The sequence below is a fragment of the Saccopteryx bilineata genome, chromosome 5, assembly GCF_036850765.1.
Source record: "Saccopteryx bilineata isolate mSacBil1 chromosome 5, mSacBil1_pri_phased_curated, whole genome shotgun sequence".
In the NCBI taxonomy this organism is placed as follows: domain Eukaryota; kingdom Metazoa; phylum Chordata; class Mammalia; order Chiroptera; family Emballonuridae; genus Saccopteryx; species Saccopteryx bilineata.
In genome coordinates this window covers 220,133,736-221,287,168 of record NC_089494.1, presented here as the reverse complement: position 1 = coordinate 221,287,168, position 1,153,433 = coordinate 220,133,736, and the positions used below count along the sequence as shown (strand labels likewise).

General features: G+C 35.6%; 1 protein-coding gene, 1 non-coding gene and 1 pseudogene across 6 annotated transcripts; 1 reads left to right on the top strand and 2 right to left on the bottom strand.

Annotated features, from left to right (window-relative positions):
- Positions 1-118,283: 118,283 nt before the first annotated feature.
- On the bottom strand, positions 118,284-119,536 carry LOC136306651 (small ribosomal subunit protein uS2-like; annotated as a pseudogene).
- A 34,300-nt stretch (positions 119,537-153,836) lies between these two features.
- On the bottom strand, positions 153,837-154,002 carry LOC136306974 (U1 spliceosomal RNA). The gene has a single exon (XR_010725730.1). It is a non-coding gene; the product is annotated as a U1 spliceosomal RNA (small nuclear RNA).
- An 87,896-nt stretch (positions 154,003-241,898) lies between these two features.
- On the top strand, positions 241,899-1,112,077 carry ADGRL3 (adhesion G protein-coupled receptor L3). 5 transcript variants are annotated; one of them, XM_066233203.1, is made up of 27 exons: positions 241,899-243,316; positions 442,321-442,389; positions 558,171-558,399; positions 581,669-581,872; positions 672,149-672,362; positions 759,127-759,236; positions 813,133-813,933; positions 874,108-874,188; positions 947,134-947,436; positions 949,935-950,038; positions 962,316-962,501; positions 965,480-965,518; positions 992,720-992,903; positions 993,812-993,934; positions 1,000,866-1,001,074; positions 1,002,145-1,002,321; positions 1,019,471-1,019,680; positions 1,022,305-1,022,525; positions 1,036,243-1,036,309; positions 1,038,589-1,038,680; positions 1,061,478-1,061,504; positions 1,064,104-1,064,272; positions 1,071,461-1,071,586; positions 1,078,186-1,078,282; positions 1,096,890-1,097,018; positions 1,101,994-1,102,011; positions 1,103,916-1,112,077. In XM_066233203.1, the coding sequence occupies exons 3-27, from the start codon at positions 558,345-558,347 to the stop codon at positions 1,104,713-1,104,715; spliced, it is 4,746 nt and encodes a 1,581-aa protein (XP_066089300.1). In that variant the 5' UTR covers positions 241,899-243,316; positions 442,321-442,389; positions 558,171-558,344; the 3' UTR covers positions 1,104,716-1,112,077. The 5 variants fall into 5 exon arrangements, with proteins under 5 accessions (XP_066089300.1, XP_066089302.1, XP_066089301.1 ...); XM_066233205.1 differs by lacking the exons at positions 1,061,478-1,061,504; positions 1,096,890-1,097,018; positions 1,101,994-1,102,011 and having other exon boundaries at positions 947,149-947,436; XM_066233204.1 differs by lacking the exons at positions 1,061,478-1,061,504; positions 1,096,890-1,097,018; positions 1,101,994-1,102,011.
- Positions 1,112,078-1,153,433: the final 41,356 nt, after the last annotated feature.

The following is a 1,153,433-nucleotide window of genomic DNA, read 5'->3' as shown; positions in this document are numbered from 1 at the left end:
TTTATAAATGAATTATTCATTACCAAAAACAAATCACCCATGAATACAAGCAAGTAGTAATAATGAAGAAATAATTAAGGTCATGAAGCTGTCATTGTAAAAATCTAAAGACCAAAAAGAAGAAAATGTAAAAATTTAAAATGCAATTAGCTGAATGATGGACAAAAAAAACCCTACATATCTTTTCTTTTCTTTTCTTTTCTTTTCTTTTTTTTTTTTTTTTTTTTTGGTGACAGAGACAGAGAGGGAGCTGGATAGGGACAGAAGACAGGAAGGGAGAGAGATGAGAAGCATCAATTCTTTGTTGTGGCTCCTTAGTCTTCTTAGTTGTTCATTGATTGCTTTCTCATATGTGTCTTGACCAGAGAGCTACAGCAGAGCAAGTGACCCCTTGCTCAAGCCGGTGATCTTGGGCTTAAGCCAGTGACCCTGAGCTCAATCTGATGACCCTGCACTCAAGCCAGATAAGTCCACACTTAAGCTGGCGATCTCGGGGCTTTGAACCTGGGTCCACTGCATCCCCAGTCTGACGCTCTATCTACTGTGCCACTGCCTGGTCAGGCAAAACTTACATATCTTGAATTCTTCCTCAGCAATCATATATAAGTCATGACATCTCAGAAATTCCTAAGGATTTTAATTCTTATTCTACCACTAAAACTATGTGGCCATTTTATTAACAATTACCTCAGCCTTCCTCAACCTTCAGAACTAAATTCTACTTTCTTATGCCTTAGTTTGAATTAAATAGAATTGTAATATATGTTTTCTACAAAGCAAATTCTTTCTAACCAAGAAGGCAAACAATAGTTTAAAATATATTGGTTACTAGTTATTTGAATACTCTTATTCAAATTAAATAAGAATACTACATTTTTAAGTAGCTGAACAGTTTCAAACACTAATCAAAGACACTCTGGGCCATACTGTTTTTATTTGGAGCCAGGGTATGATGATGATGGTGATGAAGATGATGATGATGACAATGATGATGATGGTGATGGTGATGGCGGTGGTGGTGGTGGTGGTGATGATGATTACAACCACAAAGAAGCAAGCCATGAAAAGCCTGCATGTATTTTTTTCTCATGTAAGACCTATGAGATAAGTATTATTATGCATTCTTTTCCTTTGAGAAAACAGTAGCTCAAAGAAAATATGTAAGTTGTTTATTATAACACCATCAGTGTGAGATTGATTCAGTACTTAAACTAAGATTTGTTTGACTAAAAGTAATATTATTTTTTATTTTATGACCTACTTTTAAGGGGCTATAGTGTAAGATTAAACATGGTAGATTAAATAATTATATTTATCTTTGCTCCCTCTAAAATTCTACCACAATTACAATAAAGAAAAAAAATAGCATAAACTCAAGAAGACAGAGCAAAGAGGAAAGGGGGAGATAATATACAAAAGAAGTAAATATTTGAAAAATGAAAAGCAGACAGAGGGTAACTGACATGGCAACTAAGAAAAAGTAAATTCCTGTTGGAAAACTCAGAAAAGATAAAGGCCAAAAAATGGGTCAGGTTTTAAAAAAGATAATTGATTACAAATCTTGAAAAGGTTGAAACTTTTAAAATTTCCCCCTTAAATCCCTTTATCTACATTTCCCATTCAGGAAATCACTCTGTCAACTGAACAGATGACTCCAGTTTTAGAGAAATTGAACCTGAAAAAAATCTAATCTTGAGAACACTGGCAAAATTTGGAGTGGAATAAAGATGCTACCCTGAAAAAAGAAGATAGAGAATTCATATCCAAAATCATGACACCCTTCTCTGGTGCAGCTGCCCGCAGCCTCTCAGAATGTTAGCTAGGAAACTTAGATCACACCAACACCATCAAACCTGTATCCACTTTGCCACAGATACAAACTTGAATATTTCTCTCTTGAATAACTGACCAGTGCTGGAAGAAGCCATTCAGTTACTGCAAATTGGTTCTTCAGGAAAACAGTAGTCTGTAGTCATTCACTTTGATAATATCTAACTTTTGATTTTTTTATTTAATTAATATATATTTAATTTTGTTATCAATATAGTTAGATTTATGGCTGCTATTTTACATTTTTTTCTATATGATTCATATCATTTTTCTTCCTCCTTTACTGCCCTCTTTGTATGAAATGGATCTTTTCTAGTAACATTTTAATTGTTTTAATAATTTTTAATTATATTTTAAAATTATTTTCTTAGTAATTGCTCTAGGATCATATATATATATATATTAACTTCCAAAATCAAGTTATAGTGACTTGAGTCCTTTAAAATATAAAGGATCCACTGCTATATAGCTGCACCTTTCCCCATTTTTGTGCTCTTTTTGTAATACATACTATTTTATATATCTTACAAACCTTAAAATACATTGCCATAATTAATACATTTTATATAATATTATGTCTTTTAAAGATAAGAGAAAAAAGATATCAAGTATATATTTATAGATTTTATAATATTAATATTCCTGTTTATAATTTCTTTTACTCTTCGTACTTTTTCTTGTGAATTCAAGCTACCATATGATGTCATTTTCATATTTGAATAAAGCTTTATTCACACTCACCTGTTTTTGCTGTTTTTGTCAATACATTACATTACTATATGTTATAACTTCAACAATATAATATATTCATATTGTTTTATACAGATACTTTTTAAATGAGGTTTTTAATAGAATAAACATGCACTTATATTGTCATGTATTATTGCCTACATAACTGCCTTTACCGACACTTTCTACATGTGTGTGTGGATTTGAATCACTGTCTGGCGTCACTCACTTTCAGTCTGAAGTACTGTTTTAGCATTTTTTTAAGGTAGAATTGCTAGCAAGTAATTCTCTCAGGTTTTTCTATTTGAGAATATCTTTATTTGACCTTAATTTTTAAAAGATAGTTTTGCTAAATATAAAATTCTTGGATGACAGATTGGTTTTTTACTTTCATCACTTTGACTATATTAAATGTGCTGTGCCACTGTCTTCTGGCCACCAAAATCTTTACATTTTTTCTATATGATTCATATCATTTTTCTTCCTCTTTTACTGCCCTCTTTGTATGAAGTGGATCTTTTCTAGTTAACTGTTAATTATATTGTGGTTAGCTTATACGAACTGAGTCATTTTTCTCTTTATAATTTTAAGCTTTTCTTTCTTTCAGTATTTTGACTATGCTGTATCTGGGTTGATTATCTTTGTATTTATCCTACTTGTAATTAGTTAAGCTTCTTAGATGTGTTGATTATTGTTTTCAGCAAATTTATGAAATATAAAGAGACAGATAGTATCAGGGGTGCTATTTTTTTAAAGATGGTAAAGAAAGGAAAATTTTTGGATATAAAGTTTGACCAGAGTCATGAATTAAGTGATAGTAATTTTAGCCTGCTCATGAATTTAGAGCTTCTAATCTGCTTTGTGGTGTTTCTCTCTTAAATAGGAAAAGACAAAGCATGAACTCCAGATATATTAGTGTTCTATTTTTGTGTGAAATATTACCAGAAATTTAGCAGCTTAAAACAACATCCATTTATTAGTTCATTCACAGTTCACTAGGCCAGAAGACTAGAAATGGCTCAACTGAATTCTCTGCTCATTGTTTCAAAAGACTGAACCAGTGTCTCAGGATGTCAGTGAGGCTGTATCTTCTTCTACAGCTTAAGAAAGAATTCACTACTAAGATCATTAATGTGATTGTCCAGATTCTATTTCTTATGCTTATACAACTGAGGTCCTTTTTCCCCGTTGACTTTTAGTTGAAGGCCAGTCTCAGCTATGTGGACTATCCCCTGCTTATAACCTCTGGTCCTTTTCATGCAGGGAAGTTTGCTTCTTCAGCACTAACATAAGACTTTCTCTCTTATCTGCCAAGATGGAGTCTTTTAAAACATAATTTCGTCAGTGACTACCCTACCACCTTTGCCATATTATGTATACTAATCAAAGAAGTGACAATCCTATCATACTGAGAAGTCTCAACACACCCAAGAAGAGAAGATTATAAAGGCATATATATCAGGTACAAGAATATTGGGGCCATCTTAAAATTCTGCCTATAACACAATATATTTGCAGGTATTTGAAACAAAAATAAAAACCTTATAATAAATTTAGATAAAAAGAAAACTTCATAAGAAATATCTCTGTTTAATATCTTAAGAGAGATGAGAGAAAACCTTGACCTCAGGAAACAGGAATAGGCAATGATAAATAATAAATAATTATGAAATCCTCAGTCAGGGCACATGTAAGAAGCAATCAATGAATGCACAACTAAGTGGAACAACAAATGAATATTTCTCTCTCTCTTTCCTTTCTTTTTCTATCTCTCTAAAATTAACGAATAAAAAGTTTTAATTAAAAAAAGTAATACCTATGGTCAATATCCTGAGAGAAATGAGAGAAAACTTTGACCTCAAGAAAAGAGAATAAGAAATGATACATAATAAATAAAAAGAGAATAAAGAGAGCTTAAAAACTAAAATTATAATTGAAGATTTCTTTAAATTTATATAAAGTTTTAAAAGTAAAGCTAAAGACAAATTCCAGAAGTATGAAAAAAAAGAGAAAAAAATAAGAAGATTAAAGGCACAATTCAGAAGCTTCAACACCTAAATACTGTAATTTCTATGAGGAAAATTTAAAAAATAAGAAAAAAATTTAGAAACAAAATAATATAATAATATTTCCTAGAATGAAGAAAGATGTTTCCAGATGCAAAAGACCAGTTAAATAAGAGAAACTCTATTCGCAACATGTCATATCATTGTATAAATTCTGAGACTACATAGAACACCCAAATAAAAATTTAAAAAAAGCAATGTCATATGAAATATCTGGTATCAGAATGCCATATAACATACCAGCTACACTGGAGATAGAAGACAGTGGATCAGTATCTTTAACCTTCTTTGAGAAAAATATTTGCAATATAAAATCCTATATTTACCAGAAATATTAGTCACAAAAGAATAGAATAAAAAACAGATTAGACATTTATAATCTAAAAAGTTGTAACTCTCACTCACCACTTATCGAAAAGTTACTAAGAGGTATACTTCACTAAAAGGGGGGAGTGAGCTGAAAGAGGAAGAAATAGTACTAGGAATCATGAAATTCAAAACTAGAAAAAAGAGATTTCCCAAAATTAAGGCAGAGGGAGATCCCAAAACAGCTTCTGTATTTCAGCCTAGAGAGAAATCTATATTTTATAGTAAAAATTCTAGGAGCAATGTCTCCAAGAAAAATTGGATGACCTAATGTGAATAAATGTATTGACAAGAAGACCATTATAGGTTTTCCAGAAATTTTGGAGTATATTAGTAACATGTACATAAAAGTTTTGCCTCCAAAAAATTAACCAAGTGTAGATGTACAAGGTGGCCACAAGTCATTTTATTAAAAAGTAATATAATCATAGTTAACTATATAGCTCTGCTTGAAAATGAATACTAACATAGAGTGCACTCCTTAAAGAAAAACTTTTCTGTTTCCTAGGAATGGAATTCATCATCAGTTTTTGAAAAACCCAATGCCGTTTATCCTACATGCTAAAACAAGATCATTAATAAAACCCTGTTATAAAAAATGCATTGATGAAATGATGGTGTCCTTCCTCTCTTCCTAAATTCTATATTAGATTGTGTTCTTCTTTATTTTATGGTTTTGTTTTGTTTTGTTTTGTGACAGAGAAAAGAACAGATAGGGACAGACAGACGGGAAGGGAGAGAGATGAGAAGTATCAAGTCTTCATTGCAGCACCTTAGTTGTCCATTGATTGTTTTCTCATATGTGCCTTGATGGGGGGGGCGGGGGGAAGGGCTACAGCAGACTAAGTGACCCCTTGCTCAAGCCAGTGACCTTGAGTTCAAACTGGTGAGCTGTGCTCAAACCAGATGAGCACTCACTCAAGCCAGTGACCCTGTGTAAAGGCAGTGTCTAAGGCCAGGGTCACTATCACAGCCGCCTGGTCCATGCAGGTTCACACTGGATTCGGACAGTTGGTAAAGAAACAACGGAGCCAAAAACTGATAGGCCATTATCTTTAATCCTAGCTTGCACCCAGCAGGCAAGTAAAAGCACACACTGGGCTCCAAAACCCACTCACATTCAGTGCTCACAAAGCTACTGACTTATCCGAGTTTCCTAGAATCAAAGGTTTCTAGCTCACCAGACTTATTCACCTCTGTTCCCCATCTCCTTCCTTCTCCCTGCACAAACTCTGCACTAACTGGCTTCTCACTCAACACTCCGTCATCTTGGCTGCTTCTCCTGGCCTCCTCCACATGGCCTTTCTCTGCTCTTCTCTCTGCTCTCTCCTGTCTAATGCTAAGCTCAGGAACTAAGAGAGCAAACTCCCGTTCTGCCCCCATTTTATAGTGTAGAAAACCAAAAACCCTTCAATCCAATATACAAAACAGGGAAGTCTCTAATACAAAGTCACCTATCAGAGACATGATGGGATCGTACCACCCCACATCAAAAGGGTGGGAAAGGCTTAATCCCAAAACCAAGCCTCAGGCTGCAAGGATTCTGCCTGCCCACAGCTCTCAGAGACACAAATTAATATCACCTGGGTGACGGCCTTCAGGTGGGCAGTGCCATCTTTAACAAAGTGAGCATAATACATTTTATCTGCCCAACACCCTGTGACCTCGGGGTTGCAAACCAGGGTCCTCTGGGTCCCAGTCTGACACTCTATTCACTGCACCACTGCCTGGTCAGGCTCATTTTTTCCTTTTTTTAAGTGAGAGGAGGAGAGACAGAGACAGACTTCCTCATATGTCTGGACAGCATCCACCCAGAAATCCCCATCTGGGACCATGCTCAGAACCGAACTATTTATAGCAGTGGTCCCCAACCTTTTTTGGTCCCCAACCACAGACCAGTTTAATGTCAGAAAATATATTCATGGACTCGCCTTTAGGGTGGGATGGATAAATGTATCATGTGACCGAGACAAGCATCAAGAGTGAGTCTTAGACAGATGTAACAGAAGGAATCTGGTCATTTTTTAAAAATAAAACATTGTTCAGACTTAAATATAAATAAATCAGAAATAATGTAAGTTGTTTATTCTTTCTCTGTGGACCGGAACCGAACGGCCCACGTACCGGTACAGGTCTGCGGCCCAGGGGTTGAGGACCATTGATTTATAGCACCTGGGGCAGAGGTTCAGCCATCCTCAGTGCCTGAAGCCAACTTACTGGAACTCATCGAGCCATGGCTACAGAAGAGTAAGAGATAGAGAGAGAGAAAAGAGGGAGGGGTAGAGAAGCAGATGGTCACCTCTCCTGTGTGCCCTGGGACATCCACAAACTGGGCCAATACTCTATCACTGAGCCAACTGGCCACGGCCAAGATTGTATTCTTATGTGTTATATTAGATTGTGTTATATGCTTAAATCCCTGAGTGGCTTCTCTTAATTTTTAAAAACTATTTGAAACTCTGAGATTTTTTTCTCTACCTATTTTTCAAGGCTCACTATACTCTCTTCTTTCTGCCCCATACGCTCTCATCACCAGTCATACAGTGAGATACTCATGATGTTTAATATCTCTGCACAATGGCACATGCCAATCATTCTGCTAAAAACATTGTCATTAACTCTGCTTCTCTATATATATAATTTTCACCCTATCTTTAAGTCTCTACCCAAAATTCACACATCATAGATAATTCTTGAATATTGAGCAAACAGCTCCTTCTTTCACCTTTGCAAATGCTTTCTAACTCAATAAGCAATGCTAAAGTCCAATTTTCCAAATTCTAAGACTAAATCTTTTTTTTTTTCTTTTTTTTTGTATTTTTCTGAAGCTGGAAACCGGGAGAGACAGTCAGACAGACTCCCGCATGTGCCCGACCGGGATCCACCCGGCACGCCCACCAGGGGCGACGCTCTGCCCACCAGGGGGCGATGCTCTGCCCCTCCAGGGCGTTGCTCTGCCGTGACCAGAGCCACTCTAGCACCTGGGGCAGAGGCCAGGGAGCCATCCCCAGCGCCCAGGCCATCTTTGCTCCAATGGAGCCTCGGCTGCGGGAGGGGAAGAGAGAGACAGAGAGGAAGGAGGGGAGGGGGTGAAGAAGCAAATGGGCGCTTCTCCTATGTGCCCTGGCTGGGAATCAAACCCAGGTCCCCCGCACACCAGGCCGATGCTCTACCGCTGAGCCAACCGGCCAGGGCCTAAGACTAAATCTTACTCAAGATTTTTTTTTTCTCTCCTCTATGCCCCTCATAAAATCAGGGATTAAATTCCATTAATTCTACTGAACATCTCACCAGATAGATTCTCTTTTTTTCCTATCTCAATTGCCTATCTCAGTCTCAATTAAAAACAGTATTATTTCTCCTGTAAAATATTACAGCATCCTGTGTCTGGACTTCCTGTCTTGCTTCTTATTCCAATCAATCACCCATAACAAAGCTACAGTGTTAAAGGGATTATATGTTTACTATCACCCCAGTTCAGAGCAAAATGTCAAACTAATTACATCTTGTCCTATACACTGGATATTAAGAAAGGCATTTCTTTCATTTTTCCACCACCACTGTTGTCCAAATCTTCACTTTCTGTTCTACTAGAGGTCCCGATTAAACCTGTAAAGCTATATGTTTTAACTTCTTTACAAATAATAGGATAATGAAGCTGAGGAGAAGCAAAAGTTGTGAGACAAATGCCATTTTGAATTGATGGGTTTTGGTCAAATAAGTTTGCAAATATGATATATATGTTTGCTAGCTTATTGCTTGCATTGGGTGTGGGGGAGAGGCTGTAAGCAGGCAAGGTCATTATAGCCTAAGGCTTAGTTTTAAGCCTAAGACTTTCTCACTCTTTTAATACTAAGATCTTTTCAAAACTAACCTTTTCCCCACACCCTTGACTGTTGCATGAAGAGGGGTGGTGCACTCGCATGAGGAATCTCATAATGCCTCAGATAAGTGACTTTGTATCAGAGACTTTTTTGTTGGTATATTGGATTAAAGGTTTTGATTTCTACATTATAAAATGGGGCAGAGGAGCCCATGTTGGAGGAGAGCAGAGAAAGGCCATGTGGAAGAGAGGAGAAGCAGCCAAGATGGTAGAGTGCTGAAGGAGAAGCCAGTTTGTGCAGAGTTTGTGCAGAGAGAAGGAGATGGGGAACAGAGGTGAATAAGGTTGGTGTAAAGCCAGGAGCCTCCATCATGGCCATTCACATGCAGATTCACATTGGATTCGGACAGACGGTAATGAAATAATGGAGCCAAGAGCTGGTGGGCCATCATCTTTAATCCTAGCTTGTACCCAGCGGGCAAGTAAAAACACATGCTGGGCTCCAAAACCCACTCATTCAGTGCTCACAAAGCTACTGACTTTATCTGAGTTTCCTAAAATCAAAGGTTTCTAGCTCACCAGACTTATTTACCTCTGTTCCCCATCTCCTTCCTTCTCCCTGTACAAACTCTGCACAAACTGGCTTCTCCCTCAGAACTCCACCATCTTGGCTACTTCTCTTGGTCTCCTCCACGTGGCCTTCTCTGCTCTCCTCTCTAATGCTAATCTTAGGAACCAAGAAAGCAAGCTCCTGGTCTGCCCCACTTTATAGTGCAGAAATCAAAACCTTTAATCCAATATACAAAATAGGGAAGTCACTTATCTGAGGCATGATGGGATTGTACCACCCCACATCAAAAAAGAGTGGGAAAGGCTTAGTCCTAAAACCAAGCCCCAGGCTACAAGGATCATTGCCTGCCCACAGCCTGCCCCCAAAACACATTAATATCACCTAGGTGATGGGCATCCACATGGGCAGCACCATCTTTAACAAAGTGAAAACAATATATTTTATGTGCCCTACGTGAGGTAGAAAGCTTTGATTCTAGGAAACTTAGATAGATAAGTCAGTGGCTTTGGGAGCCCTGAATGGAAAGGGAAGTGTTTTTCCACTGTGTGTATTTCTTGCCCACCAGGTACAAGGTAGGATTAAAGCTAATGGCCCACCAGTTCTTGGCTCTGTTGTTTCAATACCGTCTGTCTGAATCAAGTGTGAACCTGCATGGACCAGGCAGTTGTGATGGTGTCTGAGGCTACTGGTCATACAATGGCCAATGGGGTGATCATTGAAGATTTTAATTTTCCTTGGACAGTGTTGGGTGGATAAAATGTATTATGCTCACTTTGTTAAAGATGGCACTGCCCACGTGGAGGCCATTGCCCAGGTGATATTAATATGTGTTGGGGGCAGGCTGTGGACAGGCAGAATCCTTGTAGCCTGGGGCTTGGTTTTGGGACTAAGCCTTTCCCACCCTTTTTGATGTGGGGTGGTACAACCCCATCATGCCCCAGATAAGTGACTTTGTATTAGAGACTTCCCTATTTTGTATATTGGATTAAAGGTTTGGATTTCTACACTATAAAATAGGGACAGAACGGGAGCTTGCTCTCTCTTGGTTCCTGAGATTAATATTAGAGGAGAGAGCAGAGAGGAGAGCAGAAAGAGGCCATGTGGCCAGGAGAAGCAGCCAAGATGGCAGAGTGTTGAGTGAGAGGTCAGTTAGAGTTTGTGTAGAGAGAAGGAAGGAGATGGGGAACAGAGGCGAATAAGTCTGGTGAGCTAGAAACCTTTGAATCTAGAAAACTCAATAAGTCAGTAGCTTTGTGAGCACTGAATGTGAGTGGGTTTTGGAGCCCAGTGTGTGTTTTTACTTGCTCGCCGGGTGCAAGCTAGAATTAAAGATGACAGCCCATCAGTTTTTGGCTCCGTTGTTTCTTTACCGACTATCCGAATCCAATGCGAACCTGCATGGGCAGGGCTGCTGTGACAGTGGCCTTGAATACTGGCTTTACAGACAGTTACACGAATTGTTGGTCAAGGAGTCAACTTCCAAGTAGCTCCTTAGTATTTGATATACTTGTAACTCAAAGTGGGGTCATAGACCACTAAGAATTTCATCTCCTGGTACCTTAGAAGAAATGCATACTAGGTTTCATTCCAAACGTACTCAATGAAAATATGTGTTTGAACAGTATATCTGGTGATTCTCTCTAAAGAAAACTCCTTTCACTAAAGGAAAAGTTTTCTACTAATGGACTCTGCCCCGTGCTGCCCCTCTTCCAGAATTAAATGACATTCCTTCTTTTTCAAATGTCATGACTTCTTCCTCTGGTCTCAATCTGAATCTTATCTAGTATCTAAATGTAGAAAAACTTGTTCTTCTAGCATGCATCTAAATGTTCTTGTCTGGAAATTCAGCCAGAATCTTCTTTCAAGTCCCAGCCTCTGGCTTCCAGAATCTTTGAGTCATACTCATCAGAGCGATATGGCAATGGAAAAGCCCTCAAGCAGCTGGTGAAAGAATTTTGAATGCTGCGAGGTGGAGAAACAGATGGGAAACAATAGTTTGAAATTTTGAAATGAATCCTGACACTTGAATATATTAAAATACAAACATAAACTTGCCAGTCCACACCATAAAACACCTTCAGTGGCAAACTGATGTTCTCAGGAGACAATACATTCTCTTCAACATGTCTTGCAAAGCTATGTTGGACATTTACTACTTTATGGTCCATTTCCTCTCCTTATTTTTCTCGGAGTGACCATATGTCTTTCATCCTTAATCCATGTGTTTCAGTTGAAGCAGTTTCCATCTTTAATTCCAGGGGTGGGCATGAAACCTAAACCTAGCCAATCTAAACATGACCAGCATAACTAGAGAAAAAAAGGGCATATATCCCAAGCCAACTCAGTTAGATTCAGAGATAATCATAGGTCTTTCACTTAAGAAAGGGTGTTGGCCAGATGGCAAATAGTTTAGGCTCTGAGGATCCAGCGGTACAGTGTCTCAATTACATATTTATCTTTGTTTGTTTACAACCTTTAACAGGGATAAAAACAGCATTCTTAGCTGGTTACCTTCATTAGTTCAGGATGCTTAGAACACTATAGATTGGGTGGTTTAGAAACACAGGTATTTATTTCTTGCAGTTCTGGAGTCCCCGAATCTAAGGTGAGAATGCAAGAGGTCAGGTTCTGGTGAAGATCCTCTTCCAGGTTACAGATGGTTGTTTTCTTGTATAGCCTCTCATGGTTGAAAAGGCAAGAGAGGTGTCTGGGGTTTCTTTTATAAGCAGTAATCCCATTCATGAGAACTCCACCCTCATGAGTTAATGATCTCCAAATGCCCCATCTCCTAGTACCATCACACTGGAGATTAAGGCATTAATTAATGAATTTGGGGGAAATGTAAACATTCAGACCATTATCACTGGCCTTAAAATAAAATGCTTTGGAATGGATCTGGCCCTCAGGCTGTGCTTTGTCTTGTTTGGGTCACCTGTTATTTTAATACTGCTGCTGCTGCTTTTTCTAGATCTTTCTCCTTTTAGCTTCTTCTTTATGTTCTTAATAATAGAGGGTAATATTATGATCATCATATGCTACAATCAATTTCAGTGCATTAAGAATTTAATTTTCAGAACAATCTTAGAAAGAACATTTTTTTTCCTATTTATAGACAAGAAAACTGAGGCATAGAGATTAAATAACTTACCTCCAGTCACACAGATGGTTGATGGAGAACTCAGACTTGATTGAACTGATGAAGCTACTTCAACTATGAAAGTATCCTGTTCTTAATTTTATTATAATTATTTGCCACAGGGCCTGGAACAAAGAAGTACTCAGTATATACCACCACATGAATCCTGTATGTATTTTAATCATAGAACTTTCAAACTGTATTATAGGAAATTATGTGTTAAGCCTAATCCGGAGGGACCTGAAACATTGAAGACACGAACAAAGTCCGTCGATTACACATCAAAGTTTTAGTGTCTAGCTTGGCCAAGTGGCGGCAACTCTGAGGGAGAGCGTGCACCGGCCCTTTGTTCTACTTAGTTTTTATAGTTTTGTAAGTGGGAAGTACAGAAGCAAAAATTGCAATTAGGAGCCCCTTACCACTATTGGTTATAGTCGTATGTCCTTTAACATGATAGGACCACGTTCAATTTGCAAACCATACATCATTTTGGAGAAAACAAAGTTTACAAGCCAACACAATGGTAGAAATATGTCTCTTTACATATTAAAAGGCATTCCTATATTATCTAGTGTTTATCTGCTATCTCTCTGTTCAGAGTCACACGTGTTAACCACACGCATTTACATAGGAGAGGTAGTTTCCATGGGAACAAATGCCCGCAAATGGTTCATTGCTATAAGAAAAGGTTTATTTTGGCTTTTCTCTCCCTGTACCTGGCTAGCCATTCACCCCTTTCCCCACAGGCATGGTGGAATGTCTGGGAATCCATGTTTTCCTCCCCTTTGCTTTGCATTTACAATACATTGCCAATCACATAGTACAGAGACTATTCTCACAATTTCTCTGCACACCTTAACCCAAATTAATAAAATGTCCTTCAAGCCTCTTAAAATATTAATATTAATTCTGTAGTTTTTGGTACCTTAAAACACTTGCTGGTGAAGTGGCTCAGTGGCTCCTCATTATGTATATATTTTCTCCATTTCCAGAGTTGCTAGTTCTATAAGAAGAGGTAGCCTGACCAGGCCGTGGCACAGTAGATACAGTGTCGGACTGGGACCTGGAATACCCAGGTTCAAAACCCCAATGTCACCAGTTTGAGCATGGGCTCATCTGGCAAGGCTCACCAGCTTGAGCCAAAGGTCACTGGCTTGAGCAAGGAGTCACTTGGTCTGATGTAGCCTCCCAGTCAAGGCACATATGAGAAAGCAATCAATGAACAACTAAGGCACTGCAACAAAGAATTGATGTTTTTCATCTCTCTCCCTTCCTGTCTGTCTGTCCCTCTCTCTGTCTCTCTCTGTCTGTGTCATATATACACACACACAAAAAAATAAAATAAAAAAAGAAGAAGAAGAACAGGCAGCTACTCATATGAGTCTAGAAATTCTTAATATTTAACCCAGTTCTTAAAAATGTATTAGGTGTTTAATGAAAATATTGCTAAATTTTTTGTTACTATCCATTTGGTAACTATTTAGTTCTGCTTACAGTGAAGAATTTAATCATTGGTAAGCCAATGATGATCAGGATAAAACATTGCTTTAAATCAGTGGAATACATTTGGTAAATACAACATATTTTTTAATACAATTATAAGATGTTTTCTTTGCTTTGAAATTTAGATACTGGGGTGTAAACACACATATTCCAAGTGTTCACCAACCGTAAGATTATATGTGTCATTATTTTGTAAAAATCACTTTCAATGTTTATGGATTGCTAAAGTGACCCAATTAAGGGATTAGCAGGCAGTTTCCACTCCATGATACTCACAAACAGAATTAGTTAAATCTCACTTTTGAATGATACATAATTTCAAAACAAAACATTAGCAAGCCAGATTTTGTAGTGTATTAACTGAAAAGGTAATAATTATTTTTTAAACCTTTTCACACTGCAGGGAAAAGACGCACGATGAGATTACTGCTAAGGATAGACATTAATTTAAATAAAAATGTAAGAATAAAACAGGAACAGACCCACAGCCAGGCTTGGAATAGCCCAGAACTATAACTGTGGGGTTCATGATTGGAAACTGGGCTGACGTGTGTGCTCAGGTTCACTCCTGAGTTCTCCCTGTGCTATCCTCCCCTGGCAGCCAGATCCTCCACTCTCCTCTCCACTGTGCTTTCACTTAATTGACTCAGCTTCTACTCTTCCTATGCCCTTGACTCTGCCTTTCTTCTTATGGTTTCCACTTACCATACATAGTATTTGTTGCCCATAACTTTTAATAACAAAAATAAAGTTTTTTAAACTGGGCCACATTACATATATCATATGCCTGGATGGTGATTACATGTTTTAAAGACATTAATTCCTACCAGATTTATTAATAAATGTAATACAGTTGTAATAAAAACACATTTTCTATGGTTCAATGCAAACCTGGTGATTTTTTGTTCCATTTCTTTAACAAACTATATTAGAACCTCACCAGGCAGTGGCACAGTAGATAGAGCATTAGAGTGGGACACGGGGGACACATATTTGAAAACCCAAGGTTGCCAGCTTGAGTGTAGGCTAATTCGCCTTGAGCATGGGCTCACCAGCTTGAGATCAGGGTCAGTGACTTGAGCATGGGATCAAAGATATGACCCCATGGTTGCTGGCTTGAGCCCAAAGGTCACTGGCTTGAAGCCCAAGGTCACTGGCTTGAGCCCAAGGTTGCTGGCTTGAGCAAGAGCAAGGGGTCACTCATTCTGTTGTAGCCTCCTCCCTACTCCCATCAAGACACATCATAAACAACTAAGGTGCCTCAACAAAGAATTGATGCTTCTCATCTCTCCCTGTCTGTCTGTTCCTATTTTTTCCTACCTCTAACTCTCTATCTCTGTCAGAAAAAAAAAAAAAATGACATTAGAATTTTGATGAGAATTGCATTAAATCTGTATATTGCTTTGGGTAATATGGCAATTTTAACTATATTGATTCTTCCAGTCCATAAACATGAAATATTTTTCTGTTTCATTGTGTTCTTTTCCATTTCCTTTAATAAAGCTATATAGTTTTCATTATATAGATTCTTTACATTCTTTGTTAACTTCATTTCTAGATACTTTTGTTGTTATGTTGCAATTGTAAAAAGAATTACTTTTTTTTTTTAGTTCATTTTCCAAAGTTTCGCTTTTGGCATATATGTAAGCAATAGACTTTTATATATTGATTTTGTATCCTGTGACCTTACTATATTGGTTTGTTGATTCTACAAGTCTTTCTGTGGAGTCTTTGGGGTTTTCTATATACAGGATTTTGGCATCTGCAAAATGTGAATCCTTTACTTCTTTTTCAATCTTAATATCTTTTATTTCTTTCTCTTGTCTGATTGATTTGGCTAGAACTTCCAGCACTAAGTTGAATAAGAGTGGAGAGAGTGCACAGCTTTTTCTTGTTCCTGATTTTAGAGGAAAAGCTTTCAGTTTTCACTATTTAGTATGATATTTACTGATGATTTGTCATATGTGGCCTTTATTATGTTGAGATATTTTTCTTCCATATCCATTTTATTGAGTGTTTTCAACATACAGGGATGTTGTATTTTATCAAATGCTCTCTATGCATCCACTGATAAGATCATATGATTTTTGTTCTTTGTTTTGTTGATATGTTGTATAACATTAATCGATTTACATATGTTGAATCATCCTTGTGCTCCTGGAATGAATCCCAGTTAATCATGATGTATTATTTTTTAAGGTGTTATTGTATTCATTTGCTAATATTTTGTTTAGGATTTTTGTATCTGTATTAGAGATATTGGCCCATAGTTTTCTTTTTTTGTAATGTCCTTGCCAGGTTTTGGTATGAGGGTTATGTTGACCTCACAAAATATGCTAGGAAGTATTTCTTCTTCTTCTTCTTCTATTTTCTGGAAGATTTTGAGACAAATAGAAACCAACTCTTCTATGAATATTTGGTAGAATTCACTAGTGTAGCTGTCTGGTCCTGGACTTTTATTTCTGAGGAGTTTCTTTATAGTTGTTTCTATTTACTCCCTGCTTATGTGTCTACTTAGCTTTTCCACTTCTTCATGACTCAGTCTAAGAAGATTGTAGAGTTCTAGGAATTTATTCATTTCTTCTACATTGTTGAATTTGATGGCATATAGTTTTCATAGTATTCTACAATGATCCTTTGTATATCTCTGATATCTGTGGTAATTTATTCTCTTTCATTTCGGGCTTTTTTTATATGAGTCTTTTTTCTTCTTCCCTTAGTGAGTCTAGCCAGGGGTTTGTTATTTTTACTGATCTTTTCAAAGAATCAGCTCTTTGTTGTATTAATTTTTTCTATAGTTCTTTTTGTTCTCTGTTTCATTTATTTCTGCTCAGCAAAGCATTCCTGACAATAAAGAGCAAAACTGGAGGTATTACAATACTTGAATTCAAATTATAATACAGAGCCATGATAATCAAAACACCACAGTACTGGCAGAAAAATAGACACATAGATCATTGGAATAAAATTGAGAGCCTAAAATTAAACCACATAAATATGGACAAATCATCTTAAACAAAGGAGCCAAAAACACAATGGAGGGAAAAAAACCCTTTAATAAATGATGTTGGGGAAATTAGAAAGCTACATGCAAAAGAATAAAATTTGACTATTGTTTATCCTCCTACACAAAATTCAATTTAAAATGGATCAAAGACCTAAACATAAGATCTGAAACAATGTTACATAGAAGAAAAGATAGTCGTTAAACTCATGGACCTTGGCTTTAGAGAAGAACTTATGAATTTGACCCCAAAGGTAAGGGAAGTAAAGGCAAAAATAAATGAATGGGAGTATATCAAATTATAAAGCTTCTGTACAGCAAAAGAAACTGACAACAACAAACAAATAGGCAGCCAACTAAATAGAAGATAAAATATACAAAAAACAGCTACAATAAGGGGTTAATATCCAAAATACATAAAGAACTCACAAAGCTCAGCAACAAACAAGCAAGCAATCCAATTAAAAATTGGGGACAGGACCTAAACAGGCACCTTTCTCAAGAGGACATACAAATGGCCAACAGATAGATGAAAAAATGCTTATCTTCACTAGCTATTTGAGAAATGCAAATCAAAACTGCAATGAGATACCACCTCAAACCTGTTAGATTGGCTATTATCAACAAGACAGGTAATAACAAGTGTTGGAGGGACTGTGGAGAAAAAGAAATCCTCGTTTGCTGCTGCTGACAATGCAAATTAGTACAAACATTATGGAAGAAAGTATGGTGGCTCCTCAAAAATTAAGAATAGAACTACTTACCATATGACCCAGCAATCTCTCTACTGGGTATCTACCCTAAAAACTTGAAAACTTTGGCACATAAAGACACATGCAGCCCCAAGTTCATAACAACATTGTTCACAGTGGCCATACATGTAAACAACCTAAGGTCCTTTTATAGATACTGGATAAAAAATATGTGTTATATATATACTCCTTAGCTATAAGAGATGATGACATAGTGTCACTAACAACTATACAGATGGACCTTGAGAACATTATACTGAGTGAAATAAGTAAGTCAGAAAAAGCTAAAAACTATGATTTCACACATAGATGGGATATAAAACCAAGACTCATGATTGTAGAAAAGAGTGCAGTGGTTACCAGGGGTTGGGAGATATAAGGGGGGTGAGAATGAGAGAAAAGTGTTAAGAGGGACAAATATAAGGTGATGGAGAATGATTTTACTTATGTGATGATATACAACATAATCGACTATTCAAATAATGCAGTGATGTTTACCTGAAATCTATGTATACTTGTTGATCAATGTCGTCTTCTTAAATTTAATTTTCTAAATTAAAAAAAATATATTGTCTTTAAAAAGATGCTTACATGTGTGCTTGTGTATCCTAAAGTGAATCTAAAAGAATACAGTGAGAATAACAATCTTAATTTAGAAAATATTAATAAAAATAAAAGAACTCTATCATGAGCTATTAAAACATATTTTAAAGTTTTAATCATGAACACAGAGTGGTTTTACGGGAAAATAGTTAGTGAGTTATTATGGTCTCTGGAAGTATAGTCTAGTAATAAGTAAAAAAAATACATATTATAAGTGAAGTATTACAAATTAATAAGGAAACAATGCTGAGAAACAAATAATGTTAGAAAAATTTGCTAGCAAGTAGGAAAAACTCTCAAACAGGTGTTTACTTTCCTCATACAACAAAATAAATCCCAGATAGATTAAGTTGGTAAATGTAAATATCCATATAAAACCAAATGTTTACCTTCAATGTAGTTAAATAGATGTAAATTAAAACAAAAAATAAATGCAATTTTTTTTACTACTCAAACTAGTAAATATTCATAAAGAATGTACTTTTTATTGCTTAAATACTGCTGGAAACAGATACAATGAAATACTCTCCAATGATAAAGTTATTACTAGTTACAATTTTTTAGAAAATAATTTTTCACTATGAAGAAAGAGGTTCAAAAAAGTTTATACCCTTTAACCAAAAACTTGCCTTAGTAAAAACCAGAAATATGTACAAATATGTTCAGTTTTATAATATAAAATATATTTTTAAAAATAGGAAGTCCAAATATCAAATACAAAAAAAAATCACTTACAAGAAGATTACAATACTTTTATTAGGACAAAAGTATTAAAATCATATATTTATTTGAATATTTAAATACCTCTTAAAATGTTTATATATTTAAGTCATGCACAACTAAAATACCATACATTCAGAGAATGATAATTTTATATAGTTTACTAGAAGAGTTTGAGCTTCTAGCTACACCATTTACTAGTTTGGGGGCATTATACATAGCATTTATGCTTTCTGGGGTCTAGTCTAGTAATAAGGAGGCAGGGGAGACCTTAACACTATAGTAGATTTAAAGATTATATAAGATGGTTATAGTAGATGTTTAATAATTTTTAGCTCTCTTCATATCCTCCTCCTGATGTTTTCTCTAGAGTTGTATCTAATAAAAATAGGCGCATGTATGTGCTTTCCAGTTAAATTATATTATACTTACAAAGCATCAAATAAATAGAGAAACCCAGTTTTACTTAGGAGACAATTGAAACCAATAGTTGTCTGTGTTCACACAAACACAAAGCCGCAGAACAGCGATGAGGATCCAGGTCTTCTGGCTGACAGTTTACTGCCACCAAGCACCCATGAAATATCAATGCTATTATTGAGGTAGCCTGTGAAGACCTGAATGCCTAAAGGACATCCTCCCACATCTGAACAATTACCTTCTTGTTTCTGGTATCTCTAAGGCTTCCGACTTGGATGTGCCCTAACTTATTATCTTGGTTCTGTTTCAAATTTAGCACGTATTCAAATGCTGGCAATAATAAGACTATCTGACATTTGAAATGCAAGAGTGGGCTTTTCTTGACCATCTAGATTGGGTAACTTTATAAGGAGGAGAATAATGGTAATGGAGAACTTATGCAAAAAAGACCTAGCATTTATTTAAAAAACAGTGAGTGAATTGATCCTCATCCACTAAACTGATTTAGTTTTAGAGACTCAGTAACCCTAGGGATATATTTGCTGAATATTTTAAAAGATCTTTTTTGACCATAAAGATTATTACAGCATCACTATCTTTGTATCTGCCTACTCACCTTTGGAAAACAGGGATATAAAACTGAAATAGATTGTGCTTCATTCTGCATGATTGTTTCGAGATGTGTGGGAGAACTGTGTGTTCTTTCTTGCGTATCTTTGTAAAAATACATTACAGTGATCTCGCCGGCCTGAGGTGTGGTAGTGCAGTGCCGTGTGGAGTTAGTGTATCGTGGGAAGAAAAGCTGTAGGAGGCTGGTGTTATGTGTCGGGAACACACATCAGTTATGAGTTAAGGATGAGTCAAGTGTGTACCTAGCAGGCAGTATAATCTTTCACGCAAGTGGGGCAAAATTTATTCTCAGTATACTTTGAATTCGATTTGAGCCCACCTATTGAAAAAATCTAGGGAATTGCTTCCAATATTACCCTCAGAGTTAAATATAAAGCAAAGGTAGCCATGGTAGCACAGGAGGAACCAATTTTCAAAGGTATGGAAACACTGCACTTCCATTACCACCATGGAATAAAAGCTAACTTCCTAATTTACCTCTAACTTAGAAGCAGTGCTGGGTTTTAATATGCTGGGCACAATAGAACTTAAATTAAAAAAAATAGAGTATATAAACAGGTGTCACATTATAATGTTGCATACTTGAACCTTATATATAAAAAATTGATTATATAGGACAAACTCAGAAATTAGTATAGAATTGTGTCCATTTTAAATATTTAAAATTGGTTCTTAAAATTATGTCATGTGACAAATAGATCAATAGAAAATATACTTTTAATTGTTCATTACTACTAATAATGTTGCTCAGAATTTATTAATCAATACATTACACATTGAGAGCCTATTCAATGGTATAAAGTATACAGATTAAATAACATATTCTTCTAGTACCACAGTCTACTCTAAACAAAATACATTTTTAGTTGTTTTTTTTTTACACTGCAGCCAATGGTCATCTTATGCAAATATATCACCAAAATTATTAAAATTTTGTTTTCATCTGTTTCCACAATTAAATTGCAAATTTGTAAGAGGAGGAATGTTAATTATATTTTTGTTTATATGCTAATCTTGGTATAATATGTAATGCAAAGCAGGCTCTCAATAAATACTGATAAATTGAGTTCAAATAAAATAAACATGTAATAACTGAGGTATGAACTATAAAATACCATGATTATAAACAAATGAAATAGGGAGACAAGAAATCATCTAAATCTTAGAAACTTGAGCCCTGATGGGTGAAGAACAGTTTGTAATACAAATGTTGCACCTCATTTGTCTTCTTGAAGCACTATCGCATTAATTTGTACATGAATCCTCAAAACATCATACTCCTATCTATAGAAAGAAGGTATCTGGTAGTAGGCCTTGATGGCTCCACTGTGGAGATGATTTTCTGTCTGGCAGTGTGTAACACTGAGTCAACCTTTAAGAATAATGCAAAAAAAAAAAAAAAAGCCAAACTGACTTTTAGCCATCAGCCACATCCAAGGGATATTTTAAATGAAATAAAATAAAATAAAAAATATTCTAAACATTGATATCCTAAACAATAATGTTTTACCTTGTTCATTCATTCATTCACTTATTTATTTCTTCATTCACTCCATTCATTCATTCATTTGGCAAAATGAATTATGCACCTACCATGTAACAGGCACTATTCAAGGTTGGCGAGCAGGGAGACTGTCCGTTTCGAACTCCTTTTATTACTTTCTATGGGCAGAGACTGTCTGGGAACAGCCTCATTCAGAACATAAAAGAGGACACATTTCTCCAAGTTTTCAGAAGAAGCATTTCAAATGAACAAAAATAATTTCAAAACAAAGATAAGCCTAGAGAAAATTGTAGATGTTACAATTGTTATTTCCTCTTCCAAATTATTTAATTGAACTTGGGGAAGAAGGAGGAGATCTTCAGATCCTGTTTAACCAATTATGATCCGTAGTTATTCTACTCTGTTTTCTCTTAAAAAAAAGTTGTAACTTTGAGTGTCAGAAAATTGCTGAACCCACAGGAATATCTCCCCAAGGTCATCCCATAACTAGCCTTTATTTACAAGGACTCTTCACAGTGAAAATTCAATGAGCATATCCATAAGTGAACTCCCAAATGACATACATGAGGATTGCCTGTATAAAGTGGTGTCAACTCAAATCGTATAGTGAAATATTCTAATGACATCATTTTGAAACTTGTATGCAATCAATCCCTGTATAGATCTAAGGTCTGAATAAGTCATACTGAATTCTACCACATGATTGACACTCAGACAACCATTTCAAGTGAATTTCATGAATTATGCCTAGAACTTTTTGTCCTGGATTGCCTTTTGGCAGTTCAGCAAGTCTCTCACTTCTGTGCTCATCCCTGTATCTCAGGGTCTGAAAGCCTGAGGACTATGTTTTCCAGAATCTCTGGTTTAATTCCCATGCCCACACACAAGAGGCTTCCGTAGGAGATTTGGAAGGAAGAAGGAAAGTAGAATAGATTTTTCAGAATCTTTCTGCGAATCACTCATCTCAGTTCTGGCTGTGATCATCAGTAGTTTACTACACTTTTAAAACTTCTGTAGCAACCCAAAAATAATGGATTAATTTTTTTTTTAAAGAAAGAGCCATTGATTAAGAAAGATTTCTTGAGTATTTCTTATATAAACAAGGTACTGACCAGCAAAGCTTTGTTGATACAAACGCAAATAACCATTTCCCTGCCATGAAGGAGCTTATTTTTTTTTATTATTATTATATAGACAATTAAATTTAACAGTGACACTGGTCAACCAGAGTACATAGATTTAGAGAAAACATCTCCATATCATTTGGACAGTCGATTATGCTGTATACCCATCACCCAAAATCAAATCATCATTGGTCCACCCCATATTTGTTTCTCTTTATGCCCCTCCCCCTTCCCCCAAAACCTTCCCTTTTCTACTTTCCCCTCCCCCTAGTTACCACTACACTCTTATCTATATGAATTTTTATAACTATATGACTACAACAAAAGACTAAAATGTACAGAGAATTATTTTCTCTCATTTACAGATGGGGAGGAGAGGCATGCTAGTTTCCCTTCAACTGAATACTGACTGCAGGAACTTGACCCTGTCAACTTGCCGAGACAATGCAGAAATCTGTGACAGCATATGGGGTAGACAGAAACTCACATATATAGACACAATAATTTTATAAGCCTCCTTTATAAGATACCAAACTAAAAGTAAAAGATATCATCAAGACTACATTTTATCACATTAAAATAGCCTAATTTGTTAGGCTCTGGAGGATTGATTCCGAACCACTTCTGGCAGTCAGGAATGTGATCTAAATGTATAAATATTAGAAGATGAAGTTTCTTACCTCATGCATTTCAGAGTCTCCTCATTTGAATAGTATTACAGTATAAACAACTGAATAAAAGTGTTTATCACATTCTTCATTCCTACATTACTTAATGGATACCTACTTCCTCATATCAGATTAAAGAAAACTATAATGAGGAAATGATGAATAAATCATTTAAGTCAATTACCTTTCTATATATAACTTAAGACATGATTTTAAAACTAAAGTGCTTATAATCCTAACATTCTTTGGGATGCATTTAGGATGTCAATTCTACATTAAATTCAACTAAAAAACACAGAGTTGTTTTATATAAGAGATGAACTGATTTGGCACTAAACTTTTGATGTTGTCTTTTTATTGAAATCAGTGAAGAAGCCAAAAAGGAAACAGATTAATTTGTTTTTCATATTGTATTTTAGTTTGCACATTTCTGTTAACAAAATGTATTTTTCTTAAACCCTTTTGACACTACTCTAGCATGAATATTATATATGAAATAATTCATTAGGTTAACCAATGGATTAACAAAATATATTCAGAAGCACTTAATGTTAAAAAACAAACAAAAGAAAAAAAAGGGGGCTCAAAATAATCTCAGCCAATATAAGTCATTGACCTTTTCCAAACTTAAACTTTTTCTATTATGACTTCATGGATTCTCCAGAGCTTTGTTCTAGCAAAAACCCTGCATTTTCCTTCTTTAACTTATTGAAAGAACCCAAACAATAACCTTTTTATTTAAAATGTAAAGCCATATATACTAGAAATCTGAAATATGTCAACGTGAAAATAAGTCATTAATAATAAATTAGAAGCCCTGGCCAGTTCGCTCAGTGGTAGAGCATTGGCCTGGCATGCAGGAGTCCCAGGTTTGATTCCTGGCCAAGGCACACAGGAGAAGTGCCCATCTGCTTCTCCACCCCTCCCCCTCTCCTTCCTCTCTGTCCCTCTCTTCCCCTCCTGCAGCCAAGGCTCCATTGGAGCAAAGATGGCCCGGGCACTGAGGATGGCTCCATGGCCTCTGTCTCAGGCGCTAGAATGGCTCTCTGGTCACAACAGAGCAACGCCCCAGATGGGCAGAGCATCGCCCTCTGGTGGGCATGCCGGGTGGATCCCGGTCGGGCGCATGCGGGAGTCTGACTGCCTCCCTGTTTCCAACTTCAGAAAAATACAAAAAATAAATAAATAAATAAATAAAAATAAATAAATAAATAAATAAATAAGAGAACATATCCAGGGCAAAAAGGAAAGTTTATTTTATATTATCTTAAAATAAAACCTAATATTTTGAAACATAATATTGTTAGGATGTGATTTCAGTGAAAATATAACCACCAAGCACAGCAATATAAGAACAAATGAAGTGCACTTTATGGCCACAGTACAGTTCAGGGTAATACCACCATATCTCATGTCACAAGGTTGGTAATTGGAATATTAATCAATGCAATGCCATGATGCTTCCAAAGAAGGCACTGTCTCTAATTTGATCTCCAAATGGAAAGTGACATTGCTTACTATTGTGTCTAAAATAGTAATGATAAATGAATGAATAAATGAATGAATGATGAGTAGATTAGTGAATGAATGATTATAATCCTGATTAGTCCAAGAGCATGTGAGATACAGAAAATAACAAATACAGAACAGCATTCTCTAACTAGAAAGAAAGCCATTCTCAAGTTAAATAACCATAGGCACTTTGCAGGAAACATCTCAGGAAATAAATGCCAATAAAAATCAGTGCTTGAGATGAAATATTAGCAAAAATTTAATTTAAAAAATGTTGAAAACTAAAAATAAGAATCCTAAAATAATAGCATGGTTAATTCACAAAGCACCCTTAGAATGGCTGATTAATGCCCTGCTTCTCATCCTCCGGTTTCATCAAATGCCTAGAGATGATCTTTTCAAAAATATAGATTTATTAAACTGACAGGTGTATTTTGAAAAAAAAAAAAAAAGAAGTGTGCAGATGATTTATCTGTGACCTCATCACGGAAAAACTAGATGTTCATATCACAACCAACAAATTATCTTTATTGTTGTTAAATATTTGTATGCTTCAGCTAATACATCATAAAATACATAATAATCTTATTCCAGAGAGAAGATTCAGATAGATTTTAAAATTTGTTCAAATGCTTAGGCTAAAATCTATTTCAATTATTGTTTTTAAGAAGTCTCTGGTAGGATACAACTTAACCTGACAATTTCAGTTAAAATTCTCACATTTATAGTGGTCAAAATGATCTAAGCACCACGTCCTGAAGAGTGCTGTCTTAGTCTGATTCCTAGCTAGGTGTGATATGTTACTAAAGAAAAAATGTTTTCCCCTAGGCTTTTAAAATAATTCTTTTAGATACAAACCCATGTATTCATATTTAATTTTTGTAGACAATATAATAATTACAATATATTTTAGGTTATTTTGACAGAGAGATACAAAAATAAGTAGAGGCTTGATTCTCTTTTAAGTAATAGCCTAAAATATAAGCTTGTACACTGATTCAGAGGCTCTGTGGTATCTGGTACCCAGGCTTCTTTTGCCCAAAACTGCATAGGTGGTAAGCCTTCCTCTGTGTATTAAAGATGGCTCACTACCATCTAGTGAAGGAAGTAAGGGGAAAAACATGACATGATGTTCCTAACATTTAAACAACAATCAGGAAAGTGCAACCAAATTTCTATGCATCTATTCAACAAAGAGTGGTTACATGATATATTTTTATATAACCAATATATGGTTGCAAAGAGGGCAGAGGAATCTAGTTTTTATTATAAAAAGCCATGATCCAGACAAAATTCAAGGTTTCTATTCTATGAGAGAGTAGATAAGAATAGATATTGTTTCCTTGTTTTGGTTTCCCCCTCAAAATAAATGCTGATACAGGAGGTGATTTTAGATATTAATCTCAGAGAGCAAAAACAAGGAAATGGGTAAAATTTAGAAGAAAACCTCAAAATAATAAAGCATCAGTAAGCAGTTTATTTCTATGGGTCATAAGGTTCTAGTCCTCTGGGTAGACTTGGAGAGACGATATGAAGCATGTATCAGAATCATCCCATCTGAGGAAAAGAGGCCGAAGCATCCTCCCCACTGGATGAGGTTTCCTCTATAGATGTTCATTACCTCATGTGCCCTTATGCCATAGAACAAGCTTGTGCCATGTCAGAGAAAACCCTCAGGCAAAGAGAAAAAGAATTACATATAATTGAGGTAGAGAGCCAGCAGCACACCGGGAATTTTACTGCGTTTGTAAGTAATCCCAGGTGAGTTATAAAGGTATGGGACTCCAACAATATTTACAACAGGCAAAAACTAGCATTCTTTGGGTTTCATTAATATGACTTTTTCAACTTAGAAAAGTTTGTCACTTGTTAATAACAAGCTTACAATGGCAATATCACCAAATATTCCCTGTAAAAGATACATTTCATATGTGTTCATATTTATAAGTAAATCTAAAAATACTGTCAAAATATTATAATTTTAGGACATATTTATATGATTGGCTTGAGTATCTTTTATGTGAGGACCATAATTATATACTGTTCTGGTTAGACAAAAGCAACTATATCTGGCATTTATTTAAATTTTTTTTTATTGATTGATTTTAGAGAGAGAGAAAAAAAGGCAGAGAGAAACATCAGTTTGTTTTTACACTTACGCATGCATTCATTAGTTGATTCTTGTATGTACCCAGACCAGGGATAGAACCCACAACCTTGTGTGTCAGGACAATACTTTAATCAAATGAGCTACTTGGTCAGAGCTTGAGAGTCATTTTTTCAGTGCAGAAATTACACACTCTAATAGTTTTGAAAATATAAGGTAAGTATGGCTTTTTCAGAGGTAATATTAAATATCATGCCTTTACTATCATACTCCAAGCATTCTGAACTATACATATTAATACTGTGTTGTATCATCTATCATTATAAAAATATTTGAAGACAAGATATTTGTTGCATTACCTTTCTAATTCTCTTGGAAATATACTTATGCATTGTTCTGAATTACTACTTAAGTAGTAATTAAACTGAAAACTATCCTCATTTTAACTTCGCTCACAAAGAATAATGAATAAAGACATAAATCTCTACCCTGCAAATAGAAGTCACTGAAAGAGTATAATAATAATATAGTGAATAAAATACTATTACTTGTACTAGTAATATAAGAACAGAGAAAATACTTTGAAAGAAAGCTTCTCCTGCTGAGTTCTATCATTCAGATCCTACCCTAAAATTAGGTCCTGGATGGGATTTGGTTTACATATGGAAATGATTTTCTTGGCCACTTCTGGAGAAAAGAATGCAAGTCATTATCCTCAAGCAAAGACCAAAGAAGTAAATTAATATTTAATTGAAATAAATTAGTTGTATTAGAAATTTACATATCTTCTACAGAATGTAATAATATCTAAATCAGGATAATACAAAGAAAATATTTTCCATGATGAATCTAATCACAGGTAGGCCCACCTGGAGCTCTATTCAAATTTCTTAGCTAAAATAGCAAATTTAATTTGCTAAAATAGTGCATTATGGACCTTAAACAATACCATATTTAAGCTACAGTACCTATAATATCATTTCTTTTATATTTTTTTCTGTTTTTAAATTGAACATTTTTAACACTATGTTTTTAACTAAACTCACATCTGATTAAGAAATATTCTGTGCTTTATTAACAATATGACTCTGGGCTAGAAGGTAGTGAAATATATAGACTGGTCTCATATTAGCAGAAAAATAACGATGACAGATTATACAAGGTCTACTGGAAAGTTCTGTCCGTCTCTATCACAAGTTTCAACATGTAAGCACATGTTTATTTGGCACATGTGTGCCTCTCTATTTTTATCACTTAATGTATACATACTGACATAGCAAATTAACTAAAACAAAGTTGATTCACGTTAGTCTTATGTGTGAAGCGATAGTGTACCCATGGCTACTGATAAAGTTCATTTACGCCACTGTATTGTATACGAATTTCAACAAGGAAGAAATGCTACAGAAGCATGTAGAAATTTATTGAAAGTGTTTGTTGAAGGTACAGTTTCTGATAGGACATGCAGAAGATGGTTCGAAAAATTCAAAACAGGTGATTTCGACCTTTCTGATAAGCCACGTTCTGGGCGACCATTTTCGATCGATGACGATGTTGTTAAGACCATGTTGGAGCAAGATCCTTTTCTGACAACATCAGAGATCGCAGAAAGGCTTAATTCAACTCAGCAAACCATTTCAGACCATATTCAGAAGATAGGATTGGTGTGGAAATATATTATTTAATAAAGTTTATTGACGGTAAGAAAAATTTGTATTTTGTTTTATTCCAAAAACAGACAGAACTTTCCAGTAGACCTTATATAATCTATGATAGTTATAGAAGTGGGTTTCAGCCACACTCTATATTGGAATCGTGTAAGGCAATTTTCAAAAGTATCTTCATGTCTGGTCCCCATCCACAACCAAAAGAATTAGAATCTCTCAGGCAGGAGCATAGTATTTTTTTCTAAAGACTTCCCAGGTTATTCCAATGTTGCAGGGAAGGTTGAAAACTATCAAATTGGATAGAAAAAAAAACCATATTGTTAAAGTAACATTATATTTTATCTATTACATTGTCAAATCATAAGGACACTACAGTATTAAATAAAATAATATTAAAGATGAAAATTTAGAATGCAAAGTATCCTATGAAAATGTAAAATATGGAATGAAATAGTCTATTTCTTAAATAGTAAATCTTTAATTTTCTGATTATTTTCCTTGTGTTATCTGTTATCAGATAAATTGAATGATAGTAACTAACTTCCCCAGAGGGCTCTCAACGGTTAAGAGGAGCTGCACCATCAAACTAGATGAGGAAATAGTTTTTACTGAGTAGGTTTCAGAAGTAATAAAGTAAATTCAATTACACATATTCTTTCTTCTCCCTCTTTTTAAATAATACTCAAATTTTACTTAATCTTAAAATGAGAAGGCAAAATTACAGATGAAAATCTTAACATTTATTTTGTAGATATTTTCTTCCTTAAAAACCAATAATTATATTGTTTTAAATATTAAAAGTTACATATAATCATCTTTTATTTTAAAAGTATATTTATTGTTTCTGTATAACTCAACTAAAATACATGTATTTTACATGTTTTTCAGTTAATTATAACTCCTCATCTAATATATATAGCAATAAATTATATTAGGACTAAAAAGCAACTTCAGGTTTACTCCTTATTTATTTATTTTTTTTGTGTGTGTGAAAGAGACCCAGAGAGAGAGATAGAGAGAGAGATAGAGAGAGGAACAGACAGGAAAGGAGATGATGAGAAGCATCAATTAATTCTTTGTTTTGGCACCTTAGTTGTTCATTGATTGTTTTCTCATATGTGCCTTGACCGAGGGGCTACATCAGACCAAGTGACCCCTTGCTCAAGCCAATGATTTTGGGTTCCAGGTGGTGAGTCTTGCTCAAACCAGATGAGCCTGCACTCAAGCTGGCGACTTCAGGATTTCGAACCTGGGTCCTCCGCATTCCAGTCCAACACTATCCACTGTGCTACTGCCTGATCAGGCAGGTTTACTCCTTATTTTAAGTTAAGGGAAACGTCAAGGGTCAAAATAACTTCCTCCAGATTACATAGAATAGGAATCCTCGACAAGGAATCTCAATACACTGCTGTCATTAGTTTTGAACCATATTGCAAGAAAAGTGTAATTAATAATAATAAAATATAAATTTTTTAATGAGTTTCAGTTTTCTATAGCAAAGAATTTGTAAGTTTATATATGCATTTATATATTTTCTTCTCCCCGAATGTCAATATGCTATTTTGAGTAGGGGCAAAAGTATTAGATTTATGATCAGGATATTAAAAAATTACATGTGAAAATTTATCACATAAGTAATTTTTTTTCTGTGTATATTTTGTCATGACAAGTAAAAATGTTGAAAATCTCTAATATAAATATAAAGAACTTATAGAATTAAGCTAAAAAACTTCAGGTTTTTAAGCTTATCTACTCAGTAATCTTTCTACTTTGACCAGTAATAATCCATGTCTTAGTGGAGCATCTTAAATGTATCCTTGTCAAAAAATGTTAAAATGGAAGCTTTTGCTAAGACTCCAAGAAAAGAATTGTCAAATATCAAAGTAAGATGTCCATCTAAATTCAAATCTTAAAGTACTTGATGAAGAACCAGTTGGGCCTGATGTTGGTACAGTGGATAGAGCCTTGGACTGGGTTACAGAGTTCCTGGGTTTGAAACCCTGAGGTCACCGGCTTGAGTGCAGACTCATCCAGCTTGAGTGCGGGTTCATCAGTTTGAGCATGAGGTTGCTAGCTTAAGCATAGGATCATAGACATGACCTCATGGTCACTGGCTTGAGCCCAAAGGTCGCTAGTTTGAAGTTCAAGGTCACTGGCTTGAACCTAAGGTCTCTGGCTTGAGCAAGAGGTCATTCACTCTGCTGTAGCCCCCCGGTCAAGGCACTTATGAGAACAATCAATGAACAACTAAGGTGTCACAATGAAGAAGAATGGATGCTTCTCATCTCTCTCTCCTTTCTTGTCTGTCTTTCCTTATCTGTCCCTCTCTCTGTCTCTCTCTCTGTCTCCGTCACACACACACACACACAAAAAGAATCAGTTTGATGATTTGCTGACAAAAAATATATAAAAGGGTTAGATATAGACAAAAGTGAAGTGGTTACCAGGGAGAGGGGGGAGGGTAGAGAGGAGTAATGAGGGACAAATATATCCTACATAGGTGGGATATAAAACTGAGACTCAGGGACATAGATAAAAGTGAAATGGTTACTGGGGAGCAGGGGGAGTAAAGAGGGACAAATATATTGTGACAGAAAATAATTTGACCTTTTGTGATGGGCATGCAATACAGTCAACAACTCAAAAGCTGTGGAGATGTCACCTAAAACCTACGTATTCTTATTGATCAATGTCACCCCATTAAATTTAATTTCTAAATAAGTAAATAAATAAAATTTGCTACTCATAAAGAAAAAAAATATATAGAAGGGTTTTGTATGCAAAGGAAAAGGGTCTTATTAAACATAAATTTAAAAAGAACTTTTGGGTTACTCTGAGTCAAAAAGTCCTGGAAGTTTTCCTTTGGCATAGATTTTAACTATAAACTCATCACATGTTCACAATCTGTTATTTAGGTGGTGATAAATAATCTGCCACTGGGGTTCTCCTCACCTATCCCAAAATAAACTTTGAACTTGGATTTCCCATGTGGAATTGAGCATCTGAAGGAAGGCTCTTGTCCCTTCCTCAAGATGAACTAAGTTGAGTCAATTGGAAATCTCCCTGTGAGCAGAGACAGCACTTTGCATAGCACCACAATATACCCCTATTGAATTCTTCTGCTTGATTGTCCTATTAGATAATAAAGAATATTCTAGTGACCATTTACTCCAGCTTTATATAATATGTAATTTTGATATTTATATTATCTAGGATATTAATCATTATTTTGAACAGCACAGGGCTGAGGTCACAGTTGTGTGGCATAATGTTAAATGCATTAAAGATTCCTCCCAAGCTGGTCTTGACATCTTAATCATATCCTCCATAGAAAGCTTTTCAACTATTATATGTCACTAAGGCCTATATTTTTTCACATCTTAACATATCCAAAATCAGAACAGTGGCTGGCTCATAATTATATTCAGTGATCAGTGATGTCATTTCATTGCTAACTCTTATACTAACTTTAAAATGAGCAACATCCTTTGTCAAATATTAATTGTCCATAAAGGTGTGGGTTTATTTCTGGGTTCTCTGTTCTGTTCCATTGATCTGTATATCTGTGCTTATGCCAGTACCAAGCTGTTTTGAGTACGATGGCCTTGTAGTATAGCTTAGTATCAGGAAGTGTAATACCCCCCACTTTAAATGGAAAAAGATAGTCTCTTTAACAAATGGTGTTGGGAAAATTGGACAGCTACCTGCAAAAAAATGAAACTGGATCACCAACTTACACCATTCACAAAAGTAAACTCAAAATGGATTAAAGACTTAAATTAAATGTAAGTCATGAAACCATAAACATCTTGGAAGAAAACATAGGCAGTAAACTCTCCAATATCTCTTGTAGCAATATTTTTGCTGATTTATCTCCATGGGCAAGTGAAATAAAGGACAGGATGAACAAATGGGACTATATGAAACGAAAAAGCTTTTGCACAGCAAAAGACACCATTAACAAAATAAAAAGACAACCCACACAATGGTCGAATATATTTGCCAATATGTCTGATAAGGGGTTAATAACCAAAAACATTTTTTTCCCCTTTGGAACAGGTAAGTTTTATTTGGAAATCCAACTTGTTTGGAGGGCTCAGGGGCCCCCACCTCCCCTCCGCATTCACCCTTCCCCATTTCTGTTCCCTGGGGGAACATGCAAGGTCCAATGCCATGTGTCTCTGGAGTCCTGGGCCCCTTTCCTGCCTGACACACCCCTTTCCTCCTCTGCACTGAGGAGGAGAGGAGGCATGTGAGGAGGTGGGGGCCTGGAAGAGTTGGATCATGATGGTAACATGCACTGACAACAGCATCCACTGCTGCCTGCCCAGGGCTGAGGCCCAGGAGAGGCTGGCAGTGGAGGGGGGGACTCATTGTGAGTGGCAGGCTCTTGCTATAGGAAGCTCCCCTCTTCAGCCCTGGGACCCCCTGGCCTCCTGCTTACCCATCCTTCTGAGCGTATGACTCTGAGGTAGATTTCACAGAGGGAAATGTGGGTCACTGGGCTGTGGGAAGGGGGTTAGCTCTTTTGAATTTGATCTCCACAGCACCCTGTAAAACTTAGCAGCAGGAAGATAAACAATCCAATCAAAAAATGGGCAAAACGAATGAATAGACACTTTTCCATAGAGGATATACAGATGGCCAATAGGTATATAAAAAAATGTTCAACCTCACTAATTATTAAAGAAATGCAATTTAAAACCACAATGACATACCTCATATCTATTATTAACAAAACAACACATAATAAGTGCTGGAAGGTGTGGAAAAAAGGGAACCCTCCTGTACCGCTGGTGGAAATGCAAACTAGTGCAGTCACTGCTGTGGAAAACAGTATGGAGATTCCCCAAAAAATTAAAAATGGAACTGCCCTTTGACCCAGCTATCCCACTTTTAGAAATATTTCCTATGAATACCAAATCACTGATTCAAAAGAAGAAATGCACCCCTATGTTTATTGTAGCCTTGATTACAATAGCCAAGATCTGGAAACAGCCCAAGTGTCCGTTAGTGAACAAGTGGATTAAAAGCAATGGTACATATACAATGGAATACTATGCAGCCATGAGGAAGAAGGAAATCTTACTTTTTGTGACAACATGGATGAACCTGGAAACTATCATGCTAAGTGAAATAATCTAGGCAGAGAAAGAAACATATCATATGACCTCACTCATTTGAGGAATTCAATGAACAATGTAAACTGAGCAACAGAACAGAGGCAGAGGTGGGATCAAAGGGACTAGAGGGAAAGTGGTCAGAGGGAAAGTAGAAGAGAAGATGGGGTCAGAGAAGGGAAAGAGATTAATGAAATTATATATACATAACACAGCATTATAGAGAACAGGACAGCAAATCCTGAAGGGAAGGGGGGAAGGCATAGGGTGGAGGGCATATAGGAGGATCTTAGGGGAATAAGGAGGTGGGGGGAGATACATTCATTGGGACACTTGAATCTATGTAAACACAAATTTTTAAAATTTTGGATGGCAAGATGGCGATGAAGTAGTCGGACGTACCAACTTCCACCTCCCAGAACCAAAGTGAAAAAAAATTATGTCAAAAATTAGACTAAAACAGCTTTTTCAGTAAATATAATGTATCATTTCTATGGAATTAGAAAGTACTATATTGATTGAAAATGCTTTATTTTTTTTTCTTTGCATTACAGGATAATAAAAGCTACAAATAATGACATCTTAAATTCATAACAGATTTATAATATAAACCATTGTATATTATTTTATTATTTATTTACATGTAATATATAATTATATATAAATAAAATATATTACAGTAAGTATGTTAACATAAGTAATTGGTAAATCATATTATTACTTACATTATAGGAAGTCTTTGCAAATTCTGTGGACAATGCCCACATTGTTCTGCAGACTGACAATGTCCAGATTGCTGCTGATAACTTCAGAGTCAAATGTAAGCTGGAGCTGGAGATGCAACATTGTGTGGAGAATGACATCGTTGGGCTCCATAAGGTCACTGATGACACCAATATCACTTAGCTGCAGCTGGAGACAGAGATTGAGACTCTCAAGGAAGAGCTGCTCTTCATGAAGAAAAGCCACAAGAAGGAAGTAAATGGCCCACAAAAACAGATTGCTAACTCCAGGTTGACCATGAAGCTGGATTCCTCCAAATCTCAGGATCTCAGAAAGATCATAGCGGACATCCTGGCCCATTATAACAAGCTGGCTCAGAAGAACTAAGAGGATCTAGACAAGTACTTGTTTGTTCCAACAGATTGAGGAAAGCACCACAGTGGCCACCTCACAGACCAATGAGTTAGCAACTGCCAAGATGACACTCTCAGAGCTGAGACATACACTCTTAAAGATCAACTTGGACTGAATGAGAAATCTGAAAGCCAGTTTAGAGAACAGCCTGAGGGTGGTGAAGACACGCTATGCCATGCAGATATAACACTTAATAGGATTGTGTTGCATCTAGAGTCTGAGCTACCCCAGACCTAGGCAGAGGGGCAGCACCGGGCTCAGGAATAGAGGCCCTGCTCAACATCAAGGTCAAGATAGAGGCTGAGATTGCCACCTTCTTCCACCTGCTGGAAGAAGGAGAAGACTTAGAGCTTGGTGAGGCCCTACACACCAGCAACTCCATACAATCTGAATTCAAAAGACCACCACCCATAAACTGGATGGGCAAAGTGGTGTCTGAGGTCAATGATACCAAAGTTTGGAGGCATTAAGGTAGCAGAAGTGAGGCACTCCTTTAGGGGCAGGAGGCCAATAAAAAAGTTCAGAGATCACTTAACAGAAAGAACGAAAAAAAGATAGAAAGAGAGAGGAGGGAGGAAAAGAAAGAAAATAGCAAGTATTGGCATAGATGTAGATAAACTGGAATACTTGTGCACTGTTTGTGGGAATATAAAATGGTATAGCTCTTCTGGAAAACTATATCGAGATTCCTTAAAAAATTAAAAATAGGACTACTATGTAATCCAGCAGTTCCACTTCTGAATATATAGTCAAAATAATTGAAAATATTCCCCATGAGACATTGCACTCACGTTTCATTGCAGCATTATTCACAACAGTCAAGAATTGAAAAATACCTGAATGCCTATCAACAGATGAATGGATAAAGAAAATGCGGTATATATGTACAATACAATATTATTCAGCCTTTTTTATAAGGAGGTAACCCTGCCATATGCTACAACATGGGTGAACCTTGAGGAAAAATAAGCCACTCAAAAATAGATAAGTACTACAAGATTTCACTTATATAAAGTATCTAAAGTAGTCAAACTCATAGAAACAGAAAGTAGAATGGTTCTTGTCAGGGGCTGGGGAATGAGGTGTGTGGAAATAGAGATCTGCTATTCAGTAAATACAGAATTTCAGTAAAAAATGGTGCAAACATCATATAAATAAATGTACTATTAATGCTTAATAAATATTGATAATTTTTGAGAAACAATTATAAAGTGTTGGCCCTGGCTGGTTAGCTCAGTGGTAGAGTGCTGACCAGGCATGTGAATGGCCCAGTTTCAATTCTCCATCAGGGCACATAGGACAAGTGCCCATCTGCTTCACCACCCCTACCCCTCTTGCTTCTCTCTCTCTCTCTCTCTCTCTTTCTCTCTCTCTCTCTCTCTCTTTCCCTTCCAGAGTCATGGCTCAATTGGTTCAAGAGAGTTAGCCTCTGGCACAGAGGATGGCTCCATTGCCTCCACCTCAGGCACTAAAAAAAAGGCTCAGTTGCTGAGCAACAGAGCAATGGCCCTAGATGGGCAGAGCATCATCCTCTAGGGGCTTGCTGGGTGGATCCTGGTCAGGGTGCATGTAGTAGTCTGTCTCTCTGCCTCCCCTCCTCTCAATAAAAGATAAAAATAAATATAAAAAATTTTTAAAACAATTATAAAGTGTCAAAGATGTCAATAAAGCAAGTAATTGAGCCAAGAACAAGCAATTAATTACCTATTAATTAAACAACATTAAAATTCCTTAGTGGGCAGTTTTTCTTGAAGGTTGCATGATGATATTTTGATAGCCTACTTCTCTATTGTCTTGTTAATCTTTGCTGAAAGCAGCTGGTAAAAGATCTATTACTATTTCTTATTATTTTGTCATATACTAACATTCAATTAATGCTGTTTTTATACCTAATACCAATATTCTTAATAATATCAATAGCAAACTGAATATATTAATATTATGCAACTGTGTAGCAGTAACTGAGATTATGCATAGGTACTAAAAACATGACCAAGAACACTTGAATCCTAGTATAAATTTCGCCTCTTAGTTATGTGACCTTAGGCAAAATACTTAACATTCTCTGGATTCACTTCTCTTTCTGCAAGGGTGAGAATTAAAAACTGAGGTGCCTTCCTGTACCAGCGTTTTTTCTTCAGTAACCTGAATACAACTGGGCCTTCTTGCTTCTGCCTTATGGCATATTTCCAAATACCATCTCATTCAACTGATAAAAGGCCCACATTACAAATGCACTACAATGTATTTTTATTCAACTTTCTTAAATTGATCAGACCTACATTGCAGGACACAGAACAATATGTTCTAAAATTCTTCTTTGCTACTTTTTGTTCCCAAATAGATACAATAGTTTGCCTAGAAAATCTCTCTTCCCAAATGTATTTTTATTCAAGTTTCTTAAAATGGACAGAGACATACATTGCATGACACAGAGCTCTCGAATTTTTCTTTGTGCTACTTTTTGTTCCCAAATATCCACAATGGTTTGCTTCAAAATATCTTGCTTCTCTCTGACCCTATATAGTACTCGATTTCCAAAAATCTTTCCTTGCAAAACTCCCTTAAGTTCTTCAGCATGGGCATTTATTGTTATAAGCTCTCTCACCCCTCCACACTTAGCTGTATGTTATGTAGATCAGTTTAGCCTTTTTAGATTTCAATCAATTCTTTTTTACCCATTATTCCAATCAGCCCCACAGAGCAAAGTAGGCAAACACTTATAACTTAATTCTCTTCCTTTTATTTGTGTAAAATTTTCGAATGTTGCCAAAAATTCACCGTGTCCTAATTCTGATCCAATCATGCATAACATTGAATAGAATCCCTAGGAATATCCTTGTAAAGAGACTCACAGCTTTGGCAGTACCAACAGTAGCGTTACTGCCAGACACAAGACGTAATTAAAATGGATGACACAATGGTTTTTCTCTTAGGCAAAATGTTGGTTGTTGAGAGAGTACATTGCAGAGCCCAGATCTTGGCTAAGAAATACAATATAATAAGCGAGTTAGAGTTATACTTTCTTCTGTTTTGCAGGGGATTCTTCAACTGTGTTTTGGGCTCAAAATAAGATGCAATCTTCTTAACCAAATTGCTTTTAGAAATCAGCTGCAAAATATTACATTAAACAAATTACCAATACTTTATAAATGAATCTTCCTCAAAATAGATATGAAGATATAAAGTAAACCATAAGAAACATAATCAATAAAAGTGTAATGACTATGCATGGTACCAGATGGGTACTGAAAATATCAGGGGGAATATTACATAAAGTACAGATTGTCTAACCACTACTCTGTACAAAAGAAACAAATACAATATAATATAAAATGTTTAAATTATATACTTTTGATTGAATTAAGAAAATATTTTAATAAAAATGTAAGAAAAACTCAAAACAATCTTCTTATCATTTGGCTTTTTATTTTTATCTACCTAAGTGATCATCAGAAAATAAACTATTTATTATTACCTGTACTAAGAGATATAGTCTTTAAAAAAGAAATCCCAATGATATGGAAAAACTAAACTGCTAAGGATTATTAATCATATTTCACAGAGAAAGACACTGACATAAACTATCTAAAGTGTATGTTGAATAGCTAGTCCTTCACATTTCACCTTCACTGGCTAATCTGGTTTAAAAAAAAACACTACTAGGTTTAAAATAAATTTCAAAGATATTTTCAAGACTTTTGACATTTTTAGGCATTATTAATACTAGCTTTTGTTGAATCCAAAAATTTACCAAAATTACTTCTCAATTATCATAAAACCAAATGGTAAAAACCTACTTTTTAATCAATTAAGTTATTCAAGCCAGACCAGGCGGTGGCTCAGTGGATAGAGCATTGGACTGAGAAGCAGAAGACCCAGGTTTAAAACCCTGAGGTTGCTGGGTTGAGCACAGGCGCATCCAGCTTGAGCACAGGCTCACCAACTTGAGTGCGTGGTTGCTGGCTTGCGCCCAAGTTCACTGGCTTGAGCAAGGGGTCGCTCACTCTGCTGCAGCCCCCAGTCAAGGAACATATGGGAAAGCAATCAATGAACAACTAAGGAGACTAAGGAGCCACAATGAAGACTTGATGCTTCTTATCTATCTCCTTCCTGTCTGTCTGTCCTTCACTCTGTCTCTCTCACACACACACAAAAAGTTATTCAATACTTCATTTTTTAGCAAATTGGGGAGGCATTTTAAACTTTCCTCAACTAAATACTATTTTCTATCCTATGCCTGGAATTTCAGACTTCTGAAACTACAACACATGCTTTTCTTCTGTAGTATTGTTTAAAAAGCAAAAACACACACACACAATCACACAGTTCCTGTTTCCTCTTATTCCATGGAAGCATGTCTATTTTACTCTCAATTCTTCTCTTTTTGGTTTCTTAGAAGTATGTACCAATCAATCAAAGAGAAGAAAATGCCACTTCGCTGTACCAGCATGCCAGTTCTGGTGTCCGATACTCCCATGGCTCTGTTTACGTGAAACCATTCTTCTCATAGCTCCTGATGAAGGGGTAGCCCAAGATGGCCTTAACTGATACAATTTGCCTTAGCTCCCTTGAGGCTGAACCAGGAACAGATACTTAATTCAAGTTCAACAATAATCAATATGCTCTTCAGCAATACATGAGGTTGCTGCTATTGAAGATAAGGTCAATTAAGTTGATTTTCTCTAGCATGTCAGCTTGGAGCAAACTGAGCGATTGATGGAATGACCCAAAGATGAACACTTGCTTACAGCTGATCAAGAAGGTATAATCAGGGCTTAGAGATAGGGAAGTTGAATCTCAACTGAGCATCACAGAAAGCCAAATTCATGAGTGGAGAAAAAGAAATGAAACCTTAATCAAATGCAGGAAAATAAAAATAAATAAACAACAGGAATAAGGAGAATGAATGATTAGATAGAAGATAGCTAATTAATAACTAGATATAAGATATATACCCTTTCCTATTTGGATTACTGCAATAGCAACCTAACTGTAGCCCTGTTGCTATGCTTGCCCATTAGGGTCCATCCATTCTCCATAAAACAGTCAGCATAATCTTTTAAGTCCTGGATGCTACCATTTGAGTCCAGTGCTTGAAATCTCCAAAAACTTCCCATGGTATCAAGTATAAAATCTAAGATCCCACATGAACTACTCAGTTCTTACTGCTTCAACCCATCTTGCACCACACTTCCTTCCTGCTCACTTAGCAATTGTACCTGAAATTTTTTGTCTCCAGATCTTTTCTTCATGGAGAGCTCTAATCACATGTCAGCTCTTCTGAAAGGATTTCCCTGGCCATCTACTCTAAAGTCACTCTCAGTATCTTTCAACCCCTCTCATAGTCATTCACCCATCATCTTTCTCTATTTTCTTTTGAGCACGTATCACAAACTGCAGTTCTCCTATTTGTTAACTGGTTAAGGTCTGTCATCTTTTTGGAACACAAGAATGTAAGGAGAAACCTTGCCTGCATCCCCAGTGCTTAGAACATGGTAGGAAATCAATAAAATAGTAAAGAAATTGAATGATGAAAAAATAAAGAGTGGAGGGAAGAAGAAGGGAAGGAAGGCAAGTGTGAAGAAGAAGCAAAGATTTCTCTTACAGAAATCCCCAGTGCTGCTTTGATTTTAAAAGGAGCCTTTTTTTTTTTTTTTAGATTCTGCATTTCCTCCAAGAGTCTTTGGGTTTCTTATAGTTCTATAATTCTTGCTTTGTATGTGATATAATCGTTCCTATTTTCCTGTGATATAATCATTCCTATTTTCCTGGTTGTCTCATTCATGAACACAAAGCTTTCTAATAAATACTGATATGAAGCAACTTGTACAAATTTCAGTTCCTTATTAATAAAAGAAGAAAAATCCTTATAGTCATAGCAGTAATGGCAGAGAAAAGCTGATCACTTAAGAATAAAAAGAAAAATTCAAATTATATTTGTTTTTAGTTTCTATTACCCTATCACAAATTATTTCATCTAATTAAGGTTCCTCTTAATATAAAATGTGTTCATGTTAAAGTATAGAAAAACACTAAGTAAAAACCTACCATAATCTCACAAACCCATGATCACTGGTAATGTTTTTGTATGCATTTTAAATAAAAGTGAACTTGTCACTTCAGAATTATTTGTAATGTGATCTTTCACTTATTAACATATCTATACATAATTTTGCCTTAGGATAAATTTAAAGATTTATTTCTGTTATGTATTATTTTGTCTTCTGGGTCACAATCATTCAATTATAAAAGACAAAAATTTAACAATCAAATTAAGATCAGTTACACTTATTGTTTAAAAAAATTTAAGGGAGAGGGTATATTTGTAGACATAATGAAACAGCTAGCTTTTTTCTTTTTAACACTATTGCAGAATGGTACAGATACAATGATCAAGTTAGATATCAGAGAAGAAAGATACTGCCTCAAAATATGCACACAGGAAATATTAGCAGGACCCAAACGAGCATTTTTAACTTACCTGGGTTTTTTTAAAATCTGCTGTAAAGAATGAAATATAAATTTGCCAATCAGATGACATATTGGCAAAATTCCTGTTTACAATCATAGATGCATTTAGGGTTTGCCCATCAACATATATATATAAACAGTTTTTAAAAAACAAATGCTGAACCTTTCCACTGGCCTCAGATCTGTGTCTGTGTTTCTTTAAGCGAGACAAACTGGAGGAAAGAAACAGGAGGATAGATGGGGAAAGAAGCTGTCTTTTCCATACATTTTTCAAAGAAGCTCCAGGTTTGAAATCCACTGGATGAAGAACTGCCTCACATGCTGAGAAGAGGATAGCCTCTCCTTAATCAGAGATGACACAAAATCAAGACTTTTCAGAGCACTACCTGCAGTAAAGGGTAAGTATTCTGACAATGTCAGTGTCTGCAAACATCTCCTAATGCCACCAGGTAAAAAATAATCACCATCAGCAGTATCTAATGCTTATTCAGCTACTCATGGACCTAAATGACCCTTACTTAGATTTCTGTTGCAAGATATACAGAGGTAAAGAAGCTGAAATTCAACTAAAAAAGAAAAGTCACCAAAATAGAAAAATATCAAAGTAGGATATGTGATCACCAATAATCAGTAGTGTCCAAACTGCCAAATAGCAGGCAGTAGATAATGATCTTCTATTTACCGTTTCAGATCTTATTACGTGTCATGAAAAATAGTCTTTACATATATGAATAAAGTATATATAGACATATCTATATTTATATGTAAATAGATATAGATGATATAGATATAGATTAGATATAGATATAGATATGGTAGTGTGCTAAAGTCAGCATAACAAATGATATTGGTTATCTCTTACTAATTCTGCTTCTTTAGTTATATCACATTAGTAGCTGGGAATTGTCAATGGCAGGAGTTTGTAAATGGTTATTTCTCCTTTTCCTTTTTCCCATAATGCCAGTTATTAACTTACCAGCAAACTCCTGGAAATTAATTATATTTTTGTGAATTAGATATTTACATATATACATTCTTCTGATGGATAAAATAAGGTATAAAACAATAAGTGCAGGCTATGCTGGCTAATGAGGTCAATATTGGGCCCAGAAATCAAATTTTTAATACAGACCATTTAATATGAGCAAAAAGGAACTTGATTTTTGCTTATCTACATTTACACTATCTTTCTTTCCCATACAGGGCCTACTCTAGCATCAGACTTCTTTCTTTTCTGAGAAAGGTATTCCTTTGTATGATAGATTGAAGTTGCTCATTTTTTATTGAAGGACATTTGGGTTATTTCAGGTCTAAGGCTTCCATGAATAAAGCTGCCATAAACTTTCTGTCTACATTCATTTGAGAACACATGCTGTCATTCTCATAGATAAATAACCAAATGAAATTGTTGAGTCGAAAAGTAGAAGATGTTTGACTCCATAAAAAATGACCACACACTCTTCTATAGCAGTTGTACATTTTTATAGGTGTGGAGGAACAGTATATAAAAAATATATGAATTTGAATCAGTTGAACATGAACTTTATAAAAGGGTCTGTCTCTCTCTCTCTTTCTCTCTCTCTCTCTCACACACACACACACACACACACACACACACCAATGGTTACAGGAATGACTGAATCATTTACTCAGGGCAGGCTAAGATGTCCTGCTGCAGGTTCCTCTGAAGAGAGGATGTTCTTTTCTCTTGACTGCTGGCCTAGTTACCATATATTTCACTCCATAAGATGCACCTTTTTTCCCCTAAAAGTGGAGGGGAACATGCCCATGCATCTAATGGAGTGAATATTTTTTAGCTGCTGCGGTGCGTTGCACAGGTAAGCGTATGTAGAATGAGCACCAGCAGGAGCAAAATCATACCTGCCATGTCAGCATGTACAATAGAACTCCGGCATCTGCTGAGTGATCTCTTGGTTCTGATTTCCACAGTTGCGTGCAGCGCAGGAGGAAAGGCGAGTGATGTTGTGTGCGCGAATTCATCTGGCATGGTCCAGGGCAGACGTGAGAGGTGTGCTGCAGCAGTGGAGGGCTGCACTACAGCTGCTGGAGCTCTGTGAGAAGTGCTGACGTACTTGCCGCCCTATTGGTGCTTGACCAGTTTAGAGCTCATATTACCAAAACCACCAACAAAAAAATCTTTAAAGAAGTGAAAAACTCATCTAGCTGTAATTCCTGGGGGGTTTTACCAGCCAGTTGCAACCTCTCAACGTTTCCATCAACAAACAGTTTAAAGTCTTTATGAGAGAAGAGTGGAACAAATGGCTGGCTGCTGGTAATCATGATCTGAGACCAACTGGACGAATGAAGAGACCCCATCACTCAAGTTTGTGAATGGGTGGAAGCATCATGGCAGTCTGACAAATGAAACTGTAGTACAGTCATTCAAAAACAATGCCTTAGACGGCATTGAAGATGGCATCATATATGAAAATAGCGAAGAAAGTGATACCAGTGACTGTGAGCAACTGAGCTTCTTAAATTCTGACACTAGCGATGATGAATTCCTGGGGTTCCTGGGCAACTAGAGGAGTATTTGAACATTAAAGTCTCTTCTCATTTGTTAGTTACAGTGCTAATGGTTGTTAATACTGCTGTTGAGTTTACATTGTTGAAATATTATTGTGGTATGTTTTATTAAATATTTTAACACCCCATTGGTTCAGAACATTTTTTTCTTATTTTCCTACTTAAATCCCTAGGTGCATCTTATGGTCAGGTGCGTCTTAGAAAGCAAAAAATATGGTAATTATTTCAGAATGTGGTGCTCTTTCTTTGTTCCTAGAGGTTATGCACGAAAAGCCATCATGTAATAGTCTCCAGCCAAAATTTTCCCTTAAAATAGGTAGGGTCTAAGACTGCCCCTGAAGCTCTAGAGAACTCTTCCTCATCGATGTGCACAGTAGGTGGCCAACTTTGGAGCCCAGGCTGAGGCTTCCCAGTCTGGTGAGATTTGTACTTATTTATAACTCTCTTTTTCTTAGTCTATTGCTTTAACTAGCTATTATTTGATAACCCAGGCTGATGTTTTTTCATCTGGTGATGTTGTATAGCTCATCGTTGCATTGATTCTTTTTCTTTATCCTACTTTAGGTTACATAAGTTCAAACCCTTTTTGATTTTTGCCTTCATTAATATTTTTTTAATTTTATTTATTCATTTCAGAGAGGAGAGGAGAGAGAGAGAGAAGATGGGGGGAGCAGGAAGCATCACCTCCCATATGTGCCTTGACCAGGCAAGCCCAGGGTTTCAAACTGGCAACCTCAGCATTCCAGATTGAAGCTTTATCCACTGTGCCACCACAGGTCAGGCTTGCCTTCATTATTTTTATTGTTATTAATCATAATAAATTTCCTCCTGTAATCCATCCATGAGTAATTTCAACTCTGTACCATGCCTCAGGCACAACACAGAATGGGTCCCAGAAATATGTGAGTATAGACCCCAGAAGTATGTTCCATGCCCTCACAAATATTTGTTGTTGTCAGTCTTTAAATTTTATCTAAAAAAATGTGAAGTGTTATCTCTTTGTGGTTTATTTAACAATTCCCCAATGAGAAATTATTTTGAGCATCTATTTATGCTTATTTGCCATTTTTGTACTTTATTTTATAATGAGCTGCTCAAATTTTTCTGATCCTTTTATTGATGTGGTTTTCTCTCTCTCTCTCTCTCTCTCTCTCTCTCTCTCTCATTAAGAGAGAGAAAGACAGACATACAGCCTTTCTATCTGTTTATGTTTCTCTGAGAGATGAGAAAGCATCAACTTGTAGTTGCAGCACTTTAGTTGTTCATTGATGGCTTTCTTATACATACCTCGGATGGCTCCAACTGAACCAAGACCCCTTGCTCAAGCCAGTGACCTTGGAATCAAGCCAGCAACTTTGGGCTTCAAGCCAGCAACCTTTGGGCTCAAGCAAGTGACCATGTGTCATGCCTGTGGTTCCACCCTTAAGCTAGTGACCCCGCACTCAAGACTGCGACCTTTGGTTTAGAACCTAGGTCCTCAGCATCCCAGGTCAATGCTCCATTCACAGCACCACCACCTGCTAAGGCTGGTTTCTCTTTATTAATGACTTGTAGAAATTCTTTATGAACCCTCATAAAAGTCCTTTGTCATATATATAGGTTGTTTTGATTTTTGTTTTTGTTTGTAAAAGTGTCTTTTGTTTAGATAAGTTTTTAATTTTAATTAAATATACTTATTTTTTATTTAACTTTTCTAAGAAATATTTGCTTAATATAAGGCCTGAAACTTTTTAATGTTTTAGCTTAAAATGATTAGGCCTATGATCTGTCTTTAATTACATTTTGAGAATGGCATTCAAGTCACCTTTTTTCCTCCCTCCCTCCCTCCCTCCTTTCTTTCTTTCTCTCTCTCTCTCTCTCTCTCTCTCTCTCTCTTTCATCTTTCTTTCTTTCTTTCTTTTTTTATAGTTATCCTGATGTTACAGAAACATTTGTTTTAAAAGCTTTTTTTCCCTTTTGGATTATACAGGCACATTTTTAAAAATAACTTGATCTTATATTGTGAATCCATTTTTGTACTTCTACAATAGTCCACTGATCTAGTTGTCTACGCTAATGCCAATATCACACTATCCTGATTATTGCAGCTTTAAAGTAAACTAAGAATTAGGTAACATAAAGTCCTCTCACTTGTTTTTCTAAGATTTTTTTTTCTTCTGGGATTTTTATATACTTCTATCCATATTAGTATTGGTTTATCCTTCTCTAAAGAAAAAAATCTCTTACTAGAAGTATGTAAGGTTTTCATTAAAACTATAGCTAAATTAGAGATAATTTTATGACATATATTTAGTCGTTTTAAAGTAAATTTAGTACATCTTTCCACTTATTTAGCTATCATTTATTCTTTCTCGGTAATGTACTGTAATATTATATAATATAGACTATGCAATGCAGCAGTGTACTGTTGCTGGTATATAGAAATGCAATTATTTGTTATAAATTGATTTTATATCATGGGATGATGCTACATCTAATCTTTATGCTCTTCATTTTTTTTTTTTGAATTATTGAACTAGCAGGACTTTCAGAACAATATTGAATGCAATAATAAAAGCAGATATCCTTGCCTTTTCCTGATCTTAAGAAAATAAATTCAAACCTTTACCATTATGAATGATGCAGACTGCAGCCCTGGCTGGTTGGCTTAGTGGTAAAGTGTCAGCCCAGTGTATGAATATCCCAGGTTTGATTACCGACCAGGGCACACAGGAGAAGTGCCCATCTGCTTCTCCACCTTTCCCCCTCTCCTTTTTCTCTCTCTCTCTCTCTCTTCCCCTCCTGCAGCCAAGGCTCCATTGGAGCAAAGTTGGCCTGGGCGCTGGGGATGGCTCCATGGCCGGGGGCTAGAATGACTTGGGTTGCAGAGGAGTAATGCCCCAGAGAGGCTGAGTATTGCCCCCCCCATGGGCATACCGGTGGATCCTGGTTGGGCACACAAGAGAGTCTGTCTGTCCCCATTTCTCACTTAGGAAAAATATAAAAAAAAATGCAGACTGCAAATTATGATAGATGGGTTTTAGAATATTGAGGACATTTCATTCTATTTTTAAATTGCTGAGAATTTTTATTATTAAAAATAGTGAATTTTATTAAATCTGTTTTGTTTTTAAATAGTTCTGTTTTTTGTTTTGGTTTTTATATAATATTTGGTTTTGTTTTATTTTGCATCTACTACAATGACTATATGATTTTTCTTCTTTATTTTGTAAATGTGGAAAATTACATTATATGAATAAAGCTCTGAGATATAATCTAGTTTTTAAAAAACTACAATATTAAGTGTGCAATTCAATTAGTTTGATCAAATATACACAAAAGGTCATGTAGCAGTCACCACAATCATAATCTAGAACATTTCCACAAACCCAAAACTTAACTCATGCTCCTCTCCCCTCCCATCAAACATGGCCCTCATTTCAGGCTCTGATAATCATTGACTGGGCTAGGATTTTGTATGGAAACATTGTATGGAAACATACAATATCAAATTTTGTGTGTTTAGAGTCTTTTATTAAAATAATGCTTTTGAGAAACGACTTCTTTATTGAATTGAATTGGCACATTTATCAAAAATCAATTAACTATATATGTGTGGGCCTATTCTTTTCCATTTATCCATGGTATCCTTACACCAGTGCCAAATAGCCTAGATCAGTGGTCCCCAACCTTTTTTGGGCCACGGACCAGTTTAATGTCAGAAAATATTTTCATTGACCAGCCTTTAGGGTGGGACGGATAAATGTATCACGTGACTGAGACAAGCGTCAAGAGTGAGTCTTAGACGGATATAACAGAGGGAATCTGGCCATTTTTAAAAAATAAAACATCATGCAGACTTAAATATGAATAAAATGGAAATAATGTAAGTTATTTATTCTTTCTCTGCAGACCGGTACCAGTCTGCAGCCCAGGGGTTGAGGAACACTGGCCTAGATGACTATCATTTTATTCATTTCTTTTCTTTTTTTTATTTTAGAATTAATTTTAGAATTATGTAGTTTAAGTCTTCTGGCTTTGTTTTTCCTTCAAAAATTATTTTGCAAAGTCTAAACCTTTTGCTTTTTCACAAAAATTTTAGCATCCCCTATACACTTCTCATAGTCTACCTTTAAATAATACTATACTTCTTGAAATGCAGTGTAAGAATCTTACATTTTCTTCTAGCCTTTGGCTTATATTTTCATACATTATACTTCTGTATATGTTATAATCCCCACAATATTTTTTTATCTTTGCTTTAAATAGTCAACTGCTGTGTGACCAGGCAGTGCACAGTGGTTAGAGTGTCATCCTGGGATGCTGAGGACCCAGGTTTGAAATCCTGAGGTTACTGGATTAAACACAAGTTCATTCGGCTTGAACACAGGGCCACTGGCTTGGCTGGAGCCCCCCAGTCGAGGCACATATGAGAAAGCAATCAACAAGTGGTGCTGCAACTATGCGTTGATGCTTCTCATTTCTCTCCCTTTCTGTCTGTCTATCTGATTATCTCTCACTAAAAAAAAAGAAAAGAAAAAGAAAAAGAAAAATAGTCAACTGCCTTTTAATTTTTATATATATTTTTTCAATATTATTCATTTTTTCTGTAGATTCAATTTTTCTTTCTGACCGTTTTGTTTTCAGATTGATAAACATTTTTTGAAATGCACTTCTAATCTTCAGATTTTATTTATCTTAAATGTTGTTATTTTGCCTTCACTTGAATAAGATGAAAGTTCAGCTTACATAGTTTTTTATTTGAGCACTGTAAAGATGTCATTCAGTTGTATTCTGGCTTCCATTTCCTTTTTTATTTGGCAAATTAAACATGATTCTTTCCATTGTTTCATGGTAATGTGTCCTTTATTTCTTGGGCTACTTTCCAGTGTTTCTCTATACCTTTGGTCTTCAGCCTATGTGAATATGACATTTCTATATGTACCTTTCTATTTATCCAACTTGAGTTTGGCTGAACTTTTTGAATATTTGTAAATTGTTTGGCAATTTAAAAATAGTTTTCTTCATTGGCTGGTTGACTCAGTTAAGAGTATCATCTGAAACAACAAGGTAGTGGGTTGGATTCCTGGTCAGGGCACACACGGGAAGCAACCAAATGAATGCACGACTGAATGGAACAAATAAATGGTTCCTTGCCCCCTCCCCTCTCTCTCCCTTCTTCTTTCTGTCTTTAAAATAATATTAATAGTAATAATAATAATAAAAGTCCTGGCCAGAAAGCTTGGTTGGTTGGAGCACTGTCCTGGAGCAGTTTGATCCCAGGTCAGGGCACATACAGGAACAGCTTAATGTTCTTGTCCCTTTCTCCCTGCTTCTCTGAAAAAGAAATTCTGCCTCATTTTTCTTTTCTCTCTTTTTAAAATTCTGAGTACATATATTTTTGACCACTTGTTATCATCCCACTGGTTACACAGGCACAGTTCATTATTTTAAATACATTTTTCTGTATGTTTGAATTTAAATAACAATACAACTTATGTGTGTATTTATATATGCTTTTTACTATATACATGGATCTATAATTTATATATAAATACTATACCTAATGAATTATATACTGTAATATAATTGTATTAGCCAGTGTTCAAGCTTACTGATTCTTTCTGTTGCAGAGATGTTTTCTCTGTAAAGGTAATTGAAATTGATACGATATCATTTAACGAGAAATAATATTTACAAAACATTGAATGCGACCCTTATGATGTGCATCTTCTACTTGATTATTGGTATTTCTTTTTTAACCTGTGAAATGGGTTCAAATACTTCCTTCAAAACATATTACTCTACGTACCTCTGTTGACCTCACATTACCTTTCCCAAAACAATTCACTTTTCCTTCCCTCTTTTGTGTCACTGCTCCTTTTTCTCTGGTCTTGATTGTAGCAGTATGTTTTTCATTATCACAGATGGAGACAGGATGCCTGGAAAACTGGCAAGTCCTGGATTTTGTTTTATCCCCTAGGTACGTGATGCAACTGATTTCTTTTCTGCTGCCCAGAGTCACTGAAATGGGAGACCTACTGCTATATGCTCTTCTTGAAGCATATTGACTGTCAACACCTCTGGGAATCCCCTACTGCATCTAGGGAATTCTGTATTTCATACTGAAAAAGTGTTCTTTTTCTTAATGATAAAGTGGTTCCCTCCAAAATACAATTGAAAGATCATTGCCACTAGCTACTTCTCTTCTCAGGAAAGGATGCTCTCCTTTTAGCAGGATATTGACTGATGTAGATAAATAAGCTTGTTTTATCATTCAAAGACTCCATTGGGCTTGCAAGCTTTTCTTTATCCAGAATGATAGAAATTGTTAAGTTAATGAATATTCTGGTTGATGAGGATATAAAGTCATTCTATTCAACTCAACAAGTATTTATGAAGTATCTAGAACACGTTCTGAATTGTGTTAAAGTAGAAGTATTCATAATGCCAAAACTGTTAAGGTCCTGGAGTCATTCTTCGAATATCTGAAATTTAACATGTTCCTTTAATACATGTATAATATAGGCAGCTTCCTAAACCCCAAATCTGTAAATAGAAATAATAATTTACCTAGTTCAGAGAAGTAATATATACTTTACATAGATATTATAATTATTATCACTTAAAATATTTTTTAATATTAGAGAACTGTATAAAATTATTCCTGCTCTCAGGAAGTTTGAATTAAGCAAGAAATTATAATAAAATATATTATATATATTTATTATATTTATTAAAATTGCCAGGCCCATATAATTTTATAAATTATAGCACTATTAATATGTGTAATAAAATCAGAGAAATTGTCATTTCCTAGAGCTTTATGAGCAACTCTTAAAAAAAGATAACAATAGCCCTGGCCAGTTGGCTCAGCGGTAGAGCGTCGGCCTGGAGTGCGGGGGAGCCGGGTTCGATTCCCGGCCAGGGCACATAGGAGAAGTGCCCATTTGCTTATCCACCACCCCCCTCCTTCCTCTCTGTCTCTCTCTTCCCCTCCCGCAGCCAAGGCTCCATTGGAGCAAAGATGGCCCGGGCGCTGGGGATGGCTCCTTGGCCGCTGCCCCAGGCGCTAGAGTGGCTCTGATCATGGCAGAGCGACCCGTCCCCCGGAGGGGCAGAGCATTGCCCCTTGGTGGGCAGAGCGTCACCCCTGGTGGGCGTGCCGGGTGGATCCCGGTAGGGCGCATGCGGGAGTCTGTCTGACTGTCTCTCCCCGTTTCCAGCTTCAGAAAAATACAAAAAAAAAAAAAGATAACAATATAGATAGATACAAATTAAGTATATAAATAAAATTGGGATACACAAAAAGAATTTAAAATTTTAAATATTTTTTTACATCCAAAAAATTCTGGATTTTTATAAGAATATATATGTATTAATTCAAAAGAGAAAGAAATAGCTTATCATCTATCAACTCATGAACCCTAAAATTTTTTTCTTTGCAATATAATTCAAGAAAAAAATGCCAATGTAAGAAAGTCTTGTTTCCTGTTTCTTTAATAAAGTAGTGTCACTTCCTGGTAGCAGAACTAAACCCTTTGTGTAGATGGGCAATGTAAAAGTACAATAAATTATATGTGAGATAGATGCTTGCAAAAAGCCTTTGCTGAACAATTATTTATGCTCTAGTGATCTAGCAATGTGTTTTGTGTTATTTTGTTTTATTTTTATGAACCATACCAGGAATCTCTTCCATCTGAACCAATTACACTAAAACTGTCTGTTCTATACTTCCCTGAAGTTTGGAGAATAGAAAGTTCCCTGCCTAATTGTGGACAATTATAAACTAAAGGAAAATTACAAGATATGATTCATTTTCCTTGCTAGTGAAATTGCATCTTTCCTAATGACTTATTGGTATCTGCTGGTGATGTTCAGTGACCTTGGAAATACTATAACATGTACTTGGAAAGATGCCAGTTCAGAAGCAGTTCTGTCAACCTGATGCCTTTCTGGGGTATAGTTTCCTTGTGGAAACAACCACACCTTCTTTCACACAATTTAGGTGGGACAGTCATACTCCCTTGGACAAACACTGGCATATGATCTAAACCAGGCTACTCAGAATTTCTCTCCAGGTGTTTGTGTCTTGAGCAGAATAGCCTGAATTAAAAAACACAGTGAAAGTTGCCACTTTTCTCTGCCACTAAGTCATGTGCAGTTGACTCTGTTATTCACTACATCTTCTCACAAAACCTTCAGGAACTAGAAATCACTGTACATAAAATAAAAACATAACCATCTCATTTCCCAATGGATTCAGATGAAGTAGTATTAAAATTACACATAACAAAAAGCTGAGATGTTGGAAAAGAACCAAGTTGTGTATATAAGGAATTATACATAAATGGCACACATATTTATGTCTTATTAAGGCCACTAGCATCTTACCATAACAAGCTGAAAAGGTCATCACTTTATGGACAGTTGGACATGTTTAACTGAGAAAATAATGATTTTTCTCTTTGTTTCTATGCTTCTGTACTAGTAGACTGGTTTGGTAATATGTGAGACCTATTACGCATGTGTGTGGAGGTAGGGGGAGCAAACAATTGAGGCTGCTCTAAGGAAAGGGGCTTAAGGAGACTTTTCTGAGACTTGAAGCTGCCCTAGCTACTCTTCTTCCCACAGCTCGGGTCTTCAAGTCTTCATGTCAATTTTGTGAGCTTCTCTATGTATTTTCAAGGAACTAGTCTTTTACATAAATTAGATGAGTCGATTTCAATTTTTAGCAACCAAAGAGCCCTAAGTGATATACAACCATACAAAGAATGTTTCCAGTTGACAGCAGAATGTAAAAGAAAGCATTCAGAAAATTTAAAAAATAACGTCAAATAAAATGCAACAGGACAGCCAAAAAATGAATAGTTCCTTTTTTAGCTAAAAATATTTCATTGTATAGATACACCACTTTTTGTTTGTCTATAAATTAGTTGACAAACATTTGGGTTGTTTCTAGTTTTTGACTGTTAGCATAATACTGCCCAGGAATCTTCATATTCAGGATTTTGTGTGGGCCTGCTTCTGGTGCTCTTGAACACATATCTAGAAGATAAATGGATGTGTCGTATTGGTAACTCTATTTGTAATTTTCTGAGGAGCGACCAAACTGTCTTCCAATGTGTCTCTCGGGTTAATCTGAGTGGACAAATCGGTCTCTGAAATGACGCTTGCAAATGCTAGCATGTCAAACACTCCATGATATATCTGACCCTAAAGGATTCACAGATGACAGCTGTAGTGTCGCTACAGTAGCTTGGTTCCTTTTTCCGCACCTGTCAGGAGAGGCCTTTCTAATGAGAGACTGTTAAACTCTGTGATTGATCAAGTTCTCAAAAACAATTTTCTCTTCTTCCTGTTATTGGTAGTTCTGAACGTTAGATATCATTTCTCTCCTCACATAATCAAAAAGTACCTAAGTATACATAATTGCAAGTAGAAAAATTGGGGAAAGAAATCGGGCACTGGCAGTTTATTCATTTTCATTTGTTTGTGAATTATTAATATAAATGCATGCACATAGGCATTAATGCAAGTCAAAATGTTTTTGCTTTACAGAACTGCTGTAAAGCAGTTCAGCTTTACAATGAGTATAAATAAAGAGGTTAATTTTTCTGGACAATGACAGCATTTAATTTTTTTTAAGTCAAGTAAATTTTATATTGGTAGCAATTAAATAATGTTTATAGCATCTTTATCATATAGTAGATTCCATCCATTCACTGTACTTTTTTAACTGAGTTGTTCTACATATAAGTACATGTTTGTAATGTTGTCTGCCTTCTGTGCTATTCTTGTAAGTTGGCTGTTAAAATATATTTAACTACAAAAAGAGAAGTCAGCCTTGTGATTTTTTTTTATGTTTTAACATCATGCATTTAAGTAAGCAGAAAATTAAATTATAAATTATAATTATATAGTTCATCTACATTTTTATGATAGACAACTTTACTGAATGACATATAATATTTTTCCTAACTTTAAGAGACAACATACTTTTCCAACTTTGAGTATAAATTCATGTACAAGGAGGTAACTCCTGTAAGCATCTTATTACTAGATATTTTTACAGGTATATCACATCCAAATAAACTCTAAACTCCTTGGTTATGGAGGATACAAAGCTAAGAGGTAATACAATTAAGGGAGCACAGAGCTGGGTAGAGGGCTCTAGAATATGAATCCAGAGTCTGTTTCTTATGACCACAATAAATGTGGAGACGCTCATTTACTGATCCTCAAATTGTCCAATGATATAAAATATGTAATGATACCAGCCTCAAAGGAATGTTGGAAAATTAAATAAAACACTATGTAAAAATAAATATCTTGCATGACACAAAAAAGTGTGAGTTCTTTCCTTTTTTTTTTTTTTTTTTTTTTTTTTTTTTTTGGTGAACCTCAGGCCTTAGGGAAGACCCTTGCATGGTAAGTACTCAATACAAAATGTTTAGAGGATGATGTCATATTTCTTTATAAATTTTGATCTCACAAGGTAAATCATCACTAGTTCTTTAATAATTATTTTCTAAGCTATCTTCAAAGATAAGGTAAATATTTTTAATGTGTCTTTTGGAAATTATTGATGATTAAAGTCAGTAACCCATTGCCAAAAATATACTATTTTTTGAGAAACAAAAAAATATTTATTTTCTCATCAAAATCTACCATATAACTTTGGTTGTCCTTAGTGTGGGCCCTGATATTTTTGATTCCCCTCTAGAGAACATGGTAGAATTATACTTCTCTGCCTCCTGTCCATTAAATGTGGCCATGCTTTGGCCAACCAAGTATAAGTGGAGGTGGTATGAATCACTTTATGGTAAAACCTCAAGGGACAAGGTGCAGTTCGTCCCGTGCTCTCTCCCTCTACCCTGACAACCAGCAGCATTTTGGAGAGCAGTGGTTCTCAAGCATGGCTTGTGCCATCTCAGAGGTTGTTTGACAATGCGTGAAGACATTTTTGGTTGGCATGACTGGGCTACTTGTATCTAGTGATTGAAGCCAGGTCTGATCTAAATATTCTGCAATGCAGAGTACAACTCTGACTCCTTCTACCTTGGGGCAATAAAAACTTACCCAGCCCATACATCAACAGTATCACTGCTGAGAAACCCTGGCTGGGAATAAGGAAGGTATGGAAAGTAGTCGCTAGCTGTCCATAAACAGACACAGATCATAAGCAAGAAATAAACCTTGGCTATTCTGGACCATTAAGAGTTTTAGATTGTGTGCTATCACAGCATAGCCTAGCTTTTCCTGACTGACACATTTATTTTTGTAATTTGAGTAAAATTAGAACACAATGTACTTCCCTTCGTAATCTTAAAATAATTTAGTTCTGAAATTACGGTTTTAGTACCCATTGAATACATGATTGCTGGGATTAAAATTGAGGTTGAAATACATTTAAAATTGAAAATAAATTGATCAATTCAGATTTAAAGATAGTAGACTGTCTTTAGAGTGAAACGATTGTTCATGAGAAGAATTTGATGTCCTTACTCTAAGATATGCAGCAATCCACTCAAATGCTTGAGGAAAAAAAATTATAAAGTTTGCTTTTGAAAATTAAATGGCAGATTACAAATTCACTGAAAAAATAACTATATATCACTTTAGTTAAATATTTTAATGGTAAAATAAATTTTGCCATAAATTATTTTAGTATACATAATAATCACTAGGAGGATCTTTATATTTATATTTTATGGAAGAAAAAGATAGAAAAATAAGGAGAAAGTTATAGTGGCAAGAGTTTTTTTTTTCTATAAAATGTAATTCAATTGATAAAAAAATATTAGTTGTGATATCATGCAGAGATAAAACAAGTGCATTTTTCCTTTTAATTTAATTTATGAGGGTGATACTGGTTAACAAAATTATACAAATTTCAGGTGCATAACTCACCACTCCAAGTAAAGTTTCTATCTATCACCATTTATTTATGATATACTCCTTTACCTCCTCCCTTCTTCCCAGGCTATTACCCACATCTATAAGTTTTTCCTCTCTCTCTTTTTTCCTTTGCTGCTCAACCCCTCTACCTACCTCACCGAGCCCTCACCCCCTAATAGCTGTCAGACTGCTTTCCATCTGTGAGTCTGTCTCTATTTTGCTTGTTAGTTCATTTTGTTCATTAGATTACACATATGAGTGAAATCGTATGGTACTCGTCTTTCTCTGACTGGCTTATTCCACTTAACGTAAGCCTGCTTTCCCTTTTAACAAGATTGCTCCCTATCCAAAAAGAGGATATAATGAAATACTACTTAGCCATAAAAAGAAAGAAATCTTACCCTTTGCAACACTTATACAATTTTAATTTGTTTTTAAAGTCACATATTTTCTTTTCTAAAAATAGTCAATTTAATTTAATATTTTATTTATTACTTTAAATAGTTAACATAGTCACATCACTTCAACAAATTAAGAAATACAAAAAGAAAAATAGAAAAATGTTATTCTCCCAAAGTCTCCACCTATAACCACATGGATTATGCATGATGTAACACTGTTTATGAATGGCACCACTGGAGTGGGCCATGCTGTCATAGTATATCCAATTTAATCACACTAACCTCATTCACAGTAACCCTGTTATAGTACCATAGGGTTATGCAAATATCCACTCCCTTATGCATTCATATGCACATATAATATATTCATAGGCATATGTAATATATGCATGTAAATATATTTAAACACATATATATAGATACACACATCCATATGCATATAGAAAATAATGTGAATTGAAAATTTCCCCCATTTTACCCTTTTCCTTACAATAAACATATCAGTAGGCTAGAACATAATTTTCTACATTCATCTCCAAGAAAATGTTCTCAAAATGAATACCTGACTCTTCTACATGCCTTACATACATAAACTTTAATAACAGTCAAAGTTATTATTTAGTTAAATGTGAAGTGCATATAGTTTATGCTCTGTACTTGACAACATCTCATTGCAGCACCTGTGGTCCTTCTCTTTACACACACTTCCTCAGATAATCTGTGTCTCCTGTTATTCATAGGTTCTCATTTTCAAGTCTGCCACACCTTATTGTGTTTGCCCACACAACCTACCCTGCTGATATTATTAACCACACATACTTCCTATGTCCCCAATGTTATACATCTAATGATCTAATGCCTAAAATGTATTGATGATGACAAGTCTTTAATTGTTACCCTTCAAAAAGAAAACATACTGCACTTTTTTTTTTAATTCTCATATGTGAAGTTAAGTTTTTAAATGTTTAAAATATATGTATTGCTGGACTACTCTCATTTTTAAAAGATTTTTTTAAATGTTGTGTTTGGTTGACTTTGAAATCAGAGTATGTATATCTCCCCTTCTCAAAATCAATGGAAATGGCTTTCAAAATATTAAAATAAGGGGAAATGTGATTAACCTTAAAAATTAAAAGTGTACCATCCATATACTAAAAGATCAAGGTATTTATGAAATATGCAATGCAGTTAGGCCCAGATTAGGAGCCACAGAGGAACAAATGATCAACAATGTCTTATAAAAGAGCTATGTGCCAAGGACATATATGAATAAGGCCATGAGGTTATGTCAAATAAACAAAATTTTGCACAGCCAAAGAAATTCAGCAAGATAAAATGGCAATCTCTGAAATGGAAGAAAACATTTGCAAATTATATATCTGAGAGAGATTAATATCCAAAATATAAGAAACTTCTACAACTCAACTGAATTGAAAAAATAGGCAAAGAAATTCAGTAGACATTTTTTCCAAAGAAGACATACAAATGACCAATAGGTGAATGAAAAATGCTCAACATCACTAATTATCAGAGAAATACAAATCAAAAGCACAATGAGATATCACATCACAGCTGCTAGAATGGTTGCTATCAAAAAGACAAGAGATAACAAGTGTTGCAGAGCATATGGAATAAAGAAAACCCTATTTTAGTGGAAATGTAAATTGGTTGAGCCACTATGGAAAACACTATGGAGGTCCTTTAAAAGTAAAAATAGAACTAGCGTATGATTCAGCAATTTCACGTTTATGTATATATCCAAAGGAAATGAAGTCACTATCTCAAAGAGATATCTGCATCACCATGTTTATTGCTTCATTATTTACATCAGCCCATATATAAAAACAATATGTCCATTATGTCCATCAATGGATGAATGGATAAAAAAAAATGTGATTAGAGATAATATAGATACAGATATAGATACAGACATACACACACAAGGAAATATTATTTGGTCATAAAAATGAAAATTCTGCCTTTGCAACAACGTAGATGGACATTAAGTCCATTAAGTTTAGTGAAATAAGTCAGACAGTAAAAGGAAAATGCTGTACGTTCTCACTCACATATGAAATCTAAAAAAGCCAAACTCATAGAGTAGAATGGTGTTACGAGGAGCTGGGGGTGAGGGAGACAAGGGAATTGGGGATCAAAAGGTACAAACTTTCAGCTACAAGCCACATAAGTTCTGTTGAAGAGTGTACAGCAAAGTGACTGTAATTAACAATACCATACTATATAATTTGAAATTATTAAGAGAGTAAATTTTAAATGTGAACCCCACAAAAATGATAATTATGTGAGGGGATTACCTTACTGTGGTTATATTTTGTCAGTATACAACAAATCCTCAAATAACATTGCTTGATCCTAATATTGTTGAGAAAAATATTGATTCCAAGCTAGGGACACTGTGTGGAGTTTGCACATTCTCCCCATGTCTGCATGGGTTTTCTCCAAGGAATTCCCTTTCCTCTTCCATCCTAAACTGTGTAGCTGAGGTAAGTGAAATGATCCCTGGGACTCAAGGGCGTCCTGCTAGGGTAAGCTCCTTCCCTGTACCCTAAGCTGCTGGGAGAGGTTCAGACCACCCAGGACTCTCAACTGAAATTATCTTACTTGTTTGCATTAATATTTCTTAAATGTATGTATGGCTCCCATTTATTTCAATGTTTAATATTAGAAGTGCTTTGGGGTCCTTATTTAAAAGTTTGGTGATGTTTTTGTGACCAGAAATATGATGGAGAAAGTTAACTCTTGTGTATTATCAATTAACCTGTGGTAAATTGGTTTCATTATGTGTTGTTTCACTTAAAGTTGCAGTCTCCAAGAACCTAACAATGATGTTAAATGAGGGCTTACTCTACACATATATCAAATTATTCCATTGTGTGTTTGAAACTTATATATGGCATATGTTAACAATATCTCAATAGGCTGGGCCAGGGTAAGAGGGCCCTGAAAATAATACCATAGTATCCTCTAACTAAACAGGTGAGAGCTTTGATTTGTGGTCAAAATAAACACTAAGCTACCGATACCTCACTACAAAGAAAACCACAGAAGCAATGAAATGATACCACAATGAGAAACCAAAAGCCCACCCTAAAGAATAAATTCTTAAAACTTTCACTACCTAATAAATTTTCTACCAGAAATTATCATGTCAGAAAAAAATGTTGATTATTCATTCTAGGAAGGTTGAAAATATATGCCACAGCAAAGTGTGATTAAAAAAAATGTTTTACTTTCCAACTTAATGGTGATTATTTCTGTCTGTTTAACAGGGCATGCACACTTTATCCTTAAGATGATACATTTCAGACATAGATAATGTAACCTAAATGAGGCAATGAGATTTTTATCTCCAGGTAATTTGAATTTTGATCAGGTCTGGAGAGAATAAACACAGTTGCAGCTGAAACATTTGATGACAGATTTCGATGACAAAGTTCTTGGTTTGCTTAATGGTTTAGCTTGCCTTTCATTTTCCTGAATTAACCCATTATCTTTCCAATGAGTCCCACTTTTGCTCATTGGGCTCAGTGTTTTAGTTGCTAAAACAACAAATAAGCTTCACTGAATTTTTATATGATCGAAATCAAAACACATCTTGATATTAGAGTAAGTAATCATGAGAAATAGAAAACAATATGAGATCTGGAAATTTTTACAACAAAAAATATGAGGTCAAAAGTTATGTAAGCTCTGGAAATCTATTAAGTAAAAATGAAAGACTATTAGAATGCACCCACAAGTCTGAGGATCATAAAGGTATAAAAATAAGTGATTGCTATGAACTGAATGCTTCTAACTCCCCTTACTTCCCAATTTCTTTGTTGACAATATAATGCCTGGTGTGGCTACCTTTGACAACGGGGCTTCTAAGAAAGTAAATAAGGTAAAATGAGGTTATAAGGATGGGGTCCTGATTCCTTAGGATTAGTGTCATTTTAAGAAGAGAAATGAAAGAGAACTCTTTCTTTACCTCTGTCCTTGTTCCCATATGCCAAGAAATAAATATGTGAAGATGTGGTTAGAAAGCCACCATCTGGAGCCAGGAAGAGAGCCTTAAGTAGAAACTAAATCTGCCAGAACCTTGATTTGGGGCTAGCATCAGTACTGTGAAAAAATAAATTTTTGTTCTTTAAGGCACTCAGTTTGTTGTCTTTTGTTATGGCAGCCTGAGCAGACTGATAAGCAATGATGAAAAGAAAAGAAAATAGGTCCAGAAAATTCTATCTACAGAAGGAAAAAAGAGCTTAAGAATTTATGATACTATAAAGCAAACAGATTCAAAATAATAAGCAAAGAAATAATGAGAAACTTTCTTATGCTGAAAATAAACATCAAATGAACATTTAAAGGGTTTAGGAAATGCCAAACATACATAAAAATAACTATTTTAATGAATAAAGAACAATTTGCAAATATTAAAAATGTTACCTACAAAGAAAAAACTAAAACTGGCCTGACCAGGCAGTGGTGCAGTGGATAGAGCACTGGCCTGGGACTCAGAGGACCCAGGTTCAAAACCCCAACGTCACCAGCTTAAGCACGAGATCATAGATATGACCCCATGGTCGCTGGCTTGAACCCAAAGTTGCTGGCGTGAGCCCAAGGTTGCTAGCTTGAGCAACAGGTCACTGACTTGATTAAAGCCCCCCCCCCCACCTCCCGTCAAGGCACATTTGAGAAAATAATCAATGAACAACAAAAAATTTATGCTTCTCATCTCTCTCCCTTCCTGTCTGTCTGCCCCTGTCTCTCTCTCTCTCTCTTTTGCTAATAAATAAATAAATATAACTGAATTTAAGTGTCTACTATTCAATAATAAATGATAATAAAAATAAGTTAATGTCTGAAGTATTCTGAAGAAAAGTTATTAGTACTTAAAAATGCTATATCACATTTCCTAATGTTTTTGGTAGGACAATGTATGTAGTAATTAAGTTGGTCTTAATGTTATAATTAAACACTTCAACATACTAGTGAATTTACATTAAAGATTTATTTCTCACTCAAGTCAGAAAGGGGGCTCACTTTCTGTTACATGCAATTATTAAGGACACAGTTTCCTTCCAAGGTTAGCACAGTAGAGATATTCCCCCATAGTCCATGAACATGAACTTTTGACATGGCCAGGCCTCAATGTAAGGGACTGGAAAATTCATTTAGCAACATGATGAGGTAAATGAAACAAGTTTGATAAACATCTAACCAGCACTATGCAATAGAACTTTCTGTAGTAATGGAAATGTTCTATTTCACTGTCTAACATGGTAGAAACTAGCCAGTTTGGCTATTTAGCACTTCAAATGTGACTATTGTGACAAAAAAAAAAAAAAGAAAAGAATGTTTACTTTTAATGAATTTAAATGTAAATAGCTATATGTAAGTGGTGACTTTCCTGTTGGAGAATACAGACCACACACCTAGGGAAATAGGATATTTGTTCAAGAATATTTGTTAGTCATTATTGGTAATAATAGAAATTTGGAAACAAAACAAATGACCAGCTTGGTAATTTGCCTTCTGACCCCTCAGCAAACGGTTAAGTATCATCCGTTGAACATTGCTACTTAGATTCTGAGCCTGTGGAGGCTAGAAATTTAGGAGACTTGGTAAGAAATGTAAGTATCAGAGTACATTGACTGGTCTAAAACCTCAGTAAGGTCCCACAAAAGCACCATACTTTGGGGTAAGGCAGTAGTCCCCAAAGTGTGGTCTGGATCCGTTCCTATCAGCATCACCTGGGAACTTGTTGGAAAAGGAAATTCTCCAGCCCCACCTCAGAGTCAGAAATTCTGGGGGTGGGACCAAGCAGTCAGTATTTAATAAGCCCTCCTGGTGATACCGACACAGGCTGAAGTTTGAGAACCGCTGATCCAAGACAGTAGTTCTCAGCCCGGGTTGCTCATTAGAATTACCAAGGGAACTATAAAAAGTAAGGTTGCCATGGCTCCATCCTCAGAGAGTTTTAGTTAATTGTTATGTGGAAGGGGCAAGTATTTTTAAAAGCCCCCCAGGTGATTTACATGTACAAACAGAACGGAGAACCAAAACTGAGACAACCCAGTCTGAAAGCAGAAATAAAAACAGAATGGAACTTCACCACCAAAGACTTTTTTTTCCCTTTGGTCTGTGGTCCCCAGCACGAAACTGCTGATGGTCAATAGTGACTTCGGATGATTACGGTAGTTTGATTCTCGGTACCATTTCAAATTCATGTGAGCAAGAACAAGGAAGTAGGAACTCAAATAGAAATGAGGACTGGGCCCTTGATGGTACCAGGAAAATGAAATGTCTGCAGCTCCAGCCCAGACCGCTGCACAAGCCTCCTTGAGATGTATCCTGGGATGTCCTTCCTTAGACTCCCCTCGCAGCTCAGCATCGCTCACTATTCTCTGCGCTGAGGAACAAGCCAGGGCAGAGTGCTGCAAGAGTGTCATGTGCACAGACTGAGGAGCCCTGAGGCCTCAGCTGAATTCGAATTCTACCTTTATTTTAGCCATGGAATTTGGGGAAGTAAGAAACTCTTTCATGCCTTACTTTTCTATTCTAAAATGGGGATAACACTATGTTATCTACCCCAAAGGGATACTGAGAAGCAAGAATGAATGAATGTACAACACTTAAAACAGTGCTTGACACTTATTTTTAGACTTAGAAATAAGATTAAAAACAGAGCCTGTGATAGTTTGTTGCTTAAAAACCAAACAGGTAGGTCAACATTAAATGATCATGATTCAGGCATTGGTTACTAGCTATAAAAAATGTAATTTATACATACATTATATAATACCTAAAATTACATGTACTATGTGTTATAATTCTGTCTTATAATACAGGTAATTATAAATATGAATATGTATGGATGAATGGATAGATAAAATATTTCTGACATCTTTTTAGAAAACAGCAATGCACAAAATAGAAAAAGCCTAAATATGAAAGAGGTCACATTCTAGAATTTTAGTGGGGTTACAGAATAATATATAATATCAGGAAAATATAAGCACTATGAAAAAACAATACAACATAAAAAATAGAAGGTAGCATTTGAGGAGCAACTTGAAAGAAATAAGGAAAGTCATGTTCACAGATGGAGCCAGACAGAGTCAGGAAACAGCAACACGAAAGCTGGGGGCATGATGACCTTGAAGTGGTCTTTGATGAACAACAAGAATACCAGTGTGTGGGGGAATGGGCGGAGCAAGGTGAAGCCCATCAGAGCATGGAGTTTCAGAGACGGTCATGGCCTAGACATATAGAGCCTTATAGGGTATAGTCAGGTTTTCTAATTTTACTTTAAAATAATTAGAAGGCAGTCATGTTTGGACAGGGAAGTTTTCTTAATCTGATAGGGATGTTAAAACAAAATCTGTGTTAGCTGCTGTTTAGTAAAACTACAATACTACATCAGGAGCAGAGGTGGGAGGCTAGTTATAAAGCTTTTACATATGAACTTTTAATCCAGGCAAAAACCTATACCAGATTGAACCAGGCAGTGAAAGTGGTTATAAGTAGTCAGATTCAGAATAACCTTGGAAGTATGGATATGATTTATGAGAATGATAAGCCTGAATCACAGAGCCAGATTTTAGGGTGTGTGTAAAGACCCACTGTTTTGGCCTTCTTAAATTTAAACTTCTAGTGTGGAGGATGTAAGGAGTTTGAAATGCAAGTCTGTTGCCCAGAGGAAACGTGTGTGCTCAAGTTATTAGCCGAGTTCAATCCATGCAAATATGCAGTGTCACCTAGAAAGTAAGTGTAGATGGAGGGAAAAAATTCAATTGCTTGGCAACCAACCAGTTCTCTTAGTGAGGTATTCGCCACAAAGCTTTACTATTAAAGTCCTTTGACTACTTAATCCCCAAGAGCAATTCCAAGGTTTTTCAAATGTATAAATAGGAAAAGGACTTCTAAAGCAGTATAGTCTACAGATTTGAATCCTCACAATATCCCTATGAGAAGTCTTCATGGGAGACATTGGGCTAGGTGCACTCTAACCATTTTCATTCCTAGGAAATATGGCTGCTCCATTGTAGAACTCACTCTTCTCCCAGGGGAAAAACAATTTAGTGATTTTTATCTACTACAATAAAATCTGTATTCTGGAACTCTGATCATCACATATGGCTTTCCATCTATCCTATTTCTAAAAAGGAGGTCTTATTGTGTTTGTCTTCTTGCTTTTACCTTGAAATGAATATGTTGAGGTGATTTTATTTATCACTTTTTTCATCAAGGGCCAGATCATGAAGTAGTGCATCCAGTCCTAATTAAGGAAATTTAACATCATCCAGAGATTCTAAACTCAGTAACTCAGCATGATTTTATGTGGTGTCCAAGGGAAGAGAGTAAATGTGTTTTCAGTTACATACGAACTAATTACCTTATCTCAGGTATGCAGTATCACCTAGATATTTGCATATTTGCAAATATATGTATTGGTAAAAAGATGTAAATGTGTCTATTTTTATTTAGCAGTTTAGAAACTCTTCCGCTGCTCTTTCTGTCTCATTCCACTCCTTTTCTTTTGGAAACTACTCCTTCAATTCGAAGGAACTCAATGACCCACCTTCAGAATTTAAAAGGTGGGCATATGATCCAGATCTAGATTCACTGTGTCAATTCCCTTGTCCAGAGTGATTGGTCCAGGCCGTTTTATCACCTATCAGTCCAAACAGATTTCTTTCCTGAGGTTTTTTCTTTTTTTAATATAAGAGAAAAGGGTCTTTCCACTTGAGGACTTGGGGTTTGAAGAATGTGAATAGAGAGCTACTGGCATTCATTGTCTTTCTCTCCATATAGGACAAAACTATCTGAAATAAGTGAAAATGCAGCAAAATAGAGGCAACCCCAGATGAGACGAGGTTGGACAGAGCCCTAAGCATGTCAGGCTGCTGGTTCGGGAGTCTGACATACCCAGATTTCATCAGCTGATAAATAGCCTTGCAGAAACAAATTTGAGTTGCTTTTATGAAACTTATAACTAAGAATTTTAACTAATACAGCTTAGTTCATCTTAATTCTATATGTCAATCTATTCAACTAACCTTAATTCTATATTGTTAATATCAAATATATATATAATATAAATATATACTATTATATTATACACACACACACATTGAGAAAAATTAGTACAGAAACCTGCAGTGATTGTATTCATGTTGGAAATTTTTATATAAAGATGCTATATAATTCATATGCCCATGGATTACAGCGACTGGAAAGGCAAATTACATTACAAAGATAGACTGTGACCTTGATTTAGGATATAAATACCCTGATTTTATACTAAACTAGTATTTCCCAGCTAGTCATCCCAATATCGGTGGCTTATATGAGATTATACAATGTGTTACCAAAAATTATTTATTGGTCATTTAGGTCTGAAAAACAAAGCTGAACCAAGTTTGAACAAAGAAACATTTCCCCCACTGACATTTATTTCAAAGCTTCTAATTGCATTAGAATTCTTTGCTGTGGTGTAGAACAACCACAGTGCCATCTATTCAAAGACAACCGTATCACTTATTCACATCTCCACAGAACACTGTTTGGGAAATACTGGGCAAGCCTTATGTTGCAGATAGGGAAAGCTGTCCTTAGGAATATTATTCTTATCTTATTTGTTCTGATTTAAAATCTTAGAAAGAAAGAAGAATGGGGCCAAAAGGAAAGTACCATTTTTCCCCTGTGCAAAGCACTCCCAGATAAGAGCACAAGCAAATTCAGCCTCAATGCCCAACATCCAGGTTGTTAAATTGAATCACAGAGAAGCAAAGCCCTAAGCCAAATAACAAATCTCTAGTGATGGAGCCCTCGTGAGTTTGAGAGGCAAATCTGGAAGTATATAAAAAGAAATTTCCTAGTTTTTAAAATGACTGATATGCCTTGATTCAGCAGTCTGTAGGTCCTAACTGATAAACATCAACACTCTGATAGAAATATATCCAAGCTGTTTTAGGTGTTAAGGATCTCCTGATTGCTATATAGTTATGGACTGATAGTGATTTTGAGAGAATTATGGTTATCTTCAGCTTCTATATTAATCTTAAAATATAAAGTAATGATTTTTAGTTTAAAGATAAACTAAAAAGAGATTAAATCCTAGGCTCTCAACCATTAGGTTTAGTACTGACTTGAAAGTATGAAGATAGACTAACAGCCTTGAAAAGCCTTGTGATCAGTCTTCTAAGATAAAATGCACTGGTATTTTGCTAGTGATTGATACTTAGGTCATTATTTCAGCTCTGCCCAGTTTTTTAAAGGTATAGGTGAAATTTGAGAAGGGGGAAAAGTGAGTTGTACACTTAGAACTTGTAATTGCAGAAATTAAGTTTGCTCTTATATTCCAATGATAAAATTCATACAAAATAAATGTCAGCAGCTTTGGTGGAAATAAACTTGTAGTAAATTGTCCATCTGCATATCATTGATGTGTATAGAAATATCAAAAGAAAAAACCTATGTCAAGTTAACCTAAGTGATATCTCAGAGAAGTTGAACTATCATTTTTAAGTTTCATAAGTGGGAATCAAATAAAATATTTATAAAAAGATTTGATGAAGAGAAATGTAATAGCAGAATATAATAAAATTATTCCAAAACAAGACTCAAGTTTGCATTGTTTAAAACTATTATGCAGGTAAATCACAAAATTGGGTAGATATCACTCATCAGAGTTAACAGTGGCCCAGAAGAAATATACTTCAAAATCATTTACTCTATTAGTTCTGACTCTATGCATAATAAACCATTTTTGGATTATCACAATGACTTCCCACATATACCAGAAGTGTGATAATCTCAATAGATTAGAAGCAACCCAGTGACTGGAAATGCCTGTTTTATATGGTAATGTAACACCTTTCTCAGGCTCTCAAGTCCTGGATATAAAATGGAGACATATCAGCAGTAAATTTTATTTATTTTTGTTCTGACCTGCAGTTTCACCAATTCTTGACAGCTTTTTTCCCCAGTTATATTGGGAATGCCCCAATGGCTGTCTTCATGTGCTCACAAAAAATTTTCCTCAGTAACCACATGACAACACCTTTGTACGTTATTTGTATTGTTATTTGTTTGGTATGTATTGGTTTGCCTCCAATCATGACTATAGTTAACACCTCTTTTCCTGCTGAAAGGCAAGAAGGCATTTGACCACTCTCAGGTTGTGCTCCAAAGCAGCAGAACCTGAACTGAAGATACTTTCTGAGTGGTGTTTTGGGAGAGTGCCTTGATGAGAAGTGGAGTAAAAAAAGCAGGACACAGCATTGGGAAAAATTAAGCAAGGATGTGTCTCAGCTGGAGGCTAGCTTCCTTCTGATCCCACAGTGAAGTTCTGAAGTTTGAAGTGCACCGCAGAGATAGCCCTACCTTAATGCAAGAAATTGCCCTTTTGAACACCCATGTTTCACAGCCATTAGCTGAGTCTGCTTGTAAGGGGTTGGGAGGTGGCTTTTATTTGGACAATAATGACCCCTGGAAGAAAGGGAGAGCTCTGGGTTATCATGAGCCAAGGTCCAGAGCAGCAGGAAGTGAGGTATATGTGACAGCAGAGGGAACTGTGTGAAGCAACAGCAACACCCACTCCTTTCCAATCCACTTATCACATTAAATGTACTCCATCTGGGCATAGCTTCTCTGGGATCCTGGTTAGGCTCATTTCCTGGGAAACCTTATAAAAGGTTAATGAGATGAAATGTCTGTCTACCCTGCTGCTTTAGCTGGTCTTGAACCCATAACTGAATCATCCCACTCTTCCATCACCCTTTCTAGATTCTCTTGTTTGTCAGCATCTCCAGTTAGCCATGTGATGAAGCTGACTACCACTCCTGAGGGTTCTGAGAACCTTGGTTATCATGCATTATTAAGATCATGGTTACTTTATTTGTCCATTTTCAGTTACAGCTATAGAGATGCCCAGTGCTTAATAGCAACTAGGCCTCCATGTAATGAGGATCAATTATCCCTGCTAGTATGATATGTCACTTCATTTCTTTGTTTACTAATATATTGGCTTGAAGTATATGAAAAGACTTAGTAGTATCTGTAGTAGAAATGATACTGTGTCCTGTAGTACAGTGGTGTTCAGCCTTTTTTACACTTGGAGACCTAGACACCTGGAAACAGAAACACTCAACAAATAAAGTTTTTAATCTTAACCGCACATAACAGTGCAACACAGTACAAGCTAGTGCTTGATTTCTGAACTCCACATGTAAGATGCATTCAGTGCTACATAAGTTTGTCTGGATGCTTTTTGTCTATTGAGCATGATTTGTAAATACTCTGAATGGTGCAAAAGGTTGTTCCAATGAGCCTACAAGTTCCTAAGATATCTAAGACAACCTCAATAGTATTTTCTTCAGTGATGCAGGCTGATAAGTGGCAATCACTCTGAGTATAACCAAATTTGACTAAGATCATTGAGTATATAATATTCATACATCATCAGGGTATTTAACTCTTTCACTAACTGGCACAAAATTTCTGGTGGACTGGCACTTGAAAAACACTGCTCTGGTAGAAAAGAGCCCCTCTGCATACCAGAATCTCAAGATCTGTGGAGCCTGAAGTTGCAGGGATGAAAATCTCAAATCCCTAAATAAGTCAGCAGTAGAAAAGATAGACAGTCTCTCTGTATTCTTTCTGGGGGGCATTAAAAATTATATAAGGATGCTCACTCTTTGTGCCTACTCATAGGGTTCCATCCAAGTGCCTCTTCCCCAGATCTTTTTGTCCCTAAATTTCCAATCTTGCTCTTCCAACCCACTGATCACAAGCAATTTCAGACTGCTCAGGCATCTGTATATATGCTTTCCTCAAGCCATTTCTCTCTTCACAAAGAGTGGGTGGGCTACAATTCTTCAAGATCTAGTATATACTTTCAACCAATGGCAGTTATGTGCTGATGTGTCCCTAGCAATTAGAATTTGTATAGGTCTGGGAACCATGAGATAGAAGTTGCAGTGACCCAAATAGGGAATTTGCTGCCATAAAACAAAAAAGGAATTACCATACAGACAACAATTGACTGTGATTGTGCTCTACTGCTCATCTTCAGCTATATCCAGAAAGGTGAGGAATTTGTTTGGCTGAGGGCAGTTCTACAGGTAAAGGAGTATCTGTGAGTTGAAATTCAATAACACTTAGCAACTGGGAGATGAGAATCCTAACAAGTAAACAGGAGCTGAGAAAACCACCAACAGCACCTGTACCACCACTGCTTCCCACGGTTAGAAAAAAACTGACTGCCACCTGTTTAAATACTTCTGCCTGGTACACACTCTTCCACTAGCATTGTTACCCTTTTGAGTGCACACTACCATCATGCTTCTTGTAGGTAATGCTCCCGCCTCTGTTATATCACCACTTTCACAGTTCACTGCCCCATCTGGGACCATCTGCACCTTTTCCTCTGGATTCTATACAATCACCTCACCCAAACACTGGTGCTTCTTCATTACATACCATCAATTTTTAAGGAATAACTGATTCTTCTAGCACGTATTGCTGCTCCTCCCTCCCTATACTGTTGTCGCATGGCAGTTCTTGAGAAGCCAAAGCTCTATCGCAATCTTTGTCTGCAAGGGATGAATGTCTCTTCCCTTTTTGTTTCACACCCTCTTAGAGGAGAATTTAAATAGCACAGCTATATCACCAATAGTTTGCATTTCTTAATCAGAGCTCTCTTGACCTAAGATTAAGACATGAGTTCATTCTCATCGCCCTTATCTCTTAGGACATGTTTTTTGTTGTTGTTTTTGTTTTGGTATTTGTTTTCCCTAAAAGATTTCTGTATCTCTCATACAAATAGGTTTCTGGAAGCCCTGCCTGCCCCATCTCTGATTGAAATTTCCAGATATATCTGAATCCCAAGAGGGAATATTGCTGAGGCTTAAACCGAGATGGTATATACAACCCTTTGGCAGATATTGTGTACACTGCAGTGTCTTAAAAGTCTAATTGCTTCATCTGATCTCCTCAAGCCTGGTCAGAGACCCAGTGAAGACTGTTTACATCCAGAACCTTCATGAATTCGCCAAGGCAGTGCCATCTCACAAGGTCTTTCTGGAGGCGACAATCAAAAGTTCTTCTCAAGACACCCCAGCTTCATTAATGTCCCATTTCCTTCCTTAAACAGATACATTTCTTCCTTATTTTTTCTTTCTTTTCAGTCTATTCATATAAACTACATTTTATCATTTTTTATTTGATTTTATAACAGGTACAGATTATAAAGAGAAGCAATGATTCAGAAGCTCCTGAAAACAAAATCCGCCTGACCTGTGGTGGCGCAGTGGATAAAGCGTCAACCTGGAAATGCTGAGGTCGCCGGTTCGAAACCCTGGGCTTGCCTGGTCAAGGCACATATGGGAGTTGATACTTCCAGCTCCTCCCCCTTCTCTCTCTCTGTTTCTCTCTCTAACTCTCTCTCTCTCCTTTCTAAAAATGAATAAATAAAAAAAGAAAAATCCAAAGTTTATAAAACACAGGTTGAAAATGCTTTGTAAATATTTTTATTATACAATTGTCTCTTGGAATAACTAAAATGTTTTTTATTGTTGTTTTGTTTGGTTTTTTTGTTTTTTATTTATCTAAAGTGAGAAGCAGGAAGACAGAGAGACAGACTCCTGCATGTGCCTGACCAGGATCCACCCGGCAAGCCCAACAGGAGGCGATGCTCCATTGCAAACTGAGACATTCTAGCAACGAGGCAGAGGCCATGGAGCTATCAACAGTGTCCCAGCCAACTTTGCTCCAGTGGAGCCGTGGCTGTGGGAGGGAAAGAGAGAGATAGAAACGAGAGGGGGAAGAGTAGAGAAGCAGATGGGCGCTTCACCTGCGTGCCCTGACAGGGAATCAAGTCTGGGACATCCACACGCTGGGCCAATGCTCTACCACTGAGCCAGCCAGCCAGGGCCTGGAATGTTTTAAAGTGTTTGAAGTTGATAGAATTCAATAGACTCAAATTTATTTTTTATTGTGCTTTTCAAATGTCAGATTTACCATTACCTTTTCTTTTTATGTATGTAATCTTTGATAAAAATTAGAGCAATAAAGTAAACCAAGTAATAAATATATACACTCACTGGAAAAGAGATATAATTTGCCTAGGTATAAGACTTCCAGTAATTTATTTTCAAATGCAAACTAGTATACTTTAGTAAGCAACAAAAGAAGCATATTTCCTCCTTTCAAATCTTTGGATTATAACTTCATAACATATAATATTCCTGTGGCCAAAAAATTACAGTGGTACCTTGAGATATATGAGTTTAATTTCTTCTGTAACCGAGCTCGTAAGTCAGTCAACTCATATATCAAACAAATTTCTTCCATTTAAAATAACTAAAATAGTTTTAATCCATTTCAGCACTGTGAAACATTTCCAAACCATCCTAAATTATGAAAAAAGACATGTTTTTAATTAAGAAACACACATGTATACTTTACCATTGCATAATAAAATATATGAAATAAAAGAAAAAAAGTGTTATTTAATACTGTATTCTTACCTTGGAGACAGACGAGTGCGGCTAATGGAGGTGAATGGCAGAGGAGGAGGAAGAGAGGAAGGGATGCAGGCACTATAGACATGAAAAATAAAAATGCACTTTCTTAACACTAAATGTAAACTAAAACTGCATTTTCTTTACTTTAAACAAAACTAAAACTACACTTTCTTTACTTAAAATAAAACCACAAGAATTTAATTGTAAAAAAAATGCAATTTCTTAACTTTTAACTTAACCTAAGCTTAACATTACGTATTTTTTATTTAATCATCACCTGTTTTTGCCTCTTAGGCTGTACTTTCAGCACTTTCACTTGCAGGACTTTTGAATAAAAATCTATCAAAGAGGTTTGCTTTTGCCTGCCTTTAAAAATGTTATGGAAATGTGACAAACAAGTGTCATTAGAAAGTGCTGAAGCACGACCAGTTGAAATTTTTCTGGATGTTTCTTTTCAATGAAATTTGAAAGCTTCTCCCACATTGCAAGCATGTCTTTAATTTCACTTGTAAAAATCACTTCATCCGACTCTACCTCCTCCTCACTACTATCCCTTGCAGAAGCTCCGTATGTTGCATCATCTGTAGCTCCTTTGACTCCTCAGTTGAGAATTCCTTCTCATGTTCCTCAACGAGCTCATTTACATCACCCTCATCTACCTCCAGACCCATTGACTTTCCAAGGGACACAATCTCCTCCAACGCTTCTACCTCGGTCTCAGTCTCTGGTTTGAATCTTTTGAAGTCCCTGTCTGCAACAACATCAGGCCATAACTTTTTCCATGCCAAATTCAGGATTCTTCTTGTAACCTCTTGCCATGCCAAGTCAATAATGTGTAAAGATATCATGATGTTGTAGTGATCTTTCCAAAACACTCGAAGGGTTAGAATTGTATTCTCAGTCACCACAAAGGAGCGGCAGAACAAGTGCTTTGTGTAAAGCTTTTTAAATTTGGAAATGACCTGCTGATCCATAGATTATAAGATTGAAGTCTTGCTGGGTGGGAGGTAGAAGACTTTCATGAATTTGAACTCATCAAGAATGTCATCTTCAAGACCAGGTGGGTGGGCTGGAGCATTTTCAAGGATTAGTGATGCTTTTATCTGGAGTTTATTCTCTTGAAGATATTTCTTTACTGCAGGACCAAAGACGAGATTTACCCATTCAATAAAAAACTGCCGGGTGACGTCAAGAAAATGGCGCCATGAGAAGCGCGTCTGACAGCTCTCCCCTAAATCACAACAAATTTATCAACTAGAAACAGAAAAATTTATCCTCGGAGCATTCCGGAGTTCCACACAAACTGAAAGCAAAAGGACTGTTATCACTTGAATCTGAGAGACGAGGGTGTGGAGGAAGCTACCGCAGCGACGCTCATTCAAGCCACGAGGGAGTGCGCCTGCGGTGAGTCAGCCCATATACTTGGGAACCGCGAGCCACCGCGAGTGGCCGACGCGAGCCAGCACCGCGAGCCGCCGATATCCCCAGCGAGCCGCCGCGAGCGACCGCTGCGAACTGCCACCGCAAGCGGCCACCACGAGCCGCCGCCGCGAGCCGCAGCGAGCAGCCGCGCATGCGCCTGGTCTGGTTGAGCACCGCTGACGTTCCCAGCGGCCGGCACACGGCGAGTGGGGGTCGCTGGCCACCGGTGCCCGGAGCGCCCCATTCGCGCGCGTGCCTTGGGCATTCCACGCGCCCAGGGCGTCCTGCTGGCCCGCACACCCAGGGGGCTCCATTATCCTGCACCTGGTGCAGTCCAGCCGCCAGCGGCGGGGCGAGCGGGAGAGGCTTGGGAGATTCTCTCCGTGGGCGGGGCACCTCACCCAGCCATTCAAGCTAACAATCAAGCGTTGGGGGAGGGGCGCGCGCAGGCAGCCTAAAATACCTTCGGAAGCACAGCTGCGACCCAATCACTGAAATTAGCTTAACCCATAAAATCTGCGCACCCTCGGTTCTAATTGATAAGATCTCTCTCAGTTCAGCCATCCAAGACAAGAGGCGTGATATTTTTTAGTGCCTCTCGCTAAAGGGGCAGGGGCAACTTCTGATTGATAGAGCCTCCATATTCAGGGATAAACGCTAACAAGAAGGACTTGGCAGATAATAAGGTCTATACTACACTAGTCGTAAGCAGAGACTAGTGCCTCTTCTTCCCTGTAAAAACAGGCTACAAAGTGTGAAAAGCCTGGGTTGAGAGGTCCAACTAAATGATAGGCGCTGAACAGTCACCTTGACAACAATTGACTCCCACCCCCGCCTGATTACATTGGAGGCCCTGACTCTCAGAGCCTTTCCCAAAGCCTTGCACTGAGTGGGGATAGAGTGGGGATTTCCCAGCTCTTTGAGCCTCTTACTCCCCAGGCAGAAGCAGTTGCAGCCTTATAGCTGGATCACCAGGCTGCTAATTCAGAAAGGGGGGACTAGGAGAGAGAATCCAGGAAAGCAAACTCTCTCATCGTTGGACCCTGCAAACGCCAACAAGCCTTTACTTCCAGCAAGACTAAAGCCAATTATATGACATTGCCATAGAATCCCATCAACTGCAAATCCCTACCTAAGAGTGACACAGGGGCAGAGCCTGGGGTAGAGAGTCACCGACTAGGAAGAGGGAGAGAAAAGAAAAAGGAAGAAGTTAACCTCTCAAAATCAAGAAAAACCCACAGACTTTACAACTTGATCCACTAATTTTTTGTTGTTGTTGTTATTTGTTTCTTCTATCTTTTTGCCTTTATTTCCTCCACCTTGGTCCTTCTATTCTCTGCCCATCTTATGCTTCCCCTTTCTTGAACTACACTACCCATGAGTGTTGCATTTTATTTTTCTTCTTCATCCTCACCCTCCTTTAAGGTTATACTCCAAAACACTTAACTCTCACTCTCTCCTCTTTTGTTTTTTTTTTGTTTTGTTTTTTTGTCTTGCTTTATTTTGTTTTTTTCTCCTCCTATTTTATTTCTTCCTTTGTTTTTCTCTTTTTCTTATTTTTTCCTTTCTATTCGTTTTTTCTTTTCTCATTTTACTTTCCTCCCATATAATCCTCAATCACGAACAAATTAGTTAATTTGGGACTCAAGGCTTTTTTTTTGGCTTTATTTCTCTTTTTTGCTTTTGTTTTTATTTTTTTTTCTCTTGTTTTTTTATTTTTGTGGCATTTTGGGTCCTCCCAACCCAAGGTCTCCATTGTATTTAGTCTTCGCTCCACTTAATACAACAGATTTTTACTTATTATTTTTATTTTTTCTTCTTTATTATTCTTTTTTGGTCCTTTTTTCTGATTCCCTCTTATCCCTCTCATTATATCTCTTAGTGGACCATCACTTACAAGCAAATCATCTTATGCTTGTCTAAGATTTTCTTCCTTTTTTTTTTTTTTTTTTGCATTTAGTAGGTCCCTACTCCCTTTTTTTTGGCCCTTGAACTCTTCACCCCAAATCAGGCCCTCCATTATAGGCACGATATTTCCCTGAGGAGGGGAGAGGAGGGAAAGAGAAGAGAGAAAAAAAAGGGGAAATAATAAATTATTACTGTTTTTTTTTTTTGTGGGGTGTTTTACCCTTTTTTTTTTTTCTTTTTACTCTTTATTAATTTTAATTAGTGCTATCAATAAGACCACCCTCAGATGCCGATAAGAAAGAGGAAATCGAATATTATGGATACAAAAGAAAGAGAGGTAACACAAATAGATGTGGAAAAATCTATGGAGAAAAGACTTAACATATTGGAAGCCTTGGAGCTAAATGACAGAGAATTTAAAATAGAAATCTTAAAAATACTCAGAGATATACAAGAAAACACAGAAAGGCAATATAGGGAGATCAGAAAACAACTCAATGAACACAAAGAATATATTACCAAGGAAATTGAAACTATAAAAACAAATCAAACAGAAATGAAAAACTCAATTCACGAGCTGAAAAACGAGGTAACAAGCTTAGCTAACAGAACAGCCCAGATTGAAGATAGGATTAGTGAAATAGAAGACAAACAACTTGAGGCACAACAGAGAGAAGAAGAAAGAGACTCAAAAATAATAAAAAACAAGAAAGCCCTACAGGAATTGTCTGACTCCATCAGAAAGAATAACATAAGAATAATAGGTATATCAGAGGGAGAAGAGAAAGAAAATGGAATGGAGAATATACTCAAACAAATAATAGATGAGAACTTCCCAAGCCTGTGGAAGGAACTAAAGCCTCAAATTCAAGAAGCAAACAGAACACCAAGTTTTCTTAACCCCAACAAACCCACTCCAAGGCACATCATAATAAAGATGACACAAACCAATGACAAAGAAAAAATTCTCAAGGCAGCCAGGGAAAAGAAGAGTACAACATATAAAGGAAGGCCTATTAGATTATCATCAGATTTCTCAGCAGAAACTCTACAAGCTAGAAGAGAGTGGACCCCAATATTTAAAGCCCTGAAAGAGAGGAACTTTCAGCCAAGAATACTATACCCATCAAAGCTATCCTTCAAGTATGAAGGAGATATAAAAACATTCACAAATACAGAAAAGATGAGAGAATTTATCAACAGAAAGCCCCCACTCCAGGAAATACTAAGGGGGGTTTTCCAACCAGATTCAAAGAACAAAAGAAAACAACACCACAAGTAACAGCTCCACCAAGAACACAATAAAACCAAACTTAAACTGTGACAACAAAGGAAAAAAAGGGGGGAGAGGATGGAGATTAACAGTAGCAAAGGATGATGAAGTGCAGAAATACTTATAAGATAGGGTACTACAATGAATATGGTAGGTACCCTTTTCATTACTTAATGGTAACCACCCTTAAAAAAACCACCACAAAAACACTTGACTTAAAAAAGGTAGCAACAGAGGAAAGAAGTATGGAACACAAACAAACAAAAACAAATGATAGAAAAACAAAAGAGAAGCATCAAACTAGATACAAAACTAACAGAAAGCAATTTATAAAATGGCAATAGGGAACCCAAAAGTGTCAATAATTACACTAAATGTAAATGGATTAAACTTACCAATAAAAAGACACAGAGTAGCAGAATGGATTAAAAAAGAAAATCCAACTATATGCTGCCTACAAGAAACACATCTAAGCAACAAGGATAAAAACAAATTCAAAGTGAAAGGCTGGAAAACAATAATCCAAGCAAACAACACCCAAAAAAAAAGCAGGCGTAGCAATACTCATATCTAATAATGCTGACTACAAGACAGAAAAAGTACTCAGAGACAAAAATGGTCATTTCATAATGATTAAGGGGAAGTTGAATCAAGAAGACATAACAATCCTTAATATATATGCACCAAACCAAGGAGCACCAAAATATATAAGACAGCTACTTATTGACCTTAAAACAAAAACTAACAAAAATACAATCATACTTGGAGACCTCAATACACCGCTGATGGCTCTAGATCGGTCATCCAAACAGAGAATCAATAAAGATATAGTGGCCTTAAACGAAATACTAGAACACCTGGATATGATAGACATCTACAGGACACTTCATCCCAAAGCGACAGAGTATACATTTTTCTCTAGTGTACATGGAACATTCTCAAGAATTGACCATATGTTGGGCCACAAAGACAATATCAGCAAATTTAGAAAAATTGAAGTTGTACCAAGCATATTTTCTGATCATAAAGCCTTGAAACTAGAATTCAACTGCAAAAAAGAGGGGGAAAAACCCACAAAAATTTGGAAACTAAACAACATACTTCTAAAAAATGAATGGGTCAAAGAAGAAATAAGCACAGAAATCAAAAGATATATACAGACAAATGAAAATGAAAATACGACATATCAGAATCTCTGGGATGCAGCAAAAGCAGTAATAAGAGGAAAGTTCATATCACTTCAGGCCTATATGAACAAACAAGAGAGAGCCGAAGTAAACCACTTAACTTCACACCTTAAGGAACTAGAAAAAGAAGAACAAAGACAACCCAAAACCAGCCGAAGAAAGGAGATAATAAAAATCAGAGCAGAAATAAATGAAATAGAGAACAGAAAAACTATAGAAAAAATCAATAAAACAAGGAGCTGGTTCTTTGAAAAGATCAACAAAATTGACAAACCCTTGGCAAGACTCACCAAGGAAAAAAGACACAGGACTCAAATAAATAAAATCCAAAATGAAAGAGGAGAGATCACCACAGACATCATAGAAATACAAAGAATTATTGTAGAATACTATGAAAAATTATATGCCACCAAATACAACAATCTAGAAGAAATGGATAAATTCCTAGAACAATACAACCTTCCTAGACTGAGTCATGAAGAAGCAGAAAGCCTAAACAGACCAATCAGCAGGGAGGAAATAGAAAAAAACTATTAAAAATCTCCCCAAAAATAAAAGTCCAGGCCCAGACGGTTATACTAGTGAATTCTATCAAACATTCAAAGAAGACTTGGTTCCTATTCTACTCAAAGTCTTCCAAAAAATTGAAGAAGAAGCAATACTTCCAAACACATTTTATGAGGCCAACATAACCCTCATACCAAAACCTGGCAAGGATGGCACAAAGAAAGAAAACTACAGACCAATATCTCTAATGAATACAGATGCTTAAATACTAAACAAAATACTGGCAAACCGAATACAACAACATATTAAAAAAATAATACATCATGATCAAGTGGGATTCATCCCAGAATCTCAAGGATGGTTCAACATACGCAAAACGGTTAACGTAATACACCATATCAACAAAACAAAGAACAAAAACCACATGATCTTATCAATAGATGCAGAAAAGGCTTTTGATAAAATACAACACAATTTTATGTTTAAGACTCTCAACAAAATGGGTATAGAAGGAAAATATCTCAACATGATAAAGGCCATATATGATAAACCATCAGCCAACATCCTATTAAACGGCATAAAACTGAGGACTTTCTACCTTAAATCAGGAACAAGACAGGGTTGTCCACTCTCTCCACTCTTATTCAATGTGGTGCTAGAAGTTCTGGCCAGAGCAATCAGACAAGACAAAGAAATAAAAGGCATCCATATCGGAAAAGAAGAAGTAAAGGTATCACTTTTTGCTGATGATATGATCCTATACATCGAAAACCCGAAGGACTCCACAAAAAGATTATTAGAAACAATAAACCAATACAGTAAGGTCGCAGGATACAAAATTAACATACAAAAGTCCATAGCCTTTCTATATGCCAACAATGAAATATTAGAAAACGAACTCAAAAAAATAATCCCCTTCATGATTGCAACAAAAAAAATAAAATACCTAGGAATAAACATAACAAAGAACGTAAAGGACCTATATAATGAAAATTACAAAGCATTGTTAAGGGAAATCGAAAAAGATACAATGAGATGGAAAAATATTCCTTGTTCTTGGATAGGAAGAATAAATATAATCAAAATGGCCGTATTACCCAAAGCAATATACAAATTTAATGCAATTCCCATCAAAATCCCTATGAGATTTCTTAAAGAAATGGAACAAAAAATCATCAGATTTATATGCAACTATAAAAAACCCCGAATAGCCAAAACAATCCTAAGGAAAAAGAATGAAGCTGGGGGCATTACAATACCTGACTTTAAACTATATTATAGGGCCATGATAATCAAAACAGCATGGTATTGGCAAAAAAATAGACACTCAGACCAATGGAACAGAATAGAAAGCCCAGAAATAAAACCACATATATATGGTCAAATAATCTTTGATAAATGGGCCAACAACACACAATGGAGAAAAGAAAGCCTCTTCAACAAATGGTGTTGGGAAAACTGGAAAGCCACATGCAAAAGAATGAAACTCGACTACAGCCTGTCCCCGTGTACTAAAATTAATTCAAAATGGATCAAAGACCTAAATATAAGACCTGAAACAATAAAGTACATAGAAGAAGACATAGGTACTAAAATCATGGACCTGGGTTTTAAAGAACATTTTATGAACTTGACTCCAATGGCAAGAGAAGTGAAGGCAAAGATAAATGAATGGGACTACATCAGAATTAAAAGTTTTTGCTCAGCAAGAGAAACTGATATCAAAATAGACAGCCAACTATATGGGAACTGATATTTTCAAACGACAGCTCAGATAAGGGCCTAATATCCAAAATTTACAAAGAACTCATAAAACTCAACAACAAACAAACAAACAATCCAATAAAAAAATGGGAAGAGGACATGAACAGACACTTCTCCCAGGAAGAGATACAAATGGCCAACAGATATATGAAAAGATGCTCAGCTTCATTAGTTATTAGAGAAATGCAAATCAAAACTACAATGAGATACCACCTCACTCCTGTTAGATTAGCTATTATCAACAAGACGGGTAATAGCAAATGTTGGAGAGGCTGTGGAGAAAAAGGAACCCTCATTCACTGTTGGTGGGACTGTAAAGTAGTACAACCATTATGGAGGAAAGTATGGTGGTTCCTCAAAAAACTGAAAATAGAACTACCTTATGACCCAGCAATACCTCTACTGGGTATATACCCTAAAACCTCAGAAACATTGATACGTGAAGACACATGTAGCCCCATGTTCATTGCAGCACTGTTCACAGTGGCCAAGACATGGAAACAACCAAAAAGCCCTTCAATAGAAGACTGGATAAAGAAGATGTGGCACATATACACTATGGAATACTACTCAGCCATAAGAAATGATGACATCGGATCATTTACAGCAAAATGGTGGGATCTTGATAACATTATAAGGAGTGAAATAAGTAAATCAGAAAAAAACAAGAACTACATGATTCCATACATTGGTGGAACATAAAAATGAGACTAAGAGACATGGACAAGAGTGTGGTGGTTACCAAGGGTGGGGGGGGAGGGAGGACATGGGAAGGAGGGAGGGAGAGAGTTAGGGGGAGGGGGAGGGGCACAGAGAACTAGATAGAGGGTGACGGAGGACAATCTGACTTTGGGCGAGGGGTTTGCAACATAATTTGATGACAAAATAACCTAGACATGTTTTCTTTGAATATATGTACCCTGATTTATTAATGTCATCCCATTACCATTAATAAAAATTTATTAAAAAAAAAACAAAAAAACTGCCACATAACCCATGCCCTAGCATTGGCACACCACATAACCTACAGTTTTTCTTTAAGAATTTGTGAGTCTTAAAGGCTCGAGGATTTTTGGGATGATACACTAGCAGTGGCTTTACTTTACAGTCACCGCTAGCATTTGCACAAAATGCAAGGATCCGATGGTCCTTCATGGGTTTATGTCCTGGCGGCTTCTTCTCCTCTGCAGTGATGAAAGTCCTCCGGGGCATTTTTTTTTTCTAAAACAATCCTGTATCATCACAGTTGAACACTTGTTGGGGGATATAGCCTTCTTTTGTGATAAGCACAACAAAACGTGTGATGTACTCCTCAGCTGCCTTAACATTAGCACTCACAGCTTCACCATACCTCACCACTGAGTGGATACTAGATCTCTTCTTGAAGTTTTCAAACCAGCCGTGACTTGTCTTAAAGGTATCTTCTGCTGCCTATTTTGAGGTTGATGGTTCTTTCTTTTTCAAGTCACCGTAAATAATATGTGCCTTTTCACATGTTACAGTCTCCGTCACTGTATCTCCTGCCAGCTCTTTCTCTTTCACCCACACCAGCAGAAGCTTCTCCATTTCTTTATGGGTATTTGTCTTTAATTGGGACAGAATTGTAGTTCCTTTTGCTGGATTTGTGCTTTTGATGGTATCCTTTTTTTTAAGGATGGTACAAATTGTAGATGTATTACGATTGTATAGCCTTGCTTTTTCAATCACTTGTACACCACCATCATGTTTTTCTATTATTTCTTGCTTTACTTCTATCAACATCATTCTCTTCTTCTTCTCACCCCTGTCCTTTACACTCACTTTCTTCGACCCCATGATAGCACACAAAAAAAGTTAGTAAAAAATGCAAAAATGATGCAAGAATGAGTACAGCGCACAAGATTCAACTTGATTCTGCGGGTAACACGTGAGAAAGAACGAGATGCTGGTGTTGTGCTGCCAATACTGGACCCATATGCCAACACGCCAACTAGCGGCAGCTTCCTGAATCATGACTCATATCTTGAAATTTTGCTCTGATCTTGAAAAAAATATGGACTGAGTCGCAGCTTATATCTTAAAAAATTCATATGTTGGTCTTCTCATATCTCAAGGTACCACTGTATTATGTTTATAAAAAGGAAAGAGAGTATAAGGTTAAATAATTTGGATTCACATTTCATCTTTCAAGTTCATTTGTAAAAATCAGAATGTTTTCCTATAGAAGAATGTCCTGAATATTGCTGTCTACAAATAGATGATAAGAGTGATCATGCTATTTTAGCATTTGTTTGAAGTCAGGAAACCTGAGTTCTATTTACAGCTCTGATTGACATTATCAGCTAAGGCCAAACATTTCACCTATTCTTCCTGCAGTTTCTATATTTGTACTATCAAATAATAATTACTGTGCTTATTGCATAGTGACAAATGGTTACTAGAGCTAGTGTTGTGATCATATCCAATGGTATATAAATGTTGAATCACAATGTTGTACACATTAAAAAAATATAATACTGTATGCTAACTATACTTTAATAAACATTTTTAAAAATAATTACTGTGCTTAATTTAAAAAGTAACAGAATGTTCTTAAAGTAATTTTGGTACATCAGAAATAAGGTATGTATTTCTAAAGACTGTAGCATTGTGATATCGAGCAGATATTTCTCATTTTGATTGTCTAAATTCAAATAACAGTCCCTACTGTAAAACTTTGAGTGAGTTATCATTTTCTGCCTCAGTTTCTTCATTTGAAAAATAGGATAATATTAGTACTGATCATAAATGGTGGTTTTAAGGATTCGAGTTGATAATATCTCTATACCTTTAGAGTAGCAATTGACTCATAATAAATATGTTTGTTACTGAATATCATTTGGGTAACTATCAGAAAATTTAACACAGTTTAATCTGTATACATGTTGGGAGAGGGAGTCTTAAGACAATAAAAACAAATCACTATCCTTTAAAACAATACATAAAATGACATTGATCAATAGCAAATATAAACAAAAAAAACCATGTTATTTTGTCAGCTGCAAAGCAATCAGATATAGTGTTTCTATTGGTGCAATAGAAAGAACACTGTACCCAAAGTTTGTGATTTGTCTTAGATTTTCAAATGATGGTCAAAATAATGAAAATCAAATCTATACATCTTGTTTCACAGGTTATCAATTTAACTTTTAAAACACCATAGAATTCTTAAAGTTTCTCAAATAATTTCAAAGACATAATTGAAAACTCCAGAATTTTACAGATGCAATAGACTTGTTTCCCTGGCTGTATTGCATAGTGTTTAGATGTTAACCTTCCTGCCTCTTTAGTGCCTCAGTAGTCAATTGATATCTAAGCATGAGTGTTATATAAGATTCTAAGATGCCTGCTTAAAGAGACTTTTTCCCCTTTCTTACTTCTGAAAAGGAGACATGATGGTGGGAGCTCCAGCACCCATTTTTATCTTGAGGCAGCCTTGTGAATGGAGGCCTTATGCTGAGGACAGTAGAACAGAAAGTCAGAAGCTGACTGGGGTCCTGATAACTGTGGAACCTCAACATCGCCTTGAAAATCACCTAGGTCATATTTTTCATTTTAAGAGAGTATACAGCCAGTAGTCACAGCTGTCATGGCCAGGCATGTGCAAGTTCACATTAGATTTGGGCAGATGGTAGAGCAACAGCGGAGCCAAAACCTGGTGAGCTATACATTTATTCTAGCCTTGCAACTGGCTGGTGAGTAAACACAAACACACGGGGCACCAAAACCCACTCAAATGTTCTCAGGTTCCATAACCAGGATAATCTTTCTGTTTTTTTCCTAGAATCAAAGGGCACACTAGCCTCAGTCACCTCTTTTTCCCTATCTGTGCACCTTCTCCCTTATCTTTGTACAAACTAGTTTCTCTTTCAGCACCCCGCCATCTTGGCTGCCTCCTCTGCAAAAACATGGCCTCCTTCTTCTTAAAACTTTTTGGTGCGAAAACCCCTCCTCCAGCACACATTAGCATAACAAAGCCCCTTCCCAAACAGGAAGGTAATTAGCCATTTCATGTGGGCAGTGGCCATTTTTAACAATAAAAGTAAGCAAAATCAAATAACACAAAATTTCCCACTTATTTGCCCAACAGAGAGATAAAATTTTATATTATTTAAACACCATTATTTCTGTGCTCTTTTTATGCAAACAAATTTAGTCTTAAATGAGACCTCCCAATGAAGGAAAGATAAGCTGAGTTACCTCTTTCCTTTACCAACCGAAATGAGGGAAGATCTAAGACCCATGTTATATGGAAAGAATGGGGGAGTGGAAGCGAAATAAATTGTTATCCCATTACTTTGTTCTGAAAATATTAACCTTAGTAAAAAGAAGTGTTCTAGTGATTCAGTTTCAGTTAACTAATTCCCTGCATTGGAATTTAAGACAAAATCAAATTAGAAATTATTTTCCATCTTTTTATTATTATTATTTCATTTCATCCTGGGGATGGGCAGCAGGATTTGATATTCCTGGGCTCCTTGTATATAAGGTCAATTAATATGCTAGAAGCCTCATTTCCTCTCTATAGCCACAGTTTCACCAGAACTCCTTACCTGAAGCTCATTAGAGTTGGCACCTAGTGAACAGGGAGTGTCTCTGACAATGCTCACACAATAAAGACACTGTAGCCCCCTTTAGTCGTAATAAGTGGTCAAAAATATTCCTTGTGGATGCCAATCTGTTATCAAAAACAGAAGCTATATTTTAAACATATTTAGAGTAAAACAGTTCAGAATTAAGCAAGAAAGTTGAGGACATTTGTCTAATTTTATTTCCTTTTTATATTATGCATAATACTTTGCCACCTAATAGACTCTAGATCTCAAAGAGCTGGTGATTATAACAAGTAGTTATTTCCTAAATAACCAGACTTTGCTAATTTTTTCCACTAAACAAGATTCACCTTGGGTATGTGTTCCAGATAAATAATTTCCATAACCTTGCATGGTAATTATAATCTAATCAAAATGAAAGACAGCATTAGGTGAGAATATCTGGAACAAATATAAAGCTTGTCCATTCTCTAAAAACATTAACTTTAAATACTGCCAATACTAAGGACTCATTTGTAGTACAATTGTCCAATCCCATATCAGAAACATTTCTTATCATTAGCAATAACTAACCTCAGGGGATTCAGAAAGAAAATATCAATGTATGAATCTTCTGTTACATAGAAGACTGATTTTGTTTTTATTTTTGTTTTTCCTAGAGAAAGAAGTGGTAGAATCTGAAGAGATATTATTTGAAAAACATGGAAAAGATGATCCCTAATAGAGACTGCCATATTCATATAATGAGACTAAATTAATCACTCTGTGTTCATAATTCAATTGGTTATATATATAAATATCCACTGGGCTTAACGGCATGTTTAAGTAACCCTTCCTGAGGAATAATCTGTAAAAGGTAGGGCACACACTGGGGGGAAACTTAAATTCTAATACAAATGACCAGGAGATAGTCTCAAGGGAGGATAACTAAACTCATTTCCATGTCTAAAGCTGAGAGAAGAATGTGCTAACCCCAGGGAGATGGTCTGCATAGTGTAAAAAGGCCAACCCAAAGAAAGAAAAGTTGGCATATTTATGCAGTGTTTCCTAGGGAAAATGGAAACTAGATCTGACTAGAGAAAAACAGTTCATTCTAGTCAATAATATGCAAGCTCAAAAACAGTTTCCACCCTATTTTATTTAAAACTCAGTACCCAAAGAGCTACTGAGTTAGTATTACTAAAATAAAGAGGTGGGTGAGAGAAATGCAATCTTTAATTTTATCTAAAGGCAACACCACTGCTTTGAACTCTACAGCTGAAAGAGTCATCCATATTAAAAGAAACTATGAGCAAAGTAATGACTAGAAACCAAAAATGAGTTTGGCAGCAGGGGACTGAGAAGTGTCTGACCACAAAATAAGCAGGAACTGAAGATGGAAAACAGTATATTTTCAATACAGTTTTATCAGCATCTGTATTTACCAAATTCTATTCCCATTATCTGGAAGGAGGGGAAAGATTTAACTCAAAGAACTATGAATAGTGTTTTGTATATAAAAATATCTACTCACCCTCAAACACTCTGGTCTAAATTTATGTGTTTTCCAACCACCGATCTTTGGACCAGTCTGCCAGCAATTTCCTGCTGGTCTGTGAAAGTGTTAAGCACCCTGATGTTGTATAAATATTATAGTCCCAGCCTGACCAGGCAGTGGCACAGTGGATAGAGCGTCAGACTGGGACACAGAGGACTCGGGTTTGAAACCCCGATGTCACCTGCTTGACTGTGGGCTCATCAGCTTGAGCACAGGCTCAACAGCCTGACCACAAGATGATAGACATGACTTCATAGTTGCTGACTTGAGCCCAAAGGTTGCTAGTTTAAACCCCAAGGTCACTGGCTTGAGCAAAGGGTCACTGGCTTGGCTTAGATTAGGTAGAATGGGACCCATGTTAACTAGAAGTCATTGAAAGACAGAATCTGAATCTCATTCCATCTTCAGTTTCCAGCTGCGGTAGGGTAGGCAGAATAATGGTTGGAACCTATGAATGTTCTTTTACATAGCAAAAGGGACTTTACAGATGTAATTATATTGGATTAAGTGAGCAGGTCCTAAAAAATGGAGAACTTTCCCAGGCTCAGAAAATTGCCATAGAAAGAGATACTCAAAAATAGGAAGAAGCCAATGAATGTAGGAGTATTCTAGAAGCTGAGAATAGACCTCAAATGACAGAAAGCAAAAAATGGCAATCTCATACCTATAACTGCAAGGACTGAATTCTTCCAACAACTGAAATGAACAAGGGAATATTTTCCCCAACACTTTTAGCAAGTAAGGCAACACTGCCAACCCCTTGGTTTCCATGTAAGGAGACCCATGTCAGTTTTCTGGACTACAGAACTGTATGATAATAAATTTGTATTGCTTTAAACCTCTAAGTATATTTTAATTTATTATGCCAGCAGTAGAAAACTAATACACGAGTATTTAACATTTTGTCTGGCATATCAAAAACATAAAAATAGAAGACAAGATGGTGATGGAGTAGGTGGACGTACCAACTCCCACCTCCCAGAACCAAAGTGAATTACAAACTAATTTTAAGAACTATCATCTGGAAAAACCAACTTTGGACTAAACTAAGAGGACTCTTCAACCAAGGAACACTGAAGAAGCCACACTGAGACTAGTAGGAAAAGCAGAAATGCAGAGAGGGCTGCCCAGCTCCCTGGAGTGAACAGCAGCTGGGAAAGACTCGTGTGGCAGGAAGTGAATTTAGCAGAGAGGGGAGGGTCCTGAATCCCAGGAACAAAGCCCCAGCCTGAATCCTCAGGGCCCACAAGAGGCGTTAAGGACAGTATTTAGCTGGAAACAAGTCAGGATACTGTTTGTGAGAAAGAGTCTGATTTCTCAGACCCAGGAGTCTTCTTAAAGGGACCGTGCACCTATCTCACAACCTCTCTCACAACCTCTCACCCAGGACTCCGGGGGATGGGGAGAGAGGAGAGTACCGGACTAGCAGGAAGAGGGTATAATCTAGGAGGCAGAGGGAGAAACATTTTGGGAGACAGCCACCCTAACCCCTGGGATGAGTCACTCTCCAAATCTGAAGTAAATACTTCCCCTGGAAACAGCAATACCAGTAAAGGGAAGCAGAACACCAGCCAAACAAGCTCTCCCGCGGCACTCAGAGCAGAGTCGCTTAGAAGGAGGGAGCTTTCGGGACTACAGTAGTGAGTGTTAGGGTCTGAGCTGCAGTGCCTGCACCCACTGAGCTGAGGGCAGGCCGCGGCGGAACGCATAAGCACAGTTCTGTCAGCAAGGGCAGTTCTGTCGTCAAGGGCAGGAGCCGGGTGGCCACCATTGGGCCCAGGTGTGAGCTCAGTCTTGCCCAGTTGGGGAGGAGTAGGCGTAAAAAGAGGTCAAGCTCAGCTCTGGGCCACCTGTAATCCAGCCTGCAGGAGAAGGGTGGGAACCCCGGAAGGAGTGGAGACCTGCCCTTGAGCAAGGGCGCAGGAGCACAGCCTTGCCCCACTTGCAGAACCAAGGCTTGTGGCCTGACTTGGAAGCTGGCTACTCCCACAGGGATGAAACCAAAAACCCAGGACAGGCAGGGTCCCGCTACTAAGCATGGGCATGCAGTCCCACCTGGCCTGTGGAGCCAAGGTTTGCAGCTGTCCCATGAGCGGGCTCCTCCTGCAAGGGCGAGGCAGAAGCCCAGAAACAGGTGGAGACCCGCAGCTGAGCAAAGGTGCTCGCCACTGCCCTCAGGGCTGAGCATAATGCCACCCACGGGGGCGGGTAGAAGGCCAAGGCCATCAAGGCTTGTACACCCCAGCAAGTGATCACAGCCACTCCTGTGAAGGAGAGGCAGAAACCACAGCAACAGCCCCAGTGGGCAGGCACCAGCAACACCCAAATCCAAAAGCCCTAGGCAGCAACAGCAGAGGGGGTGGTGGGCCTGCAGACATACCATTCCTAGGGAACAGAGGCCACACCCAGTGGACTCCAGTGGCCAAGGCCTTCTTTTACACAAAGATGAGAAGGCAGAGAAATCCAACACAAATGAATCAAGAGAAATCCCCAGAAAAGGACCTGAATGAATCAGGTATAACCAAATTACCAGATGCAGAGTTTAAAATAATGATTGTTAGGATGCTCAAAGATATTAGAACAACAATAGATGGTCATTACGAACACCTAAATAAAGATGAACCTTGATAACATTATACTGAGCAAAATAAGTAAATCAGAAAAAACTAAGTACTATATGATTCCATACATAGGTGGGACATAAAAATGAGACTCAGAGACATGGACAAGAGTTTGGGGGTTATGGGTGGGGAGGAAGAGAGGGAGGGGGTTGGGGGAGGGGAAAGGCACAAAGAAAACCAGTTAGAAGTTGACGGAAGACAATTGGACTTTGGGTGATGGGAATGCAGCATAAGCAAATGTCAAAATAACCTAGAGCTGTTTTCTCTGAACATATGTATCCTGATTTATCAATGTCAACCCATTAAAATTAATAAAAAATTTAGAAAACATAAAAATAAACTTTAATTAAATGAGGTATTCATTAAAAATATAAGAAAATCTACTCTAGTCCCTTTAGCTCCTAAACCTAATAAATATAGTATTTACTAAATTGGTATTTTTCAGAACACCAGAACCAATGGATATTCTGTGGTGATGGGGGAGGATTGCAAAGTATATTGAGCAAAAGAAAATTCTTATTTGATTATTCATAGTTTACACTAACATAGTAAAAACTCAAAGAAATTCTGCAAAAGTAAACTTTATAAACTCTATTTCATTTCATGTTTCTAAAAATTATTTAAGCTCAGAAGCTCTTACCCCCGCCCCATTAAAATTTTTATTTTTTAACTAGGCTTTCCAATAAAATATGGTCCTATCATCTTAAGCAAAACACTGTCTTTTGTCTAGCTTGAGTCTCTTTCCTTCATATTCTAAAGAATCAGTAAACCTTCTTAGTAAAAAAAAATCATCAAGTGATCAATATATTAGCAATTCTAAAGGCCATATGGTTACTAATAATGCCAAAAGGATAATGTTCTAAAAGAGCAGACTATAACATGGCAGGTGCATTTGTTCTTTATGAATATCAAACCAAAAAAATTTATCTTTAACCTTTCCTTGGTGACAATTTTCTATTTCTTTAAACATGTGCAGAAATATTATAATATCAATAAGTTAAGCACTTATAAAAATCCATGTCCTTGATCTCATGATCCTTGTAACTAAAGTATTTAATTTTAAAGGTTGAGAATTTTATAACATCTCAAAAATGATAATACTTAGCCAAAAGCAACAGAAAATATTTTTATATTTTTCCTATTTTCATCTCTTCCAACATACATGACAATTTCTATAAGGAAAGAAGAGTTATGAATAATATAAACTCAAATATATATATATATGGCGAGAGACAGAGACACGGACATACAGAGAGGACAGGACAGACAAGAAGGAAGTGAAATGAGAAGTATCAATTCATACTTGCAGCACTCTATTTATTCATTAATATCTCATCATACGTGCCTTGAGTGGGGGCTCCAGCCGAGCCAGTGAACCCTTGCTAAAGCTAGCGACCTTCGGCTTCAAGCTAGCAAGCTTTGGGCACAAGCCAGCAACCATGGAATCATGCCTATAATCCCATGCTCAAGCAGCGACTGTGGCAGCGACTCTGTGCTCAAACTGGTAAGCCTGCTCTCAAACTGGCGACTTTGGGGTTTTGAACTTGGGTCCTCAGCATCCCAGGTCAACACTCTCTCTACTGTGCCACTCAAGCTATACCATTTTTAATAATTAAAACTTCAGTTTGTTTTTACTCTAACATTCATTCAATGAGTAGGGTTTAATTTGAACTAAGTAAAACAATAAATCAATGTGGTCTATTCATTATTAAATGTTATTATTTTTAATTTATAAAGTAACTTGAGGTCCAATGAATCAAACCAGAAATCATAAAAATAAAATTTAGTCTATTCTATGATATGCTCCTTTATAGTAGCCTTGCCTTCTTCTAAAGGAGATGAAAATAATGTAAAAACAAAACTTCCAACTATAACTTTTTCCTGCCACTGGACTCATTTGGATTGATTATAAAAACTTTTTAACATTTATTATATTGATTTTAGGAAGCAAGGAAGGGAGAAAGAAAGACATGGGATTATCAATCTGTTCCTGTATGCTCCCTGTATGCGGGGATGGAACCAGCAACCTCTGTGCTACAAGACGATGTTCTAAGCGAGCCATCTGGCCAGGGTTACTTTATAATTCTAGATTGCAAAAAAACAAAACACACAAAAAAACACATTTATTGTTCCAAAACTCAAAAATTCACTTTGACTAGTGTATTGCAAATGTTCTATCTATATGAAAATTATATTGAGGTCATTATTGTCAAAATCCAAGAATTCCAGCATTTTAATGCTCTGAAAATAGCATTGAAAATAGTTCCAGAAAACAAAACAAGTATCAAAAATAAAATTTAAAATAAAAGACAAGATATTACATAATATGTAGTACTATATTCCAACTGAAATGTGACAACAGAAAAAAAAGCAGTAATTTTTAAGTTGAAATTTTTCATTGTTATTGCTTAAATTTTACCTTAGCCCAGAATGACTGCCCATCTTCTGTTCACATCATTTAAACTCTTGTCTTTACATATGAAATATATGAATTATGACACAATCAATTCATTATTTCAGTCAGCATAATAGCTGATATCAACCACTGACAGGCTGACGTAACCTACACCAATCATGACAATAGCTAAAATAAATGGTTTTACCAGGACATGGTGTCATGATCAGCAGCTAGTGAAAGACATGGCTGATTCTGGAGACCGGACTGATCTAAGTACTCACTGATGCCTCTAGCCATGTATAAACGGGAATTAATTAAACTGTGGCAAGGAGTAGATTTGGGAGATTTTAAAGGGACAGTTATTTTAAACACCTCAAAATATATTCTTGAGATTGTAATGAATTTATATGAAAATTATTAGTCTAAGAATCACCTTTAATTCTTGTTTTATACAATCTTGATTAAGATGAAAAATATGGAAATGTTATTATAATGACCATTTAAAAAATAAAATTCTCCTCTCTCTTAGGAACTTTATATTTCAAACACACAATCTGAATCACATATGTGTCTGAGTCATTACAAACACTAAAGTTGAAAATGACCATTAGACCTGTCCTTCCATCTCCAACTTTCTGCTCTACATAAACAAGGCTGCACTTCCATGTGACCTAGCTTTGTAACCTCAGATATTATTTTCTGTTTTTCTTACTCACATGAAAAGTAGGAATTACACTGCCTGTTCAGCTTCAGGCAGGACTCCCAGAGCCCCATGGAAACTGGCTTCAGCTGGGTGCTTAAATCAATTAATCCTGGTAGAATGTTCAGGTGGGCTACCAAGAAACTGCTCTGTTCTCAGGATTTTTGAACACACCCTCCTTGGTTACAACGAGAGAGAGTCTGATGCTCCCTCCTCAGTAGTGATAGAATAGGGCTGAAAACCAGGGTTTGCCATTTGTTGATGTTGCTGCATCCCAGCTCCTGATTATGCTTGCCATGGGAGGGACTCGTGATCTCCTAATCATGATGTTTGACAAGCCCTCAAGTCAGACATCTGGCAATAACAGATCTGGTTTGCAGTCCTTGAAGTTGATGGTCAACAGCAGACCACTATGCCTCTGGTTTCTGTGAGTTTCCTCACAAAATAAAAACACTTTCGAAAAGCCAATTGTCTGTATGCTAGCTCACCATTCACCTTGTGTACCTGACTTGCCCCAACACCTGAAGTACCCTAAGACTGCTTTGGTTTGTGGCAAGCTGAAAGTGCACAACTTGGATATTATTTTACATAGTTCAAACAGAACTACATTTCTAGATATTTTTTATGAAACTATAGCTCCTGCCAAGAAATAAACATTGGCAACAAAGGAAAAAGAGATTAAAAATTTTCTGACAAAGTTTAATTTTAAGAACCTAATATTTCTCTGGAGAAATGTTTAATATTTCTGGTCTTTCACCAGAAAACAGTACATAACCTTTTTTACAAGTAGGAGGCAAAATAATATAGTCAAAAGATTTCTGGATTAGAAGTCAATAAACATAGATTCTAAATAAGGCTCTGAAAACAAATCAACTGTATTACCTGGAGCAAGTCATTTAATCTTTATGAAATTGTTGAAGAACAAGAATTGACACGGCAAATGAAAAGTATCTAATCATAGTCATATGTATTCTATGGCTTGAAGCTTTGAGCCAGTTGAGAATATATATCAATATTAAATAGTCCTAATATGTTCAAAGAGGGACACCCAAATATTTGCATTTTGAAAGACCTACCAATTCACACATATAATAAAATCATTTACTTTAGCATCAATGTCTATTTATCTAACACTGAATGAGAAAGCAGATAAGTACTATGTTATAACCCTTTCCAACATATGAGTATATCTAGAAACTTGACACAATAAAATTGCCTTAGGATAAATAAAATTAGTACATTTTGAAAGCATAAAGGCAAATGCAACAAATAGTCACTGCCTCTCCAGTTGTAACCTAACACTTTGAGAAAATATTTAGATGCAAAGAACTCTTAAAATGTGTTCACTCACACTGTAGTTACACATTAAGCTCAAATGCCACTTTGTTTTTTGGAAGAACTCAGAAGTGCTTAGCATTCATTCATTTCAAAACTTTTATTTTCAAAAAAGAAAGAAAGACATCCAGATATAAAATAGTTATGTTCATGAAAAAGTATCAACCACAGGTGGTTTTAAGAAAGAAACTCTCTGGAATACCAATCTTAGTTTGAGAATTTTTGTTTAAGACTTTTATTTTTTCACCTGCTCTTTGTTGGATTTTTTCTTTGAAGAAAACAATTTTCATCTTATTTATTTTTCAAGTCCATTACTTGTTCATAGAAGTTAACATTTTAAAATTTTTAATTAATAAAAGCAAGTATTAATTTGTTTTTGTTTTATTTTAAATTAGAAGATTGTTCAGTGTTTTACTGATATCCAGGATTTCCTCATACTCTTTGTCTATTTTTTTTAAACCAAACAATTGGAGTGTGGAATGTAGACAATGGAAGCGGCGATAACCACCATGGAGTGAGATGGGAGGATGCCAGATGTATGTGTGTGCTCTTGCAGAGCTTTGTAGCTGCTAGTTGTCATCTCCTTTCTTTCTCAGTTTCCTTTATCCAAGTCCCATCTCTCTACCAGTCCTGGCAAGGTCACAGATGCTTCACAGACTCAAAAACATTGGGAAACAGTGGTACAGAGAAACAGTAGTTTGAAGAAAAACAAAAACACACCCTGAGGAGGAGGACTACTATCTTGTCTTGACAAGATGGTGGCAGCACAAATTGGTTCTGTGTACCTTAAAGAACAACTCTATCAGTGTTGCAGAATGGTGCTCTGTCTCTGTATTGTATCAGCGTATTATTTGCTGACAGTATCCAGGTTGGTCTTCCCATACTGTAATAAAGTCCATTACTTGGAGTCCTTAGAAGTTAATGTTTTTAAAGTTTCATGATTAATAATAGCAAGTACTAAGTTGCTTTTGTTTTGTTTTAAATTAGAAGTTCTATATTAGCTTAACAAATTATACAATATTCCAAAACCTTATAAAAATTGTGAAATGTATTTCCATATGTATTAAACTGAGCAGCACTTCTACAGTGTTTTGTTTTAGGTAACTTTTTGTTTTATTTCAAGCGTGATCATTCTATATTGTTGTCTCTTTAACAGGAACAATATTTTATCCAAGGAAGACAACTAAAAATGAATCAGTCTTTTATTTTGAAAGCTATGAAAGGCATTCTAAATTCCTAATTCTGTACAATAAAGTTAGAGAGCCAAAAAATATTTACCTCTTTAGAAGCCTGAATTACTACCAAGTGATATATAAAGTTTTATAAAACCCAGAGTGCTTTCAGAACACAATAATTTATTTAAACTGAAAGCCTCTTCTCCCTATTTTTGTATCAGTCGATTCATTGGTTCATTATAAGAAACACTAGAGTAACATCAGAGAAATGCACCGTGAGGGGTGCAACCAATATCTCTCCTTGAAATTTCAATAAATTCAATAACTAAAGACAAAGAAAAAATCTCAGGAGCACCTGAAATATACACACACCAGACAAAGGTATGATTGGGCCAAAAGGTAGCTGAATATATAATCCACTCTGAAAGAAATAAGATGGAGAACAAAGTATTTCGCTTTCCTCACTGATCTGAGGAAGGGCCGCTTTCATCTGGAACCAAGAGAAATGAAGGATCTGGGGCAGAGGAAAGAAGATGGGTTAGGGTGGATGATCAAGCAGAGGAGAGAGCATGCCAACACGGCCTGAGATTGTGGATGCAGGGCAAGCACAGGTGGCAGGCTCCTACAGAGGTTGCTGGTGTGAGGTGCCCGTGGAGCCCAGCGCTGGCACCAGTGCTTTTGTGTGCTCCAGGGTTCGCTATTGCAGGGGTGTGCAGTGGTTCCACCTGGCACTTCTAGCATGGGCACACGCACTCACAGACTGGAGGGCTTAGCCGGAGATTATCAGTGGTGGACATCTGTGTGGGCTGTGGCCAGCATTTTTGGGTGGTCCCGGGTCACCAACCAACAGCACGGGAAGTGTGAAAGGGCCATGATCCCTAGACATGGACCTGTCCTGGTGGGGCGCCTCTGCAAGCCCATACAGGTTTCAAAGTTCATTCCTGCATTCTGGACTCTGACTGAGATCACAGGTGCTATGCAGCTAAGTGGGTAGGAGCAGACCTCCATGTACACTGTGGAAATCATGGGGGCTGGGCACACACATGGTGTGCTGCAGGCTACCAAATAGGACACAAGGGAGAAGCCTGTGGAGATTAGACCCGTGGAGCACTGAGGCGTACTAGACATGCCCGGGGGCCCTTAGAAAGACGCATGATCTGCAATTGGCTCCCAGCCCTTCTTGCTCTCACTGGCTACTCTGGTTGTCACAGCCTTATCCAGAACTGTGCTTTGAGCAGCACTGGAGATTTGACCTGGCTGCTCTTAAAGCCTCTTGCTCTGCATGCAGTGACTGGGGAGAACCTCACAACTAAGTACCCAGGCTGTTAATTCAGGTGGGAGAAACGTGGGGAGAGGCACCTGAAAACAAAATGAGACTCCCATTGTCATAGCCTCTAAGCCCTAAAAAGCCTCACCTTTCAACGGGACTGAGGCCCAGCCTATATGATTGCCATAGCAACACAACAGCAAACCCCTGCTCAAGAGCCCCATAGGGGCAAAACCTGTAGTACAGGCACCACCTGTCAAAAAAAAAAAAAGTTACCTCTCAAAACAAGTAAAAAAAATACATTTCTTATAACTTTTTTTTCCCACTTTGGTCATTTTATCTTCTTTTCTTTTTATTCTTTCTTTTTCCTTTTGAACTTCATTATTCGTAGTTGTTACATTTTTCATTCTTGTTTTTTTTTATGAGGGTTACATTTCAAAAACCTTAACTTTGTTTCTCTTTTTTTTTCTTTTTCTTTTTCTCTCATTCAATTGTCATTTATTAACAAATTATTTTATTTTGGATTCATATTTTTCTTTGTGGCATTTTCTGTGTTTTTTACTTCATTTTTATCTCTTTGTCATTTTCCCTCAGTTCCAGCTCCCTGTTTTCTGTTGGTTCCACTTCTCATTATAAAATTTTCATTTTTTCACTATATCTTTTCAATTATTATTTTATTTTTTTAATTATCTCTTATTAGTGTTATTAACAATACCACTCTCAAATGCCATTAAGAAAAAAGAAATCAAATATCATGGATATAAAAGACAGAGATGTAGCTTGGATAGATAAAAAAAATCTCTAGAAAAAAATGCCAATTGCTAAGAAACCTTGGAGTTAAATGACAGAGAATTAAGAATTGAAGTTCTAAAAATACTCAGGGAAATACAAGAAAGCACAGAAAAGCACTTTAGAGAGGTCAAAACAATTCAATAACCAAAAAGAATATATCAAGGAAACTAAAACTAAAAAAAGAAACAAAACAGATATGAAAAACTCAATGCATGAACTGAAAAATTAGGTAATAAGCTTAGCTAATAAAAGGCCAGATAGAGGAGAGAATTAGTGACATTGAAGACAGGCAACTAGAGATACTACAGAGAGAAGAAGGAGAGAATCACGAATTAAAGAATTGAGAAAGCCCTGGCCAGTTGGCTCAGCGGTAGAGTGTCAGCCTGGCGATTGGGGGACCCGGTTTCGATTCCTGGCCAGGGCACATAGGAGAAGTGCCCATTTGCTTCTCTACCCCCCCTTCCTCTCTGTCTCTCTCTTCCCATCCCGCAGCCAAGGCTCCATTGGAGCAAAGATGGCCCGGGCGCTGGGGATGGCTCCTTGGCCTCTGCCCCAGGTGCTAGAGTGGCTCTGGTTGCGGCAGAGTGATGCCCTGGAGGGGCAGAGCATCGCCCCCTGGTGGGCAGAGCGTCACCCCTGGTGGGCGTGCTGGGTGGATCCCGGTCGGGTGCATGCGGGAGTCTGTCTGACTGTCTTTCCCCGTTTCCAGCTTCAGAAAAATACAAAAAAAAAAAGAATTGAGAAAGCCCTACAGGAATTGTCTCACTCCATCAGAAAGAGCAACATAAGTATAATAGGTATATCAGAAGGAGAATAGAGAGAAAATGGAAAGGAGAACATATTCAAACAAATAAGAGATGAGAACTTCCCAAACCTGTGGAAAGAATTAGAGCCTCAAATCCAAAAAGCAATCAGAACATCAAGTTACCTTAACCCAAACAGATCTACTCCAAGGCACATTGTAATAAAATTATCACAAACGATGACAAAAAAAAAAATTTTTTTTCAAGGCAGCCAGGAAAAAGAAGAATACAACATATAAAGGAAGGCCCATTAGACTATCATCAGATTTCTCAGCATAAACTCTACAAGCCAGAAGAGAGTGAACTGCAATATTTAAAGTACTGAAAGAGAGGAACTTCCACCCAAGAATACTATATCCATCAAAGCTATCTTTCAAACACAAAAGCGAAATAAAAACATTCACATATATAGAAAAAAATGAGGGAATTTATCACCAGAAAACCCTTACTTCAGAAAATATTAAAGGTGTTATCCAACCAGATACAAAGAAAATAACAAAATCACAAGTAAAAGCTCCAATCATAGTAAAAACATGATTAATCTGTGACAACAAAAACAAAAAAAAGGGAGAGGACAAAGATTAACAGTAGCAAAGGAGATGGAGTGCAGAAGCATTCATGAGATAATGTATTATAATTCATATGATATATATCCCTTTTTATTACCTAATGGTAACCCCCCCCTGAAAAAAACCACTACAGAAACACATGGCTTATAAGAAGAATAAATAGAGGAAAGAAGTATGGAATACAACAACAAAAAAAGAAATGACAGAAATACAAAAGAGAAGAACCAAATAAGATACAGAACTATCAGAAAGCAATATATAAAATGGCAATAGGAAACCCTCATGTGTCAATAATTACATTAAATGTAAATGGACTGAACTCACCAATAAAAAGACATAGAGTAGCAGATTGGATCAAAAAAGAAAATCCAACTGTATGCTGCCTTCAAGAAACACATCTAAGCTTCAAGGCTAAAAACAAATTCAAAGTGAAAGGTTGGAAAACAATTCTCTAAGCAAATAATATCCAAAGAAAAGCAGGTGTAGCCATACTCATATCTAACAATGCTGACTACAAGACAGCAAAGGTAATCAGAGACAAAGATGGTCATTTAATAATGATAAAGGGGACACTGAATCAAGAAGACATAATACTTCTTAATATATAAGCACCAAAACAAGAAGCACCAAAGTATATAAGATATCTACTAACAGATCTAAAAATAAAAATTGACAAAAATACAATCATACTTGGAGACCTCAATACACTGCTGATGGCTCTAGATCGTTTATCCAAACAGAAAATCAATAAAGAAATATGGGCCCTTTTCAACAGATGACTGGATAAAGAATATTTGATGCATATATACTATAGAATACTACTCAGCCATAAGAAATGATGACATCAGATCATTTATAACAACATGGATGGACCTTGATAACATTATACTAAGTGAAATAAGTAAATCAGAAAAAACTAAGAACTATATGATTCCATACATAGGTGGGACATACTCAGGAACATGGACAAGAGTGTGGTGATTACCATGGGGGGGAGGGAGGAGAAGAAAAGGGTGGGAGGAGGGGCGGGGCACAAAGAAAACCAGATAGAAGGTGACGGAAGACAATTTGACTTTGGGTGATGGGTATGCAACATAATCAAATGTCAAAATAACCTGGAGATGTTTTCTCTGAACCTATGTACTCTGATTGATCAATGTCACCCCATTAAAATTAATAATAAAAAATATATATGAGCCTTAAAAAAAACACTAGAACAATTAGATATGATAGACATCTACAGGACTTTCATCCCCACATGCCAGAGTATACATTTTTCTCCAGTGTACAGAGAACATTCTCAAGAACTGACCATATGTTGGGCCATAAAACTAACATCAACAAATTTAGAAAGATTGAAATTATACTAAGCATATTCTCTGATCATAAAGCTTTGAAGCTAAAATTCAACAGCAAAAAAGAAGTAAACAAACCCACAAAAAATTGGAAATTAAACAACATACTTCTAAGAAATGACTGGGTCAAAGAAGAAATAAAAGCAGAGATCAAAAGATACTTAGAGACAAACAAAAATGACAATATACCATATCCGAATGTGTGGGATGCAGCAAAAGCAGTAATAAGAGGGATGTTCACATCATTACAGGTTTATATGAACAAACAAGAAAGAGCTCAAGTAAACAACTTAACATCACATCTTAAGGACTTAGAAAAAAAGAACAAAGGCAACCCAAACACAGCAGAAGAAAGAAAATAATAAAAATCATAGCATAAATAAAAGAAATAGAGAACAGAAGAACCATAGAAAAAATAAATATAACAAGGAGCTGGTTCTTTGAAAAGATCAACAAAATTGACACACCCTTGGCAAGACTCACTAAGAAAAAAAGAGAAAGGACTCATATAAACAAAATCCAGAATGAAAGAAAAGAAAACACCATAGATATCATAGATATACAAAGAATTATTGTAGATTATAAAAAACTATATGTTACCAAATTTAACGTTCTAGAAGAAATGGATAAATTCCTAAAAATATAATCTTCATAGACTGAGTCACAAAGAAGCAAATAGCATATCTAGACCCACTATCAGAAAGGAAATAGAAACAACTATCAAAAACATACCCAAAAATTAAAGTCCAGGGCCAGATGGCTACACTAGTGAATTCTATCAAACATTCAAAGATTTTTTTCCTATCCTACTCAAAATCTTCCAAAAAATTGAGGAAGAAGCAATACTTCCAAACACATTTTATGAGGTCAACATAACCCTCATACCAAAACCTGGTAAGGACAACACAAAAAAGAAAACTGCAGACCAATATCTCTAATGAATACAAATGCAAAAATCCTAAACAAAGTACTAGCAAACTGAATACAATAACTCATTAAAAAAAATAATTCACCATGATCAAGTGAGATTCATCCCAGAATCACAAGAATGGTTCAACATAGGTAAAACAGTTCACGTAATAGACCATATCAACAAAACAAAACAAAAATTATATGATTCTATCAATAGAGGCAGAAAAGGCACTCGATAAAATACATGATTTTCTCTTTAGAAAATTCAACAAAATGGGTATAAAAGGAAAATATCTCAACATAATAAAAACCATTTATGACAAACCATCAGCTAATATCATATTAAGGGGCAAAAACCTGAAAACTTTTCCTCTAAAATCAGGAACAAGACAAGGTAGCCCACTCTCTCCACTCCTATTCAACATAGTGCTGGAAGTTCTAGACAGAGCAATTAGAGAAGAGAAAGAAATAAAAGGCATTCATACTAGGAAAGAAGTAAAAGTTTCACTTTTTGCAGATGATATGATCCTATACATCAAAAACCCCAAAGACTCCAAAACAAGACTATTAGAAACAATAAACCAATACGGCAAGGTAGTAGGATACAAAATTAATATACAGAAATCTACTGCCTTCCTATATGTCAACAATGAAACATCAGAAAATAAACTCAAAATAATAATCCCTTTTATGGTTGCAACAAAAAAATAAAATACCGAGGAATAAACATAACAAAGAATGTAAAGGAGCTATATAATAAAAACTACAAAGCATTGTTAAGAGAAATCGAAAAAGATACAATGAAATAAAAATATATTTCTTGTTCTTGGATAGGAAGAATAAATATAGTCAAAATGACCATACTACCCAAAGCAATATACAAATTTAATGCAATTTCCATCTAAATTCCAATGTTGTTTTTTAAAGAAATGGAACAAAAATCATCAGGTTTATATGGAACAATAAAAAAAAAACCCAATTAAAAAAAAAACCCGACTAGCCAAAGTAGTCCTAAGGAAAAAGAAGGAAGCTGGGAAATTACAATATCTGACTTCAAATTATATTTTAGAGCCACAATAATCAAAATAGCATGGTATTGGCAGAAAAAAAAAAAAAAAAGACACTCAGACCAATGGAACAGAATAGAGAGCCCAGAAATAAAACCACATATAGATGGTCAAATCATCTTTGATAAAGGAGCCAAAAATATATAATGGAGAAAAGAAAGCCTTGTCAATAAATGGTGCTGGGAAAACTGGATAGCCATGTGCAAAAGAATGAAACTCAACTAGAGTTTGTCCCCTTGTACCAAAATTAATTCAAAGTGGATCAAAGACCTAAATATAAGACCTGAAACAATAAATTATGTAAAAGAAAACATAGGTACTAAACTCATGGACATTCGCCATAAAAAGCATTTCATGAATTTGATTCCAAAGGCAAGGGAAGTAAAGGAAAGATAAATGAATGGGACTACATCAGACTAAGAAGCTTTTGCACAGCAAAAGAAATTGACAACAAAACAGACAGCCAACTGAATGGGAGATGATATTTTCAAACAACAGCTCAGATAAGGGACTAATATCCAAAATATACAAAGAACTCACAAAACTCAACAACAAACAAGCAAACAATCCAATAAAAAAATGGGAAGAGGACATAAACAGACACTTCTCCCAGGAAGAAATACAAATGGCCAACAGATATATGAAAAGATGCTCATCTTCACCAGCTATTAGAGAAATGCAAATCAAAACTACGAGAGACCACCTCACACCTGTAAGATTAGCTATTATCAGTAAGACAGGTAATAACAAGTGTTGGAGAGGCTGTGGAGAAAAAGGAACCCTCATTCACTGTTGGTGGAAATGTAAAGTAATACAACCATTATGGAAGTAAGTATGGTGGTTCCTCAAAAAGTTTAGAATAGAACGACCATATGACCCAGCAATTCCTCTATTACTATTGGGTATATACCTTCAAAACTCAAAAACATTGGTACATAAAAACACATACACCCCCATGTTCATCACAGCATTGTTCACAGTGGCCAGGACATGGAAACAACCAAAAGCCCTTCAATAGATGATTAGATAAAGAAGATGTGGTACATATATACTATAGAATACTACTCAGCCATAAGAAATGATGACATAGGATCATTTACAACAACATGGATGGACCTTGATAACATAATACTGAGTGAAATAATTAAATCAGGAAAAATTAAGAGCTGATTCCATACATAGGTGGGCCACAAAATTGAGACTCATGCACATGGACAAGAGTGTAGTGGTTACCAAGGGGAAGGAAAGGGAGGAGAAGGAGGGGATAGGAGGTGAGGAGACGCATAAAGACAATCAAATAAAAGGTGACGGAGGACAATTTGACTTTGGGTGATGGGTATACAACTTAATCAAATGTCAAAATGATCTAGAGCTGTTTTTTTCTGATTCTATGTACTCTAATTGATCAATATCACTCCATTTAAATTAATTGTCTCAAAAAAATAAAAAGAGATACTGAGCACATTTGTTCGTATGAAGAACTGTATTTGATGTCAAAAGTAAGAAACAGACTCTAGCTTTCATAAAAGTTCAGTCTCCTAGGAAAAAGACAATAACACAGGTAACCATAACATAGATAGAATATGAATGCAGACACTAAAAACATGTTCTTAAATGATAAAGAAAATGAATCATTTTTTATGATTCATCCAAAATACATCCATTTAGGTAGAATCAGGAAAAACTAACTGAAATGGGTCTGGAAGTAAATATAATTATGGTAGCTAGAAATAAATGATAGAAAAAATTCCAAAAAGAGGACTGAAAAATGTTTGGAAACAATAAAGGGCCAATCATGCTTATTCTACTGTGGCCAGAGACTAGACTTTGCACTAGCAATAAAATGATGAATGTTAAGGAGTTTCTAGGCCCTGGCTAGTTGGCTCAGTGGAAGAGTGTCGGCCTGTTGTGTGGAAGTACCGGGTTTGATTTCCGGCCAGGGCACACAGGAGAAGCACCCATCTGCTTCTCCACCTTTCCCCCTCTTCTTTTTCTCTATCTATCTCTTTCCATCCCACGGCCAAGGCTCCATTGAAACAAAGTTGACCCTGGCCGGTTTGCTCAGTGGTAGAGCATTGGCCTGGCGTGCAGAAGTCCCGGGTTTGATTCCCGGCCAGGGAACACAGGAGAAGCACCCATCTGCTTCTCCACCCCTCCCCCTCTCCTTCCTTTCTGTCTCTCTCTTCCCCTCCCGCAGCCGAGGCTCCATTGGAGCAAAGATGGCCCAGGCGCTGGGGATGGCTCCTTGGCCTCTGCCCCAGGCGCTAGAGTGGCTCTGGTCTTGACAGAGCGACGCCCTGGAGGGGCAGAGCATTGCCCTCTGGTGGGCAGAGTGTCGCCCTCTGGTGGGCATGCCGGGTGGATCCCGGTCGGGCGCATGTGGGAGTCTGTCTGACTGTCTCTCCCGGTTTCCAGCTTCAGAAAAATACAAAAAAAAAAAAAAAAAGAAGAAACAAAGTTGGCATGGTCAGTGAGGATGGCTCCATGACCTCTTTTTCAGGTGCTAGAATGGCTGCGGTTGCAATGGAGCAATTGCCCAGATGGGCAAAGCTTTGTACCCTAGTGGGCATGCCTGGTGGATCCCGTCAGGCACATGTGGGAGTCTGTCTCTCTGCTTCCTTGCTTCTCACTTCAGAAAAAACAAAACAAAAAACAAAACAAAACCAAATTTAAAAAAAGGAGTTTCTACGTTATAGAGTTCAGAGTCTGGTAACAATCTAAAAAGAACAAGTAGAGAAGTTTTGCCAACAAGGCCAGTACCACTTAATGAAAAGGAAGCTATTCAGTGAAATCCTAAGGTGTGGGTGTGCAAGCACTTGTGCATATGCACACAAGAGCACTTTAAGCAAGTGAAAGGCATAATCATATTTGTGATTTATAGAGATTAATTTGGTAGATATAAATAATGTGAAGTTGGTAGAATTAAATTAATGAGATCAGGAAGGTGTTTAGTTTTGTATCTCAAATTTACTTTTTCTTTTAAGGTTTTATATTTTATCTCTGTTCTCTTTAATCTTCATTTTCTTAAATTTATTTTTGGTTTTTGGTTTTTAATGGAAGATGAACAAAAGTGAACAGGGTCTCTTGCCTTTTCTTCACTTGCCACCTGATTGGGTTTCTCTTATCATATATCTTACATGGGATGCCTGCTGCTTCTCACTGTTTTTTCCTGCACTTGTTCTTTTTCTGTAATCTACTTTGTCCCTGATGCCAATCCCCAGCACTCAAGAAACTGGTTGAATATATTACTGCCCACTTTCAAACTCTGCTCTTTAAGTTCTTATATGGATATATGCTTCATTCAGGTTGGCAGTTCCATTTATAATAAGCAGAACTTATACTGACAGAATCATATATTCAAGTCTTTTTATTAAAAAAAAGAATATATATATATATATGAAAAGAAATTCTGGTGCCTCAGATAAAAGGGCTGCCTAATTACAAGGTGAAATAGGACCAGATGTATGAGTGTGGAGAAAAGGGATTAAGGAATCATAGTAGATAAGATGACAATGGGTCACCAGTGTGGGATTGTAGTTAAGAAAGGAAAAATGATAGTGGGATACATGAGTAGGATCATAAAATGTAAGAACCAGAAGGTACTCAGCATTAATCAGCCCCAACAGATCTGGGCTTAGTATCAAAAGTAGTATGATGACAGGGCCTGCCTAAGGCACAATTGCGAGGTAAGTGAATTTGGCTTCAGCAGCTGCTGACCAAACTTTTCCACACCCAGCTTATCCCCACTGATGCCTATCTTTCCGGATAGGTAGCACTCAGTACTGCCACATGTGGCCCACCACCCTGGCACTGTCCCATATTGCAACAAACATCACTCGGCTCTCTGGCTTTCTTTGAACTTTCCTCAGAACTGGAGGTTGGGATCTCAAAATTCTAATAAACTACTTCAGAAAGAGAAATAAGTTGTGTTTTCAATAGAGCGATTAGAATAAGAAGACTTAAATACAATGCAATGGAACTGCAATGTTGCGATTTCAAACAGCATAGCACACCATATAGAGATACAATGGGATGAAGTGATGTAGTAAGAAAGGGTATATGTTTTCTTGTTTTATAAAAAGTATTTAAATCCACACTACATTACACATGTAACTAGCTACCATAATACATAAATCTGACATAAAATATTTTAGAATGGCTTTAGGCTACTAAATGGGTAAAAAGATAATATAATACTTTTAATCCTAAAATATATTGCTCTCCACTTTCTTTGGCTGAATTTTAATGTTTCTGACCAGTTCTTCAAGATAACAAGGATAATACAAATAATATAAATAAATTTATATACATTTAAAATATTTTTAAATATACACTATTTGAAAGTTAATATATAAATATATAAATGACTATATATTATATATACATATATATGTGTGTATATATAAATATATATATATATAGAGAGAGAGAGAGAGAATTCATATAGTATTCATAGAGTATTAATGTATTTTTCAGTTTTAAAACCAGGTCATTCACTAAAATATTTTAAAACATTAAACCAAATAAAAAAGCAGATGGTCTCATTCCTTTTTACTAAACTGCAAAATAGGACTGTATATATGAAGATTCAAAGCCAAATCTCTCAAAACTTTTCTATATATCTCAGAATACATAAATGTCTTCAGAACTATATTTTGGAAGTTTTACTCAATATGATGATTCCCAACACATCAAAAGAAAACAACTAAGATTTCCTTCTAAATCTATGATCATTACAGGGGTTTCCAATGCTAACCACAACAAACTGAGTTTGTTGTGCTTTTATTATGTTTTCTTACTAGTTATTTAAACCTACCCTTTAAATATGCACATTCATTCACCAAATTTTTGTGTAATGTTTCTATATCACTGTATAAACAAGAGCAACAAAGCTTTCTCTTTCACAAAATTCAAATTCTGGTTGAAGGAGAAAGAAAATTAATAAAATACAATAATAAACATCATATGAGGATGGATGCTCAGAAGAAAATGTAACACAGTGACAAAACACTGAGTTGTTGATGAGCTGACACTTCAGGTGGGAGCGGGCAGCAAGGCCACTTTAGGTGACCTTTGAGTGGAGACCTGAATTTCATCAAGAATCAAGCCATACTAGGATCTGAAGAAGGACCATTCCAGGATCAAGAAGGAGCAAATTCCAAGTCCTTAAAGCAGGAATAAGCTTAGAAAATTTGAATGAGAAATTTGATGTGTTCATGTTATAGTGATGGAAGAGGAGAGATAAAAGGTGAGGAATGAGAATGTGCCAAATAATGTAGAGCTTTTAGGTCCTGGGAAAAAACTCAGATTTGATTCTGAGTTAAAAGCAGAAACTAGTGGAGAGTGTTAAGCTGGAGAGTGAGATGACAGTTAAAGAAAAGAAGCCCTGGCCGGTTGGCTCAGCGGTAGAGCATCGGCCTGGTGTGCGGGGGACCCGGGTTTGATTCCCAGCCAGGGCACATAGGAGAAGCGCCCATTTGCTTCTCTACCCCCCCCACCCCCTCCTTCCTCTCTGTCTCTCTCTTCCCCTCCCGCAGCCAAGGCTCCATTGGAGCAAAGATGGCCTGGGCGCTGGGGATGGCTCCTTGGCCTCTGCCCCAGGCACTAGAGTGGCTCTGGTCGCGGCAGAGCGATGCCCCGGAGGGGCAGAACATCGCCCCCTGGTGGGCAGAGCGTCGCCCCTGGTGGGCGTGCCGGGTGGATCCGGTCAGGCGCATGCGGGAGTCTGTCTCACTGTCTCTCCCTGTTTCCAGCTTCAAAAAAAAAAAAAGAAAAAAAAGAAAAAGGTGATTCTACTTGCTATGTGAGGGATAAATTGCAGAACAGGAGTGCAGTAATAGGGACCAATGGGAAGGCTGTTGCAGTTTTCAGGGAAAGTATTAAGTTGGGTCAGATTAAGGTAGTAGGACTTATTTTGGGATAGAGAAAAATAAAAAATTCAGGCATATTTTGGTGGTAGAGCTAACAGAACTTGTTTTGCATTAGATGGGGGAGGGAATAGGATGACATTTACCTCTAAATCCCAGTCAAACATGGATTTTATTTATCTGTGGGGGAAAAAATTAAATAAAAAAAACCTAGATGCATATTAAAGTCACTTTTTAAAACTAAATGTGTTAGAATAAAAAACTTTTAATTTTAATATAGTAAAATTAAATTCAAAAATATGTTATGAGCCTACTATGTGCAAAATACTTTGATAAGCCTTACAGATAATACAAAAGATGTCATTTGTGTTCTCAGTAACCACAAAAAAAGGAGACATATAATTAACTAGAGAATTAGCTTTTAGATGCTTTCAAATCAAGTAAAACATTTATTGAATGCCTACTGTGAGCATGCACTGCTAAGAATAAAAAGGGTTACATACAGATAAACAAAATGTGCCATTGGCAGCAAGAATTTGAAATCTAAATGAAAAACATGATTTCTCCTGGAATTAGCTACCAGAGATTATAAAAAACGCATCTATCCATTCATTCTATCTTCAATAAGTTGGGAATTATCATGCCATCACTTTTCAAATCCATCTCTTTACTTGCCCAATAATAACTCATAATCATATACTTCTCCACTTTTTTATCATGGCTCAGCAAAATATGCTGAAGGGACTAGAGCAATCAGCACATTGTTTTTCTTATAGTCAGTTTGCTTGGTTCATGCTGTTTTACGTAGAGAAGCTGCACTGCTAAATTAAAAGGCTATGTACTCACAGCAAGTGGATTCTGATGACCTAAATGGTTGGAAAGAGAATAATTTGCTACGCCATCTGAACACTGAGTGTGCAGAGCGGACTCACGCATGGGGCACAGCTCCGTGCTTTTCTGTGCACTCATGCGTCAGGATTTCTTATTCCACATAATTGGTAACTTTATATTAAAATAATTAATAAGAAAGGGCTTTAGTATATTACATGTTGCCAGTCGTGTCTTGCCACTGGCATAAAAATGCTTCAAATATATCTGAAATGTGAAAGTGTCCAGCATTTTCAGGGCTAGGAGCAAGAATAGCAACAAAGGGTTTGGGTTTTTCACAACTGAAGTTATTTCATCTGCTACTTATAATTGTAGGTGTTAAATGTCAATAGTCTGTTTTCATTTTGAAGGGAAGTTTTGTATTATGTCAAAGCCAGTGGTATGTTTATATTCATGAGATTTATGGCAGAGGTTGGTAGAAATGCTTAAGGAGAGTAATTTTTACATATGGAAGCAATTGAAGGGCAAACCCAGACTCAGTATAAGACGAATCTACTTTCAGGGATTCTGAGTATAGCTGACTTCTCTCTGAGTTCAGATGAGTACCTAGAGGCTGGATCTGGCCCTCACAGTGATAAAAAGAACATGTTCTCACATTTATGATGATAGACACCTGTTATTTAGACAATTTCTACCAACAGCAATAAAAAAGAGTGAATTTTTCATTGCTAGCACTTCCCTGCTCACAGCTGCTTCTTCTCCACACTAATCACAGCAAAGCAGACACACATCTCAAAATTGACCAGAGAATGCAAATAAAATTCTTCAGTTTCACATCTGAATATGATAACCGTCTGGCAATAGTGTTTAGGACAAAAGAAAACTTTTTTAAAAAAGCAAACTGAAATAGACCCAGAAAAAGATAAATTTTAACATAGTACAAATTGGTAGCCCGTATATAGATTTAAGTGTCCTACCCATGTACAAAGCTAAAGACATCTGAGCAGATATGTCTGTTTATCTTTTACAACATGACATTAATTTATAAACTTAACATTCAGAGTGCCTGCCTATCATGGGAAAAGAGGAATTATTTCTTTTTGTTAGATCAGAATGTGGAAATAATGGCATTTGTCCTGGGTCATAACGAAGAAACCAACTTCTTTGTGTAGGAGAAAGATGGAAGACAATAATGTTAAACTAACAGCTTTTTCAATACTGTGGACAAGTAAAATGACCCTTTTTTTGGTGACTGCCTCAAACACTACTGGGAAAGCAACCGTCTAGACTCAAGTTCAGCCCTTTCTCCCAGAGAGCTGATCCTGACATGCATTGGCCAATTTTCCAGCTGCATTTGCTTCTGAGTTATCCACAGCTTGCCTTGTGGTTCAAGAGTGTGCAACTCAGAATTCCATCAACATTTTCTCCTGCCTCTTCTCAAACTATCCTAACTGAATTTAGAAGAAAACAGGTGCTCAAATAGTCTGCTGTATGCCACTTTTCATATGCTTCATCCAGCCTAGGAGGATTACAAACATTGTGGTTTCAGTGATCACAATGCCAAGTTGTTGTTTGCATCAATCTTGTCTTATCACTTGCTATTCACCAAATTGTAAAGTACCAGATGTCATAGAAACACAAATGATAAGAGAAAAGGACTACTTTGTAGATGTTTTGTTTAATATGGAATTTACTAAATATTAGTAAAGGTAACTTGCACACTTAAAAAAAATTATACAAATGTAAGAGTAGTTGCAGTAATGTTATGGTGCTGCTGAACTTCCAAAGGACACGCCTACTTGAGTCAATTTCCTCTCTGTGTTTCAGTGACAGCATTATTAAACAATACACATATCTATACATGGTGTTCATTTGATTTATACCTAAACCCTGCCTGCCATGGGTGGAGTTTGGTGGCTGCAACTTCAAAGCACATTTGACTCACTGAGAACTAATTAAGGTAGTTAATAATATCAGCATAGATGCTATCTGAACTAGGCCTCTCTCTAACATCAGTGAAGGGAAAAAGGGCTATGTATTAATTTCAGTCACAAGCTCTGTTATGTTGAAGGGACTTGACAGACCACCTGGCTGGCAGGTCCCAACATGAGACTTACATAGCTACACAAATTTTCTAAAAATTATGTGAGAAATTGGACTTTTTCCATAAAATAATACTACTCATTAACACAAAAATATGTTTCTTTGTTTTTATTTAGAATTACAGAGATATATGAAAAAAGAAAATAAAAAATGAAACTTTGGGAATGTGGCCCATTATTAACTAATTTAATAATTGCTTTTAAAACAAATCAACTTACTAATTTAAAAAAAGTATCCTGCTTATCTCTTGTTTTATCTTATTCCTAATCCATCCTCTGAGCCGCTAACATGACATTTCCAAAAAAAATCAAACCTGATCAAGAGCTTCCTTATTTAGAGATCCCATTAAAGATTCTTATTTGCCTAAGGGATAAAGTCCAAACTCCTTATCAGAGCTTGCAAGACATTCAGTGTCCAAGCCCCAGCCTACCTTTCAGCTACATTTCTCATCTAGCTTCTCATTTCCTTCCACCCACTCATCCACCTACTCTTCTCAATCTCAAACCATACAAAACTGCATGACTTGCAGTTCCTCAAAAATGCCAGGCTATTTCATGCTGCCTTGCCTTTGCATACACTGCTTCTTCTGCCAGGAGTGCTCTTTCCATCTTTGTTTGCCTAGCAAACAAACACCTACTCATCTTTTAAAACTCAGCTGTGCATTATCTTTCTGATGAAGAGTTTCCAGATCTCTCCTCCCAGTGGAATTATCATTCTCCCATTTACAGTGTTCATATCATCATGTTACATTTAGCACAGAGCACACATCCTCATGTATAAGTCTGCTCTTGCACTCTCACTCCATGACAACCCTCTTCCCCCCTCGGTCTTTGTTGTTTTAAGGTCAGGAAATGTATCATAATTATCTTAAGGTCCCAGTACTAACACCCTGCCATTCAGTGTTTATGGAAAGAAAAAGAGAGGGAAAGATAAAAAAGCAAAGACTGAAAAAAACATATCAATTCTACTCAAAAATATATTTCACACTATCAACACTTGGGCTTCTCAGTGGCTAGCACCCTCACCATAGCCACTCTTACCTGGACCTTGGAAATAGCCTCTTTCTCTGGTCTTTTTGCTTCTCCTTTTGCCTTGTTTCGTCCATCCCACATACAGTTACCAGAGTAACCTTTCTAAAAAGCAAATAAGATCATATTGCCTCTGTAATAAAACTTTCCAAGGCTTCTTATTACAAAAAAAAAAAAAAAAGAGATCTTCACATGCTATCTTGCCCTTTCAATAGCATCTCACAGGGGACTTCACCTACTTTGGCACCATTCAGCCACACTGTCTTATTCCTTTCTCACCAAGGCACCAAAGTTTTTCTGTTTCAGGGCCTTTGTATTTAATGTGTTAAGTATATTCTTCCCCAGATCCTCATATGACTGCTTCCTTCACATGACTCAGAGAGAAGTTCAAATATAACTTTCTAAAATAAGTCCTTCCAGACCATTCTGGCATAGCCTGTATTCCATTTGAAAAACTATAATTGTCTAAATGGAACTGATCACTATCTAAGGTTATTGTTTATTGTTCACGTGTTTATTGCCTATATTGCCTATGTCCCCCACTGGTAGAATAAAAAGAGCTTTGTGTTGTTCAACACTTGATTCAAGCCTTAACAGCTATGTTTTCCAATGCAATCAGGGCCTAAGTTCTACTTTACGAAAAAAATATATTTCAGACTTATCCTATTTACCCTTCAATGTGCTTGAAAGCCATGGTACCAATAGATCATGTTATACAGCTAGTAGTGTTTTTCAAGTCTAAGAAGATAAAAGGTGATCTATCGAGGTGCTGAGCCTAACAATTATTCTGAAAACTGATCAATTTGAAATAGCAGTTCTTCATGAAGCCTAGGGCTTTCCATACAGAATACAGTTAAAAGCTGTCCTTGATTTCTATTACTAATAAATAAAATAAAGACTAGAATGCTCCAACTGAAGAGCCTGGTCATTATCTGGTTCAACTTCCTCCACAACTTGAACTCAGGGTACTAGCTCGCAATCCAGGGCTATTCTCATTATTCTACCTTGCCTCTTCTTATGTGCATGTACAAGGATTAGAAATGCAGGCTGTTGTTAACTGAGGAGAAGCTTGTGTTTGTGTACAATGCAGCTGTGAATAAACTGCACATTTTCTCCTGGGAAATAGAATATTGCACCTCTAGGCAAGCAAGTCAATATATGTATTTTACCAAGAACTCAGTCGAAGTGCAATATTAACAGTAGTACAGCACCTAATCACCATTTGTAAAAGTACCACTGTGGGAAACAGTTCCTAAGATTTTAATTCATTGAACTGAAAACAGTTCAGTGCCAGCGCTGCAAACAAGAAAAACCCAAAAATGTTTCGGCTGTTTCTCCACAGTGAAGGTACACTACATACAACAACATAGTTCCAAGAGTAGAAAGTGCAGCACTTAGTCAGTGCTGGGAAAATATATTTGAATAGGCTTTATGTTAAGGTATTATCACTAAAAAACTAAAAATCAATTGTTTTCATACTTACAGTTTTAAGGTATTATTAAAATAAATGCCAAGATTCTCCTCAATCAGTGATAATGAGTACATAATACACTCATTCACTACTTTTCATATTAGACTCATTTTTTTCTCTATTTCAGCTTTTGCGCATATGGTAGGCAGAATATATTCCCCAACTCCCATATGTCCCCGTTTTAGTCTGTGGAACTTGTGAATTTGTTGCTTTTCATGGCAAAAGAGACTTTGCAGAGGTGACTAAGGTTAAGAACCTTAAGAGGATAGATCACCCAGGATTATTTAAATGGGCCCATTATAATCACATCAGTTTTTAAAAGCTGAGACCTATTCCCAGCCCAAGAAGGAGACAAGCCTATGCAAATAGGATCAGAAAGTTGCAAAATAAAAAGGTCTCAACCCATTAATGCTGGTTTTAAAGATGTTGGAAGGGGGCCACCAGCCAAGGAATGTAGTTGGCCTCTAGAAGCTGAAAAGGGCAAGGAAACAAACTGATCCCGAGCCTCCAGAAAGGAACCAAGTGTCGCAGTCCAGCCACAACAAGTATATATTGGGGTCCTGAACGGGAAAAGGTATGGAATTGAAATAAATGATAGACAGGGACTTAAAGATATATACACACAGATGGGTTCAGGAGGACGCCACGGCAAACAGTCTCTACTGTTCCTTAGCCATGATGTCTGTACTCCCAGAAGCACATCCACTTTTATTCATGGAAAAAATGTGATCCATCAGCAATTCAATTAAGTTTCCAAGGCAACTCAAAGACAACCCCCACTGTACCATCCAAATCTACTTTACACTAATAAGAAACTAGCTTCCAGCCTCCTTCAGAGAACATGGGTGAGACGAATGAGATTCAGTGGTAGCTCTTTGTTAACTAGGCAAATGAGGTGGGGTTTGGGCCCAGCACCTCTGTCCAGATTGCAAAAATACCCTGTTTATTTATTCGGTCCCCAACAACCAAGCCTTGCTGATCCTTTGGTTTTAGTCCAAAGAGACACATGTCAGACTTCTGAACTATGGAACTGTAAGTAATAAATTTGTTTTGCTTTAAGCCACTAAATATGTAGTAATTTGTTACAGTAATGACAGAAAACAAATACAATATTTATTAGAAGTTTTTTGGGGTTTTTTTGCTAACTAGAAACCAGATATCAACTGGTTTTTCCTGCCTCTCACAATCAAGATCATAAATGCAGATCTCCAGTCCCCTGAGTGTAAGAGCCAGGCTTTCCTAAGGGTGCTTCTCATGGTCATCTCTATCTCCGCCTATTAAAACAATTCAGTCTAGGAAACATGTCATCACTTCTCTCATATGTCCTCTTTCTACATCACTGGCCCAAGTAGAATGACTTGTCCTGTATTTCCACTAAAATATTTTATATACAATTTTGCAGAAGACAGAAAATTTATGCTACAGAAGCACAAACCAAATAAAATTAAATGTTCTTCAAGAAGAAATTCCTTTATCTTTTCTTCAACTGAAATTTCATAATCTAATCCTGTTCCTCTTCTATCATATCCTATTCCAGAGTAGAATGCAGCCTTCTGTCCTACTGAATATCCAAAGCCTCAGCTTTGGGCTCTCTTAGCCCTACCTAACAGCTCATTAAGAGCTTTCTCTAAAATGTTTTTCCACATCAAAGTAAATCATCAACAAAATAAAAAGATAACCCACTGAATAGTATACTATATATGCCAAATATACATTTAAGAGGAGGATAATATCCAAGATTTATAACTCAACACCAAAAAACAAACAATTCAATTAAAAAATTACCAGAGGACCTGAACAGACACTTCTCCAAAGAGGACATACAGATGGCTAACAGACATATGAAAAAATACTCAATGTCAACTAATCATCAGAGGAATGTACCTGTCAGAATGGCTGTCATCAATGATACAACAAACAAGTGCTGGTGAGGACATGGACAAATAGAAACCCTTCTACACTGTTGGTGGGAATGCAAATTGGTGCAGCCACTTTAGAAAACAATAGGAAAGTTTCTCAAAAAATTAAAAATAAAGTTGCCTTATGACACAGCATTTCCATTTCTGGGTGTGTATGCATAGAAACTCAAATGATAATTTAGAAGAGTATATGAACCCTATGCTTATTGCATGCAGTGTTATTCACAATAGCCAAGCTATGAAAGCAACCAAAATGCCCATCAATAGACTAGTACAGTGGTCGGCAAACTCATTAGTCAACAGAGTCAAATATCAACAGTACAATTAAAATTTCTTTTGAGAGACAATTTTTTTAAACTTAAACTATATAAGTAGGTACATTCCTTATCGAGGTAGTGCCCGCACATGGTATTTTGTGGAAGAGCCACACTCAAGGGGCCAAAAAGCCACATGTTGCTTGCGAGCTGTGGTTTGACGACCTCTGGACTAGTAGATAAAAAAAAAGTGGTGTTGGCCCTGGCCGGTTGGCTCAGTGGTAGAGCATCGGCCTGGCATGCAGAAGTCTCAGGTTCGATTCCCAGCCAGGCCACACAGGAGAGGCGCCCATCTACTTCTCCACCCCTCCCCCTCTCCTTCCTCTCTGTCTCTCTCTTCCCCTCCCCCAGTCGAGGCTCCATTGGAGCAAAGACTGCCCGGGTGCTGGGGATGGCTCCTGGGCCTCTGCCCCAGGCGCTAGAGTGGCTCTGGTCGCAACAGAGCGACGCCCCCAGAGGAGAAGAGCATCACCCTCTGGTGGGCAGAGCGTCACCCCTGGTGGGCGTGCTGGGTGGATCCTGGTCGGGCGCATGCGGGAGTCTGTCTGACTGTCTCTCCCCGTTTCCAGCTTCGGAAAAATACAAAAAAAAAAAAAAAGTGGTGGTGATACATATAGTATACAGTGACCCCTCATCTATCACAGGGGTTAGGTTCCAGAACCCCCCACCCCACTGAGAGGCAATAATCCATTAAGTAGTGACCTTATATTTATTTTATTATTTATATATTTTAAAGCTTTATAAACCCTCCCCACACTCTTATAAGCATTTTCAATTTTTTTAGGCTAGAAAATGCTTATTTTACCACAAAACAATTAAAATAAAAAATATATGAAAATACTTATATACTGCAAAATCCAACAATATAGCAAAAAATCCACGATACAAAATTAAATATATACAATTTAAAAATTTGTGACCCAGTGAGACCATGAAAAGTGAACTGCAATATGATGAGGGTTGACTGTAGAATGGAATATTACTTAGCCATGAAGAAAAACAAAATCTTACCATTTGCAAGAACATGATCAGACCTCGAGGGGCTTGTGCTAAGTGAATAAGTCAGTCAGAGAAAGACAAATACCATATGATTTCACTTAAGTGGAATCTAAAGAAATTAAATGAACAAACAAAATAGAAACAGACACAGAGATACAGAGAAGAGACTGATGGTTGCCAGAAAGAGTGGGGTTGGAGTACTGGGTAAAAAAGGTAAAGGGTTTGAAAAATACAGGTGGGTGGTTACAAAACAGTCATGGGGATGTAAAATACAGTATGGGAAATATAGTCAATAATATTTTGATAATTACATAGGGTGCCAGTTAGGTTCTAAAAATAGCAGGAGGAACACTTTGTAAAGTATATGACAGTGTAAACACTATGCTATACACCTGAAACTTATATAAAATAATTTTGAATGTAACTATAATTGCAAAAAAAAAGAAAAAAATGGATAAATGTTATATAACAGAAGAATAAGAAATAAGAGTTCTCTCTAACAAAACGTTTATTTCCTTAAAAGTTGCAACTAAGTTTATTTATTTTTCATTCTTCTACATAAACTTTGACTATTTAATATATCCCCTTCTATAATATATCTAAGGAATATTCTTTTGTCTTCACTGTTCCCCACTTGTATATAATAATAAGGCAAATATTTCATGGCCATTGATTAAACTAGAAAATGATTAAATTCTAATAGTATCATGACTACCTTTCTCATAAAACAATGAAAAATATAAAATAACATATTTATGCTTTTCATTAAATTGATTTCCTATTGTTTTAATTTCACATAAAGAAAAATGTTATCCATCCTGATCTCCAATATAAAATTATATACCATTTGATCTATAAAGCAACTTATTACTGATTTATAAGAAAAAGCATTATTTTTACTGACTATTATGTGCCAAGTACAGTACTTTTTAGTTATCATTTAATGCAATCAACACAATTTTTAAAAATTGTCAAATAGTAATTGATTCTACAAACCAACACAGCAACTTTTTTTCTTAGAGAGAGAGGAAGGGAGAGAGATGAGAAGGATCAATTTGTAGTTGTGTCACTTTAGTTGTTCATTGATTGCTGAGAAGCGGGGAGAGCACAAGTCAAGCCAGTGATCTTAGGCTTCAAGCCAGTAACCTTTGGGCTGGAGCCAGCAACCTTGGAATCATGTTGCTGATCCCGTGCTCAAGCCAGCAAGTCTGCACTCAAGCCAGATGAGCCCTTACTCAAGCCAGTGACCTCATGGGTCCAACCTGGGACCTCAGCATTTCAAGTTGGTATCTATCCACTGTGCCACCAGTGGTCAAGCTGTATTTTCTTTTTTATTAATAATTCCACATGGTCAATACTAATATTCCCATAATATGAATAAATAATGTAAGGAATAGAAAGGTTAAGTCATTTCGCAGTGACAAAAAAAGTGATGAAGCCAAGATTTGTGTCCTGGCAAACTTGACTGAGAGCTAATCCCTCTATTCTGTAGGCAAGTGGTTTTCAACCTTTTTACACATGAAGACAAGTGGAAATAAAATTATTTCAGTGACTGTTAAGGCAGAAATCACCCTATGCATAAGTGAATTTGACTAAGATCACTGAGTCTATAATCTTCATACAACGTCAAATGGTTAACTTTTTTGTGGATTGTCAAGAAATTTCTGGCAGACTGGTCCACAGGCCCATGGTTGAAAAACACTGCTGTAGGCTTTAGATTGCACAATCAAGTTGCAGAAAAGCAAAGTGAAGTTCCAAGAATTTAAACAGTGTTTCTAAAGCCCCACAACTAATGGACCAAGGACTTGCTTTCCAAAGTCAGTCCATGCAGTACACCAAATTTCATGTACTACTTACTATTTTCATAATCTGCACAGATTAAGCACTTGCAATCCCAAGAAGACAAATTTTGACTGAAAGATAATCACATTTTTTCCTCCTCAGTTTTGATGTTATGATATCTAAAACCAACATGATATAAAGTAGTATTTTGAGAACTGTTTCATAGAAAGAGTACAAACTTTGTAGTGGAGAAGTCCTGGTGTCACATTTGGCACTTACATAAAGTATCTGCAGAAGGTGTGCAAGAAAAGATGTTGGAGTCTAAAAAAACAGAAAACACATGGGTGTCTGAAGGATTAGGGTATAAAAGACATATTCAGTATATCAGTTTATAGTTTTAGAATTTTCTATAATAGATCAATGTATTAATTACTGAAAGTTAATTTTGAGGCCTTGGCCAGTGGGCTCAGTGGTAGAATGTCGGCTGGCATGTGAATGTCCCATGTTCGATTCCTGGCCAGGGCACACAGGAGAAGCGTCCATCTGCTTCTCCACCCTTCCCCTTCTCCATTCTCTCTCTCTTTTCCCCTCCCACAGCCAAGGCTCCATTGGAGCAAAGTTGTCCCGGGAGCTGAGGATGGCTTCATGGCCTCTGCCTCAGGCACTAGAATGGCTCCAGTTGCAACGGAGCAACGCCCCAGATGGGCCAAGTATTGTCCCCTGGTGGGCATGCCGGGTGGATCCTGGTCGGGCATATGTGGGAGTCTGTCTCTCTGCCTCCCCCTTCTCTCTTCAGAAAAATACAAAAAAAAAGTGAATTTTGAAGATATATTTAATGTAAACTACCTAGCATTGTAAATGGCACAGAGTAGGCACTTAATAAATGGTCTTTCCCTTTTCATTTTCTTTGAAACTTTATTTTCCATTAACCTTACTTCTATTTTTGTTGTTGTTTTTTAAGAGTTTGTGGAAAAACAGCTTAAAACCACTCAGTGGTTGTTCCTACCCATTCAGTGGCTGGAGCAGGGTGAGCTGAGAATCAGTCTTCTGTAGCAGGATGAGCACTCCCGGCTTCAGTCGGGAACAGCTGGATAGGCAGGAGGGCATCTGCACACAGACCTTCAGACCTGTCTGCAACCTCAGGTTGAGTAGCGATTAATTTGGGTACTGGTGCAGTCCATTTACCTGAAATTCCTTCTTGGTCACAGCCTTTTCATTAGCAGTCTACCTTGTTTTCAATCTCTTTAGGATCTGTGCAGTAGTAGAAATCAGGTGGGTTCTCCCTCAGGGGCTCATATGGGAGATGTTGCTGCACCTTCATGCTGAACTTGCTGGCTCAGTATCGACCTCATCAGACCCACTGAGAGAGCTCCCTCATTGTTGAAAGTGAAGGCAAACATACAGCACAGAGGAGAGTCTGTGTTACACAGAGCAATAGTAGGCAGGTAAACATAAGCCGCCTGCATGAGAGGTTGGTGCTCAGCCCTGGGAGCAGTAACCACCAAAGTATCAGCTCCCGGAAGGCTGCCTGAATCTGGTTAGGGAAGGTTCCAGGAGCGACGTGCCCAGCAATACCTGTGGCTCCAGCGGAAGCGAAAAACTCCAGCACAGCTTGCTGGATGAGATGAATTCCTGGATGATGTGATATTGACATGAGCTGGGTTTTCTTTCTTTTCTTTTTTTTTTTCCTGAACCTGGAAACAGGGAGGCAGACAGACTCACGCATGCGCCCGACCGGGATCCACCCGGCATGCCCACCAAGGGGCGATGCTCTGCCCGTCTTGGGGCGTGGCTCTGCCGCAATCACAGCCATTCTAGTGCCTGAGGCAGAGGCCACAGAGCCATCCTCAGCACCCGGTCAAACTTTGCTCCAGTGGAGCCTTGGCTGCGGGAGGGGAAGAGAGAGACAGAGAGGAAGGAGAGGGGGAGGGGTGGAGAAGCAGATGGGCGCTTCTCCTGTGTGCCCCGGCTGGGAATTGAATCCCAGACTCCCGCACACCAGGCTGATGCTCTACCACTGAGCCAACCGGTCAGGGCCGAGCTGGGTTTTCAGTGGCAACAATGACACCAGGTGCCAGCAGGAACTTCTCCCAGGTTCTCTTCATTACTTTTCCTTTAGCAGATGTATTGTTTCATTTGGAAGTCAAGGTTGGTGTCACTTAACTGGGTTCCTGCTGCAGGGAATTTGAGGACATCCTCCTCCTTTATTTGCTGGACAAGATCTCTGGACATTGTGAAAGTCTCCCTTTAAGTTCCAAGGGGAATCCAGGACAGTGTTACACCCCTGGCTGGTTAAGGCAGATCACTCTTTTTACTCAAAAATGGGAATTATTTCCAATATCAACAGGATACAAAACTCCAGAAAAAGAATTGTTTTAGAGCCAAATAATGCCTCACTCTACAAAGACTGATGCTCAATAGAAGTTTAGTCTTTGATAGTTTTCTTTCCATACTTTTTAAAAAAGATGATTTTTTAGAAATAGAGGTAAGACTGTAAAAGATGAACTGTATTTAAGAAGCCATGCTAAAAAGAGAGAAAAGGATGCAGGTTTATTATACCTAATTATCACCAGATTTTTTCACATACACATAATGAAAAATTTCTGTTATTGTCAGGATATTTATGAGACATTTGCTGAATTGCTTAGTTCTTAGAACAGATTTTCTCTGATCTAGTAGGGAAGAATGGTGAAGGTAGAAAAACAGGTCAATAGGGTATTACGGTATTTAGCTCATTAAAAAGAAAAATCACTGCTCTGCTTAACTGAATGTCTTAAGTTAAGACATTTCAGAAAGAAAACAGGAAAGATAAAGTATGCTTTAATTTGAAAAAACTTTTAGAGAATGCATGTTTATAAAGTTCTTGCAAAAATATAAAGAAAAGTGAAGAGTTTAATATTATTTAATAGTCATAGAGCATGTGGCCAATCACCCTAATTATGAAATAATCAATCCATGTTGATTCCTAAAGTGACAATTTTTTCCAAGACTAGGCAGCATCTAGTGTTTATTTCATAGTCAACAAATGTTTGTCCAATATTTTTTTAAGTTAGAAGAGGGGTGATAGAGAGACAGACTCCTGCATGTGGCCAGACCAGATTCCATTTTGCAACCCCCTTCTGGTGCCAATGACTAAATCAACCTTACTATCCTCAGCACCTGAGACCAATGTTCAGTCCAGCTGAGCCACTGGCTGCAAGAGGCAAAGAGAGAGATAAGGGGAGAGGGAGCAGAAGAGAAGCAGATGGTCACTTCTCATGTGTGCTCTGACCGGGAATCAAACCCAGGATGTCCACAAACCAGCCACAACTGAGCCCACAGGCCAAGACCCAGCACTGTCTAAGTATAAGGTATTATATATACTAAGAGTGCTTTGAGTGAGTTATAATACACCATATCTAGTCCCTGACCACAATCATCAAAAAAATCAGAATAGGGCATTATTTCTGCTGAAATATAACTTAAAACCTAGTAGGGCAGATAAGAGATATAAAATAATTATAATAAAAGGCAGTATTTGAGAAGTGTCTAATGACTACAATAAATAGACTTCAATAGATGCTCAAAAGAAGAATGTAGCTAGATCAACAGAGAAAGCTTAATGGAGAATAAGATATGAAGCAAAGCATCAATCCTGCCATAACCTTCATCAGCATTCTCTTCTGTAAAGCTGGTAGTTGAGGTCAGGCTGGTTCCCATTGAATTCGGGCAGACGGTAGAGGAACTGTGGATCTGGAAAATGTAGGGCCATTCCTGTTTATTGGAAGCTCACAAATGAAGGGCAATCCAAATGGAAAACCACCCCTCACAGTGGCTGGAAAGTGATCTGGGAGAATCACCCCTGAGGGAAAGCACCCTCAGCCTTGCACACACCACATACAGGTGGCACTGCCCCGCACCCACACACCAATCAGGCAAAGGGCTTGCAGCTGGTAAACCAGCAAGCAACCCTAACTCGGCTGTTTTCCCTACACCCTCTTTGTGATATGACCTAAAATTTTGGGTTTCAGAGTATGACCTGACTAGGTTTGAATGCTGGTTCTGTTACTACTACCTATGCAAGTTGGACAAATTTTTTTATCCTTTTTTGAAACCACTTTCTTATTTATAAAATGTAGTTAAATAATATTCACATGCCTTTTTAAAGTGTCTTTTAGGGATATAACCTAATTCTCTTGATTATTTCTTAGCCCTTAGCAGTGTAGTTTCATCCCACTTTTGATCACTGGAATCAGCACTGTAATAAGCACCCTTTAATTATTACTTTACAATCATTAAATCCATCTGTGGTTTTTTTACCATTATCTTTGTTTCTCTGCTTCTTTGACTCCTTTGATTAATCGCTCCTTAAAACTCTTTCATCCAGGTCTTAATGACACTACACTTGCAACTACTTTCCTCTGTAAAAGTATTTTTTTTAAATCATTTTTATAATTTTTCAATTATGGTTGACATACATTATTATATATGTTTCAGGCATATACCCTAGTGACTAGACATCTCATAACTCACTAAGTGATCATCCCAATAAATCTTGCACTCATCTGACACCATACAGAGTTGTTAGACTATTACAGTATTAACTATATCCCGTATGCTGTATTTTACAGCCCCATGACTGCTCTATAACAACCAATTTGTACTTCTTAATCCTTTTACCACCCATCCTCCCAACCCCACTTCCATCTGGCAACTGTCATAATGTTCTCTGTATATGAGCCTATTTCTGTTTTGCTTGTTTATTTGTTTTTCAGATTCAGTTGTTGATAGATATGTATTTATTGCCATTTTATTGTTTAAAATTTTTTTCTTCATTTTAGAGAAGACCTTTTAACATTTCATACAATACTGACTTGGTGATGGTGAACTCGTTTAGCTTTTCTTGTCTAGGAAGCTCATTATCTGTCCTTTGACTCTAAATAATAGTTTTGCTGGTTAGAGGAATACTGATTTTGGGTTTTTGCTTTTCATGATTTTGAATATTTCTTGCCAATTTCTTTTGATTTGCAAAGTTTCTGTTGAGAAATCAGCTGATAGTCTTATGGGAAATCCCTTGTAGGTGACTAACTACTTTTTTCTTGCTGCTTTTAACATTCTCTCTTTTTCTTTAACATTTTGCATTTTAATTATGATGTGTCTCAGTGTAGGTTTTGGATTCCTCTTGTTTGAGACTCTGCACTTCCTAAGCTTGTATGTATATTTTCTTCACCAGGTTAGGAAAGTTTTCTACTATTATTTCAAATAAGTTTTAAATTACTTGTTCTCTCTCTTCTCCTTCCAGCACCCTCTGATGCAAATGTTGGTATGTTTGAAATTGTCTCAGAGGCTCCTTACACTATTCTCATTTTCTTAGATTTCTCTTTCTTTTCACTGTTCTGATTGGTTGTTTTTTGATTCTTTATATTCCAAATCACTGATTTGATTTTTGGCTTCATCTACTTTACTGTTGATTCCCTATAATTTATTCTTCATTTCAATTAATATATTCTTTATTTCTTACTGGTTCTTTTTTATGTTTTCTAGTTCTGTTTTTGTGTTTCTTATCTTTTGATTGAAGTTCTCACTAAATTTATCTACTCTTTCCCTAAATTCATCAAACATCCTTATAACTAGTGTTTTGAACTCTGTCTTTGGAAGATTCTTTGCCTCCATTTTGTTTAGTTTTCTTGAACTATTTTCTGCTCCTTTATGTGGGACATTTTTCTTTGTCTTCTCATTTTGGCTGCTTCTCTGTGTTTGTTTCTATGTTTTAAGTAGAGCTGCTACATCTCCAGGGCTTGGTAAAGTCTGTGTGAACTGTGTCCACCCTCCTGTTGTACTTGAGCCTATATAGCTGTTGGGATGTCAGTGAGAGGGGATTACTGACAGTTCAATCAGCTGCAGAGACTGGCTATGACCACTTACCACCATGGAGGATCAACTGTTCAGAGGTCCAAACTGAAGAATAGGACTTACTTCCATGGGGAATTCTGGTGCCCACTGAGTGCTCCCTTTGAATGTATCACTTGTGTAGATGGTTGAGAGGTGGTACTCTGACACGGTTTAAAGTTGTCCACTGGGTGCTCTGGCTCTTGGGGTCTCCTGGGAGGTGTAGGTCAAGGTCAGTCACCACTAGTGTTCTGCCTGGGGCCACTTGACATGAGCTACAAAGAGATCTTCAGATGGCTGCTAATTATGTTGGGCTTTGAGGTACCCAGGTGAGACCAACCTGCAAACCAAGACCAGCTGCTGCTAGTGCCAGGCCTGGAACCACTTAATGAGAAGTATGGGGCATGCTGAGGCCAGATAATGCCTGTTTGAGAGACTTTAGGAAAATATGAAGCATGATCCAAGATAGGCCTTTCTTATAGAATAGCTGCTAGAAACAGTCTGAAATTTGAGAAAGGCGAATCTCAGGGAATTAGGAATGTAGGGCCAACAGTGTTAACCAGGTTGATGGATTCACAGTTATGGTGCCCACCTGCCAGCTCTGTTGGAGGAGGGCTCATCAAAGCAAAAATTGCCTCTGTCAGCACTTCTGTGTATGAGAAGACTGCCTTTCCAGGTCTTGCCTTCATGACAGACAATTCAGTCTTTGGTGCGTTTTAAGCTGTTGCCTCAGTGCTGGAGCTCAGAGGGAGTAAGTCTGAATAAGTCCATGCAAAGGCCCTTTAAAAGAAACTGCCTGGGACTCCAGCAGTCCTCTGTGTTCCTCAGCCTCAATACCTGCTGGTTTTTACACCCAGTTTATAGAGACTTCTCTTCCTGGCATTAGGGGGCCTAATGTAGTGTTGGGACCTCTTGCTCCTCAAGGTGAACCTCTGCAGCCAATATATTCCTCCTGGTTTTTATCTGCCACACATGGGTGTGGGACTAGCTTGTTCCCTGTCTCTTTAACTTCTACCAGTCTCAATGTCACTTCTTCCAATTCCCTAAGTATAGGACTTCCATTCAGACATATTTCAAGCACTTTTCATTGATGCTTATTTTGTAATTCAGTTGTGATATTGATGTGATTGTCAGAAAATGGGGATATTGTGTTTACCCATACCACCATCTTGACTGAAAGGGTAGAAGTATTTTTCAAACTGTGGCTGTAAAGCCAGTAGCTGTGGCCACCAACACAGCCGCCTGGCCTGTGCAGGTTCGCATTTGATTCAGACAGATGGTAATAAGACAATGGAGCCAAAAACTAATGAGCCATCACCTTCAATCCTAGCTTGCACCCGATGGACAAGAAATACACATAGTGGGAAAACACTTCTCTTTCCATTCAGGACTCCCAAATCCACTGACTTATCTGAGTTTCCTAGAATCAAAGGTTTCTACCTCATCAGTCTTATTTACCTCTGTTCCCCATCTCCTTCTTTCTGCACAAACTCTGCACAAACTGGCTTCTCCTTCAGCATTCTGCCATCTTGGCTGCTTCTCCTGGCCTCCTCCACATAGCAGAGCCTTTCTCTGCTCTCCTCTCTGCTCTCCTCTCTAATGCTAATCTCAGGAACTGAGAGAGGGCAAACTCCCGGTCTGCCCCATTTTATAATGTAGAAATCAAACCTTTAATCCAATATACAAACATGAAGTCTCTGATACAAAGTCACTTATCTGAGGCATAATGGGATTCCTCATGAGAGTGCACCACCCCCAGTCATGCAACAGTCAAGGGTGTGGGGAAAAGCTTTGTCTTAAAACTAAGCCTTAGACTATAATGACCCTGCCTGCTTACAGCCTGTCCCCCACACCTAATGCAAACTATAAGCAAGCAAACAGATATATCATATTTACAAACTTATTTGACCAACATGTGGGTCAAAACTTATAGTGAACTCAATTAGTGGATCACCAATAAGTTGTCCTAGAAGCTCTTTACACTACCCTCATTTTCCTGGATTCCTTTTTTCTTTTTGTTGCTGTGATTGGGTGTTTTTTGCTTGCTTATATTCCAAATTGCCGATTTGATTCTTGGCTTCATCTACTCTACCATTGATTCCCTATAATATATTCTTCATTTCAGTTCATGTACTCTTCATTTCTGACTGGTTCTTTATATTTTCTAGTTCCACTTTTATGTTTCTTTTCTTTTTGTTGAAATTCTTACTAAGTTCATCTACCTTTTCCCTAAGTTCAATGAGCATCATTATAACCAGTGTTTTGAACTCTGCATCTGGTGGATTCCTTGCATCCTTTGTTTAGTTTTTTTTTCAGCAACTCTTCTAATGAAATGAAATAGAATTAACTTGAATACATCAGTTGTATTACACTAGTGGCTTTTAACCACCAGTTTGTGCCAATCCAAGAAAGAGTAAACCACCCTGACATTGTATGAAGATTATAGAGTCTATAATCATTGAATCTGTAGCCATTTTACAGTATTATGGTGGCTAACTCTTTTGTGGAATAATTGGAAATGTCTGGTTGACCAGCAGTGGTCCACAGACCATAAAACCAATATATTATGCTAATTATAATAAGGATTGTTTGTTGATGTATTTGTTTCAGGTGTGTGTGTGTGTGTGTGTGCACATATGTGTTTGTGTATAGATGGGTTACTGAGTGTTTGTATAAACCTGACCAAAATATATATTATTCACTCCTAGTCACGGTGAAAATTCTGCAAGGAATGGTTCTGGAGCTATTTTTTCTCAATTTAATTTGCTAGCTCCTATTCTTAAAACCATTTCTTTGATATTGATTTTATTCTTCTTTTCTAACTATCTATAACCCCTAATTATCTCTTTGGCAGCTCTCTCTCTTGAACTTCACAACCAACTTTTCAATACCGCCATCTGGTTTTTTCATAAATACCCAAACTCATTATATATTATTGATCATTTCAATTGAGTGACATGAAGAAAGTGATATGTTAGTTTGCTTACTCTGACAACAGTATGAAAGATAGGTTTGAAGAAAAGAGACTGGAAGCAGGAAGATCAGTTAGAAACTTATTAGAGTGATTAGAATATAATCTAATGACAAATTCAATACCAACTCTAAAATTGGGAAGGTTAGATTATTTTTCAGTTTTAAAACTAAAAATGAAAGCAATTTCAATAATAATAATTAGCAGTGATAACATCATGTTTATTTTATTGATAACTTAACGCCACTAGCAAGATACCTAAGCAGATAAAAGGTTAAAATAAATCAAAACTTAAGTTTAATCTATAACTTAGTTCAATAGAAACTTTGGTTTAATAAATACGCTGTATCTCTAGTTAGATTTAACTTTGCACAGAGTTAGTCAAAATAAATTGATATTCAACAAAAGTAACTCCTCTGAAATTCTAGTGCTAGCTGAACCCTTATATCTATATTTGTTCCGTAAGCCATTATATAAATAAATAAGTCATAAATTTTTAATTTTTCCAATAGTTTTTTGCTCTGTAAAAAATTGAGGATAAAAGGGAAATTTAAACTACTACTTGGATTTTTAAGCTCTAGTTTATGTGTAAAGATTGTTTTTCCCAGTGGGATCTCCTTTACTTAACACTGAAATGTTTCTTGCTCTTTCCTAGAAATGGTTTAACTTTCAAATTATGTGTCAACAAAGAAATCTGTGATACTGTTATGTCAGATAATTAATTCCTCATTTTCTTCTCCTCTTTAACTAAACTTCATAAAATGCCCTCTAACCATTCTTTAACAGGGTGATGACAATTTAATTAGATCAAGACCTCTGCAAAGAAAAATCATGATGGAATTGAAGACAGTTATGGATTACAGTTTGAGGTTTGCCGCCATCCTTCAATGAGTCCAGCAGCTACATAAAATGACTACCTAAAAATCAATGAATGCTTATAAATTCATGTTTTTACTTTCCCACCAATAAAGGAATCAAAGAGAAAATACCTATCTATTTATGCACAATGTCATTAAAAGAGAATTGGACTTGAAATCAGAAGAACTTTTTAAAAATATGAGTTTATATTTTGTTAGTAATTTGGCCTTGGGGAAGTCACTTAAAATTCTTGGAAGCTCTTTTTTTTTTTTCATTTGTTAAAAAAATTAATGCATTTTACAATCTAACATGTACTGACACATAAAAAACCTAAGTCACGATATTTCTCCATGTTTTTTGCCATAATATTTTATAAAAAAGCCTTAGGAAAAGAAGACAGACAAGCAGCTAAGTAACCAGTTATAAGAAAGAAAGGACGGAAAGAAGGTAAGATTCAGAGAAGTTTACTTAAGAGTGGTTCCTTGTGATAAAGGCAAGGGGACCATAGTTTACACAACAGCTCAAGGTACCCAAGACCAATAAATAAGATAGGTTTGAAAAAAGAAAGAAAGAAAAAGGAGGAATGGAGTTCACAAAGATTCTTATATTGTAATAACAGGAAGCTGCATGCAACAATGCATAGCAAGCACATGAGAATATAATTGGTTTCACAAATGAGTGTTCCCCATAGCATTGTTTCAATGTGAACATGTACTATGTAGCTTATTTAGAATCCTTTAGAAAACATGAGATTATCCATTAAATGTAGGTAGACACCAAATAGGAATGCTGTTGCTATGTTTGTATCCAAGAAGAATATTACAATAATGCTATTTGAATATTGTGAAAGACTCATAGAAAATTGAATTTATGGCTTGGTTTCTTATACTTCAGGTATGTATTAAGAAATGAAGTGTGGAGAATGAACTGGAGCATAAAACATCCCATTCTTATAAGATCTTATATAGCACAAAACAGCAAAAACTGCTCAGAAAGGAAGTAAATACAGATTTGCATCATGCTCTCAAAAATAGACATATACCAGCACTAACTAGGTCCATCATACTACTGAAACACTTGTCTAGAGAGAGAGATACTTTCTGGTGGCCAGGGTGTTCAAAGGAATCTTTTTTTGTTTTTCCTGAATATATATCATTAAATATCTCATTCCACAAATGATGTGAGGTTGCGAAGCCATTGGGAATTCTTACAGGGGTTACTTCTACCAGTCTGTCTATGATTTAAGAACACCTATCCTTCCTATGGAAGCAGATACCTCTTATCATGCATGGTATCTCTGGGAAATATAACTCAAAGCTTCTTTTTACTACATGTTGAATGAATTTATCGTCAAGGTAAGCATGATGAACAAGAAGCAGGACCAGTGAAGAGTAGGAAAAAAGACCATAAAGGAAAGAGATAATTGGAAGAAAAAAAAAAGCCTGACATTTTCATAGGGCAGAGCTCTGAAGAAGTACCCACAAAAAATTGTGCCCAAAGAGGATATAGTTAGTACCAATAACTGCCAAAGACTAAAGGACTCCAACCAGGCAAATGGGAACACAGCAAAAGTTCAAAGAAGCATGCCAAGACTTGAAATCAGGTCTATAACAGGGTTCTGGTGTTAGGCAATCTAGCTATTCAAAAGATAACAAATGGATAATGTCTATACCAGAAACAAAATATAGCTTCTTATGCTATGTCAGTTCCAAAAGCTAATCAAAGTGTTAGAGCTCTTTTTAGGTAAGCAGTTTGGGACAAACCTCTGGTTAAAAAAAAAAAAAAATTAGTACTCATCTGTATATGGAGGCAGAATTGAGCCAAATGATGAGACCCTTATGAAAGATATTGAGTAGACAGGTAGATCCAATAAATTACTTTCAGATGTATACAATCCTGAATGAATACCCTCAAAATATTTCTAGATGCTACCACATTGGTGGGGTCAAAATGACACACGTGCTGCTGGTATTAATCACCATGAGTCCAGGACCAAAGCAAAGATGCATCTTCACATAAAGAGCAGGGAAGAATGTAGCTGAGCGAGAATGGGAGAGGCAGAAATTGCCCCTAGCCCACATATACAACAAAACCATTCCTTATTCTAGGTTAACAAGATCCTTCTTATCACATAAAGCTACATCTAAAGGAAGAAAGAAAGTGAAAAATAAAAAAATTTAAGTTGTCCATCTTTTCTATATATTTCCCACTAGAGAACATTTTTCTACATGAATTAAGTTTAGCCATTTAGTTTATGTCCCTGAATTTATCAAGATTAGTCCAGATTTTTACAAGTAAGGTTTCTAAGTTATATTGTTTCTCTTTCTCTTGTTAATAGACTGTTTTTTATTCAGAAATGTTTATAATCAACTATTTAGACTTTCAATGATAAATGTACAGTATTTACACTAAATTGAGCAGCATAATTCTCTTCAAAGTACAAATGAAATTAAATATTATTTTCATTTTGTAATTCAGAAAGTTAAATCATGAAAAAGGTTAAGAAACTGGGGACAATCTCTGGCTCTTAAGCCCTTAACAACAAAACCTAGTTAGCTGGACCCACTTGTCCTCTAAGGGAGAGTTTCCATTGTCAGTTGTCATCTTTCTGAATACTTCTCACTTTAATGCTATTCTTCCTAATTTTTCATCTCTGTTTTATTTTACTTCTATTATTTTATTTCTGCCCCTTAAATTTAGGTATTTGCTCTCCACATTTTGACTCATCAAGGATTTTAACAAAGATTCTCGGTTCATTCTTTTCCTACATGGCTTATTTAAAGATGCTATGGATTGAATGTGTGTGTTCTCCTCCCCATAGTTCATATTTTGAAGTTTTATACTCCAGAATGGCTGTATTTGAAGAAAACAGTATGAGGTTTAATAAGGTCATAAGGATGGGACCCTGATCCAACAGGATCAGTGTCCTTTTAGGAAGAGACAAGAGAGAGCTCTCTCTCTGCCCACATACAGAGGAAATGACACGTGAGCACAAAATGGCTGTTTCCAAACCAGAAATGGAGTTTTCACCAGAAACTGACCCTGTCAGAGCTTAATCTGGTACTTTTATCCTCCAGAACTGTGAGGAAATGAATTCTTAGTGTTTATGCCACCCAGTCTATGATATTTTGTAATGGATGCCTGATCCAACTAAGACAGCCCTGGATCTGAAACATCACACCTAGATTTCTCACTACCACACGACAATTTCCCCGATAGGGTCCCCTAAGGCTAAGGATGCAGATAGGGGTGGGAGGGCTTAGAGACAAATCACAACTCATAATAATCAGAAACCATCAAATAACATGTATTTTCTCTTTATTTATTTATTAATTTATTGAGGCACATGTATTTTCTTTACAAAAGGATGCCAGTACTTCGGTAGAAAGCAATGAGAAGAAGTATAATTAAAAAGTGAGAGTTTGCCCTCCTTCAATATTGCAGTCAGGAGTTACACTATCAATAGTGTGATGTTTATCATTCTTTTTATATATATATTTCTTAGAGAGAAGCAGAGAGAGAGAGTCAAAGAGACTTGGAACATCAAGCTATTACTGTATGTGCCCAAACTGGGGATCTGATCAGCAACCTTTGTGATTCAGGACGATGCTCCAACCAACCAAACTATCCAATCAGGGCTGATGTTTGTCTTTCTAGACATAAAATTGAAAGTCAGGAATTAAGAAGTCAAGTGATTTTTAAGAGTTTTCTATTTCTTACATTTGTGAGAATCAACAAGGATGGTGTTTTACAAAATAGATTGTTATCATTTACCTTCAGAAATTCTAAATTCAGTAGACCTGGGATGTGATCTAGGAGCCTGTATTTCAACTATCCAGTAGTTCTGATGATTGACCACAAAACAAAATTTGATCAAGCATTAATTAAAATGTTCTAACTATGGGTTCTGTTTTTATTAATATTACCACATGTTTTCATATTGTTCAGTTACTGCATTTTCACCATTTCTCAAAAATGAATTCATTTATGAGTTTTATAATATATTATTTGTGTAACAGTCTCTAAACATTTATGATTCCCTTCAGGAAAAACAGAAAATCATATTTTAATTGAGCTGTGAACTTGGATGCAGGCCTATTAGAACTCATAGAAAAAGGTGTTTCTCTGTTTTATTTTCCTTTTTATTAGTTTACAGTCACCAATTACCCATTTATTCCCACATTTTATGGTTGAACTAATTTGATCCCATAATCTCAAAGCATTCATAAAGACAGAGAGAGTAGGCAAATAAAAGACAACCAAATGTGCCTTTTTCCCGCCTCTGATGAAATTTAAACTAGAGCAACTGAAGTTTATTGTAAGCTGCCAGTATTAAAGAAAAAAAAATCCACTGGAAATTCATTTTATTAAGAAGAAATGGATAAATAAAAAGCACTCTGCTCCCTTGTAGTCACCATTAATACTTTTAAAGCAATTAAAAAATAGTTAATTAATGACTGCAGGTGATTTGTAATGTGAGTTGAACACTGTTGTCACTGAGGTCAGTCAAGATAGATTTTCATTCAATTACCTATGCATCTTACCTCCCCAAGGATACTTGAAGGAGTCATCTGTACCAAACTCTTCAGTGATTTTTTTACTTGAAGTTCATTAGCTCAATGGCAGATTGATGTATTGCACTTAAATTACACTCAAATGTCATCTTTTTAAAAATCTACTAACACAGACTTACACTATGGAGTTAAATTCAATCATTCAATTTAGCTTTTGGTTCTTTGGAGAAATTATTTTCCTTTATCAAATTCAAGCTGCAAGGCTGCCAGAAAGGTGTTAATCATGTCATTTGCTACCATTAATGTAAGCTTTGTTTTTATTCAGTTCTCTGCTGAGCTTTCTTTTGCGTCAGATTTTTTTTCGTGAGTCTTCCACTGTATAATTACTTCCAAAGAGTAATTTACTTGCATTAGGAAGCATATTAAACAATCAATAAATATTTGTTAAATATCTACCATGTTCCTGAAAGAAGATCTGTACCTTTCATTCAAATAATTTACATCTTATTGGCAAAATATGACTTACATACATGAAATGATTATAGACTCATAAAATAAAGTGTTAAATAGTGTGATTCAAAGAATTATATGCTGCATGAGTTCAATGATAAAAAGGAGGTCAGAGGATTTAAGCTGGGCTCAAAAAAATGAGCAAGGTTTTGGAGGAAGAAGATAAAAGTAAGAACCATTACAGAAAGGCTGAAAATGGTATGAGTTCAGAAGCAAGAAGTCTGGCCAATGTGACACAGAGAGAGAAGCCAGCCTGCCTGGACTAGAAGCTCATGTCAGAAAGAGTAGTAAAGTCAGACTGGCCAAAACAAAAATAACACTTACAAGACTGTCCTGCTCTAAGACAAACAGAAGATGAAAGACTATCTCTGATCTCTAAAAGGATGCAATCCTCGGAGAAAGAAAATATTTTATGAAAGATATTCTATCCTTGCTTCTTCAAGGTATTCACATACTGATTTTTTTCCCCCTATACTTAAATTTGATTCATTTTCCACCATCACTTGATTGGCAAACTACCAGAGAAGAATTTAAACTCAACATTGTTTAATCTTATCTCCTCCTTTTCTTTTTAGGGTAAGAAGTGATAGAGTCAACTCAATATACTCAATCACTGACTGGGCATTACAATAGCCAGGTATTTATTTGTTAGGATCCAAATCTGCATTGTTTTGAATATAAAATAACTTTCTGTGAGAATTATGAACTGAGACTTCTAATACAGAGAAATTTAATTGAGATATTTCAAGCAAACTGTAGATGAATTTAAAAGGCAAAGTGCCCTGGCTGGTTGGCTCAGCGGTAGAGCGTAAGCCTGGCTTCTGGGGGACCCGGGTTCGATTCCCGGCCAGGGCACATAGGAGAAGCGCCCATTTGCTTCTCCACCACCCCCCCCTTCCTCTCTGTCTCTCTCTTCCCCTCCTGCAGCCAAGGCTCCATTGGAGCAAAGACGGCCTCGGGCGCTGGGGATGGCTCCTTGGCCTCTGCCCCAGGCGCTGGAATGGCTCTGGTGGAGGCAGAGCGACGCCCTGGAGGGGCAGAGCATTGCCCCCTGGTGGGCAGAGCTTCGCCCCTGGTGGGCGTGCCGGGTGGATCCCGGTCGGCGCATGCCGGAGTCTGTCTGACTGTCTCTCCCCGTTTCCAGCTTCAGAAGAAAAAAAAAAAAGGCAAAAGTATAATAATTTTAAATTTTGGATATCAATTCCTTCTCACCTGGGAAGTTGGAAAACCTCTTTCCTCCAATATTTTTTTTTCACTGTCTTCTTTCTAAAAGTAAGACTTGTTTTATTGTTCTTAGCTTCTCTGTTTTTCTATTTTCTTTCTTGGTGCCATGTAGGATGCTTACAGAGACCTTTGACAGTGATGGGTAGTCTAGTTAATCCTGACATTTGGGCTTTGTGACCTCCTTGAGAACCCCAGTGACCCTCATTCTCACTCTCTTTCTCACTGTCCCTTGTATTGTTCTCATTATGTGTAGTGTTAGGTAAAAGTGTTGGTTGCCAATTTACACCATTTATTGTTTTCACTGCTTCAGCAGCTGCTGGATTTCTGCACGTAATCTGCCAATAACTTCCATGCAGTGCATGCTCACTGCAGTTTTCATCCCAGATGCCAGTTGCTGAACTCTTTGTTCACATTCTCCCTTCATTGTGTTACCCCCTTCATGCTGTTTCTGGCCTCTGCCCTGACTGCTGGATTTTCCAGGATGGAGAGGTTCAGCAATTCTCTTTACAAAGTCTCTGCATAGTGGGAGGTGCTATTTATTTTACTTTATTTGGGGAAATTGGCTATTCCTCCAGGAAATCAAACAAAACCCCTGTCTTTTATACTTCCTCATTTTCTCACTCTGACTAAAGTCAAAAGGTATTTCACCCATGGGCTATGAACATAACAGGAACTTTTTTTTTTGTTTATTTCATTTAAACTCCAGCCTTTCCACTAAATGTGGGTATAAAATCTAACTTGATGGAGTTTAGAGCTAGCTAATAGCTAATGTTGCCTGAGCACCTAAATGTCAAATGATATGCTAATGATTCACATGATTTATTTCAGTTAATTTCTACACAAAATCTATGAAATAGGTACTATTATCCCTTTTATTTAGATAAGTACACTAAAGTTTTAAAAGTTAAAAAAAATTTCCAAGTTAACAAAATGTGACATTTAAATATAGGTAAGTACAGTTAGTAAAGAAACTACGAGGGCCCTGGTCAGTTGGCTCAGTGGTAGATAGAGTGTTACCCATCATGTAGAATTCCTGGGTTCAATTTTGGTCAGGGCACACAGGAGAAGTGACCATCTGCTTCTCCACCCCTCCCCCTTATCTCTCTCTCTTTCTCTCTTTTCCTCTCCTGTAGCCATGGATCAATTGATTCAAGTAAGTTGGCTCAGGCACTAAGGATGGCTCCATAGCCTTTTCTCAGGTGCTAAAATAGCTCAGTTGCTGAGCAATAGAGCAGTGGTTCCAGATGGACAGAGCATTGCCCGGTAGGATCCCTATCAGGGCGTATGTGAAAATCTATATCTCTGCCTCTGCACCTCTCACAGAAAGAAAGAAAGAAAGAAAGAAAGAAAGAAAGAAAGAAAGAAAGAAAGAAAGAAAGGAGGGAGGGAGAGAGGGAGGGAGGGAGGGAGGGAGGGAGGGAGGGAGGGAAGGAAGGAAGGAAGGAAGGAAGGAAGGAAGGAAGGAAGGAAGGAAGGAAGGAAAGAGGAAGGGAGGAAGAAAGGAAAAGGAAGGGAGAGAAAGAAAGAAGAAAGAAAGAGAAAGAAAGAAAGAAAAAGGGAAGGAAAGAAGGAAGGAAGGAAGGAAGGAAGGAAGGAAGGAAGGAAGGAAGGAAGGAAGGAAGGAAGGAAGGAAGGAAGGAAGGAGGGAGAGGAGGAAGGAGGGAGAGAGAGGAGGAAGGAGGGAGGGAGGGAGGGAAGGGGGAAACTACCAGATGACAATTTCTTTATTTCTATCTTACCTTGTCTCTTAGACCATCAATGACACTGAGAAAAGAATCAATTTACAATGAGATTATGACCTCACTGTCCTGCACCATTATTAAAAGAAGAAGAAAAAAAGGCAACTCTACGAATGCCTAGGGACAAGAAAAAATTATGTACTTTATTTCATGCATATGTATTAATTAAAACAGGTAAAACTAGCCTGACCTGTGGTGTCACAGTGGATAAAGTGTTGACCTGGAATGCTGAGATTACCGATTTGATACCCTGGCTTCCCTGGTCAAGGAACATATGAGAGTTGACGCTTCTTGCTCCTCCTCACTCTTCTCTCTCTTTCCTCTCTAAAATGAATAAATAAAATCTTTTAAAAAAACAGTTAAAACTAGAATCAAGTTATTGTTACAAATAAAACCAGGCTTATACACAGTACGAGTTCATTACGCATTCACTTAAGAGTCCAGAGAGAAACATTTCATTCAGCAGGGTACATATCCTCATTGCTCTTACTCAGGGACCCAGACCAATAGGGTTTAGTCATTTATAACACAGGGCTTTCAATATCTCTCTAGTCACTTTTGATTATCATCATTCCACAACAAAAATGAGAAAGAACATGAGGGACATGTCCAGAAGTTTTTATAGCCAAACTTGGAAATGACACACATCATTTCTACTCATATAGAAGAATAGTGGAACCATGGAAAAAGCATACTCTCATGACTAAACCTAAATGAAAGTTAGAAAACACTGTGCATCTAGTTAACTATATATCCAGGCAATCAATTACAATGGAAGAAAAGGAAAGTAGATTCTCAAGGGCAGATAGCCAACTTCACACAGTCTACCTTTCTGACAATCAAATATCTCTAGTAGATCAAATAGACTCATTCCTTTCCCAAGGAGACAATCCAGTGTTGTATCCAGTTGTTGCATTCAAAGTTCTGCATTTCTGGAATGTGAACTCTCTCCAGCAAGACCAGATTCCCCCCACCCCCTAGTACAGAGACCAAAATGAAGGTATTCAGCTTGAGCCAGTCATTATATGCTGATGAAGCAGGATAACCACACTAAAAATTCCTGCTAAAAAAGAGAAGAATGTATAGGGAAACAGAAACACTCTTCATTACTAGTAGGAATGCAAAGTTGTAAAACCATTTTTGGGAGAGCGTTTGGCAGTTTCTTACAAAAGTAAACATATTCTTACCACACAGTCCAGCAAATGAATTGAAATCTTAGGTCTGCATAAAAACTGCACATGAATAATTCATAATTACCAAAACCTGGAAGTAACTAACTAAGATGTTCTTCAAAAGTTGAATGGATAACAAACTGTGGTACATCTATACAATACAAGATTATCTAGTGATTTTTTAAAAAGAACTAGAAAGTCATGAAAAGATATTAAAACACCTCAAATGTAGATTGCTAATTAAAAGAAGACAATCTGAAAAGGCTACGTGTTGTATGACTACAAGTATATGACATTAAATTGTAACTATGGTTACAATTTAAAAATTAGTGTTTACCAGGATCTATGGTAGAGCAAGAGGGTAGATAGTGGTTTGAGGAAAAATGGAGCAGTGAATAAGTGAAGTGTGGGGAATTATTATTGCTGTGAAACTATTCTATATTATATTATAATGAAGGATATAGGTCATCATAGATTTGTCAAAACCCATAGAATGTACAACACAAAGAGCAAGCCCTATTGCAAATTATGGAATCTAGTTAATAATGTATCTATATAGATTCTTTAATTGTAAAAAACTGTACCACAGGCTAGTGGAAGATATTAAAAATAAGGAGAATTGTGAGTTTTGGAGTTGGGGTGAGGGGGTATTTGGAACTCTGTACTTTCCACTCAATTTTTTTGTAAACCTAAAACTGCTCAAAAAAGAAAATAATTTTTTTTAAAGGGAAGACTAGTGAAAATACAGTAATCATAACTTGAAACAAGGCAGTCCTTCTGGGTAGGCATTGCATAATACCCTGCCCTGGTCAGAGAGGAGGTTCCCATACTGGCATGATTCTAATATCTGGGAGAAGTTTCCATGTCCACCAGGCTCAGAGGCCCCTGGATTTGCTCGTCTAAGAGGTCCCTCCTATTTTGCCATCCTCCATGGCACTTCTGTAATGAACATTGAGTGTATGCCCTTCTTATAAGTCAAAGAGTCAAAAGCTTTCTCAGGTGAGACTTATTGTTTCTTTGGCAGTACAATTCCCTCAAAAACTAAGTTTTTGGACTATTTATTTTCTGTCCCTTCCATGTCCCTAATGGTCACACTCAAAGTAATTTTTTAGACATAATTCTTTAGTCTGCTCTTTTTCTAACTATCCTGAAGAGTGTGTGATGTGTGTGTCTATTTGTACACATGCGTGCACACACACATCTATGTATAAACTTAATGACAGCAGCTACTACCCTGAGTACATCTAAAACATTGCATGGAAAGAAATCAGATTTTTGCTGCAAGGTTAAGTACCTTAATATAACTTAGACATCTTATTGGGCCTTTGCATTTGAAGCCTTTTTAAGTCTTATTTCCTGTTTGGGTTTCAGAAGCAGTTAGCTTTTCAGTCCTGGAAAGCCTGTGAATTCTCTCTCTCCCCTTCAATCTCTTTGCACAAACCAGCCAATTCTTGTAATACAGTACCTTACTTGAAGCAATGAATAGCAGCCAAAATGTATAAACATTCCAGCTCTTTTCCAATCACTACACCTAAAACTATATGAGCATGTGGTCTGCATTCCAAGTTATAGTTGGAGATAGTTTTAATAAATGTCGGTGTTTTGCCATGATATCATGTATTTCTCCAACTTTTCAGCCTGTGACACCACTGCCCAAACATTAATTTCTGGATTGGTTACAACAAGGAAATTGGTTGAAACAAACACCAAACATTTAGTGGTTTAAAACTATGTCTTTCCCACATAAAAGGCGTTCCAGGCCAACTCTGGTTTTTCTCCATGCAGCCATTTGGGCATTCATCTGATGGCAACTCTGCCATGTAAATCACATGCAAGTTCCAGTCTCTCTGGTTAGCATCATGCTAGTTAGGCAGAAGGGCAAAGAGTGTGGCAAAAGGCTCACGAGGCTGATAGGCCAGACCTGTGAGTGGGACACATCACTTCTATTCACATTCCAGCAGAGATAACTCAGGAAGGTAACATCTAACTGCAAAAAATGCTGGCAGTTGTAGTGTATTGGTGCAACCATTTTCCCAACACTTCAATTCCAATGGAAAAAGGGAGAAAGTATTTTAATAGGCAGCAATATTTCCCAATCACAATAGGCCTTAGTCTCATCACAGCTGAATTCCATGGAATAGTGGCGGATATATACCCACTACCACACAAGAGGGTGCCAACCCATCTTTACGTCTAGACAACACATAGCTCTTTAGTAAGAGAAAAAAAAAAGAAAGAAAAAGAAAAGAAATTTTTCTTCCACTTTACTTAAAAGCTCACTAACTAATTTCTGTCCCAGAATGTTCTATTCAAGATAGTTGTGAGTGGGGGGTCAATTCAAGAAAAACTCCCATCCAGGAATAGACTAACACATCAGAGCATTGTAGTGCATATTACTGTATCCATGGTGTGCAGAATAATCACATGTAGAATCAACAGCCAATTCCATGTTGTATTTGCAACCCTATACTTTATACATGATCTTCCTGCAAGCAGCAAGGGTCTGACTTGGATTGTGTCCTGCTAGCTCCTTTCCAAAGTGCCCACATCTCCAGGAAGAAGAAAAAAAATTCATTTACTGGCACAGTGCAGGCTCAATCCAAAGAAATAAAATACTTACTTTTAAAAGCCATGCTATTCTAGTACATCATCATCTCTAATACTAAGTCACTTACTAGATGTGAGACATGATTCAAAGACATTTACCAGTATTATTTTAATCTTCCTAAGTATTATTGTTCCCATTCTACTGAAGAGGAGACTGAGGCTAAGAGAGGTTCACTAAGCACAGGCTGAGACAAAATCATACATTGGCAAGGAGAGCACATAGCTTCACAGTCCAAAATGTTTTCATTTGGGTGAACAATTACATCACATTTCTCTCCAAGAACAATGTATAATTCATAAGTGATTTTTGCTTTACATTTGTGCAATGAAAAACCCATTCAGGAGGTTTTCCCAGAATGAACAGTCAGCTTCAAAGGAGTATTCAAGTCTTTTCCCATTACGGAAGCTGCCTGTAGCTTTTACATGACAGTTTTTACAGCTCCTACCTACCCAGATTTCAGAACACACTGTTAGGAAAACTTGCAAGTGTAAAGAGTTGTTCAGAAGCAATCTTAGCCTCACCCACTTAATATTTGAGTCATCTAAAGCTACTTGTTCTAATTTTACAATTACAAAGTCACCTTCTGATCATGAATTGGTTTCCCATGTGGTTCTGCAGCACAAAGAAAAATGTGGCAATCAAAAGGATTTAGAGTATTTAAAGTTTCAGTGACAATAGTTCCTTATGCAAAATTAGTAAGTGGCTTAGATTATAGAATGACTTCCCATGCCAATCACCAAGAGGGAAAACTGCAACGATTGTGCAAACCTAGGTGTTCTCACCAAGTAATAATTCAATTTGTTATTGAAAATTATAATGATAATCAGGGATCTAGGAAAGAGGATTGAACACAGAAACCAGAAGCCTTTACTGGCCATTTTGTTTGGTTTAAAGGTACCAGACTAACGGTAAAATATGAAAAGACAGGGAAGGAAAAGCAATGAAAACATTGGAAATTAAACTATTCAGAATTTAATTTTATTCAGATATTGATAAGGGGTAACTATAGAATTTTATGGAAGTTGGAGACTTGGTCAAACTAAGAAAGTATATTTTATAATTTTATAGCACAGAAAATAATCTATCATTTAGAAGATAATCCATAAAAAATTAATTTGAAACTTTCTGCATGATATTATTCAGACTCCGGCTCTAAGAAGAATAAAGAAATTGAATTCATCTGAAATCAATGCAAGGTTGGGGGAAAATCAAGAAGCAAAGACTAATACAAGATTTAATGTTTGAGAACTATGGAAAATGGGGATGCTTCTAACAGTGATGAAAAAGTCAAGTGGAAAAAGAAAGTTTTTGTTTTCTGACAAGTTGTGTCTCCCTCTGTTAAGATATGGATAGAATTAATTCTGACAGGTGACTGATGAACACCCATATAAGTCCAGTGCTGTATTGGGTGCTGGAAAAAAAATATAAGAGAAAAAAAAATTAATGCTTACAGTTTAAATGAAATTGAAATATTATTGAATAAATCTGCTCACAAAAATTAGGGGATATTTTATCGCTTCATATTCATTTTTGAAATATCCGCTAATTTTTGTGAGCAGTATATATAAATAGTTTCGTAAAAAGACTGTAAAAATGTGTGATAAAGATTGCAAGAGCGGCTCTGTCTGGCCCGTTCTCACAGCCACTGCAGTACACTGAGCTCCATAAAGACAGCGTTGGGCACGTGCCAGCCGGCAGCACTGGGGACTGTGCTCACTGAGGAAAAGAATTAAACACGGGCAAAGAGAGCCTAAGAAACCGAGAGGCAAATGCCATCATGTGCTTTCTGTGTGCAGACTTGCCAGGGGGAGCTCAAGAAGTCCCCAGATGAGAAAACCTCTCAGTTTTCTGTGACGTGCTTAGAGCATGTCCACTAAAGGGAAAGGGAAATTTGAAGACATGGCAAAGGCGGACAAGGGCCGTTATGAAAGAGAAACAGAAGCTTATATTCCCCCTGAAGGGGAAACAAGAGAGAAATTCAACGATCCCAGTGTACCCAGGAGGCCTCCTTGGCCTTTTCCTTGTTCTGTTCTGAGTATCTCCCCCCAAATCAGAGAGCGTCTCAGCCTGGCTGGGAGTCACGCTGCTGCTGCGGGTGAGAGCAGCCTAAGGGAGAAGTTGGGGGACCTGAGGGAGAAGTTGGGCAAGGAGGTGGCTGCACACCGCGCTAAAGGAAAGCCTGAGGCGGCAGGAAAGGGAGTCCGCAAGACTGGAAAGAGCAAGAAAAAGAAGGAAGAGGAGGGAGACAAAGGGGAAGGAAAGGAGGTGGAAGAGGGGGAAAGGGGAGGGGCAGGTGGAGGGGGAGAGGGAAGAAGATGAAAAGATGATGATGAATCAGTTGGTTTTAGCGCAGGTTTTTTTTTTTCTTGTTTACAAAGCATTTAACACCCCTGTACACAGCTCACTCCTTTGAAAGAAAAAAAAAAAAAAAACACCTGAAACACATGGGTGTATAAGAATTGTTTTTAAACTGTACAGTGACTTTTTAAAATAGTTAGCACACTACCAAATGTGTCTTTAGATAGCTCTGTCCTGGTAGAATTTTCAATAGCCAGTAACCTTGCCTGGTACAGTGTTGGGGTTGTGAATTGACATGGGAATTTAAAGTAGGTTCTTGTTGGTGCCCGGCACAAATAAGTTATATGTGGGGATGCTAGTTCTTTTCATCCTCAGTTGTGTCTGATGCAGCTAAGATGAAATAATTGTTGTTCTGTTAACTAAATACCAATCTATAATTGCAAAAATAATAATAAATTGCTGCAGCTATTTTGTTAGCATTCTGCATGCTTCCAAATAAATACAACTTTTTTATTAAAAAAAGAAGATTGCTAGCTCAATGGATATTTAGAAGAGAGTGATAACAATACAAACAGAAGTTGGAAGAAAAATTTTTGAAGGAAAGAACATTGGCTATGAGGACTTCAAGAAAGCTTTTAAGCATGGGGATCACAAGACACAAAAAGACAGCCAAATCATGTAGCAGCTGCAGGAGAAAGCTTTAAACCATTAGGGCCTGTCCTCCTCCCTCAAATATTATGTATACATAATTTTATAAAAGTCTTATATTTATCATATAAATTTACACACAGGTGTGACAAAAGTAGGTTTATTGTTGTGAGTATATAAAAGTGTTCCAGATTACTATTTACTAATTATTGTATTATTTTCCATATGAACAACTGTCCACTTACTTTTTCACCACCCTGTATATAAACTTTTACTTATGTAGATATAAATCTTCTCAAAATTATTATGAATCAAAAATAAGAAGCAGGGACATGTGACTGGAGACTCCAATAGATATGCTCTGGTGACCATCAATTATTAAAAGTTTGAGGTTGGTTATACTGGGTGCCAAATTTGCTAAAACACACACACAACCCTTTAGAAAATCAAATTGAGCACAGGCAGCACAATATCAGTCCTCCTCAGTATATTTCAATTGTCTGCTAAGATGGGACCAACAAAATCATTTAACATTTTTAATTGGTTTTATCTAAAAATCAGAATGTATTAACTAAAATTTCAGGTTCCCAGCTTGCATATTTAAAAAAATCTGAAATCTGAAAACACTGTGTCTGCATTCCCACAGATAACCCATTTATCTTTTCATTTATCAAATATTCACAGAGCTCTGACTATGAGCCCGGCACTGTTCTAGTTCCTGGGGATAGATCAGAGAACAGCAGGGATGAAAAGGGATAAAGGAAAGATTCCCTAATTTCACAGAGGCTGTTTCAGTAGACTCTGTCTACTTGAGCTAAGTAGCAGCTGCCCATTTTAAACAGATCTGCAACCTCCAGGGCTTTGCAACTTCCATGGCTTCTAATTGGAGGTGGAGAGACAAAGAGTATGTAGAAAAATTCAATAATAATAATAATAATAACTCATTCCTCTAATTATAAAATAAAATGTTGAGATTCTCTTCTGTTTTAAGGTTCCACATTTATATTTCTTGTCTGGTTCATGAGACCTCTAATTTAGGGAACTGTAAGAGTCACTGATTTAAGTCAAGATCTCTTAAATCTCAGAGATTTAGCAAAATTTGGATCTGAACCTCAATTTTTTTTAGCTTGTCACAGTTTAAAAGCTTTCCAACAATTTCTGCTAGTTCCTGCAAATTATTTAGTCATGCTTTTCTCCTTCCTCCACCATGTTGCAGCCTTGAAGGGCCATACTTTTTCCTTGAGATACCCTAGACACAATTCAATCTCTTAACCAATTTCCACATAATATCCCCTAACATTAAGCATATCATGATTTCAGGAGACTTCATTCATTATTTGGAGGAGAGGGCAAATATTCGAGGAAATCTGTAGTTGCTGGCATCAGGGACCATACCCTGCTTTCCATGGGCACGCTTCTGAAGACTAGATGAAGTGAGAAGAAGAAATCTTAAATGAATGGGGAAAGGGCTTCCATGAATCCCTCAGCTTCCCCATCAACCTTGTCCTCCAGGTGGAGTACTCTGAGAGTTTTGAAGAAGGCCTCCACCGGGGTGGATTCCATAGCAGCTAACAGACTTAGCAAAGCATCTTCTATTAGTGATGCATTCTCCGATCTCATCTCCCTAATTCGTCACATTGGACAACTAAAATCACTTCCCAGTAACTACTTACACCCAAGGTTGTGTCTCAGGTTTTTGTGTTTTCCGTTTTCATTCTTCTTTTTGTTTGCTTTTTGTCTGTATGTTTGTTGTTGTTGTTGTTGTTAGGGTGGGGTACTGACAAGTCTCACAAGTAGAGGTTATATTGGCAGGACTCATGACTGTGACTTTGAAGGAAAGAACATTGGCTTTGAAGGAAAGAACCAGTGACTTTGCAGAAGCTCACTGATTCTTCTTTCCTTCTTTTGCTCCTCCTGCCTTCTCTGGGCAACAAACACATCCTTTCTCCTCTAATTTGTCAATCAGTCTCCTCATATCTTGCATTTTCAGACTGCTGTTCTACTCATAAATGTTTGTTTGGTTTTTCCCAAATAATATAGTCTTTCCTAAGAAAGATTTAGATGTCAACTTTAATTACTATTCTCATTTTACTACAAATAGTAATTGTATGAATATAGAAACAAACAAAAAATATATACAGCTTGAAGCTGGCATTAAAGGCTTGAAATTCAGAAAAGATAAGTTTTAAACTAGAAAATATTGTGGATGATGCAGCAGGGGTAAGGGGAGACAAGTCTGATTTCAAAGACTTTATTGGGACTCAAACTGCAAGAATAGTTACTTGAACACCGACCATAAAGTAGAAAACAACTTAGTTCAGCCTTTCACTAGATAGAAGTGAGGCATACACAAATGATTGTCTGGCTGAAATTACAGAATAAACTGACCTGAGGAGAAAAATAAAGGAAAGCCTGAAAGATACTATACTGTGCTCATTGAATGAAGTCAGATAATATAGGCTTGATTTACCAGTCTCTCTCTCTTCAGCATCTGTGACTGGAGCTCCAGATTCTTCACTGTGGTGTAAAATAATAGCTTGTTCATTTCAATGGCAGATATTACTGGGAGGAAGGGAATTCCTATAGGAACAAAAGTAAAAGGAAGTTATGATTTCTCCTATAACCTCACCTATGTCACCTGCCCCACTCCCATTCTTTTCTGGATGGCAAGAGAACAATAGTGTTCAAACAAGAGATGGCTAAATTGTTGTTTTTCCTGAGTGCTGTGATGCAGTTTATTTTTTATTGGGGAGGTGTAGACATAGTGTATAGTAAACAAAGAAAAAGGAGCGACTTTTAAAGACAGGACCCACCCACAGAGGTCAAGATCATTAAGTAATAAGATCCTCAACGCAGTTTATTTGCTCTGAGAACACTTTTAATAATTACTTGACAAGCAACCTTCTGAATTTTATTATATGCAGTAAAAATACAATAAAAATAATGGATAAGATTTGCTTTCCATATATGGAAAGATTATTAAGCTTCAGTTCAGATAAACAGCCAGTTACTTGATGAAAAAAAAAAAAAGATCAAGTCATTGTGTGCCGGGACTAATATACTTTTTTTGGCTGTTTATGAATTTACTGTGTATGTAAATTCTTGTGCAAACATTTTCTCTTACGATTCCTATCTTCTAACATTCCAATAATCTGAATGGAGTTTTCCTGAAAACAAGGACATGAACCCTCACTCTTTTTCTTGTTTATTTGTTTTTATTGAATTTATTGAGGTGACACTGGTTAACAAAATTATACAGATTTCAGGTCCTAATTATTTCAGAGTAAGGCAAGTGGAAGAATTAGACCAAAAATAAAAAAAGAAGAAAAAACTAATGGAAATGGACAACAACGAGGTGACTGCTGGGGAGAGAGGAATAGAGAGAGATGGAGAAGGGAAGAGGAGGGATAAATGGTGATGAACTAATCTACTAATACAGCTTAAAGGTAAATTTGGAAACTCCCTGAGTATAAGCTACTTAAGAATTTCTCATATATTATGCTAATAATACAGGGACATTTAAAAAATTTGTCAAAACAAAATAAAGTTAAAGACTGCTTTTACATTATTGGTGTAGATATTCCCAGGTTTGTTCCCATGAAAAGCATAGAAGCCCAGTCCTTTCCCAGGGCCACATCTCAATGATAATACAACAAAGAAACCATTTATACAAGACAAAACATTGTGCTTTTGTGGAAGCAATCTTGTGTATCTCTTTCTTCCCTATAAAATTCAACTCTACATTCTGTCAATTTACTGCCTGAGAAATCTCTTTATTTCTGTCCATATCCCCAGCAACCAACCCTTTCCAAGTTTTTGCCATCTCCTACCTGAAATAGTATAATAGTTCTCTAATTTCTAATTTTTTTGAACTACAATTTTACCCGTTAATTACACCTTCACTTAAATAAGAGCAATCTTTTAATAATATCAATCTGATCATTTTATTTCTTAATTAAAAATATTTAATGGTTTTCCAATGCTATATCATATTGGAGACAAAATTTCTCAGGAGAGCCTACAAGACTTTGTGAAAGCCGTCTCCTAAATATGACCCTAGCCACATCTGAAATTGAATTCTCTTTTGCTTACTACCTGCAGCTACACTGGAGGTAACTTTCAGTAGAAGAATGTGCCATCCAAACTCCAACCAGATTCAGACACTCTTTGCTCTAAAGTGTCTCCTTTTTATTATAATCTTAATTGTGATATTTGAGAGTGAAATTGAGGAAATCTTCAATTTATAATAGTTCAATGATTTATGTTCAATGATCCTTCTGAGATTAATTAGGTTCAAGGCATTTGATCAAGACAGATTCATCTAATATATTAGAAATATTCTATTTTTATCTAAGGATAAAGAAGCCTAAAATGACTGGTACTCAAATCAAAATCACAGAATCTTAGAAATTATTCCTTTTTCTTGATAAATGTTTTGTATCTGTAATAAATAAACTTAAACATATAACTAATTTTAAGGTAATAAGAAATAGTAAAAAGCCATAAAACAGTGTAGCTTACAATAAATTTAAAAACATTTCAAACTCCCATTTTCTTCAATCAAAATAAAATATTATCATCAATGAAACAATGTTAAGGCAGGTAAAAATTTTAAAAGACTAAACACCTTAAAGTCGTATCCTAAAAATGCTAACATTCTGACTAGAAATGAAACCAAGGTTAAAACACAAAGCAAAACACAACCTGAATGTTCTTGGAGAAAAATAAAATGTCTTTTGAAATTTGAATTTGCACACGAAGACAAGCAATCATATGCAATATTGGAAAATCAAAGCTATCAAGCAAGAAAAAAAAGCTTTCTATCCAGAAAATAATGCTTCAGAATGTAACAGACTTTAAAAGAACACTTTCAAGGTTGTCAGGCCATTTCTGTGTCCTCTCAAAAGAGTTGTTATATTGTGAGACTCTTTCCCAGAGAAATACAGGTATTTTATTCCCAATTTATCCTTCCTCTAGTAAAAGAACAGGTAGGGAAGAAAAGTAAGATTGTCCTGCAATTTTTTTTTTCCAGAAACACACCATTACACTTGTGCTCTAGTTCCTCTTAACAAAAGAAAGATCTGACAGGTAAGCTGCTATTCGTTTTAAGTCTAAAAGTATTCTGAATGGTGAGTTCTTGCAACAAAACTGAATTAGATGAAGGAAAGAATTATCAGTGAACTTACAAAACTCAAAGTAATATATTTATCAGTGTTTTGGGGCAATTTTTGTTCAGTGTAAATAACAAGATCACATATTACCATATGTTAATGATGAATTAGATACATGAAATAAAGTGCAATATGTTATGAAACAGAACATGAACAATGTAAGTTGAAGAAATAATGTTCTACTAAATAATGACACCACATTTTCAGGCATGGTTAACCTAAAAATTGTTTGTATGACAGGAACAAAGAAATAATATTCCCCAAGGAGGTGTGCAAACTCAATTCAGAGTTAGAAACACTTTAGTGCTCGTCCTGGATCAGCTTCTCACTCACTGTTTAAAACCCTTACACTGTGAATCTTGGATGTCTAACCCCACAAATTAACCCCACAAATGATGAACTCTGATAAAATCATATGATAATATAATACTATAATATTTTGTTAAGGTCATTTTTATAGGTGTCCAGAGCTTTAAATGTCTTAAAAACTAATTGGGAAAACTAGAAATTTAAAAATATTTATTACTAAAAAGAGAACCTATAACACTGGAAAACTTCATAAAGGAATGTTTGTAGTTGTGTTTTTGACTCATTTGGAATAAAACATATATATTTGAGGATAAACAAAATTTCTTTCTTTAGTATAAAGATATAAGTAAAACACAGAGTTTATTTGTTTGGTTTTTGTTTGCTTTTATTTTACTATTCAAACTTATTTAGCTATTCTGACAAAGAACTAACTAGTTACACCTTTCTGTTACAAGCTTCACCAGGAAAGGTATAGCTTTGTGGCCCCTACCACAGTTATTCTTGTTGCTTAAATTTTATTTTTCATTAATACATATAAGTCAGAAAGTAATGAGGTCATTTTTTCCTTAAAAAGTAATGAAGGTATACCAAACAGTAGACACTATGTCTTGTAGTTCCAAAAACCTTATATGAAATATTTACCAATCATATGAATTTGTGGCGATAATTTGTTTTTCACTGATAGATAAATAGTAACGTTACAATGTGAGGAAATCAAAGCTATATGTCTTTCATTCAGACAGTGTAGCACAATCAATGCTTTGTGTAACCTAGACTTTTAAGATTGATGATTCCTTTTCTTCTTTTAGCAGAACAATTTGGTCTAGCATAAAGCATCCTAACACTAGGCCAAGATAGATAACTCATGGGTAAGAAAGAATCTCAAGGCCCTGTTAAAACGTTTTTACTGCCCTGGCCGGTTGGCTCAGCGGTAGAGCGTCGGCCTAGCGTGCGGAGGACCCGGGTTCGATTCCCGGCCAGGGCACACAGGAGAAGCGCCCATTTGCTTCTCCACCCCTCCGCTGTGCTTTCCTCTCTGTCTCTCTCTTCCCCTCCCGCAGCCAAGGCTCCATTGGAGCAAAAGATGGCCCGGGCGCTGGGGATGGCTCTGTGGCCTCTGCCTCAGGCGCTAGAGTGGCTCTGGTCGCAACATGGCGATGCCCAGGATGGGCAGAGCATCGCCCCCTGGTGGGCAGAGCGTCGCCCCTGGTGGGCGTGCCGAGTGGATCCTAGTCGGGCGCATGCGGGAGTCTGTCTGACTGTCTCTCCCTGTTTCCAGCTTCAGAAAAATTAAAAAAAAAAAAAAACGTTTTTACTTACTGTGACAGTAAGCCTTTAAGATGACCCCAAAGCATCCCTACGTTCTGACGTTCATGTCCTTGTATGGCTCCTGCCACACCAAATACAGCTGATATACTCATCCAGTAGGTATTAGGAATATAACAGTATGAATGTTGGTACAAGCTGATAAAAGATATAGTGGCTTCTGCCTTACATCTCTCTCTGATTGCTTACTCTGTGAAAGGCCAGTAGCCATGTTGTGAAGATACACGTGCAGCCTTATGAAAAGATCTATATTGAAAATAGTGAAGCATCCATAAACAGCCAATAAAGAACAAGTGAGGAACTAAGATTTTCAGACAGCAGTTGTATTAAATGAATCATCTTGGAGGTGGATCCTTCAGTCTTCAGATGGACACAACGCCAGCTGACATCTTGACTTGTCAGCAACCTCCTGACAGACTCATTGCCAGGGCCACCCAACTAAACTACCCCCAGATACCTGACCCTCAGAACTCTGTGACATAATAAATGTTTATAATTTTAATTAGCTAATTTAAGGGATAATTTTTTAGGCAGCAATAGGTAACTAATATAATACTAAGAACCTTTGATCTTTTATTTTTAAGAAAAGCATCTTGTCATTACAATCTCATCATATACATACACCCTCCTAATACACACACAAAGTACTCAGGCACATTTGTACATATACAAATGGAAAACATATTCTAAAAATAATTTTTCTACTACAAATATACTCAGAAAATAGCCACGCCCTGGCCGGTTGACTCAGTGGATAAAGCATAGGCCTGGTATATGGATATTCTGGTTAAATTCCCAGTCAGGGCACACAAGAAAAGCAACCATCTGCTTCTCTCCCTTCACTCTCCCCATTCTCTCCTTCTTCCCCTCCCATAGCCAGTGGCTTGATTGGTTTGAGCATCAGTCCCAGGCACTGTGGATAGCTTGGTTGGTCTGAGCGGGTCTTCTTCAGTCACTAACAATAGCTCTGTTGATTCAAGCATCAGCTCCAAATGGGGGTTGCTGGGTGGATACCGGTCAGGGTATATGAAGGAGTCTGTCTCACTATCTCTCCTTCTCTCACATAAATAAAAATAATAATAAATACAAATTTTAAAAAAGAAAATATTTACCTTCTCTAATGTCCTCTTAGTTACTTTTAGTACACATTAAAAATTGGTATACCTTTAAGATATCTTAACACTATTATATTTTTAAAGACAGTAATTAATTTTACTATTTTAATATTTATATATTATACCAAAGTAAATGTCATAGTTAGCAACTACATACCAAGAATAAGAAGCCTGAACTTTATTACAGAAGCATATCATTAAAATATAAACCATTTTCACTCTCTCAAACATTAGGGTTCCCATGACTCAGAGAGTTTATGCTACCAACAGAGACTTTCTTAATCTGACATATATAAAGGTAGTCTCAGGAACCACAAAAAACTTTGCACCTGGCAATAAACATGTAAGTAAGTTTGCCATCAACACATAATGCCTCTTGGCTAAGGCTTTACCATAATAAATAAACAAATTTATAAGAGTAGTTTGTTTTTCCTGCTTTGGCTGGTTTGCCTGCTTGCCACAAAGAACTCCAAAGTGGAACATCTCAAAGACATTCCTTATATTTAACACCATAGGAAACACTTTTGCACTTCCAACTTGTTGTGATTTTTTTTTGAAGTGGGGGCACTACAGATTAAAAAGGCATGCAAGGGTTGTTTGTTTCCCACAAACTGTCCAACTTGCTGTGAATAAAGAGAAGCTCCCACCACAAGCTTGTACAGAAGTGCACTGATTAGCACTCTGCTGACTCGTTGAGCTGAAGCACAGCCAGCAGAAGCCTGATTGTAATTATTCTTGTTCCTGCTCTCTGTGTACGCATCAGGTGCAGCAGGGCTCTCAGGGATGTGCTGTTTAGTATCAAAGCCCAACAGAGTTAGAGAGTTCTCCTCACTCATTCACTGGTAGGAAAGAAGCACATTTAACAATTTAACATGGCTAAGTTGTTTGCAAGCCAAGTCAAACATAGCAGTGCTCATGATCGGAGCCTAGCCAAGTGCTCAAGGTGGGTGGTCAAGGCACATTTGTCTGATTTAATTGAATGATCACAGAGAGCTATAAACTAAACTGGAACTTTTAAAAAGTTTCCATTATAACCCCAGCTCTTAACATTAAAATATGGTGGCATATTTTGATTACATTCTCAGAATGTGATTACCAGAGTCTTTCTGGAAACTTCCTGTAGTGTAGGCTATAATTAGTATATGTGACCAGTGTAGTCACAATGGAATTGTCCCTCCATGGTGTTCTAGAGCTCATAGACAGTTATAAACTCTCCAGTACCCTTTCAATGAGCCATTCTCTTTTTCAATTATCCAGAGCTCTTTCTGTTTCTTAGCAGTGAGAATTTTGACTGATAAAGAAGTCCGTTAACAAATACATTCCAGAATTTTAAACTTTCAAGCCACTAAAGAGGAGAAAATAGAAATTTGTGGAATCAATGTAGAGCTGGCAAACATTTCATGATATTTAAATATGATATTTCAATGTAATATTATTGTATAGGAATATTATAATACTTAAATAAGAAATTGAATTAGGTATTTATTTACATTTATGATATTTAGCTTCATGACAAAAATAACAATTTTATAGTGAAAATAGTGCTTTACAAGCATTTGAAAAAAACTGCTCTAGAACATTCAGCCAAAAGTATATCCCTAACAACCCCTCCACATGCCAATGGTAAGCTGTCATTTTTATATTATCCCCAAAAAGTGGTCTCCTTTCATTCTTATGTAATGAAATTATAATGTACTTGAAAAGTTTATCATTCTAGGGGATAAACAAGGTCAGCAAAAGATCCCAAAACTTATCTATAGAGGCAATACAACTTCTATCAACACTCCACTAGCTTTTCTTGGTAGAGTTTGACAAGCTGATCCTAAAATGCAAAAAGAAATGTGAGGCCCTGGCTGGTTGGCTCAGCAGTAGAGTGTCAGCCCAGCGTGTGGAAGTCCCAGTCAGGGCACACAGGAAAAGTGCCCATGTGCTTTGCTTCTCTACCCTTCCCCCTCTCCTTCCTCTGTATCTCTCTCCTCTCTTCTGGCAGCCAAGGTTCCATTGGAGCAAAGTTGGCCTGGGCACTAAGGACAGCTCCATGGCCTCCGCCTCAGGTGATGGAATGGCTCTAGCCACAATGGTGCAACACCTCAGATGGGCAGAGCATCGCCCCCTGGTGGGCATGCCAGGTGGATCCCAGTTGGGTGCATGCGGGAGTCTGTCTGACTGCCTCCTCACTTCTAACTTTGGCGAAAAAAAAGAAATGTGAGGAACCCAGCATACTCACCCCCCACCCCTGCAAAATCTGAAAGAGCAAAGTTGGAAGATTTAGACTTCTCAATTTTTTTTTTTTTTTTTTTTGCATTTTCTTTTCTGAAGCTGGAAACAGGGAGAGACAGTCAGACAGACTCCCGCATGCGCCCGACCGGGATCCACCCGGCACGCCCACCATGGGGCGACGCTCTGCCCACCAGGGGGCGATGCTCTGCCCATCCTGGGTGTCGCCATGTTGCGACCATCCTGGGCGTCGTCATATTGCGACCAGAGCCACTCTAGCGCCTGGGGCAGAGGCCACAGAGCCATCCCCAGCACCCAGGCCATCTTTGCTCCAATGGAGCCTTGGCTGCGGGAGGGGAAGAGAGAGACAGAGAGGAAGGCGCGGCGGAGGAGTGGAGAAGCAAATGGGCGCTTCTCCTGTGTGCCCTGGCCGGGAATCGAACCCGGGTCCTCCGCACGCTAGGCCGACGCTCTACCGCTGAGCCAACTGGCCAGGGCAGACTTCTCAATTTTAAACTTAGTACAAAGCTATAGTAAACAATACGATGTGCTACTTACCTAAGTATATACATACAGATTAATAAAATAAAATTGACAGTCTAGAAATCGACTCATACATTTGCCATTAATTGATTTTGACAAGGCAATTCAAAAGGAAAAGAAATAGTTATTTTTTCAACAAATGATACTAAGACAACTACATAACCATGTTCAAAAGAATGAATTTGGACACGTATCTCACACCATATATAAAACTTAACTCAGAGACCTAAAAGTAAGAACTAAAACTATAACACTCTTAGAAAAAAACAAGTATAAATCTGTGTGAGCTTGGATTAGATAATAATAATTAGGTATAGCACCAGAATCAAATAAATAATTGATAAATAAGATTTTATCAAAACTTTCATGCTTCAAAGATACTATCATGAAAGTAAAATGGCAACACATAGATAGGGGGTGGGGGACCTTTGTAAATTATATATATGACAATGGTCTATTATCTAGGACAAGAACTGACCAGCATTCCACATATATGGTTTCATTATCACTTCTGTTTTCAAAGCCTTTGCAGTGCTATTTGGATCTGTCCTGTAACAAGGGAATCCAAATGGAAGCAGGAGAATAGAAGAGATAACTGAACAATTTTCTTTATGATTATTTCCTACCATTATTTAAAACCATGTGTATAACAATTGTCAAAAGGCATCCCTATTAATTTTCTTTTTTTAAAAAAGACTATTAACTATAAGAACAAAGACTTTAAAAGATGACACTTCCACACTCTCTTGGCCTAAAATGTGTCTGTCCTGAAGAAACCTTCAACAAAGGTGAGTTCCATCCTACAGCTATATGGCCCTTGCTATAAATGAAAAAGTGAGTTTCCGTAATATAAAAAAAAAGGAAACATGTAACAACACTTGAGTAATGTATTAAAAAGGAAACTGCCCTTTAGAGATAATGAATCTATTCTCTACTCTATGCATGAATGCAACTCTCATTAACACTAATGGAAGTTGCACATAAGCATCAAGAAAATATACCTGGTATAATGATTTTCAAAATAGGTAATGGCTTCTAATCTGTTCCTGGCATAGTTGTGTCTTTATGTAGCCAAACAAATGTACTACTGAAATTTGGGGGTAGAGATAAGCATTTCAGTAAAGTAGTTAAGTACTAAGTAACTCTGAGAACACAGCAGTATCTTTGTATTTTTCTTCCCTCTTAAAATACTCCCACCAATCACTTTGATTAAGCCATCCAATGGGTTTTCAAAGCAATGATCTAGCATAATCAATCAAATAAGATAATTTATTACCACAATGCTGGAGAGGAAATCAGTGCTCAGAAAAGTTTTGTTGTTTACTCAATTTTATTTAGATATTCTTCATAGAAAATTGTCATGTATTAGCTATCAATAATCCAGAAATCATTTTTCTCTGAATTCAAACATTCTTTTTCTTTTCTTTTCCTTTTCTTTTTATAACAGAGAGCATTAATGCAATCCCTTACCACCACAAATTATGCAGTCGAGTTTCCCACATCTGGGGAAATCACCAGGGTAAGCACACCCAGAGTGCAATGGATAAGCCTCACCCTGGGAAAACCACCTGCGTGATCATGGTGTCTCTCCCCTGCCAGGTAAGTATTGAATTCAAACATTCTTGATTATAGATTATCTGTTGGTGTTTTGGTAGCCTAAGTTAACTGCTTGAAGTCTTCTAACTGTAGAATTTTTAAAATCCAGATAATCAAACATTCAAGCAAATGAAAAATTTTTATTAGCAAATTAGAGATATAATTTATCTAATTTATTTAAAATAGTCAAGTTAGATATTAACATAATATTCCAGTAAACAACAAAATATATGTTAAAATCAGGAAAGTTCTGTTACCCCTTCACCTAAATATCTTCTATAATTTCTGTCCAGATGTAATGTCAGAATTGAACATCAGTCCTCACATTCAAAAATATTCCAAACAGCCTCCCTATATAACTGGTCTGTGTCCAATCATATGACAGGAAAGAACTAATTGTTTTAAAATAAGCTACTTCACAGTTCACAATCTTGGTTTTTGTCTAAGAAATTACCCAAATGAGGAGTTTTTAACCATTATATGTATTGCTATTTCTTTGATCGTTCTTCTGCAATATTTTCCTACTGAAATTAAGCCTCAGAAGCTTTCCAGCCACATTTTATTCTTCTTGTTGAATAATGAGAGCTGCTCTTGGTCAACATGTAGAGCTATCTCTCTATCTCTTTCTCCCTCCATGTCTCCATTTCCATCTCCACCATTTCCATCTCTCTCTGTATCCCCATTTCCATCTTCATCTTATGTTTGTCTTTGCTTTACTCTTTGTCAGCTCTACATATGGAGTAAGCTAATTTCTCCTTTTCTCCCATCTAACATGTTGGAGTAAGTTGATTCTATTGAAGTTTTCAAGAATAGAGTACAAGATAGAAACCAAACTGGCTTAACGCCAATAGAAACATCTTGGTATTTTTTTTATTATAATCACACATATAAATACATTGTTGAAATGTTTAAGAAAGATTGAAGCCATGCCTTGTGAGATTAAGAAAAATTAAGAAAGAAGGGGAAAAAAACAGTTCTGACATAGATATTTGAAACAACAAAGATCAAACAAGTTAGTGAAGGGAGATGACAAGCTAGATATAGTATGATTGAAAATTTCTTATTTGCCTATCACTTTAAATATTAACTATTACTGCCATACAGTTAGCATTATTCAAAGGCCTGAACTCAGAGAAATTTAGTAAATTTCTTTAAAGACACACATGTTGCAAATAGTATATATATAAATTTAACTCCAAATCTCCTGAATTTTACACAGCTAAACTGGCTACCTCATTATTAAAATTAAATTATTTAGCTAACACTCTCTTTCTCCTGAGTTAATCATCCAGGCCACCAAATTAAAAAGCTTTTTGTTGCTTATAAAACTTCCAATTATATATATCCCAAACCACAGGATCTGCACACTAGAAAACAATACATTCTAATTTTTAGAAGTCTAAAGTGGCCAAATTATTTCATATTTCTTCGTGTATGTACATTGCTCTAAATTCCAGATATTATTTCTTTGCAAGGGCACCATTTTCCTTTTTTATTACTTTTTTAGATTTTTTTTATTTTTCAGAGAGAGAGAAAGTGAGAGAGAGGAATGGGGAGGAGCAGGAAGCATAAACGCCCATACGGGCCTTGACCAGGCAAGCCCAGGTTTTTGAACCAGCAATCTCAGTGTTTCATGTCAATACTTTATCCACTGCACCACCACAGGTCAGGCAAGGGGCACCTTTTTTTTAACCTTATTAATAAGAACACTACTTGTTCCCTAATTTATTCATATAATATAAAGATAACCTGCCCCTCAACTGCACACAATTGTTGAAGGATAAAATTTAGGCAAAATAGTCTTGTTTGTTAGGGTGAGCTATTCTGCCATTTTTCTGTCCATGACCTAAAATAATGCTTTGAGCAAAATTGCTCTAAATAAATATTGAATGATGACCTCTTAGTTCTAAATATAGCTCCAAAGAATAAACAACATATAAGCCATTATATATTTGGAGGGGAGGGAAGGAATCCCCATATGTACATATGTAATTAAATTTGGTTATTGCCTTCTGTTATTCTATCTCAAATCAATTTAATCTTTAGGCCAATTAGAATAACTAATAGAGGAAAGAGGAAGAATATTCCCCTCTCCCATACATTATTATATTACAATTCAAAGAATCCAGTTTTTGTGTTCTAAAAACAACTTGCTTTAGGACTGGTAACTAGCATTCTTTTTACCATTTTCTTCATTTACATTTGTTAATTTTGCATTTCAACAGGCAATGTGGCATAATAGAAAAAGCACAAAAAATCTCAATAATGCTTATTTAAATCCATAAAAATACTTGTTATAATGTTTATGATCTTCACAAAAGGATTTAATAACTTGTTTTGTTCCACACTGTACTGCTGCAAAGTTGGAGCTGAATGTTTTACCCTACTGATTCATTAAGATGAAAAGACACTGTACCTGTTACATATTCAACACAAAATAAATTATTGTTACCTTACTATTATCACCATCAATGGTATTCAAGTCAATACATGGAGGTTAAAACGAACAACTTCATAATCTAATATTTATATGCACAATTTACTGAAATGTATTTTTCATTTTGTGAACAATACACACTAATTAATGGGCATTAAATTAATTAGTATATATAAACAAAGCAATAATGGCAGGGAACAAAAAAGATCTCCTAGTACAACAGCCTCACAAAATAAAGAATGACTGTGATATCATCTATTAAAATGTATGAGTTCTACCAGCATACCACTACACTTTTATTTTCTACAAAATTTAAATTGGTATAATTCAGTGATAAATTTATGCCCTTGGAAGCTTAAACTAACCAAAAACTTTTCTCTTTCCTCTATGCTTTCTAATTCTTTTTTACTTTTTTATTTCCAAAATTTAAAAGTCATTTAATATTTTTTAAAAATAAAACAATTTGCTGACTTTCTCTCATTATTTCACTGTTTTTTTCTTCCATCCTTCCCCCTCCCCAAAATTTTTTAATTCTTTTAATTCCCAGAAAATTACAAAAAACTCATTCACTATCACACAATAAAAGAAAGACATGATAAAAATTATAGTATTGTTTGTGGGAAGGAGAATGATGTTATTTTAGATTAGTTTAAATCCAAGGACTAAATAATAAAGCAAGTATTTTCAAGTATAAAAATTTTGCCCCCCAAAATCTGATCAAGTCTTAGTGGTCTCTTTGCTGAATTTTCATAGCCACATCCCTACAAAGTGCCAAAATATTAACTCAAGACTCAGAGGGAAAAATATAGCTAATGAAAGCAAAATGGGCATTAAATTTATTAGTATAAACAAAGCAATAATGGCAGGAAACAAAAAAGATCCCCTAGCACAACAGCCTCACAAAATAAAGAATGACTGTGATATCATCTATTATAATGTATAGTTCTACCAGCATACCACTACACTTTTTTTTCTACAACATTTAAATTTGTATAATTCAGTGATAAATTTATGCCCTTGGAAGCTTAAACTAACCAAAAACTTTTCTCTTCCCTCTATGCTTTCTAATTTACAAGCTATATAACTTGTAAAGTACACATTATGAGTTTATTACAAACTCTTCATCAAAGTAGAATATTGAATAGCTTTGTACCGATTAAATAACAAGTATAAAGACCCTAAATTCTACTTGTGGAAAGATCTACCACAACCATATCCAATAATATTTCTGTCCCATTCCCAACATTTTCTCTTTGTTCATGTTTTACCTATGTGTCATAAAAATAAGAAAAACATTAGCTTTATCTGCTTAGGAGTCAGAATGGAAAATATTCATCTTCCTTCTTGGTACATTTTTTTTTAATGTATTACACTTCCATATATGCCATATGTCCCCTCATCTCTGATTAGTGTAATGGAATTCTAAGTAAGCCTTGTAGAACTGCCTCCTAATCTATTTTGACCCACCTTATACTAAACCATGTTTCTTTTAAATTTGAATAACTAAACCTTGAATTTGATGAATTAAAGCAGTGCTTTTTTTTATTAAAAGCATATTCTGAGAAAAACTTAAGAAAGAATAAAGATTGACTTTCAAAACTGGAACACATAAAGCTCAAAACACAAAAGAGAGTGGCGTTACATTAAAATAAGTATAATTTAAAAGTCAAATTTAAATACATGCAGAAAGCATATGAAATTATGTGTATTTTAGCCATCAAGAACAGACAATATTATTTGCCTCAAAATTCTTAAGTTTCATTAATGAAATAATATACTGTTTAAAATATTGGGAAACCCACTATAAAAACTGAGTGGTGTTCCTATGGCAACAAAACCATTTAACAAGTCTTAGGCTATGAAAAGTGAAAATGGATTCTTGCTCCATGAAAAATAATATTAAAGAAGGATACACGACATAGTAGTTACACTTTGACTTCCTAAATATTCCAGTAATAATTAAAAGCACATTTCTTTTAGAAACACTATGTTCTGAGTTTTTGGAATTTTTTTTTTTAAATAAAGAAATCATAGCTTTAATTCTAAAGACAAAATTGATGTTTCTTGAGATAAAGATGGTACATCAAAAGAACTTAATTTTTTGCTTCATTTAACATATATTTGTTAGACTTCCTCTGTTTTTGTACTGTGACAGCTATTGTGAATAAAAAGTGAACAGAACAACACAATGCCTTTTATCTTGAAAAGAAAAATAAAGTAGGAAAAAAGACACTAATAATTTAATCATATAATTATATATTACCATAAAATCTTTGCATATGTTTTTCCTGCTGATTGAAAGAGAAACAGGAAAATAATTTTTGATATATAGAGAAAGTACTATAAATTCTAAAAACTATTAACAAAAATCCAATAGGGGCCAAATATATAGGATCCTGTAGACCAGTAGAGTTTGTTCTTTAATGTAAAGCAGCAATTTTTAACTGCTGTGCCTCAAGAGGCACAATGGTGTAATGCAAGAATTTTTAAAACATACAATGCCTGACTATTTAGTCAGGGACACTGATCTCTTCTCCCTTAGATTGTCAAATAAAACAATGACAACAGCCAACACAACAATAGCCATCCAGTGTGAATAAATCAAAATTACACCTATTTTTTTGTCAGATCGACAAAAAAAAATTTTTTTTTGGTGTGCCACAAAATTTTAGTAATTAGCTATTGTGCTATAAGATGAAAAAGATTGAAAATTGCTGGTCTAAAGGCAGTAGAAACTATTGCAAAGGTAATTATAAAAATTAAATACTCATTTTCACCTCAGAAAAAAGGGAATTTCAGAATACAGTGCTCAGTTATGTTGTGAAAATAAACATAAAATCTTATAAAACAACAAAAGTTTGTATGTGAATAGCTACTGATCAGTTGTCACTCAGTTCTAATTGTTGGCTGCAGAACTTCTGCCCCCCAAGATTTTTTCATTTTCAGATGGGACTAACGGAGTACCTCCAATTTAGGACTTGCTCTTCCCATAGCACATCCAAAATAGCTCCCAGCAGCCCACAATGTTCAGAAAAGTCTCTGTCTAAAAGTGAAACAAGATCTTTTTTGTTCTGATTCCATTGGCTCCCACAAGTCACACAGCCTAGAAGAGTCAAGTCTCAGAAAATGAACTTAACCAAATGAGAGGTATACGAGGTATAGGGGGGCAATATGTACTCCTTCAGAAGAGAAGGGTGAGAATAGTTAGGAATAATAAAGTGATTTACCACACAGAATTTTTTAGCATGCCATTATTTAAATCCACGTTTGTGACTCTAATAAGTTAAAGCATCAGATTATATCACAAGGTTATATCATTCTTCAATTCACCTTTTTTGTTATTTAGGTATGAGGATATGGGTGGTAGATTTATCATGAATTAAGCATTTGAAAGAGCTATTCAGGGATGACTACTCCAAGCAATCATTTAAAGGCATATTACAAATTCATGAAGTGTGCATCCTTCAATAAAAAAAAAAGAAAATTTTAAAAATATTTTCAGCAAGTGGATTTCAAAGCCTGCATTTATGACTCATATGTATGTATAATTTTATTCCATCTACATCAAATGATTTAGTTTGAAATATTTTATGACCAGAATATTTGGGCTTATCTTTAGTTATTTTTTTCCCATACATAGAAAAAATATACACTGCACTTGTTCATGTAAATAAACATTAAAACTTAGCCAACCACTTCTAATAAAATAAATGTAGTTAATTCAAACATGGTAAGAGTAATCATTTGGCACTTAAAACATGAATCATATTTTATTTAAGAATTTATAATTTAACTTCAGAGATAGATAATAAAAATCAGTGTACTGATTAGGTAATTAATAATTTTTTCACACTTTGTACTTTTTAATGATGAGAGAATTTCTAAACCCATATACAATTATCCTTTGCCATTGAAAAATCTGCTTAGTATCTGTCTTCCTGGGAATTTTACCAGTCTGTCTAGAAATTTAAATATATCCTCCTCAATCTCAGTGTCCCAAGCACAAAAATTGTAATGTTTCTTTAAAAAAACTTAATCATACTAACAAGTTCTAATCTTTGTCAGTTTTATTCCATGACAATTTGTTTTCATTAAGTATGCCCTTTTAAAAATAATCCATTTTCACTGTAATCACTTTCTATTGCTATATAACATATTAGTACAAATTTTGCTATTCACGTCCATACATATTTAGTGTCTCGCATTTTCCTTGGGTCAGGAATCTAAGGAAAGATTAGCTGGCACCTCTGCTTAGAGTCTCACTAAGCCAAAATTAAGGTGGCAGCCAGGACTGCAATCTCATTTTAGGCTCAGGGTCATTCCAACTGTTGTTGTTGGCAGAATTCAATCCCTTGAGGCTGTAGGGACATTTTCTTGCTAGCTGTATGTCAGAATGCTCTCCAATCCCAGAGGCCACCCTCAAGACTTTGCCTCATGCCCCCACCCTGTAGGCGGCTATGCAGTTCATAGCATTCTAGTTTGCTTCCTCAGGGACAGCAAGAGAAGCTACTGTTTGACTGACTTCTTTTAAGGGCTCAACTGATCGTATCAGGATCACTCAGGAAAATCTCTCTTTGATTAGCTCAAAGTTAACTGATTAGAAACCTTTTTTATACCTGCAGTATCTCTTGCCATATAAGGTCATATAATCACAACAACGATGTCCTATCACTCTCACTGGTCCTTTCCACACTCAAAGGAAAGGGATGAAATCTTCAGAAGCCATCTTAGAACTCTGCTGTGGTTCATTGTTTCTTTACAATTGGCCTGCTGACTCACTTAACATTCTAAAAGCATAAAAATACAAATTCAACTCAACACAATTAAAATGCAATTTGACAAATGATATGCCAGAAAGACACTTGAAAAAAAAATTCACAATATATACCATGTTGAGAAACCATCTACAATAAAAAACCCCTTTCATATAAACATATATTTAAATTTAAAAGAATTGTACTGTGTAAACAGTGAGGGAAAAAAACAGATCCAAAAAAGAACTAATATTGGTTCTTGGTCATTCCACTCCCACAATTTCCTCCAGTTTACTCCTGTCCTTTCACTAACTACTTTTCTTCCAGAGATGATCCTGCATGAACACCAACATGGCGAATGTCTAATAGCAACCTCAAAAGACATGAAATTAGTGAAAATGATCATCCCAGGACACCCTGGATTTCTGAAAATCGCGAGCAAAATTTTCATCTAACAAGCAGACAAATCAATAAAAGAGGGAGAAAAAGAATGTTGGCTAGCATTTCTAATCTTATTCCAACCATTGTAAATCCTGAAGCTTGTGTTTTGATCTGAACGCTCTGCAAATTCCAAAGTTATATTTATTTTCTTTTGTTTTATATTCTTAGGGCAGCTTTATATATTCACAAATATGTATGTAGCTGAACCAGTTTGTTTTCTTTCATCAGGAGTTTGTAACACTCTGAATCTGAGGTAAAAACTGGTAAGTGTTAAGTGATAAAGAAAATCATTACCTTTTAAAAAAGTAGAAAAGTTCTAAGGCAGATAAGAAATAAAAATCTAGACACAGTTGGAGTTGCCATGTATGACTAAACAATCATCTAATTTCAGCATGGTATAAATTGCAGTATAAATATTTAATTGTTTATCAAAACTATTCAAGGGAGAGATGGGCTTTTAGGACATTCTGCAGGCAGGCATTAAGAAGTGCTGAATTATCCAATTCAATTAGAACTTGAAAGGTGTATACTTTGAGATTCACTGCCCACGTGAGTGGATGAACATTTACCTTATTTTTCTGTGATACTTTTATTGCATATAAGCTCCCTTGACTTTTATATATTTTATTCTAATATGAAAAATAAGAAACAGATTTTCAAATATAGAGATATAAGGTTGAAACTATCATTTTACAAAGCTAAAAAAACACACAAAACAAACCTAGCTGTACAAGAATAGAGAGATTAATCAAAGCATAACAAAAATATAAGAACATTCTAGCCTGACCAGGTGGTGGTGCAGTGCATAGAGCACCAGCCTGGGATGCTGAGGACCCAGATTCGAAACCCTGAGGTCACCAGCTTGAGTGCAGGCTCACCAGCTTGAGTGCAGCGTCACTCACTTGAGCATGGATCATAGACATGACACCACGGTCACTGGCTTAAGCCCAAAGGTTGCTGGCCTGAGCAAGGGGTCACTTGCTCTGCTGTAGCCCCCATATCAATGCACATATGAGAAAGCAATCAATGAACAACTAAGGTGCCGCAGTGGAGAATTGGTGCTTCTCATATTGTTTTCCCTTCTTGTCTGTCTGTCCCTGTCTGTCCCTCTTGCTCTCTCTCTCATTAAAAAAAAAACAAAAAAAAAAAACATTCTACCCTCCATAGTGAGCAATATTATGAAAAGTAGATGAATAAATGAAAAATATATTGAAGTCTTACTATAATGCTGAGAATCCACAGAAGAAAAAAATCACAATTTTGCATTTTACCAAAGAAGTTGGAATGTAAAGATAGGAAAACAATCTGAATTCTAAGGTGATTGTTTGCTCTGATCCCTCAAGGCCTGTGTAACAGGAAGATTTCACAACATCCTTTTAGTCATCAATAAAATGAACAGATACTTAAATATTCAGGGATTTATTCATACTTCTGAAAATATTTTATCAGCCCTTCCTAAATCATTTAACATGATTTTGCCACTTAAAATAAGAAAAATATTTAAGACGGTACTAAAAATCACATCATATTTTTAAACATTTTTTTTTAACTGTGCAAATATACTTCGGGAAAGTTAACCCCTATTGGTTTTATTTTAAGAAATTGTAACACACATAGATATTTGAGTAACCATCATAGCAATCAGAGTTCAGAATAGTTCCATTACTTCTCAAAAACCTCCTTAGAGCTTTCTTTTGTAGTCATATCATGCCCCAACCCCTAGCAGATATGTGTTCTCCTCACTATAGCTTTGTCCTTTCCAGAATGTCACACAAGTAAAATGCATGGTATGTTACCTTTATGTGCAGATACTGTATGTTGGTACAAACAAGAATAACTAAAAGCAAAACAAAAAGAAACCTTAATAAATTATGTAGAATTTATTAAAGTAATTTTTTTTGTCATTTTCTGAAGTGAGAAGTGGGGAGGAAGAGAGACAGACTCCCGCATGCGCCCAACCAGGATATACCTGGCATGACCATTAAGGAATGATGTTCTGCCCATCTGGGGCATTGCTCCATTGCAACTGGAGCCATTTTAGCACCTGAGGAGGAGACCATGGAGCCATTTTTATGGGCCAACTTTGCTCCAGTGGAGCCTAGGCTGTGGGAGGGGAAGAGAGAGATAAAGAGAAACGAGATAGGGAAGAGCAGAATAGCCAGTGGGTACTTCTCTTGTATGTTCTGGCTGGGAATTAAACCCAGGACTTCCACACACTGGGTCAACACTTTACTACTGAGCCAACCTGCCAGGACTGTTTGTGGAAATATGGCTTAGATGTCTGTCCATAGGCTTGGAACTGAAAATAAAACTAGTTCTATAATACGTGAGGTCAGAATGCAAGAACAGAAGAGAAGTGCATCTGTCACCACACTAAGACAAGAAAATGTAAAACTGTCCCCATATTCACCTCTCAGTAGTTCTTGTCTTTTAGATATGTTCCATAACTTTAGAATTTATTTTGAACTGGCTATGCCCTTTTCTCCCTTTGGCGGATGGGGCTATATAATAACATTCACATATTCAGGTCAATTAATTTGTGAAAAAGCTCCAACAGCTTTGAGCAAAAGCTCCTTTCTATTTATTAAGGCATCAGAGAGCTGCCATATGTTAATTGCTAATCCATTTCTCACTTAGAATAGTGAGACAACAAAAAGGCATAATTTATACAGCATATTAAAGTATTGTTCTTTTAAAATACAAATAAATATTTCTATGATGAGGGTAAGCTTTTCCCTAAGAATGTATTCTTTGTTTGTGAATGTGTTTTCTCTAGTCCAGTTTTTGAGAGAAAAAAAATATGGACAGAGGATAAAAGGACTTTCAAATTTTTAAAAATTTATCTTTATAAATGGATTGAAAATCATGGGTATACTAATTTATAATACAGGACAACTCCATAAAATTAGATTATGATAGAAAAGGCATAACATTATACTAATTAAGAGATTGTCTTGGCCTGACCTGTGGTGGCGCAGTGGATAAAGCGTTGACCTGGAAATGCTGAGGTCACCAGTTCGAAACCCTGGGCTTGCCTGGTCAAGGCACATATGAGAGTTGATGCTTCCAGCTCCCCCCCTTCTCTCTCTCTGTCTCTCCTTCTCTTCTCTAAAATGAATAAATAAATAAATAAAAAGAGATTGTCTTGTTGGTTGAGCCTTTCAGATAGTACCTTGATGGAGTAGAAAAACTAAAATTATTGCAACTTGGTGGAACTGTCACATCTAGAAAGCAATAAAGGTTTCACAGTCTCATTTGAATTTATGTTATTTTATTGGTTGAATGGTTTGAATGACCACTTTGCATCTCTAAGCATAAGAAAAGTTAATGAGAAAACTTCCAAAGTGTTTGCTGGAGATAAGGACCCTTATCAATATAAGATGTGTGTTTTAAAAAATCAGGGATTAAAAGGAATCAAAATTTCAATTTATGCTTTTATTATCTATCAGTTTCTTTTTCCTGATAAAATAATATAAAACTGTAAGATCTATCAGTAAGTCATCATAGTATTTACAAATTGGTGAGAATATACTGATTCACATATACTCACTACCCTGAAAGGTTGTGAAGTATTAACAGTGAAAGTTGCTCTCATATATAATAGCAAAGCCTTGTCCTGAAATATTGTGTTTTGATCTTTGCAGATTAGAGAACTGTCACAAAATTACAAAGGCTAAAATCTGGCCCACAATCTGCAATGCCTTGGGAAATAGCTATTTTCCAAATAAATCTCAAAATAATATTTTTATTTTGTTCTTGTGTACTGTGCACTCATGCTACAGCTGGTCCATTTCTCCACTAAGGACAATTAGACAATTCATGTACTTTCCTCTATTGGACCTTTTATTCCAAAAGCTACTTAAGAAGTCATTGGCCTTGATTAACAACAATAAACATTTACTGAGCCTCAACTATGTGTCAGGTACTTTATTAGTCACACTTTTAAAAGAAGAGAATCACTCTAAAGTCAACATACCCAGTTAGATTCCATGCTTCCAATCCCTCTGAGGACTGTATCTATCCAGCTACTTAGAACATTCATTTATGTGAAACAGAAACTGTACCTGCTCACTTGATGAATTGTGTACTCCTGAAAATAGGATATAGAACATTCATTATTGCATCTGCAGAGCAATCAATGATTAGTTAGCTGGGTGGGCATCAAGAAGAGGTCAGGAGTAAGTTTTCTGGCAGGATGCTTAAGGTCAGAGAGGTAACCTTGGAATGGAATAAAAATATAACAAAAGGGGGACTGGATTTGATCTGGTGGGGAAGAAAGAAAGATCAATACCATGCAAAAGCCTGATGTGGTGCATAGCTAGTGTCTGCCATTCCATGCTGCATTTTCTTTGGCACCATGGAAACAATGGTTCTGTTTTACTCACTTCATATAACTAATGTTTCTCTATCCACCCCTAAGAAGGGATTTATTCTTGAGAAGGATATAGCCTCTCCTTCCCTTTAAAGTGTAAAATAAAAATCTTCAAATTCTACCCCATTTGTCAATCAAACTCTGGAGAAAAATCACCGTATCATGTAAACAGCACGCTCTGATCCTGCCACCTCCGGTCTGATTGCCCTTGACTTCAAGAGAAAAGTATTTAACCAAACTCCGGGTATCCTGTTCTTCAGGAAATCTGGAATCCTTAGAAGAGGAAAGAAACAACAGCCAGGGAAAAATAGGAGGGAGCAAAATTTTAGACCTTTATTTATTCTTCTCTGGTGATTTCTATGTTATCCCTGACTTATTTTTGGTGTTTGGCCCTGTGAAGCTAACTTTGCCTCAAGTGACTGTAAGCTCATAAAAGCATATGCAGGTCCTGTGGCCCTAAGCCCACCTTCCAGCCCACCTAATCTCACCAGCTCCTGGTTCCAAATTCTTGATTCCTAATATAGGCCTGCGATCTTCATCCCTCTTGCTCTGGTTTGCTGATAGACTAGCATTTTGGACCCTGATGATTCTCTTCTGCTTTCTGAGTTATTCGTGAGCAACAAAGAGTTAACTCAGTGGGTCTAACTTACTCAAACCCTAAACATTTCAATGAAGGGCCTGTCTTCTGGACAGACCCTTGGCTGACTCTTGCAAAAGAATCTCTGAGCCCCTTCCTCCAAAAAAAAAAGAGGTGGTTTTGTTAAATGAAGAAAATTGTGATGGGTAGACCAAAAATAAATATCCATAATAGAGTAATATTTAAAGTTTTACAGTCAAATCTATGCTTAGTTTTTGTCCTGTGTCCCACAAATTCTTGCTTCCCACCCAACTTTGTATCCATCCTTAGAAGCAAAAGCTGACAATTGTACAGGCACAGACGGCCATGCCTCTGTGTCTCTGACCATGCTATTACCTGCGTTTAGAAAATCTTTCCTCCTTTTTTTCTTAACATTTGAAATTTTATTTGTCCTTCAAAACTCATTTAAAATATGTTTTTTTATGACACCTGTCATAATTCAACCATCAGAATTACTTGTTCACTTTGTTCTATTTTAGTCATCAGTTTACACTTTAATTGTGAATTCACAATCTTAGAGTTAGTTGTGTGTATCTGTGTTGTTTACCAGCAGATTAAAGAACAGGAAAAAAAGGTGTTTTAATACTTTTTATATTCTCTGATTTGTAGCAGTTCCCATACGTAGCTGGGATTGTAGCCCCTACCATAATTTTTTCACTGCTCTCCATTCTTACCCTCTTAATTTATAATCTAAGTAAAAAGCAAAACTGTTACTCAGAAGCACAATCAAGACAAGGCATCCAACATCAGCTTCCCACCAGACTGCAACCAGTAAGCACAATCCAGGTGGATATTCTAGAATTACTTCTAATTCTAATGCTTTTTGACATAATAAAGAGGAAATATTTGAATTGAATTTGTTTGAAGCAAAAAGCTACCCAGTTTCACTTAAAATATTCTCATTGACCCACAAGTAATCATCCTATTAGTTAGATCAGTGGTCGCCAACCTTTTTTGGGCCTTGGACCGGTTTAATGTCAGAAAATATTTTCACGGACCGGCCTTTAGGGTCTGACAGATAAATACACAAAATAAAATTATGCGACCGGCATAAAAACTGTGGTATTTTAAAATATAATTGTCGAACTACAAGACAAGCGTCAAGAGTGAGTCTTAGACAAATGTAACAGAGGGAATCTGGTCATTTTTTAAAAATAAAACATCGTTCAGACTTAAATATAAATAAAATGGAAATAATGTAAGTTATTTATTCTTTCTCTGCGGATTGGTACTGGTCCATGGCCCAGGGGTTGGGGACCACTGAGTTAGATGACAAGTTGCTAAAATTTAAGGTTTTAAATACCAAGTGTCCACTCAAGAATTTAGGATGAGAGTATATAGAAGTAGATTTACTTTTGATATATAAAATACAGAATTATTTTATATGCACATCTAAATGGCAGAAAGCATTTATCATTACTTATGAATAAATGGATTATATATTATACACAAAGATATGACAAAGGTCACTTTTATAAAAACAACACATTCATAATCAGCATAATCATTCCTGTGAACATACCTATTGCTGTCTTTTTACAGAACTGTGACTACCAGATCACAACCAAATTTGTCAGCTGAATTCTGCCTGCAGAATTCATGTTTCTCATTTCTATATGAGAGGGAGAAGGACACAGCCTTATTTCTAAGCCTTCAGTTGAGACCACACCGTCAGCTGAAATATGATAAACTTTAACTTTTAAATAAGTTTCTTTTATGTGGAAACTATTTAGAAGAAATAAAACTAGTGATAGTGAATTTTTTGATACATTTCAGATGTCAGCCAAAGCTAGAAAGAAAAACTGTAATGAAACAGAAAATTTTTTTCCTGACTATGAACATGCATATAGCCATTTAAATAATCTTACTGGTGTAATACATATTATACAGTTACAGATTCTCACAATATATTCAAAATAAAGCAAAATATGATCACAGCAGAAGTTTAAATTTAGTTATTTAAATCATCTATTTTTGCCTTTACTTTCATATTTTTTTTCCAAAAACTGGAATTTATCCTATGATGTAGAAAAAATTTAACAAATGTACAATGCCGATATTATTTTATTTTTACATTTAGATTCAGTCCTAGAATTGAAGACCTTTTCTGTGTTTTCTACACTTGCTTATCTTTTTTGAATTTTGGTTTTTAAAAATTAAACAATAATAATGTTGAATTTCTAAGCATGTAAATACAAAATATGGCAATTAAGGTCTTCCATAGCTAAACTTTTCTCTACTGTTCTGCAGTAATAGGATGACTCAGTTATAATGACCTTTCCAGATTACTGAATAGTCCATTGATAATGTCTTTCACTCATGCACTAGTCACAGCACCAAATATTGTATATACTCTAATGAAAACCAGCATATTAGAACGGTTTAGACATACACATATTTGAGTTCAAATACCATCAGTTAGTAGTTATGTAACCATGGCAAGCTACTCAAACCTCTTTGTGCCTTCGTTTCTTCTTGTATGATTTGGTGATAATAGTAATTAGCTCCCAGAGTTTTTATGAACATGAAATTAGTTAATCTATGAAAATTGCTACACAACTTACAAGGATTCAAAGATTGTTAATTGGTGTTTTAGTCTTAACTTTGTCATTAAATAATGTGGAACATCAGGCAAGTCATTTACTCCCTTGTAAAATGAAAATAATAGCGCCTTCCTTAACTAGATACTAAGGTTGCCTTCAGCGCAAGATTTACACATTTTTGTAATTTACATATTTAATTAAACAATCTTTTTAATATAAATGATCAGTCTTAAAGAAAGTAGAATAAGTAGAGTTAAAATTTGTTAAAAGTGGTCATAAATGGTAAGAGAAAAAATAAGATAAACAAAAAAATTGTTTATTCCTGAGACAGTAATTCTATAAACACTGAACACAGTGTGACATGTACAGACCAAAACCAATGTTAATAAAATATAGAAACCAGGAAAATACTATAAACTTGTGATAGAGCAATTGTTTTAGGAAATACAGCATGTTAAGTACTCAATAAATACTCATTATTTTGAATATACACTTTTAAATCTTACATTATGTGTATTTTAATCTCTAATTTACTAATTGGAAAACAGAAGTTTAGAAAGTGTAAGTAAATTACCCATGTTCCACAGAACTAATACAATGTCGTAGATGGGCTTCAAACTCAAGTCCTCTGCCAATAAAGCTTGTGTTTTTTCTAAGATAATAAAATGCCTCTCAGTTCCATGAAATAACATCACATAAGTATTCTGAGGCAATGGTAGAAACCTAGGCTGACTAGCCAACACATCTTGCCAACCACTTTAGAAAGACTGTGTTTCTTTTCCATTAAAAAGTAGTGGAACATATGGTTCAGGTGCCCAGACAAATTTAAGTGGCAATGGTTTCACCGATATCCTAAAGGAAGAAGTTGAATAATAAATTGCTACTAGAAAACCCTTAATAATGCAAGCGTGAGAAGAATTTACATAATCTTCTATAGGTTTATATGAGGTCAACTATGTATACTATATTTTATATTGTACTGTGTTATATATATTAGATTATACAAGGAATTTTAAGGATAGTTTTGCCAGGTGCAATTTTAACTTCTCATATTGGCTTTAGAACCTAACATTACACTTCCCATCCACTAGTAAGAAGCAAATTTAATCTGTTCTCCTTCTATGACAATCTGTTTCTTATATTCGCTGTATTTTTGAAAGTAGGCTAACTGCATAGTTTACAAATGTCAAATTTTCAGTAGCTTACCACAGTGAACATTAATTTCTAGTTCAAAATGCCTCAAGTTGGTTTTCCTAATTAATGAGCGGCTCTTTCTCAGGCTGTGATCCAGGGACTTAGGCCTCCTCCTTATTGTAAATGCGATCTTTCATCTTTATCACTTGGCTTCTGAGATCTATGGACCATCTGCAACAAGGTGAACAGCAGGAAAAAATATCATAAATATGAGGTTTTATATACCTGACCTGGCAGTCTGCAGACTTTATAACATTTCTACTATACAAAATACATCCCTTTAACTAGAAGTTAGTCACATGGTTACACCTATAGACAAAAAAGGATGAAAAAAGCAATCCAGCTCAGAACAAGAAGATCCAGTATTATGCTAAGTATAAGAAGTAAATCAGGAAAAGCTAAGACTTATATGATTTCACACATAGGTGGAATGTAAAACTGAGATTCATGGACCTAGATAAAAGTGAAGTGGTTAACAGAGGGAGGGGAGTGGGAGGGAGGGAAATAAAGAGAGCCAAATATATGGTGACAGAAAATTATTTGACTTTGGGTGATGAGCACACAACACAATAAACAGTTCAAATGTTACAGAGATGTTGGTCTGAAATCTATGTGTTCTTGTGGACCAATGTCACCCCTTTAAATTTAATTTCTAAGTAAAAAAAGTGAAGAAGAAAAAAAAGATCTAGGAACAAATTTGCCAGCCTGGAATAATAGTCTCTCTACTTGAAAATAACGTCTCATTCTGGATTTCCACATATCCATGTTTTGAGGACCTTTCCAAATGCAACTTTCTAAAGTAGCTTTCTGAGCTTCCACAACACAGATATGATTTCTGCCATATGAGAACCATTAAACAAATTTGTGAGGAGGTAGTTTAGTTTTGTTTTTACGTTGCTTTTAAGGAATTTACCCTAAAGGCAAAAAGAGAGGCTAAATATGTGATTCAGGAACCAACATCACAAGTTCAAACTCTAGCAGGTTTACTTATTAACTTCATGACCTTGGAATTTTCCTTTAACTTTCTGTGACTTAGTTTCCTTATCCATAACACAAAGTTTGTACTTGTATAAAAGGTTCAGTTGGAGAGATATACAGATATATCTTAGAAGAGTGCCTGCCTGGCCTAGGGTGAATACTCAATAAGTGTTATCAATTATCTTAAATCTGCCATTTATTATCCATTTATTTATCTCATTACTTTTACTAAGTCATAAACCTCCTGAGGGCCATTACCATGTCTTTCACATTTTTTTTATTATTCTTTTTATAATACCTTAGGAATATACTAGGCAATCAAATATTTGTTGAATCAAGAAAATATTTTTTTCTTAGCTTCTTTAATAAAATATTTATATGTTCTGTCATTGTGCATAATGAAAAAGATAATACATCAGAACGAAATAAATAATGATGCTTCATATTGAGTTGCAAAATATTAAAATACATTCATAATTTTTCCTATTACTTCACACAGCTTAGTACATAAATGTCCACCTAAATGTTTAGGGTAGTATTTATGATTGCGTTTTACCCCTATCTGCTCTTTATATTAATGTAAACTCTTGAACAGTGACCAAAAATCATTACAGCTTGATATCCTTTCTGCAGCCAGTACAAAATGAATTGGTCTCAGTCCAATTCCTAGTGGACAAGTGTCTAAATCAAAACACACCACCACAATTAGCATTACTTTAGTTAATAGTTTTAACCACTGAGGTCAAGGATAAAATGAATAATAAAGTTTGAACTAACCTTGCAATGCAAGTTGTAACTCCTTCCAAAATAATTGTTGGATGAGCTTAAAGGGATATCTGCTAATTAATTAATTCACAGAATAAAAAGAAGAAAGGCTAACTAAGAAGCTATATAGTTTTATCAAACTAATTTTCCATAATAATAATTTCTTTTAACAAATAGCCTTTTCAAAGTATGTTCTCAAGAAAAATTAAAATTTTATTTGAGTATTGAAAATATCAGAGGGAACACTTTGCAAAGTATATGATTGTCTAACCACTATGAGGTACACCTGAAACTAATGTAAAATAATAGTGAATGTAAACTATAACTAAAAAAATTTAAATAAAATTAGTTTTACATTTTTAATTTAAAAATCTATTTAAAAATTAAAGTCCTATCCAGTCTAGCAAGAATTTCAACTTGCTATTAATTTTGAAAATAAAGTGGAGAATTTTAATACAAGCATATTTATTTTATTCCTAAGTCATCATATAGTAGACTACCTGGTTAATTTCTAAAAACTAAGAGTAACGCAAATATGACCTAGGGTCTTTATAGAAAATTAGAAGAAACTACATCTCTGGATCCAAAGAACTTTATCAAGGATTTTAAAGTAGAAAAGCTAAAAGGTTTTTTTGGTAACATAAAGGTAAAACTTGAATATTTCCCTCTTCACAGAGTGATGGGATGAGAGTCCAGGCATTTCATTTTTACATATGAGACATAGATTTTCATAAACTGAGTTGACTTACCCAGGGTTACACATTGATCTCCACAGTTTGTGTAGTACTTAGTATCTATCTTAAAAGATAATGCATGAGCCTGACTAGGCGGTGGCACAGTGGATAGTGCATCAAACTGGGATGTGGATGACCCAGGTTCAAGACCCCAAGGTCGCCAGCTTGAGTGCAGGCTCATCTGGTTTGAGCAAGGCTCCTCAGCTTGAGCCCAAGGTTGCTGGCTCAAGCACGGGGTCACTCAGATTGCTATAGCCCCCAGGTCAAGGCACATATGCGAAATCAATCAATGAACAACTAAGGAGCCGCAATAAAAGAACTGAAGTTTCTCATCTCTCTCCTTTCCTGTCTGTCCCTATCTGTCCCTCTCTCTGACTCTCTCTGTCTCTGCCACAAAAAAAGATAATGCATGAATAAAAATTTTAATTTATGCATAAATGTATGCATGTATGTGTTTAATATTGTTCAAAGAACTGAGAAAAACGTTATCGAACAAAACAGGCAAAACTCCCTGTCTTCATGAAATTTAAATTACTGTGATAGAGAAAAATAAATAAATAAGAAATATATTTAACAATACAATACTATGAGGTCAGAGAAATTAGTTTTTGTGGTGATGTATTAGTTTTCTAGGGCTGCCATAAAGAGTGCCACAAACTGGTAGCCTAAACCAATAGAAATTTATGTATTTTCTTACAGTTATATAACCTGGGAGTCCAAGATGACAGTGTTGGCAGGGTGGATTTCATTGAGGGCCATGAAGGAAAGATCTGTTCCTTGACCTATAAATCACCATCTACTCTCTGTGTCTTCACATCATTTTCCATCTTTGTATGCATCTGTGTCCAAATATTCTCTTCTTATAATAAAGACAACAGTCATATTGGATTAGGGCCCACCCTAGTGACCTCACTTTAAATTAATTACCCCTTTGATAATCCTATCTCCAAATTCAGTCACATTCCATAATACCAGGGAACAGAATTTACATAAATATTGATGGACTCACAATTCAGTGCATAAAGTAATATTTGAATTTAATGGAATGATCAAGTTGGGGGTTAGTGAAAAGGTAATGTTTGGGATGCAGGGATGAAGGAGATAATTTAGAAAACAAATTAAGTTGCAACTTTGTGATAAAGACCACCAAATTTGAAATTAATAAGGACCAATTAAATCTAATTAAGGGGAGAATAAAGTGGAATGTCACAACACTCAGGAAAAGGCCTTAGGCCAGCTCTAGGAAGGCCCTCAAATCGGAAGCCAGAAAGCCTCCAGAATGGAGGCGCACTGTGTCTCACCATCGCTCCTCTGCTTCTCTCTGCTCACCTGCTTTATTGTCTTCCTGTAGACCTCTCCCCACATAGTTGACAAAGGCTTTCTACAATTCACAGTTAATACCTAATCTATTTCCAGCTGTTTGTAGAGATTTACTAGCTATTCCTAAGTGCTAATTCCAAATTCCCAGGAAAGGGAATCCAATTGACCTAGCTGACTATGGGCAAGACATCGGACCATGTAGAACAAGGATAGCTGCCCAGAGAAGATGCCCAGAGAAGATCCTTCTCTGTGAAAGAAAGATGAAGGCATGACTTGTGAGATAAGTAAATGCTTTCATGTGTTCTGTGACAGACAGTGAATGTGTCTTCTTTGGCTGTTAGATGGCACATATTTTTAGAAACTTCATTGTTTCAGTCCTTTTTCCTATAATCACTTTTCACATTTACTTTATTAAAATTTACCAATTCTCTGTCAAATTACTCTGAGCAATTCTTCTCTGATGTGGAGAGGTAGAAAAAGCACAGAAAGGAGAACCATAAAATTAGGTGAAATCTTAAATTTCACATTACATACCCCTATGATCTTGAGCATGCTATTTTAAATCTTTCATTTAGAAAACGCATATATTAAAGCTTTTATTTCACTGTAGCATAATTGTTTATTTGAATCCCCAACTACTTATTCAAACTTCATTAAAAATATATTAACTTTATAAAAATTAAAAATATGTTTATTATATATAAAATATATACGCAAAATATTTATAAATTATAATAAATAAATAATAATTTATTTGTTTCTCACCATGTGCCCAGCACACTGATAAGACAGAGTATCCAAAGGTGGGGAGAAGGAAAGGGACCTGACACATTATAAGCCCTTAGGAGTTGCTATAGGTTGAATGTGTCCCCTAAAACTCAGAGCTCTCAATTAATAGTATTAGTAAGTGGGTTTTTTGAAAGGTGATTAGGTCATAAGAGAAGAGCCTTCATATGGAATTAGTGCCCTTATAAAGGAGGCCAAGAAAGCTCACCCACTTCTATAATGTCAGCTTACAATGAAAAGAGGGCTGTGAATGAGGAAGCAGGCTCTCAGCAGACACTGAACCTGCCAGCACCCTGATCTTGGACTTCCCAGCCACCAAAACTGTGAGAAACAAATGTTTATAAGTCATTCTGTTATGGTATCTTTGTTATATCAACTTGAATTGACAAAGTCAGTAATAATTATTACTTGCAACTTAAAATTCCAATCTGCTTTATGATAACCCTTACTTATTTCAGTAATGTTTGTGGCAAGATCTTCCCATGAGAGTAAAACAAAGGAGGTGGAGATTGAAACTGTATGTTTTTAAAGTACAGGAATTTACACATTTTTAAAAAACTAAATAGTGATCATTTGTAGACCATGTGCCCTGTTGGGCAAATAGGTTTGTAAAATCTAGTTTTGCTCACTTTTTTTTTTTTTTTTACAGAGACAGAAAGAGTCAGAGAGAGGGATAAATAGGGATAGACAGACAGGAACGGAGAGAGATGAGAAGCATCAATCATCAGTTTTTCCTTGTGGCACCTTAGTTGTTCATTGATTGCTTTCTCATATGTGCCTTGACTGTCAGGCTACAACAGACCAAGTAACCAGTTGCTCAAGCCAGCGACCTTGGGTCCAAACTGGTGAGCTTTGCTCAAACCAGATGAGCCCATGCTCAAGCTGGAGACCTCGGGGTCTCAAACCTGGGTCCTTCGCATCCCAATCCAATGCTGTATCCACTGCGCCACCGCCTGGTCAGGCTAGTTTTGCTCACTTTTACTGTTAAAAATGGCACTGCCCACATGAGTGGCTGTCACCCAGGTGATATAGTTAATTACCTTCAAGCTTGGGAAGGTGCTTGGTTATGCTAATGTATGCTGGAGGAGGGATTTTCACACTGAAAAGTTTTAAAAGGAGGAGCTAGGAGGCCATTTTGGTAGGAGACCACATTGTTGCAGGGTGAAGAGGCCACGTGGTTGCAGAGAGAGTAGGCAGCCAAGATGGAGGCATGCAGATAGGGATGACTGAGACTAGTGAGGTCTTTGATTCTAGGAAAACTCGGAAAAGATTCTCCTGGTTGTGGTACTGGAGAATGCATGAATGGGTTTTGGTGCCCATGTGTTTGTTTTTACTCACTGGCCGAGTGTGAGGCTAGAAATAAAGAAAATGGCCCACCAGTTCTTGGCTCCACAGTTTCATTACAATCTATCTGAATCAAATGTGAACCTGCATGTGCCAGTCAGCTGTGACGGCCGCAGGCTACTGGCTTTACATACCCCATTCTCCTATCTTGCACTTACAAGCAATATTTAAGGAAGTAAATTTCTTGATAGATGCATAACAAGGGGAGGCTAGTGAAGGATAAACTAATATGAAGACAGGACTGTGAGATAACTGCTAAATAAAAGCATTTTTGTTGTCACTTACTATTTGTATCATAAAATCTTTTAAAATCTTAGATGTTCAGTTTTCTTTTACCTCTACATGTATTACCAAAAATTTCTTATATGCTGATGGTTTTGTTTTATTTTACCACTGATTAAGGACTCTAACTTTAACATTCATATCTCCCAAATGTAAGCAATCCATGAATAGCTACATAATTTAGGGTTATTAATTAGAATAAAGTTGGCAGTTTGACTGCAAAGTTCAGCCTGTTTTCTTGTGATTCTTTAATGCAGTTGACTGCCTGCAAACATTTAAATGATTCCCCTGCCACTTGTCTATGTATTTAAGCAAATAGACTATTACAAGAACAAAGACCTACTTGGTTTTTCTAATTTGATGGAGGATAAAAGACTTTCGCAGCTCTCTTTTATTTCTATACTCATTTAGCACCAAGTGCATATCCACTTCGACTTATTTGGAACAGGTTCATTATGAAAATTGTCTAATGACAAGTACTTGGACCTAGAGATTTTATACATTCCCTAAATGAGCCCAAGCTTGTTTCTTATCATTTCTTTGTTTTATAATTATGTTATATTTCAGCTTATTCTGAGGTCTCCTTTGAACATACTTTCTTTGGTACTGTGTTTTCTTTGATTGTGAACATTCATTAAATGTAGTAATTTCTGTTATAGGTCTAATTAAAAAAATTCATCAACTGATCTCTACCCAAATATCTCTACTTTTCTTAAATAACTCATTGACAATTTATAATATAGGTGGCATGCTCAAAATTATACTACCTGTATTAGGAAAATATAAGTAAATAAGCCATTAAATGTTTTAAAAAAACAGGATAAAATATAAATGTTTTACAACTCTGATGTTAAACTTTGTTCAAGCCAAAGGCTTGCTTGCAGATTATTTGTTGGTAATGTGACTCTAGGAAGCAGATCTGAGCGGCAGGGACAGGAAACCGTGGAAGGGGGGGGGGGGGGAATAATGTAAGATTGCAGAAATTTAATGACTAAGGATTAGGGCACCATCTCCTCTACTTCTATGTAAGTGGGACATTTTTTGTGGTGTCCTACAATTATCTTTTATGGGCTCTCAAGTAATGACTGTTAATTTAAAGGAAGTTTGCAAGTTGGTTTTCAAATCATTAGTAGTTTGAATTTGTTCATGGTAATAAGCAAACACTTCCCATCAGGGCATTTTTTTTTCCCCCTTCAGTAATACCACTCATGCATTTTTTTTTCTGTTCTATCTGGATTTACAGACTACAGTGGCATTTTTGTAATAAAGTTTTATTCGAACACTGCCACACTATTCGAATGTCTTACCTATTACTGCTTTCTCACCACGAAGTCAGATTTGATTTGTGTAGTTGGGACACAAATTTTATGACCTACAAAACCTAAAATGTTTACAATATAGCTTTTTACAAAACAAGTTTGGTAATCCCTGTGTTAAACCAAGCATAGTGAATTTTCTGCCTTGGTAATACAAAACCCTATGATTCGTTTACATCTTCACTTTGTTTATCCGTATGATAAGAGAGGCTACCCTTACTCTCCCCTGAGTAAGGTTCATGCACATCTATCCAATCTTATGTTTGGCTCCCATTTCTTGGTTTCCTAAATTTATCTGGCAGTTACAGAAAGATTTTAAACAGCAACAAATATTAAGCTCCCGGACTCTGGCATAATTATATCCCAGAAAAACAGTGTAACACAATAGTCCATTTTGTGGTTTCCGCCTCTTTTTTTTCCTCTAGCAGTATGTGTGTGTGTGTGTGTGTGTGTGTATAATAAATATTATATATAATATATTATATAAACATATATTTCTCCTTTGTGTAGCTGCTAGCCTAACCTATTTTGGCCTTCAGTTTTACATGATCCAAGGCCCCCACTACTTTATCCATTGTGTTCAGTTTATCTCTGATCCCAGAGAGCCATGGGGCAACTTAGATCTTTCTGGCAGTGATTTTAAGCCTTTGCTTCTTCATTTGTTTTCTAGGTCTTTGTTGAACTCCATTTACTTTCTGTTTCTTAGCTCTATTTTTCCACCATGAAAATAAAATAAGCTCAGCTCATACAGACCTAAAGCAATATAAAAATCTTTTTGTTGATTCTTAAGCTTTTTCTACATTTCATAACTCTCAAGAAATTTTTTGAAATGTCATTTAGTTTCGTATTTGCCTACCTATATTTATTTTCAAAGTACCACTGCTCTTTTTCACATTTAAATATTTCATTCATTAGCTGCTAATCTCAATACTAATCAAAAAAGCTGATTAGAATTTAACAATATTTAAAAAACATGAGAAAACCCTTAAAGAATTAGATACCAATATAACTTATGCAGTGAATAAAATCCATTACAGTTTTTCAAATATATTTTGAAATTACATTAATCCAAAATACAGCCATAGAGACCAAAACTGAAAACACATTTTTTAAATGTTCTTTTCTGAGGCTCTAAATGGAGGAGTGCCTCCTCCTTATAACTATATAAAAAGAAAAAGAAGTGAGTTAGTTCTGCTTTCATCATCAAAGCAGTTTTAGCTGTTGCAGTTGTCAATAATCTTTCAATGAATAAGATTCAGCTTAAACTAAGTGAAGCAAAGTGGAAATAAGTACAGCAATGAAAGTTGACTATATTTGCCTCAATCCAGTTTCTCCTTATATCTGTCTCTCTATCTGTATGTTTATCTCTGTCTCTATCTGTATTTCTATCTCTTGTCTCTGCTTTCCCCACTATTGGCTTTAATCTCAGACAGATGCTCTATATGTAACAAAAATGACATGCTATAACAGTTTAAGCTTACATATGACCTATTAAGCATCAAAGAGTAAGAAAGCCTCTTTACCAATAGCTCAAGAAAATGTGTCCCAGAGGAAGTTTGATTGTCCCAGCTAAAAGACATACTGTATTTGTCTCTTCTTGACCCAATCAATGTGACTGTAGAAAATGATACATTGTGATTGGCTGGGGCTGGACCATATGATCTTCTCTGTGGTATTTGAGAGACCACCACATATAACCCTCAAATAATAATGAATTCTGTTAAAAAAAAAAACATAAACAACAGGAGAAGGGAAATAAAGGTCATTGTACCTCCAAATGTCTTCTATGTAGACCATAAAAAAGCTGCTTGTTTCTAGTGTGAAAATTCCTTCTATGATGAAGAAGGTCTGTACTGACATGAAATATAACTAAAATTTGGGCAGTGTTGTTCCTCTCTAAAAGGGCTTACTGCATTTCCGATGAAAGAATAATGAATAAGTGAAAGAATGAATGAATGAATGAATGAATGAATGAATGATAGAGCATGACTCATCTTCTCTGTCCAGGGTAATTCTTACATACAAGAACTTCAAGGTCAAAACAAACAAACAAAAAAACCATTTGTCAATATTAAAATAGGGTAATCTGCTGAGAGTGGAAGTTACCATCTGTCCAGTCCTGCGTCCACACCCTGGAACAGACCCAGATCGAGAGAAGCCGACAGAGATAGATTAAGGCTGGGGAAGAGGCCAGGTTTGAACTCAACAGCAAAGTTTTCAAGAACATGAACTTTAAGTTTTTCTTCAAATATCTCTTTAAAAGAACAAGAAAGTCATTATCTGATTCATCTGATGGGTCCCTTGTAACTTGTGAATTTCTGGGTTTTTTAACTTGTCTCATTTTTCAATGACTTAAAATCCCAATCACAATAATTTTTTTTTTTTGTATTTTTCCAAAGCTGGAAATGAGGAGGCAATCAGACAGACTCCCGCAGGTGCCCAACCAGGATCCACCCGGCATGCCCGCCAGGGGGGCGATGTTCTACCCATCTTGGGGCGTGGCTCTGCTGCAATCAGAGCCATTCTAGCGCCTGAGGCAGAGGCCACAGAGCCATCCTCAGTGCCCGGGCAAACTTTGCTCCAGTGGAGCCTTGGCTGCGGGAGGGGAAGAGAGAGACAGAGAGGAAGGAGAGGGTGAGGAGTGGAGAAGCAGATGGGCGCTTCTCCTGTGTGCCCTGGCCTGGAATCGGACCCAGGACTCCTGCACACCAGGCCAATGCTCTACCACTGAGCCAACCAGCCAGGGCCACAATAGATTTTTAACAATAAAATTCCTTATTATTTAATTTAATCAGTGCAGAACATTCAATCACTGACTCATTTATCCACTTTTTTGCCATGTTGTTTTAAGCACATCATCATTCAGCTCTATTTTGAAGTATTCTCTCTCCCTACATCTAACGGTCAGGGGTCTCAAACTCAACTCAGCATGTGGGCCGCAGAGCAAGATCACAGCTGTTCGGCAAGCCACACTAGGTCTACAAAAGGCAACTGTTACGCAACACTTTTCAGTGTCACAAAATGACCAGAAACTGTAGTTCGTGGATTAGTCTGCGGGCCGCACAAAATTGTTCGGCGGGGTGCGTGCGGCCCGCGGGCCGCAAGTTTGAGACCTCTGTAACCCTTCCCTTTCTTCCTACACCCTCAAAATTCCATACAAAACAGTTTGAACTGAATTTACCTATTTATCTGATAAAAATAGCACTTGAATCTAGCATTTATTTTTATCATTTTATAAATATATATGTATGTGTGTGAATTTTCTTTATTAGATGGTAAATGCGTTGAGAGCATAGATTCACTTATAATTATATCCCTAATTCCAAGAAGATAAGAAATTATAGTAAAATAACTCTTTATTTCCAATTTTTCAAATAAAAGTACTTGTGTGTGGTGATTGGCATAAAATAATTTTTAATTTAAAATGAATAAGATGGCTTCACTTCACAAAGATTCTAGGTGAGATTTCTTAGTATTTTCAAGGGCCCTAGAAATTATTTGCCATGATTTCAAATTCACAATATTAAGACTTTTCTTTCACTAATATAGGTAAGAAACCATTTTCTCATCTTCTGTCACTAAAACATAAAGAAATATAGTATATCCTGAGAATAAAGGGAAGAGTAGAAAACGAGTCAGAGCTGCTTAAATGAATCATATATGCAAATATTTTTGTTTGATGGATGTTTTCATATTATCATTTTGCAGTCAATCAGATTCCATGTGAAGCAAAAAGAAAATATATTGTTATCTTTACTTAAGAAACAGAAACTAGAACATTAGAAAGTTAAGGAACTTAGGGCAAGTTTATGAATCAAGATAATATTGAGTGCAGCCTATTATTTGGAGCGGGATTATAATTACAGTAAAGTTTTCTAATCTCTTTCATTTATTATTATGTTACATTTTACCATAAATATCACCCCTTTTAGCATATTTTTTCATAATTTTGAAGTAAGGATTAAATAGCACCCACCTATTAAAATCACAGTGAGAAAAAGAAAAGAATTCATGGAAAGCACCGCTCCATACAGTGTTTGTTCTGTGTCCCCTCGGGCAGCTCTCTCTTACTTCACCATGTCAACGTGCTTCATTTAAGAACAATGTTTGCCTAACATAGTAAGTGCACAGTGAACATTAATTGTTCATTTTCATTGGAGGCAAATTCACATTGGACCTCTCTCTTTCAGGCAGATTTATGAGAGACCTTTAGTTTGATCTGAAGGTCGATTCTACTTTACCGTAGAGCTTTAGAAATGTTGACTTAAAATAAAAATTTAATTTGGTGTACTTGGACGAGTAGTTTGTGGACTGGTTTTAAAACAAAATGCTATATCGATTTCCTTTTCCTAAATTATTTTATGTTTCTAGCAGATTGCCATAAATAAATTGGGTGTCATATTTGTAGGCTAGGAACTGACAAACCATGAAGATTTTCTATGCTATTTAAATATAAAATCAAAACCATGAGATTTGTAAACATCCCCATATTGATTTTTGTTATCAGAAGTGAATGCTGTAAGAAACCACAAAAGCTACTTTCTCAACCTTTACTGGACTAGAGACTTCTTTTGGAGAACTATTAGTTTTGTCTTGTAATAAATAACATTTGATATATTAAATACTCATTTGAATGGGTGTTCTCTAAAGCAAATGAAGCCAACGTAGTCCCTTTGTTTCTATGAGCCTTAATCTCATCTATTATTATTGTACAGTAAGGTAGGGTTATCTTTCCCCCTTTCGATTCAGACTGAATTTTCAGTAATGTTTTCTGAAGTCAACCTAACTTAATACTATAAATGACACTAATAAATTACATCTCCTTATGCTCAAATAAAGACAGGCATCTTCCTGTAGTCCACCTGTCAACCCCTTCCTGGTCAAGCATCAGAGCTGAGTTTGTGACCATCTAGAATCACAATGAAAGAATCCATTTTCATGTAGAATGGTTGTGGAGTTCCAGTCTAAAACAACTATGAGGAGGTTGCAGAAAAAGTGTTAACAGCAGGCCTGAAACTGCCATCCTTAAAAAAGCCTGCATGCAAAGTTGATCATTGCCTATTACCTAGGAACTTGGATTTGGGGAGAGTGTTTTTCACCATTCTCTAACTCATTAGAGTATCTCACTCTTCTAAATGGTTTGCACTGAGTACTCTCTTTCTTTCTGGGAGTCTGTAATTTGGGTTTTGGTACATGCTAGGCAAAGAGTGGCCACGTGACCAACCCACAGTACAAACTATAGGCTGACTGGCCAATGAGCTTCCCTTAGAAACCAGCATTTTATATGTGTTGTTACAGCTTGATGCTGAAGAAATTAAGTGCATCCTCTGTGACTTCTTGGAAATATGCTCTTAGTGTCTTATGGACTTTGATCCATGCTCCTTTTCCCTTTGCTGATTTTGCTTTGTGTACTTCATGGTAATCAAGCTTAACTGTGAGTATGATTTAAAAAGAAAAAAGAAAATGTTTGCCTAGAAAACGCAGAGCAAAAGCAGAAAATAACCATATGTTAAAATTGCTAAGATAATAAGAAAAAAAAATCACTAGAGAAATCTGTCTGACAATTCAGCCTACAGACCAACAAGATGTGGTAGTGGTTAAGAATGTATTGATTGACATTGAAGAAATTGACTTACGGCTAAAGATGGTGAAGTAGCTTCAGGGTAAGATGGTCAGGAAGAGAAGGTTTGAATATTGAATTCCATTTCTCCCTGAGGCACTTGCAAAGAGGATGATTGAAAAGTAGTTATGGCCCATACTGGCCAATATAAGGAAACATTTGCAGCCTCATAAAAATTTTCTATATTGAAATGCTAGTATTTTTTAAAATTTTTATTTACTAATTTTTAGAGATAGGAAGGGGGAGAGAGAGAGAACATCCATCTATTCCTGTATGTGCCCTGACTGGGGACTGAACTGGCAACCTCTGCATTTTAGGACAAAGCTCTAACCAACCGAATTATTCAGCCAGGCCTGAAATGTTAGTTTTAAGAACTAAAACACTGAAGCACAAATTATACAAAATAAAATTCTGGTGATATTGGTGTACTTTTAACAGGCAATAGCTTATATTTACAGACATTTAATACTTTAAACCAAAAAGTTCCTGGAGACACATATTAGCATAGGTATGAGGAGAAACTATGGAAACTAAGCATTGTGAGGTCTGAGCTCACAATTTAGATAACTTTTTAGAGTCCTCCAGTCTTATAAGTGTTACAACTTTCCATATCATTTAATATTCAGTGAATAAGAACTTTAGACTCATCCTAGTTCTCATGAATTAACACTTCTTCCATTTTTAAAGGACAACACTGACATTTCCATTGTTTTTTAAGGTTTTAAGATTCACATGATGGTCTTGCTGAAACTAGAAAAAATTTAATAGGGTAAGTAAAACAATCATTCTAATGTTTGCGGTTATTTTTGTTGTAGTTTGTTTTTGTGAAAGAGATAGAGAGAGGGACAGATAGGGACAGACAGACAGGAAGGGAGAGAGATGAGAAGCATCAATTCTTTGTTGCAGAACCTTAGTTGTTTATCGATTGCTTTCTCAAAGGTGCCTTGACTGGGAAGCTACAGCAGAGTAAGCAACCCCTTACTCAAGCCTGTAACCTTGGGGTCATTTCTATGAACCCACGCTCAAGCCAGCTCCAGCTGGTGAACCTGTACTCAAGCCAACATGCTTGGGGTTTCGAACCTGGGTCCTCTGCATCCCAGTCCAACTCTCTATCCACTGCGTCACCACTTAGTTAAGCCTAATGTTTGCATTTTGATAGCAAGTAAACAAGTTATTTACCTGAATAAGAGTATGTACTTCTGAACTGATAAGTAAGAGGTAATTTCTCAAAATGTTTCTTAAAATTAAAGATAGTCTTTTGGGAGGAAATGTAAATAAAGACAGAAACAGTTATTTATGATCTGATATTATTATTATTAGAAGCTGTTGGTTTTCTCTTCCTTTAATTCTTGACTTTGTAATGAATCCTAAAAATAATATACAAATAGTTTAGCATCTTGTACATATCCAGGTCCCATTTATCATAAATAATATTGTATAATGCGGCTCTTTTGAGCTGTAGAATGTCACTCTGTGCGGGGGGGTGGGGAATGCAGGTTTATAGTTGGCAGTATGTGAAACATAGAGTTTATTCTTGTATTATTATTTATAAATTATTGCATTATTTTTCATACAAACATCTGTAAACTTACTATTGCCCCACCCTGTATAATGAAACTGAAAGAAAAAGCAGAAGAGAGAGGAGGGGGAAAGTCATATGGGCTAGAGTAGCATGAAGACAAAGGAATATCTTTTAATGACTGATGGTGAAGGTAACTAAAACCCAGAGTGAAAATGGCTTATAGCTATATATTGATTTTTTTTTTTAATTTGAGAAAGCTTTATCATCCCAACATTGGAATCCTCTGGATACATGGGTCCAAGAATCAAAAGTGATTCATTTGAAAGGCTCATCTAAGATTTTGAGCTAATCCTGAGATAAAAATCAGAACTTCTGAAGATTTAGACATGATACAATCAAATTTCTCTGAATTAGCTTAACCAGGTGGTGGCACAGTAGATAGAGCATCAAACAGGGACATTGAGGATAAGGTTCAAAACTCGAAGGTTGCAGGCTTGACACGGGATCATAGACATGACCCAGTGGTCACTGGCTTCAGCCCAAAGGTCTCTGGCTTGAAGCCTAAGGTCACTGGCTTGAGCCCAAGTCGCGGGCTTGAGCAAGTGATCACTGGTTGGGCTGGAGCCTTCCAGTCAAGACATATATGACAAAGCAATCAATGAACAACTAAAGTGCTACAACTATGAGTTGGTGTTTCTTATCTCTCTCCCCTTCCTGTTTGTCTGCCACTTCCTTTCTCATTAAAAAAAAAAAAGTTTGAAATAGAATATATTGTCTGGGCCTGCCCACTGACATACACTTCAACACTTTGAATTTCTTAAGAAATTGTAGTCCTTATTAGAAGAAGAGTTCCCCATTGTATGGATAAATGTGTACATCTTCCCATATTTCTATAGTCAAAATCAAATCTTTAGAGTTGGGAGTGTTGGTGTTAACAGGGAATATAGAATTAAAATAAATTTTTAGTTTTCTGGGCAATTTATTTGCTAAAAGAATTGGGAAACAGATAGGAACTAGTATTTTACCAAATGAGTAAGATGCTGGGCCATAACTAGAATTTATCACTAACATTGAATAGAATGTAAAAGATTACAAGTTGAGAAAATCCATTGTTTTTAATTAGTTTACAAAACTTGCATTGGGACTTAAATCTGTAAAGAATTATATATTCATATGTGCCTGACCTGTGGTGGCGCAGTGGATAACGCGTCGACCTGGAAATGCAGAGGTCGCCAGTTTGAAACCTGGGCTTGCCTGGTCAAGGCACATATGGGAGTTGATGCTTCCAGCTCCTCCCCCCTTCTCTCTCTCTGTCTCTCTCTCTCTCTCCCTCTCTCTCTCCTCTCTAAAAATGAATAAAGAAAAAAAGAAAAAAAAAGAATTATATATTCATAAAAGTATTCACTCAATGCAGTTGAACTGGAGTAGGCTAAATCTAGCCCCTACATGTTCTCTTATCATTTATAAAAATGGTTCTCATTTTTTAAGTGGTTGGAAAAAAATAAAAAAAGAATTATATTTGGTGACATGTGAAAATTATTTGAAATTCAAATTTCAGTGTCTGTAGTAAATTTTGTGACATCGTCACACTTGTTCATTTACAAATTGTCTGTGGCTACTTTTGCACTACAGACCAGAGTTGAGAATTTGGAACAGAGACTATATATGGCCTGTAAAGCCAAAAATTTTTACTTTCTGGCACTTTATAGAAAAAGTTTGCCAACCAGTGTGTTAGAACAAGAATATCACAGAAGATCCCTCTGCCTCAGGAAATTTTACAGACACACATGAAAACCAGGGGAAATATATTCAGACTCATGGATAGGCTATATAACTTTAGTGGACATTTCTACAAACGACAGTAGAGCAAGACATGGAGGCTCAGAATTAAGATAAGATGGAAGTCATTCAGAGTAAAGAATTCATGCGCTAGATTGAAATCCATAGTTCTTTCAAAATCTCTTAGATTCTTGCTGTTGGTGAAACCAGAGCAGAAGAGGAAAATGAAAACAAATACGAAGCTATCAGGAAATTCAGTCCACTAAAGACATTCAAACTGAGATACTGGGAAGAATCTGATACACCAAAAGTGTTATAAGCTTGTCTTTGCCTTTAAAGAATGAAAGATTTGCCCTGGCCAGTTGGCTCAGTGAATAGAGCTTCAGCCTTATGTATGAATGTGCTGGGTTTGATTCCTATTCAGGACACACAGGAGAAGTGACCACTGGCTTCTCCCACCCTTTCTTTCCATCTTCCCCTCCTAGTGACTTGATTGGACCATTGGCACCAGATGGAGGTTGCCAGGTAGGACCCAGTAGGGCACATTTGGGAGTCTGTCTCAATATTTCCCCTCCTCTCACAAGAAAGAAAGAAAGAGAGAAAGAGAGAGAAAGAGAGAGACAAAGGGATGGAGGGAGTAAGGGAAAGGGAAGGGCAGGGAAGGGGAGGGAAGGGAAGGGAAGGGGAGGGAAGGGAAGGGAAGGGAAGGGAAGGGAAGGGAAGGGAAGGGAAGGCAAGGGAAGGGAAGGGAAGGGAAGGGAAGGGAAGGGAAGGGAAGGGAAGGGAAGGCAAGGGAAGGCAAGGGAAGGGAAGGGAAGGCAAGGGAAGGGAAGGGAAGGGAAGGGAAGGGAAGGCAAGGGAAGGGAAGGGATGGGAAGGGAAGGGATGGGAAAGGAAGGGATGGGAAAGGAAGGGAAGGGAAAGGAAGGGAAGGGAAGGGAAGGGAAGGGAAGGGAAGGGAAGGGAAGGGAAGGGAAGGGAAAGGAAGGAAGGGAGATCCTAGAGTGCTGAAATAAACAGGTTCCCTAGTCAAAATCAGTGAACTGCACTAGTTATAGGTTAGAATTAGACTTAAAAAGAACCACACGCTTGCCTTGCTGTCCATTCAGAACTCAGCTGGGGCAGAATTGGTTATGCATTTGCTCTGGTTTTGGCAAAGAACAGCTTTGGTGTTGTTATAACTAAATAAAAAAATTGTCAAATTACTGTTCAGTGACACCTGGAAGTGAGAAAAGTAAATGGTCAGTCCTCCTACCCCCAGCTTAAAGTTAAAAGGGTGGGAGTGTGAGAGACCCAATAAAGCTCTGCTTGACAGGTTTCAGGAGATTTTCCAGATGAACTACACAGCCCTCACTAAGCCTTCCTCCTGCTCAGCCCCTAGTAAAAAAATGAAAAGAAGGCAAGTCAGTGTGTCATAGTTTGTCAATAAAAGGACCATCAGGAATAGAAGCATAGGTGGGATCAAAGGGACCAGGAGGAAATCAGACAGAGGGAAAGGAGATGAGAGAATGGGACCAGAGAAGGGAAAGAGATTGGTGAAATTATATATACATAATACAGCCTTATAGAGAGCAGGAAAGCAAATCCTGGAGGAAAGGGGGAAGAGCATTGGGGGACGGATGGGCAAGGGGAATGTTGAGGGAACACAGGAATGGGGGATGTCTCACTATTATTAATCCATAGCTATTAATCCATGGCTCTTTCAAAATCTCTTAGATTCTTACTAGTCAGTGGGACACTTCAATCTATGTAAACACAATAAATTTAAATCAATAAAATAGAAAGAAAGTCCTATTTAAATATTGGATTTGCCTGTGGAGGCATCTGTAAGATTGACCAGGGTAAATGTATTAAAGGGGTAAAAATTTTAACTCATGAATTTTCCAGTCCCTTTAACCTCATTAAAGAGAATTTACACTTTCTCTATTTAGTTTTCTCCCTGCCTTTTACTCTTTTACAAAGTATGTGTCAGTCAGAATATCATGATGCAGAATTAGAATAATAGGCAGAAAGAAGAAAGAAGTAGATGGAGTACTTATATGTAACACTAAGATTACTTACAAAAGTAATTAGAGATTGGGAAAAAAATCTGCATTGATTGGAAGATATTGGAAAAAAAAGAGTATATTGCCATCTATTTTTTTTAATTTTTATTTATTTATTCATTTTTAGAAAGGAGAGAGAGAGACAGAGAGAGAGAGAAGGGGGGAGGAGCTGGAAGCATCAACTCCCATATGTGCCTTGACCAGGCAAGCCCAGAGTTTAGAACCAGTGACCTCAGCATTTCCAGGTCGACGCTTTATCCACTGCGCCACTACAGGTCAGGCATATTGCCATTTATTTACACTCATATATTTTGAGACATTAAGAGAAAGACTTCTAAGTAACATCAAGTAGAAGAGAGTTGGAGAGAAGAGAAAATGAGAAAAGTTCCAGTGTTCAAATATCAAAAATAATCATTGCATTTAGGTGTCTGAATACTTATTTGAATATGAATATGAATAGATGGGATCAGAAATTTTAAGAATCATGAAGGGTATCATATACAGCACATATTAATTAGAACATGTGCTGCATTAGATCCTTTACTTGGGATAGCACTACATTCACAGGAATGAATTAGATTCACAACCTAGGTGAGTGTTCAGAGAATTTTACCGCACACTGAACATTTGTGGTTGACCCCTTTGGCATGCTATCTTGAGCATCCCATTGTTTTCTATATTAGTGGTGACAAAGCAAACTATTTTTCTATAACTTTTCCCTCTGCTTTATAAACATGTAGCTCTAAATCCTCATTTTTTAGGGGATATGATGACTATTCACTTTTCTGGAAAAAACAGTAGAGTCTATTTTCTGTACTTTTGAGAATATCTTGACAGCATATTTGCCTTTTAGGCTCTAAAGGATGGCAAATGTAATCAATGCACAGTGAAATATTTATGTGCACAATTCCATTTCTAATGCATTATCAAAATATCTGTTAGCTCCACTTAAATAAAAGTTTAAAGCATTGTGTTTCCCTAATCAGACCAGGAGTATGCCACAAAAGCTTTAAAATGCAAAAGACGAGCTCGTTTGGGCTGGCATTTTAATATGCTAGGGTAGCAGCCTGACAAATCACCTCCAATTAGACCACCCACAAGTGAGGAGATAATTTACTCTCAAAGATAAAACAGTTTCTATTTTTCCAAGTTGAAAAATACTCTTTTTAAAAAATGTCTTTCAGAGGTATCCTGCTACTACTAAATAGTAAGGGATAATATAAGTGAAGAGCAAACATAAAGCAGATTAACTTCTGATGACTGGCAATTAGAAGTATTACATCAAAGAAGCAGTAAACCAGGATCCGTGTGCATGCGTTCAATTCATCTACTGAATGTCTTCTTTACGAAAGGCTATGTAGCATGTATTGGGATGCAAAGATGAGAAAACCACAGGCTAATGTAAAGTTAATATGTCAGCTTTTCCGTAGACTGCCACATGTGCTATAGAGCAATAGTGTGCTGCTGGAAAGGGAGAAAACTTATGCTGACTGTAGAATTGAGGAAAACTCCATGGCACCTGGGGGTTTAAGCTAAGACTTTTAAGAATTTTAACTACAGGGGGCCCTTGGGTTACAACAGTCTCGACATAGGACGTTTCAAGTTTACAACACTCACTCCCATAAAAACTTAAAAAAAATGAGACATGAGTGTTTCATCTTACACTGTTAGCGTTGTACTTTCAGACTATGGGTGAACTAGTTTGGTTGGGAATGGTCGAAAAATACACAGTAACGCAGCCTATGAATGAGGGAGTTGGCATCCCCCAGTATGCTTTCCTACGCCATTTTGGACTGTTCAAAGTGCCAGTGTTCCGTTTGTCTTAGGATAGGGTGTGTTTCAACTTACAACAAATTTGAGCTATGTCCCTGTCGTAGGAACAGAACTGTGTTGTAACCCGAGGACTCCCAATAGTTGTGACATGGAGGGAAGTAGAAAAAATACTCAACATAAATAGGAAAGATCATAGGGTAAGAGGTAGAGAATATAAGTGTGACTAGAGTAACTAATTCCAAAGACACTTCAGAGGTTGAATTAATAAGGCATACAACAGAAGATTTGGGTAAAAGAGTTAATACATCTTCCTGCAAGTTATGTCCTTAAGTGATACTGAAAATTCAAAACAAAAGGCAGCCCTGGCCGGTTGACTCAGTGGTAGAGCGTCGGCCTGGCTTGTGGAAGTCCCGGGTTTGATTCCCCGCCAGGGCACACAGGAGAAACGCCCATCTGCTCCTCCACCCCTCCCCCTCTCCTTCCTCTGTCTCTCTCTTCCCCTCCACTGGAGCAAAGATGGCCTGGGCGCTGGGAATGGCTCTATAGCCTCTGCCTCAGGTGCTAGAATGGCTCTGGTTGCAACAGAGCAACGCCCCAGATGGGGCAGAGCATTGCCCCCTGGTGGGCATGCCGGGTGGATCCCGGTCTGGTGCATGAGGGAGTCTGACTGCCTCCCTGTTTTCAGCTTCAGAAAAATACAAAAAAAAAAAAAAAAGGCAGATTTTCAGGATAAGGAAATCAATTCTGTTTGAACATATTATATTTGAGATGACTATAGTACATCCAACCAGTAATAGCCAGCAAGCAGTTTAAAATCCTATTCTCTGGAACACTTTAATCAATTATTCATGCTTGAATAGATTTTGAGTACCTATACTATAGAAGGGACTGTAGTGGAAACAGAAAGTATAAAAATTCATCAACATGACCCCACTCTTTGAAGTCTTTCAATCTAATGGTGAAGTTAGACCTGTAAACACATAACTACAAATCGATGTGAACTGATTCCCTTAAAAAAAAAAAAAAGAGTTATGTACAAACGGCATGGGAAGGTATGGGCAACTCAACCTGAAAAGAAGGAAAGGCTGGTTTTAGAATTAAGGCAGATCTAAATCTTAAAAGAGGTTGACCTTTTCATCTCATTCTTCTTCACCAGCAGTCCTCTTTATAGACCTGGTTACATCTTGCTAAGAATTTGCACAGTGGTACCACTCCAAGGTAAAGCTTCTGCTCTGAATGTGTGTCTATACACATCTTTACCTGAACATCTGTACCTACCATTTGCAATGAAAAGTTTTCTCATAAAAACTAAGGTAGGTAACAGTATATTAATAGTTTTTTCCTCTTGAACTCCAAATTGAACATATAACTGCCCATTTGTTATCTTTACTTGGTTTCAAACTTATGATATTCAAAACAAATTTGCTGGTAGATCTTTCCTTCCATGTTATATAGCCATTTGTTTCTCAAGGTTCTTAATCTCAGTAAATGACACCTTTGTTTTTCTGGTTGCTCAACCAAAAAAAAAAAAAGTTAAAATCTTATTTTCTCACATCCCCATATCCCAAATGGTCTCACTGGTTTTTTTGTGGCTCCCAGGGCAACAGAGTGGTGTGTGTGTGTGTGTGTGTGTGTGTGTGTGTGTGTGTGTGTGTATATATATAATCCAATCTAGTTATTCCTCAGTTTGAGCTTTCCAACGCTATATAGTAAAAGCCAAAATCTTCACAACAATCATGGCTGTCCTAACACCCTCTCTGATCCCTCTTTCTTGAATCATTCCAGACAGACATTCACACTTCCCTGCTACATCTCAGCTGCAACGGGCATGTTCCTACCTCAGGGCCTTTGTACTTGTTGTTTCCTCTGTAGTAAATGAAATTTTCCTAGTTATTCCTATACTTACTCTCCCACTTCATTCAAGCTTTTACTTAAGATTCCTGTTTTCAGTGAGCCTACTAAAGCCATACTATCTAAAATTTTATTCTCCTTCCTCACACATGACATACATGTTCTCTGCTTTATTTTTGTTTTGTATAACATTTTAATCCTCTCCACTAGAGTGTAATTTAGCTTAAGTCAAGGATTTTGTCTATGCTTTTTTCATAATTATATATTTCTGTGCCTAAAACAGTGTAGGAAAAACACAGAAAGTGACCAATAAATATGTCAAATGACTACATTAAAGCTGAATAAAATAACCCTTAAATAATTACTAAATATATTCCTTTAATAAAAAAGGAAGGCGGGAAGGAGGGAGGGAGGGAGGGAGGGAGGGAGGGAGGGAGGGAGGGAGGGAGGGAGGGAGGGAGGGAAGAAGAGAGAAATGGAAGAAAGGAAGGAGGAAAGGAGGAAGGGAAAGAACTAAGAGAGGAAAATGGGCATTGTATTTTCCAAGGCAATTTATAGAGTATCCATGCTCACATTAGGAGAGTTTAACTCTCAAATCTTCCTGTCAGAGCTTAAACAAAATATAAGACTGAAGTATAAAAATACTGAAATTAAAGAGAAAGTGTATATATGATTAAACAAAAATTCCGAGAGGCATATTTTGCTTAAAATCAATAACCTCCTCTGTAACATTGGACTTTACTCAGTTACCAAATTAAAAGTAATCACTCTCTTTTCTGTATTTCTAATGTTATTTTGTATATAAGCCCCTTATAGTAGTTCCAGAAGCCAGAACAACAAATTACATACTTCCAATTGTTCCAATCTGACTGTTAAATAAAGAGGGCAATGATAGTGGCCCAATTCTCTTCCTCACCCACCATCATTTTTTCAAAGTACTTACCACATAGTAAATCCTCAATAAACGTTTACTGAATTTAATTGCATGGACAAAAAAGATGTATAAAAAGCAACGTTAGAAACACAAACAAGCCCTGGCCGTTTGACTCAGGGGTAGAGCATCATCCAAGCCCCATGTTTGTTTCCCAGCCAGGGCACACAGGTGAAGTGCCCATCTGCTTCTCCACCCTTCCCTCTCTCCTTTCTCTCTATGTCTCTCTTCTCTTCCCTCAGCCAAGGCTCCATGGGAGCAAAGTTGACCCAGACACTGAGGACGGCTCTATGGCTTCCACCTCAGGCACTAGAATGGCTCCTATTGCAGTGAAGCAACACCCCAGCTAGGCCAAACATTGCCCTCTGGTGGGCATGCCGGGTGGATCCCCATCTGTCTGCCTGCCCCCCTTCTCACTTTGGAAAAATAAAAAATATATATATACAAATATACTCAGATTTAACTTTAGTAGAAGTCTCTAGCCTTCCTTTCTTGTTTTATACTTTGGTATGGACAGACTTAAGTGAGTGATAAAATAAAAATATAAAAGTATACATATATACATATACATACATATATATACACATAGTCTTTGTATATATGACCTTGTATATATGACCATGACCTTAGGTTCTCAGTCTTCCAAAACAAGGAAGAGAATTGGCCACCAAATATATATATATTTTTTACAGGGACAGAGAGAGAGTCAGAGAGAGGGATAGCTAGGGACAGACAAACAGGAATGGAGAGAGATGAGAAGCATCAATCATCAGTTTTTCGTAGCGACACCCTAGTTGTTCATTGATTGCTTTCTCATATGTGCTTTGACCGTGGGCCTTCCGCAGACTGAGTAACCATTTGCTCAAGCCAGCAACCTTGGATCCAAGCTGGTGAGTTTTTTGCTCAAGCCAGATGAGCCTGCACTCAAGCTGGCGACCTTGGGGTCTCGAACCTGGGTCCTCAGCATCCCAGTTCATTGCTCTATCCACTGCGCCACCGCCTGATCAGGCTTGGCCACCAAAAATTTATAACATATCTTTAGAGGAATTGAGAGTCCAGAAATATGAGTTCAATCTCAAAACAATGTATTAAATAACATGATATAAACAGAGCAATTAAAATTATGATTGTGTAAGTACAGTGGGACTATTAATAAATATCTTCAGCGATTCAGGAACTCATTCTTGTTTCTGTAATCACTGCAGTGAGATACCTTAAGCAATATATAAAAATAAAAAACTTTTCTGATACTTTTGTTTTATATATATATATATCTGATTTTCAAAAAAAAATGAATGGTTTTAATTTTAAATTTGAACCACAATTGTTTTCTCAAAATGGTCTTTACCAAATCTTTCAATTAAGTAATAATTGCTTTGGGTTATATGTTGAGGATGTATGCATATAGTTTCAGCCAGCTACTTTACTTAAATGTATTTGAATGTTCACAGCCCTCCAAAGTGAGTCTTACTTTCCTATTTTTACTAACAAGCACAGATGAAAAACAGATTCCATGGTCCCGCAGATCAGGCTCTTGGTTCACTGTATTACACTGCTTCGAAGATAGCAAATATAATCAACTTTTTACACCTCTGATCCATTCAATACTGAACAATCCCATAAAGTCAAGAATACCACAAAGTATGAGCTGGAGGTAATTATTACAGTGAAAATATTACTGTGACTATATGAGACATCTGTATTATTATCACGTTATTGTGACTATGAGATATTTATATAATTCAGCAATATTTTCCTTGCCTTCAACATTGTGCTTATATATATTTAATAGCCAAATAAAAGCTAAAACTTTTTCTAATTATATTATCTAAATAGTCTCTTGCCTATTCTTTTAAAAAATATTTAAAAATATATTTTAACACTTATAAAACATAATATCTATACATTTTCTCAAATAAATTTAAAATATAATCTGCATACATGAGGATAATTGTTATTGCAGTTTTACTAAAATCAAAGGTCTTTCCTTATTCCTGCAAAGATTTTTGTGGAGAGAGGGGAAAAAAATAGGGTATTTTGAAGTTTTAACATTACCATGGTCATCCACACAGTTAAGATTAAGAACCTCTGTAAGACAAAATTCAAAATGAAATCCTCTTGAGATCCAAAGCGAAGAAAATATTATTTGTCTTAAGAAGAGATTGTCTGCCTGACCAGGCAGTGGCGCAGTGGATAGAGTGTTGGACTGGAATGCGGAGGACCCAGGTTCGAGACCTGAGGTCTCTAGCTTGAGCGAGGGCTCATCTGGTTTGAGCAAAGCTCACCAGCTTGGACCCAAGGTCGCTGGCTTGAGCAAGGGGTTACTCAGTCTGCTGAAGGCCCACGGTCAAGGCACATATGAAAAAGCAATCAATGAACAACTAAGGTGTCACAACGAAAAACTGATGATTGATGCTTCTCATCTCTCTCCGTTCCTGTCTGTCCGTATCTATCCCTCTCGCTGACTCTCTTTCTGTCTCTGAAAAAAAAAAAAAAGAAGAGATTGTCTAAAATACTTACCAGACTAGTATGTCCAGGTGGCACTAAATAAATACTATTTTGATACCATAATTTGCAATGTATTTAAATGAAGCTTGCTATAAAATATGGGAAATTTGCACATATACCTGCTTAAGGTATTTTTATTTAGATAACTTACTTTAAGATTTATAATACATCTTCACAGAATTTTTTTTCATACTGAATAAGTATTGTTTCTATAGTGTATTCCAGTACTAACAAGATTGAATTATTTACCTTTTTTTTTTTTTTTTTTTTTACAGAGACAGAGAGAGAGTCAGAGAGAGCAATAGACAGGGACAGACAGGCAGGAACGGAGAGAGATGAGAAGCATCCATCATCAATCTCTCGCCGCTACATCCTAGTTGCTCATTGATTGCTCTCTCATATGTGCCTTGACTGTGGGCCTTCAGCAGACCGAGTAACTCCTTTCTCGAGCCAGTGACCTTGGGTCCAAGCTGGTGAGCCTTGATCGAACCAGATGAGCCTGTGCTCAAGCTGGTGACCTCAGAGTCTCGAACCTGGGTCCTCTACATCCCAGTCTGATGTTCTATTTACTGCGCCACAGACTGGTCAGGCTACTGATTTTTTTTTTAAACTGTCTATATTGGGGGTTGGGAACCTATGGCTCTCAAGCCAGATGTGGCTTTTTTGATGGCTGCATCTGGCTCACAGACAAATCTTTAATAAAAAAATAATAACATTAAAAATATAAAACATTCTCATGTATTACAATCCATTCATTTCCTACCACTCATTTTCATAGTTGTGAGTGGCGGGAGCCAATCACAGCTGTCCTCCGGGACAACACCAAATTTTTATTGGATAATGTGTAACATACATGAGTCGTTGTATAGCTCTCATGGAATTACATTTTAAAATATGTGGTGTTCATGCCTCTCTCAGCCAAAAAAGGTTCTCGACCCTGGTTTATATGCATGTAAGCATTTGGCATATATCTTTATGAATAGTTAAATGCAGTATAAAAATCAGGTATTTAACCAGCTATCCCACTTTTAGGTATATATCTTGAGAATCCCAAAACACTAATTTAAAAGAAAATATGCACCCCCTTGTTCACTACAGTATTATTTACAATGTCTAAGATCTAGAAACAGCTTAAGTATCCATCAATGGGTAAGTGGATAAAAAAGCTGTGGTACATTTACACAATACAGTACTACACAGTGGTAAAAAAGAAAGAAATCATACCTTTTGCAATGGCACAAATGGACCTGGAGATTATTATGCTAAATGAAATAAGCCAGGCAGAGAAAGACAAATGCCATAGGATCTCACTTATATGTGGAATCTAATGAACACAACAACTGAAGAACAAAATAGAAACAGAGGCAGGGTCACAGGGAACAGATGGTTAGCTCTCAGAGGGAAGGGGAAGTGGGACTGGACCAAAGAAGGTGAAGAGATTAGCCAAGAAACATATACATATAACATATAGATAGATACAGACCACACAGTGGCAATGGGCAGAAGAAAAGGGGGTGGAGATAGGGGGAGGAGGACAAAGGTGGGGGAAATGGGGTGAAAAGATACTTTATTTGGGGTGGGTAGAAGGTATGATATGGGGTGTAGATAGCATTATATTGAGTTGTACACTTGAAAAATGTAAAGTCTGGGCCTGACCAGGCAGTGGCACAGTGGATAGAGCATCATCTTGAGACACTGAGAACCTAGGTTAACAGCCTCGAGGTCATCAACTTGAGCGCAGGCTCATCCAGCTTGAGCACGGGGTCGCTGGCTTGAGTATGGGGTCACTGGCTCAACTAGAGCCCCTCTCCCCTATCAAGGCACATATGAGAAGCAATCAATGAACAACTAAGGTGCCACAACTATGAGTTGATGCTTCTCATCTCTCTCCCTTCCTGTCTGTCTTGCTCACTCACTCACTAAAAAAAGAAAGAAAAAGAAAAGAAAAAATTATAGTTTGGTGAACCATATCAACCCCAAAATTTTAAAAATTAAAAAAGTTTTAAAAATCAAATATTTACATAAGATATACTTAATTCAATTGAGCTAGGAAAGAAATTTAGTTTAAAAAATTTTTTCAAATTTACTCTCAAATTAATTAGATGTATTTGGGGTGAAATAATGTGGTAACTTGCTTAGAACTAACTACTTTAAAATAAGGCCAAAAGATCCTAAATTTCTAGATAATAAATGTTACATGCTGCAACAGAAGAACTAAAGTTACCTTCCACAAAACTTGGGGAAATATAAGAGAAAAATTAACATTTTCTTACTCTACTGTAACTGCAGGATTTTGCACATTTCTTAAAAGCATATTAATTATCCTATTGACTAAGTTTGTTAAGAGAATTCACTTATATCAGTGCCTACTCATCTTTTTAAAATAGTTGTTTGCTTTCTAAATAAAATTAGAGATATTTTTATTATTAATAAAAGCCTTCCATTTATTTTGTTAAAACTAATTTTGTTTCAAATCCCAAAGTCTCAAAATTCCAACATCATTTTATACATCTGTTTGTGATTACAAATATTCATTTCTAAATATTATAAATTTATATAAATTATAAATAAATAAAGCCCAATACAACCATACCTGACAAAACCAACATTCCAGTATGATGTTATCCATTGCAAATTACCAAGCGAAGTAATTAAGAGATATCTTTGCAAATTGCTTTTTGTTAGTGAATTGTGAGATTATGCACATACAGAGTTAAATCACTGTTCACTGATATCATGGTAATCAGAAATTTATATCACAAGGACTTAAAAAACTTAGTAGGAATGTCTGCTTTGAAGTGGAATGGAAGGACTTGCCACAGATCAGTGTCCCCTTCAACTAGAACTATCAAAGAGCTAGAAAACGCAGGACGTTCAGAAAGCCATTTAGGCCATGAGAATCAGAGAGGCTAACCTCCAGAAAGAGAAGCTTGACAAGGTTTAAATTCAAGTTTACTTCAACAGCCATTTTTAGTCTGCAGTACTTGCAATTCCTGAACATGGGAGGGATCTTGACTATGAAAGATACCACTCCTGTGACTAAGTTATTTATATGGCACAATTGGCTTTAAGAAGGGGAGAATATGCTTATGGGTGGGATCCAGCCATGTGAGCCCTGGAAAAGGATGGGGCTGTTCCTGGTGAGAGAATCCAGATGTAAGAGGTAATGAGGAAGGTTCTCCTTTGCTGGGCTTAAAAATAGGGGGCCAGCTGGCAATCTCTAAATACTAAGAGTAACTCTTGGCCAATATACAAGGCAAAAAAGTTAGAGAACTAAGACTCAACAGCTGCAAGGAACTAGATTCTTCCAACAGCCTGAATGAACCTGAAAGCTGATCCATCTTTAGTGAACCCTCCAGAGGAGCACCCAGCCGGCAGTCTCCTCAACATTAGGCTGGTGAAACTGAGCACAGAACTGCCACGTCATGGTCGACATCTGACTACAGGAATACAACCTAATAAGTGGGTGCTGTTTTCTGCTAAATTTGTAATAATTTGTTATGTAGAAATTCTAAGCAACAACAGAAGCCTGAGAATCTGATATTTATGTTGATAAAAGGCCATTGCACCGAAAAACCAAGAAGTTTTTGGTAGAGCCTTCTTTTTTTTTTTTTTTAGACTTTTTTTTTTTAAACAGGGACAGAGAGTCAGAGAGAGGAATAGATAGGAACTGAGAAGCATCAATCATCAGTTTTTCCTTGCAACACCTTAGTTGTTCATTGATTGTTTCTCATATGTGCCTTGTCCGTGGGCCTTCAGCAGACCGAGTAACCCCTTGCTCGAGCCAGCGACCTTGGGTCCAATCTGGTGAGCATTTTGCTCAAACCAGATGAGCCCGCGCTTAAGCTGGCAACCTCAGGGTCTCGAACCTGGGTCCTCGCATCCCAGTCCAATGCTCTATCCACTGCGCCACTGCCTGGTCAGGCAAGCCTTCTTAGACTTTTTAAATGTGTAGCCGTTTTCTGTGTGAGATAGGGTACTAAAAATTAAGCAGTAAGTAAAACAGAGATAAGGACCAAGAGAACTAACTGGATTCTCAGTTAAAAATCCTGGACAGACAGGGGTGAACCAGAAACCAATGGAATCCTATAAGAGCTACACCCCACTTCTACTCATAAAATTCCTGATTAATTAAGGGACCACTCTCTTCGACTCATGGAAAGGGTAGACACTCTTTAGAGAAAAATATCTGGAATCTGTACAAAAGCCAACAATCTATCGGACATAACTAGCCACACCAAAAGTCAAGACCACTTTATTGAAAAGAATAGAAAAATAATAGACAATAAAAAAGATCCACCAGTGATACATATATTAATTAATCAAAAATTTTAATGTACCTGTTAATATATTTTAAAAAATAAATGAAAAAAATAAAGTGAAGAATTTTACTAGAGAATTAAACTATAAAAAATATAACCATGTAGGTTTTGAACTTGAAAAAAATATGCCTGACCTGTGGTGGCGCAGTGGATAAAGCGTCAACCTGGAAATGCTGAGGTTGCCGGTTTGAAACCCTGGGATTGCCTGGTCAAGGCACATATGGGAATTGATGCTTCCAGCTCCTCTTCGTTTCTCTCTCTCTCTCCTCTCTAAAAATGAATAAATAAATAAAAAATTAAAAAAAACTTTTTAAAAAAAAGAAAAAAAATATAACTAAAATAATGCATTATAACTGGTCTTCTGTTACCTATGAGAAAATTTATGTCAGAGCTTCTAAAACGAATGAAAATGACCAAATAGTCATTATTCAGCTAGACTGACTATGTCACTTTAAATTAAAAGGTATAACGTGATTTTACAAAATCCCCCTAAGAACCAATTTCCAAATTCCTTACGGTAAGAGGATCAGCATTGGTTTTTAGTTATCTAAAGAAATTATATCCAACTCCTCACATGGGGAAAGTTTAAATTTGTGTTCTTCGCTACTGGAAAATAAAATTTCAATTAACCAAGAGAATACCCAACCCTTGCCACTAAAGTTACAGGAACACTGGAGGCACAAGAACTTACAGCTTAGTAAAGTTTAAGAAGTCCCATAAATCTAAAGCTAAACTTCTCTGAAGACTTCAGGTTAAAAATAAATTAAAGATTCAATAGTTACCTTGAGAGATTCTCCTAACTTTTTTTCAAATTCATAAAGCCTGTCACAAGTGTCCTATTCTGGGATTTTTTTTTATTTCATTTCCCTCAGAAATGTGAGAAACTAGTTCAAAGATTAATGCCTGTTCATAAAGGAATTCAGAAAATGCTTAACAATAAATAAGCAGCTCCATAAATATTACGGTAATTGTACTTAATCCAAGAAAACACAGATTCATTTACCTATAAATTCCATCCACTTATGCACTGATTTTCATTGTTCTTAAACAAAACATTAAAGTTTCTTTAACATGTTAACTGGCTAAAATGTTTTACATAAGGATTACAAGGCAAGTACACACTAGACTCTTTCTTTAATTTCTACTTCATTTTACAAACCCAAAATGGTCAACTTTCTTTTGAAAGATTGGTTTTTATAAGTAAAAATCTACTTCTTGAAGGATTCTTGAGATAGTGTGCTAATAAGGGATATTAACTACTATTATTATTTCAGGCTTAATATTATTAATGTCCAAATAAAAATAAATTTGAGCAGAAATTTATTGACATTCAGTAATCAGAGGACGATAATTTTGTTCTTCTCAACAAACAAAATATATGTGTAATTAAAGTAAACTATATTCCACAACATTTTAAAACATATTTTACCTAAAACAAAATTGCAAAAGATATCACAATAATCAAGTTGAAATCAAATATAAAATCATTTAGGAAATCATAAAAAATATAATGTTTATAGTAGCAAATTGTTATGAAATAATTAGATTACAGATTTGTTCATATATATGAATTATAAGCCTTTACCCTTAAAACAAGCCAATATATTCTCCCTTCAGCTATTTTTGAATATACAAATAAGTCTTTTGAAATGTGGTTGAATGAACTCTTCCTGCCAATGCTATTTTTTTAGTAATAGTCATTAAAATGAAAGAAACCTGTAAAACATTTAAGATCTGAGCTTTCAACATCATTATGAATTACCTTTTCTGAATTTTGGACGCTCTATAATTCAACTTTATATTTACTTCAGTCTTGGTCAGTGTAAAATTTCACATGAGCATGTGAATGGGTTTTATTTCTGAACTAGATCTTTTTTTTTAAAATAAATTTTTATTAATGTTAATGGGATGACATTAATAAATCAGGGTACATATATTCAAAGAAAACATGTCTAGGTTATCTTGTGATTAAATTATGTTGCATACCCCTCGCCCAGAGTCAGATTGTCCTCCATCACCCTCTATCTAGTTTTCTCTGTGCCCCTCCCCCTCCCCCTAACTCTCTCCCTCCCTCCCTCCTGCATCCTCCCTCCCCCCACCCCTGGTAACCACCACACTCTTGTCCATGTCTCTTAGTCTCGTTTTTATGTTCCACCAATGTATGGAATCATGTAGTTCTTGTTTTTTTCTGATTTCCTTATTTCACTCCGTATAATGTTATCAAGATCCCACCATTTTGCTGTAAATGATCTGATGTCATCATTTCTTATGGCTGAGTAGTATTCCATAGTGTATATGTGCCACATCTTCTTTATCCAGTCTTCTATTGAAGGGCTTTTTGGTTGTTTCCATGTCTTGGCCACTGTGAACAGTGCTGTATGAACATGGGGCTACATGTGTCTTTACGTATCAATGTTTCTGAGGTTTTGGGGTATATACCCAGTAGAGGGATTGCTGGGTCATAAGGTAGTTCTATTTGCAGTTTTTTGAGGAACCACCATACTTTCCTCCATAATGGTTGTACTACTTTACAGTTCCACCAACAGTGGATGAGAGTTCCCTTTTCTCCGCAGCCTCTCCAACATTTGCTATTACCCGTCTTGTTGATAATAGCTAATCTAACAGGGGTGAGTGAGGTGGTATCTTATTGTAGTTTTGATTTGCATTTCTCTAATAACTAATGAAGCTGAGCATCTTTTCATATATCTGTTGGCCATTTGTATTTCTTCCTGGGAGAAGTGTCTGTTCATGTCCTCTTCCCATTTTTTTATTGGATTGTTTGTTTGTTTGTTGTTGAGTTTTATGAGTTCTTTGTAAATTTTGGATATTAGGCCCTTATCTGAGCTGTTGTTTGAAAATATCATTTCCCATTTAGTTGGCTGTCTGTTTATTTTGATATCAGTTTCTCTTGCTGAGCAAAAACTTTTTATTCTGATGTAGTCCTATTCATTTATCTTTGCCTTCACTTCTCTTGCCATTGGAGTCAGGTTCATAAAATGTTCTTTAAAACCCAGGTCCATGAGTTTAGTACCTATGTCTTTTTCTATGTACTTTATTGTTTCAGGTCTTATATTTAGGTCTTTGATCCATTTTGAATTAATTTTAGTACACGGGGACAGGCTGTAGTCGAGTTTCATTCTTTTGCATGTGGCTTTCCAGTTTTCCCAACACCATTTGTTGAAGAGGCTTTCTTTTCTCCACTGTGTGTTGTTGGCCCCTTTATCAAAGATTATTTGACTATATATATGTGGTTTTATTTCTGGGCTTTCTATTCTGTTCCATTGGTCTGAGTGTCTATTTTTCTGCCAATACCATGCTGTTTTGATTATCGTGGCCCTATAATAGAGTTTAAAGTCTGGTATTGTAATGCCCCCAGCTTCATTCTTTTTCCTTAGGATTGCTTTGGCTATTCGGGGTTTTTTATGTTCCATATTAATCTGATGATTTTTTGTTCCATTTCTTTAAAAAATGTCATAGGAATTTTGATGGGAATTGCATTAAATTTATATATTGCTGTGGGTAATATGGCCATTTTAATTATATTTATTCTTCCTATCCAAGAACAAGGAATATTTTTCCATCTCATTGTGTCTTTTTCTATTTCTCTTAACAATGCCTTTTAGTTTTCGTTATATAGGTCCTTTACATTCTTTGTTATGTTTATTCCTAGGTATTTTATTTTTTTGTTGCAATCATGAAGGGGATTATTTTTTTGAGTTCGTTTTCTAATATTTCATTGTTGGCATATAGAAAGGCTATGGACTTTTGTATGTTAATTTTGTATCCTGCGACCTTACTGTATTGGTTTATTGTTTCTAGTAATCTTTTTGTGGAGTCCTTCGGGTTTCAATGTATAGGATCATATCATAAGCAAAAAGTGATAAATTGTGTACCATAGGTGTATGCTAAAAATGACTGGGCAAACAAATACTATTGAGGTTTTAGAGCTTTGCAGATTCTAATTGCTAGGCTGAAGAATGACTAATAAACACTAAATAAATGGAAGAATATCCAAGAAATATATTACTCATATTTATCATGATTAAATATAGTTTATGGCTAATGTAACTTTTCTGTCTGAGATGCCTGGGGCTTGCACTCTATTTTACAATAGCAATGTGAATAAAAAAAAAAGAGGTTTTGGTTAGCCTGAGCCCCTTTCAACACTTAGAAAAAAATGTATTTCCTTAGATTCATCTTAATACAGATGAAAGAGGATGAGTTTTGGAACTGATGGATCCTTGTTCCTTTCCTGCTCCTGCCCCTGCCCTTTGTTAACTTTTGGAAGTTAAATAACACAGAAAGAGAGAGAGAGAGGGACAGATAGGGACAGACAGACAGGAAGGGAGGAGATGAGAAGCATCATTTCTTCATTGTGGCACCTTCGTTGTTCACTGATTGCTTTCCCATATGTGCCTTGACCCAGGGGAGGGGGGGACTACAGCAGACTGAGTGACCCCTTGCTCAAGCCAGTGACCTTGGGCTCAAGCTGGTGAGCCTTGATTAAACCAGATGAGCCTGCACTCAAGTGAGCGACCTTGGGGTTTCGAACCTGAGTCCTCCACATCCCTGTCCGACACTCTATCCACTGTGCCACTACCTGGTCAGGCAACAAGTTAATTTATTTTTACCTGAGTTTCTTTGTTGGTGAAATGATATGCATATACATATTCCTGCCTATATAGGAATATAAATAAAATGTTTAAAGTTCTTGACCTTTAGTAGGTAATCAATAGATAGTAGATCTTCCTGGATGTCCTGGCAAGTATTCTATTCAGCGGTTCAGAGAGTGACGTCAGAGAAACGGCACCATGAGGAGCGCTCCTGATACCTCTCCCCAAAATTTCAACATGTTCTACAACCAGAGACAGAAAATTCTCTCCCTGGAGCGTTTGGAAGTTTGACACACTGAACAAGAAGTCAATACAGGTTACAAAGAGCAAAAAGCCTGGGGAGAGTGGTTCCACAGAGTGCTGAGGCATACTGGATACTCCTGGAGGCTCATAGAAAGACACCTTGAGAGCAATCGGCTCCCAGTCCTGCCTGATTACACTGGCGTCTCTGACTGACAGAACCTTACCCAGAGCCCTGTGCTGAGTGGGGATAGAGTGGGGATTTGCCAGCTCTTTGAGCCTCTTACTCTCCAGGCAGAGGCAGAGGCAGCGGCAGTGGCAACCTCATAGCTGGATCATCAGGCTGCTAATTCAGGAAGAAGAGACTAGGAGAGAGGCTCCGGGAAAACAAATTCTCCCATTGTTGGAGCCTGCAAATGCTATTCAGTGGTTCAAAAGAGTTAATTAACAGAAAACAACTTAATCAATGATAAATCTGAGGTATGTGTAAAATGACTAAACCTAAAATTTATGGTATGCTCTGCCTCTTAGAATGAAATCACACAGTGAACATCTCTCATCTTGCTAATATCCAAGTGTTGTGATGAATTTCTCAACAATTGCTTTCAAAGTAAGCCCTGCCAGGTCTTACCTGGATAAGACTCTTGCCTGGAGCACATTTCAGCCTTAAATTAAGGAAGCCTCTTTTTTTTTCCTCATAATGTTGCTAGATACTTTGGTTTTTTCCATCTTGCTCATGAAAATTGGAAAATGTGATGCATGTCTTTACCTTCCATCATTGTTTTCCTCAACACTTTTCTGACATACTTTGTCGTGTACATTACTTTATTTCTGTCATGTTTTTTTATCTCCTACTGGGAGTTCATTTTACAGATTGAGGATCCATACAAAACACAAAATTTCTAGGGAACATAATGAGTGAACTAATGAAATTACAAAAAAATATATATGTTATTGCTAAATCTGACTCACTGAGATTCAAAGTTCAACTCAAACATATGTTTCCTTAATCAGCCCAGCCCGCCTCTGAACTCCAATAGCAATTTATAACACTCTCCGTTCGTATCATACTTGGCCTCACATCTCAGTTTTGTATATGAATGGTTTCAGGTTTGTTGTTATTGCTTTGACAAGCATCTGGGAACAGAATGAGGGAGAAAAAAGAGAATGGACATTGTCACACGAACTCAGGTTGAAATTCCAGGCCGACAGTTTAATAAGCATGTCACCTTAATCTTAATCTTGGCTCAGTTGTTTACTTACAGTATGACATCTAACCTCTCTGTTTCCTGATCTCCTTAACTACAAAATGGAGATAATAATAGTTTTTTTTAATTAACACAGAAGTGTTGTGATGAATAACTCATACATTTCTTATTGTGTTTAGAACAGCTACTTATATATGGTGAAGTGGGTTAAAAAATTAACTATTATAGTGATAATAGCAATAATAATCATATTATAAAAGTATTAATATTAAGCTTTCTAAATTCTCACTTTTACTGTATGTATGATGATAATTCTTTTTAGGGTTATTGTATAAGTGTGATATTTTATTAAAAAAATACCTAAAGTAATTTCTGAAACTTAATATGTATTTTGTGAGTACTGGTCTATTTTGTACCTCAAGCTCCAATTAAAATCTATTTTTCTTCAGTCCAGAAAAAATATTCTACTCATTTTTAAAATTCCCAAGTACTCTTGTACATAATGGAATTACATTTTTTTCTATGTGCCACATTTTAATTATATCTTCATTATTTTTTTCATAACAGTATTTCAATACATGTTTGTTGAATCATGTTAAATCAAATAGATTTGAACAGCATTCTACTAAATAAAAAGTTTTTTTGGTTAAGTTTCTTTTTCCAACATTCTTTAGTGATTTATTATTTCCAATAAAAAGAACTTGAAGATTATGAAAAACAGTCATAACATTCACTAGCCACATTTAAAAAATTTGGAGATTTCTTCTTTTACTCCAGACATCTGTAAAATTTTATCTTATTCTTAAATTTAAATAGGTAGTTATGACTAATCACTAATGTTGTCTACCTAAAACTAACATAATGTATGTCAGTTATAATTTTTAAATGAATAAATATTTTTAAAAGAAATTATTATTTTATATGTTTAATAGGTAATAGTATTTCAAGTGAAATATTTAACATGTAACTCAATGACTACAATATGAAGGAACAATTGTTTCATAAGGTAGACATAGAATGACATATGAGTTCTGAAAATAAGAGTATTTCTAGCCTGACCAGGCAGTGGCACATTGGATAGAGCATTGGACTGGGACATGGAGGACCCAGGTTCAAGACTCTGAGGTCCTCAGCTTGATCACTGGCTCATCTTGTTTGAGCAAGGCTCACCAGCTTGAGACCAAGGTTGCTGGCTGGAGCAAGGGGTCACTAGGTCTGCGGGAGCCCCCTTCTCACCGCCCTGGTCAAAGCACATATGAGAAAGCAATCAATGAACAACTAAGGTGCCACAACATAGAATTGATGCTTCTCATCTCTCTCCCTTCCGTCTGTCTCTGTCCCTATCTGTCCCTCTCTCTGATTCTCAGTCTCCATCACAGGAAAAAAAGAGTATTTCTAGCTTAAAAAATAAGAAAAGATTAAAACAAGATAGTACCTGAGTTACATCTTAAAGCAGGTATAAATGTGTTGCTATGTCAAGATGGAGAGAAGAGTATCATGAAACTCTCCAAAGTAAAGATGGTCTTAGTGTCTTGAATTATGTCCCAAAAGAAGATATGTTTAAGTCTTAACCTCTGGTACCTGTGAATGTGACCTTATTTGTAAATAGAATTTTTTCAGGTATAATCAACTTAAGATGAAGTCATATTAGAACATTATGAGTCTTATATCCAATGGCTGGTGCCTTTATAAGAGAAAAAATTGGAGACACACAGACACACAGAGGGAAGAGAGCATGTGACTCTAGAGGCAAAGGTTGGAGTGATGACACTACAAACCAAAGATCCCCAAGAATAACCTGCAGCCCAAGCAGTGATGGTGGCATGATAATTAATAAACTAGATAGACAGACTTTAAAATATGCTTTTTATATTTACTTAAGATTTCAGAGGTCTAGGATGTACCTGTGAATTTCAAGAATCTTGAAAATTCAAGATTTTGTTTGAAAAATATAAACAAGATACTAAATAAATCAGATTTTTCCTTTCTTTTTCTTTCTTTCTTTCTTTTTTTTTTTTGCATGATTACAAGTGATACACTTGACTCCAAACACTGTGTTTAATTGATAATGGTTAATAGTTACAGGATGCAATTAAATAAACAATATGTTATTTTGTAGATCTGGATCAGCAATATGTTGTCATTATATTAAATATATTAGCTATTGATACATTTCCTGGTACTGTGTACAATCACATACTTCCTGGTTTGTTCACTTTTTATAAATGAAAGGTAAATAATACCACATGCTTTGTCCATGCTTTTTAAAAAGAGAGTTAGGAGGTATATATGGTAGTGTGCCAGGTGATGCCTGATAGCTCCACTGGATAAATATTGCATACATTCTTATGGTCTAAATTTTAGGGATACTAAAAGGGAAATTAAAGGTGTAATATCAAGCAAGCACAGCAATGAACTAATAGCTAACAGCACTGGTTCTGAAGCCACAGATCCTCAGTTTCTTTCACGTGGGCAATCATTAGCTTTGTGAACTTGGACAAGTTTCTTAACTCATGGGTATCTCAATTTTCCTCATCTATCAATGGGAGTGCTCATTAATATAATAGCATAACATTTAATATAATTTTTAATTAAGCTAACACATGTAAACCACTTAAAAGAATAGTGCCTGACACTAGAATTGGATTTACCATGAAGCTATAAATCTTAACATTAGGTACTTTCTCATATATTGTGCATTCCCAGTCCTGGGAGGCACGTTACAATGTTTTCACAGGCTCACATCCTTTTGTAAATATGCAAAAAAAAAAAAAGGGAAGAAAAAGAAGAGAAAAGAAGCTATCTATAACTACTCCTTAGCAGTAGAAGTTTCTCTTTTCTTCCAATACCCTCTTACTCAGCTTCTTTCATGTCAAGTGACTTGGAGTGACTCTGGGCATTTGTAATCAGCTAAGATTGAGCTGAGTTGGGGAGATATTGAATTTAGATTTAGTGGGATACCCTGCATGTTTAGTTAAGATATTACTATATTTACTAGTTTACTGCACCACGTACAGGGCAAGAGGATAACTTTGACCTGTAGCATCTAACAGTGAAAGTATCTGGGTAGTGAAGAAATAAGGTATGAGCCTGACCAGGTGGTGGCGCAGTGGATAGAGCATCAGACTGGGATGCAGGGAAGACCCAGGTTCGAGACCCCAAGGTCACCAGTTTGAACGTGGGCTCATCTGGTTTGAGCAAAAGCTCACCAGCTTGGACCCAAGGTCGCTGGCTCAAGCAAGGGGTTACTCAGTCTGCTGAAGGCCCGCAGTCAAGGCACATATGAGAAAGCAATCAATGAACAACTAAGGTGTCACAACGAAAAACTGATAATTGATGCTTCTCATCTTTCTCTGTTCCTGTCTGTCTGTCCCTATCTATCCCTCCCTCTGGCTCTCTCTCTGTCTCTGTAAAAAAAAAAAAAAAGGTATGAAATGTATATAGATAGAAACTAGTTTCTAGAAAAATCTTCCACGTCTTGTAAGTGTATACATGAAATACAGTTAATAAAAGTTTTCCTGGCCCTGGCTGGTTGGCTTAGTGGTAGAGGATCAGGCCAGTGAGTCAATATCCCAAGTTCAATTCCTGGTCAGGGTACACAGAAGTGTCCATCTGCTTCTCCACCCCTCCCCTTCTTGTCTCTCTCTCTCTCTCTCTCTCTCTCAGAAGTGTCCAACTGCTTCTCCACCCCTCCCCCTCTTGCTTCTCTCTCTCTCGCTCTCTTTTTCTCTTCCCCTCCTGCAGGTATGGCTCAATTGGAACCAGTTGGCCCCAGGTACTGAGAAATGCTCCATGGCTTCTGCCTCAAGGGGTAAGAAGAGCTTGGTTGCTGAGCAACAGAGCAATGCCCCAGATGGGCGGAGCATCAACCCCTAGTGGGCTAGCTGGGTAGATCACCAATCAGGGTGCATGCAGGAGTCTGTCTCTCTGCCTCCCCTTCTCTCACTGAATAAAAAAAAAAAACGTTTTTCCAAATGTGAAAACAGTCTAAAAAGTTTACATGGTGTGATAAATAATGAGTTGTGACACTAAATAAAGTTTTTCTAATTTCAGTATTATTTTAAAAAATAATAACCAATCAGTTATGCTAGAGGGAAAACTAAATTATCTTTATAGCCTCTCCGTAGAAAATTATTTGTGTAATTCTTGTCACATGAAGAGGTCATCCAGGATTATGTAGACAAAGGAAAAAAGTAATACAGAGGCATGTTATGCATTTAATTAATAAAAATGTTTTATCTTCTCTGTATTTTATGATCCTGTGGTATGTGTTGTGATTTTTGTTCTCAGTCTAAATAAATGTTTACTTACATACTTATTTTTTTAATTACAGTTGATATTCAATATTATTTTTATTAGTTTCAGGTGTACAGCATAGTGGTGAGACATTTATATAATTTACAAAGTGATCTCCCCCAATAAACCTAGTAACCACCTGGCACCATACATAATTATTGCAATTTGGTTAACCACATCCCCTATGCTATACTTTATAGCTATGTGACTATTTTGTAACTACCAATTTGTACTTCTTAACCCTTCACCTGTTTTTCACCAAGCACCATAACACCCCTCCTCTGTGGAAACCATCAGTTTGTTCTCTGTATTTGTAACTGTTTCTGTTCTATTAGTTTATTTTGTTCTTTAGACTCCACATATAAGTGAAATCATATGGTATTCTATTTATATATATAATTTCATATTTATTGTTTTAATAAGCAAACAAAATTTTATAAGCTTCAGGATTTACAAAACCTGGATCAACCCTAGCCTGATTTATATTAAGTATTAATCATAGAGCCATTAAAATATTTATGTACTATATATAAATATAAATAAATAGATATTTAAATATGTACAAATGTTAAAAATACTTAACTTTTAAATGTACGCATATGAGTCTAAAGAAATTTACAGCTCACAGAGAGATCAGACTTTACCACGGACATGTATAAAAGGTTTGCTCTTCCATCATTCAGCAGACATTTACTGAGCTCCCACAAAGTGCTGATGGAAATACAAACTGAACACCTCACTATCTTCATTTTCAAAGAGCAGAATATCTAAAGAGAAAGTTGTTGTAAGACAAATGAAGGACAATTATGAAAGACAAAGAAAGAGAGAGAGAGAGAGGGAGAGTAGGAGGGAGGAAAGGAAAGGGATAAAAGGAAAGGAAATGAAGGGAAGGGAAAGAAAGAAAAAAAAAGGAAGGAAACCAAAGGAATGGGAGAGAAGCAAAAAAAAAAAGAAGAGGAAAGCAACTCTTTTACCTTATTTTGTATACTTGAGGCCTCGAATTTTACAATACCTCCCTGTTATTTTCTGTGTGCTAGTCATCCTCACATCATTCCAATAAAAATTCATTCAGAAGAGCAAGCATGAGCATTATATAGATTCAGTAAATAACAAATAACAATGTAGACCTTTGCTGATATTATTAAGTCAAAAGAGTGTTTCAGCAATGATGTATGAGAAGAAAAATATTGGCTCAGAAGAAAACAGTGAAATGAGAAAAATGGACAAAGTTGTTTTCTCTTTTATATAACTGATATTATCCTGGAAGTTCAAATCCAATTTTTATAAAGTCCCTGTGAGCTATTCCTCAATGTAATATAGAAAATCCTTATTTTTTAAAAAAATATTTTATTTATTGATTTTAAAGAGAGAAGAGATAGAGAGAAAGGTGGGGGAGAAGGGAGCAGGAAGCATAAATTCATTGTTGCTTTTCATATGTGCCTTGATCAGGCAAGCCCAAGGTTTCAAAACAGCAAATTCAGTGTTTCAGGTCAAGACTTTATCCACTGTGCCATCATCACAGGTCAGTCAGAGATTAACCTTATTTAACATGAAGATTTATTTTAATTATTCTGGAAGTAAGCTAAAAAATAGCCAAGTGACAAAAGTAGAAAGTCAGACTGAAAACATGGAAGCAAAGGTAGTAAATTACATAGAAAATCTTTGTCAAATTAACGTAAAGAAAAAGAATAGCATAGGAATTGATTTTAACATCTTATTGGGTCCTTCATCAGTTAATGAGTTAAATAATATCTTTTGACACATTCACTTTATATTTTCATGAGAGTTTTCATTTTATACCGTTAAAAATTATCCACCAAGATGCCCAATGGTTTCACATGAAAGAGACAAAGTAGAAGGGGTTGCCAACAATTACACATCTAATGACTAGCAAAAACCCAGGAATATATTTTCTTAAACTTTCAGAGGTGAGTCACAAGCATCACTAGATCTTTTCTATTCTTTAGTTATTTTCTCTGCTTATTTTGCATCCTATTTAGTTTTTGTTTTGCTCAAAGAGGATAAATTATTACCCATTGGGGGCAGCAAAGATTGAGAGTTTGGTTTTATGGTCTGATCATTTCTGAAAATGGATTAATAGATTATAGAGATTGATTCTCTGTTGGGTGAGAGCTGACAGAGAATTGAGATTATCTATTTTTATTTGTCTGTGCTTAGGTCAAATAAGAATTTTATGTATAGCAAAAAGGATAACAACTCTTCATATATGAATTTCTGAGGTGTTGTGTTTTGTGTTTCCTGTGTCTCTTTATCTGCAGATAAAATTGGAGGTTTAATGCTATAAAAGGTCTCTGCCTATCTATGTCTGAAATTCAAAGGCCTTTATTTCTTGTGTGATATATTTTTTTCTATTTTAAGAGATTATAAATAACTAGATTATTAATTACTTAATTGAGCTCTGCTATGATTGGTCTATCGAGATAAAAGAAATGAATATACAAATTAAATATTCCTAAAATTCTAGAGTAAGAAAATTAACTTCTAATGTTTTAAATGTGCTAGACTTAACAAAATAGGTCTTTATACAGAAACTAGCTTATACATGTTTTAAGAATCCAAGTTCAGGCCCTGGCCAGTTGGCTCAGTGGTAGAGCATCGGCCTGGCATGCAGGAGTCCCGGGTTTGATTCCTGGCTAGGGCACACAGGAGAAGCACCCATCTGCTTCTCCACCCCTCTCCCTCTCCTTCCTCTCTGTCTCTCTCTTCCCCTCCTGCAGCCAAGGCTCCATTGGAGCAAAGTTGGCCCGGGCGCTGAGGATGGCTCCATGGCCTCTGCCTCAGGTGCTAGAATGGCTCTGGTTGCAACAGAGCAATGCCCCAGATGGGCAGAGCATCGCTGCCTGGTGGGCATGCTGGGTGGATCCCAGTCCGGCACATGCGGGAGTCTGTCTGACTACCTCCCCGTTTCCAACTTCAGAAAAATAAAAAAATAAAAAAAAAAACAAACAAAGAAACAACAACTAAGAATCCAAGTTCAAGGTTGACTTAAAGTATATGACCTTGGTAAAGTTAAGGTAATCTCTGGCAAGCAAGACCAGTATAATAATTCTGGTTTAAGGAAAACAACTATGTCTTTTCTCTGTCATAGTTTTCAAGATTTTTCTGTTTTAAGTATAATGCAAGAATACATTTTATTTCAGTTGGGCTTGCTTTTCCTAATCAAATTTTCTTTTTAAACCTTGATCAAATAAGCTAACTTTATTCCTACATATTGTTTTAAATTATTTATATTAAAATGTAAATTTGTGTTCAACTAAATTAAATTGTTACTCTAACACTTTTGATTTCAACAGTAGTTATATTTTGTAATATGTCAACTTGAAGATAGTTTCCAAAATCATTTAAGGTAACTTAAAACTTTAGATTGGCCCTGGCTGGTTGTCCCAATGAATACGGCAAGGGCCTGCTATGTAGAAGTCCCAGGTTTGATCCCAGGGCACACATACAAGAAACAACCATCTGCTTCTCTTCCTCTATCTCTCTCTCTCTTCTCTCTCTTTTCTCTTCTCACAGCCAATGGCTCAGTTGATTCAAGCATTGGCCTCAGGTGCTAAGGATAGCTAGGTAGATTTGAGCATTGGCCCTAATGGGGGGTTGGTGGGTGGATCTCAGTCTGGGCACATGCAGGAGTCTGTCTCTCTGTCTCCCCTCCTTTCACTTAAAAAAACAAGCAAAAACACCCTACTATAACCTTAGATTGATATTGCATTGAGTTCATTATGAATATCCATTGGCTACCTAATTATTTCTAAGGTAGACTATTGAAACATCTAAGCCACTGATCTGCACTCATGACTAAAAGTTTATATGTTTTACCTATTTTTGTATGCCCTACAGAGGCTATATCTTGGGGTGATACTAACAGATGTTTAATTTTTCTACTTTATGAAAATGTAAAAGAGATGTGTAACTATTAAAATCTTTATTATGTATTTATTTTCACAAACTACAAATCTGTTAATATGCTTGTGCAAGACAGACAGCTCTCTATTTTCCTCTCTCTAATCTACTTTATTTTCTCTGTGAAAGAGAAGTTAGTTTCTTTTGTTAAAAATTATAATTAAAATGAGGAGTTAAGACAATACTACAATTGAAACCAAGAATTCAACTTTTTTGTTTGTAATGAAAAAGTAATTTGTCCCAAAGTAGAGGTTTCTCAAACTTTGTTTGATGAGTTGCATGGGAACAATTGCCAAATCAGAAAAGACACTAAGCTTTCTTTAGGTTAAATTAATACTGGGAGAATATTATTAATAAAAATATTTTAGAAATATAATTAGGGGAAGTCTTTGGGTATTTGTTAAGGCCCTTGTTTTCAATAAGTTTTTAATCTCAGAGAAAACATTAATCAAAACTTGAAAGAAACAGGTATTACAAGTTTTTGTATATTTGTCCGAGTCTTGGTGGTTCTTTATCTAATAATATTAATCAACAACAATATCATGTTATCAGTCATAGTTTCAGTTATTACTTAAAATGTCCATCACCCATCATCTTACTTCTTTAACTTGAATCTAGCATCTTCTAGGCCAGTGGTTTTCAAGGGTGATGCACATAAGGCTAATCTATGGTGTTTTAGAAAAACGCCGAAGCGTAGGTCCTCCACAGTTCACTTGATAGTTTTGGTATATTCTTGAATGCTATGTTTCAAGATGATTATATGTTATGTCTCAAAGTTTTTCTCTTCTATAAAAAGTCTATTCATTTCTTAAAAATCAGATAGGAAAGTCACTGACTTCTTTAAAAACAAACAAAAAAAGATCAGTCTCCTTCAACAAAGAACAGTCTCAAATGCTTGTAGAAAAGGACAGTACTAGGTACTTCATGCTATTGATACTTCTAAAAACAGAATGTTGGGAACATGCTTCTGACCTGACATTGTTTAGATCACTTTTAGACTTTACCCTGTGGACTATTAAGATTCCCAGAATTCTTTTTAGTTGAGAAGCAAATGGCTTCATGAAAACGCTGACCCAACATCCAACAGAATAAGAATTAATTACACAGGATTGAATGAACTGATAAGGAAAATTTTAATGGAGTTTTTTGGGGGGCAGGGTGATTATTATTAATGTTGCTTTAATTTCTTACTGAGTATATAAGAAAATCTTTTCTTTTTGTTTAGCTGTCTAAAACCCAGAACAAGTGAGTCAACTCTGCTTAATTAAAATAAAATATTTTAAATCATACCTATTCTCACTGACCACCAAATTCTGAAAATCTTCCTACTTCTCCTTTTTTTGTATGCAATATTTGTTTGCCAAGCTTTGTTAAGAAAGAGCTTAATTTTTAGCAGGATATAATAGAACAAAATGATTTTACAATCATGGCTTTACCTCAAATGTCATTTATCTCAAGAACAATGCTCTTATAATCATTTATGACAAACTGCTTTTCAGAAACAAAAGCTGGCTTTATTATGAAGACAAGGCCTACAAAAGCCTTTCAGAAAACTGCCTCATACCTTGTTTGCAGGGTCCAGCCTTACAGGTACTAAGGAAGGCTCCTTCTTGCTAGGTCAAGAATGCTAGAAAATTTGGATACTATAAGAAGAGACAAAATATCACCCGAAGTTAGTTACTGCAGGTAAAATACTCTGAGGGGAATATCTTGGGCTTGTATAAGAACTTTTGTAAGTTAAATCTAAAATTACTGATAACAATTCATAGACAAAAGTTAACCTTGTTTTGTTTGTAACTCTTAAATATTATATGGATCTTTATTAGCAACAAGTTTAAGGCCTATATGCTTAATACTCTTACAACACCTATATAAATAATCAGACCAAACCTAGTGAAACCAGCTTTATTTTGTAATCAAGAAAACCTTTCTTTGTGATTATTACAATTACAAGGTAAGAGAAGATATGTAAAAGAATTTGAAAAGTACCAAAAAAAAAATTACTAGGTATCCTCAATGGAAAACTATGTATTGTCTATAGTATTGGTGTGCAACATTTTACATTTAAGAACTGGTGAAAATAAGACAATTATTCTGGGGACCACTAAGGCAGAAATCACCCTGAGCATAAGCAAATTTGACTAAGATCACTTGGTCTATAATCTTCATACAACATCAGGGTGGTTAACTCTTTTGTAGACCAGCATGAAATGTCTGGCACACTGGTCCACTGCCTTGCAGTTGAAAAACACTAGATAGTTCACCCTTCTGGGTATCGACTCATTGTATTTGACCTGCAGTATTCCCTCCTTATCAGCAGGGAATATTGTCTAGTAGTCAGCCAAGACCCCAGTGGCTGCCTAAAACCACAGATAATATCAAATCCTTTACATACTATGTTTTTTCCTATACACACGCACATACCTATAATAATGTTTAATTTAAAATTAGATGCAGTAAGAGGTCACACAATAACTAATAATAAACTAGAAAAAATATAACAATCTACTATGATAAAAGTTATGTACATTTGGTCTCTCTCTCTCTCTCTCTCTCTCTCTCTCAAAATATACTATTGTACTGGTACTGCACTCACCTTTTTCATTTGAAGGGAGCACTTCACATCTCTGCCACACCAGAACTGCCAGCATCGACGCTCTTGCACTTTGAGGCATTATTAAGTAAAATAAGAATAATTTGAACACAGACACTCTGATGCCAAGACAATGGATCTGATAACCCTCTATCACATAATGGACAAGGAGCATGTTGGATGTTGGATGATGGGATGATATAGCTGACCAGTTGAGACAGCGCAACATTTCATCACACTATGTAAAGTGGCACACAATTTAAAACCTATGTAATGTTTTTTTTTTCTTTTTTTTTTTGGCATCCCTCCAAAGCTGGAAACGGGGAGGCAGTCAGACAGACTCCCGCGTGCGCCCGACCGGGATCCACCCGGCACGCCCACCAGGGGGCAATGCTCTGCCCATCCGAGGCATCGCTCTGTTGTGACCAGAGCCACTCTAGTGCCTGGGGCAGAGGCCACGGAGTCATCCCCAGCGCCCGGGCCATCTTCTGCTCCAATGGAGCAGGAAAGGAAGAGAGAGAGAGAGAGAGAGAAAGAGGAAGGAGAGGGGGAGGGGTGGAGAAGCAGATGGGTGCCTCTCCTGTGTGCCCTGACTGGAAATCGAACCCAGGACTTCTGCACGCTCGGCGGACGCTCTACCACTGAGCCAATCAGCCAGGGCCTGTAATGTTTCTTTCTGTAATTTTCCACTTACTATTTTTGGAATGTGGCTGACTACAGGTAACAAACCCAGAAAAGTGACACTGAATAAAGAAGGACACCCATATTTTATCATTTTAAAAATTGTAGAAAATCAAAATAATGAGTATGATTCTTGACTATGGAGGTGCAAATTAATTAAGTTTTGTGGATGAAACCAATTATTGCTCTGTGGATATTGACCAATTTTGCCAATTTTTCATCTATTGAGCACATTTATTTGAACATTCATTATGGATGAATTTTTGGATTCTCCTGCAAACTGGTTTTACAATCCTACTGGACCCCTTATTACTTAATAAATTACATAGCATTTTTGGCATGTGTTTATTTAAAATATAAGTAGGTATGATAAGTAGCATATTTGAATAAGTGGAAAGGGAATAAATATGCTTTAATAAGCAGGAAGAGGATTAATATAGCTTTACAGGTTCAAGATAAAGAATCTTAAATTTAAATATCAAATGTATAATTAAGTCTTCATTTTGATCTCACCAATGCTATGAAGACAGAAGCCATTTTTAAAAAGCTTAGATTTTAAAGCTTTATGTCACCACAGTTCATATATCTTTATTTTCTATAACATTGGTTGGCCCATCTCTCAGAACTATTTTTAAGAGCTCTGTTTAGTCACATAGTTTTATTGATTTAAATTTGGTAAAAAACACAAGGATGGCATTTCTGAAGCAAAGTTCTGTCGCCTAAAAAAATTTCTGAAATGAGAAAACCAAACTCCATATATTGAGTATAGCACACTTGATACATTTCTAAAACCTGACAATTTTTATCAGCCCATAAAATTTCATATTCCTGCTCTTGCTTATCAGTGTCATGACAATAAGCTCCCAATGTAGAGACCATGTATGGTCTAAAGAAAACTTACGCTAACACTCCATCTATCAAAGTATTACAAGAAACATCACATTTAAAGAATACTTCACACAAAAGAAATTCAATGTCAATAATACTGGAAAAGAAGATTCTCAATAAAAATTAAAATATTAGAAGTTAATACTCTATTATATATTATATGTTAATACTCTAAATATATTTTTAATATGTCTATTATTAAAAATCCTACTTGTGGGAACGCATGAGGGTACAGAGAGAAGGTGGGCATCTGCCACCAAGAAGAGGTGGTGAACCTTGATCTTGGATGTTCCAGCCTCCAGAACTGTGAGAAACAAATGCCTGGTGTTTGACCTACTCAATCTGTGACATTATTTTGTTATAACAGCCCAGACTGATAACAAAGAGAGGAACTAGGCAGCAAGATGGCAATGGAGTAGGTGGACGTACCAACTTCCAACTCCCAGAACCAAAGTGGATTACAACCTAATTTTAAGAATCAACATCTGAAAAACCAACTTTGAAATAAATTAAGAGGACTCTTCAACCAAGGAACACTGAAGAAGCCACATTCAGACTTGTAGAAAAAGCAGAATCACAAAGAGGGTTGCCCAGCTCCCCAGAGCGAATGGCAGCCCAGAACGGCAGCCCGGAGAGACTTGCGTGGTGGGAAGAGAGTTTAGTGGAGAGAGGAGGGACCTGGGCCACAGAAACAAAGCCCCAGCCTGCAGCTCCAGAGCCTAGAAGAGGCATATGGACAGTGTGTAGCTGCAGAACAGGTCAGGATACTGTTTGTGAGAAAGAGACAGATTTCTCAGACCCAGGATTCTTCTTACAGTGACCTCGCAGAAAACCTCTCTCACACCTACCCACCCTGGGCTATGGGGGATGGGAGAGAGGAGAGGACTGGAGTAGCAGGAAGAGAGTGTAATCAAGGAGGCACAGGGAGAAACACTTCCAGGGATAGCCACCTTAACCCCTGGGCTGAGTCACTCCCCAAATCTGAAGGGAATATTTCCCCTGGAACCAGCAATACCAGCAAAGGGCAGCAAGACACCAGCCAAACAAGCTCTCCCATGGCACTCAGAGCAGAGCCGCTTAGAAGTAGGGAGCTTTCAGGACTACAGTATGGAGTGTTAGGGCCTGAGCTGCAGCACCCCCACCCACACAGCTGAGGGCTTGCTAGAGAGTGGGAGCCGGCAGAATGAAAGTGTGGTTCTGTTGGAGGGGGTGGAAGCCAGGCTGGCCACGCCTGAGGCCTGCTGTGAGCTCAGTCTAGCACAGTGGGGGCAAAGAGGACATGCAAAAGTGCCCGGCTGCAGACCCACCTGCACTCTGCCTGGGGGGGGGGAGGCGGGAGCTCAGGAACTGGTGGAGATCCACCTCTGAGCAAGGGTGTGTGGGCACACAGCCTCGCCAAAACTGCAGAGCCAAGGCTTGTAGCCTGACACACAAGCCAGCTCTGAGTGGGGGGTGGGGCAGGGCGGAAGCCAGGGAATAAGTGGAGACCTCCAGCAGAGCAAAGGTGCTCACCCCTGCACTTGATACTGAGCCTTGTGGCCCGTGTGTGGTGCACAACCCCAACCATGGGGTAAGAGTGAAGGCCGAGACTGGCTGAGGCTTGTATAGCCAGGCCCATGAACACAACCCCTACTGTGGAGGAGAGGCAGAAACCGCAGGGACAGGCACAGCAGACTGGAGCCAGAAACACCCATACCCCAACAGCCTAGGCAGCAGTGGCAGAGGGGGTGGCGGGTCTGCAGACAGACCACACCTAGGGAACACAGAGGCAACACCCATTGGACTCCAGTGGCCAAACCCTTCTTATACACAGACAAAATGGGCAGGCAGAGAAATGCAAGCCAAATGAATCAAGACAAATCCCGAGAGAAGGATCTGAATGAGTCAGATATAACCAAATTACCAGATGCAGAGTTTAAAGTAATGATTGTTAGGATGTTCAAAGAGCTTAGAACAACAATAGATGGTAATTACAAACACCTAAATAAAGAAATAGCAAATATAAAAAGGAAATTGAAATAATAAAAAAGAATCAGTCAGAAATGACAAACACAGTATCAGAATTGAAGACCACAATAGAAGAAATTAAAAACAGGATGGATGAAGCTGAGGATTGAATCAGCAATTTAGAGGACAAGTTAAACAAAGGCACAGAAGCAAAGCAGAAAAAAGAAAAGAGACTCAAAAAGTCTGAGGAAACTCTAAGAGAGCTCTGTGACAACATGAAGAGAAATAACATCCACATCATAGGTGTTCTTAAAAAAGAAGAGAAAGAACAAGGGATTGAAACTTTGTTCAATCAAATCATAGCTGAAAACTTTCCTAAATTGAGGCAGGAAAAAGTTTCACATGTTCAAGAAGCACAGAGAACTCCATTAAAGAGAAACCCAAAGAAATCAACAAGACACATCATAATTAAAATACCAAAGTTAAGTGATAAAGAGAAAATATTAAAAGCTGCTAGAGAGAAAAAAGGCTATCACCTACAAAGGAGCCCCCATAAGGATGACATCTGACTTCTCAACAGAAACACTTGAGGCCAGAAGGGAATGGCAAAATATATTCAAAGTAATGTAGAACCAGAACTTAAAACCAAGACTACTATATCCAGCAAGGCTATCCTTTAAAATTGAAAGAGAAATAAAAAGCTTCCTAGTAAAAAAAAAAACTTCAAGGAATTCACTACAACCAAACCAATGCTGCAAGAAATGCTAAGAGGCCTGTTGTAAATAGATCAAAGGGGAAAAATAATATAGCAAAAGAGGAATACAGCTTTAAAGAATAAAATGGCAATAAACAACTACATATAAATAATAACCTTAAATGTAAATAGATTAAATGATCCAATCAAAAGACAAAGGGTAGCTGCATGGATAAGAAAACAGGACCCTTCCATACGCTTTCTGCAACAGACACACCTTAAAACAAAAGATGCACATAGACTGAAGGTAAAGGGTAGAAAAAAATATTTCATGCAAATGGAAATGAATAAAAAGCTGGGGTAGCAATACTTATATCAGACTAAATGGACTTTAAAACAAAGGCTAAGAGATAAAGAAGGCACTACAAAATGATAAAGGGAGCAATCCAACAGAAAGATATAACCATTATAAATATCTACACACCGAATATAGGAGCACCTGAATATATAAAGCAGACTTTGATAAATATAAAGGGCGAGATCACAGCAATACTATAATAGTAGGGGATTTCAATATTCCACTATCATCACTAGATAGATCCTCAAGAAAGAAAATTAACAAAGAAACAGAAGACTCAAAGGACACACTAGATCAACTTGATTTAATAGATATCTTCAGAACTTTTCATCCTAAAGCAGCAGAATATACATTCTTTTCATGTGCTCATAGTACATTCTCTAGGATATACTACATGTTAGGGGACAAAAGCAGTCTCAACAAATTTAAGAAGATTGAAATTATATCAAACATTTTCTCTGATCACAATGGCATGAAACTGGAAATCAATCACAACAGAAAAACTGAAAAATACTCAAACACTTGCAAACTAAATAGCATGTTATTAAATCACAAATAGGTTAACAATGAGATCAAAGAAGAAATAAAAAAATCCTAGAAAATTAAAAGCAATCCCCTTAAGATCAGGAACAAGGCAGGGGTGCCCCCCTTTTATCACTCTTATTAAACATAGCTCTGGAAGTCCTAGCCATGACAATCAGACAAGAAGAAAAAATAAAAGGCATACAAGTTGGAAAAGAAGAAGTAAAACTATCATTATTTGCAGATGATATAATATTGTATATAGAAAACCCTAAAGTCTCAGTCAAAAAACTACTGGACCTGATGAATGAATTCAGCAAGGTGGCAGGATATAAAATTAATAATCAGAAATCAGAAGCATTTTTAAACACCAACAATGAACTGTCAGAAAGAGAAATTAAGGAAACAATCCCCTTCACTATTGCAACCAAAAAAATAAAATACCTAGGAGTAAATTTAATCAAGGAGATTAAAGACTTGTACTTGGAAAATTATAAAACATTAATAAAATAAATCAAGAAAGAAATAAACAAGTGGAAGCATATACCATGATCATGGTTAGGAAGAATAAACATCATTAAAATGTCTATATTATCCAAAGCAATTTTTAATTCAATGCAATACCAATTAAAATACCAATGACATACTTCAAATATATAGAACATATATTCCAAAAATTTATATGGAACCAAAAAAGAACACAAATAGCCTCAGCAATCTTGAAAAGGAAGAATAAAATGGGAGGTATCACATTTCCTGATACCAAGTGATACTACAAGACCATTGTACTCAAACCAGCCTGGTACTGGCATAAGAACAGGCATATAGATCAATGGAACAAAACAGAGAACCCAGAAATAAACCCACAGCTCTATGGACAACTAATATTTGACAAAGGAGGTAAGAGCATACAATGTAGTAAAGACACCCTCTTTAATAAACGGTGTTGGGAAAATTGGACATCTACCTGCAAAAAAATGAAACTAGACCACCAACTTACACCATTCCCAAAAATAAACTCAAATTGGATAAAAGACTTAAATATAAGCTGTGAAACCATAAGGATCTTAGAAGAAAACATAGGCAGTAAGCTCTCCGACATCTCTCGCAGCAATATATAAATATTTGCTAATTTATCTCCACAGGCAAGTGAAATAAACGATAGGATAAACAAATGGGACTATATAAAACCAAAAAGCTTTTGCACAGCTAATAAAATAAGAACAAAATAAAAAGACAAACTACACAATGGGAGAACATATTCGACAATACGTCTGATAAGGGGTTAATAACCAAAATTTATAAAGAACTTGTAAAACTCAACTCCAGGTAGACAAACAATTCAATCAAAAAATGGGCAAAAAAAAAAAAATGAATAGACACTTTTCCAAAGAGGACATACAGATGGCCAATAGGCATATGAAAAAATGCTTAACATCATTAATCATTAGAGAAATGCAAATTAAAACCACAATGAGATATCACCTCACACCAGTCAGAATGGCGCTCATCAACAAAACAATACAGAATAAGTGCTGGTGAGGATGTGGAGAAAAGGGAACCCTCCTGCACTGCTGGTGGGAATGCAGACTGGTGCAGCCTCTGTAGAAAACAGTATGGAGATTCCTCAAAAAATTAAAAATAGAACTGCCTTTTGACCCAGCTATCCCACTTTTAGGAATACACCCTGAGAACACCATAGCACTGTTCCAAAAGGAGAAATGCACCCCCATGTTTGTGGCAGCATTGTTCACAATAGCAAAGATCTGGAAACAGCCCAAGTGTCCGTCAGTGGACGAGTGGATTAAAAAGCTTTGGTACATATATACTATGGAATACTACTCAGCCATAAGAAATGATGACATTGGATCATTTACAACAACATGGATGGACCTTGATAACATTATACTGAGTGAAATAAGTATATCAGAAAAAACTAAGACCTTTATGATTCCATACATAGATGGGACATAAAAATGAGACTCAGAGACATGGACCAGAGTGTGGTGGTGATGGGGGGGTCTGGCAAGGTAAGGAGGGGAGGGGCACAAAGAAAACCAGCTAGAAGGTGACAGAAGACAATTTGACTTTGGGTTATGGGTATGGTATGCAACATAATCAAATATTAAAATATCCTGGAGATGTTTTCTCTGAACATATGTACCCTGATTGATCAATGTCACCCCATTAAAATTAATAATAAAAAAGTATTTTTAAAAATTCTACTTTGAAACTTTAAGACAATAGTGTTTGAAATAAATGCAATCGTTTTCCTCCACAGATACCTATTAATATAGCACATGCAATAATGTTCCCCTGAACAATGGGTTAGGGTATGCTATACTATGTTATGACATGAATCATATTTTGGATTGTAATAAATATAGGTGAGAACATGTGGACATTTAAATCACATGTCATCTTGTTTTTAACACTTTGTCATTTTGTACATATCACTTTCGTTATTATAAAAGAAAATAATACTGCTTGTTGTTTTCTATAGCCTCTATTTTTTATTATATGTATTACAAACATATTTTTAGGCTGTTAAATATTCTAAACCACAATTTTCAGTGGCTCTGTGATATATTTATGAACATATCATTATTTTTTAAAACTAATCTTATCACTAGGAATTTAAGTTGGTTTCAGTTTTTCACTACCATCAATTTTGCCATGGCTACTCATATGGCTTTAGCCTGGGTTCATCTATGATTACTTCTTTAAGAGAAATGTCTACTCCACACAGAGTGAATCAAAGAGTATGTAAAATTCTAATGCTTTTGAGTTGTATAAGTGTTGTACTTTCAACCTCAGTTGCGTCCTCCAAGATGCAGACCTCTATTATGCTTGTATTTTATTATCAAGTCCCTTTCTAGTTGTTGAAGATGTTTAAAATCTTGAACACTTATTCAAATTTTTTATTATATTTAGCCTCAGTCAACTGACCCTGTATTCTTTGGAAAGAAAATAGAATATACCACCAAAGAATTATCTAATTTTTTTTTTTTACCTAAAACCATTCTATATCTTATTTGTATCATCATGTAGCCTTTCCACTTTCCCTCAGATTCAAACGCAAGCTTTTGTCCTGTATATTGGATTCCACTCTTTTGGGTTTCTCAGACCTTCAAGTTCATGCATTTACCTGTTCTGTTTTCTCCATCACCAGAGGCTCCTTCTCTCCTGATTTCTTCACAACATATTCCCCCAAATGAAAAACTCAGCGCCACAAGGCATGCCAGCTACTTCCTTAGGCTTCTCCCTGCTCTGCCAAACTACTTCAAGACGTTGTCTCTACTCACTGCCTTCTTGTCTCGCCTCCACTTAGGATTCATTGCACTAGTCTGACCCACTTCTCACCTTCACTACTGTGAAGGTCATGATTTTACTGATAATTCTGATAATTAGAAACTTGCCACTATATCCTTCTCTGCAACATTTAACAGTCTTTGTTGCTATCCCTTTGAAACATTCACTTTTCTTGGTTTCACAAAAACATACTCTTCTATATTTCCTCTTACTTTTCTGAGTCCCTGAAATTTGAATTTCAGACTGCCCTGATTTCTGAACTTCTAATTCTCTCTCTCTCCCTTTTCCTCCTTCTCCTTCTTTCCTTTCTCTCTCCTTCACTCAAGGGGAAGCAAGCTGCCATGTCTTAAAAGTTCAACTAGACTCACAAATGGCAAGGAACTGATACTTCTTAACACATCATTAAGCATATCGCATTTGTTTACATTTTAACAAAAGACTTCTAGTGACACACTTTGTCACATTCATAGGTTTGGGTAAATGATGAAAGCATAGTAGAAAGCCTGACAAATCCTTAATCACTGCTTTAACACACACACACATTTCTTTCATCTCTACATAAAGCCAGTCCAGAGGTCAGCATTTCTCAGCAGATACCCTGGCATCTAGCTGCTGCAGAAGAGCATAGATCTGTGTTAACATCCTGTGCGGTGTGATCAGGATAAAAGGGGCCATTCTGAGGTATCTACTGACTTCTTCCTATAGCACCTTAGCTTATATTTCCTTAAGCTTTATGAGATCTGGAAAACACATGGTCATAATGTCCTTATTAAGTTCAGAGAATAATATAGGAGTCAGAAAATGATTAGAAACCTAAGACTCCGCATATGCAGAATTCTGGTATTTGTCTTAACTTCCAGACTCAAGAATCAGTAGAATCTGAAATTAAGCATCAGTTAAAATTAACTGGGACATCTCTGCATTGAGCAAAATTACCAGATACATTTACTATATTCTATTCTGTACCTTGAAACAAAACATTAAATATATATGACATATATTACATTTCAAGATTATAATATTTTTGCCACCTTGATGCCTGGATGATACAAGAAAATGTACACTTTTTATTACCAATAAACATAAAAATATATTGAATATACTGAATTAAATAATCTCTCAAATATGCTATTATAATTACATAAAATATTACTATAATATACTCTATATTGTGTATGTAAATATGTTACTACAGTTTGACCAATATGACCATTTTTTAAATTTAATCTTTATGAAATAGAAACTTGTTTGTCTTGTATACCACTGTATCCCCTAGAATAGCTTTGTGACAGGCATGGACATTATATGTACTCATTTATTTAATAAATACATATGACTACATACAAGGAAATGAGTTACAGAAAAGCTAAGTAACTCACTCAGGTTCACATAGCTAGTATACACCGGTTTGAAGTCAAGATCATTCCTAAAACAATCCACTACCATCACTAAGTAGGAAGAAAAAAATCACAGTGACAGCTAGTGTTCCGGAACTCACACAAATCCCCAGGTCTGCCTGAGGAATGTGCCACTAGGAAACATTTTCTGTCACAGAACTTTAATCCTTGTCAAAATCCATATCTCTATCTGCTCATATTATAGATATTTTTGTCTCCAGCATAGATTATGACTCAATAAAGAATAGAATAGAGTAGAATTCATATTTGTTCAATGGAGCTAGTATAGTGCCTTATACTCAGTAGAGTCCCAGTAAAGTTTTGATGACTTGAATCAGAGAAGAATAATATGTGAATGGCGTAACTAATTTCTAGAAATAAATAGCATTTTTACTGGACAAGGCAGAATAAAAATATATACATATAAACATATGTATGCATTACATACAGTTTCATCTAATCTACTATCAATATAGCCCCCAACTCCAAACTAAACTAAAGGACTATACAGCAATGTTTCTTTCTAACATTTATAGTGATAAAACAATTTAAAACCAAACCAGATTATCTAGCAACAAGAGAATACCTGCCGTGGGTAAAAGTTGGCAATAATAGTCATGGATCTTGAACTAGACATAGATGCTAAATTGTAAAATGCACCTTGCAAGGACAATAGTAAGAAAAAGTCAACCAAACATTTGGGACAGGTAACAGAAACAGAGTAGGTAAATGGTTATAATGAATATAAATACACACCAACACTCTTACTGTACTTTCTTAATACCATTGGTACTCTTGTTTGTGAAAAAATGTGTGTATATACAGGTGTGTTCATACATATAGCAGCGGACAGATGGAAAGAGGGGTTATAGGTTTAGAATTGGGGTATCTGCCCAATGGTAACAAGATCCTACCTATGGACATGACATTCAGAAGGAGGGTTCCAATCCTGGAAGAAGAGAGGCTGAAGAAAAAGTTTGTCAAACAGAATAGTAGTTACTAGAAAGGTAAGGGATGGGGGGGGGAGGGTGAATTAAGTAAGGGTGGTCAAATATGTGATAACAAATTTAACTAGACTTTGGAGCATACAATAGTTTTTCCTGATTTATTCTATTACTTAGAAGATTTTTCAATATTATGGTTTATCTTAAAGTACCAACAATATTTTTATAATTGTTTAAGGAAGTTATTTTAAAATAAAAAAGTTTTTTACATTTATACGTAAAACAAATTATAATGTTGTACACCAGAAATTTTATAATGTTAATTCATGTTGCCTCAATAAAGATACATTTTTTAAAAAGTACTCCATCTTGTGGGAAATGATATATAAAGACATGTTGTTACTCACCAAAGAGTAAAGCAGCTATCCTAGCTACTCCAAGTTGAATACAGAGCAAGATTTTGTTCACTGAATCAAGACAGAAATCATTAAGGGCCTGACTGGTGATGGCACCGTGGAGAGAGTGTCGATCTGGGATGCTGAGATCTCAGGTTTGAAACCCTGAAGTCACTGGCTTAAGCTCAGGCTCACAACCTGTAGTGTGGGGTTGATAACTTGAGTGTGGATCACTAACATGATCTGGCTTGAGTTCAAGGTTGTTGGCTTGAGCAAGGGGTCCCTGGCTCAGCTGGAGCCCCCCAGTCAACTAAGGAGATAAGGAGATGCAACTAAGGTTTGATGCTTCTCATCTCTCTCCCTTCCTGTTTCTTTTTCTTTCTAAAAAAAAAAAAAAAAGACAGAAATCATTAAGATAAACTGAAGCAAACAGGGCAGAACCAGACCTGAAGCAAAACTAATGAAATGTTTAATTTTCCCACTTTTTTCTCTTTCAGTCTCTCATTTTTTTTTCTTTCTCTTTCTCACCTTCAATGAAAAAAGGAGATATCTCATAAATTAAGATCACGCATGACAGAACCGTAACACCATTTAAACAATGACAATAGATAAGTAAGGATGAGAACAGTAATCATCCCAGACAATGAAATCTAGAAAAACATTTTCTACTGTGCACAAAACCTTATGCTTATCTTTTAGGCTTTCAAAGTAAAAGGGGAACATAATAGGATACAATGCTCTCAATAGCTAATAAGGCAGGAAACCAAATTATCAGGAAAGAGTTATTTCCCCAGCTCTGAAATCTGAGAAGAAACACTGGGTCAACAACGGGACTTTTTGAAATACACAGATAGCGTTATAACAAGGTCTTTTAGGAGAACCCCAAAACAGAGAAGATATAAAAAAAGTTTGGAGATATAAAAAATTCATAGAAATATGATAGAAAAAACTCATCAAAGCAAATGAAGATGAGACTTATAAGATTAAAGGAGACAGGTGAAAATTATTACAAAAGGTGAAGAAACTCACAGAAGATAAAAGTGGTAGAATCAAGCCCAGGCTTATTAGTCAATACAGCTGGTCTTGATATCAGCCATGGTGTCACTTGTCTGGTTTTGTTGCTTTTCTGGGCCTGGAGCTGTAATGCTGGTGGTTGAAGCCAGGCAGGTCCACATTGGATTCTGGCAGATGGTAGAGAACCTGCAGAGCCTGAAAACACTGGGCCATTCCCATTTAATAGAGTCACGTAAACAGCGGTCAAGCAAACAGGCAGGGGAAAACTGCTCCTCAGGCTCAGTGGTAGAGCGTCAGCTCAACATGTGAATGTCCCAGGTTGGATTCCCAGTCAGGGCAAACAAGGGAAGCACCCATCTGCTTTTTCACCCTTTCCCCTCTCCTTTCTATCTCTCTTCCCCTCCTGCAGCCAAGGCTTCATTAGAGCAAAGTTGGCCATGGCCTCCATCTCAGGCGCTAGAATGGCTCCTGTTGCAATGGAGCAACACCACAGATGGGCAGAGCATCGCCCCCTAGTGGGCACGCCAGGTGGATCCCGGTCGGGCACATGCAGAAGTCTGTCTCTCTGCCTCCTCGCTTCTCACTTCTGAAAAATACACACACACACACACACACACACACACACACAAAAGTAGTAGAATCATTTTCACAATCTGCCGGAACATGACAAAATACTGATGTAAAAATGAGGTAAAAGTCCATGTACTACTGTCACTGTAATGTCTATATTTTCCCTAAAAATGAATTCATAATTTTCATATAGGTCGCTCTGACAATCGTTATGGCTCAGAATTCTTGTTTTAATATAGTAAATACTGAGTTAAAATTTTAAGCTATTTTATAAAAATTCATTATGTTATCTTTCAATATCTTGCTTCAATCTTAAATGTCACATTACTTTGTAGAGTTGATCTTTTGCTGATGTGAAGATGTAAGAGAAAGAATTAAGTTTTGGAATTGGATCTGTGTTTGAATTTAGCTCTTCATCTTATTGGCTATTTGACCTTGAGCAAATTATTCAGCCCTTGTTTTCTTTTTGTTTGTTCATTTTGGGTTTTTTGGGATGTGTGTGTGTGTGTGTGTGTGTGTGTGTGTTTAACTTACATTGTGGAATAAATGACTCATATCTCTGAATTGTTATTATTAAGCAAGATCATATATTCAATGTCCTCAGCAAATTTTTAGGTAAGTAGTAGAATAAATAATGAGTCTATCTTCTGCTCTGATTAAGATACAGATTAGGACTCCATATCTTAAATAGGTAAATGAAATATATACATATCAATTGTAAAAAAAAAAATCTTCAGAAAAAGAATTTCCTAAATATGTATACAATGCAAACAACCTTAAGAAAATAACTCTATGTCTATAGTTTTAAATTGTTTCACATTCAACAGTTTTTCACTGAATATTCGATATGAAAAGCATCATTCTGGGTAATATATGTACTAAAATAATTTGTAGATGCTTCTCCAACAGTCAAATGAAGGACAGACATATGTAACTAAATACTGATTGTTAGTGAAGTTCTGAGGAAAACATGAGACTGTTGAAGGCAGAACAAATAGCAAATTCCACAGCAGCTCCAGAAAGGGTAAGAAAATAACCATAAAGTTATATGGTATGATGTTTGCCTCCCATAAGATTACATTTTCTCTAGAAAGAGTTTCAATGGTCACATTTTATCCTAAGAAATTCCTAAATACTACGATTCTTCAGTACAAAATAAGCAATATTTATACCCCTGCAAGTTTCATTTCAGTTTTCCCAAATCAAATTGAAGGTCTGATCTTGCCTTTTCTAATAAATACAAATCAAATTTAGTCCTTCTCTTATCCTTGTTCTACCACCTGAGACCCACCAACTTTCATAGAGTTTAACATTTTTTTTCATTAAAAAAATATTCTGTAATGTGGCAACCACACTAGTTTAGTTCCATAAAAGTATTTTAAGGTGATTTTCTAATTTATTTTGTTACTTAGAAGTATTTCAATATTATGCTTTATCTCAAAATATTAGCAACATTTTTTCTTATAATTGTTTAAGAAAGTATTTTTTAATTAAAAAACAATGTTTCTCATAATATTTGTAATAACTTCCTGTCCAATCATAGAACTTTCCAGGGTGTCGAGGTGGGCTACAGAAAAGCAGTTCCTCTAGCTCACTTACCACCAGTTTATTATAAGCTTGGGAACCATGCTTCCCAAGAGTTGTGCATGGCTGGAGTCCTACGGTTAGTTCAAAGGTTGGTTAATCTATTACAAAATTACTCTTAAAGTTTTAAGTGTTGAAATGGAAATGACAGAGCATTTTAGGCCATACAAACCTGTTTTATTAAGAGATAAAATTCCAATGAAAAATTAAAATTATTTTTCAGCCATTCCTGTGTTCAACAAATATTTATTGAACATTACTATATGCCAGGCTCTATTTACTTGCTGAAGAAATATCAATGAACAAAAAAGACAAAAGTCCTTTTCCTGCAAGAGCCTACATTCTGCTGGGGAGACAGTTATGAACCAGGTGCAACTTATTATTATGCATAAGGCCTAAGATCCACAATACTTCTAGGGGCCTACAGAAATGTTTTAATTTTTTTTTAAACCTGAAGAAAAATATGAACTTTATAGTAATGAATCTATCTGAATTATGTTTTTCTCTATGCAAACGCAACCATAAAAATATCATTTTAAATATTTTTTTAATGGAAGAAGAGGCCCATGAAGGCAAAAGTACCTTGCGATCACAGAAGCCATATTGTAGATCTGTAATAAACACAATGAATAAGGAAATTATATGGTTTATTGGAAGGTGATAAGTTCCGTAGAGAAAAAAAAAAAAAAAAGGAAGTGCGATAGAGTGTGAGATAAGATTGTTTGTGATTTTAAACAGTGTTAGAGAAAGCATCACTGAGAAGCAAAATTTGTGCATAAAATGGGGTGTTAGGCAAAGAGCCATGTGGGTCTCTAGGTGAAGAGTGTTCTAGGGGCAAAGCTAAGCAAATGCAAAGCCTGGGATAGGGGAGTGACTGGCATGAGGCAGGAAAAGCAAGGGGGATATTATGACTGCAGCAAAGTGATCTGGAGGAGAGGAGCTGAATATCAGGCCATGGAGCTGTCGGGTAGATTGTAGAGTGCTTTGCAGGACTCTTCAGGTTTACTCTGAGTGATGTAAGGAGCAGCTGGAGGATTTGGGGTAGGGTCATTGTTATGAGTTGAATTGTGTACTCCAAGAGTTATGTTGCTGTCCTAACCCCATGAACCTACAAATATGACCTTATTTAGAAATAGGGTCTTTGTAAATATAATCAAGTTAAGTTGGGGTTATTAGGGTGGGTCCTAATCCAATATGTCCAATGTCCTTATAAGAAAAGAGACACACAGGAGAATGCCACTGATGGCAGAGGCTGAATTCGGAGTGATGTAGTTGCAAACTGATGATTGACAGCCACCATCGGAAACTAAGGAGAGGCAAGGAAGGATTCTATTCAAAGTCGCAGAGGAGGCATAACTCTTCTGACATCCTGATTTCCAACTACTAGCACAACTGTGAGAAAATAGATCTCTGCTGTTTTAAGCCACCCAGTTTGTGGTACTTTGTTACAGTAGCTCTAAAAATTAAACACAGTCACTTTGTTCTAACAACATTTTTCTGGCTGAGTGCTGGAAATAAATTCTGGCAGGGTCATGAGTAGAAACTAGGAGGCCGTTAAGGCAGATTTCAAGGCAGATAATTGTAAATAGGTTTATCCCAGAGTGTTCTCAGGAACAACACAGGTGGGCATGAGGAGGTGGGGAAATGAGGGACTCAGACCTGAGGAAAAGTAGAGAAATGAAAGTGAAGCAGAGCCCTCAGGCAATCCAGAGGGGGCTCACTGAACCTAGGCATGTCCTTCAGGGTCATCCAGAAGGAGATGGACCTACTGTCAGTACCTTGTGATCACAGGTATTGAATGTGGGCTGACTCCCAGGGAGGGTGCCTAATCTTGAGTAAGAAGACTCCTTCAGCAGAGGGAGGGAAATACTTGAGGAACTCATCTGTGAGCAGTTTACATTCCTTAAGCAATGGAAATGAATACTTTGGTCCTGGCGAGAAGTAATTTGCAAGGTCCTTCACAGCATCCCTAAAAGAAGATACTATATTTATAGAGGAGAAATTCAGTGTGGGATAACATGGGAATTAGAGTATAACACATGGAATTATGTGTGTGTAAAAGGTGTAGTTGTGTGGGTGTATGTCCTAACAAGGATTTTCATTTGAAAAGCACCCTAAATTTATAATATACTTAATTTAGTGGCTACAATAAATTTCTCACGTAGGAAGGGCAGATATTTTACCATGTTAAATTCACTGATGGGGAAAATAAAGACTAGAAATATCAAGTGACTTGCCCAAAACACAATATAATTTAATGATAAGGACAAGACTGAATATATGGTCTTCTGAATTCATGTCCTGAGCTCTTCGTATCACATCACAGAGCCTAAATATTATTTCAATTATGTGGCAGGATTGGGCTACACACTTCTGTATATTCTTTCATACTTCATTACCTCTGAACCACCAAGAGAGTATGTTTGTTTATAAAATTCACATCAGTTACTTCCTGGACCCAGATCTATACTACATTGCCAGCCTCCTTTATAGTTAAGTATGGCTGTATGACTGAGTTCTTATGAATGGAATCTGAGGGGAAGTAGAAGAACCTCATAGGTCCATAAAATGCTAAGAAATCATCCCTTTTCTCTGTTCCCCATGGTATGCCCAGTGAACCCTTGAAAGCCCTGTGTTTTATAAAGATAGAGGAATCTTTATTAGTCTGAAAGGAACAAATACCAATATACCAGCTCTCCCAACTCCAGTCCAGAGTCCTGATCTGGGATTATCCTAACCATTAAAGAATTAGAAGCACAATATGAATTCCTTAGTATAAGTTGTGTAGTCTAAAGTTGCACATTCATTTCATGACACTTCACATATGTATTACCAATATATCTTATTTGTATCTAGTATTGATAAATTAAAATACACAAAGCTGTGTGTATGTATATGTTTAATCACCATTTTGTGAGATGATTTGGGAGAATATTATTCTATTTTTCTGTATGTTAAATCCCTGAAAGACAGTTTGGAAATAAATACCTACATATATACTTCAGATTCACACCATTCCCAATTGAAAACACACTAGAATAGGTGGGAAAATATCTATATGCCAATGTTCATATAAAAAATATTGCAGGAAATAAGTCTGACTAGCTTGGCTTAATTTATCTGGCCACCTATATAAAACACATCACTGGGGCAAAGCTGGTTACTCTATTTAATTTGGGCGGCATCATTCCCCTTCCCTATGTGGGTTGGACACTACCACTATGGATAGATCATTATCGATATATATAGTGAAGACAAAAAGGACATCTGATGAGAAGGCCTGCCTTTTCCAGATGTAGGAAGAGATAAATGACCAGACAAACCCTATTGATAACTACTACAAAGTCATCCTGGCTTCCTCAAAAAGGAGAATGCCCTGTAACACCAGGGCTGTTTTACAGAAAGTAAGCACAGAAATGTAGTTGGATCTCAGGAAAGAAACAGAACCGAGGTCCAAAAAGCCACCCAAAATATCTCTCTGTATTTCATCAAGGCTCTTGTCTGTGCATGTATTTTATGCTTCTTTCCTCAGCTTAGCATTCTGTTCACGTCTGTTTGCTAGCTCAAAGCAAATTTTACTGATGATAGAATAGTCTATGCCTCCCATCTGGAGTAAACTTCCTCTGATTCTTGAGTTAATATAGCAGGGGAAGAGGGCCATACCACAGCTTTCTTGGGAGTTTAGGTATAAATGCAAAAGAAAAGAGTTTTCTGATGAAGGCTAGTAGTGTTTTTAAAATCTGATTGCATTTTTCAGTAAAACATTGCACCAAGTCAGGTTTCGATAGTCTCATGTGGCAGAAAATCTGGCCATGAATAGCTACTGAGCTTCTTCCACCACCAGGATGTAAGGAGAGCTTTTGCATAGTATAGTCTGAAAAATACTGGGGAAGGATTCTGATTAGCCAACTTTGGGTCAACTACCCTTACCTGGGCCAATCAACCACAGCCAAGGGCAAGGCCAAAGAGAACAAAGCTGTCTCATACATGTGTGTTTAGGAACCAGTCTCAGAAAAGGGGAAGTAATTATGAGTCAGGTATCACTCTTCTATCAGTATCTGTGTGGGGTTTTTTTTTATTTCTTTGTTCGTTTGTTTGTTTTTGAGAGGGGGAAGGAGAGGGAAAGACAGACAGGAAAGGAGAGAGGTGAGAAGCATCAATTCATAGTTGTGGCATGGGGTCATCATGTCTATGATTCCATGCTCAAGCCAAATGAGCCTGTGCTCAAGCCTGCAACCTCGGGGTTTGGAACCTGGAACCTTAGTGTCCCAAGCCAATGGTCTATTCACTGCTCGATCCACTGCACCACTACTTGGTTAGGTTGGTATCTTGTATAGTCTTAAAGGAGAGCGGGACTGAGGAGCAGAGCCCAGCAGAATGACAATAATTTACAGAGGAAAATATAGTCTATTTCCTTCTTTTCCAATCTATAACAGTCATTATTGACTATCTCTAACTGACCATAATATTTTCACTTGTAAAGTATAAGCACATTTGCCGTTATAAGAGGGAAACTTGAAGAAAAGTGTTGGGTTTTTTAAAATTTTCATATTTATAGAGACTAGAATCTAGACACTGTGATGTGATGCTTGTAAGTCCACTATGTCTACATGAGTGCTGAGTACTTTTGTAAAAGCCCATGTCCATTCACTAGCGTTTATAGTAAGTGGCTGAAAGCATTTGGTGCTCAACTTAATTTTGAGTTATACAAGGTAATTTAATTGTGGATCTGAGACAAAACTGGAAAAGTTGCTGGGAAAAAAGAAAGAAGATGAAGCTTGTTCTTTTCACAGTCATCCAGAACTGCCATCATATATACAAACATTAGAGACATTAGGATAAAAAGTTTAAGAGAGACTCTTCCATTGGGCAGAAAAATGTCAGGTGAGGAAAGTTAATCACTTAGTTAGGAGAAGCTGTTTTAAAACATATATATACACACACACACACACACACACACACACACACACACACACACCTAGATTCACCTTATCAAGATCTATAGATAAGCTTCCAGGCCATTAAGAATACGGAATAGCCTGATCAGGTGGTGGCGCAGTGGATAGAGAGTCAGACTGGGATGCAGAGGACCCAGGTTCGAGACCCCGAGGTCACCAGCTTGATTGCAGGCTCATCTGGTTTGAGCAAGGCTCACCAGCTTGAGCCCAAGAGCTCTGGCTTGAGCAAGGGGTCACTTGGTCTGCTGTAGCCCCCTGGTCAAGGCACATATGAGAAAGCAATCAATGAACAACTAAGGAGCCACAACAAAGAATTGATGCTTCTCATCTCTCTACCTTTCTGTCTGTCTATCTCTATCTGTCCCTCTCTCTTCTCTTTCTGTCACACACACACACACAAACACACACACACATACACGAATACAGAATAGACAGATCCTCTTTTGGATTGAAAAAGAATTAAGGGTGAATTGCTTGAAGCAAGGAAGCAATAGGCAATAACAGATTAGCGAGGGTAATATCTGGATAACATTTTACAATCTTTGTAAATGGTCCTTGAGGTATATTCTGGGTAATTCTTAGAAATAAGCTATTCCGTAGGGAGGTCAAATATGTTCTGATAGTCTATATAATCTATATTTGAGTCATTATTCTAGTGAACCCAAGACCCTTTAGAATTCTAATTATGCTATGGCATAGTGGATTCTTTACTTTTTTATTTTTTTAAGTGAGAGGAGAAGAGATAGTGAGACAGATTCCTGCATGCACCCCAACTGGGATTCACCCTGCAACCGTGTCTGGGGCCGATGCTCCAATTAATCAAGCTGATGCCTCAGACCCACCCAGACATCCTCAGCGCCCATCTTCAGCGCCCAGGGCAGACATGGAACCAATCAAGTCACTGGCTGAGAGAGGGGAAGAAGGAGAGAAGCAGAAGGAGAAGCATACTGGGTTCTGAGTACTGTTTTTTACTGCCTGCTTTGCAGATGTGACTTAATCCTTATTACCTTGATTTGTCAGCCCAGTAGCATTAAAGATAACTGTCTGCTGATACTCGATTGGGTATGGAGAGTATTTTTCTTGATGAAAAAAGCTCAGTAATTAGAAATCTTGTGAACATTTACATCTGACTAAAGGTCATTTCATGAGGAGATGGCAATGACTAGTGTTTGCATTAGCTATTATTTGGGTACTGAAAACCTAACATATGCAAGCTCAGTGCAAGGTGATACATGATATTAAGTCATGGGCTGAGAAAGAGCTAAACCATAAAAACAAATTCTGATTTTGTTTTGGACACATGACTTCCTGTAATAGTCAAACTTTCCCATTAACCTTGTAGCTGAGTGTTACCATCTCACTGTTTCTGAGGATGAGTGAGAGGGGAAATGGGATGTGCAACATTAGAAAACTGTCCTTGTGCCTGACAAGGCAGGAGCACAACGGATACAACATCAGCCTGGGATGCTGAGGACCTAGGTTCTAAACCCTGAGGTTGCTAGCTTGAGTGTGGTCACCTCAGCTTGAGTGAGGGATCACCGGCTTGCGCGTGGGATCATAGACATGACTCTGTGGTCTCTGGCTTGAGCCTAAAAGGTCACTGGCTTGAGTCCAAGGTTGCTGGCTTGAGCAAGGGATCACTGGCTCAGCTGGAGCTCCCTGCCCCCAAAGCACATATGAAAAACATATCAATGAACAACATGCTGCAAGTATGAGTTGAAGTTTCTCATTTCTCTTTCTTTCTGTCTGTCTGTCCCTCTCTCTCTCTCTCTCTCTCTCTCTCTCTCTCTGCCTCTCTCACTTTAAAAATAAAAAAAAGAAAGAAAAATATCCTCGTATGTGAGAATGCCTTTCTCTTCCTCCTTTGCATCTTTTGCTCTGCAGTGTAGTTATGGTTGCTAGAAATGGAATTGAGAATCAAAGCCATACGAAGCTGAGCCAGAAGATAAAGAAGGTGTCCCTTTCACTTTGGGGTGTTTTGGAGGGCCTCAATAGCCCTGGATCACCAGTTGCTAGATTTCGCTTGAAAAAGAGATAAACTTCTTTTTTAGGTTATCATTATTTTGTGTTTCTGTTGCTTGAGGCCAAAATAAATCCTAGTTAATATTGAATGTTTGAGTCACTTAAAAAAATTTTTTTTGCCTTAACCAACTTTTTTCCCATTAACTGAATAACTACCAATTCCTATTAGATAAGAAGGCTTTTACTGAGTTGGAAAAAACAAGATCACTATGAATATCTACATACCTTACATACTCACTCCTGTTACATAAGTTATGACTGAGATGTACATCATTGTACAAAACCCTTGTCCAGTCCTCTGTTGTTGTTGTTGTTTTAATGTAGAAGTGGTAGCTGTAAATAGAAACACTGAATTAATGACATATATATTCTATAAGGCAGTTGATACATGTTGTCGATTTTTTTTTTCAGAAGAAAGTGTGTCACTGTGGCATACCTTTCTCAACATACTTACGTTAGAGTTAATTACTAGGGCACTGTTACTTTTAGCTAATTTCATGGGTGAAATATGAAATGTGATGAATCTGGCGATTGTATATCTTTTTATGTATTGGACTTGTATAGGCAGAACATATTTCCTTACATTTATCAGACATTTGTATTTACTTTGTGACTAGGCGATCTATGCTCCTATTCTTTCACACCGTTGGAGGTTTTAGTGTATTTCTTCTAATTTGAAAAGAGTCCTTTGCAAGAGTGTGGTGGTTACCATGGGTGGGGGGGGGGAGGGAGGACATGGGAGGGAGGGAGGGAGAGAGTTAGGGGGAGAGGGAGGGGCACAGAGAACTAGATAGAGGGTGACGGAGGACAATCTGACTTTGGGCGAGGGGTTTGCAACATAATTTGATGACAAAATAACCTAGACATGTTTTCTTTGAATATATGTACCCTGATTTATTAATGTCATCCCATTACCATTAATAAAAATTTATTAAAAAAAAAAAAAAAAAAAGAGTCCTTTGGTTAGAAAATTTTGATAGCTATTAAAACATTTAAAGTTTGGTAATCCTATTTGATTGCAAATTCAGTTTTGTTTTGTTTTTTAATTTGGGGGAGTTCGTTCCCATTTGGCAGATAATAATTTTCTTTTTCAGTTTTAATGGAGTTAAAGCCAGCAGAGTCACCTTTTTCAAAACCACTCTCATTGACAAAGCTCTCAAGCACAATAGCATCTATGCTCAAATATCTGTAATGCTATCTTGTCCCTGAGAAAAAAGGTGTTAATTATAGTTTTGTAGCAAAGAGTGCACAGTATTTACTTGAATTTATTTCCGTGGAAGGTTCACTTTAGGAAAATATTGGCAAGAGAATTTACAGGTAATAAATTGGGCTACTTTCTATCTTAATTATCAAAGACTGTGGTCATCAGATTAAAAACTACTTGAAAGAATGAAATTTGAGGCGCAAATACAAATAGCTGCTGTAAAAATTGCTATCTTAATATTTGATTAAATCACATAGACAACCCATTTTTTTTCTTTCCTTGCTGTTCTTTAATCATCAATTTTTTTTTTGCCCCCACCCACTCATCTTTTTTTTTTTCTTCTTATTTGTGGTTAACTCTTCTTCGGTGAGTACTTTCAATTACTTATTTAACTTAAATTCTATATTTCTTTATTTTACTTAATATGATTAGTTTTCAGTTAGTATGTTAGTTTTATAAGTATATTAATTCCATTTTGAACTTTCATTCCTTTTCCATATCCTTCCAGCCCTGTCAAGTTGTGATAAGGTTGACCCTAAAAGTGGGCATCTGGGTACTGGTTATATTTCAGTTGCTACCTGTAATAACATTTACTATCTATATAGTTAGTACCTTTAATTCTACATTCTATTATTTTGTGATTTTCTTCATATATCCATTTGGGAGATGAATTCAGTTGTTTCCATTGTGCCTCCTTTATAAATAAGAGCCTCTTGTCACATTGGCTAGAGTCCCCTCTTTCCAAAATTATTAAGGCAACAAGGGACTCCAGATGTCAGTTTGTATTTTCTTTAAGTACTCAGGAGAGTTCGTGGATCCTCTATATTAGGCAAATTCAAATACTCTAATTCGAGCCTGTGAAAATCTAGTTGGTCAGAATTCAACAACATCATTAACTCCACTCCCACTATTTAAAACAGGAATAGCAATGTGCAAAGCACTGTGGATACAGAGTAAAATGATGTTACAGCAATGATTTGCACTTGAAAGTTGCATTCAGGGAAGATCTTATAATCTGAGGAGGCATATAAATAATCAATTACTAAAAAAAGAAAGAAAGAAAGAAAAATGGTAGAATGAAATACCTGTAGATGTTATTATAGAGATAGCACCAAAGTTCTGTGGACTACTAAGGAAGGAGTGATTATATTGATTGGGGTTGGCGAGAAAGGCTTCTCGGAGGACTTGGCACTGGAATTGAGCTCCGAAGAATGAATGAGATTTTGATAGTCATTTGTATTGGGTATGGTCTGTTAATTCTAATGAGGTTTTGGGTTCTTCAGATATGCTGAAGTTGAAGTTACCTCCCTAAGAGCTCTGGAAGGGTATTAGATCATTTTGAATATATACATCAATACAATTTGGATACAATGTGCTTGTTGGATGCATATAATAAATTTTAGTTTTTCTCATAACCATAACTAGAGTTTACTGATATAGAAAGTAACACCTTAGCCATTTCAATCCATGAAATTGTAGAGCAGGAAAAGGATTTAGAAATTACCGATTTCACCCTCTCACTTACAAAGAAGGCCAGAGGGGTTCAGTGATACACCAAGGTCGCTCAATTAACTTGAGCAGACTTTTCTTCTATCAGAAGGCATTACTTCGAAGCCGACACCTTTCTATATGCATTATGATAATTTTTACTTATGTTGTGAAAGAAAATCATGAAGTCCCTACATCTGATTATCAGATAAAGATACTAAAGTCTGCTATGAATTTGTACATTGGGATAAATTTTTGGAATGTAAAGTGGACCAAAGGCAGAAAACGCATGAGGGACTCATACCTGCATAATGAAAAAAATGGAATAATTTGCACCTGGAAAAAGAGACACTGGCAGGACTTTTAATCTGATTCAGTTTACTCACCTGGGGTGGAATGGAAGAGGAAGAGAGAGTGGGAGAAGGCGAGGAAGATGAGGAGAGAAAGACATGGGGGAGGAGGAAGAAAGAAAAAGAAAGAGAGACAGAGGGAGAGAGCGAGAGCGAGAGCGAGAGCGAGAGCGAGAGCGAGAGAGAGAGAGAGAGAGAGAGAGAGAAAGAGATGCCTCAAAGCTGCCAGGAGGGGTACCCTTTGTTTGATAAACCCTGAAAGGGAAGCCTCTTGTAGCAGCAGCCCTCTCCTTTTCCCACCTCCAACCGTTTGCCGAGCTGCTAGGTGGAGCCCGTGCGGCGGAGCCCGAGTTTACTCCAGATCCGGGTTTTGCCTGCCACCCCTTTCCCCGGCGCGAGCCCCCTCCCCGGCTCCAGGCGCTCGCGGAGCTCGCCCGCCCGCGGTTCATTCTGGCCTTGGCTCCGGCCCCGGCTGCACTCGCCGAGCGCTGGCTGCACGGCCCCGGCGCGCCCGCGCCCGGACCGGCTTTCGGAGCGTCGCCCGGTCGCCGGCTTGTCCGGCAACGCTTGCCCCAGTTCCCAGGAGCGGGGATGCAGATACTGCCGCTGGTCCGGGTGGGCGCCCCCGCCGCTGCTGGCTTTTCCCGGACTGCTGCTTGTTGCCTCCGCTCCCGCAGCTGCTGCTGCTGCCGCCTGTGACTCGCCCCCTCCCCTTTCTTTCTTCCCTTTTTGCCTCCGTCCTCCTTCTCCGGTGTGCGCGCGCGCGGGTTGCACGGTTTGCTTTGGCAGGAGCTCTCTCGTGTGTGCGCGTGTGTGAGTGTGCGTGTCTGGAGAGCGCCAGAGCCTGGCTCGTTCTCGGCTAGTCCAAGAAGAGAAAGAACAGAAGAGGCGGCGGCGCGGAGCCCGGGGCCGCGCAATGAAGCACCCACATGCCCGCAGCTGCCCGGCCCGGCGGGCGAGCTAATCAGCTAACCCCCGGACTCGAGGCTCCGCGGCCCCCGGGACGCAGCCCTCGTCGGCTGGGCGCCCGCTCCGCCCGCGCGCCCCCCCTGTGCACCCGGGAAGGAGTTTGCGTGGCTCTCGCTCCGGCTCTTGGCGCAGGTTGCGCGAGCGAAAAGCGACCCTCGGCGGGGAGAGAACCTCGAGTGGAGAAGGAGAAGGAGGAGGAGGAGGGTTTGGCGAAGAAGCCACCCCTGGCCCTCGCGGTTCCCCCTACCTATTCCATCGCTCCCGCTCCCAGACCGAAAAGGGAGGACGACGAAGAAGAAGAAAAAGAAAGAGAAGGGGGTGGGGTGGGAGAACTGGATATAAAGATCGGCTGGGGGGGGATGGTGGAAGATTTTTGGTCTCTTCAGCAGCGTCTTTTCATAAGCGGCAGCAGCAGCAGGAGGAGAAGCAGCCTCGGCTATGACTGCCGCATGTTAATAGCTGCCGCTGGGGTCCCTCGGCTGCTGCTGGAGACAGAGCTTGACTCCGAAGTTGTGCAACTGTGGACTGGGAGAGACATTTGAACCCTCCTCTCTCTTGGCTCCGATTTTACCCCCTCGGTGTGTGTGAAGCCAAGGAACGTAAAGGAAGACAAGCATTTGGTTCTTTTTATTTTTACCCCCTTTCTCGCCTTTCTCCATGGCTTTGTAAGCAGAAGAAAGGGGAAAGGAGAGACTTTTTGTTGCTTCCTTGGCTGGGGTTTTTACCCTCCTGCTGCCTTCTTCTGCGCTTTGGTTATCATTCTATGCCGAGTGTGGCGGGGGTGTCTGCTGGGGCCGGTTAGTCCTTTGCCCGGGGCTCCATGGCTGGATTGTGGAAACTGCACCCGGCTGCAGGTTGTTGAGCAACTGATGGGACGATCTCAGGGACCGGCGCTTACGAAAGGTAATGTATTCTTCTTACTTCCTAATAGTGGTGGCCGGCGTCCGCGGGGCGGGCAGCCGGGGAGGGGGAAGGGTGCGGATCCACTCGCACTCGCCCTTCCACTCACACAGTCGCCCGCACACGCACTCATCCGGTTGCGATGCGGGGAGGGAAGGGAGCCTCTTGGCTGGTGGGCGCCGGGGGTTGGCACCGGGTGGAGGTTTTTCCAGTTCTTGGGCGATTTGGCGGCCGAGCGGGATGAGGGGAGAGCAGACCCGGTGCATTCGCAGTCCAGCACGCTGGGGTGTAGGAACGGTTTCCATCCCGGGAATTTTCCCTCCCCTCTCACCCCAGTGTCATCCTCCGGAGGGGGCTGAAAGCAGACCAGGGGGCGCCTTCTCTTCTCCTGCCCCGAGCCGGTGCCGCTGGCGGCGGGAGCAGGCTGGAGGACCGATAGACATCGGGTGAGGAGCCGGGCTCCTGGGTGATGGGGACGAGGGGTGGCGAGCCTACCGCGATCTTCCGCAGACACTTGCCTGGACCGTCTGCGGTGGCCCCGTGTGCCCAGGTTGCGCCCCTGAGTCGTGGAGCCGGGCTGCTTCCCTGCACCCCGCGCGTTGTGTCCCCTTCACGGCAGTTTGCTTTATACCTGCTTGCTCAGGCTTTGTTAGGCGGTTTGATTGGAGAAAGGTGCCACTTTCTTGGGTGGCCCACGGCGGCGCGGTGTTGGGAGCGGGCACGGGTTGGATGGGTTTGGAGGTGGCTGTTGCAGGAATTCGGGTGGCCGGGGCGCAGGAGCGAGGCGGGCAGAGTACTGCTGGCCGCGGTCTGCTGAGTTACAGGTAGGAGGGCGGGCGCTCCGGAGCTTCTCGCGGGAGAAGGGGAAGCTCCAGGCTGCCTCGGATAGAGGGTGCCACTGCGCCCCCCGCCCCTGAAGCGGGGGAGCTATGCTTGCCAGCCCCCCCAGCAGTACTGGTGGGAGGGTGTGTATGGGGGGCGCAACTCACCCCACCCGGGTGAGTTGGCAGCGGTGCGGCGTGTGCGTGCCTGTGTGTGCGTGTTCGTGCGCTCTGGGGACGGCCGGGAGGTATTTGCGGGGACGGCAGATCTGGTGCTACTTGAGCGGAGCTTGCTTATCGAAGTCGCCTGGGATCCGCTTAACTGGAAAATCTGGTTTGAGGAGGCCGGGGGAGGGGACATAGGTTTTATGGGAAGCCTCACAGTGTCCCCTTTCCCCAGCGAGGAGCACCTCTACGGGATGCGTGCGGCGCGTGAGAGTCTCTGGCGCAGCGCCGGTCGCACCCCAGATTGGCCCTGATGAGGACCGAGGAAGGGATAGTGTAGTCATCTCTCCAGCAGATTGAAATAACCGGGTGAAGCCAGCCTAACCCCTGGTCCCTGGAATTTTCTGGCCACTGCCCTCACTCGGATAGAAACATGCGCTGCTTTATTTATGGCCAGAGATATCATAGCAATTGGGCGAACTGGAGGCATGCGAGCCACCTCTGGGTGTCTCCTCCGCGTGTCTGTGTGTGATCCTGCCTGCGGTAGTTAGAGCACGTTGTAAACAGCGGTGTAAGCAGCCCTGCCACAGTCTCCTTCACACCCGAACCTAGTGCTGTCTGTTGTGTTTACTTTCCTGGGTGGATTAACCATTAGGAAGTATAAGCCTTCTCGCACCTCTGATTTTACATCCTTCCAGCCAGATGCTGGGGAAATGAGGAGACGCATAGACCCTGGCAGGAAGGAAAAATTGCCTTCTGTGTTTTGCTTTGAAGCAAATAGGCGCTCTGCTAATTTAGTGTCATATGGGCTAGAAACCTAGTTAAAGAATGCCATTTTAAAATCTACAAAGAATCATTTCTTTGGTAATGTTTTGTTTGGAGGATGTTCTTTATTTCCCTATGAGATTAAACAGTATTTAGCCAGATTTCTCTGGTACATATTTCAGCTGTAATGGTACTAAATGACCTGGAGTTCCCAGTGTCCCGTTTGTCTATATGTGGATGACAGATAGAATTGTCAGTTCTTTTATAGTTATTATGAAAAGAGGTTTTCAGATAATTTGTGTAGAAGTTAAAAGGATATTTGCATTGAAAATCTCTTAGCTTCGTTCCACTATCATTTTTTTTAAAAGCCAAAAGCAAAGGTTAAAAACGTACAAAGATAAATAGTTGTGAAAAGTTGAAACTGCTTTTTAGTTTCAATAATTAAAAGATTAAATTCCTTAGTTGTAGATTAGCTATGACTGCTTTGGTGTTTGTTATAAGTGGCTATGTTCTGTTTCCTTTTAAAACTATAGTACTGTAAATATAAAAGGGTACTCTGTTTCTAGCTACTGTGATTTCCAGATTTCTTCCTTTTTGAGATCTTGACTTCTTGAAAAAGCTTAGGTAGCAAAGAAAAAAAAAGGGAATACAGAATCATTGATGCCAGATTTTGATTGTTATATTTTATGCGATATGGCGAGTGGTGGTCATCTGAAAAGGAAATTTAGAGAATTGAGATTTAACTCCTGAAAATCCAGCTTCCTATCTTTGTTTCATTTCTAGAGGGTACGTGTTAAAGTCTTTACACTTGCAAATATTTCTGAAGATTAAAGAATACTTGTTCTCTCATTTTAGATCTAATCGCCATGATTCCAAAACCTTCCATTAGAAGATCTGCTCAGATCTGTTCTTTGTTTCCTAGCAGCATGTTTCCTAGCAGTCATACATTCCACAGGTCCTGATGTCATTAGAACTGTGTCTGTCAGGGTATTGTGCTGTCTTGAGCTGAAGGTGAACGTGTCAGAGTGCTTGAATGCCATTCCATAGCACTTCTTTATCACTGACTAGCCAGTAACCTGCTCCATTGGTGTATAGGGTTAACTGGACTGTTTCTATGAACTTGGAGTACAAGGAATGATTAGTATAGAGATTTATGTAAACTATTTAAATTCTTCAGATAGATATGCTAGGTTGCATCAGGCATCCCTGGCCTGAAGAGTGATAAGCCAACATGTGATTTGCCTGATGGGTAAATGCTTTTGATGTCTCATTTTAAGTTGCTTGGTCTGATTATCCTTCAGATTGAGAGCTCTCTTCAAAACATGAATGAGCGATCTTTTAGACATGATTATTAAAATAATGATCTTCTTACATTTTGGGAGATTTAAATATTCCTTTTCACAGAAATAATAGTATGAGATGTACTGGCTCCAGCTACTGTGCCTGACATTGTTTCTGGTAATTAGTAAAGGCAAAATTTTGATGAACTTGATTTACCTTTGATTTCTTGGTGAACCATAGTCAAGGAAATCCTAAATAGGAAATTTTGAAAAGGTTTTAAAGTCAAAAGGATTGAAGTTAGTCAAATAACAGACATAACGCTAAATTGAATTGTTTTTCAGATTCGTTTGGACCACTTTAACTGCTGGTTGATACTGTCTTTTAAAAGGGCTGCCAAGTAGGAGTGACAGTTACTGTTAGAAGCGGGGGCATTTTTGCCTAGAATTCAGGAAAACTGGTTGTGATTTTTGTATGTAAGAACGAAGCGTGAGTTTGAGAAATGCTATGCAGTCTTCATTTAGCAGGGTATGAATGGCTAGCAAAGTTGGACCTAGAGGGAGATGCTCTTTCCTTAAATTTTGCAAATAATTATTTTCCCTTTGATTCTGAGATTTGCATTACATTCAAAATATGTACTTGCTCACATAGACATAAGTTGTATTGTAATTTAGCATTTGTTTGCCTTGAAGGACATATTTATGCTTAGATTACTATTGCATTTATGTCTTGTCTTTTATGCAAATGCATTTCCTTACAGAATACCCTATTTTATAATAAAATGTGAAACATTCAAATATGAGCAAGGTCTCTGTGAAATTTCCCTTTTGTTATCTGTGTGTTTATGTGTGGGTGTGTGGGTATGTGGTTAGGAAGTTGTTCATCAGTGGGGAGAAAAATCCAGATTTTTTGTTCATTCTGATTTTGATATTGGTGTTTGTTGGTCAGTTTGAGAAAGTAGGTAAGTATGCCTCGTGATAGCAATTATGAGGCCTAAAATGTGTATATTTCCCCAACCATTTAATGGCATTTCCCTGGTGTGAGTATCCATGTGGTCCAATTAAATTAAATCTATTGCATAAGTAGCCAGGTGTAATTTTTTCCCTTAAAATTGTGAAGTGTTTTTCATGTATTTACAAATAACTGCTCACAAAAATTAGGGGATTTCTTATCGCTTCATATTCATTTTGAAAGATCCCCTAATTTTTGTGAGCAGTATATAAAATATATTTTAAAACCTAGCTGTCTTACTCTGGATTAATCGAACTTCTTTACTGTATTAGGGAGTGGGTAAAAGGGGAGACGTCTTCCTATATTTGTTCCTGACAGATTCTCTGGATCTTAGTAATTTGTTTTGTTCATACCGCAAACAAGAATGCAAATGTCTTTATAAGAGTGACTATGTATAGTAGAAGATGTTAATATTTGGTCCATGTTTTTCAATAATTTAAATGGAATATTGTTGGTGGTTATCTTAGTTATCGTGAACGTTTTCTATGGGATGGAAAAATAAATTAGCCAATTGAATATTTCTGTCTGGTAAAACTTCTGTTTTCTGTCAGTTACTTTGTAGAGCAGACTGTCTCTCTCCTCAGTTTGGGTTCTGGGGAAACCTGTGGGTTCTTCAGATCTTTTCAGGTCTGTTAAGAGAAAACATTGTCATAATAACACTATGTTGTTATTTGCTGTTCATTCTCATACTTTAACAAGTGTGCAGTGGCGTTTTCCAGAAGGTACTTGATATGTGATGACATCATTGTTCTGATGGCATATGGCACGTGTGGTTGTGTTTAAATTTTTCCCAGTTTAACTATGAACACATAAATATTGATAGTTATTACCAACAGAATCCAAAGTTGCTTTAGGTAATCAATTTTTTAAACATGTGAATAGGTCTGAGGTCCAGAGAATCTGAGAACTGCTGATACTGACTTGTTAAAGATCCGCCTCCTTCACTCCCAAGTCTTACCCATTTAACCATATAAGGAGCCGCCTAGGATGGGAAAACAAGTGGATTGTTCAGTTTTCAAAAGATACAGTCGGGCTGGAAATTTAATTACTTATTTGATACTTTTATTATTTTCGTTGCAATGCAGAAACCATGTCTTTAACTGTTTTAGTCTCCAGTTAGTGAAACTGAAGCTTTGAAACTACTGGGTCTCTAGCCTGAACCCTGACAGTAGCAAAGGAGCTAACGGGGAAAATGAAAATCTGGGCCCAGGTCTTGACATTTTGCTATCTGGAGAAGCAGAATGGCGTGGTGGTGGAGAGAATGGACTTGGCGATGTGTTTGCCTAGGTTTGGTAAATTATATGACTTTGGGCAAGATACCAGATCTCTCTATGCCTCAATTTCCTGATGTGTTTTAATGGGTATAACAGTTGCACCTAATTCATAGGTTGTTGTGAAGATTTTATGGGAAAATACATGCAAAATGCTTGAACGAGTTCTAGACACATAATACATATGCAACTGTTTGTTGCTGTCATTATTATAATTTACTAAGTCTCATGAGGGCCCCAGGAAACATTAATCTACTCCCCATATGACTCAGATATGTGGTGGTTTCACCTCATTGCTTTAGGTCTTAAAACACTATTAAATTTGAAAATGTCATGTAAAAGATAATCTTGTCTTTATTTTACCCTCCCAATTTAAAACACACGAAGAGTTTTGGGGTTGTTTTTAATACTATAAATTAATAAAATAATCTTTCTTAGCTTGGGCTAAGTTATCAGTTGGGTAAAGTATGAATGCCCAATTAAAACTAGATTTCAAAGACCCTAATTGAATATTTATATGTCTTGGGGATTATTAGGGAGGAAATCACTTTTCTGAGGTGATATCAAGAGGACTCACTAAACTCTTAGTCAGTTAATCACTAGCTAAGCATCACAACAGATTATTTTTAGGGAAAAGGATCCATGGGGTAATTACATACCCTAGTTCAGTTTGTTTGTGAATAGTTATATGCCTAATGAGTAACAGAAGCTCCCACTTTAGGATTTGCTTTATTAGATACTTAACTTTAAAGATGAACTGTAATACTTTTGAATGGCACTTTAGCGTCTATTTAAAAACTAAATAAATATATTTATAAATTTTATACATATATGTATGTATGTATTTCCATGGCTAAATACTTCACTTATACCTGTCATAATGAAATTAGTACCACAGCACTTAATCTATTCCAGCACTGTGGTTAATCCTAATTTACAGTTGTAAAAACAAAATTAAACTCTTCAGAAGGATGTAACTGGGTGCTGTTCCTAATTATGAACTTCTCAGAAATGGCCTTCAGAATGAGAGGAACTTGATATAATACCACTTCCATAACTCTCTAGCTCAGTCATCTCTATCTGTAAAATAACGGTAATGGTATCTACATTGCTGGTTTGGAGTGAGGAATAGGAAGTAAATAGAAAAGTACCTGAAAGACTGAGCATTTAATGAATTGGACCTGTCCTTACTGGTCATAGTAGTATTAAAGATGTCCTTCATTGTGATTATTAAGAAAACTTAGCTAATCAAATATTTTCTTAATTGAAGAGTTTTTAATGAGCTATGAAAATTAATAGCATTTTCTTAAGCAGTTGAGAAATGTTTCATGTCTTTTGTCTTTCTTATGCTTTTCCTTTTCTCTTTTTTTAATCTTTTGTTAAGTACCTATTTCTAGGCTCTTAATCTTAATCTTAAAATGTTATGCTCTGTTACTAATTCCCTACCAAAAATCATAATACTGACAGGAAGATATTTTTGACAGCCACCAAGTGCCATGTCTGAAGATTGACTTTAAATCAAGTATAAAATGGAAGTAGCAAATTAATGTAAGCCTTTTAAATTAAACTTCCGATCATCTCTTCACATGGCATCAGCGGCTCCTTCAGTTTTAACTGCATCAGAATTTTCTATGATGTCATCGCCAAATCATTATAAACTTTTAAGATTTAAGGATTCCAATACTTTTAAAAGATTTATAATCCCAAAATTTATGTCTTTATAAGAATGTTATAAGTGCAGATGAACTCTTAAAACTCAGAACCCAAAGTTGCTTTTAAGACTACAGGTGGGGAAAGGGTCATAAATAAGACCTAATATTAGAATTAACAATGTGTCTTTCAGTAACAATTGCCCATAAGAGAAGTTACTAAAATGCATGACTTGTCCCTATTGTTATCCAACATTTATGTTAAAATGGAAAGAGGAAAAGAGTGTACAACATGGTAGGTGGTAAGAAGAAATAAAAAAATAAGCTGCTCATTGGACAACTGACTTACTAAATTGTACCAGACTTAAGTGTTTTTAAAGTATGATTCAAAAAAACGAAAGTCAAGTAGAAAGGACACCCCCTTCTGTTTGATCAGTTTGTGTTGATGTTTATGTGTCCCACAGAGGCAGAGTGTGTTACTATTCAAGACAGCCCCAGCAACTCCACAGTAGCCTGAGCCTGTGAGAATAGGGGAGAGACTCAAGCCCAGTTTTTGATGTTCTGCATGGGTGGGTAACCTGAATACTAAAATACATTCCATTGACAGCTGACCCTGTAAGAGACTTTCAACAGTCTCTTGTTTTGTTTTGGTTTGTTTTTTCCCTCTTTTCCTTTCCTCAAACCTCTTCCAAATTCTTTTGAGTAAGAGGAATTAGTCCTAATGGTCATCTTTTGTATGAGATTTTATTTCTGTCAAGAATGGAAGGGCTCAACTGGTTTATATTTTTATCTATTTGTTTTTTCTTCCTTCCAATTTTCAGTGTTCTTGATTTGCCAATGGCTGATGGTGGTTGTCTGAACCTTGAATCAGAATACTGATCGTGACTTCAGTGAGTGGACAAATAGTCTATTGAGAAATAGTTTTGTGTTAACTTGAGGCATGTGTATATCTAGACTTGATTCTTTATATTGACTTTAACTGTTGAATTTATTGAGTTTTAATCATATTACTAACTGTAGTTGACTTTGGAAGAAGACCTAAAACAACCATTTTCTTTTATAATACTATACATCATTTTTGGAATGTTAGACATTTTCAGTTAAATTTCATTTTAAGTTTATATAATTTTTATGTATGACAGTAAATATTATTTTACAGTCATTCCAGAATGCTGCATCATCTTATTTGTCATATGGACTTAAATTTACCTTACAAGATTTAGTAGATTGGGGGTAATTCTTTATTTAAAAAAAAATTCCAACTAGGATTAGGCCAAATGATTACTTTATTTTTCTTACCTAAACAATCTTGGTGAAGGATACAGGTTTACCTAGGCACCAGAAAAAAAAATAGCACCTTGAATACCACTAGGATTCTTCTCCAGTTGCATGTCCCTACACACTTTTCCTTCTCTGTGGATGCTTTCCCTTTCATCACAATTGGAATTAGGTACCCAGTTTTAGTTCAATCTATTATCGCAGCGTAGAGGAGTCATAAAGGATATTGCAGTTCCTCTGTGGATGGACAGATAACTTGAAGGGAAGACTCAGTTAAAGAGGGGATCTTGTCCACAGAAAAAGGCAGAGGAATTGATAAAACCTGAGTGTCCACTACAATGATCCTTTGTAATGGAGACATACCAGGCATTGAGAGAATTGGTTAGGAAAAAACATTAAAAATGAGTTTACTCTTTTCCTTTATGCAGCCAAAGTGATTTTGGAAAATGGTTTCTTACTCACTTGATTCAGAAAACTTATCAGAAACATACACATCAAGAGATTCAGATCTTCAGATTCCAAAGCACCTATGAAACTGTCTGTTATCAAAGAGGCTGTGCATATCTGAAAAGCCACCAGATATCTAAAAGATGTCATTTACGTAAGCAACACTTGCATTCCATCACACAATGATGGAGTTGCTATTATTGCACAATGCCAAACGGGCACCGGACAAAGGATGGGTGGCACACAGATGGGTGGCTGAGTTTTTGCTACTCATGCTTAAAAATGCAGAGATGAATGCTGATCATACAGGTTTAAATGTGGACTTTTTAGACATTGAGTGAACAAAACCCCCAAGATATATCACTGGCCATAAAATAGAGCTCATGTTTGAATTAAATCATGAGAGAGCTCCACCAGCCACATTTTGATGGTCCTTACTGAAAAGGAATAAATTGTTCCTAAACCAGGAATGGATGTTGCACATAAGAAAAAGTTATCCCAGAAGAAACTAAAGAAACAGAAACTTAGAAGAATAAGTACAGCACAAAATGAATGCAAATAGTAGTAAAAGCAGAAAAAAAATGTGTTTGTAGATATGAATCTATCTAGATTATTACAAAATCTAGAGTCTGGGTAGTGTTTTATTCTGACACTCTTATCAGCTGAAATAAACTGGTGCTTTAGGGGTATTATCTGTATAATTTGGGAAACCTCCAGAATTTATTGTTTTTTTATTTTCCTGTATTCAAAACAGAAAAGAGCATTGTTGTTGTTTCTTTAAGTATCAACGCAATATAAATAGTAACACACAAGGTAATTTGGTGCATTTTTAAAGGTTAGAAGAATTCTTAATTAGAAGAGCTCCCATGTACCTTCCTTATTATTGAAAATTTTTGAAAAATAAAAAGCACTAAAAATTAGTAGGCTGTCAACAATCTATTTTTATGTTTGACATTATTAAGCAAACTTTGCGAGTATTTCTTTTTTAGGGGCATTTGATTAAATGTGTGATCTTATCATGGTGAAACAGCCCGCTGGGCTGCCGACAGTAGTGTTCAGAAATGAAATTTGCTTAGAGCCTCTGAGCAGACATTTATTCAATGAGACCTTTCTTGAATAATGGATGATAGTGAGATTACAGTGGTACGTATGTGTATTTTCTTCCTTGAATATAGGAGTGTTGAGATAGAACAACAACAAAAATGTAATGGGGTATGAAGGGAAACATTAGATTTATAAATGTGAACTTAACCTACTTTATTACAAATGAATGAACTATCTGTATGAGGGACTCATAGTATCATTGTCAAAGGATAGCATGCTGGTCCATGTGCTTTGTGTTACTAATCTTTCTGTTTTATTTCCTTTCTTGCTCTACTGTCTTTTAGGCTTGTAGATGTTATCCTGGAATTTCTGCTATTATCCTAATATGTATCAGTTATGCATGTTCTTTGATTCTAATTGAATGCTACTAATCACTGAATTTTGATTCCCATTCATTCTCTTCTGTGCAGCTTGTTCTGCATTTGAATGATCATAATTTAATAGTTTTTTATGATTGTAGTATGTGTTCCTATTGAATAATTGTGAAATATAGATATACACTTACCAAAACAGAAATCATCCAATATATCATAATAAAGTGGTACCTTGCATTGTTCACAGAAATGAGTTCATACATATTTTTTAATTGGTTCTACATGGCCTGACCAGGCGGTGGCACAGAGGATAGAGCATCAGACTGGGGTATGGAAGGACCCAGGTTGGAGACACCGAGGTCGCCAGCTTGAGCGCGGGCTCATGTGGTTTGAGCAAAAAGCTCACCAACTTGGACCCAAGGTCGCTGGCTCAAGCAAGGGGTTACTCGGTCTGCTGAAGGCCCACCGTCAAGGCACATATGAGAAAGCAATTAATGAACAACTAAGGTGTTGCAACGAAAAACTGATGATTGATACTTCTCATCTCTCTTCGTTCCTGTCTGTTTATCCCTCTCTCTGACTCTCTTTCTGTCCCTGTTTAAAAAAAAAATGGTTATACATGTATTTTACCCATGTATTTTATGTTCTTGTGTTTGTTTTTGTGGTAATGAGGTTAAAATTTTACTATGCCATTTTTTTGAAAGCATTTTTTAATATTGTAAACTATTTTATCGTGTGGATATACTATGATTTACTTAACCTTTTTTTATTCACGTGACTTGTCATATTTTGCAAGGATGAGTAATGTACAGTTTGGTCCATCCTCTGGTGATTTCTGTAGCACAGATTCCTTGAAGTGCAGTTACTGGGACAAGAGTAAATAATTAGTTTGACTTTAACTACTTGGTTACAGTGATTCATGCACATTATTGTCCTCTGTGTATAACTGGTTCTCCTAACTTCTTGGAAAATTTTAAGAATTCTAACTCTCCATTAAGTTTAATTAATAAAAATTAATAACTTACTAATGGTTTAGTAATTCTTAAGAATTCTAACATATATAAATATATAAAAGCTGAAACAGTAAAATAGTAATAAAAAATGAAATTTAAATGGGACGTTGCCTAATGTCTTTGAGTTTGCCATAATATTAAAACAAAACAGTACAATGAAACTGACCTGTGAAGAATCAAGAAGTCTACCATCCACTTTAGGTCCCCATAAACTTTCATATTTTAGGTTTCTGCTCTGAATGAGCCTCTTATCTCATAAGTTCATCTAAATCATGAACTTAAAGTTCTTTATTTAAGCTCTTATGGAACAAGAAAATCAGTGGGCTTTGTTTGGGCAGTTATGAAATTTAAGTATAAAAGGTAAAATGGAGTATGTCAAATGGAGAATTTGTCTAGTAAGGTGTCTTGTAAGTCAAATGGAGAAAAAAAAACTGTAGGTGTATAATGTGACTTTTATCATTTTTACAGTAATGCAGTACCTACTGAATTTGATTTCATTAGTTGTTTCTTTTTGCTGGAGAGACTTAACAATTCTATTTTAAACAGCATCTTTGTGACTTCTGCTTCCAAATATGAAGACATATATTTAAGGTATATTTCCAGCATTCAGAATAGAAGCCTAGTCTTACTTCCAGGTCTATATTTTCTTTAAATCTGCATCAGAACATATTTATAGGACAGTTTAATGCTTGATTAATAAAGAGTCTATAACTGAATAAATGTGCTTTATGGACATAGAAGAAACAATTGAATGAGAAAGCAGTTTTTGCAGTTAGTGTTGCAAGATAAATTCAAGTGACATTGAAGATTGTTCTGTACCTGCGTGTGGAATAATCAAGTCATTGAAGGCATCTTAAAAGGCACACATTTAAACTCTTAAAAATATTTAAAAATTTTTCCACTTGCGGCCCTGGCCAGTTGGCTCAGCGGTAGAGCGTCGGCCTAGCGTGCGGAGGACCCGGGTTTGATTCCCGGCCAGGGCACATAGGAGAAGCGCCCATTTGCTTCTCCACCCCTCCGCCGCGCCTTCCTCTCTGTCTCTCTCTTCCCCTCCCGCAGCCAAGGCTCCATTGGAGCAAAGATGGCCCGGGCGCTGGGGATGGCTCTGTGGCCTCTGCCCCAGGCGCTAGAGTGGCTCTGGTCGCAACATGGCGACGCCCAGGATGGGCAGAGCATCGCCCCCTGGTGGGCAGAGCGTCGCCCCCTGGTGGGCGTGCCGGGTGGATCCCGGTCGGGCGCATGCGGGAGTCTGTCTGACTGTCTCTCCCTGTTTCCAGCTTCAGAAAAATGCAAAAAAAAAAAAAAAAAAAAAAATTTTTCCACTTGCTAATCAAGGGATGTAAAGTTTCATTAATGCAAGATTAGTACTTTCTAGAAATCTGCTGTATAATACTGTTCCAGTAGTTACCAGTATTATATTGTACACTTGTAACTCTGTTAAGATAAGAAGGTAAATCTCATGTTAAGTTTTCTTACCATAATAATAATAAAAGTACAATTAAGTTCTCAAGAACTGTGGTAACTTGCCCAAAGTGACATGACTGGTTTATAGCCTCTGCTGCCTTCTTTAGAGGAATTTCTGTCTTTTCCTTAAGGGTTCCCATTTCTGATTTCAGGCATGGCATTGCCACTATGTAGCTATATCACATTTATCATACAGCTTCTTTAGTTTGTTTTGTAAATAGGGCATAGAACTGGGGTGCTTTCTCTCTAAAACAGCCATGAGAGAAAATGAAATGGTAAAGCTCACTATCATAGAATGTTTCTGCTTGGAAGTTTATCTTTTCAAGAATCTTAACCTAATGGATAGCTGATAATATAAAAAAAATTTTTGTTACATTCTTCTTAAAGAGCTCTTACACAGTACTGAATATGGTAATAGCATATTTAAACAGGATCAAACAGGCTAGCCTTATTTTTGTGAGGGTTTAGAAAGAAATTGACATCAAGTTATTTTACATTCTTTAAAAAACATTAAGATTCTAATAAACTTTGTCATTATTCTCTACATTATATTTCTCTGCTATTAAGGGTACTGATGAGGTTTTTCTTTTTTTTTGAGGATACATGATTATAGGATTTTATATATATAGTTTCTTATTTCAGCTTTCTTTTCCTTATGTTTAGAGATCAAGTAAATTTTATACCCAGAGTTTTGGGTCCATGGTACAGTTATCTTAGATTAAGACAATTATAGTTTCTCTTCATTTATCAAATATATGTGTATACATTGAATATCAAACACTCACTGTTTCCCATTTTGTTCATGATTGAATTTACTTACATAAAATTATTACATAGTATTTTTTTTGTGTGTATTTTTCTGAAGTAGGAAACGGGGAGGCAGTCAGACAGACTCCTGTATGCGCCTGACCGGGATCCACCGGCATGCCCACTAGGGTGCGATGCTCTGCCCATCTGGGGTGTTGCTCTGTTGCAACCAGAGCCATTCTAGCACCTGAGGCAGAGGCCACAGAGCCATCCTCAGCGCCCGGGCCAACTTTGCTCCAATGGAGTCTTGGCTGTGGGAGGGGAAGAGAGAGACAGGAAGGAGAGGACGGGTGGATAAGCAGATGGGCACTTCTCCTGTGTTCCCTGGCCGGGGATTGAACCCAGGACTCCTGCTGCCAGGCCGACACTCTACCACTGAGCCAACCGGCCAGGGCATATTACATAGTATTTTAAGGTTTAAGGACTAACTTGTATTTAGTTTTACATTAAATGATTTTTATTGAAAGCAACTAGTGTGCATGAAAAGAAATACAAGACGCTGAATAAAATGTATATTGTTGAGAAGCAAAAAGTACCATAAAAAGGGAGCATAAGTTTGAGATTCAGCAATGCATGGTTTCCAGCCCTCTCTCTGTATGACCCTTGGGAAGGTACTTAGCCTCTCCATGCCTCAGTTTCCTTGTATATAAAATGGGAAGGTAAGTAATACCTTTCAGAGTTATTATGAGGATTATATGAGATAATATATATAAAACATGTAGCACACTGATCTGATAGCTTTTATTGTTTTATTAATTTTTGATCTGTTGTTGAAACTCTCCTCAAAGGGCCTCTAAATTGTTCTGCTTTTTTCCTGCAGTTCTCTAAAGACCAGCTTCATCAAGTCATTGATTTTTTCATACACTGTGTATTTTGTAGCACCAAATGTCTCCAGGACGCTGGGGATATGGAACATAGCATGGCAGAAAGAACCCCAGTTTTTAAAGCACTTGCAAAATCATGGCAATAAAGAATTATTAAGCAATGTATCTATTGTTAATTATTTAGTTAAAATTGTGGTAAGTGCTACAAAGGTCAAGTATGGAATGCCGTGCAAGTTATAGTTTATAGCAGCAGGATCAGACCTGGTCTGAGTTGGGGGGTGAGTGGGATATGGAAATACATCCCAGATGAAATGACATTTGAACTGAGATCAGAAGGTTGAGTAGGCAGCCCTAGAGAATGTGCTGGTTCACTGCTCCCTTCAAATTCTGTCATCAGAAGAGCTGATCTCAGTTACAAGCATGTTCTAGTGAAGGAGGTTAAGGGAGCTGAGTAAAGAGAAGAAATTTGAGCATAGCTGCCTTGATTTGGCAATAGGGACAAACACACCTTATGTTTTCATTTTACAGAGAAAGTAAATTAACATAGAGAATGTCCTGCCTGTAATATTAAATTTCAGAATGTCATAAAATAAACTACCTATTGACCATAAAGAATGATTAGGCATTGTAGATAAGAGATGAGAAGAATTCCTAAGATCTATATAGATACAGAAACCAAGATTTCTTGCTTACCTTTGGAGATATATATCTGTGTGTTTGCGACTGGAAGGGAGTTTTACTCCAGAAGGTTGGTGTCTTTTTTCTTTTCTGTTTTTAAAAGATTTTATTTATTGATTTTAGAGAGAGGAGAGAGAGAGAGAGAGAGAGAGAGAGAGAGAGAGAGAGAAAAGGCAGGGGAGGAGCAGGAAGCATTGACTAATTGTAGTTGCTCCTTGTATGTGCCATGACCAGGCAAGCCTGGGGTCTTGAACCAGTGACCTCAGCATTCCAGGTCAATGTTTTATCCACTGCACCACCACAGGTTGGGAAGAAGGTTGGTTCCTATTCATCCTTATTCTAACTTTCCCCCTTGCCTTTAGCTTATTAAATGTCTGGAGTCTTTTGGTCCTGAAGAACTCTGTAGAAGTGGAGGAAGTCTTTAGAAAAAATGGTGCTAAAATTTGGCATTGCTATGGTTATTACTCTTTACTTGTCAAAAGGCAGTAATAAAATACCAATTTGGAAAACAATTGTTAAGAGAAATGTAGTAGTTTCATTTAGTAGAGATAGTAGAATTAAGCTTATTTAAATTTGGGGGAGGCTTTCTGCATGTCATGATAAAGCAGATTCATTATTGTTAGAACAAATCATTTAATATTAATAAAATAATGGTAAATTATGTTTTGAAAAGAGATGGTATTTAAGAGTTTAAATAAAATGATGTGTGGTTTAAGACAATTGTCTTACTGGATGGAATAAAATTTTTAATGCAGGAAAATATATACTGTAGTAAGAAGATAGTAAATTTAGAATTATTAATCTTTTTCATTTGTTTATCAACAAATAGTCATTGCATGCTTCCTATGTGAAAAATTTAAAGCAATTGTGATGGTTATTAGAAAAGGGAAGTACTGGATTTTTTTTTAATTTTTTATTTATTTATTCATTTTAGAGAGGAGAGGGAGAGAAAGAGAGAGAGAGAGAGAGAGAAAGAAAGAGAAAGAGGGGAGAAGCTAGAAGCATCAACTCCCATATGTGCCTTGACCAGGCAAGCCCAGGGTTTCAAACCAGCAACCTCAGCATTTCCAGGTCGACACTTTATCCACTGCGCCACCACAGGTCAGGCAAAGTACTGGATTTTATGAGAACATTTGACTCGGAGATATCAGGTGTTACAGATAAGAGGTTTTCTCATCTTGCCAGGCTGTGGAAGGTAGGTAGGAATTAGCCAAGTGGACAGAAGAGAACTCCTGTCTCCAGGCCTAGAGGAAGAATGAGCTTGGTTCATGTGAGAAACTGAGAGAAGGTCCTAGGACTTAGAATGAAAGGATTAAGAGAGGAAGTGATATGAAATCTGGCTAGGGAAGTCAGTGGGAGTCCAGAATTTGTAGTTTTTTGGTTTTTTTAACTTAATTATTTTGGACTTTATCTTAGGAGTAATGGGAAGTCATTAAAGGTTTTAAACAGGGCAACAGTAAGATCAGATTTTCATTTTACAAAGATCATGTTAGCTGTTCCCTGTAGACGTCATTGGAGGAGGCACCCACTGGGAATGAGGAGAGACGTTAGAGGAGTGGCCGTGCTTCCGCCATGCCTTTCTCAGCTAGGATGTGTAGGACAGGCTTGTCTCTTTCTGGCCTCAGCTGATTCATGTATCAAGAAAGGGTTGGTACTAAATGATACTCTCTTCGACTCTGATATTCTATAACCTAATTACATTATAAAGATGTAGAGGAGCTACATGACAATGATTATTATTTAAATGATCTTATCTGAACTTATTAATTTTTATTGGTCTACCTATTGATATACTGCTTTAATGCCATATCCAGTTGATTAATCAGATTTATTTTTTTACCTGAAATTTAAAATCCATTCTTTAAAGACCTAGAGTACATATAACTAGAGTTTATTATATGTTTTTATTTTTAATACTGAATACAAATCAGACTGTCAGATGTTGGAACTACATGTAATTAAGTTAAGAAGGTTCAAAAAACATAGTTCTTTTCTCTTGGGCAAAGTGACTTATTTATAAATTTTCATTATTTAAGTTATTTAAGCAGTTCCTATTTTAACAATATCTGAAAACAGAGTACTGCATGTTTCTTGAAACACTATAGTGGTCATATAGTAAATAAAAGTGACAAATGCAAACATTGACTGTATGTAATTTAAGACATTTTAAGACATTTTATTTTTATATCTTTCATTAACAATTTAAATATTTTATTCTCCTCTTGTATTCTGTACTTATGACATTTTACGATGACTCTTGATTATTGCTCTTGTTTTTTACCTCTATGGAAGTGTAAGTCATTGAGGCCTGGGACTGTTTATAGTCTTTGTAACCCAGAGTACCTGATTATGTAAATGAGGTTTGTATTTTATGTTGATAGGTGTTTTTTTATTTATTTTTTTTATTTTTATTTTTTTTAATTTTTTTTACTCATTTTAGAAAGGAGAGAGAGAGAGGAGAAAGAGAGAGAGAGAGAAGGGGGGAGGAGCAGGAAGCATCAACTCCCATATGTGCCTTGACCAGGCAAGCCCAGGGTTTTGAACCGGCGACCTCAGCATTTCCAGGTCGACGCTTTATCCACTGCGCCACCACAGGTCAGGCGATAGGTGTTTTTTTAAAAGGTGGGGTGTAATACATTAGAAAATCATTGTACATAAAATCCATCTTCTATGGTTGAAAAGTTAATAGCTAATAACTTGGCTGTGTCTATGAGACAGTAACTTAGAACATGAGCTTTAGGGTCAGATAAACTTGAGCCTGAACCTTGGAACCACTATGTAACACTTATGCGACTTTTGGTCATTTTCAGAGCCTCAGTTTACTCTCTCTATCATTGGGTTAATGGTATCTATTTCATGACCTTTTCATGATAAGTTGCCTTAATCAACTATTTTTAGAATTCGAAGAAAATAGCTTATTTTAAAAGAGACAATTATGCCTGACCAGGCAGTGGCACCATGAATAGAGAGTAAGGCTGGGATGCAGAGGACTCAGTTTCAAAACCCTGAGGTCGCTAGTTTGAGTGTGAGCTCATCCGGCTTGAGCATGGGCTCACCAGCTTGAACAAGGGGTCATGATCGCTGGCTTGAAACCCAAGGGGTCATGATCGCTGGCTTGAAGCCCAAGGTTGTTGGCTTGAGCGTAAGTTTGCTGGCTAGAACAAGGGGTCACTTGCTCTGCTGTAGCCTCCTCCCTGGTCAAGGCACATATGAGAAAGCAATCAATAAACAACTAAGGAGGTGCAACAAAGTATTGATGCTTCTCATCTCTCTCCCTTCCTGTCTGTCCCTATCTGTCCCTCTCTCTCTCACTCTGTCTCTGTCAAAAAAAATACTATTACTAGTATTTATAGTAAATACTATTACTATCACAAAAAAAATTATGTTACAAAGGATAGGATATCATCTCAGAGTCCTTTATCTTGAATACATTTATCTCTTGTTGAATGGAGTTCAGTTTTATAAACACAGGACACAATGAGAAATAATAAGTATTAGCCAATTTTTGAGGAAAAAAAATCTACCACTAGCATGCATAATAAAAATAGTATAGTTTTCAAAACTGTTTTGAAGCCAGGTGTTCTGAAAGCATTTTCAAATGTGTATAAACTAGGACTTGCTGCCCTTTGTACTTGGCCTGTGAGAACTTGCTCTTCAAACGTGCTCTTGTAATATGATGTCAATATTTGTGTCCTCTTGAAGAACTGCTATTTCAGTATAAGATATTCTCTGTTCTCTAATTATAGTATGTAGAAGAGATACAATTTTAAACCTCTTTTGACAGCTGAAAGGACTTTTTGAAAGAACATAGAAACCTTTAAATTATTGTTCTGGTTAACCAAACTTTACTTATAATCCTAACTTCTCTAAAAGTGAATTAGTAATTTTTCCATGAGTTTTTGAGTCTCTTATGGGAATTAACACTTCCTTCCATAATTAAATTATTTTATTATTTATTGTTTTCCAAACATTTGATTAAAAAGAACTGTTAAATGCAGGATGACATAGTTAAACCTATTTAAAGAAACTTATTTTGAATAAAATTGGGTAATAGTAGCATACCAGATGTTGCTAAGTTTTTAATTAGACATAAAAATATTCGTAATATAGTTTTGTCTAGCTGTCAGTTTAGATCAATGAATTCATTTCAATCAGCATGCTCACAGTAAAAAAAGAGGGGATATAATAACATTTTTTCAGCTACATTTGTTGAAAATAAATATTAATCTTCTATGTGGTTAAAACCACACTGTGCCAATTCCATCATAACTATAATTGTAGAGAAGCTTTTTAGATTTTTTTACCCTTATGAATTTTACTTGTTTTTATCCATCTGGAGGCATTGAATGAGATTCTACTTTTCATTTAGATGATAGGTCCATGTAGGTTTGTGCTAATCTTACAGTGCCCTGAAGCTACTTGTTAAGGCACTACTGAGTAGTTTATTCTCCAAACATGACGTTGTGCATGGTCAAGATCCTTCTTTCCTCCCAAAGCCAAACCACTTATCTTTTACATTTCTTTTAAATCCATTGCCATTCATGAGAGAATTTTAAACAATAATATTCTATATGTTCCTTGTTCTGTTTTCTTCTATAGTGTTAGTTAAGACTGACTGTTTCCAAAACTGTGCTTACTTGTCAGAAAATGGTGCATAAGCTAAAACACAAAAGGAAAACAAAACCCAGATTAACAAAACAAAACAAAATAAGGCATAAGGCAAAATAAATGTTAATTTTAAGCTCCATTAGAAATGCCAGTGAATGGAAATGCTGAGGTCGCCGGTTCGAAACCCTGGGCTTGCCTGGTCAAGGCACATATGGGAGTTGATGCTTCCAGCTCCTCCCCCCTTCTATCTCTCCATCTCTCCTCTCTCTCTCTCTCTCTCTCTGTCTCTCCCTCTCCTTTCTAAAATGAATAAATAATAAAAAAAAAAGAAATGCCAGTGAGAAGAATGGCAGAAAAGCGTGATAGGTGCAGAGGCCAAATTGTGAAGGAATGAGTTTACGTGTTCTAGTCCTCTTACTGTGCTGTCAAGAGAGGTGGAATGGAAACCTTGGACTATAAAGTAATTTCCTTAAATACAATTTTTTCTACCAATAATAGTTTTGAATTTAAATTTATATTCTTAAGAGCTTCTAATAATGTTATATATAAAGAGTGTTGTCCGGTGTCTCATGTTATGGGTATAATTGTTGTTTTTCTGTCTAGTATCTGGCAAGCTTGTAGAGAAAATTGGTAGCATAGCAGAAAACCTCTGTGAGCTGTAATAATTACCAGAGCTAATTGATTGTTCCAGTTTATGTAGATGTTTGTCCAGGGTATTTATTGAGGAAATGCAAGAAATAAAGATTGAAGTCAGAATTTCATTTCCACCTTTAAGAATAATTCTTAAGGCTGAGTCTCAGATTTATTATTATTATTTTTTAAGTCAGATTCTTTCTCTCATCTCAGTCTTTCTTCATGGTCTTTTCAGAAAGCAAGTTTTGAAAGGGTTCTTTTTAATTGGTGGATCGAAAATTGGTTGGAAGAATTTCACAAAATTCTCTTTGAAGAGAAATTAGAATGACAAGAAAAGAGGAGAAATCATAGCTGTAGTTTTACCTCCTCTTGATTTTACCGTGGTTTTGAGGAAAAAAGTAGAAAGTGTATTTGATTGGCTCTCTGCCAATCAAATGGATGCTACCTGCAACACTAGCAGTGAGCAAAGAGTGATGCAAAATTGTCCTTTTATGGATTCCTCATTGGCCTTCTTGCCTCAGCGACTTGATGAATTAAAAATAAAACAATACTCCTCGCTTCTCCTGAGACACAGTGGTTTTGAATGTAGGAGGAGAACCAGACTGGTTAGCAGTGATGTCAGTCAAATGCACACTTGTGTTTAAGATTTGTATGTCAAACTTGTAGGTGTTTTGCCCACACACTATGGGGTAACAACACGTATTTGAGTTTATTTTTTTTCTTAGTATTGAGGGTGTGTGTCTTAGTGCTTGTGACAGTGATTATCTGCACAGAAGAGGTAGGTAGTTTTGAGTTACCTTGTCATTCCTACCTTGTTTAGTTTCTGTCTGCCTCCCTGTGCCTTGTGAAGAAACCACAGTTTAGAAAGAAAGCAATCAGTTTCCAAGGGCAAAATGCAAACAGATCCCAGACTTTAAATGAATGATTTGTGGAAGTGGCAAAGTATTACATTCAGAAATGTGTGTTCACAAAATACTAGGTAAGTGTCTTTAAATTTATTCACCTTTCATTTTAATTTCTTGATGCATTGCCTACTTGGTCAACATTTTTCTATATTTGTAAGTGAGAACTTATTTTTGGGATAACTTTTTAAAGGTATATTTTTATTTCCAAAGTTAATATACCTAGGTAGGTCTTAAAGACAGATTTGCTGGAAATTTTATGTCTAATAAGCTACCTTGATTATTATTCTTCCAGCTTTCAGAAAACTTTAAATGCATTTGTTTTTGATAGTTAAAAATTTGGGGGTAGACAAATATCTAAACTTTGTTTATATGCCTTTATTTGGGTCTTTGTCAACTCTAAAAAGTATGCCACATGAATGTGGGAACTACTCTTATTCTTTAAAAGCGTATCATAATTTTGATATGGTAGTGACTAGCAACTTTAAATGTAAGAGTTTATTTTGGTCCACAAATGAAAACTTTTCAAATTACAGATTTATTGCTTACTAAAGCATCATATATTTGCATTTTTTTTAACTGAAGGAGGAAAAAATGTACTGGATCTTTCAGATTTTCTCTGGGCTAAATAAAGGAGAGTTGTGTTGTAAACCTTATATATTTTTAAGGCCAGTACATGCCTTGCAAATGAGAGTGTTTAAAATGCATGAGTAGAGGTTACAAATTCATAGTGGTCACTTTGAGGTGCAGAAATGAACATACAACTATTCATTGAGGGTACCTCCTTGACCTCTGTGGACCTGGTCCAGGGTCAACAAACAGCCTGGCTAACTTCTGTGCCACCTTAGGCTTATAGTCATTTAGGAACCCTGACAGGGCACTGCATGGGGAATGGTGTACTCCAAAAGTCTGCAAACACTCTGACAGCAATTTCCGATGCTTTCCGTAAGGCCGTAGAGCTTGGGACAGTCTGTATACAGTCCTCCTTTTTATTCAACTCCACCTTCTACACGCACTGCCAGCCCTCCCTGCCTTGCATGAATCCCCCACCATTGTGGAGACTGAGGACAGCCAAGTACCTCTTTCATGCTCCTTTTACTCTGTTCTCCAGACCTCTCACTTTTAGCCCAGAATCTGCTTTGTATTTTATTCTTTGGCCTAGAAAGGGGAAAAATCAGTTTATCATTTTACCCCCAGGTTGTAACTCATTCCTGGAATTTAGCAATTTGCACTCTGGTGCAATAGCATACCTGAGTGATCCCAGGGAATGGGAACAGCCACATTCTTTTGGTATCAGATTGTGCCCCGACATTTTCAGGGCTGGTAATGTGGGCTAGTGAGTTTCCCACCAAACCCTGCTGTCCTGGAGGTGATAGCTACCAGTGAAAGGCCAGTGTATGTGTGGCCTTTCCTTTCTCTCCTTCTTATCTCTATACTGATAAAGACATTTATCTTTCCATCTTACCCACCTCATCCTCAGTGCTGTCCTGTGGAAACAAACACAGTATCATTTAACTATCAAGTAGTATTTATTTTGTAAGATGCGTAGAAATCAGTACCAATACCATAGTCAAAATTTATCTGTGCAGGTAATTACAAATACCACATTGCATTCAAATCAGCCAAATATGTTACTATATTTTTACAGGCATTTGTGTAATAGGCATCTCTATTTTTACTTCCTTCTGCTCTTTGCTTGATATCCAGTTTACTCCCAGGGCTAAGCTGACTTCATTCCTAGAGAGGCAAGGTCACCGGTCAAAATTGTTCTTTGAGTGACAACCCTCGTGAATCAAGTCCTTTGGATATGGTCTTCTGTTTTTTTTCCTGGCCCATGATCAGAGTGAAGATCCAGTGACTATTTCCCTAGTCTTCCGTAATATATTTTCCATCACATCTTTAAAAAATTTTTGTTCTCTGAATCCTTTTCATAGAAGCTCTCAAGTTCTCATTTTTCCATAACAGCCTCTCAGAGTGTGCCTCACCCCCAGTCCCTGTCTTTGCAAAAATCACCATTTAACATTTATGAAGTCTGTTCTTGGGTTAGGGGTGAGTCACTTTTGCCAAGCTTAGATTTAGCTTTCTATTATGCTTTCAGTTTAAATATCATCATAAACATTATATTTCTAAACCCAATTACCACTATCCTGGTTCCCATCAGACATTAGCATAGCTGTTCCTCTAAGGTTGGTGAGGATTGTCTTAAGAATCTATACTTACCCACTTGGCTGAGATTAATGACTACTTTTTTAAAAGAAAACACCAGTTATTTTAGTTGTAACCAGATAATCTTTCAAATTTGTAAGAGCGAATAAATCATTTCATTTTAAAGTCTTTGAGACAATAATAATCTTTTTTTCCCCTAGATGTCTCATTGCTTTCCACAATGTCAGAAGTCTTTTCTTTTATTTTTCTGTGTATGTGTGATTATTTTAACTTTAGGGTCATTAATAGCAGCAGTGAGATTTAGTGAGTGTAGAGCAGAACAGTTATTTTTTGAGACTCTCTTCAGATTCTTGGCTTTAGGTGAAATACATGTAAGACTACTGAAGTGAATACTCTCTTAACTATAAAACAGAATATATTTAACCTTTGTTTATTGGCCTTTATGTGAAGATGGAAGGGGTGAAAACCCTGAGAGCTTTTCTACTTCTTCTTCAAATTGCCTAATGGACAACTTGAGGGACAGCTTAGGTGGGAATGTGACATGAAGTTGTAATTTCACCCCACTCTGGAGATATTTAGGTGTTAGTTAGAGATTTATAAAAAAAAAAACGACAAAAACTAATGGAAAAGCCAAAAACTACAAAATCTAACTCTTCCCTGCTATTCCCAGAATAAATAAAAGTATATAAAAGTGAAACCTCACTATCTTTATAAACAGGTATTTAAACTATCAATGAAGGAGCAATGCAAAAGATTATCCTACTGAGAACTCATATTTGACTTCTTTTAGACATTTAGAACAAACTAATTCTAGTAATTGTGTTTTAGGAGTAATTGATATACCTTAATGATCATAAAATATTTTAATTTTAATTTTTTTTTCTGGAGGTTCACAGGAACTCCAGGTTCTAACACATAATGCATGCTTTACAAATGCATGTTGCCTTCACACAAATGTCTGTGTAAGATGACTTGGGGAATTTTTGCCTTTTCTTCTGGCAACACATTTTCCCATAAAGTGTTTCTTATCTTTCAGAATTATATTACAGTCATAATGGAAAAGAATGATCCATTTTTTCATTCTTCCCTTGACTGAGCTGTGCTTTGGAATTTTATAACTAGTGAAATACAGTGTTTCTCTTCTCAAGTTCAAATGTAGATTTTAATTTTTTATTCATGCATCTATCTTTGTAAAACTACTCTTTTGTCAAAAATCAAAGGTTAATAAGCCCTAATTGTTAAACACAGTGAGTAGAAGCGGTGATATGCTGATATTCTAAAGCTCTGAATGTTTTAAATGGTCATCATTTGGTGTTCTGTATCATCTGGACTGCTCAGCACTCTAAAATTTTATGTTAAAATAATTTTTTGAGAGAGAGAGAGAGACAGACAGACAGACAAAGGAGGTAGATAAGAAGCATCAATTTATAGTTATAGCACTCTTTTTTTTTTTTTTAGTTGTTCATTGATTGCTTCTCATATGTGCCTTGACTGGGAAGGTGGGGACTCCAGTGACCCCTTGCTCAAGCCTGCAACCTGGTGCTTCAAGCCAGCCACGTTTGGGCTCCAGCCGGCAACCATGGGATCATGTCTATAATCCTACGTTCAAACTGGAGATACCTCACTCAAGCTGGTGAGCCCCTGCTCAAGCTGGCAACCTCGGGGTTTTGAATATGAATCCTCAGGCTCCCAGATCTACACTCTATCCATTGAACCACCATCTGGTCAGGCAGAACTTTTTTTTAAATGTTATTTTGAATCAATTTTTAACTTAGAGAAAAGTAAAATTAGTAAAGAGTTCCCATAGACTCCATCAGCTCTGCTTAATGTTATCATTTGCATAACTGTTATGGTCTGAAAGTGTCTCTCCAATATTCATATGCTGAAATCCGAAGACCCTAGGTGATGTTATTGGGAAGTGGAGCTTTTGGGATGGGTTTAAATCTTGAGGGCGGAACCCTTGTGAATGGGATCTATGCTCTTTTCAAGGAGACTGCCCAGAGCTCTTCCCCTCTGCCTTAGAAGGACACTGAAGAGACAGGCAGTTCATGAACCAGAAAGCCCTGTCCAACACTGAATTTATGTCACATGATCTTGGACTTTCACAGCTGTGAGAAATACATTTCTGTTGTTTATAAGCTCCTTGTGCCTGGTATTTTGTTAAAACAGCCTCAACAGGCTAGTAATTATAATTCAGGGATCAAAATCTGAAAAGTAACATTGGTTCAACAACATTAACTAAATTCTGAATTACAGATCTTGTTCAGAATTTGCCTGTTTCTCTACTAATGTACTAGGGATGCTTTTAAATGTGGAGTTGCTTATAGGTAAAGTTTGTAAGATTGAATTTGCGGTATTATTTACTTTGTTACAATCGTATTGACCGAACTTAGACATGCCTCTTGTATGATGCTATGAGAACGGTATTCCTTTTTTTCTTATCCTGAAATACATATTTGGATGCCAGCATATAAGAAAAGGAATATCATTACTATTTTAGGAAATGTTTAAATATTGCTGATATTAACATTTTACTTGTATTCCCATGAAATGATCTTTTTGATAGCATGGTAAATTTAGTATTTCAAAGTGTCTGTGAATATAGAATCCAGGTAAAGATTCTGTTCTAGTTTGATGTTTCAATCTGTAAGACTGTAACAGATAACATATTTTAGTAATTTTATCAAGCAAAATAACCACTATTCTTACGATAGAAGACAGTAAATGGTAAAGTGTAAATTTTTCAGAAATTAATAAGACTGAAAAGAACTTTATGCATAGTAAACCCTGATTGATGAAAATTTGTATCATTTTTAAAAGGCCTTCCTTCGTTCTTAACATGTTTACAACGTGTTTTGTGGAGAAATTTGTCTCTATGCCTAATTGTATGCTGCAGCATAAATTAAATCCCTCCTATTTTGTCAACAGCAGTTAATAGATTGTCAGCTCAATGAGGGAAGCTTTATTTCCTATTTATCTTTACGTGTGGTAGCTGAGTGTGGTATCTGGCACCTGTACAGACACAATAAATGTCTGTTTTCTTGAGGGAAATGGTGATGTAGAGGCCTGCTCTGTTTTCTTCTATCCTGTAGACCCAGTCCCTGGCAATTTTAAGGTGATTTCCAGAATATTTCTCACCACTTCTCAGTGATATACTACAAGCTATTTGCTCAGTGTGCTAAGCATTTCATGAGCTTGGGTCTTTGCTTATGTGGCCACAATAAGTCTAGTTTATCAGCTTATGAATAATGAACAATTATAAAATGGCCTATGCTAAGTGAGTTGTATGGATATTAGTAGTTATTAATAAGACAATGAAAAGAATTACTCTGATAGTTCGATCTGGACTTTATTAGCTTCATACTATTATTTTGAGAAACCTTGATTTTTGGCAAGCAAGGATTTTTTAGGTTTGAATTTAATTTATTTATTTAAAAATTTATTTATTGATTTAAGAAAGGGAGAGAGAGAGAAAGAGAAAGAGAGAAAGAAACAATTGATTTTTTTGGTTTCACTTATAACGTATTCATTAGTTGATTCCTGTGTGTCCTGACTGGGGATTGAACCTGCAACCTTGACATATCGGGAAGATGCTGTAACCAACTGATCTAGCTGGCCAGGGCAGATATGAATTGTAAATAAAATACTTTTTTTATCTTAGCAAGAGAGAGAGAGAGAGAGAGAGAGAGAGATATGAAGAGAGAGAGATAGGGACAGATAGACAGGAATGGAGATGAGAAGCATCAATTCTTCACCGTTGCTCCTTAGTTGTTTATAGATTGATTCCTCATTTTTGCCTTGACTGGGGGTCTCCAGCTGAGCCAGTGACCCCATGCTTTCACCAGTGACCTTGGGCTTCAAGCCTGTGACAATGGGGTCATATCTACTATCCCAGGCTCAAGCCAAATGAGCCTGCGCTCAAGCCGGTGACCTCAGGGTTTCAAATCCACGTCCTCTGCGTCCGAGGTTGATGCTCTATCCAGAGTGTCACTGCCTGGTCAGGCTAAATAAAATACTGCTTAATTTTCAGATTAACACTGAAAGTATTTCTTTCTCTTACTTAATTTTTTCTTTTAATTGTATATGTAATTTAATTTTGTAAATGTATGAAGTAAAGTTAGGCTAACATGAAATGTCTTTATGAGTAAAATTCTGGAATGTACTTTAAAAAAAAAACTTATTTAAGTGTCGGATCTTTAAATGTTTCTAACCATGAAGGCTTAATAATGTCTGGAAGTCAGTATGCCCTGAGTTTATATTGTGGCTGTAGCAAATATTATCTGTGTGACATTGGCATGCTTCTGAGTCTTTTGAAAAGTGGGGACACTAAATAGTACTTCCATCAGTAGTGTTAAGACTAGTAAGATAATATATGTAAAGCACATAGCACAGTGTTTGGTCTACAACAAGAACTTAATAATTATTAATTTTTACAATTCTTTAAAGAAGATTTTATTTTAGGATTTTAAATAAATCCTATTTAAATTCAAAATACTATGATAGTGTTTTGAAAGACTATTGAGGACAAATTAGCAGTGGTGTCATTGCTGGGAAATTAGAAGTTACATTATTAAAATTCATATTACTTAATATGTTTATTTTCATTTTAAGCAGAGGTTTATTAATTAACTGTTGAATGAATTTAGAGATTATCATAATATGCTAATGCTTTATAAATTATGGTCAAGAATGGATAGATAATCAGGCAATCACACCTGTGTTAGGAAGTAGTAGGAGAAGTAGAGAAATGTTATAAATTGGGTGTATATGACAATAAGACATAGTGATAAAATAATGTCAAGTTTAATAAAATTTCCCCTTACTACCATAGTAGTAAAAATACTACCATAGAGGCATTTTTATTTTATTAGGCTCCTGTAGAGTAAGAATATTGCCAAGTCCAACCAACTAAAATCAAGAAGAGGTAATGTATGCAAACGTGCCTAAAAATTGATCAAATAGAGCTTTAATTTTTTCATGCAATAATTAAACCCAGGGGTGAATAGGCCAAAACTAGCTTAGCAGGTTTATAACGATATTCAGACTAGAAGCTCCATTTACTTCCAAATCCATAAGCCTTATCATGTTGCTCTTCTACTATATGTGTCCTCTTGGTTACGACATGGGTGCTTCCCTTTCAGCCCCTCACAATCCAGGCATTCTTACTAGCCATGTGAAGGAAGAGAAAATACTGCTAGGAAAATTTTCCTAGGACAACCCCTCATTACAGAGGTGACTTTGGAAGCAGTAATTTTTAACAAAGCACATTTCTACCCTGAACATAGTTGAGATGCGGTTACTTAGAAAAATGGAGATGAGTGATGAGAGACCAGTACTGTCCATAAAAACACAGTTTTCCACACATAGTAAATCCTTCAGGTCATCATTCTACTATTATTATTGTTACTGTTTTGCACTTGAGTTTTTTAGATCATTAAGAATAGTCCCTGTTTGATAACAATGAAACAGTACTTAGTAGAACTCTCAAATATTGTAAATGTTCTAAATGTTGTAGCCTTTATCATTTCCGAATTTGTAATGTGAAATTAATTACATAAGTTATTAAGAAATTGTAGAGACTTTTCCCTAGTTTCTTTAAACCTTCATCCTTCATGTGTTTCTTTTATTTGCATGTTGTTTACCAAAAAATACATATTATTGTTATTCCAACCAGCTGCTGCGATACATGTTTTACAATAGTATAGTTTTACTTATCTATTCAATCAAATATACATATTTATGTGCATTAATTAGAAGTTGGTCATCTGATATGCCTAATAATATTTTGAGGCTTATCAAACTTGCAAATCAGCCTCCTAGATTTTCACCTTAGATAAAAGGGCACGGCCTGCTGGGGCAAACGCTGACAAGAACTAGGCAGGGCGTTTTGGGCCCAGGAAGGCCAGGCTTTTGTTCCATGTAGGCATGTAGTCCACACAGGTGTTTACTGTGCAAAGATGGAAATGGAAACATATGGAGGATCAAGAGAAAGATGTCTAGGAGGAGATGGTCACAGCAGTCCTCAGGGCTGGACCCAGGGAAGCCCTGTGGCACTAACACTTAAATCCATGTGACTCCAGTTGTTGTTCTACTTGTATTCATCACTTGCAATTGGGTGGGGCAGAAACCAAAGTTGGAAGACATCCTATAATTCTAGGTGAGAGAGTCTGAAGAATGAAGAGACCAGAGCTCAATTAGGGCTTCACACAGAGAAGTAATGTGTGGAGGTTGTTGGGAGTGTGAAGAACCAAAACAAACAACAACAAAAACAAACAAACAAAAAAACCCTAATTATGTCAGTGTTGGATCATCCTTTTCTTTCTTTGGGAATACTAGAATTTCCTTCAGTCTCTTCATCTTTGGCTGTTCAGCTGGCTATTTTAGTCTTATTCTTTAGGTCTCAGGTTAGATGTTGCCTTCTCAAATCTGAATAACATTGTCTTTCTATATTTTCTTAGGAACTGCCATAGCACTTATCAGGGCTATGTAATCACCTAGATATTTGTTTTATTTCTCAGAAACAGTATCCATTTTCATATTTTTATCCTCTGGGTCTAGCCTACTGCCTGGTGCATGCTAACTACAAATTAATCAAAGGTATCCATCGTCTCATATAATCTGCATTGTAGTTGATAGTACCTGGGTGGGAATCTATTTGAGCATATAATACCGAGGAAATTAATTATATATCTATATATATCTATATCTATATATTATGGCATGATATTACAATACCAGAATGAGACCAGTATTCCGGTCATCCATCATTAGGAATAATTGGAATAAGGGAATGAAGGGAACACTGTTTGAGAGAAGCACTGCTAGATGAGGAAAATTGTAGAGATATGACTTTGGGCAGGTATTTAACCTCCCAGAGCCCCAGTTTCCCAGTGTGAAAAAGTGGAGAGAATGGTATCTCCTGCATGGAATTGGTGTTGTGATGTAGGTGGCCGAGGCCAGGCACGTTCACATGGAGTTCGGGCAGATGGTAGAGAGACTGAGGAGCTGGAAACCATTGGGCCAAGTCCTGTTTATTAGATTCTTGCAATGGTGAGTGAGCAAACAGGCTGGGGAAAACCGCTTCTCGTGTTGATGGGCAAGCAAACAGGAAAACCACTCCCTCGTAGTGACAGGCAAGCAGTACACACTGAGGGAAAGCACCTGTAGCCTTATGTAGGCTACACACATGTGGCTCTGCCATGTGCTCATGCACTAATCATGCAAAGTGCAATTGGCAAACCGAACACAGCTGTTTTCCCTATAGGTGTTAAGGTTTAAATGTGACAATATATATGAAACACCTAGAATTATGCTTATTATAGAGTAAGCAATCAAGTATTTTTATACATGTCATATCACACTATATTACTTATCCTTATCTGGATTTATAGAGATAGGATATTGATTCTGGAGCCTGTTTGCTTAGGTTTGAATTCTAGTTCTACCAGTTATGCTCTAGCAATGTCACTTTGGACAATAATTTTATCTTTCTTTAAATTTGGGTTAATGATAGTAGCTGTCTCAAAGGCATATTATAAGGACTAAATTGCTTAGTACATGTAAGGTGTTCAGTACAGTGCCTGGCATCTAGAAAATGTTCTATAAGCTGCTTAGTTACTATTCTCGGTAAACAGTTACAATAATTACATTTGAGATGAGCCCTCAGCTTTCCTCAGGGCACCTACCAGAACACAACGGAAAGAGGCTATGCTGTGTTGTGGAACGAGCACCACGTCTTACTCACAGTTGTAATCAATCAAGATGACTTTGTTACCTCCATGCCAGCTTGAATGTGGATAGTGACAGTGCCTCAGAAGTTCATTAATGTAGCTCTGTTGCATAATAATGTGATCGAGTGTTTATTATAGACCTTTAAAACAAATTTATTTTTAAAACTTATTTAAATTAAAAAAACTTTTTATAGATAGTACTAACGTTCATTGTGGAAAAAAAGCCATTATCTAGTTTATTTAACATTATTGATAATGTCAATATGCTTAATAGTAATAAAATCTTATATATAACATATTAAATTTAGATTTTATTTTCGTGCTTCTATGCATATTCTTCTACTTAAAACTCTGCCAACTATTGAGGAAGTTGTGAGTTATTGAAGTCATGTGTGTTAAATTTCAGACTGCTTTCTTTTTAATTCTGTTGTTCTCCCCAACTCTTTAATTTTTTGTCAGCAAGAGAGAGAGAGAGAGAGAGAGAGAGAGAGAGAGAGAGAGAGAGAGGAACAGACAGACAGGAACTGACAGGCAGGAAGGTAGAGAGATGAGAAGCATCAAGTCATAGTTGCAGCACTTTAGTTGTTTATTGATTGCTTTCTCAGATGTGCCTTGATGAGGGTGGAGGGTGATTCAGCCAAGCCAGTGACTTCTTGTTCAAGCCAGTGACCTTGGGCTCAAGACAGCAACCTTGGGTGCATGTCTATGATCCCACACTCAAGCCCATGACTCCACGCTCAAACTGGTGAGCCTGTGCTCAAGCTGGCGACCTCAGGGTTTTCTACCTGGGTCCACAGTTCCCCAGGTTGATGCTTTATCCACTTTGCCACCACATGATTAGTCTAAATTTTTTAAAATTTCAGAAAGAGAGGATGGGGAAGGAGAGATAGAGAGAGAGGGAAAGAGAAACATCAGTCTGTTTTTGTATGTACAGTACCCAGACCTGGGATTGAACCAGCACCTACCACATATGGAGATGATGCTCTAACCATCCGAGCTATCTGGACAGGGCTCCCCCACTCTTTATATACTACTTTTATATTTTTTCTCTTCATCTCTTTAATTTCAAGAATGTTAGCTGTTCTTTCCAGGTTACTTTGCTAAATTTTTTTTGAGCTGGATAAAATATTGTATTTACCAATCAAATCCTTCATTTTACAGATCAAGAAGTTGAAGTTATTGAAAGGTTAAAATAAAACAACTTATCAGAAACAAAGGAACAAACAACAATACAGTTAACATGAGAGACAGTTGTCTGCTGGTTTAATTGAGTAGCCCCTGTAGAAGCCAGAACATTGTTAAAATGTAGCTCATGAACCCCAGAGAAGCAGATTAAGGAGTATTCTAGGGGTAGTCCAGATAATATAAGATAATATATTGAGATTGGTTGCTATGGTGTTCACCATGGGAATGTTCCAGTGTTAAAAGTATCACATTCATCATAGATTTCTATATGCGTATTAATGAGTGAATAAGAAGTAAACAGGTGAATTAAAATTATGTAGTCCATATTTAACTAATACTTATTTGACTACCTATTCAAAACCAAGCATTGGTTTGGTTAGATTGTATCATCAATGAATGACAGACAAAGGTCCTGTCCTCCTGGAATATTTTTTTAGAAGGGAAATTATATATTAGAAAACAGTACAGCAGAATAGAAAATTGGAGTGATAATTTGGGGGAATGGAAGACAGGTTGTCATTTAATAGGATGTCAGGGTGGGCTTCCTGGAGAAGGTCACATTTGAACAAAGACTTGAAATATTTCAGAAGCTATAAGGAAGTTTAAATCAGCCTTTTTTCTTTTTCTTTTTTTAAGTGAGAGGACTCTCACATGTGCCCTAACTGAAATCTTGAATCCACCTGGCAACCCCTGTCTGGGGCTGATGCTCGATTTAATCAAGCTGTTTTAGCACCTGAGGCTAACACACTCAGACTATCCTAGCTATCCTCAGCACCTGGGGTCAATGCTCAAACCAATCAAGCCACTGGCTGTGGGAGGAAAAGATGAAGAGAAGGGGGAGAGGGAGAGAAGTGGATGGTTGCTTCTCTTGTGTGCCCTGACCGGGAATCAAACCTGGGATGTCATATGCTGGGCTAATGCTGTATCAATTTAGCCAAGCAGCCAGGGCCAAATTTAGCTTTCCATACAGCTTTTAATTGCATAGATGCTAGAAAATAAATAAGGAAATGAAAATTTATTACTTATTTCTACTTTTTGGGAATTGTGATACATAATTTCTAGTTATAACTATGAACACTGTCTGTAGGTAAATAGTATAATTTCAAGGACATTTGTTAAGATAAACTTCCATTTAGTCATAAAAAGGAAGGTACATTTACTGATATAATACGAATGGTATATATAAATGACCTGTTTAGGTTAAGAATTTTAGCATCCTCTTTAATTATACAATGAGTACAGTCTCTTTGAGAAGAAAAGGTTTTTCTTATTTTGAAAAATTAAATTTTCATTAGTTTTATAGTAAGTTTATTATATCTTAAAGTGTGTTTGGTATAATAGTTACTAAATATATTTAATTCTATTTTCATCAATTTAGGTATCCAGTTTATGAAAGTGTTATCTATGTGAATGTAAGGGTTTAGCACCACATTTAAATTGTTTTCCTTGACCCTGGAAGTTATAAAATGTCAGAACTATTTGCTAATAACTCTGAACTATATAGCCACATACTCTGTATTCCCAACTTAAGTAATGTTACCAGCATATTGCTAGAGCAGGTGTTTATTATTATTATGGTGAGCTAAAACTGCTCAGTAAAGCAGAAATCCTGGTTTGGAAAAGATGTTGATAGAAAAGTTCTAGGAGAGAAGGGGAGGGGCATGAAGAGAAACAAATATGGGGTGATGGAGAATGATTTGACTTTGGGTGATGGGTATACAGCATAGTTGACTGTCCAGATGATGTGGAGATGTTTTCCCTAAACCTGTGTACTCTGGTTGACCAATGTCACTATGTTAAATTTGTCTAAATAAAAAAAAAAAAAACAAGAAAAAAAGAAAAGTTCTTAATTTGTGACAGAAAATTATTGTAATACTACACTTTGTTCAAAATTCTTGTTATGGTGGATGCTGTGGTTTGGGAGTTGTTTGGCCCAGTTAATTTGCAAAGTGAAAATTACCTGTTGACACTTGACTGGGTAGCAATTTCTGCAGTTTTAATAATTGTACTCTGGTTTTACAACATATTGTGAGTCATATCTGTCAAAAAAGAAGGTGAAATGGGTTTCCTAAGACTACATTTGTTGATGGATCAATGTGACACTGAGCTGATTATTGTGCAATACGGTATGGCACAAATAGTATGAACTTTTGAATAAACTTGAAATGTATTGGTGTGATTGGTAGGAGGAGTCAGAAGGAATTCTGGGGATTAAAACCAGAGAGGTAGGAATGAGCCAGATCCTGGGCCTTGACACCAGTAAAAAGTTTGCACTTTCTGCAGTTAGGGGGTATAGGGTATGGATGGAGAGCTTTTGTCCCAGAAGTGAGACTGCTTAGATGCCTTTTGAGAGATGTTAAGGACTGAATCAGGTAGTACCCATGGGAATGGTAAGAAGTGTACTGATATATAAGGAAGTGAAATATTCTGGAGTTGATGATTAAATTAGATGTGGGCAGTAAAGGAGAAGTCAAGATTGATTGACATAGTATTTAATCAGGGTATAAGAAGATGGTGGTGTCATTTTATGGTCTTACAAAATCATGAAAAAATTGGTGGGAAAGATACAGCATTCAGGACAAGACTCTTTCCTTTATGTGCAGGTAAGGGCTGGATACAGATCTCTGGAGCTAAGGGGAGGATTTGAGCTAGAGAAACAAATTTTGGCATTTTTGATTGGAGGTTGAGGCCAAGGTTATGGAATGAATTACTAAGAGGAGGCATAAAGTGTGTGCATAGAATTTAGCCAAGAATAAGTCCATGGGGAACTCTAACACTGATGGATAGAAAATATTAAAGGGAAACACAAAAAAATGGTCAAAGAGCTTGAAGGAGAAAGACTTCAATTTACTAACATAAGCAAAGAGAAGGTTTCAGGGGTTCTCACTGAAATGTAATTAGTGACCTTTTCCAGAGCAGTTTTAGTGAAAAGTGGTGTTGCCCGAGAGATGATTACTGTGGTTTGGTGATTGTATGAAGTATAAGAACGGACAGCAAATATAAATTATTTCCCCATTTGTTGGGAGGGAAAAGAGAAATTTTGGCTGTGTTCAAAGGAAAATTATAGACAGTAGTGAGGATTGATTTTTATTTGTTTACTGCCTTGCTCACTTGTACTTTCAAGATGTAAGAGACTGGAACATGATTGAATTGTAGAAGTCAGAAGTGAAAATGCAAGTGGAAGAACTAACAACAGAGTAAGGTCCCAGAAGAGATGGAAGGAGAGCTTTAGCTTGCTCTGCTGCATGTGGTGATTTCAGAAACTGTTATATGGCTGTAAGGAATTAATGAGAGAATACGTTCTTGTGTATCTAGTTAATGCCTAGTTGTAAGAGGCACTCAATAAATGTTAGGTTCATTCAGCCTCCAAATCCTCACTCCAGATATGCACCTTGCTGATCTCTAGTTTGAGATCAGCACTTAATATTGAAAGTATTCAACTGTATTATATGTTTACTTACCTTATATTTATGATAGTTGTAAAAGGGTTGAACTATTTATAATTCTTAATTTGCAGTCCAAACCTTTGATTTGGCTAAATTTTTTTAAACCAAATCTTTTCTGAGTATATCACTGATTGCATAAAGCTTTACTAATACAATACTTATGGTCAGAATAATAGTGCTGGCCCTGGCCAGTTGGCTCAGTGGTAGAGTATCAGCCTGGTGTGTGAATGTCCTGGGTTTGATTCTGGGTCAGGGCACACAGGAGAAGTGACCATCTGCTTCTCTACCTCTCCCCCTCCTCCTTCTCTTTCTCTGTTTCTCTCTTTCCTTCCTGCAGTCATGCCTTGATTGGTTCGAGTGAGTTGGTCTGGGTGTTGAAGATGGTTCTGTGGCCCTAGCCTCAGGCACTAAAAATAGCTCAATTGCCAAGCAACAGAGTAACAGCCCCAGATGGGCAGAGCATTGCTCCATAGGGGGCTTGCCAGGTGGATCCTGGTCAGGGAGCATGTGGGAGTCTGTATCTTTGCCCCCCCCATCCTCTCACTTAATAATAATAATAACAATAAATGATAGTGCCATGTGTTAGAGCTGTGAACCAAAGTGCTGCTTAAAGAAGTCACAGTGAAGGAAAATAATTCTTCAAACAATGAAAGAGCACTTAATGAAAAAGGCATAGGTGTGTAAAGCTATCTCAAAGTAACCGAACTGCTTCCTGGACTTAAGCTTTTTAGGACTGGGTTGAATTATTACTAGATCTGATGAAATAATGTGTCAGTCAGAACAGCTGGTTAACTGTAGATATATAGAAAACAAATTCTGCTCCCATTGGTCAGACTATCACTTTTTGTGAGATAGATCATTTGACTATCAAATATTGACCATCATATACTTTAAATACTTGAGTCAACTCATTGCTCTTGTTTTGATTCCTTATTTATTTGACTTCCCCTGAATTCTGCCTTTGGGGAGAGAATGGACTGACGCATGTGACCTCTAGTATTGTGGTCTCTGAGAAGGTTATATCTCCTTGTAAATTAGTAAACTAGCATTCTGTTTATGTGTATCCATCTCTTCAAAATAGTGAGTCTGCTCTTGAGAGATTGTTTTTTCCTCTTTCTACATATGCAATCTTCATCAGTGTTTTTAAGCACGTGAGAATGCTTCTCTCTGGAATGTGGTCAATGAAGAGACATGGGTAGCTTCTTCTTTGGTGAACACATCAACCATTTTTCTGCTGTATGTAACATGAAGATAAGAATTTACATTATTCAATGCTCGTTTTATTTCTTTGGTATTATATGAAAAAAACTTTACTACATATGAATGTTATTCTAATCAAGCTTTTTAGGAGTTATATATATGAAATATATTTTATGGGCATGCATCAATATGCCATAAAAATAGCAAACTATTTTTAGTGATTTTTAGTCTATAACTGGAGGTCAGTGTAAGATACATGGGTTCATGTCTTCTGTCTTAAGTTTAAGAAAAACATGGTAAATTCTAGTAATAATTCCTTTAACTTCAATTATCACATGAAGTTGTTTTGGGAAAAGTACTATTTATTTTAAAACTCAGTAAAATGAATTAGAGCTAAGTTTCCTCAGTGTAGTATATATCAAAACTCTTGGTCTACCCGATGAAATCATTACTGTAAATCTGTCCAAGCCTGCATTCTTTATATCTTTTTACATAAACAAGACTATTAATTTGAATTTCTATTTCATATATTACTGTGTTAATATCTTTTGTTTTATATGTGAATTTACATATATGTTTTTATTCATTTATTTTTCAAGATGAGAGGAAACTTTATGTCCTCACTTATAGTTATAGTCCATCTGAATTCATAGTTTTGTATTTTATTTGATTGTTTTTTTATTTATTTTATTTTTTTCTTCTTTTTCCAAGTGAGAGAAGAAGACATAGAGAGACAGACTCTTGCATGTACCCTGACCTAGATCTACCTGGCAATCCCTGTCTGGGGTTGGTGCTCTCCCATCTGGGGCCATGCTCACAACTGAGCCTTTTTTTTTTTAATAATTTTATTTTTTTTAATGGGGTGACATCAATAAATCAGGATACATATATTCAAATATAACAAGTCCAGGTTATCTTGTCGTTCAATTATGTTGCATACCCACCACCCAAAGTCAGATTGTCCTCTGTCACCTTCTATCTTGTTTTCTTTGTGCCCCTCCCCACCCCCTATCCCTCTCCCATTCCCCCCTCTCCCCTGTAACCACCACACTCTTATCAATGTCTCTTAGTTTCACTATTATGTCCCACCTACGTATGGAATAATACAGTTCCTGTTTTTTTCTGATTTACTTATTTCACTTCGTATCATGTTATCAAGATCCCACCATTTTGCTGTAAATGTTCCGATGTCATCATTTCTTATGGCTGAGTAGTATTCCATAGTGTATATGTGCCACATCTTCTTTATCCAGTCATCTATTGATGGGCTTTTTGGTTGTTTCCATGTCCTGGCCACTGTGAACAATGCTGCAATAAACATGGGGCTACATGTGTCTTTACATATCAATGTTTCTGAGTTTTTGGGATATATACCCAGTAGAGGGATTGCTGGGTCATAAGGTAGTTCTATTTTCAGTTTTTTGAGGAACCACCATAATTTCTTTCATAATGGTTGTACTACTTTACATTCCCACCAACAGTGTATGAGGGTTCTTTTTTCTCCACAGCCTCTCCAACATTTGCTATTACCTGACTTGCTAATAACAGCTAATCGAGCAGGTGTGAGGTGGTATCTCATTGCAGTTTTGATTTGCATTTCTCTAATAGCTAAAGAAGATGAGCATCTTTTCATATATCTGTTGGCCATTTGTAATTCTTCCTGGGAGAAGTGTCTATTCATATCCTCTTCCCATTTTTTTTATTGGATTGTTTGTTTGTTTGTTGTTGAGTTTTATGAGTTCTTTGTATATTTTGGATATTAGGCCCTTATCTGAGCTGTTGTTTGAAAAAATCATTTCCCATTTTTGGCTTTCTGTTTATTTTGTTATCAGTTTCTCTTGCTGAGCAAAAACTTCTTAGTCTGATGTAGTCCCATTCATTAATTTTTGCCTTCACTTCTCTTGCCATTGGAGTCAAATTCATAAAATGCTCTTTAAAACCTAGGTCCATGAGTTGAGTACCTATGTCTTCTTCTATGTACTTAATTGTTTCAGGTCTTATGTTTAGATCTTTGATCCATTTTGAGTTAATTTTTGTACAGGGAGAGAGACTGTAGTCCAGTTTCATTCTTTTGCATGTGGCTTTCCAGTTTTCCCAGCACCATTTATTGAAGAGGCTTTCTTTTCTCCATTGTGTGTTGTTGGCCCCTTTATCAAAAATTATTTGACTATATATATGTGGTTTTATTTCTGGACTTTCTATTCTGTTCCATTGGTCTGAGTGTCTATTTTTCTGCCAATACCATGCTGTTTTGATTGTCGTGGCCCTATAATATAGTTTGAAGTCAGGTGTTGTAATGCCCCCAGCTTCATTCTTTTTCTTTAGGATTGCTTTGGCTATTCGGGGTTTTTTATAGTTCCATATAAATCTGATGATTTTTTGCTCTATTTCTTTAAAAAACGTCATTGGAAGTTTGATGGGAATTGCATTAAATTTGTATATTGCTTTGGGTAATATAGCCATCTTGATTATATTTATTCTTCCTAGCCAAGAACAAGGTATATTCTTCCATCTCATTATATCTTTTTCGATTTCCCTTAACAATGGTTTATAGTTTTCATTATATAAGTCCTTTACATTCTTTGTTATGTTTATTCCTAAGTATTTTATTTTTTTTGTTGCAATCGTGAAGGGGATTATTCTTTTGAGTTCCTTCTCAGTTGTTTCATTGTTGGCATATAGAAAGGCTATTGACTTCTGTATGTTAATTTTGTATCCTGCGACCTTACTGTATTGGCTTATTGTTTCTAGTAGTCTTTTTGTGGATTCTTTGGGGTTTTCGATGTATAGGATCATATCATCTGCAAAAAGTGATACCTTTACTTCTTCTTTTCCGATATGGATGCCTTTTATTTCTTTGTCTTGTCTGATTGCTCTGGCTAGAACCTCTAGTACCACATTAAATAAGAGTGGAGAGAGTGGACAACCCTGTCTTGTTCCTGATTTAAGGGGGAAAGCCTTCAGTTTAGTGCCATTTAATATGATGTTAGCTGATGGTTTATCATATATGGCCTTTATCATGTTGAGATATTTTCCTTCTATACCCATTTTGTTGAGAGTCTTAAACATAAAATTGTGTTGTATTTTATCGAAAGCCTTTTCTGCATCTATTGATAAGATCATGTGGTTTTTGTTCTTTGTTTTGTTGATATGGCGTATTACATTAACCGTTTTACGTATGTTGAACCATCCTTGAGATTCTGGGATGAATCCCACTTGATCATGATGTATTATTTTTTTAATATGTTGTTGTATTCGATTTGCTAGTATTTTGTTTAGTATTTTAGCATCTGTATTCATTAGAGATATTGGTCTGTAGTTTTCTTTTTTTGTGCCATCCTTGCCTGGTTTTGGTATGAGGGTTATGTTGGCCTCATAAAATGTGTTTGGAAGTATTGCTTCTTCTTCAATTTTTTGGAAGACTTTGAGTAGAATAGGAACCAAGTCTTCTTTGAATGTTTGATAAAATTCGCTGGTATAGCCGTCAGGGCCTGGACTTTTATTTTTGGGGAGGTTTTTAATGGTTTTTTTCTATTTCTTCTCTACTGATAGGTCTGTTTAGGCTTTCTGCTTCTTCTTGACTCAGTCTAGGAAGGTTGTATTGTTCTAGGAATTTATCCATTTCTTCTAGGTTGTTGAATTTAGTGGCATAAAGTTTTTCATAGTATTCTACAATAATTCTTTGTATATCTATGGTGTCCGTGGTGATTTCTCCTCTTTCATTTTGGATTTTGTTTATATGAGTTCTTTCTCTTTTTTCCTTGGTAAGTCTTGCCAAGGGTTTGTCAATTTTGTTGATCTTTTCAAAGAACCAGCTCCTTGTTCTATTAATTTTTTCTATAGTTTTTCTGTTCTCTAATTCATTTATTTCTGCTCTGATTTTTATTATCTCCTTTCTTCGGCTGGTTTTGGGTTGTCTTTGTTCTTCTTTTTCTAGTTCCTTAAGGTGGAAAGTTAAGTGGTTCACTTGGGCTCTCTCTTGTTTGTTCATATATGCCTGAAGTGATATGAACTTCCCTCTTATCACTGCTTTTGCTGCATCCCATAGATTCTGATATGTCATATTGTCATTTTCATTAGTCTGTATATATCTTTTGATCTCTGCACTTATTTCTTCTTTGACCCATTCATTTTTTAAAAGTATGTTGTTCAGTTTCCACATTTTTGTGGGATTTTTTCCTCTTTTTTGCAGTTGAATTCTAGTTTCAAGGCTTTATGATCAGAAAATATGCTTGGTACAATTTCAATTTTTCTGAATTTGCTGATGTTGTTTTTGTGGCCCAACATATGGTCAATTCTTGAGAATGATCCATGTACACTGGAGAAAAATGTATACTCAGTCACTTTGGGATGAAATGTCCTGTAGATGTCTATCATATCCAGGTGCTCTAGCGTTTTGTTTAAGGCCACTATGTCTTTGTTGATTCTCTGTTTGGATGACCGATCTAGAGCCGTCAGCGGTGTATTGAGGTCTCCAAGTATGATTGTATTTTTGTCAGTTTTTGTTTTAAGATCGATAAGTAGCTGTCTTATATATTTTGGTGCTCCTTGGTTTGGTGCATATATATTAAGAATTGTTATGTCTTCTTGATTCAGTGTCCCCTTAGCCATTATGAAATGGCCATTTTTATCTCTGAGTACTTTTCCTGTCTTGTAGTCAGCATTATCCGATACGAGTATTGCTACACCTGCTTTTTTTTGGATGTTATTTGCTTGGAGTATTGTTTTCCAGCCTTTCACTTTGAATTTGTTTTTATCCTTGTTACTTAGATGAGTTTCCTGTAGGCTGCATACAGTTGGATTTTCTTTTTAAATCCATTCTGCTACTCTGTGCCTTTTTATTGGTGAGTTTAATCCGTTTACATTTAGTGTAATTATTGATACTTGTGAGTTCCTTATTGCCATTTTATATCTTGCTTTCTGTTAGTTTTGTGTCTTGTTTGATCCTTCTCTTTCGTTTTTCTATCTTTTGTTTTTATTTGGTTGTATTCCATACATCTTTCCTCTGTTGCTATCTTTTTTATCTCATGTGCTTCTGTGGTGGTTTTTTCTATGGTGGTTACCTTTAAGTAATGAAAAGGGTCCCTACCCTGTTCATTGTAGCGAACTATTTTGTCAGTACTTTTGCACTCCATCGTCCTTTGCTACTGTTAATCTCCGTCTTCTCCCCCTCTTTCTTTTTGTTGTTGTCACAGTTTAAATTTGGTTTTATTGTGTTCTTCTTGGAGCTTTTACTTGTGGCTCTGTTTTTTTTTGTTCTTTGTATCTGATTGGAGAACCCCCTTTAGTAATTCCTGGAGTGGGGGTTTTCTGATGATAAATTCCCTCATCTTTTCTGTATCTGTGAATGTTTTTATTTCTCCTTCATATTTGAAGGATAGCTTTGATGGGTATAGTATTCATGGGTGAAAGTTCCTCTCTTTCAGGACTTTAAATATTGGGGTCCACTCTCTTCTAGCTTGTAGAGTTTCTGCTGAGAAATCTGATGATAATCTAATGGGCCTTCCTTTATATGTTGTGTTCTTCTTTTCCCTGGCTGCCTTGAGAATTTTTTCTTTGCTGTTGGTTTGTGTCAATTTCATTATGATATGCCTTGGAGTAGGTTTGTTGGGGTTAAGAAAACTTGGAGTTCTGTTTGCTTCTTGAACTTGAGGCTTTAGTTCTTTCCACAGGCTTGGGAAGTTCTCATCTATTATTTGTTTGAGTATGTTCTCCATTCCATTTTCTCTCTCTTCTCCCTCTGATATACCTATTATTCTTATGTTATTCTTTTTGATGGAGTCAGATAATTCTTGTAGGGCTATCTCATTTTTTTTAATTTTTGAGTCTCTTTCTTCTTCTCTCTGTTGTGCCTCAAGTTGCTTGTCTTCTATTTCACTAATCCTCTCTTCTATCTGACCTGTTCTATTAGCTAAGCTTGTTACTTCGTTTTTCAGCTCATGAATTGAGTTTTTCATCTCTGTTTGATTTGTTTTTATAGTTTCAGTTTCCTTGGACATATATTCTTTGTGTTCATTGAGTTGTTTTCTGAGCTCCCTAAATTGCCTTTCTGTGTTTTCTTGTATATCTCAGAGGATTTTTAGTATTTCTATCTTGAATTCTCTGTCATTTAGCTCCAAGGTTTCCAATATATTAAATTTTTTCTCCATAGATTTTTCCTCATCTAGCTGTGTTACCTCTCTTTCTTTTGTATCCATGATATTCGATTTTCTCTTCCTTAATGGCATCTGAGGGTGGTTTTGTTGATAATATTTATGAGATTTAATAAAGAATAAAAAGTTTAAAAAAATAATAAAAAAATAAAAAATCAAAAAGAGTTGTTTTTTTAAAAAAAATTAATAATGAAATAAAGAAAAATAAAATAAAATAAAATTTTTTTTAAAAAAAGGAAATTATTCCCCCCTCCTTTTTTCCTCTCCTCTCCTCTCCCCTCTTTCTTGAGAAAATTTTGTGGTGGACTGTGAATTATAACAAACAATGCCTGTGATGGAGGGCCTGAATTGGGGAAAAGTAATAAAGGGGGAAAAAAAAAAAAAGAAAAGAAAAGAAAAAAGAAAAAAAAGAGCATATGGACCCACAAAAAGCAAATAAGGAAAAAATTTGGGTCAAGAATAAAATGATTTGCTTTTAGGTCTTGGTTGTCTAAGAGTTATTAGAGGAATAAGAGGAAAACGAAAAAATGGGGGGACAAATTAAAAAATTACTATTGTATTTAGTGGAACAAGAACTAGATAATATGGAGAGCCAGGGATGGGAGCACTGCTAGTGAGTTAAAAAGGTGAAGTAAAAACCCCCCAAAATGCCAGAAACATAAGTTTGAGTCCCAGATAAGATAATTTGTTTGTTATTGAGGTTTGAATGAGAGGAGATGTAAAGGAGAAAGGAAGAAACTAATATAGAGGGAGAAAAGAAAGAGAGAGAGAGAAAAAAAGAGGGAACTACTAAAAGAAGAAAAAAGAAAGGAGAGAGAGAGAGAGTTAAGGGTTTTAGAGTGCAACCCTCATAGAGAGAAAGGAAGAGAAGAGAAAAGATAATGGGAGATGTAACACTTATGGGTAGTGTAGTTCAAGGAGAGGAGAGAGTAAGACCGGTAGAGAGTTAATCGGCCAAATTGGAGGAGGAAAAAAAGTATCAAGAATGAAGATAAGAGAAACAAATGAACAAATATAATAAAATGGGATAGGTTATAAGTCTGCAGATTATTCTTGATTTTGAGGGGTTATCTTCTTGCTTTTTCTTTTCTCTCCCTCTTCCTGGTCGGTGACTCTGTACCCCGGGTTCTGCCCCTTTGGCACGCTCAGGTAGAGGTTTGCAGCTGATAAGTCTCTATGGCAATGTCATGTATTGTGCTTTAGTCTCGTTGGCATTCGAAGCTCATTAGCATTTATAGGCTCTGACAGTGAGAGAGTCCGTGTTCCTGGAGCCTTTCTCCTAGTCTTTCCTTCCTCAATTAGTAGCCTGATAATCCAGGTATGGGGTTGCTGCTGCCTCTGCCTGGATAATAAGAGGCTCAAATTGCTGGCAACTCCCCACTCTATTTCCACTCAGCACAGGGCTCTGGGTAAGGCTCAGTCAGTCAGAGCTGCTAGCATAATCAGGCGGGCTTTCCGCCCACTCAAAGACCTCTGGCTCTGCCACTCTGTCCGGTAACACAAGCGGGCGCCCACTTCCGGGGCGCTTGGAGGAAACTCTCACTCACTGTCTGCGACCAGGATATCCGGCCAGCAGTCTCATGCTCTGAGTGAAACCCCCAACCGCAGGGAAAAGTTGCAGCATTGGAATTGAGTCTTGCTCCGTCCCCGTGCGCGGCTTTTGCAAGGCGCTGGGGCGGCCCGAGATTCTGATTTGGCCCACACAAAGGCCCCTGACTCTGCCCCTCTGTGCGATAACATGGGCGCGCACTGCCGAGGCACTCGGAGGAATCGCTCACTTCTTATCTGCGCGCGCAAATCAGGACATGAGGCCGGCCGCGTTTCCCTCTGAGTGAAACACCCTCCAGCACGGAAAATCTCCACCGTTGGAATTAGTTCTCACTCCCTCCTGTGCGTGGCTTTCCCAGGGCGCTGGGGCTGCCCAGAGACTCTGCCCTCGACCCATAGAAAGGCCTCTGACCCTGTCTCTCTGTGGGGCAACATGGGCACCCACTCTCGGGTCCTAGGAAGAAATTCTCGCCCACTAACTGCGCACCGACCAGGAGACCGGGTAAAATGGCCGCTCTGCTTGTCTTTCTTTGTTTGGGTTTGGCACGAGTGTTAGCTTGTATTGCCCGGCTTGCCACATGATCAGATTTTCCTCGGCTTGGATCTCCGTGCCACAGCCTGGTTCAGCCGTTTGTGTCGCGGTCTGGATCTATTCACCCCCTTTGCCCGCCTCAGTTTCTATATTCACAGTTACCAGAGAAAGCTGCCCTGTTTAGGTTAGTGAGGAAGGCGGAGCATTTCTTACTCCCTATTTCCTTCGGGGTTTGGTTATATATTTAGCCAATTTTTCACTCAATTATACCTTTGGGTGTATTGCGAAGCATCTGGAAGCTCCAAGTATAGGTTTTTCTGTTTCTGGTTGAAGATCTCGTTGAGTTTTGGGGGAGATTTATCGGTATCGCTTCCTACCCCACCATTACTCTGACGTCTCGAGCTATTTTTAGCACCTGAGATGGAAGCTCCACAGAGCCATCCTCAGTCCCCAGGGTGATGCACTTGAACTCTCGAGCCCTGCCTGTGGGTGGGGTGTGTGTGTGTGTGGGGGGGAATAGAGAGAGAGAGAGAGAAAGAGAGACGTGGAAGGGGTAGGGATGGAGAAGCAAGCAGATGGTCACTTCTCCTGTGTGCCCTGACTGGGAATCAATCCTTGGACATCCAAATACAGGGCAGATGCTCTACCACTTAGCCAAACAGCCAGGGCTGATTGTTTTTTCTGACTAGCTAAAAGTTACTTAAGTTTATTTATTTTCTTTTAATTAATGAACTATAAGATTCTGAAAATGTTAGGAAACCTTACTTTTTCCAAGTGTACATTCATTGAAATGGTAGAAATATCATGTATATTGAAGTTTTCAAATTTAAAAAATTGAAAGAATTATATAAAATTTTTTGTTTCTTGCCACCTCTTATCTATACATACATATACGTCACAATTTTTTGTTCTGTAGGATGAGTATATGTTGGGCAAATGAGTTTGTAAAATCTGTGTTTTCTGGTTTTGCTCACTTTTATTGTTAAAAATGGTTCTGCCTATGTGAATGACCATGGCCCCGTGGCCCAGGTGATATGGTTAATTACATTCATGCTTGGGAAGGTGCTTGGTTATGCTAATGTATGCTGGAGGAGGGATTTTCGTGCTGAAAAGTTTTAAAAGGAGGAGCTAGGAGGCCATTTTGGGAGGAGACCACATTGTTGCAGGGTGAAGAGGCCACGTGGTTGCAGAGAGAGTAGGCAGCCAGGATGAAGGCGTGCAGATAGGGATGACTGAGACTAGTGGGGCCTTTGATTCTAGGAAATGGAAAAGATTCTCCTGGTTGTGGTACCAGAGAATGTGTGAATGGGTTTTGGTGCCTGTGTGTTTGTTTTTACTCACCAGCCAAGTGCGAAGCTAGAAATAAAGAAAATGGCCTACCATTTTTGGTTCTGTTGTTCCTCTGTGATCTATCAGAATCTAATGTGAACCTGCATGAGCCAGGTGGCTGTGACGACCGCCGCGGCGACTAGCCTTACAGTATCCATTGGCAATTTAAATATAGCTTAGTTGCATGTTGCTCCACAGAGAAAGAAAGTTCCTGTTAATCTTTGTTCTCTGACACAAGCAGGAGTAACTAATGAGACAGAACAGGTCAACACTAACAAAAGTCAAGAGTCTTTTGTATGTGACAACTTCATGAGTGAAGCTGAGTAACCTACTTTTTTCTCTAACCCCAATCTATACTTTAGGTGTTCTGAATATTGATAAAAATTGTTTAAAAAAAATAGACCTATCGGTATCGATTAGTTAAAAAAAAGCCCCCCACTCCCCAAAAAAGGGGCTGTATAATAATTTGCACAGCAATACTTTTCAGCAAGTCTTACTGTTCTGGAAAAATCTCTTTAAGTTGTATTTGCTTTTTGAAACCTTTACACCAGTATTTTTAAAATTTGATCAGTGATCACATCTGTAGTACATTAAGTGTAAAACAAGATTTCTCTCAGAGCCAGATAATATTGTGTAATATTGTGATGTTGCATCTAACAGCATTATGCAGTGAGTGAATGATTACGGTGACATAGGGAAACATAATCAAGTACAGTTTGGAAGTAACTTGTAACAGTGGGAATCTGTGTTGCTGAGGCATATGTGTTGATAGCTCTTTTGCACTTCTGAGTTTGCTCTAAAGGCCAGCAAGTTTCTCTTTCAACTGATTGATTTTGAGTTTTTCAGACTGATTAATGTTTTCATTTGAATGGTAATGCTGACTTTGCAGAAGATGTGATCTTTTAATTAGCAGATGCTGAGATTAGCATTAGGGCTGAACAGTAATTAGCATTTGTTCTTATAGTGCAGAAGCACCAACTAAGTACTGCAGCAAATAGAGCTACTGTGTCTCTTGCATTGACTCATAAGCTTTTTCTTTGTGACAGAGGTTAAAAATTATTGAAATACTTCATCCCTGTGGCACTAAAAGCATTTTAACAAATGGAATATTCACATAAAAGAAAAATATTTTCAACTCCTTTATACTATCTATATATGTAGGATTCTGTTTTCAAAAGTTTACTAAGTGTTTCATAATGGAATTTAAACATTTTCCTGAAAGAGTGTGTCATTATCTGAAAAAATCCAAAATTTTGTTTTCCAGATTGTACACTTATTTCAGTAACATTAAGGTTCTTTCCAAAGCTATCAAAAGAATCACCCTAGAAACTGTGAACCCCAACTAGATACATTAGATTGATTGAAGGGGTTAAGAATTGGAGTTTGGGTTCAAGTAAACCAGAATTCACATCCATACTATGCTACTTCCTAGGGTACATTATTTGATGGTTTAGTTCTCAGTAACATTAAAATTGTAATAGAATTATTGTGAAGATTAAAACTGGTATTTTATGTAAAGCACATAGACTACATTAAATAACTATTACTGTTTTTAAGAACCTGCTATGTATATTAAGTAATTATAACCATTATAAACTACATTTGAAGAAATATAGAGAACTGATTTAGTTCAGTTAAGCTCAACTATTTAAATGTATTATTATTAAATTATCATCTTATTATTAAATAAGATAATTATTATTAAATACCTGTACAGTGACTAAATCCCCTTAACATAAATATATTCACAAGGTTTCTTTCATTTTGTTTTGTTTTTAACCTGAACCCTTCTGAAGTTTTAATAAAATGTCTTTTTATATTTCATAATACATGTAAATTTTAAAAAATGATTAAACTTAGTAGAGTATGTGGCATATTTAGATTGTCAGAATATGCCTTGCTAACCTCTATTACCTACCCCCTCCTCCTTTCCTTTGGTAACAGCTATGACTTTATTTGGTTGATTGTTGATTATCTGTTCAATGTGTAACTCTTTGCACCAAATGTAACCTCACTGAGGATGGGGATTGTGTCTATTATGTTGCACTGCTGTACTTCCAAATCCCTGCAGAGGGCCTGGTATTTAGTTGCTGTTCAGTAAATACCTGTTAAATGAGATGAATGAATGTTTTCCAGACCAATGAAGTTGTGCTTCAATGTTTTGTAAACACACAGGATTGTTAATTACCACAAGGAAGCTTGTGAATGGCTATATTAGAGTGTTTCTGCAGTTTTCCTTTCTTTTTTCTATTATCACATAATTTGATTTATATTTGAATCAAAGGATATTAGCGTTATTTTCAACATTAAGACTCTTATCTATACATAAGCTTAAAATTAAAACTGATATCTGAAATCCCAAGAAAAGACCAGGGCCTGGGTTTATCAGTGAGGATCTTCTCAGTGAAACAGTTGCATGCATTTTTCATGAACATTAGATCTAGCAGTGCAGCAAATACATAGAAATTCCCAGAGCCCAAGTTATCATTGCCTGAAGGTTGTTGGCTAACAGTTTCTCCTAAACTGTTTAGAAATGTGCTCTTTATTTGTTGGGTAAACAGGGTATATGGAATGACTTTATTTTGGCAGTGTCATACTCTTCATGCTTCATAAACATAGTCTTCAATTTTAATATTGTAACACTGAGGAATATATGAATTTTAGAGTTTAACAAATTATTATTGAACGTCCTATGCAAAGCCTTGTTTAAACGGCATACCACTAATTGACTCAAACTTTTTTTTTTTAACAGAGACAGAGAGAGAGTCAGAGAGAGGGATAGATAGGGACAGACAGACAGGAACGGAGAGAGATAAGAAGCATCAATCATCAGTTTTCCATTGCAACACCTTAGTTGTTCATTGACTGCTTTCTCATATGTGCTTTGACCGTGGGCCTTCAGCAGACCGAGTAACCCCTTGCTCGAGCCAGCGACCTTGCACTCAAGCTAGTGAGCTTTTTTCAAACCAGATGAGCCAGCGCCCAAGCTGGCAACCTCGGGGTCTCGAACCTGGGTCCTCCACATCCCAGTCCGACGCTCTATCCACTGCGCCACTGCCTGGTCAGGCTAATTGTCTCAGACTTTAAGGAGTTTATTTGTGTAAGCCGGTAAGGAAAGAAGCAAAGTGCTATAAGCAAATTAAACAGTGCCATCGGAACATTTAGGAGAAATAATTTCTATAATCATGTGTTCATTGAAATAAGTGATATTAGATATGAACATTTGCCTGACCAGGCGTTGGCACAGTGGATAGAGCATCGAACTGGGATGCGGAAGACCCAGGTTGAGACTCTGAGGTCACCAGCTTGAGCGCGAGCTCATCTGGCTTGAGCAAAAAAAAGCTCACCAGCTTGGACTCAAGGTTGCTGGCTTGAGCAAGGTGATACTCTGTCTGCTGAAGGCCCACAGTCAAGGCACATATGAGAAAGCAATCAATAAACAACTAACGTGTCAAAACAAATAACCGATGATTGATGCTTCTCATCTCTCTCCGTTCCTGTCTGTCTGTCCCTATCTATCCCTCTCTCTGACTCTCTGTCTCTGTAAAATAATAATAATAATAATAATAATAATAATAATAAATAGATATGAACATTTAAAGGTGTTCTTCTACCTTCAGGAGGTGGATTGGTACAAACACCTTGAACCCATTGTGTGTTTGATGTAGGGAGTTGAATTTTAAACCAAGTAGGAATTGCACATAAGCATTAGATAGACATCAAGCTGTCTAGTTTATTATTGATAGATCTCAATAGTACACCATTGTCTAGACCTGCAGCCAAATGATTTTTCCAAAAACTTCTCCCCTAGAGTCAAACTTCAGCCAGAGCAAGAGAGAGAAGAGACCCAGGGCAAACTGATTCTTTATACTTTTCTCTTGCTCAAGTGAATGTAGCTGTCAGTGTCAGACTCACAAAGTCTTACCTAACCTGTGATCTCTGCTTCTCTCTTGGCCAGCAGTGACTTGAGAGAGAGATCCTCAAGTAGGTTTTTCTCTTGGAAGCAGAAGTTTTTACATGACAGAGAAGATTAGCGTTCCCCCTAACTGTATAAATCTTAATAGAAACTGACTTACATTTTAAATAATATGTACTTAAAATATTTAAATAAGACCTTTTTAGTTCTAATATTGGCTTTAAAAAAAGCTATCATTTTGTTTTGAAGAAAACTATTCCTTCCAAGACTTTTAAAGGAAAATCAGGGATGTATTAGTGGCAATCTTGGGCAAATCATATTAAAAGGCTTTTGTGTCTGATTTGTGAATGAAGCCCAAGGATGATATTAATATTGTCATCAGGTCCTGGCCAGGTAGCTTAGTTGGTTAGAGCATCATCCCCATACACCAAGGTTGGGGGTTCTGTCCTCGGCTGGGACATGTACAAGAATCAACCAATAAATGCATAAATAAATGGAACAACAAATTGATATCTCTCTCTCTCACACACACTCTTTCTCTTCCCTCCATCCCTCTTCTTTTCCTTCCTTCCTTCCCCCCCTCCATTTCTCTCTCTCTAAAACCAATAAATTAAAAAAAATTAATATCGACATCATAAAATAAGCTAAAGGACATTACTTCACAGCACAATATAATTAAGCTAACCACACTGTTAATATTCATATAAATTCAACTTTAGTACTAAAATAATTTAATGAAATGCTAGGCTTAAGGTTAGTTCCCCCCCCCCCATAATAAATACAGATAAATTTGTATTGGGCATTTGAAATAGAATTCACTGATGGAATGCTTAGATTAGGATCATTTGTTGCCATCCAGATCTATCACAATTTCCCAACCTGTCATACTTTATAGAGCAAATATTTGTGGCTTGTAGACTTCAGTGTGAGACCTTTGGCTGAAAGTTTATTAGCTGTCTCCAGTTACACTGATTTATGTAGTAGTAAATATGATGAAAGGGAGGGATTGTGTTTTACTTATCAGAAAACCGATTGGGAATTAAACATATTTCAGGTCATCTACTCTCTGAGGAATATTTTCCTTATAAAAATATTTTAATGCTGTAAATGCCTATATGATAGACTAGAAATAACAGTCCCTTCAATGGTATTACAGAAGATTTGCTGAACTTGTTTATTTCTTCGTGAGGCTTAAAACTGGTACAAGTAATAAACATAAAACTGGTATTTCTTTCTCTCAGATGTATGCATGTGTTAACTATATAACAATGGTGTGTTCTAGTATGTGAGTTTAAATCCATAATATTGAGAAAATAAAACTAGCATTTAATCTTTAGGATTATTGTGCAATATCAGAATAAACTTATAAAATATAGCCAAATAAAGCCCATTCTTTGGATTTCTTGGTATGGAGTGGATGTATCCTAGTCGGTAATTGTGAACACACAGGTGGAATCCTCCCCATAAAAATAAGTTTCAAAGTTGTGGACTCTAGCAGAGATAGAATGATTTGGCTGGAGAGGTAGGCAGCCTGATAATCTTTACTCAGTATTTGCACTTCACTTTGTAATATGGCATCCCTGGGTCATCCGTTCGATCAGTCTGCTTTTCTCCTCTTTTTTTTTTTTTTTTTTCATTTTTCTGAAGCTGGAAACAGGGAGAGACAGTCAGACAGACTCCCGCATGCGCCCGACCGGGATCCACCCGGCACGCCCACCAGGGGGCGACGCTCTGCCCACCAGGGGGCGATGCTCTGCCCATCCTGGGCGTCGCCATGTTGCGACCCTCCTGGGTGTCGCCATGTTGCGACCAGAGCCACTCTAGCGCCTGGGGCAGAGGCCACAGAGCCATCCCCAGCACCCGGGCCATCTTTTGCTCCAATGGAGCCTTGGCTGCGGGAGGGGAAGAGAGAGACAGAGAGGAAGGCGCGCTGGAGGGGTGGAGAAGCAAATGGGCGCTTCTCCTATGTGCCCTGGCCGGGAATCGAACCCAGGTCCTCCGCACGCTAGGCCTACGCTCTACCGCTGAGCCAACCGGCCAGGGCAGCTTTTCTCCTCTTATTTCCCTTACTAATCTTTGCTTGCTATACCATATACTGTTGTTGTTTTTTTTAAATGAAAAGCATTTGTCTAGAGAAGGAAAGGGTTTACTAAAAGGGGCTGTCTTCACACGTCCTCTTCCTGCTGTCGTGCTGATGGCGGCACAGAGAGCTGGGCTGCAAACCCGTGAGTGGGTTAGGTGACGGGACACGGAGAGCCAGCAGCCTGGTCATTTTTCCTCTTTCTTTCTCGCCGTCTTCTCTCTAAAGCACATTCAATTTTGCTGTCCTTACTTCAGCTCTCTGTGCCAGACTATCAAGGACAGCTGAAGAAAAATCAAATAGACTGGAGGATCAGTGCTATTACACATGTACGGTTTCCAGCCCCCGCCGAACCTTGAGCACTGCTCAGCAAATCCCTTTCACTTGTCTCGAGTCTGCTCCCTTTCCCATCTATCACGGTCTTTATATTTGCATGTGCTATTCTTTCCCTGAAATACCTTTTTTTTTTTTTTACAAGTTCCTCTATAGATAAACCCTAGTCATCCTTCAAGACCAGCTGGAATGTTACAGTAATTTAGGAAGCCTTCGGCCTGCCCTTTCCTCCTGCTCATTTTCTCCAAGTCTTGACCCCAGCAGAATGACTCTCCTTCTTTTGTGTGCTCTCTCTTAGTATATCACACATAATGTTGCAAGTGTTTCTGCTCTTCCCTCCCACATACGGTCCCTGGAGGCCACGTCCGTGCCTCATCAGTTTTTGTCTAGCCTGGTCTGTGGCACATAGTTGACATCAGCATAGGTCTGCCGAGTAAATTCATGCCTGTGCCGTGTTGTTGTCAGTCTCAAAATGCAGTCTGCCGGAGAAGCCGGAGTCATCGTCATCTTAACATTTGCCACCAATACTTTCCTGTCTATAACTAGTATGCTTTATTTTAAACACATTATGCCACAGTGATATCATTGAGTGGAAGGGCGAGGAAATTGTTCAAAAGATAATCCAGTTTTTCTGACTCCAGATAGGGCAATACCATACCTTCAGGCAGATACCTCTTTGTGTGTGTGTGTGTGTGTGTTTGTTCTTAAACAAGGTTTCCCTGGTTGTAGGCTCCCATAATTTCTCTAAGTAGTTCCTGCCACAGTTTGTTAGCATCCCTGTGCTACCTCCTACTTTAGTTTTCTCTTTCTCTGTTACCCTCATCACTTCTTTTGGCTACTCTCTGTTGCCTCCTAACTAGTATATCTCTCTTCTACATAAAATCTGCAACTATTTTCAGATCTCATTTTCATCAGCCACCTGCCAGCTGTGGAGGGAGCAGCTGATTTTTGTTGCATAGTGAAGGATGCGGCCCTTGGTTCAGAGCTGCCGGCCTTCTGGTGCTTTTCCCTCACCACCTTGAAAACTCAAGTTCCTTATTATGTAAAATTGCCCAGCTGCTATCTGTCTTGTAACAGGTGACCAGGGAAGAGTTTTTGCAGGATGATTAATAGTGGGACTGGTTCTGGGGAAGCTAGGTGGTGTCCAACAGAACTTGTATCAAGCAACAGTATCAAGAGTAAGTTGGGTTACTACACTGCTGTAATTTGAGACTCTTAAAGGTATGATTTTATGGAAAAATTCACAAACCTTTAGGACCTGATTATTTGTGTGTGCCCAAAGTTGAATTTCTCCATACAGTTAAACTTAAATATGTTACTTAGGTTGGATTTAGGAATATTGGCTTTTGAAGATGTTCCAGTTTGATGTAAATTTTACTTGTTTTTATTTGTTTATCTTATCTTTGTTAGGTTATTTATTTGAATTTTGTTTTGTTCAGAACAAATAAGGATTCACTATACCCTAAATCAGGGGTCCCCAAACTATGGCCCGCGGGCCGCATGCAGCCCCCTGAGGCCATTTATCCGGTCCCCGTTGCACTTCCGGAAGGGGAATCTCTGTCATTGGTGATCAGTGAGAGGAGCACAATGACCATCTCATTAGCCAAAAGCAGGTCCATAGTTCCTATTGAAATACTGGTCAGTTTGTTAATTTAAATTTACTTGTTCTTTATTTTAAATATTGTATTTGTCCCCGTTTGGTTTTTTTACTTTAAAATAAGATATGTGCAGTGTGCATAGGGATTTGTTCATAGTTTTGTTTTGTTTTGTTTATAGTTTGGCCCTCCAACAGTCTGAGGGACAGTGAACTGGCCCCCTGTGTAAAAAGTTTGGGGACCTCTGCCCTAAATAATAGATTTATAAAACCAAAATGAGGTTTCCAAATACTTTTTTTGTAATGGGTCAAAATTGGGATAAATTCTTTTTACTAGGATTCCCCATTGTGTGGCATCCAATTTTCTCATGTGATTATAGGAAAGATACTCAATTTACAATATATAACACAACAAATTGAATGTTACTACTAGTAGATTATTTTTTAAGCAAACACTCTATGTAACAATATAGCAATGTGAGATTGAGATTTTTTTTTTTAAATTAATACCTATGGTCATGAGCATATTGGTTTTCAAAATGTGATGAAAAACACTCACTTTTAGTTTTAGCTCTATTCATTTAGCCATTTATTTTAAATATATTTATTGAGTTCTTATGTTTCAGATACTGAGCTGTATATCTTGGGGATAGAGAATTGAGTACAACACACAAAGAGCCTTCTTTATATTCTTTTGCAATTCAAGTGTGCATTTATAAATAGAAATCTTGCTTATATACTTTCTCCTATGTGCAGACTTAAATGTATATGGCAGATTTTGTGTTTTAAATTCTATAAAATATTTAGTTCACAGGACATTCACTTTTAGATAGTACAAATTTATTAAACTTAGATAGGTTTCTAAATACCTTATAGTTTATGATGGGAGTTAAAACATTAAAAAGGGCTTATTTTTCTCCTTATTTTCCACCTATTGCCATAAATCACAGTTGTTCCTTTATCTACTAAGCATGGTGTTTACACGTTGACTCTTTTCTGGCATATTTCAGTCAGTTGCAGGTGTTTCTAGTTGAATAATAAAATAATAATTCTGCCATCATTTACATTTTATAGAGTTTTATATTATAAATGTATTTTCACTTAAAAAAAAATCTGATTGCCTCCTCCCAACCTCCCTGTAATTTAAGTATACCAGAAAGAATTCTTCTTTCTTAGATAATAAAATAATACTCAAAGATGGCAATCATAGTAGTAGTAATAGTAATAGTAGTAGTAGTAATAGTAATAGTAGTAGTAATAGTAATAGTAGTAGTAATAGTAATAGTAGTAGTAATAGTAATAGTAATAGTAATCGCTGTCTTTTATAGATCAGGGACAAATGTCTGTCAGGAACAGTACCAGGAACTATACATTTTAATAACCATGGAAATGATGTATTATTAAGTTATTTTTACAGTTGAGAAAACTGAAGTTCAAGCATGGTAAATGTCTTTCCTGTTGCTCTGCTGTATTAGAATTTGACTCCAGATCTACCTCTAAAACTTGCTTGGAGTGTTTTTCTGCCATGCATAACATTGTGTCCCTCTCCTGTGAATTAACCAAAGTCATTCAGCCAGTTATTATCAGAGCTGGAATTTATAGTCTGTGGAACATAATCTGGTGCATGATTCCTGACTCATTATTCATTCAGAAATTATGTACTGCATGCTAACTCTTCCCATGATTGTTTTCTTTCTAATTGAGTTAATAGCAAGGAAACCAATTTGGATTTTTAATTTATTAATAATGCTTTAAAAAAACATAAAATTATTTAAACAAAATTAGTTTACTTTATGTTTAGAGTTATTCTGTTTACTCCAGATGTCCCCCACACAGAGAGTGTTGTAATTTAGTTTGAGCACCATTTGAAAGTTTGAGGGGCAGACTGCTGTATGTGGGAAAAGCCGTGTTGACTCACTGAGTTGAAATGTACTCATTCAGTTGCCTTTGCTTCTTGAGCAGTTAGATCAAGCGCTGCTGTAAATTTGTTTTGTCATTCTTATAGATTTTCAGATTATCTTCTAAAGCAGACCCATGGTGAGTTGTTGAAATGGTTCATTTCAGAAAGTTATATATGACTAGGCATGCTGTAAATTGAAAAGTTAAATTAAATTACTACTTACGTAACATTTCTTTCCAAGTATTGAGTTTGATTTCCATTACTTACCAAGCAACTCATCAGTGATTTTATTTTCACTGCCTTAGTCCATTTATTGTTTGTTTAAAGTACCTTAAAAAAACAACTGTTATTTTATAATAAGCTGACTAAATGGTAAACACTGGGTTAATATAAAAATATTGATTGTTTTACCTTTGGTAAACAATTTGATCTGTGTTAAAACCTGACATGATTTGTTTGTGGATTGGTGACACATGGGCAGAAATGATTAAGAGCTAAAACATCTAAAATTATCTATCTTATATTTATCTACAATACTCTTTGAAACATCAACCAATTTTTCTTTTAATAGCACATCTAATCAATTTCAAAGTGAAGAAAAATAAAGCCTGAGCCAGTTTTGAAAATTATTCCTCTTTGAAATGTTCTGAGTGATGGGATTTATTTTACAGTTCCAGCTAAGCAGGCTTCTAGACTGAAAAGAAGGGATGAATAGTGTCTAAATCTGCTTTAGGAAAGAGTTTGTTTATCGAACTACACCTCATTTTCCTCTTATCTGTCACTGCGTAAATAATAGGTAGAATTTCTTGGTTGGTTGTATTCTACGTGCACAGCATAAGGCTTATAGTCAACTAACTGTAGCATTTCTGGTTCTTTCTTAAGCTCTCTTGTTTCTTGCCAAGCTCCCTTCCCCATCTAAAATTCCTGCCTACAATATGATCCAAACAGAATTATGCAGTTCAGGCAATTATAGTCTTCAGTGTCTATCTTGAAATGTGTACATTCAGTCTTGAAATGAAGTATAGGTCCTTTGCAGGATGAAATAGAAATTACAGTGAAGTAGACTTATTATGTATAAATTGATTTTTTTTTAAAAGAGCTTTCGACATTTGGTTTGGCAACATTTTTCTGTAAAGGTAAGACATTAGGAAGGATTAGCTGTGTCTTAGAGCATTTATTAGAGAATACAACATTTTGGGGCATAAACAGTACAGAAAGTAAAAGAAGGTTATCAGTAGGCAACACATGCCTCTACGTTGTCTCCATGATTTTCTGAGGCCAAGGCACCTGCCTCCTGTCACAGTATTTCAACTCTGGATTTCTTTCTCGTAATCACCTCATGCTACAAGATGGCTTCTGGAGCCATAGCTATCTCATCTGCATTCCATATTGCAGAAAGGAATGAAGCAAAGCAAAGAGGACAAAAGGAATACATTTTTCAACTGAATCAACAGGCTTCCAAAAGATTCTGTACAACACTAAAATATATAATTAGACTAAACGTCATAACGTGGCTATACTAGCTGGAAGAGTAGCTGGGGCTCTAGTCTTTAACTGGGTGCATTGTCCCCTTGAAGAAAGAAAAAAAGGGGGAATGGGTCTTTTGTGCAACTAGTAGGTACTGTCACTATTTACATATGTGATCGGTTACTTCTCCAGTTTTCAGTTTATCTGTAAGATGGGCAAAAGAGTATCTTACTCATGGTATTTGTATGAGGTTTAAGGGGATACTGCATTTATGAAACTTAGTCTTGTAACACAGTAAACATAACTGTGGTTGCTTTTGTAATTCTCATTTCCTTTATAATTATTGGAACAGTAGAGCAGCGGGAAGTCTGAAGCTTTGTGGAGTCTTAGGATATGATGACCCACATTAACTTGTAAATTATTTCACTTTGGGGACTGATATGTGCTTTGTTTGTAGTTGGTGGCTCCTTCTATTGTCTTTTTTCTATATTCCTTACCACACATGGGAACATTCCATCTTCCTACCCTGCATATAACTGACAACTGGGAAACAGTTACTCTTCGAAGTGAGAAAGATGAACCACAGCAGCAATTAAGCTATTCTGATATTTTGGGGATTACACAGTTCACTGAAACAGTCTACCTAAAGATGCAGACTGCTCAGTAGCAACAGGTACTGAGTGGGAGTCAGAAAAGGAGGGCTGCTCTGGGCAAGTCATAGTGCTTTTCTCCTTGTCAAAGGACGATTGAATTGGCTGGTCCCTGACATCCCTCTTACCTCTTAAGTGAAGTAATTGGAGAAATCCCATTCTCTTCTGATACTGGAAGACCGTGTGCTGTTTGCTACCACTTAGATGAAGATGGACAGTGAAGGGCTGATCTGGTGTGCTTTTAAGGAGTCCTTATAATTTTACATGTTTGAGTTTTATTGCCTGAAATACTGACTTGATTTTATCTCTTGAGTTTTAAGAATTATAGACTATTCAGATTTGAACTACTCTAAATAACTATTTTTGAGAATGAACTAGTTTATTGATATGTACAGTAATACTTTTTTTTTTTGTTTTAAAAGAGCCATAGGATTATGCATTATTGTTCTTTATGTTAATACATTTCAACATGCACTTTTATGAAAGGAACTAGACCATTTTTCTTCCCAAATGAGCAATGAATTACAAATAACTGAGTTCTCCCAAATAATTCCAGGTAAATACAGCTTTGATATTTATTAGTTCTCTCTCTCTGGGAGAGTCCTTATACTCGCAAAGACTAGTTTTCTCAGCTATAAAATTGGGGATATTTATTATACTTAAGTTTTGTTAGTCTATGAAGGGGGAGTTAAATAAAATCATGAATGTGAAGTATTAACAATATATTTAGAGCAGGAGACTATTACAGTTATTATTTTATCACAGGTGCTCCTACTTCTACTGTTATGGAAATGGACTTAGCTAGCTAGCTAGCTAGCTAATTTAACTAGAATGACATCCATTTATCTATCACTACATAAAAAACTATCCTAAATCTAATGGCATAAAACAACAACCATTTTATTATGCAAACAAATTATGTGCACAGAATTCTGAACAGGGCACAGAGGTGACAGCTTGACTTTGCTCTACAGTTGTCTAGGGCCTCGGTGAGGAAGACCCTGGGGGGTGGGGGTTTCAGGCCTGAGGCCTGGCTCACCTGGAAGCTCCTTCACACAGGGGCCTGGTTTCTGGGCTGTGACAACCTGAGGCTGTGGCCTGTTGGACTGTTGACTGGAGACCCTACACAGGACCTCTCCATATGGCTTGAACTTCTCCCAGCATACAACTGTATTTAAACGGGGAACATTCAGAAATAAATTGTCCCAAGTGACCAAGGGGAAACAATGTCATTTTATGACCTTATTTCCGTAGGCACATAGCATCACTTCTGCCACCTTCTCTATTTAAGGCATTCATAAGCTTTCTCAGATTTGAGGGGAAGGGAACATAGACCTTATATGTTTATTTTTTAATTTTTTTAAAGGCTTTATTTACTTTAGAGAAGAGGAGAGGGAGAAAGGAAGAGAGAGAGAGAAAGAGAGAAAGAGAGAAGCGGGGAGGAGCAGGAAGCATCAACTCCCATATGTGCCTTGACCTAGTAAGCCCAGGGTTTTGAACCAGTGACCTCAGCATTTCAGGTCGATGCTTTATCCACTGTACCACCACAGGTCAGGCTAGACCTTATATTTTATCAGAAAGAGTGTCAAAGAACTTGGGGCCATCTGCAGTGCCCCACTGCTGTCTGTGGAAGGATAAAAGGTGACAAGGAATAAACATGATTTGGTTTGAAAATGTTTTTTTTTTTCCTGTTAATTGTTCTCAAAAGTAATGTATTAACTCTAATCTGTCACCATTTAATATGAGCAAGTAGTTAAAGGTTTTTATGAAAGGCCTAAAATCCTTGTCAATATAATCCTGGTTTTTGATCCTGCTAATCTAGGACACTTAAACTCTCTATTCCAGACAAATCTTTTTTTTTTTTGAAAAGTTTAAAAGTAATAGTGGTTCTCAGGCAGGCATACTTTATTTTTTCATATATGTGTGTGTGTGTGTGTGTGTATGTCTATGTATATATATGTGTGTGTGTGGATATATATATATATATATATGTTTTCTCTTTCTAACATTTTTATGAGATTAAATTGCCTATTTTTAAAATGCTTAGAACAGTACCAGTTATCCCATTGATCCAATGTAAATGTTTAATATATATATATATATATATATATATAAATTCCTTTTAAAATATAAGGACTAATAGGAAGTAAATTATTCTTAAATTAATATAATATTTACCAATACTGTTCCATTAAGAATATCACTAAAGCCTGGCCTGTGGTGGCACAGTAGATAAAAGTGTTGGCCTGGAACACTGAGGTCGCCAGTTCAAAACCCTAGGCTTACCTGGTCAGGGCACATGTGGGAGTTGATGCTTTCTGCCCATTCTCTGTCTCTCTCTCTCCTCTCTAAAATGAATAAATAAAATAAAAAAAAGAATATCACTAAAATATTTTGTCAAAAGGTCTGAAAAAAGAAGTTTTGATAAATATGTATAAAGGTCACAATTTATTTTCAACTAAGTGATTCTTTTTTTTATTTAATGACAGTAGTAAATATTCTTTCTAAGGCTGTATTTACAGTTATATTTTGGATGCGAGTATCCCGTTAGTTCGGAAGCAAGAGTATATCATCAAACGCAGTTCATTGCTCAATTGTTTGGATTGTTATATTTTGGATCATTTCTTTGTGTTTTACTTGTCTCAAATTAAATGAACTATTTTTTTTTAAAGAGACCTGATAGCTTATTTCAAAACCTGAGATTATAGCACCCAGTGGTTAATGATCCTATTTTAAACTATTAAAGAGGAAAATATATTTACATCTAAATGACCATATATATTCTCTTCTGCTCACTATCCAACCTGCTATTTTGTTTTTATTTATACTGACCTCATAGTAAGAGCACCTTGCATGAGTAGGTTTGATTTGAATAGCCGGGGCAAATGTGCCTGTTCTTGATGCTGCTACCATCTGAGTGCGCTGAGGACACTGAGGTTAGAGGGTGTCATGCTGCTTTTTTAGTGACTCATTCTCAGTCTAAGCCAGTTATATGAGCAGCACTGACAGTTAACCTTGTAAATCATTCATGTATCTGACTGCTTTCTCAAAACATACCTGGGCCTTTAGGCAGGACTCCACAGGCGATTGCCCCTGGATGTTTGCCTGAAGATGATTTAGAAAATTGGTTGGAAGCTTTGCTCTTCCCCAGCTATCAAAAACTAACCTGCCAGAAATGTGCAGACACAGCAATGTTATGTTAATGATTCTGACTCATGCACAAGACTTTTTTTTTTTAAGCTAGCTATTCCAAATTCTGAAGATTCAGCATTTATTATTTGGTAATTTACTTTTGTATTTGTGCTGTGAATAAGACATTCATTATCAGCCTTCTTGACTGCTTCAAATCTCTAGGGTGTTGAGTTCGTATAGTATTTATTGGAGGCAGGTAACCAGTGTTCTCTTACTCTAGAGGTGAACATAGTTCTCATTTGCTGGGAAAACAGAGAGGAAAATCTTTGAGCCGAAGACTTAACTCCAAGGACTGTTGTCTGATTTCCAAACAGGCCAGGGAATACACTGTGCTGCAGGGTGCCCTCGGGTATTCATTAAAACATCCCCGACTCGGTCACAGGGGCCGGAGCGGAAAGAGCTGAGAGAAGCCTGGTTTGTGGCATGGATACAACTTCCTTTATATGTTCAGTTTCTCTCATATTTGTATATGTGTTTGTCATTTCGTATATAATCAGCCTTTTTCTAAATTTCTAAATTGAAGTTTATTTCTAGAATTATTATGTACTTTATATAAAGCTTTAAATGCTTTGATATTTTACATGTAAGTTATTTAATTCTAACACTGTCAGGATCGGACCAGATGGTCTCCAAAGGCTTTTGCAGTTCTAAATTCTTATGATTCTGTGTTCCTGATTCTTTTTCCACATTTAAACCTTTAATTTTATTTATTTTTACCGTTGCTTAGTGCAAACATTATCCTGATCAAAGGGCTGCGTAATCAAGTGGCATTACCAATATTAACGGCTGAGAAAAGAAAAACTTTCTACCTTTAACTTATTTTATTCTAACCACTTCTCAACCTTAGTGTGCATTTTTTTCTTTCCAGTTACAGGCGTTCATTTTCATTCAGAATCTTTGGATTTAGTCAGAGTGCGTAAAAGATGGTCACAGTTCAGTGTCCCTTTCGTACCCATCATGGTGACGTGAGGTTCAGCTCTTTGGAAGTTTGAAGCTTGAAGGGCAAGCAGGTGTCATTAATGAGTTAGGGCATATATTGTATAAATGTTGCCAGATCCTCAGACTCTTTTTCAAAAAACCAGACACCCAGATTTTTATTGTTAAATTTCTCTCCTCCTTACTGCTGTTTGAAATTATTTTACAACTCTGAGTAAAAAATAAAAAAAAAAGAATGAAAATGACATGACTCTGCAAGACCAAGTCTACTTCTTGTTTCGCCTTACTTTATAACCGGGAATGCTCTTCAGTTCTTTGCTGATAAAGTGTTGTGAATGGTTCTCCCAAGTAGCCCTCCCCTTGGGAATCTCTACTCCGCACTGCTGTGTTGTACAAGCGTGAACTTGCCTGGAACCTATAATTACCCCGGATCTTTACAGAAGGCTCTCTTTAACGTAGTTACCACGTTTATAAAGTTCCTGGACAAATTTCTATCTCTTGAACATCAGGTTCACAGGCATCCCGGCTTCATGCTGATCCTTTAGTTAACCCATGCACTTGCTCATTTTGCTGGTCACTTTTCTAACTTGTCGGTCAGCGCAGAATTTTGTTCATGTTTCCTGATTCATTCTTTATCTTTCAGAGTCGCCTTGCTTTTGACTCAGTGCACATCTGCAGCACCAGCGGTTTCCTTCATTCTTACTTATCTTTTCATTTCTGTCATAAGATGCCCCTTCTTATCACTTTTAATAGTCTGGCACTTTTTTTTTTTTTTGCATTAATGGAAAGCATGGGATGGATAATGCACCCAGAGTAATTCAAACTGTAGCATAGATATAGTGACCACACATCAGATTAATGAACAATGCTACAGGCTGGTACCGGAATGACATTGCCTGGTTGCTAAATCCATTTGTTGTTCGCAGCAGGGTGGACGTCCTTTAGTTCATGAGCACAGACTTGCTCATTTCTTTGAAATTTTAAAGTGGAAAGTTCTCAAGGAAGGAGCTTCTGTTCTGAAGTAGCTCTATGACACTAAAGTTATAGTATGCACATACTGGTGCACTGGAGTTCCTGAAATGACTCAACTGACTCTTTTATGAAATGGTTTCTCTTACTAATGATTAGTTTGGTTTTATTTTTATATTTATATTTCCCATTATATGAATAAGACTGTCATGAGTGATCTTGCCAATCACCTTGTAGAAACCAGTTACAAACCCTTCTGCTTTTCCCTGCCATACATGTTTGATATGTTTTGAAAGGATGATATGATAGTTGGAGACACCATTCTGGAATATTTTCTATAAGAGAGACTTCCATTATTATCTAATGTTTTCCTGAGGATTTATTAAATGTATGTATTTTTCATAACAATGTTATGACGTGGTGCTATTAGTACTTTTTGATAGAGAGTAACCGAGATAGAAGGAGTGGAAACAACTTGCCCATATTACACAGGTGGTAAACTAGTCTTGAGAGATTGAACACAGAGCTCTCACTGTTAACCATTCCACTGTAGTGTGTGTCTCTCATTTCTTCAGTTCAGATGATACATGTTTAGTGTAGCCAGGGTATCCGCTGGTAAAAAATAAATCCTTTTCTAGCACCATACATATCAATTCCTAATAAGTTGTTAAGGAAGGTTTTTAAAAAATAATGTAAAACTCTTCTGCCGATATTTTGAAAAATTTACTGTTCTCTTTCTAAGCTGAAAATGCATTTGTTTGTCTGCCTGTAGCCTTCTGGTCCCTCTCCAATCCTAAATTTCTTCACAGATTACTGCAGTTGTAGGATCTATTTTGCAAGTCCTCTAAAAAAAATCAAGTCCTTAGTCAAATGGTTCAGGAGATTGCAATACTTTTCTATCAACCAAGTGTTTCTTTAAAATACATTTTCTTACCTGTAGCATCATTTTCCTCTGACCTGTTTTGTGTCTGCTTTCTTGAGGCAATTAGTCATTTTCTTTGACAGAGAATTCTGAGACAAAATGAACATTAGATATTTGGCTATATATTAATTATATTTTGCCTTTTAGACCATTAATCTCAAAATATGTACCTTATTTTCTTCCTTGTTTATGGGTATTTTTATTTTAAATTATTGCAACTTTTTTTGATGTTAAGCTGTTAAAATATTTAAAAGTAAATCAGAAGTAATAATTTCTATAAATCTTAGAAGATTTTACAAAAATTTCAATTACTGGTACCAGTAATTCCCAATATTTTCTTTTTCTCAGCATGAGCCAGTGAAAGGACTTGACATTTTTAAGAAACATCATTTATATCTTTTAAGGTAAATCTCCAGAAGTTAGCCTCTTTTGTTTATTTGTTTAATAGGGAGAAGTATTGTGAGTTAATAAACACCAAGTTATACACAGGAAGCATATTTTTGCTTTACCAATGATTTACTTTATGTTAATTTTTACCTTTCATCAAATATAATATAGAAACATGCCTGACCAGGCAGTGGCTCAGTGGATAGAGCATCGGCCTGGGACACTGAGGACCCAGGGTTGAAACCCTAAGGTTGCCGGCTTGAGCACGGGCTCATGCAGCTTGAGCATGAGCTCACCAGCTTAATTGTGGGACCATAGATATGACCCTAAGCCGCTGGCTTGAGCCAAGTCGCTAGTTTGAGCAAGAGGTCCCTGACTTGGCTGGAGCCCCCTGATCAAGGCACATATGAGAAAGCAATAAATGAACAACTACTGTGCTGCAACTATGAGTTGATGCTTCTCATCTCCCTTCTTGTCTGTCTGCCTGTCCGTCTGTCTCTCACTCTCAAAAAAAAAAAGTATAATAGAAACAGAGTTTCTAACTCTAAAGATAACTGAGAACATTCAGGATAAAATCACATTGTTAACATTCAAACCTGGTTAAATTTGTAGTGCATTTGACATTCTGTAGTCTCATATCCTGTCATTTGTCTTCATGAAAAATCTATACCTTTGAAAACCTGAATTTAATATTTCTCCTATTGAAAAATCTTAACATTTTTGTGATTACCTTTTTTATTTCTTATGTTTCAGATCTTTTATACACATAAGGACATACAAACACACACACCACACAATATCAAATTTTAGCCTTAATCAAAATATGAAAAGTATAAATAAAATTAAAAATTTACTTATTGTTTTCTTCTAGAGAGAGAAAAAGGAAGGAGGGAGAGAGAGAGAGAGAGAATACATTGATTTGTTCATCATATTTATTCATTGACTGGTTGATTTTTGTGTGTGCATGATTAGGGATCACACCCCCAACTTTGGCATATTGGGACAATACTCTAACCAACTGAGCTACCCAGCTAGGGATGATACATGATAATTATAAAGCAGTATTTCCCAGCTGAGCACAAAAGCATACTGATAAACTGTTAATATATATTCCACAAAGTTGATGATAAATCTTGGCCCTAGTTCTTAGAATCAGTTTCATTGTAAAATATATTAAGTACTTTACTTCACCTTCTAATATCTTGAATTTCTCGGGAATAAAATGAAGTATTTTACTAGACCTATATTCCCAAGTCTATACCTGACATATTTGCCCTCCTATGAATAATATCATTAATTGTCTGTGATAGATCACAATGTCAAGAAACTGATCTTGGTCCAATTTTTAACTCTGTTGGATGAAATAAAAAATTTTTCTTCTAGATTTTGGAGTGAAGATTAAAAACAGTCATTTAAAACAACAGTTTTGATATCTTTTTAAGCTTTCTAATTAATGCTATTTATTATTACTATTTTTAAAATCATAATCCTTTTTAAGCAAGTTTGTACAGTGTAGGCCTGTAAACCTATTTGTTTAAGTTCATAGAGCAGATGTGTATTTAAAAAGAACAGTGCTTTTTGAATTGGACATACTAATAAGGATATCCCATGAACACTTTGAGTATTGCGAGTGTCATTTAAAAAAGAGGGTGAGAAATAGCAAATATTAAGACCCAACTGACCCTGGCCAGTTGCCTCAGCAATAGAGTGTCAGCCCCGCATGTGGAAGTTCCTGGTTCAATTCCTGGTCAGGGCATACAGGAGAAGCGCCCATCTGCTTCTCCACCCCTCCCCCTCTTCTTTCTCTCCATCTCTCTAGTCTTCTCCCACAGCCAAGGCTCCATTGGAGCAAGGTTGGCTTGGGCACTGGGAACGGCTCCATGGCCTCCTTCTCAGGCGCTAGAATGGCTCTGGTTGCAGCAGAGCAACACCCCAGCTGGGCAGAGCATTGCCCACCTAGTGGGCATGCCGGATGGATCCCAGTCAGGTGCATGTGGGAGTTTGTCTGCCTCTCTGCTTCTAACTTTGAAAAAATACAAAAAAAAAAAAAAAAAAAAAAGACCCAACTGATAAACCTCATTATTGATATAGTTTGATATGCTAATTAATAGTCTTGAACTAAAAAATAAACTTTCTAAAGTTGTTATATTATCATGGGTGTTCTGTAATCAGTTTTTATGAACTTACTAAAGATTATTCCACTTTAAACCTTTCTGGATCCATTTGGCTTGAGGTAGAGGGGTGTGTGTAGGGGGGCAGAGGCACAGCAGTTTGTGGGAGAAATGTATATGTAGTTCTCACTGCCTCTTTTTTCTTTTGTCTGAGAGTAAGAAGAGGTGGGTAGGTATAAGTTAGGGTCCCTAGAGGTCTTCATTTTAGCTACCACCACTCTGTTTGCCCAGAACTAAAATTTTTGTGTATACTTTAGCCTAGGTTTTAACATTTCAACCTCCCAAGACGAAATCCTGGTAATCCAAGGAATATTGCTTGTTAGCACCGAATGGACTCACAGACCTGGTCCCTTGATAAATTATAGTCTGGGTTCCAGTATAAAAGGCCTTCTTCCAACAGGGAAGTCTTACAGGAGAGAATCCCCAAGTGAGAGCATACTGCTCTGCAAGCCACCATGGTTTAGGTAGTGATGATTACTTTTCAATCTGTACTAGATTCCTCTCTACATATTGTTCTGGAAATATTTAGGACCCACCAAGACCTCCTGCACAGCGTAAGCATGTAGCATATATTATATCATCATAATGTGGTTTATGGGACTTTCAGACTAGGTTTTGATCTACTACTCTGGGATGTGTAACCTTGAGAATGTTACTTTACTTACTTGAACTCCTTCCTTCCTTGTTGAAAGATGATACAAATTAGACTGGACTCCTGATTGTCCTGTTATGTTAAATAACACATTGCACACGAAGTGCTTAGTTCTGTTTCAGGCACACAGTAAGTGGTCAGTCAATGTTATTGAAATCAGTTAATTGTCATCCACACTCATGAGGTGTCTGACTTGGGAGCAAGTAAACCTAGAGTACTATTGATACTCATGCCTTGTTGCTCCTAAAACTATAGCATCAAGGTGTCTATAAACAAATTTAACTACCTCAACAATAACAGCATATTTGTATATAGCATAAAAGTAAAGTAACTCAGCTTCGGAAGTATAATTAGATGATATTGAGTATTTCAAGTACAATAACCATAGTCGTCATCTACAGCACTTCTTTAAATCCCATCTGTAAGATAAAAAGAAACCGATTTGGCCTTTCCTCTCCTTCCATGATTGTCAAGTATTCCCATATCTGCCTCATTAGATCTTAATATCACTTCATGATGACTTCTCCATCAATTGAGTTTCTCTCAAAACTAACTTATGATGTATTCCAATAAAGTCTTTCACTAGCATCTTCTTACTTTCACAATACTTTTTTCTTTTTAAGCCAGACAAATGGCGTGACAATCTAATAGAAGACATCACTACTCAGAATTGGCCAGGCTTTTTCCTCAATCCTGAAATGAAGCAAAGCAATTTTCCCACAGCTGAGAGACTGGGCGGTTTATCCTCACAGTGTTTGTATTCCTCGAAGTCACATTGACATGGTGAGAGAAATGGGAGAACAGCAGTGTTGGCTAATACATCTTTCACTTGTACTTTTTCTTTGAACATGTTTATATTCTAAAATATTTACTTTCATTGGAAATCTATGAGATTCTATTATAAAGTGATATAAATCAATGCAGACTCAAATAGGTACCAAGATATATGCCAGTGACATATTAGATTTCTTATTTTCTACAATTTTTTTTTAAATCATTATTTTATGATTCAATTCAGGAAACGTTTGAATAAGTTCTTGGTGTCTAACACTGTGCCAGAGGCTTCAGGGATTCCTCAAGAAGTATAAAAATGTTTCCTGCAACCAAGGAGCTTCAGATTTTATTGGTGTTTATGAGATATGTATAATTAAATGTCAAAATATATGGCAAGCATACTAGATATTAATGCCATACAAAGTCAGAGTTGGAAGACATTAGAATGATTCAGATATCTGCAGATGGTTTCATTGAATATTGACCTATAAAGATAAAATACTTTTAAAGGGTATTTGGAACCTAATAATATATATTTAAAACATTTTATTAATTTTTAGAGAGAAAGTGGGAGAGGCAGAAACATCAATCATTTCCTGTATGTGCCCCAAACAGCAATAGAATCTGCGAGCTTTGCATCCTTGGACGATGCTCTGATCAACCCAGCTATCCAGCCAGGGTGGGCTGGTATTTTTATACTATGTGGTTGAGAGATAGAATACAAATTTAAATGTACTGTATGAATTTTTGTATCTTCTGTCAGAGCAGTTAGCCAACAGCTGCTTAAAAGAACAAAAGTAAGTATTTCTGTTGATTTACTTATTAATAAACAATAAAATGACTAGATACAGTGTAGTGTAGTATACAGCCTATGTCAGAAGTAGAGTATAAGGGTGAGAACAAAAGCTTTGATGTAGACAATGTGGTTTTGAATTTCATTTTTGATATCTACTATCTTTCTGATTTTGGAAAAGTAATATCACTGAGTCTCTTTTTTAATCCATAAATATGTATTACAGAGAAGTTATAAAAAATAATGTAAGTAAAAAATGCTTAGCAGAATTTTTGGTGTAGAATACACCTCAACACATACAAATTAAACTTTGACTTGAACTGGGGACTTCTTTAGGTCCTTTGTAATCTTATGCAACTGAATCAGTTTCTTCATCTGTATTAAGAGAAAAATAGCCATTTACCATGGTCCTTTTTTAAGGATTTAAATGATTGGTATTTTGAATTGACCATGGTGTGTGTGTGGCAGTGGAAGGAAATATTTGCCATAAAAAATGACCAACATTATGAATCAGGGGTCTTTATTTTTTCAAGAGCTGGTTTATAAGTCCAGTGTAAAATAAAAGAGAAAAATGGTTGAGGAATATCAGTAAAGTGTGATACAAAGCATAATACAGTGTTTCAATGTAGTATCTGCAAGGACATTGGAACCAGCCAGGAAGGTCAAGGACAGCATCTCCTTGGAAAAGAAGAAACATCTAAATTGAGTTCTGAAAGACTGTGGTATTTGCCGAGCAAAGTGAGAGGACAAACATTTTTTGTGGCAGAAGGAAACGTGTAGTGGTCCAAAGCTAAGAGAGAATTGTTCTTTCAAACAACCGAGTTAGTTTGGTGGGGCTAGATCTTAGATTCTGTGGGTGGTAGAGCTATAAAGAAAGATGAAATCATAGAGGTATAACAGATCAGGGAAGGGCTCAGTAAGCCAGGATTAGAAGGTCCGACCTTCCAATATTACTCCACATTGAAGGAATCTATGGTCATTCTTAGCCATCTGTGTATTTGTGGTGTGGTCATTCAGCTTTCTACAACTACACAATGATAATACTTTATCTATTTATGTATTGTGTTTATTATTTTTAAATAAAGGCCTTTGTGAAATTCAGTATGCTGAGTATCTGAATTCTGCCTGATAACAGTAGCTCTTTGTAAAATTAGAAAATAAAATTAGTTTGGAATAGCTTTCCTGGGAATTATCCTTTCTTCTGTAACTGCTAATTCTTTTTTATAGCTGTTCCATTTTTACCAGAAAGAAATATTAATCTCATTTTTGTATTATTTCTAGACTCTACTACTTTGAAGAACTCTTGCAATGTGTTTTTTTTTTTTTTCTCTCTGAACAGTATATTAGTAATCACTATTGTCAGATCTCTGACTAACCTGGATACTTCTTGCTGGGGCCAGCAGCCCGATCTTAAAGTACCTTTCTTGATTTCTTCTTATCTTTATTTTGTGCTCTTCATTCCTATCAGACTTGTAATATCATAGTGAATATTTGCCTTGATTGAGAAAAGAGAAGGAAAATAGGAGTTGAGGAGTTCCTGTCTCTTCTCTCTAATGCTGTTCTACTTTATACAATGTTATCTACTCACGAAGAATCATAGACTTCTTACCTTCTTTATTGTGAATGAATAGGAACTAGTTCATTATTTTCATCCTGTGATGTACTACCATCAGTCTTAAAACCTGCTGTAACTTAACCACAAAAGGATATGTCTTTTAAAGTATTTCTTGATGAACTACCAGCACCTCAAGTCTCAAGAAGTGAAAGGGAAGATTTATAAATAGTGCACAGATGTATAAGGAACTGGGTATATATGGATTAGTTTAGACTCCAGTGCAAAGATAAAGTGTCACCTTTGAGATATCTGAAAAATATTGAATGAATATAGTCATTAAAAGGATAATGAACAGCTATATTAAAAAATTAGACAAACTAAAATAATTGCAGAAACATTTTATTAATTTGCTCTATGCTGTATTATTTCCTAAATATAGTGTATATCATTTCATTAACATTATTAAATAAAAGTAATTGAGTTGAGATTTACAATATATAAAATATTAAACAGGAATAGATGTTTTTATTTGTAGTTTTTGGTGACAGAGACAAAGAGACAGAGAAAGGGACAGATAGGGACAGACAGACAGGAAGGGAGAGAGATGAAAAGCATTGATTCTTCATAGTAGCTTCTTAGTTGTTCATCAATTGCTTTCTCATATGATCCTTGACTGGGGTCTACAGTAGAGTGAGTGATTTCTTGCTCAAGCCAGCAACCTTGGGCTTCAAGCCAGCAACCTTTGGGCTCAAGCCAGTGACCATGGGATCATGTCTATGATCCCATGCTCACGCTAGGGACCCCTTGCTCAAACTGGTGAGCCTGCGCTCAAGCCAGTGACCTTGGAGATTCAAACCTGGGTCATCTACATCCCAGGACAATGCTGTATCCACTGCACCACCACCTGGTCAGGTAGGAATCGAAGTTTGTAGTAAAGATAGACTTGATTTTCCCAGAAAGAAGGCATTTAAAATAAATAATTCACTGGCTTTTTTTTTAACAAGCTATTTTTGAAGGGAGGAAACTGCTGATTGGTTTGATCCTTATATATACTAGTAGCTGTAATTGAATATAAGTCAGTAAGCAGGTGTCCTTATATATAGTACATTTAAAAAGACAATAGAAATGTCTGTTCTCTATGAATTTTTATGTATAATTTTAGCCCTTCATTTCACAGGAAGAATAAATAATTCCAAATCCTATTCCATTTGGATGGAGTGTCTGTATACTGTAAAGTGCTAGAAAAGGACTTAAATGATGTGTGTGATGTGCTTCTTGTCATCTAATGAGGCATTCAGTGCAACATGATTATGAGTATGCTACTGGTCATTTCAAGTTCTGTCCATCAAAACTGCGGGCACTTGTTTCTCAAATAAATTTTAAAAATGTCCAGGTCCAGGAAGACCTAAGTACTGAAACAGTGAGGAACAAACTTTCTATTAAATACAAGTAACTGGCCAACAGAAAGTGTTATGTGGAGAGCTTCATCATTGTGGATAAAATAGATTTTGTTGATTTATTCATTCAGGGTAAATTTTTAAAAAATTGTTCCAGATTAATTTAGACTTTTGTTTAAAATAAATGGAAACTACTTTGGGATAGACGTGGTATCCTGGATCATGTGGTGTCTGCAGGGAAAAAGAAGAAACAAGTAGATTTCAGGAAGTTTCTATAATAGTTGCAGACGCAAATGTCAAATATGGTGAATTACTGCTCTATAAATAATTGTGGTTGGTTTCTAACTTTGATTTTATTCAGTCTAATAACAAGTATTGCTCTATAGATAATTGTTGACGGTTGCAGGCACTGATTTCATTCAATTAAGCTGGTAACCTTTTTAAGAAATTGCCTGGGAGAAAGCCAAGAATTCCAGTCAACTGATTTCTAGGGGAACTGAATTGAATTTGTCTTAGCCTAGAAAATGTTCCTAGTAGGCTACAGCTGTGTTAATTAACCTTTTCCTTAAACAACCCTCTCTACACAGAACTCCAAAGGGGCAACATAGCAAAAGATCTTGTTATCTGGATTCGGATTTTGCTCAGAGTAATTATAAACTTGGAAAGACTTTATGAAATATGTTTGAGACATACAGTGAGAGTATGAAGGAGGTTGTCTTTCTAAATCACATTAAAATTCAGATCCTTTCTCCCTTTCTTTCCTAAAGTCAGTATTGTGTGTATTCAACAAAGATAAAACCAATGTGTATTATACAAAGGTTTGCTTTCTTTAGGCCAAATTATAAACCAATAAATGCTAAATATTGAGCTTGCAATATATTTAGAAACTTGGTCATACATAGTTTTCCCTAATGTTATGGCTTTTCCTAATGAAATGGATATTATCAGAGTAGAATCACTACTAAAATTTTGTTGTTTATCTTTTGAGCTTTCGAGAATGAGGAACAAGTAAAATACATGTTCAAGGTATATATTATGTCTGGGAAAAAAATGTTTTCTTTAAAAATCAAAACTCTCCCAGTAAGTAACTGATGCAAACTAGGAAGGCCAAGGTTATACTCATGTGTGTCAATAAAGGGCATCTAGGTATCATGGCTAGAACCTGTCATTGGTAAAGTTGTATATTTGATCATGCTAGTAAGGAGCAAGAAAGGATTAGTGGAATTTCGCCACCATCCATCTCTACTGGGGTAAGAAAGAAAGGCAAAGTGATAAACTCTTCAAAACATGCTCATTTGAATGAAAAGTAGTATATATTATCTTTATATACAGAATATTTGAGCTAATTTTTATTAATTGTATCAACCTTATTAATATTTCTATAATCTGTGAAATAAGGATCTATCAAAGAATAACTTGCTGAAAAACATTTGTGACATTGCTACAGAGACTGGGTATTATTAGTAAGTGAAGCTTCGTGATCTGCTGATGATCTTTATTCATCATGTTTACAATGCCAAGGACCATTTCCAAGGTGGTTTTGACTGACTGACTTTTCCCAGCCCCATGGCAGATTTGGCATATAGCGGAGGATTCCAGGCTGTACCTTCTGGTTTTATGTTTACTTCATGATAGCAGCATTTATTTCCTATCTTCTCATGCTAAACAGAATGAGGTGGTGTTGAACAGTGGCAAATGAGTGTAGCAGGTGTATCTGGTGTTGTAAATAATGTCTTCACTCTGTGGACAAAAGCTCGGACTAATACAAGATGAAAAAGGTATAACATCAGGGTTATACTTTGTTAGGGAGGAAAAAGTGAGATAATTGGCTAAAATGGAAAAGTTTTTAGAATTTACTAGCCTTGAATAATGATGAGAAGTGCTGAATCAAACTGGCTTTTGAATCAAAGCAATGTAACAGACTGCGGAGGTCAGTTCCATTAACTGGAAGTTCCTGACACACACGGTAAGATAATAGCAAAAAATTAGTGTCAACCTAAGACTTTTGACCTTCAATACAATTTCATTTAGAGTTAAGAGAGATTAACTTAAAACATTTTGATCTTCAAAATTTGCCTTTTGAAAATTATCTTTTCCTGAGTATTTGCAAAAACATACATCAATACACACAGGTATTTTGGGAAATTTATCCACAGTGGTGTCAATTTAATAAGGAATTCTGACCTGTTAACTTTTGACATTTACATCTTTTAGTCTTGATATATTCCAGAATTTTTATTAAGGCAGTGCAATTTGATAACAAACTCTATAGTAATTTGTGCCATGTTGGGTTAGATTTTTATTTTTATACTGAGTCTAAAATGATTCTATTTTCACAGAGGTTCTCAGGAAATCCTGCTTCGGCAGACATTGCACAGCTGTACCGTAGAGTCTTTCTGATCCTGAACTTGGTTCTTCAATTGATGCTCTTTCTTGCTTAAGACTACTTTAGACAGAACTGCATTTTCTAGGTTTTTTTTTTTTTCTGTGCATTATTACTATATTACCTCTTGAATGCATTTAGTGATAGCATACCCTTCATAAGGCAATATATAGATCTGATTCTTTTATTGGGGGATACTTTTTTAGAGAGTAAGGATTCTAGACTCTCACATACATACCATTGAATTTGAAGATTAGAAATAATTTTCCCGTTATTTCTTTGGGAAAAAGATACTTGTCAAATATTGCTTTTATTCTCTAAATTCTTATTGGATATTTTTGGACAATTTGTAGACAGGAGATTTTCTATAGTCTCCCATATATTAAGAATCATAGTATCAATACATACATTTTTTTATGGACTATTATTAAAAAAAATAAAGGTAAGAAATTTCAGGAAGTAATTTTTCTGAAGTCATTTAGAATTGAATGCTTATTCTTATAAAATGAAAAGTTTTATATGTAGGAAAATCTCATCATTCCAAAAATATCTTATGCCTGACTCAAAAATTATTTTGGTCCAAATTAGTGTAGTCCAGTAATTAAAGTAAGCCATGGACTAATGTCAGTGCCTTTGTTATTTAAAAATAAATTCACAAGAACATAACTGAAGTGGAGAGTTAGTGTTCAGAATTGTATTTTCAGTAAGGAAATTGTGCTGGACTATGACTAATAAATGAATTTCAGTTTAGTAATGAATAGAATTCTTACAAATATTTTGAATTTGGGGGTATTATGCTTGTAATATTATAATACTAAGCCTCATAATAATTTTAATGCACTGAATACCATATTTTAAAATATTTAAGAGATTTAAGCAGACTTCCAACAAGTTGCATAAGTGAATGCAGTTACAATTCTAGTTGGAAAATGACGCCGTGGAATATATTTATTAATAACTTTTTATAAAAATGAAATATATAATAAAATTACTTGCAGGTGATATTTAAGATGCATCAATCAGCAGTTTTTAAAATTTGCAGGGAAGAGTCACACAGCTGCAACATAGCATGAATAAAAGTCTCTGTCGCCTGGTTCCTCCCACCCCCCAGGAGTTATGATTTAGGTGCGAGTTACACAGAGAGGGTACTTAGAGCACTGGGGTGGCATCATTGATCTCAGAGATTGGGCAGCCTGTAGACACCTGCACATTTTCCACTGCTACATCAGCAGTGGAGAACTGAGAGGCCCAGATTTTTTTTTATTGATTTATTGATTTAAATTTATTGTGTTTACATAGATTCAAGTGTCCCACCAAATACATCCTCCCGCACCCCCAAATTCCCCTCAACATCCTTCTTGCCCCCTCCCCCAAACCCTCCCTGCTTTCCTCCAGGATTTGCTCTTCTACTCTCTATAATGCTGTTATGTATATATAATTTTACCAAGCTCTTTCCCTCCTCTGATCTCATCCTCTCATCTCCTTTCCCTCTGTCTGCTTTCCCACTGGTTCCTTTGATCCTTCCTCTGACTCTATTCTGTTCCTCAGTTCGCATTGTTCATTGGATTCCTCATATGAATGAAGTCATATGATATTTTTATTTCTTGCCTGGCTTGTGTCACTTAACATAAGTTTCCAGGTCCATCCATGTTGTTGCAAAAGGTAGTATTTCCCTCTTTTTCATGGCCCCATAGTATTCCACGTGTATATGTAGTACAGCTTTTTAAGCCACTCGTCCACTGAAGGACACTTGGGCTGTATCCAGATCTTCATTAATGTAAACAATGCTGCCATAAACATGGAGGTGCATTTCTACGGCCATACCACCCTGAACGCGCCCGATCTTGTCTGATCTCGGAAGCTAAGCAGGGTCGGGCCTGGTTAGTACTTGTTTGGGAGATGGGAGAGAGGCCCAGATTTGATTAATTTGCACCTAGTGTCAGTTTTCTCATCATTGTTTTGATTTCAGCTTATCTAAAAAGCTACCTGACTTTTCCAGCACACACTTGAAAGAACACAGCCTGAGTGGATACTATAAGCTTGATTAATAAAGTTGCTATTCTTCTCTTAATATCATGGTTTAATAAGTATTAAGAAAAAGGTGCCTTCTTTTCTCTTTCCTTTTCTCGTGTACTGGCTCATGAAAACTTTCTGCCACTCAATTAAAAGGCAGGCTGTGCATGCATTGAATCTATTTCAGAGAAGGCAACATCTCTCTCAGATTAGAATAGGGTATAGAATATTTTAGTTGTCTTCAGTTTTTTTATGTCAATATTTTGATTAAAATATTGTAATTATACAGTAAAGTAGTACAAATGTATGTACAAGGAGGTGTTGAAATGCTTTTAAAAACACAAAATCCTAATCAAGTAAATTTTGTGAAAGTATGTGAACATGCTTTTAGTCCAAAATCTTGGTAAGGAAAAATTGATGACTTACCTTAAAATTTATGAATATGTATAATTATTAGGTTGGCCAACATGCCAGTTTTTGTGATCGCATGTAAATGTATGATTAATTTTCTAAAACATGTAGATTCATGTTATTTATTTATTTATTTATTTATTTATTTATTTTTAAGTGAGGGGAGGGGAGATAGTGAGACAGACTTACATGCACCCAGACTGGGATCTACCAGGTAAATCTTAACTGCAGCCGGTACTCAAATCATTTGAGCTATTTTTATCACCTTAGACTAATATGATTGGATCAAGTGAGCTATCCACAGTGCCCAAGGACAACACTCGAACCAGTCAATTCACTGGCTGTGGGAGGGGAGAAAGGAGAGAAGGGGCAAGGAAGGGGGAGAGAAGCAGATGGTCAATTCTCTCGTGTGCCCAGACCAGAAATTGAACCCAGGATGGCTATACGCTGGGCCAAAGTTTATCCACTGAGTCAACTAGCCATGGCTGGATTCACTTTTCAGAGAGTCCATAAATGTGTTTTGCTTTTATTATGAGTTCAATTTATGAACTGATCAAAGTGAAAAAGAAAAGTATAGTTTAGGGGAAAAAAATGTGTCTCAGTAAGTTAATGTTTCTTAAGTTCTTTTGAAAGTTATTTATACCCTGAGTGGGCAAAGTCACATTCTTAGTGTAAAAGTCACAGGCTTATTATTCCAATTTGAAAAATTACTGAATTAATTTTTTTTCCCTCTATGTCAATGCAGGAGATAAAACTTCATCTCAAAATGAAATTATCTCCTTACTTGCTGATTAATCTGACCAAATCTACATCTTCTTACTATGAATTATGTTTTGGCCTTGGATCTAATGAAATGTATAAGACTTTATTGGACTCAGGTTTTTGTTTTTTTTTTAGGTAAGTTCTGTGGTTTAAGAATGATACTCATGTATCTTATAACCTCCTCTAAAGAGAAAGAAATGGCTTTCCTTTTCATTTTATTTCAGTTGTGTGTGATATATTAAAACATGGCATGTATTTGGACAAAGAGATTATGTAAAATTAAATGTTAAACCTTTAATACATCATTTATTAACTCTTAATACATCAAAAAATTATCTCAAAATAATTTCTTGAGAAACACTGATACTATGCCTATAGTCAATATAGGATTGAGCTTTTCACATAGCACACCTATATTAATTCTTTAATATATACTAAGAACATTTGTTTGGAGCGCTATCTTGGGAAAAATGAATAATTTTCTCAAGTCATTCATTATTTTCCCTGTATACTTAGAACTTTAAGAAGTGAATGGTAAGTGGTAGTATATCCACTGTTTTTTGGGCATTCAGATAGTAACTTGTTCAATTAAAAATTCTTGTTAGGTCAGACTTAATGGATTCTTGTTGTTACTTTAGTATTTATTCAATGAAAGGGATCAATATTTTTGGTCCCAAGGGAGCTACACAGATAAGAGACTGCAGTACGTCTCTCTGTTCATTATAAACTTCTGGCTGGCAGGTGCAGTGTCTGCTGTATGACTAATTTTAATTATAACATCAATGTGGAATGAGAGCTCAGACATCCTTTTCTCCTTTTTTAATAGCACATATGCTTTGATAGTGTGTTTTACGTTCTCTTCTCTCATGTGTGCCCCTTTTAGAAGGGATTTCTAAAAGAGATTTTGAGAACAATAGGTCCAATTTTGAGAAATTTCACTATCATGTGCTTGAACTTTGTAGAAAGCGCATTTGCTTCCCATTTGAATAGATTACATCTTATCTTGGTGGTGTACGGACTGTTTGTACCAGATAGATAGAGAAATAGTCCTTCTGCCTTATCATGGTCACCTTTGCCAAGCATTAGATGTATCTGTGTTTAAATTTAATGAAACTGATTTGTGATTTTTCTGAAGCGTGGCATTAAATAAAGCCATAATAAAATCTATTCTGCTTTGCTACTACAAGCACTTTCCAAATATGGCTTGATGCTGTATTCAAGTAATAATGTCATTTTCAGAACAAGCTGTCAGATCTTCCTTGCTCTAAATTTGGCTTGAGTCATTATTTTAAAAATTAAACCAATGCAAATCCTTGTCATTCCCCAGAAAAAACTTACTTAGACCATCACATTTAATCTAATAGATGATTTATTAACTTGCCATTTAATTCATCTAAGTAAAAGATTTAAGTGAGAGCATCGATTTGAGAACTGGCAGGAACCTTTAAAAATTATTTTGTTTTGTTCCCTTGTCTTATAGACAGAGAAACTGAGACAAAGAGAAATTAAGAGGCAAGCACAAGTGTAAGAATCAAAATGTTGCCAGAAAAACCAGTCCCTCTAACTTTCAGTTTTCTTTTCCAAACCATCTTGTCAAAGAGATTTGCAACTGTTTGTAAGAAACAGTAATTGTTTAAAATTTATGCAAACCAATTTATTTTCAGACCCAAATTTACTTAGAATTATCGGAGTGGAAATAATTTAGACCTGTGGAGCTTGCAGGAACAATCACATACAAAAGTCAGAGTATATAAAGGTTAAATGTTAGAAGCCCAGAAATAACAGTTCAAACCTCTAAGCCTATACTTAAAATTGAATGCTTCTGATTGCACAGACCCTGTTTACTTCCTATTTTTTTTTCTTTTTTTTTTTTTTGGGTGGCGGGAGAGAAAAACCTTAAAGTTTAAAGTACTACAGAATATTGTAGTGTGGGGGACTGAATTTCCTAGGAGGGGTAGAACTTTGAGAGATTTTTACATGGGGCTGTCACCAACATTTCCCACTCTGGTGTTGAATTGTTTGTTCTACTTTTCAGTTAATATTGTTAATGAGAGAAAAAAAAAAACTGTTTACCTGAGATTAGACGTTCCTGGAGGCATTTATCTGCCTAATCATGAGGGTCGTAAGCATCTTAGGAGAGTGGAAGAGTGGCAGTTACAGTCGGTTAGACGATGTCTAAAACACTGCATCAAAGGAAAGGAGTATAAAATAGGAGGGCAATTGGAGAGGTTGTCGCGAAATCAGTGTTATCAGAAGTGTATTGTTATTATTGCTTCAAATCGGCAGATGAAATGTAAGAATGGCCAAGAAATGCAGACTGTCCTAAACACCTGCTATTTATAACAGCTAATACATAGAGTAAGAAAGCAAGCATTTCCTTAAATGTGGAATCCAGCTGTTGCTATACCAGAAACTTCTGATTTTATCATTTTCTGATCATTTGCTTCACAGACCATCGTTATGTCAAGACTTAATTTGGAAGACTTGATGCTGGTGATTTCTAAATTCTTTCTATATCTGCATATAGGAAACGGTAATATTTCTGTGGTACATTTCTTCTTAGGAATCTCTGTTTCATAGTAAACTGAGGAAACCGGTGGTTGAAGGCAACAACAGAAAAGCAATGATAGTAATCGAGTGCCTCGGGATGAGAAGAATAAGAGACTTCCTAGAGCTTGGTGGCTCAGTATAAGAATCTTGTTCAAGTTTTTAAAGTATTTTTAGATCTTAAATTAAATGGAAAAAAATTTACAAAACAAAATCTGTCTTATATGCATAGCAGTTTTATCTACACATTAGTGTGAAGTAGGTCTTTTATAAGTTTGATTTTGTGACATTTAAAGAAAAAAACAAAACAAAACAAATGACTAAAGGCTGAAATAGATAAGGAAACAAGAGCAGCCTGCTCCTCCTCTGACCTCTTCACGCAAGACAGCCGGGTCCCTGAGCTCACGGATTTACTGAGTACTTTTCACTGCTTTTGAGGTTCAGATGATTCCGAAGCAGTATTCATGGCCAGCCCAGAATGAATGTGTAAGTGACCTTTATCAGAAACGGGACAGAGGAAAACGTCAGTTATCATTAGCAGAGGTAGATTTTTAGATGTCGTGAACGTCCCTTACTTTTATTTGAGCTAAATGGTAGAAGGGTTTCCTTTTCATAGATGTTCATTCTCATTAAAGGATGAATGGGTGATATATAGTTCCATCTCATTCTAGATTCTTACTGTTCATTTGTGTGATGTTTAATACAAAGCAAGAGGAGAGAAAAGGATGTGTCCGTTTAACAAAGAACCCTTCAGTATATATTAAATTGACCATTAGAGGTGAATATACATTGCTTGCTAAGTGCTTTATCTTGATGAGGTCTTCAGATACCAGGATTAATTCACAGTTAATTCTATGTAATTTGGCTATTTGGGAATTATTTAGAACATCTGATTTATCTAAGTAATAGTGTCTCATAGGACACTAAAACATTGTACTGTAGTATATAAATACGTTGTTATGCTGAAGCAGGGCTACAGAGTTTTTTTAAAAAAAATAACAGGTTTTTGATAATGAGTTTTTAAGTTTTGCATGTCCATTATTTTGGATTTTAGTGAAAGAGTTTTTTAAAAATGTTAATGAAGAAATTATCTTCTGAAATAGTATGCTCACAAGTCATGTTTTAAAAAAGAGCAAAAAAAAGTGGCTCAGAAAAAGGGAGAGATAGGGTAATAGCTTACATTTTCAAGTGAAATTAAAGTTAATTTTAGTGGTAAAAAGAGCATTGCATTCACTTGTATAAATCAAGTAGCTGTGTAAACCCTGCATTCTATATAATGAAGACTATAGGGTAGATTTTACTTTTGGAATATATTTTTAAATTAAAGAAAAAATGCAGTCGTGGTATTTCATTAAGTGGAAATGCTCTATTGTGATATTTCCTCAGCTCAGGATAGACTGCTGGTGAGACTACTGCAGGTCTCTGCAGGGACACCAGAACGGGATGCTGACGACATCCAGTACTAACGTCTGCTGTTTTATTGGCACATGTAATATTTAGAGTGAAAAACAGGTTTTGCCTAACCATATTGTCAACAATATTTAGTGTAGTTTGATAATTTGTGAAAAGAGACTCTTCATTTAAAGTAAAAGTTTTGGAGATTTCTGTGTAATCACATGCCCGTTGAAGAGCATCCGATTGCAGTAAGATGCATATTCTATACAGATAGTAATTGAAGATAAATCAGTCTGCTTTCAACTGTGATGTGGGATTCTGGAGGGGTGTAGTGTGTTATAGTATGGTACATAATTCTGATGTCAGAGGGCCTGGGTTTGCTTCCTTTTTCTAGTTCTTAGCTGTATGTCTTGGGGTAAGTTTGTTACACTTTCTAGGTCTGGATATCTTCATCAGTAAACGGGGAAATGATGATACCTACTTATTTTTGTTCTCTGTGTTCTGTCTGTTTGTTTGTTTTGGGTATGGAATGAGAAGCTATCTGTAAATGCTTAATATAGTGTCAGCCTTAAGTGTTAGCTCACTTATTTTTGTTGTTGCTGATGTTTATAACAGAGAGAAAGGACATATATTGACTCACACAGGGCACAGATTTTAGTTTACCTTGTGGAATTTATTTGATTTGGAAAGGACAATAAATACTTAAGTGGGAGCACTGTTATTAGTCTGAAGCTCTCTTTTCCTAAGTCTGTTATTTGAAGGAAATTGTCCGATATATTGCTTTCTGCAGTTGGCGGAGACAAGACACTGCCAGTTCTGGATATGGAGAAAGCTGGCCTAATGCCTTTGACTTCATGTGAGTGCTTGTCACCACTCTTTCCAAATGAGCCCATCCGCACAGCCATTTCTGCAGAGTTGTACAGTGGTGTCCTGCACTTGATGAAAAAACAGGCTTATAGGGAAAGGCCTTGTGGCATAGTTTGTGGCATTGAATTGTTACCATCTGTTTCTTAGCCAATGTTGAAAGACAAAGAAAAAACAGAGAAGTGGCATTAGAAAATGGGAGGATCGTTTTATAAAAACTGTGGTGAAAGGTTTGTTTATAACCTCCAACTCAACCCTCCAATATGTGGCATGTGAGAGGAGAATGGCTTCTACCCTATTTCAAATTTACCAATTCACAGCTGCGTATTATAAAAACATTTAACAGTTTTAACAAATACTTTCTTTGTTAACTAATGTCTGTCCCCACAAATGGAATTTGTGGTACAAACTTTGATGACACTGAGAATTACCTAATATGTATTTTGCTATGTATTTAAAAAATATTTCTACCTACCATTTTATCTATTTTGGGACCTGAAGAATGCTGTTTTAAGAGAAATTGACATAATACATATTAAAAATGTGAAAATTATGAAAATTCTAACTATTTAATCAATCTATTGTTTTCTTTAATCTTTGTTACCATAAAGGATACCTAAATGACCTTCTTTTCTTAAAAGGTGAACCTTGATGCAACATAACAAATGAGCACAGAGTTAAGATTCTTTGAAGTGCACGTGTAGCAGTATTAGAGGAAGGAGCTGCTGCAATTTGAATAGCTTTGGCAAGAAGAAGCTAAAGTGTGGAAGATGAGAAATATTTGATGACAGAGTACTGGCATAAGTAGTTTTTTTCCTACCTTTCAACATGAAGAATCCCCAGGAGTTTAATGAACAAATATAAAAATGATAAATGTTAACATTATTACATAAACCAGGGGAGTGACTGCCGTCTTCAGTATGAAACTCAGGAGTTCCAAATTGTATCCCATTAGTGAGGACAAGAAGAGAAGAATGTTATGAGCTTTAAACTCTGTTGGCCCTAGATTGCAAACATCTAACTGACACTGAATTTCCCCATGACACTGAATTTTCCTGAGGGCAGAACTGTTTATGCTTTATTTAGCAACTTATACCCTTAGTGTCTAGCCTAGAATTACTTAGTAAATACCTTGAATGGAGACTATATTTATCAGAGTGATAGATTAAAAAAAACACACCATGTTTCAGATTCATAATATATTTACTCTGTAAATTTCTCTGATTATCAAAGATAGAGTGCTGGCCCATGAAGAAAAAGTACCTGGACATGTGGAAAGCTGCTCCTGGCTTTGCCACTAACTAGTTTTGTGACCTTGGGCAAGTCACCTTCTTTTTCTGGGCTTCAGTCTCCTTTTTGGAAGACAGTGGTCTAGGATGGAAACAACGTACTTTGAGTCTAAAACTTGATGGAGGGGGTAGATGCAAGCTGCTCTGCTGTTCCCAGACAGCACTTACTGCCCACAGAGCTGGGACAAATGAATAATTCTCCGCGGTCAGCATCGCCTGCTGTACTACTTAGACCTTTACTTCTCTTCCTGTATCACCAGATAACTATCTCCTCCATTACACTGTACCTTTATCTGAGGGTCGGATCCTGCCGTTATCAGCTTAGAATGGTGTCTGTCATAGTGCTTTTTATACCTGACAAAAACACTTTCTTTAGTAACAACAGAAAAGTACCTTTTTATTAATAACTAAGTTTCTAAGTGTACCTGCCTGCTGTGGTAGCTGAAGGGTATTTGTATCTATTCTGATAGGATGCATGTTTATGAGCTCATGCTAATAGGGAGGGAGTTTACTGCCCTGATACTCTGTTTTCCAAGGGGAAGCACAAGACCTCTGGTTCCATTTACTCCAGGCATCTCAGTATCCTGCCCGATCTGTCTAGTCCTCGAAGTTTGTCTCTCTGGCAGCTGCACAGATTTGAATTAGATCACTTTAAAGGAGGAGCATGCATGTGGTGATATACCATAGCTCTCACCATTGCTTCTCCCCAGCCACTTGACTCATTTACTTAACCTGCCTGGTTCCTGCCGGCCCTTCAGTGTGAACCATATCCACACAGGTCAGACTGGGCATTTGGTTACTTACATTACTGAAATAAAAGTGATACCTCTTGGCCTCAGTGGAAACCCTGTTGCATCTATTTATTCTTTTAAAAATAGAAGTAGAAAACCAAATAAAGGTTAAAGAAGTTGACATTTGTTACTCTACATTTTTTGTTGTTGAAGGATTAGATCTGAGACTGTTACACAGGCCAGGTAACAGGTGTTAGACAGGTGTTAGGGAGAAGACAAGAAACTGGCCTCAGAGGTCATGATATAAGAGCGTAGGCCAAAAGCAGAAAGATGGGAGATTCATTCTGGCAAAATGAGGAGTAGGTACCTGAGTACAAAGATTGTTAGACAAAAGAAGTTGATTTTCCTGTTTAGCAAACCAGTGCATTTAAATAAAGGTCATGCTGCTGGGCAGGAAAAAAAACAACTATATTTTTCTCAGTATCAGCATCTTGAAAATGCTGCTTTTTTATTTATAACAAAGAGGTCTCTTCATCATCATAACTCCAGAGCTCCCCTGACTAACCCCACTAAAGCCATGTCACCCATATGTATAGTTGCTTTTAAGCCACTTATGTTTTTGATCTTTATAACTTATTGGGTTCATATATGAAATGATAGTAGTAAATGGTGGCTATTGCTTTATCTTGATAAATGCAGATACCATGTACAGTACCTAGCATAGGACATGATCCACATAGACACACAACAATGTCAGTTCCATTTCCCCCTTTTCATTAAGTTATAGTATGTATATTGTCCTTAAATACTGTGTTTTTTTGGTCAGAGTTTCAGTTGCTCGGGTAGAGTCAACATCTTGGCATAGAACTGACTAGAAGCTCAAATCTAAGAGCACAGGGATATAGTGGAAAGAATGTCTGAAAAGGAGTCTCAAAATCTAAATTCCAATCCCAGAGCTACACCTTGCCAGCTGTGTTTTTCAGAACAATTCCTTTAACTTTCCTGAAATCCACCAGTCATTTATAAAAACAGAATAGTAATATCTATCCTATAAACCAGCAAAGACTGCTGTGAGGAACAAATACATTCATACATGTCAAAATGTATCTTAAGCTTTTTTTGCACTGTAAAAATAAACAATGCTATTGTTCCTATTAAGCAAAGCAATATAAATATTAGGAGGGAACCCTTGGGGAGAGATAGATACACCTTCAAATCTGTAGAAGAAACAGTAATGGCCTAAGCCCCTGTGGGAACACAGCCAAGAATTCATACCTGCTGGGTAAATTCTCGGTTGTAAGGCTTTGGGATGGTGAGCAGTCAACAATTTCCAAAGGACTGGTCAGGAAATTAAGAGAACAGATTAAAGTAAAATTGGGTAATGTTTCCCCTGAAATCTTTATACTTGAAAAATTTCCACTGAGACACAGCTGGTCTTTTCTTTTTCATTTTTTTTAACTATTGTAACAGATTTTGGCTGCCTATAGTTATGGCATAAATCATGTTTATATTCTGAAAAGATGGTCTGTTTCATCTGCCCTTTCTCTTGCTCTCGGACATGCAGCAAAGACCAAACTTTTTAAATTTTTTCCTCAAAGATATTTTCTCTTTAGATCAAAACTCTTGAGTTCTGAGCAAACATATTAATGAGGAAGTAACAAGTTTAATTTTCACTTTTCTAAGACTATTAAAATATTTCTTATGATATTTCTGGTAGTCTTTGGATTAAAAATCAGAACGCTGCCATCAAATTGCAACATATATTATGAAACAATGAAGTGATGTGTCCAAGGAAAAACACTGTAGAGACAGTTTCGAGCACATATTTGGAAAGGAGTAAATATGAGCACAGTACGGTATCAAAATTCAATTTATACCACAGGTTTTGTATGTCTTAAATACAGATGACCCAGTTGTAGTTCACATTGAACAAAACTCCTTTAATAATAAAGTCCTTATGTGGCTACAATGTAGTGCCTTAAACATTGTTTCTCCGTGTCTGTTCATGATCATAAAAGAAAAATATTTCAGTCTCCAGCAGATTGTGTCTGTCTAGACTGGTCTTAAAAAGGATATTGCATTATTTGATAATGGAAATTGTAATATTTCAGCTTAGAGGGCAGCTCTTTTTAACACACAATTTTATTTGCACTGGATCTTGAAGCCAAAAAAAGGTACAATATCACTTTTGTAACTTTACTTGTGTGTAAATAGCTGAGTGACTGTCTTCTCCTTCATCCACTTTGAATACATATACCGAGCACCTTAAACAGCAATATAACTAGAGACTGTTTCAAGTGTGATGGAGAAAAGTGTCTTTAAATTGATGATATTTAAGTCAGACCTAAAACATTAGAGCTAGGCTTTCACTGTGTTAGGCTGGACTTTATTTTTTATTTATTGATTGATTTTTAGAGGGGTGGGGGAGAGAGAGAGAGAGAGAGAGAGAGAGAGAGAGAGAGAGAGAGAGAGAAAGGGGAGGAGCAGGAAGCATCAACTCCCATATGTGCCTTGACCGGGCAAGCCCAAGGTTTTGAACCGGCAACCTCAGCATTCCAGGTCGACACTTTATCCTGATTGCGCCACCACAGGTCAGGCTAGGCTGAACTTTATGATATGAAAGGTCACAACTATGATTCCATGTGTGCATGAGTAATATGATCTCATGTGGCTGGCTTTACCATGTTTGTTCATGGCTTTTTAGCCAAGCTACTTAACCTCTTTTGGCCAATGTTTCCTTATCTGTAAAATGAGGATAATTTAAGAAATGAGGACCATTTAAGAAATGGTCCAGATTCTTTTCTCAGTTCTACAAATTCAGTAGAAATCAGATTTTTTTTTAAGTGAGAGAGGGAAGGAGGAATAGAGATGAGAAGCATCTACTCATAGTTGTGACACCTTAGTTTTTATTGATTGCTATCTCTTATGTGCCTTGATGGGAGTGGGGGGAGCTCCAGGTGAGTCTGTGAGCCCTTGCTCAAGCCAGTGACCTTGGGCTCAAGCCAGCAACCTTGGGCTCAATCCAGCCACCTTGGGCTCAAACCAGCAACCTTGGGCTCAAGCCAGCGGCCTTGGGCTCAAGCCAGCAACCTTAGGTTCAAGCCAGCGACCTTGGGCTCAAGCTAGTGACCTTTGGGCTCAAACTGGCAACTCTACACTCAAGCTGGTAACCTCAGGGTTTTGAACCTGGGTCCTCAGCATCCCAGGCCAATGCTCTATCCACTGTGCCACCACCTGGTCAGTCAAGAGAACAGATTCTGATGGTTTAGATTCCTCTGATTAAGTTCAAGGATAACAAAGGGAAAAAAATAACATGGTAATTTATAAATGTTAAGGGAATCTAAGATTCTAAAGGACTAAGTTTATTTACCGGATGTTCTAGCTCTTAGCTGTTTCATAATATCTAGGACCGCTTACTCTCTACCAAGTGGTGTACTTCCTTTTTTTTTTTAATTTATTTTACTGATTGTAGAGAGGGGAAGGATGAGAGAGAGAGAGAGAGAGAGAGAGAGAGAGAGAGAGAGAGAGAGAGAAACACCCATCTGTTTTGATATGTGCCCTGGCTGGGAATTGAACCAGCAAACTTTACATTTCAGGTTGATGCTTTTGTCCAACTGAGCTATCCAGCCAGGGCCCAAGTAGTGTACTTCTAAGCACCTCACTGCTTCTGTCTTATGGCCCAAATTAGAGAAGGCCATGATGAGTCCTTACTCTTTCCTCATGTTGAAATGATTTATAGTGTTAAGTTTTCATACTCCAGAGCATCCTTTTCCATGGAGTCTCACAACTGTATAATTATACTTGCTTGTATCCAGAATCACAAGGTGGGGTCTGGTTCACAATATATACTGGAAACCAGTACATTCTGGGTTGCCTGTCCTTGATAAAATAACCTGCCTATTTCAATATATTTCCATGGTCTCTTATGAGAAATGATGCTTACGGTCTTATTTCCAGATTTTGTGCAAAGACTTGCTCAAACAAACAATAATTTTCAGTCACAGAGCATTCTCCAGAAATAATAGTTCACCATAACATTATGACACATTTATAGAGTATTCACTCATTGAATAGGTACAGCCAACTTGCTTAACTACTGAGACTACTCGTTCTCCTTCTGAAATATCTGCTTCAGGTTAGTCCACAGCTTTTACGTCTTAAAGAATGGGCAGTTGTTTGCTTCCTATTAACCTAACCTAAATAATAGGGCCACAGTTTTCACCCACTGGTGCAGAAAATTGTATGGCAAGTTTAAATCAAAGCTTAGTGCCTACTCTTTCCCAAAGCATCTACCAAGAAATCATTGATGAGCTAGCTGCATATGGAGGTTAGGCATGCAGAGTTTTAAAACTTATTAATCAGTATTTTTGACTACTAAAGAATTTGGGTGTTCCTATTTAAAAAATATATTTTTTAATATGAAAATTTTAGAAATTCAATCTTAATGCTCTTAACTGAACTTTAGATAGATGTCAAAATAATTGGAGCGATTTCCCCAAAATTTTTAGCATTGGTCCATTCATTCATGTATTGTGTAATGGAAGACTTCATTCTTGAAAAAAAAAGTCCTTTCCTTAAAACACCTGAAGAAATGATGAAATTGCATCGTCTTGAGGTGGAACAAGGAGGGAATTCAAAGTAGAAGAAATATCGGTGTATGTGAATTGACAAAGATTTTATTTATTCTTCCCTTTTGTTTTTCTTTCTCTTCCTCTCATTCAAGTTATTTTTCCTTTCTCTTAGTTCTCTTTATTTATTTATTTTTATATTATATCCATGGCTTTCTTTAATATTTCTATAACAACTTGATGATTTAATGTCCAAAAATATATATGTGTGAGATGATTGGCTACAGGAAATTGTGTATGGTTTTTGGTAATGAAAGAAAACCTACTTAATCTATAGAGAAAGAAAGAAATATATGACCCTGGCTTTATTTATTATTGATATAATGTATTAACCACATGTAACAAGACCACTTTGGTTGTTAATTACAATAAAAAGTTTACAGTTGGCTCAGCGGTAAAGTGTTGGCCCAGTGTGTGGAAGTCCGGAGTTCGACTCCTGGCCAGGGGATGCAGGAGAAGCATCCATCTGTTTTTCCACCCTTTCTCCTCTCCTTTCTATCTCTCTCTTCCTTACCGAAGCCAAGGCTCCATTGGAGCAAAGTTGGCCCCGGTACTGAGGACGGCTCCATGACCTCCACCTCAGGTGCTAGAATGGCTCTGGTTGCAACAGAGCAACAGCCCAGATGGCAGAGCATTGCCCCTTGGTGGGCATGCCAGGTGGATCCTGGTCAGACACATGCAGGAGTCAGTTTCTCTGCCTCCTTGCTTCTCACTTCAGAAAATATATATATATATATATATATATATAAAAGGAAAAGTTTACCACCTGTACTAGCTCAACCAACCTTTAAAAAATAAATTATAAATTTATCTTATTAAGTAAAAATACAGAATATTTATCAACAAATGGGAGAGCAGACACATGGTTTTATTTCTCATCTCTGGGATACTACTGAGTTTCACGTCATTTGTATGTTAGAAAGAGGCAAATTGAGGGGTAGATGTGTACATTATTTTTTGATGGTGGGTAGACGTAGTTTAGTTATTTTATTGTTCTTAAACTTAATATTCATTTTTTAAACTTAAGTATATTTTTTAATGTATAAAATGTTGATCAACAATTCTTTTATTTTCCTTGAAAATGACTATGCATGCTCCTAGGTTGCTAGTCCATTGACCTGGTCCTTAATGTATTTAAGTTTTCATTGAGTAACATTGTCCCACAGTCACACTTTGCAAATCCCAATGTCAGTATCTCACTCAGCACTGTTGTGTGCCACTTGGTATATTGTGTTCCGATGGTAATAAAGCAGGACACTAATTCATTGTTGTCAACAAAGGAAAACCATGTGTTTTCTAACCTCACTTTTAACCTATTCTTGCATTACTTAGTGGTTTAAAAGAACCCCATTTTGAACCTGATATTATGCTAGAGACCATTACACTCTTTGTAACATGCTTAGTCCTATTGGTGCTCTCCTTACGTTCCAGTAGACTTGAATTCATAACATAGTACCAAGTAAGCATAGAGAGGAGACGAGTCCTAAATAGGAAACAGACAAAAAATTTGCTTACTTTTTACCTGATAACTTTGACTTAGGCTTCCTCTTTATCCTTCCTTTTCCTTTTTTTTCCCCCCTCCAATTTGTGCAGAAGAGATCTACTGGAGTGTTTAATTCCCTCAGAATCCTTTAAAAGAATGACACTACATCTTAAATATATTAAAATACTTTGATTTATTCTGCTGTAAAATTAATCCTCTTTGTGGTCAACTATTTCACAGTATCTTGGCATAGGGATATATAATGTATTTTTTAAAATATACTTACTTGAAACTTGATTTATATTTTGGCTCAAATAGTTGAGCCCATAGAATACCTCATATATACTCCAATGCCAAATTCATGTCAACCTCAGAAAACAATAAAGTTCATTTTTTTGGTTAGAGTATGGAGTCACTTGTTTATTTTTTTCCAACAATAAAGATTTGTACTTAGTCATGAAAGCTAGCTGACATCAACAATAAAATTTTATAGGAATGTTTGATTTTTGACAGTCATTTATTTTCTGAAGTAAATTTTAATTTTTTACTTATTTTAGGGCATTTAAAAGATGAGTGAGTGAAGTCATTAAATAAGAAAGGGAAAATTCAGTCTGACACTTTAAGACAGCACGATATCTATGTAACTAAAGCATATTGGTGACCTAATTACCCAGTGAATTGAGAAACTCTGGAAGTAGTTAAATATAATATTTCAGTCTGACATGAATTTTTCCCATCTTTTGTGTATGTAGAGGACAAAAAACCTTGTGGATGATTGTAAATTCTTATGTAAATTCATTATGTTTTTTGAATTTTTTAAAACTATATTGTTTTTCTAGAGGTCCCAATTTGCATAAGGTAAGAAAAGGGGAGAATAACCTAAAACTACACACACACACACACACACACACACACACACACACACACTTTTAAATTTTATTTTTCAATTACAGTTTACATTTAATATTATTTTATATTAGTTTCAGGTATACAGGATAGTTATTAGATAATCATATACTTTACAAAGTGTTCCCCTTGATATTTTCAGTACCTATCTGGCACAGTACATAATTATTACAGTATTATTGAATATGGTCTCTATGCTATACTATACATCTCCTTGACTAAATTGTAACTACCAGTTTGTACTTCTTAATCTCTTCATCTCTTTCACCCTATCCTCAACAGTTCTCCCCTCTGGCTACCATCAGTCTCTTCTCTGTATCTATGAGTCTGTTTCAATTTTGTTTGTTCACAAATTCTCTTATTTAGATTTCACATATAAGTGAAATCATGTGGTATATCTCTTTCTTTAACTGACATATTTCATCAGCTTTATACCTTCTAGGTCAAGTTTATCTATTGCTGTTGCAAATGGTAAGACTGTATTATTTTTTATGTCTAATCTTACTTTATATATATAATTACAAGCTTTTTTTAATTTAATTTTTTATTTTTTGTATTTTTCCGAAGCTGGAAACGGGGAAGCAGTCAGACAGACTCCCGCATGCGCCCGGCCGGGATCAACCCGGCATGCCCACCAGGGGGCGATGCTCTGCCCCTCTGGGGCGTTGCTCTGTTGCATCCAGAGCCATTCTAGCACCTGAGGCAGAGGCCAAGGAGCCATCCCCAGCGCCCGGGCCATCTTTGCTCCAATGGAGCCTCGGCTGCGGGAGGGGAAGAGAGAGACAGAGAGGAAGGAGAGGGGGAGGGGTGGAGAAGCAGATGGGCGCTTCTCCTGTGTGCCCTGGCCGGGAACCGAACCTGGGACTCCTGCACGCCAGGCTGACGCTTCACCACTGAGCCAACCGGCCAGGGCTAATTACAAGCTTTTTTTATCCACTTGTCTATTGATGTTTACCTGGGCTGCTATCATAGCTTGCCTATTGTAATTAATGCTGTGATGGACATAGGGGTGCATATATTCTTTTGAGTTAGTATTTCACTTTTTTTTAATTTTTTTTAAAGATTTTATTCATTTTATAGGGGGGTGGAGGAGAGAGAGAGAGAGAGAGAGAGAGAGAGAGATAAAGAGAAAGGCATGGGGAGGAGCAGAAACTCCCATATGTGCCTTGACCAGGAAAGCCTGGGGTTTCAAACTGGCAACCTCAGGGTTCCAGGTTGACGCTTTATCCACTGCTCCACCACAGGTCAGGCTCATGTCTCTTTGTACAAATTCCCAGAAGTGTAATTCCTGGGTCATAGGGAAGTTCCATTTTTAATTTTTTTATTAACCTCCATACTGTCTTCTGTAGTGGCTGCACCAATCTGCATTCTCACCAACAATGCACAAAGGTTCTCTCTTTACATTCTTGCCAACACTTGTTTGTGGATTTGTTGATGATAGCCATTCAGACATGTATGAGTTGATATCTCATTGTGATTTTAATTTGCATTTTTCTGATGGATAGTGATGATGAGCTTCTTTTCGTGTCTGTTGGTGATCAGTATGTCCTCTTTGGAGAAGTATCTATGCAACACCTCTGCTCATTTTTAATTGAATTGTTGTATGTGTGTGTGCATGCGTGCGTGTGTGTGTGAGTTGAGTTGTATGAGTTCCTTATAAATTTTGTGTATTAACCCCTTAACAGATGCGTCATTAGTGAATATGTTCTCAATGGTTTTCTTCGTTGTGCAATAACTTTTCAGTTTGATGTAGTCTTATTTATTTGTTTGCTTGTTTGTTTATTTCTGTTTCCCTTGCCTGAGAAGATATGTCAGGAAAAATATTTCTTTAAAAATTATTAAATCCATAATTTTTTTCTTTCTAAGCAGAGGTCACTAGTTTTATGCATATTTCCTTTTACAAGTTTTATCCTCTTATTTTTAGTAAACAAGATGTATATATTTTCTAGTAATTATAAAAGTCAAAGGCCTCTTAATTTATTAGAACAAACATAGTATCCAATTTTACTTTTACTGATTCATGTTTAATGAATCAATCTCACCAACAAACATGGGGTTCTCTCTAGTGGGGATCTTTGGTATGCAGAAAAGACCTTATCCTCTGTATTTGAGTGGAAAATATTTCAAAATACTTGGGTAGAAACCACACAAGTACCAAATATGTATAAGTATTAAAGTCATATTACAGAAGTGTGGAGGTTGTATTTTGAAGATCATTTGCCCCTTGAACATCTTAGGACTTTAATAAAGACAGCTCCAAAAAAAGAAGAAAGAAAAAAAAAGAAAGAAAGCTACAATGCAGTCTTCTTCTATGCTGTGGTCTGGCCTCCAAGAGTATAAATATGTTTGATGATGTGGTTTAGCTGACACATTCTGTTCCAATGTATTAAAATTTTTATTTAAATACAAATTTGTCTGGTGAGGATAACTTTAATGTGCTCTTGAAACATTTAAAACAGTACCTAAATATGGGAAAAAAAATTGTTCACTTTAAGGTGTTAAAGGAAATGTAATTTATTACTTTTTTCTGCATTGTAGGAAAAGAATTGTTTGAATAAATGTTAGTGTAGTATGTACATGAACTAAACTATAAGTGAATTTTGGGAGCAACTTTCTGAATGATATTTAGGAGAAAAATTATGGCTGTGATTGATCTGACATTTTTTTAAAGGTATTGTTTATAGCTCTACCTTTTTAATGAAATTGATAACACAGAATTATGGATTCAGATTTTTGTTAACTTGAGAAACTTTGTCTTCTTGAGGAATATTACCTGTTTTTTTTGTTTTGTTTTGATATATTAGTTTAGTAAGCTAGAAGAAATTGTTTACTATTTGTTAAATGGTTAAGTTTGGAAATATATACCTTAGTTGAATAAGTGATGATGACTTTAAAGACAAAAATCAGACCCAGATGACTTAATAAAATACATGATTGTATTGATTTTACCTAATGAATTACAAAGGTATATCTGGCTTTAATAACAGCTTTAAACAATATTCGAAAGGTCAGGTCAGGAGTAGATTTCTCTTTTTCCATTTCTTGGTCCTGTTCCTTTAGTGTTGACTCTTCTCCAGTTATACAAGGTGGCTGTCACAAATGCCAAGACTATAAGTTTTCTCTTTAAATTCTGATAAGTAGGAGAAAAGTTTGCTTCCCATATTGTTTTATAAATCCTGGGATTAATGACCTTGACTAAGACTAGCTTGATTTGAAGAGTAAATCTACCCTAATCCGTCAAAAGGACAATGAGGATGGCATGTAGTAATTGACTGATGTCTAGATGGTGTTAGTCCAATTTACCATTGCTAGGATATTTGCTTACTGTTTAGAAAAATTAAGAGATGCAGGGGTGGCATTCAATAGGTGTTTACTGTAGTAGTGTGTTTCATTTTTGGAACTCATGGACCATGAGACTACTGATGGATTGAGAGTGATGATTTAAAGATTTTATCCTTTGAGACACCGATTCATCCCCTCCACCTTATTTTTTAGATCTTTTCCTTAATGTTGATGTACTCATACAGTGTATTGGTAAAAGTGGAATGAGACATTATAACTTGAGCAGAATATAACATCATTCTTTTAGTCCTCTTCCTAACCTGGAGTTTTTTGGTGTGGGTGGAGTGCAGAGCACATTCCTAGCAGCTGTGGCTGATGCAGTGCTGTGACAATACTCCAGCTCCCAGGAGCCTCCTGGGCATACCCAGGAAGGAAGCTCGCCAGCTATAAGGAAGTGACTTAGCGCCAACCATGCAGCTCCCTGATCTTTTCAGCCATTGTCTATGAAGGACACGTTGTAACATCCTATTGGTTGAACCCATATATATATAAGCTAGCTTACTTCCTGAATAAAGTGGATCGGCATCCCTGAACCTGAGGCTGACATGGTTGGACCAACCAAGCTATCCTCAGTGCCCAGGGCCATGCTGGATCCACTTGAGTCACTGGTTTCTGGAGGGGAAGATGGACAGAAAGGGGAAAGGGAAGGGGAGAGAAGCTGATAGCTTCTCCTGTGTGCCCTGACCAGGAATCAAACCTGGGACATCCATACACTGTACAGATGCTTTATCCACTGAGCCACAGGCTGGGACTCAAATATTTTTCTGAAGTCACCCAGCAAACCCCCTTATATCTCATTAGCTAGACTAGGACACATACTAATTCTTAGCTGTAAGACAGATTGGTAAATAAATGTCAGGGTTTCAATACCTATAGTAGGAACTGTGCCAGGTTAAAAAAAATTTTCTTTTTGTATTTTTCTGAAGTGAGAAGCAGGGAGGCAGAGAGACAGACTCCTGCATGCACTCAACTGGGATCCACCCAGCATGCCCACCAGGGGGTGATGCTCTGCTCATCTGGGGCGTTGTTCCCTTGCAATCGGAGTCATTCTAGCACCTGAAGTGGAGGCCATGGAGCCATCCTCAGCACCTGGGCCAACTTTGCTCCAATGGAGCCTTGGCTGCTGGAGAAGAAAAGAGAGATATAGAGAAAGGAGAGGGAGAAGGGTGGAGAGGCAGATGTTTGCCCTGACTGGAAATCGAACCTTAGACTTTCACATGCTGGGTCAATGTTCAACTGCTGAGGTAGCCAGCCAGGGCCGCCAGGTAAAATTTTAATTAGAATAGTTATGTTGCCAGTGTCCTCCACAACTCCTTAAATTAAATCAGAGACATCTTCTGTTTGGTGGAGAAGAATTCAAGGAAGAAGCCAGGCCCGTGTTAGAACTCTTTGTATTGAGATCCACATTCTCTGTTCTTAATTCTTGTACCTTTTAAAAATGATTTTGAATTTTTATGATAGTGTCATTTTAGTAAAATATTTCATCTACAGTAGCTAGCTATGCTAAAGTTATCTTTGCACACTTCTTCAACAAGGGCACTGGTAGTAAAAACAGGATGGGTCAAAATAAATAATACAATTAGAATTATACATATATTTACATATATACACATAATATGATAGTATATATATTTAGATGCATGTACATGCTACCATGCATTGTGAAGGTATAAATTTTCATGATGTAGCACAACTAACGATTTCTAGTAATTTAAAATAACCTCATTGTATTTTTTTTTCATTTTCTGATTTCCAAGCTTTTCTCCTTTCATAACTTCAAAAAAGTAACACTTGCTATCTTTTCATTTGAACTGTGTGAATACTGTAGTCTATTAGCGTTAGATATATTTTCACCCATAGAAAGTATTAACGTCTTCTCAGAGAAATGCTTGCTTTTTATATGTTGCACCACCCTTTCCTTTTGCACACTTTATCTCTGACTAATGAGATACTTATCATTGTACCAGAATTAAATAATTATGACATAAATAATTTGTTTCACTGATCATTTCCAACATTAGAAGTCTATTAGCATGCTGCATAGTAAATTATAGGGTTATACATTATAGCAATAATTATCTTTATGGCATAGTCATAATTTGTATTATAGTGAAGCACCCATTTATAAGTTCTAACATAATAGTATTTTTTTTCCTTATACAGCGAGAATCAGAACTTCCAATTTTTTCAAATTGTGACCTAAGCAAATATTTGGACATTGATAAACCAAAGATTTTCTTCATGATTGTTATCTTTGTTTAGGTTGGATAAATTTTTTAAAAGCAATAATGTCAAATTTAATGATTCCAATATAATTTAGGAAGATAATAATAGGAGACAGAAGACAGAATATCTAGGCTGATAACAGCTTACCACTCATAAGGTCTGTGAGCTTGGGTCATTTACTTGAACTCTTTGTTCCTTGGTCTTTTCTATAAAATGACTATTATAAAGATTAAATGAAATTATCTATGTAAGTATTTAGAATAGTATTTAAAATATGGTAAATATTTAGAAACTGTTAGCACTTGTCACCATTTACTTTTGGCTTGTTAAAAATACACTACATTTCTTTGTGGGAAGCATCAATTTTAAGCTCTGGTGTGAAAGAAATGGCAGTTTTAGTCATCATTAATTTTTAAATCATGCATCTAAGAGGGGAGGAGCAAATACTGCTACCATTAAAGGTGAAGGAAATGATTTTTCTTCATTTTCAGTTGACTTGTATGAGTTTTGTAGTCCAAAGTATAAAGTCACATTTAATACTGAAGTCAGCATGCACCTCAGTAAATAAACAGCTACAATTTATACACAGAGGTCAAAATTTGACATATAGTCACTTTTCATTATACCTGAAGTATAACATTATTTGGTTAAAGAATGTATATTTAATCTAGTTTGCTTTTCTTTTTTTTCTAGTTTATTTCAATGATAAATTTTTAAAATTTGATGAAAAGTAGTATCACAACAAAATAGTTTCTGGTAGTTTTGTGGTCATAGTTATAGGAATAGTAATGTTTAATACAGCTTATCTAGAAGGCTCTGGTAGTGGTATGGAAATGAGATCATTTTTACATTAATAGGGAACTTGTACATATTTGTACTTATCCTTTGTTTATATAAAAACATTTGCATGTTTATCTGTAACTGTATATCCATAACTTACACTTTCATTTTTCAAAATAGCTGTTTTTAACATTGCCTACAACATAGGCTATTTTTGACAATGTTATACCTCCAGTGCATGGTGGTATTGGAGAGAATAATGCAAACGCAGAGGGTTTGCCTGGGGCTTTTCTTTGTTAACACCAAAGTTAGGGACCAGGCATTAAATAGAAAAAAATTTAGATCCGGGGGAGGAGCTTGCTGTAAGGCAGGGGACATTCTAGTTTACAGAGTTGGAGAGTTTTCAAAGCTTTTCTCTACATAGAGAAGCCTATTCTCAAAATGCTCTTCTTTCTTCAGATTCCGCCACAGGAAAGGGAAATAGAATCTTGTCTCCTTGACCGACAAAGTAAGAATCATTTTAATAAAAGGCGTACCTGAATGGCTTGACTAGATTTTCTGATCTGTAATTTCTTAAAATCACATCTGTCCAATTTGAGGCCGCAAAGGGGCAATTTGGAGGGATTTCACAAGACAACGTGCGCATGAAACCTCTTCTTTCCTTCCTCTGCTCAGTCCCATAGACAGCTAGTTGTTAGAACACTTGCCTCAGAAGAGCAGGGATGACCAGGAAATGGTTAAACTGCTGAGAGACATTGGCTAGCAGATGGAGGTTTTGGGACATTGAGGACACCAAGCTCAAGCTCAAGTGCTGGTTGTGTTGTGAGGAAAGAACCACTGAGCTGACAGCAGAAGAAAGAGTGGAGTTACCTGGAGCATTGTTAAAGGACTTGGCATAATACACAATTTCAGCTATGTTTCTAGTGAGTCTATTGAATAAAGTCTTGATTTTACCAGCAAACCATATGATTTAAAGCAGTTGCTCAGACATTTCTAAAATGGATTTATTTTCATTTCCTCACAATGATATCAAAACTCTACCTTTTCCTGTAAATGAAAATATACACATAGCTGAGGTACTCAGAATTCAGATTTATGACTTATTTTGCTTGTTATGATATACACATTTGTGCTGAGTATAATCTTAGCAAACAACTTACTTATATGTTCCACATCATGACTTCATTCATTAATCAGAAATTATGAGTGTTCTGATTAATGCTATGATATATTGATTGATAATAGTGACCAAATAAAGAAGCACATTTTATTGGTCCAAATGTATGTTTGCTCAGTTTTTAATAAGCAAGTCTAATTTCAAGTCTGTTAATAAGAATTACAATCCAGCAAGACGTAAGCATTGAGGAGAGGTCAAACAATGTGGGATTACTTTAAAATCCTACTTCTGATTACCCAGTTATGTTACTAGAACAAGTAACTACAGTAAATCTCATTTGACCAGTTTCTCCACTTCATAGATATGTGAGTTGAAAAATATAGATATATTTTTTTCCACTTCTCATAGGTATATGAACAGCTCTCTTGTAGTTTTTAAGGATGAAATCAGTTATAATGAACTTAAAACTTTCACACAGTGTGTGAACATACTGTAATTTATTCTTTCCAAGTTTTATATTATTTACATATTTTAACATATTTGAAATTGGATACATCATAATAATTAATAGTCTATTCATTTAAATAACAGCATACTTTTTCCCTTAATGGCACACGAAATTATGTTTGGCCTTATAATCAGAAGTATCTTATACTTGTCAAAATATGATTCATAAGATGACTAATAAAATAATATTTACCTTTAATCAGAAGTGTTTTAATGTCATATGATTATGGGAATATGTGTTCTCTGTTAATTTCCTTTTCTTTTTCTGTAGAGCTATTATTTGGTGTTGTTAGCCATTACCAATGGCTATGTAAGACTCAATCTAGGCTCCTTTAGTTTTCAAGTTAAATAAACATATATATGTATATATTTATAAATTATTATTATTTTATTTATTTATTTATTTTTTACAGAGACCGAGAGAGGGATAGATAGGAACAGACAGACAGGAAGAGAGAGAGATGAGAAGCATCAATCATTAGTTTTTTGTTTTGACAACTTAGTTGTTCATTGATTGCTTTCTCATCTGTGCCTTGACCGTAGGGCTACAGCAGACCGAGTAACCCCTTGCTTGAGCCAGCGACCTTGGGTCCAAGCTGGTGAGCTTTGCTCAAACCAGATGAGCCCAAGCTCAAGCTGGCGACCTCGGGGTCTCGAACCTGGGTCCTCCTCATCCCAGTCCGATGCTCTATCCACTGCACCACCACCTGGTCAGGCTAAATTATCATTATTTTAGATTTTATATATTGACTTTTAGAAAGAGAGAATGAGCGAGAGAGAGAAGAGAATCAGAAAGCATCAAGCCATAGTTGCTTCCTGTATGTGCCTTCCCCCAGCAAGCCCAGGGCTTTGAACATGTGATCTCAGCATTCCTGTTTGAGATCTATCTACTGTGCTACCACAAGTCAAGCCTATAAATTATTTTTGATGAACAAAATATAGACCTCACAAATATAAAGCAATCGATTTAAGTACTGATACTTCAGTAACTGAACATCAAAATTGCTACAATTTTGCTAAATCTATTTTTACATCTCACCAAGTTTCCTATAAATTGGTTAATACGCATAGGGGTTTTAAAAAAATAAAGACTCCAGTATTTTGTTTTGCTTTGGGAGGGGAGTTGGTATTTTTCTGAAGCTGGAGACAGGGAGGCAGTCAGACTCCTGCATGCGCCCGACAGGGATCCACCCGGCACGCCTACCAGGGGGCGATGCTCTGCCGATCCCGGGCTTGGCTCTGTCGCGACCAGAGCCACTCTAGTGCCTGGGGCATAGGCCAACGAGCCATCCCCAGCGCCGGGCCCATCTTTTGCTCCAATGGAGCCTCGGCTGTGGGAGGGGAAGAGAGAGACAGAGAGGAAGGAGAGGGGGAGGTGTGGAGAGGCAGATGGACACCTCTCCTTTGTGCCCTGGCCGGGAATCGAACCTGGGACTTCCGCACTCCAGGCTGACGCTCTACCACTGAGCCAACCGACCAGGGCCTCCAGTGTTTTTAAAAGGGTATTTTCTGTAGTTTCTCACATAAGGCAAATCAGTTTCTGTGGCTGAATGATATGAATGTGTATAATTTATATATGCGGTATCAAAAGGATAGTGTAAATAGTGGCTATTTAATATCTCTGATAAGAAACAAAAGCAAAGGTAGCTTAATAGCATTTTTTTTTCTGTTGTTTTGGCAAATTATGTAATGAGGGAGACTTGTGTCAGAGTGCAGCGATGAAAAATCAGAACCAGAACATGACATGTTGAGAGGCACAGGAAATGAAACACAAGCTAAAGTGACTCTTTACTCAGAACAAATCTCTCAGGTTAACTGAAAGTCTGGGCCTGGGAACAAAGGCAAACTCAGTGCCCTTTCATGGTAAATGTCTGCAAACCTAGTTATGAAGGAGCTTTTGATGCTCTGCTGTGCCTTCAGCAGATTTGTAAATTCAATAGATCTATGAAATAAAATTCAGCAGTTGGAAGTCAGTTCCTTGCTTTATAGTCTGATAGATAAATTGCATAAGGATTTACAATCCATCCGCAGTAAGGATAATACACACTGAATTAGAATTAAGGGATTTATTTGGTCTTCTTTTTCCAGAAAACCAAAATTGCTTAGTGTCAAAACAGTGTCTTAAGAAAGTGTAAATAGCAAATGCCTTTACTTGAAACTTCATTTGGAAATGAAGACTCTCATATTTCCAAAATATATTATCATTAAAAGATATGATTTTGTGTACTTTTGTTTCTGAAAGTTAAGTAGGCTTGCTTTCCACAAAGCAGAACTTGTTGAATTATGTCTATAAAATATTACTTTGTGAAAGCAGTAGGCTCAAGTAGGTAATTTATGCCTGTTGGACTCATTAATTTAAATCAGTGAGCCTATTTTTGAGTGTGATATTGTCTGTTGTGCATTTCGATTGTAGAAGTAATAGTTTATTTTAAAACAGTTCTGTTTTATTATTTAGATAAAAAGGTTGATGTTGATATCTGAGTGGCAACACTGAAAACCGTTACTGAAGAGATTCCAGAATGTTTTTTGGTGTTCCGTTGTTGCATTGAGTAGACTGCCGAACAGTCTGTACATGGTTTTGTCCCTATGCTTATCGACGCTAAATTACAATTTTCAAGCCTTTGTCAGTGGAAGTGGGATATTTGTATATACTTTGAAAAATTGGGAAAATAAAAAACACCAAGAGTTAATTTCTAACTCATTAATAGTTATGACAAAATTTTGCCACATTTTTAGTTTCTGCCTTGAACTTTCACACAGCTGTTGGGCGTAGTACTTAACTCCTGAGAAATATTTTTTTCTTCTGACTTTTATATAAGTCTTATCTATTTAATTGAAAGTGCAGAGTATCCGGGGGGGAAAAGGAGGGCTTTTGAGTGAAAAGTCACTCAATTTCCACTTATTCTTTGACCTTAGTCGTAGTACCTTATTCTATCATTTTTGATGTGAAATGCAAGGGTGGAAAAATAAATTATCTTCTACCCTTCCGAGTTCTCAGCTGAGACCCTGATATAAAAGACAGATTAAGAAGAAAAAAAAAAACCAAACAGAAGTTTATTAAGATCTATATATAATGTACACATGGAAAAATGAGTAAGTTCCCAAGATAACTAAGAATTTAGTATTAAATATCATCTTTTATATATATATATATATATATATATATATATATATTTGTATTTTTCTGAAGCTGGAAACGAGGAGAGATAGTCAGACAGACTCCCGCATGTGCCCGACCGGGATCCACCTGGCATGCCCACCAGGGGTGACGCTCTGCCCACCAGGGGGTGATGCTCTGCCCCTCCGGGGCGTCGCTCTGCCGGGACCAGAGCCACTCTAGCGCCTGGGGCAGAGGCCAAGGAGCCATCCCCAGCGCCCGGGCCATCTTTGCTCCAATGGAGCCTTGGCTGCAGGAGGGGAAGAGAGAGACAGAGAGGAAGGAGGGGGGGTGGGGTGGAGAAGCAAATGGGCACTTCTCCTATGTGCCCTGGCCGGGAATCGAATAAATATCATCTTAATAGTGGAAAAAGGGTAGAGGGATGCAGGCCTCTCAGGGGAGAGTAAATGATTTTTAGAAAAGATGAACAGAGGATAAACCAGTGTTTTCTTTTCTTTTAATTTATTGGGTGTATATAGATTCTAGTGTCCCCCGACATGCCCCCCCAAGCATTGTAGTTACCTCTCCTGTGGTATCCATCTTCCTTGGCTGATAAAATTCCCAAGGAGGGGATTAGGACAGTTCAGTTCCCTCTGGAGGCTTGTCTTTAGGCAGATACAGGGAGTTGAGAGAAAGCCTCTCCCTGCACTTGCTACTGTATGTGTGCTCAAAATAATCAGTATTCCAAAGCTGTGTATTTCGGGATGGCATATTTTGCTACCCTTGGATGGTTTGTTTTTAATTGTCTTAGGAATTTCTTCTGAGGGTTAAATAAGATATACTTTGGGATGGTATTTAGTACTGCTATCACTATTAATACAACCACAACTGCTGCTGTCCAATACAGAATAATTATCATTTGCTAGACGTGTTATGTGTTTTACTTGTAGAATCTTGTATAATCCTTCAAATAGTCATTTTACATGTATGTAAACTGAGTTATAAAGAATCAGCTCTTTAAGCTTATATAAGTATTATATATATTAGCTAAAGATTCTAGCTAGTGCTTAAATCAGTCTGTTTAATGATTTATGCCACTTTATTTGCAAACTATTTTGAATATATATTTTAATCGATTTTTTTTTTTAGTTATACAGGAGGCGGGGAAGTAGAGACAGACTCCTGCATGTGCCCTACTGGGATCTACCCAGCAAGCCCACTAGGGGGTAATGCTCTGCCCATCTGGGGCCACTGCTTTGTAGCTTGCATGGAGTCACCCTCAGCGCCTGGGGCCAACTTGCTCAAATGATTGAGCCATGGCTGTGGGGGATAGGGAAGAAACAGAGAAAAAAAGGGGGTAGGGTGGAGAAGCAGATAGTCACTTCTCCTGTGTGCCCTGACCAGGAGTCAAACCTGGGACTTCCATATGTCTGGTTGACACTCTACTGCTGAGCTAGTTGGCCAGGGCCAATTATTAAATACTCTTAAATTACTATTAACCTGTTCATATAAAACATACTTAAATGGTTTTTATTTCTATGTGCTCGTCTTTTATCCTTTCCCCCCCCCTGAAAAAAAAAGCATGAAAAGATCAAGAAAACTGTTATGAGAATATAATAACATTAAGGGGAGTATTATCAGATTAAGTCCATTTATACTACATTAACCAGCCTGCATTTATGATCCGTCTTCTTGGGCAGAGGAGCTGCTTGCTAAATGGTGCTGGTAGAGATAGCTGTAGTTTCTCTGTGTCCTCTTTTTTAATAATTACATTAAACAAAGCCTTTCGGTCTTCTTTTGTTGCATAGAACAAATGGTTAGATTTTAGGAAGTGTAGCTACTTTTGTTATTCACAAATTCCAGAGCCTTTCAAAATTTATCATTCACATTCTCTGCTCTACACACAATCAGTCATTATGTCAGCAGCTGCCCTGGGAGCCTCACTTCAATTCATTCAGCCAAAGAATAACCATCAGGACAACCATGGCTACATTAAAAATAATAATAAAATCAACATCCTTAAATAGCAGAGTTCCTTACTTCTGAAGTCAAACATTAATTACTTACATTCAGTAGAAATGCCATTGTGCATTTTTGACAGGTAAGGGGAAAACAATATCTATGTTGAAAATTAAATGGATTAGATTGATATGTTTTAATAACAGAAAAGGTTATAAAGGGTTCCATTTCCAAATAAATGACTTCAAATGATTTATTGCAGGCTACCATAACTTAATCAGATGTCAGCTTTTGTTTTTGTAGGTCAGTGAGTGAGCAATCAAAAATCTCTAACCATTTGAATAATTATACATTTGGAAATAACTTGGATACACACAAATATCACAAGTCCACTTTTCTACATTAGAGATAATAAGCACATCACAGGTTGAATATTTAGCTTGCTTTTGAATATGTGATATATGTGTGATGAAATTAGAATATGATTACTTTGAATTACAGCTTGAGTGCTCCCTCTGTCCTTCTGCCCTGTGCAACTCTCCTGCCTTTCCCCCCTCTTTTCTGTGGTGTGTCAGTTCTGGGATTCCATGGCAATATTCAGAACATTGAAATAAGGCTTCATATATTACAATCAAAGTGCAAATATACATATGAATATATGCAGCATCATTTCGAGGTTGTGTCAGGAAAACTTTCATAGAATTTATTTGTGGAATGTCAAGGTCCCAGTATTTTAAATGTCCTTGGTCATGTTCTTCTATGCTATGTGTCTTAAGGGAAAACCCATGTTTTTGCAGCATCCCCCCTTAATTTCCTTATTATTCTAAAAATAAAGGAAAAATGAGATCTAAATGCCGACTCTTGATTGTCATTTTGCTGGCAATTTGCTTTTACGTCACATATGGAACGGGAAGCATTCATCTATGCATAGTATAGCCACATTCTGCTGAACACTTGACATCTTAGAGAAGAGCTGTCTTAGTTATGAAGTCAGTAGTATCAACTTGAACAAGTGAGGGGCTTTATTGTGAATTTAAATTGTGTTTGATGCCTGACCTGTGGTGGCGCAGTGGATATAGCGTTGACCTGGAAATGCTGAGGTCGCCGGTTCGAAACCCTGGGCTTGCCTGGTCAAGGCACATATGGGAGTTGATGCTTCTAGCTCCTCCCCTTGTCTCTCTCTCTCTCTCTCTCTCTCTCTCTCCCTCTCTTTCTCTCTCTCTCTCCCTCCCTCTCTCTCTCTCCTCTCTAAAATGAATAAATTAAAAAAATAAAATAAAAATAAAATAAAAAAAATAAATTGTGTTTGAATTATATAAAGTTTATATATATAAACTTAATTTTATATAACTTATAGTTATATAAGTTTATATATATATAAATAAATTGTGTTTGAGTTATATAAAGTGTGTGTGTGTGTGTGTATGTATGTGTATATACATGGCATATGTCAGCTGACCTGAACACTTGTTTTCTTTTTCTGTGATGTATGTGAGGGCTATTGGTAAGAGTCTGTATAACTCTGCTTAAAGATTTATGTCGTATATTTTCTCAATTATTGGCAAGAGCTTAATAATTAGTAGTTAGTTGTTCATTAGCAAATTCAAAGCAATAGGGATGACTTCCTAAAAGGTTACCAAGAAAATTTTGTTGTTTATATTTAAAAAAAGGCATATGGCATCTATTATATTATTATTATTATTATTATTATTATTTCCTCTCAAGTCTTCACCTATTTCTTTTATTTATCATCAAAAACCCTGGAAGGGTCCAGGGTTCTTTTTGTAGACAAAAGTAGCAGCATGCTGATGAGTGGATTTAGTTTAGGTTTAAGAATCTATTTCTTAAACTTATTAATAATGGATAATTCTCAGAATTTTCTTATTTATTTTAATGAAAGAAAAAACTTAAAGTTGCAATTTAACATTTTAGAAGTCCATGTTCACTAAGTAACACAGCCTCATGTATAATGCCAAGATTTTATTTCCATATAATCCCAGTTTATTGGTGTCATAGCCTTCATTCATTGTTTCGATGCAAATGTTTCTAAAGGGTTACTATGATTTTGTAAATACTTTAAAATCTGCCAAACGACTATACATGCTCTAAATGCATAAATCTTCCAAACAAATCTGATGCAGGAATAATGTGAAACTGGAATGGGCCAGCCTAATGAATTCCAAGCTTAATGTACAATCTATTTTCTTAATAAATCATACAAGAAAATTGCAGAGTGTATAAATTACATAGCCATAATAAATCAATATTCTTTAGACTGCTCTGCCTTAGATAAAGGGTAGCGCTGTAGAGGCCATGACATACTTGAAGTGAATGAGAGCAAAGCAGTTAAAATGAGAGAGGAATACCCATTAAGGAAAAGAAATGCTCAGAAAATTATTATAAAAGTTGAGTACCCAAATGACACGTCTCTGGGCAGTGCTTATCTGATGTAGAGTGCATGGATGAGTGAGGTGGCTCATGCTGGTTTTCACTATGTGACTGTTGCAGAACTGAGTTACAATGTGGCAACTGTTCCTGCAGATGTGCCCTAATGCTTAAGAAAGTGTTCTCTAAATTATAGCATCTTAATGTAGTTTCTTTTAATAAAGATTTTGAGCTCATTGATAAAGCTGCTGATCAAAGTCTGTTCTAATCTCAGTGTGGTATAAGGAAATGAACTTTCATGAAGGATACTGGTAATCTCTTAAACATATTTCACTATGGACTGTACACTCATTTTTAATAAAAAAAAAAATACCCTGCCATTTACTTTTACATTTGTATTGACTAAATGAAGAAAAAGATTACCCAGTAATAAATAAGATTGTGGGGTTTTGTTTGTTTGTTTGTTTTTGTTTGTTTATTTTTAATATGATCTATACTGGTAAAAACAAATTTTGTGAAGAAATGTGAACATTTTTTTAAGCCTTTTCACAGGATTATATTAACTGCCAGGAAGTTTTGCCAAACAGATTTTAAAGGGAAAATTGGGCTATCCTCACTGTCCAAATGTTTTCTCACGTTTCAAACAAGCAGCTGCTGAGAGTTCCTGCCAGGAGTAAACCTTTTAGGCAGAATGTGAGCAGCTGCCAATCTTGTGTCAATATTTTAAATTCACTTGTAACCATCTTAACTGGTGTAAAATTTTCTTTTTTCCCCAAAAGGCCAACAGACAACTCTTTTTTGAAGCTTTGTTACCCTTTACTCCCCTAGTAGTGAAATAGCCTAATAAACACTTTTGGTAGAGAAAGGTTTTTTGGATATTAAGAGTAAGAATAAATGTCAGTTTGATGAAGAGGACAAATTAGAAATAGAAAAAACATTAATAACCATAAGAAAAATGTAAAATGATATATAACCTATAGGTAATTCAGCAAATATTTATGTAGTGTATTATTTAGTGCTTATTGCTATAGCATTTTTTTTAAAGAAGTGAAGTCCAAAATTTGTCTTTGAGGAACTTAGAAATCAAGATTGGCAAGGTCAGCCTGGTCAGGTGGTGGCACAGTGGATAGAACGTTGGCCTGGGATGCAGAGGACCCAGGTTTGAAACCCCAAAGTTTCCGGCTTGAGCGTGGGTTCTTCTGGCATGAGCACATACTCACCACCTTGAGTGTGGCGTCACTGGCTTGATCGTGGGGTCTTAGACATGACCTTTTGGTTGCTGGTTTGAGCCCAAGTGTCGCTGGCTTGAAGCCTAAGGTTGCTGGCTTGAGTCCAATGTCACTGGCTTGAGCCTCTCACCAAAGGCACATATGAGAAAGCAATCAATGAATAACTAAGGTGCCACAACAAAAAAATTGATGCTTCTCATTTCTTTCCCTTCCTGTCTGTCTGTCCTTGTTGTGCATGCGTGCTTTCACTCTCACTTAAAAAAAATGACAAGGGCAAGAACTACATGCTTAGAAATTAGTTTGAAGGTATCTATATTAACCTTCAACACTAGGTCATATTTACCTGCTTGACTCTTAGATTACAACATAAAGATCACATCATAATCTGTGATCTGAAGGAGTTTTCTTTAAAGTACAGTAGATAACAATCATAAAATATATGGTATTATTACACATGTAAATTGAGAGGAAAATATTGGCAGAAGGTTGTGCTTGAAGTGAGATTGGGTATAACTTTGTTTCCTAAACTAGGAGGGTTTCACTGAAAGGGTGATGAAGGGTAATATTAGAGTGAGGATGATGAGGGAAGAGGTGAAAGCACAGTAAGATGAGGGTGATGTATAAGTGGTTACTTGTTTGCTTGAAGAATGAGAATTTATCCAGAGCTAAAGATGGTAAAATAAAGGCTACCCATGGACATGTTGAAGCAAGTGGTTGAAAATCCATCCAGTCTGTGTATTTTTATCTAACAAATAAAATTGTTAGATACAAAAATTGTTGGGGCTTTTTTAAAGTTAAACAATTTGTGAAACTGCATTGTTTACTTGAATAATTTTACCTTTCTTTTTCTCTTTTCTCCTTCTTCTCTTCCTTCTTCTTCTCCTTCTGCTCCTGCTTCTTCTTCTTTCTTCTTTCTTCTCTTTTCTCCTCTTCTTCCTCCCCCTTCTCCTCCTTCTTTTTTCTTTCTCCTCCTTCTTTTCACAGCACGGAGGAAAGTCCTAGTGATGGTTAGGTTTTAAAAGATTTGATTTCACCTCTTAAGTTTTGTAAATTCTTATTATTCTGGCTCAAATACGAATAACATATATCATTATACATATTAGTAATGTTTAAATAATATTCACACAATAAAATCTTAACTTGTTATTACAGTTAGGTTATGGATTTAATTACACGGTAATGTGATTTTAAAAACCAAACTTCCAGAATTAATAAGATTAATGCAAAATAGGTACTCTTTTAATGTAATCATTTTGGAAAATTATACACTTATTCTAGTGATAAAGATAAGAGATTGCTGAATCATTTTAAAAACTTCTCATTGGAATTGTCTTTATAACCATTGACAGATCAGAAAGTTCCACTGTTTTACACAAAACTATATGAAGTATATCTTTTTCTGTCACACAGCTTAGCACAAAATATATTTTGACTTTTCAAAAAATGAAATTCACTCCTAAAAGGTAGTTATATAATATTAAATGTAATATGGACTTCATTGCTACCACCACTGATGTTTTGATTAATGAATATGAAAATAAATTTTTACAGAGGTGCTAAATTCAAAGAAGAGTCTCAGTATATATTTTTTAAATTAGTGGAATTTTTGCTATATTATTTTGCATTAAATTTAAGGTGACTTGAGGAGTCCCATTTCTTATTATTTATAAATTATAATAAACATTATAAAAGTAAGATAGATTATTTTCTATTATCAACTCATGTAACTATACAAATTTATATATTTTTTCTTATGGAGTTAACATACCAAACTAAGGTACACTTCTCAGAAGAGTACCTTAGGTACTAATTGTGTAGTGGTTTGACTCTGAGAGTGTGGAAAACACAATCAATGACTATTTTGAAAGCCTGGATTCAGCCTTTACTAGCTTCATGATCTTAGTGGAAAAATCACTTCATTTTTGTGTACCTCAGTTTCCTCATCTTAAATTGGGAAGAGTAACAATGTCTCCCTTACAAGTTGTTTTAAAGATTAATAAATTAATGTATGTAAAGTGGTTAAAATGAGGCTCTGAAGATAAGAAATGTTATTTAAATGTTGATAGCTATTAAGGTGTTTCCAGTCTTTTTTTTTCCTTACTAGCAAATATAATATTAAATAATCCTATTTGCAATTTTCCCCCATGATAGGAACTTTCTGGAAAAGTACTGTAATATGACTAAATCTGTGATTTTCTTTGGTTGATTGTTTGGAGTCCTATACTTTTATGATAAAGACTAATTGATTAGATGTTTATACATTTAACACAGCAAATGGCAGCATTAGGTGTCTGAAATGTGGGATTTTTAAGGTTAGTACAGCTTTCTTAGGGTCTTAAGATTAGGTTATTTTTGTGTACTTAAGTGTCAATATGGTCTGATTTTTGTCATTTAATAAATACTAAAGAACATACACCAAGTTTTGGATGGTCACATAAAACAGAGATTAATAGAAAAAGATATATTAAACCTGTGAAAAATCACAGTTTAAAGAAAAATATTTAAACAACACAGAATCTCTGCTCCATTCACAGGGCATCATGTTCAGTATGAGCAAATGATAATAGATAGCTTGTTTTTTCAAGGGCGTGAAGGCATTCACTCTCTGCCTTGGGTAGCAGCTGCAGCTGCTGTGCACAGATGTAACAGACTCCAGGTAAACGAGAGCTACAGTGTTATTTGTGTAGCCTCTGCTGATAATTGTTAAATATTTGTGCAGCCGCCCTCCTACCTTGCTCTTCTGCTGCATTCATGAGGGTAAAGACTTCATTGTGGGATTGGTTTTGCCTTCAGGTAATTGATTCAATCCTTGTTTCTCATTTTGTAGTGAAATGCATTTGATTTTAATCCAATAGTTGTGTAACTCTCAAGGGAATACCCACTGTACTAGTGTAGATGAAATTCTCTGTGTGCTTCAGGTCCTGCGGCTTCCCGCTTGTTTGTTTATAATATTGGGTAAAGTGATTAAATACCCTACTCCACCTTTGGGTTTTGCTACTGAAAAATAAACTTCTGAATGGCAATAGGCAGTGAAGAGGCATTTAAAAAAGTTTTCTTTTAACTCTGTACTTGAAGTTTTTTACTTTGTAAATTCTTTTTTTTTTTTTTTTTGTATTTTTCTGAAGCTGGAAATGGGGAGAGACAGTCAGACAGACTCCCGCATGCGACCGACCGGGATCCACCAGGCACGCCCACCAGGGGCGAAGTTCTGCCCACCAGAGGGCGATGCTCTACCCCTCTGGGGCGTCGCTCTGCCGCGACCAGAGCCACTCTAGCGCCTGGGGCAGAGGCCAAGGAGCCATCCCCAGCGCCCAGGCCATCTTTGCTCCAATGGAGCCTTGGCTGCTGGAGGGGAAGAGAGAGACAGAGAGGAAGGAGGGGGGGGATGGAGAAGCAAATGGGCGCTTCTCCTATGTGCCCTGGCTGGGAATCGAACCTGGGTCCCCCGCACGCCAGGTTGACGCTCTACCGCTGAGCCAACCGGCCAGGGCTATTACTTTGTAAATTCTCACAGTTAATATTATATGGATGTTTTTTGGCTTTCGTATGCTTATTATTTCTTTTCTATTCTTGTGTTGGTTGTAATATTCAGATTTTTATTTTAGAAATGTGTGTGTGTATGTGTTTGTGTGTCTTAGTAATAACATGCTTCCGTGGTTTTGTTTTAACAAGCCCCAAAGGGTATTGGAGTAACTTCTCTTGGATGTCTTCTCATTGACTTAAAACCTCATAAATGAGTATTATTACTATAGTGAATGCTTACAAAAATCCTAGAGCATCGCAAACCTTTGCTAGGAAGGTTCTTTGCATCTTATAGTAAGAATCACGTGGAAGCACCCTGTTTAGGCAGTGCAGCACTGTTGCCTGCAAGGAAATCTTATGGCTTGGAGACTACAGCTCAAGTTGCAGGCAAAGAAAGCAGAGTATCAGGGCATATTATATCTCATTAAACTATGAGCAGGATTGAAAAATTAGATTTTGAAGACATTGTATTCAAAATCATACAATTAGTGTTTGCTGTCAATCATAAACTTTGTGCCTTGCATCAACCATTTGCAGGAATGATTTGAAACACTTAACTCTTTGGAACAGCAAATTTGCAAATAATTTTTTTCCAAAATATCATGATTTTTTATTATTTTTCTTTCTTCTTTTCCAAGTGAGAGGAGGGGAGCTAGAGAGACAACTCCCGCATGCACCCCAACTGGTATCCACCTAGTGACCCCCGTCTGGGGCTGATGCTCTGCCCATCTGGGGCCATGCTCACAACAGAGCTATTTTTAGCTCCTGAAGCAGAAGGTCCAAGGAGCCCTCCTCAGCACCCAGGGCCAATGTGCTGGAACCAATCCAGCCATGCTTGCAGGATGCAGGGAGAGGGAGAGAAAAAAAGAAGGAGGGGAGGGGTGGAGAAGACGATGGGTGCTTCTCCTGTGTGCCCTAACTGGAAATCGAACCCAGGACATCCACATGCTGGGCCAATGAACTACCAATAAGCTAATCAGCCAGGGCCATGCAAATAATTTTTATTCAGTGATTTCACTTCAAGTTTATAATCAATGAGATGTATAACACTTCAGCTGTGAATAGCTTCTTTAGAAAAATAAGTTTTATTCTATATTTGGGCTTTCAGTAGCAGCACCCATGTATCAGAACTTCTTCATTTTATATTGTTACAGAACTTGTAGAGCATCTTGTTCCTCTTCTGAGGAGAGTTCAAGGTTCAAGTACCAAAACAACTAAATTACATACAGTGTTGTAGAATGGATCACAGTATCAGTAGAGGCGGATGTAATGGCGGTTGCACCAGGCACGTGCCCTGGGCCCCGACTTCTGAAGGGCCCTGCAAAACCACACCTTTACACTTTTTTCTAATGACAAGTTTGGTTTCATATGTGCAATTTTAACATTAATAGCATGTAATATTTTTTATATTATTTAAAAATATGGCTAATACGTATTTTTATTTTCTCCGTCTCTCTTTCTTTTAAGGGATCCAATATATTCTTTTGCACCTGGGGCCTCAACCAACCTTAATCCTCCTCTGAGTATCAGTGAGGCTTTGTGCATAAGTGTGTTAGGTGTAGGAGAAACGTAGGAGACACTAGAGTTGGTAAGGTCCAGTGCAAACTCTTTCTGAAAGGTTAGCTTTTATACAGTTTTAGTGATTTCTTCCTTGAGGATAGGTGGATTTCCTCTTCCCAGATCATCTGATTTTTATAAGATAGGAGGACATCGAGCTATTTATGTGAACTTTCCTCCTAAGTCAAACTTTTTTTTCTATATTTATTTAATAATAAATGATTCATAGAAAAATAAAAAGTACAGAATCATTTCATAAAGCCGTTTGTTTTTCTACCTTTCAGATCAGTCTGAATTTTAAAAGATTGAGACATAATTAAATAAAATAATATGCACACCTCTTACGGGTTTGATGATTTTTAAAAATATTGTAGTGGAGTGACCCTGGTTAACCTAATTATACAGATTTCAGATGCCCAATTCCCCTATACGTCTCTGTATACTGTATCGTGTGTTCACCCCCCAAATCAAGTCCTCCAGTGCCCGCGCCCTGCCCCTGGCACTCTCCATACTGTTATCCGTGCTCATTAGCTTTTTTGGGGTCTTTTTTTGCCCTACCCCTCCACATCCATCACTAACTCCCCGCCTGAAAGCTGTCAGCCTGCTCCCTCTGTATGAGTCTATTCCTACTTTGGATGTTAGTTCAGTTTGTTCTTTTAATCCCACATATGAGTGAGTTCATGTTGTTCTTTTCTTTCTCTGACTGGCTTATTTCACTTAGCATAATGCTTTCCAGGTTCATTCATGCTATCACAAAAGGTAAGATTTCTTTCTTTTTTATGGCTGCACAATATTCTATTGTGTAAATGTACAGTAACTCTTTTATCCACTCATCTACTGGTGGAGACTTTGGTTGTTTTTAGATCTTGCCCGAAATCTTTGGGGTTCTCTAAATATAGATAGTATCATGTTATCTGCAAATAATGACTGTTTTACATCTTCCTTTTCAATTTGGATGCCTTTTATTACTTCTTCTGGTCTGATTGCTGTGGCTAGGACTTCTAGTACTGTATTGAATAAGAGTAGTGATAGTGGACATCCCTGTCTTGTTTCTGATTATAAGGGAAAAGCTTATAATTTTTGCCCATTGAGTATGATGTTGGCTGTGGGTTTATTATTTATAGTCTTTATTACATTGGAGTATGTACTTCTTATTCCCACTTTGCAGAGATTTTTTTTCATGTAAACAGGTGCTGAACTTTATCTATTGATATGATCATGTGATTTTTATTCTTCATTTTTGTTATGTGCTGTATCACATTTATTGATCTGCAGATATTGTATTATCCTTGTATCCATGGAATAAATTCCATTTGATTATGGTGTATGATCTTTTTAATGTATTGCTGGGTCTGGATTGCTTATATTTTGTTGAGGATTTTAGCATCCGTGTTCATCAGGGATATTGGCTTATAATTTTCTTTCTTTGTAGTATCTTTAACTGGTTGTAGAATTAGGATAACGCTGGATTCATGAAATGAATTTGGGAGTTGTCCCTCCTCATAATTATTTTGGAATAGGTTGTGAAGAATAGATGTTAATTCTTCTTTGAATGTTTAGTAAAATTCACCTGTGAAGCCAATTGGTCCAGGACATTTTTTTGGGGGGGGGAGTTTTTTGATACAGCCAGTGAAACTGGCTGTAATCTGTCTATTCAGATTATCTGATTCTTCCAGAGTCAGTTTTGAAAAAGTATATGTTTCCAGCTATTTTGTCCAGTTTGTTTGCATATAGCTGTTTGTAATATTTTCTAATAATGCTTTGTATTTCTTTGGTGTCTGTAGTTACTTCTCTTTCATTTCTGAATTTATTTATTTGGATCCTCCTCTTTTTCTTGATGAGTCTGGTTAACTGTTTGTCAATCTGATTTATCTTTTCAAAGAATCAGCTCTTGGTTGCATTGGTCATTTTTTTTCTCTACTTCATTTATTTCTGCTCTGATCTTTTTTTTTTAGAATTTTTTTTTAAATTTTATTTATTCATTTTTAGAGGAGAGAGAGAGAAAGACAGAGAGGGAGAGAGAGAGAGAGAAGGTGGGGAGGAGCTGGAAGGATCAACTCCCATATGTGCCTTGACCAGGCAAGCCCAGGGTTTCAAACCGGTGACCACAGCATTTCCAGGTCGACGCTTTATCCACTGCGCCACCACAGGTCAGGCCTACTCTGATCTTTATTACTTCTTTCTTCTATTCACTTTGGGCCATGTTGTTGTTCTTCTTCAAGTTCCTTTAAATGGAAAGTTAGATTATTAATTTGAAATTTTTCTTGTGTTTTGAGGTAGGCCTATAATGCTATAAATTTCCCACTTGGGACTGCTTTTGCTGTGTTTCATAGATTTTGCATTATTGTGTTCAAGTGTTAGATGTGTTTGGACTCTTCTATACAACTGTGTAACCACCACCTAAAACAATATTTAGGACATTCTCATCTTCCCAGAGTATTCCCTGCTGACTCTTCCCAGTCAATCTCTCATCCTCTACTTGTGTAACCATTTTCTAGACCTTTATTTTAAAGGGCAAAGACATTCTGTTTTTATGCCAGATGAAGCCCAAGGGCTGCAGCTATCATTGCTATCACCTGCTATAAGGAAAACAGAAGGAACCCATGCTTTTGATAAAAGAAAGGAGGGAAGGGAAATAATGTTTAGTGCTTACTCTGTGCTACTTTATTTCCATTATTGAATACCTGTGTGTAAAAATTTTGTAGTTTTTTTAAGCATTATCTTCTAGATGCGAGGACTAAGGTTCATAATTGAAAGGTGACTTTCCTTTTGTCAAACAATTATCAGACAAAGTGATAAAGAAAAGCCAGAACCATAGTTTCAAAAATTGTTTTTCTGCCTGACCTGTGGTGGTGCAGTGTTATGATAAAGAATTGACCTGAAACACTGAGGTCGCTGGTTCGAAACCTGGTCAAGGCACATATGGGAGTTGATGCTTCCTGCTCCTCCCCCCTTTCTCTCTTTCTCTTTCTCTCTCTCTCTCTCTTTCTCGCCTGACTTTCTAAAAAATGAATAAATAAAATAAAAAAAATGTTTCTCTGTTAACCTGGAAATATATTTCTGAAAATCATATAATTATACAAAATGGTTACATATGATCAGATTACCACTTAATAATGATAATATCTAAAATAACTCAATAATTTATGAATTGCCTGACACCATTGTAAAACACCATTTCCAACTTTACATTCAGATTAATGTGGTTGTATTTTTATTTTTATTTCACAGATTAGGAAGATAGGTATTAGAGCTATTTAGTACCTTGACCAATTTCACATATCAAATAAGTTATGGAGCTGAAATTTAAACAGGGGTCTTTAAAGTTAAAGACTTTTCTATGAAATTATTTCATTGTTATATTTTAATATCACTGATTTTGTTTTGGAAAAAAAACTGTTCTTAATGAGTTACACATCCTGTGACAAATGTTCATAAATTATAGATATCAATTAATGAATAAGAGATATGAAAGTTTATAAACAATATATTTCCAAAAGTATTGAAACCATATGGATAAAAAATAATATATTTTGTATATAACATAATATTTAAAAAGACTATTTAAAGTGCAATTAAGGAATATAGAGTATTGTTCTGAAAGATGACTTCTGTAGTCCACACATTGGATGATTAACAATTTAAGTTTTGGTTGGGGGTTGAAAAGTACAAAGTAATGACACCCTTTCTTTGATCTCATTTTTTAATCAATTGGGAAATTAAGATCAAACTGTTTAGAATTGTCAAGTCTAACTTAGAGAATATAGCTTGGCTGAAAAAGTGGGGTACCTACTACATCCCTTTGAAATAGTGTCACTTCCCAATTTTTAGAAGATGGGAAATCAACATCTTCTGATGCACAAGCACAAGACTTGCCCTAGAGACTTCCTAGTGGGAAGAAAAAGATTCAGTGGTCATGCAGGTCTGTGCAAAAGTGAAAGGGCCCAGAAAGGTTCCCACATTGTAATAATGACCTTGACACATTAATGCTTCTTAGTTGAATATGACTCATTGAAAGCTAGCTTTTTAGAATTTTTTATTTTCTTTAGGGGAAAATGAGGGATGAAGAGGGAACATGATCCTCCATTCAAACGCTGTGCCTGAAATGGAAAGGTGGTGGGAGAACACTAGCACCTCCCTGGACGGGTGACAGTGAGAAGTGGAGGAGGAAAGGGTCCCATCTATATTGGTTTACTGCTCATTGTATTCATACACTTTGAGGTTTCAGTGTAAATGACAATAAAATATTTGTGTATTCATACTTTAGGGTTCTTCAGACTTTGTTAGAGGACACTTAATTGTGCTTAACCTGAACATTCATTTGAGTCTCCTGCTAGTGTGTTGTTAATTTATCCTGGTACCATAACTGCATTTGAAATTCACAATAAAATAAAAACCATTAGTGAATTCATCATTTATTAATAAAAAATAAGGTCTGCAAATCTTGTACTTTAATTAAAATGTAGGGGCTATTGAAAATGAAAGTTTAATGAAGTCATAAAGTAAAAAAAAAATAAAATGCATGTGTAAAACCAAGTGGTATAATCATTCTGAAGATTATCCTTTTCTTAGAGGGGTCTGTGAAACTTTCTTGTCAACAATAAACTGAGATTCAGAAGGTTATGAGGCCAACAAAAAAAGAATTTGCATAATCAACATTACTGAATGGATGATAGGGTATTACACAGTATACTGTTTTATTTACATATATAGTACAGTGAAAAAAACTTTTGTTTTTCATTTTATGTTTTTTCTTTACAATAAAGTAAAATATATGTCTTTCAAATTCTTTAATTACAGTTTTTGCTGCCCCTGTAGACAAGAAAAGTCATTCAAATTGTTTAGCTTCAGGATAAATTTCAAAGATCACAATGTATTTTGAGTCATAAAAATATAAAGCTTTATTATTATTATTATTATTATTATTTATATGAGAAGAGGGGAGATAGAGAGACAGATTCTTGCATGTGTTCTGACTGGGATCCACCCAGCAACCCCTGTCTGGGGCTGATGCTTGAATCAACCATATGAGGCTGACACCCAGACCAACAATACTATCATTAGTGCCCGGGCTCCCCCCCCCCCCTTCCAAACCAAGTGAGCCACTGGCTGCAAGAGGAAAAGAGAGAGTGAAGGGGCAGGTGGGGAAGAGAAGCAAATAGCTTCTCATATGTGCCCTGACTTGGGATAGAACCTGGACGTCCACATGCCTGGCTGATGCTCTATTGACTGAGCAAACTGGCCATGGCCAAAAATGTAAAACTTTAAACATTGCTTATTCTAATTAATTTTCTAGAAGGGAGAAATATGTGAAGGAAGAAAGGAATTCATATATATCAATTACTTTCCTGAAAATCTCTTTGAATTCAGTAAATTAAGATATGGCTTGGTCTACTATGTTCAGTATCTGAAGTTAAGACATCTGATATCCTAATTTCACTCTGCCATGTATAGTGGGGATTTGGGTCAAATTGCTTGGATATTCTCCTTCTCCTCTTTTATCTCTTCCTTCTCCTCCTCTTTTTTTTTCCTTCTCCTCCTCTTTCTCTCTTTATTCTTCTTTTGCTTCCTCTCCCTCCTCCTCCTCCTTCTCCTCCACCTCTTTCTCTTCTTTGTTCTTCTCTACCAAGCCTCCATAAATGGAAAGGCAAGAGGGTAACCACCCTTTTCTACTCACTGTCTGTGTGGGAAAATTAGCAAGATAATACTTCCACCATAATACTTTCTTGTTACTATGTAGCAAGGGTCATTTTATCTATAGTGGTCCCTCATCTATCCTGAGGGTTAGTTTCCAGAACCTCCTGCAATAGGCAAAAATCCATGAAGTAGTGACCTTATATATATTTTACTATTTATATATATTTTAAGGCTTTATAAACCCTCCACACACTCTTATAAACCTTTCCCACACTTATTTTGCTTATTTTTACTGCAAAAATAATTAAAATAATAAATATATAAAAATACCTATATATCGCAAAATCCCGCGATATAGTGACAATTTCGTGATAGAAAATTAGATATATACAATTTAAAGATCTGCGATACAGTGAGATCATGAAAAGTGAACCATGATATGGCAAGGGATGACTGTACACTAAAATATCTATCTTTATATACACAGCTCTTCTAATAAATTATGTATAGCATAGCAATATTTTCAGATAAGAATAACCACTCATGCTTTAAAGAGATTAGAAGGAAAAGCAAGGTGATTGCTGATGTTTCATTTGTCCAGGGTATTCATTTTTAATTGTTTTCACCAGTAGACCTACAATAGATGGACATTCTCCACAAAAACCTCACTACCACAATTTCACACCCAAATACAATGGAAGATAGAATTTGGTTGTCCTATAAATCATCTTTCCAAGAAAGCATGCTGTTCTTGCAATAGGATGGCAGATGGAGCAGCTTTTTACCAGTAGGGGGTTTTGTTCTTTGCTGCCAAAGATATTGAGGAAAGAAGGAATTATGCTAATTTATCTGTTTTTCTTCTTTTCTAAGCAATTTTGCATGTAAGGCACTCATTTTGGGATTTAAGTTATTATTTTTTGATACTTTGTACATAGCACAAACTGTGTGCTGAATATATGTGCACTGTTCAATCTTTAAATATTAGATATAAATGTAGTTTCTGTTAAAGGGTCTTCTGCTTGTTGAATTTCAAAAAGTCATGGGATAGTTAAAGTCTAGAAAATATTCCAGGGAGTCTCTTGCTTCTTAGTTTCTAAGGTCATGTGCAGAATATGAGAACTGTTAAGAAAGCAGATTTTTTCCCCTGGTTAAAAATCTAGTAAATAAAAACATATATAAATTGGATGGGTTCTTATTCTGATTATCCATTCAATGATTTGTTTATTAAATGACCAGGGTTATAGAAAAATACAGTAAGTGCTTAGGCTCTTGGTGAATTGTACCTACTATGCTACTGTGCTGGCTTCTGATATGAGTACAACAGTTTTTTTCTGTCTCCTGACTTTACACAATAACTGCTTAAATGCAGAGTCTATTTTGTTTTTCCATGTGAAGAACAGTACTGATTTTCCATGCTTTGCCAAGGGCATCGGTTATTCCAGGGTGTAGTCAAGTGATCAATCCATGGGGACTACCGGTTATATCCTGCTCTTTGGAACCTCAAAGAGAATACTTTAGGAGTATTATTAGTTTTCTCAAGCGGACACACGTGTATTGAAATTGCAAGATCAAATTCAAAATCTTTGAGCTTTTTGGGAATAAAGATGCTTATGAAAATGCTGAGCATCCTCATTACAATTACAACTTTCTAAGATAGCCTTTTTCCATACCCTCTAAGATCAGCTTCTTATTTATTTTTTCGAATTCCTTTGTTCCTTTTTCTTTCATCTGATGCTTTTTACTCATCCCACTTCAGGGAAAGATAATTGAATCACCTCAGGCTGAGTGCTTGTGGACTTTACAAATGTAATCCCTCCAAATAAATTATGCATGTTATATAGGAGTTAGAAAGTGGAATGGGTATATTCCATTATAGGTTGTAATCACAGATGAGTAGGAAATAACTTGGGTATCTTGTATTATCTTGATATGAAAGGATTAAAAAATAGATATCCAGATCCTAGGCAAGGACATTCTGCTTTGGCCAAATTTCAACTTTAGGTAAAATAAGTCTGTTTTCTGAGTTCTTATCTTGAGTGCTGGATGGTGCTGATAAACACCAAAAACAAAATCCAGCCTACTATTTTTAGTGTGTTATTCAGGAATATAGTATAGGCTATGTTGCAGTGACAAATAAATGATTGGAACATTAAAGGTTTGTTTCTTGAGTGCATACAGTGCATATCAGATGATTTTCTTGGGCACGTCTTTAAATCATGATGTGTAGACCCAGGTTGCCTTCATTTTGTTGTTATTCCTTCTAGAATATATTGCTTCTAAGGTCACTGTAGTAATTTACTCAAGCCCAGGAGTTCTACTTGGGGACAATTTTGCCCTCCAAGAAACATTTGGCAATGTCTTGAAACATTTTTTGGTTATCACAATTGAGGGTGTGTGTGTGTGTGTGTGTGTGTGTGTGTGTGTGAATAGAGGTCAGCGATGCTGATAAACATTTTATAATATGCAGGACAGCCTCCCACAACAAAGACATACTCATTTCCAAATATCAGTAGTAATATGTTTAAGAAATTCTATTTAGTCTTACCATTTTTTTTTCTTGCTTTGTTGAAAATGGAATACATTTTCTAATCATTTCCATACTCATTAATTGAGTCGCTGGATACTTACTGAATAACTACTATTATAAGAAAGTCTAATTAATGTTTTAAGCAGGAGCACATATATGGGGACTTTAGATAACCTGGGGTATTAGGGTTGTCTACCTAAGGAAGGGGTATTTTAGTTGAGATTTGAAGGACACAGGATAAAGCTGTAAGAGTGGCGTGGTGTGGTGAGGGAACAGTGTTCCCAGATAACACTCCCTGAGACTGAAAATCAGGTCAAACTTCTAAAGAGGAGAACCTGCTTGTTCTTGACCAAGAGTTTAACTCACAGGTGCCTTTGTGCCTGAATCCCCTCCCTTACTTCTGATCTGATATCTATCCCCATGGTTGGCCATGAACAGTAAGTGCTTGATTTTCTACTCCAATTCTAAGACACAATTAAGGACTGTGCTTCATAGGTTCCCCTAAACCACTCAAAGGAATTGTTAGGAAGTTCTGATATCCAACCCAGATTAGCTACAAATACCTTGGTGATAAGCCTTAGGCTGTTAGGCAAGGGCTCTGTATGAGGTCAGGAACTGTGCCTCAAGTGACAGTGTTAAAAAGTGTAGTTCAGGTGATCTTAAAGAAGGGGCTCTGGGCACAAGTGACCAGTTGAGGTTGATTCTAAAGTCTGGGATATCCAGATTTAATAGGACTTTCTCTTACCAGCAACTTTTGGAAGCCTTGAAAGGAGGTTAGGACCAGAGATGTGACAGGATCCAGACTTCTTTGGCTGTTGTAGGGTTTTGACTGCTGTATTCCAAACTGTCAGAAAACCATTTTCAGGTCTACCTCAGTCTTAGAAAAGAGCATTCAAGATGCTCTTGAATGCTTCTTAGTAGCAAGCTAAACAGCAAATGAATTAACAGAATAACTGTCTCATCTTCTCCCCATTTTCCAGGTATGTATCATGTATATAAATACAGTTCCAGCATATCATAATTTAACCTTACACACATACAAAGTTATTGAAATACTGGGATATAACAATAGATGAAAGTTTATGACTGCTCTCTGAAATTTAATTCTACTTGAGGGAAGCAGACTATGATAAAATAATAAATAACTTCCTGAATAAAATAATTCCAGATAATGTTAAATCTACTTAAAATACTACAAGGTAAAGTTATGTAGAGTGATCTGGGTATAAGCCTCACCTAGATTCCATTAAGGCATAAGATTTGGAGAAAACTAAAATAATAAGAAAGGGGAAGGCTCTTGAGGATCTGAGGAAAGAGCAAATGCAAGAGCCCTGAAACAACAGTATTTTTCTTATTTCGGGGACCGAAAAGTCCATTCTGGCTGGCAGTTAGTGTGGTAGGCCGAGTTGAATAAAATATAATGTTAGAAAGATAGGGTCTAAATTATGTAAGGTCTCAAAATGCCATAGTAAGACATTTGAACTGTCTTCTACTTCCTTGCAGATCATTTTGGAGAGTTATAAAAAGGAAGATGACATCTGCTTTACACTCTAGAAGGTCATTCTTATTACTGGGTGGATAATGAACTGGGGTGAGTTAGGGTAAGAGTACAAGGCAGGATATCAGTTTTCTAGGTGAGAGATTGTGATAAGTTGCTAGAACTAAACTATGAAAAGAGGTAATGTGATTAAAGAAGAGATTTGGAATTCCTCCAGTCAATTCTGTGTCATTTTAATGTTTTTTAGGATTATTTAACTTGGGATCATTTTGAATATTTGAGGAAACTTTTTTCCCAACATGTTAAGCGTCTGATAAATAATGTTGATTCTCCTCTTTCTCACTCTCTTCTCTCCCCGTCTTCATATTTCTGGGAACTATGTAAAGGGAATTAGAGAACATTAAGCCACTTTTCTATAATGTCTCTTTTTCAAGATACGCTTTCTTAAAGAAAGTAGTAAAATTTTTGATAATTCAGAAATTGAACAATGTAAATTGATTTCTTTTGAAGTTTGTTCTTCAGGCTTTGAAATTTTTAAGCTTTCACCGAGGATTTAACCTTTTGTGGGTATTTATTTAGTTTTTTTATCTGGAAATGTAATGTATAAGAGAGACATAAACCCGGAAACTTGTAGATTAAAGCACTATTGATTTCTAAATTCCCTTACAGCTCTGAAAACTTTGGTCACTTTCTGATTGTGTGATTGTTTGGTTGTAAACCATAAGTCTGAATTATAAGTTCAAGCACTTTAGTGTGTTTGTTAGAGTTACATCTGGGAGAGGATCTGGCAGACTACTATTCCAACTACTGGTGCTTGCTAGAGTAGCAGCAATTATTTTAACTTTGTAAAATATAAAGCAGATTTTTTGGTGGAATCATTTGCAAGTATCCTAGTATATTATAAAGCACTTTTGAGCCAAAGATTAATAGGATCCTTACAAAGGCGCTGCACCATGTCATAATTCAAGGAGTAGTTAGAGTACATTCATTATGTACTGCCAGCAAGCATCCTTAAGGGGTTTACAGAAGGGCTGGAAATGGATCTCCCTACATCCAAAGCTATTAACTTGTTTTTTTCCTTCTTGCACAAAGCATACGTTAACAGCCCTTTCTTTATGTATTGGTTTTGGTACTTTTTTGAAGGCCACAGTAAGAATAAAATGTGAATGTAGATTAGTAGAGAATGAAGTAGATGTTTCCGAATCACTTTTTTTTTTGATTGAGGAAAGTAATGGCCAAAGTGAAGACTGTCCCCTATGGAGTGACGAGGAATTATTTTAGCCTTCCAAACTGCCATACTCACAGTTCTAATAGCAAAATATTGTATGTTAAATATTTTTTTTCTTCTTCTCCATCCTGATGGAATACTTCAAAGGAAGTTATTATTTCTGTGTATTAAAAAAGAAATCAAATGTTATCATAAAGAAATTATTTTTTTCTTTCAAATTTCATCTACTTAATTTGTAAGAAGAATGTTAGAAGTAACACCAGACAAGGAGACTCAAAAAAGGGATTTTGGCTCTGGTTTTGCTAATGAACCCAAAGGTATTGCCAGGAGCTGCCACCATTAAGGCAGTGCAGATGCAGGGTCTCATAGAATTTGGGCTGATGGTAAAGACACAGTGGAGCCAAAAAATGCTGGGCCACTCCTTTATTAAAGTCTTGCACTGACTGACGAGCAAACACACAGGGAGAACACTTTCTTTTCACTCATTCAGAGTTCCCAAAGCCCTGATAAATTCTCCAATTCAATAACCAGGAAAATCTTCTCTGGTTTCCTCCTAGAATCAAAGGCCTCACCAGTCTTAGCACAGCTCACAAAGCCCCTCAGCTCTGGTTCCCATCTGCATGCTGTCTCTATCCCTGCCAACATGGCTTCTCCTTCAGACCCTGCATTCTCTCTGCTCTCTCTGCAAACATGGCTTCTTGCTGCCTCTTCTCCTTCTTCTCTCTCTTTTCAAAACTTTCTCACACGAAAACCTCTTCTCCAGCAAATGTTAGAAAAACAATGGCCCTTCCCAAGCAGGAAGGTAATTTGCAATTTCATAGATCCACATATACTTGCGCTGCCCAGCCTCTAATGCAAACTGTAAGCGAGCAAACATAAAAGTCATATTTTACAAACTTATTTGACCAAAAGTAACTTTCTCAGAACTCCAGTTCCCTCAGCAGTAAAAGCTGCCATAGCATTTGACTGCCTTTATATCAAGATTGTTTTGAGGATCAGATTAGGTACTACTTGGAAAAGTTTGCACATTGTGAAGTATGGAATGCCATTATAGTTCTCATGATTTGAATCATAACTCCTTCTCAGAACTACACATACTATGTGCTGAAGTCTTCTCACTGTTGTATGCAGTTAGCTCATGTTAGCCTACAGAGTGGCGAAGACACTGTAACTAGAGTCTCTGGATCAACATCATCAAGGTACCTAATCACTGAGTACACTACAACTACAAGTGTACTGCATACAATGATTCCACCCAATTACAAACTCTGTAAGGTGTTAAAAATATGAGAACTCTCTCAGTTGAAATTTTTGTGTTTTGGGGAGGCAAAGCTAGTATTTCAGACAAATTAAAAAATATATATATATATATATATTAACTAGAGAGAGAGAGAGACAGACAGGGACAGATAGATAGGAAGGGAGAGAGAGAGACAGACAGACAGGGACAGATAGATAGGAAGGGAGAGAGATCAGAAGCATCAACTCATAGTTGTGACACCTTAGCTGTTCATTAATTGCTTTCTTATATGTGCCTGGCCAAGGGGGCTCTAGCTGAGCCAGTGACCCCTTGTTCAAGCCAGTGACCTTGGGCTTTAGCCAGCAACCTTGGGCTTCAAGCCAGTGACTTTTGAGCTCAAGCCACTGACAATGGGGTCATGTCTATGATCCCACGCTCAAGCCAGTGACCATGCACTCAAGCCCAGTGAGCCCATGCTCAAGGAAGATGAGCCTGCGCTCAATCCTGCTAACGTGGAGTTTTGAACCTGGTTCCTCAGCATCCCAGGCTAATTCTCTATCCACTGTGCTACCACCTGGTCAGGTAGATGTTAAAATATTATATGTAGACTTATGCTGACAGTCACTAATTAAATTTCATCTTTATTTAGCAATTATTTGTTGTCAGATATTTATCAAGTTCTATAAATTAATTCTCTAATTCAATCTTTACAGCAGGCATACATTATTATGTCCATCTTAGTTTAAACAACAAACAAACTGTGAATCAGAGATACTAAGGAATTTGTCCAAGTGACAACAGATTTGTAAATGGTGTAATTAAGAGTCAGACTTCCCTGTTTTAAAAGTTACATTGAAATAGTACATTGTACTACCTTCCAGGGTCATTTTTTTGTTGAAGAACCTAAGAAAAATTTAAGGTCGAAATGTAACATTTTCTGAAACTCAAGTAACACCACACAGGGAAAATACATGGCAATCTTTCACTTCATTGCATTCTGGGGAAAGAGCAATTCAGCTCTCTTTATAACCACTTGGAATCAATTACTAAGTGATTGATAGAAATCTTTACATCAGTAATATTTCTGTTCTCTATGTCCAGGATATTTAAAGTTTTTCTTTATCTCTTATTGTTAAAAACGCTGGGTGTATTTTACATGTTTATATTGAATGCTTTTTGTGCATTTTTCTGTCCTGGCGCTTACAATTCCTGTTTATAAAATATACTGTGAATGTTGTATTTACATTGGTATAAATAAAGAGAAGGTAAATTTTAACCAAACACATGGTTAATATAATTTATTAAATCATACATGAAATAGAATGTTCCATTTTAAAGTCTTAAGTAATAACCTTATATCATAGTGATAATAGAGATAATTGTGATTTTACAGATTACTGAGTGCATTACTTAAAAGTAGTGTATACACATTTTATAACAGATTTAGTATTGTCTTTATGCTGTAACACAGTATTTAAATATTAACATAGGCTCATATACGAAGGCAAAAGTAGTACTACTGAAATATGGGTAGAAAAATCTTTTTCAATAGCTCAACAGAAAACTATCACTTTGGAAGTTGCATGTGAATTCTCATTTAACAAGCTTTACATTTTTTCTTATTTTACAAATATTTTTTGAGCATATTTCAATACTAATTCTAAGTGCTGAGGACAGGTTAACAAATAAGGAAAGTTTCTGTCCCTATGCATGTTATAGTCTAGCTCTGTTTTTTCTTCTCTAACATGACAATATTTTTATCTTTCCTGGCAATTTTAAGGTAGTTTTTTTTATTACTGGATATAAGAAATATGAAATAAATTTAAGGACTAAATGCATATTTAATATCATAAGTTTTTATGTAAAAATTTAATTTTAAACTAACAGGATTAAATGCTTTACTGTGAAATAGGAAGCAAAGGGGGTCATTGAGTGAGTAAAAGGTTATTGATTACTTACATATTGCAGAGCATAATGTCCCCTTAGGAATATGAGAACCTATTACATTGAAAAGCTTAACGTCCATATAGGAAACTAAGAAATAGGGAAACTGGAACCCGGAGAATTAAATTGTTTCCCTGTGGTTATGCAGGTGAGGAAGTAGGGCCCCCTACTGAGACTGGAAACTTGGTGTTTCATTCCAACTTAAGTACTCTTAACCCAAATGAATCCTGACCACTTGGTTGTAAGTTACTGGTTCTCTTGCATAAAATGCTTCTAATATCTGTATTCTGAGTATGTGAAGTCTCTTTGGCCACGCCATTTGTATGTATCACTACACAGAAGGAGTCCTCTGACCTCAGAACGATTATAACCTATTGGAATCCACATGCAGGTAAGAAAACAGACTTGTATGTATGTCAATGGGATATAGTAATGTAGGACTGATTATTATTATTTTTAAGACTATATAGCTCTATAATTAAATTTTAAGTCTTCCTTTAGAAAATTAAAAGAAAAATTAGATTAGATTATAAAATTGAATTCAGGCATAGATTTTTTGTTTGTAATTTTATTGTTGGAAATGAGAAGCATTCTGCCAAATATTTCACCTGTTAAGATGTGGGAGCTCAATAGGAAAATATGGAAGCAGCAAAGATAATATATCTTCTTATATTGAATTTGAGAATATTTGTGGAACATTTGATATGCATTTTTAAATTTAAGATTTTGACAGGCTTCAAATATGTACTTAAATATTTGAGTTTGGTATAGGAAAACAAATATTTATTAATTGATTAAAAATATTTATTACTTGTTTTTTAGTCAAGAAATCTAGTTATGAATGTTTGTAAGCCTAAAATTATTTTCTCTAGTTGAAATATATTCATAACTTTTTCTACCGTAATTTTCACAAACATGGGAAAAAATTTGTCATTATAAAAATCATTTATTTTGTTAACCTAAGAGATGTTGTGTATTAAACAAGATTTTACACTAATCACTTTTTGAGTAGTTACTATTTATTATGTGCTGGATGTGAAAAGCTGAATTTACCAATCTCTATCTTCAGGAGCTAAATATTTAAAAATATATTCACTTGCTATATTTTATTAGCTATTTTCAATAGAGAAGTTATTTATAATTATAACTTCATTTAATTTATTTAAAATCTAGAGAAATTATTTATAATTATAACTTCATTTTATTTATTTTGAAACCATTATAAAAGACACCATAAAATAAAAATAGACAGCAAACTAATATTGCATCAAATATAGCTACAATGAATGGCTTAATGTGGCAAAATCCATGAACTTTTTAAAGTAGGTTTTATTTAGAACAATGTAATTTTAAATACAAATTGCTTTAGCAGTATTACTGATATTCAGCTAACCAATTACCCAGTTAAAAAATGTAATTAAAAAGAAGAGAATGCATAGTTTGATATGGGAATTTATCTATTCAAGAATTGTCTAAGGATGAGTATTATCTGAGAATGGTATTTTTTGCTAACTTATTTTTTTATATAATAAGCTCTAACTTCAAAAAAGAATTTATATTCATATGAGCCAAAACTTTGAAAAATATGTAAGACAAGTTTGAAGATATAAGGCACAAAAGCATTTTTAGTACTCTTTTTGTACTGAAGGTTATCAACAGTCAACAGACAGCCTCATTTAAAAGCATATTTTGTAAGCACAAGACTATTAAGCTATCTAACAGCGCATTATTTTCAGTGAAATCTTAAAAATATTTGGAAGAGTTTCACTATGAGGTTAATATTAATGGGTAACAAAGCCATCATTATTAAAATTTAGCACTACGCTATTTCATTTTTGCTTTGAAGATAAAACATCTAGTTTTAGGGGAAAGAATACCATTTATCTTACGAGTTTAAGAATGGTGAATAGGGACTTATACCGAAAGGCTAGATTTGTGTGGGAAATTTAAAATTTCCTTTCTTTTGGGGAGCTTTTGCTCAGCTGCTTTGGGGTAAATTTTCAACGCAGTGTGTGTTAAGATTGAACCATGAAACTCTCATTGAAGTTAATGGGAATCTCTGGGCTAAATCTGCTCATGCTGTGTTGAAAATGTACTCCCTAACGTTTGAGAAGTTTTTTGGCTATCATGAATGCTAAAATAGAGTTATTATGGTCCACAGTGTAAATGTATACTTAGATAGTTTTAAAAATATTTATTTGATATAGTGTTATATGAATTGTTATATAGGGCTCAAATCTAATACTCTTAATACCTTTTAATACTGGTAACTGTGAACTAAACTACACATTTTACTTCAAACAAGACAGAGACACTATTCTTCATTTTGACTTCATTTTACTCCTTGCTATATGATTCTGAAAAGAAGTTGCTACTACTCAAAATCAGAGCACCCAATGGATTTGTTAATGTAATGCCATATGTTAGGAGTATTCTTTGAGCTTACCTTTTTTCCCCCATTGTCCTTATTATTTTTCATCTAAGTAAATCTAAGATTTCAAACATATTCTATCTAGTGTAAGCCCCACATTGAGTTTCATTCTTTTTTTTTCTCCTTCATTTTGCTGGTTGAGGAATTGTGTGTGTGTGTGTGTGTGTGTGTGTGTGTGTGTGTGTGTGTATATATATATATATATATATATATATATATATCCTGTGATTTGTGCTCCTGGCTTGTTTTCTTTTACTATTTTAATACAAGTAGATGTTTATCAATAAAATGCTTTGCCATTGCTTCTTTTTTCAAATGCTTGATTTAGAGAAATTCAAACCTATTGTAAAGCTAATTTATAAGATATTTACTATGTTATATGTTGTTTTTAGATGATCTTGTATAGTTAGGAAACTTTTTGACTTTATAATCAGCGCAATATTATTTTCTGATCATTGATGGATCAATGATGATAGAACATTTCTAGTTTAGTACTTTCTGGTTAACAGAGTCCAAGAAAGAAACATTCTAAGTTTTGCTTTGAATTTATAGTGTTTTATATGTGTTTGAAGAAAGTTTGGTATAGGAAGTTTCAGAATAAATGCAAGAAGAAAATATAATCTGAAAATGTATATTAAATATGATAGGATGTCATGTAATACAGCATATTTAAAATAAGAAAAAGGAAATGGATATTTTTGAAGGTGTTATATTGATCTCAGTAAAGGAATTATAGAATAATTCTATAATAGACTTAATTTACAAAATTTACCTTTCCCTATTCCAAGAAAACTTTCATTCACAAATGATGTTATTGAATATTACTATGTAACGGCTAAATCACCATTACACGCAGTACATTTTTAGAAACAGTAATAAAGTACTTGGAATTAGAGAGATATTACACATTTAAGAGTGATGCAGACAGGTTTGGGCTTCTTGAGCTCTAAATGCCTCTGTAGGCCTAAAGAAGTATCTCTCTTCAGACTAAAATTAGAAGTCTGTTGTTTTTAGAAGTCAGTTCATGGGACAGATTTGGGAGTCATCAGCACAGAAGTGGTCATTGAAACTTTAGGACTCAAGTAGATCACTACAAAAGAGCAAGTGGAATAAGAGGTGGGAAGCCTGGAAAACTAACACAAATAAGAGCAAGGATACAAAGAGAGTTTAGATTTAGGAAGATAGTGTGAAAATGATGATATACAGGGAAGAAACAAACAATACTACGAAAGATGAAGTGATCAGATAGTCTTCTAGTGTTATTGACATATCAACCGAGAAAAGAAATTTTAATTTATTAATTCATGAATATGTTTAATAGTTTGAAAGAGATAGACCTTGAGCTCTAAAATATTGAGGTATGAATGGAATATGAAGAAATGGAAACTATCATTAAGACTCTCGAAAGTTATATCAAGCAATTGGCCATGAGAATAGGAATCCAGTACATTGGAACCATGATAGAGAGCAGAAGTCAAAGGAGAACATTATTTTGTTGATTTTTTTTTGTATGGGCAAGATTTGTATACATTTTTAATAAGAAAATGTGTTACTTTATAGTCCAAACTTGGTCACCTCTGACAATGAAAAGGGGCTGTTAGTATATACTTATTTCAGGACAATAAGCATGCACTGAAACTGTGGCCAGCGAACTAGGATACGATAGGAACCCTATTCATAGTTATGGGGTATTAAGCCTAGTAATTTTTAATTCTAATCCACTGGGTGGATAGCCTGGGGTGTAATAGAAAGCTTTTAGAATTTTGTATGATATAGAGACTAGAAAGATTGTGACATTTATTCCTGAGATAATTGGATCCGGTGACACTTTCCCAATGATTCATCATAATGTAGAGGCAAAACTTATAAGGCCTATGCCAACAGTTTTATTAAATATTAAAGAGTCTCTGTCTTACAATGAAAGGGAAAGACGGAAACACAGCATGTGACAATGTAAACAACTTTTACATAGGCATGCATTCACAACATGTAAAGGGATATGACAAAAAGAATAACATACAAGTGAAAATCACCATTGCAGATTTTTTGTTCAGTTTTTTTTATTTTTTGGAGTTACAGTTAATTTTTTTTTCAGATATAATCTGGACTCAGATTAATTTAAGATTTAGCTAAAACTTCATTTTCCTATTTGAAGTTCCTTTTTTTTTTTCCCTGTAAAGTAGAATATTTTCCTGAAAAATATGGTCAGAATGTTAGGTGATATGATTGGCCTCTTTTTGTACTAAGAGGGTCTCATTTGGTTTAGTTTGTTACACTGTTGAATTCTTCTGGTCCTCCTCCTGCCTTATTGTGTAATGTTTTCCATAGTCCCTGAAAATTGATCTCCCGTCAATAATGTGCAGTGGTTCGACCTGCTCCGTAGTCAGCCCTGCTCTTTGAATGAAAATCACTGTGGGAGAGTTGATTACTATCTCTCTTAGGACTGACCTGGTTGAAAGGGCTGTCAAGCTGCCTGAAATTGGGATGCTTTGTGAGTTTGCCATAAGGAATTCTTTGCTCACTGAAAGATCTAAATTGAGCAGAAATGAAGGACTGGTGTTTATTGATTTCTTTTCCCCCCTTGCTTCTGAACAGCTAGAGGACAGGATACAAATTTAAAAGCTATCCTTTTAGTATTTAAGTAAAATGCTCCTCTACTCTCACAAGTCTTGCTGATGTGATTTTACATCACTTTATAAAATAAATCAAGTTTTATAATTGAAAAAGAGACATAATTACCTAGCCAAATAAATTTTTTATCTTATTTGTCATTGCTTGTATCTGTAGTTTCCTTCCTATAGGGATCAAACCATCCTTTGTTAGAAATTAAGTCATTCCTTTGATGTTTCACTGAGGTTTTTTATTTCCTCTTGCTTTTTTGTTGTTGTTGTTGCTTTTTTAATTTGTTTTAAATGTAGAAATTAAATATTCTCCTGATTTAGAAAAATGATAGATGCTCAATAAAATGCCAGCAAATACAGAAAATTATAAAGAATAAAATCACCTTATGGTTCTACAAAAATATATTTTGTTAAATTTAGTCACCAACCTTTTAGATATCTCTTTGTGCTCATATGGTGAATTGATGGTGTTTTATAAGCTGCTTTTCTATATTCAACAGTATGTCATTATCACTTTCTGAGGCAGTAATGTCTCGTTTCTCTTTATATGACTGCACAGGATTCAGTTATTTAACTGATTTTCTAATGATGGCATATGAAGGTATTTCTAGTTTTTTTTTTTATATTATAAACAAGGCAGAAGAATAACTTTGTCTTATTTATTGTGCTAGGAGATAGATATTCAAGATGTCTGAGCACATGGGATGTGTAAACGGAGGACAGACCCCCACCTTAGGCGACTTAAGGATAACCAGTAGAATTGAACTTCTTTAGCACTTGATATCAAGAAATAAATTAGGGTCACTTTTGAGCACATCTTGTCCTCATAGCTTTTCTTTGCTATCAACCAGCAGTCTTTGCATCTGGGTATTTCATAGAAAATGCTGCTTCACTACTACATGTCCTCACAATTTAAGGTTGATTAAATCTTCATTTTATTTCCAAATGCCAAGGATAGAAACAGTTATTTGGTTCAACTTGGGTCAAGTGGCTCTTCCTTTTGTAATCAGTTAGGTTTCAGGGTAACAAAGCCAGCACACTTAGCAGGGACAATGGAGATACTATGTCTATTTTCTAAACAGAAGGTGTGACGATAGAATACTTTAGCATGTATGTAATTTGGTGCTCATCTGATTATAACACTAGAATAAATAGCTACAAGTAAAATTTCAAGAAAAAAGGTATATATTGCAAATTTTAACATATCTAGCCCAATTGATAATTGGACAGGATTTCCCAGTAAACAGACACTCCTTCCATTAGTACCTGAAATGCTTTTTTTTCTTGATGCTTACTTATTTTATTTTTTTATTAAGTCAGAAGTGGGGAAACTGAGAGATAGACTCCCATATATGCCCTGAACAGGATCTACCCAGCAAGCCCAGTAGGGGGCAATGCTCTGCCCATCTGGAGCCACTGCTCTGTTGCTTGGCAACTGAGCTATTTCAGCTCCTGCGGTGAGGCCATGGAGCCATCCTCAGTGCTCAGGGCCAACTTGCTCGAATCATTTGAGTCATGGCTGCAGCAGGGTAAGAGAGAAAGAGAGAGAGATAAGAAGCAGAGGTAGAAAAGCAGATGGTCACCTCTCCTGTGAGCCCTGACAGGGAATCAAACCCAGGACTTCCACATGCTGGGCTGACGCTCTATTGCTGAGCCAACCAGCCAGGGCTCCTTGATGCTTATTTACACAAACAATACTTAGTTGTTAGTTTTTTAACTTGGAACCTATAGTAGCCAAAATTAATGACTAACCATGTATTTTTGTTTTTGTTTTAGTTTTTTTGTGACAGAGAGTCAGAGAGAGGGACAGACAAGCAAGAATGGAGAGAGATGAAAAACATCAATTCTTTGTGCAGCTCCTTAGTTGTTCATGGATTTGTTTCTCATATGTGCCTTGACCGGGGGGCTACAGCAGAATGAGTGACCCCTTGCTTAAGCCAGCAACCTAGGGCTTCAAGCAAGTGACCTTGAGCTTAAACCCAGCAACATTTGGGCTCAAGCCAGTGACTATTGGGTCATGTCTATGATCCTATGCTCAAGCCAGGGACCCCTCACTCAAGCTGGTGAGCTGGCAACCAACACAAGCCAAATGAGCCCACACTCAAGCCGAAGACCTTGGGGTTTCGAACCTGGGTCCTCCATGTCCTAGTCTGATGCTCTGTTCACTGTGCCACTGCCTAGTCAGGCCTAATTATGTTTCAATAAAATTTATTTAAAAGTGAAGTTAAAAATATTTTATATAGCCTTGGACAGATAGGTCATTTAGTTAAGAGTGCTGTCCTGTTATGCAAAGGTTGCAAGTTTGAACCCTAGTCAGAGCACATACAGGAACAAATTAATGTTTCTGTCTCTCCCTTCTTCTCTCTCCAAAATCAATAAATAATTAAAAAATATATTTTGCATGTATTTCCCAGTGTTTTTTCCATCTATTTAAATTTTTATAAACTATATTTTATATCCTTTTATTCAATTCATAAGAACTTTTTCTAATATTAGATTATTCATAGTTCTTATATAATTAATGTTTAATGTTTTTTCTCACTTAGACTTTCTACCTTGTTTATCATATTTCTACTACACAGACATTATTTCTTTTGTCAATTATTAAGCATTTGGACATTTTGGGTTTGAGAAATATATGTACTCTTGGCTAACTTAAGCTTTAAATAATAGTATCTGATGTTGCTAGGTATAAATTGCTAGTACAAATATAAAAATATTACTTCCAGAGTTTAGTTATTTTTCAGACATGAATGTGTTGAAATTTTAGCTCAGTCTTTTCCTTCCAGATTTGGGGTGTTAGGAGCACTTTGAATCCGTCTTGTGTGACTGTTAATAAAAAAGGCGCCTTCACTTTTTCATTGGAGTAGCAAAGTCTCTTAGATATTATGGCTTCATTTCATTTACAGTAAAACAAACATTTAGAACTGTATTTTTATAAATGTGTATTGAACATATGTAATTTACCAGACTGTTTGCACGTTCTTTTTATTTATTCATTATTTTAAACCTGTGCAATAGGTATTGTGTGCTTTTTATGTGTTGAGAATCTGAGGTTCAGATAAATGAAGTAAGTTTTATTATTATATTATAGTTATTATGTGATTGAACTGAAATGTGAATTTAGTTCTTTCAAAGTTAAAAGCTCCTCATTGCTCTGATTATATCATATATATATATAAAATATAATATATATTTTAAATATTATATACATACATACATACACACATAAATGTGATACAGGCCATGTCCTCTGAAAACTTGGTTTCTAATTGGAGAGAACTTGTATTTAATGGATATTTGCCATGCAGACCAATGATTCATTGCTAGAATGGCATCACCCCTAGAGCATTTGAAAATGTACAAGAACATTTTCATTTGTCACATTACTAGGAGCTGCCACCGTCATTTAGTGATCAGGGTACAGAAATGTTAAACATTTTGCAATGACTATTTGAGGCCCCTGGATCAAAGAACTTTTGCTCACAGTTTTCCATTGGCACCCTGTTGGTCAAATAAGTTTGTAAACATGATATACAATATATGTTTGCTCACTTATAGTTTGCATTGGATATGGGGGACAGGCTGTAAGCAGGCAGGGTCGTGATAGCCTAAGGCTTAGTTTTAAGACTAAGCCAGGGGTCCCCAAACTTTTTATACAGGGGGCCAGTTCACTGTCCCTCAGACTGTTGGAGGGCTGGACTATAAAAAATACTATGAACAAATCCCTATGCACACTGCACATATTTTAAAGTAAAAAAACAAAACGGGAACAAATACAATATTTAAAATAAAGAACAAGTAAATTTAAATCAACACACTGACCAGTATTTCAATGGGAACTATGCTCCTCTCACTGACCACCAATGAAAGAGGTGCCCCTTCTGGAAGTGCGATGGGGGCCGGATAAACGGCCTCAGGGGGCCACGTGCGGCCTGCGGGCCGTAGTTTGGGGACCCCTGGACTAAGCCTTTCTCACCCTTTTAATACTAAGATCTTTTCAAAAGCTTTTCCCCACACCCTTGACTGTTTCATGATGTAGGGTGATACACTCTCATGAGGAATCCCATTATGCCTCAGATAAGTGACTTTGTATCAGAAACTTCTTTGTTTGTATATTGGATTAAAGGTTTTGATTTCTACACTATAATATGGGACAGAGGAGCCCATGCTGAAGGAAAGCAGAGAAAGGCCAAGATGGCAGAGTGCTAAAGGAGAAGCCAGTTTGTGCGGAGAGAAGGAGATGGGAAACAAAGGTGAATAAGGCTGGTGAGATAGAAACTTTTGATTCTAGGAAACTCGGATAAGTCAGTGGCTTTGGGAGCCATGAATGGAAAGAGAAGTGTTTTCCCACTGTGTGTATTTCTTGCCTGACAGGTACAAGCTAGGATTCAATGTAATGACCCACCAGTTGTTGGCTCCATTGTTTCATTACCATCTGTCTGAATCAAATGTGAACCTGCATGGGCCAGGTGTGGCTGTGGCTACTGGCTTTACACACCTCCATTGAAAAACACAATTTCCCTGTGATATCAATGAGAGATGTGCCTCTTGTTGTATTATTCCTTCATATTGGAATATACGATCCCTTTTAGCTTTAGTCTTTTAATATATGTACTGAAAACTTCCTAAAGTTGTAGCCACACGCATAGGAGCAGCCATACAAATGGTACAGCAGCCAATTACTACCAGAGTTTCAATACGAGGCACATTTGTTTACTAAGAGTATATCCAAAGCCTCCATGGTGTTATAGATTGTACATCAAAATCTGCTCATCTGATCTGACTTTCTTCTTGTCAGAATATTTCACCGATTACTTATTTCCCAACACTTACGTTCTGTTAATAGTTAACTACCGAAGGAACCCTCCGCCCACGCTCTTTCATGTTACTCTCTTGGGTCATGTTCTTTTCTCTACTAGCAATGTCGTTCCCGTATTTCTTTACCTCAGTACATCTAACCTGCTTTATAATATTGAGTTCAGTACATTCTCCTCTTGGAAGTCTTCCCTGAAGGCTGAGGTGGAGGGTTAAGTGTTCCTCCTGTGCAATTCCAGAGCATCCTGTTCCTCTTGCTTTGAAGGCATTTACCACTGTGATTATATGTCAGTTTTCTGGTCTTGTTTTCCCCTTTCTCCTGTAAGATCCTTGAAGATACAGGACAATGTTTATTTTAGTAGATGAAAGGTTAGAGTACTTCCTTATAATTGGAATTAAATGAATGTTTGAACTATTCTGGATGATTATACCATCAAGGTAAGAAAGAACCTTGAGAGTGATTTTGCAGCAAGCTATCTCTTCCAGCAATTCAAACTACCTGAACAGTGGGTTATTTCTTGGCATTCTTTAAATGAAAGGAACCTTGTGAAATTTTAATGTATGTCCTTATCACAAAAGAGGTATTTATATATCTTTAAATCTATTACAGATTTTTAAATCTATTATCAAATTTGGCAGTATACACATTTTATGGATTAATAAGGCTAATTTTTTGTTAGAATTTACTCTGCAAAGGCTTTTTTTCTAAAACAGTTCTGTAATTTGTTCTAAATAAGCAATTTAATCAAAGTAGAAAGCAATCAAACATACTTTGTAAGTAAAGTAGGAATAAGAATTAATACCCATAAACAGAAGAGAACACTTGGAAATTTGTTAGGGACTTTTATTTCTAGCTTGCACTACAATAATTGGCCTTTGCAAAGTATACCTTGATTAAATCTCAAAGAGAAAACTTTAGTGGGCCTGGGCTACCACTATAAAGAAGGCAAACATTTGAAATTTAGAAATACAAGAAGTCACTAATAAATGCCATTTGGGATAATTAAGATTTTTAAGGTTCAAATTGATAAAGTGTGAAGTAGTTACCTCAGTTTTTCAATTGTATTTTGTATACTTCTGAAGTGCTTTAGCACCTTCATTTAGATAGAAGTAGGTCATTATAAATATCATATCTCTTCTTAATATATGATCTTATAGTGCTAGAGAATCATTTTTGAAATATGAAGTTTCTAACTGTAACTGGGGGTTATGAATGAAATTATATATCATATCTTCTGAGTCCAGAAGCTACTGTAGACAATAGTGTTTTAACAATAATTTATAATATTTTTTGTTTTATTTATTTGTTAAAAACTATATCTAATAAAACAAGTTTAATTTTTTAATTGGGGTTTTGTTGATAATTAATGTTTTATATTTTTGTGAAATATAAGCTCTTTTGCTAATCAGTGCTAAAGACCAAAATGAACTCTGGGATATTTGTTCAAATAAGTAAATGGTTAGAGGTTGACAGAATAAATAAAAATGTCACTTAAATTAGTGAAATGATCTTTTCTATTATATATTTTTCAGCTTGCTTTTGGCTTATAATGGTAGTGAGGAAAATCAAACTACATGTATGCTATTATATTCTACTTTTTATAGAATTTACTTTAGTTGAAAAATTTAACTAAGCATCATTTAAAAAAAGAAAACCCTGTCACTTTACACTTGAGATTTTGTCTTGAGAAAACCCTCTTAGATCAAGGTTAAATAATTTATTGTCTTTGAAGGCTCTGACAATTGAGTTGCTGGCATGGTGAAAGAATCTGTATTCTGTTAATAAATCAAATTCTCACCCATGGAATAAATAGTATACTGTTCAAATATTTGAAATGCTGAGATTTATTTCTCTGCTGCAGGAAAATGAGGCAAGGTGCATATGGTAGTTTGACTTATACAGCTGTCTCATTACACATAAAATGGCTTGTTTGAATCCAGATCCTAAGCACATCACGATATTTTTTGAAACTTTATTTTTCTTGAAATATTTTTTAAATGAAATGAGAAAGAATATATCACAAACTTTTAACTCTAGTGTACGAAATACTAATATTGCTGACCGAACTAATACCTTCATGATCAACTAACTATGTTACATAAGGTTTTACCATATAGAGCTCTGATGACTCAGGGGACATTATTTGAACTCTAACTTTTGAATTCTTATAATTATGAATTAATAGGACTTTACTTTAAAGTGTTCTATTGTTCAGGTACAACTAAAACATTACCACACATATACATACATTATATATAGAACAGTATCCTGGGAATGCACTAAATCAGAAGCTACCTTAATTTATTTAAGAGTGTCATTTCTATGTTATTTCCTCTATTATGGATATGTTCAGTTCTTATTTAAACTTTCAATTTTATTGAACTTCCTGATCTTTGTATTACCAAAACATCCTTCAATATAAAACTTTATTTGCAAAAATACTTTAAAAATGTTGCCACAGTTTGCAGGTAATATAAATGTATTTGTTTATTTCAGGATTAGAATAGCTTTTCTGGAACATTAGGGAGGAGGGAAAGAAGTTCCACCCTTGGAACTTGTTATAAAATTGTTTTCTTGCCTCTGGTCTAATCAGAAAAGAAATTGTAAAGAGTACTGTGTGATAGAGACATTAATTACTTGTAGGGGAGTTTAAAAGGGAATACTTGGCATGAGGTAAAAATTAAAAAAAAGTATTTTAGAATTTAGATTAGATACTCAATGCTTTCAAAGAAAGAGTCTGAGTGGTTAGTATCAAGAGTGCCATCACGAAATGTTTAGGGCAACCTTCTTTTCCTCATACAAACTGATCAGTTTCCACAGGTCTAAAAACGTGGCTGAGAAGCCAGATTTCTCCAGCAAATTTTAGGACGTTGGGAAGACTTCTGCAGATGTCACCAACTGGGTTTTACCGTGTTAATCTCAAACATGACTAGATTGTTTTATAATACAGATTTCTCAAAGACTCTTTTTTTTTTGAAATAGTTTTTTTGTTGTTGTTTTTTTGTTTTTTTAAATTTTTATTTTATTTATTCATTTTAGAGAGGGAGAGAGAAAGAGAGAGAGAGAGAAGAGAGAGACAGGGGGGAGGAGCTGGAAGCATCAACTCCCATATGTGCCTTGACCAGGCAAGCCCAGGTTTCGAACCGGCGACCTCAGCATTTCCAGGTCGACGCTTTATCCACTGAGCCACCACAGGTCAGGCCAAGACTCTTATATAAGACTATAAAATGTGTATTTTGAATTCAGTTGAATTAGGTTTGTGAGAAAGCTTTGGTAAGATTTTTCTATTTATCAATTGGATCTAGAATGAGAGCTGTCATCCTAATAGGTTAAATGAAGGAAATACCCAATCTTAAATTGTATTCTACCGTAATATTGAATAAAATTTTCAAAATGTGTACAGTTGACACAATATTGACAATATTTGCTTTCTCATTAAACATAAAAGGATGACTACTATATATTAATATATATATGACTTGAATTCATAACTTTGTTTTAAAAACTAATTAATAAGCTATTTTTATGAAGAGAAATATAATGATTTCTGCTTTTCTTAGAAGAGCCTGCTTAGAATAATAAACTAGTTTATTAAAAACTAATAAAATGGTGAGTTATCTATTTTTTGTTTGAAGGAAAGACATTTAAACAAAACGTTTTAATGAAGAATTCATATTGGGTTATGAAAATCAGATTGTCCTTCCAATATGGGGGATACTTAGAAAAGCAGTACGGAATGCATAGATTCCTTTTCCTTCTGTTTTAATCTTTATATCATTCAGCTTTCACCAAATAGAATTACTGTTTAACATTATACACCTGTACTGAGAAATCACAGCATGCATCTTAAAAAATGGTTGTACTTCATATTTTCTCATTCACTCTCTGGTATAATGGATGAGCACAAACTATGGCTATTCAGGTCAAATCATCTTTTCAGGACTGATGTTCCAGTAGTTCAGTTTTTCCATCTATTAACATCCCGAAAGGTCAAAAGCTTCATTTTTTAAAGAATAGAATGTTGCTTTCATTTTTACTTAGAGTAATTTACCCAGCAAAAAAGTAAGAGGTTTGATAGTTGCAAAGACATTAGAGCCAAGTCTGGCTGAAGATTGGAGGAAATAGGAGTAAATGTTCAAATATGTATCAGGGCACGCACAGTTTTATTTTTTGTTTTTTTCTGTGTGTGTGTGTGTGTGTGTGTGTGTGTGTCACAGAGACAGAGAGAGGGACAGATAGGTACAGAAAGACAGGAAGGGAAAGAAATGAAAAGCATTAATTCTTAGTTGTGGCACCTTAGTTGTTCATTGATTGCTTTTTCATAAGTGCCTTGACTGGGGAGCTACTGCGGACCAATTGACCCTATGCTCAAGCCAGCAACCTTGGTCTCAAGCTGGTGAGCCTTGCTCAAACTAGATGAGCCCACACTCAAGCCAGTGACCTTGGGGTTTTGAACCTGGGTCCTCCATATCCCAGTCTAATGCTCTATCCACTGTGCCACCACCTGGTCAGGCAGGACACTCACAGTTTTTTTATTTTAGGACAATGCATGAGCTAAAATAGGCACAATTCAGAATGATTTGTGTGTGTGTAAAGAAAAAAAAAGCTACATCTGATTCCTAAATTTCAGGTTTTGAAAAATATTTCTTTATTCTAGTTAACTGTTTATATCAAACTCTTAGGTGACTTTTATACTGCAACGCAGTGTATTGAAAGAAGTCTTTAGATGTATTATTTACATGTAAATATTTATAATTGTAATTGAATGCTTTTCATTGATAATTATAATTTCATTTACTGTAAGCATATTAACAATGTGAAAACCAAGAATATCATATATATGTGGAAAAAATGTTGGCTAGAGAACAAAGATTACATTTATTAATGATAATGTAGATATAGGAGGTATTCTATAAGTACTTAATTGTAACATATAAAATGCATTACACACCTACAACATTGAAATTGCTTTAAAATACTGTATATATGAATGTCCTAACTTAATTGTAGTAATCATTTCACACTATGTACATAATATTAAGTTATCACATTGCACACCTTAAAAAAATTTTTTTTAATACTGTATGTATTATTCAGCAGTGAAAAACTACACAAGATGCAGTTTTCAAGTTGGCAGTCAAATCCAGATAAGCTTTCTATCAAATCTCTCTTTTCGTAAGAGAATGATTTGAGGTATTTTTTTTTTTCCATTTCAAAAATGAATTGGACCCGAAGAATGATGCAGTTGTCCATCACACTCCGTGTGGATTGAAAATACGCCCACATGCCCATGCTGTGAGACTCTCATGAGTTTGTGCTGTCCGCTAGGATCAGCAAAGCTGAGCCTCTGCTGCTTTCTTTAATTCCCATTCTCTGGGTAAAACTGGGCAGTCCTGAGAAGGTCTATCTGTTTAGAGTTTCCCCTCCAAAAGCAAAGTAAGGGGCATGGAGAGGAGCCAGTTACTTTGGTGGCTTGTTTTCCTCAGGGTGTAAGTGCGTGGGGAGGTGTGAGGGTGGAAATCAGGCTCATTATGCCTTTCATTTTATTCGTTTGTTGGTCCCTTGTCAGGGTGCCAGCCCTCGCGGTGGGATAACTGCTCTTTGTATAATAATCTGCCAACATTCATGGTGGTTGCTTTCACTGTACCCATTCTGCTGTGGAACTCTATTACAACTGGGGTTTGAATGCAAAGCTTCGTGATATCTGGGTATAAACAGTGTGCTGAGCCACAAAGGCTTCCTTTGTATTTTTTAGTCTTCTTATAATCCCCTCCTTAAAAAAAATCTACACAAACTAACTTTGAAGAGGGGATTTTCTAGAAATAGGAAGGGAAATATATCCAGCCCCACTCTCTGCTATACTTTCATATTGTGTTGTTTGGGGAGGGGGAGAACTTTCTAATTTTAAAACCTGATTTGTTCTTAGGCTAAAGTGGGCTACTTAAGAGGCTAATTTTCTACCTTTGGAGGTGTGGGTGAATTGTTCTTTGTTTTCTTGCAGTTACCTTGCGTGGCAGGTGGCCACATTGATTATTCTTGCCATGTGCTTTAGAAGTGCCTCTCTGATCCTTGTAAGCTCCTGCTTTGTTCAGAGCACTCCTGTAAAATTCTTAACCCTGAACTCTCTTCTCAAATTGAGATGTGCCTCCTGACCTCTTTATGGTTGCCTCTTCTGTGGCTCTTTTGTTTATTCTCTCTTGTTTGAGAGTGTGCGAGGTAGTTTTGAGAATAAAAAATGACAGAATCTTCAATCAGCCAACAAGTGACAATTACAAATTAAATAGGAGAGAGTTGTTTTCCTCCCCTTCACACCCCGACCCATTACTTTCGAGACAGAATTAAAGCCCCAGTTACAAAGAAGAGCAGCACAATTGAAATATACTAAAGCAAGAGAAGGGGAATGTTCTGCCTCTAATTTTTGTCCTTCCCTGCCCTCCCAGGGAACTTGCAGAGGTTTTTGAAGGTTAAGGTACTCTCTTCTTCTTTTCCCCTTTCTTTATTTTGTTTTATTGGAATATTGAATTTGAGGGAAATGATATTTCCACTTTTTTTTTGTATATGAAAAATGACTGTAAACTGATACTTTGATAATCACATTATAGTATTAAGCATTTGTTGAGTAGCCTGCTTCATCTGTTTTCTCTTTTAACTGAACTGATTATCTATGACTGTGAGTGTTGGTGCTTCTTTTGGAGACCCTTTGTTTTTAGAGATATATGCCTGTTTATAGTATTGAACCATGGTTCTTTGGGCAGAGCATTGACCTACCTAAATTTTTATTTATACTCATCCACACACACATGCCTGCATGCATACCCTCTAAAGATAGCAATATCTAGTAATATCTTAATAAGAACGGGTGGATACGAGGCAGGTCCTCGTTCTCTCATTTTTATATCTATGTATTTAACTATTGTATAGATAGCACCGTATATTGGTTTCCATTGTCATTCAAAAACTGTTGAATGACTACTAAGTGGAAGTGCATAAATCACAATGGATATATTATATGATTGTTTATTATTATAGTCTAACAAATTTAAGGTAGACTAAACGAATATAACAGTAACTATTTATGGTAGTTACAAAATAGTCATAGAGATATAAAGTTACAGCATAGGGATTAGAGTCAATATAATTGTAATTACTTTGTATGGTGTCAGGTAGGTACTAGAAATATCAGGGGGACAATTTTGTAAAGTATATGATGTCTAACCACTATGCTGTATACCTGAAACTAATACAAAATAATATTGAATGTAAACTCTAATTGAAAAATTAAAATTAAAAAAATAAGTTTTCCCTAAAGGAATATAATGGTATTATGAAAATATATTTTATAGAGCTTATCAAATACTACCATGTCTTTGTGTCCCCAAACTTGACTCATAATCATTCCATTTTACAAGTCTGCAGTAATTCCTAACCCACACCCTGCTCTCATTAATTAGTACTGACAGTGGTATTGGGGAGATTTCAAAATTGTCTTCATAGGGCCACCGATACAATATTTAAGTGCTGTCCAATCAGACTGACTCTAGCAGTGATTGATTCAAGCTCATTCTTTTCTCGTGTTTGCTCAGGATATAAACTTCTCAGTACTTCCTATTAAACAATTATAAGAATATCCCTAAGTCGTAGGTTTATTTTTAGGCTTGATGAAAATATATATGCACAAGCCCATAGCACAATGCTTCACACATACTAAACCTTTCAGAAATGATGAATTAGGTGGTCAAGAGTGTCAAGAAACCACATAAATCTACAGATCTGTTGATGGTAGGTACCAGCACAGTTTTGCTTTATTTAGATGTTAGTTAACCTCAGTAATGCAGTTGAATTTAGTTTATTTTATACTAAAAGAGATCTGAGAAATTTTTAAGTAATCACCTATGCCACCATCTTTTATTTTAGACACCAAGGAAAATGTATACAGAATAATGAGTGAGTTGGCATTAGGTTTGGTTTATTTAATCCTGAGATGGAATACCCATCTTCAAGCCTCACTATAATTTTGAATGATAAAGTATGGTGCCTTAATTCACGGAGGTCGAGGACATTGTCAACAGATCACCCCCCATTGGATAATCATTGACACTGTGCAAGAGTCTTTATGTGTATTTTAAATATTGGGAGGGATATGAAATTTTTTTGTACTTAATTTTCAAAATATTTTTTTTCTTTTGAGTTTGTGCTAGTAACAAACAGAGATACTTAAAAAGCCTTGTCACTAAAATAGTCTTGCCCTTTGTATATTAATATAAATTGGCAAAGATGGTTCTATAGTTTGGCAGTAGTTCTGCATGATGATGAAGCCCAGGGGGACAATCTAACATATCCTGGTCCTTGGGTTTGTGGAGCTTGGGTGTTATGGAGCTTGTCTGCTGCCAGCTGGCTTTCACTCAGAGGAGATCCTCTGGCAGTAACAGTTCAAGAAGATAGGAGTCTGTTTGGTCAAAATAACTGAAAACAACATTATTGGAAACCCCATTTGGGATGATTCCTTTTCAACTGGCCCTGGTTGCCTAGTAAGGAGGAGTCCAGAGGTGGGGAGGGTATATGTGCTTGCCTATACTTCCTAAGGTACTCTGTCTGAGGACACAGTGCTTTATTTGGGCAGCTGTGATATGGTGATTAGGCTTGTATTTTAGACGGGACATGCATCAGAGTTATCCTCTGTCAGATTCAAACTAAATTGGACATTCTGCTCCAGGGAATAATTCTGCTCTACTCACATCTGATTGCTTGCTGCTTACCAGTGGGTGGCCTGATTAGCCCTATTAATCCTCATTTTAAAATCCAGCCCAAAATATTGCCTTCTCAGCGAGTCCTTTCTCACCTTTCTCTCTTTTGTCATATCTATCTTCCTTACTTCTCTTGATTATTGCAGTTAGTGATTTCTATTTTTTGCGTCTTACTTTTGGAGGGCAAGGAGAGTGAGATGAGTATTTGCGTACTGTGTCTTTCTGTACAGCTTTATTTTTTTTTTTCAAATCTCCAGTGTAATGTCAGGGACTCATACTAAGTGCTTAATAAAAGTGGATTGAATGAGTGTGTCATTTGGATCCCTGCTGGTAAGGGGGACTTCAATATGGCAGCACTGGCCTTGAGTGAACAATGCTGCTATGCCATTGTATACATTTACTACATTAAGTAAGTGTAATTGTATCAGACCACCTCTCTTCAACTCTTGTTCTTGCTCTGAAATAGTATTATTGATGAAATATCATCTGGAAAGTTTTGCTCAGCTTTCACCTTTAAAGACCCCTTTTTACAGCTGTTTTTACTAGTATGTAGCAACAACAGAAATAACATTTTGTTGGGAGCTAAACGTCCTTTAGTGTTTTTTTTTTCTTTAATTTTTCTATTGATTGTTTTCAGAGAGAAAGGAAGGGGGGAGAGAGAGAGAGACAGAGACATTGAGTGGTTGTTCCACTTACTTATGCATTCATTAGTTTATTAATGAGTGTGCCCTGGCCAGGGATCTTTCTCTCACCTTTGAATTGTATTTGTGTGCATGGGGGGTTGGCTGGTCTCTGCAAGGAGGGCAGTTATATTAGTTTGAAAAACCATAGTAGCTTTTAAGGGAAAGATGGATTTAATAACAATTCTTTTAAAATAATTTGCATTATATGAACTCTCTTAGATGCCATTGTGTCAAAATAACATTGAGGTTTTAAAAATATATTTATGTTTTGTCTTATGTTTCGTTTAATGAATTCTGTGTGGAGTAATTATGTACTTTTTAAAATTGTAAAACTTTTTTTAAAAGTATAATCTATTGAAATCAATATAATTTTGAGGAATGACTGTGTCTCCAAAACTATTAATCTGTGAAGAAATTTGTTGACATGAGGATATTAATTGATAGTTTCCTTTGGGTAAATTTTATTTTAATATTTTATAAGAAAAGTAATTTATGAATAGTTAGGAAATAATTAAAGAGTACAGGGCCATATCAAGTTAAAAATAGAAAACTTCAGCTTCTACCTTTGCCCATAAGTAAATATAGTAAATGATTTAATGTATCTTTTTAGACTTTTCTCTGTTTAAATGAAGTCATATATAGGATACTGTATTTATATATGCATTATATGTATATGCATATCTTTAGTATATATACTATTTCATTTTAAAATAAAAATATAGCAGTTATATAGAGTGTTCTTTCAGATTTCTTTTGGTTACTTTAAAATTTGTCTTTGATATCTCCCAATTTTACCTTCTGATTTTCTTATTTGACATTATAACAGGCATTTATACCTGTATCATTAGAGACATTGAAATACCCGCATAGAGATTACCTAATAGTTTATTATATTGCTCTAGCATTATTTTTTAAATATGTCTATATTTTATTTTAATATTTAACATCTTCATTTTTGGCAATTATAAATAATAAGGCAAGAAGTATCTTTCTTGTAAAGCTTTCTCTAAATTACATATTAGGACATATTAAAAGCTATAGACATAGGTTATACAGTACTTATATAATCATGGATTTTGATCCCTTTGTGAAATCATTACCCACAAAATTGTACCAATTACAGTCCCTCCTTTAGGATTAGAATATGCTGTTTCAGCATTCCCATGCTGCTGCTGAAGTTCTTTTACGATACTTGAAGGACTACAATTCATTTTATTCTTTGAGTCCCAGAGTATTATTTCCTATTTGCTACAGGCACTTCTTTGTAGTTTTGGCCTAAACTTACAATTTGGGTTAAATCTCTGGAGCTGCTAGTTGGCTAAAATTTTTAGAGTTTGTGAGTATTTACTTACTGTGTATTTTTATGTGCATCGTGGGGAGTACCAATGGCTAACTATTGAATTATATATACTTAATAGTGATAATGAAAACCTAGGCTTTCTCCAGAGAAATTCCATAGATATAATATTAGTTCTATTATGTATATTTCCGGGTGAACCCTGAGAAATTTTCTGCATTCGTTCCTCAGACACCCCATGTATTTTCTGGTGGGACTAGAGGGTCAGTGTCTTCTTGGGTTGCTATTTCCTCTTCCATATTTATCTCTTTTTTTGTGACAGTCTGTATTCTTTTGAGACTTTTGCCCACTGGTTATTACCACCTTTTTTTTTTATTGCTGACATGACTGATCTTGTCTTTTTTTCAGTCGGGAAACTTTCTAGGGTCAGTCTCATAGCTTACAACTCTCCAAACTCTCATCTTTGTTTTCAGTCATTTCAAACAGCCGTTCTTTTAACACATCTTAGTTTTAAGGCCTAACCATCACATTACTTTATCCATCTGTCATTATTATCCTAAATCATATGAGCACCAGAGATTTCAGCTTTTGAAACCACACAAATTAGATCTACCTCTCTGACTACATACAGTCTCCTATTCTTTCAACATACTTTCTCGGATACCCTCATGGTGTCAGTGCCACTAATGCACTTTTACCTTATCCGTGTGAAGCCCCTGGATCATCATTTTTCTTACAGCTTTGCAAATACTCTCAAAAGCCTTACTCCTTTTTCTCATCCCATCCCACAAGCCTGTGTCAAAAGTGATATGTTGGAAGAACCCAGTCTAGCCTCTAGGTATGGCTCTAGTCCTTGATTTCTTGCTGGCTGTGAGTATTATCTTGGCAAGTTGCTTCACTAATCTAAGCTATATCAATTGTGGTATTTGGACTAGACTAGATCATTATTTTCTAAAACATAATAGACCGTAGACCCAGATGTTACATGAAAAAGTTTAATTCCAAAGTCAGATAAATCTGGCAAACAGTATATTATTTCCTTTTACAATTTACAGTCATAATAATACCTTAAAGGCTCTAAGATTCCATATATATACATATATATGTATATATATCAGTTCGACATTATTTAACCTAGTGTTACTCGACCTATTTTATTAGAGAGACTTGCACATTAATTTCATATCTACAGAACTTGAGTTTAATTGAACACACTTTGGGAAATGCTGGGCCAGATTATCCTTGGCATTATTTACTTTTGGTCTTATAATTTTATGATTCTATAATTCACTTTATGTGCTTGTTTTGTCACTAAGAATATCTAGGATAGATATACTTTGCATCTTCACAATTGAGTGAGGCATATTTATGTTACATATCACCCAAAAATAAAATAGTGCTTTGACATTGTTCCTTCTCTAAGAAGCATTCTTTTGAGAACAGAAGTATTTTATATGCTATATCAGAGAGATAGAGAGAGAGAGAGAGAGAGAGAGAGAGAGAAATAATTTGTATGATTTATTAACTACAGAGTGGCAAGTAATCTCTTATTCCACAGTCATCACTCAGTATACATGAAGGTTTCTTTAAGACCTTACTTCAAAGTCACTTAAATGAAAAAGTGGACACTTTTTTGAGGGAAGGGGTAAAGGTAATGTGTATATCTAAGAATTACCAATAATTACTATGCATAATCTACTGATTCTGAAAAGTTGCTTGAGTATGTACAAGTTAAACAGACACATGTGAGTACAGGATTGTAAAGTTCAAAGGAAAAGCAAACTCGATTAACAAAAGTCACTGTCAGAGACTAATTGTAATTCTGAACCATATGAATCCTTGAATAATGTCCCCTAAAAGGTCAGCCAAAGTCCTGCTTCTGTCTACTCTTCCCTTGAGAAGAATTTTCAAATGTAGGTATTTCCTGGCATTGTAGAAGTCAAGAGAGTTATAAAACATTCATTTTCTTTCTTTCACAAGTTAAAGAAACATGAGAATGGTGAGAATAATTGTTGAGCTCTTTCTGGTCTAGTCATAAAGAGATTTAGCTTTTAATAAAATTAACTATATTACATGTGAATCAGAGCTCTATATATTGTATATATTTCTCCTTTACTTTCCTTCCTAATTTTGCTCTTAAATTTATTTTTGATAAAATATTTCTAAATTTGAAATTTTTTATTTACTAAGTTAGCACATTAAAATTCATGCCAATGTCATTAGTTATGCATTTTAAAATAATTATGTTGGTTTTATTATAAATATGGGAATATAGTTTCCCAAGAGCATAGCAGAAATAATGAATTAGTACTTAGACATTTTTTGTAGCTCTAATGATTAAATGATTATTTCAATGGTGTAATTTTTCAACTCTACATAATTAATGACTCTGAATAAGCAATTAAATTATGTTTAATTTTGATAACTGTTATGATTAAATAATTACATATTTTGTTTTTTCTAAAAATTAGGTTTTTTATTGGCTGTGATGTTGATTGAGTTCTCACTCACTTAATTTATTGATTTTTGTTTTATAGGAAACATTTCCTAAGTCAAACAAAAAGCTCATTTTGATAACGTGGCAAAAAATCTCTATGTGTTTTACATGGATAAGAATAAAAATTGTGGCCCAACTACAAGGTCAGTTACATTAATAACTGATTCAAAAACTATCCCTGGAGGATAGTCAGTGTTGATATTTTCTGAAGGGAAATATGACACAGTCTTTTGTCCTCGTATAAAATGTTCAACATTCCATGAATGACTTGAAGAAAGTCAACAAAGGAAATTTTTCCATATTTGCAGAGTACACTTATTTGGTAGCCAAATATTACTTTTCAGAAATAAATTTCAAAATTGGTCTATTCAGGTTATAAAATTCACATGAGTTGAAGGAGAGGTTTATAGTATCTTAGGTACTTTCATTCAATACCATCTGAGCAATTACTGTATTATAATCAAGTAAGTTAGGAGCTGTTAGATGTAAGACTGAGGGGTTTTTGTTCATTTATCACACCTGATTGAGGGTTTCCTGCATGCTAAGCTCAGCTGCTCCTGTGCCCTCAAGGAACTTCGAGTAACAACATAGGTATACCCAATCAGGCATCCCCAAACTACGGCCCGCGGGCTGCATGTGGCCACCTGAAACCATTTATACAGCTCCCGCTGCACTTCCGGAAAGGGGCACCTCTTTCACTGGTGGCCAGTGAGAGGAGCACTGTATGTGGCGGCCCCCCAACGGTCTGAGGGACAGTGAACTGGCCCCCTGTGTAAAAAGTTTGGGGACCCCTGGTAGATGCTCTGTCAGAAGTAGACTGTTCTTTATAGGAACATAAATAAAGTCACTTTAATCCTGGGGCATTTCTTATCACAATTTAACATTGTGGTGGTGTTAATGACAAATAATACTCACTAGAATCAGGAAGTTATATTTCTATCAAACAGAAAGAAACATACAAAATAGTCATTACTTATGAAAAATTATTATGGTGAAGAAATTCCAGACCATGATATATAACAAAATACTGAGAGACTTTTTAGCCTAAGAAAGAGAATACTTTAGGTATGGCAGCTTTGTATAGGTGTCTGCAGATGCCATAATCTATGCTTTTACTATTCTATGCCCTTCTTTAAATTTCCAAGGTGTAAGAGTTAATGTCACTTCAGAGCATCCTAAGTTACATGCAGTGAATATATAAGGAAGCTTAAATGTCTTCTTTGGTATGTACAACTTTTCTAGATTGGTAATGAAGAGAACTGTTTTACTCTTTCTGTGTTTTTCATTTACTCCCAAATGAAACTTTCCAGCTTCAGGAAGAAAAAAACTTTTTTTTTTTCTTTTTTGCTACAAGTAGGAAGGTATATTAAATTTAGTTTCTGGTAATTAAGTAGTCACTTCCTACAGTACTGGAAAAATGCATTAGCTCTTTAAGGCCAGCAGATATCATTTAATGCATTCTTGAAATAATAGGGCCACTGTATTGTTAATATATAATTCTGATTTTCAGTATATAACTCACAATTACTTGGAATCGTGTTTTGAACTATGTCCTACAGTATGATGTGTGAATTCACCAAAATGAAGAAAGTCAATGCAATGTCTGCTTTTGTTAAGCCCACTGATTCCCAATTTACCATTCCAAGGAAAGTAATAACTTTATTCAAGTGAAAAGATATGTTTTAATTTTGTTAAATACTAGAAAATCTTACGTATTCTCTGAGGAAAAAAACTGAAGTTTTGTTCTGTTTCCATAACTAAAATGAAAAGTGAAGGATTCACCAGTTTGATCCATTGTATCTTTTTTTCATTAACCAATATTTTGGGCAAATTATATATGGAGAAGTTGCATTCATTTTATATAAAGTGTCAGACTGAGATACTTGTTAAAATATTAGAAAATATATCTTCGTTCTTTCTCTATCTTTCTAACAGGCTATATCAGGCTCCTTTTTAAAAAATTAAATTTAATGCAGTGACATTGATAAATCAGGGTACATATGTTGAGAGAAAACATCTCCAGATTATTTTGATGTTTGATTATGCTGCATACCCCTCACCCAAAGTCAAATTGTCTTCTGCCACCTTCTATCTGGTTTTCTTTGTGCCCCTCCCCTCCCCCACCCCCTCTCTTTCCTTCCTCGCCCCATCCCCCCCACGCCCACCCTGTTACCATCACATTCTTGTCCATGTCTCTGAGTCTCATTTTTATGTCCCATCTATGTAATGGATTCTTATTGTTCTTAGTTTTTTCTCATTTACTTATTTTACTCCGTATAATGTTATCAAGGTCCATCCATGTTATTGTAAATGATCCGATGTCATCATTTCTTATGGCTGAGTAGTATTCCGTAGTATATATGTACCAAAGCTTTTTAATCCACTCAGGCTCCTTTTTTCTTGTTTCCTAAAGCAAAATCTGTTAGTGAACATTTCTATTCCTAATGAATCATTTCTTGTCTATTATTTATTAAAACCAGACAAGCTGGTTGTTAATGTTTCCTTATCATCTAAACCCGCATTAGAACACCCAAATAATTTTGTCATTTTTAATAAGCTTGTAGTAAAAGCAAATACTATTGAAAATACAGGAAACATGGATTACAAACAAGAAGAAACCAAATAAAGTTAAACCCCAAACCCAGAGACACATCTTAATTCCATACACATATATGAATGTTTTTAAACAAAATGATATAGTGATTTTGTTTATCAAATTGTTTATCAATATTTTCCTAGTGATTCTTTATTTTGAATATATTTGTGTCATAATTGAAAATTGTTACAAGGGTAATTTCTTCAAACTATATCAAGAAATTGTTAATTTTTTTCTTTTTATTTATTTAAAATAGTCACATCTTTCTTTTTTTAACATTCTGTAATTATTCCTTCTTTGGTAATACTTAGAGATCATGAAATACATAATCTTTATTATTACAAAGCAGAGCTATGAGGAAAGAAACATGGTATATTCAAATGATGTCCTAGAAATATTGCCAGAATAAATGTATATTCTTAAAAAACATTAACAAAACTTATAGTCTTTGAAATGTGGAAGCATAATTCTCGAATTAAACTTTTACAAGTCAGAATTAAGGCTATTTAATGGATAAAAATAAATTTCTATAATATATAAAGCTTAAACTTGAGAAGAGGACTAGTCAAATTGTAAAATATGGTTCATATAATAATGAATTTAAAAACCTCAGTAAATCATGAGTGCCATTTTATTAGACATTGTTTCATAAATTGGAAGGCCTGGCAATCTGATAAATCTGCCTTTTAATATTCAGTGTTTAATTCCTAAATAAATTATCCCTTTGTCTTCCACTGCAGTAGTTAACTATATGTGTCTTAAGGAATGTGGAAATCTGCTGTCTTGGCAAAGTAATAATATAAATGTAAGTACAAAATTTTGGACTTAAAAAAGTAAGCCTATTATTTTACCCATATTTCTCAAGATAAATTTGAAGTGAAGGTGGAGAGATTGGGAGGGTAGTTATTTAAGATATATACATTTATAAAAACGAGACTAAGAGACATGGACAAGAGTGTGGTGGTTATGGTGGGGGAGGATAGGGAGGAAAGGGGGGAGTGGGTGGGGCAAAAAGAAAACCAGATAGAAGGTGACAGAGGACAATCTGACTTTGGGTGATGGTTATGCAACATAACTGAATGACATGTTATGTCATTGGACTGGAGATGTTTTCTTTGAATATATGTACCCTGATTTATTGATGTCACCCCTTTAAAATTAATAAAAAAAGAAGCACAGGAAAAAAGATATATACATTTAATTTAACAGTCTTAAAATAGTTACCTTATAGTTATCTCTCACCATATTGCGGTTCACTTTTCGTTGTCTCACTGTATTGTGGAGTTTTAAATTGTATATATCCAATTCTGTATCCCGGATTTTTAAATTGTATATATCTAATTTTGCATCATGGATTTTGTGGTATATAGGTATTTTTATGTATTATTTTAATTTTTGCAGTAAAATAAACATTTTCTAAAGTGTAGAAAATGTTTAAGAACATAGGAATTGTTTACAGGAATGTTGGAAAGATTAATAACGGTGTAGGAAAGGTTTATAAGAGTGTGAAATATTGTGGACAAGTCCTGCCGGGGGTGAGGACGACAGAGACATAAAGACCCGACTCCAGGGACCAGGTTCAGTGATACAGATCCACTTTATTCAGGAAATAAGTTAGCTTATATACGTGGGTTCAGCCTATAGGGTGTTACAGCATGTCCTTCATAGCCAATGGTTGAAAAGATCAGGGAGCTGTGTGGTTGGCACTAAGTCACCTCCTTATAGCAGGCGAGTATCCTTCCTGGGTATGCCCAGGGGCTTCTGGGAGCTGGAGTATTCTCACAGCATTGCATCAGCCACAGCTGTTAGGAATGTGCTCTGCGCTCCACCCACATCTCCCCCTTCTCTTTTAATTAAGGCCAATTAGACTTGAATGACAGCTTGCTGTTGTTGTAGCTTCTGAATGCTACATATTATGCAATGGAACCCTAGTAGAACTAAAACAACTAAATACCTATTATACCATATCTGAATTAAATAATGAGGCAAGCTTCTATAATGTTTGACTAGTTAGGAAATAGAATATGGGTCTTAAACAGGGGATTCCTCCTAGGGGTCGGGATGTCATTTCCCTCCCATTGTGTTACAGAGACCTTCTAGGTACCACTGAACACAGTTCCATTTTGATTGTAAAAAATGGACAGAGGTTCATGCATGCCCCCTTCCACAAAGGTCCCAGCAGCTAAACATGAAATGGATGGCTTGCCATGGGTTGCATACTAAATACGGTTGCAAGGCACATTACACATATTACAACAACATGACAAACCATACAATTTCAACAATTACAAAGGTACATTTCACTAGTCTCTGAGCACTTTGCCAAAAGCACAAAATGTCTTCGGCCTTCTGTCTAGCTATGGGAAAAGCTTCCCAGGGCAGGGGAAGGGCCTCCAGCAATGCTGCTTTCCTACCCCCATCAGGGTATTTCACATTGTCCAAAATCCTTAAGTCCATCCAACAAAGAAGCCATGCTCACTTGGGTCAGAGTCCAGGAAATCAGTCCATGCACAGGAGGCCTCAGCCACCTCCCTCATCCCTGCCATCCTGGCAGGTCTTACACTGTCCCAAAGAGGAGCATGAGGCAATGGCAGTCAGCATTTCCATCTCTGCTCTGGAGAGCATATGGCAACCACCCCTATGTCCCAAAATGTCAGTGAACCCACCATGGCTTAGCAGGCACTCCCTGCCATTTCAGTGGCCACTCGGTGATGCAAGCCTGGCTTCCGTTCATCCTCCCATCGCAGCTGCCATGGTTTACCTTCTGGAGTCTGCAAATCGCAACTCTGGCCCAATTCTCCTCATCATCCAAAGATGAAGTGAAAACACCAGCTCGGGCTACCAGACTCGATTCTCGGGCTGCCGCCACCTGCGTCTGGGAGTCAGCGGTCACTATAGCACACATAAGCAAGAACAGAGCACCAGGTCCTGAGGGCCCGTCAGGGGCAATTCTCTGGGCCTGGCCTGCCAAAGCCTCCACATCCCCCCAGGTGATGGGGCGCACGCTGGCTGCGAGGTCTTCTTCTGGAGCTCTGAGGACCTCTTCCCCTCAGGCGTAGTCAGTGTGGAGAAGGCCAGGGCTGTGGCTTTGCATGGGTGAAGACGGAACCACTTAGTGGGTGCCCAAGAAACCCTGTCAAGCAGGTTGGTGGGTTCCTGGGATCCAAATTGGCTGAAAAACACAAGCATAACCTCTCCCTTGTGTTAGAAGAGGGCGTGTTCCCCGACACTGTGCAGTGACTGAGTCCTTTCAGCTTCATTTCAGGAAGATGGGCCAGAGAGAGAGAGTGAGAGAAACAGAAAAATAGACAAGACAGACAGACAGAAAGAAAAAAGATACATGGGGGCATATAGGCTGGCCCATGGGTCTGCAGCAGGAACACATGTTGAAGAAAATGGCATCTGAGAGGCTGGGGTGGGGCACTGAGCCCTGGCAGGGAATGCGGAAGTAGCGACTTCGGCTTCTCCCAGCGGCAGAGCTGATGGCGCAGTTAGCAATTCGGTTGGTTTCGTTTCTGTGTGCTCAGCCGTGATTTTGTCAAACTCGGAGGCTAAACTGCTTTCCTCCTCAGTGGAGGGGGATGAATAGGGAGGTAGGGACTCCACTGAAAGAGGAGTAGCCTGTAGGACCTTAGGGACCGGCTGAGGTTCCCCAGCAGGAGCACCCGTCAAGCAGGCGTGTATTGCCAATAAGGCAGGAGTGAGGCCGAGAGGGAACGTTCGCTGCCCATACGCCTCGGCCGAAGGAACAGCATCGGAGAGCTCGGCCCCAAGTGTCCCAGTCCTAGAGCAGCATGTCCCTAATCCAGAGATTGAGACCAGAGAGAATCTCCCAGTAAGTACAAAGATCCTTTTCACAAACTTTAACTCGCCTACTCTGCAATGGGGCGTGCGGGGCTTGAGGCTGTGGGGCTCGGGAGTGAGGGAGAAGGTTTCCCATTGCAGAGGGTCACTCACCTGTCCCTTGGATGCCGGTTAGGTCTCTGCCCCATGTTGGGTGCCAGTTGTGGACAAGTCCTGCCGATGGTGAGGACGACAGAGACGCAAAGACCCGACTCCGACTCCTGGACCAGGTTCAGTGACACAGATCCACTTTATTCAGGAAGTAAGCTAGCTTATATACACAGGTTCAGCCTATAGGGTGTTACAGCATGTTCCTCAAAGCCAATGGCTGAAAAGATCAGGGAGCTGCGTGGTTGGCGCTGAGTCACTTCCTTATAGCGGGTGAGCTTCCTTCCTGGGTGTGCCCAGGAGGCTTCTGGGAGCTGGAGTATTCTCACAGCATTGCATCAGCCACATCTGCTGGGAATGCGCTCTGTGCTCCATATATATATATATATAAATAAAATAAATATAAGGTCGCTACTTGTGGATTTTCGCCTATCGCGGGGTATTCTGGAACCTAACCCCCATGAGAGACGAGGGATCACTGTATTTCTATATATACTGATTATGGTTGAGTGATGCTTTTTTTATGCTCTTACTAGTTATCATCTGTAAAATGGCAACACCATTTTAAAAAATAACAAAATAGGCCTTACCTGTGATGGCGCAGTGGATAAAGAGTCAACCTGGAAACAGTGAGGTTGCTGGTTCAAAACCCTGGCTTGCCTGGTTAAGGCACATATGGGAGTTGATGCTGCCTGCTCCTTCCCCTTCTCTCTCTATCTCTCTCTCTATCCCCCCTTCTCTCCTCTCTAAAAAGTGAATAAATAAAAAAAAATTTAAAATAAAAAATAACAAAATATTTTGAATCTTATGAAGTAGTGAAACTTGATAATAAACAGGCTTTTATTTTGATATTTAGAGATGCATTCCATCAATATGTGGATTAAGCAAAGAAAAGAAAATTTACAGGCCCTCGCTGGTTGGTTAAGTGGTAAAGTGTTGGCCTGGTTTGTGGATGTCCCAAGTGTGATTCCTAGTCAGGGCACACAGGAGAAGTGACCATCTGCTTCTTTATCCCTCTCTGTCCCCCTTCTGTCTCTCTCTTCCCCTCCCACAGCCATGGCTCGATTGGTTTAAGAGCATTGACCCTGGCTGGATGCTGAGGGTGGCTCCATGGAGCCTCTGTTTCTGACACTAATAATGGCTCAATTGCAAGCATGGCTCCAGATGGGCAGAGCTTCAGTGCCAGGGGGTGGCTGCCAGGTGGATCCTGGTCAGGGCACTTGCAGGAGTCTGTCTTTGTATATCCCCTCCTCTCACCTGGAAAAGAAGAAAAAAAGAATGAAAACTTACAGACACAGACAAAAGTCTGGGGATTGCAGGAGAGAAAGGGAAGTGGTAGGAGCTGAAGGAGGGTAGAGAGGGGATAGATAGTGATGGAGGGACACTGGATTTGGGGTGAATATACAGGTGATGTATTATAGAATTGTAACCCTGAGACCTGTCTATTTTATTAACCAATGTCACCCCAATATATTCAATAAAAATTAAAAGATAAAAAAATTATTTTACTTTTTCTTTTTTTTTTTAAAGCATTATTTTTTTATTATTTTTATTTTATTTATTAATTTTAGAAAGGAGAGAGGGAGGGAGAGAGAGAGAGAGAGAGAAACAGAGAGAGAGAAGGGGAGGAGCAGGAAGCATCAACTCCCATATGTGCCTTGACCAGGCAAGCCCAGGGTTTTGAACCGGCGACCTCAGCATTTCCAGGTCGACGCTTTATCCATTGCGCCACCACAGGTCAGGCAATTATTTTACTTTTTCTAAATGTGTTTGTGGCCTATTGTCTGAAATAGCTGAGTATGATGTTATGTAAATAACAGTGAAGTAAAGAGAACTGATAATGTAAAAACAATAGTTTTGCATTTTTTTCATTCCACTGAGAGCCATGTATGTTTTTATTTTAAATATTTGGTTACTGTTTTTCTGTGAGTAGCTATAGAAAATATTATTCAGTAATAATAATTTATGGTTATTTTAACCATAAGTTTCTGCTTCCAAAATGTTTTATCAGAATTCTCTATAGTATTATATATACAAGGCTCACCATAGTGTAAAACAGTGCCATTTTATAAACTTTGATCAGTTCCAAACTCCTAGTTGCATCACATGCAAGGCTATGCCTGCTTACCTATTTCATTTAATTCTTACTACATCCTAAACAGTAAATAAAACAGTAGTGAGGATTACATGAAATACAAATTAACAAATAGTATCTTTATAAAATAAGCACTGAAAAGATTTTAGATGTCATTTTTTTCTATTCTACTGGGGGCTAATATGGCTTTGCTCATGGCTCTTAATATTTACTCATGGATCTTAAAATTGTGCCTTGCTAATAGTTAATATTTGTTAAATCAATCATTAAATGATTGACTGAATGAATAAATCATTCATGGGTGGTATTTTCACACTAAATCTTTTTCCCATTCATTTTTAAGTTAGTCATTTAAAACATAAACATGCATTACTTTTTATATTTATTCTACATATATTTATTTAACAATCACTCTGAACCAGGTAATCCTCTTATGTTGTCAGTAGGTTAGAATATATTTAGTTATTTAAAAAGTTTATTAGTTAAACAGATATATATGCACTACTTAATATGCATGGGCCAGGTGTTGTAGAAAATGTTTCATAAGGGGATCAGATTGAAAGAAGGAGGAAAAGTTCAAACACAATGCTGATAGCAATTAGAGAAAATTATTTTGAGTCCTGGCACCATGCAACATGACCCATATGTGTAATATTTTCAGTTACATTAACAGTCATTGTTGTCCTTTTTGGATTTTTAATTCTATAATGAAGGATAAATATCAAGTAGAGAGTGTAATTTTATGAAAAGGTATGCCTATTCTCAAATACGCTGATGGAGTATATTCTTTTTGCCTAGGCAAATCTAGACCTTTGTAACAACTACCTTGTCAGAAGTATAAAATTAAAGAGCCGTGGTACAGTACTCTTTCTGTTATTCCTAATTCTTACTTTAGTACATTCAGGCACCCAATTATTTAAATAAGTCATGAATTGAAAATATTCAATGCCCAATAGTTTCCAGACTTTCAGCCTAATGTGACTAGAAAGGAACTGAGTCCCATCTATTTGACCCTGGTTCAAATATCCCAAGAGAGGAATCTTTAGTCTAGTTTAGAGAGAAAGGTCCTTGAACTTCCCAGGAGGAGGAGAGATTTTCAGACAGAATAATCAAAGTGGCCTAAGTTTTTATTTAATTGAGTGCTGTTTTGAATAAAGTAAGTCTATATTTTTATATACAGTTGATCCTTGAACAATGGGAGGATTAGGTATGCTGACCCATGTGGAGTTAAACATCTGTGTATAACCGTTGACTCCTTAAAATCTTAACCACAGTGAACCTTTCACATCTGAGGATTCAACCAACCACAGATCAAAAAGAGTGTTTTTGATACTTAGTTAGGAATCCACAGCTGGGATTGTAAAAATACTCTTTTCCACCCACATCTTATTGAAAGTGTGAGTGCAGAACCCGCAGATAAAAAGGGCCAATTGTATTTATTGTACAAAATCCGCTTATAACGTGGAGGTGTGCAGTTCATAGCTATGTTATTTAAATGTATATATCTATTTATATGTATGTGCATATGTATATATGTGTATATATGAGATATGTGGATAGCATATCTACATACATATATATCTGTAAATATATTACATTGTGTAGGGTTGCACCATTTCTATTTTGAATGCATTTAAATTTATTTATGGGTGTTTCCATGGAGGACATAGTAAAAATCCCATTTAGTTATTTAGACTTGTGTAGGCATGGATAAAATATGTAAAATAGCCATTATTAGTTCTCACATTTATCTCAAGGAGGTGTCTTAATAGGTTGCTTTATCTTTCAAAACCATTTTCATATCAATGTCTATATTATTTTCCTGTACATTTTTAAAATAGGTATATATACTGTTTTGTTTTTTAAGTGAGAGGAGGGGAGATAGTGAGACAGACTCCTGCATGCACCTGACTGGGATCCACCCAGCAATCCTAATCAGGGCCAATGTTTGAATCTACTGAACTATTGATATTTTTAGTGTCTGAGTCCATGTTCAGACCAACCGAGCTATCTTCAGCACCCAGGCTGACTCTTGAACCAACTGAACCCCTGCCTATGGGAAGGAAAGAGGGATAAAAAGGAGAGAAGCAGATGGTAACTCTTCTTGTGTGCCCTAACTGGGAATTGAGCCTGGGATGTCCATTTGCCAACTTGATGCTCTATCTACTGAGCCAAACAGCCAGGGACTACTTTTTTTAAGTTAATGACTTACAACTTAGAGGACAAGAGCCAAGTAGCTAATTTTGTTTTCTCATATATCATCTAAATGTTTATATGTAGGTTTTGATATCAAACTTGTTAAAGGATAACAGACAAAAAAGGAATTTGATATGTGATATTACAGTATATAATTAGTTTAAAATTTAAGTATAGGTAGAACTACTAAACTTTGTGTCATGGTACTGTCTTAAGAAATTGTGGGGGTTTTCTGACAGGTGTATTAAAAAATATTTAAAGTTGGAAAAAATATTGAAATAGTTATGATTAGATCTGCAAAGAAGCCTGATCAAAATATTTTGTGGTTCAAAAATTCCAATTGGTGGTTGTGATACGTTAACAAATGAGTTGCAGCAGAGGAAATGGCAAGAGTAAGGGTAGGGTGAGGTAAAATCTTGATTAGAGAGAAAGTAGGTAAAACAGGGCTCCTCACCTTACACAAACCCTTTTCCCCCTTTCATATTTCCCAACCTAAATCTGTTAGAAGCTAAGAAGAACAAATTAAAAAGACTAATTGACTCATTAATGGTGTGTGAAGATTCCTTTAATGAGAAAGGAAGGGACAGATGCCTGTTTATCACACTGAGCATGTGATCAGTAAACAGCGTTGGTGGAGTGACCGGAGTATCCGAGAATTCCTGTGTGTCCTGTAAGAACAGATAGATTACCTAACCTTGGAGAAAACAATACATTTTTTCACTTGCACTAATGAATCCATTTCTGTAAATGCAAACCAAACCACAGTGAGATATCATCACTTTGCGCCTGTTAGAATGGCTATCATCAAAAAGAAAAGAAATAACAAGTGTTGGTGAGGATGTAGAGTAAAAGAAGCCCTTGTGCACTACTGGTGGGAAGTAAGCTATTGCAGCCACTATGGAAAACAATATGGAGGTTTCTCAAAAAATTAAGAATAAAGAATTTTACTATGGTTTGACTTCTGATTTTTTGACTCTACAATGGTGTGAAAGCAATAATTACTCAGTAGAAAACATACTTTGAGTTTGGTCATTTCCTGGGCTAACAATATGCAGTCCGTTACTATCTTGTGATGCTGGGTAGGGGCAGTGAGATGATTTTGCCCAACTAGGCTAATGGAAGTGTTCAGTACATTTTAAGTAAGGCTACGCTAAGTGATATAATATTTGGTACATTTAGGTGTATTAAGTGTATTTTTGACTCATGATATATATATATTTTTGTTATAAAGTTAACCAGTATGGTTTTCCACCTGTGTTTCTGATAACACAAATAGATTTAAGTCTCATTTTCATTTCTATTTTTTTTATGTAGAACATATATGCAGCCGTGCTTCATATTTGTCTCTCTTTCTGTTTTCAGAAACATTTAATATATAAATAATAACTATAATACCAAATAGTTATTGGTCATTTATTATGTGCCATGAGTGGTCTAAGTGATTAACTTATGTTAACTCTTTTTGTTTTTTAATTTTTATTTTAAATTCATTGTTTTGACATGGTTTCAAGTGTCCCACTCAATATAGCACCCTCTACCCATTGCACTGTACCCCCCATGCCTCATACAAAATCTCTGTCCACCCTTTCTTCCTTTGCCCCTTTCCCCCTACCTCTATCCCCCTTTTTCTTCTGGAAATTGCTACCCCGTTGACTGTATTATTTGTTATGTAAATATAGTTTCACTAATCCCTTTACCTTCTTTGATCCTGTCCCCTCTTCCCCCTTCCCTCTCACAGCTGTCCATCTGTTCCCTGTGACCCTGCGTCTGTTTTATTTTGTTCCTCAGTTTATTGTGTTCATTAGATTCCACCAATAAGGTAGGTCATATGGGATTTGTTTTTAGTGCCTGGTTTATTTCACTTATTATAATAATCTCTAGGTCTATCCATGCCATCCAAAAGGTAAGATTTGTTTCTTTTTCATGGCCATGTAATATTCCATCATGAAAATATATCACAGCTTTTTATCCACTTGTCCACTCACAGACACTTGGGCTGTTTTCAGATCTTGGCTATTGTAAACAATGCTGCAATGAACATGGGGGTTCATTTCTTCTTTTGAATTATTGTTTTTGGATTCTTATGTTATATGCATAGAAGTGTAATAGCTGGGTCATAAGGAAGTCCTATTTTTAATTTTTTAGGGAGATGCTATACTGTTTTCCACAGTGGCTGCAAGAGTCTACATTCCTATCAGCAGTGCAGGAGAGTTCCCTTTTCTCCACAACCTTGCCAGCACTTGTTTGTTGATTTGTTAATGAAAGCCATTATGGCAGGTGCGATGTGATCTCATTTTGGTTTTAATTTGCATTTCTCTAATGATTAGTGATGTTGAGCATTTTTTTATATGACTATTGGCTATCTGTATGTCCTTTTTCAAGAAGTGTCTTTTCAGGTCCTTTGCCCATTTTTTAAAATTGGATTATCTTCCTGGTGTTGAGTTTTATAAGTTTTTTTTAATAAATTATTGTTAATAACCCCTTATTATATATATCAGAAAATATGTTATCCCATTGAGTGGGTTGTCTTTTTATTTTGTTAATGTTGTTTTTTACTGTGCAAAAACTTTTTAATTTGATATTGAAAAAAATCTGGGAAGTAGACGCATATACTGTGTTCATAGATAGGAAGAATTAACATTATTAAAATGTCCATACTGCCCAAAGTAATCTACAGATTCAATGCAAGTCCTGTTAAAATACAAATAACATACTTCATAGGTCTAGAACAAATATTTTAAAAATGTATACGGAACAAAGAAAGAACCCAAATAGCCTCAGCAATCTTGAAAATGAAGAACAAGTGGGAGGTATCACACTTTATGATATCAAGCTATAATATAAGGGCATTGTAATCAAAACAGCCTTTCATAAGAACAGCATACAGATTAATGGAGCAGAACAGAAAACCCAGAAATAAATGCACACCTTTATACTCAACTAATACTTCTTGACAAAGGAAGCAAAATATACAATGGAGTAAAGACAGTTTCTATAATTAATGGTGTTGGGAAAATTGGACAGGTATGTACAAAAAAAAATGAAACTAGACCACCAACTTACACCATTCACAAAAATAAACTCAGAATGGATAAAAGAAAATATAAGTTGCACACCCATAAAAGTGTAGAAAAAACATAGGCAGTAGACTCTCAGACTTCTCTTTAAGTAATATTTTTACCAATATACCTCCGGCAAGTGAGATAAAGGAGTTGTGTTAACTCTTTTTTTTTTTTTTTTAATAATTTTATTTTTAATGGGGCGACATCAATAAATCAGGATACATATATTCAAAGATAACAACTCCAGGTTATCTTGTCGTTCACTTATGTTGCATACCCATCACCCAAAGTCAGATTGTCCTCTGTCACCTATCTAGTTTTCTTTGTGCCCCTCCCCCTCCTCCTTTCCCTCTTCCTCTCCCTCCTCCCCCCGTAACCACCACAGTGTTAACTCTTAATGCTTACAGTACCCCTATAATATAGGTAGTGATATATTCTCTTTTCATAAGGGAACAAACAGATTTAGAGAAATTCAGTGGCTTCTCTTAGTAGTTGGAGGGTCAGGAATGGGATCCTAGGCTGTGTCGCTACGTTGCTCATGCTGTTATCACCAAGCTGTGCTGCTTCTGTAAAACAGTTTGTTGCAAATAGCTGGAAGTTCCAAGTAAACTACATGACAATATTAAATAGACTTTCAAAAAACAAAATTGTTTAAGAGAACATTATGTTAAAGATAATACAAATAATTACAGGAATGAAGGAAGGGTTAACTTGAGAACAAATTTTAATGACTGTAGTTGTTTATTTGACAAATAGACACAAAAGCTTATATTCCATACTTCATATAAAGTCTCCCATTACCCAGAAAAGATAAGATTATTTTTTTTGATGCTGCAGTGACCCAAATAAAATATGGACTTTGAACTCTGACTCAATAAGCTATTTTAAGATATATAAAATTTTCAAAATTATTAATCAGGAATGTAAATGATCTGACTATTACCTCTGGGTTTAGAGAGGCCAGGACAGTGGGTTCTGAGGAAATTAGCATGATTTATTAGTAGTTCTGAATCGTATTCATTTCAATTTATCAGAATGACCTTGCTAAGACTCTTTAAAAAGCCTCTAGCATTCACCTTGAGTTTCTGATCTTCCTTGGTTTGAACAGTGGGGTAGTTTATGGCCTCTATTCTCTTCTCAGTTTGTACTTGCTGGAGCGGGTCAGTCTCTGCTTTCAACTTTGCCTACAGTCACAGTCTCAACTGATCGGAATATTTAAGGTCAATGAACTAGAGTAATTTGATTTTGGACCTTTATGGAGGTCCTTAAAAGTCAAAATATAAGGACTAGATTCATTTTATGAATATGGAAGTATAGAGACATTTTTTAATATCAATGCTTTAACTGCCTGGTGGGTAATATTAAATGAGACATAACTAAGGTCCAGTATTATCTTAAAATTTGGTAAAATAAAATCTAACCGGTTTACTGTCCAGAAATATAGTAAGGATCAAGTAAGATAAAATATTTTTATCAGTGATAAACAGGTCCCATGTCTGTGTGCATTATAATTAATTTTGTTAATTTTCTTGCACTAACGTTAAGCCTCTTCTAAAAAAACTTTCTCACAGAGAAATGTATTTTACTTTTAAAATAATCTGTAACTCATATATTTTGATAATTTTTCAATTCTTAAATAGTAAAAATGTGTTATTTGCTCCACAAAAATTGAGTTGATTCCTATTTTGTATAAGCACAACATTTTTAAGTTCTCAGGTGAAGAAAGTATATATCAAATTATGGAAATCTCCCTTTAACCTATCTTTCTACAATTGATGATTAGAAAATTAAATTGAGTTTTTTAATTTGTGGAGAATATGCTACTTTGTCTCTATTTATACAAAATATGCATTGGCAGTCACAGCAGACTTTGAACTGCTCTCTTCTTAAAATATATATGTTTAGATGTAGTATTTAGTTTTTGACCTTTTCACCTCTCAGCACAGCTGTGCTAACCTTCCTATGGGAGTTATGTATCTAGCAGCGAAGAAAAGAAATGGCAGTTTTCATTAAATGTTGGTTAAGTGAATAAAGAATAAATTTATATTTTAAAGATAGTCTTTTGACTTCAGCGATGTTATTGTAATTGTTGTTTTGAAGCGTAATCCCAAATACATTAGTTAATGTGGTAAAATTGGGTTCTTTTCTTCAACTTAAAATATAATAATAGGCCCTGGTCACTTGGCTTAATGGCAGAGTGTCGGCCTGGTGTGTGGAAGTTCCAGGTTTGATTCCTGGTCAAGGTGTCCAGGAGAAGCAACAATCTGCCTCTTCACCCCCCTCCCCTTTTCTCTCTTCCCCTCCTTCACCTCTCTTGTAGCCCTGTGACTCTAATGGTTTAAACAGTTTGGCCCTGGGCTCTGAGGATGGCTCTATGGTGTTGCTTCAGGTGTTGAAATATCTGGTTGCTGAGCAATGGAGCAGCAGCCCCAAATGGGCAGAGTACCACCCTGTAGGGGACTTGCCAGGTGGATACTGGTCAGGGCACATGCGGGAGTCTCTCTGCCTCTCTGCTCCCCCCACAACTCTCTCTAAATAAAATAAAATACAATAAGCTAAAGTAATAATAATTTATTAATTTCTTAATTATTGGCTCACACAAATATGTATGTGGATGCTGTTTCCACACTTCAATTTTGACACTAGATTTTTATATGTAAAATGGATTAGAAGAGATTATACAAATTTGAACCCAATTTTGTTTTCTTTCATCTGAGATAAAATCCTTTTTTCCCACAAAGGTAGAAGAACATAAAAGTTTTGCCACTTCTTACACAGATCACTAACCTACAAATATTCTCATTGGTATCTAGGTAAGGTTATAGATTTCTGCATTCCAAAACAATGATGTCAGAAAAAACGCATTTATGCCTCAAGAAATAAATAGGGTAGGATTCTGCATAACACTTAGGGCTATATCAAATGCACTGTCTTTGGTGCTTCATTAGAGAAATGGAACATTGTTTCTCTTAATGCAATAAAAATGATTCCACATATTAAGTTGAAGAATTCAATATTATTTTCCTCAAAGAAGAAAAAATTCAGTTATGTAACTAATGACCGTGTACAATAGCTTTTGTTCATTTCCATAATGCTAATCATAGTTTTTATTTCATTTTTGTAAGCATTTGTAATACTCTAGTGAAGCAAACACAATTCATTCCATGGAATATTTGACAAGGTCATTGCACTAAATAGCTTCTTCAGTTTTTGCTTAATTTTCTTTGCTTGGTCTCATTTTAAATTAAAAACAAACATTAAAAATTTTTTTGCAGTTTTTTTCAAAAAGAGAATGGCTTGCAAATATATTTGATCATTTATCAATAAGCAGGAAAAGATAAGTGTACAAAAATAGCCAATTAAAATACCATTACTGCAAAGTCCTGGCCTGAATCTTCCTTTTTTTTTTTCTGTTTGACATATTGGGCACTTTTCCTCACTGAACACTTTCAAGATGTATCTCAGCTTAAGCATTGTATTTGGTAATTTGCTGATATTATCCACTGACTAAATATGGTGTTTTATATATATATTTTAATAAAATGTTGGCCCGATTATTTTTGCAAAAATGGTTAAATTAAATTAGTCAATTGAAGTGGCAGTAATTTTAAGTCCTGTCATTTCAAATTCAGTTCAATATTCATTAACATTAGGAAAGTTTAATGTTTATTTTATTGTGTTGATTTGGGGACTGCTATGACCCAGAGTGTTGTTTTATCAGATAGTTATATGTTCTGATTTTACAATTAGAGGGTACTAAAATAATTCCTTAGTAAACTATATATACATTTCAGTTTTATATATGACATTAATTAAAATAGTATGGAATAAAAAGCCTTTTTAAGAGTATGGATTTCATTATATTGAATTAGAGAGGTACCTTGAGATACGAGTTTAATTTGTTCTGTAACTGAGCTCGTAAGTCAGTCAACTCATATATCAAACAAATTTTACCCTATTTGAAATAGATTTAGTCCGTTCCAGCCCTCTGAAACATCCCAAACCATCCTAAATTATGAAAAAGACATGTTTTTAATTAAGAAACACACATGTATACTTTACGAATGGATGACAAAATATGTGAAATAAAATAGTGTTATTTAATACTGTATTCTTACCTTGGAGACAGACGAGTGCAGGTAACGGATGGGAATGGCGGAGGAGGGAGGGAGGAAGGGCTGCAGGCACTGTAGACATGTGAATTATAACTGCACTTTCTTAACACTAAATGTAAATTAAAACTGCATTTTCTTTACTCTAAACAAAACTAAAACTGCACTTTCTTAAGATGAAACCACAAACACTTAATTGTAAAAAAAATGCATTTTCTTAACTTTAAACTTAACCTACAACCATTTTTTTATTATTCATTTTAGAAAGGAGAGAGAGAGGGGGAGAGAGAGAGAGGAGAGAGAGAGAGAGAGAAGGGGGGAGGAGCAGAAAGCATCAACTCCCATATGTGCCTTGACCAGGCAAGCCCAAGGTTTCGAACCGGCAACCTCAGCATTTCCAGGTCGACGCTTTATCCACTGCACCACCACAGGTCAAGCCTTTTTTTTTTTTTCTTTTCTTTTTTTTCTGAAGCTAGAAACGGGGAGAGACAGTCAGACAGACTCCCGCATGCACCTGACGGAGATCCACCCAGCATGCCCACCAGGGGTGATGCTCTGCCCACCAGGGGGCGATGCTCTACCCCTCTGGGGCGTCGCTTTGCCGCGCGAGAGCCACTCCAGCGCCTGGGGCAGAGGCCAAGGAGCCATCCCCAGCGCCCGGGCCATCCTTGCTCCAATGGAGCCTCGGCTGCGGGAGGGGAAGAGAGAGACAGAGAGGAAGGAGGGGGGGTGGAGAAGCAAATGGGCGCCTCTCCTATGTGCCCTGGCCGGGAATTGAACCCGGGTACCCCGCACGCCAGGCCGACGCTCTACCGCTGAGCCAACCGGCCAGGGCCCAAGCCTTAACCTAAGCTTAACATTACGTATTTTTCATTTAATCATCACCTGTTTTTGCCTTTTTTGTTGCACTTTCACATGCAGGACTTATAATAAAAATCTATCCAAAGAGGTTTGTTTTTTCCTGCCTTTTAAAATGTTATGGAAATGTGACAAACAAGTGTCATTAAAAAGTGCTGAAGCAGATCAGTTGAAATTTTTTCAGGGTGTTTCTTTTCAATGAAACTTGAAAGCTTCTCCCACATTACCAGCATGTTTTTAATTTCACTTGTAGAAATCACTTTCTCCGACTCTACTTCCTCCTCACTACTAATCTCTTGCAGAAGCTCCGTATGTTGCATCATCTGTAGCTCCTTCAACTCCTCAGTTGAGAGTTCCTCCTCATGTTCCTTGACGAGCTCATTTACATCACCCTCATCTACTTCCAGACCCGTGGACTTTCCGAGGGACACAATCTCCTCCAACGCTTCTACCTCGGTCTCGGTCTCTGGTTTGAATATTTCGAAGTCCCTGTCTGCAACATCAGGCCATAACTTTTTCCATGTCAAGTTCAAGGTTCTTCTTGTAACCTCTTGCCATGCCAAGTCAATAATGTGTAAACATATCATGATGTTGTAGTGATCTTTCCAAAACTCTCGAAGGGTTAGAATTGTATTCTCAGTCACCTCAAAGCAGCAGTGGAACAAGTGCTTTGTGTAAAGCTTTTTAAAGTTAGAAATGACCTGCTGAACCATAGGTTGCAAGATTGAAGTTGTGTTGGGTGGGAGGTAGAGGACTTTCATGAATTTGAACTCATCAAGAATGTCATCTTGAAGACCAGGTGGGTGGGCTGGAGCATTTTCAAGGATTATTTCAAGGAGCATTTCAAGTAATGCTTTCATTGGGAGTTTATTTTCTTGAAGATATTTCTTCACTGCAGTACCAAAGACAAGATTTACCCATTCAATAAAAAACTGCCACGTAACCCATGTCCTAGCACTGGCACGCCACATAACCTGCAGCTTTTCTTTAAGAATCTTGTGAGTCTTAAAGGCTCAAGGATTTTCATAATGATACACTAGCAGTGGCTTTACTTTACAGTTACCCCTAGCATTTGCACACAATGCAAGGGTCAGATGGTCCTTCATGGGTTTATGTCCTGGCAGCTTCTTCTCCTCTGCGGTGATGAATGTTCTCTGGGGCATTTTTCTAAAACAATCCTGTTTCATCACAGTTGAACACTTGTTGGGGGATGTAGCCTTCCTTTGCGATAAGCACAGGAAAACGTGCGATGTACTCCTCAGCTGCCTTAACGTCAGCACTCGCAGCTTCACCATACCTCACCACCGAGTGGATGTCAGATCTCTTCTTGAAATATTCAAACCAGCCATTACTTGCTTTAAACGTATCTTCTGCTGCCACTTTTGAGATGAATGGTTCTTTTTTTTCTTCAAGTCCCCGTAAATAATACGTGCCTTTTCGCATGTTATAGTCTCTGTCATTGTATCTCCTGCCAGCTCTTTCTCTTTCACCCACACCAGCAGAAGCTTCTCCATTTCTTCATGGATATTTGTCCTTTTGATGGCATGCTTTTGTTTAATATGGTACAAATTGTAGATGTATTGTGGTCGTACAGCCTTGCCAGTTCAATCACTCGTACACCACGCTCATGTTTTTCCTATTATTTCTTGCTTTACTTCTATTGACACCATTTTCCTTCTCACCACTGTCCTTTACACTCACTTTTTTCGGCCCCATGATAGCACACAAAAAAGTTAGTAAAAAATGCAAAATAATGCAGAACGAGTACAGTGCATGAGATTCGACTTGACTCTGTGGGTAACATGTGAGAATGAACAAGATTCTGGTGTTGTCCTGCCAATACTGGACCCATGCACCAATACGCCAACTAGCAGCAGCTTCCTGAATCACGACTCGTATCTCAGAATTTCGCTCGGATCTTGAACAAAAATATGGACTGAGTTGCAGCTTGTATTTTAAAAAATTTGTATGTTGGTCTGCTCGTATCTCAAGGTACCACTGTATAGTTATTTAAAATATATAATCATAAGATTACATATATCTACTTTGGTTTCCTGCTTCTTTAGTTCACATTGTACTATAAGTATTTTTAATAGTATTTTACATTTTTCATATCGAGTGGTTTTAATTAGGCATCAAAAGCCATATTTTCTGTGTCAATTTGGCATTAATCACTGGTCAGCCTCTTGATTAAAATATACAAAGATAACACATTTATGATACAAAGTTGTTTAAAATTAATAAACATTTTTATCTGTTTGGAAAAAACAATTATCAATAAATAAAACAAGGAACTAATATTTAATATATACAAAATGGAGCATTTCACTTATATATGATACGTGGAGGAAACTACAGTATTGCAGAGAATAGGAAACATACCTTAGAACCAGAATTAATTATGAGCCATTTATTTAGCTTCTGTTGTCTGTTAAAGAGTTATTCATAGTTAGTAGCATAAAAAAGTAATGATAGAATTTTCCTCCTTTCATTCTCTTTTAACAGTTGTTAACTCTCAGGCTTCATTCTTGACCAGTTGACCCAAATTGTTCTTTTAGTGATTAGGTTAAGAAATCAAGAGATGAATTTTCAGTTTTCACATCTTATGTGATCTTTCAGCAGCTGATAGTTCTTCTCTCCTTAAAACACTTTTGTTCATCAGTCTTCAGGTCACCCTGCTTTCCTAGTTTTCCTTAATATTTTTTTCTGGCATATTCCTTAGTTTTCTTTAGGAATTTCTGTTAATTTTACACAATCTATAAAACTGAGGGGTTTTCAGAGCTCAGATTTTTGCTTCTTTTCTGTTTTCTGCCACATTTACTTCCTTGGTGATCTCTTCCAGTTTAGTATTTAATGTTATGTAAATAATGTTTATTCCCAAATTTTATGTCTAGACTAAGCATTTACACCAACTCTAGCCTCATGTGTGTACCAAGTTTCTCAACCACAGCCACTAGGTTTTGTACTAGATGCTTCCAATAAAATGTGCCCAAAACTAGTACACATTTTATGTACTAGTGGGGGGGGGGGTTTGACAAGCTGTCATTGGAAATATCTTAAGTAACAGTTTTATTGTTTTTTCTCAGGCATTATTTAATATTTTTTTCATTAATATTATAAAACTCTTATAATCCAGTTTTGTGTTCCTCTTTTACTGTTCTTATTTAAGTATTAAATACATGAAATAAATTACCTTTCAGTATATCATTTTTTTATACTAAAAACGGTCATAAGGGCAGAGAACCGGTTGTTAAATTATTTGAACCCACCCCTGGATTTAGCCCCCTGATAGCTGTCTCACCCCTACCATTCTGTCCCTCTCACCCTCTGCTGCAGCCTGCTGGCCTCCTTGCTGCAGTCTAAAGGCCCTTTTCACCTCTTGCCTGGGGCCTCTGCCTGGCATGCTTTTGCTATAGATACCCACATAGCTTGCTACCTTTGTTCCTTCAGGTTCTTACTCAGAGATCACCTTCTCAGTGAAAGATTCTTTTGTCATGCTCTAAAATTTTTTTTTTCCTTCATTTTTCTGAAGCTGGAAACAGGGAGAGACAGTCAGACAGACTCCCGCATGCGACCGACCGGGATCCACCCGGCACGCCCACCAGGGGCGATGCTCTGCCCACCAGGGGGCGATGCTCTGCCCATCCTGGGCGTCGCCATGTTGCGACCAGAGCCACTCTAGCGCCTGGGGCAGATGCCACAGAGCCATCCCCAGCGCCCGGGCCATCTTTGCTCCAATGGAGCTTTGGCTGCGGGAGGGGAAGAGAGAGACAGAGAGGGAAAGCGCGGTGGAGGGGTGGAGAAGCAAATGGGTGCTTCTCCTGTGTGCCCTTAACATAGTATCTGTATTCATCTAAGTTCTTTGAAAGTTGAGGAATATTTGTTTTGTTCATTGCTTTATTCCCAGGACCAAGAAAAAAGGCTTAGCACACAGAAGAAACTAAATAAAATTTTTAGATTAATTAAATATTTATTGAATTAATACATTTTAATTGATTTCGTGCATATTCAGTTCATAATTTGGACTACAACAATGTTAATGTTTTAATTAATAGACATAGTGTTACATGTAGTACTGACTAGACTTTATATGCAGTATTAGTTTTATGTCTTTATTACATTTCTATGGGAGAAGTATCTCCTATGTTACCTCCCCGATACCCTTTTATCAGTGGAGAGAGGCAAGGAAGTGAGGGTATATTTTTATTTCTTTCAACAAAACGTATGAAATGTATGAACCTACAAAGATCCCTGAGAGGACTGTCAGAAGGAAATAGTCTAGGATTCAGGTGGACTTGGGAGCTATATAGTTCCATGTTGTGATTTTAAAGATTAAATATATAAATATAAAAAATATAAATATATACAGTGACAGAGATAGAGAGAGGGACCGATAGGGACAGACAGATAGGAAGGGAGAGAGATGAGAAGCATCAATTCTTTGTTGCGGCACCTTAGTTGTTCATTGACTGCTTTCTCATATGTGCCTTGACCGTGGGCCTTCAGCAGACCGAGTAACCCCTTGCTCGAGCCAGCGACCTTGGGTCCAAGCTGGTGAGCTTTGCTCAAACCAGATGAGCCTGTGCTCAAGCTGGCGACCTCAGGGTCTCGAACCTGGGTCCTCTGCATCCCAGTCTGGAGTTCTATTCACTGTGCCAATGCCTTGTCAGGCAAGATTAAAAATATTTTAAAGATACCTTTGAATACAGTTTATAATATTTAATCTAATGTAAAAGAAGCTATTTATTAGAGTTAGGAGTATAAAAGTAACTAAAATAATTAGAAAAGCTTATATATATGTAATTTTTTATGAAATTAAGATGATTCCGCCTGAAGAAAATAAGAGAAATGGCAAGCTTTAAGTATATGACAATGGACATTGACCAAGTAATTTCTGTATATACCAAACATAGAACAAAATAAACTAAGATCTTTGGTTCAAACTGTAAAATTTTTTACAAGTTAGAGTTCTGAAATGCGAGGCTATGTTATTAATAAAAGTATTTTTTATATTTGCATGGTAGTTATTTTTTTAAAAGCTGTTTCCTGGTATCTATAAAGTAACTCTTAAGAGGAATTTGGTTTGAGTTGTATAAAAATAGTTGGTTGGTATGACATATTTCAGTGGGGCTTTTCTGTCTTACTGTAGCAAATGGCATACATAGGCTAGAATCCTTTACACATTTAATGAACATCTTTTTATTGCACAGTAAATACTAGAGATTCATTGTTGAGTATATGATTACTTTCAAATAGCTCTTCCTAGAAGATGAAAGTGTCATATAATAGTAGTAATAATAATAATAACAGCTAAATTTTAAGTTTTTTTTGTGAACACATGCCTGTATCATCTTTTTTACTTCTCCAAACAATACTACAAGGTAGATTTTATTTTTACTTTCATATAACCAGTGAAGAAACAGAGATTAGGTGGTGCTGCAACCCACCAACTGCCATAAATCTAAGAGTTGGAGACCCAAAAAGAAGTTCAGTGCTCCTAAATCCATTCTATTCTTTCTAATCAGAAATAAAATGGTAACCGGCCTGCAGGATATGGGAGCACAGCTGCTTGGTTTGAGTCCTTTACCAGCCCTGTGACTTCCGATGACTTTTAAAAATAACTTTGACCTTCATTTCTTGTATTTATCAAATGGAGATAATTATATTACCTATATCATTGGTGAGGTGAGTCATATATGGAAACTGCACCTAGCATATAGGGAACACTCAGCAAGGATCAGAGAAGAAGAGCTATATATTAAGAGAAGAGAGGAGAGGGAAGCTCTGTTTTGACTGATTATATAGTTGCCAATAGCTTTATTGAAATATCTGCTTTTGCTTTAGGCTTGAAGTATAAATAGCTTTAAAGCAGTCAAGGGAAGTAAAGAACAAAATGAAGTGATTAAGAACATAGGCTATGGGGTTGAATGGGCTTGATTTCTTGTTGCCCTGTCAATTACTAATAAATTTCTGGGTCTTCATTGTTACATCTTAAAATCAGGACAGTAATGACAGCTGCTTCCATAATGTTGTGAAGAGTGGATGAGTCACTGTATGCAAAAGGCTTAGAACAGGGCCTATTTGCATACAGTATTATGCATATTACCTGTTTTATTATAAATTGACCTGTATTTTAGAACAGATACTCTGGAAACAATAAACCGTTTGAATTGGAAGAAAGAGAATAGGAAATATAAAATATTATGATAGACACTTGTAAATTAAAATTAGCAAAAAAAAAGATATAATGATACTAAGAATACCAAAGAATTCAGTATTATTTTTAAAAATAAGCATGCATTTTGAACATATATATTCCATTATAAAATTGAAGAAAAATATTCAAAACAATTAAAGGAATTATGAAGTCAACTATGTGTGAACTAAGTAGAGGAATGATGGGTTTCTTTTATGATACAACTATATATTTGAAAATGCTATTTTTTCTATATATATATATATATATATATATATATATAATAGATATGTGAGAAAAAAAATGGTTATTTCCTAGATACTTCCGCTGTAACATACCCCAATGTCTATCATTATTGTCTATTTTCTAAAGCTTTGCATAACCATTTACCAATGAAAATCTCATCCTGCTGTATTTTAATTAGAATATAACCTATTGACACCATCGTCCCATGGCTAGCCCTTAATTACCTTTGCCCTGAGTTTAAATTCTATATTGTTGATACAACCGTGTAGTTTAACGAATTGAAAATATCTCTATTCGAACCCTACTGAATACCTGTGTACTAGAATGGCAGTTCTCTATTTATATGGTTTGTTATTATGAGTAGCATTTGTTCAATTATAGTTGTTTTAGAGGGGATACTGTGATAATCATCATGTGAGCCTAGTGGCACTTTCAGAGATGTCCTGGCTTCCTGCTCCTCTGAAGGGAAATTTTTTGTTTCAATTGCTGAAATGATTATTGTATTTCAGAAATTACTGTATTGTATTGCTGAAAAAAATCTTGTAGTAATTTTTTTCTAAGGCTGTCAGAGGTTATTGGCATAAATCTAACTAATGAACTAATACAATTAACAAATTAATTAAATGATTAATATGAACTAGATAGGAAACAGAAACAAGTACATATTTTATGTAAATTGCCTTGCATTCTTCTCCCTAAATTTTATTTGATAGTCATATTCTGAAAGACTTGAAAATGTAAACTTTTAATATTTTATGAGAATAATATACAATATCATCAAAATTATTTAAATAATGGTCTTTTTTGTTTATTAATCAACACTACACCAATATCTAAACTTCAGTTTGTTAGAATTCCTGAGACAAAAGGTCCAATTTTTAAAAATCAATTGAATTAAAGATAGTTATGTGTAGTCACTTAGAACTTATTTTAAGTTTAAAAATAATTTTTTATTTATTTTTTACTCTGCCAACATTTTTTCTGGTAATGATACTCCCTTAGCTCTTGAAAGGGTTGTGAGCATATAGGTTTTCAGGCCCAGAATAAGATGACATTTACTTCTGTCATTTTTTTAATATTGTAGATAACTATTATCTTATGAGCCTGCCATTTAGTGCCTCTCTCAGGTTGCAAATGTTTTACAGTCTCTGTGCTGCAGATTCATCGTCTTTTGAATGGTGATACTGTTATTTACTTTATAAGTTATGATTTAAAAAAAACCATATGAATAATAAACATCCAGTGTGACATGGATGGCGTCAATTGCTGCCGCCCTGAGATTCTGTGCCTGTTATGTGCTAGAGACAGTTCTGGGTCTTCCACATGGGTCGTGTCTTGACTCTTTTCAGTGATATGTTAAGATAGCTCCTAGTTTCAGTTGTACAGATAAGCAAATGGAGACACAGTTTAAGTCATTTAAGTTCATACAGCTAATGTCAGGAGTTAGAAGTTGTATAATTTGTGATAAGTAACTGTGGCAGTGGTCAAAGCATTTAATACATGTTAGATCCTATCTTCTCCTGGTTTATCATGTGGTGGATGTTAACACAAAATGTGAAATATTGACTCTGCAAGGCAACATAATGTTATGTTTGTTTCCTGTGAAAACCAATTGTGCATCTCCAGGGCATTCAGTTCTCTTGTTTGAAAAACAGAATATGTACCTCACAGTTTATGAATATTTATTTACTCAACTGTTTTCTCCACAGAATATTAAGCTTCTTAGAAAGCAAGGCTCTCATATTGTTGTTGTTATTATTGTTATTTTAGCGCATGCAAGAGAGAGATAGACAGGAAGGAAGAGAGATGAGAAACATCAACTTGTAGTTGCGGCATTTTAGTTGTTCATTGATTGCTTCTCATATGTGCCTTGACTGGGAGGTTCCAGTCAAGCCAATGAACCCCTTGGGCTTAAGCTAGCAACCTTGGGCTCAAGCCAGCGACCTTTGGGATCAAGCCCATGACCATGGATCATGTCTATGATCCCATGCTCAAGTTGGTGATTCTGCACTCAAGTTGGTGAGCCCACACTCAATACAGATGAGCCCGTGCTCAAGCCAGCAACCTTGGGGATTAGAACCAGGGTCTTCAATATTCCAGGCCAACACTCTGTCTACTGCGCCACCACCTTGTTAGGGTCTCATGTTATTTTTGTATCATACATATAAGAGTAAGTGTCTAGAGCCCATCAGGTTTTTAATAAATATAGGATGAATGAACAAATAAATAAAGCCATTAACATAGATGGAGAATCAGAAGTGGACTTGGTAAATTTGAGACACCATATGTACACAGTTTGAAGTTAGATATGAGGACAGGGTATTTGAGAGATCAACAAAATTCAATAATAGTAGTGGTTACTATCATGTGTGACTTTCAGTGGTCTTTTCAATAGTAACCATTATTAAATCTCATCAAGTTTTGAACAGCTGTTTTGTGCATGGTATTTTTTTTTTTTTTTTATAATTTTATTTTTTTAATGGGGTGACATCAATAAATCAGGATACATATATTCAAAGATAACAAGTCCAGGTTATCTTGTCGTTCAATTATGTTGCATACCCACCACCCAAAGTCAGATTGTCCTCTGTCACCTTCTATCTTGTTTTCTTTGTGCCCCTCCCCACCCCCTATCCCTCTCCCATTCCCCCCTCCCCCCCGTAACCACCACACTCTTGTCAATGTCTCTTAGTTTCAGTATTATGTCCCACCTACGTATGGAATAATACAGTTCCTGGTTTTTTCTGATTTACTTATTTCGCTTCGTATCATGTTATCAAGATCCCACCATTTTGCTGTAAATGTTCCGATGTCATCATTTCTTATGGCTGAGTAGTATTCCATAGTGTATATGTGCCACATCTTCTTTATCCAGTCATCTATTGATGGGCTTTTTGGTTGTTTCCATGTCCTGGCCACTGTGAACAATGCTGCAATAAACATGGGGCTGCATGTGTCTTTACGTATCAATGTTTCTGAGTTTTGGGGATATATACCCAGTAGAGGGATTGCTGGGTCATAAGGTAGTTCTATTTTCAGTTTTTTGAGGAACCACCATACTTTCTTCCATAATGGTTGTACTACTTTACATTCCCACCAACAGTGTATGAGGGTTCCTTTTTCTCCACAGCCTCTCCAACATTTGCTATTACCTGACTTGCTAATAACAGCTAATCGAACAGGTGTGAGGTGGTATCTCATTGCCGTTTTGATTTGCATTTCTCTAATAGCTAAAGAAGATGAGCATCTTTTCATATATCTGTTGGCCATTTGTATTTCTTCCTGGGAGAAGTGTCTATTCATATCCTCTTCCCATTTTTTTATTGGATTGTTTGTTTGTTTGTTGTTGAGTTTTATGAGTTCTTTGTATATTTTGGATATTAGGCCCTTATCTGAGCTGTTGTTTGAAAAAATCATTTCCCATTTAGTTGGCTTTCTGTTTATTTTGTTATCAGTTTCTCTTGCTGAGCAAAAACTTCTTAGTCTGATGTAGTCCCATTCATTAATTTTTGCCTTCACTTCTCTTGCCATTGGAGTCAAATTCATAAAATGCTCTTTAAAACCCAGGTCCATGAGTTGAGTACCTATGTCTTCTTCTATGTACTTAATTGTTTCAGGTCTTATGTTTAGATCTTTGATCCATTTTGAGTTAATTTTTGTACAGGGAGAGAGACTGTAGTCCAGTTTCATTCTTTTGCATGTGGCTTTCCAGTTTTCCCAGCACCATTTATTGAAGAGGCTTTCTTTTCTCCATTGTGTGTTGTTGGCCCCTTTATCAAAAATTATTTGACTATATATATGTGGTTTTATTTCTGGACTTTCTATTCTGTTCCATTGGTCTGAGTGTCTATTTTTCTGCCAATACCATGCTGTTTTGATTGTCGTGGCCCTATAATAGAGTTTGAAGTCAGGTATTGTTATGCCCCCAGCTTCATTCTTTTTCTTTAGGATTGCTTTGGCTATTCGGGGTTTTTTATAGTTCCATATAAATCTGATGATTTTTTGCTCTATTTCTTTAAAAAACGTCATTGGAAGTTTGATGGGAATTGCATTAAATTTGTATATTGCTTTGGGTAATATAGCCATCTTGATTATATTTATTCTTCCTAGCCAAGAACAAGGTATATTCTTCCATCTCATTATATCTTTTTCGATTTCCCTTAACAATGGTTTATAGTTTTCATTATATAAGTCCTTTACATTCTTTGTTATGTTTATTCCTAAGTATTTTATTTTTTTTGTTGCAATCGTGAAGGGGATTATTCTTTTGAGTTCCTTCTCAGTTGTTTCATTGTTGGCATATAGAAAGGCTATTGACTTCTGTATGTTAATTTTGTATCCTGCGACCTTACTGTATTGGCTTATTGTTTCTAGTAGTCTTTTTGTGGATTCTTTGGGGTTTTCGATGTATAGGATCATATCATCTGCAAAAAGTGATACCTTTACTTCTTCTTTTCTGATATGGATGCCTTTTATTTCTTTGTCTTGTCTGATTGCTGTGGCGAGAACCTCTAGTACCACATTAAATAAGAGTGGAGAGAGTGGACAACCCTGTCTTGTTCCTGATTTAAGGGGGAAAGCCTTCAGTTTAGTGCCATTTAATATGATGTTAGCTGATGGTTTATCATATATGGCCTTTATCATGTTGAGATATTTTCCTTCTATACCCATTTTGTTGAGAGTCTTAAACATAAAATTGTGTTGTATTTTATCGAAAGCCTTTTCTGCATCTATTGATAAGATCATGTGGTTTTTGTTCTTTGTTTTGTTGATATGGTGTATTACGTTAACCGTTTTACGTATGTTGAACCATCCTTGAGATTCTGGGATGAATCCCACTTGATCATGATGTATTATTTTTTTAATATGTTGTTGTATTCGATTTGCTAGTATTTTGTTTAGTATTTTAGCATCTGTATTCATTAGAGATATTGGTCTGTAGTTTTCTTTTTTTGTGCCATCCTTGCCTGGTTTTGGGATGAGGGTTATGTTGGCCTCATAAAATGTGTTTGGAAGTATTGCTTCTTCTTCAATTTTTTGGAAGACTTTGAGTAGAATAGGAACCAAGTCTTCTTTGAATGTTTGATAAAATTCGCTGGTATAGCCGTCAGGGCCTGGACTTTTATTTTTGGGGAGGTTTTTAATGGTTTTTTCTATTTCTTCTCTACTGATAGGTCTGTTTAGGCTTTCTGCTTCTTCTTGACTTAGTCTAGGAAGGTTGTATTTTTCTAGGAATTTATCCATTTCTTCTAAGTTGTTGAATTTAGTGGCATAAAGTTTTTCATAGTATTCTACAATAATTCTTTGTATATCTACGGTGTCCGTGGTGATTTCTCCTTTTTCATTTTGGATTTTGTTTATATGAGTTCTTTCTCTTTTTTCCTTGGTAAGTCTTGCCAAGGGTTTGTCAATTTTGTTGATCTTTTCAAAGAACCAGCTCCTTGTTCTATTAATTTTTTCTATAGTTTTTCTGTTCTCTAATTCATTTATTTCTGCTCTGATTTTTATTATTTCCTTTCTTCGGCTGGTTTTGGGTTGTCTTTGTTCTTCTTTTTCTAGTTCCTTAAGGTGGGAAGTTAAGTGGTTCACTTGGGCTCTCTCTTGTTTGTTCATATATGCCTGAAGCGATATGAACTTCCCTCTTATCACTGCTTTTGCTGCATCCCATAGATTCTGATATGTCGTATTGTCATTTTCATTAGTCTGTATATATCTTTTGATCTCTGCACTTATTTCTTCTTTGACCCATTCATTTTTTAAAAGTATGTTGTTTAGTTTCCACATTTTTGTGGGATTTTTTTCCTCTTTTTTGCAGTTGAATTCTAGTTTCAAGGCTTTATGATCAGAAAATATGCTTGGTACAACTTCAATTTTTCTGAATTTGCTGATGTTGTTTTTGTGGCCCAACATATGGTCAATTCTTGAGAATGATCCATGTACACTGGAGAAAAATGTATACTCAGTCACTTTGGGATGAAATGTCCTGTAGATGTCTATCATATCCAGGTGCTCTAGTGTTTTGTTTAAGGCCACTATGTCTTTGTTGATTCTCTGTTTGGATGACCGATCTAGAGCCGTCAGCGGTGTATTGAGGTCTCCAAGTATGATTGTATTTTTGTCAGTTTTTGTTTTAAGATCAATAAGTAGCTGTCTTATATATTTTGGTGCTCCTTGGTTTGGTGCATATATATTAAGAATTGTTATGTCTTCTTGATTCAGTGTCCCCTTAGCCATTATGAAATGGCCATTTTTGTCTCTGAGTACTTTTCCTGTCTTGTAGTCAGCATTATCCGATATGAGTATTGCTACACCTGCTTTTTTTTGGATGTTATTTGCTTGGAGTATTGTTTTCCAGCCTTTCACTTTGAATTTGTTTTTATCCTTGTTACTTAGATGAGTTTCCTGTAGGCAGCATACAGTTGGATTTTCTTTTTTAATCCATTCTGCTACTCTGTGCCTTTTTATTGGTGAGTTTAATCCGTTTACATTTAGTGTAATTATTGATACTTGTGAGTTCCCTATTGCCATTTTATATCTTGCTTTCTGTTAGTTTCGTGTCTTGTTTGATCCTTCTCTTTCGTTTTTCTATCTTTTGTTTTTATTTGGTTGTATTCCATACATCTTTCCTCTGTTGCTATCTTTTTAATCTCATGTGCTTCTGTGGTGGTTTTTTCAATGGTGGTTACCTTTGAGTAATGAAAAGGGTCCCTACCCTGTTCATTGTAGCGAACTATTTTGTGAGTACTTTTGCACTCCATCGTCCTTTGCTACTGTTAATCTCCGTCTTCTCCCCCTCTTTCTTTTTGTTGTTGTCACAGTTTAAATTTGGTTTTATTGTGTTCTTCTTGGAGCTTTTACTTGTGGCTCTGTTTTTTTTTGTTCTTTGTATCTGATTGGAGAACCCCCTTTAGTATTTCCTGGAGTGGGGGTTTTCTCATGATAAATTCCCTCATCTTTTCTGTATCTGTGAATGTTTTTATTTCTCCTTCATATTTGAAGGATAGCTTTGATGGGTATAGTATTTGTGGCTGAAAGTTCCTCTCTTTCAGGACTTTAAATATTGGGGTCCACTCTCTTCTAGCTTGTAGAGTTTCTGCTGAGAAATCTGATGATAATCTAATGGGCCTTCCTTTATATGTTGTATTCTTCTTTTCCCTGGCTGCCTTGAGAATTTTTTCTTTGCTGTTGGTTTGTGTCAATTTCATTATGATATGCCTTGGAGTAGGTTTGTTGGGGTTAAGAAAACTTGGAGTTCTGTTTGCTTCTTGAACTTGAGGCTTTAGTTCTTTCCACAGGCTTGGGAAGTTCTCATCTATTATTTGTTTGAGTATGTTTTCCATTCCATTTTCTCTCTCTTCTCCCTCTGATATACCTATTATTCTTATGTTATTCTTTTTGATGGAGTCAGATAATTCTTGTAGGGCTATCTCATTTTTTTTTAATTTTTGAGTCTCTTTCTTCTTCTCTCTGTTGTGCCTCAAGTTGCTTGTCTTCTATTTCACTAATCCTCTCTTCTATCTGACCTGTTCTATTAGCTAAGCTTGTTACTTCGTTTTTCAGCTCGTGAATTGAGTTTTTCATCTCCGTTTGATTTGTTTTTATAGTTTCAATTTCCTTGGACATATATTCTTTGTGTTCATTGAGTTGTTTTCTGAGCTCCCTATATTGCCTTTCTGTGTTTTCTTGTATATCTCGGAGGATTTTTAGGATTTCTATCTTGAATTCTCTGTCATTTAGCTCCAAGGTTTCCAATATATTAAATTTTTTCCCCATAGATTTTTCCTCATCTAGCTGTGTTACCTCTCTTTCTTTTGTATCCATGATATTCGATTTTCTCTTCCTTAATGGCATCTGAGGGTGGTTTTGTTGATAGTATTAATGAGATTTAATAAAGAATAAAAAGTTAAAAAAATAAAAAATAAATAAAAAATCGAAAAGAGTTGTTTTTTTTTTAAAAAAAATTAATAATGAAATAAAGAAAAATAAAATAAAATAAAAATTTTTAAAAAAAGGAAATTATTCCCCCCTCCTTTTTTCCTCTCCTCTCCTCTCCCCTCTTTCTTGAGAAAATCTTGTGGTGGACTGTGAGTTATAACAAACAATGCCTGTGATGGAGGGCCTGAATTGGGGAAAAGTAATAAAGGGGCAAAAAAGAAAAAAAGAAAAAAAAAAAAAAAAGGAAAAAAGAAAGAAAAAAAAAGAGCGTATGGACCCACAAAAAGCAAATAAGGAAAAAATTTGGGTCAAGAATAATATAATTTGCTTTTAGGTGTTGGTTGTCTAAGAGTTATGATGAGAGGAATAAGAGGCAAACGGAAAAATGGGGGGACAAATTAAAAACTTACTATTGTATTTAGTGGAACAAGAACTAGATAATATGGAGAGCCAGGGATGGGAGCACTGCTAGTGAGTTAAAAAGGTGAAGTAAAAACCCCCCAAAATGCCACAAACATAGGTTTGAGTCCCAGATAAGATAATTTGTTTGTTATTGAGGTTTGAATGAGAGGAGATGTAAAGGAGAAAGGAAGAAACTAATATAGAGGGAGAAAAGAAAGAGAGAGAGAGAAAAAAAAGAGGGAACCACTAAAAGAAGAAAAAAGAAAGGAGAGAGAGAGAGAGAGTTAAGGGTTTTGGAGTGCAACCCTCATAGAGAGAAAGGAAGAGAAGAGAAAAGATAATGGGAGATGTAACACTTATGGGTAGTGTAGTTCAAGGAGAGGAGAGAGTAAGACCAGTAGAGAGTTAATCGGCCAAATTGGAGGAAGAAAAAAAAAGTATCAAGAATGAAGATAAGAGAAACAAATGAACAAATATAATAAAATGGGATAGGTTATAAAGTCTGCAGATTATTCTTGATTTTGAGAGGTTATCTTCTTGCTTTTTCTTTTCTCTCCCTCTTCCTGGTCGGTGACTCTGTACCCCGGGTTCTGCCCCTTTGGCACGCTCAGGTAGAGGCTTGCAGTTGATAAGTCTCTATGGCAATGTCATGTATTGTGCTTTAGTCTCGTGGGAGTCGAGGCTCATTAGCATTTATAGGCTCCGACAGTGATAGAGTCCGTGTTCCTGGAGCCTTTCTCCTAATCTTTCCTTCCTCAATTAGTCGCCTGAGAATCCAGCTATGGGGTTGCTGCTGCCTCTGCCTGGATAGTAAGAGGCTCAAAGAGCTGGCAACTCCCCACTCTATTTCCACTCAGCACAGGGCTCTGGGTAAGGCTCAGTCAGTCAGAGCTGCTAGCATAATCAGGCGGGCTTTCCGCCCACTCAAAGACCACTGGCTCTGCCACTCTGTCCGGTAAAAAGCGGGTGCCCACTTCTGGGGGGCGCTTGGAGGAAACTCTCACTCACTGTCTGCGACCAGGATATCCAGCCAGCAGTCTCACGCTCTGAGTGAAACCCCCAACCGCAGGGAAAAGTTGCAGCGTTGGAATTGAGTCTCGCTCCGTCCCCGTGCGCGGCTTTTGCAAGGCGCTGGGGCGGCTCGAGATTCCGCTTTGGCCCACACAAAGGCCCCTGACTCTGCCCCTCTCTGCGATAACACGGGCGCGCACTGCGGAGGCACTCGGAGGAATCGCTCACTCCTTATCTGCGCGCGCACACCAGGATATGAGGCCGGCCGCAGTTCCCTCTGAGTGAAACCCTCACCAGCACGGAAAATCTCCACCGTTGGAATTAGTTCTCACTCCCTCCCGTGCGTGGCTTTCCCAGGGCGCTGGGGCTGCCCAGAGACTCTGTCCTCGGCCCACAGAAAGGCCTCTGACCCTGCCTCTCCGTGGGGCAACACGGGCACCCACTCTCGGGGCCTAGGAAGAAATTCTCGCCCACTAACTGCGCACCGACCAGGAGACCGGGTAAAATGGCCGCTCCGCTTGTCTTTCTTTGTTTGGGTTTGGCGTGAGTGTTAGCTTGTATTGCCCGGGTTGCCACAGCATCAGATTTTCCTCGGCTTGGATCTGTGTGCCACAGCCTGGTTCGGCCGTTTGTGCCGCAGCGGCCTGGATCTATTCACCCCCTTTGCCCGCCTCAGTTTCTATATTCACAGTTACCAGAGAAAGCTGCCCTGTTTAGGTTAGTGAGGAAGGCGGAGCATTTCTTACTCCCTTTTTCCTTCGGGGTTTGGTTATATATTTAGCCAATTTTTCACTCAATCATACCTTTGGGTGTATTGCGAAGCATCTGGAAGCTCCAAGTATAGGTTTTTCTGTTTCTGGTTGAAGATCTTGTTGAGTTTTGGGGGAGATTTATCGGTATCGCTTCCTACCCCGCCATTACTCTGACGTCTGTGCATGGTATTTTAATAGATGCAGTACAGAAGAATTCTGCTCTGACATTCTTAAAACTGTTGTAGCAATTGTGAAAAATCTTACTCTATCCTTGGGTTGAATTTCTAGAGGGAATATTAAACAGTAGGATACTGTCTAAATGAACCCCACAAAAAAATGCTTATCAGGTAAAGGGAATGGAAGATGAGATGGGTATTGTAGACTAATGTCATTATGCTCAAGCCGTAAGACAGTGGTAATGACATTATGATTAACATGCAGATGCTACTGCCTAGGCATCCCCCTAACCAAAACTGTTTGCTATAAACAGAAAAACAGACAAAAAAAGAAATAAAAGGGAAACTGCTACTGTTGAATTTACTTGACTTTGGAGATCACATCAAGACAAAATTTCAAAAAATATTTTTAATACAATCTGCCATTCAGATGTTAAAATGATTTCTCAAAAATGTAAAACCTAATTTTGTTTAAGCTCTACAAAGACTGCTAATGGGACCAATATTTTGGTACATGAAACAGGCATAGAGGAGACTCAGCAAACAGACTACTTGATGTTCAAGATCATTAGGGCTAAACTATCTCAAACAAAAGTATGATCCATACATTGGAGGCAAGGGGAACACATTTCCATGGTACAGTGTTGAGTAGTTCTGGTGGAGTTTGCAGTGGTGCAATTGTGTATCAGGACCTCTCAGTTTTGGGATCAGCAGAAGCTTTGAAGGGATATTTCATGGCAGCAAATTCAAAGTTGCTTCTGCTTCAAAACTATAAGCAATCCATGGAATTCCTTGGGCTCTACAGCTCCATATTTTCTTGCCTAAAACATAAAGAACTTGTAGAACACTAGTCAGTATCTTCAAAAGCTGAAAATATTAACCAAAACAAAACAAACCCCACCCCCAATTTTTTTAAATTTCTTTCTCTCATGCTCTCTCTCAACAGAAGAAAAAGAGTATTTCCGTCTTATGTATTTAGAATTCTATTTAATGTTTGCAACATTTTCAATATACAGTGATTGCAAATTGATTAGAATAATGATGAAAGCAGAAAAGATGATATTTATAGGGTTTAGAAAAACAATTATCTTAATTCTGTTGTGAAGCTCATTCATTTTCTCAATAAATTAGATGACTTATAGATAACTGATTTGAGGTAGGGCTTACAATTTATAGTTTAATGATATGCTAGCTGCTTTTCCTGAAATAAAGGGCGGTGGTTTTAGAGGGAAAATGAAGACATTGTATTTATTTATTTTTTAAATAATGGTACTTATTTGCATTTTAAAACACCTCTTCCTCCAATATGTCTCTAAAGAAACTGAAGAGGTTCTAGACTTCTATGAAGCCACATTTTATCAGACACTGCAGATACAATAATTTGGCTAGTTTTACCATCAGTAGCAGGAACACCAATGTCCAGTGACACCTTATAAATGCACAAGTAGAATGCATCCTGGCATGCTGATATGTACGCTGAACTATCCTAGTGCATCTGTATCATTTTTCTTAGTTGAAAATAACAGAATGTCACCTTGTAATTTTGTACTACTGTGTAATAAAATGTAGCCTAATGAATAGCAGCTAAGTAAATAAAGCAGATTTGGAATGAATCCATTTAACCTTCATCACTTGGCATAGCTCAAGCTTTTAAGTAGTTGTGTATCCTAAATTGGCTTAATTTAATCAAGTTGCATTTGACTTGGACTGCAGTGCAGTAGAGAAGGATTGTATTCTTATTTGCTATTTAACATTTAGGTAATATTTTCAGTGTGTTACCTTTGTATTCCGTTGTACTATATAACACAGTGTGTTCAGATTATAATCTAAATTGTACTTGGATTGAGTTAGCTGACTTGTAAACTATTATTTTTATGTAAGCTATTATTGCTATTGTTTAGTTATCATTACTATGGTTCTTCATACCTTAGTGCTGTTAATTAAATAGTTTCAAACCACAAGTGTTGCACCTTGTTAAGAATTTTCACATTTGGCTGTTAGTGTTCTGGGAGCAGGAATAATGTTTTGTGTATGAAAATGACTTAAACTGATATATACATGATATATAAAAGTATATAATATACTTACAATAATATCCACAAAAAGGATGGGTTAAATACACATTTGTAATTACCCTGTAATCTTCAGCAAGGGTGTTAACTTTTAATTGTCTAATATACTGGTATAATTTGAGTTTCCTGGTTATAATGTGTTTGCATTGCATCTGAATAAAACTTCAGTTATATAGGATCTTGTTTAAGTGGGGTTTTCTTAGGGTAGAGAAAATTATCTGGAAATTTGAGTCAAACAGTATTAAAGTGGCAACTCTCCAGGTGTTTGGCAGTTTGAATAAAACTATTACTAGAGTTCCTTCTAGGTAGGCTTCAGTTTTCCTCAGAGCTGTAGCTATTTGAGGTGCCTGCTAATCTGTCGGTATGCTTCCTCTGCTGCTTCTGAATTCCATTTGCCAGAACTCTACAGAAAAGAATGACTGAGTCTTGACTGAAGGTCTCTCCATGAGTCAAGTTCATTTTGTTTCAGTAAAGTCTGACGTTTTGTAAAACGTATTTCCCAATTTAGGACTGTCTGTTAGATTGGTCTGATGTCCAGATGTCAGTGTCTGGGATAAAGGAATTGTTAGTGTGGAATATAAGACACACCATTTTAAAGATCTCGGCACTAAAGGTTTTCTGCCTGAAATCTTATACAAAATGAAAACTAAAGCTTAATGCAGTGAACTCCAGGCAGTGTAAGAATGGGACAGAAAAAAAGAGGAGAAAAGAGAGTAGCAGCGCAGTAGAAATCTGATATTTGATATGTAAACTAATCCCGTTGAGTCCTCCAGGCAGATTTTTTTACTGTGCAAAAGTGTTTCTTTATTTTCTTCTTTCTACTGTTTGATCCCACTGCCCCCTACACAGTTGGAACATCCCCAAAAGGTTTTGGCATAGGTCTTAACTCAGAAGCTTTTTAAACTTTAGTTAGAATACATTTATTGCTTTAAAAAAATTTAATGACCAAAGGAATGAGGATTTTTGGAAAAAGCTCCAGTGTCTAGCTTGGCAATCCGAACTCTTTTCTACAAAAAAGAGAACGCTTCATTAAACACCAGGTTCTCATTGTCAGTGAAATTTAGGATTCTGGCATATTGGATTTTCCTTGGTTTGTTATCAGCTGACAGTTTGATGTTTTAGAGTCAGGAGATAAAAATCACTTTCTGGAACCAAGAGTCAGAAACTACATAAGTTTTTAAAAATTTAGTAACTTTTTATTATTATTTATATATATATATATATATTAAAGATTTTATTTATTCAATTTTCAGAGAGGAGAGAGAGAGAGAGAGAAAGAGAGAGAGAGAGAGAAAGGGGAGGAGCAGGAAGCATCAACTCCCATATGCGCCTTGACCAGGCAAGCCCAGGGTATCGAACAAATTATTAATTAATTAACTAATTAATTTTTATTCAGTGATAGGAGGGGAGGCAGAGACATATGCCCGTGTATGCCCCAACCAGGATCCACCCGACAAGCCCACTAGGGGGTGATGCTCCACCCACCTGGGGCGTTGCTATATTGCTCAATAATGGAGCTCTTCTTAATCGCCTGAGGTGAAGGCCATGAAACCATCCTCAGTGCCTGGGGCAAACTTGCTCCTATTGAGCCATGGTTGAAGGAGGGGAGGAGAGAGAGAAGGAAAGAGAGAAGGAGAGAGAATTGAGAGGGGGAAGTGTGGAGAAGCAGATGGTACTTCTTCTGTGTGCCCTACTAGTAATCAAACCTGGGACATCCACACGCTGGGCTGATGCTCTACCACTGAGCAAATAGGCCAGGGCCAACAATTATTATTTTATGATATGAGTTATAGGATAGATTTCAGTGTCTTCTACCAGAAAATGCATATTTAATGTTTCTGGCCTCAGCCATTAATCCACCTTGACAAAACGAATCTTCACTATGCAATGAGCTGTTCTGTAGGTATTGGTTCTAGCCTTCAGTAGTTAAATCTCTTGCACATTTTGTCATCCTTTCTCTCATCATAGGTAGCATCTCATTTTCCTGTGTATGGCAGAATACTTGAATTCCTTCTGATGGCATATGATTCACAACAGGTCACATTTTCTCTCTTATTATGTCATAGGCAATAGCTGCATAAATACCGGCATAGGAAGCTACAGCATCTGTGAATCAGTACTAGTCCAGACTCAGAGAGAGTAGTACTTGCGGGATGAAAGCTTTGAGTCGTTCCGTGTCCTTGGAGAAAGTAATTCCTTTGCCTTTTCCTGTTTTTATCAAGACTTAAAGAGTATAGCAGAAGCAGAACTTTGGATAAATTAACTACTTGTATAATATCTTAGCTAAATACCTGCTGGAATGAGAATTTTGGTGTTATATATGACATAAATATCTGATTAATTAAAACGATAGTACTTCTGTGGTGGCAGAAACTTATCTTTGTAATTGAATTGCAAACTAAAGGAAATAAGAACAGGGCCAAGTCTTTGGTTTTGATTTTAATAAATAAGTGTTTTTCTCATAAGGACAAGATCTTTGTATATACTATTCCAATCCTCATTATTACATACTGGCTGGGTATATAGTGAACACTAATTAAAGGATCTTTTGTTCCCTTCACCTTCCCTGTCCCATCTCATCCCATCCTTTGCATGCAGGCCAGCAAACTGTCACCATAATGTATTTCTTCTTTTGTATTAATTCTAACTTATTTTGATATTTATCCATATCAAATGTAAAAAGTTCAGCCTTTTATAAATAAAATGTTGGATAATACACTCATTATTATTTAAGGATTATTACCTGTAGTTCTTTTTGTTTAATAATTAATATGAGTTTTTCCTGTATTGTATATTATTTATGTCCTTTATAGATCTGTTGACTGTTTCAAAATACATTTTTTCAGTGAAAGAAAGTTATGAATAATTTACTCTAATTGTTATGTTAGAACAGGTAAGGATTTTCATAGTGTAAATAAGTAATGGGAGTGTTTTCATTTTAACATTCATCTTCTGATCAACATTCCATTTTGTTTCCTTTATTATTCCTATCCTTTTGCTTACTTCGAATTTACTTTGCTATTCTTTTTTTAATTACTTACAGTGGCACCGTTGGTTACTGACTTGAGAACTCTCTTTTCTAATATGGAAGTTTAAAGCTATAAATTTTCCTTTAAACACTGCTTTAGTTGCATTCAGTTTAAAATATTTTTTAATTTCTTTTGTGACTTCTTTATTTTCTTGACAGAGACAGAGAGAGAGACATAAAGAAGGACAGACAGACAGGAAGAGAGAGAGTTGAGAAGTATCAATTCTTTGTTGTGGCTCTTTTTCCTCCTTAGTTGTTCCTTGATTGCTCTCCCATATATGCCTTGACCAGGGTCTACAGCAGAGTGAGTGACCCCTTGCTCAAGCCAATGTCCTTGGGCTTCATGCCAGTGACCTTTGGGCTCAAGCCAGTGACCATGGGGTCATGTCTATGATCTCATGCTCAAGCCAGTGACCCCGCACTCAAGCTGGTGAACCCATGGCTCAAGCAAGATTAGCCGGCACTCAAGCAGGTGACCTAGGGTATTTGAACCTGGGTCTTCTGTGTCCCAGTTTGATGCTCCATCCACTGCACCACCACCTGGTCAGGCTTTTCTGTCACTTCTTAATGCATGGGATATTTTGCAGTTTGTATTTAAATTTCCGTACCTTTAGGGAATTTTAAGTGTTATTATTTGTTTATCTTGAATTTCATTTTGTTTGTTTATATAACTCACTTTATATAGTTTTAATTCTTTTAAATTTTTCAATATTTTTATTAGACTCAATAAAAAATATTTTTTTTTTTTTTTACGATTTAAAAGTTTAGCAAGGAATGGGGAGAAAGATGGGAAAATTTCCAGGAAGAAATTCTACAGGATCCTCACTGTTATTACCAGAAATAAAATAATTTTTCTGAAATAAATACTTATTAATTTATTGCATAACTGGTCAGTTTCCATTGTCTTAAAAATGTCGGTTTTGATAGTTTTGTCATAAATTTAAAAGTTCTGTCCCAAGGCACTCTCCTTTTTTTTATTATATAATGACTTACATATTGGGGTTTTGTAAAATATTACATGTGGAAAATGTGTTGCATTTGGGATTACAATTTGTACTCCCAACTTAAAATGCACCAGGAGTTTAGAATTGTGATTGCATTCAAAGTATAGAGGCTAATTTCGTGGGAGGATAATACCTTTGTTTTGTACTATCATGGTGCTCAATGTGTAAGTGTGGATAAGTCTAGAGAGCATTCTTAGTACAGAAGATTGCATTAACAAGCCACTATGTCTGTTATAATCTGTTTGAGGAGCCAGTCATCAGTCCAAACTGGCTAATGTAGATATTCTTTTGGGTGTAGTAAAGCAGTGTCCAAAAATTGTTTGCATTAGGAAAGAATATTCATCCTAAAGAAAGCTCTGTGGATGAGAATATTCATCCTAAAGAAGGCTCTGAAAAGTAGACTCTGTGGATAACCATAAGGTGTATTTGTGGATTGCTGAGCAGAAAACAATCATGAGAAACATGAGGTCTCAGATTACCCTGTAAACAATTGCCAGAATAGATTTGAGAGGGGATAGAGTAAGGCGATGAGAATACCTTTGCAATATGCCGGGTATGGGGGCCTGTGGTGACGGCTGTAGAGACAGGAGGCTGAACATAAAGGAAGATGCCTTTGAATCTTGTTTTGGCACTATCAGTTGATAACTATGATAATCTTTATAAATTGTAGCATTCTAAACAGTAAAATAGAATATATTTCATCTCTGCCTACACTATAAGGCTCTAAGGATCATGGCTTTGAAAAAGAGATGAAAAACAAATTCGAACACTTCACTCAGAATGTATGGTAGTGCGTGATAATGACTACCAGTGAGAAAGGAAAGGAGATGATATTTGAAGATAACCCATAGACTAAGTAGATAGAGAGACTGAAAAAAGATAGTTGGAAAAATGATTTGAAAGGCAGGAGCAAAAAGCTTTATTTCGATAATAATCTCAGTTTTTACTGAGCTTTTAAAAATTATCACTGTCATCTTAGGCTGCAAACCATCTATCTATTAACTGACACCAAAATAATCTTTTAAAAATATAGATATTTGTACATATCACTTCTTCATTGTTTCAAGAACCCTTATGGAGTGGTTAGTAGGAGATGTCACATAATTTTGTAATTAATGTCATAAAAATACAATAAAACATCTTTTTAACTCAATTCCAGACAAATTTTTATTGGATTTTTTTGAAATCTCATTTAAATACCAGAATTTGAAGGTGCATTTTCATAGTATTTAGTGTTATGAAATTCAGGTGATTATTTTTGAAAAATCCTTTTCAGAAAGCTTATTTTTGCTTTATTTGTAACAATTATCTTATCAAATATTCTTATTATTACTTATACAGAGTAATAATCAATATGGTGCTTTTTGAGAAGCCTGAGCGTATAGACTCTGAATTTTGGATACTTTTGTGCAAGTCTGTCTTTACCGCTCTGTCTCAGAATATTTATTTGTAATATAAAAAAGAAAATCTTCATATTAACCTCAAACATTTTTTGTAAAGGCCAAATGAGAATATATAGTTGAAGAATATTTTTCCCCTTCTGTGTTGTTATGAATAACATTTTAATACATTTGTTTCAATATGCCATGCTGATTTTAATGTTCTTTTTTTTTCTGTATTTTTCTGAAGCGGGAAACGGGGAGAGACAGTCAGACAGACTCCCGCATGCGCCCGACCGGGATCCACCCAGCACGCCCACCAGGGGGCAATGCTCTGCCCCTCCGGGGGGGGGGGGGGGTCGCTCTGTTGCCACCAGAGCCACTCTAGCGCCTGGGGCAGAGGTCGAGGAGCCATCCCCAGTGCCTGGGCCATCTTTGCTCCAGTGGAGCCTCGGCTGAGGGAGGGGAAGAGAGAGACAGAGAGGAAGGAGAGGGGGAGGGGTGGAGAAGCAGATGGGCGCTTCTCCTGTGTGCCCTGGCCGGGAATCGAACCTGGGATTTCTGCACGCCAGGCCGATGCTCTACCATTGAGCCAGTCGGCCAGGGCCTGATTTTAATCTTTTAAAATTAAATTTATTGGGGTAACATTGTTTTATAACATTATATAATTTTAGGTGTACAGGAGTCCTTAGGTTACGACACAGTTCCTTTCCTATGACAGTGACATAACCCGAATTTTGGTGTAAGTCGATACACACCCTAGCCCAGGTATGGCCAACATATGGCCCGCGGGCCAGATCCGTTAATGAGTTTATGTGACCCGCAATTAAATTTTTAATATTCTCCGCACGAAGCGTTGTGGAAATGAAATAAGTGGTACTTTTAAATTGTTATACATAAACTACAATATCTTCAGTAATCTTCAGCTCAACTTATATTTGTGAACAAACTTTAATGAATCTAAATAAAAGTACAAGATCAGGATTGAATGATTTACATTTGGAGGCTGTGTTAAGAATAGCTACTACAAGTATAGAGCTAGATATTAAAAAAATAATAGGCAATGCAAAGCGCCTCAACAGGTCACATTATTTTTTTTGTTAATTTGTTGTACTAAATTACTTACATTTATTCATAAACAAATTACATAATAATATTTTGTTTACTTAAGCAAATCATTTTTGCATTTCACATTTTTTAAATTTTAATATTTTGTCCGGCCTGTGAAAAAAGTTTTCTTTCTAATCTGACCCGGGGGCAAAAACTGTTGGCCATGACTGCCCTAGCCTAAATCACTTCCCTATCCTAATACAGTTGTAAAATCATAATCTTAGTTGTGTAAAAACACAACTGAGCCACAGAAAAAGAAAAAGGACATAAATATACTGTATTGTATTGTAGTAACAGAAAGAATGACAAAAAGTGAGTGACGCTGATGCCCTCACTCATGCCACATTACTGCATATTCTTCTGCGCTCAGCCAAAATAGTTTGCCCACGTAATCCGTAAGTATACAAGTATACGCTAACAGCATAAACTGAAATATTCATGTCTCAATATTTTAAAGTTTTCATGACAGTGAGCATTGTTCACGCTAAACGTTATATGTCGAGACTGTTGTAACCTGAAGACCTCCTGTATGAGATTATAATTCAACATCTGCGTACTCTATTTAAAGTGCTCCTCACACAAAGTGTAATTTCCTTCCATTACTATATATGTGACTCCTTTACCTACTTCCCCCCCACACACTGTTTTTCCTCTGTGAATCACTATTCTGCTGTCTGTATCTATAAGTTTGTTTTTGTTTTGTTTTGATTAATAATTTTTGTTTTATATTAGACATGAGAGAAATTATCTAGTTTTTGTCCTTTCCCATCTGATTTATTTCACTTAGCATAATAATCTCCAAGATCCATTTATTTCATTGCAAAAGACAATATTTCTCCGTTTTTAATGGCTGGGTTGTATTTACTGTGTATGCATGTATACATAATGTCATCTTCTTTATTCAATCATCCATCAGTACATACTTAGATTGTTTCCGTGTCTTAGATATTGCATGTAACACTGTAGCTGAAGGACAGTGTAAAATCCTGGTTTCATCTTTGACAGCCTGGTTGTCTTCATACAGCCAACTACAAACTGAGTTAGCTGGACACAGGTTCTCTTAGATGAAGGCCTGGGCAACCTCAAATGAGGTTTGCTCAGAGCCAAGAGCCTGAGCACAGCAAGCTGCAGTGACAGCCTGAGGCTTTGCTCCAGAAGGTGAGCAAACCACCACCAGTGTGAGTGCACATGGGAGGGCCCTAAAAATATTTTTTAAGTGAAGAATATTAAGTCTCTCTGTATCTGTTACTATCTATCTATAATATTATCTATCCACCTGTCAGTCTATCTATCTATCTATCTAATCTATCTATCTATCAATCTTTCTCTCATATTCTATTCTTACACCTCACCAAGAAAGTAAACACTCCGAGTGTTACTTTTGTTTGTTTAGTTCACCTCTGAATCCACAGCACCTAGCCCAGTGCCTGGTAACTGAACGTGTATTTGATGTATGAATGAATGCATGAGTAATGAATGGAGTTGCTCTACTATTTTGTAAACTTGCTGTCTCAGTATTAGAAAATTTACCTTAAACACTTCTCCTTATTAGCATTCATTTTTTAAACAGTGATTCAAATCTTTTATTTTTTTGGTGCTTTTTTTTAAATTGAATTTTATTGGGGTGACTGGTTAACTGAAGTATACAGGTTTCAGGTGCCCAATTCTTTATTATGCCTTTGTACATCATATGGTATGTTCAGCACCCCAAGTCAAGTCTGTGTCCATCACCATTTATCACCCCATACCCTCCTCCACCAACCCCTCCCAGCATTCATCACAATGTTTTCTGTGTCCATGAGTTTTTTCCTTTATTTTCATCCTTCTTTGCTCTTATTTTATTTTTTAATTTTGATGTGTTTATTATTAAAGTTTTTATTTAAAACTTGGATTAATTAATTAAAGCAGTCTATTCATTACCAAAGTATTATATTTTTATATAATTTTAAAGACCTAGAGTAAATTATAATACTCTTTGATAGGGGATTGCTTTTTATATCATTTTTTATTTTCATTTTTAATTTATTGTAGTAATGTGGTTTCAAGTGTCCCACTCAATATACTGCCCTCTATCCTCTGCATCATACCCCCCATGCCACATGCAGTCTCTTTGCATTCCCATTTAGGTTTTTTATGTCATTTTGAACTTTGAACATTAATAAAAATATATTTGTATGGATTATTTTTTTTCAAAACACATCAAATTTTTATATGCTCTATTAAGTGCTTTTCTTTGAAGTAGTCACATTGCCCCCCCCCAAATTTTAGTAGCTCCTTTTTACTAACTCTTGTAGATCAAGTTTAGTAATTAGAAATTTACCTTATTATTTCATACTGATAGTATCATTTGATATGATACCTTCTCCTGCCTGTTTGGTTCTGTTTCTCTTCCTGTCTATCTTCTTCATCCTGTCCTGCGTTTTACCTCCTACCTTGCCTACTTCCTCTTGGGGGCTAAGTCACCCTGTGTAAGCTTGCTCTTTTCTCTGAGCCTTCTACTAACTCGTAAGTGCCTTAAGTGGAAATAATCAAGTGAATGAATCACCGAGATTCTAAATAGTCAAACTGTAAATTGAAGAGTCTCTGTTCTTCTGTACAAAAAGAAAAAGGACCTATAAAGAAGCTATACAAACAAATTAAGACACATAATGGTGCATTTTTGTTCTTGGTTTCAATTTATGTGAGGTCACTATGGGAAGTTTTCAGTAACTAATATTTTTAACCAAAAATTCAAAATGTTTTGTTTACCCAGTTATTTTTCAGGCCCTCTTTAGTGCTTAGCTCTTTAAAAAAGAGTAATGCAAATTGAAAAACTAGTCATAGTCCCTGTTCTTAAGCAATTCACTTTACAGTGCAATGTTCAATGATTTATAAATCCTGGTTATATAGTTAATATATATAAATCACTGAATATATATATATACACACACACACACACACATATATATGAAGAGGTATGGGATCATCAGAGAAGATCTGATTGGTTCTGTCTGTGGTGAAGTGGGTCTGTTGATATCAGGAAAACTGTGGGAATAATGTTTGGACTTCAGAATGTATTCCTTTAAAAGGGAGAACAAAGGTCTCTGGGTGAGGATATTTGTAGTAGAGTCTCTGCTGTCATTACCCATGGTAGTTCAGTTATAAAGAGATATGCTTTGTCTTCAAAAACCAGAAAAAAATACCTTATGGAAATAGCCAATATTTGTTGAGTATGCTCCATTAGATAAAAACTGATTTTGCAGGGAAATACAAGAAGTTGACTAATTGCTTTTAGTTACCTGTTTAAGTAGCAGGTGTGCCATTAAAATATGAATTTAGATTGCTCTTGTGGTAAAATAAAACCTCACAAATTGACTAAATAAGGGTGGATATTCACTAGAAAATAATTCAGTGATTTTCACTGCTATAATATTTTAAAATTCTCAAACTAAATATAATACTTTAATTAGTGAATATTTTCCTCTAATTTTTGTGTGTATGTAATGGTAATCACTAGTGATTCTGTAAAAGAGAACTCCATTTTAGCTTTGTGTTTATCACTATCTGACCATATCTAATTCCTTATCCATTTGGGGATGACTCTTGAATAGATAATGAACTGTCATTTTTTTATACATATGGTTAATTAACCTCCTGCTACTAGCATCATAATAATAGCATAATACTAAAATAGCATAAGAAATACTATCATAATAATTAACTATGTAGCTGATGCTTGTATGAAGCACTTGACTCACTAGAAAGTTCAAAACTTGAGATAACCAGTTACAGACCACTAGAAAACATTGAAATTCCAAAGAAAATACTTTGAAGGACATTATACCTTTTCTTGTGAAATGTCTGACATGTTTATTATTACTTTAATAATAAAATAAATTAGAAAATACTGTGGCAATTTGAAGAAAATAAAGATATACCTCTTGTAAATCTACCATTTACTCAAACTCTTATATTTTTGTTCATTACTTTCCAATATTGTTAAAATCTATTATAATGTTAGTCTCAGGGCACGTGTGCATTAGTATACAGAGAGTATGTATATAGGTATGTGTCTGTATGTATGTATGATTACGTAGCCAAATATACTAAGGAGTCCCCACCACCACCACCACCACCACCACAACTGCAGCAGTTCTATCTCAGGTAAAAAGATTACATGCATCCTAAAATCTTAGCTTGAAGTGCCTGTTGCAAGAAAGCAAAAAATTTAATGGAAATCATGGGATATATTTAAAAAATTATTGTGTTCTTTTAATTAGTAAAATATTTAAATTTCTTACATACCAAATTCATTACCTTTCCTCAGTGATCATTATAATAAATGAGATCCTGGAGAAATATGTGTCACATGCAAATTTAATTTGATTTTGGACCACGGTTTTTCTGTTTTGCCTTCAGCGTTGTGGGAAAAAATACACTGGCAAGCAATAAGATTTACTCAAGTAGTTATACAACTATAACCATAAAATAAAGTATTTTTTCAGTATTAATTAAATGTCTTTTTTGTTTGTTTTTACAGAAATGTTTAAATGTTCAATAAATTGGAGGAAAAAAGCATGGATATTTAACAACTGAAAACCACATTAAGGTAATTGGTAGATATTGTTTCCAATCCATTTGTCAATAATTTCCAGGTGTATTTATATACAAGTTAGTATATTCTTTAATGAGTATCATATTGAAAGTTATATTTTTAATGAGTTACTAGAATTTTGTACGTTTTTGGAAAATTACTTGACATTTCCTGTGAACAAATATGTAATATAGTTCAAAGTATTTTCTGTTGCGTAGAAATATACTCCAGCTATATTAAATATAAATGAGCTACTAAAAATAAATAATTTTATTGGATCTCTACTTCTTTGGAAAGGCAAATAGCTGTATTACCTTTTTAAATGTCTAATATCAAAGAACTATTAATGTTTTTTAAATCAGTGCATATATACCCACACAATCAGTTAGAGTCATTTCCCTTTAATTTACCCCCTTTGTTCTCAATTACATATTCATGGCAGTACATGTGAATATTAGGAAATAAAGTGTATTTGCTTTATAACACCAAGCTGTTTAATATAGAAGAAAGTATTTTCAGAAGTAATGTCTTTATTTATCACAAATGTATTGATAGAGTACAACATAAAAGACTTCTGCAGAACATAACCTTAGGCCAGCACACATGTGCATCTTCTTTAGCAGATCATTTGAAGACAAGACAGGCCTTTATTATAATCACTCAACAGTAATGTTGGAATTTCCTTTCCTTTTGAAGTTACTGAAGTTAATTTCTGTAGATTGTTTTTGTAATGTCTACAATGGAAATTATTGTAATTATACAGACTAAAATAAGAAATACCAACTTTATTATTTTTCTTTATATTAAAAAATTTTTTTTCACTTTGGTTTACTATAATAATTGCTATGTATTATAAGTTATCAATCTATTTCAAAGAGTTTTTTTTTTCTTTTACTCTAAGGTATTAAGTGACTTAGACTATAAAAATACTGCACTCACCTTTGTAGTAACTTAAATTTCCAATTTTTATTTCTTCTTATAATATTTTAACCTTAATTTGTTACCACTGGTTTCTTTTTCACATTCATTCACAGTACAGTTAATATTATTCCTATTTTTCAGAGTAGATATGATTGAATCTTATTTTATTTGTATTTATATATTAACTTACTTATATAATTAACCTAAATTTTTAGACATTCTGTTATTGACTTGAATATAAAATGTTTGTTTGGTACTTAGTGAAATAAATAAGTTAAACCAAAAACAAGCTGATTTAATCACTTAAGGAAAAAGAGTCAAGCAAGACTTAAATCTGAGCGGCTTGCTCTAGAAAAAATGCATGCTTGTGGGAATTGAAACTTTATGAAAATCATTTTATATATATATATATATATATATATATATATATATATCTTAAAAGAGTCAATAACAAACTGTAAGAAAACAAAAAGTTGGCAGCAGGGTCACTTTTAGCAGGAGGCACTTGAATCTTTCATGGATACTGAAATTCATGGAGGGGTTGTTAAGGCAGGGAAAGGGAGGTCAACATTACATGCCAGTAGAGTAGCTTGTGAAAGTGCACACAGAGGAGAAAGGGATGGCCAATGAAGGATTGATATTTCTAGTATGGCTAAAGAATTAACTATGTGTGGTTGGACAAGGTTAAGAGATGAGTCTGGAAAAGTAGGTTTGCAATAGTCCCTGAAATATCAGGTTTGCCCTATGAAAGCTTAAATGTCCAGCCTCATCTCTAGAGTGTTCAATGGTATCCATAGAGTGGTAAGAAGAAAATTTCAGAACCTCTCTTGATGTTCATTTTCATTAGTAAAGTAAGAAAGAGTAAGACCTTATGGCATTTCATATAAATATAATGACTGCTACGGACCCCAAAATATGAAGTTTCTGGAAGAATCATAGGGATTTTTACAGTGTTGAATTTTTTTTTAAATTAAGGTATAATTCATATATCAAAAATTCACCATTTTAAAGTGTATATTTCAGTGTTTTTTTTCTATTTCACGAAGTTGTACGACCATAACTACTGTATCAATCAAAACATTTTTATCATTCCTAAAAGAGACCTTGTACCTATGAGCAGTTACTTCCCTTCCCTCTGCCCTCCTCTGACAACTAACATATTTTCTGCTTCTATGGATTGAGCATGTAAATGGAATCATACAATACATAGCTTTTTATATCTGTTCCTTCATTTAATGTAACATTTTCAAGTTCCACCCTTGTATGAATTAGTACTTAATTTCTTTTTATGGCTGAATAACATTTGTTATATAGATCTATCACATTTTGTTTATCCACTCATTACTTGATAGACTTAAGTTTTTTACATTCTTTGGCTATTAGGAATAATGCTGCTATAAATATTTGTATACAAGTTCTTGTGTAGTTATATACATTCATTTTTTTTTTTTTGGACATTATACCTGGGATAGAATTGCTGGGTTATTTGGTAACTATGTTTTATCGTTTGAGGAATTTCACAACTACTTTACAAGGTTGGCTGCACCATTTTATATTCTCAACAGAAATGGATGAGTGTTCCAGTTTTGATATATTCTTGCCAAAAGTTATTATTTTCTGTCATTTTGATTATAGCCATCCAAATGATGACAAGTGGTATCTCACTGGATTTAGATGGCAATGTTTATTTTTAAGAATATTTTAGTGTACTAATGATGCATGTGTTTGGATAAGTACGTTAATAGAGTTATTGTTATTTTTAACTAGACTACTCTTTATAGACAATTGTTTTTATGAAGTGTTAAATAAAAATTACAAAATCAAGATTATTTTGTTAATACCAGCCCAAATCAAAAAATTTTTTAAAAATGACAAAACTGACTTTGTTTTTACTACTATTACAAGACATTATTGAGATTCATTATATGATATAAACATTGATATCTTCAGATTTATTAATGAGCTAGCTAAAACCTTAAAATCATCAAGAAGACTATGAAATAGGGCTTTATTGTTTATAAGTAGTTAAACTTGTCTTAAGGTGTAAGTTAATGATAGTATACAGCAACAGGAATAGCAAGACTGAAAAACTGTCCATCTGCAACACAAATGCCAACCTCTCTGGCATTTCTATCAATTTTTAAAGTCATGTTCAATTCAGTCTTCTACATATTTCCACTAAACTTTATAAGTGTTTCGAAGTCTTATCTGAGATTTCCTTCAGGGAAGGAATAAAACCACTGGAGAAGCTCTAGTTCCTCCTGCCGTGGTCAACGTGGCCGAAACCATGTGAGAACAATTATATGCCAACAAATAAAAATGAATTACTTTGTCTAAAAGCACTGTTGGAAGATGACATGAATAATATCGCTTTAATCAGGAAAAACATGTATTAGAATAAATTATGTAGTATGAGACATTCACTGTACATATGGAAAAAGTATATTAATTTCCAGCAATTTATGATATTTGCTAGATTATATTTTAATCATGTTTACTGATGTATAATATGTATACAATTTTTTTTTGAGAGAGTGAGAGATAAAAATGGAGGGAGAGAGAGAAAAAGAAGCACTGAATCATTGTTCTACTTAGTTGTGTCCTTGATTGCTTCTCATATGCACCCTGACCGAGGCTTAGAGTGGTTGTGAGATGTTGGGGTCCAGCACGCACCTTCATGATCAAGCTGGAGCCCTGGCATTGAGCCAGTGACCTCAGCATTGTAATCCCAGGATTGAGTTTGTGACCCCCGGCTCAAGCTGGCAATCCTGGAATCAAACTGGCCACCTTGGTGCTATGGAATGACGTTCCATCTACTGTGCCACCAGCAAGGGCAGTAAAACTTTTTTTTTTTTTTGGTATTTTTTTAGGAAGGGGTATTTTTTTTCCAAAGTGAGAAGTAGGGGAGAGGGAGACATACAGACTCCCGCATGCACCGGACCGGGATCCACCCAGCATGCCCACCAGGGGTCGATGCTCGGCCCAGCTGTGGTGTTGTTCTGCTGCAATTGGAGCCATTCTAGAGCCTGAGGCAGAGGCTGTGGAGCCGTACTTTGGGCCCAGTCCAACTTTGCTTCAATGAAGCCTTGACTGTGGGAGGGGAGGGGAGGGGAGAGATAGAGAGAAAGGAGAGGGGGAGGGGTGAAGAAGCAAATGGGAGCTTCTCCTGTTTGCCCTGGCCGGGAATCGAACCTGTGATATCCACATGCCTGGCCTATACTCTACCGCTGAGCCAACCAGCCAGGGCCAAGTAACCTTTCTTTTTAATGCACTTTTTTTTCCCCTAAACAAATCAAATTGTATAAGTTACCACCAAAATCAAGATATAAAAACATATTTATCACTCCCAAAAGTTCTTTTATGACCCTTTGTAGTCATCCCCTACAACCAATATTAGCCTTGAGAACCTCAAAGTCTATTTTAATAATAAGATAGAAAAGAAATTCTGAAAGGAAGCCAAGTAAAGAGGTCAAGGTTCAAAGACAGATTCTATATATAAATTTAGAGGTGTTACTTATCCTCTGCTTCAATTTCCTCATCTGTAATATGGAGTTGACATAATTACCATATAGCATTTGAAATAGAGTTTGGCATTTCTAAGCATTATGTGTTTCTATAATAATTTCTTGACCCTCAAAGGGAAGATGTGCTGGAGAAAGATTTTCTACAGTAAATGACCTCTCTGAATATATTTAACCACAGTGTCAAACTAGTTTTCAAAATTACAAAGCCTTTTCAGAAACATCACTCTCAATAAAGGTTTTGGTTAATGGCTCATTCTTATGATTCCTTAGGCCTAAATCGTTGGGCTAATTATTGAATTTTCTTTGGCACGTATTGCACATACCTCTGAGCACCTTGTTGGCTACTACCTTGGTCCATATCACAATACCTTCTTGCCTGGGGAATTACAACAGTTCTCCTCTACTGTTTTTACTGTACCTCACGCAGAGACCTGATCTGTCTTCAGTCTGCTCACCACTCCAGCTGCCCTGGCTACATTGCCGTTTGCTGAACGCACAAAGCCACTTTACCTCAGCTCATTGTTCCCTCTACCAATTACATTCTCCCTTGCTATTGCCATGGCTTATTCCCTGGGCTTCAAATATTCTCTTTTTCTGACAGCTATCTCTGAACATCCTATTTAAAACTGAAGCAGCCAGGGGACCCCCTCTGCCCTCTTCTCCTGTTTGTTTTTCTCCAGCTCACTTATGACCACATTACACATAATTCTGTTTATTGTCTCATCCCATTAATTAATGTATTCTAAACATTCCCCCTTATAATATTTTTGCAATTTCTAATTTTATGGGGTTTTTTTATTGCCTTTGCTCATGGATTTGGATATTCGAATTATAACTCTGGAGGTACATGGGTAGTGACCACCATAACTTTGGGATGCAACCAGAGCTCCTTTAGTTTTCTCATCTTGAAAATGCCTGAACTGTGTCCCTAGACGCAGCAGGATCTTCTGGGAAGTATTTGCAATAACTCAGGTGAGGTATAATAAAGCTATGGATTAAGGCAACAACATTGGGAATTGAGAGGAGGAGGTGTAGCACATTTGAGATTATTCAGAAGATAAAATTGAGAGGTTTCAGTGACTAATTGCATTTGAAGTGTGAGAGTTGAGGTCTCAGTGGAATGAGGTTTGAAACTGGCACCCTGATGGCTGGTTGCACAATTTACTGACGTTTAAGGAGCAGAGTTCTGTGTGTGTGTGTGTGAGTGTGTGTGTGTGTGTGTGTTTTGCAAAGTAGTAATGTCTTTACAGAAGTAATAATGCATGATTTTTACAGAAATAATATCCAGAGCTAGATGTTAATATTTATATCTAGGTTGGCGTGATCTCTACGAATATTGTATAACACTTTTAACTGAAGGTATCTTGCTTTTTTATTTAGTGTGTACAGAAAATTAAAAAAATAAGTTTTGGCTTCCTCTGAAATTACATTTTCTAACTAATTTCAAAAATTCAGTCAGAAAGTGGAGGATGTAAAAACTGGCCATGGGCTGAGTTAAAGCACATTAATTATTTGGACAGTTATTCTTGCTTATTCCATTCTTGGAGATATAGTGACTGTCAGAATCTGTCAGCTGTATAGTTAGTGCCCTTCAGAATTTACATGCATAAATGGTGACCTTTTGGAAAATTTGCATAAAGATAAGTTTGGCATTCGAATGATAGCTGCCATTCAGCGGAGCAGAGCCAACATTCTCAGCCACGGTTTATGCTGCAGAATTGGCCACAAAGCAGTGAACATTCAAAACAACAATACTTTTTTCACCAAAACAAAAATACAACTTATTTTTAATAGTTTTACAACAGCTAAAGTAGTATAACCAAATACTGAATATCCTTAGGTCAGTATTTTTGGTGCATATAACTTTTCTCACTGTACATTTTTTTTAAAAAAATTATGTTTTAAAATGATTAAATTTTGCCCTGGCTGGTTGTCTCAGCGGTAGAGCATCAGCCCGGCATGTGGAAGTCCTGGGTTCAATTCCTGGCCAGAGCACACAGGAGAAGTGCCCGTCTGTTTCTCCACCTTCCCCCTCTTCTTTCTATCTTTCTCCTCCCTTCCCACAGCCAAGGCTCCATTGGAACAAAGTTGGTTGGCCTGGGTGCTGAGGATGAACTCCATGGCCTCCACCTCAGGCGCTAGAATGGCTCTGGTTGCAAGGAAACAGTGCCCCAGATGGGCAGAGCATCGCCACCTGGTAGGCACATTGTGGAGTCTGACTCTCTGCCTCCCCGCTTCTCACTTCAGAAAAAAAAAGACATTAAAATGACTAAATTTTAGCCTGACCTGTGGTGGCGCAGTGGATAAAGCGTCAACCTAGAAACACTGAGGTTGCCGGTTCAAAACCCTGGGCTTGCCTGGTCAAGGCACATATGGGAGTTGATGCTTCCTGCTCCTCCCCCTTCTCTCTCTCTCTCTCTCTCTCTCAATCTCTCTCTCTCTCTATCTATCTCCCCCCTCCTCTCTAAAATGAATAAATAAATAAAAATTAAAAAAAAAAAAGATTCACAGATAAGGAAAATGAGTTATTTAAAAAAAAAAAAACAACAACAACAACAAAAAAGACTAAATTTTATAATCTAATCATTTGAGCATAGCTGTTTAGTATTATATTAGATATTTAAAATAATTTTGTGTAGCCTGACCTGTGGTAGCACAGTGGATAAAGCATCAACCTGGAAATGCTGAGGTCTCTGGTTTGAAACCCTGGGCTTGCCTGGTCAAGGCACATATGGGAGTTGATACTTCCAGCTCCTCCCCCCTTCTCTCTTTCTCTATCCTCTCTCTCTCTCTCTCTCTCTCTCTCTCTCTGTCTCTCCCTCTCATCTCTAAAATGAATAAATAAAAAAATAAAAATAATAATTTTGTGCTCATTATAGAAAATTTAGTAAATGTTGCAATGAGAAAATATTCATGTTATTCATAATTCTGCGCCCAAAGATAACCATGATTAATGATTCAGTGTAAATTCTTAGTTATCTTTAAAATAAATTAATAAAGATAAACATATCTATTGCCTCACGGTATATGCAAGTACCTGTTTACTAGCATTATACTACATTTTACTCGTAGATACTACTGAGCTAGGAATATATTTATATCTTTTGATATGTAAGTGATTATTTTCTGGAATAGCTGTTTATAGCAGTAGAGTTATTGGGTCCAAGTGTATGACTTTTCATTATTTATTTATTTTTATTTAGAAAATTATATTTAACAGGGTGACTTTTTACAGCCTCTGATACATGTAAAATTTTCACTTCAGGTTTCACTTCCATAAACTGTCAGTTTCCCTGAATCCTCACCTTATTTTATAAATAATTTTTGTGTGTTGTATTTTAAATATCTGATAAAAGCTTGTCAGTTAGGAAATATCTTATTAAAACTAAAGCAGAAAAATTATTTTCAATTTAAAGATCTCTCTTCTGTTATGATTATAAATTTTAATTTCCTTGTATAGTAATGTTCCCTATCACTTACTGCAGCCATCAGCCTAACCTAAAACATTAATGTTTCATTGTGAACAGTGCTGAATAAATAAAATGAAAGCAAAAAATATAAAAATAGAATCTAAAAACTTTGAGCATTCAAACTAATTATACATAAATAGTGTGTGAGATAGACATTCAGTGCAAAGTTCGTTCCTCGTCTACTGTCACCCCCTCCCCCCATAGGTATAGGTATTTTCTTTTCTTTCTTTTTTTTTTTGTACTTTTCTGAAGCTGGAAACGGGGAGGCAGTCAGACAGACTCCCGCATGTGCCCGACCGGGATCCACCCGGCACGCCCACCAGGGGGCGATGCTCTGCCTATCTGGGGCATCACTCTGTTGCGACCAGAGCCAGTCTAGAGCCTGAGGCAGAGGCCATGGAGCTATCCCCAGTGCCCGGGCCATCTTTGCTCCAATAGAGCCTCGGCTGTGGGAGGGGAAGAGAGAGACAGAGAGGAAGGAGAGGGGGAGGGGTGGAGAAGCAGATGGGCGCCTCTCCTGTGTGCCCTGGCCGGGATCGAACCCCGGGACTTCCACATGCCAAGCCGATGCTCTACCACTGAGCCAACCGGCCAGGGCCTAGCTATAGGTATTTTAAACATCTATGTATCTTCCTGCTTTGGCAAACAGGGTAGTAACCACCATAATTTTGGGATGCAACCAGAGCTCCTTTAGTTTTTTCATCTTAAAAATACCTGAACATGTCATTTAAGTCAGTACTTTAAAAATAAAACAAAAAGAATAGTTGAGCATAAACACTGTGAGTGAATAAACAACTTTTTTACTGATAAAACAGGAAAAACTGAGTTTCGGAGATAGGAAGTCAAACCTCCAAGATGACTACAGTGTTCACTTTGCATTTTTTTGTGTGTTTTTATGAGTAAATCCTGAACTAGCAGTGACGCAGAGAGAAGAACCTTTGTCCTCATTCTTGGGCTCAACCAGATGTCCTTTATCTCAAACTGTCCTCTGTAGCCTCGAAGCCATAGTATTAGAAATTTTTATTAGGTTCAAAAAAGGCTCTTCATTTTCACCTGAATCAGGGATGCTATGTTGAATAGAGGGAGAGCTGCTCTATGCTATAAATATTTATAGATTGGGGATTTTGTGTCACAGTTAAAAAGGTAAAAATAATTTATTATTGGCATTTTTTTTGGAGGGCAGGGATTTGTTCATGATTTTTTAAATTGAATGTCTACACGTAAAACTTTTTATTGAGCAAATTTAAAAAAATACTCACTGTAAATGTTTGAGGAATTTTAGCATACTTATATACCCATGTAGCTGAGACTGTAATTTGTCTGTATGTCTGTCTATCTACCTGGCTCTCTATCTGTACTTGTAGTTTTATTGTTTGTTTGTTTGTCTTGTTTTCTATGTATCATTCTGAGACGTAAGACTTGATAGAACTGTGTTTTCCTCATTAATAAGGTATAATGAGTTTTTATCACCTAAAAATCCCCTCATGTTGCCCCTTTGTAGTTATTCCCTGCCTCGATCTCTAACCCCAGCAACCACTTATCTGTTCTTCATTCCTTTATTTTTGGCTTTCTGAGAATGTCTTATAAATTAATCACATGATTTGTTAGCCTTTTGAGACTAACTTCTTACACTCATCTCAATGCCTTTGAGATTCATCCTTGTTTTTGAGTATGTCAGTAATTCACTGGTTCTTTATTGCTGGGCAGCACTCCATTTTGTAGCTGTCTCATAGTTCCGTTATCCATCCACCTGTTGAACAGCATCTGGATTGTTTCTAATTTTTGGTGATACTAAAGTTTCTCGAATCGTTCCTGTGCTGCATGCATGTGCATGTACATGTTTGTATACACATATATTTTTATTTCTCTAGGGTAAATATTGTACTTAAGAGTTAGATTGAATCATGTGGTAACTATATTAATTGATTTTTAAACTTATTTCTATGTTTTTTTCCTCTTACCAGATTTTTTTCTGTTTCTATTTTATTTTATTTTAAGTGCTGCTATTGTTATAAAAATTGAAATTGTGCAGAAGCTTTAAACTTCAAGTGCTGAGTTAAATTTTGATTTTTTAAAAACTGGCCTGACTATAGAAAGGTTTGCTTTTATTGGTGTCTGAATTGAGGTAGGAAAAATTACATCATCCAAGTGGAAAAAGCAGCTTTTATGATTTTTACTTTCTTGATACTCTTTTTTTTTTACACAAGTGTGTGTTGATTTCTTTAGTGAATGATCCCAAAGCAGCTAACCACAGGAACTGCAGTTTAACTGTTTCTACACTGGATGTAATATTTAGCTGTTTTATTCTAACTAATGCTCATTTGCTTTTTACATAGAACGGGCCCTCACTGAAAACTACTTTATAAGATATTCTAACAAATATGCTTAACTAGCATCTAAGACTCAGGATTATTAAAAAATACAGAAATACTCAAACTAAAAATGAACCTGATATATATTAAGGATATGGGACCAAATAACCATTAAAATCATAAAAATTTAGAAATTATAGCAAGCAAGAAGTATTATATATCAGAACAAAACATCCTTATGTATCTAAGAGGCTCTGAGTAATATATATTTTGGAAATGTGGTGGTGTTATTTTTTTTAGGAAAAATGCCGGATCAAGTTACCTTCACTCAAGGCCTTGTCTTGCCATTAACTTGCTGTGAGACTCAGGACACATCATATAATCTCTCTGGATTGTAGAATTCTCATTTGTCCAATTAGTGAGGACAGCACTAGATTATCCATAAAGAACATTCTTGCTCTTAAAAAAATAGGATGATGCAATTTTGTGATGAACTTGGGTCATTGAGAAGAAAAGTTAGTGTATGTGTTTAATATAATGTGTTAGAAGAGACGGATGTATACAACACATTCTGAGAAACTTTAAATAATACCTGTAATTTTAAAAACAAGTTTTTGTGCTGGGGTAAAAAAAGCCACTAAATATTCCAGAAAGCTTAAATATAATAAAATCATTAACTTCCCTACTCTTTATCAATAGTTAAACAATTCTGGGTCTTGTTTTTTATTAAGTACATACAGAGTAAATGTAAAATTTATCCCCATTTGTTAGTATGATAGGATTTTATTGAGAATTGTACTTAAATTTTTAAAGAATTTTAATATCAATAAAAAATTAATGCCACTCCTTAATTTTGAAACAGGTTTCATAATGAACTCTCTCTTTTTTTTTTCAGAATAGACATGCATTTCCTGTAAATAATTTTAAGCTTACAGGAATAGGAAACAGATTTAAAACATCATTTTGGGTTACATTTACTTAATGCAGAATAATCACTGTTTTATTAAGTGGCATATTTCAAAGGCTTAGGGATGTCATCAAAAATCTTGATGAGAAAGAAGGTTACAGCACAATTTAATGTAAAAATGTATTTACATATATAAATATTATATCGGTGTCCAGTGTGCATAAGACCTCTGCTATATTTTAGAATGATAATACTGTTCTGACCTGGAGAAAATCAAATCTAGTTGGAAGGACATAGCCATGTATAACTGGCTATATTATAATATGTTGAGTACTATAATAGAATTATGAGAAAAAGGGAGTAATTAATTTAGAGTAGAAAGCCTTAGGAAAACTTTACGGAAGTGGTAACATATGAGAAGGACTTTACTGTTAGAGAAGAGAGAACATACATTTTAAGAGAATGGCCTTGGCAAGGCCGGGGTCTGAGAGAATAATGAATAATCTGTTCTAAAGGAATATACTTTTTCTGAGTGATAATTAAGTAAAGATAATTAAGAAAAAAATTAAGGATGTATTAAGACACCCTTTTATGTTATTATGCTATAATTTTATAGGTATTAATGTGATGCTGTTATTTTGAAGAACCTTATCTCTGGATATGTGAAAGATGCATTGCATTTAAGATGGATCAGACAATCAGATAAAAACCATGAAGAAGAAGCCTGGAACTAATAGCTATAGTATCCTGTGAACTGTTCACAAGCATCCCTGCCCTCAGCACTACATGTTACCTAAACTTTTGAAATATGTACTCTTAGAACTTATTTGTCCTGGAAGGACTACATTTTCTTCTTTAAAACATTATTAATTTTATACTTAAATAAAAGTTTCTTTTATATCTTTTCAATCTATTATATAACATGCATTTTTTCCCCTTTGGGTTCAAAAATGTGTTAGTGGAAGGGACTTTAATTGCTTAAGAAAAAAAAATAAAGAAATTGGATTTTTTGCTTTGGCTTAATATAGCCCTCAATATTCTGAGAACAATAATGCAATTAACTAAAATGTTTATCCACAAAATTTAATTCCTGGGGAGTATCTTCTCAGATTGCCTCTTACAATTGTAATAGAAGCAAGTAATTGTTTGCTGGCTTTGTTGCCAAAAATTGTGAATGACTAGATTTTTGTAAAACTTGGTGGTAATGCATGTGTAATCATGTAATCTCTCCATTATAAATTTCAGTGAAGAAATGGACTGTTGTGGACAAATACTTTTTGTTATATTGCATCTCAGTGTTCTCAGCCAGGAGTGAAGACATCCTTTGTGTTATTAATTATTCCACAAATGAAGTTTTTAATAGATTTTTCTTCATTTCAATTTAATTTCATCCCTCATTAAATATACTGGATTAGCAGTATTTTTGGTTTGTCAGTTTATGGATAATCTAGTGATAAGTAGTTGAAAAGAAAGTTTATTGTTTATTGTCAGCATATAAAAATATTCAAAGAAAAGGATACTTTTGGTCATTACACTTTTGTTAGTAAATATTGTTGTAATTCCCTCTGATACCACATTTGAAAAGAATTGCTAATAGTAAAAGAGAAGAGAAAGCCTATTAAAAACCTTTGCTATAGATACAGTTTTGGAAAGTTATCCCTGGGCAAAAGGCTTTATAGACCATTTCTAATACCTTAGCTATACTGTGCTATGTTATTTCAGGTGTTTTTAATCTCAACTGGTCTGTTTCCTCACTGCAGTTAAAACATATTATTAGAGCCTGCACAGGTGTTGGTGCAGTGGATAGAGAATCAGACTGGGATGTAGAGGAGTCTAGTTCAAAACCCGAGGTTGCTGGTTTGAGCTCGGGATCGTCCAGCTGAGCATGGGCTCACCAGCTTGAGTGCAAGGTCACTGGCTTGAGTGTGGAATCATAGACATAACCCCATGGTTGCTGGCTTAAGGCCAATGGTTGCTGGCTTGAAGCCCAAGGTCACTGGCTTGAGCAAGGGGTCACTCATTCTGCTGTAGTCCCCCCCTCCCCCGTCAAGGCACATATGAGAAAGCAATCAATGAACAACTAAGTAGCTGCAATGAAGAATTGATGCTTCTCATCTCTCTCCCTTCCTGTCTGTGTGTCTTTGTCTGTCCCTCTCTCTGACTCTCTCTGTCTCTGTCAAAAAAACCAAACCAAAAATAAACCATATTATTAAGTTAAGCCTATATAATAAATATAATAAAAATATGAGGGTTATAAAATGTTATTGAATTCATTCAGTAAAATATCACAAGAACATTTTTATAAAAAAAAATAGCCAATTGTAACCCATGGGAAATAGGTAAGAAAATTAAAAGATAGCTGAAAAGGTTTTAACTGGCATGGGCCAAATAGGAATGACAAAGGAATACGTTTAATGTAAAACAATTTGAAAAACATTGGTTTAGAGGAGAGTAGGTCAACTGGTACTTTAGAAAGAGAAACACTAACAGATTTTTTTTTGTCCCAACTTCCGAGAGGGAGCACATTGTGCTAATGTCAAGACAAATGAGATATGACGAACTAATGGTTTTCACCGAACTATATTCACCATAAATTGAAGGTCACATCTTCAATGATTTGAGATCATTTTATTATATTAAATTTTTTATTGGATTTATTCTGGTAATATTGGTTAATATAATTATATAGGTTTCAAGTGTACAATTCTATACTACACCATCTGTGTATTGTATTGTGTGTTAGGCACTCCAAATCAAGTCTCCTTCCATCACCATTTCTCCTCTTCTGCTTCCCCCACTCCCCTCTCCCTTTTGTAATCCCCATACTGTGTCTGTGTCTATAAGATTTATTTTCTTTGCCTATTCCCTTTTTCACTTACAATAGCCTATTTTTAGCTGAGGAGGGGGAGGGTTTATTTGTGAAGTGCTATCTACAGTATGCCTTTCACCTAAATACTATTCATATTTTATATAGACGTGATATCCAGTGACAGAATTCCTTTAGCTTTGGCTCTAACATAAAGTGAACTGTTAACAAACTTTATAAATAATAATAAAAAAGAAGGTTTTGTCTCCTTATATATGTATTCATGTTTGAAAATTTAGCATGCAAACTCAGTCATAATGCTGGCCCATTTCTGCCATTAAAGATGATCAAATCTTTAAAATAAGAAAAAAATTATTTCTATATGTTATATTAATAATACCAGATCAACCAACATTGAATATGTTTTAATTTTTATGGGAGTGAACATGTATCAAAGCCACTTACTATGTTAACATAGAAGGAGAAAATTTCATTTGACTTATAGATGGCGATTTTGCCAACTTCAGTCAGTCAAACTAAGTTCTTGTGCATTTTATTATTTTAGGGGCTTTGATCTCTGAAAATATTGGATAGAACAGGTAGAATTTAAAAGGGACCAACACTTCTTCTGTGCAGTCACTGATGTTTCTGTCACATCCAACTTTAACTCATTAAGTAGGAATCATATTTATTGCTTGTTGTATTGATATATAATATAGTTACTATAAATTTATTATAAATCTATCTTTCAGCTAATACTATAATCATAGTGCTTTGACTGGCCTTTTGATAATTTTCAAATTCAAATTCATACCACTGAATGTCTATTATGTCTCAGGCACTCTGAAATATATTTTTATGTAATTTATTTAATAGTACATTAATCTAGTAAGGGAGAGATTATTACTTTCACCACTGAGAGGAATAGAAATTTGATACAGTACAAGAAAGTTTTATATTTCATTGTTATTTTTCAATATAACAAATATATTTTAAACTATAATATGTAATAACAACAATGCAGTTTCTATTCACATTTTTACAGGAAATGTTACCAAGTCATATCATTCAGCAATTTTTACAGAATTATCTAAAGTTAGAATTTTCAAACAACAAACTTTTTCTTACTTGTTTATTAATGCAACCTCTTTTTCTCTGTAGCAATTTTGCTTTCTTGTTATTCTCACAACATTTTTTGAATTTCAAATAATCTTACAAAAGGAATTAAGGAATAACACGAATGTGACTGAAGTAGAGACTCCATTTTCCTGATTGGGGTTACATTAAAAAAAAATAATTGAAATACTGTCCAGAAAGGTAATAGGGCAAATGTGGTCATATGGAAATATGAAGGCACATCATTTTGAGGGATTTGATGAATATCATAATCCTTCAAAGAATGAATCTCACAGCATCTTTCTACCTGTCAATTCTTAGCTGTGCTATTTCCTCAGGTCTTTTATAACAGAGCTAGAACACCACTGTTTCTAAGATGCTGGCTGAGGTTATTCCTGTTCCTTCCTTGAATTTTCTAAGTGCTATGTATGAGAACCTATTTTGGGAAAATTTTTAAAAATGCAGGGCTTTTTAATCTCCTGAAAAAAATTTTGAAAACTATACTGGTCATTTTAGGCTTCTGAAGGTATGTTGAGTCTTTTATTTTTAAGAAATACTCTTTTTTAAAGAAGATATTTTAAAGTTCATATTAAAGATTCTACTTTTCTATATTTTACTCCAATGATAGTTTGAGTGTATAGTTCTAGAAACAGAAGGGGTAAGATATGAATTGGTCAGTGGAAAGCTGTAACACTCTGTGGATTGAGCGGGTAGGTAAATCTGGACTTTGTAAGTAGGATGCTTTGTTGATTTTCTGGAGTAAACCATTTTTCATATTATTTTAGAAATATTTTTATCGCACCCAGCAGGCTAGCTTCTGAATGATGAAATAATAAAGTGATGTTAGTTTTGATATATTTTATTTTGCCTTGAGGAAAAAGATCATTGAACCATGTTTCACTGAAACTTTAATCCTGAAAATTTATCAGTGTCTTTTTTTTATATATAAGTCCAAGAGTTAAAATGAAGGAGTAGTTGAATTTTGGAAATTGATTGATTGAAAATATTCATTTCAATAGACCCTACAATAGATATCATGGAGTGAGAATTATTAGCCACTGTAAATTTATTAACAGTAAATGGCATGGCAATCCCACTTGAAGAATATATTTTTTTCACTGAAATAAGCTAGCTTAACTTTTTCCTTGTCTATTAACACTTAAAATGAGGCAGAGAATTTCATATATAAAGGCTTTATTTAGACTTGGTTAGAAAGTTTAATTCATGATAATTCTTCAAATCAACTTTAATCTGACTTCTATGCCTTTCTTTGCTTTATCTACTAAATCCATTTATGGAGTTTCTGGTACAGAACACTATTTGTTGCTGTTGTTTGTTTACTTTACAGTTTGACTTTTTTAGTACACTCACCAAATATGTATTAATTAATATGTATTAAATATGGATCTTTCAAAGTCTAATATTTATTTTAAAACCAAATCAGCTGTAAACATGTGCTTTTCTCTATTGCATGTGCTTTTTCTTTTTCCACACTTGTCATTCTTACCCTTGGTTCCCCTCCACAGACACACCCACACACCCACCCACAGAACCGTCCTTCTTTTCTTTATGCTTTCTAACCATAAAGGAAATAATAACCTATATTAGGGTTACTTGAATTTATTCACATATTTTAATTACAAACAAAAGTCCTGAATGGACCATTTATAGGACAAGACAATCCTTTACTTGTAAGAAGAACATTTACAGAAATAGAATTGTCCATAGAGTCAGACATTACATAAATATTATTTACTCAAATGTCACAATGGTATTCAGAGTAAAAATTACAAGGGAAAAGAGAGGTGGGAGGAGGTAGAAGAGGGTAAGGGGGAATAAATGGTGATGGAAGGAGACTTGATGGTGTGGTGAACACATAATACAATATACTAATGATGTGTTATAGAATTGTATACCTGAAATCTGTATAATTTTATTAACCTATGTCACCCCCAGAATTCAATTAATAAATAAGTAATTGCTTTCTTCAGTTAATAGATCTTTACTAATACAACAATAACATTACATGAAGTATGTGAAACTCTCAGGAATAGAGATGATATTTTATATTTTTCACAGAAGGAATTAATATTAATTAGTATGGGCACTGCTGACTAGTTTAGAAATGATTTGAAAGTGTATTTTATGACTAAAGATGTAATCTGAAAAGCAGATTATTTGCAGTGTGAACTCAAATTTTTAAATTACATAAATCATATAACATATAACAGTTATTAATTTATCTATTTCATATTTTTGATTAATCCCATTAATTTTCAAGATTAATTTTACAAATACTATATATATATTCTATATTTTACAGTGTTTAGGTTGTTAAATAGAAATAGAAAAAGGGATAAACGATTAAATTGTCAGTCTAATGTTGTAAATAAAGAAAATTTTTAAATGAATTCTTAAAATTACTAATACTGGTTCTAGTACTTTTTGACATATTAAGGGTAACATTTAACTTTTATAGGCCTCAGTTCTACCCTAAAATTTGAGAGCTTAGACTTAATGACTTAGATTTCTTTCTGATTCTAAATGTTTAATATTTAAAATTTCCCTCTTGCTCTATAAACTTAACAATTTTCTTTGGGATTTTAGAAGTGGGGAGGAATGTCATGCATGTTGCTCTTCTATATAATAACATAGACAAGAAGCTTAATCATAATGACAGAATATAATTTTTAAATATAAAATGTAGTTTGGACTAATGCAGTACATTTGTGCTTATAGCAGAGGCAATGAGTGACAGGGCATGTGATCAGTGCAAGTGTGCACCTGAGACAATATAATTTTTTGCAAATCAAAATAATCAGCAAGAGAGCATATTTTCCCTTAATGGAGTACTGAGACTTATCAGTTCTCAAAAGAATGTTCATTGAAAGATAAAAGGAAGAAAAGAGAAAAGATCCCAATGAATTTTTAAACCTCAGTTAAATAAAAATGTTTAGCATATGTTACATCTTAATGTTGTATCCAAAAGGACAATTTCACTGTTGAAGAGAGAAGTGTAATAATTATGGAAGTGAATATAATTAATACAAGAGGATTCAAAAAACTAAAGTGTCATATAGTTTCATATATTTCTCAGTATATAAAACATTTATAAAAAAGTTTTTGATACAGTTGAGCAGGCAAATGGAATGTACAATAAAAATATTGTGTGCAGTATCTAAAAAGAATAACCTATATTTATTTTCTAGAGGAGACTTGAAAGTCAAATAGAAATAATTCCTCTGTTTAAATCCGGCATTTTGTAAAAGAGAACCATCACTATATATTGTTCATGAGATTCCTCCCTGTGAATAACTGGCTATGTGAGGGTGTAGTAGTCAGAGCTCTTTATTCCTTCCAAACCAGTTATTGTGCAGCTAATTAGAATTGGATATTGGTTGTAGTGGAAATGAGGGACACTATCAATGTTACTTTGTGTTAAATTTTAATCACACAAGTTAGGACATTCAGAATTATGGTTTCCATGGTAACCACAACACTGAGCCCAGTGTGAAGGCATTACAGTGGGGGTTTTGATTAAAAGAAAGTAAACCAGAAGTGAAACAAAATGCTCCATATGTGCAGCTAAAGTTACCAAAAAAAAAAAAAAAAAGTCCTGCTCCCTTATCCTTAATTATATTTACTTAAAAGTATGTCACGTGTTTCTGCAGCACACTGAAAGGTCTGTTGTAATTCTCATGTGGATGCTGTGTTTCCAATAGGTTTTAAATGATTATTTTATAACACCTTTTGCGTTCTTAAAATTTATTATTTTCATTTTTAAAATATCTGCAGAATTTGACTTTAGGGAACTTAAGATAATTCATGTGGAAGAGGAATATTTTCATTATTTTTATTTTAATATGTGGATAGAATTGTAGTACTGACTTTTTGCTTATAAGCTTTTGGTTTAAATATTTGGGTTAAAAGTTATTTAAATTTTTTATTTTTATACACTTAATTTTTATCACCAACATGAAAATAATACCAAGCAAGAAATGAGATTGACAAATGCAGGACATGTAGATCATTAGAGTTATAAGAAGATTGTGACAGTAAAAAGTAGTTAGAGACACTGATAAAATGTATTTGTAGATTTATTTTTCAAGAATATATTTTAGTCAAGAATCAGTATAATATTTATTATACCATTATTTGACATTTCATTCTCATTTTTATAGTCATGTAATATTTAATATATAATGAAAAGCAAATGTGTGTCATACAAATAAGTGTATGTATTCCACAGCATGATAGAGAAATCTTATTTGTTGTATAGGACTAGAAGAGGTCTGCTCAGATAAGAAATACCTCACATATTATAATAATGCTATATTGAGCATCTATTATGACCTTAGTTATGCTGCACTTTTCATTACTTGAGTTTATATACTTGCAGGGGCATAATGTCTAGTGACAATTTTTCTGAGAATGAACAAAAGTAAGGAAAAATATTATTCTACCTTTTCATCTCTAATATAATAAAAGGTAATTAAACTGAAATTTTTCATGAAATAGTTCAAAAACTTGTAATATATTTAAATTAGTAACCTGGATTAAGTATTTCCCTATATGTATTTATTTTTCAAAATTCAACAGAATTTCCATTGATGATTTCAATATTTGATGATCCATTCTATCTTGAAACAATGATAATATCATCTCCATGGATTTGATAGGAACAATAAATATAATGATTTTGCCACATGTGAGTTTTCATCAAAGTGAGAGCTAATAATAATTTGGGTAGATGCAAATTGTTTTATTTTATTTTATTTTTTACTTTATTTATTTTTAGAGAGAGAGAGAAGAGGGAGAGAGAGAAGGGGGGAGGAGCAGGAAGCATTAACTACCATATGTGCCTTAACCAGGCAAGCCTGGGGTTTCAAACTGGCAACTTCAGCATTCCAGATCGATGCTTTATCTATTGTGCCACCGCAGGTCAGGTGGTAGGTAAAAGTAAAATGTTAAAAGTGGTGTGGGAATGTATCTCATACATATTGGATCCCAGAAATAAACAGTTTCAAGCTCAGGGTTAAATCAACCTCCTCTGTAGGGTGATGCCACTGTAAATTTTATAGATGGAATTATATGTCAGAATATGTTTCCTGCACATGCCTGGCTGCCCACAGATGGGTATGGGAAAAGCAGCCAGTGGTATGTCAGGTCCTTTCTCTAAACTCATCAGTTAGAGAAGTCACTTTTTTTACCTCCTCAGAGTGAATAAAGGCTGTCAAAGCCAGAAAGTTACATTAAATGCTGTTATTACTTATGAAAAATAAATGTATGGGAAAAGGTTTTTTTCACATCATATTTTATTCATTCATTTATTAAATCAATCATTGAACACATTTTTGTTTTTATAAGTCACTTAATGTATTAGTCTGCTCAGGCTGCCTAACAAAATACCTGAGTCAGCATAGCTTAAACAATGGAAATCTGTTTTCTCATAGTTCTGGGGGACAGAAGTCCCTTCTCAAGGTACCTATTTGGTTCCTACTGTGGGCTGTACTCCTGGCTTGTTCATGGCCTTTCCTTACTATGTCCCCAAATGGCTGTGCATGAAAAACTGAGGGAGGGAGGGAGCTTTGTAGTATCTCTTTAATTCGTAAGGGCTTCATCTCATTACTTTATTTAACCTAAGATTCTTAGAGGCACCATCTCCAAATACTATCACATTGAAGGTTAAGTCTTCAACACGTGAATTTTGGAAGAACGCAGTTTAGTCTGTAACACCTGCTCTGTGCTAGACTCTGTTCTAGTTAATATATATATCGTATATACAGTATATAATATATATTATATATATATTATATAGTATATACATATATGTCAGCAAGTTTCTGGTATTATGATGTTTACAGTCTATTGGCAAAGAGAGATATTTCTCAAATAATTTCACTAATTAATACATAAAGCAAACAAGTTCTCTGAAGAAAGAAACAGTATTTTTGAGATTATTATAAAAAATAAAGAATATGTATGTGGTATATAATGAAACAACCTAAGTTAGCCAGATAGGTTCAGAGAAGGTCTATTTGGGAACTACAAATAGTAAAGGATAGTATTCTGGGTAAAGGAATAAGCGTGGGGGAAAATCCTTGTCCCTGTCACAATCATGTTTCTATAATCTTCCTTGTTTAATTACTAAGAGGGAAATATACCTTGCTGCTTTTCAATTACAACTTAATTTTTGACCTGCAAAAATATAAAAATATAGCCATGGTCTAAAAAAGTTATTCAGTTGAATTTGAAACAATTTACTTGAAAAATGTTTAGAATCATATCATTTGACACTTCTTTATCTTGCCTTTAATATTTATTAATATTGAGGGTTCCTCAATTGAGTCTTACTTCTAAGAAGTAGAAACATTCTTTTAATCCATCAATTTTTATCACCACCCAGAATGAAAAATAAAAATCTTGATACTGTATATAAATAGTTTATTCTAAATTGATACCATGTTCATTTTTGTCCTTTGTAAATAAAAATGTCTGGTTAATATATCCGTTAAAAAGGAAATTCTCTTCATGTTTTCAATAATCATGTCAAAAAGTATCATAATTAATGCCAGGGATAGCTTTTTATCTTTTTAAAACTCATAAATTTCAAGTAGAACTTTCATAATTTCAAATTGTGAGACAATCTAAAAATTAATGAGATTAACACAGCAAATGTTGTGATAGATATTGATAACTGAGATATAAACAAAGATGTGATGAGAATGCTTTGCTAAACTCTTTCCCAGACTTGATCTTGGAAAGTCTACATAGTGGCTACTTACATCTTTGAGAGTAAATGGAAGGGCCTGACCAGTGGTGGAATGGTGGAAAATGTCCACCTGGGATACTGAGTTCCTAGGTTCAAAACCCTGAGGTCGCTGACTTGAGCAGAGGATCAATAGCTTGAGCTCAGGATCACTGGTTTGAGAGTGGGATCACTGACATGAGCCCAAAGGTCACTGGCTTGATCAGGAGATCACTGGCTCAGGTTTAGCCCCAGTCAAGGCACATAAGAGTAGCAATCAATGAACAACTAAAGTGATGCAACTACCTGTTCATGGTTCTCATTTCTCTCTCTGCCTGTGTACCTCTCCTCTCCCTGTCTCTATGTTTCTCTCTCTCGCCTAAAAAAGAAAAAGGAGATGTAATTAATTGAGTAGGGAATGTAGAAAATGTAGAAGTTAAGTGTTTGAAACTATTGCTATTTGTTTATTAAGGAGAATACAAAAATATTGGCAGATAAAAAAACAATGTTTATTTAACAGTGAATAGATGATTCCATTAGTATAGGAAATAATAAAATTTTATATGCTTTGACCAATTTTTCTGTGTTTAAGCAACTCAAGTCTTAATTGTAATTGGTAGTAACTATTTACATTTCTTATTACTTTATGTAAAGGGCACAATTCTATAAGAGGTACTGTTTGCAAATTCCTAGTACTGAATCTTCATCGTATTGGTTATCATCTACCTAGCCTAGATACATATCTCTAATAATACCCAAAGGGATTCTTTAATTTGAGATTTATGATGAAAATAAAACATTTTGTTAAGACTGGCTGAAACAGTCTCATGACAAGAGAACTATCCACTAAGCTGAATGGAATTCCAAATTTTATTCTGGAGCATATCATTTATTGATTCAAATTCCCCATAATCCTCAAGTAAAAAACATAAAATGTAAAATTATGAGTAAATATTGGTACCATGAGACAGATATATATATATATATATATATATATATATATATATATATATATATATATTTAAATTTAGGGATACAAAGTGGAATTTGAATCACAGATTTTGACCCTAAGTTTGCCAAATTTTTATGTTGAGAGACTTCTTTGTATTAAATCAAAACATGTTTTTTACATTGCCAAATGCTAAGCTTTCTAAATAATTAACATTACTTGGTGTAGAGGTCAGCCACAGCAGAAAAAGAATGTATTTTGATCTGCATAATTCAACATCTGGTTGTCACTATAATGTTAAGCCTACCAAAAATATATTTTTCCAGATGTGACTTAAGCTTACATTATATTTTATTTTGTTCAGCAAACATATTTGAAAAGATGTCAAAGATATTACTATGAATAAACAAACCTCTAATTGTTTATATATTCATTTACTAAAATGGTGAAGTCACTCATAATGAAAATAGTTAACATTTATTGAGAAAGCCCTGGACACCTGCTTTTGCAAATACATTATTACCTTGTTAATGGTCACATCAACTCTGTGAGACCATTGTATTCGTACTTTGTGATATAGATGAGGAAACTGAGGATAACACATTTTTGGACAGTCACACAACTAAAGTGGGAAAGTCAAGCTTTGAATCCAAACTCAGACCAAAATGCTACAGAATCCACTCTCTATGTTGCTTTATCTTCTAGCATATTTTTATTCTACCTATAAGAATAACTTGAGTAGCTAAATTGAACAGGTGAAATGACCTAATTCTTATAATATTTAATGAGGACTACATGCTGTTTCTATGAATTAGTACCTTTTAAATATATATATAAATTTATATATATATATAAAATTAACGGTGATAGATAAAAAACCATTTTATTAAATTTTCTTTCTTAGGTGAAAATAGAGCTTTTGTTTTCCTATGTTTAAAATTATTTTGAATATATCTGTGTTGTTAGATAGTGCACATTCATAAATATGCCATTTGCAGGTTTGTATTATTTTCAAGTTGCATTTTCTTGTTCTTATTTATTAAAACACAACAGGATAGATAATGTGGCTGATAAGTGATAGGAACTATATCCTTTGCAATATTACACGTTAATATTTGGAGAGGCAAGGGGAGTTCAAATATTTTAACTATAATATGTTTTTAGAAGAAAATATTCTGTGTAACTTATTTGACATATCAGGTCAGTAAATATAAAATACTGTTAGTATTGTTCTTTAATAGGTGAGTTTATCTCCTATAATGGCTAAGTGATGTCATTGGTATTTCCTTTAACTAATAACAATATCCTGTATGCCAGAAATCATTCAATGGAAACAACTGTCATAAAATAGAGTGTAGGGTTTTATGTTACAGCTGAGATTAAAAATAGAATAGTATGTTATGGATGTGATTACCTTAGTCTGATTTGTGTAGGTTTTATTTCATTCTTATGTCATTCTAAGTTGAGCAAATAATTGTTTAAGTAATTAGGCAGAATTTCTGTCTTTTGGTTTCAGTGGTAAAATTTATACTCAGTGCCTAAATCTGATACATTGAAACCTTATAATACTTTATTATAATTTTCAGAATTAATAATAAAGATAATTTGAGGTAATTTTTTCATCAGGAAGCCAACATTAGAGCCACATGGAAAAAAACTGCATTAAAGAATTATACTAAAATAATGCACTTAAAAAATAACTTACTTTAAATCAGAAAAAAACAAGAACTACATGATTCCATACATTGGTGGAACATAAAAATGAGACTAAGAGACATGGACAAGAGTGTGGTGGTTACCAAGGGTGGGGGGGGGGGGAGGGAGGACATGGGAGGGAGGGAGGGAGAGAGTTAGGGGGAGGGGGAGGGGCACAGAGAACTAGATAGAGGGTGATGGAGGACAATCTGACTTTGGGCGAGGGGTTTGCAACATAATTTGATGACAAAATAACCTAGACATGTTTTCTTCCAATATATGTACCCTGATTTATTAATGTCATCCCATTACCATTAATAAAAATTTATTAAAAAAAAACAAAAAACAAAAAACAAAACAAAAAAATAAATGATTGAATTGGAATGTAAAAAAAATAAAATAAAAAAATAACTTACTTTGATATTACAGATGTAGATATGTCATTAGCCTTTGACATATTAATTTGTTCTTTACTCAAATCTATAATGAGAGAATAATAGTTCCAGCCCTTGAGATTGGACAGATCCTGAAATTGCAATACAATAAATATAATAATCATTTAATTTTCTTTCTTTATGTTCCATGTAACCTTCAAATTTTAAGGTTTCAGAGTCCTACAATCTCCTTTACTTGTAACTTCTTGATGGTGTTTAAGAGCTGTCCACAAGAAACAAAAGAGAATGGCAGCTGATTCAATGAGTTTTTAGTTTATATTGCATCTTGTTTTACCTTCCAAACAAAGCTCTTTAACAACAATTTTTCTGTAATTGTTATAGAATATCTTAAAGGTTGGAAAAAGGTAATAAAGATTCACGTCCCCAGAGGTAAAGAAGGCTGGATTAGTTTATATGTGTCATTAATTTCACAAATGCTTGTTATTTAAGACTATAAAAATTCTTTTGAATTTTGACATGAATTCTCAAATGTAAACGTGTGCATTCTATAACTGAATGGATGAATTCACTAGAGAATGATTGAATAAGTATGTAAATAAAGAGATTCTTTTATAAGTCATACACTCAAAATTATAAATTAGTTTTTCATATCAAGCATTTTGTAGACTATAATTATGAGGAATGCATGTGGAAAAATAACTATCTAAATAGGAATAATAGTGAGTGTATATTACATAATTTTTAGGGAAAGAAGAGGTACAGGGGAGGGGAAGGAGGAAAGGAAAATAAGAGAAAAACATGGTAAATGAATGGTCCCAGTACTGTTTATAAGATGGACCTATGGATATGAGATATGTCAAAAATTCAGCATCCCAGCAGGGTATTTTTAAAAATGCATTAAATGACTATCATACTCTTCTGTATGTTTTCTTTTTATGGATCTTTTCCCTTCTCTTTGCTTCCAATGAATTTCAAATATGTCAAATGTATTACCTTGGCCCATAATAGTTTTCTTGCTGGGCCCCAGTTGGCCAGTGAGAAGGCTGTTTTAAACTACTGACCCTGCACCTGGGTATTTGTAGCCCATGGGGATATTAGCTGCTGTCCAATTTTTCCCCTTGCTCTACTGCTTGTAAAAATTGCCTTGTTGTAGATTGTACAGAGATTAATTGATCCTTCCTGGCTTGTGAGAATAGGCTACCAGAAGTCCTGCTTGTCTTTTCCAGCTCTTAACTGATAGGATTGACTTCGAATAGTAATCGGTTTTCTGTCTTAAGCCTTTGAAAATGTCTCCTACTTACCAGTATTTAAGTTGGAAATTGATTTTTAATTTAGATTATTCAATTTATTTATATAGTCAATAATGATTCATTTTAAAATTCTCAAAACCAACATGTATGGTTTTAGACTGAGGTTCAAATCCAAATTAGTGATAGCCTGATTTTTTTTTTAAGTTTAATAAGAAAACATGTATGGTATCATAGTGTTTGTACTGCCTGTTGCTACATCTAACATGCAATTATTAAGCTTATTTTGAGAGTTTTTAAATTATTTTTATAGATTAAGAGACACATTAATAATGAAGAAAGTTGTTGATTCATCATCCAAAATATATTGACTTTTAAGTGTAAATAATGCAATTTTCTCATTAATTTTGTCTTCTTGACTCTTAACATGTCACGAGAACAATGATTTTGCTGTGGAATTCTGATACCGGCCTTTTCTTCTCCAAGACTGGCTCTCTCTGGTTCATTAATTTGCATCTTCAGTTACCTTTTAATAAAAGCAAACATATGTTTGAGAAGAAAAAGAAGTCAATATCTATGTCTATGTTTTTTCAAGCCATTCCTTTTCATATTATCAAACAGGATACATGCCATTTATTTTATTTTCTATTATTTTAAGTTAATTTACAGTCCCCAAATGCTAGTCTCCATGAACCAAACAAAAGAATGGTGTCTAGAAAACCAAACTGTGCAGCGGTCTATAGGTTTCAATTTTAAATAAAACCACCTCATTCATCTTTTTACTGTATTTTAACCCTGTCTAAAAAAAAAGTAAATATTACCATAAGCTCTTTTATACCAAAATTTGAACCAAACAATAATGTCATACTTAAAATAATTTGTGAACATGAAATTATATGCCTTTACTGATACTCTAAAAATAATTGCACTATGTTTTTGTTTAATTTTTATTATTAAAATTTAAATATTGACAGTAATTGCTATATAAGGTTAACCCAAAAGGAAAATGGGTTCTGCTGTACCTTTCTTTTAAAGAGGTATTATCTTTATATTATAAATGCACTTCTTGAATTTAGCTTTTTGTAGAATTAAAATCTAGTTTGGAGCTTGTTTAAGAGTTCACAGAATGGTAATTTTAGGATGGAGATAATGTATTACAGTTACATTTTTGTCTATGAGGACAAGTATATTAGATTTTCATGATAATGAGTCCAGGTTTTTGTGTCTGCATGTGTGTTTAATCTCTGTCATGAAAAAAAAAATGCTTAAATCAGCATTTTGGTAAATGTAAGAGAAGAAATCAAACTCTAAAGGTTGTTTCCAGTTACAACTTTAAAAGAATTGGTGCTGTTTATTAGATTCCACATACAAGTGAGGTCATATAGTATTTATCTTTCTCTTACTTGTTTATTTCACTTAGCATAATAATCTCCAGGACCATCAATTGAGTCGCAAAAGGTCAGATTTCATTCTTAAAAACAAACAAATAAACAGAATTGGTATTGGACATTTCTAAATAACTTGTGTGTTTTTTAAAACTTTATATTTATAATTCTTTAAACATGGGTTATAAAATGAATAGTACTCAGAAGTAAGCTAGATAGCATTGATTTTTCTCTTTGTTTGATGTATTATAAGAATTACAAAGAATTTCTGTATATCTTTCAGTCACATTCCCCAAAATATTAAACTTTTACCTGTCACCATAGTTGCTAAAAAAATGCCAGTTTTTTTTGTTGTTTTGTTTTGTTTTTAGCACAGTGGCTACATATGCTTTGTTACCCATCAGTACTCACAAAACAATGCAGAGTCAAAGTTATTAGTAATTCAAGATGATTACTGGAGGGGAATTTGGTCCCAAGTCTTGCTCCTTTTGAATGCAGGACTCGTGACTGCACAGATTGCAAGCCCATGAAATCAGCCCTGTTTGTAAACTTTATTCAGATGTTATCAACTGTCTCAAGAATGTCCTTTACAGCAAAAGGAAATTCCTAATGATGCATAATTGCACCATGTTAGTTTAATTTTTTAGAACAGTTTCTCATTCTTCCTTTTTTGTTTCATGGCTTTAACATTTATAAGTAGTACAGGACTGTTATTTTATAGAGGCCCCTCAATTTGAGTTTTTTTGATGTTTTTTCATGTGAGCAGGAATACCACAGAAGTCTGTGACACCCTTCTCAGTGCATCATATCAAGAGGCAAGTGATATCAGGAACAATAGTGTATGCATTTAGAGTTGTTTGTGTTTTCTTATTGCCCTATATTACCCTATTCATGTAGGTAGGACCTTTAGTGATATGCGTTATTTCCTTCTTAATATTGGTAACTTTTGCCATTTTTGTCAGTCAGCTAAAGTTCGTCATTTATAATGATTGTATCAAAGAACAAACTCTTCATTTATTTTTTTGTATTTTTTTATTTCCTTGATTTTTACTCTTATCTATACTGTCTTCCCTCTGCTTGTTTTGAGTTTATTTTGCTTACATTTTTCTAGGTTCCTAAGGTGGTAGCTTAGATTATCCTTTTGCCTTTTGTTCCTAGTATCATATATGCATTTATTACTCTACATTTTCCTCTCAGCACAGCTTAGCTGTGTCCCACAAGTTCTGGTATTTTCTATTTTTGTAATCTTTAGTCTTCTTTGACTTGACTTTTTTCTTTATTTAGATATGTGTTGTTAAGTTTACAAGTATTCAAAGATTATCCTGTTAATTTTCTATTATTGGTTTCTACTTTTATTCAGTCTTGTCAGAGAACACATTCTGCAATATTTCAATTATTTTAAATATGTTAATGATTATTATATATCACAGAATTAAGTCTATCTTTGTGTTTGTTCTACAGGTCCTTAAAAATATTGATACATGTATTCTGCTCTTTTGGATGGAGTATTCCTCAATGTCATTTAGAGTCTGTATTTTTGTTTGTTTGTTTGTTTGTTTAGTTTTTCTATGTCTAATTGTTTGATTGGTTACTAAGAATGTAATGTTGAAATATTCAACTGTGATTGTGGATTTTTCAGTATCTCGTCTTAGTTCTGCCAGATTTTTACATACTTTAAAGCTTTGCTGTTTAGTACAGACACATTTAGGATTGATATATGCTTTTGTTGGACTGACTCTTTTTTATTGTTGTATAGTGTTCCTCTCTGCCTGTATTAACTTGCTTTGCTTTGAAGATTCCTTTATGTGATATTAATATAGTCAATATTGCTTTTCCACTCTTTTACTTACAACCTATCTATATTTTTTTCAATGTAAAAAAGGCAAGGAAAAACAGAATGCTTTTTGGAAACTTTTATAGCAATTTGATATTTATAGCAACATCAAAATCTAAGCTCAGTTTATGTTTTATTAAGAAGGGTATATTTAATAAAATCATTGACTTAGATTAAAAGTTTTCTTCATTGCAGATAGTCTGTAAAGCACTCACAGGTTTACAAAAAAATTTTTTGTGTGTGTAACATTGTTTTCGAGAAAATTTATAAAAATCTTTTTTTGTGTGTGTGTGAAGGAAAAAGGAAGAGAGAAAGAGATGGAAAGGGAGAGAGATGAGAATTATCAACTCATAGTTGTGGCATGTTAATTGTTCATTAATTGCTTTCTGATATGAGTCTTGACTGGGGTACTCACTGACCTTGGACTTCAAGCCAGCAACCTTTGTACTCAATCCAGTGACCATGGGTTAATTTCTATGATCCCATGTTCAAGCCAGTGACCTCATGCTGAAGTTAGTTGAGGCTACACTCAAGCCAGTGACCTCAGGGTTTTGAAACTGGGTCTTTAGCATCCCAGGTTGATACTCTAACCACTGTGCCACTGCCTTGTCAGGCTAGAAAAGTCTTTTAATCTTAAATAAATGACAGATGTTATAAAACAGTTGAAGGCAATTTCCACTTTTATTTCACTTTTGAAGCAGAGATATATAACTATATACAGTATATAAGTATGTATATAAGTATGTATATAAGTATATAAGATGTATTTAAGTTTGTATCTAATTTTGGGCTTACATTGGGTCTATTCCATGAATGAAGGTATGAATTATCAAAATTTGTGAGGTAGAGAGTTTTGGGGAAAACCTTTGACTGCTAAATTAATAAGTAGAAAGCATTCAGATTGGTTGGTAGTAGAGCAGTGAAGGCTTTCATTAAATATTTGTTGAATTTATTATTTTTTTTTAACAAGAGACTAATTTTAAGCAAGTATATCAGTTAGCAGTTGAGTTTGGTTCAATTTTTTTGGGGGGGGGGTATTTTTCGGTAATTGGAAACAGGGAGGCAGTCAGACAGACTCCCGCATGCGTCCGACCGGGATCCACCCGGCATGCCCACCAGGGGGTAATGCTCTGCCCATCTGGGGCATTGCTCTGTTGGAACCAGAGCCATTCTAGCGCCTGAGGCAGAGGCCATAGAGCCATCCTCAGTACCCGGGACAACTTTGCTCCAATGGAGCCTTGGCTGTGGGAAGGGAAGAGAGAGACAGAGAGGAAGGAGAGGGAGAGGGGTGGAGAAGCAGATGGGTGCTTCTCCTGTGTGCCCTGGCTGGGAATCAAACCCGGGACTCCTGCATGCCAGGCCGATGCTCTACCACTGAGCCAACCGGCCAGGGCCTATTCAAAATTTTTAAAGATAAGATGATTTTATTTTTCCTAATTTAAGACATCTAGACACAGGTAATGGAAGCTGATATAGTTTCAGTAGTTCTCAGCTCTTTTATTTCTCTTGTGTGTAACCTTCATTTTCATGCTTACAAATGGTCACTAGAGTGCCAGTCACCAAGCTCTGGATGTAAAGGAAAAGAATAATAAATAAAAAACATATTTCATTTAAGATTGTCATTCATTTTGGAGATTTTCTTGATGTTATACTCTGCAACCTTTTCTAATATTTATTCACAAGATGGTGCCATTTATTATCCTGTATCTGAAAGTGTGGAGGTGTTATTTCTTTTAAAGGTAAGAAAAGGGCTTTTGCCAAGAGAAATGGAATTATCTTAGTGAAAAAGAACTAGAAAATGGATATTGGGTAATTTCCTAGCAGTTTCTGCCATATCAATTTTCTGATTTCCACAGTTGAACATATTTCAACCTCTGAACATCTGACTTGCTTTTGTCTTCAAAATGGCAGCAAATTTAGATAACATTTTGTTGGCATCATCTATAAATTACTTCTGAATCTTTGTGCTCCTGTGATACTTCAGACTTCATATTGAATTTTTTTGGTAAGGGTTTTACTATGAGCTTTATTCATTAAAGCAATGATACAGATTGATAAAGTCCACAAAATAAAATACCACTTTGAATTAAAACAGACCATTTGACAAGAGAAACGTCATTTTGTTTAGAAAACTGTCAAAAAGGCCCAATCTTTGTTCTGTTCATTTTATAATGACAGATTCTATTCCTTCACATTAATAGGTGAAAGTATTATGGCTCAGTACTTAGTTTTATTCACTGTGTTGCATATTCATACTTCTATGAGGAGTGTTTAAGAAGAGGTAATTGAATATAAAGCTAGCACATAGTAAATTTTAAAGGCTTTATCATATATAAGAAAAATTATTAATTTAATTCAGATATTATTTACATTTTATAAATGAAATCCTCTGTCATACACTTTAGTAGTTTACTTGATTTAAGTGATTCTGTGATTTTCATGGCTTTATAGTACTCAAAATTCTTAGCTTAGATGAAAATTATTGTGTTAGAAATGTAGGTATAATTCACATGTGATACATGCAAATAGAATTTTAGTAGCATTATGACTATATTTATTTTGATATTTTATAACAAGTAAAAAATATTTAGATATTTAGATTTGTTGGGCATGCCTTACACAGTTAAAATTGTTAAAGGGATTTCTTTCTAGTTTCTTTATTCTTTCCTTCCATGATTATCTTTTATATCAAGGAGAATAACTTTGTGAATATTCATTAGATTTACTATTCAATAATTTTAAAATATTTTGGTTTCTGTAAATATACTTTAGTTATTGCTTCATTACACATTTTATCATGATAAATCTGAAAATGACAATAAAATAGTTGCACTAGATGAAAGTTTAGAGATGAGTTCAATGTCTCATTTTTACAGATGAAGAAACTAAAGTATAGAGTAATTAAGGATCAGACCTTGCTCAAAAAAACCACTTATATGGCAAGGTGGATTAGAACTTCAGTTACTAAATTTTTCTTTTTCTATCACTCATCAAAGAAGAAATTAGCTCACCAGATGAGAAATTCCCCTCTGGTTCTTTTGAAATGCTATACAAAAGGCATTTCAAAACAGACCTAAAACTATTAAGTTTTAGTTCTGTCTCTTAAGAATGGTATAACCTTGGGCAAGATACTCACTCGTCTATTGTCAGTTTTGTATAAAACTGGCAAATGCCATCTAATTAACAAATTTACACAATTACTGTGAAGATCAAATGAGGTGCATGTGAGCAGCACTAGAGGCCTAATAATAATGTCAATAACAAGAATAATTTCTATCTTTATGGCACTTTTGGAAAGAACTGTGTGCTATTATTCTAGTTCCTTATTCATTTGACTTGCTTACTTTTCTTACATTTTATAGAGAGAATTCATGAATAATATTTCTTCATACTATGAGACTAAATAGAAGTAAGAAAATTTACCTAATGATTTTAGCAAGATTAAATTTAATTTACTAATGCATTAATTTTTCAATTTAAATTTAATTAATATAAATATTGTGATATATACTTTTAAATAACTAAATATTAGGTACTTTATTATGTTATATAATTCCACAAGGGTGATTTGTACCTATGAGTTAGAACCCCTTGGTAGTACGGATTTAAGTACAATAGTCACCCATTATTCCTGGGCTTTTTTTCCAAGGTTTCTGTTACCCATGGTCAACTGTGGTCCAAAAATATTAAATAGAAAATTCAGAAATAAACAAATCATAATATTGAAACCACAGGTTGTTCTTAGTAACTTGATAAAATCACCTGTGTCCCTCTGGAGGACAGAAATTATCCTTTTGTCCAGCACCTCCACACTATGTATGCTGCCCGAGCCTTAGTCACTTAGTGGCCACCGTTACTACCTCGGTATTGCAGTACTTGTGTTCAAGTCACCCTTATTTCACTTGATAATGTCCCTAAAGTGCAAGAGTGGTGATGCTTGCAATCCAGAAATTCCAAATAGGAGCTATAAAGTACTTTCTTTAAGTAGAAATGTGAATGTTCTTGATTTAATAAAAAAAAACCATAGTATGCTGAAGTAACTAAATGTACATTAATAACAAATCTTCTATTCATAATATATTGAAGGTAAAAGAAATTTTTGCTAGTTTTGCTGTCATACCTCAACTGCTAAAGTTTAGGCTGCAGTGTGTGACAACTTTTTAGCTAAGATGGAAAAGACATTACATTTGTGGGTAGAAGACAACAGAAAATGTGTTCCTATTAATGGCAAAGTATTGCGTCAGAAAGCTTTGAGCTCTTGCGAAGACTTCAGCAAGAGACCCTCTGAAATTAGTGGCACCAAGGCATTTGCTGAAATAAAAGTTGGTTAAAGGCCCTGGCCGGTTGGCTCAGCGGTAGAGTGTCGGCCTGGCATGCGGGGGACCCGGGTTCGATTGCCGGCCAGGGCACATAGGAGAAGCGCCCATTTGCTTCTCCACCCCCCCTCCTTCCTCTCTGTCTCTTTCTTCCCCTCCCGCAGCCAAGGCTCCATTGGAGCAAAGATGGCCCGGGCACTGGGGATGGCTCCTTGGCCTCTGCCCCAGGCGCTAGAATGGCTCTGGTCACGGCAGAGCAACGCCCCGGAGGGGCAGAGCATCGCCCCCTGGTGGGAAGAGCGTCAACCCTGGTGGGCGTGCCGGATGGATCCCAGTCGGGCGCATGTGGGAGTCTGATTGTCTCTCCCCGTTTCCAGCTTCAGAAAAATACAAAAAAAAAAAAAAAAGTTGGTTGAACAGATTCAAGAATAGATTTATAAAAATTATGGGGTGCATCTTCTGCTGAAGAAACCACTGCCATGTTTTTAGTACAATAGAAAAATTGATTAAGGAGAAGGTATATATTTATACGAAAGAAACATAGTATGTATAGGCTTTGGTCCTATTGGTACTCTCTGGGGTCTTGGAACGTATGTATCCCCACAGATAAGGGAATAAGGGAGGATTACTGTGTCTATTTTCAATAAGAAAATACATAACTTGGTACTGGGTTAAGAATCTTATATGTTTGTGGCTAAGTACGATTCACAATGTTTTGTTTTATTTTATTTTTAATTAATATATTTATTTAGACAATTAAATTTAAAAGGGTGGCATTGGTTAATCAGAGTACATAGATTTAGAGAAAACATCTCCACATCATTTAGACAGTTGATTATGCTGTATACCCATCACCCAAAGTCAAATCATCTTCTGTTGCCCTATATTTTGTTTTGCTTTAAGCCCCTCCCCTTGCCCCTACATCCCTCCCTCTTCTCTCCCCCCCCCCACTGTACTTTTATCTATGTCCATGATCTCAATTTTGTGTCCCACCTATGTATGGAATTATACCGTTCTTGGCTTTTTCTGATTTACTTATTTCACTCAGTATAATGTTATCAAGGTCCATCCATGTTGTCATAAATGATACTATGTCATCATTTCTTATGACTGAGTAGTATTCCATTGTATTTATGTACCACATCTTCTTTATCCAATCCTCTTTTGAAGGGCATTTTGGTTGTTTCCATGTCTTAGCCACTGTGAACAATGCTGCAATTAACATGGGGGTACATGTGTCTTTACATACTCGTGTTTTCAAGTTTTGTGGGTACATATCCAGTACAGGGATTGCTGGGTCATATGGTAGTTCTATTCTTAATTTTTTGAGGAACCACCATATAATTCATAATGTTTATAATTACACATGAATTTTTTTTAGTCATAATTTGTCCCATAATCTTTCTTGACCTTGAAAATATCTAACCATCTTTCAAGGTCAGTAAGAAAATATCACCTTCTTAACTTATCTTTTAATTTACATAACTTTAATGATGTGTACAGGAATGTTCTAAAAAATTTGTCCCAACAAAGGCATGTAGTGAGTGTTTTCATGTTTTTACGTGTCTGAAAAATAGCCATCATCAAATTTCAATATGTGTGTGTAGAGTGGGAGTCTTGAGAATCTTTCCTATTAAAGGTTACCATTAAAGCCTTAGAGTTCAAATGAATGTATAAACCTTTTATGCAAGTTTTAACCTGAATATCTTTTAAAAGGTAAGCAACTAAAATATCTTGAAGTTATCTTCCTTGCAAATTCTTAAATATATGTCCTTTTCTCAATAAGAAATAATGTTTCTTTGATCTCTTGCTTATTTGATTTTTTGTCAGTATTTTAAGCTAAAATTGTAACAAACATATGTCATTACTATGTTTCTAGGTATGTACTGACATATTCACAAACGTACCACATTTTTGCACACACACAAATAAGACAAAACAGAAGTGATGTGGAGCATCCTGTTGTATACTTGGTTATATCATGTATTAAGGTTTTAAGATATTTTCTGTAATCATGAAAAAAACAACATTGGCCCAAGTTACTTTCCTATGTAATATGTGCAAATAAATATTTGCAGCAAATATGTTTCATAATATCTAATTCATTAGTATTGTAAATGTTAATAAATTCATGTGGGAGTGTCACACTCTCTATTAATTAAGAGAAATCTGCCAAAAACAGTTTTCACTTACATAAAATTTTTGGTTATATGAGTTTATTTATTTATGAACAGTTTTAAGAATATATATATTATTATTATTTTTTTTTAGATTTTATTTATTCATTATAGAGAGGAGAGAGAGAGAAGGGGGAGGAGCAGGAAGCATCAACTCCCATATGCGCCTTGACCAGGCAAGCCCAGGGTTTCGAACCGGCAACCTCAGTGTTTCCAGGTTGATGCTTTATCCACTGCGCCACCACAGGTCAGGCAAGAATATATATATATTATTAATGTAGGAAGTATACATAAGAGACACTAGGTAGATAGATGATAGATAGATAGATAGATAGATAGATAGATAGATAGATAGATAGATAGATGATAGAAAGCTATTTTAAGTTCCTGTCTTGGTTTGGCAACTGAATGTATGTTAAGCTGATAACAGAAAAAGAAACTATTTTCGCAGTGACATTTTAATAAAACATAAAAGTAGATGGAACATAAATTCCTAGCCTTAATATTATGAAGAGGTATTGCTTAAAGCTCCAAGGGGACCATATTTTATGAGTTTTGATTTTAATCTTGTAGTGGGGTATATATAAAACTTTTTAAATTTGACAGATAATGCTCTGTTTGGTTGGCTCAGTGGTTGATCATTGACCTGGCATGTAGATGTCCCAGGTTTGAACCCTGGTCAGGGCATGAGAGAGATGACCATCTACTCCTCCCCCCCACACACACACACCTCACCCTGTCTTCTCCTCCCGCAGCCATGGCTTGATTGATTCGAGTGCATTGGCCTGGGAGCTGAGAATGGCTCTGTGGAGCCTATACTTCAGGTGCTAAAAATGGCTAGGTTGCAAGCATGGCCCAAATGGGGCAGATCATCAGACCCAGACAGGGGTTTCCAAGTGGATCCCCGTCCAGGCTCATGCAGGAGTTTTTCTATCTCTCCTCCTCTCAGAAAAAAAAAAAAAAGTTGACAAATAACTAGAGTTTGGAGATAAAACAGTATAGTTTTTCTGAGTTGGGTATATCTTGATTACTCCCCAAATTTAATAATTTTACTTATTAGGTTTGCATAGTATTACAGTACAGCAGGAGTCGAGGATTCTAAGGGGAGGTATCCTGAAGTTGATTGTCAGCTACCTTAGTAAAATAACTAGAAAAGCATTGATCATTTCAGTGAAGAAACAGATACAGAATTATTGATAGATAGAGAAGGAATTGGTGGAAATAGGACTCAGGAAACAGCCTAGACAAAGGAAGAATGTGTAAACTTTTGTGCTGTTTCAGGGAATGGGGATCCAGTGTGGAGGCGGTTAGCAAGAGATGAACTGAAAGCTGTTTTGAGGTTGAATTTCAGGAGTTATTGAATGCTATGGTAGGGAGTTTGTCTTCTGCTACAAAAAATGAAATCATCTGAGGCTTGGTGGAATCCTACTGGGAAAGCATTTCAAACAGGCCTGCCTGGCGGCACAGTGGAAGATAAATTAGGAGCCCAGCAAAAGTTCAGGAGACCCTGAGCTTGTGGAATGCCAGCAATAGAAGGAAGGAGATGGTGTTAGTTAGTCTGCAGTGGGTTTAAAGGAATGTACATGATTAGATGAGAGAGAAGAATGTGGAAGGGGGAGGTCTCCTACATTATAGCAGGATTTGTAATGTGGCTGACTGGAAGGCCAATGATGCTATCTTTTTTTTTTTTTTAATTTTTAAACGAATAATAAGTTTTATTTTTTCATGTAAGAAGAAGTCTGGAAATAAAAAAAAAAAAAAACAACTCAGGGCTAGTATAGACACTCAAAGAAGCCACTGGGGAGGTCAGAGCATTTGTGAATGTTCTGCAGGATCCTCCTTAGCCTGTGCAGTGACGCTATTTTACTATATTAAAATCTCAAGGAACATAACAGCTGGATTACTAACAGGGTGGTCCTCATTATGAGTTGTTTCTGATCTGTAAGACCAGCTGAAAATTTGGGTTGTCTCTTGTTGATTATTCAATTGGAAATGCATTGTTTTGGAATGTAGAATCAAGGCCTAGGATAACTTGAGGTCAAAGTTGGGCATAATGTATATATAGCAGCCATAAGCCAAAGAAAGATTGTAGAGTAAGAACACTTTCTAGGATGAGACTTTGATGAATTCTTTCATTTATAGTAGTAGGAGAGAATGAGGAGTTAGTGAGGAAAACTGAGAAGGGTCAATATTAATTAGGGATTTAGAAGGAAACACAGAAGGAATGGACAGTGTCAGGAGATATTATTGAAGAGACTTTTGAGGAAAACAACAATTTCAAAAGTTACAAAAGTTAGGTCTGAAAGACTGTGCTGTCTGCCAATAGATCTCATATTTAGATACTAAAAGGCAGTATATATAACATCCTGGGTCAGAGTTGATTTGGGAGCATAGGAAATAAAGGAAATGGAAACTTGACAATTTGAAACAGAGACTTTATTAAAGGAAATGGTTTTGCCTGAAATATTTCTAGTAAATGGCAATGTCAGGATTTCTAACCATGTCTAGAAAAACTCACAATCTTCAGGTTCTTTCCACTGCAATGAGTTGACTCTCTAGAAAACAAAGTATGGATCAAAGCAAGCTGGAAAGTTAAAGGTGAAGAAGAATCAAACATAATGGGGAGAGAAATTACTTTGGACTGTAAACTTCATAAATATGTGGGTTGATGTAGCCTATTTCTTTTAGTATATTTCAAAGTACTGCAAAGGGTAACTACAATAAATGTAATTAAAATGAATTTAACCTCACTGCTCTTGTTTAGAGTTGAGTAAAATTATTATGAAATTTTATTAGCTTGTTTCTTTCTTTCTTCAAACATAAGAGGTAGATCTATAAGTTCTCCTGTATACATTTTTTAAAAGGCAGTAAATAATTATAAAAGTTTCTGTTTTGTAGGCAGTATGATTTAAGAAATTAGGGCAATAGCTTGCCTAAGTATCGGAAATTCAGAGACTTTCAAGTTGTTATAAATTATAATTTGGAAATATGAATGGGAAATAGTCATTTTAATTAGGAAGATATACTTGGAAATGAAGTAATTTTTAAAGTTAATTTCCTTGGTGAGTGTTTTACTGATCACTTGAGTTTATTTGCCACACAGATATCACAAAAAATAGATATTTACAGGGTTATTTTTAAATTAGAAATAATGGCTTACCGAGTTTAAGTGATGAATCATTTTATCTATATATTGGTGTAAATGGCCCTGGTAAGAGATGGTGGCATTGACAGCTTTGGAGTGTCGTAACAGGATGCATTGTATTTTAAAGCACAACAAAATCTGTCTTATATTTCAGTGTATATTCTAAAGTTCCACATCAAAAATGAGGTAAAAGGATAATCAAAATTTGAACCTGTGCTTTGGAAACAAACTAGTAATTTTGCCTTTCATCATAACTAAAGCACTTTATAAATTAATAGAAAAATAACTTATGTGGCTATATATTTCAAAATGGGATTGGAAGGGAATCAACCAAGCCTTTCAAATTTATGAGCACGAGTACAGTGGTTTAGCTGATGAGATGGCTTTGCAGGTAGGAAGGATATGTCATTCAGAAGGACACATTGATTCGAGTTAGTTCTTTCTGTTTGTTTACATTTAATTATGTCCTAAAAGGATTGGTATAAAGAATAAAATATACATGAACTAGCGCTTTTGATTTACAAAAGTGTATCAATGACAGTTCAATTTAGAATACAACCTTTGTGGGGAGAATAAGACTGTGTACATGCAACTTGCATTTACAATATTGAATTCAAATGAAAATTTATTCCTTTATTTCATTTGTCTGTTAGCCCAGATAGTTTATTTCTACTGCAACCTGCACGTTAACATCACTTATACTTAAAACCCATAATCAATAAAACTGAGATACAGAAATAAATAAATAAAGCTTGAAAAACAGTAAGTACTTAATTTCCTTCTTTGTTCATTTCTTATAAAGGTGGTATTTCTCAATTCTGCTTACTTAGATAATTATGGATTTTAGAAATTGACTCCACTAACTGACTATGTAGAATAATTTTTTTTTCTTGTGAATGGACCACCATATCTGACATGTTAATGTCAGAATATATCCACTGAGTATTTTGATACTAAGAATAGCAGAAGTTTGATGACAGCATTAAAAGGTCAAGCTCAGGAAAGCCTCAAGGTCGTTAGTAAAAGAGTAACAAGTCTTAAATATTAGTTTCATACTTTGTGTCTGATGTTCAGATAGTCATTGATTGCCACTAATATCCACCACCTCCCATAAGTCTTGGCCTTTTCCCAAAAGTCTGAGCCACAGCCAGTGTCATATAAACTGGCTCTTTCTTAATTTTCAATGACTTGTCATTGTCATCATTATTATCATCACTTGTAACCAAAGAAAAGAGGTGGATAGGGCATGCAGTCTCTATATAGTTTTTATTATTTTAATTAGAGCAGGCTGTTTTTAGGAGGAATTTGAGGTGACCATGAAGTAAGATCTTTAGTGTGCTTTGAACAATCCCTGTATAAAACAAGACCAATAGATGCGAGGGCCATCTGGCTGCAGCAGCTGTCCCCCTGCCAATTGGCTTCTCTCATTGGATCGTAGGCGCCCCTTTCTTTTCAGGGGAAGTTGTTGTGTCTTTAGAGGCTGACCGCTCAATAGAAGATGGCCCACTGAGATAGAGGACAAGTGTTTTCTATAAGAGTGCTCAGTCTCAGGTAACTGGACCTGTTTGCTGCCACCTCTAACAAATTCAATTGAAATTAAACTGTTCTAGATCATTTCATGTTGAGGAGACTAAACTATCACCAAAATTAATTGAAATGGTGGAACAAATTTCTGTTGTAAAATTACCACGTCAGAGATGATTGGGATAGAATTAGAGCAAGAAAATTTGTAAAGACAGATTAATATTAAATCTCCCTGAGAGAAGAAGTTATTTTAAGTCATCTCATTGATGTCAATAACAGCTTATAATGTATGTGTTTAATACAGGCTTATAACATAATATTAAACTATTAATAAAATACAATAAAAGCAATAATAATTTCTGCTTAAGTGACCATGGATAAGTTAATGCATTTATCTTTGCTTTTGTTTCATCGTGAATAAAATGAGAATAACAGTAGTTACTTCATAGTTCTGTTATGGCAATTGTATCAATATACGTTGAGTTCAGAAGGGTTCTAACACAAAGCAAGCTAAATATTTGCTATTTTTAAAATCACTAATTATAGCAAACTGGACCTGCAGGGCTTTCCTTTAGCCTTTAGCTTTGCTTGACAAATCAATCAATCTTTTTCCCTGAAGAATTAGTCTAAGACCAAGGTCTTGATACTGGCTTATTTCAAGATATAATTGAAATTGCCCTGCCACTTTTATGATTCTGTGAATGTCATAAATTTTTGTTTGTAGTAATTGTAAAGATAAAAAATGCTCTTTTAAATCAAGTTCTGCCATGTCATATTTCTTTCATTTTCATCCATTTTTCATCCATTTCATATCTATAAATTACCCATGTGCAATAAGATTATAATATAGGACAGCCTTTAACTTTTAAAAGACAACTGAAGACGGGGAAAGTAACAGGCACATTGGACTTTCTCCTAATCCTTTGTGTTGCATGCGTCTCATTATTTATAATGCTTTTCTTACTTAGGTTTCGTATTTTCTTTGTTTCTGGTACTTCATTTAGTCATGAAGTTACTCATTTCCTAAAGTTCAGGTGCAGTGTATGCTACAAAACCAATGGCCTTATGAGGGCTATTTTTAACATTTGGAAGCGGGAGTATTAGAGCAAAAATGCATAGACTAGAGAAATTAAATTATTTTTTTTTTGAAGTCCAGTGATCCCTATACTTTTCACTGTGCATTTCTTATAACTGGTATTTTCAGTATTTTGTTTGTGTGTGTGTGTGTGTGTGTGTGTGTGTGTGTGTGTGTGTGTATATATATATATATATATATATATATATATATATATAATGTTGTGGGCTCATTATATATAAAGATTGCAGCTTGTGTATTTTTCTCATTTGAATTTTTGGCCCAAGTAGATTGTCACTTAGGAGTTTAACAAAAGTTTGTTAAATATAATTTATCAATTTATACATGTGTATAAGATGTTTAGGTTTGTGTTAGATGATAAAATGTTAACAAAGACATGACTTTTAATAATTTGTAATTTCAGGATAATGAAAATAATTTTATTTAACTTAATATATCAAATCACCTTTCTCCCCATGAATTCTGTAACTTGTCTGTTGCCAAATGTGATGGATAATTTCCAGTGTCATGTTACTTAATTCTTAGTAATATTCAAAGAATTTAATAACTCATTTTTTTTGAGAAAGCCTTTTTATTTTTTAATGTGATAAACCAAATCTTGTATATTATACTTTCTTTTCACTTGTAGACAATGTCCTTTGATTTTTGTTTTTCACCTATTTATTGAGTCTTTTATTTTTCTGTTCCAGTTAGCCTCTTATATTCCTATTTTTTAAAGACTGACTATGAATCACAGACACAAATTTAGATTTATATGGAATTTTTGTTTTTTTAGCTCCAAACTCACATTTTTTTTGCTCCAGACTCATTTTCAAAGAAATTAAAAAAAAAAATCTCTCTGCCTTTCTACACTATTCTAACTCCAGTGTTCACCATATCAATAAGTAAAGCTTCAATCATGTTAAGAACTATTGAATCGTTTTTCTCTCACTCTCTCTCTCTTTGTGTAAAGATTTTATTTATTGATTTTTACAGAGAAAGGAACAGGGAGCAAGAAGTATCAACTCATGATTGCTTCACTTTAGTTGTTCATTGATTGATTGCTTTTCATATGTGCCTTGACAAAACAAGCTCAGGGTTTTGAACCAGCGACCTCAACAATCCAGGTTGATGCTCTATCCACTGCACCACTGCAGGCCTGGCTTTTTTTTAATTTTTATTGATTTTAGAGAAATGAGAGAGAGAGAGAGAGAGAGAGAGAGAGAGAGAGAGAGAGAAAGGTGGGGAAGGTATCAGTAAGCTTCAACTTATAATTGCTTCTCATATGTACCTGGGCAACCTCAGCGTTCAACTGGCGACCTCAGCATTCCAGGTCAACACTTTATCCACTATACCACCACAGGTCAGGTTGAACCATTCGTGATAACTCTCTCTTGCTACTCTAGAAGCTATTTCTTCATCAGGTCACATTAATTTGCCCCTCCAAAATATGTCTCAAGTGAATAATTTTTTTGTCTTCTAAATACCATGTACTTAGTTTTCTGATTGAGTCTCCATCAACTATACAGTATGTCCGTAAAGTCATGGTGCACTTTTGACCGGTCACAGGAAAGCAACAAAAAATGATAGAAATGTGAAATCTGCACCAAATAAGAGGAAAACTCTCCCAGTTTCATACCTGTTCAGTGCAGTTCAATGTGGGCTCATGCACAGATTTTTTAGGGCCCCTTAGGTAGCTATTCAGTATAGCGTCTACAGACTCGTCACTGACTGATGGCCTACCAGAACAGGATTTCTCCACCAAACAGCTGGTTTCCTTTAACTGCTTATCCCACCAAGTAATGTTATTCCTATGTGGTGGTGCTTCTTTATAAATGCGCTGATATTCACATTGCACTTTGGTCATGGATTCGAATTTAGCGAGCCACAAAAAACACTGAACTTTCATCTGTACCGTCCACATCTTGACTGGCATGGCCGTGGGTTGCTCCGCTGTATACACGGTGTTACGTCATCATCTGCACGTGCACAAATGCTGCTACGTCATCCTACAGAAACTGGGAAGGTTTTCCTTTTATTTGGTACAGATTTCACATTTCTATCGTCTTTTGTTGCTTTCCTGTGACCGGTCAAAAGTGCACCATGACTTTACGGACACACTATATAATGTAAGCTTCTTAATGGCTGGGATTAATTATGTTTTGTTTTTTGTCATTTTTCAAGTGATTAGAACACAGTAGATTGATTGGGGCTTCTTGGAGAGGTCTCTTCTGTAATCTCTGATAAGTGATACCTTTTTTTAGTGTGTATGTGTATGAGAGAGAGAGATAGGCAGGGAGAGAGCGGAGAAGTATCACCTTATAGTTGTGACACTTTAGTTGTTCATTGATTGGTTTCTCATGTGTGTCTTGACAGGGGAGGGGGTATTATTTCCAGTCATGTCAGTGACCTGGGCTCAATCCAAAGACCATAGGTCAATCTGTGATCCCATGCTCAAGCTGGTGAGCCTATGCTCAAGCCATATGAGCTCATAAGCAGGCCGGTGACCTGAGATTTGAACCTGGATCCTCAGCATCCTAGGCCAATATTCTATCCACTGCACCACTGCCTGTTCAGCATAGTGGTACCTTGATAATGAGGTCTGCCATAGCTGGCCAATCCTGTACTAAACGACTAATATTATTTGAGGGAAATTTCAATGACATTTTTTTTGTATATTTTTCTAAGTTAGAAGCGGGAAGACAGATAGACTCCTGCATGCACCCGACCTGAATCCCACACCCCTCCCCGGCATGCCCACCAGGGGGCAATGCTTGGCCCATCTGAGGTGTTGCTCCATTGTGGCTGGAGCCATTCTAACACCTGAGGTGGAGGCCATGGAGCCGTCCTCAACACCCAGGCCAACTTTGCTCCAGTGGAGCCTTGGCTGCAGGAGGGGAAGAGAGAGATAAAGAAGAAAGAGAGGGGGCAGGGTGGAGAAGCAAATGCGTGCTTCTCCTTTGTGCCCTAACTGGGAATTGAACCTAGAACTTCCACTCACCGGGCCAACGCTCTACTGCTGAGCCAACTTGCCAGGGCCTCAATGACATTTTAAATGAAATCTTTTTGAAACTCTGACACTGATAAGTTTTGATAAATGACTCAGATTTTAGGACAAAGCAAGTTTTGCAAATGCCATGTGTACGAATATGTTTCATTCAAAATATATGGAAAATAACTCTGAAATTCTGTTTTCAAAGTATAGAATGAAACAATTCTGATTTTTATCTTTTGTTTCTGTAATCAGTATAGATAATGGGCACACACAGAATATTTTCCTTTTTAAACATTAATTAAGCTTGATGATTATTCTGTATCCTGCTGATTATTTTAACTTATCAAATTTGAGATATAATAATTTTAAATCAAGAAGAGTACTTTATACTGCTGTATTTAGTGAGTGTTTAGGCTTTTATTCACTGAGTAATTTAAAAATTAACTAAAGTTTTTTTAGATATATCAGTTTTTTTTTTAGTTTTTGATTAAAGCTGATTTTAAAGCCTTCCATGGTTTGGTTTAACTAATAAAACATAAAAATTAAGATTTGTAAAGTTAAAGATTTACATGTTATCACTCTCATTTTGTAAATCAAATGAACTTGGAAAATATTTTTTATTATTATTTTTATTAATTTTTCTTTTTTTTCTGTCTTTGTTTTTTTTTTTTTTTTTTTTTTTTTTTTTAGTGAGAGGAGGGGAGGCAGAAAGACAGACTCCTTCATTCACCCCAACTGGGATCCATCCAGCAAGCACACTAGGGAGTAATGCTCTGCCCATCTGGGGTACTGTTCCATTACTCAGCAACTGAGCTCTTCTTAGTGCCTCAGTGGAGGCCATGAAGCCATCCTCAGCACCTAGGGCCAACTCACTCCAATCGAGCCATGGCTGCAGGGGAGGAAGAGAAAGAAAGAGAGAGAAAGAGAGAGAGACAGAGAGAAGAGGGGGAGGGGTGGAGAAGTAGATGGTTGCCTTACCTGTATGCCCTGACAGGGAATTGAATCCAAGACATCCAACACAGGGCCAGTGTTCTACCACTGAGCCAACTGGCCAGGGCTGTATAATTTACATTCATAAAACAAAACTGATTTGTAGGTAGTATGGCCACTGAGACCTAAAAAAGATATTTCATAAGTTCTCTGAGAAAAAGTTTTCAAATACTAAATTGCAGAACATAAAATTTGTAATTCCATTTATTGTAGATGATAGTGAAATATAAATGAAGTAACCCTATTTTAAATGTCAGAGAAGTTTTATCTGCTATGTATGTATATTGGAAATATTTTATCAGTAATGCATATGGTCATGTGCAATATCAAATTACTGGTGAATTTGTATGTTATATACCATTAAATTTGATATCCTTTATGCAGCTGGAACTATTTTATAATGGAGGCTCTAGTTCCTACAATCAATTCTGAGTCATTGACTTTGCCATTTATTTGTTCATTCATAGTAAAAATATTTTCATTTTTTCAAAAAGTTTAATATTCATTAATAAAAATAGAAGAAAAAAGCAACAGCAAATATGGAGATTAAAAAGTAGAGTTCCAGGCCCTGGCCGGTTGACTCAGCGGTAGAGTGTTGGCCCGGTGTGCAGGAGTCCTGGGTTTGATTCCCGGCCAGGGCACACAGGCGAGGCGCCCATCTGCTTCTCCACCCCTCCCCCTCTCCTTCCTCTCTGTCTCTCTCTTCCCCTCCCGCAGCGAGGTTCCATTGGAGGAAAGATGGCCCCCTGCCTCAGGCACTAGAATGGCTCTGGACACAACAGAGCGACGCCCCAGAGAAGCAAAGCATCGCCCCCTGGTGGATCCCGGTTGGGCGCATGCAGGAGTCTGTCTGACTGCCTCCCTGTTTCCAGCTTTGGAAAAATGGGAAAAAAAAAAAGTAGAGTTTCAATCTAATTCTGTTCTTAAATTTTAACTCCCACCAGACATTATGGATTCATCATAAATACCTTCTTTTTCACATCAGTGCATTTCCTGATGAATGAATCAATGCCCATTTTCAATGTGAAAGCAGAAATTTTGATTTAGGTTTCTCTAATAGACTCAGCAAGTTATTATACGTTTATTCTATTGTTTATATATTGCCTCATTCTATTTTATTAATCCATGTGGACAAATCCTGCCAGGGGTGAGGACGACAGAGGTGCAAAGACCCAACTCCAGGGACCAGGTTCAGGGACGCAGATCCACTTTATTCAGGAAGTAAGCTAGCTTATATACATGGGTTCAGCCAATAGGATGTTACAGCGTGTTCTTCAAAGCCAATGGCTGAAAAGGTCAAGGAGCTGCGTGGTTAGCGCTAAGTCACTTCCTTATAGCAGGTGAGCTTCCTTTCTGGGTATGCCCAGGAGGCTTCTGGGAGCTGGAGTATTCTCACAACATTGCATCAGCCACAACTGCTAGGAATGCGCTCTGCTCTCCACCCACAAATCCGATTACTTTTCATCATTTACTTTGATCATTTCATAATTTAAATATTTTATTTCTCACCAGAGCAACTGCATCAACATCCTATCTCTTCTACTTTCTCTGTTGTTTCCTAACAGTACATTCTCCATAAAACAACCAGTGAAAATCATCCCAAAAGATAAATCAAACCTCATCACTTTCCTGCTTATATCTTTCAAATTAGACATCATTTTGGTTGTTTTAGGAGGTCTAAATTTGTTATCAATGGAAGTTAATCTTTATTGTGTCAGTTTCATTCTTAGAGTTAGTATTTCTTTTGGACGTTTATTAGTAATCACTTTTGTAATCACCATTCTGAAATGTTAAAAATCTCAAGACAAGTGTTTTTAATATTACACTATCTCAAATAGTTTTAGGAATATTTGGTGATTCAAATAAAAAATCTTTTAAACCCTGGACCACTTAATAATCCTCTCCATGTTTACACAACCATTTATTGCCTACATATTACAGATTTTTTTTCAGGCTATATTTATGTCTAAACTATACGTGTTAGCAGTTTATGTATTGGAAAATGTCCTATAATGGGGCCATTTATTTCTAAAGAGGTTATAATTGCTGTTTATACAGAATATAGGAAATATCTTTGGTAGAACAGAAAAACTCAGTATAAGGCAAAATTAGAAAAAAGTAAAGCTCAGGAATTATTTGAAAATATTTACATTTGTGATTTTCACATATAAAAACATGCACTTTTGTTGTATCAGCTCACAAGTGGATATGGAGCTATACCAGCTTAACCATATTTGTTCTTTTTTCTTTTTCTTTTTTTTTTTTTTGGAGTGCTTCAATTTTAATAATGGCAAGAACAAGAAGACTTGTGTATACGTGTTCATTCTTCTGCATCTGCTCATCTGCTCTTTTGGCAATTAATGTGTAAATTTATATTCTGAGATTTTTCACATGAATTATGAATATATGTACTATTTTAATTGTTGGATGTTGATGGTAATCCAATTGAGAAAGTTATTTATTTATGGGGTTTTGTTTTTAATTTTTTTTTTTTTTTCATTTTTCTGAAGCTGGAAACAGGGAGAGACAGTCAGACAGACTCCCGCATGCGCCCGACCGGGATCCACCCGGCACGCCCACCAGGGGGCGACGCTCTGCCCACCAGGGGGCGATGTCTGCCCATCCTGGGCGTCGCCATGTTGCGACCCTCCTGGGTGTCGCCATATTGCGACCAGAGCCACTCTAGCGCCTGGGGCAGAGGCCACAGAGCCATCCCCAGCGCCAGGGCCATCTTTTGCTCCAGTGGAGCCTTGGCTGTGGGAGGGGAAGAGAGAGACAGAGAGGAAGGCGCGGCGGAGGGGTGGAGAAGCAAATGGGCGCTTCTCCTATGTGCCCTGGCCGGGAATCGAACCCGGGTCCTCCGCACGCTAGGCCGACGCTCTACCGCTGAGCCAACCGGCCAGGGCCTTGTTTTTAATTTTTAACTACAGTTGATATTCAATACTATTTTGTATTAGTTTTACATGTAGAGCATAGTAGTTAGTCTATAATATACTTTACAAAGTGATCATCCTGCTATTTCAAGAGCCTACCTGGCACAATCATAGTTATTACAATATTATTGACTATATTCCCTATGCTGTACTTACACATCCCTGTGACTAATTTTAAGTTAGTTACTTTTAAGAGACATATAAAAGATGTGATCTAACAGATTGAGACAAAAGAAGAGAATGCATCTCGTATTATGAATGTTTTTATTCTTTTTAGTTCTAGGGTGTTTTCTTGTTCCTACTAATCACCTTTCTTCTCTCTTCACTCTCAATTGGCTTTATGCTGTTCTTCTTAATGAACAAAAACATAAAAGAAAACTCTTAATTTTATGTAATCTAGTATATTTTAAATTATATATAAAATTAAATTAAAAGTAGTTCCTAATATAAAATATGCATAAATATGAACCTTGTACAATAGACACTTTTTATAAATTGGGGATTTATTTAAAAATTTTGATTGCAAATACTTGCAGAACTTGTGTATTGTGAATAAGTTTGTATGAAAGGACAAAATGAATACATTTTATTTTACATGTACTAAGAATAAGAGGTGATAGACACTGAATAAAGTTTAAGATTCTAAATGTGTGTAGTTCTTGTATAATAATACTCTTTTTGGTACTGGTTAGTATATCCATTTTAGCATCTATATTTTATCAGCTTTAAAATACATTCATTATTTTTTTGAAAAAATTGAAAATTACAACTAATTTTTTTGCTTCTTTTTAAATATTAAAATATTTTTAAATTTAGCTTTTACTAATGAAATGAATAGTTTTGGATATGGAATTTGATCAGTGCCCCATCAAAAAAGAATGTGATTATTCTCATTCTTATGTGATTATTCACTCTCTTATTTAGTTCATCAACAGTTACTGAGTATCACTGTTTTTTGTTTTAGTGCTTGCGATGCAAGTCTGGCTGGACAGTTACTACTTTCAAATAGATCCTATTTTAATAGCTCATGGATAGATGAATTGGGAAGACGTACTTATAGGGACGTGCAGTAAGTTCCCTAAGAGTTGTATATACAAGAAGCATTGCTAAAATGAAGAAAAAATAAATTTGCAGAAGTTCACAGACAAAAGAGGCAAATTCTAGGGGCTCATGAGGTGTTTATTCCAGAATGAGAGAGTATGTTCACAGGCACAGTGGTGGTAGACAGGATGGTGGGCCTCAAAGTTAGAGAACAGCTGTAGGACAGGCTTCTTATAACTGTTGAGGTCAGTTTTTTTAAAAACCTAGTGGTAAGACTTATAGATGAGAAAATTAACACCTCATATAAGATATAAGGTGGATTCCAAAGCCATTGTCCAAATACAAAGAATAGTATTTGAAAATTTGAAATATCTGGTATTAAAGAGGAAGTTCTAGGCTAGAAACAAATATTTGAGAATGACTAGCAAATAGGTAACAGAAAACTTGTGACTGACATTTTCAGGAACCTTGATCTTGCTAGACCTTTAAGGATTACTAACTTTGTTTCTTTGTAAAGCATGAATAACTAAAGATCCCAAGTAATTTTGGACTAAAATAATGTTGATACAATCCTAAAAGTGGGAAAACAGAGGATGAGTTTTTAAAAATACTGTTACATATGAATATTAAAAAATAATTTTTGAGGTGAAGGAAGTAATGATCATTATACCACTGATTCAAAACCAAATATTTGTTCTTATAATTAAATATTTTTCAAAGATGTGAAAATGTGAGTGTATTCTTACATAAAGCATATGCAACATAATGAACGCTAAAAGTCTTTGGCAAATATGTTAAAAAATGGAGTTATCCTAAAAAATATACATTTTGTTTTTGCGATTGCTAAGTTTATTCAATAGTAGTCTTAAATGTACTATAATATTACTGTCAGTGAGGCTGACACTTTGCATTGTTTTCCGGGCAATGATGATTAATTTGGCAAATCCTTTTTTTTATATTCTTAATATACTTATCAGTTATGGTGTCTTGTCTGTTTGATCTGTAGAAGTTGTGTATATGTATTTTCTTATTCATACTGTTATTTGAGTTTATATTAAAGATACCACCTTCTAATTGTTTTTCTCTCACCCTCCATTTTCAAACCACATAGTGGTTGAGAATCATGTCAGATATCACTTTCAGCATGAATAAAATTCTCCTCAAGTCAACCTCCTTTTCAGGAAAAACTTTTCAGGCCTTTTTACCTTGTTTTCTCTGGCTACTTGAAAAACACCACAGAACTGACAATGTATTTTGTACTTCTTTGAGTTTCTGATATCAAGCATCGTGTTACTAATATCACAGTCTTTCTCCATTACTATAATATTATAGTCTATCTCCAAGCATTTCTTAGATAGAGTGATAAGGCAAATGGGCCCTAAGTGGGGTGATGAATATGATTATGACAGAATGAAAAAAAGGTATGAATATTTTAAAACGCTTTTAGGACTTTGCATACAAAAATATAAAACTGTCTATAGGTATTTGAATCACTCTATCATCTTCACATTTACCTATTTCATTTCCTTCTGAGTACTAAGTTTTATCAGAAGGGAACTTATTTATATGTCATGCTTTTGTCTATTTGTTATAGAGACCAGACTCTGTAGGAAACTTGTTTGTCTTCACTATTATGTTCCCAGCATCAGCAAAGTATCTGGAACCTGAGAAGTAATAGCTAATTAATTAATAAACTAACAACAATCTATAACATTAATACCCTAAGATAGTGCCTACCGACATGTTACTCTCATTCACTGGGTATTACATTGAAGGAAAGAGGAACCCAGGAGAAAAATGTTGAGCTAAAGAAAGTATACAAAATCCAGGTACTTGTGGAAGCATCATTAAGTTGCAGTACAGTGTTTCAACTAAAACTTTCTGATTTAGACTGTATTTGGTAAGGAAGCTTCTCTGTAAATCTGAGATGTATTAACTCTGAGGTGACTATACTTAAAAATCATTGAAATAGTGAAATTGAACATAGGAGGCTGAAAGACAATATTTGATTAGAACACTTATTCTTAGTTTACATTTCTGTCAAGATCTGGTCCCAAGTAATGTTTGAGAGCAACAAACCCCTTTATAAATCGCAGTGACATTTTCTAGCCAAGAAAATAGATATAAATACCATATTTGCTGATTTTTTTAAAAACAGCTTTCTTGTTTGTTTTAAGATGACCCTTATAAGTATATATTTCAGAAAAATAATGTACTCATTCTTCTATTTTACTCATCCTGTACCTTCACCTGTTTTCATTTCATCACCTCTTATGCCCTTGTACACATACGTGGATATACACACATAGGTTTGATATGTATACATTTGTCATCTGTAATGAACTATTGCAGTTTTCCCTATTGCTATCTGTCCTGTATTTCTTTCAATATGATTTGAATTTGATTCTTGAATTTAGAATGTGTTTTCCCCCACAATTCATTTGGAAACTGATAAAGTTTAGAAGGAAGACTTAGTAATTGAGCTGCTCAAGTCATGTAACAGGTGATTCAAAGACTATGTAGAAAGCAACATCTGTTCTCTCAAGGGACTTCTCAGATTTATCAACTATGCCAGTAGATTCCTAAGAATGACTTTTCTTAAGAGAGCATGATGAGAGTAATTTTATAAATCTAACATCTGCAGATAGTAGAAGTTATTATTTGAAAAGTTTAAGATTGAAATTCATGTATCACAATATGTTGCCTTTAATACAGGACTTTCTACCCATTTTTCCCATCATGATTTGCATTGTGCTCTGTTATCTTGAATCTCATTAATCTTTGTGTTTTTTCTTTTTCTCTTCCTAATAGTAATGGAGGTGATAATAATGATGATAACAACAGCAACAATAACAAAATAAAATTACAGTTCACTTCTTGAGGTCCTATTATGTATTAAAAGAAGTCATGTGCTATTTAATTTAAACACTAATCCATTGGATCTTCAAAACATTTCAACAATTAGGTTATATTATTTGCCCAATATTGTATAATTGATAAATGGTCAAATCAGTGGTTGAATTCAAATCTGAGAGTCTATAGAGTGACTACCTAAAGTTAATTTTTTCCTGCTTGTTGTACTTTATTTTTCTTGTCAAAATAATACATTCTTGTTGCATCAATTTTTATTTCTTCATAGATAATTCTTAAATTGATATTTATAATCCCATCCCACTCTTTTTTCTGACATACAGTCTTTATCTACAAATGTCTATTAATGCTCTGCCTGCAAATATTCTAGAAATGGAACTGTTTTCTTATTTACCATATATCCCCAATATTTATCCTATGTCCTTCTTAGTTAATATTATTTTTTAAAATACCCAGACTCACATTATTTTCTTTGCTTTTATTCTTTCTTTCAGTTGCTATTAAATGGGAGGCACAAATAATGATATTTTATCTCATTCCCTAGTTTCCTTCGTTGTTCTATATCTACATTATTTCACAGATGCATAAAATTTGATTAAATATCATTGCTCTTCATCATGTTCTAAAGCTGGCAAATAGCTCTAAAAATTACTCCTGCATGTTATTCTAAGTAATATATCTGAAATTATTGTAAAGATTCTCTTTATACTCTAATAGTCTTCATTACATGTATATTGTACAGAAAGAATTATAGAGTGCACCCTTGCCACCTGGCATTCACTATTTTTTTGAATTGCATTACAGCAAATACTGGATACGTCCAGAAACGTCTTGCAAAAATTATAAACTTTAGTCAAGCAAGATAACTTTGTTATTGCTTATTAATATGTCTAAGTCCTTGTTCATGATTCTTTTATCTCCTTTGATTATTCTGTTCTTCCTATATCTTTATTAACTATCTTCCTGAATTTTAGCCCTTCATTCTGTTTAGGCACCATTTCCCAGTGGAGGAAAGGAATCTTTTACATGACTGATTGGACCAACCCGATGCAACTTTTTCTTTTTTTTTATTATAGATGTTCAATAAATGTCTAATGAATTGAACAAGACTGATTCAAATTCTAAGCTTGGCTATTAGGATATAGATAACATTATAGCTCTCTGTTCACTTGGAGCATGTTTTTTGGGGTTTTTTTTTGTGTGTGTGTGTTTTTTTTGCTGGCGTTATATTGATTTTGATTATAAGTTTATTAATTGAATATGCTTTCTTTCTAGTAACATCATTTTTGAATAAATAGTATGGTTCAAATTGTGGTTCATAATATTCTCTTTTTTTCTAATGTCTGTTATAAAAATTTTATGCTACTCGGTGAAAATTATAAATAAGAGTTTTAACTGAAGAAATGATTTGTGTTTCAGGAGCAAATATCTTTATTAAAATTACAAATATTTTATTTTATACCTTATAAAGTATTATTTAAATTAGTAAAACCTATTGATTCAATTTTTTTACATTAAAGAAACTAGTTAGAGCACTTAGTGTATATAGTTTACTGAGTGCCTTAGAGGTGAATAAGACCCTCTGTCTACACTTAAAATCAAACATTAACTAAAGTATTAGGGAAACAATAGGTGAGTTGGTTATTTCACATGGCAGAGTAATATTTAAGTTGAACCTTGAAGCATTAATCTTAATATATGAAAGGAGTTACAAGCAAAAGGAAGAGTATTAAACAGATTTTGGAGGAATGACTATGGGTACTGTGCTACAAGAAGATTGAGTGGAGGTTAGAGTACCAGATTGATAAAGAAAACAATGACAAGAGGGTAGGCTTAAAACTAGGTTGGAAAAGGTAAAGAAAGCCACTGGATATTTTAAACCAGACAGATGACAAGATTACAGTACAACACTGTAAATTCTAGCTTGAAGAGGGACAGTAAACGGGTTGGGGGATCATTTTGGATCCACTTCCTATACTGTAGGAAAGAATATCATGTTTGGACTGGGAAAGGGAATAAGAATGAAAGGCAAGCAATGTGAGAAGTAAAGGGAAGTAGTATGTGACTACTACTACTGGGGTTAGAAGGTGACTTAAGTGTTCATCCTGAACATTGGGTGACTGTTAATGCTATCAATTTAATACAGAAAGACAGAAGAGTTTGGGAAAGGGAGCAAGCATAATGAATTTTTAACCAGCATATTAAATACTTAAGTCCTTGAAGTCAAAACGATTATGCATCTTAATAATTTATACATTAGCCTGACTGGGCGGTAGCACAGTGGATAGAGCATCAGACTGGGACGAGGAGAACCTAGTTTCGAAACCTCGAGGCTGCTGGCTTGAGTGCAGGCTCACCAGCTTGAGCATGGAGTCGCTGACTTGAGTGTGGGATCATTGACTTGACCCCATGGTTACTGGCTTAAAGCTCAAGGTTGTTGGCTTGAGCAAGGGGTCACTCACTCTGCTGTAGCTTCCTGGTCAAGGCACATATAGGAAAGCAATCAATGAACAACTAAGGAGACTAAGGTACCGCAACAAAGAATTGATGCTTTTCATTTCTCTCCCTTCTTACCTGTCTATCCCTATCTATCCCTCTCTCTATCTCTCTCTCTCATTGTCACACACACACACACACACACACACACACACACATAGTAATAATAATTTGTACTTTAAAGAAGAAAAAGCAACATGACCATATATTTCTTATTAAAATTCTCCATTCCAAAGTCTTTAGTTGTTGTTTGTTTATTTGTTTGTTTTTAACAGCCAGAAAGAGAAAAAATTATGAAATATTCTTGATCAAGCACTCACTGCTAGGGGGTGTTTTTCAATTTGAATGTACTTTTGTCCCCATTTATTTTTAATATAATGTGTCTTGGGAAACATAAAATGGACTGTATAACATTTTAAACAGAAGTAATAAGACCCAGATACAAAATCACTTTGTTCTAAATTCAGAGCCCTGCTTCTGACCCTTTTCTTGGCCAAAGTCAGCCAGTTTTATATCAATGAAGTCATATACTTTTCTCAAGTAAGGCCACTTAGTTCTTGTTTGACATAACACAGTCTGTTTACCAGCAACTGAAGTAATTTTCCAAATCTCATTGCAAAATACAGTTAATGTTATTTACAAATACTCTATTTTTAAATGTTAAATAAGAACTTACAGGAACTGAAGGTCAAAAGAATATTTCAGTCCTTATTATTTAATATTACTTAACAGTTAAGTCATTTTTTTCAAGCAATTGGAGCCATGTTCTTTATTATTAACAAGGATATTAATTATCATTGCCTGCTCGATTTTTCATAGTTATCTAAGGAAACACAAAATACCCAAGTAAAGTGAGCATATATAACAGCCCGACATTTAATTTAGTTTTTTTCATACTTCTTTAAATTTGAAGTTATTACTGATTATATGCTATGTGTATACTTCATGTAATCAGGGTATTCCATTTTTCCAGACCAGTGATGTAGGAGCAGTAATCAAATTTGTAACACATTTTGGCTCTCTATATTCTCTCTATTTATAATTAAATAATCCCATATCAGTTTTTCAAAGAAAAATATAGGATGAAGATAAGCCATAATGAAATTCAAAATTCACAAATTCTTATAGTTCAGTGAAAGAAATGTTGGGTACAGGGACAGATTCCACTATAAATTATGTGAGATTTATTTTAAAAAACTAATTAACTTACTAATTTAGTTTTAGTTGATTTTATTTTCAATAGGTGTTGTTTTAAATACATTGTGAATATATTTGATTCTGCTGCCTGAATCATGTGCTATTAAATGAAGAACAATGATAGGACTTTATTTTATATTTTTTTAATATAGGCCAAAGGACTGTATTTACTGGAATAAAAAAAAAAGTACTTGTTCACAGTATCAAGTCAGTTTTATGCATTTAATATCATAAGATTCTATGATGTAATGTCATTCTATTTATGAGACTCATTCTTCTTCACTTGGTGTATTTGTTGGCTTAATGTGATTAATTTCTGCAGATGAGTAGCTTTCAGGAATATTGGAGCTTTGTTTTTGTCTGTCGTCATAGGCTTTTGATTCTGTCTTCCCAGACTGTCAATTCTTGAACCCCTTGCCTTTTTTTTCCTTTAATTTTTATTAATTTTAATTTGTTGCCTCAACATGGATTCAATTGTCCCACTCAATATAACACCCTTACCCCCCACCCCCGTGTTTCCCATTACACCCTCTTTGACCCCTCCCTTTAACTCCCTCTCCCCTACCTTCTGGAATTTGATGTTCTGTTATCTGTATGTATGTGTTATGTATATATAATTTCACTAATCCCTTCACCTTTTCTGATCCCATTCCCTCATCCTCCGTCCCTCTGCCAGATGTTCCTCTGCTCCCTGTGACCCCAGCTCTGCCTCTATTCTATTCCTCAGTTCACTTTGTTCATAGATTCCACATATAAGTGAGATCATGTGATACATATTTGTCTTTCTCTGCTTGGCTTATTTAACTTAGCATAATAATCTTAGATCCATCCATGTTATTGCAAAAGGTAAGATTTCCTTCTTTTTCATGGCCACATAGTATTCCATTATGTGTATATACCACAGCTTTTTAATCTACTTGTCCACTGATGGACACTTGGGCTGTTTCCAGATCTTGACTATTTTAAACAATGCTGTAATAAACATGGTGCATTTCTTCTTTTGAATCAGTGATCTGGTATCCTTAGGATATATTCCTAAAAGTGGGATAGCTAGGTCAAAAGGCAAGTCTGTTTTTAATTTTTTGAAGAAGCATCATATAGTTCTCCACAGTGGCTGCACAAGTCTGGATTTCCACCTGCAGTGCAGGAGGGTTCTCTTCACACCCTCGCCAGCACTTGTTTGTGTATTAGGTAGCACTGTCTGACTGAATTTATTTATTTTTATGAGGAAAATGGGCTCAGTGGTACTGACCTCTATGCCACCTGTTTTTCTTGTTCTAGGAATGCTTCTTGAGGATACTATTTTCCTTCCTGTTGTATATGAATATTGAATGCAGTTGGTCCTTTCATGGGTATGGTTATCCCTTCAGGCTGGCTGGCTCTAGAGGTCGACCTTAATCATGTTTATTGCACACTGTTCAGTGTCTGTCTTGTTGGGTATATTTATTCTCCCACTGTGTCTGGTGCCTACTAGACTCCTCCTTTGGGCAGGCTGCTTGTGTAGCTAGCTGAGTCTAGGGTTGGTGCTATCTGCCACTCACTACCAATTGTGTTGGTTGTAGATCTTCTGGGGCTGGTATCAGCTGTTTTTTGTCACCCTCTGTGGGGTACCTGTCTGTAGCTACTGCTCTTTTTGCTGTTTGTGTCTGAATTTTCTGTGCCTGGGCAGTGTGGGAGGGACCAACCTGTGTATCAGGATAGCTTCCTCCTGCTTAGAGATGACAGCAGGTCTGTCAAAGCTACAAGCTCCATAAGATTTGCCTCCACTTTTCAGCTCCTCCACCTCCTCTTGCAGCTGCTTGGTCCTCCCACAGAGTCTTCTGTAGAAAGACTATAGTGTGGGCTCAGATAATCTTACCCAACCAACCCCTCTATCGATTGCAAGCTTGTTGGGTTAGGACTGCTGAAGTTGGGAGTATGACATTAGGGAGACCCCCTACTTCCAGGGTCTCTTGGTCATAAGCTCAGTACAGAGAATGTGGCCCTTACTTCAGAGCCTAATCCCTCAATCACTGCTGGATACTCAAATTTTATTTCTCCCCCAAAAGATGAGCAGTAGGTTCAGATCTAGTGTGGCTGGCAGTCCACTCTGCAGAAGTTCTTAAAGCTGGGGAGACCCTGGTCTCATAAAAGACTCAGAAAGCCCTCTCCTGGGCTGGCAGTGCCCCCCAGAAGGTGACTAAGCCCCTTGACCAGACCCAAAAATAGGCTCACAGGGACCAACATGTTAAATCCATGCTCCAAGCCTCTGTCCTTCTCCCTGTGGAATCTAGCCCAGCAGGACAGGATATCCAGCAATCAAGCGGGCTGACTGTGAAGCTCCACCCTATCTAATACCCATGAGCTACTGTGTCGGTGCTGAATACAGAGAGGAGAACTCACCTCAGCTAGGCCAGGTGTGAGGAGACCTTCCTTAGGATACCACTCTAGGAAGGGTTGTTAGGTCCTGAATCGATGCTCTCCACAGCTGGCCTCTGGATGTGCCAGCCCTGGGCCTCCCTGGCAGGAACCTGGCACAGACTAGTAGGAGACACTGCCCTTGACTGGTCCTCAGAAATATCCTTGGAGATACAATCAATTTAGAGTGTGGCTGCCTCTGTTGGGCCCAGGTGTACATGGAAATACCAAGCTGCACAGGTAGGCTGGCGTTTACCCACACTGGGCCTGGGGGAAGTTCTGCTCAAAGGCCAAGTTTCCCTGAGTTTCCTGCAGCCTCTGGCTGCTTGTTGGGCTCAGACACTGAAAAATCCTCTGGTAGAGTCTGCCGCAATTCAGAAATTAGGAAGGATGATGAGTGCGGTTCTGTGCCTTGGCCCTAGGTGTCAGTCTGTCCAGATTTTATTCACAGACCTCAGTAGGGTGTGACCCCAGGAGTCCAGTGGGTGTGGCCTCTGAGAATCAGAGGTGTGGCCTTCCTGCCCTCTGGACAGTTTCTACTGAGTCTCCCGTGAGGTGGAATTATCAGTCTTAATCTCAAAAGTGTGTGGCTTCAACACCAGAAAACTGAGTTACCGATGTGCCCCCTGCTTCCTGGCTTCTCAGAATGACCCCATCTTCATGACTTGGGTAGGAGCACTCCCGAGAGCTGAGCAGTTGCTTTTTCCCAGGCTGATGCCACTCAGAGGGGACAGCTTCACCCTACAAAGATGATGACTGAAGTTTTGGAGAATGACTCAGCACAATGGATCCTGTGTCTGTCCCTCACAATGTCTCTCCCTGGGCCTCCAACTTCAGACTACTCTCCTCACATAATTCTACTCCTCTCTGCTCTCTCCTGTAGTAGCCCTGGATAAGTGGCTGTGAATGAGATTTTCTGCACTGGCCCTTTAAGTCAAAGCCTGTGTCTCCAAGAGCTCTGTCTTTTTCTCACATAGAGAAACCCAGCTCTTTTCACCTCAAAATACTGTTTAGGCATTTTTTCTAGGCTCTGGGGCTCCAGGCTGGGGCTCCGGTCCTGGGCTGAGGACCGTTCACTCTAAGGGCAGACCTCCCCAAGGGAGAGTCCATTCAGACCTTCTGCGACCGCTAGCTCCTGGGAACAGAGCAACCTTTACCATGTCCCTGCCCTTCCTTCCAGTCTTAATGTCGCTTCTTATGTGATCCTTGGTTATAGACTCCTCTTCATTTAGTTCAAAGTTCTTTTTTTTTTTAGATGATTGTTCTTAAATGAAGTTGTAATCCAATTTGGTCCTGGGAGGTGGCAATTGTAATGTCCACATACTCTGATGCCATCTTGGAATCCCCTCTTGAATCTCTTACCTTAATCTCCTTTTCAAACTCTTGGATTTGCTGTGTATCCTCCTCCATGTGCCCCCCAACCACCACTAGATTTGATGAATGGCTTTTCTCTTAATATCTGGATCCAGCCTCTGACTTGAGTTCATTTTGTCTCACTCTGCTTTTTGTTACTAAATTAGGCTTTTTCTTTTCAGAATTAGACCTTGACCTACCTTTCTTAGTACATTCTTAGAGCTGACAACTTGTGATGAACTCTAACTACATACTTTGTGATCACGTTAGATAATTTCTTATCTACTTTCTCTCTTTTTAAATTCTCCATTTCTCCCAAATCCATTCATTCACTGTCACCCACACATTATGGGTCTCTGTCTTGAATTTGGTCTTTGTTAGAGTGAAGTGTATAATGGGACTGTTTATTGCTGTAAAGAGTTTTTGTCATTGAAAGCACTATTTCAATTTAAATATAAAAATCTTTAATTAATTTTATACATTAAGAATATTTAGACAAGTGAACTCTGCAGAGGGGAGGATGGTTAACTTTACTGTTTATCGAATCCCTACAATATTTCAAATACCACTTCAAACATTCTACATACAATATGTTACGTAATTTTAAGAGACATCATATGAGGTTGGCTTTCTTAACTTCTTTTATAGATGGGGAAACTGATACTCAGAGGAACGTGATAGATCTGCAAAAATTGTGATGTTAGGAACATAGCCTGCATTTAGTTTCAGGTATATCTGATAAAAGAAAGTTCATCATTTTTCTGCTGGAATTAAGCTGAGAAATAGCTAAGATTGGCACTGACGATCCATGTAGCCCAGGTTATTCATGGAGTTAGACAAATTACATAATAAAACATTAAAAGGAAGTATAGGAAAGATTGTTTACTATGTAAATTTATTCACTAATTTAGGTCCAGTGTGCAAAATAATATGCAGTAGAGTGGAGGGTGTCACAGACCTTGAGAAAGAAAGTGTTGACTTAGAGACAAATGGGTGATGTTAATGGAGTTGAATGGGTTATGTGAAGGAGGCAATTGCCATTATAGTAAGTACTATGAATATGGTTGTCGTGTTTGTCTTCAGCTCATCCTCACTACTTCATTATAGACCTTTCAGGGCTCAATTCTGCAGTACTTCCTTAGAGATGCTTTCTTTTCTCCCTTGAACTAAGTCAGATTTCTTTTCCATAAACATTTTAAAGTCAAGTATGCATAGGATTTCTGTTCTGGAGATGTGCCTGGATCTATCTTTCTCTCTCTCTCCTATTATAGGTTGAAAGGTAATTAATTTGTGTAACTCTAAAGAACATAACCAGGAGCAAAATTGTTCACCCACCCTCATGACCATTTTATACCTGTCTGATCCACTTGTTGCTTTCCCTGTTTTTTTTTCTATCATATGTATTTATTGTTGGTTCCAGGCCAACTGATTTGATAAACTACTTCTTTCTAATATGTTGATATTAATGAGTTAATGTCTCATTGTGCAACGTCTTGTATTTGAAGAATAATTTGGTATGTGCTACCAGGCTCTTGAGGGAGATGAATTTGTTGAGCTAGAGGAAATTCTCCATAACCATCACAGCATGCCTTTTACCGCAGCTACACCGAGGCTAAAATACCACTGATCCTGGTTAGCAATCTCTCTGAGGCAAAGCTGCTTTGATTGTAGAGTGTTAATTGTGTAAATTAACATGATATGTTGGTTCATCCTCTCCAGAGAAAGGCTTTCACAGTTTATGAATATAGAGCTCCAAGTTCAGTTTATCAGTGTGGGGACATATCTCAAAAGGAGAGGTAGGCTTGTTAGATATAAATAGATATACAGAAATCAGCTTCATACTTGGTAGGTGTTCAGAAAATGTTTGCTTGTGAACCTTTACCCATTTTAATTGTTTTTTTCCACTTACAACAGAATAGTGAGAATTAGATTACAATAAAAGGTAGGTGGCCAAGTTAGTATAGTTTTTGCTTGGGCAGCTGCCATAGAATCAGCAGTAATAGTCACTGTCTAACCCTTGCTTATGGGCATGTCCCTACTCCAAGTAACACCGGATTCTGTTATTAGAAATCACATAGCATTTGCTCCAGAAATGTGGGCCTTAAAGGAGTTAATTTCAATTCCCTAACTCCAGTTTGTGCAAGACTGGCTCCCCTGACGTTGGCCTGTTTCCTAATCTTCGCATGAATTCTAGGAATCTTATCTCGGCACTTCTTGGTGGTTCTCGCATTCTGTGTATTGTTTACCCTTGTATGTTGCACTTTTATTACAAACATCACTTTGGGTTATGTTTTCTCAATTCAGTCATCTTGATCTTTTTTAAAAAACATTTTTTTTTATTGGCTTTCAACCAACCCAGTGTGACCGATGTTGCCTCAGGCCATACCATGTTTATAAACTAATCATGAACCAGGTTTTTATAGTTTTCTTTTCCTCAGTAATTCCTGGATTCTTAGAACAAACATTTTAGATTAGGTTTATTGAATCTGAGATAGGAGTGACAGCTGACAAATTATTAAAATGTGATACTTCTATGTAAGATTTCTTTTAATATTTTAGGTTCTGGATCTTGGAAGGAAACCTAGTCTCTGACACAGGCTCAATGCTGGCAGCTCCACCTATAGGAAGAGATGGATTCTGCTTGTCCTGCCTGGGGTGGTTGGAGAAAATAGATGAACATACTGAAAGTCAGAGAAGATTTACGTAAAGGCAAGGGCAAACTTGTTTTTGTTAAATCCACAGAATTTAACTCAGTGGCGTCCACAGAGCAGTAATACATATTGGTTAACAACAGTAATGGTGTGCTCATAAAATATCTTGCTTTTTTCTCAGTTGTGAATAGCCAGGTGTGTATTTATTTAACTTCTGGTAAGCCTAGGCTAGAACAAAAAATATATTTGCTAGCAAAATGTTTGCTGTTATAAAGCTGAAAAATAACTGGGAAAGATAAGTGGATATAGGGAAAATAATAGGAGTTAAAAGTCTTGGGAAAATAATTCTAAGCAGCTTAGTGGTTAAGAATGAGCCTGTCTTGACTCGAATCCCATTCTATTAAAGTCTGGGGGATGTCGGGGCAAGTTACTTTATTTCTCTCTGCTTCCTTCTCTTTCCTTAGTTGTTGAATGATGACAATAAAAGTACTTACCTTATAGATGACAAATGTATATATAAAGTCCTTCGGACACTTCTTAGGATTTTCATCACTTGGTGAGTGTTATGCCTTTGGTCCTGTGGACTTCAGGTAATTAAGAAGAAGTTTGATTTAAATGTATCATTAGCAGCCTTTAAGGGCAAAAATGGCAGTGGACGTTTTGTGTAGGGAAGTTGAAACTGCCACTGCATCTCTTGCCCACTGCTAAAGGTTGTTGGGGGGTTAGGAATGATCAGATCACTTAAATTGATGTGTTCACTTTTTTTTAATTTTAATCAACTTGATTCTTAGCCCTTTTGATAAATCCCTTTTAGAATTTGGAATGATATCACTGAATGTGTCAGACCAGATAAAAATATACATTTATGGAAAATAATACACTATTTTCTAGTGTTCGACCACTGCTAATAATAATCCAAAAAGTGTAGAGTTTAACTCTTTTATATAGTAAAAAATCCAATATTCTCTATAGTGAAAAATCCAGTATTGCTATTGATAAATTGCCTCTACGTTTCCTAGAATAAAACAGATGGAAGGTATTTAAATGTTTATAGAATAATATTCTTTTTGAGTTTTTCACTCTCTCTTGCTGTTGTTTCATCTGATTTTTCTCATAGCAGTACAATTTTAGAGTCTAAAAACAAAATATTTAACCATGTGATATTTTTGATGACGTTGTTCATGTGCTTTGCTTTCTAGTCCTAATAGGACTGAAGTGTACAGATGCACAGTTAGTTTACTGTGCAAATTAAGGAAGCAAGGAAAGCTTGGAACCCATGTTCTGTTCTAACCTCTCAAGGTACATGCTATAGTATGCAGCCGCGTTAGTACAGAGGGGCGTTTTTTCAAATGAATTTGCATAAAGTTATCTTATTGGCTAGCAGAAGCCCTGAAGAATTGGGTCTGACATTGACCTGATGTACAGGAGACAGTAGCATTACATAATATAATTGAGGTCTTTTTCACAGTTATGTTCTGTACAAGTGTTAGTCAATGGGAACTATAACTTGTCCAGAGATAGTGTTATTAAAGAATATTACAGCCTGACCAGGTGGTGGCACAGTGGATAGAGCATTGGACTGGGATGTGGAGTACCCAGGTTCGAGACCCCGAGGTGCCAGCTTGAGTGTGGGCTCATCGAGTTTGAGCAGGGCTCACCAGCTTGAGCCCAAGGTTGCTGGCTCAAGCAAGGGGTTACTCGGTCTGCTGTAGCCCTCCAGTCAAGGCACATATGAGAAATCAATCAATGAACAACTAAGGAACTGCAACAAAGAATTGATGTTTCTCATTTCTCTCCCTTCCTATCTGTCCCTATCTGTCCCTCTCTCTGTCTCTGCCACAATAAAAAATAAATAAATAAATAAAGAATATTACAGAGCCTTATGCTCATATTTTAATTCTTTGGGGAAAAAAACCCTATTCTATGGCACTTTATTGTTCTGTTTATAATTTACAACATGTATCATATATATTGTACTGTGAATCTATATAAATGATGTTTATTTGTACATTTTTACCCTTGAGCCTTACTTCCTCTGTTCCCCACCTAGAAGGCAGAAATGTTGCTAGACATAAGGAAAATACTTATGATTGGAGTATTGTTATCTTTGCTTTATTTTCTTCTCTTAGTGAGTTTTGGAGTTTAAGGCTACATAAAGACAGAGGTTTCTTTCTTCTCTGAATATTATTTCATAGTAAAGTAGAAAAAATAGGAAATATAGATGCCGTTAATTCATTTTAAAATTGACAACTTAAAACATAATCACACTGGCCTGTTGTGAGGGTCATATCAAAGGTTTTTCATCCCACCTGGTTCCACCCTGCACACCCGGTTCCAGTTGTGAACGGCAACCCATTGAGCTAGTGCTCTGGGTGTCAGGCTTGTTAGGATTTCATTATGGCTGTTTTCCATATCTTCACCTGAAAACAAAGCAACACATTTTATATTATGTTTATTCTGAACTGTCAATTATTCTTAAATGTGCATGTGTGTGTGTCATTACACTAGTTGATATTTTGTGTTTTTTTCTTATTTTCCAAGTGAGAGGAGGGGAGATAGACAGACTCCCACATGCACCCCAATTGGGAACCATCTGTCAGCCCCTGTCTGGGGCTGATGCTCTGCCCATCTTGTGCCATGCTCGCAACTGAGCTATTTTTAGCATCTGAGGTGGAGGCTCCACAGAGCCATCCTCAGCACCCCAGGCCAATGCACTCAAACCAGTCTAGCCATGGCTGTGGAAGTGGAAGAGAGAAAGAGAATGAGAGGGAGGATGAAGGGGGGAGGAGTGGAGAAGCAGATGTTCACTTTTATTGTGTGCTGTGACTGGGAATCAAATTTGGAACAATCACATACTGGGCTGATGCTTACCACTGAGCCAATGAGCCAGGGCCACTAGCTGATATTTTAATTAGGAATAGAAAGTTATTAATGCTTACAGTTTTTAATAAGAATATTTTAATCAATAGTTATGTGGTTTGATGTTAATAAACGGTTCTTGCTAAAGTTACTTTTAGGATATAAAATTGCTCTTAAAGATAGTAATAGCTTTCCTCTTGTAACGTACAGATCATTTTAGAACAGCAGCTAATATGTAGACCTTTAAATGTTTCAAAGCTTGTGATGTGAAAAATCCAATATTTTTACATTTTTCTGGGAAGAAATTACTTGGTCACGAAAAGACCTGAAAACCTATATCTAGACATATCAGTGTCAAATATCAATTTACTGTGAAGAACAAATAAAATATGAGATATTCTAAAAAGGGAGTTAATATGAAAAATGAATTTAAACTACATAATTTGTAAGAAAAATTTATAATGGAGAAGTAAAATGTAATGAAGAGAATGGATATATATAGAACAATCAGATTTCAGATATTGGCTTTGGCATCTACTTGCTGATTGGCTTTGGACAAGTCAATGTATTCTCTGTTACTCAGTTTATTTACATATTGATAAGAGACACTAAAAGTCTTTATTTGTAAGGTTTTTGTGAATTTTAAATGAGGAAACATATAGAAAGTGTTCAGCACAGTGCCTGGCAGGAAGGAAAGTTTCAGCTCTCATGTTTGTCTAGCCTTGAATTGGTCTTCCTTGCTGTCTCAACAGCATTAGGTATTGCTTAAACACTCCTGTGATTATGGTCCCTTCCTCCTTAATCTACTGGCCTTGGAAAAGAAGTTAAGAAAATTATTACTTCTACTCTCTGAATTTTGATTTTAGAAAGAGAGAGAAAAGGAGAGGGAGAGGGAGACAGACGGAGAAGATATCTTTAGGACAAATAAGTGAGGGTTTTTAAAATAGTTTTTGCTTGTTTTTTTTTTATTCCTACATTTTTATGGATAATATTCAGATAGCTTTTAACATTACACAAATGTTTTTTTATTTTAAATTTACTTCAAAATAAAGGTTTATTTTTAAACCTAGACAATGAGAAAGTATGCAAATAGGATGCTGTGTGTGTGTGAGTGTGTGTGTGTGTGTGTGTGTGTGTGTGTGTGAGAGAGAGAGAGAGAGAGAGAGAGAGAGAGAGAAAGTATGATATATTATTACAGCGTACTGGAGTGTGAAGAGCTTGATTTATAACAACCCTGAATTGTTATATGAATAAATCATGCATTACAACAGTGAGCTGCTTCTGAGATTTAGACTACCTTATTTTGCATATAGTCAGAATGAATTTGGCTGAACAAGTGGTAGCTTTTTGTTTGTGTGCATATATACACACAGGCACAAATAGTGTTTAGACTTTTGTTTATGTAGGCACACATACAAATAATTTTAAATCTCTAACTAGGCACTCATACAAAATATATGGTTGGAAAGAATGGAAGATGCCCTTTTCTCCTTAACCTGCAATTGACAGGAATATCTGTCTTTGGAAATTTCTTTTGTTTAGAGCTCACATGACTAATGATATGAATGCCTTTTACATTGGAAATTCTTATTCAGTAAAAGAAATTACAGATTAAAGAAATTACAGATTAAAGAAATTTTATGATGTGGCTAGTAATGTATTTTACCTGTTAAAGAAAAAGAACTCTTAAAAAACCAATTTAAAATCTTGAACTAAATTTTTAGTTATTTATACTTCTGTATACCTAAATTTAACCACTCAAAGATAGTGGTGGTAGGGTGAGGAAATTTTTTATTTTAGATTTGAAACACTTCAAAGAGGTTACTTTCTAACTAATGAAGACTCTTGAAGCAAAAAGAAGATCAAATGAAGGCTGGAGGAGTGGACAGCACAGTGGGAAAGGCATCAAAGCAGTATTATTAAAAGTGAAAAAGGAGAATTAATCATAACTTTGGAATATTTTCAAAGCTGAAATGATCTCCTGTGACAAGTGGTATAGATGAGGGCAGTTGTGACTAGAAAAAGTAAAAATATGAAGAGAGTTTGTCTATATCTTGAAGCTGGATGCTGAGCCCACAATATTCTAAGTATTTGTTTATTAAACAAATTTATTGAGCATCAGCCATGTGCTAGGCCCTGAGGTTGTAAGTAGAAACAAAACAGACAAAACATTCTCTTGGAGTCTGTATTTGATTGGGGGAAGCAGATGGTTATATGCAGGGCTTGGCAAAAGTACAATTACAGTTGTTTGTATGGAAAAAGACATGTAGGTTATGATTTTTTTAAATAAACTTTTATTAATGTTAATGGGGTGACATTAATAAATCAGGGTACATATATTCAAAGAAAACATGCCCAAGTTATCTTGTCATTCAATTATGTTGGATACCCATCGCCCAGAGTCAGATTGTTCTCCGTAGGTTATGATTTTTACAATAGCTTTATTAACTCTGTTTTGTGCACTCACAACTGTAAACCTACTTTCGCTCACCCCTGTATAATAAGCAGTGTTATTAGTCTACAACTATTTAACTCTACTATTCTACTCTGCTATATTTTATGCTACTCCTACCCTACCCTACCCCACCCCGCTCCACCCACCCCACCCCACCCCACCCCACCCCACCCCACCCCACCCCATCCCATCCCATCCCATCCCATCCCATCCCATCCCATCCCATCCCATCCCATCCCATCCCATCCTGTCCTGCTGTATTCTGTCTCATTCTCTTATATTCCATTTCATCTTGCCATTTCATTCCATTCTATTCTTTACTTGATTTTGAGTTAAGAAAAAAATATATTTTCAGAAAACAGTCCCATTTTACTTAAAGAAACATATTATTTAGGTCCAGATATTTGAAATTGAATAAACCTGTTATTTCAGAATGAGACATAGAGTACCTTTGATCAATATGTTTAGTTGTTTGTTCAACAGGAGAAAAACAATCTTCACATAGGTATTAGAAGTTATATTTATTTCATTCACTTGATATCTACCAAGTTATTAGTTCCACATACATTTAATAATAAAACAAACCAGATATTTAAATGAAAGATTTTAAAACAAATGCCAAAGATGCTCCATGACTGTTATTTCACCAGCCTTCATTCCTTACCTACTGTCTGTATTTGCTATATAAATTAGGATCAAAAAATGAAAGTAAAACACAGTCCCTAGAGTTTTGGGAACAATAAGGACAAACGAAATGATAAGCAGCTCAGATAAAACTATGTAGAGATGCTTTGGGGTTCAGAAGAGATATTAACAATTTTAAAATAAAGTGTATTAAAGTAAGTCTCAAATATTCATAAGAAGTTATTAGAAGATGGGAAATAACTTTCCATTTATTGGTTAAAACTTAGCCATATAACTTTTATCATGGTAAAATTTAGGGATTTATATAACAATTTAATTTCAAAATTTCTTTTTGATGTTTTTTTCTGCCAATGAATATTATTGGATATATTTTTTAGCCTTTTGAAAAATATGTACCTATAATTTTCCCTCACTATATAGTTTTTATGGCCAGAATACACGTATAGTTTATGCTTTTACTTGAGTTTATATATCATGAGGTATACTCTTTGCCCTTAAATATTTTTCAGTGTGATTCAATGGCAGTTTTTATTGTTTGTTTTATTTTAAGTCTTCCTTCATTAAACCACATTTGAAAATATATAACTACCCTATTTAATATTTTTTCTACATGTAAAATATGATAATTTGGTAGTTTAAAAGCTATTTCACAAGGTTGCATGTAGACATTCTCAAATATTTAAGCCTGGTACATGGTAGTCATGGTGCTTAATTTGGAAAATTATGGGCAATTGATTATTAAAAATCATATAGTAAAATATGTGATTTTTAAAAATTCTTACCACCTTATACGTCAATAAAAATTTGAGAGAAATTTAAAATTCAAAAATTTCTCTTTAGTAGCTTGTTCTTTTCTGTGAATATAGTTTTGATAGCAGGGTGTTTTTTTTTTGTTTTTTTTTTTTTTTACTTTAATCATGTAACAGTCATGTTCTGCAGTAGCTTAGTTTGAAAACCTCTGTTAAAATGCAAATTACATACTGTTGTGTAATGGGAAATCAATGTAATTAATGGGGCCTAATTTACATTTTTTATCTCTTCTGACTTGTTCCTGTTCATTGTGACAGATCAGATTCAGTATATTATTCTACAGAGACACCTGAACCGACAATTAAGATCCATGTTTTCCCCATAAGGTCTGTTACTATGTATGTGAATTTTAGGGAAGTCATTGAATATCTCTTATTATATTGATTTATAAAATGATTATATTGGACAAGATTACAGTTTAGTTATTCCTGAAGTTCTTGAGTTTCTGTATAAAATCATATGCCTGTATATGCGATTTTAGGCTTAGAGAGTTCTTAATTTCCAAAAGTAAACAAACAACCGCTGTTATTTTAAGGCCTCTTGCAAATGAAGAATTAAATTTCAGTCATTTTGGAGCTCTTCAAATACCATGAATTTTTTCCTCCTCCACAGGCTTGTCAAGATGCTTTGTCAACAAGTTAACATATTTGTAGACAGTTAACTATCTAACAATTGACAATATAAATAAGGCACTTTGAACTATGGTTTTGGACCACTGCTATCTGATTTGTATCTCTTTCTTGGGAAGTTAAAATAAATAATGGGTAATGTCCATAAATACAAATAAGTAGTAGTGTGTTAATTACTAATGATAAGATGAAATAATTATTAAATATCTTGAGTTCACCTATAATAATTGATTTTTCCTTGTATTTTTTAATCTGAGCTAAATGAATTGCTTTGATATGCAAGGAGATTTACAAAGTAATAAATAAAATTTTTATTAAAATTTGTTTTGTCAGAAAGATTTAGAATTTTAATACCAGAAATATCACCTCAAGTGATGGTTGTTTATGTACTAAGTATGTATTAGATACATGGTTTGTAATCTTTTTAAAGATATGAGCATGAACAAATAATATTTTTTTAGCTTCCAAATAGTAATTTTTCTTAGATGAAACAAGTTTGGGGAAATAATGACAATATTTATATACCTTATTAGGAATAGAAATCAATAAATTCCAAAACTTTTTTCCTCTGTCCTTTTCTTTAAAATTTTTTTATTGATTTTAATTTGTTGCGTTTATATAGTTACAAGTGTACCCTCGAATATAGCTTCCTCCCTCCCCACCTTGTTCTCCTTGATACCCCCTTGACCCCCTCCCCTGACTGCCTCCCCCCTTTTCTTACATGATTTACTATCCTGCCCTCTATCTCTCTGTGTTATGTGTATATACTTTCACTAATGTGTTTTCTTTCTTTGATCCCCTCCTCTCATCCCCTTTCCCTCTGCCTGTTTTCCCTCTGGACTTTTTGACCCCTTCTCTGCCTCTCTTCCGTTCCTCAGTTCACATTGTTCATTGGATTCCTCATATGAGTGAAGTCATTTGATATTTTTCTTTTTCTACCTGGCTCATTTTGCTTAGCATAATTGATCTTTGATACCAATTTATTTTAACTTTTAAATAATATTTATATAATGCTTTCTTGTCAAGAAACTGAATTTATCTCATCAAATTATTTAACACAAATTGTTTAGTTTACCTAATATTACTGATTATAATTAATTTTAAATTATATTGTAAATATATTTTAAAACATGAATCACTTATTTCCTTTTTGGAATCCCATTATCTCTATATGTCCTTTAGATATTTATTTTGAAGTAAGTAAAATTTTAAAGTAATCTGCATGACACTAGGATCTAAGAATTTAAATTCCATTTATTTTTCTTATTTCTATTAGTACCTTCTTTTAAAGGAGTTAGTGCACTTAAATATCACCAATTAAGGTATTTGTTCAAAAACGTTAAATTTGTGACAAATGATGGTAATTCTTTTTAGTAGTTCTTTTGAAAATGAAACCAAAATTTAAAGAATGGATTATTTTTTTCATTTTCTATTAAATAAAGAGGGAAATGAATAAAAAATGTATACTCAAGTTTTCTAAATGTGTATCAAAAAAGAATAAGTGTTTTTGTGTAGATATTGCCTTTTAAACTATTTTATATTCAGTTGTTATTTGGTTAGATGTTTAATGATATATGGTGAAATATTTTTTAGATTCTTAATTTATATATAGCAGTAAAAAAATAAAATCTGTGCTCTCCTACAATGTATATTCTGGTTGGCAGGGCAGTAATAAGCAATGCATTTGAAATAAAATGATATGCCATTTATTAAAAAATGCTATGAAGGAAATAAGATACAGTGATCTATATGTAAGGTTATTAATAAATATGCATTTGCTAAACTGAATGGATTAATTTCCATTACAAAAATGAATTGTAGTTTATTGTATTTAACTCATGTTCTATTGTGTGAGAATTAGTGTTATAAATTTGTCACATTAGATATTAAGGATAATAATTTAATCTTAAATTTTAAGTCCATTCACATTCATCGACATTAAAATTTTAGACACTTAAAGAACCAAAAATTTTAAAACATCAAGAACTGAATCATTTTATATTTCTAAATCACCATTGCAAATATTAGTAGCAAGCATATTGAATGACTCTATATAAATACTGCAATGTAACAAATAAGTCCTAGGCTGGATCAGTTATTTACCTCAAGATTATAGCAATTTGAGTTCCATGTCCCTTGGCTGGTGTGAGTCAGCTAATAAGTGCATCCTAATATTGTGTTATTCATCTTCTCAGAGAGGCTGCATTTTTTCTAATTAAAAAAGGTAATTAAAAAATCAAACAAAACCATCATTAATCCCTAAGCACTTATTATTAACTGTATGAGATATAATATTTATATGTACAATTAAATAGCATCTTGTTATAAAATTTATTCTTGACCTTTCATTTTAATATCTCTCGTTACCTCAATTTAATACATTACACTTACAGGATATAGAAAGAAACATGAGTTCATCAGGTATTTCCAACTTGGGTTTGAATGTAAAAGTGGATATAATAAATTGTTGTCTATGTCATTTCAAGCATGCCAGAAAGCCACTGGATCTACTTATCTTTTAATTTGCTGATGAGTGAAATCTCCAGTAAGATCAATTCTTGGCTTTTATTAAAATGCAGGTGTTCCTAGTAAAGATAACAACCTGAACTCTATTAGAACTTTATGCTTTAGGTAAAGAAGCTTATCACAGTGTTTTCTAAGTAAGGCAGTTGAGGAGTGAGAGTTGGAAAGAAGAGGACCTATAACGAGAAGAGGAAAAATATTTATGTGAAAACAGTAGCTCCAAAATAGAGGAGTCTAGTGACTTTGGTCTTGGTTTGGTCCTATTCACTGAATCAGTAGAAAAACCTGCTAAGTACTAAAGTATAACTAGTAAAGAACATGATGACTTGAGAGTGTTACTTTCTATTGATAAACTGTTTCTTAAATGTGACTTAAGAGAAGGAAGTAACAGAGCTGAGTATTGTAAAGAAAGGAAGAAAGAGAAAAAGTAGATAGTTGAGTGTTCCGTTTCAGACTTGGTCGAGTATATGGTGCCAGTCAGCTCAGCCAGGTGTCGTGGTGTTACCCAGGATAAACAGCTGTTGTTTGTTGAGTATAATGGTTGCATAGTACCTGCTTCTCGGCAGAAGACAGAGTCAAAGCTAAGTAACACAATCTCTACACCAAAGAGATTAAAGTTTAGTCATATTTGGGCCAAGTCAGAGCTGTTTCAGTGGCCCACAACTCAGATCTTTTGTTTTTTCCCACTTTTCAGGCTATGTTGTAGAAAAATTTAAACCTCAGTTACAGAGCTAATATTCTTCTAAAGCTGAATTGTACTGCTCACAAAAATTAGGGGATATTTTATAGCTTCATATTCATTTAGAAATAGCCCCTAATTTTTGTGAGCAGTATAGATTAAAAGTAAAGATAATGAGGGAATTAAATGACAAAAAGAGCAGACATAGCCCCTCTTAATTTTCCTTTTCGTAAGTATGATTAAAGGGGAGGCAGGTAGGGTTTGTGTATAATGACCTGCAATATTTAGGGCATACTTATACTAAAATATATGTTGTTCATTTGAAATTTAAAATTTCACCTATCATTCCATATTTTTAACTTTATCCTGGCAATCCTATTTTGGGGCACAACACTCAAACATTTCATCAATAACACATTAAAAAGAAAAAATACAGAAACATAAAAATATACAGTAAATATGGTACTTTACCTTGTAAAAGACATTAGTTTTGTTTTGGAAGTTGTTATTAGCTTACCAAATTGAATGGGAATTTCCATAACCAGATTTAAATGGGCATGATTCAGAACATACACAATAAGCTAAAGTCACTAGTAGATATTTGAATATAAGTTTATGCATTTTGTGTATTCCTCTGCGGCTTGGTTTAGTTGAGTGTAGCTTAGCCATTTTTCTAAAGGGCCTGAGGTGGTTTGTTAAAATTACTCAACTCTACTTTTGGAAGCATGAAAGCAGTCATAGACAATACATTAAAAAATAGGCATGGGTGTCTACCAATAAAGCCTTCTTTAAAAAATGGGCCACCTTCCAGGTTTGCAGACCTGTGACTTTGTGGTTTTTTTACTATATAGTCTCACATAAGGCCTGACCGGGTGGTGGCACAATGGATAGATCATTGGACTGGGATGCGGAGGACCCAGGTTCAAGACCCTGTGGTCTCCAGCTTGAGCGCGGGCTCATCTGGTTTGAGCAAAGTTCACCAGCTTGGACCCAAGGTCGCTGGCTCGAGCAAGGGGTTACTCGGTCTGCTGTAGCCCCACGGTCAAGGCACATATGAGAAAGCAATCAATGAACAACTAAGGTGTCGCAACAAAAAACTGATGATTGATGCTTCTCATCTCTCTCCATTACTGCCTGTCTGTCCCTTGCTGTCCCTCTCTCTGACTCTCTCTCTGTCTCTGTAAAAAAAAAAAAAAAAGAAAAGAAAAAAAATCTCACATAAGCAAATGCAAAAATTGCATTATGCTCAGTTTGCAAACACATGTTTTATTGCAGCACATTGTTGTTTTCAAAATAAGTCTTAGAGTTTATTTTTAAGTTTGGCATTTTAGAATAAGGAGTGCATATACATATAGCAAAAGAGTGAAACTTAAATAAGGAGTAATTAATACTTATCCTAGGAATATAAATATACAAAGTTGTTAGCTGAGATATGCTAAATCAAATTCACTTTCTTTACCAAGTAGTTATCATTTAAAAAATTTTATTTCTTAAATGGACCTTGGTTTGTATTGTTAATTTATATATTTAAACATACTCATTTACTCCAGGAATCTTGTAGTACCTTTTGCATTTAATGTGGACTGTTGAATGAATGAATAAACACATTAATGAGAATTTTGATTGCATTGCATGTGTGGACACATATATGTTATTTAAATGAAGATTGAGATTAATGTAGTTGGAGAAATAATTTTTAGTGTGTCAATAAAAGGCACTCTTATTTCGTGTTGAAACACTCTGGAACAGAGGTGATCTCTGGTTTCCGTATCACAGTTTCTGTGAGTATAGCTAAATCACCTCCTAATTACTTGACACTTTATTATTCCATTTGTAAATTTTTCAAATCTTGCTTTTCTTCATTTAAAAAAAAATGTTTATTGATTCTAAAGAGAAGAGAGAGAAAAAGAGGAAGAGAAAGCAAAAGGTAGAGAGAAGAGGGTTGAGGAGAGGGTAGCATCAACTTGTACTATTGATAGTTGCTTCTTGTATGTGCCTTGACTAAGAAAGCCCGCAGCATCAAACCAGTGAGTGACCTCAGCATTCCAGGTCGGCACTTTATCCATCTCGCACCCACAGATCAAGCCAATTTCCCTTTCTCATTAAAAAAAAATTCCCTAGCCAGTCTGCTCAGGGGTAGAGCATCGGCCCAGTGTGTGGATGTCCTGGGTTCGATTTCTGGTCGGGGTACACAGGATAAACACCCACCTGCTTCTCCACCATTTTCCTTGTTTCTCTCTCTCTCCCCCTCCTGCAGCCATGGCTCAATTGGAGTGAGTTGTCCCAGGTGCCGAGAGTAGCTCCATGACCTCTGCCTCAGGTACTAAGAAGAACTCTGTTGCTGAATAATGGAGCAACTTCCCAGATGGGCTATGGATCACCCCCTACTGGGTTTACCAAGTGGATACCAGTTGGGGTGCATGTGGGAGTCTGTCTCTGCCTCCCCTTCTCCCATTGAACAAATCTTTGATTAATTCACTCTCTCTCATATATTTAGATTTTTGTAACATTGATATATATTAATACACTCATATATTCTCTTCTCTCTCACTATGGCTATATGTCTATTATTCTCTATCTTTTAATCACTGAATTGATACATACACCAGGGAGAAATATTATAATCAGTAAAAAAAAATATGTTCTTGTCACATAAATATGTTTTGTCATACCTTTGGCCTCTTTCAAAGGTAGGAAAAATTAGAGCCTGCTTAAAACAAATACACCATGTTATCTTAGGTAACAGATGAAGGGGACATGGAGAAGAACACAGGAGTTCAGAGAAGAGAATGTGTCTTTCCCTGTGTGTGCTGAAGGATGAATTGGAAAAGGGAGAGGTAGCTACCATAGATGCGATTTACCAAGCATTACTCGATAACTTTATTTGAGACAAATGCTAATATTTGAAACTTTGGATAATTTAGCTGATCAAAATCCCTCTTTCATAAGAGGAAGGTAGAGCTAGAGGAACAAGGCCAAAAAGATACATATTAGGGTGCTATAGAAAATATATACACAATGGTTGCCATTTTGTCCTCTAACCTCTAACAATTAATAGTCACTTCTATATACTTGCTAAATGTAATGTAAAAACTAAAAGGACAATCTGCTTTCTCTGATATAACAAACTATTTCCTTTTTGTAATAATCACTATAAGGAAAATATTCAGTGTTAATCTACATCTCTTATTTTACTCAAATTTATGTTTCTGAGTATATTCAAGTTTGGGGAAAATGATACTAAAAATTTATATGAGTGGGTTAGTTTTTTTTTTAATTTTTTTTTTAATTTTTTTTTAATTTTTTTAATTCACTTTAGAGAGGAGAGAGAAAGGGAGAAAGAGAGACAGAGGGAGAGAGAGAGGAGAGAGACAGAGAGAGAAGGTGGGGAGGAGCTGGAAGCATCAACTCCCATATGTGCCTTGACTAGGCAAGCCCAGGGTTTCGAACCAGTGACCTCAGCATTTCCAGGTCGACGTTTTATCCACTGTGCCACCACAGGGCAGGCTAGTTTCTTTATTAAAAGTATAAACTACATTTTAAAAACTGTCATGTTTCTAGAAATATGTCTTTATTTCCCTTTTATATTGCAGTTGGTAAATTTATCCAAAACTGTAATTTCATACAATTCTTAACCAAGTGTTTTGTGTTAGGGATAAAAGGGTAGACCTTCTCAGGGGTTTGAGATTATTCAAAGTTTAGGGACCCAATAATATGCTTTAAAAACTTTAATGGTGTTAAGTCTTTTTGGTTGAATTACCTATCCTTTTAATTGTTGAAATGTCTAAAGTCAACATCCATTGAATATTTTTTTTGAGGTGACATAAATTTAATTATATAAAAAATTCTGACTCTATGAGGAATATTTTATAGAATGAAAAATATTGGTATCCTTTATGACAGCATGGATGGATCTGGAGAGCATTAGTCTAAGTGGATTAAGCCAGTCAGAGAAAGACAAGCACCATATGATTTTATTCATATATGGAATCTATTGAACAAAGTTAACTAACAACCAAAATAGAAACAGAATCATAGATAAAGAAACAGACTAACAACTCTTAAAAGGGAGTGGCATTTTTGAGCTGGGTAAAAGAGGTGAAGGGATAATGAAAGAAAATAAATCACAGACACAGACAAAAGCTTGGTGATTATCAGAGGGGAAGGGTGGGGATAGAACAGGGTATGGAGAGTTAAATGGTGAAGGAAGGAGACTTGAACATACAGTGCAATACAGGTGATGTATTATAGAACTGTACACCTAAATCCTATAAAATTTTATTAATCAATGTCACCCCAATAAATTTAATAAAAAGAAAAGTATTAAAAATATTTTAGAAGGACAAATATTCTCCAGTTATTTAAATGCAATTAATGTGATATTGTGTGAAGTTTTATTTGATTGAATAAATGTGCTAATATAGAGCTAAAGTAAGATTGCTGAGGCTGTTGCCTTTGTTTATTTTACACCTTTTTGGAGTAACAAATGTTAGGGAACAATTAGTATATAATCCTTTTGACTACTTTAAAAGCCTTGATGGTACTATCTGGATATGAATAAATGTGTCTTTACTAGAGTTCTGAGAACTTGGGGAAGCATCATTTGGATAAATTTATTTATGCAACATTTGATTTCCTATTTCAGATACTTAGTATTTTAAAACCAAGTTAGGGGAAAAAAATAAACTTAAAACCCTATCTGTAAATGGTAGTAACCACTTGAGTCTTGATGCTTCTATTAAATAGAAGGTATGATAGAAACATATCTAAGTAATTCCAGACTCTAGAAAATTCTTTCTTGGCAAACTAATTGAATGTTAATCACATTGATTTTTCTGATCATTAATAATATTTTTTATTAATGTTGTTATAGTTTCTTCTAAATATTTTGACAGGTACATTTTAATTCTGTATGAGTTTCAAAATATTTCCAGATTATAAAGGTGATTGATTTATGACCCGAGGAAATTTTCAAGTGGCATTGAATATTGGTGCAAAAGCCCTAATTATATTAAATTATTTATATTTTGAAAATATCATTATCCTCACAAAATAATACATTATGAAATTCCACATATATCAGTTCCTGTTATGTGCAGTGTACAATAATTTAATATTAAATCATTTTACACATATGAACTTATATTCTGACACATTCATACACATACTGCTTCCTTTTACTTATGCGCTAGGGAAGCAATAAATGGACTCTAATAGGCTTTCCCTGTAATTTTAATATTTATAAAAATTACTTTAGGCTAAAAGCTCTCTAAATCATGGCAGCTTATTTTGCAACAGGTGCTACAGAGCAGTTAAGCATAAAAGGGAATAAAACAAAGTAAAAACTCCATTGTTGAAAAAGTGTTATCACTGACATAATTTCTCTACCCCTTCACCTACACCCCTATCCATGAAGCTGCCACCATCTCTTAAGCAATAGCCTGGTAATTATTTCTGTGAAACTGTGTCTATGTATGTTTTACTGCCAGGCATATAAATACCAGGTACCTGGGCCTCAGCAGTTAGTTGCTTTCCTGACTTTGTGGCTTTGGCGAATCATTATGAGGTTCAGATGGAAGACCAGTGTGGATGGCTGAAGAAGGATCTTTTATTTTCCAACATGGTTTGCTTTTGTGAGATAGCCCTGGAGGGAACCATTTTTCTCTAAGGCTTTTTCAGAGTGTCCAAAATATTCTATAATACACAAGATGATTAGAGTGTAGCTAAGATTTCACTTTATCAAAATCTTAACCACAAGTGAATTAAAAATTATTTCCCTTTATGCAAAATAATAAATAGTGCCTTATGAACATGCAGTTGGAAATAGTGGATAAAAATTGTACTCTTGCAATACAGGCTGGAAATTGGACTAGAATAATGATTGAGAGTTATCAAAAATATTTTTTTCCTGTTTAAAGGACTTGATAAAGACTTTGTTACAATGGCTGGCATTAAAAGAATGAATATTTTTGAGCAGAGTCTACATTGCAGACTCAACCAGAGGACAAAGAAACCCTGAATTCTCTACTTCAGTCATTAACTATCAACACAACTCTCCCTTTGTACTGACAGAGCTTCCTATTTCTCAAGTAATAGGTAAAATGACAGATAAAAGTAAAGTAGGTTACTAAAGTATATATAAAAAAGTTATAATTAAACTCTTCCTAGTTTGTGTCCCTTGAGCCAGACTCAAGAGTTCTTCTGCATTGTTCTCTTTACTTGGCTGGGCTTGGTCATATAATTCTGCCTTAACTCCAGGGATCATTACAGAATTGAAATTTTTTCTTTTCTTAATGAGAGGCCAGCTACCATGACAACTGTCTCTTTTCAGCTTTCAGACCTTGGAAGGGCAGTATTGCCTTGCGTTTTGGGGTTCTGGCCCCCTGGAGTCACCCTGCCTGGTCTGAATCTCTCTCTCCTTTTTTCCCCCCACTCTGTGACTATGTGAACAATGAAAACTTCTTGGAAACTTATTTGTTTTGTACCTCAGTTCTCAAATCTGTAAAAGAGATTATTCTAATAGTATATAACTTAAAGAATTATTATGAGGTTTAAATGAATTAAACTTCACGCACTGTTTTGAACAGAGTTGAGTACATAGTAGGTGATAAGGACAAGAAAGGCTTCCTGACTAAGAAGACCTCTGTTTATAATCTCTGAGAGCCCCATAGACTTCTCCTTAGTAGTGTTGATCAGAGTTGCAGTTTTATCTTGTGTGTGTGTGTTTGTGTGTGTGAGATTCATGTTTGTCTCTCTATTTGAAGTCTGTGCTCTTGGATATGTCAAACTTATTTTCTATTAAAATGTGTTTTTATGAAATTATAATATTTATCTTTTGAAGAATATTCTTATTCATTCTTTTGAGGATGGATCAGATAAAATAAATAAGTTCATTTTGCCATACAAATCTTCTATGTTCCAAATGTTATCCATTTTCAAGTCCATTTATACTGAAGTTTATATTATGAGAATATTTCACAAAATTCAACTGCCAAGAGAATATATAATACAGAAATTCATGGTGGGTATAGATGTGGATGATTTGTTTTAGAAGTCAAATATAACTTTAAGGCCCCTAACTATGTATGCCTAGGAAGGAAAATAATACATTTTTTATCATAAATTTACCACAATAAGAGTTAACTTTATTGTGTATTACTTTTTTTTAAATTCTTATTTATTTTAGTGAGGAGAGAGAAAGAGACAGTGAGAGAGAGAGAGAGAGAGAGAGAGAGAGAGAGAGAGAAGGTAGGGAGGAGCAGGAAGCATCAACTCCTATATGTGCCTTGACCAGGCAGACCCAGGTTTTGAACCGGTGACCTCAGCATTCCAGGCTGACACTTTACCCAGTGAGCCACCACAGGTCAGGCTTACTTGTTTTTTTTTTTTATTAAAGAATAATACTGTAATGCAAATGATATGCTTTTTGTTTGTTTTTTTGTTTTGTTTTTTACAGGGACAGAGAGAGAGTGTCAGAGAGAGGGATAGACAGGGACAGACAGACAGGAATGGAGAGAGATGAGAATCATCAATCATAAGTTTTTCGTTGCGACACTTAGTTGTTCATTGATTGCTTTCTTATATATGCCTTGACCGCGGGCCTTCAGCAGACTGAGTAACCCCTTTCTTGAGCCAGCGACCTTGGGTCCAAGCTGTTGAGCTTTTGCTCCAACCAGATGAGCCTGCACTCCAGCTGGCTACCTCAGGGTCTTGAACCTGGGTCCTCTGCATCTCAGTCCAACACTCTATCCACTGTGCCACCGCCTGGTCAGGCTGATATGCTTTTTCTTTTTTCATTTTTTTCCAAGTGAGAGAAGGGGAGATAGAGAGATAGACTCCAGCATGTGGCCCAGCCAGAATCCACCTGGTAAGCTCCATCTGGGGCTGTTGCTCTACTCATCTGCGGTCATGCTTGCAAACAAGCTATTTTTTTAGAGCCTGAAGTGGAGGTTCCACAGAGCCATCTGCAGTGCCCAAGGGTGATGTATTCAAACCACTGGAGCCATGGCTGCGGGGAGGAGAAAAGAGAGAGAGAAAGAGAGAGAGAAAGAGAGAGAGAAAGAAAGAAGGGGAGGGGGTGGAAAAGCAGATGGTTGCTTCTCCTGTGTACCCTGACCAGGAATTGAACCCAAGACATCCACACACTGGAATGACATTCTACCACTGAACCAAACAGCCAGGCCCATGATATGCTTTCTAAATCCTGGATGCCTTATTTTTTTAATTATTATTGATAATACACAGTGGTTTAAGCTAGTTTAAATTCAACTTTTCCCTTTTAATCACTTTATTTATATTTTACTCTTTTAGACAGTATATCATAATAAAATTCTACATAAGTAAGAGGATATTATTTTTTAATTTAATCATAAAAACTGATTTTTAAAGGGGCTAGGAAAAAAATCTTAATCTCAAGTACTTTCCAAGGCAGATTTATTTTTAAAAAGAGAATATGTTGAATTTTAGGATCTGGAAATTGATTATATGAAAATTATCTGGGATCCCATACCTTTAAGAGAGTCTTTCTGTATTTCTACTGTAGGCTTATTTGAGGTTAAGAGCACTATATTAAATACTTAAGTAATAACTGTAACTAACAGTAGAAACAATAAAACAAGGCAGTTTTTGTCTGACTGACAAAAGCATTTAGGTGATTTATTAAAATTGCAGAAGTGGTCAATATAGTTATTATTGAAAAGATTGTTTTTAAATTCTGAACATTATTGTCAGATACCCATTCTAAGACCTCAAATATAATGATCACAAATAGCAAAAAGAAACTGCTAGACATATTTGAGATACAGTTAACCAGTTAGAACTCAGTAGATGATTCTGTTTGGCTCTGAGTACTAATTTAAGTATTTTCAACATACCATTGGTCTGTTATTATATTTAATGGAACATTGATTGTGAAGATAAATGAGTAAAGCAAAACAAATAGAGTCATATACCATGTTCATAGATAAGAAGACTAATGGTCATTAAAATGTCTATATTACCCAAAGAAATCTATAAATTTCATGCAATTCTTATTAACTCTTTGAGTAGTACAAACGTTGTGTATGTCCTAGTGTCTCCTGACCATCCAGACTTTGATGGATTTATTTTAAAAATGTGTAAGGCAACATTAAAAAAAGCAAATGTATATTCTTCTTGTTTCCATAAATTGATAATCAAACAAAGATCATTTTAAGTTAATAAAACTGGAACTGGAACAAATTTTATTTTTTTTGAAAAAAACTCATTCCTGAGGTTCAGCAAAAATGAAAAAAAAATTACTACTCAAAGGGTTAAAATACCAATGGGATATTTCAAAGATAGAGAACAAATATTCCAAAAATTTATATGGAATCAAAAAGAACATCATTAGCCTCAGCAATTCTGAAAATGATGAATAAAGTGGAAGGTATCACACTTCCTGATATCAAGTTATTCTACAAGGCCATTGTAATCAAAACAGCTTGATACTGGCATAAGACCAGGCATACATATCAAGAAAACAGAACAGAGAACCCAGAAAGACTTCCATGCCTTTATGGTCAATTGATATTTGACAAAGGAGGTAAGAGCATACAGTGGAGTAAAGACAGTTTCTAATAAGTGGTGTTGAAAAAATTGGACAGGTACATGCAAGAAAATTAAACTAGACCACCGACTTACATCATTCACAAAAATAAATTTAAAATGGGTAAAAGACTTTAATGTAAGTTGCAAAACCATAAACATCTTGGAGGAAAACATAGGCAATAAACTCTTCGACATCTCTCATAGCAATATTTTCGCTGATTTATCTCCATGGTTAAATGAAATAAAGGACAAAATAAATAAATGAGACTGTATCAAACTAAAAAAACTTTTGCACAGCAAAAGACCATTAACAAAATAATAAAACAACCCACACAATGGGGAAACATATTTGCTAATATGTCTGATAAGGGGTTAATAACCAAAATTTGTAAAGAAATTCTAAAACTTAACACCAAGAAGGTAAACAATCCAATTAAAAAGTAAGCAAAGGACCTGAATAAACACTTCTTCAAAGAGGACATACAGATATCCAATAGGCATAAGAAAAAATGTTCAATATCACTAATCATCAGAGAAATGCAAATCAAAACCACAATGAAATACAACCTCATATCAGTCAGAATGGCGCTCACTAACAAACCAACACACAACAAGTGCTGGTGAGGTTGTGGAGAAAAGGGAACCCTCCTGCACTTCTGGTAGGAATGCAGACTGGTGCAGCCACTGTGGAGAACAGTGTGGAGTTTCCTCAAAAAATTAAAAACAGTACTGCCTTTTGACCCAGCTATCCTACTTTTAGGAATATATCCTAAGAATCACAAAGCACTCATTCAAAAGAAGATACATAACCCCATCCTTTATTGCAGCATTGTTTACAATAGCCAAGATCTGGAAACAGCCCAAGTGTCTGTCAGTGGACTAGTGGATTAAAAAGCAGTGGTACATATACACAATAGAATACTATGTGGCCTTGAAAAACAAAAACAAAAAATTCCTTACGTTTTATGATGGCATGGATGCTTCTGGAGATTGTTATGCTAAGTGAAATAAGCCAGGCAGAGAAAGATAAATATCATATGACCTCACTTATGTGTGGAATATAATGAACAAAATGAACTGAGGAACAGAATAGAGGCAGAGATTGGGTCACAGGGAGCAGAAGGACAGCTGTTAGCAGGAAGGGGGATGAGGGGATGGTATCAGAGATGGTGAAGGTATAGTGAAATTCTATATACATAACACATAGATACAGATAATAGAACTTTAAATCCCAGAAGACAGGGGAGAAGTTAGAGGAAGAGGAGTAAAGGGGGTTTAATGGGGGACATGGCGGTGAGGGGTGAGGTTGTTTATTGAGTGGGACACTTGAACCCTTGTTAACACAAATTAAAATTTAAAAAAAATTAAAAAAATAAAAAGAAAAAAAAAGAGTAGTGTAATACAAAATGTTTTTGGATAGAGAGATACCTGAGCTATTATAGTAGTTTTGGGATTAGATGTATTAGTTACCATTGCTGAATGACAAGAATTACTCTATATCTAGCATTTTAAAACAGGTATTTTCTTATAACTGATGTGAATCATGAACCTGAGTGTAACTTAGGTGAGTGAGTGCCTTTGGCTTGATTTCTCTCATGGGATTGCAGTCAACCTTGTTGGCAAGAACTGCAGTCTCATCTGAAGGCTCAGCTGGAGAAGAATCTACTTCTAAGCTGACTTTGTGAGCCTCTCTACAGGGCTGTATGATGAGGCACCTGGCTTTCCCCAAAGTGGGTCATACAAAATAGAAAGTGTCTACGATGTAAGCCACAATATTTTTCTTAACCTAAAAACGACTTTCCATCACTTCTGCAATATTCTTTTTGTTAGAAGTCCTAAGTCCAGTCTACTCTCAAGGTGAGTAGATTACTGAAGATACCTGCAAGCAAGAGCTAATGGTATCTAGCTCAAGGCTTCTGACCACAGATATTAAAGGCTTAGATAAAGATTTGGTAGAAAAAGAAATAACTATATTGACAAAATTATTGATAAACTTTGGAGAGATAGCCATAAATATTAATCATGGCTCTGTGTCTAATTCAAGATATGACCTGAGAGAATTTACCTTGTTTAGGCCATAGGTTTTATATACTTTTGCAAAGTAAGGTGCTGGTCTCAATTGTGCCTAAAGCTTCTTTATTATTTAATGTCATTTCTGAAATCTTTTGTATCTGATTGAATTTTAGGAGCCAAGGAATTTAATTGGGTATCAGGGTCAGCAGTGCTACAAATATGTTTAAATTGAAAAATATAGAGTCCATTGGATTTAGTAATTATATCAAGGTCACTAGGGAATCTTTCTAAGATCATTTTCAGCAAGTAAAAGAGAAAGAACCTCCAGTAGAATTAATCAGAGATTGAAATGGCTGTGAAGTAATGGAGCCAACATATATTAGTTGCTAAGATGAAACTTTTAGTAGAGAAAGGAAAAAGACAGCTATTTGTATATGTCTTTTTTATTTTATTTTAATTATTTTAAGCACGAGTAACTTGCATATATTTTTGAAAAAGACAGAGATGGCGGTAGAGCGTCGGCCTGGCGTGCGGGGGACCCGGGTTCGATTCCCGGCCAGGGCACACAGGAGAAGCGCCCATTTGCTTCTCCACCCCCCCCTCCTTCTTCTCTGTCTCTCTTTTCCCCTCCCGCAGCCAAGGCTCCATTGGAGCAAAGATGGCCCGGACGCTGGGGATGGCTCCTTGGCCTCTGCCCCAGGCGCTAGAGTGGCTCTGGTCGCGGCAGAGCGACGCCCCAGAGGGGCAGAGCATCGCCCCCTGGTGGGCAGAGCGTTGCCCCTGGTGGGCGTGCGGGGTGGATCCCGGTCGGCCGCATGCGGGAGTCTGTCTGACTGTCTCTCCCCATTTCCAGCTTCAGAAAAATACCAAAAAAAAAAAAAAAAAAAAGAAAAAGACAGAGACGGGATAAAAATGAGTCTTTTTCAGTGCCTGGAGCAAAGCACACAGGACAAGGGTCTGGTAGATGAAGGAAAGCAGCTTTTTCTTCTTTGATCATTAGAGAGAGAAGATAAGTGATTAGGCAGCCTCTCGATTGGGACTGCCTAGATTGAACCCTGCCTTCAGCACTTACTCATTTAGTGACATGTCTTTGAGCAAGTTCCATACAGTAATCACGTTTTGGCATTTCCACATGTAAAATGGGTATAATTTAAGACTTTCCAAGAAATAAATGAGGAATAAAGATAAAACCAAAACATATATAGTGTTTATAACAGGACATTAAGATGTGCTAAGAATTCAATACACAATTTTATTTAGGAAAAAATATTTTTAATTTTTTTTTTTTTTTACTTAAACAACTTTAATTTCTGTGTTATCTAGGATCTTCATCATTGGCTTGTTTTATTACAATTTAGTGAAGCAGAAATTTAATGATATTCTTAGATGCCAAGCCTCATTCTAGTTGATGAGACCATAAAAACGAATAAAATATGATCTTGTCCTTTTTGATCTTATTGTCCAGGAGGAGATATACATGTGTGAACAAAGGAGAGTATTAAAGTATTCTTTAGAGAATTGTGACAGAATGATGAATAGGCATTTTGAGGAATTGTCAGAAAAACCTTTTCTGGGGAAAAAAATCTATGAATATTATAGAAGTAGGGTCCATACTTTAATTGGAAGAGATTAACAAGTGGGTTAGCAATATATATATTACTAAGGGGCCTCTACCGTACTTCATATATGATACAGCCAGCAGACAGAAGATTGCTCATGAGTAAATTTTGGTATACAGTAAGAATTTAAATCAGCTGATAAAATCCCCTGACATTCAGATGTAGTCTTGGCATGCAGATAGAAATGTCTTGTATGAATAACTTCAATAAGGAAGAGAAAACAATGCATGGAAGATCTATCACCTTTTGTGAATGACAATGGAAAAATTAATTGACAATGACAAAATTAATTTGAGTCTTTTCTGTGGGCAGCTTTATTCTGCCTCTTTACACTGTGAGGTTCTAAAAGTTAGATACATCTAAGAAACAAGCCTCACTTGGTGTTTTAATGAATAAATAGCACTTTCAGGACAAAGGTTATTTCTCTATTTGTTTACATTATTTGTTCAATTCAGGGCTTTTTTTGAATATTATTATTTGATAAATATATATATATAAAACCAAAGTGATATAATTATTGCCTAGAAATATTGATTTTTTTCTGAGAGAAAGAATACATTAAAATATTAGTACAACAAGAAAGAACAGAGAGTGAAAATACTTTAAATAGCAAAATAAACAAAAATTATGAAAAGCTTTTTCCTTTTATATATTTTTTAAATCTAAACAGAAATGAATATGTTAACTCCATCAGCACCAGGGTAGATTTTATTAACAGAAAATAATCTACATATCCCATAGCTTTAGCACTAAGGAATTACCAGCTCTTTAGTACAGAAGAGGAACACATAAGTATATTTCACTTGAGTGGTATTTTGTTTCACCTTTACCCAAATGTAGTGTGTCTTCCCCAAAGATGAATTTTTTTCCTCCACAAGATTTTGTTGCTAGTTAAATTAATATAAATTACTCTCCAACTATCTTTACATCACTATTGTCCAGTTGTATAAAGTTACAATTTTTCATTTAAAATGATTAATCTCTCACCAAAGAATGTGTGTGTGCACTCTGTAACAGTCAATGAAATTATTTCAAACTCATCTAATAAACCACTTTAGCATGTAGAGAGAAATGTGAAATAAATATCTCCCCAGTGAGCTCTAATTGAACTTTCTCATTGGAGTTTTCACAAACTAGAAAATGTTTAAAGCTTCTTTATCATTGATCTGTTCTGTTGTAGTATTTATTGCATGCTACATGTCCGAGGGTCTCTTCATTCTTTGTGCAAAAAATAATTGTATTTTAAGCATATATTATCGGAGCCTGAAGGGGATAAAATAAATTGGTATTTCATTAACAAAACTATTATGTACTCTCAGCCAGGAGAAAAGGAAAATATTTCATTCTAGTGAATTCAGAGCTCATTTCTGAAAGTGACAAAGATTTATAGTTTCTTTCTGTCAGTCCCGTTTAGTCCTCCTGGTACTACATCTTTCGTGAAGTACGTAAGAAACAGCCCTAATGACAAGATATTTTCTATAAAGGTGTATTTTAAAGGTGGATTTGGGAAATGTTAGCACTCTAATTTTTTGAAACAGTGATGATTTATGATTACCAAGGGTAAGACTTGATTAATATTCATAAAATATCTTACTTTTTTTTTTGTTTTGTCAAAATACCTGCCAAGATCTTATGTTAACTTCTATGACTATAGAGATTCCCCAGAGTCTTGATAATATTTCAGAGAGCAAAACTTCAATTCAAGAATATTAAATCAGAGATAAATGAAAGTTCTAAATTCTATTACCACAGTAGATTTATAGACTATGTGCATTTAGTGTTAAAATCTATAGACATCCTCTTATTTATTGTGAAGCAAATCTATAGATCATATACTGATGAAAAGATGACAGCCTTTTAATTTTAAAAAGTCCGTGATGTTCCACCAGCATTTTAGTTAAGAATTTAAACTTTACTATTAAAAGAAAAAGTCGTTTTTTTAAAAAAAGTTTGAGTAGTTAGCATTTTGGAATGCCTGGGCCCTGGGACACCTGTGGGCTGTGCTCACAGGTCCTAAACTCCTCATATTTATCATTGTATTGTTTTTATAAGTAAAGTTTTCTGTTGCACAATACCCTTATTATTCTATATCCTGGCTAATTCCTCTCTAAATTAAGTGTTCTTTCTACCCTTTGTTATCATAATTATTCAAATATTTTTTGCATATCAATAGTTTTGAAAGATAATTATTATTGCTAGGACTCTTCTTTCTATATCCTAATTCCTATATTATTTATTTTTTTATTTATTAAATAAAGAACTTAAAATCAGTTCATTTGAAAACAATGAAGAAATGCAGAGAAATAAATTAAATGATATTTTATCAGATCTTTCACATTGTGGTTTGAAAATTATTATGCAGAAATATGTCTGGTATATATTTTAAAAACTGTATTCACAGCTTTTCAGTACTTTTGGGGTTCGGCACATCTAAGCTAATTTCAATTACTGTTTCGGCATCCATATAAGTAATATAAACTCAAAAGTGTCAACTGCACTGAGAAATTAAAGAGATTCCACATTATTCTGTTAGAATATTCATGGCCAGAATATTCATCTGGCAGTAGGTCAGATTTTGGTGTGGTGGTCATTTTTGTTTTATTATTAAGCTGTAATAACAAGTACTTTAATAAATAGTGACATTTTATTTAAAATAGCAATGATGAACATTTAAATTATTAAAAGGAGTTGAATCAAAAGTCTATTTTTTACAATGGTATTAATATAAATTCTTTGGTCAAAATTGCTTGATACAAAGAATGTGTACAATAAGGATTTGAACTGCACCTTATAGCTCCTTATAAATAGAAAGTTATTACCCAACTATATTTTATAATTTCTTCACTTTCTCTTAGACCTTTGGTAAATGTATTCTAGTAGTTTGAAGTTTGTGTAGGGAGGGATACAGAGAGCTTAGAGAAGTACATAACAACTTCTCACTTGACTTAAGGATTCAAGAGGCTATGTATAATTGAAAATTTGTCTAGGAGTTTATTTGGGGTTGGAGTCAATATATTCTACTATAATAATATAATCTTTATCTTTATTATGTTTCAAGGTCTTAATTCTTTTAGCTCAAAAATATATTTGTACCAAAAATTTTGTAGTATTCAATGCATTATATTTCTTCTTTAAAATAAAGACATGAAGTATATGACTTTAAGAATTTTTTTTTTAGTTCTGACATAGCATAATTGCCCAAATATGGACCTTGTACTTTTTACTTATATTAAACTATTTCAGTTAATTTCTCCATAAAATGTATTAAGAGTCCTATGTTTCATTTTTATTTCCTTATAAATTTGCTTGAAGAATAGAGCATAAAATAATAATCACTTCATTTGGAACAAAATCTCCCAAAGCCAATAAAAGTTGATCTATGTCAGAGTAATTTTTATGGGTGTCTAGGATGAACTCTATGCTAAAAGGATTAATGCTACATTTTTTACCAGATAATTTTGTCCTCCGTTTAATTTTAAAATACACAGCTCACATTGAGATATGTATTAGCATAAAAGCATATGCATTGATTTGGTGTGATTCTGCTGCTAATGTTAGTGAATCTTGGCTTTCATGGCTGGAAGAGAATCAACAAAGAGAAAGAAAAAGGGAAAGAAAAGGGGAAAAAAAGGAAACATAGTAGGATCATGTCTGAGAGTAGCTAATGGATGCTTTTGGTTTAATGATGTCTGAAATGTATTTTTTAATGCTTCTTAAAAATTTAAAAAGAAAAAAACCTTTTCTGTTACATTAACTATTTTAATCTCTGAGAACAGTGATGTTCTCCAGACTGCCAATCGCATTTTTTTTTTTTTTTTTTTTGGCCTCTGCTCTATGTTTCCGTATCTGAATCTAAAAAATTTGGGGACTCCATAATGGGCCTGTTTGAATTTTTCTATTTGAGAAAAAGAGGATCGCATTTTCATGTCTGTTTTTTGTATCTGGGTAATGAACATGCTTTCTATAGTTTGACACTTACTGACAGTAATGAGCAAATTTGCCCTGAACTATTGATTTGTAATATATATCCCTTTCTACTTAAATTTTTAAATGTGTGTATATGTACATACTGCTTTTATTTATGTTCATATGAAATAAAAAAAACTCATTTTATTTTAGATAATATCCACGGTGAAGAAAACAATTATACAGGATGGGGCAAAAGAAGGGCTCCAGTTGTTCACATGAAAAATAATTCAATGAGTAATAAATTGCGCAACAATAAATTGTTCTGCATACTCATAACAGTAAGCCTATTTTTGCCCCAAACTGTACATATGCTGTATAAAACTATTTCAATCTATAGCATAGGTCTTATAGGAAAATATACTGCTCACAAAAATTGGGGCATATTTCAAAATGAACATAAAGCGATAAAATATCCCCTAGTCAACATGACTTGGTTATTTGATTTGGAGAAGTCTGAAGCTATACTTCAGCTGAACTGAACTGCTGAACTTAATTTTTTTCTCCTTTTTTTAAAAGGTATTATTAGCAGATAAATTCTAGACAAAATTGTCAAGGAGATGCCTCTTAAACATCTTGACGCCAAACCTTCCTCCCTCCCTCCCTCCCTCCCTCCCTCCCTCCCTCCCTCCCTTCCTTCCTTCCTTCCTTCCTTCCTTTCTCTCTCTCTCCCTCTCTCTCTCTCTCTTTCGTTCATTCTTTATTTTTCCTTTCTTTTTTTTCCTTTTCTTTTTTTTTTCAACCGGACTCCCAACCAGATCCAAGATTTCCTTTCCATTAGGAGAAAATTGATATTAATATGCAACTACTCCCTGAATGTAAATCAATTGCCCATGCTAGAAAATTTGCACATATAAAAAGGACGTATAAGAATATATTTAAACATATATAAACTTTAAACATGTGGAACCCTCATACATACGTGCGCGGGCGCGCGCACACACACACACACACACGAAAGGGCTGATACCTAAAAAGTATTTGGTTATATTACCTACCTACCTACCTATTTTTCTATGGCATTTCTTGGTGAAAATATATACTATTGGACCATAAGGCATTTTTCAAATCTATAAAATTATAAACCGTAGAACATCACTCTCCCTGCAGATTGATTGGGGTGATTTTTGAATGTAGCTGTTCTTTGAAAACCTTTCTAAAATTATGTTTTGCAACAAGTAAATATGAAAAGTTTAGGAAATTGGAGAATATATATATCAGAAACTATTTATTGAACTCATCTTGGGGAAAACACCATGGTGCATAAGACTTGATTAAAGTAATAAAAAATAAACTATCAGGGTAAAAATATAGTGTAAAGTCTCTAGAAACATTATGCTAAAAGTGATATGACCCTATAGTATTAATAGAATATTTAAAATTTGAAATCCATATTAATATTTTTCCAATAATATTATTCTCTTGTTTTTCTTTTGTATTACTAATTGCAAAGATGCAGATTATTTGTTTAAATTGAGGTATAATTGAATACAATAATATATGTTTCAAGCATATAATATGATTCACTATTTGTATATACTTCAAAATGATCAACACAATATATGTTTAGTATACATTTGTTGCTATACATAGTTGCGTACATAAATGCATATTGATGTTTTTCTTTATGTTGAGCACTTTTAAAGTTTACTCTTGGCCCTGGCCAGTTTGAGCAGTGGATAAGGCATCATCCTGGTGCACTGAGGTCACAAGTTTAATCTCTAGTCTGGGCTTACATGAGAAGCAACCAAAAAGTGTACAGTTAAATAGAACAACTGAGTGAAATGAGCTGATATGTCTTTCTTTCTGTTTCTTTCTTTCCCTTCTTAATCTCTCCTTCCTCCTTTCTCTCTCTCTCTCTCTCAAATCAATGGAAAAACAATTTTTTAAGAAAGTTTTAAAAAGAGTTACTTTCAGCAACTTTCAAATAAGCAATACAATATCATTAAGTATAATTGCCATTATATATATTACATTCCCATGACTTTTTATTTATAACAAAGAGTGTATCTTCTGACCCCTTCACCCTTTGCCCACACTACTCTCCACTTTTAGTAACTATCAACCTGTGCTTTATATACATGTTCTTGGCTGATGTGGTTTAGATTACACATATAGAGAGATCATAGAGTGTTTGTTTTTTTCTGTTTCACATATTTTATTCAGCATAATACCCTCAATGTCTGTCCCTGTTGTTACAAATGGCAAGATTTTATTCTATTTTATGGCTGAATAATATTTTTTTGTATGTATGTATGTTTGATTTTATTTAGCTATTCATCCATCAATGGCCATTTAGGTTGTTTCAATGCCTTGGCTATTTTAAAAATGCTGCAATTGGGCCCTGGCCGGTTGGTTCAGTGGTAGAGCATTGGCCTGGCATGCCGAAGTCCCAGGTTTGATTCCCGGCCAGGGCACACAGGAGAAGCGCCCATCTGCTTCTCCACCCCTCCCCCTCTCCTTCCTCTCTGTCTCAATCTTCCCCTCCTGCAGCCAAGGCTCCATTGGAGCAAAGATGGCCCGGGCGCTGGGGATGGCTCCTTGGCCTCTGCCCCAGGCACTGGAGTGGCTCTGGTCGCAACAGAGTGACGCCCCGGAGGGGCAGAGCTTCGCCCCCTGGTGGGCAGAGCGTCGCCCCCTGGTGGACATGCCAGGTGGATCCCAGTCGGGCGCATGTGGGAGTCTGTCTGACTGTCTCTCCCTGTTTTCAGCTTCAGAAAAATACAAAAAAAAAAAAAAAAAAGCTGCAATTAATATGAGGCACATATATCTTTTTAATGCATGTCAGGTTTCTTCAGCTATATACCAAAAGTGGAATTTCTAGATCATATGGTAGATCAGTTTCATGCCAGTCTATGAAAGTGTTAACTATCCTAAAAATGTTGTATAGAGATTATAAACCCAGTTATCTTAGTTGAATGCGCTTATGTGTAGGATGATTTCTACCTTAGTGGTGCCTGAAATAATTTTATTTTTCACTGGTCCCCAAGTGTAAAAAAGATTGAAAACCACTGTGATAGAGTATTTTCTGGAACCTCTGTGTACTATCTTATATAGTGACTACCGCAATTTACATGCCCAACAACAGTGCAAAAGGGTTCCCTTTTCTCCACATCCTTACCAATACTTGTTTGGTAATAGCCGTTCTAACAGGTGTTAGGTAATATCTCATTGTGGTTTTGATTTGCATTTTCCTGATGATGAATAAAATAGACCATATTTTTATGCACCTGTTGTCCATCTGTATATCTTCTTTGGCAGAATGTCTATTCAAATCCTCTGCCTGTTTTTAAATTGAATTGTTTTTTTAAATATATTTTTTTGCTATTAAGTTGCATGAGTTGTTCATGTATTTTGAATATTAACTCCCTATCAGCTGTATGATTTGAAAATATTTCTCTCATTAAGTAGGTTGAATTTTTTTTATTTTGTTGATTTTTTTTCCTGTGCAGAAGGCAAAAGTTTTTTAGTTTGATGTAGTTCTGTTTACTGAATTTGCTTTTCTTGCCTTTTCTTCTCGTTTCAAATCCAAAAAATCATTGCCAATTCCTATGTCAGTAAGCTTCTCAAGCCTTTGTTTTCTTCTCAAAGTTTTATGGTTTCAGGTCTTACATTTAAGGTTTTAATTCATTTGTATTAAGTTTATGTACAGTATAAAATAGTGGCCTAGTAGCATTCTTTTGCAGATTGCTTTTCTTTATTCTCAGAACCATTTCTTAAAGAGACTGTCCTGTCCCTGTTGTATATTCTTTGTTTCTTTGTTATAAATTAGTTGACCATATATGTATGAGTGTATTTCTGGGCTACTCTATGTGTCTGTATTTATGCTCAAAGCATCCTGTTTTCACTATTATAAATTTGTAATACAGTTTGAATTCAGGGAGTGTGATGCCTCCAATTTTTTTTCCTTATGATTGCTTTGGTCATTCAAAGTCTCTTGTGGTTACATACAAATTTTAGAATTGTTTCTTCTAGTTCTGTGGAAAATGCCATTGGGATAGATTGTTTGAGTAGTGTTGATATTGTTTTCAATTTTTTTTTTCCAAGTGAGAAGAAGAGAAATAGAGAAACAAACTCTAGCAACCTTCATCAGGGGCTAATGCTATGCCCATCTGGGGCCATGCTTGCAACTGAACTATGTTTAGCACCTGTTGTTTAGGCTCCCTGAAGCCATCCTCAGAGCCTGGGCCAATGCACTTGAGCCAGTTGGGCCATGTGTGTGGAAGGAAAAGAGAGAGAGATAGTAAAAGCGGGAGGGAGAGGGTGGAAAAGCAGATGGTCTCTTCTCCTGTGTGCCCTGACTGGGAATTGAACCCTGGACATCCACACAACAGGCTGATACTCTACCACTGAACCAACTGGCGAGCGACATTTTAACAATATTAATTCTTCCAATGCATAAACATGGAAAAACTTTTTCAATTTTTCTCATCAACTTCTTATAATTTTTAATATGCAGGTCTTTTATCTCCTTGGTTAAATTAATGCCTAGGTATATTATTCTTTTTGATGCAATTATAAATGGGATTTTTAATTTTTTTCTATTGATCTGAGAGAAAAAAAAGGGAGAGAGGAAGGGAGAAAGAGAGAGAAAAACATCAATTCATTATTTCACTTAGTTGTTCAATTTAGTTGTGTACTCACTGATTGCTTCTATTACATGCCCGGACCTGGGGTTAAACGCATGTTCGATGGCACAGTGGATAGACATGTTATCTATTGAGTCACCCATCCAGGAACAGCTTTTTTTTTAAATTTATCTCTTTGATAATTAGTTATTGGTGTATAGAAACACCACACATTTTTTTATATTGACTTTGCATCCTGAAACTTTACTGAATTTATTTATTAGTTCGGATAAATGTTTTTGTTTTTTTTTTGGTGTTCTTAAGATTTTTTACATAAAATATTATGTAACCTAAAAATATTGACAGTTTTACCTCTTTCTTTCCATTATCAGTGTCTTTATATTTCTTTTTACTTGCCTAATTGCTCTGGCTAGGATTCCCAATATTATGGTGATTATAAGTGGTGAGAGTAGACGTCTTGTCCTTAGAGGAAAAACCTTCAGCTTTCCACCATTGAGTATGAGTATGATATTAGCCATTGAGTTGTCAAATATGATATTCTGTTAAGTTATATTTCAGTATACAAACTTTGTTGAGAATCTTTATTGTGCTGAGTTTTGTCAAATGCTCTACCCACATCTATTGAGATGATTATATATTTTTATTCTTTATTTTGTTAATGTGGTATACCATGTTGATTGATTTGCAGATATTGAATTATCCTTGTATCCCTGGAATAACCACCAGATCATGGTATAAGGTCCTTTTAATATATTGTTTGACTTGGTTTGCTAATATTTCGTTGAGGAGTTTTGTGTCTATGTTCATTAGGCATATTGACCTGTATTTTTTCTTTCTTCTGATAGCCTCATCTGTTTTTGATATCAGGATTATGCTGAGATCATAAAATAGGTTTCAATATATTTCCTTTGCTTTGATATTTCTAAACACATTTGATAAGGTTGATATTAATTCTTTGAATGTTTGGTAGAATTTACTACTGAAGCTATCTTGTCCTGTTGTCCTGGAATTTTGTTCTCAGGAAGGTTTTAAATTATTGATTCAGTGTCCTTATTACTAATTTGTTTGTTCAAATTTTCCGTTTTGTTCCATTTTTTTCAGAGACAGAGAGAGAGTTAGAGAGAGGGATAGATAGGGACAGACAGACAGGAACAGAGAGAGATGAGAAGCATCAATCATCTGTTCTTTAGTTGTTCATTGATTGCTTTCTCAAATGTGCCTTGACCGAGGGGTACAGCAGACCAAGTGACCCCTTGTTCAAGCCAGAGTCCTTGGGTCCAAGCTGGTGAGCTTTTTGCTCAAGCTGGCAACCTCTGGTCTCAAACCTGGGTCCTCCGTATCCCAGTCCGACACTCTATCCACTGCGCTATTGTCTGGTCAGGCCAAATTTTCCATTTTGTTCTTCAGTATTAGAAGAATGTATGTTTTCAGGAATTTATGTCTTCTAGCAGATCAATTTGTTGGTCTATAATTGTTGTGAATAGTCTTTTATGATCCTTTGTAGTTCTGTGGTATGAATTGTATTATCCCCTTTTTAATTCTGATTTTATTTGTTTGAGTCCTCTTTCATTTTTTCCTGGTTCAAGCTAAAGTTCTGTTCACTTTATCTTTTTAAAGAGCCAGCTCTTGGTTTCATTGATCTCTTCTATTGTCTTTTTAGTCTCTATCTCATTTACTGGCTCTGAGCCTTCTTATTTATTTATTTTTTTGCTACTAAATTTGGGTTTCTTTGTTCTTCTTTTTCTAGGTTTTGATGTATACAGAATTCTTAATTTCAAATCATAGTGAATTATTCTGAAAAATATTGATTTTTCTTGCTGAAATGCGTGTCATGTTCAATTTGCTATTTTAGATATAATTAAAATTATATAATTTATATTCTAACAATATACTAGCTGTGGTAATGAACGGTCATTTATTTTATACAACTAGAGTCCAAAATTAAATAATTGTCAGTGAACTAATTAATATGTTATAATAAACTCTGTAGAGGAATTTAATCAAATTAAAGGATTTCATGCATTTCTTTATTCTATCCAAAATGACCTAGTAATTGAAAAGTTTTATTTCTAAAATAAGCATAAAAATAATATAAAAGAATAATAAGAAAAAGCAAAGAACTGAAAGAAAAGTACTATGATGTTCTGTAAAGAGCATATACTGATTAATGATGCTTACAGTATAGGACTTAGTTTTCTTAGCCTCCTTGGGTGTAGTGAGGGAGCTGAGGGAAGATGGACTTTGGAATTACCAAAGTTTTGTAAGAGCAACAGAACCTGCTGCAAATGTGCATGTCCTTCCAGTGGGCAACTGTGATACTGTGTATTAGGATAAAATAACACTGATGACAAGCTGTGAAAAACCATTAAATACAATCCATCCATGAAGAACTTGATGTTAGGAAATTTTAGGATTGATGTGTTAAAGAAGGTCCCTTACCAAGACCTTGTGAAAGTTTGAGATAAAATATGTTTATCTGTGTTTTATTTTAAACCACATTAAAATACACATTTTCTTTAAATGTAAAAAAAATAAGGCATACTATAGAGGAATAAGATTGAAGTTACCTTTATCAAAAGGCTATTATTTTAGTTGACCAAATAATCCTATTCTTTCACAATTGTCTTCTCTTTATTTTAACATTTTTAGAAAATACAAAGTAAAAGATATAAACCATTTAAATTGTGTCATTACATGTATAACATTTTAAAATTTTTCATTGGTATATTAAATCTTCATAAAAGTAAAACTCTACCTTTTTTCTGGATGCAATTTTCTGGAGTGTTTTAGGGAAAAACCTATATTTTAAAACTGTTTAAAAATAAATGTCTAAAATGAAAGGAGAAAATATTTAGGTTACTTTCAGCTATATCTTGTTCAGTAGTTGCAGGCTTGCTAGTAAAGTCAGAAAACATAGGTAAGTATTAATTCTAAAACAGATACAAGGAACTTTTTAATGACTATAAGTCAGAAAATTCTTTAACTCTAAAAATTAAGACAAGCACTGTTATTACATTTTAAAAATTTAACCTAAAGATGTTTCAACAATTTCCCTAGTGGGGAATTATGTGCTTTGGCTGTTTATGTGCTATCACTGTGAAATAAATTATGAGAATATTTACATAAAATGTTAAAAAGTACTCCAATATAATATATAGAATAATCTACCAGCTTTGCTTTATCTAATAGAATTTTTATTTTAGTCAACCTGTGCTTCCTTACTCTATTCCTAACTGGAGCCATGTGTTAAAAAAATGACATAATCTCTCTTTTTGTACAAAGTGCCAATTTTGGTTATTTTACAAACTATATATGCCCCTGAATTGTTTCTGTGAATCACCATTCTGCTGAAAAAGGACTGAACAAAGAAATAATTTATGTACTGAAATATGTATGTAATTTTTAAACTAATAACTCAAATATATTTTTAACCAAGGAAGAACATGTTCTGTGTGGATCAAAAACAGTGGTATCTTCAAATAGGAGCCATTAAGCTATTTTAGATTTTTTGATTATTCAGAAAATAAAATTTTATGGAAGAGTTTCTTACAGACATTTATCTTAAGTAATTACAGACAGCCATTTTTATGCTTCTCTTTGTCACATTTTCTTTATACATTTCACTTGCATGATCTCTATTCAGAATGGGTTTGCTGTTTGGCCTAAATTCACTTAAATATAACTTAGAGATAATTATATAATATATCCTACTACCTAATGGGAAATAAAAAATAGTTACCCTATAGAATACTATCTTGCTCAATCCGTGAGATGATTTCATTGAAGTTTCTGAACACTGAAAGATTGGCCTCCCAGAGAACGCAGAGTAAAGACTTCTAGGTGAGATGTGTGTGCTTGCTCTTTGTGGGTAGCTCTCTATTCCCTTTCACATTTTCAGTGAGGCTGTTCTTTTTCAAGTAGTATTCTTCACATTTACCAAGAATTTCTCTGGTTTTTACCAATTGTCTTCATTTATCAGTGTGTTTGATTGGTTTAATTACCTGTCAGCTTAAGAAAATATAGCAAAAATTATAGCATTACTTGTACATACATATTTAGGAGTCACTCAGTGTATCTTGTTAAATAACAAATGCTTGACGTATTTTTGCTGTTATAAAATACACCAAATATACAGAAGGTACCTTGAAAAAAATTAATGATAGCTTTGACTTCTGTATTCCTAGATATCATTTTGTTACTAGTTATTAAAATCACAAAAAAATTTGAGTTGCAGTATTTATTGGATAAAAATATGAATGAATTGTATGACAAAATATTATATGCTCTCATATGTAGCTATATAAAATATATATTATACATATATGAAGGACTAAATTTGCATATTAATTAATAAATATCACATGTTCTGTTATAGAATTCTTTAATTATGGGTATCTAAACAGGACTTGTCTTACATGTTTCTTCTCTCAGTACAGAATCTTTTATTATTCTGCATTTAATTATATTAGCCAAACCAGTATAGTGATTCATTTCCATTCCAAGTACTTCTATTTGTAAATTTCCTTTTTTTCCTTTTTTAAATGCAGCTCCAGGTCAGTTTCCACAGTGATAGAATTAACAAACACGGTGAATGAAATAGAAAGATGTCTTCATTCTGATTTCTTCTTACTCCTTGTTGGCCATTTTGTCTATCTATTAAAACCCTAGGAGTCAAGAAGACATTTTGGATGGGAAAATAGTCTCCTTTATTATGAAAGTTGTGTTATACTTGTTTTATTGTTATAGTTAGAGTAAATTCAAGTAATGCATGTAAAATAAAAATGCTGGCAGTATGTTGACACCTTTTAAGAACCTCTGGAAAATAGTTATAATGATAATTATATTTTCTACAAAATTATATACATTTAACTTTAAAGATTAACTTTATTTTTCATCTTTATAAAGAATATATTTTGGGGTCCAGGGAGCTATCTTTAAAGTTAACTTTTGCAAAATGACCGTTTTTATACCTTGGTAGCAACTTATAAATGTCAATATCAAAAATTATTATAAAATTGTATTGATTCACTGATGTCTTTAATATGTTGTTGTGGTTATGGTAAACCTTTATTATTGTAGCTATTGATTTTAAAACCATAACTATGTATTTAAATAAACTCCCAGTCAGGCTAAAGTTACAGCAGAAATATTGCATCGTATGCTACAACCTTAGAAACTGTCTCTTGGCATTAGTAGTCCCTGACTCCCTTTGGGTATTTTAGACACTGATACTCCATAATGAGCCATTCAGGAAGATGTTTAATTTGAGACCTATCCAGGTGCACCGTACTGAGATGAGATAATTTCAAAACATGTATTTTCTCTCCTGAATGGTTGCTACTGATACACCATTCGCAAGGTGTGAAACACAGGAAAGCTATCTTGGAATACTTTGTTTATCACAAAAGACACTACATTTTTTTCATTATAAGACATTTAAACATATAAATGTACCTTTTTTATGTTAGGAGTATCTAAAGGAACTATTTTCAGACCTTGTTTTTTATACATTTAAAATAATATTCCACTATTTTATAATCTCTTTCTTCTTCTTATTTGTTTAAACTGCAATTGTAAAAAAAAAATATTGAAATTTTTAAGAAATGTGAATATCAAGGGTTTCAAGTTAAATTGTTTATATGAAAGAGATGAATGGGACTGACCAGTCATGATAACTAAACCATGGTAAAACTCTGGTATAGTCATCTAGCTCATAATGAGATTTAAATTCCCCTGCATTCCTTTTGGTTTGGAAAGTTTTCAAAGAAAGAATAAATAGATGAATATTTTTCCCTTATCTGCCTGAAGGAATTGAAATAGAATGAATTTGACATTACTACCTCAATTCTTAGAGTTTCCCTCTTCTAGACTTTATTTGTAAATTAGTTATTGAGTGACAGTCATTGTTTTCAGAAAACTCATACTGTTACTTGATATAGTTTTGGTCATTTAATTTGACACTTAAGGTTTATTGTCCTGGTTACAGAAATAACTTTTTTCAAACTCTTATAACTCTACTGTAGTACTATTTGCAATGATAATAATATATTTTAGAATTTTACAGGAGAACATGTAATTTAAATTGATTTTAAATCAAACCCTGGAAATTCACTTATAACACAGACTTACAGTTGATATAACATATTGTTATGGTAGGCAGTTATGAGCTACTCCGGCAACTTCATTTTATAAAATTGCCAAAAGAAAAAAAGCATGACAGTACTGGTCTAGCCCAATCATCAAGCTTCTGTAGATAATAAAAATGTAACAAATATTATAAAGTTTTGAGGCTAGTTTGATTGATCATTTGTCAATTTGATTCTTGAAGTTAAGATAAGTATGATAAAGTCACAAATAACTCTACTTCAAAGATATATTGTCTTCGTAACCCATTTATGCCAGAGGTTGAAATTTTTGAAATTCAGTTCCTCAAAAATTTTTCAAAAATTTACATGACTTTTTGACAAATTTCCAGCAGGCCAGTATCTATCTGCAGCAGTGACTATCTCTGTGCACCATGTGATAAAATGTACCCTCAGGAGAGAGACATGTGTGATATATCAGACCTCAGCAATGATCTTGAGTAGTAGAATATAAATAACTCCCACATCACTATCATTCCAATAATGAAACATGAGGTGTAAATGGGTTAAGAACAGTCAAAATAATCTTAGTTTCTTTTTGGAAAAATTATTTTAGTAACAATTAAATAGTCATACTGATTGAAATTAGATTTTGAAGTTATTTAAAATTTTATTTGGTGGATATTTTTTATTTCCTAATTTTTCTGAATTTTTTATATAATTTAATAAAAATTATATTAAAATTATATATGTTCTTGCTTGGCTTTTAAGAACATCCAAGTTCTTCCTTCCCAAGTAACTTGCCTAGTGAAGTCTTGTTCTTTCCCATCATTCAACCAAAACAAGTGTGAATAAAATGGGTCATTGTTATCTATTCAGATGTACCAAAGATATATAATTCTGAGTAGGAATTATTCAGAAGGAAAGATAATGAAGCCTTTTTGTTTACAACACAATTATATTAATCTATAGTTTGTTTGAATCTATAGCTATACCCTATCTCACTCCATTCAACCTGCTAATCACACCTCACTAAAAGCTCCTTGCTTTTATATAAAATGTTGTCTTCATACAGGCTGCTGTAACAAAAGTACCATAGTCTGTGTCTCTAGTAAACAGAAAAAAAATTATTTCTCATAGTTCTGGAGACTGGAAGTCCAAGATTAGGTGACCAGTATGGTTGAGTTCAGATGAGAGCCCACTTCCTGGGTTATATATAGACAGCTGTCTTTTTTACTTAATCTCACAGATGGGAAGGGGCGAGAAGGCTCTCCATGTTTTTTGTTGTTGTTATTGTTGTGTGTTTTTTTTTAATAATGACACTAATTCCATTCATGAAGGCTCAGATCTCATGGCCTAATCACCTCCTAAAAGCACTACCTACAAATACCATCACATTGAGATTAATATTCAACATATGAATTCTGAGAGGACACAAACTTTGAGTTTATACTAGGTGTGCTGCAGAATCAGTAGTCAGTGGAAGTGATGAAGAACAGTAGAATCAATGAATGAAAGGTCAAACCATGGTTGTAAACCATTAAGTAGCAGCTCTGGGTTTCTTTATTTGTAGCTACATGTGACCTCACTAAGCTTTTTAAACTCTTGGTCCCTCAGTTTTCTTATTTGTTAATTATTAAGAATAATATCCCCTTTCTTTGAAGTTGTTATGGGATTAACATTGCTTATAAATAAAATCAATTAAATGAGTTAATATGTGAGAAGATTTTATAACAGTGCTGGCTGTAAGAAGGGCTCAATAAATGTTAGCTGTTACTATAAGGAAGACTATTTGCCTGGTTCTCTGTAGGTTTTCAAATAGATTAACATGTTCCTGTTATAAGTGGAATTATTTACTTTGAAGTAGAAATCTGTTATATTTAGTATTTGTTAACTGTAATTTGTTTGCCCTTACTAATTTCTATTCCCGAAGAACATAGAAATCAGTCCTTAATTATTGTCAGAAATGACATACAGTAAACAATTGATTTTTAATATTATTTTAAATACTAGCTATGTGCATTCCAACTTATTTTTTACAGTTAATATTGATGGCAAAAAAAAAATTAAGGTTTGCCTGACCAGGTGGTGGTGCAGTGGATAGAGTGTCAGTCTGGGACACAGAGGACCCAGGTTCATAACCCTGAGTTCATGACATGAGCGGGGGCTCACCAGCTTGAGCACAGGGTCACTGGCTTGAGCTGGAGATCATAGACATGACCCCGAGGTCACTACTTGAGCAAAGGGACACTAGTTCTGCTGGAGTGCCCCTCCTCCCTTCAAGGCACATATGATAAAGCAATTAATGACCAGCTAAGTTGACGCTCTCATCTCCCTCCCTTCTTGTCTATCTGTCCCTAACTGTCCCTCTCTCTTACTCTCTCTCTAAAAAAAAAAAAAAAAAAAAAAAAGTTTTATGGGTATTTTAATTTTTGATGGGCAAAGTAAGGGATCTATTTTTCCAAGTCACATCTGTTTTGCAAATCATATGCATGAAATCCATGTTTTAGGTTTAATTATCTCATCTTAAGCAATTAAATTGTTTTTTAAACTAGTTGCTTTATTATGATTATTAATACTAAGCTTAAGTTTAAACTCATTGATTTTATTTCCTATTGAACATATCAATGGTTACAAAGATTACCTTATTCAAAACCTATTGGAAACAAACTCCAAATTAAATGCTTTATGGAAAAACCAAGAAGAGGTTAATTCAAGGACACTTCAGAGGAAAATGATAACGTGTAATACATCAATCTATTTCATGGTTAAATGATATGCTCCCTTAAAGCTAAAAATAGCAATGTTCATTAAATCCAAATTTGTTTCTAAACATTTATAGACACTTATTAGATCATAATATTACCTGAAAGACAATTAAATGAGACTTTTACTTTAAAGAATTTTCTTATTAAAATTACTTTTTTAGATTACTTACTATCTAACACAGCATCAAATTATGTTTGACATATAATTATAAGGGGATATGTGTTTTACTTAGGCAATAAAAAATATTGTTTGCTAGTGTTTCAGAAAGTGTAGTGATTTAGCATTTCATTACCTGCAATGTGTTGTTAAATAATGCTTTTAAAAAATTAATTGGGCCCTGGCCGGTTGGCTCAGTGGTAGAGCGTCGGCTTGGCATGTAGAAGTCCCGGTTTGATTCCCGGCCAGGGCACACAGGAGAGGCGTCCATCTGCTTCTCCACCCCTCCCCCTCTCCTTCCTCTCTTTCTCTCTCTTCCCCTCCCACAGCCAGGGCTCCACTGTAGCAAAGTTTGCCTGGGTGCTGAGGATGGCTCTGTGGCCTCTGCCTCAGGTGCTAGAATGGCTCTGATTGCGGCAGAGCGACCACCGAAGATGGGCAGAGCATGGCCCTCTGGTGGGCATGCAGGGTGAATCCCAGTCGGGCGCATGCAGGAGTCTGTCTGACTGCCTCCCGTTTCTAGCTTTGGAAAAATACAAAAAAAATAATTAAAAAAAAATTAATTGAATATATGTATGTCCGTGCTCTCATCTCTTTGAAAGTTTTGGAGACTATGGTAGGGAAAGAAGGAAGGTAGGATGGAGACTTGAGTGAAAGATCAAGTGAAAATATAGTTTATTTCTGAACTGCTTTCCCTATTTTCAATTGATTTAACTTTTTCGTGTGCCTTTTGTATCCATCCTCTGTTTTTTTTCTATTTTTTGTCCTGATTTATTTTTCCTTCCACCATTAAAATATTAACTGTGATATTTATGCAACTTAAAAAATTGTTGTCTGGACTTTCTTCAAATAATCTATATTTTATTTATTTATTTATTTATTTTTCCATTTTTCCGAAGCTGGAAACGGGGAAGCAGTCAGACAGAGTCCCGCATGTGCCTGACCGGGATCCACTCAGCACACCCAACAGGGGGCGATGCTCTGCCCATCCGGGGTGTCGCTCTGTGGCGACCAGAGCCACTCTAGCACCTGGGGCAGAGGCCAAGGAGCCATCCCCAGCGTCTGGGCCATCTTTTGCTCCAATGGAGCCTTGGCTGCGGGAGGGGAAGAGAGAAACAGAGAGGAAGGAGAGGGGGAGGGGTGGAGAAGCAGATGGGCGCCTCTCCTGTGTGCCCTGGCCGGGAATCGAACCTGGGACTCCTGCACGCCAGGCCGACGCTCTACCACTGAGCCACTGAGCCACTGAGCCAACCGTCCAGGGCCCCAAATAATCTGTATTTTAAATCACCACCAAGACTTGCAAGGGACTGTGAACTCCCACTATTCTAACTCTGGCAAATATTGTTACTGAAACCATTAACCCAAGGTATTTTTCTTTTCTCTCCATTTTCTCCTATAAACCATGACCAATTTGATCTTCTAAGAGCATAGTGTTTATGATGTACCTTATGATTTTATCCTTTTTTCACCCAATCACTCACAAACTTCTATCAAATGTTCTGTCCCATTCACCACCAAATGTAATCCATTTACTATTTATAATCTGACTGTTGAATATAAATCCTTCATTAAATGAGAACAAGGATTTCATTCACTTATTGAAAGCCTACTCTTGCCAGAAATCTTTATAGTATATATCCTTTTTATAACAACCTTGTAGAGTAAGAATTAATTTCAGATGTGAACATTATGGTATAGAAAATTTAAGTAATCTACATGGGATCATATGGAATATAGCTTGAAGAAAGAGGAATTATATGCCATTCCTCATTCAGAAATTCATGTCATGCCTTCTATCCATGGTGCGTTTGATGGCTCTGACTTATTTGATATTTAATATTTTATGACAAAGTTTACAATTTAAAAAAATCTGTTCAGTAATAAATAAAAAACACGGCCGCATTCAGTTCTAGGTCAGGTCAAATACATGTTTAGTGTATATGAAGTATCTTCCAGGTTGTATTCGACTTGAAAATGTTATAAAATATGGATCTGTACAGATAAGTAGTCCAATTATAGTCTCTTATTTGGTAGTAATACACTGCCAAATGGATAACAATACCATTGTATCTGTAAGTGTTGTAATTCTTTGGAATCGATATTTGATCTCAAACAGCATAATAGCTGCTAAGCAGTGTTATGCAAATTTGGAACCCTGACAAAACTATTACATTATGAAAATGCGAAGGTGCATTATTTTTGTGTGATGTCATGTTAGGTACTAGCTAAATTTCAGTTAGTTTATTAATTTAATGATTCACTTAATACCTCTATTTCATTTAATACCTCTATTAACTCATACTCTTTATATCAAGCCAAAGATAATTTACAGAAATTAAAGTGAAAACAAAGTGTTTAAGTGTTTAGGAGCAATTTAGAAGGTTATAAGTTTTTTTGAGTTATACTCACTGTAAATATTTATCTTCGATCTTAAAGATATTACTTGCAGTGATTTTTGTGTTTATGTAACTTGTACCTTTATTACAAAAAGTTATTTAAACATTTCCAATCACAAAGTTTGAAACCAATGCAAATGAATTTAAATTCCTGTGTAGAAACATCAAAATCTTTTCTATTCTGCAAGTGGATCATATATTACTTCTGCTGTTCCTCATTTACTTGGTAGACCTGACTATGGTAGTTCTGTCATAGGCTGTTTCTTACCAGCTCTTCACCTTCCTTCATAACAAAGCTTAACCCAGACTGTTCCTCTTCCAAGTACAGTTTAGTGAAATCATGTCCATTCTTCAAATTCTAGCATAATTATCCTTTTTAAAATTTTTTATTTATTTTTATTTTTAAAAATTTTACTTAAAAATTAAATTTAATGTGGTGACATTAGTCAATAAGAATACATAGGTTTCAAGTGAACATCTCTGTAAGATTTGAACAGTTGAATGTGTTGTGTGCCCATCACCCAAAGTCAAATTATTTTCTGTCAGCATATATTTGTCCCTCTTTACTCCCCTCCCTCAATCCCTTCCTCTGGTAACCTCTTCATTTTTATTTATGTCCATAGGTCTCATTTTTATATCATGCCTATGTATGAAATTGTATAGTTCTTAGCTTTTTCTTATTTACTTTTTTCAGTTAGCATAATGTTCTCGAAGTTCATCCACGTTGTAAATGGCAATATGTCATTATTTCTTATGGCTGAGTAGTATTCCATTGTGTATATGTGCCACATTCTTTTTACCCACTCCTCTCTAGAGGGACACTTCAGTTGTTTCCATCTCTTGGCCACTGTGAATAATTCTGTGATGAACATGGGGGTGCATGTGTCTTTCTGTACTAATGTTTTCAAGTTTTTTGGTATATACTCAGTAGTGGGATTCCTGGGTCATATGTTAGCTCTATTCTTAATTTTTTAAGGAACTGCCATACTGTCTTCCATAATGGCTGTACCAGTTTGCATTGCTACTAGCAGTGAATTGAGGGTTCCTGTTTCTCCACAACTTCTTCAACACTTGCTATTACCTGTCTTGTTGAGAACAGCCAATCTAACAGGTGTGAGATGATACCTCATTGTAGTTTTGATTTGCATTTCTCTAATATCTAGTGAACATGCATGTTTTTTCATATATTAGTTGTTTGTATGTTTTCATGAGAGAAATGTTTGTTCACAGGTCCTTTTCTCATTTTTTAAATTGAATTGTTTGTTTGTTTATTTTGAGCTTTGTGAGTTCTCTCCATATATTGGATACTAACACTTTGTGAGAGCTGTTGTTTGTGAGTATCAGCTCCCATTTGGTTGATTGTCTTTTAGTTTGTTGTCAGTTTCTTTTACTGTGCAGAAGCTTTTTAGTTTAATAAAGTCCCATTCATTTATCTTTGCCATTATTTCCCTTGACTTTGGGGTCAAATTCATTAATTGTTCTCTACAGGCAAGGTCTGTAAGGTAAGTACCTATGTTTTCTTCTACGTAATTTCTTGTTTCAAATCTTATTTTTAGGTCTTTGATCCATTCTGAATTAATTTTTGTACATAGGGACGAACTGTAATCACGTTTCATTCTTCTGCATATGGTTTCCAATTTTCCTAGCATCATTTCTTAAAGAGGCTTTCTTTTCTCCATTGTGTTTTTGGCTCCTTTGTCAATGAATATTTGCCCATATATATTTGGTTTTATTTCTAGTCTCTCAATTCTGTTCCACTGGTCTGTTTTTCTATATGTGGTCAAATTATACTACAGAACCATGATAATCAAAATAGCATGGTTTTGGCAGAAAAACAATTAGCTTTTTCTTGCAGGTCTTCTAGTCTCCAAGCTATGTTATTTCCTCTATTTTTTAAATTCTATTCTTTATCATTTTTGAATTTATATTTTATTATTTGTATTTCTTGAATTATCTCTTCTCTTTTTTCTTTAATTATAAGCATTATGCCATAAATATCTCTATTCCTTCAGTATATGACCAAACCCAGTTTACATGGTTTATATTAAATAATGATCTCTTGAAATACTATGCTACAGAAACACATGTGAGTTGATTGAATTCAATACTTCCTGAAAATATGAAACATGATGATAGAGCATTTATTCTCCATGAATCTTGAAGGGTATATGCCACTATTTTAAAAAAGTATTTATTGCTACACATTCAGCTCCTACTGATACTAGACTCAGTAGTTAATATTGAATTAAATTGCCTTAAATGCATAAATATTGAAAGTTTCTGAATGTTATTGTAATAAGGAACTTGAATATGCTTACTTAAGCAATAAACTTTAGTTTTCAGAGTGATAATGTTAAGAGAAGGTGTTTAGTTTTTTTAAAAATTATATAATCAATAGTAGGACCCAAGCTAAGTGTGCTTTTTAATTTCATAGTATACTCACTTAATATATTCAAATATATGCACATGTAAAATAATAAATGCAAATAATTTTAGCAAACAATAAGCAAACTTCAAAGGAAAGGTATTTATTCTGGGTTTTAGACATTGGAAGGTATAGCTAACATTTAAAAAATATATATATTTTACTCAATCTAATCTTATGTAAAGCTCATTTTGATTCTATTTGGTGCTCATTACACCAAACATTTTTAAATATTATAGGATGATTATGGGAGAAAGTTGTATTATAGTCATCTAATTTTTTATCTTTTCCCTAAGAAGTAATATATTATAGATCTCCCATTTATATCAGGAGGATTATTCCATACGGAACTGTTTTGTAAAGATATTTTGGTGAGAAAAGATGTCATCCTTCATTTCATAGACTATGGACAATGAAGCATTACTGTATATGTGCTTATGACTGTACAACATTAGTAAATCATGTAAATATGGTCATCTTAATTTAAATAATGAGCATTAAAGTCCTTGATCTGAGCATCTATGCATAATTACTATACATGAAATATGTTTTCCTGCCTTATTGAATAAATATATCTCAGAAATGTTTGGCTTTTTTTGGTTACTATGGATGGGTCTTATTTATAAATGTAGTGAGTGGTGTTCACATAAATCATAATTACTATAGATATTTGCTTTACTTGTTAAGGTAGTGATAAATGATAAAAAATATAAATCTATTTGAAATTTATGTCACTCTTCATGAGTTATTGTATGTCAATTTTATATTACTAAAGAGGTGATTTGTGGAGTTGAATTGTGATACTTGATTTATTAATGTATGCAATTTCAAATTGTTCAAATTTTAAAATCCATGCACTAACACTAAAAGAATTCAAGTGACACACAAGTAATATTTATAAACACTTCCAAAACAATTTTTGCATGATTTTTGGCAATAGTTATAAGTTTTTAAATGGAATGAGGAAAAAATCATTCTAAACAAAAAACTCCTATATTATAATTAGCAATGGAGTTATAGGGCTATATACTAATTAATTGTTAAAAGAGTAACACATGAAATTTTATACATTTGTAGTATGCCAAATATATAAAAGAAAATGACGTCAAAGAAGACATATGAAAAAAGTAAATATGCAAAATAAAATGTGAAAAATACAAAATTGATATGAAGTAAAATTTGTAATTATCAGAATTTGTTTCAGAAAAGTTTAAAAAATATTGTAAAGAATATATAGTACCTTGTCGAGGTTATTATGAGAAGGAAACTATAGTGATAACACACAGTTTACTTTGGGAAATGATTGTAAATTATTTTATAGAAATGTGATTAAAAATAGCTAATAGAAGGTAACTGTTCCAAGGTGAGTGGCATGCAGATTCTAAGATTAATCTCTATTTAGAGTGCAGAAAGGAAAAAAATATAATTAAAAATAAATGCTGTCAAACATGATTTCAGACTAAGGATATATGAAAAAATTAAATAGTAAAAATAAATTATGACACTAGAATTTAAAGTAAGAATTTTCCCAAAGTAAAATTAATGTCTTAAAATTAGAACTATTGTTGCAGCAACAACATATATATTTTAAATATTTTCAGTGTATTATAGTACAAATATGAATGAAATTCAAACTAAATAACAAATAAGACATTTCCCATATATGTATAGCATATTTATTTTGTGATTTTAAAAAAATTAGTAAACTGGACTCAAATCACACAGCTTCATAATTATAACCTTAAGTATTAATAATGAAAAGTAATATACTTAATTAACCTTATTTTTAAATTTTGAATATTATGAAGAATAGTAAAGTTAGGTAGTTTTGTTTGAGGACATATAAACTCCAAGTTCCCAATCAAGGCCTGCACTAGAAATATATTCCTTCCAAGATTTGCTTAGGGTAACAGGCAAAATGCCCTAACCTTTGGAGGCACAGTAGATAGACCGTCATCCTGGAACTCTGATGTCACCAGTTAAAAACCTTGGGCTTGCCCGGTCAAGGCTCATAGGGGAGTTGAGGCTTCCTTTTCCTCCCCCCTTTCTCTCTCTCTCTTTCTCCTCTCTAAAATGAACAAATAAAAATATTTTAAACACAGGCAAAATTGTTTGCCATATACTGATAAATATTTGATCAGGGTTAGAAATGCCATCATGCAAGAATAATTTTTAAACTTTAATCCAGTGAATCTCAAAATGTGCACCAGGGCGCACTTGTGTACCCTAGATGATTTCCAGGTGAGCCCTAAGGTATTCCAGAGAAATATGTCCCTGTTGGGAGTTTAAATTTTTGGGGGACAGTGTTGTGGGGAATTGGCTGTAAGCTGTCAGGCTGCCCAAACCCCCACCTCACTTGCCTGATTAGGTTGCAAAAGGCTGTTAAGCTGTGGTGCTGGATTGTTTACACTACCCCCCCCCATGTTTCCTGGAAAGACTGAAGGCAAGTTTCTTCTATCCTTTGTTTGGTGTAAAGTTAAGATTTGCTAATAGCCTCATTTTGCCCTATAAATAAAGCAAGATGTGGTTTTTGGGAGCACTTAGTTTTTGCCAGCAGCAATTATAGGGCCCTCCTCACCCCATATTTTCTTAATTCCATGTATTTTCTTAACTCCACACCATTCCCACTCAGGACCTGGAATTACTAGCTGCGCTGGTTCACAGCATGTGCTCAGATATAAAAATAAATATAGATACTCTATTATACCATTTCATTATGGAAACACTGCTCTTTTTGTTAACACATCATTATATTTATTATTAACACATCATTATATTATTTTTAGATAAATACACCCAAATAAAATGGATAGATTTCTCAAAAAGAAGCATGATATTGAAGAATCTGATTCTGGAAGTGAGCAAAAGTTAAGTGTAAATAAAATAGGACTTGAAGGCTGATGGACAGAATTTAATTTCTAGCAATTTCCATCACTTGACACTGAACAATACGATTGAATTAGAAACCTATTCGTGGCAGCTTCAAGTGATTTTGGTTTAACATTAACAGAAGAAGAACTGGCAGCTATATCTACTGATTGTGGATGGATGATTACACATAAGGAATTGTCTCTTGAAGCTTTATGGATTTCTATAAAAGAATATGTGGCAATATCTTAAAAAGCTTTGAATATTTTACTGCAATTTTTAACATCCTATTTATGGGAATTAGGATTTTCTACCCTCAACATAATTAAGAGTAAAAAGAGAGGAATTCTTCAATATATTGATGAAGAAATGAATGTTTGCCTTTCAAATAGATGCCCAAACATTGAAGAAATTGCTAGGATACTTCAGGCTCATGTTTCTCATAAACACAAGAATGAAAAAACTTAACACATTCGTGCTGGGACTTGCCAAATTTACTAAATCTTACTAAGAATGTATCAATATATATAAAAAAAATAATTTTAGTTATATTTTTATTTTTAACCACTCTTTTTTTATGAATTCTAAAAAGCATGTTTCAAAAAATATAACATACAAATGTTTCTAATGTCAGGATAAATTTAATTTTGTCGTATTTATTTTGTTTAATTACCATGAAAGCATGCTAGGACTTTATATTTTTCTTTAATATTTGACTTAATTATTATAACATATTTTTCAGAAATTTGTACTTAGAGTGCCTACAATTATTTGTAGGATTTTAAATGTACCCCAACTTCAAAAAGTTTGAGAACCACTGCTTTAACCTGTTTATAAATTAATGCCAATTACTAGCATAAGTGATAAAGTATCGTATTTTAGACAAAGAAATAAACTGAAAATCCTTTATAAAATTTCACATTTAGCTTGACCAGGCAGTGGCGCAGTGGATAGAGCGTCAGATTGGGATGCCGAGGACAAAAGTTCAAGACCCCAAGGTCGCCAGCTTGAGCGCAGGCTCATCTGGTTTTAGCAAAGATCACCAGCTTGAGCCCAAGGATGCTGGCTTGATCAAGGGGTCACTCAGTCAGCTGTAGCCCCCCAATCAAGGCACATATGAGAATGCAATCAATGAACAACTAAGATGCTGCAACGAAGAATTGAAGTTTCTCATCTCTCTCTCTTCCTGTCTGTCTGTCCCTATCTGTCCCTCTTTCTGACTCTCTCTGTCTCTGTCACACACACAAAAAAAACCAACAACAACAAAATTCACATTTAGTGTCAGTTGTTCATCTATAGAATTTTCAAGGAGAGTGTGCATTATCTAGATACCCGAGTTAGCTTCCTAAACATGTAAGTGAGAGCAGTGATTGGGGCACATTTTCTATACCTCATTTTGAAACAAAGGAAGTTGTTGAAAGACAGACTAGTGTTGAGAGATATACAAAATCATGTGACAGCGTCTGCATTAGTTAATAATGTATGTGATCCCTAATCCTCAAGATCAACCTGCAATGTGAATATTGCTTTTTGTCACAGAGTTGAAGAAACAGATTTATAGAGGTATGAATGATTTAAGTCCCTTGCTGTTACACCCAAAAGAAAATCTGACAGGTTTTTACTTTGTTTTTAGAACAGAATGCATAACACGTCACATTTTGCACAGCAGTGTGATTTATTAAGTATACTTTTGGCATTCATGTTTCACTGCATGTGGTTTTAAAATGGTGATCACATTTTAGATTTGTAGCCACATTCTCCCCATTTTTTCCTATAGTATTAGCACAGAGCTTTGAATATAGAGAAGGCTAAAGCAGATTTATTGGAGATAGAATTTTTTTTGAAATTGACCTGTTAAATGCTTTATATCTTTAGTAAGTCTTTTTTTTTTTACCAGTAATTATCTTGTCACATGTACCTAAATGAGTCCCTAATGACTTTTTTTGGTGTTTCTTCTCTTTGTATTTTTGAAGAGCTGTTTTAGAAATGAGTTGAGTAAAAATACCTTTAATATCTTCTTTATATGAATACAGATTAATTTTTTAAAGTTAATGACAACGTAAATTAGAAAAAAATCATTCTAGAAAAGTTTTCTTTTCTCTCTCTCTCTTTTTTTAGAATTCCAGAAGTGACAGTTTTATTTTTTATAGATTATGAGCAACCTTGCCTTTCATTTCTCTATTAAAATTTATACAGTTTATTTGATGGAATTTTATTTCGTATACTCCTAAATTAGCACATTATTTCGGTCTGTTGTGAGAGGTAGGCGGGTGGTGAGTCTGGAGTGTGGGAACATTACCGTTCTCAAATAATAGCTCTGTTCCTCCAAATGCCTTTCTGCACCTCATTTACACAGTAATCATGAAAACAAATTGCTAGGCCTCAATGAAATTTAACATATCATAGTAGAAGTTCCCTTATGCCCCGCTGCAGTATCTTCCATTAAACCATTTTATAGATATTAAGTAATTTCCTATTCTCTTTATATATCATAGTATGTAGTTCTTACCCATTGCTTCATCAGTGTGGAAATGTATTTTTAATATAATAAACTATTCTGGTTTTCACTAAAGTCAGACTTTGCAGTAGCAACACTCGCATTTTACTAGGGAAATAGTTTTCCCTGAACTTCTAAAGTGTAAAACGTGTAATTAGGCTTTATAAACCTTTTTTCTCTTCCATTTTGCCCTTCCACTCATATACTGTTCCAGGTTCTCTACTTTCAACAAATAACATATTTAAGCAAGGCCTAAGTCTGCCTTGGAAACTTGATGCATTGCCATCTTTCTTTGTATGACTAATAAGACTATTACTGTCATACAGTTTCCTACTTATTTCAACTATAAAGGGAAGAGCAGTGATTTTGGAGTCAGATATTTGGTTCGAAATTTTTGCTGTGTATTATTTCTGATTTTCCTCAGTAAACATGAGCCAGTACTATCTACTTTACAGATTTATATAGAGAATTAAATCAGATATCTGTCTAGTTTCGAGATCGTTGGTTAGCATCTGATACATACTAAATAAATGTTAGGCCCTGGGCAGTTGGCTTAGTGGTAGAGCATTGGCGTAGCATATGGAAATCCCAGGTTTGGTTCCTGGTCAGGACACACAGGAGAACAGACCATCTGCTTCTCAACTCCTCCCCTGCCTTCTCTATCTTCCCTTCCCACAGCTGTAGATTGAATGGTTTGAGCAAGTAGGCCATGAACGCTGAGGATTGCTCCATGGTGTCACCTCAGTTCCTGAAATAGTATCCCCAGATGGGCAGAGCAAAGCCCTGAAGGGGGCTTGCCTAGTGGATACTAGTCCAGGTGCATGTTAATTCTTCTCTTCTTTTTGTGACTTTGTTTCGAGTGTTGTGTTTTTCATACTACAGTGGGAGCTGTGAGGAAAATTGTTCTACTTCATGTGAAAGGCAGAATCCTCAAAATTTGAGTTATGTTCCCTCAGTATTTTAGCTAAGATAAATCTATGCACACTTATGGGGAATCAGCTATATCAGTTTCACTAAAATAATTTTTCTAATGCTTAAAAATTTTAATGCCTCCCTCATATGTATGTAAAACATTTAAACAAGATTCTTCATCTTAAATTATAAGGTCCTGGAGAATAGATTGTATGATTTATTCAATATTCTAGCTCTGTTTTCCTAGAGTAGCACTCTGTATTTCAATGGGTATTTTATAAACCTCTGTTGAATGAATTAATTACATTTCAGCATACTTAATTAACATAAATCTACGATCTTTACAGATTTACTTACAAAGATGCTTAGAATAGCAATGTAGTTTTAATATATAGAATGCTTTCTGAATTAATATCAGGGCTTAGAATGAAAGTAAGACTCATGCATTTAACTTGATTTGCTTTAAATTCATAATGATGATAATGAATATTTTTAGTATAGTTAGTAAAAATTATATTTGTGGAAAATATTGTATATAGTAAGTGCCAAATGTATTTATACATATTAATGAACTGTACAAACTAATCATCAATTATTGTGCAAATTAACATAGTATATTTATATTAACTTGTCCAGTGATACTGAATAACTTATTTCAGTTCGTTTAGTGTCTCAGAAATAAACATTGGTAATACATGCATAAATAGTGTCTTTTAGGTTACTTAACTCATTTTTTATATATGAATCCTATATTCCTTAAAATGAGATGAGGAGATATAACAGATATTTTAGTCAGGAAATAAACTTTTAGGGCATTAAAATAAGAAAACCTATATTTGATAACACATTTTTTTTCTTGTTTGCAGGATTCGAATTTGGAATATTGGTGTTTCTGTTTTTGAGGAATATTTCTTTTTGAGTTTTTATATTTCTTTTAAAATCATCTGTCTTGGAATATCGAAGAGGACCCAGAAACACTTATTTTGTTTCACGTTTGAAACACTCACTCTTGAGGCACTCTCATTCATAGCTACACAACCATGTGGCCATCACAGCTACTAGTCTTCATGATGCTCTTAGCACCAATAGTTCATGGTAAGACCTTTAATTCTTTTTTTGTGTGTGATGCTTAAAATTGTCTCAGTTATTTATCCCAGCCCCTTTTCTTTAAATCTTTGCTCTAAGATTTTGAAACTCTCGCTTACCATAAATAATAGAAGTTAGAATAAAAAGTTATAGTATGTACCTGCAATAAACATGAGTTTGAATTTTATTTCTTAAGGTACCTTTTGAAATGTGTGTATAACCAAAGGGTTTTTTTTTCTTTTTTTTAACTCTTGCATGTTTTATTTTTTTATGTTTACCATACTTGGGGGAAACCAGCTGAATCATTAACTATATCCACTTATAGTAAAATTTTTGGTTTACACATTTTTGTCATTAAAATATTTTTTAATGTACTAAGTACACACATTTAACAGAAAATGCTCCCAAAAGTCTGATTTCCCAAACTAAGTAATCTTTTGTTTGTGAGTGTTTACAACTCTATTTAATCTTTAATATACAGAATAAAAACTAAACCTCTCATTAAGGTAAAGTGGTGTTTTGTCATCTACCTTTCAATGCAAAATAGAGAAAAAATTAAAATAATATAAATATACATAGAATGGTAATTTTATAGAAACTTGCTAATATACTCATAAAAGACTATCCTTTTTTTCATTTAAACATCTTGGCATTGGTAATACAAATATGTAAGAAATTATATGTCTTTGTAAACTTTGTAAAACAATTATTCAATACATTAGAAAGAAACTTTCTGTAAAACTTAGTATAGAATATTTACTGAATCTCAATAAAAGCTGGCAAATTAAAGTCTATATGTATGTTCCTTTTTCATAATTTCAAGTTTTCTAACTAATTACCATTGATTTTGCACTCATATGAAAATGGTATAATACAGTTACCATAATGTGTTAATGGTAATTATAGCAAAGAAAAAGGGACACAGCTGTTTTTGCCAGTCCTTTGGAGTTCTCAGAATTTTAAATGTATCAAGCAGCTGAAATGAATCATGAGACTCTTTCATTCACTTTTGATTTTTAATTGATTAAAAAAATCTTTTGTAGTTTATCAATGATGTAATTCCAAATTTTGCCCATGTACCTAAATTTCAAGTTGAATCTCATACTGCTGTCGTTATAAGAATAGGATAAAATAACTGCTGCCTCTTTTGAAGTTTTTCTCTAAACTCTTCCTGATTGAACACATTTATATCTAACAGATCACTATAATATAAAGCAGTGCTTTAAAAAAATGAAAGTAAAATTATGCAACCATAAACAAAATCAATTTTATCAAAATTTCAAAATGTTACTTTAATTCTTATACTGATACAGTGTTTGGATATTCACATACTTTGCCACATATAAAATTTTGTGATTTGAGATAATCAAATAATTATGTCATTTGAAACAAGTGCTTTTCTCATCTATACACCTAAAACTGATTCTAGATAGGTTTTTTGATGTTAAAATGCCTTACTCATAAGGTTATTTTGAGGATTCAATAAATAGCATGTGTAGAGACTCTAGCACAGTGCATGATGGATATTAAATATTTTAACATGTTAATTTCCTTCATCATACTATCTGTCCCTCCTATTTTGGTTCCAGTGAATTGTAACAACTAGGAATTAGCTCAGAAATCATCTTACCATAAAAGCTGTCCCATTTGATGCTCAAGGAAAAAGAAAACATATATAATATAATATAATAACATGACATGTATAATATGTAATTATATATAATATGCCGTTTATTTTTTGAAAAATCAGTCTAAAATTTCACGTGCTTCAGGAAGTTAGGTTAAACATAGCAGAAATAGACATTGCAAAAAAGACTCTCTTTTTTGACATTTCTGGTCTCCAAAACCTGACACCTTCTATATATTTCATTGGGCCCCAAACATGGCTGAGCTGTAGATCATGGTTCTTGGGTTGGCACCTGTATTGAATACATACACACACACATACAGATACTCACAGAGTCTCTCCAGGTAACTCTTAAAAATATCTTAAAAGCCCTAATTAGGCACATAGAAAGTTGACTTGATATATAAAACATGTTCAGCTAACACTTAAGTAATTCTTTCTCTTTTAAGTGAACTACTTTCTGTTAGTTTTCCTTAAACCATATAAGGCTAAACCATATGGAAGCTCTCTACTTTCAAACTTTATCCTCTGATTGGGGTTAGGTACAGTATTCTAAAACTTGCACAAGGGTAAATTTAAGTCAGTGTTGTCTACTTCCCATAGAAGCTTTCTCCATTGCCTTCATGGTAAAACTTCCGACTTGAAAAGAAAGGGCTTCACAAAAACATCTTTTGCAACCCAGCTAACTCATAGAGGAATGTATTTAACTTTTACCAGTGCTGAAATCTACTAACATAGACATTTTAAAGTCTCTTCCAATCCTGGCACAAAGGATTACAACAAAACTTAAAACTGTGAATGACTGAGTTAAAAAATTTGACTTTGGGTGACGGGTATGCAACATAATTGAATGACAAGATAACCTGGAGATGTTTTCTTTGAACATATGTACCCTGGTTTATTAATGTCACCCCATTAAAATTAATAAGAATTTATTTAAAAAAGATAATTAATGTAAAAAAAGGATTTCATAATTATAGAAGTACTTGTTTCCAAAGCATCTCGGATAGCACCTGTTTGTCTACACTTGTGATGCCCAGTTTTATTTACCCTCCAGAACATGGAGAATTAACTTTTCTAGGTATGACCTGAGTCACCGTTCTTTCCTTTTTTGCAATAATAATGACTATTACTGATTTTTATAGCCATACACTTTAGATGTATTGGTACAAGTAAATCTCACAGCATTCTCGTGGGTTTAACAGTATTTATTATTATATTTTTTATCATTAACTCTTCATGGTAAAAGAACTGAGGAATTGAGTAGTAAAGGGACTTGACTAATGTGACACAGCTATTATGAAAGTCAGAGAGAATTTAATATCAAAGACCTGGCTTCTTGAGCTCTGGTCTTATTGCTAGTAGAAGGTCAATTCCTACCAAAGCCATGCCATTCTTGCCCATAGAGAATTCCATCTCAATGCTCCTGGATATGCAGTAGAAGTAAGGCCCAAATGCAGACCACCTGCCTCTTCTATCTTCTGAACACACAGACTGAGCTTTGAAGTCTGAGAAACCTGAGACAAAATTCTAGCACCACCACCTACCAGCTCTGTAACCCTATTACTTGGTAAACTAGTTAACAAACATCATTTATTACCCACTATGAGTCACTGTGCTAAAAATATGGTAGTGAAAAAAAAAAGATTCTTAATCTTCCCTCAAGTAGCTTACAGTAACTTAAAATTTTATGTCTACTTTTCATCTGCATGAATAAACATTTATTCAATGCAGAGTTATTTTAAGAATGGACAGATAAATATACTATGCACAGCTTCTAACATAGTGCTTGGCATTTGGTAAATCTTTTATTTGATTTTTCTACTCTTAACTACCTGGAAATAGAGCTAAATCCTCTGAGAGTTTGATAAGGAAAATGCATAATTATCCTTATTCTTGCTCTGAGAATGGAAATAAATCTTTTCCTACTTAAACCTCAGTATTTAAGTTTTGTCAGGAATTTGTTAATACTACTCTCTGAACAAAATTATTATTAAACTGATATGTATCACAGCTTACTATATAATGTCAGTATATACTGTAAGTATATGAAATTTTCAGTATGTAAAATATAATTACAGTATATAATTGCTAGTGGTAATAGTATATAAATTATAGCATATGATGAATTTTTGCATGATCTTCACATGGATAAAATTAGAAGCCAAGCTAAAGAATTAATCCTGAATAATGTTGACATTACTTGAATATTCTCCATGTCATCCTAGAATATCTGACCAACATTTTATATTGAAAAACAGAATGAATCAGTACATCCACATTGTGTGTGTATATATGTATATATAATTCTTTTAAATTAGGAAATGTCTCTAGTTGTATGTTTATCCGTTTATATTCTATGTCTCTGTGTGCTTCTGTATTTCTCTTTTCTGTTTTCCATGATTGTGCCCTCTTCCTGTGCAGCCACAAAACCCTTATCTATTATGCAATGAGACCTGGCAGAAGTAAAGAGAAGTAGCTAAAGCAGATGGCCAGTCCTTTGCTGTTAACTAATATAGTGTTGCTTGAAGATAAAGAATTGTTTTGTTCTATTGATATGGTTGGAAGCAAGGGAAAATAGTGGAACTGGAGAACTAAAATCCGATGATAACATGGGCACCTGGAGCTCAGGCTGACTGGCAGTAAAGGGATATCAAGGTTCAATGTGGGACCTGGACTAAGAGATCTGATCAGGGTGTGACTTCACCCAAACCACAGTAGAATGGGAGTTGCAAAGATGATTGGAGTGCTTAGATATTTTAAATATATCTAATTTTAATTTAACTGTACTTTAAATTGTATCATTATTGAAAAGATAGAAAGCAGGGTCATTTGAGCTCATTGTGAGTAATGGGAAACAATATATTTTTGTGGTCCATTTGCATAGCATAGGGTTTAAATATTTTTTTCTATAACCATCATATACTTACTTTTATTTTTGCAAGTCTATTTTTTGTTGTTAAAGTTATATGTGTTTATATATTCATGGACTTTACAGGCTATCCTGCTTTGTATTATGTTCAAGAAATTTATTATTATAAACAGTTCTTAGCAGGGAGAAAACAACGACTAGATGTATATATATTTAGTACTATACATTTTTATGTAATTTGCATTTTATGAATCTATTTTAACAATTACAATACTACTTAATGTGTCAGTATTGTAAAATAATAACCATATATTTTAAACTCCTAATAAGTTAATGAAGCTTCCCAATAAAGCTTAAGAAAGCAGAACATTACATTTTACTACTTAACAGTTTACCATATAATTCTTCTCATGAAGTTATGTTTTATTAAGTGTGAAAAAGTCAGATTGATTTCTAAGCTCTGCTTAACTTTGTTATTTTAAGAAATTAATCATCCTTGAAATGTTTATAATGTTTTCCAACCTAGGTAATTTGTAACATTCAAAATAATATCACCATTTTAATGGTAAAATATATTACATAGAAAAAAAACCTTTGTCGTGGTCATGATATATGCAATTACTGCTAACACATCCAATACAATCTTCATTAGCAACATGGTACCAAATTTCAAAATATATATTCTGTAAATTAACTATGTTCTCTCCGATATTACAATGTACAGTACAAATATGCATGACTGACAGCTCTCCTTTGCAAGAATGGGTTTAGAAACCTTCTCTACACATTCAGTGTGCAGTTAGCAATTTGAAAAGTATTATCTTTTCCTGCCCTGGATGAATAGCTCAGTTGGTTAGAATGTGGGCCTGCAGAGGTTGCCGGTACAATCCTGGTCAGATTACATACAGGAAAAGATGAATTTTCTCTATCTCTTCCTCTCTCTTTCAAATCAATATATAAAAAAATTTTAAAAAGAAAAAAAATTGTTTGTTTTTGCATAGCAAAATGTGTTATATGTGAATTTTATTTTAGTGATACTCATGAGAGACTTGTGTATATCTTGAGAATAAAATAGCATTTTTATATATTCAGATTTTATATATTGTGCCTATTTGGGAGATTTAAGATCTTATTTTTCATAATCCTTGAACAGAGAGTGGACTTTGGCTATAATAGGGTAGTCGTATACTTCATGTTGAATTAATTTTAATATATAAATACTTATCTGTTTTTCTCTTTATTGCATTGCTATCTACTTTTAGTCTCAATGTAAGAGTGCTCTTACATTTATAATTTCCTATAAGTAGCTTTGGTATATTTTTTCATGCATTTATTTCCTGCCATCTGTTTTGGAAATTATTCTTTAATGACCAGTAAAAGAAATGAAAAATTGAAATGCAATAGGAAAGAGTCTCATTGATTTGTCATGTTAATAGAAGCTATATATGGTATAATGATCTGTATTAATTTGGCAGTTTAGAGTAAAGCTAAATTTGAATTATAGGGTTAATTTATTATCTACTTTTTTACTGATAAATTGATTGGTTTTAAAAAACTAATGACAACTCATAAATTAGAAAATTAATTTCAAACAGTTTTTTATTTTATTGATTTGGCATTTAAAGAATGTGGGTTTATCATTTTACAGATTATGAGCAATTTTATCTTTAATTTTTAAAAATAATTACACTTTTGTTTCATTTGAATCTCTGTTCTTCCTCTATTGCCATCATAAAAGAATTAGTTCTTTCTATAGAGAAGTTTGTTTTTCTATTAGAAAAAATCTATCACATCTGAAAGATTGATCATAGATAATTGTTTTTTATCCAAAGAAATCTATCATATATTACAGATTGATCATATAAGTGAGGTTAATCGTTTACAAGAGAAATATGCTAATTGTACTTAAGAAAGTAATAGATAAAGGTCTTTGTTCAAAAATTGGCTCTCACAATGGCATAGATGAGCTTTCTGTATTTATTTCATCTAGCTTGTATTGACTTGAATGTCCTGAAATCAAGGTTTTAACTTACTGCTTCAGTACAAGAACATAGTCTCATTTATTTCTTTGTCATTATGAGAGTCACTTTATTGCCAAAGTAATTTTCCTCATAGAAATTTAAATTAGAAAGCAAACATTCAATAATTCCATGACCCAGTGATATATTTTATATTAATTTGTTAGATTTTCATGCTGTCATGTATTTGTGTACATATTTTTTAAAATTAGAATTATGTTACAAATAAAATTTACCTTTCAGTTGACTTAACCTTAAAATGTAGACATTTCTATGCTCATTAAAAATTGTAAAAATTATAATATTGCTTTATATGAAGGAACCACTGTTAATTTAACCATATGATGATGGCTGAACAGTGAAGGTCATTGACATTTGAATATAAAATTTGAGTGTATCTCTGTACTCCTGATATACAATCTCTTGAGAAGTGGAAAATAAAAAAAATCATTTATTTTAGATGAATTAACTATGTTCAATGGATGGTAATAAGGGAGCAATATGAATTTCCTAGTTATTACTATGATTTATTTAAAAGAATTCCAAAAGCTTTGGCTACTATAATTATGAATAAAATAAAATATGAAGAATAAACGTTCAAATATAAGATGTTATTTGAAGGGTATGATGATGTATGCAGTAGAGTCAAGAAATAAAAACTTTCTTAGATTTAATGGGACCACTTTGAGTTTAGCTATTTGATTCACACATACATACTATATGTAACTAAGTATCATGCATTTCATGCTGATTTGAGTCAAAACAGCAGTGAAGTGAATGACTGCCTCAGAAAATATCATAGCAAGCAATGTGTGAAACCTATGAGAAGACAATTCTGAAGCTTAACTGGAAGTTATAAAAGAAGACATTCAATATACCATATTCCTGGATGAAAAGACTGAGAATGGAAAAATTGACAAATATTTAAAATTTAATGACACAAATTTCAAAAATATTTGGAATTTTTTTTACACAGATGCATCCATAGTACCAGTGTAGGCTTTTCTGGGTAGAAATTCAACAAAGATATTCTAAAATATGTATTGACTATTAAACAAGAGAAAATTTAATAGAAATAAAAAGAGTAATAGGAAGGCACTTGCTCGATCAATCATAAAATATATTTCAAAAAATACACTAAAGAAAGTCTTAAAATTATGCAAATTGTAAATTGTTAGAATGAGATCTCTGAAACAGCACTTTAGTTTAGTTGTGTGATGGGAATGGCTCCTCAGAAAACCAAGTGTCTAGAACACAAAGGTAGTCAAGTTGGGATCAAATCAGTTGTGAGTGTGTGAGTGTGTGTGTGTGTGTGTGTATTTCAAATTATATTCTATGAAACTTATGGAGGAAGATTTCGTTGAGTTATCTACATTAATGTCCATTTTGAACAGTGTATTCGATAAGATAAACTAGGCTGTAGTCACTGTAAATTCCAAAATTGATAATGGCTTTCAGAGAATAATTTTTTGTTCAGCAAACATTTCAAAGCGGGTACATGTTTCTAGTGAGAGAGAGAGAGAGAGAGAGAGAGAGAGAAAGAGTATGTTTCTGAGGAGGGCAATGGATAGCATTCTGTTACTCTCATAATTATTCAGAGATATAGGCAAATGTCAGGAGCTTTCCAAAGTCATTCTGAGGGTCTAAATTACCATTCCAGTCCACAGAAAGGAAGAGTGAACATCGTGGAGATTCTAATGGAAAGATTTGATGTATAAGCTTGGAAGTAGTGCACTTTATTTCTGTTTCCATTTCCATTAAAAACAAAACAAGGCTTATAACCACACCCATAAAGGAGTCTGAAAAGTCTAATGTTCTTGTGATAAAGGAAGAAATATAATATTTATGAAATGTACCATGTAGCTTTTTAAAAAGGGATCTAAAACACTAATATTTTAATGAATAAATGGAATTTTTTACAGCTTTATTGAGACACCCAGAAGATATCATAAAACTCACCCTTTTAACAACTACCATTCAGTACATTTCAGTGTATATATGCAGTTGTGCAATGATCACCACAATCAATTTTAAAGCAGTAGTTCTCCAAATAGAATCTCCTTACCCATTATTAGTCACACCCAGTCCGCCCCCTGTCTCATCCCAGGGAACCAATAATCTACTATATGTCTATGAATTTGCCTATTCTGGACATTTTTACTAAGTGGACTCAGTTCTTGATTTTTTATAATTTGCTTCTTTCACTTAATATAATTTAAAAATTTATACATACATAGCATGTATCAATACTTAATTCATTTTATGACCAAATAATATTCTATTTTATGAATATATCATATTATATTTATTGGTTGATGGACATTTGGGTTATTCCTTTTTTATTTTGCATAATGCTATTATGACAATTCATTTACAAATTTTTGAGCATACATGTTTTCACTTTTCTTTGGTATATACCTAGGAGTGGAATTGCTGAATCACATACTATCTTTCTGGTTAGCATTTTGAAGAATCTCAAAACTTGTTTCCAGTGTGGTTGCACAATTATACATTTTCAACAGTCATATGAGGTTTCTCATTTCTCCATGTCCTCATCAGACACTTACTGCCCTTTTCATTTTAATCATCCTAATCTAGGTATCTTATGGTTTTCATTTGTATTTCTCTAATGCATAATGATGTTGAGCTTCTTTTTATGTGCTCGGCCATTTGTGCATCTTACTTAGAGAAAGATTTTTCTTTTATTTATTTATTTATTTATTTATTTATTTATTTATTTAATCAATGAGAGGTAGGGAGGTAGAGAGACAGCCTCCCACATGTACACAGACCAGCATCCACCGAGGAACCCCCATCTGGAGCTGATGTTCTGCCCATCTGTAGTGTTTCTCCGTTGCTCAGCAACTGAGCTATTTCAGTGTCTGAGGCGAGGCTGTGTAGCCATCCTCAGCACCTGGGGCCAACTTGCTTATTTGAGCCATGACTACATTAGAGGAAGAGTGAGGGGATGGGGGGAAGGAGCAGATCATTGTTTCTGTGTCCCCTCACTGGGAATCAAACCTGGGACTTACACACATTGGGCCAGCACTCTACCTCTGAGCTAACTGGCCAGGGCAAGAAATATTTTTTAGTTATTTCTCAATGTTTAATTCTTTTATTACTAAGTTCTATGTGTTCTCTATAGAAATGTATTTTTTTAGAAAAGACTAGATGACATTGTTAGTGTACATTTACGTGTAAGAGTTCAAGAAAGGCTTTTTGCCTGGATTTTCACACTTAAATTTTATCTATTTTACATTCACTTTGAAATCATAAAACATTTTTTCTAGCCTAATTCATCCTTCCTTTTTACTTATATAGTTGATTTCTAAAAGTAATTCAGTAATTCAGGTTTTTATTATGATGATAAAACCTAGTAATTGTCAATATGATTGGAACTTCACTCTGATATAAACTGTATAGCAGTTACTAATATATAAAACAAGGTAATTTATTGGGTTCTTCTAGTGGCTTACAATTATACCTCCTAAGAAAATGATAAAGGACATTAAGCTTTAATCATGATGGCCAAAAAGTTTTTGTTCTAGTCTGAATTCTTGTTCTTCCGGATTTTGGAAATCTCTTATTTACTTTTTTTTTTTTGTATCTTTGCTCAAATTATATTATAAATATTGACTCTTTCATTTTATTTTTGTAGACTTTTTCACTGATATGTTCTACAATCTACTGGTTGCCTTTTACTTCATCTCAAGAAATTTATGCAATTCATTATGTCTTCTTATCAAACCTATGTATGGTATTTTGGTTATCACTCACATTGCATCTATTAACAAACAAAGATAACATTCAGAAGAGCACATGAGGTTTTATATGTCAACAATCCTAGATAAATTCCACTATTTCTGGCAAGTGGGTTAATTTGAAATATAACTATTTTGGGGGGAAATTTTTAGGAGAAAGCCAAATAAAAATAATAAATTACAAATGTTGATACTGAACAGCTTCTGCAGTAATAAGAAACTGTGAATGGAGGAGGATGCAGTATACATCGAAAGTAATATTTACATGAAACCCTGAAATTTACAATATTATCTAATCTAAGATGCTTTACAATGCTAATTTTCATAGTTCTGTAAAATGAAAAGAAAGATCTCAAGCCTTAGAATCTAATTCCAATTCTATTGCTTCCAAGATACACAACCTTATCCAATTTGATTCACAGTTTCTTTATTTGTTAAAAGGGTAATTAGGCCTACTTTGTTATAGTATGACGATTAAGTAAAATAATGTGCAGAAAGACCCTAACACAAATCCTCACACATTTAATCCTGGGAGAATGTGCTCATTAAAACATACCTTTTGGAATTAGAACTAAAATCAGAAATAACCTGGATAGTAAGCAAAATTTAAAATATAACACCATCTTGGGGTCACTTGCTCTTCACAGAGTTTTTCAAAGACTACATTGTATACTCTTAATCCCCGGTTGTGACTGTTTTCCTAATTATGAGCCTACACATTGGTACACACATTCCATCATTATATTCAGGGCTCACCCACTGGACTGGAACTAAGTCTTTAATGAGTTACTAATGAACATCTTAAGCTTAGATCAGCATTAAAAAAATGTTAAAGAGTGTTGAAAAGCTATTCAGAGTGCAAGTCTGTTGCTTTTAATTAGACTATAAGCCCAATAAAATTCCTGTCTCCACTGTTCACCCAAGGTTGGAAGAAATTGAATAGTGACTGAAACACATACCTCACGTTGGTATTATGAGTTTAACGTGAAGTTAAAAGGGATAAATGCATGGAGCTAAATCAGGGAAATTATTGTTTTGATGAAATTAAAAGATAAAAAATAATATACAAAATCAAAACAGCCTTTCACAAAACTAATTTTTTTGTTAGATAATTTTAGAATAGATAATTTTGTAGCAATAGAGAATAATAGATGGCATAAGGAAAAAAGATCCGAATATGATTAGATCATATACTTAAAAGAGGAAACCTTCTATATTTATAAAAAGAACAAATAGCTTTCACACATTCCTGTTTTTCTCCAAGCTGTTAGAGTTACCATGAACGTTGTAATTCTTGACATTATCTGAATTAGATCAGGGCTATTTCTTTCCTGTAGCTTTTGTTACAAGTCAACAATGGTGGTAACAATTTAGCAATGATCCTTTATTTATTTTTTTCTTTCTCTTTTTTCCCCCCTTTTGATAGTGAAGTTGGTCAAACCATGCAAACTTTAAGGGCACATGATTTAATAATGAAGACAGATAATACATAATATTCAAAGCAACAAGCTGGTCTGATGCTGTCCCTCCAGGGAGCAGTACATATTTGCTTAAAAGGAAGCCACATTGTAGTAGTCACAATAGCTGAGGACAGTTGGAATAGCTGTGATAGTCCAGATGTTTAATAGGTTATAGGCTTGATGTCCTACTTCTGCACACAGATAAAAAACCATTATGCCGATTTTTAAAAGTAGGTATCCAATAATAATCACACTCTATGTATGTACCACAAATATAATGTAATTAATCATTTTGACATGTGAACCGGTTAACAAATCTGCTTTCTGGTTAACCAGCATATTGCTTTCTTTCATTTTATATGTGTGTTGAGGAGGGAATGGTGGGGTTAAAATTCTCTACTACCAGATAAAAGAATAAATAAAAAGTTTTCATTCTTCTCAACTATCTTCAGAGATGCCTAATGTGATTAACTTAAGATAGGAAAAAAGAACTCACAAGATAGATCTCTTGTAAAATGTGTATTTTTTTCCACTGATTTTTCCCACACATCAAGTATAATTAGCAGTGTGACTAAGGGAAAGTGCTCTGTTACTATAGATATAAAGATTTTTAAAGAAATGATTTACTTTATAACATTCTGAAAGCACAACTTTTTATACCATTAAAATTTTATATTCTTAAATTGGGAGCAGGGGAAAGAAAATTGAAAGAAAGTTGAAATTCTCCAAATATCAAATTTTAGAAATTTATATTTGTTAACATTAGTTTAAATCAGTTTGCAGTATATTTACAAATAAGGCATTTTTAGTTAGAAAAGAAAAACTATAACTATTGTCACTTAGATGAATAAAATATAATATGCATTTTGTTTAATTTGAATGAAAATGTCTTTATCAGGAACTGATTATAGTTTTATAAATTTATATCTTGTAACAGAAACTTTACTCTTTGCTTACTTATTTTAACAAAGGCTTGAGATAGTTATATCACAATATTACAATCTAGGAAACCGTGGCAATGAATAGCCACAGTTTTCCCACGATTTTTAGGCCATAGAAGATGCATACTTGAAAGTCAATTAAAAATAATTTTTTGTTGTTTCTGATATTTTTTTAACACTATGAAGGAAGGTTTCCTTTTCTTATAACCAAATGTTGGGCTCTTCCACTATTTTCACAATGTCTTATACAACTTTTATTACTTGATTGTTCTGTCATCTGGAGAGCAGAAGTTGCAAAATACATTTTATCTCACTGTAACAAGCTATGCAGTATAGAAGAGTGTGGAACCTAGTGTGAAGGGAGACTTGATAACCCTCATAGGGTATACTGACACTTTATAAAATTCAGCCTAGTGAATGAGTTATTGAGTTAAATTGAGTAATATCCAGGTATACTATGAAAGTTGCTTCATCATACACAGGTAGACAATTAATCACTACTGAGCCACTTTCTTATAAGGCCTACAATTGAAACAGATTTTTCTCTGTGTTAGAATTTCCATGTTGTAATTTCTACCCAGTGACATCTTTAGTCATGTGCCTAAATTGGAACTTTTATGACTTTTTTAGAGATTACTGCCCAGCCTATTAAGAAATTATGCAGATGCCTCATACACATTAGGAAGAAATCAGGGAATATGTAATATTTTGTGTGTGTGTGTGTGTGTGTGTGTGTGTGTGTGTGTGTGTGTGTGTCAGAGAAAGGGACAGATAGGGACGGACAGAATGGAAGGGAGAGAGATGAGAAGCATCAGTTTTTCGTTGTGGCACCTTAGTTGTTCATTGATTGCTTTCTCATATGTGCCTTGGCTTGGGGGCTATAGGAGACTGAGTGACCCCTTGCTCTAGCCAGTGACCTTGGGCTCAAGCTAGCAACCTGAAGGCCTCAAACCTGAGTCCTCTGAGTCCCAGTCCAAAGCTCTATCCACTGCGCCACCTCCTGGTCAGGCACAATGTAGTCTTTTTATATGGCTAAAATGAAAGTGCTGGGGGAAAGTGAGCCTTACAAGTATGCATAAGGAAGTAGGATTGGGACAATCCTTTACTTATAAAAAAACAATTGAGAACAATAATCTCTCTCCTCTCCCCTCATACCCCTCCCCATGCATATGCAGTGGCATGAAAGTTAGATTAGATATTCTGTATCAATCAACTATTTGTTATTTCAACATCATTTCTGCATTTATATAGTACTTGGCAATTAGCTGAACACTTTTGCTCATAGTAGCTTGGTGAATACCTGTAACAATCCAGTGATAGTAGTATCATTAATTTTAGGATGAAAAAAAATTGACTCAGAAACATCAATCTAATAACATAGTGACATTTAAAATAGTTGTTAGAAAAGAAAATCAAATAAAAATCTCTTAAAAATCTTGTGGAAACTTTTTCCAAGGGCATTTTTATTTATTCATTTTACAGAAAATGGAGGGGGAGAGAGAGTGAGAGGGAGAAAGATAGAGAGAGAGAAGTGGGGAGCAGTAGGAAGCATCAACTTCCATATAATCCTTGACCGGGCAAGCCAGGGGTTTTGAACCAGCAACCTCAGCATTCCAGGTCGACATTTTAACCACTGTGCCACCATAGGTCAAGCCCAAGGGCATTTTAATAACCTACTGAGCATTTGTCTTATTTTGTAGACCTATGATTTAAATTAGAAATAAATCAACAAAAAATGTATAGGAAACAAGCTAGAATATTACAAAAATAAAACAAGTAAATTCTATAAATTTTTATTTTAGAAAAAAGCAGGCCTGACCTGTGGTGGCGCAGTGGATAAAGTGTCGACCTGGAAATGCTGAGGTCGCCGGTTCAAAACCCTGGGCTTGCCTGGTCAAGGCACCTATGGGAGTTGATGCTTCCAGCTCCTCCTCCCTTCTCTCTCTCTGTCTCTCTCTCCTCTCTCTCCCTCTCTGTCTCTCTCCTCTCTAAAAATAAATAAATAGAGTAAAAAAAAAAAAAAGAAAAAAGCAATATTGTATTTGCTTAACCTTAGAAACAAAAAAATAACATTTTGAAATATTAGAATTTAAAAGTAAACTTAAAGTTTTGATTTTAGTACAGAAAGAAAGGGAAATAGTGTGAAATTAGAAGCTAATTTTATATATATAGTAACTATATTATATGTAGTGTATATATCAATATATTATATATAATATATATGTGTATATATAATATATATGTATATATGTGTATATATAATATATATGTATATATGTGTATATATAATATATATGCATATATGTGTGTATGTGTGTGTGTGTGTGTATGTGTGTGTGTGTGTGTATATATATATATATATATATATATTAGAAGTATTATGGGAATAGTGATATTTGGAAAGCCTGAGCATTGGGAAAAAGGGTATCCTACCCAAAGGATATTTTGAACAAAGGATTAGGCAAGTATTTATAGGGAGATAGGTATTGTATACAAGAAGATTATAGTAAAAGGTAAAATTGAATATGTAGATTAGACTCATAGTTGTACTTACATTTAATGTAGTAGATTTAAAATTCTACAAGGCTCATAATTACAAAAACAATATCATAAAATATTACCATAAAACACAAAAACAAATGACTTGTGAGAGACAATCTTTTTCTTTTTTTTTTTTTTAATTAAGTGGGAGACGGGTGGCAGAGAGACAGAGTCCCCATATACCCTGACCAGGATCCACCCAGCAAGCCCTGTATGTAGCAATACTCTGCTCATCTGGGGCTTTGCTCCATTGCTCAGCAACTGAGCTATATTAGCACCTGAGGTGAGGCCATGGACCCATCCTCAGCACCTGGGTCCAACTTGCTTGAATCATTTGAGCCATGGCTGTGGGAGGCAGATGAGAAAGAGAGAGAGAAGTGAGAGAAGGAGGGATGGAGAAGCAGATGTACACTTGTCCATGTGCCCTGACCAGGAATCAAACCTGGGACTTCTACACACTGAATCAGCTCTCAACCATGAAGCAACCAGCCAGGACCAGAAGAGACATTCTTAATATATGAAAGTTTAATCACTTGTAACTCTGATAAATTAAGTCAGGTGATATTCTGTTTTGGGGGATTTCTCTCACCTTAGAATTATATTAGTACTGCAGACTCTTGTTTTGTCTAGATTCCAAGCTCAGTATTATGATCAGTAGATGTTTGGCGGTAGAAGTTAAATAATTGACTGAGTTTTATTGCAACTCATCTAAGAAACAAGAAAACAGAAATATCATAGTTAAATTGTTTAGAAAAAATATTCATTTACTATCTTTTAAATTAGTATTTATATGTCAATATTGATCAATGAAAGTAGATGCCATTGAAATCGGATATTTTTGTTATTTATTTCAATTATTAGTTCCACAGATAAGAGGAAAATTCTGTAGTTCCATCTTAAACACTTTGCCTCTTTCATGTTTTTTATGTTTTTTTGCCTCATATTTACCCACAACCAATATTTAGAATCTTTGATGCTATGATGCCCTTTGATGTTGAAGACTATGTATGCATAAACAAAAATGAAATATTTTGATCATTTTAGAAGATTATGAAATATTAATTTTCATATTGCATGCTTGCCCAAGAGTAAAGCAGAATCAAAGTTTAAATAGTAAATATACCTGAAGTAATTATGTGAACAAGTTGATTATGATGATAACTCATATTACTTATGATGAATATTAAATATTATTTGTGATTAAAGCAATTCAACTTTTTTTTAAAAAAAAACAGAAGAAGGGAGAGAGAGAGAGGGACATATTAATTTGTTGTTCCACTTGTTTATGCATTTATTGGTTGATTTCTGTATGTGTCCTGACCAGGGATTTAACTCACAACCTTGGCATATCAGGACAACACTCTAATCAAGTGAACCATCCAGCCAGGGCAAAGCAATTTAAATTTTTTTAAAAAATTAGTGAATCCCCTTTTTACAAAAATGAAGTCTTAATTAGATATGCAACTTATTACAGTTTTATTGATAAATAATTGAAATATTTCTATATTTGTTTAAGGCATACAGCATATTTGGTTAAATTTATTGTGAAGCCTGACCTGTGGCGGCACAGTGGATAAAGCGTAGACCTGAAATGCTGAGGTCGCCAGTTCAAAACCTTGGGCTTGCCCGGTCAAGGAGCAATATGGGAGTTGATGATTCCTGCTCCTCCCCTGCCTCTCTCCTCTAAAAAATGAATGAATAAGTAAATAAAAATAATTTAAAAAGTTTAAAAAATAAATTTATTGTGAAATGACTACCATTCAGCTAATATCGATCTTCTCATATAGTTGAAATAAAATGAAAAGGAAGAAAAAAGAAGCCTTTCTCTTTCTATTGAGAACTTTAGGATTTTACTCTTATAACAAATTTTCTATACATTATACAGCAGTATTAGCTATAGTCATCATGTTATTGTACATTATATATATATATCGTAGTTATTTATCTGATAATTGGAAGTATGTTCTGCTTCTGGCAGTCACAGGTGTACTCTCTTTTTCCATGTTTTTTGTTTATTTTTTATTTGTTTTTTAGTTTCCACATGCAAATGAGATCACGCAGTATTTTTTTTTCAGTTTAACTTAGCATAATACCTTCAAGGTCAGTCCAAGTAATTGCAAATGGTAAGATATCTTAATTTTTCATGATTGAAAAATATTGTATACATTGTATGTATACAACATAACTGCTTTATTCATTTATCTATTGATGGATACCGGGGTATTTTTTTTCTTTGTTCTTGTAAATAATGCCGCTATGAACATGGATGCAGATACTCTTTTAAGTTAGCATTTGTATTTCCTTTGGATGTATTACCAGAAATAGAATTGGAGGATCATATGGTGGTTCTATTTTTAATTGTTTTGAGAACCACCCATACTGTTTACATAGAGCCTATAATAATTTGCATTCTCACTAACAGTGTGCAAGTGTTCCCTTTTCTGCATATCCATGTTTGTATCTGTTGTCTCTTATCTTTTTAATATAGCCATTGTTAGAAACAGAGTTGATTTTCTATTGTTTGTTAATTAAATTTTACTGGGGTGACACCAGTTAACATAATCATACAGGTTTCAGGTGACAAACTCCATAACACAACTCTGTGCACTTTGTTGTGTGTTCACCCTCCCTCCCCAAACCAAGTCTTTGACCCTCTCCATTTACCCCCCTCTGCCCTCTTCTATTCCCTCCCTAGGCAGGCACCGCACTGTTGTCCGTGACCATGAAATTCTTTTTACTCTTGAGTGGTATGAATTCTTTATACAGGATGGGGCAAAAGTAGGTTTACAGTTGTGAGTACACTAAGCACAGAGTTTATTTTTATGCTATTTATTCTTTTTTTTTTTTCATACAGACAACTGTAAACCTGCTTTTGCCCCAACCTCGACCTACTGAATATTAACCCCTTATCAGATATATGGTTTGCAAATATTTGTTTCCATTCTCCAGGCTGTCTTTTCATTTGCTCATCATTTTTTTTTATTTGCTGTGCAGAAGATTTTTTAGTTTAATGTGGTCCATCTTGTTTATTGTTGATGTTGTAGCTCATGTTTTAGGCATTATATCACAAAAAGTTTTTTCCAAGATGCATGTCAGGGAGCTTTATTCCTGTTTTGTTCTAGGGGGTTTCATGGATTCAGCTCTTACATTTAAGTCTTTAACATACTTTGAATTGATTTTTATGACTGGTGTAAGAGAACATTCTTTTAGATGTGAATATTCAATTATCTCAGCACTAGTAGGCTGTCTTTTCTCCATTGATTATTCTTGGTTCCCTTGTCAAATATTAGTTGAGCATATACTTCTGGGTCTTGATTCTCTTCCATTGGTCTATTTCTTAGTGGTTTTTGTTGGTTTGTTTGTTTTGAGGGTGTTTTTTTAATTTTCTTTTCCTTTTCTCTTTTTTTTTTTTGCCAATACTGTACTGCTTTGATGATTATTGCTTTATTTTATAGCTGAAATCAGAAAGTGTGATGCTTCTTGCTTTGTTTTTATTCCTCATGATTTTTTTAGTTATTCAATAAGTAATACAATTTTAGTAGTATTTTTCTTATTCCTATACAGGTGTCATTCAAATCTTTATTTATTTACCTATTTATTTTTGTTGGTGGGAGAGAAGAAGGGTAGTAGGAGCAGGAAGCATCAACTCCCATATAGACCTTGATCAGGGAAGCTTGGGGTTTCAAACCAGTGACCTCAGTATTTCCAGTCGACACTTTATCCACTGTGCCACTATAGGTCAGGCTCAAAATTTGATAGGTATTTCATTGAATCTATAGATAGCTTTTGGTAGTATTGACATATTAATAGTACTAAATCTTAAACCTTTGAATGCACAAACACAGTATACCTGTATCTTCTTCAGTTTCTTTGATCAATGTCTTATAATTTTCAAAGTAGACATCTTTCATCTCTTTAAATTTATTCTAAGTATTTTATTGTATTTATGCTACTGTAAATGGGATCAGTTTATTTTGCTTTCAGAAAATTTGTTGTTAGTGTTTCAAGTTTTAAAGGAGATAAGAATGAAGTTTTTCTCTCTCTGAAAGAGATGAAAAAGAACAAGATATGTTGACTTTATCATTACTTTTTGTCCTAGCACCTAAATTACCTTTGCTACATCTTAGAACTACACATAACAGAGTTAGAAAATGTGGTCTGAAACGGAGATGAGAGAGGAGTATAAGGGTTGGAATCTCCATATTAGAATTAATGCTACCACATTCTGAGGTATTTTTTATAGTTAATTTGAAAGAAACCTTCCCTCTTATTCATATAGGGAAGAAAAGAAACATTTTAGAGGTGGAGGGTAGCTTCAAGTATCTAAATATAAGTACTTTCTGTGAGTAGCTTGATCTGTTTTGCATAGCCCATGTTTATAGAATTTAGACAAGTAGGTGGAGAATGTGAGGGTATAAATATAACCTTTGTTGACATGAGGAAGAACTTGCTGATTCAAATGGAAGTGGGTGTTTCAATGACAGAGTGATCACTGACTTTTCAGGTAAAATTTGGTAGATTTTTAGCAGGGATGATCTAAGAGGGTTATTATGTATCATGTTAGCTGAATGATTCCAAACTTGAGATTCCATGGTTCTAGGAATACCACTCTTATAACTATGTTTATCTTGAAGACATATTTTTTTATGTTAGCTTCAGGAGAAAAACTAGATTTATATTTATAACTCAGATATTTCCCCAAAATTATACAATTTATTAAGTTTAACAGATTTTATATATGCGAAACAACAAAAGTTTAGATCTTGGCTCTATTCGAATACCCCTTCTTCATGTGGACAGTGTAACAGCCTCTCTGCATTTGCTCTCACTGTAGGGTGACTCTGAATTTCTTTCGTAGAGCTGTTGAATTTAGAAAACAGTCCAATCTATAGACACACAAGATATTCCAGTTTCATAGAACACATCAGAGTCTAATTTCCTTTCACTCAAGAGTCAAATTTTACTTAGTTCCTGGTATTTTTTATTCCTGAATCTTACTCCATAAAATAATTTTATTCTCTGATCCATACCTACTCTTTCTAGGACTCAAGACCTTGATTTTTAGTTCTAGTCTGACCATGTCCTTATTTCTAGTTTAAGCTAAAAATCTTTTATTTAATACAGACATTATTATATTTTTCAGATGATGGCGAGTCTACTCTATATGCATTTTAAGTCAGTTATTCTCTACCTATTCTAGAAATTGACCTTTTCTGAAATAATTGATGTCTAGTTTAGTAGAGATCACTATCCCCTCTCCCTTCAGCCCCATTCTTCCTTCCCAGGAGCTTTATTCAGTATCCTAAACAGATACTTAATGGCTCCAAAACTAAATTTTTTACTCTCTTTTACAAAAGCCGGTGATCCAGCTTGTTGCTACTCTCTCTGATCTCATCTCTGGATCATTCTTCTCCCAGCCCTCTACATACAGCTCCCTTGGCCATTGTCTTGAACATGCCAAGGTGGTTCGACCCTAAGGGCCTTACAGCAGCCTGGAGTGCTCTTTATTCCTGGTTTTTATATGATTAGCAATTTGGTATCTCACTTTAAAGTTTATTCCCACAGATAAGTCTTTCATAAAAGCCTAAACAGAGTCCTGACTGGATAGCTTGGTTGGTTAGAGCATTTTCCCAATATTCAAAGTTTGTGAGTTTGATCCCCAGTCAAGACACATAGAGGAACAGATTGATGTTTCTTTTCTTTTCTTTCCTTTTCTCTTTTCTTTTCTTTTTTTATTCAGTGAGAGGAGGGAAGGCAGAGACAGACTCCTCCATTCATCTGGACCTGGATCCACCTGGCAAGCCCTCTAGGGGGTGATGCTCTGCTCATCTAAGCATTGCTCTATTGCTCAGCAACGCTCTTCTTGGTGCCTGAGGTGGAGGCCATGGAGCCATCCTCAGCACCTGGGGCCAACTTGCTCCAATTGAGCCATGGCTGCAGGAGCAGAAGGGAGAGGGGGAGAAGCAGATGGGTGCTTCTTCTGTTTGCCCTGCCTGGGAATTGAACCTGGGACATCCAAACACCAGGCTGGTGCTCTTCCACTGAGCCAATCAGCCAGAGCCAGATTGATATTTCTTTATCTTTTATCCTCTCCTTTCCTCTCTCTCTAAAAATTCATAAATTAAAAAAAAAAACCTAAACACAATAGCTTTTACATATTATTCTTTTTTAAGTTTTCTATAAATTACTCATTTCTATATGGTATTTTTAAAAATTATTTTTCTGTTTGTACATTCTCTCTCTCCCACACAAGAATGGATGACTTATTAAAGTAGGACATAATCTGTTTTATGTACCAAAATCTCCAGCACCTAGAAAAGAACTCAACACATAAGGGGAACTCAGCAAATATTTGTTGAATGAATAAGCACAACACTTTGTCACTCCGTAATATTAACTTGGCTGCCAATGAAATCTTTCAATTTTATTATAACTGATGCTTGTAGGATAATACAGCATTACAATCTTTTGCTAACTTCCTTTTATAGAGTAGTTATAAAGATGTAAAGGAAAACATGCCTGTATGTGTTTTTGTAACAAGTAATTAAAAATTAGTCCATTGTCATTTGGGGTAATGGGGAGAGGGACATTTCAGAAGACAAATGATCAGAAGAAATGTCACTGTATATAAACATTAAGGGAGGCACTTACTTAGAAATTTTGATTTTTACAACTATTTTGGCCATAAAACTTGTTTCCTTCTTTGACATTTTTTTTATTCACACATACTGTCAAAAATGCTTTTAGATTATCTTTTGCCTGGTACTCATACATTATAGTAAATGTAAATAGAGATTTTCCTTAGTTATAACCTAAACATTTTCATTATCAATGGATTGTTTGACAGATGTCTTCATTATTTTTTGTTGTTTTTGATAAGGTTGTATTATTTTTTGTAAGTTGAAAATAAACATGTTTTCATACTTAATTTGCAAATATTTTATATATCAAGAGATTGTAGACTCACTGTATGAACTTTCAGTGTGAGAAAGATGCTTATAAAATTATTTTGCATTATTTAATTTCTTAGTTTCTCTCCTGACTATTGAATGGTATCCATATATAGCACTATTAACGTGATTTTTTTAATATGCATGTTACAGTATGTCAAAAATAGTTGTGTAAAGCAAAATCTGTTTTCTTGTAAAGTATTTTATTTTTCTTTATGAGGAACAGTTTTATTATTATTATTATTTCTATTTATTGTACTAGTTACAATTAGCATAAAGAAATATGTATTTTATGTACCAATTAACCTGAAAAGAATCCTGTACTGAAGTAGCTGTTTTTCATAGTATGTAATTTATGACTGTTTGTGAATTATTAAAAACATCAGTTGTGTGAAATTTTATTTTTTCATTATTGTCTTGGTCTTTCATATTTACTCATTTATGTAATATGTACATTTGTCAGTGAAATCACTGTGTATATAAATGGCAAAAATGTGTGTATATCCTTTTCACCTTAATGTCCATCACAGATCTTAATACAGTATCTTTCAAAAATGTTAAATGACCTGAAACATATAAATAACTATATATATAACAATTTATATACATGTTAACAATACAACAAACAAAACAACACTAATTAAAAAACACTTCTCTGAAACTTTTGTCACCCACTAACTTAGAAGCTTTCTGTGTGAAAATATTTAATTCAGTAACCAAAAATTTTATTTACACTTATAGAAATGAGTGCCCATATTGACATCAGAATGCTGTAATCTGTAAAAATATAGATAATTTTTATATTTTTCAGGTAGTTCCCTCTATTTTCAGTAATTATGTCTAATTTTCAAATCATTGTTGGGGATTAGGTGAGATGTTTGGCTTACTTAAGATAGTGTTTAACTGAGACAGAACTACACAGTCATCATCACGCTGGAGACCAGGAGGTAGGGTCTCCTCAGCTCCAGGGTTGTCTAGACGGGGTGGATGGAGTCTGGGTCCTGGGGCCTGCAGCTGAGAGCAGCCTTGGGAATAGTCTCTGGCAGGACTCCTCCGAGGCGGTCCTGACCTGAGCGGAGTCTGATGGTGCGCCCTGCGGTCCCCGCAGGTGGCAAGCACAGTGAGCGACATCCAGCCCTTGCTGCTCCACCGCGACACGCTGAGCGCAGCCCAGGAGGCGCTCTACCACCCAGACATCTCCTTCAGCAGCCAGCTGCAGAGCGCGCCACCGCTCACCGTGGACAAGGGCCCCGTGGAGCTACCAGAGGAGTTCGAGGTCCAGGTGCCCAAGGAGCCCAGATCCCAGCCCAAGGTGCGACCAGCGGTGGGGAAGGAGGGCTGGGGGTGGCTGGGCAGGGGCTCCTGGGAAGTTCAGTGCCAGGCAGTGCCCCAAATGTGTCTTTTCATATATTTGGAGCTGACATTTATACTTAGTTGTATCCTAGTCAGCTGTTTAACAATGCATGCTTGTTCACCATAAGAGCCTCATCATTATTTCAAAATGTTGATCTTAAGTTTCTGATTGGATTTGAAATATCTCTGCTTTATCACAGGAAACTGAGTTACTTTTAGTGAGTTTCAACTCTTGTATGATTTGAATGGTTGTGAAATGCAGGTTTTAGCATTTCTGATGATCTTGTTTTAAAAAAAAAATTCTCATCAATGGAAATTACCAAAATTTTGAAATTATAATGAAAACTTGGTTAGGAATTGTATATAGATATTTAAAGCATAAAACATAATAGAAAAGTGATGATTACAGAAGCAAGCTAATTAAGAACATGTTTGAAAGTAATTTATAATGTCGTCTCTGTAGCTGGCAAGTACAGTGAGTGACACACGGCCCATGAAGCTCCAGTGAGGAATATTGAGTATTTTGCCCAAAATTCAATACTATTTTCCCCCCAATACTTTATATTTTACTTGAGCTTGTAAAGGTCTTGTAAAGATCTTGTAGTATTTAGCCAATGTAACCTTTTTTTTTATTAAACTATTACATGTACTCACAACTGTAAACCTACTTTTGCCCATGCCGTATATAAAATTATATATAATATGTATTATGCCTACAATTTTCTTTGTGTTTCATAGCATAAAAAAAAGCTAGGAAGCATTTGGCCCATTGAACCATAAATAAATCAAGTCTTGTTCCAAAACACAGTCACCTCTCCTACCCCAAAATGTCCTCAGGGTATAAGCATACAAGTAATACTGGCAAAAGAACATGAAATACTATTAGACTAGTTGAGCTTATCTTCTCAACCCCATTACTGAATTCTCTAATAAAACAAGTTGGAATACTAGGTTTCAGTTCAGGGCCTAAGGGAGATGCATCATAAATTCATTGCAGATTTAAGAGACCTGTGAGAGTTGAACCTAACTCTTCAATTACTGCAGCCACATAGAAGGAGTGAAACTTGGCACTCTTAGTGGCTGTCCACTAAGTCTCATCATTCATGTGATGGCCCAGAATCTTTCTATCCAGATTAGCGGGAACAGGCAGTGGTGGTGGATGAGTATATATACTTTCACAGAAGCATGTGGAATTGACTACAACATGTTCTGAAAATTCAAGGAAAATATATAGTCAACATTCTTTATGAACTTCATTTTTTTTTTCTTTTCTGCTTCCTGTTTTGTATTACCATTTCAAATCTGAAATTCTCTAAATTGGGCCCAGTTATATTCTTCCCAGAAAGTGCTTCAGCAGTCACAACATTTCTATCATGATATTGGCTTCTGGTTTATATTATAAAATAATAATATGAAATTAAAATTAATGTACTCCAATGTATATACATTCATCACTATGTCTAGTACTAACAAAAATACACACACACACACACACACACACAAACACTCCTATCTGATGACAATTCTGTCTTATGACAGAAATTCAGAATATTAGAATAGTTTTTTTCCAATGGAACTTTTAATAAAGAATTGGCTGAATTTAAATATTCCCCCATCTTTTAATGCTTAATAAGATTTCTATATTACGAGCTTTTACTCCCGTGTAAGTGGGAGGTTGCATTATAGTATTGGGTAATAAATTATGTTTTTCTATCAGTTTACAAATGGGAAAATTATATTCTGTTTTGGAAAGAAATGGAAATGAAGGTCCAAGGCAACCTTCATTTGATCTCATAAATAGAGACTGAGGTAAATGTGATTTAAAAGGAGCCAACAAAATCGTGTTAATCTGCTATGATGAGACAATACCTTTTAGAAGTTGCTTTTGTGCAGAACTAATTTTATCATGAGACACAAGGCATCTGAAGGTCATCTTTGAGTGCTTTATAAAAAGAATAAAGAAGAATAAGCAAAAATTATAGGGACATAATCTTTCCTAATGTAGAAGATAGTACATACATCTAGAGTGCTTGGTCAGGTATTAAATGTAAACTTGAAATAAGACATACCCCATTATCTTGAGCTCTTCAAATTAAAAACAAAACAAAACATGGAAGAATGAAAACAAGAAAATGTCAGTTAACTTTAATTCCTTCCCTCCCTCCCCTGCACACTTTTCTCAAAAAAAACCCAAAAAAACAAAAACTGCAACAACAACAAAAACAGTCTGTTATAGGAAGAAGATACTTTAAAATCCAGAAAATCCAGAAATAAATTTAAATAATAAAGGCTGGTATTAATACAATCTGATTGAAAAAAAATTGATATTACTTTATAAAACGTGTTAACCTATGTTTGTTCTATAGTCAAACAAGCAAGTAAGAAACCCAATAAAAACAGCAATAGCAATGCAACATAAACAACATAAAAACCCTTTTATTGGTTTGAAATTAAACTTTGCCTGTTTTTTCCTTTACATTCATTTGACGCCACATAGCGACTAGTAGTTTTTGAGAGTTAATGAGTGTTTAGATTCACAGGAATTATGACTTCACAGTAGAGCAGCAATGCACAAAGAATTAAAAAGAAAAACGCATTGTTCTCAGAAGGCATGTTTCTCTTTAGCATATTAAGGCGGAAGGAAGTCTGAGGGCAGATTGCCCAGTTAATAACTAGATATCAAGACTTTTCCTTGAAGCTAAAGGAATGTTAATGTGTTTTTTATCAGCACTTTTCTTGCTTTAATTGTGATTTTCATGCAGATGCCTAAAATTTTATTGAGATGATCTACAAATAACCCTCCTGCAAGCCACACATAATGTGTGCAGGGTTCATGTGAGTGTTTTCTCTGAACACAGCTAAAGCATTTCAGTTCTGACAAGTCATAAACTACCTTTTGCAAGAACTAAAATGCTTTTTCAAGGGGCCCGTGTATTCTATCAGTCCTTTAGAGAATCACACCAAAATCTACAATCAGTTTTTTTTTTCCATTTCCCCGTTTTGGGGGGTTTTATATTTATATCATAGATGGGAATGTTTTTATAATAATTATGAGCAAGGAAAAACTCCATTTGATATTTTATTACTTTACACATAAATCAGCCTTTGAATTATTAAATACTGGTGGTTCCTTCATTTATATTTGCTCATATATTTTTTGAACAATGTGGGATTGAGTACAATGCATGCTGGGTATTGTACTAAGTGCAAGAGACAAAGGTGGAGAATTGACAATTTGATCTCTCAGTGAGTATTGAGAGTCAAGAAGAGAACAGAGTATTGGCAAATGCTTGCTAAAGGATACTTCTCCCCTACACCCAAAGAGGCAGGAGCCTTGTTTGTAAATGATAATTAACAGAAACTTTACATTTGTGTGTGTGTGTTTATTTGAGAGGGAGTGCTAAATGTAGGAATGGTGTTTTAAAAATACATAATTAAAAGCCCTGGCTGGTTGGCTCAGTGGTAGAATGTTGGCCTGGCGTGTAGGAGTCCCGGGTTTGATTCCCAGCCAGGGCACACAGGAGAAGTGCCCATCTGCTTCTCACCCCTGCCCTCTCCTTCCTCTCTGTCTCTCTCTTCCCCTCCCGCAGCCAAGGCTCCATTGGAGCAAAGTTGGCCCAGGTGCTGAGGATGGCTCCATGGCCTCTGCCTCAGGTGCTAGAATGGCTCTGATTGCAACAGAGCAACGCCCCAGATGGGCAGAGCATCACCCCCTGGTGGGCATGCTGGGTGGATCCTGGTTGGGCACATGCAGGAGTCTGTCTGACTGCCTCCCCATTTCCAACTTCAGAAAAATACAATAATAATAATAATAATAATAATAATAATAAAATGAAATTAAAAAATACATAATTATTATGGGAATCTGAAGACTCTTGAATACTGGACCTACTGGACCATGGATATCAGTAAATAATGTCAGGGAATCACCTCGTACCTTTCAAATGAGCCTAATTATTCTTTGATTTTCTAACTTTCCATCAGTTTTCTTTGTCATTAACATTGTGACTGTCACCCCTCCCCTTAGTAGCAACCACCAACTGGCACAATCTTCTTGCTTTTTAGTTTAGTTTTCCAAAAAGAAAATTTAATGTTCATTGGGTTAGGTCAGTTTCCATAATCTAATTATTCATGTTGCAGGCCATTTCATAACCTATGTGTTCACAGTAGCAATTGTGTAGCAAAGAGGCAAAACCATGAATACCTATTTCACAGGTGATTATAGAATACTATGGAGGGAGTATCTACTGGGCTTGGAGGGTTAGAGAAAGTGCTCCTGAATAGAAAGTGGTATCTAAACTGTGACCTGATAGACAAGTAGCAGTTAGACAATCATGGAAGTAGAAGAAAGATAGTATTATAGACAGAGGAAACAATAGCACCAACGCCTCATTCAGTATAATTGGAACTTAGAACTCCAATGGATTATGTCTAGGCATTAGTCCAGAATGATCTGGAGAATTAATCAAGGATCTGATCAGGATGATATGCTATAACATAATGAGGAGTTCAGAATTTTTCTGATGGAAACATGGGAGCAATTAAATTAATCTTAGAGAAATTAAGCAAAGAGTGACCTGCATTGGAAGAATGATGTAGATGCTTCAGGACTGAAAATGGGAAGGTTATTCTGTTGACTTTGATAAGTGATGGTGGCCCTGACTCAACGAGTAGTGATATCATTTATAATAATGAAGACCAATGACAAGAGTTAGAGAATCAGAGGATGTGTAAGACAGAAGATTCGTACAAAGAAAACAAACCGAGTTTCTGGCTTGAGAGATCACATGGTGAATGACAGTACCACTTACTCAGATAAGACAAGAGGTTCCCTGTCCAGGTGTCTCAGCTTGTGAGAGCATCATTTGGATGTTCCAAAGTTGTTCGTTCAGTCCACAGTCAGGGCACATCTAAGAATTAACCAGTGAATGCATAAATAAGTGGAACAACAAAATCAATGTTTTGCACTCTCTCTCCCCCTTCCTCTCTCTAAAATCAATACATTAAAACATATATTTTTTTAAAGAAAGACAAAAGGAGTCAGAAAATATTGGTAAGAAATGATGGTGTTGTTATCTAAACATTTATAAATGAGTTCTTCAACATACTTCTTTGAACAGAGACTCAACTTTCTGACCCCAAATTTAAAAACCCATAACTTACAATATACAATATCCAAATTTGAAAAAGAAAAGACAATTAAAAATGTTATTTGTTGGGCATAAGTTATTCTCATTATAGAAAACAAAGTTATCCTTTGTTACACATTCTATTTTGGTTTAGGTTTGATAAACTATTCTGAAAAAAAAAAAAAAAAAGAGCATCTGCTAGGATTTTCATTCAATCCTGGTTTATACTTCCCAGTAATACCTAACAGGGCTATAGTGGTGCCAGGATTAGATCTGATTATGAGCTCTGGTGTGTTCCCATGAAACAACTTAAAGGATTCTTTTCTTTCTTTCTTTCTTTCTTTCTTTCTTTCTTTCTTTCTTTCTTTCTTTCTTTCTTTTTCTTTTTAATTTATTCATTATAGTGAGGGGAGAGTGAGAGAGAGAAGGGGGGATGAGCAGGAAGCATCAACTCCCATATGTGCCTAGACCAGGCAAGCCCAGGGTTTTGAACCGGCAACCTCAGCGTTTCCAGGTTGACGCTTTATCCACTGCGCCACAACAGGTCAGGCCAGGATTCTTAATATATAGTACATGCACTTGCAATATATACTTTTCAATACTATAACAAGGAGAGAAATTGAACAAAGTTAGGACAATTGATCAGCTGGCCTAGATGTATTTGGCATTCATTTAGTTTTTAGTAGAATGTAACATGTCAAAATATGGAAAGAAGCCGGAGAGTTACCTGCTTTTATCGGCACTCATTAATAATGTAATGTAGCACACAGATTAAAGAACTCCAGGTTTCTTTTGAGAGTGTCTCAAAAAATAAATCTTAACTTATACTCCTGCCTAATTAAAAATAATTATTAAAATAGCAATAGTCTTTGAAGACATTGTAAACCAGCACTTTATTTTAAGAAAATGGTTAATGTTCTCATTGGTTAAGACTCTAGGAAATGAAAGCTTTAATCAAAGAGTAAGCACTTTTAAACTTGTAGATCCTAGACCACCTAATTGTATATAAAGGTGTTATTGTTGGGTAACTGGTAATAGTGATTTGGGAATGGAGCAAATTCTTTTGTATACTATGAACTCACCAGCATGATTGGATAAGTTGTGGGCACTGGAATAAATGAAGAACAGGGAGAGATAAATACAGGAAGCTTTAAGACTGATGAGCCCAAACTCATGCATACAGTAACAGATTAGTAGGTAACACGTTTTCTGTTAGTTCACGATACATCCCCACACATGACTCATCCTGCTGCTGCAAGGAAGTTCTGTTAATTTACTAGATAAACCATAACCCTTCCTGCTAGCTCTTTCGCAGGTTATATCATCTTTGGTGGTTGGAATGCTCTGTACCACCTGGGTCCTCTTCAGCACAGCCAAAAATTCGATACCAGTTAAATCGCATTGATTTTCCTCCACTTGCACCCATCCCTAGAGTTATTCTTGACAGAACAATTTCTAATCTCCCTCTGATTCTGAATTAGAGTGGCCTGGAACTTGTGTGTGTGCATGAGGCAAACAATTTATTTTGACTTCCTTTTGGCTTTTTAAATTTTCATTTGATATAACTGATGATTATTGGAAAATCTGCGACTTTGTTACTCTTAATATGTTTTATTGTTATTTATATTGACTTTGATGAGCTAAACTTCTAGCATGCTCTCATGTTCTTACTACCTTTACTCCCAAAATTTTTGGAAAAGCTGGTTCTAATTTTGTTATTACATTACAGTCTCACGTGTGTAGGTGAAGTCTAGGAATTCATGGGGAGGTCAGGAGATGTAAGAACTTGTAACAGAGGAACAGAGATTGATGTTGCCACAGCAATGGAAAACCTGTTTTACAAGCTCAGCTTTTTGGATGTAACATTACTGCATGAGGATAATATAATGCAGCCTTCAAAGCACTTGTTAACTTCTTGGTTTATGTGACAATATAATATTATTTCAGATAAAAGCCCCTGTTCACATTTATTTGTGTCTTTCAGTGAGATTTGCCAGTTTGAACAAAATGTCAAGTCTAATTGATATTCAAAATACATTCTTTCACATCAGTCTTAAAATTGTTATGTACATCGAGGGCCTATATTTTCATGTGAGAAGAAGGGTAATAGGTATCCAGGGAAGTAAAGTATTGAGGTGAAAAAAGAAAAGTAATGAATCTTTGTGGCTCTAAACCTGATTTTAAAGAATTTTTAAGATCTTGGTTTTTTTCCCAAATGGTACAAATACCAGAATGATGTATCCAGTTGAAAATAATGTGTTAGTGAGTTTGGCCTTCAAGTTTTAAAGGAAAATGTGATAAACTCTTTTGTTTCTGTTGGCATTGATTACAAATTATGTTTCCTTTTCATCTAAGATGTAACTTTTCAAAATGCTTAGAGAAATTATGTTTTTCATCATGATACTTTTCTTGTTACAAAAGATATGAATAATGGAAAAAAGATGCTAAACTCTGACATTCAAGCAAAATAAAATGTTGTATTTCCTTGATTTAATTAGGAATGTACTGCAGGTTGTTTCATTAATTATCTGTCACATGCTGATAATTGTGTATGTGTTCCAAAGGAGCAAATTTTATACTCCCAGTGACAGATACTTTTCAGAACAAGTTAGCTAATTACTAGAAAATCCCTTTTTCTTCTGTTTTTCTTCAACTCAAACAATGTGTGATTGTTGAAAAGATCCAAAGTATATTTGATCCAAAGAGAAAACTTATATTTATAAACTCTTTAACCACAAAGTGAGATGAAAGGGAAGGACAGGTGCTGTTGTGCATAGAACAGTATACTTTCATAGATAGCCTTATATATGTACTTTTAGATTTTGTATTATTCATATAGGTCTACAATACAGAAATACAGCAATTTTGGCATTCTTTCATATTCATAGTAAATTGATGTTCTTTCCCAATTATTACTTCTTAAGAAGCAATTTTTTTTTTGTTACTAGATACAACTTTAATTCTCTACTATATTGCTTTTACTGTGACAGAAAGAGTAGTAGCATGGAATTACAGTTATTATATGAACTTTAGGGTCAGAGAGATTTGAGTTTATTCACAGCTTTGCTGTTTATTAACTGTCCTAACCAAGGCTAAGGACTTACATTTTAAAAATCTTTTTTATCTTGTGGGATAATAGAAGAACATATAGTGTTGTGATTATTAATCATCACATATAAATATATTAAATATAATTAAGCATTTGGTTGTTAAGACCTAGTAAATGTTATCTACAACCATTTACACTTCCCCCCTTTCTTTTTTGGCTTTCTATTTTCTGTAATAATACCAGAGATATATAGTGAATGAGCCATAATAATTTTCAGTGAATTTATTTAGTTATTCATTAATATTTCTGTATAGCTTGGGGAAGAAACAAAGTAAGTAATGATCTAAAATTCTAGCCTTATATTTGGTACACATTTATGAATTCATAGCTTAGGTAAGTGAACATTGAGTATAAATGTTTAGGAGAGAAAATAATTTAATACACATAATTGTTGTTTCTGTAATGTACACAGAATGCTCTGTAAGTCTCTAACTTTCCTCAAGAAATTACAGTCTGCTACTGGTGACAGAATAGCCAGACCAGTATGCATTTGAGTCTGATTTGATGAAATGTGGTCTCAGGCAAGTACTGTAGAACTTTAAATAAGGAGGAAATGACTCTGGCTGGTTAGTTCAGTCAGTTGAGTGTGTTGTCTGTCTTGAAACAAGGTTCAATACCTGGTAAGGGCACACGCACAGGAAGCAACCAATGAATGCACGATTGAGTGGAACAGCAGATGAATGCTTTTCTTGAACCTCCCCTCTTCCCTCTCTCCTCCTTTCTCTCTCTGTTTCTCTAAATATCAATAAATAAATTTTTAAAAAAATTAAGCCCTGGCCTGATAGCTTGGTTGGCTAGAGTGTCATCCAGAGTGCAAATGTTTCTGGGTTGGTTCCCTGGTCAGGGCACATATAGAAACAGCTCGATGTTCTTGTCTCTCTCTCTCCCTGCCTCTCTGTAAATAAATAAGTAAATAAGTAAATAAATAAATAAAAATTTTAAAAAAGAAAGAAATGGCATTCCTGGGAGGGGTGGAAATGGGGAAGAGGAGGAAATAATGTGACAACTAGCTCTTGAAAAAGCCCTAGGATTATTTGCAAGCATCAATTGATGATGCTCTGGGGATGTTCCATCATCTAATTATGTGTGAACAAAGTTACAGTTGGAGAAAACTATGACACTTATTAGATAGAGAATAGTCTAGTTTAACCAACAATAAAACCTGAGGAAAGAAGCAGTGGGGCATAAAGTTTGAAAGGTAGGTTGTAGCTATTTCGTAGGGGGTCTTAAATGTCAAGGTGAGACTTAGTACATAATTTCATCTGTAGTTGGGATCCTCTGGAAGCTCCTAGTCAGAGATGCTGTTTAGAGCTTGAGAGGATTCTGTGGGAAATTTTCAGATAGAGAGGGACTTGAAAGTGGAGAGATCAGTTCGATTGCTGCCGTAGGGCAGAAGGTAATGAGTGTCTGAACCAGGGAGATAGCAACGGAGATGGAAATAAGAGGGGTGATGTGAGAAACGCATGGAGACTGAATCTGCAGTGCTTGGCTACTAATTGGACGTAGGAGGTGAGGATGAGGCAAGAATCAAAGAGGCCTAGGTGACGGGGTGGTACCACTCACAGAATTAGAATTCAAGCAGAAGCTTTGGTTTTAGTGGGGGAAATGGTGAGTTTGATCTAGGAAATACTGAGGTAGGGTTGTAAATGTGAAGCAAAATTGAACATGTGAATCTAAATTTCAAGAGAAAAGTTATTGCTAGTAACAGAAATAAAAAAATTTTCAGCATAAGGATGATAGTTAAAGCCATTGGGGTTGATGAGATTGCTACAGCAGAGAAGAGATTGGGCTAGGGGAGATCCTGGGAATACACCTACTTTTAGAGAAGGCAAGTTATTAGCCTTGGAAGGTGATCAAATCATGGCTTGGTACAATTGTTAAACTAAAAGGAACTCCCAATTTTATCTTATGTCATGACCCTCTAGCAGCTTCTGCCATTGCTAATCCACAGAAGATATATATATATATATATATATATATATATATATATATATATATATATATATATGTATGTATGTAATGAGATGATAGAACATGAGAAAATGAGTGTTTTTGATACTCAATAGTAAATTAGTGATGTGGTATCTTTTTTCCAATGTTCTTTATAGAAATAGAGCAGATAATATGGGATGACATTGATGAATATATAAGATGCTATTGAGAAAATATGGCTAAATTTAGTAAATTTCTTCTGTTTTTGACATTTCCATTCCCTGTTTGTGATCACTGGTTAATTATAAATCATTGGGCTACAGTAGCGATGGAGTGAACACTCATTAAAAGTATATAATACCATTTTAAAATGTTTATTTCTGGAATGTCTTAATACCTTTTGAGATGAATAGTAAAACACTGGGGATATTTTTGGATCAGACTTGAAAATTAACAATTTAAATATTATGTATTATAGTAATTTTTAAGTGGTTGGATCTAAAATCTTTATATATAAGCAGTAGCAAAAAATAAATAAATAAACCTTGTTTAAATATTTAAATCATTTTAAGATTTAAGAATTGTACTGTAGTGAAAATATTTCTTATTAATGATATTTTTATCAAACTAGCTTTGAAACATGAAAAATAAATCAACATTATTTGCAGCACATTTTCTTAGCCATAAAAATATTTATATCCATTTTAATTTCTATATTGAAAAGTAAACATATGAAGTTTTATTATTTGAAAAATTTAGAATTTCAAAACAGACTGTACTCTTAATCTTATTAAAAACTATTAGTCACGTAAAAGTAATTTATTTCCACAGTTTCACTTCTGAAACAAAAATTGTACCCTTTGTTTATCTAATATATAAAGATTAGGTTTCATCCATAGGAATGGAAGAATAATGTAATTGTCTATAATTGAAAGGTATTTAAATGGACTATAGAGGTATGTTTTGTTCATTTATTTTTTTACCTATATTTTATTTTTCCCGTTAAACAAATTTGTTTACCATCTTAAACATCTGTGACACCATATTATTATTGAATAGCTCCTTGTATGAGATATATTCTTGCATTTTTCTTATTTTTGTTGCCCTATGTATATATAGTGCATATCCATTGGTTTATATATAATTATATGTGTGAGATTTAAACAGTAGAAATGGTTAGGTAACCAGCAGATAGAACTTTGCTTTAGATTAGATGTAAATTCTGTTAAAAATCATTTTTTAATTGTGATGTAGTTCAGAGAATGTGAAATTTTTATAAGATGTTGCCATCAATGAAATGATTATTATTAATTAAAAATATCAAGAATCGCTTTTTGGTTTTGATTTTTCATGCCACAGTAAAGTATTCATTTCTTGTTCCTTATAAGACTGTGATGCAGCTTTTGTGTTAAGAGGCCATGATACAAAGGTGTTTTGGTAGGAGCTTTGGCCATCTCATTTTATGGCCCTGCCAAATTTAGCAGCTTCAAATCTTACAGTTCCTCACACCTGTGCCCTGTCCTAACTGTTGAACTATGGCAGTTGTTTCACTTTGGGTTTTCATTACCATGCACTTCTCACCTTTTTTTTTTTTTTTTTTTTTTTTGCCTTTCTAACTCCCAGTCATAGTTTAGTTCTTGGCCCTTGGATATGAAGCAGTGTAATTTAGTAATTAAAAGGATGGTTTCTTGGGTCAGAACGCCTGGCATTCAGTCCTGACTCCTCCACTTGCTAGATGTGTGACATTTTCTCTATGTCTCCCTTCTCTTATTTTTTAAATAGGACTAATAACAATAACTCACAGGTTTGTTGCATTAAGAGTTGATCAATGTTAGTTACTTAGAAAATATTGTAGCATGCAGTTAGCAAAAAGTATTAGTGAGTCTTTTTGTTGTTGTTCTGTTCTATTTTTATCCTATTTTCTGATATCACTTCTTCCAGGAAGCCTTCCTTGATCTCTGGAGGCTGGTATAGGACACAACTCTTTTACCTTTTTACTCTGTTTACTCATCTGTTTTCCTCCTTGCACTCTTAGAACAAAGGCTGTATCTTTCATCTTTAAGTCCCAAGCACCTAGATTTAAGCATGCTGTGTGGAAGATACTTACATTTTTTTTGAATAAACGTATTAATCAGTGGGATTTTGGTGCTGTTGTGTGGGAATTTTTAGCAGTGCAATAATGGCCTCCACATAAGTGACCAGGCCAGTTGTAACAGAGGTCATAGAACTGAAAGGCTTACAGACCAAGACACAAGTATTCTGGAGTCATGTGGTTTATTTATTTTGTAGTAAGCTTGAAGCCCAGGAAAAAGCTATCAGATAGGTGTACACAGTCAAGATAGGGTTCATGGGATGGATGGGAGGATCACACTTCTTAATTTTGTTTTATGCAATGTTGCAATCCCCCGATTCATTCTCTATTTCATTGGATATTTCCACTGATGATGTAGTTACAATGACCATTTAAGCAAGGAACTCAATAGTAAAACAGGTATACTTGGTTGGAGAGATGCAGAGACTCGTACACCTGACCACAGCTGTAGCTCACTGTTTAACATGCTGAGCTGCTACGGCTTCTATCTGTGTTTCTCAAGCAGAGAACATATGGGGTCAGAAAGAAGCCATATGGATGTCACTAAAGGAGGCAGATTTAGGGATAAATAACTGTCAATCTGGAAGTATTATGAATATTTAAAGTTCATAATCATTACATCCCTTTCTAAATAACATTCTAATTTGTTCCATTTTTGTTGTTGATATGCAATCGACCTACATTCCACTATTTCTATAATATGTCTGTGAGTTACTAACTTACTCTCTATTCTTAATATATCTTGTGGATTCTGCCTGTGCCAGGTTACTTGCCTATACATTATATATATTTAACACATAAGTTTTATCTATCTTATTTGTTTCTTTTCTCTGTAACAGACTAAAAAGTCTCAAAACAGCAAATACACACATGTGTTGTAGTTTGGTTAACCATATGTCCTGATTTCCCCAGAGAGACCTAGTTTGCACCTGTTGTCCTGTAGTCATCCTTAGTATCGTCTTTCATTCTCAAAAGTGTCCTGATTTGGGTGATAGTATATATAGTCACCTTAGTATTAATCTACCATCTGCTACTTGTAAAACTATGTAAATTGAAGTAAATTATATAATATCCCATCTATAACATTAATGGATTGGCTGTTATTTGTAAAGCCCTTGCCAAATCTAAAATCCTTTAACATTTATGGGGAAAAAAATTAATGCTTTTACTTTCTTGAGTATATTCGTGTGACTACTATCTTGAATAAGACAAGTGCATATTTCCATTAAAAATAGATCTAAATACAAGTTGAATATAAATGTATTCATTAACTATTTTGAAATATGTAAAATTACAGTTTTAATTTATACTTGGGGTGACATATTTGAGACATTGTGACTATAGACTTTAAAGTTGAAAAACTAAAAGCACTTTTATTATTTTTTTTAAAAAATGAAATATATTAAATAAAAGGCTTTGAAATCATTATACGTGGCTTTAAAAATATTTTATGACTGTGAGTTCAACCTATGCTTGTATTCTTTCTCTGTACATTGAATTAAATAGTTGGCAAGGAGTATAGGTTTTTGAGGAGGTAATGATTTTAGTTTTCATTTTGATGTATTTTCAGGTTTCCATGAGCCAGTTCTGTAGAGACTTTGAGGATAATGGGAATTAAAGTAAATCAGATCGTTAGCAACAGATTTGATATCATCTACAAAGGAAGAACATCACATAAATATTTGAATTTTCCTAAAAGGGTTAGTGTAGATGTAGAGAGAAGGGAAGGATATTTTTGGAGAGAGTATGTTTTTTGCTGGTCAGTTATTCCCTGGGTTTTTCAAGATTGGCAATAAAAAATCTTACTATATAGTAACTGGGTTTCCTCCCTCCTCCAAAATAAATCTTCCCAGAATATATGGATATCTGAAACATTTTATTTTAGGCAACGTTGCTTATTTTAGGTTTGTCCATGGCTAAAAAATTGCATGGCTTGGTTGTTGAGTTTGGTGAACACAGACTATGGGAAAACAGATTTTGCCTTTTGGAATTTTACACTTAAGATGTTATCAAGTTTGAGGGCGTGGTATTAATACATGTATTCATTATTCATGTCTCCCTGCGCCCTGCCTAGGTGATCTGATACTCCTGAAAATAAATGGTACTATAAGCCTGCTGTGGTACCACATTAATTTTAAATATATCAAGAGATTTGATAAACAATTAAATAACTTGAGCTTGGTAGAAATTTTCTCATTTTTGTAGGTGTATGAAGAAAACGGAATAATGAAAATTTGTTGATCTTTGTATTATTGGCAGTTTCTGGGAATTATTAGAAGTACAAATAGCAATATTTGGCCCTTAAATATATTAGGGAACTTATCACACATTAATTTATAAATACGCATATTTGCACCTTTTCCTCCTTAACTTGATTCTAAAATTCTTGAGATAAGACACTGTGTTTGCCAAGGTTCTCGGTATCATGGTTCATGATACTTCCTCATGAACCTCAATAAATAGTTCTTTGTGTATTATTATACTGCAGATAACAAAGTATTTGTGATCTGTAGGCTACCATCTATGAAAAGAGAAAGTAGCTGATCAGTCATTGGAGTGGTTGTATGGGATTCTATGGCATATCCCTGATGAGACTGTTAAGGAAATAAAAAGAAAACAGAACAAGTGAGCATGTTTACATTGTTCTTTCATATACCTCAATCTCAGTAAAATAATAAGGTGCTCTGCTCCCTCCTGTACTTTCCAGGAGACAAGTTTTCTCCTAGTCTAACTTGCACTCTGCTAACAGGTTGCTGTTTATCGTGTTTGCTTCTGGGCCTTTTGGAAGCTGCTCACTAATTCCCTTGGTGGCCTGGGGGTGGCCAGGCAGGTGAGGGCCTTGCATCACTCTGCAGCCGCCTCAGGGGATCGTTCAAGAACCTCAGTGCCTTGCTGTGGCGAGAGTACTGAACAGCCCTCCACTCGGAAAGACATCCTAATTAAAGCATTTCATTTCCTTCATTCAGCAAGTCAGACTACTGTGTGTGAATAAACGACTCTGTTTAGATCAGTAATAGAAATCTGAAGATTTCACTCCTACCTGGGAGAAAATTATAAACCAATAGATAAAACAGAAAATGAAGCCAGGAGGAGAGCAGCCCCGATTTAAGTCGTCATTGAGGAATTTGGGTTGCTTGTTGGAGTAGCATTCCCAAGTGCGAAGCTCTGTATTTTTCTAACAGTCCATCTAATATTTTTTAGGCCTGCACAATTTTGCAGTAGTACTTTTTGAGAAAAGCAGGCAGTTCTTTTCATATTTCTGTATATTTCTGTTAGCCTGTGGAAGGATTATTTTCAACTCCCATAACCCAACTTTGAAGTATGTAATATAGTGTCTGTGTTTCAAATGAAGGTAATATGTTTTCTACCACATGCATATCAAGTGAGGAAAGGATCATTTTGTTTGTCTTGAGTAGATGACTCATGTCATTCCATTCCATCTGTTTTAAAATACTGAGTAGTTAACAAGGTAAATCAAAATATTTGGCAGAGTCGATGGTCTTTTTCCTAAGGAGAGATCTTGGAACTAGAAGGTACACTTTGATTTATCTGAAGGTCACGAGTTAATTCCGAATGTGCGAGGATGGGGCGGCCGGGGCAGTCAGATACGCATGGCAGCATCGTGCCAGGAAAAAGTCTGGCATTTATGGCCACAGCCACTCTTATTTTATCTTCAAAGTTAGAATAAAAGCTTGTATTACTTGGAGTGGGAAAAAAGTTTATCAGCAAGATCATTAATAACTTGGGACTCAGCTTTTCAAGTTACAATTAGCTACTCAACAGCTGTGACCCTCAAAAGCTCCTCATTATTGTTGTTCCAGATTGTACACTCCCACTCCAGAGCTCTTTTCAGAAATAGTTTTCTGACATCATTGACCCCAGGGGTCAAACTGAGAACTGACTCTTCAAGCTCATTTGTAAGTCTTGTTTCTACAGGATGCCGTGCGTACACGTGTGTGCACTTGTGTGCGTCAGGAATTTATATAGTTGACGGTTAATGCCTCATTGTAAATTCAGCTGTTTGGTCAGATCCCAATTAGGGTGATGCCTGTTCAATGAAGGGACACTCCTGGGATTAGCAAGTAGATTTAGTGGCCTCAGAAATAGAGGGAAACTGGTGGTACCACAGGCTTCGTTTTATTTAGAAATTAAAAAACAAAACAAAAAACCAACAACAACAACAAAAAAAACCCAGCTCTCAATGCACATGCTTGCCAAACTGTGTCATGCACTGTGTAGCTTCTCAGCGGATCAGCAGGGATTTTCAACATGCTGTGTGTTTGGCATACACTGCAACCCAAAGAGAAAGTGGGGATTAGAGGAGCTGTAGTGAACTATGAAATGAAGGCTCAGGTCGAGAAGGAGGACTGGAGTATGTTCAGCCTCTCTGCCTCAGTTCCCTCAGATATTAAGAACATAGGACTTTTAGGAAAAAGGGATTTGCTTTCTCAAGTGGTAGTTTATAATCTCTATATTCTGAAAGGAGGCTTAATTAGGAAAAAGCTATGTGTCATAAAACAAAGAATAAGCAGATCGACAAGAGGGTTGATAGAATTTATTATTGATAAGGACTTTTCTGGTCAATTGAATCTCAGAATTAAATCTTGAATGGATTTACAATGGGAGATCTCGTCCATGCAGTGTTTAGATGATGAAGCTCTCAACATGCAGTCTTGGCAGTTTCAGCCTAAGATTTCAAACATGTGAAGTCACCGAGATGTGGTAAATGGAATCTCCGGGTATAGGACAACGCGTTCTGTCTTCTACTTATGACTCATTTCTTTCCCAGCTTTTATGTGCTCTGGGACAAGACCTCTGCCTTGTGTGCATCTGAGTTCCTGCCTTTGAACATGATGGGATTAGGCTACACGTGGATGATATGTCAGATTTTTGGAAAACTACAGTTCGTGAAACTGTATTTCTTCTTAGATTAAATCTATTTCTCTGTCATCTTTATTTTAAAGATCTTTACTAGTATCACTATTACTAGGATCAGTGGCTAAAAGAATCATCAAGTAAGTTATAAATAAGTTTTTGATGGTCAATTCTTTCATTCTCCAGCCTTAGCCTCTCTACCATAACACTGTTATTTGTTTTCCATTTCTAATATCAAATGGTGAGGTTGTCCATTTTCTTTCTTTTTAATGTCCTTAGTCAGGAATTTTCTAATATTAGGATTTCTAAACTACGGTTTTGCATTCAAATGTCCAACAAGGTTCTCCTAAAAAAGTAAATAATTTCATAATCATGAAATTGAAACTGTTGTTGATACCTGCAGCAAAATAAAAAAATAGGTACAAATAAACAATGCCAATAGCAATAGCTTACTTATTTCAAATGTGCTGTGTAGTAGGTATTGTTTCTAAACACTTCACATATATTAAGTTATTAAACCTTCATAACCAACCTGTGAAGTAGGTACTATTATTGTTCCTGTTACAAATAAAGAAACTGAGGTACAACAAAATTAAATGACTTCTCCAAAGTTATGGAAAAATTAGGATTTGAACCCAGGCAATCTGATGCAAACTGTGAGATCTTTAGCACTGTAATGCTGGTGGCCGAGGCCAGGCAGGTCCACACTGGATTTGGACAGATGGTACAGAAACTGTGGAGCCAGAAAGGGTCAGGCCATTCCATTTCATAAAGTCTTACAGCAGCAGACAAGCACACAGGCAGCGGAAACCGCCTCTCAGGCAAACAAACGATAAAATAGCCCCTAACAGTGGCAGGCAGGCAGGCAGTCCACGCATCTGCAATCCCCCTTCTCTCTGGAGCACAAGTGCCCATAGCCTTGCCTTATATAGGCCATACACACCTGGCGCTGCTACGTGCTTACATATACAAAGCGCTTGCTGCCAGTAACCGTGAGCAAGCCTAACACAGCTGCCCACAACCACTATACCATATTTTAAAACACTATTACTGGATGCAATACAATGGACTTTCTTCAAGGTATCTAAGATTTCTGTATGTTTTAAACAATAGAATTATTAAACACATTCCTATAAGATGGATTAAAGATAGTGTGGGGCAGCTATGTTAGGCTTGCTCGCAGGGTTACCGGCTGTAAGCCCTTTCCCTGATTGGTGCGTGAGCTCGTGGCAGCGTCCTGTGTGTATGGCCTACGCAAGGCTATGGGTGCTTGCGCTCCAGAGAGATGGAAGATTGTGGATGGCAGGTTGCCTGCCCACCACTCTTAGGGACCGTTTTGCCATTTGTTTGCCTGAGAGGCGGTTTCCCCTGCCTGTGTGCTTGTCTGCTGCTGTGAGACTTTATGAAATGGAATGGCCCAACCTTTTCAGGCTCCACAGTTTCTCTACCATCTGTTCGAATCCATTGTGAATCTGCCTGGCCTCGGCCACCAACATTGCAGATAGCAAATCTGGTATTATGCTATGGCACAAGTGTCTGGTTGAATTCATTGAAGATAAACCTGAATTTAATACCTTAAGCTAGTATTTTAAAGGATATTTAAAAAAAACAAACAATTATTCTGTGTGTATTGGAATTCTACCACTGATAACTAACTACAAGTGATGAGTGACAGACAGGGGCATCCTTGGGTGTAGAAAATAAGGTTGAGTTTACAACATTAATATTACTAGCTTTTAATTAAAGGTTAAACTTAGTATAAGATATTCCCCAAAAGGAAAAAATATTATTAGCCACACACCTTTATTCACAACGTAATTGGGATTAGCTGGACTGAGCTGGGGAGGTAGTGACCCAGGGGGTTGCTAAGCAGCATTCCCAAGGATGCTGTTAACAGAGGCAGAGTGAGGGGGCAGTCCAAAGTTCACCGAAGCGGCCTGCAGGCTGGACAGTCATAGGAAATGAAAGATCCAGTGCAGGACGGACGGAAGTTTATGGCCTTGGCAGCGAAAAAAAGTACTGAAGCAGTTTGACCACTCAATTTTGGCAGTCTTTATTTGCTTCACCCCTGGTGAGAGTTCATCCTGAGAGAACCTGGCCAGCAGGTGAGAATAACTGGAAACAGCTGGCTGTTAGTGAGGGCAGGGATGGAACAGCTGCTGTTTTTCTGGTAGAGTTTTTTTTCTTTTCCCTGACAGCTGGGCAGGTCACATGTAGTTTACTCTTTTAGCTACACATTGCAGTAGTCCTTCCTCTAATCCCGTGCCCACTGGCTGCATTTCTTCTATCTCTCAGGACTGGTGTGTCTAAGGAAATACAAAAAAAAGAATTGAAAATTAAGTATTGATGTTTTTCAGGAAGGTTGATTTGCTCCCATCTCATAGCTAAACTAGAGCGTCATCTTGGCCGGAAAGAAGCTGTCATTGGAAGGAAGAGTTCTCCTGAGAAAGCCAGAAGGAGTAAATCCAGCTCTGGGCTGGATTACCTGGAGAGCAGTTCCTCTGTGCATTTCCAGAGGGAGCTCTCTGACACAAGCACGGCAGTAGATAATTATCCAAAGTTCCCTGGAGCCTGGAAGTGGGATGTTCCTTTTTATCAAAGCAAACAACCTGTAAAGACAACTAACCAACCAGGCAAATGGACATATTGAGCCTCAGATATATGGACACTAATATTTCAATAACAAACCGTTATAAATTGTTGTAGTCTATTTGTGCCTGTGAACATATTTGGTGATACTGGGTGCTATGAGGTTGTGACAGATTCATCCACACTTTGAAGTCCAAAAGAGTTCAAAGTCTTTGTTCCGATAATTTTGGATCTAAGCAATTTATATATTGTTTATGTGAATAAAGATGATTCTAGGAAAGTAAGAATATAATTTGAATCTAGATATTCTCATAAAATGTTCAAGCAAGAGGGAATGTTTGAGATCACATCTACCATCCAATCATTTACAAATGAGGACACTGGCCCAGAAGTTGCAAGTAACTTTACCACAGTTAATTTGCTGACCTGTTACAAAACCCAGTTTCATTTCCCATCAAGTTTTACAGTTTCTTTACGGTGAACACATATACATTTTGAAGCAAAATATTTTACTTTTATTTTTAAGTTGTTCAAATAAAAGCAAATTTGAGGAATCTTACTATGTCTAAAGATTTACAATATTTCTGATAATTAAAAACATAATTTATGTTTTTAACAGAATATTGGGGAAAAAGGAAAATTTTAAAGAAAAAAAAAGTCACATATCAACCTGCTAAAGTCAACGACTATGAAAACAATCATAAACTTTTCATCTTTTTATCCATGTGTCTATTTCTTTTGATGCAGTTTTGATTATAATTTTATTATTATTTTTTTCAAGTAAGATTTTGAAAACATTAGACTCTTTCAAAGTGTTTTACAATAGGCACATTTGCATGATATTCCATTTGGAGAGAATAATTTATTTTGTGTGCTCCATATTTTGTGGCATTTCATTTTTATTATGTTAATAGATTTTTGTGGCCCTGGCCGATTGGATCAGTGGTAGAGCGTTGGTCTGGCATGTTTGATTCCTGGTCAGGGCACTCGAGAGAATTGCCCATCTTTCTCTCGGTACCTCACCCTCTCTCTTCTCTCTCACTCTCTTTCTTCTCCTCCTCTTCTGCAGTCATGGCTCAATTAAAGCGAGTTGACCCCAGCCACTGAAGATGGCTTCATGGCCTCCGCCTCAAGTGCTAAAAAACGGCTCTGGTTGCAACGGAGCAAGGGTCCTAGACGGGCAGAACATCGCCCCTTAGTGGGATTGTCAGATGGTTCCTGTTCGGGGTACTGCAGGAATCTGTCTCTGCCTTCTTTCCTCTCACTAAAATAAAAAAAATAAAATAAAAAAGATTTTTGTATAATATTACTCTAAGCACATTGTGTTTTCTCACCATTTCTTCATTTTCTCTCCTTGATCCACTGTAAGCCTGCACTGTTTGCTACCACTGTTCCAAGGCAGCTTTTCTTAACTTCTCCAAGTATTTTTTCATTTTGCCAAATCTGGTGTTTGTTTCTTCTCAATGTCATTTGTCACAGCTGACAACACCCGAATCCCTTACATCCCTTTTTCCTGTTTCTTCTATTTTAGGACCTCAGGCACACAGAATTTAGTTGGTTTCATTTCTCATCACTCTTCCCAACTTGTACAGTCTTTGTTTCACTTATTTATTTTGATTTTTTTTTGTGTGGTAGGCAGAATAATGTTCCCTGCCCCCTAAAGATGTCCACATTCTAACCCCTGGAATCTGTGAATATGTTACTTTAGAATACAAAGGGAATTTTGCATTGCAATTAAGTTAAGGTACTTGCTAGGTACTTCCTATAAGGTCCTTAAAATTGGAAGTAAGAGGTGAAAGGGAGAGTTTGAAGAAGAGGGAAGAAAGACAGAAAGAGAGGCAACATTTGTTGGCTTTGAAGGTGGAGGAAAAGGACCCCCTAGAAGCTAGAATTCTCTCAGAGGTTCCATAAAGAAACACAGCCCTACTGACTCCTTCATTTTAGCCCAGTGAGAACCACATCAGATTTCTGAGCTACAGAACTATAAGATAAAAATCTGTGTTCTGGTAAGCCTTAGTTTCTGGTAATCAGTGCAGTGGTAGAAAATTAATATCCTTCTTTCTCATACTCCTTCCCTACACTAAGGTATTTAAGATATATTCTTTCAGTCAAAATTTCAAAGTTTACTTAAATATACATGTATCTTTAAAAAATAGAAAATGGTTTGTGTTTTTATAACATAAATGTATAGATGATGTTGTGCTAGTTATATTTGTTTATTACTTTTTTCACATATTGCTGTTATTGAACTCGATTCATGTTGTTGTATTTGCTCGGTGATTCTGACTATGTTCCTCTGATGCATAATGACATTTCAGTCAGTGGCAGATCGTACATAGCATAGTGTTCTACCATATGGTCTGGGTGTGTCCTAGCTATATGTAGTACACATCTATTTTTGTGTAAGTATATTCTATGATGTTCTCACACTTCAAAATTACCTAGTACCAATCTACTCTTCTAGTGATTCTGTCTGTTTAACTTAGTCTATCGTATGTATTTTTCACTTTTTACTTATTCCGTGATGAATCTTTAGGATACTTTAAATTCTCAGTGATCAAGGACATTGTGCCAGACATTGTCCAAGATGCTTTATTGTGGATCAGTTTGAGAGGTTTTTTTGCAATATATTCTGGAGTAGATTGCGTGCAGAGGAAACTTCACTAAATACTGACAAGTTGCTTGCAACAGTTTTCACTTGAACTAGGAAACCTTCCCTTTCTCTTTAGTTTCCTCAAAGCTTTACGGTAAAAGCCAGCTTTCTGATTCTTTTCCGCCTGAGAGACACTAAGTGGCATCTCATTGTTTTATTTTGCATTTCTCTAAATACTAGTGAGATTGAACATCCTCCTTCAATACTCATTAGCTGTTTGGATTGCCTCTGTAAAGTGACTTATTTTTCTCTTAGGTTGTTTTGCCCCTAGATTCTAAGAACTCTTAATATTAATCCTTTGCCAATTGCAGTTGTGCAGACATCTTCTTCCTGTCTGTCACCCTCTAGAAGACTTTGGGTAGAAATCTTTCATTGAGATAGAATATTCCATTTTCTTCCTTTTGTTTCGTGATTTTCAAGTGTGTCAGAAACCATTCCTCACCCAATCATAAATATTTTACCTTTTGCATTTTGAATTATACTTAGAATTCAAGTAGATTTGTTTGGAGTTTTTATATGTTACAAATTAGAAAAACAACATTTTTAGATGTATTGAGTCAGTTTTTTAATACACATTATTAAATAATGCAAACTCTCACTGCAGTTTGTGATGTTACTTCTTTTTTTTTAAGCAGACCTATTCCTTTTTTTTTTCTCCAGATACAGAGAGAGAGAGTCAGAGAGAGGGATAGATAGGGACAGACAGACAGGAATGGAGAAGGATGAGAAGCATCAATCATTAGTTTTTTGTTGCGACACTTTAGTTGTTCATTGACTGCCCTCTCATATGTGCCTTGACTGTGAGGCTACAGCAAACTGAGTAACCCATTGCTCAAGCCAGTGACCTTGGGTTCAAGCTGGTGAGCTTTGCTCAAACCAGGTGAGCCTGCACTCAAGCTAGCGACTTTGGGGTCTTGAACCTGGGTCCTCTGCATCCCAGTCTGACGCTCTATCCACTGCATCACTGACTGCTTAGGTGTGAAGTTACTTCTGTATGATAAATATGGCCTCTTTATTCTCTTTCATTGGTCAGTAGCCTATATCTAATCCAGTATGCCGCAGTTGAATTGCAATACTGCTTAATACCTATAGTAACAAGTTCCTTTTCTGGCTCTTTTTAAAATTGGCTTAAAAATCTTTCATCTAGACTGTCAAATTCTTACCAAAACTTATGGTTGGATGTTGACTGGAAATTTATCAAATTTAGATTGGTTTGTATGCAGTTGATAAAGGGAACCATACTAATATCCATTTGAAAATCTAGAAATCATCTTGGATTTTATTCTTCCCCACACACTTAATGTGTGTGATGTATAGAATTGGAGTGTAAATGGAAGCCTGAATATTGTACATCCTAGTTTAAAGTTATAAATCAAGCTGTCCTCCATACTTTTCCCATGTTGTCCTGAAATCTGGAGGCTAAAAGAGTTTCCCTGTGCTTGGCATGAAAAGGTAGGAAGATGGACACAGCTCAGGATACTTTCAGAGGTAGAACTGATATCATTAAACCATTCTAGGGAGACAAGGATGGGCATTGCTTCTTCTCCATGTCTCACTTTTCCACTCCAAGATTTCTAGGCAAGTGTAGGCTCTTCTTCTCCTTCTCCTTCTCCTCCTTCTTCTTCTCTTTCTCCTTCTCCTTCTCCTCCTTCCTCTCCTCCTTTTTGTCCTCTTCCTCCTCCTTTTCCTCCTCTCCTCCTCCCCCTCCTCCTCCTCCTCTTCCTCCTCCTCCTCCTTCTCCTCCTCCTCCTTCTTCTTCTTCTTCTTCTTCTTCTTTTTCTTCTTCTTCTTCTTCTTCTTCTTCTTCTTCTTCTTCTTCTTCTCCTCCTCCTCCTCCTCTCTTCTTCCTTCTCCTCCTCCTCCTTCTTCTTCTAAATTTTAGAAAACTAAATTTAATAGGGTGACATAGATCAATAACAGTACATAGGTTTCAGGTAAGCATTTCTATAGCATCTGAACTGTTATTTATGTTGTATACCCATCACCCAAAGTCAAATCATTTTCCATCCCCTATATTTGTCCTTCTTTACACCCTTTCCCCACCCATCCTCCACATTCCCACATCTCCCTCCCCCTGGTAACCACTTCACTTTTATCTATGTCCATGAGTTTCATTTTTATATCCCACCTATGTGTGAAATCCAACAGTTCTTAGCTTTTTCTGATTGACTTATTTTACTCAGTTTATTTAGGGGATTAACCCTGGACAAGCTGCCGCTGCCCATTGCTTCCCTAGTTGCAAGTCTCATGAGGGCCCTTAGAGTTTAGGAGAAAAAGAGAGGCAAGAAAAATGTGCCCAGGGGGAAGAAAAGAAGTCAGGGAGGATGGGGGAAGAGGGAGAAGGAACTGGGTCCTCTGTCTTAAGGGTTTTTAAGGGTGGAGATTTTAGGGGAGGTTCCAGGAGAGGATCTCAATAAACTACTTATCAGCATTCTGGGAGTGTCTTTCAGGTTGTGGTCTCTACTGATTGGTCAGCACCAGGGCAGGGGTCATTAGTCAGTGAAGCTGGTCCTGAGGTCAGCCATGGCTTCTCTTCTGCTTTTGCTGATTTTCTGAGCCGGAAGCTGCAATACAACTGAGACCTAAATATTGTCTCTGGGGCTTATACTTAATGGAATGGTCATGCAAGGGCTTATATAATGATCATATGAAGCTATTCTCCTGCCCCATGTGGGTCTGCACATGACTAGGGACATGCCAGGAGAGGAGAAGTCAGGGTAGGGTCCAGACCCCTCAGTCAGTGATGTGAAAGTCAGAGGGTTTAAACCACATGACCAACTAAGGTAGGAAAAGTCACACTGGGGTGGGGTGGGTCCTTGTTTTCCCAGTTTTTATTTTAAAGGATTTTTTCATTTATTTTAGAGAGAGGAGAGAGAAAGATGGATCAGGGGTGGTGAGGAACAGGAAGCATCAGCTCATTGCTTTTGTATGTGCCTTGACCAACCAAGCCGGGGCTTTTGAACCTGTGACCCCAGCCTTCCTGGTTGATACCTTATTCACTGCACCACCACAGGGCAGTTGCTAGGCACCTGGGCTTTCTGACCTGGTGATCTTCTCTGCCTGGCCTGTTATCCTTGTTCTGCTCATGTCTATATAACTGCCTACCACAATTTGAAAAAACAAACAAACAAACCCCTCTCAACACAAAAGCAGCCCTTTCCTCTCATGTTTGTATTGCATAGTTTATGAATGTTTCACCCGTTCCTTCTATTCCACCCCTCAGCTAGTTCTCAGACTTGCTTTCTCAGCTCTGCAGAGCACATTTAGCTCTTGTGCCTTTGGCTGTATTACCTTGGTTCCTGAGTTTTCAAAAAAAACCTTTTTTTTATGATCTAAAAAATAATATAAAATGGTTTCTATACCCACCCTGGCCCGTTAACTCTGTGAAGAGTGTCGGACATGCATCAAAGTTGCCGTTTCAATCCCCGGTCAGGGCACACACAGGAATAGCTCATTGTTCCTGACTCTTTCTCTCTCTCTGTTCCCCTTCCTCTCTCTCACTAAAATCAATAATTCTGGTGTGAGAATTATCATTAGACCTAATTGTTATCAGATCCTTAAAAAAATGGTTTCTATACATGGAATATGTGGGTCTTACTTTGTTCTATGGACGGTGCCCGGTCTACCTCCTAAACATTATTACAAGTCCATTCTTTTCTAAGCCTTCATCATCTAAATGAAAGATGTTTCATTTAGACTTTTATAGTAACATCTCTGGTGTCCCTGCATCTGTTTCTACCTTCCTGATATCAACTTTTTGGAGTACTAAAAGAGAAAATTTTAAAACACAAATTGAGTCATATCTCTGTCCTGGTTTCAATCTTCCAATGATTTTTTTTTAATTCCTTTAATTAGTTAAAAACTGTAAGGTCGGCCGAAGGAGGACACCCGAGTTCAGGCAAAAAAAGTTTATTAGGGGGTCATCTGCTGGACTGACTCCTAAGGCGCAGGTCAGCAACCGGTTCTCTAACAGGTAGCGTTAAATAGGGGATTCAAGGGTGGGGCTGGTAGTCATTATGGAGGGGGGAAGAATTAACTTGAAATAAGCTTAGGGGACCTTCCACACCTGGGTGAGTCAATCTGGATTTCTGGGGAGAGGTGATCTAAAATGTCCTGTGTTTTTTTTAATGTCCCTTCATCTACTTAAGGGAGGAGGGCATCATGACCCCCTCTTGTAACCTTATCAAATACTCCTACATTGATTTACAAAGCCCTTACCAACTGTGTCCTTCTTTACATATGTTGCCTCATTTGTATCACTGTATCTGTGTTGAAACAGTGTGCTGGAGTTAACTTGTGTTGACCTATGAGAACCAATTGATACATTTTCAGGAATTGTTCAAACCAATTATTAAAAATATTATATAATCTTACAATTAAGTAAATTGCCTTAGAGGTAAATGCAATAAATGCTCAAAGATAATCACTTCCAATTATCTTATTACATTTTATTCTGTGCTCGGGATTTTGTTGTTGTTTTTTTTTAATGTATGTGGTATGAGTTAGAAATACTCCATAATGGTTTGCTTTTACACATCTGTTCTCCAACTCATGTTCAGGAAAGTCATGTTGATAACTTGAAATAAACCCTGGAGGTGGGGGATATTTGTGCCATAGAAGTTGGCAAACACCATGCATCAGGGATTTGCTTAATGTTTTTTGGATTATGTAAACTTAAGAAAGTGTTGGAGAAATTTTTATAAATGGAAAGTAAACTTAACAGGGTATTGTGTCTGTTACATTGTGAATAGCACCACAAGTTGAGTATATATATACATATTCCAGTATTTGGAAATTATTGTGCAATATAGAAAAAAGAAAAAAAATATATCACTAACGAATGAAGTTCCAACATATGTCTTTGTTTTACTTTCATCTTGATCATTAAAGCAAACAAATCAGTCAACATTTACTCTACTACTATAGTTACTCATCAGTTACAACCATAGTTTGGGTATAGGTTCAACAGTTCAGCAAAAGTCAGTAACAACATTCTGTGAGAATAATTGTGGTTATGTAGACTTTAGATCATAAGATATTGTGTATTTTATTATTGTTTGCAAATGATATGCTAGACATCTTTTATATCAGTAAAGTGTATGATAAACTTATTATATATTTCTATATACATATACTGCATGCATTTTTCTAGAAAGAGAATTAAACATTTCTTGGCATATTACTACTCTTCAAACCATTCCCCACTTATATATTAAGATTTAGCCACACTTGTGTCCTGTTTTTAACATACCTTATTCTCACTTTAGGGTCTTTGCATTAGTTTTACTTCTGCCTGAATTGGTCACTTTTTTTCATGTGTAGTTCCTTTAGAATTCTTAGATCAGTTGTCACTTTTGTAGAGACATTCTCTGACAAAAAAAGTAAATTAATCACTCTTAATCACATAATCCTATTTTAATTCTCTGCCAAAGACTAGATATTATTTTTTATGTTTTACCTCTGTAAAATATAAGATACCGTGAGACTTGGGATTCTGTGTTATCTGATTTAATCACTGGGCCTTGAAAAATACCTACCATTCATTAAGCACTAAGAAGTAGTTTTAACTGATTAATTAATGTAATTAAAACCAGATAGATCATAAATTTGATTACTACTAAATAATTTTACTAACTAGTTGATAAAATTGGTTCTTCAAGAAATATATTAATATGTTTAAATCTTGCAATAAGTTTTTATATTTAAATACAAATTTGACATTTTTCTTTTTTATCTAAGAAGTTGTACATTTAAAGATTAAAGCTTTGATTTTTAAATGGCTTTTAAAATCAAACTTTATGGTTTGTGACATCTTATATCAAAACTAATATTGACTTTTAGAATATTGTTTATAGAGTAATGGAGGACAAAGAAATAAAATTACTTTTTTGTCAAAATACAAAACATCTTGAAATATGCCACATGAAGGTTTATTATGTCTTAATCTTCACAACTATCTAGAATATTTGTTGTGGAGTAAATCTACTGCATTAGGGACTGAAACTGGGCTTTAAATACATAAAATATGTTTGCTTTATGTATGTTTTAAATGCATACAGTAATTTCATCTTTATAAAATATTTTTTGATGGGAATAGTTTTACTTTGGGATTTGGTTGAAGTTGAGAAAGTAAGTAGATTCATGGAATTAGATTTTTTTTTCCTTTATGGCTTCTAGAATGAAAAGATGGAGTGAAGGGTTCTAAAAAAGATAATATTGCTTAAAATTACAATGTATGTCTGCAAACTATTGAAATAACTCACTTCTCTTTGTAAAGAGAATTTTGAATTTGTGTACTTCCTTAAAAAGAGGCATGATTACTCACATAATAATTCAGGCATGCATGCATGTGTCTTTGTTTTAATTGGATATGACAATAAAATAGGGGAATATAGATTACTTCAATGTTCTATAATCTTTGTTAATTTATTTTTTTGGAACAATAGACAAGGTTGTTTAGATACTTTGCTATGCTGAGTGCTGAATCAACCATACCAGCAGTAGTCAGGGATAACAAAGGAAAGAGTGGAAATGTGATTACCGAAGTATTTTTGTTTAGTAGGCTAATTGATTTTGAGAGTATGACTAAGCATAGTTTTAAAGCCATGATATATTTATTAATTTATGGATCATTAATCTAGGGAGCTGGCCAACTAAGTGGTTACTTTATTAATAATGGCACTATAGAAATCTAGTTAAGTCCTAAATATCTTACTAATTATAAGTTGAGCTAGTCACAGGACTTTTCAATTGTCCATTGTCAGTGTGTGTGTGTGTGTGTGTGTGTGTCTAGACACTTGTAAGTTTTTATGTTGATAGTATTATTAAGCCTAATCCGGAGGGACTCGAAACGTTGAAGACATGAACAAAATCCATTGATTCCACACCAGAGCTTTATTGTCTAGCTTGGCCAAGCAGCGGCAACTCCGACAGAAATCTGAGGGAGAGCGCCCAGGCCCTTTGTTCTACCTAGTTTTTATACTTTTGCAAGTGGGAAGTACAGAAACAAAAATTGTAATTAGGTGCCCTTTACCACTATTGGTTATAGTCATATGTCCTTTAACATTATAGGACCATGTTCAATTTGCAAGCCATACATCATTTTGGAGAAAACAAAATTTACAAGTCAACACAATGGTAGAAAGATGTCTCTTTACATATTAAAAGGCATTCCTATATTCTCTAATGTTTATCCTCCATCTCTCTGTCCAGAGTCACACACATTAAACACATGGATTCACATAAGAGAGGTAGTTTCTGTGGGGAAAAATACCCGCAAATGGCTCATTGCTATAAGAAAAGGTTTATTTTGGCTTTTCTCTTCCTGCATCTGGCTAGCCATTCACCCTTTTCCCCATAGGTATGGTGGAATGTCAGGGAACCCATGTTTTCCATCCCTTTGCATTTACAATACAATGCCAAGGGCCATCCTGGTTTTAGGCCAATCACACAGTACAGAGATTATTCTCAAAATTTCTCTGCACACCTTAACCCAAATTCATAAAATGTTCTTCAAGCCTCTTAAAATATTAATATTAATTCTGCAGCTTTTGTTACTTTAGAACACCTGTGGCTGAAGTGACGCAGTGGCTCCTCAGTATTAATCACAATGTAGCTATATTGTCTTTGTTCATGTCACCTAAACACTTGATCCAAGGATCACTCCACATATTCCTTTTAGATTAAACTAATGATTCTGAGAATTTTTCTCCTAACAGAAGTTGAGACAAGTGTAACCATTTATAATTATACAGTAATTCTTCAGACTAATAACTTTAATTATTTCAAAACTTGTCTTTCAATTATTAGCAAATGCATAGTGATTTTTTTTATAATTAGAAAAAGTCATGTGCACAGTGGAAAGAAGACCTATCTCAAAGGTCATAATTAATCAGAATTCTTCATTTTAGCTAGGGTTGAAAATATTTATCTAACGAGTCACGATACTGGATAATTTAGGGCTAAAAAAGTGTTTGGCTCATTTGCCGCTATTTAATTTTGCTTATGTTATTTATAAAAGCTATGAGTTATAATTCTGGAGAATAACAAAGGAGCTCTGACAAGTTCAAGAACACTGAGGTTAACACTGAGGAGAAGTGAGGAACACTAAAAGATCTTATTTGTTTGAGGGACTGTCAGCATTCAAAAAGCTGTTGGCCTGACCTGTGGTGGTGCAGTGGATAAAGCATCGACCTGGAAATGCTGAGGTCGCTGGTTCGAAACCCTGGGCTTGCCTGGTCAAGGCACATATGGGAGTTGATGCTTCCAGCTCCTCCCCCCCTTCTCTCTCTCTTTCTCTGTCTCTCCCTCTCCTCTCTAAAAAATGAATAAAGAAAAAAAAAAAAAAGAAAAAAAAAAAAAAAGCTGCTATTGCATTTATATAAAACTCATTATATAGAGTTGGATATGACTCGTCTTGCTAAGATAACAAAATCTTTTTATCACTCTTTGGTTGGTAAATCTGTAATTCTAGGTAATATGTAGAGATTATATATATTACATGATGTGTACCATATATTTATCTCAGATAAATAACTCATCCAGGGATTACTGGAAGGAATCATAGAGAAGAAGACTAATGAGGAATAAGTAAAACCTTAGGACGTGTTTTTATAAAAACAATATTGCCAGTCAAAGAAAGAAAATAATTCATAATCTTCTGAAAATGATGAATTTATAAATATTAAATGGGACTATCCATATATTACACATACACTTATCTATGTATACTTATATAATAATGTATAATCTGTGTGATTAACTTTAAAATTGATTTAATTACATAAATGCAACTGTAGAACAGATAATTTTTCCATTAACCCCTGCAATATAATCACAATAACAAGTGAAACAAACAGTTTATTAACAGATATAATTTGCCCTGGCCAGTTGGCTCAGTGGTAGAGTGTCGGCCTAGCGTGCGGAGGACTCAGGTTCGATTCCCGGCCAGGGCACACAGGAGAAGCGCCCATTTGCTTCTCCACCCCTCTGCCGCGCTTTCCTCTCTGTCTCTCTCTTCCCCTCCCGCAGCCAAGGCTCCATTGGAGCAAAGATGGCCTGGGCGCTGGGGATGGCTCTGTGGCCTCTGCCTCAGGCGCTAGAGTGGCTCTGGTCGCAACATGGTGACGCCCAGGATGGGCAGAGCGTCGCCCCATGGTGGGCGTGCCGGGTAGATCCCAGTCGGGCGCATGCAGGAGTCTGTCTGACTGTCTCTCCCTGTTTCCAGCTTCAGAAAAATGAAAAAAAAAACAAAACAGGTATAATTCATGTACACCTGGGACCTAGAAAAAAATGAGCAATTCATAGAGGTGTCTTGAGCCACCATCATAAATATTATACTTAGCTCTAGATGAAAGAAAGGTGCATGTATGTCTGCTGGGGGGTCAGTTATGGGGGATTACCAGGAAAAACAAGATAAGTGCAAACTGTGTATGCAAACTAAATTGGTACCTCTCCATTAATAGGATTCTCTTGTTATTAATCATCCTGTTGTTCCTGGTATAGAGATTGTGGTTACCTTTATAAATGCAAATGTGTCTTACAAAAGAGTAACTTCTCTGGTTTTAAAACTTCTGCATTAGTTCTGAAAATGATCCTTATGCCAAAAGATACATTGTATTACCCTTCACAATTTTGACTGAAATGTAAAAGTTACCAGACCACTAAGGAGAAGTGAAGCCACCAGTTTTGTTAGATGGACTAGACCTGGTTGGGCAAAAGTAGATTTGTTGCCAGAAGAAATAGCATCCTTCCCTGGCATCACAGGAAATGCATCCCAGAGATGCACACATAGGAGAATCTGAGGTATTGTGGCAAGATTTATTGGAGCGAAACAAAGGAAGAGTGTAGGTCATGTCCCCCTACATGACCTGACAACTCAGCTTCCTCTTGCTGTGGAGGACGTCCAGCTGCTGCATCTGCAGACCTGCACTTGTCTCCACCAAGCCCAGGAGGAGGCCCAGGGCCCAGAGCTTCCAAGCCCTCGGCCTGAGTCAGTGGCCACTGTAGCCCAGCGCAGCCTCTGCTCCAGTTTGGCCCAGGCTGGAGCTACACTCTCACCTCTGCAGCTGTTGAAGAGAGAGCGATTCTGGGGCCTTTACTAAGCTCTGGTTATATTTGCCTGGGCCAGTGTTGGGCAGGTAAAATGTATTATGCTCACTTTGTTAAAGATGGAGGCCGTCGCCCAGGTGATATTAATGTGTGTTGAGAATCCTTGTAGCCTGGGGCTTGGTTTTGGGATTAAGCCTTTCCCACCCTTTTTGATGTGGGGCGGTACAATCCAATCATGCCTCAGAAGTGTCTTTGTATTAGAGACCTCCCTACTTTGTATATTGGATTAGAGGTTGTGAAGCTACAGTATAAAGTGGGGGCAAAACGGAAGTTTGCCCTCTTGGTTCCTGGGATGATGAGCAGAGAGCAGCAGAAGGAGGCCACGTGGAGTAGGCCAGGAGAAGCAGCCAAGATGGTGGAGTGCTGAGTGAGATGCCAGTTTGTGTAGTGTTTGTATCTGGGATAAGGAAGGAGATGGGGAACTGAGGAGAATAAGGCTGGTGAGCTAGAAACCTTTGATTCTAGGAAACTCGGATAAGTCAGTGGCTTTGTGAGCACTGAATGTGATTGGGTTTTGGAGCCCAGTGTGTGTTTTTACTTGCCCGCCGGGTGCAAGCTAGGATTAAAGACTATGGCCCACCAGTTTGTGGCTCCGTTGTTTCTTTGCCGACTGTCCGAATCCAATGCGAACCTGCATGGGCCGGGCGGCTGCTTTGATAGTGGTGGCTCTGGCCGTGGCTCCTGGCTTTACAGCCAGGAAGAAGAAGGCTAGATTTTCACCTCTCCAATCCCTCTCCTGGATCTGCCCAGACCAGCGGCCTCATCCCATCCCTCTTTTCCCCAGGTTAGTCTCCTCCCCTTTTGGATGCCATTTTGGCCCCTCCTGCAGATGCCTCAGCAGAGGAATTTCCCCCCTTTGTTTATCCCTCTCCGCATTAATCTGGGGGAGCCCAGCCACATATTCCCCTGGGGACATTGGAAAGCCAGTCTTTCCTGCCAACTAAGAAGCCCAGTGTGACTGTGAATCTTCCCCTTCCAAGTTAATCCCCTTAATTAGATGTCTAGCTCCCTCCTCTTTTATTAATATCTAACTGACTGCCTTCTGTGTAACATGTTTACAGTTGTTTACATGGAAAATAACAATAAATAACAATGCAAGAGTAAACTTGGTATTTCCTGTACTCACAACTGTAAATCTACTTTTGCCCCACCCTATATTTATTTAACACCATAAATTTGGGGACAGAGTGGCAAAAATTGTCTTCACATTTTGGTTTGTTGGCAGGTCTAATAATTAAATTGACATAACCCTATTAACCAGAGAAATACAAATTTGATTTTATATATACTGAAGCCCTATAAAAATACGGGACCCAAAGCAGTCAAGAAATTGAAGCTTTCATGTTTCCCTCAGCAAAGGGAAAGGAGAGAGGACTGCCATTCACAGGGCAGTGAGAAAAGCAGATGTTTTCCCTACTGTGCAGGCAAATGTTTTAAATAAAAAAAAAATCTCTAGTTACAGCTTCTGTCTGATACAGGCCCTTTATTTAAATTACTTAATATCCTTGAGGGGAAGACAAAAAAGTTATCCTAAGTCTACAGGGTCTTGATTGCCTTTAGGTCAGAATAATCCACAGGACAAAGTGGTACGTTTTTGAATGACATAATATGCTTTCCTTATTTTAAGTGTTTAAGGTATGTATTGAGCCTGACCAAGCCATGGCGCAGTAGATAGAACATTGGACTTGGACATGGAGGACCCAGGCTCAAGTCCTTGAGGTCACTGTTTTGAGCATGGGCTCATCTGGTTTGAGCAAGGCTCACCAGCTTGAGCCCAAAGTCATTGGCTGGAGCAAGGAGTCACTTGGTCTGCTGTAGCCCCCGGTCAAGGCACATATGAGAAAGCAATCTATTAACCACTAAGGTGCCAGAACAAATAATTGATGCTTCTCATCTCTCTCACTTCTTGTCTGTCTCTATCTGTCCTTCTATTTGTTTATCTCTGTCTCTGTCACACACACACACACACACACAAACACACACAAAGATACATATTGATTATAAATAATGAAATAAGTGATTTTCTAGGGAGTAGACTCAATAACTATACAACATCAGGTTAGTAAAAAATAAAAGGCTCATGGATGCGTCACTAATCTATTCAACCCAATTTATTGAACACCTACTAATTATCAAGTAGGGTTTCATCATAATCTGTCTCAGAGTTTATCCCCAATTTTTATTTTCTAATCTTTAGTTAACTAGTTACAGACATTCAGTTCAAACTTTTACATTTAAATTTATTCATTATTTACAAAATGGGGGAATTCCTCAGAGGATTGCCAAACTCAACCAACCACAAAGTAGTGCTGTTAAACTGAGTTATTGTTTTCTTTTTATTAATCTGTAAAAGTCCTTATATTACTAGTCTTTGTTATATCAAGGTGTATGACCAGTAGTCGCGGTTGTCATCATCACAGCCAAGCAGGTACAGGTTCACATTAGATTCAGATAGATAGATGGTAGAGAAACAATGGAGCCAAAAACTGTAAGGCCATTACCTTTATTCTAGCCTCACAGCCAGTGGGCGAGTAAATACACACAGTGGGAAAACACTTCCCTTTCCATTCAGGGCTCCCAAAGCCACTGACTTTCTCCCAGTTTTCCTAGAATCAAAGGCCCCCATCAGTTCAACAGAGCTCACAAAGCCCCTCACCTCTGTTCCCCTTCAGCATCCCGCCATCTTGGCTGCCTCTCCTCTCTGCAAAAATGTGGCCTCTTTCTTCTTAAATTTTTTTGGCATGAAACCCCTCCTCCAGCAAACATTATTAAAACCAAGCCCCTTCACAAGCAGGAAGGTAATTAGCAGTATCACAGATTATATATCTGGGCAGCGGCCATTTTTAACAGAGGGAGCATAAAAACCACATTTTACAAATTTATTTACCCAACACACGGCTGAAACAGGTTCTGGCTGGTTGGCTTAGTAGAAGAGCATCTGTCTGGCAAGTGGAAGTCCCGGGTTTGATTTTCAGTCAGAGTACACAGGAGAAGCGACCATCTGCTTTTCCTCTCTTCCTCCTTTCCTTTCTCTCTCTCTCTCTCTCTCTCTCTCTCTCTCTTCCCCTCCTGCAGCCAAGGCTCCATTGGAGAAAAGTTGGCTGGGGCACTGAGGTTGGCTCCATGGCCTCCACTTCAGGGACTAGAATGTCTCTGGTGCATTGGAGCAATGGCCCAGATGTGGAGAGCATCGCCCTCTAGTGGGCATGCCTGGTGGATCCTGGTCGGGCACATGTGGAAGTCAGTCTGTCTGCCTCCCTGCTTCTCACTTCAGGAAAAAAAAAAGAGAGGAGAGCCCTGGCCGGTTGGCTCAGTGGTACAGTGTTGGCCTGGTATGCAGGAGTCCGGGGTTCGATTCCCGGCCAGGGTACACAGGAGAAGCGCCCATCTGTTTCTCCACCCCTCCCCCTCTCCTTCCTCTCTGTATCTCTCTTCCCCTCCGGCAGCCAAGGCTCCATTGGAGCAAAGTTGGCCCGGGCACTGAGGATGGCTCTATCGCCTCTGCCTCAGGCGCTAGAATGGCTCTGGTGGCAACAGAGCAACGCCCCAGATGGGCAGAGCATTGCCCCCTGGTGGGCATGCCGGGTGGATCTCGGTTGGGCGCATGCGGGAGTCTGTCTGACGGCCTCCCTGTTTCCAACTTCAGAAAAATACAAAAAAAAAAAAAGAGAGAGAGAGAGGAGAAGAGGCAGAAGGAAGCCATGTTTTGCAGGGAGAGCAGAGAGAATGCAGACTGCTGAAGAAGCCAGTTAATGCAGAGAGGAGAAGGTGTGCAGATGGGAAACCCAAGGTAAAGGGCTTGCAAGCTCCGCTTGGACTGGTTGGGCTTTTAATTCCACAAGAAACCAAAGATTAGCCCTGGCCGGTTGGCTCAGTGGTAGAGCGTCGGCCTGGCATGCAAGGAGTCCCGGGTTCGATTCCCGGCCAGGGCACACAGGAGAAGCGCTCATCTGCTTCTCCACCCCTCCCCCTCTCCTTCCTCTCTGTCTCTCTCTTCCCCTCCCTCAGCGAGGCTCCATTGGAGCAAAGATAGCCTGAGCACTGGGGATGGCTCCTTGGCCTCTGCCCCAGGCGCTAGAGTGGCTCTGGTTGCAGCAGAGTGATGCTCAGAGGGGCAGAGCATCGCCCCCTGGTGGGCAGAGCGTTGCCCCCTGATGGGCGTGCCGGGTGGATCCTGGTCGGGGCGCATGTGGGAGTTGGTTTGACTGTCTCTCCCCATTTCCAGCTTTGGAAAAATACAAAAAAAAAAAAAAAAAAGAAACCAAAGATTCTCCTGGTTGTGGAACCAGAGAATGTGTCAGTGGCTTTGGGAGTCCTGTGTGTTTGCTCCTTAGCTGGTGTGAGACTTTAATAAAGGAATGGCCCACCATTTTTTGGCTCCTCTGTTTCTTTAGCATCTGTCTGAATTCAGTGAGAAAGAACCTGCATGTGCATGGCTGCGATGGCCATGACTACTGGCCATACACTAAAAACATTGAAAAAACACTTATTTGTCTATCTCCTTTTCCTGTTTTCTTGTTTGTTCTTTTTTTCTGTCCTACATTCAAGCACTTACCTATTGCCATATATGTTAATAAAGATCCTGCAATGTGGTGACACCGTGCAAAATTCTGGTAAACAAAGATATATACTATATCTTTGCCTAATAGGAAGAAGCAATACATGGTACACTTAGAACTGGGCGAGGGTAAAAAATGCATATTTTATATTTGAATATGTTACTAAGTTTTCTGGCCAGATTTCTTTTCATCAAATCTTATGTAAATGGACTGTGACAAAGGTGTAACAGCTGCTCTTTCCATATTTCTACTTTTCTTTAGTTTGAAATTCCAAAGCCAAAAAAAGCATGCCTATAAACATAAGCATCTCTGTATCAAAACATAAAACCCAGATAATAAATAAATAAATATAAATAACTTTCAATGCAGTAGACAAAATAGAAAAATAGTTTTTAAGCAGAGGAAAAAGGGAGAGATTTTTTATTTTTTTTTAGCTAGATAATATAGCACAACTATTAATTATACTCCCACAAGCATATAGTACTTCCCAGAATACTAAATAAAGGAAGCGAAACAGTTTAAATAATTTAGCATTAAACATTCTCAGCCTTTCTCATTGATTATACAACTGGTTGGTTGTGTTATTTTGAATCATTATTTAACTTTTATTCCCCATATGGATTTATTTGATTATTGGCTGATCTCATATTTTAATAAAATAAATGATTTTTTAGATATTAAAAACAATTGTAGATAAAAAAGAAAATCACAATATTTCTAAGTCACTGGGCATTTTTCATTTAAATGCTTATTTGTTGTTCTAACCATCTCACCCAGGGGAAGTATTTGGTTAATCAGTGACTAGAAAACAGGATGTTTTCTAGACTTAGTGGAAATTTTTGAAACTTCTCAATTAACTCCTACAACTGATATCTTTAGGTTTGCAGAGTCTCAAACTCAATGCAGAGTTAACAGCGCATTTTAAATTAGCTTACTTAAATGAGAATTTGAGGTGAAGCAATCAGACTTTATATATCAAGGTGATATGGGATTTTCTGTAAATGAGTACTTCCTCAATGCCTCTACTTAGTGGAAAACCAGGGGGAAAGTTTTAAGTTAAAACTATTAAAAGTAAAAAAAAAAAATCATTGCCCCGTTGTCATTTTTGAAATTTATTTTATTTCACATTAATTTATAAGATTATTAATAAATACGTTTAGCCTTTTCCAATTTGGAATGCTAGCCCTTTAATAACAATCTCAAAGTCATGTTAGCTACAAACTTTACAGTAGATTAACAATGGATCTTTAATATGTATATATTTCAAATATTTCATGTATTTCAAATATATATATATTTGAAATGTTTTATTCTATTTACTTATAATTTTTTTCCTTAATCTTAGGTGCCTGAATCTCCCATTTGTATTTATATTTTCCACCACCTATTTTGTAATTGTAAGATATTTTTCCCCGCTGAGAAAGAAGGAAGGGGTCGGAGACACAAAGTATGGAATAGTAAAAGGCTTTATTGAGTACAGCGCATATCCTACCTGATGAAGTTCCCTAGCCCCAAGGAAAGATGGAGGCCAAGGAAGTCGCAAGTGGTGACCCACGTGGGAGATATTTAAAACATCCCTAGGGTGGTCACACTAATATGATGTGGTGAAATCTCACTGGCTGGCAGACGGTTGCTGCTTTCCAAAGGACTCCTGGAAAGTTTCTTTTGGCACGCTTGGTTGTGGGTGGTCCTAGCCAAAGTCCCCAGGCCTGAGCTTTCCCCATTATCCACCGACCTTACATTCTGGCCTTTTGTGTTAAATAGAATAGGGGCACCGTTTATTTGTCTGGCTACTTCCTGCTGATTAGGGGTGTCGTGGGGAGGGGGATATCGAAAGGTGATGGTTTTGAGGGGAGTCAGGAGGAATATCTGTTTTGCCGTGAGTTGAGAAACTTCGTGGATGCAGTCCTGTAAGGATTTAAAAAAAGAGGAGTAATAGGGGGATTTGTTGGGTCCAGCCCTTTGGTGATCCAGAGATAGATGGAGTCCAGTGGTTCCGACTGCCAGTGGTCCTGCAAGGAGTCAAGCTTGAGGCAAAACTGCATGTCAGGAGTGGTGTAAAAAGGGGAAAGGTAGGAATCCCATCCATTCCCATAACCAAGACCCATGAGGGAATTAAAGGTCCAGAATGTGATGGCAAAAAGAGAAGGTAGCCCCCATGTCCACAAGAAATGAGATGGACTTACCCACTTGTTGCAGCATACCCTGGGTTCTCCGAGTCCAGGCCATGTCCTAGGAGTTTGAGCGATACGCCCACCTTGCTGGCTCATCCTCCCCATTCGGGTGGCTTGTCCTCCAAATAGAGGCACTGAGGAGAAGCCTGTTGCCCAAAGGGGCAATCGCTCCACCAGTGACTGGTCTGTTTGCAGTCAGGGCAGGGCTTAGTGGGCAGCTGCGGGCAGGGGCCTTGCTGGGACCAGTGACCCTGCTTGCCACATTTAAAACAAGGTGCTATTGGGATTTCTCTTTGAGGCTTGAACTTGGGTCGGGCACTTCTTGTGCCTTGCCGCTGTTGCTCTGCTGGCCTCAGGGCTGCCACAAGAGCCGGGGTTTGGAGCATTATCTTCTGCGGCATGCGGGCCTGGTGAACAGCCTTGGCCTGTTTCTACTAGTTGGGACCACTAAAAACTTTAAATACCATGTTCACGGGTTCTGGATAAGGGTTCAGGGGTTGAAAATAAGAGGAGGGGTGCTCATGGGGAGCCCAGCACTGAGATCCGGCAGAGGCAGGACAGGGCCAGAACTTCCTGCAAGAAAATTGGGGTTGGGCGTCCTGAAAACTGGTATAAGAGCCAATGTCAGGCTGAGAATGGCCTGACAGAGGAGGGGTTTAAGAACACAGTGGAGCCTGACCAGGTGGTGGCACAGTGGATAGAGCATCGAACTGGGATGCGGAAGGACCCAGGTTCAAGACCCCTAGGTCGCCAGCTTGAGTGTGGGCTCATATGGTTTGAGCAAAAGCTCACTAGCTTGGACCCAAGGTCACTGGCTCGAGCAAGGGGTTACTCAGTCTGCTGAAGACCCGTGGTCAAGGCACATATGAGAAAGCAATCAATGAACAACTAAGGTGTTGCAACAAAGAAAAACAACTGATAATTGATGCTTCTCATCTCTCTCCATTCCTGTCTGTCCCTATCTATCTCTCTCTCTGACTCTCTCTCTCTGTCTCTGTAAAATAAATAAATAAATAAATAAATAAGCCAGTGGAGAAGGGAAGGGCCCCTGGCCAGCAGGGGAGGAGAAAGAGAGATGATAGTGGTGAATAAGAAACAGGATTTTGCAAAGGGAGGGGAGGGAGCTCTCAGAGGGAAGAGACCCAAGCGAAAGAAGTTCGCAGAAGGACGAGAGAGAAGTCCCAAGAAAGGGGGGCAACCCCGGGGGTCACGCAGGAGGGAGAGAGAGTTGAGAGTCCATGGAGAAGGAAAGATTAGGATCGGAGGTTTTAGGTGAGGTTTCTCTGACCAGAAAAAGGCCTGCATGGTGGAACAGGCGGCACAGAGATTAAGGACAGGCGTGAGGATAATTAGAAGCCGTGAATGTAAGGGATCTCCAATCAGTTCCCAGCTATTTTTAGCAATAGTTAAATTGGTGAGGGTGTTAAAACCAAAAGTCCCTTCAGGAGGCTAATTCAGTTGGTTCTGTGGCCTGGCTACACTGGAGAAGAACAGTTTCTTCTTTAGGGAGGGAGATTCCTGTGCCCCCATGGCCACCCTCAGTCCTCAGAGTGGTCAGATTTAAGCATCAGCATCCCAAATCTCAAGCTCTGGCCACGGATGGATAAGGTAAAGTGGATGTGCTCGGGACGTCTCCACGGGCACACACACTCAGAACGGAAAGACTTCCGTGACGTAGCTACGGTTTCCAGACAGGGAGTCTCGGAGGAAAGAACTCAAGGGTGGCTGGAGGCAGGGGACTTACCGCACCATGCACCAAAGTGGGTGGAAGGTTGGAGATCCTGGTTCTTTCTTGGAGGAGATGAGGAGAGGAGCAGTCCTTGCGGACTTCAAACTCCTCCCAGGTTTCAGCACCAAAATGTAAGGTATTTTTCCCCACAGAGAAAGAAGGAAGGGGTTGGAGCCACAAAGTTTGGAATAATAAAAGGCTTTATTGAGCACAGAGTGTATCCCACCCGATGAGGTTCCCTGGCCCTGAGGAAATATGGAGGCCAAGGAACTCACAAGCGGTGACCCGTGTGGGAGATATTTAAAGGGTCCCTAGGGTGGTAGAGCTAATATGAGGTGGTGAAATCTCACTGGCTAGCAGACAGTCACTGTTTTCCAAAGGGCTACTGGGAAGTTTTTTTTTTTTTTGCGCTCTTGGTTGTGGGTGGTCCTAGCCAAAGTTCCTGGTCCTGAGCTTTCCCCATTATCCACCGACCTTACAGTAATCACCATCTGTGTTCCTTTGTGTGTGTGTGTGTGTGTGAGAGAGAGAGAGAGAGAGGACAGAAGAATGTCTAAATCTGTAGAAAAGTTTTATGAGTTTATTTGAACCAAACTGACAACATATGCTAGAGAGTAAAATAGCAAATGCTCCGGTGAATAACAGTTTCAGAGCTTCTTTTATGCTTTTGAAATTGAGTGGATTTAGGGAAGATTGGAGAAAGCAAGGTGGATATTGGATTACAGGATAGCTAACAGGATTATGTGTTCACTTGTGGGTTAATTACCCCATTCAAAGGGTATTATTTCTGGTATTTCAAAGGTGTCTTAACCTCTATGCACATGAAAAATAGACAGGACTGCCTTGAGACCTTTCAGTAAAGAAGTTGTATGCCTGGGGCATAACTACCCACCAAGACCTGACCAGTTAGGAGTTAATAAACAGATCCGGTTATTATTGGGCAAATGAGTTGGTAAAATTTGTAATTTTTGAGTTTGCTCACTTTCATTGTTAAAAAATGTTGCTGGGCAGCCACTTTTGTGCTTGACCTCAGAGCAGTTGATTGCAAATTGCAGATTGTATTCCTGCTTGGGAGGGGCCATTGTTTTGCTAATGTTTGCTGGAGGAGGGGTCTTTGTGGACCCAGCTAGTTTTGCAGGGAGAGCAGAGAGAATGAAAAGTGAAGAAGAAGCTATTTTGTGCAGAGAGAGAGAAAGTGTGCAGATGGGGAACCAGAGCTGAGGGGCTTTGCGAGCTCCACTGAGACTGATGGGGGCTTTGATTTTAGAAGGAACCAGAGAAGATTCTTCTCAATGTGGAACCGGAGAATGTGTCAGGGCTTTAGGAGCCCTGAATTAAAGGGAAGTACTTTCCCTGTGTGTTTGCTCATTGGCTGGTGCTACACTTTAATAAAGGAATAGGCCACCATGTTTTGGTCTCACTGTTTCTTTACCATCTGCCCAAATCCAGTGAGAACCTGCATGGCCAAGACGGTGACAGCCACTGGCCCTACAGTTACCCACCCCTTATTTTTTTTTTTTATCCTCAGAGAAACTGAAGAAAAAAAAAGAGAGACAGAGATAAATAACAAGATAGAGAAGATAATTGACTTTGTATCTCACGTGTTTAAAAAACAATAACTGAGTAACACATGTTTGTGTACTTATGGCATTCCTACACTTTAATGTTGGTGGTAGAGGTGGATTAAGGTTGGTTGAGGCCCCAGATCCAAAAGAAAATATCGGGCCCCTTACATTAGAAAAAAGTGTAAAGTTAGGGGTTTTGCAGGATTATTCAGAAGTTGGGGTCCAGGGTGTGCGCCCAGTGCACCAGCCAATAAATCTGCCTCTATTTAGTGGCCAATTGAAATTAAATTGTATGATAGTGTAAGGGAGAAAATTTTTTTCTTTGTTTCCTTAGATTCAGAGGTTGGAGCCTCCCATTTAAACTGACAGAAAAATATTAGTGGGAGAAAAGGTTTGTTTTATATGCCTGTGAAAGGCATCCCAGAGAGGAGGTGAATACCCTCAAAGGAGGAGTAAGACCTTGAAACTGATACACCGTTTTAACAAAAGGTGAAAAAATGTGGAGAAGAGACTAGACAAAAGACAAGCATTTGGGGGTTTCTCTGGAGGCGTAACTGTGGTAGGGTGAATAGGAAATTTATGGTAAAAAGGATCCTTTAGTTGATAACATGTCTCCAGAGCAGTCCTCTTATATCTGGAAAAGTGGACACCTTCACTAATGAAAATTTTCTTTACATTTGTAAATTTACTTTACAAATAAAATTTATATCCTGCTTTTATATAGAAAGTGAGAGGGCAGAGAGTTCCTCTTGTGTTTAGTAATTTCTCATGCCTTCACCTCAAAATAAATCTAATGCCAGTGGGTATATTTTGAGCGGATTTATATTCTCATTCCCCTCATTAGCTTTAGAATGACACTAGATGTCCATTTCAAGAATTGTCTCTCAATTTGTTTAGCATGTTTTTGTTTTAATATATATAACGTAACTCCTTATTTCCCAACCAAAAGTTAGCAAAAATCTGTCTTAGTATGTAAATGATAAATGAAGCTATGCAGAAAATAAAGTTACCACTATGTATTATATATTCTACCTTTTCTTTTTCCAGTAAATATTATATACCACTGTGCTGCTCCATTGGCTATAGCAGATTCATAGAACAAAGCAGTGGGTTAGAAATGAGCAACGGAAAAAATTCTGCCCTTATGAGAAGGCAGTGTAGGAACAACAGATAGAGGGAGAAGAATGAATATCTTGTTTTAAAATATTCAAAAATGCTATGATGATAATAAGTCAGGATTTGGGGAGAGGTATTGCTGGTGTTAGATTTTGTCCAGAAACTTAAATGGATACTGACCACAAGAAAACAAAACGAGACTTAGAGCAGAATTAGCAACAGATCTGATTTAACCTTGCCCTAGTGACAGCAGGCCCAGGGTCAGCATGGAACTTCTCCTTATGTGGGTTAGAAAAGCTTTGCTTTTTAAGCCTGGAGGTGTGGTTCTTAATATTGACAGCCGAGATGGTTATAAAATATTTGAAACAGTGTGCATGTCCCTCCCCACAATACACTGGGTTTGTCCACAGAGGAGGGGTAGGCAAACCACAATGGTAATTTAGTATAATGATATGCCAATGAGAGTAAGGTTAGCTGCAGAGACAGTTAACACCTGCGTAGTTTGGTTCTAGTCTAAGGAAACTTCCTTTTTCATTTCTGGCGCACTCATTGGTTGACTGACCAGCGTCCCACATCTGCCCTGCTCATAATGTTGCAGCAAACTGGAATATGCAGGAAGCCAAGCCACACTCAGGGAGTTAGAGAACCAGTTTATTATGCCTGGAGGCTCAGAAAAATTCATTCTCTGAAGTATGACCCCAACTGGCAGGGTCTTTGGGGTTTTAAGGTCACATGGTTGAGCGAGGTTACAAGGTATGGGGAATGCAGAAACCAGTTTACAGAAGCTAAAAAGGCAGAATTAGTAAAAGCAGAACAAAGAAACAGTAACCGCCATATCAAGGTGAAGTATTTTGCTTTGTCATCATGGAGTCATAGCCATATCAATATCTTCCTTCTATCTAACACTCGTATATGGGGTGGTTGCAAATGTAAAGAATATAATGAAAATCTCAGTGAAAAAGTGATTTCTGATTATTTACATCTTGGGAAAAAGCATTCTAGAAAGAAGAAACAAAAATAAGGATATGAGACAGATGTTTTGAGCAACAACAAGGATATTGGTGTAACTAAAGCAGAATTAGTGAGGGGATGGATATTGGGGGATGGGAGAGTTACAGAAGCTGGGGTTATTGTGTGGGGGAGGATTGGTATTAGTTTGGGCAGAGTAAGGATTTTGGATCGGAGGAAAAGGAGTTTTGAGCAGAGCAGGAATGTTAAGGTGACCAACTTTTTTACAATGAAAAGGAGGACAAAAATAAATTGAAGAAAACAATATGGTAAATAAAAGAAACAGTTTAGCCCTGGCTGGTTGGCTCAGTGGTAGAGCGTCAGCCTGACATGCAGAAGTCCCGGTTCAATTCCCAGCCAGGGCACACAGGAGAGGCGCCCATCTGCTTCTCCACCCCTCCCCCTCTGCTTCCTCTCTGTCTCTCTCTTCCCCTCCTGCAGCCAAGGCTCCATTGGCCAGGCACTGAGGATGGCTCTATGGCCTCTGCCTCAGGCGCTAGAATGACTCTGGTTACAACAGAACAACGTGAGGCCCCAGATGGGCAGAGCATCGCCCCCTGGTGGGTGTGCTGGGTGGATCCTGGTCAGGTGCATGCGGGAGTCTGACTACCTCCCCGTTTCCAACTTCAGAAAAATACAAAAAAAAACAAAGAAACAAAAAAACATTTTATTCATTGCAACAATAACACACTAAAATATAATAAATGCATAATAAAAACATTTGTAATATTTTATATTGTAATTGTGCTTGCATGACTATTAATTTTTAATAATAATTGTAAGAAAAGAGTACTCATTTAATAAAACTCATTTAATTTGGAGTGATATTCGGGTTTATTTATCATTTTCTAATTAAAAAACATCTGTTTTATGCAACTATTTAATCAAAATGCATCATTAATAGATATGGTTTGAGGTTAGATTTCCACTTTAAAACTCGAATATTGGGAAAATATTTGTAAATAAAATTATACGTATTTGGAAATTAGTAAATAGATAATAAATTAATAAAATGTGAATTGTGCTTACCTGTCTATGATTGAATATTCACTGAGAAATAAATAATCATGAGTCTATAATGTTGTATGTGCCGTGTCGTGTTTCAGTAAGTAGTACACAAAGCCATTTGCATGCTCGGTATATTGCGTGCTCTCTCAAGGTCTCCCATGAGGAGCACATGCTTCTCATAATTGTGTCTCGCCACACTGTACTGATCCTTGACGAATCATCATGTCCAACACATACATGTCACGTTACACACAATGGATTGACTCTGCATCGATTGAATACGGACATTTACAGATCAGTCTTCCAATATCAAAAAGGAGGACATGTAGGAGGACACTTTTCGAGGGAGGATGGGACTTACAAAAGGACTGTCCTCCCTAAAGGAGGATGATTGGTCACCTTAATAATGTGTTTTGACTTCCGCGTATAGAGATAATAGATTGCAGTTGGGAAGTGACTCCCTTATTTTGAAGTGAAAGGTTTTGCTCTACCTCAAGCTCACAGATACCTATTGGAACAGTGTTACTGAACCTCAGTGTGAGAGTTCTCCTACGTGTACACATGCGCCAAAAGAAACACCCAAGCAGGAGTGAGTAGTGGAGAAAGGAATGGGTTTATCTTATGACTGACCAATTTGGAGAATGCATTGTTAGAGCAGGCAGTTAGTTAGATATTAACAAAAGAGGAAAGAGCAAATGGAACAGTCATTTCCCAGCGCTAATGGCATAATTCTGTGAAATGGAGCAAAACATCCTGCTTAGTTGACTACAGAGAAAAGATAGCTGCTTAGGTGGGAGTAACCAGCATCATTCCACAGAGTTAATGAGGGGGTGGGCATAGGAAATTACAAGAGGGAATTCCATTTGCTAAGTGCATGTGAATTAGAAGCCAAATGATGAAGCAGACCATGAGGCATGCACTGTACAAGCCAAGATGGTGACCATAAAAAAGGGGAAGGACACTAACCTAGGAAAATTTGGTAAAATGGAGGCTGGCTATTGGGAGGTGTTAGTCAATTGTAAAGTATGATTTTTATGTTTGCTTGCTTATAGTTTGCATTGGGTGCTGGGCAGTGCCAGGTATATGTGGATCTGTGAAATTGCAAATTACCTTCCTACTTGGAAAGGACTACTGTTTTGCTAATGTTTGCTGGCGGAGAGATTTTCACGCCAGAAAATTTTGAAAAGAGCAGAGAATAAGGAAGGAGAAGAGGTAGGGAAAAGAAGTCATGTTGGCATGGAAAGAGAGGAGCCATGTTTTCAGAGTGAGAGAAGAGAGAATGCAGAGTGCTGAAGAAGAAGCCATGTTGGCAGGGAAAGAGAGAGAGAGAGAGAAAGAGAGAGAGAGAGGTTGTGCAGATGGGGAACCGGAGCTGAGAGGCTCTGGGAGCTCTGCTAAGACTGGTGAGGCCTTTGATTCCAGGCGATACTGGAGAAGATTCTCCTGTTTGTGGAACCGGGGAATGTGTGAGAGCTTTGAGAGTTCTGTATGAATGAAAGGGGAGTGTTTTCCCTGTGTGTTGCTCATCGACCAGTGCGACACTTTAATAAAGGAATGGTCCACCATCCTCTGGCTCCACTGTTTCTTACCCATCTGCCTGAGTTCAATGAGAACCTGCATGACGGCCGCCACTAAGGGCCATACAGGAGGACACAAGCACAAGCCTGGAAAAGCCAAGAAAGACTGGGAGTGGGAAAGAAAGCCTGCTCTTTCCTGAGACAAGGAAATGTATGAAAGCTAGACAAAGAACCCAGTGTGTACCCTTCTTGGAGCATATCTGTGCCCAGCCTTCTCACAGGCATGTACAGTTTACCTTTCTTTCCTCCTAAACGCTAGAGTTTCCAGAAGACTTGTGACCTGGGGTGCAGTGAGCAGCAGGAGAGGACTCTCCTTTCGTTTCTATAATGTCCTTTCCTGAGTACACACAGCTACTGCACAAAAGCCTGCCCACTCTGCCTCACCTTGACCATCACTCTCTGCTCTAATAAATCTTGCCGCTGTTGCTTCAAACTTCTTTCTGAGCATCCCTGAAATATTTTTCCAGCAACATTGGAAAGGAACCCGTTTCCTCCACTAACAACATGAGTTTATTTTCTGAGAGACGTAACTCCCCAATCACACGTAGTTTACAGAATATATAAGGCAAAATCACAGGACACAGCGAGTTAAGGTTTTGAGGTCATGTTAAGAGGTAATTGGTCATACATGGTGCAGGGGTTATAGATTATTTTCCAGATCTTGAGGACAGCTCTGTGATAAACTCCAGCATCCCTCTGTCTAGTTTCATTAAAAAGTATCCGGGGGTTAATTCTACCTTAGGGCTCAGGTGCTGAAACATCACTTAAGTCAAGATGTGTTCTCTAGGCAGCGAGGGACTCAACCTTATGACTTGTTGTCAGGGCTGGGTTATTGTCCTCTACTGCCTGAAGAACCTTAATCAAAGGGATTAATTATCAAGAAAGAAGACTAAGTCTGTTGAGGTGTATAGAGAGAAGAGAGAGAAAATCAGTTTATAGAACTATAGTCACAAATGAAAATAATGAGGACCCCCAGCAGATAATATAAAAGAAGAATACTTAGTGATGAATGCAGCTGGATGTTTAGATGATAAAAGGCAAGATTAGGCACTTAGTGATGAGGATTCCAGAGAATGCTAGAGGTTGCAGCAAATCAGATGAGGATGCCCATCATTGCTTTCTTCCAGTTGTTACAATGTGGCAGCATGAGCCTGTGTTGCTAGGTCTTCATATTTTATAAAAGAAAGTTCATATTTCAAAAATATGAACTTTTATGTTAAATTTTTAGGAATGTAATCATGCAGTGCATAACAATGTTTCAGTCGAAGATGAACTACGTATATGACAGTGGTCCCATTGATTATTGTGGGGTTGAAAAATTTCTGTTGCCTATTGATAGCATAGCTGTCATAACATCATAGCACTATGCATAACAAAAATACTTACCATTGTGACACAGTTGTGTACAATATTTGGCAAAGTAATGTCAACCTAGGAATGTAAAACATGCAGAGAACTTTTATGAGTTTATTTGAGCCACACTGAGGACGTGCCAGGAAGCAAAAGCAAAATCTCAAACTCTCCAGAGGATGAGAGTTTTTTTTGTTTTGTTTTGTTTTTTGGTTTTTTTTTTTGTACTTTTCTGAAGCTGGAACCGGGGAGAGACAGTCAGACAGACTCCCGCATGCGCCCAACCGGGATTCACCCGGCACGCCCACCAGGGGCGACGCTCTGCCCACCAGGGGGTGATGCTATGCCCCTCTGGGGCCTCGCTCTGCTGAGACCAGAGCCACTCCAGCGCCTGGGGCAGAGGCCAAGGAGCCATCCCCAGCGCCCGGGCCATCTTTGCTCCAATGGAGCCTCAGCTGCGGGAGGGGAAGAGAGAGACAGAGAGGAAGGAGGGGGTGGGGGTGGAGAAGCAAATGGGCGCTTCTCCTATGTGCCCTGGCCGGGAATCAAACCAGGGTCCCCCGCATGCCAGGCCGACGCTCTACCGCTGAGCCAACTGGCCAGGGCCCAGAGGATGAGAGTTTTAACAGTTCTTCTAATACAGGGGTCGGGAAACTTTTTGGCTGAGAGAGCCATAAACGCCACATATTTTAAAATGTAATTTTGTGAGAGCCATACAACGACCCGAGTACATTACCCATTATCCAATAAAAATTTGGTGTTGTCCCAGAGGATGGCTGTGTTTGGCTCCAGCCACCTGCAACCATGAACATGAGCGGTAGGAAATGAATGGATTGTAATACATGAGAATTTTTATATTTTTAATGTTATTACTTTTTTATTAAAGATTTGTCTGTGAGCCAGATGCAGCCATCAAAAGAGCCACATCTGGCTCGCAAGCCATAGGTCCCCAACCCCTGTTCTAATACATTTGGAAGAAGAGCTGGGGATGGGATATAAGGAAGATTACATGAAGGTGGGAGAAATTAAGGCTGGGTAATCTCTATGATTTGATTACATTATAGTTAACAAGATTATATACTCCCTTGTTTGTGGGTGGTTATGCATCCAAGAGGTCTGAAAAAGAGAATTACTTCTGGCATTTCAAAGGTATGTTTACCTAGATATACAAGAACAATGGACAGGCTTACTTCAGGCCAGGAAAAACCTTTTATAGACCTGGGGCATGACTACTTGCCAGGACCACCTCATGAATTTATGATTATATCACTCTGTGAGGTTACTTTTGTCGACTGAACTTGTATACTATGTATCACTGATACACAGAAATTAGGTATCAGGAATTGTTGAGAGTCTGTAGACTCACTATGTGGTTTTAGTAAAAAATAAAGCAGTAAACATCAATAATCCATTTGCCCCATAGAATTGGGGCATTTTAACAATGATGGCATTGCCAGTTCCAGTTTATAGAACTGCCTCATAGTGGCATTTATGTCATTACTGATGTAAAGTTATCTAGCCGCTGCCTGCCTGTCCTGCACTTTGTAGTGCTAAAATGCTTTATGTCTCCAGAGTGCAATTAATAAGAACATTCAAAAACTAACTGTAGAAATCTCTCACAGGGTGTGGTTTCTATAGCATGAAAGTATATACTTTGGCAAATTTGCCTTAAATTATTGATCAGATTTTCATCGCATGCATTTGTGTGTGTTTTACAAGTAATAATCAAGAATTATGATTGACTTCAGCAATTTCTCCTGAGAAGGGAATAACCGGTTTCCTAGATAATAATATGTAAAAAAATAGCTCAGGTAATATAGTTCTTTATCTCAAAGCCCTATCCAGAACTTATGGGTAAAAACAACCATCTTGATATAGTGGCTTGTGAAATTTGATTTAAAAAGTGTCCCAAGTTTTTGAAATATCAGAATATATATCTTGCATTTAGTACCCTGCTGAGTTAGTTCAAAATATGAGGTTATTGATTTATATCATTTTCCATCACAATACCCTGAATTGTCTGACTTCAAAATCTGATGATAGTCTAGCTGAATGGAGGTTTTGATTGAATTGTAGTATTTTTAAATCACTTTTGTTATGTGTTTCTGGCTTCTTTCCTCATGGACTTTTCCAGTCTACATTCGATGCCCATTTTAGGGGCTGACTCAGAAAAGCTACCACTTTGAAATTAATACTTTAGCCTTTGATAAAGGCTTGTGGTTCCACTGCCTTGTTCCAGTATCAGATAGACCTTTCTCTTTCTAGACATCTACCTATCTACATATCTATATATCTAGATTCACCGCCTTTAAAATTGTTTGATAAACATAATCATTAGTATTCAGAAAAACCTGCAGATTCCTACAATGTGACTATTTTATTTTACAAAGGGGTTCTATTAAGCTTCTGCCAGAAATGGGTACCTTTTTCTAGTTTATAAGTACACATTTGACATATCCAAATCTCTTTAAAAATTTCAAAATGCTATTGAACAATGAACAAATGGCTTGAATTTTCAGTCCTCTTTTACCATTAATAAACATGGGTTATTGTCAGAGTTAAAAGAGAATAGTATGGTAGAGCGTCGGCCTAGCGTGCGGAGGACCCGGGTTCGATTCCCAGCCAGGGCACACAGGAGAAGCGCCCATTTGCTTCTCCACCCCTCCGCCGCACTTTCCCTCTCTGTCTCTCTCTTCCCCTCCCGCAGCCAAAGCTCCATTGGAGCAAAGATGGCCCGGGCGCTGGGGATGGCTCTGTGGCCTCTGCCCCAGGCGCTAGAGTGGCTCTGGTCGCAACATGGCGACGCCCAGGATGGGCAGAGCATCGCCCCCTGGTGGGCAGAGCGTCGCCCCTGGTGGGCGTGCCGGGTGGATTCCGGTCGGGCGCATGCGGGAGTCTGTCTGACTGTCTCTCCCTGTTTCCAGCTTCAGAAAAATGAAAAAAAAAAAAAAAGAGAGAGAGAATAGTATGTGTAAATAATAATAGTACTAGGAATTAAATATGACTAAAGCTTAACATAAGTATAGTTGCAGAATAAGTGCTTAGTCATGCTTATGAATTATTACTGTATTTCCTCATGTATAAGACACTCCCATATGTAAGACACACCTTAATTTGGGGGCCCAACATTTGAAAAAGAAAATAAATTATGAAATTATTGAACTCGTTTTATTCATCATAAAATTCATACAAGCTCAAAAAAAAGCAGGAAATGAAAGTAAAACAAATCTACAACCACTGTATAAGACACACTCAGTTTATAGACCCCAAATTTTTCGACAAAGGTGCGTCTGATACATGGGGTAATACCGTATTACCACCACATTTTGTGTGTGTGAAGTATAGATGAGACTAGGTTACCTGACACCTTCAGTGCTGCGTGGCACAGAGAAGCTCCTGGAATGGTAGCTCCTTGATCATCATCGTCATCATCACTGCCACTGCCCATTACCATCGCCACCTTGCTACTGTGGAGCGTTCCAAATTTTACTCTTAGGATAATAAAGAAGATGCTGTATTTAAAGAGGAACGAGTTAGAGGTTATGGACTGTCTTATAGGTCCCTTTCGTTTTTGCGAGGGGCCTTGAACGTCTTCTGTCACTTGTCCTCCCTTTACCGATAGGAGCTGCTTTTGTATATGGCCCAGCTGGATAGTGAAATAAAAGTTAGAAAATTTAAAAAATTTAAATATAAAAGCTCGGATTGTCCCTTCTGTGGCATGTAGTGTGATCAGTCTGAATCTGGCTCTTACTTGTACACTAATAGGGCGTCTGACACATTGGCAGTAGGTTTTTCCAGCACAACTGTTCATGCTTTGTAATATTTTGTACTTAGTGTGTGGACACATTTGTTATGTGTCACTTTTTCTCTGGCAGTACTGTAAGGGGATGAAAATGTGACTAAAAATGTAGGGAACAGAAAAAGCATGTATCAAATATTTGTGTCTTTCTTTCCTCTTTCCTTATGTCCATATTGGCGTGGGTAGTTTACTGACCTAAAGAGGAAATAAGAAGGTATTTATGCATAGTCATATTCCTGTTTTTGTAGTCTCATGTTTTCTTTGTTGTACAGAACAAAATTAGCTCTAAAGGAATAGAATAGGATACTTGTTGCACTTGGTGCTCTCTGAATAGGTCTTATTCTTTTTTTTTTTTTTTTGTATTTTTCTGAAGCTGGAAACGGGGAGAGACAGACAGACTCCCGCATGCGCCCGACCGGGATCCACCAGGCACGCCCACCAGGGGCGACGCTCTGCCCACCAGGGGGTGATGCTCTGCCCCTCCGGGGGGTCGCTCTGCTGCGACCAGAGAGCCACTCTAGCGCTTGGGGCAGAGGCCAAGGAGCCATCCCCAGCACCCGGGCCATCTTTGCTCCAATGGAGCCTTGGCTCCGGGAGGGGAAGAGAGAGACAGAGAGGAGGGAGGGGGAGGGGTGTGCCCTGGCCGGGAATCGGGAATCGAACCCGGGTCCCCCGCACGCCAGGCCAACGCTCTACCGCTGAGCCAACCAGCCAGGGCCTGAATAGGTCTTATTCTTTCACTCCTTTTTCCTCTATGTAGAATGCTCTTTCTCTTTGCTACTTAATCTACTCCCTCTGATTGACATGGCGAACTTCTAATATCTAGGATTCAGCTTCCAGGCTCCTCCCTCTGTGTTTCCATGGCCAAGCTATACCACTGCTCTGTCCTGTTATGGCACTTAGCTTATCATATTGTTATTCATCTTTTGCATGAAAGCAAACTAGAAGTACAAACTGGGGAGGACTGTTGAATGCTTTTTTGTTGTTGCTTTAATTCTCTGGAGCCTAGTGTGATAACTAGTTTGTGAAAAGAAATAAATAGTTATTTCTTTTATGAGACAATATCTGTTGACTAGAATGGTTACGTAAGGTATCTTATATGTATTCAGAAGTCACTTGGAATATAATATCTTTTCCCCGCATTTCAAAATAGAAATTGTAAAATCTAATGGTAATCTGATGATGTTTAACCTTTAAGTGAGTAGAAGAATTCCAAGGGTGAGGTTATTATATCCTTAAATTGCCTTAATTATTGGTTTGTCTTTTGGGAAATGGAATAATTTGAGTACCTCTATTAACTATGGTGGATACTTGCTTTGGAGGTCACTAAGACTGTGGGGGTAGAGAAGCACAGTCCTGCCCAATCAGTCCAATTTTCCAAATCCTATTAAAGTTTCTTTTTTTTTTTTTTTTACTTTTTATAAATGGAGGTTAGTATACTACTATATAATAACCTAAAGAAATATTTTGTCTCCATGTGGCTGATTGCAGAAGGTCTCCTATACTGCTTAAGGCAGTGTTTCTCAAAATTTTTGAAGTTGGAGCACATTTAAAATCCTACAAATAATTGTAGGCTCACTATATACAAATTTCTGAGAAATATGTTATAATAATTAAGTCAAATATTAAAGAAAAAATATAAAGTTCAAGTGTGCTTTTATGGTAATTAAACAAAATAAGTATGACAAAATTAAATTTATTCTGACATTAAAAAACTATTATGTTATATTTTTTGAGTTATGCTTTTTAGAATTTGTTAAAGAGGGATTAAAAACTAAAAAAATGACAATAAAGTTATCTTTATATATACATATATAGATATAAATAGATACATTCTTAGTAAGATTTATTAAATTTGGCAGGTCCTGGTGTGAATGTGTTAAGTTTTTTCATTCTTGTGTTTCTGAGAAACATGAGCCTGATGTGTCCAATGATTTCTTTAATGCTTGGGCATATATTTGAAAGACAAGCTCTCATTTCCTTGTCAATACATTGAAGAATTCCTCTCTTTTTACTCTTAATTGTGTTGAGGGTAGAAAATCCTAATTCACATACATAGGATGTTGAAAATTGTAGTAAAATGTTCAAAGCTTTTTTAGGTATTGCCACATATTCTTCTTTTATAGAAATTCAAAAGGCTTCAAGAGACAATTCCTTATGTTTAATGATCAATCCACAATCAATGGATATAGCTGCCAGTTCTTCTTCTTCTGTTAATGTTAAGCCAAAATCACTTGAAGCATCCATGAATGGGTTTCTAATCCAATTGTATTGTTCAGTGTTAAGTGATGGAAAAAACTATAAATTAAATTCTGCCCATCAGCCTTCAAGTCCTATTTTACTTACACTTAACTTTTTGTTCAATTCCAGAATTGGATTCTTTAATATCACACTTCTTTTTGAGAAATCTATGTATTTTATTTGAGTATATTTATCTAAAAATAATATAATGATGTGTTAATAATAAATATAATAATAATGTGTTAACAAAAAGAGCAGTATTTCCATAATGAAATGGTATAATAGGTATAATAGAGTAACTACATTTATTTTTATATCTCGGCACATGCCGTGAACCAGCGCAGTTAGTAATTCCAGGTTTGGAGTGGGAACGGTGCGGAATTAAGAAAACACAGGGTCGGGAGGGCCCTGTAATTGCTGCTGGCAAGGACAAATCACACCCAAAAAATGCACCTTCCTTTATTTATAGGGCAAAGAGAGACCATTAGCAAATCTTAACTTTATACCAAACAAAGGATAGAAGAAACTTGCCTCCAGTCTTTCCGGGGAACATGGGGGGTAGTATAAACAATCCAGCACCACAGCTTAACAGCCTTTCACAACCTAATCAGGCAAGTGAGGTGTGGGGTTGGGCAGACTGTCAGCTTACAGCCAATTCCCCACACCTCTGTCCCCCAAAAATCTAAACTCCAAAAACCCTGTTGGTTTTTTGGTCCCCAACAGGCACATATTTCTCTGGAATACCATAGGGCTCACCTGGAAATCTTCTAGGGTGCACCACTGCATCCTGGCGCACACTTTGAGTACCACTGCTTTATCCACTGCACTACTACAGGCCATGCTCATCTATCCTAATTCAGAAAGCCTGAGGCTTTCCATCTTTTGAATTTAATTCTTATATGATAGCTCTAACTCTATATCAATGTTTTAAGTAAACTTAAAATGTATATTTAATCAAATATTACTTTAGTACTTTTATTGATGACATAGGATAATAAATCTTGTCTGACAATTAATTGGAATTTAAATAGAAGACCAAATCAATGGAGCTTGGATATATCAGTTTGTGCATGTAGTCCCTTTCATTCACTCAGATTTAGGGATCTATTAGTATTAGCTGTGTTACTGCTAAAAAAATCATTTTCCCCTTTATTGGCTTGACTTTTATGGTTTTCTAAACAATTTTGTTGGCATTTATTGATTTCTAGTTTACAGCTTTGAAGAGAAAAGCGTTAAAGTATATTGATTCTAAGAAAGGGAAAGAGAGAATTTGGCCCCAAACATTGAACTACTGGGAGTTTATTAGTTTGCTAGGACTACATTACCAAAGTATTACTATCAAGGTGGTTTAAACCACAGAAAGCTATTGTCTTGCAATTCTGGAGGCCACAAGTCTGAGCTCAAGTTATCCACTGCATTGTTTCTTCATAAAGGCTGTGCAGGATAAGAAGGAACTGTTCCAGACCTCTTTCCCTCCTTGGCTCAAAGATAGCTATCTTCTCCCTGTATCTCTTTATGTAACCTTCCCTCTGTGTGTGTGTCTATATCCAAATTTCCTTTTATAGGTTCACCAGTCTATTGGATTAGGCCCTATCCTAATAACCTCATTTTAACTTAATTATATTTGTAAAGATCACATCGCCAAATAAGGTCACATTCTGAAGTGCTGGGGCTTAGGACTTTGACATAGGAATTTTGGCAGTGGACACAATTCAACAAATAATAGGAAGGAAAAGTTGAATTTCAACTAGCAGGGTTATACCTGCTATTTTAAGTTACTTTTTAAAATATAAACCCTTCTCTTGGTATCTGTTGTATATTAGAGGAGATTAACAAAATATGTTTTGGCATAGACTCAATACTTTTAATGTGTCTGATGAAGCTAAGACATGTTTGATTAATAAATCAAATTGAGTTAAACATAACATGCAATTTTTAAAGTTTATGCAAGGAGGTTTGGCTTTACTTAAGTAATATTTTTGAATAATAGATTGAGTATAAAATTTATACCATTTATACTATCATTAGCAATAACTGTGTGCCAATTTTATTTTTCTCTTTGACTGTTAATATTTATAAAAATAAGGTTTTTATTTTTGAGGCAGGCTGATCTATTTGCTTAACAAAAAATTATAACATTCTAACTTACATAACGTGGAATTGCCCATGCTTGTGTCATCAATCACCCATTCAACTTGGACTCTAAGCTTAAAGAATATTATTAATCATTTACTTCACTTCCCCTGTGTTATGAATAGGAAATAGATTCCTGAAGCGTAGACAGAACTTGCCAAATGCTATACAATTAGTAAAATTGTAGGGCATGAACCCCAAAATTATACAATATAAACTTAACAAATTTTATAATTTTAAATGACTTTTAAATTCATCACGAACTTAGTTCCTGATGAGGGAACTAAGTCTCGGAGAAGTTAAATAATGTATCAAAGTCATACAGTGGTAAAGCAAATATCAAAATGTGAGGTTACCTAGTATGCTGATTTCTAAATCAGTTCAAGCAATGTCAGTGTCAAAGGACCGTTGAGGGGCCTTTAGGTAACATTTGCTGCCCTGGCCGGTTGGCTCAGCGGTAGAGTGTCGGCCTGGCGTGCGGGGGGACCCGGGTTCGATTCCCAGCCAGGGCACATAGGAGAAGCGCCCATTTGCTTCTCCACCCCCGCCCCCCCTCCTTCCTCTCTGTCTCTCTCTTCCCCTCCCGCAGCCAAGGCTCCATTGGAGCAAAGATGGCCCGGGTGCTGGGGATGGCTCCTTGGCCTCTTTCCCAGGCGCTAGAGTGGCTCTGGTCACGGCAGAGCGACGCCCGGAGGGGCAGAGCATCGCCCCGTGGTGGGCAGAGCGTCGCCCCTGGTGGGCATGCAGGGTGGATCCCGGTCAGGCGCATGCGGGAGTCTGTCTGACTGTCTCTCCCTGTTTCCAGCTTCAGAAAAATACAAAAACAAACAAACAAACAAACGAAAAAAACATTTGCTGACCTTTGTCACTTCTAAAAAAAAAAACCCTAAATAAAATGGCCAAAATAGTTAAGCAAATACGTATGTGATTCGGTAAAATAGGCATAATATCTGCAATCTTCAGACTACTGAAGTCACAGCAAAATTTGTACTACTACTGGAGTAAGTGGCCAGTCATTAGAAAGAAAAAATATATTAAAGTTTAGGACAAGACCCTCTGTCTTTCCACCATTTAATCCAACTAGAATGGATTTTTCTTAGCCTCTTTAGGAACCTTCAGTGAAGTCATTGATGTCTTCTGTACACTATTCATGTCGGGGCAGGAAGTAAATTTAGTCTAATTATTCATTTGTTGTGGTTTTTGACTTATTATGGTGCCTTATAGTTTTCCTCATTCAATGTTCATTTATCCTTTAATATATCCAATTATATTAATAGTGCACTTTCTTTATTTGAAATCTTTTTTATCATATAAGTATAAAGTATTAAATAATTATAATGAACCAGGATATATGCACCTTATATTATATATATCATATATATATATCAAGTATATAATCATATATATATCAAATAATATAAGTATATAATCATATATCTTTTCATTTTAATATTTTTCTATGGCCCCACACCAAATATCTACATTTTTAAGGCTTTAAGACATGCTCAAACAACAAGTAAACAAAATAAAATAACAGAGATGACACTTTCTAAAAGTCTGTATACCATACTACCCTTCAACCTATTTTCTTCAGCTTTTTCTTCTAATCAGACTAATAATTTATAATTAAATTTATTCTTTATCATTAGTGCATCCAAATTCAGTTTTTCTTTTCTTTCCCACTATGCTATAGAACCAGTCTTTTATAGATGAAAACAGTAGAAGACAGATGTTACAAAATGATTGATTACATTCATAGTGGAGGCTCTGAGGAATAAAATTTCACAATGTTTATACATATCAGTGATGAAGTCAGAATACTGTAAGGGATAATTTCTTTATATTTTTTCCACTGTAATATATAAAATCAAAGGCATTAAATAAATTTCTTTGTTTGGGCTGTTATGACAGATGCACTATATACTGGGTGACTTATAAACAACAGAAATTTACTTCTAGTTCTGGAAACTGGGAGGTTCAAGATCAGGTTGCTGTCAGACTCATTGTTGGATGAGGCCAGCTTCCTTGTTCATAGATGGCTATCATTTGCTGTTTATTCACATCGTGCAAGTGGGAAGAAACTTTTTTTATAAAGCCACAATCCCACTTATTAGTATTTTGCCTTCCTTGCCTAATCATTTCCCAAAGGCCCCACCTCCAAACACTATCATATTGGGAATTAAGTTTCAATATATGAATTGGGGTAAGGAAAACACAACCAACCTATAGCTCTAAAGTTAATGGTCTTTTTATTTTTCATCGTCATTGAAAACTCTCCATTATCTGATATTGATTTCTAGTTCCTTCATGATCTCCTTGACCTCATTTGATTCTGTAAAGCATAATCATGGATCTCTTCTTTAACTTCACTTTCTTTTTCCTTCATGATTCCTTTTTCTATTTTTATTACTTCCCCCCAAATCACTTAATCCTTGGGAGAATCCTCAGCTATTTTACCTTCTCTAGAATAGTGTTTTTATCACTATATTATGACTGATGATGGAATTATAGCATCAGTTTAATGGAATGAGGTTGAAATAATTTTAATGAACCAGGATATATGCACCTTATATAGGGAACATTGGTATTTGGAGAGACTTCTGTTTCCATTGTGTATCTTTGAGTATGAGTTTTGTATTGTGTTAAAGATAAAAGCATTTGCTCTGGCCAGATACCTCAGTTGGTTAAAGCATCGTTCCAGTACACAAGAGTTGTGGGTTCACTCCCTGATCAGGGCACATGAAGGAACAGTTTGATGTTTCTGTTTCTCTTCCTCTCTCTTCCTTTCTCTCTCTCTATAATCAATAAATAAATATTTTGTAAAAGGTCTTACTTGCTTGGGGGTCATAGTCAAAAAATTTTATGAAACAACTCTATCTATATCAGTGGTAGTCAACCTGGTCCCTACTGCCCACTAGTGGGTGTTCCAGCTCTCATGGTGGGCAGTAGTGGAACAACCAGAATATAAGTAAAAAGATAGATTTAACTATATGAAGTTGTTTTATAAAGATTTATTCTGCCAAACTTAGGAAAAATACGACATAAAGTACTTGGTAAGTAATTATTATTATATGCTTTAACTTGCTGTAACTCTGTTTTATAAATTTTATAAAGTAAAGTTTCTTCCCAAGTTTATAAATCACTGTTACTATGGAACCAGTGGGTGGTTAGAAAATTTTACTACTAACAGAGATACAAAAGTAGGCGGTAGGTATAAAAAGGTTAACTACCCCTGGTCTATATTGTCTTCTTTGCAATTAAAAAAATAATAGATTTATTTAGATATAGTATACTTGCCACAAAATTTACCCTATTTATATAATTCTGTGGTTTTGTTATATTCACAGAACTGTGCAACTATCTCCACAATCTAGAACTTTTTCACCATCCCCCAAAGAAACACTGTACTTATTAGCAGTCATTCACCATTTTCTTTCAAAATCCTAAGTCCTGGGCAACCGCTAATTGTTACTATAGATGTGCCTACTTGTACATTTCATATAAATAGAATAATATGTAGCATTTTGTGACTGGCTTCCTTTACTGTGTACAATGTTTTCAAGGGTGCTTTAAGTTATAGCATATATCAGTATGTCAGTGTTTTTAAATTTTAATTCCTTCCTTCCTTCCTTCTTTCCTTTTTCTTTTATTTTTTTATTTTTATTAAGTGAGAGGCAGGGAGGCAGAGATGGACTCCTGCATGCTCCCTGATCAGGACCCATACAGCAAGCCCACTAGAGAGTGATGCTCTGCCCATCTGGGGTGTTGTTTCATTGCTCGGCAACTGAGCTATTTTAGCACCTGAAGGGAGGCCATGGAGCCATCCTAAGCACCTGGGGCCAACTTGCTCCATCTGAGCCATGGCTAAGGGAGGGGAAGATAGAGATAGTGAAAGAGAGAGAGAGAGAGAGAGAGAGAGAGAGAGAGAGAGAGAGAGGGAGGAGGGGTGAAGAAGCAGATGGTTGCTTCGCTTGTATGCTCTGACTAGGAATCAAACCCGGGACTTCTATATGCTGGGCCAATGCTCTACTGCTGAGGCAACTGGCCTCATTTTTTTCTATTTAGTTGAAAGTCAAATAGCATAAAATTAGCCATTTAAGTTGTATACTTATATGGCATTTAATACATTCACAATGATGTAAAGCAACTGCATATATCAAGTTCTAAAACATTTTTGTCACCCACTTTATTTCTTTTTATAGTTGAAAGATATTCCACTATATGAATAAACCACATTTTGTTCATTCATGTTTCAGTTGGAAGATATTTGAGTTGTTTCTCTTTTTAGCTATTATGAATATTGCTGCTAAAAACATTTGTATACAAAGTTTTATTGGTGATCATTTTTAACTAATGGATTTCGTATATCTTTTTTTAATTTAGATGACCGTCTTTATATTTTCTTAAGACTGATTTATATTTCTGCTTGAGATTCAAGGACTAAATTATTATTGCTATTAGGTTAATTGAAGATTTACCTAAAAATGAGCTTAGCTTTGTCTTTCTCCCCACCAACTTGAATACCACTGATGTTCCTTTTTTCTGCTACTAATACAGCTGTCTCTATCAACTTTGGTACCATCTCATCTCTTCTTCCCACATACTGAGAGTTACAAAATTTTAACTAATTTCAACAAGTTTCTTAGAGCTAGACTCTTTATTTTCTTTACTACCATTCACATTTCCTCTTATCTGGGTGATTACAATTATCATCTTGTTATTCTTTCTATTAGTTTTTTTTCCCTTATATTCTCTTAAATCCATCTTGTTCATCTCAGGCAGATTATTCTTCCTGATGTGCATTTATAACCAGATCAAGAGTCCACTCAAAGATATCAATGCCTCATGTCTGAAACACCTCCCTGTCCTTTATCATCTATGTTCTTTGGGTCCTTGCCTATCACGGCTAGTGCTCCCAACTAGGAATGCTTGAGGCACTCACCAGGGTCTGAGTTACATCTAGTGGAATGTTGTGGTTGGACCTAACCTGGTAGTTTTTTTTTTTTCTTTCTGATTTCAGGATGCACATTAGCAACAGCCATCAGGGAACTTTGAGGAAAAATATTTATTACTCATAGGTCCTAGAGGGCATGCCACACACCCATGAGCCACACAAAGAGTTAGAAGGAAAGAGTGTGGAATCTGGCTTAGCCTACATTAGGGTCTGATGATGGGTGTTGAGAATTTTGTGGGTTCATTATTGGATAATTTAAAGCATAAGATTGGGAATTAGGATTCAGAAAGGGAGCAGGGTCATTCAAGCAGTAGCTTGTCTAGTTGTCCCGGAATTTCTGAAAGAACCTTCATGGTTAGAAGTGGTCTAGTTCCTTATTTGGATGTTTGGCTGGTAACTGTATCATATAGCTATAGTGATATGCTTATTCAAGGGGATGTCTTTTGAAACTGATGCTTTGGTAATCAAGAATTTGTCAGGCACTTACGCTACAATAATAAAACTTAATGTCAGGAACTTGCACTGTGGTCTATTATATTTTTCACCATTTCACCATGACATTAACCACTAATGGATACACCATGAATTTATGCTTCATTTTTCATATTCTCCAATCAGAAATTAAGCTTCCTGACAGTAGATTTTCTTTTTTTGTTATGTTACTGTTATGCACCAGCTCTTTGTAATATATATATATATATGTAATGCATATATATATATACATATATATATATATACTCAATAATTATTTGTTGAATGAACTAAAAACTAAACACAGTGCTCTCTTTAACAAAATCTAACAAATTTTTACTGGTGAGATATTTTACCTCGTATCACGTACCAGTAGGTGTAACAAAACTAGACTTCTTGCCATTTCCTGAATAAATCTAAGTTCCCTTACCTCTGTTTACTTCAATTTAAGCCTAATAGAGAAATGGGTGTGCATGGACATGACTGGGGCAGAGTGCTCCGACACAGGAATGCGAGAGAGGTTTGATCAAAGTGGTACTGAAATCAAGGTTATCTCAAAAGACAGCTTTAAAGCAGTGAAGACAGAGAAAGGGACATGAGATATATTCTAAAAAAAAAACCAGTATAAAAATCTAAATGAGATTTATATTAAAGAAGAGACTGCAAACCTAAGGTATTTGCAATAACAATACAATTTAAGAACTTACAACAGAGGAATATGGAGGTTTTGGACAGCATGGAGGTAGAGAGAAACAGTAATTTTATTGGAATCCTATGTGTGCTTACAGCCCCTATAAGCCTCTCTATATCTTTATTCATGCCATCCCTTCTATTAGGAATGATTTTGTATATATTTCTTATTTTCACCTCAACCCTAGCAGTATCAAAATATATTAGCTATGTGACTTTGATTGACATTTATTATATACCTAACAAGTGATTTAATTCCATTGAAGAAGCTTAACCTAACAAGTGATTTAATTCCAGTGAAGAAGCTTCAAATTATCATTTTTTAATACAGAAGAAAACTATAACTTCAGAAGTTTGAGAAAGTTGCTCATGAGTAAATAGCTTTTGGATAGGAACCTCATATTTATATTCAGTACAATCATGTTCATCTCCCAGAGAATAAAGCTTGGTTCTTCACATATAATAAAATTCAACAAATGTTTGTTGAATGAATAGTTGAATAGATAGATAAAAAAATTGTATTAACTTACAAATAATCAGAGATTTACATTCAATGATTTTTCATAAATGAACTGTTTGAGAATTTTTGAAAATTTTAATAACATTTGTTAGAGAGTTTTTGAAAATTCTTTTGGCTTGTTTTAACTCCATTTACTATTCTTGGCAAAACTTGCTTAAATAGACTTAGTGTTATGATAAACAAGCCGATAAACTATACAAAAATTATAATCATGCAATTCATCACTTTTTCTAAAGTGTAAATATTATTCCAATGAGCTGACAGTTCCTCTATGGGAACAGATTGGGGAGCTGTAAGTGCAGGAGAAACTTGAACTCTTAGTAAATCCTGTCTATGCCACTATTCTTATTTGTGTCATTATTTGTTTCAGTGAAAACCACCACTTATTCAACTTCTCATCGTCACCCATTCACAGCTCATTCTGTCCTTAGACTTGGAATTGAAAATTCTTAGTTTACCCAGATGTTTCAATGTGAAAAAATAAAGTGTTTTAAGTGAATATATTTTAAAATTAATTTATGAGGCAGTATGAATTATCTAAGAAACTACAGATGATTCTCTTTTCTTATGCCTGTGGATGTGCACACGTGCATATGAGAGAGAGAGAAAGAGAGAGAGAGAGAGAGAGAGAGGGAGAGAGGGAGAGGGAGAGGGAGAGGAAGAGGGAGAGGAAGAAGGAGAGGGTGAATGAAAGGGAAAGGGAGAGAGTGAGGGAGGAAGGAAGAGAGATGAGAAGCATCTATTTGTTGTTGCATCACTTTAGTTGTTCATTAATTGCTTCTCATATATGCCTTGACTGGGGTCTCCAGCCGAGCTGTGACCCTTGCTCAAACCAGTGACCTGAGACTCAAGCAAGTGACCTTGGGATTCAAGCCTGCAACCTTTGGGCTCAAGCCAATGACCATGGAATTATGCCAATATTCTCACACTCAAGATGGTGACCCCGTGCTCAATCTGGCAAGCCTGTGCTCAAGCCGGATGAGCCTGCACTCAAAACAGCATAGGTTTTTGATTCTGGGTCCTCAGCCTCTCAGGTTGATGCTCCATTCACTGTGCCACCACCGGTTAGGCCAGATGATCCTATTTTTAATACATACATTAAAAAATACATTTCTTAATCCTTAGAAAAATTAAATCATGTGACTTGTGATATTTATGGCAGTGTGATATCTCAAAATATTATAACTTAAATAATATATCAGTATACTTGTGATTAATAAAAACCTCACATATGTCACAATCTATTGGCCCCATAAATATCATTACATTAATTTGTGTCATGTTAAGTTAATATTGCAGAGATTTATAATTATTGCATTTGAGAAAGTTCCATGAATTTTTAAAGCCCATTCTGTGATCTGACCTCATCTTTGAGACCACCCAAATAAAGAATGCTTTTGGCACATTGAAATCCCAGAGCATCTTTATTTAAATTATCATCTGCTGCCAAGAGTTTAGATTTTTTTATGTGCCAAAATTTTGGGCCATTTCTGAAATAAGATTTATGAGTCATCTGAGCAAACTCCCTTATATTCATAATATAATAGTTTTTTCTAAATTGATATTCATGTAATATTAAATTATGTTTCTGTGAAATAGAACATCAATTAGAAACTGGAATAATTTTGTACAGACTTTAGACAAAGAAACTGTTCATTTAAATTGATAAATATAAAAAAATTTTTTTAAATTTTCTAACATGCATTCAAAAATATCTATAAAAAGTCCACTAAACTGTATTCATTATTTTATAGAATTATACAGATGTAAAACATAACCAGAGAAAGCATATTAGCTGTGAAAAACTGGATATTATTCATTTTATTATAGAATGATAGTTGATTTTTAAAAATAACCATTGATCTCTCTTTCTTGAAAGTGCATGTGAAGAGAAAAAAACAATGCAAAATATGGATCAAATATGAGTATAAATAAGAAAAATAAAGAACATTGAAAAGTGCATATTATTATTTTTTAAACTGTTTGGTTTTGTTCTCAAACCAAATGGCCTCTGTCATTCAACTTAACTCTATTGTATAACTAGAGCACTTACTCAGAACCAGTCACCTTGAGCACTGGCCTACATAGCCAGGTTCGTTAGCATCGTCCTGAAGCACAGAGCTTGCTGGTTTCATTCCCGGTCAGGGCATATACAGGAACAGATTGATGTTTCTGTCTCTCCTTCTCCCTTCCTCTCTCCAAAATCAATAAAATAAACATTAAAAAAAGAAAGAAAGAAAACAAAAACTGGTCACTTTGAAAGCATAGTGCATATCAATCTGGGGTAAAGAGTATGGATTCATCAAACCTAAACCATCAGCAGTACTAGAAAAAGAACTTCAAAATTCACATTTTTAAAAAGCAACTGTGTGTGTGTGTGTATATATATGTGTGTGTGTGTGTGTGTGTGTGTGGTTTGTGATCCCTTGGTTATATTGTAAAGGCAAACACACATAGGGGGAATAATTGCAATAGGTGTATGTATATAATTATCATTTTTAAGTATAAGTGCATCACTTTAGAACTTTAATAATTAAGTTGAAAAGAAGATGGCAAAATGCCTCTGAGTTCTCTATATAAATTCAATGAATGAGATAATAAAGAAAAACAAAAAACTTCTACAAATATTAAGAAGAGAATCCTATTTGGAGACTAGGAAAATATAGCAACCACAGCAAAGATTAAAAGCAAGAATCTTGGAAACTCTAGCAGGTAGCCAAGTGATAACAAATATGAAAATAAATGATCAACATGATATATTTAATGTTCAATTCAATGAATCCATTATTATTGGCAGGAAGATCTATCAAATTAGGAAATAATTTTAGACTCATGTCTTTCTAATGATGGGTATGTTTTCTTGGAGCTGGACAAATTTCTAGGCTTTGAAAGGATCCATTCATTAAAAACAACATTCATTTTACTTTGTAATCCTGAGAGAATAATTTGGAAACGTTTTAAAATCTGCAGGATAGGCCTGACTTGTGGTGGCGCAGAGGATAAAGCGTCGACCTGGAAATGCTGAGGTCGCTGGTTCGAAACCCTGGGCTTGCCTGGTCAAGGCACATATGGGAGTTGAGCTTCCTGCTCCTCCCCCCTTCTCTCTCTCTCTCTCCTTTCTAAAATGAATAAAAAAAAAACAAAAAACAAAAAACCAAAAAATAAAATCTGCAGGATATATATTTTCTTATGTAAACTCTTTAGGAATAGATTAGCAAATTCATATTAGAATACCTTAGTATATTATTAATTACTGATATTAGAAATTTCTCTTATGTTATTTATTTTAGGTAACATACATTGTTTTTTTTTTTATATATAATTTTATTTTTTTAATGGGGTGACATCAATAAATCAGGATACATATATTCAAAGATAACAAGTCCAGGTTATCTTGTCGTTCAATTATGTTGCATACCCACCACCCAAAGTCAGATTGTCCTCTGTCACCTTCTATCTTGTTTTCTTTGTGCCCCTCCCACCCCCTATCCCTCTCCCATTCCCCCCTCCCCCCCGTAACCACCACATTCTCATCAATGTCTCTTAGTTTCACTATTATGTCCCACCTACGTATGGAATAATACAGTTCCTGTTTTTTTCTGATTTACTTATTTCGCTTCGTATCATGTTATCAAGATCCCACCATTTTGCTGTAAATGTTCCGATGTCATCATTTCTTATGGCTGAGTAGTATTCCATAGTGTATATGTGCCACATCTTCTTTATCCAGTCATCTATTGATGGGCTTTTTGGTTGTTTCCATGTCCTGGCCACTGTGAACAATGCTGCAATAAACATGGGGCTGCATGTGTCTTTACGTATCAATGTTTCTGAGTTTTGGGGATATATACCCAGTAGAGGGATTGCTGGGTCATAAGGTAGTTCTATTTTCAGTTTTTTGAGGAACCACCATACTTTCTTCCATAATGGTTGTACTACTTTACATTCCCACCAACAGTGGATGAGGGTTCCTTTTTCTCCACAGCCTCTCCAACATTTGCTATTACCTGACTTGCTAATAACAGCTAATCGAACAGGTGTGAGGTGGTATCTCATTGCCGTTTTGATTTGCATTTCTCTAATAGCTAAAGAAGATGAGCATCTTTTCATATATCTGTTGGCCATTTGTATTTCTTCCTGGGAGAAGTGTCTATTCATATCCTCTTCCCATTTTTTTATTGGATTGTTTGTTTGTTTGTTGTTGAGTTTTATGAGTTCTTTGTATATTTTGGATATTAGGCCCTTATCTGAGCTGTTGTTTGAAAATATCATTTCCCATTTAGTTGGCTTTCTGTTTATTTTGTTATCAGTTTCCCTTGCTGAGCAAAAACTTCTTAGTCTGATGTAGTCCCATTCATTAATTTTTGCCTTCACTTCTCTTGCCATTGGAGTCAGATTCATAAAATGCTCTTTAAAACCCAGGTCCATGAGTTGAGTACCTATGTCTTCTTCTATGTACTTAATTGTTTCAGGTCTTATGTTTAGATCTTTGATCCATTTTGAGTTAATTTTTGTACAGGGGGAGAAACTGTAGTCCAGTTTCATTCTTTTGCATGTGGCTTTCCAGTTTTCCCAGCACCATTTATTGAAGAGGCTTTCTTTTCTCCATTGTGTGTTGTTGGCCCCTTTATCAAAAATTATTTGACTATATATATGTGGTTTTATTTCTGGACTTTCTATTCTGTTCCATTGGTCTGAGTGTCTATTTTTCTGCCAATACCATGCTGTTTTGATTGTCGTGGCCCTATAATAGAGTTTGAAGTCAGGTATTGTTATGCCCCCAGCTTCATTCTTTTTCTTTAGGATTGCTTTGGCTATTCGGGGTTTTTTATAGTTCCATATAAATCTGATGATTTTTTGCTCTATTTCTTTAAAAAATGTCATTGGAATTTTGATGGGAATTGCATTAAATTTGTATATTGCTTTGGGTAATATAGCCATCTTGATTATATTTATTCTTCCTAGCCAAGAACAAGGTATATTCTTCCATCTCATTATATCTTTTTCGATTTCCCTTAACAATGGTTTATAGTTTTCATTATATAAGTCCTTTACATTCTTTGTTATGTTTATTCCTAAGTATTTTATTTTTTTTGTTGCAATCGTGAAGGGGATTATTCTTTTGAGTTCCTTCTCAGTTGTTTCATTGTTGGCATATAGAAAGGCTATTGACTTCTGTATGTTAATTTTGTATCCTGTGACCTTACTGTATTGGCTTATTGTTTCTAGTAGTCTTTTTGTGGATTCTTTGGGGTTTTCGATGTATAGGATCATATCATCTGCAAAAAGTGATACCTTTACTTCTTCTTTTCCGATATGGATGCCTTTTATTTCTTTGTCTTGTCTGATTGCTCTGGCTAGAACCTCTAGTACCACATTAAATAAGAGTGGAGAGAGTGGACAACCCTGTCTTGTTCCTGATTTAAGGGGGAAAGCCTTCAGTTTAGTGCCATTTAATATGATGTTAGCTGATGGTTTATCATATATGGCCTTTATCATGTTGAGATATTTTCCTTCTATACCCATTTTGTTGAGAGTCTTAAACATAAAATTGTGTTGTATTTTATCAAAAGCCTTTTCTGCATCTATTGATAAGATCATGTGGTTTTTGTTCTTTGTTTTGTTGATATGGTGTATTACGTTAACCGTTTTGCGTATGTTGAACCATCCTTGAGATTCTGGGATGAATCCCACTTGATCATGATGTATTATTTTTTTAATATGTTGTTGTATTCGGTTTGCCAGTATTTTGTTTAGTATTTTAGCATCTGTATTCATTAGAGATATTGGTCTGTAGTTTTCTTTCTTTGTGCCATCCTTGCCAGTTTTGGTATGAGGGTTATGTTGGCCTCATAAAATGTGTTTGGAAGTATTGCTTCTTCTTCAATTTTTTGGAAGACTTTGAGTAGAATAGGAACCAAGTCTTCTTTGAATGTTTGATAGAATTCACTAGTATAACTGTCTGGGCCTGGACTTTTATTTTTGGGGAGATTTTTAATAGTTTTTTCTATTTCCTCCCTGCTGATTGGTCTGTTTAGGCTTTCTGCTTCTTCATGACTCAGTCTAGGAAGGTTGTATTGTTCTAGGAATTTATCCATTTCTTCTAGATTGTTGTATTTGGTGGCATATAATTTTTCATAGTATTCTACAATAATTCTTTGTATATCTATGATGTCTGTGGTGATCTCTCCTCTTTCATTTTGGATTTTATTTATTTGAGTCCTGTGCCTTTTTTCCTTGGTGAGTCTTGCCAAGGGTTTGTCAATTTTGTTGATCTTTTCAAAGAACCAGCTCCTTGTTTTACTGATTTTTTCTATAGTTTTTCTGTTCTCTATTTCATTTATTTCTGCTCTGATTTTTATTATCTCCTTTCTTCGGCTGGTTTTGGGTTGTCTTTGTTCTTCTTTTTCTAGTTCCTTAAGGTGTGAAGTTAAGTGGTTTACTTCGGCTCTCTCTTGTTTGTTCATATAGGCCTGAAGTGATATGAACTTTCCTCTTATTACTGCTTTTGCTGCATCCCAGAGATTCTGATATGTCGTATTTTCATTTTCATTTGTCTGTATATATCTTTTGATCTCTGCACTTATTTCTTCTTTGACCCATTCATTTTTTAAAAGTATGTTGTTTAGTTTCCACATTTTTGTGGGATTTTTTTCCTCTTTTTTGCAGTTGAATTCTAGTTTCAAGGCTTTATGATCAGAAAATATGCTTGGTACAACTTCAATTTTTCTGAATTTGCTGATATTGTTTTTGTGGCCCAACATATGGTCAATTCTTGAGAATGATCTATGTACACTGGAGAAAAATGTATACTCAGTCACTTTGGGATGAAATGTCCTGTAGATGTCTATCATATCCAGGTGCTCTAGTGTTTTGTTTAAGGCCACTATGTCTTTGTTGATTCTCTGTTAGGATGACCGATCTAGAGCCGTCAGCGGTGTATTGAGGTCTCCAAGTATGATTGTATTTTTGTCAGTTTTTGTTTTAAGATCAATAAGTAGCTGTCTTATATATTTTGGTGCTCCTTGGTTTGGTGCATATATATTAAGAATTGTCATGTCTTCTTGATTCAGTGTCCCCTTAGCCATTATGAAATGGCCATTTTTGTCTCTAAGTACTTTTCCTGTCTTGTAGTCAGCATTATCCGATATGAGTATTGCTACACCTGCTTTTTTTTGGATGTTATTTGCTTGGAGTATTGTTTTCCAGCCTTTCACTTTGAATTTGTTTTTATCCTTGTTACTTAGATGAGTTTCTTGTAGGCAGCATACAGTTGGATTTTCTTTTTTAATCCATTCTGCTACTCTGTGCCTTTTTATTGGTGAGTTTAATCCATTTACATTTAGTGTAATTATTGATACTTGTGAGTTCCCTATTGCCATTTTATATCTTGCTTTCTGTTAGTTTTGTGTCTTGTTTGATCCTTCTCTTTCGTTTTTCTATCTTTTGTTTTTATTTGGTTGTATTCCATACATCTTTCCTCTGTTGCTATCTTTTTTATCTCATGTGCTTCTGTGGTGGTTTTTTCAATGGTGGTTACCTTTGAGTAATGAAAAGGGTCCCTACCCCGTTCATTGTAGCGAACTATTTTGTGAGTACTTTTGCACTCCATCGTCCTTTGCTACTGTTAATCTCCGTCTTCTCCCCCTCTTTCTTTTTGTTGTTGTCACAGTTTAAATTTGGTTTTATTGTGTTCTTCTTGGAGCTTTTACTTGTGGCTCTGTTTTTTTTTGTTCTTTGTATCTGATTGGAGAACCCCCTTTAGTAATTCCTGGAGTGGGGGTTTTCTGATGATAAATTCCCTCATCTTTTCTGTATCTGTGAATGTTTTTATTTCTCCTTCGTATTTGAAGGATAGCTTTGATGGGTATAGTATTCGTGGCTGAAAGTTCCTCTCTTTCAGGACTTTAAATATTGGGGTCCACTCTCTTCTAGCTTGTAGAGTTTCTGCTGAGAAATCTGATGATAATCTAATGGGCCTTCCTTTATATGTTGTATTCTTCTTTTCCCTGGCTGCCTTGAGAATTTTTTCTTTGCTGTTGGTTTGTGTCAATTTAATTATGATATGCCTTGGAGTAGGTTTGTTGGGGTTAAGAAAACTTGGAGTTCTGTTTGCATCTTGAACTTGAGGCTTTAGTTCTTTCCACAGGCTTGGGAAGTTCTCATCAATTATTTGTTTAAGTATGTTCTCCATTCCATTTTCTCTCTCTTCTCCCTCTGATATACCTATTATTCTTATGTTATTCTCTTTGATGGAGTCAGATAATTCTTGTAGGGTTATCTCATTTTTTTTAATTTTTGAGTCTCTTTCTTCTTCTCTCTGTTGTGCCTCAAGTTGCTTGTCTTCTATTTCACTAATCCTCTCTTCTATCTGACCTGTTCTATTAGCTAAGCTTGTTACTTCGTTTTTCAGCTCGTGAATTGAGTTTTTCATCTCTGTTTGATTTGTTTTTATAGTTTCAATTTCCTTGGACATATATTCTTTGTGTTCATGGAGTTGTTTTCTGAGCTCCCTATATTGCCTTTCTGTGTTTTCTTGTATATCTCGGAGGATTTTTAGGATTTCTATCTTGAATTCTCTGTCATTTAGCTCCAAGGTTTCCAATATATTAAATTTTTTCTCCATAGATTTTTCCTCATCTAGCTGTGTTACCTCTCTTTCTTTTGTATCCATGATATTCGATTTTCTCTTCCTTAATGGCATCTGAGGGTGGTTTTGTTGATAGTATTAATGAGATTTAATAAAGAATAAAAAGTTAAAAAAATAAAAAAATAACAAATCGAAAAGAGTTGTTTTTTTTTAAAAAAATTAATAATGAAATAAAGAAAAATAAAATAAAATAAAAATTTTTTAAAAAAGGAAATTATTCCCCCCCTCTTTTTTTCCTCTCCTCTCCTCTCCCCTCTTTCTTGAGAAAATCTTGTGGTGGACTGTGAGTTATAACAAACAATGCCTGTGATGGAGGGCCTGAATTGGGGAAAAGTAATAAAGGGGCAAAAAAGAGAGAAAGGAAAGAAAAAAAAAAAAAAAAAAAAAGGAAAAAAAAAAAAAAGAGCGTATGGACCCACAAAAAGCAAATAAGGAAAAAATTTGGGTCAAGAATAAAATGATTTGCTTTTAGGTGTTGGTTTTCTAAGAGTTATGATGAGAGGAATAAGAGGAAAATGGAAAAATGGTGGGACAAATTAAAAACTTACTATTGTATTTAGTGGAACAAGAACTAGATAATATGGAGAGCCAGGGATGAGAGCACCGCTAGTGAGTTAAAAAGGTGAAGTAAAAACCCCCCAAAATGCCACAAACATAGGTTTGAGTCCCAGATAAGATAATTTGTTTGTTATTGAGGTTTGAATGAGAGGAGATGTAAAGGAGAAAGGAAGAAACTAATATAGAAGGAGAAAAGAAAGAGAGAGAGAGAAAAAAAGAGGGAACCACTAAAAGAAGAAAAAAGAAAGGAGAGAGAGAGAGAGAGAGTTAAGGGTTTTGGAGTGCAACCCTCATAGAGAGAAAGGAAGAGAAGAGAAAAGATAATGGGAGATGTAACACTTATGGGTAGTGACACATTGTTTTATGGCTACTTTCTCAAGAAAATTTATTACATTTTATGCCAATTAAATCAAAGATCTGCAAATCCTTTTACAAATGTCAGCATTTTTTATTGCATTTTAAAAATATTCTTGCAAAGTGGTATGGTTTGATTGAAATGGGAAAAATAATGTAATTTTTCTTTTCATTTATCCTATTTTTATATGAATCACTGAAAGCCATTTGTGAATATAATTATGCTTTCTGCTCTCTCCTTCAACAACTTATTTATTCAAGTAAATGTCTGTAACACTACATTTTCATCTTCCTCTACTAAGAGTTTGACCAAGACCCTAATAAGATAATTCATTTTGAATAACATAGAGCATTATGAGATTTTAAATTTGTGTTTTAGTAGTTTAAAAATACTCTTATAAAATCATTTTTGACACCTCCAGCCTTCTGGGTTAAACCAGAAACAGACACATTATCCAAGCTGGCATTTCATCAAATACTGTTATTTATGGTATTATATTTTGTTTTGTTTTTCATCATAGTTCTTACTCTTTGAGGTTATTAATTGTTTGTATATTTAATTGTCTTTAATGTTGACCTCATTCTCATTTTATTGTAAATTCCATAAGGTCATGAAGCAATGTTTTATTGGCAATTGAATGCTATGGGGGGGGGGCTAAAAAATTTAATACTTTTTTTGCACCACTGAAGTTTCTCTAGCTAAGCTAATCAAATTAATGGAGACAGATTGACAGAAGAAGATCAAGTTTTTAATATGTGTGCATTAGGAATTCACATAAGCATGGGAATTCTAAAGATAGTGAAGCAACACTGGATATATTTGACATTTTGGACAAAGAGGAAAAGATGCTTGGTATTAGATTTCAGAAGTGAGAATGGGCATTTACATGATGTTGAGGGAGCAGGCAACTTCTTGGTAGGCAATTCAGTAACAATGGGACACCCTGGGTGTCTAGCCAGGACACTCCTGCCTGAAGCCCTCCTATTTATCATACTTAACTCAAATTAAGCCAAGGTGAAAATACTAATATCTCTGTCTGAAGTTGGCCAGGTAAGGGGGGAGGGTCAAAATTTCTTCCTGTGTCTTTTGTTTCTTAAGAAACAGCTTAAAATTATTATCCCAAAAAGGCAGCTTCAAGGTGGCAAAACTGATCTGTGTCAATATCCATAACTCAGAAGTGTCTAGAGCTTTCCCTAGTGCTCATGTTTTATTTGTTGAATGAATTAATGAACTTAGTCACTGTTGTGAAGGACTGGTTTTGATCATTCAGGCATGTCAGCATATGTATTTCTCAAACTCCACTTTGAAAATTAGTTTTTAGCCTGACCAGCCAGTGACACAGTTGGACTGGGATGTGGAGAATCCAGGTTCAAAACCCTGAGGTCGGCAGCTTGAGCATAGGATCATCCAGTTTGAGTGCAGGCTCACCAGCTTGAGCATGAGGTTGCTGGCTTGAGCATGGGATCATAGATATGACCCCATGGTTACTGGCTTGAACCCTAAGGTCACTGGCTTGAAGCCTAATGTTGCTGGCTTGAGCAAGGGGTCACTTGCTCTGCTGTAGCCCCTCTGGTCAAGGCACATAGGAGAAAGCAATCAATGAACAACTAAGGAGCTTCAAGGAAGAATTGATGCTTCTCATTGCTCTCCCTTTCTGTCTGTCTGTTTCTATCTGTCCCTCTCTCTGTCCCTCTGTCTCTGTCACCCCCCAAAATGTTTTTATTTTGCAATTTGTTTAATGATTGGAGGACACATTCAGGTGGATATTTGGAACATTGATTTTAATCTTTTTTAAGAAACTTGCTGTGTGGCCCTGGAAAAGGTATTATATAAACACTCCCTATTAATTTTTATTTTAGGTGGGATAATGTGTTTTACTAACCTCAATCATATATTTTGTGGTGGAATGGGAGAAATATAATTGAGTGCTATGCATGCTCTATGCCATTTCATGACTGTTTTCTTACATGGATAATAATCCTTGGTATATAGTCTTTATCACCTGTTTCCTATAATTTTTTAAAAAAAATAATTTTGGAAGTCAGTTCATAAGGCTTTGGAAACTTAAGTGTGGGAGCTGATTTTCTGCCTTTCAGAATGTATTTGTTGTTTCTATTGTTGTTAGAGATGAGATGAAAATATTCTTTTAAAATACTTCTGGAGGCTTCCTCTTAAAGCTGGGGAGAAGTGAGAGTTCACTTCCATACTAGACTAACAGATTTAGCTGTCACTCTAAACATCTTTACTAGTATACTGAATTATCCAATGTATACTGTCCTCTTACCCCCTAGGATTTATAGTTCCATTTTGTTTTAGATTTTTTTGACATTTTGATTTTTTTTTCTGCTTTGGAGAAAAAATAGACCTCACTGTTTATTAAAAGAGAGAGAGAGAGAGCCCTGGCTGGTTGGCTCAGCGGTAGAGCGTCGGCCTGGCGTGCGGGGGACCCGGGTTCGATTCCCAGCCAGGGCACATAGGAGAAGCGCCCATTTGCTTCTCCACCCCCCCCTCCTTCCTCTCTGTCTGTCTCTTCCCCTCCAGCAGCCAAGGCTCCATTGGAGCAAAGATGGCCCGGGCGCTGGGGATGGCTCCTTGACCTCTGCCCCAGGCGCTAGAGTGGCTCTGGTCGCAGCAGAGCAACGCCCTGGAGGGGCAGAGCATCGCCCCCTGGTGGGCAGAGCGTCACCCCTGGTGGGCGTGCCAGGTGGATCCCGGTCGGGCGCATGCGGGAGTCTGTCTGACTGTCTCTCCCCATTTCCAGCTTCAGAAAAATACAAAAAGAGAGAGAGAGAGATCTAACTGTCTGCCTGACCAGTGGGGACCCAGTGGATAATGCATCAACCTAGAAAGCTGAGGTCACTGGTTCAAAACCCGGAAGTCATGAACATGAGCTCATACTTGTTGGCTTGAATGTGAGTTCACTGGCTTGAGCAGGGGATTGTCCACTTAATCCCAAAGGCCACCCGTTTGAACCCAAAGGTTGCTGGCATGAAAAGCCCAGGTCATTGGCCTTAGCCCAAAGGTCTCTGGTTTGAGCAAGATGATGCTGGCTCAACTTGAGCCTGAGGTCCTATCCCTGGTCAAGTCACTTAAAAGAAGCAGTGAATGTACAACTAAAGGAGAGAAACTATGAGTTGATGCTTCTCACTCTCTTCTTCCCTCTCTCTCTCTCCCTGTTTTTCTCTTTCTTTGTCTTCCCCCTCTTTCTTAAAAAACAAAACAAACAAAAATACTAGCTGCCCACTCTTTTTATTTCACTTTTTGACTAGTTGGCAAATATCTGGACTTTTTTTTGTGTGACAGAGACAGAGAAAGAGACAAAGAGAGTGACAGATAACGACAGACAGGAAGGGAGAGAGATTAGAACCATCAATTCTTCATTGCAGCTCCTTAGTTGTTCATTGATTGCTTTCTCGTATGTACCTTTATGGGGGGGGAGTTATAGCAGAGTAAGTACCCCTTGCTCAAGCCAGAGACCTTGGGCCAGCGACCTTTGGGCTCAAGCCAGTGACCCTGGTATTGTGTCTATGATCCTACACTCAAGCCAGCAACCCTGCACTCAAGCCGGTGAGCCCACACTCAAACTGGCGAGCCCATGCTCAAGCCTGATGAGCCAGTGCTCAAGCTGGTGACCTTGGGGTTTCAAACATGGGTCCTCTGTGTCCCAGTTCGATGCTCTATCCACTACACCACTGCCTTGTCAGGCATTATTTCTGGACTTTTAGAGGCTGAGAGATTGGCTTAGTTAATACATTCCTCACTTTACCAATATTACTGAATAGAGATTCACTGTCTTTAAATCCAGATTTTACATTTAGGTTTTAGTGTGAGTCAACTTCTTAATGAAAATTGGGTTAAAAATGTTGCTAATTAGCGCTAGCAAGGTGGCTCAGTTGTTCGGAGTCTTTTCCTGATATGCTCATGTTGCAGGTTCAATCCCCAGATAGGGTACATACAAGAAGCAACCAAAGAATTTACAGCTAAGTAGAACAACAAATTGATGTTTCCCACCCCCTCTCAAATCAATAAAAAAAAGAATTTTTTAAAAGGTTGCTACTAAAAGTTTTCACTGGGAATAAAATAAAAAATAAGCATTTTATTTTTTTAAGCAGCATAGTTAATTTACAAACTGATTTCTAACATATACATTCTACTGGAATGTATATGGAATGTTAACTTTAGCTGCTACAAACAGATGAACAAAAACTTAGACATGACAACATGGAGATACAGATTTGCCCAGCCTCTCTATGGGTAAGCCTATTATTCTAATCACAGGTGAAGTTTGTAGCCGCAGTTCAAAACTTTTAAAGCTTGTGAGTTAAAGATGCATAGACACTGTTTTATGTTTTTAAATGTTGAAGGTATTGCCAAAGAGGTTATTATTACCATATTTCTCTCTTCTGTAGAAGAACCATGCTGCTGAATTAAAATTGTCTTAACATTACTTTGCTTAAAGATAAAAGAAAACAAAACAAAAAAATAATTACAGGCTACTGAAAGGTTTTTATTCTTTCCAATTAATTGTGTGTGTGAGAGAGAGAAGGAAAAGGAGGGAAAGAATATGAATAGATACTATTTATTCAAAACTTATGTTTATCCTTCATTAAATTTCCTATTTGTTTCTTCTGTCAATTTTGAATGATTATGAATTTTCTTGGTTTTATGGTAAGAATAACATAAACTTTAAACTCATTGATTCTCAAATAGAAAATAATATATTTATATAATGCAAATCTTGACTACATTTGAAATTACTTCCTTATTTATAAATTAGTGATTTTCCATACTATGCAGGAGATTTTTACACAAAGGCAACCCTCATATTAAATTTTCTGGTATAATATAAATGTGCTCAAAAAGGAATTCTTAAAATTCTCAGTAATAGTATGTTGTTTTGTGCTGATAAATAAAAACCTTGTCAAACACAATAAATGGAATATTTAACATTTTATGTTCAGGAATTAGACTTCATTTCACTGAACATTAGATCATTAATTATTAGTGTGATTTTCACCATAATTTCCTATGTATTTTCTGAAACAAGTCTCCTTCTCTTGTTTTCTCTGTGTGACACACATGGAGAATCTTTGCCCTCTTATCTCTCACCTCCATGACTTTCTTGTTCAAGCCTCCCATTCTTACCATTTTTTATTCAGCTGCAGTTTCCTGGTGTATTAAATGGGGATGAAAATATTTTCAATGTAATATTGTTTAGAGTTTGAATTAAAATGGTACCTTTTGAGCATCAGCACATGGGAAGCACCTGATGAATGTTAGCACTTACCATGGTCATATCACCCTAAATAGCTTATCACGATGTCTTCCTCAATAGTTCCTAGAATCTGTTATCCTTCAGTCTAATCTGTTTTAATAATCTATTGGCTAATGCTCTCAAAATATTACTTTTATAAAGACAGTATCATTATGTTCTGTGATAATGTTATCACCACTGTTCTATATAATTGATACTATATTCTGAATCTGATTCTCAGTCTCTTTTCAATTTAACTACTGTTTAGTTGTCTCCCATCTGCTCCTGATTCTCTACTGAATATACTTTCTTTTCTCCACTCTACTGAGATATAATTATTTTATTGAAATTTAAAGTGATTTAAAACCCACAGATTGTGAAATGATTACTACAGAAGGGTTAGTTAATACCACTATCAGTTCACAAAATTGCCATTTATGTGGGGTAAGGACATTTATGACCTCTCTAAGCCACTTTCAACTATATAATACAATATTGTTAACCATAATCACCATAGTATACATAAGATCCTCAGAATTTATTTATCTTTCAATTGAATGTTTTGTACTCTTTGACTATCATCTCCCCAGTTCCCTATACCTTCTTTCCTCAGCATTTTCTATTCCACTTATTGTTTCTGTGAGTTTGACTTTTTTTTTATTCCACATATGTTATATCATATAGCATTTGTCTTTCTTTGTCTGACTTATTTCACTTATAATGCCATCAAGATCTGTCTGTGTTGTCACAAATGACATATTTCTTTTTCCACATGACTGAATAATATTCTATTGTATATACTATGGACCACATCTTCTATCCATTTACTCACTGTGGATACTTTGGTTGTTTTCATGTTTTGATTATTGAGAATAATGTTGTAATGAGCATGGGAGTGCAGATATCTTCAGAATTTCACTCAGTATTCTGAATATATCCTTCTTTGCTCATAATTTTTGTCCTTTGCTCATAATTTCTGTCTGGAAAAATGAAATATTCAAATATTTCATTTTTAAAAGCCAGTTTAAGTTTGCTTCCTTCAAGAAATCTTTCTTGACCACCCAAACACGTTTATCATTTCCTTACTCTTCTAATCTGTTCCACATAATTCCTTGTGCTTTATTATGTTTTAAAACCTTGCATAGGTATTTGTGTTCACTTTCCAACTACATACAAGCTTCTCTAGTCCCATGGAGATGCTTAGAGGGTCAGATGTCCATCTGTCCTCCCCTGCTCCAAAATTTCACCTATATTATCTTGTCATTACCTTATAATTTTTGGTTTCAATAATTATGGATATCATTTCTTGGCTTTTGGAAGTTTGCCACACACATTTTTAGTCAGGATTCTTCAGATTGTTTTCCATTTATATTCACGAGAGATAAAACTTCTAAAATATGTCATATTTTACATATCACAATTATATATTATATATATATGAATAGATTTATTATGAGGACTTGGCATATACAGTTATGGAAGCTGCAAAGCTTCACAATTTGCAGTTTGCAAGTCAGAGAGAGACACAGGAAAGTCAGTTGGAACTGTAGTTCCAACCCCAAAACACAAAGCTTGAGAACCAGCAGGGCCAGTGGTTTAAGTCCCGGTCTGAGTTCAGTGGCCAGAGAAAAAAGAGCACCAATGTTAGAAGACAGGAGAAGGCAGAGATCCCAGATCAAGCATAGACGACCTTATGCTTCCTCTGCCTCTTTATTCTATTTGGACCCTCAACAGATTGGATAATGCCCACCCAAATTGGTAAGGTTGATCTTTATTAGTCTCCTGAATCAAATACTAATTTTTTCAGAGATACCCTCATAGACGTAACCAGAAATACTATGTTACAATCTACCTGGGCAACTCTTAGTCCAGTCTAGTTGACACACAATAATAACCATCACTCATTAATTTTTTATCATTTTCTTGAAAATATGTGGTAACTCTGAAGGCTCTTCAGACAATTTTAGAATCCCTTTCTGTATAGTACTATCCTAGGCCTGAGATAATCCCCAACATGGAGCAATAATTTAAACAATGTCCATGTCTTTTTTTTTTTTTATTGATTTTAATTTATTGTGCTTACATAGATTCAAGTGTATATATCTTGAATTCCACTGAATATATAGATAGATTCCACTGAATATATCTCCCTCCCCCCACCCCCGTGTTCCCCTTGATACTCCCTATGACCCTTCCCCCCAAAGCCCTCCCCCCTTCCCTCCAGGATTTGTTGTCCTGCTCTCTATAACGCTGTGTTATGTATATATAATTTCACTAATCTCTTTCCCTTCTCTGATCCCATCCTTTCCCTTCCATTCCTTCTGACCACTTTCCCTCTGGTCTCTTTGACCACGCCTCTACCTCTATTTCATTCCTCAGTTCACATTGTTCATTAACTTCCTTATATGAGTAAGGTCATATGATATTTCTCTTACTCTGCCTGGCTTATTTAACTTAGCATAATAGTCTCCAGGTCCACCCATGTTTTGCAAAAGGTAAGATTTCCTTCTTTTTCACGGCCATGTAGTATTCCACTATGTATATGTATCACTGCTTTTTAATCTACTTGTCCACTGATGGACACTTGGGCTGTTTCCAGATTTTGGCTGTTGTGAACAATACTACAATAAACATGGGGGTGCATTTCTTCTTTTGAATCAGTGGTTTGGTATTCTTAGGATATATTCCTAAAAGTAGGATAACTGGGTCAAAAGTCATTTCTATTTTTAATTTTTTGAGGAATCTCCATACTGTTTTCCACAGTGGCTACACCAGTCTACATTCCCACCAGCAGTGCAGGAGGGTTCCCTTTTCTCCACATCCTTGCCAGCACTTATTATGTGTTGTTTTGTTAATGAGCACCATTCTGACTACTGTGAGGTAGTATCTCATTCTGGTTTTAATTTGTATTTCTCTAATGATTAGTGAGGTTGTACATTTTTTCATATGCCTGTTGGCCATCTGTATGTCCTCTTTGGAGAAGTGTCTATCCAGTTCTTTTGCCCATTTTTTGATTGGGTTGTTTACCTTTCTGGTGTTGAGTTTTAGAAGTTCTTTATAAATTTTGGTTAGTAACCCCATATCAGACTTATTGTCAAATATATTCTCCCATTATGTGCTTTGCCTTTTAACTTTGTTCATATTGTCTTTAGCTGTGCAAAGCTTTTTAGCTTGATACAGTCCCATTTGTTCATCCTGTCTTTTATTTCACTTGCCCATAGAGATAAATCAGCAATTATATTGCTGCAAGAGGTATTGGAGAGTTTACTGCCTATGTTTTCTTCCAAGATGTTTATGGTTTCACGGCTTACATTTAAATCTTTTATCCATTTTAAGTTTATTTTTGTGAATAGTGAAAGTTGGTGATTTAGTTTCATCTTCTTGCAGGTACATGTTCAATTTTCCCAACACCATTTGTTAAAGAGACTGTCTTTATTCCATTGTATGCTTTTACTTCCTTTGTCAAATATCAATTGACCATAAAGGCATGGGTCTCTTTCTGGGTTCTCTGTTCTGTTCCATTGATCTGTATGCCTGTTCTTATGCCAGTAGCAATGTCTTTGTCTTATGTTTACCATCTCCCAGCAGCCACATTGTAGTTGATCAAGATGCATTAAATTGGCATATATTTTTTATTTCTTTTGAATTGTATAATTGTTTTTATTAACTGGATTCTTGTTTATTTTGCAATTATAATTTTTACTTTTAAGAATAGTATGAATGCCAGTTTGAAGTTATTGACATTTAGGAAAACATTGGGATAATTGTGATATGTGATATTTGAAACAGTTATAGAAATTTCATGCCTCATGAATATAATTGAAAGACAGTGTGTAATACAATTTTATTAAATGTTGAGAAGTTATGACAAGTAGATATGAATTCATTTATTCAAACACTTGCTACATATTTTAGCAAAATTTTCTGTATTGACAATTTCACTTGAAGGCCACCACCTTGTATGTGTATGTGTATCCTCAAAAATGACAAATAATGTTACTTTCATGCTTTTGCTTTGTAAGTCAAAAGGACACCTCAGCAATAATTGTACTTATGATATTCCCTTCATTAGATCTTTTTCCCCCTATATTTTTAGAATTCTAATTTTTTTTTTTAACTTCGGAATGTAATTGCCTTTTTCAGTTTCATTTGTCACTGTGTTACACTTGATTAAATTTGAAAATATCATTTAAATTTTATGTATTCTTTGTTGAATTAGACTTGTTGAAATTCAGATAGGTTGATAGTTCATTGAGGTTCCAATGTGATTTTTACTGCCAGATATTTGGACTAGGTTTTCTCAGCATCTTTTTATAAACTTGTATAAATGTGTTGGTACTTAAGATGTCACTGAGAAATACACATATTTAAGAAAATTATGTTATAAGCTCTGCTCAAACTTAAAATTGAGAATATTTACTTTTTGGCAGCATTTAAGTAATGAAGTATTTTAAAAACGCATTCACAATTAGTACAAAGTGACCCATTTCTAGATACCTAAGTGCCCCTTTCCATAATTAAGAAACTTCTTTAAAATCATTAGCCTTGACTTACAAGTAGTTTAAATGCTTCTTTTTTATGGGGAACCAGATCTATTTTCTTTTCATTCTAAACTTTTCAAAAGAGCCTTTATTTCTTCTTATGATCAGTGAAGAAAAAAAAATGTTTTTAACACTTATTAATAATCAGTTTCATATATATACACAAAAATTATTTCTCATATGTTTAATATATACATATATATTAAATAATAAATAAAATACAAATTTTATATATTTTAATTTTTAATAAAATATATATATATATATGTGTGTGTGTGTTTATACTTTAACTAGTGGCCTAAATGATGGCAAATTGATGGGGTCATAATAGGCCAACTGTGTGGGTAATACATAATATTTTTCTTTTATTGATTTAGTACTTGTCAAACATCTGTCCAACTGATTCAAAGTTCATTCTAAACATTTTTTAGGCTTGGTTCAGGGCTATGCATATTAGTAATGTATTGCCCAAAACTTACTGGCTTAAAAAAATACAAATTGCCTGACCTGTGGTGGTGCAGTGGATAAAGCATCGACCTGGAAATGCTGAGGTCGCTGGTTCGAAACCCTGGGCTTGCCTGGTCAAGGCACATATGGGAGTTGATGCTTCCAGCTCCTCCCCCTTCTCTCTCTCTGTCTCTCTCTCTCCTCTCTCTCTCTCTCTCTCTGTCTCTCACCCTCTCTCTCTCCTCTCTAAAAATGAATAAATGAAAAAAAATGAAAAAAAAAATTAAAAAAATACAAATTATTATCCTCTGAAGCTTCTTTAGCTTAGGGATCTGGTCATTGTTTGGCTAGTCAATCTGGATCGGTTGTCCAAGGGAAGGCTTTTTGGTGGTTGTAGAATCAACTTCCAAGGTATCTCACTTGCCTGCCTTGCAAGTTCTTGGCAGCTTTCAAGAGAAGGATCAGTTCCTTGCCTAGATCTTACCATGGGGTATGAGTGTTTTCAAGATATGCTGACTGCCTGACCTTTGGTGGTGCAGTGGATAAAGCATTGACCTGTAATGCTGAGGTTGTCAGATTTAAACCCCAGATTGCCTGGTCAAGGCACATAGAAGAAGCAACTACTTTGAATTGATGCTTCCCGCTGCCTCACCGCTTTCTCTGCTTTATCTAAAATCAATAAATAAAATCTTTGGAAAAATGTTTAAATAAAAACAATTAAACAAACAAACAAAAGATACGATGACTGGCTTTGCACAATGTGTGATCTAAAAGAGAAGCTGAAGATGCAATGTCTTGTTAATGAACTACTCTTGGAAATCACACACTCTCATTTCTACAACACTATGTCCATTAGAAGTGAATCACTAAGTAAAGGCAGTGGTGGGATTCAGCCGATTTCCACAGATTCGACAGAACCGATACCTAATTTTTTGTTGAGTTTGGTGAACCAGTTGTTTAAATGGCACTTGTAATTAAGATTCTCTCTAATTTGGTCGCCTGGGCAACTACCCAATATGGAAAGCACACGTTTACACTCCTTACTCTTTTTTATGTTCATCTGTGCAACAGCGTATTCTAAACGCCCGTAGTAATATTGATTCCATCATAGGTAAAAAAAAATGCAAATGAGAATGCCAGTCAAGAAGCAATATGAAAATATTTTAAGTAACAGTTTTATTTTTTGTCAGGTATCATTTAATATTTTTTCATTAATATTTTAAAATATTTTATATAACATAATTTAGTTTGGTGTACCTTTTTTATTTATGTATTAAATGCGTGAAATAATAAACTATCTTTTGTTATATTGGTTTTTTATACTTAGAAAGATCATTAGGGCAGAGAACTAGTTGTTAAATTACTTGAATCCCACCACTGAGTAAAGGCCACATTCAAAGGGGAAGGGAATAAAAATGGAGGACTGTCCAAGAACTATGGACATATTGTAAAACTGCCTAATGGACCTACTTGAGAAAATCCATACTCCCTTCCTCGGTTACTTTATCTACTGCTCTGGTTTTAAATGTTAAAAATCGGTTTTCTCAAGATAGAAGGTGACAGAGGACAATCTGACTTTGGGTGGTGGGTATGCAACATAATTGAACGACAAGATAACCTGGACTTGTTATCTTTGAATATATGTATCCTGATTTATTGATGTCACCCCATTAAAAAAAAACAAACACAGAGTAAGTGTTGGCGAGGATGTGGAGAAAAGGGAACCCTCCTGCACTGCTGGTGGGAATGCAGACTGGAACAGCCACTGTGGAAAACAGTATGGAGATTCCCCCAAAATTAAAAATGGAACTGCCTTTTGACCCAGCCATCCCACTTTTAGGAATATATCATAAGAATATCAAATCACTGATTCAAAAGAAGAAATGCACCCTCATGTTTATTACAGCATTGTTTACAATAGCCATGATCTGGAAACAGCCCAAGTGTCTTTCAGTAGATTAAAAAGCAGTGGTACATATACACAATGGAATACTACGTGGCCGTGAAAAAGAAGGAAACCTTACCTTTGTGACAACATGGTGGACCTGGAGACTATTATGCTAAGTGAAATAAGCCAGGCAGAGAAAGAAAAATATCATATGACCTCACTCATATGAGGAATCTAATGAACAATGTGAACTAAGGAACAGAATAGAGGCAAAGGCAGGGTCACAGAGACCAGAGGGAAAGTGGTCAGAGGGGAAGGGGATGAGAGGATGGGATCAGAGAAGGGAAAGGGATTAGTGAAATTATATATATATAATTATATATATATATAACACAGAGATAAAGAGAGTAGGACAGCAAATCCTGGAGGCAAGGGGGGAAGGAATTGGGGGGAGGGGGCAAAGGGGGTATCAACGGGAACTAGGGTGGGGGGAGGGAGATGTATTTGATGGAACACTTGAATCTATGTAAACACAATAGATTAAAAATATGCTGAAGGAAAAAAAATCGTTTTTCTGAGTTTTTTACCTGTATTCAACTTCCATTCAGATTTTGTTTATCCATTTGCTTGCTTATGCAAGAAACCTGGCAGTCATCCTTGGAATCTTCTCTTTTACCCTCATGTTCAACCATTCCTCAAATTATGTTGTTGGTTTTTTTTTGTTTGTTCCTAAACAGAGAAAAAAAATGTTCTGTCATTACCCATATAATCAAACATCTTGTCTTTAATGCTCAAAATAACCTAATATGCATTTTCTTATTCATGCCTTAACAATTTTAATTCTGTAGTGGATTTAATTTTATTTGACTAAATACAATTTGGAATAAACAAAGTATAAAGATAAATGAAAAATAAATAAAAATTCAGGCTCTTTTGCTAATGTTTTGATATTCACAGCAAACAAATATATAAGGCAGGCTAGAGATTTATTCCTTGTAAATGGAGATTAAACTACAGCAATTATTTTTTGAGTGAATCCTTGAGTATGTAGAATAATCCATGGATAAACCAGAGTTGAACAAGGCATTGGTGGCTTCATATATATGTGTTTGATTCAATTGTTCTATGACTATTTAAGTACCTTCCCCTCAAAGCAATGGCTGGTGGGTTTGTCTATTTAGTCAAAATCTTCCTTGAATAGATAGATTTACAGTGTGCCCTTCTCTATGTTACATAAATACATATGTCCTGTGACTAAATAGTATGCTACTTCAACATTTCTTTCATGGCCACTGATATTCCAGTTTCATTCATTGTCTTCTACTTTATAGGCACTTCCTGTGATACTTTACATTATTGTCATGATTTTAGCCTATATTGAGTGTATGAATTCTAGACTCATGAATCCAGCTGATGTTTGAACATTTCTGAATGTTATACTGATACCTTTAATTCAACATGTTTAAAACTTAATTAATTATACTGGGTTATGCTCTCAACCAAATAACTGGCTGCTTGCTTCTTAGTTTGTCTTTAGTCTTTTATTTATTCTTACTGATATATTTTTTTCTAAAATCCTGTACCTCAAGGAACAGTCCCTTCTTCGAAAACTCCCCTCAAATGTCCTGACATTATCCTAGCAAGTCTCTGACGCTGTTTCATAGGGATACAAGAAGAATCATTCGACTTTAGTCACCAATTTTTAGCTTGCTGTCCCCACCTCCACTCAAGCCCTAAACTGGTATCTTTAGTTATTATCCACAATTTACCAGGATTTTCCATTTTGAGTGAACCTTCTCTAAGCAAGCTTAAAAGTAGGAAAGAGAGAGAAAAACAAAACAAGAGTTTCAACAGCAGAGTGCTGAGGTCTGAGAAAAGGAGGAAGGAAAGAAAGTGATTTATACTGAAACAAGTGAACAAGAACACAGAGCTCTTGTTTAATCCCTGATGAGAAGCACTTTTCTTTAGACAAGTTTACTGTTGAACTTGGGCGCTTCATGAGGTTCTGGCCCACTTAGCCAATCCATGTCCTCTTTGGCCCTTGGTTGTGGGTAGTTAACAAAATGTAGCATTCTGTCAAAGGCTAGCAGATTTCACATCTTAAGCTTTTTAAATTTATTCAGCTAATATGTGTGTACGTACCTAATAGATGACCCTCTTCCTTGTTATTAACAGATTAGCTCATAAAATAAAAGTGAGAAGAAGCTCAAGAATATGTGTTCTTTGCCCCACATTATTTATCCATTGCCATTTCAATTTGCCCAGTGAAATATTGCCCTAGTACAGTATACAATAGACTATTTCACTGGCTATCCTCCGTTGAAGGTTGACATTTTCCATATCTTACTCTTTTTTTTTCTTCATAAACAGGTTTCTCCATGATAACTGAATGGTAAAACAAAGCAAAACTGAAACATATTGTTTTCATTCGATTTTGCTTCCAGACTAAAGCATTTGGTAATATAATTAAAAGTAATTTAAATAGGTAATTAGATAATGTTATAGTTTCCAGTAATGCATTCCTTTACACAAAGCATCCATCATTTACCACTGCAATTTATCACTGGGTTACTGATACAAATACAATTATATGTTAAATGGTAGAAAGCATGGACAAATTAACTCTAATTCTTTGAAAAGTTTGCCATATAAATAATTTTTGAAGGCTACTTCTAGGGCCAAAAGAAATAACTGGAAATTTTTTGAAATTCACATTCTAGTTGACTTTGTAACTGTCTAGTGTCTGATTCTAAATTATATTTTTAACAATTAAAGACCCAAATTAAATATATGTTTATGTACACATTTTGACAAATTGACGAGTTTTATTCAACCAAATTGTCCTTATTGTAAAAAAAAGTGCTTTGATAGTATAATTTGCTTATTTGCTTTCTTTTTTTGTTGTTGTTAAATTAACCTTTTTTTCTCCTTAACTTAATTGTTTAAGTAAACAAAATGTAGCCAGGTCAGTTCAATGGTTGGAAGTAGTTTCAGTGTGATAATTAATAATGTTTATATCAAAGCTAGGAAGCAAATTGTTTTATAGCAAATACTCAAATATTGATATAAACATTCTGGAAATTTTTGATTTCAAAGACTTCTTTTTATTAATAATAAACAAATCTCTATGATTCCATTGAAACTGAGCAAAATCATGCAACTGCATTCACAAATTAGAAGTTTTATTATTCAGTAAATTATACTAATTAAAATACTCAGTCCATTAATGAAAATGTCTTTATCCATGAAAATAGACTCACAATATTAAAAAAGGGTATTTTATTTTTAAACAATCATCTAGAACCATGGCCGGGTAGGTCAGTTGGTTAAGGACTGTCTCCATACACCAAGTTTGCGGGTTTGATCCACAGTCAGGGCTCATACAAGAATCAACCAATGAGTGCAGAAATAAGTGAAAGAAAAAATTGATCTCTCTCTCTCTCTTTCTTTCTCTCTCTGCCTTTCTCCCTCCCATATTTCTCTCTTTAAAATCAAGAAATCTTTTTAAAAGTCATTTAATTTCTGAATGATAGGTAAACAGAATATTTTATTTTATTTTATTTAAATCTTTATTGATTTTTAGCAAGAGGAAGAGGGGAGAGAGAGAGAGAGGGAGAAAGAGGAATGCCAGTCTGTTCCTGTACATGCCCTGACCAGGGATGGAACTGACAACTTCTGCACTTTGAGACGATGCTCTAACCAACCAAGCTATCCTGCCAGGGCAGGGTATTTTATTTTAGAAATAATAGAAATGTAGAAATGCACATTTTGCCTGACCTGTGGTGGCCCAGTGGATAAAGCATTGACCTGGAACACTGAGGTTGCTGGTTAGGAATCCTGGGCTTGCCTGGTCAAAGCACATATGGGAGTTGATGCTTCCTGCTCCTAACCCCCTTCTCTCTCTGAATCTCTCCCCTCTCCTTCCCCTCTCTAAAATGAATAAAAAAGGTAAAACAAAGAAACATAAGAGATATGAAGAGTTAATAAAGATTTTATTATGAAAATAAAGCATTTTTTATTAAATGTTTAGACATCTAGTTGATATTTACCAAACTTGAAATATATTTCCCCTTTCATCAAGCAATTTCATCTATAGAGATATATCATTAAATATATTTGGATAATTATATTTTTTTCAAAACATTACAATCATGGTATACAATATGTTAATATTTCTTTCTGGTGTTACACAAAACACTGAGATATTCCTATATGTTCATCAATTTAAGATTAATTTACTAATGTTTTATATTTATATATAATTCAGTGATTAAACATGAGGGACACAATATAAAAATGAAAACATTTCCATATATTGTTTAATTAGTTAATACAATAAATTAAGGTATGAAACAATATGTGTACTGTGATACAATCTGAGTAAAATAAAAAGAGGGATGGGAAGAAACATCTAACACCTATTTGTTTTTCTGTGGAAAGTCTAATCAGAAAGTTACACCATTGTTACCTGGTTATTTCTTGACTTTTGGAAAAAAGTAAGGAGAGGAAGCTAAAAGAAAAAAAAATTCATACCCATTTTACTTTCTTAAATAAAGAACAGTCATTACTTTTATTATTGACTCACAAGGTATAGATTATGTTAATCATTACTTAAAACTATATAATTGTGTTTTAAAATTGAAATAGGCTAAAAATTAAAATAGGTTACTTTATTTAAATAACTATATATAACTATATGTATGTATGTATGTGGGTGTCTATATATATATACACATATATATATATATATAAAACTAAAAATAGTGCAATATTTTAGTCATGATTTCCATAAAAAATACAACATGCATACACAGTTACCCTGAGGCTTCTCCGAGAATTTTACTCAGCCTATTGGATATTTCTATATAGTCTTCACTTCACATAGCAGCCACATTTTTAGAGAATTCAGGGTGCTTTTTTTTCGATGTGTAAGAAGAGAACTATTAGAAAGGTTTTGAAGAAATCATTGTTATTTTTAGAGTAAAAAGCACTGGTGAAATTAGTGAAGTAAGAGATATTATATTTGAATTAAAATTATTAATTGCATCAGACTTATCCTTTGGTATTAGTTTACCCCAAACACCAGAAAAACAAACACACTTTCCCTTGTATGTAATGAAGAGGACTTATTTGTTTTCCCTCCTCCTTCCCTCCCATAGCTTTCAGCCGCGCCCCAATACCCATGGCTGTGGTCCGCAGAGAGCTCTCCTGTGAGAGCTACCCCATAGAGCTCCGCTGTCCAGGAACAGATGTCATCATGATTGAAAGTGCCAACTATGGGAGGACTGATGACAAAATCTGTGATTCTGACCCTGCTCAGATGGAGAATATACGATGCTATCTGCCAGATGCCTATAAGATTATGTCTCAAAGGTATGATACTACTAATATTCTTTTTTGTGTGTGCATTTAATATAAGCTCTCAACATGCATCTGTGTGACATATTCAGCATAGGTAAGAGCATAAAAAGTCGTGTTATTTTAGGAAAATTGAATTACTATTTCAATATCAAAGTATTTTCCATGTTACTGAGATAACAGTATTAGAATTGCAAATGACATTTGGAAATTATTTAAATTTATTAGTCTATTTCTTAAGTTTCATAGTTAACTGTATGTTCTCTAGAACTCGGTTCATTAGATGAAAAATTAAGTTTAGTTTTCAGTTACCAAAAGCAAAATTTTGTAATTGTCTTCAGAAATTACAAAAAACTCACCTTACTGTTAACAATTATTTTTCTATCAGTGGAGGGAGAATAAAAATAAAATTAATAGGCAATTTTAATAGTCATTAATTAAGATACATTGTAATAAAAGACTATTGATTAAAAATTATTTGGCTTTGGAAACAATGAAAAAAATATTATTTTAATGACTAGTATGTAAGTTAAATAATTTAATACATTTAAGCTTTCTAAAGGGTTATCATATTAAAATAATATAAATATCACTGGATTAGAAAAAGATCTTCATCTCTAATGAGATAGGTCAATAGAGATCCAAGCTATAGAAGGCTTTATTATGTTAATTTCTTGATAAATTAGCTAAATATTAAATATATTTTAAAATTAGTTTACTATTACTGTGATTTCTCAGAAATCAGAGAGGAAGTCATTCAGAATACTTGGTTTCAAAGTGATTTTTAAATAATCAATTGTTTTATTTAGTGAATCTTTTTATTCAATTTGTTTTTGTAGGCATTTTTTTCTTCTATTGTTTAAGGATATTTTTAAACTGTGAGGGAAATTATAGCTTATGTAAAAATAAACAAACTGAAGTATAAAAGCAAAAACAATAGGTTTCAAGGATTACCTTTCTTGTGCTTAAGAAAACCTACCTTATTTTTAACCTTTCATCTTCCTGATATACTTAAAATTCTGTGTATGTTTGTATGTGATTAATGGTTTAGTCAATATCTTATTTATATACATTGCTGTTTTTATCAATTAATGAAAGAAATTATAACATGCCAGAAATTTGATAATCAAAGCTTGTGAGATATGCTTGAAGGATAGTGGTCTCACTGGGCCAATTTGACGGCTTCTGTATTTTTATTTCCAAAATACTGGCTCATTGCAAGGTGAGTGCTTATAATAAATATTTTAATTAAGGATACTATTTTATCTTAATTTGGTTGCATTTGGTTCTTGTATATCTCTCTCATTGTTATATATTTGACATATACCAATTATGGTTAAATTCTCAGATGTTGTGCCTCAAAGAAGTCTAATCATGTTGTGGCATGTAGATGTTGTAAAGTTCTTTCAGGAGTTTTCCATGAGTGGTAAAGAAGGGTTACTTTCTTTGTTTCTGTCAGACCACCAAACTTTAAAATCCATTTGGGGTGTGGGTTGAAGAGGAAATTCTGCTTCTCTATGATTAGCTTTTCATTTAAAATGTAGCAGAAGCATTAACTTCACTAGCTCTTTGATCTCTATATGATTTTCATTGAAATTGTTTTAATCCTTTCATTGATATTATTTATGGCTCTTGAAATAAGTCCTTAATCTTATAATTATTGCAAAAAAAATCCTCTGGAGCTACTGAATTATATGGGATGCATCTATAAAGTGACAAATCTGCAGAGTAAAATTGCCTTAAGTACCCTGAGTAAATCACTTGTGGAAGCCCTCCTGGTGGTTTCTCAATAAGAATTGTCACTTAGGTGAAATAACTATGGTTAATTCTCCGTGGAGGCAAGTTCTTTGCTTGTGTTTGGACTATTAAATATACTATATTTACCCTTGTGCAAAATAAATGCTTTTGACTGTTGGAGAGGAGATATCAGGTTCCATCTTGCAAGCTCCCAAGAGATGGAATCACAGTATCCACTTAAGCTGCTTTATAATGAACTTTCACAGGCATGCCAATGACAGAAAGTTAAATGATGCTAATAATTACTAATTATGATCTGGACATTTTAATGCATTTGAAGTAAAATCGTAATGAAAAACATCTTTTGTAAAAGAGATTAACTGGCGTTTTCTTTCATTTAAACTTTTAGAAATATACTGTATTGGGGTTTAAACATTTTAAAAGCACTTCTCTAGATTATTTATAAAAAAATAATTGTGTATTCTTGCATAAACTTGTTAAAAAAGACTTCATAACTTGTTTCAGCCTCATAAATTAGATGTCCAGGCAAGGGCAGACGTGAGACATTTTTAGAATATGCAGATGTTTGCATGCACGTTGAACAAATACACGAATAAAATTGTATACTAGCAGTTTAGTTCAATGTGAAAAACTGGGGACTTGGATGGAAAATTATGTGACATTTTATTTGTACATTTTTCCCTAGTAAAACTATGCCCCCTGATGCTGCTCGAGAGAGGCCCGTTCTCTCACTGCCTTTCAGATTGCACCTCCTGTTCTCAATTTCAAGTGTGTTCCCCTGCCGCTCTGCCCCCTCTCAGTTTCCTGTGCCTTACCTTTTCTCCATTACCCTACTGGAAGACGTTAAAATGTCAGAACACACTCACGTATCCATTTCAGAACTCCTGATCTCAATCATTATCATCGACACCCATCTTTATTGCATCTAAATATTCATAAATGTATATTACTACGTTTTAGTCAGTTGCCAAGTTAAAAGTCAGTTGTAGGTTACTAGAGGCTAGACTTTCTGCTCATCTTACCTTAAAACTAACTTTTTTGTATAATGTGTAAATGAATGAAAAAACTACGCTCTCCGATTTTGTCATGTCACTTAAAAACTTTCTTAACTCTATTAACCGAATGATTTGTATTTATTTTTATGTTATGTTTACATACCTCAGAGGGTTTTAAAAAATAGTACACATAACTTTGGAATCTAAAATGTGAAAATGACTGTTGGCAACTGGGAACTGCAGAAATTTTGCATTTTGAATGTAGCTGAGGTTTCATGTTATCTTCAGGTATTAATGGAAATGTTTCTATTTTTAAGTCCACTAACACTTGAAAGTCCATGATATTTAGTTCACCATGACAGCTGCTCTAGAGTTTGGTGGATAAATAAATCAGACATGATTCCTGCCTCCAAAAGAATAGTATTTTTTGGCCAGTAAAAAACAAACAGCTAATATTTTTTGCTCGGTATTTTATTTTTATCTCATTTACACTTTTTAAATAGTTTTTTTTTTTTAAAAAAAGGAACACTCTTTTAGCTAAATATTTGGAAGTGTTTGTGGAGAGGAAGTATTAAGCTGGTTATTAAGGGATGACAGCATTAGTGGAACCAGAAGAAACCAAAGTGACATTAGATACCTAAGTGGATTAACACCCAAAAAGAATGCAACAGAGCAGCCTCCCTTCACCCTCAATTACCCTTCACCCATCCTTTTCTAGCATGGCTTCACAGGTACTGGTGTTCTGCTGTGCACTGTTCAATCTCTCTAAGGTCTTTTTCCAAATGTGCCACTGTTTGAGGCCTACCTCCCACCCCTAACTATTCCTCCAAATTGTCTGCGAAGATCTGTTGCACATGCTCCTAAGAACACTTGATAATCCAATGATAAACTAGCATGATGCAATGATTCTTTTGCCAATAAAAACTCTTCTGAAATCTCTCTCTTAAATGGGACATAAACTGGGGAGTTTGAATATCATTTATTACGGTATCCTTATGACAGTTTTTGATGACTCATTTAAAATATGTATATACAAGCTCTGATTTCTCTTCAGATCGTATAAATCTTTCGCCTTTTAAAATATGTGATATAACAGTCTTACTTCACATAGAATTGCATATATCTTTCAAATTAAAAAAAGACATTTGTGAATGCACATATAAATATGTATATGAGTACAACAGGAAAATTGTGCGTCTCATAGGTATACAACTCAATGCCTTTTTTTTCAATGCCTTTTTACCGAGCTCATCCAGCTAACAACCAGATGAAGACACAGAACCATTAACAGTACTTCAGACAGCCCTGTACCAGTGATATGCTCACCCTCCCAAGTATTGCCTGTTCTGACTTTTAATCCCCTAACGTCGTTTTGCACATTTTGTAAATTAAATAAATGGATTCATATAGTATATGCTTTCTTTTGTCAGGCTTCTCTCATTCAATGCATTTATTTTTTATATAACTGTATTGAAGCATTTTTATACACCAAATAATTCACCCATTTCAAGCATATAATAATATTTTTAGTAAATTTAACAAGTGGTAGAATCATCACCATAAATCAGTTTTAGAGTATTTCAATCACCACCTTGCCTATTACTGTTAAGCTCCGTCTTCTTTCCAACCCAGTGACTAATCTGTTTTCTGTCAAATGTCTATCTTCAGTGCATTATTTTGTAAGCTAAACAATGAATATTTGAAATCAAGTAAAATTTATTTTGGGGTTTTTGGTGGGGGGACAATATCAAAGAAATATTAGCAGTTATTTCTGGAGGCATGTAGGGAAATAACAGGATGGGACAAAAGCAGGTATACAGTTGTTCTTGGGGAAAATAATAAATAATTAATAAATAGTAATATAGGAATAAACTTTGTGTTTTGTGGATTGACAATAGTAAACCTGTTTTGTCTCATCCTATATGTTGCCTACAGTTTGAATTCTCTTAGAGCCCAAGATCATGAATTTGACCTTTAAAAAATACCATCTGGAGTGTTTTCAATCAAGTAGAAATGTTAAATGTTTAAAGTTGGTGTTATTTTTTTCTATGTAAGTGAGTGCTCCAACTTGTTTTAGCAGTATTTTAACAATATTACATTTTTATGTGTCATAGTCACATCAGGGACATGAAAAAAAAAGTGGACGAGAGAGAATTGTTTCTCACATTCTGAAAAAGTTATATTTCAGTTTATATCAATACCACTGCAGGGGATTTTACAGCTTACAAAAGATCTTGGTTTCTGTTGTATTCATTCCTGGTGAAGTTAAGAGGAAGACATGCCACTGGCAATTTTTGTACGTACATCGCTGAGTAAATGTTCTGCAATAACTGTGTGTATGTACATGAGTTTTTCAATGTGAATTTTCTCCTTGGCTCCTTTGACAGAGTCATTACATTATATCTTGTATTGCTCTTATGAATATATCAGATCAAAAACAATTCCTCATATCAGGGACTTTTCCACTGAATCCATGTTTTTGTAGTGAAAAGAACATATAGGCATGGAAATTATATTCTCTAACTCAGTGCCTTAAGGATTACTGTTGTGTGCATGTTAATTAAAAATAAAATAAAATAAAAACAAAAACAAACAGCCTGACCAGGCAGTGGTGCAGTGTTGGACTGGGAAGCAGAGGACCAGGTTCAAAATCCCGAGGTTCTCAGCTTGAGCGCGGGCTCATCTGGCTTGATTATGGCGTCCCTGGCTTGAGCGTGGGATCATAGACATGACCCCATGGTTGCTGGCTTGAGCCCAAAAGTTTCTGGCTTGGAGCCCAAAGTCGCTGGCTTGAGCAAAGGGTCACTCACTCTACTGTAGCCCCTGGTCAAGCCACAAATGAGAAAGCAATCAATGAACAACTAAGGAGACTAAGCAGTAGCAATGAAGAATTGATACTTCTCATCTCTCTCCCTTCCTGTTTGTCTGTCCCCATCTGTCCCTCTCTCTGTCTCATTCTCTATCTCTGACACACACACACACACACACACACACACACACACACACACACACATTAAAAATAAAAACAGAAATGAAGGAAGAAAGTGTGATAACTCCCATTCCCAAAATCTGAATGTAGAGATTATGAAAAAACAGGAGAGTACCTGTCTGGAAGGCATGTATCTCTTATCTCCTAATATTATATGGCCCATTGCGATTCTGCGAATATATTTTAATAACATCCTGCTAAAATGCTTCCTAGTCCTCCTTGCTATTTCTTAAATTTTTAATGAAATTATGTTAAATATGTGTAATTCTAAATTTAAAAATTTAATAAATGATTCAGATATTTCAGAATAACTGTGGGTAAATGCTAAAGGGTATTATATTGGCCCTGGGAAGTATTGACTCCTCATGTAGCTATTCTTGAATCTTCATTTATAGGAAGTCGAATTCCCCGAGTCCCCTCCAGGAATTGCTATTTGAAGGTTAAAACTATTTTCATAACAATCCCTGGTCAGGGCACATATAGAAACAAATTGATGTTTCTGTCTCTCTCTCTCTCTCTTCATCTCTCTCTATGATCAATAAATGAATTTAAAAATAAATGAAGAAATGAAAACTATTCACATACTGATACTGACATATCCTTTGCCTTTTCATTGTATTGGTTATAAGCATGGATGGTATAAAAGCAAGGGTGGGTAAAACTGCTGGCATCTTAGCAGGGAACAAGGAAGTAGCAAAAATGAACTTTAAAATGTTGCTCAGTTTTAATTTTTAACATGGCACATATCAATAGATACAACTCACATAAATGGATTAAAATTTGGGAATCATAATTTTAAGAGTGAAAAAGGTCATGAGAAAAAGTAGGAGAAGTGATTATTATTTTCTTAAATTTTTATTTATTAGCTGAAATTAATCATTTATGTTTTATTCTCATTATTTTTCCATGGCATAATATTCATCCTATGTGTTATAAGTTTATCTGATCTTTTTCCATGAGTGAATTATTTTTAAGACTGAATGAGAATTAGATCATTGGGATCTAAAAATTGATATCATTTTTGTTCAGAGATTCAGGTCATTAATCTCATAAAAATGATAAAATCCTGCTTAAAAATACAATGATGAAAACTACACATATTTTGAGTGGCTTATTTTTAAGTTTTTTTTTAAATTTATTCATTTTAGAGAGGAGAGGGAGAGACAGAGGGAGAGAGAGAAAGGAGAGACAGAGAGAGAGAAGGGGGGAGGAGCTGGAAGCATCAACTCCCATATGTGCCTTGACCAGTCAAGCCCAGGGTTTCGAACCGGTGACCTCGGCATTTCCAGGTCGACGCTTTATCCACTGTGCCACCACAGGACAGGCTGAGTGGCTTATTTTTAAATGGTAACTATTGCATAGATAAATAGTATGGAGCAAGGAGAGGTAGAAGCCTTGCCATATTATTCTAAACACAAAAATGTTGGAAGACGTAAATATATAAGTATATACTGAAAAAAATGTTTTTCATCTTAAAAGATAATTGTTTGTAATTTTCTTTCTTTCTTTATTTTATTTTAATAAGTGAGAGGTGGGGAGGAAGAGACAGACTCCCTCATGCACCCTGACTGCGATCCACCTGGCAAGTCCCCTATAGGGCAATGCTCTGCTCATCTGGGTTCACTGTACTGTTGCTCTGCAACCAAGCTATTTCAATGCCTGACAACAGGTCAGGGAGCCATCCTCAGCAATGCCAAATTGCTCGAGCCATTCAAGCCATGGCTATGGTAGGAGGAGAGAGAGAGAGAGAGAGAGAGAGAGAGGAGAGAGAGAGAGAGAGAAAGAGAGAAGGGGAGGGGGTGGGGTAGAGAAGCAGATGGTTGCTTCTCCAGTGTGCTCTGACCCGGAATCAAACTGGGGACTTCCATAGGTCGGGCCCACGCTCTACCACTGAGCCAACCAGCCAGGGTCAATTTTAATTTTTTTTCTCTTTCAAAGGCAATGTTGTAAAGGCAGAGTGAGAAGTTTGGTATGTTGTATTAGTTTTAGATATTCTTTACATTTTGAGTTCTTATTAATTTATCAATGTTAGTGGTAACTCCAGTGAATTTAGTAAATGCATGCCAAACAAACTAAGCAAAATAGACCTAAAGGGATTTAAATACTGGTAGAATTAATCTGATAGATTTACCTGGAATTTGTTTTGATTCACATTTGATTTTTAAAACATGCCCTTTTTTTTTCACTTTTAGCAAAGATCACCTTAGTTGTGTTTTTCACCTCCAGCTATTTAGATAATTTTACACTCTGTGGTCAGTCTGCAGAACTTGACATCTTGTAAAAAATATTTATAAGATATTACTGAGAAAGGAAAGATAAACAATTTTTGAAAATTAGACAATATTGGATGAAAATATTTGAGGTAATTATCTTGAGTATAGCTTAAATTCAAATGGAAAAGAAGTAAGTAGATTATGAATATCCATTCTATCACTGATTAATTGGATATCACTGGACTTTGGCAGGAAATAAGTTATAATAATATTGAGCAGATATTTTGAATAAATACTTCAGTTTTCTATGATTATAATAATTTTAAAGATTTCTTGGGTGGTTTTGTGAGTAGGTCTCAAAAGTGTTTTGACTGCCTTTTATTTTCCATTTTACTGGTGAGGAGACTAAGTTAGTTACCTGAAGTTTAAGAAATTTACCTAAAATCACTCACTTACTATATCATAGCACAAACATGCCTGCTTTTTTAAAGTACAAAGTCTAGGATTTTTCTTTTTACTATTTTTAATTCTTTTAAGACGCTAAGTATAATTTTTGTTACAGGAAAGTCTTCTTTTATTAGTACATGAGAAAAAGTGAATGAAAGATGAAAATTCATGCACATTTTATATAATTCAATCTGTTGGTTAAACGAGAGTAAAGTTTTAATTTGTTTTTCCTTTTTGATTTATTGATTTGTATATCTAACCTCACCTTGTACAAAAACGGTTTGAGGTGATTGGCATTAAGAAGACATTGAATTTGGGAACTAGAGATGGGAAAAGGGAAGTGTTACAAGCTAGCAAGTTGACAAAGGAGTTGAGCCCAGAGGGCCTGGAGAAGCCACACCCTCCCAAAGGGACAGGGGCTCCTGCTTCAGCTTGAAGGGAACAAATGCCCCGTGTTATCGGATCTACTTTCTCAAAAGACCGCAGAAGTGTAGATTACCTGATTTGTAAATATTAAAAACTTGGGCGCTGATGGGATAGCTCAGTTGGTTAGAGCATCATCCTGAAGCACAGAGGTTGCCAGTACCGTCTCTCGTCAGGGCACATACAGAATGAATTAATGTTCCTTTCTCTTTCCCTTTTTCTCTCTTTGAAATCAATAAAGTAAACATTAAAAAAAAAAAAAGAAACTTGGTGTTTTAGAAAGCTCAGGTTCAGTCTCTGACATTAGTAGTCAGGCGGTAGTTTTCCTTGGAGGTGGCGAGGAGAACCAGGGTCGGGCTGAGGGTCCCGAAAGAGGGGCATTGTCTTGTGCCGTGATCTGGGCTGGTTATGAGTATGTGCAGTTAGTAAACATTTCATGGAGCCATGAAACCAAGTTTACTAAATTGATCAATGCAGTCATTTATCTTCATCTTTAGGAAACTGCCCTTTTCTTGCCTTCAGATTATTTAGACAGTTTTCTATTAGCTGGAGTTTTTATATCCAGGATATAATATACTTGAATAGATAGGGAACATAATCAATTCTTATTGTTAATAATACTTGTTAACATTTATTGTGTGCTTTTTATTTGCCATATACTCTGGTAAAAAATATACCCTTCACCTGGCTGGTGGTAGCTCAGTGAATAGAGTGTCACCTGGGACGCTGATGTCCCAGGTTCCAAACCTCGAGGTCACTGGCTTGAGCACAGGCTCACGAGCTTGAGCATGGAGTTGCTGGCTTGAACCTGGGATAATCGAAACAATCCTATGGTTGCTGGGTCAAGCCCAAACATTCCTGGCTTGAGCCGGGTGTTACTAGGTCAGCTGGAGTTACCCTTCCCCTCCCACCCCCAGGTACGTAGGAGAAGCAATCAGTGAAAAACTAAAGTGATGCAACTACAAGTTGATGCTTCTCATCTCTCTCCCTACCTGTCTCTTTCTATATATGATATATATATATACCTTTCATTATTTTACTGAATCCTCCCCATAACACTAATAAAATACATTGTGTTATTACTTACACTGAATCAATGAGAACTTTAAAGCACTGAGACATTTACTTGCTGATTATTTTAACCAAACATATACCTTATTTGAGAGATTTGGAGCTTTGTTTATTATAGCAAAGGTAATTAAATGATTAAGTTTTAAGAATAGTTGAATACTTCTTTCTCTCATCATTATTATGATGGTAAGATAAAAAAACTTATTTCCTCTTGTGCAAACATTCAACAACATTGATTTGGCTCAAGTTTTATCAATATTCAATTATAGCCCTACACAAATTTTATTATTGAAATTTTTTATATAAACAGTTTAATATTATTCTGAATCTGAAACCTCTTTTTTTGAATCAATTTTGTTTATAAAGTGTTTTGAATAAAGTAATGATTCTTAGGAAAGCAAGCTTTGATAGAACAGCTGATTGTATTACTAAATATTTCCAGCTATAACCATATATTAGCAATATTTATTGAGAACTTCCTGTGAGCCAGACAACATTATAAGCACTTTGTAGGAATTAGCTCAATGAATTTTTCCCTCACTCCTGTGAAGTGGATACTGTTGTCATTCTTACTTCACTGATAAGGAACTAAAGAAAGTTTAAAGTAACACAGTGATTGGCAAAGCTGCAATTAGACCAGTGGTAGTCAACCTGGTCCCTACCTCCCACTAGTGGGTGTTACAGCTTTCATGGTGGGTGATAGCAGAGCAACCAAAGTATAAAAAAATAGATTTAACCATAGTAAGTTGTTTTATAAAGATTTATTCTGCCAAACTTAGCGAAAATTTGACATAAAGTACTTGGTGAGTAATTATTACTATATGCTTTAACTTGCTGTAACTCTGCTTTATAAATTTTATAAAGTAAAGTTACTTCCCTACTTTATAAATCACCATTACTGTGGAACTGGTGGGCGAATAGAACATTTTACTACTAACAGAGATACGAAAGTTGGCGGTAGGTATAAAAAGGTTGACTACCCTTGAATTAGTCCAGATCCCAAATCCCTGATAACTACTTTAATCTACTGGCTTGTGAGCTGTGTCAAAAATGTGTACTGTTTTTAAGAAATGTAGCTGACCTAGGAAACAAGTATGAACCAGTAACTATTACTGAAAAGAATATATTTATGTGGCCATTTGTGTGCCTATGCATTTATCCCCATGAATATGTGTTAGTGGTCAGTTTATCATTTTCACATGCAAATATGAGAACTTAGTGTGAAACTTATTAAATTATCTGGCATTGGCCCTGGCCGGTTGGCTCAGCGGTAGAGCGTCGGCCTGGCGTGCAGGAGTCTCAGGTTCAATTCCCGGCCAGGGCACACAGGAGAGGCGCCCATCTGCTTCTCCACCCCTCCCCCTCTCCTTCCTCTCTGTCTCTCTCTTCCCCTCCCACAGCGAGGCTCCACTGGAGCAAAGATGGCCCGGGCGCTGGGGATGGCTCTGTGGCCTCTGCCTTAGGCGCTAGAGTGGCTCTGGATGCAACAGAGTGACGCCCCAGAGGGGCAGAGCATCGCCCCCTGGTGGGCGTGCCGGGTGGATCCTGGTCCAGTGCATGCGGGAGTCCGTCTGACTGCCTCCCCGTTTCCAGCTTCAGAAAAATGAAAGAAAAAAAAAGTGAAAAATTATCTGGCATTATTTTTCTGCCTTATAATAAGTTTTCTCACAGTAACACTCAAATACTTGTGATGAACTGTTTACTAAAAAATATATATGTAATCAGATTTTGTTATTATTTTTAACATTTGGAGTTCATGGGGATAGAATTACTTATACAGATACTTCCTTAAAGGTGAACTTACCAGGAATAATTGGAAATAAGTTGAAATTTTTATGTTATATGGAAATAAAAGAAATTTGATATCACAATATACTAACTTTGGAACAAAGAGAGCTCATGAGTTAGAAATTAAATAAAACAATGAGAATTTTGAAATACTTGTAAATGAGGAAATATATTATTTCAGCCTTTGTCAAACTGAATAACTAACAGAATGCTTTAAAATTGGCAGTGCTTTATATAATGAGATTATGGACAGCATAAATTTCACAAAGTTTTTACTAATATATTATAAAATGAAAGTGGATCTTTATTTGTATCACTCCGTAATAACTTCGTTTTACTATTAGATCAGTTTATTCTTGTTTGTAGTCTGATTTAATTTATATTTTTATTTCCTACAAGAACTCAATTATACTGAAAACATCGCTAAATTTGCATCCATACATATTCTACTAGATATAAGTTTAATTGATTTGTTTCATTATTAAGAATATTACCAAATAAAGTATAACTAATAAGTCATTCTGTTTAATACATTTTGAATCTCCCTATGATGTATTGATCTGAATAGTTTAAGAAAAATATTATTTCTTAAGTTCTTAGGGAATAATTATTACCCTCATATCTTTTATTATGAAAGGAATGTATTAATTGACACTGGTTTCTATAAAATTAGCTATTTACTTTATTGCATGTTTAGCAGGGCTATGTATAAATCATATTTATTTTTAACCAGTTTTAACAAATTCTAAAAAGTAAAATATATTTTTCCATGCATACTGGGCTGGTTTCAATGTAAATATGAATGTTTTGGCTTGAAAGACTCAAGATCTTTCTAAAAATCCATAACTATTAGTACTAGCAACCATATGAGAATAAACATTTGGGGCTGTTTCTTGGGGGTTGTTAGTGTATTGAGGTAATAATACTTGTAGGAGAATGTAAGTTCACAGGAATATTGCAATATAAAAAAAATAAGATACCTCAAAAGGTATAAAAAGGACAAGAAGAAGAGATGGTTGTCCCAGAAAGAGGAAACTAGATGATTATGATTTTGAAGGTGAATAGGTAATATTGAACTGAACAGAATCTTGTCACTTAAAATTCTTTATAGTTTTGAATTAATATGCTCCTGGATATTTGAATTTACTTATCAAATGTAGTATACTAATTTTATGTGAAAGATTTACGATAGTCCTCTACCAATGTGAACTTCTTATTAAAAATGATAATTTATCATCTTTAATTTAGTAATATTGACTTTTTTTCATGATAATAGTAGTTTTTGTTTCAGTTTTAAATATTTTTTTTCTTAAAGATTTTATTTATTCATTATAGAGAGGAGAGAGAGAGAGAGAGAGAGAGAGAGAGAGAGAGAAGGGGGGAGGAGCAGGAAGCATCAACTCCCATATGTGCCTTGACCAGGCAAACCCAGGGTTCCGAACCGGCGACCTCAGCGTTTCCAGGTTGATGCTTTATCCACTGCGCCACCACAGGTCAGGCTGTTTCAGTTTTAGATTTATATCTCTAAAGCCCACCAAACCTGGCTACATGCTTGAAGGTTTCTGTTACATGTGATATATGTTATATGTAAGTTTCTGATATACATTATACCTGCACAATTCTAACTTTATCTCAATACTAATTTTTATTATATTTCTCCTCCAAACCCACAAATATTTGTCTTTTCATCATTGTATATTATAAAATTACTAATGACTAAATTTCACCATTTATAACTTATTAGACAGTGAGATTATTTCTTTGTAAGTATTTTAGAAATTAGGGTCACAAAAAGTACTTCTCTATAAATTAGTCTGAGTAAAATTTGTCATAATAAAAGGCCTTTTACCTTTCTAAGGAATTCAAGTAGATCATCCTTGCCTGAGGAGATAAAGGATTCTGAATTACCTTCCAAGTTTGGCTTTATAAAAAGAATAGAGTCCTCCAAATGACCTTACATTGTTATTTCCTCCAATAGAAGTTCTCTGTTGGAACTTTAAAAAATACTACAACTGTAGCAATAAGCATTACTGGTAGTGTATTCTGTCACTAAAAATCATAGAAGTGGAAAAGCATAAATTAATAAAAGCAGTAAAAGCCCACATGGATATTAGAATAGAATAAGGGCTTCCTGAAAATTACAGAAAAATGCATTTCAGCTAAGGTACATGTTGGGCAAATAAGTTTGTAAAATCAGTATTTTCTGGTTTTGCTCACTTTCATTATTAAAAATGGCCACGTGAGTGGCCATCACCCAGGTGATACAGTTAATTACCTTCAGGCTTGGGAAGGGGCTTGGTTATGCTAATGTGTGCTAGAGGAGAAATTTTCACGCTGAAAAGTTTTAAAAAGAAGAGACCATATTGTTGCAGGGCAGAGAAGCCACGTGGTTGCAGAGAGAGCAGGCAGCCAAGATGGAGGCGTGCAGATGGGGATGACTGAGACTAGTGGGGCCTTTGGTTCTAGAAAAACTTGGAAAAGATTCTCCTGGTTGTGGTACTGGAGAGTGTATGAATGGGTTTTGATATCTGTGTGTTTGTTTTACTTACTTGCCAAGTGCAAGGCTAGAAAGAAAGGAAATGGTCCACCAGTTCTTGGCTCTATTGTTTCATTACCTTCTGCCCAAATTCAATGAGAACCTGCATGATGGCGGCGTCAGCCTCTGGCCTTACAGTACATAATGTGTCCCTACAATGTTATACATTAGTGCATATAAGGAAAAAAACAATAATTATTGATGTTATGTAGTAGAATAACATATATAAGGGGTATTGTTGAATTATAAAAGGATGTGAACAACAGAAGGCAAAAAGAAGTTGCAACCTAAATCTTATGCCCTAAATTTTTTCAGTCCATCGTACCAGTTTCTTGTGGTACAAAATAATTGAAATACATGTTGTTTTGATGGTTTTGCCATCAATGCAAGATTTCCATTGCTTTTTCTTTCATTTGTTAAGAAGTAGAGGAATATGTTTCCACTTATTCATTTTTTTATTTTTTATTTCAAAAAATGTTTGTATGTCAGGACAATAAAATATGCACAATTATTTTACTGCTGAAAATAATGATGTTTATACAGTTAGAATGATTAATCTAAGGCTAAATATGACTCTGTGCCTTTATTTTAAATTTAACTATATAAATCAATTTTTATCACTGCATTATTTTAAAAGCAGAATTACTGGCATATGTATCTATAATTATGAGATAAAAGGATATCTTTCATTAATTGGTAAGATTTTTATAAAAACCTAGTTTAAAATGTTGGACCTTACAATTGAAAAATAAAATTTCTTAGTTATAAGAGGAAACAAATTGGAAATGGGGTAGTCAACAGTCGTCGTGTAGACTTTTTAAAGAAAAAGATGTTCTTGGAGTTCCAAAATTGTTTTAGTTTTAAGAAGATACTTTAAAACCACCTCATACTCTTCAGATACTTTTGCCTCATCTTGTAGGTTCAAGAATGTGCTTTGAAATCTTTGCAGCAAACTTTGGTTTGAAATGCAAGCCATGTGCCCTAGGCACATTGGCACTCTGAATGACTTAGAAGAGAATCTTTTTTTGACATGTAAATCACCACAGTGCTAAAGTGGTTATTATTATGACTAGAAATATATATATAAATATATATATATAAATATAAATAAATATATAAATATATATATATTTATATTATTCACTATTGTTGAATAAGAGGCATGTTCCTGGATATTGATATTTAAGTCAAAAGAGAAATGTTTAAAGAATTCCTATCTTAGAATTTCCCTCCGTCATGTCTTTAGCAATATATCAGCTTCATATCTTTTTTTTGTGACAGAGACAGAGAGAAGGACAGAGAGGGACAGACAGACAGGAAGGGAGAGAGATAAGCATCAATCCATTGTTGTGGTTCCCAGGTTGTTCATTGACCACTCTCTAATATGTACCTTGACCTGGGGGGCTACTGCAGAGTGAGTGACCCCTTGCTCAAGCCAGTGACCTTTGGGCTCAAGCCAGTGACCAAGCAGTCATGTGTATGATCTCACATGCAAGCCGACAACCCTGTGCTCTAGCTGACGACCTCGGGGTCTTGAACCTGGGTCCTCTGTATCCCAGTCCGACATTCTATCCACTGTGCCACTGCCTGGTCAGGCAGCTTCATATTCTAAAGAAATATGTTATGATGTTTTCAGTCTGGTTATTTTTTTTCTCTACTTATTTTTATCTTATCACTTTTGGGTAAAGAATTTTGGTTCTGGGAAAATCCTTATATCACATGCAGTTTACTTTTAAAACCAAAGTGTTTTTGTTTTTGTTTGTTTGCTTTTGATTTAGGAACTTTTACTTCTTTACATTCTAGAACTTTAGGCCTTTTTAAAGTAAGATATGTTAGACACTAATCTTTATTGATCTTTAGAGAAGAAGGTTACCAGTATCATTTCATTCTGCCAGAATTATTGAAAACATCTTGACATATCATATAAGGAACAGTTAGTTGCCCACACATTGTTTACATTAGTAATTAACAGAGAGAATTTTAGGAGAGCTTATAGGCAATGCCATCACTCAAACATTTTCCTCTTAATGAAATAACCAACACAGTGGGAAACCAGCTGCATTTTTAAACCCAGCAGGCTAACTTGTGGAATAGAAACTATTAAAATTCAGGGGGAAGGGTTTAAATACAAAATTTGCTACTGGTGAAAATGATAAGAAGGTGTCTTGTAAGAAAACTTAAGGACTCTTTTCACATATATTGATATATGTGAATTTCTAGTACAGCTAGACACTTTCTAGGCATTGGGATCACACAGCCTAAAAGGATCAGAATTCCCCTTTACTAGCGAAGAGCCTCCTCCAATAAGACTAAACCCAAAATTATTTAAGTAGGCACTCTTCCCTATACCCACAGATTTGGGGATAAAACACTCATCTCTCAGCGTTCAGAGTATTTTTATGAAGCAACAGTGAACAAAGGACAATAGCAGCCCTTTGGAAAACTCATCTTGCTTCTATTCTTCTTAGTTACCCCCCTTTTTTTCTGACATCTGGCATTCAATTTAATGTTACCAATGGCTAAAAATGGTTCTAATACCAAGGCTAACACATCCTGAAAGTGTGGGAAGAATTTCACCAAAGGGAACTAACTCTGCATATTTTTGACAGAAAACATGATAAATAGATGATGGGGATTTAAGCAAAACTATCCATTCCCTACTTCAAAGGCATTTCAGTACTTAGTGTGTGTTTCTTAAACTGACCTGCGCTTTACTAGAAATAACAATACCAATTACAAAGAATCTGAGGATCTATGAAGCTTCTTCAGCACCACCTCCCTCCACAGACACCAAACATAACCAAGCAAAGAAGACAAATGGTAGTGTTTCATTTTTTGTAATAAAACAAACAAACAAAAAACAACAAGAAACAAAAAAACCAGTACGTTTTTTCTGTTTCAGTCTCGCCACTCTTAGAGCTCTATGCGCCCTGTTATTTTATTTTATTTTTTTTTAAGGAGTCTGGGGTATTTTTTATTTATTTATTTTTTTTTACAGAGGCAGAGATAGACAGGGACAGACAGACAGGAACGGAGAGAGATGAGAAGCATCAATCATCAGTTTCTCGTTGCGCGTTGCGACTTCTTAGTTGTTCATTGATTGCTTTCTCACATGTGCCTTGACCGTGGGCCTTCAGCAGACCGAGTAACTCCATGCTGGAGCCAGCGACCTTGGGTCCAAAATGGTGAGCTCTTTGCTCAAGCCAGATGAGCCCGCGCTCAAGCTGGTGACCTCAGGGTCTCGAACCTGGGTCCTTCCGCATCCCAGTCCGACGCTCTATCCACTGCGCCACCAACTGGTCAGGCTGCGCCCTGTTATTTAATTGGAGAGCCTGTATAAAAGAAGAGGTGATTGGTATTGAATTTGAATTCAAATTTTAGATTGTGTCTGAGGCCTTTGTAAATTCTTCTTCTGTTTCTATCACTGGTCTGTGAAGTCATGGGCTGATGCCCCTCCGTGAGTGTGCGCTCCTGCTTCTGACCTGAGGCCTGGGTGCCTCCTATGTTAGCTTCTGATCCTCACCTCTGGCTGAGATCAAGCTAATGAATGAAACTGCATGTGGGACACAGGCCAAGCTTCATAGTCACCGCCACTTTTGAAATTATTTTTAAACTTTTTAGTCAGTGATCTAATTGCTCTGAAGTAAAATGTTCATAAAAGGTAAAAAAAAAAAAAAAAAAAAAAAGAAACGCCAACACATTTTGCTCTTGGAACAAAATAACTCGTGAATCTCATGCTGAGATTTTGTTTAAATGTTTAAAATTGTGTATTATAAGTTAGCAAAAACAGGCCTTTAGAACAATCTAAAATCTCAAACAATTCTTTTTCCCTTTCCTCTAGTTCATACTGTACTTTTAAAAACTCAATAAAACAATTCCATATGTTCTACTATAAAAGGAATTGCTATAGTTTTTATACAGTCCTAATATGTCTTGTTTGTTAACACAGATACTAAATGAACTGTTTTTAGATGTTGCATAGTAAATGGTTTGATTCATTGTAACAGGAAAAAAATACATATAGTGCTTTTAGCAGTAACCAAACACTTCAAATTGTTTTTCACTTCAGTCTGAATAAAGACAATAACTACAATTTATATTATAAACACGTAAAGTCTATTAATCTGCCAAAAAATTTAAAAAAACCTTTTATTATAGGAAGAATCTACCTTGTACTAAAATGGAAATCGAAAGTTAACTATTTTGGGTTTTTCCACATTTAGAGTTGACTTATGATGACTTTCATTTCCACAGGAAATAACAAAGTACTTTTCACAGAATTTGGATCCTCAAGAAGTAAATAATCTTTTTTTTCATTTTTTGAGTAAACATGGTTAATTTTATGCAAGCTTGATGTTTCCTAAGAAATGTCAATAGCGAATATGTGTCTGCAACAAAATTAAATAGATAATGTGATGCTGCTTCCCAGAAGCACCTGGCAACTCCACTTAAGTCGATCATCATAAATACAAGGATATGCACTCTCAATCATTCCTATTCTATATAAACACTGAAATACAAGTAGTTCTGCATACAGGTTAGGGACATGATTACATTATGGGTAGTTCAAGATTTCTTGATTTCAGACTAGATGTATGAGAAAAAACCAAAGGCTGTTTGTTTTGTTTTGCCAATAAAATTACTTTGATGCAAAACATGCAAGTTTTACTTTTCAAATATTCGACCAATAGCCAGAATTTCTCTATTGGAAGTAGGCACTTCTTAAAAGCTTATTTAGGGGAATTGAGTATTGAAAGCTGATGGTGAGTAAGTCCAGGCTTATAGCCTAGCAGACTCAGATTGGCTGCAGAGATAAACTCTGGCTAAAGATTCTTTCACATATGCTACTGTGCCAGGAATCATAAATCCCACGCTTCTGTTTTAGGAAAATAGAAGCTGATACTGAACAGCCTATGTGATAAGGGAATGATATCCATAAGGTCTACAAAGCTGGACCAATCTCCCTCCTTCGCTCGCCTGCAGCCAGCCTCCCACATTGACACACACAGCTTTGCCTTTTGATCTTGTCTCTTTGTACTTCCAGTCTTGATCCTTCTTATCCAGCCATCATGGTGTCCTTGAACACAATAGGCAACCCGCCTAACAATGCTATTAATTCTTCCATTGATCAAGTTAACAGCATCAGCATTGTTCCTATTAACTTATGATGGAATGCTATAGGTTATTTCAAAAGTATATAGAAAAAAAAAAGAAAAACAGAAAAAAAAATCTAAGTACCTAAGTACAGTTGGCATTAATAAATAGAGGAATAAATTTCAAAGCTGTCAACCAAACATTGAGGAAAATTATAAATGCAACAGGAAACAGCATTTTGCAAACATATTCAATTGATGTTTGTTTGATTATCTATATATGTATCGGGATACAAAGGTAAGCTTGGGTGGCTTAAGGGTGATAGAGAGAACTCTGAAACAAAAACTAAAGATATGTGCACTGCCTAGAGAATTTGCCTTGTTGGAGGTCTAGCCAGAGACAGTTAGAACTCTTTATTTTTTATTTTATTATTTTTTATTTTTTATTCATTTTAGAAAGGAGAGAGAGAGGGAGAGAGAGAGAAGGGGGGAGGAGCAGGAAGCATCAACTCCCATATGTGCCTTGACCAGGCAAGCCCAAGGTTTCGAACCGGCGACCTCAGTATTTCCAGGTCGACACTTTATCCACTGCGCCACCACAGGTCAGGCCTAGAACTCTTTAAATAAAATTTTATTGTTAAAAAGAGGCCAGATTTTTAATGAAAATCTCCTAAATTCTTAGGTTGGAATCACTTAAAAAATACACTGTGTGTATCAAACAAATGGTGCCTACAGGGGAGATCTAGCTTGTATTTTATTGGTATTAGAATCCCAGGGGATTCAAGTATGAATTACCATAGATGGTGATTACTTCAAATCAACGAGTGGAACTCTATTTCATCTTTTACTAAAATTTATTATAATCATTCAGGGATCTTAATTAGAAGAACAACCTCAAGTTCACAGAACAAACAATATCAGAGTTTGTTTCAGTTTACTTTAAAAATCATAGCATGCACTCTATCCCAAGCCGGTTTGGGTGGTGGTTTTAGAAGGAGAGGTTAAAGATCATCAGGGTTTAACTTTGGAACATGTACTGGATTACATAAAAGCTAGGTTGGTATAATTAAATTTGGTCAGAGCCAGATAGTAAAATAACAAATTATAGGCTTATTAGAAATTGTTTTTCCACAGACATGACGTCATTAGAAATGGTACACCTTCACTTAGTAATTTGAGATGTTGCCTAATTAAATCAAATGAGGCAGGACACATTATCATTGATTTTCATATTCGAAAAATACGGAAATATAATTGTTTATAAATTTCCAAGTAAAACGTATTTACTCAGAGCCAAACATCTCGGATTTGTTACTTAGCTATTCTTTTGTTTATTTGGCTATTTTCCTGGCCTTTTTGATTATTTAACCGTATGTGTATAGGAGATAATAAAAGTGAGGAGAAGATGAAATTTGCATTCTTTAATTTTACCTTTAAACCTGTGTCTGTTTTCCTTTAATGGAATTAAGTCTTTTTTGGGAAGCACTACAAGGTCATAGGTATATGGAATTTGCTGTACCTTTTATTTATATTATTATTTGAGTATAGTCCAAATCATTGATATTTGACAGCATCAAGATATGGCATAGATTAAATATATAACTAGGGGTATTTATTATTAGTGGCATTATTTTCAGCTCAGTCATGTGGCAGTTGTTCTTGAAGTAAGATTATTATCTTTTTTAGAAAATTACTACTTCACTGACTAGCAGTGAACTTCTTTGAAACATCTTACTTAAGATTAAGGTGAAAGCATTCATCATCTGTGTGTGTGTCTATGTGTGTGTTATAAGTGCCTCCTTTTGCTTTTTACAGTTTAGCATTCTGTTAGAATATGTGCTAATGCTTATTTGTTTGTGTTTATGTAGATAAGCCTTATCAACTGTGAAGCTATTAAGTGTATAGAGGAAGTCACAGCAGGGATGAGGCAAGAAAATCATTGTCAACAATTTTCTTATTGGTTAGTCTGTTTGCCAATTTTACATGAAAACAGATATGAGTTCCAATTTGTTTAATGGTGAGATTAATTAAAATTGCTCATCAGTATTCCCAGAGAAGCCTCCACTCGTGTGTTATTCTTTACCTTCTAAAATTATAAATTCTTACTCTGCAGACATGTTCAAATACATAATTAATAAGGAAGTATAATATGCTGTATCTACTATTTTGGACTACACTCTAAAGACTATTTTATTACTTTTATTAGGTTTCATAAAGTCACTTATGAGTAAGAATGTGCCTGATTAATTTTCATGGCTATTAATATTTAATAGCCTAGCACTTAAAATTAAAGAAGTAAACATGATTCTTTTTTAAAAGTAAAGAAAAAAAAACACCCAAAATATGTGGAATTCATTTTTGAAGTATTATTTCACTTTTTAACTGTTGCTATTTAGTTCAGTTTCTCTGTACTTCGTATTTTAGAATTCTCCCTCCTGAATTTCCTTTTCAGTATTTTGGGTACAACTGTGATTTTACAACTCAGCTTCACCTAATATTGTTATGTCTTAATCCTTCTTTCCCTTGGGCATGCCCCATGTTATTTTTAAATGTGTAACATTGTGATAACAAATATATCAAATTAGAACCCTCCAGCTTCTGATCTGAATCCTAAAAATGGTCTGTGAGTGATTGATATTAATATAGAGAATAAAATTATTCATGGTTACTTTTGCTATCTTTAATAAACTTTCTCCACAAAAAAAAATTGAAATGACACAAATATATGTATAATAGGTACCAAAGATGTGTCATATATATGATATGGTATGTTTTTTGTCTAAACGGAGACACTTTTGAAAATGAATATAAGCTATGTTAAAAATTATGTCAAGATCATAAGGGTATACCAAGAGATTCAAGACTAACCCCAGAACATATGGGTGAAAACTAAGTAATAGACTTAATTATATTTTATAAGCATTTCATGTTAAACTAAGAAAAGTGATATGTGTGCCTCTTATAGAAGAAGCCTGTTTCACTTTTAATGCCAGAGAATATATGATGCAAAAATTTAATATATAGCTTTATTGTCTCTCTAACCTAGTTCTTCTCTTTGAGAGGGTCATGTTTCTACAACCCATTCTTAATTTTAGACTTATTTGAGTAATGCATTGTTTCTTCATCCCTAATGGCTTATATTACCAAAAACTGCCCAGGGGTAGGTCAGCAAACTACAGTGTAGAACATATGTAATTTGAAATTTAGACATGATAGGTCACCTTCTTATATCAGGACTGATCTTTAAAGAATATGATGGAGGAGCAAACATTAGTTTCAACCTTTGGGAAATACAGCTTAATGTTACAGTGGTGTAAATGATCTGACAGTTCAGAGGATTAACCTTAGTCTGAGTATTTGTTAAAGAGATGTCCTCTGGAAATGATACCAGATAGTCAAGCAACTAGTGCACCTCATATTTTTTTCATAATTTTTAGCAAAAAAAAAAAAAATAGGCAAACATATAGATGTTTACTTTACTCTTCTAACATGTTAACTGCTTTTCAGTGGAAAGAAAAAAGAAAGAAAAGTACATTTTAACCATGAAAAACAGAACATTAAGTTATTACATTGAAAGAGAAAGAGTTTAGAACAAAATAAATAAATAAATAAATAAATACCAAAGAGGTAGTGAGATGAATGTTTGTTTGCATATTATCAGCATTAGCGATTTCAGCAAAAAGTAACAACCTTTTACTTAAATTATCAAAATCTTTTAATATTTTTAGGCACAGGGTAGATATTCCTTTTTATTGTTGCTGTTTCTCTCAAGTCCATTATGTCAAAATGTCTACATATAAAGTACTGCTCTGTATTAGCAGATGCTTGATGCTCTCATAAATAAAGCCCAAAATTTCAGTGGCTTAACAGAGAGATGTGCACCCCCTATTCATATAAGACTTCCGAGATGATGCTTTAGCATTTGCTTTTCCTCCACATGGTCAGCAAGAAACCCAGGCTATATCCAAATTGTGATTCTTATTTTCCCTAGTGCCTAAGAGTCCCCTGTGTCCAGCTGGCAAGACAGGGTAAATAGACTAGATGCAGAGGAACCCTAACAATGCCGAAAATCCCTGGCCTGGAATGATCATTCATTGCCTTCAGTCATGATCCAATGGCAAGAACTAATCACATAGCCTTGCCAGATACAGGTCTCTGCTGGTCTATAGTTAATGTATCTGGCCACTCCCCACATTACTTTGGGATGGAGAACATTGTTTTTGTTAAATAGCTAGCTTCCTGTACCATAGTGACTATTATAAATTTAATTTGGTGGTAAAAAACCATTCAAAAGCTACATATTAACAAGCCATCAAAGCAAGTACCTCCAGGAAGGTGAGTTGGAACCTGAAGGGAAACATTTCTTCAATGAATATCTTTCTTACATTTTGAATTAATACCATGTGCATGAATGAATTGATTATATATTAAATTATATTTTAATTTTTTATGCATAAATTTAATGGAATGGAATCTTAGTAATCAGTAATTCATCCATACCCTAGTGTTTTAGTGGAAACAATACATACGTTTTCTATTCACTTAGTACATTACAAAATGGAAATTTGATCATTTGAAGAGAATAAAAGTGGAAAATATGGACTAGCATTTGCTTTATTTTCCTGTTGGAAAATGTTCCCGCTAAATCACACAAAGAAAGAAAAAGAATCCCTTTATTCTAGTCAGATTGAAATGTAGCCAATTTAAGCATACAATGAGTATTTTAGAAATGAAAGCAGATACAGCTCAAAACTTAGCAAGATTTTGATATCATTCTATCGTTTAGCCATGAGATTATTGTGAATCTTATCAAATGAAGCATTTACTGATAGAAAGCCTGCTTGCTGTACCTCTAAAGAGTGTCCAGGTGATATAGTCTGCTAAGTGATTCATTTAAAACTAAAAACAATAGTCAGACTTACCAGAAGCTTGATGGTGAAAGTAATAGCAGTCACCCCTGTGTTTTGTCCTAAAATATACACCTTTACTTATTTATTGAATCAACCCCAAATATGAAGAGACATTTAACTAGTTTCTAAAGAGCTGCACTTGGCCCCAGCTGGTTAGCTCAGTCAGTTAAGAGCATTGTCCCAAAACAACAAGGTTGCAGGTGTGATCCCCGGTCAGAGTATATGTAAGAAGCAACCAAAGAATGCAAAGCTGAGTGGAACAACATATGTATGCTTCCCTTTCCCCTCCCTTCTCTCTTTTTTCCTCTTTCTGTCTGTTGGGCCGATAAGTTATTTTATGTTCACTCTGTTAAAGATGGCCACTGCTCTCAGGTGGTGATGCTCTCATATGATCAGCTAATTGCCCTTCTTGCTTGTGAAGGGGCTTGGTTATGCTAATGTGTGTTGGAGGAGGAACTTTCATGCCAAATAGTTTTAAAAGGTGGATCTAGGAGGCCATTTTGAAAGAGAGTGACCACATTCTTGTAGAAAAGAGGAGCCCATGTTGTAGCAGGTCAGAGAGGCTACATGGAGGAGAGGAGGCAGCGAAAATGGTGGAATGCTGAAGGAGAAGCCAGTCTGTGCAGGAGAAAGAGATGTGCACAGAGGTGAATGAGGATGATGAAGCCTTTGATTCTAGGAAAAAAAAATGGAAAGAATGGGTTTTAGTGCTCGTGTGTTTGTTTTTTACTCATTGGCTGGTACGAGTCTAGAATAAAGGAAAATGGACCATCAGTTCTTGGATCTGTTAATTCCTTACCATCTGTCCAAATTAAATGCGAACCTACATGGGCCAGGTGGCTGTGATGGTGGCTGTGGCTACTGGCTTTACACTGTCTCTCTAAATATCAATAAAAATGAAGTCATGGCCACATAGCTCAGTTGCTTGGAGCATCATCCCAGAGTGCAGAGGTTGCCGGTTCGATTGCCCAGTCAGAGCACATACAGGAGCACCTTGATGTTCCTGTCTCTTTCGAAGGAAGGAAAGGGAGGAAGGAAGGAAAGAAAGGAGTTCACTTATAAGATGCTTATTATCTTTGGCAGATACAGTAACACAGTTTGAAATAGAATTTAAAAAAAAAGTATTAAAAATACCCCGTAAATACAAAAGTCACTTTTTTCTTATTATTGAGAAAATGGATTATGTTTCTCTCTGCAAAAAGGTGATGGAATTATGCTTTTGCAACCTAGTATGCAGAATAAAGGGCCATTTATAGATTTCACTATTCTGAGCACTGCTAAATTATTTACAGTTATTTCTGTGATGTCTGAAATGGTGTGTCTGCCACTTTAGTCTAGCCAATTTGAACAGAAGATTGGCAGTCTATATTAGGTTTTAGTAGTTGTAACCCCTAGGGCATGACTAAGAGCATCTGTCTACTTCAGGGAGAAAGAGAAGAAGAAGCAATACTCAAGCTTCTTTAAATCTCAATAAAGAAATTTTTTTTCATCATCTTAAATGGCTATGAAAGATATCTATATTTAATTGATACCAAGTCCCTACCCTCATAGAGTTGAATTAATTTAGCAATGTTAAAGGAAAATGTTAGCTCTTAAATTTAAATAATCATATATGGTGCCTTACCATGACCTTCAAGGCTCAATAGGATATGAATCCCCAACTCCTATCTGACCTCGTCTCCTGCCATGTTTCCCTCACTCTCTAAATTCCACTACATGTTGCTTAAGGCTTTGAATATGTTCTTTTGTTATTGTTCTTTATTTTAGTGTGGGGAAGCTTTGAAGCTGACTTAAATGAGAGCATCATTTTTATTTCTCTTTTCTATTTTTTCTTTTTTTGAATATTTACACAAAGAATGATATATTTATGGCCTAGGTATAAAATACTGTGTTCTTTCGAAAATTTTCACAGTTGCTTTCTAAAGTTGTTGTAAGGTTAAAAAATTGATCAAGGGTGGGTCCGGCTTCCATGCTGCAGTATTCGATTCATTGGAATCATATTAGTACATTATTAAATGAGACATAAACTTCATTTCAAATAGGGGAATATATGATATACAAAAATAAAATGTGATAGAAACACTGCAAAGCAATGCTATTGAGTACAGGTTTCCAACTGCAAAGAAGAGGCATGTGTTAAATTTCTAAATGGCATGCATCAAAATTATCAGTGTGAATTTGTTCAACACTTATTGGCAGAAATAATTAATGGGTAACTAGTTTATTTCTCACGTGCTTAATTTTGAGCAAAGTTGAAAAAAAGGAGGTTTTTAGAAAGAAAATAAAATATTGAGAGCTCAAGAAAATATTACAAACTAAAAAGGTAGTACTGTTAACTATATATGTAATATTTCAGTCACCAGCCTGTACAGAATTGAAAGTTGTCATTGGAAGTCTCAAAGGTTGCATTAAGATACTCTCACTAATAGCTTTATGCATGCTTACATTGAGAAGAATGTCAAAAAACAACCAAACAAAACAAAAACAAAACTGAATTCATCCTAAGTGGCAAACTTCAGAAGGATCTCTTTCCAAACTTTATAGCATGCAGTTTAGAAAATGATTGATCTTGTTAAGCAACTGCTGTTGTCTGCCATGAGGCAGCTGATGCTTAAGGTCACTTCTTATTCAGAACTCCATTCATTTCTACTGCAAATACTTTCACTGCAGGATGTGAGCAATGAACCAGGATTCTGATGACTAAAATATCAAGGCCAGTTTCTGTAAGTCTCAACAAGCCACACTAGATTTAAAGCACCCTTTAGTTTAGTAATCACCCTATTGCTAAGAGAATTAAAGTAAATCTGTGAGAAAGAAAATGCAGGGTGCCAAGAAAGGACATATGGATCTGGAATGAAGCTCACTCTTTTTAATCTCTGCTGAAAACTCACCTTGTCAAAAATCCTTCCTTGACCTCTCCATCTAAAAGAGCAGTCACCATCCCTGTCCATCGGACACACTCATTCTCTCTCCATCTGATTTATTTTTTCAGACATGATTACCATTTATTATAATGTAATATTTTTAAATTTTCTTTTAGCCTCACTCAGTTAAAATATCAGCTCTGTGAGGGTAGGAGCTGAGTATTTTTAGCTCATTGTGAGATGTCAGTGTTTAAAACAGTGCCTGGAACATAAGAGGCATAAAAATATGTGAAAGATGTGAAACAAGAAAGAATGTATTGTCCTTCTTTTCCATTAGAACCAAAATAGGAAATTTTCTAAAAGCAATCTCAGAATTTAGATACTTTTATGAAGAACTTTTTGTAATGAAAGAAAGCTATTCATTTGTTAGAGAATGATGAAATAATTATAGCTTGAAAGAAAACAAAAACTGATATTAATTTGAAGTATGTCTAAGGATGAAGATTTTAGGATATCTATCATTATTTTGAATTATGATTGCTGTATTTGTTTATAATAATTATTAAGTTATCTTGAACATTAAGTATCAAAAGATTAATAGAGTATATGCCCTGCCCCTCAGGGGTTCACCATCTAGAGAGAGTCGAGAGCAACTAAAAATATTTAATCAATTATGTGCTAAACTAGAATGCAGTACAAGGCTCTAAGGGAACGAAGAAGGGAACGGCCTTGTGATGTTAAGGTAAAGCTTTGAAAAAGTGATACTCTTTAAATTAAATTTTAAAATATGATAGAGTTTTGTTGATTAGTTACATTGAAAGAGAAAAAAGAATACATATATGAGAAAGAATTTGTATATTCTGTTTGAGCTTGCTCATGAGTATGTGTGTGTGTGAGAGAGAGAGAGATAGAGAGGGAAAGGACGAGAGAGAGAGAGAGAGAGAGAAAGAGAGAGAGATATGAAACAGTGGCAGCAGGCTCTGATAGAGAAAGAGGGAATGAATTATGTTTTATAATAACAGATTAGAGGATACATTTTTAAATCTTATTCTCTAGGTCATAGGAAGCTGTAAAATAATTTTAAGCAAGAAAATATAACTGGAACAGGCTTTTTTCTTAATTTTTTAATGATTTTTATGGCCAGACTATAGTTACTATGTTGGAGGGAAACAATGTGAGAAAGTAGAATTTCAAAGTTTTTTCAGCATAACACTGGGGGGATGTCTATTGAGTGTATGTGAAAAGGGATTGTACAATGAGGTATGATTTAGATATGATAATTTAGATAAAGCTAAATAGGTTTATTATTTGTGTTATTATTACTATAATTATTATTAATAGAACTACTTAGCAAATTTAGTGTGTTTATATGCAACTGAACCTCTCAGATGGGAGCATGTCATATAGAATTTTGTACACATGATTGACAACAGAACCATCTACTTTTTTTCTTCCTGTCCACTGCCACCCATCCAATTTTGTATGACACTCTTGAATTTCAGTAGGTCTAATATTTTATTAGAATCTCTCAACTGGTCTGTGAGAAAATTAAACCCTATTGTAAACTGAGTGAGTCTTTGGCAATTTTCCCAACCATGATTCATTGGTAGTACCATTACTAAATGTATAAGGGAGAAGCTAGCTCTGTACAGACAGTGAATGTCTTTGGAGATTATAGCTTCTTTCTTTTATGGGACCCTAATTGAGAGTAACACATTTTGGAAAATTATAGTAGAGATAATAAATTATGAAGGCTCAAGCTAAGGTAATAGCAGTGTTAATGGAAAGATTTCCATAGACTTTAGTGAGGTGTGTGTGTGTGTGTGTGTGTAAAGTTGTGGCTTACATTGAAAGATGTTTCAGGGGGTTTTATAATTGAATATATATATTGAAATTTATCAGTCTGATTTTTTACTCATTACTACTTGCAATTAAGGCAGAGTTCCATTCAAAATCCTTTAGAAACACCTTGATATAAGGAACAAACTTTCTCTATAGGAAATAATGGGTAGGAGATGTGTACCTCGGAGAGTCATCTGAGAACATGCTTCAACAAAACTCGGTATTTCATTGAATCACAGGAAAGATATTAAAATATAGTGAAGACCACATTTATAATTTTGAGGAAATTAAACATTGAGTGAAAATGGTACAGATATTTTTTTTTATTTTTTAAAGTTTGACAATATAAATTGTAGGAAAAGAAAGCGTGGATTTGAATAACTTATTTGATCAGTACGATTAGTAGTTTCTTAATAACTGTGACTTAGGATATGTTGCAAACAAAAACATTATTAGAAATGTTTTTTAAGCAGTCGATGCCTAAAACTCATACAATTAACATTTTAAAGTATAATTTAAGGCCATGCATAATTTTTATTTTGAGAGTAAAAGCTATTGAATAGTTCAGTGGGCAAAACAATTTTATCACTATCAGGGATTGTTTTTCACTTCAGTAATCAACAGAAAGGAATTTAAATTTTGTTGTCCTTAAAAGCTTTGTAGAATTTTAAGCAACACAAAGACTACAAGAGAAAGCTTCTTTTTCAATAACAGCTTGATTGGTTAAAAATTCTTTTTTTAAACAGTGCTATTTTGCTAGTTGGAAAGTGGTCTCTATTCAAACATTGACTACAACCTCCTATGTGGACAAAGATTTCCTTTATCATTTTAATTGATACCTGAAATTGGAAGAGAAGCTCGAGTTTCTAATACTAACTGGATTTATAACACTGACTTTCAGTTCTGTTCTTCATACTATAGAGTGACTGTTGCTTTTATTTATTTATGTTATATATAAATTATATTCACTTATTTTGGTATCCAGAATTGGAAGAAAAAAATAATTCATACACATAGATTTGCAATACTTAAACATGATACTGTAATTTCTGAATTTGTCCTAAAATAAAATCTTGTTTTTATGATACAATGAGTATTTTTTTGTATATTATATTTTCTAAAAATCTAGACTCACAGTGGTGTTTTCATAGGATTAATTAGTTTTGATTCATAAGGGATTTGAGCACAAAATGCAGATGGTCTGCATTGTTCCTTAGAATGATATTTTCTCTATTTTTAAAATATAACCTTATATATAAAAAATAGAACATTTTTATTTAATATGATGGCTATCAATTTTGATATATATGTTATTTATGACAAATGCTGGTCTTAGAATTTTTGGTTATTATTGAGTGCATTTATATTTTAATTATTTTCATCTTTTTCCACTTTAGCCTTTCTCTCCATTGCAGTATTTACATTTTTTTAAGCTTCATAACCCAAAAGCACTTATTTTCTCTAAAGCTATTTCATGAACACTTTCTTTTTAGGACTTTAATTACTCTCATTATTCTCAGCGATCACTGACTGATTTTTCCAACTCTTGATTTCTCCTCAAAATTATTGTGAGTGCTTTGTGTAAGGCAAGCATCTTTGCTGCTCAGTGAGAAAGAAACATTTTCTTAAAAGCTGTTCCATGTATAAAATGGTCAAGTAAGACACAGCAAAGAATTCAAACAACACGTGACCCTGACTCATGTCACTTTAGTGTTTCCTGATCAGCAGCTCTACTTTTTATTTCTTGAACTGTGAGTCATATTGATGTAGCTAGAATTCTGAACACATCCTTAATATTTCCTTTCCTTGGCAAAAGCCTCAACTTCTTCTCTGTTAACTTATTATAAATCCTAACTATTCATTTACTTCCATTACCAACCTAGGGTTTCTCTGACGGTTCTGTATCAGCCAAATTTAATAATTTACTAGTAAATTCAGCTTCATGATGTAAATTCACTATCTGCTATTTAAAAATATTTAATACAGAACATGAAGTATTAGTGCTTTAATGACAATAGGGCATCTTTCTGACTTTGAAGAGTTTAAAGTCTAATGAGGGAAAAAGTCATATCAACTGATGATTTCAGCTTAAATTATAAGACATTGAATTTTGAGGTGTTACTAAGTTTCTATTGGAATCCAGAAAGACACTTTTAGCTCAGTCTTCAAATTGAAGGAACCTTCTTGAGAAATATTCTACTTTGGAAAAGTTAGCCAAGTAAGAAGATTTTGCTTTAGCAGAAGCCCAGAGATATGAAACAGAGTAAATGTGAAGAAATCTGTTTTATGTTTTTTTTTAATTTTTATTTTTATTTATTCATTTTAGAGAGCAGAGGAAGAGACAGAGAGGGGGGGGGAGACAGAGAGAGAGGAAGGGGAGGAGCTGGAAGCATCAACTCCCATATGTGCCTTGACCAGGCAAGCCCAGGGTTTCGAACTGGCAACCTCAGCATTTCCAGGTCGACATCTTTATCCACTGTGCCACCACAGGTCAGGCTATTTTATGTTTTTAATAGAAACTATTTTATTATTTTTAATAGTTATTTTTTTATTCCTCTAAATTTTAATCAAACTAAGACAGTGCATAAAATTACTTTATCGATTGTTTCTATTTTACAAATCACTCCAAAACTTGGGGGTCTTAAAACAATAAATATTTATCAAAGGCCTAATTCTGTTGGTCAGTTTTGTGGTTCTGATCTGACCTGGGCCTGTTAGGCTGGAGTTGGATGGCCTAGAATGGCCTCAACCCATATCTGCAGCAGTTTGCAGAGTGATTCATTTTGTTGGGAGATTTGGAGGGATCCAATGGAACTGCTTGTCTGAGCTTTCCTTGATCTCTGATTCACAGGCTTTTTTGTAAGGTGATCTCAAGGTTCCAAACTGCTGCAAGATCAAGGCCTGAAGTGCAAGCACTTTTCAATCTCTGCTCAACTGCCCCCCCCCTTTTTTTTCTTTTAACCATTAACCAAAGTAAGTCATATGGCTAATGCAAGAAACAATTTATGGAGAAAGGCACTCCTTCATTTTATGGGAGTAGTCGGGCGATTCCATTTGCAAACTGATTATTTATACAGTGGTAAGAAAAGCCTTTGGTTATCTTTGCAATCTACCAACCACCTTGTAGGCTTTGCAATGTTTTATTATAATACTATTCTTTTTTTTTTCTTCTTTCATTGTATTGTTTTTATATTGAAAATCACATTCCACTTTTCCTTGGGACCATTATTAGGTCTAAACTCACAAAAAAAGCCAATTTGTTTTTTTTTCTGTTGTGTTGTTACTACTAATTAAATATCAATATATACATTCTCTTCCTCACAAATCTCCTTTGTTCTTTCTACCTGTTCTTTTTATTGTAATCTTTCATAAACAAATAAATCCAAGTACATTTTTTTCCTAGAAATCAATGGCAAGAAATAATTTTTTTTGGAGATATAGAAATTATTATTTAAAGAAATTTCTGTGCTACTTGATATCCACATTTGAAACATTCTTTCTTGTTAGTAGTTTTTATATCCTGGTTTTTGCAGAATATGTAATTTTATGTCACATACTTTTGGGTTTATAGCAACTTTTGATATCTTTGATTCAGATTTCCCCTGGTATTCTAAGTCGTCCTGGCTTATAATTGAAACTCACAAGGTGGCTTATTGCTGCTTTCTGGCCACCAGGTTGCCATTCAGACAGAGCCACTGTAGTCACTGCAGTTCACACTTGAAAGTTCTTGAGGCTGATACTTAGCTCATTATATTTCTTTGCTTCTTTACTCAAACTGTGTCAACTCCTTTTAAAGTGACATGTCCTACCAAAAAGACTTTACATTCTGGAGTAGTGAAATTTAATTTTTGGAGGGTACTGCAGACTAAGCAAAAATTTCTTTGTATGAGCAAATAATTAAAAGTTCACCTACATTGAGTTTCTTTTGGAGTTTTTACCCGTAGAAAGAGTACAGCAGAATAAAGTTATAGGTGAAAAACAATTAAAATATGTTTTTAAGTAATTTAGGATATTTTCCTCTACATTTTTAGAAATGCATACATATATTACTATAAATGCATTTATGTTTGTATATACATATAGATGTGTGTACATATAAGTATATACAGGAGGTCCTTGGGTTATGACAGTCTCAACATACTACATTTCAAGTTTACAATGCTCATTCCCATAAAAACTTAAAGAAAATAAGACATGACAGATTTGGCTTACACCATTAATGTCATACTTACTATGTGGATGAACTAGTTTGGTTGGGCGCGACAGAAGAATATGCAGTAATGTGGCCTACGAGTGAGGGAGTTGGCATCCACCAAGTACACTTACCTATGTCATTTTGGACTGTTGAAAGCACAAGTGTTCTGTTTGTGTTAGCTAGGGTGTGTTTTGACACCAAAATTTGGGTTACATCGCTGTCGTAGGAAAGAAACTGTGTTTCAACCCAAGGACCCCTGTATATATGGCTGGCTCACTATATATGGCCAGCATATGTATACGGCTGGCTTTACGCTTTTTTCTTCAAAAAAAGTTGGGGACTTTCTTAACAATACTGAAAATGTATGTGTACAAATGAGCACTTCCCGAAAAATGTGATATTTAACTCATACAACTAAATTTTTTCCCTTATTAAACACAAACTAAAATTACATTAAAAAAGATGGGAGAACATATTTGACAACACGTCTCATAAGGGATTAATAACCAAAATTTATAAAGAATTTGTAAAACTTAACACCAGGAAGACAAGCAATCCAATCAAAAAATGAGCAAAAGAAATGAATAGACACTTCTCCAAAGAGGACAGATGGCCAATAGGCATATGAAAAAATGCTCAACATCACTAATCATTAAAGAAATGCAAATTAAAACCACAATGAGATATCACCTCACACCAGTCAGAATAGCACTCATCAACAAAACAACACAGAATAAGTGCTGGAGAGGATGTGGAGAAAAGGGAACTTTCCTGCACCGCTGGTGGGAATGCAGACTGGTGCAGCCACTGTGGAAAACAGTATGGAGATTCCTCAAAAAATTAAAAATGGAACTGCCTTTTGACCCAGCTATACCACTTTTAGGAATATATTCTAAGAATAATAAATCACTGATTCAAAAAAAAAATGCACCTCCATATTTATTGCAGTGTTGTTTATAATAGCAAAGAGCTGGAAACAGCCCAAGTGTCCGTCAGTGGACAAGTGGATTAAAAAGCTTTGGTACATATATACTATGGAATACTACTCAGCCATAAAATGATGACATTGGATAATAACATGGATGGACCTTGATAACATTATATGGAGTGAAATAAGTAAATTAGAAAAAACTAAGAACTATATGATTCCATACATAAATGGGACATAAAAATGAGACTCAGAGACATGGACAAGAATGTGATGGTTAGGTGGGGGGAGAGGGAGGGAGTAGGCGGAAGGGAGGGGCATAAAGAAAACAAAATAGAAGGTGACAGAATACAATTTGACTTTGGGTTAGGGGTATGCAACATAATCAAATGTCAAAATAATCTGGAGATGTTTTCTCTGAACATATGTATCCTGATTTATCAATGTCACCCCATTAAAATTAAAAAAAATTTGAAGGAGAAATAAAAAGTTTCCCAAACCAAAAAAAAAATTCTAAGATATATAATTTGCAACAATGGCATGCAAAATAAGGGAGACAACAGGTAGGTAATTTGGGGAGCTGGAAAGTAGATGAATGAGTACTAATTGATCAGATCTGAGAAATTTCAGTTTTAAACTGATATTGCAGAAAGCCTAAAACTAACCCCATCTAAAGGTCTAAAGGATTGCTAGTACCAGATCTTTTTAAGGTGTAAATAAAATAAAAATATATTTAATAAGCCAGACTCACAGAGAAACTCAAGTACTTCAGTCTACTCAATATCTCTTACTCGCTCTTTCCCTCTTCCCTTCATCTCTCCGCAGTAGTGGACAAGGAAACAGTTTAACAAACTTAATTTTTCCTTTTGTGTATAGTATAGCTAATGGAATACCTTACCTATACTTCTTTTTGGATAGTTCATATCTAAAATTATTATGATTTTAAGAATATTTTTTGTTCAACTGTATTTCTTCTCTATTGTGTAGTTTATTTGATAACGGGTCAATGAAAGACTAAAGTATGCAATGAAATTATCCCAGATTAAATTTTTGTCTGATATTTAAACAAGAAGAGTAATGACAAACAAATAGTAATAACTGATAATTTCTAAGAAATATACTGCACCCTTTCTCTTCCCAGCAGATCTCACGAAACTGTTGTTTTACTGGAGAGTTCTTAGTGTTTATAATTGTGAGAGTATATTTCATGGTAAATTAGTAAAATCTGAATAGAAAAGGAAATTTTATTAAATTTTGATTTGTTCGATTTTTAAAAAATGTTCTATATTGGGATGTTATCATATATGTTAATACGTTCCCTTGTTCTCTCAACTTTTAAAAATACAGTATGATCCTAACATTAATAAAAAAAAAGTCTTTGTATATTAACTGTTCCCAGTATAACCAACACTACTGGTTTGTTTTGTTTCTTGCTTTGTAATACTTACTTAATTCTTTTAAACAGCTAATTTCCTTGTATTGTACTTACTGTCACCACCAGGACAACAGAACTAATTAAGTTGAGTACAACAAGGCAGTTTGTGTGTGTGTGTTTTGGTACAGTTTTAATTTTTGGTGTGAAATTTGAAATTTAAGGAAAAAACCTGTTGTACTTTCTTCTTCCTGCTTTAAAAGAGGAAAAAGCCACTCTTTACCTACAGAATTTATTCAAATGAAGACTAAGGGTAGAAGAAATTGCTGTTTTCATATGCGTCTGTACTTGTAAGCAAAATTTTAGGCAGATAATTAAAACACAGTAATTATTCATCAAGAGGCTACCTTCATGTCTGTGGCTGTTGCCGAGATATTTATATCAAAACAGGGTTGCTTTCAACATTTTCTGAGAGTTTACAGAAGAAAGTTTGAGTCATGTGTACAAAACAAAGAAAATGTTTGCACTGTGCATCTTTTAAATATTGCCAGAAAAGTTGTTTATTAAAGAAAAGTTATTATACAAGCATTGACTTGATTTAGTAAGCCAAATGTGTTTATTTTGTTTAATAAATTTCTATACATTCTTCTATAATCAGATTGGGAATATTCTGTTACAATAAAAAATACTGATCCAAACCATTATTAATATTGGTATTATGACTGTTAGATTGAAACAATGTCCATATAATGTTTGCATTGGGTTCCATATCGTAGCATTCTCATAATTACCTCCCATTTCCTCTCAGGTTTTGGTCACAAATTTAGTCTTATCATTTAGGATTTTTAAAAATGTATGTGGCAGGAAAATAATAATGAAAATAATAATGCAGTGATGATAATGGAAAATAAAAAGAATAGTTAGCATTTACTAAATATTTTCTGTGTGCCAGGCATTCTGGTGTTTACTTTGTGTGGATAAAATATTTTGCTTCCATTTAAAAACTGGACCAGAGAAAATTTTTAAATGTTTTCCAAAGTCATACTGCTCATATATATGCAAAGGAGTTCTAATTGAAATTAAAGCAGTGTAGAATTATTTTTAACTGTAGTGCTCTACACCCTTCTCCTCCTCAATGGCTAGTTCGTCCATACCATATAGTAGTTAGGATGATGCCATTCTTCGCAGGAAGAATTAAGCAAAAATTGAGAAAATTAGCTGTTCAATCTAAAACTAGCTGCTCAGTATCCAGTCCTTTCATCCCAGAATGAAAAACGATTAAAAAATAGTTTACAGCCAGACGTGTGGATAAAGGCTCGGTGGATAAAGCGTCATCCTGGAATGCTAAGATCACTGGTCAAGGCGCATAAGGGAGTTGATGCTTCCTACTCTTCACCAACTTCTTTCTCTCTCTCACTCTCTCTCTCTTCTCTCTAAAAATGAATAAAGGTTAAAAAAAAGTAAAAAAAAATAAAAGTTTATTGATATTCTATGCTTTTGCAACTTTTTCTGAAGTGTGCATAACTTACTATCTTTGAAGCAGAAAAATAGAAATTACTCTGAAAAATGGCCTGGGTTGTGATATGGACCCAAATGAACTTTACATGTTGAAAATAAAATGGGGAAAATGAAACAATGCCATCCGAACTTTGAACCTGATATATAATTATATTAAGGCATTGTTTTTCAACAAGTCATCCATTTGATAATCATTTCTATGGTATTTGATATAATTTAAAATAGTAAATAAAGCAGTGAACAAACCAGACATATTATAGGTTTGGGGCACAGGTAGGCCAGGTTGCTATTTAAGTAGGGTATTTGGAAGAGTCCTTGATAAAAATTCATGAATGGATAAACAAAATGTAAATGTACTTAGTTTATAAACTTTAAGTACTTTGTGCTAATTTTTTCTGCTTAGATGTTTCTCATTTTTTATTTGAGTATCTTACAATTTGAATATAGATCATTTGTCCTTTCACAGACCTTATAGTTTTAAGAGAGTTTGAGCAGATGTATCAAGATGAATAATACAAACCTAAGAACTTGTTTGAATGCGGTCCATTTAGAATGATAGGAGATCCCACTTGTACAGCACATCTTTCAGCAGGGGTGTGGTAAGCAAGATTTCTCAGAGATGTTATAAGGGATTTGAAGGAGGAATAAAGCTAAATCAAATTGTGAATATGGGCTTTTTTAGTTATATCTTTAAAACTAATTGTTAACAGTAAATACATAAGGAGAAATGATTGCATGAATTGACAGTATTTTGTTTTGCTCTGTTTCTGTGTACCATAGAATAAAGATCAAGTGTTTCTGCACATGTGTAACTATCAAGCAAAACTCTAAGTATTTGAAGAGTAAATTAAATGCCATTAAGTTGTGTCTTTTTTCAGGATTTTACAGTTAGATATATGTTTGCAGGACATTTTATTTTACATATCAAGTGAGAAAACTATGTGTAGAGGTATTAAATAATTTTTTTAATCTAAAGAAAGAACTAATTTATTTTTTCCATGATTTAATGACTCATTTTACTCAGAAATATTGTGATAGTAATTAAATGAATGTTTTATGCAGAATATCTTTTGCCTTGTGTGTCTTTAAGTCCATTTTCTTTTCTCTAAATATCTATTGATTTGGAATAAAACACTTACCATTAAGTATTCTTGCTTTCATATAATTCAAAATTCAGCATATTTCTAAAAACACAAAGCTATGTAAAAACTAAGTTGGTCTCAATTTATAGTACTTATGATCTCTACAAATTTGGTAAAAGTAATGTTTTTTCTTATCTGATTATATGTTATAGTATACTCTTTGTACTGTCCACCTTGTGGCAAGGTTGAAGTAGTAAAATTTCTTCTTCCTCAAGAGTGATCAAGAACAGCAAAATAATTAGCTGTTAATTAAAAATTTTATTTCAGGTCTAAGATTATGTTTCCTAATATATGCTTATAAGTTACTCACATTCTAATTCTATTCTCTATTATAACTTTATGAAAGCAAACTGGGGAAGTAGTTTAGGGCTAATGAAAGAACACAAACTTTAAAGTGATACAGACCTTATTTAAATAATATCTAAATAACAATATTTATCAGTGAAATTACATTTATTTAATCTTTCCAGTTTTTACTATCTTAATCTTTAAAATGGGAATGAAAATACAAATAGATAGTTTATGTAAAAATTAAATGGAAGTTGAAATACTTTTCACCCTACAACATATCTGGCAAAATAGTACACAATTGTATTTGTTTTTGATTTACCACCCTCAATATTGATATACTATATTACGGTGGTTTATTATTTTAATCTTTTTATTGCTCCTGATTAATAATAATACTTTTTTTTAATTTTTCCCATGTATCAAGAGGCATTGTAATTCTACTATTCTACTAAAATTTTCCATTCTTACTTGACCTTATTTTTGGACTGTTTAGGACAGGAGATCATAGGGCTGAAACAGAAACAAGGGTATGTATACCTAGGGAGCGAACCTAGCTAATGGTAACTCTTGGACCAAATCAGTGCGTATTACATGGTAGCTCTTTGTGTAGTTAACTTGATAGCATGGTAGGAAGAGGCTCACAGCATAATAATAATGAAAATAATAATAGCAGCCTATATGTAATATAACCATCTTATGTTATGTGCTAGGCTTGCTATTAATTTACTTAATTTCATAACAGCCAAATAATAAGTACTATTATTGTCTCTTATTACAATTTGAGAAATCTGACACAGAGGTTAAATAAGTTGGCCAATAATCACACAGGTATGAAGTAGTAAAGCCAGGATACAAATTGAAGCAGCCTGATCCCAGACTCTTTCTGTCCTTAACAATTGCCCTGCATGGCCAATCTAATAAGCCCTACTGTCACAACCTCCAACTACTACCACAGTGAATTCATGATTACTAGGATGAAAATAATGCATGTTTTGAATTCTTTGATAAAGTGTTGCTTTAAAACACAGGCATTCTTGAGGAATAATGAGTATTTATAATACGGTCTACTCATGGCTGGCTTCATTAAGTAATTTCATTTAGCAATTATGCACCTCAATGATGATAACTTTAATTTAATTATAATTGAAGAATAAGAGTTTAAGTTACAGTGTTCACTTCTCAAAGAGACAGCTGTAAAAAAGGTTCAGGACTGCTTTCCCAAAACTCAACTTTTCCTACTTCAAAATATAACTTCGGGACAGTCCTGTTTGAGAATGTTAAAAACAAAATTGAATATTGCTCTTTTTGATAGTATATAAAACACCCAAAATAAGTGCTACAAATGCATGTTAGTGGTAACTATTTTGTTTACATGACCTTTTCCAGTAAAGCAAACACCCCCTTGCCTGTATGCCAGCCTCTGAGCCTAAGGAACTTGAGACCTTCCTTGCTCTCATACTTGCCTAATTCTGAAAGAGCGAGGCTTTAGTAAGGTGCCAATGAGTGAAATGTACCATTTGCAGATAGAGACTTTAGAAACTCCTTTGAGTTCAAGTCGCTGTAGATATAGAAAAGATTCATTTTCATTTCTGAAAGGAAACTTGCACATTCATAAACAGCTGATGCTGATACTATTAGAACTGAGTGGAATTGTTTGTGTCTTCATGGCAACCTGGTGAGATTAGTTATTTCTGCCCTTATTATTACATTGAAAACTTCTGTTTGTACTTTAACAATATACATCTTCCATCATTATGCAGTGCCATCAAATACTAATATCTGAAATACTACTATATTTCCTTCATTTTAAAAAGAATCCAAGTAACTTGGATCCATCCAAAACTCAATAGACTGCCAGGATCAGAGTCATTTGCACTGAACATGTGTCCTAATTGTATCCATGTGTTGGCATGATATTCTGTAGAGACTAATTCTAATCAGTTCTGTCTAAACATTCTGAATTCGGCATCAATTACTATGCTAAGTTGTTGACAGAATTCATGCCAATCTTTGGGTGAATGCCTCCCAGTACTACCATTTTAACACCCCAGAGTGAGAGCAACATGACAGATCTCTTCTTCTTTGTATTTTGCATTTCCACCATGTTTAAATGTGAAGTATTACTCTAGTACTTCAAGGATATTATACTTTTTATAGATCTTAATGTACTATAGTGACTACAATAGTATTTTATCCCAGTTTCCTGAAATGAATGGGCCATTAAATTATTATAGTATGTTTATACATATCTAGTCATACTTTAACCTTTTAAATGAATATAGTATTACTTAAAAGATGAAGTAATTTATTTACTACTGACATTATTACAACTGCATATATGAAATGATATGTATAACATTTCTGTATTGGTCGTATGTCTTTTTACTGAAAGTAATAAGATTTTAGTAAGGAATAGCTTGATTGAAAAATCATTCTTTTTTGGAAAAATATTGTTTTGTCAGCTGACTTTATAATGCCCTGGAATAAAGAATAGTACAGATATCAGGGACCCAGAAAGCTGTATGTTTTCCCCTTCCTCTCACTCTCTCTGTTTTCCTTCATTTCTTTATAATCCTCTCTCTTTTTATCACTCTGATTTACTCAGTGTTAAATATATTTTACAGCAAATGTGTGCAAATGGCCCAAAACGTCCCATAGAAATTCTGTTTGTACATCTGCAATTTGACAAACCTACCAAGGCCAGCTACCCAAACAGGAAGGAGTGCTTGGGCAAGGTTGTAAATCTTGGTCATGTGGTAGATGTATGAATATGTGCAAAGTGCCTGTGTAAATATGGTATCCTTTTATGGTCAGGAGTGTTGATGGTAGTAGTTCTCAGAGAGGAGGTGGACAGGTATCCTGAAAGATGTCTACTTACATTATCTTTTAGACTTATCATAGTTCAATATGAATGAAATAGGAAAACTTTCTCTTCACCAGCCATGTTGATGGCCTAACTAGTTCTGAATTTTAAATGAATATTTATTACACAATTAAACAAATGAAGTAATGGATGGCAGGCATACCTATCAGTGTCTCAAGTTAAATTGGTAATTCCGTTATTTTCCCACATGTCAAGCTACAAATAACTTGGCAATTACTTTGACTAGCACTTCTCTTTTGTACTCTTTTATAGCACTCTTGGAAGTTTTCTTGTTGTAGTTGTTTCTTTGCCATACTTAGTGAATTTGTACATGTCTCGGTGTTTCTAGTAGCATCTCCCTAATCCTGACTTACCCACATCAGCACTTTCTAAATGCAGTTTTGTGCAATAGTCATATCCAGGCAGATATTAATGAGTGTTCTGGGAAAAAATAATAAAAAGTTTCTAAGGTCAAATAAATTTTGGCTGCATACTGTATCACCTCTTATAGATTTACAGTGTACATTAGTGCTTTGAGAAGTTATGCAATGAAGAAACATATTTAATGTTGATTATGACAGCATTTTAAAAAAGCTTTTGACCATGAATCCGTTCTCATGGACTATCTGTTAGTATCTGATGAGACTGGTGTTCTGTAGATCAATGTTTGGGAAATGCTGAGGTAGACCATTGGAAGGATTTTTAACTGCTTTCTCTTGTTTATTGTCTTTCGTAGTCCCTGCATCCTATGCAGTGCTGAAATAAAAATTATAAAATAGAACCATATATTGGGCATATAGAAAATGGTTATTAAACCTATGTTGACTAGAATAACTATTTAGAGGAAGAAAAAAATAATTAAAATTAGAAATCAATTGCTAAAACGTAACATTTGTTACCTTAAAAAAGCCGAAATCAGTTTCAAAAAGAACAATTTAACAAGTATTATTTTACTTAAAAATAATTATTTATATAGGTATATCAATGAGGTGTCCATAAAGTAACTATGTAGCAAAATATCTAGACAACTTCTTACAACACACACACCCACTCAAAAATAATTGCTAATAGTAAGAACACATTTAACTCTTGATTTAGATTATTGCTTCTCTCATTTGTATTTGACTATACCTATACGCATTATTTTATTATAAATAATGATACTAGGAAATGTTTCCCATTTTTAAAATTATTGTTCAGAAAACAACATTTTGTGTGTGTACTAGAAATTTTAAGGCCCTGACCAGTTTTTCATGTTAAATAAAATGTCTGTATATATCATGAAAGTCACAGTAAGAATGAGAACGTTACTGAGTCTGTAAAATCTGCTTCAGTATTAGCTTGTTCTTTTAAGTCAATAAAAGGAAGCGATAGTCATCATCAAAGCATATATTGTTTAAAAATCAATGAGAGTACTGCCCTCTGTGTTGCTCTTTCCATTTTAATTTTTTCTTCCCCTGTCTGGAAGCTTAGGAAGAGTCTTTCTTTAGCCTTTAGATGTACAGTCTGCTGTCATGCTGGTTAAGCCCATGATAAAAATGAACTTGTGTCCCAGTCTAACTTAGATACTGGTCCTTGATGTTTTATACCAGAAAGCTAATTATGCCCTCTCATTTCAGAGCCTCATTACCCCCAAACAACTTTTTTGTTCTTGTATTTATTTTCTCTTTCTAAGCATAATTGCACATAGTTCTTACTGCTTTCCTTAAGGGTGTAAATATAAATGATCAATACATTGTAATGATTGGCTGAGGTAAATGACCTTCGTGGGTTTCCAGAATGTTTTTCACCTCTGTTGATCTCCCATATGTGGTTGGTATTGATGTTCTATATACGAGTCCATGCTATTGGCAATTTAATAGGCTCATTTCTTTTTTTAGGATATAACCTTGATAGCTTTAAAGTTTGGAGCTTCCCAGTAATAACATTGGTGTTAATATCTTACATTTTAGAAGTCATTTACAGGTTTTCACATGTGCCTTCAAATATATTATCTTACTTGTTTCTTGCAGTAACCCTGTGGAGATTATAGGTATTATTCCATATAACAAAAAGATGTACTGCACTTTGGATGGTCAATTAATTACATGTGTTCTCAAACACGTAGTAAGTTTTAGAGCTGGGCCTTCATAAACTAGTTTTTCTTATTCCTTTAATCCTGAAGTAATAACTTAATAAAACTGGACCTATGTTGTAGTTTGGGTTTTAAAATGGGTTTTGGAAGGACTCACACTTAAACTGAATCTTTATTTCACACATAGTCCTAAATTCATTCTACCTTTTCCATGTTTCTTTTCATAAAGAAAAAAAAAGGGTACAAAATTCTAATATTAATGCCAATTGCAAATCACTTCTGAGTTATAGTCCTCTAGAAGCAAATGTTTCACATATTCTAAGTTCTAAGGGCACAGAACAAAAAGTATTAGTGTACTAGGAAGTTAAAACAATATACTAGTCAGTAGCTCCTTATAACACTAAATCTCCTGGGCTTAATTTATCCCTCCCAAACTCTGTGACCTTGCCCAAGTTACTTAACACCCATTTTACCTGGAAAGGGGCACCATTAAAATATTTTCATTGCAGAGTTATTCTGAAAATTAAGTGGCACAATATGTGTAATGCCCTTATCAGTGTACCTTCTTATTAAACATTTGATAATTTGTAGCTATAAAAATAATGAAAACTTTTTTTTTTGTATTTTTCCGAAGCTGGAAATGGGGAGAGACAGTCAGACAGACTCCCGCATGCGCCTGACCAGGATCCACCTGGCACGCCCACCAGGGGGCGACGCTTTGCCCACCAGGGGGCGATGCTCTGCCCCTCTGGGCATGGCTCTGTTGCGACCAGAGCCACTCTAGCGCCTGGGGCAGAGGCCAAGGAGCCATCCCCAGTGCCCGGGCCATTTTTGCTCCAGTGGAGCCTCTGCTGCAGGAGGGGAAGAGAGAGACAGAGAGGAAGGAGAGGGGGAGGGGTGGAGAAGCAGATGGGCACTTCTCCTGTGTGCCCTGGCCGGGAATCGAACCCGGGACTTCTGCACGCCAGACCGATGCTCTACCACTGAGCCAACCGGCCAGGGCCAAAAATAATGAAAACTTTAATCTACATAGAGGCTATTGAATCATCAAAACATGTAGGCATACAGTGTGTTGAGAGGTGGAGGAAGGTATGGAGGGGATGAATGAAGGTGGATAAAGACTTGACGGGTTGACAGATGTGTTGTAGAACTGGGCACCTGAAATCTGTATAATTTTGTTAACTAGTGTCACTCCAATACAATTCAATTAACAAAGAAAACACAGGCATAAAGAATGAAATGAAATGAATGGATAAAGAAATAGGAAAATAAGAAAGAGCAATTAAAACAAACATGATGGGTCTGCTGTTTCTGTTTAGAATGTACCATGTTGCAAGACACTATCTCTCCCTACCTAATAATAAAATAAACTGAATTCTCTACGAAATCAGCTATTTTAGCTCATCAAAGAGGTAGGCCAGAGCAGTTGCAGACATTAAGATCTAAACTTTGACAAGCCTTTCCTGGGATGCACCAGACCCACAGCTGCTTTCATTTGTGAACTGTGGGAAGATGAAGCCACTACAGATGCAGTAAAAATAAAACAGCTGAACTTTAATTTTTTAAATGCTGACTGTAGGCTGGTATGGGTATTCAGAATCCCTAGGAGCCCTAGCAATGAGGGGGATCTTTACTCACGCCCCATCTTCTATCCATGGGGCTTCACTGCAAGCTCCTGAGAAAGATTGGGGTGAGGGTAAGAACTGAGAAGTGTACTCAGGAGGAAAAGGCACACTGATTCTGGTAGTCAGCGTTAAGAATGAGAACGAAGAGAAGTGCTTTTGCATTCTGAGCCTTACATTGAACAAGTGACAGAGGCAATCTGCCCCAACCTCATCTCAGGCGCATTGGCGGGAGGCTGTACTTAACACTGAGTTGCAGGTGTGGTAAGGGAAGGGATAAGAGCATTGAGACTTGCCATGCAGCCTGCTCACCATTGAGGGCAATGAGAACACGTAGAAGCCCTGCAGGTACTCTTCACCAAGTGAGTCAATGTCTGTTTTCCACTGGGGGAGGGATGAGGACAGTTGACAGGAAAGTCTCCTGAGATACAGATGCAGAGATCCGGTTGATTGAAGTCTGAAGAACGAGCAGGAGAGGGCACTAGCAGTGCACTGAGAGTTTAGATCAGAACTGAGAGAAACCCTGCAGGCACCCTGGACCCTTGCACTAGTACCAGTGTTACTGAATTCAAGGGTTCAGGGCTTAGGGTGCTCTATTCAAGAACCAAACATGGGCTCTGGCTGGGCTGTTCAGCTTGTTAGAGCATTGTTCTGCAACACTAAGGTTGTGGGTTCAATCCCAGGTCAGGGTATTTATAATGAATGCATAAATAAGTAGAACAACAAATTGATTTCTCCTTCACTCTTTCTTTCCCTTCCTCTCTGTAAAATCAATTTTTTAAAAAAAGTATCATCAGAGTTGGTTTATTCTGAGGCCTTTTTCTCTGGCCCATCACTGACTGTCTTGACTCTGTCTTCACAAGATCTTCCCTCTGTGTGTGTCTGTGCACAGATTTCCTCTTCTTATAAAGATGCCAGTAATATTATATTAGGACCCACATTAATGAATTCACACAAGCTTAATTAAATGTTTCAAGACACTATCTTCAACCACAATCCTATTCTGAGGTACTAGGAGTTCAGACTTTAACATGAATTTACAGGTGACGTAGTTTAGCTTATACCACCTGCCTAAACTAGTTTGACTCAATGATGCTAACAACCAGTTCTAACAGAATGTATTTTTTCCTGTGTGTACATCTTACTTACCTCAGGCCTTATTATTTTTTTAAACACAACCTTCACACTCAATCAAAAAATGCACAATACACAAAGAGGCAGGAAAATGTGCTCCTTTGCCAAGAGAGAAAGGAATCAATAGACCCAGATCCAAGATATTACAATTATCAGAATTTGAAATACCTCCAATAAATATATTAATTGATTTATTTGAAAAGGTGGACAGCATGTGTGCATAGATGGCTAATTTCAGATAGAAATTATGAAAAAAAATGTAAATGGTAATAATGAAAAATACTGCATTGAGATAAATAATTTTTCTCATGGGCTTATCAGTAACCTAACATGAAAGGAAATATTAGTGAACTGGGACAAAGACAGGACAATAGAAATTTCTAACTTGAAACACAGGGAGAACTATAACAGAGTAACTGATTTCTATGGGGCTGTGTTTAATTGGAGTTTTAGTAAAAAAAGAGAAAGGAGAGAAGAGATACTTGAAAGATAGTTAATAATTTTATAAAATTCATGAAAAACATTGACCCATAGATCAAAAAGCCAGAGAACTTTAAGCAACATCAATACAAAGAAAAATATCTCTAGGTATAACACTGGGTAAAAAAAATTTTGTTGCATCCACAAAAACACTTGTTTTTACCTAATTCGAGTGTGCTGATCTCAAATCTGACATTAGTTTTTCTCTGTAAGCTAAAATTTTTTTTGCAATTCAAGATTTTAGGTTGTCATCTTATTGTAAAATTTTCAAAGTTTAGTTTAACATAATGAAGTAGAATGTCTTCTTCGGCATCATCTTTGTGAAAATATAATAATTTATATAATACAGTAAATACACTAATACACTAAAAGATGATTGCATCAGAATTTGTCTACAATTTTGAAATAGAACATATTAAAACACTTATTTTATGGAATGGAGAATATACTCAAACAAATAACAGATGGGAACTTCCCAAGCCTGTGGAAAGAACTAAAGCCTCAAATTCAAGAAGCAAACAGAACACCGAGTTTTCTTAACCCCAACAAACCCACTCCAAGGCACATCATAATGAAGATGACACAAACCAATGACAAAGAAAAAATTCTCAAGGCAGCCAGGGAAAAGAAGAATACAACATATAAAGGAAGACCTATTAGATTATCATCAGACTTCTCAGCAGAAACTCTACAAGCTAGAAGAGAGTGGACCCCAATATTCAAAGCCCTGAAAGAGAGAAACTTTCAGCCAAGAATACTATACCCATCAAAGCTATCCTTCAAGTACAAAGGAGATATAAAAATATTCACAAATACAGAAAAGATGAGAGAATTTATCATCAGAAAGCCCCCACTCCAGGAAATACTAAAGGGGGTTTTCCAACCAGATTCAAAGAACAAAAGAAAACAAAACCACAAGTAACAGCTCCACCAAGAAAACAATAAAACCAAACTTAAACTGTGACAACACAAGAAAAAAAGGGGGAGAAAGGATGAAGATTAACAGTAGCAAAGGACGATGAAGCGCAGAAATACTCATAAGAAAGGGTACTACAATGAATATGGTAGGTACCCTTTTCATTACTTAATGGTAACCACCCTTGAAAAAACCACCACAAAAACACTTGACTTAAAAAAGGTAGCAACAGAAGAAAGAAGTATGGAATACAAACAAACAAAAACAAATGATAGAAAAACAAAAGAGAAGAATCAAACAAGTTACAAAACTAACAGAAAGCAATTTATAAAATGGCAACAGGGAACCCACAAGTGTCAATAATTACACTAAATGTAAATGGATTAAACTTACCAATAAAAAGACACAGAATAGCAGAATGGATTAAAAAAGAAAATCCAACTGTATGCTGCCTACAAGAAACTCATCTAAGCAACAAGGATAAAAACAAATTCAAAGTGAAAGGCTGGAAAACAATACTCCAAGCAAACAACACCCAAAAAAAAGCAGGTGTAGCAATACTCATATCTGATAATGCTGACTACAAGACAACAAAAGTACTCAGAGACAAAAATGGTCATTTCATAATGATTAAGGGGACACTGAATCAAGAAGACATAACAATCCTTAATATATATGCACCAAACCAAGGAGCACCAAAATATATAAGACAGCTACTTATTGACCTTAAAACAAAAACTGACAAAAATACAATCATACTTGGAGACCTCAATACACCGCTGACGGCTCTAGATCGGTCATCCAAACAGAGAATCAATAAAGATATAGTGGCCTTAAATGAAATACTACAATACCTGGATATGATAGACATCTACAGGACACTTCATCCCAAAGCAACAGAGTATACATTTTTCTCTAGTGTACATGGAACATTCTCAAGAATTGACCATATGTTGGGCCACAAAGACAATATCAGCAAATTTAGAAAAATTGAAATTGTACCAAGCATATTTTCTGATCATAAAGCCTTGAAACTGGAATTCAACTGCAAAAAAGAGGGGGAAAAACCCACAAAAATGTGGAAACTAAACAACATACTTCTAAAAAATGAATGGGTCAAAGAAGAAATAAGTGCAGAAATCAAAAGATATATACAGACAAATGAAAATGAAAATACGACATATCAGAATCTCTGGGATGCAGCAAAAGCAGTAATAAGAGGAAAGTTCATATCACTTCAGGCCTATATGAACAAACAAGAGAGAGCCGAAGTAAACCACTTAACTTCACACCTTAAGGAGCTAGAAAAAGAAGAACAAAGACAACCCAAAACCAGTCGAAGAAAGGAGATAATAAAAATCAGAGCAGAAATAAACGAAATAGAGAACAGAAAGACTATAGAAAAAATCAATAAAACAAGGAGCTGGTTCTTTGAAAAGATCAACAAAATCGACAAACCCTTGGCAAGACTCACCAAGGAAAAAAGACACAGGACTCAAATAAATAAAATCCAAAATGAAAGAGGAGAAATCACCACAGACATCATAGATATACAAAGAATTATTGTAGAATACTATGAAAAACTATATGCCACCAAATACAACAATCTAGAAGAAATGGATAAATTCCTAGAACAATACAACCTTCCTAAACTGAGTCATGAAGAAGCAGAAAACCTAAACAGACCAATCAGCAGGGAGGAAATAGAAAAAACTATTAAAAACCTCCCCAAAAATAAAAGTCCAGGCCCAGATGGTTATACTAGTGAATTCTATCAAACATTCAAAGAAGACTTGGTTCCTATTCTACTCAAAGTCTTCCAAAAAATTGAAGAAGAAGCAATACTTCCAAACACATTTTATGAGGCCAACATAACCCTCATACCAAAACCAGGCAAGGATGGCACAAAGAAAGAAAACTACAGACCAATATCTCTAATGAATACAGATGCTAAAATACTAAACAAAATACTGGCAAATCGAATACAACAATATATTAAAAAAATAATACATCATGATCAAGTGGAATTCATCCCAGAATCTCAAGGATGGTTCAACATACGTAAAACGGTTAACATAATACACCATATCAACAAAACAAAGAACAAAAACCACATGATCTTATCAATAGACGCAGAAAAGGCTTTCGATAAAATACAACACAATTTTATGTTTAAGACTCTCAACAAAATGGGTATAGAAGGAAAATATCTCAACATGATAAAGGCCATATATGATAAACCATCAGCCAACATCATATTAAACGGCGTAAAACTGAGGACTTTCCACCTTAAATCAGGAACAAGACAGGGTTGTCCACTCTCTCCACTCTTATTTAACATGGTGCTAGAAGTTCTGGCCAGAGCAATCAGACAAGACAAAGAAATAAAAGGCATCCATATCGGAAAAGAAGAAGTAAAGGTATCACTTTTTGCTGATGATATGATCCTATACATCGAAAACCCAAAGGACTCCACAAAAAGATTATTAGAAACAATAAACCAATACAGTAAGGTCGCAGGATACAAAATCAACATACAAAAGTCCATAGCCTTTCTATATGCCAACAATGAAATATTAGAAAACGAACTCAATAAAATAATCCCCTTCACGATTGCAACAAAAAAAATAAAATACCTAGGAATAAACATAACAAAGAATGTAAAGGACCTATATAACGAAAACTACAAGACATTGCTAAGAGAAATAGAAAAAGACACAATGAGATGGAAAAATATTCCTTGTTCTTGGATAGGAAGAATAAATATAATTAAAATGGCCATATTACCCAAAGTAATATATAAATTGAATGCAATTCCCATCAAAATTCCTATGACATTTTTTTAAAGAAATGGAACAAAAAATCATAAGATTTATATGGAACTATAAAAAACCCCGAATAGCTAAAGCAATCCTAAGGAAAAAGAATGAAGCTGGGGGCATTACAATACCTGACTTTAAACTATATTATAGGGCCACAATAATCAAAACTGTATGGTACTGGCAGAAAAATAGACAGTCAGACCAATGGAACAGAATAGAAAGCCCAGAAATAAAACCACATATATATGGTCAAATAATCGTTGATAAGGGGGCCAACAACGCAAAATGGAGAAAAGAAAGCCTCTTCAACAAATGGTGTTGGGAAAACTGGAAAGCCACATGCAAAAGAATGAAACTCGACTACAGCCTGTCCCCGTGTACTAAAATTAATTCAAAATGGATCAAAGACCTAAATATAAGATCTGAAACAATAAAGTACATAGATGAAGACATAGGTACTAAACTCATGGACCTGGGTTTTAAAGAACATTTTATGAACTTGACTCCAATGGCAAGAGAAGTGAAGGCAAAGATAAATGAATGGGACTACATCAGAATTAAAAGTTTTTGCTCAGCAAGAGAAACCGATACCAAAATAAACTGACAGCCAACTAAATGGGAACTGATATTTTCAAACAATAGCTCAGATAAGGGCCTAATATCCAAAATTTACAAAGAACTCATAAAACTCAACAACAAACAAACAAACAATCCAATAAAAAAATGGGAAGAGGACATGAACAGACACTTCTCCCAGGAAGAAATACAAATGGCCAACAGATATATGAAAAGATGCTCAGCTTCATTAGTTATTAGAGAAATGCAAATCAAAACTACAATGAGATACCACCTCACCCCTGTTAGATTAGCTATTATCAACAAGACGGGTAATAGCAAGTGTTGGAGAGGCTGCGGAGAAAAAGGAACCCTCATACACTGTTGGTGGGAATGTAAAGTAGTACAACCATTATGGAGGAAAGTATGGTGGTTCCTCAAAAAACTGCAAATAGAACTACCTTATGACCCAGCAATCCCTCTACTGGGTATATACCCCAAAACCTCAGAATCATTGATATGTAAAGACACATGTAGCCCTATGTTCATTGCAGCACTGTTCACAGTGGCCAAGACATGGAAACAACCAAAAAGCCCTTCAATAGAAGACTGGATAAAGAAGATTTGGCACATATACACTATGGAATACTACTCAGCCATAAGAAATGATGACATCAGATCATTTACAGCAAAATGGTGGGATCTTGATAACATCATACGGAGTGAAATAAGTAAATCAGAAAAAAACAAGAACTACATGATTCCATACATTGGTGGAATATAAAAACGAGACTAAGAGACATGGACAAGAGAGTGGTGGTTACCAGGGGTGGGGGGAGGGAGGACGCAGGAGGGAGGGAGGGAGAGAGTTAGGGGGAGGGGGAGGGGCACAGAGAAAACTAGACAGAGGGTGACGGAGGACAATCTGACTCTGGGTGAGGGGTATGCAACATAATTTAATGACAAGATAACCTAGACATGTTTTCTTTGAATATATGTACCCTGAAATATAAATGTCATCCCATTAACATGAATAAAAATTTATTAAAAAAAATTATGAAATAAATCTAAACATAACAATGGCCAGAAAAGAAACAAAGAGAATGAAAATGTTCTTTTATTTATGCCTGCAGAAATAGAAAATAATAAAAATACATTAAAGTATATCAAAGGGGAAAAAAAACACTTATTTTAATCATAAAATTTGCATAAAACATATTTAAATTCTATTCAGGCAAAAATTTGTGTTTGTAGTTCTTGCATTTGTGTACTTGTTGAAGACAATCTCATTTGATGCTCCAGCAGTAGTCTGCTCATCACTACCAGCTCCAAGATTTTTGGGAAATTTATCAAGGTGACTGTTCAGGAAGTGAATCTTAATGCTCATGTTACATCCAATGTTGCAGAAAGCCAACAGCATCCTTTGAACCAGAAGTTCATAGTTTTCTACTTTTTTGTTGCCAAGGAAGTTCTTTGTAATTACCACAAAAGACTGCCATGCTTCTTTCTCCTCCTTATTTATCTTCCAGGCAAATTCTTAGTCATGTATGAGGGTTCAAATTTGAGGACCATCGGATACACCTGCTTTTATCTTCTTGAAAGACAAGGCAGAGAAAGCAGAAATAATATGTTGAAAGCATTCACTTTCTCTATTCAAAGCTTGAACAGTCTGCTTCATTAAGCCAAGTTTGATGTGAAGTGGAGGGAAATAGATCCTGTCTTGATTAACTACAAGTTCATTAACAATATTTTGCATCCCTTCACGTTTCGGCCACTCCTTCTGTGTCCAGTGTTTCTCCCGAGCTTGATTATCCCACAAACACAGAAAGCAAGGATACTTTGTGAAACCTCTCTGTTTTCTTAGCAAGAAATTTACCATTTTAAATCCACACAAATGATCCAGTTATACTTCAGAAAGTTAAGGACAGTTTTTATGTCATTATAATCTTTTCACAGATGAGTTGAATAACCAATTGGAACTGCAGCATAAACATTACCGTTGTATAGGAGAACATATTTCAGACTCCGTTTAGAGCTGTCAAGAAATAGCTGCCATTATGTTGGACTGTAAGTGGTAACACCTAGCTGGCTGAGAAGACTACTGATATCATGACAGTAAACAAAGTGTTTGTCTTCAGAAAAGAAGTCCACAAAAATTTGTTCACGATTCCTGAAATGGGATACAGTAGCTGACTGGTGAAATACATTCTTTTCTTGAAGCCTGGAGGCTAAAAACTCAGCTGCTTTCTTTGATAGGCCCAAATCTCTTACTAAGTCATTCAATTCAGGTTGGCTAAACTGCTGAGGGGTTAAGGATTGCTTGGCATCAGAAGAAGACCCTTCAGATTCTACAACCATTTCATCATGCATCTTATCAAAATACAGTTGATCACCATGTTCACTTTCTTCATCTTTGGAAGAAATAAAACCATTGAAAACTGGAACCAGGAGTGTCTCATAGTGTGGGATAGGTCGTATTGCTGAAGCAATATTAGCATATGTGATCATATGCTGTTTTTTCTTGCCAATGCCCTTTGTATGGATCAGACAGAAATAACAGTGACTGAAGTGGTCCTTACATTCACGCCAAACCATGGGAATACCAAAAGGCATTCCTTTGCATTTTCTTTTTTTCCAGTCATGAAACATTTCTTCACAATTATGACACACAATATGAGGAGCCCAATTTTTGTCTTGATCGCCAAGGGGAACTTGAAAATAGGCAATATATGCATGTGTCACAATTGATGAAATATTGTACCTTTGACGTTGAAGTGTGTAACAGCCACATATATATCAGAAGGTGTCAGGACTATTCTTACATTTACACCTACTGGAAGAAGCCATGATTCAATCTTAAAACAAAATAAGAGGGTGTTTTTTTCAGATAATAATTTTTTACATTTAAATACAACTACAATTATGTAAAAGTTATGTTTGTAAAACATTAATTGCTTTGTGATTATGTTCAATCCAAGAGTTGTTGCCCTTTAACTCCAATTTAAAAACCAATGCATGCCATTAACTGTAACAAAAAGAAATTAAAATTGCATAAAAACTAGTGCATGCACCAAAAAGTGGATTTCAGATTTGGAATCAGTGATGCAGAAATATATAGGGACAGTTCTAAAACCTCATGCAACAGAAAATGAAAAAAAAAAAGGTCCCCACTGTTATAATATTGAAAGTCAAAGAGAAAACTCTTGAAAGCAATGGGCACATTATATAGTTGAGTGATATGAATGATGACCAATGTCTCATCATGTGCCATGGAAGTCATGATATAACACAGTAACATCTTTAAATTTCTAAAACATAGATCTGCAACCTAGAATTAATACCCAAAACATAGTACTCAAAGAGAAGTTTAAATGAAGACATTTTTCTCCATTAAAATAGCCAAGTTTTGCCTGACGAGGTGGTGGCGCAGTGGATAGAGCATCGGACTACGATGCCGAGGACCCAGGTTCGAGACTCCGGGGTCGCCAGCTTGAGCGTGGGCTCATCTGGTTTGAGCAAAAGTTCACTAGCTTGGACCCAAGGTCACTGGCTCAAGCAAGGGGTTACTCGGTCTGCTGAAGACCCGTGGTCATGGCACATATGAGAAAGCAATCAATGAACAACTAAGGTGTTGCAATGCACAAGAAAAACTAATGATTGATGCTTCTCATTTCTCCATTCCTGTCTGTCCCTGTCTGACTCTCTCTCTGTCTCTGTAAAAAAAAAAAAAAAAAAAAAAAAAAAAAAAAGAGCCAAGTTTTTCCCTAAAATACCTTTACTTCAGATATGCTGTAAATTTTTTTTTAGATTTCAGGGAAGTGATACCAAATGTGTATGTATCTGTTTATTTTTAAGGTGAAGGACACCTCAAGTAAATATATGTCTATATATATATACACACATATATATATGTGTGTGTGTGTGAAATACATGTGACAATATATTGACATGTATAGAAATATTTATGTTAAATGTATAATATATACATAAATTTTTTATTTAATAAGTATATACAAATTATATATATTATTAACTTTGTAAAAGACATTTCTCTTATTAAGGAAAATAATAGTGCCTGACCAGGCAATTGCACAGTGGACTGGGATCCAGAGGACCCAGATTTGAAATCTGAGGTTACTGCATTGAGTGCAGGCTCATCCAGCTAGATCCGTGGCTCTCCAGCTGGAGTGTGGGGTCACTGGATTGAGAATGGGATCATAAACATGACCCTGTGGTTGCTAGCTTGAGCCTAAAGTCACTGGCTTGAAACCCAAGGTCACTGGCTTGAGCCACCCTGGTCAAGGCATATATGAGAAAGCAATCAATGAACAACTAAGATGACTAAGGAGCCACAAGGAAGAATTGATGGTTCTGATCTCTCTCCTTTCTTGTCTGTCTGTTCTTATCTGTCCTTCTCGCTGTCTCTCTGTCACTGTCATCAAAAATAAAAGGAAAATAATACCATTATAATTATTCTTGTATCATGTATAGAAGTAAAACATAGCACAAAAGATGCAAGTGTGATAATTTGAAATGTGCTGTTGTAAGGTTTTTATCTTTCTTATGTACTAATAGAATATTTTTTGAAAGTAGACTGTGATAAGTTAAAGATAAATGTAGCAATATTTTGAGCAGTAACTGAAGTCAATACAGAGAGTCATTGTATGGGTTCAATTCTGTCTTCTTTAGCAAATTCCTACATTTAAGTCCTAACCCTCTGCATTTGAGTATGTGACCTTGTTTGGAAATAACATCATTGCAGGTGTAATGAGTTAAGATGAAGTCATTCGGCTGTGGAGTGGAACCCTAATTCAATATGACTGGTGTTACAGAAGAGAGGGAATTTGGACATAGACATGCACACAGGGAGAATGCCATGTCAGGATGAAGGCAGAGATCAGGGTGATGGTTCACCAAGCCAAGGACAGGAAAGATTGTCAGCAAAACATTAGAAGCCAGAAGACAGGCTTAAAACAGGTCACCTTCATGATTCTCAGAAAGAACTGATATCTTAATCTTGAAATTTCTATCATCTGAAACTGTGAGACGATTTCTGTTGTTAAGCCACCCAGTTTGTGGAACTTGGTTACAGCAGCCCTAGCAACTTGTACAGGCACAAATAAAAAGGCTGTAGAGAAGATAAAATGGAATAGTAAAAATACTAGATTAACCCATGTCCAAATTAAGGCAGAAAAAAGAAAGAGGGAAAGAGAATACAGATTGAGTTAAACAAAATTAAACAGTTGGAACACACTGAGAGTAGAATTAAATCTAAATATTACAGTAATTGCATTGAATATAAATAGACCACATAATACAATTTATTGGCAGAAATTGTCAGGCTGGAAGCTGTCAGTTTCAAATAAAAATTAACAAATATCAAGCCCTAGCCAGACAGCTCAGTCAGTTGAAGCATCATCCCAAAGCACATAGGTTACCAGTTTAATCCCTGGTCAGGGCACGTACAAGAACAGCTCAATGCTCTGCCAGTCTCCCTGCCTCTCTCTAAATTAAAAAAAAAATTAAGATACATCAACTTTAGGAAACAATATAGCCATAAAAATACTTGCAATAGGATGTTCATACAAGCTTTAATAATGATAGCCTAAAACAGGAAATAGCCTAGAGCAGTGGTTCTCAGAGTGTGCGCCAGGATGCACTGGTGTGCCCTGGAAGATGTCCAGGTGCTCCCTATGGTATTCCAGAGAAATATGTGCCTGTTGGGGACCAAAAAACCAACAGGGTTTTTGGAGTTTAGATTTTGGGGCGCCAGGGGTGTGGGGAATTGTATGTAAATTGACAGTCTGCCCAACCCCCCACCTCACTTGCCTAATTAGGTTTTAAAAGGCTGTTAAATGCCCTGGCCGGTTGGCTCAGCGGTAGAGCGTCGGCCTGGCGTGCGGGGGACCCGGGTTCGATTCCCGGCCAGGGCACACAGGAGAAGCGCCCATTTGCTTCTCCACCCCTCCGCCGCGCTTTCCTCTCTGTCTCTCTCTTCCCCTCCCGCAGCCAAGGCTCCATTGGAGCAGAGATGGCCCGGGCGCTGGGGATGGCTCTGTGGCCTCTGCCTCAGGCGCTAGAGTGGCTCTGGTCGCAATATGGCAACCCCCAGGATGGGCAGAGCATCGCCCCCTGGTGGGCAGAGCGTCGCCCCTGGTGGGCGTGCCGGGTGGATCCCGGTTGGGCGCATGCGGGAGTCTGTCTGACTGTCTCTCCCCGTTTCCAGCTTCAGAAAAATGAAAAAAAAAAAAAAAAAAGGCTGTTAAGCTGTGGTGCTGGATTGTTTACACTACCCCCCATGTTCTCCAGAAAGGCTGGAGGCAAGTTTCTTCTATCCTTTGTTTGGTGTCAAGTTAAGACTGTATGTATGCTGAAGGTTTTCTGTACTCAACACAATTAAAAATAAAAAGAGAAGAATTCTTCAATTTATTGATGAAGAAATGAGAGTTTGCCTGTCAAATATATGCCCAAACATTGAAGAAATCACTAGGACACATCAGGCTCATGTTTCTCATAAACACAAGAATAAAAAACATATTACATTTGGGCTGAGACTTGCCAAATTTACTAAATCTTACTAAGAATGTATCTATATATATATATAAAGATAACTTTTTGTATTTTTTTATTTTTTAACCCCTCTTTTATATGAATTCTAAAAAGCATAACTCAAAAAATATAACATAAAAATGTTTTTTAATGTCAGAATATTTTTAATTTTGTCATATTTATTTTGTTTAATTACCATAAAAGCACTCTTGGACTTTATATTTTTTCTTTAATATTTGACTTAATTATTATAACATATTTCTCAGAAATTTGTATATAGTGAGCCTACAATATTTGTAGGATTTTAAATGTGCCCCGACTTCAAAAAGTTTGAGAACCATTGGCCTAAAGGTTCAATCATAAGAAAAAGATACACAAACTATGATATATTCCTGAAATATGAGATTACTCACCAAAAAGAAGAACAACCTACTGATATATGTCAAAAAATGGACAACTCTTGAGTGAAAGAAACCAGACACTGTAAAGTATACCCTATATGACTTCTTGACAATAGAAATTTCATGAGTTGTTTTTCTCTGCTAGCTAGCCAAGTGGTAATGCGAATATTGTATACTTCATAGTGGTTTGGCATACAAACTTTTTATAAATTAAGTTTACTTTCTTTTTATAGCAACCAATGTACACTGTGTTTTAATCTACTAGTATATTATTACTCCTACTACAAATATTTAATACTAATGTTTATAGTCTGCATTTCAGTTTATAAAGTATTCTATATTCATAGTGTTTTATTTAAGCTTAAAATTACTCTAAGTTAAATAGGATAGGCTTAGTTTGGTTATTCCTACCCTATAGAGAGATAATGCCACTCATATGTTTATTCATCTGGAATAAATGAGCTGATAATGGCCAAGACAAATCTTAAATAATAATATTTTGGCTTTCACTCAATTCAATGAATTTATTCTTAAAAACTTTAGTATGTAAATTTAGTTTCTTCCTAATCTCTCCTCACTTAACCTGCTCTTATTTCTCATGCCTTATGTGTATTATGTAAAGTAGTTCTTTTTGAGCATAAGGTATCATAGGCTTAGTGGCCTGTGCAGTTGACAGTATGTCCTAAACCAGTCAGTCATATAGGAATTTCACGTCCCAGAATGAAACCTGGTTATTGAAAGTAGACCAGCGACCAATGACAAAAATGAGACAATTTTTTATTTGTATACTGTCATTTTAGGAGTAGGTGAGCATGACCAAGTGGTGGTGCAGTGGATAGAGCGTCGGACTGGAACACAGAGGACGTAGGTACAAAACCCAGAGGTTGCCAGTTTGAGAATGGGCTCACCAGCTTGAGCGTAGAATCATAGACATGAACCCATAGTCACTGGCTTTAGCGCAAGGTTACTGGCTTGAAGCTCAAGGTCGCTGGCCTGAGCAAGGGATCACTTGCTCTGCTGTGGCCCCCTGGCCAAGGCACATATGAGAAAGCAATCAATGAACAACTAAGGTGCCACAACAAAGAATTGATGTTTCTCATCTCTCTCCCTTCCTGACTGTCCCTAACTGTCCCTCTCTCTGTTTCTGTCTCTCTGTCTCTGTCACACACACACACAAAAAGTAGAGGAAATGCCAAGCAAAAGTGTCTTTATATTCTAATTTCATACCTATTATTTTCTACCATTTTATGGTAGAAAACCACCTCTTCAAAGCTGATAGAGTATGTTGTGATGATTATGAAAAGATCTTAGGTTGTTGAGGCCTTAGGTCTCTACAACTTTCTTAAGAAGAAGTTAAGACTTTGGAATGATGTTCAATATATTATGTGAATAATTTAATGTCTTAATAAAATGATCACACTGACTTTTTAAAAAGTAGGAAAAAGGAAAAACTATTTTGAAAAGTAGGATTAATGGTTATGCTGTGTTTTGAAATTGGCTGTGGAAACTAACATCCTTGTGAGATCCCAGAAAGGACATTTTAAGAGTTATATTTGCAACTCAAAGTAGTAAAGGGTGAATATAAATTAAATTATCTCTGGAAAGTGGGTTTATTATCCAAAATAGGACTGAGCACTTAGGAAATTATTTAACTCAATTGATAAAATAAAATATCTGTATTAAGACTCAACTGAAGCAAGTCGAATATAAACTGAAGCAACAGAGATCATAAAATATCATTAAAGAGAATTTTTAAACTATAGTCTCAACAGTGGGTTAAGTTAGAGAGAATGAATCTATGTATTTCTCATTCAGAATTATGTGTTCATAACGATAATTTTAAACTTAAATTATATATCATATATTAAGTTCTAATTAATATTTACTTTACTTTCCTCTGGAACATTTTTTGGTATCTATTTAGATTGCTTCATAGTCCTCATGTTACAGATTACATGAAAAAACAATTGAAACCATCTGCATTTCATAGAGACTAAGTGATACTCCTATAAGGGAGAATGGAATTGTCTGAATAAATTAATTTTGATATTCCTGCTGACAGCTGGAATCTAGGGAGTGTTTCAGAAATAATATTCTTACCTCTCTAAGCAAGAAATGGTCAGCACAGTTAACACCTCTATTTACTTTTAGCAACTGACTACTTAGAACCATTTAAACTGCTGTAACCAAATAAGCAAATTAGATCATGCTGTTGCCACTAGCTATGGCTGTTCAAGAAACAGAATATGGAAAGAGGTAATAATTAGATATGTCTTTGTTTTGAATAGAAAAAAGGCAAGGAAAAATAATTAAATACTAAATCAATGTTTTTAAGATGTTATCTTTTGAGAGTAAATTACATAACAGGTCACTTTGCCCCTGACAACATCCATTGGAGGCTACCTTTGCCCTCTGTGGACTAAAACTAAGCAGATTAATAACACCTCACAGAAGATTCCTGTATACATACTTATCATAATTGTGTTTTCAGGGCTGACAGTCTGATTATGTGGGATTTTTGTCAACAAATCTTTGTTCACTCTATTTCTCATGTGCCTTTATAGATGTGACACATTTTCATCATCCTTTTTGATTTAGTTGTTCACGACTAACTCTTTTCCATGTAATAACTCTAAGAGTGTGAATACTGCTTTTTTTTTCTCATTTTTCTGAAGCTGGAAAGAGGGAGAGACAGTAAGACAGACTCTCACATGTGCCTGACCGGGATCCACCCAGCACGCCCACCAGGGGTGATGCTCTGCCCACCAGGGGGCGATGCTCTGCCCATCCTGGGCGTCACCATGTTGCGACCAGAGCCACTCTAGCGCCTGAGGCAGAGGCCACTTCCCCAGTGCCCGGGCCATCTTTGCTCCAATGGAGCCTTGGCTGCAGGAGGGGAAGAGAGAGACAGAGAGGAAAGCGCGGCGGAGGGGTGGAGAAGCAAATGGGCGCTTCTCCTGTGTGCCCTGGCCAGGAATCGAACCCGGGTCCTCCGCATGCTAGGCCGACGCTCTACCGCTGAGCCAACCGGCCAGGGCTGAATACTGCTTTTTATTAATTTATCTATCAGTGATGGTGATCCCTGGCCCATATCTTGACATATATTAGAGTAATTAGACACTTGATATGTATTCTTTCATTTGTATGAAACACCTTTTATTAAGAAAATTTTATTGACTTCCAACAGTTAGTACTTAGAAAAAAAGAGAATTTTTAAAAAGTCATTTTTACACAATTTGGTCAACAGGTCTCATTGTTGTTCTTGAATTCTACATGGATGGGCTCTTTATTTTTCTTTTCAAACAAAAATGCTTTGTTTTTCTATGATATTTTTTTGTGTGTGTGTGTGTGTGTGAATTAACCAGAGTTTGAGAGAAAAGGGTCCATTTAATTTTCTTCAGCTACTCAGTGTTTTGGATTAATAGAAAAATCTTTCAAAAACTCTTTAACATTTTATTTTTAAAGCAATCTTAAATTTACAATAAAATTTAGTGTTACAAAGATTTCTTTTATACCCCTGCCCTACTATGGTATAACTTTTCCCATTATCAACATTATTTACCAGAATGATGCTTTTTTTTTTTAACCAAGGAAATCACATTGATTGATATATCATATAACCCAAAGTTCATAATGAGCTTCAGGTTCCTTTTTGGTGTACATTCTATGAGTGTTGGCAAAACTATAATGAGATATATCCATCATTAATATCATCCAGAATATTTTATCTGCCCTCAGCAACCAACGATCTCCATCATTTTAGATTCAAATGTAATCTAGTTGTAATCATACACACTGTAGTGTTTATAGATTGTTTTCCTATGTTTAGTAATATGCATTTAAGATTCTTCCCAGTTTTTTGATGGTTTGTTAACTCACTTATTTTTATGACTCAGTAATATTCCATTGTATGAATGCATACAGTTTATTCATTTACTGAAAGCCATCTTCTTTGTGTTTAAGTGTCTAATTATGAATAAAGCTTCTAAATCTTCATGCAGGTTTAAATGTAGATATGTTTTTAACTCCTTTGGATAAATACCAAAGAATGAAATTATTGGATTCTATGATGGTAGTATGTTTAGTGTATGAGAAACCAGCAAATTGTCTTCCAAAGTGGCTGTACAATTTTATGTTTTTATTAGCAATGTATGAGGAGTTCCTGTAGCTCCACATCCTTGTCAGCACTTATTGTCAGTGGTCCAGATTTTGGCTCTTTGAGTAGGTGTGTTGTGGTCTCTTGTTATATTAATTTTTATTTTTCTGATAACATATAATGTCAATCATCTTTTCATGTTCTTATTTACATAATATATCTTCTTTGGTGAGGTGTCCCATAAGGTCTTTGCTCATTTATCAATCATGTTGCTAGTTTTCTTATTGTTGAGTTTTAAGAGTTTTTTGTATGCAAGGTGGGGCAAAGGCAGGTTTAAAGCTGTGAATACACCAGAGTTTATTCTTGTACTGTTTACTATATTATTGTCCATATGAGCAACTGTAATCCTACTTTTACCTCACCCTATATTTTAGATAACAGTTTATCAGATGTTTCTTTTGCAAAAATTTTTTTCAGCTTGTGAACTGTCTTCTTACTCTCTTGACATGTTTTTCACAGAGCACAAGTTTTTTTATACTTAATCTAGTGTTCTAGTGAGTAGTGTTTAAGAGTTGAGAAATAAATTTTGCATTATTTATCAGTTGAAGACAACACTTAATGAGTGATTTTCTGTGCAACTGTATTGGAATGAGACACATTATTTTCTAGGTTACAAAGTTAATCAAGTTGAAGATTTGTCTCCATGGTTGTTCTTCATCACAGATATCATTGGTATTAGTTTTTTTTTATTTTTTAGCTTTAAAAAAATGGTATTTTCCTTTGCTGAATATTCTTCTTTCAAGTATGTGAAACTAAATGTTTAATAAATTACATTTCTGTTTTATAATTAGTCAGGAAAAATAGTCCAGAAAAAGAAACATAATTTATTTTCAGTAATGAACATGGGAGGAAAATAAGTAAATTAGCATTTGTTTAGTAGCTGTTATATGCCAGACATATATATCATTTCAACAACTTCTCATTTAAAATTTTATTTACTAATTGATATTTTAGAGAGGGAAGGAAACATCAATTTCTTGTTCTACTTATATATGCATTTATTGGTTGATTCTTGTGTATGCCCTCAGCAGTGCTTGAACCTGCAACCTTGGTGTATCTGAGGATGCTGTAACCAACTGAGCTATCTATCAAGACTTTACTTATTTAATGTAGTCATTTAAATATTGTTCTAGTTTTATTTTTTAGATGTATTATTTGATTTCAGAGAAAAGAGAGGAAGCGAAAGAGAATGAGAGAGACAGACAGAAATATTTAAATGTTCCCATATATGCCCTGACCAGGAATTGAACCTGTAACCTCTACTCATTGGGAGGGAGGATGCTCTAACCAATCGAGTTATGCAGCCAGGGCATGGTGTTCCAATTTTATTCAAGAGAAAATTGAGTTCTAATGGATGGTGATTATTTTTATATGGTTTTATACCTTAATAGTACTAGGAATATAATAATACAGTTTCCTATGACTTCAGTTATCCCTTTCTAGTATTCTATACACAATTTTTCTCTCTTTCAAAGTCTTCTTTAATTTATAGAAATAATGTTCTCCAACAATAAATCTGACTCCTTAGAAGTAACTGCCTTTAACAGTAACATTTTATTGCTACATATATTTACTACATATAAGAAAATGGAATATTACTGTATATATTGCTCTGCAATAAGGTATTTGCAGTTAAAATAAATTTTGGAAGTGCATGCTAGAAGTATAGCACCATTTCATTATTTTTGATGGTTATAAATGGAGCTCTCATCACTTATTTATTAATGAGAAAACCAAGTTTGGGAGCATTTATCTCAATCTGTTGAGATCTTGCTTCTAGATGTTTTCTCTGTTTTTCTCCAATAAATTCTTATAAAATTCTAAAAGAAATTAAGTTTATAAATTTTTATAATATAACAAAATATGCATCCCTCTAGTAGTTAGTATTTTATTAATAAGATCTATGTCTAAAATAATTCATCCTTAGTAACAGTGACATCTAAATTTGTCAAATAAAAAAAATTAAGGCTTTTTGGTCTTTATTATTGCATTTAGTCTTCAATAAATTTATAGGTGGAACTTTGCTTTACCTTCCTGTATACTTATTATCTTGAGATCCTCAATCAATTGTGCTAGATTTATACTTTATTTATTTACTTTATAATAGGGTGCAGCCTTTTGTCACATCTCTATCATTTATTTTAGAAGTTAGAGAAACACAAAAGTTTTTCTGAGTAATCATAAAGATTGGTTATCTTTTCATTTTACAGCTTTTGTTTTAAATGAAAGTTATAGAGAGAGTTCAGTCTATATTTTGTAGGTGAAAAAAATAATGTATCAATTCCAAGTCTAGTCAACCTGTCAGAAGCCAAGTCAGGAAAAGAAAAGCCCCTATGCTACAGCTCCTATGTCAGTTATGACCTCTGCAAGGTGTTGATTTACATGTGTCTGTGTGTTTATGGATTTGAGTACACATCTCGGTTTTCTTTTCTGTTATGGTGAGCCTTCATATTTTAGAGGGAACTCTGATTCTTGTTCCAGTAGAGGTGACAAAGATTTTCTGAACCAACGTTGCCTAGGATTCACTGTGTCCTTTTTCAGGACAGTCAGAGGTACAGCTACAAACTATTGTTTGATTAGAAGAGTATTGCACTCAGGTAACAATAATATATATTATAAACAACTAGCAATATGAAAGTGGAGAAACAATTTACAGCAACTAAATCTACCAAACAAAAGAAAGACTTTTTATTTTTTCTCTTGAACAATAGTAAATGTTTATTTTATATATATTATCAGGGTATGCAATAAAAATTTATTAAGTGTTACAATCAGCAAAATAAATTACTATCTGAGAACCTATAATCAAAATCGGTTGAGCCCTGGATGGTTGGCTCTATGGTAGAGTGTTGGCCTGGCATGTAGAAGTCCCGGGTTCAATTTCTGGCCAGGGCACACGGGAGAAGCACCCTATCTGCTTCTCCACCCTTTTCCCTTTCCTTTCTTTCTATCTCTTTCTTCCCCTCCTGCAGCAAAGGCTCTACTGGAACTAAGTTGGCCTGGGTGCTGAAGATGGTTCCATGGTCTCTGCCTCGGGTGCTAAAATGGCTCTGGTTGCAATGGAGCAATGCTCCAGACAGGAAGAGTATCATCCCATAGTGAGCATGTGGGAGTCTGTCTCTCTGCCTCTTGGCTTCTCACTTCAGAAAAATAGAAAAATAAATTGATTGAATCTCTCTAAAATACTTGTTTTTTTTTCAAAAGTGAATTGTAATTATTACTAATATGTACTCAGTAACATTAAGAAAAAAGTGTATTTAATAGATACACATCATAAGACTTTGAAAAATTTTACCAGATTCATTATATAGTCATATTATTAACACTCTTATCTTGGCATAAGATTTTCAATTATATATTTTTTGTAATGCTATATTGCTAAAATTTAAATAGTAAATTATAGTCATAATGTTTTCACCACAGTTTTTATTTAAATAGACAATGAATACTAGCCTTTATATTTTTATAATTTTTTATATTTTCTTTTTTAATATGCCCATATGTTTGTTTTTGTTATTTTGGAATTTTGGGTTTTTTTGTTTTGTTTTGGCCATACATGATTCTGTGGCATATGCAATAAGCATTTATTTATGAATAAGCATTTATTGACCTAAGGTGTGCATGTATGTCAGTGAATTTAGCTATGGAGGGGTATGGAGTTTGAGTGTGCTGCAGAGATGATTGTCCCTGAAGATGGGGAAGAAGGTGGCTGTTCCCTTCTGCAACATTCCCTATGGTCTAATTACACAGTGATATTTGCATCAGCTTGAAGGAAAGCTGCTCTTATGGTTTCTTAGCTGGAAGCCAGTTACATTAAAATGATGAAAAGGAGAGTCCAGAATGGACAGGAGCAAAGGGGAAAAACACATATGCTTTCCCTGGGTTACCATATTTCAAGCATCTGAATCCACTTGACAAGTAAACACATTTTAGAAATAAAAGTATCATAAGCTCAGACATTTGGCAAGTGTATGCAAACTAAAGGATGTGTTTGATGCTTTTATAAGGGGCAAGAATACTAGGAGACTACCATAAATATAGCACGCCTACTTAGAAAGGCAATGGATGATTCCAAAGAAGGAAAAGAGCAGGGGATAAAAATTAAGTTTTGCAATGGCTAACTGAATCCAAAATTCCAAAATGGATATAAAGAAGTAGTTCACTAGCAAGAATGATATCATGTGCATTGGGAGGAAGTAGATAACGTTAGAAAATTCATTGTTTCAACTCTCTAAATATTGCACTGGCTTTCTTTACATCAGTGGACACCCTCTCTAGGAACGTAGCATATACCTACTATATCTCAACATGACAAAATTTAAAAAAATGGTATGGCAAAAATAGAATTGTACTCTTAAAATCTATATATAATTTTATTAACCAATAATACCACAGTAAATTAAATTAAAAAATATAGTTTTAAAATGTTTTCTTGACTTTCATTTTGCCTAGGAACCAAATAACTCATTTATATAGTCACTTGTAACATTGGTTTTTAAATTTAGATTCCAAAATTGAGGAAATTAGTATTGTTATAATATCCTAATCTTCAAGGACCTTTTGGATTCACTGCATGCAGCAATAAAAAAAAAGTGTTTAAAAGAATATATTTTTGTATGTTTCAACTAATTCATGTAATTTTATTTTAAGTTTTCATTTTTCACTCAGCGATAGTCACATTTAATTTTAACCTCATATATTGAAAACTAAGCAAATAATTCATATTAATATTTTTATAAATAATTTTTCAATTACAGTTGACATACTATGTTATATTAGTTTCAGGTGTACAACCTTATAATTAGACATTTATAGAATGTACAAAATGTTCACCACACTAAATCTATTATCCATCTGACACCACACATAGCTATTACAATATTATTGACTATGTTTACTTTTCTGTATTTAACAACCCCATGAATATTCTGTAACTACCAATTTTTACCTCTTCTTCCCTTCACCATTTTACTCATCCCCTAAATTCCCTTTCATCTAACAACCAACAAAATGTTCTCTGTATCTACGAGTCTGTTTCTGTTCTCCTTTTATGTTATTTTTTTAATTCCACATAAAAATAAAATCATATGGTATTTGATTTTTATATTAATCTCTTAAAGACATTTTAAGATGCTACTTACAATTTTCTATATAAGTGATGGCACCGAAGGAGTACACTGAGGAATTTTGGTAAATTTAGTATGTCTGCTGAATAATGAAAAATATGCCTCCCTGAAACAATGAATGCCCTTTTGGCAATAAAGTGACCATTTAATGCTTTAACATCAAAAACATGTGATTTAAAAAATGCATGAAAAGACATTGGAGAAAACCAAACAGATCACCAGTCATGATTTCAACATTGACAAGGAAACACGTAGTTTTTCTTTTTTATCAGTGAATAAAATATATTTTAAATGTTCTAAAATATCAACAATTCAAAGAAAATACATGTTTTTACTCAAAAATCTAAAGCTATAATGACATTATATTTGTTTTAGTTAAATTAAATTCAAGCCAACTACATACTTTGAGTTCCATAAGAGGGAAACTAAAATAAACTCTATTTAGCAACTTAACTCATGCAGGCATCTAATATGCCATTTTATGGTATACCATAGTGGCCAGTATAAAGACATCATTGATTAAAAGCCTTTTTGAATGAATCAATCAATCTACAGAAAAATGAAGGCCTTGGTTGCTACTAACCATAACCTCAATCTGGGACAAGTGCTGATACTAAAACCAAGTTCAAATATAATTTTTTTAAATAAAAAGTCATATTCATTAAAAAAAAATTTATTACCAGCAATATAAAAAATACCAGAAGCTTTGATGGAAGTTTCAAATTCTTAAAATAACTAAATATTAGGATATAAATGAAATGAGAAATCAAAATTTTACCAAAAGTTACAGTTAGTGTAGTCTTTTCCCATAAAATAATTTTTTCAATTTACATCACCAAAGACAAAGGTTACATTCTTTTTAGCATAAAATATCTCAGAGAAGACTCCTGGAGAAAATCCTAGTATTTAAAATTAGTGCATTATGGAAAAGTTTCCCCAGCATAGCTGTTCAGGTGAACTGAATGTAGTCCACATCTATTTGTTCATAAAGCACCTGGTCAGTGACTGGTTCTGAGCATGCAATTCAAGAGAAGTCAATAATATCCACACTTGCCATTTCTGCTGAAAACATTAAAAACAAAATTGTTGGTCACCCAAAACTGAGATTGAAAAGTCAAGCACATAAGCTTTGTGCTGCTGGGGACATCTTTGCTAAGACCTTACAATATATGCTAACACAAAGGACAGGAGAATCGGAGGCAGACAGATTTCTGATTGCATCAATTGAGAATCTGGATGAAGAGAGATCTGAAGTCAATTAAACCTGGGACTTTAAAGAGTAATTTCTCTGTCTGTAAGTCATTTCAAGTTAAACTTGAGCTCCTTGCAATCAAGAGTCCTCAATATAGTTGAGTTTCCCTCAGTTCAGGCCTGACTACATCATCTTATGTGCATTCAATTCATGTGTTGATTTACATTATCTGTGATTCTATCTCTGGATTGTGAAGGACATTGCTTACTTTTATATCATTAGTACTTACTTCTTTTACTCATAGCAAGAGTTTGGTAATTGATTAATATATTAATTAAGCATTCTACTTACAGACAATATATGAAAAATGCTATTTAATAACAATAAATGGGGGTTACAATTATAACAAATATAAACACTGTAGGATCAGAGAAGCATAAAAGGAAAAAATCTTATAAGAGCTTATACATTATGTATCCAGACATTCTTCTGCAAAATCATATTTAAAATAATATAGTGATGATGTATGTAAGGTATGTATGTATTTGGGTGAGAGGTTAGCACACATTTATTTAAAAGACCAGACAGTTGCCCTGGCCGTTTGGCTCAGTGGTAGAGCGTTGGCCTTGCGTGCAGAAGTCCTGGGTTCGATTCCCGGCCAGTCACACAGGAGACACGCCCATCTGCTTCTCCACCCCTCCCTCTCTCCTTCCTCTCTGTCTCTCTTTTCCCCTCCTGGCCCGGGCACTGGGGATGGCTCCTTGGCCTCTGCCCCAGGTGCTAGAGTGGCTCTGGTCACAACAGAGCGACCCCCGGAGGGGCAGAGCATCGTCCCCTGGTGGGCAGAGCGTCGCCCCCTAGTGGGTGTGCCGGGTGGATCCCGGTCCAGCACATGCGGGAGTCTGTCTGTCTCTCCCCGTTTCCAGCTTCAGAAAAATACAACAACAACAACAACAACAACAACAAAAGACCAGACAGTTAATATTTTAGGCCTTTTTAGACGGATGAGATATGTTGCAACCATTCAACTCTATCATTGTAGTAAGAATGCCTCATAGGCAATAAACAAATAAATAAGTTGTGCTACAATGGGCCTAATTTGGAATAAGAGCCATCTACTTTATTTAATCAATCAATCCAAAAATTTTTCTGTTTTGATTTCACAATAATAGTTTTCTTTATCTTCCAGACTAATAAAAAATATGATGAACATAAATTTGTAAAAGCATATATAAATATATCCTATCATTAAGTATTACAAAAAATTTTCCCTAATTACATAGCTTTACATTCATATATATGTTGGTATTTCAAAAAAAAATCCAATATTCTGCAATATTATGATAAATGTATCTGTATTAAGGGTCATTCTTAATGTACTTGTCAAAACATAGAATACAAATTGTTTTCTCTTATACATGTTCCATTTCTGTTAGAGGATATTAAAGAAGGTATTTTTAATGTGTTTATGCAAACTTTATTAGAAAAAATGGTTCAAAAATAAATACTTAATCCAATTACCACTTCTTCTTTCGCTTAATAAATATTTTTAAATTTCTCTCAAATTCATTTTAAACAAAATTTTTATTTTTTAAAACATTAATAAAATTATCTTGCCTGACCAGGTGGTGGTGCAGTGGATAAAGCATCAGACTGCGATGCAGAGGACCCAGGTTTGAGACCTGAGGTCGCCAGTTTGAGCGCGGGTTCATCTGGTTTGAGGAAAGCACACCAGCTTGGACCCAAGGTTGCTGGCTTGAGCAAGGGGTCACTCACTCAGTCTGCTGTAGCCCCATGGTCAAGGCACATATGAGAAAGCAATCAATGAACAACTAAGGTGTCGCAACGAAAAGCTAATGATTGATGCTCTTGTCTCTCTCCATTCCTGTCTGTCCCTATCTATCCCTCTCTCTGACTCTTTCTCTCTCTCTGTAAAAAAAAAAAAAAAAAAAATTATCTTAAAAACTGAAAGTAGTTGGCCCTGGCCATTTGGCTCAGCGGTAGAGCGTCGGCCTGGCGTGCGGGGAACCTGGGATCAATTCCCGGCCAGGGCACATAGGAGAAGCGCCCATTTGCTTCTCCACCCCACCCCCTTCCTCTCTGTCTCTTTCTTCCCCTCCCGCAGCCAAAGCTCCATTGGAGCAAAGATGGCCCAGGCGCTGGGAATGGCTCCTTGGCCTCTGCCCCAGGCGCTAGAGTGGCTTTGGTCGCGGCAGAGCGACGCCTCGAAGGGGCAGAGCATCGCCCCCTGGTGGGCAGAGCATCGCCCCTGGTGGGCGTTCCTGGTGGATCCCGGTCGGGCGCATGCGGGAGTCTGTCTGACTCTCTCCCCGTTTCCAGCCTCAGAAAAATACAAAAAAAAAAAAAAATTGATTATATAAATTTTCTATATCATAAAGGAAATGGCTAAATGTTTCAGACTATATATTAGAATCAAAGAAAGAATACAATTTACTTATTTTGACATCTTAGATTTAGGTTCATACCTTAATATTTGGGGGATAACAATAAACATTGGAAAGCAAGAGACCGGGAGTCAGTTGAACAGAATACTGCTGTCACCCTGGCCACTTGGCTCAGTGGTAGTGTTGGCCAAGCATGTGGATGTCCTGGGTTCAATTCTTGGTCAGAGCACACAGGAGAAGTGCCCAGCTGCTTCTCTAACCCTACCCCTCTTTCTTTCTCTCTCTCTCTCCTTTCCTGCAGCCATGGCTCAATAGGAGCAAGTTGGCCCCGGATACTGAATGATGGCTTCATGGCCTTCCCCTCAGGTGCTAAGAAGAGCTCAGTTGCTTAGCAACAGAGCAATGGGCAGAGCATTGCCCCCTAGTAGGCTTGCCAGGTGGATCCCTGTCTCTGCCTCCTCTCTCCTCACTGAATTAAAAAAAAAAAAAATGAATGCTGCTGTTTGCTCCCATGCCACATTCCAGCACAGTGTAGCACAGGATAGTGGAGGACCATGTTTGGTGAAGGACTCTGAACAGTTACCAGCAGTTATTAAGAAATCCTACTGTATGCCACCGATGCACAAACAATTCTTCCTTTGTCATTTTCCTAATAGGTTCACTGTAACTTTTGTCCCCTCTTGTATTCTCTGTCTTTGTGGGTTGTACCCCAAGCCATTTAATTTCTAAAGCTAGAGTCAGTCCTCCTTTAAATCTTTGACATTCTAGCTAATGATCGAGACCTTCCAATTTCATTGCCTCAAATATTTCTTGAATTTACTCATTTTCTCCATCTTTGTTATGAGATCCCTATGCCTTTACGTCAGTATGCTGCAGGTTCATTTTCTACAGAAATGGAAAATTAACCCAAATCAAAAGCAATGGGAGCTTATTACTTCCTTGCTTATAACACATTCCATGATTCCACTTCACCAAATAGATCAAGTCCAGACTCATTTAATAACTAGCCAGATAACCTTTACATAAATCACATAACTGCTGTAAGCCTTGGTTTTCTCACTTATACATGTTCATAGCCCCCTTAGGATCTCTGTGAAGATTACACAGGATAATGTACATAAAGCACTTCGCACAGTGTGGAACACAGAGGAAGCAATTAATTTATGTTGGCTACCATCACTTATTAATGTGTTATGCAAAAAGCTCTTTATTAGAGCCTCTGTTCACCTTTTTAACCTTCCCTCTTGTTAACCTCTGCCTTCTACTCCAATAGCACCAGATGGCTTCTAGATTGGTTTGAATTCCTTCTCTCTCTATTTTTTCTGACTGAAATGTCTTTTCTATTCTTTTGTTAATTTTACCAAGGCACTGGTATTCATATCTTAACACTCAATTCTGATGTCACCTTGTCCAGGAAACCTGTTCTGATATGCCCTATTTTGTCTAGGTTAGGTAAGCATGTTAATTTACTAGAACTGCCTAACAAAACAACATATATATTCTCTCAAAGTTCTGAAAGCCAAAAGTGCTAAGATATCAGCAAGGATGTGCCACCTATGAGACTCTGAACAGAATCCTTCCTGCCTCTTCCAGGATTCTGGTGGTGGCCCTGAGTCCTTGGTACTGGTTGCCTTGTAGTGTATCACTCTAATCTCTGCCTCTGTCATAATATTGTGTTCTCCCTGTGTTTCTCTAGATCTGTGTTCAAATTTCCCTCTTCTGGTAAGGACACTCAGCGTAGTGGATAAGGGCCCTCACTATCCTAGTCTGACCTCATTTTACCGAAGTACATTTGCAACAAGACTAGTCCCAAATAAGGTCACATTCTGAAGTACTGAGTTTAGCACTTACATGTAACTTTTGGAGAGATAAAATTCAGCCTATAACATGGACTCTTTTGTGCATTTTCATATTACTTCTGCATACATACATCTATCATTTGCACTTAATATATCATATTTAGTAATCTGTTTGTGTATCTGTCTCCTCTAATAGATTTCTGGCTCTTTAAAGCATGTTCTGTGTCTAATCTATCTAATCCTTCTTTGTCTTCTTAGCACAAGACATATGATAGACTTTTAGTACATGCCAATTAAATGGACAAGTCATTGTTCACTACTCAAAAAACAGGTCTTGTGATACAAAAGATTACAAGGCTTAATAATATCACATATTACCTAATAATCTAATTTTTTTCAATTATTGCAAAGACAACAGAAGTAGAAATACCTTGAATCAGGAACAGAGAGAATTTACTTCTTTACCCATGGTCCTTATTGTTAGTGCAGCCTTGAGGAAATTACTTAATTTTTCCATGTTTATCTACAAAATATAAACAAAAGCATTTATAGCTTACAAACTCACTTTCAGATATTTACATTTTGTACTTTCCATTCTAGACTCACCAGAGACTTAATTTAATCTGAAACTAGAGGCTTCTTATGAAGAGCCTGGTATGTCATGTTTAGTTTTTACTCTGATTAATTAAGCTGTTCATAAATAAAATCTAATGGGCTAGTGATATAAAGATAACTGTACATTTATAATTTTAGTTGATGGCAACACAATGTGAAGGAAGAAAAGTGAAATGTTGAGTGCTAAGTGGCTTCTTTATATTCAGTAACATTTCTACATTGAACCTGATTTATTGAAAGTTATACAATATGGTTTTGATATAGAATGTTTTACTTGGTTACCTTTAAACTTGGTTTCTTTTATTTGTTTTCTTTTTAACTTTTTAATAATTTACTTCTTTACTATATTTTAATAGCAGTCATGACATCTATAATTCAGTAAGAACATTTATTGAGTGCTCACACCCTGAGATATTTCAGCATCTGAGACAAAGCCATGAAACCATCTTCAACATCTGGGACCAACTTGCTCAAACCATTTGAGTCTTAGCTGCACGTAGGGGAGAGAAAGAGAGAGAGACAGAGAGAGAGAAAGGGGAAGGGTGAGGGGGAGAAGCAGATGGTTGCTTCTCCTGTGTACCCTGACCAGGAATCAAAGCTGGGACTGCCACACACAGTATCAACACTCTACCACTGAGCCAACTGACCATGGCTGTAGAATAACCTTATTCTTAAAATGAGACATAGGATAGGAACTTTACAGTTTCTGGATTTTATTTTATTTGTGTAACATGTGCAATTGTAGTGGCCATTTTAGGACCATAGGACAAAGTCCAGAGAATTATGTGGATTACAAATCAATACCATGATGTTGTGAACCAACTTAATTTACTAACTTGAATGAACCCATCTTCCAATTTTTAATATGTGAAATGATACAAACCTTTTAGGCCACCTTATTTTGTATTTGCTATTTTTATAGATAAATTATACAAAGTTAATATCTTCTCAATTTCTCTTGTATATATTGCTTTCTGGTGATACCATAAATCAAAGTAGATAGGATATATGCTTGAGTCTCCTTCTGAAGTCTTGAATGGACTTTGTTCAATAGAGCTGGCCCAACAAGCTCTGGTGTCAGCTCCCATGAGAATTATTGGTCTTCAATCATTGGCACTCATGGACTTTCCTTCATAGTTCCTTATGAGCACCTTGTGTGTTACATTATACTTACAAAGCATGAAGGCAACTGAAATTATATTTATGGGATCTGAAGACACTGTGCTTCTTCCAAAAATCTATGTATAAGGACAGAGTTCGGTACACAAGTTTATTTCTTTCTGCTGTGTATTATTCCTGCTTTTGAAGACTAAAAGTTTGCGTATACTTATGTGTGGGCATGTGCATGTGAGCATATACACAGAAACACAGAGATTTATCAGTTTGCTTTCATTTAGAACTTTATTAAAAGCAAATATGAGGAAGCCAAAGGCATTTTTTCCCAGTTCTTTTCATGCTGTTTCCTTTATGGACTTTGATGTTAACTTATTTCTGCAGCCAACATTAGTAAAATTCCCTTTTCCTTTGGATACTCTTTCTCATGATTTGATTTGATTTCTTTTTACTTTTCTCATACATAAGTGGCTTGATTTTTAAATACTACAAATTGACCAAAACAAACAACAAACAAACAGAAAACCCTCAAAAACTAAATGACTCAATATGACATCCTTCATCTTAACATGTCATGCAGACAGGATATTTTTGTAGCTCAGGGAAAAAAAAGACTGCTTTGCAGCAATCTCACGAAGTATTTAGAATTAAATCTCTCTCTGACTTAAGTAAACGAGTAGTCCTAGAAAAAAAGATCCTCATATTAATATCCTAATTAACTCTCAGCAAAATAGAAGTTATCTTCACAGAATAAAAATACACACATGTAAAATATATTTATACACAATACCGCTCCTTTTTACTTAAGAGAAAGCAAGCAATACCTCCTTTTGCTGCACTTTCAGATAATTAATACAGAGAAACACTCTGATTTATTTGGCTAACCGTACATGCAAATAAAAAATGTTTAGCTCTGATATGCTGCGGCTAAACTAATACCAGTTTGCGATTCCAGTTATTTTTTAAATGAAAAGTTTTTTTATAACTCTAGATGGCTTTTTTGATAGCATTCCACTATGACTAGAAGATTACAACTTAGAAATGACTGACATAGAACTCAGGACCGAAATGCTATGTCAGGCAATGTTTGTGAACATTTTCATTTTAAAAGCACACTTCCATTTATTTTGGACACATGCTTCTATGAGTTTTATTTATGTGCCTGACAGAGCTAATTATTTTATTTTAAAAATGGGCTCCTTGAATATTCTATGGGTGTTAACAATAATTACAAATATTTATTTTATAAAATATTACCCAGAAATTGTGTGGAATATTTGGAAATTGTTTATTTGTTTGTTTGTTTTGTAAGCTTACCTACATTTTCAAACATATTCTTATATTTTCAGAATACTATTAACTTATTTTGGGGAATTCTAGGAATAAGCTCTTATTTCAAAAATTACAAATTAAAAACTACAAATTATAAAGCTGAGACTTTTTGTTACCAAACAAAACAAATATATAATGTCTTTTGGCCACATGATGCTCAAAACATTTATTTGTAAGTGGTGGTCTGCACATCCTTTTAATAAATAAAACTGTGTATGATGGAATCATTAAAAACCTTGGCCATGCTCCACTGCAATGACATGCATCTTACTCTGTAAGATTTTTTTTAAGTGACCAATGTAGGAGGCACAGTTTTCAATATGTCTTTTTACTTAAGTACTTGTGCTAGACTGAATAATGCCCCCACCCAATAACATTGGCATTTTAATCCCTATAGCCTGGGAATGTTGCTTTATCTACCTAAAGGAATTTTACATACGCGATGAAGTTAAGGCCCCTGAGGTGGGTAGATTATCTTGGGTTATGGAAGGGGGCCTTAAATGTAATCACAAGGATTTTTTTAAGAGGCAGATCAAGAACAGAGGTGATGCCACATAAGAATCAGAGTTCGAAAAGGTGATGTGATTTGGGGCCACAAATTATGGAAGGGGAATACAGCCTCTAAAAGCTGTAAAAAAACAAGAAAACATTCTGCCCAGATCCCCCATATGGAGACAATGCCTTGCTTTTAGCCATATAAGACTCATGTTGGACTTCTACTTCCAAACCTCTAAAACAGTATAATTGCATTGTTTTAAGCCACAAAGATGGTGGTATTTTGTTTCAGAAGAAACAAGAAAACTAATACAGTACCCTAGTTTCTTACTTTATTGATTTTTTTAAGAGGGAGAGAAAGGGAAGGAGAGAAAGAGAAAGACAAACAACAATTTGTTTTTCCACTTATGCATTCAGTGTTTGACTCTTGTTATGTGCCCTGACCTGGCCTAAAACCTGCGACCTTGGTCTATTGGAAAGATCCTTTAGCCAACTGGTCAAGTTTTTACTTGATTGTGCCAAATTACCTTTCTCTAATGTAAAGTAATGTTTGTGAGATGACATAGAAAACAAATGACTTGAGATGATTCTAGAGAATCATCTGTGAATTGTAGAATTTTCTTACATGCATTGTCATAATATAAGATCCTACAACAGTTTTAGTTTATGATTTAGAATAACAAATAATGAGTTCTTATCACTTCTGTAGCTCTTCTTAAAGGCCACTTGTGACAACACTGGCAATCTTTCAAGATAAATAGCTACAATATAAAAATGAGAGCATTTAAAAAAAATTAGGGATGATGAGGTTTTTTTTCTCTGAGCACTTAATGTTATTTTTGTTCTGTTTTGTTTTGTTTTTCACCATTTGAGATCTAGATTCCTCTATGATGTATATATTCATATTATACCATGAGATAGTTGCCTTATCCTTTCCAGGCTAAGTCCTCAATAAAGACAGCAGGTCTCAGAGTGGCATGAAGTAGAAGATAAGAAAAGTACTGTATTGTCCTGTGGAGGAAAAGAGGATTGTTCTTTTGATTGACATTGAGCAAGATGCTGTTCTTATTTACACATTAATTTATGCTTTCTATTGCTACACATTTTCTTGAGAATGAGAAACTTCTAGTTACTTGGATGACTTAAACTTTTTTCAGATTTTATACATCAATGTATTGTGATGGTGGTGCCTTTTTTTTTTTCCTTTGCATCAGTAGATATCTTGAAAACATTTGCTTGTTAGATCATAGTGCCTGATTCTTTTTTTTTTTTTTTCTGAAGTGAGAAGCAGGAAGGCAGAGAGACAGACTCCCACATGCGCCCTAATAAGATCCACTCGGCAAATCCCTCAGGGGGTGATGCTCTGCCCATCTGGGGTGTTGCTCTGTTGCAACCTGAGACATTCTAGCGCCTGAGGCGGAGGCTACAGAACCATCCTCAGTGCCTGGGTCAACTTTGCTCCAATGGAGCCTTGGCTCCGGGAAGAAAAGAGAGAGATAAAGAGGAAGGAAGGAGGGAATGGTGGAGAAGCAGATGGGTGCTTCTCCTCTGTGCCCTGGACAGGGATTGAACCCAGGACTTATACATGTCGGGCTCGTGCTCTAGCCGGGCTGATGCTCTACCAGTAAGTCAACCAGCCAGGGCATAGTGTCTGATTCTTATATTATTCAAACTCTGTTTTGTCATGTTAGATCCTGTGAACTACTTGGTGATACTATCTATGTGTATGTGTGTTTTCTCATCACACATGCTTTTGTATAAATGTCATGTGATAAGTGCTAATGTTAATCCATGTGCCTAATTTTGCTCACAAAAAAACATGTCACCTTTGTTTCTCTATATCTCATCATTCCAGTTATTTTCAATGAAGTTTTATATATTTACATGGCTGAAACATCAATTTATATGTTTCTTGACATTTACAGGGATGACTTCTAATATGAATATGTTATTGAAGGGGTTTTATTAACAGTGAATCCCTGTGAATTATACTCTTATTACATAAATACAGCATTTTTTAGTTAAATTATTTTTTAACTCTTTTTTTATTTTATTCATTTTTAGAGAGAGAGAGGAAGAGAGCAAAAGAGGGGGGAAGAGCAGGAAGCATCAACTCCTATATGTGTCCTGACCAGGCAAACCCAGGGTTTCGAACTGGCGACCTCAGCATTCGAGGTCTAGGCTTTTTATCCACTGCACCACCACAGGCCAGACAGTTAAATTATTTTAATGTTACCATTTTTGATAACCAGAGCTGTGGAACCATCCTTATATGTCTATTATGTGAGAATGTTTTAAAATAGAGTTAAAATAGAGTTCTGTTTAAAGCTTTTATATGCTTTATCTATAAATGTTATAACCAAACATGAGATAAAGCCTGCTAATTTTTATCTGGATAATGGAAGTTAAAATATGTTACTTTATTGAATTTAATGGGACAAAGACCCATTGTTTCTGTATAAGAATTTACCTGAATAGTTTGTAAACCCAGCAATATCATTGTTAATATATACAGCTGTATGTTGTGGCAAATAGAGGAACTTTTTACCCAGAGATTACTTTTTCATTATCATATTTAACTAATTTTGTTCTTACTGCTATGAGCCATATTGGAAGGAATATGTTAGCAGCAAATGATTCTGAATTCTATTACTAATCCTGTGATTATGTGTCTCTTCCCTGGCAGTCATCCTAAGACATCTATTTTTGTTAAACAATATTGCTTTAACATTACTGCTAATAATAACATTCAACACATTAACATTTATTAAATAGACTTGATTGATAGATGGCAACTATACTTAATTGGGCAGTATATATGTGGTTTGAATTAAAATGGCATGTTTGGCATGTTTTCTATTTTTTTTTCTTTTAGAACAATCTATGTATAAATAAATATTCATTAACTCCTTTCACCTTATGTTCAGAGATTGATCTTTCCGATTGGTGTATGCCAATTTGGATTGAGAGGACCTGGCTACGTAATGTTACTTTAAATTCAGAACCTGCTTGGAATGTCTGATCCACACAATGATTGAATGAATCCTGGGCCACTTAGATATTTCACAGCTGGTCTTTACCTCATCAGATCATCACAGTACTCCTGAGAATCTACCAGAATGAATTAAATCAGTTTCCCAGAGTGACCATAAAATGTATGACTCATGCTCTCGCAAGACAACAGTAATGTGGCTTTCAGGTCACTGTTCTGGAGTCCAGTGACTATTATTTCATTACTGAGATTCTGAAAAGTTATTTAATATCTCCATATCTATTACCTTCTCTATAAAGTTGACAGTAGTAATATTCATCTCAGAAAAGAAGAAACAAGTATTAAATTATTTGTGGACACACCTTCTAAGTTTTAGGGCTTACACAAATATATAGGACATTGTTACTATAAATCTTGGATTTATTTTAGGGTATCCCAGATAAAGTAATTTGCATACAGCTAATTATATGGCTTGTGGTTTGTTTGTTTTTAATGTGAATCTGCTTTTTCTGTTTCTACACTCAAAATAATTTGTGAGATTTTCTGTGCATCACTTCTGTATTGTAAATTTCTCTCAAAGACTTGGTCTATCTAGAATAAATTGTTGTTAACCCATGATGAAACATAATTAATATTAATAATGACAAAATTATAACTACAACAACAAAATGTATAGTTAGGATATTTATTGATAATTTACATCTTTTTCTAGTGCATTTTTGTGAGCATATTAACTTTGGGAGGTAGTTAATATAACTAGCCCTCATGTAATGTATGTGAAGACTGAGCTCTTAGAGATTTCTCTGAGAATTCTATCTGGTATTTATCATATTACAGCTTATACTTTATTCGCAAATTGTCAATTGTTGAGGTAGAAAAGTTTTTATTTCATAATGATTCTGATGAAAATATAGAAACACTTATCAATGTCAGTTATTCTTAATTCTTCTATAAGATTATGAGATTTTTCTCTGTGACTATTAATTATGATGCATTTGACCATTGTATTACAGTCTTTCTCCATCCTATATTGTGGATTGATAAAAAGTGTCTTAATATCAGGGATATTCAAATTCCCCTTTAATTTATAGTAAAAGTAAATATCAGTTTAAAGCTCATGAAAGCATTCATTTTGTTTTACTTTATCATTTATATATTTTAATTTTTATTGATTGATTTTAGAGAGAGGAAGGGAGAGAGAGATCATATTGTTCTACTTATTTATATATATATATTTATTCATTTTAGAGAAGAGAGAGAGAGAGAGAGAGAAAGAGAGAGTGAGGGAAGGGGGGAGGAGCAGGAAGCATCAACTTGCATATGTGCCTTGACTAGGCAAGCCCAAGGCTTTGAACTGGCAACCTCAGCATTTCCAGGTCGACGCTTCATTCACTGCGCCACTACAGGTCAGGCTTGTTCTACTTGTTTAGCATTCATTGGTTGATTCTTGTATGTGCTCTGACCTGGGACCGAATCTGCAACCTTGTCATATAGGAATAACACTTTAACTGAGCTTCCAGGAAGGGTCTCATCTATATTATTTTTGAGAGAATTTACTTTTGGCAACTTTAATATAATTGTCTGATTGGTGTAGCTTGTTCAATAATCTTTAATACTAAAGATAATTTTATTTTGACTCACAATTGAAACCATAAAGAAAAAGGACCAACCTTTAAACTCCTGTTTAAAAACTGTTACTAACCTTTAAATAATCAATTTATAATGTATCTTATACAGCAATAATATTCCAGAGATTGTTTATCTTTCTTTTTTTTTGTTTTGTTTTATATATATATTTTTTATTTTATTTAATTTTAGTTTATTACAATGTTGATATGTATAATTTTGTCTCTCTCTTTATTTTCTTTCTTTTTTTTATAAATAAATTTTTATTTTAATGGGGTGACATCAATAAATCAGGGTACATACATTCAAAGAAAACATTTCCAGGTTATCTTGTCATTTAGTTCTGTTGCATACCCATCACCCGAAGAGAGATCGTCCTCCGCCACCCTCCATCCAGTTCTCTCTGTACCCCTCCCCCTCCCCCTCTCCCTCCTTCCCTCCCCCCACCCCCCATAGCCACCACACTCCTGTTCATGCCTCTTAGTCTCGCTTTTATGTCCCACCAATGTATGGAATCCTGCAGTTCTTGTTTTTTTCTGATTCGCTTATTTCACCCCGCACAATGCTATCAAGACTCCACCATTCCGCTATAAGTGATCCGATGTCACCCTTTCTCCTAGTTGAATAATATACCATGGTGTATATGTGCCCCATCTTCTTCATCCAGTCCTCTATTTTTTTTACAGTGATTAACAGCCTTTAAGCAAACTCTTGGCCAATACAGCAAGAATCCATGAATGAGTAGTGTCCTTAACATGTTCCCCAAGTCCAAGTTGGCCCCATCACCATGCCAAATCCCTGAAAAATGCGACCCAACCACAGTTCAGTCTGTTAGGAGCTGTCACAGGGAGCAGGAGTCCAGGAAAGTTCCCCACAGGAAAAGTCCGCATGGCACTGGAATTGTTGTCACCATTCTATACTTTGCAGCTCATGTCCAAGTCCCAATGACCGCTGCTTCTAGCTGGTAATGATTCAGGCAGACTGGAAAAAGCCATTTGCAGCATGCGTGGATATGGAACTTCTGTTCTCCTCTGCCTGGAGAGTTGAGACCAGGTTGCTTTTCCCTGGAGCTCTGTGACTGTGGCCTGGTAGAGAGAACCTTGGGATACACTAAGCTGGGTGGCAAAGGTAAATTCATAATAGAAGTTAGCAAAAGGGGGAAAGAGAGCTCTAAATTAAGAGTAGGTCTCAGCCTGAAATATGAGTGGGGCATTGAGATAGGAGGGATAAAGGAAATACTATATATTAAGCAAAGCAGCAGAAAATAGGACTATCAACACCCACAACAGAGATCTTTGAGGGAAGAATAAAAAACCTGACTATTCAGGCAAAATATAGTTAAGTGGCCCTTGTGCAAATGAGATCAGTTTACCTGCTTCTTGGAAGAAATACCCTAGGCTCGTCCACAGTGTCGTAGATGGGGCCGATGGCCCTGGGCACCTTCAGCCTTCAGTGGCAAACCCCAGCTTTCTGGGCAAGGTTAGGTCATAGGTGGCTGGAGCAGGGCTGGAAGAGACTGAACCCTCCCTTAGAGGAGCGAGGGGGAAGCCCACCTTCCAGTGTCCCTGTTTCCTCACAGCAGAGGCATGTAAGCCTGGCAGGCTTTAGCTCAATGACCTTCCTTTCCACTATTGAAGCAGGACCCAGATGGCATCCTATGAGACCCTTTGGGGTGTTGGAGCCTTTAAGGGTGTATCCTAAAAGCTGGTAGTTCCCCTGATCTCTATTGGGCTTTTTCTGCCTCTAGGTATCTTAAAAGCCATTCTCAGAAGATCTCGCTGAGGGGTTTGAGGATCCCCTTCCACCTATATAAATCTTTTCCATATATCTGGAGCTATTTGGAAAAAAGACAGAACAGTGTTATTAGCTAGATCTAATAAAGAAGGTAGTAGTTTGCAGGCGAAAAAGATTTGGTGTCTCCTGTTCATCAGCATTCAAAAGAAATGTAAATTTTTTTTTTAAGTAAAAAGCATGATATGGTAGACCCGTCAGAGTCATTGGCCTGGTGTGCAGGATTCCCGGGTTCGATTCCCGGCCAGAGCACACAGGAGAAGCGCCCATCTACCTCTCCACTCCTCCCCCTATCCACTGCACCACCACAGGTCTCTTTTTTGTTTTTGTTTTTTCAGGATCTTAGTTTATAAAAAAGTATTTGACATAGAAATAGTAATAGAGTACTAAATTGTTTTGAAAAGTGATTATTGTAAAGCAATTTTGTTTTCTGTAAAACAACGATAACGATTACTGCAATATTTATTGGTATAGCATGTTTTGGTTTACGTTCCTCATCCCATACACCATCATATCAGGCTTTCTTTTTTAGCAAGAGAGAGAGAGAGAGAGAGAGAGAGAGAGAGAGAGAGGGACAGAGATAGACAGATGAGAGAGATGAGAAACATCAACTCCTAGTTGTTGCACCTTTCTTGTTCATTGACTGCTTTCTCATATGTGCCTTGACCAGTGGACTCTAGCTGAGCCAATGACCCCTTGCTCAATCTAGTCACCTTTGGGTGCAAGCCAGTGACCACGGGGTAGGGTCTATGACCCCACACTGAAGCTGATGAACCTGTGCTCAAAGTGGATGAGCCTGTATTCAAACTGGCAATCTCCTGGTTTTGAACCGGGTCCTCTGTGCCTTAGGCTGATGCTCTATCCATTGTGCCACCACCTGATCAGGCTACAAGCCTTTCTTGATTCATTGGTTAACATTAAGATAACTAGGACTCGGCCCTGGCTGGTTGGCTCAGTGGTAGAGTGTCAGCCTGGCGTGCAGGAGTCCCGGGTTCGATTCCTGGCCAGGGCACACAGGAGAAGCACCCATCTGCTTCTCCACCCCCCCCCCTCCTTCCTCTCTCTCTCTCTTCTTCTCCTGCAGCCAAGGCTCCATTGGAGCAAAGTTGGCCTGGGCACTGAGGATGGCTCTGTGGCCTCTGCCTCAGGTGCTAGAATGGCTCTGGTTGCGAGCGATGCCCCAGATGGGCAGAGCATCGTCCCCTGGTGGATGTGCCAGGTGGATCCCGGTCCTGCGCATGCGGGAGTCTGTCTGACTGCCTTCCCGTTTCCAACTTCAGAAGAATACAAAAAAAAAAAGATAACTAGGACTCACAACATTGTCTCATTTATAATAAATGTTTGCTCATTTAATTTTCTTATGTATACATAAATCATTAGTATTTTTAAAATGTAAATAATATGTAAATTTGTTGAGGCACATGTTTAAATAATTGGATGGATGGATGGATGTGTATAGTGTCTACATTGTATATTTAAATTCAGTCTATACCAAATTAAACCCTTGAAAATATTCAATTTTCTTTATTCAAGACAGTATCCATGAAATAACCACATTCATAATTATAAATTTTAACCTTTATGCCCTACTTATAAATGGATAGTAATCTGATTTGTTGATATTAAACATTGATTGCTTAAATAATAAATGATTTGTAATTAAACAGTTATATCTAAAAATTACAAGAAAGGACACATTTTCTAAATAAATTTTATTATTTTATTAATATATCTGTAATTAGTAATTAGGAGAAAATGGTTGATCATAAGAAGTAAAATAACTATAATCCAAACACTAGAGATTAACAATGATATTATATTTACAGAATATTTAAATATCATCAAATTTAATTGTGTGTTCTTGAACTGTTGTCATTGCTACTTCAAATGTGTTCCTGATAATAGCTAATTTTCTTTAATAATTATAGAAATAACTGAGTCTATATAGCTGTATATTGTATAAAATCCTCAGATAAATTAATGAGTTTATTTTTCAAGGTGTGATGTAAAACTTATATTACTTTAACTGCAAAAGAAAAATACCTTTTAATTTGAGATGACTTCAAGTGTTGTTGTTTTTTTTGTGTTTTTTTTTTATGTAATATACTACTAGCTTTTCAAAACTTGGGATACACCAAAATGTCAAGCTACCTGTTTTCAGTGCATGTATGAGGACAACCACATGTACATTAATGTTATTGTACAGGTTAATTTCTGATAGTCATTCTCAGACATTAAATCTATACAAAAGAACCTTAGACTATGCTTAACCCTCAGGATTAAGTGTAATGCAAAATTGCAAGGTGTGTATAAAATATTGGCTTTTATTAGTATTTTACTGATAACATAGAATATATATATTTTTACACTTAAGACATTCACTAAAGAATCAATTTGAATTTAGGGACTAAATAAAATCTTCATTAAGCCTGATGAATCGTAGCCTTGAGTAAACACAAAGCATTTTACTCTAAATCAAAATGAGTTCTACCCTAAATGCTCCCTACTCTAGCAGTATGCTAGCAGAAAATAGGAATATAGGTTATTTCAGAGAATGAAACATCTATTTAAGAAAGTAACACAAAAATCTAGCCCTGAGATATAATATTTCTGAGAAGAATAAACAACATAAACAGAAGATAACTTGAGTGTCTCATCCTGTACTCTTAATGCCAATATTTTGGGTGGGATGAATCATTATTTATCGACAGAAATCTTTACGAATTGATGAATTATTGAATCTACTATGCCACTCTGAAGTGGGTGTCTTTTTCAGAGTAGGATTTTTTTTTACATGTATTTACCCATGATTAAATTAGGTTAGCCCAGTTCTGTTTAGCCCTGTTGCCACAAAAGACTTCTAGTTTGCATTTGTGTCAATAGTAATGTTTGATTATTCTCTTTGGGCATTTAAAGTTATTTTAAATTCTAGGATATTGACATTTGTGAATGGCAATCTGTAATCTTACTCTCATTCAGGTGAACACAAGAAAATGAGAATCACCCTTTTATTTATTTTCAAATTAAATTTATTAAGGTTACATTGGTTAATAAAATTATATAGGTTTCAGGTGTATAATTCTATAATACATCATCTGTAGAATACCAGATTACTTTATATGTTGACATCCAAAGTCATGTCTCTTCCCATCACCACATGGTGATGGCCACCATACTGTTGTCTGCGTCTATGAGCTTTTGTTTGTTGTTTTTCGATTTTTATTTGCTGCTTCCAGTTTTCTATCTCTCATATGTGTGAAATCATATAGTTCTTTACTTTTTCTGTCTGACTTACTCTGTTTAGCTTGATATTCTCAAAGTACATCTATGTTGTCTCAAATGGCATTGTTTTATCTTTTCTTATGGCTGAGTAGTATTTTATTGTGTATATGTACCACATCTTCTTTTCAATTATCTGCTGAAGGACACTTTGGTTGTTTCTATGTCTTGGCCACTGTGAATAATAAAGAAAAGAATATATGGCGTGAATTTATATTTGCAAATAAATGTCTTCAAGTTTTTTGGGTAGATACCCAGAAGAAGTATTGCTGGGTCATATGGTAACTCTATTATTAATTTTCTGAGGAACCTCCATACTATTTGACATAGTGGCTATGCCAGTTTAAATCCCTACCAGCACTGAATGAGGGTTTATTTGTCTCCTCTTCACTAGCTGTTAAGGGAAGGAAAATCAAAATTATCTATAGATACCACATCACACCTGTTAAAATGATTATTATCAACAAGACAAGTGTTAAGTGTTAGAAAAGTTGTGAAGTATTAATTCTTAAAAATGGTTTTACTCATGGGTTTATTATGTAAATTTGTATATTAATTTTATATATATTTAAATATTAACTTATTATTTTTTAGGTTTGGCAAAAAGCTTTTTACAACTATATTTTTATTGCCTTTAAATTAATTTTCATAATAATCAATGAATTTACTTTATATCTTTCTAATAAAACTATGGTTATATTTTCTTAATTTTATTTTATAATGAAATCTTTCTTACTAAGTAGTTCTCCTTACCTGCCTGTACATTGGCAATATCCTATGTACCAGGGAGCTTTGCTTAGCCACTAATTAATTCCAACTCAAAATCCTGCTGTGTTCAATCAAATATTAAATGAATTGATACAAGTAAACTGAATGTATTGATTTTCATGTCTATATTATTTTAAAGTATACGACAGAATTCCCTTAATAAGTCTAAAATCTTAAATTGATAAAAACCTCATTTAAATATGTGTAACAGGAACCAAAATAAATCTAGTATTGATGTTAATAATGACTTAACTTTGCGTAAGCGTATTATCTCTTCTTTTCTTATCTTTGGATTTCAGGTGCAATAACAGGACCCAGTGTGCAGTTGTGGCAGGTCCTGATGTCTTTCCAGACCCGTGTCCGGGAACCTACAAATACCTGGAAGTGCAGTATGAATGTGTCCCTTACAGTATGTATATTCTTATAATTTCCCTGTACAAATAAACACTAAGTTTTGTTTTGCATGCAGTGACAATTCTCTATAAAAACATAGAAATGATTACATAAATTATATGGGGAAAAAACGGTAATTTTAGGGTTTTTTTTTTTTAGTTTTGAATGTGTGTTGTCCTTATTTCAGAAATAAAAATATATTTCTCAAGAGGGAGCAGAAAATAAAATACAAGGATTACATGAATTAAAGCACTCTTTTTACATGTATCTTTTAACAGCCACAAGAAGTAGGTCTTTGCTGCAACCTTTATTTCAGATCTAGAATATACCAACAACTTATTTTTTTTTTCCTCAGGAATAATGAAGAATCAAACAGTCAAAAATGAAACATTTTCTGACTTCTTTACCCAAGGGAAATGTCACCATCTCAAATAAAAATATTTTTAAGCTATCTAGTCCATTATTCATGAGGTTCCTTAGTAAAGCTCACTCAGGAAATCCTGTATTCTCCTATTAAATATTCAGCTTACCCCAGAGGTATAAAACACCTGAGATCATAAAATAAAACCAAAGTTCCAACTTCTCTGACATCTGAGAAGAAGCAGCAAAGTATCTGGGGATTAGCAAAATGATTATGCCAGGAGATGGCTATGGGCTTCCCTCGTTTCTGCTTATTGAAAAAGCAGCACGTTCCTCACGAGCTATAAGTGAGTAATGAGACCAGCAAGAAATGAACTGAGATTTAAAAATAACAATGAAAGCAATCAAGAGAAAAACTTATTTTTGCTTTATTTCTGGTGCACTTGATTACGGAAGTTTATAAAGCCAATATTCTTTGTTATAAAAAAAAAACATAAGTGTGTAGGTTTGATTGAAATCTTAACTGAGGTTAAGTTTCTTATATTTGTTATCTCAGGGACCTTTCTATGAAAATGTGAGCTCGTACTGACCGTTTATTGTTAATTTGTAATAGTTTTAAAAAAACAATATTTGAAGTCCATTTTGGAACTGTGACAGTTATATTTGGATTTCATGATGAGATCTTTGTGGAAAATATAGAATAGCTATTTCTTAAGGCATTTTTATAAAAATATACACTAATATATAGGTAAACCTCATTTTTAATGACAGTCTTAGGAACCTTACAGTCATATTTTGAAATAAGCTGAAGTAGGAAAGTCAAATTATAGGTCTTTTTTCACAATATTTAAAAGTTAAAGAATTTTACAGCTGTCTCTTCAATTTTCTGTATTTCTTCAGAATTTTTTTGTGGATAAGTACTCTATTCAGTCTTCTGCCAAACTCATTCTGAAGAATCTACTTATTTAAGTAGAATTAAGAACTTGATCATGTTAGCATAAAAGGATAATGATTTACTTCTTTCTCTTTTATGTATTTCCAGAGATGGACAATTTGATACCTCAGTGTCTTATATTTGCAGGTTTCTGGTAATCCTGAATATTTACTGATTGTTTTAGGATTGTGTTTCTATTATATTAAAACATGTATCTGATTTTTTTTTATTAAATAAGGAAATTAACTTAGGTATAACCCCCTTGGCCATTTATAAACCAGTTTAATTTATATGGAGTAGCGTGATTGCTTTGTCTAAATTATCTTTAGTATGTTTTAATTTAAAGTATAATTGGTCATTTCTACAGTAAATTCAACTTGTTTTAAAAAAGCAAATAAAGTATAAACATTCAAATTAACTGTAGGGACTCATTTAAAAGGTAGGTTGGTTCAGTAGAAAGATGACCAGAGATCAGGAAATCTGTTTTTAGAATATGATCTGGTTACTTAACAGACAGCCTGAGTCTTTTAGTTCAAGTAAGCTATGAAAAATTTCTGGATCTCACCATATAGACCTTCCCTGAACTGTAATCAATTATTATTTTGATCAAGCTAAGCTCCTTTTCTTGTCTCTAACATGAAACAAATACATTTTTCCAATGTTGAAATGATCCACTGACTAATAATAGCTATTATTTATTGACACTATATGTCATTTACAACACGAGTTAACCATTTACATACATTATTTTATTTCATTCTCACAATATCCTCACTGTTAGAGGGATCATCATTTTCATGGAGAGGAAACTGAGGCCTCGTTGGATAAGTAAATGTCTCTTGGAAAGTGTAGAATAGCTAGAAAATGACAGAGCTAAGATTTGAATTGTCATCAGTACCTGTTCTTAAGGACCCAGCAATAGTTCTCCTCATCGATTTTTTTCTTTCTATTTACATGAGTTATTTTCATTAGGAAACAATAGCACATGGTGAAAGCAAGTGCTTCCAGAGCCAGGCCCTTTTTCTTTGTTCTTTCGCTATATGCTTTTAAGAGGTTTGTATGTCTATCTTCCAGCAGTTAAATCACTGCAAACTTTTTTCCCCCAAACACCTGATAAAGCTTTATGGCAGATACTAGTTTGTTCCATAAAAATGCTACCCACTGTTAAGAATGACACTTAGCAAAGTAGTGAATTAAGACATTTCAGTTACCTCTATCATAAAATAAAATCCTTGTACTTATTATGTTTGTTAAAATATCCCTATTGCATTATTAGACTATATTAATTTTTGAAAAAAAATTCTAATTGAACTGAATAAACAAAGAATAATTTATATTTCTTATGTAATTCAGTAATATCCAATTTCATTTTTTAATTTAAGACAACAAACTTCAGTGTATATAGTGATGTAGTTAGAATGTATAAATGTTTTCTTAATAGTGGCATATGGATAATATAATTTTTTTTTTGGTCTTTCTTTCTACAACCCCTTAGCCTGTGTTTCCATGGTAATATTGATTTTGAAGGTGATATTTTTCCATAGAAAAATACAGAAAAAAATGGAAATAAAGAAAACACTAAATTATGTAGGAAAACATCAGCATTAATGATATTTAAGCATATTGAGGTAACAAAGAAAAATTAAACAAATGGTTTGTATTACACAGGAAAAATAAAAGTACTGATGATAAATAAGCTTGCATATTTTTTAAACAGATTTTTAAAAGTCAGTGAATAGGTACATAATTTAACAATGACAGCTTTAGAGGAATCTTAGACTGAATCAAACAAATATATGACTTTTTTTTAATTGAAGCCATTTTTTTTCAGTTGCAGTCAACATACAGTTTTATATTAATTTCGGATGTACACTCTAGTTGTGAGACATTATTTAATTTACTAAGTAATCAGTATGACATTTTAGAAAAGATATTGATAGGAAATAAAATAACAAAATAGTGATTATAAACAATTTAGTGAGGCCACCTCTTTGAGTGTCTTGTACTTAATTTTTCTGAATCATCTAGTTGACCTTTCTTGTCTTAATTTTTTCCTCCTGTCCTTATTTTCTTATTTCGGTTCACAGATATCCTATTTGTGACCAAATTTAGGACAGATGAATCAATACTTTTCTCTGTTCCTGTCACACCTTAGTTCCAGAGTGACTTATTATAGCCTTTACATTTTCTTTGAGATTTGATATTTCTCCTTAGCAGTATTTTTCCCCAGGAGATGGCCCCCTTATTCCAGAGGTAAAACCTTAGTGTTTACCAATGCCACATTTTTGCTCTCCTATCCTCCTTCCTCGTCCTCCCGCTGCCATCCCTTCTGGTGTGATTTGGGTTTGAAATTCTGGCATCTTTAAGTAGAGCTTCCTCATTTAGTCAGTATGCAGGGATGACTTGCTTTAGGGACAAAGCAATAAAACAAATAACCACCTACACAGAGTATTTCTGAGCAAAGGATCTTTTTATCCTTCTGACAATTTGTCTTTCTTCCAAGGCATACAATTTCACGCACATTAAACTCAAAAAGTGCTTGTCTTCTCTCATACTCTAGCTTTTTCTTCAGTCTTTTGTTTCTTCCTTTCAGAAATACAAAGCACATATTACTTATTCTAACAACCTTCTGTCATGGTGGGTTTTCTTCAGGAAAGGAGGGGGGAGCATGCAATTTTGAGAGCCCCAAGAAATGAGCATTAGATTTAAAATATCTTATTATGTTAAAGCATTTATAGACTTTCTCTCCAATTACATTAGCCATCTGAAGAGTTATGTAGGTGGCTGGCTGTCTTTATGGAAAGATATGTAAAATAAGTATTATTAGAAAATTAATATTTACAAATACTTATATAGTCTTTTAAATTAGTTTTTTAACTATAAGAAAAATGCATTACACTTTTAGCATTTAAACAGACAAGAGTCTTTAACTATTTAATTATAAATAACTACATTTTGGCAACTAATGTTCAATGAATGCATATTTCAATATACGCACACTTTGGTTCCTACTCTATAAATAAGTAATCACATATTTAAAAACTCATTGTGCTGAAATGAGCCCATATGTTTAATTTTTAAAATATCATAGAAATGTCAAGAAATAATCTGATTTACAATATGCCTCAATACCTATTTCAGTTTCTGATGTATTGAAAAAAATTAAACACATATATATATTGAATGATTAAAAGAAAAAATGAAATTTAGTTAAAATAGCTCCAGAAATATTAAATTCATTACTAAAATAATAAATATAAGAATTCTTGTCTACAAACAATACCTTATCAAAGGGAAGAACTATGGTAAAACTATAGATTATATGAGTATTAGTTTTTCAAATTGCTTGGTGATTGAGATTATATCCCTCAATGCTACTAGCACTCAATTTGTTTTTCAAAGTCTTCCAATGCCTCCATTAAACATAGCAAGTATTGGCCCTTAAATATTACTCCTTTTATATAAGGAGTGCCAGTTATCTAAATTCTTCTTTCTAAAATGCTATAACAAAAGCAACAATATTTCTTTCTCTTTTTCTCCTTTTCTCTCATACCACTTTCTTTCTCTGTCAAATACATAGTTTCTCTCTACTTCACAGTCTCTTGCACCAGATTGTCCATAAAGCTTTTGCAAAAGGATCAATGATTACTTAGTATTTAAACTTTGTATTCCCAAAATATATATTCATAAAAATTGCTGTCATCATTTAAAAATCCAGGAAGGATAGGTAGACTATATTGTCTTGGAGATTTCTCCTTCTAAACTCCCTAATACCTTTGTCTAGCTGTTTCATATGTTCGTGGAAAGTATTCCCAACGACGTTATATTATTTACTTTCAATATCTCTCATTTTTATCTTCCTTCTATCGCTCAACATCTATTATAGATCAAGAACTATGCTAAATATTAGGGTAGAAAGCTAGGATAAATGGGGATCAAAATCTCAGTTACAATGTTACTAGTTCAGCAAAGCAATGGAGCAGTTCATAGTAGCAGTTTACAGAGAGGGCATGCCCATCCCGCAGTGAATGTGTATATGGGGTAGAGGGTCGTATCTTCAGGCAGTGCTTTCTAACGATGACCCTGGAGCTGAATCTTAAAGAATATATAGACTTTAGTGAGTAGGGCAATCAGTTTTAGCAGACAAGACAAAGTAGGATCAGAAACTGGTAAATGTAAAATCAAAACAGTTTGGTGTCTGTATAAAATACAAAGCACAGGGTAGCAATCATGGACCTCCTGTATGCTGATTCCTCTGGGACCTGATAGGCATTGCAGTGTGGAGTACAGAGGCAGTGAACTTTCTGAATGTGAGTTACTGATATATTAATAAGACATGTTTGGAAATCTTTAAAAACCAATTTTGACTAGTTTAAGTTACAAGAAGAAACATTTTTGAGGAGGATACAGAGTAGTAGTTCCAGAATCCATGGAAAGAAAGATGCAAAACAGGTCCAAAAAAATGAGATCCCGTGCTTGAGAACAAGAAATGTCAGACAGTCTCTTAAGGACCCTGTTTTCCAATGAATCAGTTCCAAAAATCATATATCTAATCTAATTCCTGTAATAATCTGGGTTGGACCATCACGACTGCATGCAATCTAGGATCGAAGGGTTGTTTCTATGGAAGGAGAATGGGCTGGCAAAGAACCTACGTGTGACACCTGAGTGGATTTTAGAGCAAGAACTGCAGGTTCGTGGCTGTGGGCCAGATTCAGTGTGCAGAGGAATTCCTTTGGCCTCTCTGACAACTAAAATGTCAGATTTCACATGAAGTCAACACTCAGCATGCTTTTTTTTTAGGCAGTAGTAGACTAGAGATGAGTAGGCACTGCCTCTTTTAAATTGGCTTGGTCATTTTCTTTTTGCTTTATTTTCTAGCACTGACTGTGTTTATCCTGGGTGCACTATAACCATTTAAAATGACTCTTGGCTTCTGAAGATACTTCAGTTTACAAGTCTTATTCTAAAGTTTAGATCTAACCAATGCTAATAGATGTAAAAGCACTCTAAATTATATTATATATATAAAATTTATATATATAAAATTATATATATATAATTTCAAAAGATAGCAATAACTTTTTGTACCAACAATAATTCTTCCAGTAGAAATTTATCAGTGCCTACTCTGTGTGGGTCATTCACTATGTTAAGTATTTGAGGAAAATAGATTTTGGCTCTATGGAACTGGCGGTTTTTGTGGCTGAGGTAAATAATAAACACATGAACCAATAAATATATTTATCAATGACAGAATGCAAGAAGAAAATAAACATGATTGTATGGCATCAAGAGTTATGAAAAGGTCAGCTTATGTAAGGTGATGAAAGACCATTCATAAGAGGATATTTGAGATGTAAAGAGTGAGAATATGAAAGTCAGGCAAACAGCCTGAGGGAAAAAATATCAAAACATAGAGATTGTCAGCTACAAAGACCCTGAGTTTGAAGAGAGGTTGGCCTGTTTTAATATCTGAGGGAAAATCCGCATGACTGCAGCCCAGTTACAGTGGGGGAAATTTACTTGGAAAGATATGAACTAACAATTAATGCTATTGATACTATTGATAAAAAAACAGCAATTTCTTTTAAGTTTCTAAGATTTATTAAGAATCACACTATACTCGGGGAATGAAATTGAATACACTGACATTCCGTTTTAAATACACACTGTAGAAAATATTGCGTAATACTACAGTAGCATAAAGGGAAGCATATATCAACTAAACCAAATATCAAATGACATCAAACCTAAATAAGATTTATATATTTATAATAAATTAATAATTTGTAAATGTATGCTTAGATGCTAAATGTAAGGAAACAAGATGAATTGGATTGCAATAGTTAAGAAAACATTAGGTTTAGAAAGAAAATGTTATTTATAGGTATAAATAAAGTTTGAGGTATCAGCTTATGCATACTCATTTGCTTTATTTGAAATAATAAGATTTTGAAGTTATGCACTTAAACATAGTTCAAGAAATTTTTATAAGGTACTCAAATTGAATAACATAAGCAGGTGGAATTTAAAAAGATAAGAAATATAATGTTTTATATTTAAAATATATTGCATATGGAAAGAGAAGTTGTGAAAACATGTGAAGGTTAGGATTTTTTTTTTCCCCCAAATGTTTTTGTTAAAAGACTTCATAGCAAACATTCATGATGTACTAGTTCTAAAGAGTTACTTAACCAGACAAAATTTTACTAAATAGATATAAAATCAAAATACTATGAAAGGAAAAAATAATCAATTTTCATAGAAAGTACTTTATTTAAATATTTAACATAGTAATACCTCATGAAAATGAATAATTTGTAAAGGGAAACATTTATATAAATTTTAACATTTTTGTTTTATTTTTGAGGAATTTTTCCAATGGTAAGACATGACAATTTCTGTGAATGTTATAAAAAGTTTTAATTGTTCCAAGTTTTTTTTTCCCCCAAACCTTCCTATACAGTCCAAAGTCTTTTACACTATTAAATACTTATATGCCAAACACAATAATGATTCCCCTAGAGAAATTTATATCCTAATTCCTAGAACCTATGAATATGTTACTTTAAATGGCAAAGTGAATCTGCCAATTGGATTAAATTAAGGGTTTTGAACTGGGGAGATTATTCAGGATATCCAGATAGACCCAATCTAATCACACATATCCTTGTAACAAGGAGGCAAGAGGGTTAATGTTGGAGAGAAGAGATAGGGCAACAGAAGCTGAGGTTGGAGTCATGGGTTTTGACAGTGGAAGAAGGAGCCACTGGCTTTGGAATACAGGTGGTCTCTACGAAGCTGAGAAGAGCAAGAGAATGCATTTTCCCCTAGAGCCTCCAGAATGAGCGCAACTCTGCCAACTCTTTCAAATTTATTTTGGATTTTTGACAATTTGTATTGTTTGAAACCACTAAGTTTGTGCTGTTTTGTTTTATATTTGTCGTAATTACAAAATAGAGCAATGCAGAATAGAATAGTACATGATATGGAGAAAAAAGAAGTAGCTGTTTCTAAGTATGTCTCTGTGACAGTGATATAGTTCAGATTATTACTTAGGCCCTCTGTCGGGTGCGACCACATTTTCCCTTTCTTTGCCTTTGAGAATGGGTAACATAGCAGTTAAGAGTGACAATATTAAGCCTGACCTGTGGTGGCGCAGTGGATAAAGCATTGACCTGTAAATGCTGAGGTCGTCGGTTTGAAACCCTGCGCTTGCCTGGTCAAGGCACATATGGGAGTTGAAGCTTCCAGCTCCTCCCCCCCTCCTCTCTCTCTGTCTCTCCTCTCTCTCTCTCTCTCTCTCTTTCTGTCTCTCCTTCTCCTCTCTAAAATGAATAAATGAAATTTAAAAAAATTAAAAAAAGATTGACAATATTAGAATATGAGTTCTGACTTTGCCAGTTCCTAGCTGTATTATATATAGTAAAGTTGTTTTATTGCTCTGTAAATGTCCCTGCATTTTAAAAAAATAGAGAAGATAATTAATTCACAGTTTCCATGAAAATTAATATTAAATAAACATAAAAAGTTTTGTACAATGACATTCATATTAGCAACACTCAGTATATTCTATCCATTGAAATATGTCTCTTGAATTTTACCCATTTTTGAAGTATTTTGACAATCAGTGCTATTGCACACTGGGGCCTGGAATTATATACAGTGTGTCCATAAAGTCCTGGTGCACTTTTGACTGATCACAGGAAAGCAACAAAAGATGATAGAAATGTGAAATCACTAAATAAAAGAAAATACTCCCAGTTTTTGTAGGATAATGTGGCAGCATGTGCGCATGTGCAGGTGAGGACATAACACCATGTATGCAGCGGAGCAGCCCACGGCCATGCCAGTGGAGATGTGGACGGTACAGAGGCAAGTTCAGTGTGTTCTGTGGCTTGCTAAATTCGAATCCGTGACCAAAGTGCAACGTGAATATCTGCGTGTTTATAAAAAAGTGCCACCACATAGGAATAATATTACTCGGTGGGATAAGCAGTTGAAGGAAACCGGCAGTTTGGTGGAGAAAACCTGTTCTGGTAGGCCATCAGTCAGTGACGAGTCTGTAGAGGCTATATGTGATAGCCACCTAAGAAGCCCTAAAAAATCTGTGTGTGAGCCCACATCGAACTGCACTGAATAGGTATGAAACTGGGAGAGTTTTCCTTTTATTTGGTGCAGATTTCACATTTCTATCGTCTTTTGTTGCTTTCCTGTGACTGGTTAAAAGTGCACCATGACTTTATGGACACACTGTAGTGCTATTAATTTATCTCAAGATTTGAGGAGCCCTATGCATAATAAAGTTATAGCATTCTCTAGTGTCCTTGACTATGATATATTTTTACAGATAAGACTTTTTTCTTAATTCTTTATATTTTAAAAAAATTTCAGATCACTTCTGGATTTTGTGTTTTTTTCAGAGCTAGTTACAAAGACATTAGTGCTTAAACCAGACATATCTTAAAGGGTTGCACTACTTAACACTGAGTTACACTAAGACATATCAGGCAAATTATCTAAAGCCACACTCCACTCACTGTGTTTCTATGGGCTCTGTTATCCCTAATATTTCCTGATCTGCATCCTTTTTTGGACTTGACATACTAGTACTGGCAATTGCATGAATCACATCCAAATTTGCCATGGAGTTTGGGCGTTGTATATTTTACTTTCCTGTTGATGTTAACTTTTAGTACTAGTTTATTCACCTCTAACCCATTTCTTTCCTCATAGATAGCAACAGAAAAGGTGCCAATCTCCTCAAATGTTTCCAGGTAGACCCTGACCATGTCCTTTTTTTTTTCATTGAACCTGTACTTCATGAGTATTCACAAAGTGTCTTTAGGCATCAACAGAGGAAGAAACCTATCTTTTAGGGTTTCTTTTTTGTTTGCTTTTTTTTTTTTTTAGGTAAAGAATCTGAGACTCAACAATAAATGAAATAGTTAATGATTATGCATATAGTTAAAACCATTGACTCTTTCTTAATGGCTGGTTGAATTGTATTTTCATCATGCTACTCTGTTTCTTTAAATTTTAAAGTAATTTTTCTGTTGTCTGGATATAAAAAGGGTGATTAAGACATACTCATAGACCCTCGTCTATTGGCTCATTTGTAGAGCATCAGCCCAGCTTGTGAATGCCCTGAGGTCAATTCCTGGTAAGGACACACAGGAGAAACAACCATCTGCTTCTCCTCTCTTTCTGTCTCTTTCCCTCCCACAGCCATGACTCAGTTGGTTCAAGCACACTGGCCTCAGGAGCGGAGGATGGAAGAGCCTCCACTTTAGAAGCTAAAAATAGCTTGGTTGTGAGCCTGGCTCCAGATGGACAGAGCATCAGCCCCAGATGGGGAGCTGTTGGGTGGATCCCGGTGGGGGTGCATACAGGAGTCTGTCTCTCTATCTCTCCTCCTCTCACTTGGAAAAGAAGAAGATGAAAAAAAAAAAGACTTACTATCAAAAATATAAACGATACTAGTATATTCTTTTAAATTGAAATTTGGCATTCATTCCCTGTTTCTCATTTTAATTCATATTCTTCCAGAAAAAAATACAGAATCCAAATATGATCTTAATGTGACTGCTTGATTATTTGGTCTTTGTTTACCTTCAATATGTCCTATAATTAATGCAATTAATGAAGGAATATTGAGATATCAAAAATAATAACTATCTCAATATTTTGAAAGAGCAATCTTTTTGCATGTATAGCTAGATTTTAAGCTTCATGGCCTTTCTCATTAATGAGTTCTCAATTTGCCAATCTTGAATTTGCTAGTAAGTGAACCTTTTTAGAGAAGGTGGAATATGCAGTTTTCTTTTATGTTCACTGCATACTAACCATTTGTTGTTGGAAGCCTTGCTACATACATTCATATTTCTGTAGCAAATCTCTGCTGATATCAATTTTTAGAGTATATTGAAATAAGTACAGGACCCAGTAACACTGATTTTTCAGATTTCAAAACTGTTTGCAGTTTAAAAAAATAAAACTTATGGGATTATGGAAAGAAGAATGAATCTCTTCTAAAAGGCCGAAGATACCGTTTGCTGTATTATGATTTTTCTTTCTCTCTCTCCTTTATTCCTCTTACTTCTTAGAGAACTCATCTATGTTAAGTTAATCAAGATAACAGGAAAGCCTCTGAAGAATGATTTTATTCAAATTTGTTGGAAACAGAATGCATTTATTTTTACAAGAAGGTGCTCAGATTTTTTTTTCTCCTGAATTCATTATGATTGCTGAGGCACTAAGAGAACTTGTAGCCAGTTACTTATGTATAGCAGAGTTTAACAGAAAGTATTTTTTATAATAGTATTGTGGTTTTATCCTTATCTGTTACTCACCAAGAGCTATTTATCCAGACTCACCAAGCTTAACTTCAAGAATAATGCCAGCCCAGTAAAAGAATGTTATTGGCGTTATTATTGAGGCAAAGCTTTAAGAATTTCTTATTTCACCTTATTATATATTTGTTAATGCTGATATTCAATGGGTTCAATACAACCTTTCGTCTCATAAATTATGAATCACTGCTCTGCAACAGATGGCATCTGTTATTCTTTATAACAATGAGTGATAAGTGTAAATCAAGAAACAATGCTATTCTGGGTCTTTAGGATTTAGCAATCCCTGTCATTTCTCAATGTTAATTTACACTTATGATTAGGACTGATTTTATACTAACTTCAAGAGGTTATGGCTCTGGCTGGGTAGCTCAGTTGGTTAGAGCATTGTCAAACGTACCAATGCTGCAGATTGCATCCCCAGTCAGAGCACATACTAGAATCAACCAATGATGGCATGAAGAAGTGGAACAACAAATCAGTGTTGCTCTCTCACTGTGTGTCTCTCTCCCTTACTCTTTCTGTAAAATTTGAAAAAATTAAAAAAAATATTTAAAGAGTTTATGATGAGTTATATTACTTGATTTTTACTAGCTGGTTCTCCTTGGTGGTATCAGATGATATTTTCTAAAATATTGAAATACATGATTTATCCTCAGGCAGTAACTTGAACACAGTAGGAGCTGTTCTTTAAACTTCTTATTATCATTGATTCTAAAAGTGTTGACGATCCAGAGCTGAGAGGGTCCAACCTATCAGAGCCTTTTTTTTGGGGGGGGGGGGCTATGTAGTGGGAAGCCAGGACCTTTTTCCCTCCTTCATACATAATAATATTAAGAGACTCATTGTTTACTAGAAATAGCCAAGTGAATAATCCTTTTTAAATATGATTAATTTATTTCTTCAATGAATGTACTTCAAAAATTTTTGACTATTCAAATAAGCAACACACTACAGAAATAAAATAGGTTCTAGCACAGTTAGTGCTTGATAAAAGATTGCTATTATTATTTCATTGTTTTCTGTATATTATGACTCAGACTATTTAGCTTATTGGTGAAAACACTAAATCATAAAATTCTGAATACCAAGCTATAAATAATACTCTACACTTCATATTTAAGCTCTTGAAATACCCTGGATGTGGTTTTTTTTTTTAGTTAAAATTCTGACATTGATCAGTATTGTTTTAGTAGATTATAGACTTTTTATAGAAACTCAGATCTAATTTTATATTAGTGATGGTTGCTAGGTAATGATTTGATGCAAATTAACCATTAAACATTTGGAAGCTCATTCTCTGATTGGAGAGGCAACTAGAGTGACTTTGAAGCTTATGTCCCAGGAAATAACTGATTGAAAAAGAATATCTTAGGATGTTTAATAAAAATAGATTATAAATCTTCTACTTGATTTTATTCCTCTTTATCGAAATCAAGAAAGAGAAATTGCTAGAGAAAAATGTGAGCTTTTTTTCAAACAGTAATGTTCTCTGAACAAGTACTAAGTGCTAAACATTGTGCGAAGTGCTTTGTAAACAATACCATTTCGTTCTCTCAGCAAAATAAGGGACACAAAGATACAAATTAAGTCCTTAGTTTTTTTCAAGTTCCCAGGCTTAGTTAGATGAGTGGCGAGAGGGAGAAAGGGGATAGAAATACAGTCCCTTTTACGTGTTTGAATTTTCTCATTCTTATTCTGCTAATGAAAGCAGGGGAAAATATCTTATTGTCTGAGAATTGACAAGGCTAACCACCTATCACTTGCAAAATCTTCTACTGCCCTCTTGCCTGGTGCTTAAAAGGCAGAGTCCATGTGTGCTGAATTTAGCTTGACTTCAAAATAAATTTTATTAGGATATCAGGATCACTGTTAGGAACCTAGTGTTTGAACAAGGAAGGAGAAAAACTACAGTCGATGAGTGGAGTGATCATTATCACTTATTCTCTAACTCTTGCCCAGAACTGAATTTTCTTATTATCAAATTACCACAGACATGATGGCCTCAGATGACACAAGTTACAAGTATAGAGGTTTAAAGCCAAAAATTAGGACGTTGGCAGGGCTGCCTTCTTTTTGGAGGCTTCAAGGAAGAATCTGTGTCCTTGTCTTTTCCATCTTCCAAAAACCCACCTGCATTCTATGGCTTGTGGCCCATCCTTCCATCTTCAGATGAGATGACATTACTCCAACTTCTATTTCTGTCCTCACATTGCCTGTCTGACATTGTCTTACTTGTCTTCCTTTCTTAAAGATCTTTGGATTAGATTAGTCCCATCTGGATGATTCAAGATCATCAAAAATCTTTCATTTAATGGCATCTATAAAAATTGCTTTTGTTATGAGAGGTAAAGCATTCACTATGTTCTGGAGATTAGGGCATGAATAGTCGAGGGATACTTAATCAGCCTGCCTCAGGCTTAGTTAAGTAAAATTTGTATTTTAACAAGCACAATTTAGGCCTGACATGTGGTGGAACAGTGAATAAAACATTGATCTATAGTGCTGAGGTTGCTGATTTGAGGCCCTGGGTATTCCTGGTCAAGGCACATACAACAAGCAATCAATGAACAACTAAAGTAAAACAACAACGAGTTGAAACTTTTTGTCCTCCCCTCCCCTCTCTCTATAAAATCAATAAATAAAATCTTTTAAAAATATACAATTTATTCCCTGGCCAGGTGGATCAGTGGTAGAGCATCAGACTGCTGTGTGGATGTCCTGGGTTTGATTCCCAGTCACCCAGTCAGAGTACACAGGAGAAGTAACCATCTGCTTCTCTGCCCTTTCCCCACCTTCTCTCTCTCTCTCTCTCTCTCTCTCTCTCTCTCTCTCTCTCTCTCTCTCTTTCTTTCTTCTCCACTTACAGCCATGGCTAAATTGGTTTGAATGCATCAGCCCAGGTGCTGAGGATAGCTCTCTGGAGACTCCACCTCAGGTGCTAAAAATAGCTCGGTTGCAAGCATGGCCCCAGATGGGGGGTTTGCTGGATGGATCCCAGTAGGGGTTCATGTGGGCATCTGTCTTTCTATCTCTACTTCTCTCACTTGAAAAAGAAAAAAAAAAGAAGTACAATTCTGTACAGAATATAGGTAAAGCTCTGTTGTTTAACGAAGAAGTATACTTGATCATCAACTATCAATGATTGCAGAATGCTTATATAAATCTCTAAGAGAAAATGGACAGACAGTCCATGGCTGATTTCAGACGGATGAATTTAGTTAAAACCAAGCCATTTGACATATTCTTGTATAAAAAAACAACAATACTTTTTTTCTGGTTCACATGAGTGAATGATTTATAATCAAATAAAAATACTACAGAAATATGTATGAAGATGAAGGTAAAGTTTACCTGACTTTACCACTGGAGGTAAATTCAACTAACTACTTGGTCAAGACCATTCATTTAGACGTTACTTTGTGTATACATACACAAAGTGTGATTTTATAATGATAGGCTTTATACACACATGCATGCTGTTGCACACACAAACCACAGACACACACACTGTAGTGGATATTCTTCAGTTCTCTCTGACTCATGTTTTTCAGAGACCTTGGCATGAACATAGATTTGTGTGTGCGTGTATTTACGAAATCAAAGTTGGTCATATTATACACACGTCTTGCTTTCTCATTTTGATATCTTGTGAATTTCAGATATTAACTCGTATAACTTTATTTATTTATTTCAAGGGCTTTGTAATTCCTAATGAGTTGATATACACACAGGTGGTATATTGACTCATTCTCCTATTAATAGGAATTATTTTTTAATTTTGCTCTGTATGTGACAAGGTGAATGATGTTTACACCTTTCCTGGTAAGATTATCTGGTTGATCTACTAAGAATCATTTGCTTCATCTTTTCAAACAGCACTGGGACACTTGCCACTTGACACTGGGGGACCTGTTTGCTTACTAGAATTAGTGGTTCAAGCTGCAGAGTAAAACTGAATGGAGTTGAACCTATACCTTTAATTCTTCGCCAGAAGGACTGACAATTCTTAGCCATTGCCAACTTTTGAGGAAAATGTGTTTTAGTATCTGCACAGTCACTTGATTTGGAGAGTTTTTATTTAATATACATTGGAAGTATCATAACATTTTTCACAGGTAATATAGCTCATTTAATCAAGGAAACTTTGGACTACTCACAAAAAGAGGCACTGTTACACATATTGATTTCTGTAGTGGCAGCAAGGCTGAAATTTTGTTTTTTTATCTTAATTCTATCCTTTAAGCATTTAGTGTCTCCTTTTTTACAGTCTGCCTTTTGGCTCCACAAATTTATTGATAATATTTAACCAAAAATCATCTGAAACTTTCTGCTGATCAAATTTATTTTCACAAAACTCATTCTTCAGTATTTCTGTGTAGATGTGACCATTTACCCTCTCATTCTTTACTAAGCACATCCTCTGCATTTTGTGAAAAATGTTACTTTTTACATATATATCTCTCTAATTGCACCTGTTTTATTATTTCTTTTTTTCACATTTTTATTTATTGATTTTAGAGAGAGAAAGAGGGAGAGAGATAAACATCTATTCTACTTATTTATGCATTCTTTGGGTCTAACCCACAACCTAGGTATATCAGAACCATGCTAATCAACTGAGTACCAGGCCAGAGCTCTTTTTTATTTCATTTTGGCAATCTTTTCTTACTCTCTTCGCTGCACTTCTTTTAGTGCTTCCTTCTCTTTCTCAAACTCCGTATAAAGAACTATACAATTACAAGTACTGATTGTTGAGGGTTTTTTTTAACCTTCTAACTGAACATTAGTCATTCAGTTGTTGCCTCTCTCTCTCATATCTATACTGTCAACACTTATTTAAAATTTGAAGAACCCCTTCGCAACTGAATCAGACGTTACAAAAAAGTAGTTAAATTTCTTATACTTTGAAGAGTTCAATGATCCTAATCTTTCAACAGAAGTAGTAGATAGTTTCAATGTATTCTGACTAGTTAAATACTTGACTAGTTATATGGAAAAATGTGAGTTCTTTTTTTTTTAATTTTTACTATTTTTTAATTTATGGTGTTTACATGGATTCAAGAGTCCCACTAAAATGTGAGTTCTTACCTTACAAATTATAATGCTCCAATTATTTTAATCCTTAGCATCCCTTTCTATCTCCAAACTATTGTATGATTTTATCTTTTTTAATGCTTTCCTGTTTAAAAGTAATTTAGAGCTCAGGAAAAAATGTCAAAATCCACAAATGAAAAGTGCTTAAAAAATTCAGGATTTTAAAAATATTTTTCATTCTTAATATTGTAAGACTTAATGATCTTCACTTTTGTGAAAAGAAAAGCAGTAATTAGAATAATGACAGAAAAGGTATCCTTTTGTTTATGCTATTCTGTTATCATAATTTTAACTCACTATTACCCACTGTTTGTTTGGTTTCCCATATTAAGCAACCTTTAAACTATCATGTTCACTTTTCTACAGCTTCAAAGGAAATAAATAAATTTATCTCTAACCAAAATTTATTCTATTTTTTTTATGTGTGTTTTAGACAAACAAGATAAAACATGCCAGAATTCTAACTGGCATGCCTAAAGTTTATAATGTTAGATCCTTAACATCAGTTTTATTAAATCACTAAGAAGTTTCAAAGTGATAAAGATTATGTTAAGTCTGAGATTAAGCTGTCACATCAGAGTAATTTGATTTTAAGTCTGGCTCCACCACCTCCATTAGTAATCATATCCTTGACAGAGACAGAGTTCATCCAGCATGAGTTCTCGATGTGAATGAGGTATTGATGTTTTCATGTTACGCTGGTCAGTCAATAAGGTTAAAAGGATAAAGTTTATTTAGTTTTTAACATTGCCTTCTTGAAGTCAAATGTCTATTTAATTAGATTTTCCAATATTTGGCAAGGAAGGGCCAGTAGTGTCAGCTTCCTTCAGGTTGATATTAAATAGCATCTTGTGAAATTTGGTAAAGATTACAGTAGTATGTAACAGATATAATGCAAATCTACTTAGGAGAATATTAGGAAGTCCAAATTATTGTCAAGATGGCTAATAATTTCTAATAGTCTCCTAATGCTAAAAATTTTAATCATGTCTGTAGGTCTTGTGTATGATACATTTATTTTTTAACCTGCTTATGATAAGCTATAGTATTCTTCTTCAAAAATTGAACAAAAAGAGTATAACTTATATAATTCTCATAATTACTTCTTAACCAAGCAGGTGTTAATTACTTCAAAACAATGTATCTTTTCTTATATATTTATTTGTAATCTAGACATCTATTATATAATCATCTCATTTTCCTGCCTTTATATTGTTTTCTTTCTAGTGTAGCAAAAAGTCATTAAATATATCATACATAAGTATTAACTATGTGTATGACAAAGAGTATTAGAAAGAAAGTCTCTAACAAAACATATGCATTAGGTGGTAAAAATTTTAGGGTAGAAATTTTAAAAATATTTATATTTTTTTCAATTAATTGATATACAATATTATATTAGTTTCAAGTGTACAACCCAGTAATTAGACATTTATATAACTTATTAAATGATCACCCTGATAAATCTAGTACTCATCTGATATCATAAATAGTTATTATAATATTATTGACTGTATTCTCTATGCTGTATTTTATATCCCACGACTATTTAATAACTAATTTGTACTTCTTAATCCCTTCACCATTTTTCTCATTCTCCAAACCCCTTCCCATCTGACAATTGTCAAAATGTTCTCTTTGTCTCTGAGTCTGTTTCTTTTGTTTTTTAGATTCCACATATAAGTGAAATTATTTATTTGTCTCTCTCTCTGTCTGATATATTCCTCTCAGCATAATGCACTCTAGGTTCATCCATGTTGTTGCAAATGGCAAGATTTCACTCTTTTTATGGTTGAGTCATATTTCATTGTATATATGCATAAGGTAGAATTTCTTGACTGAATTTATCATTTTAGCATCTATATATGACTGCAATCTGAAAAGTCAGTAGGGATATCCCGTTCCAGAAAGTAGTATGATTTCTAAGACATAGCTGCCTAGGAGTTGATTGCTACTTGCAGTTGATAACTCATTTTAATTTTCCTCCCTTAAGAAATGTTAGATTAAATGTCATTTTAATGATCTATTTTATTTCTTATTTTTAGCATTATTATTATGAATCTAGATGATATTTTAGTAAATTAATTATTCAGTATACTTGAAGTCCAGATAGCTTATATTTTAATTATAATTGCAACAGATGCTATATTTTATAATCCCAACCACTGCATGTTTTCACATGTACATTCTCAGATATTTATTAAGTGCCTTCCATATGAACAGTAGGTGATATATTCCTCAAGTTATATTTGATCAGGAATCATGTATTCTTTGTCTTTGTATATATTCTATTAAGTCTTACATTGTCCAGAATATAGTAGATACTTAGTTGTATTGATTAAATGATTACTTGAAAACTAAATACCTTGTTTTTAAAAACATTATTACTAAACAGGTGAGATAATAGAAATGCACAAATAACTATTAAACTGCTAGATGTGTAAAATAAATAAAGATATATCATGTACCAAAGTATGTAGCTATAGAGGGAAATATTCAAAATGAGTCTAAATGAAGGTTTTAAAGTACAAACAATGGTGGTGATATGGATTAAAAAACTGACCTCAATAATGTTTTTAAATCAAACATATTTGATACTATTTGAAAACTGATAAAAATAGGTAGAACATCTAAAAGTTCAATGCAACATCAAGCTGCCTATCATAAGTATAAGCGGTAGAGTTTTTTTGTAATAAAGAACTGGATTTCTGTCCATTTCTGAATTCTACAAGAGTTAACCTCATAATAGTTTTCATGAGCTGGGCTAGTAATTTCTAAAGAAACACTGTCACCTGGATTTCTGTCCATTTCTGAGTCTCCAGGAGCTGGTCTTCGGTTAAGCTTAGGGAACTTTGCTGTGTCGTGAACTCTGTGTCTTTAAACTTAAGCCAGTACCTTCTTTGACAACCCACAAAGTAGGTACTATTAGGAATTAGAAGAAGCCACAGATGAGAATGTTACTCATCTTAGTTTTCTCTGTTGGTTTCCTTTGTCATTAGTATCAAAATTTACCTGGCTATATTAACTTATGTAGTATTAATGCTTGTAAACTTTATGATTCATTCAAAACACATTTATTAATCTCCAGTACTTTATGCTAGGCATTGCTGAAAAGCTGAGGTTAAAAAAAAAAAAATGAAAGGTTTCTTGTGAGAATCTAAGTTCTTATGATAGTCATTCAAGTTCTTATGGCATTCTCAAATACTGATTTTTAAATTTTCACTAATTATATAGTAAATAAATTATCACAGAACTTTTAGTACTATGTGAGTTTTGAAATGTATGATTTTAGAGAACCATTTTGGTATGTAATTCTCTCCTAAGTCACTGTGTATCATAGTCTTTGATTCCAGCTCCTGCTTATAAACTGAAATAATTGCATATTATATAGGCTTCCAGAAAATCCACTTTAAAATTTTATCTTATGTAAATGGCAGATTGTACTTATGCAATGGGTAGCATTATTTAATCCAGTTAAAATTATGATACTTTCTTTTAACGCTGGAGCTTTGGCTTAAATTAGTTTATCTGAGGCTTCAGCATCTTACTTAAACAATTAGCATGACTCCTCTCTCAGTACTCCCATCTATACATTTCTATTCAGAATATAATCCTGTCAAAAATTGTAATAATACTTTATATTTAGTAACATCTTTCATATAAAGAAATCTTGAGCACTTTCAAATATGACCTCCTCAGTCTTTGTAATAACTCTGAATATAGCTGCACACTGAAAAGGATTCCTTCAGTGTTACAAACAAAAAGATCAGGTGAAGGAAAAAGGCTGAGTTCTTCAAAAGTGATTTTGAGATGGCACTATGGTATAATGTAATGAGCATTTACCTCCTCCCAGAACCAAACTGGAATTACAGTTAAATTATAGAACAATCATCCTGAATAACCAATTGCAGAAAAGCCGAAGAGAAGTTTTTTTTTTTTTTTTAATAAATTTTTATTAATGGTAATGGGATGACATTAATAAATCAGGGTACATATATTCAAAGAAAACATGTCTAGGTTATTTTGTCATCAAATTATGTTGCAAACCCCTCGCCCAAAGTCAGATTGTCCTCCGTCACCCTCTATCTAGTTCTCTGTGCCCCTCCCCCTCCCCCTAACTCTCTCCCTCCCTCCCTCCCATGTCCTCCCTCCCCCCCCCCCACCCTTGGTAACCACCACACTCTTGTCCATGTCTCTCGGTCTCATTTTTATGTTCCACCAATGTATGGAATCATGTAGTCCTTGTTTTTTTCTGATTTACTTATTTCACTCCTTATAATGTTATCAAGATCCCACCATTTTGCTGTAAATGATCCGATGTCATCATTTCTTATGTCTGAGTAGTATTCCATAGTGTATATGTGCCACATCTTCTTTATCCAGTCTTCTATTGAAGGGCTTTTTGGTTGTTTCCATGTCTTGGCCACTGTGAACAGTGCTGCAATGAACATGGGGCTACATGTGTCTTCACATATCAATGTTTCTGAGGTTTTGGGGTATATACCCAGTAGAGGGATTGCTGGGTGATAAGGTAGTTCTATTTGCAGTTTTTTGAGGAACCACCATACTTTCCTCCATAATGGTTGTACTACTTTACAGTCCCACCAACAGTGAATGAGGGTTCCTTTTTCTCCACAGCCTCTCCAACATTTGCTATTACCCGTCTTGTTGATAATAGCTAATCTAACAGGAGTGAGGTGGTATCTCATTGTAGTTTTGATTTGCATTTCTCTAATAACTAATGAAGCTAAGCATCTTTTCATATATCTGTTGGCCATTTGTATCTCTTCCTGGGAGAAGTGTCTGTTCATGTCCTCTTCCCATTTTTTTATTGGATTGTTTGTTTGTTTGTTGTTGAGTTTTATGAGTTCTTTGTAAATTTTGGATATTAGGCCCTTATCTGAGCTGTCGTTTGAAAATATCAGTTCCCATATAGTTGGCTGTCTGTTTATTTTGATATCAGTTTCTCTTGCTGAGCAAAAACTTTTAATTCTGATGTAGTCCCATTCATTTATCTTTGCCTTCACTTCTCTTGCCATTGGAGTCAAGTTCATAAAATGTTCTTTAAAACCCAGGTCCATGATTTTAGTACCTATGTCTTCTTCTATGTACTTTATTGTTTCAGGTCTTATATTTAGGTCTTTGATCCATTTTGAATTAATTTTAGTACACGGGGACAGGCTGTAGTCGAGTTTCATTCTTTTGCATGTGGCTTTCCAGTTTTCCCAACACCATTTGTTGAAGAGGCTTTCTTTTCTCCATTTTCCGTTGTTGGCCCCTTTATCAAAGATTATTTGACCATATATATGTGGTTTTATTTCTGGGCTTTCTATTCTGTTCCATTGGTCTGAGTGTCTATTTTTTTGCCAATACCATGCTGTTTTGATTATCGTGGCCCTATAATATAGTTTAAAGTCAGGTATTGTAATGCCCCCAGCTTCATTCTTTTTCCTTAGGATTCTTTTGGCTATTCGGGGTTTTTTATAGTTCCATATAAATCTGATGATTTTTTGTTCCATTTCTTTAAAAAATCTCATAGGGATTTTGATGGGAATTGTATTAAATTTGTATATTGCTTTGGGTAATATGGCCATTTTGATTATATTTATTCTTCCTATCCAAGAACAAGGAATATTTTTCCATCTCATTGTATCTTTTTCGATTTCCCTTAACAATGCTTTGTAATTTTCATTATATAGGTCCTTTACGTTCTTTGTTATGTTTATTCCTAGGTATTTTATTTTTTTTGTTGCAATTGTGAAGGGGATTATTTTTTTGAGTTCGTTTTCTAATATTTCATTGTTGGCATATAGAAAGGCTATGGACTTTTGTATGTTAATTTTGTATCCTGCGACCTTACTGTATTGGTTTATTGTTTCTAATAATCTTTTTGTGGAGTCCTTCGGGTTTTCGATGTATAGGATCATATCATCAGCAAAAAGTGATAGCTTTACTTCTTCTTTTCCGATATGGATGCCTTTTATTTCTTTGTCTTGTCTGATTGCTCTGGCCAGAACTTCTAGCACCACGTTGAATAAGAGTGGAGAGAGTGGACAACCCTGTCTTGTTCCTGATTTAAGGTAGAAAGTCCTCAGTTTTATGCCGTTTAATAGGATGTTGGCTGATGGTTTATCATATATGGCCTTTATCATGTTGAGATATTTTCCTTCTATACCCATTTTGTTGAGAGTCTTAAACATAAAATTGTGTTGTATTTTATCAAAAGCCTTTTCTGCATCTATTGATAAGATCATGTGGTTTTTGTTCTTTGTTTTATTGATATGGTGTATTACGTTAACCGTTTTGCGTATGTTGAACCATCCTTGAGATTCTGGGATGAATCCCACTTGATCATGATGTATTATTTTTTTAATGTGTTGTTGTATTCGGTTTGCCAGTATTTTGTTTAGTATTTTAGCATCTGTATTCATTAGAGATATTGGTCTGTAGTTTTCTTTCTTTGTGCCATCCTTGCCAGGTTTTGGTATGAGGGTTATGTTGGCCTCATAAAATGTGTTTGGAAGTATTGCTTCTTCTTCAATTTTTTGGAAGACTTTCAGTAGAATAGGAACCAAGTCTTCTTTGAATGTTTGATAGAATTCACTAGTATAACCGTCTGGGCCTGGACTTTTATTTTTGGGGAGATTTTTAATAGTTTTTTCTATTTCCTCCCTGCTGATTGGTCTGTTTAGGCTTTCTGCTTCTTCATGACTTAGTCTAGGAAGGTTGTATTGTTCTAGGAATTTATCCATTTCTTCTAGATTGTTGTATTTGGTGGCATATAATTTTTCATAGTATTCTACAATAATTCTTTGTATATCTATGATGTCTGTGGTGATCTCTCCTCTTTCATTTTGGATTTTATTTATTTGAGTCCTGTGTCTTTTTTCCTTGGTGAGTCTTGCCAAGGGTTTGTCAATTTTGTTGATCTTTTCAAAGAACCAGCTCCTTGTTTTATTGATTTTTTCTATAGTTTTTCTGTTCTCTATTTCATTTATTTCTGCTCTGATTTTTATTATCTCCTTTCTTCGGCTGGTTTTGGGTTGTCTTTGTTCTTCTTTTTCTAGTTCCTTAAGGTGTGAAGTTAAGTGGTTTACTTCGGCTCTCTCTTGTTTGTTCATGTAGGCCTGAAGTGATATGAACTTTCCTCTTATTACTGCTTTTGCTGCATCCCAGAGATTCTGATATGTCGTATTTTCATTTTCATTTGTCTGTATATATCTTTTGATTTCTGCGCTTATTTCTTCTTTGACCCATTCATTTTTTAGAAGTATGTTGTTTAGTTTCCACATTTTTGTGGGTTTTTCCCCCTCTTTTTTGCAGTTGAATTCTAGTTTCAAGGCTTTATGATCAGAAAATATGCTTGGTACAATTTCAATTTTTCTAAATTTGCTGATATTGTCTTTGTGGCCCAACATATGGTCAATTCTTGAGAATGATCCATGTACACTAGAGAAAAATGTATACTCTGTTGCTTTGGGATGAAGTGTCCTGCAGATGTCTATCATATCCAGGTGTTCTAGTATTTCGTTTAAGGCCACTATATCTTTATTGATTCTCTGTTTGGATGACCAATCTAGAGCCGTCAGCGGTGTATTGAGGTCTCCAAGTATGATTGTATTTTTGTTAGTTTTTGTTTTAAGGTCAATAAGTAGCTGTCTTATATATTTTGGTGCTCCTTGGTTTGGTGCATATATATTAAGGATTGTTATGTCTTCTTGATTCAACTTCCCCTTAATCATTATGAAATGACCATTTTTGTCTCTGAGTACTTTTTCTGTCTTGTAGTCAGCATTATTAGATATGAGTATTGCTACGCCTGCTTTTTTTTGGGTGTTATTTGCTTGGAGTATTGTTTTCCAGCCTTTCACTTTGAATTTGTTTTTATCCTTGTTGCTTAAATGTGTTTCTTGTAGGCAGCATATAGTTGGATTTTCTTTTTTAATCCATTCTGCTACTCTGTGTCTTTTTATTGGTAAGTTTAATCCATTTACATTTAGTGTAATTATTGACACTTGTGGGTTCCCTACTGCCATTTTATAAATTGCTTTCTGTTAGTTTTGTATCTAGTCTGATTCTTCTCTTTTGTTTTTCTATCATTTGTTTTTGTTTGTTTGTGTTCCATACTTCTTTCCTCTGTTGCTACCTTTTTTAAGTCAAGTGTTTTTGTGGTGGTTTTTTTAAGGGTGGTTACCATTAAGTAATGAAAAGGGTACCTACCATATTCATTGTAGTACCCTATCTTATAAGTATTTCTGCACTTCATCATCCTTTGCTGCTGTTAATCTCCATCCTCTCCCCTCTTTTTTTCCTTTGTTGTCACAGTTTAAGTTTGGTTTTATTGTGTTCTTGGTGGAGCTGTTACTTGTGGTGTTGTTTTCTTTTGTTCTTTGAATCTGGTTGGAAAACCCCCTTTAGTATTTCCTGGAGTGGGGGCTTTCTGTTGATAAATTCTCTCATCTTTTCTGTATTTGTGAATGTTTTTATATCTCCTTCATACTTGAAGGATAGCTTTGATGGGTATAGTATTTTTGGCTGAAAGTTCCTCTCTTTCAGGGCTTTAAATATTGGGGTCCACTCTCTTCTAGCTTGTAGAGTTTCTGCTGAGAAATCTGATGATAATCTAATAGGCCTTCCTTTATATGTTGTACTCTTCTTTTCCCTGGTTGCCTTGAGAATTTTTTCTTTGTCATTGGTTTGTGTCATCTTTATTATGATGTGCCTTGGAGTGGGTTTGTTGGGGTTAAGAAAACTTGGTGTTCTGTTTGCTTCTTGAATTTGAGGCTCTAGTTCCTTCCACAGGCTTGGGAAGTTCTCGTCTATTATTTGTTTGAGTATATTCTCCATTCCATTTTCTTTCTCTTCTCCCTCTGATATACCTATTATTCTTATGTTATTCTTTTTGATGGAGTCAGACAATTCCTGTAGGGCTTTCTCGTTTTTTATTATTTTTGAGTCTCTTTCTTCTTCTCTCTGTTGTGCCTCAAGTTGTTTGTCTTCTATTTCACTAATCCTATCTTCAAACTGGGCTGTTCTGTTAGCTAAGCTTGTTACCTCGTTTTTCAGCTCGTGAATTAAAGTTTTTCATTTCTGTTTGATTTGTTTTTATAGTTTCAATTTCCTTGGTAATATATTCTTTGTGTTCATTGAGTTGTTTTCTGATCTCCCTATATTGCCTTTCTGTGTTTTCTTGTATATCTCTGAGTATTTTTAAGATTGCTATTTTAAATTCTCTGTCATTTAGCTCCAAGGCTTCCAATATGTTAAGTCTTTTCTCCATAGATTTTTCCACATCTATTTGTGTTACCTCTCTTTCTTTTGTATCCATAATATTCGATTTCCTCTTTCTTATCGGCATCTGAGGGTGGTCTTATTGATAGCACTAATTGGAATTAATAAAGAGTAAAAAGTAAAAAAAAAAAAAAAAAAAAAAAAAAGGTAAAACACCCCACAAAAAAAAAACAGTAATAATTTATTATTTCCCCCTTTTTTTCTTTCTTCTCTTTCCCTCCTCTCCCCTCCTCAGGGAAATATCGTGCCTATAATGGAGGGCCTGATTTGGGGTGAAGAGTTCAAGGGGCAAAAAAAAGGGAGTAGGGACCTACTAAATGCAAAAAAAAAAAAAAAAAAAAAAGGAAGAAAATCTTAGACAAGCATAAGATGATTTGCTTGTAAGTGATGGTCAACTAAGAGATATAATGAGAGGGATAAAAGGGAACCAGAAAAAAGGACCAAAAAAGAATAATAAAGAAGAAAAAATAAAAATAATAAGTAAAAATCTGTTGTATTAAGTGGAGCAAAGACTAAATACAATGGAGACCTTGGGTTGGGAGGACCCAAAATGCCACAAAAATAAACAAACAAGAAAGAAAAAATAAAAACAAAAGCAAAAAAGAGAAATAAAGCCAAAAAAAAGCCTTGAGTCCCAAATTAACTAATTTGTTCGTGATTGAGGATTATATGGGAGGGAAGTAAAATGAGAAAAGAAAAAACGAATAGAAAGGAAAAAATAAGAAAAAGAGAAAAAAGAAGGAAGAAATAAAATAGGAAGAGAAAAAAACAAAATAAAGCAAGACAAAAAAAAAAAAAAAAGAGGAGAGAGTGAGAGTTAAGTGTTTTGGAGTATAACCTTAAAGGAGGGTGAGGATGAAGAAGAAAAATAAAATGCAACACTCATGGGTAGTGTAGTTCAAGAAAGGGGAAGCATAAGATGGGCAAAGAATAGAAGGACCGAGGTGGAGGAAATAAAGGCAAAAAGATAGAAGAAACAAACAACAACAACAAAAAAAAAATTAGTGGATCAAGTTGTAAAGTCTCTGGGTTTTTCTTGATTTTGAGAGGTTAACTTCTTCCTTTTTCTTTTCTCTCCCTCTTCCTGGTCGGTGACTCTGTACCCCAGGCTCTGCCCCTGTGTCACACTTAGGTAGGGATTTGCAGTTGATGGGATTCTATGGCAATGTCATATAATTGGCTTTAGTCTTGCTGGAAGTAAAGGCTTGTTGGCGTTTGCAGGGTCCAACGATGAGAGAGTTTGCTTTCCTGGATTCTCTCTCCTAGTCCCCCCTTTCTGAATTAGCAGCCTGGTGATCCAGCTATAAGGCTGCAACTGCTTCTGCCTGGGGAGTAAGAGGCTCGAAGAGCTGGGAAATCCCCACTCTATCCCCACTCAGTGCAAGGCTTTGGGAAAGGCTCTGACAGTCAGGGCCTCCAGTGTAATCAGGCGGGGGTGGGAGTCAATTGTTGTCAAGGTGACTGTTCAGCGCCTATCATTTAGTTGGACCTCTCAACCCAGGCTTTCCACACTTTGTAGCCTGTTTTTGCAGGGAAGAAGAGGCACTAGTCTCTGCTTACGACTAGTGTAGTATAGACCTTATTATCTGCCAAGTCCTTCTTGTTAGCATTTATCCCTGAATATGGAGGCTCTATCAATCAGAAGTTGCCCCCGCCCCTTTAGCGAGAGGCACTAAAAAATATCACGCCTCTTGTCTTGGATCGCTGAACTGAGAGAGATCTTATCAATTAGAACCGAGGGTGCGCAGATTTTATGGGTTAAGCTAATTTCAGTGATTGGGTCGCAGCTGTGCTTCCAAAGGTATTTTAGGCTGCCTGCGCGCGCCCCTCCCCCAACGCTTGATTGTTAGCTTGAATGGCTGGGTGAGGTGCCCCGCCCACGGAGAGAATCTCCGAAGCCTCTCCCGCTCGCCCCGCCGCTGGCGGCTGGACCGCACCAGGCGCAGGATAATGGAGCCCCCTGGGTGTGCGGGCCAGCAGGGCGCCCTGGGCGCGTGGAATGCCCAAGGCACGTGCGCGAATGGGGTGCTCCGGGCACCGGTGGCCGGCGACCCCCACTCGCAGTGTGCGGGCCGCTGGGAACGTCAGCGGTGCTCAACCGGACCAGGCGCACGCGCGGCTGCTAGCGGCGGCTCGCGGCAGCGGCTCGCAGGGGCTCGCGGCGGCTCGCAGTTCCCAAGTATATGGGCTGACTCACCACAGGCGCACTTCCTTGCGGTTTGAAAGAATGTCCCTGTGGTAGATTCCTCCACACCCTCGTCTCTCAGATTCAAGTGATAACAGTCCTTTCGCTATCAGTTTGTGTGGAACTCCGGAATGCTCCGAGGATAAATTTTTCTGTTTCTAGTTGATAAATTTGTTGTGATTTAGGGGAGAGCTGTCGGACGCACTGCTCACGGCGCCATTTCCGTGACGTCACTCCGAAGAGAAGTTTTATAATCAAGAATTGACAGAACCTGGGACATTCACACATTGGGCCAATGCTCTACCACTGAGCCAACCAACCAGGGCCTATATTACCTTCTTAAACTATATATAAAAATATTTCAAAATGGATTAAAGACTTAAATGTTAGACTCCTAAATATAAAAATAGCAAAATCTCAGACATTTCTTTAGCAATAATTTTGTTCTGATATATCTACTTAAACAAGGGAAACAAAAGAAAAAATAAACAAAAGAAGCTACATTTAATTTAAAAAGTTTTGCACAACAAAGGAAACCATCAACAAAATGAAAAGACAACACACTGAATGGGGAATATATTTACTGATACATCTGATAAGGGTTTCATATCCAAAATTTACAGCGAACGTTTAAAACGCAACTCCAAAAAAATAATAAATAAACAAATAAATAATAACATTCCAATTAAAAGATAAGCAAAGGTTCTTAGTAGACACTTCTCCAAAGAGGAAATAGAGGTGGCCAGTAGACATAAGAAAAGATGCTCAATGTCATTAATCATCAGAGAAAGGCAAATTGAAACCACAATGAGACATCACCTCACACCAGTCAGTATGGCCATCATCAATAAACAAGAAATGCTGGTGAGGATGTGGAGAAAAGGGAACCCTTATATACTATTGGTCGAAATCTGTATGGGGTTTACTCAAAAAATTAAAAATGGAAATGCATTTTGACCCAGTAATCCCACTACTAGGAATATATCCAAAGAAACCCCAAATACTGATTTGAAAGAATATATGCACCCTTATGTTCCTTGAAGTGTTATTTACAATTGTCAAGATTTAGAAACAGTCTATGTACCCATCAGTAGATGAGTGGATAAAAAAGCTATAGTACATTTATACAATGGAATACTCTATGGCCGTAAAAGAGATGGAAGTCTTACTCTTTTTTGACAGCATGGATGGAAACAGAGAGTGAAATAAACCAGCTGAGAAGGACATATGTGGAATCTAATGAACAAATGAACTAACAAGCAAAATAGAGACAGACACACAGAGAGCAAGCTGACAGCTGTAAGGGGAAGGGGAGGGCTAGAAAGGGGGTTGCCAGGATTGAACACAAAATAAAAAAATAGAAAAAACTTCTATACAAGGACAACAGTGTGGTATAGTTGCAGGGAGATGGGGTAAAGGGCAGGGGAGGAGGGTATGGATGGAGGAGATGTGCCTTGGGGTGGTGAACACACAGGTGATATATTGTAGAATTGTGCACATGAAACCTGTATAATTTTGTTAACTAGTGTCACTACAATAAATTCAATTAAAAAATGAAAAATCTAAGTATAAATGATGGAGAAACAAGGGGCGGTATAAGTTGAAAACCAAATGTACTCCAAAGAAATGTAAGAAGCTTTTTGAAAGGCTTAAAGCAGGTTTTGACTTTTTTTTTTTAATTACTCTTTGTAGAATGGGAAATGGAAGATTTAAAAGAGTGAACATAGAAAACCAAATAGGATTTTTATTTCTAACATTGTATTTTGTTTGTTTTGGCTCTTATCTCTTAACCTCATGCTCAGTGGTTCCTAAACACATAACAATCAGTTACCAAAATACATGGAATTATGTATATAGTAATAAGTATGTTGAATATATTGAATTTTAGAATAAAATAAGCTACTTCGCTTATTCAGGAAATACTTGAAAATTGCTTACCTTGAAAATATTATGAAAAAAATCATGCTTATAAGAAGTTATACTCTGATAAGAAAGTTCCGATCTGTGCTCAGATAATAAGACTATATATATTTCTTGTGGGCTAGATAAGTAATTATAGGAGTCCTATCAATAAAACCAAGAAATGTTTTTGTATAAAGTTTAGTTGTATCGTATTAGAAGTAAGTCTTAAACATTGAGTTTGAGGTGCTGGTGAATTACTCAGTGATCAATAGTGATAATAGTTGGGAGATCAGAAAAGAGGTTGGGCCAGGAAAAAAAAATAATATCTATGGACTAATTGAGCCAGTTTATCTGAAGCCTAATTTAATTCTCAAAACTGTGTGAGCAAATTTTATTTAAACCCAACATCATATAACTAGTCAGTAGAGACCTGAGGTTTGAACTCCTGAGTCACTACACCATACCATATGCTAGCATTGAGGAAGGAACTGGACATTTTGAGAATTGTTTGTATGAAAGTGCCAATGAAAAAGTTTAGAATTGTGAAAATATCTGACTTTTTTTTTATTAAAGCCACTAGTTTTGTGTGAATTGTAGATTTTACTTTCATAAGGATAGGGGTTTGCTGAAAGCCACTAGAAATCATTGTCCAACTCTATCTTACCTGGGAATCTCTCTGGGTATAGTTATAAGTTGTATCCAGCTCGTTGGGTACAGCTTTGATTTGTCTGAAATGAACCATCACTATTAATTTTTTTTTAATTTCTACAATCTGTCCATTTATATATTAGCACAAACTTTGTCAAAACAATTTGGAGTTCAGTAAAATCTGTATTCCTGCTTTTCTTGATTTTTCTAGCTACAAAATAAAGTGGCTTTAATTTGATATAACTTGTGATTCCATTGTTATTTTGGGGTGCTTATGCACCATCACTTCATTCTTTCTGGAATCTTGCAGGAGCCCTCACTTGACATCATTAATATGTTTCTCTAAACATATGTCTCTTCCATTTGTACAAAAGGCATTTGTCTGTCTTCTTGTTTTTCTACAACTTTCCTTTGTGTTTTGTTTTGTTATTTTATTTGTGAAGTAGTTTTGTTATAGTGACTTTGGATTCTTGAGTAATCTCCTCAAGTTCTTTACACCTCAGTTTCTGCATCAGTAACATGAGAACCACTGTAGTATCTACCTTATAAAACTGTTGTGGGAATTAAATAAATTTATTTATTAAAATATAGCTTCCACAAATCAAATGCCAACTAAATCTTGGTCATGGTTTTTCATTACCCTCGTCTTCACTAAGAAGCATGATCCAGTAACAACCGTAGTGAGAAAGTGCTTTTGGGAACTATAAGTTGTTGAATAAATACAGAAGTTTCTTTCAGTTACTAAGCCTGAGAGGTAAAAGGGTTATGCTGAGAACGCAGTATTTAATTCTTTCTCCATAAACAGCTTGTGGTAGTAAACATCTGCCCAGGTAAAACTGTGTATTAATGAAGGGTTCTGTTCATCCATCCAACATCTGAGAATAACTTTCTGCATTTGAAGTTAAAATGCCCAGTATTGGAAAGATAGAGTATAGTTTTAGAAAAAGTAGACCAATTTATAAAAGAGATAGACATCAAGACTGTTATTTCTATTGTTAGGGAGAGCAAATTAGGATGGTCTTGCTGGGCAGTGCCTCAGAGGCAGATAACAGAGGAAATGGGTGCTAAAAAAAGACAAAACCCTGTCACTACTGTATCCCGTCTTCTCCCAGGCTATGTGGTGCTCCTTTACGATATATTTCTTTTGTTGTTTGCTTTCATGTTTATTTTAACCATTTCTCTTTTTACATAAAAAGGTTTGTTTAGAAGCCAGGATGGAGAAAATATGAAGAATAGTATCTGCACTCTAGGAGGTGGATAGTTGTCATTGTAGGCTCAGAATCATTTGCTTCAAAAGTGCTAAACAGAGTACTCTTTATTTGAGCAGGACCTTTGCTCTCTAGAAGAACTAATTAAAATCTAATTAACAATGCTTCATGGAGAAACACTATTACTGGTTGAAGGATTTCAATGAGCACATGAAAACTGTAATTGCTAAAGAAGGTCAAGTTTGCCCAGGCTTTGTTATTTGATATCACAGCAAATCCAAGATTGATTGAAAAATATGTACTATAGTCTGTCTCTCCACTTGCCAATAAGTAAACATTTCCATGGGGCATGCCCTTTTATTAATACTAGCAAAGAAATGTAAACTACAGAGTGTGAGCTTTGACTAAAAAAAACTAATAGCAGTTTGTTGATATGTTTTTAATGTGTTAATATTACTATCTACTCAACTAATTTTAAAGGTGTTTGCTAGACCTTGGTTTCCTTAAGGCTGTGTTAGTTTAAATTTTTCAAGTGTGTAAACTTTTTTAGTTGTCTAATGAGATCTTAGCACTACTTTTTAGCATGTATACATGTACTGAAATCTTTTTAAAACATGAAGAAGAATGATGAAAAAGAAACAAAAACCCCAGAGTTTCATGTACTTACCTCTTTTCAGATGTATCCCAGCATGTAGTCCGTGGTATGTAAAACCATCCATTGTTCAGAGACCCCCCGATAATAGGTCCATATGTGCTAGCAAACCTGCTGCAAGCCTAACAGGACCCCATTACAAGCTTTGTAGAGGGTTCAACTCACCATGTCACTGCTTGTATTTAGTTCATGCTCAGTGTGGATCATCCTGTCTCACTTTTATTCTTTCCTTTCCTTTGTGGCTATATTTAACTAAATTTCCTTCAAAATGCTGCTTTCATCTTACCAAAATTTTAGACATTCCCTTCTGAAATTCAAGTTTCGTGGGTCGTTTGGCACAGAGTTATTGGCTTATTTCCAAACTTGCCATCTCCCTTTTGTTTAGTGTTGCTGACATTTTTGTATTTATTCATGAAAAATATCATGTGAATTTCCACTGGCACTGGGATAAAGTGGTCGCTGTGCCAGTAATAAGTGTCATTTTGGTTGTAGAGGAATTTAGAGTCATAATAAACTGTCTCATTCTAAGTAAAGTAATATATCAAAGTCATAAATCTTACCTTTCAAATTCCTTTCCTTAATTGCAGTTGCTGTTTTATTTTTCTTTCTATATCATTAGCAAGAAAGCTTTGAATATTCTTAAGTATTTAAAGGTAGTATTTTTTTTTACTAAGTAACTGGTTGTTTTAACTCAAGATGTTACATGCTTTTTAATGAAAAAATTTAAAGTTGAAAATTTAGAAAATTTTAGATGCATTCATTTGAAAGTAGGAATAGAAAACTCTAAAAATTCAAAGAAACACAAGATGTTTCTACTTATATTTTTGTTCTAAATAAAAATTGATTATAGTTAAAATGTCACCTTTTTCATTTTTTGACCCCCCCCCAAAAAACTTAACTTACATTAACCTACTATTTAGCGGAAAACCTTACCAATAAACAATCTATTAACATAAAGTCTATTAACACATGTTTTGAGTGTTTCATACATTAAACACTATATTCTTATAAAAAAGTTAAATAAAATGATATTAAAATTATAAAAAAGAGGAAATCATTTATAGTATTTATTGAAATTTTGTATATAAATAAACCTGAATAGTTGAAATATGTGTTGTTCAAGGGTCAGCTGCATACTGAGTAAGGATATTTTGGATAGAGTATATATATATCAGTGGTCTTAAATTCGCATGTTTATAAGTGTATACTTAAAACATATCTAAATACAAGATCCTTGGTGATGCTATTGAGTGCATTTAATTTCATTTCACATATATAGCACTATATATTCTCTTAATTTGTTTCCCTCTCAGCATAACTATTTGATGACCTACTGTATTTATAGACTTGTCAAGCAAAGTTCATACATTTCAAGTGCATATAACTGATTTGGGGTTTTTGTGTGTGTATATTTGGGGTTTTTTTGGCATTGTCAGTACTTTGAGAAATCATACCCCACATGTTAAATCATGCCTCCACACAGTTTTCCATTCCATCCAGCAGATGCTTCTAAGTTGTATTAACAATAAATTTTGCACATTGATCAAAATTTGACAGCCCATCTGTGAAGAATTTGTGGAATAACATGAATTATATAGAGTTTTGTGGGCTGTCCAAGAAAATTACCAACAGGTGGACATTATGTCAAAGGGAAGACTAATCTCCAATTTCAGTGACCTAATTAGACACATAATTTTTTGAATACAGCCTCTTATTACCTTAGGGATTGCTTTTCTCTCAAAGCATATATTGTAGAACTACAGTCAGCATCACAGAAAGTGCACCAAATATTCTTTGCCCGTGAGAAGTTTAGCAGAAGAATATATTTCACTGCACTCCTTAAAAATGACATTTAGTTTGCAATGTTCTCCTACAAAAAGAATGTGCAATGATTGCTAGTGCTTCTTTCCGTTGTTTCTGTTCATTACTGAAGTTAGGATCCAAACAGTAACAGGAGGTGCTATGACCCCCAACAGTGCTACCTTGAAACATATGTCTTAAAGATTTTTCTATAATAATACAAACAGAGATTGTATTATTGTAGTGTAGATGCCACTGTTTTAGTAAGTCAGTTAGAATACCACTGACTTTGAATAGTATCCATGAAAAACATATTTGAAATTTTTGGGAATCGTTGCAAAGAAAATTATACTTTACATTGGCATTTCATTACATAATATGTTATAGCCACAAACAGCAGTATACCATGTTGTGTAGCATATAGGTTTTGGAATTTTACAAATCTGGATTGAAATTCCATGCTTTGTTGCTTGTGCACTGTGTGTCCTTAGACCAGGCGCTTTGCTGAGCCTCAGCTCCCTCATCTACAATATGAAGATAATTACACCATGAATAAATGAGAAGTTGTATGTAAAGTGCCAGATACAATGCCAAGTATGTAGAAAGCACTCACTTAAATGGAATTTAAAATTTTAAATATGTAATTCACTACTGTATATCCCAGTTACCACACGTTTTTACCTATGGTTGTAGAAAAGGAAACATTTATTTATTTTTTGCTACCCTCCTATGTTCTCTAGCTCAGGCCCTGTGCACTGGAATGACAAAAACATTAACAAGTAGAAATCAAGAAAATTTCATATAAATTATTATGTGACACAGGAGAGGAAATGAAGACCCAATGACATGGTTAATCTAGGTTTGATGTGGAGTTGAAAGTTATGGAAAAACATGATTGGACAAAAAGGAATGAGTTAAGGGGAGTAACTGAAGAAACCTTAGGCCACTTCTCAGATTCCTCTCAGCATCCCTGTGTTTTCAGAGTAAAGACGCTTCAGGGAACATAAAGGACACCTCTCACAAGGGGGTTCATGACCTGCTTCAAGGGAGAAGAAAGTGGTCAAAGCATCCTTCCTGCAACTTCTATTTCTCTTAGACCTTCAGATTAAAATATGTGTTCTACATTATACGAAGTGAAATAAGTAAATCAGAAAAAACCAGGAACTACATTATTCCATACGTAGGTGGGACATAAAAGTGAGACTAAGAGACATTGATAAGAGTGTGGTGGTTACTGGGGGAGTGGGGAGAGGGAGAGGGAAAGGGGGAGGGGGAGGGGCACAAAGAAAACTAGATAGAAGGTGACAGAGGACAATCTGACTTTGGGTGATGGGTATGCAACATAATTGAATGACAAGATAACCTGGACATGTTATCTTCGAATATATGTATCCTGATTTATTGATGTCGCCCCAATAAAAAAATAAAATTATTTAAAAATTTTAAAAACAATATGTGTTCTATCAAGGCTCCATATTTTAGGGAGGTATGTTCAGGTCCTCTTTATGGTCCACACAATTACATAACTGGTAACACGATGTGAGCATACTTGTCACTATTTAATTCAAGAGATGGCTGCCATCTGCACGAGGCAGGTGATGTCTGATTCTTCACTGAGATTCTGTTGCCTTCTGTCTCTGGATGTAGCTCTCTACATAGACACTTATGTTCTGTGTTTTTGCATTGAAATATCTAATTTTAAAAATTAAAATCTTCCCTTTTGACAAAAATGACTCTCATATGCTTTCAAGATTATCTGTAAGTTAAACTTGGGTATGTATCTTAGTTGCACCACACCCAGGTAATGTGATGATAAAGACTGATGGTATAGCCATTGCCAAGTTCCCCACTCATTAAAAACTAATTATATATACATGTAATGATGAGATGTTATCAATATTTGACTATGTAAATAGGATTGTATATTACTAGATCACTATCTTCATTATGGAGCTACTTTTACATTAATAAGCATACTGTCATTTTACATTAATTATGCCAGTCTTTAATGGTCATTTATGCTCATTTCCTTCAAGAAAACATTTTGTTGCCAATTATGTTTGTATGATGAACACTGAGTGTTCATTTTTTACCCTGTAGATTCTTTCTCTATCTAGAAATTAGTTTTTTCAATTGATTTTAAAGAGCTAGGAGGAACAGAGAGAGATATATTGATCTGTTGTTTCACGTATTTATGCATTCATTGGTCAGTTCTTATATGTGACCTGTCTGGAATGAAATCTACAACCTTGGCAGTTAGGGACAACCCTCTAACCAAATGAGCTACCCAGCCAGGGTTAGAAATTAGTTTTTAATCATTATGTTTATTAGGTCAATAAGTTGTAGAGTATATATTGTGTATCTACTGTTCATGAAAGCGTACCTTCTTTTGCCTTTAAATTACTTATAAATATTTCAGATGGCTTGCTAATTTACTGTGGTAGATTCATTGACCCTGATCTAGTTTTAGGTTTAAATTATGTTCTCAGAATCTTAAATGTTGCAAGAGCTCGTTTTTCTATTTGTAAGTTAGTAAATGAAAATATATGAGTTGAAATTTTAAGCATGCCTCATTTTTTTCATATTTTTTATTCAAATATCCTGGACTCCTTTTAACTATACTGAGTAACAAGCATTTTTCTTAAAATACCTTTCTATGATGTATTTTAAAAGGCTGGAAAATAAAAACATAAAAAATGAGCAATTTTTTTGTAGGAGGTATTTTAGTAATTTTTTTTGTGATGAAGGTCTATCTAAACACATTTTTTTTATCAAATAGGAAGGACTATCCAAGTAGGGCTAAATTTAATGAATGCTATCATAGCATAAAATAATGTAGGAGAACAGAATTACCACTTCTGCTGAAGCCCTACTCATCAGCTGGGTCTTAGCTGCCTGTGAACTCAGGATACATGATTGCAGTGATTCATCTTCCTCCTTTCCCTTTCCCAGGAGTGACATAGGAATAGACAGGACAGCCACAAAAGGTTCTCTTTCTCCTCTTTCTATGTCTTCAGCAGGAGTTCTGTGGAATGTGTAAATTTTAGACATATAGCAGTAATAAAAAAAAAATTATTGAAGAGAGTGAAAAACACTGCCGTGTAAAAAGCTGGGAGATTAACAAAATCTTTGGCAGCTGCTAAAATAGGCTGCTAAGTAAACGTAAAAGTTGGCTTTATAAGAAAATAGAAGTTAACATTTAAGGTCTAGGTGCTGTTTTGTTTACATGTGTGTATACACACACACACAAGCTGTTAACAGATGCCTTTGACACACACATAGTAGGCTCAATTCTGACTTTACCCAGACCTGAAGTAAATTATTTTCAGGACAATCAGACCTACTTGTTTACCCAATTCTCCAATTGCTCCTATTTATCTTTTAGCATTCTGCAACAAGGCTTTCCCCAAGACCAACCGTCTGCTTTTGTTCAGGAGGGTGAGCCCATGGAGACTGCCCTTAACAACTAGGAAGGAAGAGTCCAGGCACCATTACCTCAGTTTTTATTTCCCAGGGATCTGGGCAGAATTTTTTCCTCCTTGCCGACAATGGCAACTTCAATAATAACACATGTTGTGGCATTTTTCCCTTTTTCTGCCTCTTTCCCTGTTCTTTCATACTTTTTTTTCGGGCTCACCTCCCAAATAAATAACCCACATCAAATTTCTTGTCCCAGCCTCTATTTTCTGGGGATCCCAGATCAGGACACTATACATATAGGAACCTTTGGATTGTGTTTCCAGTTTGTGATTGAAAATGTCAGCAGGCATCATCAATCTATAACTAATTACCTACTATTATTTTATTATTTAGTGTTATGAAAAGATTACATAGCCTTTTGAAAATCTGGTTTGATAAAATTTAGTCATCTTACCATCTCTTTTAACATTTAACATATAATCTACCTTCTTCGAGATAATCTGTAATCTTGTTGGTGAAATAATATTTTATGTCGTCCCTGGCCACTTTAGTGGTAGAACATCAGCCGTCATGTGGATGTCCCGGGTTCCAGTGCTGGTCAAATACACAGGAGAAGTGACCATTTGCTTCTCCACTCCTTGCCCTCCCTCTTCCTCATTCTCTTTCTTTTTCTCTCTCTCATTGTTACTCTTCCCCTCCCTCAGCCAAAGCTTCAACGGTTCAAACAAGTTAGCCCCAGGTGCTGAGGATGGCTCCATGGCCTTACCTTAAGCATTGAAATAGCTTGGTTGCTGAGCAACAGAACAACTGCCCCAGATGGGCATCTCCCTGTAAGGGGCTTGCGAGTGGATCCAGTCCAGGCACATGCAGGAGCCTATCTCTCTGCCTCCCCTCCTCTTGAAAAAAAGAAAAGAAAAAAGATTTACATGTTTGAAACAGTTGGCTGATATTATAGAGAATCTGCTCCTTTCTGGCATTGTACTAATGACTTAATATATTGTTAACATACTAATTGGAGGAATGTCTTGCTCCAGATTTTCCAAAGTAACTTTCCAGTTATAACAAAACTTTCTTCTGAAAGCTTGTCTTTCAAAAGCAATCTTTCCAGAAAACTGTGGGTCCCATACTAAGTTGTTGAAAACTTCATAGAAGAGTAAGATTTCACCCAGCTTTAGATGAATGTATTGGAGATTGTGAAAGTCACTATTAAATGATGAGTGGTTGTGCAAGGGCACAGGTTAAGGAGAATCATTATGTATCATTTCAAGAGAGTGGCCCTAGAACCAGTTTGTTTTTTCTTGTGCAGAAAGGGAATATTTTAAGATTTTATTTTTTCATTTTTAGAGAGAGAAGAGAGAGAAAGAGAAGGGGGTAAGAGCAGGAAGCATCAACTCCCATTTGTTCCTTGACAAGGCAAGCCCAGGATTTTGAACCAGTGACCTCAATGTTTCCAGTCGATGCTTTATCCACTGTGCCACCACAGGCCAGGCCTAAGTGTAAGAAAACAGCATGTAGGCTCTGGCCAATTGGCTCAGTGGTAGAACGTCAGCCTGGTGTGCAGGAGTTCCGGGTTCGATTCCCGGCCAGGGCACACAGGAGAAGCGCCCATCTGCTTCTCCACCCTCCCCCTCTCCTTCCTCTCTGTCTCTCTCTTCCCCTCCCGCAGCCAAGGCTCCATTGGAGCAAAGTTTGCCCGGGCTCTGAGGATGGCTCTGTGGCCTCTGCCTCAGGTGCTAGATTGGCTCTGATTGCAACAGAGCAACCCCCCGGATGGGCAGAGCATCCCCCCTGGTGGGCGTGCCGGATGGGCAGAGCATCCCCCCTGGTGGGCGTGCTGGGTGGATCCTGGTCGGGCGCATGCTGGAGTCTGTCTGACTGCCTCCCCGTTTCTAGCTTTGGAAAAATACAAAAACAAAACAAAACAAAACAAAAAAACAGCATGTAAAAAAGCGAAAGCAAAGCATTCATTTGTACATAGCTTTTCAGAACTAAAATCAAAAGTATTTTAATATAAATTTTGGCATATATCTACAAAGAGATGCTTTGTACTTGTAGTAGGTATGTTAAAGTTATAGTATTTTATGCTGTAGGCATGATATGGTTTAGTAAACCTCAGCATTTTTTTCCATTGTATTGTTTTAACTAAGGATAAAGTGACTGTCACGTAAAACTGGAAGAGAGCAGGTTAAATTTTATGTGAGCATCTATTCTAAATATTGCATGCTTATCCAGTTGATCAGAATGGCTCTAGGGGATGGGTTACATAAGCCCAAACCACAACCAGTTTTCTGTGGGACATAAGAGACTGGAAAAAGGAAGAGTTTGCTTATCTCTAGTGTATAAAATTAATTTTTTCTACAGTACTATCCAAAGAAGTACTCAGTATCTTCAAGCATTTTGATTTTTCCTCAGTTGTCAGCTTAAGAATCACCTATAGGACTAAATTTGCTTTATTTTGTTTTTATTTTTTCAACTGGAAATAAGCAATGTTTGTTAATCACCTATTTTTTAGTGGTAAATTTAAGAATGACATCAAACTAACATCCCAAAATCCAAATAATTAACTTATGCTATCTTCCCTTTCACTCTGTAGTAGAGTGTGTAGCTCAAGAAACAATAGATAAAATCTTCTAAAGTCTTAACATACCCCTCACTGACCCTTTCTAAATATTCCCAAGTGCACATCAGTAATATAAATCTGGACCTATTAATCTGCCATTTATTAAGGTTAACAACATAGCATGGCTGCCTTGAAAAATAACCTATTTCTCTGCTTTCTTGAAGTTCACAAGATAAACATGTACCAATTTTAGATGAAAGTAAACGTCAGTGAACTAGACAGATTTATTGAATTAGCTTGTAGCAAAGTGAGCTTGTTCTATTTTCACATACTTTTTCTGGTAGTAGACGTTTTAATCTACTGATGCCATGGTGAAATGCTACATTATCTATAAAACAGACTGTTCAGTGACAGGATGATAATATGTGCAGAGCAGTTAACACTTTGCAAGAATGTAATGGCCCCGAATTCAAATAGACAATGTAAAGTTTACTAAGCTGAAGATTCATGAAAGACTGCTGATTCCCCCTGAATGCTTAAACTTAACTTAGACATGGTATTAAGATGTCAGTTTTACGGTGGTAAAAGCAAATGTGTTTAAGTTCAAGAAGGAAAACCCATACTCATAGGACTGCCATACAACAGAATTTTATGATCTGTTCATTCTTTCATGGTGTAAGCATTTGATTTTGATTTTTGTTGCTAAGGAGATATAATTTTCTATCAGATATCTCCCTTCCTCTCAAAAATTGGTAGGCACAGTAGAGCATAGAACACCACAGTGGTCTGATGAATCCATGCTGCATGTATAACAATAAAATTGATGTTGAGAAGATTTGGTGGTTAAGATGCCATTGTTTATGGTTAGAAAATGTGAACCTGGCCTGGCTGGTTGGTTCAGTGGTAGAATATCGGCCTGGCGTGCGGGAGTCCCGGGTTTGATTCCCGGCCAGGGCACACAGGAGAAGTGCCCATCTGCTTTTCCACCCCTCCCCCTCTCCTTCCTCTTTGTCTCTCTCTTCCCCTCCCACAGCCGAAGCTCCATTTGAGCAAGGTTTGCCCAGGCGCTGAGGATGGCTCTGTGGCCTCTGCCTCAGGCGCTAGAATGGCTCTGATTGTGGCAGAGCGATTCCCCAGATGGGCAGAGCATCGCCCCCTGGTGGGTATGCTGCGTGGATACCGGTCGGGCGCATGCGGGAGTCTGTCTGACTGCCTCCCCGTTTCCAACTTGAGAAAAATAAAAAAAATAAGAAAGAAAGAAAATGTGAACCGGAGAAATCTAAAATATGCAACTGCCCTTCAAAATTTACAGCCAAAATCTACAACCTGAGATTTCCTGTAAAAACATCATACCTTTGGATCTACTGTTTTGTTACTTTTTTTCTTGGTGAGAAGGATAAGTAGTAAGCACCTAATTAATACTAATTATTCTAATTATTTTTGTCGTCATCTTCTTGTTTGCTAGAGAGCATAGCCAAGAGTTTAAGAGTGTAGATTCAGAAGTTCAAAAACCAGCTCTACTGAGTGCTAGTTATATGCGCTCTGCACCAGTCTCCTCATCTGTGTAGTAATAACAATAATCTCATCAGGGTTGTTGTGAATATTAAATAAAATAATAGATATTCATCAATTGGACTGACACAGTGTAAATGCTAAATAAGCAAGACTAAAAATAACTTGTTTCAGTATCATTTAGGAATACCACAGAAATTGCAAAATCTTTCTTTGCAGTTGATTGTAGAATAAATATATATATATATTGTATTTTTCTGAAGCTGGAAACGGGGAGAGACAGTCAGACAGACTCCCGCATGCGCCCTACCGGGATCCACCAGGCACGCCCACCAGGGGGCGACACTCTGCCCACCAGGGGGCGATGCTCTGCCCCTCCGGGGCGTCACTCTGCCGCGACCAGAGCCACTCTAGCACCTGGGGCAGAGGCCAAAGAGCCATCCCCAGCGCCCGGGCCATCCTTGCTCCAATGGAGCCTTGGCTGCGGGAGGGGAAGAGAGAGACAGAGAGGAAGGAGGGGGTGGGGGAGGGAGAAGCAAATGGGAGCTTCTCCTATGTGCCCTGGCCAGGAATCGAACCAGGGTCCCCCGCATGCCAGGCCGATGCTCTACCGCTGAGCCAACCGGCCAGGGCTAGAATAAATATTTTGAGTGCCGAGTATAAGTAGATAGTGAGAGAAATAATGGACTCCATAGAGATATAAGTATTGCCTCAGAAGGGTTTTATGAGATAACCCACTGAAAGTAAAAACCATCCTTTACCACTGGTAATATTTGTCTTCTCCTTTTTCCACATCATTTAATAAAACATACTAAGTTCATATTTGGAGCATTTGTCAGTGATTTTAAAAGCACGTCAGTGCCTACATGTATTGACCAGCAGTTACAATAAGAAATTGGGTTAGAGCCTGACGATGCCTGGGTGAATGACAGAGTTCTTTGCCTTCAAGAACCTCCAAGTACATCCAGAAGGACAAGGAGAAGGTAAAAATATCAAGGGCCAAGCGACAGTATAAACTAATGTACTAGACTAGATATTGGCAAACTATGGCTATGGGATAAACATCCACTGGTTTGTTGTTGTACTGTCTCTTGAGCTAATAATATCTTCTACATTTATTATAGCCCTAAAAACAAATAAACAAAAGAAACCACAACTGTGACACACAACCAAAATTATTTATGATTCACTCTTTAGCAGATAAAGTTTGCTGCAAATCCCTGAACTGAAACATTATTGAAAACTCCCCCATAAACTATGTTGAAATTACACTTACTCAATATGGCTAGTACATGCAGTAGTGTTCATGAAGGAATGACTTAAAACCAAAAGGTAGAGTTTGACTTAACTAGGAAATAAGAGGCGTGAGGGGTGCTGAATTGGGAAAACCATGTGAGCAAACATTGACGAGTACAGGTGAAGAGTTTATGCCATTACAATGAATAAAGCATAGTGAAGAATATGGTTAGCATATAGGATGTGTTAAGCATAAAATTAAAGAAATTACAACTTTTGGAATTTACTCAGATGAATTGGTACTCACATCTCATTTTAACAAAGACCAAAAACTAAATGAGTAAGAATCTTAAATCCACTTTTCAAGAGATTCAGTTGTGTATTTTCTACCAATAAATTCTAAAATTAGCCTGACCAGGTGGTGGCACAGTGGATAGAGCATCAGACTGGGATGCGGAAGGACCCAGGTTCAAGACCCCGAGGTCGCCAGCTTGAGCGCAGGCTCATCTGGTTTGAGCAAAGCTTACCAGCTTGGACCCAAGGTTGCTGGCTCCAGCAAGGGGTTACTCGGTCTGCTGAAGGCCCGCGGTCAAGGCACATATGAGAAAGCAGTCAATGAACAACTAAGGTGTTGCAATGCGCAATGAGAAACTGATGATTGATGCTTCTCATCTCTCCGTTCCTGTCTGTTCTTGTCTATCCCTCTGACTCACTCTCTGTCTCTGTAAAAAATAAATAAATAAATAAATAAGTAAATAAATAAATAAATAATAAAAATTCTAAAATTAATTTTGTTTTTATTTACAGTTGTAGAAATCACATTTGTGTTATTAACCTTGTTATTGTTAACCATATTATTATGAAATACAAAAAATATTCTGTGTTTTGGCTAGTAAAAATCAAGTCCTGAGTGGGTTGGGGAATTTGGAAGACTTCTACCGAGTGGCTTCTTAGAGTCCTAGTCTGTTCTTCAGAATGTTAGGAGTTCTATTATGTCTCTGTAGGTTTTGTTGTTCCTTTTTTTTTCCAAGTGATAATAAAAACTTCAATTCCAAGATTAATTTAACAGGATCTGAAGAACTCTGGCAAGTGACTGAAGGAACAATATTTAGCCAGAAGTAAAAGTAACTTGACTTCTTTCTTCTTCTAGTTTTTTTCATGAGTAAAATTAGGATAACCATCCTTGCCATCACAATATAAAAAATTAAATGAATTAAAAATAATCACATACTTAACAATTTGTCTTTAATTCTATTGAGGTTAAAAAAAACTGTGATTCATAGTTAATATCTTTCTTTTTTTTAAGTGGGAGGAGTGGAGATAGAGAGGCAAACTACTGCATGCACCCTGAAAGTTATTTTCCCGACAACCCCAGTCTGGGGCCAATGCTCAAATCAACCGAGCTACCCTCAGCACCTGGATCTGACACTCAGACCAATCAAGTCTCTCTCTGACTGCAAAAGGGGAAGAGAGAGAAAAGAAGGGGAGGAAAAAGAGGGAGGAGAAGCAGATGATTAATTCTCTTGTGTGCCCTGACCAGGAATCCAGCCCAGGATGTTCATATGCTGGGCCAATGCTTGATCCACTGACCCAACTGGCCAGGGCTATTTGTGGTTAATATCTTAATTCTCTGGCTTTATTTTTTCTTGTTTGTAAAACTATCAGTTGAGACTAAATGACACTTAAAAATATTTCAGGACCAAAACCCTCAGAATATCACTTATAAAGTGTTTACTGGCCCTGGCCGGTTGGCTCAGCGGTAGAGTGTCGGCCTGGCGTGCGGGGGGACCCGGGTTCGATTCCCAGGCAGGGCACATAGGAGAAGCGCCCATTTGCTTCTCCATCCCCCCTCCCTTCCTCTCTGTCTCTCTCTTCCCCTCCCACAGCCAAGGCTCCATTGGAGCAAAGATGGCCCGGGCGCTGGGGATGGCTCCTTGGCCTCTGCCCCAGGCGCTAGAGTGGCTCTGGTCACGGCAGAGTGACGCCCCGGAGGGGCAGAGCATTGCCCCCTGGTGGGCAGAGCATCGCCCCCTGGTGGGCAGAGCGTCGCCCCTGGTGGGCGTGCCGGGTGGATCCCTGTCGGGCGCATGCGGGAGTCTGTCTGACTGTCTCTCCCCGTTTCCAGCTTCAGAAAAATACAAAAAAAAAAAAAAAAAGTGTTTACTAAATATCTGAGATTAGATCTAGGTTCACTTAAAATATTTACTTTGTTAGTTATCCAGAAGTGGGTGTATAGATGTATAGATCCTGAATGGGCAATGTTTTCCACAAGAAGTTTGTGTTTCTAGCTTCAGCTTTTAACATTCCCCCTTCTTTTATCTATTCACTTCTATTCTTGTCTGTTTTTAATATCTTTCCACAGGTTCCTTTGAAAGCATTTAAGAATTGATTAGCATTGGTAAAAGCTTTACTGAAAATCACCAATTATTAGTCTGTAAGCATTCTTCAGGCAGAGATCAGTTTTTCCTCTGTGACATATTCATAATAATTGCATTAAATCCACAAAGATTTTGAGAATTAAATAAAATAATCCACAAGTGGAACTGTATGTTGAGTAACATTTAGATACTATGATTTATTATTGTCTCTGTATTACCAGCATGAGGGCTTTGAACATAATAAACCTATTCAATAGTTCTAATCTATATAGTCTTATACACTCTGAGGGGACTTTCTCTTTGTTTTTTCTTTAGCCATGTGGTTGTTGCATACTGATGATATATCAGTATAGAAAGTATGTCCTTGAACAAAATGTAATGTTGATTTTAATTCTTACCAATAATAACTTAAAATATTATTTTCACTAGAACTGTTATCAATAGATTCTCAAAAGACTCTACTAATAGCATTATTTCCTTTTAAAAAGCTAAATTAACAGTTTGGAAGATTTTACAGGTTTATCAATTGGATCAAGAGTTTTAACACAAAAGGAAAGGCAATCTCAGTTTCTGCAGCATCTGTAGATACTGTATTTAAGTGTTTAAATTAGAATGCTAATGAAAGCATTTTATGAATTATTGACATTTCAATCTATATACTATAAGATGGAATTCATTAGGAGATGTTAATTTTGGAAACACATTATATAAAGCCGTTATAATACAAGGTGCTTAAGCGGCACTTTTATTCACTGATGCACAGGTATTATTTGAAAAATAAAATTTAGAAGCTGAGCTGCAGCGATTACCCTCATCTTTTATTATATAAAGGATTAACATTGCATTTACTGAAAGAGACAGATGTCTGTCAGAGTTTTTGATATGCAGTATACAAAAAAAATAATAAACTTCAGAATTTTTTTTAATTTCTATTTATTGAAGTGCTTCTGTATTTTCTTGGTGGATGTGAAGTAGAATAAGAGAATTTTCTGTATTTCAGAACAATAAGAATTAATAAGACATGAGGTATTCAGCACAAGTTTGTTCTGATGATAAGAAATATCTTGTATCCTTGGCAAATAAATTAGTAACCCATTTTTTTCTATTATTTTATCTTCTCTGGAGGGATACATTGCATCACTAGTCTCAGGGTTGATAACACTGAAAAGTGACATTCAGTCTCTTTCTTTGAAAATGCTACAATGAAATTCATCATTGCCTGGAGCCATAAGAAATATTAATTAAATTATTTCTATGTGCTGGGCACTGGAGATGCAATATGAATGAGATCAAAACATGGATTTGAATTCCAACTCTACCAATTATGAACCAAAGAGCCATGCATCTTTGTACCTGCTACCTCATTTGAAACATAAAGATAATGACAGTATCTACCTCATAAAGTTGCTGTAAGATAACTAAATAGTATCGCATGTAAAACTTTAGAGCAATAGTTGGCATATTGTACATGCTTAACAAATGTTCTTATAACAGACAGAGTGCCTGCCCACAAGGAGATTCATGTATGTTACTTACCTCCTCTAATGTGCACTTCTACGTAGATCCAGTGACAAAAAGGAAATGAGAGCAAGAATGCCTCAAACTTGTACAGTGTGTCCGTAAAGTCATGATGCACTTTTGACCGGTCACAGGAAAGCAACAAAAGATGATAGAAATGTGAAATCTGCACCAAATAAAAGGAAAACTCTCCCAGTTTCATACCTATTCAGTGCAGTTCTATGTTTACTCAAGCACAGATTTTTTTAGGGCTCCTTAGGTAGCTATCCCGTATAGCCTCTACAGACTCGTCACTGACTGATGGCCTACCAGAATGGGGTTTTTCCACCAAACTGCCAGTTTCCTTCAACTGCTTATCCCACCGAGTAACGTTATTCCTATGTCGTGGCGCTTCGTTATAAATGTGCTGATATTCATGTTGCACTTTGGTCATGGATTCGAATTTAGTGAGCCACAGAACACACTGAACTTTCCTCTGTACCGTCCACATCTCGACTGGCATGGCCATGGGCTGCTCCACTGTGTGCACGGTGTTATGTCATCATCTGTGCATGTGCACATGCTGCCACATCATCCTACAGAAACTGGGAGGGTTTTCCTTTTATTTTGTGCATATTTCACATTTCTATCACCTTTTGTTGCTTTCCTGTGACTGGTCAAATGTGCACCATGACTTTACAAACACACTGTATTTTACTGGGTTTATGTGTTGTGAGAACCAGTGTGTGATAGACCAGTGATGGGACTCTGCCACCTACTAGTGTTGATCTCGGTTAAATCCTTTAACCTTTTGAATTTTGTTACACTGATCCCTGACATAGAAGTAATAAATATAACAGCACAGTGTTTGCAGAATTAAAGCAAGTGACTCATGTGAAATATTTTTTAAATTATGAACTGCTGTACAAGTATAAAGTATTATTATGCACTTCTGATTATCCTCTTACAGAAAATTTTTATCCAAGAATGATTTTGTTCATTGCTTAACTAGTTTTTCTTTCTGCCATCTCCCTCTTTGCCCAGCTGCCCTGGGATAAGTGTACCCAAATATATTTTAACAGTCTAAGCCAATGAAATAAAATAATAATAATAATACTTAAAATGCTGCAATATTTCAGTGAAAAAAATTCTTGTTTTATAAATTATTTAATACCTGATAGTCATCTTATGTTCCCCATAAGTGGCTTTTTATTTGTATACTACAGAAATATAGAGGTATCATTGGATTATAACACTCTCCTCTTTTCAAAATTTAAACTATAGATAGAAAATGTTTTTATGACTTACAGTTTAAAAGAAAATTTAAGCTGCTTTAGAATTAAATACAATTTCATAGTTCTTAGTTATGGCACTAACAATTTTTGGCGCACACAAATTTATTTGTCCTTAATTCTCAATGCAATTTTAAAAAGCTTGGCAGTGCACGCATATGCTCTCTCATCCATACCTTTTCTAATTAACAAAAGCAATTGAAAAGTATTACATATGTTGTAGATATGGATAGAACTAACAACATCTTATTTTCTAAAGAGTAAAATGACTATATAGTGTACCTTTTTTATGAACTGTTGAGAATGAAGGGAAATTACACTAGCCATTTTTCCCCATTATGTCCTTTTATACAAAGTAAAATTACCCTTAGTTTGAATTTGTCATTTACTCTAACCACAGGATATGGCTTGTGACATTAAGTTTGACAAAGGACAACAATAAAATCGCTTTAAGGAAATATATAAATATATTTGCAGAGGTTAAATAGACAATAAAAATAGTTTGGGGAATCAAAGTGAAGAGAGAAAAGAAGAGAAACTAGTTCCAAAGAGGTTTGGAAATAAATAATGACAGCTATAATGTTGGTATTCAGGATATTGGACCAAGCAAGAAGACAGGAGGTCCTGAAGAAAGCCTAACATGATTGTCATCGTACAATTCATTTATTTATGACCTTATTACAGAGAGGAGACAAGGGAGTATTTTCAGCATTTATATTTAGATCATCATAGGCTATTTCATAGCAACAAATTTTTCTTGCCAAACTAACTCTCAAGACCATCCATCCTTTTTTTTCCCTGTATTTCCTTTGCTTTTTTACTCAAGTTTTACACTTAATGAGTTAGGAATATGAACTGTTTGTACATTTTACTTCCCTCCTTGTTTATTGAACTATTTAAAGATATTATACAGATTATGCATCGCGCATATGATTTGATACAGTAAATCCAGATTCTATTTTACCACTTTTTTCTTTTTACTACATACTTAAAATATCGAGAAGCAGAATTAATCATTTTTATTTATATTATGCATTAATTCAGTAGCTGTTTACTGATAATTTATCATGTGCCATGCACTATGAGGTTTAAAAGGATACAGTGATAAGCTTGTTTTGTGTATCCATGCACTTTGTCTCAATGGAGGGAAGTATTCTAGAATCAGAACTAGATGATGGACAAATGATTGGCTAATCCTAAATGGTACTAAGCTTTTCTATGACAAATTATACTTGCCTTGCCAATTTTCATTGTGGGAGTATGATTTGTGTACTTATTTCAACTTTAATTATGGGATTGTTTTACTTCTGTCTCAAAAATAGCAAATAAATGATAAATGAACTACAACCAGTCATGACATAGGCAAGACCATAATAATTTTCCCTAAAGTAGAGCTGCCTAATAAATCTTAAATTTGCGTAGCCAGCAAGTAACAGAGGCAATTTATGCCAATATATCTGAAATTAGGCCAGTATCAGAGATTAAAAAGCAAAATTTTACCTAATGGCAATTGAGAAAATAAAGGTAAAAGTTCTTTAAAGATTAAAAATAGTCTATTAAAGTATCACACAGTATTTATAGATTAAAATACATTATCAATACCTTTTATCACATAGTTTATTTTCCTCATTAAGCATTTTTGAAGACAGAAATATTAGTCACCAAGAAGGTAGGGTATTAGCCTTTAACTATGAGATCACAGAAGAATTTTATGTGAAATAAGACTGAAGTTGTGTAAGTATACATTTTATATTTTAGAATAGAAATACCTTCCTTTATAATTCTCAAAAGAATACCTATGTAGAGCTAGTGTAAAGAAGTAAATTAGTTCTGGAAATTTCTTTGCAAGGTAGTCTTTGAAAATGTCAATGTCAATATGACTTCCCACTGCCAGCCTCCACCTCATTGTTATGGGCCTCAAGTCCAAGCTTTTGAGACTATTAGTTAAGTAATTGTGTAAAGTGCTTACTGATGCTTCTTCTAGTAGTCAGTCTGAAATTGGCTTGTATTCTTAGTATTCTAGTCATAACATGAAGTATATCTCTTAGGTAAAATTTTTTACTTATAGTCCAGAGAGCACTGCAGTTACTCAGTAAAGATTAATTGAGGATGATAAATTATAACAGTATAATAGTTTAAGAGTCTTAGAAATACTGTTAAAAATAAGATTTGTATGTTAGTGAGATAAGAACTTGATATATATATGATTATGATATTAAAGTTTCAAAAAGTCAATGAAGAGAAATGATTATAATTTTGATAGTATTGAAGAATATGAGCTTAGGTCAAAGCATAAACATTTCATCCAAGTATAATTACTGAAAACAATATTTCTCCCTTGTTTTGAAACTTTTCTGGAGTTTTAACTTTATTTATTGTGCATAATATCTCAATTTATTCCTTTTCTGAAATTACCTTCACTTACATTACTTGCAATCTGTACTTTTTAAGTTTGATCTGAATTCACTGTTTCCTGACTCTTCTCTATGTTTCATTGGTCCCTTTTTTCTTGTTGTGATCTAGCCAAATAATTTCTGATGAGACTAAGATTTATAGGATAATTAAGATGCTACTTGATGAGTTTCATAAATATTTTGGTTTCCCGGTACCTGAAAAATAATAATGGAATCTAACTTGAAAGATATGTAACCAATACGTGTTTGAGGATCGCACTTTATTCTTAAAATATAGTATGTTGAAAAACTTAGTTAAGAATTTCAGAAAAAGACCAGAGCTGGTGACTTATTTATATCAACCTTTTAATACAGATTTTTCTGAAAGGCAGTCTTTTTCTAAACTATTGATGAGTGGGAGGAAGAAAGTTTCTTCAATAAAGATTCTAAATCCATTTTTCAGGGTGAGAGCATTCCTGTTAATGGGTAGACTCATGAGGTACATTTCTCATAAGACTGATAGGCCATGGAAAATATTAAGCCATAAGATATGAGTCACAGAGTCATTTCTTCTAAAGAGATTCATTCTTGAGTTGCATAAAATGCAGGACTATTATGGTAAACAGTGGTATAAACTTTAGTATTTAAAAAATGAGACTAGCCAAAAAATTTGAGAGCTTTTGTGTATATTACCAACCTGCCTTTCAAATGGAAATATCAGCATTCTTACTATAACTATTGTATTTCCTATTTCTATAACTGAAATAGATATGTTTATTCAATCTCAGCTTGATTAACTTCAGCCTTATTTTTTCCAAGTTTGTACAGTTTTTTGAGGTTATAATATGATTGTTTTTATAAAAAATAATTTTGCTCTAAGAATGGGTTTGTACAAAACATATAATGTTCAATAAAGCAAGTATGAGTGAAATAAATTATTTACTTTCAGTTTGGAAGAGGTGAATAAAAGTGCTTGGCCAATATCGTACCATTAATCTATTCTCTTTTCTCCTTTCTCTCTCTTTACTTCTCTCTCTCCAATAGAAGTGGAACAAAAAGGTAATTAAATACCTTTCATAAATTATATACTATTTATAGGCTAAGTTATTTAACAGTTTAACATTTAGTTAAAATAATTTTGTTATTAATTCTTATCTATTTTATGAAAATTTATTTACTACTTCTGCTGCTCAACTTCATTTTAATCTGTTGTACTGACCAGTGCTGGTTTGATTCTTTTGTCCAAAAACAGTTTAATAGTGTAAATTTTTTAATAATATATTTTATTCCTCTTTATTTTTCAAATAAGTAGTTAGAAATCTAGTAGATGGTGATAGTGATTGCTTTAGATTTGTTATTATTTCTATACTAACTTTTCTTAGCTCTGGTGTTGTTTCCCCTGTTTATTTCTTTTTTTTTTTAACGATTGGGGGAAAGGGGATATTGTTTTCTTAAAACACCTTAAGATTAATTACTTTAGTAACCAAGAGCTGATTATTAACTATCATAAAGTTTATATACAATTTTGATAGCTATGCCTGCCCATCCTTTATAATTATAGCCATCATATTAGAATCTTGAGAAATTCTTCTAATCATCAGTCTTATTATTTAATATAAATTGAATATGGCACTCTATCCTTGCTATGGAAGAGTTTGATGGTCAACTTTTCTTTCCAACTTTTCTCCAAAAATAAAACTTTGGGCACTTTAATAATGTACTTTCTTTTTTAATAACCTCCAAATCTGAGCTGAGTTTTATCTTGGACTGTTTCTATTGGATCTAGGCTTATAGTTTCTGCTAAAGAGCTAATTACTAATATCAAGAAAATAATACTTTTGTCATGAATTATTAAAGTATGGGTAAACATCCAACGCCTGGTGAATTTCTGATACACCCACCCAGTACACTTGTGATCATTTCAAATATAACAGTAGACTGCATGATTATTTTTCAGTGTGTTTGCTTTGCAAAAATACTAGAGCAGTGTTTCCCATAGCAGGTTCAGAACATTCCACTACAAAGCGGCTCTGTAGAAAGGGTTCCACGATCAAATTAGTTCCCAAATCCTCCCTACCTCTGCTTTGGGGATTCTCCAATATCCCTAAGCTATTAGAATCTCTGCCACAATGCTATTTAACATAATATAGATTTATATATGGCAAAGACCCCTTTTTTTTTTCTTACCGTGTAACTTCTAGTTATATACCACCTGAAATAGGTGTTTTGAGGACCACCCTCTGGGAAACATTGCTTTATAACCCCTTCATTGCAGACCAATCAGCCATGCTTTCTTACCACCACTGACACAAGGCGCTACTGAGTCATACTAAAAATCACTTGAATCAGATAATTCTTGCCCATTTTCAGTCTGAAGTATGAGCAGCAAAATATTACAGCAAGTAATCTTGTTTTTAATGTTCTTCTCATGTAACAGTGAAAGGTACATGTTTTTAAGTTCCAGTACTACTCTATTTAACAGGACCTTCTTAACTGATTAAAATCTAAATCTTGGGTTCTTCTCTGTAACCTTTCACCTTTTCTTCTTTCTTTATTCCTTCTTTCCTTTCTTTTTCTTCCTTTCTCCTTTTCCTCCCAGTGTTCATCCATCACTCATTTTTAATCGTGTGGGTTGCATGCTCTGCGTGTGCTATATAGCAGCCTCGAGCTTTTGGGCTAGAAGATCCAGTGGCCTGTATTGCAGGGCTCTTTTCCTTTGTTATTATATTTAATTACTATTGGATTTCTATACATTTCTTAAAGATTAGTATTGAATAGCTAATATCATCAGAGCAACAACAGTATTTTTTTAAATTTTAAAATAAGATACCTAAAAATATCACGTATAAACATTTGCATTTGCTATGTCTATAAAATACATAGACATACATCGCATTGTAGATATATATCCAAAATTATTGTTATACATGTGTACAAAGGTAAAAACCAAAGGAAAGCACGGTGACTCATAAAGAGGCCAAATGTTTTTCAGCAAAGAAAACTGAAATGTGTTTAAACAAAAGTTAAAATTAATGCTTATAACTACATTGTGTTCTCAGAAGAATCCAGCAAAATAATTAAGTGGTGGTGGGTGTCTTGTTAGAGTTGCATTCCAGTTGTTAAAAAGTAAGAATATATGACAAAGTATTAATATTAACATATTTTTTACTTTAACTCTTTCCCTTCCAACAGTTTTTCTTTGTCCTGGACTACTAAAAGGAGTATACCAGAGTGAACATTTGTTTGAGTCTGACCACCAATCTGGGGCATGGTGCAAAGACCCTCTGCAGGCTTCTGACAAGATTTATTATATGCCCTGGACCCCTTACAGAACTGATACCCTGACCGAATATTCATCCAAGGATGATTTCATCGCTGGAAGGCCAACTACAACCTACAAGCTCCCTCACAGGGTGGATGGCACAGGATTTGTAGTGTATGATGGAGCTTTGTTCTTCAACAAAGAGCGTACCCGGAACATAGTAAAGTTTGATTTACGGACTAGGATAAAGAGTGGAGAGGCCATCATAGCAAATGCCAATTACCATGATACCTCCCCTTACCGATGGGGAGGCAAATCTGACATAGACCTGGCGGTGGATGAGAATGGGCTATGGGTCATCTATGCAACAGAACAAAACAATGGTAAAATTGTCATTAGTCAATTGAACCCTTACACCCTACGGATTGAAGGGACATGGGATACTGCATATGATAAAAGGTCAGCTTCCAACGCATTTATGATTTGTGGGATTCTGTATGTGGTCAAATCTGTATATGAGGATGATGACAATGAGGCCACAGGGAATAAGATTGACTACATTTACAACACTGACCAAAGTAAGGATAGTGTGGTGGATGTACCTTTTCCCAATTCATACCAGTACATAGCAGCTGTGGATTACAATCCTAGAGACAACCTTCTTTACGTGTGGAATAACTATCACGTCGTGAAATATTCTCTGGATTTCGGACCTCTGGATAGTAGATCAGGTAAGTTTGACTTTTGATGGTTCTGTAGCTGGAAATATTTACAGTTTGCTTTTACTAAGTTTATTGTACATTTTGATTAGACTGCCTTTGTGGTCTTTTTTCTGGCCCATGTACCTAAAAATGGTTCATTGTCTTTCCATCTAAACAAGTGTTGCTATTAACCACATTCAGCTATAAAAATATAAGAAACTGACTCTTTCACCTCTGAATAGCAGTCCCCTGATTTTTTATGTGTTTGTTTGTTTGTTTGGTGAAAGGAGGAGAGGCAGAGGGACAGACTCCCACATGCACCTCCACCGGGATCCACTGGCAAGCCCACTAGAGCATTGCAACTAGAGCTATTATTTTAGCACTTGAGGTGGAGTCTATGAAGCCATCCTCAGCAGCCAGGGCCACTCGCTCTAATTGAGTCATGACTGCAGGAGAGGAGGAGAAGAGAGAGAAAGAAGGGAGAGGGGGGGAGGGGTGAAGGAGCAGATGGCCACTTCCTCTGTGTGCCCTGACTGGGAATCAAACCCAGGACATCCATTCGCCTGGCCAACACTCTACCACTGTGCCAACTGGCCAGGACTTGTCTCCGATCTTTAGCCCTTCTCTGAAGAGCATTTTGATTACAGGCCAATACTGATTAATTTTTTGTGTGGTGTAATTTACTACACAAAATCTTTGCTAAGATAGAATGCTACCCCATCTAATTAATTTTGACTTGCCTTCAGAAATGTTCTCCACTTGGAAAACATCAAAGATGTGGCTTGTGTTAATGCTTCAGGAGTCCTACAGTAATATATTCACCTCATAAAGATCATATATATATGACAATTTCTATTGGAAATATTGTCAGTTTGAGTATACATTTGTCTGAGTCCAACTAACTGATACATGTAGAAAAATGTTTGTAACTAATAAATACCAAAAAAAAAAAATCCATTTTTGAAAAAAACAATGCAAAAACAATGCAAAATAAACTTGAGATAATCTTTAATTTCCTTCCTTTAAGAGTGCCTTTAAATGCTAGGATAGTCCTGGCCAGTTGGTTCAGTGGTATAATATGAACCCGGCATGGAGATATCTCGGTTTGATTCCCAGTCAGGCAACACAGGAGAGGTGCCCATCTGCTTCTCCACCCTTCCACCTCTCCTTTCTCTCTGTCTCTCTCTTCTCCTCCTGCAGCCAAGGCTCCAGTGAAACAAAATTGGCCCAGGTGCTGAGGATGGCTCCATGGGCTCTGCCTCAGGCGCTAGAATGGCTCTGGTTGCAACAGAGCAACCGCCCCAGATGGACAGAGCATTGCCCCCTGGTGGACATGCCAGGTGGATCCAGGTCCGGAGTCTGTCTTTCTGCCTCCCCACTTCTCACTTCAGAAAAAAAAAATGCTAGGATATACTGATTCCTTTTCATAAATTACTTTTTTCAAAAATATTACACAACTGAGCCAAATTATATTAATTTAGAAGCTAAATTATTTTAAACTAACAATATTATTCCTCATGATAAAGAATAATGGAAAACTAAGGAACAGGTATCTGAATTTTGATAGTAATATAGCAATTCTAAGTTTAGTATCTTTTTATTTCAGTGGTCACATGTTAATATTTTTTATTTTCTCTATGGATTTTTCAATGATTCTACTATCAAGCTATCCTGCTTTCTCTCTTAGTTCATTTTATACACATTTTCTTATATAGCTAGATTCTAGTTCCATATGGACAACAACCTCATCTTACACATTCTTTTATTATATTTTAAGCAGACCATTATTTCTGACTTCTTATATACTTCATATTCTAGTGTAATATGTGGCATATATAAAATACTGAATAACTCTTTGATGAAAGAATGAGTGAATGAACGGATGGATGGAATGCAAAATTAGGTAGCATTTTCTCTATTCCCTGAGAGGCTTAAGTCAGAATGACAGTAATTCTTTTCATGGCCAGCAATGCTGTTTCTATGTTGAATTGCCTTCTGTGGAAGGAGAAACATAACTATGCAAGAGCAGCAAAAAACAAGTTCTCTACTCTTTCCTCCAGAAACTCCTAGCCTATCTGACTCACCTCTGTATAGGTAAGGTTTCTCAATCTAATGTACCCGTCAATATTAAAATCTAAGCAAGAATCAACCAGCTAGAGTATTCTGAGAAGACAGTTCTTTCAGAGCTGTGATATTCTTAAACACAATTTATATTTTGACAACAAAAACTCTGTTGAGTTTCTTATCAGTTTTTGACTTCTAATTTGGAACAAGAAATAACTTTCTGACTCCAGAGAAATAATAAATAATAAGTAATCATTTTTTTGAATTTAATCGGTGAATATGGGGCAGTAACATATTTCACATTTTATTTATTGAAAAGATTATGCATTATTTTTATTTAGAACAATGTGTAGATTAATACTAATTAGTATTTCAGGTTTTATTTTGATGAACAGAGACAAACTTTGTTTTTTTAAGTTTTTATTTATTGATTTTTAGAGAGATGAAAGAAACAGAGAGAGGAGGGAGCAGAAAGTATCAACTTGTCATAGTGGCTTCTCATATGTGCCTAACCAGGCAGCCCAGGGTTTCATACTAGCAACCTCAGTATTCCAGGTCCATGCTTTATCCACTGCACCACCACAGGTCAGGCTGGAGACAAATTCTTAGCTTATTTTTTATAAATTATCGTTGAAGAGTACTTAGAAAATTATCAAAAATATATTTCTAACATATATAAGTAAACTTAAATGTGTGTGTGTGTGTGTGTGTGTGTGTGTGTGTGTATATATATATATAACAAATATGTAATTTTGGACATAAGGAAAATTATACAACTCATTAAATTTTCTTTGTTTGTTTACATGTGGGAGTTCAAATATGAAGCATTTTGCCCATAGATATTAGTGTACATGTTTGTTTAAAGATACTATCAAAGTGGAAAATATTGAGGAATGATAAAGTTCAGCTTTTGAAATGAATTCCTAACTTAAGCCAGGGCATTGGGCTTTAATGCTTTTTAAACAACAATGAAGAAAGAGCTCTGTTTTACAAAGTGTGAGTTTTCACTATTGTTAAATTTGTAAATACACTCGTAAGAAAAAATATTATCATACACAAATGCTCAAATTTAAAAGCTAGTACTTTGGTATGAAATTATGCTGCAGTTTCTAGGTAGGAAGAATAAGTATGGGAAGTAAATTTTATGCTTGGTATGTGTGGATATGAGAATTTCAATTAGCATTAATAGAGGGTATTCATCTTTTTTTGCACCAATAGTTTCAGCTGGGTGTGCTTCCTTAGTAAATTGCATTGACATTTTTCAAAGAAATTGCTTTTAGTGAATTCTTATCATGGATCTTCTTACGTGTCTGTGTATGGAAACCAACTTACTATAAATATTCTGGGGTCAAGAAATAACTCTAAGTCTGTAGATCTAAACTATTTGCTGTTTCCATCTGTTAGAAGCTGGTTGAGTGTTTTTACTCTGATTTTAAGTATGTTCTAATCAGTGAAAATGTACACTTTTTGTAAAGGGGTATCTGTCTTTTACTTCTACTGAATATAACTTTAAATGATCTAGGTGTTGGAAGTTAAGGGGAAAATATGTTTTTCTTATCTGTATAAAAATCCTGCTGTAAAGAGTACATAGGTATCATACTGCTCCTGAAATGAGCTTGGGAATCTGAAAGACTTCGGTTGAATTCTGTCTCTACTGTTTGTGGGCAGGTTGCTCAGCCTCTTGGTGTTGGTGTCCTCAACTATAAAATTAAAAAAAACTAACAGCCAGCTCAGATAATTATTGTAAGATTTTAATGAGATGATACATGTAACACAAAACCTTGATCTAATAGGTACATATCAACCCTACAAAAACCATTATTATCCATATTTCCTAAGTGAGCAAACTAAGTTACTATATCACATATAACTTACTCAGAAATATCCCTGCTAGCCTGACCAGGTGGTGGCGCAGTGGATTGAGTGTCAGACTGGGACATAGAGGACCAAGGTTCGATAACCCAAGGTTGCTGGCTTGAGTGCAGGCTCACTAGAGCATGAAATTGCTGGCTTGAACTGGAATTATAGACAGGACTCCATGGTCATTCATTGGCTTGAGCCCAAGGTCACTGGCTTGATTGAGCAAGTGGTCACTTGCTCTGCTGTAGCCCTCACCCCAGTCAAGGCACATAAGAGAAAGAAATCAATGAACAACTAAGGAGAATGGGAGCCGCAACAAAGACTTGATGCTTCTCATCTCTCTCCCTTCCCATCTGTCTGTCCCTATCTGTCCCTCTCTCTGTCTCTGTCACTATATATATATATATATATATATATATATATATATATATATATATCTCCCAGCTATTAAAGTGCAACTCAACTTTAGATTCCTGCTTCCTTCTGTGATACTAGTGATGGAAAGTATGCTTCCTGATGCTGTGTGTCTAGACTCATTCATTGGATAGAAGTGATCTCAGTACCCCCATGTGCCAGACATTCCAGATGCAAATCTAATTTGTAGTTCTTTCAGGAAATTACCATAGAGTTACATTCTAAAATATTGTATCTTTTAGATGTGGTAATATTTATAACAAGAGTCGATTTTAAATTCTGAAATGGTCAACTTTAAGGGAGAATATAATGAAAAACTTAGCTTCTCAGAACGATTCTACCCAGTAGTGTCAGAAGTCATTTAATTTCAGTTCCTTATTTTCCCCAACACCCATTCTCAAACTGCTCATTGGCCTGTCTTTTATAAGGTTGGTTCAGTTATATGACATTTCTGTTTCTGTATTCTTTTCAAGAGAAAACGTTGGGGAAGTGGTAAATTTGTGAAAATGATATTTTTCAACAACAGCTATATAAGAAAATTAATTTTAATTTCATTTTTAAACCTTGTATTTCAGATGTTCATTGTTGCTATAAGTGAACTTTCTCCTGAGAAGTTTTTTAATGGGCTTATTGTACAAAAAAGTCTAAAGTGTGTTCTCACTTTTCTCTAAAAACATTTTCAGAACATTATACTTTCTTTACTTATTCTACATTATGGTAAATGCATTTTCTTTGAAGTTTTCCAGCTAGAATTTAGTGGGAAAATGAATCAGAACTTGTTTGATATTGCAATTCAAGTAGTTTATATTTGCAAATTTTGTAAAGACTATTTTTAATAGTTAGATCTCACATGTTCAAGAATATACCAGTGTGAAAAATTTTCAGTTTACAAAAAGCTTTGTTCAGGAACTAATGAGACATTGATTCACATTGAAGTAATCATATTGATATTGCTTTAGTCATTATTATTTACAAATCCTGAGTCAGTACCTGATAAATTGTAGGTGATTTGTCAGGATGTGTTGAGTATTTTAGGAAATAAATAAGTTATATATGCAAATGTTTAATAACCTTTTTATTCAGTATATTATGGCAATGGGAGAATTAGCCCTCTATTTTGTTTCATTAAGATTAGATATTTCTTTAATGTTTTCCCACACTTACATATAATCTAGAGCAGTGGTCCCCAACCCCCAGGCCGTGGACCGGTACCAGTCCATGGGCCATTTGGTACCAGTCCGCAGAGAAAGAATAAATAACTTATATTATTTCTGTTTTATTTATATTTGTCTGAATGATGTTTTATATTTAAAAAATGACCAGATTCCCTCTGTTATATCTGTCTAAGACTCACTCTTGACACTTGTCTCAGTCACGTGATACATTTATCCATCCCACCCTAAAGGCCGGTCCATGAAAATATTTTCTGACATTAAACCGGTCCGTGGCCCAAAAAAGGTTGGGGACCACTGCTCTAGAGGATTATTCCCCACCATACCACTCACACATAACTTCTTCCATTCTTTACTCAGATTGTGCTGACCTTTGGTAACCTAAGGAAGTTCAGTAGGTGGTAATGAGAAATGTCAAACCACCTTTAGACCTAATGTACTTTTTTTTCAAAAAAAATTAGAAGAAATTAAAGCCAGGAGTTTTATAATAAGAAAGAAAGTGAGCAACCGTTCAATAAATTTTATATTCAGACATCGTCAGATTTTTCAGGTGGCAAAATGCAGGGATTTCTTCAACTTGGAGAAAATGAAAAGTGTATCGTAGTCAGAAATGAGTAAAGGTTGTGTTCTGTTGCAAATACGTTTTGTGTGCAGAACAGGTGAATCAGTTTTGGACACCGGTATTATACATGCTTGTAAGCCTTGGCACCTGATTATGAAACAAATGAGAAAGTGCTCCCTCTATTTTTTTCTGAACAAAGCACCAAATCTAGAAATATCAGATCTAGAGTTTTCTTCAAAAGACTTTTAAGTGAGCCTTTTTCCTTTCTTATAAAATACAGTATAAATTATACATTCATCATTGCCTTCAATTGGCTATCTTTCGTAAGACATATATTAAACACTTTCATATAATACTTGGCTATTTCACAGGTTATTTGAGTTATTCTCAGATTGGTGTCATGATTCTAAAACAGTACCTTATATCTTCATCTATTCACTGTGAAAGAATCAAGTAGTTCTTACTTGCCTTCAGCTATTATTAGAGACTTGTGTTGTCTGATTGACTTTCACTATTAAGTTCTTTCTCCCAAACTACCTTGTGCCAAGTTCATTATTCATTATTCACTAATAAATAGCAGTGAGACGTGAAGTATTCTCTTTGACTTTTCCAGTTAACTTCAAAACTCTCTACAGAACATTCTAAACTTTTCCTGTAAAACATACAAATATTTCCCAGTATTTTCTACTTAAGGGTGTAGGCATAGGCTCAAGTTGATAATAAGAATAGGCAGAGAAGTCCAGCTTCAAGAGACCAAGACTATTTGTTGAGACTTAGTGAAATATCTCAAACAATAAATATAAACGACCCAATGAAAAAGACATGTCCTGTGCCTGTCCTTCTACTTCCCATACACAAAACACGTTTTTGTGAAAAGCATTTGAGATTATGAAACTGTAACATTCTTATATGTGCTGAAAATAGTAGATTCCAAAACAGCAAGAGAAAGCCTACACAAAAGAGGTAAGCAATGCAGGTAAGGTGAACCTTCTGTCCTTATAATATGCTAATTAAGTGAATTTGTGTCTTCAGTAAAAGCTGTGGCTATGTAGTGATGAATAAAAACTTTAAACACATATGACACCTCGTTAAAATGTAATTTTCACATCATATATCTGAGCCCTTTACTTTGACAGCTGAGTAATGTGAGTGCTAGGCGGAGCATCTTGAACATTTTGAAACTGTCACGTGTTTAATAGGTAGCTGAATTTGCTTCCTGAACAGTTTAGTTAAATGTGCACCCTCCACACAAATAGAGCGAGAAAGTAGCGGGGTTCTAAATCAAACTAGTCCTCAGCCTACAGGTTGATTGCTTCGCAGTTCCTCTTGAGACGCCACATTGTCTCCAAAGTTTAATTTATATCTAAGTAGCGGAGTGAACTTTACAAAAAGAAAAAATAGTCAGCTACTTGTTGCTGGTTTCATCCTGGTCTGTATTTTTATGCATCACCTGTTTCCTGTCTGCAGAGAGGCCCCCTCTCTGTCTCTCCAGTTCTTGTTTCTTCCTTACCTGAAGTGACAGCTGCTGCCTGAAGGGCATTGCTGTGGTGATTTTTCAGGGAAAGAGCCAAAACTAGCAAATTTTGCAATAGCTATTTCATGCCATGTGCCATCAGCTAAATTCTCTTATTTTTTTTTTTTGTACCTTTCTTGTATTTTTCTTTCTTTATAGTTGAAGGTTAAACTTATCCTGAATGGCACCTTCTACTTTTCAGGTCAGGCTCTGAATATCAAAAATCACAGTCCTGTATGTACAAAGCCAAGTTGGACCTGACTTTTACAGCTGAGGCCAGCGTTAGCATCAATCTAACATCTAGGTGACCTTCCTAATAAATGAGACAAGATGCAAGGGATAAAAAGCTTCACAAATGTTAAAAACTTATTCATTTTTTTACCCTACAGATTGATGTCCCTGATACATCTATAATTATTAGAAAAGGAATATAAATCATTTTTATATGTAAGGCTCAGTCATAAAAAGATGAGTTACTTGTGACTAAGCTTCCCACTCACACCACGGTCCTTCCTGTAGCTATGTCACTGCTCATCAGCACATCCACCAGAGGGCAGGCAGGTGGAACTGGAATAGTTCTGCTGCTCGTTATTAGCACCTCTGAAAGGGGACTAAAATGAGATTTCTGATTATCCAGGAGGTTCACTTTAGAATACTCTACTTCTACCTACATTAGCAGAAATAAGTGAGAATTGACTTTAATATATAGTGCAGTGTAAGATTTGCTTTGTCTCTGTGTTTTAAAATTTTTAAAAGTATTCAAGTACCTTAGAATAGGATGACAATCAAAAGTATAAAGCACAAAGGTATGTCTCTATTAGTAACTACTATTCAGCAGAAAGCAAAATCCTCAGATAATAATAATTAATGAATAAATAATTTGAGATATACAATGACAGGGAATAGCTACTGTGCTGTATAATTTTATGGGATGAAATATGTCAGATATCCTTAAAAACAAATGGAACATTTATTTTCCTTCCTTCCTTCCTTCCTTCCTTCCTTCCTTCCTTCCTTCCTTCCTTCCTTCCTTCCTTCCTTCCTTCCTTCCTCCCCCTCCCTCCCTCCCTCCCTCCCTCCTTTCTTTCTTTTTTTCTTTCTTTCTTTCTTTCTTTCTTTCTTTCTTTCTTTCTTTCTTTCTTTCTTTCTTTCTTTCTTTCTTTCTTTCTCTCTCTCTCTCTCTCTCTCTTTTTCTTTTCTTTCTTTTTCTTTTTTGCCTAATAATAATTCTGTTTAGCCTGGCCAGGCAGCAGTGCAGTGGATAGAGCATCTGACTGGGATGTGGAGGACCCAGGTTTGAGACCCCAAAGTAACCAGCTTGAGCATGGGCTCATCTGGTTTGAGCAAGGCTCACCAGCCTGAGCCCAAGGTCACTGGTTCAAGCAAGGGGTCACTCACTCTGCTGTAGCCCCACAGTCAAGGCACATATGAGAAAGCAATCAATGAACAAGTAAGGAGCCGCAACGAAGAATTGATGTTTCTCATCTCTCTCCTTTCTTGTCTGTCTGTCCTTATCTGTCCCTCTCTCGGACTCTCTCTGTCTCTGCCACAAACAACAACAAAAAAGAATTCTGTTTATTTCTCTTTATGCCCTTAAAAGGTAAAAATTCATGTCTAAACTTTTGGCATCTATTTACTCCTATAAAGGTATAAATTAAAATCATTCAATGTTCTCTGTCTGAAGCATCTTTTAACTGAAATATATTAGCCTTAAAATTTAGGTTGTTAAAAGGAATGTTAGAAAAACAATTTTAGCAAAAATATACAAATGCAAGCGAAGTGTTAGGTATTTGTCAATTTTTTGACTTTTATCTTTTATGCTATAAGTTTTTTAAGAAGTCAGATTTGAAAAACATTTACTTTGAGAAAAATGGAAATGACTCTTAGAAACAAGATACCTATAAAAATTTAAAATAGACTGTGATTTTTAAGACATTAAACTTTTCATATCTATGATAATTTTACTATATAGCATATATACTTATATATTAAGCAAAAAAAATTAGACTGTTATATTTTAAATAGAAGCTTACTGAGGGGCACAAGTAGTAATGGTGTTTGGAGGACAAGCCTGAAAATTAGACTAACTAGGAAAAAGCCAAAGATGGAAAGTGAAATTCAAGTACAAAAGCAGACCTCTTGTAGAAAACAGAGGCAGGAAGACAAAACTGGGCTGAAGTCAGAAGCCATTGATTGATTGATTCTCTCTTTCTTTAATTTATTATTTCTATAGCCACTGTGTCATGGACATGATCTTTCTTTCTTCTCCCTTCCTCCTTTCTGCCCTTAATTGCTTTGCTTGCTTTACTCAGGAAACATGCCTTTAAGTATAGCTGTGGCTAAGCACTCTGTTACAGTCCATGGTTACAACTATGATCAGTCCAGACATTGATCCTCACAGAGCGAACAGAATAGTGAAAACAAATAAGAAGAAACAGAAAGGGGGTTGTCCAAAAATAGTAGTCATACACCTGCTATTAATTGTATGTCGTCTGTTTTTTGTCGTTTACATAGTACATCAAATTTAATCATGCTCTTTAAAAAAATATTATCATTTCCAGATAAAGAAATTGAGGACAACAGAAGGTAAATAACTCACATGTCATATACAAAGTCCAAAGTCGCAGTTACAATCCTCATCTGACTTGCTACTCTATCATGTTAACTCCATCGGTGATTAAATGCATATAGGTGCTAAGAAGCAAGAGCAGACATGGGAAGGCAGTCATAAGTCATAAGTAAGGCAGGAAAGCCAGAGTAGCAGATGCAAGCATCCATCTTCAGCTACAGGAAGAACGAACACTCAGTAACTATTGTTGCAGAGCTCCCACCATCCTCTTCAGAGTGTTCCAGGTATATGAACACACTCATCATTAGCCTTTTAAAAATGCTGTGAGGTATAGATGAAAAACTAAGACTGAGTTCTGGCCAGTGGCTCAATGCATAGAGCATTAGCCCAGTATATGTATGTCCCAGGTTCGATTCCCAGTCAGGACACATGAGAAGCAACCATCCACTTCTCTCTGCTTCCTGCTTCCCCTTCTCTCCATCTTCCCCTCTCAAAGCCAGTGGCTCAGTTGGTTTGAGCATTGTCTCAGGAGCTGAGAATAGCTGAATTGATCCCAGCATGTCAGCCTCAGGCACTAAAAATAGCTCAATTGATTCAAGCATTGGCACCAGTTGGGGTTGCCAGGTAGATCCCAGTTCGGTTGCATGTGAAAGTCTGTCTCACTATCTCCCCCCTTTTCACTTAAGAAAATAAACTAAGGCCTGACCTGTGATGGCGCAGTGGATAAAGTGTCGACCTGGAAATGCTGAGGTCACCGGTTCAAAACCCTGGGCTTGCCTGGTCAAGGCACATATGGGAGTTGATGCTTCCTGCTCCTCCCCCCCTTCTCTCTCTGTCCCTCTCTGTCTCTCCCTCTCTCTCTCCTCTCTAAAAATGAATAAATAAAAATAAATAAATAAATAAAAAATGAAAAAAAAAAAAAAAGAAAATAAACTAATTACTCAAAAATGTAATCACCTGCTCAGAGAAACCCAGTTCATAAATGTAGGTGTGGGCTTCAAAGAATCTCAGGTTGATTTGACTCTCAATCATGAGGATGAAATAATTTATAAGTACAATGGAAAAAATCATAACATACACAACCATACAATAGAATGTGATATAATGGGAAATGGCTTTGGTGCAGCATGTGTGTGTGTGTGTGTGTGTGTGTGTGTGTGTGTGTGTGTGTATGTTTTCTTGGAAATGATTAAAGAAACCAATTTAAATGACTTAGATACTTTTCAGAACTTCTGAGCAATTTGAAAGACTTTAGACTTGAAGGCTGACAGTTTATTAGATTAGTTCTACTGAAAATGTATTTTCGTTTTCTTTCTTTTTTTTTTTTTTTGTATTTCTTTGAAGTGAAAAGTGGGGAGGCAGACAGATGGACCTGACCAGGATCCACCGGGCATGGTCACTAGGGGGCGATCTCTGCCCCTCTGGGGCATTGCTCTATTCAATAGGAGCCATTCTAGCACCTGAGGTGGAAGCCATGGAGCCATCTTCAGCAACCAAACCAACTTTGCTCCAACAGAACCTTGGCTGTGGGAGGGGAAGAGAGAGTTAGAGAGAAAGGAGAAGGGGAAGGGTGGAGAAGCAGATGAGCGCTTCTCCTGTGTGCCCTGACTGGGAATCTAACCTGGGACTTCCACACTCCTGGCTGACTCTCTACTGCTGAGCCAACCAGCCAGGGCCTTATTTCCATTTTCTTAATTCAGCTACATTGCTAACAATATTTTTATGTTTTTTTCATGAGCAAGATTAGCAAAATAGTGAAAAAGTAAATTGAAGAAATAAGAGAAAATAGTAAGAGAGGAGTGGAACAAAAGGGAAATATTTTTTTTTCCTAAAACTAAATGAATAAGTAATGAATGAGTTTTCCTTTTTTTCCAGAGGAACATTTATAAAAGAACACATGTTTTAATTAATTTTAGAAATTATTTTCTAAATTTATTTAATTATTTACTTCAAGTGATTAAAAATAAAATTAAGGACAAAGTTGGTAATGCCTATACATTGCTGGTTGGAATATGAATTGTTAGACCACTTTGAACAGCAACCTGGCTTTATCTACTAAAACTTATGTCTCCATAATTGTCGTACCTTATATATTAGTAAATCCAACTCCTAGCCTCCTCCCTTGAGAAACACTCATACTTGTGTCTGGAGAAACTTGTACAAGGCCATTCACTATAGCAGTGTTTATAATAACATAATAGTGGACCCTGCCGAACTGCTTCTCGGTCGGTGAAAGGACATAGGTTGGGGTAGGGAAGGAAGACAGAGCACAGTTTATGAATAATAAGCAGCCAAAACAGAATCTATGAGTGGGCAACTACCTGCACTGGCACCAGAGATTTTAAAATTCTGATCAGTGTGCAAGCTAAAGGGAATTATATGGTCAGTTATCCCATAGAAAGAAATATACCAAATCAAGTACTGGTATCTATGAAGTAATAAGAGATCTTATAATAGAATTTCCTGCCTGAAAAGGCAGTGGTGCAGTGGATAGAGTGTCAGCCTGGGATGCAGAGGACCTAGGCTCGAAACCCCAAGGTTGCCAGTTTGAGCACAGGCTCACCAGTTTGAGTACGGATCGCTGGCTTGAGTGTGGAATTGTAGATGTTAAGCCTAATCCGGAGGGACCTGAACCATTGAAGACGAGAACAAAGTCCGTCGATTACACATCAATGCTTTATTGTCTAGCGTGGCCAAGCGGCGGCAACTCCAACAGAGGTCTGAGGGAGAGTGCGCTGGCCCTTTGTTCTACTTAGTTTTTATAGTTTTGTAAGTAAGAAGTACAGAAGCAAAAATTGTAATTAGGAGCCCCTTACCACTATTGGTTATAGTCATATGTCCTTTAACATGATAGGACCACGTTCAATTTGCAAGCCATACATTATTTTGGAGAAAACAAAATTTACAAGTTAACACAATGGTAGAAAGATGTCTCTTTACATATTAAAAGGCATTCCTATATTATCTAGTGTTTATCTGCCATCTCTCTGTCCAGAGTTACACGTGTTAATCACATGCATTTACATAGGAAAGGTAGTTTCTGTGGGGACAAATGCCTGCAAATAGTTCATTGCTATGAGAAAAGGTTTATTTTGGTTTTTCTCTCCCTGTACCTGGCTAGCCATTCACCCTTTTCCCCACAGGCGTGGTGGAATGTCTGGGAATCCATGTTTTCCTTCCCATTGCATTTACAATACAATGCCAAGGGCCATCCTGGTCATGCCAGTCACACAGTACAGGGACTATTTCTCATAATTTCTCTGCACACCTTATCCCAAATTAATAAAATGTTCTTCAAGCCTCCCAAAATATTAATATTAATTCTGTAGCTTTTGGTACTTTACAATACCTGCGGGTGAGGTGGCAGAGTGGCTCCTCAGTAGACATGACCCCATGGTTGCTGGCTTGAACCGAAAGGTCACTGGCTTGAAGCCCAAGGTTGCTGGATTGAGCCCAAGGTCACTTGCTCTACTATAACCCGCCTCCCCCTTTCACACTCACCCCCATCAAGGCACATATGAGAAAGCAATCAATGAACAACTAAGGAGCCACAACAAAGTCATCTCTCTCCCTTCCTTTCTCTCTGTCTCTGTCACACACACACAAAAAATCTAGTAATATACATATTATTGGCCACAAGCTAGCTTTAATAACTCAAATCAGTCATTGTTTCCACTTCACAAAGCAGCAACAACTTTTAACTCCTATAACTCTTTTTATGAAATCATGAAATTCTTAATAAAAGAATCTCTTTCTTGTAAGAAAATAGAAGGTTTTTTTTGTTTGTTTTGTTTTGTTTTGTTTATGCAGTGAGAGGAGGGGAGGCAGAGACAGTCTCCTGCATGTACCCCAACCAGGATCATCAACCAGGCAAGCCCACTAGGGGGCAATGCTCTGACCATCTAGGCATTGCTCCACTCAGCAGCTGATCTCTTCCTGGTCCCTAAGGCGGAGGACATGGAGCTATTCTTAGCACCCTGGGCCGACTTGCTCCAATATAGCCATGGCTTCAGGAGGGGGGGAGGGAGAGAGAGAGAGAGAGAGAGGCAGAGGCAAGAAGGAGGATGGAGAAGAAGATGGTTTCTTCTTCTGTGTGCCCAGACTGAGAATCAAACCTGGGACATACACATACCGGGCTGATGCTATACCACTAAACCAACCGGCCAGGCCCAGGAAAGGAAAATTTCATCCTGAAATTTCATTGATTGCATGCAACCTGTAATAGTAACTATCCTATATTTCAGCTACTGTGCATACTAAGCAATTCTTAACAATTTATTTGCTTAAAAATCATTTATTATATCATCTTCACTGAATTTTCCATTGATTGTGAATATAGTGACTTGTCATACATTCCAAATTCTTATGACAGCATTTAGTATAACTGTAATTTTTAAGTTTTCAGAGACATGCATGGCAAAGCTCTTCAGTAGATGAACAGGGCTAATGACTTGGCCTACCATGTTCCAGAGTTAAGAATTTGAAATACCATGACACAGGTTCAAGCATGGAAAAGCTAAAATTTTAAAACCTAACAGTGAACAAAAAGACATGTTTGAATGAAGTTTGGTTCTCAGACTTACTACTGCAAAAGATAAGCCAATGAAAATAGATATATGTCAGAAAATATTGAATTTCAGGACAGAATTCACATGAGGATTATTAAAAATCATATAGTGAAGTTGAATTGTATACTGGAGTTAGAATCTAAAGTTATATTTTAAAGTAAAATTTAAATAATCACATTTATTTTTTCAAACTCCTTAACTAATTTATAAAACATTGTGAGTTTTAAAAAATATATTCCCAGGCCCTGGCCGGTTGGCTCAGTGGTAGAGCGTCGGCCTGGTGTGCAGAAGTCCCGGGTTCGATTCCCAGCCAGGGCACACAGGAGAAGCGCCCATCTGCTTTTCCACCCCTCCCCCTCTCCTTCCTCTCTGTCTCTCTCTTCCCCTCCTGCAGCTGAGGCTCCATTGGAGCAAAGATGGCCCAGCCGCTGGGGATGGCTCCTTGGCCTCTGCCCCAGGCGCGACAGAGCAACGCCCCAGAGGGGCAGAGTCATCGCCCCCTGGTGGGCAGAGCTTCGCCCTTGGTGGGCGTGCTGGGTGGATCCCGGTCCGGCGCATGCGGGAGTCTGTCTGACTGTCTCTCCCCGTTTCCAGCTTCAGAAAAATACAAAATAAATATATATATATATATATATATATATATATATATATATATATATATTCCCATAGAATATAGAGATAGGACTATATATTATTGTGACATATATCATACATAGTATAAAGCAACTTAACAAGGTATAATTTTACAATATTTTTATTATGTAACAGTATAATTTAATTACTCAACAATATAACTTAAACAATTGTCTGGTATAGAATAATGTTACATGTTGATATTTTAGAAGCATGTTTAAATGATTTGGAATTTAGATCATTATTCATTTTCTCTAGTTTTGGTCATGTTTTAAAATTTCTATAAAATGTTTTTTTAAGATTTATGTGAGATAGGCCATTTTTCTTATATGAAGTACATATTTTAACAAGCATATGATCCAAAGTTTTAATAGTAGTTAATTTCTGAATGGTTCAAATTTGAGTTTTCCTGGGTTTTACAAAATTTCTGTAGTGACTGTGTTCAATCCTTGAAACAGAAAAATAATGTTCTGAAAAATAACCTGGTATTTCTTATGAGTAGAGTGCCGATAATCAATTTAGAATTCTATGCTGGTATTGTGTTTAGGGGAATTACCCATCTAAGTAATTAGCACCGCCCTGTACCTAGGACACTTAAATAAGGAAACGGCAAAGTTTATTGAGAGAACAAAACTGTAAGAGAGGAGCCTGACTTTATTTCTAGGGTATTTTTCTTTGTTAAGGAAGAAATATTTGTAATTCTTAAAAGTATTATTCCTAGTGCCTCTGCTTCTCCCCTTTCATTACAGGACTTTACAGTGTGTAGCACAAGATATACTCTCCTAGGGGCATACAGAATAATAGATTGGCCTCCTCTCTCACTCCAGAGACTTACTGGACACACTGCTCCCAGAAATTAGCGGATATTTCCAAATGAATATGAAGCTCTAAAACGTCCCCTAATTTCTGGGAGCAGTAGAGTTCTAACGTCCCATTACATTATTGAGGTGTGTGGTCCTCTCTATCAACTTTCACTTTCAACTGTTCAAACCATCAGTTTTTACCAGTTGTTTGTACAGAGATGAATTGAAAAGGGAAAACCGTAAGAAGAAATGCATAAATTTAAATATACCAAGATTGAATTTGAATGAAAAGAGAGTCAACAATTCTAATCAGAGATGAATTTAATTAGTTTTACTTTTACTTTGATAATAAAATAGGTAAATATGCCCATCTGTAACATTCAGTATTATTTTTTTATTTATACAAATATACCCTTTTTATGTTCATGCTTATATTATCTAGGAAGGAATACGGAAGTATGTTTTGAACATTGACTATTAGTCATTAAAATGAGATATTTAGTGAGCATTTCTAATAGGAGAGAAAGGTCATTTTCATGGTGTAATGATATTTAAAAACGTTTGTAAGAAAATATTAGAATGTTTTATTAGAATATTTTGTAATTATTTTGGGAGGCAAATGATTTTGTTCTAGTGATAAGTGGGTTAAAATATTTTAGTAAATTAGAAGCCTCTTTTAATATTTATTTACATAATAAAACAAAATGTGCAAATTAATTATAGATAACTGATTCCTAAGTTATATAGGGTAATAGATCTTAAGTGTGGTCCAACAAGAACTTGTTAGGAATCCAAATTCTCAGGCCCCATTCCAGACTGAATGAGAAACTCAGGGGATAAATCCCAGTTATTTATTTGTAAAAAGCTGCTAAATTGAGAATTACAGTATAGGCCATAATTCCTAATTCCAACTAGGTTTGAATATACTGCAGAGTGTATTTAAAGCATTAAACCGGTTTTTCTTTTCTTTTTAAATTTCTGGGACTAGTTTTGTTGATTGTCTTTAAGTGATGTTTCCCAATCTCCCATCCAATGACTACTGCAAAGAGGATCATAAATCACCCAGGGAACACGTAAAAATGCAGATTTTCTGTCTCTTTCCCTCATCAGATCAAATCACAGCCCTCAGATACTGATTCAGGATGTGAAGTCAGGCTCTGGAATAGTACTTTTTAGAGGTAATTTTGAATGTGTAAAATAATCAGTGCTCTAAATTTTCTATTTTTTTAAAATAGAATTGATATCTTAGCATGAATATTGTCTTAATGCCTTAAGAGTCTGTGGTGATATATAAACTAACTGCCCCCTTTCTGGCTTAATGCTGAGCTAGCAGCGAAATGCATCACTTTCTTTTATTAAATGTCCTCATAGAATTACTACCTGTGTGGTTGACAGAAAAGAACAGCAGCATGATACAGGGTGGGCATGTCCCCTCCCAGGCTGCTCCTGGCAAAGCAACGTGCCATTCATCTTCACCTTCAATAGCCGGAACAAATTAACACGATGCAAGGAGCAGTGAGGCTAGGCAACCATGCAGGGCTTTGTAGCCGCTCGTAGTCTGTTCACGTGTTGGGAAAACAAACAACAACAAAAAAGTAAACAATGGGCAAGAAAATAAACTAGACTTGTCACAATAGTTAAGGGAAGGCAGTGAGTAACCTGTACAATCTCATCCCCACAATGAGCAGTACCTTGGACTTACATATTTTTTTTATAAATAAATTTTTATTTTAATGGGGTGACATCAATAAATCAGGGTACATATATTCAAAGAAAACATGTCTAGGTTATCTTGTCATTAAATTCTGTTGCATACCCATCACCCAAAGGCATATTGTCCTCTGTCACCCTCTATCTAGTTTTCTTTGTGCCCCTCCCCTACCCCCTACCCCTCTCCCTCCTTCCCTCCCCCCCCCCGCCCCTCGTAACCACCACACTCTTGTCCATGTCTCTTAGTCTCGTTTTTATGTCCCACCAATGTATGGAATCCTGCAGTTCTTGTTTTTTTTCTGATTTACTTATTTCACTCCGTATAATATTATCAAGATACCACCATTTTGTTGTAATTGATCCAATGTCATCATTTCTTATGGCTGAATAGTATACTATGGTGTATATGTGTCACATCTTCTTTATCCAGTCTTCTATTTTTTTTTTACAGTGATTAAAGCCTTTAAGCAAACTCTTGGCCAATACAGCAAGAATTCATAAAAGAGTAGTGTCCTTAACATGTTCACCAAGTCCAAATTGGCTCCAACACCATGCCAAATTCCTGAAAAATGCAACCCAACCTCAGTTCAGTCTGATAGGAGCTGTCACAAAGAGCAGGAGTCCAGAAAAAGTCCACATCCAGGAAAAGTCCGCATGGCACTGGAATTGTCGTCACAATTCTATACTTTGCAGCTCACGTCCAGGTCCAAATGACAGTTGCTTCTAGCTGGTAATGATTCAGGTAGACTGGAAAAGCCATCTGCAGCATGCGTGGATATGGAGCTTCTGTTCTCCTCTGCCTAGAGAGATGAGACCAGTTTGTTTTTCCCTGGAGCTCTGCGACTGTGGCATGGTAAAGAGAACCTTGGGATACACTAAGCTGGTTGGCAAAGGTAGATTCATAATAGAAATTGGCAAAAGGGGGAAAGAGAGCTCTAAATTAGGAATAGGTCCCAGCCTGAAATATGAGTGGGACATTGAGGTAGGAGGAATAAAGGAAACACTATATATTAAACAAAGCAACAGAAAATAGGACTATCAACACCCACAACAGAGATCTTCGAGGGAAGAATAAAATACCTGACTATTCAGGCAAGATATAGTTAAGTGGCCCTTGTGGAAATGAGATCAGTTTACCTGCTTCTTGGAAGAAATACCTTAGGCTCATCCACAGTGTCGTAGATGGGGCCAACGGCCCTGGGCACCTTCAGCCTTCAGTGGCAAACCCCAGCATTCTGGGCAAGGTTAGGTCATAGATGGCTGGAGCAGGGCTGAAAGAGACTGAACCCTCTCTTAGAGGAGCGAGGGAGAAGCCTACCTTCCAGTGTCCCTGTTTCCTCACAGCAGAGGCATGTAAGTCTGGCAGGCTTTAGCTCAATGACCTTCCTTTCCACTATTGAAGTAGAACCCAGATGGCATCCTATGAGACCCCTTTGGGGTATTGGAGCCTTTAAGGACATATCCTAAAAGCTGGTAGCTCCCCTGATCTCTGTTGGGCTTTTTCTGCCTCTCGGTATCTTAAAGGCCATGCTCAGAAGATCTCACTGAGGGGTTTGAGGATCCCCATCCACCTATATAAATCTTTTCCATATATCTGGAGCTTTTGGAAAAAGACAAAACAGTGTTATTAGCTGGATCAAATAAAGAAGGTAGTAGTTTGCAGGAGAAAAAGATTTGGCATCTCCTGTTCATCAGCATTCAAAAGAAATTTAAATTTTTTTTTAAGTAAAAAGCATGATATGGTAGACCAGTAGGAGTTCCAGGATATGATTCCCCCCTTTTAAATTTTTTTAAATTGACCTTAAAATATTTGCTGGGTACACTTTAATAATACTTTGACTTAAAGATTGTAAGAATGACAAAATACAGTAAATGCTTTTTCTCCATATGCAGGAACAGTGTCAGTTTAACCAGTTTAAACAATCCAATAGAACAATGCATACAGACAATGAGCTATAACATGCTTAGCAGCCTCTCCTGTTCTGACAGAGGTTACTATAAATCCAGAATATGTATCCACTGTAATGTGGACATAGGACTGTTTGCCAAATGAAGGTAAATGAGTAACATCCATTTGCTAAAGTTGTCCTGGTATGGGTTCTTGAGGATTAACTCCAAATGAAGGGGCAGATTGTAGTATAGGACCCCTTGGACAGGATTTCCCAATCTGCCGTGCTGCTTCCCAAGAAAGTTTAAACTGTTTAGACAGGGCTGCAACATTCTGGTGATGAATAGTATGAGACTGAATTACTCAATCTGTCATGGTTGCTCCAAATAATTTTCTTTTGGATAGCTTGATCAACAAGGGCATTCCTAGGCCCTGGCTGGTTGGCTCAGTGGTAGAGCGTCGGTCTGGCATGCAGGAGTACCGGGTTCGCTTCCCGGCCAGGGCACACAGGAGAAGCGCCCATCTGCTCCTTCACCCCTCCCCCTCTCCTTCCTCTCTCTCTCTCTCCTCCCCTCCTGCAGCCAAGGCTCCATTGAAGCAAAGTTGGTCCGGGCACTGAGGATGGCTCTGCGGCCTCTGCCTCAGGTGCTAGAATGGCTCTGGTTGCAACAGAGCAACACCCCACATGGGCAGAGCATCCCCCCCTGGTAGGCATGCCAGGTGGATCCCGGTCGGGCACATGCGGGGAGTCTGTCTGACTGCCTCCCCATTTCCAACTTCAGAAAAATACAAAAAAAAAAAAAAAAAAGAAAGAAAAGAAAAAAAGGGGGGGGGGGCATTCCCTTGTGCTAAAGCTCCAGGGAGCATGGAGTGAGCTCGAGTATGTCCTATAAAACATGGAGCTCTATGTTGACATACAAGTCTTTGAAGAAGGAGGAACTGCTGAAATAGTTCATCAGCATTTGTCCTTAAGATAGCAGTCTTTATAGTGGAAACACCATAAGTAAATATTTGCTGTCTGTATATAGATTAAAGGGGGAATATGGCAAATGCTGAAAAGCCATGATCATGGCATATAATTCTAGACTTTGAGCTGATTTTAAGTTGACAGTTTCAGTACATATTTTTAAGGGAAATGTGTGTTTCATACTCAAAAGTGAGAGTAGGTGGAATTCTACATTTTCCGCTTATTCCTAATTTTCCAGGTCTACTACGACATAGGCCACAGTACATGATGATTCCTCCTACGGTCCATTCCCACTGACTTTCCTAAATGTGGGCAGATGAAGGGCTGTTTTGGGATGCTGTGTTGCTGTCTGAGTTCAATCATTCACAGAAACTTTCTGTGTTAATTTATTCTGGCTATTCAAGGCCAGCATGAATGGCACTGGGCTGTGCCCGCGGAGATCTGAGTAAATGCGGAGAATGTGTCATCCTGAATCCGGCTGATGTATAACCCTTCTTTGGTCCAGCCCCCTGCTGCTCTCACTTTCCTCTCTTCAGACAGAAACATCTGGCGGCATTGACCTGATAAGACTGTAAAATTTAAAAGCGTGTTTTCAAATGTAAACCTGTTGCATTAAATACTCGACTATGTTTAAAAGTGGCTCAAATTTATAGCTTTTTAATTTGTAAATTAAAATGGTGTGTGAAAATACTGTCTCACTTAACAAAATTACTTTTTAATGAAATCTTGATGTTCAATTTTTCTTCACCTCTTTGTTTATATGTATTATTAGAGCTATTCCTATAAATATTTGTGTTCATGACTAGGGTGAGTAGAAGTTAATTGTTCCAAAGATTTTTTTTTTTAATTTTACACCCACTCTTTCCTCAATTTAGAGCTGAAAATACAATATTCATTCTGGTTATATGAAATTTAATTTATTTATTTAGAGTGTACTCTATTGCAATTAGGATGTAAAGCAATACTGCTCTGGTTCCCTACTTAAAATATATGAAATAGTGAAGCAATAAAATGTTGTAAAAGGCTCACAGGCCTTGGTGTTTTTTGCATTTCTAAACTGTAAGTTAAAGAAAAATTTAAAAGATGGATGGTATTTCACTAATACCCATCATGATTATCTATTTTTAGATTCTAAGTATATTTTCTCTGAGATAACTTGAAGACTTTTTTACATTTTCTGAATTATTTTTATGTATAAGGCTAAACATTTTACATGATCACTCTATTAACAAATACTTCCTGAATTTGTGTCCATCTCTGTACTCAGTATCTAAAGTGAGTTAGAATGATTATGTGATAGAATTAATTTTTTTTAATTCAAAAGCTATTCTTTTTAGCATTAAAGTAGACCGATTATACTGCTTGAAATGGGAGGAGGAGGATGTAGTTATCATTTGGCAGAGTACTGATGGGTACTATAGGCAGAGGCACATCGCTGCCTGCATCCTAAATATGTGAGCTCCCTCTTATTCTGACATGCACAGCCTTTACTAGATTTTTCTCCTTTCTCATTAATGAGAAGGAATAATATTCACTTATTCAGTACGTAGTACTTGGCCATTATTTGTTGAGCTCTGTAAACAATGAGCAGCTGTATCATTGTTTTTATTACATGATTTTGTTTATTCATTTAAAAAATTTTATGACAGCAGTGTGTCTTAGCAGCATGCTTATGGTAATGAAGAAGTAAATTAGCAATATTGAGCAAGGCTTCAAGTGATGAGTTTTCCTAAGTAGTGCTAAAAATATTACAGTAGTCATCCACAGATAAACATAATAAGCCTTAAACAAATGGGTAAAATGCTCAAGTTACAAGAAAAATCATGTTAGAATCCTTTGGGGTTTTTTTTATTTTTTTTAAATAGTACAGATAATCTTATTCACATATCGAGAACAGTCTGTAATTTCTCTGTTTTGTCCCCCACCCCATATAAAATTACTATATGAGTAGAAATGGAAGATTGATAAATATAAACAATCATCTTAATAATAAATTCACTCTGATTGAAAAAGAACACTGCCAGTAAAACAGTCAGACAGCTTACCAAGAATGCTGGAATTACATGAGCTTTCCAGCCCAGAAATATTGACAGACATAGGCGAGTGTGTTAGTCTGCTTCATTTTAGAGCCAAAGATGTCTCAATTCAAGTACGAGGAAATCCATAATTGGAAGGAATCCCATAATCACTGCTGATAGTTTCCTCTAATTATAAGTGACTTTGTTGTCTCATAAGCCCACTTAAGAACTCTGGATTTTGATTTAAAAAAAAAAAAAAAGAGAGAAAAAGAAAGTATTCCCAGGCTCCATTGACTAGATCTGGTGTTATCAGAAAATTCACTTCTGTTGGCTGTGCATTAGTGTGTCATATAGTATTTGATACAGTGATATGAAAAGGCTTATATCAGAGTACTTTTAATATGGCATTAATTTTGCCTGTGGGCCAAATAGGTTAAACTTACATTTCTTGAAATTAGTAACCTAGGGAATACTAGTATAACTCATATTCGGGTTTCATTTGGATGGTGGTAGGTGATGTTACTTTATTCTTTTGCCACATACCATCAACAGTTTCTCTACATCTGGGCCAAGCCAATTAAGATATGCTCAGTTCTCATAAGCCTCAAGAGGTTACTTTTAATGAGGAAGAAATATTATTTTTCTTGTTTATAAATAACAGATGAGTCTCATATGAGTGGGAAACACCAAATGTCATTAGCCAAGAAAAGTTATAGGAGATATTTTAAAAAGAGATTAGTTTAGAATATGGTATACAAAGATGTGTTGTTGCAGAATTGGGCATCTGAAAACTGTAAAATTATGTTAACCAATAAATCTTGCAAAAATTTTGTTAGTCATGGGTTTCGTTTTATTTAAATGAAATATTTTGCAAACTCTTATACGACACTCAAGATGAACTAATGTAGATTAGATTAAATTAGGTTAAATTACATAAAATTATCAATATTTAAGTTTTGATGTACAGAATCACAAATTTTATATGAGTTAACCTAATATAAGGTAATGTCTTCATAAGTGGCTTGAATTACCAAATGAGATTAAAGTAGTATGTTGATTTATTATACTGCATGAAGTCAGCCTAGAAGAAGGTGGTCTTCTGGGCATTTAACAAGCTTTGTAATTGTCACTTTCCTACTCAATATTTTTAATCAATAACTTTGATGAAGGTATAGAAGAAGTGACAATTTGCACTGTTCGATGACAAATTGCTGAGATGGAACTTACTAATAGGCCAGATGATAAAACCCAGAATTAAATGGTTTTGGACAGTCCAATCTAAAGTAATAAAGATGAAATTTAACATAGATAAGATAAATGTGAAGTCCTCTGTTTAGGTTGGTTTGTTTATTATATAATTGCAAAAATGAGAAACTTGCTAGAGAGTTGGTCATGTAAAAAACAAAACAGAACAAAAAAACTAAACAAAAAAACAAGAAATAACCCTTTAGTTATTTTCAGCCATCAAATACATATTAGATAACTCTCTCTTTGTCGGTCACTGCAGGATAAACTTGTAACGCAGTGACCCAAACATAGTCAGTTCCTATCTTTGTAAATTTACAGGATTTGGGGAAAGAATTATTTTTTGTTTTTGTTTTTTGGTGGTTTTTTTAGAGACACAGGGAGAAAGAGACAGAAACATCGAGCTGCTCCTGTGTGTGCTCTGACTGGGGAATCCAACCAGCATCCTCTGGTTTAGGAAGGACACCGTCTAACTGGTCACCAGAGCTATCCAGCTGGGGCTTAATTTCTATTTTACTTTCAGAGGAACAGAGCGAGGAAGGGAGAGAGGGGAGTGGGGAGGGAAGCATTTATTTTTTGTTCCACTCAAGTTGTATACTCATTGGCTGCTTCTCGTGTGTGCCCTGACTGGCACACACAACCTTGTTGGTTTGGGACAGCTCTTTTAACAGACTGAGCTAACTGGCCAGGGCTACAGATAAAATTTGTATTGACCATTTGGGATATGGGGTGGGAAAGATGAACGAAATCTTAAAATATGTTGATGGGGGGGAGGAGAATGATAAAGGAGTAAGTTCAATGTTATTCCAATTTGGTCAATTTTCTAAAGAGTTAGTTCAGAACTTCTTGGCACCAGCTTTTCTGAACAATGTCAATATGTAAGAGTGTGTACAATAAAGAAAGGTACCCAAATTGTATATTCTGGGAACTATGATTTATTTGGTGAAAGGTTAAGATATCAGGATATGTAATTGAGTGCTATGAAATCTGATTGACTTGGTTTGAAAATGGCTCCTCCACTTACTGGTTGTGTAACTTTGGGCAAATTACTAGGCTTCTGTTTGCCTCAGTATCCTCACCTTTAAAATGGCAATTGTAAAGCAACCGTCCTGCACTGCTGGTGGGAATGCAGACTGGTGCAGCCACTGTGGAAAACAGTATAGAGATTCCTCAAAAAATTAAAAATCGAACTGCCTTTTGACCCAGATATCCCACTTTTAGGAATATACCCTAAGAACACCATAGCACTGTTCCAAAAGGAGAAATGCACCCCCATGTTTATGGCAGCATTGTTCACAATAGCGAAGATCTGGAAACAAATAGCTCCAGTGTCCGTCAGTGGACGAGTGGATTAAAAAGCTTTGGTATGGCCCTGGCTGGTTGGCTCGGCGGTAGAGCATCAGCCTGGCGTGCGGGGGACCCGGGTTCGATTCCCGGCCAGGGCATATAGGAGAAGCACCCATTTGCTTCTCCACCCCCCCTCCTTCCTCTCTGTCTCTCTCTTCCCCTCCTGCAACCAAGGCTCCATTGGAGCAAAGATGGCCCGAGCGCTGGGGATGGCTCCTTGGCCTCTGCCCCAGGCACTAGAGTGGCTCTGGTCGCGGCAGAGCGACGCCCCGGAGGGGCAGAGCATCGCCCCCTGGTGGGCAGAGCGTCGCCCCTGGTGAGCGTGCCGGGTGGATCCCGGTCGGGCACATGCGGGAGTCTGTCTGACTGTCTCTCCCCGTTTCCAGCTTCAGAAAAATACAAAAAAAAAAAAAAAGCTTTGGTACATATATACTATGGAATACTACTCAGCCATAAGAAATGATGACATCAGATCATTTACAAGAACATAGATGGACTTTGATATCATTATACTGAGTGAAATAAGTATATCAGAAAAAAAAAACTAAGAACTATATGATTCCATACATAGATGGGAGATAACAATGAGACTCAGAGACATGGACAACAGTGTGATGGTTGCCATTGGCGGTATGGGGGGGGAGAAGTAAGGAGAGGGAGGGATTGGGGAGAGAGGAGGGGCACAAAGAAAACCAGATAGAAGGTGACTGAAGACAACTGGACTTTAGGTGAGGGGTATGCAACATAATCAAGTGTCAAAATAACCTGGAGATGTTTTATCTGAACATATGTACCCTGATTTATCAATGCCACCCATTAAAATTAATTTTAAAAAATGGCAATTGAAATAGTACCTGCATGTCAGGTTTGTTTAAAATAATATTGGTGAGTTAATATTTTTAAACTACTTAAAACAATGATTGGAACATCATAAGTAACATACATGTGCTAAAAATACATAACTGGCTTGATAGGTAGGTAGGTAGGTGATAAATGATAGATAGATAGATACTATTAATAGATCAATAAATAAGGAGGTTTAGGAGCTAAATCAAGAGGTGTCTTCAAATACCTGAAAAAGAATTTATGGAAGAATATTTATACTTCATTCTTCCTACAGAGAACATGAGCAAGTGGTTAGGAACCACAGGGTAAAGACAAATCATGCTTTTTTATAAAATATAATTTTAAGACATTTTACTTCAGTCAGTTATTTCTCAGCAAGGTTCTCCTCCTTCCATTGTTTTTGATCATTTCTAAAATAATGCAAAATTTGTGTCAACAAACCTGTGATTTGACACCTTTTCGTATGAAGTAGGAAGCAGTGTTCTTAAGGTCTAAACACATTTCAGAATTATTGTCAACTCCTAAAGTGGAAAGAAAATAATGGTTTGGAACATAACTGAGTACATGTCAAGTCTTGACTGCATACTGACTGATATTATGACTGATTTATAGTAGAAACCAGAAGTCATAGTCTGTTCCAGGATCTCTGCTGCCAAAGTATCTGACAAACTCAAATAATTTTCTCTCTTTTTCTCTTTCTTTAACCAAGTAGAATCTCATTAGTGCTGTGTTAGTACTAGCATTATCAGAGATTTCTTATATTAACTGGTTATAAGGCAGTGACTTTATCCTTCACATAGTGCATGAGTGTTCTTAATGGTTTAACTGACACCTCTTTTGCTAGCATTAATTCAGTCTAACAGTTTCAGAGCAAATCCTTGGTTATGAAGAAACAGCGGAGATTTAAAAATGGAATTTTTAAAAAATTACTCCCTTAAAAGGGAATTGCTCTTTCCTCTGGCATGCTAAGCCTATAATATTTTTGGACCATCCAAAAATAATTCAGAAAAATAAACAGATCTCCTGACACTATGACTCAATGATACAAGATGTGTAATGTTATATAATTGGACAACAGAAGTTTTACCTTGTAAATTTGAAGTCTGTATACTTTAGTTTTATATACAAGCTGGATAATATTTACAACTTTATCTGTGGAATGTTAGTTTGTGTTTCCACTGACACATAGCTACATTCTTGCTAACAGAAATTCACTCAATGTTGTTTTGGCTATTGTTTTCAAAAAGGCCAATTTCTCCTTATTAGAAATGTGTAAGGTTTGAGATTGTGATTGGTACACAGTTTTTAGTATTTGGTCAATCATTCTTTTTTTCTTCTTCCTATAGTTAAAATGTTAATTCATAGATTCATGCATTCTTTTTGAGTGAGGTTATTGGGCGGGCTAGGTATGGATTCAACATATATAAAATAGGACTCCTGTCCAAATGAATGCAGTCCAGTGTGACACAGACTTTAAATGAATAAACCAAATAGGAAAAGTATGGGGAAAACTTTTATAAAATAATGAAAATTAAAAGGCATGAGGAACCATGACAATGAAAGGAAATGTAAAATATTTGGTAAGGTAGCCTTGCCTTATTTACTTTTGCCAGTGCCAACAAAGTACTACATTTCCTACAGCTTCTGTTTTTGGTTGTTGTTTTTTTTTTGTTTTTTTGTTTTTTTTTTTTTTTTACTTTTTAAGCAAATAACCTGTCTGGAAAGAATATTGTATTGTTAAGAATAAACACTGAATTTAAAAATAGTGGTTTCTTCCCACAAGTGAACTTAAGACCTAATAGGATTTTTTTTTACTATAAATGAGTTTTTGATCTGAAAAATATTTGTATGTTTGCCCATTATGCTTTCACACATTTATTCTAACATAATTTCTCAGTTCATAGTGGTATTTGACTTTGAGACCATTCAGCTCTCTGAAAGATAGAATGGAAGTTATCATGTGGTACCCAAAGAGTTTCTTCAGTACTAAAGGGAAAAGAAAACTGCTCACAGAAAAAAGTGAATTGCTAATCCTTATGGCATTCATCAGTACATAAAAAATAAAGAGAAATCTGGCAGAGAAATTAATTAATTAAAATAAATGTATTAACCATTTTCTGGACTAGATATGCCCTGGGAGGGTGTTAGAGGCAAGGAAAAAGGCAAGGGTTGCTGCTTTATCCTGTAAATGACAAAACTTGTGAATAACTCATTAACATCACAATGGAAGGTATCATTTCTCTTTAATTGAAATGTCAGGTAAGATGAACTATTGTTTTCTACTAATTGCATACACTATCCAGGTGGTTTTGGACATACTTAGAATTGAGTAAAATTGTCCAATTATTCTCATATTATTTTTTTAAATGTTCCAGCATCTAGTAAATATAAAAGTGATGGCTAAAAATAGCATAAGCACATATTATAATAAATTTGAATTAATATTTTGCCAGATTATATTTAGCACTATATTCTTTGAAATATTAAAATTAAAGTATAAATTATATATAGTAAAATTCACCTATTTTAATGTGGGCTTCTGTAAATTTTGGCAAATGCAGTCATAAATTTACCCCCACAATCAAGCTGTATTTAGGAAAGTAGTTTTCAAAAAGTCCAGAAAAAAGGCTTACATTGGTATGTAAAATAGATTAAAAGCACATAACTTAAAACTGAGAAAACTAAGAAAAATAATAGATAGAATAATGTGAAGAAAGTAATGATGCTAAAAATAAATGCTACATAACCTGATATCTGGCTGCAATTTTGACAGTTAGGATATCTTTTTCAAAGTGATAATATGACACAGATTATATATGAGTTATCAAATATTAGAGTGGGGAAAATTATAGGTGTTATTCTATCCTGCATTTTTCCCTATACAGAAGTACTTGCTGTAATTTCTGTACAGATGTCTATTCTTTCTGCTTTGTGTGATATGGGTTCCATTTTGGGAGAATGGATTGTACAGTTGAGAATTGATTCTATTGTTCCAGTGTAATAAGTTCTTCCTTACACTGAATCAATATTTTTCTCTGTACATTTTACCCAGTTAATTTTTTTTTCTTTCCTTTAGAGCATGATGCAATAAATCAACTTCCCTTTCAATATAATATAGCTCATCACATATTTAATGATTGGCCTTTTTCAGTCTTCCTATAGTCTGAGCATCCTTAGTTTTCAGCCACATATCTTTTATGACATGGTTCTCAGACTCCTTATTTCCTGTTCTCCTTCCATTCTCAAAACTGTGAACAACATAAAGTTATAATGTGGCCAGTGGAGAGGTGATGTGACTGTCATCAACAGTAACCACTAAAATTTATTGAGCTTTTCCAATGAACTATGTGGTTTTATTTTTCCCATTTTACAGGTAAAGACACTGGGTGTTACAAAGCTTAAACTACTTGTGCTTAAGAGCCAGGGTTTCATTCTACATCTGACTTTGTTCAGAATACTAAGCTAATTTAATAAAGACTGAGAATGTATTTGAAGTTTAAGTGTTCTTATACTTCTATTGATTCGTGTTGAGTTTATGGTTAAGAAAACCAACTAGAGCTTTTCAAAGTATGACTTCTTTATGTGAAATATCAAACTATGCCTCCTCTATTTTATATTATATATCTGTGCAATCTATATTTTAAAACCTAAATTTAATCAAATTATAGAACTTTAAATGAAATCAGTTTCTCACTTTTAAATTAAAGGAGAGAATAGGAAACATTTCCATAAATTTAATGGGAGCCTGTTGGTCAAATGAGTTTGTAAATATGATGTATAATATATTATATGTTTGCTCGCTTATATTTGCATTGGGTGTGGGAGACAGGCTGTAAGTAAGCAGGCAAGGTCCACATAGCCTAAAGCTTAGTTTTAAGACTAAGCCTTTCCCACACTTTTAATACTAAAATCTTTTCAACATCCTTCTAACACTAAGATCTTCTCAAAACAAAGCTTTTCCCCACATCCTTAACTGTTGCATAATGTGGGGTGGTATACTCTTATGAGGAATCCCATTTATGCCTCAGATAAGTGGCTTTGTATCAGAGACTTCCTTATTTGTAAATTGGCTTAAAGGCTTTAATTTCTATATTATAAAATAAGGCAGACCAGGGGATCTCTAGCTCAGATTCTGCCATCAGCATTGCAGAGGAGAGGCAGCCAAGATGGCGGAGTGCTGAGGGAGAAGCCAGTTTGTACAGAGAGAAGGAGATGGGGAACAGAAGTGAATAAGGTTGATGGGGCCTTTGATTCTAGGAAAACTCAGATAAGTCAGTGGCTTTGGGAGCCCTGAAAGGACAAAGAAGGGTTTTCCTACTGTGTATATTTTTCACCTGCCAGATGTGAGCTAGGATTAAAGCTAATGGCCCACCAGTTCTTGGCTCCATTGTTTCATTACCATCTGTCCAAATCAAATGCAAACCTGCATGGGCCAGGTGGCTGTGATGGTGGCTGCGGTTACTGGCCTTACAGAGCCACAATATTAGAAACTAATACATTTATGATATAAATACATACATTAGTGTTATTTATCTAGACATTATCTTTCACTTATTTTCATAAAGTTTTTAAAGGTAATTGTACCTTAAATTTTAGATTATACCTATTATTGGAATGGAAAGCATGTATTTATTTAGTTGAACTTATTTATTTTTGAATCACCTTTTACTCAAGGATACAAGAAAAAATATGTGTAAAAATAGGTCTTTATTAACAAAGGAAACTCTCTGAGAAAATAAATGTTCTATAAGGGCTTTATATGACACACTAAAAACACTGACTAATCATTACCTAATGTGCTGAGTAAAATAATTGCTCTGTGACTTGCTAAAGGAAAGTCTCAGATTCCACAATCATTTTTTCTAAAGATTTACCAAATATATGGAAAATCATATACAATAATCTTACCCGTTTTAAGCTTTGTCTTTTCTTTAGAAGTTAAAATGTATTACTGTTTGCTTAGATTTTCTAATTATGCTTCTGTATTATTGCCAAGTAGTAGTATACTAAGCTTTCTTTTAATTGACAAGTTTGAACCTTAAGTACTTAATTGGTCCTTTATAACATAAATGACTGATAATCTACTTTCAAAGAATTTGCTAAAGAATGAGGTGTTTTCATTCCCAGTCAGGTGTCATTACAGTAATTTTTAATTATTTTTACTTTTGCCAAAATATGTTTATACAATAGAACATGCATTATGTAACTCAGTGCTAACGGTGCCAAAAGGACACTGAAAACATGTTGCATAATCAGAACTGGCATGGGCAACATGAAGTGCAAATGTATGAATGAACCATGCCCTTTTATCAGCACCTGCTATTAAAAACAGAATGAAACTTTTCAGTTTGCATCCCTCAGAAAATGAGTCATTTTGAATAACTAAATTTTTCATTGACACTGTTTAAGCACTAAAATATTTAAGATGCATTTTAATCATTATGGAGAGATCATTTCTGCAATTTTCTATAGCAAAGCTAAGTCATTTTAACTTTTTACTTTTCATTGTCACTCCAGATTATCATTATACTTGTGAGTTTTGTCCTGTCCTATATATTTCATATTTAAATCCTGGTATGAAAATAAACAGATTATTTCTACTATGACATTATGGGAAACTAAGGGCCATAACTTAAGACAAATATATTTTATTAACATTTATAGTTCTCATTTAATATTTGGGAATATGACACAATTCCTGTGACAGCAGTTGGCTGTACATTTATTTATGCAATCATAAATTACTCAGACAGCACTGAATTAATGAATTTATCATATTACTTAAAATAAGCAAAACCAGAAGCTAGAACAGTGCAGACACATTAAAATATCCCACTTGTATCCATTCTCTTAAAGTTCTGGTGATACTAGATTTTTTAAATTACATGATCCTGAATCCCCCTTACACCTGAATGTCATTGTTTTAGTTCAACCCTTCGATTCACTATTGGAGTATTGGGGAGATTATGATGTCATAATCATCTGAATACACATCATATTCTGATACCTTTTTACCCTCCAAAGTTTCACTTGTTGAGAACAATTGTTGTGTAGTCACTGTTTCTGATACTTGTGTTTTCCTTTAAGTATTTGAAGCCAGAAAAGCAGGAAAACTATTGGACCAGGTTCCCAGCATCACTGGCTTATTCTCTTGCAGCAACTAACTAACTCCCAGCCTCTAGTCTCAGCAGACTCCTCCTCAGCATCCCCAGGCTCAGCCTGTTCTCCACACAGCTACCAGATACTTTCAAAACACAAAATAATTTGAATTCTATGGTTTATTTTCTTGACTTCTTATTGCTTTTATGATAAAACCCTATGAAACTTATCATGAGAAATACGACCTTAACATATAGTCTGCAGCATAAACAATGTACAGTCTTAATTTCACCTAAATTTATGCTATTGATAAAGATGCATTTTATATACAGGTGGTGCAAAAGTGGATTTACAGTTGTCAGTATGGAAAGTAATGCAATAATTAACATATAATAATACAACAATAAACTCTTTTGCATGCTCAGTATTGTAAACCTAATTTTGCCCCAACCTATAATTCCTAAAACAGAAAATATTGATTTAAACTTAAGTAAAAATATTTTGAGTCCATCAAAAAGCTAGGAAAAGTAGAATAAATCCTTAATATATTATATAATGATCAGTACACTGAATTATGGCAAATCTGTCTTACAAAAAGGATGCTAGGTGCAATCTCCATGATGCTATAACCTATTTTGGAGACATAGTTATAGTTGATAAGGTGATATTGCTTTGAAAGAACAGATAAATCATATTAATTTTTGTAGTTGTAAGAGTCTTAAACATGTGACCTAACTTAGTTGACAATACCCAAAATGTCATTTCGCTATTTCATCTACTTATAAACTTATTTACCAGTGATTATGGAAGGATCACTGTGACCTGAACATTTGCTAGTGGGTCATTTTGTCCTCACAAGGTAAAGATGTAAGGGGATGAATTATTAAAACGTGCCGTCTTTAGTACTTTTTCGCATTGTAGGAGTTTAGACCTCTGTGATATCCTTTACTAACATATTCAAAACAGGAAGGAAATTTCTGCCTGTAATGCTTTCTGAAAAGATTAAATTGGTTGGTTTTTAAGACCAATTAATCTATAAAGAGAACACCTGTCTCTTCCTAAATAATGATTGTGATGTTTTCTCATGAATTCAGTTTGAGATAATGCTAATTCAATAGCTGTGATTCATTTCTAGTTGTCTATTTCTTCCAATTTGAGAAAAATAAAAGCTTCCTGTTATTGAGGTTCCTGGAAAAGAAAGACAAGTGATTGTTCACTTGCCTGTGGAGATATTCTTAGTGAAGAGGAACTCAAATGTACTTGGCGATGATTGACTGACTTAAAGAATAGGGTAGCAGAGTTGTAAGAGGCACTTGCTCATTTGTAGGTCCTAGAGTCTAAATGAGGTAAACCAGTAGGTGATGGCTCCTTCAGTTTTCTGTCATGTTTGCGTGTGAACTAATGACCATTTTGAGCATGAGTCTTAACTGCAGATTTTCTAAAGAAAGTCACATATTGACATGAAAATGACTTCCATATGAATAACTTATCTCCTAACCTCTTTTCATGCCTAAGCAACTCAAACAATTCTTGTGCAATAAAGGCATTTTACATGAATAGTTTTATGTCAGGCCACTGAGGAGAAATTGAAGAGCTATTCTTTCTATCTTTCTGTATGTCTTATAGAAATGATAATAGCTATTTTCTAATATAAAATAAAAAGCCCTTTTTGAGCTCATCCCAGATATTAAAATGAATAGCTCAGGAATGATTAGACAACAAGTACTGATTAGAATTCTTAAGTTTCATTCCTTTCGGTTCATATGTGACCTCGACGAGATTATTTGAACTCATCTCCATTTAACTATGACTAGAGAATACATATAGTATGCAAATCTGGAAAGTAACAACATAAATATATAAATACATAAAGAAAATAATCACTTTTCCAGCTTATCAACCACCATCTGCAGATGAATAATTTTCAGCTATTCACATTAAATATATATATATTTATACACACATAAAGAAATATATATATAATATATACACACACACATACACACACACACACACACACACACACACACACACACGAAGAGAAATATTCACTTTTCCAGCTTATCAACTACCCTTTTCATGGGAATTACTTCAAGTATATGAGGCTTCCACTGTCTCTTAGAAGTGTGCCTATTTCAGAGAGAAACCCAAATGAACTACTCCATTTTGTAAAGGATTATTATTCTTTAAATTTCACTCCCTAAACAGATTGTTCTGCAACTCTGTCGGAAAATATGACTGTAATCTGATCCTGCTTCTTTTCTTATCTCACACCCCACTTCTTACTCCTTGCAGTATGTACTCCAACACAATGCACTGTTGTGGTTCCTGTGCTCTTTCATGCAAATGAAACTCTGCACCTGCTGCTACCTTAACGCTGCCTCTCTCTCCTCACTCAGGAGCAAACTCCAATGTACCCTTAAAGATTGGCATGATCATGTCATTTAGCATTCAAACTGAGATGTTTGAGAAGAACAGGAAGTCTGAAAATAGGTGTCAACAGGGCCCAATTGTCACTTTACTTAAGACCCAGCTTGTTTCTTCTGTGATGGTTTCTTTTAAACTGAGAAGCTTCTTTTGGTTTTTAGTTTTTGGTTTTGTTTTTTGTAACTGCTGTGATACTGAATACACTGAAAACTTGTTTTTTGGATACATTTCTGTTTCTCCTACTAGAATGAAATCTTTACAGCAGGTTCTAAGCCATAATCATTTTGAATTCTTATCATACTTTTCTAATAGGGAGACTCAGTTTTATCCACCCCAGCACATCTGAAGAACTTCCTCCTCTCATTCAGAGCTGTGCCTCCTCATGAGAGTAGTTCCTGGCTTAGTCAGAAAGGCTGTTTCTCTAGATTGAAAATATAGGGATCAAACAGGAAGCTGAAGTCAGAGCTCTTAAGATATTTGAAAATGCTTTGAAGGTGATTCTGAAGAGTATGGGGCTAGAGAATTACTGATTTAACACTTATGTGAGTTTAATAAATATCTGTTGATGAATTAATAAAGATGTCTGTTCTAATAATACTTGATTAAATATATTATGACTTTGAAAACAACCTTACTGATTTCTATTTTATCTCAGTTTTTCATGCTAAATCTAAATACCTCTGTTTTTCTTATATTTGTTACAGTGTTCGTTTTTACACAATATTGTTAGTTATTTACCAGATGTATTTTTAAACTTTCCTTTAGAATAGTTTAAACATCAATAGATCTCATTTTAACATAATAGGAACTGATTTCAAAAGCACTGCTTCTATAGTTTGGATTTTGCAATTGAAGAATATGGTTTTGTGGTAGGGTTGTTTTCCCCTTTTCTTTAGAATTTTTCAAGTTCATCATTCCTAGCCTTCATCTTCTCTCAGGGTGGCATTGCTTCGCAAGCACAACACTTCCTTGCTTCACCAAGAAGTGAAAAAGATTTCTTAATAGCTCTTCTGTTGGTCAAATAAGTTTGTAAAATATGATTTTTATGTTTGCTCACTTATAGTTTGCATTGGGGCTGGGCAGTGCCAGCTGTATGTGGTCTGTGAAATTGCAGATTGCCTTCCTGCTTGGGAAGGGCTATTGTTTTGCTAATGTTTGCAGGAGGAGAGGTTTTTGCACCACAAAGTTTTGAAAAGAGAGAGAGAAGAAGAAGAGGCAGAGAAATAAGCCATGTTTGTAGAGGGAGAGCAGAGTGGATGCAGAGTGCTGAGGAAGAAGCTGTGTGGGCAGGGAAAGAGAAAGTGTGCAGATGGGGAACCAGAGCTGAGGGGCTTTGGAGCCCTACTGAGACTGGTGGGGCCTTTGATTCTAGGAGAAACCGGAGAAAATCAGTGGCTTTGGGAGCCCTGGATGGAAAGGGAAGTGTTTTTCCGCTGTGTGTATCTTCTCGCCCGCCAGGTGTGAGCAGGAATAAAGGATGGCCCACCAGTTATTGGCTCTGTTGATACATTACCGTCTGTCAGAATTAAATGGGAACCTGCACAGGCCAGGCGGCTGTGGTGGTAGCCACGGCTACTGGCCTTACATGAGGAAAAACCCGAAAATACATATTCCTATTTAGATTAAATTGAATTATCATGTATATGAATTCTCTACTTTTAAAGGATGGGTTAGTTTTCTCCTACATGTTCAACTTGCATATCAAGAACCATGTCATGGCCCTGGCCGGTTGGCTCAGTGGTAGAGTGTCAGCCTGGCGTGCAGGAGTCCCGGGTCCGATTCCCGGCCGGGGCACACAGGAGAAGCACCCATCTGCTTCTCCACCCCTCCCCCTCTCCTTCCTCTCTGTCTCTCTCTTCCCCTCCTGCAGCCGAGGCTCCATTGGAATTGGAGCAGAGTTGGCCCGAGAGCTGAGGATGGCTCTGTGGCCTCTGCCTCAGGTGCTAGAGTGGCTCTGGTTGCAACAGAGCGATGCCCCACATGGGCAGAGCATCGCCCCCTGGTGGGCGTACCAGGTGGATGCAGGTCTGGTGCATGCGGGAGTCTGTCTGACTGCCTCCCCGTTTCCATTCAGAAAAATACAAAAAAAAAATACAAAAAATTAAAAAAAAGAACCATGTCATTAATGGTATTGTCATTTTGGTTAACTACTTTATTACTTATTTACCGCTGTGGACTTGATTTGATTTGTGTCTTTGGAAAAGTCACTGAAACAGCCATCAATTAATATTGGAAGGCATAGCCTTCTATTACATTCGGCAAGTGAAAGGTTTAGAATGATCAAACAATGTTTAGACTAATAAATATATCTCAACCTTTATTATTCATACTCTGTTTCATTTTTACTTTTGTAGCTTATGGACAAAATCAGGGGCATGCGTTTTCTGAAGCAACTAACTCCCACTCTTGTCTTATGTTGTATGTAGTGATTACCAATAAAATACCAAGAGAAACAATCAACATTGCTAGGTTCAGAAATTTCTCAGAGCTAAGTTCATACCAAATCACACTGGAAACTTTTATTATTTCTGAGTCCTTTATTATGTGACTGTTCCTTATGATAAAATTAGGCAAACAGTAGGTACACACAAAGCAGTACCCCTGGTAGTTTCTGTGTGTGTTTATGTATTTATGTGTATATATGTGCCTGAATAGTGATCTTTGAGATAGAACTAATTTCTCATAAATGTAGCTACATGAAACAAGATGATCTAAACTATTTTTGCCAAAAATTTTCTGGCAAAGATAACATCATACATCCACCTCTGCCTTATTTAACATATTTTTTTAACCAGGAAAGGAAGAAAGGCTGTTGGAAGGTTCTTTCTAATGAATTTAGAGCACCAGATATTTCCACATCAGCAGTTAAATTTGGCACAAGAAGAATTACTGCTTCCTTTCCGGTGACATTTAAATGTAGCTTAGAAGGTTAGTAGCAAGAATAATAACTACAATTATGCCAAGTTCTCTGCTTAGCATATTTCAAATATTGGCTCCATTAATATTCACAGTACTTCAAAGGCAGGGATCAGCAAACTTTTTCTGTAAAGGACCAGATAGTAAATATATTAAGTTGACGGCTACATATGGTGCTGTTTCTGACGCTCCTCGTCCTCATCCCTGTCCTCCTTTTCTCCTTCTCCTTATTCTATTTCTTTTTATTTTCTGAGCTTTTAAAAATAAATCCCCTGGTTGGGTAGCTCAGTTGGTTAGAGAGTTTCCCCAATATGTAGGTTCTATTCCCAGTCAGAGCACACACAAGAATCAACCAATGAATGCATAAATGAGTGGAACAAATCAGTTTCTTTCTATCTACCTATTATCTATCTATCTATCATCTATCTATCTATCTATCTATCTATCTATCTATCTAATCTGTCTATTTATCTCTCTATCAATCTCCCTTTATCTCTTTCTAAAATCAATAAGAATGAATTTAAAAAATTCAAATAGAGCAACAATTCTTAGATCACAGGCCACGCAAAATCAGGGCTTGGTCCAGACTTGGCTGGCAGGTTGTCATTGCCTGACACCTGCTCTGTGAATTATCTATCACTACCCCTGTGTTACAGATGGGGAAGGGAAACTTCCAAGAGGCCAACCAGCTCACCCAGTGTTCCTGTTAAAGACAGTGCTTTGATCCTAGGCTATAGTTAATCATCTATAAATACTGTCTCCTGATCACCAGGCTGAAATACCCCACGGCTCAGGGATTTGATTAACTGTTGTTGGTATTATCTCATTTGCATCAGAAGAAACAAGTGTAAGAGTGGTGATGCAAACAATGATATGACAGTAGCTCAATTCCAAGGTGCTCATTATGTGGCTGGCACTTTGCTTCATATATAGGATTTTTATAAAAAACAAAACCCTCACCAATGACAATCCATGGGATTGTGTTTGTTTATTTTTTACATATGAAGAAACTGACACTGAGAGGTTAATATAACCAAGCCACAAAATCCATCAGTGACGTAACTGCATTTATTACACACAGATCTTGCATCTCTGAAACCTGTGTTCTTAACCATAGCACTAAAGTGCCTCATCACTGAAGCTCATGTGTTGTTGAATATGTAACTTTGATTTAATTAGCGAAACCTGTCTCAACTCATCCTTATAAGGTCCAGTAGAGACTAACCTTAATGATCTAGTAACAGTAAGCAGAGTAGTGAAACAGTAACAGGAAATTATACACACACATATGTATGTATGTATGTAGGTATGTATGTATGTGTGTATAAGATTTTCTTAATACAGTTGAGGCAGGGCCTGAGCTATCAGCGTGAGATTCAGCAGGAATGATTGCTATTTGGGAATATTAAGAGACACTTTGAACACTGAGAAAACCTGGCGAAATCTGTTAGCTAATAATTTTCATAGGTCTGTTCGAGGATTCAACTTTTGTGCACCATCCTTTGGCTGTTCCTTGATAAGAAGCAGAGTAACATATAGTTATCCTTGAAGTTTCCAACCCAAACTGGGATAGGTAGATGCAGTTGTGGTCAGAACTCAATATCTGGCCATCTGTGTACTGAAAATAATTGGCTCAGAGCTGGGTTGATGGTGGCAGAGGTTCAAGATAGAAATAGGAACCCTGTACATTGTTTCATTTAACCTACCAACATCAATAAATTATCCTGAAATTATCGCAAAATATAACTGCAGATACTTGTTCAGACATCTTTGGTGACTTTTCTTATAATGTAATTTCTCATAAAGGGTTGTCAGGAACAGTTAGATTTGGACTGAACTCCTCTAAAGCACTCTCAATATCAGAGCCAATTGCAGGTCATCAAGCATAACTCTAAGGAAGATTTCATCAAAATAATCTCTCCTTGTGTATACTATTTTCAAGATAATATTATGACAATACTCTGGAGCAGCAATTTATTTTTTTCCTTTATGGCAAATAAGTCAGATTGCTTTTTTCTAGTGACCAGTTTAATTTCTTCAACCAGTTCTAATACTGATCTCCTCCTTTATACTTGGTTTATATTGATGAGTGTGCTCATTGCAGTTAATGCTGAAATTTGATTATGTTGAAAAATCGCTAAGAAAGTCCACTAGCCTCAAACCTTCCATGAAGTTAGCACAGTGTCACCTCACATGTTCGGTGGCAGATGATTGAGCCCATTAGTGTTTGACATTGCTTCTCTGGTTTTGCTTCTATTGGTAAATGCTTGTGCTCTTCTGCATAAGAATCTACTTGAGAATATGCTTATTTGTGAAATGAAGTCAGTGATTAATACTTAGTAAAGCCACTACTAAATTGTAGGGTATAGATTATGACTTCTGATAGGTGTCTATGGTTTTTTAATGTGATATAACATTTCTGGGAATATCAAGCATTTAGAATCTCAAGGCTATTTGAATATACACCATCAGCACTTGATGTGAAATTTTAATAGCAGTTATTTATGAATATCCTCATATGGAACAGATTTTTAATTAAGAGTAGATTTAAATTCTATTTAGTGTCTAGCCTTCTTTTCTTTACTAGAATCTCACATTAATTTCATGAAAGTAAAAGTTGAGTAGTAGAATAAAATGAAAAAAAACACCCCAGCATTTCTTTATTGAAACCATAGCTTCTTATTACAAGTAGTACTTTGGACTACTTTATTTCAAATCCTGTGGCAGTGAAATACAAAAAGAAAAAAATATATTATGATGCCTCATGGTATAGGCATCAATTGTCCCTTATATATGGTAGGAGGATACCTGAGAAGTCTAGTTTTTCCATTTAATATAAGCAACAAATCCTCATAGTAGGATGTGTTAAAGTTCCTGAGTCATATCTAATTTCTCCTAAAAAGCACTATCAAGATATAACAGTACTTCAGGCCTGACCTGTGGTGGTGCAGAGGATAAAGCCTCAACCTGGAACACTGAGGTCACTGGTTCAAAACCCTGGGCTTGCCTGGTCTAGGCACATATGGGAGTTGATGCTTCCTGCTCCTCCCCCCTTCTCTCTCTCTTACTCTCTTCTCTGAAATTAATAATAATAATAATAATAATAATAATAGAAAGATATAACAGTACTTTAAACATCTTGGATTTTGGCATTAATAATTTCCAGAAATGATTATGCTATTTAATGATTTAATGACTTCATGACCTTGAATATATGTAAAATAATATACATGAGGGTTTCTCCTTTGCTATCATATGAAGTAATTTAGCAGCTTTTTCCTCATTTTTATTTGTAACATGCTGTCCAAATTTTATAAAGTATCTCCGCTTGATTGCTACTTTATAAGCATTTGAGTAATTGATAATGAGTAATTTAAAATGAATCATACATTAGCTCTCCAAATATTCCCATTCAGAAAAGTAATATATTAAAATGCATTAGTTTGAGTTGTATGTGGCTGAATTAATTGAATTGAAACCATGTTCATAAGTTTTTGAATAGTCAAGGGAAAAGAAAAAGCTGAAGTGATTACCTTTCTCTTATAGTGTGTACTTATTAAAGGGAGAAAATATTTCTACAATCCACACAACATGCACATGTCTGCACATACAGTGTTAGTCAAGATGCTTTTGTTTTAAAGAAAAGCCTGACTCAAATCAGCTAAAGCGAAGAGAAGCAATTGAGTGTTTCAGTTAAAGGGACATCCAATGAGTGAGACTTGCTTCAGACCTAAAAAAGAAGGTACATATTCAGATTCTGTTACCAGGGCTCTTATCTCATTTAGTCCCTAAATTCTGTTTCCTCTAATTGACCCCCTTTTCAGCTATACTTCTTCCACATGGCAACAGATGACCACTGGCATCTTCAAGGCTATATTTATCATGGAGGTCAAGTTCTTATAAAAGAAATGCCCCTTCTCTTATTAGCACTAGCAAGTTCCAGGGAAGAATCTGACTGTGTCTTCTGATATATTTAATAGAACCACTGAGTGGGCAAAGCTGGGTGATGAACTCACATCTCATATTTTAGAAGACACTGGAGTGGGTCAGCCCTACCCAATGTATTTAAACTGAGCAAGATGAAAATTAAATGGTATAAGTATCTAGATGCAAAAGAATGCTGAAAAAGGAAATAGACATTATTCTATGCAGCAAAAGATAGTCTAAATTTACATTAGTAGAGGTGTTGAGCAAATAAGTTTGTGATCTGTATTTTCTGGTTTTGCTCACTCTTATTGTTAAAAATGGCCATTGCTCAGGTGATAATATTAATTATCTTCCTGCTTGGGAAGGTGCTTGGTTATGCTAATGTGTGCTGGGGAAGAGCTTTCCCACAGAAAAGTTTTAAAAGAAGGAGCTAGGAGGCTATTTTTGGGGAGGAGACCACGTTGTTCCAGGAGAGAGGCCACGTGTTCAGAGAAGAGGAGGCAGCCAACATGGAGGCATGCACAGGGGACTGAGTGAGGCTGGTGAGGCCTTTGATTCTAGGGAAAAAAATGTGAAGAATGGGTTTTGGTGCCCATGTGTTTGTTTTTACTAATTGGCGGGTACAAGTCTAGGAGAAAGGAAAATGGCCCACCAGGTCTTGGCTCTGTTACTGCCGTCTGTGGAATTAAACCTGCACCTGCACCGGCCAGGCGGCTGTGATGGTGGCCGCAGCTACTGGCCATACAAAAGGTATTTTGCTTTTTCATAAACATGGAATCATGTTAATTGCCTTTTTGCTATTTCCCCAAATAGAAATCTTAAAATAAAATCCTTTATGAAGAAAAATGAACACTTTACTCTCACTTGAGACAGCTGAAATATCTCTTATCAGATGCTGTTTTCTTGAAGTCTGGAGAGAAAAAGTAAGACTGTAATATGCGAAATTTTTACCAAAATTGAGATATAATCGGATCCAAGAGATCCATTTAATCATACAGTAAGTTGCAATAAAGAAACAGGATGTCTTTTTTAGAAATATGAAAATAATATTTCTGTCCCTTAAAGAGAAAAACATAAAGCTATCAAATAACATGACAATACTATGAGAAATATATTTCTATTATAATCTAATATCCAGTATCTTAAAATCAGTCAAACTCTATACTGTTTCTTTATAAATATTTTTACTTCTATGATAATTTTCACTTTTTATAGATAACTATAATATAAATGCCTAGTACCTCCAAATTATACTAATAGTGCTTCCTATTCTTTGAGTGTAGTGCTGAATTCTTGTTCAAATTTCTTTGATTAAGACTGCAAACATAAAAGTTGAATAAATCTGTCAAAAATGAACAATTTGCAAAAAGAGATCAGATTTTTCATCTGACATGCTTTTAGCACACAGAGGGAAGTTGTCAGAATTTCACAAATGGCAATTTCATTCTATAAGATAATATATTTTAGAGTTTATTGAAAAGAATTAGGTGGTAAAATTCCTGGCCATCATCCTGGGATAATATGCATAGCCTTTTTTTTCTCTGTGTGCCAATCTGGTTTTATTATGCTTTGGTCATTCTGATTCGACATTTGTAAGCCTATGTATGCAATACCTTTCCATGGGGTTTTCTCGTTATGGTCGTTAGGCCATAGATTGATCTCTGTGAATGAAATGAGCATGCTGGCAGGTCCTGCTGGGCTGTCTTCTTGAGAGATCCTCTCAGAGATCACGTAGATGAAAAGAAAGGAGAAATTCTGACCTAATTGTGGGGAAAATGTCTTCCTGCTTTTCTTTAAAAGAACAGCTAACATCACAAACAAACCATATACAGTATCTACTTTTATAAAAACTTCCTCTGATCCTTTATTATCGTGTCTAACTATATCATTATACAGATAAAAAACTTCTTTGCACACTGGACCTATAAGGACTATATTGGAATTTTCCGATTGTTCTCTGAAGTCAGTTGAGATACATTTAGTTGACTATGATTCTGCTCTAAGATTTACTGTCTCGTGAGTTGAGAGGGGAAATACCTGATGAGCTCTATTTGAGAATAACCCACAATGAGTAGCTTTAACTTTGAGATCCATATTGTCACACTGCTTTATTGAGGACATTTTTCGGTCAAATCCATGCTGCTACTTTTCACATCCTAGACCCTTCTTTGGGAGTGGGGGCTTAGGAAAAAGTGTAAGCATTTTCTTGCTGTCTACCTATGAACTTTGTTTCAGGTGTCTTTAACACGCTTTCCCATTTCTAGACTGAGTTAGTGTTACAGGATGTTTTCTGATCTGTCAGCAGGGAGAAGAAGAAAATTTAACATGTTTTTCTTAGCATGCCAGGATAGTCTTTGAAGCAGAACTTTAAAAACATAAGCGCAGCAGGCCAGCTTCCTGGCTCTGTATGTACTCCAGGGAACAAACCTCTTTGTTGTGAATACTCTGGTCTATACTTTTCCTCTTGCTGCTTGCTCCTGTGCTCTTCCAGGCAAATTTTCACCTGCTAGTTCTTTGAAGTAATTCTGATATCACTTTTCAGGCACCATAACCCTTTCTCCTAAACACATAATTTTAATCTTTCTTTTATGGCATCCACTATTTTCAGTTCTGTTAAATACAGATAAATTATAGAAATATTATGGCAGTTTACCCAAGATTTTTAGTTCATCACAACAATGTTAACTGTCACCTATTTAATAATTATATTATTGTGAAAAAATAAAATTTATAAAAGCATATTAGAAGACTACTTTTTAAAAAAAGATCTATTTTAAAGCCTAATCCGGCAGTTGCTCAGTGGATAGAGCATCGGACTGGGACACAGAGGACCCAGGTTCAAAACTCTGAGGTCACCAGCTTGAGCGGGGGACTCATCTGGTTTGTACACAGCTCACCAGCTTGAACCTAAGGTCACTGACTTGAGCAAGAGATCAATTGATCTGCTGTAGCCCACCCAACCCTGGTCAAGGCACATATGAGAAAGCAATCAATGAACAGCTAAGGTGCTGCAGCAAAGAATTGATGCTTCTCATCTCTCTCCCTTCTTGTCTGTCTCTACCTGTCCCTCTCTCTGTTTCTCTCTTTCTGTCAGAAAAATAAAAAAAATAAAAGATCTGTTTTACATACATAAATTAGGTTAAAATATTTGGGGGAAATTGGCATATGTTTTATTTGATAGAGATGATAAAAAAAAACCTGTGAATGTTGTCTACTAGAAATGAACAGGCTGAGAGAGTTAGCATAGCTGTCAAATGAATGTGTTTCCATTTTTAACAGAAATTTTCCCAAAGTTTTATTATTTGCCTTGTTTATAATTTGAAATATAGCGATTTTAACATCCATGTTAATTTTTTTATATCATTAATATGAATTTTCACCAGAAATCAATGGAGTTGTTGCAATGCCTAAGGTATCTTAATGAGTCCTAGCATGACAAAGAAGACAAACACAATGGTTGTTATGTTTCCAATCCACACATACTTGCTATTCACATTTTTTTCCATGTGGTACACAATTGCTAAGGAACATAAATTTTAAATATTATACAAGTTTTCATGAGGGAAAAATGAGTATAAAATCTATTTCACCCTTTGGTTTTCTTGGAATCTGATATGTAGGCTGCATATTGAAAAAGGTTAAAAAATATGAACTTACCTATTTTAATAGATAAATTGAATTATAGATTAAATATGGATTCAAGAAATCCATATACCCTGCCCTTATATAATTTTTGTCATAAGTAAAATGTCATGGACAATAACTCATCTTTTTCTGTCTCTTCAAAAGTACTTTATAATCTGTGAATCATATTTCCAAATATCACAAGTGAATTAACAGAGTGAACATAATAGAGAACCTCAGCCTTACGGAGTCACAGCTTCCGCCTTGTGTTTGTTCCTCTGCCAGCCTTTCCTGAGTCACTCAGGGAAATTTTACTTCTCAGTTATCAAGGTTATTTTTGTCTTTCTTATAAGCAAAAATATTAAGTATTCAACACCTATTGTGGATCACATGTTTATTGCACTTTCTTTTATTATTATTATTATTAAAATTTTTAAATGTATTATCTTAACATGGATTCAGGTATCCAACTCAATATAACACCTTTAACCCCCAATGATGCACCCCCCATTACACTCCCTTTAACTCCCTCCCCCCCTTTCCTCTGTCCTGTTATCTGTATCTATGTGTTATGTATATATAATTTTGCTAATCCCTTCACCTTTTCTGATCTCATCCCCTCATCTGCCTTCCCTCTGACAGCTACCCCTCTGCTCCCTGTGACCCCACCTCTGCCTCTATTATGTTTCTCAGATCACTTTGTTCATTAGATTCCATATATAAGTGAGATCATATGATATATGTATTTCTCTGCCTGGCTTATTTCATTTAGCATAATAATTTCCAGGTCCTTTCATGCCATCGCAAAAGGTAAAATTTCCTTCTTTTACATGGTCATGTGGTATTCCATTGTGTATATGTACCACAGTTGTTTTTATTTATTTTTTTATTATTTATTTTTTTAATTCAGTGAGAGGAAGGCAGGCAGAGACAGGTTACTGCATGTGCCCGAACCGGGATTCATCCAGTAAGCCCACTGGATAGAATGTTCTGCCCATCTGGGACATTGCTCCATTGCTCAGCAACTGAACTCTTCCTAGCATCTGAGGCAGAGATCAAGAAGCCATCCTCAGTGCCCAGGGCCAACACACTCCAAGCGAGCCATGGCTGCAGAAGGAGAAGAGAGAGAGAGAGAGAGAGAGAGAGAGAGCAGTGAGAGGGGGTTGGAGAAGCAGATGAATGTTTCTCCTGTGTTCCCTGATTGGAAATCAAACCCAGGACATCCAACACTGGGCCAGTGCTCTACCACTGAACCAACTGTCCATGGCCACCACAGCTTTTTTATCCACTTGTCCACTGATGGACACTTGGGCTGTTTCTAGATTTTGTCTCTTTTAAACAATGCTGCAATAAACATGGGGGTGCATATCTTCTTTTGAATTAGTGTTTTGGGATTCTTAGGATATATTTCTAAAAGTGGAATAGCTGGGTCAATAGGCAGTTCTACTTTTAATTTTTTGAGGAGAACCCATGCTATTTTCACAGTGGCTACACAAGTCTGCATTCTTATGAACTCTCTTTACCTTAGCAAATGTATCTTCCAGTTGAAGTACATAATTTTATATCACTGATTATAAGTTCCAAAAGTTGATAGTTTATTATATTATTCCTGGTACCATTTGCCTGGTAGGCACTCATTAACTATTATTTTGATGATTAAAAAAGTAATAGAAGGAGTTAATGAAAGCTCATTCACAATTCCTTTCTTTCTGACATATATTGGTCTGTCTCTGCAAGCCCCAGGATCAATAACTAGTATAAAACTAACATTAATTAATTTATTTTAAAAATTTACAATTTTAGAATGACTCATTCTTGAATAAAGATATATCATTAGAAAGATCATATGTAATTCATTATCAAAATCTTTCACAGAATAACTGTTACCTTGTTTAATCACCATGAAATATCTAAATAATTATAATAATTGTAGCTGATATATAACAAAGTTTGAATCAATAACAAAGCTTATCTTTATTTTAATATTTCACTGCACAATTCTGACTGTCAGAAATCATGGCAAAGACTGATTCCAAGTCAATCCAAAATTATTGTCTTAACTTTGTCTTTCTAAAAATTATGTAATAATAAACTTTAAAAAAGTTATTTTTATAACTTATGGTTTTTGTTTACTGATTGATAAGATGTCAGAAATACCATGAAATAACCCAAATAGAAATATTTACTAAAGGAGTAGGAAGAGTAAAGAAATTCATGTTTAATAAAACTTAATTTTATACTAGATACTAATAATCATCATTTCACTATTAACTTTATTCTCATAGTAACTCTGTGGCCTATATAATTTCAATAAAATGAATTGACTCTAAGCTTTACTTTTATACAGCATACCTCGACCTATTTTGTTATCCACCCAAGTGTCTACAATTTCTACATTTTCTGTCATAAAAAAATGTTAAAAGGAAAAGATGAATAGGTGGAGCACAGAGAATTTTAGGGCAGTGGAAACACTCTGTATTATACCATAACAAAAATGCATGCCATTATACATTTGTCCAAACTGACAGAATAACATATCCAGAATGAAACTCAATACTATAGTGATTATGATGTTCATCGTATGAGGTTCATCAAGTGTAGCATGTGTACCATTGTGATGGGGATGCTGATAATACCTATTCCTGTTACAGGTGTAGGGGGATATATGCGAAATTTCTGTACCTTCCCTGTTAGTTTTGCTGTGAGTTTTCAACTGCTCTAAAAAAATGAAATTTTTTTTTTTGTATTTTTCTGAAGTTGGAAATGGGGAGGCAGTCAGACAGACTCCCGCATGCGCCCGACCGGGATCCACCCGGCACGCCCACCAGGGGGCGATGCTCTGCCCATCTGGGGCGTTGCTCCGTTGCAACCAGAGCCATTCTAGCGCTTGAGGCAGAGGCCATGGAGCCATCCTCAGCGCCCGGGCCAACTTTGCTCCAATGGAGCCTTGGCTGCGGGAGGGGAAGAGAAAGACAGAGAGAAAGGAGAGGTTGAGGGGTGGAGAAGACGATGGGCACTTCTCCTGTGTGCCCTGGCCAGGAATCGAACCCAGGGCTTCTGCACACCAGGCCGACGCTCTACCACTGAGCCAACCGGCCAGGGCCAAAAAATGAAATCTTAATAATAATGTTTTTAAAAGATAAAGAGACAGAATAGTATAGAGGAGAGAACACATTACTAGGATTTATGTAAGTATCAATATTGTCTTATGTCTGCCCCTTCCCTGAACTAGAAAGTGACTGTAAGTGTGTACCACATCTTCTCTGGGCCTATTTACTCCTTCTAAATTAAGTTGAGCTAGCTTATTTCTAAATGAACTACTGCATCTCTGATATTTTGTCAAATTAGTCATCTCAATATATATATATATATATATATATATATATATATATATATATATATATATATATATATTTGTGTTTTATTCCTATCAGTTAGTTGCAATCATTAAATTATTACATTGCCCTGTGAAATATTCTAATTTTAATTTTAAAATATTGTGTTATCTATGCTATTGGTAACCTTTTAGGACATGCTACAATCTTAATATTGCAATACAGGGAACTAAATATATTAAAACGGTATGGTTAAGCAGTTGAAGGTCTAAATTATCTTTAAGAGCAGGCTTTACAAAATATAGAATATTCATGTGTTTTAATATGGCAACAATTTAAATAAATAAGTATATATTTGAGAGAGAGAGAAAGAGGGAGAGAGAGACAGTTGTGAGAGCATAGAATAACTCCAGAAAGACATATGCAGGATACTGGAAGAGAAATTGCCTGTGGGAGGTCATCAGGTTAGTTAGTGTTATCATTTTGTCCAGGTGGAATATATACCATGTATATGTATTATGTCTTCAAATAATTGTTACAGTTAATAAGAACAGGATTTTTTTAGAATTAAAATAAATACCAGTTATTAAGATGTGTATTAGTTTTCTATCTCTGCTGGATCAAATTACTACAAATTTAAAGCTTAATACAAATTTATTCTCTTACATTTCTTTAGAACAGAACTTCAACATGGGTCTCATCAAGCTAAAATCAGTTCTTCAAGACTGGGAAGGATCCTGGTCTTTTTTAGCTTCTAGAATAAACCCCAGTTCCTTGGTTCTTCCCCGTCTCCAAAGCCAGCGATGGCTTATCTAGTCTTTCTTACATTGTATCACGATGAAGGACTTTTCTGCTTTCCTTTTTGACTTCTAAGAACTCCTGTGATTAGATAACATCATCCCCCCATCTCAACCTTAATCACATCTGCAAAGTCCCTTATTATATGTGAAATAACATATTCATGGATTCTGAGGATTAAAAGGTAGACATCTTTGGGGAACCATTAATCTATGACAACTACCATAAATTGTAGGCAAAATATTTGAAATATCTTTTATTCCTATACCAGACTTGCTCTGGCAGAGAAAGAAGGCTTAGGAATAGACTCTTATATGTCCTATGTGTTAATTGACCAACTGGAATCATTGATCCTCTGTGTTCATGCCAATATCATAGTTCTGTTGATTAGGTTGTCATTTTTACCCATATTTGATATTTCTAATCCAGCTTTTCACAGCTCCCCACCGTGAAGCTCACACCCTCAATAGAATAGGCCTTGCCTAACCAGGCAGTGGTGCAGTGGATAGAGCATAGGCCTGGGGCACAGCAGAGGACCCATATTCAAAACCCGAGGTCACTTTCTTGAGCACAGGCTCACCAGCTTGAGCACGGGGTCACTTTCTTGAGCGTGGGATCATAGACATACCCTATTGTCGCTGGCTTGAGCCCAAAGGTCACTGTCTTGAAGCCCAAGGTTGCTGGCTTGAGCAAGGGGTCACTCACTCTACTGGAGTTCCCCCTCCCACTGCCATGATAGCACGTATGAAAAAGCAATCAGTGAACAACTAAGTTGCTGCAACAAAGAATATTTTAAATGGAAAATAATGTTACCTTCCCATCTCTATTTCTTCCTGTCTGTTTCTGTCTGTCCCTCTCACTAAAATAAATAAATAAATAGGCCTTAATATTAACTGATTCAATAGTAAAGTATTTTCTTACTCCACTGTATGCCAGTGGGTACAGTACAGTGGTGATAAAGAATAAGAATAATAAAAAAAAGTGAAGGGATTAAGCAAAAAAAAATCATAGACACAGTATGAGGAGAGGTAGAGGAGGATAAAGGGGATAGATGGTGATGGAGGAAGAGTGGACTTGGGCTGGTGAATGTGCAGTATAATATACAGATGATGTATACTATTATAGGATCACACACCTGACTCTTATTTAGTTTTGTTAACCAGTTTCACCCCATAAACTCAGTAAAATCTTTTTCAAAAAGAATAGGAAAGATGTGAATGCTTGTGTGGGGTTCCACTTCAAAGGTCTTTATTCCAGCTTTTAGAAATCAAAATAATTCAAGATCTGTATTACTGAACCCTATGCCAGGAGGAAGCTCATATACTTAACCTCTTGTAGAATGTAACATTTTATACATTGTCTGAGAAAAGTAATTTTAGAATCCTGATTTTTCTTTGATTTAGTCTTTTAGTAATTTTAGGTAGACTGGAAACAGAGAATTAAAAATGGCCAAAGTTTCAGAAATTATAATATCTTTGCCTTGTCTCCCCACCCCTGTGGATATATTTGTAGAATGTGGGGGCAGCGAGCTATATAGTAAGAACCTGATTTCTGGACTTTAAACCTGATTTCCACACACCCTATTGTATAATCTTGAAAATAGCTTTAGTTATTTAATTTTTTAAATGGAAAATAATATTACCTCACATGGTATTTCCTAAGATTAGGCTCCTAGAAAATAGCCATTTTTATTGGTGTGATCTTCAGTTTTCTGATGTGTTCATTTCTGTTTATTTTAGAAGGATTATAAAAAAAAGTAGAAATTCAGGGAAGAATAATAATTCAGGAATATATATATGGCTTCTAATTTATTGGTGCAGTGCTTGCTACAATAGCAAGTTTTAAGAAACTTCATGAAATAATTAAGAAGTGATGCTTCCAAAATCCAGTGTTTGTCATTTAACTACTAAGTCTATTTTTTATGCTTGTGAAAGAAAGAAAAAGCATTTGTATGGTTTTATAAATTTATTTCTCTCTATATTTGTCAGCACCTGAATTTCACCATAAATATAAAGAATTCCTTCATACAACAAAATTTCAACACTAGGACCAATGTGATATTTTGCAGGCTGAACAAATTAATTTCTGTTGATTACTTCCTGACGATTGTTTTATTAAATTTTACATTAAATTCATTTTTCATAATGTGTCTTCATTCTTTTTAAGTATCACAATGGTATATTGATTGTATTTTAAATAATGCTTTTATTTTATAGATACATATTCAAATAATTTATAATTGAAATTACACGGTGTCTGGGTTTTGCTTCAACATCTTCTGGGATGGGGAAAGAGGCCAGGGCGAAAGGAAATTAAACAATATAGGCCCTGAATTGACAATTGATGAAACTGATGATAGGCGTGTGTAGGGGCGGAAAATTTTTCCTTCCCCTCTCCTAGGTTCTGTGGCTGATCTAATAATTAAATTGATATAGATTAACAGAAGAAAAGCAAATTTGATATTAATATACAGGAACCCTATTAAATAATGGAACTCAAAGAAGTGAACATAGCAGGAGCTTTTATACCTTTCAGACAAAGAAACCATAAATTTGTGAAGAACTGGCAAGACAAGGGAGTTGGACTTGGGAAAGCAAATGAGGGAAAAAGGAACAAGGTTTGTTTGCATGGATTTCTTGGCCCTGAATTTCCTACCTTTGTTGATAGGATGGCCTCCTACCCTCCTGGTACCTTTCACATGGGGAATTATTTCCCACTTTCAGAGGGATAATGGAGTTCCGAGGGTCCTTCTTGCACTTGTTCTTTCTCAAAGTAATCAATAGGCCAAAGTAGCATATTTTAAAGTGTTTTCCCCTTCACATGTATTTTTATTTTTTCCTTTTTGTACATTTTTCAAACTTTTAATTTTGGGCCCTGGCAGGTTTGCTCAGTGGTAAAGTGTCAGTCCAGTGTGTAGATGTCCCGGGTTTGATTCCTGATCAGGACACACAAGCAACCATCTGTTTTTTTTTTTTGTTTTTTTTTTTTTTTACCTCTTCCTCTTCTCTCTCTCTTTTCTTCTCCTGCAGCCATGGCTTCATTGATTTGAGCATGTTGGCCCTGGGTGCTGAGAATGGCTTCATGAAGCTCTCTACCTCAGGTGCTAAAAATAGCTTATTTGTGAGCATAACTTCAGATGAGTAAAGCATCAGCCCTAGATAGAGGATGCCAGGTGGATCTCAGTTGGGACACATGAGGGAGTCTGTCTATCTCCCCTCCTCTTACTTGGAAGAAGAAGAAATTAAAATTTCTTAAAATTTTTTTTTTAATTATCATTTTGCCCAAATTCAGCTAGTGTTTTCCTGTCCTCTTCCTCTTAGTCATCTGATCTGTAGTCCTTCACTTATAATGTTCCTTTTGCTGTCCACGCCAGCCATAATTTTTTATTACACTATCACTTGCCATTCCCTCAACCATAGCTTCCTCAAGTGTTGCCTCACACCTCTTATCTCAGTTAGATACTATTGTGCTCATCTCTGTCATCTCTATCAAGGTTCATATCATAATCGCTAATCACTTAACCCTGCATCTACACTGAAATCTCTCAGTGGAGGGATTATATTATCTTGCTCATATGGTTTTGTTAATCGTGACCAAAGAGCGGGAGTGGCTACCAAAGAAATATTTACTGATTGAAATAAACATACCCCACAAGAAAGTTACTTTAGTTTCATTTTACTCTTTCTTTCTGTGTCACAAGTACTATGCACTAGCGAAAAGCCCATCAGTGACCTTTGCTCCTCCATCCATGACTTCATATCTTCAAAAAGTCAAGCATGTAGTTGTTTCTCTGCTACCTCATATTTTACTAGCTTCACTGAAAATAAGTACGAATAGTAAGATGAAGGGGGGAAAGGAAACTAGAGAGAAAACATGAGTATCAAATTGACCAGTTTATAAATCTTTTCTTTAATGATTTCCTTTAATTGCTGTTTACATCTTTACCTGAAAGCTAAATTTATTAATGCTAGATGATTTTAGATAGACTGGGATTTGAAGACAAAAAAAGACAACATGTTATCATGCTAGATATGCCCAATTTTCCATCAGCACAAACAACTCATTGACCTCTGGTATTTTTTATCAGCTAAGATTATTTTCACAAAGAAAAATAAACTTTTTTTTTTTGAGGAGGCTTAGGTACTTTCAGAGTATTAGAAGAACTTTGAAAAATTCCATATGCCATTCATAAATGTAGTTTAGTATAGATCCCCACATTCCAAATGAAATTGTTATTGTAGTAGGGCCGAGAGGTGTAGAGGTAAAACTTGCGATCATACTAAAGATAGTAAAAAGAAAATGATAATATTATTTAAAACCTCAGGAGCAAAAATCTGAGATCTATTTTATTTTTGTAAAGGGAGGAAAAATGTCATAACTTTAGAGAGTATAATCAAGATCAGAAGGTGAAATTCAAAAGCAAACGAACAAAACAAAGGCATAAAATCTGCCAGGGGGATTTAAATTGTTACACTTGTTTACAAGCTACAACTATATAGAAAATGAGGGGAATTTGAAGTGTAACTGAAGAAACTAATATGTATTTTGTGGTAGTAATTTTTTTTTTTTTACTTTATGAAAAAAGTTTTGTTCATTCTCCCAATTACATTCTCCTTTTTTATGCCTTATTTATTGGTCATGGTGAAAACCTATGTATATGTATAAAATTTGAAATAAGTTTGTAAGAAAAAAGCATCTTATACCAGTAAAATTTCTTTTTCTACTTTTAGTTATTAAATTTAGCTTGCATCTTTATCTTTACTTTTATCTTTTTAGTATCTTTTAAAAGTCAGACATTATTTCTTGTCTTCTCTTGAACTCTTCAGTGCAGCTGATAGAAAATAAGTGAGGCCTTTTGTGATCACCCTAATTAAAATTGCAACCTGTCCCTGCCTCTCCTATTCCAGATCCCCTTTAGCCTGTTCTAATTTGTTTCCATTGCCCTTGACACCTGTACATACAATACTATTGATGTATTTATTTTGTTAATTGCTTACTTATTGTCTCCCCCTATATAATCATCGTTGATTTTGTTGTGTGATGTACGTTAACCAACTGTAAAGGCAACTGTCATGTATTAGGCACTCAAGTAATATTGACTAATGAATTAATGAATTAAATAATTTATAATAATGGCTAAAAATTCTAAGTCCTTTACTTTGTACCAAGCACTGTTCTAATTACTACATATGTGTAAATTTGTTTATTCTTCAAAACATCCCCTTGAAGTCAGTGCTATTATAATCCCCATTATATAAATGAGAAAACTGAGGCACATAAAAGTTAAACAGCTTGATAGTTGCTGGCTTTAGCAACTAATTTATATAGCTAATTGTTATATGGCTAAAAAGTGGCAGAGTCTAGATCCCAATACAAGCTGCTATGTTTCCCAGGCACGATCTTACCTGTTAAGCTAAACTGACTTTAGTGTATAGACGAAGTCTAATAGAGGAAAGAAAGTACATATTTTTATAAATAAGTAGCTCTAAACCCTTTTAATGTCTCAGCACAGCTGAAAGATCATGCCCCACACATCTTGAAAATTAAGGCTTCCTAAGGAAGGCTCCAGAGGTAAGAGAGGGTGAGGGTTATGGGCAGTTTTCTGCCAGCTGACTGAAAAGCAATGCCTTTCTTAGTGTTCTCGGACTTCACGGTTGACGGCCACCTCCCAATTTGACTTTTGAATGTCACCAATTTCTCAAGAGAGTTTCCTCATTCTGAAATGTAGGTTTGGGATTATAAACTATCAAATATATATCTCCCTCCAAGTTCTGTGGTTCTAAAACTCTATTTCTGTGTTCTGATGTGCAAGTAAAGTACTGACAGCAGAAAAAAGGAGGAAAAGCTGTTCCTTGCACTTACTGCTGGTCCAGTCTTCTGTATTTGAAGGTTAGTAGAAACTGCACATGATTCCTCAATGAAACAGGAATTAAATGAAAGCTGAAAAAGAGATTGAAAATAGAAAAATAATGGCTTTCCAAAATTCATAATGGCCTTTGGGTTTTTGTTGTGGTACTGATTCTATTGACCTGCACCCTTACAGTTTCTATATCTTTGGCATGTCTGGCACTATAGTTCGTGCACTGTCATTTCAGAATGTGATCTGTTCTTATTTTGAGGAGGGCTAGATCATTTCATTTTCCTCCTTCTCTCTCAATGTGAATGAACTAACTATACACCGTCTGACCCAAACGCTTTATCTTTCTATAGTCATTTGGGGAGATTGTTCCTTTCACAAATTTCACAGTTGTCTTAATACTAATTGTCTCAAAATCTGATCAACCCTGATTTAACTACACAATCCTCTTTAACAAAACAAAACAAAACAAAACAAAAACCTGGAAAACATCCATATGATATTGGAACCCTCATCACTCCTAATGAAAAGTAAAATGGTACACCTTCCTTGGAAAGCAGATTGAAGTTTCTTAAAAGTTTATGCATGAAGGTACAATATGACTCAGCAATTTCACTCCTAAGTGGTTCAAGAACAATGCAAACATATGTTCACACAAAGACTTGTACATGAAAGTTCAGAGAAGCCTTAGAATATTTGACTATTCAGAATAGTCAAAAAATGGAAATGATATCTAATATCCACCAATGGATGAATAGATACATAAATACAGTATGTCTGTAGAACAGAATATTATTTAGCAACAAAAGGAAATGAAGTACTCATTTGTGCTACCAAATTATGAGCTTTGCAATATTGTTTTGAGTAAAGGAATCCGTTCACAAATATATAGTCATATATTTATAAAATTCTATTTATATGAAATGTCTAGAATAGGCAAGTCTTTGTAGAGATGGAAAGTAGATGAGTGGTTGCCCAGAACTGGAGTGGGTTCAGAGAAAATGGTGAGTGACTACCAATGAGCTTAGGGTTTTTTGTTTGTTTGTTTGTTTGTTGTTTGTTTGTTTATTTTGTGGTGATAAAAATATCCTCAAATTGATTGTGGTGGTGGTTGTACAAATTTATTAATAGACTAAAAACCATTAAATTATATAGTTAAAATGGCTGAATTGTATGATATGTAAATTACATACCAATGTAGATATATCACATATATACATACATATATTTGACCCCTGTGCAAATATGTCACTTACATAAGCTAAACTTAAATAAAAACTAATCCAGCCTGACTAGGTAGTGGTCCAAGGGATAGAGCATTGGATGTGGATGTGGAGGACCCAGGTTCAAAACCCCTAGTTTACTGACTTCAGTGTGGGATCATAGACATGGCCCCATGGTCGCTGGTTTGAACCCAAGGTCACTGGCTTGAGCAAGGGGTCACTTGAGCAAAGGGTCACTGGCTGGAGCCTACTGGTCAAGGCACATGTGAGAAAGCAATCAATGAACAACTAAGGAGCTGCAACGAAGAATTGGTGGTTCTTATCTCTCTCCCTTCTGGTATGTCTGTCCTTATCTGTCCCTCTCTCTGTCTCTGTCTCTATCTCTATCACACACCCAGAAAAAACTAATCCATGAGCTACTCACCCATTTTTCTATTGCCATGTTCTCTTGTACCCTTTAGCATAAACTAAGAAGCTTTTATTTTTCTCCTCCCTTTTAAATTTTTGTAAATATTTTATGAATCTATCATTAAGCATTGTTTATGCTTTTGTAATAATATGGAGAAACTGAATGTAAAATGACAGGTGAATAGCAGCACCAGGAAACTCTGTCTCCTAAATTACATCTATAAAATCAGTCTTTAAAATTTAAGTAATGCATCACAAAAGAACTAAATATAAGAATATATAGATGAATCTTAACCTGGGAATATATTTTGTGTAAGAAAAAAACAAATCTCCAAAAATAATTAAAATGTTATTGTTAATGTGTTTAGCTCTAAGGAGACAGAAAGATCAAAATTAAGACCTAATAATTTTAACAATAACCATCAAAAACTTTCAATAAAAGTTGTCAAGAAAATGGGAAAATAATATACTGATAAAGTAAAATTATATTTCATAACAGGTATGGAGAACTTTAAAAATAATTTACTCCTAAATATAAATATTAAAAGGCAATTCAAACAAAGATCCCCTTAAAAGGTGAAGACAAAATATCTTAAATGTTTATTTTTCAAATTAATTCATAGAATTGATTTAATTCTAATCAAAATATCAAAAAATGAAAGTAAAATTCAGGAGGAAAAATAGGTACCTTTTTAATTTGGAAAAATAAGGACAGAAATAGAAGCAAGATATCACATATTTAGATATACAAAGCTGCTGTAAAAGTGTAGATCATTGGGAGAAATGTGATTAATGAGAGAACAAGTACATTCCGAGTATTCTAGCCAAATCTTGAAAAATAATATGCTTTTGCCATGTTTTTTTTTACCACCCTAAACTCTTTTTTAAACTGATCTCATTTTTTATTAAAAATTAAAATATTATTCACCATAAAGTCTACGAGAAACGTGTATGAAAGTCATTTTTTGTTGTAACTGGGTTCATTACTATTATTTGCAGTAATTTCTAACAAGGAGGCTGAAGTACGGGTGTTTCTTTTATGCACAACCCTTCCCTATGTTTCAATAGGCTTTTCTTGTGAAGAATGATTATTTCCCTGAGAATTATTGCCTTAGTCCACCACAGATTAGCTTTATTACCTTTATGTGTTTTTTTTGGAGATAAATGTGTATCACTAATCTAAAATGAAGTGGAAATCTTTTCAAGAATTTGATTAAGGCGGTCAATCTTCAGCAGCCAGCATAATTTCTAGTTTTTATTCAGTAGATCAGAAATCACAATCACTAGTTTGAAATTCATGACTACATTTCTGTCCTTCTTTTAAATCTTATAGTTTCAGTCACTTCCTACTATGGTGGCTTTCCCTGACTCACCTCATCTCCTGGAGTTTGCTAGATTTCTCCTTGGAGAGAGGATAAAAATTATGACAGCCTAAGTTCAAGACTTGATTATCAATAATTCCCATTCCTTGCTTCTGGCATTTTGATACCCTCATTCCCTTTAGGGACATACACACTATGATCTCATGCTGCCTAAAGTATCCATGTTTAGCACTTTTGAAGTGAGATGCTTACTCCAAGACCAGAGGCTAATGTGACATTCAAAGAAACACTTTACTTCAACCTGAATGTAGGGCTGAACAAGTTTCAAAAGCTGTACTCATCAGAATTTAATCACCGAAATCTATACATTATTTCTCATGTTCTTTGAGAAAGATATTACGCTATGGATGAAAAAACTTTAGATCTCTGGCCTTGCCATTTACCAGTTCCATGTGCTTGAGCAAGTTGCTTCATCTCCTTCCCTTGTTTCTTACATATAAAAATATTAACTTGGAACCTTACTTTTAAATTCTCATCGTGACATTGGTTGCATAAAAGTAGATGATTTATGTATGAGTGCATGGCAGTTATTATTATTTGTGGCCAAAGTCATGTTCCTTGATTAGACATGAAATCAATATTATTTTATATGATGAGGTTATGTTGAATCCATACAAAGTGAAAGATTTTTATTTTCCTTTACGTGATCAATACAATTCAAGCCAATTCATTTGTAATGACAGAGGAACTTAAAAACAAAAAATATTTTTGCAACTAAATATGCAACATAGGTAAACATCAGATTATTATTACAATTAAGATAAACTGAAGTTTTTAATAAGCTATATTACACATGGACTGCTAACAGTGCACAATCACTGTCTTATTCCCTTTATAATAGTGCATTTAGTGTTCCACTGAAACATGGCCAGTGAATGCACAGTATTCTTACTTACCATTATGAGGGGCTCTGTATATTATAGCAGCTCCACTGTGTCTACTGTTAGCTAGAAAAATGCTGGGAGCAACAGCCGCTACTATCAACAGGGAGCCATATTAATTATTTGAAATGTGCCTCATAAGAGGAATCAGCAGAGTTTATTACAAGTCGAATATTACTTGAAACGGGAAGGTTACTCTAACTGTTATCATAGTCTATGTGTCATTAACTTCCCTTGTTTAGGGAAAGAGATTAACAACCCTCTAAATTGCTATAGTAAATGTGTAAAATATAACTGCATATTTCCATTATAGAAAGAAAGTGGTGGGTTCTCTACTTCTCCCCAAACCTTTTCTATATAAAGTAGCTTTAGAAATTGAACTGACTCTGCTTACAGGATCATCACTATACCAACTATAGCTGCTCTGAGAATTAGAAAAGTCTTGTTTTTAAGCTACCAGTTTTTTAAATCTGCATCTTAGCCTTCTAATCAACATTAATAATTTAATTCATAAGACAGAAGGTATATTACAAATATGTATGTGAGTTAGCAGAATATTTTGTAAGGAAGAGAGAATCAATTCATCTGCCTGCTTTTTATACTGTGGTTATTTTACAATAAGCAGGCAGGTGTAGTATTCTATTAAATAACGTAAGTAAATAATAAAAATTAAAATTAATTAGGGTTATAAAGTTATCTAAATAAGTGCTACTCACAGAGTTATCTGACATGAATGCCAGTTTACACCTTGTTTATTACTTATCTGCAATGAAGAAATTAACAGTGTATAAGAAAAATTTCTGAGCGTTATAGAGTATTTAATGTCTGTTTAACAATTAAAAATTAAGTCTTGTATTTTGTATGTCTTTTTTTTTAGTTTTCCCATTTCTTAAATTATTTTAATTGTATTTTTAAGTGTCACTCTACAGTAAAATTGTAATTTAACAAGAGCAATAAAAAAATTGAATTTTATAAGGTCTGATTTAATTGGTTGATGTTTGGATGATGATTTTGTGCTTAGATAAATCTGTCTACACTCTATAATGGCTATTAATTCAGTGTTAAGGCAGAAAGTGTGACATCATAAAACAAAAACAGAAATAAAAAGATATAACTCCATTTTTTTAACATTATTTTTGGGTTCACAGGGCAGGCTCATCATGGACAGGTATCTTACATCTCTCCGCCAATCCACCTGGACTCGGAGCTAGAAAGACCCCCTGTAAGAGGTGAGTTTGTTTGTTTTTTAACCTAAGAAAAAGGAACTGTATTTACTATGTGATGAAGGCAATTAATTATTACTGATGATTATAAATATGTATTTTACAATGCAGTGTCTGTTTAAAAAGCTGGGGGAAATGGTGCATAAGAAATCTGATGACAGAATAAGTGTTATTTATAAACTTAATATGTGAAATATTTTTCTGAGAAATGCTTATAAAGCAAAATAAGAAATAGGGATACATAATGATTCAACTAGTGAAAGCCTAGTTGAGAACCAACCTAAATTTAGAGATTACCAGATAGCCATTACTTTTTTTAATCGGCACTTTCTTCTATTATCCTAATTTTATAAATTAAAGTGACTTGATATAAGTTACGATAGATTTATTTCCTTACAAATTGATATTTTATTATTCTTTTAATAAGTTGTATTAATATTAATATTTAGTTTGAAAGTATATAAATTAAAATTACATGTTTTAAATGGATACCACCTGTTTAGAGGTTTTTTTTAAGAAACTAGTCATACAAAATAAAAGTTAAAATAACATAATTACATAATCTAAATTCAGGATTTGTCTTTCTGGTTTTAAGGAATACTTACTAATAATTTTTCAAATGTTTTATGATATACAAAGCTCATGCAATATAGACCAGTCTTTTAATTGTATAAATAGCAAGTATCCTAAGGTTATTTTCGGTTTTAAGTCATTATGTTTGACTTTTAGGAGCATGTTTTCTGTATATGCTATTTCTTCTGCCAGGAGCCTCTTACCTTTTGTTTTCTACCCATTAAGTTTCTACCAGTGTTCCAAAGGCTCTTCTTTGTCTTTAGTTCCTGTTAAGCTTTCAGTGACTCTGTAGCAGGGAGGAGCTAAGTGCAAGTGCATGTCTCTGTCCTCCAATTGCCCCCTGTGCTTGCCTCAATTTTTACACCTACGACATTGTATTTTATTTTTCAGTTCACTTGCTTCCTCTTCTCTTCAGTAAGATCCTTGAGGCCAGAGAGCACCATATTTGTTGTTTCTCCTTCAGCCACTGCTCTGTGCCTGGCTCTTTTAAGTAGCTGAAATTAAAGGTGACAAGCTAGATTCTGAAGGGTGCATCCTCAGTTTTCAGGTAGAAAAGGGAGAAGCGATATTAGGGAGTCCCACAAAGAGGGAAGCAGAATGAACCAAAACATAGATAAGTGAAAGTTGTGAGGTTTTTAAGGAAATATGCTATGTGCACAGTAAAATAGGAACCGTTCTAGAGGAGTAACCTGGAAAGGTGTAGGCGGGCAAATTGTGAAAGATTCTGTATCACACATGCCAAGGAGTTTGTATTTTATCCTGGAAGAAAAGGATGAAATATTTTCAATTAAAAAATTGTTTTTCTTAAGTCAGTGGGATGCTGCATCTTAACATTATTAGTTCTTGATATGAGAAAAAAATATCTGCGAAGTTATTGTAAATGATGAGTGATTGGCAGAGAGAGGAAGTTTCTGTAATCCAGGTGAAGGAACTGAAAAATTAGGAGTGTGTCAGTAGCAATGGCAGGGTCTGAGAAATAATTTGAAGAGACGTGTCAGTTAACTGAACAGAAGATGGAAAAGAGCAGAAATGCCTCTAAGGTTTCTATATTGATTAACAGCTTAGATGTTTATGACATAATCCTTCATCATGTGGAATAAATGGATTTTAAATCGAAGCATTGTTTTTGGATACATTCATTCTCAGCTCTATGTTTTTTTCTATAAAAGATGAAAGCCTATTTATGCAAGTTGGTGACCTTAATATAATTCAGTGTTTCAGACATGATGTCAATATAATTTGAGAAGAATACTCTTAAGGTCTTGGGTAGGATGGGTAATAATCCACTCTAAAAATTAGGGGCATTAAACAAGACACATTTACTGTAGTCCTCAGAGTTGGTAAAGTAACGTGGGCTGACTTGGACGTTCTGCAGTTAGTTGGCAGGCTGGTTTTGCAAGGGAGGGAACTCACATGTGTAGGTAGTCAATTTGATGTCATCTGGGGTGATGGCAATGTGACTCTCATTATCCAGTAGCCTAGCACCTGTATATTCCTATGGTGATATGATTTCCAGCAATATGTAGGCATGTCCCAAATTTCAAATATTTTTTATGACTCTGCTTGTGTCATGTTTGCTGTGCCCCATTGGCCAAAGCAAGTCAGCCAACCCTAGACCTCAAAGAGCAGAAATACACTCTGTTTTATAATCAAAAGACCATGAATACAAGTAAGAGAGGAATTTGAGCCATTCCAAACTACCATAGTTAGGCAAATAAAGAGTAAAATAAATTTAGAATAAAATAAGTAAAAAAGTGACTGATAAAATGAAAAGATTTAGTGCTAATAAACTTAGACTGGGAGTTCTAGAACTTTCTAATTTTTAGTTTCTTCAGTTACTACACAGAAGATCAGAAATAAGAAATTCACAGTGACTTGTGAAAATTAAGGGTAATATAGAACAAATCCTGGCATCTGGTAGGTCCTAGACACCATGGGGCTATTACTGTGTACTTTTGAGTTCATTTTGGTAGCATATGGGAAGAAATTAATTGGCTGCAGAGCCAGACAGAACTGTCTGACCTTAGAAAGATTGTCTTGATAAATTCTAGTTCTCATATTGTTTCTTGACTTACATGGACCTAGAGCCACTCCTAAACTGCTCCGTGGTTAAAGCAATTGTAGCTACAGTCACTAGCTCATGTGCCATAGTCCTACCGTTAAAAAAAAACACAAAACAAACTTTTTTAATTAAAGAGTTTTGTATAAATTACCAAAATAGCATTGCAAACAACCATATACTTTTTTCTGAAATCTAATAGTTTATTTCTAAAAAATATTGAAAGTGGGATAGAGTTGGCATAATACCATTACTTTGGAACCATAAAGTATTTCTTTTTAATTTTAACTATCACCCTTCATCCTGTATTATTTTTAATTATGCTATAAACTATCTATTTATATATAGCTTTATCTATTTGTGTATTTATAAGGACAGAGAAAGAACTTCCTTTTATGTTATAGGTTATTGGAATTAATATAATACAATAAATTAGTTTCTTTAAATAATTCAGAATTTTATCTTCAGTAATCTTCTGTAAGATATATGGCGCTATCCTCTGAAGTACGAGAAAATTAACATTAGCTAACCATTTTAGCTTTTCTTTTTCTATTTTCTGCTATAATTTTATACATATTGTGAATATGAAAGATGTATCAAGGTATTCCCCTTCCCACATTGACCTATAGCTCACTATACTTCCTTTCTTGTCTACTTGCATGCTAATATTTTAGGAATTATTGCTTTATAGATTAATTCCTAGTATGTTTTATAGACTTGACTATTTTTTATAGGAAAACCATACTTAATTTTTGATATTCATCAAGCTAGCCATACAAAACAATAACATTTAAGAATGCTATCAGTGTTAGCACAGGGAACTTTTCAAAATATAATGTGAACTATGTAATATACAGTAACACATCAGATTGCTCCAGATATTTTATTATTCTTGCTGTTCTCATCTAAAATATTTTGGATTACTTGATCATTATTTTTGAAAAAAATTGTGCTCTGCGAATTTGAGACATGATTTAACTGTTGCTGACATTGAAATTGTTTTTTAAAACCATGTTTTGAAAAATAACTATATAATTGTTGCCCCAAAACATATAGAAATACAAATATATAGATATAACAATTTCATCCCCTGCCCTTTTTTTTTTTTTCTCCCTCAAGTTGTATACACATATGAAACATTTTTTGGTTTTAATTCACATGTCACCATTCTACCCTTTCAATTCTCTAGATTTATTTCAGTTTTGCTTATTTTTTAGGGGAAATATTTTGTGAATTTGATGCATTTTCTTCTCATAATATAATTTTTTTTTGGTTTTGTGCATTTTAATTGTGTCCAACATGCATTTAGTAACCATATGGAAAATGTAACAGCACGTTACCCTATAGCCTTGAATAAAAGGTTGTAATCTGCATTTCAAAATAGCCAGAATATATCAGTTCAGTGGCACTTACCCACCAATGAGGAAACTTGAGAGATTGTGTTCTTTAAATCTAATGTGATCATACCTGCATTCGGTCACATAATTTATGCCTGTGGTGTCTTTGTATACATTCTTCAATTTACAGATTTTATTACCCAATAGGGGTGTAAATTCTAATAGTTTACTAGTGCATTAATGTCACAATACATTATAAGGTAATTAACCAAAGCTGCCACTATAAATAGAAAAACAGTCACAGTCCTCACTATAAACTATTTAATAAAAGTAAGATCATGTGTCAGCAATCACCACTATAATAATTTTTAGTGCCATATGTCTCATTCATCAAGACTTTAAAAAAATAAATTTTGATCTAGAAGCACTTATTTTTAAACCTTGCATTATGAAAATAACATAATTTTGTAGTTAATTTAATGGCATTGATTATAAATTTTTGTAGGCAAATAAGTCCTATATGCTTTTCAGACATAATTTCCAATTTTATATATTTTAATGGGCAATGAAAGAGTACTTCGGTATTTTGTAGAAGATTTATAAATAAACACAAAAAGAGACTTTGAGAGATTTTAAGAGTTATAATTCTGGAAGTCATGTGACCTCACCAACTATCCTTTTTTCCCCAACCATGATTTTGTCTCCTAACTATTCACATGAAAAATATTCTAATCTTGACTATGTTATATTATAGTCAGAGTTACTCAGTGAAGATAGCTGGGGAGACTTTGTATTGGAAGCTGAATCAGAATCCAAAACAGAGGCTTATATTATTTGACAATCAAATAGACTATTTGAGGCATTCCCTTCCCTTGTAAGTTTTTTTTGGGGGGGCTTTATTTTGTTTGATTGTTTTCCTATACAATTTGGTGGCAGCCTTAGTGATCAATTACAGGACCCAACCTAGTAATTCTTAACATCACTAGCAATTCAAGATAGATAAATTCTCATTAATAGCCAACAAAAGATTAACTTCCGAAAAATGTTCTCCATTTATATTACTAAGGATGCTATTATGTTCTGCTACATAAAAAATTTGACTGTTACCAGATACTCTTTCTTCACCTTTCAATATGGTAAACCCCTGATAACAAAGCTGATGAGTACAGCATTGTCTTTAATTTGTATAATATTTTGTATAATCTTTCTTAAGTAGAGTCATATTTAACCAGAAGTCTAATACTGAATATAATCTGTGCATTTTCTAATTGTTGATAGTTACCATTTGTACTCAGAAAAACATCTAAAATATTTGGAAACATTTGAAAAACTGCATTTATCATTTTACTTCTTTTAAAAATAATAAACTGAGTAATATAAACATGGTTAAGTTCGCACGTTATCAATGAAATAGAATAATGCCAAACATTAAGTTTCATGTACTAATTGAATTCTATTCAGCAAATCCACACACTGAAAATATTTTTTAAAGTTAAAATAAACAGATGGTCCTGTCTGGTGTATCTATATTAAAAATAGACTATAGCCAAAGATTTAGCATCACAAATTAGAGACATTAGCATACGATATTATCTAACAAAATGTAAAAACATTTGAAATTGATTAAAATAAAATAGGAACAAGGCATCTGGCATTCTTATGGAGGAGTTTCCAGGCCTGTTCCTTACCATTCATTGTGGTGTTTTCCTAACTTATCTGGTTAGCAGACATTATATGGTAGAACATAATTCCCTAGCTTTAGCCACTCTTACCCCAAAGGAATAAAATTTTGTGCCTATAACAGAGTGCTTTGACAATGTTAAATAAACACCCCTTCTCTACACTTGTAAATGACAAACATTTTTGCTACGTTTAAAGTACAATGTGAACAACTATGAGATAGAAGAGAGTATAGCTTTTTAATTTAAATTGTAAACACCACTCTCATTTGTTAAGTATGTAGCATGTGTCAGTCACAGGAGAAATATTTTATACGTAGTCTAATTAAATCTCACCAAGATTGCTATCACTTTTTCATTCAGACTTATTGTTCATCATTATATTTCTAGCATCAAGCATATAGAAGTAATACTATATAGTAATAACTGAATTGCATTAAGTTTAATTGAAATTAAATTATAAACTTAATGATAAAATATAAATTTTATTCAATATTCTTTGGAATACGTATGAAGATTTTGCAAATGATAACAGAGTTTACAGATATGTGTTATTGTTTAAAACCCAACATTTATCTTTTAAAATAATTTATCACACTCCTGCAGGTTCTTTTTAGTATTTAATGCATATATTGAGAATAAATATTATAAAGAGTAGTGTGATCTGGTAGCTTTTCATCTTAGATTCTTAGCTTATCTTGGTGGTCTCTCAGTGGGCCTGAATGAGTAGGGAGATAGAATTTGAATTCTACTTCCCATTGGCTGCTGTAATGACATTCTCAGTGTTCAAAGTTCTTAAATTACAGGCTTGATACTGTTGCGATTCAAACATTCTCCTTCAGAAGCAATGTGGCTTGATGGCAGATCCAACGAGAATGGTTTTTCACTTAAATATGGTGGTTTCTCCATGGAACTGTTGCTCAAGGCAAGAGAAGTCACAGGAATTAAGATGTTTCTAAGCAGCTAGCTATGACCAGAGTTATATTCCCTGAAATGAACATTTCTCCCCTTCCCCATCTCCCTGTGCCCACTCCCAATATTGCTAATCCAGGTTAGACTTCTTTTTGTCTTCAGCTTTTAGTCTTATTCAAATAATGGTAGTGCAGCTACTTTGTCTTTTCAGAGAGAAAATAATTTGTACTTTTAAATGTCACAACTTTTTTTTTTACCGTGAGATACTTGCATGTCAGTAATAATAATAGCTAAAGTTTATTAAGCAAATTAATAACTTTAAATCATCTGTTTGAACTAAAAATTGTCTATATATAACCCTTTCTCCCAGTTTCTGAAGAGAGCCTATCATAATTTTCTTCAGGATGTTTCAATAGATAACACTTTTTTGAGTAGACCTGCTATAAACACTAAATATTAGCATCTGCTTACTCCATTCTAAACACTTAACATGGATTATTAGTCCATTAATTTATCAAATTTTACGAAGTGAGTAGTATTATTATTGTAATTTTGTGGGCAAAAAAAAAAAAACTGAGACAGAGGTTTTTTTAACTTCCAAGGGTCAAACAAGTATTAAGTATTAGAGCCAAGATTTGAACTCAGGCATCTATAAAATCTGCTTATGACAGTTTTTCACCTACACAAAAGGAATTTAATTTCTAAAACTACACATTAAAACAAGTAATTAGTAATGAAATGTATTATCAATAAGGGATGGGGAAATCTGACTACCCGTAGTATAGTATAAGAAAAATTCTTCATTATTTATCTTAAGAATATAATATGACACAAGGAGTTTGAATACTTAATGCTGTTTATTGCCCAGTGACAAATAAATTTCTGCTGTCTATTGTCTTCTTTTGTAACATAGAATTGTTCTACTGCTGCCCTTTAACCTTTTAATATTTTTGTAAAATGTGTTAACATTTGTCTTACAAAGGTACCTAAAATCAAATGTCTTACTTTTTGTCTTAAAAGAGGTCATCTTATTTGTCTTGAATATGAATAACCATACTGTTAACATGACATCAGGTATTCTGACAATATTTTATAAATTAATGTATTACACTTTATTTGTGATAAAATATTTTTTCTCCCCAAAGTGCTGTTATTTATATAATTACTAGAAACTAATTTTACCTGTATAAAAAAAATTAATTACCTTACTGCCTGGAGCAGACAGCTGGCTAATAGTTATGTTGACTGCCACCACCTGTCTGCCACCACCAAAGCCTAGAATGGGGTGAAGAAGGAATTGACCTTGACTTCCACATAACAGTCACCCTCATATCCACCTACTGAATACCCACCGCTGCAAGGTTCCAGTTCCTTGCTGTACGTGGGTGCACTGCACTTAGGACTGTCTTTGTTGATATAATAAATCTTACTGGACATAGATTTAGAAGATAGGTTATCATAAAAATTATAGCTGGTAAAGTTTTTAAAATTTTCATGTATTTTACTCTTAGAATCAGTTGCCTGAGATTAGAAAAAGATCTCTTTTTTCTGTGTTTATTTTTATACCTGGACAGTAGGGGTTGGAACTGTTACAGGTGCAACATCCATCTTCATCGTGGCTTGATTGGTTTCCAGCATGACCCTGCATGCTGAGAATAGCTCCACTGGAGCACATCGGCCTCAGGCACTCAGATAGTTTGGTACTCGAGCATCAGCCCAAGATGGGGTTTCTAGATGGATCCTGGTCAGGGTTCATGTGAGAGTCTGCTTTGCTATCTCCCCTCCTCTCACATAAAAAGAAAATAAGTAAGTAAGTAAATAAATAAATGAAATATTATACGTAAAAGGACTCTATCTCTTACAGAATGCTCTATAAATATTATTTAATATCATTTAGCAGTAATACTTTATTGCTCTAAAACTCAGTAAAGCTCATACATGGTAAGATTAAGAAATTAAGTCTTCAGCCTGACATATGTGGTTCAGTGGACAAAGTGTCGACCTGGAACTCTGAGGTCACCAGCTCGAAATCCTGGGCTTGCCCTGTCAAGGACCATATGAGACTTGATGCTTCCTGCTCCTTTCTACTCTCTCTCCCCACTCTAAAATGAATAAATAAAGTCTTAAAAAATTTAAGTCCTCAAGGGAGGACTGCCATGTTCTTACCCTCCTAAATCCTATTGGTTCAATTATGTAATGGTTTTATATTTTAAAAAATAACTGTATATGTAAAAATAATGTATTAAATAATAAAACTATACATCAGCTTTTCTCTGTGCTTTTCTGAAAAACTAACTTTCATTCATTTTTCAGCTAATATTTCCTATGCAGTTCATGTTATGGTTTAGATTCTGAAACTAGTGGCAAAGGCTAAACAATGCAAATGACAAATTCCACCTTGAAAAAATTCTCTGAAATATCCATAAAATATTGTATGTTTAATAGTCAGTTGTTCATTCTTTAATATCAGAAATGTGAACACAGAGTTCCAAAATCTGTCTTGGGTGTTCAGATAAGTGTAGGGAGACATAAAACAGAGAACATTATCTCTACTTCTTCAATCATATGTTCATTGAGTAAAATGGAAAGTGGAATCTTCCCCTCAAAATCTCTTTGAATGTATATAGTTGAATATAAGTCAAATTAATTTTTATGGGCCTGGGCCCTGGCCGGTTGGCTCAGCGGTAGAGCGTTGGCCTGGCGTGCGGGGGACCCGGGTTCCATTCCCGGCCAGGGCACATAGGAGAAGCGCCCATTTGCTTCTCCACCCCCACCCCCTCCTTCCTCTCTGTCTCTCTCGTCCCCTTCCGCAGCCAAGGCTCCATTGGAGCAAAGATGGCCCGGGCGCTGGGGATGGCTCCTTGGCCTCTGCCCCAGGTGCTAGAGTGGCTCTGGTCTCGGCAGAGCGACGCCCCGGAGGGGCAGAGCATCGCCCCCTGGTGGGCAGAGCGTTGCCCCTGGTGGGCGTGCCGGTTGGATCCTGGTCGGGCGCATGCGGGAGTCTGTCTGACTGTCTCTCCCTGTTTCCAGCTTCAGAAAAATACAAAAAAAAAAAAAAATTAAAAAAATAAAAAATAAAAAATAAATTTTTATGGGCCTGGCCAGCGGCTCAATGGATAGAGTGTTGGCCTGGTGTATGGGCATCCTGGGTCTGATTCCTGGTCAGGACACACAGGAGAAGAGACCATCTGCTACTTTCCCCACCCTTTCTCCCTTCTCTTCCTCTTCCTGCACCCAGTGGCATGATTGGTTCAAGCATGGCCCCAAGTGCTGAGGATAGCACAGTTGGTCAGAGCATCAGCCTCAGGTGCTAAAAATAGTTTGGTACTCCAGCATCAGCCCCCAGACAGGTTGCCAGGTAGATACTGGTCAGAATGCATGTGGGAGTCTGCCTCACTATCTCCCGTTCTCTCACCTAAATAAGAGAAAATTTACTTTAATGCGACTCTACTATAGTGAGTTACTACTATTTGCCATGCACTCTACAGGTGACTAGCAATACTGTGAGGTACAAGAGAGAAAAGATGTTTTTCCTCATGGACTTTACCCTGTTATGGCGGAGGTAAACAATAGATCATTTATGAATTAAACAATCAAGATTATGAAGAGGTTATGATTTGAGGTATAAAGAAGATATGTAAGGTAGAAGATTAAAGAAAATCACTCTAGGGAGGTAACTATTGAGCTTAACTGTAGAGAATAAAGGTGAGATGGCCATGAATTAATTTGAATGATAGTGTACTCAAAGACCCTAAAGTAGAAAAGTCCTAGTGTTCCAATTCAATTGTTCACTTAGCAAATAATGATTAGGTCCTCATAGGTGCCAGACCTGGAATTGTGAAGTTTCCAAGTCTGTCAAGACTTATGTCCACATGAAGCAGCACTCTAGACAAGGGAAAGAAACTATAAATCAACAAGAACTAAATAAGTGGATCTGATAATTTCTGGAACATAATGAGGATGGTTGGGTATTGGGGACATAGGCGGAGTACTTAAGATGGACTCAGATTATATAGGGCCTTTTCAAAGAAAAAACAGAGCTGGACAGTAGTAGTCAAAGTGTTAGGAATATATTTTCAAAGAGCCCATAGTATAGAATAAGCATCATCTCCGAATATAGCATGGATAAGTGGTAATTTATAGCCAAGGAACAGAGCATGAGTGTGTATATATAGTGTATTGGAGGAGGGGGTCACTGGATAGAAAATGGCTAAAGCAGGAGTGAAGGGGCTTCTGGTTGCAGTCAGGGCAGGGTGATCAGACACCACCAGGGCATGGTGGAAGGTGAGAAGCCAGATCAGGTAAGGAGGACTATCACATATCAAGACGGGGGGTTCTGTTTAACTGCCTTAACAGGATTTTATAAGGAGCCGCACAGATGGGCCTAAGAGAAGTTTCAAGAGTCTAATAGAGTTTGATCAAGCAAAGGATATTTGTGAGCCTTGTGGGCCATGAAAACAGTTGGGGTTTTAAGAGCTGTGGGGATCCCTGAAGGGTTTTTACGCAAAGTAATTTACAATCTTATTTTGATTTTTAAATGATGACTGTAGCTACAGGTAGAATGGAGAATGACTGAGAGGGAGGTATATCCGATCATACTGATGTGGACTTTCTTTAAAATTTTATATACAAGAGGGCATTCTTTTTCCCTTCTTAAATTCTCTGAAGATTATCTTTCCTTCTTTCCCTTTCATTTTCCACATTACTGGCCTCCCAGTTTTGTGTGACTTTTCATCTTGGATCCAGAAGTAGCAGAAGAATTTGGAAATAAGCGCACCCAGCTTGCTGTGGGACTCAGTGCTAAGCCCTTTAGAAGCAAACCCTGAGAGAGCACAGGCCTGGATTCCAATTCGTGCCCTGGAGTTACAGGCCCTGCAGGGGAGAAGAGCATTGGCTGCTCACAGATAACCAAAGAAAAGACTGTGTTTCCTGAATCCATAAGGATCAAATTCTCATACTGTGCATACTGAATATCAATCCTGTTAAAACAGAATAGTTTTAGACATGGCCAGTGATTTTAAAGCTGTTGATTTATTGAGTAGATTAGTCTGCATTGCTCCTGTGCCGACAATTGGTGTGGTGTCAGCTAGGAAGAAAAAGAAACTAACTAAACGTGACCAGATGGATAGAGTGTCCACCTGGGACACTGAGATCCCAGACTTGAAACCTGGAGTTTTCTGCTTCAATGCAGGCTCACCAGATTGAGCATGGGGTCACTTGGATGAGCTTTAGATCATAGCCATAACTCCATGGTCACTGGCTTGAGACCCAAGATCACTGGCTTGAGGAAGGGGTCACTGGCGCAGCTGAAGCTCCCCGGTCAAGACACATATGAGAAAGCAATCAATGAACAACTAAAGTGCCACAACTACAAGTTGATGCTTCTCATCTCTCTCCCTTCCTGTTTGTCTCTCTCTTGTAAAAAAAAAAAAAAAGAAGAAGAAGAAGAAGAAAGAAAAACTCACTAAAGCATTTGTGTTATAACTGATCCTTTTACTAGTCCTAGTAATTCTAAGTATCTTGTAGATTTGGGGAAACTACAAAGGGCAAGGACTTCAGGCACAGAAGGCATTAGTACAACTCCTGCATTTGTTGACTGACTTTCATGTTTAGTATGGATTGAGAGTGGAGAGAATTAGTAGGTTATTTCAAGAAAGGGTTTTTTGAGAAAGTAGAGTAAAAGACAGTAGCAATGGGAATAAAGGCGTGATGCCATAAACACAGCAGGTAAAGCATAAAGAAGGCTTAGTGATTGGTTGGGTATGTTGAAATAAAGATAATTTCTTAATTTCTAATTTGGATAATTTGGGTACACATTGAAACTGTTCTGAATGATGAGTAATTCATGTTAAAACTAAAAACGATCCATTGTTAATTCTTTGTAAATAATATAACTTGAAATGTGACTGGAAAATCTTTCCTTTCAGTCTATAGGAAATATACAAAATAATTGCAGGGGTATCTGAGACCTCTAGCCTGTTACAGGTAATTGAATCAGCCCTTTTGTGACCAGGTGGCTAGTTATTTCAAGATGTAATTTATTTAGAAAGGTATGACTAGTGGATTTGTGTGATAGTGAGTTTGATGAAGTTCTTTTCTAGAACCTGAAAGGTGTGCCTGCCAGACTTTATTTAGGTGTTAATGAATGAATAAATAAAACTAAGGCCATAAAGTGAAAACTACCCCAGGTCACCAAATGGCCTTTGCCTTTCCTTTGCTTCACTATTTTAAACAATTGTACTTCTTCGCTTCATATGTGCTCATTTCAGAAGGGCACCTTGGGACATACTTGTTTGTTAGATAAAACTATTCTTGAAGACAGAACACAGACTGCCCTGCAAGCACATAAAACCCAGAATGCCAGCTGGAAAATGTGTTAGCTTTGTATTTCTGATTTCTTCAAGTAAAAATAAATAAATAAATAAATTAAATAGAAAAGAGAGCAAGCACATAAGTTTCACTTCTATTGTTTCTGCCTGTTACATACGATGTGGTGTTGAAATGGGTTTTTAGAAGCAAATCTTCAGTTTTAAAATCTTCTCTCCCAAAAAGTGTGTGGTATTATTTTTCTTTGTTAAATCTACCCTGCTAAAATACTTTCTGATGAGTTTAAATGCATGTGAACTATTACTCTGGAGAACTTCTTAATTGAATACCTCATTTTGCACTTTATTGAAATGTGTACTTTCAAAACATTGGTGAAATTTGCCAGTTTCCACCTGGAACCAGCAACAGCTGGAGCCTGGACCATTTCCTAAGGCCTACACTCACTCGTGCAGCACTAATTTAAAGCAAATGCCCAGTCTTCTGTTAAACATGTCTAAGGTAAAAGAAAGAGCATAATATTTTATTTAAACTCTAGTTATTTTCTTTTTTTTTCTTTTCCCTTTGCATTCCTATTATGCTAAAACTATATCTAGTGGCCATGCTCTTAACTTTAAAATATTTATAGGACAAGGTTGTGTTTAAATGAGCAGATGGGCCAGTTCTAAGACAAGCTGCTATATTAATAAACATGTGTGGTGCTTTATCAGCAAAGGAACCTATTTTGACATTTCTTCTGGATGATTTGTATAGCCTATCACTATCACACCTGGTGCAGGGACAATAAATGGGCACTTAATAGTCAAACAGTATGTGAATGCCTTCCATTATAACTTCATTATGTCAGATATAATCATCTATTACTAAATGTCAGGCACTTAATTTATGATCAGTTGCCCTATGGAATTAGTGGCCATACAAATGAATGGTCCATTCATGTCACTTTTACTGTAAACTTCCTTCTCCTAATACTAGCCCCTTTTGTAAACACACGGAATTAACTTGATATCCCCTTTTGGGATTTTAGCACACAAGACGATTTGTTTATATTGATGAAATTTGAAAAGAGGGAAAACGTGAATTACATATGATATAAAATTTCATATATTAATGGACATATCTGTTTAAAATAATAATGAAGTTCTTTAGTTTCCTTTACTATAGAACTTAAGTTTGATTTTGGTTAAGTGACAGTTCTCTTGGGAAGAAAACAAAACTTCCTAGAGATCTGCTGTACAACAATGTACATATATTTAACAATACTGGAGTGTATATTTAAATTTTTTTAAAGTAAATTTCATCTTATGTGTATTTTAACACAATTAAAAAAAAACCTCTTCCACTGGACAACATAATCAAGTATATATTCAACTGGGGCACTATCAGCAATATACATACAAGAGAGATAGTGAAAATAAAAAGAAGCAAAGATTCAGGAAAAAGGAGCCAAGGGAAATACAAAAAGGGCCAGAGTTCTAGTACATTGTAGGCTTTCAGAATTAATGTTCCCTACCAGCATCTTTAGAACTTTCTGGCCCTTTTCTCTGCACTTAAGAACATACAGTCAGAACTTCACTGTGTCTAGTTTCAAGGTCGCTATTAGAGAGTGCTTCAGTTACTGTGAAGACTCCCAATTGTGAAATTATGATCTGAAAACGTTCCTGTTAGAGATATCTCAACTGCTATCTAATGAGGACCCTAGGATTGGGATAAATAAGACCCATTCTTTGGGAAAAGAAATCTCAAAGACAGATTTGCACTCAATAGAACTACTGTACCTTCCAGAATAGTTTATCTGAATAATGCAGGCAGGCAAATATTAGCAAAATGATAATAAAGTTGGATGGTATGATACTGAATCTGCATTAGTACCAATAATATTGTTATGATTGTCTTATCATTTGAAAGGCTGAAGCGACCAGAAAGAAGGTTCTGCATATATCATGATGTTACAAACCTACAGGCTTCCACAAATTTTACCTTTCAGTATGATGGATGGTATCACTCACACCAGAAATGAGATGGCAGAAGATTATTTATTTCTTTGTTGCAGCTATAAACTTAAAGAAGCCATTCATTTTGGAGGTGATATGTTATAGAACTGAAAAAAATGTCATCGAAGAGAAATAAGGGTTAGATGTAACACAGGAGAGCCAGACCCAGAAAATCGATCTGGTGTTCTTGTGTGATCCCAAAGAAACCACAAGGAGGAACAAATAGAGCAGATAGCCTTTATTACTTACCTTTGGGGAAGCACCGATGGCAGCAGGTTGGCAAAAGCTCTGCACGCCATTGAGTGTGGTGTGGTTTTCATAGCTAATCCCTATTGCTCAAGCGAAACTCTGTCCGTGGGCAAGCAAGCAGGCTCGCAGGCAAGCCAGGGGGTAGAGAAGAGTATGTGCCATTCAGTGATGTTTTTCCTGATGTTATCTGGTGACTCAGTTCCTTTGTCTTCAGTAAAACCTCAGCTGCACTGTTATTCCCCTTTCTTTCATAGTTCTCAGACAAGATCCATGACCATGGTGTGAGGGACTACATAGGGGGAACAGCCATGCTCAGCTTCAACCCTATAGATGTTTAAAAGGGCGCACAGGGAGTTTATTACTAATATCCTGAACAATTAAATAGCTCTGGTAGTGTGAAAGAATAGATTTACAAAGTCCTTCTACATTGACACATTTGTAATTGGCATAGACATAGCTGTCTCTGATTTCTTCTCTCTATAGATATAGTGGTCAATAGACAACCTAGTGTATAGAATATCCCATGGACTTGAATGACTGAAATGCTCATTAAAGTCCTCATGTTATAGAAGATGATCTTTTAACCATGAATACAAATAATATTAAGGTCCCTTTAGTGAAAACTCATACAAATGTGACTTAGAGTGACTCTGGCTGAGACATGTTAGGGATCCAGGCTTCCAAATGAATTGATCAAGACTGCTGGCTTTTACAGGTCTGAATCCTTAGGCAAGTGTAACTAGAATCCAAGGGGAGTTGGCATTAAGCCTCAGTAGGCTAGCAACAAATTCTGAAACCTGCAGAGTAAGCTTCACATAGGAGAGCCTGAGCCAGATCAAGCACTAGATCGCTGACAACTCAGTGCCTATTCTAAACCACCATACTGGAACCAAGGCAGAGACCTCCGATAATTTACTCTCCTTTCCCTATTGGGTTGCGTTTATTTTTCTCACAGCTTCATTGGATTTAGCACATGAAAAAAATCTAGCTTGATCATTTGGAACCTTGTTGGAAAATCTGATTTTACAATCACTTCACTATTCCAGAATTATTGTTTGTCTCACTTTTATGGCCATCAGGTTATGAAGAGCCACATACTACATCTCTTGTTATGTACAGACAAGGTCTTCACTGTTTTTGTGGGCAAAATAAAAACTGTTAAAGACCATCTCTATTGGAAAATAATTTTTAAAATAGACATTTATTTGTATTATTATCCTCAAATTCATTTTATTTTTGCTGGCTATGCCAAGACTGAATTGAGAATAGAAGCATATAGTATGTTGTATAGTAGTAGGAAGAAGATGGGCTATACTGAATTGCTATGCAGAGAAAAGCTAGCATAATTTTTGCAAGGGCACTTTCTTCATACTACATTAAAAACGTGCAAAGGTAAACACTTTGCCTGTTTGTTTCCAGCTATATTTATGGTCTTTAAAGACCATATTAATGAGTAACTAATGTTATCATACACACTGAAATTGGGCTTAAACCTTGGTAAGGAACAAAAACAAATTCAAGAAAATGTACCTTAAAAATTTATTTATTTTTGACAGAGACAGAGAGAGTGAGAAAGAGGGACAGACAGGGATAGACAGGAAGGGAGAGAGATGAGAAGTATCAATTTTTTGTTGCAACATCTTAATTGTTCACTGATTGCTTTTTCATGTGTGCCTTGACCGGGGGACTATAGCAGAATGAATAACCCCTTACTCAAGCCAACAACCTTAGGCTCAAGCTAGAGACCTTGAGCTTCAAGCCAGCGACCTTTGGGGCTCAAGCCAGCAACCATGGAGTCATGTCTATGATCCCTCTCTCAAGCTAGCATCCCCACACTCAAGCCAGATGACCCCGTGCTCAAGCTGGCGACCTAGAGGTTTTGAACTTGGGTCCTCTACATCCCAGTCTGACACTCTATCCACTATACCATTACCTGGTCAGCCATACCTTAAAATATTTTTAATGTTTTAAAAGAAATGTGTTTTTTGAAAAAATATTCAATGAAATAGCACATGATGGAAAATAGTATAACAGTAATTTATAAATTTGTAATAAATAACAACATGGAGAAAACCCATGGTCTAATTTCATTTTATTCTGAATATGTGCCATCACGATGAAAAGGCTATAAGTAATGACATTTACAAATGTTACCTTGAACTCTAGTTATTTAATAAGTGTTAAATTTAATAGAAACTTTTGAAGTTAGGTTTTATTTTCAGCCATGGAACAACAAAATGCACATGGCTTTTAATTGAGTAGAAATAGTATAATTCTAAAATACAAGCAACTCTCTTTTCCCTCTTGGGTATAATTAGAAGCATTATTAAATCAGATCCATTAAACAGCTGGGGATTTAGAAATAATAATCAGATTTATTGGCAGAAAATGATTGAAGAATAGCTAATCAGAAGGAAAAAAATGACATACTATAATCCCTGCCCCCTTATCATTGGGGAGATACATTCTAAGACCCCCAGTGGACATCTGAAATGGCAGATGGTACCAAATTCTGTATATACTATGTTTTTCCTTATGCATATATACCTATGGTAGTTTAATTCATAAATTAGGCAATTTCATGGATAGAACTTTCATTCTTACCATAGAATTCAGCAACCTTAGCATAAAATTTGTTTTGTTTTGTTTTTTTCCTTAAGTGGGAAGCAGGGAGACAGACAGAGAGACTCCCGCATGCACCCAACTGGGACCCACCCAGCAAGCCTACTAGGGGGGTATTACTCTGCCCATCTGTGGCATTGCTCCATTGCAACTGGAGCCATTCTAGTACCTGAGGCAGAGGCCATGAACCATCCTCAGTGCCCGGGCCAACTTTGCACCAATGGAGCCTTGGCTGCAAGAGGGAAAGAGTGAGACAGAGAGAAAGGAGAGGGGGAAGGAGGAAGAATCACATGGGTGGTGCTTCTTCTGTGTGCCCTGACTGGGAATCGAACCCAGGACATCTGCACACCGAGTTGATGCTCTACCAGTGAACCAACCGGCCAGGGCCAAAATTTGTTTTTCTTTTTGTTTTTATTAAGCTGAGAACTTTCAACTTTTCACTCAAAGGGAGTCCTTTATAACTACTCTTTGGCATATCCAAATTACCACCACTAGTGCTTTGGAGCCATTATTAAATAAAATAAGGGTTAATTGAACACAACCACTGTGATACTAAGACAGTTGACCTGATAACCTAGAGAACTATTAAATGACTAAGGGGTGGGTAGTACATACAGCACAGATACACTGAACAAAGGGATACTTTACTTCCTGGGTGGGACTTCATAGGATAGCACAAAAATTTCATCATGCTATTCAGAATGGCACATATATGAAGAGTTTATTTCTGAAATTTGCCACCTAATATTTTGGGTCTGTGGTTGACTGCTGGTAATTGATACATACCATGAGAAGCAAAATTGTGGATAAGAGGGTGGGGGCTTCTGTCAATTTTTCAGAATTCACACTTTTACTGAGTTTATTCCCTTTATATTTTTCACATAAGCAACTAAATCTTTTCATTTTCTAAAGTAGAAAAACTTTTCTTTACATTAAAGCTCCAAAATTCTATGATGACTGAAAAAAATATTTTATAGCTATGTTCCTAACAAACTATATAAACTCATTTTTGTGTACTATTGGATAAAATTTGTAATATAAATAGTTGAAACCTTGGAGCCATTAGAGTAGGAGAAACCAACTGGAAACAATTTAAGTGCATTGTTTCCTTTATAAAATCCACTAGTATTTTTTTTTACCCTGTGATTTAGAGTAGATAGTATTAAATGATTGATATGAAACTTCATAGTCTCTTGTCATTTTTACCAATCAAATTTGAATGTGTGATAGTCAGGACATTATGCATTTCTAAAACTATGTGAATTTGGCCCTGGCTGGTTGGCTCAGTGATAGAGCATCAGCCTGGTGTGCAGGAGTCCCAGGTTCGATTCCTGGCCAGGGCACACAGGAGAAGTGCCCATCTGATTCTCTACTCCTCCCCCTCTCCTTCCTCTCTGTCTCTCTCTCTTCCCCTCCTGCAGCCAAGGCTCCATTGGAGCAAAGTTGGCCCAGGTGCTGAGGATGGCTCTGTGACCTCTGCCTCAGGCACTAGAATGGCTCTGGTTGCAACAGAGCAACACCCCAGATGGGCAGAGCATCGCCCCTGTTGGGCATGCCAGGTGGATCCCAGTCGGGCGCATGCGGGAGTCTGTCTGACTGCCTCCCTGTTTCCAACTTCAGAAAAATACAAAAAAAACCCAAAAAACAAAACTATGTAAATTTGAAGTACCCAGAATTTCAAATCAAGAAAGATGTAAAACTGAAATGTCTTCCTTTATGCTAATATTTTTCCTTGAATAACAATATTATTCATGAACACTTATTATAGCACTTATTAACATTTCATTTCCAAATGACTGTATTTATCATAAAACAATTTACTTCTGTTAAATTTTTTAAAATGTTCTCGATTAGGAAAGAAATTGGTAAGTGATTTCCATTTATTCTGTCATATGAAATCTTGCCTTTATAAACATGTAATTTAAAATATGACTTTAACTGAGCTTCTATCCAACTGCAACTGTAGGAGTAATACTAAATAATGAAAGAAAAAGTGAAATTCAAGACTCGCGGAATATGGCTAGATATGTCATCAGCAAATTAAATAAGAACATGAAAGATCACCACTGGCTGAATGGCAACTTTAAGCCTGATACACTGTTCAGTGCTTCATATTGGTTATTTCTAATTCCTATGAAAATTTGGAAAGGAGGTATCGTTATCCTCATTATAGACATAGGAAGCTGAGGCCTAGAGAAGATGAGGTAGCTAGCTCATCAAGAGTTATGCAGCTATTAAGGGCTAGAGCTAAGACTCTGAAAACAATTCTAAACAGCAGCCTGGTGTTTAGTCAGTAAATGATATGATAACAATAGAGAAATACGAGTATCTCTTAGAAAACAACTTTAAAAAATAACAATTATTGCCCTGGCCAGTTGGCTCAGTGGTAGAGCATCGGCCTGGTGTGCAGGAGTCTCAGGTTCGATTCCTGGTCAAGGGCACACAGGAGAAGCACCCATCTGCTTCTCCACCCTTCCCCCTCTCCTTCCTCTCTGTCTCTCTCTTCCCCTCCCTCAGCCAAGGCTCCATTGGAGCAAAGTTGGCCTAGGCGCTGAGGATGGCTCTGTGGCCTCTGCCTCAGGCGCTAGAATGGCTCTGGTTGCCACAGAGTGATGCCACAGATGTGCAGAGCATCGCCCCCTGGTGGGTGTGTGGGTGGATCCTGGTCGGGCGCATGCAGAAGTCTGTCTGACTGCCTCCCCATTTCCAACTTCAGAAAAATACAAAAAAAAAAAAAAAAAAAGCAATTATTATAGCCTTCTAGGAAAAGGATCACACGTTGTTACCAGTAAATAAGACTTGTTTCCCAGAGGCAGAGGTTGGGGAAAGGCATTGCATTATTATTTCAAAGTTAAATGAAATGAAGTGAATATCATTTGTCATGATGTTTATATGTAGTTAGGAGTAAGTTTTAGAACTGTGTTCTTTGTTGTTATTGATAGAGATTTTTGTTGTTGTTGTTTCTCATCAAACTCTTATTATTTTTAGTCACATTACCCAAAACCCAATCTATGGCTAAATTTATATCACACTGTGATAATATTTACTCATAATTACACTTGCTGGATTCTATCACAAGGGGAAAAAGAAGAAATGTTCATGAACCACTTTGACCATCTCATTTTGCATAAAAATAAATATCAAATTTAAAAATCAAGAAAATGTGTCTTTTAGTTTCTGAAAAATACAGAGCTATTTTAAGGGTGTGCTTACTGTGGTTTAAAATTACCAAGACAAATATGAAGCTACTATGTAAAAGGGAAACAGAAATAAACAGGAATTTTTTATAGAATTTCTCATGGTAGTTAAGCAATTGCATTATTTAGGATTTTATTTAATGTAAGATTGTCAAGTATCTAAATTCAAGACCATTCTTCTCTATGCTGAAACTTCAAATTTCTTTATGTGAAGTAAATTAGAACTATACATAAACATTGTAACTGAGTTACTTTTATGAAGGAGGAAACATTTTTTTCTATCCTTCTGGTTTCTTTCAGCTGATCTAATAATTAAATAGATGTGAAACAGATTAACAAGAGAAAATAATCAAATTTAATTACATACGTACATAGAGGAATTTCACGTATGTGAGTCAGAAACTCTCAATACATGAAATGTTCAGAGATAGAAAGGTAAAAAGAAGTAGATATGACCTTCCAGTTAAGGAATGAGATGAGAGCCCTGAAGCTGCAGAGGGATAAAAGGTAATTTGTAGGGTGATAAGAAGAGCAGATGTTAGGTAATTAGAGGTTTGCCCTGCCATAGAGATAGGTCATAAGAGGTTATTTCTGGTAATAAGTCTTATTGTGGGCAAGACTGCCAATTTAGATTCTTCTGGGGAGTTAGGGGAGGGGCAGATTGCCCCTGTGCCCACAGGGTCTTGATTGCCTTCAACTCAAAATAGTTCACATGACAAAGTCATGCACTTTGGGGAAGCCTGTAGGAACCCATTTAATGTAGTTAAATATAGATATAATTATCTAATATATATAACTATACAGTAGTGTCTAACATGTTACAGTAGAAAAATTGAAGAACCGCCAACTTTATTGTAGTAATGAATGAAGTTTTATTACATGCAAACTGTAACTTTTCTAATAGAAAGTTAAAAAAAGGGGGGCTGTGCATTTTAGCTTTAAGAAATGGTCTGAGGATGCCCATTTGTATGATTTTTTCCCCTTTGTTATGTTTTATTGTGGAGGAGATAAGGGGATTGTTTCAATTTGATGAAAGATTAAACGCTCTTTGTATAACTTCACTCTCATTCAGTTGTGTGTTTAAGTGCCTAGAGCAGATAAAAATGATCTTTTAAGAAATCGGAGTTGAATACTACTAAAACTAACACAAAAGCAATCTTCCAAATCATATAAAGAGTTGTATCAATAGAGTGATTTTCTGTTTAAAATAATTGGTAGGCAGGGTGGAATGGTGCAATGAGGAAGAAAAGAAGAGGGTGTGTATTGGGCAAACAAGTTTGTAAAATCTGTATTTTCTGGTTTTGCTCACTTTTATTGTTAAAAATGGTGCTGTCCATGTGAGTGCCCGCTGCCCAGGTGATATGGTTAATTACCTTCATGCTTGGGAAGCGGCTTGGTTATGCTAATGTGTGCTGGAGGAGGGATTTTTGTGCCTAAAAGTTTTAAAAAGAGGAGCTAGGAGGCCATTTTGGAAGAGGCCATTCCATTGCAGAGAGGGGCAGGCAGCGAAGATGGAGGCGTGCAAAGGTGACTGAGTGGGGCCAGTGGGGCCTTTGACTCTAGAAAACCTCGGAAAAGATTCTCCTGGTTGTGGTACTGGAGAATGTGGGACTGGGTTTTGGTGCACGTGTGTTTGTTTTTATTAGCTTGCCGAGAACGAGGCTAGAAATAAAGAAAATGTTCCACCAGTCCATGACTCTGTTGTTGTTTCATTATGATCTATCTGAATCAAATGAGAACCTGCACGGGCCAGGTGCCTGTGATGGTTGCTGTGGCTACTGGCTTTACAGTGTGTATTAGAGTATTTAAAATTAGTAGTTTTGAAATGTGTGTTGCTACCAATGTTTTTTTATTTTTTTGTATAACTACAGATTTTATAGTTCTGTTGTGATTCTTGACTTAATTAACAGGAAAATAATGAATTTACATGGTAATATTTTTCTTTTTAATTGTCATAATTTGTGACGTTCTTTTCTTTTTAATAGGTGGGTTATTTTGATTTAGTTTTAAGTTTTGGAGATAAGACATGAATAGTCTGATAAAAAATGGCAAATCCAGGGTTTCATGTAATGGCATGATGCTACCTTTTTTATTTAAGGAATGAACCATTAACAAGCTTGTGTCATTTAATTTTCATAAATACACATTAAGTGATTCAAAATCCCATTTGCATGTAAGAAAAGAAAAGCTTTAACAGTTTATTACTGGCAATAACACATTTCGAGTGTTCTCTTTTGTGAATGTAAATCTGAGTTCAATCTCCTAAATCCATTAGCATGTTCATGTCTATGTACTGTGCCTTTAACTGGTCAGACACCACTGAACTCCTCTATTTTTGTTTTTCTCTTTTCCAATGTTTGTTACTAGTTACTGTGCTAAGAGCTTTGGACAGTTATTGAAAAAGTGTTTTCTTGTTTTTTATTTGTTTAGTTTTCTTGCTGCTCCTTCTAAAATGATATGTTTTTCCTTAAAGAATAAGCTAACTAATTTTGGACACAGCCAATGTTCACAAGTTTGCCTCTGGATTCAGAAGGAAAGTGTTGAATTGGTGCTCCTTCTGGGGGGTCTATCTAAATAGGGTACTCAGAGGAAAGTCTGCCTCTTGGGTTGGTTGGTTGGTTTTGTTTTTGTTTTAGATTGTGTCTTTTAGAATTTTTTTTCCTCCCTTCTCCATTCTGTTTAAAGTCTATCAAAGATTTTCTTCCTGAGCTTCCCCTGTTCTCAAGGGGAGTCATAACTAAACTCTGGATGTAGATTATCAGTGTTCACTAAAAATTCACATTGGATAGATTTTTAAAGTCAGGCCTTCCACGTTCCCATAAAAGACAAACTGTTAGCTAGCCTCCTTTTTCTCTTTTCTTTCTTTATCTCTTGCCTTTTCTGCATTAGGCCCCCTCTCCTTTTCTTCTCTTATTTTGCTTAAACAAAAACACCATGACAATCAAAATCTGAGTTCAAACTGTAAACATTGGAAACTCACAGCATGATAACCCTTAGGCACAGCTGAAAATTGTTGATCTCCATCACACCTTTCCAACAAGCTGGAGGCTCACTTATGTATTTGCATATAAATTATTTAGTTCCTTAAATTTCCATATATAGCCTCAGGCTTTAGAAATATTCTCAAGTGATTTTCAAGTCAAAATTACAATAGCCTATATTCTTGAGGAAGTTCTTTTTGAATTTTCTGTTTGCCATACCTTTTTATCTACCCACTAATTGTAATTGACCCCAAACTTGATGTTTGCCCCAAATAGTTGACAGAAATTTGGGGAATGAAAAAAGAGAAAAGGGAGTTAAAGAAAACAAAACAGATTTGTTTCAAAGAATATTTCACACAAGAAGAATAGATTTTCTCTTAAGACAAAATTGAACACACCCATGAGATAATTTCAAAATTATAGAATAGATTTTTTTTTTCTTTTTTTTTTTTTTTTTGTTTTTTTTTCTTCATTTTTCTGAAGCTGGAAACAGGGAGAGACAGTCAGACAGACTCCCGCATGCGCCCGACCGGGATCCACCCGGCACGCCCACCAGGGGCGGTGCTCTGCCCCCCAGGGGGCGATGCTCTGCCCATCCTGGGCGTCGCCATATTGCAACCAGAGCCACTCTAGCGCCTGAGGCAGAGGCCACAGAGCCATGCCCAGCGCCCGGGCCATCTTTGCTCCAATGGAGCCTTGGCTGCAGGAGGGGAAGAGAGAGACAGAGAGGAAAGCGCGGCGGAGGGGTGGAGAAGCAAATGGGCGCTTCTCCTATGTGCCCTGGCCGGGAATCGAACCCGGGTCCTCCGCACGCTAGGCCGACGCTCTACCGCTGAGCCAACCGGCCAGGGCTAGAATAGATTTTTTTTGTATTATTGGATAGAGTAACATAAATTATTTATTATGAAAAATAATAATTTCCATTGCTGAATACCTGTATGAATAGTAAAATAAAATAATTATACCTGCCTGGTATTCTTTTGAAAGTTTTGTGTTCCTTACTGCCTGAACTTTACTCTTATCCTTGTACACATTGTTATTGTAGTACATACTTGCGGGAGGGGGGAGGAGAATAGGGAAGAGGCCAGCAAAATTTGGCTTTAGTTGTCTATATAGTAGGAGCCAGCAAAGTTGACACTGTGTGTATTTTGCAATCATTTGTTTAATTAGCTGAAACTCCTAAGGGAAAATTTTATAAAATGGCAAACTCCCAAAGCCTAACTTAAATCTGTTTGTCTATGTATGACAGAATTTCATTTTCATAATACGGAGACATTAAAAAGGCACTAGTGAATAAAACTCTATACAATCTAAACCTTTTAATACCAAAAGCAATCTACTACAGAGAAATATGAAAATGAATTATATAGGTTAAAATATTACTCACATAAGGGAACTGAGGTAAATGTTTGCAGGTGACTAAGAAAATCATATATTGGCTGTAAGAATTTTTTTTTTACACCCTCTGGTTTCTCTCTTTGTTTCCTGTGGATTTTCCTACATAGCTAAATGTATAATCAATTTTATGTTCTGTTCTCGTCTAATGTATTTTTTAATCTAAGATATTTGCTTTTGGAACAACTAAAGGGATATCCCTAAGGGCTATAAAATCTTCATAATTCTGCTTTGGTGCTTTCAGAGTTTAGATTTAGATAACTGGATGATTGAACAGGCCAGTGAGATAGCTTTTTTGCATTTAGTTACACAGACACAAAAACATCTGCGACTATGAGTCATCGTCCCATGGGGGGGAAAAAGCATCTGGCCAAAGAACCATCATCTCAGGTGCTCTTGGTCTTAAAAAAAAAAAAAAAAAAAAAAAAAAGTAGACTAGTACTTCACTTAATGTGTCGATTCCAGATGAATGAAATCCATCAGTTTTGTCACACTCCTAAAATTAGGAGATAGATCTACATATATAAACTCTATTTGAAAGCAATTTGTTCTTTGTATGAAGCTGTTTCATTTGCTGTTTTGAATAGCTGATGACTTCAGGATAATTTTCTCAAAAAGATCATCTAAATAGAGGCTTCTAGTCATGAATGCGTACAGTCTACCCAGAAGATGTAGTTTATACATTGGAGATTGCAAACAGGTGTCCTAGCTTTGGCTCTATAAGGGCTATTACAAATTGCCTTCAGTAGTAGGTTATGAGGAAACACATGTAAGAAAAGAAAGGGAGAAACTTAGAAGTCTTGGGATTATTACCTCATCTATACAAACACTGAGTGACTCAAATGGCAAAGGCAATGCAGAACACCAGGGGATTAACCATTTCAAAATGTGGGTCCAGGCAAGAAGGGAGTGTAGGACAGAGGCAGAGAAATGGAGACAGATATATTTTTCATGCTGTAAACATTTTTAATGTTTTTCGCTCTTAGCAATTGGTTCAAATTGATGTAATTTCTAAATTTTTCAATATAAATTTATAGATCCAAGTAGCAGTGACAGCCAGATGTCCACCAGGATCTGGTAGTATCTGGTACTTACTTTGCAGTACTGGAGCCCTCTTATTTAGCTGCACTCTTGGCTCCAGGGAATAAAGAGATTTTACCCTTGCAACTAAGGTATGTCTTAGCCAATAATATATAAAGAGAGATGGTGTGTGCAACTTCCAGGAACTGTTCTTGAAAGAAGGGGGGCAATCTTCTTGCCTTTTTTATCTTTCTGACTGGCTGGCTGTTCTGTACGCCATTATGTAAGATCACAAAGTGAACACTATATGTTTTAAAGAAAGGAGGGACATAGTAGAAGATGACTGCTTTCATACTAGCACTGGAAATGTTTTCTCTTCAGAGAGAAATGAAATGATCTCTTGAATTAGCCATTAATGTGTTGCATTTTCTGTCTCTAACAGCTAAACATCTTATTATACTCTATCTAGCATAAGATCCACTAATAATTTTATTAGTGGACTGTGCCTGTACTACATTCATGTGAGTCTCTGCCTCTCCAAACTGCAAGAAATTGTGCTAATTAATTCGTGTTTTCTCTTTCATCTTTGCCTTCTACTTTTTTCTGTGCTAGTTTTACTATAGCAATTGCTATCAGTAAAACAAGAGCACCAGTCAGAGGTTTCAGAAAAGTAATTAGTGCAAGTCTGTATGTTTACTTTTTCCCCTCTACCTATTGGGAAAAGCCTGGCTGAAAGTGAACAGGGGCAATAAACGCAGTTTCATGGTTTGAACATTATGCCATTTCAACTGTCTTTGCTTTTTTTTTTTGCAAATCCTCCTCAATTTTTGTTTGTGTGATTCCAACAGACTCAAACTCCATTCACTGTTTTTGGACTGTGTTCTCTTCCCTTCTCTTACCAGCTCCCTCTTCTCTTGTGCTGGTATGCGTTTATATCTGTTTAACACTTTTCACACTCTGTGCACTTCTTTTTTACACATCAGTCAATAAGTGAACTGATTGTTCCTACAGGGCATCTGTGTATCTGGACTGAAGGGCATATAGTAGCTACTCATTAAATATTAGGAAAGAAAAATGAATGAGGGCAGGTACAAAAGAAGGAAAATATTTTTCTTAAAGCAAGTCAGCTGTCCTGGTTAAATTTATTTTTTAAATTTATGTGGATAGGTGCAATCATCAAATACATTTCTAGTGTGTACAGTAGACCTTTATATTACTATTATATGTTTTGATAGTTATTTCTTTGCATTTTAATTTTTTGTCTGGCAAAAAATATCCTGGAATGTCCCTTTACCTATTTTTTATGGACTGTCTCTTATATAGAGAATTAGGAAGAAACTACTCATAACCAGTAGTCAGGTCTCCCATCTTTTTTTCTCTCTCTTTTTTTAATTTTTTTTTTTATTAACAGTTCTCACTCTCTCCTGTGCTATTAAAACAGTTCATGAAAAAAGATGATCACATGTATAAATACTTTTCTACAATATTATTCATGTTGGTATTTTATTTAATTTGTATGGGTATATGGTAATGTATTAAACCAATCTCATTATGGGGTAATTAGGATAATTCCAATTAGTTCATATTACAAATAGCACAGCAGTGAATATTATTGCAAATTGTGTGATTATGTTTGTTGTGCCCATCTAGACTTAGACTAAATTGTGTTCTTAGACTAAATTCCTAGGTAATGGAATTTCTAAATCAAAGATTAAGCAAAATGTTGTAACATCTTTAAAATACTCATGACGGTTGTCCTCCAGGTATATTATTCCAGTTTACAATCTAAGCACAAATACCTGGGGAGGAGAGCTTTCCCCCCAAACCTCACTAACTCCATAGAGCTGTTTTTAATTTTTTTTAATTAGAAGGTACTTTAGTAATGAGAGAATAATAGGTTAATAATTTTAATAGTATTATGCAAGAAATTAATTGAAGGACCAAACTTTTTAAAAGGTTGAATTTAGCATCCTCTAACTATTCTCTGTTCCAGAAATCCTCTTATGTCCAAATACATAATAACAAAAGTAAACAGGATTTTCTGAGACATGCTACTGAGGAGACAGGTGTCCAGTTCATGACAGAAGATGGCGAAGACAATTCAAACTCATTCAGATCTTGGTCCATAACAATGTTTAGAGAAATGCTTTATAAAACTGTTTAAATAATTCATGATAATTGAGCCAACTCACATAAATAGGAAGTATATGCAATTTAGCAAGTTTGGGTTTTAGCGATACACAGAAGATATAAGAATAACCAGTTTTCTTCTAATGAAATGTCTCAACTACTGTTGTAAAAGAAGAATTAAGTTTAAACTTGTCCAATTTCTTTTACTTATGCTTCAAGTTCTATTGATCCTTTTTCTGTATGAATTTTTTTTTCTCACAGTAGCCTACCATAGAATTTCAGCTATTTGTAAAAAAGTTCCAGTCTGCTTACATAGATGCTCAAATTTTACATTAAATCCAGTAATTATTTAGCATTCCGTTACCAAGGAAGTATTTGCTTCCTTCAAGCACAAACATTTCAGTGCTGTGTGCTGTCTTTATCCCCAGCCTCACTTAGTGCTGAAGCTCTTTGTACCGTTAGGATCGATCCCAATCTGCTTTTCTGTGAAAATTTTGAAAAACTTTAATGGGGTGTTTCAAAAACTGGATTCCCCTTTTATTGAGCAAAAAATGGTGTACCTTAACTCTTTTTGTGTAACCTCATTAAACATTCTCTCTGCAGCATTTCGGGTGGTCTTTTTGTCTATTTTATATGGAAGTCATGTGTCGGCTTTACGAACAGTTCTGTAACAACTGTTTCACGTCTTTGATTTTAATTGTCTTTTAGATTAAATTTCCAATTTTTTCTTACAAATATTTTACTTGTTGAATATCTAAATGCCAGCTACAACTCCATTTTTTTTACAAACAAAAGAGAAAATGCAATCAACATAATCAAACACATTTAGTTTATCCCTGATTTGAGGACTGCTTAAAATATTTTCTAATTTCAGTAAACATTGCCATGAGTATTTTAGGTATAAACACATTACATGTAAACAGAATGCTTTTGCAAAGCACAGACTGACTTGAAAAATATTCATTTGAATTATATGCCATAATATCTAGCATATTCAGGCAGGTTTTTAACATTATTTTCCTTTTTTCTCCTCATGTGGACATAAGAATCTTCACTCCTAATAGGTACGCAGTTTCCCGGTATGGATCTTGATAAAAACAATGATTTGAGGAATTCTTTAACTTAGAACTCATTAACTCAGAATTCTTTAACTCATTGTGGCAGTCAGTCCACATTCTCTTAATATTTATTGAGGCCGTGCCATGGGCCACATGCTCTCTGCTAAGCACCTTATGGTTATTATCTCCTTTTGTCCTCACAGCAGCTTTTGAGTTATTATTAATTATTTTTATTTTAAAAGTATAGACCCTGAATCCTAGAGAAATTAAACAATTAACTTTCTTGTCCTCGTTTTAAATGTTCTTATCCAATTTACTGTATACCTACCATCAGTGAAATATAGAGTACAATGGGTTCTGATATCAGACTTTACTATTACCATTCTTAGTGAGGGGATAAAGCTAAGTTTAGTAACAAACTTAGATCCCTAGTTTAGTAACAAACTTAGATCCATTCCATCTTAGATCCCTTTGCCTAATTTTGTTCCAGGCCAGAGTTTCAGACTATGCAGGGAAATTGTGTTGTTAATAACAGATAAAATGTAAACCTAAAACTACTCATTCTCTAGGATCTCTCTAGAAAGCAATTTCTTTGCATCATTTTACACTCAAAATAGATACTCTATTAGGACAGGGCTATTACTTCTTGGTAACAGCATTAACTATCTTTCATGTTATATAGGATTGTATTTAAGTGGAAATTTAAATATATAAGGAAACTCTAAGAATTCTGTCAATATATATACTATTTCGATAGCATCACCTGTGTAACAAACAGGAAAAGCCTAATGTAACCCTAGACAGAGCACATTTCCTAATAATGAAAATCAATTAAAAAGTGAGCCGAATGACATCTTTAATCATTTAATAATAGGAATTTGAATTAAATGCTTCATATCTGTTCTTCTAAAACAGATATAATTTTATCTTTTTATCTACTACTTTTATCACATATATTACTTTCATGTCCAAGTTCTTTTATATTATTGTTATTTTTTTTGTAGTATAGTGATTTAACCAAAAGTCATGTTATGTAGTGAAATGACAAAAGTCTTCTGTAGCAACTTAAGTGAGCAAAGTTGTAAAGTTCAGAAAGGACTAAGTATTTATTTCAGGAGCATTTGTTAGGTAACTATCATGTGAATAAAAAATTGAGATTCTTGATTCAATGCATTTGAGTGTCATTTTTAGAGGACAGTTTCTACAGAGTAAACATGGTAGAGTTTTTTTGAAGAACTTTCAAAAAATTTTAGACTAGAATCTCCAGGAATTATACATTAAAGTTTTTTTGAGATAGTAAACATAATAAACCTCTCCAATGACATATAAAACTGTTTTTGTGCTATTGGCAGAACATAATGGATGTGATGTGTTTACTATTTAAATCTTGAAAGACATTGTCAACATACCACAGTGAAGACTTGTTCTGCCATACAAGTAGTAAAAAGAATGGTATAGCTTTTGGTTAGTCCAGAACGGATTATGTAGTTATGTATATGTTTATGGAGGAAAAAATCATACCTAAAATACATATTTGTTAATGTCTAACTTTTTCCAAAGCAATTTAAAATTTAGATGTTAAAGTTTACATGTTGGGAGGCCTCCAGGATGGAAAATAACAAAGTTGAGGGTGGCCATATTACTGTGTTTATCTTGGTTTCTCTAAACTCTGCTTAGTTAACATAGATGTTATATTGATGTATTATATAGTATAATATAAAAACCATTCTGGAGTACAGATGCCATGGTTAGTTTATTTAATTTGTTTATTGCATTTAGTTCAAATGTGTAAAATTAAATATGGAAAAATCTTAATGAGTCCAGTCTCAAAATCTGTATAGAATTACCAGGTAGATGATTTTACTCAAAGACTCCTGTTTTAAAACTCAGCTTTTTACTTTTTAAGAACACATCTAACCTCCCCTCTTTTAACATCACCAGCTTCTGGCTGTGGAAGAAAGGAACTTATTTTGTTCCCTACAGGAGAGCCACTAGCAGCAGTTTATGCTTCTTTGATCTCCTCTCCTATTGTCATTTAGCACAAAGTCTGCAGTCTTTACTCTCCAGGGCAAGGACATCATTCCGTGATGTCCTTAAGCAATTAATATTTCTTCAAGAAATATAAGCATATAGAAAATATGTAAACCAGTCTCTATTTAAGGACTTGGTCATCTCCATAAGTTCTTGTGTAAAAATTACCTGGGAAGCACTTCCCAACATCCATCCCTGAGATGTAGATTATTGAAGCTTGTGGTGGTGAAACAAAATTTGCATTATTGAGCAAATGTAGAAAATCGGGATAATTGTAACCCTTTATCCCTCTAATTCTGACTCTACTGTTACTTTTATTACTGACAGTTTGTGTCACTACTATTTATTAAACATGCCCTGTGCTGGGCAAAACAGTGTGCACTTGTTAAAGTAGTGTTTCTATACCCTTACAATAGCTTTAGGTAGTAGGCACTGTTTCTCCCTATTTTATAGCCAAGACAGCTGCATCATGGAGAGTGTAGTACCTTGCCCAAAGTTACAAAACCTTATAAGTGAATTTATGCAAAACCCTTCCATTAAAATAAAGTTCTTAACATTTATGCAATTAATAATGGCCCCAAGGGGTTTTCACTGTCTGGATGAAGCAAACAAAATACAACAGCCTGCTCTAACATAAACACAGTACACATGCAGTCTTATATCAACTGAATGATGAATTTATTTCTCGCATTAGAGTGGCAGTGATTTTTAATGAACAAATCAAACAGAGATCCTCTCAATTTACCCTCATAGTTTTCTATCAGGACCTTTATTGGTGATAGATCCTTCTTGTGACATCACTTCTTCACAAATGAGGATAAGCATAGATAGCCCTCTACGGCCCTTATTAAGATTTACCTCTTATTAACTAACTTTAAGATGTGAGAGAAATGCATTGCTTTTCAGTGATAAATAATGCCTGATGTTTATATGTAGCTCTGTGTTCCACTCTTGTTATATAATTTATTATCCTAGGCACAGCTCACCCACACTACCCTAACAATTCAGATTACCTGTCCTAAAGAAGACTTTGTGTACTGCTAAAACTTAACCAAATAAATATATGTATTCATAAAGAAGGGATGAGAAAAACAAGGTCGACAGCTATTTTTAATTCTTTCAAGAAAGGATATTATATGTATATTTTTAACCCTTTGAGTAGTATGAACATTCATGTATGTCCTCACTCAAAAGGTTAACAAAAAACTCACTACTCAAAGGGTTAAAACTATTATTGGCTTCATTTCATAAAAAGAAATAATATTTTCAATCATTTTCCAAAGAGGAAGGAGAGAATAAAGGTCATAGTCTTAGAATAAAGAATATTCTTGGCCTGACCTGTGGTGGCGCAGTGGGATAAAGCGTCGACCTGGAACACTGAGGTCGCTGGTTCAAAACCTTGGGCTTGCCCAGTCAAGGCACATATGGGAGTTGATGCTTCCTGCTCCTCCCCCTTCTCTCTCTCTCTGTCTCTCTCACTCCTCTCTCTCTAAAAAAAATCAATAAATAAAATATTTAAAAAAAAAAAAAAGAATATTCTTTGGAGTTCTAATTAAAAAAAAAAAAGAAATGGATATTTTAGGCTGGCATTTGGGAACCACTATTTTAGGCAGTTTCTTATGCTGTTTTTTCAAGAACTTCATAATTACTTATTATTCCTTGCTTTTATACTTATGAAATGCTTTCCTTGAAGTTGTCAACAACTTTGAAATAATGCAAGGTTTTAAAATTCCATTTAGAGAACAAAATTTTGTAGCATCATAACAGTGCCATTTCCTCTCTAAGTGGCTAGCAATTTGTATCCACTCCACAGTGTTTTTAATTTCCTTAAAATGAATTCCTAGTGTTTCTCTCTCAGTTTGCTACTTCCTTTTCTTACTAGAAACATATTTAGAATGCTACCTGGTGCCTAATATTGGCCTTGTGAGTGGAAGTCCCAGGTTCAATTCCTGGCCAGGGCACACAGGAGAAGCACCCATCTGCTTCTCTGCCCTTCCCCTTCTCCTTTCTATCTCTCTCTTCCCCTCCCACAGCCAAGGCTCCATTGGAGCAAAGTTGGCCCCGGGCGTTGAGAATGACTCCATTGCATCTGACTCAGGCACTAGAATGACTCCAGTTGCAACACAGCAAGGCCCCGGATGGGCAGAGCATTGCCTCCTAGTGGGCTTCCCCAGTGGATACTGGTTGGGTGCATACAAGAGTCTGTCTGTCTGCCTTCCTGCTTCTCACTTCAGAAAAATACCAAAAAAAAACACACAAAAAAAAAACACACCAAAACAACAAAAATAAATAAATAAAGAATAAAAAGCTTCCAGTTGCAATTTCAAATTAATGGCATTAGTAACTTTGCTTTTCTTTGCTTTTCTTACTACTACATTGAAGACACTAAGAATGAAAGTCTGGAATTAAAGAGCATTTAGGAACTAAATGTTATTATATCTAATAAATATTGTCATTTTTTTAAGGTTTTTGTTTTCTAAAAACTAAATTTCCAACAATTCAATTTCATTGTGACACTATCTCCCAGAATAAGAGCAGCCCCCAAAGTTTAAGAGCAGCCCCCAAAGTCTTGGCTCAGACCAAGAAGAATCCCCACTTCAGACACCAGATACTAACAGGTGCCTAAGCAGCCACACTCCTGCCCAGCTGACTACAAATTCAGGAGGCTCCCATGACTCCCTCTCCCCTACCTCAGGTTTAGTAATTCAGTAGAACAATTCCTACGACTCAAAACTCAAGGAAGGGCTCCACTTAGCATCACAGCTTTACTGTAAAGAGTACAAGTCAGGAACAGCCAAACGGAAGTGATTTATAAGACACTGTATGGGGTTGACAGTGGGATTCAGTAGAACTTCAATGTGCTCTATGTATTCCTAACCCAGAAGCTCTCTGAATGTCTTTGTTTAAACGTTTTATAATCTAATCCCCAGATGCCCACTCCTTTCCAAGTAGGTTGAGAGCAGATTTGAAAATCTCTACTCACCAATTATGTGTTTGGGCTTTCTCTCAACTAGCCCTGTCTAGGGGACTTACCCAGAGTTACCTGTTGAGTATAAACTTCTATATAGTATAGAAAGAGACTTGCTATAAACAACAACAAAAACAAACAAAAATCCATACAAGGGTTTTATGACCTTTAGGACAGGAATTGAAATAAAGACCAAACATATTTTTATTCTACCACAGTTTGGTTTCTGAAGGAAGTACAATATTATTATCAGATATTTCTCTCCTAAACCATCGGTATGCTATCACAGTGTGTTTACTGCCCCATCATTTGCTAATTTTCTTATGTGCTACTAGATAATTTATTTTGGCTACAGCATAATGGCTATAAAAGTACTTGGAAAAGTTAAAAAGTACTTTCTGTCTATAAAGTATTATTACTTTAATTTCTCTCCTAGAACATTTCTAAGGGTAGAATATTTCTCTCCTGGAGACATTGAAAAAGATTGTTGGTGTCCTCTGTCTCCCACCCCCCAACTCTCAAAAACCACCTGCTGAAACATTTCTGCTTTACCTGAATTGCATTTCTTAAATTGATGTTTACTCATAGTTCCTAATATGTGAGATTTATTCATCCTTTCCAGGATCCCCAGTCACTGTCCCAAGAGACAGGTTTATTTATAAAACTCAGAACAAGAGGAAGCCAGATTTGGGAAGTATTAGGTATAATGGTTTCTGAACATTGTTTTTCTTTATAGCTTTTTTCCTGTAGTCTATATTTAAGAGATCTATTACTTGACATTGAAAGCATATTTATCTTTGAGTATTCTTATATTACAGTTACCATTTGCCGATGTAGTTTGGTTTATATTCTAAGAAATCTTCTCTCTTTGCATACTTATAAGCCAGAGTATCTGGAAATGGATTGCCTCTTTATTGGTAGAAATACATATGTATGTGACTATGCTGGTATTCATATTCATTAGAAGGGTTGGAGTATTAATGGAAGTTATCCAGAAAGTTGACTGGGCAATACTTGTCTCACAAATTTGAAGCTAACATAAAATAAAATAAAAAATCATCCAGCACCCCAGTCCTGACATCTAAGATAATTATCCAGTAAAATAAACCAAGCTCCTTGGATAAATGTCTGATTCCGGGCTGGAGCAAAAAATATACCTAATAAGCCTGAAGAATTCTATAGGGCCAGAAAGTAAGGAAATGCATAAAAAATAAAAAGATAGTGACATGTCAAAGACTAGAGCAACCAACCCAAAAGAGCTCCTATGGCCAAAGCTAAAATAATTTGTGTAACAGGTTAGTAATATAACATTGAATTATAACCTACAGTTTGAAATAAGTATCAATGAGACCATACTGATACAATTAATGATTGAAAAAAATTAAAAAATGGTAGAGGAGATACAAATCTCCTATAGAAAAGAATTCCAAGTTATTTGTGTAAATCCTCCCTCCTCGAAGACATAAAGCTTAATTCCCATACCTTCATTGTGGATTACACTTAGTATATTGCTACCAAAGAATATTATATTGAAGAAGGGGTAAAATGTAAGTTTACAGTAGAAAAACTTGGGAAACACTACATTGGTGAAATGATCAATGCAAACATCATCATCAATAAAACGTGTTAAGAACACATACACTTGATACGATGTGATCAAAATAACGCCTCACCTTCATGTTCAACCTTTCAAACACCCACATTCCCAGTCTAATCTTGAGAAAAGAACATGATACAAGCACAAGGTATTCTACACAATATCTGAACAGAATTCCTCAAAATTGTCAAAATCTTAAAAAACAAGGAAAGTGCAAGAAAGTATCACAGTCCAGAGAAACCTGAAGAAACATGACAACTAAGTGTAATGCCTTATCCTGGATATGATCCTGGAACAGAAAAAAGACATTTGGGAAAGGCTGATGAACTCCAAATAATCTCTGGAGTTTAGTTAACAATAATTTATTAACATTGTTTTGTTAGTTTCGACAATTGTGCATAGTAATGTATGATGTTACAAATATAAGAAACTGAGTTCTGGGTATACATGAAACCATTTGCAATGTTATCTCTGCAACATTTATGTAATAAGCTAGAAACCACTTTTTTATTGTAAAGTAAAACATAAAAGAGACAATAAAATTATAAGACCCAAAGTCTCACATTTATAAGAGTGACTATGTTTTGTTTTGAAGAATATTCTCTAGAATATTTCTAGAAGCAGTCAAATCTTTGCAGTAACTTTGAAAAGTATTTTATGTTAGATTGCTTTTCAACAAATAAAAGTTCTGGTGTAAAAGACATTGTTTAGTGAGTGAATTGACTATTAATAAAGAATAATGAGATCGATAAGGACTATCAATGAAGATTATTTTTCACTTTTAAATTGGGAGGGTGATTGAGAAACATCATAACAGATCAAATTTTGTTTTTTGGATATCAGCAACTTATTATTACCAATGAAATGCATGACTGGTCCACACTGGGACTTTAATAACCCACCTTAAATCACTTAGAGTAGTTCTATGTGGGTTGTGAGCTATCAATGAAGAAAATACTTACCTAATAGTCACTGAAAGGTGATAGATGTAATTTCTTTAGTTTTTCCCAGCCAATATTTATTGACTACTTACCACATTGCTGGGCTCTGGGGATACAAACTTAGTTCCTAATTTTGGAGAGGTTACAGTCTAGTAAAGGACAATGAGCATATAATCAATAAGAGTAATTAAGTGAACTGTTTGTCCGGATTCATTGAGAGCATTGAAGAAAGAGTCCTTGATGACAGAGGATAGAGACAGTTGGAAAAAGCTTTGTAAAATAATGCAATTTCAGAGCTGCAACATATTTTACCACACCGAAAGAGTTGGGAAACCAAAGATACGCAGTTGCCTGAAGCAGTATGTTAAATTTAGGCAATTGTTTGTTTGAGGATTTCTTGGTCATGCTAGATATATGGATTCTACAGTAGAAAAAGTTCTATAAGAGAAGTTCCTGGGCACACAGGTATACGCCAGGTTGTAGGGGAATTTATAAACCTGGAGAGCATATTTAAGTAAAAGAATAAGAAGAACAAGTCATTCTAGAAGGTTTTTATCAAGGACAATGAGACTGACATGCCTTTCTGCATATCTTGGGGTATATTTTAACTTCCTATCACCCTAACTGCTAACTGCATCCACTATAATGAAATAATATACCTAAGAGCAGAGTTACAAGAACTCTTTTAAGTGTGGTGGGGCAGAAAGTTGAGGAAGCCATTGGAAGAGCGTAATGTTGTAGAGAGCTGAGAAAGATATAATTAACTGCATTAATAGTCCGTATGAGGGCCCAGAACTTAGGTTTAGTGATAATGACAGAGAGAAAGACAAATGTGAGAAATATTGATGAGGCAGGATTCTTTGGAACTTAATAAATAGTAAAAAATAAACATGTCACAAATGGTTTTTCACTGTTGAAAGGAAAATAAGTTGGTTTGGGAGGAATGATAACAAATTGTTTTTTCATATTGAAATTGTGATACTTGCAGAATGCAGAGGTGACATACCCAAAGGTAGTAAATGAAATGATCTGGAGCAGGAGTTGGCAAACGTTTATTGTAAAGGACCAGATAGTAAATAGGCTAGTCTTTGGGTGAAGACTGTGAGGACTCTATCAAAGCTACTGAGTTTTGTTGTTGTACCTGGGAGGCAGCCATAGAAAATAGGTAAACAAAGGAGTGTGACTGCATTCTAATAAAACTTTATGAACATGTAAATTTGAATTTTATATTATTTCACATCATAAAGTGTTTTTTTCTTCCCAACTAACTATTAAAAAATGAGGTGAAGGGTGGTCTACATTAATAGACTGTTCAAAATCAGGTTGTAGGAAAAATTTAGCCCAAGATCCTTTATTTCTGACCTTGGATCTGGAAAGAAGATGGCCTTAGAGACAGGACTGTTTTATCTTATTTTGTTTGTTATATTTATTAGTATATATAGAGAAGTCTGAAGTGAAGTGATGGTTATAGATTCCATTATGTCCATGGTTTAATTAAGAAAAGAGTATGGCTACAATATGATTGGGAACCACCAGAATTTATAAGACAGGACTCAATACATAAGATTTGTGAAAGGAAACAAATTCTGTATTATGAATGATCTCATAATTATTATCCTATACATATATTAATTATATGAAATATATGTATGAAATTATGTGAAATATATCGTTAGCACTTCTGGGCTCATTCTTTTGTGTACTTTCCAAATGTTTAGTGGACCACCTGCAATAGTAGAGCTGGCATTTGATAATGTCTAAGGGGATGGGTCATTAATAAAGATTTTAAATATTTCATTTAAAACTGTTTTACACTGGAAGTTGTGGGATATGTTGTTTTACTCTACCTTGATTTAGATAAGCAGAAAGGAAACTAAATGCTTAGAACTTGAAATGATTTTCAGACCCAGTAATAATAGAAATATTAGTAAAAATAATATGGCAAACTAGTAGCCATATTTAATTTTTTCATACTCTAGTCATAATAGTATTAAATGTTCTTTGTTTTTTCTAATTTTTTATGTTGAAAGTGATTAAAGACAATTATTAATAATAACCCTAACCATTAAGTAGATTTTAGTTAACCTCGTTTTACACTTTCTCAGAACTGTTTTTCTATCATCAGTTTGTAAGGAGTTGAAATCATGGCCTAGAAACAACAATAACTGGCCCTGGCCAGTTGGCTCAGTGGTAGAGCGTCGCTCCAGTGTGTAGAGGTCCCAGGTTCAATTCCCAGTCAGGGTACACAGAAAAGGCACCCATCTGCTCCTCCAGCCCTCCCCATCTCGCATCTCTCTCTCTCTCTCTTTCTCTTTCTTTTTCTTCCTGCAGCCATTGTTCAATTGAAGTGAGTTGGCCCCAGGCACTGAGGATGCCTCCATGGCCTCCTCCTCAGGCTTTATGGAGGAGCTCAGTTGCCAAGCAATGGAGCAATGCCCCAAATGGGCAGAGCATCGCCCCCTAGTGGGCTTGCCAAATCCTGTTCTGGGCACATGCAGGAGTCTGTCTCTCTGCCTCCCCTCCTCTCACTGAATAAAAAAAAAATAGAAAGAAAAAGAAAAGAAAAAAGAAACAATAACCTCTTGCAGTTCTGTGACAAGTAGAAATTCAAATGTCAAAAACATTACAAACACTATTCGAAGTTATTCATAGTTTAATTCTGATTAAATATTAGGAAATAACTGAAAATGGATGTGTGATAATGATCTGCATGAGGTATGTAGCAGTAAAGGGGCATTATTCTTACTAAAGAGGCAACCACTACACAGGGTCAGTTATCTCATCAATGAAACCAATTTTAAGAAAAGCAGTATAGTGCCTGATTATTCATGTTAAAAAATATAATGACATTATCTTTCTCTGATGCTTGTGTGACATAGAGAAATATGGCTTTCATTGCTTTTAGATTAATAACACTGAACTAAAAGTTAATGTATAGTTTCCAAGGTAGACATCTTTATCTTTACCTTAAAAATAGAAGTTAAGGTGTATCTCTATGTTCATTATTTTGGAACAAAGCTTCTAACTACAGGGTACACGTCAGAATTACGTGTGGAGTGTTTTGATTCAGTAGGTTCGGGGTGGCAGAGCATAGTATTTTTAAAAGCTCCCAGCTGCTTTCTAACATGCAGCTCTAAGCTGAGAAGCTCAGTAGGGTGAGCGTGTGTGCATGTGCTCACATGCTTGTACGGACAGCTTCTTTCCTTCTCTGCTTCCAGCTTAGGGCACCTAACCTGAAGAACAGTCCCACTTTTCTTCTCCATTTTTTTTGTCTTTTTTTCTTAACAATATGAAGATAAACTTATGCCTTTTTATTTTCTGGCATTGTCCGAAATCATATTACCAGAGTTGGAGTGAAATGTACAATTATTTGCGTTGCTGATCGGAAAAATGAACGAATTTGCCCACAAGCAGATAATAGGGTAATAGCAGCTGCCAGCTAATTTTTTTATCTCCCTGAATCTGGGTGGAGTAGAAGACTTGTAATGCTGGCAGTCAGCACAGTGTGTTGGTGCCAATGTCTGGGCCACTTTGCTCATGCCTACATCATACACGTCTTGTCAACCACACCACTCCATCTGTGGCACTTACCCTGAGTGTTACTAAAATGCCTCATTTCAGCACAGGACCTCTTAGAGTTTCTTCAAGTTATTAATAGCTGCCATCTGAGTATATGTCGTTTAGCCACCACTCTCCTGGGTACTTTATATTTTATCATGTAATGATCACAATTTTGAGATAGTTGTTATCATCATTATCCTCATTGTTCTTTTATTACAAACAATAAAACTGAGTCTCAGCAAATGTAAAGTAAGGCATTCAACAATAGAAAGTGACAGAGGCTCTGGCCAGTTGGCTCAGCAGTACAGCATCAGCACAGCATGTGGAAGTCCCGGGTTCAATTCCTAGTCAAGGCACACAGGAGAAGTGACCATCTGCTTCTCCACACCTCCTGCTCAACCCTCTCCCCCATTCTCTCTCTCCTCCCCGTTCACTGAGGATGGCTCAATGGCTTCACCTCAGGTGCTGAAATAGCTAGGTTACAGAGCAACAGAGCAGTAGCCCCATATGAGCAGAGCATCACCCTGTAAGGGGCTTGCTAGTTGGATCCCTCTTTGAAGGGACACAATATTGAAATAAGATAGGTATACAAGGGCAATTATGTCCTTTCATTTGTTTTTTATTTTATTGATTGATTGATTGATTGATTGTGGAATGGGGAGACAAGGACAGATAGACAGGAAGGGAGAGAGATAAAAAGCATCAACTCATAGTTGCAGCACCTTAGTTGTTCATTGATTGCTTTCTCATATGTGCCTTGATGGTTAAGGTGGGCTTCAACTGAGCCAGTGACCCCTTGCCAGCGACCTTTCAGCTCATGCCAGTGACCATGGGGTCATGGTATGATCTCATGCTCAATCTGTAGACCCTGCACTCAAGCCTTGGAGCTCGTGTTCAAGCCAGTAACCTCAGGGTTTTGAACCTGGGCCCTCAGCATCTCAGGCCAATGATCTATCCACTATGCCACCACCTGGTCAGGCTGTTTATTATATATAGTTTTGTTTCATTTTTTTGAATGTCATTTCACTTAAAAAAAAAAAAACAGCTTCAGGATTACTGAGGAAGGACCAAGGAAAGAAGAATATAATGTGATTGGTGAAAGCAAGCATTTGTAATGAAATATATATTTGAATTAGAACTCAGTTCTTATAATGTGACAACTGTGCATCTGTGAAATGGGAATGAGAGCATTCCAGGCTGTTGTGAAGATTACATAAAATAATATAGATATGGGATCAAGGTAATGCTTGATGAATAGTTACTGCTTATAAGGTTTTCTTTTGAAAAAAATTCTGAAAGACTGGGTTACTGGACTGGGTTAATTTAAAGAATGTGGTGAAATATAAAATTCAATTGAGAAGCAGAGTGCTTGAACAGCAGTCTTCACAGAGGCATGTCTAAATTGGAGTACGCTTGAAACCTTTTCAATTAGATGGGATTATGACTACCTATTGGTGCATAATAAACCACCCCACATTTAGTAACACAAATTGTCATTTTATTCTGCTCATGAATTTTGGGGTCAACCATTCATCCAAGGCATAGTAGAATTGGCTTATTTTTGCTTCATGATGTTTATGGCTCCTGCTGAGAAGCCTTGAACACTAGAGGTGGTTCGAATGACTGAGAATGGAATCATCTGGAAGCTTCATTACATGTCAGACGTACCTGGAACTGACAATCAGACACCTGCATGTGGCTTTTCCATGTGGGATTGACTTCTCTCAGCATGACATCTGCTTTCTGAATGAGAGTGTCCCCAATCTCTTAGAACAGCAAATGTTCCAATAGAACAGTAGTAACCACACAGCCTTTTCTGACCTCATCCTACAATTGGTGCAGCATCACTTTGGAAACATTCTGTTGGGGCAAGATAGTCACTAAGTACAGCCAAGATTCAAGACAGATAAATTAGACTTTCTTTCGATGGGACATGGTCAAGAAGAGTGGGCAACCTTCTTGGTTTCCCCAATATTTTGGGGCTTACTGTGACATGAGAGTTTGAGTTTTAAAACTAAGAACATCTCAGGAAAATCAGGAGAGATTAGTTTCTTTTTGTCAAGGTCACATTCAAAAGAAAATACAGTCTGCATCAGAGGTGGAAACTATGAGGCAGGTCTGTAACTGCGACAAGCCAGTGTCTAGGGCAGCCAAAGCACAAGCATTTGCATGTATCAACTGGTCTAACCCACTGTTAACTAGAGTTGTTTGTTGACATTGTCAAATGTGGGTTAGAAGAGAAGGCGACTGCCCTATGATAGGCTAATGAGCAACGTGGCCCTGAGTAAAACAAACCCTACTATTGTCCCGTCACATGTGGTCCTTGGTGTTCTGTGTAGCACCTCCACCAACACTACCCATAGAGCAACCTCTTCTCCAAGAGTCTGCATACACTAGTGACCTTAGTCTTCATAGCAATTCAATTCACAGTGTGATCCCTGGACGGTAGCATTAGCCTCCCTTAGGAGCTCCTAAGCACTACAAATTCATGGACTCTATCCCTGACTCGCTAAATCAGAATCATTGGGAGGTAGGTAACCAGGAATCTGTGTTTAAACAGCTCTGTAGGCAATTCTGAAGTTTGCTGGTTTGAGAAGCATTGCTCCAACACTACTCCACAACAATACAACACACCTGCTAGGTTAGTGGTTCTCATCCTGGGAGTGCATCCAAAACAGCTTTTTTTCTGGGGGAGGAGGCAATACGGGGTGGCATAAATTATAAGTCAGGCTAAATTCAGCTTCCTAGGTTTCATCACCAAAACGATTCTGATTTAGTAGATTGAGGAAACAGAGGCATAGGCAAAGGAACACAGGGCTTGGAGTTCAGAGACCAGTATGTGCTGTCTAGCTTAGCTTTGCCACTTAAATATGGTCTGACTCCACTCTGAGAAGGGCAAGGTGGACGAGATGACCAGTATGACCATTTTCTGTTCTGGCATTTGTAATATGCATGATATCCTGAACTCACTGACAAACATCAACACATTACTAACAAGGAAACATTCTACTGCACACTGTGTTGGCATATCTTTCATTCCCATGAATTCCTGTCCCTTGACTTGAGAGAAGTGTGATAAAGTGGATATTTATGATGGTGGTAATATATGCACAAACACACACATAGGTACACATGATTTTACCTTATTTACAAACATAATTTAACATAAGTATTACAAATGTATCACATTAATTATAGGAAGAATTTAGGTATTTTGTAACTACAGGGCAGTAGGTTATTACTGGAAAAAAAATACAAAACCTCCCTGCCAGCATGAAGGCACAGTGTGAAGCAATTGAAATCATACAAGCATCACTATATAAACATCGATTTTTGTGTGGCATAGTTTTAGAACAGACTGATTTTTAAAGGATATTTTAATTATGCTCTAACAGGTGTTTGGATTGAAATGCTATATTGCAGTCATCCATGTGAAGGTTTGGCCAGCATTGATTATGCTGTCTAGCTTTGCAACAGAGCGAAAGGGAAGTGGTTTTAAATAGACAAACTTTTAGAGTATATTTTATATGACTAGCAGCTAAGTTATGATCTAAACCTTGAAAATATTCTCAATATATTTAAGTGAAAGGTGGTGTATGCTGAATCGTTACAGGAATATACTGTATGTTTATCCTTAGAAATTAAACTCCTGAGTTAAAATTCTTAGTTTTAAATTTTTAAAATAATCCATTTAGACTTTCTTTTCAAATCAGTTAACTCATGAATGATTGACACGTATGAACTCTAATTTATCAGTCAGTTGGCAGAAAATCAGAAAATAATGGAAATTGATCTCTTTTTTTTTTTTTTTTTGACAGAGACCAAGTCAGAGAGAAGGACAGATAGGGACAGACAGACAGGAAGGAGAGAGATGAGAAGCATCAACTCTTTGTTGAGGCACCTTTGTTGTTCACTGATTGCTTTCTCATATGTGCATTGAACGGGAGGGGACAGGGGCTAGCAGGGGCTACAGCAGAGCAAGTGACTCCTTGCTAAAGCCAGCAACCTTGGGCTCAAGCCAGCGACCTTAAGTTCAAGCCAGTGACCTTGGGCTTCAAGCCAGCGACCTTTGGGCTCAAGCTAGAACCATGGGGTCATGTCTATGATCCCACACTCAAGCCAGTGACCCCATACTCAAGCTAGTGAGCCTATGCTTAAGCTGGATGAGCCTGCACTTAAGCCAGAGACCTCGGGGTTTCAAACCTGGGTCCTCTGCATCCTAGTCCAACACTCTATCCATTGCACCACTGCCTGATCAGGCTGGAAATTGATATTTAAAGATAACTTCTCTAAACCAATAATGATTTCCCCACTGCATTCAAGTTCCCAATCAGAGCAAGACTGCAAATTAGCTAGTTTACCCTTCAGTACAAAAGGCCTCAGTAAATATTGGCATGTCTAACATAAAATCCTGGCTCTTGCCTATCTTACTTTTGATTTGAACATTTCAAAGCCCCAGAGTATCAGATACTCATGTTCAGCTCACCAGAAAGCCAAGCTTTCAGATCTTATTGTGACAGTCACTACCAGAAACACATGCAGAAACTATAGTAAGGCTGGCTTGTAAAAGGTCAGATTTTTGATCTATTATTCCCTTTTATTTGTTGTTAGAATAACTTTAGACTGCTGAGGCAACAAATAAAGCTAGGGTCACTAGCACAAGCTGGAGCAAATAATGGAATTTTCAAGCAAGATTCTTTGAATCTGACGGAGAAAAAACGTATTATACATTTATGTGAACTGAGAGAGTTCTATGAATTGTACCCCAAAGACAAATAAAAAGAACAGGTTGGAAAAACTGGTAATATTGTGAAACTATTGAAATACAATGCAATAATCAAAAATAAAACTATTTAAATGAAATGCAGTGATTAGAAACATAGTATGCAATGTTTGACTTAATTGTATTTTGTTGTCTGTTTGGGGGACATGCACTGTCAATGTTTGTTACTTTGATCCAGAATGTCCCAAACATCTAATAATGCAGAACCTAATGACTTTTAGCTTATTAGGATAAAATATAGAAGTTATTATTTATATTTATATATGAGTGTGTGTAATTTGTTAAGTATTTTACTTATAGCACACTGAATCAAGTTGTTATAAACTAAACATAAACTGTGAAATAAATTTTGCTCTTAAAAATAAAGTGAGTATTTTCAATGAAAAATTGAAACTATCCAAGAAAAAAACAACAATTGAAGTCATCATTTTCTTCAGGGGCTAATGTAACTCTCTTGTATCCTTGGATCACTTCACCCACGATGCAGATTGGCTGGCATATCTTGACTCACAGACTCACCTCTGTACCAGGGAGGAGCAGGGCATTTTGAGTGGCATTTCACAAGTTAGAAGGTACAGGAGGCTGGATAGTCTCTCATAGCAAAATTGAGATGCTTCCACAAGAAGAGGGAGAGAAAGCCAGGAAAGCAGAAAGAATAAATACTCAACACAGAAAGCAAAGTACAAATTAGTTTTTACTAGTCCTACTAATGTACAAGCATATTTTTACAAATCTCACATGCTGTCACTTCAGCTAACAGGTAGATTGCCAAATCTCCCTGAAACAACACACTCTCACACACACATACAGTATTTGATAGCAGAAAAACTAATCCTAAAATGCTTATGCCCGTTTATTTTTCTTCTAGCCTGCTTTAGAGTTTCTCAACCTTGACAGTTTGGTCTGGAGCCCATTTGGCATTTTGACCTTTGGGGCAGGACAATTCTTTGTTGTGGAGAGAGCTGTCTTATAAATTTTCGGATGTCAAACAGCGTCCCTGGCCTCTATCCATTGTGTACCAGTAATATCCCTTTAATTTGTTAAAACCAAAAATGTCTCCAGATATTGCTAAATGTCCCCTAGGGGTCACCATTTTTCTCATTCAGATCTACTGCACTCCTAGACTATATTTGAAGAAATATTTAATTTTTCTTTTCTATTGAAAATAAAGAATAAATCTGGATGGGAATGCAGCATAATCAAATGTCAAAATGACCTGGGGATGTTTTCTCTGAACATATGTACCCTGATTTGTCAATGTCACCCCATTAAAATTAATTAAAAAAAGAATAAATCTGATAAAATATTTTTGTTTTTTAAAAGTAATTTCACATTGAGGATTATTGGTTAGTGTGCTAATATTTACATTTTATTTTTTAATGGTTGTTTTGGATGTGATTTTATTTTAATACATCATCAGTATCATGGGCCATTAATTTCATAGTCAGTATCCTCAGGACCAGAGCTGTATCTGAGATATGTTTGCTTGACTAGTAACTATAAATGTTACCAGTTAGCAACAGCCCCCATGTCTAATTGCACCCTATCCAAAGCTATTTAAAGACAAACAAGCAAACAAACCTCTAGATCTCAGATCTCAATAACTTCAAAAATTTTATTAGCCTTTTTCCTTCCATCAACTTGGAGCCTGTAGGGCTATCCTCAAAAAGGTAGTTTTAAAACAGCGTGTATTTAGAAGGCTATGATTCAACATTCAACCTTCCAGTATAACCAATTAGACTGTAATCGGCACATTGAATAAGGATTCTGAGTCCAATCATGAAAGAGCTTTATTTTAATCCACTACAGACCTTCCTGCCCTAATAGCCCCCTTTGCTTCACAATAATCCCATATTTAAAAATCAATGGACAGTTCAATACAGTAGCAAAATTTCTGACCTTCATTTAGACTAAAATTTCTTTAAACTTCCCGCTCTCCTCAGAACAATAGGTGGGAAGCTTGCAATGCAGAATGGGTGCTTCATGGTCTTGCCTCTCTGTCCCCCAGTGCTGCCCACAGCTGGCTGGACGGCCTCTGGCTCCTCAAGGTTTAAGTGTGATAATACAAGGGGAGGACAGGTAAGGCACACAAGAAAGCTCTTATGTGATAGGTTTTGATGGCATAAAAAAGTGTCTTTAGAATGGATAAAGATGACTATCTGGCTGGGCTGCAAGGTCACGTTGAGTAATGTTTGTGCTTTATGTGACAGTGAATGACGCAAGTTCTTCCAGCTGGATGACCAGCTAAGAACACTTCCTCTTTCTGCCCCTGGGAATCCAGTTGTGCAAATCTTCTGTTAGTACGACTTTTTACTTCCAAAAAAAATCCCCTTTAAACTGCCAGGCTAGCCCTTCTCTGGTCCAGAGAAACTCACGGAGCCTTGCTTTTGGCTTTACTGTATATTATAGCTGATTCCTAAGGTGTCTTGGTCTGTCTTTCTCTGCTCTGCCCCCAAGCACGGTAGTACACATTAAGCTCCCATGAATTCTTTCTCATTAGGCTTACATGAGGGAAAGCAAACACCACAGCCCTTCAATAACTTAAAGAGATTTGATGGTGGTGTATCTCAGCCTTCTCACTTCTGTATGCTTTTCATGGTCACATCACTTGTACAAACAGCCAGCAGTACAGTGAACTTCCTCCCGACTGTCTGCAGCCTTCAGTGACATCAGATCTGTCGGCTCTGGAGCTAGTCAACCTGTCCTCAGTATATATGTTTTGTGTGGCAAGAGAAATTTAGATACTCTTGGTACTGGCCCAAAACTATTTCATTCTCTTCTTTCCTGTCAATGGTGAGGCTGGAAAACACTCAGATTTTAAAATGCCTCCAAGCTTTCCAGTGCGCTTTCTGAAAGCTCATAATTAAGGAACTCCCTGTACAGTCAGCCCTTTGACCAAAGACTCTTTCACTTCCTGACATGAACTAAAATGCATCTCTCTGCTGAGCATTCCCTCCAGCCTTCTTTGAGGGAATATTATTTTCTCATGGCTGTTGCAATTTCTGTTTTAGGGACTAAAGGGAGTGTCTCATTCACCAATTCTCCACATGCTGGTTGAATAATAAAATTAAACAAGACAAAGGAAAAACTTCTATGCTCTTTTGAAGCTCATGACATTCAGCTGTTCTCCCAGAGAGTCAACCATTGGCAGTGTAGAGATTATGTACAAATTCTATAAGGAACTTACTGACTTGGTCTCAAGTTTCTTTTGATGACGATGTGGAAAATTTTGTTTACTTGGCCTTCAAATTCTGTGTCATCAGCTAAAAATAACGGAAAGCACATGTGCTATAAGGAATATTTGCATTTATACTAGTTAGGTTAAACCAACAGAAACTTATAGAAAGGTTTTACCTTATAAATCAGACAGACCTTATTTTGATTCCGTCATACGTCTAAACAGTTGTTTATAATAGTTACTAGAATTGCCCTTCCAAAATACTAGAGTTGCCCTTACGAAATGGTACAGTAAGTATATTTTCCCAAGACATTACCAAAAATCTAAATTTAAATGAAGTTGATTTTGAGGAGGATTAGGGACATCTTAGATAAGATAGTGTATGTCCCTTAAACTAGAAGCTGTAAAATGCAATTTGATTAGTGCATTAATACTATAAAAATATTTTAAGCAGCACTTTAAACTAGTAAATTTATCCAGAGTTTATGGTAAAATCTGAGCAAAGATTTTTGTTTGCTATTTGAAGTTGTTCCAGTGCGGAAGATTATTTGTTTGTTTTTTTTAAATGTTCTTTGAATAACCATTATTTTAGAGTTTTATCAATTACTTTTGGAGTACTTGTAAGAAGTAATAGATATATGCTTTCTTTTTTCAGATAAATGTGAATTTATACCTTTTCTTCTTTAAGGAAAATGTTACTAATTAAAATGTTGCAATTGTGTGTTTTTGATGATAGGATATTTGTACAAATGTGGGCCATATTCCAAAAAAAGGAATATAATTGAACTTATTTCATAAAAGGGTTTAGCAGAGTACCTTTTAAGATGACTTTTATATCCTAAGATTTATTCATAACATGCAGGTTGACTTGAAATGTCAATGTTATATATGAATAAGGTTGATTTTTTTTTTAAGATTCTTCGGATTCAATATATAGGATAATTAGTGATCATACACATGATATAAGTAAGTTACCATATTGGTATGACAAATAATATTATTCTTGATAACATTACTGTATAAGGTTGTATCTATAAATACACTAAAAAATTATATCTCAGTGAAGAAAGGAGTTTCAGATAAAATCAAAGAATATAGCCTGACTAGTGGTGGTGCTATAGAGCTTGACCGGGGATGCTGAGGACTTAGATTTGAATTTCCGAGGTCACCAGCATAAAAGTGGACTCATCCAGCTTGAGTGCAGGTTTACCAGCTTGAGCATGGGGTGGCTGGCTTTTACACAGGATATGGTCACTAGCTTGAGCAAGGGGTCACTGACTCAGCTAGGGCCCCCTGGTCTGGGCATGTATGAGAAGCAATCAGTGAACAACTAAATGAAACAACTATGAGTTGATGATGCTTCTCTTCTCTCTCCCTTCCTGTCTGTCTTTCTCTCTCTCTCTCTAAACAAAACAAATTCAAAATCAGGGAACATAAAATAGTCCATATAGAACAACATGAACAATAATATGACTACTTAAAAAAATCTATATAACTCAATCCAGAAATTTAAAATATAATTTATAGCATGTATTAGTATTTATGTTCCATGACAGTGCTATGCCGGTTACTCAGTTTTTACATGTTGGGTATTGTACTTTTAAATTTTTCAAAAAGTATTTTATATAAATGCTTATAATATGCATCTGTGTATCTTATATGCTTATCTCTTTCTGTGGCAATAATGTATAGACCACTTACATGGTATAGACCATTCCCAACTCAGCATATTTGTATTATTTACATCTCCTCCCTAATATATAGAAGGAATATACAGCACTCTATATAAATATATGGATTTCTTTTGTAAAATTTTCTTGTAATATTTCCCTTAAGTGGAAATATAAAGAGAAAGGATGTTTTTCTCTATGCAGTGGTCCCTTGTCTATTGCGATACAGTGAGACCGTGAAAAGTGACCCACAATATGGCGAGGGACAACTGTGTTTTGTTTATCTTATAGCCCAAATTTATCTTTGCTTGAAATTTACTATAAATCTTATTTTTATTGTAGTTAGTTATGGAAACTTCAATTTAGCTAGTGATTTAGATATACAAAAGTAACAATTGAAATATATACATTCCCACAGATAAGCATGTTTTGCTTTGTTTGCAAATATATAAAATATGTCTTTGATTTTTTAAATGTCCTAAAAATATGGCAGTAATTCATCAGTTCAGTCGTTCAACAAGAATCTCTAGCTTCTTTCATTTTTTCATCTTTTTCTTTCCCTCTGGGATTGAGAAAATCTTAAATTTCAATCCTGATTTTCTTTTAAATATCAAGAAATATCTTTCTTTCTTCCTCTCCTCCTTTTTTTCTCATTACCCTCATCTATGCCCCATCTATCATTAGCTTATTTTAATAATTACCAAATCTATGTATCTAACACATACTTTTTTGATCTCCAGTAATGAATTTCTAATTCCCTGTTTGACATCTCTGCATAGCAAACTAATAATAAGAATACATTTCAAAATACACACTACCTTTTTCATTATCAGTGCTATTGTGACCCTATTGTCTTTTAACCCTACTGTTATCTCCAAACTGTTTTCCTATATCTTCTTTCTTTCTTCTTTTACATTTTATATTCTGTAGTCAAATTAATATTCCTAAAACCGGACTTCATTCTCTGTTTATACTCTCAATAGAAGCTTTAGTTTCTAACTAATTTAGTAGACAATTGAAACTCTTAGCAAGACATTCAAAATATTGAAAAATATCCCTTCAGCTTACTTTTGTAGTTTTGCAACCTAAATTTAAATGGTTTCCATTCATACTATTAGTCGAGTACTGTCAGTCATCTAAGATCAATCTGAAAGGTCCTTCTTCAATTTACCAAACATTTACCAAGTGCCTATTATGTAGCTGGCACTGAGAGTTTCAAAAATGAAAGAATAACAAAACATAATTTCAGTTCTTAGGATATTTATTGCAATGATTTGAAATTTAAAACAACACATTTCTATAATTGTTGATAGCTTGTGTAAAACTTGAGTTTCTTTGAATGTTAAGTAGGTGTACACCAGATACAAGAAGTTAAATAAAAGACAATTCAATGGGAAAAGAATAGTAGTATTTCCTACAAATGCTTTTAGGACACTTGAATGTCCTCATGCCAATGAATAGAGTTAGACTCATACCCCATAACATATACAAAATTAACTCATAAACTGAAATGTATAAGCTAAAACTGTAAAACTGTTAGGAGAAAACATGGGAATAAATCTTTATGACTTTGGATTAGGCAATGGGTTTTTCAATGTGGCACCAAAAGCGCAAGCAAAACCAAAAATATATTGGACTCCGTCAAAATGAAAAACAATCACACTTCAAAACACACTGTCAAGAAAGTGAAAAGATGCCCACAGAATTAGACAAATTATTTGTAAGTCATGTACTTGAAAAGAGACATGAATTCAGAATATATAAAGCATTCTTACAACTCTATAAAAAAAATCAAACAACCCAATTAAGAATTGGTCAAATGATCTGAATAGACAATTCTTCAAGGAATACATAGAAATGTTCAAAGACATAGCACGTGCAAAGATGGTCAACATTATTAGCCATCAGGGAATTACAAATGAAGCTACAGTAAGATACCACTTCATTACCACTAGAGAGGCTGTAATAAAAAAGACAGATAACTTTAAGTGTTTTCAAGGATATGGAGAAATTAAGACACTCATACACCACTGGTGGGATTACAGAATAATGTGGCCACTTTGGAAAACAGTCTGACAGTTCCTCATATGGTTAAACAATGAGCTACCATATAATCCAGCAATTTTACTTCCTGGTGTATTATATATCCAAGAAAAGTTAAAACATATGTCCACATAAAAAGTGTACACAAATATGTTCATAGCCATGTTTATTAATAACAGAGAAAAAAATAAGAAAACCCCAAATGCCCATCAACAGATGAATAAATAAATTCAGTTTGGTACATTCAAAAGTAGAATGTTATCCAGCAGTTCAAAAGAATGAAGTGCTGATCATGCTGTACTGTCACATAACAGACATAACAGATACACCCAGATCTCAAACAGCCTAGTATGTTTAGATAATAAAAAAAAAAAAACTGGATCAGAGAATAGTTAATGAGATGTGATTATAATTAAGGCTATTGAGGAAAGGTAAAGCCCAAGGATATTAAGGATCTGCTGTAGACATGCTAAGGAGTTTAATGGGAATCTCATAAAGGTGGGGGAAACCATGGAAGAGATGTGAGCAGAGGAATGTAGTGAACATTGCTAGTTGTGTGGCCTCCTTGGAGGTAAGGAACTCTCCATCTCTGTCTCTCTTAAGAAAGAGTTCTCTGAAACTATTTTTAATTTCCCATTCTTTCCATACTAGTTTATGTTATCATATACTTAGTAGTACCAGTGACGCTAAGGATATATAATTTGTAAGATAATTTATACTCGTTTGTTATTTTATTTTAGACCTTTTCTTTCTTTCCATGGTTTAGATTAGACTATTATTTAATTCACCTCAAGTCAGTTTCTAGCCTCAATGTTTACCTTATTTAAAAAAATAAGTAGAAATTCAGACAAGATAAAACATTTTGTCCTCCAGAAAAAAAATTATTTTTTAAAAAACCTATTTTTTCAGTTTTCCTTGGTTACAGAATATTTAGATTTTTCACACTACAATCAGGTTGACTTAAATAATGTTCATGGGCAAGGTGGGAAAAGTACTTATTTTCTTTGTTCTTTTTTAAAATTATTATTTAGTCTAAAAATGTAAACATAAAACAATCAGAGTTCATTCTGTGCTCTTAAGGCAAAATCTTTTTGTCAACCCTTATAGGAATTACAAGCCTTGCTTTCAGTCCTTTGTTTAAAATGCACTGTAGTGCAGTATGATTTGCATGTTAATGATGTGAACCCAACTGTATAATAAATGGGAAGGGGAAAAGATACAAACTAGTTTCAGAGAGCAGATTTGTTTGTTTTTAAGATTCCTTCCTTAGATGTTTAACTTGAGAACACATCTATGAGGCGTGCTTATGTGAAAGCTATAACTTCATGATCATTGAATGGAGTGGCAATGAAGCAAGACGTTTCATTCTCAGATTTCTCACTCAGAAAGCAACTGGACACTAGAGGCATTTGAACATCTTTGGAAGGCAGATGTAATGTAGTAAACAAGAGGCTAGCAGAATTCATTCCATGCAGTGTGATCTCTGTAATCAGAAAGCATGAAGCCACTACAATTTCTCTATCTCTTAACAATTCCCCTGCCCCTATCCTTGACCCAATTCAAGCATGCAGTTGGGTTATATGTTCTTCTTAAGTAAAACAACAAAATAAAACCAATGTTTAAATATTAATGTATGATTTGTAGAAGTTGTCTTAGAAGTATTTGAATCACTAGAAATCACAAAAGGCGTAATATGTTTTTTTGAAAGCCATTCAGTTTCCTTTTATTTACAGGCTTTCAGACATTTTACAAATTGAAAAGCAGCCAGCCAGCCATTTCATGTTCAGATTAATATATATTTAACAGGCCCTAAAACCTTGATCAGCATGCAGTAGCCCTGTCATGAAAAAAATACATAGTAGACATAATTAAGGAAATTTCTATAAATCTGGTTCTCACACAGAGGTGATTTTCCCCTAAAGAACATTTGGCAATACCTAGAGATATTTTTTGTTGATTTTTGAGAGAGAGAGAGAGAGAGAAACAGAAAGGGAGCAAGAGAAGGAGAAATGAATAAGAAGCATCAACTTCTAGTTGATTCACTTTAGTTTTTCATTGATTGCTTCTCATATGTGCCTTGACCAGGAGAGCTCAAGTTAAGCCAATGACCCCTTGCTCAAGCCAGTGACCGTGGGCTCAAGCCAGCAATCTTGGGCTTTAATCCAGCAACTTTTGTACTTCAGCCAGTGACCTTAGGATCCTGTCAGTGATCCCACACTTCAGCCAGCTACCTCAGGGTTTCTCACAGGGACTTCAGGGTTCCGGGTCGATGCTCTACCCCCTGCACCACCACCAATCAGGCCAGAGATATTTTTGATTGTCACAACTAGAATCTACTGTGTAAAATCCAAGGATATTGGTAGACATCCTACACTGCACAGGACAACGCCTTCCACCCATACCCACACAACAAAGAATTGTGTGTCCTAAAATGTCAATAGTACCATGTTTGGAAATTACTTCTCTAAATAAAGATATTAAAGCAAACCATATACTAAATTTTATATTCAAATTCACAAACTGAAAAAAAAAGGTGTGGATTATCTACTGGTCTATAGGATAGGGCAAAAGCATCTTTAAAATTATGCATACATGGCCTGACCAGGTGGTGGCGCAGTGGATAGAGCGTCGGATTGGGATGCAGAAGAAACCAGGTTCGAGATGCCGAGGTCACCAGCTTGAATACGGGCTCATCTGGTTTGAGCAAAAGCTCACCAGCTTGGATCCAAGGTCACTGGCTTGAGCAAGGAGTTACTCGGTATGCTGAAGGCCCGTGGTCAAGGCACATATGAGAAAGCAATCAATGAACAACTAAGGTGTCACAATGCGCAACGAGAAACTAAGATTGATGCTTCTCATCTCTCCGTTCCTGTCTGTCTGTCCCTGTCTATCCCTCTCTCTGACTCTCTCTCTAGCTCTGTAAAAAAAAAAAGCGAACATAAAACACAGATTTTATTATTTATTATTGTATTATTTCTATACAAACAACTGTAAATCTACTTCTGCCCCATCCTCTGTAATGGTGTTATCCCAAACTTAGTGGCTTAAAATATGCACACTTGTCATCTCTGATATTATTTGGTGAGGATTCAGGCCCAGCTTAAGTGGTTCTCTATGAGGCTGGTACTCATAGAGCAATGAGTTAATATTTGAATGCTCAGCTGGAGAAAATGCTGTTTCCAAGTGTATATGGTCTTTGGCAGCACTCAGTACTTTGCGGGCTGTCAAACTGAGGGCCTGATCTTGCTGGCACTTGTCCTGAGCCCCTTGTCCCATGGCTGTGTATATAGCCAGCTCACTAAGTGGCAGCTTGCTACTTCAAAGCCATAAGGAAATGTCTTCTCACTGGACAGACATTGCGGTTATACATAATGTCAGTTGTACACATGGTCACATACATCCCACCACCTCTGCCCCGTTCTATAGAGTAGAAGCAAGGTTAAATCTTGCCCACTCTGAAGGGTAAGGTATTACACAAATGGGTGAATACCAACAGGTGGGGATCAAGGGTGACATGTAAAAATCTGTCTGCCAAAGGGAAGATCTTGTCTATTTATTTTTGCATTTAAAAAAATGTTGCTATATATTAAGAGGTAATAGGCCAAATGTTAAAAATTTGCTGGGAAAATATACATGTTATCATTCAGGGAACTAGAGGGGTGACCACAGATGACTGTCACATATTGACTGTCACCACTACTTCTTTTTTTTTTTACAGGGACAGAGAGAGAGTCAGAGAGAGGGATAGACAGGGACAGATAGACAGGAACAGAGAGAGATGAGAAGCATCAATCATCAGTTTTTCATTGTGAGACCTTAGTTGTTCATTGATTGCTTTCTCATATGTGCCTTGACCATGGGCCTTCAGCAGACCGAGAAACCCCTAGCTCAAGCCAGCGATCTTGGGTCCAAGCTGGTGTGAGCTTTTGCTCAAACAGATGAGCTCGCGCTCAAGCTGGCAACCTTTGGGTCTTGAACCTGGGTTCTTCCGCATCCCAGCCCGACGCTCTATCCACAGTGCCACCGCCTGGTCAGGCTATCACCACTACTTCTTTATTTGTGTAGAATATTTGCATTAATATCAAAGTGCCCTTTTTTTCTGTATTTTATCACTGTTTGTTTGCCTAGTCCTATCTTTCATTTTCTAATTCTGTATTAAGAATTTTACACTATTTGAAGGGGTGGAGATTAGGGATTTGGGGAACTGAAAAGCCATCTTGGGTTATTCTTCATTGCTAGTGATAGGTGAAGCTTCTGCATTGAAAATACATGATTGTAAATAGATTAAATGGAATAACAATAACTGAAAGTAATGTGAGTCATATAAAAGAAAAATAGGTATTGAATCTCTCTCTAACATAAATTACATTTAACTGGTTATAATACATTTTCTTTACTAGATCCTTTCTGGGAAACTTCCTCTGTTTACCTTTAAGTGTTTGATGAATCTTTCCTTTGCCTTAATACAAACCAGATTAATTTTCACACAGTGTTGGTAATTACTTTCAGTGGTGAAACTGTAATAGTATAAAGTTATAATAGTAAAGAAATTCATTGTTAAGCAAGGAGGCACAAATATTAATGAACAATAGTTATATGATTTTATTGAATCTTTTAGCCATTTGAGCTCTTTTAAGATGTACAAATAATTAGTTCTTTTTGGAATCTATTGATCTAATAGATATAGTGTAAAACATAGTCTGTGGTATGTTATACATGAGTTGACTGATAAAATTGCATATGGTAGATACCAAGTGTACCTTTCTCTTTCATAGGAGGATTCAGAATTTGTGGTTTATGTAAGTGGTACTCATTCTGCCTAATTTTTAGAGACATGAAAATGATATAGTCAAATAGATTCTTTATTTCCTCCCAATAACTTTCTTGTATGTTTGCACCATTTTTATATCTTATATATTCACAAGTACACACAATATTTATTAAGTACCTATTAAGTGCCAGAAACTGTACTGGATGTGCAATACTGCATTATTATTCATAAGTCTATATTATAGGGAACTAATACTCATCCTTGTTTAGAGACCTGCCAGATTTTACAGCTAGAAAGTACAGGAGCTGTACTCAGGTGCAGACATCCCTTCATGCGGCTCTGCCTAACTACTGGTGTAAGAAATGATCACTCCCAGAAATAATAAAATCTTGCATTTTTATTTTAAATTATTCTCTAAAAATAACAAACATATATTTTTATGCAAGTATGAGTAGTCCAGAATAACAATTTCACTTATTCTTTCCCATTTTCTCTTTGCAATCACTATAAATCACATATATTGAGAAGATTAGTGATTTAACCACATAAAGGGGAGTGAGATGTGGAAGGAAAAAGAGTGAAGATTGAGAAAAAAAGTGTTTCAGAAAGAAGCATTTGCATCATCAAAGATGATAAAGAACCTTTTTGGGACACACATAAATCCAGTGGTCAGAAGGGAGAGAGCAAAGGCAGTGAACCTTCCGTGGAGGTTTGAGAGGCAGCAGGGTGAGGATTAGGCTTTTTAAGCCATGTTCAAGGATTTTAAATTTTTATAATAAGATCAGCTGGGAGCTTTTAAGGAGCCACAACATCAGGTTTGCATTTTCAAAGGTCCCACCAGATAGAAGACTTGAGTTGGGGTGGTGAAGGAGCAGAGCAGTGTGCAGATGCTGTATTATGGGATGGCACACCCATAAGGATTCATGTGATGACACAGGGAGATAACTTGACTATTAACAGCTGCAGCTACCTGGCTGCATTATGCTTCATGAAGAAAGTCTCAATATCAAAAGGTTTCATGCTCATGGCTTTATTTATTTATATAATGTTTTTGAAAAGAGGAAACTATAAAAATGGATAATAGATAAGTAGCTGCCAGGGGACAGAAATAGGAATGGAGGTGTGGGTATGAATACAAAGAGGTGGCCACATCAGACATTTCTTTTGTAAGGGGGCAACAGTTCTGTATCTTAAATGTGGCCATGGTCGCACAAATCTGTACACAAGATAAAATTGCTTATATACATAAATGAGTAAAGAAATGCATATTTCAAAAAATGGTGTGCCCCGGTCGGTTGGCTCAGTGGTAGAGCGTCGGCCTGGCATGCAGGAGTTCCGGGTTTGATTCCTGGCCAGGGCACACAGGAGAAGCACCCATCTGCTTCTCCACCCCTCCCCCTCTCCTTCCTTTCTGTCTCTCTCTTCTCCTCCCGCAGCCCAGGCTCCATTGGAGCAAAGATGGCCTGGGCGCTGAGGATGGCTCTGTGGCCTCTGCCTCAGGCACTAGAATGGCTCTGGATGCAACAGAGCATCGCCCCCTGGTAGGCATGCCGGGTGGATCCCGGTCGGGTGCATGCGGGAGTCTGTCGTCTGTCTGACTGCCTCCCCATTTCCAGCTTCGGAAAAATGCAAAAAAAAAAAAAATGTTGAAAGCCAAATAAAATCTAATGTCAAATTAACATTTCTGGGCTTTGAACTTATACTGGAGCTGTATAAGTTTTTATCATTGAGGGAAACTGAGGAAAGGGATTATTTGTACAATTCCAACTTTCTGTGTGAGTTTATCTGTATTTCAAAATGAAATGTTATATTATACTATTGATAGTGTGTAAGTAAAAATTTAAAACTCTAATATATTAAATATTCTTACAAAATTTAATCTGGAGTGGGTGATTAAATTTTTAATCCAACTTTATCAAAATTTCAGTGAATTGAGATGTAGTAGTATATATAGTTACACTGAAAATACTCTTCAAGATACAGCATAGTTATTTTCACTCACTCATCATGCTTTATTGAGTGTTTAATGTATGTCAGGTGGCATATGTGCATGGAAAACAAAGTGGAATGTCAAGTTTTTCTATACTCAGGAAGAGGTATACAGCAACAATTTTGAACTGGTGTGCCACAAGAGTTTTTCAGACTTGCAATACCTGACTATTTAATCAGAGGCACTGACCTCTTTTCCCTTAGATTGCCAAATAAAAAATGACAAAAGCCGCCCTGGCCGGTTGGCTCAGCGGTAGAGCGTCGGCCTAGCGTGCGGAGGACCCGGGTTCGATTCCGGCCAGGGCACACAGGAGAAGCGCCCATTTGCTTCTCCACCCCTCCGCCGCGCTTTCCTCTCTGTCTCTCTCTTCCCCTCCCGCAGCCAAGGCTCCATTGGAGCAAAGATGGCCCGGGCGCTGGGGATGGCTCTGTGGCCTCTGCCTTAGGTGCTAGAGTGGCTCTGGTCGCAACATGGCGATGCCCAGGATGGGCAGAGCATCGCCCCCTGGTGGGCAGAGCATCGCCCCTGGTGGGCTTGCCGGGTGGATCCTGGTCAGGCGCATGCGGGAGTCTGTCTGACTGTCTCTCCCTGTTTCCAGCTTCAGAAAAATGAAAAAAGAAAAAAAAAATGACAAAAGCCAACACAATGATAGCTTTCTGGTGTGAATGCCCTTTCTTGAACCATAAATAATAGAGATTATGTAATAGAGTTGGATCTTATTGGTCATGTCACATAATGAGGTTGAATCTGATTGCTTAATTCTTGGTACCAGAAATCCTTATACACAAGTGTAGGCACCTGATTTATTAAGAAGTCACTTTGAAGCAAAAAGGGTAAGAAATCACTATTATTATTATTATATTTTTATAAATCAATCAAAAGTATATCTAATTTTTGTCAGATCAGCAAAAATATATCTTTGGTGTGCCACAGAATTTTAGTAATTAAATTATATGTGCCATCAGAGGAAAAAGGTTGAAAATTGCTGTTGTAGAATATAAGTGTGTTTTTGGCAAAATTATTTATCTATCAAATTTATAATCTGTATGCTGACAATTAAGTGATCTTGAAAGAATTAAAATATTTTGTGGTTTTTCTTGAAATTAAGTTCAATTAGCCCTGACCTGGTAGCTCAGTTGGCTAGAGTGTTATCTTGATAGCCCAACATGGTTTGCTACAAGAAATAACCAATAAATGCATCAATAAGTAGAACAACAAAATCAATGTTTCTCTCTCTCTGTGCCTTCTCTCTCTCTCAAATCAATTAATCAATATTATTTTAAGAAATAATAATTTATAAAGTAATTATGCAGCTCTCTTTCTTTTGTATTTTTAAATCATCTGATAAAGTGAATTATTTAGTAGCCTCACCAGTGTTAGAGGGTGGGAACAGTGAAGAGCCAAGCTTTGGGTTTCTGTAGTCCATGATCAAGTGAGGCTGCACACCCAATAAGCTCTTTGAGGAGAGGGACTGTGTTTTACGCAACTTTGCATTTCCATTCTAACAGCTAGCTAGATCTCTTGCTCTTATCATTTTTAAGTATATTTGATAAAAAGCAGTGGTTGAGTTGTTTTGATTTTTTTTTTTTTTTTTTTTTTTTTTTTTTGGTATTTTTCTGAAGCTGGAAATGGGGAGAGACAGTCAGACAGACTCCCGCATGCGCCCGACCGGGATCCACCCGGCACGCCCACCAGGGGGCGATGCTCTGCCCCTCCAGGGCGTCGCTCTGCCGCGACCAGAGCCACTCTAGTGCCTGGGGCAGAGGCCAAGGAGCCATCCCCAGCGCCCGGGCCATCTTTGCTCCAATGGAGCCTTGGCTGCGGGAGGGGAAGAGAGAGACAGAGAGGAAGGAGGGGGGGGGGTGGAGAAGCAAATGGGCGCTTCTCCTATGTGCCCTGGCCGGGAATCGAACCCAGGTCCCCCGCACGCCAGGCCGACGCTCTACCACTGAGCCAAACAGCCAGGGCCTGTTTTGATTTTTTTAGAAATATTAGCGATATTTTAAAAGAAATATAATATTATTATTTTTTTTTCTAGACTTTAACTATATACAACAAAACAACAGTAGCTACCCTGAAATAGGGCCTTATATTTTCTCAGTTTCTTAGAAACCTGTACATTTGTAAAAATGATGAGCAAATAAATATATTTCAAGCATCTGCAATGGATCAAAGTTACTAAAATTGCATTCTGGGAAAATAAAAAACAGGAGCTTAAATTATGAGTTCTTTTTTTATTGTTCACTTTATTTCATTTCCAAACAGAAGATGATTTTTAAAAAATTTATTTTAACTTCACACTTGTAAATAAATCATGCATAACCCCCATATTTCAGTATCACTTTATCTTTATAGGTAAACTACAGTTCACACATTAATAATGAAATATATGTCACTGCAAAAACCAGGCAATAACTTTAGTAACTAGATAACATTAATGTCAAAAGTAGAAGAATAAATTACAATATCAAAGCTAAGAATAAGAAATTATTCTAAATCCAAACACAATTCAACTCTTTACCTTCCATGAATGTTTTGCTGGTTGTCAAGAAATCGGTAAAATCCAATTCAGTTGAATTTATTCAGCCAGTTTATTTGCATGATTTTTCACTACCCAGGTTTACTTAATATTCCCATAAATTAACACTAAACAGAAATTCTATAGTAATGAGAACACCAACTAACTTTACTGGTTATAATTCAGGAATCCTGAGGAATAGTCCCATGGAAAAATGTGTAAAACTTAACTGTTTGAAATATATAGGTATGTGGCTGTTTCTATTATAATTAAATCAGTAATTGAGAGGGAGATAGAGAAGAATTTACATGAAAAGTTCTGTCTCTTATTAAAATAAAAAGGAAAATATCACTTCAACCAACAACTATTGAGCACCTACTATATGCCAATGAGGATCATAGTATTCGGATTCAAAGGCCATCACTCCCTGGAATTTCCTGTTATTCATATCTGTCACTTTGCCCCTTCTAACAGGTCTTCCTTCTCACCTTACGGACCAGACCATGTCTGACACCCTATAAAAATTGCAGTTTCCCTTCCCCAACACTGCCTATTACTTTCCTTTGCATTATGACTTTTCATTCTTATCCTCAGCACTTTTAAAATCTTATATGCCTTATTTTAATTGTTTATTGTATATATTATCTCTTCAACTAAAATGTAAGCTTTATGAAGGCAGGGGTTTGTTGTTGGCATTGTTTTGTTCACCTCTGTATCCCCATCACTTACAGGAACATTTGGCACTTAGCCATCAGTAAGCCATCAGTAATTCTTGGTTGAGTGAAGGAATAAATAACAATATTATTATCTACAGTCAACACTTATTAATTTAGTATTTTCATGATTTACTTTGCCAAGTACTTTAAATCTATATTGCCATGTTCTTCAAAAAGGTGTATATATTGTTATAGCTATACTTTATTTTCTTATACTTCCCTTTACTGTACTATGCAGATATTGAATGTTCTCATAAATTGGAAGTGTGTGGCAACCTTACATTGAGCAAATCAATCTGTTGGTGCACTTTTCTAACAGCGTTTGCTCACTTTGTGTCTCTGGGTCACATTTTGGTAATTCTCACCATATTTCAAACTTTTTCATTATGATTATATTTGTTACAGTGATGGAGATCATTGATATTACTATCATAGTTGTCTTAGGACACCAGGAACTGTGCACATAAAAGGCAGCAAATTTATTCTATAAATGTGTGTTTTCTGACTGCTTCACCAGCCAGCCATTCCCCTACCTTTCTGCCTGGTCTTGGGTCTGCCTATAACCTGAGACACAACATTGAAATCAGGCCAGTTAATAACCTCACAATGGCCTCTCTCCATTCAAATGAAAGAAAGAGTCACACCTCTCTCACTTTACAACAAAAGCTAGAAATTATTGAGCTTAGTGAAGAAGGTATGTTAAAAGCTGAAGTGCTAAAACTAGACCTCTGGCCTCAAACAGTTACCCAAGGTTCTCCGCCATCAAAAATATTACAACTTGCTGAAGGCTAAGATGATGGTTCACATTATTTAGCAATAAAGTCTTTTTTTAATTAAGATGTGTACATTGTTCTTTTAGACCTAACGCACACTTCATATACTACAGTACAGTATAAACCAAATTTTTACATCCCTAGAAAATCAAACAATTATGTGACTTAATTTTAATTATGATATTTGCTTTATTCTGGCGGTCTGAACTAAACCCACAGTATCTCTGAGGTATGCCTGTATGTCTATTTACTGGAAAAAATAAAAAACTCAAGCACAGAGAAGTGTTATTTGTCCAAAGTCACATCACTTTTAAATGATTATCTCATTGTGTTATAAGGAGACGTTTCTGTTATTGCAATATTTATCAACTCAAAGATTCTCATGATTTCACTTTTTAATATTTCATAAGTTGGACTGTGCCTCACAATCAAAAATGTGTCAGAGTTTAATTGGCACTGACAATCTTTTCTTTCTAAGTGGTACATAGAATAATTGATGTTGGATCTTTCATAAAATACAGTATTTGAAAAACTCCTTCAGGCAGTACTCTTTGCCTCATTTCTGAATCCTTGATTTCCAGGACAAAATGTAATGTAAAACAACCACCAGTAAATGTATATTGAATGAATAAATATGATTAGCACGTTCCACCTCTTTTTATTTTCTGTTTTCTTTATTAGCTTTTATTAAGCCTCTTAGAGAAGGCTTTTCTAACAGAAGGAATAGCATTTTATTCCCAATACAATGCCTATCACACGGTAGTTGATTAATAAATATGGATGAAATAAAATAATCTTTTAATTATCAGAGCTGAGCTCTCTTATAGGCAAGTAATATATGCTACATGACACATTTTTTAAAAATGACTTTAAGCCTGTGTGGAGTTAGGAAATTCACTTAACATCTCGGTACCTGAATCATGTATGTAAGCATGAGCATACTTCCTGGTATATTATATAGTCATGAGAAAAGCCAGCTATGATTTTACATTATTGTTTGCTAATTGTTTATTGCCTACTTACATACTGAACAATTTATTAGGTATTCTGGATTGGACAGTGTCTTCTAAACTGATCTTAAATCATGGTTTCTGGAGAATTAGAAATGGCATTAAAAAAAAAAAAAAAAAAAAAAGCGCCCAGGCCTGGCCAGTTGGCTCAGTGGTAGAGCGTTGGCCTGGCGTGCAGAAGTCCCGGGTTTGATTCCCGGCCAGGGCACACAGGAAAAGCGCCCATCTGCTTCTCCACCCCTCCCCCTCTCCTTCCTCTCTGTCTCTCTCTTCCCCTCCCGCAGCCGAGGCTCCATTGGAGCAAAGATGGCCCGGGCGCTGGGGATGGCTCCTTGGCCTCTGCCCCAGGCACTAGAGTGGCTCTGGTCGCAACAGAGCGACGCCCCGGAGGGGCAGAGCATCACCCCCTGGTGGGCAGAGCGTCGCCCCCTGGTGGGCATGCCGGGTGGATCCCGGTCGGGCACATGCGGGAGTCTGTCTGTCTCTCCCCGTTTCCAGCTTTGGAAAGAAAAAAAAAAAAAAAACAGCCCAAAGAAGATGCCCTTTCTCCCCTCTCATCAGCAGCGGGCAGGCTGCTTGCTTGAGGATCAAGTTCAGTTGCTCAGTATTTCAGGAGACTTAGCATGGTTAAGAGTGCGGGTCTCTGGAAGAGAACCTGGGTTAATTTCTCTGTTATAAACTTTTAACCTTTGAAAAACTACTGAATCTCTTGGTGCTTCCGATTTACCATCTCTAAAGTGAGGAGAGTTAATAGTACCTTCGCACCTGGATTTGGATTTGTTGTCAGAATTAAATGGCCCAGTTACTATAAAGTACTCAGAATAGTCCCTAGTCTGTCATAAGTGGTCGATAAGTAGCGATCAGGTCTGGACCATGGCAACACCAGTAAAAGTATTTGTGAGCAGTGTTTGGAACAAAGTGATTTCCAAATTCATCAAGAGTTTTCACATGTGTTTCTGTCATTAAATTTTACATAAATTTTACATAAATTTTAACTATAGCACACAGTCTTGCCAGCTATGTAAGCTTGAGAAAAATTTTCAATTTGATTTCTTTCCTCTCCAAAATGATGAAAAGTATCTACCCAAATGTTATTAGGAATACTAAATTAAGGCATATGATATATATATATATATATATATATATATATATATATATATATATATGGCATATAATAGCATACATAGTTCCTGGCATTATGGGAGCCAAATATGTCACAGATGATTTTAATAAGATGCCGCCAAATTCTACATTTTAGATTATAAAGTTACATGATGAGACCATTGCAAGTTCATGTTTATTAGAAGAGAGTTTTTCTCTGTTTATAATAAGGACAATATCCTTTGAGAAACTCTGAAAATATAAATGGCTCAAATTACAGAAATGATAGTTTCATATGACGGATAGATAACGTGGTATTTTTACTATCTCAAGAGGCCATAGAGCCTCTTGAGACTAGTAATATTAATGTTTCTTTTTAAAAACTAGGTGTAATCAAATCTGCTGCCCCCAACTGGTAACCATGTGGGTCAGACAGAATTTGTTTCTTCTACCCAGAGTCCTGGCACAAGTAGCCAAAAGTGGCTTGCAGCATTGTGATGGCTTTAGTTTTCTTATTTCCTCTATCAGGCCCTTGGGAAGTTTTCTTTAACAATTGACCTTCGATTTAAATAAATACTTGGAGGATGGGTAGAAAAAAAGGCATCTGTAATCAGCCAAAATATTATATGTTAGAAAAAGTTAACACAAAAGAAAAGTTTCTAAAGGGAAAACGTTGTAAAGGTATATATTTTAGAAAGGAAAGAAAAAAAACAATGAAGGAGAATCCAGAAGAAAGTCCATACACTTTATGAATAGAAGGTAAACATTTATTGTAAAGTTTGCCTTATTTTTTATTCTAAAATTGTTAGTCTGTTTTAAATATTACATTTTTTAGATGTCTGTATTAGTCTGCTAGGCCTGCCCTAATAAAATACCATAGACTAGGTAGCTTTAAACAGCAGAAATTTATTTCTCACAGTTCCAGCAGCTAGAAGTCCAAGGTCAAGGCGCTGGCAGGATTGGATTCCCCTGGGGCCTCTCTCCTGGTGTCCTCCCATGACCTTTACCCTGTGTGCATGGATCCCTGCTAGGAACTCTCTTATGTGGACACAAGTCCTATTGGATTAGGTCTTCACCCTTAGGACCTCTCTGAAATTTTTTTTTTAACATTATTCATTTCAGTGAGAGAGTAAAGGAGAGAGAGAGACAGTAACCTCCATTTGTTCCTGTAAGTGCTCTGACCCAGGATCAAACTGGCAACCTCTGCACTTTGGGATGATGCTCCAACCAGACAAGTTATCTGGACAGGGCTGAAATCTTAATTAGCTTTTTAAAGATCCTATCTCCAACTATAGTCACATGTGGGTCAGGGCTTCAATATATGAATTTGGGGTGAAAACAATTAAGTCCATAAACATTCATCATCCCAAATAATAAATATTTTTCATGCTCAAGGATAGTAATGTCTCATTAGAATTACTTTCTTTCCTTCAGTATCTTTTTAAAGCATTACTGAAGATTATCATGGAATGAAAGAAATAATTCAGAATATCAATTTTTTCTTTTGTTTTGATATCATTTCTTTAATTGTAAATTTCTAAAGTGTACTGTGTAATAATAATTGCTTTGTCTAACCCAGTTTAAAATGTTTTCTGAAAATTTAGCGGGCAGTTCTGTGAGGCCATCCAAGTGGGTTCCTTTCCAATATTAAAACCTCTGATTTCATGTACTAGTCATTTAAAAGCGAAACAGATAAACCAGGATCCAAAGCTATCAAAATTGTAAATCAAAATTTAAAAAGGGATTAAGGGGCATCTTTAGGAATTGCAGTTTAAAATTCCAATGTTTCTAGGCAAGTCCTTTTTGAAATGGTATAATGCCTTGTGCTCTGTGGCTGCGTGACTTTAGTTAGTGATGAAATTAGTTCATCTCTCTGCTTCAGTTCCTCACCTTCCTCTGTCTTCGCCCTGTAAAAGCAGAGAAGGGGTCTTTCAATCTAACACTGCTCCCTAGAGTCTAGTCCAGTGTCTGCCTTGGCCTTAAGGAGCTCCCTATCCAGATGAGCTAAAACACAGAAAATCACTGTTGGAGAAACTGCAGGCTCACTGCAGCACATTCCCAGCTACACTGCCTGAGGCTTCTGTCTCCCGACAAAGAGAGCGAGCGGGAAGACGGGGCATCACCACACCCACTGTGTGCCTTGCAGAGTGCTGCTCCAGGCATCAGGCTAGTGCCCCCCAGAATACCACTTCTGGTGGCTTATTATGAAAAACACAGAATATGGAATCTGGGGTACTGGTTTGCATACTTCATGTACGATTATGATGCATTTACCATTTAAACCTATGCTTTCTCATTTGTAAAATTAGCAATTCATGGTTAACATTTTTTTAAACTTCAGTAAGATAATAAAGGTAAAAAGAAACATTGCAAAATGTAAAGCACTGTAGAAAGATTGGTTATTTTTACTGCTGTGAATTAGTGTACTCCACAAACTCGAATCTGTAGCAGTATTTAAAATGATATTTATTCTTTTCAAGGCAGACTGAAGGAAAAAATAAATAAATCAAAATATAAGAATGAAATAAGCCATGGGCAACATATTTCAGGGGACAGAATAACTAAAATTTTCTTAGGAAATAAGGTTAATTATGAGGAGGAAATGTGAATTAAAGTTTTCTTTAGTTTTATGAATCTGTGTAAGCAAAATGACAAAATAATAAGGAAAATTGCTTAATTCAGGTAAGTTTTTATATGTAAATAGTCACTCAAACATCTTTTCTTCTACACAATAACATTTCTTTGAAAAACTAAGCACATGAGGCACTTAATACTATGAAGTTTCATTACTAGCTATATCATCAGGTGAGATTCAATAACAGTATACACTGAGAAAGTATCACTTCTCCCTTCCTGGAAAATAGAGAAAGACAAACTCTCATGGCATATGATATAGGCTGGAGACCGGCCAAATTGCGTTGCTATGATTCTTCAGTGAATCTAGATCTTTTTTTTTTTATAGGATCTAGCAATAAGACAAGTTCTTTCTGGGGCACTGGTGACAACTTGTATATCACTAGTACTTACTCTGCCAAAAGCTGGCAGTGAACAGAGCCCTTGGGAGTCTTACACAGCAGTGAGTGGAGAGGAAAAGATGGGGATCAAGGACGGCTTTTAAAATTGACTTCTTATTCTGCTTAAACTCAGAAGAAACGGTATGACCCTGCTTGTAGACATCTCTCTGTGGCACAGTTCCAAGGAAATATGTTCTATACTGAGCCTTAATATTATTATGTCTGTATTAAATGAAGTCCTTGCGATGTATTTCACAATAAATTGAGCTTTTTAAAAATCTTTTTTGACAGTGTTATTGCTTCATAAGAGTTCAGTCGATTTAAAAGTAGTTGTTCTAAGATGGAGGCATTTTGGGGAAGAGGGAACTTAGCATCCTCCCTATTGATTTTGTCTCTGAGTTGTCAGGTGGTGTTCTTAATGTAGAGTAAAATACATTTATAAAATAACTCCTCAAGACTATCCTTCTGTAGGGATGCTTAGCTACCCCATTTGCTATTTCTTTCTATTCTTCTTTTTCCTTCTTTTGTGAAATTTTACAACCAGGACCTCCCTTTTTTCTTGACCTATCCCTGATATTCATCTATCTTAGCTGAGAGCTCTTTTATTCTTGATCAGACACAAGGCTAACAGGAAATAATATTGAACAAAATGTATCTGAATGTATAGCCCCAACTTGGTAAATTTGTAAAGGCCCCTTGATGGACTTGGAATCCAAACTAGGCTACAAAAGGAATTTAACCAGGTAGATATATGGACAGGAACACTGAAGCATACGCCAATGCCCTGAGGCAGAAAGATCAGGGTGCAGTTCAAAAACTACTGATAATTTTGTATCGTTTAAGAGTGGGAGTTAAAAGATGAAGAAGTATTATAAATGAGCTGGAGGAATTAACTCATGAAAGGCTTTAGGCACAAAGAAAAGGAGCCCAGGCTTTGTTTAGAGGGCAGACAAAAACCATTTAACACTTTTAATTTAGGGAGTAACTAATTCCAATTTATACCGCAGGAGAATTGTTGACTAGCATAACTTTAGAGAAAAATATAGAACTTCGAATTTTATTATGTGGTACTATTGTTAAATATAAATATATACTGAGGTGTTAGTGTACTCTTTTAAAACCTGAAATTGGTCCTGGCCTGAGCGTCAACCCAACATGTGACTTCCTGGGTTTGATTCAGGTCAGGGCATTTAGGAGAAGCAATCATCTGCTTCTCCACCCCCAACCCCAAACCCACCACCCTGTCCCGCAGCATGGCTTGATTCAAGTGCATTGGCCCTGGGTGCTGAGAATGGCTTCCTGGCACCTCCACCTCACGTGCTAAGGATAGTTCAGTTATGAGCATTGGCCCTAGATGGGCAGAGCATCTGCCCCAGATGGGGGTTGCTTGATGGATCCCAGTCAGAGCACATGCAAGAATCTGTCTATCTCCCCTCCTCTCACTTAAAAAACAAACAAAACTGAAATCTAGATCATTAAATACTGCATAGTGATATATATATATAAACTCTATGCTAAAATATGGATATATTCAAAACTGATAAACATTAAATCACAGCAAACAATAATGTATCATTACTCCTTGTCTATGATTTGTATGATTGAGACTTAGATTGTAAGATCTCACCACCTGTGAGATGGTACAGTTTTATCAAAGCAGAAAAAGGTTCTGAAACAAATCTTTTTGTCCCAGAGCATTATATACTAGTTAAAATTTTAAACTGAACAAATGCATTTATTTAGAAAGCATTCCTAAGCACCTATATAACTCTCAAGAAGAGGAAAAAGATAATTAAAAATCAGAGCTTCTATTTTCAAAATCAAGTTTAGTCTAGTTTAAAAACTTCCTACTCTGGCCATTTGGTTCAGTGGTAGAGCATCAGCCTGACATGTGGATGTCCCAGTTTTGATTCTGTTCAGGACACACAGGAGAAGCTACCATCTGCTTATCCACCCTTCCCCCTCTCCTTTCTCTCTCTCTCTCTGTCTATCTCTCTTCCTCTCCTGCAGCCATGGCTTAATTGGAGCAAGTTGGCACCAGGCACTAAGGATGGCTCCATGGCCTCCCTTCAAGCACTGAAGTAGCTCGGTTGCTGAGCAATGGAGCAACAGCCCCAGATGAGCAGAGCATTGCCCCATAAAGGGCTTGCCAGGTGAATCCTGGTTGAAGAATATGCGGGTGTCTGTCTCTCTGCTTCCCCACTTAAGGAAAAAAAAAAACCTTCCTAAATCTTGATAATGAGGTTATTTAACTAATATAGTTAATTGCTGTGAATATCTCTTTTTACATGATCAAATAAAACCAAGAAGAATAGAAATGTTTTGTTTGAAATAAAACTATAGCTAATTATCAATGAAAAGTTTAGAGTCTCTCTTAAAAAGTAAGTTACTCAAAATGGTCCCTTTCAAGGTACAAATGGGAGATGACATTATTTAAATTAAAGAAGACAAAATAAAATATTGGAGTTAACATTTAACTCTTTCCTAAACTACTCTACCAAATAGTATGAAATCAAACTAAATTTTTGCATTAGCTGGAAAACTTGCACAGACTATGAGCTTCTATCCCAGCAACAGCACCACTGACACATGTCTTTTTAGTCTAATACTTAATATCTAACCAAATAATATTTTTAATTATTTAATACTATTTATATTTAATATTATTTAATATTAATAAATTTCAAGCTGCCTTTAAATGTTCTTAATTGCATATGTATGTTTTGAAACATATTATATACCTTTATAAGCATACAATGTATACTAGAATCATATTTTAACTGTATATAATTTTAAGAATTGAATTACGCTTATTTCAAAATATGTTGCTAAATATTATATTTGAATTGTGTTAAATGCTTAGTGCCACTGATTTATTTTATGAATCCTGAATTTTTATTTTGCAAAAGTAGATATTGAAATACCAGTATTGGCATTTTGCTCCAATATTGCTTTCATCAGCAAAAAGGTCAACTGCTATTTTCACCTATTGATGGTAGGCTGAACAGTAATGGTGATTAGGGAAAGAGAAACATAAAGAAGTGAGGCAGAATCAATAAGTCTTGGCAACTTGGGGGATATGAATGATATATCTGGAAGAAGAAAGGGGGAAATATACTCTGCTTTCCTGTATGAACTTTGAACAAATGTATTTATGAGCATATTATTCACATATACAGAGAACACAAGCAAAAGAAGTGGAGAGCTGAGAATAGGTGGAGGAAATAGAAGAACAAGCAAGGAGACAAATAACGAATAGCATCACTTCAGAAAATGCTACATCTTCAATGACTTAATGATCAGAAACTTCATATCTATTTCCCCCTGGCATCTCTATACTGTATTTGGAAACTTTACATAGACCAAATACACTGTGATGGATGAGGCACCTCTTCTGGGATAGCAGAGTCAAGTTGGTGAAATGTAAAAGAAAGCAGACAGTGAATAAGGAAACTCGATTTCTTTCAGTTCCTTAAATCTGAGCTACTTTGAATCTGGCTGGAGTCAATGACCCTAAAGCATATTGCCAGTAAATGAGGTTAAGAGTCCTACTTTCCAGTCTTACAGTTAGGAATGTGATGTTCGTATGTGTATACTCTTGCATTCCTTTAATGGAAAGATGAATGTATTTTCCCAGAAAGATGAGTCTCTATAGTGATTACTTCCATAGTATGGGTTGGACATTCCTTTGAAAATATTATCGGTTTAATAGCCTGTAATATCTGTTCAAGGAACCTAACCACATTTATGTAGAACCTGAAATACATGTTCCCATTTTAATCTATCTAGAAAGTAATTTATGGACACAACTAATTGGAAACTACTTTCACTTTACATTAAGTGTCAAGTTTGAAAACTTTGATAAGATGGGAAAGTTTCTAAAAACACCAGGGTAGATCATCAAGCCACTCTGATTTGTGTAAAGGTGACTATCATTGCATTTTATTTTTTAGTTCATGAACACTTTAATTTATAATCTTTTTTTCCCTCTCCCTTATTTGCTGCATCTTTAGAAACTCATGTTATACTTAATGTGAAAAGAATATTGTATATGCTTTCTCCCTTTCTATACCAATTTTAAAAATTCTAAGGAGAGGGGAATAAGTTTTAATCCTGTAATTATATAAAAGGCAGAGAGCATTACGAAGCTTATCAAAGCCTGACCAGCGGTGGCACAGTGCATAAAGCGTCAACCTGGGACGCTGAAGTCTCAGCTTTGAAATCTGACATCTAGCTTGAGCGCAGGGTCACCTGCCTGAGCTTTGGATCATCACCATGATCTGAAGGTTGCTGGCTTGAGCCCACAGTGGCTGGATTGAGCAAAGGCTCACTGGCTCAGCCTGAACCTCCAGTCAAGGCATGGATGAGAAGCAATCAGTGAACAATAAAAGTGCCACAACTATGAGTTACTTCTTCTCATCTCTCTCTTTTCACACACACACACACACACACACACACACACACACACGCACACACACACGCACATACACACACATAGGCTACTGAGGAGTGGGATTGTGTTGTAATTTGTTTTCTGTGATTTGGGTTGAGAAGAACCGTAAAAAAGCCTTTGTTTAGATTGGTCACTGACTGTCTTGATACTTAAACTCCATTTTGATACCTTAGTGTTGGCTTATTATCTCCATGTTTAAGACTCTGAACTGTCTAATGAAAAACGGTGTCTAAAGTATTAGGACATTTTGAGGTCTTACTATGAACAAGCGATGTAGGAATTTTCTCTTGAATTTTATTCCAGAAATTTCTACTACAGGACCTCTTGGCATGGGAAGCACCACCACCAGTACCACCCTTCGGACCACGACTTGGAGCGCAGGCAGGAGTACCACCCCGTCGGTATCAGGAAGAAGAAACCGGAGTACCAGCACCCCGTCTCCAGCTGTTGAGGTGCCTGATGACGTCACCACGCACCTTCCATCGGCATCATCCCAAATCCCAGCCCAGGAGGAGAGCTGTGAGGCTGTGGAAGCCCGAGAAATCATGTGGTTTAAGACCCGTCAAGGACAGATGGCTAAGCAGCCTTGCCCCGCAGGAACTATAGGTAAGTCTGTCTTACAAAGAGCTAAAGAGTTAAAGGTATGTCGTTACTTTGGCTTGCTTTTCTAATATTTTTTTCTCCGGTTTTTTGTGTGTTTTCTTTGGTTTGTTTGTTTTCTTTTCCTCCTCCACATTTAATTAAATTCTGAATTTAGCTGAATGACGATTTAAAGCCATGTATTTTCTGAGTTTGCAAATGCATTCTGGGAGAGAATTTGATGGGAATACGTTGAGATCAGTACTTTCCACCCATGGTGTGTGGTCTCTGGGTAGAGTTACACTTCGGCTATTGATGGCCACACTACTCCAGAGACACAGTTCTGTGGAGCAGCCAGAAAGAAACCCCTGGGACCCTGGGGTCCAGTGCTCGTGTTTGTCACCAGCCTCAGGTGTTGATTGCAGAAAGTGAGATTGAGCACTTCTATTTAGAAGACAATCATTGAAACCACCTAAATTTTAACAAAAGGGAAATTTCACTATTCTTTTCACCAGTCATTATAGCTGTCCTATAATAATCAAAGGGTCTTAATATTGTCAGAGATCAGGCAGGTAAGAGACAAAGTCACACTCACTCAGCATGACAACTCTTTAGTGAAAGAGAGAGCAACCCTGCAGTTTCTCTAAGAGATACTTAAGAACTAAATGGCTCTGTGCCTCTCCTTTGTTACTGATATGATACATAGTAACCTCAAATGGTAACCATATTATTACATACAATTTATGAAGCAGAAGTAGTTTGATTTTGGTTTTTTGTTTGTTTGTTTGTTTGTTTTAGGGAGAGAGAGACAGAGAGAGGGACAGACAGGCAGGAAGGGAGAGAGATGAGAAGCATCAATTCTTTGTTGTAACACCTTAGTTGTTCATTGATTGCTTTCTCATATGTGCCTTGACCTGCGGTGGGGAAGCGATAGCCAAGCCAGTGACCCCTTGCTCAAGCCAGTGACCTTAGACTCAAGCTAGCGACTTTTGGGTTCAAGCCAGCAATTATGGGGTCATGTCTATGTTTCAACACTCAAGCCAGTGACTCCATGCTCAAGCTGGTGAACCTGCGCTCAAGCCAGTGACCTTGAGGTTTCAAACCTGGGTCCTCTGCATCCCAGGCCCATGCTCCATCCACTGCTCCGCCCCCTGTTCATACTAGTTTGATTTTTTTATTGTTACATACATTGATATTCGAGAAACTCTCTTTAATACAATCAATAAAATTTGCATTATTCCATGAAATATGTAAATAAAACATTTACATGATAGATGTCACTAGAGTAGCATCCTTAGTACCTGTTTCTTTGAGTGTTATTGATTTGGTTACTTTAAGGAAGCAGGTTTTTCTTAGAAAAGTGCCAATGTGGATATGTCATTCTGAATTCCATGATATATGAACTGATGAGAAGGCCAGAGGTGTATTAGTTTTTACAAAAGTGCATGTTTAATTTATTTTTCAGCAAAGTGTTTAAAACCATTGAGAAGTCCATCTTTCATTTATGCAAGGGGACAGCATTTAGTCCTAAGGTTTTCAGTGGTAATGGAATCAGAACACAGTTTGCAGCCTCTCAGCATTGTCCCTTAGCTCTGGCCCTCAGTTGCTTCCTCACTGATATTTATTACAACCCCCTGACTTCTGACATATGTTGTGAAGGTTAGTGAAATACTTTATTGGCAACCACTTTGCAAGCTCAGAAGTCAGTCTTTATTATTCTATGAAAGTAAGGAAGATATTTAAAGGAAGCCTTCCAAAGCCCTCCCACATGACTGTCCATAAACTGTAGTCTTATTTTTTCCCTTCCGTCTGTCCCTTCTGCTATGCGGCTGTTCAGGTCCACACAATCTCCCTCTGGAATTCACTGCGATAGCTGCTTCACAACCTCCACATCGCTCCCTCGGTTCAGCCTCCGTGAGACACCTGACATACCACAGTTATATTTCTAAAACCTGAATCAGCTCATTTTTCTCATCTGCTTAATAATCTTCATTGATTTTCCAGCACCCACACAAGACAGACAAGGAAGTTTATGATCTGGCTTTGCCTCCTTCCCAACTCCATTAAACAACTCCCCTAGCCAGTAGATCTTAGTTCAAAACACTGGAAGTTGCCCAAAGAGCATATTTTTTCCTCCACCGTGAATGCCCTTTCCCCCATTGTTTTCCTGAGAAACCTGCAGACTGATGGCTGTAAGATGCAGTTGCTCCCTCGCCTCTGAAAACGCAGGCGATACGCCCCATGGAAACAGGCGCCACATCCATCTCACTCATGACATTATTCCCCGTACCTGGCAGAGTTGCCAACAAGTACTTTAAAAATATTCAGTGTTGTTGTTTGTCTTACAACATTTCTCCATGGCCAGTGGCTTGCCAGTTACTAGACATAGCATTATAATAGACATGGTCTCAGTTTAATGTTGTCATTTTTACCTTTGCTCACATTGAAGCATAGCATGGAGATAAAGCCCTTGTAAGAACACGGTTTGAATATCTAAAACAGACCTCTTTTTCTCATTATTTTAGGAGTATCAACTTACCTGTGTCTGGCTCCTGATGGAATTTGGGATCCCCAAGGACCAGATCTTAGCAACTGTTCTTCTCCTTGGGTCAACCATATAACACAGAAGGTAAATTATGTGACTGACAAGGATGGTTTGTCAAACCTAGTTCCTTTGTTGTTAATTATCACTGCTGCAAACAAAATAGTCAAGGTTTTGTGGGGGGTTTTTTTAATGTGGAAAAATTCTCCCCTCTTTAACTTAAGATTAAATGGCAACCTCTGATAGGCTATGAGCTAATTCTGGAATTTGTTGTTATTAAAAGGAAAATTTGTGAACTTCTTCTAAGCCAGGCAGTATTACTCATAATCATTTTAGTATTTATAAAATTTCTGTGGTATTGTGAACTAGAGATATAAAAGTCCAAGAAATATTATAAATCAAACAAGCAAAAGCTTCTAGCCTACATACATATAGATTTTCCTGTGGAAATAATAATTGCAGTAAAAAAAGTCTACCTTTGGATCTCAAGCCATTTGATAAATGTTCTGTAACCTAATCATTTATCTGTGTTAAAAGTATACACGTGTGACAGAATTTTGCAGACTCAAATTTGCAGGGCTTATTTGGTTGCAATATGTTGAACATTTTTATTATTAATGCACTGTGGGGCTTTGAATTGATTTCATTACAAACAGAGACCAGATGTGCATTTATGCCAGAAGGGCTATGGGATGAATCCTTATTATAGCAATTTGTGTGGATTTATGCACTCCCAAAGTGAAGAGTCCTTCTATGGCACATTAGCTATGCTAAGGAATTCAGAAAGAGACTTTTTCTGAGAAATATTACAAATGATGGCCTTACTGAAAGCGTGTCTGTGCCATTTGCTCTTTTCTGTATTTACTTTTAACTAGGCTGATCCTCAATAATATACTGTATAATAATACATAAATATCTGACCAGTAGATCATTTAGCAGATGAGCCGTAACTATCTATTTATCCTAAATCATGGAAGAACAGTGGCTATATTGACTCTAGTTACCTTCTTACATATGCATTTCCATACTTGTTGCTATTCATAATGATGCTTCTCCAATTTCAGCACTGTTCCTGCCATAGTTTTTATGTCCTTTGATTTTATTACAATGTAGCTTCAGACCGGAGGGCAAATAACTCTTGCTGGATGTGATCAGATTAACAGATTAGTAGCCTATCTCCTACATTAGTGTCTTTTAAAAAATACTCACTATGTAGTACTTAGCCAAGGGTTAATATTAATTCAGTAATAATTCACCTAGTGAGCTGAGTGGTTTTTACGACAATTCCTGAACATGGTTGGACTATTTCATTGCAGAAATTACTGGGTGACTTTAATGACGCTTAATTCTTTTCTTTCCTCTGCAGACCTGCTAATCTTATGACAAAAGAGCTAATTCCTTGCAAAGACCAGACAGCTGTTGTTGCCCATTTGATTTATGGATGAGTGCTTTTGTTTTGTAACAAATATGTTCCATTCTTTCAGAGCATTTCTGTTTAATCCTATAGAGTCTACAAAATCATGCTGTATTATAATTTTATCAAGGTTATAGAATTTAGGCAATTAAAATTTATAATAATGTCTTAGATTGATTACTTATAACTCTATAAAATTCAAAAGTACAACAGGAGGCTTTGAAGCACAACAGATTGGCTTATGTACCTAACCCAAGGTCAGCGTTGGAGCTGGTGTTTTAGCTGGGTATGCCTTTATTAAGACATCATGCTTAGCCACCACACTAGCTAAATGGGAATAGATTATGATTGCCTTTCTATCACATACTCACTGATCTAGTCTCTCTTCACTTCTTTCCACCCCTGTCTCTGCTGTGTCCCTCATAACTCCAAATATTTATGCCACTCATTGAATAAAAGTGGCATTTGCATAAGTTTCTTTACCACGGAACTCCAATACTTTAAAATTTTAACATTGCATACCTCTGAAAGATAATTAGTATGCAGTGTTCACAGAGTTATTTGTCTGTATTTTTTCTCCCTCTTCCCTGAAGCATCTTCCTCTAAATTCATACCTTTGCTTCTTTCTTCCCTCAGCACCGCAATCCCAACAACAAACAGGTGGAACTCTGGAAGAAGGTTGTTTGCAGTGGTACTGGGGGAGCAAAGGTCACCAGCAAGGGACTGATCGGGAGCCCAGAGCTAGTCACAGGAGCAGAGCTGCTTCCAACCCCAAGCCTGTGGTTTCTGGAACCCAGGAATGGTTAAAAATAAGAAGAGGGTGTCCTTGTGACAAAGGTGACTGACAGACAAGGGACACAGCCTAGCTTCAAGCAACTTTTCAGAAAGAGGTCGAGGGGAACAAATCCCTGCCCTCACTCCACGCCGTTGCTCTTTCCCTTTCCCAAACTCTCTATTGGCCAAACCCAAGTCAGAGAAGAGGATCAGTCTATTTTTATTTAAACAATCATTTTCTTTTAATTTATTAAGTTTAGAGAAAGAGAAGGAGGGAGAGAGGGAAAGAAACATCGATTTGTTGTTTTACTTATTTATGCATTCTTCGGTTGATTCTTGTAAGTGCCCTGACCGTATATCCAAACCACAACCTTGGTATGTCAGTAGGATGCTCTAACCAACTGCGTTACCCAGCCAGGGCCTGAGGGGCACTCTTAATAAGTCCATGGAAGTGTGCTTCCTCAAGCATAGAACAGATGCAGGAGGGTGGAAAGGGGCCTTGAACCAGCAAAGGGAAAGTACCAGCATGTCCCAGCTTTTACCTCCCCTTCTCATACCTCATCTATCTTTTCTGGCCCCTTCCTTTCCTTTCTCCCTTCACTTTCCCCTTCTCCTTTTCCCTTGTCCCTTCCCCTGTCCTCTGCACTGGCCTCCCCCCCCCCTTTTCTCTAATGGATTTGTTATATCATGTTGAAAAATTGAAGTGAAGTACGAATCTTTAATAATTCACTCCTCCCCTCCTGTCCCCACTGTAGTTCTGTGGACATCAGCCTTTTAAAGTGAAGGAACACTTTTTACCCCCAATGAAAGCATAGTTGAAAAAAAAGAAAGGAGAAGGTCATTCTCTTCTTTAAACTGTGTATTTAGTTTCCTTTCCAAGGGATTGTGGGTGAATGTACCCTGGAGTGGGAGGCACCTCCTTTCTGGCTTCGTAGTACTTCCAAAAAATTCCTGAGGACTTTAAAGGAAAGATCAGCCCCGGGTTGCTGTCTGTCAAGATACTGTAGGGGGGATTATTCATTTCATTATTGATACTGTTAACTCACATATGTCAGGCCTTGTAGACAAACAGCAAGTCAATGGCTCAGGATGCTTACGTACTTGGTAAGAGCAAACTTTATATTTTCATTGTTGTTAGGAAATAAGTTATACCTTTTTCCTGTAGTCAGTCCGGGAGCAAGAGAGCAGGCAAATAAGCTTGATAGTTTCTGACTTAAATGAATTCAGGCCACTTATATACTGGTGACATTATGGATTAAATTTTGTGTGGTAATAGAGAGTAGATTACATTTCACTAGAAAAAAAATTGTAAGCCTTTGAAAGTCAGAACATCATGAAGAAATTTATTATTCTCAAACTAGCCAGAATACTTTCATAATGAGATGAAATAAAAAGCCTAATTGAGGCAGAAAAAGAAACGCAAAAATTGTACACAAAGGGATCTTTGCCCCAGCAGCAATGGAGGGAGAGGAAAGGAGGGAGAAAAGAGAAGAAAGACTAGTTGGTGGGTGGATAGTCAGACAGTAGGATAAGTAGAAGGAAAGGTAGGTAAAAAAATAAATGGATGAATAGAAAGATAGACATAGCTTTATATTCATGTTTTAAAAATATTTTTCAGTTTTTATTGAAAGCCAACCAATTGCCCTGGCCGGTTGGCTCAGCGGTAGAGCGTCGGCCTGGCGTGCAGAAGTCCCGGGTTCGATTCCCGGCCAGGGCACATAGGAGAGGTGCCCATTTGCTTCTCCACACCCCCCCTCCTTCCTCTCTATCTCTCTCTTCCCCTCCTGCAGCCAAGGCTCCATTGGAGCAAAGATGGCCTGGGCACTGGGGATGGCTCCTTGGCCTCTGCCCCAGGCGCTAGAGTGGCTCTGGTCGCGGCAGAGAGACGCCCCAGAGGGGCAGAGCTTCGGCCCTGGTGGGCGTGCCAGGTGGATCCCAATCGGGCGCATGCGGGAGTCTGTCTGACTGTCTCTCCCCGTTTCCAGCTTCAGAAAAATACAAAAAAAAAAAAAAAAAAAAGGAAAGCCAACCAATTAATTCAGAGGTCTGTTTTCTCAAACATAGGTGGCAAAATGCCACGTTCTCATCTTTCTTAATGACTGATTACCAAACTCCCAAACTCAGTCTCTGACTTCATCTGGATCTTTTTTTACCCCCATTTTTTTTACCTCCATATTTTCTTAGATTCAAATTTTCTTTTTTTTAATTATTTTTATTTATTTATTCATTTTTTTAGAGGAGAGAGAGAGAGAGAGAGAGAGAGAGAGAAGGGGGGGAGGAGCAGGAAGCTTCAACTCCCATATGTGCCTTGACCAGGCAAGCCCAGGGTTTTGAACTGGCGACCTCAGAGTTCCAGGTTGATGCTTTATCCACTGTGCCACCACAGGTCAGGCCTAGACTCAGATTTTCAAAAAGGAGTTTATATTTTCTAGTTTGGATACCTTTAAAGAATTTGTTGCATTTTATAGTCTCTCCAGTCTTTTTTCAATTTTTAATAGCTTTTTCAATATGTGAATATTTATTTATACATAAAGTGAGATATACCTCCTATTTCATTACCTGGTCCAAGCATTATACAGAAAAGAAATACCTGAATTGTCACTGGGAAATAGTCTTTCTATTCCTAGGAAACTGAAGTGTCTCTTTTGTTTGTACATAAGCTACCGACAGATTTAAGGAGGGCTCTTCCTGCAATTTTAAATGAAAGATGTACATATCTAAAAAATATTGTTGCCCTTTTGCAATATAGAGTGAGCCAGTTATTTGCCCTGGAGTACTAGGTTTAATCTTGTCACCTAGATTTTACTTTCCTCATTCTTTTCATCCTCATAAAACTAATAGGAAATGAAAGCAAATTGCTTATTAATTTTATCAGAGTTTGGGAGGGTTTTCAAAATTTTAAACTTATTTAATCTTCTTTCCATTGTCAGATAAAAACCTTTCATTGTTTAAATACCTACCTGACTCAGATTTATAGCAAAATAGGTAAATCTTTTGGTGAAACGGTAGCCATATACTTAAACACTAGGAGTAACTCCTTTATGAATTGGTTTGGTATCCAATTAGTGTTTGATGTAATAAATCTCATAAAGAATCAAGCTTATTTCAAAGAAAATTGTTTTTACTTGTGTCAGAATTTGAAATGTAAATAGTATCTATCGCTGTCATAATTATTGTCCTTAACTAAAGCTGCAGTGTTTCCCCTCACCCATTTAAGTCCTAGCTATAATTCCACCATTTCAATATAAGCATTAATTTACTAATCCTCAGAAAATTCATAAGACTTCTCAGTGTGAATGTGCTTACTTCTGAGAAATAGTTTTAGTAGCATTTAGTAAAAGGAAAGTTAGAGATAGACGTGTTAACGAGGTCTATAAGCTAGGATATGCAGAATAACTTGATTTCTATCTTGCCTCTTTGCATAGAAGACTTGAGGCAGATGAAAGATATTTGTACATTTTTGCATGGAAATGAGATAACTGCAGTCCATGGTAACAGTGGTGAGAGACAAATAAGAACATCAGGAATACAGTAGAGTAGCTTCCCAAGGCGGCTGGGAAGAATATGATCAGTGAAGAACTGGTCTGGAAAGGCAACCTGTCACTGAGCCAGGAGTGCTGAAGTCACAGTGGCTATGGGAGACCCCAGTTAAGGACACCACCACTGAGTCAGTTAAGGACACCACCACTGAGAAGTGGCTCTTGGTGCTGTCCTTTCCTTCCCATTCCACACGCAAGCAGACAGGAGGCCTGTCCGTGCGCTGTAACTAACTCTCTCCCAAGCCAGGCCTCTTTTCCCTGCTGCTACCCTCATCCACATCAGCTCTCCTGCTGGGCCTCAGCCTCGGAGCAGGCCTCCTTGAATTCCTCCCTGAATCCTGAATCATCCTCCTGAGTTTGATTTCAAATACAGATCCTATTGGGGACACTCCTACTTAGATACTTTTCTACCTTACCTTGCTCTTAGCACAATTCTCAAAATCTTCATCCTTCAAAGGGGGGCTTCGTCTGCTCCTTGCTCAGCTCCTGAGCTGCTTAAACCCCTTACAGTGTGCCCATCCCTTCTAAAAGGTGTTCTTTCTGTTTGGAGGCCCCCACCCTCATCCCAGCCAGAATTCTTCTTTTGTAGTCCATCCCAGATTAAACAGTCTTCCTCGGAGAAGCATTTCCTAAAGTGTTCCCTAACTTCATACTTCAGGTCAAAATGCCCTTAAACTGGAATTCTATATGTGCATTCCATAAAATTAAAATGAAATTCTTCTGCCATTAAAGTATTAACAGCCCTTTCCCTTGCTGGTATGTAAACTTCTTATGTTATTGGGAACCATGGTATTCACCTTTGTATCTTGTTAGAAATTATGGTTAGTACAATGCTGTTAGAAGTTCAAATTTGGTTAAAGAACAGATGAACATATAGACAAAATAAATAATTGTTGAAACTATAGGTAAAGACAGATATTCATTCAACTTTTAGAAAATGAGATATTACCGTATTTCCTCATGGATAAGACGGACTCTTTTTCGGAAAATTTGGGTCTAAAAACTGGGTGTGTCTTATACAGTGGTTGTAGATTTTTTTACTTGCATTTCCTGCTTTTTTGCGCTTGTTTTTATGCTCATTGTTGAAGACAGTGATTCGTCATCAGACACAGATGAGGACAAGCGAATGGATGGGAGTTTTGACAGTGATGAGGAGTTAGTTGTATGAACTTCATGATGAATAAAACTTAAGTTCAATAACATTCTGTAATACTTTTTTTCAAATTTCGGGCCCCCAAATTAAGTTTAATCTTATACACTGGAGTGTCTTATACAGGTGAAATATGGTACATATTTATCACATACATCCACAATTTATGCTATGTTGGTTTCAATACTGGATTCTGAAGGTACAAAAATGTATTTTTTCTTTCCCTTATACCAACAATACCCTGTCTTCCCAAACCATGGCTGTTCTTAGACTTTACCTTTTAGCCACCGTCCTCAACATTCTTTGCACCAGCCCACAGTGGTATTCCATCTTACGTGGTCACCTTCAACTTCTTTTAAGCCTTCACTTGGTCGTTACCTGCCTGTTGCCTCCTCACCCCATTTTCAGGTGTCTCTTTCCTTGTACTGTATTTCCATACTACTTCACATATATTTCTGTTATGAAATTACATTATTGAATTAATATTATCTGCCTTTACCCCAGGCTCTATCCCAATCCCAACTGGTAGAATGTGAGTGTCCTGGGTACTAAAGTTATATGACCTGTGATTTACCTACTCAGGGATTAACAAGTATCCACAGAATTGTCAAATACAGTAATTTTACTATGATTTCTTCAATTATAAGAGGAAGAAGGGGTTAGAATAGCTATATTGATTTTTGTTTTACTTTAAAAACATACTTTTTATATTTATCTTATAAACATTTTTATAACTTGTATGTATTTTAGGTTTTAACCACAATGTTCTTGTTGGTGCATATTGAATTTTGGAATACTTTTGTGAAGATAATTTGATTTGTTCTTTATAAATAAATACTCTTTCACTGCTAAAACATAGCTATGATTTTCAAGATTATGCACTAATAGTTTTCATATTTTACTAACTGTTTTTATCTGTCAGCACCAACATCTTTTATGTTGAGAACGGCTATATTTTTACTGATTAATCATCTACATTTTCAACTTTTTATTTTCTTAACATACACAAAATGTTTAAATGTTTATATAAAGGAATTACATAGGCCTTCTATTATACTTTATCATAATCCATCCCAATATTGTAATAAGTAATATTAAAAACTGTACTTGTACATCAACACAGAAAAACCAAAATAGAATTAGAGTATGAAAATACCAGTGTTATTATTTCTTATTTTTCTCTCTGTCTGATAAATATTTTTTTTATATAATTTTCCCTGAGATGTATGAAAATTAGTGCTTATATCTTTAGTTTTGGAAATACTGTGTTAATAAAGAAAATGCATGGCTTAGTTCAGTAGATCTGAACTTTCTTTTTTAAACTTGGTCCCTTTATGTGAACCAAAAGACTCCCCTGGTCCATCTGCCCAGATATTTTCTCATTGAAAAAGTAGTATGAGGCAATAAACAAACATAATTTTAACAATATAATATAACAAAAACAACAATGGTAATAAAGCAACTACACAAGAACATAGTGATTAACAAAGTAAAACAATAGTTATTCTATAAACACAATTAAACTATTGCTTAGAAAAAAGGCTTTTTACATACCAAATACATTCAACTGATGATTTGTTCTACATGGAGCTATACAATATACAGTAATGGTTTATGAGGGTGATATACATTTCCACAAATTCTTTTTTTTTTAATAAATTTTTATTAATGTTAATGGGATGACATTAATATTTCAGGGTACATATATTCAAAGAAAACATGTCTAGGTTATCTTGTCATTAAATTATGTTGCATACCCCTCACCCAGAGTCAGATTGTCCTCCGTCACTCTCTGTCTAGTTTTCTCTGTGCACATCCCCCTCCCCCCTAACTCTCTCCCTCCCTCCCTCCTGCGTCCTCCCTCCCCCCACCCCTGGTAACCACCACTCTCTTGTCCATGTCTCTTAGTCTCGTTTTTATATTCCACCAATGTATGGAATCATGTAGTTCTTGTTTTTTTCTGATTTACTTATTTCACTCCGTATAATGTTATCAAGATCCCACCATTTTGCTGTAAATGATCTGATGTCATCATTTCTTATGGCTGAGTAGTATTCCATAGTGTATATGTGCCACATCTTCTTTATCCAGTCTTCTATTGAAGGGCTTTTTGGTTGTTTCCATGTCTTGGCCACTGTGAACAGTGCTGCAAAGAACATAGGGCTACATGTGTCTTTACGTATCAATGATTCTGAGGTTTTGGGGTATATACCCAGTAGAGGGATTGCTGGGTCATAAGGTAGTTCTATTTGCAGTTTTTTGAGGAACCACCATACTTTCCTCCATAATGGTTGTACTACTTTACAGTCCCACCAACAGTGTATGAGGGTTCCTTTTTCTCCGCAGCCTCTCCAACACTTGCTATTACCCGTCTTGTTGATAATAGCTAATCTAACAGGGGTGAGATGGTATCTCATTGTAGTTTTGATTTGCATTTCTCTAATAACTAATGAAGCTGAGCATCTTTTCATATATCTGTTGGCCATTTGTATTTCTTCCTGGGAGAAGTGTCTGTTCATGTCCTCTTCCCATTTTTTATTGGATTGTTTGTTTGTTTGTTGTTGAGTTTTATGAGTTCTTTGTAAATTTTGGATATTAGGCCCTTATCTGAGCTATTGTTTGAAAATATCAGTTCCCATTTAGTTGGCTGTCTGTTTATTTTGGTATCGGTTTCTCTTGCTGAGCAAAACTTTTTATTCTGATGTAGTCCCATTCATTTATCTTTGCCTTCACTTCTCTTGCCATTCGAGTCAAGTTCATAAAATGTTCTTTAAAACCCAGGTCCATGAGTATAGTACCTATGTCTTCTTCTATGTACTTTATTGTTTCAGATCTTATATTTAGGTCTTTGATCCATTTTGAATTAATTTTAGTTCACGGGGACAGGCTGTAGTCGAGTTTCATTCTTTTGCATGTGGCTTTCCAGTTTTCCCAACACCATTTGTTGAAGAGGCTTTCTTTTCTCCATTTTGCGTTGTTGGCCCCCTTATCAAAGATTATTTGACCATATATATGTGGTTTTATTTCTGGGCTTTCTATTCTGTTCCATTGGTCTGAGTGTCTATTTTTCCGCCAGTACCATACAGTTTTGATTATTGTGGCCCTATAATATAGTTTAAAGTCAGGTATTGTAATGCCCCCAGCTTCATTCTTTTTCCTTAGGATTGCTTTAGCTATTCGGGGTTTTTTATAGTTCCATATAAATCTTATGATTTTTTGTTCCATTTCTTTAAAAAATGTCATAGGAATTTTGATGGGAATTGCATTAAATTTATATATTACTTTGGGTAATAGATTTCCACAAATTCTTGCTAACATTTTGTTACTACATTTTTTAAATGTTTTAAATTAGGCTCTTTTCTCTGTACTTGAGGATATGATTATTAATAATTTAGATGTGTCATTCACTCCAATTTGTTTGTTATTTAATATTCAGTCCTGCTACAAACATTTGTTGAGCTATCTCAGAGTAAACAATGATAGACTACTTAGCCCTGGCCAGTTGGTTCAACGGTAGAGCGTCGGCCTGGCGTGCGGGGGACCCGGGTTCGATTCCCGGCCAGGGCACAAAGGAGAAGTGCCCATTTGCTTCTCCACCCCCCCCTTCCTCTCTGTCTCTCTCTTCCCCTCCCGCAGCCAAGGCTCCATTGGAGCAAAGATGGCCCGGGCACTGGGGATGGCTCCTTGGCCTCTGCCCCAGGCGCTAGACTGGCTCTGGTCACAGCAGAGCGACACCCCGGAGGGGCAGAGCATCGCCCCCTGGTGGGCAGAGCTTCGCCCCTGGTGGGCGTGCCAGGTGGATCCCAGTTGGGCGCATGCGGGAGTCTGTCTGACTGTCTCTCCCTATTTCCAGCTTCAGAAAAAAAAAAAATGATAGACTACTTGACTAAGAGTTTTAGTTGTATGATTTATAGCTTTCCAAATACCCATTAGGTAGATCGCCTTAAAAAGAAAAGATCTTTCTGTTTATAATTCCTAGTTCTGTATTGGACTGTATTTAAGAAAAAAATATTTTGTAAATACTGACAATGATAATATATATATATATTTAAATTATAATAAGGCAAGATATTTCTATCTTTTTATTACCCAGAGGTATCAGATCTGCTCATGTGATTAAGGGGTAGCCTTTATCAGTTTGAAAATCTTTGAAGTTATGGCAATTTGTTATATTCTTGTAGAATATGCTTGAAAATTTTCTATACTTTTTCAGAAAAGGAAAATGTTAGAAATAGCAATAATTTTTTATCTAGTACATGGAGAGTATAAAGCCAGGAGGCAGGGCCAGGGCCACCATCACAGCAGCCTTCTGGCCTATGCAGGTTCGCATTGGATTCGGACAGTCGGTAAAGAAACAACGGAGCCACAAACTGGTGGGCCATAGTCTTTAATCCTAGCTTGCACCCGGCGGGCAAGTAAAAACATACACTGGGCTCCAAAACCCACTCACATTCAGTGCTCACAAAGCCACTGACTTATCCGAGTTTCCTAGAATCAAAGATTTCTAGCTCACCAGCCTTATTCTCCTCAGTTCCCCATCTCCTTCCTTATCCCAGATACAAGCTCTGTACAAACTGGCATCTCACTCAGCATTCCGCCATCTTGGCTGCTTCTCCTGGCCACATGGCCTCTTTCTGCTCTCTGCTCTGCTCCCTCTGCTCTCTCATGCTAATCATCCCAGGAACCAAGAGGGCAAACTCTCGTTCTGCCCCCATTTTATATTGTAGCTTCACAACCTCTAATCCAATATACAAAATAGGGAAGTCTCTAATACAAAGTCACTTCTCTGAGGCATGATTGGATTGTACCACCCCACATCAAAAAGGGTGGGAAAGGCTTAATCCCAAAACCAAGCCCCAGGTTACAATGATCTCCAACACACATTAATATCACCTGGGCGACGGCCTCACGTGGGCAGCACTATCTTTAACAAAGTGAACATAATACATTTTATCTGCCCAACAGAGAGCAAAATCTCTACTTTGTAGGTAAGGAGATGAAGACCACTTTGAAAAGTAGAGATTTTATTTAGGATAAAATTTTCAGAGCTTAATAGCCTGTGAGTATTCATTGTATACTAAGTGCTAAATTAGACACAATAAAAAAGTTGTACTTGCCTTTGAGAATTTAGAATATGACTGGAGATTCATAATGTGAACTCATCAAGATCCAGTTTAGAAACTCACAGAGAAAAATATCATAGGGCATATAGACTTGGCCACCCCAATGTATAATTAAGGTAAGAACAGATTTTTGAAGTAAGATTCCTCCGGGGTAGCTTCATAAAGATATGAATATCAAGTCAGATGCTATTTCAAAAAGTGGATTAGCAGGAAAACTCAGGGAATGTATTCCAGATGAGATGGAGTTTAATAACTATGTCTTGGCTCAATGATTACAAGTTTTATGCAAAGTAATATCCACAGAGACCAATAATATTACTTATTTAAGATGGTTTTCCTTCTTATTCTGTTTTCAAAATTGCAGTTGAAATCTGGAGAGACAGCTGCCAACATTGCTAGAGAGCTGGCTGAGCAAACAAGAAATCATCTGAATGCTGGAGACATCACCTACTCTGTTCGGGCCATGGATCAGCTGGTAGGCCTCCTAGACGTACAACTCCGGAACTTGACCCCTGGTGGAAAAGATAGTGCCGCACGCAGCTTGAACAAGGTAAAGACCTTAGTAATATATATCTTTAAAGTTGTAGTAAAGTCAGTGAGACTTCCTTGGTTAATTTCTTGCTAATAAAATCAGATCATTCTAAAGAGCATGAATAGTTACCTAGTTATTTTGTTTCACTATTTCATTGTAATTATGATCCTATTTGGCTTTTAATCCAAAAAATAGGAAGGATAATATCTCTTTATATATTTTGAATTTACAATACTAATTTTCATAGTGTTTACTCTGTTTTTTGTGTTAAACTCTGACAGGATCAATAATGCGATTTATTTTGTTTCTGTTTTTTCTTCAAACTTTTATATTAAAATAATTAACAATAAAACAAATGTCTAATCAATTTGTAGAAATTTGGAAAATAGCCACAATAAGAAAGGATATTAGCAATTCATTATAGATATTTTTAAATGAATTATTTAATCTAATTAATATTACATTTAAAAACTCATGGGGAAGGTAACTAGGTTTTAATTTTTATTTCCTTTTGATATTTAAATTGCTAAGATTTTTATATCACTACAGGAAAATGTATAAGGTTTACATTTCAGCAAATTTGAATTGTAAATAATGAAATTTTCATTTCTTTAAATTTCAGCGAACATGAAGTTTATATATTTTATTTATATTTATAAATATAAATGTATACATTGTGTACCTATATAAGTATTTTATATATGTTAGATATAACTATATGCTATATAAGTACTTTATATAAATATGTAAAATTTTACATATTTATAAGAAATATAATTTATGTAATAAAATATCACATGAAGATATAATCTTTTGGTTAAGAGATATTAGAATTGCTACCATCAAATAACTTGTTTTCCCTGAAAGGTTTTGTGTAGTAATGATGATCAGTTATTCAAGCTAAATATTAAAGCCTTAAATATCATGATAATCTTACTACTTAAAAAGCAAGAATTTTTCACCAACAGTGCCCTTCATGAAATTCACTAAGTGAACATTTGCTTTTAGAATGAAAATTGACTTTGCAGAGTGGCCTTTTAATATATATATATATTTAGTCCTTTTGTGTCTAATTGATCTAAGCATTCTCATTCATTAAAATGGAAAAAAATTAAAATAGTGATGGTAGGACATTGGAAAGCCTAATTTTTATCTGGCAAATAAATTATTTGTGTGCAATTTCATCCTTAGAAAATAAATTCAGTTTTATCTATTAGATACAATTTATTATTAAAGTGTTTTTTTTTTATGCTGAGCATAAAGGAGTTATTTTTGTTACTTAAATCCGTGATAAAAATCAGACCAAGCTCCTAGTAGACTATAGTTGACAGTTGCCTGTGTAATCTGTGCATGCTGTGATTTTAATGTGTTACTACCCAGGCTGACTGGATGCTATTAATGAATATTGCTGCCAGCTATTGTTATCACAATTGTACTGCAAGTAGTAATTTCTATTAATGTTACATATCCATAACATTACTTGTTATAGCAATACTTTGTATCTTTATTTAAAAATGGTGCTGATGTCTGACAGTATCAGGTAAAGCTGGCAATTAATGTCACATTCTAACTGGCTACAGCTAATCAGCTTGCCTCCTCTGAATATCAAATAACTACATAATGGACAAATTTCCATTTCTGAAGCTTTTTAATACTCTCTTTTTATCCTCCCCCCCCCCAATTTGGCTCTTTTAAATTGTTTATATAATGTGGTTTGTCATATGTTAATTTGCATGGTGGGGTGAGAAGATGGGAGGGCAAAGGTTATTCACATGCTTGCTGGTTTATTCTCATTTCCTGTAGTTCTCACTGTTCCCTTAGGCAGTTATAACCCATCATATTTGCAAAGTCAACTCCTTATAATTCAGTTGGGCTGCATGTTGAAATTCTGGAGGGTTTAGAGTCCTGCAGAACCAAGATGCGAGTCAGTGATCCAAGTGACAGCCCTGGCAATTTACTTGCTCTCATTCTTCCTTTAATTCTTTAGTGGAGTAACTGCTCTATGCTCATTGAAGAAGTTAGGAGAGTGATAGCCACACAAAAGGCATCACAGTAACAGCTTCTTAAAACTGAGTAATTTTCTCCTTCAACAATCAAGGTTCCTGAAGGGAAAAAAAAAATAAGAAAAAGTAGGAAAACCACAATCGAATTTATAAATTTTGGGGCTATTTATTTACACAGGGCAAATGAGCTTATTCATTTTATTACTAAGCAGAAAATATTTGGGACTGACTGAACATGACTTGCTCTTAACTTTTTGCTCAATAAAACATTATTTATGCCAATAAACAAACTAAAACAGACCTCTTATCCCACAGAAGTTTCTAAAATGTATACATTTTTATTTGGTCAAAGCTGTCAAAAGAAATTCTTTAAGAAATAAAAGGAGTAATAAATTGGGGTATTGTTCATGTTCTTTTATTGAAAAGTTACTTATGTCTTGGTATTTGTCCCTTAGAATCAAGTAGTTGTAATAAATGGGCATTTCTATTTTCCTGATACACAGATTTTTTTTGTATGTTTGAACACAGAATTTGTGGTTGCATATTAACTATCTATATAATCTGTAAACCACAAACAACATGCTATCTATGAAAAACGCATTCCAAATTTTTGTCATAAGTTACTTAACTTTATATATCTTTATTTTTGGCCCATGAATTAATAACTAGCCAGATGTAAAATATATCATTTCAAATGAATGATATATATTGATTTTAACTAATTTCTACTAAATTTATTCTAAGACTTCTTTCCATCATTAACAGCCTTACCCCATCCAGTTTTCACTTGGGTTGTTCTGCAAGGGTGTCGGCTACTATTATTCGAGCCACGGCTTATGTTTTGCTGATGCTTAGCTTTCATTCTCTTCTGGAAAGTAGTGCACAACAAAATAAGGTGTTTTGTGTAGATGTGTTCTTTTATTTTTCTGGTTTCTTCTGTCACTAACTTGTTTTTTCTATTCTGTGTTTAATCTGCTGTCTTATTGGATTCAGCTTCAGAAAAGAGAGCGCTCTTGCAGAGCCTATGTCCAGGTACTTTCCGCGTTTTTATAAATGTGTTAAGTTGTTGAATTGTCTGTTGGTGATAGAATGCATGGGCATCTAAAAAAAATTATGATAAAAACTATTGAACTAAAGGAATTTCAGGGAGGGCACGAAGGGTGGGAATGGAAAAATCATACAGAAGGGTATGTGGCAATGCCAGTGCTCGTCATGCAAGAGAAACACAGAGTAAGAAGGAGGTGTGGCTTAGGGTGTGAGAATTTTGATCATCACTAAAAGGTGAGTTGGGTGTTATATGTGACTCTCTAATTTCTTCATGGAGGAGTATATTAAAGGTATTTCATTAATACAAAGGGCCAGTTAATATTTGATTAGCAAGTCATTCAGAAATGACAATCAAAGTCATTAGTGGTTAGCCCAGGGTACTTGGAATATCATGCTTTTATACCAGAATGTTCAACATATGCTGTGATTATCTTCCTTTCCAACATATTGGAAGCAGGTTAATCCCAATGTAAATGTAATTTTTATCCAGGTACCATGTTGTGGTCTGTTTTAGAAGCAAGGTAAAAACCATTCCATTATTTATGAGTTCTGTGTATATTAAAAAAAAAAAATCTAGAACAAGCTTTATAGTTCTCTTTAAAAGAAAGGAAGGCAGGCAGGCAGTAAGTATAGGGGTGGAAAAAATTTTCCTTCTTCCCTTCTAGGTTCTTTGGCTGGTCTAATAATTAAATTGTGATCAGACTGATTCACAGCAGAAAGGAATTTTAATTCTATATATACGGGAGTCCCTCGAGGACATGAGACGCGAAGCAGTCCTGCTGTTGAGTTTATATGCCATCCTGGACTAAGAAAAAGAATGGGCCTGGGACTTCAAAGAGGAGGAGGGCAAGTCACTAAGAATGAGAAGTCAGATGTTTGGTAAACAGATGTTTGCACTGCCATGCAGACAAGTGTTTCAGATAAACAAACAAACAAACAAAAAAACACGTTATTTCTGGTAATAGCTCTCTTTTTGGTATAGGCTCTCTCTAAATTATTTTTGGTGGTTAAGGGAGAAGTAAAATTTTTCCTGACTCTGCTAGGTCTTAACTGCCTTCAACTCAAAATAATCCACAAGCCAAAGTGAACAATTTGGGGTGGTATAATCTCTCCTTCATCAGGAAGGAAGGAAAACCATGAAGTAGTGTGGCTATAAACTTCACTCTTTATGTATATATATCATAACATTTTTAAAGAGGAAGGCCATTTGCATTTATAAGGAGAGATGCTCATTCTCAGATTGACAGTCCAGAAATGAAACCATATCACTTTATTCACAATGAGAATATTTTGTGAGTCATTTAAAAGGGAAAATAATAGTAATTTGGATATCAAACAGATATTAAGAAGATAAGCTTTTACTTTATACTTTACTTTATAATAAAATCATCAATCTTCGTATATAAGTTTGGGTTTATTTTTCTAAGATTCTAGGAAAGAACACAGCTTTGGGCGGTTAATGTACTGTATATGTGTGACCAATCCTCTTAGTGTGTGCAATAGAGAAATGAAAGCATTTTTAACACTGAAAGCAATAGATCATTTTTGAGCAATTTTAGGATTGTTTTTTATTGCAATCTATGCTTTCCCCTTAATGGGGCCTTGGAGATAATTAGCCTTTCAGTATTTAAATCTATGAAATGCATGGTCATTCAAACTTGAATCTCTGATGGAAAATTAATAGCATAGTTTATTCAGAGGCTGATTTCCTGGTGTTATAATTGACTAGCTATGGGTAAATGTTTCAGCTATTGACTAAACATCTTGATAACACCAAATACACACAAAATATTAGTGAAGTGAAAATGCTCTGCTCACTAATACGTGGCATCACTTCTTTTTGTTTTTATGTAGATTATTATTCTATGAAATTCTAGAGTGAATAATACTTTAATCTTTAGTCTATTATACTTTTAAAGACTTGTTTATATTTCCAATTTTTTTTATGTTCAGAGCCTATCTTGAGCTCTCTCTGAAATAGGTATGACATATACTTGAAACACGATATGTATTATATTTAAAAATATATAATTGTTTAGTCACCATGAGATTCTTTAAAAAATGAGTTTTCCATTTACACAAATATTTTTCTAGTGTTGCCTTTGATATCTAAATCCATTTAGCTATTAATTTTTTAGTGGTACAGTGCCTATTTTATAAATTAGCTAGATCCATCTTCCATTTCTTCTTGCCTCCTACCTTTTGTTTAGTTCACCAAATCCAGTGAAATCTGAACTGTCAACTGTCAGCTATGGTAACTTGATCCATATGGAAACAATTGCAAAGTAGCTTCTTTAAATTTTAGAATAGTATGTGTATCTCCTCAAAATCATTATGCTTAGCATTTAAGGAATTTTAAAAGATGAAATGTATCGGGTTTAACATATTTTATTTTCTTTAATTAATTGTAACTTTATATCATTGTAAAATCCTAAAACTAAAAATTAGAAATTGACATGTATTATAGTAAACAACATAGCTACCATATTTTGAGCATAATATATGCCATTATGTAAGAAGAGAGTCTTATGTTTAGTGCCAGACAAGATAAGTAAGGCTGTGTTACATGTAATATTACATAGCTACTATGAAGTAATATTACCAGAAAAAACCTTAGAGATGGCAAATTAGCCAAGATTTGAAGACATAAAATGACTGGTCCCAGGTCATACAGGCAGAACTGACGGCACTGATGCTGCTTTTCTGATATGTAATCAGTGCTTCTTCAACACCAATTTATTATTTTATTATTAACAATAATACCTCATTATTAAGATTAAATACATTTATAAGACCCTGATTGTGTGACTGTCACATAAAATGTAGTATATTTTGCATAAATTCCTAATGAATAGTCACAACAATTTTATGATATAATTATTGCTACTTTTTACTTGGTGTAGAGAAAATGGGGCACAGGGAGGATTAAATGACTTTGATAAGATCATATAATAATAATTGAGGGGTCCTCAAAGCTAGTTCTTCCTGATTCCCAAGGTCATCTTCTTAATTCCTAAAATATTGTAATTGCAGAACTGACTTTATTATTTGGTGAGAAGAGTCAGGATATATCATTTAGTATCTATTTATTAATTTATTGTACTGTATTTCAAGAGTAGTATAGAGTAAAACTTTTTTTCTATTTATTTTTAGACAATTCAAATTGGCTATATGGTAATTATTGGTACAGCTATATATTAAGATCAAATACAAACATAATTTGCTTTGAGGTACTATTTTTTCAAAAGAGACTGAATAAAAAAGTATTATATTGGGAGAAGAATAAACAAGTAGAAACTATAGTAGCTCTTTGTTAAAGGAGGAAGTTTTAAACTTTTTTAAAGTAGTTGCACATTTTAACTACTACCAGCAATATGTGAGGATTTTGGTTCCTTCACATCTTTGACACATATTTTCTGTCTTTTTGACTATAAGCATCCTCATACAAGTGAATTGCAGAAGTTTGTAACTCTAGTCATGAAATGGGGTCAGGGGACATTTGGGAGTGTAATCCATGAACCAGTAACAAAATAATACGACTCCAAAGAAAAGCCAGTGTTTTTTCATGAGAATCTGGAAGTGGAGGATGGTCTCAGTCAGCTAAAGAAAAGCTGCGTCCCAGTTGTATATACGTAACAAGAACTGAGATTTACATTTTTTCTCATTTCTCAACCCCAAGTTCCCATCTTTTAAATAGTAGTGTTAGAACTGTTCTGTTGTTCAGCGGGAACTATTAAGTATTACTGACATTTGTTTTTCACTGCTTTGAAGGCAGGACATTTTTCTAGGTAAAAAAATATGTTATAGTTTTTCTCAACATTTGTCCTCCAAACTTCAGAAGTGGCATGTACTCCCTAGATAGTCTGCAGCCTGCCTTGCTTAATAGGATTAGAAGTACATATATTTATCAATGTGAATCTTTTGAGTCATCCTTTAATTCTTTGGGACCTGCTATTACTTGCATAGTCAGAGTGAGAATTGATCAGAAAACACTGGTAGATTCAGATTAACATACACGAACACACAAACATGCGAACACCTGGTTTCCTTCCTTTCTAACTTATTTTCTCCTTACTTTTATTTCTATTTTTTAAAGGCGGAAGGGCTATGTGGTTTTTTTTTAACTGACAAAGTATTTCAAACAAGCCTTCCTTTAAATTTGGAACTAAAATTGACTCATTTTATTTTTATTTATTGTATTTGTTTTATCTTTATTATACATGAGAGATCTCTCTCCTAAGTACCAGGAGGGCCAAAACAATTGCTGTCTTCTTTTTTTAAGAGAGAGAGAAACAGACAGACTGACAGACAGACAGAAAGAGATTGAGTAGCATCAATTCATAGTTGTGACACCTTAGTTATTCATTGATTGCTTTCTCGTATGTGCCTTGACCGGGGGGCGCCAGCTGAGGCAGTGACCCCTTGCTCAAGCCAGCAACCTAGGGCTCAAACCAGTGACCATGGGGTCATGTTTATGATCCCACACTCAAGCTGGCAAGCCCACACTCCAGCTGGTGAGCTCACAGTCAAGCCAGATGAGTCCACACTCAAGCCAGAAGAACTGACGCTCAAGCTGGCAACGTTGGAGTTTCAAACCCGGGTCCTCAGCATCCTAGGGCAATGCTCTATCCACTGCACCACTGTGCCACTGCCTGGTTAAGCAACAATCTGTCTTTGACTAAAAATATCAGATGTGGTTAACAACAAAAATATTCAATAATTAATAGTTGAGCACATGCGCCCAGTAACCTTATCATTCCTGGAAATGTGGCATTGCAAATAACAGACCAAATCCCTACTCTCTTTCCTAGGGTGAAATTTCTAGTGGCAGAATAAAAACAATACACTAAGTATAAGAAATATATGGGATATGAGATAATAAATACTTAGGAGATAAAACAAGAAAGTATAGCAGTGGAAAATTTTCTCTCTACTCTTATTAGTTCTTTGCTGGTCTAGTACACAAGTAAAACAGATTAGCAAGAGAAAAACAAAAGTTTAATAACAATTATATACCCTGTATACATGGGAGAGATTCAGAAAAACTGAGTAACTCACCAAATGGCTGAAATTATCACCTTAAAAAAATTCTCAGCTAAATACAAAAGTAGACAGATGTAAGGGGTGAAGAGTCAGTTATGGGAAGTAACCAAGAAAAACACAGTAAACAAGGGTAGGTTGTTACATAGATTTAAGGCACTGTCTTCGCTGATAAGAGTTTCTAGAGACTGAGTCATTCGTCATTCTTGTCTTCCTGGTAGACAGAGAGACTACTTTTCCAAATGGAGAGTTCCTTTATAAATGTAAATGTCTTTTCTACTTAGTTTTCAGAGCTTCTCCTATGTCTGCTGCTTTTTAAAAATTACTTGCTTAAAATAATTATTATGCTATAGAAACATATTTTGGAGTGGCCAATTCTTCTCTTTTACAAAAGCAGAAAATACATCAGATGATATTTGAGCAGAACTCTAAAGGAGGGGAACTGAACTATGCAGATATTCAGGGGGAAAAAGCATTCTAGCAAAAAGACAGTTTCTGAGTTGGAAATCTGCATATGGTGTTCCATGAAGCCAGTGCAGAGAGATGGGAAAGGGGGTAATAGTGCATAAATCTCTGGAGTGGCATGATCGGATACACTATGCAAGGACCTTGGGTTTTATTCAGAAAGATGGTGTAAAGCACTGTAGGTTTCTGATCCAAGGAATGACATGACCTGATAAGTTTAAAAAGTGGGGAGTAGCCTGACCAGGCAGTGGCGCAGTGGATATAGCATAGGACTGGGATGCAGAGGACACAGTTTTGAGACCCCCAAGGTCGCCAGCTTGAGCATGGGATCATCTGGTTTGAGCAAAAGCTCATTAGCTTGGACCCAAGGTCACTGGCTTGAGCAAGGGGTTACTCAGTCTGCTGAAGGCACATATGAGAAATCAATCAATGAACAACTAAGGTGTTGCAATGCGCAATGAAAAACTAATGATTTATGCTTCTCATCTCTATGTACCTGTCTGTCTGTCCCTATCTATCCCTCTCTCTGACTCTCTCTCTGTCTGAAAAAAAAAAAAAAGTGCAGAGTAGTTTATAGCAGGAAAACTAAGAGCTGAAACAACTTGACCGAATTAGAAATAACGGCCACTTGAACTAGAATATGAGTGTGGGAAGCCGAGACAATTATTCACATTCAAGATATTATTTATAAGTGAGACAATGTAGACAAGTCCTGCCAGGGGTGAGGATGACAGAGACACAAAGACCAGACTCCGAGGACCAGGTTCAGTGATGCAGATCCACTTTATTCAGAAAGTAAGCTAGTTTATATACACAGGTTCAGCCTATAGGATGTTACAGCGTGTCCTTCATAGCCAATGGCTGAAAAGATCAGGGAGCTGTGTGGTTGGCACTAATTTACTTCCTTAATGCAGGCGAGCTCCCTTCCTGGGTAAGCCCAGGAAGCTTCTGGTAGTTGGAGTATTCTCACAGCATTGCATCAGCCACAGCTGCTAGGAATGTGCTCTGTGCTCCACCCACATCTCCCCCTTCTCTTTTAATTAAGGCCAATTGGACTTGATGAATGACAGCTTGCTATTGTTGTAGCTTCTGAATGCTACGCATTATGCAATGGAACCCTAGTAGAACTAAAACAACTACAATACCTATTATACTATATGCTAATAGACTAGCTGGATTAAACAATGAGGCAAACTTCTGTAATATTTGACTAGTTAGGAAATAGAACAGGGGTCTAAAACGGGATTCCTCCAAGGGGTTGGGATGTCATTTTTCTCCCATTGTGTTACAGAGACCTTCTAGGTGCCATTAAACACAGTTTCATTTTGATTGTAAAAAATGGACGTAGGTTCATGCACACCCCCTTCCCACAAGGGTCCCAGCATCCAAACATGGAACGGATGGCTTGCCACAGGCTGTGTACTGCATATGGTTGCAAGGCACACTAAACAAATTACAACAACATGACAAATCATACAATTTCAACAATTACAAAGGTACATTTCACCAGTCTCTGAGCACTTAGCCCAAAGCACAAAATGTCCTTGGCCTATGGGAAAAGCTTTCCGGGGCAGGGGAAGGGCCTCCAGCAAAGCCACTCCCCACCCCCATCAGGGTATTTCACATTGTCCAAAATCCGAAAGTCCATCCAACAAAGGAGCCAGTGCTCACTCGGGCCTCAGTCACCCCCCTCATCCCTGCCATCCAGCAGGTCTTACACTGTCCCAAAGAAGAGCACATGGCAATGGCAGTCAGCATTTCCATCTCTGCTCTGTAGAGCATGATGGCACTCACCTCTATGTCTCAAAATGTCAGCAAACCCACCAGTGGCTTAGCAGGCACTCCCTACCATTCCAGCGGCCACTTGGTGATGCAAGCCTGGCTTTCGTTCATCTTCCTACAGCAACTGCTGCCATTTACCTTCTGGAGTCTGTGAATCACAACTCTGGTCCAATTCTCCTCATCCTCCAAAGATGAACTGAAAACACCAGTTTGCGCTGCCGGGATCGAGTCCCGGGCTGCCGCTGCCTGCGTCTGGGAGACAGTGGTTACTACCGCACACATAAGCAAGAACAGAGCACCAGGGCCTGGGGGCCCGCCAGGCGCAATTCTCTGGGCCCACCCTGCCAAAGCCTTCACATCCCCCCAGGTGATGGGGTGCACACACCGACCAGAAGGTCTTCTTCTGGAGCGCTGAGGACCTCCTCCCCTCAGGCGTAGTCGGTGTGGAGAAGGCCAGGGCTGTGGCTTTGGATGGGTGAAGACTGAACCTCTTAGTGTGTGCCCAAGAAACTCTGTCAAGCAGCTTGGGGGGATCCTGGGATCCAAATTGGCTAAAAAACACAAGCATAACCTCTCCCTTGCGTTAAAAGAGGGTGTGATCCCCGCCACTGTGCTGTGGCTGGGTCCTTCCAGCGTCATTTCAGAGAGAGGGGCAGGGGAGAGAGAGAGCAAGATTTACAGAAAACTAGACAAGCCAGACAGACAGAAAGAAAAAAGACACATGGGGCGTATAGGCTGGCCCATGGGTCTGCAGCAGGAACAAGTGTTGGAATTAAAGCTTGGGTAGAAAATGGTGTCTGAGAGGCTGGGGTGGGACACTGAGCCCCAGCAGGGAATGCGGAAGTAGCGACTTTTGCTTCTTCCAGTGGCAGAGCTGATGGCACAGTTAGCAATTTGGTTGGTTTTGTTTCTGTGCGCTCAGCAGCGAACTTGGAGGCTAAACTACTTTCCTCCTCAGTGGAGGGGGATGAATATGGAAGTAGGGGCTCCTAGAGAGAGAGGCAGCCTGCAATATCTTTGGCACCGACGGAGGGTCCCCAGCAGGGGCACAGGTCAGGCAGGTGTGTATCGCTAGCAGGGCAGGAAGGAGGCTGAGGGAAGGCCCGTCCTTCGGCGGAACAGACGTGCCGGAAAGCTCGGGCCCAAGTATCCGGGTCCCGGAGAGGCATGTCCCTAATCCAGGGATTGAGACCAGAGAGGATCTCCCAGTAAGTACAGGGATCCTTTCTCAAACTTCAACTTGCCTACTCTGCAATAAGGTGTGCAGGGCTTGAGCCTGCGGGGCTCGAGAGTGGGGGAGATTTCCCATTGCAGAGGGTCACTCACCCGTCCCTTGGATGATGGTTAGGTCCCTGCCCGATGTTGGGCGCCAGTTGTGGACAAGTCCTGCGGGGGTGAGGAAGATGGAAATGCAAAGACCTACCTGGGGATCAGGTTCAGTGACGCAGATCCACTTTATTCAGGAAGTAAGCTAGCTTATATACATGGGTTCAGCCAATAGGGTGTTACAGCATGTCCTTCATAGCCAATGGCTGAAAAGATCAGGGAGCTGCGTGGTTGACGCTAAGTCACTTCCTTATAGCGGGCGAGCTCCCTTCCCGGGTATGCCCAGAGGGAGGGTTCTGGGAGCTGGAGTATTCTCACAGCATTGCATCAGCCACAGCTGCTAGGAATGTGCTCTGCACTCCACCCACAAGACAAACTGGATTTTCTAAGGAATTGTATGCAAAGTGTCAGAAAGAGACAAGTTACAGTGACAGATAGTGTTGTGCCTGAGCAACTTGAAGGATGAAATCGCCATTTATTGAGATGGTCTAATTTGTGACCTATTGGGAAAGACAGAAAAATTACACTATTTGTGCCATCTCTCTGAGATTTCTATTAGATATGCTATATAGAGGTTAAATATGCAGTTAGATACAAAAGCTTGAAGTTCAGCTGAGATGTTAGGCTTGAAATAATCACTTGGTAATTTTTCAGTTTGACATTTACAACCGATGTTCTAGATGAGGTCATCAAGTGAGTGACTGTAGAGAAAGGAGAGAAAAGAATCTGGGACTGAACCCCAGAACACTGCCACATTAAAAGCTGTAGGGAAAGAAGAGAAACCAACAATAGAGACCGAAGAGCAACCTGAAGGAAGGAGGAGGACCTTGAGAAGATAGAACTCAGGGGTCCATTCAAGTTCAGTCTCCACAAAGAAGGAAATGCCATGAAGTGCCACTGAATCTGCTCTTCTAGATCAGGGGTCCCCAAACTACGGCCCGTGGGCTACATGCGGCCCTCTGAGGCCATTTATCTGGCCCCCGCTGCACTTCCGGAAAGGGCACCTCTTTCATTGGTGGTCAATGAGAGGAGCACATTGACCATCTCATTAGCCAAAAGCAGGTCCATAGTTCCAATTGAAATACTGGTCAGTTTGTTGATTTAAATTTACTTGTTATTTTAAATATTATTTTTGTTCCTGTTTTGTTTTTTTACTTTAAAATAAGATATGTGCAGTGTGCATAGGGATTTGTTCACAGTTGTTTTTTTTATATAGTCCGGCCCTCCAACGGTCTGAGGGACAGTGAACTGTGTAGAAAGTTTGGGGACCCCTGATCTAGATTTTCAAGGATAATAGTAATGTCAACTTTTTTTCTTTAATTTAAGTGAGAGGAAAGGAGGCAGAGAGACAGACTCTCTCATGTGCCCCAACCAGGATTCACCCAGCAAGCCCCCTAGGTGGCAATGCTCTGCCCATCTGCTCCATTGCTCAGGAATGGAGCCATTTTTAAGCGCCTGAGGCATAGGCCTCAAAGTCATACTCAGCGCCCAAGGCCAACTTTGCTTAACCAATCCAGCCTTAGCTGCAGGAGGGGAAGAGAGAAAGATAGAGAGAGAAAAGGGGGAAGGGGTGGAGAAGGACATGATCACTCCTGTGTGCCCTGACCAGGAATTGAATCAAAAACATCCACATTCCAGGCTGACGCTCTACACTAAGCCAACCGACCAGGGCATAATGTCAACTTTTGATTAATATAAAAAATTCCAAGGTCCAGATATCTATAATTGTATTACTATCTAAACATTTTTACCAATTCCTTTCATTTTTCTGTCTTTAATCCAGATTTTCTGTGAACCAGAGTTGCCACTTGCACCTTTGACAATGTGCAAATTGAATTATGCCAGTTTTACTTGTGTGCCTTTAGTGTATAAGACAAGAAGAATTCTAACCCCCATTTATACTGCTACGAAAAAATTAATGAGTATTTTCGAGTTCCTTGTTTGGTCACTTAATTGGCTGTGTGACAAAGAGCCCCATGGTGCATGTCAAACAACTTTCCGAGTCCTCTAATGATTTGTGCTTTGCTTGACTTGCGATACTCTTCTGTGTGGCCTGTCAGGTTGGATAGCCTTGTTAAAGTGGCTAGAATAAATTGGCTAGCAGTGTGCATACAATGTAGTATATTAACCACAGCAACAGGGAGTACTTTTTAGCAGCTCTTTCGAGAGATTTCAGTGTTTGCCCATAAGCATCAAAGCCAACCCAAACTTTCATTTAATATAATTAAAAGGACATCTGAAAGTAGTTTGAATCACAGCAGGTTCTTGGGGTTTGGTAACCCTTTGTTAAAACCATGTGAACTTAATATATTTCACAGCTTGATAAATCTGCACTTGATTTGTGTCAGTAAGAGAGAAAATATAAATCTGCACCCTGTATGTTTCTGGTGCCCTGAACCTATTGCTAAAAGACATCGAGATCAAGGAAAGGGCCTTCTATCTACAAATCCAGAGTCACTTTCTCTAGATAAAGAAGTTATAAGAATTCTCTTCCATAAGTTGGAGTCATTAAATGCGGTTATAAAGCAATCATTGACTCAAAAGTCTGTAGAACTATATGTAAGCAGAGTAAATTATACAGGTATTTAAGAATTTGGACAGATCAGGTTGTAAATGTAATGATTCAAAAACCTGCAAAGGACAGTGACAGATGGTGATGATGGAAATCCAGCTTTGACATGCAAAAAAATCATTCTGGGAATCTCTCAAAATTTCTGTAGCTGATGTTGCAGGTCAAGCTGAGATGGCTGCTTTACAAGGTCATTTGTGACTGGCTCTTCTATTTTAACATTTTCCATAAATAATGGAAATGTCCTAGATGCTGTTTGTATATACATGGTGTTAAAAAGCTTCAGGAAGTATTTTTGTAAGGATTATGAAAAAGCTCTTCTGTTTTTAAATAAAATGTTTTCATCTAAAACGAAAGTATTTTCTCACTTTTTTACCAAGTGGTATTCTCTTCTCTCTTATAATTTTCTAATCAAAGCCTGAAGGATTACATAATTATGAAACTGTTTATTTAAAGTTTATTCTAATGATCCTTGCTTTCTGAACAGAAGTTTAGCTTCAGAAAAGTTTTAAATTCATAGAGTATACATAGATATTATTACTGTGCAAATAAGAGAATATGCACCAATTTACATCGCTATTGCTTTAACAACTTTATGACAACCTAGTGAACCAGAAGGAGAAAGATATTAAAAATGGTATAACAGATTTAAGATCCTACTGTCTGGGAGTAACATTAACTTTTCTGGTACAGGTCAAAAAAGACATGGAAAATTTCAGGGGTAATTTGCAGCAAAGTAGTTGCCTGATGGCTTGGAACCAAATGATATTTTTGTACCACTAAATAATTTTGATAATTTTCCTTATCAAATGTAGGAGTTTTATACAGCTGATAGTAACATAAATTAAACTATACTAACTTAAACAAACCAGGGCTTCATTCTCAATCAGAAAAAGAAGTACAAACATGGCAGTCCAGGATTAGCATGAAAACTCCACATCAAAAAACCAAGACTTCATCTGAGTTTCTGCACTCTTACCTTTAGCACATGGGCTTCCATTCTCAGTCTGACAAGATAGCTACTTACGTTCCACTCATCACTTCATGCTAACCTCTGAACAAGATGAAGGAGAAAGACAAGTAATGAAAATATTCATCTCTTTTAGAACTTTCCAGAAGTCTCCAACTACTTCTGACCATATCCCATGAGCTAGTCATTCTTCATAGCAAAACACTACATGATCAGGTATAGTTTTTCTGCTGGGCATAGTGCCCAGTGAGTCTGTATCTAAGGTAAGAGAGTTAAGTAACCAGAAATCCTTTTTTCTTATTTAATGACACATATTGATATCATCATCCAGTTTTGTCCTAATAATCCACTATTGATTTGACAATAGTAAGGTTAAATTTGAAGCATAAGTACAGATATATATCATGTTTAGATTGTTCTGTTAGTTATAGTCTGAGGTCAATCATTTTGTTTAAAGAATAAAAAAAAGTCATTTCAAATTATCTTCAGATAGTATTTTCTTTTTTTAAAAAGTAATGTTTTGGCCCTGGCTTGTTGGCTCAATGGTAGATCGTTGTTGACCCAGCTTGTAGATATCCCAGATTTGATTCTTGTTCAGGGCACACAGGAGAAGTGACCATCTCTGCTTCTTCCCTCTCCTTCTTACCCTTTTCTCTCTCTTCCTCTTCCTCTCCCACAGCCATGGTCAATTGGTTCAAGTGCATTGGCCCCAGGTGCTGGGAATGACTCTGTGGAGCCTCTGCCTCAGGCACTAAATATAGCTTGGTTGCGAGCATGGGCTCAGATGGGCAGAACATCGGCCATAGATGGGGGTTGCTGGGTGGATCCTTGTCAGGGCATATGGAAATCTGTCTCCCTATCTCCCCTCCTCTCATTTAAATAAAAAAAATAAATGTAACCCTTTGAATGCTAATATAGGCACATGGTTTAAAATCCAGAAAGTAGAGAAGCTGCGTTCCTAACTCTGGGACATGCCACTGACATTGTGATGCACTTGTGTGGTATCCCCTTCGAGTTATGTTGTGCAACTTGATACCTTACCTCTCTCCCAGTCACTCAGCTCTCCTTCTTCAAAACAATCACTGTTAGCAGCCTCTTAAATATCCTACCAGAGAAAACATTTTTACTCACATCGATGTTTTTATTATGTTTCTTTATAAGTCTTTTCATACAATCACAAAAGTGTTGTTCTTCTTGCCTAGCAAAAACTTTGGGATTAGCTTGTGGTAAGTGAGGTACCATTCTACTGCTGAAAAGAACAAATGTGTAGAGCTGATCACAAGGTAGACTTGTATCACAGTTTATATCAACAAAACAAATAACTCTTCATCAGTAGAAAACAAGTCGAATAAACTGCTACACCAAATAATGGAATACTCTTGAGGCACAGGAAGAATGAGATCAATTTTGTATTGATGTAGAAAGAAGAGTGTGATATAAAGTCAAAACAAATAAGCAAGCAAAAAATCAACAGATAACAGCATTATTATAGTGATCACATGTGTGTGCGCATATGTATAAATATTTACAAGTCTGGAGGGAACTACAACAAATTTTCAAACTGATTCTTTTTGGGTGAGGTGAAAGTTGTTCGATAAATAGACTCAGGTTAAGTTATATATTTCTTTAGTTTTTAACTCTTTGTAAGCATTTACTTCTTTTTCTTTTTTACTAAAGATGTTATTTTTGGAACTATTTTAGATTTACAAAAATATTGACTGAAAAGTATAGAAAATTCTCATATAGCTCCCTATACATACAATTACCTCAATTATTATTATCTTCCATTAGTATTTATATTGATTACAACTGATCAACTAATTTTATTTATTCATCACAATTACTATTACAGTGTACATTTTTACAATTAATCAATAATATTGATGGATTATTAAAGTGCATTATTTATTCAGATTTTCTTAGTTATTGCCTATGTCTTTTTTTTTTGTTTTATGATCCTACCCAGGATATCACATGTTGCATACATACACATAGACGTTCATAACATTACAACTGTCATGTCTCCTTAGGCTACTCTAGGATAAGCTCAGACTTTCCTACAAGCTTATCCCTTTTAATATCAGAAAAGTATACTTTTCTTTAAAAAGTAGTTAACTTCTATACTTTAAGAAGAGCATAGAAATAGTCATTGAATCACTCACACATTTCAAGTACTATTCTTGGTACAGCAATTCAGAAATTAAGACAAAAAATATTTCTGTTTCTTTTTCTTATGTTTGACACAATTTTTTTTTTACAGAGACAGAGAGAGAGTCAGAGAGAGGAATAGATAGGGACAGACAGACAGAAACGGAGAGAGATGAGAAGCATTAATCATCAGTTTTTTGTTGTGACACCTTAGTTGTTCATAGATTGCTTTCTCATATGTGCTTGACTGCAGGCCTTAGCAGAGCGAGTCACCCCTTGCTTGAGCCAGTGACCTTGGGTCCAAGTTGGTGAGCTTTGCTCAAACCAGATGAGCCCATACTCAAGCTGGCGACCTCGGGGTCTTGAACCTGGGTCATCAGCATCCCAGTCCGATGCTCTATCCACTGCGCCACCACCTGGTCAGGCTGTTTGACACAATTTTTATTTGCAGAGATTTGCCTTTATGTTTATGATTTCATCTATCATTCTCTCTTCTACTTTAGACCTACCCAGGTCATATTTATCTTTTTTTATTCTTTAATTAATTAACTTAGACAACTAAATTTAATAGTGTGACATTGGTCAATCAGAGTACATAGATTTAAAAAAAACATCTCCACATCAGACAGTCTATTATGCTGTATACCCATCACCCAAAGTGAAATCATCTTCTGTCGCCCTATATTTTGTTTCTCTTTAAGCCCCTTCCCTTCCCTCTAAACCCCTCCCTCTACTTTCTTCCCCTCCCCCTGGTAACCATTGTACTTTCATCTATGTCCATGAGTCTCAATTTTGTGTCCCACCTATGTATGGAATTATACAGTTCCATATCTTCTCTGATTTACTTATTTCACTCAGTATAATGTTATCAAGGTCCATCCATGTTGTCAAAAATGATACTATGTCATCATTTCTTATGGCTGAGTAGTATTCCATTGTATATATGTACCACATCCTCTTTACCCAATCCTCTATTGAAGGGCATTTAGGCTGTTTCCATGTCTTGGCCATGGTGAACAATGCTGTGATGAACATGGGGGTACATGTGTCTTTATGTACCCATGTTTTAAAGTTTTACCCAGTATATACCCAGTACAAGGATTGCTGGGTCATATGTTAGTTATATTCTTAATTTTTTGAGGAACCACCAAAGTTTCTTCCATAATGGTTGCACTAATTTACATTCCCACCAACAGTGAATGAGGGTTCCTTTTTCTCCACAGCCTCTCCAGCACTTGTTATTACCTGTCTTGTTGATAATAGCTAATATAACAGGTGTGAGGTGGTATCTCATTGTAGTTTTGATTTGCATTTCTCTAATAGCTAGTGAAGAGGAGCATTTTTTCATATATCTGTTGGTCATTTATATTTCTTCTTGGGAGAAGTGTCTGTTCATGTCCTTTTCCCATTTTTTTATTGGATTGTTTGCTTGTTCGTTGTTGAGTTCTTTATATATTTTGGATATTAGCCCCTTATTAGAACTGTAGTTTGAAAATATTATCTCCCATTTAGTTGGCTGTCTATTTGTTTTGTTGACAGTTTCTTTTGCTATGCAGAAGCTTCTTAGTTTGATGTACTCTCATTATTTACCTTTGCCTTTAGTTCTCTTGCCTTTGGGGTCAAATTCATAAAATGTTCTCTACTGCCAAGGTTTATGAGTTTAGTACCTATGTTTTCTTCTATGTAATTTATTGTTTCAGATCTTATATTGAGGTCTTTGATCCTTTGAATTAATTTTTGTGCAGGAGAAAAACTGCAGTCAAGTTTCATTCTTTTATTTTCAAGGACAGAGAGAGAGTCAGAGAGAGGGATAGATAGGGACAGACAGACAGGAATGAAGAGAGATGAGAAGCAGCAATCATCAATTTTTCATTGTGACACCTTAGTTTTTCATTGATTGCTTTCTCATATGTGCCCCAACTGTGGGCCTTCAGCAGAACAAGTAACCCCTTGCTTGAGCCAGTGACCTTAGGTCCAAGCTGGCGAGCTCCTTGCTCAAGCCAGATGAGCCCGTGCTCAAGCTGGCGACCTCTGGGTCTCAAACCTGGGTTCTCCGCATCCCAGTCCTATACTCTATCCTCTGTGCCACCACCTGATCAGGCAAGTTTAATTTTTTTGCATGTGGCTTTCTAATTTTTCCAGTACCATTTATAGAAGAGGATTTCTTTTCTCCATTGTGTGTTTTTGGCTCCTTTATCAAAGATGATCTGACCATATATATGTGGTTTTATTTCTGGGTTCTCTATTCTGTTCCTCTGGTCTGGGTGTCATTATTTCTGCCAGTAACATGCTGTTTTGATTATTGTGGTTCTGTTATATAGTTTGAGGTCAAGTATTGCAATGCCTCCAGCTTCCTTTTTTTCCTTAGGATTATTTTGGTTATTTGAGGTTTTCTAAGGTTCATATAAACCTGATGATTTTTTGTTCAATTTTTTCAAAAATAACATTGGAATTTTGATGAGAATTCACTAAGGAAAAAAATGAAAGGACTCATATAAAGAAAATGCAAAATGAAAGAGGAGAAATTACCACAGATATCATAGATATGCAAAAGATTATTGCAAATACTATGAAAAATTATATGCCACAAAATCAACAATCTAGAACTAAACTCCTAGAACAATAGAATCTTCCTAGACTGAATCACAAAGAAGTAGAAAGCCTAAATAGACTGATAAGCAGGGAAGAAATAAGAACAACTACAAAAAATCTCCCAAAAAATAAAATCTGGGGCCAGATGGCTATACTAATGAATTCTACCAAACATTCAAAGAAGATTAGGTTCCTATCCTTCTCAAAGTCTTCCAAAAAATTGAAGAAGAAGCAATACTTCCAAACACATTTTATGAGGCCAAGATAACTCTCATACCAAAGTCTGGTAAGGACAACACAAAGAAAGGAAAACTACAGACCAATATCTCTAATGTATACAGATTCAAAAATCCTAAACAAAATACTAGCAAATTGAATACAACATATCAAAAAAATTATTCATCATGATCAAGTGGGATTCATCTCAGAAACACAAGGATGGTTCAACGTATGTAAAATGATTAAGACAATACACCATATCAACAAAACAAAGAACAAAAACCGTATTGTCCTATCAATAGATGCAGAAAAGGCATTTGATAAAATATAACATCCTCTTATGTTTAAAACACTCAACAAAATGAGTATAGAGAGAAAATACCTCAACATAATAAAGGCCATTTATAACAAACCTCCAGCTAACATCATACTAAATGGTAAAAAGCTGAAAACTTTCCCCCTAAAATCAGGAACAAGACAAGGCTGTCCACTTTCTCCACTTCTATTCAACATTGTCTTGGAAGTTCTAGCCGGAGCAATAAGACAAGAGAAAGAAATAAAAGGTATTCACATTGGGAACAAAGAAGTAAATCTTTCACTTTTTGCAGATGAGATGATACTGTATATGAAAAATCCCAAAAACTCCACAGAAAGTCTATTAGAAATAATAAACCAATACAGTGAGGTCGCAGGATACAAAACTAATATACAAAAGTCCATTGCCTTCCTGTATACCAACAATGAAACATCAGAAAAAGAACTCAAAAAAATAATTCCCTTTGCAGTTGCAACAACAAAAAAAATAAAATACTTAGGAATAAACATATCAAAGAATGTAAAGTATCTATATACTGAAAATTACAAAGTATTATTAAAGAAAATTGAAAAAGACACAATGAAATGGAAAAATATTCCTTGTTCATGGATAGAAAGAAAAAATATAGTTAAAATGGCCATATTACCCAAAGCAATATACAAATTTTATGCAATTTCCATCAAAAGTATTTCTGTTCTTGTAGAGCTCACATCCTAGTTCAGCAGACTGGAGTTTGGGATGGAAATAGACAGTAAATCAATCAAAATAATAAAACAATATAATGGTAGAAATACTATGCAAAGAAAAAAAGAGTCAGGTGAGTCCAAGTGAACAACTGGTTATAGATTGTATTTTTTAGGGAAGATGGTCTAGTAAGGTGAAAATTAAGATCAGCCATGTGCCTATCTGGAGGAGTGATTAGAGAGTTCTGAAAATAGAAAAAAAACCCAATATTCTCAAGTGATCAGTTGAAGGAAAATACAAGGGTAGGAAAACTATGGAATGGAGTCCAGATTTTGTATGTCATTAAAGACCTTTAGGGACATGACATTATATTTTTGCAAGATTATTTTGCTTGCAAGCTTAGTTTTTCTCTGATATCCATTCTTATAGCTTCAACTATAACCTTTGTGTAGGTGATTCTCAAAAAAACAAAACAAAAAAAACCTCTTACATTAATTCTTCTGTTAATTCCTTCTCCCTATTACTGAATAATATAGAAAAATGCAAGTCTGATCATGACCCTATTCAAAAGACTTTTCATTATGCTATTTTTCTCTTAAGAAAAAATTTCTATTCTTATTTTAGACTTAAGTGTTTGAGAATTTGACTTTTTTTTTTTTTTTTGCTGATATCCCACACTTTTAACCATCTCCTCCATTCTTGGATTCTGCGTTCCCAAACCACCTAAGGACTTGCAGCCTTGTGGCTGCCTTTGTGGTCATAATAACTTAAATTACTTCTAAATTTGTTCTCCTTTCCAATCCTTTCATCTCGGTCATTTTGACTGAATCTGTAAACACCTACCGTATAAGTATATGCCAGTTATTCTAAGAAAGAATTCTTTGGCTGACTTAGTCTGGATAAATGTCCTCTTACATGAACTTATAACACCCTCAGTTTTTCTCTCTTTGTAGCAATTATCAAGCTGTATTTTTATATCTCTTCACTTTTCTATCTCTGAGCTCCTTGGGAAGGAAGAATGCCACCTGTGTTTCTATATCCTCAAGACATTTTAAATTATACTTAGCACATACAAAGTGACCTCTAAATATTTACCATTTAAATGAAACTCCAGGCTTGTATCTCATTGCTGCTGGTATTTTCATTGTAGTAGAAATACTGAAAACACTTGTTTACACTCACTATTGCCAATCCCTCTCAGTGTCCCTTAATTTACCTCATTAGTATTTTGCCCCCACCACTTTATTGCAACTGCATTTGTTGAGGTCATTTGAGACATTATGCTACTAAACTAAATAGATGTCAGTCCATCTTATTGGACCAATCAGAAGCATCTGACATAGTTGATCACTCCCTCTTCCTTGATTCACTTTGATCAGGACAATGCATTCTCTTGGTTTTCCTCCAGTTTTGAAGCTTTTTTTCCAGTCTTCTCTGCTTGTTCCTTCTCTTCTCCCAAACCCTTAACATAAGAGTGCTCTCTGGCTCAGTACTGAATCCTCTTGTTCTCTGTGTACTGTACATCCCCTCCCTTGGTGATCTCACTATTTTAAAAACCACTATTATGCTTGTGACCCTCAAAGATTATTTCCAGCACAAACCACTCTCCTGAACTCCTAAATTTATATTTCAGCTAACTTCTCAACATCTTCATTTTATTGTCTAACACCTCAAAGTTTCTATGTCCATAACTGAATTCCTAATCCTCACTTGCAAACTAGTTTCATATGCAGTCTTCACCTACTCAACTGACATGGTTCAATGTCAACCTACTGCTTTCTTTCTGATTTCTCCAAAGGGGGCTTCCTTCAGATTTTAGAACATGAAAAACATGCATGTACTTGGTACTTGGCAATCTTCATTCTGATTGTTCCCTCTGATTGGATTGTCTCCAAATATCTGCATGGCTAACTCCCTCAACAAGTTTGTCTTCTCCAAATTATCATTTTAACGAGGCCCACCTGGACTATCCTACATAAAATCACAAGTGACCCTCCTCCCAACCCAACCCCTAAACGCTGACTCTCTGGATCTTCCTACCATGCTTTTTTCCCCTTTATTTTACTTGGTACTTGGCTACTACCTATCTGTCTTCTACATTTTAATTTCCTTGGCAGAAAGTTCAGTTCTAGGATTTATTTTTTCTCTGCTTTGTTTAAATTATATCCCAAGTGTCTAAAGCAATGCTGACACAAATTAAATGCTAAAGAACTATTTATTGAATTTTAAACGTACTACTTCACAGTAAAGATACACAATATTGAACTGATTATCTTCCAAAAGCTGCTTTTCTGTAGTTATTCTCTTTATTTTACAACCGTTCTACCTGTTACCCAGAAAAAGAGAAACCTAACATTATTATTATTTAAAGAAAAAGGGTGTTTTAGATGTTTGAGTTTTTTTGTTTGTTTGTTTTGTTTTTGTATTTTTCTGAAGCTGAAAACGGGGAGAGACAGTCAGACAGACTCCTGCATGTGCCCAACTGGGATCCACCGGGCACACCCACCAGGGGGTGATGCTCTGCCCCTTCGGAGCGTCGCTCCGTTGCGACCATAGCCACTCTAGTGCCTGGGGCAGAGGCCAAGGAGCCATCCCCAGCACCCGGGCCATCTTTTGCTCCAATGGAGCCTCCGCTGCGGGAGAGGAAGAGAGAGACAGAGAGGAAGGAGAGGGGGAGGGGTGGAGAAGCAAATGGGCGCTTCTCCTGTGTGCCCTGGCTGGGAATCAAACCCGGGACTTCTGCATGCCGGGCCGACGCTCTACCACTGAGTCAATCGGCCAGGGCCTGTTTGAGTTTATTTTGAAACTGATGGAAACCCTCTTCCTTTGACTTCTATAAAACCACACTGTTCTACACAGGAGGGTAGAGGGGAGAGAAATGGTGATGGTCACAGACTTGACTGGGGGGGTTAACACACAATATCGTGTACAGAGAGGTGTTATAGAATTGACTACCTAAGACCTGTATAATTGTGTTAAATAGTGTCACATTAAAAAATAAAGACTCTATCAAAAAGATTAAAACATTAAAAAAATACCCACACTAATCTAGCCACTTTGTTTTTCATCTCAGTTATCAACTATTCTTTCCATATTTTTCTCCCCTATTGTTAGTGTTTCTGGGCCATCAGTTCTCTCTCTACTCAGTTTATTGGGTAATGTCAGAAATATCAATGGCTTTAATGAGCTTACTTAAATTTATGATGCCTAAACTCCCATGTCAGATATTTGAGTAACCTGCAGACTGACGGGGTTAAGAATATGCCACCCCAAAATATGCCATGTTGACTTGACATATTATTTTGAGATGACGGCAATTGAAAAATAGTAGATGGCTTCCCCCTTTCTACCTAAAAAGCAGATCATAAAATTTCCCACGTACCAGCAAGAGAAGAACATTCTTATTCACCAGAGACTGACAGTCAGTGCCAAAATGGATCTTTACAAACAAACACACTAAAATAACTCTTATCTTCCCCTATGTACTTTCAGTCACTTTCCCACAATTTACTGCTGCTAGAAGCTTAAACCTTTTTTCTTTATCTTGTCACTGCACAAATTTATCATTCTTTGTTTAAAAAAGAATATAAGCTCTCAGTCTAAATTGCTTCTTCAGATCTTAGGGGGGGTTTGGTTTGTTTCTTAGTTTGTTTGTTTTTCTGGTGAAAGTTCCTGTGTAGACATAAAACATATTAAATAAAAATTTTGTGCTTTTGTCCTGTTAATTTATCTTGTGTCAGCTTAATTCTCAGGCCCAGTCACAATACCTAACAAGGTAGTACAAAGATTTTTCCTCCTTTGTAAGGTATATCTAGACCTTCCTAATTGGCACCATTCAAGTACTTTGCATTCAAAATGGGCAACTCTGAATTCATCGTGTTCAGCACCCTCTTCCCACATATGCGCTTACAGTATCTACCTTTTAATGAATTGAAATTTTCTCCTCTTCCATTATTCTAATTTTAAGTGTCACCTCAGTGCCTATTTTCAAATTCTGTGCAATACACTTTTTTATTTCTCTCACCAAGTGACTTTAAGTAACCAACACATCCCTGTATATCTTTGGATTCTCTATTTCTTCCCATCCCCAGAATCAGAATGCATGGATTTGAACCCTGGTTCTGCCTTATGTTACCTAATTGGCCTTCAGAAAGTTACCCCTGGCAAGATAAAGATAATAATCATATCTACCTCATTGCTTTATTGTCAAAATTAAAGGAATTGATGCATAGAAAGCATTCAGATGAGAGTCTGGAATGCACCTAGTGAATATTAACCATTATAACTTTATATCACTCCCCTACTTATATTTTTTCAGTGACTTTTTGTTACCTTTAGGAACAATTGAAAATATCTTACTTAACACCAGTTTACAAGCCTCTTTGAAAACTAGCTTTCACTCAGTAATCTAGCCATTGAACCCTTTGCACTCTTTGCTCTGTCATAAGGAATTTTCAGTTCCTCTGAGTTTTCTGTTCTCTTTCACACCTGTGCCTATAAGCACATGTTCTATCCTTTGCTTATCAAGTCAGTGTGGATCTTGAGCTTGAAATTATACTTAACAGAGCCTTTCCAATACAGAGCTTGAACCCCGTGTTTCCACTATTATAAGTCTTGTCGTGTTGAATCTTAATTACTTGTTGAATTTTTTGGCCTCACTATATTGTCATCATTTTGAGGAAGAAAGAATATGTTCCAAATTTTTTCACGGTTCGGACTCGCAAGGCAAAAGACACACCAGATTTTAAATAATCGGGCAGAAGACTGAAACTCTTATGCATAATCAGCCCTGAGAAATTGCACCTCTACATATTTATTGAGTTCCAAAAACCATATCTCAGCAGTTAAAACCAGAAAGTTACACAAGGCTTTTTCCCCTCCGTTTCATCTCCAGCCCTGCATGTCTACTGTTTCTTTTCATGAACAAGGACACAAGGAGAGTCAGAGTCCCAGAGCTTATCACTCACAAAGGACATCTGGTTCCTGCAGGCATCCCTCCAAGAATCCTGTGTACGTGCATTCAAGTAACCCAGGCCAGTGTCTCTCCATGGCCAACACCCTCCAAGATCTCCTGTCCCTAATTAACCCTTGCTCTGCAGTTAACTGCCGTTTATATTGGTGCAGAGTCATCTCCTACAAGAATATATGTTTTTCTTTCAGCATTCCAGTGGAAGGGACTTAGTTAATATTTTTTGAATGAATGTTGAGTTAGCAAGAAGTTGAGTCAAGCTTATAGCTCCATTTAATTCCTGTAGTACAATAAAAATTTATTTGGCAGCATTCAATCATGTTACTCTAAATGAGGTTTATAAAATAAGTCAATTAAAGCTTTCTAGAAACAATACATTTTTAAACAACATGAGGTCTCTTGAAGGGGCAGGTGTTTTCTATGAAATTTTAGTTTCATTTTGTTTCATTGTTAAAGGTTCTTATTACTATATTAAGGTCAATTGTGTTATACAGTCTAATTTTAATTAAGACTTGAGAATGCCAACACTTCACTGTAATATAAAAGAGAGTTCAGAGATTAGTAGCTTAATAATATTAAATGACAGCGATTATAAAAAAGAACATTATGGTTATTGATCAGATGTGTAAATAACAGTCACTCAACTTGACTTCTATTAAAAAAACTGCAAGTTCAAAACTGTTTTGAGGACCCTTCTAACACTTAACCTTTAAATTTTTTATTTGAGTCAATATTTAAACAAAAGTAATTATATAAATGTGCCCTATTCAGTAATGATTTTAAATCTGTACTGTTGTATGTTATTCTCAACTGATAAACTTCATATCAAGAAGCCAAAAATGAAGAATTAAAGAAAAGTTGTTTTCATTTTTCCAAATTATAACTGAATATAAACTGTATATATAAATATAGTTAGGAAACAGGAAATGAGAGCAGAGGTGACCTGAAAACTTATTTTTCTTTCTCTACATATGCTGAAATTTAATCATGAAGAAAAATATTTAAACATAACTGTGTATAAAAAATACTAATATGACTAAAACAGTAATATTCGGCAAAATGATTGCAGCATATATTGTTAAAATACATATATTTCATTCAGGAGAACACAGCATAAAACAAAAATGCGAATGTTAAGAGTAAAATAAAATTTCTAGTCAGTTTTCAAAAGAATGTCAGCAATTTATTCATTTAAATTTATCTACTCATAGGAAATAATTGCTCTTAACTTTGTAATAGTCTGCCTAATAATAAATTGCATATTTACAAGTTTTTGTTTTAACAAAAAAAACTTTTAAAAAATAATAAACTTATATAGAATTTATTCTCCATTTTGTTATTCTTCTTCGTTTCATAAATCAATGCTCCATTCATCCTTGGATACATTTTCAGAGGAATTTTTTTAAAACCTAAACATGTATCCTTTGCATACAAATATTTAATGGCTGAACATTTTCTACACACTAAAGCCCACGATTTTATCATACCGAAGATCTTCAAAGATCTGACTTCTACCTCCTGTTTTGCCACTGTACTTACGCTTTAACACTCTTTCCATGAGCCATACATTCTCCTCATCCCAAATCCTATACATTTTCTAACTTTTTTAAAATCATCAACTTGCTTATTATGTCTGTTAGCCTCGGATTCCTCATCATAATCAAGGAAACTTTTATTGTCTAACTTAAATTTGAACACCCTCTTCAGTCAGAAGTTGTTCCTTTCTGTCCTGTATGCTGTGAGTTTATAGCTCTAGTTTGTGCTTTCCTTCTGCCTTGGACCCTAGGCAAATTGAGGGCAGACTCCATATTTTCCTTCTCTTCATCAAACAATGAATATCCTAAGTCTTTACATATCATACATATTATACATATCTAATAAAACCTCATTGAATTACTTTGAAAGTGAGATTTTGTTACACTTAAACATTTTGAAACATATTGTTATTTTTTTTAATGATTTTTTTTAATGATGCAAAGTACTCATTTTCCAAGACTATTTTACATAAAAGTCCAGTGAAATGTACTTTTGGCCAAAACTTGGGATAGTTGGGAAAAATATCAATATTCTGCTTTTCTCTTTGAAGTCTGATTGTCTTCTTAATTTCCTCTAATTCAGGCTGTCTTCCTCCCAGACAATGGTGATATCTGTGCACTTTATTCTCTCATAAGACTTCTTGGGAAACATGGTAAAAAGTTCTAGAATTAGAAGAGGATACTTTCAGGGTTTTTTTTTTTTAACTGTATATAATGTCATTAATGATTTGATAGTAAAAGTAGATTCTCTGTTTAATGGGCATGTATCTCAAGGTGCTAAAATTTACCAGAGAAAAACAGAAATGACAAGCTCTCTTCCCTGAAAACATCATGGGCTAGTTGAAAGCCAGACTTTTCTTGAGGGAGAGAGCTAACACAGTCACTCAGGTAAATTAATATATGAAATATATTAAATAATGATAATGATACAGAGAAAATAAACCATGTAATTGATTTAATAGTGAAATAGTTCTTCCTAAACGTACTGGGAATAGAAGACCTCTTTGAGCAGGTGAGCACTTGAGCTGAAACCTGGATGATATCATGATGACAAGCTTGTCTTTATAAAAACCCAGTGGTGGTAAAGTTATGTATTTTCCCACAAGACAGTCATTCAGTTTGGATCTTTATTTTATTGGTTATAAAGATCTTCCTGAAAAGCAGATCATTTTGTCGTGATCTGTAAATGCTTTTGTCTGGCCACTGAATCACGTTTTAAACTGACAAATGACAGAGCTAAGCACACCAGGTGAAAATGCCCATTTGTTAGTTTCACGAGAGATTTTTTTTTTTAACGATGCAAAGTACTCATTTTCCAAGTAGGACTATTTTACATAAAAGTCCAGTGAAATTTACTTTTGGCCAAAACTTGGGATAGTTGGGAAAAATATCAAGAAAAACAACTTTTATCAAAAGGCAAATTAGTTTTAGAAACTGGTGTTAATTGCAGCCAAGGTGTTTCATTATGAAGCTGAATTTTTAACAGTTGTTACTTAGTTACTATGAAAACACCAGCCAGAAGAAAACACTGCAGTGTATGTAGTGTCTATTTCTCCAATCCCTCTACCAATTTGTCAATAATGGGAGCCTGTTTTAAAACCTATGTGCTGCCTAGAAAATGCTTGTGTTGGCTGTGTATTCAACTTTATCTCATAATCAAAGGGTTCAAGGATGATCACATTCAAACTTCAGATGTATTTTTTCTATTTTGTAATTCTGTACGTTTGAATGAAACCTTAAGAAGATTTTATAGGGAGAACTGTTTTCCTTTGTAACCTAAAGCATAAAGCTAACCACAGGAAATACATGTTACAACTACAGAGATGATTCTTTTGGGTGAGCAATGTGAAATGTGGTGCTTTATCTCTGTGTGTGAGTATACCTACTGCTGATTTTTTTTAAAGGAAAAATACCTAAGGACCATAAGTAGCAAGTTCCAACTGTTTATTCCCCTCCCCAATAGTAAACAATATAAAGGTTTCTGTCCACACAGAATATTTCCAAAGCTCCTGGGCATATGTCTGCTTTGATATCTTCCCCATTCTGACATTCTACTAGCTGGTTAAGAAAAAAAAAAAATGGTTTCCTCAGGGAGGTCTCAACTTATATGAAACAAATTTCTGTATTGTCCTAGCTGTAGTAATTCCTTTAATTTTTGCTGTATTAAGCATCTAGTTTTAAGATGATGTATAGAAAAAAATTCTTTGTGGGTGATATGATAAAAGTGTTGGTTTAAGTTACTTGCCAACAATTCACCAGCCAAATAATTTTAAGATGTGATTTATAGTCTTATTGAAGCCTTTGCTGTTGAGTCTAAAAAACAAGCATGGCTATTTTTGTTGTCCTTCAAAACCAAAGAAGATTTTCCTCTTGTCTTACAAAGTCTCAGCTCGGGTTTTACAGAACAAAATAATGAATGCTTCTGCTGCGGCATGTCACAGGGGAGGCTGGGACAATTCTGAACTCATGCACGCCACTGATCCTTGCTTGCTGGGCAGCATGTACACCTGGACTTCTGACAGCTCAGTGGGTTCACTAGAGACCTCTGTCATTCTGTTCATCCTCTCATAGGCCATGGTCGAGACAGTCAATAATCTCCTCCAGCCACAAGCCTTGAATGCGTGGAGAGACCTGACTACAAGTGATCAACTCCGTGCAGCTACCATGTTGCTTGACACTGTGGAGGAAAGTGCTTTTGTGTTGGCTGATAACCTTTTGAAGACTGACATTGTCAGGGAGAACACAGACAATATTCGTAAGTGGCCTTTGTTAGACAGAGGGGTCAGACCTTTGTACAGCAGAAGAGGGAAAAGAAAAACATCTCTGTGGTGGCCTCGATATTATAATGATACTCTATTCTTTTTTCTGTAATTAAGGGAACATTGCCTATTGTTGGCTTAAAAGGGTCCTCATAATTATGAATTTTATCCTCCTTAAGACATTCCAATACTGGATATCTTAGCCTGAGATCACTTATGTGAGGTCTATTTAATTTTGTTTTTTAGCTTTTCATGTTTATTTACTTATATGTGTGTACTGTACTATTTAAAAATTTATTCTTCTAATACAGGGCTTTTTACTTCAGTTACAATAGGAGTATCTCTGAATTATGTACTATAAAGAAATCAGTCATTTAAGTAAGGGATTAAAACAATTTTTGATAATTGTGTTATTGGCTCATAAAGAGTGTAAATCTGTTCTTATTGTGTCCGAGAATATAGCTGACTGTTTTATTTCAGAAGATTTGATAAAACTGTTTCAAATTTAATAGATTTAAAGCTAGATTAGTATTGATATGATAGTATAGCTCTAGATTATAAAAGTAATTTTATCTAATTCATAAAACAAAGATAATATTTTGAAAATAAACTGTCGGTGATAAAGTATAAGGATTTGAGCTTGAACTTTAAATTCTTTTACCTTAACACTAACTGATACATTTGAATTCTTATTTACCTGATTTTCATTGCTTTTATTTGCTTTATTTGGAAAAACTTATGATTATAAAAGAATGCTTTCTAAATTAAACTTGGAACTACCATAAAGCATGACAAATAGAACATCAGTTCCAGTACAGGTATTTGGATCTCATAATTATTTCAGTGATTTATGAAATTACCTTAGATTTCTCAATAAGCCCCGATATATCTTTGCCATTAACAGAGTTGGAAGTTGCAAGGCTGAGCACAGAAGGAAACTTAGAAGACTTAAAATTTCCAGAAACCATGGTTCATGGAAGTACCATACAACTTTCTGCAAATACCTTAAAGCAAAATGGCCGAAATGGTAGGTCAGAGTGTATTTGTTAAGCTTGATAGAGTTGAACTTGTCACCAATACATTGCTCTTGGCTTAGAGTTAAATGTGTTGAAAGTCTGATGTCCAAATCAACTCTCTATCTCCTCTTACTCCACTATTCTCATTCTCTGGCTTTTCCTCCTCTTTCTATTTCCTGCACCAACAATATAGCAATCCTAATTTTTGTACAACATTTTCAGGTTTGGAAATTGTTTTGTTAATTTTCAGTTGCAGAAAAATGTCAGAAAGTTCAATATGAGAGAAATTAGTGAACAACCAAATCCAAGTGATCTAACTTTTTTCTTGAAAAGAATAACTGTTTGTTGAGTTGTTAGCTTTGTTTCTAAAATTTTTAAATAAAATATTACCTGTAATTTTAAAGTTATATGTTTATTCTTCTCCTTATTCACTTATCTTTGGGTGTTCCTATGCTTTTCTTATATAAAGCATACAGAAAATTTAATGTGAGGAGATGCTTTGGGGTCATGGAACTGCTAAATATAGATCAGTTTAGAGATGGGTTAAATTCACTGAATGTAATTAAAATTACATATATATATGTGGGCCTGGCCTATCGACTTAGCGGTAGAGTGTCAGCCTGGCATGTGGGAGTCCCAGGTTTGATTCCCGGTTAGGGCACAGAGAAGTGACCATCTGCTTCTCCAACCCTCTTCCTTCTTTCTCTCTCTCCCTCTCCCACAGCCATGGCTTGAATAGTTCAAGCAAAGTAGGCCCCAGGCACTGAGGTTGGCTCCATGGCCTTGCTTCAGGAGCTTAAATAGCTTGGTTGCTGAGCAACGGAGCAGCAGCCTCAGATGGGCGGAGCATCACCCTGGTAGAAGGCTTGCCAGGTGAATCCTGGCTGCGGTACATGCAGGAGTCTGTCTTTCTGCCTCTCACTTAACAAAATGAGTTAATTAACTAATTAATTAATTACATAAATAAGTAAATACATAAATATATAAATAAGTAATCTCATAGAGAAAGTTTATCTCATTCTTCACTAGTATTAATTTAAAAATATGTGTTTTGCCAAAGAAGTGAGATTCTTTAACCTATTAATGATAGGAAGATGACCTCAAGTTGTAGCAACTAACTCAAAGCTAATGTTTTATACTGCAGGGTGAATAGTTTTTTTTTTTGTTGTTGTTGTTGTTTATTTGTTTTGTTTTGTTTTTAAGAGAAACAAATTACATTTGTTGTCAACCAAACAAAATTCTCTGTAAGAGTTTGAAATCTTCTAAGACTGAAGTTATAAATCCTTATTGTGTTGCTCATTTAACAATGTGAATTTTAAGGCAATAATAAAATTTCACATAGAACAAAATCAGGTTTCTATATTAGCTTCCTAACTGGTTCCTTTACGTTCACTTTGCCCCCAAAGAGCAGATCCTGTTGAAGAGGTTCTTCCTGAAACATAAATCTTGCCAGTTTCCTTACAGTTATGAATAGAATGAAATCAAATGACTTAACTAGCCTCACTATGCATTACCTGATCTACTTCCTTCCTGACTCATGTGCCCTATTTCACACATGTCTTTAGCATGTACTCTGTGATCCAGACAGACTAGTCTCAGTCTTTATTTCTGTTGAGATATGATAGACAAATAACAAATAACATTGTGCTGGTTTCAGGTGTGTAGTGTAATGATTCTATATTTGAATATATTGCTAAATGAGCAACACAATAAGTCTAGTTAACATCCTTCACCACAAGCCTTATTGCCCCATGTATAAAATTCACCCTTTTCCAAAAATGTTGGGGTGTAAAGACTATATGAATCTTATAAAGTGGTTGTAGTTCTTTTACTTGCATTTCTCGCTTTTTTGCTGTAGTTTTTATGCTCATTGTTGCCGACAATTTGACAGCAGGAGGAAGAGTGAAGAAACCAACTATAGGAGAAGTTTATACCTGGGTGAAAAGATCCTGGGATAATATCAAGATTGAGATCATTGTCAAGTCATTTAAAAAATGTGGCATTTCAAATGCCAGAGATGAAACTGAGGAAGAGGCAATATATGCAGTGATTCATCATCAGACACAGATGAAGACAATCTAATGGATGGGAGTTTTGACAATGATGAGGAGTTGTATGAATTTTATGATGAATTAAACTTGAGTTCAATAACTTTATGTAATACATTTCTTTTTTCAAATTTCAGGCCCCCGAATTAAGGTGCATCTTATACTTGGGAGCGTCTTATACATGGGGAAATATGGCAGTTACAGTTTTTTTGAGAATTTTAAGATTTATTTTCTTAGCAACTTTCAAATACAGCATTATTGGCCTGACCTGTGGTGGTGCAGTGGATAATGTGTCGACCTGGAAATGCTGAGGTCGCCGGTTCGAAACCCTGGGCTTGCCTGGTCAAGGCACATATGGGAGTTGATGCTTCCAGCTCCTCCCCCCTTCTCTCTCTCTGTCCTCTGTCTCTCTCCTCTCTAAAAATGAATAAATAAAATAAAAAAAAATTTTTAATATAGCATTATTAATGACAATCACCGTATTATGCCTTTTCAGCCCCTTCACCGATTATTTTCTATTCCCTCCCCCAGCTCTGGGATCCACCAGTCAGTCTTATGAGTTGTTTTTTTTCCAAGATTTTGCATATAAGTGAAGTCATACAGTATTTGTCTTTGTTAGCATAATACTCTCAAGATTCAGTCATGTTGTCACAAATGGCAAGATTTCCTTCTTATGGTTGAATAATGTTTTATTGTGTATATACAGGGTTGAGCAAAAGTAGGTTTACTGTTCTTCATATGGAAAAAGACATGCAGGTTATGATTATTATTGTAGCTTTATTAACTCTGTGTTGCATACCCACAACTGTAAAACTACCTTTTGCCGATCCCTGTATATCACATTTTCTTTTTTCTTTTCTTTATTTTTATTAAGTGAGAAGCAGGGAGGCAGAGAAGTAGACTCCCACATTTGTCCTAAACAGCTTCTACCTGACAACCCCCATCTGGGGCCAATGCTATGCCCATCTGGGGCTGTTGCTTTGTAACCAAGCTCTTTTAAAACCTGAGACAAGGCCATGGAGCCATCCTCAGTCCCAGGGCCAACTTGCTTGAACCAATCGAGCCATGCCTGTGGGTGGGGAAGAGAGAGAGACAACGGGGAGGAGGAGTGGAGAAGCAGATGGTTACTTCTCCTGTGTGCTCTGACAGGCAATTGAACACAGGACATCCACACACAGGGGGCCAACGCTTTACCACTGAGTCAGCCTGCCAGAGCTCATATTTTCTTTATCTATTCATCCAACCATGGACACTTAGGTTAGTTCCATGTCTTGGCTCTTATATAATAATGCTTCAGGAAACATAAAGGTCAAGTGCATAGATCTTTTCAAGTCAGTGTTTTTGTTTTTATCAGGTAAATACTCAGGAGTGAAATTGCTGGATCATATGGTAGTTCTGTTTTTAATTTAGAGAGACCTCCATGCTGCTTTCCATAGTGGCCCCACCAATGTCCATGCCTACCAACACTGCACAAGGGTTCCCTACTCTAGTCTTGATTCTGTTCCTTGAACACACTAATAGTGTTCCTGCATCAGTGTTTTGCACTTGTTTTTTCTTTCTTTCTTGGGGTGAAGTTTTTACAAGACTTTATATAGAAACTACTTATCATTCACTACTCAGTATAAATCTTACTTCTTTAGGAAGGTTTCCCGTCTCCCTAAAAATAGATCACTTTTTCCATTAGCCATTTTATGGCAGTGCTTCTTTATTGCCTTTTTCACTTACTATTACATAAAATTATATTGTTATTAATATTAATATTATTATTGCCTGCTTATTGTCTGACTCTATCTAGGCAGTAAACTCCATGAGAGCAGGGACCTTTTCTAATTTGGTCACTAATATAACCCTCGTGCCTGGCACATGGATGCACTCACTAAAGAGATATCAAGTAAATATGTGAACTTTCAGAGACAAAGCTAATAAAGATTGAAATGTATCTGTATTAGTCTTATTATGTTTAATGCTCACTTATTTTATCTATCAAATTAATGTAGTGTGTGTGTGTGTGTGTGTAGATAATGTTTAAGCATTAGTTTTGAAGTGGAGAATTAGTAACATTTATATGTGACTAAAGGCACTGGAAAAACAAGGTCACATGGCAACATGACACCATCCCACACGTGGAAATTGGTATGAATTATCAGCCAATTATAAATCAATTAAATAAAAGTTACAGTAAATAATAAAAATACATAAATGTTCTTAAGTTTATCTTTCTATATATCAGATGTTTATATTAAATCTAGAGGGAAAGAACTAAAATTAAATTTTGTGTTGTAAGAGTCCAAGAAGTATTTCATGAATTACTATTTTGCTCTGTACAAATATGTTGCTCTGTTAACAGACGTGGATTGGAAGTTTAAGAATGTCTCTTTTCTTCATGTAGCTTTTATCACAATTTTTTTTTCTGAATTGTTACAAGGATAAAACATGCCTGATAGAAAGACTGAGAGGGCTGGAGAATCAGGCCCCTCAAGACATGCAAAAGCAAAGAGGCTGGTATCAGTCTGTACCATTGCACAGTCAGTGCTGTGAGAAGTCACTGCGCCACTCTTGGAGGTTGCTGCTGCACCACCTCCTGCTTCCTTGTGTCACTAAATCCTCATGCAAAGTCTGAGGCTAGTGCATCGGATTTCTTGCACCTAGCTGAGGATTCCAGAGCAGCCTCTTTGCAAAGCGGGCTGGGAAACAAGTACATGTCAATTTTTGTATCTATAAATCCCTTGTAATTTTAGGAATTTCCTAAATGTGGGAGCACGGTTTAGATATTGGATAACCTCTCCCTCCTCAAAAAATATATTAAAATTTTTCTGTCTTTATTCCCGCCTGACTTTAAGATTCAAGGGACAAAGACTGTGACTTCCTTATCTTAATAACCGTATTAGTCAAGGCAGTGCCTGTCTCTTGTTGAACCAATATGAATTCTTAATAAAAGGCTTGACTTTTTTTAAGAAATGAAGTATGATTTTTTTAAAAATGTGAAAGGTGATTACTTTCACAGAGGATTATCTGAAAGAGCTTGTCATAAGTAAAAAATAAAATGGAAGGATGTATGGAGATAATTACCTTAAAAGAATGTAACTGAGTTTTAAGACAGGTACAAATTTTGAATCCTGGTGTTTAGTATTTATTGCTATTGTAATATAATTCACAGCCCTGGCTGGTTTGCTCAGTGGTAGAGTGTTGGCCCAGTGCATGGATATCCCAGGTTCAATTTCCTGTCAGGGCACACAGGAGAAGTGACCATCTGCTTCTCCACCCCTCCTCCTTTTTCTTCTCTCTCTCTCTCTCTCTCTCTCTCTCTCTCTCTTTTCCCCTTCTGCAGCCATAGCTCAGTTTGAGTAAGTTGGCCCCAGATGCTGAGGATGGCTCCATGGTCTGCCTCAGGTGCTAAAATAGCCCAGTTGAGCAATGGAGCAATGACCCCAGATGGGCAGAGCATCACCCAATAGGGGGGCTTTCCAGGTGGATCTTGGTTGGGGCACATGTGGGAGTCTTTCTCTGCCTCCTTGCTTCTGACTTAATAAAGAGAGAGAGAGAGAGAGAGAGATAATTCACATACCTGAAGTGTTTAGCTTGAATTTGACATTTGACAGTAGTACATATCCCCTGTAATATCTTACAGAATGTGAATTTTCTGTTACTCAGGAAATTCCCTTGTGCCTCTTTCCATTCTGCTCACCCCCTCTCTCCACCTCATGAAACTACTTTTTTCTTATTACTATTTGTACAGATAACTTTTACCCGTTTTAAGACTTTATATAACTGAAATTATACAGTGTGATCTCTTTCTGTCTGTATTCTCTAAGTATTTTTTGGATTCAATCATGATGACCGATTTGTTGATAGCTTTTTGTTTATTGATGCATAGTATGTTCCATTATATGTATATGATATAATTTATTCTCCTATTGATGATAGGCTTTTAAGTTGTTTACAGCTTAGTGATATTATGAATAAGGGTGCTATAAGCATTCTTATACAAGTTTTTATTTTCTTTGTGAATTTAGGTTTTTACTTATTTAGGAAGGGTAGATATATGTTTAACTTTATAAGAAATTGCCAGTGTTTTAAATATTTGAACCATTTTATATTTCCTCCAGTAGTGGCTATGAGTTCTGATTGTTCCAATCCTTATCAACATTAGTATGGACAGTCTTTTTTAGAGACTCTAGTGGATATAAAATGATATCTCAGTATGGTTTTAATATTTATTTTCTCATTACTGATGATATTGCTAATGTTTCATATGTTTCTTAGCCAATTATACATCATTTTTTCTAAAATGTATGTTTATGTATTTTGCTATTTTAGTGTGGTATTTATTCTTTTGCTGTTGATTAGCAGAAATGCTTTAAGTATTCATGAGTCATACATATATATATATGCATATATATATTCTAGTCTGTAGCTTGCCTATTCATTTTCTTAATTCTGTATTTTGATAGATAAAAATTTTCAGTTTCAGTTTTGATAAAAAAATTTCTTTACCATTTTTTTCTTTTATGATTAGTGATTTTGAAATTCTAACCAAATCATTTTTGCCTTCCCCAAGATCACAAAAGTATTCTATACTTAGTTCTGGAAGCTTAATGATTCTGTTTTTATGTCTATGTGTGATCCATCTTGAATTAAGTTTTGAGTATGGAGTGAGATAAGGATTAAGGTTCATTTCTTTTAATACTTATATGCAGTTGTATCGACATCTTTTGATTTTCCTTTCCTAATAAATGACTTGGAACTTTGTTTAAAATGAATGCTTAACATTTGTTATGAATATATATTATACCGATTTGATGAAAACCTAACTAAAACTATCTAATTTAAGTAGAATGCACAAAGTAATCAGTATTTCTCCTCGATTTATAATTCACAATTGCATTTGTTTTAGGAGAGATCAGAGTGGCCTTTGTTCTGTATAACAACTTGGGTCCTTATTTGTCCACGGAGAACGCCAGCATGAAGTTGGGAACAGAAGCGATGTCCACCAATCATTCTGTTATTGTCAATTCCCCTGTTATTACAGCAGCAATAAACAAAGAATTCAGTAATAAGGTTTATTTGGCTGATCCTGTGGTGTTTACTGTAAAACATATTAAGGTAAGAAATAGCATATTAAGCTTAATAGCCTAAATATAGTGATCTATATTTGTTATAGTATGAACACAAATTGTATTTGTTTTTTTTTTAATTTTCTTATTATTTGATAAATAGCAAGTGAAATCTGTAATTTCATAGAGATATTGTTTTTTTTTTCCTGAAATAAGGAAGAAGAATATTTCTTGAATATTAAATGCTTATGATCAAAACATTTATAGATAGATTTATAAATGTTTCTCCATAATTAAAAAGAGCTAGCAATATGTTCAGTAGAACAAGACATGGCTCCACATAGGATGTTACAATTAATTATGTCTTTGTGTGTGGATATAGTTTGGTATTACACTAAGATTGTATTGTAAATTGAACGTAGATTTCTAAAGACCATCCTTTCAGAAGTCCATTGTTTAGAGAAATTGACTTCTTTACTCTGCAATATATTTTACTTTGAAATTAAATGATGTGGCTCTGGCTGATTGGCTCAGTGGCTAGAGCATCAGCCTGGCATATCGGCCTGGGTTCAAATTCCTGGTCACAGCACACAGGAGAAGTGACCATCTGCTTCTCTTCCTCTCCCTCTTCCCCTCCTCTTTCTCTCCCTCTTGCCCTCCCACAGCCAGTGGCCTAATAGGTTTGAGTGTCAGCCTGGGCACTAAGGATAGCTCATTTGCTCCAAGTGCATAAGCTTCAGGCACTAAAATTAGCTTGATTGATTTGAACATTGGTCCCAGACAGGGATTGGTAGGTTGATTCCAATTGGGGCTCATGCCAGTCTGTCTCACTACCTGCCCTCCTCTCTTTTAAAAAAATAAATTAAATGATGTGATTCTGACACATTAATATTAGTATTCTTTAAATATTAATTTCAAAAAAGTAAGGTCACCCCTAATAAATGGGAATAGACTACAGCCAATTTTTTTAGACTTGAATCCGCTAATAGGAAAACACTGGTAGACAGCTCCACAAGAATTATAACAGAGTATGAAGTTGTGTTGATGTAAAGAGAATGTCTACCTAATTTATGTGATCATAAAGTAGTTATTGGTTTTATTGATTTTTTTTCCTGGTAGCAGTCTGAGGAAAATTTCAACCCCAACTGCTCATTTTGGAGCTATTCCAAGCGCACAATGACAGGTTATTGGTCAACTCAAGGCTGCCGGCTTCTGACAACAAATAAGACACATACTACATGCTCTTGTAACCACCTAACCAATTTTGCAGTCCTGATGGCACATGTGGAAGTTAAGGTAAGATAGAAACCATAAAATAAAAATACATACAATCAGAACACTAACTGTAAAATGTCCTAACTCTATGAGTCAATCTCACTTCTCACTTCAGAGTTTTTCTACTTCCACAGTAATTCTATTCGGGGACTCTGTAGTGTTCAACCCATATTCTCATAGATGGTTCGAAGAACTCTTTTTCTTTCTTTCTTTTTTTTTTTTTTTTTGATTATCACCATAGTTCATAAAATCAAAGTTTACTTATAAAATTTCCCCTTAGTCTTCCCTGCTTTTATATGGTATGAATAAAGGTCAGACCTCATGAACAGGGCAAGATAGGACCCCAGGACTGAAGCCAGTGTGATGAGAGTAAGAACTGAGATCTGATACGAAGATTATGGAGTAATATGTGGGTTTAAATTCTGTCAAAATGACTCTTGAGAAAGCAGTCATTAAACACAATACATAGTAATGCAAAGAGAAATTCTAACAATTTGTAATAGGTTTTCTTTATTCAAGAAGATACTGTCCTAAAGAAAAATTCATAGAATAGGTAATTTCCAAAGTAAGAAACATCACTAATTTGGTTGCATCGGTCTTTTTCCAGGATGGCTCTGGCTGTCATAGTAGGTGTGAAGAAGATTTAGATTTCAGATATACTTAGGATATAAAAATACAAAATGCTGATTAACTTGGTTATAGAGATTGATGGATGATATACTAACAAGAAATTATATGCTTGTGAATTCTCATCTCCCTTGTATCATTAATTATAGAGGAAGTATTACCATCCAACATATTTTTAAAAGGGAAAACCATTGCAAAGGTTTTATCACCTGTTGTCATTGATCCAGATAGTTTCATCCAAAATTTTCTTTGACATTGTTGAATTTAAAGATGGTACAAGTATCCCAGGGGGAGACCAAAGCAAGCCCAGTTACACCTTCAGAGTAAATTGCCTTAGCTGTGTCAGCACAGTTCAGATTTTGGTCTACAAACACATTGTGTCAGAGCATTTCAAATTGATCTAACTTAGCAATTTGGCTACACTAACAGGTGTTAGATTTAAACTTGGAATGTGTCTGTATGGCTCTGGGATCCTATTTTTCAGCTTAGGGAATAAATTCAAATAAAAAAAATAGATCCCATTTGAAGCAACAAAATATCATTTTGCTTAGTTCATTGTGTAATGACCTCTACCCAATCTGTTATACAAGAATCCAAACTGTGACCATTATTGTCTGTCAACAAGAGATGTAATAAATAAAAATCTATATTCCCCTATAACACTCAGTCACATAGTGTTTATGTCCTGGATTTCTTGTATCATATACTCTTATAATTACTTAAGTCAGCCCCAGTTTGATTTCACAACATGATTTTGATACTTGAAAAACAGAAAGCAAGCAGACTGACCATACCTAGAAGTCTGAAATAGAACACAGTAACCAAATCTTCTTAGACTAATGTCTGAAACAGAATGATAATTTATTCCTGCATAGTGAGAAATACAGTAGCCAGTTGGAACAGTTATTTATGTTTGCAGTTATCACTTTTTACCTCTGCAGGCAAACCTGTAACAGGTACAAAATTATATTGGAGAACTTTGCTTGACAATCTTGGGAAAAGAGCAAGAAGATTTAGCTGAGTAATCCCGAGCTGTTACTGTTAAACCGTGACTTCCTGATGCACAGGTCTTCACACTAGGGCTCTATCTGTGTACTGAACTGCCCTTATCTGTCATCTGTGTGATCCTTACTGTTCATTCAACACCTACTTCATTCTTTTTTAATATTTTTGGAATACCTGAGTAAGGTATCGATGTTGCCTGCTACACAATAGGTCCTCAATAAACTTAACTTCCCCCTTCCGTCTGAGATATTTCTAGATTCCACATGACAGTGACGCTTCTGACCCTCAATGAACTCATATGTGAGAGGGAGGCAGAGGCAGAGAGTGGAGCTGCAGCCATAATTGTGATAAGTATTATAATCGAGGTCAACGCTGTGATGTAGGGACACAGAGGAGGATCATCAATCTAAAGCAAGAGTGCTCAGGGAGAGCTTTTTAAAAAAGTACCCTGCTCCGAAAGATGAGTTGGATATGTTCAGTTAGGTAACTTGTGGAGATTTTGTTTTTACCACATTCCTGAAACATTTTCTCATTTTGCTTTGGGTACACCATCCCCTCGTTCCTTTCCCTCCTCAGCAGCAGGGCCCTCTTAGCTGCCTTTGCTGGTTCCTCCTCATCTCCAGAACTTCTCATCGTTGCTGTGGCCTGAGGTGTAATTCTAAATGTAGTCCAGGACCAGGAAATCTCTGAGATTTCCACTGGGTGATCCTCAGAGAGCCATTTGGCTCTAAACATCATCTCATGATCCCCAGGTTTCTAGTTCCATTTTTTTTTTTTTACTACAGACTCATAGACTCAACTGTTGACTTGATATATCCACCTAGAGTTCGGGTAAGTTTTACAATTCTAGAACTACTATGTTTTTGCTAATCTCTCATCTCAATCCTTTCCTTCTTAGAAATGCCCTTCTAGGTGCCTTGGCCCAAAATCAAATCTGTGATTTTTTTTCCACTTATATTCACACCCAGTCCTGTCCTGTCAGATCCAGCATCTGACTTCTCAGCATCTTTGTCACTACCTCCTAGATTCAAGCCTTTACCATCTCTCCTCCAATTTTTTTAGTCACAGCCCCTTCATTGGTCTCGCTTCTTTCCTCTTTGTCCCCTTCAGTTTATTCTCAGCATAATGGCTAGAAGGATACTCTTAAAATGTGAGTCAGACTGTGTCACTCCTCTGATTCATTCTCAAAAAGCTGTTCTGTAACCCTTTTAAAATACAAATCAGGCAGTTCATACCTTTGATCTAATTTAAAATACTCCTTAACTCAAGATAAGCAAAATCCAAAATCCTGGCTGCATTACCATCTCTTGACCTCCTTTCCTACTACAGAAGGTCCTTTGGGTATGATACAGTTCTCTTCCTATGACAGTGATATAACCTGGATTTTGGTGTAAATCAAAACACACGCTAGCCTAAGTCACTTACCTATCCTAACACAGTTGTAAAATCATAATCTAGAACATGACAACACAACTAAGTCACAGAGAAAGGAAAAGGACATAACTATACTCTACTGTACACTGTACTGTGTATTCTTCTGCCACACACAACCAAACTAGTTTGCCCACATAGTCCATAAGTATGATAACTGTGTAAGCCAAAACACACACATCTCAATTTTTTTTTTTTTTTAGTTTTTATGGGAGTGAGCATTGTGTCAAGAGTAAGCCGACAACCCCCTGTACTCTTCCCCTTGCCCTCTGGGCTTCAGTCGCACCTTTTGTCTCACTGCCTTTACACAAACACCTCAGGTGTGTTGTCACCAGACCTGAAAGTCTCCTGCCTCTTTCCCCCACAAAGAGCCACTGGGCCAACTTTCTCATTTCCTTCAAGTCTTTTTTTCCAGCGTCACCTTCTCAAGGGGTTTTTTTTCACCCCTTTTAAAATTTCAGATTACCACACCCCCATGAAATCCTGTGGGGAGTAAGGCAAAGCAAGCTCCTGGCTTCAGGGAATTTATAGTTTATCAAGGCAGAAAAGTGTTGAGACTGATTTTTGAGTGTGGTGATGAGAGAGATCTTATAGCTAGGTCAAGTCAGACAGATAAATAAAGGAAAGGAGATGGTTCTACCCCAGGGTGGCAACACAGCTGGTTAATTACTTCTGAGTTCACTCTACTGCTGTTGTCTAAGGAAATACATGATTGTCTTCTCTTTTAGAAAGAAAAGTTATCATTACAGATATTTAGGGAATGTGAGTTTATCCTAAACTGAGATAGTATCTGTAGTGTTTTATAAAGTTTCCCTCATTGGGAATCATCTACAGGTTTATTACTCTGTGTTCAACAGAGAGTTAAATATACAAAATTGAAATGTATATATTTTTCTCCTACCAGTAATTCTTTTTGTCAATGCCATTGGTAGGAAGAGTATTTGTGTTTATAGGAACATAAGATTCAAACTAATTGACTAACATTTCTTCTACAGTTTTGTAAAGTTCTATAAATCAATATTTCAGAAAAGGGTCTGACAATAACACCTATAGCCTTTTCTTCTACTCTAATTATAATTTGGGGGAGATAATAATATAAAAGAATCTCCCTATTCCTGTCAGTTTAACTTAGCATTGATTTTTATTATCTTTAAAAGGCTTCACTTTCCTTAGTTTGATGCTTAAACTTGTCTCTCTTTTTTCAGCTTAGCATATCTTATTGCCTCCACCGACATCTTCATGACTATCCAAGTGTAGGCATTGATTTTGTATTTAAAATCATTGTATTTCTCTCTTAATTTAGTATTGATTCAAAACAGTGACAATTTGAAAATTCTTAAATCTATATCATAGATTCAGTGTGTCATTTTATAGCTAGACTTTATAGGACAGAAGAAAACATGAGGTAGTTTTTTTATTGCAAGGTTTGAATTTGTACATGAAAGAATGTATTTATTTTTCAAAGAAAATATTTTATTCTTGAAAGTCCAAAAAAAATGTTACTTTGAGCTTAATAAATGATTTTATTAGTGAAAAATAAAATGTGTAGTGTATGAAGCTAAAAGTTGTACACTTTTATTCCTAAATATTTATGCTAATTTTATAATTTGTCATTTATAGTGTGATGGAATTTAGGTGGAGTTAGCGATTAAAAATTATAACTGGTGTATAGTGCTTTAAACTACTTATTTAGGGGAAAAGATTAAATAACTGCCAACTTGAATACTCTCCAAATATAGAATATTCCATAAAAATATAATGGTTTCAAAAAATAGTAAAAAAAAAGTAAAATTTGGTTATATTAATTATCTTGAATTAACTTTATACTACAAAATTGACAACCTTTTAGAACGGAGGATTATTCTTAAATTTTCTCAATGAATAGTTTTATAATAATATATTTCTTTTATAGATTTATTAAAATTTGAAAATATGTATTAGCTAGTATGAAATTTTATTGTCTACCTCCTCCCCCAGACTCTAAGCTCAATATTGACAGCAGAGAGCAGTGAGAAAATCAGCCTTGTGGTTATCTGGGAAAAGACTCTTCCAAGAAAATAAAACAAAAACTTGACCCTGAATTAGGAGTGAGCAGAAAGTATGTGAGCAGAATAGTCAGAGAGAGGGTCTAGAACAGAAGGCTTTGTCGGTTGTCAGAGGATTTTGTGTGTGGTTTTGCTCAGTGCAGTCACAAATCTCAGCAGACTTGAAGAGAGGAACAGTGTGACCTGTCATACACATATGTAATATGTTTAATGTTTTACTTCTACTGATTTGACAAACATTTATTAAGATGGACATCTATCAATTTGATATACATTTACTAAAAAGGAAACTTCACCTATACCTAGATTCTAAATGATACATTTACTTCCTGAAAATGCGATTTAGTTTTTAAACTAGGAAATACGTGTTTGCAAGATAGCTTATCTTTATGTATTTTAGTTATTCTGAATTTAAGTTCTCTGAGACATTTAACATATTTATTCTGGAGTCCTACATACCTAAAACTAAGTCTGTAACAGTTTAAGATCTTCTAGAGTTGTTTAACTTTTTACCCAGACTACCAAGGTATTCTATATCCCTTCAACTTGGTGAAAGAAGGACAACTACCACCTCTTCACCAGCTCATACCCCTTCACCATGTACCAGACACATACAAACATGTATCTTTTCATTTCCAGAGAGAGTTTTTAGACTTTTATATCGCTTGTGAGTAATGGGCATATGACAAGTATTTCAAAATATGAAATGGGTGTAATGGGAGAATTTTTTTCCCACTACCATCTCTTCTGGAGGGCCACGAGACCTCAACTCCAATGCTCTTTTAACTAGATAACAAGAAGTGAAGAATACTGCCACCATATTACTTCCACCATCCTACAGTGGATCAATAATTGCCTACACGTTTTATTTCCAATAAGTTGCTATGAGTTATCTAGTGATATAGTGAAGGATATTCTTTACATCCATGTTTGAGAAGAAGAACTAGCACCTAGATCAGTGGTTCTCAACCTGTGGGTCGCGACCCCGGCGGGGGTTGAATGATCAAAACACAGGGGTCGCCTAAAGCCATCGGAAAATACATATTTATTATACAATACATTTTTAAATAAAATATGTATTTCTGATGGCTTTAGGCAACCCCTGTGTTTTGGTCATTCTACCCCTGCCGGGGTCGTGACCCACAGGTTGAGAACTGCTGACCTAGATTGTATTATGTCTTCTTAATTTTAGGAAAGGAAGAGATATATCCAAAATTAGCTAGAGAGAGAGAGAGAGAGAGAGCACCTGAAATTATGGATTTGGAAAAAAAAATAAACCATTCAAAATTATTATTACTTTTTTCTTCACTCTTTCTACAGAACTTTTATAGAAAAGTTGAAAAAGTGGCACAATAAACACTTTTATACCCCTTTATCTGAATTCACTTAAATTTTTGACAAATTTCACTGCCACTTTTCTGTATATGTTTGTGCAAAATTATGTTGCTATATTGTTTGACTTTTTAAAAGTAAATTGCTGACTTTCTAACACTTAATTCCTAAATTCTTCAGCAAATGTTTTATGAACAAATATATTTTCTTTGTACTATTAACACACAAGGAAGTTAACATTAAATAAATGTTCTCATATACTATATAATCTCTGCAAAAATTTCCCGGTTATTCCAACAATGTCATTTAGAGCCTTTGTTTTTCCATGCAAAACCCGTGGCTTTTAGTTGCCACCTCTCTTTTGTCTTCCTTAATATACAAGTCCTCCTGCATGTATTTTTTCATAAAAATGCCATTTTGTAGAGCCCAGCTCCTTTGTTCTGTAGAATGTTCCACAGTTGCAACCTTTCTGATTGTTTTCTCATAATTAGTTACAGGTTAAATGTATTTGGCCTATGATATAAAAGAAGCAATATACCTCCCATTGTATCAGGAAGCCCCTTATCAGATTTACTGAATTTGATTACTTCTTTAAAGTTTCATTCTACAGGAACATTGAACTTTTTGTAATTAAGGCTAATTAGTAATGCAGATTAGTAATCAGCAAAGTCAGTACCTTGTGAGAAATGTCTTGTAGTAGAGAATAATGTGGAAACATGTGGGAAATAACCTTAACTTGACCTTGAGTGTCAGGTAATGGGCTCTCGGTGAAGTGGCATACCTGATTAAGAAAAATGAGAGTGCCCTGGCTGGTTGGCTCAGCGGTAGAGCGTAGGCCTAGCGTGTGGAGGACCCGGGTTCGATTCCCGGCCAGGGCACACAGGAGAAGCGCCCATTTGCTTCTCCACCCCTCCGCCGCACCTTCCTCTCTGTCTCTTTCTTCCCCTCCCGCAGCCAAGGCTCCATTGGAGCAAAGATGGCCCGGGCGCTGGGGATGGCTCTGTGGCCTCTGCCTCAGGCGCTAGAGTGGCTCTGGTCGCAACATGGCGACGCCCAGGATGGGCAGAGCATCGCCCCCTGGTGGGCAGAGCGTTGCCCCATGGTGGGCGTGCGGGGTGGATCCCGGTTGGGCGCATGCAGGAGTCTGTCTGACTCTCTCTCCCTGTTTCCAGCTTCAGAAAAATGCAAAAAAAAAGAAAAATGAGAGTGACAAGGTTGAAATACAATAAAATAAGGCTGGATTTTTATGGTTTCACCATATTTTTAGTAAATTCTTTAATTAAATTCTTTAGTATTAATAACAATATTATGCTTAATGTTCTTATTTCTGGGTTGTAGAGGAATATTTAGGTAGAGAAAGACCTACAATCTTACACACAGCTTGGGTCCTTATTCTTAAAATTGTTGGAGTTTCTTTTTTTTTATATAATTTTCAGTAAGTAAGCGTGGCTAAAAATAGCAGCTAGAGATGCATCTGTAATCATAGTAAGAAATAGTTTATAAGAAATAAGTAATCAAGTTTATAAAGATTCTAAAAAGGTTGGGTGAAGACTTCAACCCTCAGAAGGGCCCTCATGGCCAATGATAATAGGAATCAATATCATTTTTTAAATACCTGCTTACACTATCTCATTTAGTGCACAACATCACAATAGATTTTTTCATCATGATTTATTTGCCCAGTTTATAATATGAAGAAAAGTCAAAAGAAAAATAAAAAATCAAGAGAGTCAGCATCTTGATTCTTGTTCTTTAAATAATTTCCTCTTGTTCTTAGCCAAATTATCTGAACTCCCTGTTCTCTTTATTGATTGATTTGATTATAATATTAAAACTTTTTCTAATAAGTGGAAGTTAACTGTTAAGGCCAAAATATTTAATTGAATTTTTAATAATGAATAATCATTTATCTACCTCTATCCAGGTAACCTTTCCTTGAAGAAGAGAAGTTTAGGCTAGTGTTTTGCCTAGCTTTTCAAAGCAAGACTATTTCTTCACAATGAAATTGTCAAATAACAGACTTACAACAAGATGTTATCATAACCACATAGAACTTCCCAACTCTTCAAAATGTTGGTTATAGAAAGTGAGTTCTCACAATGTCAGCACCACCAAATTCAATGCTAAGAACAATCATAAGTCAATACTAAGTATACATAATCTTTTTCATTGATTGGGTTGCTTTTTAATTAGTGAGATAGCTTTTAGCATTAACTAACAACTGAAATTTTTTAAAATTATTTTTACTATAATGACTCTACTCACCCAATTTACTCATGTTTAAGAAAGTATAATCAACCTAGCAAACAAATGAAACAAGTATAATAAAAACCTTTTCATCCTAATGTTCTAAAAATATCCTCAATTGCTTATTCTGCTTTAGTAAGAACTAAATTGTTACAAACTTGATGTGTTTACTAACTGTACTCTATTTGTTCCAGATCACAAAATTTTGCCTCTTTTTTTAAGATTGATAATATTCAGTGATTGTTTTGTTTTTTTCCTGGCCTGTTTCATTCCACTATGTCTAGTAAATGATAAAACTAGAAAAGTACTGGACTCTAGAGGAATTAATTAGATTTGCCAAAATTTATTTATATAACTTTCTAAGACAGGCAATAAGGTCAACCTATATAAATAATATTTTTAAAGCATGTGAACTAACCTATGGCTGAACTAAATCACTTTCCCTATGTTGAAAATAATTCAGAGGAATGCCAATTTACTTTGTGTATCATTACAGTAGAAGATTTGTTATTTAAGAATCATCTATGGTCAGTTATTTGATAATTTTAAAGTCTAATTCCTGGAACTTTCCCAATTTTAAGATATTAATTTTGTAAAATTTAACGTTGGCTCTTACTTGTAGTCTCTAGGCCTGTGAGATAGTAATTCCCAGGATTTTTTTTTTTATCTGGAAGATTCTATTCTGTTCAAAATGTAATAAATTTAGTCTAGAGAATGGAAAGATGAAAACCTAATAAAAAATTCCTTTTTATTTTGCCTGAAATTGCTTTAGCTAAGAAAACAGAATGAAAATGGACTAATGGAGTAAAAATGGGATGAGTGTGTGTATATGTATACATATGTATATGCATATTTATATTTGCATTCTATTTTATTCAGTACCTGGTACATATTAAGAACCAGATAAATATTCTTAAATCAATTTACCAAACTTTTAGTAAAAAAAGTTACTCATTTTGTCTGAGAATTAGAAAGTTTGTTGAATGATTCCTAGCAGACTTTCTTTTAACAAAACCGCCACATTTAATTACTGCATTCAAGGATAGTGAAGAAATGTTCACCCATAAAAACCTAGCCCTGTCCAATTCTAAGAAGCTGAGTATATTTGGGTCATAAAAGGTAGTATAGAAGTGGATCTATGGTCCTCTCCACTGTTAGTGAAGTTGTTTTAGAGCATGAAGTATTTGGCTGCTAGTCAAGGTGATTAAGTTTTTAGAGAGCCAACTGGAAAATAGCACTACCAGACCAAAGTATATTTAATATATGCAATATATTACATAACATGTAAGATCTGTAATAAGTAATTATGCACATATATTATTACTACTTAACAATTTAACAGTGACAATTCATAGCCTCAGGCTTATAAGAATGAATTCCTAGCTCTCCGACAATAGCCATCACCTTGTATCTATTAGCTTGTTCTGGTAGACTAGCTGTTCGTCAGTCAGTTCTTTTGCATCAGTGAATTCATCATATAAGCTGTTGTTTTCCAAAATGTTTATCATTTTTAAACACTTCCAATAATAAAGAAAGTCACCATAAGGTATAATACTATCAGGGATAGTGGTTTTAAAGCACTGAGGTAATTTTGCACTATGAAATCTATCTTGAATTTCAAGTAAACTGCAGTTTTAAAAAAGAAATAAGAAAGTCCTATTTAACTTGACTGTTCTTTCGTGGTGATATATTTTGGAAGTAGTCTTAAATCCCCCAAATAAGTCATATTTTCTTCTGTATTAGTTTTGTGCTGAACTTACGCAGAACTTCATGCATCTCAAGTAGAGTCATTTCATCTTTTTCCAGGTTCCTTATAGCCTGTTTAAAGCTCATCACAGCTTTAAAGAAATATTATATCAACTTATTTTACTGTATTATTTTTCTTCATTCTTATCTGTCATATATTTCAAGATTAGAGATTTTCCTCTCATCTCATAGTTTGAAAATGCGATTCTATAGAAGGCCAATATTTTAATATTTTTCTTGGCCAGACAGTAATAGCAGTCTTGTAGGCACATGTCTCAGGAGATTGTCTCCTTCCCATTTCTAGAAAGTTAAAAAGGCTGCTAAGTACTTCTGCACATTTTTGAGGAAACTGAAAAGTGACCAAAAAATTTCATTATGCAACCTCATTATCAAAGGTAAGCAAATCGCATCCATTTTTAGCAGCCTTGTATATAAGGTGTGCAGGACATTGAGTAGGTATGAACTGTTCCTCTTCTTATGTAAGAAGTTTATAGGCTGAATGGAATATTTCAAAACTTACATTTGTGCTAACTGTTGAATATGCAGATAGAAGAGTAAAACCTACTTGATAGATGACCAGGTTATCAACATTTTTATGCTTTATGTCTTTTTAAGTTTTATTAAAATATTTATAGAAATAAAGAAGGTGATTTGAAATTTCATTTTTAAAATTAAAATCCATAAGAGCTAAGGAGAACATTAGTTTTGGCTATCATTCAACACATCACTTGATGTTCTTTAGAAATCATCATTAGTAGTAAGATCTGACAAAATCAGCTCTATAATATAAGGAGCCAAAATATTGGGTATCAAAATTTCTCCTTTATTTTTTCCCAAAGGAGATTTTAGTTGCATCCTCTGAGTTAGAAAAAAATTTTTTACTCAGATGCATAGAGACATCAAGGAAACAAAATAATAATGTGTGTTTATTCTTGTGATCTACTCAAGCTTATTTCACAACTGTTTATCTTAACTGAGCATTAGCGTCTTTGGGGGGAAGACGTTTTTTAATAAAAAATAAAAACTTTTAGTTTTACAGAAACTTGCCTATCTCATCCTAGACTTGTGAGATTCAGTCTCTGTATGCACAGTCACACAACCTTCTCTCATGCCAGATCCCAAAGTCATTTCTGCATGTTGTACACAACACTTTGTTTTGGTTATCACTCTAACCTAGTTTTATATGTCCTTCCATGAATCTTTAAAACAATATACATTTCATCCTCTTTTTTAGTATCATCATGAGTTTATATTATATTATAAACTCATTCTCAGTTTAATTGAGTTATTAGAAAACATGACAGTATTCATGCTGTTAGGAATTAAATTAACAAAGTCTTGATACAGAACACAACAGTTAATCCAAAATCAAAGGGGAACTCAAGATCACAACAGAGTGGTGTAACAATGAGTGATCCAATACTGGAAACTGCACATCATGATTGCCAATGTCAGTCACCAGGGGAAAAACAGCAGTAGTCATCAAGGAAAGTAGATAACTGACACGATATCCATTTGACACTGAAGGAGTGTTGCTTCCAGCCTCTATTTTTTAGGCTGTGATAGGGATTTTGTACTTTTCTTTTAAAGTTCTGTACCCATCTCTGATCTCTGAGATGTTTTCATGTCCAGAGGAAAGCTTTCCTACCATTCAAAATTTACTGCTATGGTTGGTCACCCTATCACTAATTCTGTCTTTACTGCGTACTAGTTAAATGATCTTGGGTAAATTACTTATTCTGCGCTTCCGTTCTTTCAATTTTAAATTGGAGATAATAATAGTATCATACCATAGTGTTTTATAAGATCAAGTGAGTACCCTAACCAAATAAATAAGCACTCCTACTAGAATCTGACAGTTTGAAAATCATCATCATCATAATCACCTCAGAATTGCAAAGAATTTTCTATCTGCATAGTTTTATTTCTGTCCCTCAACCCAGATACTTTAAAAGTAAGACCCCAGACTGATCACTAAACATGTTTTGGTTTATCAACTTGATTCAACCTTTTTACCTCACCTATCTCTGCATTTAATTCCCAGCTGTTGTAAGATGCCCACATTTTCAATGAGTTCCTTTTCTATTTCCTTCATTGTGGTTGCAGAACCGGTTCACCAAATGTGATCAGAGTTTATTGTTTTAAATTTTCAAAGCAAGAAAAATCTCAATAACTTTGAGTGTGCTATGCTGTACTTCTGATACCAAAGATTTGTTGAATAAGTTTCATTAAATTCTAGAGAACTGGATATGAACATCTTTCTGTGTCTTTCTTTGCCAGTGTTTCTTTCTCTCTTAGCAATTAAAGCCCGAAAATATTTAGATTGCTTTCTTTTTTCCAATTTGACAGAAATTTGAAAATTGATGCTGGGTTCTTTTGGTTAATTCACTATAAAAGTTATAAGAAATGTAGTCATATTTTTCTTACTGTTACTCAACTTTGACCTTTATCCTGTTCTAAAAACTAAGTCCTAATTTCCTTAGACCATTGAGCCCTTTATTTTCCCAAGCACTTGCAGGGTGACCTTTGTATCTGATGACATGGTTCCCAAGACTTAGAGCAATGCTAGGAACTTATTTCAGAGTTCAAACCACATTTATCAGAAAATAGGCCTTTCGTGACCTGACTGGCTTCAGTGGAATTCACAGCTCAAACCAATGCCTTAATGCTTATATGACACATTAGTAACAAAGCAAGTGTTCATAAATTTACAAAAACAAAAACAAAAACAAAAAAACAACAATCCAAATCCCATTTTAGTTATATTATAAATATTTCAGAACAAGATACACTTAAGAGACAATTTTAAAAATATGTTATTGTGCTTTATCAAATTCTACTGAACATTAAATAATATATTTTTATGCAGAAAGTAAAACAGATTCTTTTTTTTTTTTTTTTTTTGTATTTTTCTGAAGCTGGAAACGGGGAGAGACAGTCAGACAGACTCCCGCATGCCCCCGGCCAGGATCCACCCGGCACGCCCACCAGGGGCGACGCTCTGCCCACCAGGGAGCGATGCTCTGCCCCTCCGGGGCGTCGCTCTGTTGTGACCAGAGCCACTCTAGCGCCTGGGGCAGAGGCCAAGGAGCCATCCCCAGTGCCCGGGCCATCTTGGCTCCAATGGAGCCTCGGCTGCGGGAGGGGAAGAGAGAGACAGAGAGGAAGGAGAGGGGGAGGGGTGGAGAAGCAGATGGGCGCTTCCCCTGTGTGCCCTGGCTGGGAATTGAACCTGGGACTTCTGCACGCCAGTCCAACGCTCTACCACTGAGCCAACCGGCCAGGGCCTAAAACAGATTCTTGATCATTACTGGCCCAGAGTTAATAATTATTATAAGATGATTGCTCAAACCATCTCTGGAAAGTACAACCTTCTAATATTATTTAAAAAAAAAACATCCAGAGGTGTTCAAAATGAATTCATATAGTTTGTGTTCCATCTGGAAACACTTAAGCAATTAAAATGAAAACCATTTCAAAATTTTATTCTTCATATTGTTTGCTGATTTATATTATCTGACTTAGTTTTTGTTTTGGGGGATTATTTTTTATTTTATGAGAGTGCTCTGGTGAATATAGAAGGGGAACATAAAGGTCAAATAAGAGATCAACTAAGAGACTTTTAAAAACACATCAAGTGGCTCAAACTAATTTGGTGTATTTGAGGTGATGAGAAGCTGTCAAGATCAGAAGGAAGGGCCTATAAGATTTCCTGATGGATTAGTGTACTGTATGAAAGTGAGGAATGAATATAACTCCTAAGTTTCTTGGCTAGAACACCTCAAAGAATGAACTTGCAGTTTACTGAAATAGAGGAAACAGAGGGAAGAGCAAATTTGAGAGAGTGGGGAGTGGAGAAACAGGAAAAGATTAGCGGCTCAGTTCTGGACATACTGTCTTCAATACATTTTTAAACATTAGAGATAAAATGGATGGCAAAGCTACATTGACATTAGAGGGTTCAGCTCTAAAGCAATTTGGTCTGAGTGGGATTATTGCAATTATTCAAAAACAAGTATTTATTAAACATTTTTTTATGAATCAGTCCTAGTATAAGATGGTGAGATCTAGTAACAAGGTATAAGATTAAAAAGATCTTAAAGAACATAATGATATATAGTTCATGTAATAGGTTATTGAGATACATGGTGCTCACAAATGTGGACCTTGGAAATAGAAATACTTGATCCATGATCACACTGTTATAACTGTACTTTCTAGTTTTATTCAATTGGCCATTCTTTTGAAGGGATTGGGAGTTCTAGTATGGCAAAATAATACAAAGAAAGCTATGCTAACAGCTGTTATTGGCATTCGCCTCCATTGTTCTTTATCATTCGTGTTACTGATGACATTCTAGTTGTGGTTTGTATTCAAAGAGTGGTGCTATCAACAGTATAGTATATACAAGGTGTTAGTATTGATGTTTTCTGAGCTAGACAACCATAGCTGAAAGGTGAATTAATCACTAGACATTTGTTTTCTTTGAGTGTGTGTACTTTTTGTACTGATGTTTTCACATCTGTTAATGCTTCTCTTAATAACTCTGATTGGGTTTTTGAAGAACTTATAAAGGCATTGAGTAAAGTAAATACATTTGTAATAATGCAACTACCCAGACAAAGGCAGGAGTTCCTTTTTGTTCTTGTGTCCCTTCCCCCTTTTATTATTTCTTTCTGTTAGTATTTTAGCTCTTTAGGAGATATTTGAGAATGTATTATACCTGCCATTTTCCCCATTATAGAGGACTGCTGTGCTGAAGGTTGGTGATTGATACTCAATCACAGCATCTTTCCTTTGAGTCAAAGAAAAGAGCAAATAGCCCTCTGTTCACAGAACCAGGTAGCATTAACCACTCTCTGCTCTCAAAGAGTAAAAGTAATTTGAGCTATCAGAGACCCAATACTACTTTAGTAGTATCCCTGGGAGAACAAAGCAGTTAAAGTAAAATTTTATGTGATTTTCTTTCATAATTTGGGCTCCTTCTGAGAAATGTATCTAGAGTTATGCGGAATATTTCAAAACTGTTTCATTGACAGTGTTCTAGCAGAGTTTGGTGGGTTTTTTTGTTTGTTTTTTATAAATAACAACTGTGAAGTCATATCTGGCAATATAAGAAGTGCGATGATTCAGGTAACAGCGAAGTACCTCACTTGTAAGAAAAATTTTCACATTCACAATAATCCTTGTATGAAATTTGTATAAAACATAAAAGTCTGAAGTTTGAATAAAAACAAATAAAAATAAAAAACCTGAATATTTATCTATTTTTAGGGAAAGCTTACAAGTAGATGTAGTGATTCCAATCCTAAGTCAAAAATCAATGTTTATAATCCACACAGTTGGAAAAGATCTCAATTAGAAATGCACCACTTTGCTTTCTACTAACAATTTTTCCATGCATGTTTCATATTTTTAATATCTAGGTATAATACTCCATAAAAAACAATGCCATTTACATATGTCTTTTAATATTTTACATAGTATTGTGCTGTATAGTTCCCTTTTCATTTTCAAAAACTATATTAGATTTTTGAGAAGTATCCATGTTTGTGACTATGGATATCCAGAACTCTGATTTCCTACTACTCTTTAGAATAGCATTCTTTAAATGAACCATTATTTGTTTATTCATTCCCCTACTGATAGAAGTTGAGTTTTTAGGGCTTCTCAAGAAAACTAGGAAGAAGAAAGAAAATGACAGGCATAGATAATTTCTTAACTCTGCTCCAACATGACACACTGATGTGTTGGCCCACTATAAATTCTAAAGCTTCACAGAAGTGGTTTTGAGTAGAAGCAAACTATCATAGGGTAAAAATAGGGTTTTGAATCTTAGAATAAGGACAGAAATGAGATAGTGGACAAACCAAGGAACATGGCAGATATTTTAACAGACCAAAAACAAACAATCAAACAAACAGAAAATGCAGTTTTATACAGGAGTTTTCATGAGCTTTTACTTTTTTCTTAGCTTTATTGTCATTAGGCTGTTATTGGGTAATTCTGAATGATTATTTTTCATCTCTCTATAACAGGTTCTATTCATGCAAAACCCTTCAAGAATAAAACTTTCTGACTTTTTAAGCCGTTCAATATGAATATAAATCCAGAAATATTCTCATTCTTTTAGATCTTTCACTAAATAAATGGTACGCATATGCAGCTATTCATCAGAATAACCTGGGGATCTTTATAAAAATACATACATCTTTGAATCAGCCTTGGAAACTCTAATAAAGTGTTTATAGGGCAGAGGAATCATATTTTTATAAGACTCTCCCAGTGATTCTAAAAGCATTTCTATTGAGATACCACTCTGCTAAGTATATAGCTTAATTTTTAAATAGAATATTTCCATCCTAGGAATTGTCAAAAAAATTAGTTTAAAAATGATATGGTTTTTTTAAAAAAAAAAACAACCATAAAACTTTTTTTGAAATCTTTGGTCAGAATTAAGTTGATTTGCTTCAACTATTTATATTCTGAAAATGTATGCAGCTAAGAAAAGTACAAACACCATTGACATCCCTGAATATCAAACTGATACATACCTCAAAGATAAGATATAATATTTTACCTATTCACTAGAAACCCAAATAACTGTCTTATTCATTCTATATATGGAGAATATTTAGTGCATTATAAAAATTATACTTCAATAATTCAGGCCCTCATAACTCTTTCTACTTGGTTATGAATAATTGTAATTTATGGCTTTTCTGTTATGTTTCCAGCACAGTGATGCGGTCCATGACCTTCTTCTGGATGTGATCACATGGGTTGGAATTTTGCTGTCCCTTGTTTGTCTCCTGATTTGCATCTTCACATTTTGCTTTTTCCGCGGGCTCCAGAGTGACCGTAACACCATCCACAAGAACCTCTGCATCAGCCTTTTTGTAGCGGAACTGCTCTTCCTGATTGGGATCAACCGAACTGACCAGCCAGTAAGCAACTTACTTTGATATAAATAAGGAATTCCACTTCCAGCTGTTCAATACTGGAAATACTGATGTTTGAAAGTACCCTCTCTTCCAGTGATCTAGGACTGTTACTTTCAGATCTTATTCTGTTTTCCCCTTCTTAAGCCCAATTGTCATAAAGAAGCAGCAAATGTTTTAGATGTTTGAATGAACATTTCTTCAGAAATTCTGTTTATAAACTTATCTTACTAAAGAATTACATATGTCTCTATTTGTTTTCTCCCTTCTAAAAAGCTACAGAACTAAATATAAAGAAAATTAAGTAAGGTGTTTTGGGGAATGGATGAATATCTTTTCTAACAGATATAATTGCTATTTTTTGAAGTAATTAATATACTTTGTTCAAAAATGGTTGGTATTATATTAAAAACTGCATGCCAAATAAATTTTACTAATTGATGTATTTTTTAATGTAGTTTAAACTGTAGGTAATTTTTAGAGTATATAACTCTTCCTAAATTTTGTTTGACACTTTATTCAAGTTCTGTTTATATCTTTAAGTGCCAACTTTGTACTTTAATACTACCTACATTTAATCATATTAGGAAAGGAAGTGAGGGAGGGAGGGAGAAAAAGAAAGAAAAAGTACAGTACTAGCTAACTGTTCCTGGTAAAACCAAACAAAATATGAATAACAGATAATAGCTAATACATTACACAGACTTCACGCCCAGTTATAATTTTTGTGAGGCCCTTGTTGTTTACTTAAGATTCAAGCACATAATGAAAGTTTGTTTTCATGGCTAAAACTGCAAATGAAAAGAAAACTAACTTCTTTAGGAGAAAGGCATAATAAATAATCTATTCACTCAATGCTGTTTTCTGGTATGTGTCCATATGTATGGAGTACTTTACAATAAAAATGCAGTTGGATTTGTGCTGTTGATTACACATTCATGACTAATGGATGTAAAGGGTACAATTATGCTGATTATACTTTTAATTGGTTATCATATACAAATGTGACAGCTTTTCCCTTAAACACATACATTTGAATAAGCAATCAAAGTACACATTTCTTTTGCCCCAAAAGCAAAGCCTTCTGATAACAAAAATTAATAGTTGAAGTTCTAACCCTCAAAAGCAAAAAATGGAAAATTGTTTTATGTTTCTGAAAGAAATCATGTTCTTTTCTTCTTAACCAGCAATTCAAGTTCTGATTATTTCTTTTCATTGAGAAACCTTATCCTTATTTTTGTTTCCTGATATTACTTATGTAAGGTAATGTAAATTTCACCAAATGTTGCGTACTGCACAAAACTGATTTCTGACAAAGTGCATAAAAACAATGATTGATATGACTACCTTGGGTAGAGTGCAGCTCAGCCCAACTTGCCTTCATTCTTATTGCTGGACAGGTGTCTTCTTCTGCATCGCACATAGTGAGTAGGCTCTGCTTTCTCTCTAGCCCCCTGACATTGACTCCCTCCCCACTCATTGTCTCCTCTCTATCCCAAAGAAATGGACTTCTTTTGTCTCATTTCTTAAGGATCATAATCATTATTAAATCCATACTAATCAGATAATTTCTATAAATTTGTTGCCCTTTCTAGTGGGAGCTATAGATTTTAGTTAGAATTTTTTATAAGAAGTGAAGATATCTCCAAAGGAGTAAAAATTTCAGGAACTGGCATAAGAAAATTAATATAGGGTCAACTGAAATTTGTAGTACCTCATAAAATATGTCAAAGAAAATAGTTCAAAGTATTTTGAAGTATTGACTGCCTTTTTTGACCAAGTATGTCTAGACTAACAGTGCAGTAACAGAAATTTCAGAAAGCACTTTTGAAACACGTAATTTAACCAGATCTAATTTTATACCCATGTAGTGTGAACTTCCCAATGGGAACTTAGATCCTTTCTGAAATAAGGCAAAGAAGAAAAATTATAATTAATAATAATGAATCAATAATCCATTATAAAATGCTTAATTATATTAAGTTTAAAATTTTTTATCCACCTTGCTTTTATTATGTCTTTTTTTATGAACAATTAATACATTAGTGCACAGACTATATGATCTAGAGAATAAATTGGTGAGATCTATTTTTAAGTCTTTAGACTAATATCAGCAATTATTATCATTAGGCTTGTAGAATTTTTTTTTCCTAAATGATAATCTTTCTATATTATAATGCTATGCTGTTATCCATCAACCATTATTAATAAAATGTTAACTATAGTTTTCAATGTCAGGTTATAGGTAATTAGGTATTAATATTTGAATTTTAAGAATCTCATCAAGCCTGACCTATGGTGGTGCAGTGGGATAAAGTATCGACCTGGAAAATGGAGGTTGCCAGTTCAAAACCTTGGGCTTGCCTGGTCAAGGCACATATGGGAGTTGATGCTTCCTGCTCCTCCCCTTTCTCCCTCTCTCTCTCTCTCTCTCTCTCTCTCTCTTTCTCTCTCCCCTCTCTCTAAAAATCAATAAATAAAATATTATAAAAAAAAGAATCTCATCAAGGTTATTCTCTTGCAGGCCTATATTTTTACTGCAGTGTTAGTAACTATTTATTTCAATTTTACAGCTGTTGATAATATTTAGTTTAGTAGTTGTCTGACAAAGCATTTGTTCTTTTGTCTAGATTGCCTGTGCGGTTTTTGCTGCCCTCTTACATTTCTTCTTCTTGGCTGCCTTCACCTGGATGTTCCTGGAGGGCGTGCAGCTCTACATCATGCTGGTGGAGGTGTTTGAGAGTGAACATTCACGAAGAAAGTACTTTTACCTGGTTGGCTACGGTATGCCAGCGCTCATCGTGGCTGTGTCCGCTGCCGTAGACTACAGAAGTTACGGAACGGATAAAGTGTGAGTTCATGTTTTCCTTCCTTTTCTCTTTTTCAATCTACCTGACATAAATCTTCCAATTTTTTGGAAGCTAAGGTCTTTATATCACCTCATTGCAGTAAACAAAGCAATGGGAGAAGCAAAGGTGAATATTTCAACTCAGGGTTGTACTCTTGGTATGAAGTAAAAAGAAAAAAAAAACAGTACTGAGACTCAGTATGATGCTGTTTTCAAACAGCATCATTTTTCCATATCTAAATCATAACCTTGAGTAATTAAAAAGAAGCAGTTATTTGTCATATGAAGAAATAGCTATAATAGAAACTGTGTCGTCAGAGGCCAGTGCCATCCCATACATGAATGTCCTCTCTTCCTCCAGACATGTCAGTTCTAGTCCCTGGAGAGATAATCATGGCATTAACAAAAAGAAATGCTATAGAAAGTTAGGCAGTTTGTGTTTTTTCCCTCTTTTTCCTACATGGTATAATGGTATATTTTATTTTTAGTATCACTTTAAATTGGTGAGATGTCCAGAAAACTGAGAAGAAGCTCAGTGAAAAATAGTTTTGTAAACCACATCTATTATAACAGTTGGCAAACCTCAGAATGAATGGAAGTTTCCATAGGAAAATATTAGAAGAATGACCAAGATAGATCCCTGATGAAAACTCACATTTAGGACATGGATTGAGCATTAAAAACTGAAAATAAAAATAGAAAAAAAAAAAACAGGTAACAGCCTTAAAAAAAAAAAAAAAAGAACCACAAGATCGGGGTCAGGAAAAGTGAGGAGAAACTTTCAAACTGATGTTTCAAAACCATAGTGTTTTATGTCAAAGATAACGCAAATAAGATAGTGCTGAGGAAGAAACGTTTGACCTGTGCGACAACCATTCTGATAAAGTGCTAGAAGCAGAAGCCAAATTGGAAGGTGTGAAAAAAGATAAGTCAGTTTGAAAGGTAGCCCTCAAGTATTATCTGTACCCTGAAGAAGTTTGGTTAAAAAATAGTGAAAGTATTAACTCAAAATGATAACAACAATAAAGGAGGATTTAAAAAAAAATAAAAGTTCCAAGTTTGTCTAGAGTGAGAAGCATCAAGCTGTTAGGAGGAGATTCCTAGAGAGAACATATGCCTCATTTTAATATATATATATAGGCTGAATGAAAAGGAGGGTTCTAGAGGGGTAGAGAGGCCTAAGATTGAATATAAGGTGAGGAAAACCTTGACTTAATACTGAAAGAGTCTATAGTATTCACCAAGTCCAAGGCAATCATTTTACAGATGAAAAAAATTTAAGGACCAGATAAGTTAATTGCTTTGCCTATGATTGCAGAGCTAGATAGCAGCAAATGTGTGATAAAACAAGTTAATTTTCACCAAACTAGGATGTTTTTGAATTGGTAAAATGACCCCTTAATAAATCTGAGGTGAGTGTGAAGGAAAGAACACGCAGATAAGGTCAATTTTGAAGTGGAAGAACCTTTCCATCAAGGAGGAGATGCTGACTGTTGCTGAGTGCTCAGCTGAGGTCAAGTTGACAGCGTAGATTTGAAAGCTTTGAAATGAGCACTATGGAAAATGTGTTAAGAAGCCAATTAGACTAAGAAAAAGATTTCCAAGCAGTAGTGAAGGCTAGGGTAAGGTTAGAAAACATTATTTTGTCCAGAAGTTAATAAACCAAATTTTATGACTTTTCACCCTCGGTCAGCAGCCTGCATACACTGGTGATAGAGCAGCTCGCTTCTCACAAGAAAGGATTTTTAAGGAGTGAATGAAAAGAAAAGGACTCCAGAGTTATTGGGAGCATAGTTAAAATGGAATATATGTTGGTTCAGAGACAGCAACAATACAATGAAAAGAAGACCGTTTCACTTCTGTTGAATTTTTTTCTTGAGTCAGTGACAGGCTATAGAAAGCTATTTGTCTAAATGTAGCTAATAGTAATTATATTTTCATCTAACTTTGTGAATTGTGGGACATTTTGTGGATTCCACTGACAGCTGTGGAACGGATTAGGAACAGATAAAAACATTATCTGGTGTTCCCTCTAAAGATATTTTAAGGAAGGGGTATTATAAAGATCATAGGATTTTTTAAAATAACACCTTTGTTGATATAATTCATACAATAAAAAATTCAGATTTCGTTTATTTTTAGAACCGTCACTGAATTATGCACCCATCACTGCTACTTAATTTTAGAACATTTTCATCACCCCAGAAAGAAACCCATTAGCAATAACTTCCATTATGCATTTCCTCTTTAAGAGATTAAATTGAATAATATACTTATTTGTGACATTATACTACTTCAAATACTGTGTGTAAGTAGTTCAATTTTGCTCTTTTGCGGTTCCCAATTTGCTTTTATTCATATTTTTTGTTGGATATTTGCTGATTTTCCTATTAGGAAACTGACTCAACTTGTTTGCTTTGTGTTTTAGTCGTTTATTTTAAGACAGATGTCATTTTCTGGATAGTAGGAATCTATCTTTTCTTAGAATCAATATGTGTAGTCCCTTGTGACTTTGTTAAAGCTTTGGCCATCATTGCTTTAATTTCCTGCACCATAACTGGAAGCTCTCATTTACTGACATTATTACTGTGTGGGAATAGAGGATAATTTATTTCCCAGGCACTGATTTAAGACAAGCTTTAATAATAGTCCAGTTTCGCAATTATGATTTTTTTTTTTCCCAACACAAAGAGAAACAAAACAGATAAGAGAAAAGGGAGGGTAGAGGAAAGAAAAGGATAGGGGAAATCATTAAAATTCTATCACAGACGAGTGTAGAGCATTTAATGACTTGTTTCTACATGGGAAAAAAATGTTTAGCTTCTACCCTATGGGAATTCAACCAATCCAATGTCAGTACAGTGCTGGTTCTGCCCATTGAGAAAGCAGGTGCTGAAAAAAGAAACATTATTCAGTCATTTTCATTTACTGGAGAAGCTGAAACAAGCTGATCATGTTCCATCAGGAGTTAAATCGAATCTCTTCCCAAAGAAAAATGTAAGCAAGGAATTTTTACACAACTTGAAGGATGTCTGCATATGTATCTTGTTCCTTATTATCAAATCTATCTAAGTTGTTTCAGCTTCTCTTTCTTTCAAATGGCATTTCCTACTTCCTATTTATTCATCATCACATAATTTTTTTTTTCTTATGTAACTCTACTATCTCAAGGTTTTGGAGGTTTTTGCCTGTGTTCTGATGTGCTACACTGAATTTTAATGCAAATATGTATACTTTATAGTCTTAAATAAACTGAAAGTAGCAAGAATTCAGACATATTATCAGCCATTTTCTGTATAAGGTCAATAATTATTATCACCACGGAAGTCTATTTCATTTATTTTTGAAATTTATTATTACTAAATTTTTACTCCTCAGTCTCAACCACTTAGAGTACATATAGACTAAAACCATTCAATATATATTACAGTAATCCAAATAATACTTCCCTTTTTTCTCCTCTTAATGTACATAATTATATTTTATTATACTGACAATGAGGTTTTATCTCTGAAGCTTTTAATAATTGTAATAGCTCACATTTTTAAAAAGTAGAAAACCATATCAGTGATAAGAGATAAAATTATTTTTGTAGGTTAAGTAAATATTTTGTAATGCAGATATTGGTAACTATATCATATTTTGTCTGGCTGATGTATTAAGATGTGTTTTATTCTGAAATTTTATTAGGGCTGTTGAATTGATTATTATATACTAAACCTGCACTCACACAAAAGTATATATAATGTGATTTTAAGAAATTGCTTAGTTTGTCATCAATTTTTAATGCTTGTAAGAGTTTTACTATTATTTTCTGATGTGGCTTAATGAAATTATTTTATCTGTACTGACATTATTACTGACCATGTACTCAAACTAACATTTAGTCACAGTAATAAAAAATTTACAAAATTTGATTAAAACACCAGTATAGTCATTAAAAAAAACTTCCAAAAAGTGGACCACAGATCTAAATGTACTGTTAATAATTGGCATTCATTCTCTTTTATCTGTTTGTGTATATCCCCTTAGTTTCACTTACACCATTATATATGGCTATCTAGTGAAAACACCAAATAGGATACTCTCAAAAGATAAAGGCTGGCATTGACTTTCCAGTAAGCCAGACAGGACAGATTTGGATATTCAGTGCTAAATACTTTGATTTTATGATCAGTTCAGTTAAACTTTAATTACCTTGATATTACCACAAAATGCAAACAGTTTGAACAGCTAATTTTTCTTTTTTTAAAAAATCACATTTATAGTTTATAGCACTTGCCTCATAACCTATATAACCAAAAGAGCCGTGGTTAATTTGATGGGGAGCTTGTGAAGTATTAGAAATGGGTTCCAGGAGAAAGTGGGTATGTCACGATGGAATGAAGCCCAGAGAATAGCTGAAGAGTTCAAGTATGGGCTCAAAAATTGGTAAGGGGTTTCTGAAAGATGTCAGTTAGGTCATGAACATTTATAATGGATCAAACATCCTTGAGTACTAAAAGCATCGCCAAGCTTTTAAAAATAATTGAAATCAAATTTTATGTTCTGAAAATTATTATAAATCATCTATCAAGTCAAATTTTTTTCCCTACTTCACTAATTTAAGATCAGCTCTAAAAGTCGTAGTCTCTCCTCTGCTGGTTAAAAGCCCCAAGATGTCTTTCTTTTCACTTCATTATCTAAGTAGCATAGTCATTTAGGTAGAAGAGAGATTATTGATTTTTAAAAATACTATATTATAGTATTATTCAAGAAAGAGCCTAGCCAAGGAACATTGAGCTTGATAGGTATCTGTTTAAGTCGTATGCACAGGTTTATATAACCCATTTCACAAGGTCTAAGCACTGCAACCGACTCACAGAAAATATATATTCATTTGGAATATTTCTCTATGCACATTGTTATATGATCTTGTTAAATAGTCTTACTTGCAACATTTCATCTGCCTTACTAATATATTATCACCTAATAGTCTTGACTCTAGCTTGGCTAGTGAGAAATAGTACTGCTAATGAGGAAATATTTTTCATTGACATGTATTTCAAGATAGTCATTCAATATATGTGAGGGAACTACAAGTGTATGTTTATATGTCATTTTATTAAAGGCCAAAATCATGTTTTATGTGTATCTGCAGTAGAGATTGAGGGCTTATTGTATCATCATTTCAATATCTAGGGACCTATGAATAGACATAAAATTATCATCATATATATAAAAATTATTGGTTAAGCACAATTTTTTGTGTTAAGAATTAACCCTATGAGAACTGTATCAGAGAACAGCAGGAATGCTGTCTTACTGTTTACAAAATGCATTTAGGTAGTAGCCTAAATGTCGAATATTGGACTTGCATTATTTTTGGAACCAAAGAAGTATGATAACACTCACATCCAGAGATCTTTTTAAGTCATGCCTTCATTCACACGAAGTTTACAATAAAAAAGATAATAACAAATGTTGATGAGGATATGAAGTAAGGATAATCCTCATATATTTCTGGTGTCAGGGTAATATGGTATATAGCTAGCTCCTTTGTAAAACAGTTGGACAGATCTTCAAAAATGTAAAGATGGTTATCATATAACTAACAATTACCCCCAAAATGAAAACATAGGTTCATTTGAAAACTTGTACACAGTGTTCATAGCAGCATTTATATTAGTCAAAAAGTAGAAACATTCAATGTCCATTAACTGATAAAAAGATAAACAAAAATTGGTATAGCTATATGATAGAATATTATTTGGAAGTGATAAAAAATATTGATACATAATTCAAAATAAATAAATATACCTTCAAAACATTATGTTAAATGAAAAGAATTCAGACACAAAAGACTAAATATTGTATTATCTTCTTTATATGAAATGGTTGCAAGGTGAGGGGAGAGTAACTGTGAATGGTATAGATTTCATTTTGGTGTTATGAAAATATTCCTTAGGCTACAGAGATAATTTCACAACTCTTAAATATATTGAAAATTTTTGAGTTGCACGTCTTAAAAGATTACCCTTGAACAATATGGGTTTGAAATGTGCAGATCTACTTATAAGCTGATTTTTTTTCTTTAATCTTTCTAAGATAAATTGTTATTTTATGATTTTTTAGAGAAAAGGGAAAGAGAAAGAGAGAAAGAGTTGGAGGAGAAGCAGGAAGCATCAATTCACAGTAGTTGCTTCCTGTATATGGCTTAACAGGGCAAGCCCAGGGTTTCGAACCATCGACCTCACAGTTCCAGATGGATGCTTTATCCACTGTGCTACTACCAATCATAAATGATTTTTTTCAATAAATACTGTAAGTGTATTTTCTTTTCATTATGATTTTTTAGTAACACTTTTTTCTCTAGCATACTATTTTGTAGGAATATAGGATATAATACATATAACAGACAAACTATGTGTCAACCAACTAACTGTTCATGCTATCAGTAAGGCTTCTGGCAAAGAGTAGACTAAGTGGTAAAGTTTTGGGGGAATCAAAAGTTATAGAAGGAATTTGACTGCACAGATATTCATGCTACAACCCCCTCATTGTCCGTCGGTCAACTGTATAATACAACTGTTGAAAAGTACTAAAATTTAGCCTGACCAGGTGGTGGCGCAGTGGATAGAGCGTCGGACTGGGATGCGGAAGGACCCAGGTTCGAGACCCCGAGGTCGCCAGCTTGAGCGCGGGCTCATCTGGCTTGAGCAAAGAGCTCACCAGCTTAGACCCAAGGTCCCTGGCTCCAGCAGGGGGTTACTCGGTCTGCTGAAGGCCCGTGGTCAAGGCACATGTGAGAAAGCAATCAATGAACAACTAAGACGTCGCAACGCGCAACGAGAAACTGATGATAAAAAAAGTACTAAAATTTAAAATAAAAAAGTACAAATTCTAAATTTTTTACTAACTTATTGAGGTCACCTTATATACAGCTCACAAAAATTAGTGGATATGTCTAAATGACTAAGAAGTGATAAAATATCTAATTTTTGTGAGCAATGTATTTAGAAAAAACTAATATTTTTGTTTGAGACATGTTTTAACAATCTCTGTTTTATATACAGCAAATAACTTTCTCATCCACTCACTGGGATTTTATACTTGTCAACAAAACTAGTTTTTCTTTTTTTATAACTTGTATCTTTATTTATTTATTTACTTATTTATTTAGAAACATGATAACCCTCATGTACTTTTCAGGCAGGTAGACTAGCATAAAATTCAGCCTTAACTAATTACTAGCCATGTGCCTATAGGCAAGTCACCTTGTTTCCTTGAGTCATATTTTCTTGTTTGTAATGTGATGGTTACTATACAAGTCCCTTGCAAGACTATTGCAAGATTTAAACTGTATGTGTGTATGTATATATGAGTATATACATTGGTGTGCATTTATAGAATATATAGTAAGTTTTTGGCATATATAAGTATTTATTAAATTAGAACTATCATTACTGATACTATTATTTTGCTAATACTAATACAGAAATATAAATTTTATGTTTAGCAAAATTGTTTTAATTTTTTTTTTAATTTTTCCAAAGTGAGAAGTGTGTAGAGGGGGACAGGGAGAGGCAGACAGATGCCTGCATGCACCCTACCAGGATCCTCCCAGCATGTCCACTAGAATGGCTATTGGAGCCATTCTAGTGTCTGAGGCAGAGGCCATGGAGCCATCCTCAGCACCCAGGCCAACTTTGCTCCATTAGAGCCTTGGCTGCGGGAGTGGAAGAGAGAGATAGAGAGAAAGGAGAAGGGGAGGGGTGGAAAAGCAGATAGGTGCTTCTCCTGTGTGCCCTGGCCAGAAACGAACCTGAAATTTCCACACACTGGGCTGACGCTCTACCGATGAGCTGGCCAGGGCCAGAAAATTTGTTTTAATTTTAATTAAATTTTCTTTGATTGATTTTATAGAGGGAAAGAGGAAGGAAAAGGGAAACATTGATTTTGTTGTTTCTCTTATTTATGCATTCATTGATTGATTTCTCTGTATGCCCCAACCAAGAATCAAACTCTCAACCTTGGCTTATTAGGACAACTATCTAACCAACTGAGCTTCCCAATCAGGGCTAATTTTAATTAAATTTAAAATAAATTGTGTTTAAAGCATCCATTTATAAGGGCAAGGATTATAATTCTTTTTTTTTTTTTTTTTGTATTTTTCTGAAGCTGGAAACGGGGAGAGACAGTCAGACAGACTCCCGCATGCGCCCGACCGGGATCCACCCAGCACGCCCACCAGGGGCGATGCTCTGCACATCAGGGAGCGATGCTCTGCCCCTCCGGGGGGTCGCTCTGCCACAACCAGAGCCACTCTAGTGCCTGGGGCAGAGGCCAAGGAGCCATCCCCAGCGCCCAGGCCATCTTTGCTCCAATGGAGTCTTGGCTGCGGGAGGGGAAGAGAGAGACAGATAGGAAGGAGGGGGAGGTGGAGAAGCAAATGGGCGCTTCTCCTATGTGCCCTGGCCAGTAATCGAACCCGGGTCCCCCGCACGCCAGGCCTACACTCTACCACTGAGCCAACGGGCCAGGGCAGGATTACAATTCTTATGCTACTGCCTCCTATTAATTTAAGCAACATGGTAAAATGGGAATGATTCCAACATTTAGTCTTAATAACAGATAGTTCTATTCTTACCTTTGTAGTTCACCATAAAAACGTATTTTGGGGAATACACCAAAAAATATGTATTTTGCTAGAGAAATAATGAAACCCTTATATAAATAAAATAACATACTGGGAACATGAAGATAATATAATCTGTGTTTGAGCTAGTTTTGAATTCTAAGATCCAAAACTAGCTGGACCACAAATACTAGTCTTGACTACGACTGATCACACTCTGTTCCTGCATCAGTCTGCCATCCTTTTGTCTAGTTCATGCACTTGTTCACAAAGTATTTCAAGATTAGACGCCTGAGTGTGCTGTGATAAAAATGGCATTTAAAATGTTATTAACATGCCCTGGCTGGTTGGCTCAGTGGTAGAGCGTCGGCCTGGTATACAGGAGTCCCGGGTTCAATTCCTGGCCAGGGCACACAGGAGAAGCGCCCATCTGCTTCTCCACCCCTCCCCCTCTCCTTCCTCTCTGTCTTTCTCTTTCCCTCCCGCAACCAAGACTCCATTGGAGCAAAGTTGGCCCGGGCACTGAGGATGGCTTCATGGCCTCTGTCTCAGGCGCTAGAATGGCTCTGGTTGCAAAGGAGCAATGCCCCAGATGGGCAGAGCATCGCCCCCTGGTGGGCATGCCAGGTGGATCCCGGTTGGGTGCATGTGGGAGTCTGTCTGACTGCCTCCCCATTTCCAACTTCAGAAAAATACAAAAAAAAAAAAAAGAAGAAAAGTTATTAACAGATATATTATGCAATAAGCTTAAGCTTAGAACTAAAATGATTATTCATGAAGTATATATTTATCCCTTTTCCTCTTTATTCTTTCTCAACCCTATTCTCTTTATTCCCTCTTTTTCTTTCTTTCAATCTTGCCACATATTTGTAGTCCTAATATAGAGATCTGCATCTGTTAAAAAACATAAAATAAGAAAAGATTAGTTTATAAATTCTCATAACCTAATATAATTAAGCCTTATTAATTTCATTGTCTAATAGTAGCCAAAAATGTTTACTGGTTACATTTGATACTCACCAAGGACAGTTTAGTCTGTGATTTAGGGTCCTATAAAAAATGAAGCAGATACCATTGTTAATCTACATTACTTCAGCAAAACAGGTAATTCTTAAATGTCTACTTTGGTGAGAGTGTTTTAATCAGGCAAGAGAATCCAGTGTCCCAAAGCATCTTAATGGTACTACATTAAACATGAGAACTTTGAATAGGGAACTGCATTTTGGTCCTGTTACTAGTATCTAAAAGAATTGTAAACATACATTTTTGGGATACATTTATATATGTATATGGGGCAATTGACCTAACCATTTTTCTTTTGTATAATATCATTTGGTATTATCATTACCAAATGATAATATGATAATTTATATTATCATTTATGATAATATGAATCATCATATATTAATGACTGATAATAAAATAGGAGTAGTTTACTAGTAGAAGGGAACAAACTTTAGAAATTCTCCATTTTGAGTAAGGATTAGTAATTGATATTTTTATGAGAGATTGACCTAGATATCAACATTTTTGCCATTTAATTTGTGATGATGTTTCTTATATTTTGTAAAAGAATAAGTCTGGAAAAGAATAATACAATTTCTTTGTGGATTAGCTTTATTACTTCAGTGTTAAACTAATAAACTTGTGTTACTTCAGTAAGAATTCATAATATATAATAGTATATGTGCTTTTATAATTTGGAAAATGATGTAAAAAGAATCTTAATGACATCTTTATATTAGAAATTTTTTTAAAAAACTCAAGATTTATGGTATATTACAAGTGCTTCTTTGAATTCCAGGTATATGTGATATATCATAAGATATTTTTAGTATTGCTTCAAATAAACATATAATATGGTCAAAATTCACTTGCTTTTTCAACTTCAAGTCATCTCTTTTGTTACAGTACTACTATAAACATAAATTATAGCTCATACACATTGACAATTTTATTTAAAAAGAAACAGACATATTTTAAAAATTAAATTAGAATGGCCTATTAAAATTAATTATTTAACAAATTAAATGTTGCTTATTGAATAAAGGCAATTTTCAGATTAATCCATTTCTTAAATAGTGGGTCTATTTGTTATTTGCAAGCTGAATTTTATTGTGTTTAATGCAATAAATTGTTCCTCTAGAGTTTGTTTTACTAATCTGGCCTTGTCTTGCCTTAATCAGTGGTTTTGCATCGCATCTAAGTGGCATTGAATAGCCTGGGCTTATAGTATACTATGAAGTGGGATGTATGTGCCTAGGCACGTAATACATACCCCGGTATAATGTAACATACATGTCATATACACCTCCTTCACCTTCAAGCAAGAGTCAATTGTTTTAACATCCACACAGAGAACTCAGGGAAAGAATCATGCAAAGTTTTAAGGTAGTTAATGGGAAAGAGAGGAAATACAGAAAGCTTTGAGAAAGCCAGCATGTGGCCAAAAACAACAGCAGGTGTGGCCATATGGCAATCAAATTAGGAAAGGGATCCTTGCCACACTGCCTTTTAGAAGATAGTCAAGCCCAGGCAGCTATCAGGGCTGGATGATTTACTCAGTACATTTTAAGTGTTTCATATTGCTTCTTTCACTGCTTAATTCCAAAGGGGATTTAAATCTATTGTAGCAAATAGATGTTGAAGAATTTTCCTAAAGAATAACAATAATAACTTCTAAAGTGATTTCACTTTCACATGTAGAGATCACTATGCCAAAAGCATATTAATTTCCAAATAACACATTTGCTAAGCAGTGACTGTTTTCAGAAAGTAAAGCATTATAACACTAAAATTTAATGATTTTATTAAGATTTACATTACTTGAGCAAAACATTTGTGATGTGATTTATAATTTGAAATCCCCTACGTAGGCCAAGGCACTGTAATCATGTAATTAAAATTATTTTTTAAGAAGTCTTTAAACTGCAGAATACCATTTTCTTGACACATTTTCCTTTAAAAAAACATTTGCTGAAAATGTGTTTTAGTTTCCAGATTAGGTCTAAAAACATGTTTGACCTACAAAGGACAGGGGCTGTTCTATTGCCATTCCTTCTTAAATGTGTTATTATTATTTTATCAGGTTATACTTTCAGCAACATTCACGTGTGTATTTTCTAATGGGGAATAATGTCCATGCTTTTTTATGCTTTTCCTTTACTGTTCTGATCTTGAAGGGAAACTCTGGTCTCTATTGAAAACTTATAGAGACCCATGAATATTTTCCCTGCTCTGATCTCCCTTCTGGCCATACACACCTTTATTAGGGTGGTAACAAACTAGAAGACAGTCTTCATATTTCAACCTTAAGTTCTCTGGTTTGTTTCCACTTCTTGGAAGTACCACACTCTTCTTTATCATAACTTAACTTATTTGAAAAAAAAAAAAAGAAAAACAATTACTCAAAGAAACTAATGGCTAAAGGGTTAAGTATTGATTATTTCTCTAATATAATAGTACTTGTTTTTGCAATAGGATTATTATGTCTATTTTGAATATATAAAAATTATCTTTCTGTATAAAAACATGAAATTGTAGTCAGTTCTTATTAGAGCTCAAAATTATATTTGTTATAATTAGTTTACATATATTTAACTTAATAGAAGGCAGCCATATTTTGTTTTGAAATAGATTTTTTCAGGGAATTTGGACATTTTTGCCTAAAAATCCAGCTTTGAACCTTTTATAAATTTTAAAGTTACAGAAAAGTTTAAAAAATACATAACCATCATTATCTCAATAACTCAGATGTTAAAACTGTTAGTATTTTGGCACATTGCTTTCAGGAATTATTAAAATAAAACATATGGCTACACCCCCTTTAGTCCACTCCTAATCCTATTCTCATGTGAGAGGCAACTACTAAATGAGTTTGGTTATTTTTCCCACTTTTGATTAAAAAAATTACATACATATAGATATCTGTCAAAAGTGTATTACTTTAGGTATGTGTGTATATATATATATATGCTTCAAAGGTATGTGGTATAAATTATTCATGTTACTTTTTCACTTAAATGTGTTATGATTTATTCTAATAATATTTGCTTCTATCTTTTAACTGCTTTGTAACATTACATCATAGGAATTGAAAGTATTTTATTTACTTATTTTTCTATTGATGGATATTTATGAATTCCTTTCTTCAGAGCTTTTCTAGAATTCCATTATTCCTGAGACTAAAATAACATTTTTAGAAAAAACACACTATATTTGCATACTACAAATGTGCAATTTTAAACCACTTAGCAAACCACTCTTGGATAGCTTTAACTGGAGATGTTTTAGTTTTAAATTATGCCTCAGATATAGCAAAATGCCAAATAATTCAAGATATGGTTTTTAACATCAAATGTAATTTGTTCAAAATTTACATTAATCTTTCTCATAAGTAGTCACTTCCATTTTGTCTTCCTGTCATCCCAAAAAATGAAAATGTAATTTCCCAGAGGCTTTAAGAATTGGGGGAGTATTAAATGTAACTGAAATTAAGTGATTAATAATTTACTTTTGGGTCATGAATCAACTTCATGAGATGCTAAGGATCATTTGCAACCCCAGAAGCACTAGCAGTAACAATGCACTTTTTAAGACTCGAGACTCTCAAAGGTTGGCTGCCCAACCTAATTAAACTTCAGTCTTCTGATACCAAATTTATTTCTTCTTTGTACAGAATTTCCTGAGATCTTCTTGACAGGGAAATGTCACTTTGCCTGACAGCTGATAGACAGGTTATGTAGCACCATAATTGGAGAGGAAAGGATAGCTTAAAGTTACTCGGTTTAATGGCTGTGTGTATGGCTTTTTCTTTCTTTCTTTTTCTTTTTTTTTAAGGTTTCTATGACAGACAAAAGGCCTTAGCAAATAGGCCCAGTGCCATTTTTCCTGCTTCCTCCAGGGGTAATTATCTTACTCCATCAATAGTGCTGTCAGAAATTGGGCACGTAATTCAGCATTTAAATGAACAAGCAATGTAATATTTCCTGTCTCCCAGTGGAATGCTTTGCAGCTCACATTCTTCTCTGTCACTGGCTCACTCTTGATGTATGTCCCATACCCAGTCCTTGAATGCCTTCTCTCCCTTGTGTTTCATTGCAGATGTTGGCTCCGACTTGACACCTACTTCATTTGGAGTTTTATAGGACCAGCGACCTTGATAATTATGGTAAGAGAGCCTAATTAACTATGTGTTTTCCAGGTCAAGAAATAAAACTTTCACTATACCTGTACTGACTGTTTTTCATTTACATAGATTAATTTGGGGAAAGCCTGTACTTAGGTGACCCTACATAACTAAAGCAGTTAGACAGACATTATAGTCTACTTTTATATTTGTAAAATACTTGTTCAAAACCATTGGGATAAGAAAACATGTATTTGCAAGTTTATGCTCTACTATGGCTTCTGAGGACCCTAATCTAACAATCCCCTTGGTTCTATAGGTTTTTAAATAGTGATGACTTTAAGTTTGGCCATCATTATTATGTTTTCATCCTTTCTTTCTTTCTTTCTTTCTTTCTTTCTTTCTTTCTTTCTTTCTTTCTTTCTTTCTTTCTTTCTTTCTTCTTTCTTTCCCCTTCCTTCCTTCCTTCCTTCCTTCCTTCCTTCCTTCCTTCCTTCCTTCCTTCCTTCCTTCCTTCCTTCCTTCCTCTCTTTCTCCCCTCCCTCCCTCTCTCCCTCCCTTCCTCCCTCCTTCCCTCCCTTCCTTCCTTCCATCTTTTTCTTTCTTTCTTTCTTTCTTTCTTTCTTTCTTTCTTTCTTTCTTTCTTTCTTTTTTTCTTTCGTGACAGAGACAGAGAGAGGGACAAATAAGAACAGGCAGGAAGGGAGAAAGATGAGAAGTATCAATTCTTCATTGTAGCTCCTTAGATGTTCATTGATTGCTTTCTCATATGTGCCTTGAGCAAGGGGCTGCAGCAGAGTGAGAGACCCCTTGCTGAAGCCAGCGACCTTGGACTCAAGCCAGCAAACATGATGTCATGTCTATGGTACCACACTCAAGCCAGCAACCCCATGCTCAAGCTGGTGAGCCCATGCTCAAGCTGATGACCTCAGGGTTTTGAACCTGGGTCCTCTATGTCCCAGTCTGACACTCTATTCACTGCTCCACTGCCTGGTCAGGCTTTCCATTCTTCTTTATTTGAATAATTTGAATTATGAATGCAACCAGAAATTGAAAAAGTGGCAAAATAGCTTATTATTCCTTATAGTTTTGTTTTTTTTCTTATATAAATCTTGAAAACTTTAAAATTTAAGATAATTTCATGAAAAAATGCCACAAACAAACATTCTGGAGTCATACTTATTTCTGGTTTTTTTAGATGCATAATATCTTGATTTCAAATATGAATTCTCAATCTTTATTTAGATAGAATTGTTAGTATCAGTTACAAACAAGAATTTAAAATAAAAACTTGTTATCTGTTCTTTGAAAAAAAAAGTCTTTATTTGGAATCAGGTATAGGTTTTCAATTCATTTTCTGAAGTCCTTTGGGCCAGGTGTGTTTTAAAATTCAGACATTTTTCAGATTTTCTAAAGGTAATGTGGTACATGTATTACACATTTTATAATTATCTGTAGTGGGAAATTAGTAGTTGCCACAAATCAAACATATCAACCAATACATTGGGGATGATGCTGTCACCTGGAACTAAACAGTCATATTTTAATAGAAAAATAAAATAAGAAAAGTAAAAACAAATAAAATAAAGATATAAAGAGCTTTATGTCTATTCAAATCAGATTCTCCCACCATATGGGTTTGGTTCAAGTCATGTTGTCTGGCTACCCAATATTTTTGTTTAAACTTTCATTTTTCAGACTTAGAATTTGATAAAAGATCACAACCCTGTATTATTAAGAGAACTTCTGTGGAACTTAGAATTGGATTTTCCTAGTCCCACCAATCCCAAATTCTGGAATATATGAACAAATCAGGCAATCAAAGGCAGTTTGACATGTGGTTTTCAATATGGTATATATATATATGTGTGTGAATATATATATATATATATATATATATATATATATGTATATGGAATTTACACTGGAGCTTTTTGGGTTGTATTGTTTTAAATCATATGTTCTCTCTGACTTCTGTAATATAAGAAACCCGTTAGAGGTTCCTTCTGCTCTAATCCTAGTTTGTTTTAACATTAGAATTTAGCCAGAATTTTATAATCCTTTTGATCTGGTGGTTCAAAAATAGATTGATTTTAGTATTTGTGAGTACTTGGCATAACAGTGCTTTGTACCTCATTGGTATTCCAATTCCCCAAATTGGCTTCTTGCCTTTACTTAAAGTCTAGGCAATCATCTATGATCCAATTCCTTTAAAAGTGTAGTAAGAGCTAATTTCCCAGGACAACTCATCTGTTATGTTGAATAGACTTACTTTTTCTCTACTCCAGTTACGCTCCATAACAGTACCTTTTACATTCCAGCTTAATGTAATCTTCCTTGGGATTGCTTTATATAAAATGTTTCATCATACTGCCATTCTGAAACCTGAATCGGGCTGTCTTGATAATATCAAGTAAGTGATTTTTCTTTTCCTTTTTTTTTTAGGCTGCCTTACTTTGATACACTAAACTATTCCTACTTTTAATTGTATTGAAATCTTATGACAAATTGCTAAAATCACTGTGTTGTCTTGACTGAAGAAGATAATTTATTGATTATTAAGGTAACCTGATCTTCCTAAAAATGAGTATAATGAAGTTCTGTCTTCAAAGAAACCTCCCTAAACTCTGATTTAAAACATGATAATATTTTAATATATACATTTATTTATTTTGTTCTGAAAGCAAGTACAAAGTTTCTGTATCCAGGTAGACTATTATTTCTTAGAGCAATAAGAACATCAGTTCCCAACATTCCATGTCCTCCTGCAGAGCAATGTGGAGAGAGGCAGAAAGGGACCTCTTACGTACCAGAAGGGGGATTCTAGACCACAGAGAGGAGCTCCCTATTTATTAATCTGGGCATTTGTATGGGAGCTGTGATACACATGCCCACCCTCATTTTCTCCTGAGTGAGGAAGAGAAACTTCAACTTCCAGATGTAAATCCTTTGGAATATAAATATATGGCTCCAAGTTTTATACCCCACCCCCCTTTGAAATGTTAACCATTTTACCTCCTGGGAAATAAACCACTCCAGATGTCTCATATTTATTCAGTTAGTCATCTTTTAACATTACAGGTTTGTCTTTTAAACCAAAGACTACTTGTTTATGTTCAGAAAACCCTAGCCAGGCAGAGATATGAAAATATTCACTTTACTTTCCACACTAGTAATACTTCCTTTAGATACACTGACAAAGAAGCTAATTTATATTTTCTGAAAAGCAATATGGTTTCTCAATATAACCCCAAAATTGATCTTTTTTTTTCTTTTAGAGTCTATGACATTTAAGAAAGACAGTCGTGCTGAGATGTAATTTAGTCATTAATATGTTATATATTTAATTGCATCTGTATATAATTTGCCAGTGTGTTAACTTGGTTAAATGTTTGCATTTAAATAAATGTACTTTCAGAAGTTTCCTGAGGTCACCTGTGACTTTCATGTGCTACCGACATTCTCCTTGAACTGCCTCAGAGAACAGCTATGTCACTCATTTTCCATCTTTCTACATTGAGCCTGATCATAATTCCTTGGCCATATTAGATCCTCAATGAATGTTTACAGAATTAACTAATTTAATACATTAAAGACTTTAGTGACAGAAGTGCATTGACATTAAGTGGTTAATTTTGGTGAAGCAATAATCTATCTAAATGGAATGAACTAGGAATTATCTATAGCAAGTAACAGTTTTTTCTAGGTCTTAATATCACTTAGTTGAGATAATAGTCATTATATTGTTGATTTATGTGCAAATAGACTCCCCTTCTAAACTGTAGTGTTAATTCCTTGGACTATATGATCCTGATAAATTGAAGTTGGGTAAATTGAATAAAATGCTTTCTTTATCATATAGTACTTTTTACTTACTTTAGTATAAATTATATCTTTGTATCTATTTTTCTGTAGTATAAAAGAATATACCAGTAATACTTATTTATGTTATGTTTTTAAAGTACTACCATAAAAAAAGCAAATAATACATTGATAATTATGTAATGTCTTCAAACAAGTTAAAATCAGAAAAAGGTCATGTACTTAGTGCATTCACATGTTTTAAAAGATCATGTTGTTCTTTCATTATTCATATGCATTTCTTTAGGTAATATGGATCAAATCTTTATGATATTACAGTTTAGAAAAGTAAACATACAAAAAGAAATAATTACATTTAGTGGCATTGATGGCACCAAGCTTTAGGTTTCCAAGTAAAGCCTTAAGTAAGACTATCTTGATTAGAATTCTGTCTAAACTACTTCATAATTTAGAAACTTTGGAAAGTTTATTTAGCTTTCCTGAACCTTACTACCCTGTTTAAAATGAGCATAATAATGTAACATACTCAAACATCAAATAAGCAGAGGAATATAAACAGCCTTTGATGATGCTCTTTAAAAAGTCAATAATTGGGTACTTTGTTAGAAGGGGGAGAGAAGGTGGTTTTAAGATGGAAGAAACATGAATATAGATATATTAATGGGAAAGAACCAAGAATAGAGTGGTTTGAAATATTGTTGTTACAGTTGTGATCTGAGGAATTGCAGGGAATGAGAACCAGAGCAGTGGTAGAGTAATTCCACTCCTTTAGATTTCATAAAGAACGCTTCCAGAATTACCAGAAGCTGGGAAAAAGGACCCTTTACTGCTGAGATGAGACAAAATAAATAATAGGTGTGATGAAGATATGTTAGTGGAACCAGGTGAGGGCAGGAAATTGAGGGATTTTTGCCTATTATTCTCTGTGAAGTAAGAAAGATGGTCAACCACAGTATAGAGGGGACCACTGAAGAGAGATAATAAAAAAAAAACATTTCTTAAAACTTCTAGAATCTGAAGGATGTTTTATTATATTTAAAATATATTAACTATTTAAGAAGTGCTTATAAAGAAATCAGTGGGACATAATTGAAAAGGAAAAAATTTAAGAAAGGGAGTAATTATTTTGAACATTAAGCAAAACACAAAATCTAGCATTTAAATATTTTAACAAGAACAAGGATTTGGATTTTTAAATGATATGAATGATGCGGGAATATTTATTTTAAAGGTAGAAACATTACTTATTTGGAAAGTCTTTTTTTGACTACATGAGAGAAGGCATAAAAGTTAAAAATGTTTACTTGCTTTTGCTTTCGATAGTTTTTTAAAGTAGTGAATAAGAACACTTTGTTTAGTTTATTAAGAGAAAAGAATATAATATAAGGCCTTCTAGAAGTTGTCATCTCTCTAACTTAATTCCTTCATTTATCAAGTCAGTTGATTTTATTATATATGTTCTTTCACCCCTAGAAATCCCCTATACCTAAAATGTGTTTGCTTCTCCCTAACTCACTGCCACCGGTTCCTTTTAGGCCACCAACAACTTCTACAGAGCCACTGCAGTGGTCTCCTAAATTCTTTCCCCATGTTGATCTTTGCCCCTGCCTTCATCAGCTAGAGAGATCTCTTGAATTGTTTAAACATTATCATGCAATTCTCTTGGGTAAAACTTTTCAATGGCTTCCTGTTACTCTTACACAAAAGTCTAGACCTTCTACCGCAGCTCACTAAGCTTCCTGAACTGGTTGCCCCTTTCTTTCTTCAGCCTCTTTTTAAACAATGTGCTCCTCTGGACGTTCTAGATGTGTAGTCTTTGGCTTCATGTTTTATCCCTGCTGTGTTTCTACTGATGGTCTCTTCCCTAACACTATGCCTGGCTGACTCCAATTTACCGTAACTAATTTAATTATCATTTAAAAAAAATAATTGAATTACGTTTTAATTCCAAATTTACTTCACTGTCATTATAATAAACACATTTTGATGTTAAGTATAGAACATTCATTTGGCTTGCTCATTACTATACTAATGCTATACACTGGGGGGGAAAATAAACAAATTGAGTGAATTACATAATATAATTAAAGAGGAAATGAGGTATGTCGGTTTTTAAATTTCACTAAAAAAGTGATTAAAATTAAACAATATATTTTTCCTTGCTGTTTGCTTGTTTGTCCTTTGTCTCTTTTTCATCAAAATAGGTAATTATAATTGGGGAAATAAAGTAATTCCAACCCTTTGATCTTTGCACCTGCCTCTGCTCCTGATCAAAGAGTCGTTTGGTTGAATTTCCTACAAGTTGAAATTGGAGCTATAGAAATCATAGCAAAAATCTAACCTACTTTTGAAAATATGTATCCAAATATGAATAAAACAATGACTTACTTGTTACCAGCACAAAATTAACTTATGGTATCACAGAAGTGTTATGATATATAAAGCTTTAATTCTTGAGCAGCATTTAGAGCAGTCTTAACATTGACCTGCAAAAGAAAAATGGAAATTTCTTCAGTTATCAACTAGGTCCACTATTGGAAAATATAATTAATAACATTACAAGTACATTGAAGAATAAAAAGTAATCATAAAGGCTTATAGGGCTAAGAAAGAAAATTGTGTCTATATGGAGGGTCAAGGATCTACTAGGCTCTCATTTCCTGTCTCCGCTTTGCCCTTTCCCACAGATGGACTTCTATTTCCAGACTTCTGATTTTGGCCTATGTATGTTTTGGTTTTTTTTATTTCTGGTTTCTTCCATTAATTTAGTGTTACTTGAGTGGTGGGCTAGCAAACACATTATCAGATGATTTAAAAAAAACACCTTTCAAAGCCCTGGCTAGATAGCTCAGTTGGTTGGAGTGTCGTCCCAGAGTACAGAGATTGCCTGTTCGATTCTCCAGTCAGGGCACATACTGGAACAGCTCGATGTTCTTGTCTCTCTTACTCTTGCCTCTCTCTCTCAAAAAAAAAAAAATTAATTACATTAAAAAAAAAGAAAGAAATGAAAAGAAAACACCTTTTGCTTTCCTTCTTTCTTCCTTGGACTCAATAATTGCTAAAGGAAGACAGTAGAGATGAAGAATAACTTTAGTGTCAGACACACTTGGGTTTGAATTATTATTCAGTCTTATAATAATTCTTTGACCTTGAAAGTCACATCCTGGCACTCAGTCTCAGTATCTCTGGATTGAGAATAGTATCTACTTAGTAGAGTTTTACAAGAAATGCAATCTTATATGTAAAGCATACAGCACAGAATTTAGTGCCCATACAGGAAGGTTTCATTATTTTTAACCACAGAGTGCTGCTTTGATTCTTTGTGCTTTTTATCATGAAATTTGTTCAGCCTCTCATCAAAATTCCATTAAAATTTGACTGGCTTTGTTTACCATATGGTATCATTAAGAATTTGCATGGCATATTACTTTTTTTTATTAAGGCTGAACTTATCCTCTTATGAAAAATTGGCTCCAGGAGAAAAGTGCTCATTTGATTAATAAATACCAAGTTCTGTAGCTTGTTCTGAAGGAAAAAAAAAAAAAGAAATGTCCTTAGTGAACTTGGTTACATAACCACCATATGTAAAGAAATCTACGAAGGCTTCTGAATAGCTTCAGGGACTAATAGAAGATGTTTTACCTTACCAGTCTCCATAATAACTTAGTCTGTTCCTCTAGAAGGTAAATTTATATATTTTGAGGACTGTTTATAAATATTGGGAGTAATAGTTAAGTCAGAATTACATTCAGCTTGACTAGTAGTAGATTAGTCCACTATAGAGTTAAAGGTAGTAGGGTTCTATAAATTTGAAGGCAGAAAAGCAAATTGATATAATTATGAAAAGTGCAACAATCTCACAAGAATACTTTAATGCTTTAATTCTTCTACTTTATATCAATATAGTCTATATTATTATATTATTATTATAATATATTGATATACCTATCATCTGCTTTTAAAAATATATTATCTTTATACTGTAGTCAGAGAAATATCTTTAAATGAGTTTGAACCTTTATGAGAACAATAGTTCTAATTCTGAGTTGATTTCAATAAAAATAATCACCCACTTCAAAGATTTCTGGATTAGTTTTGAGGAAAATACTTATAGTATTTTATTCTTCTTTTCAATATATTAGCTAGTAATATAAAATTATAAAATATAAATTTTCATTTTTAAAGAGTAGCTCAATATAGTTTATATAAGCCATGTAAGTTAAAAAAAAAATAGCTTACATCTGTCCTCAATTGTATTATAGTTTACCTCTACCATCAAACATCTAAGTGCAAATGAAAGTTTCACAGATTTCAAATTATTTGAAATATTTAGAGGTGTGTTTACAAACTGCCACTTGGTCCTGACTGGTTGGCTCAGTGGTACAGTGTCAGCCCAGCATGTGGATATCTGGGCTCAATTCCCAGTGCCCAGTGAGGCACACAGGAGAAGTGACCATCTGTTTCTTCACCCCTCCCCCTCTCCTTTCTCTCTATCTCTCTCTTCTCCTCCCACAGCCATGGCTTTGTTGGAGCAAGTTGGCCCCAGGCATTGAGGACGGTATCGTGGCCTTGCCTTAGGCACTAAAGTAGCTCAGTTACCAAGTAATGAAGTAATGGCCCCAGATGGTCAGAGCATCATCCTGGTAGGGTCTTTCTGGGTGGATCCCAGCCAGTGAGCATGCCGGAGTCTGTCTCTGCCTTATTCTTTCTCACTTAAGAAAAAATATATATATAATAAAAAGAAAAAAAAGAAAAACTGCCACCTCTCTTGTAAAAAGATTTTTAGATTAACACACTTTTCTGAAGATGTGTTTTCCAAATCTTTTTTGTTGTTGTTGTACTTCCCAATGCCCATACACACCACAAACATTTCAGTTCTTCGAAAGAGAACCTCTAACAGATTTATTTTATTCAATGTAATATGATAAAATGATATTTAAGAAAATTCTGAAAATGCATATCATCTCTTTTTTACCTCATTTTCTCCATTCTTCCTCCCTTTCCTTGGTCTGTGAGTAAACATCACTGGAAGTTGCTGTAACATTATCTTAAATGATCCAGGTGTATTTGAAATGTAATCGAGTCCAAACAACACATTTTGGAGCTCTGTGTGTTATGACATCATTAGATTTGCTTCACACAAATTAAGATTTTTTTTAAAGTAATAGTCCTTTGCTGATTAATTTCAGCATTTAATAATCACTTCTTTGGAAAATAAATATTAGTCATTGATTCACAAATCTGAGTATTCTTCAAGTATTGTTGCAAAACTCATTGTGGCTCTAGTTTTAAGTTTTCTTAAATAGAAAAGGGTTGATCTCTTTTTTCTTTCTTTTTTTTTTAATGCATTCAAATCCTCATGGAGTCTTCTAGGAACCAGGTGTTTTATACATCACTGTACTCGGTGTGCTTTGTACATTGTGAGCTACATTTGTGAAAACAAGTTTAAAGAATGACCATACAGGCACATTGTATTGCTATGCATTATACCTTGAGATCAAATAATGGTTTCAGTTTTTCCTAACATAATCAGGTTTATATCAAATTTAGGGGAATCAATTTTAGTCTAAGATTGAGAAAGGCTAAAACAATACCTAAGAGAAAAACTTTTTTTATAATAAAAATATTAGCAACTCCTTCATTCTATGTATATTGCTTGGACTCGGATTTCTTTATATGCTACATAAAATACAAACAGACTTTGAGAAAGCTTGAAAATCAGAAATTTTTATGAACCCAACATTTCTAAAGTAATTGAACAAACAACAGCAGAATTAATATAAACTATTTATAAGACTAGTTTTTTATCCCCAAAATGATAATTTGTAATTTTCATAAGAGTAGGAGAAATTTAAAATAATTGTAACTAAATAACATTTGTTTCATATAATTTACATATTTTATTTAATTTTTAATTTATGAACTTTTATTTTTAGCCTTTAATAATTCATTAATGTACTTAATAAATGAGAAGTGCTAAAATTTTGGATATATTTTGAAGATAGAACTTACAGAATTTGCTAATTAGTTTCACATAGACTATAAGAGAAAGGGGCATAGTACAATTCTTAAGATTTTGGCTTGGATTACTGGAAGGGTGAGAAGTTATTATTGAAATGTGGAAACTAGAAAAAAAACACATTAAGTTGGTCAAAGGGGGTTAAATTGCAACATAACTGTGAAAATCTTACCAAACATTGCATTATAAATGTTGAATGGACAGTTGGAAGCGTGAAAACTGGAGATTTAAGTTTGGAGTGAACAGTGTATAGATTTGATTTGATCTGATTTAATTTTGATATTGAGTGGCTACATGGCCAGGGCAGCTCAAGTGCTCAAGGACAATCATTGGTATGTCACAGGGACAAGCCTGTAGCAGCTGAGCCTAGAGCCTCTGGAGGAATGACGTCAAGAGCGGTACAAAGGATTGTGAGCTCTGGACAGCACACTAATACATTTACAACTGTCATATTGTTTCTAATTGTTTAAGGAAATAAGAGGTAATATTCAGTTAAGGGGTTTTGGCTAAGAAAGTGGTTTGGAATTGAAGGAATATGTGATATAATTGTTATAGAGAATGGGGGGGAGTATATGATATGTAGGGAAGTAGAGTTAGCTTGTCAGACATTACTAAGTGCCATTAGAAATTTGTTGTCATGAATTTAGAATGTCTTCAGTAATCATGGTTGTGTAGTATTATTGAACAAGGTTCACATATCCAGGATTGTTGGACATTTTTTTCAAGTCATTAAAGGGGAAAGGGGGTGTAAGAAAGAGGTCATAGGATCTAGGCTGGCCAAGGAGAAAAGGAGGAACTTAATTGGGGCGATAGATAGTGAAAAATAGACAGAAGACCAGAAAGTCTAGCGATGTTAGTAGATCACAAAAATAAAAGCTGATGGCAGGAACCTCAAGGGAGCTGGATTTTTGAGAAAGGGTAAGTTGTAACTTGTCAATGATACTTCTACCTCCTGAAGGTTGTTAAGAGAATCAATACTGGCAGTCCCCAAGTTATAAACAAGATAAGCAGTTCTGCAAGTTTGAAAATGTTTAAATTTTATATGCACAAAAAAATAAATACTATGTTAAGACAAACATCTGTCTAAGTTACATTTGATAGATAAATGTACTGTTCCAACTTACATACAAATTCAACTTAACAACAAACCTACAGAACCTATCTTGTCATAGCCCAGGATTGCCTATACCAGAGTATAACCTTCATGGAAAGCACCATCAGCAGAGGAAATTTTAATTTTGAACATGAAGGTGACAGAGAGACCAAGGTTAAATTTTAGGATGTAGGGGAATTTGTTGATGTTGAATTGTGAATTCAAAGGACAGGGTGGAGTTTTTAGGAGAAAACGAAAATGGTGGAAAGTTGGTTTCGATGAAGAGATATACAAAGACCGAATACCCACTAGTAAATATATGTATAAAAATGCTGTGGTATATTTACACAATGGAATACTACACAGCTATAAAAAAGAAGAAAATTACCTTTTGTGACAGCATGGATGGATCTGGGGGTCATTATGCTAAGTGAAATCAGCGAGTCAGAAAAAGACAGGTATGTGATTTTACTGATATGTGGAATCTAATGAACTAACGAGCAAAATATAGACAAACTCATACATAAAGAACAGACTAACAGCTATCTGGAGGGGCAGGGGGACTGAGAGAGAAAGGTGGATGGATAGAGCAAAAAAGGACAAAACTAAAATCATAGCCACAGACAACAGGGTGGTGATTGCCAGGAGAGGGGAGGTGAAGGAAGGAAAGGGGGAATAAATGGGGATGGACAAAGACTTGATTTAGATGGGTGAACACACAATATGGTGTAGAGAGATGTGCTGTATAATTGGGAACTTGAAACCTGTATATTTATATTGAGTAGTGCCACCCTAATAAAGTCAATAAGTAAAATAGAAAGGTGAATATAAAAGAGAGAAATATACAAAGAACTGTTAGAATAAATGGAAAGAATAGCCTGTAGCCATTTTTGTTGTCCAAATTCATTACTTACTATCTTCTCATAGTCAATTATCAGCTTGGTCAATAGAGTTCTACCCAGTAGCTATGGAAAAGTCATCTGGATGGGTGACAGCACTATTTACACACTGCCTAAGATACATACATATTCTCCACAAATTCTAGACAATACCAAGATACATAGATCTTACTGAGAACCATAGCTCGCGTTATATTCCAATTCAGTAAACTAAAGCACTCTATGATTAAAGGTAATAAAAAGATCATCATTGATTCAAATGAACTAAAAAACTTAACTTACTCTGGATACATACCATTTTCCCCTAATTCCAAGGCAATGAATACTTTAAGTAAAAACAACAAAAAAGTAATACATTTCAGACTTCAACTTTCTCATTCTACTAGGAGTGAACAGAAGTGTTACTTTGTTATAAAATATTTTTCCTTCATATAAAAATCTTTATAAGCATGTAAGTTAAGTCATTGTTACTTTACATAAAAGACTATGTATTAAATTACTGGATTTGTAATTAAAAAGTGCAGACAGTATATTGGTATGTTAGGTGTCTTGAACTGCTCAATCCACCCTTGAATATTTCCTAATCTAATTTTCTCTTAGCTGAGTGCCAGTTGTTGCTGAATTTTTCCACTATATATAATTATGTATTTTTAAAAGGTCTGTCTTCAAAAGCCCTGACACTATTATACAATGTGCTATTTGAGTCTGCATTCTAAAATAATATGGAAAGTTGCTATTTTATATCAGACACTTCAATGTGCAAAACTCCTTTCAATTCTGAACTTAGATTGGTAGTCTAAAATTATATTTTAACACTTTTTAATTATGTGATTAAAGAAAACAAACCATGAGCATAAAAAATAAAAATTTATCAGCACAAGAACTGACATTAGTAGATAATTAATATATTATCAAGATATAAATAAAAAATGATGGAATTTCTCTATAATAGTCATTGTTGATGCAGTTCTCTGATTTTTCTGCATTCTTTCAATTTATCAAATGTTTGATTAGCTGTGAAATGGTTTCTAAACTTGCAAGATCTCTCTCATTCAGTACATTTCATAATGCAATATAATGAAAGAGCAAATATGCAACATCTCAGTTAATACTCACAGGACCTCTGCTGGTAAAATTATTCCCATTTATTTCTAGTAGATTTTCTATCTTTTAAAAATGTTTTTATTTTCTGTTATTTTTTCTGTATTTTTTCTTTTACTTTCTAATAATCAATTTGAATGCTTTTGCCATTGCATTATATCTTCTCCCCAAATGTCATGTTTCTATTGATATTTTCTTTGTTAAAGAGAAATACATGAATTTAAATAATCAACATAACATTTCCCTCTGGTATATGCCTTTGAGGTCTTGTAACAGAAAGCTTCTTAAACTAGGAGTAGAAAAATTATTTTTCCTTGATTTATTTTTATTTCTTACATTTTATTTGCCTTAGAATTTTACAATTTACATTAAGATCATTAATCTCTTTAGAAGACATTTTGTTTTCTTTGTATAATGAGCCATATTTCCAACATTGTTTGCTAAATAATCTGTCCTTTTCCCCCAAAATTGTGCTGCCAAGCAATCCCATATCTATTTCTGTGCCCTCTCATCTGTTCCATGGACGTACACTTTGTTCCTTCACTATTACCATATTGTTACCAGAACATGTTTAATTTGTGGTCAAGTAAGTCCTTCCATTCTGAGTGTCTCTTATGAAGTTACATTACACTCATGGACTTACTATCCGTTCACATAAATTTCAGAATCACTTGTTAAAGTTTTTCTAATATACATAATTTCTTGCCATTATATAATAAATCTTAGTCATGATATTTATGTACCAATGTATTTTGCTGTTTAGCACCTTATATGGGATTTTTACTAAGTTCTTAAGGAAAATATAATTATAATTTATTTTTCATTCACTTAATCTATACTTACCTGGCAAGTTGCAGCAGTCTCATAAATTGTTTTTCTTCTTTTCTATTTAGTCCTAACCTGTATGAGAAAAGAATTATTTGTTACTTGAATATTAAAAATTATATTTGTAAAATGTTTTGGGGCTGGAGACCTTTTTGGGATGTAGCAGCAGATATATAAATATATATATATGCATATTTTATTTTTGATTTCTAATTTAATTTTATTTTCATGAGAGAATACATTCTGATTTGTTATTGATTCTTAGTACTTTCTTGAGGCTACCTTTTGGCCTAAAATGTGATTGAGTTAAGATTTCCTATTTTGCTATTTAGAGCTTTTTATATATAAACAAAATTTTCTATAACATTTCTTAATTTTTTTCATTGACATAATTTTAAGATACATTTAATACTGTAGTAACAAATTTAATTAGGAACAACATTACCTCACAGGGCTTCTGTATTGAAAACAAACTTGAAATAGAGATCTTGAGTCATTAATTAGGCCTACTCACTGTCCAACTAATTGGCTTTTGTTCACTATCTATGCAGGGTGATTTTCTTACAGTGGACTTTTACTGTTCCATATGAATGATAGATTCAAGAATTCAGAGCTCTCTTTAGTGGTTCCTACAAATTGATAACCTAGGAGCTGTAGACTATTTTTCCTTGGTTCCATTCAACTCCAAAACAAATGCTAGTGAGATTACTTCATTCACTTTGGAGGTGAGTCAGCTAGGGCTGTCCGGTTCCGATTGTGTTTCATTGCCTCTCTTGATTTCATTTATTGGAATCTTTAGTAAATACAGACATGTTTTAAATACTCAGTCATGGTTTTTAATGTTATAGTTATTCTCACAAGCCGTTTAGAATAAGGTGTTTATTCACAGATGGGATATGATGAATGTTTCTGTTGAAAATTGTTGAAACGAGAGGTGATGATACCATATGGTATGAGAAAGAGTATAACAGCAATTCAACCTATCAAAGCACATTTGGCAAAAGCATAAAAAAGTTATTAATTTCCTAACTTATTTTTTTAACGTAAACGTTTGTGGATCTTCTAAGTTGAAAAAATAAACCTTTAAAGAATATATTTTTTAAAGTATGTCAACTCCCAGCATTGAAAAGACCACAGTTTATCAGCCCTGTAGTCATATGTTATAAAGAGTCAGTGTAATTGCAACTCAGTGTAATTCTAAAAAATATTGGCCTGTTGATAGTGAGCCAGGAAACATTGTTATTTTAATTATAAATATCAATAAATAAATATGTCAATTTATTGCTAATATATGATACTACTGATCTTGAAATGTTAGTGACTGAAGCCATGGCTTTGTTTTATTATAAGACAAAAACTCTTGAAAAAAATTTCTCTTTGTATAGACATACAGTCAATTATCTCATCTTTCCTATTCAAGTTTTCACATTTTCAAAAAATAATAAAATATATTAATGAAGTTCAATTTTAGAACATATATCTCACAGTGAATTTTAATGAACATTTCCTGTGTGAGTTTGTCCTTTCCCTCCCTTACTTTATGGTCTAATTATTATCTTTAGTGAAACATTGCAGTAACTTACTGGGCTTTTTGATACTGAGGAGATAGTGTATTTATGAATTAAATTTAGATTTCTCATGTAATCCAGAGAATCTGGGTTTCTATTTTAATATTCATTAGGAATCTGGATGTACTCCATTTCAACTGAGAATGTATACATTCATAGCTTTTACTAAGCTTTAAGAAATCCTAAAATGAAACATGTATAAATTGAGACTTTTAAAATATAAGTGTAAGGTATTTTTCCCCACCGAGAAGGAAGGAAGGGGTCAGAGCCATGAAGTGTGGAATAGTAAAAGGCTTTATTGAGTACAGAGCGTGCATCCCACCCGGCGAGGTTCCCTGGCCCCGAGGAAAGATGGAGGCCAGGGAAGTCGCAAGTGGTGACCTGCGTGGGAGATATTTAAAGGGTCCCAAGGGTAGTTGAGCTAATATGAGGTGGTGAAATTTCACTGGCTGGCAGACAGTCACTTTTTTCCAACGGGTTCCTGGGAAGTTTCTTTTGGCCTGCTTGGTTGTGGGTGCTCCCAGCCAAAGTTCCCGGGCCTGACCTTTCCCCATTATCTACCAACCTTACAATAAGTATTAAAGATAATTTCAGAGACAGGCAGTGACTTCCTCTTTCTCTTAGGACTTATACTTAATATATGAATTTTTAGGCCCTGGCCGGTTGGCTCAGTGGTAGAGCATCAGCCTGGCGTGCGGGGGACCCAGGTTCGATTCCCGGCCGGTGCACATAGGAGAAGTGCCCATTTGCTTCTCCGCCCCCCTCCTTCCTCTCTGTCTCTCTCTTCCCCTCCTGCAGCCAAGGCTCCATTGGAGCAGAGATGGCCCGGGCGCTGGGGATGGCTCCTTGGCCTCTGCCCCAGGCGCTAGAGTGGCTCTGGTCTCGGCAGAGCGACCCCCCGGAGGGGCAGGGCATCGCCCTTGGTGGGCGTGCCGGGTGGATCCTGGTCAGGCGCATGCAGGAGTCTGTCTGACTGTCTCTCCCCGTTTCCAGCTTCAGAAAAAAAAAAAAAAGAGAAAAAAATATATGTATATGAATTTTTTAAATACTTAAAAAGAAACCTAAGGCCCTAGCCAGTTGGCTCAGTGGTAGAGTGTCAGCCAGGTGTGTGGATGTCTCGGGTTCAATTCCCGGCCTGGGCACACAAGAGAAGCACCTATCTGCTTCTCCGCCATTCCCCCTCTTTTCTCTCTCTCTCTCTCTTCCCCTCCCGCAGCCAAGGCTCCATTGGAGCCAAGTTGGCTCAGGCACTGAGGATGGCTCCATGACCTCTGCCTCAGGTGCTAGAATGGCTTCAGTTGCAATACCCCAGATGGGCAGATCATCACCCCCTAGTGGGCATGCCAGGTGAATCCCCATTGGGCGCATGTGGTAGTCTGTCTCTCTGCCTCCCTGCTTCTCACTTCAGAAACATATAAAAAAACAAAAAACAAAAAAAGAAAGTAAAAAAGAAACCTAATATAACACTGTGTTTGTATTTTCCCCTGTAGTCCCTTTTTTGAAGTCAGAAGGTCAATATAAAACATTAATTATAATAATTTATATAGTACTTATATGTTATTTATATAGTGTAAATATTTATATAGTATAAATATTTATATAGTACCTTGTTTATTACATTTTTGTGTATTTGCTTATTTTTAAAGAAAGTTCTTTTTCTTTTAATCTTCTTATAGCAGCTAAAGAAAAGAGAATGCAAATTAATCATGTAACTTTAGGATTGTATGGTCTCACTAATATAAAATATATTTGAAATAAATACAAAATGCAGCCTGACGACGCAATGGTTCAGTGGATAAGACATCAGCCCAAGGTCACTGGCTTGAGCAAGGGGTCACTGGCTTGGTTGTAGCCCCCTGGTCAAGGCACATATTAGAAAGCAATCAATGAACAACTAATGTGTCACAATTATGAGTTGATGCTTCTCATCTCTTTCCCTTTCTGTCTCTCTATCTCTCTCTTTCTCTTTCTTTCACTAAAAAGAAAAAAAAAGAAATACAAAATGCCAAGCTGTTTTTTAAAATAAACACAAGAGCTCTATGAAGAAAGTCCTGTATTTCTCCCCATTTCACAGATGAGGAACTCGAGGCTCAGAGAGGTTAAATAATTATCCCACGGTTGCAGAATTAGTAAAACACTCAGCTGACAGTCAAACTCAGACAGGCTAATTCAGAAACCCAAGCATCTAGTCACTGTGATAAGCTTCCTTTTATATATTAATATAATACTCATACAGTGATGTTATGTGCTTGCAACATAAGACTCTAAACTTTTATTTTAATGAAACCCACCAACTCACTTTTATAATAGATGATGATACTAAATTATAATAAGTTTGTAGCTGTCTATGTACAATATAATAATTCATTATTCATTCTTATAATTGATACCTTTTTAATGTATAAATTAATTCTTTAACTATATTATATTGAGTTATAAAATTTTGAATAACATTGAGTTGTCGGGATAATATAATTAAAATTTTATCTGTTGAACTGACTTAAGATTTTATATTTATTGATACTGATTTATTATACCTAATTCTACCTAATTTTAGACATTCAATTCATCAGCAGTGTAAAATCTGTGATTAAAAATTTAATATTGGTATGTGCTCTCAAATCTACAATATTATTATCAGAACATTAAAGCATGGGAATGAACATGTTTATAATATATTTTAAGCCATTTATTTAATGTATTTGCTTTATTTTATTCTCTTGTTAATAAATTTTATATGAACAAAACATAGCAATATAGATAGCCTTTAATAGTAATATTTAATATCAATAATATCCAGAGTTAAAATATAATCATCTTCTTTGTTGTTTGTAATTTTACATTCATTTTATGACTTTTATATTTTTATAAAAAATTTTAATATATTTAGTACTCAGTGATTTAAACATATTACCATAGTAAAACATAATTCATATATTTCTCAAAAATATTAAATTACATTCTAAATGACTTTTCCTTTTAATCTTTTTATAGTGGTGAAAAAGAGAGAGACTAGAAATAATAATGTAATTTTAGGGTGGTATGGTTTCAATAATATACATTTGAAAGGAATATAAAGCAGTCAGGATTTCTACTATGTTACTAATTGATTAAACATTTTTCTCATAGTGTGGTGAAAACATAAATTATTTTGATTTTCTTTAATCAATACTCTTATAGCAATAATCTCTTAAATATTTCTTAACACTGGGTAGTAAATGTCTTAATACTATCTTAGATGTTGCTACTTTGCCAGTCTATCTGGTTAGTAAATGCCTGACCCATTTAAAACTTGAATGACATTCCATTTAAATTATCCTCCATTGCCTGCTAAAATCTGTGGCTAGAGTATTAGTATAAGGGGTCTTTTTTTCCTTCCTCTTTCCATTGTTTCATATCTTCTGTGAGCACTGCAATACTAAAAGAGCCTTATCTTTACTCTTACAGTGTTAAAGTCTGGGGACCCCTAGATTTGTAGTATGGCAAAGCAAGGTCTTCGAGATGACTTGCAAGTGAAATCTATTCACTGAGTTGCTGCTAACTCCTTTTAGAATAACAGAATCCACCTGACCAGGTGGTGGTGCAGTGGATAGAGCAGAGGACCCAGGTTCAAGGCCCCGAGGTCACTGGCTTGAGCATGGGCTTATCTGGTTTGTGCACAGCTCAACAGCTTGAACCCAAGGTCACTGGCTTGAGCAAGGGGTTACTCAGTCTGCTATAGCCCCCCCACATCAAGGTACATATGAGAAAGCAATCAATGAACAACTAATTTGCCACAACAAAGAGTTGGTGCTTCTCACCTCTCTCCTTTTCTGTCTGTCCCTATCTATCTGTCTCTCTCACCAAAAAAAAAAAAAAAAAAAAAGAATAACTGAATCCTTTTAGTCCTCAGGAGGTTGCGAACCTTACTGTTGATTGAGGGAAAAAGGAAAAGCCCACTCAATATAAAGATACAGAAGTATTTATTACTTTTTCTCTTTCCTTGAAGAATAAAAAGTAATTTTTTCTTGAGAGGTTCACCCACATTACCTTCTTCATTCCTATGGTAACCCAAACCAAATATAAGGAAAAGGTCTTTATTCTTTTGATATAATTAGCTTTATACCAGGAAAAGTGAATTCAGCTACACATTGAACCTGAAAATATTTGTATGCTAATCAGGATATATATTATGACAGCTCAGCTCTGTATCCTGCTATTAAATATACATTTCACTCAACACCAGCCAGGCTAACTCTCCAATTACAGAGGATCTCAGAATGTATTAATCTTGAAGTTGATGGGATCAACAATTCTACCTAAACCATTCATTTTCCTTTACCTGTTGTGACATATCAATGACCAGATCTTTTGGCTTGGAGATTAAATGATCAAATATGTTTCTTATCACTTCATCTTTTTTCAAACCAAACCTTCTCTATCTCATTATTTAAAAAGAAAATACACTATCTAAATATAATAGAAGAAAAACATAATAAGAGAAAGTTTTAAAACATTTAAAAGAATTTATCTCCTTGATATTATAGATAAAACATTTTATTTTGAGCTCTTGAAGTCAGAGAATGCATATTTTATAATTAACTTGATTCTATCCAATCATCTATCTATATTGATATACTATATTGTGAGTATTTACATCATTCCCTTAACTTTCTTTTTTTATTAAATGAGAGGCTGGGAGGCAGAGACAGACTCCTGCATACATCCCGACCGGGATCCATCTGGCAAGCCCTTACCAGCAGATACTTTGCCTGTGTGGGCCGCTGTTCCATTGCTTGGCAATGGCAACAGAGCTATTTTAGCACCTGAGGCAAGGCATGGAACCATCCTCAGCCCCATGGCCAACTTTACTTGAACCATTCAAGCCATGGCTGCTAGAGGGGAAGAGAGAGAGAAAAAGATGGAGGGAGTAGTGGAGAAACAGATGGTCGCTTCTCCTGTATGCCCTGACCAGAAATCAAACCTGAGTTCCACACACTGGGCAGAAACTCTACCACTGAGCCAACTGGCCAGGGCACATAGCATTAACTTTTAAGACAATATTTTGCTCAACAAATCAACTTCTTGAAGATGTATTTTGAGCTTTGCTTCCATGAGCCTAGATTTTCATAACCCACTTTTTTTAATTGTTATAGAATATATAAATATATGCATAATTATTATCTATATATAGATCCATAAATATTTTAATTTTGAATCTAATGATCACTTTAAAGATAATTATATGTTTTACTTCCTCATTTCTAATCTGGTTATGGTATTTTTTCTTTGAACAGTGGAATTAATAATTGTACCTAGTTTTATGGTTTGTTTGGATTAGATGAGATCATAATGTAAATTTGTATGATATTTTTAATGTATTGCTGGATCCAGTTTACTAATATTTTGTTGAGGATTTTAGCATCTATATTCACGAGGGATATTGACCTTACAATTTTCTTTCTTTGTAGTGTTTTTATCTAGTTGTAGAATTAAGATAATGGTGGCCTCATAAAAAGAGTTTGGAAGTTTCTCCTCTTTATTTTTTGGAATAGTTTGAAAAGGAAAGTGTCTGTTCTTTTTTGAATGATTGGTAGAATTTACCTGTGATGTCATGTAGTCCAAGACTTTTGTTTGCTGAAAGGTTTTTGATTACTGCTTCAATTTCATTAGTTGTAATTGGTCTATTCATGTTTTCTGATTCTTGCTGATTCGGTTTTGAAAGAGTGTATGTTTCTAGGAATTTATTCATTTTTCCCAGGTTGTCCAATTTATTGGCATATGGCTGTTCATAATATTTTCAACTGCCCATCAGTTGATGAGTGGATTAAAAGATATGGTACATTTACACAAGGGAATACTACTTAGCCATAAAATAAAAAGGAAATCTTACCTTTTACAACAGTTTGAATAGACCTAGAGATTATTATGCTAAGTGAAATAAGCCAGTCAAAGAAAGACAAATACCAGAAGATCTCAATTATATGTGGCATCTAATGAACAAAATAAACTGACAAACAAAATAGAAACAGAGACACAGATATATGAAACAGACTGACAGCTGTCACAGGGGAGGCAGGTTGGGGTTTGGATGAAAGAATATGAAAGGATTAGTTAAACACACACACATAAACATTTTATACACACACACACACATACATATTCACACACACACATATACATACAGACAACAGAGGGAGCCAGAGGGAGAGGGAGGTGAGGAGTGGGTGAAATTGGACAAAGGGGGTAAAATGGGGATAGAAAGATCTTTACTTGGGGTGATAGGTGCATGATACAGTGTGCTGATGATGTTTTGAGTTGCACACTTGAAACCTATATTGCAGGGGTCGGGAACCTTTTTGGCTGAGAGAGCCATGAATGCCACATATTTTAAAATGTAATTCCATGAGAGCCATACAATGACCTGTGTACCTTACGCATTATCCAATAAAAATTTGGTGTTGTCCCGGAGGACAGCTGTGATTGGCTCCAGCCACCCGCAACCATGAACATAAGCGTTCATGAGCAGTAGGAAATGAATGGACTGTAATACATGAGGATGTTTTATATTTTTAATGTTATTATTTTTTTTAATTAAAGATTTGTCTGCGAGCCAGATGCAGCCATCAAAAGAGCCACATCTGGCTCGCGAGCCATAGGTTCCCGACCCCTGCTATATGGTTTTGTGAACCAGTGTTACCCCAATAAATTCAATTAAAAATGTAAAGATAATTATATGACTAATTTTTAAATAAACTTAATTAATTATAGATGTGAGTAAGAATAAACTGTTTGGCAAAAGAAAACTATATTTACTTTAAAAAGGCCTGTTTTTATTACTTTTTCCTTCAAAATTGTATGTACAAGTCACCTGTTATAAATTATGAGGTAACAATGTGTCAACATCTGCCAAGAGTATTTTAGGCCTTTGTGTTCATATTTTATAAAATCTTAAAAAAAGCTGCAGTAAAATTGATTTAGTCATACATCCTACAGTGAGTTTTTGTTTCTATCAACCTGTAATGGTAAATCAGAATGAAAATTATATAGCTTTTAGCTTTATAGATAGGTTTCTTAGAATTAAAATAAGAGTGTGTGGCTTTGCTAGCATAACTGGTAGCAGCATTATAGTCAATTTAATCTGGATTCGGTAGAAAGACAACTTAAAGGTAGATTCTTTAAGCAGGTAGAATATCTGACAAAATGATGGGAGACACTGACATTTTATAGATAATATTTAGTCAGCTCTAGATTTTGAACCATTTCTGATATTTATGTCATTGTGGAAGTAATATTAATGAATGGTTCTTTGCCATTAGCATAATTTTTGTATATTCAATACAAACTGGGAATTTTTATAGCTAAAAGATAAATTTAAATGCTTTATTAATTATTACACAAAGGTAGAGGTGGGATAAATGGTGATGGATGAAGACTTGACTTGGGGGTGGTGAACACAAAATACAGCGTACAAAGATGTGCTGTAGAATTGGGCACCTGAAACCTGTATCATATGTTAACCAGTGTCATTCCAATACCATCAATTAAAAATTAATTAACTAATTACTTATACATAGACTAACCTACTGTAAAAATATTATAAATATAGTGACTTAAACTTATTATATAGGAATCTAAAAGTAGGTGGTCTAAGTTTAATATGGCAGCTCCATGTCAATAAACAGCTTTAATTTATAGGCTCTACTGTCACTTTTACCCAGCAGAAGAGAAGGAAAATGTTGCCAAGGGAAGCATAATTTTAATTATTTAATTGGCAAGACCCCGAAATGTCACAATTCACTTATTTTCGCATCCCATTGGATACTACTTATATCCAAGCCTATATCTAACTATAAGTTGACATGAAATTGCAATCTTTCTTATTGACTGACACAACTGTCTGATCTACACAATAGCCAGTGAAAACTGCTAAATTGTACCCTGATATCTCTTTGATATTTAGCATTAAAGGTAAAACATCTCACTTCTATATAAAATACAGGTCAAGTACTGTATTTTATTTTTTTGAAACATTTAGACACCGTAATACAATTTTGTAGAGCATTTTGACATGTATTTCTATACGCTAACTTCTGTATTTTTCTTTATTTGACATTGTACTGTACAAATTAAGGTGAATAGATCATTCCAATTGTAAACTTGCCATCACAGATGGGATATACCGATGCAATAAAATGCATATAGTGGAATAAATATCACATTATGTTCTATAGCTTTTCAATGTTAATATAAGTACAGGATTTTCTATCAAGGTACAGTTCACAACTGTTTAATTCTTACAAATATAATCAATTCTTAGAAACAATTCTCTCTTTATCTTTCACACATTCATGGCATTATTTTTTATATATCTTGGAATTTCATTTCCTTGCTTAAAAAATAATGTCTTAGTCCAGCACTGTCTAATAGAACTTTCTGTGGAGGACAGAAATGTTCTAGCACAGCATGGCCCAATATGGCAGCTATGGAAGCTTTTGAGCACTTAAATGTGACTAGTGTGACTAAAGAACTGAGCCTTAAACTTTATTTCACTTAAATAGATTTGCCTCTAAATAATGTGACCAGTAGTTGCCATATTAGACAGCATAGTTAGTCACTGCCTGTTCCATTTACAAACTTATTTCCACGTGTCTATTTTACTGCATACTATTACTCCTGAAACGTCCCCAAATGAATTTAGATACTCAACATTTATTATTTGATGTTTTATTCTTTGGAGGAGAAATTCTGTATTTTCAGTGTGACTGTTCTCTAGCTTTAAAAATAGAATCACTATGTAATACCTACTGAACACACATGTGTCAGGCGCTGTTCTTAGCTCTTTATATTGTCACCGTTTTGTAGCTGCATAAACTGACAAAACCACAGGTTAAAATTTTACCTAGACCAAAGAGCGAGTAAGTAAGTGGCTGAGCTGGGATGTAAACCCCAAGCAAACTGGCTTCAGATCTCAAGCCGTCACTCCATTCTTTATTCTGTCCTCATTCTTGAGAGTAAAGTTTTCATCAGCAGTCCTTTTCATTCAAAATACAGCACAGTTGGGGCCTTTCTAAAAGTTTATTTGTATTTATATATACATCGTATCACAAACTATTGCCTTTGGCTAGAGGTAAGGGAAAGGGCAGTCTCCTTTCCTTTTCTCTCACAATTCACTGAGCAGCATCTGTGCTTGTAAAAAAGATGATCCAAAATGTCCCTTAAATTATATTTACTAATATGGCACTGGGATCTTGTTTTATCAGAACGATACTAAATAAATTGGGAACTATAAATGATAACAAGTGCTGCATGGTTGCTCCTGTTACTACAAAGATTACTCAGTTTTTTTTCTCAGGAAACTAACAGAATTTGAAAGTAGTCAGAATCAGTTATTGTCAAAGGACTATAAAGTTCAGCTTTAACTCAGGTCAATTATTTGCAAGTTAAAATTACTTAGAAGCATACTGTCCATAATTAAGTAATCTTACCTACTAATATTACAGAATAAGGATACCTTTAGGTGATATGAAATCTGTCATTTTAAGTATGCCCCTAAGCCTTTTCCAGATTGCTCATAAGATTTCTCATTCTCTAGAGAAATGTGATCTCTAAGAAATAAATGTCTCTGTCAAGTCACAAGTAATATGAGCACATGATGAAAAAAATGGATTTTTTTTTTGTCTCATAAGGGATATTACAGTTTTGTAAAATTGATTCTTTGTTATTTAAATTCTCATGGTCATTTTAGTATTTACCTTCTGGATATAAAGGGAGAGATATGATTCCTCTTAGAGAAGTGGGTAACAGAGGCCTTAGCAGACCAGGAGACTATTTTTCATATGAAATTCTTTGTCATAAAATGCTAATGTTGGTGTTCTTGTCTTTATGTCTATGCATTCTTTAGCTATGAGGATAACAGACCCTTCATCAAGTAAGAATGACCTGAATGGCTGATAAATTTCATTTATCAGTGTGGTCCCATGAACCAACTGTCAGTTCTGTACTGAAAAAATCATTAGAGCTTCTGTCATTCACATTGAGGCAGAAGAGCAAACTGTGCAGGAAAAAAATCAGAGATATAGCTTCTTTGCAGAATAAATATGCTGCAGGTGTGCTGCCAAAAAACTTCTGCTTCACCACTTTTAATTGGACATCACCTGAATTCAGTGCCACAGTGAGAGCAGCTCATGTGGTACAGACTTGTTTCGCTCTTCACGGCTTTCTCCTTTCACTGTGATGTGCTCCTCCGTGCTGTGTACGTCCTCATTTCTGCTGCTTGGCTGGACATCAGTCATCTAAAGTTATTTTGTGATTTCATAGTATATCTTCAAAATGATCTATGAGTATGAAGCTACCCAATGGCAATTGATATTATTAACTTCCTGTATTAAATATCCAAACAGAGGGGGAAATGCCTCTCTAAAATATTAAAACTTACATTTGTGATATTATCTCTTTCAATTTGACATGACATTTGATTAATGATCTAATATTTATATTTTCTAAATTTCTGAAACAAAAGTTACAAGTCTGTACTTAATCAAATACAAATAAACGTAAATGTTAATATTGGGGCTTTTTTCATTTGAGCGTTTTAAAAGTTCCATGTCCTACAACAATAACTTAAGATTGGCAACTTTGGGTGCCCGCATGCTAGACTTTCAGTTTGTTCTTCTGGTGAAGAGTCCTTTGTTTTCGTTTTCCCCGATGCCATTTCACTTATTTCTTCATGCTCTTACTCATTATTATTATTTTTTTTGCTGTAGAATTGGATTCATTGCAGTTTCATATTATTAACTCTTGAGCCCATAATGTGTTTTCTAGTGGATAATAGCTGATTTTTGAGTATTTTCTCCTATCATTTTATTTCTAAATCTAAATAGCAATCTGCCTTACTTAATGGCAGTTCTTCCCATTTTTCCTTTTTTCCAATATTTGTAAGAAGCTAAGAGCTTTACTTGAAAGCTCCCATATCTGGATATAAATTATAGAATAAAATATAAACGTCTAAGATGTTTTCTAAATTATATAAGCAAACACAGCACATACAATTGCAGACCTCCTTTAGGTATTCTTTATTCAACAATGTTAATGGTTTAAATGACACATTAAATTTAGTGGATATTTAAATTTGAAATATAATAGCTCATATTGTGAAAGAAGAAAGGTAAACATTTGAGATTTATTTGAATAAGACTTTAATAAGATTAGACTACCTTGGAACCATATCTTTCTTAAGATGTAGTTGTCTCTGAAAACTTGATTAAACAGAGCTTCAGCTTTTGGCAAACATGTATGACTTTTTTTACCCCTTCATTTTGTAAAGTTTTAATCTCCATAAGTAGTTCTTTCTTAGTGTAAATAGAGGGTAATAGTCTGGTGAAATAAAAATATTAGTGTAGTCTATTCAAAGAAGTTGTGCTGCTTGGAAATGAGAAGAGATTGGTTCATGAGTGTGTAGCAATCTAGACTGGAGTTCTTTTCTCCTCTATACTCAGACAGGAGTTGAGAAGGATTCCATGTTCAGTTATTGGATTCCTATCTATTGCAAATACTCATTTTATATCGACAGCAAATACATAGCACATAACCACAAATACGTAGACAATTGCCACCCTTGATTATTACTGCAAATGGCAGCTTGAAGGAAACTTTGGGGAACGGAGTGAGACTGAGAACTTGTCTTCCATTCTAGATTTCTTTGTTCATACCACTCCATCCCCATTCTCAGCTTCATTTTCTCCCTTCAGTTCACAGACATTTCAAAGAGATGAAGGAAACCTGAGCCTTTTAATCTCCTGTTCAGCAAAGCTACCAATTGCCTGATTTTTCCAAAGTCTACTCTGATATAATATATATAAATATGGAGATACATACATGCTAATGTAGGCACAGAGAGAGCAATTTAAAGGCTGGAAGAAAGTGAATCATGATTTAGAATGGGGCTACTTTTTCCCATCTCACACATGTTCTATACAACTGTGGTATCAGACAAATAGAACTGTGAAAATTCATGCGTGTATTCCACATACTGGTTCCTCCTAATAAGAGTTCTATTTTTCTCAGTAAACACTAACATTTTTATGAAAAAAAGAGGAAAAATGGGGTAAAAGTGTATCAGATGAAGGGCAAATGGAAATAGTCCAATTAAACAAATGTTATTATACCAATGAGACCAGTGAAGAGTATCACAGCTTTAGAGACTTTTTCTCCTCATTGTTTTTCACCATAATTACATCTTCATGTCATTTACATATGTGTTGCAAATACATGAATAATTTATTAGTGAAAATTTGCTTTTGTTTAAGTGAATTGTTGTATTCATAACATTTTCATGTATATCTCCTCAAACTTGAAAACTTGTATGCCCATAAAAATCTTAAAGTACTTAAACCACCTGTCTTCCATTTTCTATTAATAAAACTTACTGTAGCACTTTTCAATGTTGCTTTTCTTGATATGATGTGATATGATTGTGTGAATTAAAAACCAGTTATCTGATAACCCTCAATTTTCTCTTCCCTCTACAGGTCATGGGTTATTGGTGCAATAGCTCTTCTCTGCCTGTTAGGATTGACCTGGGCCTTTGGACTCATGTATATTAATGAAAGCACAGTCATCATGGCATATCTCTTTACAATTTTCAATTCTCTGCAAGGAATGTTTATATTCATTTTCCACTGTGTTCTACAAAAGAAGGTAAGCTAGAGTTCTCTATTCAAAAATAAATGGCTTACATCTTATGACAATGAAGCAACCATAACAAAACTCATTTTTGATATGTTTGTCTCTAAGAATTATATTACTTCAGTGATTTAATTTTTAAATCAGTAAAGACAGAACAGACACAAAGTATAATTAAAATAGTTAATGAATGTATTTAAAAAAAACAAAATGAAAATATTTTTTGATTTGGATAGTGCACAAAAATTATATTCTTGTAGATTAAGTTTATAATCATTTATATTTTTATTGGCAAATACATGGAATTTGTATAATAGAAAATAGCTTTTCTAAGATGTTATGGAGTCATGGTATGTGTATAAATATACCTTATATACACATACACACTATATGTGCAATATATATGACATGACATAGAAAATATATTTTTTATTTTCTTTAAAACTAGTTTTTAATATACTAGAAAATAAAAATTTTTAACATTTTATGATAAAACAGCATTATCATATTTTGAATGAATGATTTAGTACTTAAAATGGTCTTTGTACTTCTCTTCTTTAAAAGCATTTTTTTAAAAATCGTTAAGAGCTGGGTGAACAGAAGGCAGTATTTAATTTTTTACACTGTTCTATTTTAGTGACTTTTCACATATATAAGGCTCTAAAATATACTCACTTTCAATGTTAATTTTAGCAACTAAATTCTTTTGTTGCATATTTTAAATCTCCAGATTAATTTTTTCATTTTATAATCTTTGACTATTAAAAATGGGGTATTTACAGTTTTGACCATATATATCTCTGAGCAGAGACTGGGTCTGAATCCTAATTTCTCCACTTAAAGCTTATGTGACTTTGGGTAAGGTAATTAACATATCATACCCCAGTATGCACATCTGTAACATGAGGTAATAATTATGAGATATTAAGAGGTGTCTCTGAAAATGAAATGGCAAAATGTGAATATTTTTTCTAAGAATAAAACAAAAATATCTAAAATTTTTCTTTGGAAAACAAAGAAAATAAAGAGTAAAGGTATCTCTCTTTTTAAATTTTTGGTTTGAGAAACTAGACATAAAACGAAAGTTGAGAAGGGTGTCGACAAATACACATTAGTGGTATAATTACAAATGGCATTTGATATCCAGGTACAGACATGAAACCTCAGGATCCAAAACCAAGACTAGAATTTGTAGTATATTTAACATATTTAACAGAATTGAAATTTTTTAAAAGTTCATCATCAAGCTCAATTTTGTCATTCATTAGAACAGAGTTGAGCAGGCTGAAGCTCTTTGGGCAAATGTACTCAGTTGCCTTTAATTTTTACAGCCCATTAGCCAAAAATGACTTTTATATTTTAAATGGTAACATTTAAATTTTAAAATAAGTGCTTAACTACATCCTTAATTGCCTTTTGGCTTACAAAGCTTAAAATATTGATTGTCTGGCTAATTATGAAGAAAATTGCCAAGTCCTAATATAGAAGCTTACTTTCATGATTTATAATAACATGTAATAATCATATGACACTTTCATCCATTCTGTATTTGAAATTTTTCAATTTTTATGGCATTTTTATTGGTATCAAGAACATGGTCCAAATCAAAGACTATAAAGAATTATATAATTATAAGAATTATATATATAATGAATCATTATTCTCTGTGTTTTTTCTATAAAAACAAAACAAACAGAAAAACAGATACTTCTCTGTGAAATTGTAGAAATGATCTTAGGAGATTTTTCTGGTATTATTTTATTTTTTAAAATATTGAGATTTAATTACTATATAATGTAAATTTAAGACTTACAGTGTGCTCATTTGACACACATATATGTTATGAAATGATTATCATCATAGTGTTAGATAATATCTTCTACAATTTATTTTTTTACAGTGAGAACATTTAAGAAATCCTCTCTTAGCAGCTCTGAAGCATATAACACAGTGTCATTAACTATAATCATCATCTTGTCCATTAGATGCCCAAACTTATTTGTGTTCTAGTTAGGAGTTTATACCCTTTGATCAGTATCTCCACATTCTCCACCTCTAAAACTCTGGTAACCACCATTTTTCTCTATTTCTGTGAGTTCAGCTTTTTAGATTCCACATTTAGGTAAGATCATATAGTATGTCTTTCTCTGTCTCATTTCACTTAGCATATTGCCCTCTAGGTCAGCAACTTCTAACATTTTTCATTTCATGGCACATATAAGCTAATTACTAACGTTCTGCAGTACACCAAAAAGTATACTTTTTGTTGATCTGACAAAGAAAAATAGGTATAATTTTGATTCATTCACACTGACCAGCTATTGTTGTGTTGGCTGTTGTCATTTTTTTTTAATTTGACAGTCTACGGTAAAACAGGTCAGTGCCCCTGACTAAATAGTCAGGTATTGTATATTTTAAGAATTCTTATGACACATGAGTTAAAAAATGCTGCTGTAGGTCTATGTTGCAAATGACAGGATTTATTTCTTTCTCATGGCTGAAAAGTATTCTGTTGTATAGATGTACCACATTGCCTTATCAATTCATTCATTTTTAGACACTTCAGTTGTTTCCATATCCTGGCTGTTGTGATAATGCTACAGGGAACAGGGGAGTTAGATGAGATATATCTGTTCAAGATCCTGATTTTATTTCTTCGAATCTATACTCAGAAGTGGAATTGGTAGATCATATGGTAGCTCTATTTTTAATTTTGTGAGAAACATTCATACTGTTTTTTTATATATATAATGGCTGTGACAATTTATGTTCCCAACAACAATACACAAAGGCTCCCTTTTCTCCACATCCTTACCAACACTTATCACTTGTCTTCTTAATGATTACCATTATTACAAGTGTGAGATGATATCTATTGTAGTTTTGATTTGCATTTCCATAATTAGTAATGTTGAGCATCTTTCATATTAGTCATTTGTATGTTTTCTTAGAAAAAATGAGTATTTGTTTCCTATCTCTATTTTTTAGTTGGATTGTTTGGGGGTTTTGCAACCGATTTATATGAGTTTTTTATTAATCCTATATAAGATACATGATTTGCAAGTATTTTCTTCCATTCTGTTGATTGCCTTTTCATACTATTGATTGTTCCTTTTGCTGTGTAGAAGCATTTTATCAATAGATTGATGTAGTCCTACTTACTAATTTTTGCTTTTGTTGCTTGTGCTTTTGACGCCATATTCATAAAATCATTACTAACACTAATGTCCAGGGGCTTTTTTCCTATGTTTCTTTCTAGAAATTTTATTGTTTTAGGTCTTATGCTTAAGCCTTTCATCCATTTTATTTAAATTTTGTGAGCTGTGTAAGTTAGGGCTTCAATTTCACTTGTCTGCCTGTGATAGACCAGTTTTCCCAACATCATTTATTGAAGAGATTGTCCTTTCCTCATTGAGTAGTTTTTGGGTTCTTGTAAATTATTATTTGATCATACATGCAAGCTTTTCTTTCTGGGCTCTCTATTCTGTTGGTCTATGTGTTTATTTTTATGACTTTACCATACTGTATTAACATAGCTTTATAGTATAGCTTCAAGTCAGGAAGTGTTATGCCTCTAGCTTTGCTTTTTCTCAGGATTGTTTTGGCTACTGGAGGTCTTTTGAGGATCTGTACAAACATTAGGATTTATTTTTTTCTATGTGAGGAGAATCATTGGAATTTTGAGAGAAATTGTATTGAATCTATAGATGGTTTTCGGTAATAATGATATTTTAAAAATCAAAATTCTCTTAGGAGGCTCTTCTTAAACCATTGAGTTGAATTTCAGTAATATGCCCTTGCTAATGTAGTTGCTTATATGTTTTCATTAGAGAAAATAAAAATATTCCATTTTTGAATTTATAGGGTTCAAAAGAATTTCATTTTCTGATTTATAGGGTTCAATTCATTAATAAACATCAAACTGACTTGTCAGGTTTTTGTTTTTTTTTTCTGGGTGTGGCTTGCATGATTGTGCCACTGGTATTTCCACTGAAGACATTAAAGTTGACACTTTTTTCATTTGTTATCTGTTCAATTATGTATTGCATCTCACAGTGTTTCAAAATACTTTTTACTTCTGATTTGAGTGTATATAAGTACTGTTCCATCGGTAAGAATATTTTTCCCCATCATCTTGTTTTAGAACAACCTTAAAAGAATAACATATTATATCTGATTGAGGTAAGATGGAATATCATGTAAAATAGGGATTAGAATATGCAAAATATTAAACAATCAAATAACTTTTATTGTAATCTAAAGAGTAATATCTCATAGACATGGTCCAGTAAGTAATATAGCTATGTGAAACCTGGCATCTCTAGGTGTCTTGATTTGCTGGTTGTTTATATAATTATTTCAGAATTTTAACCTTTGGTAGAAAATATTAATAGTCTATGATGAATTCCTGTGGCTTCTGCAATGTTGCTGCCTTCTGATAAGAAGAGAAATGGCTCTCTTTCTCTTTCTTCTTCTCTCTCTTTCCTAAAATACTTGTTTAGACTTAAATCAGTTCATTAAAAAATACTTTCTCGTCTAAAAGTAAAAATTTTTTTTTTCTGAGTATATTAGAAAAATAAAAGAAGATGTAGTTATGATCAAAGTTCAGGCTCTTGGAGATACTTCATAAATTTAGTATAAAATACTAAACTCTAATCAATACTTACTTTTGGGTAGAGGTTATTTTAAGCTCTCTTGAATCCGATTCAAGCAGTTGTCCTTATATTTTCCAGATACAGAGAAAAAAATAGCCTGATCAATTACTTTAATAATAATGTTAATAATATATAATGCCTTCTTTAATCATATATTAATGTTAGAAATGTGGTATCTTAGAAAGAACTTTCTGATCGTAGAGCACCCATAAAATTTGGATTTTTTAAAATTAATTATTTTATTTTTTTGTATTTTTCTGAAGTGAGAAGCGGGGAGGCAGAAAGACAGATTCCCGCATTCATCTGACCAGGATCCACCTGACATGCCCACCAGGGAGCATGCTCTGCCCATCTGGGGCATTGCTCTGATGCAACTGGAGCCATTCTAAAGCCTGAGGCGGAGGCCATGGAACTATCCTCAGTGCTGGGGCCAACTTTGCTCCAGTGTAGTCTTGGCTGCGGGAGGGGAAGAGAAAGATAGAGAGAAAGGAGAGGGTGAAGCGTAGAGAAGCAGATGAGTGCTTCTCCTGTGTGCCCTGACTGGGAATAGAACCCGGGACTTACACACGCAGGGCCAATGCCCTATTTCTAAGCCAACCGGCCAGGGACAATTTGAATTTTTTTTCATGTAAGTCACATTTCTTAAGCTTTTTAGTCATTTTGTTTACTTTTATTACTTAACATTTTCAGTGTACTTAATCTTTAAAATGTAAGTAATAATTTTCAGTCATTATGAGGAAAGGGCCTAGCACAATTCCTGTCCATTGATGATTAAAGGTCAGAGGCTTCTTTTTCTGAACACAGAGTTATGTGTGTACACGTTTATTTCTTTTAAAAATTAGAATATGGGACCCTGGCTGGTTTGCTCAGTGGTAGAGAGTTGCTCCAGCATGTGGATGTCCCGGGTTTGATTCCCAGTCAGGGCACACAGGAGAAGTGATCATCTGGTTCTCTACCATTCCTCCTCACCCTCCTCTCTCTCTATCTCTCTTCCACTCCCACAACCATGGATTGGTTGGACCTAGTTGGCCCCAGGCACTGAGGATAGTTCCATAGCCTCGCCTCACACACTAAAATAGCTTGGTTAATGAGCAATGGAACAACGGTCCCAGATGGGCAGAGCCCAGGGGAGTTGCCCAGTGGATCCTGGTAGGGGCACATGCAGGAGTCTGTCTCTCTGCCTCTCCACTTCTCACTTAAGAAAAATAATAAATAAATAAATAAATATTAAAATATAAATTGGCTTATAAATACCAACGAAAAATAATTGTTTCTAATTATTAATAAATGTAGCATGGTAGAGAATGGTTAGAAAGCAGATAAATATAACTTTAAATATATTAAATAAAATACAATTTGTAATTCTATATCAGAGAATGGCTTCAAAGATCAGTACATGCCTTTCTGTTTTGCTCACATTGTCTTGAACACTTAGAATCCTTCTTTTCTGTATATCCTTTCTTTTTCTTTTAGCTTCGTCCTCTGAACTAATTCCAATTTACCTTTAGAAGATTCTCATAGAATTCTTCTTCTCCGAGATTTTCTTGGTCCCCTGCCTGACTTTAGCAGTCCTTCCTTCAAGCTTTGATTCATATGACTCCATAACATTGTTCCTATCAGAAAATAATCATTTAACGTATGTAATCTCTTCAAAGGAATCTGAATATATTCTATCTCTGATTTGCTATATCTTCGATAGAATAAATTTAGACTATTAAGATACAGTATTTGGCTTTGATTATTAATTTTAATATATCATTCACACTTTATTTTTGTTTTTGATTTTAAATAACATTTTATAAAATGTATATATTTATAACTTTGAAGTAAAAAATGCATTGAGATATTACATTGTCACAGATTGTGGAAATGATAAACTTGTGAAATCAATATATAAAGAGCTAAGAATAGTGTATGTACATTGTTACTTCATAATGAATATAAATTTATGAATATATAACCAACATATAACATGTCTCAGAATGTGTTTTTAGTTAATAAACATAGGGTTAGGTTACTTTAGTTGAGGTTGAAGAGAAATACACTTCAAAGCAATACAGATTTCAAGGAAATGCTTAAGCATTTTTTTTGTCTTTAAATATTCCCTCTCTATTCCCTCTTAGTCTCACTCTTTCCCTTCCTTTCTCCATTCCCATTTCTCTCTAAAAATTACTTGCTTGCCTTCTGTGTAAAACCAGTAGCACCAATAGGATTCTTCATATCAAATTTATGAGCCTATAAAGAGTATCTAGAGGAGTCTTAACACTTTCTTTCTTTGAAGTAAGTGGTAATATTGTTATGGTATGATTGGAAGAGAGAGAGTAAGAGAGAAAGAGGAAGGGAGTATTAAAAGTCTCTATGCAAAATTTCATGCTTCATGGTATGAATATCATTATTTTATGTGTAAAAATATGCTGAATAGACTTTCTTGTGTCTGCAGGGCAAGGAAATAATTATATTTTCTAAAAATAAAATTCATATATTTTATAAAATAGTTCCTAGCTGAAATGAATGACTTGCTAACAGAGGTTCCTATATAATTGGCTAGGTACGAAAAGAGTACGGGAAATGCCTACGGACGCATTGTTGTAGTGGCAAAAGTACAGAGAGTTCCATTGGCTCAGGGAAAACATCTAGTTCTCGAACTCCTGGACGCTACTCCACAGGCTCACAGGTAAAGAATATTGTTAAGTAAAATGAAATAATATATTTTTTGTGGGTTCTTGTCCTTTCCTGGTCAGCTCTGTTTTCTCTAGCAAGTGTTTAACATGTTAACTTTGTTGTTGTTTTAGGTTGTCTCAAATAGGCATGATTATGACAAATTTACGGAACCAAATTGTAATAAAATTATGAAATACAAGGTCTAGGTTTGTGTAATAATTAATTATTTCAAATTGGTTCAGTTGAATGAGTAAAGAAGTGAAGAAAAGAATTTGGCACTTTAACCAAAAGTCAAAAAGGCTAAGATTGTATGTATGTGATTCTTGAGTTAATTGCTTTTTTTAACCAGTATAATAATTCTCTATCACATACTGAAAATATTTACTTATAAAATGGTATGTTTAGTAAAAACAGTTATAACTCAACGTAGTGTTCACTGATTACTTGGAGAACAAGTCAGGGCAGTGAAAGATTCCATAGTAGCTATATTGGTTAAACTAGCCTGTCACTCCCATCAGTCCAGCACTAGATATGAGTTGCATTCTCCCTTACCAGGGAAATTGTAAACTTTTAGAAAAACTGTCAGCCTTTTTTCCCAGGTTACAGTGTCAGTCAAAGATTATTATGTAGATATTTTGGCAATTTCAGGAGATTAGAATGAGCCATTCAGATAAAAGACATAGGATTATGTGAGTCGTGAGTGAGTGTGGGCTAAGACTAGCAGAGTTATCTTTTTAGAACTGCACTATTCACTGGGAAAAGTGATTATGTTTTCAGTTTTGCCTATTAAATATTTCTAAAGATTTAAATTTAAATAGATAAAGATATAAGTCAAGACAGGTTTTTCTTAAATATTTTAGCCCAACCTATAAATCTAATTCTTTTTGGTAAATTTGGCAGTTTTATATACCATAAAGATCACTTTATTTGTTCTTTGATTTAGTCTTAATTGGTTTGTAAATTAAACAAATTAAACTTTATTCATATACTTAGAAAATTAACTATCCTTATAACCTTTAAATATCATTTATAAATTTAATTCTCTCAAACATATTCACTGATCAACTGAACAGTTGTACACACTTAACTAGCACTTGAACAATTCTTATAAATCAAAGATAATGAACAATCGTCCCTTAAACATTTCTCAAACTAATATAATTCTTTTCATCTCACAATTAAAACCCCATATCTAATATCAGTCTAATATTTTTAAATAAAAAAATTTAAATTAACATAACTCTCAAGCCTATCAGTCTATCTTATCACTTAAGTTAACTATAAATTATGATCATAAAAGTTATCCCTACATATACTATAATACTCAATAATTTTATTTTGATTTGTCTTATTATTTCTTTGTTTACTGAAGTTGCAAAGTTGCAAATTAGGGGACCACATATGGATACTATGTGGGCTGAGATTTCTGAGTTTACGACTAATATATTTGCCAATTAGAAATCTGAAGTCTCATATAAGAGTTGGGGCACACCTGGATAATGCTTCCAGCATGAGGCCCTTATAATCCATTCCTATATTTTCAACCTGATAATCCCTACCTCCTTTTTTATAATAATCTTTTTCACAACTTTAAATTGAAATTACTGAGATTCTGTATATCATCAGCTTGATTAGTTTCTGCATGCTTTTGCATATCTGAGCTCACCCACATTATCCTGTTGTTATTGTATGGAACATTGCCATTAATAAAACAGTAATATTAGCGATTTCCATTTATTAATTTCATTTATTATGTTACAAAAGAGTTGTACAGTTGTTATTAATACTTCTAAACTATATGATTGGGCAATGCAGCATATTAATAAAATAATCATTAATTTGGTGGGTAGGTAGACCTTGGCATGAATTCTTTCCTTGCATACATCTGCTCTGGCACAAAGCAAGCTATTTAATCTTATTGACCCTCAGTTTTTTCACCTGTAAAGTGGTGGTAGTAATACTGATTTCTTGTGTTGTTCTAAAGATTGAGCTAATGTATACAAAATATGTACTTAAATTGTGTGTGCTCAATAAATTGGAGCAGCTACCATTTATTAGTGTCATTATTACAGATATGTATTTTAAAACTGTGTCATATTTTTTCACTTTTATCATTGTACTGTCACAATTCTATTCTTGAATAAAAACCATACATTGTCTTCTTCTGCTTAATGTAATACTAACTCTGACTAACCATGTCAACACTCCAACCCTACACAAAGTAAAAGTTACTTAAATCCAGTATGTATAAGTAGAAATAATAAATGTATTTCATATGAACTGTGACTTTCATAAGCAAAATCTAAAGTACTCACTTATAGTAAGGTAAATTTTTAGGAATAGGGATGCCTTTTCACATCAGAGAACTTCTAAATTAACAATTCTCATTTTTTAAAATTTTTTATTGAGAAATATTGGATATATCTTATATAATGCTAAGCAGTCTTCTAAGCCCTGAAGATACAATGGTTAAATGACAAATATCTAGTATCAGTCTAATATTTTGAAATAAAAAATTTTAAATTAACATAACTCTCAAACCTATCAGACTATCTTATCACTTCTTTTAACCACAAGTTATGATCATGAAAATTATTCCTACATATAACACTCAATTATAAATGAAAAATAATACTCAACCATTTTATTGAGAAATATTGGATGTCTCCTGTATAATACCAAGTAGTCTTTTAAGCCCTGGAGTTACAATGGTTAAATGACAAATAACTTCCTTTATGATTGAGAGCTTCAGTTCTAGTTGTGGAGTACAAAAAATTGTTAGCAAACTAATAAACAAATAGACAATATTAGCTATGAAACTTGTAGAACCAAATACAGTAATGTGATGCCAGATGCCCAGGTGCCTACTTGGAATAAGACTATTTGGGGAGATGATATTTATGCCAAAATTCTGAATAACAGGAAGGGAGTTCAAGGGAAAAGAATTCCAAGTGACAAAGCATCTAATGCAAAGCCCTTTAAGATAGAAGAGAACATGCAAATTCCAGAATAGAAAGAATGTCATTGGTTAAAGTGGATGAGAAAACGAATGGGAGATGAATTGAAATAAGAAGGCTAAAGACTGATCTACAGAAATTTGTAAGAGTATGTGAGTGTAGATCTTATTCTGATTACTTAAGAAAGCCAATGGGATGATTTAGAAATGAAAGTTCTAGGATATCTTTCACATGTAAAAGAAATCATGTAGTTATTATGTAAATAAAAAATGGAAATCCATTGGCAAGACTAAAAGTAAAAATTATCTCCACTTGTTGCTCCCCTATATCTACTCCCTGGTTAATAACTTTTACTAGTTTAGCAACATCCATAATCATACAAATATGTATTCACTGAAATGTGTATAAGGTTGGTATGTGTGTGTGTGTGCATGTGTGTGTGTAAAAAGTGGCACAGTAGATAGAGCATCAGCCTGGGATGCTGAGGACCCAGGTTCAAAACTTCTAGGTTGCTGACATGAACACATGCTCCCAAGCTTGAGTGTGGGCTCACCAGCTTGAGTTCAGGGTCAGTGGCTTGAGCATGGGTTCACAGATATGACACCAATGGTCACTGGTTTGAGCCCAAAGGTTACTGACTTAAAGCCCAAGGTCGCTGGCTTGAGCAAGGGAAGACTGGCTCAGCTGGAGCTCCTTGGTCCAGGCACATCTAAGGAAGCAGTCAATCAACAACTAATGTGCCATAACTATGAGTTGATGCTTGTCATCTCTCTCCCTTCCAGTCTGTCTGCCTATCTTTAAAAAAACAAAATGTTGTTTAGTATGTCTATTTAAGATCTTTCTTTTAAGAAATACCTTATTGTATGCAGTCGTCTCTGGCTTGCTTTCTTTACCTCTGAATTCTAAGGCTCATCCTGGTTCAATTCCATGAACTTTTAAGTGTTGGCTTATGCCGTGTACTATATACTTTTTCCTCTGTCTGCAATGCTTTTCCTTTTTTTCTATTCCTACTCAACTATTTTACATAGTAGAATGAGTTATTAACATCCTAGAACAGAAGGCAAATAACTAAATTCAAATATAGGTTTTTTCGCTGTTAGGTCTGTAACATTGGACATGTTAACTAACCTCTAAATCTCAGATTTCTATTGAGTAAAAGAGTATCTATCACAGGGAGTTCTTTTGAGGTTTTATACATGAAAAACACATAACATAGACCTAGAACACAGAAAGAGTTTATATAAACTATATGTTATGTATATACGTACATATAATATTTACCATGTATCAGGCATTATTTCAGTTTTATGATACATGAGTTAACAAAAAACACAAAAGTTCTGTTTTTGTAGACCTTCAAATAGAGGGGAGGGCAAAAGTAGATTTACAGTTGTTCGAATGGAAAATAATACAATAATTAATATATAAGAATAGAAGAATAAACTGAGTTTTCTGTGTTCACAACTATAAACATACTTTGCTCACTCCTATACAACATGGATATCAGATATTGAACATTACATATAAATATAAGAAAGTACATTATTATAATGTGCGGTATTACAGAAAATGGTCATGTTTATGGAAGGTAATAGTATAGTTCAGTGCGTGGAATACAATTCTAAATAAGGTAGTCAGCTTAGGTCTATTGAAGGAGAAAATATATGAGCAGAACCTTAAAATTGATGAAGGAACTACCCATGTTGGTATAAGAGAGAACACTCCAGGGAGAGTAAACAGGTAAACCAAGCTCTAAGCAGAGGCATGTTTGACATGTTAAGGAATGGCAAAGGAGCAAGTGTGGCTAGCTCAGGAAAAGGGACTAATAGAAATGAAATAGGGGGGCAGCTCATATAAATGTCACCTACCAAGATCGCAATTTCATCACTTCTCAGTTAAGATGTCACTTCTTCAATCCACTATCCTTAGAGTTTCTAAGTAAGTACATATCCATTTCACTTTCTAAATTCTTTTAGTTATATATATAATATAACAAACATTTACAAAAATGCATAATACTTAAGTTTATGACACAATGAGTTATTATACCTTCCCAGGTTAAATAATATAATATGGAAAATGCTTCAAAATCCCTTTGAACTCTTCTTAATCACTCACCTCCAAATATACCACAATCTTAATATTTAACATTACATTATGTTTTGCATGTGTTTATACTTATTCATATGATATCATCCAGAAATATTCTTTTTATTTTATATTCTTGGACACCTATGTTGCTGCAGGAGTCTATGTTGTTTTTTTATTACATTGCTGTGCATCATTCTATAATTTATTCATCCATTCTGCTGATAGCCATTTGGATTATTTGTTTTGAGTTGTAATAATTAATACTTCTATGGAGATCTTGGAGCACCTTATTAGACATGTTGGGATTGATTTTTCTCTTTTGTATTTCCTAGGTACTTGACATCTAGTAGAGGGTAATTAATATTTTAATTAATTAACAAAAACATATGTCCTTAATATTTGTTCCCAATATTTTATTTTGAAGCTTTTGAAATATATTTTCAATAGAATAATTCTCAAATTTTCAGGGTCTGTAGTCATGCACCAGTTTTCTTATTGTGCTTTTGTTTATTAGTTTTGCTGTGTATGTGTGTGTGTGTGTCTGTATTTGCTGACCTATATAACAATATAGACAATATTTCTGAAGAATAAATGTATCCCAAGATTCATAAAAACAATTTTAATATTAAACACTCCTATTTTTCAAGGAATTCAAATATATTTGGAACATAACCCATTTATGAGCTTGGTTTTATCATTTGTGGTAGTAATAAATGGTTTTTATAACTATTTCATCCTTGGAAAATCTTCTGAAAAGATTGTTTTCTCCTCACAACATTGTTCATGCATTTTTGATCCTAACTCAATAAAATAGCAAAACAAGATAAACCAGAAAAAAAATAATTCCACCAAATCTAAAAATATTGCACTGCTTTCTTAAATTATACAGCACTTAGAATATTGAATTTGAGAATACAGCTAATGATGTAAGAATTTTCAGTTACCTGTAAAACTTCCTACTTTGAAGCAATAGTAAGGGTAAATCAACTCCCTTTATCTCCTTCATTAAAAAGAAAACTCAAGATAGTATATAACCTATAAAATTACTTTGGTCTCCTTACAAATTAATGGAAATATTAACTTAGATCTGTAGCATTTTAATAATAGTCTGTTTTTTCTTAACAAACTCTTTCTTGTAAGATTTTGAATACTTGAACTAAATATTTTGTTAATAAAACTGATAATTTAATGTATACTTATATACCTCATTTCCATTAAAATTACAATGAAAATAAATTTGCTTTTACTTGGAAACTAAAATTATTAAATTATAACTGTGTATAGTACATTTTTCTATGTCCTCAACATGTTTAAATTGATATAGTACATTACATTTATTTTTCATAATTATAATTGTTTTAGATATAGGCATTTAGAATTATACTTAATAAGAAGCGTTTATTATTATTAATTTAGTTTCTGATGTTCTCATGCCACTGTACTGAAAGCATGTAGAAGTTGTATATTTGCCAGATACCAGAAACAAAGCTCTCATATAAAAAATTATTTTTATAAAAATTCGCTGCTTGGTGAGTTCATTTCCTTTTCCTTTCTCCCCATCAAGAGCCGAATTCGCAGAATGTGGAATGACACAGTCAGAAAGCAGTCAGAGTCCTCCTTCATTACTGGAGATATAAACAGTTCTGCATCACTCAACAGAGGTAATTAGAAATGATTTTTTATATTTATTACTTTTGTGCTTACTTTAAGAAGTTCTTAAATGCATTTCTTTATTTGTAACTTCTGGACCTTTTTCCACATGATAGAAGTATTTCAAAGGTATAAAACCTGGTTGAGTGTAGCAATGTGTTCCATTATTCATAAGCCTTTTTTCTCCATCCTGAATTTTCAGGAAATCTTTTCTGAAAGGAAGTTAGAAAACAAGAACATTCTTTTTCTAGTCATCTACTACTGCTATAAACCGGTGAGCTGTCAGACCTCATTGGAAGCAGTGAAAATGGGCAATTATTTGACTGTATAGTCCGCTAAGCATCATAGAGTTCCACATTAACCCAGGTATAGAGCGATTTCATAGTTTTGGTGGAAGTAAAAATATACTGTCTAATACATATTTAAGGCAACACATGTTTTGGAGAGAAAAATCACATCTAATCTTAATATCTAAAAGACTTAGATAATATTGAGTATCTACAAGAAAAAATATTCTCTGTATACATTTATGTAGATGTTATCATTTGTTTGTGTATATGTACTTTGGTTAAAATATTCCTAGGCAACAATTCAGCTTTTTTTAAATGAAGTTCACTTAATGTACTGCTTTGTTATGGTTGATTTTTTTTATTCTCTCTTTTATAGTGTATGTGCATGTATATATGATTAGAATTAAATTGACTGCAATAAAAATGTGTAGATCCATTAGTTGTGGAGAGCGAGAGTACACTATAATCAGCTCTGGGAAATATATAGAATAAAGTATAGCTTTATCAGGGAAGGTGGTGTTTATATAAGTTTACTCCAATCATCCTGTCCTAAGAGAGACATTTTTGATGCATAATTCAGAAGTCATTTGAATGATCAATATTGTTATTTTTTTTCTTACCAAATTAAGATTAGTAGTTTGTTCTAAGCCTGTTTCTGTCAGCTTTTTGTTGCATTAAATGCTACATAGAAACAAATAATTTGACAGATACAGTTTAGGATTAAGAAGGATTCAGACATTCCTGCTCTTAAATTACTTTTACTCAAGCAAACTGCATCTTTTTTATATGAAAGAAGTTAGGACATGTAGCATCCAAGTTGAATTTGATACAGGGATACATGTTATATATAACCTTAATTGATTTTTTATGCTATTTGGGCAGTGATATAGAAACTGTAACCTTGTGATGATATATTAAATGTTCTATATCACTTTTGCTTAAGTAAGAACAGTGAGTACAAATATACCTCCAAATGTAAAGAAAATACATTAAAAAGATTTCCTTCTTATATTTTGTTTTATTATTAGTCTATTTTTATTTACTAGAGTACATTGATTTACATAATATTGCTCAAGTATTCTTTTAATATTTAATTTTTAATTTTAATGATTAACTTGTAAAAATTTATTTAAATATAAATCCTCTAAATTTTGACAAACTTTCAAATTGTAGAAAACAAATTACTTAAAAATGTATATACAATGTTTAGGAATTAGTTTCCTTAGTGACAGATTTTTTTTTTTAAATAATCCTATACATAGAAATTTTACTTTTTAATATTTTCCTAGTAAGAAAGCATCCTTATTAGTAGGATTTATTATTAGAAGTATCTTGCATCTAGTGATTACAGAAACCATAGAATAATTATTGTTTAAACAAAAATTGAGATAATATGATTTTAATGATATACTGTTTATTTGCCTGCCATGAAGATGGATAAAATATTTAAAATTATTTTATCTAGCATAATGATCTAAATTTATGTAAAAATAGGTGTGCAATCTTCGCAAAAACTTTTAAATGGGTAATTTTTATGGCATTGATTTTAGTCAGTCACATTGTATAATATTGCTGCACCATTTTTAGTTTGTTCTCAAGAATTTCATCCACTTGAAATATATAAAATGTAGATGAATGGGTCAATTTGAAATATATTTAAAGAAAATAATATTTTATATTGACTGATCATATGTTTAAATCTATTTTTAAAATTTTTAGTTTTAAAAGGTAATTCTCAAAGTTATTGAAGAAACTATAAAATTTCTTGTGACATCCAATAAGGTACTTCAGTGATGTGATGACTTTGGGAGAGAGTTAAATTGAATTTTTGATTTGAAATGTGTCCAGGCAGTGATCTTTTCCTTTAGGATATATATTCTTCCCTTCCCTCAGTGACTTTAATCGTGGTAGACATCATAGTGATCTTCTTGATTTCCTATATTAATTTTCTAGTCCCCCAAGTCAGAAACTCCTCATTTTATTCTCATCTCATTATTTTTTATTTTAGATGAGTAGAGTACTTTAAAATTTTATTTCTTCATATTATATCTCTGAAGATATAGTCTTTAACCTCCTTCTTTAATCTTGTCTTATTTCCCAGGGTCCTATCTTCCCTGCATTCAGGCGTGTCTGTCATATTTAGGTAGGTGGCATCCAAGATTCATCTTTTCATATAAACACTTCTGCCACCTCAGCAACAAATTATTCATCTCTGTTTATTCAAAAGATTATATTCTTTGTTCTTAAAATAAAAATGTTGGGTATTGCATCTTTACATCTATATTTATTCTAACTTCCCATTTGTTCTTAGTTTCTTAAGCTAGCAATTGTTTTTAATTCAAACTCCATTTTCCTTTCTAAGTTAGATATATTAAATCTCTTATTTTTGCCTTTATGAACAGATCTAGCCGTTGAAAACCATAAGATGTCTAAAAATCAGTACTATGTTCACTGTAGATTTTCTTTCTTGTTCATTCTACTGCCTGATTCATCGAAAGAATATATTTTTAAAAATTTTGTAGGTCTTATCTATTCTTCTAATCAAGGAATTATCATTATTATCTTTGAGATCCATTAAGAATAAAACATTGACCATGCAGGCAGAAATTCTTCTTAATAGTTTTTATTTTTAGAAACCACTTCTAATAGTCTATTCTTGAACCAACTTGTTACATCCTATGTATCAGATTAGCTGTCTAAATTTCCCAGAGTGATAAACCTCATTACTATTGGGATGTACTCCTTGGAAGGTTTATTGATCATGTTCAGTTTGTGTAATCATTCTTATATATTCTCTTTGGGATTTTGTTGTTTGGTTACCTCATCTTTTTAAAACCTTCCAGTATATTGTCCCTTCATTATGTAGATTTGTGAAGATGTTTTCCAAATTTTCCCTATACTTTCTTAAATATTTTCCTCTGCCAACTTGTTTGTGAAAAGGCTGCACACTCACACAAATCCAGAACTCCTTGAGATCAACACCGCAGGACTACTATCAAATTAACTTCACACATGCCCTGTATACACAGGTAGAAGAAGCTTTGCAAGAGTACTAAGGGATGATTAATTACAGAGTTTAAGGTAAGTTAACTAGGCTCCAAACCCAAGTTTTCAGGAACCCCACAGTAAGGTTTATTCCTTTATACATTTAAATATTTACTATTTTATATGCACCTTGAAGTCAGCCCTCAATCCCCAGGCTCCTCCCAGGTCCATTGGAAATCTACTCCACATATCTAGTAGCTCAAATTTCCTGGGAGCAATTGAAACAATTTGTAGGGAGAGTAATCTTTCACACCTGTATTCCCTACCCACAGTAACTGCTGGGGAAGTCTTATCCTCAACAATTTTGATTCACATTGCCTCTAAAACTTGAATTTAATCCGCAATTAAAGAATTTGCTGAGAAATATCTCTGGTAGTAAAATTAATTATGAAATATTTCCACTCCTTTTGTATATCTATGTAGAAAGTGTAATATTTTCTAAAATTAGATTTTATTAGGTTTATTTCATCATGAATAATGTAATTGCAATGCCCACTTTTAAATTTAATTAATTAGACTGACATCAGAAATTTCAGCTCAAAATCAAGTTTTGCTAAGTAGCTGTTACCAATACGTTATGATCGCATGAATTACCAAAATTTGCCCCTTCCCATCTTCCACCCCAGCTGTGAATTTATTGCGAAAGTGTTCCCATTCTGAGTGGCAGATTTAGCAAAAAGGCATTTCTTCTTTTTGAACAATGGTTTGGCTAGCATCGTGGGTTTTTATTTCCCTCTATCTCCCATCTTCCGTCTCATCAACCTCCCACACAGTGCAAGTTAGCTTTTTATACATGGTGATCTGAACACTAACACTGAATTTATTTAAGCCAAATTTGAGTGTTATATGCAGAAGACTGATCTATAGATGTGTAGCACTTTATTTATAAATACTAACACATTCTCCTTTAGTAGTTCAGAGTCATAGTAATCTGTACAAGCGTTCTAGTAAATTTATGTAATCAGTAAAATTATGATGGCCTATAGCAATGTTTTCATAAATTTTAAGGGTAAAGGTTTCCTTTCTTTTTTATTTTCTAATAGCAAGTGAGAGGAATGAGGTTGTTATCTGAATGCCAAAAAAAAGAAAGAAAAAGAAATAATAATTTACCTAAGAAGGTGCTACCCTTGAGGCTAACAAAAATAAATACATTAATAAAACTGAATGGTCCCTTTAAATCAGAAATTAAATGCAAATTACATCTGCCTTATTTGTACCTTTCACTTTTGATTTATAACCATGTTTTAGCATTTAGGAAACAAAGGTAAAATGTTTATTCTCACTGCCTTATATAACAACAGAAGCAAACACTGTCTTCTCTTTCCTTCAAACTCTATCCACCCTCCAAAACACTGGTCCAATTCCGACAGCCCTCTGTGCTAAAGAACCAGTTCTGTGGCAGAGCAGGGATGTGACTCATTCCTATTGTAAACTCTTGTCTTCTCAGACCTGTATTGTCTTTCCCAGGAGGCTGGTTACAGAGGCAGAAGAAACTCCATAATAAATCACCTGCCACCTCATTAATATTCAACCTACTATGCATACTTGCTTTTATTTTTATTTTTTTAGTGAAAGTAAAAAAGTATAAGTGGTGTTTCACTGCGATGAATGATTTCTATAAATTGAAGCTACTGGGATAAAGCACTCATTGTACTTTATTAATGTCAGGAAATATAGTCTGGTTTATATGTACCAAAAATATGTCATATTGCCTCAAAGCCTGGCATCATTGTTTGTAAATATTAACCAAATCCTAATCTTATCTGACAGCTATTAGTGAAAGTTTTTTAGCAACAGTGAATGATGTTCCTAAAAATACTTGCATAGTTAGCAGATCAGAATGGCCTACATAAGAAAATTTTTGTTATGAGAAAACATTATGAAGATATAGGTGCAAATATATTAAGTGTTCTATGTCATGTATAAAATTTTTATTTCACATATATCTTTTTACTTATATCTATTATAATATTTTCACCTTTATATTCTTGATTTATAAATGAGGCAACAGTACTCTCTGTTAATTTTTTTGCTTTGTGCATGGCATCAGTAAAGACATAATCAGAAAATATACTATAGAAAAATCTGTGTTAGGAAAATCAGTTTAATAGCACAAAAGCAAAATAAATACAGATTTTAAGTGAGAGGCTGTGTCAAAAAAATAAATAATGCTATTAATATTCTGTTTTCTAAATTCAGTGACAAAATAATTTTCAGAATGAACTTATCATTGAAAAATGAAATATATTAAATATTAATTTCTAATGAGTTGAAGACTAATGGTTCTTGCTAAAAATTGTTAGCAGGAACTGAAAAAGAAAAACTTTTATCTGACCAGTGGTTGCGCATTGGCTAGAGAATCGACCTGGAATGCTGAGGTCACTGTTTGAAAATCCAAGGTTTCCAGCTTGAGCCTGGGACACTGACCAGTTTGAGGTCAGTGTCACCAGCATATTCCAAAGGTCACCAGCTTGAGCATGGAGTCATGTGCTCAACCCTGAGGTTGCTGGGTCAGCTTGAGCCCAAGGTCTCTGGTCTGATCATTGGTCCAAGGCACTTACAGGAAACAATCAATGCACAACTAAGTGAAGCAACCGATGAGTTGATACTTCTCTCCATCTCTCTCTCTCCCTCTCTCCCTTCCTTCCTTTCTCTCTCTCTCTCTCTTTCTCTCTCTCTCTCTCAAAAGAAAAAGAAAAAACTTTTAAATGCTTGCCTAGTGAGTTCTTCTTGTTCTTACTTTTAATTTTCTCTTTTATATGAACCCTTCAAATCATCTAGCCTCTCACAGATAAGTAAAAATGATGATTATTGTATCTTTCATGGACTCCTTCTGAAAAAGTTCTTTATCTATATAGATTACTTATTTTATAGTTTATTTCCTTATTGCCTTATATATAATTGGCAATATCTCTTACTTCTTTATTATAAAAAAAAAAAAAAACTACAGTGAGATGCCCTGACAACTTCTAACGATAGTGCTATGGAACATTTCCACCTAATTCTGATATATTATTGTGGTTTCATAAAAGTTGCTTAGCATATAATTGTTCAAAAATATCATCTTTTTTAGAACTTAATGTGAATACTCTAACTTATCTTCAGAAATTACCGGTAATCTTTTTTCTAATAGAATACAACATGTCCCTTTATAGTTCTTGATAAATTTGGAATTTTGCCTTGGTGTTCACAGCGATCATTTATCTATCGTACACTGTTCGTATTTATTACTCATTATCTTTATATTCATGAAGAAGCTGGGTTTCTGGGTAACTTGTCCAAGGTTACATGGCTAGTTAAGGGCAAAAACTAGATTCCAGACAAGGTTCTCTGACCACAAAACCCTACTTATGATAACAAAAATGTATATTCTCGTCTTACGATAACAGTTGTTCTTGAAGCTTGGTGAAGCTTAGAATAAAGACATTTTCCAAGAATTATTGTTTACTTTTATTTTTTTTGTGACAGAGACAGAGAAAGGGACAGATAGGAACAGACAGACCTAGGAAGGGAGAGAGATGAGAAGCATCAATTCTTTGTTACAGCACCTTAGTTGTTCGTTGATTGCTTTCTCATATGTGCCTTGGTTGGGGGAGCTACAGCATAGCAATTGACCCCTTGCTCAAGCCAGCAACCTTGGGCTCAAGCCAGTGACCTTGGGCTTAAAGCCAGCAACCTTTGGGCTCAAGCCAACAAACATGGGGTCATGTATATGATCCTACGCTCAAGCCATTGGCCCCGTGCTCAAGCTGGTGAGCCCATGCTCAAGCCAGACCTCGGGGTTTTGAACCTGGGCCCTCTGTGTCCCAGTCTGATGCTCTGTCCACTGCACCACCACCTGGTCATGCTCCAAGAATTATTTTAAAATGATTTTAATCACCTCACATGGAAGAATATAAGATATTCTTACAACACAATTATTCATATCTTCTTAATTTTCTTCCACTTAATTTTTTTCTAAGTACAGTATCATTTTTAGGGTAGATTTAGCCTCTTCACTTAGAGAATAAAAAGCTGTAAAATACTCTGTAAACATGTGGGGATAGATTGGCCAATACATATTACTTTTACAAAGTTATTTGATGTGGAAGAGGCTGAATTACTATTGTTATTGTTCAATTGTAAAACTTAGGTGGCAAGAAAATTTTTACAGTCATTCTTTCCTGGAAGTGCTCAAGATATTTTACTAGTAAAATCCTTTTATCTTATTTTTTTTTATGTTCTTATATTTCAGTAAAAGGATGAACATTTTAGTTAGGAAAGATTCTGTTAATAAACTAAGTAAATAATTTCTGCCTATAATCACTTACTAATAGAGCCAAAAGTATCTTTGTTCCTGAACTTGATATTCCTTGAAACTGTGTTCTCTACCAGGAGAACATATCAATGTATAGAACAAATAGAAAATCAATTTGAGCTGACTTCAATTAACTAGTGATATTATTCATTAAACTTCTTATTACATTTATGTGCTAATTCTTATTAATTTATGTGCTAATAATACTGAAATATCATATAATTCAAAATTCAAAAACAAACAAAACCTAATCATAATTTTTATCTGAAAAGATGTGCCTACTATATTATCAACTTAAATGAAATATGTAATATCCAAAGTTGCCTACCAGATTTATTACTTTTCAAATTATTTACCTTAGAAATAGATTATATTAACTTATATTTGATATTTTAAAAGTGAATAGAAATTTATTAAGTTACATAAAAATTAAAATGTGGAGGGGGAATCTACATTTAGCAAAAAAAATCTACATTTAGAAAAACAATAAATTGGCATTACTAAAACTATGTAGTATCCAATTAAAATAGTACCTGTTGAGTTGCATACACAGTAGGTGTTTATGTGGTAGGTTCTACGATTCTCATAATAGGCTTTCTTCATAATTTATCATTATAAGGAATGACGGTGCTTTATAAACTGAGACAAATTCACAGCCCCAGATAAATCACTACTGAATTAAGAAAAATTTGAGAGCATATATAGATTGAAGAAAGATAGTTAATCTTAGTATAGAAAAAAAAAATAGAAACAATATAAGTTTCCTAAAACAGCCTCAGTCTAAATAGAACGGATTTGATTATGATTATATAAGTATTTTCTGAACAACCTTGTCAAGAATACCTTTATTTTTAAATATCTCCTTTTCATTTATATCTAATTTGCCCAGATCTAACTTTTTTCAAATGTAGGAGCTAAATTTAAAATTCAGATTTTAGCCAGGATAGACCTTCTGCATGTAGCTTATATAATTGGTACAATATAAGAAAGTACACCAATATAAGGCAGATAAGTATATGAAAAGCCATATTTTCTTCACATTGGTAAAATTTTTATATTGTTAAATAGCTATACTTTTGTTTGTTTGAAGTTTTGTTTTATTCAGCGAGAATACATAAGCAATGTATGATTTACAAATAAATATAACAGTGGGGTTGACAAAATACTACAAACTATGTATATGTTCTTCCTAAAAATAACTGTGATTCTCTACGATGTGCTGGTTGTTAAGCAAACTTGTCCTGTTATCCTTGGGTTCAATATTCTTTATTTTGAGTTCTATGTATTCATAAAATCCATTAGTACCACACAGAAATACATGCCTTTGACCACAAAACATGTGTTTTAGAGATGAATGGCTGTGTAGTGTAGGTTCATAATTTCTACTGCAGAACAACCACTTCCTCTATTGTGAAGCAAAGATTTATCAAGAATTCCGAGTTCCAGTTCTACCAGTGTTGGCTTGAGCAGTCAGAAAATTATAAATCGCTGCTCAGCTTTGCTTTCAGATCATTATGTAAAAAAGAACAATAAATACCTAATGGCATCAGCTTCTTCATCTGCAAGACAATTGTGTTGCATTTCATGACAATATAAAATACATAATTATAATTAAATTTATGATAAGATAATATAAAAATAATATTTAAAAGCTTTAGATAAAAATGTTAGTTTTACTTAAAGAAATTAACAAAATAAAGATCAGAACTATAAGAAAAGGACAGATACAGTTCTTACCTCAAAACTTAGACAGTGGAAAAAGGCATAAACAATACATAGTGACAAACAAAATGTTAGTGCCTACATTGTATAAACAATGTCTAAAAATCAATAAATAAAATTCAACAGCAATATATATGTGGGCAAAATGTAAGAACAGGAAATACACAGAATTGTAAACCGTTATGGCCAACAAGCTTGCAAAAAATTACCCCATCTCTCTGGTAATCAGAGAAATGTATAGTAGTAATATGAGATACTATTTCATAGTATATTGAACTAGCAAAAATGTCACTCAGCCAATACCAAGTCCCAGCTAGAATTTGAAAAATATACACTCGTCATGGAAGTGTGAATTGATACAAACACATTTGGTAGCATTTTGACAATCTGTTGTAAGTTGAAAATGTGAACAACATGTAACCCAGTAATTTGACTTCTAAGTATTTATAGTAAAATATCATTTGTCTTGAAAAGAAGACATGTATAATGCCAGTTAGTGCAAAAAAGGGGGGATAGATTAGGTAATTTCTAGGGCTTATAACTCTAACGTGCTGAATTGATATATTAAAAAAGAAGCAACACCTCGTCTTTCAGAATATTTCATTTTTTATTGAATTAACAATAACCCAATCTGTGCTCTGGAGAAAACATGTCATTGAAATCCATATTAATAGATTTCCAGTGAATGAATTAGCTATTAAAAGAAGCTAAAGTATCTTGTAACCATTTGAAAGAAATTTAATAGGCAGGTTGATTAAATTTTAATAGCAAATTTGTTGGCTATTAAAAGTACACAGTGTGATAAATCAAGATGTCAGCTATTCAATTTATGACTTTAGAAATAAATGATGAAAGAGCTCTTGGCTTTCAAGAAAATATTTCTTCTCTGTCACTTTGTAGTTTTATTAACTGTTTGAATATGAAGTGTAAAAATATAAAATTATGGCTTCTATTGTTTATAAAGTTACTTTAACATTGTTTTCCCATTGATTTGAGAGAGAGGAAGGGAAAGAAAGGGAGAGAGAAGCATCAACTTGTTGTTCCACGTAGTTGTGCACTCATTGACTGCTTCTCATAAGTGTCCTCATCAGGGATCGAACCCGTGGCCTCAGTGCAGAAGGATAATGCTCTATCCACTGAACTACCTGACCAAGGCTTTGGTAAACTTTTAAGTATAACATGAAGATTCTGTGAGTTTTATCATTATAACAACTTGGTCTTTATTTATATGGCTGTATCCATTTTATAAAATAGCCCTTTAAAACTGAACTAACCATTACTTGCAGTTTTTCTATAGAATGTATGTGTTGATATTGTTTTGTTATATTAGAAAAGTAAAATATAGGAAACAACATTTAAAATAGGCAATGCCTATTGAATCAATGTTTCATAGTTCTGGAAGCTTCTTTTATCTATTTGCATTTATTTTTTATTTATGTTATATAAATCAATACATGAATATGGTAATTAAATAATTAAACATTACAGAAAAACAAATGAGGAAAAAGTAATAAACTCTCACAAGAATCCTAATAAAATCTTATAGAAACATATTTTTGGGAGAGAATACTAAAAATTAATGATTTAAATATGTTTAAATTAAATTACCAGAGTCATGTGTGATATTGAAAACAGTATTAATATCTCTGGACTTGTGTTTCCATATATAGTGAATAATTATGGTTGATTAGGTAATGTTAAAATCTTATTTAGTTGTAAAGTCTAAGTTATCTTTCTCTGTAATGATATATTGCAGTTGATTTTGGGGTACTCAAGTCTTTGAAGAAAATAAAGCCACCGGACCTTAAATCAGAAAGAAATTTAGGGTGCAGACATGTACGTGTGCACAGTTGAGCACACAGATATATACCTAAAACATTTTACATACAATTGTAATGGTTTCAAAATTTCATAGATACCATCTCCTAGTAAGTATCCCTTGCCTTACAACTGAAGTTAGTATTCTCGTCCTATAGAAAATACTATCATTAGTGAAATTATACAGGGTGAGGCTAAAGTAGGTTTACAGTTGTTTGTATGGAAAGTAGCATGATTAATTAATAAGTAATAATACAAGAATAAACTTTTGTATTATAGTGTTTCACATACTTACAACTATAAACCTACTTTCCGCCACCCTGTATTTACTTGCACAAAATGAAGTCTCCGTTATGGGCCAGAATGAAGACAAAAGCAGAGAGGTATTACTGAATAGTAACTGTGCTATATCTATAACTCTTGACTGATGTATATCAGTCAATATAGATGATGGAATGACTTTATAAAAGAAAAATATGTCAAATCAAGGGAGAGAGAACCATGAGGGAATAGAATGGAGAATGAGGTGTATTAAGGAAAAAAGATCTGGTTAAAAGTGTTTTATTGATTGCTTCTCTGCCTTTTGGCTAAGATCAAGTGTAAAAGGGTTTTACTGAGATAAAACAGAGCATTTACTATCCTATATATTTATAAATTTCAAGAATTTGGAATCTGAAGCCTGTTGACATATGACTAGTAAAGAATGGAATGTTTGGAATCACTTGATTCGTTAAACTACCAGTCTTACAATACAAAGTTTTGTCCATTCAATACAATCAAATAAGAATGTAAGGACATTAAAAAAAAAATTGAAGTGTGAGCACCAGAACAGAGTGACAATCTAAGTTATTTTAAGAGCTTTTTAGTACACTTTTGTTAGCCTGCTGTCAGGAAGAAACGTTGTTTGAATTATGTTTCTGAATGATATAATACAGATTCAAGTGGAATCCAACTGTCATCTCTTTTTGGATCTGTTCTTTACTTCATAATTTCAAAGCACACCGATTTGCCTTAGATGTTTTTCAGTCCTGAATTATATGTGTCACATTGAACTGGCCTAGACAGTGCTGTCATTCAGAGCCTCCCAATGTCAAAACATCTATTTTATTTTCATACGGAAAGACATATAAGAGTTTTGTGGTAAAACTATACTGTACATTCAAAAAGAGTGTAGTCATTATTATTCCATTCAAATTTTATTCACTCAAAAACATTTACATCAGCCTCTATCTTCAGGTGAAAATAAAGTAAAAAAAAAAAGGACTCATCCTAAAATGACTATGATTTTACACTGAATCTCTTTCAGTCACTTTAGGGTCTTTCAAGTAATTGTAAGAAACATGATAATAAGTTTTTCATGTAGAGTACGCTTTGTATCAGACTTTCAGCAGAAATAAAGTTTTTGGGGTTGACCTTTTGTTAACAGCTTTGTTGGTGATTCACATATAATGAAATTTAATATTAATCCTTTTTCCATAGTTTTATTAAAGAGCTAACCATTGTTTCTGACAACAAATAAGCAGGTAGGACTAAACTGTTGCCAGGATTTAGTGAATCAGATATTTAAGAAACAACTTTATGTCCATAGCCACTTTGAGCTTTTCATTTTCAGCTTTGTTTCTCAATTTTAGCTTTCTATTTTGAGTCATGGATTCCCTTACCCCCACCAACTTATCATCTACAGTTAGTATGGAGGTAGCATTTTGTATTTACAAATAATTATATGTGTTTATTCTGCTTTAAAAGTTGCAATATTATAGTCCTGGTATAATGTTAGGAAGAAAGAAATCACATTAGGAATTGCACAATTAACACTCTTAAACAATTTACTTAAATTATAGAACATGATAAAATTATTTTGTTTAATTTTATGTTTTCTCAACATGTAGATTTCACATAAGTTTTTTCATTAATTAAGCAAATATTTATTGATCTCTAGCAACTATTCCAGACACTTAACATAGAACAATGAAAAAACCCTCTGTATTTCCCAGTTTCCTGGAACTTATATTCCAGTGAAAATAGCACAAAACATTTTTTTCACGACTTTGGTGTTGTAACTTTCTTCCTCACCACCGCCGTCCTCAACTTATTTGTGTCTTTAAATTGACTAACCAGTGAGCTTAACTTTGCAGCTGAAACACAGTGACAGATGGTCTGTAAACACTGATCTTCTTGGAAGTCTTCAGCAATTTCACAGCTATTAAAAGGGAGGTTTACAAATCAGAAGTTAGTTGGAGGGAAGAGGAATAGACAGGATGGACAGGACCTCGGAAAGTAGCTGTCAGAATTCAAAGGAACCTGAGTAAATTGGGCAAACAACCAGAAACAAACAGAATAGACTTCAGCAAAGACAAGTGAAATGCAGTGCAGCTCTAGAGAATAGACAATAGTAACTGCACATAAAAAGCAGAGGAAGACAGGTTCTGTGCCAGTTTTTGGTAAAAGATCTTGGCATTGGCAACAAGCTGTTTTTTGGTTTTTGGTGTTTTGTTTTGTTTTTCAACACAGTGACTGCCACCTATCAGAGTATAATGGAAATATCTAAATGTGATTGGGGAGTATAGGAACAAAGTGCTAATAACTCGTTGGAAAATTAAACTTGTTTTAGATGGCAACAGAAAAAATGACCTGTTTATGTCACTGCAAGCCCTGAGTGTCCAAGAAAAGTGTGAAAAAGGATTGACTTCTTTCACCAGGTGAATCAAATGAGAGCTAATTGATTGATTATTTGGACAAATTCCCCTTCCTTTCGAACTAAAAAACCCATAGAGCATATCTGTAACTTTATACTCCTCACAAAACATTAATCATCGAACTTTATGTTCTACTTTGGATTTCCTATTACTGAGCCCTCACTTGAATCATAACTCCATTTTCAGAACTAAAGTTAATTTCAGTGACATTAATTACATTTGTTTCAAATGGTGCATAAGGTATAAAAAGTGAGTGATGGTAAAAAAGCAACTTAAAGTAGTGATTCTTTTTCTATCAGAGGATGGTCTCCAATACCAAGGATAAAGAGGAAATATTTCTTTAAGTTTCAAAATATTTCCATAAGTTTTATGTGCTTTTAGATTTACCAACAAGTCGATGTGCAATTACAGCTACATTTCATTCATTTTGGTTATATATAATTTAACTTTCTGGATTGCACCCAGATTTGAGGAAAAACACCCTACCATATAGCTGAGATAAATATTGTTTCATTTAGCTAACAATGTAACATACCATAGCTATATACCGATGGCATTTCTACTATTGTTGCTGGCCTCCCTGCATTAATAGTTTCGCAGATAAAAGTATTTTAAGTACATCTAGAAATTTTTTTAAGAGTCAGAAATATCTAAAAAAAAGAACTTTATGCTATAAAAAATATAACCAGATGGATTATCTATAAAAATTTTGATAGCTTCACTATAATGCTATTACGGAACTCCATTTTAGTATGATTGCACTTTGTGTTTTGATTTTATATTCTTAGATTTTTATACTCTAAGTGACAAACAAAGCCCAGAATATCGAGTCACCTGCTTCTGCTTGCTTCATCCCAACAGAATGGTTTCCTTATTGTAAAGCAGAACTGATCTTTTTTTTTTTTAGTCTTTTATCTCTTATTTATTTTTCATTTTATTTACTTTTTATTGAAGTATAATTGGCATATATTAGTTTCAGGAATGCAAAATAATGATTTGATATTTGTTTATTTTGCAAAATGATTACCCCATGAGTCTAGTAAATGTCCATCACCATACAAAACTTTTTTTCTTCATACTGAAGCAGAACACCATCCTTTACATCAGCATAATAAATGAGGGTATAGAAAAACAAATGAATATTTTTTATAAGCTATATGAAGCAAGGGGGAAAGTGGCATGCAATCTTCTCAGCCTACAGTCTGTTTTTCAGTTAGTTCAAATGAATGTGTGAAAATGCAGGGAAATGTGTAGAGAGGTGGATAGAAATGCCAGCCACAAAGATTTTACCTCTTGTTTGATCTGTGAGGGAATGTTACAAATTTGAACAATTTTATATTTTTAAGGATCTTATCCTAGTTCATATTACGTTGCTTACACTTTTTATTTTCTATTCAAGTAATTGTTTAGAGTAATTTTAAAAAATAATTATTTATATTGGAAAACTAAATCTTTTTACTTGAAAAATTGGCTAGAAAAATAAATATGTGGTAGCAGGTATAACTTACATGTAATTTGGTTTTTAAAAATTTTGTGCAGACAAAATCCTATTACTTTACCAAGCTGAAATTTGTATAATATCAACAATATACATGTTTAAGATGTACAATATTTCATTTCTTATCTGATAGACATTATAGCCAATGTTTTTTTAGCTTTTCTTATTGATTTTTCATATATTTAAATCATTAATGGGAAATAATATCTAATGGACCTATTATATGATAAATTGACAATCTACCTTCACAGTGTGTAAACAAATTTAAATATCTATGTTGTACAACTGCTGCAAATAGTCATCAAGCAGTAAGTGAAAAATGTGCTAACGCTATCCTCATTCTTGGCAGGATGTGTAAGTTGCGAATACATGGCTTATTTCCTAAAAGACCTGAAACTTTCCAGCTCTGTAGATCTGACAAGCTATATTGTCCTTTAAATCAAGAGGTATTCACTACCCAATTTGAAGTTAAAATATTTGTTATTTGAGATTTTACCACAAGGCAGAGAGCTATGATTTCAAAAAAGTTAGAACTCCCAGACCAAATTTACCCTTCTTATTTTTTAATGTTTTCTACAAGTGACTATGTGTTTATGTTTATTAAATACCAATTACTTTTTTATTTTGAGATCATTGAGGATTCACTTGTAGTATATGAAATAATACAGAGATCATCTACCTTTTCCTGGGTTTTCCTCAGTAAATATCTTGTAAAACTATACTATAATATTACAGCCAGGATATTGACATTAATACAATTCACCAATTGTATGCAGATCTCTTCGATTTTTCTTATATTTAACTGTATTGTGTATGTGTTTAGTTACATGCAATTCTATCACAAGAGCAGTTTTTGTGTATACCACCACAGTCAAGATCCAGAGCCATTCCATCACCATAAGAATGCCTCATGTTGCTTTTTTATGACCATACCACTTACCACCTCCTTCCATCTCTAAACCCTTGTGATCACTAATTTCAAGAATGTTATATATAGCCTGACCAGGCAGTGGCACAGTGGATAGAGTGTTGGATTGGGATGCGGAGGACCCAGGTTCCAGACCCCGATGTCACCAGCTTGAGTGCGGGCTCATCTGGTTTGAGCAAAGGTCACCAGCTTGAACCCAAGGTCGCTGGCTTGAGCAAGGATTACTCGGTCTGCTGTAGCCCCACAGTCAAGGCACATATGAGAAAGCAATCAATGAACAACTAGTGTCGCAATGAAAAACTAATGATTGATGCTTCTCATCTCTCTCCGTTCCTGTCTGTCCCTCGATCTCTCTCTTTGTTTCTGTAAAAAAAAAAAAAAAAAAAAAAAGTTATATATAAAACTAAATTATATAGCATATAACCTTTGGGATTATCTCTTTTACTCAGTATAATTATCTATAGATTCATAGATTCATTCAGGCGTCCCCAAACTGCGGCCCCCTGAGGCCATTTATCCGGCCCCCCGCTGCACTTCTGGAAGGGGCACCTCTTTCATTGGTGGTCAGTGAGAGGAGCACTGTATGTGGTGGCCCTCCAATGGTCTGTGGGACAGTGAACTGGCCCCCTGAGTAAAAAGTTTGGGGACCCCTGAATGGTTATTATGTGCATCAATAGTTTGTTCCTTTTTATTGCTATGTAGTGATTCATGTTATAAGTACATTACAGATTTTTTAACCAGCCACCAATTGAAGGACATCTTGGCTGTTTATTATCATGTGCTTTTACAAATAAACCTGCCATGAGCCTCCAAGTGCAGGTTTCTGTGTAAACTTAAATTTACATTTTTCTAGGATAAAAGTCCAAGGGTACAATTGACGAGGGGTGAGGGGTAGTATGATTATACTTTTAGTTTCATAAGAAACTGCCAAACTATTTTCCAGAGTAGCAATACTGGTTTACATTCCCAACAGCAACATATGAGTGATCCAGTTTCTCTTCATCTTTGCCAGCATTTGATATTGTCACTATTTTTATTTTAAATATATGGTAATATCTCATTGCAATTTTAATGTTTTTTCCTAAATATTAATAGCATTTCTTTTACTGAGCTTGTTTGCCATCTTTATATTCTTTTCCATGAAATGTCTGTTTTGCCTTTGGCCCACTTCTAACTGCAATGTTTTTGTGTATGTGTGTTTACCGTTTTTTTAATTATTGACTTTTGAGAGATATTCTACATTCCAGACACTGGCTCTTTGTTGAATTGCCAATATTTGTAAATTTTCTGCAAATATATTCTCCTCATCTATTTATTATATTTTCATTCTCTATATATTTAAATTAGCATATACTAATATGTTTAACTTATTCCTATAAATTTGTATTTTTCTTTCCTCAGTCATTTTTTTTCTTCATCTAACATAAATACACATTCTGCCTATCATTACCATACGTGCCCTAATTATACTTAATAAAACTGCTCCTCTGATTTTTTTGCTTTATGTTTAAGTGGCTTTGAAGGGTGTGAGGTCACAGCTCATACTGATGGTATGTTAGAAATCAAGTACATCGGTTCACAAGAATCTTTGTTACTTTGTTATGCCAAAGTCTGATCAACCAGTTGGAAAATGGAAAATAGAATTATATATGTTGCTTGATACCATAAAGTTAATATTTATTTAAAATGTTTTAAAATATCCATATGAACATTTTATCAGATTTATGTTTACCAAATTAGTATGCTTATTATAGTGTACTAATAAGAGTGATTATATTTTATTTCTTTCAATTTAAATAATTACTCTTCATAAAATTTTAGGAAATGTCAAATTCTTCTGTTGTGTCAACAACTGCTCTCCAAATGAGGGTTTTATCATAAATGGCGCCTTTTGTTCTTTTTTACTTTCATTTGAAAGCAACCCAGTGGTTTCTGTTAATGAAGGGATGATTTATTGAATTTTAGCTTTTATTTTCAACTTTTTTTTTCAATTTTTATTCTGCGTTTTGTTTGTGTGAAAGATTGTATTTTACTTTTTTTATTTTAATTTTTAGCAAGCATGGGAATATATTCTTGCTTATACTTTGAAAAAGAGAACATCCGAAATGTGGCTTAATCAACATTGTAAACCATTTTAATTCTTTTGGATATGTGCATTGTTGGAAATGTGTGCTTAAGCTGCATATATTTTTTAGTCTAATTAGCTGGCTGCCTGTAATCAGGACTATATCAACTGTTGTCATTCTAAATGTTTCCTTTCTTTTTTTTAAACACATTTGCCTGATTGACCTTTTTTTCTCTGTCTTTCTATGGGGCTGCTCCAGGAGTCATGGCTAATCATCTTATAAGCAATGCTCTGCTTCGTCCGCATGGTACTAACAATCCCTATAATACATTGCTTGGGGAACCGGCGGTCTGTAACAACCCTTCTGTCAGCATGTACAACGCACAAGGTGTGCTGGAGTTTATCTTGATTTTTTCAAGTGAGAGTCCCATTTTATGTAGCTTTTATGGCCACATTCTTTTTTTTTTTTCCTTCCTCCTGACTTTTCTTTCTTTTGGAAGCAGACACACAGATTCCTTTCACCTTCTACCGCTCTCGGAACTTTTATTTTCCATTTTCCTTAGGTTTTTCCATAGTAAGAAATGGATGGCTTCCTTCTGATAAACAAATGCTTGATTCATCAATATGTGTTTGTTTCTTTGTAATGTTATAAAATGTGTTGCTGCTTGTCGGTTCTTTTTGTGTTATTGATTAATTTCTATAATAAATACCTATGTATTTATTTTGAGAAATGAGATATTTACCTAAGGTAAGTATCATAAAGGAACACTTGATCCAAAAGTCTTAAGGTTATAAGATCAAGTAAATATTCATATTCTGTTATACCATGAAGCACACTCTAGGCACAAAGCATCAGTACTGAGAAAGCATTAATATCACTCCAGGAAAAATTACATTGAACTAAAAACTTGGAGGAAAGAGCAATGAACTCAATAGTAATAGAACAGGCTCTACCCTAGCTCTCTATTGCCCATATGAACTGGTTCAGGAAAGTCACAAAATCCTTTATCTACTGTGTCCCCATGTTAAAAACACTTTTGAATATGATTCCTCTATATCTTCTGCTTTTAAATGATATAAAAGGTAATTGCCTATCAAACAGATTAGCATAAATCTCTTTAAACCACTTATAAGCATTTGGATGTGGCCTTACCTTCCCAAGAATAAAAAATCTTCTGAGACAAGACATTGAAATATCCATATCATATGTAAAGAGACGACAGGAAAAAATATTCAAAAAATTTTCTATAAAAGAAAAATTCTAATCAGTGATCAACTTATGTAAAATTATATGTGAAAAACAATTCCCTATAAACACAGAGACTTCCAAGATTCCTTCAAGTTGGATGTGATAGATTAGTTTATGTATTTTACATTTACAGGAAGTTTTGAGTAAAATTTCTATTGTCCTCTGAGAATGTGGGAGTTTTTGGCCTGTCTTTCTTTCTCAGTTAGAGGTAAAAGATTAGGGACATGATAGAGTAAAATTTGATGTGAATGCCCATTGCCAAAAAGCGTGCTCATTTCACCATGACCATTGGGTGTCTAAACCATCTGAACTTGCCAGGTGACACCGTGCCAAATACAAAGAATGATTTAAATTTTTCTAAATCCCAAAGTCATGCAAAGAGAAGTGACTCCAGGAATACAATCAAGTAGCTTGTAAATAGGATTAAATAATTAAGCAAACTCTAAGAAACTTTAAATTTTATAAACTTTCTTAATGCCTAAATGTCTAAGAAGCACAAAATTTTAGAATCAAAAGATGTAATAGAGCTCATTGGATCCTTTTTATGACATTGCTGACATTCTGTCAGTCTGTGCTTAAGTGTTTTCTCTAATAGAACCCTTCCCAGCTCAGAACTGATTTTGAACAATAAGGGGTTAGGAACACTCAACCCTCTATGCAGTCTATATTATAAACTGTAATGAAGATATATTTACAATATTTATTGAAAAAATCCACATGTCCGTTGACCCTCACAATTCAAACCCATGTTTTTGTTCAAGGGTCAACTGCATTCAGTTGTTGAAATACTCTATTTGTTGTATATATATTTTTTTCCTTCCACTGAGCTGAAATTTGCCTCTGGCCATGAAGCTTAGATTTTTCCTCTATTCCAAAGCAAAGAGTAAAGCATTCTGCTCTTTGTGGCAGTCCTTTAAATACTTGAAAGCAGCTAACCTGTCTTTTTTTAGTCCTCTATTTCCTGAGTAAAATAACCCCAGTGTCATCAACATGAGATAGTTTCTTGGTTTTTCTTTATAGTCACCTCCTCCTCTAAATTTTCTCTTATTCATCAATGTTTCTATTTCATTGTAGCACTCAATGAAATTTACGTTACACACTGCACCAGATGTGATTGGGAAGAACAGCTTAGCAGACTTTATAAAGGGCTTTTTTATATTAGGCTATGTGACAGATAATTGTGTCATCGTGAACATTTTAAAGTGTGCTGATATAGTAAATTTTGAATGATGTTAAATGAAGATTTATAGCATATCTGCAAATTAAATCTATTCTACATTATTTATGCAAAGAGTAGTTGGATATTGTTTCAAAACAAGAACAAATTTGGATCACATTTTTTTAGCTTTTTTGACAATTCTGATATAATTTTCAGTGTCTTATATAATGAAAAAATTATTCTATATATTTTTCTTAATTCATTATTTTCCTTCTTAATTTATTTTTATCGGTATCCTAAATTAGGAGATTGTTTAAAAAGATGAATCACTTCAATAAACTCTATCAAATTTAAATTCTCATGATGCAAACTTTAAAATAATATATAAAGTTTTATTTCTATGGTAATTATTACTAGATATTGCTATTGAGATTATCAATAAATACACAAATATTCTTCTGAATGGATTTGTCATTTTGTTCAGTAAATTAAATCATTTCTATGAATTTTCATAATAATATAGTAAATAATTTTAATAATGTTTTCTAGAGTCAGAATTGGAATTGTTCAGCTATTTGATGTTTTAGTATTTTTAAGATGTTAACAAACTGTGGTACTGCTTAAAATAATTCTTTTCACCACTGACCCCAAATAAATCTCAGTGATTGTCATATTGCTACTAATCTTATGCTTTCAGATGAATGCACTTATATTCTAACTGGCAAGGTGAAATCTTACATGAAATATAGGTGGCTCGGTATGTACTGGAGTGGTTTATGTTGAATTACCACTTGGTTCTGTTCTATGGGTCCTCTGATTCAGTTGCACCAATGCCATTCAAGCAAAGAAGCATTCAGATTTCAAGTATCCATTTTTGTTTGTAATGCCTTTATTTAAAATATATAAAGATGTATTTATAGTTTTACTGAAGCTTATCAAGTTAGGAATAAAGATGAATAATATACTTATATTGAATTTATATCATCTAGAAATATTTAAAACTTCATGGATTATTATCTTCTTGTCAATATTGGACAATTCAATTTTTGTATAATCAATTTCATTATAGATAAACCTGTCAACAAAACATAATACAGAGAGGAAGTCATGATTTTATAGAAATCATTTACATTTTAAAGTAATTTAATTCCATTCTAAAACTTTAAAGACATATCCTTAGGATGGGATATAATGAGGAATACATTATACATTAGAGTTGGTGAGAAGACAAGGTTACATTATAAAATATATACATAAATATGCACAGCCAAAGGCAGATGTGAAGAGAAAGAGATAGTACTACCCAGAGCAAATCCAGGAGATTCCCTTTCTGATTCCAGTTCTGCCACTATTCACAGGGTGCTTAGAGAAGGCTCAGCTTGTCTTGGCTGCAATTTCCTCATAGCTGAAAAGCAGGAATTGAGATTGTTATGTCTCATGTGCTTTCTAGTTTTAAAATTCTGTCATTTAAGGAAGGAACTATAATGACCCTACAAACGGTTTCCCTCTGTGTTTTACTGATTTGTCTTTTTCCAGTTCTCTTTCTAAAGCTATTTTGAAAATTTAAAAGAAATTCCTCTGCATTTTGAAATCCTGTTGGTTTTTTGCTGAGAAACAAATGTACATTTAAAGTACAAACACCTTATTTCTAAAGCAGTGGTTAAAGAATCACAGGTCAGGATCTCTTGAAATGATCTTGCTTAGGGGTAGTCAACCTTTTTATACCTACTGCCTACTTTTGTATCTCTGTTAGTAGTAAAATTTTCTAACCACCCACCAGTTCCACAGTAATGGTGATTTATAAAGTAGGGAAGTAACTTTACTTATAAAATTTATAAAGCAGAGTTACAGCAAGTTAAAGCATATAATAACAATTACTTACCAAGTATTTTATGTCAGATTTTCACTAAGTTTGGCAGAATAAATCTATAAAACAACTTACTATAGTTAAATCTATCTTTTTATTTATACTTTGGTTGCTCTGCTACTACCCACCATTAAAGCTGGAACACCCACTAGTGGGCGGTAGGGACCAGGTTGACTACCACTGATAGCCCAATGAATTTGCTGTGTGTGTGTGTATGTGTGTGTGTGATGATTTAACCTTCCTGTAAACAAAATCAGCAAGAGCAATTCTATTGACCTGATTAAAATATGGTTTTTTTTAATAATTTTGCTAAGGTTGTTTTTAATAGATCAGCTAAAAAGTGTCTGATTGCATATGATTATGCAACAATCCAGAGGAAAAGGTATTGATGGTGGTATTTCGCCTCTTCACATTTTTTGAAACAGAATAATGATTAAATTTAACCTTTTTCTTCCTCCATAGTTGTACAATGTTTGAATATGAGCTCCAGAAATGACATATTTATCAGTATTATTCACAAATAATAAAATGCACTTGTATAGTTACAGTAGTAGGAAAATCTTTGTACATAAGGGAAAACAATTATGAAAAACTTCAACTGTAGTTTTCTCTCTGCATAAAAAGACTATAATTTTACTGAAAAAAATTTAAAGTTAAATAACATTTCTTAGAAACAGGCATTTTCTAACATATATACACACACACACACATATATATATATAATATTAAAATAAAGTTGTGGAAATAATCATGACTCCTCAAATTTTACTCTCCTTGGTTGGTGTGATTATCTTAACTTTAAAAAAAATGTGTATTTGTTTGAATTTTATCAAACTGTAGAAATGCTTATTAAAGACTCATTTAATTAGCTTGTATTAAGGGTGGGTTCTTATTTTCTGACTAACATTTCAGTATTTTAATAATGATAAACCATGTAACACAAACTCATGAATTTTGGGGCAGTGGAAATTATTTCCTTTGACTCTTTTTTCTGCATATCATCAATTTGCTTTTACTCATGTTTCTTCTACTGTCGCTGTAAGCTTACTTGTTGTTTTTTCTTTCCTTTTCTTCATGCTGTCGTTTAGAGCCCTACAGAGAGACAAGTATGGGAGTAAAGCTAAACATTGCATATCAAATGTAATTTTTTTTAGTTCACTTTTATTGCATCACATATAGATGATGTAGTTATTAAAAACAGTTCATCTCACAATTTAAAAACTAAACCTATGAATCGACTTATATGAATATATGTTAATAGAGATTAGACGCTTTTGTTGTCTGATTCTTTTACTGTGTCACATAATCAACATAGTTGTTAAGTTTCATGTAATGTTTGTGTGAGTTAAATTGTTTTTAAATTAGCATTTATTTTTGCTAATTCATACACTTTTAATTTTTATTAGTGCATTCCATCATATAATTATATGTCATGTGCAACATGCCCACTTTATTTTTACTATGGCAGTTTTCAACCCGCACCTAATGCATTGACAACAGAAATAACAAACATGTTTCAATGCATCAGTCACTGGACCATAACCATCAAGCATACCATAGCCTCTGCAGCAGCAATCACCCATCACATATGGCCCTTTAAAAAGCATTTACTTTTTTTTTCTTAACATTGTGGATTTGTCTACAAGATACAGTATAACATGAAAATAAATTGCTTCACCCTATGTCTGTGATGGCTGCATTTTAATGTATTTTATGCATTGCTGTTTTTGAAAACTGTGTTACTTGAATACAGAGCATTCATCAGCAGTCTATATAAAAAATTGACATATTTGGAACACTTTATGTAAACCAGCAGTGAACTAGTTCAGTTTTGATAAACATAATTGCATCACAGATATAGAATGAATGCTATATTTTCACAAGTTAGCAGTGTATTGAGAAGTTTAATAGAGTTCTTCAATTAATTGTCCTGTAAAGAAGTACCCCTTCTAATTTACCACTATTGGTTGAATGTTTGTGTTTGATTTTCATTTGTAGTTGCATTTGAAGTGATTTATGGAATTATTATAGAATCTTGGATTTCTGTTCATTTAAGAGAATGCAAAAACCATGAATAAGCATGTGGTCAAATATATTTCACTACAGCTGTCTCTTCCCAGAATATAATGTTTAATCTTTTCTTAACTCAAAGTTTAATATATACACAAAGTCATTGTTCATTATGAAATGGAAACTTTAATACTCATACTATGTTTTTAGGAATCAGATACTATGTTTTTACACATTCTTTTAGTATTATCTAATGACCCTAAATAATTACTAATGGGTTATTATATAATAGCAACCAATGTGCCTATAGCAAAAAAACAAGTAGAAAGTTAAGACAAATATTTTTTGTTTTAAAAGTTTCTATGTGCAAATTATTTTTATTGCCATTTATTTGATTAAACATTTTGTGACATCATTCTGACAAATTTAAAATAATCCTTTTATGGTTTTGTATGTAGGGATTATTTTTAATATTACAAAATTATTTTTCAAATTATTAGTTACTGCTTGATTCTTTTACTTTGACCAGTATACTTAAAGTACCACACACAAATTATGTTACAATTATACTTTTTTCAATGTTAAGACAACATGTAAAACTAAAGGTAATTAATTACTGAGTTGACTTTGATGTGTATAAATTGGAAGCTATGAATGATTACACCAAAATATTGCATTATTTTTTTAAGTACTAATGAAATAGACTTCAAATAAATTTAGGCAATGTTTGTATGTAAATTTCAAGTTCATAGGGTTTTTCTTTTTAATATTTATTTTAAATACTTTTCTGCTTATAAGATTTTGATCAATTGTGCAAATATATATATAGATGTGTACATTAGATTTAATAGTGTTTTTTGTATATTTGCAAACATTTTATACTTAAAAATGCTAGCAATTTATTCATACTTCATAATCGTATGTTTTTGCTTTTGTGTTTGTATGTGTGTCCTATGGCCACTTGGATATAAATGTCATAGTGTTTTGTAATTTTTTTCAGAGGGGCTTCTGAACAATGCCAGGGATACAAGTGTCATGGATACTCTACCACTGAATGGTAACCATGGTAATAGTTACAGCATTGCCAGTGGCGAATACCTGAGCAACTGTGTGCAAATCATAGACCGTGGCTACAATCATAACGAGACCGCCCTAGAGAAAAAGATTCTGAAGGAACTCACTTCCAACTATATACCTTCTTACCTGAACAACCACGAGCGCTCCAGCGAACAGAACAGGAATCTGATGAACAAGCTGGTGAACAACCTCGGCAGTGGGAGTGAAGACGACGCCATTGTCCTGGATGATGCCACCTCCTTTAACCATGAGGAAAGTTTGGGCCTGGAACTTATTCACGAGGAATCTGATGCTCCCTTACTGCCCCCAAGAATTTACTCAACGGAGAACCACCAGCCACACCATTACACCAGAAGGCGGATCCCCCAAGACCACAGTGAAAGTTTTTTCCCTTTGCTAACCAACGAGCACACAGAAGAACTCCAGTCACCCCATAGGGACTCTCGCTACACCAGCATGCCGGCACTGGCTGGTGTGTCTGCCGCAGAGAGTGTTACCACCAGCACCCAGACCGAACCCCCACCGGCCAAATGCGGTGATGCCGAAGATGTTTACTACAAAAGCATGCCAAACCTAGGCTCCAGAAACCACGTCCATCAACTGCACACCTACTACCAGCTAGGTCGCGGTAGCAGTGATGGGTTTATAGTTCCTCCCAACAAAGATGGAACTCCCCCAGAGGGAAGTTCAAAAGGACCTGCGCATTTGGTCACTAGTCTATAAAAGATGTCAGAGAAATTTAAACCAACAAAACTGCTAAAAAATGGTTGACTGTTCTGAGTTGCTCTAAGCAGTGGTAATAGTGTGTGTACTCCTAAATCTTTATGCTGTTCTTGAATGACAAACACAAACTCTCAGACTTCTTTTTTTTTTTTTTAACTGGGATTTTTAGGTCAGCCCAGGGGAGAACGATAACTGCTGAAATTCCCCTGTGCCATATCCTTTCCTGTCCTTTCCCCCCTCAGATGGAGACTTCATTATGTTAATGAACGAGATATGAAGAAAATGGCGCTCATTGTGGCCTTGTTGAATTATGTTGTGTTTGTTCTAACATCTCCGATGCTCTGTTACAAGGACCTGATTTTTAAAAGGCCAGAAGAGTTGTTTGAAATTAGTAACAATACTGCATCTAGATTGGAGTGCTGCACAAACATAAAAGCAAAGCAATCTGTCACATAGTGGTTTTTAGTCACACTCACAGCCTGAATTCACCACAGCGGGAATAACTGTGGTATACAAAATAAAACAACAAAAATTAATAACGAAATGGAGGGGAATTCTAGAATTATATGCTAAATGAATATTTTATGATTTGCTGTATTAACTGATGATAAAACTAATGGCAGAAAAAAAACTCGAACAATTTCTATGTAATGTACAGATACTAGCATTGCACATATAGTCTGCTTTCTGTTCCTCCAGAATTTGAGTCCTGTTAATGTAGTGCAAAACAAGAGAGAAATTTTCTGTTTCTTTCGTGCTGGTCTTGCAAGTTTGTCTACCAGTAAGAGAGTAAAGTTTCCTTCCTTTCTTCTTTGTTTTCTTTTTTTATTCATTTATTTTTCATTTTTTTCTTTTTCTTTTTCCTTTCTTTTTTTTTTCTGTTCTTTTTTTGTTTGGTGCCTATTTTCTTTAAAATTTCACCTGGCAAAAAATAAATAAATAAATAAATAAATAAATGAAGCTATCACTTTATAAGAATCATTTTCTAGTAATGCAAAAACAAATTATTTTTTACAAAAAAATAAAATAAATAAAATTAGACTCCCTTCCCTCACTATATATCTTTATTCAGTCAGAATATTTCCAAGAGCATTTTTGCAAATTAGAGCAGGACAAACTTTTATGTTCACAGTGTACATCTGTTGTAATGCAAGCATATTTGGCAAGCAGTTCATCACCAAGACAGTAGCTATGGTTCTAGAAGTCAAGAGGTGTCAATAGAACTAGTGGGGCTTCTGCATGTGAAAAAATAAATAAATAAAACAGTATCCCATAGGCATTAAAGTCCTGAATGCTCAGTCTGACCCCCACGTGGGCACCTGCACTACCAATTTTTAAAGGAAATTCACTCCCTTGTAGTAAGAATCAAAAGGTCAAGTTATTTTGAAGTGATTTTTTTCTAAAAAAAAGAAACTCTTCTGTTTATTAACAGGAAAATTTATTTATTTGACAGGATTTTAAGTAATGTAGGAATACAAAAGGTAAATTAGCAGCACATATAATTTTTTTTTAAATTTATGATCCATTTTGTATGGTCTCAAAGTTGGATGACCTCATTACTAATATTTGTTGTAAAAGTGAAACTTGTTTGCCAACCAATAAACAACTGATTGAGATTTAGTAGATATTGTATTGATGTATGTACTATATGATTAATTATTCTTTTTACTTTCCTTGCCTTTATATATTTTCAGTATATAAACTTTCTTACTCCTCTATGGCCCAAATGAGCCAGGCAGAAGAAATCAATCTGCCTAAATGAATAACCTAAGCACAAAATTATACAGTCTTTACAGAGTAAACCAGAAAAAAATGGAATGGGCATGTTTATGTTGGCTGAAATAAGATGCATAAGGTACTTTCCAGCAGGTTAATATATAGGTTACTATGTGCTTATTTATAAACCAGCTGAAGTCTTCATGCGCTTATTATAAAAGCCACTTTCAATCAGAGATTTAAGTATTGAATTGAGGGGAGCAGAGGTGGGTCATATTTTTTCTTCCCTTGTAAAATCCATTTTGATGTTAGAAATTTAAATTTGCTCTTTTGGCAAAATGCTGCAAAATAACAGCAAAGAGAATGTCCATTTTATAAAGATAGTGTAAGACATTTTAATGCTAATTGTTTTCTTGTTCTATACGTGGAGAAAATGGAAGAAAAAAATGTCCTTTTAAATAAACTTTCTAGCTTTCCAGTTACAGAAAGAACATTTACCAGCAGTGTCCAAGTATGGAGCCTCTCCTAGGGCAAAGCTAGAATGAATTTGCTGTTTTATAATGTCTCTTGTGGTATGTAATATCTCGGTGACTTCTTCTTCTTCCTTTTTATTTCCCAAAAATCTAAACACCATTCACCTATAAATTGATTTCTTATATTAAGATGGGAAGGAATAGTTTATAGCCAATAAGCTATATAAATATATAACTTAAAAATATATGACAGAAGGAAACATTCTGTGCTGGGTCAGAGAACATCATAACCTTAATATCACCGCAAAATATCTTATGCATTATTCCTTTTTAATCACTTACCATGAGTATTTTTTTAAGTCTACAGATTTTCTTTAAATTGTAGGAGAACCACAGCTTTAACAGAAATTAGTTTTTCTCAGGCCACACTGTGGCAATATTAGCCCTGAGTGGTAGTTAGCCTATTACATAGAATACTTTTGGTATTGAAAGAACCCTTTTTTAGACATGTTTAAGGAACCTTAGGAAACACCAGTGTGGTCTGTGGGTTATAAATACTTACATTTGTTCTGCTAATCCAGCGATAATCTATTTGAGAGCAACTCTGTCAATGAGAAGCTAGTTTCACATATCAATGGGGAAACTACCTCAATTTAGCTTGCTGATGCTGCCAATTTTGATTTTCTGATATTGCTACCTCCCTGCCCACTATCTTTTGTGTTTCATTATTTGGAAATTTGAAGTAGGTAGCCTCCCCAGCTCTCCATAGACCAAGTTGAAGAAAATCACTTGAATACATACACTGGTGCAGAACGCCATTCAGTACTGTCAGTTACTACCAAGCTCTTAAATCAAGATGGAAGGGTAAGATATTTGAACTATCATACATTGTAACTGGTGTGCTTTCAGAGAGACTTAAGATCCCAAAGACTTTCACAAGAAGAGATTGCTCCCCCAAATTTTATGTGACTATAATGAGATCAAATAGTGGATAAAGAAGTTAATTGTATCCATTTTAAAAGAAATTTGTGTATATCTATCATATTCATTTAGTCCTCATTACACTACAAGGGTTGAATTCCTGAACTTAAATCTTTTTTACATGCCTTTTCATATGTAACTATTGACAATTTTTAAAAATGTCTTATTTTTTTCACATTTAGTTGATGCTATATTTTTAATACCCTGTGACATTCATGATATTGTCTGCATATTTCTGATGTGTTTATCTGATTTTGCATTAAGAGGTAAATTTGCATCAAACATATACACAATATCTGATAGCTATAAAAATTATGCCAATGATACAAACCAAGTATTATTTCCTACTGAAATAATGTTTTAATAACATTTTACACTTGAAAATTTTTTCACTCTGAGGTTTTTGACATGATAATTAATCAAGGCACTAACTGAGTGGGTATTTAGTTTATTCATAAAATGTTGGATATTGCACAACTCGTTTACCTATTTGATAATATTTATGGAGAAATCTAAATTTTGTGAATGAGAAATAGATTGGAATTCCAATTAAATTTTTTATCATCCCTCTTTGTTTCCACATTGTTAACATTAAAACATTATAGTTGAATAATAAAACTTTATGCTAAAATAATTATAATGCCAAAAAGGAAGTACTATGAGAACAATTATATTGAAGTAAAATAATCAGGAAATTTAATCAAATTCAGGTAATGGAAATACCCTTAACTTCATGTAAAAAGATAATTCACAGTGACTCTAAATTAAAATGTAGTTTATGGTCTGTATTTTTTAAATTCCCATTAATCTAAAAATGTTGACATAGTGATGAAAACTTTTTAAGATTTAGTGTATTCTTTATTTTTTTATTATTAATTGGTGAGATGAGACTTATGTCATGATAATGGAAATAAGCATATAAGTAAATTAGTAATATTTATAAAGAACCCATGGACTCAATTTGAGCAATAATTTTAGTCTTTTCCCCTCACACATGTTCAAATCCATCAACTGGGTTGTTCACTTAAAAAAAATGGCATTAAAAATTTTAAAAACTGATTTTCTGCCTTATTGTAGAGACCAAAAAGTAAGGGAACAACATTTTCTGGATTGTCTAGCGATAAACTCTAAATTAATCAATAATCATTTCCTATTAGTGAAAGAATAATCAGTTTTTAGAAGTTGTTTATCAGTACTGTACCAAAGTGCCACTGCTTGGAATGCTTTGGAGGAAAAACGGAACAAAACTCTACAGAACTTCTATGCATGTCAGTTCAGATTTAAAGAGAAAGAAAAAGAACCCAAACTCTAACTTGATTTTGAGCAATTGTGAAAATATTGACAAGAATATTCTTTTCTAACAAAAATAATTGAGATAAAATAATAATATGTATGATCTTCCCAAAATATTGGAGTAGTGCCATGGTATTAAGATTTAATTAGTTCATGTGTAGAAAGTCGTAGCTATAACTTATCCCATAAATAATAACTATGCATACCTAATACTTTAAATATATGTTAGATTTCTACACATTTATCGGATAAGAACATGGAAGCACAAGAGTGAAGCAGCAACATTGCAAAATAGCTTTTGGAAGAAGCATTTTTGTGCAAATGAATTCTACAGGAGAAGCTTCTTTTAGCTTATATAATAGATTTGATGGATACCAATTATAAATTTAATTTTGTAATCAGCAATTATGTCCTTCTTAAACCATTTGAAAAATATTGTTAAATATCTAAATTTTTATTTAGGCTAGTAGAACTTAAAAAATGTTGGTAGCTGCTTCTTTCCTGCTTAGGCCATAAGAGGAATCTTTTCTACTTACTAATTAACCTGATTACTTTCTCCTTGCTTTAAAAGGGAAATCGATCTTTAACTTTCCACTCTACACATACCTACCTACTCTGACTCCTTTTGTTTACAGCTTGCAGAGGAAACAGCTTATTTACAATATCACAAAATTTATGATTTTTTTGCAATAAAACAGTTAGTTATTATGGTTCTGCATTTTGTCATTTTAAATAAAGTTACTGCTATTTCCTCTTTTTTAAAAAATTAAGTCTGCATTTCTTTAAGATCTGAGACCTTTAAATTACTATTCAAGTGTCTTCATTTCAACTACGTTTTGATGTTTTTTTCTCTCTCAATATTATGTCCTACAAATTATTTTCGTTCAGTTTGTGTCTCGTTAGAGTTTTCAAAGGTCAGTGGGAACTATGATTTTTAAAAAATCATGTGAAACAAGAGCGTTGGTTTATATGCTGATGTCAAGGAAGACTATACAAGAAAAAATAACCTCTGTTGTCATAAAAAAGTCTTTCCAGTCACAATACGAACAGAAGAGGAGCAGAGTCAAGTTGAAAGTTTACGGTGAGGTGGCAGGTCCTCAATTAGAGTTGCAGATAAAAAAAAATTCTGGGACAAAATATGAAATAATTTAGAATGATAAATTAAACACTGTAAATGCTCTTGATGTGTTGAAAAAAATAATCGGTTTGCCATATTATATAATTTCATCCTGTCGTTTCCACAGAAAACCCTAAACACTTTGAACACTAGAAATTTCTTGTCTAGCTACACCCTCTCTCAAGAAAACATGAATATTTTATAAATGTTTCTTAAATACGAGTACTTTTTCCTCGATTCACTTTCAGTCTCTAATCTGCTTACTCTATTGTACGCCAACACAGTTAACACTACTTGTAGCTTTGTACCTTTTAGAGCTTTATTATGAATCTTTCTAATAAACATTAAATTAATATTAATTCGTAATTATGTACATTGTGCAAAATAATTCATAACTAAGCACTATACATAAAACCAGATAATTCATTATATATATATATATATATGAATATTACTTTGAGGCTGAACAAATAACTACACAGCTGAAAATATTACTCTCAAGTCCTTTCTATTCAATTATTGTAGTCAACTTATAAAACTCTGCAGACAGTTGCACACGTAATGTACTATCAGAGTATATACTCCATAATCCAAATGTGTCTTAAAAGTATTCCCAATGCTTCTTCATTCTAGAATGCTAAAGGAAAGAGCTTGAAAGAAGAGGAAAGTGAAACCGACTTCTAAGGATCTAATTTAGATAAACATTGTCATTCAGAATGAATAACTTTAAAATGAGAATGCTTTATTCTGAGATCTAAGGGAGAGGTTATTAAAGATTTATAGTCAGTCCAATATCAGAGGATTTAAAAATTTTAAGGTGTTAAGTTTGGCTCAATGTCCCAAGACTGCAGAATTTCATACTACATTGACAAGGGAATATATTTAAAATTCATACCGAGAGGAGCTTTTAAAAAGTTAAGAATTCTTCTGGTTCTTCTCAAGGTAAAACTTGCAAAATAATCCTGGCTTCAAAATGAAACGTTTGGTTTACCTCTAAAACTGTTGGCAAATAGCAGGTAGAGGGTCTTTGGAGACGGAACTCAGAATACAGTGATTAGAACAGAGTGTGTTCTTATGCTGACCACTGCCTAGTCCTCTACAGCATTTTTTAATGCCTTGAATTTCAAGTTGTCACAATGTCTTATGTTTTGAATGACATTATGAGTTAAGAAAGATGAGGAAAAAAAAACATTTAAAATTGGTTTTCATGCCTCATTTGAGAATAAAGATTTCCTTTACCATCCTCAGTAATAAAAGATGAAATGGCTTGAAACAGCTGTGGACAACCAGAGCGTGTTCATTGTAAACAAGTCCTCTTTGTATATTCTAACACTGATCTTTGCCTATGAACTATCAAATTGAGGATTGTAGAAAGAGCTTCGCTTCCCTTCATTTGGATTCTGTGAATGCATTGGAAAGTAGGAGGTAATTTGGAAAAGGTATCATACTATTTTCCCACTTGCCAAGCATTAAATCTAATTCAAGATACCTTTTTTCTTTTAGTGGTAGTTTATTTTAAAAACTAACAACTAATTGAGCTATTTCTCATTGATAAGAAAAATCACTTTTTAGGAACAAGAAGACAGCTATCGCAGGCTTTGGTCTGTTAACCGTTCTCATATTTACACATGGCATTAATCTTACACATCTACAGATTTCAGTCAACTGGATTTTTCCCCTTGTACAACCTTTCCAACCATTTTTTTCCCCTTAAATGCTCTGTACAATCACATGTAAAATCATGCGCTACGAATCTCAATAAAAAATGTCAGTGAACAACAAGTGATGTAGTCACTGTTATTATACGGTAGTACCAAAATTTTGCTTTTGGGACAGTGTTTCAAACTGCCAGATAATAAGTAAAAAACATGGATTCCTAATATATTTTCTCACCCTCTTCTTCACACACTGAAAATAAAACGTGGGGCTTTTTTCTTTATGTTTTCAGAGAACTGCAGCGATCCAAGGTGTCTATAAGGCTAATTGTTCATTTCAGGAATATGGGAAATTAAATTTAAAACTTACTGTTTGCCCTTAAAGTTTGCCAATAATGAGGTGTAATCCAATGTAATCTTATATCTGCTGTCTGATCTTATTTCTCCTCATCTCAAACTGGGGAGGAGGACAGTCAGTCACCAATGAACCTCTACTTCAAAGGACAGTTCAGACACTGGTGCTATGACACGCCATTCTTCTTTTGAGCACAGGTCACAGTAAGTATCAGTGTATGTTGTTTATCGCACAGACCTTACATGTTGGGTATTCTGAGGTGTTAGGGATCAGCAGTTCCTGAGTGCCTACAGTGTGTCTGGAACATTGCATTGTTTCATTTAATCTTCCCAATAATAGGATGAAATGGATTTTTTCATGCTCACTTATGGAAATTTAGATTCACAGTCATGGGGCTAGTGTTCTGAACCCAAAATCTCTCAGTTTTAAGTCCATTTTATATTTTTTTACTGTGTTATACAGCATCAACTAGATGATTAGTTGAAGAAGAAGAAATTAACTCATTCCTTTGCATTTAAAAGATTGGCGGGCAAGCAAGCAAGGGAATGTTGGAAAACGATGGAGCCTGCTTTTAAGGAGCTCAAAGTTTAAAGTTGATTTTACTAGGCAGTTGAAAAAGAGATAGAGGTGTGCTATACCTTTGAACAAATTACTTTTCTAAGAACAGGGTTCCTCAGATCTGAAGTAAATGCAATTTTGTATGTGACATAGATTGTACTTGGCATAACTGAAATTCTCATCTAGAAAATTCTTAAACAGCTTTCGTGTTAGTTCTAAGTAGACTCTGTTAATATATATCTTCCATTATTATCCCAAACCCACCACCATACACATAATGGTTAAAAAGTAACAATATACTTCTAAATCAAATTCTACTTAAAAGTTTCACTCTGTTATGTATGACTGGCTCATTTCATTATCAAGAACAGGTATAATAACTGCAAGTTCCTTGGTCTTTATGTATGTAATTTCTCAATATTTAATCCTTACACAACAGTTATATCAACTGTACTTCAGTGCTCAGTGCAGCATTTTGTAATTTGTGTTTAGCAAATCTCATTTGTTGGAAAATAAATGTTTCTAAATTAAGTATATTTAGGAGATGGCATGCTAAACAAAGTAAAATAGATTTTTATTGTAGGGTTTCAGAGACTAAAGTTGCAAAATTACAAGAGGAGTACATATACATAGTATATATAAACACACACGTATATGAGTACATAGCTGTTTTCTAAAATTATTTGGCCCTGAAATCCTGAAGAAGCCGGAAGAGCAATAGGTCGAGAAGTACTAATTTATGGAACCCACTACCCAAAATGTTTTTTTTTTTTTTTACAACTGAGTGTTGTTTGTTTTTTCTGAGTATTTTACATAAATAAAATGTTGGAGGTGTGATTCCATCCTTATTCACTGGCTTTATAATTCATGATAAAATAGTTTTTTAAAAGGATCTCCCCTAGGCCCTGGCCGGTTGGCTCAACGGTAGAGCGTCGGCCTAGCGTGCGGAGGACCCGGGTTCGATTCCCGGCCAGGGCACATAGGAGAAGCGCCCATTTGCTTCTCCACCCCTCCGCCGCGCCTTCCTCTCTGTCTCTCTCATCCCCTCCTGCAGCCAAGGCTCCATTGGAGCAAAGATGGCCCGGGCGCCGGGGATGGCTCTGTGGCCTCTGCCTCAGGCGCTAGAGTTGCTCTGGTCGCAACATGGCGACGCCCAGGATGGGCAGAGCATCGCCCCCTGGTGGGCAGAGCGTCACCCCATGGCGGGCGTGCCGGGTGGATCCCGGTCGGGCGCATGCGGGAGTCTGTCTGACTGTCTCTCCCTGTTTCCAGCTTCAGAAAAATGAAAAAAAATAAAAAATAAAAAAATAAAAATAAAAAAGGATCTCCCCTAAATGTCTGGTTTCAATCTTTAGGTGAAGGAAGAACAATACAATGAATACTGTCTGTGGAATTGTGCCCTAACCATAGAATTTCTTTATTTTAGTATAGTTTTCTATCTTCTAATATAAAATGTCCATTTGGCTTCAGCAACTGGATACAAAAATAGTCCATACTCAACAACTGTGTTACTCATTTATAAAGTACATATGAATTATAGAAGAATCGTGTCAAAATGTAAATTTTGATTTGTGTTAGTCTGGGTGGGTCTAAGAACCTGGATTTTAAACAAGCTCTCAGGGATACCAGTGTGACTACTGTACCTAGGTTCTTAGACTGTCTTTCTCTGTCTTTTCCTCAGAAACACACTATGCCTTGCTCTCAGAATTTTTTCCCAAGAGTGGTTCTTTTTAGATACTAAAGAATGTATTACAGGAAAGGGAGAAATGGAATTACGATATTGTGTTTAATCTTTTCAAAACACTAATCTGTTAACATTTTTGGAAAAATATATATTTTTGCAAAGTTAGTAATGAAAACATTGCTACTCCACCATTTGAGTTTAGAAATTACATGGAAATGGAGAGACTGTTGATAGATAGATGATAGATAGATAGATAGATAGATAGATAGATAGATATAGATAGATGATAAATAATAGATAGATAGATAGATGATAAATAATAGATAGATAGATTATAGATAGATGATAGATGATAGATAGATATAGATGATAGAGATATATAGTATATATATATACACATACATATACACAGTTATATATACAGTATGTGTCTATATGTCTGTTTATATATAAGTAAAACAGCACACATATATGTCAAAGTTGCTTATTTTAGAAAAGTGGTATTTTCCATATGAACACTTATCGGAAACATGCTAGAAATGATTATTGGAGAAGTTTAATTGTGGGGTATGAAAAAGATCTTGCTGTTGTGATTGGAGATACTTCTTGTTCTTCTATTTAGATGTAAAGTAAGGAATAATTATATAGGTAGGTATAGCAAAAAGTGAAAAATTAAAGAATGTCCAGAAAGTAAAAATTAAAAAATTTATTGTTAAATCTTTTGCTAAAAATATCAGTTATAATTAATTACAGTAAGTCTTCACTTAACATTATTAATAGGTCCTACAACCTTTAGCCAAATGACATAGAACAAAATCAATTTTACCGTGGGCTGATAGAGTTAAATTCCTTTGATATCTCATCAACATTATATGAAATGACTTCAAACTAAACAATGTTGTTCAGTTACCTACAGTATTTGTTTTATTACAATACTCAAATATTTATTTCCAGTAAAGAATCTTCTCTGGCCTGACCTGCGGTGGTGCAGTAGATAAAGTGTCGACCTGGAATGCTGAGGTTGCTGATTCGAAACTCTGAGCTTGCCTCTTTAAGGCACATATGAGAGTTGATGCTTCCTGTTCCTCTCCCCTTCTTTCTAACTCTCTCTCTCTCTCCTTTCTCTCTAAAACTGAATAAATAAAATCTTTAAAAAAATTAAAAATAAAAAGAATCTTCTCTGATTAAGACAAAAGTCATCTTGCTTTTCTCTACTGACCTAAGATGCTTTATCCAGGATTTACTCTCAGTTACTCTGCAGAAAACATAAATGTTATATTGCCCTGACCAGTTAGCTTGGTTGGTTGGCGCATCTTCCTGATGCTCATAGGTTGCCGGTTCGATCCCCTTTCAGGGCACATACAGAAACATATGTTCTTGTCTCTTACTCTCTCTTTTTTCTCTCTAAAATCAATCACTAAAAATACATATAAATAAAGAAATGTCATATGTTAAGGTATCAAGAATGTTAATGTGCTATAAAGATTTTATTTATAAACTATATTGGTGATTGTGTGTTAAATGTGTTAAAGTCAAAACATCCTGATATTTAAAAAAGTGAATAATTGTAAAATAGATAATCCTTATGATGAACACAGTCTTTTAGATAATCACAGTTCTCTAAAAACAAGACTAATGTCTTACTCTCCAAAATATTAATTCCTTGTATATTTATAACTAGAAAAAAAAATCACAAAACTTTTTTATTTTTTGAATTTTATTATTTGCTTACATAATATCTAAGAACATGTATTTTATATTTATATTCTACCAATTAAGCCATATTCCAGAAATTAACAGTTATTATTAAATGTTGGGGGAAAACAATAAGGTGTATTGAAATATAAGGCTCTTGTCTTGAAGTTTATACTTCTTAAAGCTAATGATTTCTTACGATCTTGTAAAGTCTATAGTGTTCATTTTCACCACTATATTGTAACTGATGAAAATAGATAACACTAATTCTGTTAATGCAGAAAAACAAACAAAGAAGAAATAGATTAAAAACTGAAAAAAAAGATAAACAAACTTTCTTGGTAAGCTTAAATTTTTATTTAAAATTTGTATTTTGAAGTATAACATGCTATTTTTTATATTCTAAAGTATTTAAATTAATGGTAATTGTTTACAGTTGTTACCTATGTATTCATGAATTGCCTAAAAGGTGAAATATAATAACTAATGATATTTTTTGGTTTTAAAAATTGAAGCTGCCAGTCAGGGAATCTCAGTTGCTAAGAGTATTGTCCAGATATGCCAAGGTTGCAGGTTTGATCCCTAGTGAGGGCACATAAAAGAATGAACTAATGAGTGTATATAATTGGAACAACAAATCAATGTTTCTCTCTTTCTTTCCTCCTCTCTCTAAAATCAATAAAAAAAGTATATTAAAAAATCAAGCTGGTAAAATATCTATGGTTTAGGAGTTAAGACTAATTTAAATCCCTGTAAAAAATAATAATTCAGTGTTTCAACTTCACTTGCTATTTTTACGTGTTATTGTGAGGGTCAATAAAATAATAACCTCAGTATTCCTCATCCTCAGCTTTGTTTAGAATGATCTCGAGCAGTGGTTTTCAACCTTTTTATACTTGGGGATCAGTAAAATTAGAAGAAGTATTTCAGGGACTGCGAAGGTAAAAATCACCCTCAGCATAGGTGAATTCAACTAAGATCATTGGGTCTGTGATCTTCATACCACAGCAGGGTGCTTAGCTCTTTTGCAGAGCAGCACAAAATTTCTTTCAGACTAGTGGTTGAAAAACACTGATCTAGAGCATATATATATATATATATATATATATATATATATATGTATTTTTTAAAGGAGACTTTGAGCTCTTCCTAGCACATGTCACCAGTTTGGCTCAGATAAACTCTTACAAAAATTCTCTACAGGTATGGACATTTTTTTATATGGACACTTACTTGGCATAGTCAGCAGGTTCTGAAGAAGCCCACCCAGGACCACCCTGTGAACCAGACCTGGTACAGATAAGGGCCCACTGAGCCCCACCGGCTCCTCACTTTGCATCGGGTGAACTTGGGTGAGTTTCTCTCGGAATTTAAGGCCTCCTTGCTTTAAGTTAGCAGGCCATTACTTTGAGCTGTTCTTAGAAAATCTTCAAGGTGGATAAGGGTGGAGATAACCCAGAAGGGAGAAAAAAATGGGTTGCTGCTTTTAATTCAAACTTTTAATTAGATTACTTACTGAGAGTCTAAGGAAAATCTTTGCTGGTAAATGAGAGACAAAACTCCTTTTAGCTTTAAAACAGAAAAGAACACTTGCTTCCCCATACTGAGTAGCCAATGGGGTGATGACAGTCATGTCAGACCCCGGAGTGTCAGAGATGGGTAACATAACTGATCCCATGGATAATTAGAAAAGGCTAGCTATAAAATTAGGCAGCATTAATAGAAGGAAAACTATTAGATATTGTCTTAGAACAGGGGTCCCCAAATTTTTACACAGGGGGCCAGTTCACTGTCCCCCAGACCATTGGAGGGCCGGACTATAAAAAAAAAACTATGAACAAATCCCTGTGCACACTGCACATATCTTATTTTAAAGTAAAAAAAAAAAAAAGAGAACAAATGCAATATTTAAAATAAAGAACAAGTAAATTTAAATCAACAAACTGACCAGTATTTCAATGGGAACTATGTTCCTCTCCTCTCACTGACCACCAATGAAAGAGGTGCCCCTTCCAGAAGTGCGGCGGGCCGGATAAAAGGCCTCAGGGGGCCGCATGCGGCCCGTGGGCCATAGTTTGGGGACCCCTTTCTTAGAATTTAAAAAAGCCATCTTCCCTAAGTTAAAATTAAATTATGTAAAGAGACTTATGATTTTTTAAAAAGGGAGAGATAAAGTAGTTAGATAAATGAATCTACCTATGATGTTGTTTAGATGTCAACCCAGTTATTTGAGGTACTAAAAATGGCTGTCTTTATTTTAAAACAGAGGACGGTCATTTGGAATTTGACTTTTTTAAGGACAGAAGTAAATTGTAAAATGCCTCCAGAACAGAATTTGGCTACAACAGTTCTCTCTTTGTGTCTTTCTGTGTATATCTGCATATGTATGTTATAAATGTAAGATCATTTTCTACCAACAAATGGTATTGTTAAAATTAATTTAAAGACATTAGCTTGTAAGGGTTAGGTATTCTAAAATTCTCAGAAATATAGAAACTAATTCATATGCTTTTCAAATTTATGTGATCTAAAATTAATCTTCAGTAAATAAAAGCTAGCTTAAGTTTGTTGGTTGGAGTATAACAGACCTGCCTTTTCTTTTGCTTGACTTTTACAAAAATCAGGCCATGTTAACAATTGACTTTGATGCTAATGAAATGTATTTCTAGAGGTTATAAAATTTTTTCATAATTCTGCCAAGAATGCTAATTGATTACTTCTTAGTTTTCATTAGACGTTGAGGTTTTAAGGGGAAACTCTGAATACATGTAAGAATAATTACGGTCTTTCAGAAGGATCCCTGGAACACTTCAAAAGATTTAAAATTGCATGGGAAATGCTGTGAAATAAGTGATAAAAACTTATATGGTACATTGTATGGGTAAAAATAATGATTGCAAATTAAACAAATTGTCAGTCTATGGGAAACCCAAGGTAGCTATTACTTGGTTTTTCCCTGTTCCCTGACAACCCTCATTTTCTGGTTTTTGCATTCTTTCTTGCATCACAGTACATTTAAGCTGAAATTAGGTGAAGGAATTTGTGAGCTGACATTATTGAAAAGAGACGTCTCTCACTATTGTCAAAATTTGATAGTCACTTCAAGAAAATGACAAGTTGGTAACTGCTTTCTTTCACCAGGAGACAGACTTTAAAGATCATTGACTGCCACCTAGAGATTGTGTTTATGAGAAGGGACATCAAATAAAAACACTCTCCAACCTCATTGGAAGGGACCTTATCAGGCACATAATGGACATCTACCCCTTTCTATGGACATCAAAATCTCATTAAGAATGAGAAGCCATTGGCATCAGAGTTAGACAGATACCCCAAGACATCAACAAGGCCTGTATACCTACAGATTGATCTTGAACTCAGAAACCAATCATTTGTCTTTACCTGTCTGCTAACAATATTAGTCACAATAATCATTATATTTGTTCTTTTCATTTTTTATATAATGCCACTGTTTATGACTACTGAAAATGCATAAGATAACTGTCAATACTCTTTTCATAGTTTATGTAAATGTTATTCTAGATGCCAAACACAGAAAAATGAGACAGATGGCACAACTCAGATCATGATAGTTAAAAGGATAGATGTGATCTAGAGTGTTTTTCTACCAATGAGACCTGGCTTCTTGCATTTACCTTTCTCGTTTAAAAAAAAAAAGTCAGCCTCAAATCAAATCCCATGGTTACTGTATTGCCCCACCCCCAATGTTTAACAAGGTAATGTTGATTCTAAGACTTTCTAAAAATGAGACTTTCTAGGTCTGTGAGACCACATTCTACAATCCAATAATTGTTCATCATTGCATGCTTTGAATTGATTTATGGACAAAATGGGGAACTGTGGGTGAAAAAAAAAAAGGATTCTATGGAAAGTAACCTTATAAAATGATCTGACCATAAATTCCTAACTGCAGATCTTGGTGAGTACTCATGCCCTAGGCATACAATTTCTTCTATAAAAGCCTTATCTTTGCCTTGAAATCCCTATTGTTTCTGTACATCTGGGTTAACACACCGTTTAAATGTGAGAGGACAAAATCTTGTTAACTATTCCATAATTGAGTTCCTACCTTGCTTTTTTTCCACTTCATGTAATCTTCTCCAGGTTCCCTCTTTAATTTCAAGTCCACAAAAGAAGCTGCAAAACTGTTAACTTTCTGGAGCATTTGGCATCTTGCTCCCTAGCATATGTAGCCAGTTTGACTCAAATAAATCCATTTTAAAAAAAATAGCCCATGCCTCACTCCATACCAATGAAATAAGAAACCCTGGGGGTGACACCCAGGAATTAGTAATCTCAACTGATATCTTTAATAGGCCATGGGTGATTTAATGTGCAGTGTGGGCTAAAAACCAGAGTTAACTGTTTAATACATATTGGATAAATATTTGCATTAATCATGCTTAGATATTCTGAATATATTGTAAAACTTTACATTTTAAGGTACAAAAGCTATATAGGAAAGCCCAATACAGAAAATTTCTTATGGCAATGCAGGAGGTCGAGGCCAGGGAGGTTCAGGGAGGTGCGAACAGGCAGGGGACAGAACTGCTGCCACGAGACTTGAGTTAACGGGAATGACATATCACCCTCGGGCTCCACATGTATTCTTTGGTCTGATGAAATCCAGGGTGAACCTTCCTGGCCTTGACCCCCTGCATTACACTTCTCATATGAGTCTAGCTAATCAACGAAGTGTGGGTTGTTCCTAATTTATAAAGATAGATAACATATTCTTCAAATAAAAAATCAATTGAATTATTAAATATTTTTTTTTACAATTTAATTCGTAGATCAAAAATTCTTGTTCCAAACATCTGGGTTTCTATCACAATTTTCAAGGTCCATGAACATTATCAGAGTAAAAACAAGTCAGTTATTCATTTTGCATCAAGCAGAAATCATAAACAGACATCAGGAGTTATTTGCATGGAACAAAAATCTCTTCAAGTTTTCCCTGGATACTTGATTATTATAAGACCATATATCTAGTTGGGTTTTTTGTTGTTGTTGTTTGTTTATTTGTTTTTGTGACAGAGACAGAGAGAGGGACAGATAGAAACAGACACACAGGAAGGGAGAGAGATGACAAGCATCAATTCCTTGTTGCAGCACCTTAGCTATTCCTTGATTGCATTTTCATATGTGCCTTGACTGGGGGGCTGCCATAGAGCAAGTGATCCTTTGCTTAAGCTAGCGACCTTGGGCTTCAAGTCGGCGATCTTTGGGCTCAAGCCAGCAACCATAGGGTCATGTCTATGATCCCATGCTCAAGCCAGAAACCCCTCGCTCAAGCTGGTGAGCCCATCTTCAAATGGGATAAGCCCACCCTAAAGCCAGTGACCTCAAGGTTTTGAACCTGGGTCCTCTCTGTTCCAGTCCCATGCTCTCTCTATTATGCCACTGCCTGGTCAGGCAGTAATAATAATTCTTAGCAAGAAAGAATAACCTGTCTTATAAACAATGTACTCTTTGCTTTATGTCCTTCCAAGGAATGTAGGGAATTGTTTCACAAGTAGGTTCCCAAGGACTCAAGACGCCAATGCCCTGGAGACAAAGAATGCCTATATTCTTATAAGACATCACTTATGTCAAGAAAGCATTCTGGGGGACATTCCTGCATATCATATCCCAACCACCTGTGTTCTACTACTTGATTAACTGCATGCTCAATAATTAATTACTAACTGTCAGTCAAATAAGTTTGTAAATATGATATATATGTTTGCTCGCTTATAGTTTGCATTGGGTGTGGGAGACAAGCTGTAAGTAGGCAAAGTCATTATAGCCTGAGTCATTATAGTCTTAGTTTTAAGACTAAGCCTTTCCCGCCCTTTTAATACCAAGATATTTCAAAACTAAGCTTTCCCCCACACCCTTGACTGTTGCATGATGTGGGGTGGTTCACTCTTATGAGGAATCCCATATGCCTCAGATAAGTGACTCTGTATCAGAGACTTATTTGTATATTGGCTTAAAGGTTTTGATTTCTACACTATAAAATGGGGCAGACCGGGGCTCTCTCTCTTTCTCAGTTCCTGAAATTAGCATTGTAGAGGAGAAGCAGCCAAGATGGCAGAGTGCTGAAGGAGAAGCCAGTTTGTGCAGAGAGAAGGAGATGGAGAACAGAGGTGAATAAGGCTGGTGAGGTAGAAACCTTTGATTCTAGGAATACTCGGATAAGTCAGTGGCTTTGGGAGCCCTGAATGGAAAGATAAATGTTTCCCCACTGTGTGTATTTCTTGCCTGCTGTGTGCAAGCTAGGATTAAAGCTAATGGCCCACCAGTTCTTGGCTCTGTTGTTTCATTACCATCTGTCCGAATCAAATGGCCCTGCATGGACCAGATGGCTGTGATAGTGGCCGTGGCTACTGGCCTTACATTAAGCTGCCCAAAAGTATATAAACTGGCCAGTGAGCTGAGACTGTTAAAGCAGTTTTGTGGGTTTTTTTTTTTACCTGAATCCTCTGCCTTCTCAAGTTGCTGGCAATCTTGATTAAAGATGCTCTTCTACCTATTTGGTCCCTGTCTCTTGTGAGTTGGCAATTAAAAGGTAATGGCAAAAAAAAAAAGGTAATGGCAACACAAACCCCAGCCTGTTCCAGTAACATCTTCAGTAGGCTTCACCCAAAATTAGTAAGAAAAGATTCCATACTAAATTATTAATCTCTGCTCTGGTCAGAGTGAAGGACCACAAGGGGGAATGGTCAACTCATATGCAATTTATGTGTCTTCTTTGATATACAAGTTATAAATATTCATATCTGACACTATGTTTTAGCTGAATCCAGAGCTTTAATTTCTTTTTGATGATATCTACTTCAGTTATGCAATGATAAAAAATATTTTCCAAGGAAAGCAAAAAAATTATATCATCCATCCTATTTATTTCACATGCTTGCTATATATTACTTACTGGGTTAAGCATGAATAATTTTCTTTCCTATTTTTACAGAGCTATACTTAAACTTTCCTCTCCTCTAGCCAATGATTTCCTCCATTAAACCACATCCATGATCAGTCTTCCCTGAGAATCAGACTAAACTAACCAATCTTATAGAAATACAGGATTCCTTTTCTTTTTAAATTTTCCCTACCTATCAATCTCATTCACAGTTTTTCTCCTATGTACAACCTTTGCCTTATATCTTCCCTCCTTTTTTTCCATGTTCCATAAAGTTCATTTACATCTGATCTGTACTTCCATTGCTCCATAAATTAGTAGTATCTCCTCTCACTCAGTCTTGAGATGGACTCATCCACCAATCCTTTCCCTTGTTTGCTTTCTTTCTTTTAATATTCCTATGTCTGCCATAGCCTCAGTGCTTAACCAGATATTTTTTCCAAGTCATTTCCATCCATCTCTCTGGACCTCTCCACTCATCACACTAAGCCATTTGTTTTTTTCTGTGCACAGAAAATTCACAGAATTGTAGCCCTGAAACAACCCTTGAAATAGTTTAGTCCAATCTTTCACTTCACTGATAAGTAAACTAAGGACTACGGAGGGCATGTAATTGTTCACTATCATGCTTCATTCATACTGAAGCTAATTCTTGGATCAGGGCTTCCTGATCAGCACATTTTCTACTAGGTTGTTTTATATATATTTCTGGCTAACACTTCCTACTGCAATGTGTCTGCCTCATATGTGATTTAGTTTCCTCTCTTACTACAGTATTTTTCAGGATTCTCTGGTTTTAAGTAATAAGACCATAACTTAAACAGGCAAAAAAAAAATCAAGTACTTTTAAAGTTCCTCTCTGTATCTCAGTTTTCTCTTTTGTAAAAGGGGGATACTAATAAAATCCACCAAAATAGAGTTATTGAAATAATAGAGTTAAAATCATGAGTTACCAAATTGTTTAGAATTAGTGCCTAACACATATTAAATACTGAGGAATTCTTGTCGAACCTTATTGTTGCAGTAGGACAGTCTCTTTTTGTGGATAGAGTCATATTTGGCAGCAGCTTTGGAGTTGCAGTCAAATAGCTCCATGAAAGTATAAAGAGCTCTTTGATTAGAAAAATCACACAAAAGGATTCAGATTCACCATGCTTGGTTCTTATAACTCACCTTTGACTGGTTTTGCCCAGGGGATTTAGTATCAGAATCAACATACTCTAGGTTACTGTTCATATCTCCAACTGTCACAGCAAAATCTGAACAGAAGCTGGCTTGAGAAGCTAGAACACACCTGTGTTGGTATCAGTTCTTACAGTGCTATTCTTTGTCCCGTTATCTAAGACATAAGCCTTGTAAAATTCATTCTTTCATATCTCAACAATGCTTCACATCCAAACGACCTTAACTTTTTGTTTATCTTTACTGTTTCAGTTCTATTTCACAAATGTCATGCTAATCAAAAGCAAATATTAACCTCACAGTTCAATAAATATTAAAAAGCTGCCCATTTCTATTAGCTACAATTATTCTCTATTCTGTCTTTAATAAACCTTAGCTGTAAATGTTAGAGACTCAGAACTGAAATGTTTAGTTCTCCTACTTACTATTCTTTCTGAGCAAGATCCTGAATTTTACTCTAAGTTTGAAAATTGCAAATAGAGAGATACTCCTTTTTCTAAACACTTATGTGTCCTTGAAAATATAATTAAATTGGTTTTGATGAAAACTCTTTCTGTAAAAAGGATAGAAATGAAAACACTATTAGGTTTAATCCAGGATTAGCAAGAGATACATAGAAAAGCTGTTATTCTTACCAAGCCTGAAGGCTTAGAGTGGATACACCCCACTACAATACATACATCTAAATAAAAGAACAGTTATATTTCAAAGAAAGAATGCTGCCACCTGTTAGAAACAATCTTTCAGATTCAATTATGGGGACTTTTCTCAAGGTTTACCTTTGTACCCAACATTTTATTTGACTATGGATGACTGACCTTATCTTCCATCAAACACATGCATGCACACACCCATAGGTGCACATAATTATTGCAAGGAAAAAAGTGAACAAAATATTCACAATTCTAGCAACAAAACAAACAAAAATGAATCCGGGAATTTTCTTCCCAAATTCACAAAGCTTTGAGGAAGAATATTTATGTAAACACAATGGGCTTGTCTACATTCTTTGAGTCAAGAAGACAGAACTTTATATAATAATGCCATAGGCTTTCTAGCTCAAAGACTGGTAGAAGCAAAAACAAACAAACAATAAAATACATTTCTGCCTCTTCTGCTCCATAATCTCTATCTATGTAGAGTTGTGTTTTATTTATTAGTATCTTTAGTTTTGTTCTAAGTAGAAGTGGTTATTAAGATTTTTGTGAACAAACCAGAGTGCCACTAAGTTTTTATTTTTCTTTTAAAGCATTTCCATAAATATTAAAAGCTAGAGAAAAATGGAAATAGAGTAGTCTCATTAAAAAATAAAGTTTGAAATGTTCCAAATATGAGTGAGATGCTGAGACTTATATATGCATCAGAAGAAATAACTTATTATTTCCAGTAGATTCAATTTAAAACAAGCTACAGGAGATAAATCTTTCATTAAGATAAGTAAGGCCTAATTGTGTTTTAATTACAAATAAGAGTAAATTTTGCCAATTTAAATTTTAATTGAATAATAATACTTTATTGAAAGATTGCAAGATGTAAAAGACTAGATTTTGAAATCATGGAACTTATTTATTCAAAACAATTTCTATTCCTTTGTAAATGTATATAGGGTTTATTTTAAAGTATAATTTCAGGAGCCCAATGTTTTTAAGGTGATAGAATGATCAACCATGTCACATCGTCCTACCTAAATGCTAACAACATACAAAAATCAACATACACAGTACTTTCACCTTTCTCAGAGGAATAACAAGTTCAAGAACAAACCAGAATGCTGAGGATTAAGTCACACTTGGGGTTTATATAGTCTGCATGCCCAAAGTGTTCGAAAATGGTTTCAAGAGACGGGAGTGCTTAAAGGGATTATAACTCTCAAGACTATTGTAACTAAGCATTTTGTACTACAGATAAATCCTGATGTGACTGTTGCAGAAAATAGATGCTGTAAAAATCATTCTTTAGAGGGAGTATACAAGCTGCTGTCTAGGCAAATAATAAAATCTTTTTGATTAAATGAGCTGAAGCTTTGATGTCTCCAGAGTTTTAGAATGCTATTCAGCAATTATGTCCCTATTGAGATTTAATTATCCCATTAGATATTTATTTACTACCACATATTAAGTTACAGTATGCAGTGCGCCATTACAGAGGTGGACTAATAAATACATAACCTCTGCTAGATAGAAACAACTTAGCCAAATCATTATTTCCAATTATTTCACAAATACTTAAAACTATGCCCAGAACAATATGTTGCCCATTGTAGGCATTCAATAAATATTTTTTTGCAAGGAGAAGAAGGACAACCTGACCTGTACTTTATTCGACAGCTCTTATCTGATCTCCTTTGTAATAAACCCTATAATGATCCACTTAAAACTTTAACTTGATCTCCAAACTACATTAAGCAGCTTGGGGAAGGAAAGTAACAGAGAAATGGAAGAATGTAGAGGGTAGATTACAAGTTAACAGGGTTTTATTTTTTTTATTTTTTATTCCCACACATCCAGCCAAGGTATTTTCTCTGCCGAAAGCAAGGAAAGAGAATGTTTATTGCGTTAAAAAATGAGACACATAGGACTAGAGGGAAAAGCCTTTCGATAACTGTTTCCATTTTGTAGTTCCTCCAAAGAATAGAAAAAAAAATTATCTGATCTCAGAGCAAGCTTGGAGGTTCCTCAGTAAATTGATGTTTATATTACACATTTTGTTCAAAAAGTTTAGTAAATGTTATCAAGGCTTCAAAATAATCTCTACCGTGATGACATTTCCACAGCAATGAAGCATAAAGAAGTTACTCAGAGAATTAAGTTAGTGTTTTCCAAACAATTCTGATAAACTTTTGTTCTTTGAGATATTGTATGAGTGTGGGTGCAGGGGAGGGGGGCTTGCTATGTGTCAAGTAAATTTGGGGAAACTAGATTAAACAAGTTTAAACACATTTCTTAACTGCAAGATTTGCAGAAGCTTTAATATAGTACCCTTCCTGTGAACCTCTTCAAAGAAAGAATCAACAAAAAAGTAAGAGGATGAATGATGGGATTTAAAAGAAGAAAATCAAATTCAAGAGAACATTAGAGATTAAGAACTATGTTCATGACCGAATGATTTCTAAAACCTAGTTGCCCTTCAGGATCTTAATCATGTTCAATATTTTTTTATAAGAGAAAGTGTATTTAGAAAGTCACAGAAGTAGAAGAAATGGACTTTAGGAAACAAGTTACAGAAGCAAAAGGAGGGGAGCTTAGGACAAAGAGGGGGTGCTGTGTTCTCCTGGGAGGGGAGTGTGCCAATCATGCCTTTTTCATTTAAATTTAGAGATTAAATTTCATGGGGTGACATTGAGCAATAAGAGTACATAAGTTTCAGGTAAACATTTTCATAGCATTCGAACTGGTGATTGCATTGTGTGCCCATCACCCGAAGTCAAGTCATTTTCTGTTACCATATATTTGTCCCTCTTTACTTCCCTTCCCCCCCACTCCCCTCCTCCTGATAACTACTTCACTTCCAATTATGCCTAATTTTAAAAGTAAGATGGAGAAGAGTGATTCACTCTGGTGAATAAACAAGTGCATGTTACCTACCCAGTCATTGCTGCCCTTTTACAGAGGGCAGAGGCTTAGTGAGGTGGGGGGGGTACAGGGGGTCTATCATGCCCCAGGGGCCACTCGCAGAGGAGCACCAAATGGTCTCCAAGGCAAACAAGAAAAGAGCAGTAGAAGCATAGTTAGGGGGAGGGGGCCCCAATAAAGTTTGTGCCCCCGAACGCCAGTTATGTTCGCTAGGCCACTGACAGAGGGGCTATACATATTTGCATGAGATGAATAATGTATGACCTGCAGCTGTTATTCAAACACAGTCCTTTCGTTTAGTGTCATCTATAGCTCTATGCTTACTTTTGAGTTACAAGGGTAGAATGGGATAGTTGTTCAAAGACTTTTTGTCTGGCACGTATAAAATATTTAGTAACTGGCTATTTTTTAAGAAAAGGTTGACAGCTTCGACATTGGTAGTTAGAGGGTACACACTCCAGAACCAGGAAGCCAAGTTTCAAACCTTGCGTAATTCCTAACTGTGAGCAATTTATTTAACCCTCACTGCCTCCGTTTTTTCATCTGCAAAAAAATGAGTAACAATTTTATCAACTCATATGAAAACAAATTAATTTATGAAAACCACTTAGAGCTTGATATACATATGTCTGACATATATAAAATGTGTATAAGTAAGCTATTATTACCAATAAAACCTTGACAAAGTATTAAGGTTGCAATTTGCCCAGCTAAAAGTCTATATGACTTATCCTTTCTTGTAGCTAGAGGTGATTAATGAGATACAGATAGAAATCATTAAAAATGTTGCTTCCAGGAAGTCTTAAAGGAGGCTACCGCAGCTGGGCAGTGTGTCTTTTAGCCTTCCTTCTGTCCTTCTTCTTGTTGGAATTTACCTATGATGGTTAGAACTCCAGCATCCATCTTGGACCATCAGGCAATCTGTAAAAAGAAATCTATATGCTAAAGACGGCAAAGCCTGAGAGATTGAAGAAGCACAGGTTTCCACTGAGTGTGCAACTTCTCCAGGACCCTGAATGGTCCACATTCAGACCTTATTTGCCTGAGCAAAAGGTATGTCACAATCTTTTTCTAATTATTGTTATTTAGACATTTTTTTGTCACATGCAGCTAAATATAATTCCAAATAAATAGAGCAGTATATCAGTTAAAATTATTTTTTTCTTTTACCATGGTGGGAAGAGGTAATAATAATGCCATTTAAAAATTAAAAAAAGAGCCTGACTAAGCGGTGGCACAGTGGATAAAGCGTCGGACTGGGATGCCGAGGACCCAGGTTCGAGACCCCGAGGTTGCCAGTTTGAGCGCAGGTTCATCTGGCTTGAGCAAAAAAAGCTCACCAGCTTGGACCCAAGGTCAATTCCTCGAGCGAGGGGTCACTCGGTCTGCTGAAGGCCCGCAGTCAAGGCACATATGAGAAAGTAATCAATGAACAACTAAGGTGTCGTAATGAAAAACTAATGATTGATGCTTCTCATCTCTCTCCATTCCTGTCTGTTTGTCCCTATCTATCCCTCTCTCTGACTCTCTGTCTCTGAAAAAAAGAAAAATGAAGAAAGAAGGAAAGAAAGAAAGAAAGAAAGAAAGAAAGAAAGAAAGAAAGAAAGAAAGAAAGAAAGAAAGACTGTAAGAGTGGCAGGGCTTTCCATCTTCAACGTTAAACTGCAGCTCTGCAGGGAGGCCCCATTTTAGACTGCTTAAAGCAGGACAATTCCATTAAATTCTAATCTCTTCGTGGATTATACATTATTGTGGGGAGGGGAAATCTCAGCTATCATTTAGTTCCAACACTGCAGGATTTCTCATTACTAGGCTGCAGTTTCAAAAGAGATTCTTCTGTTGTAATCATTATGAAAATGGCAATGAAGAACTTAGTCAAAAGATAGTAAAGTGTGCTTCCGTTAAAACCTGATAGTAACACAAATCTTTCTTTTCTTTCTTGACTCATGCGTAAAAGCTGTCCGTATCAACACTCAATGACTCAATTAGAAACCAGCATAAATAAGGGTTAGCAAGAGCCAAAATGACAAACACACCATGAATTCGCTATTTAACAAATGCTTTAGGATCTGATTAAGGAGGTGATGGCTACATGGATGATTTAACTTTCTCTTGATAAGGCCATGTCATTTTTTATTTTTAATTATACGAGAAGGTTTATTTAAAAAGTTATGGAGGTAGTAAAAGTGAGCCAGCTGGGCTGAGTAGGCTCAGGAAACAAGTTACAGAAGCAAAAGAAGGGCGCTTGGAGCTTAGGAGAGAGAAGCAAAGGTAAGGTACCTGGGTGTGGACAAGGAGGGTGACGGGAGAGGCACCAGCATGCTACCGGAGAGAGCCAAGGCCCTGTCAGTTTATTGTAAGACTTCAGTAGGATGTCACTCTCTGTTCAAGTGAAAACATGACACGTACACATGACTGGGATTATACAATCACTTGTAGATGATGAGTAATTATCTTACTGGTAAAATCCTTTGGTAAAATGTAGCTTAGATGGACATTTCTGTATGTATCCACCTTCTCCATTTTGGGGGGGGGGTAGCTCTGTTCAGGTAATTAGGAGGAGGAAACAGGAAGAGTATAATTAAGTGTAGTGGCAGGTGAAGAAACTAGTGTTAGCAAGTGGTTACAAGAAAAAACAGTGAAGATTACTACAGCTAAAACACTTAAAAATGGCTCATGGTTTGATTTAATAGGTTCTAAACAGATTGTTGTCAATAGCCAAACTAGTGCTTTCCTTTATGGAACTGGTCAGACTTCCAAATTATTTTTAAAAATAATTTACTTGTTTTATTTTGACAATTAATTTTAACAGGGTGACATTGGCCAACTAGAGTACATAGATTTAGACCAAACATCTCCACATCATTTTGACATTTGATTATGTTGTATACCCATCACCCAAAGTCAAATCGTCCTCCGTCACCTTTTATTTGTTTCTCTTTATGCCCCTCCCCCTCCCTTACCTCCCTCTCTTTGCTCCCTCCTTATCCCCCTGGTAACCACTCCACTTTTATCTATGTCCATGAGTCTCAATTTTGTGTCCCACCTATGTATGGAATCATACAGCTTTTAGCTTTTTCTGATCTACTTATTTCATTCAGTATAATGTTATCAAGGTCCATCCATGTTGTTGTAAATGATACTATGTCATCATTTCTTATGGCTGAGTAGTATTCCATAGTATATATGTACCACATCTTCTTTATCCAACCATCTATTAAAGGACATTTTGGTTGTTTCCATATCTTGGCCTCCATGAACAATTCTACAATGAACATAGGACTGCATGTGTCTTTATGTACCAATGCTTTTGAGTTTTGGGGGTATATACCCAGTAGAGGGATCATTGGGTCATGTGGTAGTTCCATTCTTAATTTTCTGAGGAACCAGCATACTTTCTTCCATAATGGTTGTACTACTTTACATTCCCACCAACAGTGAATGAGGGTTCCTTTTTCTCAGCAGCCTCTCCAACACTTGCTATTATCTCAGACTTCAAAACTAAATGAAGACTTCTTTTTACAAGTATTTTCACATAAAAACAATACCAACTTAAGAATCACAACAAAATAACTACACAAGAACAATTCCGAAAGCTAGTATTGCAAAAACAACAACAACAAAAAATGTCTAATGGCCTCTTCTCTCAATATATAAAAGTAAGTCCTTACTAAGACCTGTGATGCCTTACAAGGTAAGGTATCCTGTTCCCTCTGAATTCATTTTTATACTCTTCCCTTCATTCTCTCCTCTCAGACACTGTTCTTCTTGCTAGTCCTCCAAGACAGAAGGTATGGTCCTGTTTGAGGATCTCGCAATTGCTGTTCCCTCTGCTGCAGAGCTCCTTCCCAAGAAAATACCCGGTTGCTTCCTAAACATCCTCAGTGAGACTTCTGCTGACCAACCTATTTAAAAATCCAGGAACTTTCTCTTTTCTTGTTTTTTTCTCATCACATATAACATGCTGGTGGTTGAAGCCAGCAAGGTTCACAGTGAATTTGGGAAGATGGTAGATGAACTGTGGAGCAGGAAAGTGTAGGGTCATACCTATTTATTGGAGGCTCGCAAAGACAGGTGAGCAAACAAACAAAAAAGGAAAAGAACTATCAATAAACAAAGGAAAACCTGCTTTTCACACTGTAGGACAAGGGAGCAGGGAGCACCGTGCAGTGGTGGGAGAGCGACCTGTGAGAATCGCCCCCAGGGAAAGCCCCCTGCAGCCCTACATAGAGCACACACACGTGGGGCACTGCCAAATGCTCACACACTAATCAGGCAAAATGCTTGCAGCCAGTAAACCAGCGAGCAAGCTGAACTCAGCTGTTTTCTCCACTACATACTGTAATTTTCATTTATTTATTTGACAAATTATCTGTCTCTCCATGTTATATTTCCATGAGGGTAGCACTTCATGCCTGTGTTATTGTGTATTCTCAGTCTCTGGGATAATATATAACATAGAATAAATACGAAATAAATATTTGTTAAATGAATGAGCAAAGGAACAATAATAAAGATATTTTAAATAACATTTTATAAAATTTGCCACTGATATCAATTCGGTGCATATTCTTCTAAATACTTTCCAAGGATATGCTAATGTATGTTGGTTCTTGTGTATATATTCACACATATACATCTATATTTGCATGCATTTATGTACACACATTGTGGAATTATATCTTTTTCCTGATCTACATTTATATATACAGATTTAATATGTTACTTATAGAAATAATTTTATGAAACCATATATATATTTTTTTACATTATAAGTATTCCACAGACACCTTCCTGCAATGCATAGATGTCTCTATCATTTTTACAACAGTATGTTTTTCAGCCAGATTCAACTTCCAGTTTAAGTTAATTCTAGCTTTCTGGTATTCTTTTTACATATGTTCTTTATATATGTCCTTTATTTTGAGTAAAATTCTTTTTGTGATTTACATTTTTTTATGAAGTAAATCATGTCATTTTCCATACATATTTTAATGTCTAAGAGATATTGACTGTTGATATTGACTGTTTTAACCATAAGTGTGTTATCATTTGCATACCTTAAAAATTTTAAAATAATTCATTTAAAATCCTCAAATATTTGGTCACAGTTCATCTTTTTAATTGCCATTTTTTTTCTAGTTTATTGAAATCAGGGACCAGAATAGTCATCAAGACTGATTAGATCTGTTTAAGTCTTTTTTTTTTCTTGCTGTTTTTTTTTTTATTTATAAAAACACATTGTTTACCCTGTAGAATTTAGAATAATCTGGATTTGCTTGATGCATCACTGTGATGTTTATTAGGTTCTTCCACTCTCCACATTTTCTCTACAATAATAGTCGGATCCAAGTACAGATGTTTGGCAAGATTCTTCATAGGTGATGTATGTTTCCATCAGGAAGCAAACAATGCCGGTCTCTCTTTATGTGGTATTAGTAGCCAATGATAATCACATCAAAATGAATATTAGTTTATTTCCAGTCATTTTTATTACCTGAGGCTTATTTCCTAGTGAATTTCTCAAGAAGGAGTCACAGGAACAGAATTTTCTGAGTTCATAGTTGTTCAAAAAAGGTTGATTGTGACTTTTATCCTTGAAAGAGAGTTTGACTATAAAAAATTATTAACTCACATTTGCTTTTCTTGAGTATATAAAATATGATAAGTATGTTCCCCCTTTTTTCTATTGGGAAAAAGTGCTGCTTTTGAAAATCTAATGAAATCTGATTTTCTTTTTCTAAAAATGAACTTGGTCTTTTGGCCTTAATGTTCATAAAATGTTTTCTTCTTTTTGTTCAAATTCCTGTAATGTTTACAATATGTTCTCAATGTTGGGAATTCTGGGTCAAGTTTTTTTATGTGAAATTAGTTTTCCTGAACTTTTAGAAAGGAGAGATGAGTTCAGAAAATTTTTTCAGCTTCATAGTTCTAGGGCTCTTTCTGTTTTTATATACTGCTAACAAAAATTAGGGGATATTTCAAAAGAAATATGAAGTGATAAAATATCCCTTAATTTTTGTGAGCAGTGTAGTTAAAAATGATGGTTTTATCCATTCTGCCCCACACCCCCAACCTGGTCACCCTCTTCTATTTTTATTTGGACTTTCTCTTTTCTTTACCTATATAGGGAGAGGGTCCTCGGGTTACGACAGTCTCGACATACGATGCTTTGAGTTCACAATACTTACTCCCATAAAAACTTTAAAAAATTGATATGTGAGTGTTTCAGCTTACACCATTAATGTCATACTTACAAACTATGTTGGAGAAGTATTAATAGTTTAGTTGTGCACAGCTGAAGAATATGCAGTTACGCAGCAAATGAGTGAGGGAGTTGGCGTTCCCAGTATGCTTACCTATGCTATTTTGGACTATTAAAAGTGCCAGTGTTCTGTTTTTGTTAGGTTAGGATGTGTTTTGACTTATGGTACCTCAAAATTCAAGTTACATCACTGTCGTAGGAATGGAATTGTGTCATAACCTGAGGACCCCCTGTATTCTTATTTGCCGTGAGGGTAGACCATATAAGTGTCTCCTGTATTGTCCCTTTTCTTCTCAACTTGAATTCTGTTCCCAACAATTTCTTCTCATTGTGAGACATTATCCTATATCGAAGGTTTGACCAGTAGTTTTGAATGTTTACAGAAATTAGACTGCTCTCTCTTGTTAGAACTTACCATGGAATTCATGCACCCAGGATTTGTAATGTACAAAAGAGTCTTTCAGTTTTAGCTGTTGGGCTTTCTAGTGAAAATCTGTTGAAATTCCGAGATTTTCATCTCTTCAGGTCATTCAGATGCCCATTTGCTTTATTCCTACCCCTCCAATAGATGCTATACATTGCAGGTTTATAGCTATTGGTGGTTTATTCCCATCTGCTTGCATTTTGTAGTCTATGGAGATACTTTGTCATTTTTATTGTAGTTCCTAGCTGTGATATTTTGGTTTTGCTAGTCTAATTTCTCTGTTTATTTTTATGATGGAATTTAAAAAGACCTAGCATTATTCCAGTACAACCATATTTTCAGAATTTTCTAGAAGAGTGAGTGTGTGGATTTTTAATTTTGATAGCTAGTGGGAAGTTTTCCACCATAAAACCTTAGCCATTGGCCTGACCGATGGTGGCACAGTAGAAAGAGCATCGACCTAGAATGCTGAGGTCTCAGGTTTGAAATCCCAAGGTCACTAGCTTTACTGCAGGCTTGCATCTTGAGCTTGTGGCCGCTGGTTTGAACATGGGATCATTGACATGATCCCATGGTCCCTGGCTTGAGCCCAAGGTCACTAGCTTGAGTAAGATGTCACTGGCTTGATTTGAGCCCCCCCCCAATCAAGGCATGTATGAGAAGCAATCAATGAACAACTAAAGTGACACAACTACAAGTTGATGCTTCTCATCTCTCTCCCTTCCTGTTTCTGTCTCTCTCTCTTTCTCTCTCTCTTTTTCACACACACACACAATCTTGCCATTACACTTTACATATGGTTTATAACAGTTCGTTTTCCCACACCGTGGCCAATATTAGATATTATCATCACTTTTCAGCTTCGGCAGTCTAACAAGTGAACAGCTGAACATCACTCTTTTATGTTGCCTTTTGCAACTGCAATTTAAGAAAGAAATGGTAATTAATCTGAGCTTTTATCATGGGAAATTATGAATATTTTCCCATGAATTAATACTTTATACCCTTTGAACATATTTCTAACAAGTTGGTGGTCTTTTTTATGTTGGTTTATTATTTTAATATATTAATACATTGGTTAGATTCTTTAGATAATTTTAACATAGTAATTCGTATATATCATAAGTATTCCATGTCTTTAGTATATTTGAAAATAACTTGTTATTTAAATATTTAATTATGCCAAAGTTCTCTGGGGTTTTTTTTTCCTCCAATGATTTGAAATCCCTTATGTATCACTTTTAAATTTAAAAAAATGTACTTGGATTGTCTATTGGAAATTTAATTCTGATTCACTGAACTGTTTGCCTACTCTTTTTCTAGCATACATTTTAAATTACTATTTTTATAATATGTTTTTTTTTTGTTTTTTGTTTTTCATTTTTCTGAAGCTGGAAACAGGGAGAGACAGTCAGACTCTCGCATGCGCCCGACCGGGATCCACCCGGCACGCCCACCATGGGGCGACGCTCTGCCCACCAGGGGGCGATGCTCTGCCTATCCTGGGCGTCGCCATGTTGCGACCAGAGCCACTCTAGCGCCTGAGGCAGAGGCCACAGAGCCATCCCCAGCGCCCGGGCCATCTTTGCTCCAATGGAGCCTTGGCTGTGGGAGGGGAAGAGAGAGACAGAGAGGAAAGCGCGGTGGAGGTGTGGAGAAGCAAATGGGCGCTTCTCCTGTGTGCCCTGGCCGGGAATCGAATAATATGTTTTAATATCTATAAAATTATGACTCTCTGAACACATTTTTTCTTAAATTTTTTTATCAGCAGTTTAGCTATAATTTTAACTTTCGAAAGAAACGAGTGGCTTGCCGGAGGTCATATAACTAAGGGTGGAGAGAGGGACATTTGAAATAAAGTCTGCCTGTCACCAAAATTTATGCTTTATTTATATAGTTCTTCTTTTATAAAAATGCAATTGTTTTTATTCAGCAGAAGAATAAATCTGTGATGTGTTCTATGTGCCGGATTTTGTGCTAACTACTAAGGCTACAAAGATCAATTACTTTGTTTCTGGACTTCAGAGCTTATTGCTTAATATCTTATTGTTAGTCTGTTTTATTGCCAATTTTCCTCCAGAAAATCTTATATAAATCTTTATAAAGCCTTTTAAATCCATAAAAGTAGTCATTTTTAATATCATAAATATATCAATTGGGCACAGAGACAATATCTAAAATAATTTTTAGTTGTGTCTATTTTATATGAGATAAATGCTTAAAAAGGAATAAAAGCAAGTCTTATATTTTAAAAATAACAGTAAGTATAATGTCTTCTCTGAAACAGTTGCCTTTGAAGTTTTACATAAAAGTCCGAACTCTTAATTCATGTTCCCTAATTCCCTTCTAAAAATTATTTGATATATAAGAAAACATTGCTCATGTTTCAAGTTCTTTCTCCTTATAATAGTTAATAGCTGTGTAAAATGTTACCTTAGTGGCTTAAACCAATAATATTCATTATCTCACAGTTTCAGTAAGTCAGGAACCAAGTGAGGCTAGGCTGGGTGTTCTGCTTCTGGTTGTAATCAATCAAGATGTCAGCCAGATCACAATCCTTGGAAAGTTCAATTGACTGAGGGTCTATTTCTAAGCTCACTCACCAGGTTATTGGCAGGATTTAGGCCATTTGGTTTTCACTGCTTATTGGTCAGAGGCTGCCCTCAATTTCTGGCCTCTTGGAACTCTCTATAGTACATCTCACAATACCGCAGTTTGCTTCTTCAGAGCAAGCAAGCAGGAAGACAAGAGAAAGGTGTACTGGCAAATCCAACAGCATCCAGATTTCAATCTAGTCTTGGTAGGACCATCCTATCACCTCTGCTGGATTTGATTCATTAGAAGCAAGTCACTAGGTTCATCCAAAAGACAAGTGGAGGATCATAAAAATGACATAGATAACAGGAGACAGGTGCCATTAGAGATCATCTTACTTGTCTGCCAATCACTTTCCTCTCTGTACTGATTCTGCCACCTGCTTCTCTGCATGATAGAGCATCATAGAGGAACAAAAAACATATATATATATAAATATAAATATATATATATATATATATATATATATATACACAAAATATATTTTGTATTTTTCTGAAGCTGGAAACGGGGAGAGACAGTCAGTCAGACTCCTGCATGCACCCGACCGGGATCCACCTGGCATGCCCACCAGGGGGCTACGCTCTGCCCACCAGTGGGTGATGCTCTGCCCCTCCGGGGCATCGCCCTGCTGTGACCAGAGCCACTCTAGCACCCGGGGCAGAGGCCAAGGAGCCATCCCCAGCGCCCGGGCCATCTTTGCTCCAATGGAGCCTCAGCTGCGGGAGGGGAAGAGAGAGACAGAGAGGAAGAAGCGCCCATCTGCTTCTCCTGTGTGCCCTGGCTGGAATCGAACCCGGGACCTCTGCATGCCAGGCCAACGCTCCACCACTGAGCCAACCGGCCAGGGCCAAAAAACATATTTTATAGCTTTTTATCAATAAAAGTCGATCTATATGCATGAAATAATATTCTGTCAATATTTTCTTATTTTTACTATTACTGATTACAGCTAATTTTTATTGAACACTTACTGTATGACCAGTGCTGAACTGAATGCTGGACAAGTTTTATCTCATTTAGTATTCACATAAGGCTACAGGCACAACCTAATACTATTTTCTCTTTGTTATACTTGAGGAAGCCAGGGCACAGAGAATCTAAGTGACTTGCTCCAAGTCATAGATTTAGTAAAAACCTGACAGCCTATCTCTAATCCCAAAATTACCATTGCTACATTGTAAACAAGGTTTTTTGTTAAGTCTCTAAATATTCTGGATTGGATGCTGTGTACTTCTTTGCTAGTAACTAATTTTGAACACAACTCATGGTTGAGAAAAAACTTTTGGGGTTCTGTTTGAAAAGTAAATAGCCAGCTAAGAGTTAAAGTCCACATAAACATCATGCAGCAGCTGCACAGAAATGTTATTAGCCTGTAGCAGTTATTACCCTGAGCTGTGAAAAAACCTGGACACAAACTGTTTGCAGATAATTGAACTGACATTCCTACTTCATTACTTTTAACAGAATTGAATTTGTGATGCTCATGCCAGGGTATATGAGTACTACTTTCAGGAGGAAGACATGTCACTTGTCTTTATTCTCAGTCGGATGGAAGGCTTTTGGCAGGAGGTGACTTTGTAGCACGAAGGACACATTCACTTAATTAAGAAATTAGTCTTAATTGAAATAAAGTAATTTAAAAAATGGTTTTAGATGATCACGTGCATCGAGCCTACCTGTAGATAAAAGAGATTAGATGATAGACAGTAGTTATATAACACAGCTCTCTGTGCAAATGTGATATTCATTCTAATACATATCAAGCATGTCCGGATAACCCACTTTTATACTCTGAGAAGGAATAAAACCTGAGACAAACAGAGATACGTTACAAATAATTACTTTTGCATTCGATGACTACTGAAATTAAGAAAACTTCATAACATTTTCTGAGAAATTTAATTAATAAAATTAAACTGTTAAACATAATATTCAGGTTCCTTTGCCTGTCAAATAAACTTCTTTGTGGCTTGAAACCTGTCCATTTTCTATACCATGACTCTCAAATGGTCATTCAAGTCACTTGGTTAAATGATTATCTGGTGAAAATAGGTTGTGTATCACTGTTACTCCCTCTCATTCAACTAGGAATTGCACATGCCCTCCCTTCTAAGAGATTTTTCCTGACTAATGCAATTCCACAACATTATTTTATTTATTTTTACAAATTTAAAAATATACCACAGTTGCTAAAGAATTCTTAAAATGTTTAGTTTAAAGGATAATTATTAAGCAAATACACAATAACTTATATACTTATCCTATATTATTTCTTGCTTTATCTCTTTCTTTTAAATCTGTCTTTTTTTAAATCTTTATCACTTGTTTGTGCATTCCTGAAAAGTATAATGTTGTTTTGCCTGTTCTTCAATGGTATTTATTTAAATGGAATCTCATTGAATCTTTCCAGGACTCTTTTTTTTTTTTTTGCTAAATTTCACATTTGTGAAAGCAACTCTCATTGATATGAATACCAATACTTAATTTTTTACTATTGAAGAGCATTCTGTTTTATCAATATACTACAATCTATGTATCTAATCTATTGAGTACAATTGACCTTTTTCTGTTGGGCTATTATATCAGTGCTGCTCTGTGCATCTTAATGTGTATCTTTTTGTGCATGTTTGCAAGAATCTCTCAGTTTTTTCTTATTTTTAGTAGATAAGGCCAAATTATTGTCAATTTTACCAGATAATTTTAGACTATTTTCAAATTGAATATACCTACAATATGTGAGAGTTTCTATTGTTCCACATTCTCACAAACACAGGTATTTTCTCCTCTTCTTCCCCTTCGTCCTGTCCCTCTTCATTCTTATTCTTTTCAGTTCTAGTTAGGATGGTGGCTATGAACTATGTTCTTGTGCTATTTTTAATTGTGTTTTTAAAATTATTAATGAAGTTGAGCATACTTCTCATGTATCGATTGACCATATGGTTACCTATTTACTAAAAAAAACAAAACCTTATTTTGATCTTGGTATCATTTGAGGAGCAGTGATAACTTTCTTTTCCTAATTTCTTTAGGATTTAGTATACATTCAGTATCTAAATTCTTAGTAATATATGTATTAAAAATCTCTTTTCTCATTTTTTAACTGTGTTTCCATTTCATGAATGGTGATTTTTAATTAACAGATTTCCTATATGTTAATATAATACATATATCATTATATATGCACATACTATATACAGTACTCTCTAAGTTGATCTAAAGATTTCATTCAATTCCTATCAAAATCATAGTGAACTGTTTGCAGAATTTGACAAGCTGTTTTTAATATTAATATAGAAAAGAATCTTCAAATAACAAAAACAAACAAAAAATAAAATAAAATAAAAAGCCTTATTTTAAAATTTACTACATACCTAGTTATGAAAACAATAGAATACCGATATAAAAACTGACATAGATATCAATGAAATAGACTCAAAATCCTATAAATGAACCTATACATTCATGGTCAATTGATATTGACAAGGTTGCTGAAACAACTAGACATACGTATGAAATAGAATTTGTGGCTCTGGCCAGTTGGCTCAGTGGTAGAGCATTGGCTCAGAATATGGATGTCCTGGGTTCAATTCTGTGTCAGGAACACAGGAGAAGCAACTATCGGCTTCTCCACCCCTCTCCCTCTCCTTCTTTCTCTCTCTCTTCTGCAGCCATGGCTTGGTTGGAGCAAGTTGGCTACAAGCACTGAGGATGGTTCCATAGCCTTGCCTCAGGTGCTAAAATAGCTCAGTTGCCAAGCAATGAAGCAACAGCCCCAGATGAGCAGAGCATCACCACATAGGGAACTCAGTTGCCAAGCAATGAAGCAACAGCCCCAGATGAGCAGAGCATCACCCCATAGGGGGCTGCCAGGTGGATCACCACTGGGGTGCATAAGGGAGTCTGTCTCTCTGCCCCCCTCCACTTCTCACTTAAGAAAAAAAAAAGAAATGGAATTTGCTTCTCTATTCACATCACATACAAAAACTAACTAATGAATCAAAGACCTAAATGTAAGAGCTAAATATATGAAATTGTTAGAAGAGAACATAAGAGCAAATTTTCATGATTTCGGGTTAGTAAATGGTTTTTTAGTTATGATGCCCAAAATACAAAAAACAAAACAAAACAAAAATAGACTTCAAAAATAAAAACAAAATGTTTATGTTTAATGTACACAATTATAAAAGTAAAAAAACCCATAGAATAGGAAAAAAAAGTAGAGATTTGTATCCAGAATATATTTTATAAATCTTCATATAACTTGCCAGAAAAGGTTAATTAATGAAATTAAATAATGGTAAAATAATTGTATAAACATTTCTCCAAAATAAATATACAAGTGGAAAATAAGCACATGAATAAAGATGCTCAATGTTACTCACAATTAGGAAAATGGAAATCAAAACCACAGTGAGATATGATTTCATTCTCCATAGAGCAGCTGAAACAAACACAAAAAACGGACAAATAGTTTTTGCAATAATGTGGAGAATTAGGACCATCAAATATCGCATGTGCTATTTTAAAAGGTGCTGACACTGTCGACAGTTTGGCGGTTCCGCAAAAGGTTAAACATATAGCTACCATATGATAAAGCAATTTCTCTCCTAAGGATATATCCAAGAGAACAGAAAACATATGTCCACACAAAAACTTGCAAACTAATGTTCACAGCAGAATTATTTATTAGTCAAAAAAAAAAAAAAGAAAGAAACAAACCAAATGTCTATTTACTGAAAAATAGATGAACTAATTTTGTATACAATGGAATACTATTCAGCCATTACAATTAATGAAGTACTGTTACATGCTACGAAATGAATGAACCTCAAAAATGTGCTAAGTAAAAGCCAGTCACAAAAAAACATACAGTATACTACATCATTCATTTATATGAAATGCCCTGAATAGATAAATTTATAAAAATAGAAAAATTAATTTTTGCGAAGGACCAGGAGAAGGAGAAAATTTGGAGTGACTGCTAATCTGTACGGAGTTTCATTGGGAAAGTGATAAAAATATTTTGAAATTAGATACTGATTATGTTTTCACAAGTCTATGAACATTAAAAACCACTAGACTGTACACTTTAGACAGGTGATTTTTACGTTATATGAGAATTGTATCTCAGAAGTTTATAAGAAAATTTTACTTGCCCTCATTGTGGATTTACTTATTTGTTCCTATTACATTTTAAGTTTTTATTGCCTGAATATAAAAGTTCATTAAAATTAAAACAGTTATACCCTTCTGGAGAGTTGTACCTTTTATTATTAATAACTTGTACTTTTTGACTTGAAGTATATATGTCTAGTATTTATATAGCTTTGCCAGCTTTGTTTAATAAATTTTGGCGGGTTATAACTTTTTAAGAATTGTTTTACTTCAACTTCTCATTTTTCCAATTCGAGATGGTTCTCCTATAAGAAACAAGTCCCTTGGAAAGGTCCTAATGATGTATTCATTGGTCATATGTTTGGCTAACTTTGCAGTATAAGGTATTTAACGGTAATTGTTTAAGATTGCTACTTTTTTTTCACTCAGCTTTTCCTCGGCCATACATCCCCCACCCCATGCCTGGCAATACAGTGGCCGTGGGAATTTTGAGGGCTCAGCTAATGTGATAAATACTTTAGGTGTTGAAAGACATGTTAATATGATTTATAGACTCAATTTTCTGGATACTTAATTCTTATATGCCATTAAGATTGCCTTCTAGGAGTCACGGTCATTGCCACATGCTGACTCACCTTGCATCACGGCACAGAATTTATGGCCCTGAGCTGAAACTGTCGTATGAACTTATGTACAGTACCTAGCACCAAAAGTATGCGTGAAGGGGGAGAGAAATTAAGCTCTGAAAAATATAAATGCAGGAACTTATCTGGGGAAAATGATCCCAATCAAAGAGATTTAAAATTATAAGCAGAGGATTTGGTTCTTCCCAGTGCTTAGTGAAACAGAAGTTCCTGTCAGGTAATTCACCGATTCAGTAATTCATATGTTACTCAGTAATCCACATGTAAATTATAAATATATGGGTTTTTTTCAAAAGGGTATCTTTCTTATACAATAAAATCTGGTAAACCTCCTGTGTTTTGTAGGACACTAACTTATAGACATGACACAAAGAAGTACTTCAGAGGGTTTAGTTTCATGTTTTATGCATCCCAACATATGGAAGCAAATGTCAGTACATTTGATGTATCTTCTCCTTTAAGTCCCAGATGACATGGCTCATATTAAAATATTTTTTTTTCTGCTGATGTGACCCAAAATACTAACATTGATGAATATATTATAACATACACCATACAATAAAGCTCTCAACAGTAGTTTGGTTAATGAGTACAAGATTATTTAATATAATTTTTTCCTTCACAAGACTATTTTCAATGACCTGAAATCTCACAGCTCATATATAAAACAACTTTGAGGTTTCTCTAATTTTGAAAAAAATCATTTTAAAATATGCATGTTAGTAATAAGACATAAAGCTGAAACTTTCTACACTACCAATATTTAAAGAAATACCATTTATGTTTAAAAAATATGAATTATATTTTTATTCTGTTTACTGAAAAATTTTCAAAATTATTGTTATACGAAGAGCAATAAAAAAGTATGCAGCCAAAACATTTAAAAAATACTGTGATATAGGTGTGTCCAAAGCCTATTTTGTAGTTTTGTTTATTTATTTTGGCTTATGGTGTTTATCAGCTTTTTAAAACTTTCAGTTTCTTATAATTTCTTTTCTCATTCTAATAAATGTTAAAATTTATACCTATTTTTTATTACCTTTTCTTTATTTTTCTTATGGAGGAAACCCCAAATTAAATAAACTTCTACCCCTTACAAAGCCCGGATTTGTGTCTATCTCTTCCTTTTGAAATAGTCATTCATTTTAATTTTTGTCATTAGGTTCATATAAGCAGTATTATCGGTTGTGTTTAGGATTAACAACCATATTTTGAGTTTGCATTGCAGTTAGTCTAAATAGTTGAGAGAAAAGAAGTCTGATATTTTCTTCAGATGCTAGTTTCTGTGATAGCTTTATAACACCTGTGTTACTGAAATGCTCTGATTGCTTCAAATGTGTGCATTCAGTTTAAGTTTTAAGGTTAGATGAGTTATTAGCTATTCAGTTATAGAATTCATCATTGAATATTTACAGGAAGTTGATTTGGCCAGAGCCCAAAAACTAGAGATAATTTTATGGCATTGCTTATTTGTAAACATTTTGCTTAATCAGGCTAAACCTTTAAGCAATTAAATATGAATAGATACTGTGCATAATAATAAAAGCACCAGAGTAATTTAAAATACCTTTATCTAAAGGAAAATGTCATTCTGGTGCCTTTGTTAGCAATCAACATATGTATTTAATATGAGATTTTTCATCATTGGAATTAACTACCGAGCTTCTGAAAGGAAAAAGTGAATACATTTTTAAAAGGCAGTTTACTCAGATTATGGAAATATAATATTCACTCATGTCACTTAATAGATTTTTCTCTCATTACACATCTGTAAGTGTAATGATTGCTATCATTTATTTAGAACTGAATTCTAAAGTAACAGATGTACTAAAATAATATATATTTGATGCAAAATTTCATTAGAATAATATGCATGGGTGTGGTATATATCATTGTGTGTGTGTGTGTGTATATATATATATATATATATATATATATATATATACTTGTGCCTGCTTAGCACAGATTTTTAGTACTTCTCATAAATGAGGCTGTGATTATGATTCCCAAACTCATGTGCTTTTAGATGTACATAAATAAAGTACATTTTACTTTAAAATATAAAGTTAGCACTGCTTAGGTTGTATGAAATAGATAACAACTAAGCTTGAGTGAAAAGGTAATTTGTTAGAGCAGCAATATACCTGGGCCATGGGAATAGAATTCAAATGGGAACACACTAAAGAATCCATTAAGCTCCTCTTTTGGTGCCTCTCATGTCTATTTCTCTCTGAATATGATGCTTTATTTTTCTTCTTCATTTGCAGAACAGTTTTTCTCTTCTCTACCCCTAGGTAGAAAATGAACACCAGCCCTTGCTCAAGAATTTATGTAAAGTCACGAGATAAATGAGAAATGCTAAATTGATTTTCTCTGGGTCTCAGGTCTCAATATTTGAGAAGGAGCTGGTTGAGTTAAGGGCTCACCACTGGTGTAAATGATGATCGGGAAGTATAATCATGATGGCTGCCATTGTAGCAGTGTTGATGGAGAGAGAGAGAGGAATATTTCCAGAAAAAGAGATCCTGGAAGACAATTTAATAAGTGTCTTTTTTTTATGTTCAGAGGCTGTATTTTCTAACCCAGGGGTCCCCAAACTTTTTACACAGGGGGCCAGTTCACTGTCCCTCAGACTGTTGGAGGGCCAGACTATAAAAAAAAGCTATGAACAAATCTCTATGCACACTGCACATATTTTATTTTAAAGTAAAAAAACAAAACGGGAACAAATGCAATATTTAAAATAAAGAACAAGTAAATTTAAATCAACAAACTGACCAGTATTTTAATAGGAACTATGGGTCTGCTTTTGGCTAATGAGATGGTCAATGTCTGGTTCCATATTTGTCACTGCTAGCCGTAACAAGTGATATGACGTGCTTCTGGAGCCGTGACGCGAGCGTCCCGCATCACAGGAAGTAGTACTGTACGTGAGCGATGCTGCACTTTGCGGCGCCGCCACATACAGTACTCCAGGAGCACAGGATGCATCCTGTGGTCCTCTCACTGACCACCAATGAAAGAGATGCCCCTTCCAGAAGTGCAGCAGCGGCTGGATAAATGGCCTTGGGGGCTGCATGCGGCCCACTGACTGTAGTTTGGGGACCTCTGCTTTAACCCTTTGTCATTCAATATTTGGTCAATGGAGCAGCAACACTGGTACGACCAGAGTGTTTGTTAGAAATTTAGACTTTCAGCCTCACCCTCTTTATTAAGAATAAGTATTTACATTTAACAAGATCTTCAGGTGATTTGTATACACATTACAAATTAAAACATGGTTCTAGTTTTTCAAAAATTCAGGACCAGGTGCCTAAAAAATAGGTTTTAATTTAAGGTACATTCAAGCCTAAATAAACATAATCTTTTTTGTTTGTTTTGTTTTGTGACAGAGACAGAGAGAGGGACAGATAGGGATGGACAGACAGGAAGGGAGATAGATGAGAAGCATCAATTCTTCACTGAGGCACCTTAGTTGTTCATTGATTGCTTTCTTATATGTGCATGAATAGAGGGGCTACAGCAGAGCGAGTGACCCCTTGCTCAAGCCAGTGACCATGTGGTAATGTCTATGATCAGGTTGTCAGTGTTGGGGTTTCAAACCTGGGTCCTCTGCATCCCAGTCCAATGCTCTATCCACTGCACCACTGCCTGGTCAAGTTAGACACAATCTTTTAATTTTCCTTTACATCTTTGGCAGAATATGGGAGACAGTCTATAAACTAACAAATTCCCTATAGCCTAGGGCTTAGTTTAAAACTAATCTCTTCCCCACACCCTTTTAAAACTAAGATCTTCCTCACACCCTTCTAAAACTAAGATCTTTCCCACACCCTTGACTGTTGCATAGTGAGGGGTGGTGCACTTTTATGAGGATTCCTGTTTAAGCCTCAGATAAGTGACTTTGTATGAGAGACTTCCTTATTTGCATATGGCTCTGCACTATATAATAAGCAGGCTGGGGGCTTTGCTTTCACTCCTGCAAGCTATGGGTTGTGCAGAGACCTCCCGATCCCATTCTTTTTCTCTCTGAGTCTATTTCTTCATTCCGCACGGTTCTCACTCAGGACCTGGACAATTACAAGCTGCGCTGGTTCATGGCAGCAGAATTCCTATTAATTGAAATCTATATATAGTATAATATAATATAATATATCAACATATATATTATATAAATTTTATATTGTAATACATATAATATATATTATATGTAATATAATATAATATATAATTATAAAGGAAATCTGATTGTGTGTAGATCACTGCAAATTTATTCCACTAATATAAAAATCAAACAATTTGTTTCAGATCTTAATAATTTGAACTAGTAGTTTCAATTTTATGTAAAAGGGTAGCATAATATATCCACTGATAATGTATTTGTAATATTTCTAAATTTTACTACTAAGACATATTTATATTTATTACCAAAAATATCATTGGATAACTCAGATAGAAACAAGTAATCCAGGTGACGTTGATGAAGATATTTAAGAAAACAAAAATCTCCTGCCTGACCAGGTAGTGGTGCAATGGATAGAGCATTGGCTTGGTATGCTGAGGACCCAAGTTCAAAACCCTGGGGTCACTGGATTGAGAGTGGGCTCACCAGCTTGAGTTTGGGTTTTCTGGCTTGAGCAGGGGATTATAGACATGACCCCAAGTTCTCTGGCTTGAACCCTAGGTTGCTGGCCTGAACAAGGGGTCACTGGCTCAACTGGAGCCCCCAGTCAAGGCACACATGAGAAAGCAATCAATGAACAACTAAGGTGCCACAACTATAAGCTGATGCTTCTGATATTTCTCCCTTCTTGTCTATCTGTGCTTGTCTCTCTCTCACATGAAAAAGAAAAAAAAATCCTTAACTCTTAAGTATCATAAACCTTAATTTTTATGTAATTGTATCTTATTGAGTATATTATTTGTGTTATTAATGTTTAATAAATGCCAAAAAGTTTACTAAATAATTTACATAAAAAATTTTCTGGTTTATATATTTGTGTTCAGACTGTCATCTTCCATAACCATATTTTTACAAATGTAATTGTTTTAGCTAGGTTTTATTTTTTTGCTTTTATCAATGTAGTATACAGTTTAACTTGAGCTTGGGATATGGAGTTGGACTGACTTGGATTTGGGTTTAACCTCTTACTAGTTGCATATACTTGAGCTACTTACATCAACTCACTTCAGCTTCTTGTCTGAAAAGTGGAAATAATAATTACAATTCCTTTATAGAATTGTGAGAATTAAAAGAAAGTTTATGTGTCTTGGTATCGAGTTAGCATCAGTAAGGATTAATTATTATTATAATAATTTACTTGATTTTATGTTCATATTTACTTAATTTCATTTGGTTCATGACAGCAAGTTTTTTCATGTTGCTTTTAGAAACAGTTTTATTCTATCTAACCACATGGGGTTTGAAAAAGCTTCATTTTTTCAGTCAGCCCGTGGCTGGTTTAGGTTAGATAGTTTTCAACTTAATCCTTCATTTAGGTTGATTTTATGTAATCTTACGCCATTAAATATATACTATGTCAGAAATAGGTAAGCAGAGAAAAGACAACATGGAAAACATTGTTTGATGATGTTTATATATATTTTTGCAAAGCTTCCTTCCATTAATACTTTAGCTTCTTGATTTTCTCATCCAATATTAGATTTGGCAGAAATAATTCATGCAGCATTTTAGAGGTCAAAACCTCCAGGTTCAAAGTTTTGTGGTAAATTTATACTTTCCTATAAACATAAAGGCAAACCTTGATCTCATAAAATTAATTTTAAAGAATTTTGCAAAATCATTTAATATCTCTGTATGGCAGGGTTAAGGAGAATATTATTCTGATTCAATATTTTGTGTTTTATCCCTTATACATTAAATAAGATAAAAATTAGTTAAAATATTTCTCACATAAAAACAAGATTCCTGGCCCTGGCCAGTTGGCTCAGCAGTAGAGCGTCGGCCTGGCATGCGGTGGACCCGGGTTCAATTCCCAGCCAGGGCACATAGGAGAAGCGCCCATTTGCTTCTCCACCTCTCCCCCTCTCCTTCCTCTCTGTCTCTCTCTTCCCCTCCCGCAGACAAGGCTCCACTGAAGCAAAGATGGCCCGGGCGCTGGGGATGGCTCCTTGGCCTCTGCCCCAGGCGCTAGAGTGGCTCTGGTCGCGGCAGAGCGATGCCCCAGAGGGGCAGAGCATCGCCCCCTGGTGGGCAGAGCGTCGCCCTGGTGGGCGTGCCCGGTGTATCCCGGTTGGGCGCATGCGGGAGTCTGTCTGACTGTCTCTCCCCGTTTCCAGCTTCAGAAAGAGAAACAAAACAAAACAAAACAAAAAAACAAGATTTCTTCATTCTTTAGTCAAGTTTCATTCTTTTCTCAAGTTTGGAAGCAACAGAGAAATAGAGGAAACAAGAGCAAACCATCATTCATTTCTCTCATGAGTAATTGGAAAAGGTAAATTCAGTTATAAGGGTAAGTTGACTTGTTAATAGTTCATCTCTGTATTAGACTAACTCACCCAATAATGGGAGATTGCACAGACCCAGAGTGGACGAACCAGATGTCTTCCCTCATCCTTTTATGAACGCCACAACAAATAGACCAGATTATAATCCTCCTGCAGACAAGATAGAAGCACAGAAGTTGCCAAAAGACTTATGTTCAGTTCCTTTTTCCAGAATTCTTATAAAAAAAATCACTTCTCTTTCTATAAGAAAGATAATTTGAGTATTTATTTATTTTTCTCAAGGTGAGACACCACAAAACTCTTATGCACTGGTACATGATAGCATTCTAACACTCTGGGTAGTTTTAAAAATCTGAGGATAGATTTCTTACCTGAAATGTTTTAACTATTATTTGATATTATATGTAAGATTAAATAGAAATTTACAATAACTTCAAAAAAGTAAAATTTAACCCAATGTTTGAAACTATGAATTATATTTATTTTTACATTGAATGTGTGATTAAAATGCTGTTAATTCTCTTCACCATTGACAATTTAAGGATGCACCATTTTTTCTAAACCTTTTCTAAATTCACCTATTTACTTCAGCTTAACTTTTCAATGTTTCAATAGTTGCAGGGTGGGATGAAATTCAATGGGTAGAATCCAAAGCAAACCATTAATTACAATACAATTGCATCAATAAAAGTCTCATGTATCAAATTTAGCATTTATTTTTACTTTTCTTCATTGTATCAACTCAGTTTAATTTGATTCCTCCATCTCCAACCTCAGTGAGACTTATTACATCATTGCAAGAAGCTAATCTCTTCCTGTGACACTATGTATGTGGAATGCACAAGAAAGTCACGGAGACAAGATTTATTTGTCAAATCTCTAGGCTCTGAGTTTACATGAGCGGACAAAGAAGATTGAGTACTGCTTTTCCTTTTCTGTTTCTCCTATTTTCTATTTTCCTGTTTGTTTCACCTGTAGACTTTTTTTTATTTTTTATTTTTAGACATAAAAATATAGCTGTGTACAGAATTCAGAAAATGTAGGTTTACAGTTGTAGGTACCTAAAACACAGAGTTTATTTCTGTAGTATTATTTATTACTGTATTATTTTCTTTTGTGTGTGTGTGACAGACAGAGAGAGAGATAGATAGAGATAGACAGATGGAAGGGAGAGAGATGAGAAGCATCAATTCTTTGTTGTGGCACCTTAGTTTTTCATTGATTGCTTTCTCATATATGCCTTGACTGGGGAGCTACAGCAGAGTGACCCCTTGCTCAAGCCAGTGACCTTGGGCTCAAGCTGGTGAGCCTTGCTCAAACCAGATGAGCCCGTGCTCAAGCCGGCCACCTCAGGGTTTCGAACCTGGGTTCTTTGTGTCCCAGTCTAATGCTCTACCCACTGCACCACCACCTGGTCAGGCTAATGTATTATTTTCTATCTGAATGACTGTAAACCTACTTTTGCCCACCCCTGTATTTGTAGTATGGCAAGCAGTACTATCATTGATTTTGTAGTATGGCAACAAAATCACTATCTAGTATATAAAATCTTATTGTAGTTTTCAAGGCTCTTCTTTTTTAAAAAAACTTAAACTTCTATCATTTAGTTTAATTGAGAATTTTCTGAAACAGATTTTGGGACATCAGTTTTTTCAATATAAATATCAATTTAAAAATACACATGTAGGGTATTAGTGACATTCTTAAAAATGATTGAACAACCCTCTCTGGACAGTTTAAAAGCATTCTTACGGCATACACATTCAACCATCTGGTTTACCTAAAGAGAATTTAAAGGATGATGTCACCAGAGTACCTCATCTCATTGAAAACACTGCCTTGCATACACAGAGTGTTATTAGAAACATATGTATGGTTTAAAATGCCTGCCATTTTATTCATTGTAAGTTAGATTTTATCAGTGACAAAAAATTCCCAGGAAGTTAGCTGGCACTTAAATTTATTAAATTACAACTAAAAGGCACAACATCTTCAAAACTAGTCCCAAATATCTGTGGCACCGATCAAAATACTTGATTTATTTTAAGCAGAATATTCTCCTCTTTAAATAAAAGCCTATGTATTATAAGAGAGAAGGCATAGCAAAGACTTAGAGAGTCTATATACCATTATTTATCATCTTTCACATCTAAAACAAGGAAGATTAGCTATTAATCTCACAGTAAAATTATTGATGTATTTCCAAAGAGGTTTAAATTTGTTTAAAATTGCCTAGCTTCAGAGAGGAAATACAATAGACATATTGTGAGGAACAATTTACAAGAAATAATCAGAACAAAATATTATTTTGGGGTTGACCTAGTGTTTCAATGACTTCATTTTTAAAAGGAAGAGCAGTTTATAATAAATTACCCTTACAGCACAAGACAATGATAACAATATTGCAATTAAAACATAAGATTTAGAACTTTAAAAAAATAATTACGGCCTGACCAGGCAGTGGAGCAGGAATAGAACGTTAGACTGGGACGCAAAGGACCCAGTTTTGAAACCCCAAGGTCGCCAACTTGAGCGCAGGCTCATCTGGTTTGAGCAAAGCTCACCAGCTTGGACCCAAAGTCGCTGGCCGCTGTAGCCCCCCAGTCAAGGCACATATGAGAAAGCAATCAATGAACAGCTAAGGAACTGCAACGAAGAATTGATGTTTCTCATCTCTCTCCATTCCTGTCTGTCTGTCCCTATCTCTGACTCTCTCTGTCTCTGTCACAAAATAAATACATACATACATACATACATACATGAATAAAATAATTGCAATTAGAATAAAATAAAACACTAGGTATGTAGTTAATCTTTACTGTGAACTTTTAAGTTTTGCTTTAAAATATTGCTGGAGCAGGCCCTCTTCTAGATTAACAAATAATTTCTTTTAAAGAATTTTCTTTTTTTGAAAGACAAAAACTTTAAAAGTATCAAAATTCATTTGACTTTTAAAAATAGTTTTTTCCAGCAGGGAAGTGGGGTAGTAAATATCAAACAAAATCAGATTTCTGAGAGCAGTGACAAAGATAAGATGAATTTTGGAGAGGCAACCAACTACATAGGTTTCCAAGGGCTCTTCTGAAGTTAGTTTTGATATAGTCATATTCTTCACTGTACTTAAATTATAATGTTATTGCATTGTTACATTAATGTGCAACAATTGCTATATTTCTTGTGAAAGCTAAAACCCTCAAAAATTTTTAAAAAACAATATCATTAAAATGTAAAATAACAAAATAAAAATATACTTTAAAGTCAATTAAACTGATATAATAGGCACAAGATATAAATTACCTAGAAATAATGTGGTGTCTTAAAAGGACATTATGTGTTTTTGTTTGTTGGTGTACCTGATTGCATATATGAAATGGTCTTGAATTTATCAAATATCATTAATGTAATATATTAAAATGTGGTTTATTTCATAGGCTGGTGACTATATCCATAAAGTCCAACAGCTTCCCAATTGCGATATTTTTAGGAGCTAGTGTAGAATAGTGAATTGGGTCTGGATTTTGAAAAACCAAACAAAAACATCTTGAGATTTTGGGGTTTTTTTTATATCATTTTTAGATTTTATTTATTCAATTTTTAGAGAGGAGGGAGGAGGGGATGAGCAGGAAGCATCAACTCCCATATGTGCCTTGACTAGGCAAGCCCAGGGTATCAAACAGGCGACCTCAGAGTTCCAAGTCAATGCTTTATCCCACTTCACCACCGCAGGTCAGGCATCTTGAGTTTTAATCCCAATATCTTTATATACTAATTATATCACTCAGTGTGAGCCATATAAGTATTCTCTTTGAGCCTGTTTTCACTTCTGTAAAATGGGAAAAATTTTAAAGTACTATGTATATGATACATACTTATTGCAGTTACTAGGGCTTCCTAAGAAATCACCCCAAAATTAATGGTGTAAAACATGTAAATGGGTTCTGTGGGCTCAGAATCTAGACAAGGCACAGTAGGAACAGTTTGTATCTGCTCTGCAATGT

Bases quoted from the DNA above. Each gene is read 5' to 3' on its own strand.
- ADGRL3 (XM_066233203.1), top strand. From the start codon at position 558,345: ATGTGGCCATCACAGCTACTAGTCTTCATGATGCTCTTAGCACCAATA. The intron at 947,437-949,934 runs GTAAGTCTGTCT...TCATTATTTTAG, and splicing joins TTGCCCCGCAGGAACTATAG to GAGTATCAACTTACCTGTGT. The intron at 1,064,273-1,071,460 runs GTAAGCTAGAGT...ATAATTGGCTAG, and splicing joins ACTGTGTTCTACAAAAGAAG to GTACGAAAAGAGTACGGGAA.